Source organism: Pseudochaenichthys georgianus, chromosome 19, assembly GCF_902827115.2.
Source record: "Pseudochaenichthys georgianus chromosome 19, fPseGeo1.2, whole genome shotgun sequence".
Taxonomy (NCBI): domain Eukaryota; kingdom Metazoa; phylum Chordata; class Actinopteri; order Perciformes; family Channichthyidae; genus Pseudochaenichthys; species Pseudochaenichthys georgianus.
In genome coordinates this window covers 10,867,888-12,021,320 of record NC_047521.1, presented here as the reverse complement: position 1 = coordinate 12,021,320, position 1,153,433 = coordinate 10,867,888, and the positions used below count along the sequence as shown (strand labels likewise).

The 1,153,433-nt window shown below is 41.3% G+C and overlaps 39 protein-coding genes, 2 long non-coding RNA genes and 6 other non-coding genes across 73 annotated transcripts; 21 read left to right on the top strand and 26 right to left on the bottom strand.

Moving 5' to 3' along the window:
- Positions 1-133,247: 133,247 nt before the first annotated feature.
- hs3st3b1b (heparan sulfate (glucosamine) 3-O-sulfotransferase 3B1b) lies at positions 133,248-151,936 on the bottom strand. The gene is made up of 2 exons (XM_034107514.1): positions 151,103-151,936; positions 133,248-136,387 (listed from the first exon to the last, which is right to left on the bottom strand). The coding sequence occupies exons 1-2, from the start codon at positions 151,681-151,683 to the stop codon at positions 135,769-135,771; spliced, it is 1,200 nt and encodes a 399-aa protein (XP_033963405.1). The 5' UTR covers positions 151,684-151,936; the 3' UTR covers positions 133,248-135,768.
- Positions 151,937-155,469: 3,533 nt separating this feature from the next.
- On the bottom strand, positions 155,470-198,903 carry cox10 (cytochrome c oxidase assembly factor heme A:farnesyltransferase COX10). Its single transcript, XM_034107974.2, has 7 exons — positions 198,794-198,903; positions 197,061-197,203; positions 196,558-196,951; positions 192,638-192,762; positions 164,357-164,427; positions 159,523-159,755; positions 155,470-156,571 (listed from the first exon to the last, which is right to left on the bottom strand). Exons 1-7 carry the CDS (start codon positions 198,822-198,824, stop codon positions 156,135-156,137), a joined length of 1,434 nt encoding a protein of 477 aa, XP_033963865.1. The 5' UTR covers positions 198,825-198,903; the 3' UTR covers positions 155,470-156,134.
- Positions 198,904-244,623: 45,720 nt separating this feature from the next.
- On the top strand, positions 244,624-283,157 carry LOC117465221 (heparan sulfate glucosamine 3-O-sulfotransferase 3A1-like). The gene is made up of 2 exons (XM_034108159.2): positions 244,624-245,480; positions 280,924-283,157. The coding sequence occupies exons 1-2, from the start codon at positions 244,918-244,920 to the stop codon at positions 281,543-281,545; spliced, it is 1,185 nt and encodes a 394-aa protein (XP_033964050.1). The 5' UTR covers positions 244,624-244,917; the 3' UTR covers positions 281,546-283,157.
- A 119,696-nt stretch (positions 283,158-402,853) lies between these two features.
- On the bottom strand, positions 402,854-409,160 carry fbxw10 (F-box and WD repeat domain containing 10). The gene is made up of 12 exons (XM_071206813.1): positions 408,717-409,160; positions 407,981-408,139; positions 407,095-407,225; positions 406,822-406,929; positions 406,629-406,735; positions 406,358-406,561; positions 406,093-406,214; positions 405,366-405,520; positions 405,127-405,269; positions 404,498-404,656; positions 404,147-404,409; positions 402,854-403,719 (listed from the first exon to the last, which is right to left on the bottom strand). The coding sequence occupies exons 1-12, from the start codon at positions 409,153-409,155 to the stop codon at positions 403,133-403,135; spliced, it is 2,577 nt and encodes an 858-aa protein (XP_071062914.1). The 5' UTR covers positions 409,156-409,160; the 3' UTR covers positions 402,854-403,132.
- Positions 408,892-417,201, top strand: prdm9 (PR domain containing 9). 3 transcript variants are annotated; one of them, XM_034108129.1, is made up of 7 exons: positions 408,892-408,970; positions 410,902-411,009; positions 411,093-411,185; positions 411,422-411,699; positions 411,792-411,859; positions 414,239-414,429; positions 414,610-417,201. In XM_034108129.1, the coding sequence occupies exons 2-7, from the start codon at positions 410,913-410,915 to the stop codon at positions 416,667-416,669; spliced, it is 2,787 nt and encodes a 928-aa protein (XP_033964020.1). In that variant the 5' UTR covers positions 408,892-408,970; positions 410,902-410,912; the 3' UTR covers positions 416,670-417,201. The 3 variants fall into 3 exon arrangements, with proteins under 3 accessions (XP_033964020.1, XP_033964021.1, XP_033964017.1); XM_034108130.1 differs by lacking the exon at positions 408,892-408,970 and adding an exon at positions 410,402-410,452; XM_034108126.1 differs by lacking the exon at positions 408,892-408,970 and adding an exon at positions 410,415-410,548.
- On the bottom strand, positions 410,117-410,187 carry trnag-ccc (transfer RNA glycine (anticodon CCC)). Its single transcript has one exon. It is a non-coding gene; the product is annotated as a tRNA-Gly (tRNA).
- On the bottom strand, positions 417,199-444,887 carry ppp1r9bb (protein phosphatase 1, regulatory subunit 9Bb). Its single transcript, XM_071206812.1, has 11 exons — positions 444,793-444,887; positions 442,894-444,554; positions 430,681-430,813; positions 428,838-428,958; positions 428,462-428,566; positions 425,428-425,560; positions 423,158-423,310; positions 422,996-423,049; positions 419,485-419,714; positions 419,306-419,402; positions 417,199-418,616 (listed from the first exon to the last, which is right to left on the bottom strand). The coding sequence occupies exons 2-11, from the start codon at positions 444,439-444,441 to the stop codon at positions 418,566-418,568; spliced, it is 2,625 nt and encodes an 874-aa protein (XP_071062913.1). The 5' UTR covers positions 444,442-444,554; positions 444,793-444,887; the 3' UTR covers positions 417,199-418,565.
- Positions 444,857-452,332, top strand: sgca (sarcoglycan, alpha). Its single transcript, XM_034108132.1, has 12 exons — positions 444,857-444,952; positions 447,209-447,355; positions 447,616-447,744; positions 447,850-448,001; positions 449,123-449,189; positions 449,276-449,474; positions 449,548-449,716; positions 450,640-450,848; positions 451,096-451,122; positions 451,682-451,858; positions 451,979-452,005; positions 452,132-452,332. Exons 2-12 carry the CDS (start codon positions 447,319-447,321, stop codon positions 452,136-452,138), a joined length of 1,200 nt encoding a protein of 399 aa, XP_033964023.1. The 5' UTR covers positions 444,857-444,952; positions 447,209-447,318; the 3' UTR covers positions 452,139-452,332.
- Positions 452,333-453,395: 1,063 nt separating this feature from the next.
- Positions 453,396-471,444, bottom strand: col1a1b (collagen, type I, alpha 1b). Its single transcript, XM_034107197.2, has 51 exons — positions 471,234-471,444; positions 469,517-469,705; positions 468,979-469,004; positions 468,756-468,785; positions 467,872-467,964; positions 467,295-467,366; positions 467,143-467,187; positions 466,889-466,942; positions 466,480-466,533; positions 466,202-466,255; positions 466,036-466,089; positions 465,884-465,937; positions 465,726-465,770; positions 465,554-465,607; positions 465,414-465,458; positions 465,205-465,258; positions 464,012-464,110; positions 463,878-463,922; positions 463,694-463,792; positions 463,530-463,583; positions 463,334-463,441; positions 463,025-463,078; positions 462,501-462,599; positions 462,108-462,161; positions 461,897-461,995; positions 461,656-461,709; positions 461,500-461,553; positions 461,355-461,408; positions 461,183-461,236; positions 460,992-461,036; positions 460,806-460,904; positions 460,194-460,301; positions 459,583-459,690; positions 459,343-459,396; positions 459,167-459,220; positions 458,942-459,049; positions 458,722-458,775; positions 458,578-458,631; positions 458,329-458,490; positions 458,132-458,239; positions 457,557-457,664; positions 457,391-457,444; positions 457,172-457,279; positions 457,019-457,072; positions 456,794-456,901; positions 456,606-456,659; positions 455,904-456,011; positions 455,518-455,809; positions 455,235-455,425; positions 454,879-455,121; positions 453,396-454,665 (listed from the first exon to the last, which is right to left on the bottom strand). The coding sequence occupies exons 1-51, from the start codon at positions 471,313-471,315 to the stop codon at positions 454,519-454,521; spliced, it is 4,353 nt and encodes a 1,450-aa protein (XP_033963088.1). The 5' UTR covers positions 471,316-471,444; the 3' UTR covers positions 453,396-454,518.
- Positions 471,445-479,953: 8,509 nt separating this feature from the next.
- Positions 479,954-513,882, top strand: LOC117465097 (uncharacterized). The gene is made up of 4 exons (XR_004554147.1): positions 479,954-480,116; positions 483,544-483,653; positions 513,623-513,743; positions 513,831-513,882. It is a non-coding gene; the product is annotated as an uncharacterized lncRNA (long non-coding RNA).
- LOC117465096 (inactive all-trans-retinol 13,14-reductase) lies at positions 511,642-523,899 on the bottom strand. The gene is given in 13 exon segments (XM_034107982.1): positions 511,642-512,020; positions 512,376-512,535; positions 512,637-512,803; positions 513,107-513,219; positions 513,594-513,732; positions 513,810-513,929; positions 514,017-514,214; positions 515,280-515,453; positions 515,530-515,594; positions 515,596-515,712; positions 515,714-515,780; positions 516,055-516,243; positions 523,731-523,899. Coding segments are annotated over 13 exon segments (1,980 nt in total). The 3' UTR covers positions 511,642-511,718.
- Positions 523,900-528,254: 4,355 nt separating this feature from the next.
- Positions 528,255-528,955, bottom strand: gngt2b (guanine nucleotide binding protein (G protein), gamma transducing activity polypeptide 2b). Its single transcript, XM_034106695.1, has 3 exons — positions 528,870-528,955; positions 528,676-528,764; positions 528,255-528,467 (listed from the first exon to the last, which is right to left on the bottom strand). Exons 2-3 carry the CDS (start codon positions 528,757-528,759, stop codon positions 528,339-528,341), a joined length of 213 nt encoding a protein of 70 aa, XP_033962586.1. The 5' UTR covers positions 528,760-528,764; positions 528,870-528,955; the 3' UTR covers positions 528,255-528,338.
- A 9,956-nt stretch (positions 528,956-538,911) lies between these two features.
- On the top strand, positions 538,912-539,772 carry LOC117464334 (uncharacterized). Its single transcript, XR_004554074.2, has 5 exons — positions 538,912-538,974; positions 539,190-539,252; positions 539,335-539,402; positions 539,486-539,562; positions 539,654-539,772. It is a non-coding gene; the product is annotated as an uncharacterized lncRNA (long non-coding RNA).
- Positions 539,773-547,213: 7,441 nt separating this feature from the next.
- On the top strand, positions 547,214-551,247 carry tmem101 (transmembrane protein 101). Its single transcript, XM_034108192.2, has 4 exons — positions 547,214-547,398; positions 548,498-548,678; positions 549,461-549,607; positions 550,485-551,247. Exons 1-4 carry the CDS (start codon positions 547,268-547,270, stop codon positions 550,791-550,793), a joined length of 768 nt encoding a protein of 255 aa, XP_033964083.1. The 5' UTR covers positions 547,214-547,267; the 3' UTR covers positions 550,794-551,247.
- A 1,672-nt stretch (positions 551,248-552,919) lies between these two features.
- On the bottom strand, positions 552,920-556,203 carry LOC117465042 (reticulon-4 receptor-like 2). Its single transcript, XM_034107892.2, has 2 exons — positions 555,489-556,203; positions 552,920-554,676 (listed from the first exon to the last, which is right to left on the bottom strand). The coding sequence occupies exons 1-2, from the start codon at positions 555,771-555,773 to the stop codon at positions 553,900-553,902; spliced, it is 1,062 nt and encodes a 353-aa protein (XP_033963783.1). The 5' UTR covers positions 555,774-556,203; the 3' UTR covers positions 552,920-553,899.
- A 360-nt stretch (positions 556,204-556,563) lies between these two features.
- Positions 556,564-562,885, bottom strand: lsm12b (LSM12 homolog b). 2 transcript variants are annotated; one of them, XM_034107618.2, is made up of 5 exons: positions 562,610-562,878; positions 560,572-560,705; positions 559,276-559,385; positions 558,124-558,250; positions 556,564-557,192 (listed from the first exon to the last, which is right to left on the bottom strand). In XM_034107618.2, the coding sequence occupies exons 1-5, from the start codon at positions 562,734-562,736 to the stop codon at positions 557,100-557,102; spliced, it is 591 nt and encodes a 196-aa protein (XP_033963509.1). In that variant the 5' UTR covers positions 562,737-562,878; the 3' UTR covers positions 556,564-557,099. The 2 variants fall into 2 exon arrangements, with proteins under 2 accessions (XP_033963509.1, XP_033963510.1); XM_034107619.2 differs by having other exon boundaries at positions 557,101-557,533; positions 562,610-562,885.
- A 118-nt stretch (positions 562,886-563,003) lies between these two features.
- g6pc3 (glucose-6-phosphatase catalytic subunit 3) lies at positions 563,004-566,007 on the top strand. Its single transcript, XM_034107617.2, has 6 exons — positions 563,004-563,339; positions 564,066-564,172; positions 564,279-564,369; positions 564,477-564,595; positions 565,110-565,251; positions 565,357-566,007. The coding sequence occupies exons 1-6, from the start codon at positions 563,122-563,124 to the stop codon at positions 565,697-565,699; spliced, it is 1,020 nt and encodes a 339-aa protein (XP_033963508.1). The 5' UTR covers positions 563,004-563,121; the 3' UTR covers positions 565,700-566,007.
- An 869-nt stretch (positions 566,008-566,876) lies between these two features.
- tanc2b (tetratricopeptide repeat, ankyrin repeat and coiled-coil containing 2b) lies at positions 566,877-752,071 on the bottom strand. Of its 11 annotated transcripts, none has more exons than XM_071206759.1 (31): positions 751,682-752,071; positions 691,113-691,217; positions 652,391-652,462; positions 647,074-647,253; positions 619,859-619,975; positions 613,771-613,919; positions 609,037-609,220; positions 607,461-607,709; positions 598,951-599,082; positions 591,687-591,725; positions 590,330-590,611; positions 589,859-589,983; positions 587,926-588,157; positions 587,120-587,289; positions 586,028-586,321; positions 584,988-585,155; positions 583,919-584,079; positions 582,879-582,987; positions 582,646-582,768; positions 581,837-582,073; positions 581,553-581,747; positions 580,236-580,329; positions 578,067-578,200; positions 577,386-577,509; positions 576,438-576,613; positions 575,709-575,841; positions 574,915-574,944; positions 572,981-573,072; positions 572,373-572,519; positions 572,171-572,271; positions 566,877-571,435 (listed from the first exon to the last, which is right to left on the bottom strand). In XM_071206759.1, exons 2-31 carry the CDS (start codon positions 691,177-691,179, stop codon positions 569,392-569,394), a joined length of 6,360 nt encoding a protein of 2,119 aa, XP_071062860.1. In that variant the 5' UTR covers positions 691,180-691,217; positions 751,682-752,071; the 3' UTR covers positions 566,877-569,391. The 11 variants fall into 11 exon arrangements, with proteins under 11 accessions (XP_071062860.1, XP_033963496.1, XP_033963497.1 ...); XM_034107605.2 differs by lacking the exon at positions 751,682-752,071 and adding an exon at positions 724,516-724,628; XM_034107606.2 differs by lacking the exon at positions 751,682-752,071 and adding an exon at positions 724,516-724,628 and having other exon boundaries at positions 586,028-586,306.
- Positions 752,072-755,029: 2,958 nt separating this feature from the next.
- LOC117464663 (uncharacterized) lies at positions 755,030-759,265 on the top strand. The gene is made up of 8 exons (XM_034107203.2): positions 755,030-755,136; positions 756,111-756,207; positions 756,297-756,410; positions 756,605-756,764; positions 756,924-757,593; positions 758,198-758,367; positions 758,483-758,589; positions 759,071-759,265. The coding sequence occupies exons 2-8, from the start codon at positions 756,166-756,168 to the stop codon at positions 759,197-759,199; spliced, it is 1,392 nt and encodes a 463-aa protein (XP_033963094.1). The 5' UTR covers positions 755,030-755,136; positions 756,111-756,165; the 3' UTR covers positions 759,200-759,265.
- A 437-nt stretch (positions 759,266-759,702) lies between these two features.
- cntd1 (cyclin N-terminal domain containing 1) lies at positions 759,703-769,878 on the bottom strand. 2 transcript variants are annotated; one of them, XM_034107204.2, is made up of 7 exons: positions 769,543-769,878; positions 762,515-762,590; positions 762,256-762,427; positions 761,477-761,639; positions 761,226-761,370; positions 760,550-760,646; positions 759,703-760,388 (listed from the first exon to the last, which is right to left on the bottom strand). In XM_034107204.2, the coding sequence occupies exons 1-7, from the start codon at positions 769,709-769,711 to the stop codon at positions 760,293-760,295; spliced, it is 918 nt and encodes a 305-aa protein (XP_033963095.1). In that variant the 5' UTR covers positions 769,712-769,878; the 3' UTR covers positions 759,703-760,292. The 2 variants fall into 2 exon arrangements, with proteins under 2 accessions (XP_033963095.1, XP_033963096.1); XM_034107205.2 differs by having other exon boundaries at positions 762,283-762,427.
- Positions 769,879-769,980: 102 nt separating this feature from the next.
- Positions 769,981-771,760, top strand: coa3a (cytochrome C oxidase assembly factor 3a). Its single transcript, XM_034107206.2, has 2 exons — positions 769,981-770,330; positions 771,211-771,760. The coding sequence occupies exons 1-2, from the start codon at positions 770,135-770,137 to the stop codon at positions 771,312-771,314; spliced, it is 300 nt and encodes a 99-aa protein (XP_033963097.1). The 5' UTR covers positions 769,981-770,134; the 3' UTR covers positions 771,315-771,760.
- A 75-nt stretch (positions 771,761-771,835) lies between these two features.
- wnk4a (WNK lysine deficient protein kinase 4a) lies at positions 771,836-826,166 on the bottom strand. Its single transcript, XM_034107202.2, has 21 exons — positions 826,037-826,166; positions 825,177-825,845; positions 805,676-805,848; positions 805,129-805,349; positions 803,698-803,855; positions 794,024-794,112; positions 793,182-793,401; positions 791,169-791,529; positions 790,031-790,176; positions 789,014-789,078; positions 786,942-787,077; positions 786,381-786,497; positions 783,273-783,425; positions 781,272-781,323; positions 780,844-780,975; positions 778,245-779,086; positions 777,610-777,697; positions 774,904-775,510; positions 774,130-774,335; positions 773,288-773,382; positions 771,836-773,178 (listed from the first exon to the last, which is right to left on the bottom strand). The coding sequence occupies exons 2-21, from the start codon at positions 825,810-825,812 to the stop codon at positions 773,176-773,178; spliced, it is 4,500 nt and encodes a 1,499-aa protein (XP_033963093.1). The 5' UTR covers positions 825,813-825,845; positions 826,037-826,166; the 3' UTR covers positions 771,836-773,175.
- Positions 826,167-827,544: 1,378 nt separating this feature from the next.
- On the bottom strand, positions 827,545-836,142 carry vps25 (vacuolar protein sorting 25 homolog). The gene is made up of 6 exons (XM_034107508.1): positions 836,055-836,142; positions 834,023-834,168; positions 832,327-832,380; positions 832,131-832,219; positions 828,633-828,708; positions 827,545-828,377 (listed from the first exon to the last, which is right to left on the bottom strand). The coding sequence occupies exons 1-6, from the start codon at positions 836,099-836,101 to the stop codon at positions 828,265-828,267; spliced, it is 525 nt and encodes a 174-aa protein (XP_033963399.1). The 5' UTR covers positions 836,102-836,142; the 3' UTR covers positions 827,545-828,264.
- Positions 836,143-838,201: 2,059 nt separating this feature from the next.
- Positions 838,202-865,496, bottom strand: LOC117464811 (rho GTPase-activating protein 15-like). Of its 5 annotated transcripts, none has more exons than XM_034107510.2 (19): positions 865,402-865,496; positions 861,841-862,670; positions 851,644-852,096; positions 850,294-850,533; positions 849,185-849,265; positions 848,868-848,984; positions 847,665-847,751; positions 847,461-847,523; positions 845,340-845,401; positions 845,114-845,201; positions 844,615-844,716; positions 844,072-844,170; positions 843,172-843,277; positions 842,914-843,048; positions 842,032-842,130; positions 841,857-841,934; positions 841,565-841,696; positions 841,286-841,391; positions 838,202-839,371 (listed from the first exon to the last, which is right to left on the bottom strand). In XM_034107510.2, the coding sequence occupies exons 2-19, from the start codon at positions 862,618-862,620 to the stop codon at positions 839,194-839,196; spliced, it is 3,006 nt and encodes a 1,001-aa protein (XP_033963401.1). In that variant the 5' UTR covers positions 862,621-862,670; positions 865,402-865,496; the 3' UTR covers positions 838,202-839,193. The 5 variants fall into 5 exon arrangements, with proteins under 5 accessions (XP_033963401.1, XP_033963402.1, XP_033963403.1 ...); XM_034107511.2 differs by lacking the exon at positions 865,402-865,496 and adding an exon at positions 864,030-864,498; XM_034107512.2 differs by lacking the exon at positions 847,461-847,523 and having other exon boundaries at positions 845,340-845,407.
- A 5,156-nt stretch (positions 865,497-870,652) lies between these two features.
- On the top strand, positions 870,653-870,767 carry LOC117465274 (U5 spliceosomal RNA). Its single transcript, XR_004554179.1, has one exon. It is a non-coding gene; the product is annotated as a U5 spliceosomal RNA (small nuclear RNA).
- A 365-nt stretch (positions 870,768-871,132) lies between these two features.
- LOC117465276 (U5 spliceosomal RNA) lies at positions 871,133-871,246 on the bottom strand. The gene has a single exon (XR_004554181.1). It is a non-coding gene; the product is annotated as a U5 spliceosomal RNA (small nuclear RNA).
- Positions 871,247-872,550: 1,304 nt separating this feature from the next.
- LOC117465273 (U5 spliceosomal RNA) lies at positions 872,551-872,665 on the bottom strand. Its single transcript, XR_004554178.1, has one exon. It is a non-coding gene; the product is annotated as a U5 spliceosomal RNA (small nuclear RNA).
- Positions 872,666-877,675: 5,010 nt separating this feature from the next.
- LOC117465271 (U5 spliceosomal RNA) lies at positions 877,676-877,790 on the bottom strand. Its single transcript, XR_004554176.1, has one exon. It is a non-coding gene; the product is annotated as a U5 spliceosomal RNA (small nuclear RNA).
- A 1,245-nt stretch (positions 877,791-879,035) lies between these two features.
- mfsd13a (major facilitator superfamily domain containing 13A) lies at positions 879,036-887,827 on the bottom strand. The gene is made up of 9 exons (XM_034107816.2): positions 887,693-887,827; positions 884,811-885,068; positions 883,988-884,067; positions 882,626-883,075; positions 882,416-882,536; positions 882,082-882,178; positions 881,404-881,575; positions 880,821-881,014; positions 879,036-880,110 (listed from the first exon to the last, which is right to left on the bottom strand). The coding sequence occupies exons 2-9, from the start codon at positions 884,976-884,978 to the stop codon at positions 879,860-879,862; spliced, it is 1,533 nt and encodes a 510-aa protein (XP_033963707.1). The 5' UTR covers positions 884,979-885,068; positions 887,693-887,827; the 3' UTR covers positions 879,036-879,859.
- Positions 887,828-896,177: 8,350 nt separating this feature from the next.
- Positions 896,178-938,992, top strand: sema4gb (sema domain, immunoglobulin domain (Ig), transmembrane domain (TM) and short cytoplasmic domain, (semaphorin) 4Gb). Its single transcript, XM_034107254.2, has 15 exons — positions 896,178-896,261; positions 900,745-901,020; positions 921,174-921,322; positions 921,704-921,766; positions 922,064-922,162; positions 922,247-922,340; positions 923,278-923,391; positions 923,843-923,997; positions 926,939-927,114; positions 929,116-929,254; positions 929,348-929,570; positions 930,198-930,313; positions 930,700-930,854; positions 933,758-933,819; positions 934,387-938,992. The coding sequence occupies exons 2-15, from the start codon at positions 900,873-900,875 to the stop codon at positions 935,352-935,354; spliced, it is 2,661 nt and encodes an 886-aa protein (XP_033963145.1). The 5' UTR covers positions 896,178-896,261; positions 900,745-900,872; the 3' UTR covers positions 935,355-938,992.
- A 2,319-nt stretch (positions 938,993-941,311) lies between these two features.
- Positions 941,312-943,356, bottom strand: mrpl43 (mitochondrial ribosomal protein L43). The gene is made up of 3 exons (XM_034107255.1): positions 943,090-943,356; positions 942,779-942,885; positions 941,312-941,917 (listed from the first exon to the last, which is right to left on the bottom strand). Exons 1-3 carry the CDS (start codon positions 943,218-943,220, stop codon positions 941,682-941,684), a joined length of 474 nt encoding a protein of 157 aa, XP_033963146.1. The 5' UTR covers positions 943,221-943,356; the 3' UTR covers positions 941,312-941,681.
- A 212-nt stretch (positions 943,357-943,568) lies between these two features.
- twnk (twinkle mtDNA helicase) lies at positions 943,569-948,897 on the top strand. The gene is made up of 7 exons (XM_034108163.2): positions 943,569-943,640; positions 943,882-944,527; positions 944,990-945,692; positions 946,295-946,535; positions 947,108-947,215; positions 947,328-947,469; positions 948,064-948,897. Exons 2-7 carry the CDS (start codon positions 943,907-943,909, stop codon positions 948,385-948,387), a joined length of 2,139 nt encoding a protein of 712 aa, XP_033964054.1. The 5' UTR covers positions 943,569-943,640; positions 943,882-943,906; the 3' UTR covers positions 948,388-948,897.
- A 16,483-nt stretch (positions 948,898-965,380) lies between these two features.
- On the top strand, positions 965,381-1,001,978 carry LOC117464880 (leucine zipper putative tumor suppressor 2 homolog). 4 transcript variants are annotated; one of them, XM_034107624.2, is made up of 7 exons: positions 965,381-965,613; positions 985,166-985,296; positions 996,768-997,295; positions 997,730-998,317; positions 998,550-998,672; positions 999,025-999,171; positions 999,727-1,001,978. In XM_034107624.2, exons 3-7 carry the CDS (start codon positions 996,795-996,797, stop codon positions 1,000,432-1,000,434), a joined length of 2,067 nt encoding a protein of 688 aa, XP_033963515.1. In that variant the 5' UTR covers positions 965,381-965,613; positions 985,166-985,296; positions 996,768-996,794; the 3' UTR covers positions 1,000,435-1,001,978. The 4 variants fall into 4 exon arrangements, with proteins under 4 accessions (XP_033963515.1, XP_033963517.1, XP_033963518.1 ...); XM_034107626.2 differs by lacking the exons at positions 965,381-965,613; positions 985,166-985,296 and adding an exon at positions 988,499-988,606; XM_034107627.2 differs by lacking the exons at positions 965,381-965,613; positions 985,166-985,296 and adding an exon at positions 988,657-988,675.
- A 99-nt stretch (positions 1,001,979-1,002,077) lies between these two features.
- LOC117464879 (PDZ domain-containing protein 7-like) lies at positions 1,002,078-1,011,118 on the bottom strand. 2 transcript variants are annotated; one of them, XM_034107623.1, is made up of 18 exons: positions 1,010,954-1,011,118; positions 1,010,369-1,010,470; positions 1,010,016-1,010,232; positions 1,009,041-1,009,178; positions 1,008,409-1,008,583; positions 1,008,159-1,008,335; positions 1,007,903-1,008,050; positions 1,007,021-1,007,081; positions 1,006,735-1,006,918; positions 1,006,091-1,006,317; positions 1,005,861-1,006,001; positions 1,005,666-1,005,781; positions 1,005,416-1,005,507; positions 1,005,104-1,005,195; positions 1,004,941-1,005,012; positions 1,003,885-1,004,496; positions 1,003,399-1,003,499; positions 1,002,078-1,003,135 (listed from the first exon to the last, which is right to left on the bottom strand). In XM_034107623.1, the coding sequence occupies exons 3-18, from the start codon at positions 1,010,176-1,010,178 to the stop codon at positions 1,002,980-1,002,982; spliced, it is 2,655 nt and encodes an 884-aa protein (XP_033963514.1). In that variant the 5' UTR covers positions 1,010,179-1,010,232; positions 1,010,369-1,010,470; positions 1,010,954-1,011,118; the 3' UTR covers positions 1,002,078-1,002,979. The 2 variants fall into 2 exon arrangements, with proteins under 2 accessions (XP_033963514.1, XP_033963513.1); XM_034107622.1 differs by having other exon boundaries at positions 1,010,369-1,010,464.
- Positions 1,011,119-1,012,618: 1,500 nt separating this feature from the next.
- On the bottom strand, positions 1,012,619-1,022,803 carry dydc2 (DPY30 domain containing 2). Of its 4 annotated transcripts, none has more exons than XM_034107095.2 (10): positions 1,022,734-1,022,803; positions 1,020,286-1,020,444; positions 1,019,145-1,019,267; positions 1,018,629-1,018,787; positions 1,018,183-1,018,416; positions 1,017,868-1,018,014; positions 1,017,469-1,017,609; positions 1,017,103-1,017,249; positions 1,016,969-1,016,994; positions 1,012,619-1,012,735 (listed from the first exon to the last, which is right to left on the bottom strand). In XM_034107095.2, exons 2-10 carry the CDS (start codon positions 1,020,430-1,020,432, stop codon positions 1,012,711-1,012,713), a joined length of 1,149 nt encoding a protein of 382 aa, XP_033962986.1. In that variant the 5' UTR covers positions 1,020,433-1,020,444; positions 1,022,734-1,022,803; the 3' UTR covers positions 1,012,619-1,012,710. The 4 variants fall into 4 exon arrangements, with proteins under 4 accessions (XP_033962986.1, XP_033962983.1, XP_033962985.1 ...); XM_034107092.2 differs by lacking the exon at positions 1,022,734-1,022,803 and adding an exon at positions 1,020,658-1,020,702; XM_034107094.2 differs by lacking the exon at positions 1,022,734-1,022,803 and adding an exon at positions 1,020,658-1,020,702 and having other exon boundaries at positions 1,017,469-1,017,606.
- Positions 1,022,804-1,022,808: 5 nt separating this feature from the next.
- On the top strand, positions 1,022,809-1,030,381 carry LOC139435850 (sodium channel protein type 4 subunit alpha A-like). The gene is made up of 3 exons (XM_071206833.1): positions 1,022,809-1,022,915; positions 1,029,564-1,029,867; positions 1,030,159-1,030,381. The coding sequence occupies exons 2-3, from the start codon at positions 1,029,613-1,029,615 to the stop codon at positions 1,030,294-1,030,296; spliced, it is 393 nt and encodes a 130-aa protein (XP_071062934.1). The 5' UTR covers positions 1,022,809-1,022,915; positions 1,029,564-1,029,612; the 3' UTR covers positions 1,030,297-1,030,381.
- Positions 1,030,382-1,030,433: 52 nt separating this feature from the next.
- Positions 1,030,434-1,066,654, top strand: scn4aa (sodium channel, voltage-gated, type IV, alpha, a). Of its 2 annotated transcripts, XM_034107091.2 has the most exons (24): positions 1,030,434-1,030,510; positions 1,030,583-1,030,711; positions 1,030,863-1,030,954; positions 1,031,220-1,031,513; positions 1,031,595-1,031,658; positions 1,031,833-1,031,974; positions 1,032,101-1,032,298; positions 1,032,497-1,032,670; positions 1,032,751-1,032,880; positions 1,034,983-1,035,221; positions 1,035,313-1,035,486; positions 1,035,722-1,036,078; positions 1,050,220-1,050,699; positions 1,053,548-1,053,589; positions 1,053,727-1,053,859; positions 1,053,947-1,054,101; positions 1,054,195-1,054,368; positions 1,054,499-1,054,621; positions 1,060,503-1,060,784; positions 1,060,869-1,060,922; positions 1,061,643-1,061,780; positions 1,061,901-1,062,005; positions 1,063,335-1,063,605; positions 1,063,694-1,066,654. In XM_034107091.2, exons 1-24 carry the CDS (start codon positions 1,030,440-1,030,442, stop codon positions 1,064,992-1,064,994), a joined length of 5,322 nt encoding a protein of 1,773 aa, XP_033962982.2. In that variant the 5' UTR covers positions 1,030,434-1,030,439; the 3' UTR covers positions 1,064,995-1,066,654. The 2 variants fall into 2 exon arrangements, with proteins under 2 accessions (XP_033962982.2, XP_071062933.1); XM_071206832.1 differs by lacking the exon at positions 1,053,548-1,053,589.
- A 5,445-nt stretch (positions 1,066,655-1,072,099) lies between these two features.
- LOC117465207 (uncharacterized) lies at positions 1,072,100-1,080,572 on the top strand. The gene is made up of 5 exons (XM_034108142.2): positions 1,072,100-1,072,261; positions 1,073,480-1,073,800; positions 1,073,875-1,073,990; positions 1,075,109-1,075,162; positions 1,080,113-1,080,572. The coding sequence occupies exons 1-5, from the start codon at positions 1,072,210-1,072,212 to the stop codon at positions 1,080,209-1,080,211; spliced, it is 642 nt and encodes a 213-aa protein (XP_033964033.1). The 5' UTR covers positions 1,072,100-1,072,209; the 3' UTR covers positions 1,080,212-1,080,572.
- Positions 1,080,573-1,081,163: 591 nt separating this feature from the next.
- LOC117465098 (interferon a3-like) lies at positions 1,081,164-1,082,190 on the bottom strand. Its single transcript, XM_034107984.2, has 5 exons — positions 1,082,032-1,082,190; positions 1,081,830-1,081,919; positions 1,081,550-1,081,699; positions 1,081,347-1,081,430; positions 1,081,164-1,081,263 (listed from the first exon to the last, which is right to left on the bottom strand). Exons 1-5 carry the CDS (start codon positions 1,082,161-1,082,163, stop codon positions 1,081,168-1,081,170), a joined length of 552 nt encoding a protein of 183 aa, XP_033963875.1. The 5' UTR covers positions 1,082,164-1,082,190; the 3' UTR covers positions 1,081,164-1,081,167.
- A 2,884-nt stretch (positions 1,082,191-1,085,074) lies between these two features.
- LOC117465100 (interferon a3-like) lies at positions 1,085,075-1,086,070 on the top strand. Its single transcript, XM_034107986.1, has 5 exons — positions 1,085,075-1,085,206; positions 1,085,319-1,085,408; positions 1,085,539-1,085,688; positions 1,085,808-1,085,891; positions 1,085,975-1,086,070. The coding sequence occupies exons 1-5, from the start codon at positions 1,085,075-1,085,077 to the stop codon at positions 1,086,068-1,086,070; spliced, it is 552 nt and encodes a 183-aa protein (XP_033963877.1).
- A 595-nt stretch (positions 1,086,071-1,086,665) lies between these two features.
- Positions 1,086,666-1,091,468, bottom strand: cd79b (CD79b molecule, immunoglobulin-associated beta). The gene is made up of 5 exons (XM_034106855.2): positions 1,091,302-1,091,468; positions 1,089,763-1,090,083; positions 1,089,573-1,089,688; positions 1,088,401-1,088,454; positions 1,086,666-1,087,125 (listed from the first exon to the last, which is right to left on the bottom strand). Exons 1-5 carry the CDS (start codon positions 1,091,351-1,091,353, stop codon positions 1,087,027-1,087,029), a joined length of 642 nt encoding a protein of 213 aa, XP_033962746.1. The 5' UTR covers positions 1,091,354-1,091,468; the 3' UTR covers positions 1,086,666-1,087,026.
- A 12,598-nt stretch (positions 1,091,469-1,104,066) lies between these two features.
- On the top strand, positions 1,104,067-1,105,062 carry LOC117465104 (interferon a3-like). The gene is made up of 5 exons (XM_034107993.1): positions 1,104,067-1,104,198; positions 1,104,311-1,104,400; positions 1,104,531-1,104,680; positions 1,104,800-1,104,883; positions 1,104,967-1,105,062. Exons 1-5 carry the CDS (start codon positions 1,104,067-1,104,069, stop codon positions 1,105,060-1,105,062), a joined length of 552 nt encoding a protein of 183 aa, XP_033963884.1.
- Positions 1,105,063-1,108,030: 2,968 nt separating this feature from the next.
- Positions 1,108,031-1,109,147, bottom strand: LOC117465108 (interferon a3-like). The gene is made up of 5 exons (XM_034108000.2): positions 1,109,016-1,109,147; positions 1,108,839-1,108,919; positions 1,108,551-1,108,700; positions 1,108,346-1,108,423; positions 1,108,031-1,108,126 (listed from the first exon to the last, which is right to left on the bottom strand). Exons 1-5 carry the CDS (start codon positions 1,109,145-1,109,147, stop codon positions 1,108,031-1,108,033), a joined length of 537 nt encoding a protein of 178 aa, XP_033963891.1.
- Positions 1,109,148-1,111,306: 2,159 nt separating this feature from the next.
- On the top strand, positions 1,111,307-1,129,551 carry plekhm1 (pleckstrin homology domain containing, family M (with RUN domain) member 1). Its single transcript, XM_034107687.2, has 12 exons — positions 1,111,307-1,111,521; positions 1,113,150-1,113,239; positions 1,114,403-1,114,644; positions 1,115,378-1,116,037; positions 1,117,023-1,117,467; positions 1,119,181-1,119,322; positions 1,124,279-1,125,244; positions 1,125,885-1,126,030; positions 1,126,586-1,126,779; positions 1,126,865-1,126,928; positions 1,127,009-1,127,166; positions 1,127,629-1,129,551. The coding sequence occupies exons 2-12, from the start codon at positions 1,113,186-1,113,188 to the stop codon at positions 1,127,738-1,127,740; spliced, it is 3,183 nt and encodes a 1,060-aa protein (XP_033963578.1). The 5' UTR covers positions 1,111,307-1,111,521; positions 1,113,150-1,113,185; the 3' UTR covers positions 1,127,741-1,129,551.
- Positions 1,129,552-1,131,136: 1,585 nt separating this feature from the next.
- LOC117465215 (kelch domain-containing protein 1-like) lies at positions 1,131,137-1,139,802 on the top strand. Its single transcript, XM_034108152.2, has 13 exons — positions 1,131,137-1,131,549; positions 1,132,253-1,132,323; positions 1,132,569-1,132,686; positions 1,134,559-1,134,671; positions 1,134,811-1,134,901; positions 1,134,987-1,135,085; positions 1,135,198-1,135,272; positions 1,135,828-1,135,886; positions 1,135,992-1,136,104; positions 1,136,574-1,136,646; positions 1,136,735-1,136,819; positions 1,137,807-1,137,886; positions 1,139,417-1,139,802. Exons 1-13 carry the CDS (start codon positions 1,131,442-1,131,444, stop codon positions 1,139,550-1,139,552), a joined length of 1,221 nt encoding a protein of 406 aa, XP_033964043.1. The 5' UTR covers positions 1,131,137-1,131,441; the 3' UTR covers positions 1,139,553-1,139,802.
- A 95-nt stretch (positions 1,139,803-1,139,897) lies between these two features.
- LOC117465216 (LIM and SH3 domain protein 1-like) lies at positions 1,139,898-1,150,376 on the bottom strand. Its single transcript, XM_034108153.2, has 7 exons — positions 1,150,143-1,150,376; positions 1,148,021-1,148,115; positions 1,147,644-1,147,728; positions 1,143,868-1,143,975; positions 1,141,589-1,141,658; positions 1,141,411-1,141,502; positions 1,139,898-1,140,751 (listed from the first exon to the last, which is right to left on the bottom strand). The coding sequence occupies exons 1-7, from the start codon at positions 1,150,209-1,150,211 to the stop codon at positions 1,140,578-1,140,580; spliced, it is 693 nt and encodes a 230-aa protein (XP_033964044.1). The 5' UTR covers positions 1,150,212-1,150,376; the 3' UTR covers positions 1,139,898-1,140,577.
- Positions 1,150,377-1,151,140: 764 nt separating this feature from the next.
- On the top strand, positions 1,151,141-1,151,212 carry trnac-gca (transfer RNA cysteine (anticodon GCA)). The gene has a single exon. It is a non-coding gene; the product is annotated as a tRNA-Cys (tRNA).
- Positions 1,151,213-1,153,433: the final 2,221 nt, after the last annotated feature.

Here is a 1,153,433-nt window from a genome sequence, read left to right as displayed (position 1 = left end):
CGCTCCTTTGTTCTGTTTTATTGTTGTTTGTAACCACTGTGTTGCATAAAATAAATGATTGTTTTGGGCAACTCCGGTGTGGAACTGTTGTCCTTATGTTACCAGCAGAGCCAGCTTGTAACATATGGGGACTCATCCAGGATCCAAGAACCAGGTGATAGTTGTTTACTTGATTTGTTTGCCTTGATTGTGTAGACAGGTTGTTCCTGGTGTGGGGCATTAAGGAGTAGCTTTGGAATTACCTTTCCTGATAGGCATAAGCAACATCTCCTTCAGGGGAGCTTGTTGGTTTGTTATTTTTGTGCATAAACAGGATTCGACATTTTTTTGTCATGGGTACACGTCCGTGGCTGTCTTGGTGAGTAACAGCTTCGCTGGAGCTTTACCGGGTCATTGGGTAAGTGTTTAAAACACCTGTCGTGGCATGCATGAAGACTAGGGTGAGACAAGATAGCTAGTATTGGGTAGGCAGTTAGCTAGGGGAGAGGTATTCCAGAGTGAAACAAAAAAAAAAATATATGTTTAGGTGTCTGTGCACCGAGTTCAAGGGAGTTTGCATAATCATGGCTACATTGACAGATTTTGTGAAGTGTCCCTGTGTGGAACTACTAGAACAATGTACTAAAGACCAACTGTTAAAAATTGCAGAGCATTTTGAGGTAGACGTTCCAAAGCAGGGTCGTAAAGACACCATAGTGACTATGTTACAGGCCCAGTTGATACTGCAAGAAGTTCTGCCAGCAGGGGCTGTCGATGATGGCTCCGAGGAGGAGTTGGCGAAGGCAGATATAAATCCAGAGCAGCAGAGAAGTGCAGGTTTTTCTTTGTTTGACTTTGGTGAAATGACATTTGAACAGAGAAAGAAAATAATGCTGCTGCAGTACCAACAAGACAGTGAACGTGAGGAACGAGCAAGTGCTCGTGAGGACCGGAATAGAGCTCGTGACCAGGAAACTGAGATGGAGCGTTTAATGTTAACCACAGTGGTGCGGGAAGCTGAATTGCAACAAGAGCGTTACAAGTTGGACCTCATCCAAGAGGGTAAGCTTTCTTCTGGGGTGTCCCCAGCTACTTTTGATATAGCTTATAACTTGAGGTTGTTACCGAAATTCGAGGAGAAGACTGTAGATTCTTTTTTTGGACTTTTTGAGCGACTTAGCCAAAGACGACAGTGGTCTGATTCAGAGAAAACAATGCTGTTACAGTGTGTGTTAACTGGTAGGGCTCAAGAAGCATTTTCTGCATTAAGTATGGCTGACAGTGAAGATTACTTAAGGGTAAAGACTGCAGTGCTAAAAGCTTATGAGTTGGTGCCTGAGGCCTACCGTCAGCAGTTCAGGAAGCTAAGGAAGTCAGAAGGACTATGTGGAACTTCTTCGGGAGCTGACGATGAAATTTAATCGGTGGGTCACGGCTTCCGAAGTAGTAAATCTTAATGATTTGAGGGAACTGTTCCTTCTTGAACAATTAAAATATATTCTTCCAGAACGTGTTGCTACGTACCTGAATGAGCACATGGTTAACAATGCAACAGACGCCGGGGTGTTAGCTGATGAATATACGTTAACACACAATATTCATTCAGGGGAGAGATTTGACTGGGGGAGCAGAAATAACTGGTCTGGCGACCCCAGATGTAAAGTAGATCTAAGTACTTGCTACTTTTGTTTGGGTAAAGGACACCAGAAAAAGGAATGCCCAGTACTTGCAAAAACCAAGGGCCTCCAAAATGTTCAGTTTCCCAGGCCTGTTGCCCTTTCAGCTTCTCCCCACCAGGTTGCTCGGGATGAGGCTATAGCTGCGGTTCAACTCTATACTACCCCGCAACCAGTTGCTGCTGCGGTTTCTAACTACGGACCAGCCCTTCAAGAGGTGAAGCCTCGCCCCTCCCAGTTGGCAGATTAAATTGATCCAGGGTATGCCCCTTTCATACGAGAGGGTTATGTGTCTTTGCAGGGAAGTGAAACAAAATTCCTTGTTAAGATACAGAGAGACACAGGTGCTATCGATTCATACATAAGTGAGGGTGTTCTTCCATTTTCCTCGGTAACGGACACTGGAAGTGGTGTATGGTTCAAGGGAATGGGGATGCAGTTGCTGTCTGCTCCAAAGCATCGGTTGGTGTTGTCCTGTGATTTACGGCAGGGTGAGGTTGCCATGGGAGTCTGGCCATCTTTGCCTGTTCCGGGAGTGGCAGTCATCCTCGGAAATGATTTGGCTGGCGGCAGAGTGTGGCCTGATGTGCCTCTTTCACCAGTGGTGTCCTCTAAGCCAGTGAGGGGCGAGCTTGCTGACCCTGCGAAGAAGCTGACAAAGGTAGTTCCAGCTTGTGCAGTAACACGAGCCCAGACCGATAAAGCACAAGATTAAAAAGTCATTTCTGAGAATATTGTTTTGGCGCTACCTGTTGTTCCATTTTCTGTCTCACTTAGTGAATTGGCGAAGCAGCAGCAGGAGGATCCAACTTTGCAGGAGCTCTTGTCCCAGGTTCGCCCCATTGAGGAAATCATCAGTGCAGCCCATGGGTATTTCTTACAAGAGGGGGCATTGGTAAGGAAATGGTCGCCTCACGTGAGGGTTTTGTTGGGGAAGCAATATTTCAATTTGTCATAGCAGACAAGCTGAGAGAAGGGGTATTGAAAACAGCTCATGATGATGTTGCGGGTCACTTGGGAGTGCAGAAGACATACAACAGAGTGCTGCGGTATTTCTACTGGCCCAGATTGAAGAAGACTGTTTGTCTTTATTAAGACTTGTCATACTTGTCAATTAACGGGTAAACCTAACCAAACTATTAAACCTGTGCCTCTGTCTCCTATTCCGGCAGTGTCCTCCCCTTTTGATCGTCTGCTGATTGACTGTGTTGGCCCATTGCCCAAGTCTAAGGCTGGAAGTTCATATCTGCTGACGGTGATGTGTCAGTCCACACGTTATCCTGCGGTTTATCCATTGAGGAACATTACAGCTAAGTCTGTGGTGAAAAAACTGAGTCAGTTTATTTCCATCTTTGGTATCCCGAAAGTTATTCAGAGTGACCAAGGTACTAACTTCACATGTATTTAAGCAGATTATGAGACAACTTCATGTGAAACATGTAACCTCGAGCGCTTACCATCCACAGAGCCAGGGGGCACTTGAGAGGTTCCACCAAACACTGAAGTCCTTGTTACGTTCATACTGCAATGAGTTGAATCGTGACTGGGAAGAAGGTTTGCCTTGGTTGTTGTTGGCGGCAAGGGAGGTCGTACAGTCTAGCACTGGTTTCAGCCCCAACGACCTGGTTTTTGGTCACCATGTTAGGGGCCCGCTAGTAGTACTAAAAGAGGATTGGGAGATTCCTAATCCACCAGCCAACCTGCGGGAGTATGTAAATGGTTTCAAACGGCGTCTCTTTGAAGCGGTTAGGCAGGCCCAGGTGAAGTTGGAGAAAAGTCAACAGACAATGAAGTCCTTGTATGACAGGAAAACCGAGAACCACACTTTTAGCCCTGGGGATCCAGTGCTGGCCTTGTTGCCTTTAGTTACTTCCCCTTTTCAGGCAAAATTTGCAGGGCCCTACTCTGAAACCGTTGTTATATACAGTTATGGCATTTCCTGTTTCTGCCGGAGAGAGGGGAGGCCGTCCCAAAGCTTGCCGCTGTATTGATCCCTCCATCTGACAGGAGGGAGCCTCGTTGAGCTGCGAGGGTCACTCCACGGAGTTCACTCCGTTGCGGAGGGGGAGTGTGTAGGGGTAGGGTGTGGTTTGGGATTGAGCCTAAGGCTGTGGACACACGAGGACGAAAACGGTCGTTTGCGTTACTGTTTAGTGTCATATAGACCGTTCGGCCACACGAGGACGACCGAATACGGCACTAAACGACTGAGGAAACGATAACGGGTCCCAAGGTGGATAGAACGGCATACGCAACGCTCTGGGGGGTCCAACGGCTCCGTGTGTGCGCCCTATACGATCATTTTCTGATAATGATGAGGCAATAGCCCCGCCTCTCCCCACCTCTGCTGCTCACCCCCGCGTCTGCACACTGAATTCAGATTATTTATCTTTCTCTCGATATGGACCTAATCGCGAGTGAAGTCTAATCTGACAGGACGGAGACACGCAGCTCTGCTCACCTGCAGCTCCTCCCGCTGCAAGTTAGATCATCGCCCTTAGCTATTTTAATTGCCTCTCAAACTACCTAAACTAGTTATAAATATGTTTATTTTTACTGTCGGCCGGGTCACTCATTACTGGATCAGCTGCTGCATGAGACAGACACTGACGCTGTCTGAAGAGAGGGAGGAAAAAGAGAGGCTCCATGTATTTTATTATTATATTATATAGAGTCGTTATTCATTTGTTTTAAAGCTCAATAAGTAACAAAGAAGACCTTTGACCGGCACTTTTATAATTTTGTCCGGAAGATTTAAACTTTAATACACGTTCACTGGTGAAAAACTCTGCCCGGTTCCCTCGGCCCCCACCGCGGAGAATAAACAGAAGGGCCATGACAACCATGCTTCTTCGCTGCTTTTGTGGAGGAAGTTACAGCGCCACGTACAGGCTCCTGCATATGTACTGCAGCTTCTCCAGCGGTTGGAGCTAAACGGAGCGGTCTCGTGTGGACAGACACTATCCGGGTAACTATTGCGTGTGGACGGAAGCTTTTTTGCGTTTGCGTTAATCCTATGCGTTTACCCGTTTTCGTCCTCGTGTGGCCGCAGCCTAAATCTGCACATCGTTTTATTCTTTTCAGCTTTATGTATTTTCCGCGTTTTGAAAGTGCAGTGCATTTTTCAAGTGTTTTGGGCTGTTGTAGCGCGTTTGCACAGGTCAGCCACCGTCATCTCTCACTGCTAATTGGAACAAATAACACACTGGCAAGCAGGGGCGCCGTAAGGGGGTGAAAAGTTAGGACGATTCTAAGGGCCCGTGACTGACAGGGGCCCCAAAATGTTCAGAACATTAATAAAAAAAATGTAAGTAACCTTTCATCAATCCTCAATAATTAACATTAATAGAACGTTATATTGATAAATTACTCACTAAACTTACGATTCATTTAACTTATTTTCTTCCAAAAGTGAATTACCCAAAGCCTCTGTACACCCCCTTCTATTTACATGTAATGGTTTGGTCCTGCCTCCAAACGCGGTGCGGCACCGGCACTTGCAGAGAGTGAAAGCATGTGAGGAGGGATGCTAGTACTTAGCCTACATACTGTGTAGTACCATGTTTCAACGACCAACAAAGTCAGGCTCTAAGAAAAGAAGAGAAAGACAAGAGAGAGGGACTAAAGGGCGACAGTATGTCACACAGTTTTTCACAAGAAAAGGTGAGTGTGGTCCATGAGTGGTGGAAATTAGTCTGTTAGCTAATGTTTTTTTGTTTACTAAGCTGACATTAAGTACTGTTAATATCTTTACAGAAAATGCAGAGGTCTTTAATTGCACTGCTCTTATAGCTGACATTTAAAGGTATGGTAGGTAATTCACTTCAGATACACTTGTCGTTATATTCCATGGAATGCTCTTAACATCCAATAGCAATGAATATATTAAATGCTTTGACAATAAATACGTACAAAAATGTCATCTGTGGAAGCCGTGGCGCTGTAAAAAGCACGACCAATCATCTGAGCCGGCCCGGCTAAAATAACTGGATGGCCTACCTGCCTGTCAGCCTTCCATCTGTGCACAAGCTTATCTCGTGCCCTCATTGGTCATGTGCGCGTTCGTGTGTGTTGGAGGAGGGGCTCTGTAAGGAACTCTGAAGGAAGGGGCAGATTTTTTTCGGTTGTGTACTTTCAAATTCTAGCGCATCGAGCTGGTTTCTCCATTCTTACCTACCTACCTTTAATAAATGCAGGCACATTTTTAGCGCCTATTCATACTAAATCAGTTGTCCCTCCCCCTGGTGCCAGGACCAACAGATCCATCTCTAGGCTCAGCAGCCCTGTCCCCCCATAATGCTGAACCTGAACCAGCTTTTCTCCAAACTGAAGGAGGTGAGCAGCATTGTGTTGAATGCCACATAACATATCTGAAGGGATATCTGAATACAAAAAATATATATATAACAAAAAGCTAACATCTAATTTAAATTATACATTTCAAACATAGCCAATGATCTATATAAAACAAAAAACTGCTTTTAGTCTATTTAGGATGATGGACAGTTTGAAGCATTTAGTGATCAGTCTGAAAACAAAATGTTAATCACCGACATTTTGGCTATGATATTAATACTAATGTTATTATATTAAAGCAGGGGTGGGGAACCTCCGGCCCCCGGGCCGTATACGGACCGCTAGAGCATTTGGTACGGCCCTCGAGGTAATTTATAAACAAAGTGGCCTGTGCCTGGTGGTGGGGCCCAATGTGATATATTTTCAGGGGGCCCAAAATCCCTGGCGGCACCCCTGCTGGCAAGTACCAAGGCCAGTAAAGTATTTAATACACAAAAAACACAAATGTGAAATTCTAAGTTGTATTAGACAAGAAAGTTTTAGGCCTGGCATCAAGCAGGGTGAACAAGGCTGCTTTTAATATCTGCAGACAGACAGACAGAGAGACACAGATGGCTCTCATGAGGTCCAGTAAAGCTTCATATTGGCTGAATGAGCGGCCGTAAAATCTCTCTGAATGGTGTCGATGAAGCCTCATAAATTCCCAAGGCAATAACTGGGCCTCCTATGGGAATGGAGAACGCAGCAGCCAAGTTATTTGAAGCTGTGCTGCATTATTTGAGAGCCCCTTTCATTGGGGGTGATGTATATCCTTTTATTTTATGATATATCAATTCCCCTCTACTACAGCACACACAATATGTTTGTACACAGGTATATGTACACATGTGCATCGCAGCAAAGATTGAGAGATATGGGTAATAATGTTAAGCGACCGCAACATTGGACTTAACGTCTGAGCGCAGCACCTTCTCTGCCTATCATGGAGCGCAACAGGCTCTAAATCAGCCAGATGGAGCAGGAGCAGACAGCTATATGAGCCAGAGATAAAACTGCTGCGACAGTCCTGGGATGACAAAGAATTAAGAAGATCAAATTCCTCACAGTGTGCCTCTTCTGCATAGACCAGCATAATGCCGCACGTGCCTCTGCGAGATTCAGCAAAATGCCTGGCCTCAGAGGCTTTTCTTTACACTACTATTGATTTAATTAACACACTAATCATCTCAAGAGGAAAAGTTAATATTAAACCTCATCCAGAGTACATACAATTGTGTATCCTGTTTTAAATACATTTGTCGCAGTGCTTAGAATAAGCTTTGCTGCCCCTATCTGGACAGTATGGACACATCTTTGTTCTGCAGTGACAAACTGTATCAGCAGCAAAAACAAAGCATGTCATTGAACTCTTAAAGGACACCCTTAGATGAATACCCAAATGATTTATTTACAGCGCGTTTGCAACTCCTAATTATGATATCACTCCTTTTGAATAATTTAGCTGTACACAAAGAGAAAGGCTCTAAAAGAAAAGGAAATCTTCCTGTTCTTAGAAGCATCGAGATTCAGAGCTAGAGGCTAATGAAAGCGTGATTAGTAAACCTAATTACTCAGCTACTTTCCCAGCTTTTGCATGTCCTGGAATCACCATGCATGTACATGGAATAGAGGCAGGGTGATTAGTAGAACAAAGACCAACGCTGCAATCTTCTCTCAATGGAGTGTCAGCCGTGGCCCAGGAGAAGATAGCAGGCCGGGTTGATAGCGAGGAGACTGTCGAGCTGTAAGTGCCCATGTAGCTGGGAACTCTGCGGGATCCCAGGACAAAGGAGCAGACTGAGGGGAGATAAGAGAGGACACAGTGGCATGGATATCCACAGCACAGGCCAAACTGCATTATGCATGGGAACAGAACAAAGAGAAAACATTTACTGTATATGCACACAGTACACAAGCTTCACACAAAATCACATTCTTTGAAGGCTAATGCAATATAAGTTCCACTCATGCACCCCTATTTCATGATTTTATACTACCCCCATCAGACAATGCTGTTTTCTGTTACAGCGAAGACACTATTCAATGAGTTATTCTCCTATGAAATGAAAATAGTGAGAACATGCTAGTTATCCACTCATTATATATGCACCACCTGAGTAAGTATTTAAAAAATATAGCTTTAGAAAAGTATGTAAGTCTGATCCTTATCATTTTTGTTATATTGACATGTTCCGTTTAACAATCCCAATGAACGCTAGCGCTGCAACAAAATATCTTCATTATCAATTGAACTGCTGAATATCTTATCGATGTATTGTTTGACGGTCAAGCCATTGTTATATTAAAAAGTGAACAACTATGAAGCCGTATCAATGGACTGGCCTCTTCCAGTCACTTTACTTAAAGAATAACATAACATCTGCATGGTAAAACTCAAACGTCTTAAGGGGCTTTAAAATGTGTGCAGCATACGGCACTCTCTGTCCTCTTGACCCTCATAAAGAGAAACTCTACGACAAAAATGATACCCAATATCAAATAAAGTTAAGTTATTTTAATAGTTCAAATTGAGTGATAAAATACACACACACATACACACATAAGTCTCTGTTAAAGTATAAAGGTGCACATGTTTAATTTGTCTTTAAAAACGTTCTTACTGTTGATCATTTATCAAAGAGACATGTTGATGGGCCACAGTCAGATAGTATGTCTACGTATGTGAGGGTGTGTGTGTGTGTGTGTGTGTGTGCGTGTGTGCGTGCGTGTGTGAGCGTGCGTGTGTGTGTGTAGAGTCTGAATGGTTCTGCAGGTTTGTGTAGCCCCCTGTTGGCCTGACCCTTAGAGCCTGCATAAACCCCTCACCCCTAGAACCACTGTTGCAGTCCAGTGCTGTAAATCACAAACACACACACACACACACACACACACACACACACACACAAATGTCTGGATAATGTTCACACTGCCACCACTTACACAGGCTTTGCCGTAGCCCCATGTAGCATAGGGAATGTTGAGGACACACACACACACACACACACACACACACACACACACACACACACACACACACACACACACACACACACACACACACACACACACACACACACACACACACACACACACACGCACGTCCCTTTATGCTTTCTCCCTCTCTTTCTCCCATTAACAATCAAAGGCCATATGGCAAACATATTCCTAAGGTTCATTGGCTTTTATGGCCGTTGTTTAAAGAATGGGCCGCAGCTTGGTCGAAGGGTGCTCCGGGGGCCAGATTGAAGGGCAAAAATAATAACGTCTGCCCTCAGTCCATTAGGGGACCTTTATTTCTATTACTCAAGCCACCAGGCACTCTGGGACCAATGAAACAACCCCGGTTAATTAAGAAAAAATAACACAAGCACGTTTTGAAGGAAAGTAGAAGCTTCTGATTTTGTCTGCATCTCTGCACTCGCTCCCTGGGCATCAGTCCTTTTATGCATCATTTGATCCCTTCACCGGAGCTAATTGTGCTTCGCTGAGAGATTCAGCAGTCATATTAAATAAATGGCCAAACAAAAACTGATTACATTCTGCTTAAAGTGTTTTAATCAAACACGAAAGTGACTTTGGGCTTCTCTGTGATGCTTGCAGAAAGTTACTACATTAAAAGTTAATGGAGCATAATATTTGGCAAGTGTTCCCAACGCAGAAATATGTCACCAAAGCTAAAACCCACTGGAGGTGTTAACATAAGGATATTTGCAGCAATGTTTTTCCTCTACATGCAGCGAGCAATAACTCAACAACATTTGGAAACCTTAAATGCTGCTTCATCTGTTCCAGCGATCCAGAACAGAACCTCTGGTGACAACTCTCCGACTAACGCGTCAACTTTCTCACAACGAGCTGCCACAACATTAGAGGAGAACTAAACACAGTAATAAGGAACTCAATCCTCGGGCGTTTCTATTTGATTCATTCTGCAAGGTGGAGTTTAGAGTTACCCCCACTCTTTCCTGTCCGGAGTGGCCTTTTACAGCGAGCTGTAAGTCACTTGGACAGCGTCCTGCACCCCACTGTTGACCTGCATCTGGACAGCATCTGGGGTCACTGAGTCACCCTGACAAGTGCTAAACCATCTGGAAACTTCCTCCTTCACTTTGAGGGGTCATTGTGAGGAGGGGTGAGTTCTACAATGGAGGAATACAAGATGGCTGTGATTTGAAAAAGGAAGAGAAATGACTGAACAGTGTGGAAAACAAAGCTGCGGATAATCTTCTGATTTAAACTGTTAATGATTACCAATCAGCATATTCAGCAGTACGAGGGATTACATTCTCTCTCACAAACCACTCCAAAAGGAGAGAAGTGCTCAATTGCGGTCTATTAAGTACTTCTAGAAAATGGAAGCGATTAGACGTTAATAGTTACTATTCCCTCGTGGTAACCATTCCAAAAAGCATCCTCCTCTTCCTCTCGAATTCCATCTATTGTGTCTGTCTCTCAGCTAACGTGGACCAGCTGAAACGGTATTCAGTATTCAGATATTCAAACAGCTTCTGAAGGGGTGAGGAGTCAAGAGAAAGATTCCACACCACATAGAAAAAAAGTGTCCTTGAGAGAACATGATACTTTCCTTGCTAGCGAGTGTAGTACTCAGCGTAAAAAGGAGGGAGGGGGGGGGGGGGGGTACACATCTCATGGACAAAAGAGGGAGAGCAGTGAAGAGGGAGCTCAATGCTTTAAACTACTTGAAACACTTGAAAGCGTTCTCTGTTGAACCCTCAGGTGGACTCAGCACTCAGGGTGAAGGATCCTGCTAGGAGTAAACAAGGCCCTGGGAAAAAAGCCGTGAAATGTTTTGGACTCAGAGGAAGGGTTGACGTATTATAATGAGATGTTACCGAGCCAGAAAAGGTTGCTTGTTAATCAAATGATGAGGAAGTTTGGCCGTGTAATGCGAGAGACGATGGGATAGTGAAGGACAGCCAGGAATGTAAGTGGTAATAGATAACAGATTACAGAGCTGTTCCAGGTGAAAGCTACAGGACACACCAGGATGTTGTATCCAGAGCTAATTGCATCATGGGAGGCGTAGTTACCGAGGGCTTTTGTTCCATAGCTGCTGCGTCTCCCAGCCTTGTAATTAAAGAAACCATTAGGCTCCAGACAGACACAAAGATGGCATCAGACAGCAAGTATTATGTCATTGCTCAAAGTCAGCGTGAACATTACATATGGAAATGGGAAGCAGATACATAGAGTGTGTGATGTTACACTTGTCTAACCTTGGATTGAATGTTGTGACATTGAAACAAGGCCATCACTCGATGAGCGCGCACACACAGGGTCCATGATGGCACTGTATTACAGGCTGCTTAGCCATGTGGGCCGTGAGCTGATACAGGGAAGGAAATAGAATCAATATGGAGAGGTCAATCCTTCTTAGAGAAGCAGAGGTAGGAAATCCAAGTGGTACCATACGTGATGTATCGTCGGGTAATACTTCAAACTCTGCCTCTGGCACCACATATGTTCTGGCTTGCTTGGATCAGAGCATTTCCCCCCCCCCCGTTTGTAGCCGTCTGTCTTTGTATTTCTTCCAGCTCTCCATATAAATCAACACATATACCACTTTATTTTGAGTATACAAGACGGAACAAAGGATTTTTCTTTTAGGGCAGCATTTATTGATAAGCCCTCTAAACAATGGCCGAGAATCATTACTGACAGTAACGGGAACAGTTGATGTTGCTCATGTTCTTCAGCTGTGAGGAATCAATACGGGCTCTTGGTTCATTCACTATTGAGCAAATTGTAAATGCTATAATGGCACCCTGGGAAGTGCTTCTCATTAACAGAAACTAGCTTTTAATGATGTCCCGTCTCATTTGGACTGATGATAAGAATTGATCCCCCTGCCGCCCATTGACCGCCTACTGTTTGACCTTTGGACCCTGAGTTACTGTGGTTAAACTGTAAGCCTGCCAGAACAGTTTTATAAGGGGTCAGGCCCTCTGCATCTGTCACTGTAGGCCCACACATGTAGCAGGAGGTGCAAAAGATGGAGGGAAGAAGTGAGTATAAGGATGATAATGAGAAATAGTGTTGAGGTCAGATGTGTGACGATGAGGGTGAAAGGGATGTTGCTGATGTTGCCCTCTCTTTACCCCGGGGCACTCTCCCAGCTGATCCCACAGGCCCTGTCTATATCCTCCTGAACACTGTTCCATCCTCCCTGGTGGACCACCATAGCCTGAAGGCAGGACTGACAAATGACTGACAGAAAAGCACCTTGTTGGCAGTGCTCAGGGACCAAGTACAGGTTCTCAGTGGTCATTATAAAAGACCAGGGGCACTCCGGGGGAAAGCCCCACATAATATCACCTCTGTGCCCTCAGCTCACCTCTTTATATGCTAATGACTCTATGAAGCTGTCTGATGTGCTAATTTGTAACAGCTTGGCCAATCAGTAGGGAGCTCTTTGGTTGCCATGGTGGCGCTCAGCAGGAGCAACGGGAGTTCTAAAGGGCGGCAGGTGGACAGCAGAGCTTTTTCAGCCCTGTCCTGTCACCTCACCTCCGTCATCTGGCCGCGGGCACCAGCTGTGTCCCACTGCCACACGGCGTGACCCGAGATAACCACCACGGAGAGGTCACTTTACCCCGTTTGATCTACACAGTGTACAATGACCATTGTTTGATGTCAAATAAGGACACATTAGTAGTACAATGTGGAACTGAAATGTTCAGAGGGCAGCACAGCAGGCCTAATGACTTATTCTGTAGCTGATTAAGATTAAACTTTATTAAAAACGGCATTAAGACGATTTACAGATGGACACATATTTATTCAAAGGGAAACCCTATCGAAATAGTTTCATTTTGTATGATTATAGGGTAGGATATATTTCTGTAATTGCAAGATATTGGGTTCATTTGGGGATACAAGTGGAGAAATAAAAGAGAAAGTCATAATTTAGTAAATTATCAATCTTTTACATTAAACTGTAATCGAGCAAAGCTCATCGTAATAATGTCCGAAGGCTTTAAGTATCATGTGTTTTATACATATAAGTTATCTAAAAATGAAGAGGAAACATTGATTTTAAAAGCCAAGTCAATTTTGATTGTGAAGCAAGATACAGTATGTGTGATTTCTGTGTCCGAGCAAGACAAGTTCTAACGGATTCATTTGTAACCTACTTTGAGTGTTCAAGAGTTCATTTTTGCCATACTTTGTTTAAATTGCTTATCATTTAAAACATTAATAATGTAGGAATATCCTCAGCTTTTAAATAAAGCTGCTTCCACTTAGAGCTGTTTCAGAGTTACACCAAGTGAAATGCAAATTACAGTTGATTTCTTTAGAGAAATCCAGTAAATCACTTGAAGACATTTGGATGCTAATGCAAGTAAGCAGAATGAAAGAGGTTATCCCCCCCACTCTGAAAGACCACAAGTGCCCTAATCCACAACAATCACCTCAAAATGAACCAACTTTCCACTGGAGACAGTGGTTCAACAATGAGACTTGGCTTCTTTTCAAAGCACCATCAAATCAGTCATTCTGTCACTAATGAGCTGTTGTAAAAACACATTGTCTTTGCCAGTGGGAAATGAGGAGTAGCAGGGGTGAGGGGAAGAAGAACTCCCATTCACAGGAAACTATCACTGTAAAGGCTCTCTTCACAACAGATTCAACTCCTCCTCCTCCTTAGCCCTTTACTTGCACTGCTACCAAAGTCTGGGCTCCAATTAGGCCATCCAATTCAGAAAAAAGGAAATAATTGGGCTGTTTGCCGTTAAAAGATGAGACATTGGACCTGCTGGCGCCTCCAATGAAGCTTCGGAGTTCTTTTCAGGAGGGATGGGAAGGAAGAAGGAGCAGAGACAATAGCATCCTTTCTCACCATGGCCTACACAGCCCTTTGCCCATTAAATTGCCAGTAAAAATAGGAAAATGGCCGATTGATAAGGACTAATGGACTTATTCTTCAACTAACACCATTTGCTAACAATCTTTCACTCTTTCTCCCACGTCTTCTGTGCTCCTTGAGCAAAGTGCTTTCGTCTGCAGTAAATCAGAAATTGGGAGCCACATGAAGCCCTCACTTTGTTCAGCAGCTCACAGTACACTTTTGTTTCACACAAATATTGCCACTTCACCAGCAATTACTCTTGAAAGTGAGTGCTTCTTGTTGATTGCCATTAAAGTAAAAGCTTTGTTAAATGTAAGCGTACGAAGAAGTCTGGTTAATAGATGATTGATTGTGTGTGCTTGACACCTGCACCTCAACCCAACGACAGGCTAACATTAAGGGACCTTGCTCAGATTATTATGCTAGTTGAATGGGTTTAGAGCTCCATCCATCTTCACTATGGCTTGTAAAAAACTAGTGTGTCAAAACACTGAGAACTTGGCGTGGTCCATAGAACAGTATGAACAATTTGCACTTATCAGAAATAAAAAAAGAGTATGGCTGTACACGTCACGGGCATGAACAACTAAATGAGGACCATTAACTGGAAATAAAACTCCTGCGAGCACGTACATGCCACACAATGGGGCATTTCTTTGGGTCCGTTTGTGTGGCATGTTGGCGTTAGCTCCGGATGAGACGATAACAGCTAAAAAGTGCTTGGTTGATTGGACTATGATGTATCGGCCAAAAGAACCTCAATTATTCAGTCCCACCTTTACCTTAAATGTCTAACAACCCCAGCTATCCAATGTCAGTCATGATGTATATTTGCCAAATTAGGGCCCAATTAGAAGTAATGGCCCTTGCAGTGTACAATTTATTACCATGCGGATTTGATTTAAGCACAGCAAAGGCTGCAGACTGATTGTTATTTCTGAGAGCCTCAACACCACTCCATGCTTTCAATTATAACGGAGGTGTTTCAGAACTGGCTTCATAAAAAAGAAAAGTCGACAGATGCCAATTATGGCAGATCAAAAAAGGAAAGAAATGTACGATGGTTGTTAATGCTACCATCCTCACCTCTAGACCATCTATGTGCAGGCATACTTTTGTTCCAGTCTTTGCCGGGAACCATCTTTGACTGCCAGTGCAGGAGCTAATGAGCAAGTATGCGGACATGTGTTAACCCTCTGCGGTACTGGAGGCGGACAGAGAAGTGGGACTCACTGTCAGAGTTCAGCTGTGTTTGGTGTTCGCAGTTCACAGGTTAAAGATTGATGTCTGCCCTAATCCCGTCTCCTCCCACACGCACACTCACTTTCTCTTCCTTTGTCCCCGCGACCCAAAGCAGAATCAAAGAGTGCATTGAGCAGACCTGGAGAGCCAGCACACCCCATTGCACATGAAAAACTGATAGGTTCCTTTCGAGCCTTGAGAGGTAAGCCCTGAACTTTGAGGTCCACATTGTCCCAGTGCACTTTGACATGAGACTACAATGGAAGCCCTATCTCCAGCTATAACGCAAGCTCAGGAGAAGGGGGCAGAAAAACCATTCAACCCGTCATTAACCCTTTCTGCCTCGCTCTGGAAACCAGAGAATGGGGTAGTTCCACCGTAACACCCTGTTCCATACACCTCACACACCACCCTCCCCAACAGACCAATACCCTCCAGCGGTACAGCCCCCCTTTTGTCCTTTTGTGCCATGAGTGATGGATTCTGGCGGATGGGGAGAAAATGAGGGCCGCAGAGAGTTTCATGGGCTTGATTGGCAACTTTGGATATGCAAACTGTCAAGAGAGAAGGCAGGAATGACTATGGTACACCTAAATGGGCTGGCCCCAAAAAGGAGAGGGCAAGGGGCATAGTGTTGACACACAGTCATAATGATAAAGAAAGAAGTCCCCGTAGAGGAACATTGTGTGCAGCTTGGCCTTTTCTCTGGTGGGTTAACTTGATCTCCTGTGAATGCTGATAGATATTTTGGGGGTGCAGATAGGCTGACAGTGTTTTTACCGAGGCCTCTTTTGAAGCGCTGGGGCATTATAAATGCTAAATACCAAGCCGGACCCAGATGATCAGCATAGCCTGCGGCAATCAATAAGTGAATGGAGACCAGGTGGTGGTGCCGCCATTCAGAAAGAAAGGAGGACCAGGACCAGGGTTTTACCAAGTGGGGCAGGAGTGAATACACAATGGAGGTTAAAACTGGAAGATCATAAAAGTGATTGGACGCTCTTGCACACATCAGCAGCAACGCTTTGATTAAGAACAAGCCAGGATGGAGGAGGATCAATGGATGTGTGTAGTATCACAAAGCCCTGAGGGCTGGGAAACTGGGGAGAAAAAACCAATACTGACTAATGTTATGGGATCACGGCATCTACCAACTTTCATGTGTCTAATCTTCAATACCTTTATGTTCACATAGTGTTAATGATTTGATAGCATGGACAGTATAGAATCCCAATCCTTCTGAATCCTTATTACATATATATAAGGTAGCATTTAGTTACTTATTTCCCATAATTATAAAGGAACTACATTTAGAAATTATTCTGTAGAGATGACCCTCTGTTGGTATTATTAAACTGCATAACGCTCAGCGTCAGTTCTTCTTCTTACAAAGCCAATTAACCAAAACATTACATTTTGTTGGGTCATTGGGTACATTACATATGAAATGAATGTCAATAAGCTAAGTGTGATACAATCCATCACAGATCATCTAATTTCCACCAACATAGCACCATTAATATCCAACTTAAAATCTGGCTGCTAGGAAATCAAAAGACACATTGAAAGTAAATCTAAAATAAAAACTCTTTCTCCAAGTTTGATAAGTACTTTGATTCAATGCTAGTTCCAAGCTAATGCTCATGTTCATGCGTGCGTGCGTGCGTTAATAATATTTCCAAATCCTCCAGCATCCACCTGTATGCAACATGTTCGGGTTGTTTTAACTAGACTGAAACATTTTCCACCTGCTCTTTGAACAAGGTAATGAATGAATGACTGCTCGGCACACCTTGTGATCCCAGCTGCTTTTTGCCATGTCTAATGTGATCCAGGTATGGGTTCAGCCTTCACTTACCTCTAATCCCTGCACACTTGGTACTTTCTTATGCGACTGTAATGCAAACATCATGCAGAGGCTCGTAGAGCTGCTTAATGTGATTGTAAAAAGGAGGGGGAGCAAAACATTAAAAGATAAGCTTTGTCCGTAAACCGTTACACATATGGATCAGGTGAGATCCTCTTTCTTCTCAGCAAAGGAAGCTGAAGCCCATTAAAAGAGGAGTACAGAAGGATTTCACTTCCATGCTGAAGAAGGAACAATATGAAACAATACACCCAAGTGTTTCTTATTTACCGTCTTGGTTTAATGTGCTTTTAAGTGTTCAATGGTACTTAAAAGCAGCTCTGCCATATGCTGTTGCGCCTTGTTCTAGTTAATCAAATGATAAATCACCAATACACTCATCTGGAATGATTTAAAGAAAATGCTAGTATGTGCAGACTGCAAGAATGAAAAAGATAGAAACATACATATCAGGTCACCTAATTATTCTTTATGTATTTTCACGAAGCAATCTGTAAACGTTAATTGTCTAGAAGATGACGGCTTTTTTTTCCTACCCGTTCAGTTATAATTGAGCACATTCCCTTATTCCATTTGCATTCCCAATATCCCCCTATATTGATATCCCCTTTGGATTACATGCTTTTTAATGAACTCAACATTGCTGGGAATAATCAGTCATTTCCATCAGCTGAGTGTTAATTATACATTGCTGCTCTGGCTTTAATTACTGCCAAGCTGCAAGTCATTGAATTCCTTAATGTAATTAATGAGCATATCATTCTGAATAATACCAGGATTTTTGTTTCAGCGTTGGCTGAAATAATAATAATTTGGTAAAAAAATCAGGAATCAATATTGTAAATGTGTCCTGATTTCTCCTAGTGGCTTCCAAACGGTGGTTTTGACCTTCCTATCCCTGCGAGATACTCAAAGCTGAAATGGCACCCTGTGGAGATTTTCTTGAAAGTTCTGTTTACATTCAACATGTCTAATTATATGTGTCCCTCAAGGTCTAACAAACATGTTGAATGTATTTCCTACCTTATGATTCATTAAAGGTGGGGTATGTAATTTTGGAGAAACTAGCTCGAGTGCGCTAGCATTTGAAAGTACGCAGCGGAAAAGAATCTGCCTCTTCCTTCAGACTTCCTTACAGGGCCCCTCCTCCAACACACACGAACGCGCACATGACCAATGAGGGCACGAGATAAGTTTGTGCACAGATGGAAGGCTGACAGGCAGGTAGGCCATCCAGTTACTTTAGCCGGGCCGGCTCAGATGATTGGTCGAGCTTTTTACAGTATACGGCTTCCACTGATGACATTTTTGTTATTCTATATATTGTCAAAGCGTTTAATGTATTCATTGCTATCGGGATGTTTAGAACATTCCATGGAAAATAACAAAAAGTGTTTCTGAAATAAATGACATACCCCACCTTTAAGACATTTTTGTTTATGTTTGGATGTTGTTTTCCATTGGCTTCAGGTCCTCTTCTTCTTCTCTTTTGCTAACTTTAACAACAAACCAAATGCTGATCTGCTAACAGTTTCCTGTTTAAAATGTGTTTACTTGGATTTGAAGTCTCCTTTAATCTTTGGTGAGACACAACCAATATTTGAAGCCCAGTTTCTTTAGTATTCAGAGCACATTCTTAACAACTAGCTTAAATATACAGTTGGAAGACATTCAAATAGGCAGCTACGGATATCTGTGCTATGTGCTTTTAAAAAGGATACTGATATGGCGATGACATCTCTATGTTTATAAGAAATACCAATTTAATCCATTCAGGAAGATAAATTAGTTTCAACTATAGCACAACAAAATTAGAAAGTCCAAAATAAACTACAGTGCATACAATTCACGTGTATACTCATTTTTATTTTCCAACAACAGCGGATATAAACACATTTGTGGAAATGGTTGAAGTTTGAGTTTTCATAATTTTGCATTGATTAGTCTACTTTGAGAATCTCTGTTCTTCTTGAGGGCTTACAAATGTGTTTTCATCCACTTTGACATGAGGTTGAGTTATTAATACAAAACTTATAATGCTGCGGTGAAATATGTATTCAAAGTTTCATGAAATGACTCCGCACAGCCCAAGAGGAATGGAAAGTCATCCAGTTATTTGAACTCAGTGATCTTTTATTAAACTGGTCTAAGGATCACTTCACTTTGAACTTCGGGGCCTCAGGTGCTGATGAGCCGAAGCTCCTCTGGTGAGAGTGTAATTACAATGTTCTCCCATTTCTAACCTCTTGTGTGTGAGTTATGGGCTGGAATTTAAATAATCTATCATTTAGATACCTGGAGAGGTTCGTGCTTTGTGCCTTTTTTGATATTTTTCATGTCGGCATGGAATGAAAAAGGCAATAACTAATTGTAATAAGTCTAATTATGGCATTTGCTAAGATTTATCTTGCATTACAGACCGAAGTACCTATTATTTAATAATGGAAACATCTCATATGAGATATATTCACAACAGATCAAAAGAACAGACACTTTTCAGGAAAGCTATATTGTCCTCTGAAGACAACCCTTTCCCACACTTTTCACAGCCCTGTTATTTTCAAATGCAAATTCAGAGAAAGCGATCACATGTGTCAGATGACACCAGGCACAGACTAAACAGAGACAACTTGAAAGTAGCTGTGACTCCTGCTTTTCAAAGACATGTGATAGTCTTCTCTCAACACCTCCATTGTTCTAAATCTGAAACGCACTTCAAACAATGTTTTCAAAAAAACATGTGCAGTGATGTACAGTGGAGCGGTGTTATGTTTGCCAGGTCACTGTTCTACACAACGTGTCATCTACAAACGGAAGGAGTAGCAGTGCAAACATGCCCTTGGTTCCTGACTCGCAGCCCAGTGGTTGTTCACTTCTGTAATCGGCACAGACAGGGAGTGTATAATAAACACTGGTAGGGAATGATAAGATTTGTTTCACTTTAAAACTGTAAACTCTGCAGTTTTACTAGACGAGGACATGGCAGGAAAGCACTACTAAATGTCTAAGGCTTTATGATGAGCTTGGGGAAAAAGGGGAAAGCTGGGCCTGAATAAAGTGTTGAGGAGGGTGCAGAAGAAGTCATGACTCGGCGCTCATCTTCCATACACACCACTTCTCCTACCTCTTTTTTCATCTTCTATTGATTCAACCAGTGCACACAATTGTTTGTTTGCGAATACTTTAAACTTGTGTTGATGCATGATGCAAATGCTACACGCAGATTCAATGTTTTTTATGTTTTAAATATTAATCATAGAAGTCCTGCTTGATTGTGCGTTCTCTGTGCTTATTGGTGAGTTAACAGTGAGTTATACTGTAATAGCACAGGTCTTGGAGTTTGTTTGAAATAAAAAATGTATCGGCCAAACCTTAAAGGTGGGGTAGGTAAGTTTGAGAAACTGGCTCGAGATACACTTTTTGTTATATTCCATGGAATGCTCTTAACATCCCGATAGCAATGAATATCTTAAGTGCTTTGACAAAAAATCCATAAAAAAATGTCATCTGTAGAAGCCGTAATACTGTAAAAAGTACAACCAATCCGATTGGATGGCCTACCTGCCTGTCAGCCTTCCATCGGGGCACAAACTTATCTCGTGCCCTCATTGGTCATGTGCGCGTTCGTGTGTGTTGGAGGAGGGGCTCTATAAGGAAGTGGCAGATTTTCTCCGGTTGTGTATTTTCAAATTCTAGCGATCTCGAGCCGGTTTCTCAAACTTACCTACCCCACCTTTAAGCAGCTACTCTGGGCAACCCTGTCTCCTAAAAATTACGTTCCCACAGAACTAAACTGCATTCTCAATTACGTTTAGCTAGAAACGTATTTTCTCCCACGTTACGTTAGTTATGAACGTATCTCAAATACGTTTATTTTCTACATATCTTCTAGAAGCATATTTTCTTCCACGTTACGTTAGTTATGAATGTAACTTAAATACGTTTATTTTCTACATATCTTTGCCATTTATTGTCTTGCTTATAATAATGATAATTAGTTATTTATAAATATCATTTTAGAGCACACCTTTGAAATCGACAATCGGGCTCGATATATGGTTAAATTAAAATCAGTAGGCGAGGCTGTAATTTCGCCAGCTGTTACTCTCATGTGCGAGGCAGAACATAATAGTTTTAACATGCCAAAAAGCTGCTGTGTCGTTTATTGCACCTCAAACATTAAAACAAATCCAGAGTTACGTGTTTATGTACTTCCTCTAAGAAGAAAGGACAGTAACAGAAGAGCTCTGTGACTTCAGGCTTGATCGCCGTTCAAATGACAGCGCTGGTTTCCCCAAAAGTGGGCGGGGCTGTAAAGTGAAGTAGATTTACTCTCATCTATTATTCAAAACCATTCTATTTATTCTAACGTAAATTACATGCCAGTGTTTTATCTTTTATTTATTTGTTTTTATTTTAAATCGTATAATGTCGGACTTTTTTTCCGTCTGTGAGGAAAAGAAATGGGGCTCAGAGCCTCAAAATACTGAAATCTGTATTTTTTAAAATCTTTTCCTTCTAATTTATTATTCTTTTCTAAATAACACACTGTTATTTACTCAACAATAACACACAATTATCCTTGTTTTTATTTATTCATTTAATTCTATAATCTTGGGCTTTTTAGCCGTAAATAAAGTCACCGGAAACAGACGGGACATTTTGAGCGATACACACCACAAACCCACTAAACTGATTACCCAAGATCCTCAGCTTGAAGCTTGTTGATTGGATGTTTTAGCCGCAATGCACGCTGGGATATGGTGTTGATATGATATGGAGATATGATATCCGACAACGAAAAATAAAATAATACCTAATTCAGAGTGTGCTTGCTTTTCTCTTTGGAAGTCATCACATAACGGCATTGTAATACACGGTTCGGCTGCATTACATATTACACATCTGCCGTAATTCTTTATTTATAGAGAGAGACAAACAGGAGAACTGCTGCCAAAACTGAATACTTGACGTGGATCATAAATATATCAACAATTAAACAACATCTTCAATTTCTTTTCACAAAATACGTCTCCTTGCAGTATCAATAGTAATTCGGCTGACTTTTATATTTGATCCAATTGGTATATAGGTTATATTTACACCATAACGGTGCACAGCTGATCGAAAAGGACTTGTAGTTTTTAAAGATATTACTGATTTTCTTTGAATATAAGAATCTAAATACTGAGTTGATAGAATAGTCAGGGGATTTGGGTGATGGGAGACACATCTATGGAATCACAATTTCAATAGCTTACTATTAAATGACGGATAGCCTATGCCTTTCTGTCTGTGATGTTTTACAAATCAGATATTAATGTGTAGAAGTAAAACAAGAGAAATAGTATAGCAATATCCTGTAAAATTATGTAAAAACATGAATAAAACTACACATCTTCAGATGTTATACATAAGTGTCTACACTAATAATACAAAGTTATTATTAGTATGCTGTGTGTACCTTGTGTGCACCGCCTAGTGGTTAAAGCATGTTATTGAATTATTTTTGTTGAATAATCTTATTTGATCAAAACAATATTAAGAGTACATACTTTCATAGGGGGAAAGTAGAAGGTCAATGATAGAAATATAGAATATAAAAAGTCAAGAAGATACTAAGTGATCTCTACAATAAAACAGTTTAGTGCTGGATGTACAAAGATATTAATAATAGGAGGTTAAGCCTGACAAAGTACTTAACGTCTAAAATATTGCTTTCCTGCAATGTTAACTATGTTGAAACACTTATTTTAAATGATATTATACACATTAATTATACTCTTATGTATGTAGATAGAATAAGAAATGTGCAGAATATGACAGTTTAATGGTGGAGGTATACAGTACACACATATTGATAGATGTCTGTTGAGGAACCTGCGACCCAAGTTGTGTATAAGATCAATACACCTTAGAAAACCTTGAAATCTTGAAAGGGATATGCAAAATAGCCATTATACAGTTTTTAATTAACTATTAGTAGAGAATAACGAGTAATGAATATACTTTATAAAGATCTGCATAAATGTTTAGTCTTCTCAAGCACCAACTATCAAATATCTCTCCTGATTGTTGGCACTTGACAATCACCTTCCCTGAATTGTATTCAGGTGTAACTAAAGTCTGCTTTAAGGGTTGTTTATATTCCACATCATTAATCAGAATCTGCAAAGTAACTAAACTAAATGTAGTGGAGTAAAAATACCAGGTTAACCTCTGAATTGTAGTGGAGTAGAATTACAAAGTAACAATGAGCTGTCGTGTGGGTATATATTAATGCTGCCCATTATGGATACAAGCGATGTTCACCCATTTAGTAATTACATGTTTTAAATGTGTACACAGACTACACACCAATGTGTTTCCTATCGCCTAAACCTCCAGGGCTGTACACAGTTTAATACTGTCAACTTCTACATTTGGGAAAAACGTCTTTTAAAACTACAATTCCCAGTAGAGACGTGCCATAGAGAACATGTTGCGAAACACAATAGCCAGCATGTGTAGTTCTGGTGGGGCGTTCGAGTCCAGTTTTGAATAGTCTGCCGTGGTTTCGTTCCATTTCAAAGAGCTTGACGCTCGGCGTAACCTCGGCGCAACATCACGGGGTTTGTCAACGGGACTGTAGTCCCAAACGATAGCTGGGGATTATGGGTAGTGTAGTGTCTTGGGCCATCCTAAATCTCGAAATGTCCCGTCTGTTTCTGGTGACTTTATTTACGGCTAAAAAGCATGCTAAAATGCCCAAGATTATAGAATTAAACGAATAAATAAAAACAAGGATAATTGTGTGCTATTGTTGAGTAAATAACAGTGTGTTATTTAGAAAAGAATAACAAATTAGAAGGAAGAGATTTTAAAAAATACAGATTTCAGTATTTTGAATCTCTAAACCCCATTTCTTTTCCTCAAAGACGACAAAAAAAGTCCGACATTATACGATTTAAAATAAAAACAAATAAATAAAAAGATAAAACACTGGCATGTAATACGTTAGAATAAATAGAATGGTTTTGAATAATAGATGACAGTAAAATCTACTTCACTTTACAGCCCCGCCCACTTTTGGGGAAACCAACGCTGTCATTTGAACGGCGATCAAGCCTGAAGCCACAGAGCTATTCTGTTACTGTCCTTTCTTCTTAGAGGAAGTACAGAAACACGTAACTCTGGATTTGTTTTAATGTTTGAGGTGCAATGAACGACACAGCAGCTTTTTGGCATGTTAAAACTATTATGTTCTGCCTCGCTCATGAGAGTAACAGCTGGCGAAATTACAGCCTCGCCTACTGATTTTAATTTAACCATATATCGAGCCCGATTGTCGATTTCAAAGGTGTGCTCTAAAATGATATTTATAAATGACTATTATCATCATTATAAGCAAGACAATAAATGGCAAAGATATGTAGAAAATAAACGTATTTCAGATACGTTCATAAGGAACGTAACCTGGGAGAAAACATGTTTCTAGAAGATATGTAGAAAATAAACGTATTTGAGATACGTTCATAACAAACGTAACGTAAATACGTTTCTAGCTAAACGTAATTGAGAATGCAGTTTAGTTCTGTGGGAACGTAATTTTTAGGAGACAGGGTTGCTCTGGGAGGCTACATAGTTTCCTGTGAATTCCTTGTGTATGTTCAATATGAAGCCCGATGAGAAGCGTCCTTGGACAAATATATCTATATACAAAGGTAAATAAAGAATAGAAGTGTATTGACAAAGTACTATAAAAAAAATGTATGAACTAGAATGAAACTCGGAAAGCGCAGACCTCTGGCATGGCCAATGGCACAATGACATGACCTCGAATGGTCAGATTTCCCAAGATAGGCATTTGTTCTTCTGACTGTGTGTTCATGAGCAGTCATTTGTAATGTTAACGTAACAATATTGACATTTCAAAGATGTGTCATGATATATTGCTTTATACAGTAGAGAGCTTTCTAAACCAAAAATAAAAAGTTGATGTTTCCAAACTGTTGTTTCGACTTGAGGAGTCGTGAATTGTCAGTAAGAAACACATTTTTCCCACACCACATGAATGCAGCACAAATGTCGTAACCCCTCACAATCTTAAAGACAGCCCAATGTGAGTCTTAATTCAAATTCGACACGTGATTCTGAAAAGTGACGGGCTCTTCCTTGAACCAACCTACACACTTTCAACAGGTTTCATGAAAACATTATCCAGCTACAAGACAGACAAACGGAGACACAAATCGAATCTCCTTGGTAGAGGGAGAAATGTTGCTTGTAACGGAGATAAACTTAAGATGTATACATCACAGTAGCCTTGTAGTTTCTAATTTCCCATTTAAAACAGAGTAAAGGAAATTAAAATTAAAATGCAGGTAATCCCAAGTGCCACCCTACTTGCGCCACAGTCCTAAAACCACAGCATGCCGCTATTCACTGTGCAGCCACTGAACCACATGAAGCCAGCAACCACTGAGGTCCCAACAGAGTTAGCACAAATGTTCTGAAATGCTTGCTGAAACCACAAATGCTTGCATTTCTGACTGAAATAAAAAAATGAAGGAGAGCAGAAAATATTTTTACAGTGTGTGTGATCTGGATTATATTTGTTTTCCAAGGGAAATTCTGCAGCGCTAACCCTCATCTATTTTTGGAACAGATATTGGTTGGATTTTCGCACACTGCTGCAGTGACTAGTTTGAAATGCAGCTAAGGCAAGAATAGCAGGAGTACTTTTTCGTAGGAAAGCTTGAGTGACTAGTTTTACTTTCTCTGAGGGTCTGTCACCAAGGATTCACACTCCATCCATCCATCCATCCATGCAATGAGCCATGAGTCTTCTTCGTTATCTGTTGAATGCTTGCTTCATTTGCCTGCTCAGCCTAACCTTGTTTGAGGGGATTTAAGGGGCGAGATGGCTAATCCCAATTTTGAACATGAATCAGCGTCCAGGGGGAAGGCCTCCTGGATTCGCAGCCTCTTTCTTATGATAATGGTCCAATCAGTATGGCCGGAATGATGAAAATGCCAACCAGCTTATCTCAGTGGGACAGCTTGGCGGTGGGGAGGGAGGCCTGTCAGAAAGACAACAAGAACCTGTTTTGAAATAAGGAGCTCTCATTTCTGCTAGCGAGTTATAGCAGTAGCTGCACGTTTGTTGATGTGGAGTGTTTACTGTTGGCTGAGGTAAAACCGATACAAACCAAGCTGCGGTATGATTGTGTATGTCGGTATTTGACACTGGGGCTCACATTTCTGAAATGGATAACTGTTGACCAAAATACCTTTGTTATTTGAGGCTCGCCCATGCTCTCAAAGCGAATGCAAAAAATATGCTTAATACAAATGCATTCGTTTGCCTCCAGGATCATGTATCTTGGATTTTCTGTGCTGAAAACCAAAATAATTCATGATGATTTTTCTGTGTGTGTGTCCGTCACTTCCCATGCCAATCTTATGGGTTTGACAACAGGTACACGATCAGCGGCTGGTGCAAGGGTTCAGTCGCATAGCGGATACATTCGTCAATGGGAGGTATGATGGTATTTGGCATGAATGAAAAGTGTTAATTATCTGTAAGGTAGGAGTTCTTGGCAGCTGGGAGGAGCAGAGGATGCGACTGGATGGGAGTTGGCTGTGTGTCCCTCACTGTACATGCAAGCTAGAGTTACAGTGAAGGCATCATGCCAGATGAAGGGGCTAAGCAGGGGCCAGTGTCTGTCTCTCTGCTGGGGCTTGGAGAGGACTCGAGCTGGACTGGACACACAGCTGTTCCTGGCCGCTGTGCACCAGACACTGCGGCGTCCAATAAAACTACATGTGCTTTTGTGTCTGTGTTAATATTTGTCTTGTTGGAGTTGACCCCGTTTGCGCTCACATCCAATTACCAATATGTGCGAGTAAGCGAGCAAATATGTATGTCCAGATTGGAATGGCCCCTCTCATTCCCCCACTGGGTGATGAGGGATAGCATTCTGTGATGTGGTCGCTAGAGCCTGTAACATATCCACAGACTCCCTTAGGGCTGCAGCTCTGTAATGAGAGGCCATTATCACTGGAGAGGACACTGCACTGGAGATAAGAGAAGCCCAGCCTGCAGGCAACCAGCACTGTTCACTATCCAGGAATAGCCACATGACGCTTGTATCTCCAAATTCAATTCCCATCCGCTTTCCTCTCTTACATTGTATCAAATGTTCCAGGCGTCTCGGTATTTCTCTCCTCTTCGACTGATTTTTCTTTCCTTGTACTTCCCGAGGATTGGCAGGGCCCAGTTGGGATTGCCCTTGTCAGTCGGTGGAAGTGTATAACAAGCAAGCACGTGATTATGAGCCCGTTCGCCCCATAAAATAAAGCTTACTCCATCAGAGGAATGGCATGTACAGTGTGCCAGCGGAGCTCCGACCCATGAGCTCATTTTCTATTAGCGTAAGTGTGGAGTAGAGATGGACACCATATCCGTACAGGAGTGCATGTGTTGTGTTTGTGACCTTTTGGCCTGATCGAGTTACATTATGTGTGACATTTTACTGTGACTTCATGGACATCATCATTAGCACAGGGTTGCAATCGAATACGGGTATGAAATTCAAATTGTCAGAACAAAAACTCCTATTTCAAGTAGCTCTTTAAAGCGGACTGAACTTGGATAACAGATATTTTATAAACCCAGAAAGTCTGGTCTTAAATAAAAAAAATGAAATATCGGCTTTCCGTTCATCATCTGTCTTAGTTTTCCTTTGAGTTTTCTTCTCAGCATCTTCTCTGAAGTATCCTCTGAACATTTAAATCCTTCTCCATTTATTATAGGCTGAGAGGGGAGAGGATCTGCCTCTGTCGACTTTCATTTGCCCTGTCGGACAGCATTTGCATAGACTGAATCCAAAATACCACGCTGTAACGACAGTCATACAGAAGTGGATTTAGTAGTGAAACTCTACTTAGTGGATATAGAGGAAGCAAGCTGTTTTCACAAGAAGTGGAAGGAGCTGAAGTCCTTTCCATTCTCTGTGTCCTTATCAGCTGTGCTCACAAAGCCGGGCCTCAACACTCTGAACTCGAGGGAGGTAGAGTGCAGTTATAAAAACATATATGTGGCTGGAACACTTCAGTTTATAAATTAAGGCAAAAGATCGGAAAGGAAAGTTATTCATATCCAGATGTTTGGGTGTTTCTGGGCAGCACATTCAGAATACTGAAATGAGTTGTCATTCCCAGTCTGTGAGGCTGCAAAGTGTTTTCTTGTGTCGAGCTTTCTAGAAATAATGTTCCTGATATTTTATCAGCAAATTTGAATCACTTTAGTCCATGTTTATGCTGGTACCACTTTTCAAGAAATGTTACCAAGGCGTTTATCACATTTACTAGAATGGGATGGATGTACGAACAACCCAACAACATAATGCCATAACAAGAAGAAGTTGCATCCCTTATATAGAGACACTTAAAAAGTGTTATGCCTGAAAGCTGAAGTGTGGATTTTTGGAATAAATATACGTAAAATCTCAGAGTAGCTCGAAAGGAAAGGAAAAGTGACGATATCCTTCAAGAACAGTTAGGCGATTCGACTGATTCTGATCCGTGTTGGCCAACATCTGGCTAATGCAACCTGGTTCACGGGGTCCATATGATGCTTCAGTCTGTTGGCCCTCACCCGCTTGGAGTGAACATGAACTGCTGTCTCACTGCTTACTGATTAGACTGTGCATACATTAATACCAGCAGCTGACACATCATCAGCGCTGGCTTGGTGAAACAGAAGACAGGTGTCTCTCTGGCATGACTTTCCACAGTGTGTGTGTGTGCGCATAATACTGAGAGAAAGAGGTCTACAGTGTTAATCTGTCAAACTCTGCCATGCTGTCTACATTCAACTGAATGTTCATCAATCACATGTGTCCGGTGAGCACACACACCGTACCGTGCCAGCGCGTCTGCCTTAAAGTGACTCCGGCCACCCGCCATCATCGTCCTCTCCTCTGGCATATGTGGCACCTGCCCCACACACACACACACACACACACACACACACACACACACACACACACACACACACACACACACACACACACACACACACACACACACACACACACACACACACACACACACACACACACACACACACACACACACACACACACACACACACACTAAAGTGAAACCAAATGGCCCTTCAGCAGCAGTGCATCTGCAGTCATCCAAAGCACTGACCCCAAAGGCTTTCTAACTGTGGAACACCTGGAGCTCAACGAGTCAGAAGAGGAAGGCCACATTTAAACCCGTACTCTCCTCCAAACTCCACCCAAAACATGGAATGGTGACAGTCAGTGTTTTGGGAATACACAAGCTCATCAATCATCAATTAGCTCAGATATTTATTTGTAGTGTCAAACATAAACATTTGAACACTTCACTTCGCTGCACATCCAAGCTTCCTTTTCTTCCGCTTCCATTAACGGCCGATTCTCCGTGGTGCCGCCCACTTTTACCACGCTGCAGATGCACAGCTTGCAGGGGGAAAAACACTTCCGTAGCTTTGAGAGCTGCAAGCAGGTGTGAAAACAAGCCCACGGCCTGGTGGAGGGATTTGAAAAGGAGAGGAAACGGGAAAGAAGGAAGAAGAGGTGAGGTATGTTCCGCTCCAGTTCAGGCTGTGAGGTTTAGTCTGTGGTGCTTCGTGTGGGAGAATCCCATTAATCATTTCTTCTCACTGACAGGACACACAGACACACTTACACCCACATGCATGAGCACCCACACGTCGGTGCCGTAGCCCCTGCTGCCACATACAGAGGAGCACAACCTAATTTTACCCCAACATAGCCCCCGATCATCTCTCGCCCACGCGCACCTCTACCCCATCAAACCATCCATCTTATACATTTATCTGCCCATCCATCTCCCCGCTTTGATAAGCGCTGGCAAATGCTCATGAGCCGTCAAATGTGCTTTCATTTCTTTCTCCACTTGGCAGCCGTTGAAAGAGAACACAATCTCAACACCACACCAAAGAAAACAAACTGAGGGTGAAATGCTACGTAAACTGTGAGATGACATCAAAACAAAACAGAAATGAGCACAAAAAAAGCTTTCTCAGCAAATATACTGAGCACAGAGACTCAGAGAGACTTCAAATAAACCTGCATGACTGAGAAGACTTTGTGAAAACAACTTAGTGCTAAAATATCATGTGTACATCTGTCTCGAGCTAGTTTGCCTGAGCCATGTTTAACTTGCATTTATATTGAAAGTAATTATTTTTAAATTACACACTTGGCAGTTAAAGAAATTAACACAAACTGTGCATGAGGAGATTATTTTGAACTGTACAACAAAGTGACTCATATTTAACCATTTCCCTTTATTGTGACATGAATTAAACAGGTCTGGATTGTAATGACTGATAAACTGTGATTCTGGGAGATTAAGTCAGTAAAATGGTTACATAACTTTCTCATCTTTTATTCAAATTCTGCACAGGAAATATGTTCATTTTATAAAGCCTACAAAGCACTTTTGTAGGTGCAACTATTACAGTAAAAGAAAGTGAACTTTATAAAAGTGTCATACCATTAGCCACCACTAGGGGCTATCTACTCCACAGGTTTCTCCACTTCAAAGCACCAGCTCTCCCAAGCCTCATTCAGCAACCACTTCTCATGACAAAGGATTAAAGGCTGAGTCTGTTACAGAAAGTGTATAATTCCTGCAGTATGCATTTCACTAATGGATCCATCAAAGTCCTGTCTGAGTGCGAGAAAAGAGAAGACACATTGAGCATCTGAAGCAGAGCGACCGGAGTTTTCCACATGAATCCAGTGCATATGTGCTGCTTTTCATTTCTGTGTGAAAATCAGGAATGTGTGTTTTTTGTCCATTCAAAGAGACAATGAGTAGCCTACTCTGCAAAAGTATCCACCAAGATGAGAAGGCACAATGAAACAGATATACCCTTGAAGTTTTCTGCAACGGCATGCAAACGCGAGACGAACAAATATGTACTGTATGCGTTTTAACCCGTTCTGTTACTAAGAAATCAACATGGTGTTAGATATGCCCTAGTGGGGAATTTAATAATCACAGTTTGAAGCGCATACAATAAGAAGGATGGAAACGGTACCTGAACAAGTTGGGAAATGCATATGTAAATGAGCAGGGGAAAGCTCAAGGTAGGAGAATACATCAGAGTATATTGAGGCAGACAGTGAAAACCACATGGGCAAAGAAAGTAGATCTGATTTAAAAGGGTGCCTGGATACAGAAATAAAGAGGTGGTAAACTATGAGGGAAATATGCAATAATGAGCCAGCCAAGAAGCTAAATGATGTGTAAGACCATCAGAAGAACTGAGTGGGAGAGAGGTAATGTGTTGCTGCTCTGCCTTTCACCTTTGTGTGGCAGAAACTATAGGTAAGGATTAACGAGCTAAGTCGATTCCTCCTTCCATCTGCCCCTTCAAATGGATTTCATCGGGAAATGCCTCGAGGGGATGTCAGTGCTAATTGCTTCCCATTTAGCCAAATCAAATGAGTTACATCTCACAGGGTTGTTAAAATATGAGTGGGCTGTCAGGTGCACTATGAAGGGGACTTGATTAAACCCTCAGCGGTCACAGTTTGAAAATGTCTTGCTCAGGCTAAGAATAACCAGATGTGTTGATGCTAATGCGTGGCAAATCCATTCAAAGACTGGCAATAGAGAGACATGTTGATATTAATAGTTAAACATCTTAAGGGGGAAAAAAACATTAGTAGTCAGACATTATTAGAAAAATAATTTGATGGTTGTCAAGATCTAGTTTAAGACTTTAAATCGAAAGAAAATTCCGTGCATATATCACCAGCGCTCCTCCATGGTCTGAAGAAACTGCGATTTTGACATTATTAGTACAGTAATACGTAATCAGAGACTAAAATAGCTCTGGCTTTGAGTCTGTTTTCATAAATATGAATATTACTGTGACAACAGAGAGGGAGACAAATAAAAGGCTTGGCAAAGCCATCTCTCTTTCTGCCAGTGTTATTACATGTGCAGAAATCACCATCAAACGGGATTAGGGGAATAGGATTGCGACGCTTGCCTTTGATCTGCCAGATTACAGTAAATCTTCCGCGGCACAGAAAGAAAAGTTAGCGCGCGAGACAGAGAAACACGGAGACAGGGAGGAAGGGGATTCAGCAGGGGCCCGATATCTGTGCCGTCTCTCAGTTTAGCCGAATTCTCCCCCCCTCGCCTCGTGCTTCCAGGAGATGTGGTGTGGCTGTGATGTCTAAGTCCGATGAGACACAATCGGGACAGTTGCTAGTATGGCGGCCGAGAAAAAAAAGGAAGGGAGATGGAGAGAAAAGAAAGAGGAATGGAGAGACCGTTCATTAATGATATCTGTTTATTCCACCCCCATTTTAGATCCAACCATACATGTGGATGAAGAGAGATCACATGTTCCTAGGAGATAAAAGCTCATTAGTCAGTAAACAAAACGGCACCGGCTCCCCAGAGGCTTTTATATATGATATTTGATGTAGGGTGGGTGCCACCATTTTCTAACAAATGTGATGCATTAGATTTTCAGTGAGTGCAGTTAGATTAGAGCTGCTCATCTGCGCGGAAGAACAAGGCTCGATAATAGCTCTGCTAATGACCTCCAGACAACAGCGGAGGAGTTGAGAGTGGGCTCCTGGCTAATCTCAGAACAAATGTCCCCTTCCTCTCTACATCACCACCACCTCTCTGCTGCTCCCACTGCCACCTTGACAGCATGCTCACTTATATAATGATGTCGTTTGGCGTACAAAACTCCCTCAGCTCAGTTTCCTCACAAGGAGCAGCAACGAGACCTTTAGCGTGACCGCCGTATCTGTCGGGAACCCTGAGATCCTTCAACAGTCTCGATCATTCGCCTCTCTCCGGAGCCAGCCCAGGGATGCATCTCTGACCTGCAGGGAAGGACGGGAGAAGACGACACGCAGCGGGAGAGAAAGGGGAAGTAATCGTTGGGGTGTGAATGAGAACACGACTTGTGAGAAAGAAGCTTTAAAGAGTGTTTTAGTGCCAAAGACACAGTACGGAGAGTCCATTCATAACGTCACGACAAGGCTGCCCTTATTACACATGAGTCAGTTGATCCCATGACAAGCCTCTGCTCCGCTGGCGTTGCTAACGACTCCGGATAGACCCAATATCAATGATTCTCTGGACATTAGTCATCAAGTGAGAGGAAGTCAAGATTATTGCAATGTCATTCTTAATAAATACAGACACTTTCCCACATCCTCCATCTTTTCTTTTGTAATAGATATTTTGCTCTTCTATTACTTGTCTCCTCTCTTGTTTTCTTTAATTCATCATCTTTATTCCTTGCTTTTTATCCATCTTCTTTCTATCCTCCGTCCTCTCAGACGAGTGTGTGTGCCCAGTGTGCAGGCTCTGGGGTAAATAGCTGGAAAACATTCAGACATTAATCAGCCTGTCGCCAGACAGCGCTGACATCACAGGGTTAGCAGGATAAACACACGCAGGCAGACAGCACTGCACCACACACACTCAGGTCCTTTCTATGAAGGCAGCCCGTTCCTTTCCTCTCTGCAGCAGGAGGAGCAGGTCATCAGTCTGAGTGGGACGCTAATTGGCACACAGAGTACGTGCACACACACAGGGTACGTGCACACACACACAGGGTACGTGCACACACACAGGGTACGTGCACGTGCGCGCACACACACACACACAGAGAGTATGTGCACGCACACACACGCACACAGAGTACATGCACACAGAGTACGTTCACGCACACACACACACACACACACACACACACACACACACACACACACACACACACAGAGTAAGTGCACGCAAACGCACACACACAGAGTGCGCACACGCACACACACAGAGTGCGCACACGCACACAGAGTACTACGTGCGCACACACACAGAGTACTACGCGCGCGCGCGCGCACACACACACACACACACACACACACACACACACACACACACACACACACACACACACACACACACACACACACACACACACACACACACACACACACACACACACACACACACACAGTGTACTACGTGCGCACACACACACACACACAGAGTACTACATGCGCACACACACACAGAGTACTATGTGCGCACACACACACAGAGTACTACGTGCGCACACACACACAGAGTACTACGTGCGCACACACACACAGAGTACTACGTGCGCACACACACACGTGCGCACACACACACACACACACACACACACACACACACACACACACACACACACACACTGGCTGGGCTGATCTGGCTGGCTGGAGAGGGACAGTAAACAGAGGTGACCTCATGTTGATGACCTCATAGGGTGTCCACAAGGAAAATGTGTCCACCTCCAGAGGAGACAGGGTGGTGGTGTCACTATATCCAAGGTCCTTGTCGACGTCAGACATGTGGTTTCTCCAGCTCAGCTTTTCTTTTTTTACAAATGAGAGATGATGTTAGTGAGCTTTAGAGGTGTAGTTGCCTCCCTGCTGCCACTGCTATGCTTACCTACCTGCTTCCTGACACTGCATATTTAACAGTGAAACATGAGGATGGAATCATTCTGAAATTGTAAAAGTGTCTAGGTGTTAAGCTGTTTTTTAAGGTTCCATACCAATCATTTAGTCTTAACTAGACTTGCTCATTATTGTAAATGTTTCGGTACCTCCCAAGCTGATGATAAATTGAAACAGGTGGAGTTGAAACACCACAGACCAGCGATACTACAGATCACAGAGGACTGTCATCTGCTTGACATAAGACCTCCTGCACAAACCAGCCTTTTTTAAATAACCAAGATACCTCTAATAGCCATTTATGTTTATCCACTCTACATGTTTGTCAGCCCTCAAAACTACTCCTGTATGTACACTACAATGTACATTTGACAAAGTGCAAAAGTTCCACTGACTGGTTACAGAACGGTTCGCGCCAGTTAACGCGGCACCTTGATCAGCTAGGAAACACAACTACGTTGAGTGGGAACTAACCACAGTGCAAAAGAAAAAAGAGTAAAGTACTTGGTCCCAAAAAGTGCCGTACCATGCAGTGGAAGAAGCCGTCTGCTACCTCAGAGATCACAGTTCAATCCAACAAATTAGATCATAAAGCAATAATAAGCTATTATTCTAAGCTTCCTGCATGTATAGACACAACTTGATATGCAGGCTTGAGCTTCTCAGCATCTCTTTCTGTAAAATGCACATGCTTTTTGTTGCACACATGCTCAATAGATACACATGTAGATAGAAACACAGACACCCAGACACACACACACACACACACACACACACACACACACACACACACACACACACACACACACACACACACACACACACACACACACACACACACACACACACACACACACACACACACACACACACACACACACACACACACACACACACACACACACACACACACACACACACACACACACACACACACACACACACAGATGTTAACACAGAGGGTGTCAGAGGGTTGATGTGGTCCAGGCTGTGTGGAACAAAGGCAGATTTGGTTGCACCCCTCCTCCTTGCCACATACGACCTGCCGGGGGGATTATTTCAGAGCGGTTACGGGATGGAAGATTTGGGGAGCAGACATGCACCTCCCAATCCCCAGCAGACACCCCTCTGAGATGAGGGTCCCGGCTCTGGTGACACGGAGAGCTACAACGCTACAAAAGGTGTTGCTACATCCGCCCCCAGTCTTTAACACACTGGCAGAACAAGACAAAAACAAAGTGAGCAGCGCAGCAGGAGCACAGAATGCGTATACAAATAAGCTGTTGTGAGAACGAGCCATCCAACAACATGTCTCAGCGGAAAACAGGGGCAATTTCCAGGTGGATGTCATTTTTGTCTTTATTTATATCATTATGCTTTTTCTCAGACACTCAGACACTCATGCCATTTTCTCTATTTTAGCTCATAACTGTCTAATTGCCTATGGCATCAATCTCCCCGATTACAGCTATGCGCTACAGCTGCTCCCATTATGAGCTATACATCATTACCTCTGGAAGAATGGGAGATCCTATTTGGAGCATGACATCCCATACTCTAAGACGTTCAGGGATCAGGCCTGTGTGTATGCTGTATGTGCGTGTGAGAAAGTCTCAGATGCGGCCTGACAACAAGTTTAATATATGCATACTGTAGAGTGTATTATTCAGAGGCACGGTAAATGAAGATGACATTTAGACATTTGTAATTCTCCATCAGTGCAGCAGACGTTAGAACAATGCCCTGTGGGCGGAAACCCCAGAAGCCCTTTCAGCGAGGTGATACACGTTGTACAGTATAATTACCCAGATACCCGGTACACTTGCTTTTTCTGTCGCCCTCTCTTTGTCTGCATGTCAGATATGTCATCCTTCTTTTAGCAGAACAGACATGTCAATTAGATTGAGATTTCATTTTGTGTGAGTACATTACTTGTACAGCTCATAAGAGTCATATCTTTTCACAATTTGTGGCAAATTTGACAGATTTTTTTAAAACAAAAAATATTCTTAAAGAAGCCCTGGGGTTTTCCCTTTGTAGTGTGTTCTATAGCGTTGTGTGCATGTAAATGGTCTGCAAAGGCTAAAATTTCAATGTTCTCTCCCAAACAACCCCCCCCCCCCTGAAACACCTCCATTTGACTCCTTTGTTTACATAACATAGTGACATCACTACGTAACACTTTTGCTTCTATTTTGCTAGCACTCCAACACATTGTACGTGGGCTAAGGGGCGGGACATCTCTAAGTGTCCAATGTTTGAACATTAAAGCATGTCTCAGTACATGCAAATAGGAACCTGAAATGAGCATAATAGAGCAAAGGAGCATACACTTTTCACTGACGTTTACTTTAAACTATGTGCATCAAGGCGAAATCGCAAAAACGGCAAAGCTCAAGTGTCATTCAAAGTAATACAAAAAAAGACAATAAATGGTGAAATTAAAATCATATTTTTACCAGTGCTTCATCACTGTAAACAAACACAAACAGAAGGGCTTTTTTGAAACATCAAAAGTATTGATCCTTATCTATTAATGAAAGTACTTTAAAATGAATGATTGGTTAATGATCTGGCCATATTTGTGGTTACTGAACATGTTATGATAAATGAAGGGGTCCCAGAGTTAGAAATGTATGACTTATAGACCTGGACAGCACCACAAGAAGAGACACTTTGTTTACAGGACACAGATGATGGTGGCGAAGAGTGAACCAAACAGTGACAATACAGCTGAAAGACGCTAAGCACCCATCGAGCTTTGGGGAGAGTTAGGTGTGGCTCCTTCAATAGGAAACATATAACGTACATGTGACCAAAGAAAAGGAAATGATAACCGTTAAGCTGTGAGAGAGAGAAAATAAATGACATAGATGTACCGAGCTGGCAGCATTCAGGTTTTGGGGTCTTAATCTAACGTAGGCAGAACAGCCAAGTCTTCATAAGGGCTCTTTTCATGAGACTGTGGGCCCTGGTGCTTTCTAAGGCCTGGGGTGCAGGGACAGCCCCCCACCTCCCTCCCTCGCTCATTCTACCCCCACCCAGACCCTAGTCATCCTCCTTCCACCCCTTTGTAGGTCTTTTCCACTTTGATTTCATGTTTGCCCATCTCATGGCTCGGAGACCGGGCAGGCAGAGGCATTCCACAAAAGACCCCATGAGACGGCGCTGCCCCCTCCACTTCCTGCACACTCACACCGATACACGTAACAACACACAGTCTGTATATATGTGTAGGTAAATGTGTGTTTGGACGTGAATATTCAACACCAAACATGCACACACACCCTACAACCAAACGTGCACACCCTACCTACCCAAACCCCTTTTTTCCACTCCCACCCAAAGAAAGAAAAGCTTGTGCCACAAAAAACGGCTGCATTCCGTTTCTCTTTCTGTGTTAGGTGTGTTCAGGGGATTCCGTGGGGCGGTTAAAATCTCATCTTCCTATTTTTGTCACCTGCATATCGTCTTTGGATTTCGGTTCTACGAGAAATCCAACAAACCCAACGTCGTCAAAATGCTCAGGCTGATGACGAACCGAGAAGAAGAAACCATACGGGGGTCCCCTCAGCTGTTCCTCCCCCAAACAGGCTGTGAGCCCGTCTTTGGTAGGGGGTCCCGGGGTGTTCCCCTGAGGAGCCCCAGAGCTCTGGGTGTTAGTGTTGCCACTGGGGCTTTATAGACTCCCTACTGAGAGCATCTCCTTAGAACAGACAATGGGAGGCATTTATCCCCTGGGTGACCGTGCTGACCCCCTAAACTCACTCCCCTAAATCCGCCGGGCATGGACTGGCGGCTCCTTTCACGGAGCCTTTCACAAGGCCTCACAAAGGCGCCGTGGCCCATGGGCAAGCCTTCTCAGTACTGCATCACTTATACACATGCGAGATAAAGAATGGTGTGTAGAGGTAAGCAAGTTCTTCCATAGAGCTAAAGGTTTGGTTCGGAATGTAAAGAGTATCAATGCTCGTTTCTGAGTTTGGTTTTAGGGCGTTTTTGCAACATTTTCAAGTTTCTTTATTGTGAATTAGCAAGACAGTAGCAGAGGGACAACGGGAACTCCATCAGTCAATAGGAGCCTACGACGCACCGACGCACACAAGAGAATCAAACTTCCCTTCAGAGGAGGAATAAAAACATTTTCTATTTCCAGCCTCTGCGTCCTTTTCTCATCCTCGGTGCTCTTCCCATCCCCAACCCATGTTCGCTCTTTTCAAACTCATCTCCCTCTTTTCAGCCTCACTTCCTTTCCCAGTTTGTGTTGTTGTTGCCCCCCCCCCCCCCCACCCACCTACCCATTCCTCCTCTGTCTTTCACTCAGCACTTTTAATTCAACCCGCTTTTTACTCCCCTCAGCGTAGAGGCACCATTTCAATTGGGGGGTGTGTGTGTGTGTGTGTGTGTGTGTGTGTGTGTGTGTGTGTGTGTGTGTGTGTGTGTTTTTGTCTATACGATTTGGTGTGTGTTTTTGTCTATACGATTTGATGCGTGTCTGACTGGGACTATGTTAGTTAATGTGTGTGTATGTGTGTGAACTAGGGGAGGGGCAAAAAAGGGAGAGGAAGAAAAAGAGGTTAATATATGTGTGTATTTTTGTGAGAGGCAGTGTGAGCAAGAGGGTTTTTTGCATGTGTGTGTGTCTGTGCATGCGTGTCTTTGTGCGTGTGATGGAGATTGAGTATAGGGGTTTACCCCCCCCCCCCCTTTAGTTTATGCGTGTATCCTTTTGGGGACCCCCGCTTCAAGGAAGAGGCTTCCTTTCATGCTTTTTTTTGCATTCCAATGCATCCTATACACTCCGTAATACCCCGTTAAATGCGGAGAAAATAGGCCGATTGGAAGGAGTGAGTGATAGACGTCTCTGTTCTTCAGATTTCACATTCTTTCTCTCGGTTCCTATTTATTGGCATTTTTTCAGCTTTGAGAAAGAGAAAATCACTTTGTTTGAGAATGCAGCGTGGAGAAAGAACCCCCACATCTCAAGGCCTGCTAACCCAATGGCAGATCAGATGGAATTATCTGACACATATTGTAGAAAATAACTACACCATATTCAATATTTTAGGAATGTTTTTTCTGTATATTGGATTTTTACCATCAAATGTATGTCATACTTTCACAATGGACAATATTTCTATGGTTTCATATAAAACCCAGAGGTGAACACGCCCAGAATATCAGTCACATTCCATCATGGCACCGGAGAACGGTGTTTTATGATGGCCTTGCACCTTCATCTTCTTCACTGTTGCCAGGGATGTTTAAAGCCCCCAAGGTGGCACCAATTCATTTCTATCAAAGATGCTCGCTCAGCACGGGAGCCAAAAGTTTTATCTCTTCGTGATTTACTATCCTGCTGTGTGGCCCATTACAGCATGTGACTTTCAAGGCAAAAGGGATTTTTATTGGACTGGAGCAATGTTTTCTCGGAGGCTTCCAAACACACATAACACTAAACAAATTGTAAATGAATAAATAGTTGTAAAAAATCATTCTACTTTTTTCTAAAGGTTTAGGAAGTGCTACATTTATAAACAGTAACCAGAGTGGGTTTGTTCAGCACGTCATGTGTTTAAAATGAAATGTAAAACAAAAAACTATTCGAACAACCCATTATGTGTTGTGAAAAGTCTGCCAAATTATGACCTGGGGGAAACTCCAATTCTGACATACAGTAGATTCAACATCTGAAACCCTGAAAAGAAGTACTGTGTGTAAATGTTTATGCTTAACATGCCATTTTAAAAAGGAGTTTGACTTTATCCTGTTATTGTTAGCTTTAGGGTTAACCATAGCCCTAAGCAGCAGAACCCTTTCACAAGCTAACTTTCATTTCCAGTCAATGAAAAGTGGGAGAACAACATAGGACGATTAGCTTTTCTCGTATATCAAAGTAAACAGGCGGGATCAGATCTGTTTTGAATGAGAGCAAAGTCCCTCATGTTTCGTTTGAACGTATGTTATGTTATTTCTCCAATGGTCTCAGAAAGGTTGGAGAGACATAACATGTGGTTAGGTCAGACAAACCGCGGAACACGCTACTCTAAACAAAACACTGCCATGAGAACAAGCTGCCACACGATGGTGGCCACATGGGCACTTGTAAACATGGAGAACATGCCCCTAAACGCTGACTTGTTAACTTCATCAACTTTTAGGAGTAAATAAACACACAGGCTTGCCAACATTTCAGTTTGTTTTTAGACATCCCTTGGAAAAAGAAAAACTACAAATAGGGTTCAGTTTGCAGCATTGGCATATTCTCAGAGAGGAAAATGTTGCCGGCTATTGGAGGGAAAATAAGAAAAATACTAAAAAGAAAGAGAAAAATAAATCAGGTTAAGTTTCTCCACTTCCTTTTAAAAACCAATAACAGGCAGTGTCAAAGAAAGCTGCCTTTCAAACTTTATCCCAATTTCAACAACATTTAACCTTAAAGGTTACCGTCATTTAGCTGGTGACTTTGAGGTTAGCCTTTATAACAAACAGAGCAGAAGATCGGTCGAGATTCTCAAAGACCATATCAAGGTGCAGGTCGGCAGCGGTGTGTGCTTTGCCCTGACCTATGAGTTGTGTTTATCGTTTCTCCACATGTACGGCTTTGCCTGTGTGTGTGAGCCATGCCCTAACCCGACCTGGGGGTAAAAGGCACACGGGGGTCAAGTATGCCGGGAGTGCAGAATATGTGGAGCAGGTTGTTTCGCAAAGTCTCGGTGGGTGCGGCGGGACAGCAGGCAGGTGGGGAGTCAAAGGGTTAAACTAGAACAGGTTGGTAAGAGTGCAGGCATGGTATGTGCCACAGTTGGTACTGAATTGCAAGTGTGCAAAGTCAAAGGGGTCGGTCAGTTCTGCATGAGCGTGTGTGGCAGCGCATTACTGCACGGCAAAAGGTCAGGGTTAAAAGCACACGGGTGTTTTAACCCTGGGAAACGTTCGCCCTTATGTCTAATCAAGATTTTCCCAAAAATGCAAGCATATGTCACTCTGTTTCATCTTCTGATACACAGAGTATTTATGTATGATTTGTCATCATCCAGTTTCAAGCATGCCCTTCTTTAAGTGGGAGTATTTCACTTTTTTTTTTTTAAACAAACCTTATGGTAAGAGGTATCAGCTAATGAAGCACACGGGCCTGCTGAGCTCACGACTAAATCAAATATCCTCATCATGTGAACAAGTAGTGACGGTCATTTCCCCAACTCTCCGGGGCCTACGCACGTTGATGCTGCAGGCCTGACACAATGTCCATCGCTGCTGCACATATATCATCAAGTCCCTTCTAACGGGGGTCTGCCTAGAGGAGCCCCTGAGTGGAATTTGTGCATTAACAATCATTTTCCACATTTCTCTCAAAAAACGGCACGCCTCTCTCCCAGAATCCCCGAGACACTCAATATATTCGTACAAAAGCTTGTTTTATTACCCGCTTCATGTCATCGACATTTCACACTAACCAGAAGGATCGGGCTCCAGTAGGTTCTGAGCCACTCGCTTTCCCAGGAAAAAAAACGTGAGTCTTTCGATGTGAGCCAGCCACGGGGAGAACAGTGGGAGTAGGTGGAGGCTGCATTCTTTCGTTTTGGTTTCAGCTTCTGCCTATAAATCTTTGGTAAATGAATCTCAGGCACAGGCCCATCCCTCTGTGCTTTTGTGTTAGAGGCACATTAGAGACCGGATGGGTGGACACTTTCAAAGCTGCTAAGGTGAATTGGCGATGAAGCTAACCCTAACCCTCACTCAAGCCCTTATCAATAGCAACTATTTGCACTGCAATTCTTCCTTAAATTCCTTTCAGGCATCGTGTAACAGCCATTGGTATTGAATGTTCTGTGTGTAAATGCATTTTAGCCAAGGGTTCCTGAAGGAAAAGTCTTATTTTCTATCCTTTCCCCTTGGTAAGATGAGAATGTAGGTGAAGGGGGTGAATGAGCTCTCTTTCCTCCCCTTGTAAAATCACATTTCCCCTCCTACTTGAAAGGATTTCTCACATTTCCGGAAGCAATGGCACACATGCAGGCACACCGACAATTACACAGTCACTCACACACTAACACACACCATGAAGGTTAGGTACTTTTTTTTAGATATACTAATAACAGACCAACATTGTACACTCAGATCTTCAAAGGAACTCAAGAGGAGAAGAGAATGAGAAGCCCATTGAGAGCTTTTGGCACATTTGAACCCACTCAGCCTGTAAGAGAACACTTCAATATTTACAAATTGGAGTGAAACTGCATGCAGCACGAGGCCAAAGCCAATTCACTTCAGCAAACAAAGTCTGAGAGAGGGGAGTTAATTTACAGGCAAAGAATGCAATAAATAAAAACAGCTTTTACAGTGTCTTTTTACAGGCTCGTAAAGAAGGTAAAGTTTACTTTCTTTATCTTTAAATGTGAACTTAACAGAATTGTACCCATTGAAACGGTAATGGATGCTTTATTGCTATCTTAAAAAGGCTTTGTTGATTCATTTCAAACGGTATAGATGAGACAGTTTCCAACAGTAAACTAGCAGGGGTTTTTTGCGCTAAAGAGGTTTGTGGTTTATTGTTGCTTTTGTCTGATCAGTGATTTTAATTTTTTAAAAGAAGGCATATTTATGTTGCTATGTTGTGTTCCAAGTGGTGGCTGAACTTCATTGCCAGTTCATTCAGCTACAGGAAATTAAAGCACTCATTTAGACCACATTGAGGCCTATATCACGCTTACAACTGGCATCATAAAGCTGTCTTCGATGACACTCATATTTCATATTCTGTAGCAGATGATATAAATGCAACTGGAGCATCTCAAGAATTTTGGTATGGCCGTATTTCATTCAGGAAACAATGTCCTCACTGAGCTCAGCTGCCACTTAGGCTCCTGGGGTTTCCATGGAGCCAGAAGGGGCTGCATCCGTTTAAGAATACAACGGTCTTTATTTAGCAAGATAGAGATCGTATAATACATCATGAAATATTTCATATCCTATATATATAATAGCTGTAATGATAGAGACAACATGGCCGCAGACACTTTAGGATTGTTGCCAGATCAATAAGAGTTGATCACACATGTTCAATTATTATTCTGCTCTGCTTATTGATGGTTGAGGGCGTTTTGCTACATATGTTACTCTAGTTTTTGGAAAATAAAGTCTCTCTCTCACCACACCTTATACTAAGCAATCCTCTCACTTGATACCCATTGTTTGGATCAAACAAATGTGGCGCACACACACACACACACACACACACACACACACACACACACACACACACACACACACACACACACACACACACACACACACACACACACACACACACACACACACACACACACACACACACACACACACACACACACACACACACTTCTCTTATCTGATTGTGTGATCAACTGTCCACCGTAACTTCCATCTTGTCTGTTTCTCGATAATTCGAACATCGTAAAATAACCAACATTCAAACACAGCCTCTCTCTCACCCATACATTAGCCACAGCTCCATTTCCCTGGCCGATTACAGATCATTGCGGTAAACAACACTGCTTGCCTCCAAGGGAAAAAACGATACGAGTCATAAAAGGTGATCAAATGCAAATAAAAACTACCGGTGCCTGAAAACACAAACAAGGGAAGCGTATTGTCCCCTGCAGGGAGCGGTGCTAATGCAATAAACTGCGCTAGTCATTTTAGGCAACTTTCCCAAACTCATAACAGACTATGCTGCCGGTAATGACTTTCAGCTTCATTTTTAAAAGCGGATCATGTTTAATTGTTAAAGTTAATTTAAATGTAAAGCTATACGAGGGCTAGCCGGGAGCGTGAAGCCACACTGTGTCGTAGCTGGAGGCGGGGCCCGCAGCTTGTGAGGAGGTAACGGCAAACCACAGACTGAGCCTGAAAAGAACTCCTCGAGTACCAGCATCAATTACCACCATTACTGCACATTACCCAGGCCCTCACTCTCTTCCTGTGTGTGTGTTTCCTTGCATTCACATGAGCGGAGCACACCACCGCACCTCAGGCTACCCAGGGGAGGGTGTGTATGTGTGTACAAAAGTGTGAGGGGAGAAAATGCACAAACTCCAGCATACACATGCTCATTCTTGTGTGTGTGTGTGTGTTTGTGCGCATGTGTGTGTGTGTCGCCAGGTAATATATCATCTCAGCTTGAATAGACCCCCAAGCCAGAAGTTAATGAAGTGAAATGAGACTTATTAGCCAAAAAGCTTTAATGTCACCGACAGGCGAACGTGGGGAAATAAAGACAGTCGGGAATTATTGATGACAACAGAGACTGAGGTGCACAAAGGGAGTGTGCACATAGGCCCAGCACACATTGCACATTGTGTATACCTACGGATAAACCTCAACTTGAGCACTTTTCCCTTGAAATGCAGCGAGTTGCTCTGCCTTATTGTAAAGGGTTCATGCCGTGTCAAACATTGATTATGCCGGGTGAGTCAATCTCTTTGTTTTTGTGCAGTGAATTAACCCAAGAGTTGACACTATCATATGATCCACGGGGTGCACATTTCTCAATGGCTTTAGCTTTAGAGTGAGCATGCAGCCTGCGTCATTGAAGCCAGGTAATGTTCAGACTAATTGGACAGGAATGACCAGTTATCAGGCTGATTACTGCCATTCCTCATCAGGTAATGGCGGCTCAACGGGGGACCAGCTCTGTCTGACGTGCAGCACATGATTGAGAGTTCTGCCGTTGGCGGGGTGGGGGGGCTTCAGTGCCTGCTGGCAGGGGCTTTTCTGGGGTCAGCCAGCGAACAAGGACGCATTGCTCATCACTGTCAGAGATGTGGAGGGAGCCCTGATATTTGGAGTGTGTAGAAGATGCCAGATTTTGAGAGCCTGGCAATTGAAACCGTTGTAGGGATGTGTTTTGTGTGCACTTGTCAAAAAGTTGTTGACCGTGCGGGTTCATAAGCAGCAATTCTTCCGCTGCCGTTCCCTTTGAATAGTAAGGGCGGCAACAGATGAAGATAAATTAAAAGATCGGGTTCCACTCCCCACCACACTCAGACCCCAGGGCTGACCCTGTGCTCTAAAGATGCTTTGAAGCCTGATACATCTGGTTGCCTTTGACTGAGGGCTCACAGAGAGACAGAGGTGTCCAGGTTGGACTAAGCAAATCCTTCACTGTTCTTCGCCCTTTCTTCAGCCTGGGCCTTAACCCTACATTGACCCTACTGGTGTTTGCTTAAGGGGTCATCAAGACTGAGCCACTTGTTCCACCAAAGGCCAGAGACCTGAAGACCCCAGGGTACCATGCTATACTCTGAGCAGGCCAATCAAGGTCTTGGTTTTAGATCATGAAGTCAGGGCATGCTGGATGGGGAATTAGAGTTGACAGCCTCATGGATTGTATCAGACTGGACACTGATGACATGTTTGACACTGTTATAAACAGAAACTAATATATAAATGATTCACAATGAGGGTTTACTGGGTGTTCTTTAATCTAGACCAAGATTTATAGCCTAAACAAAAGAGGGAGGTTGGCCTTTTCTTAGTCCAAACAAAGTGATAAACCACCTTTCAAATTCAGTTGTTCTGCCCCATGGCTCAGCTCTCTCTTTGGCCTGTAAAAGCAATTCCATTTAATACAGAAAATGAAATAAAACACATTTCAGAAACCGGAGGACTAGGATTCACTGTATTTTTTCCCAGCGCCATTTTTTCCCATTCAAAAGGACTGTTTCAAGCCAAAAGCCAAGCCTTGACTTTAGCGCACCAACTTCCCATTATAATAAATGATTCAGGTGCACTCACAAATAACTCACTTAGTGGCAGAAATTGGGCGTAGAGCTGACCTAGATTTATGTCGACCATTCCTCCTCCATTTCTTCAGGAAGTAGAGAGGGGAATGTGAACAAGATGGAATGTGATGTTAGCAAAGCCACAGAGAAGGGTGTGAGGTAAAAAGTGAAGAGTTGCTGTGAAGAAACGTGCAAGGACAGGAGCGCATTTGGGAATGTTGGAAGATTTGGTTTGTGTCTTAGCAGTCTGTCTCAAATGTGGCCTTTGATCATGTATCATTATGGACTTAAAGCTGAATTATTGGGCATTTATCAGTCTTCAAAAGCTGGTATAAATCCATCCATCCATTTGTTTCTGTAATTCCTGATCTGTATTCAGGGACATGGTTGTCAGTCATAGGGTTAACACGCGATGCATGACAATTTATTGAAGGTTATGCTTAAAACAAACTAGGTTGTACAACATGTGGTCCAACCACACCTGAAGGTGGGACGTTTATATATCTATTCCAAATGGCAATACTCAAAGATGGGCTGAAAATCCTGCCATTATAGAGAAGGGCAAGACACCACACCACTATAAATGATGAAAACAACTAAGAACTTTGGACAATCTTTCCTAAATGGCATTTATAGATGTACACCTGATTGTACACAACACAGAGGGTAGTAATTGTCTTAAGAATATTGAAAATAAAGAGAAGTTAATATACGGCTTTCTTTCTCACCTTCGGATATCTGGCCAGTCACTATTGGCGCATTTCCACTGCAGCGGGTAGCCCCGTTTAAGCGTCCTTAATCGTCCTCAAGCGGCCAGGCCAGTTTTTGGTGGCCTTTCCATATAGCGTAGCACCGGCTAGCGGGTACTTTTTCCCTCTTTTTCCGGCCTCATAAAATCGTGGTTCTATCAGGCCAGGGCCAAGGCCGAACTAGTGACGTCAACACTCTCGACTGCTGATTGGTCAGAGAGAATCGTCACAAGATCGCGCGCGAGATCATCCCTAGCGTCGCATATATATCTAGAAGCAAGCTTGCAGCATTTTTATACACAGCATTTTTGTAAACGGAGGAGCTACAAAAATGGCAACGTCAAAGAAAAGCACACCGTGGTCGACCGAGGAGGTGACGACGTTCCTACATCTCATTGGGGATGATAAAATCCAGCGGGAGCTCGACGGAACAACAAAGCCGATCGCCCGCCTACACTGCGTTGCTACCCCAGGTCCTAAACTGTAATGGAAATGCGCCACTGCCTCGGACGGCCAGCGAGGCAGCCCGAGGCCTGAGCGAGGACGCTTAGGGACGCTTAAACGGGGCTACCCCGCTGCAGTGGAAATGTGCCATAAGTGGAGTTGGCATGATGTTCGGATGATATGTTTTGTGTACTTGTATCACCAAGCTAACACCAGCACAAAAAGCAAGGTCAGCAAACCCAAAACTAAGCAGATAGCACCAGTGTATACAATCAAAGCTTTATCTACCTCTCAACAATGTAACTGCCCTCTTATCACAGAGGACAGAGGGGATAGTAGGAGGGACCTTTTAGTGTCCAGCAATGGTGTAGGTTCAGTTTTATGGCCTTGCTGTCTCCGTCTCTCGGGCTCACTATTGACCACTGTAGCTTGCAGGCAGTATGATTGTTGGGAGTGGCAGGGCAGGGGTTACATTGACAAGAGTGTGTGAAATAGCAACCATGCATGAAGCAGATAAAATAGGATGTACCTGATCATTCGGATAATAAAGGTTGTTTCTGCTCAGCGTCAATTGTTTGATTTAGTGACACATTGTTTGAATAAGTCAGATCCCTTAACTGGTGCTAATTAGTCAATACGTTTGAATTGTGTGGTAATGGATTGTCGCCTGTTCATAAATCATTGTAGATGTTGTTGGGTTTTGGGCTCCAAGTTAAGGATTGGGATTACATAGAATACAAAGATAATACATGAATAAATAAAAAAGGCAATCAAAGATAAAGTAATTGTTGGTTGCAACCCTGGTTTTTAAATTGGTGTTGAGTCTTTAAATGTGACATTTTGATTTGCAATTATTCCTATGCAAAGATGTTCATGATTTCAGTCATGAGTGTGTATGGGAGTAATAGGGGGTGGGGTTGGTGTCTGGGAGTAAAAATGCCTAAATGTCAAATTGCTCCTGGCTGACATGGGACAAGAGAATAGTGGCGATAGTCTGTGTAAGCTTGTGTGAGCATTGAAGGAAGGGGGATGCTTAGTTCTCTGTGGACCTCTGGGACCAGGGAGGCTGGAGATAAGCCACCTAGCATCAGCACCCTTCATTTGGTTTCCCCCTGCTCATGTCAAACCACTGGGGTCCCCTGTACTGATAACCCCTGGCAGGAGGAAAACCTTTTATGTTGCCTGTCTGAGCCGTTTTACTATGCCACACACACACACATTCATTCATTCATGCCATTGCAAATGTGGGAAACCAATCTTATGAAGCCTTTTTGACTACTATTCCTGCAAAAAAACACCAGCTCTGTCACGATTGTCATGTTATGTCACGTTTGTAGTTTTGTCTGTGTTGGTGTTTTTCTTGTCTTTGGGTTTCCTGTCTTATTGTGTAAAGTGTTCACCCCCGTTTCCTGCCTGTCTGCTTTCTGTCTGTTTCCCTCCCTGATTACCCGATTGTGTTCACCTGTTGTCCTTGTGTTTCTCCTCCCCTGCCCAGCTGTGTCTTGTTCTGTGATTACCCTTCTGTGTATTTAGTCTAGTCTTCCCCTGTGTTCCATGTCGGTTCATTGTTTCCCCTCCATGTTATGCCACGGTCTGTGTTCCTTGTGCTGCTTGTTTATTGGATATTTTGGATTCTGCCTTGTTTTTGCCACAGCTTTATTATTTAATAAAGCTCGCTTTTCGCTATTCTGCATTTGAGTCCTACCTGCTTCACCCATTCGTAACAGAATGAACCGACCAAATTTGGACTCAGCCGATTTCAATGTTTTGGCCCCACAGGCGGAATGTCTTGGGTATTCTCTGGAGTAAATTTTTTACACCAAGAAAAACACCAACACAGACAAAACTACAAACGTGACATAACATGACAATCGTGACAAGCTCAGTGCATAAATCCTCGCAGACAGACAGAGGGAGTAGGTGGTGTGAAACAGTAGCTAAGGAGAGAGCTTGGCCTGAGGCTGAGGGTCAGAGTTCTCCTGAGGTCATTCACAGCTAAATTGACTAGCAGAGACGGAGAAAGGGAGGGTGAGAGCGGGAGTCTGAACGAGAGAGACAGGGAGACAACCTCCAGGGCCATTGATACGGCCCCCAGGTCTCTTTGATCTGTCGCTGCTAGCTTCCTGAAGTAAACACAGGCTAATTGTCTGGATCAGGTTGAGATGCTTATCTGCGTTCGCCTGTCTGTTCCCTCCAACGCTTCGATACGTTTCTGCAGCGATACAGAGGAAGCCGAGCTCGTCGGTCCCGATCAGATTCCTGGAGGTACTAATGGGTACAGCCAACATTTAACTGCCTCAATCCACCCGATGCATCGCTAAGTCCAGGCCACGTTTGACCCCCCGCATATCTCTTGACCTTTTAATCCAGCAAGCGCCTCACAATTAATGCAAACCTGATAAAGAACACGCTATAAATGCTTCTTAAAAACCCATTTAATTGTGCTCCAAACTTATCTTTTAATTGTCTGGTTAGTTTGTTTATAAAAAGAAGTTAGCTTTGTTCCTGAAGTTTTATTTTCACTTGAAGATCAACCTTTATCTTGTACCGGGGTTGTTACTTGTATTTTGTCAACCGTGTCGCATTGTCTTGAACGTTTTATTATCTCTTTTGATACCTTTTTTGCTGCCTTGCCTTTTGAAGTACCGTAACAGCTTTTTGTAATTTAGACAATAGTGAATAGAGATGAAGGGCAAGAACATAAAGAGAGACAGAATATTAAGGTAGAACGAGGAAGACATTTATATTCAGAGCTTTGAAGTTTTGGCAGACATGAGGTAGTGACTTGGAGGCAGGGATGACAATATTCTCCTTTTGAACTCCCTAGCATAAATATCGGTGCTGATGTTGTAATGGGATTTTCCTCATGACCCTCCTCTCACACAGACCTTCCAGAAAGCCCTTCATGTGGATTCTGTTTCCCCTCCTCTGCACCCTGAGCCCACGGAGATCAGACACCGGGGGTCTCCGGGGGGAAATAGCTCATTCTGTGATGACGCTACTCATTGCAAGCCTGATTGGGTTTAGTGGTGCCTGGGGGGGGAATGAGGCCAGATAGTAAAGATATATCAATATATCATGGCTACCGGGGCTACTGGAAACATCATTGCCTTGATCTTGGAAGAACTGGTTTCATGCAGATGGTTGCTGAGGGTCGTGTCACTGAAACATATTTATGGTAGCAGTTGAATGAAGATGGTTGTATTTGTACACATTTTGAGCCTTCCTCTCTTCACTTGATATTGTTTTTAATAATCTTTTGCATTTATGGGAATGGAGCTCATAGAGTTCATTCAATTTCGAGTGCAGCTAAGGCAACAGCCCTTCAATACGGGTGGTTATGTTCAGTATGCAATAAAGAGTAATGGAAAAAGCCAATGTGATTTAAACAGCCGAGGGTGGGATTTCTCTGTTTTGTCGCAGCGTGCCCAAATTGGATTGATCTAAAATCCAATCAAGCTATATTTATAAAAGGTTGTATTTTATATATCTATTTTACAATCACACATACAATCTAATTTCCATCACACACTCAGCGGCCTTTAACAGAGCAGATTCATTGTTTATTTATGATTTTCTCTTTCGAAATTGTTGGAAGAAGTAGCACGTAGCGCAAGGAAACAGGTGTGGCAGGTACATATTGGCTTATTCAGCATGTATACAAGCGGGCATTTCAGTGTATGCCATTTGTTTCTACATCATTTGTATGCTAGTGTGTGTTAAACAGAGATACAGGCGGCATCATGGACCAGTTTTCTATCTAGTGGCTGCATCATTCTCACCTCGGGCGCAGGACTCCACTCTGTCACTCAGGGTGACACATGGAGAGGCAGCCCCCTGCCCGTGGCGTACAGAGGGGATCACCGCCCTGTCACTGTCTGTCACTCCGGCTTTGTCCCGTCATGCCCCCGCGCTGGCAGGTTGAGCGAGAAGGGGAGGCCCGTCATGAGCAGTGACAGACTGACAGGTGACAGGTGAAGCCAGCCCGACAGCGTGTGCCACAGACACTCCAACATTCATACATAACCCAGTGTGGTTCGATATGTGTGTGTGAATGTGTGCCTGCATACAAACACATGCAGCCGGCTTGTTTAACACCACTGGGATGGGATTACAAGGTCCTTCTGTGGGTCAAAATGCCGCCCTCTGAGACCTGTTGTGTTCTTAAACTGCTCTGGCATCAGTCAGAATGGTAAGAAGTAGATATTCGCTGTAAAAAAAATTGCATAGTTTTAGATGCATAATGGCCAGGGCTCTGCCTAGTCTTCTCTCTCCTATCGCTCCACCACTTGAATAAACATCACCTCAGTCATAGCTGCAGTTTCTCCCCAGGCTGAAAATCCATCTCGACACATCGCCTCCAGCACAAGAAAAATAAAAAATGTTTCTGAATGCACACACTGAATCAGTTGACTGCTTATGGGAGATTAACTTCTTTTTTAAGTTAAAATGATCAGTGTTTTCATGGCACTTTTTGGCTACTTAGTTACTTTATAAACATGATCTGCTTTTTCATGTGGTGTGTCTAAATCTGAATGATGTAGAAAATTGTTACCACTCATATTTCTGGTCTAGATATGGCTCTTGATGCTGGGACAAGAGACTGTTAGCTTAGCTTAGCATAAAGACCGAATATAAGAGAGAAAAACAGCTAGCATTATTTCATTCAAAATTAAAGCATCTAAACATCTCAATTGCACGATATCACTTTTGTTTTAAGTTTAAAAAGGGACATATTTTTACAAGAATGTTTGTGCTGTAGGCTACTGTTTCTTCCTTTTAGACTCTTAGCATCTAAGCTAACTATTTACTGACCACAGCTTCAGACGTGTAATATATCAATCTTCTGTAACTCTTATTACTGATAACGTTCCTTTACGAAAACTTCACCACATTTACCTTTGCAGTCACTTGATGTTGACTGGTAAGAGAGAGAATGTAACTGTAGGGCCTACATCAGGACTCACAACAGATCTAGTTACAAAGAGAAATATATTCAAACTTTGCTAATGAAATATACACCGATACACTATAGCCTCCACTGTATGTAAAAACTTCGGCCCACATATTCTCAAAGAGTTTTGCATGCAAGCAAATTCACAAGTTTATACACACACAGCAGAATATCATCTTTTGATTGCAGCCTACCCTCCTGCAGTTAAAGCAGATCCACTGCAAAGATGCTGCTGATGCTGTCAGATCTAAGGAAGGACTGAAAGGGTGTGTATGTATTTGATGCTGGAATAAATTGTAGCTTATATTCAATTTTTCATACAAACACTACAAGGAACCAAGACAAATATCTAGTTTTTTATTATTAAACTAGGTATTTATTAGCACAGCTATATAAATCTTTTGTTCTCTTTTAAAATCAGTTTTCTCAGTAATGATGTTGAATAACTGCTGAGAAAATACAATGAGACATCAGGTTATTTCAGCGTAACTGAATTACAGCCAACATATGTGCGCAGTCCAATATCGGATTAGATTTACAGCTCTCTTTGTCACGCGATTGACTTTTAATGGCCATTATTGCTGCCGGTTGAGGTCCCAAATCGAGCATTAGACCTTCATCGTGCCTTGAATCTAACCCGTGCCAGAGGTTGCACCCAAATAATTCCATTTGACCTAAATCTCCCATTCCATTACCCAACATTCCCTGTGGGGACAGTAGAGGTCCCCCAACACTTGACCTCTGACCCCAGCCTCCATCAGGAGAGAAGCAAATAACAGTGAGGGAGGTTTTATAGGCACCCAGGCTATCTGAACTGCCTCGATTTGTGTCTCAGAGGAGAAATACAGTCATTATGATGCCCTATGAGGGTCTGCTCTCAAATGTGATTTAGTTCTTATTACCTTCAGTCATATTGCGTGAGGCAGAATTCGTCTTCCTGCAGCAAAGCCATAAAAAACACGGTAGAATTCCGAATTTGTCTGGGCATTTTAGAATTTTTCAGAATTTAATGAAAACCGAGAGATTTACAGCACTACGACTGCTCAGATACTGGTCAAGCCATGTCAGTGTGTCAAAGACCAATATAATAATCTATTATTTAGTGTGCCATCAATCAGTATTGTCCTTTCTTCTCCTTCAATGTAGGTTTCTGGTCTTGGTTTCGTGGTTTTACTATTCCTTTCATAAATCGTCAGTAAGTATTATGAATTATTTTTTGTATCCACAATCAAAAGATATGAAAATATATTCACTTAATTACTTATAATATCAGGGAGTCATTAGATATTTGCACAGTACTTCTGTGTTGTGATGTGATGCTTGTTACAGAATCTTTTATTTTTATTTTTTGAAAACCACCTCGGAGGAACGAAATAGGGCAGGCATACAGTATTAGAACAAAAACAGACTTAAACATACACAAGAGCTGTTCCTTTGGGGCTCTGAGAGAAGCAGCACTTGTGAAGTCACTCAGAGCCAGAAACGGCAATGGCACACTTTCAGAGCAGCTGCAAAAAACAGCTTTGGTAAACAGCAAGGTATGAGTAAATAACAACTCTTATTTGGTGCTTTGGTGGCTTGTGTCAATGTATGACAAAGAGAGATAGGCAGCGAGAGGAATGATACATGGTGATTACTGTTGGAAATAATATTTAACTTAATTTGTCAAATGTACTTTTCTTTAACTGGGTATGCGTCAATGTGATTTAATTGTCTTGCTAATATAATGAAACGGCTGACCTATCATTGACTTTAGGTGGAAAACATTTGTTCTGTTGGTTCTATTGGCTCAAGGAAAAATTACATCGCACCCAGGAGTGTAAGATACTCTTCTAAATAAAACAATGTACAATCCCCGACAAGTACTTTTCAAGATAAGTGACTAAACTGACCTGTTAAGCCCCAAGCCTGTTTTTCAGGTCTTGGTTCGAAAATGACATTCACAGAACAAATGACTATATCTTCACTTTTAAAAAGGGGTAAATTCATAATATTTGTTCTCAAAGCAATGATACACCTGTGTATGTAAGTTGGATGTAGAAAAGTCAGAATCAATATAGATGTTTTTATTTTAAAGTAAATTGAACATAGTAAAACAAATTAAATTATAGTGTCCATCCAAAACAAATTATTGACACCTCCTTTGAACCATTAGAGCCAATAGAATCTGTGGAATCTCAGCTTTAAATCTGATATCTTGTTTTTGCAGATCCGATAAGTAATAAAGTATTTCTACCGTGAGTTCTGTGCTAAGTGCGTAAGCATTTTTTCTCTCAAGGCTAATTCAGAGCCTTTGTTATTACCCTTGTGTTTTGTTTAGCTAAAAATTGTTGATATTGTCTGATAGCTGAGTTTCTTCCCGTTAAGTGGGTATGACACATTCATAGTTTGTTAAATGTTAAGAAGCCCTCACACGCTGTTTCTTGCAAGATGTTGCGTTTTGCCCCGGTACCGGGGGCATGGGGCTTAACTCGTTAAAGATCTCCTATTATACTATTTTTAGGCATATATTATGGGTATCAGATACATAAAAATATATAAAAAACATATCTGTGATGTGTTTTTACCAACAGAAAAATACCAAACGGATGCATTTTAGACATCCCTCATATCCCTCTATTTTTTTTATTTTATTTTTATTTATCCTTTATTTATCCAGGAATGTCCCATTGAGATACAAGATCTCTTCTTCCAGGGAGTCCTGACCAACACGGCACACAACAAGTTTCAACATAAAACAAAGGCATTAAACAAAAAAAACATACAATTCAAATATAAATACAGAAGGCCATTTGTGCAGTGGCAAGAAGCATAATCACATCAGCAATAGCATCAGGTAAAACAGTTACATGTTTCATGAAGGGCTAATCGTAGCATACCTTTAAAAGCATTTACAGTAGGAAGTGCGTCTAGACAAAGTTTTACTTGCAGCGTATTCCATAAAAAGGGAGCATAGTGGGAGAATGCAGCTTTACCAAGCTCTGACTGCATCAAAGGAACATTTAAAAGCATCCCATTTGCTGCTCATCTAGTATTAAAAAAGCAAGTATAAAATGACAGAAGTCTGGAGATATATAAGGGCAGCTTACCTAGCAATGACTTAAGGATAAAAATCAACATGTGTGATTGTCTTCTTTGGTACAGAGAGGACCATCCTAAGGACTGATACAAAGTGCAGTGGTGGGTGCGAGAGCCTGCACCCGTTACAAAACGTATAGCAGTATGGTACGCAGAGTCCAGCTTTTTAAGCAGGGAGGAAGAAGCATGCATATAGATCACATCGCCATAGTCTAATACAGACAGAAAGGAACTCTGCACAATTCTCTTCCTGGCTTCAGACGGGAAACATTTCCTTAAACGAAAGAAAAAGCCCAGTTTAGGTCTAAGTTTTCTCAGTAGGTTCCCAATATGAACATCAACGGCCATCTTTTCATCAATCCATATGCCCAGATATTTGTAGGATGCTACTTTGTCAAGGCATGTCTCAGCCCAGTTAGAGAATGGCTGATTCTCTGCTGGCTCAAATGCTTCTTTTCTTGCAGGTTTACTACAAGGTGAGTACCTTTTTTTATTTCCTGCCTTTTTACACATACTCTCTCCAGTACAGGTTAGCTCTGAGTGCTAACGATGCTTGCTAATGTTAACAAAGACTAGATCAGCTCCGTTGTACCCCCGTTTTTAGAGATTTGGGTACAGAGAAAAAGAGTGTTTTATTTTCAGACACTTTGTGAGTTCCCTGGCACACCGGGGACACATGTATAAAAGACATCAAAAAGTGCATTTTGCATAATAGGACACCTTTAAAACAACATTAAGGAAAGTCTACATTCACTGTACTTTTTTGGATATCTTTGTATAATCATTAAAAGAAACGTATTTGTGGCTAGAGGAGGATAGCCAAAATGTGTCTCATAATATGGTTGTGGCTCAGACAGATCAACAGACCGAATAGCTCCGCTGATCCACAGGGACCCTCCCGCCTCATGCTCAAATTCTGACTCAAATATCTGGCAACAACAAGTAATCCTCTCTCAAGTCTAGTTTCCTGCACTATTGCAGAAAGTAAGTAATACACTTTAAACTATATTTACATAAGCGCTCACATCAAACTTTTAAATGAAAGAATTAGTAGTTTTAGTACAATAGCTGTGGAATAAAGTCCAGGTACAAAGGAATGGAGGATGTAAGAAACAAGAGAGAAGGAGGGAAAAGAGGTATGTTTTCACCGTTCATTGAGTCCATGGCAGGCCTGTGGGATTGGGGAGGATATGAGAGGAGCAGCACTTGAAAGCCCAGCCCAGAGTTTAAGATGTTCAGAGGGAGTTATTGGTCGCCCGCTCTTCCTCTCCCCTCCCTTCTCCTCCTCTGCTTCCCCCTGTCTTTTTGGGCTCAGGGCCTACAGACTCTTTCTTCTTCTCTCATCCCTCAGAGCCATAACATGCATGACAGGTACAAGAGAAAAGACAGACTGCCGAGGTGTAAAGAGAGGAAGAAGAGGGGAGAAATGCAGGGGAGGAATACAGGTGAGATGGAATTACTCCAGACAAAATGAGAAAGGGAAGGTATGATAAGGAGTCAATGTGTCTTTTGGGGTGGCGTTTCTGGGTAGGAAGTTTCAGCTTACATGCAGGTCTGTTTCGTACAAATAGAAAACAAAAAAACTGTCCTTTAATGGTAATGGTCTATATTGCCAAAGGTAAAGATCACCTGACAAAAACAGATTCCAGATTCCAACTTCCTTATAGGGTCCTTCTTTATTGCAAAACTGTTTGATAGGGTTGATATCAGAAATGTATTTCTAAATGGACCCAACCCATGTGCACTGTAGAATTGTCGTGTTGAAAATAAGGAAGGGACTCATCCAGAGTTTGTGTTTGTTTTATGTCCCTTCATTCCAACTAAGGGTCCTCCTTACCTATGTTGCAAATGTATTATCTTTTCAATTTACACACGGCATCTATTGCACGTCTGTCCGTCCTGGAAGAGGGATCCCTCCTCTGTTGCTCTCCCTGAGGTTTCTCCCATTTCCCCTTTAAACTGTGGGATTTCTCCGGAAGTATTTCCTTGTACGATGTGAGGGTCTTAGGACAGAGGGTCTAAGGACAGAGGGTCTAAGGACAGAGGGTCTAAGGACAGAGGGTGTCGTATTGTCATACTGATATTCTGTACAAACTGTGAAGTCCACTGAGACAAATGTAATATTTGTGATATTGGGCTATATAAATAAACATTGATTGATTGATTACAGATGTGCGACCATACACTGCTGGCCATATAATGGAAGTGCCTTCCAATAAAGGAACTAATGAAGCAGAAGACCGGCTATGAAGCAGAAGATCGGCTGAATTTAAGCGTACTAAAGTCTGTGCTTGAGAGTTATTTCTAAAATCAAGCCAACAAATCTGTTTAATCCATGCTTACTAAATGTCCCCTAAAGTATATATATTGCAAAAGAAGGGTTGGTTATAATCCTTGAAAGAAATGATTCAATGTTCTCATAAGGACTTGTTAAATTGAAAATATGAACCCTATTTATCAAGTAAGGCAAGTATTTGGTAAAGAACAGGTGAATAGTTTTCCTTTTCAGAGCAACTTTATGTTAAGATTTAAGATTCATTCATTCTGAAATGCATCCACATATGATTCAAATGTATTAGCCCCTTTGAAAAAGGTTTATCTCAAAAAGTTATTTTTTGTTCGGCTCGTCCATTCCCAATCCAAGTCTTGATGAAGTTCATGTGTTTGGTGGTAGACACAACAGTGCTGTTTTAAGTTTGTAAGGGTGAGTTATTGCTTTCCTTTTTGCGTCGTATAACATTGATTTGCATGACAGGCCTGTAATCGCCGATAGGGTCACTGGAAGGGGATTTAAAGAAAGAGTGCTCTTCGTTAAAGATAATAAATATTGCTAACAAAAGATGTTAGTAGGAATGACGGAGGGTAAGAGATTTGTTTTCCATCTCAATGCCACGTTTGTCTTCTTTCAAAAACCTCCTTCTTTCTGAGGGTAACTGAATAAAGTAAAGAGGTTCAACTGTAGCTCAGAGGGAAAGGGAAGAAAAAGTGTAGCTCCTTCTCTCACAGGGCTCTTTCATAACCATTAACTGTGTGATGACACCAGCGGATATTTAGATTGATTTACCATCATCTGGGCCCAGGAGTTCAAAACTTGTAATCCCTATCTGATCTGATCAGATTTGGATTTTGGGGAGTTCAAAACCAAAAAACAGGATTAGGATCACTTTGATATCCGATCAGATCAGGAAATCCAATCCAAGCTTTAATCTGGATCAAATCTTCAAAACGGGTAGTTCAAACCGAAAACACAGGATTGGGATCAATTTGATCCCAAAAAACTGGATTATCCTGATCCCACCAGAGGGGTGGGTTTCCAGTGGATTACCAGAGCAACATGTACTGTACAATTTATTTTAAAATATGTTTCAATTTAAATTAGATGGCAAAGTTTGTTAACTGAAATAATACACAATTTGTAGCCTTCATGGGAAATACATTTTATTTTTGAACTACTGGGCCCAGGAGTTCAAAACTTTTAATCTCAATCAGATCCGATCAGATTTTGAAAACCCATTTTTTGTGATCCAGGATCAGACAAGTCGGCCAAATGTTGTCCCTGGAGATCCTGAATATCAGTGCTTTAATCCTACTGAGCGCCATCTAGTGGACATGAAAAATAATACAAGGAAGACAAGAGACCAGATTGCAGAGACATCTATTGTCCGCAATTACTTTTGAAAGGTGATGACAGATGATGGACTTTTTTTTTGTTGAAGATATTTTTTAATTTAATCTAAATTACATTTGTGATTGACACTCTTTGTTGTGATACTTTTATGAGCATAACAATTTATGTCATCAACATTTGGTTGAAAACAAAATAGGCCACCACAAACGTGAGCAAAAATGGAAAAATAAAATGTATTTCCCATGAAGGCTACAAATTGTGTATTATTTCAGTTAACAAACTTTGCCATCTAATTTAAATTGAAACATATTTTAAAATAAATTGTACAGTACATGTTGCTCTGGTAATCCACTGGAAACCCACCCCTCTGGTGGGATCAAGATAATCCAGTTTTTTGGGATCAAATTGATCCCAATCCTGTGTTGTCGGTTTGAACTACCCGTTTTGAAGATTTGATCCAGATTAAAGCTTGGATTGGATTTCCTGATCTGATCGGATATCAAAGTAAATATAATGTATAATGTCCTTTATTGTTTTATGTTTCATGTGGAATCTATATGCTGCAGGTCTCCCTTGAAAAAGAGATCTATGATCTCAATGGGACCAATCTGGATAAATAAAGGTTTGAAATGAAATGAAATGAAAGTGATCCTAATCCTGTTTTTTTGTTTTGAACTCCCCACAATCCAAATCTGATTTTATCAGATAGGGATTACAAGTTTTGAACTCCTGGGCCCAGGGCCCTGGGGATCACTTGGCCTGCGCAAAAGTCTCCCATAACAAAGATTAATTTGTGTCCTTAATGAAAGACTTCCTGGCCTAACCTTGCTTCAAACCAAAATCCACCTATTTTATACTTTACTTTGATTGCTATAATGGCCTTATTTATGAGGTCGATGTAGAAACTCGTTGGTAGTTCTTTAGCCATAGAATGGGTATGGAATGCATCTAAAGTCTCCACATTCTACCCTCATTTTTCAAAAAATGCAGCGGTGCCCCCAAAATCAATGAAGGAGTTAAGGAATGCCAAACTGTGAGATAAAGGACAAATTGTCTGGAAAGTCTTGGCAAATCCCCTGCGTAATACAAAAGAAGAATCCCTAAGGCAACAGATGAAAAGGCAAGACTCTAAAGTAAAAAAATCAAAAACAGAAAGCTAAGTACTTATACCACTTATACCATCAGGACCATGTGTTAAGCAATTACTGTCCTATAATACCATTATTGATGCTGACAGATTCGCCCTGTAGAGTACCCTGAGAGGTAACGTCAAAGAAGTCATCAGTGCTGACCCTGACCAGGTCTGGAGTGGAAGAGGCATCAAAGCAGCTGCAGGATCACTGTTTGTCAAAGGTAAGTCCACAACACCGGCCTGATTAACATGTCACAGGAAGATGGGGGCCTCTATAATCAACCCTCACAAAGGTGATTAGACTCCAAAGTCTCGACCCTCCAAGAGCAAAGGGGTATTTGGGGAAGGCCAAGTCTCAGTCCGACAAACGGGTCATTCAGCTAACCTCGCAAAATGGATGTAGACACACTGTGACAGTGAAGCATGAGGTTATGGTTTCTAATCATAGCTGGGGAGGAAGCTGAGGGGCACGAGCTGAGTGGTTGGGAGAGAATGGAGAATGGGGGTCGTTTTACAAGGAATCAGTGGGTTCCCCAGTCTCTGTTCACCTCTGACCCTGCGGGGATGGTGCCCTGCATTTCCCCACGGTGATTCATTTCCTCTATCCTGAAAACACCCTGCACTCGTACGACCACAGTTTGTACACAAAACACATGCCTGTTGCTATGGAGACTGTTGTGGATCTAGATGGGATGGGGAGGATTCATTTTGGACCAGTGGCTGGACTGGGATCCAAAGGTGGACCCTAAGGATGTGTCATTAACCCTCGGAGCGAGAGTAGTGCAGAGTTAGGCTGATACTAAACGCTAAGAGTCCAGCCAATCGAGGGAATCGACATCTATATGGATTGGGGTCGGGAGTAATCACTTGCATCTTGGCCAATAGTAACACTGGATGGCCTTGAGGTGCAACTAAAGGTAGCAACGTGTGCACTAAGGCATGAAAGGAAACAGTCAAGGGGGTAAAGACCGCATTAAAAAGAGATATTTTGTTAGTGGTGCTCATCAATGCTGATAATGGATGGGATTAAACATGATTACTTTTGAGACATTTAAGCACAAATCGGTTTTAGTGTTCTTTAATGAATAAAACATATTCCACTGTCACAATTATGAGTTGTTGTTGATGTTCCTTTCTTTCTAAAAGACTAATGGCAGGCCAAACTCCCAACAATGAGTCATCCATTAATGGAGCTTCCATTCCAGCTACAATCAAGACCAGAGAATCCCAAGGCCATGTGGTGGGAGTCACATTGAGGAATGGCTGTCCAGTCTAAGCCCCCAGAGTTCCAAAGAACGGCCAAATGAATCCCCTTACCATTATTCCAGATATACGTTATCCTCCACTGTCAAAAACTTGGCTGTGGTGAAGATTTACAGCTGCCTCATGCTATCTCTTGCATGGCTTTCCACCCTAATTGTCTATATGGCCAAGACCTTGACCAACATGTTTCTCATTTGAAAAATATGAAATGTACAGATTTATTGCCAACGTTGGCTGATAAAATCACAAATTCTTCACCCTTGGTTGACTGAGTGAAGACAAGACTATACTCCTGATGGCGGATTTGCAGGAAAGCCAAAGTAATTAAATGATGTTCCACAGAATTAAGATCTTTGTCGAAGATTAAAATGGAATGTACCTGCCAATTACCTGCAACAGTTACACAAGAAAACTCCTTAAGTGGAGATAGTCACAAGTATTATTTTACACAGACATTATTAACTGATAATCTCTTTTACATTTTAGGAACAGACATCCAAACATCTCTACAGAATGAGCTCTTAGACTATATAATCTATGCTAAATTTAGGTTAAACAATATGTCCTCAGTTGAAAAATATTAGACTAATCAGAGCTTTCATATGTTTTCTCCACTGATGGTGATGTTGTAGCTGCTGCTTCAGCAGATATATACTAGAAAATCCCAGCTTCTGCGCCAATTCAGTTAGTGGGAAGCAGCAGCGGAAATGAGCCAAGGTCATGAACTGGAGGACATCAACCTTTCTGATAACGTCCGGCTGTTGTGCGTCCTTGGCCATGTCCTGCCCAACCACCAAGGCTACGAATCAGCGCAATGACCTACGCTAACGTTGTCATGATTGAAACACTATGTCCATAACAAGAGCATTCATAACCGAAGAATGGAGGGAATAAGAAAAGCAATCAAAGAAAAAGCTTAAAACCTTATTTTTTCATTAAGATGCTCACGTTTTGCAAAAAGGTCATTAGGTAGAGAGACTGCAGACACTGGAATGGATTTTCTGTTCCTCCTTTTTATTCTGAATGGTTCACTGAAATTTCATTTTGGCCAGGAAATGATGGAAAGTGGGTGAGAGCCTGAATTGTGGAGGGAGGGGAGGGGAGATTGGCCACTCGAGTGGTAGGTGATTTAAATCTCAAGCTCACCTTACTGAAAAATATAAAGAGCCTCTGAAAGTTACAGATCATGTTAACAAATTGCATAAAGAAATGTACAACTTGAAGTGTTGTGTGGTTGGCTTTTTTATCCTCATTTCACCATCTACTATATTTAAGAAATTATTTTACGATTATTTTTGAATATTATAATTCAATGTTTATTAAAGTACACATTGTCTAGTGGACCACATTAAGGAAGCAGCCATTTTAACCTGTTGATTCCTTTAATCAAACATTGCTAGAATATGGATGTTGGCTCAGGTATTATAAGCAACAGGCTATAACAAAAAGAAAAAAAAGACACCCATGTTTTAACGATGCGACCGCAGCATATTCTCAATGGCTGATTTGATGCCATTAAGTAATGTTTCCCATCAAGGAAAAGAGTTCCCCCCTGGCACTGCGTTCTGCTGCAATGTGGCTGATTAGATGAACTAGGCTGGTATATATGGGGGGGATATTGTTTGATCTATTGGCTTCAGTGCATGCAAATGGCGGAGAAAGGGAGGGTTTGAGGGGAGGAGTGCAGAGGGTGGATGCAATGGTGTCCACTCTGGTGAAAAATTCAAGTGTAAGAAGACAAAGTAGAGCCAGAGGTTGCTGGAAGAGGAAACAGGGGAGATGGTGAGACAATTATAAAAGTGAAGAGACAAAGTGACAATGGAATAAAAGGGTGACAGTGTAGGAGAGGAAAGTGGGTAAAGAGAGCACATGCTTCATTCTCATTACAAGCAGTGAGGCACAGCGCAGCTGAGGCTGCTGCACCATGTGTCTGATTGCCGTTATTGCAGAGATGCACACCCCATCATCATTACTCACTGTTTCTCCAGATCTTTTTACCTTTGACTATTTTCCAAGCTCAAGTACTCGTCCCTCCTCGACCCCTGCTTTAACTTCCCCCCTCTGCTTATGTTACCCCAATTCTGTCTCAACAACATTTCTTTCTTTTCTTTTTCATTTATATTCTGTCATAGTAGGCAAGTATCCAGCATATTGATATGATGTTATGATTCATCACTCATCTTTGCTTTTTCTATCTCTCCTTTCCTACCAATGAGACATATGTCCATACCTCCTGCTCTTTCAAACCGCTACCTCTGGTGGTCTTATCAACTTGTGTCAGCCCTGCACGACCTTCCTGCTTTAGACCGGTCCAAGTCAAACCACAACCTTTTTAACACAAACCCATACTGCGCTTTGCACCCCTAACCCCTCTAGACAACCTTTTACAGCAGCAAAGCTCGCATAAAACAGCATGCTGTTAAAAAGCCAGACATTTGATAAGCAACATGCTTCTAATATAGCCCCCTAAGCCATTTATGGTGTATAAATAAGTTTCAAAACACCATTAATTAAATAAACAGCAGCCTATCTGTGCTGCTGGGTAATAGTTTAAGGGGATGAGGCTGTTAAAACAGAGCCACCAACAGAGAAGCGAGAAGGCCTAATTCACAAAGGGAGCCCACACAGGCTGCAGGTTGTCTCTGTCTGCCCCAAGGACAGTGAAGGCCGTCACTTAGCAGGAGTGTTTACATGCATTCCAGACGGGGCTGCATTCACTTCACTGTTGGAGCAACAACTATGTAAAAACCAAACAGTGGGAAAAAACATGCGACCAAGCAGGCTGCCTTCCCAAAGTACAATATAGATCGGATCGCACCATTGTTCTCTAAGCCACGTAATAAGTTCACATTTCAGTATCTTCTTTTACACATGGCCCTTTACCATCTTTAGCCTCTCCCTTGAGCCTATAATACTGTTAGTTTGGGTTAGGGTTACTTTGTGACACAGCCAGGCTACTTAAAAGGTTCCCTTAAACAATTCGCACACCTACACATTTAGCTAAGCTATAGCTAAGAATTGACAGTATGTTTTTAATGAAGATTACAATTAGAAGGAGCAACCTGAATGAATTCAAAATTCAACTAACAGCCTTTTACTTGTTAGTAGGGATGCTCCGATCGCCAATTTTGGGGCCGATTGCCGGAATCAGTATCGTCCGATACCGATCGCCGATCCGATCGAGTGGGCGGGGCCTATGGGGATCTTACATTTAAAATGATGTTTACAACTCAGTTAATGGGGCTCATTCACTGGCGCTTCCACAAACAACATCCTTATTACATTCAAATGAAGTACATTATTCAAGTTTACATTAACTTTGGATAATAACACGGGAGAAATGAGCAGAAGCGCTCTCTTTTCCTCTCCCCCTCTCCTGACAGCCGGTCCCTATCCGTCTCATGCAGCTCACTGATCCAGTAATGAGTGACAGTGAAGAATACATATATGTATAACCAGTGGCGAGCCGTGACTTTTCTACCTAGGCCCTCTGACCCCACCCCCCTCTTCCCTTGAAAAAAAAAAAATGTTATTACGTCACAGCCTATAGTATACTTCTTCAGCGGAATATCAAAACAGCGGCCCAGGGTGCAATACGCAAATTAACGCGTGCGCACCCACACACACACACACACACACACGCACACGCACACGCACACACACACACACACACACACACACACGCACACACACACACAGCCTTCTACTTGCTACAAACTTAAAAAAAAAGACGACGCACACACACATCATCTCGGCTCGCGCAGCACACACACAGACAGACATAGATTGCGCAATAATGTATTGCGCACCTTGGAGGTGCAGCGCAGGCATATTGTCACTCAAGAGATGCGTAGTTCATTTGGAAAACATGTTTTTCTTTTAGCCTATTTACCTCGTTAACGTAAATAATACTCTTTCATGCTATCCGTCATTACACTTGCGACAGCGCTGATCAGGTCATTCTGAATCCTTGAAGATGTGCCGGTAAAGACTGTTGATGTGGCGAGGTGTGTGTGCAGGTCGCTGTCATATTCTGCCACTAAATCCAGCAACTCTATGTAATTCCCCTTGTTTGATGAAATTACACTCTCATCGTGACCTCGGAACGGCAACTCCTGCTTGCCCAAGTACACCACACAATTTATGAGGCGTTTCAAAATTCCTCGGTTCCTCTTCACCTTTTCATTATGAATGATGACACCCCGGCGTTGTTGCTCATCCAGCTGGAGCTCTATCCTGGTGTCCCCAAATGTTTTAAGCCGAATAGTAGCTCTGAGGTGACCTGAAGCATTCTGATGGCGATGTGCTGATTTGGATAAACTTCCTAAATCAGAATATCCATCTTTGGCCCATGACCCACTGTCCGCTCCAAAAAGCAAGCAATCCCAGCAGTACAGCTTTTGTTCCCTGGTTGATCCGGTCATCCAGTTGTATCTGGCGTAATTGCCGATATTAAAATGCCTCTCGAACCGTTTGGTTTTTTGAACCAAAATAAGCTGTGGTGTTGGTCGCCCTTTGGTAATTAACTCCAATTTATCCGTGTAACTCATTCTTGAAAAAGACTCAGTTAGTAGTTTCGCAACGATGTCATCACTATCACTAACGTGAGCCATCGTGAATGAACGTATGCTAATTATCTAATTCCTAGCTTGACCCGTTGATATATCACATGCATAAACTTGGCAGCGCAGCGGGCGGAACCTGTCATAAAGTCCGCGATAATAAAGCCCTCCCATTTAGAGGGGAGATATGATTGGTCAATTGGACTGTCACTTGACATTACTCTCTCGTTGAGTTTACTATAGCGGGCCCTCTGTGAATCGCAGAGAGGGCCAGACGAGCTTTTTTCATGTAACGGTTAAGCTAACCCTTCACATTCAAACAGAAACTGAACAGGCAGATTCGAAGGATTTATTTCTTTGGAAATGTTATTTTAAATACAATTAAATCAAGTTTTTTCGGTAAAACTAATGAAAAATATAACAAAAATAATATTTAAAAAATATATATTTAAAAAAAAGATATATTTTTTAAATGTTTTTAAATATTATTTTTTAGAATATCTTAGGCCCTCACAGAGGGCCTAGAGGGCCCTGACCGCTCGCCACTGTGTATAACTAGTTTAGCTTGTTCCAGAGGTAGATAAAATGGCTAAGTGTGTTAGGTCTAACTCTTAGTGTGTGTGTTGCTCCGCTCACCAGTCCGTCACAGCGGGCGGAGCTGCAGGATTTCTGCTTCACACACATTGCATACCGCTATTTTATTGTCATTTTCGGACACCTTAAAATACTGCCAGGCTGGTGAAGCCATTTTGGCGAGCTTGTTTTGCCGCGCACAGAGAAAAGTGTCATGTATTTTACATCATCATTTTACGTCATCATTTTACGTCATCATTTTACGTCATGCGATCGGCTCTCGCGATCAGCATTTTTAGAGAGCACCGATCGATCGGCAGAGAGTGAGTATCGGCCGATGTCGATCGACGGCCTGCCGATCGACGGCCGGCCGATCGGAGCATCCCTACTTGTTGGTATACCGAGTTCCTGTTGTCCTTTCAGTAAGTTTGACAATTAGAATCTTTTCTGCCTTACAGTAACATTACCACAAGAAAAACTCTAAAGTAACCCGTTAATAACAAATAGCCTTATAAAGTATGAAATGCCATTTTGTTTCACTTTCAAATCGTTGCCGTCTATTGGCACAAGTAACTACTGTCTAATTACTGAATTTAGACTTCTAATCTATTCCACATTGCATCCACAAACACCCCAACCATCTCTCGCTCTCTGTCATATACACACTCTATACATACCCAAACAACTTTGCAAGAAAGCTGGCATAGACACACACAGCAGTGAAACCAAATCTGCAGTGCCGCTCATATGGTTTGCAGGTTTGTCAGATTGTTAAGAGAGATAACACTTATTTATTTTCCACATCTGAAGCTTGGTTAGCGGTGAGTGCCCGTTCATCTCCAAAATAGCCTCCAACAGGGCCAGGGTTTGAAGAGAAAGGATACCAGCCCGGCCACAACTAATCATCATGTGATGAATCACTTGAGCCGAAGCCCTTAGCTGTGGCTAAAGGATCACAGATTGCAGCTTTTGTCTCTTAGGGCCTCTGAATCTTTTTGATTTATTTTGACTGTGAGTACAGGCTGTGCTTTCTGCTCTGCTGTACTGTCTTTCCACTTCCATATGTGCAAATCAAGGTGGGGTGGGATGGTGAAAAGCGGATTGAAAAATGCAAGTCAGAGGCAAAAATAGAGAAACATGAAAGGAGAAATCCGACATGTGACAATGAACTTTTAAGTGGCCATGGCATCATCAGCCCAAATCTGTCTTTCAGCAAGCCTTTGAAGAAGATACACAAACACTGAGAGCAGATCATGAATTAAACAGGAATGGAAAAGTTTTAGTAAATGCAGGAATTGTCGCTTTGTCTTCTTCATTCGTCTCTTGCTGTGTAGCCCATGTTCTGATCATAGACTATAAAAGTTCTGATATTTAGTTAGCTGCCCATTGTTTGACCTTGTTGTGTACAACCAAATGCAGGTTATTTTTGTGAGATTCCCCCAAAAAAACTGCAGATTCAAGAATGATAGTTTCTCTGATCAAGCCGCTAAGACTGTAGTGTTTGATGTGCGATTCTAAGGTGAGCATATCCCCCATAGCCGCTAGCTTCACCAGATGACGGCAGAAAACACAAATGATGCAATTAACTTTTCTCTGTTAATGATTCAGGGACACCGTGACATGTGATGTACATAGCCATTAATTCATAAATGAGTTAAGCTAGTGACACAAGGTAAATGGCAGCGGGAGACGTGCTTAGAGTCATAAGAAGCTCTGGCTGTACCTTTAGTGCGTGCCAGCTGAGAGACAGTAGCGTTGACAGAACTGAAACCTACGGACCGCTAAGTGGTAAGGTGATGCTGAGCCACTGGCTGAAATGGAAACTGTGTGCAGGGTAAACATTTACACAGACTTGATGAGACCTCCAGCATCCGACAAACCGCCTGGGCAATATATTCCAATCACATGCTCCACGCCTGCATGCTCCCCAGTGCTGCGCGCTGACACCCACTTTGGCTCAGCGTACCCCATATATTTAACTGCAAATGGGGCAAACACTTCAAATCGTAGCTTTAGCCACACTTTGGCTGAAACAGGCATTGCAGTAAAACGGAAAAATCTTCACTTTGCTGATGCACTGAAGAGATGAAGAAAATGGGGAAGGAGCCGGACAGATATCTCCAAATATTACAAATGAGCGCCTGTGTACATGGTAGAAGGTTAAATTGTGGTAATTGTTTAAATGCATGAAGGAGGGAAGCTGGAGGCTACCTGGCAGCCGCTGACAGACAGATGTTGGAATGGCAGGGAGATTGACTAAAACAGAATTTGCAGCAACATGTAGACCTATTTATTTTTCACCCGTAAGCTTTTTTCTGAAAGATTAATTAGATAGATATCTGTTTTAAACTGTAGTTCAGATTTGTCAGTTTATTTTGGGTTTTGGATTAACTCTTTGTGGTACGGGAACAGTAGGAAAGTGAGGATAGGAATATATAACCACTCTGATTGTGAGGACTTCTGAAGACTGATCTTGTCCATACTCATAGATATATTTTCCATGTACTGTATGGCATGATTTCTTCAGAATACAAGGAAAGCAACTTGATGTGACCGTTCTGTCTTATTTGTCTCTTTTTAAAAACATTAAATGTGCGCTTTGCCCTGCATGTTGATTCGCAGCATCGGTTTCTGAGCTCAAACCACATCAGAAGATTTAATCAGAGACCCAGAAAATTGGACAGCAATTCTTCCTAAGACTGCTAACAGTCTTTTTGTTAAACAAAAGCAGTTCCATCAAACTGAATATTAAAAAAGGGACAGATTAGACAGTTATTACTGAAGAGACTTGGAGAGTCTTGCAAATTCTTAGAAACTCTCGTCTCCGCTGTTAAAAGTTAGTCTCAAGAGGGTTCAAAAACACTGGCCTCAGTCACTCATGAAAGGAATTCTTAAAAAGTATCTCAATATTCCTATTGGCTGAAAAAAGCCTGTTGAAAATATACTGTCCGTCAGTGAAGAGAGCATGGGCGATGCCTTTGTTCTGCATGATGAGCTCTCTATTACTCATACGTGATGACTGACTATTGGCTCAGGCTTTTTTTGGCAGGGAAGACACTTAAGGGCTCGCAAATGGAAGAACGCTGAAGAAAAGGGAAGTCTGAAAGAGCTAATCAAAGAGATATATTATAGTGTAAGGCACAGTTGGAGTATAAGGAACACTTCGAGGAGATGTTGTACAGTAGTAGTAGAGCCATGCAAGGTTTGACTGCACTTGTAATGCAAAGCTTGAGTTGATGTGCAAGATGTCTGGAATAAGAACCTAGAATGTTTGTGCAAGAACAGTTTATTCTACCATCTATTTACAGGGCAAAGAAGGAGGATAGCACTTCATATTCACCTATACTCTAAACCCTATAAACTCGCGTTCTGACCTTCACAATACAATTCCTACAGACTGCATCACTGCTTACCAGAGAGCATGTGGAGGCAACTCAACAAGCTTAGAGTGGTTATCCAGGTAGTGGAAATGGCAGGCAAAAAGCTCCGTTGACTGAGGAGGCAAAGAAGACGAAGAAAGAGGGTAACAGAAAAGATGGTCGCTTCTTAGCTAGAGTCATTCTCAAAACCTGCTTCCTACATAGTGTTTTGCTCCATCTGTATCATCGGACTTGGATAAAGGTTTCTGATTTAAAATTGGGCTTTTACTAAAGTGTCTTGCTTTGGACAGCAACGTTTAGTGGATACTATGTTTTCAACAATTTATAAAAAGATAGATTTTCTTAGATGTTCTTCTTCATTTAAAAAAACAAAAGAAATATGGTCTCACCGTCTCCCTTGTGCAGTTTGATTAGAAATAAACAAACCGCAACTTTAAAAAATGTTAAGAGTTTTAAGAATATGTATGTGTTTGCAGTTCGAGCTCGAGCTTCCCTCAGTAGGGCTTTGTGGTTGGGGTCATGGGGTCAGATTTACAGCACAGGTCGGTGATGAGGAGGCTGAGGTATAACAAAGGTATTAAACCCAGGCATCAGCACAAAAAGAAGGGGGGTTGGAGGGCTATCTGATATGGGGCTTCCTCTAATCAGCCAGAGGCTCCTCTCCCCCTCAGGCAAACAGGATGCACCAAGTCTTAGAAATCACTCCCTGTACCCTCAGAAAAAAGAACAAGCAATAGAGAGAAAGAAAAAGACGGAAAGAGGGTGGGGGCCGGTCGGACAGCCAGGGGCATCTAAATGAACACAAACCAGATGCAGAACATGGTGAACACGTGTGTGAACATAAAACAGGAGTGTGTGGATAAGTGCTTTTAGTAATATGTTTACTGCACATGGTTGACAGGTCTGAGGATATGGGCTTGGTGTGTGTGCGAGTGTTAGTGTACCTTTCGTCTTTGAGAGGACCTGTTTGACTTTGAGACAGAGGGGAGACCGTTTGTCTGGTCTTTTATGAGGGGTGAAGTTTGTGTCATGGCTAAGGTTAGAATGATGTTAAGGCTCAGGTGAGAGTCTCTCAGTGACTGAATAAGTTACCAACATTGATTTGTTAACGGAATTATTTTCAGTTTTCATAAATGTATTATAGACCTATAACTTCAATGAGTACTTACTATGTACTGTCTTTCTCCAACTATCCTCTCAATCATTCTCAATTTGTTTCACTCGAATACATTGTCATTTGCTAGACACTTGTGGTACATCTGAAACCTGAACGCCTGTCAGATGCGTCAGATCGAGTGTAGAACTTGTGACGTGTTGAGAAACTATTCTCATAGGCTCCTTCCTTGATCTACCGGGGCTTGGATTGTACCTTTTTGTCACTTCCAGGACAGAAGGAGACTAAACTGAAACAAAGGCAAGGCAAGTTTATTTATATAGCACTTTTCAACGCAAGGCAATTCAAAGTGCTTGCAAACCCAAACCACTGAAGCCTCAAAGAAAAAAGAAAGTGAAACAAAGTCTTAATAAAGATAGAAGGGCAGAGGTGAAATTGCTTTCCTAAATAATGGTTTTGCAATTTTATTTTATCCCGTGATACCATGTTGTGATTAAGGAAGTTCAAGGTATTTTTTTGTCTGCTTTCATTTTAGGGTTGCGTTCATTTATAAACATTGAATACAGATGTATTTGCACACTTTAGAAAACTGAGTGAGTTTTGGAATCAATCTCAGTTAACCTTAGCTGCAGGTCTTTGAAATGTGCATTTAACAAATTAGCAAGCATAGGGCGGTAAAACAAGGACCTATAAAAACTTGAGCAACAGAAAAATGCCACTATAACTGTAAAGTATACAGTACTGATGCATTTCATACTTGCCACTAAAGTATGAACGCATTTCAGTGTAAGAAAAATATTAACTTTTATCTTCCTTTAACATAACAAACCGCTAATGTAACATCAAAGTAAAGTGATGCACTACTGACCCTTGATAGACTGTAAAGCCTTCCATAGTTTTCTGAGTTTTTAAATCCCAGGTCCCCCAAGGCTGTTTGAGTGGCACAGGGCCAAGCGTCGAGCAAAACAGCACCGGGTTTATTCTAATGTGAAGTTTAAGCCTAATCCTGCCTGCCCTTTGATATGTGACAGGAAAAAGTGTTTGCCGAGTGATGTAGTGCATGAATAGAGGCCATGAGTCCAACTGCTGCTGCTTCAGTCCTCGTTGTGGTTCTTGACACCGGACCAGAGAAGATCTGAGCCCCGATGACACAGCAGACTGATAGGCGAAGCCCAATTATGTCTTTCTTTCTCGAGCTGTTTCCGTCTACCCATTTTTCTTAGAGGCTCGCTAATAATGATATCACTGGAAATATAAGAGCTACCAAGCCGTTGGACAAATCTCCTGATGAGTGCTGGGATACGAGCTGCCAGTGGTTGGGTACTTTGAACAGAGGGTGTGGTGTTCTCAACCAACCAGCGAGCCAAACAACCACCGGGCCACACCCTTCACCCGGCCTGAGAGGCCCTTGGTAATGGCTCTCAAAAGTGTTTGAAATAGTTGGAAGGATGACACACGCAAGGAAAAGAATGGCAGAGCCAAAGTAGCATGAAATAAATTGGCCGCGGGGAGAGACAGAGAGCAATTTGTTTCCCCTTCTGCGAATTACAGGCCGGAGCCAGCCACTGTCTCAAAATGGGAACCAGCTCGAATCTGCCCAGACACCACTATTTGGGCACAGTAAGTGATTTGAGTGGAGCAAAACGCCAGCCAAAACCCCACGTCTCCTCTGGGCTATGAAGCCTGCCTGAGAATTCTTGGGTGTTCTTTTTAAAACAATCCCTGAAAAGTCTTATATAACAGTACAGTGGAAATATATAATAGGGTGTCAGACCTCTAAGGCGTCTGCTTTGTTCAGCATCATATTTGTGTGTGCAGCCACGTGTCGGCCCATTATTCAGTCAGACAAATATGTGTGCACACATACAATGTTCCTAGAGTTTCATTTAATTCTTTTCATACTGGTCTTGATTAAAAACAACTGGGAACCCTTATTTTGGCTTTCGCTAAATCACAGTCTATTGTAATAGATAAACCGTTTCTGGCTCTTGATGATGACACGTCACTGAGACTTCTGCAACAACGTAGACACTGTAACTTGGTATAATAATTTAAAAAAAGGTTCTTATCCTGACTCCTCTTACGTTTTGTCTATAATGTATGCTGGTGCAAGGGTTTCAGAACACCAACTATTTTTTGACTGGACAAATTTGTTGTAATATGCTTGCTTCAACTTAATGCTGGCCACCAGAATCAAGTTACATTGTTAGATGATATAACAGGGGACGTTCCTTTGCACAGTAATTTGAGTTTAGACCATGAGGCAGCTACTGACGCAAAAGCGCAATTTCTTTCAAAGACGGAACTGCATAAGTAGACTGCACTGTAACTTTTAATGTTTATTTTATTAGCTTTTCTTTTTAATGACTGATTTTAAATGCCATTTTCTTAATGTCTTTCATTTTTTGTTTTTCTTTTAATGTTTCTTTTATTATCTTTTACTGTTTTTAAATGCCTTTATCTGAATGTCTTTCATTTTTGTAAAGCACCTTGAATTGCCTGGTGCTGAAAGGTGCTATATAAATAAACTTGCCTTGCCTTGCCTAGACAGAATTTGCTAATACAATCAGTAACTTTGTTTGGACCTAATTCTCGATACAGGAACATTGGTGAGTGACACATATTTTCTTGAGATCACTCATGAGAACAAATGTTTCCATTTGGGAGGTTCTTACACAAGGCACATTGTTCTAATCCAGTATTAAGCACTTGCTTATGTTGCCTATGATTACACTCAAACATTTGACAACTATAAATAAATAATGTCTTCAGAAAACAGCCAGAACAATCTCCACATTGTATTTGTGGCCCTCCGGCCTTCTTCCTCTTTTAAAATATAAACCTTGTTAGCTGCTGGATGGCAATGTGATCATGTCCCTAATCTTGTCTTTGAGGTGAAAAAGCTCATTCCATTGAAAGATGTTTCGTATTAGGTTATTATGCGTTAGACCATGTTTTCTATCCTTTTTTCCACACATGACGAAACCCGTTTGCTGTGGCTACTGGCATTAGGGTATTAGTTGAGTCATTGGCTGGACACACCAACAGAAACCCAGTTCTGCTGAGTGAGCATATCACTTGGCACATCAGGAATTACAGTATAATACAAATAAAGCTTGTGCACACGTGCAAACACACACATACACGTCATGGCTCTGGCTGATCAAACAGCCCACCATGGGAGCTGTCTACACAAGCATTACAGAAACAGTTTCTGGTCACTGTCAACAAGCCACAGGAACGAATTGAGTGTATTGAAAAGGGTCCCCATGAGTCTTCACCTTAACCTGCATGGGGTCTATTCCTGCATGTGGATGCAACAAGCATGGCCAGCATTTTACTTCAGGCAGACTTCAACCAAACAGTCAGTTGGTTTGGTTTTCCACTCACATCTTCCGCCCCTGTGGCCACTTAGCTCATCTTGTCCTCTGGAAAGAGATACTCATTGAAATGGATTAATCACCAGAGGGGTCCACTTTGAAGAGGCGAAATGAAGGGGTACAGTAGAAAAACGGTTGGGGGAAAATGTATGTGAGGGGATAAGATGCTATGTAGTGGCCAAGGCAGCAGGGAGGACTTCAATAGAAGCTGTTGGCACGACGACGTGGCTTAAGATTCCTGGCATCGCCTGCGTGTCTTCAGGGGGCCGTCTTTGCGTGCCCACCATATTAAGGTGGGCCAAGACCCTTCAACTTAGCCCATATGCTCCCCCCCTCTCTAACCAGCATCACCCTGTGCCTCAGCCAAAGCAAACAATCTGTCCCGATTACAGGCCTCCCCATCTCATCTTTGATGGTGGGCTCATCTGAAATATGCATGTGTCTGGGTCTCTGCTCTATAATAACTCAGCTGTACCTCAAACCGCACCTGTCTTTACCTTGCTTTGATCCTCGGCAAATCACCGCAAACGTGTCCAGCAGCTTTGAAGCAACTCAGATGTTAGAACACACAACACAGTCACCTTGTGGTGCTGTATATTTTGAAATCATATTTACAAGAAAGGAGCATTTCATCATTGATTTTTCACAGGGTGGTACAAACTATTTTTCCATGTCCTTGCTTTTCAAAAACAGGTTTCCCTGTTGGCTGGGGGTACATCCATCATTCAGCAGGGGTGTGGACTGAAAACTCATCTCTTTCGACTCCACTTCGAGCAATAAAATGAAACTTAGATACTAACAAAGCACTTATAGCTACTAACTAAGGACTGGCTTATCTAAAGCCAGTTGAGTAGCACTTGAAATGGTTTGGCTCTATGAAGCCTAATGTACTTACATAATTCTGTTTTCTTCAAGTTTGTATCTTCTTGGTCGAATGCACTTATTGTAAGTCGCTTTGGATAAAAGCGTCAGCTAAATGAAAATGTAATGTGTGAGTGTGACACCACCACGTGTAGCCGGGCTGTTCCATGCCAGGCCAAAGCCAGGGCCAGGCAGATAGCTGCAGTTTCTTTATGGTGCCTACTAGCTATATTTGACATTCTTGGCTTGTTGTGGGGACCAGTGCAGCTGCAGACGACCCAGTCCACAGCGTGCTTCTGATGCTGTTTATTCAGTCAGAGAGCCCCATTAATGGCTGGCCACATGTAACCAGGACGAGCCAGACATGCAGCATGTCTCTGAAAATACTGATGCACCGTATGGTCGAATGGGCACTCGCCATGGCGTCGCAGCCATTATATGAGGGTGGGACAAGTCCCCCCCACTTGTTCAAATGATTCGTTTAGACCCCCCACTTTTACCATGTGGAAAGTCCGTGAATCGGTCTATCCACTCGCCGCACTCTGTAGAGTGTTGTCGTAGTTGGACCGCTCGATCTGTTGTATGAAGCGATGCCGGTAGCGGAGGTAAGGCACACACACCAAATGTTCAGGAAATGGTTAATACAGCGAAAATCAAAGCTGACGATCTCTTGGTTTGATATGTTTTCTCCCCCAGACAACATGGACATAAGCACATGTTTTTCAAAGAAGAGGAAAGTAAGTCTTCAGCTGGTAGCAGTTAATCAGTTAACAGTGATGGCTGCGGCGGTGGCAAAAGCGCCTCACTTCTGGAGAGGAGTTTCGTCTGTTATGTCATGATAGAGAGATACAAATACTGAATAGTTTAGATGAGGAATCGCCAGGTTACTAGTATTTATCATGTACACAGGGAAAAATGTCCCCCCACATTCAGGATGCTTCCTACGCCCATGCCACTCGCATACAAACTTGCAGACACACTTGGCTCTAAATGATGTTTGTTTTGCCAATAAATGTTTTGGGTTTACAGAAAATGTATTGAATAATTGAAAACACCTAATCAAAAATTCCCAGTGGTCTTGTTGTCTATAAATAGCTTGCTTTTTCCAACCAACAGTTCAAAACATAAAGATATAATATTCGTAATGATAAGAACAGACAAAAGCAGCAATACGTCATATTCGAAAAGCAGGAACAAGTAAATATAAGGCATTTGTGCTTCATAGATGAGTCAAGACATTTTTAAAAGGGTTCATTGTGTTCACATTTAACAATAACCACAAAGACATATTCCACATAACACGTGCCCTTGCATTCAGGCAACAAACTACTTATCTTTCAGAGATAACAGATATCTGAATATGAATGTAGACTCTGTAGGCAACGGGACACAATTGGAAGCATTCTGGTTTCCGTCTGTAGTCTGTATTGTCCAATCACGTTTGAGTTGGCTTTGTCAGGTATAAAGTATATGGAGAGAGTGGAGCGCATTGGACGATACAGTACGATATGTACTTCTTACCCCAATCTTGGAACCAATTGGCTATTAACTGTGGACACTTTAGCTGAATATTAGCTTGTAAACTAGCTACTTGTGAAAAACTTTCATCCAAGACTTTGTCGTCTCTCAACACCAAAACAAATGTTGTAGCTCAAGCTGTTATTCGGACTGTAAACTGTGATGTGTGCAACGAAAAGGAAGTGCTGGTGGATTGTAGCTGCAGTTTTCCTTATTTTCCTGTGTTAGGCATCAATGGGTTTATTGATCACATTTCAAAGCATTACGGAAGAAAACTCCCCACCTTCGAAACTCTGGAGACATGTTTACTCATAATTAAATTATATTACAGTGCAAACAGCCAAAGTAATACAAAAGAAAAGTACGACAAATATACCTTGTCCAACAAACCAAATACCAGTTCTCTATTCCTGGGATTATTGTTTATCTCTGCTGAACATAGCAACGAAAGACGTGTTTGTCTTGCTTTGATGATGATAATGATGGTGGCATAATAGACTCCAAGGAACACAAACGGCTTTACAAAAGCGAAGTTGAAAAGGGCTAATGAGTAACTGCAGGTCAAACATTGGGGAAATATGGGCCAGGTCCTGGTTCCTGCCTTGTGCCGTGCCATGTTGAAATACTTGCTTTGCTTTAACGTGCTTTCATTAGACCTTGAGTGGTCATTAATCATGGTGTTCCTTGTCGGAAAAGCCTCGGGAAAAAAGGGAGAAACTAAATGATGGTTTATAGCAAGAAGAACTCAACTTGCATTATAAGAGGCAAGCACACGAATGCGTGCAAGATCGGATAAATACACCAGAAATATACTGACAGTAACATGTTGTGCTATAATATCTTTGCTCATGCTTTACAGTACAAAGCCGTTTCAAATTCATTGAAAAAACGTCAGGAGGAAAAATATCTTTCTATTTGTGACAGACATCCAACTTATTTGATGTGAAATGTTCAGTTTTCATTATCCTGGGGAAGTTTCTCCAACTCCTCAAACTAAATTCTATCAAATCTACCCAATCAATGAGACATAATCAGTTCTGACTTAAGTTAGGAAAATATCTAGAAATGACTAGACTTTACAGAGTCTGACGCTGAGAAACAAATTCTCCAAACTTTAAAGCATTTTTTGGGGAGAAGAAGTCTGCGCTTATGCTGACACAGCACACTATTTACATTTCAAACACTGTGTTAAGTCTGACGTCAATCGGGAGTCGGGACCAAACTTTGTTAATGACAAACGTCAGGGTTTTCTTTTTTCATACAACACCCACGTCCACCACATTCTCTAATGTTAAATTGTCAATTAAACTTTTATGCTCCGACGATAGAAAAAGCCACAAATCTTCAGCTCCATCTTTTATTCATCTGGCCTAGTTTGTGAGATACTTAAAGACTTGTGGTATACAGTACAGCACAGCTAAGCTGTGCGTTCATCACTCAAGCCATATTTTACAGTCTTCAGTAATATCTTTAATGTCCACTGATTGGATGACCTCTTTTAAGGTGAGGTGCTACATTTAGGTCACCTTGTGTACCACTACCGTGTGTGTGTGTGTGTGTGTGTGTGTGTGTGTGTGTGTGTGTGTGTGTGTGTGTGTGTGTGTGTGTGTGTGTGTGTGTGTGTGTGTGTGTGTGTGTGTGTGTGTGTGTGTGTGTGTGTGTGTGTGTGTGTGTCCTCTGAAATGGAACAGAACCAGTGAAAGTCTCCAGACACAAGAGGTGGGAGAGAATCCAAAGGAGAAATAAATCCCACAGTGGGTTTAGGAGTCACACTACATCAATTCAGAGCAGAATCTGCTTCAAAGCTGATACCTCACAGCTCATTTACCTCCATGGTCATTTTTCATTCAAGGAATCCATGACAGGCAGCGAGGAACATGCACGATACAAACTCACAGATGGCCACCCTTTGGCATTTAAAGGAATCTAAATGTACTCAAACAGTATTCATGTACCTTTTCCAAACTTGTTATAACAGCCAGCTGTCAAATACCACTATATAATTTTAAATGATGCTATTCAGATTCAACCGACCGTAACACTGATAATGAAAAATGTGTAAATAACCATGTAAGAAACTTGGGGGCTTTATACTGAGTGAGCTTTTCTGTGGAAACTCTGCTAAATCTCTCAAATGAAAACACATTTGCAACTTTGGAGGGTAGAAATGAAGAAAAGTTTGTTCATACTTATTGGCACAGTAGGCCACAGGAAACAGAAACAGAGAAGTTCACATTCCCCATTTGGAATCTACCCCGAAAGACCCTATCCATCCTTTATATTGTACCATAAAAATCAGACTGCGAAATAAAATCCAGAAGCGTTTTTGGAGAGGAATTTGAGAGCACAGCTGAATTTTTTTTTCCATTTTACTCATTCGCTTCCCCCCCTTTGAAACAGGAACATAAAATCTTTATCACACTTTAAAATAGAGAGACACATATGCACATCATAGGAGTGCGGTTAATACCTCGGGGAGCTTCTGTAACCTTTCAACCCGTATAAGATGACAAGAAAAATATGTCTACAGTTAGCATATAGAGCATATGTAAAAATATAGAGTGTCGGCTTCCTCCATCAGGATATTTCAGATAAGATCAGAAGTTTTCCATCAAAAACTGTTTAAAAAAAAAGAAAGTTTCCAGAGGAAAAAATAGTTTTTGCTGGCACTGTCATTCCCCATTCTCCAAACAGGTTAAACCAAACTCCCTGAATTGTCTGCAAATACCATTAGCATCGGCTCTAACTCATGGCAATATAGCACATTAGCGAAACGTCTCCAATGGGACAGATCAAAAAGAAACCCTACAGAGCTAATGTTAAGTACAAGGTGCATTAAATCCCTTTTTTGTCCATTGTCCATCCATTAGCAATGTTACTAAGCTTATGCGTCATATTTGAGTGTATTGTACACATGTGCTTTCATAGGTGAGTCTGTGTGTATGAGAAGAAAGGGTTCATATACGTTCTTCATGGCCATGACATTTCGTCCTCTAAAACTGTAGGCCATACATTACTGGCACCATTAAAACCTGCAATGAAACTCAGGAGATGATCCAACAGTATAACATCGAGGCCACCCAGCAGAAATACCTCCTTTAATGATGAGAATGGGTGAAAAGAATGATGAAACTGACATGGGTTTTTAGAGTATGCAGCGCCTTTGATACAGGCCAGTCGACTGTAGCGCGCACTGAAAGATCCCATTTTGCTCTAAGGAGAAAATAATGCAAACCAGCCACAGGAAGGAGGGGAGGGTAGGGTAGGGAGGGATGGGAGTTCACACACGTATATGTGCCACAGCCGAGAGCTGTCCATGCTTCGGTGTGATGAAGACGTGGAGATGTGGTACGGAATCTGGGGAGCGTCAGTGATGACAAGCGGACACAGGGACGCCACCCACCCAATTCATCTCTATTTACTGCTCACCTCGCCTTTGAACTGCCATTTGACTGGATGGAGTCCGTGCATGTGTTGCCCCAGCACAGTGGGTCTGTGTATACAGTATCTGTTCATGAGTGGGTGTGTGGGGGGGGGGAATGGGTTTACGTGTCCTGTGAGTGTAACCAGGTATCTACATTTGATAACGATGTCACAGATTCTTATTTTATTTAATTTGTATTGTTAATAACCGACCAGGTAATTTTTGTTAAACACATAAAATATTGCAATACTATATATTAACTAGAGAATGCAATTCCTGAAGAAATTGCTAGTGGGAATGCTTTATGCTGAAAAGCTGATGCTGAATTGCTATGCTGAAATGTAATGTGTAAGAAGAAAGTGAAGAATTTAGATTGAAATGATACATGAACACTGGGGGCTTGAATGTGTGATGAGAAAAGAAAAGAAAGTAAAAAGGCTTGGAAAAGCAGCAGAATATTTGAACTGCAAACTTTTGAACTAACTTGATGGCGAATGATCTGTTGCCATGCCAACGGCATTTGGTGACATCCCATAATACGCTTAGGTGCGTTGATGGCTGCATCGTTACCAAACCTGTTAAGTTTTGGTCCGTTTGGAGTATTTTCACTGAAGTTATGAGAAAACCGTGTTTCAAGGTGAGCATTGTGTTGCCGTGGCAACGACATTTGAAGAAATCTCAAAACTGTCCCGGAGATGTCTTCACGGCTGGACTGTTGGCACACGTGAAGTTTGAGCACTTTTTGAACATTTTCATAGGAGTTATAGCGACATCATATTTTATGGCGAGGAAACGGCATATGGTGAGATCTGGTGTAGAGCTGTTGAGGCATGGACCGGTGATATACAAGTGAAGATTGGGGGACAATTGGACCGTGTCGATTGGACTTACAGCAACATCCTGTTTCATGGCGAGTGGTCTGTCGCCATGGCAACAACATTTGATGACACCCCATAATACGCTTAGATGCGTTGATGGCTGCATCGTTACCAAACCTGTGAAGTTCTGGGCTGTTTGGAGTATTTACACTGAAGTTATGAGAAAGCCGTGTTTCATGGCGAGCATTGTGTTGCCATGGCAACGGCATTTGAAGAAATCGTAAAACTGTCCCGTAGATGTCTTCACGGCTGGACTGTTAGCACACTGCTATCTGAAGTCTGCTGCTCTGAGCATGTCAGTTGGAGTGATGACATCATCGTGTTCCATGACACGGGGGTTTATATTTGAACTAAAGAGGTGTGCAGAGATCACAGGTTTCCATTGTTCTGAAGAGAGATAAACCTCTTACATGTGAACCTTTTGTGGAAGAACCGTAACAGTTATCTGTGTAATTTTTGTGTACTTTCGGGTTAATAATGTGGCCTTTTTGGCAGTTTAACTAAAGGTGTGCGGCTGCTGCCGTGAGGAAATATCAACCTGACATTACAATGGGGTTTAATGGAGGCATGTTGAAAGTTGTTGTCACTTCATGCCCTCAAGAGGTATTTTGTTCAATTATTTTTGCTTAATTATTTGTCATTTTTCAAGCTACGAGATGTCATGAAAAATTATGTCTCAGGAATGTAGGGTTTGGGAATTTTGGCAGTTTTAAAAAAATATATGAAGGCACATTTCAAGATGTTCTACCCTCTAGCTGTGACATCACGCACTCTAGTTAATGTTAAAATCTGAAGAAAACCTCTAAAACAAGGTCTGAACAATGTTTAATATCTCTAAAAGTAAGAATCAGATTTAAAAGTTTTTTTTACATGACAAATGTCAGAACATTTTAAAGTTGGAATGAGGTTTCCGAGTGAAAGGATGAATGAACAGTTAGCAGTTGAAGTCGCATGAAGATTTGTTGAAGTCTGAAGAATTTCTCCATTGACTTCAATGGTTAAAAATGTGATGTATTATGGGATGTATCTCTGGAATTATGAAAGTTATGAAAGTTAAGAGCCATCGATTCCCGACCGAGCTGAACGTTTTGATGTTTGAACGGAGTTTCTGCGATGTTCAATGCGGGAGGAGAAGAGGGCCAAAATAAGTCGGCGGAATAATAATAAACTTTTCGTCCGTAGAAGAACAGTTAGTGGGAATGCTGTTAACAGCATTCCCACTAAATAAACAGATTATCCTTTGACTGGTGCAAATGCGACCAATTGAGAATTTATTTGAACTAACAGTAATTTTATAATTGATTAATATTAAATGACATAATGCTAAACATTCACCATTACAGATGAATCCAAGATGTTTTTGCTCCGTTTTCATTTTTATAGCATTTTATCTGAGTAATTCTGAGCTTTCATTTCCAATGGACATCAAGATAATGACGTCCTCAGAGTTATACAGAATCAAAAAGTATATTTTGTGTGTTCACATTTATCAATTGCAGCAATTTCCTCTTGGTTCAAGTGTTGAATGTTCAAATCAGTATGTGGACTACTTCTGTCTTTATTGCTTGATATACAGTACTTGCAATCTAGGAAATGATGCTCATGTAAGTCCCTCTGGAGGAGAACCCAGCTCTGCTGTAGTGGTGCAGTTTGTCTGAACAGCAGTGTCTGCTGCCAGGAAGAAGATGATGATGATGTGTTAGTTGGATCAGTAGTTAGAGCGAGTGATGATCCCTGTGAACCAGAATGGCCTCTTTCTTTCCCCCTGGACCCACTGAACAGGAGCCTAATGATCTCTGAGACCAGATGAGACACATCACGCTGGAGTCTCCTGTGTCTGATCACACAAACACACACGTCAGCAAAACACACAATTAGAAGCACATGTGCATGAAAACACAACTGAAAGCTCACATCATATGTGGACGTGGACTTTGATATTTTACACATGGCCATTTTGGGTTACATAACTCAAATCTGATAACTAATGGTCCCACCTTGTGTTGCTGAAATGATCAGCATCAGTGGCGGGCAGAGGTCTGCAGCGCTAGTAAAATAGGGGATAGATTTTTAGGGGTCCAGTGGTTTGACAAGTGCCCCCGACTCCAGTCCAGACATCCACCGTCTGTCTGCTCATCCGCTCCCCAGGATGTCACTCCATTCATCATCCTGCTGCACGCCACACAGCTACGCTTAGCCGCATTCTTCGGTTACAATCAGGCTTTCATACTCATCCTCTGATGACTAAGCCAGACACTGGAACAGACAGTAGCTCCTCAGTTGGCTCTCAGTGGAAGGAGATTCGAGGAGTCTGATACCCTATCCTGCCACAATCTGCCAAACCATGAATATAAAACGGTTTCGACAAAGAGAGTTAGATATCTGGTTAATCGGGGTTATCTAAAATGACTGTGGACACGTTTTAATGACACAATAGCCAGAGCAAGATATTTTGATAAAAAGGACATGAGAGATGAGTTTTGAGAAGAAAGGGAAAAAGGGTTTGAAAAGCAGGTTTATGACTCAACTGTAATGGAAGTTGGATTGCTTTCCAGCTGTTTATACGATAAAATGATCCATTCTATAAAAGAAGATGGATGTCTAGTCATTCCCGGGGCTGTTTTTAGTCTTTTTAACTATGTGATTCTCAGCAGTGAACCCACAACAGCCAAGCAACTTGAGGATGTGTTTCTCTGCTTTACAGAATAAATCATGTATCAAGATAGGTTCTTTCATTTGAGGCTTAGATCTGCTCTTAAAGCATACAGTATGATGTCTCATACATCATGGTGTCTACTGTCCATTCATCCACTTTCTAAATAGCCTACTGCAATATTTTCTGGAGGCCTCCTGCTATAACATACCAGACAGAGTATGGAGACTTGACTGCCCAGATATGTCAACACACAATACAGTACCTCCAAGCTTAAAATGGACATTTTACAAGATGGCATTACAGCTGGTTTAAAAAAGAAAATGGAAGCCTTCTCAATCAGTTATGACCTGACAATGTGTTCGTACTTCTCTGGGTGTTGTTTATCTAAAGTTGTGTACTCCTGGAGCTAATGGGACTAGTGAGACTATTTTAAACAACTGACACTCTGCAACTGATTCCTTTAAATATCTTCTTTAATGGTTTCCTCATTTAACCCTCATCTCTTTAAAGTGAATTTATAGATTATTTCCATTTCCCTGTGAGGGTGGATGTATTGGTGTGTTGCCATGTGCTTGTGTTGGGGATGCTGTTTTTAGTTATTGGTCTTATTATTTTCTGACTGCATTGATGGAGTACCGGCACTAGGGCTGCTCAATTAATCATTTTAATCGCAATTACGATTTTGGCTTGCAACAATTATGAAAACAACATAATCGAAATAAAACGATTATTGATTTATTGATATATTATCAATAAATGAATTGATATATTATTATTTTTTTATTGGTTTTTCAGTTGAATTGTACTTAAAGTTCAGGGTAATCAACTGTTAAAAACATACTGTTCACATTTTTTTTAGTAAATGGATAATCATTTTTAATAATCGTGATATCAATTATTGACCCATATAGTCGAGATTATGATTGTTGCCATAATCGAGCAGCCCTAGCCGGTACCCAACAGCAAATGCTCCAAATATGTATGTGCGAGTCTGTGTGTGTTAATGTTTGAGGGAAGGAGCATTTTGCTTTTTTTGTTAATTTATTTATAGATTATTCTGCATTTTATATATATTTTTATTAATCTATTTGATTGTTGTCAATTGTAATAAACAAGTTGTGCTTTATGTTGTAAACTTTGTATTTTTTGGGCAATTAAAACAATACATTTTTTTATTGTGCTGTAAATCCTGCTTGTTACAATGCTCAGTTGTGCTGCTGCCTGTGTGATGGCTCATTCTAAATGGTTCTCAGTTAAGGTGTGTTTTATCACCAACCTGTACCTTACCTTGTTCCACCTCAATGGTGAATTGTAGCAGCCATATGTATAAGATGACAAACAGTACAATTTCAAAGTAATTACTTCCGAAGTTCCCTTTGGATATAGACTGGGAGGTCATTTTGGTAGACCAAAAATCAGATGTTGGACTGAGCTACAGACCGCTCCCCATGGAAGACAGAGGAAAACCAGACATCTTCTCCTTTTTACGCCATCTATTGACAGGAAAGATGACTTCAGTCAATGGCAGAAGAGCAACAAACACCGTCCAAATATGTGGACATTAAACATGCCTCGCTTGTTATTAATACAAGTATAAAAATGAAAGGTCAGCAGTTTCCCTTTATTAAGTAGCAAGGAAACAGAAAACCTGAGAAGTGAAAATCCACCTTTGGATAAATCATTTAAAAAACATGTCATCTCAAATGATTGTAAAAGCATTTTAATGATAGCTTAGGTAAGGAAATCCTTTTATGAAATACCTGCTGTGGTTTAGCTCTGTTGCTCGGTAACTGGAGAGGGGAGCTGAATCCCTCTACCTGTCTTTAAGAGCCCTCAAAGCTCTCGGGATGTTTCTCAGAAGGCGATTTAAAGTTACAGAGCCAGCGAGCCTCCCGCAGACAAACCCAAACATGAAGAAGATTTACAGATACCCCCTTAGCTTGGATGAAATTCACACGAGGGAATATAATAAAGCCGCCGGAGATAAGATGACTTCGCTCACCACTGATCGGAGGATTAGAGAAAGAGGTCTGGGTTTTGAAGTCGTATGCTGCTTTTCTCAGCATCGGCTCCACGTGACAGCCTTTGGAGACATATCTGTGTTGGATCACCAAAAGAGAGCTCTGACATTTCCTATCAAGAGGTTTCATTGATTGATTCTTTCGGAACACAAGCCTAGAATTCTCCAGTGCACATGTTGAATTTATTCTATGCAGCAGCACTTCATATGACAAGATCGCAGCGATGAAAGATGTGCTGAGTGTGGAAAAAAACACCAGAGAGAGGGGTGCAGAGTAGGTCAACAGCTCCCCGGGATCTCCTCAGGAATTCCTTTAACAGATTTTTCTTCAGAGTCTTATTTACTTATGATTATTCATATAGAGAGCCTCAGTGGGAGGGAGGGGGGGGGGTGTGCAGGGAGTTGGTTATAAGGTGAAAATCAAGAGTACAAAAATGGCCGAGGGGAATAATTACCAGCTTTGGCTTTATAGGAAAAAAGGGAAATCCACAGTAGAATTCCTCGACTGGAAACTTTGCTAACGGGGTTGTTCTGTAATTAGGGAATTTGCAGGAGAGGACGTGTCTCCAAGAACATGGAAACAAATAAAAAACTTTTCCTGGCCTTACTTTTACAATTTCTGACTCTACTCCTAATATAACCACTATACCTCCAATATTAATATCAGCCTAATCAATGATAGATTTGAGGTCAAAGTTTATATTCTTTACAATCTAGGTTTACAATGACACATTTAAAAACATAAACGCACTGCATTACCAAATTTTGTTTAATGACCCCCGTGAATTTGGTTATTATATAATGCTAATTATCAGGTTCATATGAGATGTCTCCATGCTTTAACGTTCAAAAGGCTCTTTATTTGTCTCATACTGCCTGTGCTGCAGCACCTCTTTCCCCCTCTGAGACCAGTCTGCTCTGATTGGTTAGCTGGCCGGCTCTGTAAAAATGTGTTGACTACTTAGAGATGTCCCCCCCCTTAGCATATCACGGACAATTTGTAGGAGCGCTAGCCAATAGCAGCGCAAGTGTTACATAGTGATGTCATTATGTTGTGGAAGTAAACAAAGGACATGTTGGGATATTAGCCTTTGCAGACCATTCACAAAAAGGAAAACCCCCAGAACTGAATTGTATCTCCATCTACTGGTACTATAACTATACATCTCATATTAATAACAGCCAAATCATTGATGTGTCTCTGAGACCAATACTTAAAGTTATCTGTTTAACAAGTCTACATAAAAAAAAAAAAAAAATACAACATTAATCCGAAACACTACCAAATATGTTCGTAATGGCACCCTTGAAGTTTGTTACAAAATGCACAACATGAATATTTATTCAGAGTAATAATTATACTCGACATAAAGTGTATAGTATGATATTAGGCAGGTTATCATAAGCACAAGGGCCATCACCACTGACTAATACATCTATGTATTCAGGCATATTCCATTTACAGATATCTTTTGTTTGCTCTTCTGTGTCTATGCGATGCATTCAGGACATATTTTTCCAACCATTGTTTATGTCAACAGATTGAATGCGGATCAGAACCGCCTTTGGAGCCATTGAATGGAAAACTCTAGATGTCAAATAAAAAGAGGGACTATACACGTGACTGCAAAGCAAAGCTAGGAAAGAGTCACTGAGTCTGTTGCAGGTGGAAACAGTGGAAAGCACTTAGCGTCCGTCGTCATGGCGATGTACCACCGCATTAGCTGTTGGCATCTGAAAAACAGCAATAGAGGAGACTTATTATTACTTACTTACTTTTTATTATACTGTCTTTGAGTTACAATACACACAGTATCTAGGATAAAATACAGACTGCCGCTTCAGCTCATTACCTTGGAAAATGTCTCTTTCTTTGCCCTGTACACCCATTTCATTTTGTTCTTTACCTCTATGCACTTCCTACTATTTATCTTCATCATTATCACCTTTCTCTTTGCTTCCTCGTCTGCTACTGGGATAAAGGTCTGGCTCTAATTTCAAATGTCAAAAAAAGTGGATAAATGCTTTGTGAAAGTGATGTTCACCCCATGACATCTTCTAATACGATGATTTATCGCAGCCAGACATGTGTATCCTGGAGTACAGGCATGTGCGCTGTTGGCCTGGCCCGGAGTCCCTGTCAACCTCACTTTCTGTATCCTTCTGCTGATGAAATAAAGATCTCATACCTTATCGATTGTACCGCTTTGCCTGCGTGCATGTGCACAAAGTAAATATCTGGTATGAAAGTATGCGCAACAACTGCAGACAATGCCATTATCAATCATTGAAGGAAAATGCCCCAAATACTTGTGGGTCTTGGCCGTTCTAACCTGAAAAGAAATCATAATTGACATATTTGTCTGAGTCTTGCCAACAGGCCAGCCAATGTTGGGATCTCCATTCATTCTCTCCTAAAACCCTGCCATTATTTAGCAGTTGATGAAAAGCAAATGCAAAATGGCAAGGGGGGTTTGGCTACTGTCGAGCTATTAGGTATCTTGGTATGGTATTATATTCAATTTCTAGGTTCTACTGAAATGATCTTTATGACTCAGGACAGGTATGAAGATGTGAGGTGGGAGCTTCTGTCATTTTGGAAATATATGACCTTAACAACTTAATATATAACAAAGCAGAGAATAAAAGTTTTCAAGGCATCCATTCTGTCTGTCTCAGCTTTTTTGAAGAAGAAGAACGTTTGTTTTGCCCTATGTTTTGTAAAAGATACAAAGTATAGTATATAGTATATATTCTTTGGGAAATGCCTCAGTGATGCTTATTATGTTCATCAATTGTGATAACTGGGAGGTCCTCCTTATTCTAGCTTTTAGTTATCACCTTTCAGAAGAACTGGCAACTTAAGTCATCGGTCGCTCACTACTCGACATCTGTCATCAATACAAAAACAACGGTGATCTAAAGATATGTTCTTGCCAAGTATGGTATAATGTGGTCTTTTGACATGAACAGAATGATTAGCCTGTATGCGCCAATACTATCTCCAATATTGTTGTGTAGTGCATTACTTTGAGTTGTAGATGTGTGTTGGGTTTTGTACATACAGTAGAATGTCAATCCTCTTTCTGCCTATCAAAGCAGGTTACAGCGAGCACTTTATGAAGAACCAGATCACAGTCTGCCTCCCCGAGTCCAGCTGACCCTCTTCTTCCCATTCAACCAGGTCCCGGAGCCACCGTTTCCTGTGTGGGCCTATCAGGCTGATAAGAGCCAGAGCCTCCTTCCAGGGAAGTGCGGCTCTGTCAGGCCCTGAGGGCTGCCTCTCAGGGCTTATCTCGCCTCTACCCAGCAGCACAGAGCCAGAGCAAAGGCCAGCCAGGTGGGCATCCCTGTGAGGCATGTTGAGCACACACACACACACACACACACACACACACACACACACACACACACACACACACACACACACACACACACACACACACACACACACACACACACACACACACACACACACACACACACACACACACACACACACACACACACACACACACACACACACACACACACACACACACACACACACACACACACACACACACACACACACACACACACACACACACACACACACACACACACACACACACACACACACACACACACACACACACACACACGGCCTTTCTATCATCATCACCATCTAAACTAGGCAACCAGGGTCAGAGTACAACATGAAGTGGATATTAGTGATATGTGGGAGGCTACTGACATTACATGGCTCAGGATGTAACTCCCTCACCAATTATTTGTGTCTCTTTCACTGCTAGTAACTTTTGTGTTGCTGCTAAAATTCCTGATATCTAACACAACTGTCCTGATTCTACATTTGCGATATGCTTTGTCTTTGCAAAGTAAATTAATCTGTGCAGTGGTTCCACAGCCGTTGCAAAGTCAGCTAACTTCCCTTCTAGGCTGAGATTCTCCTACGCAACTTTTTGCTTGCGGGCTCATCCTCGATCTTCCTGAATTCCACGGGAATGTCCCTGAAATTCTTCTCCTAATAAGATAATGTGCTGAATATTGGATTTTAGAGTATGCTGAATGTTTACACATGTGGTAACACTGATTGGCCCCCTGGAGTGACTACTTGTGATTAAATATGAGAGAGGTTCATTAGTAATCGTAACCAATTGTTAGTCTTCAGGGCAGAATATGTTTTGCAGTGGAGTCGAATCAGCGGATCACCTGAGGTAACCGTGGGGAACAGATTCATAAAATATGAAATGTTTGTTTCGGTTTGGTGAAAGTAATAGACAAAATAATATAAAACATCAGAAAAATTCAAAGCAAAAAACTCTTCGCTGAAAAAGAGAACATCCACACTTTATAAGATTAAATTAAGGGTAAATTAAGGTTTACATTTATCTTTTTAAAGCTATCAGGGTAACATATTTCCCAACAATGGCTGCGAAAATACTGTCGAATGATCTGCCTGTAAATCAACAAAAGTGTCTACATATAAGTATATTTTATGTAAAGTTTATATACATATATAATTATCTTTGCCTTCATATTTTACCCTTCCTTTTTTGTATTACTTATTTAGCTACAACTAAAGGAATTATTTCATTATCAATTCATCTGCTGATTCTTTTCACAATTAAATCAAATATTTAACTCGATAATGTATTACATTAATGTCCATGGGGACGTCTTCACTTTGTTGTGTTTTACCGTTCCGAACACAATCCAATCTGAAACACAATAATTGAGTTGGCAAACAAAAGAACAAGACAAGCAGGAAATGATTGCAAAACCAGCGAATGTGGCCCAAGCTATTCATTGGTTATGACAATAGTTGATAATGGGAAACACCCATAATTGCAATTGGAGCATATTTGAGTTGTCCAGCGAGCTGTGAATCTCCAATAGTCAAGATACTGTTGTTACTATGGTCACCACCAACAGGAGGAGTATCATGTATGCAGTTCCATCACATTCCTAAAATACATACAATCTGCCTCTTTCCTGTGATCCTGCAAGCCAAGCACATGAAAGTGCACATGTAAGCACGCACAGGGCCCATGACATAACTCCTCATGGCGGTGCAGCTGTATACTCGCCATGTGCCACTAAACATCACATGAAGCCAGGCAGGGAGAATCGTTCCCGCTGTCGTTTCAACCCGTGTTTACTTTGCGCCAGATCACATTTCCACTCTGCACTCGAGCAGAAAGCACATGGACCTGAGGAAAAGCTCAAGAGACATAATCATAATGAAGTGGCCTGCTGGTTTGCATATGTCAAGGTCGCCAAAGTGTATCACGGAACATTTCTCTTCTCATTGTAAGAGCTATAAAGACATATTAAACTGATTTGGTTTTGATTTACTTCAAGTTAAACAAATATATGTGTTGGAAAGTTTGCATATCTAAGCTGGGAATAACACATGAAACTTATTAAAAAAGTGGAACTTCAAACCTTGAATATCAGAGCGCTCACTGCCAAGCTTTTAGGGGCTACTGAGGATATCTTGGTTTTACTGATTTGAGAGCACAAACAAACGTGTGTTTTGGCTCCGTTCTCCACATCTCCGTGACCATTTAGACTCTGTTATTTGTTTATCATGAGTACTGCCAGGCCCCTTACATACATCTGACCAAAGATCCCTCTCCAACAAACAACCGGAGGTAAGAGGAAATGTTTATGGTCTCGGTTATTGTACCACAAAAGGAGGAAAAACAAGGAAAAAAGGAAACTAAGATTTTTCAGTGGCGTTTTTACGACATGCCAGCTGAGTAGCATCAATGCACAGCAACCAATGGGGGGGCAGCATTATTATATGGGGAAAAACAAAGGGGAGGATGTGTGCATGGAGTATATTTTATCACGTAACAATCAATCATGTATTTTTCTCTGCTTTGTTTTGAGTAAACTGACTTTTTTTTCTTAAGAACACTTTTTTATTATTTATCCATCGCACAGAAATGACCAAAGGACAGTTTTTATGGGTCCTTGTTGGCTTGTTGAGATAGCTGCCCCCTGCACCTGCCTGAGCATTTCATCAGTCAGCCAGTGGGTCGGGGTGTGAGGGGCCCACGGTGGAGGCGGAGTTAAGGGGGCGTCAGAATGATGTAGAGGGTGGTGGGAGTGGGCGGTGCTTTAGAGGGGCGGGGGTGCACCGTCTGATACCTCAGGGAGTTTGATTGACAGGTGCAGACAGGGATCGTGGCAACAAGTGGACTGCAGTTACTTCAGCTGCACCGTGGAGGGTGGAGGAAGGAGGGAGAAAACAACCTCAGCTGTGACGAATCTGTGGGCCCTCAGAGTTCAAAGGCACCGACTCAAAGGGGAATGAGGAGGGTGTGTGTGTGTGTGTGTGTGTGTGTGTGTGTGTGTGTGTGTGTGTGTGGCCAGAGGTGTTTTGAATAAAAGAATGCATGTAAGGCAGATGGTGTTCTATGGGGAAAGTGAGCGTTTTTTTAGATAATTTATTCATGCGACGTGGAAACAGCAAAAACAGCTTGTCTGCGTTTAGACTGAGGCGAATAATAAAAAAAAAAGAATGATTTAGTTGTGCTTGTTTATGTGATGAGGCCCGCAATTAAAGTATATTTTAATTATCAATCTGATGATTTTTTTTCTGATTTTGAGTATTCCTTTAGTCTCTGAAAATAAATCCAATCATAACGAGTATAAAAAATTGGGTTTGATTTCATTAAAATGTTAAGGGATGTACCTTTGAACTCCACAGCCAACGACAAACTCCAAATAAATGTTGAAGTGAGCCATCCCAAAAAGCCATGTTGTTTTAAGATTTATTTCCCTTGAACAATCCACTCGATAGGCCATCGGACCATATATATTCAGCTGTCTTCCATTTTCAAACCTGGTTTTTAATAAAGACGTGATGTTTTCTTGTCAGTTTTCACACTAAAAATCTATTTAATTAGAAAAACTCTCACATTTCTCCTCAGACACACTCACTTTCCTCTGATACGATCAAAGAATAGCATACCGACTCCTGACCCGAAAATCCCTCTGCATAGTTCTCGGACACAATAGTCTACTCAGATTGGAAAGCCAAATAATGGTTGAAAGAAATAACAATTTCAATTATCTGTTCGGACAGTAACATTTGGATTAGGGTTTTTCCGTTGTTTTGGTTGGCCGGAGCGTCTCGATCCTGTTACAAAACCACACATGCGCCTCTGTGGTGGACGGGGGGAACCGTGTGGGGGGAGGCCGAAGCCCCCAAAGGAGCGACACCTGAGCAGGCGAGGTGGGCACCCCCGAGATCTCTCCCGTTCCAGCTAAAACACAGACTATTTAAGAAGGAATAATAAAAATGCCTAACCTTGTTAAGTATAAGGGCAAGTATTCTCATAACATTCCCCATTCAGAGGCACGGGGGAATTGACTCACTGAATTGGTTCGGGCTGAGCAGCGATTTTATATCCACAGCGCCTGTAGCAAGGCTAGATTGCCTTTCCTAAGCCTTCCAAAGAATATAGGCTACGCGGTGCGAAATGGCAAGAATGTTCCGATTTGATTTGACATAAGGAGAGGATTGTTTCATTTCAATCTCGCTTTCTTTCTCTCGCTCTTGCTGTCACACACGCAGGCCTGGTGCCGGTCTTCTGAGGCAGGCAGTAAAAATGCTGGCAGTTGTTTCATTTTTCTTTCTTCCTTTCATTGGTTTGGAGAGTTGTGTGGCGTGTAATTGGCAACTCTGGCCCCAGGATCTATGAGTAGATAATAACTGTCTGTGGGAGAGGGGTGTCTCAGACCAAACGTGCTAAATGCATTACCTGGGTATATTATTCAATTACTCTACTTCTATTAGGACATCAATTGGTGGCCATAGCACGGCAGCCAAGATAAAGATGAGTACCTAGCTTGCAGGAGAATCTGCGGTCCATGAGGACAGACTAGGGTGTGTAAATGGCAAATAGGCTAAGATACAGGGAAAAGGTTAAAAATGACAGAAGTCACATTTTTTCCAATGTGATCGTGCAAATGCAACAGCCACGCCAAGTGAGGTTGTTTGAGGACATTTGGAATTAAACCAAACCAAATATATCACACTCAAAATTAAGTAAGAAAACAAAAAGGTATAAGTGAATGCTCTCCAAGTAGAAAAATGCATAACATCCAGAGGAATGTGTGCCAGCAGTAAGAACAGTCCACATATACAAAATGTAGGTCTTTTGTAATTGCTAAAGTAGAGCACAATAATACATTTAAGATATATGGAAACATATTTTTACTTTAATCTTTAAGCAAATGCTTTTGTCGCATGAGGTAAGTCCTTTAAAGATGTCACTGCCTTTTAGTTCAAGTTTTAGGAAGACAAGAAAAATGATCCGTGGCTTATTTCTTAAACTAAATTCTGGAAAAATACTTGTTTTTTATATATACTTGTATAAATGTAGTTGCGTATATAATATATATATAATGCTAATGTGTTTGCCCCCCGCTAATAATAACTCATGTCAACAGCAGCAATGTTAGAAAAAGCTCACAGACTGGGTATAAGTGAATAAGTACAAATGGGAACAAATAAAATAAATATTTTTGCAACAGACAAAATTATGTTTTGAAACACTGGTAAACTTCTGGGTGTTTTTTTAAGACTCAGTCGTGAACTGCTGTTCCCAGGTGCACGTTCTCACAAGCTGGGAGCCCACTGGGTGAAGCTGTCTCAGTGACACGGAGCCCCAGAGGACTGCAGGAGGGAAGGCTCCGGAGGTGGCTGTGGGCTGTGTGGGGGGGGGGGGGGGGGGGGGGGGGCAGATGTCCCCGATGGTGCAGGAGCCACACAATTTCATGGCGTATTTTCTGCAGATGTGTCTGCGGTAACTCAAGCGAAGGGTGCCGTTTGGCCGCTGACAGGGGTGATGGATAGACCCAGAGTCCCACTGTTACAAACAAATACTTTGTCTGCTCTTCACGCTCAGGCTGCGGCAGAGAGAAATACTTTTTATGGAGACAAAAAAAGAGAAAAGTTGAATACTATATTTTAAGGTTCTGTCATCAGAAAGTGACATTAAGACAAAAAGCAGAACAAACAAGAGACTGAGCATCAAAGGATCAGAATGTGTGTTGAGGAGGAGCTGACCATAACAGCTGCCTGGGGAAATGGTACACGTCCCTCAGCTGGGAGACTCATGGACAAGCTGAATTGCCATTATCAGAGCATTGATCACGTTTTAACCAGACCTAAATTGGATCCAGGCATCTCACTAAATAATCCATAAACGCTGATGTAAACTGGGGATGCATCTACAGTGGACTCTTTGTATCGTTAATGTAGTAAAGGTTAACTTTTGACCCTAAAAATATAAAGAGGCCATGGAGACATTCCTCAAGTAAAAGGACAGTTTTATGTCAGTTTTCCTCCATGTGAATTTCATTGAGTTGGCTCTAAAACTTTGAAAAACTAATAATAAGGCCATCAAGTGAAGAAAAAAAAGGCACAAGTGAATGATTTCCCCGTTCACCTGCAATTTCCCCTTTCAGGCGGGAACGTCCCTCAGGATGAGCCAATAGCAGGCTTGTGGTGCATGATCGATGTGATTCAATGGCTGATGAAAATCAAGCAGATGTTTTGGAAGGAAACATTCATCTCGTGTCGAGCCTCACGACATGCCAGCTTTAATAAAGCACGCTGCGAAAGGAGAGAGAAAAACAGTGCGTTTTCAAAGGAATGGTAAAATGGTATAATATATGAAGGTAATTGGTCCCCGAGAAAAGGGATGATTGCATTTGATCAAATCAGACTGACTCTGCTAATTTGATTAATGTTCACAGCATGAGGCTCTTAACTTGTCTGCGGGGAGTCGCTCATGCAGTGCACGTCCTGATTAACTAGTGGAAATGTGCAGTGCGATGTGACACACACTCATCTGATTGTATGCAATTACACCATTTGCAGAGAAAGTGTTCATACATGCAAAAGGCTGTTTTTACAGTCCCATTCACAAAAGGCTGTATTGTAACTGCCTATCTTACCAATCACGCCAGGTGTGTGTGTGTGTGTGTGTGTGTGTGTGTGTGTGTGTGTGTGTGTGTGTGTGTGTTTTATATATCCACCTGTATAACCCTCGGGTTGCCCTTCCTGCCTGCTAAAAACAAAGTCTGGGATTCCCCACATACACAGCCCCGCCTCTTCACTTCCGATCACGATTCCCCCTGGCCAAAGTGGGATGATCGTCCTGCGTTAGCTTCCAGATTCCATTCACCTCTCCACAGGTGATCTCATACTGTATGCAGATAGACACAATGACCTCAGACACTAACCGCTTGTTACCCATCCGTACAAAACATGGAAGAGGGGGAGAAGACACTACTGGCAGTGGCACTTATAGTCTAACGGTTACCCTTTTGGACTTATTTCCTTCCTATGCTGCTTTGTTCTTTTACTCCACTATTCGACAGTAACCTAAAAGATCAAAAACATATAAGCCACTTGGATATTATAAAGGGGCAATCACGCTGCCAATGAGAAGTGCCATCTACTGGCAATAATCTAACAATGAAATTCATTCGATTTTTCTTTCTGCAAGGCAATATAAAGAACACTGTCAACATATGAAGAATACGTCAACATAAGCATACAATAGGAGCTAAAAGAAGTTTCTAGAGGTATTTGCATTTATCACAGTCTCTTTCACATCCGACATCACGACACTACTTTGTGTTTGATCTGAGCTACTGTCTGCCATTTCAATGTACACTATTGGTAAAACATAGATAGTAAATATAGTTTCACAAAACATGTTGCAATACTCAAGTGCATCAACATTTTCTTACCTGTGTGTATATTTTGCTGCCAATTCTTTTACATCTGTACTTCTACTTTCTTTAAATGTAGTTAATAATGTCTTATCGCCAATGTACACAAGTTAAGGAAAAGATCAATATAAAATAAAAAATAAAAACATGCTTTTTGTCAGCGTTTCAACTTCAGATAACATAAAACACTATGCAGAGTTGTAGACATATTCTCTGCAATGTGAAGATGTTACAGCGATGAGACGGCTCTTGTTCACCATCAGTATATTGTAATGATTGGTTTCATTAAAATGGTATTTTTTAAATCATAAGGCTGTGCATGGGTTAACTCCATCATATATTTGATATTGCTCTGACATAATGCAATAATACAGACTAGGCTTAATCCTTATTTGTTCAACCAGGTGGACATCGAAGCCGAGATGTCTAGAAAGTTCTTACTGCTACTGTACTATATTCCACATCCGTTGTGAAGCTTCCTGCTCTTCTTGTACTTTTCAGATCAACCAACACACCCTGGACTCCCTGCTGTGTATTGATCTGTCTGCAGTGATAGATTACAGATATGTTGTGGTCTTTGTTTACTGCCCACCTGACCGATTTGACCGTCTCCTCGAGAAGCAACGATCGATATGAAGTCTCGGTGCTCTTTGAATCAGACACATCCTGATTCTGTATTGAACATATTACGCCGTCAGACAGTCAACATCTGATACAGGTACAAGCCAGCAGGAATGGATTTACTGTACCAAAAGAGCTCGATTCAAAAGAGTTCTCTTTCATAAAACTGATTTGGTGTGCCGTTTTATCTCAGTCTCAGGTGACGCATATTCAATTATAGTTGTTTGTGCACTCTCCATGTCAGATGAAAACCTCTTTGACAAATGACAGGTCACAATTTCATATGGTGGACTGAGAAGAAAAGTACCAAACAGAAAGTGCACAATACCGTTTCATTGCATACTCTGGACTTGACACCATGCAATCAGCACACACAGGGCCATTCTACCAAAACCCATCCGCCCCAATCAACCAAGAAACCCTAAGGTTCATGCAATCTGTTGCCTGCCAGTCAGAGCACTGGGCAGTAATCTCCATGAACCTACAGGTCCAGAGACAGCCCTCAGCCTCCCACAGTACGGCTTCTCTGTGATGATAAGACTGAATAGTCCCCCATAAACTGCCCCAGAAACCCACACGCCTGCTCCCTTCAGCAGGGGGCTAATCAGCCCAACCAGGGGGGGAGCTGAGGTAAGAGTCTGGGGCTGAAGGGGTAAGAAGACGGGGGTCGTCTGGGGAGGGGAAGCAGCCAGACAGGAGAATGAGACCCGCTGTAATCACCAGCAGGAGGAGATGACGACTGTACACCAGATTAAGTTTGAAAATGTCACGAGAGGAGGAACGAGGGGGGAGGAGAGATGGGTGTACGACAAATGTCACTGATGACCTGGGTTGACAGATTAGAGAACGAGTGACTGTGTGGGATAAGGAACGGTGGGGAAATGTGCCAAAGAGGTAGAGCATTACAGGAAAAGAGGATATGATGCCAATCAGAGAGCCAAAGGGCCTCGAAAGGAAGCTGAATTTCCTCCCGTGTTTATCTTAATGCATGGATTTAAGGTTCAGGGGGCTGGCGAAGAGTAAAGACTTTAAAGGGGGTTATGAAAGGACAGTCTGGGAGGATTAGAGAGCTCAAAATGGTCCCTGATGCTACCTCACGCAAGTCACCAAATGCAAAGTAAATGCAGATTATATTGGATCAAACTGTACGTCTTCCGTAAAAAGAAAAAACACCTTTAACACTAGAACCGCCAACGGGTACATTTTACCCACAGATGTTTTTTGATTGTATGCAACTTTTTTTCAATAACATTAAAGTCTCCCAGTCCGTGACTTTTCCTGAAAGTGTGTTATGTAGCACCCTCTGTTGTTAACAATTGTCAACATGAAGTCAGATTGAAAAAAATGCCATTTATACCTATATCCACCAGCGGGTAATATTTACCTCATAGAAAATGCAGCGTAAGCATGAGGTGTTGCTATAGCAACGCCTTTTGTCTACTGCGGTTCCTTATTGAGAGAGAGAGAGAGAGAGAGAGAGAGAGAGAGAGAGAGAGAGAGATAGAGAGAGATAGATATAGAGAGATAGAGAGATAGAGAGAGAGAGAGGTAGATAGGTAGATAGGTAGATAGATAGATATATTGATAGATGGATGTATAGAGAGAGAGAGAGAGAGAGAGAGAGATAGATAGATATAGATAGTGAACATCTTGGAGAATACAAGATCTTGGATGACTGAGCTCACGTTGAGGACGTAATGCATGTGTGCAGGTTACGTGCCAGTTGAATATAGATGGACACTCGGAATGAGAGAAGTAGTCCGCGTCGTCTGTTTATGTAGACAATTATATGTCCATAGAACAGAACATTACAGATAGAGATTTGTACCTAAACAAAACACAAGTCTAACACCAAGCGTTTAAATCAGCACTCTTAGCGATATTTTATACTTCATGTTTTCTGCACAAACTATATAATATGAAAAGCTGAGAGTCCACAGATTCTATTGGTATAAGTTTCATCCCTGTGCGATCATAACTCACTGTTATGTATGATAAATAAAAGAACATTGTACCTTGAAAATCAATAGCGGGTACATTTTACCCGTTGGCGGTTTTAGGTATTCAGCTACCTCTGGCGGTTCTAGTGTTAACCGAGCATATCCATTACCACTGATCCAACAGGAGGGGAGGACGCGTGTGAGGAATATCAATTATTATTTACCATATAAAAACCTGCAGTCTGTTCAATTTAGAAGCTGTTGCTCCACATATTTCAGTGCATGGGTGAAATGTAAGGGAGGGACAGATGAACATTTTGCTCTTCTGCTCGTCCATCCGTATACAACTGTACAATGTGCTGGCAGGTTGGCATCTAACCTCTAAAATAACAAGTTTAACATGCAGAATATTGGTTTGATTAAAGACCCCGTGAAGTGTGCGCCTGTGCATGATCTGTTATGCTAATACATATAGTAATGACCAAAATTGTCCATTGAAACCCATATCAAACTATGTTGGAATAGCAACAAATTATTTTATTTTTATTTATTTATTTATTTTTATAAATCTTTTTATTGGCTTTTTGACAGACATCACAATGGCAATACAGTAGGTACGCATGTATAGAAGACGGTCTGTAGGAAAATTAAATAGTTACCTCGCCCCTCCCTCCCACCCCCCACCCTCACCCCTATGGGCTATGATCACATTATAAACAAGACATAAATCAAAAAGTTACAAAACATTAAAAAAAAAAAAAAAAAAAAGGAAAGAAAAGAGGGGTAGAAATTACATGAAATACAAAGACCAATACCTGAAAATTACATACAAATACAGATGCTTCTTCATGTTAGTAGTCAGTAAAAATAAATAACAGGGAAATAACGGTACTGCAAGTTACATGAGGAAACAGAGAAGGCAAAAAAAGTAATGGTCAATGTATTAGGGAGATAAGGAAAAGGGGAGGTGAAGGTCTCTCCCCCCCCCACCGGGTTCACTCACACCTCATCAGCATCAGGGTTGATTGTAAGGTCAATGATTAGCAGTAGTAAGGGAGTCCAGGTCTTATGAAAGAGTGTCAGGGATCCTTGTAGTGAAAATCGTATCTTTTCAAGATTAATACACTGTAATAGTTCCTGTATCCACCTGTCATGTGTGGGTGGGGAGACGTGCTTCCAATTAAGAAGAATGGAACGCCTGGCCAGCAGGGTTGTGAAGGCGATGACCCGCTGGGTCGTGGTGGGCATGTTCTGTGTTGGTGGGACGCCGAACAAGGCAGTTAGAGGGTTATGGGGTATGGGTGTGTTAAGGGCCTGCTCAAGGGTTTTGAAAATACTAGACCAGAAGGCATTCAGGCTGGGGCATGACCAAAACATATGTGTGTGATTGGCAGGAGATTGCTTGCATCTGTTACAGGCATCGCTTCTAAGAGGAAATATTTTGGCTAGCTTAGCATTGGTAAAGTGAGCCCTGTGGAGCACCTTATACTGCATTAGACCATGCCTAGCACAGATAGATGAGGTTTGCACCAAACGAAGAATGTCCCTCCACTTACTGTCAGATATGTCTAAACCCAACTCACCCTCCCAGGACTCTTTTATAGATGTAGTAGAGGCTAGGTCAAAGGAGGCAAGTTTTCCATAAATAGTAGATACCAGCCTTTTTTGGTCACAATCAAGGGTGAGAAACTGGTCAATTCCTGACTCAGGGGGGCGGTTGGGAAAATGGGGAAATTGCTTTTGAGCAAAATGCCTAATTTGGAAGAAGCGGAAAAGATGACTGTTTGGCAGGTGATATTTGGCTGACAAGGATGCAAAGTCAGAGAAAACCCCATCCTTGTAAAGATTACTGATTGTGACAAGCCCGTTGGCAGCCCACATTCGGAAGGTGGGGTCCGAGCAGGATGGAGAGAATGAGTGATTATTTAAAATCGGAGCTTGGATTGAGGCTCTGTGTAAGCCATGTTGCCTTCTGAATTGAAGCCAAATCTTAATAGTACTGGTAACAATTGGGTTGACTGAGATTTTGTGCGTCATTACGGGAAGTTGGGAGCAAATCACAGAGTGTAAGGAGCTAGAGGAGGAGGAGAAAATAGCAACTAATTTGATGAGTTTTGAATTTGCTGCCGTGAAATCCGCAGTTGACCTCCGCCTTCGTGGGCGTGGCTTGCGAGCTACTGCGTGACGTCACAAGATGGTCGCCTCCGAAGTGTTTACATTCATCACAGTGTATTGTTTCTCTGTTTCAAAGTCGAATTTATCAAAGTTTTTGAGCGAGTATTTTACTGGAAAGTGTGTCGGAGTCGACTGGAAGTGATTGCCAATCGAGAAAACCTGACAATGGAGGCGACAGTGAAGAAAAAGGGAGGAAAAACACACGGGAAACGATGCATTGCCGCTGGCTGTAGTAATGTCAAGTCTGCCGAAGTGGCGATGTTTCTGTTCCCAAAAGATGAAGGTGAGTCTGGCTGGTGTCATTGTTTCGTAGATTCGTTGATTGTTCATGACAAATAAAGGCCACTGGTCGATTCGAGAGAGAGAGAAAGAGAGACTGAGAGAGTTACAGGGTTGTTGTTAGCATCTAGTGCTAGCTCGGAGCTAACGGAGATTAGCTGTTTCAAGAGGGAGAGTCCTCTCCTGTTGGACTGAGAGAGATAATGTCAGCTCAGGGAGGTAAAGGACTGAGTGATTAGATTGTAAACTGTAGCCTAAGTTATCTCAGTTGGTTTGGTCATCTATGTAAACAAATATTTCCATCTATGTTAGTTGTATAAAATAGGTTAAGAAATCCTTCCAATGTTTTTTGATTATTGAAATATATGTTTGATATGAGTGTTGAGAGCTGTATCCATAAATCTCTTAATGTTGCCCTCAAAGTGCACCAGATTGATGCCTTTAACTTCAATTTAAAGAAAAACATCTTCCCGGGTGAGGGTGTGAGGTCATCACAAATAAAACAGGTTCACATGGATAGGATGCTAGATAAGTGTGCACACTCATTATGTACATTACACATTTTTCTTGGATTTGTTAACACTATAGTCCCTAATATATTTGTAGAAAGGCAGGAAATGGAATTAAATCGAGAAAAACTGTCAAAATCAATCATTTCTCTCACACTTGTATCACTTTCCAAAGTCTCCGCCATGTTTACAATCACAACTGGGCCCATCTTGTGACGTCACCGCCGCCATCGTCTGCAACTTCCGGTAGGCTCAGACGGCCGTTATTATTAAAAAATATTTTTTAATTTTTCATAATTAATTAATCAATAATTAAAATTATTTTAGCCATGAACAGGCACAATGATATGTAAAGAATGAAACTGCCATTTCATTTTGGCGCAAAAACATGCACTTCACTGGCACTTTAAGTTATCATTGAGTTGTTCATTTTGGTGGATCTGCACTATAGAAAATAACCATAAAAGTTTGGCCGATTTTACCAAAAATGGTCATAATGATGGGTCCAAAAATTATGCTAAACAACAAAATCAGAGGAATCCAGTAAGTGTTTCCTCTAGCTAGTCTGGAAGTAGGGATGTCCCGATCACCTTTTTTTGCTCCCGATCCGATTGCGATCATTTGATTTTGACAATCTGCCGATACCGATTTTTCCGATCCGATCTTTATGCAATGCATTAAGAGAAAAAAAAGGTAACAGATAACGGCTGGTCATCCAACGCGATGAATTCAGCTATCTTGGCTGTTATTGTGTTGGCCTTTTCACTGTTCTGGGGCAGTTTCTCTTTCCTTTTAAAAGTCTCTGAAAGTGTTGGTTGTTTCAGTGCCGTTACCCGAGTGGCCACTGTGTACTCGCCGTGTTGTTGTTGGTGTTTGTTTCTCAGGTAGCGTATTAGATTGGTCGTGTTGAACGTAGCTCTGTTCTTTCCACCACGCGGAACCTCTGCCTTGCAAACATTGCATCTGGCTGTTACACTGCCTTCGCTTTCAATTTTATAATACTTCCAAACTCCTGAAATTTTCTCTGTCCCGACTCCCGAGTCACCAGCTGAACATAGCCTCTTGTTAGCTTACTGCTACTATTAGACACTGCGCCCTGCCCACTCTGTTGAGATTTCAGAGAAATAAGCAACCAGGTCTATGAAAACAAGCCCAAAGAAAGCAACACATACATGATGTTGTGTAATTTTAAACCAAAACTAAGTCCTCAGGATGACTTTAAGATGTGAACATGGTCATTTTTTGTTTTGTAACATTAAATTAAAAAAATATTTTTATAAAAAAATATATATATATCCCGATCCCCGATTTTTTGAAAATCACGTGATCGGCTCCGATCCCCGATCACGTGATCGGCTCCGATCCCCGATCACGTGATCGGATCGGGACATCTCTATCTGGAAGTGCGCAACAAGACACTACAAAGTCGGGCATTTTATTGTCATTGCTCAATACAAACAGTAAATATTGACATTAAGGTTTAAGAATGTTGCAGCGGACTTCTTTCTTAGTTGTAGTCAGAGGGAAAATTCTGACATATGAAACTAAACGGTCAAACCCATTGAAACCACTTGTGCCTCAATATCTTGTCATGAAGTGCCCTAAAAGATGTCCCTAAGTTATGCTTTATCTGTCAAAAATCATCCCTCTTGCTGTTTTAGAAATGTCAGTCAGTCAGTCTGTCAGTCTCTCTCTGTCAGTCAGTCAGTCAGTCTGTCTGTCTCTCTCAGTCAGTCAGTCAGTCAGTCAGTCAGTCAGTCAGTCAGTCAGTCTCTCTCTGTCAGTCAGTCAGTCTGTCTGTCAGTCAGTCAGTCTGTCAGTCTCTCTCAGTCAGTCAGTCAGTCAGTCAGTCAGTCTGTCAGTCTCTCAGTCAGTCAGTCAGTCAGTGTCAGTCAGTCAGTCTCTCTGTCAGTCTCTGTCAGTCTGTCAGTCTCTCTCAGTCAGTCTGTCAGTCTCTCAGTCTCTCTGTCAGTCTCTGTCAGTCTGTCAGTCAGTCAGTCAGTCTCTCTGTCAGTCTCTGTCAGTCAGTCAGTCAGTCAGTCAGTCAGTCTCTCTGTCAGTCTCTGTCAGTCAGTCAGTCAGTCAGTCTGTCAGTCAGTCTCTCTCTGTCAGTCTCTGTCAGTCAGTCAGTCAGTCAGTCAGTCTCTCAGTCAGTCAGTCAGTCAGTCAGTCAGTCAGTCAGTCAGTCTGTCAGTCTCTCTCAGTCAGTCTGTCAGTCTCTCAGTCTCTCTGTCAGTCTCAGTCAGTCAGTCTGTCAGTCTCTCAGTCTCTCTGTCAGTCTCAGTCAGTCAGTCAGTCAGTCAGTCAGTCAGTCAGTCAGTCAGTCTCTCTGTCAGTCTGTCAGTCAGTCAGTCTGTCAGTCTCTGTCAGTCTGTCAGTCAGTCAGTCAGTCTCTCAGTCAGTCTGTCAGTCAGTGTCAGTCTGTCAGTCAGTGTCAGTCAGTCAGTCAGTCTGTCAGTCAGTCTGTCAGTCAGTCAGTCTCTCTGTCAGTCTCTGTCAGTCTGTCAGTCTCTCTCAGTCAGTCAGTCAGTCAGTCAGTCAGTCAGTCAGTCAGTCAGTCAGTCAGTCAGTCAGTCAGTCAGTCAGTCAGTCAGTCAGTCAGTCAGTCAGTCAGTCAGTCAGTCAGTCAGTCAGTCAGTCTCTGTCAGTCAGTCAGTCAGTCAGTCAGTCAGTCAGTCAGTCAGTCAGTCAGTCTGTCAGTCTCTCTCTGTCAGTCTGTCAGTCAGTCTGTCAGTCAGTCTCTCTCAGTCAGTCTGTCAGTCTCTCAGTCTCAGTCAGTCAGTCAGTCAGTCAGTCAGTCAGTCAGTCAGTCAGTCAGTCTCTCTGTCAGTCTGTCAGTCAGTCAGTCAGTCAGTCAGTCAGTCAGTCTGTCTGTCAGTCTCTGTCAGTCTCTCTGTCAGTCAGTCAGTCAGTCAGTCAGTCAGTCAGTCAGTCAGTCTCTGTCAGTCAGTCTCTGTCAGTCAGTCAGTCAGTCAGTCTCTCTGTCAGTATGTCAGTCTCTCTGTCTGTCAGTCTGTCAGTCAGTCAGTCAGTCTCTCTCTGTCAGTCTGTCTCTGTCTCTGTCAGTCAGTCTCTGTCTCTGTCAGTCAGTCAGTCAGTCAGTCAGTCTCTGTCAGTCAGTCAGTCTCTCTCAGTCAGTCAGTCAGTCAGTCAGTCAGTCACTGTCAGTCTCTCTCAGTCAGTCACTGTCAGTCTCTCTCAGTCAGTCAGTCACTGTCAGTCTCTCTCAGTCAGTCTCTGTCAGTCTCTCTCTCTCATTATTCAGCTATGGGGTATACATGTTGTTTATACCTTTTCTTTTAAATATTAAGCTTTTAGCCAAAAGCAGCTACCATTCAGCTAATAACATATTCAGCTTTTTCTGCATTTTCAGCTAAATTCAGCCATAAATGTTCACAGTTTACAGCATTCGCATGCATTTTCTGCAGGAAATGCATTTTCTAGTTTGGTCCAGTAAGCCCATGGGTGCCTGAGGCCTGGCCAGACGTCTACCTCTCATCACTTGCAGCTTGGGACAGGACATGTTTGCCTGTGGCCAGGAAGTGATCAGTGTCAGCGCCCGGCTCCACTCGCTGCTCATCAGGCCGTGCAGCTGCCTGCCAGGAAACGCCTGACCAAACGGCTGCATGTGCTTCGCTTTACCACGCCAGCTCTGATGTTCCTCCCTCTGTTTGTTCTCATGGTTACTTTTGAGGACCAACCCACAGCCAAGAGGGATCAAGGGAGTTGGAAAAACCAAACAATTCTTTCAAAGAAAAGCTGTAAATATCTGATTCCTGTAGTGTGTGAGAGTGTCAATGAGGGCAAGAAATTACTGTCCGTTTGCTGTGTTTATAATCTTTTTATATGAAGAGAATACTGAGCAGGTTCAAGACAGTGAATAAATAAATAAAAACATTCCACTGCGCTGTAGACTGACCTGGACAGGGTAACAGGGCAGATGGAATGAGCTGGACGTTGCCGTTGGCTAAAGTTGGATTCAATTAAAACTCCGGTCCGGTGTGGAAGCCACCTGCTCTGATTTATGTGTGCGTGTGTGTGCGTGTGCGTGCGTGCGTGCGTGCGTGTGTGTCGATCCGTTCCTTCCTGACTGTAATTTGTTACAGATGTTGCATTTGTTTTTTGTCTCATAGCTGGAACTACACTTCTGTGTCAGCGCAGGTGACTGTGCACGGTTTAATTTGTTGTGAGTGTTTTCTTCTCCCACACGAACAGGAACTGCACGCTGAAATAATTTTTCAAATATCTGTTCAACGTCTGCTCCATTCAGATTGGGTAATGGGCACCGGGCACCATACAAAGGTTTGTAGCAATCTTAAATTAATTAAATGTTATCATTTAGGTTTACTTGATTTGCATTGTGTTACTCAGTTTTACATTCAAATGCCCTGAATTACAAAATCAAAAAGGAGCAGTCTGGTTTGAATCGATTTTGAAACCGATGTTATGGAACCAAATCTGTTTCAAAATCGATTCAAACCAGACTGCTCCTTTTTTGTTTAATCTGGTTTTAAATTATCTCACTACATATACACTTATTTGAATAAGAAACAAAGCCCTATATATTGCAGATCTAATTGTATGTAAATGAAAACATGTATAATAAATGCTATGTGTACATATATCAATATAATATGTATGCAATGTTAGCTGTCATGGGTAGCTTTAAATATTTGATAACCAACTTTTTCTCCTTAGGTGTGAGACAATGATCTGTACTGCCATTTTGTATTTGTAGATGGATTTCGTATGCAGCACAGAGGACATGTAAGCCATAATAAGGCTTTATCTAACAGGAACTAGGAACACATTCATGGGAAATGCTTTAACTGGCCCTTAAATCAGGCGGATTAGGAGCCATATGTGAGGTTCTCTAATCTCATTTGGGAGAGCCCTGGGCTCACTCTGCTGGTATGTTATATGTTATCTGCATTAAATGCTTGATGCCAGTGATACAGGTCTAAGCTTGGGATGGAGGAACCACGGAGAGCGTCAGCAAAGGGTCAAAGCAGTTGAGATGATACGGATGGATGCTCCTTCCCTCTCAATGTCTCATCTCCCACCTTCCCTCTGAGGCTTACATCACCTGTCCCCAGTGTCACACGCCACCGAGAGAAGCATTTCAATATTCATAGTATACACATATTAATAGACCATGTATTTTATTCCTAAATTAATCTCATCTTGAAGGGTTCTCTCATGCAGAAGTAACACTATGCTCTATATGAATATTTCAGTAAGCTTCACTTTCTCTGCAAGTTCGGAAGTTGAAAACTTTGCGTGGAAGTTTACAGAGAGGCTAACAGGTCTGAATGCAGATACGCTGAGATCCATTCAAAGTTACTGGCACATACATGCATATCAGATGTGAACGTATTGCTTGCTCTTGCTGTTTATTCCCACATAGTTTAGCCCTCTCTTTAGAACACTGCTTCTGATGACTTTAAAGTTTAATTTTATACTGAACTCAGACTGAACTTTATCAAATGTTATGCAGTAATGCTGACTATAAGAATATATGTTCCAGAAGCACCTAGACCAATTACACTTGGATGCATACATCCATTTCAGCCCATGACTATGCTACACTTCCATCATCCATTTTGCAGCTGTTTTTGACTGATCTATGGATTGTGGGAACGACATAATGATAAATAATGCATATTATAAAATACTGGGCTAAAACCCTATTTTATGTAATCATCTTCTTTTTCTAACAAGTGTACAACTGTTCGCAACACAGTGACGATATTCTGAGGCAATTTGAGAGCCAGTGAGGCCATGAGATCAGATTAGACTCCAGGTCTGTCTATCAGCACACTTATAAATCCTCTTCAAGGTGAACCACCAACTCTATTAGCTACAACTTGTGAAATGGGGTGGAAAATCAGAACCACGTTTAAAAAACTATTGTGGCAGGTTTGTTTTGCTATTATTGGTCTGGAATAATTAACTGAATGCAGTCGAGGAGGACCAGAAGAACCCAAAGTCTGTTACAGCAAACTCGTTTGTATATGGAAAACATTCACAGTATCGCCATTCCCTTTGCCATAAAGTAACTCTTTGTGTAACTCTCACTCAGACAGCCTGCTGTTAAAGTGCCACATAAAAGTCGCCTTCGCACTAGATGGCAGGCTTGATTCTAGCTGCTGACAATATAGAAAGACTTTAAAGTGACATCGTCTGCAGACAAGCCACATTTTGGAAATGTTTCCCATTTCAACCTTCATCTTGCTGAAATATACGAGATTAGATTTCAGTATAGTTCACATGAAACTGTGATGATGCCTGTAAGGGGAAATCAGAAACGAATTGGACAGATACAAATAGCGAGGGTGCAGCCACTGAAGATGAAACAACTGATAACTGCAACAAGAGAACTGAAAAATATTCCAGTCATCTGCACATGGTCAGGTCTTTGCAAATGGATATAATGTTGGTAAACAAACTCCTAAAGTCTGCAAAGAAAAGAAGATGCAGCATATACTTTTGCATGATCATACTTTTGCATATTTTCGCATGATCAAATCAATCACATCATGTATGATATTCAACAGATCACATGTGTGTATTTACTAAACCTTGCGTATCATACTCTATTTACAATGATAAGATTATACTGCTGAGAAGTTTAGGAATCAAAACTAGCCAAAGAAGAACGGCCCCGGTAAACAAAGCTCAAACCACAACAAGGTGCAGAAAATCACCGCCGGCTGTGTCTGCAACAACCACCGGTGTCATGTTGGAATGAATCAATACGAGCCACAGGTGTGAAGACCCAAAGCTAATAAGAGGCATTGTTCTCGTGCACGACTCTCACATCAGATTCTCTCATTTTAATCCATGCCATTTTCAGCTGCAGCTCCGTGGATGCTGCATCTCAGTCGTGTCTACAGGCGTAATCCTGACCCAGGGTTTAAGTTTGAGGCCTATTTTTTGGACAGAACATGCAAAGACACAAGCTTGATGCCCAATGAAAAGGCAATAATGAATATATATTTAGTTTCTGCAACCTAAACAATGCAGTGTTCTCTGCTCTCTGGAGTTAGCTTGTTGGCGTTCCACAGACTCAAATGTTCCACAAAAGCAGCTGGGAAGCATGGAGAGGGAACTTCTTGGGGTGTTCAGGAGAATTTTGCATTTTATTTTTTTTTAAATATGGAAAAAATGTCACTTACATACTGTATAATATTTATTAGACAACAATACAACAGACACTTGTCTCATCATAGCCACCGTTTCTTTCTCACACTCAACCTCATAATCACTATAAGTGTACTTCGCACTGCCCTATTGAACAGTAATCATACACATTGATAGAATTTTTTTTATCAAGTATACTACTCAACCGAGGTGGGAAGTAGCAAAGTAGAAATACATTGTTACTGTACTTAAGTAGATTTTTCAGGTATCTGTACTTTAGTTATGTATTTTTCTGACGACTTTTTACTTTGACTCCCTATATTTTAAAACAAACATCTGCACTTTCTACTTCTTACATTTTCAAAACAGGCTCGTTATTTTACATCACTGCGGGCTCCTTTTCACTTATATTAATATGATATTATTATGGTTCAGTTAGCTTTGCACAAAAACAAGCCAGTTTAAAAGTTACGTTTTAGTGCGAGTACATTTCAGAGACTGTACTTTTACTTAAGTAAAAAGATGAATCAGTACTTCTACCAAAGTATTTTTTTACACAAGTATCTGTACTGTGTGTACTTTTGTCACCTCTGCTACTGAACAGTGTTTTCTGACAAGCTATGCGTCCACATCTCGAAAGGAACAATTCCTAAACTCCAGCTGATCATTTGCAGTTAGGAGTAAATAAAAAGGTATTAAAAAGTCAATAAAGTATTGGTTTAAAAAATGCTCAATCCTCAGAACATCAGTGGCCCTTGAGCATAACTAATACGCTGATAGGTCCATTGGTATAGGAGAGTAGCTGTAGACCGACACATACACAAACCTGAACGACTGAACAATAGGGCCTTAAGGAAAAGTATTTTATAAGGGGATAATAGAAAGCGGTGTCTGGATAACATACTATAAAGGAACTTTGCTTCAATTGCACAGAGCAGGAAACACGGATTTAAAAAATACAAAAGAACAAAGGTGGTACAGTGAAGGATGGAAAGATTGGACTGAAGCCAAAGCGTCTGGGCTGCAGAGAGCGAGGGCTTGGGGGCCTCGTCAGGTGTTTTATCCATTATGAGTGCTGGAAGACTGGAAAGGTGAAAAGGCAGGAATTATAGCATGACTTGCGAATCAGTTGGAAGTCCCATCAGGACTGACAGACCGAGTGTGGGAGATAATTCAGTGGAGTTGTGTTTTGGTTTCCACATTGAGTTGCTGAACACAGCCAATAGTCCCAGCATGTGCCGTTATTACTCAATATTATAGTTTTCACTAAAAATACGTCTCACCGTGCAGCGGGTAATATGAGATAATGGTGAAGAAGAATGTTTTCTAAAGGCTACTCTTCGATTCCAAGAGAGATGTTTACTCTCCCTCGATGTTCCAAGATATAAAAAGACAGTTCTCCAAGCGAGGAAAGGGATACAAATAAAAACATTTCCCTCTACAGCGGCTATCAAATGCATTTCTGAGCTCAAACGTTGTGTCCTGTTATTGGCCGCCTAATTATTGGATTTGGAAAGTAAGTTAACCCAGACTTTGCGTTTTACATTCTTTAAGAGATTTTTAGAATGTGTCGAATAGTTAAAGGTGTAAAGTGACAGGCATGTTATGACCAATAGGAAAATGGCATGATAAAAAAGGAATTTGCCTTTGCTTCTCGGTTTCATTTTGGTTCAACAAACCAGTGGCCATGATCAGCTCCATCACTAAATCCGTTCCCACAACCCCCCACACGACTGTCCATTATTCTGCATGCCAATAAAGAGTGGGTCACTGCTGGCCACTGTCCATTCAGGACACTCTGACCCCGTCCACCCCCTCCTATAGGACAACGGAGGCCGACCGCAGTCTATTGTGGACCCATTGTAACGGTCTCTAGAGAGGGACCAGATTTGTGTGGCCACCCCTCGGTGATTGATGCCGGCCTGACCCCAGCCGTGGCCTGTCCCAAAGACTCTGGTGGACATGCAGCTGCAATTAGCCTGAATGTGTCGCCTTAAGTGCCCTCGTCCACCATGCAGATTCAATGAGGTGCTCGACTTTCTTTTTATCCAAGAGAACTGTCTCCAGGACTTTCTTGGCATAACATGTCCTCTCAATATACCGACTGCTTATCCCCGCGCAGCCCCCACCTGAGAAAGTCCTAGAGGAAGAGCTGCTATCACTTCCGTCTCCTGTCCTGGAGAGAGCTGTCACCACTCCTGCTCTCAGCCACTAATGCCTCCTCTCTCGGTGTTTAAAGGGGTGATAACACCTCTCCCGGTGCCTGTCGACGGGGCAGCTCCGCAGGGTGCCGCGCGGCTCCCTGTGCGAGCTCCATACATGGCTGTGAAGTGACGGAGAAGCCCTGGGACTGTCAACCGGCTTGTAGTTTACTTCTCCCTCATTTCTCTCCTCATCCCCAGCTCTCTCACTCCATCTCTCTCTCGCACCCTGTCACCTTCATCTGGGGACACGTCAAAAAATAAACACCAGCTCTTCCTCCTGGCCCCGCTCCGTTTCTCGGCGAGGGGAAAGAAAGTATCACCGAGTCGCCGGGGCTTAAAAAGGAGGAAAGAACATGTTTTTGTGTTTTAAAAAAGGACAGCATTAAACTGTTCTAGATAAAAGTGAAACTGCTGAGAAAGAGATACATCTCATGCCTTGAGCAATATTACAAGATCGGACCAATTAGCTCCGACTAAACCTTAATCAAAAGGTGTAATTATAAGGTGTCAAAGGATGTTTAAAACCACTAGAGGCGCTAGAGAGCAATGTGTTGATGTGCTGATCCCCGTGTTGTTATATCACTTGCATGCCACTACCAAGGGTGATGGCATCCACCACAGTACACCACTGTGTTGATGCGACACACACTGTGCAGGGTGGTGATGTGTAATGACAGGCAGCTGTGCCATATAAGAGGTAGCAGTTGAAAAGAGAAGACGCCTGCAAGCTGATGTAAACAATGCAGGATTCAAAACATTCATAACAAATGCTTAACGCAATGTTTTTGGGATGTTCAAAATGAATCCAACATGTGTTCAATGCCTGGAGGAAAAGCACGGTGGTGAAAGTAAACAGAGCTGTTTGTTTACAGTCTAAACTCCTGAAGGGTACCCTTAAGTTTGCAAATTTAAATATTGTTATGAAAGTGGTTTCAACAAAAGCTTGGGCTGGCTTTATCTGTGATCAGATGGGTGTTGTTACTTCTCCCCGAGGATGGAGCTAGTCTCCTCATGTGGGGTTATCACGTCCAAATCCATCAAGGCTTAAGAAGGCCCTCCGCTTTGACATAATAGATTGAACCTCTGATGCATGGAGCGGGGACTGTGTGCTCTCGCTTGACCTTCTATTGGCTAAAGGTGCGAGCAGTGCCACCCAGGCAGCTCTCTGAGGAGCAGGATCATCAGCGTCATGATCACACACGGGAAGACGAGCTGAGACCAAATATTTAAGAGCCAAAGAGCAGGATGGGTATTAATGACCATCTGTATTTGTTATGACCTTTGAGAAGTGAAATCGTAGCCATGACGAATTGTACTCCTAAAGTTTCTATCTCTGTGTACAGTATCTTATCAGAACTCAGGATGACAAATGGAGATGCACTCCTTAAGGGAAGAATATGGTGATTGTTTGGAAACATTTGATGTAGAAAGGTTTTTCATTATCAATTCATGAGAATCTGAACAATTGCGAAACATGTATTTCCCAGCTTCCCAAAGTCCAAGATAATTTCTTAAAAGGTTTTGTCTTTTAGTATAAAACAGATGTATTCAGGTTGATGTGAAATTAAACTGAAAAAGCAAGAAATCTTTGAGAAGCCGACAATAAAATCTTTGTCTTCTCCTTTGCAACCTTTTATCTACACCAAACTCACATAACAGATATTAGAAGGTAACCTCATTTTAAATATGCGTTTATAAGTAAAGAAAGCCTTCTGATGTATAGCCTACAACAACATATTCAGTTAGAGAATCCATTCAGGAATGTACGTCTCATTAGAGATCAGTGCTTTTGTTTCCACAGCTCTCTGGCTTTGCGTTGTGTTGTGTCTTCTATGCAAATGCATTGTATATTGATTAGATATTTATCTCTCAAGCTGTTGGGGATCCTGCCTGAGGTTTGAAAGGGCATGAGGAAGAGGGGCCCCATGAGGCAGGAGAGAGGGCCCCCATCCCTCAGGTCACAGATTGCATCTCTGTTATCTGAACATGCAACTAAACACACACGCACACACACACACACACACACACACGCCTGTTGCTCACCAATGTACTGGTTAACACCAACTATATCCCAGTTTATAAGTCCCATGTCTCATTCACATGTACACTACATATGATTGTATCTTTTGCACTTTGTCAATATATATAAAAGGGCAGTTAACTCCGCGAACACATGCAGGGAGAAAGGGAACGAGTCCTAAGAAGAGACAACAGGGGCCTTGGATGTTATGGAGATGCAAATCAACCAACAGACAAAAGTATGCAAAAGAAAAAGTGTGTATGCAAATAAATATGCACGTGTGCAACCTCACACACACACACACAGTGGGGCATCATGTGACCTTTCATGCCAAGCCACAAGGGACCCGGCCCTGTGGTCTTGTGTCACGACCTGAGCATCTTATGGGGATTCCTTCGCTGAATACAATCAATCAACTCCCCCACAAATCCAATCTCATATCTGCCCTGAAACGAAGCTCGAGGATAACAAAAGCACCACCGAGTGGGAGAGGCATCCGAAGAGGGGCACATGCATCTAAGAGGGTCCCAACTCAGTGTGACATCCTTTCTAATGATCGGCATGGCAGATGGCACGAGACGCACACACATGTGCCCCGCGCATCTCAGGCATGTGTCCCCGTCACCCGCTGCACCGGGGCCCTGTTGGCTGGCTTCTGAGTGTATCTGCAGGATTACAGCCCGTTAGGACGCACACCAGGAGAGCACTTCCCCCTCCGGATTATATCCTACTATCTAGACTCAACTTCTCCAGGCAGGAATGACAATTGGCAACGGTTACACTTCAGCCTGTGGGAAATCATAAATCAGATTTAAAAAAAAGTTGCAACACTTTAATTCATGGAGAAAAAATATAATATAAAAACATGTTTTCTTCATCATTTACAAACATGCATGATGTTTTCTGGCTCCGAAGGAAACCCATCATAAAACATAAGCGATATGTAACCTGGGGATATGTTCTGATATTTTGAAGACTAAATGTATTCATTATGAAAGTGATCGAGACACATATTGCTTATAAGAAATGTTTTGACCAACAAAAACCGAACCATTCCTAAAACTCTAGACGACATGTTGTATGTTCTTTGTTGTCAGACGACATGATCTCTTTGTAGGGTCATAAGTGTAAGGGGTAAAGGTCAATACTTGGACATGTTTAAACTGAGACCATGAGACACAATGTTTGTTCTTAGTGTTTACTCTAGCTCTCAAGAAACACACACACGTCATCACACACAAAACAGATGGCTGGCAGAGCAAAGGAATGATTTGTTCTGGAAACTTCTTTCATTTATTTTTATTTTCCAGTAAAAATCAATGCAACACATTCCGTTAGATCTAGGGAGCAAAAGGATAGTTTCCCTTGGAGTAAATGTTGGGAGACAGATTAGGTACAGTAGGGACATAGGATCCACCTCACCAGAAGCCAGACCCTCTGTCTGTCCCCTCCCTATGCCACCAAGGGAACAGCAGACGGTGCCTGGGGAGCACAGGGGTAGATCTAACTAAACCCCAACCCCCCTATACCACACACACACCCATACACACTCGTACACACACTGAGTGGCAGCTCCGTCTGGGTCAACAGTGCACCCTTTGACATTCCAGCAGTGAGAGAGATATGGGGGTGTCATCTCACCTGGTTTTGGCTGTGTGGCATACTGTAGCAGGGGACAGTAGGGGAGCAGTGCGGCTGTCCACAATATTTGTTTAGCTGTTCATGGTATCAGTGACGTCTTCATTTACCCTCCCGTTTGCAGCGCTTGCAGGTCAGTGAGGCACTGAGGCAGTTAAATACAACAACTTGTTTCCTGCTTCTCTCTGACATGGGGGTTTCTGTAACAGACGGTCTTTACAAAAATGCTCATAAAAAAGTGGATGCATTACAAAAAATTGATTGTTTAGAGAATAAAAGTCAAAATATAGCTAGAAAGCCAATCAAAATCAAATGTTCCATCGCAGAAAGTGAATACCAACTCCAATTTATTTTTTAATACCATAGAAAATTCACATTTAAGTAGCTGCAAACAACATTTCTGTATAACTCTTTGTGGCAGCCGTTGTCCTATTGTGTAGAATTTCTGAGAAAGGAAACAAAATGATAAAACAACATCAAAATAATCTCAAGGTCTAACCGTCGCGTGAAAAAATTGTTAAAAATCCAGATTTGAAGTCACATTTAGTTTTTCAAACCATTGAAAACCACTCTTGATAAGTGGAAAGCTTTTTATTGGGCAGCTGACGGAAGCAGCCTTCACAAGACGGAAAATAGATTGAAGGATTTTCATTTGTTCTAATATCCATGTTATTGGATAGATACAAACAAATATATATTTTTACATTTGTATGCACAGCTACCCTGTTCCCTCAGAGCATTGGATGTACATCTGCAGTCATTAATGCTGCATGTTCCCTGGCACTGCCCCGATTTGCTGCCTAATATACATTTTGAATCCTCAAGGTACACAATAAATATGTAGTATCTATACTATTAAAAAAACATCCATGCTTCCCAGAATCACATACATGTTGTATCACTGGAGAGACTTTGCATTCTGACATACAGACACTTAACATCGTCACAGTACTTCTACACTATTAACTTCACATTTACTCTGAGCTAGAGTGCAGATAACTGGATGGTTGTCATGGCACCGCACCAGGATGTTCTCTACAGCACAGGGTTTTTGTATAAGACGACAGTCCCCTCCCCCCAATGTATAGGCACGAGCACTCCCGAGTTTCTCCTCCTGTCACAGTGAGCTTATAGTGTGAGAGCTGAGCGCATACAGGCCCTGACATCTTCCAGAAGCCAGTTTAAACCCAACACTACGCCGCCACCAAGGTGCAATCCAGCTTTAAAGCCACCCGTGCTGACTTCATTTGCCTTTGCATGTATTGATCTATTTATTTATTTACTTCAAGCTCGATTCCTCCTCTCACCTTCTCCGTTTCCTCTCCTCTCATCTGCTCCTGGTCCACGCACCCAGGGATCTCTCTCTCGAAGTTTAATAATTCATGAATGTTCGGGCTGCTGCCGTAATCCTGACTGACACTAAAAGTCTGTCTTGATTTAGCGTCATGAAATTTTCATCCGTAAATGTACAGTGGAGCTCGGTCTTCCGCCTCACTCTTCCTCTCTTTCAAGGCGCACTCTTGCTTTTACTGAGGACCTCTCTCCCAGCATGGCGAGCCTCATTCTCTCACTCACGTGCACACGTGTATGAGCATACACATACAGAGGCATGCACAGCGACAGGTAGCACACTGGCACACGCACGTATAAGAGAAAAAAAAGACGGCACACACTGACACTGCACTTTCTCCGTCTTGATGGGGATACTTACTGTGTGACATCTGGAGGCATTTGTGCATCTCCCCCCATGAGGGCAAAGTGACTTCTATTTCAGTGAGAACGTCCCTCAGGAAATCATCATCCTCACGGAGTGTCTGCGTCACGGTGTAACCAGTGAGCGACACAACCCTGGCATGCTTGACTTGTGAATTAGCAGTTCTGTTCTTGCCTCACTTCACTGTCAAACTCAGTTTGTAGAATACACCGAATGTTTTACAAATCACAACAACAACAACAACAACCACAATAGCATCAAATTGGTTGATGTATTTCCTGCTTGCAGAAATGACTATCTTCGTACATCAACAGAATGTGGATATTGGACCATTCTGCAAAACCTTATAAGTTGTGTATTTAATTTGGGTTTGTTTTGTTTATTTGCTTGTTTACATTAGATGTGTTGAAGCATTACACTAAAGCTATGGTTTATTTCAATGTGGGTTTTATTTTATATTACAGATCTGCCGAGATCTCCGAATGCTACGATGCCATTACCAAACAAGAGCCCAGGAAATACCCAGGTTAGTCAAACGTGAGAGAAACTTTAAATTGACTTGGTGACGTGCGATGCTCAAAGTATGTGCAACAACGTGTTTCTGACGCACTTGAGTCAAACTCTTTGCTGTTTAATGTTTCACTTTATGAATAATTAGATTACAGTCTGAAACTTGTATCAAAGCCTATCAAAGAAACTGAACAACACCAATGGCATTTTAGCTTGACATTATAGAAATGTGAAATGCAACCTTTGCAATAAGCTGATGCGATGGTACTGTGCCGTTGGCAAGGAATCTGGGTGTGACGTATAACAACCGGTCCTTCACTGCAAACATCGCTGCCATATCCCGCAGCTGCAGATACACGCTTCACAACATCGGGGGGATACGTCCCCAGCTGACTCAGAAAGCCACGCAGGTTCTGGTCCAGGCTCTCGTCATCTCACGCCTAGACTACTGCAACTCCCTCCTGGCTGGTCTACCTGCATGTGCCATCCGACCTCTGCAGCTCATCCAGAATGCAGCGGCTCGTCTGGTCTTCAACCTTCCTAAATGTTCCCACACCACGCCGCTCCTCCGCTCCCTCCACTGGCTTCCGGTAACTGCTAGAATGCACTTCAAGACACTGGTACTTGCGTACCATGCTGCGAATGGATCTGGCCCTTCCTACATCCAGGACATGGTTAAACCGTACACCCCAGCGCGTGCACTTCGCTCTGCATCAGCCAAACGACTCGCTGCACCCTCGCTGCGAGGGGGACCCAAGTTCCCATCAGCAAAAACACGTGGGTTTGCTATCCTGGCTCCAAAATGGTGGAATGAGCTCCCCATTGACATCAGGACAGCAGATAGCTTACACACCTTCCGGCGCAGACTGAAAACTCATCTCTTTCGACTCCACTTCGAGCAATAGAACTATTAACAAAGCACTTATATACTAATAAAGGGCTGGCTGATCTAAAGCCAGTGGAGTAGCACTTGAAATGTTTTGGCTCTATGAAACCTGATGTACTTTATGATTCTGTTTTCTTCAAGTTTGTATTTTGTTGGTCGAACGCACTTATTGTAAGTGACTTTGGATAAAGGCGTCCGCTAAATGCAATGTAATGTAAGCAATTGGCATGTATCCAATTTTAGAGCCACACAGATAGTGCCTCAAAGCAGCCATTTGTACGAGGCACGAGACTCCAAAGTGGTGGTTAGAACGTACGACAGAGCTCATACACTGTACGCCCAGAGCCGTTTTTATATTTCACAGCAGAAACAACTCTTCCCTTTCTCCCCATTAAAAACGCACTTGATGGTTTGAGAGAGTAATCAGTTGATAAGACGCCCGGAGCTTAGCTCCTCGCAGTATCAGTTAATTCTCTCCAGAAGAAAGAAAGAACCGGAGCCCGGGAAGGAGTTGATAAACTTTCAATGCACATCGACAGGCATTCATAGCCAGTTAAGTGCCAACCATTGCTTCAGTATTAACAGCCTTCTTATCAGGGAGAGAGGAAGGCCCTTTAATTGGCTGCCGGGGTAATTTATCTCCGCAAAAACTTGCCAGTATCAAAACACGGACCAGCGGGGAAAGATGTTCAGATAACCCTCCGATGACAACAATGTTTCCAATTACCACCCACCTCTGCTTCCATCACTGCCATGTGTCCTCTCCATCTTCTGCCTCTGCTTCCATCACTGCCATGTGTCCTCTCCATCTTCTGCCTTCCACCCCTACTGTCACGCATGCTTCAAGAGGGAGAAGTCAACCTGAAGAGAGAGGTAACCGCAGTGTGGAAGAGCACCACTCACACTAATGGACAGAATATGATAGCAAGGAGGGAACAGGGTATGCAGACTCTCTCCTCCAGACTCTCACCCCCAATGTTATATTCCTCTTCTTTGCACTTTATTTAATGTCCTGCTTCTTTGCTCTCGGCTTAAACCCTTTTCATACCATCGCCCGGGAAAGGGCAAAAATCAGGAGGCACCTCTACCACGTCTTTTGTCCACTTGCACCCTTGTAAACTCTATCAACTCTCCCATCAGCTGTGAAATATGCATGGTAGCATGACTGTTTCTTTATTTAGCTAGGGACACATTTAACGCAGGTTACAATACCTCCCTCTGACACCTATAAAAATAAAAGATCACCCCATCTCTCCTTCACCTCTGTACTCCTTCTGGAGGACAGTCACGTGGCAGCGGTCATATCAGCACTCTGGCCGTCCTTTTATTGGTGCTTATTAAAATGAACGTGGAGCCTCACTCAGCTGCATTGAGGTCAGTACAGTATGCTCTTCTTGCTGGCCTAGCATTGGTTTGCTTCTGGACTATCACTACTTTTTTACTTATACTATTGTATATCCTTTTTCCGTTCTTCATCCACATGATGTCTGAATGTTATGCAATTTCTGTGATCTGAAAACAGTGCATTCATAATTTAAACATAGTGCTATAAATGGGACTAGCGCTGCATAACCATGTGACGGATTTTCCATTGGGAAAAGTGAATGCTTCTCTTTGCTGGTGTATTACCATGAGTTACCACAGCGCTGGGAAGGACACATACTTTTCCAACAAACAGGCATACATTTTCTTCTCATTGTAAATCCATTAAGAATTATTGTTTTCATTAGACGAAATAAAAGTCCTTGTTGGGGCAATAACAGTGACTGCCTGAACAAGCACATTAGTGTCTGACAGCTGACGGGAGCGTGCATCAACAGAGATGAACTGCTTTATTCTATCTTTTTCTTTGCGTTGCCAAATCCCCTTAAAAAAGAACAAAATGCACTTTGGCTAACCTTCCCGTCCTTGTGAGATCTCCAGCAAAATACTTCCAGTTTAACTTGAACTCAGTGTGTGCCACCACTCACTGGCTCCCTTGGCTATGCTACATTCCCTTTGTCTGCTGCATTCCCTCAGATGTCACACTCACATACGCACAATGACGTGATTCAATTCTCTGTGATGCAGATAGAATCAGATAGCAGCATGATAATCAAATGCATAAGCCCATTTCATTTTTTGTGTGTGTCTTTGAACAAGTGTGTAGAAGCCATTGCTCTGAAGACAGAAAAATGAACGTTTGAACCAGGCTTCAAAACAGGAGAGGACACATTTAGTCTGGTGAACTATCTATGACTCTTCTCTTGATCAGAGTGGCAACTAATGATCCAGAAGAAGAAGATGCATCTTTTATCTGTACATTTCACATATATGGCCCACTGGCGTCTGCTCAGAAACACCGCCTCCAGTGCCTATGCAATTATAATGGTGAGGGGAGCAGAGGAAATATGGAAGGGTAGGGAAAAAAAGGAAATCAAATCTACCATGTAATGAATTGATCGCATGTTCTATATGACTTGTTGATGGCGGGTTACATGCGTGTCTGCTGGAGCGGGGTACAAATGCATTAGTATTCAACACAACGTTAAATACAGGTATGACTTGGTATGGGTGGGAGAATGCTCAATGACATGAACTAATGTGTTCATTTCATTCCCCTGTTCATGGTGCATGTATGGCACGCAGCCACATATTAGTGTGTGTGACTAGTGTGTGTGGTATGTGGAAACAATGACAAACACACACACTCGGGGTGTCTGGACCCCATTTGAGGGAGATGACGCTCAGTGGGCAATCTGAGCAGACAGATGTCAGCGCCTTATTAAAAGAAGATGCCCGTCGGTCCCGGAGGCTGGGAGAAGGCTATGAATAAATTGATTACACTAATGTACTGACCTTAAAGCTGTAAGTGACGTTCAAACGCGGCAGTGATGCAGGCTATTGATGTGATGGTCATTAAGGAGCGGGAATATGTATGCAGGAAACATTTTCTCAGCTTGGGATACATCTCCATTCTTCTCTCATGGACCATCGCACCACATGTGCATCTGACTGTTGGCTGCGTCCACGCGCCTCCAGAGAAAACCCCAAATGGCGCCTGTTTCCATGTTGGGACATGGAAGGCATGGTGGCTGAGGACTTTCAACCACCTCCATCAACAGAAAACCACCTCAAACAGCCCCTCAGCCATGCAGGAACGTTGGGCGGTGGGTCGGGCGGCTCTCATCAGGGCCTGATTAGGGCTGCCTGCGAGTGGGCCGTCGGTCATGGACCAGCAGGAGGAAGTGGCAGGGCAATGGTTTCCAGACTGAAGAGTGGTGGCCGTCGACTGAGCAGCACTGGAAGACTTACCATTGAAGTCTGATTGTGACATCACCTAAACAAAGAAGAAATGTGGCTCTGTTCCCCCTGAGGCAGAGGCAGTGGTTTAGGGGGATGCCAGCACGGCCGCATGTGGAAACGCTGCTGTGCACACGTGCCCACACAAACACTCACATGCCGACATTTTCCGCTTTTCTTCGATGCACAGGAGCACGCAGCGTGCAACTACAGCCAGCTTTGTCAAAGTAGAGAAACATCTAACAGAAGAAAAATAATCATCAACCCAAGTCTAGCATAAAAGATTCTCAGACATTTTTCTGTCTGACTTCTTAAATCTCCTTTCAAATGATTTCCATTCCTCTGACATTAGATAACCTCATACTTCCTGATGACAGAATGATAACCATGAGAGAGAGAGAGAGAGAGAGAGAGAGAGAGAGAGAGAGAGAGAGAGAGAGAGAGAGAGAGAGAGAGAGAGAGAGAGAGAGAGAGAGAGATGAGAGAGAGAGAGAGAGAGAGAGAGAGAGAGAGAGAGAGAGAGAGAGAGATGAGGAGAGAGAGAGAGAGAGAGAGAGAGACACACACACACACACACACACACACACACACCACACACAAACACACACACACACACCACCACACACACACACACACACACACACACACACACACACACACACACACACACACACACACACACACACACACACACACACACACACACACACACACACACACACACACACACACACACACACACACACACACACCCACACACACACACACCACACACACACACACACACACACACACACACACACACACACCACACACACACACACACACACACACACCTGTGCTAGGACCCCTGCTGACAAACTGTGAGATATTGCCTCATCCGTTACAGAATCCTCTAACCGTTATAAAGAACCACTTTTCCGGCGCCAACACCCAAGCTGTGTCATACAGCGACCTAATGTTAATAATCACACATTAGACGGGACGATGATACTCAGTCATAGCCGTTCTGGGCCAGGCCATTCTGCAAATGAAGGGTATTTCATCCCTACTTGTCTCCCTCCTAAGATAGGAAATTGAAGCCATCCGTCTGTGGAGATGGGGGGGGGGGGGGCTTCCAGCAGGGACAGACCAATTGTCCCTGATGATAACGCAGGCTGCCGGATCCTCGCCCCATGTGCATTATTGATGGCCGTCAGTCGACGTGTGTCTGACCACATTTAAGTGTCTCAGCAGGGGGGTGGTACAGTAATCAACACACACACAGCACTGTAGTCTAATGTCGTCCATCCTCAAGTGTGCATCGGCACATTGAACCTGGCACGCACAAGTGATGTGTTCATGCACACAAACACACACAAAGATGCAGGGGCAGCTGTACATCGGGACCCGTTTACCGACACATTCAGTGTTTTGATTTTTAGTCATGGAAAACTCTCCGTGCATGTTCCTATTTACATTGTTCCACAAATACCCTTAAGCAATGTTTTGTGCTCAAGGTCAATCCTAAAATGATATGTAGCTGAATTCATAGATCAATGTTCATATATTTCGTCGTTTCGTGTCTAAAATATTATCTCTTTGTATTTTAAGTCAAATAATAAATAAAGTTTCAAGCCAATTTTGGAAATAAGTGGTTATCGGCTCCCTACCTTTATTCAAATATATTACGGTTAGAGAATCTGTCAACAATACATAATGAATAAGACTCTAAATGTGCACAGTATACCGACTGGTCCCAGCCTAACCAATTCCTTGAGAAACATTAGATCGAGCTGGTTTGGGCTTTCGATCGCAGCCAGTAGGCCAGCTCAGTATAGCACAGATAGCTATATATTATAAATACACCCAGAAACAAATGCATGTTGATGTGAGCCATGTGTCACAGCCACACTGTATAAATACACAGAGAGCTGCACCATCTGCTGTGAATAAAGCAAATACTGTATACTGTATACACCAACACAGTATAATAACGTTACTTATAGACATGGGTAGCAAACTTGAGTTGACACAAACAAGGTAGCGGGTATATGATGCTTTAAAGGTGAATAAATCACACAATCAGCAAAGCAGTTCCTTCTCCGTAGGAATAGTAAAATCCCTCGCACACAAATAGAAAACCAGAGGCTATAAACCACTGGCAGTGCTGATGTCTGGTACTGAGGCAGCTCTTGCAGGTGCATCAACACCAGTCCAAACATCTGCCTCACATACAGTCATTTGATGCATTCTCTTTAATCAGTGGAGCCCACCTGCCTTCTGCTCTGCCTTCACATTTCCTGATTTTACAAACCCCCTCCTGGCGGCCATGACACACACAGGTGTGTGAGACAGCTTGCTGCTGGTAACAGAGACACAGCAGGGGCTTCATATGACTAGAGGGGAGGGTAGCTCACACTCTTCCTCTCAGATATCCTGTCGTGAAACGGCTCAGACATCAAGCAAACATGAATGGGCATTACTAAATGAGAGGATGTGATGGACTCGAATAGTCACTGGTGTGACATCCTGAAAAGGTTGTCAATCTGTTCTCCTTGGATTCAAAATACACAAATCAATCGGTTCATTTTCAATAATCTCATTCATAATTCATCTGAATTTCTAGGAATTGGTGAAACCATGATCATGGTGTTTTCTGTGAGCAAGTATCCAATATCCTCGTCTTTCTATGTGCAAAGAAGGAAAGAGTGAGGACAAGCCAAAACCTGATCCTGGCTTAGATAAAGGCGACGGAGGTGAGGCGTATTGACTGATCTGAGGAAAGCAAACCTGATAGGGCAGCTATATCGGGACCCAAGAGAACACCACCTTTGTTTAACCGGTCATTACCCCGTGTAGAGCAGGCTTCTCTTCAGGTGTGTCGTCGGCTAATCTCCTTTCATACCTGCGGTGATAAGACAGACTCCCTCTTGATCCCGTGTTTCCTCCTGCTGTAACATCTCTGGGGCTGAGCCTGTCGCAGCATGTCAGACATCTGTCAGACAGAGGACACAGTGGAAAGGGGGGGCAGTCAGGGGAGTGTAGCATGATCCAATAAGGCCCCAGATGTAGGGCTATATTCGGCATGCAGCGTACCTTGAAACCACCTGACTTTAGTTAATAACTTTTACCGTTTCATTTCTGAAAATGCTAATTCCCTGCAGCGTTAGAAGTCTTTATGATCTGAATTTGGATTTAAGTTTAGAATCCAGCAAAAAACAAACCCATTGCTCTGAACCCTGACTGATTGACGCAGCAGGTCATTTGATGATGCCTTCTGTTGTTTTGTAGAACGTGGGATATCCACTGAGACAATCCTGCCATTTTAGATTTGTGCAGGTTCTTCTTCATCTTCCTTTCACGCCTAATTCAACTGACACACGAACATATGCAAGTCTACATTTACTGCACGTCATTTCTATTTTCATTTATTCTTGCGTTAATATCCATGACCTCATTCCACATCTACTATAAAAACAATGATGTTGATTCACTTAAAGGTCCCATGTCATGCCTTTCCGGTTATTACCCGTCCCCTTGTGTGTTATGTAGCTTTGTATGCATGTAAACGGTCTGCAGATTCAAAAACCCTCAAAGTGCACCCTGTAGCGAGTACAACTCTAACACAGAAAATAATTGTCTATGCTGCCCCAGAACGCCTCGTTGGACATTTTTATTTTTCCAATGTTATCTTCCCGAGTATGGTGACGTAACCATGCCCAGGTCCAAATGGACCAATCCGTGGAGCTCCTCACACACACTCACCCTCACTCAGCCTCATCTTTTCTCAGGCTGTGAGTGTGTGTCAAACTGTGTGGCGAACAGCCTGGCTGTGAGAGTATGTGTGTGCTCAGGCTGCGCTCAGGCTGAGTTCCACGGTGTCTCGCAGACCCCACGCAGCAACCAGGAAACGACACCAGTAACCTAGCTCACACTGTCCGCTCCTCAAGCCTCAAAGGGCGGAGCAGCGAGCCCCACAACGTCCCGCCAACACGGCACCCAGACCCCACGCAGCATTCTCATCTGTTTGTCATTACTGGTGTCATTTTCTGGTTGCTAACAAACGCCATGGTAACACATAATCACTGATGTTCCGCTGTAACGGTGGTGGACTCATCAGAACAGAGTGGGTGAGCTGACCAATCAGAGCACAGTGGGCTCATAGGGAGGGAGGGGCAGGAGCTCCAACAAGCCGTGTAGGACAGAGAGTGAATACACATACTATACACAGATGCTGTATGAGAAACCAATGTGATTTTGAACATTGAACAATGTAAAACTATTCTAGTATACCTCAACAACGGAATTATGATCAGTAGAAATGGCCATGTCATGGGACCTTTAAAAATGAAAACAGAGAGGTAGCACACAATACGGGAATATATCATCAATTTAAAATGCAATGTCGGTAGCGGTCCAAGACAAGAAGACACCAGAGAGAGAACTGCAATATGGGAGCAGATTGTATAAAAAAAATAATATTCTCCAGCAAGGATACACAATACGATCAAAGATTATATTGAAATTCAGTTTGGAAAGTGGCAGCAAAACTAACCCTAACCCAAAAAAGGACCCTGCCTGCATGTCTGTGGTCAAACCTGTGAGCTCTGAGTGAGACATTATACCCAACAAATCTGATCTAATTCACCCCAGACACGTATCCTAAAACCTGGGGAGAAAACAAATATGCATCTGCATGGCTATACTCTTATAGAGTGAGTGATACATTCGTTCAGATCCACAGGGTGTAGACGAAACAAGGGACACAGCAAAGGGCAAGTGAAAGATCGCGTGTGAAGCCCTCCACCAAGACACCACTTGCTTTTTAAAGAGCTGCTTCACGTTGACTTCTAAAATGTGAGCAGGGTAGATAGCTAAATGTTTAATGCCCCCCCCCCTGCCATGTTTCTAGGCCTTTGTGACAAGGCTGTTTAGATATTGTGCAATTGCTTTGCAGCAGCTTGAAGCTAATATGATCAAACACAGCACATAGAAACCTGCTCTGGAGGTGGTGTCGAGGGATGGGAGGGGTGGGGGAGAAGGGGATTTTGATCGGAGAGGGAGAAGGCGGTGAATATGAAGAGTCAATAGGGGGTTCGCGTGTTTCCTAGTGCCAGGTGTCTGTTTGCATCCCAAAGCCCAAAGCAGCAGCCGCCTGTACCCATAACAGCCCGGGAGGCACCGCGATGACAATAACACATCATCTGAAAACGCTACAATTACCCCCTGTCATTCGGCTGGGCTTCACTGTTAAATTACCATTTCCTTCAAGATGGCTCGCTTGGCTGCTGGCCCGGGACTCTATCACTCCTGTATCTGTGTCCGTGTGATCCATCAACAGGTTAGTCATGAGTTAATACAGGTGGCTTGGATACAGCGGACCGGCTGGGCCCTCGCCAAGACAACATGCTTCACTTCAACAAGCTGTATTTCTTTTATCTTCATTCACACCACATCCTGTTTGTGTTCCTCTCCGGTGTGTCTTTCAGTGCTTCAGCTGAGCAATTATCCAGCTCCAGACTTATACATGTTAGCGATGATTTCTGATGGGAAGCAAGTCCCTACCTGCAAGTGAAAACCACAAAGTGCTCTGCTACAAATGGATACTGGTAGCTCTATGTGCAAAGCAGCGTTTCCGCCAGGGGGGCGTCTTGGCGTCATTTCAAGCGCTTATTCAGCTCGTAACGCCCTGAACTCGAGCCGAGGGCGTCCAAAAAAATAAATAATTTGAGAGAAGATCGAGAGTTTTTATCGCTTGAAATTATGAAAAGGAAAAAGGACAAGGACATCCCTCTGTTGGAGGGGCAAAGGAGTCTGGTGGAATTATTTTCGCCGCCAGCAAAGCGCGTTCCTGTGACGAAAAAAAACAAAACACCGTTGCATCTTCCAAGGACCATCAAGGAGGGGTGTCCCTGTCGGCAGGGAGACGTAAAGAGATAGTATAAGGGATAGCTCAATTCAAAATGGTGTGTGTGTAAAGACACGTAAAGAGCTAGTATCTTTAAGGGACGGCTCAATTCAAAATTCAACGTCACCCCCCCGCTCTCGGTGTGGACGCCATCTCAGCCCTGGTCTGGCGGAAACACTGGGACAAAGTATTATATTGTGCAGTAATATAGACCGCTGTTTACTTTGTGTGACACATTTTCCATTGGGGTTAAGTGGCTCTGAGCAGGAGGTGCCACTATGGACCTCCCCCTTAGCGATATTAGCCAATATTTCCAGCTGGCAGTGTCTCAGCCACATCTGTGTCCTTCTTTGGACATCAGCATTGTCTGTCTTGGGAGACTTGTGGCATGTTGGTATACATACAATGTTATTCTCAATTTTCCCACTGCATGATTTTAGCAAAACAGATTGTATAGTTATAAATCTAGTTTGGTTTTATAGAATAGGATAAAGTCATTATTGTGCGGATATACATTACCCAATTATTTTTTACACTATATTAATGTTTTTATAAGCCATCGGATGTCGGTGACTGACAGGAAGGACATAATTTCCCCACCTTTTTATTTGCCACTACATCACAGCATGCGTACTGTGGGGATTTCTGCCATGTTCCACTCATTAGAGCCCACCTCTTCCTTGGGGGTTGGAAAGACTATTCGGTGAGTTCCGCCGATACACATTTGGATGGGAAGTTTACTTGCATTATTAAATGTTTTATCCCATCCAATCTGCCCGTTAAAGTGAAAGTATACTAGACTTAAAATCACAGTGTACTTCAATACCACATCTTCCTTATTTGATAGGACCCATTTTGAGTTACGTACCGCAGCAGGGACCTTTTGTTGGTTTTGTTTGCGCAACCTAAAAAAAAGGAACACACAAGCATGGAGCAGGATGTGTCAGTCAGATATAGAGCGTCTAAACCCATGAGAACACAAAGAGACAACATGGATTCAGAGCCAATTATAACTTAAGGAATCTAGATCAGTCCACATTTCACTTGGTAGAATTGAAATACTGTAAAATATCTTGGTGCCGGGTGCAGCACATTTTAGAATGTGTGTGAATCCACACTAAAATGGGCTTTCTTATGTAATTAAGTTGATCACTTTCAAATCTTGGTTCACTGGTTCAGTAATTTAATTTGTACTTTTGCTACTAGTAAAATATGTTTCATAAGAGTTGAACATTAAGTGGGTAAAAATGTATTTGGATCTATTGTAGGATTTAACAAATGTTCAACCTACCCACTCGGATCAGTCCTAAGGTCTGGCGACTTCACTGAATCATAATGGAACGGATTTTTATTTTGAATCTCCTGAACTCTTGTAAACTGTGGCTCAGACTATTTATTTAATGTAACCTCCTGTATACTTGAGATTGATTTTTCCTGTTACTATAATTGATATAGATACTGATACTACATACTGATATTCTGTACAAACTGTGAAGACCACTGAGACAAATGTAACATTTGTGATATTGGGCTATACAAATAAACATTGATTGATTGATATAGGTTTGTTTTAATATTGTTTTTTGTGGAACATAAGAAAATTCCATTCAAACCAAGGAGCAAATTATAAGCATATTTGTTTTTAGTCTGATACTATACAGCCATAAGATACAACTTTTTGTAGCTATTTAAGTTGAAATAAAAGTTGAACTGTCAAAACATCATTTTGTGACTTCTAACTCTGTGTGAAATGTGTCTGTTGGGATACATAGTGGCATATTAAAATTGTCAAACTCCCCATAAAACTTTCAGCCTCAATTTGCTGCGGTAGTCAACATCCCTATCCGTGGACAGGTTAGTAAATACATCACCTCTGATATTGTGAATGGGGGCCCTGTTAATACACAGGAGGTGTTTCAGATGCTTGTAAATAAACAGCCATGGATGTGTAACTCATTATGAGCCATAAGGAAACATTGGCTGCTTTTACAGGCAGTGAGGGTGTTGGTAATAGTAGGGGGCATTTCCGATAAGCAGGCAGACCCAGCAACTAAACCTCCCACACAGCTATGGGTCACCTGAAACCACACAGACCCCCCACTTCCAAAACCACAGTGCCAGCCTGAGCAGGAAACAGAAAAACAAAAAATTAGCCAGGACTTTTTATTTTTTTAGCAACCCCTCCACAGAAAGCCAGCTTTTACACATCACACACTGCTATGCTGCTTACTCAGTGACACCACATGTATTGAACAGGAGGCTAGCTTCAACTAGAGAATGCAATTCCTGAAGAAATTGCTAGTGGGAATGCTTGATGCTGACGCTAAACTGCTAAGCTGAAATGTAATGTTTAAGAAGAAAGTGAAGAATTTAGATTGCAATGATACATGAACACAGGGGGCTTGAATATGTGATGAGGGAAGAAAAGAAAGGAAAAAGGCTTGGAAAAGCTGCAGAATATTTGAACTGCAAACTTCTGAACTAACTTGATGGCGAATGATCTGTTGCCATGGAAACGGCATATGGTGAGATCTCAGATTTGGCTTAGAGCTGTTGAGGCATGGACCGGTGATATAAGTGAAGATTGGGGGACGATTGGACCGTGTCGATTGGACTTACAGCCACATCGCGTTTCATAGCGAGTGGTCTGTCACCATGACAACGGCATTTGATGACACCCCATACTACGCTTAGATGCGTTGATGGCTGCATCGTTACCAAACCTGTGAAGTTCTGGGCTGTTTGGAGTATTTGCATTGAAGTTATGAGAAAACCGTGTTTCAAGGCGAGCATTGTGTTGCCATGGCAACGGCATTTGAATAAATCTCAAAACTGTCCCATAAATGTCTTCACGGCTGGACTGTTAGCACAAATGTGAAGTTTGAGCACTTTTGAAACACAAATATGCCTGAAATTACAATGGGCTTTAATGGAGGAATGTTGAAAGTTTTTGTCACTTCATGCCCTCAAGAGGCATTTCGTTTCATTATTTGTCATTTTTCAAGCTACGAGATGTTTTCCTACGTTTGTCATGATAAATTATGTTTCAGGAATGTAGGGTTTGGGAATTATGGCAGTTTTAAAAAAATATATGAAGGCAAATTTCAAGATGTTCTACCCTCTAGCTGTGACATCACGCACTCTAGTCATTGTTAAAATCTGAAGAAAACCTCTAAAACAAGGTCTGAACAATGTTTAATATCTCTAAAAGTAAGAATCCGATTATTGTACACGAATAATGTCAGAAAGATGTGTAACATTTTAAAGTTGGAATGAGGTTTCTGAGTGAAAGTATGAATGAACAGTTAGCAGTTGAAGTTGCATGAAGATTTGTTGAAGTCTGAAGATTTCCTCCATTGACTTCAATGTTAAAAATGTGATGTATTATGGGATGTATCTCTGGAATTATGAAAGTTATGAATGAGAAAGGTAATAGCCATCGATTCCCGACCGAGCTGAACGTTTTGTTGTTTGAACGGAGTTTCTGCGATGTTCAATGCGGGAGGAGAAGAGGGCCAAAATAAGTCGGCTGAATAATAATAAAAATGTCGTGCGTAGAAGAACAGTTAGTGAAACACTAAAATATCGGTTGTGCCTGCTTTATATGAAATGTAAATATTGAACTGTCAAATGTTTCACAAACATACTGCTCTCAAGTGTGAAAAGCAAGAGGCAGAAAAACAGACCTACTGGAAAAAAGTAAATGTCCTATAAAACTACAACATAATAACTTGAAAGCAAGTTTGAATTGCAAAACATCAAACCGCAAGATAAAGTGTAACTTTACGTTATGAATATAGATCCACAAACAATGAATATGTAAAGAATGCATATTGTATGAGAATTATCCTATCTGATACTTTGAAATGGTGTGTCGAGAACATCCCAACCAATGTTGGGGTTGCTACTACTTCAGGATTCCACTTTTGAATATTATGTGTAGACAATTCACAAGGGGAATTATTACATGACCAAAGAGAATGTATGAGAAGATTACGGTACATCACCACAACAAGCATACACAGGAGAAAAAGGAAGACAATGAACCTCCTGACAAAACTGCATTAGACCACTAACACCATAAAGAGAATGTACTATGTGAGCAACTGAGATGGATAAACCATACCCATCAATCCACTTGGTATACTGCAGCACTGCAATATACATTAACTGTGCAGCAGATAGTACATTAAAAGCACAATAATGAATTGATTAGGGTTCAGACAGATGTGGTATTGCAAGCATTAGCAGGAGAGGAAGTAAAACGTGTGGAGTGGGTGTAGCGAGTATATAACAGGAGGGCAGCAGTTAAGATGTATCAAGTACTTTTTAGCTCAGTGTGAAGAATTCTCCAAAAGGTGTGTGAAGAATTCCCAATCAGAGGTTAATACAACAAGGTAAAATAATATACCAGCCATGTTTTAATCCATAAATCACAAGACACATCACTCAGCCATGGTTTCCACAAAATGTATAAACCTGGCTTATGGCAAACAATGCAAACATTGGAAATATGTCACAGAACTACTGAAACCTGATCATTCATATTTTTTCAGCAGTTACATTTAATTGCATTAAAGTCCCATCATTTTCCAAACAGTAACTAAACCACAAGCTTGTCCACTTAACTTAATCACAGCAAATACCAGAGCAAAAAGCTAGACACACAAGAGCAGGAATGACATGCCAGCAGCCAAACTACTGTTATTTCACAAACAAGAACTTCACATAGCCAAAACAACAACTCAAAACATGCATGTTAGCAGCACAAACAGTTAGCATTTAGCCTACCTTGGTTTATTGAAGGCTTCTCCTTTGGCAGTCTCCTAGCTCTGAACTGCTACGTCATGGATTACTTCCAGCTTGAGGTGTACCTGTGTCCACAGTCGATGCGAAAAAAAGGTCAAATAATCTTTTTGGAGCAAAGCAGCAACAATAGCTCGTCGAAAACACACATTATTGACTCCACACTGTCATCTTAAAAATATATAATCACACTGTTGGTAGCTAGCTTGCTAATGAAATGCTGTATTAGTAAAGAGCAGGTAGCCACGCTGCATCGAAACAGAGTGGGCGTGGCCTTTCGATCTTAATTACAGCAGGTGTGTTTGATACAGCGTTTATGAGCTGTTCACTGATCGTCGCTCAATTAAAGGACCAGTCCAACCTAAATAATCCACTATACTTCAACTGGTGTTTAGACATGTAGAGGACAGTTATGGTTCCATTTATCCAGGTTTTTTATATCTCTATTTTTCACACACTCTTTGATTGGTCTTGTTATTGATATATAAATCAACTTGTCTTGCTATGCAGGTCAAAATAACTTTGTGATGATCACAGCATGTATCCCCAAAACCAGCAGTATACCCATTACTCTAAATGACCCAGAGAGCATTTTATTGAATACATTTAATATATATATATATATATATATATATCAAAGTAAGGTTGTTTAATTCTACCTGCCATGACAGAGACACATTCTTTCCCTCTTGTAAGTGTGTGTACAGTTTGTGTGTGTCATAATGGCAAAATGTGCTTTAAGAGACACCTTCTCGAGTGGGTACTTTACCAGGTGTTTATTTTTCTCTCCATCTCTCTAAGGACAGATTTTGACGCTTTTGATCAAGTTTGAATGCAATTGTGTATTACTCAATGATGGATCGATGCAGATGATTAAACAGTTAAACTTGAATGCAAGGGTATAATTTTCCATTTTAATAAAACTCCACATGAGAATCAAGCAAATAAAAGTCAGGCACAAGCAGATTTGGTAAAATATATACTTTTTTATTTATTTCTTCATACAAAGAAATATTTTTGAATGTTCAGTATTTAATCATCTAGAAACATCCGTTCCATTTTGCTTTTGCATTGTGTAAAATTAATTCCTTTGATGTACATACCACAAAATACTTGATTTACATGTCTTTTCCATTTTTGTACATACAGATCTGCTAGTCTAAATACATATTATATGTGGGTAAGACAAACATTTTTTAACATTTTTAGATTTCAAAGACAGGTTGAATAAAACTCAACCATAACCGATGCAGCAACACGGAGTGAACCCATGAGTGCAAGTTGTTGTTATTTTTTTTTTCAGATTTTCCCTCAGTTACATAAACTTGACCGGAATCCATATGCAATTCTCCATCAATTACAGGGAAACATCTCAGACTATCCTTCCAGAGTGTGACAGCTTACTGAGAGAGGTCATCATAAATGCTTTTTGATAATCGAACATTGCACAAAGAAGAGAAGGGGGGATGAAGGCTTTCTCCACATAAAATCATGCTAAAAGAATCCTCGCTCTTGTAGAGTAAAAGTAAAAAATAGCACTACAGAAAATGCAGTGTAGCAAGCTTTCATCTCCCCTGCTGCCAACCATTGGTTTGAGGCTAAACCAAGCAGCTGGTTTCAACTGGAAAATAGTAGAAATAGCTGAATTGGGGTAATTCTCTGTCTTAATGACAGGAACAGGCTAAGTGTGTTAAGTTGGATAGTTAAAGAGGCACTACATTTTCATAACTTCAGAAAGAAATAGGGACAATCAAATGTAACTTTTCGCTAAAACTGAGTCACAATCTGACGTTTAAAAATGTATTTGAGGGTGTTTTAGTGTGAGGATAGTTTGTGCACATTCAGTCTGGCCCTGCTTAAACACATGATGCACTCCTGTGGATGCTTATAATCCCTTCCCATCATCCCTCTATTTAAATATTGGCCGCCACATTGAGCATGCAGAGCCTAGCGTAGCACACCATAGCATAGCATAGCACGGCCACCTCCCTTTGCCCTTATGGTAGTGTGTCCCACCCGCTGCAAAGAGATGGGGCAGCACATGTAAGAATGATAACCACACATTGTTCTCCCTCTTGCATATCAAGAATTCAAGTAGAAAGACAGAAACAAAGAAGCAGAAAAAAGCAGAGATATCGACTCAAGCTGTGTGAAACGTGATATCAACCCAGTGGTTGTTGTTTGTTTTTTTGGCAACAAGTACAAAGTTGAGATTGTGAGACGTGTGAGGATGACGTGAGTGAATACGGCATAAAGTATATAGGCCATGGATGATGGCACATGAGGTTTTCTGACGACACGAGAGAAGTTAGACACTGAACGGGCCTGTGGCAATTCTTGCTGTGCTGAGAGTGCTTCACAAAACCCTTTCCTCTTCCTTTGATCTCTTCAGTCTGGGATCTCATATGGGGCCTGGCGGACTATTTTTTCAAAAAGCTCCGTTTCAATGAGGCAAAGCTGAGTTGTTGTTTGTCTGTCATATTTTCTATCTATGCTCCATTCCTGATATATGAGCTTTGCGCAATGACTTTGTTTTCATCATACAGTGAAAACAAGGCACACACTCCCAATGACCCTCGGTGCTCCGGCTCCGCTTTCCTCAACACATCAAATGCCTCTCAAGGAAATTTGATTGAGACTTTGCATGACCTTTGAACTGAGCAGATAGGGCAAGAGCCTGGCTCTCAGCCAACACTGCTTCTTAATGGGGAGTCAGAAAACGGAGACTCCATCGATCTGCCAGTTACCTTTACCCGATTAGCATAATGTTAACATGGGTCCATGTGGTCCAGGATAGGATTTAAGGTTTGATGGATGGGTCATTCATTAGAGCAGGCAGCAGGAGCAGTGAGAATGAAAGGGCAGCTGTATACTTTAAGCATGAGTGACACAATGAAGATCAATTAGGCTTATTGATCTAACTGTTTGAATGGAAAGGGACATGAGATCTGCAGCTTAAAATGATGCCGGTGGAGGAAAATTAGATAGAGGAAAACTTAACTGTAAGGTCTGTGTTGCAGTGAAGAATTCCACTCAGAATGACGGTTTTAAATGATGAAAGTTATGATGCATATAAAATGAGGATGCACATGTATAGGTGTTCTCCACTTCTTAGTGAGCGCTCTGTACCCGTAATATGGTGCTTTTACATTTTCCACCCTAATTTCGACTTCAGTCATCGCTGATTATCTGCATTACGGCAGCACTGATAAATCCGCTGAGTTTACAGGACCACGAGGGAGGAGCGGTAGAATTCAAAATTAAAATGAGGAATGTTAAAAACAACATGTGGGCCAGATGTTATGTACAAATATGGTTAGGCAGCTTAGTGAATTAATTGCTTAGAAATAAAATAAATTATTATAAAATAGATTTCTGTACATTTTACATATATATAGCAATATCTCCACATCTTGCCATTGAATTACAGAAGGAAAAAAAATAACTTCTCATAAAAAAAAAAAAAGAGTCTTTGATGATTTTCACATCAATCCCAACCAAAGTTATGTCCCGTCATCTGGTAGAACTTCATGTTGAAGGGCCTGTAGAAGTCCCGTAGCCTCTGCACCACCTCAGGGTCAATGTTGGGGTGGGTCCGCCCTTTGGTTTTGCCCAGGCAGTGGGGTTTGCTGCTGCCCTCGGCCTTCTTGAGGCACGGGAAACCCTTGGTCTGGTTGAAGTAAAAGTGTTTGTCAGTGATGATCCTCTTGAGCCCCAGGAAGTCCTGCACGCGGCCCAGCTCTCCGGCCGGGTCGCTGATCAGACGCTCGCCGCTCACAAACAGGATCTGCTCCATGGGGAAGTAGTGCAGCCAGTTGTCCAGGTGCTTGGCGTAGATGCCGATCTGGATGGCGCTCCACGAGGTGTCGATGAGCCCCGTAGTCCTGTTTTTGAAGGTGAGGCTCTCGAAAGAGGGAATGTCCGGCTTCTTGGACAGAGTCTGTGTGTAGTCCGAGATGGCCCTGGTGACGGGGTCCCTCACCACCACGATCAGCTTGGTGTCCCGGGACATGGCGGATATCCTGGCCGGAGCCTCTCTGGTCACAAAGTAGCTGGGGGTTTTCTCCATGGTGATCTGGCCCTCCAGAGTCTTGGGCATCAGCTCCCTGCAGATAAAAAAGACACAAAAGGGAGGTTAGGAGAAGGGTAAGGTGGAGCAACGTCTTGCATAATGTAATCAAGTTGATGGAAGGTGCTGTTCTGTAATCAATGAGTCACTGAGCCTGTTTAGCCTGATTATAGGGCTCCAAAACCTATTAGTGTAGGCCGCCGTCCAACATCAGATCACTCAAAAGATATCTCACTGACAGAAAACTCATATTTACTGCATAAACAAACATTTGCAGGAATTTCTGAACATAACCTCACATTTCACCATATTAGGGATTTGGAGTTGGGTTTCCTCAAGCCTGTTGCATTGTGTGCATTTAATTATCTAATGGTTTACCCTGAGCTCATCTTTACTTAAACCTCACTGCTGGATGTTATGTTCCAAAGTGTTCAGACTTAATAAAAATGACCACAAAATAAACACTCAATCGGCCTTGCTGACTCAGGCATAGCCGTGCCCCACCCCTTATCCGACCAACAAGAAAAGAAAAAACCTTAAACGCTACAGTGCTGAAAGACGATGAGGCTTGTTTCAAAAAGGGAATCTGTGTTTTAACAAGAGTGGGTTTGGCTGATGGGCTTTCTACAGATATGTTACATGCAGACGTATAATCAAGAGGTACTCGAGAACAACTGGTTTTGAAGGGAAAGTGAACGTGCACTGCTCTCTCAGCATTAGGTTTCACAATTGGTGGCAAACCGCAACGTCTAGATTATGGTGGAGGCGATAAGAGCGGTTTGACTGACCTTAAAACACAGATCACCTTTCCATGTTTTGGCCCTCACACCAAGGAGAAAACTATGTTTGATGAACGCTGGGTTACATGTGTTTCTACGGCTGGCTGGATGGGAGGGGTTTGGATTACGTACTGGAAACTGGCTAATCAAAAAGACAATAGTAAATCTAATTCAGGGACACAGAAAAACAATAAAAGCAAATGGGCCCTTGAAGGTGGAAAAAACAAAAGGAAGAACGAGATAACCGAGGGCACTTATCAGGGTGAACACACTCGCGCAGATAAGACTCCTGTTGGCTTGTTGAACCCTGAGCCTCGCCTTTGTTGTTAAGGCTCGGCCACTGATACACCATTGTGTAGACAGTACCATTGTAGTCCATCCCATTCAAATTCCATGTCATTCTACACAGAGTACTTCCACAAGGAGATGGGTAAAAGACGATGTTGGACACATTCTGTACAATCAGAAGTCTGTAACACTCGATTTTTTCCCGGGAGATTCAGCTGTTCCTCAGAAACAAAATATTCTAAAAGCTGGAATCTAGTTCACGTCCATCCACCTCATGGCTAATTCATGGTACATCGGCTCTCCATCTATGCATATATTTGTGCGGATAGTGAGGGAAGGGAGAAAATACCCCGGGTAGAGTCAGGTAACCAATAAAATGCCTGGTGGAAATGATGTTCGCAGATCTGTGTAATCCTAATGCAGTGCCAGTGATCCAATTATGATAATATCTTCTTGATTGCCGACACATCGAGGGGTGGATGCAGGAGACGGGGAGGAAAGCAAATCTGTTTCCAAAAGCTAATTCAGAGCCAGGGATGATAAATACACAAGCCAGAAAGCTTGTTTACTTTCCTTTATTAAAAACAAGTCAAGTGTCTCTGGTCTGTGTCCAGCAATCCTTAATAGTATTGCATAAAACCCATTATAAGTACACATATTAATGATTCTCTCAAACAACTTATAACTGCACCCTCTTGAATGCCTTCAAGGAAATGCAACCACACATTCTCTACTCAAACGTCAAGCTACTCGTCATTCTCTCGATGCACAATGGTGATACTGCCTGCAAGCTTTTTGTCATTCCTTGTGCTAACATACAAAAACAGTCCAGAACCGACACAGTGGAGGCAAATGGCTTCTCATCTAATCCGATTTCAACATGACAATGCGGCATGGAGATAGAGGAGGCCTGAGTTGTTACAATGTGCATAGTGATAGATTATGCTGATCCTAGCTCAGGGATTTGGAAAAAACTAAATCCCAAAAAAGTGTTGGGGGTTGGAGAGGCATTAATAAGGAAACGGTTGGTCAGCAATGGAGAAAGAACGCAGCGAGGAAGCCCCTAAAAAGCGCCAAAGTAGAAAGAAGAGACCCCCCCCTCCCCTAGTAAAAAGAAATCACCTCTGGCTTTACCCGCTTTCTCTGCCAAAGAGGCAACACAAAAAAGTCAGGAAGAGTGAAAAGAGAAGAGCGGAGGGGAATTTTAGTGGGACAAGTGGCTCTTGGAGAAACAATGGCTATTATGCTCCTTTTTGATTTATGAGGTGCTGCTTTTAAAGATTCCGTCAGCAAACAGGCAATGCTGTGACACCCAGCTCCTCTTTTTTCTGCTTTTCTTTGAAAGTGAGCCATTGTCCGTGAGCGCAGGGGTGAGCAGGGCAGTGGTCAGGGCACAGGGGCGGGGATGGGGGCAGGGTGGAGAGGGGGCAGATAGAGGAGAGGGAGGGAGGGAGGGAGGGAGGAAGGGAGGGAGGGATGCTTATCGAGGGCTGAGTGGAGCACTTCTACGTCCTTCTCAACCTCGAGTGAGAGAAGCCTTTTGGAGAGCTCTTGAGTGGAACGTGTGCCGAAGTGCCCTGCAAACATCACCCTGTCCCCCATGGAAACCAAGGACTCCACATAGAAATATCTTAGTATTAGTAATAAATAGTAAGTATAGTAAAGAATATCCTGACTTTCTATACTTGCTTAGCCTGTTCTCCCACATGATATACATCTTTATTCCTCTCTACACCTTTGTCAATTGAGAGCATTTCCACATTAAAAAACAGCGACAAGACACAAAGCAGAAGCTCTTGTCATGACAGCATCAAACTGGGGGCCCGGTGGAGTGGCCCTTTGGCCTGCGATTTAAAGAGCCCTCATCCCAGGCGGAGATAAACGTCGAGCAGGAAAAGGGTTATTTCTGTCTGATGCTTCGGCTGCCTCCCCGCTGTCATGTTTGATCTGATGATAACGGGCTGCCACCGAGCTGTCCGACACAGCATCCCTGACAAAATGACTGCTTTGCTCAAAGACAAAGAGAAAAAGCTATTTGGCGTGTGTCTCTGTCGATTTCCAGTTCGATACAAAAGGTTTTCAATTGTCTCACATGTCTGCATGTTGAAAGCATTTGAATCTCAAATTAGGGTTTGTTTATTTGAATACAGACAAATCAGAGGGCACTTTGTATCCAGCAGAGAAGGGAGGGTGCGGCTTTGCTCTTATGGGCATTTAGAGCTAAGGTTTCTATGGCTTTAAGACTCTTGAGCTAATGTCATCTCCTTATGGGAGTTAACACCACCCAGGAAAACAGCATACACTTAGCATTGCTCTGGTAGAGGCTGAATGAACCAGAATAAGATCATCTAACACATCAGTTCATTTCAGGAAAACATGCCGATATAAACAATTCCCTTCTACGAGTCTCCCCAAGTCTCCACTCTTCACCCTGCTCTCTTTTCCATTGATCCCAGAGGTTCCCCCGACCCCTGACAATCAGGGCCTCGAGGTCCGATAGCAAAGTGACACTTCACAAGTAGGAAGATGGAGAGGGAGGAAATGAGGGAAGAGGGACTGAAAGGCTCCCTTTCTTTGCCTGAGCCCTTCACTTGAACCAATGTGTTGGTGGACTTACAAGCATTTTCAGGAAACACAAAGGAACATCTTTATTCCTCATTGGATGATGTGGTTCGGGGCTATACTTGTTCACAGTTACACATTTAATCGTTTCTACTGTGAAGAAGAAAAACATTTGAGTACAACATGCTAATTCTAACAAAATGTCTGATGCTGTGAAAATCGCTTTCCCAGTTAGAAACACAGCGCAAAAGATGATGGATGATAGATGCAGATACAGAAGGTTCTCTGCGTGAAGTCATGGATGACTCACTGGTAAATAAAAGCAGGGTTCGTGAACAGCCCTCCCGTTAAAAGCTTAGGGGAAGCCACATGCTATGAGATGGAACTGAAGGGGGCTAAATGTTTATGTAACACACATACTACATACACACTTTGGTTACTACACAAGGAGGCAGGCATGAACAACTCTTAAAGTACCATTTAAGCACATACGGAAGCCAGACATTTTGAAAAATACACTCCACTGTCTGACATTATACGTAACCACAGAGCATGGCTTTGGCTGTAAATCAAAAGAATAGAGAAGATGGTTTATGGCGGCCAAGGACACTCCAACGCAGAGAGGGAAAAGAGTTCCGGCTGCAGATACAGAAGCTTCATCTGGTCTCTCTTTCAAGCACTTCGAGTGGAGTGCAGGTGTTAGTATGTGGCCCCTTGTGGATTTTTGACAGATCACTTCCTGGCTGAGAAGAGCCAGAGATCTCTGCTTTAAACTGGAGACCTTGCAGGAGTGTGCTGACGTGGGTCTGTACAAACGATGCATATACCTTTGCAATTGAGCAAGTCTCCGTCACCTGCTTGTAGCTTGATACCCGCCTGATAAACTCTTAGTGACGCTACAGCTTCATCATCCTGGTCAGAGTCAACAGTCGGTGCTCCTCCCCGGCCTGGGGTTTCAAATTAACAGGCCTCACTGAGTAATGGTGTCACGAGAAACTCAGCAAGGTGGCTAAGTGGAAGACCCTCCAAATCGTCTGTCTGCTATAAGGATTAATAATGCAGGCTGGCCTAGTATTACACACTCAGACCTGGATGTTGGGGGTCCTGCATGTGATGGTGGGGCTAGTAGGAGGAGAGCATTTAGAAAGATAAATTCCACCTTCAGGTTACGTTCCTGGAGCCACTGACCTTTGGCATTAGTATTAAGTGCTAACTCAGGTTTTCCTTCCTTCTTGTGGTGCCACCATTATTTCCCAGATGATGTTGGAGGTAGATGTGCACAAAGTATTTGGTGTGGATTGCTTGGTTTTGATTTATGTAGCAACATCTACAACGCTTATATTGGATGTCTGATACATATCAGATCATATGTACACAGCTATGTACAACTGGTGATGAAAATAACCTAATTGCAGTACATTCTCCTATTCTTAAAATATTAAAATAAAACCCAAAATTTGCTTAAGTTCAAGAGTTGGGAGTCACCATTGCTTGTTATTAATGGTCACAAGCCTAAAGGGTTGGAAACACATGGCAGATAAGGTCTATCTTTGGAGTAAAATACGATTGGATGAATTAAAAACACATATTGGTTTTGGTTTCAGAATTACAAGGACATTTCTGATGGGAAGAAAGGAGTCTAAGTGGCTGCACAACAGTATCCAAGGTCAAAATATAATGAAGCTGCTTCAACTTGAAGCTTTCCCAGAACAAACATGAGTGCAATGGCCTTCATCTCATTTCTTACTCAGTGACACTTTGACACCCAAATCTGTGCTGGAGTCTTGATGTGGCTGATAGTGCAGCTCCCAGACTCCTTAACTCCATCAAGACGTTGCACTATGTCAGAGAAGCCTGGGAATCTACTGACCCTCCATGTAAACAAAGCAGTTAACCCGACCGACGCAACCCGTACATCCATCATGTTTCACTGGAATCAGGGAGTCATGCCTTGGCCAAAGAGTTGAGCATTTTTATTTTTTTAAATCGTAGTGTCTATTACAGCCTGTGTGTGTAAAAAAGAGTGTGTAGGAGAGGGAGAGTGAATGACAGAGGGAATGTGAGTTAAGGAGGGAGAAAAAGACAGAAAGAAGGGGAGTCGGGATTCGTGGTCATAGGCCATCCATGGTTTCGGGATCGTACCCAGCCTGCTTTTGGAGGCAACATCAGACACTAGTAGTAGAATGAATAAATAGAGTACTAACCACCAAATATAATGTCACGGACTACATAGGGTCAGACACCCCAACAGCATATTACCCCCGGCCGCAGCCTCAGATACCCCCCTCTGTTACGTTCTGAAAATATTCAAGCAAGGCTGAGACATTCTTCTCTTATACCATAAGAGATGTGGTCGCCTTGTGATGGGCAGCATCGCACAGGCATGACAGGCACAAATTATTCAATTCAACACGCAACTATCATTTTTCCCATTTGGAAAATCTGTTGTTAAATATATTTGTTGCTATTTGGCACCTTTGGAAAACAAAAAAAGGAATGCGTGAGGCCATAATGGTTTTTCAGGCCTGAAACCACATCGGCTGCATGGAATTATCGAGTGTTAATAACCCTGCAGTGAAGCGAAGGAGCCCGCCGTGTGGTATAAATAAAACAGAGGAGTTGGTGAAAGGGATGGCGGAGAGGAGAATGTAGAAAAAACCTCCTCCCTTCTCTCATGAATTTGCGCTTGCCGAAGAGTTTTTTTTATTGCTTTTCAAAGCCCAAAATGTACTGGAATAAGAGATGTAAAATATCCCATCGTTTTTAGTAACACTTAACATCTTACCGCTTAGTTTGACATGCGATACGAGATGTGTTATCGGACACTGCTGCAGCGATCGGGCTACTCATTGTATGTGCCTCAATGGCACAAATACCACAGCACACATACTCACACGCACTCTTTGAAATCCACCACTTGGCATTATTACCCAGAATTTGTTTAGCGCGCGTAATCCTCACTAATCAGTGTGTGTTTACTGAAGGTGTTAGCCTGAAGCTAGAACCACACATTCCACCGCTCCATCAGGATGAGGGTGCGACTGGATGACAGCTCGTTTCGAATAAACTGATGAACCGTGAAAGGATCAAAAACAACAGGGAACACAACAATGAAGGGCTGCAGGTGAAGACTCGGCGTGTGTGTGTGTGAGCGTGTGTGTGTGGATGTTTTTGTGTGGCTGTGCAGGCAAGAATCAGCCATTCTGACTGATTTCCTGACACTTGACATGCACCAAGAGACACATGACTCCTTGATCTAGCTACAGCAAAGATGAATAAAAGATGAAACAGACTCGAGAAGAACATACATGCCACCACCCCCACCCCCACTCCCTAGACCCACACACAGTCACACACACACAGACCGAGAGAAAGAGGGAGCGAGCAAACTACTTTGCATCCTGTTTGAATGGGCTGTCACCCGTAACTGCCTGCACAGCTTGTTGAAGACAGGTGAACTACAAAGTGTGTGCCAGGAAAAGGGGATTTCCTCTCTACTGTATGTCACTCAGTAGAAAACCATCTTCCTGTGTGTTTTAGACTATTATTTGTGTTTCCTTACAGTGCAACTGTTGCAGGTTAATGGTTTACAAATTCCTGAAGACAGCTAAGGTATAATTAGCTAAATTGGGTAACGATAGCATCTGTCGCGACAATTAACATGCTCCTTTCAGAGGTGTGGAAAAAAGAATCCTCAGGCAATCTGTCAGTTTTCTTTGGATTTGAGCCTAGATGTATAGTCTCCTTCAGAGCAGCCTGAAGACAAGGTAATTACTGTTAAACACATCAGGTTCTGTCTTAACCATTTCTGCTACAAAGTGCTGCCAAAAGCAGACATCAGTTTTAGGGTTTCACTCAAGAGCGCTTGTGGAGCATGTTGACAATTCTTATCACCCCTCCGCTATATCTCTATCAGTAAGCCTCTTGGTTAGAAGTGAAACAGGATCAGCGCTGCCTCCGTGTCAGGAAGCTATTTTGTGGAGTGAGTGATTATGCTAGCTTAATGCTATATGTCAGTCCTCGGCCAGAAGACTTCAGAGTGCGTTTGTTTTCAAGAGCTAAATTGTGTTTTTTTCTTCTTATCCACTTCCAGTATTGGATAGCATTCGCATACTTGTGCCAATTTTTTTACAATCCACTTCTTTTGGAAGCGTTTTCAACCCGATTTGGATTGAAGCATACGTACGGAGAATACAATCATGGAGTAGGCCAACACGTGCCAGATTTTTTTTCCATTTGAGTAAGTAAGGTAGTGTGACAAAACCGGACTCCAGACGACCCTGCTAAAAGATAGAAGTCAATACAAGTATATTAAAGAGGACATAAATCCACACGGACACCCCGCTTGTTCCTAAACCAACAACTTAACTTTAGACCAAATTGAACTCAAATCGTTTTGGGATATCCTGCTCCTTGTGGTTGTTTTTGTAAAATGTGAAAAAAGTCAAAGCAGAAATGTAGCGGTTTGATAATGGTGATATAGTCTTTGCTGCCTCCAAAAGACAGTGTGTTGTCTCTCCATGGCTGCCGTCTGATTCCAATCGGTTAAACAAGGGAGAGAAAAACTCCTCGTGGTGGAAAATAATTGGAAGTTGGTTGGATTTGGCCAGGTTGTCTTGGAGTTGAGCTGAAGTGGTGTTACAGCTCTTGAGAGAGAGCCCAACAGCTCTGGGAGTACATCTTAAACGGAGAGAGTGACGAGTGTCGAGCAGCCTCAGTGCAGGGAGACAACTCGGGGCTTCTAATGAGCTCTGCTCTTTTACTGCCAGGCTAATGGAAACCTCAGGAGACCTTGGCCACTCTTTCTCTTTCTCTTTCTGTGTGTGTGTCCTGTCTTCCCATCTCTCCAGCACCCTAATGGCTACCTCTGGGACTTAATACCTGGGACAAGTGAAGCTAGACAGTCATCACTTTCTCCTCTCTCTACAACTTCTCCTAAACTACTTGTACTGTTCTTTGGTTCTGTTAAGAGCTCTTGACTAATCTTTAACAGCAAATGATTAACAGAACCATATTAGAGTTTTTTCTCCCAGCCTCCAGGGGAACTTTTTTAATGTGTAAATTAGTGTTTATTTAGCAGCGATGAATGGCCATTAACTCTGGAGGGAGAATGTCTGTTTCTGTTCTGACACGGGCAACAACATCCAAATTATCACCTTGTTAAAAAAGGGTCTAATTCCCACGTAGCACAGAGGGAGGGTTTGTACACTTCCTCCGGTACTTCATTACACTTCTTTGGGAGTATGTTTCATTGTTGTTGACACTATTTTGCATAGAAAAGCTAAGACTTTCTGCATCTTTGTTTGCATCAAGCATGTTGCTTTGTGGCCTTTATCCTCCACTCCAGCAGGAGGTTCCTGTCCTTGGCGGCCATATTGTCCCCACTGCTCTGGGGTGCTTACTGGACATCATCAGTGGGTGGAGGGGGTGTCGGGGGGAAGGCAGCGCTGCCACTCCCCTCTCCACAGGTCTCCCCTTTCACAATTAACCGCTTGTAATTTGGGGTTGAAAGCTGCCTTTTCTCTGTTTCTCCACCCCCCGGTCACTCTCCATTCTGGGATGAGGCATGCTAGCTTAGGCGGAGGGGAGCGAGGGCCTCCGTCCTCCCCACACTGGGTCAGCGAGGCCTGCAGCGAGCTCCGCCCAGGATTGGACCAGCCGAGCATGACATGCAACACTATTCTTAACACAGCAGCAGAGCAAGTGCACAGCTGGAGAGCGGAGAGAAAGCAGTCCATAATGGAGGGATTGGAGGGAGATGTTTGGGGGAGGGAGATGTTTGGGGGAGGGAAACAGCGGGTACTATTAACAAATAACCCACTCATTTGGGAACACGAGGTGGAAGTTTAGCCAACACAGAGGCACAGTCTCAAACTGCATGTTTTTTTTTTTATGTGGACAGGATTTGAGCGAAGGACCTGCTGTCAGCTGTACGGTTGGCTGGCCGGGCGCTCGCTCCCCGAGGGGCTGCGAAGTTTCCAGGAATCAGGAAACAACCAAAGAATCTAATCATCCAAATTCATCTTAGTGTTCTCTAAAACTATAACTGGTTCAGAGCCACTTGAAGTTCTCAGTGATTCTGTCAAATACCTCGCTGTACATGCAGAGGAGGCTTCAAAACGGCCAAACCATTGTTTTCTGCAAGCTATAAAATCCCCAGTGGGGCTTGTAGGTTCCAGAAGCTTTCTGTAGCCCTGCAGATGGTCAACACACAGAGCCTGTCAGCAAACAGACGTGGGTCTGACCCCAGTCAAAGGCCCTTAACCCAAATCTGCCCATTACCTCCAATCAGGCCTGACCGATCAATACCGGCTATCCCCGAGGAGCCACGCCACGCTGACATTTCTGTCTGAGTGTTTTCATTCTCCTGTGACAGGAGATGAACATTATCTGTGACTTCACAGCTGAGCCAACCACGCACAACACTTTTCAAAACCCATTGGCTTTCTACACAACATCCCGTGTATGCAAACATCATTTCAAGATGTTTTGTGAACACTGACGCCCTTCACTGGGGCTCAATAGAAGCAGGTGGCCTCTTTTTGGCCATGGAGAGGAAGGAAGGAGGGCGAGGTCAGCGGCAACAGAGAGTGGACGGGTCACCTACATGGAAATAGGAGCACCCCTGTGGCGAGCAGATAAAAGGACGTGCACCCATCCAGAACCGTCCTTTACATGGACGGGAGCAGCAGCCTGACTCAAGGCTCAACAGCCACCAGTGGGGGTGGATCGGCCTTTTTTCAGATAACGCCTTTCAAACAGCGCAGACTTCCGCAAGAAGCCCAAGGTCTGATAGCGGAACGTGAGCCTCCTTTTCAACAATGCACCACTTGTACTTTTTTTTTGTGTGTGTGGCACTATAAGTACTTTTTAACTGACAAGGCTTTGCATGTTTGTTTACCTTCACAGTGTTTTATCACAGAACAGATACAAAGGTTGACCAGGGGGGGCATCCTGCTCGGGGACGGCGCCGGGTTCAATCTCAGAAGTCTCAACAGAAAGCTTTGATCACAAGCCACATCACACAAAGACTGACGATTGTATATTGCAGTGGGTGGGATCCAGGTCTAACCCTAAATATGACAGATCAGATTCCATACATTTAACCTTTAAAATGGCAATAAGTGACAGTTTCCGAGACAGTCCAACACCATAATACCACCCATAAACTGTATGACTACACTCTCTTCAAAAAGCATGTTGTTTAATTCTATAGCAACTCCGAGGGAGGAGCAAGAACGTCAACAGTTGCCGGGGCCCTGACAGCGAGCTATAAGAGCAGAGCCCGCGACACGACAGCAAAACCACAGTATAGTAATTATATATCAAAGACCCTTCATAGCCAATAGGGCTAAATGGAATATGAAGAGAGTGACATGCACCACAGGCTGTCAGAACGAGGAGGGCTGCCGTCAACAAAAGTTAAGAGTAAATAAAATCCTTTAAGAGATGTGGTACAGCGTGGAAAGAGTCAACTTTTAAACTACACCGCGGGCACAGTTTGTTCAAAGTGAAAAAAAAACTGAAACAAACTGTATATGTAGAAATAAATATATACTGTAGGATGGACGATCTTGCAACATACAACTGCTAGACTTTGCATACAAAGTCTCAAAAACACAGCAAATTTGTATCAATGTTCTTTGGCTTTTTCATGATTGTATAACTTTCTATTTTAAGGTTTTGTCTCCTTGTTTGGATAAAGTGTATTCTCTGCCTTTTATCACCTACTTGTTTTTGCTCTACCATGTTTTGAAAAGTGCAAAAATGGCGGCACTGTAATTCCTCAGTAACATTGCAGATAATTTAAATACATTTTTTTAAAGTACAATGCTGAACCTGAGATCTATTGTACACAATGTATTAGTTATCTTGCCATGAATAAGCTCGGGGAATTTGCCGTTAATGTATGTGCTGCAGATAACTATATTATTTATATATCACTATCAGATAACACCATTCAACTGTGAGTGAACAGGTGCAAAGAGAAAATGAGAAATAATGACCCAACGTTCCTGTTCACACTGGCCTGTTGAGCTCTTTCTGTGTGTGTGTGTGTGTGTGTGTGTGTGTGTGTGTGTGTGTGTGTGTGTGTGTGTGTGTGTGTGTGTGTGTGTGTGTGTGTGTGTGTGTGTGTGTGTGTGTGTGTTCCTTGGGGCCAGTTCATGCATGACCTCACTGTGAAAATGTGTACCTCCTGATACAAGGACCTCTCGGTCAAAAGCATGAATCATGTGTTTGTCTTTGGCACCAATAAAAAATGTCAAAGGACATCAGAAAATCCACAATAAGACTTGTTATCGCCACCTCCATTCATTTTGAAACTTCCGAGTCTTTTCTACTTCTTCTATGGCTGTATCAACTTCGTGGAATACTGAATGTGTGGGACGGCAGGGATGGTGCAAGCTACGTAGATACAAGAGTGCACAGCAGAGAGATTGTGCAAATGAACAAGCAAGCAGAGGTGAATTACACAACTCGTACACACACACACACACACACACACACACACACACACACACACACACACACACACACACACACACACACACACACACACACACACACACACACACACACACACACACACACACACACACACACACACACACACACACACACACACACACACACACACACACACACACACACACACACACACACACACACACACACAACCGCCTCCGTAAATGACCCTCGCCAAATCAGATCATATTCCCACGAAATATATGTCAATGCCACACAATTGTGCCTAAATTATCTCCAGTATCTGGTCCTAATGGGAAACTTTGGAGACTTTGGTTTCCTTTCTAGGTCCATCCTCGCTTGGAAAATAGAATCACTAAAAACGAATGTCCCTCATGCTTACACCAGCTGTCCCACTTACATTTGCATTTTTTTACGGCAGTTCTTCCATAAAAGACAGATTTTACCGTTCTAAAACTCAGTTTGAGAGGACTAAAAACTGGATAGCTTGTATTATCATGAAATCACCTGAAGTGTTCTTGCATATGTTTTGTTTTAAATGCAGAAAGAAAAATGCACTGACTCAGAAATACTAAGAGGAAGAGTGAGCATATTGGAATATTTGTTGGCACCAACAGGAGAGTAAATTGACTGAAATGAGATTTAGCTCAGGACGATATGCTTCTATTCCACCTCAACAGAAAACCTAGAGTCATGACTTCTTTACATGGCTTAGAAAGTATTAGATTTCATGGCTTTCAAAACTAGCAGACATCACTTTTCCACAATTCCCTCCCTAGAAAAGTAGCTGCATGGGGAAATTAAATAACAGCTCTCCTCCCATTTCAAACCAAGAGTTAATCTGTTTTATTTGCACAAATCTAGGAACGGTGTCTTGATTTTGAATGCTGCCAACACTTGCTTCCCCATTCGGCTCTTCTTTTTTCATTATGTCCAACATTGCAGGGGCCCCCTTCGAGGTCTTGCATATTTAACGTGCACGGACCAAATCCGGTCATTCAAGCAATACGAAATCCCAAAGCTTTTCAATTTGTCAGGTGAGCTTTCCATAGTTTAACATCAGATACAACTTTGATAAAAGACGAGAGGCAAAAGTCTTGAAGCTTGAAAGCTCATACAATGTGAAGGTCGCAAAAGGCAGGAAGTAATTAGAGGATTTTAGCGGAATTCCAATACACAATCAATGCATTGATTTGCCCATGATTTCTCAGCCATAACCTTGTTTATTTGTGAATACAATAAATATAAAAATTGCCAGTATTATCCTAATTTGACGTTTCCAGATATAATTATGAGTAATCAAAATTGGTGGAAGATTAAAAACGTAACTAGCCCTTTTCTCTTCACTATGATAGTCAGATGGATGGGCTTCAGTCGTTACGCTCGACAGACCCTCAGCTCGTTATATTAGCACTTTGTGATGTAAATGAAAAGGATAATGTTAGTTTGTCGGCCTGTGAAGATGTTTAGCGCTTTTGTTCTAAGAAGGATCCTCACTTTGTCTTGTAGATGTGTTTTCTGTTTTTATGCAAACTGGGCTATTTGGGCTTTGGAGCCCATTGGTGATCAGAACGATACAAACGCGTTCAGTTCGGTAAAGAACTATTAGGTTCAATATTCTACAAGAAAAAACACTTGAACATTGCAGTTTTTAAAATCTCTGAAATTATCTAAGAAGTCGAGGGAATTGATTTGTATCATCAGTCCGATTTGTGAAAAATGTGCCTTTCCCGTTAACCCCTAATATCCCAATCCATTAGTAGTTTATAGTCTGCTATGACATGTCTGTGGTCACTTTGTGTCATACATGTGCTCACACACATGTAACAATACAGAGAGATTCCAGAATCTCTGCTACAAAAAAATGACGTCCAATATATAAAAATGCACCATAGTCGTAACAAAACACACACAAAAAACAACTAATTTCATATTTTAACTCGACGGAAAAGCCTTTAGACACGTCCCCGTGAAGGTGCAGTGTTGCACTGTGTCCAATAGAGATCACTGCACATCGCAAACAGGCCAGGCTGAGTGGAGCCCCCCAGCATAATGTCACACCGAGTCAATATTTAGTTAAATAACATACAGGATAGAAACAAGTGAACAATCAAACATGCAATTTAGCTAATGGAATTAATATGGCATAATAATGTAGCCTACGTGCCAGCAACATGACGCGTAAATGGACATAAAGAAAAGCAAGAGGCGCAACCAAAGTGTGTCACTGTGTTTAAATTGATACTTTAATTTTGGAATAAACTCAAAAAACCTTATTGGATAATTGTGAAAAAATACATTAATTTGATGTGCTTTAATAAGGTCCAAATATATTGCATTGCAAACCACTCTGAAATGAATTAGCTGCAACTAATGTGTAGTGCGTTTCTGTTAGAAATGAACCAAACACATTTCTTTAATTCTGTTTATAAGACAATACTTGTGAACACATTTGATAAAATATATATTTGCCCATTGTTGATCCATATCAGCATGACTTTTCTGCAGCACTGCGTTGCCAATTACCCAATAAATCTATTTTACGGAGTAATAAAATAATGTAAAAATGCTTCCATCTTTTAAATTTCGTTTTTTGCACACACACTATCCACACAGTAGTATAACATGAGTTTTACCTGTACCACTCCAGTCCGTTGTCATAGTTTCGGTCGAAGAAGTGCGGCTCCGCTCCCACGGCTCTGATGTCCGGATGAACCCGGAGAAACTCCAGCAGAGCCCGGGTCCCTCCTTTCTTCACCCCGATGATGATCGCCTGCGGCAGCTTCTTGCTCCCGGAGCCGTTGGAGAAGCTGGACATGGCGCTGGGCTCCGGGGCTCTCTGCTGCTCTCCCCGCATCTCGTCCCAGTCCTCGGCTCGGTCCATGTCCATCTCGTTATCCAGCAGGTCTCTGGACGCGGCAGTCCTGATGGACGGCTCCTCGTAGTCGCTCTCTATATCCTCCCAGGGCTGCGGCTTGGCCAGCAGCCGGGACACCAGGTCCGTCCTGCCGCTCTCTGTCCTCTTCCCCACCGCAGACACAGTCTCCTTGCCCCGGTAACTGTCCACCACCAAACTTGGCATGGTGGAGCAGTAGCCCACGCAGGAGTACAGCATGTATACCCAGATTAAAAACATGATGCTGAGCAGTATTAGTTTCTTCTTCACGGGGCTGGACCAGAGGGCACACAGGTTGTGACAAACCAGGCTATATTCCATAAGCCTTTCGGTTGAAAATCATATCCCAGCGGCGCATATTGCCAAAGTCACTCCCGTTGGCACCTCGGAAATCCTCGCAAAATTACGCACCTAAAACTAAACATAAATATTTTCAAATAAAAAAAAATCTTAATGTAAACGAAGAGAGAGGTACATCCTGGAATGAAAATGCATTAAGGAATTTGTAATCATAGTTGTGGCTATACACTATGGGAGGTTGTGAATTTGTCAGACGCAGCGCGAGGCTGCTCCAGGCTCATCTCAGGTTTGTTAAAACTGCTGCTGGAGCACGAGACCTTATACAGGGACGAGCAGGAGAGTGACAGCAGAGACAGCCAATAGGTGCAGATGAGATCAATATGCAGCCGTTTGTTTATAGGAGCGGGCCAATCAGAGGGAGGGGTGGGCGGGGCCAGTGGGAGCCTCGGCATGGAGATGAAGCGTGTGTGCGGGACGCTGCTGAGAGTTTGGAAAACTTTCTTATTGGGCATAGAAACCAATTAACTCTTGTTTCTCATGTCAGCGGACAGAATGTTTAAATGAGATCAGACAACTTTAAATATTTCCAGCAGGTTTCTTCTGACAACCCCTTTGTGCGTGTTTTGTTTATAAAGCAATAGGCCTACACAAAATAAACTTCAAATTCTATTTCAGCAGACGCTTTGAAAATAAGGGAAAGCTTTAGGAAAAGGAACAGACGTAACTGATTAATTTAAACCTAACACACACGTGACATGAAATGACTGCTCATTGAATGAGAAGCAATGCAGAGGTCACAGTTATTCCTACATTTATGAAAAAGGAAACAAAGCTCAAACAGATCGTTAACATTAAAAATTAGTTGTTTTAATTATATAATTCATTACATAATTACTGATAATTAAATGTGAGCACGTCTCGTAAATCTGAACCATTACGCCTGTATAAACTAATGAAAAATAATGATGTTAAACTTAACTTTATTTACCCGGAGAGAAATTGAAACAATAAATACAAACTAATATAATCTAACGGCATTCAGGACAAATAACTATTAACAAGAACTACTTATGCATTTAGAACACTCTTTGTCGCTTATATGTGTCTTAATTGAGATGTTACGCATTATGAATTACGTCTCTTAATAGTAGGCTATACCAACAGCATGTCAATTCACGGCTTGAACAAAGAGAAGACTGCATTATAAAGCTAAAATCACTCATTCAACAGGTTGCACAGGACATTTCTATTTATCTTAACAATACAATAATTAATAACGACTTTGCTTTATAACTATTGCCTTATTCATGACATAGAGGCCTCCCTCTAACTTTGAGAAGTCAAGCAACTTAATATCGTTTTATTAAAATAGTACATTTATATTTAATAGAGAATATATCAGAATAGCAAGAGAGTGATAAAAAACGCAACCCTACATGGACACGTTTCTTTTTAGGAGTTTTTTTGTGCGTAATTCAGTCATGTTCCTAACGCACGTTAACATTTATATCTGGGAACACTTGAGGAGCCCTGTATTGAATAAAAAGCCCAACAGTGGGAATATGCACTTAATTTAGAGAGAAAGAAAGAAGAATAAAGTTTCAGCGACTATTTTTCATCTGAGACTGGAGATGAGTCAAAACAGATCTGTAATATAAACCCGGGGAACCTCGGCCGAGTTATGAAATAGAACCACTGACAGACTGTTTTCATCTTTTTAAAACGAACGAACAGACTGACTAAATGTGTACGACATCTACTTAGATCTGTTTTTATTGCATATGAACATAAAGGCTTTTATTTTTGCAGTTTTGGCTGCAATTTACAAAGTCCAAACCACGTCGAAATAACAGCCTCGCTCTTTCAAAAACAGTAAAAATAGAGATATTGTGATCAAGTACAAAAATATAAGTATTTTCAGCAGGAGATTCGTTTTTTATCTCTATTTTCCTCATAGAAAAACATTGGTAGGATGACCTGTTGCGTGTGATGCAAGTTTATTTTCCACGGAATGAATCATTTATCTCTCTGATATTCCTACAGAGACTTAGAGATAGTTTTACATTATGGGTTTTTAGTTTCTGTCCAAACGCTGCTTTATAGTTTATTGCAGAGCTTTGGATTCTATGTTGCAACACCAACCTTTGAAGGCAGGCCAGAGGTCATCCGTCATCCTGAGACTTCACTGCTGCTTTCAATCCTGCTGCCTCTACCGTTTTCCCCTCTGGATGTTCAAGCTGCTGGGAGGACTTCAGATGGGACTCTCCTGTTTACAGATGAATATGTTGCCCCTTTCGTGTTGTTGAATTGAGGGAAATATCAGCAATTAACATAAATGGTTTATTGACTAGTATCAGCAACGAGAAGGAGAGAAGCTTCCATGTTTGTATGCAAAAAAACAAGAATATGAAATATAAATGGCTTGTGAAATTATAGACTTTTAAAAAACATTTCTTACATTTTGTTAGCTAAATGTGAAAAATCCTAAGTGCAAAAATGGCAAAATCCCATTCAGATACTGAACAATTATAATGATGTATACCTATGAATTATTATATACTTTACATAATGATTAAGTGTCTGGAGTAAAAAAAAAAAAACTTACCTTTTGAAAATGACATCTCAGATTCCTTTACTGAAAACCTCAGAATCTATGAATATGCAAATATTTCTCATTTCAAAATGTATAATTGTTCTCTTTGTTTTTACTACGTTCAATCTGGTAAAGTTCATTCTCGGTGTATGCGCACTGGAAGTTTCAAGTTTCCACATCCCCCTGGTGTCAGTCCTTGAATTGTTCCCACGGGCTGTGATGTCACCAAATCACAATTGTAGACGCTGTAAAGTCAGATTTAAGGAGAGTGTATGGATTTAATAACAGCACATACATCACTCAAAGGGGAAGCGAAAACATCCGAGCTAAGTTACAAAAAACATATTTCAGAGCGCACTTGCTGGCACAAGTAAAGTTCATAATGTCATTGAATAACTCCCAAACCTCAATCAGAGACTAAATAAATGGCTAAATGAATAATGGCTGGATTTACCTTTCGTCAGATCAGCAGCTCAAAGACATCTCTTGTATAATCTGAGGAGGAACGCTTATGTTGGTTGTGGCGAATAAATCGAGCAACTGTTCAAAGCCATTGACCTAACACTGAATATGAAATATAACTCAGAACAGCATCAGCAGTAGCTTCCTGTTCTCCTGGCTCATAGGACCAGACAGCAGCTCTCTACCTCTATAGGAGCGGACATTGTGAACCATGACAGGCCGTCACCCTGAGCCCTGGAGGTTGATATTCAATCTGCACACAGGTTGGTTGGTTGTGTGTGTGTTGTCCCCACTTCTCTCTTAACTGTAACAGCTGGCTCGACCGCTCCCCTCCCTCCCTCCGATATGAAACTCAGTATCCGGTCGGACACTTTACGAGGATGTCGAGCCGTTTCAGGTCTCCCGGCCTTGGCTAAATCCCACAGCCCCCTTTTATGGAGGGAGGATGGCAGCGAGGGGAAGGGGACGCTCGTTTCTCCGAGTGCGGTGATGGAATTGTAACCCAATACCAAAACTAGGGGTAAAGGGCGGAAGGGGAGCACATGTTGACTGACAGGTGCAGAGGTGGCCTGCTAAATAGAGCTCATTGGAGGGATGGCAATGTTGTAGCATATCCACTAAGGCTATAATTGAAACTTAAATCCAGACATTATGTGGAGGCAGCAGCACCTAACAAGGCGTGGTGCACAAGGCCTTGGCTTCAGGTACACCATTTACAAGATTTAAATGAAGTGGAATGATGACACAAAAGATAGAATAACAATGATGAGGCATTTATTGTAAGAGAACATTTGCCCGTGTGCACAGGGGTTAGATGTTCCCTTCCTTTTTTAATTAAACCATGAAGACAAAAAATGAAGACACATCTCTTGCTGAGAAGCGAAATACAAAGAGGCATCTCAAAGAATGATAGAAAGTGAAAACACAATGAATAGATATCAGGTGCATTGTCATAAATGCTTCATATAGTTTATGTTTCTCTTATTTTTAAACATTGACTGAGAGCTCCAACAGAGATCCTGTGATCACCATGGTGTCTTCACGTCCTTTAAATATCCTCTTCTTCTATTTGTGCAATGCAGACAGTGAACCCTGTGTGGATCCATAGGAGCGATTTACAGTCACTGTACAAGACATCAGTCATGTACAACATGGAGAGGAACCCCAATATAAATAAATACAGAATATATACAGTACACACACGCATTTGAAATGACAACAAACTGATGTGTTTTCTGTAAATCAGATATTTTTGATCCAAATCATTTCCAGCTCATTTCCTGATCTGCAGTGACCACCTTAAAGCACACGGATAAAATCATGCGTCCATTATGCAGACCCCTCTGAGCACGAGTGGTTGAAGACACTGAGGGAGCGTCTCAGTAAAAATAAAAGCTCTCAGAGGTCTAAGAAGTGTTTAGGAAGGCAGTGAGCTTTGCAGAGCGAGGGCTAAAGCGGCTGCGGGGGGTTCCTCAGGGTCTCTGCGGGGCTTCTTGCAGGTGAAGGCCAGCAGCAGCAGCATGGGCAGGTGCCACAGGCTGCAGAAGAACAGCTTGCGGGCGCTGCCGCGGTCGCCCTCGCGGTAGAAGCGGAAGGCCAGGTAGCTGATGTACAGGTTGATGGGCAGGGAGATGATGGGGAAGGTCCAGGTGGTGACGTCCAGCACCGGGGCCAAGGTGGAGAGGCCGATGAGGCCCAAGCTGTGGCGCAGGGCCACCCGCTTGCACATGCTGGGGTGGGTGACGGACATCATTCTGTAGCCGCCGCGGGAGTAGTCCTCCCTCAGGTTCCAGCTGAGCGCGTTGAAGTGAGGGAATTGCCAGCAGTACAGGAAACCACCCATCAACAGAGCACCTGGGGGGGGGAGAGGGAGAGAGAGAATGAGGGAGGGGAATCTGAGGGCCTATAATGCGTTCAGCATGCCAATACGAGCCGGAAATAAATGGTTTATGTTTGGATCGGTGCGAAAGCTTTCTTTTGAATCCAACAATTGTAATAATAGTTTTTCCAGAATTTGAACACTTCAGTGACCACCAACAGCTCAGTGCAAACCTTTCTCTTCTATTCTAAAATATACTTACAAGATGCTTTTAAGTATATCTTTAGTAAGAGGTTACAAATACACGTACCAAAAAAAAGCGGCTATGCTTTTCCAATGTCATAACGACAGAGTGAACGATGCGGATCAGACGGTGCTTCGGTTAATGACTATTAGTGCTGCACTATGGCCAAAATCATATTATTACTTTCTTTAAAATGTAGTGCTGAAAAAAAATGTGCATAATAAACAAACAGAGTGCTGCTTTTTACTTTAACATTGTGCTATAATCCTGCTAATGGACAAATTGAATCAGCCGTGAAATAAGGTTTTTCTTCACACTAATTGAGTGTTTTTCGTATTATTTCTCTGCTGCAGGGAGAAAGAAAACACACAAATGGAGAGCTTCAAATACTGATCTTCTTTTGCCTCGCGTTTAGGAAACATGTTAACTCCTGTCTGAGTTCAGAGCGAGGACGGGGTTTGATCTCTGATGGTGGACTCGGCTTTCAGGGACATTAGGCGTAATGCCTTTTATACACCTGGTTAATTCAAAGAGCAATTTCATCTGGATTGTTTTTTAAAGTTTTTATGAATATGATGAGTTACTATGGAATCACAAGTCCTTGAATGGAAATAGAACTGCTTCCATTTACAGATGAAAAGCACATTTATTAAACATTACGTTGAAAGAGCCATCCTAATATTTAGAGCCTAAACTCGCGTGAGGGAAATGGTGGCAACACGATGAAACACAAATCATGCAGTTGCCATAACAGAACCCTTAATGTGTCCCCCAAACAAGCTGCTTAAGCCCCCCCGAAGTCTGCGTCTCTTCGCTAACTTAATGTTACATTCATTTGGCAGCTGCTTTTGTGCAAAGAGAGACTCACAATAAGGGCATTCAAACTCCCCAGGAACAAGAGCAGTGTGAGCGCTGCAGGGATCCTGCGCCGTGTGTAAATAAAGCTTTACGAGTGTGAGACCAGGGACCCTGATGATCCGGAGAGGAGCAACAAGCAGCCCACTGAAGGATGTGGTGCAGGGAAACACTGCAACGTGATTTAACTAGGGCTGCAACTAAAACTCGTTTACAATATTAATTAATTGTTTAGTCAATACAATTATTCCAAATAACTTGGTTTATCCACAACATAACATTTGGCCTTACAGCCAGGAAGTATTTTCAAATAGCTGTTGAAATCCTCCAATATGCCAAGCTCCTAAGTATGCGTGTGTGTGTGTGTGTGTGTGTGTGTGTGTGTGTGTGTGTGTGTGAGATCACTGAGACTGTTTATTTGTTAATTACCTAATTTACACCTGCACCTTTTAAAGAACATCCATAAATATTCATCTTGCACATTTTTTTTTATCTAATACATCATATTCCATTTACTTGAATATAGACTCTTCTTGCACTATTTCTATTCTATTTGTATTTACTTGCATCTCAAAACCGTCTCTTGTAGGGGTGTAACGGTTCACAGAAGTCACGCCTCGGTTTGGAGGTCACGGTTCGGTACAACAAGAAAAAGCAAAAAAAAGTCCCAAATGCGTAATTCCAGGTTTGTTGTTATTTATTTTTGAACAGTAGTGCAAGTTTCAGTTTCAAAATAAGGAACTCTGACATTTTGAATAATTAACTGTATTAAACAGTTAAAAACAAACCACAAACAGCACCACACACTCAGATGGCCATATTATCTATAATGGCTGCTGTAAAACTAAAAAGAATGTCTTGAAAATATTACATCATAAATAATAAGAAAGTGTTTCAAGAGTGCAAAGTCGTTGAAAAACATTATGCCAAAAGCTTCCGTTATTTATTTTGGTTTCACGGCTTTCTATTGGCTTCTTAAAAACAGCGGGGATCAGCTGTTGAACAGCTGTTGTCTTTTGCCTGTCTCTGGTGATTGGCAAATCTGAGTGATCCCTTCTGATATGATTTAGCATGTTTGGCGTGTGTTACCATTAGCATACCGCACCGCTATCGAACAACGCCGACACACCGTCCTCTTCCGATCCACCACTCGCACACCTCATCGTTATTGTAGTCCACAGGGAACCCGAAATGTTCCCACACAGCCGATTTAAAAGAAGCAGGTGGGTTCTAGCTCCTGAGTGTTATCTGAAATCGCCATACTAACTTTTCTTCTTCTTGTATTTTGTTCGTTTTGTTGTTGTGTTTCTTCTTGTTCTTCATTTGTTGTTTAAGGGCGGCTGGCAAACAGCTTTTAGGCGCAATACCGCCCCCTGGAGTATATATAGTGTAGTGGATACTGCCCTGAATTACAGACTTTTTTCCCACTGTAAAAAAAAGGCGTATTCGCCGTGTGACTGCAAGTCTTTCATTGCCATATCTACACTGTAGCTAATGAGCAAATGACAATAAAGCTTTGAATTCAATTATGTGTGTATTTGTAAGAGTCTGGTGTTTTTGGAGAGACTGACATCAACCACACTCAGCACGGCAACACGACTCATTTATAATGTGATGAGGATCCATTCAGTTACGTAGTTCATACTTGGGATTGATTTTTAAACTTGAATGTACTTGAAGTATGCACTATTATGCAAGGTCATCAGCCGTTCTCAATATTCCATTACTTGGACCTGACTCTAATTGACCGGTATCCCTAAATATGATGTTTTCAAATTGCTTACTGTCTGATTAAAAAGGCAGAAATTCAAAAATGTATCTATTTACAGATTTGAGGAGGTTAGATGACTTCAGGTAGGAGATATCTTTCAATGAATAATTCCGCACCTTGGCCCAGACATCCCGTAGCAGCCGTCCAGCCCATGACGGGGGGGAGGGCCCCCACCACTGCTCCCACCCAGGTGTTGGTGATGCTGAGCCTCTTGAGCGGAGTGTAGCAACAGGTGTAGAGGAAGATGTTGAGGGCCCCCAGGAAGCCCGTCAGGGGGTTAACGGCCAGCGTGAGCAGGGCCACTCCGGGAATTCCACAGGCCAGAGCAAAGGACACCGCATGGAGGGGGCTGAGGAGAGGAAGGGACACAAAAAAGAGAGAAAAATAAGGAGAATTTTAATGTTTTGTGATAAAAGGCAATAGAGAAAGACAGGCTCAGACAAAAGCCTGTCACCGCCATGAGAACTATAGGGTGATAACGTGTTAGTGGGCTTGTGCAGACACAAGATAAGACAATGATAGCTCCACATGTTCAACACACACACACTGAGACCCATGGGGGCCACACACCGCCAGCAGCCGTGCATGGCAGAGTCTCAAAACGGGAGCTCATCTGATAAGAGTTTGTCAGGGATGAAAGTAGCGCGGCAAGATGAAGAGCATGTGCACACGCCAGAGATCAAGACTAGCTTCAGAAAAACCACGGCTCAGGCTTTTAGCCGGATGAAGACTTCCTCCTCCTCCTCCTCCCCTCCTCCTTTATTGAAAGCAGTGATGGCGAGGTCTGGTTCAAATTCACTAGTAAATGCTCCATAAATTAAAGAGAGGGTAGATTCAAATCTTGACCGAAAGCAGGCCCTTTTTCTTCAAAAAGCAAATGGGGCTTTTATTTTGGTGGCGCACGGGGAGATGGCATCATTAATGTGATTAGTGGTGTTATGTCTGTTTTATGTGGGCTGAGGTGGGGCCGTGCAGGCTGGCTCAGTGGGAGTCAGGGGAGGGGGGGTGCATCACATGGTCTGAGGTGCTTTTACTGTCCTCTGCTTACAGTCTGTCACAGCCGCACTCATAACGTCATGTCAACACCAAAGCCAAAGATGTGGACGTCTGGTTAGCCCACAATCAAGGCCAGGGATCCAAAAGTAAAACATGAGGGATTTAAATGTTACTTTAAAGAAACAGGATGATTCTACTTAAAACGGAGTCACCTGTTCTATATTCAAGTGGTCGGGGAGGGAAAGTAAACTGTGGAAAACAACTATTGTGATGTTTCTACATCTGTAAGCCTTGCCTACAAAACAGAGACTTCTGGGACTGGTGCCAACTGGGAAGACTACAGATCACTGAAAGCGTCTGCCCACATTTTAGTACGATTATTTCCACAAACAAACCCAGATACTTGATGTATTGACAGCCAGAGAGGAGCCAATATTGAATGTAAATACAACAGGAGGAAAAGGCTAACCCTGAAAGAGTTCTCTTGTGTGCCAAAACAGAAGTGGACTACCATTTTGAAAAAGTGTTGGCTTCCTAAGCTAATGCTGCAGAAAAGGCAAAGAACGGAAAAAGACGAAGATGTTAAACTGTGCAAAGAGAGAGCAGGGGATAGGTGACATTAATAATAATAATAATAATAATAAAGTGAACTTCAGCTGACAGAGCTAAATTAACTGAATGATAAAACTACACGGTTACGTTAAAGAGGCCCTATTATGCTTTTTGGGGGTTTCCCTTTCCTGTATTGTGAAATGAAGGTTTTTGTGCATGTAAATGGTCGGCAAAGGCTAAAATCACACCATTCCCCCCCGAGGGAGTTTCTCTCACACACTCACCCCCTGCCTGAAATGCCTCTAATGGACTCCTTTGTTTACATAGTGACATCCCTATCACATCAGTATAACACTCACCATTCTATTGGCTAGTGCACCAACACATTGAACGTGATAGGACATCTCCAAGTGGTTGACCAATCAAAGGAGGTGCTGCAGCACAGGCAGGAAAAATAAAGAGCTTTTTGAACTTTAAAGCATGTTACAGTAGAGACACAAAAAACTAAAATGATGAGAATATATGCAGAATATGTCTTTAAAATGTCTTTAAAAGTTGCTTTCCACCGTCAACTCCACTCTGAAAATACATTTAATTTAATTCAATAAGCTTTATTGTCCACGAGAGGACAATTCTGATGCAGCATAAAAAGGAAACAACAATCAACACGCTGTACATATAGCAGCGAAGAAAATATAACTTTCCTGCTTCATTATCCTAACGGCCCCAATGCCGTCCCATTAAAGAATCAAACATGTTTTTGGGTTAAGTTCTGTCTTGTACTTAATAAAAGGTGGTTGTCAAAGTTATCTTAAAGCAAACTCCATTTTCTGGTGCAGAACAGCCCAAATCAAAACTCTCTTCTGGCTCAAAAGCTGCCATGTGTGTAACCACCTAGATGAAAGTCAAACTCATCTTCTGTCTTCCTCCTCCTAGCAGGCTGACAGCTCTTCAGCATCAACACATGTGGATGCCTCAAACTCTGCGAAGCCACTACAAAGGCTGGGAGACTGTCATCTGCATTCTACTGAAGAACAGTAAAGGTGGGTAAGATGAGACACTATTGTAGTCTAGACAAGAGGACAAAGTATTTCCGATGCTCACATCACATTGGCAGACAGGTTTCCGCAGTCGGACAGAGGTAGAGGAGGGACGCCTTGAAGACGATATAGTGTAAAATGCGGCCTCCTCATGGCTTGTTTGACAGGACACTCCGGCCTCATATATGCCCGCCGTCTCTACACCAGATTGTATGTTCTGTCTCAGTGTTTGCGTCTCAGAGACACGCTTCCTCTGGTCAGCGACAGGCTAAAAGCCAGGGGAGAGGATGTGTTTAGATAGTGAGAGAGCATCTTCAATCAGCAGCTCAACAGCATGAGGGTCCGATGTTAAACAGCATGTCAAAGGAGAATTCCTGGAACGGGGATGCGATAGCTGAGGGTCAGGGTGCAGCTGTAGTACCAACAGGCTGTTTCAGTCACAGCGGGACTATGGTGCTGCATCAGCACACAACGGAGGCTGTTAAGGCGCGGACACACCAGGCCGATTATCGGCGTCGGTGGGCGTCAGGCCGACGATGAGCGTCGACGCGCCCTACTCAGATTGGTGTGTCCCGCACCGTTGTGTGTTTTAAGCCGTGCCGACGCCTTTTCGGCCGAAAACCAGCCGATTCAACATGTCGGGCAGTCGGCCAAAGGCAGTCAGCTAAATAAATCACTCCGATTGGCTGTTCAGCTAGCGAATCAGTGAATGAGAAGCGAAACGGAAGTGAGGGACGCAAACAAACTATTAAGAAGGCAAATCTGAGATTTCATTTAACTCCAGCTCTCGACACAGGTTCGGGAAAGCCCCGTGAGCTTCTCGCTGTAGAGTGAAAATGGAACGCACACGCTATTTGTTGTTGGTTTATATCACACAGTCTGTTCTTCTCTCGGTTATCACGCAGTCTGTCTTCCGGTTGTTGGCTCTTTTGAATGACGAATACACATTACCGCCACCTGCTGGTAAGGAGAGCTATTGCCACTCACGCATGCGCAGTTCGTACGTGCAACTTAGCCGTCGGCTGAAGTCTTTGCGGTGTGTTCCAGTGCGACACATGGCCAAGGACGCGAGGCGTCAACAGTCGGGGTCCGTCTGTGTCAGTTCTCTGTTGTCAGATTGGTGTGTCCGGGCCTTTAGCTTCTACTTGTTAGCTTCTACTTGTTAGCTACTACTTGTTAGCTACATGTGGACAGGACTGTTGTGGAAAGTGTTTCATTGTGTTTTTGTTGATAAATGTAGTTTTTCACTACATAGGTAAATGTCATACAACAATCAAAATACCTACACTCCTGGTCTCACGTAAATATCCTAAAAATACAATAATGTATTTAATTTTATATTAGAAATATGTCTATACAAATATATAAATACACAGTTGCATAATAACCATTAATAAATTAACTTTAAATAATAAAAATACATTAAATAAACCAATAGGAAATTCAAAAGCCATGTCAATTATTTAAAATGTATTAATAGTGTACATATCAAGGGTTTTTCCTGTAGTGTCTTTTAATTCAGTTACCACACTAACATGTTCCAGATCAGTCCCTTAAGTTATATTTATTTCCCAAGTGTTATCCTCGTGTGTCAACACAACAGGTTGCTTGCTTTCTTTCTTCCTGAATACAAATGAGATACCGCACCTTTCCCGTAACAGTTCAATGCGATAAAGGCAGTTTCCTGGCACTGACAATAGGTGAGGAGGACATGATGTTGGTTTGCGTTTTCTTTTGCTTTTCTGCATCAGTGCATTCCTGCTGCTTGAGGGTGGAAGCCTCCGGAAGAGAAAGGAAAGACGCCATATCCAGTCATACAGTAGTAGAGCGCAGTGATACATGCAGTTCACTGAACACAAAGATTATCAGACATCTGAACTACGGAGGAAGCAAAAGTTAAGGTGTCATGTAACAACACCCTGACCTCCGCCTCTACCCCCCTCCTTCCCAACCTGATCATAAGCTCGCATTACACCTGCCAGGAGTACAGCTACTCGTCTGATATAGCTCCATGATAACTCCGCTAAAGAGAAACACAAGGGAGTAAAACAATACGGATGTGTGCTCAGTGCTACTGTTTTCTATAAAAGGTGTGGTCAGTCAAATATAGCCGGTAAATTACAAGCTTAGAGAAAGATAAGGTCAGTGAGGGAGGAAACAGTAGCAGCCTTGTGCATTGATAAAAGAAAGAGATGAGGTTGGGGGCTTAGTAGCTGTCATGCAGTGTTGCCGGTGTACTGAACTCATGCTCTCCTCCTCCACTTGAGTTTCTCTCTCAAAGTAATCAAAAGTGCAGATGGGGTTGTTTTGCTAAATGTTGCACACAGAAGGCTCGATCTTTTAAATAGGAGAAAAACTGTACCTGATTTGTCCTCTGACGAGTGGACGGTTCTTGGTACGATTCATGTTGGAGTCGAAGGGCACTTCAAAGTACTGCGGAGACAGAAATACACGTGGGTTGATTCAGGATCCCACACAAAGACACTGATCTTCCTTCATGGACACACAGTATATATGAACTACTTCAGGCAGCAGTTAAATGCATCGCTTTGGATGTTAAACTGCATTTATGTTGCCTACATTCTGCCTTCCTTTGAGCCGAGTAACAATACAGCAAAGGTTTATAGCGCGTTCATTCTGCAGATGCAAACAAAGAAAAAAGGTGTGAATAGAAAGAAACAGCCACTGTGATAAATGATGCATTTCTTTCCGGTGTCGGTTGTGTTAACGTCCACAGAAATGTAAATCAACTTGGCAAAATGATAACGATCACAGGACTTCCGCCGTGGCTGCCTCTGTGAGTTCTACGCAACATCTGGAGAGAAACAATGTGAGGGTGTAGCAGAGGCTCGCCCTACACGTAGAGAGTCAGCGGATGGAGGTGGAAGGTGGAGACCGAGGTGTGGGTTGGGGGGGGGGGGGGTGCACTGGGACAAAACTATGTGAAAAACTACTTATACTCCTGTTTTATGATCTGCTCTGGAGGAGTATGCTTCAAAGTGCTCCCATGAGATTGGCAATGTGTGACTAAAATGCAAACACATGGGGTGCTTAAATGCAGGAACTGGCTAATCTGTGTGTGTGCGAGTGTGTGTGTGCAAGCGTGTGTTTGCTCGCCCGCATAAGAGAGCCTTTGACTAATGAAGAAAACAGATAAAGCACTTTAAGAGCACGGAGCATCAAGAACCATCTCTGCGGAAATATGGCCCACATAAAATATGTAATAAACAGATAATCCACTTTTCTCTTCTTCAAACCAAGTCTCCAGATTTACTGCACTCGTGACATCAGAAAGCCGCAATATTATTAAAAAACCTCGGGTGGAACGGCGTTGCATTATAGATTTGTTTTTATAAAGAACATTAGAGAGAGGGCGGCACCATTAAGGTTGACTGAGACTTGGAGTTAGGATCTAAATATGATCAGCAACGGGAAGATCAAACATCTGTAGTATAAATGTGCTCTTTTAGATGTGGTTTTCAGAGGGACACTGAACCTCTCAGTAGAGTGGGATAAATATTTCGAACCTACTCTGTCTTTGCATTTCGTGTTGCTCTTTTTTGGGTTGGTTTCCTCCGGATTCCTTGCCAGAAGTCGACAAAGTACAGCAACCATTTCACAGTGCTAACATTTTGTACTATTTTTAAGAGATAAATGAGTATTTGCAATATGACAACAGAGCCTTTGATAGTCAACAGTTGGTATATACATCTCCTCATTTGGCTTCAGTTAATGTCTATATCGTCGTGGCACTAATACCCTCCAAGCACCCAAAGACATTAAAGAGGTAGGGATTGTATAAACTCTTGCGATATGCACGAAAACAAATCTCCTGCTTCCCTTTGCCGTCTTTTGGCTCAGTTTTAGTGTTAGCACTAGCTAGCCGGACTCTGACTGGACTGAGCCGAGCTAACGGACAGCTGTGTACGCGGCTGTGGGACCCCGAGGCCCGGGCCGAGGTGTTAATTCTATTTCCTGGGTCAGGAAATGCGTCAAGAGGTCAGGGGCCGCATGAGAGAGAAATGCTCTTGGCGGCCAGAGCAGAGCGGTGCTGCAGGCCTCAGGGCCGGCCCGGGGCCAAGCTCCCTGCAGCAACGCTCACATAAAAAGGATCCATTTAGTTTCCAATAACCATCCCACAAGTCACAAGAAAAGGGTTCTCTTTGTGTTGTGCCCCACAGGCATATGAGGCCACAGTAAATAAAAGAACAATTAAAGAGTTTGAAGAGTGATAAAATGATCTCAAACACAAGTTCTGCTGTGTTTGAGTGAAGTCGTTGCGTGTTTATATGGATGATTTAATAAGAATGTCACTCAGTCCCCCCCACTGCGTGTGCCGCTGTCGTTTCACAGTTTGTCCAGCTCTGCTCTCGTTCCTCCCTCTTTGCCTTTTAAGTCGGAGTGCCTCATCTGGTTTGCATCAGCGGCCCTCTCAGCCCGTGTCATTATTTCCGCCCGATGCCATGTGTAACAGTGAGGGCACTCAAATAATTAGGCCATTTGTGTTTTGTGTGCATGCACGTGCGCTGCTACAGGTAGGTCTGAAGGTTTGGTACATTTTTTAAATTGACACGTCTTCACCGGCGATGACTCGAGGTAACTTGACTGTGTAATTAGCGGTCAAAACATTTGGTGATTATAGCATATAGCATCAAGCTCAAGCATCTCCAAAAGGGCTCTTCTGACTGGTGTAAATGTACAATGCCATTACTCAATGGTAGTATCATCATAAAATACTACAGGAACAACAATATTAAAGCGGATATGATAATTGAATAATGACATTTACACCATTATGTCAACAAGGCCTGAAAAAAATATGTACAGACACCAGGGGTGTCAAACTCAATTCCATCGCGGGCCACATTAGCATTATGGTTGCACTCAAAGGGCCGGTTGTAACTTTTAAGACTATATAAATATATAAATATATATATATATATAAATAAAATAATGTATTATATTACATTATTGCCTCTGAATTGGATTATTATCAGATAGGATAATAACTTAGTAATGAACTACGTCTGAAAGCAGAAGTCCAGGGCAAATAATTGCAAGTCTCTTCAGTGCACATGGCACAAAACGAGATGCATTGTGGGACATGCAGTTTATGGGCAACGTGCTTCTGTAAATCGTCATGTAACAGTATAATAAACGTAATATATTCTTTGCAAGCTCTTGCGGGCCACATAAAAAGAAGTCGCGGGCCGGATTTGGCCCCCGGGCCTTGAGTTTGACACCCCTGCTCTACACAGTTTGCAAAAAGCCCAAAATAAATATAAATATTGCTTTGTATGTATATTTGAATTAAAAACTAAAATGAATACAAAATTATAAAATTGTATTTGTTATTGAGTGTCAGTGTGACTGATATTTTACAATATACCAGTGTTTGAATTTAGTTTCCATTGTGTTGACACATGCACAACGCCCTTGCAAACAGTTTGTTTGCAACCCAATGTTCTGCTCTTAAAGCTCACTGACACACCATGATACATCAGTTTAAACTACCTTCATCTACGCAGAGGCAGCTGGGGGACGGAACCGGAAGTTATGGAGAGCCTGGCTGCTGCTATCAATTATGAACGCAAACACACACACGCACAGAAACCCGTAACTGTAGGGACAATTATCCACCAGATGAGGATGGAAAACAGGCGCGACCAAAGTGAGAAGCAGAGGAGCGGGGGAGTACGGTTGCCAGATCCTCCGAGCTATCAAAGACAGAACGTGATCCTCCGCCAACCACCGGGGCTCAATTGATAACAGGCAGGCATTTCCTTTTTCTCTTGTGTATAAGCTATGGAGGACAACTTGGCTTTGTATCCCCATATGATTTATGGCACATTAAGGGTTGGTGTAATTTTGAGAAAGAGTGTAACACGTTATGAAAGTGGCCTGTATAACCACTGAACATTAAGGAGATTAAACAAGACTGAGAATTTATTAAGACAGCTTTATACTTTTTTTTGTGACCAACATTTTGTTAATTTTTCAAGCCATCTTCACAAGGTGACAACCATATAGAAACTAATCATACAAATGGAAATATAGAAACAGGTATAAGGGAAAGGAGCTCCTATCCCCTGATCCCACCGCTGGACTTTCCACAAATATAATATACTGCAGTTTGTCTTATATTCATTTTAGTAGTTATTTTGTTTATATTTGGTAAGTATTTGGCTTAATTCTCTTTAATGTTGAATAGTTGTTTGAATATATTTTATTATTGTTATATTTTTGATCTTTCCTTACAACTTAGAGTATTTCCTTATGCTGTGTTCATGTTTGCACCACCATACACCAAATCAAATTCCTTGCGTGTGTAAACATATCTGGCAATAAAATGGATTCGAAATCTCATGCAATCATAAAGTTGATCTGATTTTAAAATAGAGAACCGCAGTGACGCGTCCTAAAACCCGGAAGTAAGTTAGCATTTTTACCACGTCCGGTTCCTTCGACAAAAAGCAATGCATTTTCTCCATAGGATTTTGGAAAATAGCTCCAAATAAGGTCTGTGTTTGACACAAATTGAAGCGACGGATCACGTTTTGTTCTACGACATTAAATACTTCAGCTGGTGATTTTTGAAGAGTTCACGTGTCTGAAAAACGCTGGTTGTTAACAAGTGGCTGAATAGGACTACAGAAGTTGTCCAGGCCGTTTTACGCCATTACACCGAACACGTAAAACACTCCCGCTAAGTTTGTTTGACCTGTACTGCTCGAAAGCAAGTTCCTGCCTCCTGCAAACTGTTAAAACAAACGCTTCAACTTGTACCATTTACAATCTGTATGTTTGAATATGGATCTTAAGTCGGCGTGACGTTGAGGCAGCGACCCTGCTGTAGTTCGTTTATGGCATAACGTTAGCATTTTGCTTCTGGCGACTAGATTTATGATTAGAAAATTATAAAAGTAGGATAGACATGTGGATATTATCCGGCTGAACAAAACGTGATCCGTCTCTTAAATGTGTGTCAACCACAGACCTTATTTCGAGCTATTTTCCAAAATCCTCTGGAGAAATTGCATTGCGTTTTTGAAGAAGGAACCGGAAGGAGTTTACATCCGGGTTTTAGGACGCGTCACTGCGGTTCTCTATAACTCCTAATCTTGTTTACATACTGCATATATATATATATATATATATATATTAATGCTGTCAAAATTATCGCGTTAATGGCGGAAATTAATTTTTTGAATTAATTGCGTTAAAATATTTAACGCATTTAACGCATGTGCAGAATGGCCCGCCCCATACATCCCACCAGTGGCAGCGCCAGGGTATGGCTGGGGTAGGCTACACCCCAGTGTGCGGACAAGTAGACAATATCGGACAAGTAGATCTTTCAATTGACTTGTCCGTCATTGTTCGTTTAGAAGTGTTAGTTTCGGTTCTGCTTGTCGATTCCTAAGGAAATGCATCTAGCCGCTTTCTGTACAGATAGACGGGGGCGGGGCGGAGCGGGGTGGGAAGTGTAGCACAGTGGCCGGGTTGGGAAGCAAAACTCGGTTCCAAGTAGGAACAAATAACAATTGTCCGGTACCGGGATTAATAAGAGTTGTGAGGACAGGAGGCGAGGCCGAGCCCCGAGGACCGCAGCTCTCTCTATGCTCCGTATCAGCTGATCGCTGCACGGTGCAGCTCAGCGTCTCTCTCTCTCTCTCTTTCTACACACAGCGGATCCGCTGCCCGTTTAACAGCCTCATCTTTGTCAAACTTTCTTATGTTCTTTCTCTAACACATAATGAAGGCTATTAAGCGTTTTAACTCCTATGTTGTTAATATTGACCACCATTTCCTTTATGAAGTAAAGCAGCCTCCCTGTCTGTGTCCTTGCGCTGTCCTCACATCCCTGGACCCCCAGACTCGGAGGAGCACAGGGATGTCAGTATTGTTTATGAAGCAGGGTATAGAAAGTACATTATTGAAATGAAAATACTATTTATTTACTTTTACAAACAGTGAGCAGCTGAAGCATGTGTATTGCAGGACATGTGTAAGCGTCTTTGAGTTGTAGAAAAGCGCTAGGCCTATAGGCTATACATCTAATGTGTCATTATTATTATTATTATTAGGTTATGTCCTATGTGTTGGACATGTGTGGTTGGACTGTCTCACAGGCAGGTTGCAGTGTAACATCAGAGGAGACTGGGCCAATTGTACATTCTCAAACTGCACCACTTAGAACTAACTAAACAATGCAGAGATTATTTTTATATAATTGTATTCAATAACCGTAAGAAATTCAAAGGTATGAAGTGATTTGTAAATAGGAATACAGATTTGACTTAATGTTTTCATAAATATATTTTTCTCCCAGTTTGTCATGGGACTTATTTTGACCCTCTCAAAGAAACGGAATCGAGAACCAAAAATAACCGGAATCGAAAAGCAGAACCGGAATCGTTAAAATCCAAACGATACCCAACCCTATGTGTGATGCAGTAAAATCTTACCGCTCACTTACGTTAGCGGTGTCGTAAAAACCGTGGGAAAATGTAAAATATGTTGACGAAGAAGATGATTCCAGTGGCCCCAATTTTTGTCCATTCTGGACAAGTGAAAAATGTATTCGGACAAGTAAATTGCTAAACTCACTTGTCCATGGACAAGTACTTTCTAAAATCTTTTTCTCACACTGCACCCATACCAAGAAATGGCTTAGCCCCACCATGAAAAATGATGTTAAAGTAAGCTAAATAAAGTCCGCCAACTCGCGGAGTAAATTGCACAGACAGCAGTTAGTAAGATTGATTTCAGTAGCCACTTGTCTGGAAATACCGAAGACCAGAAACGGTTTTGAAAACTGTTGTCACGTTGTGATTGTCTTCTCAATAGAACATCTTTGATAATGTCTTCTGACCAATCAGAATCACGATAACGGCGTGGTGTTGTTGCAGGAAGTCCCGACGGAGAATACTTTTGCGGTAGTACATCTCTATATACATCGATACAACATTACGTGTTTATAAAAATCAACACGTAATGAAATAAGACCCCACGGTTTGATAATTGATAAGTGTGTGGGCTGTCTTTCATTTTGACATGCAGAACAATGTTATAATAAACATACTGTAGGCCTATGTTAAATGGATATATCCGCCTTCTTTCATTTATCTTTCCATTCCCACAACAATATACATAAAGAAATGACATATTTTGGACATAGTTCGAATGGTGATTAATCATGATTAATAAATTTTTAAGATGTGATTAATCTGATTAAAAATTGTAATCGTTTGACAGCCCTAATATAAATATATATATATATATATATATATATATATTAGGGCTGTCAAGTTAACGCGTTAAAAAAAATTAACGCCACTAATTATTTTAACGCGATTAACGCAGGTGTATTTTTTTTCCTGGGCCGCCCCGTAGTTTCAGAGCGCATCAAGTTTAAAATACCATCTGCTGACAGCCCCGCTCCTGCCGCCCGCTTGCAGCAGACCACACTTCCACGCTCACCGGCAGGCACCGACTGGCCATCGGGAGGACCGGGAGGGTGTGTGTAATGTGGCCCGAGCGAGCAAGAGAGAGACCTTACGTGCATTGTTGCTGTTGTTAGCATCTGGTGCTAGCTAGCTGCGCTAACGGATATAAGGAGCTGTTTAAATGAAAACAGAGGAGCGACATTTCGCCACAACTGCGCCGAGCACTTGACTTTATGCAGGAAGCCAGACAGCGGGACATTGGAGGAGAAGTCAGCACACTCATGATTGCAGCAACATGATTGCAGCGTCCAGGCAGCTCCCGTTCGAGCATATGCCTTGAGTTGCACAACGATCCCACACACACACACACACACACACACACACACACACACACACACACACACACACACACACACACACACACACACACACACACACACACACACACACACACACACACACACACACACACACACACACACACACAATTTGTATTGTATGAGAGGTTCCAGGTTGAATTGAGGCGAATATTTGTAATGTTCAGAGGTTGTTTAATATTCATGAGAATATTTGTCATTGTCCAAATGATAACAAACATTAGCATAAAGCATATTTGTCCACTCATATGTTGATAAGAGTATTACAAACTTGAAAAATATTCCTCTAAGGTACATTTAGAACAGATAAAAAATGTGCGATTAATTTGCGATTCATCGCGATTAACTATGGACAATCATGCGATTAATCGCGATTAAATATTTTAATCGACTGACAGCCCTAATATATATATATTATATTATACAGGAATAATACAACTAGGCAGCTGCTCCTCAAGGGAGATGGGTTGCCTTACCAATGCCACACCTAACTGTTGCTAAAACAACAATAGGAAGTGCAGTGAAGGTCGGGGAGGAGCGATACAGTAACATCACACTTGCTGTGTTAACTGGAGAGTCGGAGTGTGCCTAAACACAGGAACATACAGAGCAGAGCAGCTGTAAGGCTTTGGCTCACAGGAACATCAGCTGGCCTGAACAGCACGCCTCTCTCGCTCTGCCGACAGAAACCCAGGTGCACAGGCTAAACACAACAATAAGACCAAGTCATCACCTGTCAGAACGTCATCTGTTTGCACACCGGAGTTGAATGGCACAATCAAACATCCGCATGGGTGGGGGTGAGGGTGGTGCTCTGATGAGTGCCAAGTCTGCTCAAAAGAGCACGAGGGCTCTCAAAGCCCCTCTTCAACACCAACTGTGAACTGTCTCTGATCAAGCACTTGACAAACAAGCAGCCAATGATTTACATAGATTAAGCTTTCCTCAGAAGTCAATTCAATGCTTCTGGCAGACACTCGGAACAATTTGATGTCAAATGAAAGAAATGGAACAAAACAGACGAGCCACGCAACCTGACGAGTCGCAACACAAACAAAACGCTGGCATTAAGGTCACTTTGAGCTGTCTTTCAGGAGCAGTGGGACTGTTCTGTCTCAGAAATGTTTCTGATGTCTCTGGAGTCAAACGAATAGTCTTGGAGCTATGTGAGCAATGCTTTGATGTTACACTGCTACCACTGAAGAACCTGTTAAACACCTCCAAAGTACTTATTAAAATGTTAGCAACAGTCGAACGCTTTGAAACACGAAAAAGGTAAAAAATGTAGAAGAGATGTAATGATGAAAGGCAAGTAAGGGAAGAGATGACGAAGCAGGAAGATGAAAAAAAAGAAGCTAAAATCTTCTTCACCTGTGCGTAGGGTTGGGAAACGAAACTCGGTTCCAGATGAGAACCGATAAGAAAATGCCGGGTACCGGGTACCCATACACAATTTCGGTACTGCTTAACGGTTCCTAAACGCGGTAGACCCTGTATTCCACCGGGTTCGTCTGCACTGCGGTGACCCGGTGGAATACATAGCGGACTGGCCATCTGTGTGTTCTGGAGAATCACAGAACGACCGTTGACGACCGGCTCGGTACGCTGACGGCCGGCACCGCCCTTCATTTTTTTAAACGGCATCATGTAAGTTGCGCTGACAGGCGACAGAGGTCCACAGTTGTGTCAGTTAAAGCTTACAAGAATAAAGATATTTTTGTTATCTAAACGTTTGACCTCTTTCTTTTACAATTTTGGAATCGAAACGGGGAATCGATAAGAACCGGAATCGGAACCGATACATTTCAAACGATACCCATCCCTACCTGTGCGCCTTACAGTTAACCCCTTATGCTAAAAACATAAAGATGAAATGACCTAGGCAAGACCATATGGTTGTAAAATAAACCTTCCGGTCATTATTCAGAAATAAGCCTAGAAACTGGATGTGGGCGTCAAAGCTTTAGAAATAACGGCACTGACGACATCTCCATCACTTCATTGCTGTCACAGAGAGCTTAGCAATATTTGGTTCACACTATGTGCGGTGGAGGTGAAAGATAAAAACAGGAGACATGTGTCTGTGTCTGGAATGCTGCATGCGGACAGCTGGCAGATGTTTTCCGGGGTTCCTCGCCCTCTGTAATCCTTTGATGTGATGAGATGATAGGGCTGGATCAGCTGGTGTGATTAGACATGAAAAGCTCTAATCGTTCGCAGTTTGATTCATGAGAATCATTTTAAAATTGCTTTAATGGTCTCTATTATACGTTTTTTCCCTTTCCTGTGGTGCGTTTTATGTTTTTGTGCATTTAAAAGGTTTGCAAAGGCCTGCAAGTTAATGTGTGCACGTGACATGTTTGTACTGTACAGAATCACGAGTTTCAAAAGGAGCATCTAGCCAAGGTAAAACGACCCGTACATTGCTTCAAGGAAACACTGCAAAGACTGCACTTCTCTGTCTGACCAAATAGTGGATGGAGTCTGAAAGTCTTCCTCTCTTTACAATGATCTGTTTAGAGCAGCTGGCAGCGCTCCACCTGGCACAGCGTCTCTCCTGATTGATGGCCTGAGTGTGGGACAGTGAAGTGCTAAACTGTCCTCATGTTAATCAGCTTATTAATGCCGAGCGAACCCACATTGCCTTTGCCCCTTTTTCTGGGAAGATACGTGCAGGATCTGGGCAGCAGAGGCACGACATACTCGCATTGCCTGGCCACGTAGAGAGGGAGGGAGTGGCAGAGATGAAGCCTGACATGGTCTAAGTAGAGGATTTTTCTTACATTCTGCTTTCTTAGAACTCTTCTGATCAAAGGCGGAGCACAACTAAAGATATAGGAATCTATTTCTATCCATTGGCGATGACCGATTTAGGTTGCTAACGCTTTAAGGCCTGGGGGAATATGTTCCTAGTTTTCCAAAGTGATGCCATAGTTCGGTAGCCTGCCTTGTGTGTTCGACGATATCACTATGTTCATCATTCACGCTACGTAGTGACCAGGTCATCGGGTCTACTCCTCGGATTCCAAGCCAAACTCTTGGTGGATGGCAGCAAATCTTTAAGATCTTATGGAGAGATTTTTCATATGAAGGTATGTTTGTTTTAAGTCACAGAAAGTGCACTTACTGTACCACTTATGGCCAACGAACCTTAAATTCATCGATTTGCCACTTGAGTCAAAATATGCGTCAAAACATAAGAACGTTAAAGAATCTTTGGAGCCAAATCAGTGAGTGAGATGGAGTTTCAGTATTAATCTTCATTTGTAGAAAGTGGTATGGTGCATGCTGGCTGGCACATTCATTTTCAGTCCACTGTAAACATATCAACTGTGCAACCAAGAGAAATTCCTTTGTTGGAGTGCTGGCTGGCCATATCTGTAGTCTGAGGGAGATAAGTTAACGTTCTTACTAATGAGGGCTTTTCACTCCAGTTCCTGATTACTGTTAACTTTGCACACACTTGACTGCTTTCTATTCATTCTTGCATACCGGGGAAAACATATCAGTAAAAGGCCAATACATAGGACTATGTATTGTGTGCGTTGGTGTGTGGTCACTTGTTTAAACAGACGTAAACAGTCCTTTCCTCCATCGCTGGGCATTTGCAAATAACTGAGGGTGTGACTGACATGACATGCACTGTGAAAGGATCTTGACAGTTGGGGTGAAGTTGAAAAAGAGGCATGTGCATGACCGTGTGTATGTTTGAGAGAATGTGAGTGTTTAGATTGTTGGTCCGCAGCTGTGTCTGGCCATAAGGACACTGGAACGAGTGTGAGTGTGTGTACTGTTCTGACACTGGTAGTCCTGGAAATCTTGAAGAAAATGTGCTCAATATAAATGAGAAGTGATACGGTGCAGATACATATGAAGGCCCTCACTGTTCCCTCACAGATGACAGCAGCCGTCAGCACCTCTGACAGATTTGTATTTGTGGCAGTGACCCGTGGTAAAATGCACCTCTTCACCTGGACGGGTTCATTCAACAAGCCTTTCAAATCAAAATGAGGAGCTCAGGAGAAGACGCACAGTGAGGTATAGTTCTCCGTGTGTAGCCAGAGTTAACATTTCTGTTGGGAAAATACTGAATGTTCTCTTCCAATATCAGAGTAGCACGTGATAACAAAGGCCCTACGTAGCTGTGTATGTACCAGGATGTATGATTACCTCGAAGAGCGTCAGGACTGTTTTAGGCATATGATAGCTATGTGACAACGATTAACATGATGATTCAGCCTCTATGGAAATAGATATATGACTGTCATGTTTATTGCTTACGCAGGCTAATCTTTACTAATGTAAGAATACTGCTTTCACCAGTATTCTTCCATCTTGTTGACTGTAACACCCTCTCTTGTATATAAGCATGTCAAGGACTCTACTCTGGGTACTATTTGTCCCACGCAGCTCTGTGTGTGATGACTACTTCCATTATTGCAAGGATAATAAATACATATTGATACATACTGATATTGAAGACCAAGCCGGTGACGAGTATATTTTTCTAACATTATCCATAGCATTACCTTTTAGAGATAATATGCATTCCGAATGAAGGTCAAGTACTTTTTTTCACTTTCAGTTTGTTCTTTTGAATCTCTGGCTTTTGGTAAGCAAGCTGAACATATCCTGCAGGTCCAAGAAAGTAAACACATATTGTTCAATCAGCATCATTGTTCTCTGTTCCTTTCTCCTCACCAGCATGCTGTGTAAACTAGACATCTGATAACACACTGCCGCCTATTTAGATTATATTATTCTCCCTACAATGTAATGTGCGTGCAAAGACATTTTTGATTTGGTAGCTTTGCAAGCTTCGTCTCTACAGTCTCGGCGGTACATTTTAAAAAGCATAGCAAATCATTAATTGTAAATCTTGAAGTGTCATTAGTAGCATCCCTACATCATCATGCTAGATATGTTGATTTACAGCTTTTAGACATGCTGTGAATCCAATTTGCTAGCATTTTTTATAAATATATATATTATCTGATCTGATTTTATTCATGTGTTATTTAGATAATATGAGATCACTGCCAATATTCATAAAGTCAAAGGGGCCCTAAATGCTCATATTCAGGTTCATATTTGTATTTTGTGCCTCTGACATATTTTTATGCTTCAATGTTAAAAAAGTGCTTAATGTGTCTCATACTGCCTGCCTGATTGGTTAGCTGACCGGCTCTGCTTAGAGATGTCCCGCCCCTATGATGGGGCCTATCACATACAAAGTGTTGGAGCGTGTGAGTGACACGAAACATAAGAAGGAAAATATCAAACTATTTTAATATGTCGGTAGAACAAACGCTTCACTCAACGGCACACTGAGTGCAGTGGCAAAAAGCAGCAGGAGTAAATCATTCATCCATGAGTTTAAATCTTGTTTGCTGGATTAATGGGAGGAGACTGTGTGAACAGGGTAACAAAGTTCCTGTCAGAGTGTGTGCTCCTCCACTGCCAGAGCTTGGCCCCCAAGAGACCCATCCTTCTCTCTGCAATATTCTCTGCACCATCTATGCCTCTCTCACTCTCCCCTCATGTGGAAAGGCAACCAGTTAGCTTCTCAACGGGTTCCAGAAGTGAGCTGTCAACCATCTGTCCTCTGAATGTAACAGAAATTCTTGCTGTCAGGATGTGGCGTGACACAGCTTCCAGTGTGTCTGAACGGGGGAGAGTAAGTGCTGGCACTTTTCCTAGGGGTGAGCCGCAATGATGGTTGAAAAGAAAACTGAGGATGACACTATTTCAGATCACAAATATTAGATATGCACAGATTGATTGGCCACCAGCCACTGTTGACCCGCCAGGACATGTTAGATCAAGTGGGATATACTACAATTGATTTCTAGTTGTATTGCCTTCGTCTAATTGCATTTTCCCGGTTTATTTAGCTAAGAAAATGAAGATTCTGTCTGCCTCTTTAAAGCTAAGGTTATGAGAATGCTTCCCGGCTCTACTTTACAGCACATTGTATAAAGGATGTAACCAGGACAGATATTACGAAGTGGTAAAGAGGCATTATAAAATGGTGGGCTGTTGAAATTGGAGCCACCCTGTATCCTCATAAGCAATTACTGCAAGAGAAGCATTCAGATAAAAGGTCTACAAGCAGAAAGACCAAAAGACCCCCCCCCCCTTTCTCCTCCCCCAGTACCACTACAAGTGCACAACGGAAATGCTTTAATCCCCAAGGATCGGGGTAACTGAAACAAAGACTTTCAAAGTAATATACACACACACACACTCATGGGCATGCACCCTGATGTCTATCATCCTCAAGCTGATTACAGTTGTGTGGGTGTAAAATGAAAGGGGCCGCGGCAGTGGTTACTTCCTCCTGCTTGTATAAATGACTGTATGGTGACATTAATGGTGTTCAGAGTGAAACATGTGTTGCTTTCAAGGCCCTTTTTTGTGTGTTCATGTTCATGGCTGTTGTGTTGGAGGCGTGTGGGCGGGAAGATAATGCCACAGAGGATGAGTGCAACATGAATTGGACATGAATAATTATCACATGGTAAATGTGCTCATGAAGAGGAAAACAAATGATGGACAACACTTGTGAAGAACAGTGTTGCTCAACCGGGGGTTGCAAGTTCATTCCTAGATGGCTGTAGAAAAAAATATATCAAAAAGGTACATCTTAAAAATGAAGTTGTGGACTCCAATCTGATTGTTTTCGGTGGTTGTGACTCAAAAAGGGGCCGAGAGTAGCCGATATAAAACAGACTTAATGACAGAGGCCCCTTCAAAGCGAAGTTAAGTTAAACAGCCACACTTACAAAAGCTGCGTCACCTTTGTTTGTGGGCTGACAATGCAGCAACGCTTCTAAAAGCTGGCTTACAGGTAGGAGAAAATAGTAATTAAGACGCACAGCATAGAGAAGTAAAGTAATGTTATGAAGTAGACATAAACAAATATAGATAAAAGAGTGTGGTTTTACAATCCCTTTGTGATCCTCAGGTGGAGTTAGCCACAAAGCAAAAAGCACATATAAAGAGTAGATGGGGATAGGTAGTCAGGCATCAGAAGCAGAGTACGTGTGTTCAGGCTGCACACACCCACAGACACACACTTTGGTCTGTGAGCGGTAATCAACAGTTACTACATGACAGAGTCTCGCAGAGTGCCATGTCATCATAAAGCTGAAGATCCTTTTAACTCTGCGCAGTGACACACAGGCAGACAAAGGTCCGCACCCAACACAGCAGGATGTCTTCCTCAGGTGAGCAGGCGGAGGACAGGTGGACCAACATGCCGTTAGAACGCCAGTAATGCCACACTGAGGAAGAGACAGAAAGGCAGACTTCTTAAGCCTTTTGCTCTCTGCAGTGCCGCCTTACAATCTAAAAAGGGAAATGGATTGTGCATGGCCAGAAAACCTTTAAAATGGATGTTCAAAATGCAGATAGCAAGGCAGGAGTCTGCACATAAAGAGAGTCATTTAATAAGAAAACAAAATAAAGGAAAGTGTCAAATTAACCCAAATATATTCAACAAAAATAAGTGAAAACTGAATAAAGGTAGGGCAGTGACTGGCCTTTTACCTTTTCACTCTCAATTAGCTGGGCCGTACCATCGGCTCCATGTTTTAATGAAACATGCATAGTGTCCAGGCAGTGCCGTTTGCTTTATCCAATCACCTCAGGTGCACCCGTTACATACACACCTTTATCCTGTATGTATATGCATTAAAGGGTAGATAACACGAATTACAGGATGAGATACAGTTGAGTGGCTGGTTCACCACAAAGCTCTGGCCAATTAGATTCCAAGTTTTTCGATGTATTATATCAAAATTTCAATGACATATTGACATTGATTCATATACTGTGGTAACGTTTTGTTACAACCGTTACCTATATATATATATAGCAGGGTTTCCGTTAGTCGGTAATTACCGGTTTTTAGCTGGTAAAATGTATTAAAAACCGGTAAATTCAAAACCTGCCGGTCAAAATGTCTGGTAATAATTAGGGAGGCTCCGATCGATCGGCCGATATTCACTCTTAATAGTTTGATCGGTGCTCTCTATAAAGGCCGATCAGGAGAGCTGGATCTGATCGATATGGACATAAACGAGAGTGAAGTCTAACCGGACCCGAGAGAGATCAGATCAGCTGCTGAGTCTGGAGACAGCAGCTCTGCATAATCACCTGAAGCCCCGCCCTCTGTTTAGCGAGCTGCAGGAGCTGCTTGAGAAACTGACCTGCTGTCAGGAGAGAGAGGGAGGGAGAGGGGAAAAGAGAGGATCCGTTTCTCCCGTGTTATTATTCAAATGTGATGTAAACTTTTGAATAATGTACTTCATCTACTACAAGTAGTTTGTTTGAATGTAATAATTATGTTGTTTGTGGAATAATTTATTGAAAAATGAATCTGAATGTTTCGATCTGTTACGATTATAAACTGAAGCAATATAAAAATGAGCCCCGTGAACTGAGTTTTAAACTGAAGCATATCTGCTCATAGTCCGGTAATTACCTGCTAACGGAAACTCTGCTACACAACTCTTATTATTATTATTGAAATATGACCGGTAAGTTTCAAATTTGTCCGGTAAAATAAATTCTGCCCGGACATTTGACCGGCGAGAAAAAATCCTAGCGGAAACCCTGATATATATATATATATATGCATACTCTGGTAGTAACAATAGTTCCCACATTTAGAATATCTCTGCTAAAAAATGTCACTTATGAGCAAAGGCTTACAAAACACTACCTTTGTATGCTAAATATCACCTATGGCTTTTTGCAACTGTTGAGGGTATGCTGTGTGATTACATAATGAAGGATTGAGGACTGGGGTGGCACTTAAGATTCAGGAAATTCAGTCTGAATAATAGTCATTGAAGACCAGGCAAGAAGCTGTTTTATATTTCAAGTTATAAGAGCACAAGCTGAAAGCAATTCTCAACGTACAGAAGCGTACATGGTAATAATGTGTTGTCTTCAGAATGCTCAGCCGATAGAGCACTTTGCAACAGTGAAGCAAAAGGAGCTCTGAAGATGGAACTTGTTTAGTCAAACGAACCAATAGCGGTGGAGACTAAAAGTATATGAATCATTCAAAGTATTAGAAATAAGCAACACACTTTAAATGTTTTCCTTTATAAGATGCATAAAACCACACAGATGCTAATCTAGATTCTAGGTGTAACAAGAACAGTCATATAGATTGTAGAGCTCTATAGCAAAACCTTGTGATTTTCGGCTAAATAGATACACTAGACTTTTAAACAAAGTTTTCGAGATGCACCCAAGGCTTAGGGAAAGACTTGGTGGATGTCGGTAACCATTTTGTTTTCCAGCAACGATGCCCTTGCCCCAAAGCTTTTCGGGTTTGAATCAAATTAGCATTCAGTGTTGGCTCACGGGCGCGCCATAAACAGGGCTGCTTTTGTTAATTATCCACGGATCTCAGCATTACAAAGAGTGTTCCTACTTGCCTTTGGCCAAGTTACCTTCAGATAGAGGGTAAACTTGAGGGGGAAATAAATGGTAGACCGTAAACATATACATAAACGTGATGCCCCTCAATACACGTATTCTCCTGATTTCAATCTTAGCCTTGCAGAAAAATTATTTCTATTAGTTTACTGTTTAGCTATCGTAAACCAGAAAAGAACTTTGTGAGGTTTTTTTACTCACAAGGAATGTTTTTTATTTATTTATCTACCTTAGAAGTTGTGAAAAAGGTCTAAAAGCAAAAGCTCTTTCCTTGTGTAATTATTTCTTTAGCAAAATAAAACAAAGGAGGAAGGCCATCAAATAAAAAGCTAAATAAATATTAGTTTCAGCTCAGCAGAACAAAAGCAGGTCATTGTATTCTCCTCTCTGGTACGGTATTGCATTAAAATCAGTGACACATATCAAAACACTATGTATTCATCTGCCTAGGATTAACATAAAAAAGACATTCTGCATCATTGCTTTTTTGGTCATAATACTTTTACGTTCACTTTGTAATAATGGGTAATTTTGAGCTGATGGACTAAACCAAAACCATTTGGGGTAATGGTTGGCAATATCCAGTGTTATTACATCTACCGAACAGGCATGCAAACCTCTGGCCCCAGACTGCTAATGTTCAGCAGTTGCAAAGGATTGATGGGAAGCAGGAAGGGACATTAAGGAGTACCTCTCAAGCAATGCATTTTCAGGGGTGTGAGGGAAAACCTGCGATACATTTCGATCTACTCTTGAAATATAATGTATAGTTCCAAGAAAGTCAACTATCAGAAATGTTAAACCCAATGCTCCACATTATGATTGCTAGTGACCTGTTTTGTAAGACCATGCTATACTTTCCTTATGGCTCAACCGATTGGATGGTGAAATGTTACACATGTTAAACATGTGCGCTGTGTTTAAGATAAAGTCAGACTTTAAATCTAGCACCATGGAGATGTAGAATAGAATATATCTTTATTGTCATCACACAATTCAGTTGGCATCTCTCAATGCAATACATAACATAAATAAGAACACATCCATAAAAACAGTGATAAAGCAGAGATAGTAGCAATAATAATCAGGGTCATCATATGCACTTTACCAGAATGTTAAAATATATAAAGCTACAATGCTTAAATATAAATAGTTACTAAAAAAAAAATATATATATATATATATCAGTTGATACTTAATAAAAATAAAAATAAATAACATGGTATTTTAGGCTGCAGTCTTTGATGGGAAGTAGTGTGTTTGTATGTGTGCATGTTATAGTGCGTTTTGTGGTTGGACAGGGATGGGAGTGATGGAGGCCACAGCTCTGGGGAAGAAGCTGTTCTTCAGTCTGTTGGTGCGGGCTTTTATTGACCTGAACCGTCTGCCGGATGGCAGCGGTTCGAACAGTGAGTGGCCGGGGTGTGTGATGTCTCTGATGATACTGCTGGCTTTCTTCTGCAGTCGACTTTTGTAGATGTTATCAAGGTTGGGCAGCTCAGTCCCAACGATGCGCTGAGCAGCCTTCACCACCCGTTGCAGGTCCCTCCGCTCTGCGGCTGTGCAGCTGGTGTACCACACAGTTATGCAGCTGGACAGGGTGCTTTCAATGGTCGACCGATAGAAGTTTACCAGCAGTTTTTGTGGAAGCCTGGCCTGTCTTAGTTTCCTCAGGAAAAACAGTCTCTGCCTTTTTCACCAGGTTTGCGGTCCATGTTAATTTATTGGAGATGTTGACTCCAAGGAACCGTAGGTCTTCCACGCTCTCCACTGCTTCTCCATGGATGTGGAGGGGGAGATGGACTTCCTTTTTTGTCCTCCTGAAATCAACAATGAGCTCCTTAGTTTTGGAGGTGTTAAGGACAAGGTTGTGTTCCTTACACCAGTCAGTCAGATGTTCCACCTCGAGCCTGTAGGCTGTCTCCTTATTGTCTGTAATAAGACCGACTACTGTGGTGTCGTCTGCAAATTCTACTATGGAGTTAGAGGTGTGGATGGGGGTGCAGTCGCTGGTAAAGAGTGTGAAGAGCATGGGACTAAGCACACAAGCTTGTGGGGTTCCTGTGTTTAGTATAAGGGGGGATGATGGGTGCTTACCGACTCTGACTTGCTGTGGTCTGTCAGTCAGGAAGTCCATGACCCACGAGCAAAGTGAAGAGTCAATGTTTCTAAATATTTGATACTTGTATTGTATTAATAGTAGCTAATGGAAGTTAATTAATCAGTTTATGCTAATCAGGGATCATCACACAACATCCGTATGTATCAATAATATTAAATACATGCATCACAGCCCTTTAAATCAAATCAAAGTGAGGTTTCCAAAGCTTTTGAAACCGTCGTTCTTCTCCTTAATGTTTTTGTGTGACACTACTGTCAGATGAACCATTTGTCCTCTAGACATACGGGGGCCTCTACACTGACTGTCTCCATTCACTGATACCTCAACAATGCATGTGGGAGGTGCTGACATGTCACTATCTGCTTCAGTGGGAGCGCAGGTCCAGAATGGTCTAAGGAAACTAACACTGGGACACTGACAGCACCCACAGAAGCTGCTTTCACTACAAGTAGTTAAGAAACGTGTTTCTAAGAGAAATTCTAAAATATGAGGTCCTAACCCATTGACCATAAATATTCACACTCCACTTTGTACCTGCAAGAACGACAACCACAAGCATGAACAAGTACGGGAGAAGAAAATACATCAGGTGGCGTGTTCCAGTTGATGAAACAACATTTACTCAGCTTGCGTGAGGTCAGCCACTGCCAAATGCAGCGTGAGGTGTAGAAAGGTTCATTGGTGCCAGACAGTGCTCACGTGGGTGGTTTCCCCCCCACTTCTGACTCAACCCTCAAAGGTGTCTTCAGGTTGCCTTGTTGGACGCCGAAGCCCATAATCACAGTGTTTTGTGAAAAACTAAAGGCTAATCAGGGAGGTGGAGAGGAGTGGCTCCACCTGCCCATCAGTCAGTCATGTTCATGCCCTGGGGTGACGGCAGCTCTATTGTGGCGATGTGTGTTTTCCCAAACAAGCTGTGGCATTGAAAGCTCGGAGAGAACCCTTGCGTGTGAGCAGTAAGTTTGAGCTTCAAAAAAGACGACGACATGTTGGAGTCAATTAGAGGCCATGTTTCCTCTTCTTTTGAAGTAAGGACTGCCTGTGTATGTATGTAAAGGCTCGAGTGTACTAGGATAAAGAAATCGATAGAAGTGAAAAATGTTATGTACAGCAATATATGTTTTATGTCTTGTACTCATTTAATACTCTGTAAGACACAAACAAAAAGGAAAAGTGTACCAATGCATTTGTAGTATTGCCTTTTATATTCTTAAATGCTAGCTTAAGTTATCTTATGTGAAAGGAAGAAGGGGAAGTTGGGGGCCATAATCACTTTCATGGAATAAGAATAAATATTTACAACCAAAACTTGCTTTTATGCACTGCTATTTCAGAGGGTTGACAACCAGTACACTTTAGTTTCAGAATGATACAGCTCTCATCTTATAAAATAAGAAAATGGCATTTCACCGTTTTAAGCCGTCCTTATAGTTGGCCTTATAAATAGTAAAATGTTATAGTATTCAAGGTATAACTTCCAGTTTTTAAATACTGAGCTTTAACTTAAAGTATTATATAGTGTATCATTTGACACAACTGTAATGTTTGTTTAAGATTAAACATTGATATCAGAACCAGGACTTCACCATCAGAACCAGTACCACTTTGGTTCTAACACATTATGCTCGTGTAAAGAACAGACTTGGCTAAAAGACAAACAACTGTTTCAATTGCAACACTGATGCCAAATTATTTTTAAAGAAAGGTACATTAAAACACACACACACAATAAATATAATACACATTTGGAAACCAGCATATCCACATCTTTGTATCAATGCCTACTAACTAACTAACACGTTGTCTGGCAACAGTATCTGCTCCCTCAGGCTTTATCTTGGGGGCATATAATAGATGGATTTACCCTTCATGTCTCTATCAGAGGAAAGCATCTGTCTGCCGTATGAGGCTGAAAGAGAACCATTTGTACAGTTTGAAATGGATTGGCACCCCGTGGTTGACAAAGACAAAAGCCTTTAAAGAAATTAACTATTAAACAGGACTGTCTAGTTAAATATTTATTTTAATCCAGCACAGAAAGGGAGACATCCATCGCGTCCCCTTCGTGACATCTTGCTAGGCAATTAAAAAAGGAATTTCCATTCCTTCTCCCAGGCTGAACCAACAGCTTGGTGGAGGCCACTCAAAACTAAAAAACTCTAAACTATCAATGTCAAAGCTCAGCTTGCTCTTTTGTTTTAAGTAAGCTGGAAAACAAGATCTTAAGAGCAGCATCTGCGCTAAGGAAGGGACCTCTTTTTTGTTTAATTACCGATTTGGCTAAGCCGATTTGTGTTCACCGTTAACTCAAAAAAGCACCCTAGAAAAAATGGCCAAAACATAATCCTTTGAAAGACAAAAGCACTTTTGAACAATCAATTACTGTCCATAGCCAGTGGAACTAATATGACAAGCACTGATACTTTTACAACTCCATCTGTCTTATGATACTGTTGAAGCTTTCCAGACAAGAAAAACAAATACAGTACACCCACAATATAGGGTTTGTTTGAAGGTATCCAATGCAACTCATCAAATGGACTCTGGTATGAGAACGTTGGGAGGTAATTCTCAAGCAGAATGAAAATAAATTGCCTAAAAAAGGATGGCAATGTCATCATGCTGGAGGTATTCTGTAGCAACCGTTTGAAAGCATATCTCCTGTCGCTACTTCCCAGCAGGGAACAGACACAAATCCAGTGGTGGAAGGGTTTCATTTTCTTTGAAGGGCACAATGGTTGGTGGGTTTTAGCAGCTAGGCGGTCTTGTTACAACTAATGATCCTCTAAAGAGGTACCATGTTATGTGAGGTGCTTTAAAACTACAATGAGGAGCCCCATCCTCGAAAATTGGTGTGGCAGCCTTGACTGTTGGGGCGCAGCAATTCCGCAGCCAACCCAGCCTGAGGGAGACTTCTACCACCTACTGCGCTGCTATAATATCTACATCTGGAGTCTGTCCGAATCAGTCAGAAAACATATCGGTGTAGTCAAGACGGCAGGCATCAATGTAGGATGGATGATCATTATATTTGTGTTAAATGCAGAGGAAGATAATACAAAGCAGACAATTTAAGAAAACTGTGATTGGTGGAATCCTTTAAATATCCATACTGATTCTTAGCTGGTTTTTTTTTTGTTTTGTTTTTTAAATGTATGTTGACATGTTTGATCACTTCATGGCCACTAAAAGTCAAAGAGTTTCACCAACACCAGTCTGGATATTTGCATCAGTACTGCTCCTTACAGAATAATGTTCTAATGTGCGTTATCTCCTCAAAAAGTACTTCATACTTTTTATCAACAGAAATGTTTGATTGGAAAAAAATGTTTGCCCACAATATAGCCGCGACAGGGATAAAAAAATAGGGTGCTTCATACCACAGCATGCGTTAATGTGCAGAAATAATAGTGGCATTAAAAGAGATTTGGGTTAGCGTGTTGCCATCTCGTTAACTCTGACAGCTATTAAAACAGGAGGGAATTTCCAGGCTCAATTAACATCACATTTCAGGTGTCAGCTCACCAGTCTGACCTCCATGTGTCAGCCGGCATTGTTAAAGCATGTCCTTGAAATAGTATGCAGAGATATCATTAGATTGTGAAGAACTTGAAGTATAGTAAAACATATAATACAGTGGCTTTATCTGATGGCTTTGCTTTGGGTATTAAGAGACACATATCATTTTAGTCCTATCAATTTGAAACCTTTTCCATGATTCTGATGAGTAAATGATTTAACATGTAGCTTCAGAAATTATGTATAAAATGTTTTTATTGAGCTTTGGTGTGCTACAAAAAGGGCTTACTCTGCCTTCACGCACCCAACTGAGTTTACATTCAGAGAACAAAACACTTGTATTTGACCTTGATGATTCATTGATCTTTTAAAAAGGCACATTTTCATTTAATTTAATTTAATTTCATACCCTAAGGAGCTGACCAAGATGCGTGCAGGAGGGTAAATAATGCATGCCTGCACAGGACCGAGAGAAGGGCGTGGAGTGGATGGGTCGGGGGCTTGTGGGGGCTCGCTTATGCGTGCCAGCCTCAGACAGCTCACCACAGGAGAGACACAGACACAAAAGCAAACTCAGTGTCACGGTCACAAATGCAGCCACAAAACAAGCAGTCTTGAATTTTCATCAAAACAAACACACGCGCGCTGACTTGGTGTGACTTACACTAAAGCCGCTGTCAAAATAAGCGAGCTGTTTGTGTTTGACAGCGAAAGGCCGTATCAGGTCTTGTTTACATTGCTGGGGACCTTAGACTTCCCTGGGGTCTTTGAGGCTCCAGGCCCAAACTCTGTTCTGACCCAATTATCCAATTAGCTGAAGTAGTGGCCAGACTGGGAGGTGATGACGGCTGGAACACCTGCGGAGGCCTGGTGTGGGGCCCAAGGGTCCTGAAGACCGGATCATCCAGTAGTTTTATACTAAAGCTAGTCGGGACGCGATCCAACAGTAAAGGAAGGAACCATGTAGGAACACTTTTGGTAAGACCTTGAGACCGCTGAGCTATTTCAGTCAGAGTAGGTCGAGTTAAAACAAAAACATGACCAATGGATTACTTGATTGACAGAGAAATAATCACCAAATATTTGTAGAATCTTTAATCATTTTATTAAAAATGTCCAAATAAGACATCGACTCAAACTTATGAAATCTAGGATAGAAATCTTCCCATTATTTTCTGACATTTAAGGACAAAACGATTATCCAAATAATCGAAATAACGATCCGCAGATTAATGGATAATAAAAATGATCATGAGTTGCAGCCCTTCTACAGTGTTAGTATTTTGAGCGCAACATTTGTACATGTTTTAGTGGTAGTCTAAGCACAACAGAGGTGTAAGCAAAAAATAACATGTCAAGAAAAGTTTATAATTGCCAACCTGTGCGAGATACTTGAACGGGAAGCTCAGATAATTACATCCCTGTGTGTCCGAGCTGACTCGTCTGTGATTGTAAGACAGACATGACAGCATTAAGTATTTAGTCTGTGGTGAGAAACACGAGACGGTGAAATGCCATTGTTACGTGACTCCAAGTGCTTACACCCTTCCGTCAGTTTCCTAAATAGAGTAACATTTTAAAGGAAACCACAAAATGTCTGTTTGCCCTACGGGCCCTTTCCAGTGGGACAAAGAGCAGCCTTGGCTTCTGACAGCTCCACAGAAGGTCCGACGGCCACTTCCACAAGCCAAAGCATTTTCCTCTCCCTTAAGGCATTTTCCTTCTTACATCAAGGTAGTGTGGCAGTTGTTTGGTCACAAAAGTGCGCCATCTTCTGCCTCTTTAGATGCCGGGCATTAAGGGATTAAGACCAGGAGAATCTCAAGGATGTGGTTTTCAGAAGGGTCTTTCTCTACTTTGACTATCAAGCAAACAAAAAAAACATATAGCTTTGATCACAACTAACCACACGAAGCTCCACTTTTATAAGATGAAAGAGAATGCAAAGAAAAATAATTAAAAAAACCTTTGGCAGCAGATCCAAAGGAGTGATGTTCTTTTTCTGCATTCTACTTTTTCTTTTCAGGATTATGAAAAACAAACAGATAACCGAAGCGGTGATATCAGTTACACACAGATGAGGGTGTGTCTTTGACACAAGAGCCGACAGTGTGTTAACCCATTGCAAAGAAGTGCAAAGTGCCGCCAGAGTGGCAATTATCTGTCACACACGACATCCCCTGTGCCTCTGTGTGTATAATTATACTGCTGAAAATGACAAACAAAACAAAACACCAATAACCACTGCTTGGTTTGTACAAAGGCACATACTTTTCATACCAGACAAGCAAATGGAGACACTACCAAATACAAGTAAGTGTACCTTCCTAATGATGTTTATCCTAGCGGTAAACACCTTAAAATGTGCCCTCGCACAACTAACATGCTTCAAAGTCAGCCTCACTGAAAGACAGGTGGCTAATATCTCTGAAACAATAATCCCATCTCCAAGTCCTGCCAATTAAGACTGATGACACGCTAAATGTCCCAACAGAGAATCAGGGATGAGGGATCTAAATTAATCTGACTAAGGCACAAAAAGGAGCCTCAAACACAGCAACACTGATGCATTTCCAGCTAATGCACACACAAGGCCATGTGTGCTAACGGAAGGAAGTGTTGAAGTAATATTCCACCTGGATCTCTTTATTATTCATTGTATATTTATCTACAGAAACCTTGTAAAACATTCCCAAAATTCCATACATCATACCAGAGAGATCTTTTTACACGTATGCATATTGCAAGATGAACACATTTGTTGGACATCAATAACCTTGTCCATTGATATCTTTACAATCTGGAGGGTCCATTTATACAATCAAATATCAACTTTTCATGACTTCTTACTAAAAATGCAATACTGGTGTACTCCGGTTGTATAACTAAAGAGATACAAAATGCTATTAGAGTGTATATGGTTTTAAAATAGACCTTGAAAAGTGACACAGCAAGAAGGTAAAAACAATAATTAAAGCCTGCTTAATTTTAATTTATTCATCCAAATTCTGCTTCAATTTAAATTGATGAAAAAAATGTGGCTTTTGCAAAAGGCCTGGAAAAGATAGAAACTGTTCCATCCATCCATCCATCCATCCATCCATCTTCTCCCGCTTATCCGTGGTCGGGTCGCGGGGGTAGCAGTTCCAGCAGAGAGCCCCAAACGTTCTTTTCCCTGGCGACATCAACCAGCTCTGACTGGGGGATCCCAAGGCGCTCCCAGGCCAGCGAAGAGATATAATCCCTCCACCTGGTCCTAGGTCTACCCCTTGGTCTCTTCCCAGCTGGACGTGCCTGGAACACCTCCCTAGGGAGGCGCCCAGTTGGCATCCTAACTAGGTGCCCGAACCACCTCAACTGGCTCCTTTCGACGCGAAGGAGGAGCGGCTCAACTCCGAGTCCCTCCCTGATGACCGAACTTCTCACCTTATCCCTAAGGGAGACACCAGCCACCCGGCGGAGAAAACCCATCTCGGCCGCTTGTATCCGCGATCTCGTTCTTTCGGTCATGACCCATCCTTCATGACCATAGGTGAGGGTAGGAACGAAAATGGCCCGGTAGACAGAGAGCTTTGCCTTCTGGCTCAGCTCCCTTTTCGTCACAACGGTGCGGTAAAGCGACTGCAGTACCGCTCCCGCTGCTCCGATTCTCCGGCCCATCTCACGCTCCATTGTTCCCTCACTCGAGAACAAGACCTCGAGATACTTGAACTCCTTCACTTGGGGTAAGGACTCATTCCCTACTTGGAGTGGACAGTCCATCGGTTTCCTGCTGAGAACCATGGCCTCAGATTTGGAGGTGCTGATCCTCATCCCAGCCGCTTCACACTCGGTTGCGAACCGATCCAGTGAGTGCTGAAGGTCGCAGACCGATGAAGCCATCAGAACCACATCATCTGCAAAAAGCAGTGGTGCAATCCTTAGTCCACCGAACTGCAGACCCCCTCCCCCACGACTCGAAATCCGATCCATGTATATTACAAACAGGATTGGTGACAAAGCGCAGCCCTGGCGGAGGCCAACCCTCACCGGAAATGGGTCCGACTTACTGCCGAGGACCCGGACACAGCTCTCGCTTTGGGAGTACAGAGATTGGAAGGCCCTGAGTAGAGACCCCCTCAAAAAAACTGTTCCAGCATTTCCAAATTGATGGACACCCTGAGTGTAAGTATTTCCTGTCATTTTTAACACACTTATCGAATTTGCAACTAGAATGTGGGCTCTGAAATTCACCTTAGCCCGCGCTTCACCTTCACTGTAGGTTTGAAACTGAACCTGACCGGAGGAAGCCGAGAGAGGCACTGAAAGGCAAACAACAATGTTCCAATGAAATACGAAGCCATGTCATAACCTAACCTCGGGCTGGAGAAAATGAAGACTGACAGTACTGATGTGAGGGTGGGCCCGCAGATAAAGGGACACCCAGGGTACACTCAGAGGCAGACCCCTCTTACATCACTCAGCGTCTTAGAGCTGGAGTCTGCAATACTCTAGGCAGCATGAGGAGGGGAACATTTCTCAAATACCTGAATGATATGTACACACCTGCTCAGTGTGAGGTAGAGCTGCACAGAGGAGTTGGAGCGCGGCTCTGGTTCAAGCCACTGAAGAAACAATACAACTTTAACCTGGGCGACAGTCTGACTGACACTACTCGGGGAAAAACAAAAAATGAACTGTGTAAACATTAGCACATTCATATCCAAACTCCAGTAGATGACGCAGGGGGGGGGGGGACAGATTATAGTTGTGATACAGAATGCAAGTTCAGGACTATGGTGATCAGTGTCACTTCTAAACAAAGTTTATTTGACTTTGCAGCAGTTGGAACGTTGAGGGTAAGAAGTAGGCGGGGCTTCGGCCCTCAGGGCAGGAACCTGCAGTGTAATAAGGGCCTTTGCTAAATTATAGACTAAAAACACTATTAAGAAGAGTTCAATCTAAGGCTGAGGGAAAGGTCACCCATTATACTAATATTCCTGAGTCACCGAGCAAATCCCTATCTCTAACGTCAACGCTAGGCTCCACTTATTCCAGGCATTCTAAGTGTCTCTGCACACGAGCTCACCTTTGTTTATAGCTTCGAAAAAAGCTTTCAGCAAGGAAATAATAACAGCATTGCAGTCCGTGCGATGCATTTGTAAGATACGTAGCACAAGAGGAATGTAAAACGGGTCAAAAAGGGGGATGTGCTGGTGATGGTTTTCCAGAACAGAGGCATCACTATGAGAAAAGCTGCACATGTGTGTCTGTCAACAAGCTCTTTTCTTCTTTGTATAACATGTCAGAAAAAATTGATTATTATAAAGACCAACAGATATCTTGCCAGCTCTGAGACAATTCCTCGTTACTTTCCTCCAAAAAGGAAATTGGTACTTTAAAAATAAGCAGATTATTAAGCAGAAACATCTGCACTTTTTACTGCGATTCTTGAAACAATTACGCAAGTCACGCTTTCGTTCTTTTGTTTACACTATTGCTGGTTTATTACATACTCCTGCAGGTAGTCCCATCCTTCTGAAACGTATTCATGACAGTGTGACTAAGAGTCTTTGATAACACTTCAAGGTCAAACAGTGAAAAGTAAACGATATTCCACACATTATCGAGGACTTGTGTTTAGGCCTACGTGTGATGTGCAAAGAGCCAAAACAAAACAAACTCGTATACGGACATAAACATGCATGGCCTTGTGTGACCTCCCTCTGAGGGTAACTGACCTGGTTGATTGTGTTGGCAGTACAAGAAGCGAGGCCTATTCCCAGAGAGGACACGAAGAAGAGCAGAGGGTCAAATGGCACTGGAGCCATGGCGAAGCCGGCCACTGCACTCGTAACCACCAGCGCTGAACAAAACAAGCAAGCAGCAAATTAAACCAGCAGTTAAAAGTAGAATTACTTCCTAAAGTAAAAAAAGAACACAGTGCTATGCTTTGTAGAAGCCTAATTATATGTAAACAGAAGAAGCTAGCACATTATGATCTGTTTTAGTGCAAAAATGTAGTATTTGTATTCGTTTTAAATACTAATTAAAGTCAGTTTATATGGGCTAGCCAGCTAACATGTCTTGATGGAGAAAATCAGGTCTTACCCCATACAATACCAAGCCCTCAATTAAATAAATTACACTGCATGAAACTGCCAAAATATTTACTTTTTGATCAGTATGTTGCCGGTAGAACATATTTCTAGTATGAGAAATATAGTATGTTCCTAAAAACGGGTTGTTTGGAACATACTCCTCATACAGATCAACCGCAGAGAGGTGTCGTTTCCAGTGACCAAAGCGTCACACAACAAAGGTCTGCACACTAATATGCTATTGCTAGTTTGTGTCATGTAAAATGGAGTAGGTAGTGTGGTCCGACTCTATAGTATGTGGGTTGAGTACTGAAGAAATGTTTGGATACATAGCACATCAAGAATTACTCAGTATTGACCCTTTCACAGCAACGCGGTTCCCATTCTAGCTCCGTGCTAGAGCTTTTCTGGTTCGGAACCGGTTTTTCTTTTCAGCCCCCGTTTTGTTCACACCGCCCAGAGCTCGACTGGTGCTGCCGCTGCTGCCGACGCCGTTTACGTTTTGGATTTTCTCCCCAACGGCGTTACAACGCTCACTACAACAATGGGGGACTGCGTCGGGTCGATGATCGTGTTGCTTTTAATCACACAAAGCCAGATTAAATTAAATAACGACTTCTCCAACCATATACTTTGCTCCAGAGTGCCGTGGTTCATTGTTTATTAATGTGTTTCTGCAGCATTTACCGACCGCTGCAGTGCTGCTCGTCCACTGGAGTTTATTCTCCCGTTAGCTCCCGGTTAGCTCACACTGCAGCGGCCGCTCTAAAGTATTCACTGTCCGACTCACACAAGCAGCTGATACATATCCCCAATTCCCCATAAGTGAATGTGTGTCAGTCTGAATCGACGCTGTTTGGCATCAAAACGCTGTTATGAAAGTTTCTCTGGTATAAAATGGGTGATGTTAGCATAGCAACCGAAGCTAAACTGAATATCTTGACTACTTGTTGCTATCCTATTGTGGCATAAGCCGTTTTCTACAGGCACATTTTACCGGCGTATTTTTCATTATGATTCTACTTGTGATAGTCGGACATGACAACCTGTGCAGCCCATGTATTGATTCCATCTGATAGCTGCTATAATACAAAACAAAACGTCTGCCTCTCTCCACAATGATCAATGACAGCGAACGGCTGGTCAAAGTAAGGTACAAATAAACAGAATCACACAAAGCCTGGTTAGTGTTGCCTGACTTTATAAAGTGTTTTTTTTTTTATAAGTGTGTGGTTGCATTCTAGTCATTTTGCTCAGCGCTACTGCTTGTTACAAGTTTTATTTGCCGTACTCGTCTTTAACTGTTAGCTCAGGTTAATCTCGTCCCCCTCCGACGTATGCGGTTCTTGCTTCGAGACCGACAATGTTTTGGTGCTTGAAACGAACCGGATTCCGGAGCTTAGAGGCGGCTCCGCTGCGGTGTGAACAGGAAAAAACTGTGCTTTTCAGGCTCTAGCTACGAACCGGCCCTGGAACCGTGTGGGTGTGAAAGCCCCATATGAGTCTCTTACTGGACTAAACAAACATAACTGCCCCAGAATGCACTGCAGCTCTTTAGACTGTTCAATGACAGACTACGAGGCATATTATTTCATAATCAGCCTTGGAAAATATTAAATTGAGCGGGAAGGGCGATGTCAATTTTCAAAAATATTCCATTAATGGTAGCTTGGACCGTAACGTTGTGGTAGTCATGTAATGCAGATAAGACGTATCGCATGAGTTTACTCCAGGGTGAAGAGTTCGCTGATGGTAATGGAATACTTCATCGCTAATTAAATATGCAGTACAATCAGATTGAGAATATAGTATGCAGTAAATTAGTATGTGATTCCCCACACATCCTGTATTTGGTATTACAAAGAATATACCGTGTTAAATAAGAAGGTACGTTTGTATATGTAGTAGGGGTGTAACGGTATATGTACCCGTGCCGAAATTCACACGTGTGTTCCGAACGAATATAACGTTAAACGTAAAAAGTAATCTCAGGTGCTGCGTCGCAGCATTCAGAGTAATTTGCTCACATTAGTGATGTGTCGGCTCAAAGAGCCGGCTCTTTTAAGTGAACGACAGGAGCCGGCTTTTTTCTTTGTTAAGTAATACAAGACAGAATGATGATGAAGATGATGATATCTGCGCTACAGCTGCTCTGTGCATGCATGCAGTCACATGTAATATCCAAGGATTAGAGACTGTTGGATGCTGCTGTACTGAGCATTCCAATATATTTATTTTCACTATGTTATTTATTTATGATTATCCTTAGGCTCAGCAAAGATTTGATGTCAGCTGTTGCTGTCTTTTTTTCTATAGTTAATACTGAAATAGAGCCCTGCTGTTTTGTCAGGGCCTTTTCTTTAAATATAATTTTAAAATGTCGATACAGTAGCCCCTTTTTTAAATGTCTATGCTTAAGTTTTCATAGGTGTTGCTATCTGCTTTGTGTAGCGTGGTTCTACAAGCAAGTCAGTGCATTCATTGTGTGGTATCAGAGAGTTACACGGGTCTGTAAATGCAATGAAAACAATTGGCCACAGCAAATCATTTATATTAAACATGTTATTTTTACTTTTGAATACTTCAAAGGATGTATTGAATAATTTAAGTGATATATGTGTACACATATAAATCATTAGTCAAAACAGGGCTACATTTGATTTAATTATAAAAAGGTATAATATGTGGTAAACTGAAGAGCCGTTTGGGAGCCGAAAGAGCCGGCTCTTCTTGGTGAGCCGAGCCAGAATTCCCATCACTAGCTCACATTGGGTTCAATGCGTCATAGAGCGACCAAGTCATTTCATTGGAGGAGAGGCATACTATGAGAGCTGGTCACAGGATGCGTTCAAATTTAGTCAGTAATTTGAGGAACTGTCGAAATGGCGAACGCAGATAAAGTTGATCTCGAAAATCCTCCAGCTTCATTGAAGTCTCCAATTTGGGAACATTTTGGTTTCGCAGTTACGTACAAGGATGAGCCAAAGCTATTACAAACACCAAATATCCTTATGTTGCCATGTTAGCAAAGCCCTACCTGGCTGTATCTGCTACCTCTGTCTCTCCATAGTGAGAGGGTGTTCTCCACAGCAGGAGACATTGTTAGTGCCAGCAGATCTGCCCTTTCGGCAAGCAATGTGGACAAGTTCATCTTTCTTTAAACAACATGAAAATACAATGACAAGCAAGTCCTAATGTCAAACTGGCTGCTTAGGTGCTAGTACAGTACAGTTCAAATACAGATTATTTCAGTTAATCGAAATGCTGCACCTTAATGTTTATTTTATTTTGTATTTATTTGAGTGAATACATTATTCATAGTTTAATAATAATTAAAAAATATATATTTTGTGATAATTGTTTCTGCTGTACCGAAAACATACCGAACCGAACCGTCACCTAAAAACCGAGGTACGTACTGAACCGAAATGTTTGTGAACCGTTACACCCCTAATATGTAGTAATGAAGTTCTCAATGCATTTCAGGTTATTGCTTGCATGCATCCGCCTCCTAATGTAAACACTTCATATTATATGACAGAAAAGGTCATGTCATTTACCTGTGAGTTTGATTTTAGCTAGCTTGGCGTAGACATCCGGCAAGTCAGCCACAATGACCTTGAGCTGCTTCCACTGTCTGTCTAGGCGTTCCTCCTTTGCTTTATCCGTCTCCACGTGGACATGGGGAGTCTCATGGGATGTCCCAACTGTACCGGACACAGAATCTCTCTGTTCTGCTGCATCTTCTGTAACGGGCTTCAAGGTGGATATTCCAGGCTGTGCTTCACTGTTGACATCCTCTGGCTGTGACACAGTATGTCTGTCCGCAGGATCAATAGTTGGTATTCTCTGCACCCGTCTTTCAATGGTGTCTTCCCTCTCATTCACTATGGTCAGGGCGGGAGCCTGCTTCGGGATGGCACGCTGGTGAAGCTCGCTGTTCTTAATTACATACTGAAAGGAAAACCAGATGCACAAGGTGATGGATGGGATCATATATTGAGATGTACTATAAAACGGTATAGAAAACAAACAATTATATATTGGGCCCAGTGCAAAATACCTGGCGTTTCAGGAAGATCAGGTGCTGGTACGTCAGCCAGTTTGATGGATCCCTTCTGTGCAGCTGAATGAGGTTACGAGCACTCTGGTTACATTGAGGAACATTTAGGACTAATTTCTGTTTCACACTTAGACCAACCAAACCTAAAAAAAAAAGTAAAATGCAATGTTTAGTCACCAAAATAAATACTGTTGATTTAGTTTAACCAATAAACACACATGAACAAAGAAACAAGACAAAAAATATGGATCCAATCGTATATGCAACGTCAAGTAAGTATGATAACACTTGGGCGAGGGAAAAGCGAAATTGCCTTCAGTAATTGCAATGAAAAGTGGAAACCTGTGTACTCTCATGTTCCGATTAACCCAGCTTCCACAAATGTCTTTCTTTTTGGTGTCTATATACACCGGGATCCGGAGTCATGGATGATCCTGTGGTCCTGTGTCCTGGATCGCGAGCCCTGGATCTTGAGTCGTGGCTGTGGTCCTGGATCATAAGTCCTGGATGGATATCCTCGTGGATTCATCTTTCTATTATACACACATGCATTTCCAAACATTTGGACTACCTATGTTGCAAATGTATTATCTTTTCAATTTACACACGGCATCTATTGCACGTTTGTCCGTCCTGGGAGAGGGATCCCTCCTCTGTTGCTCTCCCTGAGGTTTCTCCCATTTTCCCTTTAACTGTGGGTTTTCTCCGGAAGTTCTTCCTTGTACGATGTGAGGGTCTGAGGACAGGGTGTCGTTTGTCATACTGATATTCTGTACACACTGTGAAGACCACTGAGACAAATGTAACATTTGTGATATTGGGCTATATAAATAAACACTGATTGGTTGATTGATTGATTGATTGATTGATTGAAAGGGTGAAAATATACAAGTCCAATATAACAATAGAGTGCAAATAAGGTGCATATTTTATATATTAAAAAGCCTAACTTAGGATAACATTATGAATCATACAAATATAAGCAGACAAATAACTGACTAATCTAGGTTGGGTTGCATTATAAAATGCATGAACAGTATCAAATCTGAAGTATAGGTAGTGTAAGTGTGCATGGTAAAAATAGAAACATTGGATACAAAAAGACAACAAATAATATATATGACTTAACTATAAGCAGCATACACAAACAATGTGTTGGGCATAAATCAGAGCATGATCATACCAAAAAGACTACTGTGCATTATACCCAGTTTATGCCTGTCAGATGTTATCAGTTCAATATCAATACAGCTATACTCTTCCGATTGGCACTTCATAAGTAGAGATACAGCTAATAATACAGGGTAAATACACGCATGTTCCCCCATCATATCGTCACAGGTTATAAAATAACATTCCCTTGAAAAGGAGATCTATGATCTCAATGGGACCAATCTGGTTAAATAAAGGTTTGAAATGAAATGAACATTGCTATGAACCTTAGCTTTGTACGTTGTTTGCTAACATACGTTTTATACAAAATAGCCAACATGTTGTCATTATCAAGCCAGTCAGTCATAAATTAATTTCGGTGTGTGCAGATGCAGTTGACTTCTATTTAAGGTCACTGCTAGCCTCTGGCAAAACATCTCAGGTGCTATCCGGAAGCTATGTGCTAGTTAGCATTCCGCTTCCGCCTTAGCTTCAAAGGTTGCATTTAGCAGACGCAGATTATTACAACTTCGAAATTCAGCTGTATGCAAACCGAAATATCACATTGCCTCTTGTGTTACCTGACAGTCTGCAACATGGCGTTTTATACATGTTCTCCACTCATTAAGCCGGCTCTTGTTTCGACCCCTTCACATGCAGCGAGCAGCCATTATGACCTCGTTGGATAAGGAGAAACACTTCCGGGGGACAAAACGTCAACCAGTCCCGCGTGCTATGTGCTGAGCTCTTTCAACAGGCAGAAACTATAGAAAAGAAGAACCATAAAAATAACAATAATATGTGAAATAATCATTTTGTAGTTATAGCATACACTTTTGTCAAATGTAGATGTAAATAGCATGATAGGTGCACTTTAAATAAAAAAAATATAACTAAGGTAAAATAGGCTACTTCCTTTTTTATATTTTGATGCAACTTGTTTGTTTACGTCGATGCCGGTTCGAACTTGTCAAATGTGAAGATCTGCTAAATATCCCATTTGATAATTTAAATTAGCAATATAAAACATAACTGAAAAAATCCTTAGCAGTATGATACTAAATAGTTCAAAAATAAACTCAACCACAACCTATTAGACAAGTAAACATTTTACATTATGCATAAGTGATTATAATACAATTAAATAATATGTAATAGTATAGCGGTCACAGGGAACATTTTACTACCTTTACATTGAATGCTTTAAGTCATTTTCAATGCAGGACTTTTTACTTGTAAGAGTATTTTAACAGTGTGCAATTGATACTTTTGCTGTTTTATATTATTCTATACTGCTTGTAGCACTTCGGGATTTGTCTTCAAATATGAAGTGCGTTACAAATAAAACCCATTATTACTTTTACTTCAGTAAATTAAACTGATTTAAGTCAACATGACCCTAACAGTGTGAAAAGACAATTGTGTCTGTATCGTATTGTAATGATGCCAATGTATTCCCAGCAAGGCTTTAAAGTTTAAATGAACATCAATCAGTTCAGCTGAATCAAAGTAATGTGAAAAAAATCCCTGTTTAGTTATTAGAAACACCGCTTAAAGTTATTAATTTTTTTCAGAAGTCATGTTACCAGAAAACCCCTTTCACTATCCAGTAAATCTGAGTTGAAGACAGGATTCATTTAACTCAAAACTACCGTCTGGCCTTTTGCCTCCTGCCCTTGTACGTCCTCTGACCAGCCCCGCTGCTCGGCCTGTTATTTATGTGTATGATCATCTTGTTGGCCCTGGCTGCCATGGCCAACAAGATGGAAACCTTCTGATTAATATCCTCTTCACTGCTTTCACTTTGCTGCCTGGCTTTATTCAAACAAAGATAATGAAACAGTATGATTGTCAGTCTTTCATTTCCTCAAACAATAACATTTTACAGATGCAGGAGGACCATTATTATGCTGCTCTGTTTGTAGAGGTCATATTCTATATACGGGAAAAACAGAGCAACATACACAGGGAATTTAGCAATTGTCATGCCATGTGGTTCATTGTGTGGTATTTAAAACACACAGAATCAAACAACATGTATTTTTGTTTGTTTTATGGCTATCGTGTACATATCCACTGCAGTAGCATCCAATTCTCCTGATTCATCTTGATAATTCCCTTCTACTGCCAGCCCTGCTAAGATTATATGGTATAATCTCCATGCAACATCAAGATGCAGGGGATAGTGAATGCCAACAATACAGACGAGGCCATCCAAGATCCAGCACAAGAGCACCTTTATTACAGGAGATAACCATTGTGTGCAAGATTTCATTCCGCCCTGACCCGGTCAACCGCTTTAGCTATATGGTTCTGATGTGAGTGCTGAAAAAGAAAGTGTATTGCTTGGTGTTACACTATATTATTTATTTCCCCGGTGGTGTTTCAGTGTTCCGTGTTTTTCTTCAATTTACTTCTCCAAGGCTGCAGAAATACAGTCTCTGAGTGTAGGATCAAAGCTGCCAAGTTTATGGCTGTGCAGGGCATTGCGTCAAACCATCATCTTTTGTATAGCAATCTGTAAGCTACCACTACAGATGACTGACATCCTTAACAGAATGTCAGGGCCTCACAATAACAGACAGGCTCATTCATAAGTGTGCAGCTGCCACTACGCTTCTGGACTGGAATGGAATAATATTTGTTTATTGCATCAAGGAATAGTTTAGCCCCTGCCAATGAGTGTGAGCTGGACTTGCTCTGGGGAATTAATTCCATGGAACCATCCGTAGCCCTCTAACTGGCCAATAGTCTGGCGGTTGGAGCTAATGCATTTCCGCTATATAATGTTGTGTTTACTTGAGCGTTCCTTACAAGTACATATTTGATTTAAAGGTGGAAAATACAATTTGTTATTGAGGATTTGTGGTGAAGGACCACTAGACAAACTGACACCTTTTTATGTCAGATTTGTTGTTCCTGAAGTCAGGAAGCTCTACTTGTTTGGATGATTGCACAATGCACTCCAGTGAGTAAATACAAAGGCAAATTGGCTTTTAAGGCCTTCTGTCCATAAGGTGGACCAAAAGACAGGACCCGAATAACAGATGGACAAAATGGAGAGGAATGGCCCGGTAACAATAGGAGGAGTTTGCAAGGCCTGTTTGACCCAAAGGGCTCTTTTCAAGGATATTTACAGTTATTCTAACACTGGTGGTGGTCTCAGCATGTGGGTGTTTTATCACGCTTCTTTCACTGCATCTTGGAAAAAAATGAAATGGCTGTAAACTTCCTCTCTAGAGAGAAACACAAAGACACAAAAGAAGAGGAGCCTTGTATTGTGAGATGGTGACGACATGTAGTTTATCAGAGTAAAAGCATTCTGATGTCAGCCAGACAATGCTAGTCTTGTGGTGATGTGTAGTTAAAGGATGGATTTAAAAAGTGTTTTTTTGGAGTTAAAGTAAAATATGACTAGGCTGGTAGTTCTTATAAATGAAAAGTCTGTCTTTGTTCTAAAACATAACAAATGAACGCTTAAATTCATTGTTATTCATAATAACATATTTAACTTTCATAGAGAGCAAAGCAGATGTCAGTAAGATTGATGGGTACGCATAGTGTTAGGATCTCTGGTTGTAAAGTTTACTGTGAAGTTGGTCTGCCGAGAGGAAAACGGGTCTCTAGCAATTTCAAGGGTCCAGGAATTTACGCAGTTTTCTATTTAAAACACAGCTCCCTGGCACTTAGTGGTGAAAAGGTGACATGTTGAATCAATTGAAGGTAGCACGGGCCCCAGGTTGTGTAAGCAAAGTGCTGAAGGGTCATTAATAGACATTAATAAGCAAAGGCCCTATTACTCCATGCAAACAGCCCACATATGGCCTTCGTAAAATCATTCTTTAAGCTACTTTTACACGTCTCACGCTGGGGAACGAACTAAGAACATATAATGAGACACCCCCCCTCCAAGGAAGCCCCAATAAATGGTGGTCAAATAACAGAGGCCTCCAAGACCTGTCATCACCCCAGTTCATCTGCTGTGATTTACAAGCACTGTCCCACAGGCTTTAGGGCCATCACTAATCCCACAGGGATGACCATCTGAACGGCAGTGGAGTCAGACCTTCTAAAAAAACAGAAAGAGGCAGACAGTGCCGCATACCTCCAAGCAGAAACAGATGCAGAGACGCTCTCCTGTTTATAATTGATTTTCAAGGGCAACATCTTGTTGTCACAGTTTGTCTAATGAGCCCCTGGCTGGCGCCCTGTTGCTCGTCAAACACGGAGCGTCAGATGTAGCAGCCACCCACCACACTTACCCCCACTGGGATGGCACCACGCTACTTACCCGTGGAATTTCCCTGTGGGACCGACTGTTGCTCTCTTTTAAAATCGGACTTCTTTTAAAAAGATATTTTAAGCCGGGAAGCATTCAAAACCTCCAAACAAAAACTGTTGTCCTGCCCCTTTCCATGGACAACAGGTATCCTCAAGCCCTATGGCCGCCAATGTTTATGTCTGAGATCACGGTTGTCTTTGTGGGCCTCCAAGGCTAAGCCTCTAATTGGCCATGGCTCATCAATCATACAGAGCAACCCCTTTCACCCAAAGTCTCATCCAAAGAGCTAAGAGTAATGGGACCCATGGAATGGACTCTATGCTTCCCAAAGACCTAAAAGTAGGCTTTGGGAGGGGCAAGTGGTTTGTGAGAAAACCACACTTATTCCAAGTTGATGTCGAGCAATGTATGCGTCTGTCCTTTGTCTCCGCTGACATGCTTCAACCACTTCCCCTCTAACATTAAACCGAGAGGAAATATAGATGTGTCACCCGGGTTTATGATGGAGTCGAGGAACATGTGGTGCTTTTTTAATAATACCCAGGATGCCCAAACTGGCATATATGCTGATCTAAATTGAATCTTATTACATTTGTCAAATGTTAGTTCAAGAAAAACAGACTAACATCTGGCTTCACTTTGTTTCTTATTTGCTGTTTTCACTTGAACTTGACCTCATAGGGTTTTATTGAGCGGGTGAGAATGAGAGCATTTCTTTCATTCAGCTTTATTACTGTATCTCGTTTTGGTGGCATCGGCTGGCAAATGGGCGGTGAGCCATTTCATTTGGCATCGGACAAGGTGACACTTGCTGGTAAAGTGTGTCTGAGGTCAGGGTCAGAGAGGTCATAACAACTCCTCAGCCAGTGTACAGCAAGTATTTGGTTTGGCTGAACTCTCAAAGTCCAGGATTTGGGCGCAGTGTAACGCCAAGCACACACATTTGTCAAGAGGAATAAGGAAATGTCCACAGCACATGCGGTTTATGGGGTCACAGCATAGTCTCTAAATTTCTTCACATCCAGGGACGGCATACGCAACACTCGGTGTGTTTTTTCCATCAGTCTAGGTGGGTTATTTATTGGTTCTTTATTCTTCTTTCCCTTCATTCAACAACTTTGTTTCTATAGGTAAATACACATCTGAGTTGACAAATATGACATGTGGGGTACCTCAAGGCTCCATCTTGGGGCCTCTTCTCTTTAACGTCTACATGCTACCACTGGCTCAGATAATGAAAAACAACAAAATAAGTTACCATAGCTATGCGGATTACACACAAATTTACGTAACAATTTCACCAGGAGACTATGCTCCAATTCAAACACTGAGTAAGTGCATTGAACAAATCAATGACTGGATGTGTCAGAACCTTCTCCAATTAAACAAAGATAAAACTGAGGTAATGGTTTTTGGAGCCAAGGCAGAACGTATAAAAGTTAGCGCTGAGCTTCAGTCTGCAATGTTCAAACCAACAGATAAAGCCAGAAATCTAGGTGTAGTCATGGACTCTGACCTGAGTTTCAACAGTCACATTAAAACAGTTACTAAATCAGCCTACTATCACCTAAAGAATATATCTAGGATTAAAAGACTAATGTCACAGCAGGATTTGGAAAAACTTGTCCATGCTTTTATCTTCAGTAGACTGGACTACTGCAATGGTGTCTTCACAGGTCTCACTAAAAAATATATTAGAAAGCTGCAGCTAATTCAGAACGCTGCTGCTCGAGTCCTCACTAACACTAAGAAAGTGGATCACATCACTCCTGTTCTGAAGTCTTTACACTGGCTTCCTGTGTGTCAAAGAATAGATTTCAAAATACTGCTGCTGGTTTATAAAGCTTTGAATGGTTTAGGCCCAAAATATATTTCTGACCTACTGCTAAATTATGAACCATCCAGATCTCTCAGGTCTTCAGGGACTGGTCAGCTTTCTGTCCCCAGAGACAGAACTAAACATGGTAAAGCAGCGTTCAGTTATTATGCTCCAAATATCTGGAACAAACTCCTTGAAAACGGCAGGTCCTCTGCAACTCTTACTACTTTTAAATCCAGACTAAAGACTTTTCTTTTTGCCGCTGCTTTTAATTGAACTATTCACATCTTAAACTGCACTGTAACTTGTATCCATGTCTTTTTTCTTTTCATGTTTATTTTATTATCTTTTCTTTTTAATGACTGATTTTAAATGCCATTTTCTCAATGTCTTTCGTTTTTTGTAAAGCACTTTGAATTGCCTTGTGTTGAAAGGTGCTGTATAAATAAACTTGCCTTGCCTTGCCTTCATTCAATCATTGATTTACCGCAAGTCATTTTGCAGTTTACGCTTGTCCATGGGAAACTTTGGTGATGGAGGTCATTGAGGTTTAATGAAGAACAGGTCAAACTAAACTGGGTTACTGTGCTTCCATTTTCCATTTCATAAACACAAATACACACACTTAACTCTCTTGGAGCCTGTCCATGTCCAATTCTCTTCAGTAACAGAGAGTAATCAGCTGTGTCATCCTTGTCATAAATCCCCAAGTACAGCAGTGGCTCCCAGCCCAGATGGGAATAGGCCTTGTTCAGTCGCACTTGCCTCTGCATCATAAATCCATGGCCGTCTTCACAGGATCTGTTTCCTGCTTGTATGTCCCAACAGAGGAGGACATGGGGGAGGTGGGATATTGCAAGACCGCAGTCTCGCGAAGGAGTCAATTTACGAAATGGACTGTCTCTTCCTCCCTGCTGAAATCATTTTGGGTTTCTAGGCAATTTGTTACCATTACATGCCGATCTGGAGCCTGGTCCCTGTAGTCAGAAGTCTATCAGTGAATAGGAAAGGAAGACCACCCTAGATCAACAACGCTAACATTTTGAAACTCAAATGTTTTAATCGTTGGATTATTTATTTTAAATGTTATGGCAACAGGTTTTATGAAGGATAACCAAATCGAACTGGCAGATGGTGGATCTATGGATACCAAAACAAACAATATCATAAAATCTATTGAGAATCGTCCCCAGTCTGTCTGACGTTTATTGGCATGAGAGGGAAATCATTTCCGATTGACTTAATCATAAACCCTAACCCAATCCTGCTATACCATTGCATTCGCTGTAACTCCAGTGTACATTCCTGAAAGAAAAACTGGTTGTTTAGCATACAAAAATAAATAAACCCAATCTTGAAAGATTTCAAGTTATTCATTAGAATCCAGCTGAAATCTTCTTAGGAAGATCATTCTAGCCAGTTGTAGATTTGTGTAAGTTCCATGTAAAGTCAAACGATAACAGCCTTTCTGCCATATAAATTGGCTTGAACCTACAGTATTTATAACCTTGTATACCCCCGTCACACTCTCTCTATAATGACCATGAACTATCCCTTATTCTTTGAGAAAAATGTTTTATTCTCAGCAGGAAACTTTTACAAACCGTGTGATAGCCTCGAGGCCAGAGGAGGACCCTTCTGACTGTCGGTCAGTGTGCATGGCTGCTTGTATGAGAGAGTCTTGGCAGCTGCGCTCTAAAGGGTCTTGTAAGGCAGAAGAGTATGGAACATTCCTGGATGCTGCTCTGATCTATAGGGACAAAGCTGTTCCTAACATTACTGTGAAAGCCTGTGCTGTGGAGGTGGTCCGCTCATCATTTCCCAAACTACCACCCACAAACACATATTGGGTTAGGGATTACACACTCCAATTACAGTCATCATAATCCAATATATAATGATGATAACATTTAAATTATAACAATTTTAGAACCAAATTATAAATCACAGCAACTCATTAAATGCACTGGAACGAGGTTTTATGCAAATGTTCTTTTAACCCAATCTGAACGTATTACAAAGCAAGCCCAAGAAAAGTAATTCAGTATTCCTGAACCTTAAATTGTTTTTAAAAACTCACATCTTGAAAGTAAGAAAAATAATACGACCAAAAGCCTGTTCCGTAAGTGGTTACCTTCTCCCCCCCCTCCCCTTTTTAGAAAGTGCCAGAATGACAAAGTGCGGAAGAAAGGCACGGTGGCAGAAAACGAGGGAATCCTATCAGTGCATGAATTTAATTACCACTCAGATGGCTCCACATAATGAGGAAAAAGGTGGATGGGTGAGAGACTTGCATAATTCATTTTGCTTTTCTCATTTAAACCATGCCCTCGGTATTTCCTGCATGGTGCCACATTTTCTCTGATCTGTGATCAATAATTTCTTTCCAACCAAAAACATTTGCTTAGAGGGAATTATCTGTGCAGTATGTGCCAGTGAGAGGGAACTTGCAATTTGGAATACAGGTGGGTGAAATCCACTTTCTCTTTCTTCTCTTGTTGTAATAAAGACAGGGCAGCAACACCAAGACTGTGAATACATATAGCAGGCGCCTTTCCACCAACCCTATGGGGCAATAAAAGAGACTAAAGCCCATTTTCTAATTAGGTAATGATGTCATACACGGGAGCTGACCAACAGCCACACATTTCTGAAATCGATCAGATGTAAATTGGATGAAATGAAGCTGATTTTGTTGTTGCTAAGTTCAATGTTCCATATTCTCAATTCCCAATGGCTCTTGGCAACGTCCCAATGGGAAGCAATTTCCAGTAAACAAACCCATACACGCTTACGATAAACATGTTCTGAACATTTGCTTATCTCTTCTGGTTTAGCTGCATCATTGATTCCATTAACAAGCATTGCACCTCTTTGGAAATATATCTATGTGTTAATTGAAAGAAAAAAGTTTCCATCCCCAGGTATACTGTTGTTTGTAAGCCTTTGTGTGTGATGGTAAGGTCTTTGTCTTTCAAAAGACCTCTGGCTTCATGTCACCTCGTTTACAGAGCATTAAAGCTTTCATTAGGCTGCATTCCTGCGTTTTTACAATAAACTACCAATCGCCTGGCGTTATGAGGTACATGTCTCCACACTAAACATTTTACACATGCTTTTCAGTGTGTGAATGTGCGTGTTTGTGCATCCGATGCGTGCCACACACCCAGGAGAGTGTGTGAGTGTGTTGGATGACGGGACTGCTTGTTTGAAACTTGACCCCGGGGCCAGTTGGATTCATGAGGGGCCTCTTTCATGTCCCCTTTCCCATCCGGTGTCTGACTTAAATCGTCCTGCCCGAATCAAGTGCTTCCTTATGTCAAATATTTACTCGGCTACTTTAGAATATTAAACAGATCTTTCTGTGAAGGGCGAGGAAAACACTGACGGTGTGTTGCCCGTAAGGTGTTAGTCAAACGCCTGCGGCTTGCAACAGAAAATAGACACTCTGTCATCTTGTTTTTCTCTATCCTTCCCTAATTTCTCCCACTGGACCAGTCAGACACGTCAATTCAAAGCTAGAGAAAAATCCAGAGACATTTCCTAATACGGGTATATGCCATATCAGCCTCAGCGTGGCGAATCGAGCTGATTTCTTTCTTTCTTTCCCAACTTCATTCTGTTTCTTTTCAGAACATTTGTGCCAGGTGGAATAGTCATTACATGGCATTCGGAGGACTGTTTCTTGAGGCGGGAGGAAAACAAGAGGAATAGATGGACATTCCGTACTCAGGAATCCCGGGATACTTTATAGGACTTTGGAGCTGTTGTGACGGTCTCCTGCGCCACAAATATAAGTTAAACCGTCAGCATTCTTGGAAAAACAACACTCAGAAATAGATGCTGTCCTGGAGTTGTGAATTAAGTGAGGGACGGGAAAAGGATGTCTACAATTCCAGATGGGTAGAGAATAACGCACCCAAAGTGTATGTCAACACAGCAGAATGTACTTAACACAGGAGTCTATTTAAAAGTGCATCAACCTTCAATAAGGACCCTGTGTGGGATAGTGTGTGTGTGTGTGTGTGTGTGTGTGTGTGTGTGTGTGTGTGTGTGTGTGTGTGTGTGTGTGTGTGTGTGTGTGCATGTGCGTGTGCGTGTGCGTACAAGTGTTGTAGTTAACATTTCTGCTGTCAGGATTCAGGTGTGTGCACACTTTGAAAGGCCCATAAATACTATAGGACTAATTTGATTTAAACTAAAATAGAAAACATGTTTTGACCTCACAATGAAAAACAGCTGTGTGCTAGATGTGGTAGCCAGGTTGAGAAGCCATCTTTTCTGTGTGTGTGTGTGTGTGTGTGTGTGTGTGTGTGTGTGTGTGTGTGTGTGTGTGTGTGTGTGTGTGTGTGTGTGTGCCACATTGTCTCCAGCTGGATACCTTTAAGCACACTGCAGATACTTTTGATAGTCTGGGGCTTTTGTTTCTCTTTGCACTGATTGTGAAACGTTTTTCCTTTTTTTTAAGACTTGCCGGCAGGTTGAAAACACCTGCGCTCACACTGGCTTCCTGCTGCCTTGTTAATGAAAAAAAATGATGCTTGAATTTATGAAGGATTCCTCTTTTGCATTCCTTCATCAGAATGAGATATTGTGCTCTGGTAAATGTGGTATCATTAAGATCTGAGAAAGGATACCGTTGAATCATTTGTCTTAATCTTTGCTGCAGGCTTCTCCCTAAACACAGAAAAATGATGTAGAATCCTATTTGAACACTGAACCATGGTCCTTCTTTTCATAATACCATGAAATTAATTCAAAACAAGCTGCATAAAATTGCCTCTTTGGCTAACTTTAATCACTTAATTTTTAATTAAAAGCCTAGATTTTCCCTATACAAAATTGAATTTTCCAATTTCGCTAACTAAATTAGATGTTTCCATATCTACATCATCAAAATGAACGCACAGTGTGAATGTATTCCCTCCTGCGACGCACCAACAGCGTGCCGCAGTGTGGGAAATCTGGCCCTCGGGACTTTTACCGCCTGTACACAACCCCTGTGGGAGTAAAAGAGGAAACCACAGACAGTGGTTCATATTTTCTGTTGAGATGTGCGTTGACCTCTGCTGCTAAGTGTGAGGAATGTCCGTCAGACACATGAAGGATGTTATTCCCTCAAGACAAGTGTTTCTAATTTCACCCAGAGCACCGCTGCTTTTTCAGCAGCAGATGTATGAGAACACGTTGATTTGTTTTTCCCATGGGTGGTGTTTTTCTTTGGAGGGGAAACAGGGGGTGATGCTTTTATAAACCCATGTTGTCAGTTCAACTTTTCAACTAAGAGGTAGATGGTGAGTCGATAAACTGTTTATTTGTTCAGAAGTTCAGCTTTTGCAACATTTCCTGACATCAAGCGGTTAACATTGCTGGATTCTTCCATGTGCTTTTGCATAAACAAAGTGTTTGCTGGAAGTTATTTTTAATCTAAAGGTCACACCTCTCAGCTTTGAGGACAAAGCAGGAGGAGGTTACGTAGGGTCAGTTTATCTCCTTTTTTGGACATTTTGGACAAAGTTAGCAGTGTATTTGGAACATAGACTGTATCTTTGGAAGCGATAATGGAAAGAACGTCCAGGTTTAATTAACAGGGGTAAACTTCTTCATGATTGGGTATCATTGGAGCAGCTGAGTTGTTTTAATTAGCTTTGACTGCAGCTGGAATTCCAGTTCCTCCCATCGTCAGGTGCTGGAGGAGCCTCTGCCAGTGGTGTTGGATCACGTTCAAATAGAGGATGGAAGAGGTTTAGGAAAGGGAACAAGGGGGTTTGGGAGACAGTTACATGTATGTTTAAGGCAGGAATGAGAGTGTTGTAAGGAGTTGTTAACAGAACCTCCTCCCAGCACCAAGTGTTATTGCCTTTAGGGAGGAAGTGTACTTGAAAGTATAATATTGAAGGCCTGGATATATTTGAAGATTGTGCCAATTTGGATTTCCTGTCTCATTTAGATTGCATCATACCTGCTGATGTCTGGGATTGGGGAGTTTTTTTTGCAATGAAAATGAGTTTTAACCAATGGTAGTATGGGTTAATAAAGAATGCGGTGCAGCAAAACTCCATGTTAAGACAAACTTTGATCACACTTATGTGCTCTACTGATTGAATTTTGATCTGGCCAAAACTTTGGTGACTTCTGGTATTTCTGTTTTTTTTTTTTCATTTCATTTTTTTTTACTCATCTCTATGTCAATATACATCATTCCTTTAATTATAATGGTACGTTAGTTTTCCAAAAGGCAAAAGTAGTTTTTATGTTGTGTTTTCGGACAAAGCAGCTGTGTATAATATGAATTAAAAACAATTAATAAAAACACATAAAAATAAATATACCTAAAAATGTCCAACACTTTGATAAGCAATCAAAACAAATGTGATTTTCTATTGATTTCATTAAAATGTCTTATTTAAAACTTAAATGCGCAATATTTGTGTTTCAATGCGTCTAGTTCTGACTTCCTGTTTTCATTGAACACTACCTTCCTATCACAGAAACTTCAGGCAAACACAGTAAATCATTTAGCAATACCTAACACAGATTTCCCTCCACATAGACAGCCTGGGGTTCGTGCATCTGTGTTCGAGCTGACTGTGTCATATATTGATTATGCTCTAAAGACATCGCATGCATGCTAAAGCACTCACACGAGCACATCCTCACGCCATGAGTCTCAACCATCCCTCGTTTATTCCATCCAGCTCATGAATAACTCAGCCTTTTTTCTCATGTTTAATTCAGTCTCAGAAAAGATGTTGACACATGCTTACCGCCAACTGTCCATTGCTTTTATAACACTTTTATCACCACTTTGAGAGAAAATGAAGTGTTGCTGCAAGTGCGATCGTTACAAAACAACTCGGTCAGCTTTCGCTCATTCTGCTGGCTTATTGGAATCATGCTACAATAGATCTAATTGGTTTTCTGTAGGTGCCTGTGTGTGTTTCCATGAGTGCAGGCACGTTTTCATGTCAAATAACTAATCCTCGAGACTTCCTCCCCACTGTTAATGTGTTGTTGAAGATGGATTTTTGAGCTAAATCCTACACAAAAATTAGTTTTGGCTTCATTTCAAAAAAGGAGATTTTTAAGATTGAAATGATGGCGGTACCATTTGTCTTCATGTGTGTGTAGCTTCAGCCGTCGAGGCACAGCTAATGTATAGATATTGTTCTGCTTGGGTGGGCTGAAGACCTGGAGGTAATCTCTGTCACGCAGCTGCCACCAGCGGCGGATAAACTAGCGCCGGTTAAACGGTGGTTGAACCTTAGTACGGGGGATTTGTCTGTGACACAGGTGTCATATTTAATACCCTCATATATCAATAATTGGCTGGAAAATAACAGGAAGGAGCCATATGTGCAGGAAGGGCTCAGAAAGATTCCTAAAGATAATCTTGTGTATATTTAAAAGCCCATTTACCAGTCTCTCTTTGGGGCAACAGTAAAATACCGAACATGACTGCACCACATGGCGCCAGTCAACTCCTCGTGATTTTTTACAACTACCTTTCACCAAACAGGTGAAAATAATGAGATTATATTGAAGACAAGATCCCCTTTAATGGATATTCTACCTTTCTATACCTTGACGGTGTGTATGGTAATGAAACTCCATGTTATCTGACATGAGACTCGATTCTGTTCAAGAAGATATGGGGGGAAAAAGGAAGTTGTGAATAAAAAACAAATGGAACCGTTAATCTTCTGTCACTTCTCATCAGTTATGACCTCAAAAGGTCCGCTGGAGTCGGGATGACAGCCTAAGGTCGAGGAAAAAAATCCCCCTGCCATCTGATATCACATGAATGTAACAAGTTACAGTGGTATCTTCCTGAAATATGCACTGTATTTGCAATATTCCTGGGAAAACATGATGAGCACAGGACCCTGCTCTGCTATCGCTCAGAGACTAATTACACTTTGGATCCCCTTTCCTCTTTTCTCCCTGCCAAACCACACACACACACACACACACACACACACACACACACACACACACACACACACACACACACACACACACACACACACACACACACACACACACACACACACACACACACACACACACACACACACACACACACACACACACACACACACACACACACACACACACACACACACACACACACACACACACACACACACACACACACACACACACACACACACACACACACACACACACACACACACACACACACACACACACACACACACACACACACACACACACACACACACATTTTGCTTATCTGTCTTCTAAGCTGTGGCCTCCCCAGCCACACTGCAGTCAGATGTCTGGCTGCCATTTCTCTCGCTAATTTAAAGCTACTGTATGGATTCCTTGGATGTCCCCGGGCAGATTTCTCTCTTCTCACTCTCCCCGATCAATCAATCACGCTTAATTGCTCAATTACTCCAGTGGAACGCTAAGGAAGGAGAGAAGGAGAGGACATTTTGTCAGCTCGGGGTAGTTTAGTCTCCTTTGGTAAACAGACACAGACTGGAGTGATAAAGTGTGTCCTCCTAGAGGACGTCAGGGGATGAGATTCTCTAATTAATCCAAACATTAGGCAAGCAGGGGCTTTCCAAAAGTATCAGACTCTTTCTCACTGTCACACAGACCGGCTGTTTAATGGACTCAACAAGAGAATAAAGCGCACTTAAGGAAAACAATAAGTTAAAGCTTTAAAGAAACGTTTATGTTTAGGCTTTAAGTGTAGAGCTGGAGACAGGAGGTGAATAGCTTAGCTTAGCATAGAGATTGGAAGCTGGGGGAAACAGCCTTCTTTTACAAAGTTCAAAAATATGCTCCAAAACTATTTTACACATTGTTTCGTGTCTTTAATTCATACACAAAGGGAATTCTATAAACAGCAATGTGAAAACCGGTTATCAGAGTGAGTCAAAGATAGTTACAGCAACTTGATTCACTTAAAAGTACAATGTGTCATGTCTAACTTGGTTTGTTTCAATTTAACAAAAAATGACACAATGTTCGTTAGTAAAGATTGTAGGTCCTGGTATTTTTCCAAAGCTCCTACTTTCAAACTTTGGACAAACACCAGGCAAGTTGTTTCCCTTTGCTTGCAGGCTTTATTCTAAGCTAACATAATAAAATAAAGAATACGAAAAATAGGCGCAATATGTCATTTAGAATTGTCCATTAAAGGGGAAAGGAAACACCAATTACAGTTATAATATTCCGGTAGTTTATTCATTTTACAATGGATATTGATCGTAATATTTATTGTATATGATATTACTCGCCAAAAGAAAATTAATTATCCGCCGGCCGGGTGGGGAATTCCGGGACCAGGCCGCTGCCATTAGGGGAGTCCCAAATGGTGACGTCACTGGCTGTGTTTTCGCTCCACCTGAAGTCAACACAACGTAGCAGATATGGCAGCGATGGAGGAATTTTGCAATGAGATCGACGTTTTGAACGATGAATTTGACTATTCGTCGGGAGATGACATTGATGTGGAAGCATCTACAGTTACCAGGCATCCCATGGCCTATGCTTATGAACCGATTCGGTCGAATAGAGTGGCATACGATCCGGAATAAAAAAATTAAAAAAACACAATGCTAACAGTGAGCCTCTGAATTAGCCCCGAGCGAAAATGCTAACCTATTACTGCACCGATAGCTCCCTTATTACTTATCCTAGCCGCACATCCAACACATCGTTTATGATCGCAAGGAGACACAGAATCTAACGGTGCCCACCTCAACACTGGAAGATACAAACTCGCGAGGTTATCCACAAAAACGTACATCAAAACAAGTGGCGCTAGGTACTAACATACGCCAGGCTAACGGCTTACCTTCCTCATTGTCTGGTCTAAACTGGTCTTCAATGGCATTACAACGATAAAAACGATGATGTAGTTAATCCATAGGTTAATATCCAATGGGGCTGTGTCCCCTTTGAAATGTTCTGATAATCTATAAGCAATACAACTGCAATTCCGTTATCTGCTGTCCGCTCTGTGCTCCGTGCGCTCTGGGTCCTGCAATACCATCCATCAATAGCAATACTAGCCTTTTTAGGGCTGTTTTCGACAGATGAGCGTGTGTATGCCAGTTTAATTAGTTGAGCTATAGAACACCCCCAATTCTCTATTGTGCGTCATAATAATAGCTACCATTTAGTTTGGACGCGATTGCGTTAATTAATAAGGTCACACTGTGTCAGTAAATACATGTGTGAGCTAGTAATCTGGTAGTGCTGCAATATTTACCACTCTCTCGGCAGCTGAAGCAACTCCTTTGGTGGCTCGAACTTCACGTTTGTTGACACTGTCATTGTCTTGCGGCCGACGTGCTGGGACGGTCGGTGTTCCCGACTGCATACATTGAGAAATCGAATATTGTGGGAACAGATCCTGGCTTCAAATCCAATGTTTTGTATTGAACCAGGCATCCAGACTGGACTTTGAGCAGCTTCTCATCCTTTAGTGGCAGCCTATGGAAATGTACTTCTTCCTTCTTTGTATAAAATCCATTTGTGCAGCCTGGGGCAATACAATAAACTCCTGACGACGACTGTTTTCTTGTAATGTAAACTACTGGTGCATTGCACGCCATGTTGTTTGTTATTGAGCTTTGGCCCAGGAAGCCGTACCCAATCAGTGACGTCACTGGAAAAGTCCCGGAGCAATGGAAGCGCCCATGGTCATTAGGCACGTATTTCAAAAAGTAAATTCGCGTATCTCGATCGTTTACATTGGAAATAGACTAGATAAATACATTTCCTAATGGTAATATTGTCGCATGGAAAGCAGTTTGAAAAGTGTTTCCATTTCCCTTTAATGCCAGTGCTGGACACCGGTTGGAATGTACACATATCATTTATAAAGAAGCAGAAAACACTCAACTCCAAACATCAAAGGGCTCAACTTCTAGACTTTTCCCTCTCTTGAAATCCACAAAATATTGCACTTTTCTAACAAATACAAAATGTCTTCAGGGAGACAAATGTTTTGAAACTGCAACTTAGTAATGCTTGATGTTTATTCACTCAAACTGTCATCAAATACCAAAGTTCTCGCGGAGGAGATAGCATGGAGGAGCAGCTGCTGAGTTCTCGCAGCTGTTCCTCTACATGTTTGCGGACGTTACTGCTAACGTTAGCCAGTGGTATCAGGCCTGCGTCCCCCCGCAGTGTGATGGGCCTGTTAGCGCTCGTGCACGGCTGCCTTCACTCTGCAGAGCTGGCACCGGGACTGAGAGTCTAATGAGACACTGGCACTTGCTTTTATTAATGTCTACATCCCCTCGCTCATAAAAGTGACACTTCCAAGATAAGCATCCCGGTGGCAGCAAGGTCACCCAACTCATCAGTGGCTGTGTGTGTGTGTGTGTGTGTGTGTGTGTGTGTGTGTGTGTGTGTGTGTGTGTGTGTGTGTGTGTGTGTGTGTGTGTGTGTGTGGTTAGCATGTTAGTTCATCTGCTCCATTATGGTGTTCCGCATTACATTGCTATGCATTTAACATACGCTCATATGTCCTATTTCCATTAAGACAAAAAAACATGCTTTTCCCAACAGAGATTCTAAAGAGTCTAAAGGGAATGCTCTTGTCCTTGTCTGTTGCTCTCATCTCGATAGACCCATATTAATCCGCTGGGCGATGTGATTTATCTCCTGTCTGTCCTTCACCCGACGGCAACACATTGGATTGAGTAGGTAGACTTTTAGCTGCCTTTTCCCTCAAACGCCCTTTCCGCCTAGGTGTAGCGTTTGCTCTCCAGGGTGACGCCAAACAAGGTGAAGCCGATTGAAGAGGAGAGATGATAGATGCTATAAAGCACGGAGAGGTAGGATATGTCAAGAGCATGTGGGGAGAAGAGGCATTGATCAGCACATCAAGACGGAGAAAAGACAGGGGGAACATGTTGATATACCCTGAGCCTACCCTGTGTGTCTTTTCAATTCATGACGCAGGGAGAAGAACATCACACAGGACTACAAGCAGAGTATAATTTGTGTCCGCTCAGGAACAAATTAAGTGTCTTGGAAGGCGTCCAGAAGTCCTCCTGCACTGTGCGATTGCGGCGCTTGCTAATTGATTTTCAGCCAGGCACGACGTCAAGAAAACATTACGCAACAGGATTAGGGCCAACGAGAGGCCCGGGGGCGCTGGTGGTTGTAGGTGGGGAGACCTCCAATTAAATCTCTTCTCGACAGAGGAGTTGGGCGGGCGGTGTTAATAATATTTGTGTGTCACATTCATCAAATGCCGGAGAGTAAAGCGTGCGGTACAAGAACAAAGTTGCAGGTGGTTTATCAGCTAAAGACGTTCTTTCTGTAACGTTTTTTAAACACCATGCCTTTACGATACAAACAACCTGCCAGAACAAGTGGTGTTTGCTCCCTGGAGCCGTACAATGTTAGCAGTGTGGATGAATGGAGGACGAGGGGCATGGAGGAGGGAAGTACAATTGAGAAGAGGATGAGCTATGAGGTGTCTTTAGTCTGGCTGCTATTATCATCATTTGTTCAGTGGTCATTACCGCCTTGGGAGTCTGCTGTCTGGACCACACCACTGATGGAGGGGGGGGGGGGGGTTGGAGCAGCAGCTGCACACAAAGCTCATCCCACCTCTGCAAGCTGTCACTTATCAACAAGAGGAAGAGGAGGAGTAGAGAAATGCGAGGAACAGTGTAAAAAAAAGGGAACGGTATCAAGTAATCCCACCTACAGGAGCTGTCAAGGCTAACGGGAGGAGGAGGACGACAGGGAGGAGGAAGGTGAATTAAAAGACGGAGCAGCCGGGGTGGGAGGAGGTATAGGTGAGGAGGTATCGCATGGAAAGAAAATTACATTAGGGGATGGCTCCATTGTGTTTGAACTCATCACGCCGACGCAAGCTTTTAGCCGTCAACAAGAGGACGAGCTAAATGGTCCGAGTGGGGGAGGAGAGGAGAGAAAATGAAAGGAGGAGAAAAGGGAAACAAAATTCCAAGGTGTTTAGTTTTTCGTCTATACACACTTTATAACTACCACTCTGATGAAAGAAACTTCAACACACTCTTGTGAAATGAAAGCCTAACCCTGCTTTGATCAACATTTCGCCCTTTGTCTAATCTGCAGTGAGTTGGAGCCTAAAAAGGGATCCTGTTCATTTTTCTTCATGAGTATAATGAAAATGTCAAGCTGTCATAATGCTTTTGGGTTTTACTGTTTGCAGGAAAGTTCTAAACGGAAGTAATTAAGGTTAAAAGAGACACATGACATGATTTACATGATTTGACAGTATTGTTCTGGCAAATACATACAAATTGTAACTTTGTATGATTTGCTACTTTCTCAAACTCTAATGAGGAATACAAATGTAACCAAAATGTGGATGTTCATACTTAAAGAGGATATATTATCAGGCATGAAAACGGGTCAGGGGTGAAAAAGGTGAGAAGGATATTATCCCTCTAGGGGGGTCCGGGGGCATGCTCCCCCGGAAGAACATTTTGAATATTCCATATTTTAAAGCATCAATCTGATGCATTTTGAGATGCATTTGTTTGCCAACCTGGGGAGAGCTGGAGAAACTTAACTTCAGCCATGAGTCAAAAATATTATGACCTCCTTACTAAGTATTAATGATGATTTTCAGGTTTCATATTTGTATTTTCTGCCTCTACTGTGACACATTTCCATGCTTTAATGTTCGAAAAGCTCTTTATTCTTCTCATACTGCCTGTGCTGCAGCACCTCTTTTCACCCTCTGTCTGAAACCAGAGCCCAGTCTGCTTTGATTGGTTAGCTGGCCGGCTCTGTTGTGATTAGTCAACCACATGTCGCACCCCTTAGCCTATAACGTACAACGCGTTAGCGCTAACAAATAGAAGTGCCAAATTTAAGGCGGGGGGGTGTGTGGGGGAGAATCGTTGGGATTGTAGTCTTTGCAGACCATTTGCATACATTAAAACCTTTATAGCACACTACAGGAAAGGGAAAACCCTCAAAGCATGAGGTTGATCACCCTCATCTCCCTTTCTTCAAATTGATCACGGCCAACCCTTCCTAAGGAATCGTAGTGTACAGATATGGAAAGGACACATTATCAAGAGATTGTTATCCTTTGGAAATGTTAACAGGAGGTGTTCTTCTTCACATTTAATTATTGATGTATTTTTCTTATTTTTTCCCCCTTGTATTGTTTCCATGTATTTTTGTTATAGTTGTCTCCAGGTTGTTTTTCAGCTCTTTTTGTGTTTTAGCTGTCATTTATTTTATTTTCCCTTATAATGTTAGTGTTGTTTTTCCTAAATGTTTTGTTGTTGTTTGTTCTGCTGACTAAGCAGAGAGGCAGTTGCATGAGCCTGTGCCTTCTTGACCTTTCGTGTTACATTCGTTTTTTCAGTACTTCAATTTTCTGCTGTCTTATGTGCCTGCAAATCAGATTAAATACATATTGGCTGCAAGTAGCAGTATTGTACTGTAAAAGCAGGGTCATATTTTACAGCTTTACAAATGTTCTGGTATCAATTCTCTCTGCTTGAAAGGAGGAAGATGGAGGAGTTGAGTCAGACCCGGATTTCATTGACCCTTCTAGTTTCTCTTCCCTTTTCAGTACATTCATCAAACAGACACAGACAGTTGTTTAAAAGTAGCGCCTAGCATGCGGCAGGCGCCACAGCAACTCAACAACTGTAGCACTTTTATGTTTCTCCAAGAGTTGTTTCCTCTAACACAAGCTGGAGGGAAATCTAAGAAAAAGTAACTTGGGTTCGACAGTAAAATAGAGTGCTGATTTTGGCAGGCTTCCCTTACGGGGTACTCTGTCTCTTTTCCCACCCTCTCTGTCTGCTGTTCCCCTTTCTCCACCAATCTTGTTCAGTGCCTAATATGTCCTCTGTCTGCTGGATGAGGTTTCGCTGTAAGACGATCCCTTCAGCCCATTGTTTTTCTGCTTTAAAATTGAGTAAGAGGTGAGCGGCATCAATTATTTCCTCGCCTTTTTGACATCTATAAGGACATATCTTTGTTTAGGGTTGCAAATGTTTCATTTTAAAGTACAATCCATATTACATATATTACATTCAGGGGCAAATTCACTAAAGGACTGTGCTGCTGTTGAGGCTACTGTCTGCACAAGTAGAAACGGTGTAATTTTCAAAGCACCCACAAAGGGGGAAATGCATTCCTTACTGTGTTTCGAAGCGAATAGCATCTGTATCATTTCAGTTTGGTAATTGCATTGATTTGGCGCAACATTTTCTCTTTTCTATGCAAAGGGCGCCCAATGCATGAATCTGCGCCAATAGCCAAATGCTGTTACAGCTAAATGTTTCGTTTGTTCAGAGTTTGTGGTAAGTGAAGCACATTTATATTGACAGATCTGAATAATAAATCTAAATATGGTTTCTTTCTGTAACATTGACATTTCTTGTCTCATATTTTTTCATTTTTCAATTTCTCTCTGCCATTGTTCTGCCCACTGTGTTCTTTATTCAAGGCTGCATTTATGTAACATTTCACTGAAATGCAAAATGTCATATTATATTTATTTTCATCTTATAAAAGCAGAAATAAAACTGAAGGCAACTCGCCGAAGCATTACGTCATGGCATGGGTAGTGTTTCAAAACGCCACAGGCAACCTTTAATCATACATTTTCAGACTTCAACATTTAAATTAAGCACAAAATGATGTGGCTTATTTAGGTAAATGAACTTCAGGAGACCAACACTGTCGTTTTTACAGTGCCTGATGAGGACAACTAACCAACCATATTTGCAACAATAATGTATTTGTTAAATAAACAAATACATGACTTAATATGTATTCTCCAGTCAGAGTCTACATTGTGTTCCCGGGCTGTTTCAAGGAAAGAAAAGTTCAACACTCTAATAGAAAATCTCAGAATAGCATTCTGACACATTCAGCTGAATTGTCATGCACCGGAGTTGCTAAAACAGCCCCATGGCCTATTCCACATCCATTTCCTGAGAGTACTGCATTATTGCATCGGGTTGTGTGGTGTATCCACCATCATATTTTACTTTCATCTTAGATGTATTTTTCCTAGTAAATAAACATATTTTTGGCAGTGATGCAAGATGACGCTGTTTCTCAGCTGACACAGCATGCATGCTGAAATACACTTTAAAAGGGTCTCTACTTCATGTAATACATATTCATTAAAAGCAAGGAAAATGTTCTGTGTGAATCATCACCGAGGTCAATTGAAGACAAGCTAGCTGTAAGCCAAAGACTCTCTAGCAGTGGGTGTTGTTTCCTGTGTAGAAAACACCACTTATCTGGGACTACAAGCTGTTCTAAACAAATGCTAAAAATACTCTGTTTGACCCCAGTTTAGAGCCCATATGGTTTCCTGCTGCACTTGTATCCCACCATAATCTGAGCATCCCCTCTTATCTCCCTTCACTAGATGGCATCAGCTGGTGTGTTGCATGAAAGCCGACAGACATGTTGGTACGACGCCGGCGGTCCTCAGGCAAACCAGCGTGGCATTGAGCCTAATAGAGACATCGCCGAGGACTATTAGCGCAGATGGTTGTCATATGTATGCAAATAAGGAGCAAAGTGAATCACGTAGCGCCATCAGCACCACCTGTCTGCCTCACACAGCTACACCAACATCCCCCTTCAGCATCCACACACACACACACTAATGTACGCACTACCTACCCTCACGTCTGTTCTTTCCGGTCTACAGCTGTATATTAATAGGAGTACACACATTAACATGACATTAATCATCATATGTTTCTCTTTTAAGAGCAGACACGAGGAGGGACGGGCGGAGAAGGACGACAGGATACAAGCAAACTGGCGTGGAAAAGGGGCAGATCAATTGTTCTTTGTCTTTGTTGTGATGTGTTGAGGGTGTGCTCACTGGGGTGAGGTGTCAAGTGTGGGTTTTGTGGTCAAGGAGCATCACGCCCCAGGGAGTTGGCATGTTGCCCATTTCCTCAGTGTGTGGGTTTTGGGAGGGAGCGCATACAATTATACCTTCCTATGGGCTTGCAAGTGTGAAGGAGTTCCTCGTTGCACCCTTTGGTTTTAATGCTCACTCTTGTACAGCTGCTAGGCTAATTTCCCCAGGAAACCTAACGTCTACAGAAAGGACTTCAAGCTAAATGATAATGTCCACATGCGATCAGTTGTTTTAGTTTATTGTTTCAGCATTTTTAATAGATATACCTATCTATTCTGTCATAATTATTATTACAAAATACCAAATGTATGGCTTCAATCGCAATGTTAGCGCTTAGGTTGTCTGCCATTAGCTGTAATGATTGGATCTTCATCTACCAAGGAAAAACCTCAAAAGATATGACCCTTTAAGTTATCTCTTAAGCTGACGTCAATGATGGGCGTGAAGACAACAACTCAAATGATCCCAAGTTACTTCCTGTTATTGAATTGATTGAGAGATCCCTCTCCCCTAGCTTTACCAAATATTTATATACGCCAATGGGAATGACCAAGATATTTAGTATCCATCCTCTGGGGACCATGAATTTCCGTACCTAATGATATGCAATTTATCAAGTAGTTGTTGAGACAATTCCCTCAAATCCACAAGTCTCATCCTAATGGCTAGAAGAAAAGTAAGGGGATCACCAAAGTCATTAGGATATATACTCTGGGAACCATGAACATCTGCACCAGTAACATGGCAAACAATCCAAACGTGTTAGACTGCAAGTGGCGCTTGATGAGAAGTCAAGGCCGTATTCTGCACGATTAGCAGATTCATCCTCTGGGGAAAATGGATGTCTTTGAAAAAAGTCCATGGATAACCATCATATCCTAATTGATATATTTCAGTCTGGGCCCAAATGGCAGACTAACTGATGGACACTCATAGGCTGGCTGAAAATACTTGTGGTGTAGAATTGAGTGTTCGGGTTTGCATGTTGCAGTGCAATAAAGAGGGAGGGAAATATGTCATTTTCTCTTTACCTCCTGTCTGCGGAGGATTAGTAATGACTGGGCATAGACCCATGGGATCTCTGTTTTGATAACACCATTTTGATGGTATTCTTGAGGGAATGCCAATGCAGTATTGCCAGCAGATGCCTTGGCATAATATTTATAATGTGGTTTCCTGTTTTCCACTGTAATAAGTAGTATTTCAGTTGACATTTTGCAGCACATTTTTTATTTTTTAAACAGCCAGAGTTATTCTCTGTTTTCTATTTCTTCACATTCCTTCCATTGTTGCTTCTGGTGACTTTGCTGTTAGACTTTGAACACAAGCCCATTCCCAGTGGAGAACAACTACAGTATTTTATGCTTTCTGTATTTTCAAAAAGTCCTGTTTGTTTTCCACCATGACAGTTACAAACAACTGATATCACAGGAATAAATCTTCTGAGAGTAAATCATTGAAGATCAGGAACAGCTCTTTCTTTGAAACAGAACCTCGGCCATGTCAGCGTCTTGACAAGAAAACTAAAATAGATAAAGTCCTATAACAAATAAACACATTTAAATCCCTCTGCTATCTGTTTGTTTAAACTTATCCAACAAGGGATCTTTGGATCTTTTAGAAAAGGCAAAAACAGTGTCCAGTGTTGCTCATCACTGTGAATCCAGGCAGAGTAAACTTTGTAATCCCAGGGGTTTAGCAGCTTCACACTCACGTTAATCCCATGTTGTACTAACAAAGAACTTGTTCCACTAAACCTCCACAGGCACAAACCAAGCAAGGATTAGAGCAGAATATGAGGGGGAATTAAACGCTCTTAATACAGGGCTTTGCATTTTTTAAGTTGTGTACTCGATGCTAACACCACAAGTGTTATAATACCTTATGCACAGTCCATTTCAAACTACTTCATTGCCCCTGTAACTACTGAAATGCTCTTCATCTCAAATTGCCTCCGTCATAGAGTTTTCCCTTACCCACTCAGGCCCAGAATATCTCCCGTGGGTCCACTTCATTTGCTTTCACAAAACAAACTTAAGTCCCTTTCGAGGAAATCAGCGAGCAGGAGCACATGGCCCTGAGGAGATTAGGTTAGCCAAATTGGTTAATACGTTCAACTCTTACTACACACTTTTTAAGCAAACACGTAGATATTAAAAGATGATAGAGGAGTGGGAAGAGGGTCTGCTCCCCTCAGTGATTTACTTTCACGTAGCAATCAAAGATTTTAGTACCAGTGTCAGAAACTGTTGAGTTACTACCAGCAATAATGAAGATAATAAGAAGGGCAACCCATTGATGAGTCTCCACTGTATTTACTGCATAGAAAGGGGTGGGGGGTGAATATATATATTCGCCACATGTTCTCATTATGAACCAACACCGCAGTGCTTTTGGTTATTTACTGCTGACCATGCTCACTTTCTCTCTTTTCTTTCACTAAATGTAAACTCATCATGGTCTCTTTATTAATGAAGCCACTCTGGGTTTAAATACTGTATTTGAAAACCATTGCTTCATATCACAAGGCAAATATTTGCTCTCTGTTGCTGATGCTCGGACGGAGATGGGAAAGAAAGCTTTAACATTTTCTGCTCCAGCCAATTAAGAGTAAATGGGGAAACTCAGGCGAAATGATACATTATAGGGTAATTGTCCATTTGTTATTCCATCTTGTCTGTCTGTTGCCTTATTTTGTTTACAGCTTTTTAACTTGGTATATTGTACTGATGCCTCTGGCCTGAAAATGTATCACTTAAATAAATGAAGGTAATATACAAAACAAGTCAATAGCAATGCTAGCCACTCTGTAACTGTCTTTCGGCACAGCTGAAAAAGCCAATGGTGGGCCTTTTGCGTATAGTTTATTGCATTTTTCGAATTTTCTCACATGTCATCCAGTAGATTGATGAGTTATTTAACAAAGGCAACAGAACAGGGAAATGTGAAGATGAAAAAGCAGCTCGATACAATATTTATAACAGCATAGCTCTTATCACAATACACAACAATGATGCAACCTTTGGAAATCTTCTGCACAAAATAAATATAAAACGTGTCTGGCTATCTCTGGCACAAAGACCATTGTTGGTGCTCACACAGCTGCAATGGAGTTAATCAACGAGTGAACAGCCAGGCTCACAGGTGGGATTCCTCTCCACCTCAAGTTTACTTTGTGGAAATATTCCGGAGCACAGCTGAGAAAACACATCAAAACGTGAGAAATTGAGTGTCTTAACGGGTGTTTGACAGCACTAGATTTGCAAAGCATACAAAATATCCTTTCACTGCGTTATGAGTATTCAACAGTGTGGATTTTGGGTATAAATCCCCTTTGATGGACATCCATCATTTTATTCATGCAACAACAAAAAAAGCGACCTTATTTTGACTCCACGTTCATATCGTTCTCCTTCAGCGGAGACAAAGCAGCACATTGTTGAGATACCTGTGTAATCATGAGAGTCTCTGGTGCCTCTTGCCTTTTGACCCTGCTCGTATTATCCACTCCACTCCCTCTCTGTTTTATCCAAAGTGTAGCCTGAGGAGGACTGTCAGCCCCTGTGCTAACGGTAAGGCTAGCAGCTAGCTGGGAAGCATGACATAACAACGAGGTAAAACTGACCTTGGCAGGGGATTACTTTCTTCACACGCACGCCGTAGTGAGACACCTCATTTAGTATTTGAGGTAATTTTCAGCTGCAAAACCATGATGCATGGCAGACCATATGCGCTCATTCTATTTCGCTAATTGCCATTTTTAATTTCTCCCTCTGCCGTTCTTCCCCAAAACAAAGCAATAAGATATATACGGCATGAATTCCTCTAGCACTTCTCAAGGCCGCGTCCTTTATTTGTCAAAGCAAGTGGCAGTTGTTTGGCAAATGGAGTTGAGTTGGAGTCTGGTTGTACCTCTTTGTGTAACGCCTCCGTCTTTACAGCAGGAGCTCCGCAGAGTTAATAAAGGAGCTGGGAGCCTTCATGTAAAGCAACTCTGTGGATGAACGACGTCTCACCACGGCATAATGGTGCCTTTGTGCGGCGCGGCGGCAGTAATATGGAACTTCATCGCTCTGACGTGTCGGCCAGGGCCAAATGAACTTTGTCATCCAGTCGCTGTACGGTGCCTGCTGCATTTATCACAGCAGCATGTGCGCCAAAAAGGCTGTTCGCATATGGGTGTTTCACTATGAGCGTATTAACACGGCTTTGACTGTGTGTGTTTTCTTTCTCTAGAAAGGGAGCTACTGATGTAATGAGCAGAAACACGTTTGTTCAGTTCACCCTAAACCACACGGAGAATTCCCCTGATGCCCCCCCGTCTGCTGAGCTTTCCAATCAGTGCACTGCTAACAGTTTACAAATGTGTCTAGCAAGTATCCTACTTTGCCAGGAGATGTTTAACAATGAGTTAATCAGCGGGAAGGGAGTCTGATGTCTATAGCTACTACACTCTATCTGAAATCCATTTGAAAATGTTTTAGTGAAAGGTAAATAAGCCTATTATTGTAATTCCTGAGTTCATCTTTTGCCTTCACGTCGTCTCTCATTCAAATCCCAGCACGTTGCAGCGACCGCAGCCAGTTATCGAGAAGTCATTAGCACACATTTCTCCAGTAAAGTCGACAGCTGTCGTAACCTGTTGTCTCTGTAATGAAAAATGACAAATCGTGCACATCCCTTTGATTGATTAGCATATACAATTACTGTCTGGGCCACAGAGCTGCATGAAAAACAGCTCTGCCTCGGCTGCCGTCCGCTACTCTGTGTGACATTTTAATCTACTGGCAGATTAATGGGACACTGGTAGAGTGGAGAATATTCCACTATAGATCTTTTTCTGATGAATCAAACGCCTCCGTTTTCGTGACAGGATTCCCGTTTATCTAGTCTGCTGTGATTTGTGTGTGTGTGTGTGTGAGAGAGATGTATATAAAGGAAGGGAGACAGTAGCTACAGTGTGAATGAATGATTGTATGGCTGAGTGTGTGTGTCGGTGCATGTGTGTGTGTGTGTTGGCATTCCTCTCTAAAATAAGACACCCACTGCGGCGTCTCTGCTCTGTAAACAGTCTCCTGTTCTCTCTCTGCCTTATTTCTATTAACCTGTTCACATATTTGTTTGGGGCCCAGGGGAGTCTTCAATTTTGTCCGAGGTGCAAACTGAGAAAAGATATAGAGAAGAAGAAGAAGAATAAAGAAGTGTTCCTTTGCCCCCGCTGATTTACTACTCGACTTTAATTGGGTTGTAAAATCAAATCCAGAGTTGTTTCAGGAATGCCAAAATGCGATTCCCCAAGCTTGTTTACAGGAGGAGCATAGCAGTCAAGGACACATAGGGATAGTGAGGGAGAAAAAGTAAGATAGCGAGGGAGGAGGAGGCAAAGTGATAGTGGGGGGGGAAGATAAAGGGCTTGTTAAAAGAGAGTGAGCAGGCGAAAAGAATGGAGACAGATGGAGGAGAAAGGAGAGGAGAGGACAAAGTTGAACTAAGTTTGGCCCATCATTTATAGACCTGGCCTGCGCCGCTTCACTCTGATTAAAACCGCCTGTGATTTATTTCAACCGATGTGCCTCAACACGAAACAAGCGGCAGCTCTGATGTGTGAGACAGGAAGAAAAGGGCAGGCCAATACACAAGTCACTGTACACTCAGCTGCAGGAGAGCTACACATGTAGCGAAAGATCTGATGTTGAGCTTGGAATGAATAGCCTTAACAGAAGAAGGCTTTACTCTGCGGGCCTTGAACACATCCACAAGCACAAGCAGGGCATGTGTTCCTCTTGCGAAGTGAATATAAATGATGATGGTGAGTTTTCAATCAACACTGGCGGCTGGATGGGGCAGAAAGCATTTGAGGGTTCTATCAGCGACGAGGGGCTAATTTGCACATGATTACGAAAGCACACGGTGCAAAGTCTCCGAGCGACACGAGGGATCCAATGGAGACGCTGAAATTGAATAGGAGACGGACAAGTGGGGCGGACATGGAGACAACAGTCCTGCACGAAAGGACTTGAAGTGAAGTACCTCAAAGCAGCTATTGCTTACGTTCATTATGGCCGATTACCGTGATGGAGACACTCACAGACCCCCCACTATTCTTAGGAATTCGAAGCTGATTTCACTTCGAAGGTAAATATTTATCTTCATGTAATCCTCCAATCATTAGACAAGGATACAATATTGAGAATCAATACGGAGTTCATCGTCCATGGTAAGCACACTGCTGAACTCCTGAACCCTCATTATCCATAACCACTAAGATGTCATTCTTCTCTGCGATCATTTACATATGCATCAGAGTGTTATTATTTCTATTATGGTTATGAGACCCCTGCCGCACATGCGTTCCATAGAGCACTTAGGGTAATTAGGTGTAAAGCTTTGCAGAGAGAAACGCCTTACGCAGAGGGATTTTTTTCTCTCAGTATTACATGGAGTTGCATATTACTGGGGTTTTACGATACGATACGATATACTTTATTGTCCCCGTAAGGAAATTTGTTCTGGGCTCCGTCCAGCAGTTCCGCATACATGTACATAATATACAAACATAGTGGACATTCACACATATCATCAATCATACACCGGTTTTCTCCCTCCTCGCTTCCCCGTTGAAAAAGAACAATGCATTTCATCGCGTATGCTGATTTAACCTGCCTCCGGTGACTCCTTGGGTTTGAATACCCTCTCTCCAGGCTCGCAGATATGAGAGGAGAGGAGACATGATGACTGATTGAAACAGAGACGAAGAAAAACTAGCAAGAGAGGGCAAAGAAAAGTGGTCACTACAAGTTTGAAAAAAGCGCACGCATCTCTCTGAGGGTGAGAAAAGCTCTCGGCTGTATTGAATACAACTGAAAGTCGCCCAACTCTGATGTCCCTTAATCTGGCTTTGTAGCTAGATGGAGAGTAAAATGCCCTAATCTACTGTACACCACTAATCCGTACACTATTTAACATAGCAGCACACAAGCTAAATAGAGCAATAAAGGACAGCAACCTCCCTTTGCTGTACAAGTTAAAGTAGGCCAACCATAAGTCCTAAAGTCTCCACACTTATAGCAGGGGAAAAACACACCAGGGAGCCTGATCTGACACTGCAGCTCGCTGATGTGCTACAAAATAGTTTACATTAGAAAACATGGTGTTTCATTTAGCCAGATAAGCTCAGTTCAGAGGTCTTTGCGTGGGGCTCAGGCTCCCTTTGCTGTCAGTACAAAGCCCAGCTCAGAGGAGGAGGAGAAGAAGAAGAGGGGGGACAGGAGAGGAAGAAAAAAAGGGAGACAGCCTAATTAGCTATGCAAATCCCAAACACTGGCGGATTGAGTTTTAAAATGAAATTGGTCCTTTGGATCTTCTCAGCTTCTTCTTTTTGTAATCTCTGCCAATGTGACCAGTTAAGCAGGGATGGCTAGGAACGGTGAGGATGGAGAGGTTCCTTATTAGAATCAGGCCGGATATAAGACCCTCGTGAGCAGTTATCCACACACACACACACACACACACACACACACACACACACACACACACACACACACACACACACACACACACACACACACACACACACACACACACACACACACACACACACACACACACACACACACACACACACACACACACACACACACACACACACACACACACACACACACACACACACACACACACACACACACACACACACACACCCTCTTTACACAACGTACGGCTAAACACTGAGCTGTCGGGAAATGGAGGTGTCATCAGTTTTCTGTCCATTACAGCTCAGTGTTCCCATGAGGATCCTACCCAGGGGTCTAAAACTGTTTGCGGCTTGCTTCTGCAGGAAAACACAGAGATATAGAAGTGTGTATGGCTTAGTCTCTTGAAGCAATCCGAGCAAACAGTAGGACATCAACGTGGTAGATATGGCATTTGACAGTTCTATGTGTTTGCTTTTGCTGATTTCAGAATGCACGAACGCTCACCAGAAGGATCTTACCTCAAACCTTTATATTAGTTTTGACCAGACCGAAGCATGATCTCAGTTTTTGTACAGCACAATGCATATTTCCATTATGCACGCTGTATCTAACAACCTAATGTCACCGTGAACACGTGTTCTCCTTAGCCAAGACGTTATTAACCTCAAGCTGTGTGGCTGAAATCCTAGCAGTGGCTGTGGTGAGTGTTTAGGGTCCTCAAGGGCCAGGGGTTAGTATTAAACCATGTAGCAAGCCAGAATGTGGCTGAACATTAATACAACAAAAAACTGGCCAACTCAATTTTCTCCCTTTGCGTCTAATCCTTAATACATTAGGGTTCTGTCTGAGCAACAAGCCTCACTTTGTAATAAAAAAAGCTTAAATCCCGGCGGTTTTGAAAGAGCACGTTGTTGCTCTCTCATAAAAGCTTGGATGTAATTGGACCAGTGCGTGTCCTAACCCCAACAGATCAAAGGTTAGCAAAGCAGGTACTCATTTAGCATGACGGGGGATTAGCAGGCTCAATACACTGGTTTGGCACAGAATATGAGTGTGGATCAAAGTGATGTCCTAATGCGTGACTTGTAATTAGGTTTTCGAGTGGAGAGGAGAAAAGAGGAGAGGAAAGGAGATGAGAGAGAGTGAGGAGAGGCGCTCGGGTTCTGACATTGATGAGTTAGAGCTGTGCATGACACAAGGCAGCCCAAGTGGAAAGCCTTCAGGTTTGTTTAGGGAGAGCTGACATCCCGAGGAGTTGCCGTATTGCAGCATTTGGAGATGTTCCATCTGTCTACACCACTGCACTCATGCATGCTAGTAATAAAGATTGATTTAAGTGTAATGTAAACTGTTATATCCTGAGGGCACAATGTAAACAAGAGCTACAAAGAAAATGTATGCATAGTGTAAATAGTACGTCTCGATCATAACACTCAAATGTGCACTAAAACACAGTTTTTCCCACCCCAACATGTTTGTTTTACAGTGTGGTGAAAAAAGGAGCTCCGATTCTATTATATGTGGCTCTTAAACAATTTAACTGTTGGCGGTTTGTGCTCCACATAATAAGAATGCTTGGTGGGACTCTATAACATTTAAACAAAACATACTCCATATGAGAATGTTGAGCTAATTATATGATTGAAGTTAATAACAACCTGGATCTTATTTTCATAATTTGGACCATTATTTCTATTGGTTGTAATAACATTTTATTCAACAAGATAATTGCTAAGATCTGAGAACATAGCGACATTGCTCAAAAGAAGTCAGATGTGACAATAAACATTAGCCATTAGAAGATCGAAGAAGTTCCAAACACACCCGCAGGTTAGTTGAATTTATTTGGAGAAGAAAATGAAGGGCGAACTGCACAATTATTCCCCAAACCGAGAGTTGTAAACATTCACGAGAGTTTGCATGTGGTCTTGTGCAACGTGGAAGCATGAAGGTGAATGATTTCATCCTCCAAACAATCTAATGTCAAGTTGCGGTGCTTGTGTGGTGCATTTTCATGTGTGTCCAGCGACTGTATCTCTTCTAAGTGGTAGCATGGATTAGATCTTCAAACTACCTCCGAATGTAGTGGATTGGATTTGTAAAAATGTTTTACTTTCTGGGCCGACTTTCTGAAAGATCCTACATCCATGCTAGTAGTTCTGTGAGGCTGTACTTGAATGCTAACATCTGCATGCTAACGTGCTAACAATTCAGCACATCAAATGTTTATTATTTTCACCATCCTAGCTGAGTCTGTTAAGGCTTGTTGACCATTTATCATCCTTGAACACAAATTGTTTGCTCATAAAACAAATATGAGAAAATGTATGTGTTTTGGAATGATGATGGCGCTAGATGAGGAGTCAGAGGATAACCAACGTTTTTTTAAATGGATCCAGTCTCTTGCAAGTGTAGCAATGTATTCAATAATTGTCGATACACTCAAAACACCATGGGACCTTGTAAGCCATTACATAGCAATTCCACAACTGCAGCATGTGAGGCAGAATAATGTGTGTTGCTGTCTCTGTTGCTACTTGAGTGAATTACTTGTCAAAACAAGTTATAATCAACGCTAAAAGCATCTCCTAAGTGGCACAACTGCAAAATGGAGTCGGCATGGCTTCATATGTCAAAATAATGTGTTCTACATTATGTTCAACAGCAGCGCAGTAAACAGTACAAATGATGCACCCTCGCAGGAGAATATAGCATGAAGCAATTAGATGTTATAGTGCATCTCCAGCACGGTTAAAAGTATTTCTTTACATCCTGAGGTGATAAACGACCATCCTAAAAAAAAAAAAAGCCTTATCCTTCCGACTCGGTAAGTATATGGAAGAGCACATTTTCAAAGGCAAGACAGTAAATCAGCTGTGAAGACTGACAGCTGAGGATGTTGTGCGTGTACTGTACACGTATGCTCACGTGCAAAGGTTTATATTTGCTCTTATGTGAGTGTGTATTCGTCCCAGGCCCGGAGTGGGAGTGGCGTCTATAAGGGCCGCAGACGAGACAGGGATTCATCCTGTCTGAAGGCAGCTTATCACCGGACTGGCTGTCTCCCTAATGAGATACCAGCAACCCTGCATTTTAAATGTGGTGGACTGAAATCATGTGCATAAACAGAAGAATGAATAACCAATTATTTGTCTAGACGAGATCAAAGTCTCCATAACAATGTTTAAGTGATGACTGCCTCGCTGTTTATCTGTTGATTTGAAGGTGAGTTAAAAACACCTAGACAGAAATATATATGCACTGTTATACTGTGCTAACACCACCAAGGTCCTTACAAAATGTGTTCTGATTAAATGAAACTGCATTGTCTTAATGTCTTAAGGGAAACACATAACAAATACAATTCTAATCTAAGTCATTGGAATATCAGATGAACTTCCACCACGAGCCAAACCATGACGTTTTATTAAACCTAACCAAGTTGTGTGGCGTTTTTTGTCTTTGTTACAATTTACATTCTTTATCCTTCGTCATTGAGAATGCACTTAAGTTGTATGGGAATGTAATTATGTAGGAGACAAAGTTGGCTTTACTGCCTTTATTGCTACATATTTTGCATTTTTGTTGTCACTGATTGCATCACGAAACAGGTGAGATCTATCACGTTGACATGACTCCAAGTTCCCTCACTCATTACAAAGGGAGAAAGCAGGACGACAAGCATTTGGAGTCCAACGAGCCATGTCGCCACACTGATCTTTCTAATGCCACGCATGCCCAAACCACGGCGACAATGAGCGACAGTCCACATTCAGAGGATCATCCCCATTAGCCCTCATTCTGCTCGTATCCATCTGCACATTCCTCTGTAGGCCGGGTGTCGAGGGGTGATAGGCTACGCTAAATGTGATGCATTAGGTGCCAGTGAGTAAACAGAGGTTTGCAAATATGTTATTAGCGCCCCTACACAACAGCGTCTAATGGGGATCCAAATAAAGAATAAAGGCTGCAGCATGTTGCAGTTTGTGCATTACTGACACTGAAGGGCATTCCTTCCAAAGACCAGCGGACTAAAAGAGGGACACTGCCAACTGCTGTGAGATCCCAGTTGATACAAAATGCCCAAAAGAGTGAAGAGCACTAATCCGCAATGCTTAACGAACGGAAAAATGTGTGTGTGTTTTTAAAGCTGATGTTTTTCCAGCCCATCTGGAGCCGTCATTGTCCTGTCTGTTGACCTCTGTCATGAAACGGGGGACTGTCTGCAACTGTGACGCAATGACAGCAGACATTACGTTTGAGTGACAACGGGGAGTGGATGCCAAAGCGTGAAATAACAAAGTCCTCAACTTTGGACCACACTATATGGTTCTATGTGAGATATAGAAATACATAGTTTAGGAAGTTTGTTGGATAATTTAAAAAATAGTCAATTATATTGTCCATGACATATTTTCGGGGTAGTTCAGGGGTAATGTCAGTTTTAATTTCACATAGTTTATGCAAATGTAGACATTATATTAGCTCAACCTCTGGTGTTATTAAGCCTGGTCCCAGTCGAAAATATGTACGCACACCCATTGGCGCCATTAATCATGGGCTAACAAACACCGAGCTGTCCCAAATGCACCGGGCATGCAAGAGGCCTACGAAAAGCCTCATCTAAACAGACTTTGACAGAAACTCCAGGATTTCCCAGGTGTTTGGGAGGCATGACATCACGGGAGGACACAATGAGGACTTTGAGAGGTGCCGGTGAGAACAGTCAGCAAAACAAGCTCGGCTCCATACATCAACAAAAAGGCCCCTTCTAAATAATATGGAAAGTGGAGATGAGAGCCAAAGTAGTTCACAAGCAGCTGAATCCAGTTAACGCCTGGAAAAAATTATAGAAACATTTGAAGAAGGGGGGTGGGGGGGGGGGGGTGAACACCCCAATGTCTGACAATTTGGAGGGGTGTGTGTGTGGTGACAGCTGAGGGGGGTATGTATATTCAAAGAAACAACATTCTTTCTCACAGCGTGACTGTGTGTGGACATGGACTGCTAGCTCGTCTATTTTTTGATTCTGGGACTCTGGAAAACAACTGGGTGTTTGTGTGCGAGCCGTAAGCTGTCAGCTTTACCTTATTAAAATGTCATTGACTCCTAAACTGCATATTTATGCAGTGTTAACCGGCGCCCGATGGCAGAACTTGCATATAGTTTCGTTCTGGCTGGCAGGCTGAGTCAGACGGACTGTGTCACCCAGAGATAAGCTTTATTACACAATGTATGCACAGGGCCTGTTTGATTGATGCTTCTCCATTATTATTATTATTATGTTCTGGCAAGGTAATATATTCCAGGCTTCCATAAAAGACCAGTTCTAAATTAGTTGTGTCAAATTGTGGCAGCAGAAGTGTTGGCCCTATCTCTCCTATCTGTACATCAAAATGAGGTTGTGCTGACATTGTGGTGGAGGGGGGCAGAGGCGATGTTCAGTGCATTTGCAAAAGCAGGAGGCCCTGGATTTCTTTCCCATTAAATGATAGCTTTTCAGTCTCTATGTTAAATAGACGTTGACACAGTTCTAGGGTATCAATTAAAAAGGGCAGGGGAAACAAACAGATGAAGTAAAGCTAATCTGAAAAAATAAATATCGACAGTAAAGCATCCTTGATATCCATATTTCCTCTGCCAAGGCCAAAGGTGCATTAACATGTTCCTTGGACAGCATTTCTCGTTTTTTTTCCGATTTTTGGTGTGTTCAAGAACTTAGAAGCGAGAGAGGGCAGTTTTTATTTAATTCTGAAATTTGAACATCTCTTAACATCCCGACAAATCGTAATGGATGGTACAGAGACCGTACAGAGACCATTCACATCCAGGCTAAAGATTTGAGCAAGGAGCCTGGTCAGGATGAAGACAGAGGGTGCTTCTCAATGTCAAGGAAGGATCCTTCAGAGCCACTATTTCAAGGATGCTACGTCATCGAATCCCGCCGAAGGACTGTTCCAATGTACAGGATCCTTGGAATTCTAGCGAGGACTGAATCCTTCGTTGCAGGAGATTTCGAGGCTGCTCATGTGTATCCTCTGCAGTCTTAAATTACCCACAAAATCTTTGGCGGAAAATGGCTGAATCCAGGCAGTACACATTTAAATGTAAGTATGTTCAGTGGCATAGTAAATGTGCACATGACTTGTGTTTAAAGTTTATAGTCCGTTTTGTTGCCCGTACGCAAACCGAACCTTCTGAAAAATGAAACAATGTAACAAACTGTCGTCTGGTGCGCACCAGAGAAGCGGACCATTAGGTTTGAATGAGACCTTAGAGCGTTTTGCACCTAAATAAATAATTTAAATGAACCTTGTTTTGACTTTGTGCTTTATGCTACAATGTGCACCAATATGTGTAAAAAAGGTTTGCAGACATCAAGTATGATATATGAATACACATTTTATTATTGATTGGTGATGGTGATTTTATGATTTTCTCCAGGACTTTTTCAAGGCTGCAAACAGAAGGAGAACGTTATATGTTAGTTTAGTGGTTCTGTCCTGGAGAGATGATCATTTTACAAAATACAGTTACTCAAGTACATCTTCGCAAATCAGTTATGAGTCTTCAAACAAATCGCGCTCAATTTAGGGCGGGCCCTTGCATATGACGCACACCTGCACTCTTGCTAGCCTGTTCCATTATTCGTTCTCGAATGCTAGGAAGGATTCTTGATAATATTAAACTTAGTGAGTGAGTCTAATACTTTTCTGTTACACAGAACGACAGCTTTTTAGGCAGTCTTAAACTGTTTGTTAATGTTGTAAGGATTCATCTTTATTAAGTTATAAAACAGAAGCTTTAACTGCAATTTAAACTTTGACAAACCAATGTGTGATAACAGTACCATTATATTGCTTGCTTCTTAAAATTAGCAACCCTAGCTTTAAGATTTAATGTGAAAACAGCAGTTCGATCCCACCCGCCCCCAATCAACACGTGATGTGGCAATATACTTAACCCAACATTGTTCTGTAGGCTTGTGTACTGTACGTTAATTAGTTGCTTTGGTTGCAATATACAATGTATTTTAATGATAACTTGCCAGAGTTGATGTTCTGATTCAAAGATTATTTTACGGGAATTAAAGAAAAATGCTGTATCCACCCAATGATTATGATCGAGTTGTTGGCCCATGCTTTACCCTTCAACCAAGTTTAATGAATATCGGGCCTGTAGTGTTCCGTAATTCTACTGACAAACAAACTAAGCCAAAAATATAACCCCCTTGGCATCCATAAAAAGCATTTTCAAAGGAATGGGACTTCTCATGCATCTGCATTCCCTGTCCTCATTACGTATCTAGGGGAGTTGACGCAACCTTGGCTTTTTATTTTATCACTCTCTGTCAGCCTATGAGTGGTAGAAGTTGCGTTACAACACCATGTTTTATTCTCATTCTCCCTTCTTTGGCAGCTCATCAGAGTGAGAAGGGATCTCTTCTCCTTTGGTCTGATTTAAAGCTTTGTGGTAAGGTGTGTGTCGGGAATTTAACACTTTGACCAGGGTATGAATTGGAAGACACCTACACACGTACTGTACATACACAACATATTGGCACTGTGTTTTTAGCCTATGTGGGTTGAGCGAGCAGTACGTTTGGGGTATAAAGGGGAACGCTCCAGGGAAACATCCACATACCTAACTATTAGCCCAGATGTGGATCTGTTTCGATGTCAGAGCAGTCACATCTGTCTGGGCTCTGCGATCAGTGTGTGTGGGTGTCTCCATGTGTGTATAAATGTGTCTGTGTGTGTCAGTTTCCCAGCAGATGTGGATGTGTATTGTGTCTGTCTGTGTGCACACTATTTGTCTGCAGCCTCGCTGGTGCTGATGGATCTCAGTTAATGTTCTGCAGCACAGGGACTCTCATCCCTTAATAGCTTTAGCAGTTACACCCAGTGAAGGGTCCACCTGACTTCAGCAAGGCCCCGGGTAGTTACAATTCTAACAGTTGAGCAACGTTTATGGCTTTGATTGCCTTACTCTGCAGTGATTAACTTTAAGTGACTTTGTTGTAAAGATAGACATTTAAGACTCAGTTGAAGGCTGTGCTAGACGTAACGACATAAAAAGAGGTTCCAAAGCAGACAGAATTTAAAGCTTTGATCGATTATTACATTGAAGTTTAAACATTTACCAAAGGCGTCCTCAAACATTAGTGGAATTAAAAGCAATTGAGACACTTTACATCTTCTACTTGTTTTATGGTGGCTGTCCTCTTTAGTGTTTATTTTAGTTTATTTATTTGTTGTTTAAAAACGGACCTTTCCCCTAAATGGGAATCATTGTTGGATTATATTGGGAAACTCTTCCAATTTCCAACCTGGGTTTTGTCAGTTCTTTTGGCGGTTTGTTGACAAAAAGTCATAATATCTGGCCTCTACTGTTATGATTTTGACTATTAATTTAAAAAATAACACTTCTACTGTTGTGAGCCCCAAAGCTTTATGGAATTGCAATATTAAATCGAGTTGAGTTACCGTCTGAAACAAAGATTTTAAAAACTGCAAAATCTGTCAATGTCTCTTAAATTAAATAAAAAATTCAAATGACCACATGCTTTTAAATGTTGAACACTCTTCTAAGCGGAATGATCTATTGTGATGTCTTCTTAACACACAAAGTATTATTTTCTCCTTCTCCATGTGTTAGTATGCAAATATATCATTTTCTTGTGAATTTTTAAAGGCACACGTCTGCAGGAATGTAAATGACAAAGCAGCGTCAAGTGTCTTCCTCAGTCTCTTGTCCTAACATGCAATTGAAGTCTGAGGCCCCACACTTGAAATACTGAAGCTAACCTTTACCTCAATACCTATTTTTAAACTAACGAGTAGTCGTGATGCATGGTCAAATTACGTCTCTTGAGTTTTCATATCCAACATAACTAAAAGTCTGATATTTTATGAGCTTCATCAAGGCGTAATACTGTAATAATACTCGGCAGACAATTGCTATATTTTCCAAGTCACAACAATCATTTTGAGGAAGAAGCAAAGTGGAAGCCTCATGCAAACACCAAATTGTCACTGCTTTTTGATTACGTGTCACAGCCAACAAGGTTTCCACCAAGGAAGAAATTGAATTAGACTTCTGAAGTATCTGAAAAAGAGGTCCGTAAATGGCCGATAGCTCAAATAATTGTAGAGGCACCACTGGGCCCGGATCTGACATTAACAAATAGTCTTCATTACATATTTTCCATGTGACCTGACGAGATCCTGTCTGATGCAAATATTTCCATGGAAGGGTGAAAGGTTATTGCTTAACCTACGTATGCATGATAAAGAAAGCACCATTATCGGCAGTGAGAGATACAGAGTTTATTGTCCAATCGACAAAGAAAAATCACCTGCGGAACATCATTTCCTCCTCATCAGCCCCGTTCTGTAATATAATCTAAACTAGGAGTTCAATTAAATATTTATACATACCTTAACTTATATAATCAGATGTACTTTGTCATAATGATCAAATAGATGAATTGGAGTTTTTGTTTTAATCACTAAGATAAAGCTTTTAATAGACTTTGGACCCAGGAATTGCTACGGTTGCCTGTTGCTATAGCAGTTATCAGCACTGCTAACAAATCGCTCAGGGTATTAGTCGTCCTCGTGCCTTTCGGGGCATCTGGTGACGACATCAGAAGAAACACAATCCCTTTAAGAATCACCTCAAACACACTCACAGACACGCTCTTGTTGCCAGTCTTTCCAGTTCTCATGACCTCTTTGACGGGAAGGATCAATCTCAGGTGTTTTCAGAGTGTGTGGTTTCTAGCCTGGGTGCATCTGAGCACAAAGAACATATCTTAAATCTGACAGCAATGAAAGGTTAGAGTTAATATCACTGCACACCTCCTCGATGGTCCCGGAGAAGATGGAATGTCTGTGGGGTAAAATGTAAGGAGATCAATTTCTTTCCTGACACTTCAACCGTCCATTTGTCATTAGCAATGGAGCCCTCAGAGGTAAGGCAATATCCGCCACATCCAGCACCGCAGTCTTGTCTATGGCTGCATCTCTGCTCATATACCCTTTAGGGAGTTCATTAATGTGGAGAAGGGTGGGCTAGGGTCTCCAAAAGCAGCCTCTCCTCATACATCACGCTGCACACCGTCCCGTTTCCCAACTCTGACAGCAGCTGCCCCTGTCGTCCTGCGCTTTGCTTTCACCGACAATTATTCTAACTATGCAGCCTAATCACACAAACCGAGAGTCTTGTTTGTCTTGGACGATGTTCCGTCTCTCACATGTCCATCAATGTGTGGAAGCCGGGGCTGAATTGCAACCTCTGTTAAGACCACACAGAGCTCATTTACAGACGGAGGGTTTTGAGGTGTCATGCCTGGGATTGATATCGTTTTCTAAGAAAACAGGTGAGGGGAACATCGTGATATTGCCGGTGTGTGATGTGAAATAACTCTGCAACAAAAAGGTTGATTTCACTGGGTCTGATAGCTATGATATCATCAAGCGCCAGTTGTGGTTTTGCAATATGCTTTAAAACCACAATATCACATATTCAGTGCTACAGCTAGAATACTTTCCATATGGTCAGTGATTCTGCATTTTGTCCGATATTTGACATGAAACATGGTCATTTGCCAAAATAAAGACTGTTGCATGTACTGCTCTGCATCAGGCCGAGGCTACAGAAGCGCCACAGAAACATCAAACGGTTATCGCATCCAGGCAGAAAAACACTTGATTCAGCGAATGATTGCTTTAATCGATGCTGCTTGGGCTCCATCATCCCATTACAGCAGCGAACAGCGTGAAGATATCCTGGCCAGATTGGAGGCCCTAACCCTCAATCCCTCACAATTACAATCCCTCAGTTAGCAACGTGTTTAATTCAAACTCACAGTTGGAGCATCTGTGCTTTGTGATTACCCTGCCCGGTGGCTAAAACAACCCACCGCCTAGCTGTCTTCTCTGGGTGTACGAGCAGATATTTATCTGCAGGAAATGGCAGATCAGACTTCCACATATTGCTTTTTAATGAACACAGCACGCCACATCCAATGGGTCTCTAATGGACTCACATGTGACGCATCATCTGGGCTGGTCATTTGGACGCCAATATCAACTTGATATCGCCCAACACTATCTCCACGGCTAGGCCTTGTCCCAGGCATGAAGCCGGGTCAAGAGGTCAACACAGTGTGCTTTTTCCCTGGACTTTGTGTGATGATGCTATCTCCTTTTCCTACAGCCTGGGTATAGGGGGCTGAGGGCTCGAGATGATAAACTGGAGTAAACAGTGTTAAAGGCCGCTCGAAATGTCTAAATACTCTGAGTGATGGGCTCCTTCCTGAGCAGAAGCTTCTGCCAAAGTGATTTTTTTACAAAAGAGATTTTTTATTTTTGTTTTAGTTGGAAAGAAGAGACACCGTTCACCAATCAGGATATTGCAAAGTTTGAATCCAAATCTGTTGTTAGGGTTTGTTTGCTTGGAGCAAGGCCAATGCCACCCCCACATACCATTTTATTTTGAATTTCAAACAACTTTTCAGGTGTTTTATGTTTTGAATATTCATCTCTTATTGAAATAATCCAGAATTGTATCTCCCTGGTAACATTTGACGTTTTACTCCATACTTTAGCTAGACTCAAAGTTACCATGACATTACTTTCCTTTTGCCAAGTGCATTTGGAGATTAATTTGGACAATTGTTCTCCTGTTTGCAATAAACCATAGCCAGCCATATGTGCCATTAACCTTGTTGTACCCACACCAGCTTGTCTTTAAACCTGATAACCGTCGTTTAGAGATGGACATTTAGCCACACAAACTTCCAACTGGAACAGCGCCTCCTTCCCTCCTTCCCCACACACCCCGCCGGCCTCTCTCATAATCAGCTGCATCCTGCTGCCTCTTGGAGGAAGGAATGTGACATAAAATGTTTACACACCACATGCTGTGGGACTCATTTCAGATACAACACAAGCTTTGGGATCAGACAGGAAGGTTGTTTCAACTTGATTTTATTCAAAGCTGTGTATGCATAAATTAATTAAAGTTCTGTTTTTGGAGCATAACAAATGGCATCAGATTTTGTAAGATAATTTCAATAATTATAAGGTGAAGGCTTTCCCGTTTAAAATATGTATTAACTATATATAAACTTAATCATAACGCCGCAATTTCATTTTCCATTTAAAAGGCAGAAATCCATAATTGCGTGCCATCTCTTCCTCCTTTGCTTGTGGAAAACATGAGCAAACACAAATCTGGAGATACGGCATTGATGAATGGAGTGTAATTGCCTGTGTGCTTGATTCAAATTGGTTTTATGTTGACATTGAGTCTATTTAGAGAAACAGCCCCACTTCAGATGAGCATTAATCTGATTAAGAGCACCATTTATTTGGGTTTCCGTGCTCAATAGAAACTCTTCCTGTTCAGCGCGCGGCCTGCCAATGAAGCAGAAGACCTCGATGAATAGCCAACAGCTGTGTATATAGAACGAGTACATTTCCTCTCGAAAAAAAATATTGAGTCATTGCTCACACACTATTCACATGTGTGCAAGTACAGTATTTTAAATGCTGTGTTTCTTTTCTTCTAAATAACAGATTGATTACCAAGAAGGGCTCTTTATCTATAAAATATTGCATATAAATATATATTTTTTAAGTGTTACAGCCAGCTGGGTGGTAGGAATTGTACTGCATGTGTTGTGTTTTCTTAAGTTCTTACTAACATACCTAATTAAGCTCTTGAGTGAGCAATTCCATTTCAATTTCACTCAAAAAGAAATGGTTTTAAGAGATGAGACTCCGGAGCCAAGGAGCTGTCCGGCTTTTGTGGAAATGTGCGACACTGATCTTAGTTTAGGCACGGAACATGTCGTAAATCACATCCATACAATTTCCACGTGTAAAATCTTGTTTTTTTACTAGCAGCATCTGTTTCCAGCCATGTTTTCCCCGTGGAGCATTGTACCTTTTTCTTTGGGACGATATTTCAATATCAAGCATACATTTGAGTCAGTCAATTTATAGGCCATTAAAGAAGGACAGTTGTCCAAAACTAAAAATGAGTATTATCCTTAAAAAAATAAATATGTTATCGTAACAGATTTCAGGTTGAGAAACGTAAAGCCAATTATAATGGCAGTAAAGATGTCTCCTTCAAGCTGACTGCTCCCAAACCTCAGTTCATAAACCTGTCTCGGGAGTATGTGAGACACGGGCCAGCGGGGCAATGGAAAATGTTCCTGCATGACTTTATTTTTCACTGTTGATGGTGCATTTGAGAGTAGTATGGTTTATACATTTCCACGAAACAACAATCAGATGCAGAAAATTCAGTCGTTTCTTATTTGGTTTCGCCTTGGCACCCGTTGGCTTTCCCATGGCCTGCCCTGAGAATGTGTTCAATATGCAAAGTAAATGCTCGATTATATTCAAAAGGATAATAAACAGTTTGTGTTTGTTCTCCCCTAAACATTTAAACACCCAACCCAGCATCCAAGATTCCAAAAAGGCTGCGTCAGGGTAACCATAGTGCTGCAATTTGGATAAACGGCGAAGATGAAAGCCGAATTACGTTTTTACATGCCTTCTAGACTGCTTGCACATTTTTCTGAAGGCACAAATGTCTGGGTTTGTAATTACACACTAAATGCTGTTTTTTTCCCGAGGAAGTATGTGTCGCTGCACAAACATTAAACCCTTCTGAAAATGGGTACGTTGCACAAAGCACGTCGCACGATTTGGAGTACCTACTCAGTCGCCCTTGATGACAACGGAGCTATTAGAATAATCAACGGACACTTGGCACAAGTGTTATACGTCTATGATTTTCTCTCCTCACATTGTTTCATATGAATCATTTGGAGGTCTCGAGGTTTCTTTTCAAAGTGAATGGAAAGTAAATAAATACCTTTACATGTACTATACTCAAGTACACTTTTGAGGTATTTGTGCTTTACTTCCATTCTTTGCTGTCTGTACTTCCCTTCCACTACATTAAAGAGGAAAATATACTCTTTTTTAATTAAAAAGTCATTTTGATTGGGTGATTTGATTAATTAGATTACATTTAATAGATAAATAAAAAATAAATTAACCTTATTATTTGGTATAAACAATTTGTACAGATGAAGCTACCCAACAGTATACAAGTAAGATTATTATCTACTTAAAAGTAGCTCCATCTTGAAAAACACTAGATTAAAGTTACATAAAATAACTTTTGATAAAGTATATATTCCTGAAAATAGATATGTAATTAATTAGACTTCAAAAGAGGAGTTAGGATTTGCAGTATATCGTACTTGTTCTTATGGAGAGAATCTGAATACTTCCTCCACCATAATGAATTAAGAAAACAACTCAATAATGTTATATAATATAACACTCCACGTGGCTAATTTTGCGTAATGGGAACTTTGTATACTTTGCATTAATTGTACTTTGAATGATGGACCTTAACTTGTAGCTGCATTTATTGTTTACTTGAGCATTTGATCTGAGTATTTCTTCCAAAACTGGGAAAAACTATCAATCGGAGAAGTAAAATAAAAAACATTCTTTTTTGTGTGGAAGAAATGTCTATTGCCCTGTCACGTTAAATCATGTCTGACCCCTCAAATTCATCTTGTGACCTCTGTTGGGGGTCCGGACCAAGAGGGTGGGGACCTCTATGTAGTTACTACGCTGTCAGATTGTCCTTTTCATAACTGTTTAAATACATTCATTCATTAATAAAATGTGCTATAGGTATTCTAGTAACTTTTAGCATTACATTTGTCATGAAAAGAAAGAGACATGACTTCTTTAACATAATTATTCTCCCAGTATTTGTCTTCGATAAGAAGGAGAGTGAAGCCATTTGACCTCTATGAGGGAATGTTGGTGCCATCGCAGTCGGTTTGAGGGGGTCGAACATCTCTCCAGTGTCAGGGAGACAGAGAAAAGACACGGGGTGTGATTTGTTAAATGCGGGACACCCCCATGTATTGTTTCGACAACATGGGGGACATCTGGTGCTGGCAATACAGCCCAGTGTTGAGGTCTCCATCCTCTTTCTCAAGCAGTGAGCTGTGCAGCATTGAAGCACTGCCTGCACATTCTCATGCTAATACTCAAAAGGCAAGAGCAGATGTGAAACATTTGGTTCTGTTCTTGTTCACTTGTAAAGAAATAATGCGCCCCGTTATCATTATTTCACTTTTTTTGTTCTTCTGCATGTCGTAAAAAGAGTCTGTGGTGGAGGGCATCTTCTTTGGTGGCCTAACTTCAGCTGCATGTGGAGAAACGGTCCCACGAGTGTTTTGAAGAACTGAGGGTAGATTTATTTTGGCATCCTTAAACAAGCTGCATTGGAAAAATGTTGGGACGATGCACCAAACAAACATATTTATAAAATTATCCTGGCAAGCTTGACAGCCGCTTCTGTCTGTTTGTAAACAGAGATGGTGTTTGTGTGTTTGAATGTTTTTTAGCATGACCTTTTCAAGTTTCAGCAATCAATAACCTATTTTGTTGAATGGTTAAGTGTTTATTGTGTTTGATTATACTGTATATGTTAACTCTTTTGCACAAGTAATAGGAATTAAATAAATAAAAACTAAATGTTTATTTCAAGTAGAATTTCATTTAAATAAAGGATAAACTTAATATTGAAATATGTGTGTCTATATTGCAAGTTTGCATATATACTTGTATATTATTGTATTTTCAAAAGTGTATCTTTGCAGCATTTATATCCACTTCACAACTTTATTTTTGTACATGGAAATTCCCTTTAATTCGCCTGAGATGTATCAGTGTCTCCTCCCACCTGGAACATCATTGGCTCATGTCTGCTTTTCTCTTCATCTCATTGGCCGAGGAGGTGCCAGTCAAGCAACCTGACATGCGAGGCAAGTTTACAACTCTATACACGTGCGGGTGGTACATCAGGGCTGGTGGTGGCATCCGACAGAGAGCAAGGGAAGAAGAGAGAGTGTTACCTGAGTGCGTACATCGTTGCAGAAGTAACTGCGGGTGGTTATTTGTGGCTGCTATTGGTCAGTCTGGGCGTCATCTTTCTCACCTGTGCTGCAGGTATCATTTGTTGTCTTTTTTGGAGGTGTTATCCACAGCACACCGTGGATGAAGAAGCCTCACTCCTCGGTTTCTTCATGGCAAGGAGAGTCAATATTGTGTGCCTAGCATGGCTGCGGCTCCTGCACCGACCTCCCAGGGACCGGTATGGCTTTTAGCCGCATCAGTAAACTGGACCCCCCTTGCCGAGGCATCTTCAGGAAAGCGGCGGTCATGCTGTGCACCCTCTTCACCTCCCTCTTCCTCCTGCACTGCCTCACCGCCCGCTGCAGCACCACTTCACCGGTTAAGGTGTCCTCCGGCCGGGGTGCGGGGCTCTTCGAGGACTTTAGATCACTGAGGACTAAAAGACTTGCGTACCAGTGGACCCCCGGGTCGGAGCTTACGGGCTACGGGGTCGCCAGGCGCTCTTCACGGGTTCTCGCGGATGAGCGCTCGGGGCAGGTATCCGAACTGCCCGAGGAGGAGTCTTTCATCTTGCCGCCACCGGATTTAGTTGCTTCCCGGAAAGTGTCGCCGAGGTTCGCAGGTAAACTCAGTCCGCTCGGGGAGGGGAGCAAGAAACTCCCACAGGCTCTCATCATCGGGGTGAAGAAAGGAGGGACCCGGGCTCTGCTGGAGTTTCTCCGGGTTCATCCGGACATCAGAGCCGTGGGAGCGGAGCCGCACTTCTTCGACCGAAACTATGACAACGGACTGGAGTGGTACAGGTGAATAATTAATTAGGCTAATTCATAACATTTGCTTTCAAAACCTAGTGAAAATCTGAATTTAAACTCTTTTTAGACCCATGTTTATTAAGCAAAAATAATATTCATAGGCTACTATCAAACTGAGGTACATATATGAAAATTCCTAAATGAATGAATGTCCCTCTTATAGGCTCAACTTCTGTATATTGTTATTAGTCATTAAATTGTCATGATGATAGATTGTGTTTATCGAACTTTTTATTATGCCTATACTACTCCATCACTGATAAAGATTAGTCTACACAACCCATAAATCTTTATTTAACATCTCAACATCCAAAACTGCAGCTGGATAAAGCCTGTTGATTTATTACTCTACATTAGGCTTGCTTTCATTAGATGTTATCAGGCAGCTCATTCTGTTGCACATTTTAGGGTTGACTGCCTCTAAGTGGCTTTGGTCGGGCCATAGTGCAATCATGGTTTGTTGCTTGATTAGGCTGGGAAATAAGACAAGAATTAAAGTTAAAAAAAATCTAAACAAGTTTCAATTTACATTTTCTCAGCCGAAACATCAAAACATCAAACAATGCCCTCTAAAACGTTATACAACTACACGTGCTTGGAAAACTCAAACCGATTTTACCCTATGTTTAACATTTGTTATGTCCTACTTAATTTAGTTCAAATTAGGTTCATTGTAAATAAAACTGTGCTAAATATTCAATTGGTAAGTTTTTTTAGAAGTTTTTACAAGATGTATTTCCTTTTTGTTTAACCAACTCTTCAATTAAACCTAGACATAAATCATACTTTTTGCAATTCCTTTTTTATTATTGTTAATATGCAAATCAACAAGTTTTCCTTGCAAATTACAAGAAGCCTAAATTAGGCTTCTAATCTAGAAAATTAAATAAATAAACGTAATGCTTAAATGTGCCGACCACTAAGTGTATAACAAAAGTTTAAAGAGGAATAATTTACTGCAGATAAATGTAGAGTAAATTGTGCCGAAATAGTAATTTGCAGAAGTTTACAGTTTTGTTCATCCTTTATTTCAGTATGGGCTTTTATAGCATCGTTTCCAGCCTCACCCAACAAAAGTGCAACTTTAGAGAAACTCTCATCCCACATAAACACACATTTATTTTCTGTCAAGGTCCCTATCCCCGTGTGGAGAAATATGCTGCATTTTCCTCGCTCAAGTCGAATTTGTGATTGATTTCATCTGTCACTGCGTGGGTGCGTGCGTGCGTGCGTGTGTGTGTGTGTGTGTGTGTGTGTGTGTGTGTGTGTGTCTCCCCCTCAGTGGTTCTCTGTCTAATGGGGCATTGCCTGCATTGCCGCTCTGTTATTAAGAAGGATTAGGGCCATAATGAAAGGTTACCTGAGTGTCTCAGGAGGTATAATTCACCTTTTGATTGAGTTAACACTACACACAGCATCCTCTAAAAGCCTGGAGACAAAACTTTTACTCTCCCTCACTGACAACTCCCTCCAGACCCTTCTCGCTCACCCCCTCTCCTCCCCCGAACACTCTGGCTCTCTCCCATCTCCCACTCACACACCTCCCTCTTTGTGCCTCTCTGAGAGTGAACATTCTCTTTTCGCCATCACTCTTTCACACCCTTCTGTTTACCTATTCATCCATTGTGGGGTTTTATATCCATGAGGGTCCCATCTATCCCGAGGAGTTGCCAAGATTCTCTGGAATTTGGACCATGCCTCCAAGGACAGACCTTAGTGCCGGTTCCCCTTAATGCCGTCCATTTAAAACAGAAGGACCCTTGAATTGAAAAGAGGAATAAATAACTGTTGCAACAGCATGGCCCACTCTGCGGGAGTTCATCTTGTCACCTCTCCTCAACAACGTCTGAGAGTCTTCCTGTTGATGGTTTTTGTGGAAGCTTTTGAAGATGTTGACTTGAGGTCATGTAAAGGTATGTTTCTGTTTACTCTTTGAAAGCAGGAAATCAGTCTGATTGCATCAACCCCTCGTCATAAAATGGCCACAATCTTGGTTCCTCAAAGCAATATTAACTGTGCCAATGCCGAAGATTTCATGGCTGCACGAATGTTGAAAACAGACTATTTCTTTATATTTAAAATTGTCAAAACTTAAAGGTGGGGTAGGTAAGTTTGAGAAACCGGCTCGAGATACAATTGTTGTTATATTCCATGGAATGCTCTTAACATCCCGATAGCAATGAATATCTTAAGTGCTTTGACAAAAAATCCATAAACAAATGTCATCTGTGGAAGCCGTAGCGCTGTAAAGAGCACGACCAATCATCTGAGCCGGCCCGGCTAAAATAACTGGATGGCCTACCTGCCTGTCAGCCTTCCATCTGTGCACAAACTTATCTCGTGCTCTCATTGGTCATGTGCGCGTTCGTGTGTGTTGGAGGAGGGGCTCTGTAAGGAAGTGGCAGATTTGCTCCGGTTGTGTATTTTCAAATTCTAGCGATCTCGAGCCGGTTTCTCAAACTTACCTACCCCACCTTTAAGAACAAACTCTCAACTGCTAAGTACAGCAGTATAGCCAGTATATTGCTGTCCTTCAAAATAAAATAAAAATGAAACTATCTTTTTGTGCAAAACAAGACCCGATGTTCTGTGAATAATCACCAAGTCCAACTTGCTTGAGTTATGCGATTCCTTTCATTAGCTGCAGTGAATACTTAACACGTAGAAGCTCCTGTCTCAGGAGACTCTTTGTTTATTGTCGAGGCCGATATGTGTCCCTCCGCATGAATCACTGGTCTCCATGTCCCTATGGGAATGTGTACTGGAACACCTCTAAGCTCTTTATGTGACGTGGCAACATCTCCCTACTTTTCCAGCTTTCTCAGTATTAAACTTGTCTGGCTTGTTATGGGAATTTCCATCAACTGCCCTAAAACCTCCACGGCGCACACCCAAAGCTATGATGCAAAAAGCTTTGATTTACTGAGGATAAAATGTCCCCGTTTGACAGAATGGCTGTCGGAGCATGAAACATTGGAAGCTTTTTCACTTCTCTTTTATGTGGTCTAAGACTCCAAAGAGTTGGGTAAAAGTCTCTCTTCCCCCGTGCATTTCTTCAATTCTTGGTAACGACTTTATATTCCTTTTTATAATTTCGCTGTTGAGTTTTAAACTTAAAACATAATTTTAGCTCCGTGAATTTAATGTGTGTCTTGCTTTTCCTGCCCTTTTGCACAGAGACGTTGAGTAAACCTTTTGTCAAACAGGAAACCAACACCCCGTCTGTCAGTGTTACATTTCACTGCACATTTCTCAGCAGTGTATCCGTATAATCACATACAACCTGTTAGGCTTTTGTTGTGGAAATGGACACTCGGAGTGAACAAGGAGGTCGCGCACAAACACTGTGAACTACAGCAGAGGTCCAGGCTATAGTGCTCAGTATTATGCTTTTGGCCTACTTGTGTTACTGAACACCCGGCTTTCACCTGTCTAGACCCAACCGCAGTTCCTGTTTGATGTCTGCAGACCGGTTGGATTAGGCTTCGCCAGATCCCTTAATGGGTTAATTATCCTTCATAAAAACATGCGTGACCCGTTAAACACAAGGGCAAAGTGCCACCAAGTCCGCCACACGCAACTTCGTCTAGATGCAAACCAAACGCAAGGAATAATCAAACACACACACACACACACACACACACACACACACACACACACACACACACACACGCACAACCACGATCTTTGTGTTCCCTACAGTCTACATAGACCTTAAACAGACACAAAAAAATGTCAATAAATCAATAGGTGTATGGCACCTTATATATCAGCAAATATTTTGTGTAAAGTTAATCACTTAGTGTATCCATGTCAGCGCCTCTTTACTTATTTTCCTAGATGTATTTGATACTTAAAACCATGCTTAACTAGAAAAGCAGAGACGTCACATTGAATTAAGGGTTTCCCTCTTTATAAAACTGGCGTTGTTTGGAAGAGAGTTCTGTAATGGTAATAAAAAACGGCTCTTGATCATAAAAGTAGTGACCCAGTGAGGATTTATGTTAGAAAGCGGCAATGTCGGTCTGATGTGTATTTCCTGATTTGTAATTCTGGGCCGTACAGCGTATGTGGAACAGTCCGAGTGGCAGGACGACTCCAAACAGTGAATCTAGATTACTTATTTCTCTAACTGAAATATAAAAAATGAAGATCCAGATGTAAATGTACAGGATAATATGTAATAATAAAAAATCTTCATTACTTATTAGCATTTTTCCTACTTCAGGCTACCCAGTAAAGATTGTTGACCGAACTTCATTAGGAAGTACTTTACTTGGCAATTAAGAAAATAAAGACACGTTTGTGCTGACGGTGAAAAGCTGTTGAATTCTCTTTGCAATGAGGGCGACTTGCTGTTTCTCTGTTGGCTGTGTTTGGAGTGTGCGGCAATTGTTTGGGTGGCAGATTGAAACTCTGGCCTTGTTCGCTGCTGCCTGACTTGATTTCACTTGTCATTCAGAGTGTGGAGAGTTTTAGGACTGGTGGAAAGCATGACACAATTCCAACAGGGATTGGCTTGATGTTAATAGTGAAGAATGTACTTAAGACTTCTTCAGTTATGTGTTTTTATAGGACAATAAGCTTGTTGTTGCAGTCGCTTTAAGGCAGCGTCCACACACTAAAGGCCTTTTCGGATAAACAACAAAAATGCTAAATGCTTGCCTGTAAATATTATATGTCTGTGGTTTTTAGTATACAACGTAAAAATTAAAAGACTTGATATGTTATGTGCTGCCTTTGTGAAGGTTGATATTAGTTATAATGTTTCAGTCTATGGAGAGTCCGTCTAGTCATTTTACAGTCCTCATAAATTTAGGTGCAACCTAACATGTTCCGCACTACGGTGATGCCTTTATTTGCGCTACTAAAGCGCATTCAAATTTGCATTTGTGGAAAAAAATACGTAGCTCTTTTGTAGGATTTTCCTTCTGTGTCGAAGTATTAATACATACAACAACTGTTAAAATATATCAAAGCGCAAGTTAATCTTTCCCAAAAAATCCCTGATGCATACATTCGTTTTCTTAAAATATAACCTGTTCACAAACACATTAGCAATTGTCTCAAAACTTAAACATGCACTTAAGCTGTAACATATGTATTGTTTATTGTTGTGTGGCTGCACCAAGTTGTTGTGACCAAACCACACCAGCTGGAACAAGGGGCCATATTTAACTGTGTACTATGTGTGCATATTTATGTAAGAATGCAAACCGTAAGCACATCCAGTGTACTGTTGGCGCTCGCTGATGCCCTTGGACGTAACTCGGCCTGGAATAAATGATGACATGTTCCTTGTCACAACGTTCCTTCGAGCTTTACATACAAATATAGAGTTCAAAATTGTTTTCCCAACCTGCTCCCTTTGCACCACATTTTCTACCAACTCCACATCAGCCAAAATGTAATTATTTAAATTAAACATTTTTAGTTATGTATCTTTGTGGGCAAAAACGTATAGTGTATCATTTTGGACTTTTATGTGAGGCTTTCCAAGGAGCCATTTGGATTCCTAGAGAAAGATCTTGGCGTGGTATTTTTGAGGTAACATTCTAAATTAGTTAGACATGCTTCGTCATGAACAGGATGTGGGAATGGGACTTATTATGGAAGGGAGAGGTTTTATATACTACCCTGTATATAAAACCTGCAGGTCTACCTTCAAGTCCTTTCCAAAATAAACTATCTTTGGCATGGGAGCCTCAAAAGGAAGTGCGTACTTAAATAAATGTTACTTTAATTTATTTTTCAATAGAAAAGGGGGGAATTCCAATATAAAAGTAAACTAAAATGTATTTTTAATTATCATGCTAATTAAAAAAAATTACCTACAGTACATGTATGTGATGTAAAAAAGCATTTTATAGTGTTTTTTACAGGTTGTTTGGCAGTGGATCTGTTTTCTAGATTCTAGTACATCTGTTTTAATGGAGGCAGGTGGAGTAGAGGACCGGCAGAGAAGGGTGGAGGGGTCATGGTTGGGGTTGTAGAGAGCACGACCAGCGGACGAAACGTGATCACCAGAGACCTCCAGAGCATGAGCTCCGAGCTGCCTTTGGATCGTGAAAGTGATTATCAGGAAGTATAATTGTAAAAGCGGGACGCTCACCTCCTGCTGAAGGCATGCAACCCACCCATGACTGTAGCCCCCCCTCCTTGCCAACTCCTTGACCTCCGCCACCCCCACCGACATCTTTGCATGCCCTTAGCAGCTGACCCTAGGAGGCCCCATGCAGGGGAGGCAGATAGAAGCAAGGGGACTATCCAAAGTAGTGCCTGTCAGCAGCTGCCCTCTGGCATCCTGGGAATCTGCCCCCCGATGGGTGAGTGAGGACAGGCAGCAGGTGCAGGGTGTTCTGCAGACACCACCTGGACCTGCACCAGACACTCACACCTGGTGGATTCACCTGGCACACCTAAAATAAGAGCCGTTTGTTGACTTCCTAGCTAGCTGGTTACTTTCATGCACATATTTCGGGCCTCAAGGATCAGGAACCCAGGAAGCTTTGATGAACATGTGCAGAAAGAGAGAGTGATTGATCACGGTGAGGAGGGTCACCGAGAGGGCTGCCACAAAATGTGCCACCCTCAGAGTTCCCAATGCCAGCAGATGGTACTGTTACATTAAGATCGGGTTACATTGTTTCTAGGATTCTGTTGTTTGTTCACTTTTAGGTTTTTGTGTACACTAGTGAGCAACCCGTTTGACCCCGTCGTATCTTAAGCTGCTTCAGCTCAGCAGCTGTTTGTCCTTTTTATGAGGTATTAGCCCTTACATTATGAAGCGTTTATGGGATTCATATTTCAGATGGAGTATTTGGGGTCACTTTTCTTGTCCTAGGGCTGAACAGAAATACATCGCTTTGTGAAGCTACGACGCATCGTAATTGTTCCTATCGTCTTGTCCTTTCTCTCAAGACAATTGACCTTTTTCAAGACATTAGCTTTAGGCCTGCAGCACTTTATTCTGGTGATATACCCAACGCCCTTTGCTAGTTTAGTGGTTTTCAGGCAATGCCCATGAATGTCAGTGATGTTTATTTTCCCTGAACTCCATGGAAACCTGCCAGGTAATGTGTTCTAACATCACAGCAGTTCTGCCTTCAGGCGCTTTACAAGCAACACGGCCCTAATGAAAAAAGAAAGAATCATGTTTGCAATTTTCTTCCTGTACTGTATTTCTGCTCCTTTATGTTTTATTCTTGGCAGTCCAAGGTTGATGGAAGTTAAGTGTTATCCTTTCACAAACAAAGAGAGACTGTAACCCTATCATTTGGCACCGGAGAGTCAAGGGGCTTTAGCCTAGACTGTGTTTCAGTTGTCTCTTTGTGGAAGCGAACTAAACAAACCGCAAACAACTTCCAGAATTCATGCATACTAAGATTTTCAGAGGATTTGCCAAAGCTCTTTAGTATTTCAGGAACGTGAATCCAAACCCATGTTATTTGGGCACTGAAGGGCTTGGTAAATGATGCATGGATGGAGCATGTACGTGTTACAGCCCTCAGTGGTGCGGATTGGCAGGGCAAACCAACGCCTCAGCGTGATGGATCTCTCTTTCCCATCTCAGAGGCAACAGCTTTATCACAGGACAGGGACGGAGACCTCCATATTTTCCACCAGAGAAAACCAGTCAGAGACAGACAGAGCTATGGAAAGCCTGGGAACCAATAAAAATAAGGAAGCCTTCTCCTCTTGGGTCCTCCCTTTTCCGTTCCCAACCGTAATGTTTTCTCTAAAATGCCTTTGCTGTTTTTTCTTCTGGCACACATGTCTGTCCTGTATTTCAATTCCCTGTAAAATTAAAAAACATTCAAGTGTTTACTACTCACGAAGTTGGAGGTTTATCTTTGCAGCTCTGAACTCACGGTCACTCGGCAGGAAAGTCTTTTCAAGAGTCTTTTTTATTTTTCAGCTTACTGGCCAAACACTGGATTGTCTCCCTCTGTGCTTAAAGGCATGGACTCTGACACACTTGCCATGTGTGTTATCTGCAGCTGCCTGTGTGGTGATAGGATGGCACCAAACATCCGTTTTCTCTTGTTCCATCGGGACAGAGCCTGTGCCAGTCGCCTTGGCAGGGTCTGTCTTGCAGGCAGAGGCTACAGCAGACGGCACCTCAGGCACAACCTCTTTTTGACTGCCTCTGTCTCCATGCTGCAAAACATAGAATTAAACTGTAGCTAAGCTCGAGGCGCAACTATGCGTGTGTGTGGCTCTTGGAGTCCATCTGAAATAAGGGATTGGCATTTTTTTTGGCACGGCCGATAAAGAGGCCAACACAATATTTCCTTCAGATGTTATATTGGAGCTTTCAGCACTTCTACATCCAGTTTATTCTGTATATCCCTGCTAGAGGACGAACAAAGAGTTGCATGGTAGTGATGAAGGAAATAAAACATGCTGAAGATTAGGGTTTGGCAGTAGTATAAACCATGAACCAGAAATCCTGCACAATTTTAGAAAAACCTAATAATGGAGGTGGTGAATAGAGCGGGAATGACAGAGTGGCATGTAAGCTGCCTCGAGAGCTGTTTTATTCACACAGAAGCCCAGCAGATCCATTGCATGTGCGGTTTTAAAAAGCTACCTGCTTCCTCAAGTCCAAATCCAGCTGTTCAAACAAACGCTTTACATACGGTCTATTGTATTTTATATTTGAAAGGTTTCACGGCACAAAAGAGCCATTCACTGGATTCTATGGCAGGGTTTTTCTCCACAAGTGATCAATTAAAATGTATCATAAGTCTTCTATGAACTCATACAGAGTGCAGGTCTATTTCTCATAAGTCAAACAAGGGCATTTCAATCTCAGCTGCTCTATTTTAAATTTTCTCTAACATTCTATTAATTTGGAGAAAAGATGGCGAACAGCTTTTGCTAACTACCTCCGAATGCCAGGCTGCTTGATTAAAGAGAGAAATCTGTTGGAAAATGAAATTGCCACCCCAGACCCGCTTATTGATAGATGGAGTGCAACAGCACGGCCAGCGCCTTTTTACATAAAGATGGAAGAGAGTGATAAAGGGTCTGTGTAGCGCACGGGCCGTGATTGATTTGCCCACAGAGGAGTGCAGGGAAGCCACCCAGTAATTCAATTAATCTTAACCTGAACACTAGTAATTGCTACTGTAACTAGGTCTGACTGTGCATTAGACAGGAGGGAGATGGCTGTCAGAGAAACATGTCCAGCTAATAGAAGCAGGAAGGAACATCCTCCATGCTCTGGAGTTGCACAAAAAAGGTTCCTTCTTTCACTATTCTCCCAAAGATGAGGATGTGCATGTTAATGAGAGGAGCAGGGGAACAGATTTCCTCAGTTATGGACCAGCAAGGAAGAAGTGAGACGAATCATGGCAGGGAAATTACCGATTCAAAATCTTGGAGAAGCTTTTCACTGCTGTAAAGAAGACACCTTCTCACAAAGGTTATGTAATCATCTCTGAAGAAAATGTCAATTTGAACGAATACGCTTGTCTCTTATATCTGTCTAGGAAATGTTAAGCTAGCAGCTTAGCTTAGCATGAAGACTGGAGACACATAACCAGTTTTATTGCACATACAAGGAATGCGTCTTTTTGTTTTGGTGCATAACAATAAATACATTTGAAAAGTAAAAATCTATAAAATATGAAACAAATAAAAATATATTTAAAAAGTATATATTTTCTTAAAGGTCCCATGTCATGGCCATTTCTACTGATCACAATTCCATTGTTGAGGTCTACTAGAATAGATTTACATTGTTCAATGTTCCAAAATGACATGACATGTTGGAGGGACGTTGCGGGACTCGCTGCTCCGCCCTTTGAGACTCGAGGAGGGGACAGTGTGAGCTGGATTACTGGTGTCGTTTCCTGGTTTCCGCGTGGGGTCTGCGAGACACGGCGAAACTCAGCCTGAACTGTGTGCGTGCGCACGCGATCGATCGATCTTCGTTACGTCACTTGGTACCAGGAAGAAAAAAGAGAAATGTCCAACGAGGCGTTCTGGGGCAGCACAGACAGGTATTTTCTGTGTTAGAGTGTTACTCGCTACAGGGTGTACTTTGAAGGTTTGTGACTCTGCAGACCGTTTACATGCAGAAAAAGCTACATAACACACAAGGGGACGGGTAATAACCGGAAAAGCATGACATGGGACCTTTAAGTGGAAGAGCTGTACAGTTTGTGCAACAATATGAAATAAACGATCAAGGGATTGGCAAAAGTTCCAAATATTATGTATAGATTGCAAAGGATGTGGTCTATATTGCTAATAATGTAGTCTCCACAAAAATGAAATAAAGTGTAAAATGGCAACTTTTTGGGAGGATTATGTGCGTAACTATTTCTTCTGCATTCGATTTTCTGTTGAAGCAAGATAAAAAATGTCAATAAGTGACTTTAAAAGCTTCTGTAGATTTTGTTGCATTTGCACAGAGACAGGTGTCCCACTGATTCCAGGCTAATGCTAAGCTAAGGTAAAACCACCGTGTTCTGCAGCTTCATAATTATATTTCCGCACATGCAATGGCAATAAACTAACTCCTGCTAAGAAAGCAAATAAGCATTGGGCTCAGAGGCTAAACTGGGGCTGAAAGCCACATTTCCTAATTCTCAGCTTCACGTTGTGCCAGTCTGCACCGCTCTTCACCACACAGACACGGGTGGAGTCTGTATTGGCTTAAATGAACTGCCCAGGTCATTGTTTGTCTGTTCCTTTGTGTCCAGCACCTATTGAACTCTCCAACAAATGATTTTAGGATTGTCAGAAATCCTGTGATCCCACCCTGAGATATTGATCCTATTGTTTCCTGCAATAGCACAACAGTGGTTTGAAGGTGTTAACTCCAAAGACACAGGAAGACAAGCCTTCTTTATGGGCAGGTTTAATGTGTCCTCTGGCAACTGGACACCTCGAGAACAGCGAATAAATCAGGTTTACAATCAAATCTATTTTTCTTACCCTCGAATGTCGCGTTCTTTAGCCAAAGCTATTTCTTCTCATGAGCTTTGTGTCCTGCCCGCTGCTACACATCAGTTCCTGTCGCTGATTCCGAGCCGGATCACCAAGCTCAGAATGAAGTGCTAACATTTATGAAAAACTGGCCCCGTTATACCAATGTTTAATTTTTGCGTTATTGCAGTCAATTTTAGACATTGACATTGACAATTGTGGGTAGTCAATTTTATTTACGCAGCTGGCTAGTTGTGGGTCAACCATGGTCAGCTTGGTCTAAGGGTGTAACAACATTGTGGACCCTCTGGGACTTGACATGAGCCCAAAGTCATTTTAACCGTCAAACATGTGGTGGGGCTGCGGCTCATTATATCATTATGTTGTCAGGGCGATTGTTTATTCTGACATCTTCCTCTCACACGGTCACATCCTCCCCGACAGTCATATCATCAATAGGGCCAGGAAGCCAGGCACCAGCATGGACAGATGTACAACATATAGCATTCAAAGTCCTCTCTAACAAGACAAGTTGCATGTTCTTTATCCACTGCAGCTCCCACCTCCGCCTCCTCCAACACACCCCCATCAATTATTAATCCAGCCAATTAGCAGGGCTGCATTATTCACCAGGAAGCTGTGATCACATCCATTAACTTCACTGCCTCATTGTGGCTCTCCCATGCGGCCCTAGCATAGCCCACAGTCCCCTGTACACTGTGTTCATATTTGACCACCAAACCGTTTCCAGCACATTTATTTTTAGCTGATGCTCATACTATGTATGTATGTATGTATGTAGTCACCTATTCAACAACTTCCTTCCACAAAAATGAGACAAAAGCAAAAAATAATCCATAGAAATAAAAACTATAGGGAAATCTCAAATGTAACGTAATAATCTGGAGTATTTTCTTCAACTGCGTAATTGACATAGGTGGGAAATATATAATCTCATTATCACCGTGTTGGCTTTCACACAAACAAAACGAATAGTGAAATGACTAAAATTAGTCTCCAACTATTTATTTTTGACAAAAGACAATGAACAAAACTAGATCTAAATCCGGCACAGGTTCTTAACAATGAAAATATTAAAAATAAATCATGCTGCTGTCAGTGGCTGTGAACAGGAAGTCATGTTTTTGCCATCCTCCCGCTGTTTCCCACAGCTCTACGAACAGAGCGCTGGTCCCGATTGCTTGTCACTGGGATTTATGGAGCCTCCTATCTCTGAAAAAAATCACTTCCTGTTTTCCCTGTGTTTACCGGACACACAGGCGGGCAGCCGCGCATTTGATAAAAAGTGATTTATTTTCATTTGCTTATCTGCTTAATTGACGTCCCCCAGGCCTCCCTGGCAGCCCTAATTTCATTACACAAACAATTTAGAGAAGTTTGATTAACACAAATGAGAGTTCAGGGCCCCCCGACCGGTTTACATGTTCCCACACATTAAGAGTCATGCTTTCTTCACACTGACCCTTTGCACCACAGTCATTTATAACCACTGCCTATCGCAATTGAAGGTAGCTAGAAAATCATTTTAATTATCACTCTATTCATCAATACAAATTTCTTGCACCATTTTCATTTGATTTAGAAATGCACTCTTCATGTGTGTTAATCATCATACAGTAATATACCCCACGTTTCACACAGCTTTAGTTCACTGCAATGAGCTGATTGAAACCCCTTCCTTCAACCACATTCTCATCATGGCCATTGAGACGCAACAGTATTGATTTTGTTGTTGAGCATTCACCTCGAGCATTGATGTATGGCCCTTAGGAGACAACTGTGTGTAATTAGGCTCATATTGTCAAGGGTTCACCCCACTATCGCCTCAGCTGTAGTGGCTCATTGATTATTCTGTGCGTTGTTTGCTCGCTAATGGTGAGGCCTTAACACACACACATACAGTATGCACCGGAATGCCCACACACACACATGCACAGACTCGGTGGCTGTCGTGGGCAGGTCTGTTTCTGACATACCATTTATTACATCATAATATTTTCCACTCAGGCCAGCAGTGGATACTCTGCTTCACCGCCCTGTTTTTCGCTCTTATGTTCCTTCTCTCTTTCTTGTATCCAACTGGCTTTTAAACAGAGCTTGCTGTGGTGAGGCGTACATCCAGCAGGAGGGATTTCCCCCCCCTCACCCACAAAGCTTTTACTTCAGGCAATCCAGGGCCAGTGCGCGTATCTAGCTCTCCCCGATGAACTCTTGGATGCACACTATAGCAAAATGGTCCTTTTTTAGAAGAGCTCTTTCAAATCTCTAGGTGCAAGTTCAAAAAGACACACTCAAAAAGTCTTCAGAAATGTATGTTTGCACTCCACATATCAAGGACTCTGGCTGACAAATGCACGCACTCTACTTTAAACTGGAGGAAGAACTCAAGCTAGTTGTTTTCCAACACGTTTTCCGGCCTGCACCATTTATAGGTTTGCAGTCGCTGTCACAGTCTTAAGGAGAACCCAAATGCAGCACTCGAGAAACCAAGGAGAATTGGTAATATCCTTTATTGGAGATTCCACTGGATCGGAGGAATACCAACCGGGCAGTATAACGCACCGGAGGACAGCGGGCAGAAGGTGAGTCAGGGACAGGCAGAGGGTCAGGGAGTAAGCGAGGCGGTCAGCGTGGATACAGGCAGGGTCGGATAACAGGCCAGGCAGGATAGTCGAGGGACAGGCAGGATCAGGAAACAGGCAGAGCAGGCAGGTCGGGGACAGGCAGGGTCGGAACCGGGTAGGCAATCTAGTGTTGAACGCGGGAGAGACAAGCATGAGGCAAAGTACAATCTGGCAAAGAGTGTGTGTCAGGTGCGAGTTTAAATACTGGCAGAAGCTAATGGGTGCAGAAGAGAAAGAGAGTGAGTTAACGAGTGGGTGTGGAAAACAGGTGAGACAGGTGAATGGAAAACTACTGGTGAATGATGGAGCAGACTATGACAGAACCCCCCCCTTAATGGACGGCTCCTGACGTCCCTAAATGCTAATCTACAGATGAAGGTGGGAGGTGGGATTAGTACTCATCTGAAAAAGTTCTTTCCGCCTCCCTCTCCTGCCCCCTGTGGGAATCTGCATCTTCATCAGAAGCCTGCCCCTCGCTGTCCTCCTCTGACGAGCTGACGGTAAGAGGAGAGACTCTCCCTGTGTCTCTGCCCGTCAACGTGACGGTCTTAGACGGTTGCTCGGGATTACGCCGATGGAACTCCCTGATGAGCCGGGGGTCCAACACATGACGAGCTGGAACCCAACACCTCTCCTCAGGGCCGTAACCCTTCCAGTCCACCAGGTACTGGACTCCTCTTCCTCTGCGACGGGAACGAAGAAGTTGTCGGAGAGTGTACGTAGGCCCGCCGTCAATCATCCGGGGGGGTGGTGGGGGAGGGATCGCAGGAACCAAGGCACTCTCTCGGACAGGTTTGATCCTGGAAACGTGGAAGGTGGGATGGATCCGCAGAGTCCGAGGCAGTCTTAGCCTTACTGCTGCGGGATTGATTATTCTGACAATCTCAAACGGTCCAATGAATTTAGGTGCAAGTTTCTTTGAATCCACCCGTAAAGGAATATCCCGGGAGGAAAGCCATACCTTTTGGCCCACCTGATAGACAGGTGCTTCAGAACGTCGGCGGTTGGCAGAGGAGGCGTACCGGTTGGCCGAACAGACGAGAGTTCTCCGGGCTTGATTCCAGGTCTGTCGACAACGACGGATGAAAGCCTGGACGGACGGACAGGTAACCTCCCTCTCCAGGGCCGGAAACAGAGGGGGTTGAAGCCCGTAAGCACACTGAAATGGGGACAGCTTGGTGGCCGAACTGACCAGAGTGTTGTGGGCGTACTCGACCCAGAGCAGCTGTTTAGCCCAGGCCGCTGGGTTCTTGGAGACTATACATCGTAAGGTTGTCTCCATCTCCTGGTTCTTTCTTTCTGTCTGACCGTTGGACTGCGGATGGAAACCGGATGACAGACTGACCGTGGCCCCAAGGAGCGTGCAGAATTCCCTCCAGAACACCGAGGTAAATTGAGGACCACGATCGGAAACCACATCAGTAGGCAGCCCATGGAGCCGGAACACATGGAGCAGGACCAGCTCTGCCGTCTCTTTAGCTGAGGGGAGCTTGGGTATCGGCACAAAATGAGCCATCTTACTGAATCGGTCTACCACCGTCAAGATGGCAGTGTGTCCGTTGGACGGTGGCAGACCAGTAACAAAGTCCAAAGAAATGTGAGACCAGGGGCGATGAGGGATAGGCAGAGGTCGTAGGAGACCAGCAGGAGCTTGGTGAGAAGACTTGTTCTGATTGCAAACGGGGCAGGCATTAACAAATTCCCTGGTGTCCTCCTTAAGTGTTGCCCACCAGAACCTTTGCTGGACTACCTCCCATGTGCGTTGGATCCCAGGATGGCAGGTGAGTCTGGAGTTATGAGCCAACTGGAGAACATCAGACCTCAACGTCTGCGGAACGAACAGGCGGTTCGGAGGACAGGCACTGGGTCCCGGCTGGTCCTGCTGGGCAGCCTTGACCTTCTCCTCCACCTCCCAGATGAGGGCAGCGACGAGCTGAGAAGTCGGAAGGATGGTGTCCAAGCCCCTGGGAATGTTACCTCCCTCTCCAAACTGACGAGAAAGAGCGTCAGCCTTAATGTTCCGAGAACCAGGGCGGTAGGAGAGGGAGAAATTGAACCTAGTGAAGAAAAGGGCCCATCTAGCCTGTCGGGAATTCAGTCTGCGGGCCGACCGGATGTACTCCAAATTCTTGTGGTCGGTCCACACCAGGAAAGGTTGACTGGTCCCCTCGAGCCAGTGACGCCACTCCTCCAGAGCCAACTTCACTGCTAGCAGCTCCCGGTTTCCCACATCATAATTCCTTTCCGCTGGAGTCAAACGCTTTGAAAAGAAAGCACAGGGATGGAGTTTTTGGCTGTCCATTGCTCGCTGAGACAGGATGGCTCCCACCCCCATATCAGAAGCATCCACCTCCAAAACAAACTGTCTTACAGGATCGGGTACTCGGAGGATGGGGCCGGAGGTGAACCTCGCCTTAAGGTTCTGGAATGCCTCCTCAGCCGAGGAGGACCACTGGAACATGACCTTAGAGGAGGTCAGGGCTGTGAGAGGAGCGGCCAAGGTACTGTATCCACGAATGAACCTCCGGTAGAAGTTGGCGAACCCGAGGAACTGTTGTAGCCGCTTCCGGGAATCTGGAACCGGCCAGGAAGTGACTGCATCAACCTTGGCAGGATCCATCTCGATGCTCCCTTGTCCCACGATGTATCCCAGAAAAGAGACAGAGGATGTGTGAAACTCGCACTTCTCCGTTTTAACAAACAGCGAGTTCTCGAGTAATCTCCTGAGAACCGCCTGGACGTGGTGCACGTGTTCTTTCAGTGTCTTGGAAAAGATCAGGATGTCATCCAAGTAAACAAACACGTGTCGGTCCAACATGTCTCGGAGCACATCATTTACCAACGCCTGGAATACTGCAGGGGCGTTGGTAAGCCCAAAAGGCATGACTAGGTACTCGTAGTGCCCCGAGGTGGTGTTGAAGGCGGTCTTCCACTCATCCCCCTCGCGAATACGTACCAAGTGGTACGCGTTACGCAAGTCCAGCTTCGTGAATATGGTTGCTCCCTGCAACAACTCAAATGCAGAAGAGATAAGAGGCAGTGGGTATCGATTCTTGATTGTAATGTTATTAAGACCCCGAAAGTCGATACAGGGCCTTAGGGTCTTGTCTTTCTTCTCTACAAAGAAGAACCCTGCGCCAGCAGGTGATGAGGACGGGCGAATAATCCCAGCCGCCAGAGCGTCATTGATATAAGTCTCCATGGAAACTCTTTCCGGAGCAGACAGGGAGTACAATCGACCCCTGGGAGGGCTGGTGCCGGGATGCAGGTCGATGGCACAGTCGTAGGGCCGGTGTGGTGGTAGGGAAGTAGCCCTCGACTTGCTGAATACTTCCTTGAAGTCCAGATATTCCGGTGGAACTCCTGTAACATCCAGAACTTGGCTGGGGTTCCCCGAGCGTTGAGGCGCGGCAGCCTGTTTCAGACAGATCTGATGACAAGAGGGGCTCCATCCCAAAATGGCTCCCGTCTCCCAGTCAATGTTAGGGTTGTGGCGGCGGAGCCATGGGTAACCCAGGATAAGCGGGATATGTGGAGACCGGAGAACATGAAACTGAATAGTCTCGTGATGGTTCCCAGACAGGAGCATGTGAACGGGTACAGTCTGATGAGTCACTGTCCCCAGCAGGTGACCGTCTAAGGCGTTGGCTGGAACTGGGCGAGATAAGGGAACCCGGTCTATACCCAACTGCAGCATAAGCTCTTCATCCATAATACCAGAGTCAATAAAAACTGCAAGAGCCTGAGAGCTATCCGGCAATAGCAACCTGGCGTGGCTCAATGGTCTCTGAGTGGGAACAAATCCAGGGGTTTGGCTCACCAGTATGTTCCCCATTACTGCTGAGCCTTGCCTTTTACCGGGCAGTGAGAAACGAAATGGCCGGCCCGGCCGCAGTAGAGACACAGGTTACGACGTCTGCGATGCTCACGTTCCTCCAAAGTGAGGTTGGTGCGACCCACCTGCATGGGCTCATCCACCCCTGGTTGCGGCTCTGGAGTGAGGTGAGGAGTCGCAGCCAAACTCGGACGTCGGGGCGCCCAGGCATGTTGAACTTCCGCCGATCGTCGCTCCCGTCTCCGTGTCTGGATACGCCGATCCATACGGGAAGTCAGTTCAATCAACCCATCCAGTGAATTGGGCAAATCAAACGACACAAGCTCATCTTTGATGTAATCCGCCAACCCACGCAGATAGGCGTCACACTGGGCTGCAGAATTCCAGTTGCTGAGGCGGCTCCGGGTGCGAAACTCAATGGCATAATCCACTATAGATCCATTACCCTGGCTCAGGTTCAATAGTCCTCCTGCAGCGTCTGGACCCACAGACACGGGTCCAAACACCTTGCGCAGCTCCGCAGAAAAAGCGGGGAACGAAGAGCAGGCGGGTGTTTGTTGCTCCCATTCCGCTGTGCCCCACAGTCGGGCTTTCCCAGTCAAATGATTGACCGTGAACGCCACACGAGCAGCTTCAGAAGCGAAAGTGTGTGGCTGCAGTGCAAACAGGATAGAACAGTTCGTAAGAAACGGGCTGCAGCCCTCCGGTTCCCCGGCGTAGCGCTCCGGAGTTCCCAGCCGAGGCTCCGGGGTAAATCCCATCAGAGGTGATGCAGAAGCGGGTGTCGACGGCATAGGAAGAGGCGCTGGAGCGGCCACTCCTGCCACTAGCTGCTGCACAGTAGCCGTTAGCTGCTGTAGCTGCGCAGCTAAATAGGTTAGCGTCTGGTCATGTGAAGATGTAGCATGATGAGCCTCGGTGGCCAGGGCGGCTATCGAGGCTTCCTGCCTCTGGAGAGCGTCCTCAACTCTCTCGAAACGGTCTCTTGGTGAAGAGGAGTGCGCTGGGTCCATGTTCTGGCCAGATTGTTCTGTCACAGTCTTAAGGAGAACCCAAATGCAGCACTCGAGAAACCAAGGAGAATTGGTAATATCCTTTATTGGAGATTCCACTGGATCGGAGGAATACCAACCGGGCAGTATAACGCACCGGAGGACAGCGGGCAGAAGGTGAGTCAGGGACAGGCAGAGGGTCAGGGAGTAAGCGAGGCGGTCAGCGTGGATACAGGCAGGGTCGGATAACAGGCCAGGCAGGATAGTCGAGGGACAGGCAGGATCAGGAAACAGTCAGAGCAGGCAGGTCGGGGACAGGCAGGGTCGGAACCGGGTAGGCAATCTAGTGTTGGACGCGGGAGAGACAAGCATGAGGCAAAGTACAATCTGGCAAAGAGTGTGTGTCAGGTGCGAGTTTAAATACTGGCAGAAGCTAATGGGTGCAGAAGAGAAAGAGAGTGAGTTAACGAGTGGGTGTGGAAAACAGGTGAGACAGGTGAATGGAAAACTACTGGTGAATGATGGAGCAGACTATGACAGTCGCAGTACAGGCCCGTAATGCAAATGTGATTGAAATTGGTTCATAATGTCCCCTATTCAACTGTCATGAATATGAATGGCACTAATATGCATTTAGTTTTGGTTTGCTTCTTTTCTCCCTAAACGTGTTCTCGAACGATTGTGCACACCCATCCCCTCCTCGTCACTGTCTTTACACTATTTATCCGTTTTTTTTTATTGTGATTTGGACGGACTGTATTTATTCACGCCGTAGCCTCTATCTGTATGTGAGGCACATCCGTCATTCAAGCCTGGTAGAGTTTGACTCAATAACAGCGCAAATATCCAGCCATTATCTCTCCGCGGAGTACTCCCTCAATGTTAATGTGTTTTTAGGACGATTACATCAATGTGAAATATTGAAAAATAACCCGCTGATTGTTAACATGAATCATCAAGCCTGTGTCCCCTCCCCCCCTGAACACCTCATTTACCATCTTCGTGGCAACATGCCGGGGAACTGCCTACATGCCATCAAATACTCGCTTGAGATGGAGTTATGGCGCTGGCTTAGTAATCAGATGGGCTTTGGCGAGAATTAGAAGATTCGTTATTGGACCGATACGGGCAAACAGCTGCATGGGCCATGCCTCTGTAATGCCATACATAAATACACCGCAGACCTGCTCGTAAAAGAATGAAGTGCAGCATCCCTCATGGAGATAACTGTTAATCTATAGCTGTTAAAGTGTAAGAGCATTTCAGTCGGTCTTCTCGCTCAGCTCCAAGGCTTTACATTTTGGAGGTAAAGTATTAAACTGCAGCATCGGTTCTGCAAAAGATCCAATTCAATCGGATATCATGGCAGTGGGAAAGTATCTGGCGTTATCCTGCTCATGGTTTCTCTACCTTCTTCTCTGACAGTATTAGGGCTGAGCAATATAGTTGAAATCCTTCTCATGGTATTAATTCCTGGCTAATGTATGCAAAATCCCATTTAAACTGATCAAAGATTTGTAGTCCACGCACAGGACCAAACTATTCACTTGTTGAACCAACATTTTGTAAAACGAGTGGTTAAAAGTGGTTTAAGACCAGTGAATGCCATATAACTACAATGTTTTCAGTTGAAATCAGGCCGTTAATCTTTGGCCCATGGCACCAAGCTCCTCCCTATGTATTTTGTGTTTATTGTGTCAAAATAAAGGCACACTTTCATTTAAAAAAGCAATATTTTGATCACAGCTTACTTTGAATCAGTACATTTTTAATATTTTTAATATTAACATGGTAAGATAATGCAATATTTCACGAAAGAAATACCAAACATACCCTTGTTTACAGTAGCTTCTCAACTGTGAGAATATGCAGTTTTTCTCAGTATTTTGTTAACGCAAAAGTATTTCTTTGTATTCACTATATAAATAAACGGTGACATTAGCTAGCTTAGCACTGTTTTATGACATGTTTTGGGAAAACTAATAAATAAATGTATCGAGAAATAATTAATGGATACAGAAAATGTTCATAGTTACAGCCCTAGAAAAGCAAGAAAGAAATGATATGAATTTATTGGACAGTAAAACTCACAATAATCAAAATGAAGAATATTGGAACAGGCGTTTAAGGGGTGGGAAGCCATTAGGTATTTACAACCGTGCTGCTTTTCTAGCAGCTCTTAGCGGTTAGCCAGGGTACCGGCATGAGGTTAAAAAAAATAAAAACTCATAACCAAATCTAATATTTCATATGTTTTTAAAAAGTCACTTATTTGCGTTGTTCTGGTCTCAAACTCACTCTCAGGCTTTAGCTGAGCGCCTTTTTTAACGGGGAGAAAAAGAAACCTCCACTACACTACACACATTGTCCTAACCTCGACAATGAGGCTCTGCCCTGTAATTACATTCTATTTCTAAAAGCATCCGTCTTTGCTCACAGAGAGCTGACAGGCTAAAACATTAGCACGTTGTCAGCGGCTCCTCAGACGCCGCATTTCTCCGTTACACTTCATATTATCTCACTCCCTGAATCCGGCTGCCCAGATGGGGTTACCTCCCTGCAGTCTGGGGAGGAAGAGGAGGTGTTTTCCTGCTGCGAGAGCCAGTTCAGCTCCACCGACATGGGGCCTCCTGGCTTCTCACTGGAGGTCTGTTGAATTCTGGGTCACAGCCCAGCCCCAGGCAACCGCTGGCTCCGCTCTAGCCATTCTGTGCCGGTTTAGCCCCTGTGACATTGTGGGTAATTTCTCACCTTTTCTTTCAGTGACAACCTGTTCTCCATCCGCTCCACCTCACTGGCACTGCTTACAATCACCCGTGCAACTGGTGCTGATAGCATGCCGTTGTCACACACCTCAACATCACCTGTTCGTTATGCACGGCACTGCTGCCTCGACAGAAACGACCTGCAGCAAGTTCCATTATCCCCGGGCTATTTATTTAATGGATAATGCAAGGGACGCAAAATGGAAATCACGCATTCGACCATGTCTTTAACCCCGGATCCTCCCTGCCCGCCTTTCCCCGAACTGCATTCATTCTCATCTCCGGTGAGCATAAATCATTTTGGTAACTTGTTATTACCAAGGTCATTATTAATTCTCCAGGAAGCAAAAAAAAAAATCCATAAAATATTTAAAGCTCCTCCAGTACGTGTGAGTACAGGAACATAATCTTCATGTGTCTCAATCTAAGAAGCAAAAAGAGATTGAGCGAGCCCGTTTGTAATGAGTTTACGTCAAAAGAAGCGATAAGAGGGAGCATGCTAATCTCTGCCCCTCTGCTTCTTCCGCGGTGGCAGGGCGGCGCGGCAAACGTGCGAGCTCGCTAGTGTGCTCTGCCGTGTCTTGGCACCCAGATGAGGAAAGCGATGCGATGGTGCCAGGCGCTTTGTATTCTGAGCCTGGGAGTAAAAGGATGGAGGGAGCAAGCAATAGGGGGAAAGTAAAATACGAAAAAGGCTGTAGACAGAGAGGAAGAGAGCATGGAGACAGTGTAATCACTTTTACACTCCCCGATACTGCTGTCCGCCTGACGCTTCGCTCTTATCCCCAGCCCCCTCTCCCAATATCTCACACTGTCTATGTGCCTTTCTCTGCTTTCCCTTTTTACTCAGCCTAAGCAGAAACTTGAGCTCTCTGGTTTTGTATGTATTGAATATGCGCAGCAGTGTTTTTGCTATCTTGTTAACTATTTGTTCAGCTAGGTAAGCTTACACTCCTGACTTCTCGTGCTCCTAAAACTGGTTAACTGTCAAATATTTGGCTTTCATTATGTCACAGCTATCGAGTTACACGTGGAAATGATGTTTTACTGCCTCTTGCCCTCTGCCGCTTATAGGTCCTGAGACAAAGTACTGTAACAAAGTAGAAAGTGTAATGCAATTCAACATGATGGCAGCTGAAACGGACACCGCTGCGAGGTAGTCTCAGAGTCAAAATAGAATAATGTTCCGAGTTCATAGCGAGGAAATGTGCCAAGCCCGTCTGTTGGCTAAAATACTACCTGACTAATTTTGGCTTCTCTATATGCTTATATTTGTACAGGACAATGAATCTCTTTCAGAAGTTGTTCTATTTTAGAAAATCCCAGGCGGTTTACAGTCAGAGCTTTCAGATGTTCGCCAACAAGACTATCAACCTGTCAAGTTCTCACTTTAATTGGGCGTGTAGTACAGTACGGCATGATTTTGAGTCCACGGTTTTAAATAAGTACATTGATATGCTTACCTGTGCTGCGGATCTGAGATCGAAACATTAAAGCAGATTCTCTGAAGATTTCAGTTCTGAGGATGACATCAACTCCACAAGCTTTCAGTCTCTTTGAGATATGCAAACTCAAATGTATATTGTAGCAGCAACCACACTGACACGGTATAGTCATTACAGCTCTTTCTTTGCTCACTTTTCTAGATTGAACCTCAAATATCTATTTTTCGAGGTTTTGTTTTTGCAGTATTTCTAACAAAAAAAAAGATTTGCAGCCTAATCTTAACTGTAAAGATACACAACAGGGAAAACGTCTTAGGCTGCGGCCACACGAGGACGAAAACGGTCGTTTGCGTTACTGTTTAGTGTCGTATAGACCGTTCGGCCACACGAGGACGACCGAATACGGCACTAAACGACTGAGGAAACGATAACGGGTCCCAAGGTCGATAGAACGGCATACGCAACGCTCTGGGGGGTCCAACGGCTCCGTGTGTACGCCCTATACGATCATTTTCTGATAATGATGAGGCAATAGCCCCCTCTCCCCACCTCTGCTGCTCACCCCCGCGTCAAAGTAAACTGCACACTGAATTCAGATTATTTCTCTTTCTCTCGATATGGACCTAAACGCGAGTGAAGTCTAATCTGACAGGACGGAGACACGCAGCTCTGCTCACCTGCAGCTCCTCCCGCTGCAGCAAAACACACACTTCAAGTCAGATCATCGCCCTTAGCTATTTTAATTACCTCTCAAACTACCTAAACTAGTTATAAATATGTTTATTTTTACTGTCGGCCGGGTCACTCATTACTGGATGAGCTGCTGCATGAGACAGACACTGACGCTGTCCGAAGAGAGGGAGGAAAAAGAGAGGCTCCGTGTATTTTTATTATTATATAATATAGAGTCGTTATTCATTTGTTTTAAAGCTCAATAAATAACAAAGAAGACCTTTGACCGGCACTTTTATCATTTTGTCCGGAAGATTTAAACTTTAATACACGTTGACTGGCGAAAAACTCTGCTCGGTTCCCTCGGCCCCCACCGCGGAGAATAAACAGAAGGGCAACCATGACAACCATGCTTCTTCGCTGCTTTTGTGGAGGAAGTTACAGCGCCACGTACAGGCTCCTGCATATGTACTGCAGCTTCTCCAGCGGTTGGAGCTAAACGGAGCGGTCTCGTGTGGACAGACACTATCCGGATAACTATTGCGTGTGGACGGAAGCTTTTTTGCGTTTGCGTTAATCCTATGCGTTTAGCCGTTTTCGTCCTCGTGTGGCCGCAGCCTTAAATGCTGATCCCTATAGGTCACCATGACTCTTACATTTTTACAGGAGCTCCCCACTGGATGCTAGTTCTGGTGAAACATAGCAAGTCCTACTGCTATGCCTCTTACAGTATAATGGGAAACAGATGCAGCCAAAAACCTTTGAGGATTAAAAGTGGTTCCGAATTTAAAATAAGCTGTGATTTATCATTGCCACCCCTGTCTCTTGGTATTAATAGCAGCATAGGTTAATGGAGCAGCAGAATTATACAGGTTTTAATTTAAGATGATAACAGACATGTCTCCGCATGATTAATACTGTAATATATTGCATTTTCTGGGTGTGGCCATACTTCTAAACACACTTCTGCATTTTAGAGGATTCCCAAAAGAAGACCAAATGCTTTCTGTGTATATGACAAGACGTGCTCTTTAGTCTACTCGTGTTTCCTTGCGCAGATAAAGAAACCTTCATCTCTGATTTAACAAGACTAGGTTTAATAAGCTGCCTATCTGAATACATATTAGATCATAGAGGAAGAGCCAAGGGATGGAGCAAAGCTGAAACAACACAATGATGGAAAAAACACCACCATGTTCTCGTGGGGTTGTTCAATGATTGAAGATCCCAAAGAATCTTTAAGGAAAAGATGAAAGTGCAGCACACAAAAGTACACAATAGGCTGAGCGTTCTGAAGTTTTTCACCCCAATAAAAAGAGAAAGTGTTTGCTGGTGAAATCAATATCACCACACTGTGCTGAGGAAATGTTCAAGGAATGCTCATGCCAGTGTCTCTCAGTGTACAATGAGAGGAGGGGGAAGGGATGGTCTTTTTGCCAGGCCATCATTTTGTTTTCGTTAAGGGATCTGAAATGAGGCTTTAGCAATCGGACTTTAGCCTCAATATTTTTAAATCGCAAGCTTTTCCGCCTTTTTTTCTGAGCTCTAATATTTGAATTGCTTCTTCTCAGCCACAAAATCAGCGGAGGCACACAGGCGGGATCTGTGCCAGCAGAAATGTGGCTCATAACAGATATCTTTTTAACAACAGTCTATGTGGCATATCCAGCAGACTAAATTGTTTATGTTGAATGTTTCAGCAGCTTGGAAATCACCATGGTAATGGTCCCAAAGACAAAAGCCCTAGCCCTTTTTGTCATGGGTAATTAACGCAGAGCAGTCCTCTCAAATTCTTCCATTTGGCTTTGAACAAATTAACATTTAATTTTGCTCGCATGCATTTGACACAGGGTTTTTTCATTTTCATTTTTTTTGTATTCAAATCAGGCTTGAATGTAGAATTTAAATACCCATTGAAATGGTTTCCATTTGAGGCAAGAGGTTCTTTATTTCTCCAGATTATTTCAATTGCTATAAACTATAGAGTAAAGATTAGTAGAGCTATGGAAGTAGACTACTTGAAATGTCCTAACGTAGCCACCTTCAGTAAATGAGCGAACAATCAAGAAACAAAATACCTTGAAAACATGCTTTGGTAGTAAGACCAAGTTAAGGTGTCTTATCACCAAAAGCTGTTGAGAACCTAAAAACTGACTTAGCAGAAAGAAAAAATAGCACTGAGCTGTTGCCAAAGCCGATCCCACTGAAGTGTCATCTCCACATGCTCCGTCTGAAACTCTGAACAATTGGGTCAAAGAAATATGAAAAAGTAATGCAGGCGCTGAGTCTGAGAACTCCGACATACACCCCATGTGATACGGAGCTACTGTTTGGGTTATAATTAGTGGTTTTAGAAAATTGGTTTAATGAAACATGAATCACCAAATCCAGAATATAACCTCATCTCTGTTGGCTTGCTTTCAGTTCATGTGGGTTTTTAACTCTCCGGGCAATAATCAGTTTAGCGTCTCCATTCATTCGGACACACGCTCAATGTGTTTTGCACCTGTCATGTAATTGCATTAATCCATTTAGAAATCCAGGTGTTAATACACCAAGGAAGCATTGGGGATAGATTACAATTCAATTGCTCACACCACCTGGGGTGCCGCGAAAAATAGAATTATTTCTCCAAGCCACATCTGTATTTTTATACTTCACTCAAATCACTGTATCACTAACAATGTTACAGATAATTGAGAGAAAATAAACATCCTCAGGTTATAGGAGACCTATATAGACCAGAGAATAAAGGGTTTAAAATTATTATTAGAGCTGGCAGGCATTTTGTACTTGGGGCAACCGTAGTTCTTCAGCCACAGTAACAAGTTGGATTTAGAGACGTCAGTGTGTTGCTATTACCTGCGTTTAAGACTGACATTTCTCATCAACCATTGGATGGCTTCCAATGAAATGATCTACTCAAAATCATGGCCCCCAGAGGATGAAGCATACGATTTTGATCATCACCTTACTACCTCAAGCGCCAGCATGAATGACATTGATGGTTATAAGAGTCATTTCTCGACAACTATCAGATGGATTGCTTAAGTTTTTTTGCAGACATTCATGTTACACATAGGATAAGTTACAATTACAATGGTGATTACTTAAAGTTGACCTATCATGCTATATTTTAAACATATATTGTAGGGCCATACCTATACAAAACATGTCTGTGAAGTTTTTTTTTCAAAATACCAAACAGTTCACCCAATGTAGCCATCCCTCATACTGCTCAAACCCCTCTTTTGAAGCCCTGTTAGAGAAACGCAGATCTTGGGTCCTTAACTTGAAAAAAGAAAGAAGAGGAGGGGGCGGAGCTAATGCCTGATCAGAATTCTACCGGAGATAAAAGTTAAATTCTGTAAAATCTGTATCTGTTCGTTGTACCCCCGTTTTTAAAAGATTTGGGTACGGAGGAAAAGAGAGAGGGTTTTATTTTCTGACGCTGCGTGAGTTCCCCGATGCACCGGGGACACATATGTACAGTGGGGCAAAAAAGTATTTAGTCAGCCACCAATTGTGCAAGTTCTCCCACTTAAAAAGATGAGAGAGGCCTGTAATTGTCATCCTAGGTACACTTCAACTATGAGGGACAGAATGGGGGGAAAGAATCCAGGAAATCACATTGTAGGATCTTTAATGAATTAATTGGTAAATTCCTCAGTAAAATAAGTATTTGGTCACCTACAAACAAACAAGATTTCTGGCTCTCACAGACCTGTAACTTCTTCTTTAAGCGCCTCCTCTGTCCTCCACTCGTTAACTGTATTAATGGCACCTGTTTGAACTCGTTATCAGTATAACAGACACCTGTCCACAACCTCAAACAGTCACACTCCAAACTCCACTATGGCCAAGACCAAAGAGCTGTCAAAGGACACCAGAAACAAAATTGTAGACCTGCACCAGGCTGGGAAGACTGAATCTGCAATAGGTAAGCAGCTTGGTGTGAAGAAGTCAACTGTGGGAGCAATTATTATAAAATGGAAGACATACAAGACCACTGATAATCTCCCTCGATCTGGGGCTCCACGCAAGATCTCACCCCGTGGGGTCAAAATGATCACAAGAACGGTGAGCAAAAATCCCAGAACCACACGGGGGACCTAGTCAATGACCTGCAGAGAGCTGGGACCAAAGTAACAAAGGCTACCATCAGTAACACACTACGCCGCCAGGGACTCAAATCCTGCAGTGCCAGATGTGTCCCCCTGCTTAAGCCAGTACATGTCCAGGCCCGTCTGAAGTTTGCTAGAGAGCCTTTAGATGATCCAGAAGAGGATTGGGAGAATGTCATATGGTCAGATGAAACCAAAATAGAACTTTTTGGTAAAAACTCAACTAGACGTGTTTGGGTCTTTCAGCATGACAATGATCCCAAACACACCACCCGGGCAACAAAGGAGTGGCTTCGTAAGAAGCATTTCAAGGTGCTGGAGTGGCCTAGCCAGTCTCCAGATCTCAACCCCATAGAAAATCTTTGGAGGGAGTTGAAAGTCCGTTTTTCCCAGCAACAGCCCCAAAACATCACTGCTCTAGGAGATCTGCATGGAGGAATGGGCCAAAATACCAGCAACAGTGTGTGAAAACCTTGTAAAGACTTACAGAAAACGAAAATGTGATTTTCTGGATTTTTTTTTTCTCATTTTGTCTCTCATAGTTGAGGTATACCTAGGATGAAAATTACAGGCCTCTCATATTTTTAAGTGGGAGAACTTGCACAATTGGTGGCTGACTAAATACTTTGTTGCCCCACTGTATGTATAAAAGACATCACAAAGTGCATTTTGCATGATAGGTCCCCTTTAAAGTATTATCTAGCGCTATTATAATGGTACATTTAAAATGATTTATTACCTTTGTACCTGAAAAAAAGCCTTGTTTAGGGCAAATGAAGAGAGTGAACCCATTGTCAGAATGATGCTTTAAAAGAAAAAAGAAAAAACTCATATAAAATGCATATGGGATATTTCTGTCTGTTTTCTATCTATTTGAGTGCCCTCTGCCTCTCTGCCCCTCATCACTCTCACCCATCTCGCCCCCTTTACGCTCCACACCTCACCCCCTTGTCCTCTCTGCTGATACACAGTCTGGATCTGAAAGTGAGCGTCCTCTCCTTGATGTCTAAAAGGCCTCGGTTGGCTCGAATGCTTCCTGAAGCATCCCTCAGTCACTCTTCCACCACAGTTAGAGGGGCTGAATCATTCACAAGCGCGTTGCCATAAAGATAAAGCTTCTTTTTCCACCCTTACGCAATAAACCGGGGACTTCCACTCAGCACCAAGGAAGAAAGAAGTATTCGGTTAAAAACACTGCTGATAAATGTATAAGAACATACTGTAAAGCTATCTCTATAAATGATTTACCGAATCGCATAATGGTAGTTGTCTGGAAAGGAAAAACAGTGAGGAAAAAGTAACACTCAGTGGTAAGTGTCCAGTGGGGAGATTTATTTATACAAGAGAACAAACTATGTTTTTACTACCATATTCGTGTACACCATTTATAATGTCTTGTGTTTCTTCTTTCGAGACATTCTTTATAAGATCTCTAATCTTTAAGTGTGTATGAAAAAAATAAATTAACAAGTGTAACCAGACATTTCCACAGAGATAAATCGTTTTTCAAGTGTGTTTGAGTGCTTCCATTCATCAGATAAAAGCCCTTGTGGCTAAATGTAAAGACTCATTTCCAGTGTTGCCTTTTTATAATCCACTTTCATGTTGTAGATTAACTTTACTTTATTGTTTTCCCTCCATTTGGGCTCAGAGAGGACTCCACATTTGATCCTCCTTAAAGTTTCCTACTTGTCTCTGTATTTCAATATCACTTGGAAGTGGTTAACAAAGTTGTTCTTTTAATGAAACTGAGGTTTAACTTTAAACAAGTTTTCCGAATTCACTCTAATTTCCTGCCAGACACAAGCACCACTAGCTTTTGAAACATATTCACATCCTTTTCTAATTTGAAACGCTCCCAATCAGCAATCTGACAATGAATTTCCTGTTATTTTAAAACTGACATTTTCTAAGTTTTTCATCCGCAGTGACATCGTTATCTTATGTGTCCCCTGTGTCGTACAGGGTTACTTTCCTTTCCTACTTACTCTTTATCAAAACCTTGTCATTTCCCAGAGGAAAACAGCAGACCCTGTCTTCCCATGTGGTTTTCCAAGAAGAGAGAACTTTCTTATCTTGTAATTGTACTTCTCAAAATTGCTTCCTACCCCCTACAGTTCCCATGTACCACCCTGATTTCACTCATTCCTTCAAGAGCCCACCTTGGATAATTTCTACTTAACTCAAAGTGTAAATTGCTTAAAAACTTGGCTTTGCTTAATTTATGAAAAATAACTGGTTCTTAACGAAGCGTAACTCAAGGTTTTTGTTAGCCAATGTCCCTATATGACCTATTCAACTTTATCACTTGCTTCACTTTAAAGCTACTTATGACTTGGGAGTGAATTATGGGAAGAAGTCCTTAACCCCAAAACAGTTTGGTTCACAAGAGGTTTTTGTGATTATAAGCCTTACTAATAATAACTTTTTCTGATTGTTTCACAAAAATAAGTTCTTGTCCTGTTAGACCAAGTTGTGCACAAATGTAAGTAGTTTTAAGTAAATAAATTGGCTCAGAATCTATTGGTATGAAGAAAATAATAGTTATCATATACCAAGGGCAGCCAAGAGCAAATCCTGCACACTGTTCGCCCCTAATTTTATTTTCAACCATCCTGACAACAGAAAAGTCAAGACATTCAATTGTGTAATGGAAGCTGTGCGATACTGACAGCAGTAATCCTGTGTAGCCATGTTGGAGGAGTACTTAACTGTCGGGGAAGAGGTAGGATTTAGAGCCATAAAGTGCAGGTGTGCAGTCAAAGGTGACACAGTGCACGAGGATCCAGTGGAGGGGGAAAAAAGGTCAGTTTGTCTGATCCTGGAGGACTGAGACTGTCGGGGTCATAAAACGGGCGATTATCCTGGCCGGGGATGTCTGCTGCCGGGAAGCTCACACCTGTAATCCCTGAATTATAAATAGGTTGATCTCTCTGCATCCAGCCTCAGCGAAGGATGAAGCCATTGCACAGCCCATATTTAAACAATGTCATTAATGCCAAGGAAACATGTCATTTTGGCATTTAATAGTGTTTCCATAGGAATCCCAGAGTCCTTTGCAGAGGCTGTTACATCCCATGCATATGTTTCCTTTTTGCTTTAATGTTTGGCGGTGCTGTCTGGCAGAGCAGTAAAGCTCGGAGCTCAGAGGAGTGGGCTTTCACCTCACCGCACAGCAGCCATTACTCTAAATCACCCCCCCCCCCCCTCCCTTCTTCCTCCTCTCTGACCTCCGCTAGCATCCAGTGACCTGGAAAATATCGTGTGAGTCCAAGCCACCGGGAGCGGCGCTGGCCTTTGCTTCGCCTGCAAACAGCAGAAATATTGAGCCAATTACAAGATTATTATCTGGTGGCGGTGGCAGGGGAACACTGTGGGAGTGTAGTTATGCCTGCCAGGGCGCCCTGCTGGACAAGGTAAAATGAATCAAAGGCGTGTGGGGAGGGGGGGGGAGAAGTGGACAGCTCTCATGCCCATTTGCTTCTATGTCTTTACAACTCCCGTCAATTGACAGACATTGGCCAAGCTCCAAACCGCCTTTCTAGAAGTAACACGGAGAAATGGCCCTTTCAGAGCTGATCATTTGTTAGTTGTATACTTATTTGTAATTCATATGTCATGTTGTGATGTTATGCATACAGTAAATAAGACCTTAAGAAATGTTTTGGCATGTATATAACAGGCAGACATGAGTCACAGCCTGTATACGAGGGCAAAGTCGAGTTGGTGTGCTAATAAAATTCATTCAGTAGGGAAATGAAAGCATTGATTCGTCAGGCCCTTTATTTAAAAGTGGTTACTTTTGTAAAGCCTACAAAGGACGCATTGAGGGATGTTCTGCACATTATTTTGTACATTGGATTATATTTTTTTAATAGGGAAAAGAGTTGCCTGAACGAGTCCTGGAATCATTCTCCAGATAGTTAGTTCCATATGAAAGAAATTACGTCATTTACAACATGTGTTATGTTCTGTCATGTACACAAGCTGTTTGACTAAGATGTTTAGTATATATTAACATTCTAAATACTTTTTAAATGTGTGCCAAAGCAGTGCATTTGATTTAAAGGAAGGCGAGGGTACGTGCGCAGTGTTCTCTCTCGGGTTGGGGTCTGCGTCTCGTTTCATGAGTGGATCCCGCTGCCCTGTTTCACGCACCAGTGTGCTCAGGGAGTCGTATTCTAGCAACATGATGAAGACATCAAAGCAGGGTCTGGAACTGCAGTAAATATCAAGCACTTGGACGGTTCGTCATCTGTTATATCCCCTTCCCTGCCAATAACGTTTCATTAGAAAGCACTGCATGCTTCTGCTGCAGCATGGAAAGAAATACCACATTACAGTTCACTGACTGTAAAAGTGCAAATTGTGTTTCTTCCTCCATTGCCCAACTGGAACTTGGAAAAGTTGAGGATTCTTTACTTCTAAAACATTTGTGGAAATTATTCCCAGAACATTTTATCTACAATATGATTTGTCTGGAAAAAATGCAAAAAACATGAAATGGTTCCAACTCGACTCACATTGATGATTTGCTTAAAATGTCCAAAATCCTAAAACCAGATCAAAAGAAGTTTTTTTTCAAAATCCTCTGAGAGCTCCGGCAACAAAACTGAAAATCCAAGTCAATACAATGGGACACGGTAGATGACCTCTGTTTTCTGTTTAATGTTGTAAATGTTATATCTCTTTTTCGTCTGCTTTGATCAAATGAACAATTCAACTACGTCACTTTTGGCTCTGAGGACTTATGGTTGGGGCTTTTCATTGTGAGTTCAACAAAGTAGAACCTAAATTGTTGGTATGCTTATCTTAACAATAAATAGTGAATACAAAATCAGCAAATATAACATGCAGGACAAGTATGAATGTTTTTATTTCATTTAACAAAAAAACACTTAATAGTGTGTCATCAGACTGCACTTGACTAAGCTTAAAACCACAATGCCAAGTAAAAGGTTACCCAGAGAGCTTGAAGGCTGGTTCCATGAGTGAAAAACAATGTTCTTATCCACCTTCGATTTGGATCCGCTCCAAAATCTAATGAGTCTTCCTCGGCCCTTACTATAACCCTTCAACTGAGTTTAACAAAACACCAGCCACTAGTTTTCCAGTTCTGACAAACCAATCGCCAACCAACCAACAAGCAAAACAGAAACCATTTACATCAACCTGGCTACATGCGTGCTTTACGACTCATGACCATCCTTATCCTTGGACTAACAAACATGGCTGTCTTCATGTTGCACACCATACCACATACCTCAGTGACCCTGAAAATCCCCTCCGAGTGCCCTCGCTCCAACACACCACCGCTGTGAGTGCCGACCACAGAACAAGATCGACGCGCGCCATCAAATATGGATGCTTTCTTTAGTACAGGCTCATTGCTTTTTTATAAAACAATAGTGTTCTCTTTTGTACATAAAGTCTCCGGTACTATAAGGGATGTTTCTGAAGTAGCTTCCAAATCAGCATGTTGTCAGTATTGTCAGGATGAAGCTCTGCATGAATTTGTCTCTGTGTTAACGTCAGCTTAGCAAACATTGTCGTCCCAGGTGGGGTTTGTCTTAAAGCACCATTATGACAGCCTCACTCTGGACTGTGTGTGCAACGGGGCAGCGCTAATGTGACGGGAAAGGAGCCTTGTCCATGTTGCTCTTAAGACAACTGGAGGATAGCTCGTAGATACTGAGAGGACTCTGGAGGTTAGGTGATGGTCAATGTTCGAGACATCAGTGCGCCCATGCTACCGCTATTCCTGTTATCGACCGCTTCCTGCGTGTCCCCCTTGTGCTGACCCCGTGATCCGTCCCTCACAGCGAAGATCCACTCAACACTGATGTGTTTTGACATTGGCCTGAAGGTATTGACTTATGGCTTTTAGATCTGTTTCACCTCATACGCTGAGCAGCTGTTTTCAAGCCCGGAACAACCGCAAGGAAAACTGTCAAACACACACTCATGCTGTCACCTCTAGACTTTTCAGCAGTTTAGGAATCTTCCTGTTTTTTGTTTTGTTGTCAGCAATCATTTGGAATTACCAATAACATGTTTCTCCATATGTGTCCAAAAAATACACTGATGTTTGTTTTTGTCACACATCCATTCAATGAAAAGCCCAAAAGTATTTTTGCTGAGGAAAAGATAATGCCCTCGACAGATTTATAACACTGTAGTTTTAGGTAATTGCCTAAAATCACATTGACGCTCAAGTGACAAAGAGCTTTAGCAGATGTAGGATTTATCTTGGCGTCTTGGAGGAAAGAAGTGTGAGTCTGTTTAATGTCATTGTTAATGTTATTTCTTAAGGAAGTTCGCAGAAGGTTAGTTTAATTACATGGGGGGGACAGAGCATGATTTATTTTAACCATAACGACCATCATTCCCTGATATTTAACACAAATTGTAACCTTACCAAACCTAGCGATGTAAGACCAGGTATAGCAAAGATCACCAATTCATTAGGGCGTCTAAAGAGCGTATTGGAGAAAAGCCTTTGACACAACCAGCCTTCAAATCCTTCATGACAGCTGATGTCTGTCTGTACAGTATAGAGCTTGTCCTTAGCAAAGATCTCAGTGCCCTCTGTCTCATTTGGCTGTGTATGTTAAACGGAGCATGATTGTTACCAGCCTCTTTCTGCGAGGCGGAACAACTGTAGCCCATCACATCAGAACAAGACACTGCAGTACAAAGACGCTGTACTTTGATCACACATCGTACTTGCCACAGCATGGTCCTGTAAACAACCGACTGAAGTGTTGAGCACTCTTAAGTCCTTTCAGATGACCTTCTTCCTTTAAGGTCTCAGTAGTTCTGTCACGGGTAGCAAACAGCGTGCACCCTGGGAGTTTCCTGGGTCACTTTGCCAGCACCAGTCCTCGCTTTAAGGAGCACCAGCCTAGCAGATAAATAATTAACAACTGCATTCTGTACTTTGGTGAATTTTAAAGCTGTATTCTGCAGGGGCTCTAAATGGCAGAGGGGCGTCACGTTAATCATTCATGGACTGCTTTTACCCGCTTTGCTTAAGGTTGCTGTCCTGAAAGCAGCTGGGCAGAAGGAAAGTAGAGACAAGGGAGAAAGAGAGGAAGGATGGCGTGGACAAATGGATTAGCTTCCCATCTTTTTTGGGAGTTTGGGGCAAAAAGGACTCAAGCAAACATGAGGAAATACTGCCAAAAAACATGTAGAATCTCAGGTTATGTTTGGTTGAACTTTGTTGTTTTTTTAAATATTTGAGGTAGGATTAATTTCAAAGAGCTTTAGGATACTCATATATATATATATTTGAATATATTTACACGTTGTCCTTGGTTGTTTTGTAACACCTACAACAGAGGAAATCACTAAATTGCATTTAAAATAAACACAAAGTTACCACTAGGACATTTCTTACAATCCACAAGGGGGAATTGTAATATTAAAACACATGTTTCTGATGTTTCCACCATATGTTGCGAAAAGTGAAAGACAAGAAGATGATTATGCTGGAGGAGCCGTTCAGCTCAAATATCAATATTTAATAAGCAGCACTACCATAGAAGGGGTATAGGGATTGACATTTTCTTTTCGCGCCATATGAGCGTCAAGAATACCCCCTTTCAAATGCACCCGGGGGAATCCCCTTCTTGATTTCATAACCCCTCAGGCTACATTAAGGAACACTGGAGGTAGCATCTGCATACTATCACCAGGAGAATGTATTTGACATCCTGAACGCGGTGCTGCGCCAAAAACTGCAAATCAACATGCGGTCCCACCTCTTGGCAGCTAATTGAGCATAGAGAAAAGGACACCTGATCGAGATCAAATAAATAAACTCCTGCAAACGGACTGTTTCCACTGTTATTCTGGATTGATTGGATTCTACGTTTTTGATGACTTTACCAGAGTTAGTCCATTTGTAATATTTATTGTACTAAGAGAGGTGGTACAACTGTGACGGTCGACAGTGATTCAGTCGGGTCAAACAAATATCTCACTTCCTGTTTCCATTTTTCTCTTCCCAGGGAGCTGATGCCCAAGACTCTGGAGGGCCAGATCACCATGGAGAAAACCCCCAGCTACTTTGTGACCAGAGAGGCTCCGGCCAGGATATCGGCCATGTCCCGGGACACCAAGCTGATCGTGGTGGTGAGGGACCCCGTCACCAGGGCCATCTCGGACTACACACAGACTCTGTCCAAGAAGCCGGACATTCCCTCTTTCGAGAGCCTCACCTTCAAAAACAGGACTACGGGGCTCATCGACACCTCGTGGAGCGCCATCCAGATCGGCATCTACGCCAAGCACCTGGACAACTGGCTGCACTACTTCCCCATGGAGCAGATCCTGTTTGTGAGCGGCGAGCGTCTGATCAGCGACCCGGCCGGAGAGCTGGGCCGCGTGCAGGACTTCCTGGGGCTCAAGAGGATCATCACTGACAAACACTTTTACTTCAACCAGACCAAGGGTTTCCCGTGCCTCAAGAAGGCCGAGGGCAGCAGCAAACCCCACTGCCTGGGCAAAACCAAAGGGCGGACCCACCCCAACATTGACCCTGAGGTGGTGCAGAGGCTACGGGACTTCTACAGGCCCTTCAACATGAAGTTCTACCAGATGACGGGGCGATTCTTTGGCTGGGAGGACTGAATGTGTTTTTCTCTGAAGGTTGGGGTATTCAGGAGCACTCTAGGGGGGGTCGTATAAGAGAATGCATTTGTAATATTTCAAGAAATAGTCATAAACATGGCTACAAATTAAAAAGGTTTATAATTTAAAATGAAAAATAGTTTGGTTTTTAGGGAATAACTCAACCCTCTGTTGTACAAATCATGTGTTTTAAAGCAAATAAAGTATTTATGGAGAGCAATGCTAAAATATCCACATCTTATATTATCTATACATCACATTCTGGAAGTTATATTCTCAAAACCTAAATAATAATAAATAAATAAACATTTTAACTTAATTCTGGTGAGATTATGACTTTTTTATTTTTGTATTTAAGTGTACAACATAGCTCTTATAATATATACATGTATGTGATAAATACATATAATATATTTGAGAATATAAAAGTCAATGAAAAATGTTCTCAAAATATTATGACTTTATTCTCAGAATATTTGTACCCTGAAAGTGTTCCTACTAATCCGTCCTCAGTGCTAGCTCTAAGCAATATGTGGCTGTTACAGGAGAGAAATAAGCCCCATTTCCCTCCATGGCACCCCAGATATGCAATATTTCACTGTTACATTTTTCATCTACAGAGCTGCCTCTAATCCACAATCATGGAGATGTTTTTCTTCTATGAGCATATTGAGTTGTTGAAGGATTTGCGTCATATCTCCCTGCACTATCTGACGTTTTTTTGCCAGTGTGAAGTCCTTGGCTGTGACTCGGAAATATTGTATGCAGTGCTTCTTTAAGAAGACGTGTGAAATCACAGTGTGTCCAGGGGCTTTTGATAAAAGCCGTGATCGAATGCCATATTTTAAACATACATAGCTGCTTTTCAAAAATGTAACATTTTTCTAGCAAAATAAGAATATGAAAAGATAAAAATATATGTATTTTTGAAATGTATTTATTCAAGAAGTACACAAGCAGTATGTACGTGTTATAAATAACTCCTCAGTGATTATTTGCTTTTTTGTTATTGCTCCCCATGCCTTTTGAGGGTTTTCCTTGTTTTATACTAAAAACACGTTATCCTCATTTAAATTTCAGGTCATCCTGTTTAATATATATTTACCATACAGTGTGGGAACGCTTGTCTCCACTTAGCTTCCTGTGCCAGAGCTGCGAGTTTGTTATTTCAAGCATCGTCTCCCCACCTTCTCTTAATGAAGTTACAGGCAAAGATAGCACTCGCTGTTATTCAAGCAACAGTGAGTCTGATGGAGGGAAAAGACCTCCTTCCTGCACTGTGACTCAAATTTCCTCAACATGCCTCCTTGTGAATTGAATACACTTGATGTCACTGGCCTTCCTTGCCTCCAGGCGAATTGTGTAGCAGTCTTTGAAAACGAACAATGACCGAGTTGTGTTCCTAATTTCTGCCTACTTGTATTGTGAGCCACTTTCTGAAAGCAGATGTGCCTCTAAAGACACAACATGATTTTGTGTTTTGGTGTGAGCATCAGAAAAGAACTTAATATAGATCTTGGGGGGGGGGTTATATTACCAATCTAATTGTGCTGTTCTGACTGTTTTCTTAAAGTTGTTAAGATTTTGAAGGCACTCCTTGAATAAAAAATGTCATACGTAAAAAAAATTGTCCACTGGCCTTTTTTTATTCATTGATATTTTGAAAAGATTCTTGCATTCTGGAAGCCTTATTTCAGGTCTCTTGGCAGCTTTTGGGGGGGGGCAATGTCAAGAAAGTAATAGTAGTATTATCTTGCTAATATATGTATTCAAACAAAAAGAGCAGAATGTATGCAATACATAACATACTTGTGCTGCGGTATTAATATTGTATGTTCTGATACATAACACTATACGTTTGAATCACACTCTCTACGATCGACTGGACACATGACAAATGAAAACATTTCCTGGATCAACTTTTGGTACATTGACGCTTCGAATACATTTGTGTTCAAACAACATGGAAGTTTTTCTGAATGTTGACAAAGAAATCATAACATTTTAGTTGTTAAAAGTATAGAGTGGCGAAGTCCTTCCCCTTCCGGGGGACCTCCATGGGACCTTATTTCGGAAAAATCATGTATTGAAGTCAATGGAGAGAGAAAGATTATCTTTTGATTCCGTTTGAAATATGTAACGAATTACACATGATGTTTGTCAATTTAAAAGATAATTTTGCAAGTCAAAATTTTTTAAATGTGTCGTAAAACTGTGAAGTAACACATTTTTTTGTGTGAAGCGCTCAATGAACTACAACTCTGGTCTTGCATACGTCACCAACACCAAGATGGCAGTCACGTTAGCACATTTCACCTCTTTCTTTCAGAATGAAGTGAAAAGTATTAAAAGAGGTGAAAATCACTACAAGTCTGGGCATGTTGAGAACTGTACATGTACAAAAGGGGAGTTATTCGTTCCGTAAGAGCCAGCATGCGGGACCGGCTATGCAAGGTTTCAGTGAGTAACATGAGTGTAATGTGTAAGGGATAATGTGCAGTGACGCGGTAATAATGACCAAGTCACTGCACATTATCCCGCTTATTACATGGCCACATCCTCAACAAAGTAACCTTATGACTCCCAATATTAATTGAAATGCTTTTATGGATTTAGAAAATGATTTTATTGATTTAAAAAATAGTTGTATGTATTGATTTAAATTGACATGCATCCGCTAAGAAAAATAGTCCGTTGTTACCGTTTGAACTAACGTAGCAACGGCAGGAACTGCTTCGATAGCATTTTTGAGGAGCTTTTTGATTACAGATTTGAAAACATCGCTGCTTGCTTTAAAAGTAGCACAATTCATTATGTCAAACCTTGGAAAGTATCTAGATATCCCTGCCCTAAGGCCAAAGTAACTGCACACTGAATAGTGTCGCCGTTTGATGTCTATGTCAGGACCGCTGCGTAAAAAGGAGGGTTTCTGCCTGTTACTTCTCCGCTGTTTTCTTGTCCCTCTTGTCTTTTTCTTTTCTTCACTGGGGACTCATCAGCCACTAACCATTCCTCCAAATTACTGTGCTCTCCAAATATATTAAAATTAATGTTAAAATCCTCCATGTTGCTATCACACGACAGCGGAAAACTAAAGACAATCAGACAGTTTGCTTGCTTTTCAAACTGTTACATTTGAAAAACAGTTAGAGCGTCTCTTGTCTTGTCAGTTTGAAAAGCCAACGGTAGGAACTGCCTGCGTTTTTGAGGAGCTTTTTGATTACAGATTTGAAAACATCGCTCCTTGCTTTAAAAGTTGCACAATTCATGATGTCAAACCTTGGAAAGTATCTAGATATCCCTGCCCTAATGCGTGTTTTGTCTTGTCTAGATCTGTTTTTGGTTTTCTGTCTGCGTTTTGTCTTGTTTAAATCTGTCTGTGGTTCCCTGTCGTTAGTTTCCCTGGTGTGTCTAATTTACCCGATTGTGTTCACCTGGTGTCCTTGTGTTTTCTCCTCCCTCCTCACCTGTGTCTTGTTTGTATGATTAGTCTTGTGTGTATTTAAGTTTTGGTTTTTCTGTCTGTCTTTGTCGGTTCGTCTTGTGTCATGACTAGTTCGTCGGTGAGTGTTCTGTTTTGTTTATATCCTAGCCTTGAAATAAAGGAGTTTTTTCAGTTTATATCTGCATTTGGGTCCTGCTTCCAACATACACCATAACATTACGAACCGACCAGAGAAATGGACCCAGCAGATAATCCTTTTGAAAGGGAGCTGCTTTCATTCACCTACTTGCTGGGTTGCAGCTATGGTGAATGGAGGGGAGCGTCCGGAGTTCAGCAGGGAGAGGCTGTTTTGGCAGAGGCTCACCAGATGGCAGCAGAGAAACTATGTTTCGTTGAGTTCTTACCTGACTGGATTTTGGACTTCCTTCAAGCATGTGATTCCCGGCCTGCTAGCCCCAGGCATGCTAGCTCCATGGCTCCCAATTCCCAACCTGGCACCATACGCCTTGGTGGGTTCCGCCTGAAGTCAACCCGTGCTTCTGCCCCAGTTCCTGCTCCTGTCCAGGAGTTGTATTCCGGAACTCGTCTCGCTTATGGAGGTCCACGGAGTATTCAGGTGGCTGCTAAGAGGAGTCGTCGCAAGGCCAGGCTAGCAGCCCGAGCCCCAGCAGCCAGCCGGTTCCTGCTACAGAACCGGCCCACACAGCCATGGTTCCGGCCCCAGCAGCCATGGTTCCAGCCCCAGTACAGGCCCCAACAGCCATGGCTCCATGCTCCAGTACCAGCCCACACAGCTTTGCTTCCATACTCCATTACCTGGCTTACACAGCCAGGGTCCAGGCTTCCGCTCCGTGCCCAACAGCCATGGTTACGGCTCCAGTGCCGACCCCAGCAGCCATGGTTCCGGCTCCAGTACAGGCCCCAGCAGCCATGGTTCCAGCCCCAGTTCTGGCCCCAGCAGCCATGGTTCCGGCCTCAGTCCTGGCCCCAGCCATAGTTGCGACTCCAGCCCCTCGTCTTCGGCCGACGCCAGCTCCCCGTGTCCTGTCGGTGTACCGGCCGACTCCAGCACCTCGTCCCCTGCTGGCTCTCCAGCCAACGCCAGCTCCCGAGTCCTGTCAGCATACCGGCCGACTCCAGCCCCCCGTGTTCTGTTGGCGAACCAACTCTCTCAAGTCTCCTCTCCAGTTCCCTCTCAAGTCTCCTCTCGAGCTACCTCTCGAGTCCCCTCTCAAGTCACCCCTCCAGTTCTCTCGCTCGAGTCATCTCTCAAGTCTCCTCTCCAGTTCCCTCTCAAGTCTCCTCCCGAGTTCCCTCTCGAGTCCCCTTTCAAGACACTTCTCGAGTCACCCCTCCAGTTCCCTCTCGAGTCCCCTCTCGAGTCCCCTCTCGAGTCCCCTCTCAAATCTCCCCTCTCAAGTCACCCCTCCAGTCCCCTCTCGAGTCATCTCTCGAGTTACCTCTCGAGTCCCTGTTCAAGACACTTCTCAAGTCCCCTCTCGAGTCTCTTCTCAAGTCCCCTCTCGTTCCCTCTCGAGTCCCCTCTCGAGTCACCTCTCAAGTTTCCTCTCTAGTCCCCTCTCGAGTCATCTCTCGAGTTACCTCTCGAGTCCCTGTTCAAGACACTTCTCAAGTCCCCTCTCGAGTCTCTTCTCAAGTCCCCTCTCGTTCCCTCTCGAGTTCCCTATCGGGTCACCTCTCGAGTCTCCGTTCAAGTTCCCTCTCGAGATTCCTCTCAAGTCAACTCTTGAGTTCCCTCTCAAGCCCTCTCTCTCGAGTTCCCACTCAAGTCCCTACTCATGTGCCGTTGGATGTCCCGCAGACTACTCTTCTGCCGGGGGTCCTGCCAACCCCATGTCCTGTACCGTTGGAGGTTCTGCTGGGGGTCCTGCCAACCCCATGTCCTGTCCCGTTGGAGGTCCCGCCGTCTACTCTCCTGCCGGGGGTCCTGCCAACCCCATGTCCTGTTCCGCTGGGGGTCCTGCCAACCCCATGTCCTGTCCCGTTGGAGGTTCCGCTGGGGATCCTGACAGCACCTTGTCCTGTCCCGTTGGGGGTCCCGCCGACTACTCTCCTGCCGGGGGTCCTGCCAACCCTATGTCCTGTCCCGTTGGAGGCCCCGCCGACTACTCTCCTGCCGGGGGTCCTGCCAACCCTTTCTCCTGTCTCGTTGGAGGTCCCAACGTCTACTCTCCTGCCGGGGGTCCTGCCAATCCTGTGTCCTGTCTCCGTTGGAGGTTCCGCTGGGGATCCTGCCAACCCTATGTCCTGTCCCGTTGGAGGCCCCGCCGACTACTCTCCTGCCGGGGGTCCTGCCAACCCTGTGTCCTGTCCCGTTGGAGGCCCCGCTGACTACTCTCCTGCCGGGGGTCCCGCCAACCCTTCGTCCTGTCTCGTTGGAGGTCCCGCCGTCTACTCTCCTGCCGGGGGTCCCGCCAACCCTTCGTCCTGTCTCGTTGGAGGTCCCGCCGTCTACTCTCCTGCCGGGGGTCCCGCCAACCCTTTGTCCTGTCTCGTTGGAGGCCCCGCCGACTACTCTCCTGCCGGGGGTCCTGCCAGCCCTGGGTCCTGTGCCATTGGGGGCCCCGCCGACTGCTCTTCTGCCGGGGGTCCTGCCAACCCCATGTCATGTTTCGTTGGAGGCCTCGACTTCACATGTCTCGCCGGGGGTCCTGCCGACTCCTTGTCCTCTTCCGTGGGGAATCTTGCCGACACCTGTTCCACCGGCTCTGGTTACTTTCCGGTCAACACCGGCTCCTGCCCGGTCCCCTGGGAGCTGTGGTCTTCGCCCCTCTTCGGACTCTGCCTTGTCCCCGCGCCGTCCGCCCGAGAACCCCTCCTTGAACTCTGCCTTGCCCCCGGGCCGTCCGCCCGAGTCCCCCTCCTTGAACTCTGCCTTTCCCCCGGGCCGTCCGCCCGAGATCCCTTCCTGGTCCTCTGCTGTGCACCTGGGCAGTCAGCTCAGTCCCGTCCTCCTGGCCCCCTCCACCCACCCTGGTGGCCTAGTGATATGTCCCTCCTCCGGACCCCCTCCATCCACCCTGCTTGAGGTTTTGGACTGTTGTGTTCTTTTTTGGGACGTCTGGGATCCGTCCCTTGAGGGGGGGGTACTGTCACGATCTGTCTTTATGGTGTTTTGTCTTGTCTAGATCTGTTTTTGGTTTTCTGTCTGCGTTTTGTCTTGTTTAAATCTGTCTGTGGTTCCCTGTCGTTAGTTTCCCTGGTGTGTGTAATTTACCCGATTGTGTTCACCTGGTGTCCCTATGTTTTCTCCTCCCTCCTCACCTGTGTCTTGTTTGTATGATTAGTCTTGTGTGTATTTAAGTTTTGGTTTTTCTGTCTTTGTCGGTTCGTCTTGTGTCATGACTAGTTCGTCGGTGAGTGTTCTGTTTTGTCTTTGTTTATATCCTAGCCTTGAAATAAAGGAGTTTTTTCAGTTTATATCTGCATTTGGGTCCTGCTTCCAACATACACCGTAACAATTAATTTGTTCTTCGAACAACCATGTGAATGTGGCATGCTACATTTTCCAGTAGTAGGCTACAGTACCCATCCAATGTGTTGATGACATCTGTAGAGGTGGTTATAGTATAAACAGATAGCTTAAAATAGCAAACACGCCTATCGATGTACAGAATAACTGTTTTCCTAATGTAATGGAGTACATACATATCAACCACAGCTTTTGCCTGAAGCGACAAACTGTCAGTGTCTCTTTGTGTTACTTTCCGTTTGAATGTTTTATTCCCCAAACACAATTTCCCTTTTCTCCCCATCTCCCATCTTTCCTTCCCTCCCACTCTGCACCTGTATGTTTTTCTTTGCCCAAAGAATCTCTCAGCTTTTTCCCTCCCGCAGCCTGCTGACTGATTTGAGAAATTGCTCTGACAGCCCCCTAGTAGATGAACCACGATGAGAGGAGGGAACCTGTTGAAAGTCGTCAAATTTCTGAAGCGTATTCATGCTGATGTTGTGACTTTAACAGAGCCATGGGAGCCGAGTGAAGGGGAGGCTGATGTCCATTTGTTGACTCGTCCAATTTGCCTGTTATTCCTTTTCTGAGTAGGTCAGCGGGGGCCTCTCCGGCGACGGTTCCTCACAGTAATAAACAGAGACAGTTTTCATCCTCCCGCTCAAGTCTCTGAGGGGCAGCTAAGTATGAAAGAGAAAATGAAACTGCAACATCTGCTGCGAAACGGCACACAGACCACTACTGTCACACAGCATTCAGCTCAATATCAATGGCAGGGACCCGGAGAGAACCCGAAAGTCTGTCTATTGAAAAACAGCTGACCGCATGTGGTGTTTTTTTTAAGAGGGTGGGGCGAGCTGCTGCAGAGAGACAGGCATTTCTGGTAGCCTCGCAAATCCCTTTGATCCAGCTTTTTTCTTTCTTCTTATATTCCCCCTGCTTTTACTCATTCCATGAATATGGCACCAATCTACCTCACAAACACACATGTATAGACCCCAGGAGCACCTGTGTGGAGTCACCTGTGCACAATTAGCTCGCACCCCTCCCCCTTTAAATTTCAACTAAGCCACCAAAACCTCCACTCATCCAGACCCCTTTCTCCTTACACGCAATTCTGAGCCTGTTTTTGCACACAGGCGTTACAGGAGCGTGGCAAAAGATGGGTGGGCTGTTCAATAACAAGCCGCAGCGCTTTATAAAAACAAGTGTGTGTGTGTGTGAGCTTGCATGTGAAGTGCCAGGAGCATCATACAGGCCATGCAAAATTATAAAGTGAGGGGATCAGAGAAGTTGCTTTGAAGAAAAACATTCGTGCACACCCACAGTATTGTAGCATCTTGTATTACTTATATAGATACATGCATAGGTGTCATTTACGCTGGGGATTCTGGGAAATGTCCCAATTACTTTTTTTAATTGTTGATTTTGTCCTTTTTCAAAAGCATAATTTGCCAAAAATGTTAAAAAAAACTAGTCGTGGTAATTATGTTATCTGAACAACTCTAAAATGATAGCACACATATCTCAAAATACTTATTCTCTTCTTTTCTTGTCTCTTTTCCTTTTCTTCCTTTTTGTCTTATTTTTTTAATTGTCTTTATTATCTTGTAAATACCTTGTTTTTTGGAGATACTTTTGGTATCTATGGATGACGTTTGGGGCCCATGTGAAAAATATGTTAAGATCCAAGAAAAAAAAGTCAAAATTCTGCAATTAATTTGAAAATGGTGGCCCTAATCCTCTTCCGTATATATCAACTATGAGAAATGACAATTACAAAATATGATGGACAAAAATGAAAATCTACAATCACTTAAAACTAATCCCTCTCATTACATTGCCTCAAAGTGAAAAGGACCACTTGTAAATATTCTGACCCCTATGTCCCCACTACTTTTCAACATAGTGACGCCCTTGGATGTCAGACAGGGCTGTAAACTATGTCACATGCGGTATATATGCAATTGCCCGCACACACGAACACGGTCACCACCCATTCGTGCCCCGCGGAGGGACATGGAGGGGATCAGACCTCTGTTTTCTCTGGATCCAACAGCAGAAGCCCTTAATCCTCGGCCAAGTCTGAGCAAATATCTCCGGCAGGCACGCTCCACACACAGCCTTAATCAAAACAGTCAAGGGGGGGGGACCATTTGATTTTTTAAGTTTCTTTTGACTGAGAGTCAAAGCAGAGTGTTATCTAGTGAGTCAAAGCAGAGTGTTATCTGGTGAGCTCTTGACAGATGTCACCAAGAAACCTGTGTCAAACTCAGCCTCCAGGCCAATAAACACACATTAATCATCCAGCTTCACCACTTTGATGCCTTACACTGGGAATAGGGAAATAAAGAGTTCTTCTGCAGCCAAGGTTTCTATATTTCATTTTTCATAATTTTCTTCATTGTGACAGGACAGAGATGCGGGCTGCAAACAATATAAATGCAGAAAGAAATGTTTAGCTACGCTGCAGCGAAATTGTTGGTTTTATGTTTAAAGACATTCCCATGAAAATGACCAATTGTTTGTTCGTGATGAAAAGGCATTTCACCAGTGGATTGCATGCGAGTAATAAAGCGAGACAGCTCTTTGAACTGTCACTTCTGTGCCCTGAGTTTAGCAGACGACACACAAAATGATCAATTAAGATTGTCTGGGAGCAGGACTCCTTCCAGACATGTGTGTTTTGACTTGGACTTTCACGCATCTCTCCTTAAAAGAACTTTCCTTCATTCAAACGAGCTGCTGCTTTTCAAAGGGTGATAATTGATCCTGACACATGAGTAAAGATGTGTTCATGTTAAGCTCAAATGTTCCGTCTCCCGGATGAAAAGCAGGGTGACAGAACTCTAAACAAGACGGCCAGATCGTCTGAGGAGTTAAAGCCAAGCGTTCCCAAGGGAGGAGAAGTTTGCCCTGTTAGTGGAAGGCTCTGTCAGCGCCGCCACTCGGCACTGGAACGTTTTAGTCTCACAACCAGGCACAGATACTGGTGTAGGGGTCATTTGGGTTGTGTGTATATGTCTGCGCTTAAACACAGCCCTTATTTTGGTTCAGGAACCCATATACCAAGGGTTACTTCGATACAAAGTGGAATATACGGCACAATTAGCTCATTATGTACGGGTTAAATGTACAATGTGGAATTTTTTGCCATTAAGGGGCTTTTGATCAAAACAATAGCAAAAGACAGAGTTTTGTTGCATCCTGAAGTACTGGAGAGAAGTAGGCTTGTCACTGCATTCGGCTACAATTCTTTTTTTATTGTTGATCGTTCAGAACTATTTTACCGGGAGCAAGTCCAATCCTGTCCAAAAAGCACTTAAAATGTATGAAATGAAACCAGCACTTAAAAAAGGAAAACACTAAAACCATAAAATTCCCTTTTCTAGGCATTTTAATTTTTAAATACCAAAATGTAACATATTATAACTTTTACATCTGAAGCCAGAGCTAGAGGCAGCGTTGGCTTAGCTAGCTTATCTTAGCTGTACTTTTCTCTATTCTATTTTCTAGTGCAGTGTAGGACAATTCTACGCTGAAAGCAATACTGCGTAAATTATTTTATTATCAGCCAAACAAGAACATGTACTGTTCGTGAATTATACTCTGTAGTTTTGTATTGGGTTGTGTATTATGAGTATTCCACACTGTGTACATTAGCATTAACATAAGGTAGAAAAGGTGAAAATAGCTTTAGTTATTTTTCAATAGTACAAACGAGCGACATACAGTAACCAGAGACATAAGATTAAGATTAAGATGGACTTTTATTAATCCTCGTGGGGAAATTGTTCCTCTGCATTTGACCCATCCCAGTGTTAGGAGCAGTGTGCTGCCATTTTGAACGGCGCCCGGGGAGCAGTGTGGGGAACGGTGCCTTGCTCAGGGACACCTCGGTAGCACTTGGTCTTGCCGGGACTTGAACTGGTGACCTTCCAGTTGCCAAGCCAAGCCCCTATCGACTTCATCACTACCGCCGACAGGGACAGAGTTGGGTAAAGAGTACTAGTTGTTTTAGAGGCAAATTAGCCTGTGTGGCTGGAAACAAATAGGTCTGAATAAATCATCACACACTTATTCCCATTCACTGCACTCTGTTTGTCTCGTGAATAACTGAAATCCCACCTCTGTTTACCTCCCACTCATTACAGACAGTGGCCCATCATGCTCAGAGGTCCACACACACACACACACACACACACACACACACACACACACACACACACACACACACACACACACACACACACACACACACACACACACACACACACACACACACACACACACACACACACACACACACACACACACACACACACACACACACACACACACACACACACTTTGTTTTAACCCACAACCTTATGCATATATATTTTTATGTGGTATTGTTTGCACAGGAACAACACAAAAGTCCAAACACAGAGACACACACTGAGGCAAAGCGCAGCTTGTTAATAATGGATGCTGTCAGAGTGCCACAGTGAGCGGAGGGACAGCATGCAAAACACTACAGCAGAAAAGTCAAGCCTCCGACAAGCAATTATTTATCACCCAGGGCTGTAGAGGCAAAGTGTTACTGGAGGGAGCATTCGTGATGAACTCGCCTGGAGGAGAGTCTTTACGAGGTGTTACAGACGGATTCATTTTACCGTTCAGACTGTATATTTGAGTGGGAATGGATCATGGCACATGGGATTGACGAAAAGATGGATAGGAAATCCGAGATTTTGGTCAAAAGAGAATAATTTGTCCCTTTGGTCAACTGGATTCGATTTAGTCGGTTGATTTCCAACCTGCTTTTGGAGTAGGGTTGTTAATACTAAGCACCCTATGACATATAACACTGCGAGTGTTTATCTAGCATCACTCCACCTAACTTGGGGGGTTTCTCCACTCCCTCATTGAAGTTAAGGTTAGTCTTGCTCTGACAAATGAGAGTGCCTTGGAGGTCATTGTGTGAAGTATGAGCTTTGGCTGCTACCAACAGATGCCCTAGCACTCATAAATATGACAGGTATGGCAGTTTGTTATTTTTTTGTTTTGCCAGAGAGGTTCAGGTGTAATCAGGTGATGGATTTGTTTCTGGGGACACAACGGTAATCAGCGAGGTTGTGCGGAGGATCATTTACACGTGCTGTCGAGTGTTTCACCACACACTGACTGCTCTAAGGTATGTTAGAGTGTGATGTATTGCTGCCCACAATGTAGCCTGGCCTTTCAAAAACAGTCATACACTTTGTGGACTTTCCTTAACATGGTGTTCTTTTCTCAGCGTGTTTTGTGGTCATGCTGCTATATGGTATTTAACCTTTATTTAACAAAGAAAACCTAAAGGGGATAGAAAATGGATTTTCAAAGTGTATCCCAGCTGAAAATAAACATTGAGTTACAGACTGACAGTGACACATTTGGATCTAAATCGTATGAGATTGCAAAAAGAGATTGAAAGAAAGGATTTAAGTTCCAGAAGTAGAAGGTAGTGGGGACTTTGATGCCGTATGAGTTCTCAAAGAGAGCAAGTAGTTGCAGCAGCCAACTTTGTTTCTTTGTTTATTGACTGTTTGTTAGACCTACAATTCTTGCCCGATTCTCATTACATTTGGTGAACGGGTGTGTCATGGGCCAACGAAGAACCCATTTTGTAGATCTTAATCACTGTAACGAAATATGCCTTATTTTTCACTTATGGAAATGGCCTTGGTGGAGGTCTGCCCTCTACCTGTACCTTTCTAGTTTCCAAAGGTGATGGTGCATCTCTTGGACTACCGCAGAAATAACTAGTCATAATTTTACTGGTGTCTTAGGTTCCCTGAGTTATACACCAGAAACAGAGCAGACTTTCCATTCTAGGCCAGTTAACGACAACTATTGTTGTTGTTACTGTAAACTTGTTTCATCATCAACTTTCTCTATTTGGCTACAAGCTAAGATTAGAGAGGTTCTGCCAATTTAAACTTCAGCTCATCAGCATTGCCAGGCAGATGGCTTGCATGAACCTCCATGCCTTATGAATTTACTGGTGAAGCTCACCATTGGCAGGCCTAAAGAAGCGCCTGCCAACGCCAGGTGTTATTGAGCAAATGGTACATGCAGCCTTTTCCAGGCCAACAGTGAGAGTTAACTCTGAGAAAGAGTGCATTGAGTAAATAATTGGACTTTCCAAATACGGAAAAACTAAAGTCAAAGATTGTGAGACCCTAAACAAAAAGACAGCCTAAACCCCCAAGTCTAAAACTCTATAATATTGGCACCCACATGAGGCTGCATTAAGTTTCCACAACAATTTGTGTTCCCTAACAGAGAGCAATGTGTGCATGACTACACTGTACAGTAAGGGTAAGAAAGGGATACCGTTGGCATTTGCATCTGTATCGGTGTGTGTATGCAGCATGTGTGTCAGGTAAGTGATCCAGGTGGATGGCAGCAGAGGGGCTCGGGTGTCCCGTTTCAGGCAGCAGCTGGTGAGCGAAGCCCGGCTGAGGTCACCCTCAGGGACCCTGCCCCCTCGTCACTTACTCCCCAACTCCCCTCCACACTCGGCCTGTCATCGTCATCTGATCTCATCTCGGCAAGCATCGGAACAGCAGTTCTGCTGCATGACAATGGAGCTCTTTTAATTATCAGGGACAGTGTCCTCACTCAAGTGATGACGGCTAAAATGTATTCGCCCCAGTCAGGAGACGAGTAGTTCAGGCACTCAGGCATGTAGCCTCGGAGGCACGGTGATAATTGATCACATTGTAAAAGCTTGTACAAGATACAAAGGCCATGGTTAGCATTGTTACTTTTAGCCCAGATTACCAGAGTGTCAAAGCCTCATTTAGTGCGCACATTTACAATAACGATAGATGAAATACATGCTCAGCAGAGATCTTGGGGAAATTGAACTCAAACTCTACAGTTACCTCGTTTTAAATTCTTAATATAGTAAGATTAATATCAATGTGTATCAACATCATTGGGCTCAAACAGATCAATTAAACTAAAACTGGAGACTCCCACAGTCCAAATGACCATATGGCATTTTTAGCTTTCTGATCATCTAGCGGTTAAACTAACAACATATATGGTGTTAATAAATAGTTTCCCCCTGCTTCCATTATTTACTCCAAGCAAGGCTTCAAACACCCTGACTCCAGTTCCATATTTAACACAGACTGGTTTCGATCTATTAATCTCACTCTCTAAAAGAAAGCAAACAGTCGCTACAGCTGATAGTGTTGGTGATGGGAAAAACTAAAGAGGTGCTTGAACATTTGATTAATACATCACTACACTGCACAGATCTCCTGGGATCGGCTGTGGTCTGTGTTTACTTAACCACCTTCTCTTGTCAGAAATACAGAGCTATTTGCCAGAGTGATCAACATGCAGAGGTTTCCTTCAACAGGGGAAGTCTGGTTAACTTGTCGCTCCATTTCCTTCTCACTGCACCCATAGACTCCTCTTACTAATAATTTTTACAACCAAAGGGCCTGACAAGAGGCCACAGCCACAACAGGACTTCCTCAACCAAAAAGGGGGTTGTTATATTCATGCTAGCATTAACAAGTAACGGTGGCCCACAATGCTTGACCGTTTGCCAGCTAGCTGAATCGTTTGCAAGATAACACATTCTTGTCTCTTAGTTAACTGCAAACCATGATTTTCTTTGTAAGATTCCGAAAACTCTCAGACGCGTATTCTGCCCACAAAATGCTTTTTCATAATAAAACACCACAAGCAAAACATACTGCTAGCTAATCCATCTTTTCCTATGTTTCCCTGGTGTGCCTTCCCATTTGCACTGTATGCCATTTTTCAATCTGTTTTAGACGTCCACAAAAAATGTAAAATATGCTCAACCTTTCAGTGAAGTGTCACCACTTGTGAATGTCCCACTTGGCCCGTGCAGCCAATTAAATCAATCAAGATGCAGGATTTCTTACTTAACTTCTTTCCTTTTTTGATGCAGGTAACTAGACCAAAGGCAAACCAATTATGTAATAGCTTGATGGTTAATCAATCAATCAATCAATCAATGTTTATTTATATAGCCCAATATCACAAATGTTACATTTGTCTCAGTGGTCTTCACAGTGTGTACAGAATATCAGTATGACAATATGACACCCTCTGTCCTTAGACCCTCACATCATACAAGGAAAAACTTCTGAAGAAAACCCACAGTTTAAAGGGAAAATGGGAGAAACCTCAGGGAGAGCAACAGAGGAGGTATCCCTCTCCCAGGACGGACAGACGTGCAATAGATGCCGTGTGTAAATTGAAAAGATAATACATTTGCAACATAGGTAGTCCAAATGTTTGGAAATGCATGTGTGTATAATAGGAAGATGAATCCACAAGGATATCCATCCAGGACCGATGATCCAGGACCACAGCCACGACTCGCGATCCAGGGCTCGCGATCTAGGACACAGGACTGCAGGATCATCCATGACTCCGGATCCCGGCGTATATAGACACCAAAAAGAAAGACATTTGGGGAAGCTGGGTTAATCGGAACATGAGAGTACACAGGTATAGACAGAGAGAAGGAAGAAGTAAGATGTCCCCCGACAAACTAAGCCTATATCAGCAAAACTAGGGGCTGAATCTAATCAGCCCTAACTATAAGCTTTATCAAAAAGGAAGGTCTTAAATGCACTCTTAAAAACGGATAGGGTGTCTGCCGCCCGAACACAAACTGGAAGCTGATTCCATAAATGTGGAGCTTGATAAGAAAAGGCTCTGGCTCCCATTGCACTTTTAGAGACTCTAGGAACAACCAACAACCCTGAATTCTTGGAACGCAATGCCCTAGTAGGACGGTAGGATATAATGAGTTATTTAAGGTAAGATGGCGCCTGCCTATTAAGGGCTTTGTAGGCGAGAAGAAGAATTTTAAATTCTATCCTGTGTTCTATAGGGAGCCAGTGTAAGGCAGCCAGAACAGGAGTAATGTGGTCCCTTTTCCTAACTCTGGTTAGTACACGAGCTGCAGCATTTTGAATCAGCTGAAGCGACTTGACTGACTTCTTGGTACTCCCTGATAATAAAGAGTTACAATAATCCAGCCTAGAAGTAACAAATACATGGACTAGTTTCTCTGCATCGTTTTGAGGCAAGGCTGATTTTTGCAATGTTACGTAGATGGAAGTAGGCAGTCCTTGAAATTGATTTTATGTGGGCGTTAAAGGATAAATCCTGATCAAATATAACACCAAGATTCCTTACAGTCTCACTGGAGGCCAAATTAATGCCATCCATAGTTAGTATATCTTTAGATAATTTGTTTCGTAGATTCTTCGGGCCAAGTACAATAACTTCAGTTTTGGTCGTGTTTAACATCAAAAAGTTTAAGGTCATCCACGTTTTTTAAGTCCTTAAGGCAGTCTTGAATTTTATTTAGATGATTAATTTCATCAGGCTTGATTGATAAATATAGTTGAGTATCATCCGCGTAACAATGAAAGTTTACAGAATGATTCCTTATAATATTGCCTAACGGAAGCATATATAATGTGAACAAAATAGGTCCGAGCACTGAGCCCTGTGGCACTCCATGGCTAACATTGGTTTGCGTGGAAGATTCATCGTTAACACGTACAAACTGAGAGCGTTCAGATAGATAGGACCTAAACCAGCCTAAAGCAGTTCCCTGTATGCCAACTAAGTGCTCTAGTCTTTGCAATAGGATATCATGGTCGATAGTATCAAATGCAGCACTGAGATCGAGCAAAACAAGAATGGAGACAAGTCCCTTGTCTGAGGCTATTAGAATGTCATTTGTGACTTTAACCTTTCCTTTTTTGATGCAGGTAACTAGACCAAAGGCAAACCAATTATGTAATAGCTTGATGGTTAAAGACCCACTAGATTGACATACTGTTATGCTATTCTTCTCACCTCTGCAGTTGTTTTGCAATGGCAAGTACGTCCGCTTGTCAGGGTTGAGCGAAGCAGGCAGGACCCAAATGCAGATTTAACAGTAAATACATGTATTTCAAGGCTACAAGAAACATACAGAGCAGAACTCTCTCTCCCCCGTGAACCCAGTCAACACGGAGGGCAAATCAGAGGCCGAGAAGGGGGACTTGTGCAGATGACCCGGGGGAACAGCAACAGAGCAGGGAAATCCGTGGCGGGGAAACTCAGGGGGCCGAAGACAGGGGTGAAGGCCTCGTCGGGGTAAGTTAGGGGGCCGGACTCCAAGGAGAAGGCAGCGGCTGGGAAAGTCAGGTGGCCCGGCTCGAGGGCGAAGGCAGCGGCTGGGTTGGCAGGACCCCCGACAGACCAGTAGTCGGCGGGACCCCCAACGAGACAGGACATGGGGTTGGCAGGACCCCCGGCAGAACAGGTGTCGGCTGGACCCCCAACGGAACAAAGCATGGAGTTGGGACATGAGTTGGGACTTGAGAAGGGAAATGAGAAGGGAAATGAGAGGGGACTTGAGAGGGGACTAGAGAAGGGACTAGAGAAGGGAATTGAGTCGGGACTAGAGAAGGGACTTGAGTAGGGACTGGAGAGGGGACTAGAGAGGGGACTAGAGAGGGGACTAGAGAAGGGACTAGAGAAGGGACTAGAGAAGGGACTTGAGAAGGGAATTAAGTAGGGACTTGAGAAGGGAATTGAGTAGGGACTAGAGAAGGGACTTGAGAAGGGACTTGAGTAGGGACTAGAGGAGGGACCATGGCTCCTGGAGCCGGAACCAGGGCGTGAACCATGGCTTCTGGGGCTGTGACCATGGCTGCTGGGGCCAGAACCAGGGCCTGAACCATGGCTGCTGGGGCCGGGACCATTGCTGCTGGGGCCGGTACTGGAGACGGAACCATGGCTTCTGGGGCTGGGACCATGGCTGCTGGGGCCAGAACCAGGGCCTGAACCATGGCTGCTGGGGCCGGGACCATTGCTGCTGGGGCCAGTACTGGAGCCGGAACCATGGCTTCTGGGGCTGGGACCATGGCTGCTGGGGACGGGACCATGGCTGCTGGGGCACGGGCTGGAATCCTGGCCTTGCGTTTCCTTCCATGCTGCCTTGAAGCCTTGTGGAGGCTCAGAGGTCCTACAACGGCCAGACGAGACCCAGCGAAAGGGACCTTGAAAGGAGCCTTGTTGGGAACTGTGGCCGGCAGGGGGCTAGCATGCCAGGGGCTAGCAGGCTGGGAAACAGGTTTGACCTCAAAGCTACAGAAAAAGTCCTCCACCCACTCGGGTAGTAACTCCCTTAACCAGGGCCTTGAGGATACTTCTTGGCGTGCCGTAGAGATAATAGACTGCCTCTCTTCTCTACTGGAGGCATGTCGACAGTCATTTTGTAAGTACATTAAATTGTACGTCACCTCGTCTGCTGGGTCCATTTTTGGTGAAATCCTTCTGTCAGGGTTGAGCGAAGCAGGCAGGACCCAAATGCAGATGAACACAGTCAACAACAAGTTGACAGTTGCTTCATTCAGTTTTGACTAATGTGCTTTGCCTGTCCTTTAGCTTTGCATCTTGTTGTGATCGTTACCAAAGTTAATTAAAATGTTTTACATTGATTGAAAGCTAAGGAGCAAAGTTAATGTGTGTTCATTATTTTGGGCTTTTCAACTCTGGTCGCTCAAACATCAACATGGTCAGCTTAATGATCAACAGCATGTCAATGTCCAACTTGATTGTAGGAATTACTTTACAAGTCTGAGCAAAGAAATGTGGTGATTCAATTGAAATGAATAGATTTTACTCAAAAAAAATGACTGCTCTTAATGTTAATTTGACTAATCTGTAGTGAAAGTATGTGATCTTCTGAATTGTTAGTGTTTTTATTCTATTCTTGTTTTCCTCTTCTCTGTTTGTCAGGTTATGTAACGTAAACCACTGGGAACTGTTACATGCTGTCATGTAAAAAAGCATTTTTTAGTTGCTAATAATGAGAATCAGGGTTAATTCGTTTGGCCTCATTTCCTTTACTGACACATTTTTCCCATTAAGATAACAACATAAAAACAGGAGGACAAGGGCGCATGACAGAGTACAGTGTGTGTTGTTATTATTATTATTATAGTTACAAAGGGTCAAGACTTGTGAGAAAATACGGCTGGATAGACATTCTGTTGCTGCTGGTTCCTCAGCTCATGTCTGTGCATCCCAGAGTGAGAGGTTCAGGAGGATACTGTATGTGGGACAAATTAAACAGGCTTTATGCTCTGGGTTTTAAAGCATGGCCTCTTCAGCTCACCAAGGAAATTGAGTTTGTGACCGAAAAAATGCACTTTCCTCTTAACCCCCTGACCAGCCGTCACAGACACACAAACTTTCTCTTTGAAGGCTAACAGGCAGAAACGAGGGAGGATTGGCTGTTCTGGGGAGTTATGGAAGCCCTGATCCTATTACCCGCCCCCCTGAAAAATGTGTCTGCAGGCCCCAGGAGCTTCTAACCTTTAGCTGCTCTGCGCTTTGATTCATAGGGGCGGCAGTGCTCTCATGTGAGTGTTGCTTTTTCATCAATACTGCGCTGGCCACTGGAAAATGTGGAAAGGGTGCATTTTGGCCTGAAGGTACACTGTCAGGGATTCCCTCTATCCAGATAAAAGGGGCGGGGGAAATGAATCAGTAAATACAAAGAAAGCCTGCAGTATGTCAACAACATAAATAGGAATCAATAGTCTGCACTGAGGCCTGCTGTGATCTGAAAGAAAGAAGTGATGAACCAAACCAAAGAAACGAGGAGGAATAAGTTAATCAGCGCTACAGGCAACTTTGCTCGACAACGTCTACACTAAAATGTAATTTGTTTTAATCACTACAGGAGTGTAAACGCATTAAAGAGACACATAGGCTATTCATGAAGCTGCAAGTAAATGACGGGCTGGGAGACAAACAGTCTAAGAAAAACAATTCAGACGCCAGAGAGGGATTGTGTGCATGCAGAAGAACTCACAAACATGTTTTTTTTATAAGATTTGAAAATGGTTCATTTCATTGTGTCCCAGGACATGCGAGAGTATGCGAGTGTTTCCAAACAAACATGTCTTGTCAGTCAAGAAGAGGCACAGAAGTGCTGGAAATGAAGCGTATTTGACACATATAAGACATCATTTTGTCTGTATTTAATTCAAATGTGTGAACTAAACTAAAAAATAAAACGAGGCATGGATTTATTTTCTCTATTTTTGGATGTGAATGCAGTATCACTGACCAAAATGTGTGGTACCTGCAAGCTGCTTAATTTAGGATTATACTATTGAAGAAACATCATTTGTGATGCTTAGCTATAAAACTCTCCTTTCCACATGATTGAATGCCAAAAGCCATGACACCAAGAAGAGCTGACAGAAGGCACTTGTAGGCATGCTGCAGTGTTGTCGCTCAACAAAGAAAAGCCTTTGCGTTTGGCCGATATTTCACAACAATCACACATTCGTTGGCCCCTGCGATATCTTCTTGTGTGGTGGTTCATAACTCGCCATGCACCTCAGCTAACGTGTTGTCTCGAATACCACTGAAAAGCTCTGAAAACAGGCATTAAAGTAGGCTAAATCCCCCGATAGCTGTGTGCTTAGCATGGTCTGTGAAAGGTATCCAACCGTTTATGTGAAACCTAAGCACTTCTTGATCAAAGGCTTTCAGAAGACTGTGAGGTGAATGAGGAGCCTTGTAGAATTCTCAGTTGATTACTTCTGCTTCTATTCAGTGAAAGAGAAGGAGTGTGTGTGTGTGTGTGTGTGTGTGTGTGTGTGTGTGTGTGTGTGTGTGTGTGTGTGTGTGTGTGTGTGTGTGTGTGTGTGTGTGTGTGTGTGTGTGTGTGTGTGTGTGTGTGTGTGTGTGTGTGTGTGTGTGTGTGTGTGTGTTTAGTGTCTCTATAGACAGGAATCTTTCACTAGGGGGAGCGGATTAACACATCAAATCCAGCCCTTCAATCAATAGGGAGGTAATGGAGCGATAGAAAATATCTGCACACCGCCTGCCCGTGCGGTAGATTTAAGCAGCTTTCTCTTTGGTACAACCTCATTTACACAATGTACTACAATCTAACAAAGTAAGACAAGCAAAGGCTTACAACACTTTTTTCTCAGGAATATGAAAGTATAGCTTGATGATGTTGTTCACTGATGAAGATAAAAGGGAGAAAACAGGTGTAGAGAGTAAAGGTGATGAGTAATTGTTTTATTTTAGAAATGTTGATAAAGCAGCGTGCTGATTTGAGCTATATGCTAACGTTAGCATGTTAACAGTCTCAGGAACAAATATGTTAACATATTATGTGTACGTTTATTGTCCCTTAAGGTAGAAAAGTGCTCTAAACATGGAGTCCATTCACCATATTTAACAAGTTTAGAGTTTACCAAGTTCTCCATTTTAGTGTAGCATACTAGCACGCACAAATTGCTAACTACAAGAAACACACAGTAGGCCTAAGTACAGCTTGTTTAGCATTTAGTCAAATAATGTTGAAATATTTAAATGTACCGCAGACCTGTTGCTCCTTTTCACATAAAGCATCAGGTAAAGAACATTTGTATTTTGTAAAGTATAAGATTTTATAGTTTAATGGTTATGAAAAGGTTACAATTTGTCGTTCTTTAGCGGTCTCTTTCATCCCATATTATGGCGCTTTTCCACTGCAGGACCTAGCACGGCTTAGTAGCCTACGGTATGGTTAGGCCTTGGTAGGCCAGGCTCAATGTATGCTGCGTTTCCATTACAGTTTAGTAACAGGGGTAGTAACTATAGTACCGCAGTGTAGGCGGGGCGATCGGCTGTTCGACGGGTGGAGCGACGTTGTGTAAAACTGCCGTGACGTCATCTTCAATGCGAACCACAAAACCAAAACATCAGCCGTTAGCTGTTAGCACTCAAAGCTCACAGCTCCTCATATCTGTTCAGAAACTAGACAAAAGTTAAACAAGTATGTTGTGCATTAGTAAAAAGACATTAATGAAGCAAGGGACAGAGGATACGGGTACTAAGCTCTTTACTGTTGTTCATGCTTCTTTTCCGCCACAGCATCAACTCCCGGGCATACACTTATTCTCTCCACATTGTAGGTTACTCTGGTTACACGGCGCCCCCTATTGGCAGGAGTATATCAGAACACAACATTTCCCCCCTTCTTAAAATAGTTACTTCTCCACTTGAACAGTACACATAACATTAGCATTTTAAACAGACACTTCTGTAGTAACCATCTGTAATAATAATAATAACAACTTCACATATCACGATATGCAGAACATTTTCAAACATTAATTCAACCACAGTTTAAGTGACATAGTCCTCAATCCAAGCAGGCTGCTTTCTGATTCGCTGGTTCCTGCTCTGAGCACCATGCACTGTAGCTGGCTCAGCAGGCCTCACTTCTTCTGATGGAGGAGTGAATGTTTCTGGAAGCACCGACAGGTGTGAAGCATCCCAGGTTTTTCCATTATCAAGCGTGTAACTGTGAGGTCCTTTCTGCTGGGTCACTTTCAGAGGCTCACTGAACTTTGGCTTTCCCTTTTTGACATGCAGCGGGTTTCTCACACACACCAGGCTTCCCGGATGTATTTTGGGAATCTTGGCATTTCTTTTGGCGTCAGTGTATGTTTTCATGTGCCACTGTTTCTTTTCCACTCTGTCTCGCAGTTCCTGATCCTGAGTATCAGTAAGCTGTGGGAGGATTGAGAGTTTGGTTCACATTTTTCTTCCATACATGAGCTGGAAAGGAGATGTCCCTGTAGTGGCGTGAGGTGTAGCTCTGTAGACCTGAAGAAACTCAGCAACGTGAGCTTTCCACGGAGCGTTCTCTCTCTGTGCAGTGAGAATGCTTTCCTTCAGCACTCTATTTAGCCTCTCCACAGCTCCATTTCCTTCTGGATGGTAGATTGTAGTCCTGATGTGTTGGATGTCTCTTTCTTCTAGGAAAGAGGCGAGTTCTGAGGATGTGAATTGTGGACCGTTATCTGTCACCACAGAGACAGGGTTCCCTTTTTGGCTGAACACTGATCTCATGAAGGTGATCACTGTTGCAGGAGTGCATCTTGGGGCAAAACACACTTCTGGCCATTTTGAATAGTAGTCAGTCATAGTAATAGCAAACTTACAGTCCACCGGACCAGTCTCAAATGGGCCAACGATGTCGAGTGCAAGCTTTTGCCATGGCCCCTGAGGCAGAGGGACTGGTGTCATAGGTGCAGGGTTAGTTTTAGCTGTCTTATCATTCATCTGGCAGGACACACAGGCGGCGATAACCGATTGTACCAGTGCATCCATTTTAGGCCACCAATACAAGTCTCTGAGTCTCTATTTTGTGCGTACAATGCCTTGGTGGCTCTCGTGTGCTAAGGACACCATGTGTGAGTGTAGCTTTACTGGAACAACTAACCTGTGACTCCCTCTCAGAATGAGTTGTTCATGTACAGAAAGTTCATTTCTCAACTAGTAGTACGGCAACATGTTAGCAGGCAGGCCTTTGGATGAAGCTGGCCACCAGTCTGTCCTGTAGTTGCGTAGCTGACGTAACTCTGGACAGGAAGTGCAGGCATCTGTGAAGTCAGACGAGGGAACAGCAGTCAGCAGGGCAGAGACAGCAGCAACAGTCTCTGGTTCCGTGGCTGAGGTGCAGTCCTGTCCGTGTGGCAGTGACAGGCGGGAAAGGCAATCTTCTGCATGGTTCTGAGCACCGGGTCTGTAGACAATATCATAGTTGAAGCAGAGTAGCCTGGCAGACCAGCGTGTTACTCTCATTCCAGCTCTTCCCATGCCTTTTGTAGCCAAGAGTGTGGTCAAAGCTTGGTGATCAGTCCTTAGGGTGAACTTTGTTCCCCACAAGTAGGTTCTCCAACGCTCTGCAGCCCACACACAGGCCAAAGCTTCTTTTTCTACCACAGAGTAATTTCTCTCTGCAGCACTAAGAGAGCGGGAAGCAAATGCCACTGTTCTTTCAGTGTTGTCAGGATGTATCTGTGTCAGCACCCCACCTATGCCATAGTCTGAGGCATTTGTAGACACTATGGTGGGCAGTGACGGGTCAAAAAGAGCAAGTGATGAACTGTCTGTGATGAGTAGTTTAACCTGCTGAAAACTACTCTGTGCCTCATCAGTCCATGTGAATGTAGCTCTGCGTAGCACATCTCTCATTGGTTCCACCACAGTTGCATACAGTAGTTCTGTATGAACTTGGAGTACCACGATGTTCTTTCGTTGAATCACAACGATCGGTGATACCCAGGGAGAGGCATCTATTTTTTCAATGATGTCAGCATCAAGAAGGCGCTTTAACTCTGCAGAAACAGCATCTCTGACTGAGAACGGAAGCCTTCTCAATTGCTGCTGCACAGGCTTCATATCATCTTTCACTTTTACTTTGTGTACAACGTTCCTAACACAGCCCATAGGTAAAGCTGTATTAACAGGTGCAGATGAAGTAGGTGCCGGTGTAGTAGGAGTTGCAGGTGGGGTTGTTATCTCTCTGACTGTCTGCTCTGACTTCAGTACCACTCTGTTTCTCATGATGACCATTTCCAGTGCCTCAAACAGGTCCAGGCCCAGCAGTATTGAACCTGACTTCACAATGAAAAGGGTAGCTGGGGCAGTATTTCCGTCATGGAATGCACGTAAATGCAGTTTCCCTAGTACTGGGATTCTCTGTCTTGAGTATATGATGAGAGGAACCTTTGTAGGTTTCAGTGGTATGTGACTGAAGTAGGTCTCGTACACATGAGCAGTCAGCAGTGACACTGAAGAACCAGTATCTACTATCATCTCAAATGACTGGTTAGCAGGAGAAAGTCCCAAATCTATTATTTTCTTCTCTTTTGGGGCAGTATTATTCATCAATAAAACAGTCAGTTCTGGAATAACGACCTCCCTCACTTCACGTTTTTGTTCTGAACGACGCACTTTGGCAAAATGCCCAGTTTTTCCACAGGATTTGCATATTTTGTTTGTAGCAGGGCATTGTGTGGAATTGGCCATATGTTTATCTGAATCACATCTGTAACAACTTCGTGCTTGCTCAGACTTTCTCTCACCTTTCCTTTGTTAACTTGCAGCGGGAAGTTTTTGTTCCCATTTTGGCGCCCTGATCTCTCTCACAGGCACTTCACTGTTGGAGAACTCAGCCATGTTGCGCACCGCCGTTTCCACCTGATTTGCAATCTGAATGGCTTTATCCAGTGTCAGTTTGTCTTCCAGCAGCACGCGTTCACGTATGCGTCCACTGTAGGCTTTTTCCACAATCTGATCACGCAGCATATCCTGTTCTGCATTTCCAAATTCACACAAAACGATAATTTCACGTAGCGCAGAGACGTACTGTGCAATTGTTTCATCATGTCTCTGGGCTCGTTGGCGGAACTTGTGTCTCTCCGCAATTACGTTTACCTTCGGCACGAAATGCGCCCGTAGTGCAGTCACGGCATGGTTGTATGTAGTTCCCGTTTCAGTCAATGTGTAGAAAATCCTCTGTGCTTCGGTTCCAACGCTGTGTAGCAGTGTAGCACGTATACGGGTATCCAGCCACTTGGCTCCTTCCACGTCGATCACTAGCAGATAGTTTTCGAACATTTTTATCTATGTTCCAAATGGCATAGGTTCTCCCGGACACTGAAGAAAGGTGGGAGGTAAAGGAGTAGAAGCCACGGCCATCCTCGTTGCCAATTTGTTGTGTATTAGTAAAAAGATATTAATGAAGCAAGGGACAGAGGATACGGGTACTAAGCTCTTTACTGTTGTTCATGCTTCTTTTCCGCCACAGCATCAACTCCCGGTCATACACTTATTCTCTCCACATTGTAGGTTACTCTGGTTACACGGCGCCCCCTATTGGCAGGAGTATATCAGAACACAACAAAGTACAAACCACAGACTGTCTGTGTCATGGTGAATACAGTCGCTGGTTTATTCATGTCTGTAGGCCGTTGTTGTGAGTGTGGACGGAGCATATACAACGTTAGCTTAGCCTAATCGATCCGATCTCCATTCAGAAAACACGCATTTTAAAAGGTTTTTCGCCTGCCGTCTTGTCTGCAGACCGGTATCTGTATGTTGTTACTTCGGGATCATTTTGAAACGTGTATTACAATTAAATCACGGTAACATATGTTCATTTTGGTGTAGTTGTAGCCCCCTTGCCAGCGATTCTCTCTGACCATTCAGTAGTCGAGAGTGTTTACGTCACTAGTTTAGCATATTCCAACCCAGTCTCATGGCATTTCGTGTTCACCAACACGATTTTTAATCTATTGATTCGTGTTCACCAACACGATTTCCCCCTTTTTTTCGTGTTGCACAGCACGATTTTAAAAGCAATGTATTTCTACTGGTAATGTGTTTCGTGCCTGGGTCGTGGAAGACTGTGAGGTTCATAAAAACATGTTCTTACTCAATATCAAGCCACAATTATTGCTTTTATTTTAAATCGTATAATTTCTGACTTTTGTTGCCATCTGTGAGGAAAATAAATGGGGCTCAGAGCCTCAGAATACTGAAATCTACATTTTTTAAATCTTTTTTTCCTTCTAATTTGTTATTCTTTTCAAAATAACACAGTGTTATTTACTCACCAATAACACACAATTATCCTTGCTTTTATTTATTGATTTAATTCCATAATCTCGGGCTTTTTTGGCGTCCGTCAGGAACTGAATTTCAAAATAAAAATAACCGGAAACAGACGTAGGCATTTCGGGCGATTACCCAAGATCCTCAGCTATGGTTTAAGCTCGCTGATTGGATGTTTTAGCCGCAATGCATGCTGGGTTTTGGTGTGTATATGATATGAAATCCGGAAAACATTTTAATAGAATAAAATAATACTTAATTCCGAGTGTTCTTGCTTTTCTCTTTGAAAATCATCACATAACGGCATTGTAATACACGGTTCGGCTGCATTACATATTACAGATCTGCCGTAGTTCTTTATTTATAGAGCCCTGATGAGAAGACCTTTGGAAAAATTGGAAGAAATGCTGCCGAAACTGAATACTTGACGTGGATCATAAATATATCAACAATTAAACAACATCTTCAATTTCTCTTCACACAATACGTCTCCTTGCAGTATCAACATTAATTCGGCTGACTTTTACATTTGATCTAATTCATAGATAGGTTATATTTACACCATAACGGTGCACAGCTGATATAAAAGGACTTGTAGTTTTTAAAGATATTACTGATTTTCTTTGAATATAAGAATGTAAATACTGAGTCTGAAATAGTATAGCAATATGCTGTAAAATTATGTGAAAGCATGAATAAAACTACAAATCTTCAGATGTTGTACATACATAAGTGTCCTACACTAATAATACAAAGTTATTATGGCTGTGTGTACCTTGTGTGCACCGCCTAGTGGTTAAAGCACGTTATTGAATTATTGTTTTTATGTGTTATATTTGATTTGAAAATATTAAGAGTACATACTTTCATAGGGGGAAAGTAGAAGGTCTGTGATAGAAATATAGAATATAAAAAATCAAGAAGATATTATAAGTGATAATAAAACAGTTTAGTGCAGGATGTACAAAGATATTAATAGGAGGATGTGCAAAACAGACAAACTAATTAACCTTTATTTAAATATTAAATAATACTTTAGATTAAGGTCTTCTTTTAAATAAGAAAAAAACTTTGGGGGTATCTATCTACAGATAAATATTAAGCCTGACAAAGTACTTAACGTCTAACATATTGCTTTCCTGCAATGTTAACTATGTTGAAGCACTTATTTTAACTGATATTATACATATGAATTTTACTCTGATGTATGCAGATAGTATAAGAAATGTACAGAATATGACAGTTTAATGGTGGAGGTATACACACATTGATAGATGTCTTGTAATGCACTGTTGAGGAACCTGTGACCCAAGATTTTCATTCATTGCATACACCGTGTATACAGTGGCGGCGCCAGGGTATGGCTGGGGTAGGCTATAGCGATACCAAGAAATGGCTTAGCCCTACCTTAGCCCGACCATGACAAATTATGCGAAAATCTACCGGTCGTCTCCACAACACACAAACTGATCCTGCTGTAACAACAAGTGCACGTTACTGACGCAATATGGTTGAGACCATTCAGGCTTATGCTAGAGGGGTGCAAGGAATAGTCTAAGTAGTGGGGGAGTTTTATACACTAAAGCTGTGAAAATTCTCTGGCGTTATAATATCAGCGCGGCCGCAGTCAGATCAAAATGCAATTGGAATAGACCTACAGCCAATCAGAGCAACGAAACGATGGGTCTGCATGCATTACTGATACGTCGAAACGTCACGTTCACAATGAAAAGTCCCCAAACTCGCGCCGAGTAAATTGCAGCAGACATCAGCAGAACTTCTAGGATTAATTGTATATTTCGAATGAATAGATTTGTTCTTAAACGCCCTCGCATTGAGGTACAAGTCGAGTGCCAGAGTCACACGACCCACCTGAAGAGTGAATAGTGAGTTTTGAATATATTTTGTAATAGTCATTTGAAAAAGTGTTTTGTCTGACAATAGAGACACAGGCCACCTGTTGTGTGCTGTGACAGTCTCTCTCTGTTTACCTGTGTCTCTGTCTCTCTCTCTGTCTGTGTCTCTCTCCCTCACTCTCCCTCACTCTCCCTCTCTCTCTCTCTCCCTCTCCATGTCAATTCTATATGCCAACTGTTCTTGTTTCTGCCGCTGCGTAGCATGTTGTAACAACGTGGAATTATCAGAATAGGCTATTGTATTGTTTAACTCACACCTGTTGCTCTCGATGTAATTTAGCTGATAAAAGGAGACTAATAAAAGCTAATAAAAGCCTCACGCTTGGCGTTTCACTGTCAAGGGGGGCGATATAGCGTGTATGTAATTACATTACAAATACTGACTTGAGCCCCACCACCATAGATTACCCAACAAAAATACTCTGGCGCCGCCACTGCGTGTATATCATATATGATATGTCAATAAATCTTTGAAAATCTTGAAAGGGATGTGCAAAATAGCCATAATATACAGTCTTTAATTAACTATTAGTAGAGAATAACGAGTAATGAATATACTTTATTACTCGTTTCCATTCATGTCAATTGCAGATAAATGTTTAGTCTTCTCGAGCACCAACTATCAAATATCTCTCCTGATTGTTGGCACTTGACAATCACCTTCCCTGAATTTTACTCAGGTGTAACTAAAGTCTGATTTAAGGGTTGTTTATATTTCACATCATTAATCAGAATCTGCAAAGTAACTCAAATAAGTGTAGTGTAGTAAAAATACCAGGTTAACCTCTGAATTGTAGTGGAGCAGAATTACAAAGTAGCAATGAGCTGTCATGTGGGTATATATTAATGCTGCGCATCATGGACACAAGCGATTTTCACCTATTTATTAATTATATGTTTTACATTTGATAACACCAATGTGTTTAATAATGGCAACTTCTAATTGTGGGAAAAACGAAAACGTTCAGTAGAGACGTCCCATAGCACATTTTGCGAAACACAATAGCCAGCATGTGTAGTTCTTGGGGGGGTGTTCGATTCCAGTTTTGGATAGTCTGGCGTGGTTTCGTTCCATTTCAAACAGCTGTTTGACGCTCGGCGTAACCTTGGCGCACTGCCACTCCAACATCCAATCCCAGAGCTTGAAGATTAATCACGGGGACTGTAGTCCTAAACGATAGCTGGGGATTATGGGTAGTGTAGTGTCTTCGGCCATCCTAAACTCCGAGAGGCCTACGTCTGTTTCCGGTTATTTTTATTTTGAAATTCAGTTCCTGACGGATGCCAAAAAAGCCAGAGATTATGGAATTAAACCAATAAATAAAAGCAAGGATAATTTTGTGTTATTTTTGAAAAGAATAACAAATTAGAAGGAAAAAAATATTTAAAAAATACAGATGTCAGTATTCTGAGGCTCTGAGCCCCATTTATTTTCCTCACAGATGGCAACAAAAGTCCGAAATTATACGATTTAAAATAAAAGCAATAACTGTGGCTTGATATTGAGCAAGAACATGTTTTTATGAACCACACAGCTTCCAGTCTTCCACGACCCGACCGGAGAAAAAGACGTGCTGCAGGCACGAAACACATTACCAGTAGAAATACATTGCTTTTAAAATCGTACTGTGCAACACGAAAAAAAGGGGAAAATCGTGTTGGTGAACACGAATCAATAGATTAAAAATCGTGTTGGTGAACACGAAATGCCATGAGACTGGGTTGCATATTCAGCCCGGTTGTTGGCCCGGTAAGAACCTCGAGGGCCAGAAAAAAGGTGAAAAAGCAAAAAAAAAACGTGCTACGTGCTGCAGTGGAAAAGCGCCATAAGATGACTAGCCAGCACAGCACAGCTCCTGACAGTAGCTGTAGCAACACGGTGAGTTTATGTTTGCACAAACTTGACCCATGACCTCTTGCTACAGGCTCACGACCCCTCTCACTGACCCATCAACAGACTAATTTGTCAGTAGTGACCTCTGAGGTCTGAAGCAGTCACTGTGACCTCTCCACTGCAGCCTCTGCAGAAAGCACTCTTCTCAAAATCAATAACTAAACTTAATAAATACTTTGAGGAAATGAGCGGAGCCTTTAGTGCTGACTTATAAATATTAATGCTCCAAAGTTTAAGACGTGTTGCTCCCAAAAGCTAATGTGGTGTTTAACATTAAGCTTGTGCTACTCTCAGCACTTTAAATAGTACAGCATCTTCTCACCAGTGCAATGTATGCATTACATTCAATACTTAATATTGTACATGATATGGGTGGTATTTACTAATAAAACTTTCTTTACAATAAAAGAGGTCACATCACTTTCCTAAAGCGGTTGTGCTTGTGGGGAATTTCATACATAAGGCTCAAAGTATAGTGATGGGTAGACCATATATTGTAGTCACTGGGTTGAATTTAAGATATTGATGGGTTATGGTTACCACTGGGTCCATATGAATATGAAGAATTTCTTCTTATATTAATCCTACTTTTTTACACCCTAAGGGATTTGATTTGCCCTCATTCTAGCTGTTCTATTATTTGCCCTTACCCACTTGATTGAAAAATCCCTTTGTGCCAACATTTTGTGAAATTTCATTTTGGTATAGTCAACCCTATATTGTTGCAATATGATACTTAGATATTTCATATTCTCCATTAGGCCGACCTGAAGTTAGTAAACATGTTTATGAGAGAGCAGCTTTGAAATAGATTTTAACCATTCAATGTCAGCTTTTTTTCTTAATAAGACAAATTATACTTTTTTTCAATACATGAATAAACAGGTAAAATGTCCTTACAGTATATCAATTACATCACAGTGTGTTGAATCTTCATGTTATAATTATAAATGCTAAGTAGAGATGTAATGGCCAAGAGGACACCCTTTAGATCTTGCAACCAGTTGGGTGGAAACCATTGGTTTTAGAACTGTTCTAAAACAGTCCTTGTAGCTTTATTTAGAAAACATATATGAATGAGAGCAGGGCATCACATATTTGATTGGCAGAGAGAATGAAGTTAAGCAGATAATGCAGGTGAAGTTAATGGCTGATGGTGGATCCTGCGGAGTGGCCACAATCCACCTCGTCCAGCCCCAGCATGAGGCCAGCTGTGGAAACACTTTGCTCCACAGTTTTTCCACATCTACTATGATATAACATATTATCAGTGCCCATATACTGTATGAATATGTCATGCATGAAAGCAAATAAAAGACATCTAAAAAGTAATGTTAAGGTACCGCTTGCAAGAAGTAAAATGTAATGTTTCTTTTTCTCGCCCTGTCTTTATCATCTCAATTCCTCTACTCTTTCCAATTTCCCACTTTCCTTGGCTGTTTTCCTCCCTGTAGTAGAAACACTGCCAATAAAATCAAAAATCATACACATCAATCTAGCTCCTCTCACTTTTCCTTAATCTCAAACACCAGAAGAGCGAAAGCCTGGCACCAGTATGCTGTAGCTGGAAAGAGCGATGACAGGTCGAACATGTTGAAAACAGGAGATTACCTGAAGGAAAAGCAGCGTGAGGAAAGTTTCCATCAATCGTAGTTAACTACAAATCATTTGTACACCCAGTTGGATGGAAATGGTGCTCATGAAGTGTCAACCGGTGGTTTAAGCTGATGTCTCCCCGTCTCTGATTTGGTTTTGGACATGATTCCACAAAACGCAGCCGAGGTGTTAGCTTCTTTTGAGTACCGAATAACTGTGCGCACACACACATTAACACATCTACATGTAATTTCAGTATAGTACGTTACTTTGCGGTTCCCAGTGCTTCCTTGGCATGCCTCACAGCTTTCCAGAGCAGCCTGCATTAACGCTGATGGTACTGTACTGCGATTCTCTGAGGCCTCGTTCCTCTCATTCTCTCTTTTCGAGTGCTACGAACAAAAGCAGCATTTCAAAATTGTCAAAGCTGCAGAGGGGACTGTGTGAAAATGTGATAAGACAAAACGACTACACCGAGCAACGGAGCACAAAGGAGATTCTGGAAGGTACAAAAAAGCAAACATCTCTGGGTTTAACTCTTGACAGATTGAGTTTGTGAGGTGTGTCAAGAACTAAATTGGACAGAAATACAAAGTACAACATGTTTATTTTTAAAACGATATATATTTCTTTAACAAATCCCAACAGTTTAAAGACTGTCAAAAAAGTATGGATGTTGGGAGGGGGTGTTGGACCTTATGTTCTTTAAGCAACCCTCCCAGATATAGAGTGTTGCAATAGTTTCAGAACCAATTTCCCACTATCCTCAAAAAGGTATTTGTTCATTTGTGCCGGCACATCAAATGGAGGACTAATTTCAGTCTTAAAGGTGGGTTAGGTACAACTTTTTATTATACTCCATGAAATGCTCTTAACATCCCGATAGCAATGAATATCTTAAGTGCTTTGACAAAAAATCCATTAAAAAACGTCATCTGTGGAAGCCGTAGTACTGTAAAAAGCACGACCAATCATTTTAGCCGGCCCGGCTAAAATAACTGGATGGCGCACCTGCCTGTCAGCCTTCCATCTGTGCACAAACTTATCTCGTGCCCTCATTGGCCATGTGTCCGTTTGTGTGTGTTGGAAGAGGGGCTCTGTAAGGAAGTGGCAGGTTTTCTCCAGCTGTGTATTTTCAAATTCTAGCGCACTCGAGCTGGTTTCTCCAGAATTACCTACCCCACCTTTAAGAAGTATCCATTAATGGGCAAAGAACGGCTAAACATTTCAAAAGTTGTCCAAGGGAACATATGGATGTGAAGGTCAATGGAATGCAAGCAGAACATTAAGAGGCATTAAAGGGTGCAGTTTTGAATATTTAGCTGGATGGAGAAGAGTCGGAGCAGGCTGAGAGGAAGGGCCCTGGCATCGGCCCACAATCCATTTGTTCATGGCACAGGTGTTAATGGTTGAGCAGCTCCGAGCCAAAAAACACAAGGTAGCGCTTTAATCAAAACTTGCATGCATTACCGCCGTAGATCCAGGCAAACGTTTGCAGAGGGTGGGTAGGAGGTGAGCGAAAACCAGTTTGGTCTCTGGAGCGAGTGGATGATGGGGGTGTAACTCTAAAAACAACTCTGGTCCCTGTGTGTGGACCACATGTCGTGGGGGAAATGAGGAACGTGTGCAGTATCAGAATGGTGGCAGGCGATGGAGGTTTTGAACACGGTGGTAGGATTAGGGCTGTCAATAGACCTCACTGTGGCTGATCCTGTCAGAGCTGTGCCAGAGGTTAAAGACCAGGAAATCAGTCACACACACGCCGACTTAATGCCATGTGGGGGCAGGCTCTTGTAGACCTTCCTCTGGTGGCTGATGAGGTGTCTTAGCTGATTAATGCCACACAGAACTTTGGAGGTCATTTCCAGGACTTTAATTAGGCCAGGCACTAACTAAATCACACTTACACAATTGAGCTCTCAGTTGAGTATCTTCAATTAGGCTCAGCTGAGGGCCGGGAAACCTGATTACTGTGTTTACTTGAAGAATAGTTCCAAATGGGGGGATAATAGAATATCGGTTACCTACTGTAGATACATGAAAAGTTATGAAGGCACTTTGCAGTAGTTGTGACAAGTGCAGAGGTTGCGTGCTAAGGCCCTCCCAAATCCGATTAACAAACCAAATTCAAGTAATTTGACCAACTCGAGAGGTTAATCCCATTAGAACAATGTCCTCCCTCCTCCATTAAACCAACAGGAAGTGGCTTTTTATGGCCTCTAATTAATTGACCATCAAACCTGCCCACATCTGTGACATCTTATTTGCTAATTCATTGCTCTGTTTGCAGAGCTTTGTTCAAATAAACTGGGTTTTGTGTCTCCTTTCATTGCAGAGGTGAGGAGTCTGTCGTGTCTGAGGCCTCTGAAGTATTTGTTTTAAATGTCGATATTAAGGCTGCACTTAACAGTATTTGTTTTGTGTTAATAATGGACCTAATAAAGAGCCACATATTTTCCTCAGTATTGGTACAAACCAAATGAAAGCAAAAAGGACAGTTTTTATTGGACTCAAGATTTAACAGGTGGAGAGCAACATAACTCCAGATAAGTGCAAATGTAGTGTGTCTGCTGAATGTTTAAATAGGCATGTGTTTGCTAACACAAACGCAATATCAACTTTAATTTGGTGGTAATATGTCCGCACTGTGTTTACAGCTTGCTGTGCTGCCCCCAAGTGTTCAAAAAGATAAAGCATATTCAACTTTAATTCTACTGTATGCCTAATGAATCATTTGTTTAATATAATAGAGTGAACAATATGTCAGTATAAACCACCTTAACGGTATTCATACCAACATTCCTCTATTCACTCTTGTGAAAATAATTGTGATGACTCTGGGGAGTTCACATGTGATTTTTTCGGATACTGTTAAAATATATACATTTTGCACCATTTTCCTAACCAAAGATTAAACCAATTGTTTCTCCTTTGCTTATTGTGAATGTGAACATGGTTGTTTCTGGAGATGACAGTAGTATTTTCTGGCCAATCAAAAGTCTAGAATATCAGTGTGGGCGGGGCAAACATTTGACAGTTGCATGTGTGATGCTGTCAAGTGTTTCAAGGGTTTGAGAATATTCAGACTCTTTGCCGAAATGAACATACAACAGCTGTAAAGTAATATGACTAACAGTTCAAAGCCAATAGCGAACTATTTAAATACACCACTGTTGTAAAGAAAGGAAGAAGTAGATACAACAAGGGTGTTGGCCTGCTAACTAACGTTAGCTTATACAAAGCTAACACAACAGGAACTGCCGCCCGACATGACAGTCACCATCACGTCCACTAGACCTCACGCAAACTCGGATACCGACTTTTCTTGGATGGAAATCATCTCCTATTCAACTTAAGTTTGCAGTGTCTACCAAAGAGCTACTAAGTTAAAACGCTTCTTAATGGCCGCCGTGGCCTTTGAATGAAAATAAATACCGTGTTAGTACATCATCAATATGATTCGGTCACTGGAGGGGCCAGGCCCGGTTCCAGAACAAAATGACTCAGGGTGCATCTAACACCCTCTAGGGGAGTCCTCACCTCCTCTAGGTAAATATTGAAGTTAAAAGCATCAATCTGGTGCACTTTGAGAGCAAAATTAAGAGATCTATGGATCGATGTGCTCTTTGCTTGATTCATGCCTTCCCAGTCCCTTATCACGTAGCCTATAAGAGCATGGCGCCAGTTGTTGTAGCCAGTTGTGGTGAAGGCATCTGACTTACTTGAACCGAAATGTCTACATGCATAGCAGAAGATGGCATCTTTTTTACAGGAATATTCCAGCCAATCTCTGTTTTGAAACCATGAGCTGCAAAATGAGCGCCTTACCCCACTGTACAGACGAGTTGGGTACTTTTTAAAATATACCTGGGCAGGCTCTGTTTTGCCGAGGTCCTCTGGCACTTGCGGGCCGCCGAGGGGTGGCGGTGTTTGAGGCAACGAAGACGGCTGCTCCGCCTCCGTGGGCGAGGCGGGCAAAGCCGGCGAGTTTGGCGTTAGTGTCCACGACAGTGGCCGCGGATAACGTAATGTCCCCATGATCTGAACTGTTATTACCTGCAGTAGATGCAGTGTTACTGCTGGCGATAAGGGCTGGTTGTTTTAACCATTTTCCGATGTCCATCATTGACTGCTGTGAAAGCACTTTGCAGATGATGAACGCGCAGCGGCAGAGGTCACGCGCACCTGACATAACGTTACTTACCGTTTAAATTGACCAAATAAATGCAGCAGACAATGTTATTTAACCACAATTACAATTAATTTTATTTCAACTATCACTTTTCATTTTTCGAATGAGGGTGCATAATGACTCAACTGAGGGTGCAATGCACCCTTTCTTATGCACCCCCGTAGAACCGGGCCTGGGAGGGGCATTGGAGCCTAGAAATGTTTGTATTGTTTGTTACATTATTGCCTTTTTGGTTTTGCGCTTGAGGTTTTTTCCTACTATGAGGACATGTGTGGACAGGTGTTGATGGTGTGTGTGTTTTTAGTTCTGGTTGGTTTTTTCCTTTGGTTTGGTTTTATAGGTCTGTAGCTACATCTCAACTTTCTACTCTTGTGCTGTTTAGTACTCTTATGCCAAGCCTGTGCACATTAACTGGTAGTCATTTTGCTAAATAAAAGAAACATACTTGTGTTAAACTTTCAAAAACATATAAGCTACCTAGGCCTATCAATTGTTTCACTGGCCTACCCAAATGTATATGGGATAGCTAAAGAGCATTACCTCAGATATGTGTGTTAGATATCATCACTTTCTTTAGGGTTCATTCAATAATTTCTGCTTTGTCCTACACCTCCCGATCATACACGCCAGGTGACTTAGATGTGGGTGTATGCCCTTTACTACTACTCAACATTACTGTATTTTCCAGAGTAACAGCTATTGCAGTCAAAGGAGCACAACACATGTAAGAGCTTTGACAGCAGAGTGCAAAATTAACTTTTTTTTCCTTTGGAAAAATGGCTGGTGAAAATGTAAGCAGCCACTCAACAGATTCCCATTGTGTTTTTGGCTGGTGAGTGATGAAAATGTACTAGCCCTTGCATATTTAACCATTATTCGAATGGCAAATGATGCACTTTTGGGCCCTGTCTGACAATGAATGACAGCTGATAGAATTATGTTAAGAGTGAAGGGAAAAATTCAACCCATTTTTGCAGTAAGTATTTTTCCGCCAGCTGTTGATAGATTGGTTTGTCAGCACAGCTAAGAGCAGACTGATGAATGAAAGCTGCCGCCAAACAACACATTGGATTAAACCTTGATGTGGATGATGAATTTAGCCACACAGTTCTCGTGGTGCCTACCTCTCTCCCCCTCCCTGTTCCTGTCTCCATCCCACGCCCACACACAAGAGTTCATCAAGTACCATCAAAGCCTTGTGCGGTCAGAGGGGAACATGTTTTCTTTCCTGCTTTCACCATTTTATGAGCGACCGCAATGTGTTTCCCGAGTCTCCCTGACTCCCCTCTGCCTCCTTTTTCCTGTTTCCCTCATTCAAATCTATCCTCCTCTGTCACTGATGGCATAACGCTCCAGGTGTCTGGCTAATGTTATAGATGTTCAGTTAAATAGCTATTCTCTGCCATTGCTCTCAGGGAGAAGGCGTTCATAATTTACACAGGGGAGAGGCTTGGGAGGAGACGAGGAAAAAAGAGCAGACAACAACACATTAGTCTGATCACAGAGGGATATTCCGTCTTGTTGAGAAACTGTGTTTTATAATGCGTCATGGTGCGATGTTTTAATGCAGCTCAGAGGAAAATGCGGGGATGGTTTGGCCAATCTGTGATAGACGAAGGTGTAAGGAAAATAAACGCTGTAGACCTTCAAAGATATACAAAGTTCTTGATTGCCATAATTTTTTTGAGGGACCAAATTGTATGAAGGGGACCCACCTGAAATAAAGCAGCTCGACTCTGCTCCAAAGTTTCCTTTTAGATGACGGACAGGTTAAGTTTGGTGCCTCCAGTGTAAATAAGCAAACCTTGACAGGCTGTCTCCAAATGCAACAGGACTGACTTCTGCCACGGTTGCATCACAGCTTGTAATGGGTAAAATGATACTGAACTGTCAGCAGTGCTCTGTTACCTGAGATTCCTTCGGGGTAATTCCCTAAATGTTTGAAGGAGCTTCAAAAAATGTCAAAACAAATGTGCAACCTAGGGGGCCTGCATCGCAAAGCAAGTTCAACACAGTCTCTTTCGCTTGGCTAAGCCTGACATGGCAATCCTTCAGTCCGTTTTTCATCGTAAAGCTACACTCATAAATGAGTTAGTTAGCTAATAGATAGTTTATGCAGATTATTTGCAGATACATGACCACTTAAATGTCTAACATCTCTAACATAATTATCATGGTCAGTAATATGATCCTAGCAATCTGTAAAAATGTCTTAATCAATCTGTATTACATGACACGTTATTGTAAATCAATATATTTGTCCATGTCAGGATCCTGTGGGTATAATGACTCAGTTTTGTTGTGATCTGATTGGACGATAAGTTGGCAAGTGTTGATTAATTGTATTTGCTTTGGAGCAAATTAGCCATTCAGCATCATTTACCCTTAATACAACTGTGGTGAAAAGTATGCCAGCTTTATTATAATGGTAGTCATGCCTAAAGACCCACTTATCCTGTTTCTTAATACAGGGCACTGGTGTCATGTGACCAGAACATGGAGGACATGTGAAAGCAGCCTAATGCTCAGTGAGGACAGGTGTATTTTAATTGGAAACAGCAAGGTCACGACAAAGGAAAACAAAGCAACATAGTGACAAAGCGTGTTGTAAAATGTGACTTGTTAAAGTGTTTTTCTGCTCCTCACAGGGGAAGGTTAACGGCCGTGTACACTTGTTTTCCAGCCAACTCTTGGAATTCCAATAAAAGTCATCACATTTTTGTGTGTGCTCGGAACCCTGTGTTTGGACGCGGCAAGGGGAGAGGACCCGCTGAGATCTCTTTCACTAACAGATGGGAACTTGCGGGTCCATTAGGCTGAGAAGCACGCTTCAGCAGGTTCAGTCAGGAACGCTGCAGAATCTATTGATTCTCCGGTGAAAAGAAAATTATAATCCAGACATCTAGTTTACAATTCTTAGGAGCTTGCCGGAAAAAAGCCATCCCATTTATGTGATAGCGCCTTTCCGGGAACCTTTTTTTTTTTACGCAGATATGTGTGGCTTGAGAGAGGAAAGATGATGGATGTGTTGTACATTTGCCACCTGTGCTTCCGCAAATAAGACTATGTTGATCTGTTTCATATTAAAACCCCATCAATTAAAACAGAAAATAATAAGTTAGGCATTTTCATTCCACAGTTTGCTGTTGTTGATCCTCTTTGATACCCACACCCTGTAGGACCACAGCAGGCCTGAATCAACCTCATGCCATGCACCCATTCAGTCTGGATGTAGGCCGTTAATGGAGGGTAATGGGGCAGAACCTGAGAGTCTGTCAGGTAGAAGTAAGAGCAGGGCTGCTGTATATGCAATGACAACACAACAATGCTAATGCATCTGATAACATCAGAAGGAGTGTTAATACCTGTCGCAATGCCCACATTTAAAGGCAGGGCGAAAACTGTCAGGTTTTTAAACAGTACTTCAATTCGACACCAAAATGTTTCTTGGGGAGTCTTGCCTATGCAGACAAATCTGTATCAAGTAGAGATGTCCCGATCACGTGATTGGGGATCGGAGCCGATCACGTGATTTTCAAAAGATCGGAATCGGGAGAAAAACATCGGGGATCGGGAATTATTTATTTTTTCTTTATAAAATATTTGTATTATTTTATTTAATGTTACAAAACAAAAATGATCATGTTCACGTCTTAAAGTCATCCTGAGGCCTTAGTTTAAAATTACACAACATCATGTATGTGTTGCTTTCTTTGGGCTTGTTTTCAGACCTGGTTGCTTATTTCTCTCAAATCTGGCAACAGAGTGGGCGCAGTGTCTAATAGTAGCAGTAAGCTAACGAGAGGCTACGTTCAGCTGGTGACTCGGGAAAGAGCAAATGTCAGGAGTTTGGAAGTATTATAAAATTGAAAGCGAAGGCAGTGTAACAGCCAGATGCAATGTTTGCAAGGCGGAGGTTCCGCGTGGTGGAAAGAACAGAGCTACGTTCAACACGACCAATCTAATACGCTACCTGAGAAACAAACACCAACAACAACACGACGAGTACACAGCGGTCACTCGGGTAACGGCACTGAAACAACCAACACTTTCAGAGACTTTTAAAAGGAAAGAGAAACTTCCCCAGAACAGTGAAAAGGCCAAACAAATAACGGCCAAGGTGGCTGAATTCATCGCGTTGGATGACCAGCCGTTATCTGTTGCCTTTTTTATCTTAATGCATTACATAAAGATCGGATCGGGAAAAATCGGTATCGGCAGATTGTCAAAATCAAATGATCGGAATCGGATCGGGAGCAAACAAAGGTGATCGGGACATCCCTAGTATGAAGCCTTTTGTGCTGTAAGTGTTTGCTGTCAAGTTGCATTGTAGGGAGGCGTGTGGTGCAGTGGGTTGAAACCCCACTGCAGTCAGCATGTTGTTGTGTCCCTGGGCAAGACACTTCAACCCAAATTGCTCCTGTGAGGATTGTCCACAGTATTGAGTATGTAAGTCGCTTTGGATAAAAGCGTCTAACAAGTGACATATCTATGTATGTATTGTAGGCACTGGGTTTTGACAAGGAAGAAGAATGCGTGGAATATAAGAGACTTTATCTCAGGTTTGGCTGCATATATGATCCTCATTTTGTTCTACTTTGTAATTGGGCTCAGCCTGAAACTAGTGCTGACACCTCAACGTAACTGTTTCCAGGTTGTGTGACAAATTTGAACATTACTTAAAAAATGTTCGGGGTAAGAAAAACGAAAAAAAAGATATCATTGTTGTGATGACACATTTTCAAACTCTTACTGTACAAGCCAACTGAACATAAATTAGAAAAGTATCTCCCCTCTTTTTTTCGTTTTGATTTATTTGCTATATATGATCTGACTTTAACTTTTTGTTGATGATGATCTCAAATAAGCCCTATTTTCTTGTTCTTACAGGCATTATTTGAATGAATTAATCCGATGAAGGCGTAGTGTCGGAACACATCAGACGATCTGCTAGGAAAAAAAATGACCAAAAACTAATCTAAACATAATCTTTTTTTGTTGTGCTAAAGTTTTCTGGAGGAAACAAACACTTTCTTTGCGTACAACAGGATATATTTAGTCAGACAGGACAGCCTTGAAAATCAGTTTGGGTTTGTTAGCACCCTGGAGGGAAAAGTCTGCAAACTACCACCACAGTTGGACACGTTTGAGGGCTGCTGGGTAGCAATCTGAGCGAGTACGGCAGCTTGTTGGAGAATCCTATCTGCTGTTGGAGCTCCTGCATGAGCTGCTGCTGCGAAAGAGATAATAGTTTTGTCCCTCCTCCAGGCTCCCGGTCTGCTTCTGGTAAAGCCCATTTATGAGACAGGAGGAAAGTATGGGAGACGAGGAGGGATGGATGAAAAGATTGGAGAGGGGATGCTGAGAATCTGGCCTGGGGAACTGAACAATGTCATACTGCCATGATTCATGTGCTGGCAGCTGGGAGGCAGCATGTTGTGCCTTGTTTTCTGGTGGTTAGTCATGGTTGTATCAACCTGTATATCGCTCATGTGCATGCATTTGTACTCGTGTGGTTGCCAACCTAGTGGTCTAGGTTACTATAGGATGTAAAATGTCTGTCAAGTCACGGCTCGCTTCTCGGCCTGTCAGTCTCGCGTCTATGCCGTCGCACCTCAACCGTTGAAATAATAAATAAGGCCAGGAGAAATTGATTTACTGTGATTCAGTGCGTGAAAAAATGCAACAAAATGTCAAATGGAACGTGCTGTAATGATTAGACGGACATTTGATGAATACAGACTATGATAAACAAAAATGATGAGGGAAATTAGCAACAGTGCCGACAGAGTTCATTCGATATTGTTCACGTAAGAAAACAAACTGAAGAAAAGTTCAGAGAAGATTTATTAAGTTGATTTTCACTTAGTCAATGTGTAAGGCATCGGCATCATCTCTGTATTGCGATTTAATAGCATACAATCAATTTGTCATTAAAGACTTAAATACAGCTCTTACTTAGTCAAGGTGACTTGAACACGTTTCCCTACAGCAGTAAGTTCCTGTCATGTTCTTCAACTCTGAAGCACGTTTGTATTGGGTGTGTAGTGCTGCAGTGGCCAGCGTACAGCATACCTGTGGTGTTTATTCTCCCTGAAAAGTACAGGGTGGTGCAGCTTCTCCAAAACAGAGAGGTTAGAGCAGGCTGCAGTCCAAAACTGAGGATAACTCTCGCTCTGGCACCGAGCTTTGGATTTCTAGTACAGCATGTGGAAGTGCTTTTGGCTTGGAGATCTAGCAGTAAAAAAATAAAATGGAATTGAAACAAACGGTGGCAAAAGCAGCCTCTCTGCACGAGGATAAAGGAGCCGGGACAAAGCACATTACTCTTCATTTTTGTCACATCCAACTTGCCAGCCACCATACGGTGGAAAAACAACAAGCCTTGGAATTATGATGAATGCAGTCAAAGGGTAGAAGCGTCTGCTAGCTCGTAACCAGCTGCATGAATACTTAAATGTAGTTTCATTCGAAGGAGCGGTGCGTATTAGATTAAATTACCGCAGTTGCCAAATTGATCAAATTTCCTCTGAGATCTCCTCGCCCGGCTCTTATTATTTTTGCTTCTATGAGGCAGTATGGGTTTTGATAGCATGTCATGTTTGATTTGACACCTTTACACACATATTTAATAAGCCACTGTTATGATTGACCTCTTTAAGGCAGCTACCTCCCGTGACTTGACCTCCTCCCCGTGACAGAGCCAACACCCAGGACTCCGACAGGCTTTCAGCAGGGTTATCATCAAGTCCATCCACCAGTCTCAAGGCTAATATCAATGTCTCAAGGGTGTGCAGATAACCATCATTTCCCTCCCTGTAAACCCTCCTGTTGGTCCCCGGAGTGGAGGCTCAGCTGTCTCCCAAAGCCTGTTTTTACTTCACCCCTTTACTGTTGTCACAACATTTTCATTACATTGCAGCTTAAGCCCTTAATCACCCCCTTCTGAGACTAAACACGAGGTCAAACAGGGTGTTGCCTGGACAAAAAGAAGGAGAGGCGACAAGGGATCTGCTTCATAGGCCCCTCTTTACGCCTGTACGCCTCTAATGAAGTTAGCTCGATAGGGAACCCTTCCCTGTTTGGATTTTTAAGCTAATGAATGGCTCCAACTCTCTCTTACTTAGACAATAAACAACCTCTCCATGTCTGTGTCCAAAGCTGTATCTGCGTTTTGTTAAACAATGGCTGGTTTAGCAAAAAAGGGAGTAAAAGTCCATATTTGATCAATATGCAGTAACTTTGTCACCTTCTCAAAGCAAATGGTTAGCATCAGATTGAGATTGTTCCGTTTTGGTTACTTAAATTGTTAGGATTGGAAAGTCTTTGTCTGGGGGCAAGTCCAGCCCAAGAATACTAAATCAAGTCCCTCTGCCAAAATGTCAAGTTTGTTTGTGAAAAGATTACGTGATTATACCTTTTGGCACCAAATTTGTTTTCTTAACATTTTATGTGGAAAGCTGTTGTGTATCAAATGCATCCCAGATCCCCTAAATATTCTGAGGATTGGCTGAAATGATATTTATTCACGAAATCCTGCTGAGGCTATTTATTATTTAGGGTTAATCTGAATCAGCAATGTAGCTAAAGGGCAACTACAATGCTTCAGCCTTTTTCTATCCACATAATGTTACTAACCTTGTTAGATGTTTTGTTGCCTTTTGTATCGTGATAAATGTGACGTACAAGGTAACATCACCATTCCCACAATTAGTAGCTGGATAATGATCCTTATGAGCTCTAGACATGTGTCATGGCTGCTCATGTTGCTGTCTTGTTTTCTGTGGTGGGTATGCATTCATTTGGTTGCCGCTGTCTAACTCAGTCTCCAATAGTGTCAATTTATTTCTTGCATCTGGTCTCTATGGCTGCTGGTTGTGCTGCTGCCAGCTCTGTGGTGCTGAGTTCAGCTTAGAGACCAGCTAGCTGAAACCAAGAGCTGGGTGTGATTGTCTTTGTATGTGTATGCTTGGTTTTCCATTGGACTCCATACCAAGTGACTGATGGCTATGAAGAGCTGGAGTAGGGCCGGGGCTTGTTTCAGCCCACAGGCTTCTGAGTCTGATTAAGTTGTTTACACAGACAGAGAACGGGGATGGGTGTAGGCGGATGTAGTGACATGGAGTTCGGTTAGAGGAGATTAACAGAAAGTGTCTTTATTAGTGTGGATTACAATCATTACTCCTCCCCTTGGAGACGATAGGCTCACCAGAACACATTTTGGAAAGGAAAGCAGAACAATCAAGCTGTTGTTTGACATATGGAGCATCTAACTCTCATGACACATCTGCAACACATCACGTTTAAATAATGACATTTAGATGTAGTTGTTAGGTGTTAGTATGCTATGCTGTCTGTAAAGAGCATTGTCTTGTGGTCCGGGGTTTGCATATGAGATTAACTAAAGCACGCATCATAGGCCACAAAATAGGCTTCCCAGCTGCCAATCACACTTTTCCAGTCAGTGTGACGCAGCTCTTCTTCTCGTGTCTTCTAGAGGATTAATACCCCGACTAGAAAACTAAACTGTAAAATGTTCTCACATTTGTTAACCAAAGAAAACGTTGTTAAATCCCAGTAGTCATTTGGTTTACGGTCATCAAGGGAATATAGTCTCCCTTTACACAAGACAAAACCTTTTTTGTTTGACCAAATCCCTCAAGATAATAGCAAACACTGACATTAGCTCTTTTAACAACTTCCAAACATCTTCATAACTACTGGCAATGTTATTTATAGAGACCTTTATGCACTTCCGTCCACGCAGTGGAGTTCCAGTATTTCCTTTATTGCCCTCCAAATATAACTCCTTTAAGATTTATCCTTATGCCCTTGAGCATTTCTTAATGCAGATAAGAATTCTGCTCTGGCATAAGGACGATAAGAAATACCTAAGGGCACCTGCTTGTGGGGAGAAAAAATAAATGTCCCCTCCTGTGTATAGGTTTCTGAATAGCCTTTGGTACCTGTTAACATTACACTCCCTTCTCCCCTCCTCAGCCACAATTAGCTCACCTTTCAGTATAGAAGTCCTTCTTGGCCTGCTGGCCGAGGCAGCAGATGTTACGTTGGCCCGCTCACGCAGACATGCTTGATCCAAGATGATTGGACGTAATTATAGGCTGTAAGCTGATAGTGGGGGAATAAGCAGCCCATTGAGATGTCAGTCCTCCCAGTGTTTATGAATGCATTCAGGCACTGTCACGGGCACAGCCGCACCAGCACCAGGGTTGAGAGAGTGAGGGGAGGTAGCTGAGATTTCAATAGGAACACCTGGAGAAGTCCGTTAAACAGTGGAAGGTGCGTGCGTGCGTGCGTGTTGGAGGAGGAGGAGGAGGACAATGTTACAGCTGGTGTCTGTTAGGAAACTGTTTTACATTTCTGAATTTTAAAATGCTGTTTATTTACTGAGGAATAATTGTATATTTTGAAAGTTTTATGGGTGTTGTAAAGGGAAATTCATAACATTCTTGTGTTTTTACATTATATATGAAACTACAGCTAGCAGCCAAGTAGCTTAGCTTAGCACACAGACAGGAGGCTGAAGAACACATCCATCCTGGCTCTCTCTAGCAAACATCTAGCACCTCCAAAGCTAACTGAATAACATTGTACCTTGATGTTTTTTATACATAAAAAACCCTGTGTCACGATATTCATGTTATGTCACGTTTTTATGTCTAGGTTTGGGTGTTTTGCTGTTCTCCCTGTCATGTTTTCCTTCTGGTTTATTGTCTGGTCCTTTTCCCTGTGTTTTTCCTCCTGTCGTTAGTTTCCCTGGTGTGTCTAGTTGTCTGATTGTGTTCACCTGTGGCCCTTGTGTTTCTCCTCCCCTGCCCGGCTGTTTCTCGTCTTGTGATTACCCCTGTATTTAGTCTTGTCTCTTCCTGTGTTCAGTGTTGGTTCATGGTTTGTCTTTCCCTTCATGTCACGCTCCATGTTTGTCCTTGAAGTTTGGTCCTGGATTATTTACTCGTGCTCCCCTGTTTTTTTGGTAATGCTAACTTTGTCTCGTTTTCTTTTGTCATCGGCTTTTTTTTGTAAATCAAAGCTCGCTTTTTAATACTGCTTTTGGGTCCTACCTTTTCCACACGCCCTGTTCATTCACAACTTTCCTATTCATTAACCTCTTAAGCCCTGAGCCTGTTTTTCAGGTTTCAGGCTCGAAAATGCCACTAACACAACAAAGACTATATCTTCACTTCTAAAAGGGGTAAATTAATAATCTTTTCTCTCAAAGCAAGGTTACATCTGTGAGTTGGATGTAGAAGTGTCAGAATCAATATAGATGTTTTTATTTTAAAGTAAATACAGATGGAACTAGGGGTGGGCGATATGACGATATATATCGTCGTGACGATATTAGGTCTCCACGATATGCTTTTTCAGAGATATCGTCCTATCGTGATAAAAAAAAGAAGAAAAAATAGCGGGAGGGGAAGAGGCTCTCCGTGCGCGGCGCAGGGGGCTATGACAGCGGACGGAGAGCCTCTTCCCCTCCCGCTCCCCCAGCCTCATCTACTGATTTTAATTTCACCATATATCAAGCCCGATCGATTTCACAATGTCAGCGCACCTCTGCTTTCGTTCAGTCCGAGTTGTTTGACACGCTCCCAAAGTCCCCGCCCCCTTTCTTTGCAGCGAGCAACCATAGGGCAGGCATTTCATAAAGGGGCTCCTTATGAAAAGACTAGCAAACGGTGGAAAGACATAACTGACGCTGTGGCGTTTTATGTTTTTCCTTTCAGTTATGCTAAAGTCTTTTATTACACTTCAAGTCTACTCTAAAGTTTACATTTTAATTGTTTGGCACTGACTTTTCCTCATTGATGTTTTATGTTTTACTTAGTTATGTTTTACCCTCCTTTTCATGTTTATTGATGTTCACTGCTCACTTGTTCATTCAGGGTTTCATTTCTGAAATAAAACCAGCTTGAAATGCTATTTTGGTCTGTTACTCCTTTTTGTTTTAGTTTCTGTTACCTTGTAGGTGCTTGTACTGTTAAGTAACTTGAAAAATAACCATAATAACCGACATGAAAAAATACTGATACTGCCTGAAAATATCGTGATAACATATTTTTCAATATCGCCCACCCCTAGATGGAACACAGTAAAAACATGTAAATGATATTGTCCGCCTAAAAAAAAAAACATTACTTATAGTGAAAACCACCCTTGAATGATGGGCTAGTAGACTAAAAGCTTTAGGAATCCAAACTATAACATATAATAAGTACCCTGTATCAAGATTGTTGCAAAACAAGTGAAATTTGACCTTTTAGAGAGGTTTAGAAAAATAAAGTCCAAGCGGACTCACCTCTGGGTAATTTGGGAACCATCAGTTCCATTTGAACTTTTTCACTGTAAAAATCATTTTATTACTTTGAATTATCACTATAGATATTCATTCCATCCAAATACAACTGTTGTGAAAAATAAAAAAATAAAACATAGGCCTACTCTGTTATCCTCTTACAGTGAGCCTCTGAATTAGCCCCGAGCGAAAAATGCTAACCTATTACTGCACCGAAAATCACTCCTAGCTCCCTTATTACTTATCCTAGCTGCACATCCAACACATTGTTTATGATCGTAAAGACACAGAATCTAACGGTGCCCACCTCAACACTGAAAGATACAAACCTGCGACGTTATCAACAAAAACGTACATCAAAACAAGTGGCGCTAGCGCTAATGCGCTAGGCTAACATGGCTCACCTTCCTCTTTGTCTGGTCTAAACTGGTCTTCAATGGCATTAAAACGATACAAACGATGATGTAGTTAATCCATAGGTTAATATCCAATGTGGCTGTGTCCCCTTTGAAATGTTCTGATAATCTATAAGCAATAAAACTGCAATTCCGTTATCAGCTGTCCGCTCTGTGCTTCGTGCGCTCTGGGTCCTGCAATTCCTGCTTCCTTACGTAGTAAACAATAAGTAAAGTCTGCTGCGTAATGTACTTAAGCTGGCTGGCATTCTTTATACTTTACGCAGGACCATATCTCTGGAACCCATTGGTCGATTTGGGTGATTTACACCTTTTTCTTAACCATTACATCCAATAGAATCAATGGGCAGTTCCCAAATCCACGTAAACATTACCATTGCGGACGTAATAGAGAAGCAAACGAAACATATCTGAAAGTACAAGCCTGGACGGCAAAACTTTATACCCAGTATATTGCCATAAATATGATGATGGATTATCAGTACAAATTTCTACGTGACACAAAGACATTGGATTAACCTTGAGCTGCGTTTTTATTCCGTTGAACACAACTTTTGATCACAAATCAAAAAAGGTAAGACGTAATTATTGTAATATTTTTGAAACCGGGTGTTGTTTACTTTCTCTTTTCTGGCTGATAGCTCCAGGAATTCGAGGTCGTACAGTGATGACATTACATGTGTGGAATCTGTGGAGTCTCAGCTTTAAATCGTATATCTTGTTTGTGCAGTTAAGATAGTAATAAGGGCATTTCTACCGTGAGTTCTGTGTAAAAAAGCGTTAGCATTTTTTCGCTCAATGCTAATTCAAAGGCTTGGTATTACTCTTGTGTTTTTTTTTAGCTAACAATTGTTCTTATTGTCAGTTAGCGGAGTTTCTTACCTTTTAAAAGGGTATGAAACATTAATAGTTTCATAAATGTTAAGAAGCCCTGAGACATAGTCTCGTAAAAAAACGGTGGGAGGGGTCCACTGGGGGGACCTTCGGGCTTAAGAGGTTAAACAAATAAGATAAGTTAAGCAGTGGGTTTTAGGAGTGCTGGTAGGTGGATCCGTCAGCATAGTCTCGCTTTTTTTGGTGTCTTTATGCTAATGTTCAGGGGTGTAGTGGTATGTACATTTGTGACCAAAACAATTTTTTTACACTTGGATCAGAATTCTGAAGCATATCAGCTGTGGCCTCATAAACAGGTCAATCAAGCTTAATTGATACATTTTTTTTATTTAAATGTCTGCTTTATCTGCGGATTTGCTTGAAAGGTTAGATTTATGACAGCATCACCCTAATGCAGTGGTTTTCAAACTGTGGGGCGCGACCCCTAGTGGGTCGCGGAGGTACTGCAGGGGGGTCGCGGGAAGATTTTATTATTTTCTCTTAGCTTTGTGAAGCACCTTGAGAGATGACGTTGTTTTTAAAGTGTGCTATATAAATCAAATGTATTATTATTATTCAATTATTAATAATTATATATATATTAATAATTATATAAACAAACACTGCTCGAAAATATCTCATTGGTCAGTGGGCATAATGCTGCCTTTTGCAACATCCTACTTTTTCTCAGCTTTTTCTGCTGTTGCTGCCATCAAAACGAAATACAGATCAAAGCTGAACATTGAGAATGAACTGAGAGTGGCAGTCTCAAAACAACAGCCCCGGTTTGAGAAGATCTGCCAGGGAAAGCAAGCACACACAAGTCATTGATAAGCTATGTGTGGAATAGGAATGTGATGTGATAGTTTGCAACCTGCAGTAGAAATAGTAGTTAATTAATATATTTTCCTTAAAGAAATTTGAATTTAAAAATCTACTACTCAGGGAAGAAGGCCAACCAGTTTTAATTAGGCCAAATTAATTCACAGTATCTATTACAAGCACTTTTGTTCATGTGTAATCCATAATAAAATATAAAATTATAGTATTATAGATATTTATATCTTATTATTATCAGCAGAGAAACATTTAATGTTTTACAACAATATACAATTAATCCTACCAATATAGATGGGAACCGGGTTGGGGGGGTCCCAAAAATATTTCCAATTACCCAAGGGGGGCCCGACTGAAAAAGTTTGGGAACCACTGCTCTAATGTGTCAATTAGCAAAGCGTAACAAAATAATCCTTCAGACCTCCAACTGCAGACCGTACTAAAGCTTTAAGAAAGTTTGCTGTGTGTATATATTCAACCACTCTTGTAGATATTGAACTGGTGCATATGGTCAAAGTGCTTGAGACGCGCTACAATGTGCCTTCGTGTTTGCATTTCACCCTGTTTGGCCTGGCCTGTCTAAAAACAAGCGTAAGCTACATGGATGGAGATGGAGATTTGATAGAGCATGCCATCTAGAGACATTTATTACTTGCATCTATTTATTATTATTATTTAAATCACATTATTGAGTGCCTTTGCATTACATTTAGAATTGTTGTCAATGCCAAAACCGTGGTACAGGGAATTTAGCGTTTTGTACTGTTACACGCCTGCTAAGCTAGCAGTGTCCTAGCTGCGGCTAAATGTGGAACAGAAAGCTGTAATAGTGCTATAAAACTTCTTTATCTTACTTTAAGCAAGAAAGCAAATGAGCCTATTCCACCAAAATGTCCAACTGTTCCTTTAACTGCTTGTCTAATGATCCCTATTGTAAAAGTTTTACTTGAGAATGTTTCTTAAACTATGAGCTGGGCTTATGACTGTTAGTTTCCCCACATGACCAGAAATGTAATTTATTTTAATGAGGTTTGGTCCCAGCTGAAAAAAAGAAAGTTTGCAAAACCTGCTGCAGGGAGGCCATCAGCTATTTGTCACCAGCTCACTGAATGAATCACGGGCTTGTTGCATTGTCCCTTTAGACCCAAACAAAACACATTTAAGCAAATTACTTCAGCAACTTTGTCAGTGTGAAAGAAAAAAAGCGAGAAACTTGGGAGTAAGAGGAGGGAGAGAGAAAGAGGAGAAAATCAGGGCTGTGTGTTTGGAGGCACCTAATTGTCTACTGCAGCATGTAATGACAAGCTTACTTCACATCAATCTTTCATTATTAAGAGCTATTCCTGTCGCGATGCAGTAGGCACACAGATACATCTTCAGGATGGCGCTGAATAAGGAGGGAGACACTGGTCTGTCCAGAAAGAACCAAGGGAAAGACGATGGTGGATAATGTGAAGTTGCCAAATGAAAGTGACAAAGCTGAGAAAATGTGCTAGAATATCTGGGAAATCTATTGTACAGATCTTACATGCAGTGGCTGAGGAACAGTAATCAATGTTATAGTTGTTTAATATTATTTAATTCATAGTATTAAACTTCAAACTTGTTATGTGTGATGCTTGAGTCAGTATCACCTCCCTAAATCCTTTATTCCAGCATTATCACACTTCAATTTGATCTCAAAGAAACAATGCAAAATATACTCTTAACTGAAATGTTGCTACAGATTATAAATAATAAAATCGATGCTTATATAGTTTGTCATAGTGTTATATACATGGGATTTAATGCAGAAATGTCAATCTTATCGCCTTCATTTGAATGGCCTTCTATAGTTCTCAAGTCAACTTGTAACGGCTGCTTCTGATGGCATGTTACCCTTGAGAACACTGCCCCCTATCTTTGGAAACTATATAGCAACATCTCCACTATAGTGTGTGAGCCTCAAAGAGCTGGTACATAACAAATGTGATAAATGACAGAATAGAGGGAGAGAGGGAGCTGAAGTGAAACTTTTAATTAAAACCCATTGCTTCATTTTGTATGTATTGCATACTGCACTGGTCCATTCATCAGCTATTAGCACGAATCGGTGAAACATTGAAATTGCCGTGCATGGTTGAGAATGAGCGAGCTGGGCTCCGTGCCAAGGCGGGTCGGACGTGGAGATGAGGAGGAGAGAGGATCAAAAGTGGGTAAATACACAGAGAGAGAGGGAGGGCGAGAGACGTCTGTGCGGATTTGACTCATCTCCATCCTCCTAATAACCCCACTGGATAAAATATACTTTGAGTGGAGATGATTACCCTCTTTATCACTGTTCTCTATATTTATCCCCCCCACTCTCTTCCTCTCAGCAGCTTGTAGTCTCTCTCTCTCTCTCTCTCTCTCTGTCTCTGTCTCTGTCTCAGTGATGCTGTTCACTTCTCAAAAGTCCTGAAGAGATTAGCACTTTGAACTCATGTGGCTTCGTTTAAACTAAACTTTTTAAGGTAAAGTACATCAGATGACATACAAGTTTGCTTCAACTAGGAAGTAACTTGTGTGCAAGCAAGAGAACCATTTATTCTATGTGATTCAAAATCACATAGAAATGTATTTAGTCATCATTCAAATTAGTAAATAGAATGGCAATCGGAGAGCGCAGAACTCCACCAAGGCCAATGTTGCATTCATGTGTCCCCTAGAAGGGTCAGATATACCAAGTTGGGATAAGACATTTTTCAAAGCTATGGGTTTGTAATCTTTAAGTTGTTATGAGGAAGCAACATGTGTTTTACAAAGAAGATGTAGAAGATTGGACAGAGGAACAGCACATGAAGGCAGCACTTTTGCCCTTTTTTGCAGTGTTAATAAAAGTCAATAGATTCATTAATTGTGTATCATTTGATGGGATCTTCCTTGACCCATGCTAAGTTCACCCTTCCAGCCATTTTCTTCAAAATAGTGGTGTTTTTCTCATAGCCGTGCTTTCTCTCAAACAGATAAACAGGCAGATGTCAAGTCAAGCCAAAAACACAACCTCCATGGCGGAGGGAAAGATGCAGCCCTGGAACATAAACCGGCTCAACAGGACAGCATGGGGTTCACTCCAACGTCTATACAGCAATGGTACATTTTTAATATGCTGATATAGTACATCTCCACAAAACCTCAGTGGGGTCGGTTTGTGCTACATGCCACAAAAAATACAATGAAATACATGCCAAGTACATTCACACTGGTATCAAAGCCCTCTTAGTACTTCTATTTGCGATGTTGTTCATTTTCAGCAAAACTGTTTGTTTTCTTTTGCAATCTTTTGCCCAAGAGCCGTGACCTTCTTGAGTCTGTCGTCAACACAACACGGGGTTGTTATTTCACTTTAGCAACATAAGTCGTGGAAACACCTTCTCTGATCCAAACAACAACATTTACCCGTGAAAGATCCCTTTTCACAAGCGTGATTTGACAGAAAAGCCCATGTTGTTCTTTCTGCAACACACAGCGCACTACTGTAAAGTGCTCTGCGGCTGAGCAGCGCTGTGGTGGCTTGAGATCCCCATTGTATGTGCAGACCGTCGAGCAGAGACTGTTTTCCCAGCTGTCTCAGGAACGCCAGGCATGAGGGAACGACGGAGAAGTGACGGATCCGTATCCCTGAGGATTAGCATGCAGAAGACATCCTGGTGTTGAGCAGAGGCGGATTTAAAAGCACTTTGCTGATAATAATGCAACTCTGAAGTTGGCAGACAGGGGAGGAGGACTCGAGACCCCTTTGGGAAGAAAGAGCAAAGGGGGGGGGGGAAAGTGCTCTGCTGGAGAAAAGAAAACACAACCTCATCCCTGCACTCTTTGAACTATAGGAGCCACCTGCTCTCTCTTAGAACAACTTGTCTGGCTTTTTATTATTTTTCTGCTCACCAGTCTAACACATGCTCACATGGAGAAATGTTTCATGTGTTGCTCAGAAGAATTGTGTGGATGTTTTCTTCGTGCGGTCATATGTTGAACCTCTACATTCAAGTATTTCATTTTGTTGATTTTATCTGATACGTTTGATACACATTGTCTTTGGTAGTTGCATTAGTTTTGATCAGGGAGGTTCGGAGTCTTGCAATTATTGCTGCAAATAGGTCATTTGGTGTTTTGGTGTAGGGAAATAAAAAGTTATATAAACCAGGATTCAAACAGTTATCAGCCTCCATAACGAAAAACTTAAATTTATTTTCCAACTTAAATTTGTAATGCCCACCTCACATTCTTTTTTATTTCAAAGAACCCTTTCCACAACTTTTTATTTCACCAAAAGTTGAGCAGTGCGTCTCAAAGTTTGTTTTCAAAGCTCTCTTTTTTGTGGGCGTCTAGACAACTCAATCAACAATGATACTGAGGCTGTCAGTGAGAGATATGTTCATCCATTGCATTCATCTCAGCGGGCATCAAAAGCCCCGACAGCCGCCTCCGTCACACCACAGGTGGAGGATACGCTGTGAAATGGCACCATTGTCATCTCTCCGAACCATCTGCCTCACTTTCTCCAGCCCCCCCTTCCCCCCCTCCCACTGCCACTTGTTGTCATCACACAGCAGTCCCACAATGGTCTGTCACCTTGTAATGAACCCTTAGGGTGCGAGGCACTGATTTAAAGTCCCATTACTGTCACAATACAGAAGATCTGTAGAAATGATGACCGAGGTACGGCGGTTTGTTGGCACCGAGCACAGATGGTGCTTTTTCACACTAAATGTTACTGGCTAAACTGTTAGGACAATAAAGGTTCAAGTGTGCGCCACAACAGATTGCTTTTCATGCTTTTTCTCATTTTGTCTGGTCAGTAAACTTTTCCAACAATCTGTTTTGATTCCTGAAATGAAGCTGCATTATTCTGCATCACTGAAGTGGAAAATGAAAGCGGGGAAATTAATACATCTGTTAAAAAATGCAGGTGTGTCAACGGCATGCACAAACCCTTTGTAGTGATGAAAAAAAGAACACGACTTCTGTTCTGGCCGATTGTGTTGACTCTTGTTGCCCAAGCTGCCCCGTGTCTTCGCGCTCTCCATGTGAGCCGTGTTTGAAAAGGCAGCGAGCAGCATGGGGCCGGGGCGACTGTGTCCGCTCATGTCACATGGTCCTTTTTATCTCTCCATGCTGCCATTATGGAAGGGCAGGGAGTGAAGAGAAGCACAGTGGCAAAGCATGCTGGGATACATGGACTCTGAGTCACTCTCCCGCCGGCGAAGGGTTGGCGGTACTTGTTGCTAGGGCACGCTGGCAGCTGCTTCAGCGCTGCGTGGTAACCGACCTATGGGGCATTAGTTCTGGTCAGACCCTGTAGGATGTTATTCAGCACCTGCATTTTAATTCTTCATCTGTATTCAAATGGAGGACCATTGTAGGCTTTAATGTGTCAATACTGTTTAACATTTTTGTTTAAGTCAAACTTAAAATGAAGCCAAAATTGTTTCATTGTGTAGTTGTGTTTTTGGTCAAAACTTAAACTACCTAACAGAGGATTTTTTAATTATATTTCCTTTTCTCCAGCAGAAATTCCTCCATTCTTTTGGTACTTATTTGTGTAGCTTTGTTGCTCATTTGTTAGTCATACCACTTCAATAGCACCTTAAAGGTAGTTAACTCCTACAAGCTCTTTGGCTGAGGTTGTTAGCCATTGTTCAGCCACTTCTGTGACTTAAGTTGTACTTCTACCCCACTGTTTCTTTATACTGTTCTCTATGTAACATACAGATTAATAATGTGGCAGGAGGACCAAATGCTGAATATTTTTGACAGTCTAATTATTTGCCATAAGCAATTCAGGACCCCTAAAAAGACATATCATGGAATGGAAGCTGCAACATATTATTATTTTTATAATTCAGGGGCAACCGCAGCAGGGGCGAATACGAAAAACAATTCCATGGCTTTGGAGGCTGCTAAATCAGCAATAAAACAAGAAAGCTATTTGCAAAGCATCTGCAAAGAGTGGAATACACCCCTTACTGCACTGCAAGGTGTTCTCTCTTCCCTTTGTTCTGGCTACTGTACTCTTGATGCAAGGCAACATCTATACTTGTATACTTTTTTTTAATCAAACATTGAGATTGTGCAAAGGTAAATAAGTGACTGCATTAATTTGAACAGTGCTAACATTCTCAAGCTAGGCAAACTCATTTCCACTTTAGGAGTGGAATACAAGCCTATTGGGTCCACCCAAAAACGGATTGTTGTAACGGTTAACAGCTTACACTATTTGTTGTAAACAAGGAAAATCGTCTTATATGTTAGTCTGTATTGCACCTGGTGTGTTTCAGCCGGTAGCACAATGTCAGTTAACCGTGTGTTTCCTAGCAATGCCAGCTCTCCATCGTCAATTGAAATTTGAAGACGCACCACCCAGATGATCCAGGTTTGGATTGTTTCCAAAAATGATCTAGATAAGTCTTCCTTTGGAAAACGAACACTATACAAACACAAGACACAATAGCTGCATTGTCATTATAGTTTATATTTCCTTCACACAAAAAGTGAGGAGAATTCCAAAATCAGACTGAAACCCAGGGATTTCTGCTCTCCTCTGTGATGGACACGCTACGTGTGGATTCTCTAACAAAACCAGCCAAGGATTACAGATGCTGAGCTTGTCACATCACTCAACCTCCAGGATGAAGAAACCTTTGGATCAAACACAATCTCGTGTCTCAGCTTTCCCAAGAATCAGTGAAAGGACTTGTGGTAATGGTACGGGAATGATGGCACAACTGTTCCATTACACACGGAGAAACATCTGTTTGAAAGCGTGTCAACACACATTTGTTCATAAGGTTGATGGTTTACATTTAGCAGGTTGATTAGTTTATCTAATCATCATGTTAACCTGCCAACAGTTCACTACTTGCTCCAACCTGTTCCGTCTCTGTCTTAATCCTCCATGGCTACACATGGCAATTCACAACACGGTGCTATTAAACCGATCCGACACATCTCAGGCCCTTTGCCCCACCAGAGAGTAATGCAGATTCAGATGGAATCAAATCAATGACAACAAAAGTTGTTCTCTCAAAAATAAAGTCTATCTGTCCCATCTCAGTGAGCCAGGATATCGGACCAAATGATCATGTTGTGGCTGCTTTTGGCCACTGGCTTGACCTTTTTACGGAGAGAAAGTGATCATCTCTGGACGTGCTGAGCTCACACTGTGAATGAGGCTATGAAAAAGAATGGTGCATCCTCCACAACACTAGCCAGCTCATCAGGCATGCGGTCCCAGCTGGCATGGAGGCAATATGAAACACATAAACCCTTCCGATATTAATGACTCTGTCGAGCTGAAAGCCTCTGATGCTATTCAAAGATAGGCGCTAAATGTCCCTGAGTACTGAGAACACAACATTATATGCATTCATATAAATATCCCTCTCGTCTCCGCACAAGACTGCCTGTCCTTGAGTTCCCATGAAAATAATAAAGAGATGGGCCTCTTGTAACTCAATACCAAGATATTGCCTGCAGTGGTGGCGCCGAGAGATGAAATGAAATCAGAACAAGGTGATGACAACGATGCCGCTTGTGGTCGAGTTGGAGACTTAAGGATCCATTCCCCTCGTATTTCAACCCCACCCCCTCCAATCTTCACCATCCCTATTTAGTATCCCCTTGGCACTCCTTAACATAACTGGTTATAATAATCATAACAAAACAAATGCTTTAACTAAAGCATTCATTACAGCAAATTGTAAAACTTGTATGAGTTGAATGAAAGACATTAAAATGGACGAAATTAAAAGCAAGCAAAGTGAAAAACAAAGTTCAGAAAATAAACACTTTATCAATTATAAACATCCAACATATACTAAATTCATGTGGTGACTGATTCAAATTGATTATTTTGATAAAGTACAAACTAAAGTTTGGCCGTATGCAGTTTGGTCTTTGATGCCAATATGTGTTATTCCCTCACTGTATCTTACCATTCAGACTAGCAAAGTCCCAATTGCCGCAATTTCAGGGCTATTTATTATTGAGTATCGCCAGTACTGGGTCCCAATCCGATACTTTTTTATTTTGGATAGATAATGCAGCTGCACAGAACCTACTTCAAGTCTATTAATGTAATTAAAATCAAAGTCAGCGGATAGGAAAAGAGATAGACAGAGGACAGTTGGCCATGGCAGTCGTTGCTGTGCCTCAAAGCGTCATTAGTAGAAACACCTGTGTGCCAGCTGACATAAACCGAATCTCAATAGCTCAATATAGCCGATACAGATCACTCATAAAATGCCTTTATCGGCCCTTATGCCAAACTTTGAGATCAGTTTGGGACATCCCTAGTTCAAACTTTTGTTCAGTCACCACACATCTAGATGCAAACAACGTTTACAAAGTTAATATACCAATCATTGCATCATTAAAATGTGTGGAATGTGCTGCCTTTTAGTAGTTTTTTTTAAGAACCGAAATAACCTATGATGTTACAGCTAATTAAACAAACTTCCAGTCACCAGTGAGGGAGGCTGATCAACACCTCTGATTAGGTGATTGATACTTTAACAAACAACCTCAAGGATGGATGTTGTCCTGTGGACTAACCCTCATTCATACACTATAAATTCTCTCTTGAACAAACCTGGGATCTCAATCTACACACATTCATGAGGCTATATTTTAATTTGCCTAGCTTTTAATTTGCCACACTTTAATTTGCCTTGGTTTTCCTCTCCCAAAAGGATGGGAAGATTGAGAAACCTTATTGTTTCTACGGGATTACAAAATCGCATTGGAAGACAGAGGCTTAGACATGGTTGGGCATCCCCAACAGCCAGGCCCCTAATCATTTCTTGAGATGGGCCAAGAGGCTGTCATCTCTGGGGGGTCCCAAATGTCCTTTAACGCCCAGATCTGTCACACACCTGCCACTGTCTTTTATAGGGGCTGAGAGACAGCCTGTACTCTGGATCTGCATGAGGATCCGATGAGACCAGTTATCAGCCCCTCCTACAGCACTTCAATAACAACGTCCGTGTCAGGTTCCCCTTCAGCAGCATACTACACATGGATGGGGGGCAATCAAAGGCCACTCTTCAACGTTAGGGAGAATGGCCTGAATTTAACCCTCGCCTGTTCTTCTCTCAAGAGCCTGCATCAGACTGGAATCTTGCAGCGAGCCAGTGTCCGATTTCTCTGCTAGTTTACCCTCTGAACTGTGAGGACGGATGGACGGGTAGCTTAGCCTGTTATGGAGACCTCCAGGGACGGGTAGCACTGGAGCTGGATGGGCCCAGGAGATCCTTGATTTCATTACATGCCTGTTAGGAGTTGGCCTTTGTTGTCTCGCCGTCCCTGTTGTTTCCTGTGTGGGAATTCCCCTCAAAACAGCAAAGGAACTGTGTACCGTATAATTACTTGCTGGAGACAGATTTATTCGTTGACATGTTGAGCAGACATGTGTCTGAAAGCTAGTCTGACAAACATATGTCTTTTTTGTTGTTGATCAGATTAGATGGAAAGAGTTTGTTGACGATTCATTTGTTACTCTGGCTATACATTTAATGATAATATTACATAATAATGTAATATTATTAAAAGGGTAGGTGTAATAATCTAAGGCTTCAGCCCTTTTCGATCAGTTTAAGTATTTTTTTTTTCATTATTTCAGAAGTAATGACTCATAATTCTTTATGTAATAATTGTTATGTGTATTTGAGTTGTATACATTAACCAAAATCGTTCAAAGTAAACTTAACACATTTAAAATGCTCTAAGTTGCTTCTTGTTTGTTATCTCAATGTCTTCAAGTTTTTTTGCTGCCAACAATTACAAATAATTCAGTGAAATGTCTTCTTCAGAGAAAAATTACAGTTAGATTATGAAAGGGAAAGTATCAAACTGGCTGAGGTTTGTTAAATTCTCAGCTGGGAGTTGTGTTTTCACAACTGGTTTCACTTTAATATGAATATCTATCTTCCTCCAATATTATTTGTACTTATATTTGCAATTGATTTTTTTCCTGTGTTTTCTTAAAAGGATTTACTCTTAGTGATAAATTGTGTGTCTCGTGGTCAAGGAATATTTAGAAATATATGTTTTTTGAATCTGTTTTTATAAGGGAAAATAATACATTGTTCTTTTGTCTCTGTTCTGAATAATCCGTAAAGACATGATTCTTATAGAGAATATTTCTTAAAACGAAAGTAGTTTTCATAAGAACACTGCTGACACATTTGGCACCGGATTATTGGTGATTTTGGGAAGACGCCATGTAGTGTTTAAGGGTTTTAGGATTTTTTTATAATTCCTAATTTTATCCACCCGTGATACAATTCAATTAACCTCCATCGCCCCATAGGAATTAAACAAATCTCAGGCAGATGTCTAAAAAAAGGCAACATTTTTGGAATTAGGTATTAAGATGTATAAGTGAAACATTATATATTCAAAACGTTTAACTTACTATATTCCCTGAAGTGCGCTAAGCAGACTTTGCACAGAGTATACTTCCCCTGTTTAGGCTGTGTAAGTGCAGTATTTGCTGTAATGAGCTAAGATTCGGTAGAATGTCGAGGAAATCATTATGGCTTCCTGCTGCCCAGAGTGCGGTGCCATGGTCGATCATCAGCTCGCTGCTCTGCCAATACGTCTTGTTGCCCACCAAGCATTCCTCATTAGATACTAGACAAGATCACAACTCCACATTGCCTGGAGATGTGTATTTTCTTTTGTCCTAATATCACTCATGAACATTTTTCTCTCAGCAGAATAGGAGAGGAGGAATTATTTGGGGTACTCAATCTGAAAATCCACATACCTAAAGGCACTCTCCAATGTTAAATCACTGGTGACAGACAACGAGAAAAATAGTGAATAAGGCAGGTTGCAGTATTTGAATTGGACTGTTCTGCCCATCGTGTGAGCAAGACCTTTTAAAGCAATTCTGACAAATCCCACCTCTCGCCAGCCACAGATGGCATAGCAATCCACCCGAGCAATGAGTAAAAAAGTAGGTGTTGAGCGCTAATATCCCATGTCTAGGACTCTTGCCATTCTTGGGAGACAGCGACTCAGCCAAGTCAAACAACAAAACTACACTCAGCATTAGCCACACTCTAATTGCCACTACTGAACATGTCAAACAACTCCTTCTCTCTTGCGCAGTTACAAATTGTTCCACGGTTTTGGTTTGAAAATCAGATGACTTCTCGATTACTGTAACAACTCTTCATTCATACTCACTTAAACCGAATGGCCTGCTTAAGATAAAAAACACAACTTGCCTTCAGTCACATTATATAGGTCCGCACTAGCAGCTAATTGAAAATAAATGGATGTCCTCCTTGGGTTGTGTTTAATGACTTCTGTACAATCAGATAATTCATCTGTTCTGTCTGAGCCCTTAATCCACTTGGCTTTGGTCCGCTGACCTAACCACAGTCAGACTCAATTGATGTTATTCTGGGATTTCTCCATACTGAAAGCAGCAGGCCCTCACAATTACAACAATATTTATTTTCTCAACTCCTGTCGTTTGGCGTCACGCTTCAGCTTGGCAGAATTTGTCCACCACATCGTGTAGGTTAATGGTGTGTGTGCAGGTGCGTGTGTGAATTAATCAAACGCAATGTCATTTGTGGGCCTCAAATAGTGTTAAAAAAAAAAAAGGAATACTCATGGTACTTTTAATTTGTAGAGAATCTCAAGCAGTCCTGTGAACCTGGCCCCGCAGCCTTATTTTCAAAGTGTGCTTTCACTATCATACAGTAAGTGCACTGGCAGCAGAGATATAATTCATTACTCATTTACAGCCTGTCTCATAAGATCAGGATGACTCAGAATTTATGACGAGCCATTATTCTTATTAGGCTTGTAAAAGAAGGCATTAGCCCACGCCAGGCATTAGTAAAATTCACTTTACCTAACAAGGGGCAGGCTGAGGTGAGAGAACAGTAATACTCAATCAGAGCTCTACAAGGTGATGGCAGGAAGCCCAACTTCATAACTAGTATGAAGTGCTCTAAATTGATATATGTGAGCAATTGTAAAACTCTAGAGGGGAAACAGAAGGTAAGGAGCAGAGAAGAGGCAACCAGGCGTTTACATTTGATAAATGCGTAAAATATGGACAGCTGATGGCGTGCGAAGGAAGACAAGCAGCAACTCCTCACTGCATGTCAAATTAAACTCAAGCCTCTTCCATCCATGAGATAATGATGCAAGGCAAAATAAAATAAACAAAGTGAAGGAGCTCCAATCCCCTGATCCATCGCCCCACGCGGATCCCGATTCTGCACGCCAGCTTTAGGAAATCCGGCTGTCCCAGGGTGTGTCAGATCCCACACGGAGGAACCCGGAGGAGTGAAGAGCACTGGACCTGTTTCTTTGATTTTGGCTTCGTATGACACGGTTCTCACATGACCTGATAACTTCACAGCCTCTGTCAGACAGCTGGGCCGAGCTCGGGCCATCTAGAGGAGGGAACAGGTGGGAGGAGGCCGCCCCATTGGAAGAGGTCTGGACCCAGTAGCTATCAGTGAGGAGGTCTGTTCACATGTTGGCAGCATGGAGTACATTTGAGAGCTGTGGAACCAATTATTTGATTTACACTTGGGATTAAGGGAAAAACTGTATGGATGGAACCAATTTTAAATTATTGGATTTGTTAACCTTGGTCTTAGTCTCATATTTGTGTCCATTATGAGCAATGCTTATGATTACATTTACTCCCTACCTGGTTAGAAGATTTTAGAAATGTGAACTCAACTACCTTATTTTAAATGAACCATTGATGGTGTCTTAAAAGGCACAGTGAGAAGGATTTTCCCTTAAAAAATGTGTTAACTTAAAAACAATGCATGGCTCCAATCCAAAGCATGGATCCAAGAAGGAGCAACGAAAAGACGGACACAGTGTGGTCAAAATATAACAATAGCCAGCATCACATGAAGCGGAAAGGCTATGGTCCATCCATCCATCCATCTTCTCCCGCTTATCCGTGGTCGGGTCGCGGGGGTAGCAGTTCCAGCAGAGAGCCCCAAACTTTCTTTTCCCTGGCGACATCAACCAGCTCTGACTGGGGGATCCCAAGGCGCTCCCAGGCCAGCGAAGAGATATAATCCCTCCACCTGGTCCTAGGTCTACCCCTTGGTCTCTTCCCAGCTGGACGTGCCTGGAACACCTCCCTAGGGAGGCGCCCAGGTGGCATCCTAACTAGGTGCCCGAACCACCTCAACTGGCTCCTTTCGACGCGAAGGAGGAGCGGCTCAACTCCGAGTCCCTCCCTGATGACTGAACTTCTCACCTTATCCCTAAGGGAGACACCAGCCACCCTGCGGAGAAAACCCATCTCGGCCGCTTGTATCCGCGATCTCGTTCTTTCGGTCATGACCCATCCTTCATGACCATAGGTGAGGGTAGGAACGAAAATGGCCCGGTAGACAGAGAGCTTTGCCTTCTGGCTCAGCTCCCTTTTCGTCACAACGGTGCGGTAAAGCGACTGCAGTACCGCTCCCGCTGCTCCGATTCTCCGGCCCATCTCACGCTCCATTGTTCCCTCACTCGAGAACAAGACCCCGAGATACTTGAACTCCTTCACTTGGGGTAAGGACTCATTCCCTACTTGGAGTGGACAGTCCATCGGTTTCCTGCTGAGAACCATGGCCTCAGATTTGGAGGTGCTGATCCTCATCCCAGCCGCTTCACACTCGGTTGCGAACCGATCCAGTGAGTGCTGAAGGTCGCAGACCGATGAAGCCATTAGAACCACATCATCTGCAAAAAGCAGTGGTGCAATCCTTAGTCCACCGAACTGCAGACCCCCTCCCCCACGACTACGCCTCGAAATCCGATCCATGTATATTACAAACAGGATTGGTGACAAAGCGCAGCCCTGGCGGAGGCCAACCCTCACCGGAAATGGGTCCGACTTACTGCCGAGGACCCGGACACAGCTCTCGCTTTGGGAGTACAGAGATTGGATGGCCCTGAGTAGAGACCCCCTCACCCCATACTCCCGCAGCACCTCCCACAGTAACAGAGGGTGGGAGGTGTATGGTGCACTCTAAAAACAAATGCCTTGGCTCAACAAAGAAAATCAACGCAACAGTTTGCATCGATGTTTATTGAGTTAAGACAACTTCTAATGAAATTGTCTTAAAGCAACAAAGTTATTTGAGTTAGGGGAGAAGGCTTTTCCTCTACAATCAGAGGTGTTTTTAATTACCACTTGCTTAATAATTGGTATTATAAACACAAGTTTTTAAGTTGATTACTCCAAAAATTAAGTTGTTCCAACTTGTTTTACCGCATGATTTAAAAGGAATTGTAAGTTGTATGTACTTAATTACCATCATTGTGAACACACGTTTTTAAGTTGACAACCATTTATAAATTAAGTTGCTCCAAATATATTGTATTCAATAGTTTTTTTTCTTAGCTTTTTCATGTTTTTGCCTTTAAAGAAAGATTCCACAACAAAAATATTAGGCAATTCACTTTTTTATTTTTAACTGGAGTTGTTTATTTCAACACATGATGTTTCAATCAGGAGAGAATTCATTTAGTTTGAACATTTATTGACACATGCCACACAGTATGATAAGGTGCATGAACACCTGAAATCACAGCTGACTGCAGGAGAGAGGAGAGCCATGTTATAGTTTGGCTGCAGCACGTTGATTGGCTGCTGGAGAATGAGATGAAATGTAATAGGTTAAAGAGAATGCCTGTGATGAGCTGATTATATGCAGTTGCGGAGTGAATGACCCTAACCCTAACCCAGACTCCCTGAAAGAACTTGCATTGAGCTTAATTTAAATCTTGAGAAAAAAGATAAATAACAAAAAATTTAAATTGCCACACAAATAATAAATAAACACATTAGCCATATTACCATGGGAAATGGGCACACAGCAATTTGCATATACAGTGCAACTACAAGGCTATCTACTGTATTTTAATGACAAAAGATGACACTCACCTTAAAATGTCCTATGTATATTTCTATTTGTCTTAACTGTCGGAACTTGTCCAGGCATGTTAAGTGGGAGTGGACTTGAAATCCTTAACTCAAGGTGTAGAACAATTAAGTTATCAAGCCAATTGCATACTTACTACAACTTTAATTTAGTTTGAAGTCAATTAACGCAGAAATCAGAGTTCAAATGACACACAATATTAAGTTGATGTGATTACCAACATTATTACGTCAACACAACTTATAAATTAATGTTTGCAACTTAAAATGTTTATCTAAATCAATGAACTCACATTTTTATCTTGCAACCATGCATTTAATTAAGTGGAGGTGAAAGGTCGCCTGAATTCGTTTTTAGAGTGTGGGACCCATTTTAAATGTCGTATTTAAAATCTGCATCCGACAAAATACTACTCACCGTGCTTTTAAAAAACTGAGAAATCATAGGCTTATTAGCCTTAAGGTTTTGTTCTATTTTATAGTAACACAATAGTTGAATATAGCCATCCAAGGTTACGTCTTTAAATGTCTAACCCAAAACCTGAAGGTACATATAAAACAGAGTAAAGCAGGACGTCTCCATTTACTTGAATGATTTATCAACTATCAAAAAAGCCGGCGACTAATCGTTTAGTCTGGACAACTACCAGATTTTCCCTTTAAAAGCCAAATGTTACACTAGGGAAAACATTCAGACCAGGACCCTGAATGGAAATGTTAACAACTGGATATAACATTTCAACTCAAGCAATTAATTAGTGTGGTTTGTGTCCTACAGCTGTCTATCCTCCAGGCCAGGGGATTAGATTCAGGAGGTCTGCAGCTATCGAGTGCATCAGTTCCACCATGAGTGAATGTCCGCTTATAGGCACTGTTTGGTGGGGAAATATTCTTTATTAGGTCCCACAGGGTGCAGAAACCATTAATGAATATGGATTCCATCCCACTCATGCCATCAACAAATCCACCATGATTTGAATTAACGTCTGTTCAATGTGTGTTGAACACAATTGTAATGGAGGTGGAGACAACTCTTGAACACACTAACGTCTGTTCAATTTACCACATACATAAAAGTCGTAAAAATCCAAAGGGTCCCCTTTAGGCGCAGAGAATATAAACATTTTGCTCAAGAAAATGTCAAATTAAGGCAGAGTCGATGCTGTGATGTGATGTGTTTTCCCACTGACGGTTTCTAATGGGTTTGTGTTGAAACATTAGTCCATCATCTCCAGCAGGCACCAACTCTGGATCTCCTCATTGATCCCACGCAAAACAAATGGCAATCTCCGACAGCGGGACACAATGCTTCATCCTGGCTGATCCATTAACCCCTATCACAAAGCTCCCACACTGAAGATGGAGAGCGTCGATGTCCCACTGATAGACAGAAAGACTGAAATGACTGATAGGGAAAATGGTGCAGTGAAAGAAGAGAGGAGTGCATTTGTAAAGAAAGATAAAAGCCGGCAAAGAGAGAAGATGAGGATTGAGGAAATTGAAGCTGCTAAAAGAAGTTCTGCTGCATTACTCATCTAATCCTTAAACTACATCAGCCCCAGCAATAATCATCAAATTAAAATGAGGCTTATGTATCCAATTCTCCTGACAAAAAAGGGTTATTTGCGGAAAAAAACGAATATATGTGAATACTTGTTGGTGTGGAAAAATACTTCGATGATTAAACAAAAGCCTTGGCTAACTAACTGAAGCTCTAAGAAATCAGAAAGAGGACATTAGACGCATTCACACCGCAGTACTTTTCCCACTTTAGTTAATCAGAACTCTTTAGTTCTCATGAACTAAATACAGATCACACCGGAATAAATCCCTGGGGATGGATTAGGCAAATGAAGCCGCTGACGTCACTTCTTCTTCTTCTGCTTTGGGTTTACTGGCAGGGGATTAGTTTTGTATCATAAAGATAAAGCAACACTTTCTCAGAATAAATCAAAACTATGAGTTTAAAAGAAAAAAAAACTGAGTCAAGCAAAATAAAATTAATTTCAAAAATAAAAATTGCAAACAAATCATTTGTGTAATCATGTAAACTATAAGTATTTTTTCTTTGTTTTAACATAGGTTTTTGTTTGCAGTTCTTGTTGTTTCTTTCTCAATGATCAGACTTTTCTCTCGCTGCAGCTCTTCTCTTTTGCGCTCCTTCACTTTTTGTTTGAGATTCTGACACAAACCTCCCAGGTGGGCGGGACTTTCATTGGCTACTCAGTTTTTGAGTTACAGCCCAGTCCTCCAGCGATTGTACAGTGCAGGCAGCTACGGTGCGATAGCTGAGCGTGGATAGAACACCCGCAGAAGAACCAGCATTTCAATTATTATAATACTACAAGTGAAAATATATGTAAGTATTGATCATTTTTGTTGTTTGTGCTGTACTATACGGTCTGTTTCTTTATTGTGTTAAGTGAGAAGTAAAGAAAAGCTGTGCTATGAAAGTTAGCTTTTGCTACCTTTAGATCCATAACAATGCAAGCTAAGTAGCCTAACAGTTAGCTACATAGCTAGCAGTGAGTAAGCGTACACCTGCGCACACACTCAAACGGACTCGTGTGCCTGACTCTACCAACAGGCTTTCATGATTCTGTTTAGATATGCAAGTATAAGCCATGATAGCTTATTTTATTAACACGCTAATTTGATATGAAAATCAATGGAGGCTGAGTTAACTTTGTAGGAAAACCTACCGTCCATGACTGCCCCTGAGCTATGTTTTATTTGTTAACTTCATATTTTTCATTTCCTAAAACATTATTTTCCTCTCATATTAACAGTGTGGATCATTGAGACAGTGTGGCGTCCAGAGGTCTTATCCCGTTTTCCCACTTCCTCTGAGGGGACAGCACGGAGGGGGGGCATGAAGAAAGACCTGCACCAGCTTCATCCACGCTGGGCGTTGCTGTTATCACTGGCTCAGTGTCATTTCATTTGACCAAATGTCTGTACATATACATTTAATAGATGTTATTATTATCCACCTTTTTGTTTTATGTCCTTTTATTTAAAACATTCGTTGAGACTTCATCTTCTGGTTCAAATTTCAATGGTGTTTTTCCTCCGGAGACGTTGCGAAGAGACGGAGCGGCTCCACCTGTTGCTGCATGCGATCTGCGATTTACGGAGGCCTGCTCGTCGCGAAGAGACTGAGCGGCTCCACCTGTTTGCTGCCTGCGATCTACGGAGGCCTGCTCCCACCTGTAGAATACGGCTGTACTGGAGAGGTTTTTACCCCGGAGTCGTCGCGGAGAGACGGAGTGGATCCACGCTTCGGGCTTGGCCTGCTTCCACCGGGTGTGTGCTGCTGTACAGAGGAGGATTTTACCACCGCTGGGGCTGCTTTCCACCTGTCCTGGTTCTGCTGTTGCAGAGGCCTGCTTTCACCCCGGGGATACCACGGAGGGACCGGAGCGCTTCCACGCTGCTGTTTTCGCCTGTCCTTTGCTGCTGTGCTGATTTTGCACCAGGAACATCGCGGATACTGTGTGCTGGTCTGGGAAAATGGCCCATATCGGGATTCTGCTATGCCTGTTAACTGTTTTGGACTATGAGAAGATCTCTAGTCATTCTGAGAAGTCTACTGGATTCAGGTCTGTTCTGCCACCCGCAGTGGGCATCCTCTGCAAAGGTTCGGATGTGTTGCTCAAACAATTACCGGTTGCCTTGTCACAGACAATCTGCTCGACAAAATATGTTTGTCTTTTTTGTTTTCCTGCGATGATGGTTCTTCAGGACTGCTTCTTAAAGTGCCAGTGAAGTGCATTTTTTTGCGCCAAAATGAAATGGCAGTTTCACTCCATAATTTTAATTATTGATTAATTCATTATGAAAAATTCAAAAATATTTTTTAATAATAACGGCCGTCTGAGCCTACCGGAAGTTGCAGACGATAGCGGCGGTGACGTCACAAGATGGGCCCAGTTGTGATTGTAAACATGGCGGAGACTTTGGAAAGTGATACAAGTGTGAGAGAAATTATTGATTTTGACAGTTTTTCTCGATTTAATTCCATTTCCTGCCTTTCTACAAATATATTAGGGACTATAGTGTTAACAAATCCAAGAAAAATGTGTAATGTACATAATGAGTGTGCACACTTATCTAGTATCCTATCCATGTGAACCTGTTTTATTTGTGATGACCTCACACCCTCACCCGGGAAGATGTTTTTCTTTAAATTGAAGTTAAAGGCATCAATCTGGTGCACTTTGAGGGCAACATTAAGAGATTTATGGATACAGCTCTCAACACTCATATCAAACATATATTTCAATAATCAAAAAACATTGGAAGGATTTCTTAACCTATTTTATACAACTAACATAGATGGAAATATTTGTTTACATAGATGACCAAACCAACTGAGATAACTTAGGCTACAGTTTACAATCTAATCACTCAGAGTCCTTTACCTCCCTGAGCTGACGTTATCTCTCTCAGTCCAACAGGAGAGGACTCTCCCTCTTGAAACAGCTAATCTCCGTTAGCTCCGAGCTAGCACTAGATGCTAACAACAACCCTGTAACTCTCTCAGTCTCTCTTTCTCTCTCTCTCTCGAATCGACCAGTGGCCTTTATTTGTCATGAACAATCAACGAATCTACGAAACAATGACACCAGCCAGACTCACCTTCATCTTTTGGGAACAGAAACATCGCCACTTCGGCAGACTTGACATTACTACAGCCAGCGGCAATGCATCGCTTCCCGTGTGTTTTTCCTCCCTTTTTCTTCACTGTCGCCTCCATTGTCAGGTTTTCTCGATTGGCAATCACTTCCAGTCGACTCCGACACACTTTCCAGTAAAATACTCGCTCAAAAACTTTGATAAATTCGACTTTGAAACAGAGAAACAATACACTGTGATGAATGTAAACACTTCGGAGGCGACCATCTCGTGACGTCACGCAGTAGCTCGCAAGCCACGCCCACGAAGGCGGAGGTCAACTGCGGATTTCACGGCAGCAAATTCAAAACTCATCAAATTAGTTGCTATTCCAACATCTTTTGATATGGGTTTCAATGGACAATTTTGGTCATTACTATATGTATTAGCATAACAGATCATGCACAGGCACACACTTCACGGGGTCTTTAAGCTCAAATAACACTCTCGCAGACTTTTCCGGTGTTTCTAAATTAGATGACAATGTATGTGTGTCGTTTAAGAGGAAAATATGCCTGTTTTTGTTGTTGTTATTACTGTCAGGAAATGTACAACCTAACCCTGGTCCGCCCAGTAGTAGTAGTCAGATCGCTACTCCTGATGATTTTAAAGCTAGGTCTGGGTTGGGTTTCATCCACTTGAATGTGCGCAGTCTGTTACGTAAACTAGATGTTGTCCGTATCTGGGCGAGCTCAACTGACGCTGACGTCATTGTTTTATCAGAAACATGGCTAAACAAGTCTATTTTGGCCTCTGACATTGCCTTACATGGTTTTAATGTGTATCGTACCGACCGGCCTAATGAAGGTGGTGGCGTTGCCATTTATGTTAAGAATAAGTTCAGTGTAACCACATTAGTTTCCAAATCGATCAGTAAGCAATTTGAATTTTTAGCCATAAATATAGAAGTGGCAAAGGGTCAACAGGTCATGGTAGTGAGTTGTTACAGACCCCACTCAGCTGTCAAAGACTCCTTGTCTTCACTAGCTAATCTTTTATCACAACTAGACTACAAGGAAATAGTGCTACTTGGAGATTTTAACTGGGACTGGTTAACTGAAGTGTCAGAGGATTTTAAAAACCTTTGTATCTCATTGAATGTTACTCAGATTGTGGACAGTCCTACTCGCCCTAACATTAAGTCCCCTAATAAATCCTCCCTAATTGATCTAATTTTAACTAATGTTCCACATAAATATTCATCTGTGGGAGTATTTGCAAATGATCTGAGTGATCACTGTGTTGTAGCCACAATTAGGGACACTAAGGTCCAAAAGGTTAAACCTCGCATTATCATTAAGAGAGACAAAAAACATTTTGTGGAGCAGGGTTTTGTGCATGATCTGTTTGATTTTGATTGGGGTAAAATCGATCTGTGTGCTGATGTAGAAACCACATGGTCTTATTTTTATCTTGGTTTTATGGAGATCATTGATAGACATGCACCCCTGTGTAAATGTAGAGTAAAGGGACGAGACAATCCTTGGTTTTCTGCTAATCTGTCCAGTCTCCTTCATGAGAGAAACAAGGCCTGGGCAAAGACTAGGAAATCAGGCTCAGAGGTAGAATGGCTGCGTTTTAGGCAGCTAAGGAATAGCTTCACATCGCAAATCAAAAGTGCTAAATCAAAGTATTATCTGTCAGTAACCACAAAGAATCTGAATAATCCTGGAAAATGTTGGAAAGCCATTAAATCGTTATCCACCGGCGATATCCGTAATGAGCTACCTCCGTGCATTACCACAGCATCTGGCACTATATCGGACAGGGCTACTATGCTAAATTGCTTTAATGAGCATTTTGTCTCCTGTGGTTCTCTATTTGATTCTGTCACTAACTCTGCTTCTGTGAACACTACAGTATGTGACTCTGAAAAATGTGTGTTGGAAAACCCTTTTAGTTTCACCCCTTTTACTGTTGATGTTGTTCGTGAAGCTTTAACCAAGTTAGATCCTAAGAAACCGGCTGGCCCGGACAATGTAGAACCTTTCTTTTTAAAGATAGCTGCAGATTGTATTGCTCCACCTCTCACTACTCTTTTTAACCTCTCCCTCAGCACTAACACAATTCCAAAATTGTGGAAGTCAGCGTATGTCCTGCCTTTGCTAAAAGGAGGGGAGGCCACCTTATTAAATAACTATAAGCCAATCTCTAAGTTGTCAGTTCTGGCTAAGGTTCTTGAACGCTTAGTGAGTGAAAAGGTAAAGGTGTTTTTATGTACAAATGACATCCTGTCTAAACATCAGTCAGGCTTCAGAAAGCAACATGGCACCATCACTGCAACAATGAAAGTGGTGAATGATGTGGCGAGTATTTTAGATAATAAGCAGAGTTGTGCAGCTCTATTTATTGACCTTTCAAAAGCGTTTGACACCGTCGATAATCACATTTTAAAGTAGAGGCTACTCAGTATTGGCATGTCCAGCCATGTAGTAGGGTGGTTTGTAAACTACCTCTCTGAAAGGTCCCAATGTGTTCATTTTGATGGGCTGTCTTCTGAGTGGTTGAACATTGCAAATGATGTTCCCCAAGGTTCTGTTTTAGGTCCACTTTTATTCTCCATCTACATCAACAGTTTAGATGAAAATGTGGATGAAGCTACTTTACATTTTTATGCGGATGATACCGTGATGTACTGTGCAGGTCCCTCCATTAAGGAGGCTGGTGTTAAATTACAGGCTGTTTTTAACATTATTCAGACTCAGCTCTCTGAACTAAAGCTTCTTTTAAATGTTGAGAAAACCAAGGTAATGCTATTTTCTAAAGCTAAAAAGACACCAGAGCCTGTTTTAGATATTGTAACTACGCAAGGAATAAAACTTGAAGTGGTTACCTGTTACAAATACCTTGGTATCTGGCTTGATGATTGTCTCACTTTTAAACTTCATGTCAATAACCTGCTTAAAAAGCTGAGGGTTAGGCTAGGGTTCTTTTTCAGAAACAAGTCCTGTTTCTCGCTTGAGGCCAGGAAAAGGCTAGTCACTGTGACCTTTTTACCTGTGCTGGACTATGGTGATTTAATGTATATGAATGCACATGCCAATTGCCTGGTCAAGTTAGATGCTGCGTATCACAGTGCACTGAGATTTGTGACAAACTGTAAAGCATTAACCCATCACTGTACCCTGTATGCAAGGGCTGGTTTGCTTTCACTAACTGTGAGATCGAATGCTGTGGTTTTATTAAATGTGCCAACTGCTAGGACTGTCTTAGGGAAGACGTGCAGCTCCTCTGTCTTGGAATAGTCTGCAAATTAAATGGAAACTGAACAATCTGGTGCCAGTAAATGTTTTTAAAGCTCTGTTGGATGCTACTCAATCGGAAGCTATTGGTACCTGTTTATGTGGATAATTATGTAAATTATGCTGTATGATGTCCTTTTGTTGTTCTATTTATGGTTTTTTTTATGTTTCATGTGGAACTACTTGAGCAGGTCTCCCTTGAAAAAGAGATCAATGATCTCAATGGGATTTATCTGTATAAATAAAGGTTTGAAATTAAATGAAAATAAATGTAATTTGTATAATCACTCTTTTGTCTTTATTCTACGTGAACATGTTAGAGATTCCATTCAAATCTGTTGATTATTCAGATCTTCCTCAGGCTAGGAATAGTATGTAGAGTTTTCAATGCTAAATGTATATCATGTTCTCACAGGATATAGAATGAGACAACACAGTTTGTATCCATTGTGTATGAATGCTTCAGCTCTTCAGACCAACATAGTAAGATGTGAGCATGTTCCTAATTGTGTTGGTATGCAGCCTAGGTCTGCTCTGTTTAATAAAGCAAATCTGCCTCTTTTATATCGTAGAATTTGTTAAATTAAAGCAGTCTTTAATTGTTTGTCCTAAACATAGCAATATATGCTTTTGAAATGTAACATGTCTTTGAAAAAATAATAGTATACAGTTTATATTGTGTATCACCTTTAGCTTGAAAATACATTTTAATCTATAAAATAAATAAATAGATAGACAGACACTTTATCAATCCCAAATTGGGAAATTATTTAACAGCAGCAGTGTGTTCAGGTATTCAAATATTTAAAGTTGGAATAAAGTATAAACTACACAACACAAGTATAATGCACAGCAATCCATAAGAGATGTCCGATATGTATCATGTATTCCGAGTGGACTCCGGAGTTTGCTGCATGAGTTGCACTGTATGATCTGTGGTGTAGTGGGCTGTCACTCAAAAACTGAGTAGCCAATGAGGACACACCCCTGAAAGTCCCGCCCACCTGGGATGTTTGTGTCAAAATCTCAAACAAAAAATGAGGGAGCGTAAACGAGAAAGCTGCAGCGAGAGCAAAAGTCTGATCATTGAGAAAGAAGAAAGAAGAACTGCAAACAAAAACCTATGTTAAAACAAAAAAAAAATACTTATAGTTTACATGATTACACAAATGATTTGTTTGCAACTTATAGTTTTATTTTTGAAGTTTATTTTATTTTGCTTGACTCAGTTTTTTTTCCCTTTAAACTCATAGTGTTGCTTTATCTTTATGATACAAAACTAATCCCATACAACAACTTCACGGTGTATACTGCCACCCGAAGTCCCCGGCCGGAAGTCCCCGGAGTTAGGGACTGGCTTCAGTAGAAGCTGCCGGGACTCCCAGCAGCTTCTACTGAAGCCTTCCGAGTAAATTGCCAGAACGCCGACACCTCCTCAGCTCCACCGCTCCCATGTTTTATTTTGTGTTGCCATAAGTTAGTCTCTCTGCGTTTCTGTGCTGAGCTAATGCTAATGCTAATAATGCAATGCGACGATAATAAAATGGCGGCTTCACAAAACTTTTTGGGAGTTTTACGGGGCGTGGTTTGCATTCCGCCCAGCCAATCAGACATAGTAACCTTTTTCTCCCACGAAAGTCAATAGAGTCTGGATGCAGACCGCAGCAAGGAGGCGGATCCTAAAGGGGGCGGATCCTATAGGGGGCGGATCCTAAAGGGTTATGAACCCCGCCCCCCACGTATTTCATTTATTTTAATGCTTTGAATGAATCATAAACGAACTTTGAAAAATAATAATTATAATTAATTTGCATAAAGAATGAAGAGTATACAACCCACAGAGAAGACATTCATAAATTGTAGGCATATCATTTTTTACTGTTTGTGCAGTGGTAGTAATTATTATTCAAATCAATCAACTACGTGTTATGGAAGATATTGCTGTATATCATTTAACAACATGAGTAGAGGTTTCTGTACACCTAAAATACTGAAGTTGAAGTTACTGTCCTGATGTGTATCATTCATTTGTTCATGTTGTGTCTGGTGGTAAGATTAATTAATTAACGTATTTATTATTTTTAAAACATTACAATACACATCAAATACTAAACATGAAATGTATAGTACATACCAATACATTGTACAAAGGAAAATATACAGTACATACAAAAAGAGGAAAGTCTTCATTAAACATAAACATTTTATTGGGTGTTCTAATTCAGCAACCACAAAATATGTGCCGAGATTTAATTATCTCTGACTTCATCAACCAAAAGATCAATTTTGATATTTAACATGACATACTCAGAAAGAAAAACACACTGTCTGCCTTATACAACTTTTGTTGGTCATCTTTGAATATCATCCAAGTTTTGTAGATGGACAATTTTGCTATTATTAGTATAAGGTTTACACTAGGCTATATATTTCACTATGGGGTGTGTCAAGACCCAGAATGATATTTGGCTATTTCTGTTTGCACAGAGATAAGGGCAGCAACTTGAGTTGACTGCTAAAGTTTCAAATGTCGCATAAGACTGATCCAGATCCTGAATGTTTTCCTATCATGGACCATGGCTGTCCTCTGTCTCCTGCTATATATTTTGCGCAGCCTATCTCTGCTCACGCTGTTGCGTCGGCGTGTTCTCCTGCGTGTTGGCCATGTGTTGCACTGGAACCAGACACTGTAAAGACTTCAGCCGAGCACGTACGAACTGCGCATGCGTGAGTGGCAATAACTCTCCTTACCAGCAGGCGGCAGTAGTGTGTATTCATCATTCAAAACAAGCAACAACCGGAAAACAGCGAAGAAGAACAGCATGTGTTCTTTGCAGGTGTTTGTTGAGGTTTTATTATGACTGATTTTAGTAAGTAACGAAGTAACGCGTGTCGGGCAATGTTAGTAACTGTAGTGTGATTACTGAATTATAAAAGTAGCGTGTTACACTACTCTGTTACCGACAAAAGTAATATTATTACAGTAACGCGTTACACCCAACTCTGAACATAAGTATGATTAAAACGAGCTACGCCATTACCCTCTCAACAACAAATAAATTATTATTATTATCAGACAGAACTAGTGTTGCACGGTGTACCGATACTTGAAAGGTACCGCGATACCCTGCCGTTAAAAACGGTACGATTCCTCCGTTTCATTAGTATCGGTACTTTAAGAATGACGGGGAAAAGTACTCCCGTGAAAAAGCGCCGTTTTAATAAGAGCCGTGTGTGTTCAGCGCTCTGTTTCCACTCCCTGCACTGCAGCCGTGCCTGCAGTCCCGCTCCTCTCAAGCACGCTCTAAGTCCCTCCCCTCTCTCGTGCACGCGGCCACGCGCTAGCTGCCAGAGCAAACGAGAAAACGAGAAGCATGGCTGCAAGTGGGAGTGCAACTGCCGCTGCGCCTCGGCTTGTTGACAAAAAAGACGCCAGAAGTCTGTGAACGGCCCGTTCAGGTGTTCAGAGCAGAGCTCCCTGTCGGAGCGCAGAGCGTGATGTGCACTGAAAAGTGTTTCTGTCGCAATATTATCGTTGAGCAAACTTAACTAGCAAACTAGCATCACTATCTGCTAACGTTAGCTTTAGCCTTCGTTTTCTATTAGTTTTTTTCATAGGCTATAAACGGAGGTGGTATAAGTATATATCTTGTACTTGAGTAAAAGTAGAAGTACCCGGGTCTTGTACTTGAGTTAAAGTAGAAGTACCAGAATGTAGGAACAATCCTGCAATCAAAATGTTCCCAAATAAAAGTACAAAAGTATTATCATCAAAATATAGTTAAAGTAGCGACAGTAAAAGTAGAAGTACTCAGGTCTTGTACTAGAAGCACCAGAGTGTAGGAATACTCTGTTACAGTAAAAGTACTGCATTCAAAATGTTCCTCAAGTAAAAGTAGAAAAGTAGCGACAGTAAAAGTAGTCATTGTTTGATTGGTCCATTTCGGAATAATATATATGATATGTTTTATAATGATTGATCATGAAAGTGTTCTCAAAACTGGTGAAGGTGCAGCTAGTGTGAATGGCTTTGTATACTGCAGGGGTAGCTTGTGGATTTACTCCAGGTGGAACTACAGTCTGATTTAACACTTGATTATATTTCACATCATTAATCCAGATCTGTGAAGTAACTAAAGGGATTAATACATGTAGTGGAGTAAAAGTACACCATGTACCTCTGAACTGTAGTGGATTAGAAGTACAAAGTAGCAAAAGAAACATTGAAATACTTAAATAAAGTACAAGTATCTCAAAATTGTACCCAAGTAGTACTTGAGTTTATGGACTTAGTTACTTTACACCAGTGGCTATAAAGATAGAAAGACTAAGCCTTGCACAGAGGCATGAAAATACATTTTCAAAATGCTCAACAGTGCTGCCAAAATGTTAAACTCACTGCTACACAATTAAAATAAATTCTTTTATATATATTTATATTAGATGTGACTCTTTGGCGTTTCTGTTATTATTACCTGCTGCTTTAGTTGTTCTGACTGCTAAAATCATCTGTTATTCCTAATTGTAAAGCCGATATTCGGTGGGGTCGGGCGCTCGGATCCTTGTCACCTTTTTCATACCTGATGAGTTTGCATCCCTGATAATATTTAAGACTGTTTCCCTTTTTTTAAGAAAAGTATCGAAAAAGAATCGGAATCGCAATTCTTGACTTGGTATCGGTATCGAAACCAAAATGTTGGTATCGTGACAACACTAGACAGAACAGACGTGACTAGGAACTCTCAAGTAAACACGTGTTTAGTTTAAATAAAGCCTCTAATTTTTGGTATAGAGCTTTGAAATAGGGCTTTGAATTTGAAAAATTAAGGCTTCTACACAATTTCTGGCAGCAGTTAATGCAGAAAAAAAAGAAAAGGCACAGTAAAGCTGAGAGTCATTCACATCCCTAGAATGCATGGGGGGCGGGGTTCATAACCCTTTAGGAAACGCCCCCTATAGGATCCTCCCCCTTTAGGATCCGCCTCCTTGCTGCGGTCTGCATCCAGACCCATCTCACGAAAGTACCTGCTCTCTAGCAGGGATGGAAAAGGGGGTAAAAAGGTTCTCATGAACTCATTTTAGTTCCGGCTCTTTTTGGTGTGAACACGACATTTCGGAACTATATCGGAACTAAAATGGGAAAAGTACTGCGGTGTGAACGCTCCTCTTGTATTCTAAGGGAGGGTGAAGACTTTGTGACTAACACGAAGTTAACAGAGATCATAATGCTGTAAAAAAATACTAAAAGAGCAGTTGTGATTGATAATTTGTTCCGTCTTAACGAACAGCCATCTGGGTAAAACTCAAAATATAGAAGGATTTACTTCTACAAAGTTCAGTGGTAGACAGAGAAACAATTTCAGTCACTATTTAGCTCAAAATACAAGTACACCGTTTGTAATTCATAAAAAAACCTTTTTTAGGACCAGATCTGTAATGGTAAACTTGGCCAAAACCCTGATAGTCCACCATGACCTGTATGTATATGGCACACAACAATTCAGACCATAGTCTCGAAAAAAAACAGCTGCCACGGCTAAACTGAGGTTGTAATCAGTTTTTAAATTGGGCAGTGTGTTCCATGGCTTACTGGAAAACGGTAGCACCGGCAGCCACCGCGTACGCCTGCAGGTTGGGGAGAAGTCAGTGGGTCTTCATTAAAACCAAACCGCAGAGTGAGGAGGAGGGAGGCCTCGCTCTCCCTCTTCTCTCTGGGCTGCGTTGGCTTTGTCAGCCCTTCTTTGTAATTACAACAGACCTCCCCCTCCCACTGTAATTAACAGCAATAGGATGTGTGCTGTAATTCAGCCTCCTGCTTTGTCATGCTGATATGTTTCTGGGCCGGGGCCGTGCTGGGTGGGCCCCATCTCATGCTGCTATATGGATGTTACACAATAACTAGTCTTTTTTACTTATTTGCTAAGTTAAAAGATGTATAATTATATACAATTACATCTGAGAGATAATTGAGTTATCATAGATGAAGCAACGAGCTGAATATCAACATATGCAGTTTTTTTGGTTATAATAGTAAGCCTTTAAATTACATGAAATGATTTAGTATACACATGGTAGCAATGAATATTAATTTGGGAACGTATTCAGGTGCAGGGAAAGATGACAGTCGAAAATACATTTTCTAAAAAGGGATACAATTACACTATGATTCGAAAAATAACTTACTCTTACAGTAATATAATATTGCAGGGATTTTTGTTATTACTGTCATTTAAATATAATATGGTTAAAAAGAAAAATAACTGAAAAAGCTTTAAAATATAGAGTTATCATAATTCTTAAGCATGTAAATAAGTCGTTTTAATTTAGGGCTGGGCAATACATCGATATTGCGATATTTGATAAGATATCTTATTTTATTTCTGATATAGTAATATTGCATAAGTGTCTGTTCCTAGTCTGAAAGGTTGCACATTGCAGTAATGTGATGCAATTGTCTGAATTAACCATACTGTTCTAGCTCATTATTCACCTACACCCACTTTGCCGTTATATACACATAATTAATTAGGCATTATTTATCAAAAAAGTAATTGTGTGAATATATATAAGCACTTACGGTCAACCCCAATATTGCCTTTAGTTATTTAATCCAAAGTATCCTGATACATGATTTTCTCCATATTGCCCTGCCAAAAACGGTTTAAGTGACACGCAATAAAACCTAAACAGACCTTTAAAACGATGAAAAACGACCAGTAATAAACACAGGCAAGTCAGAGGTCAAAATTACTGTAGTTGCTGGGAAGAAAACATGAGCTTTTCATGAGTTGGCAGTTGTGAAGAGACACTTCTCCTGTTGCAGGACCCCTGTCTGTAATCATGTACCACATAATAAAAAGATCTGACTGTACAGAATCGTTATTTTCAGTGCCCCCTAAATCCCAAACCCAAATGTGTTACTTCCTCATTCACTGTATTCCCTAAGCCCCTTTTACCCATCAGTAGACAGTAGTTATTATTGTACTTCACATCTACATAACATTTAAACAGTGATTTGTGGGCAGTAGTCTTAAGGTGTTACCACTGGCTACTGAAGTGACTTCTTAACCCTGACATTGATTTAAAGCCTCTGCTGTCTGTGTCTCAGTTGCTCGTTGTTAAAAAGTCGTGGTCAGGTCTTAGCGGGTCAGAGCAATCAGAGGTCAGCCGATGTCACGATCCTGGTACCCTTGTTACTCTATCACAAGTCTGAAGTCAGATAAATGGCTTCCAGCTGCACAGAGTAAGATGCCGCCCCGGGCATTTAGTTATACAGGGTTTGAAGCAGGGAGGTTTGATTGGAGTGAACAAAGATATTCTGTCAGTGCCATTGGTTTGAAATGGTATGTCACTTAAATGTGCGTGGTCTAATTTGTTGATATTTTATTTTGCAAACATTATTTTCAGCATTAATACAATTAGTGAGCTTAGGCATTGGTGAAAATGTGTTGACGATAGATGAAATTGTGTTGCCAGAACTTGACAAATTGGTAACGAACAAACTTAATTATCTTCAGATTTGACTTTCGGAAGTTCCGATTTTAGTGTGCGAATGTTTGGAAGATATACAAAATGGTTCCGATAATTGTTTTTGTTGAAAGAATCGACCACAATCTCTGTTTTATGTTCACTTCTCCCATTGGTGTTAATGGCTTAGGCAGCGTTTCTCAAAGCGTTTCTCAGAGATGTTATAGGTGGGTCGCGAATGGACGCAATGAACAGGAGATTATTATTTTTATAAATAAATGTTTTGGACCTCAGGCCGGAATCGAACCTGGGTCCTCGCGGGTGGTAGTGGACTGTTACAGCCGGAGACTCGCAATGGCGGGTGTTTGCGGATGCGATACTGGCGCAGCGGCACTGTGAAAGTCCACGGCACACCTATGCCAGAGCCAGCGGCCCACCGAAGGCTGCAGCGGCCCACTGGGAAAAGTCCCGAATCTCCCGATGGCCAACCCGAGCCTGCTCACACACACACACAACTGAAACCAAAATCATTTACAGACATATGTGAAAATCACACACACACACACACACACACACACACACACACACACACACACACACACACACACACACACACACACACACACACACACACACACACACACACACACACACACACACACACACACACACACACACACACACACACACACACACACACACACACACACACACACACACACACACACACACACACACACACACACACATTGCAGTCGGGAAGAAAAGCAATGTGGAGCGGCACCTCACCACTTCATAAGGAGTTTAACCGTTCTTTCTTTCTAAAATGTCTCTGAGTGAAGAAGTTGTGACATAGCCGCCAAGACATCAGCCTAGAGAGTGCATGCTTATCATACCACCCTCAAAGATCTCTTCCAAATGATCAGAAGGGGTGTGTCTATTTATTTTCAACCGATGGGTGTGAACAAATGTTCCTCAGCTATTCAGTGCTGACAAGTCAAGACGTTCTCTATATGCATCTTCTGTTTAGATGTGGTGAGGAAGAGCTGTGATTGCCTAATCCCGTTGAGTCGACGACAGGGAGGCCTGGGCGGTGCGCTTGATGCCGTAGACCCAGATATGACTTGAGGGACAACTTTGTTAAAACAAGTTGGCCGTGTTTTATGTACACCGCTAGATCTTTACTCTCTGGCTGTCCTTCACTGAGCTCAAAATTACAAAACCTCCCGCTGAAGAAATAATTCCCTTCCCCTTCCTCGCCCGCTCAATCTATCTTCCCAAACAACACTGTGATTGGATGATATTTTTAACCTGTTTGTCCAAAGATCCTTGGCATATTGAGGCAAGAAAAAAAGAAGAGACATGAGTGGGAAGAAAGATGAGCCGTCATCGAAACACATTGTGTCAGGCGGTGTCCGATGTGTTGCAGTAATCTATGGGAGCACTTACGTCTGTGACATGAAGGGGTATTCATCACGCTCCTCCTCAGACCGTGGCAGGAGAACGCTGGCAGAAGAACTTCAATGGAACACTCGGGCAATTCATCAAGATGGACATCCCTTCATGCCTTCGTGGTCATTGAGGCACAACCGCCTCGCAATTTCAGGACCCTCAGTGATGGCATCAGGATGCACCAACACTGCCCTCTAAAATGTTCCCACTTTCAAGAACCATTGGGCTCAAAAAGAGGTCCCTAGAACTTTGTACTGTACTGAATGTGTCCATTATGCTCCAGTGGTTAACCCTAAGAAAAAGCAAGCACAGGTCAAAGGCTGTAAACATAATGTGTTGCAATGACTACGTCTAGACAAAACAGAATAGTAAAGCGTGTTGGCTGTGGGCCAGATAAACATTAACTGGAGCTCCAACACATAACCTATTTTTGTTCTTAGCCAGAGACTGGAAAATCACTTATCTCTGTGAATGGCACAATATCATTTCCACCTTTTATTACAGCTCAGAGACTCCGGGGCGCTAATTAAAATGGGGTCCCTTTAACTACCAGAATATCGGCTCTCTATGTCCCCTTGTGTAGAGAATGTGCTTTCTCCATTAGTCAACATATCGCTGTCGATAGGTGGGATACGTAGTAGGTTAAGATGTTTGTGTTACCACGCTTTGAGAGTGCAAATAGGGTGTTAGAGATATGCTCTTGAGTGATATCAGAAGTTCCTATAATGGAGGTATTCATTCTGGATGTCTACTTTGTTTATAGGAAACTACCAAGTGATTAGTTTGAGAATCATACATTTGCTTAACTAGGACTCAAAAACACAATCTTTATTTTAATTTGTTCATAGCAAATCAGGTTAATACTGCCAGTTTGCAATAGTGTTAAATTGTTAAGACTTATTTCAGGTGTCCACCTTTCCTTAAGTAACAGTCAATATTGTTGTGTAGTCATGGGATGTCAAGGTACTTCTCCCTGTTTAATCAAGAATATTTGATAGACAATATGTGTTCCTTTGACCAAAAGAAAAGCCTGTTTATATAAGGAGAAAAGGTACCTATGACTTACAATGACGATAAAGAAAACACAACAATTTAATGGAAATCGTTTCTTTTTAGGACATTTGTGTTTCTGGAATATCAGGTCTTGACTTACGAATTGCACACAGTTGATGGGCGGAGCTCTAGACATTCGCTAAAATATCTCCAGGCTGAAACAAAAAAACAAGTCCCAATGCAGAATACCTGGGTAAATTAAATAATGTTTTTCATGGCTGTTAGAGCCTCCAGGCTGGATCTCTGAGATAAGGATATGCTATTAATCTGTTCTCTCACTTCTAGGTTATAAAAGACATGGAGCAGTAAAAAATAAACAGCAAATGAGCAATTGCCCAACAGCCTTGTTTAGACAAGACCTGCGTGTCGCTGACAATAAATATACAAAGCATTCAAGAATGTAACGGTCATCATTTAAAAAAATCTAATTACCCCCAATTACTTGAAGATTTAGAGATAATAATGTGTACGCCAAACATGCCCAGCAGACACTAAAAACAGCCATTATTATCATTATATATCTTTCAAGTAATCTACATCTCGTGGTCTGATGAAAATGTGAATTGATAACACTTGTGTTTGCTTACTCTCAGCACTAATGGAGTTTCATAAAATGCAATCTCTCCCTGGAGGAAGACCATAGCATACTCAGCCTGCAAGCACATGCACAAACCGTTTGAGATAAAGCTGTTTTGTCTATTGGATTTGCTTGTTTTTGCTGCACAACTGATGAGATCAGAGAGTGGATAACAGTCGTTTCGCAGCTTCGTGGGACAAATCTGTTGAGGCGCTTTATGCAAGAATGGGATCAGGTCAAGGTGTAATCTGCGGAGTACAAACTGAATCTATCATTACGCATCCGTGTTTCTGTCCCTGACACCGTTGGAGGATAATGAAACCCTGACCTCTTTTTATTGGTTCATTATGGTATTATCCACACTAGTTTCTATGACAACAAATTACTTTGTCAGCGCTCCAAATGGTACCTTTTTATACTGTGAATTTAAAACAGGACTGATTTTGTAGGATTATAAAGGGCAGGAAAGGCTGCTTCCTGTCCAGACAGTGCGGATTTGGTTTAATGTGCTGATGTGGAACATGGCCCGGGGAACATCCCTGCCTCTCTGCACGCCGCCCATTATCTCCCATAGGGTACAAAGCAGCCCTGCTATGGCAAACATTTCCTGCTTCCTCTCCTGCCGCAGAGCCATGTCCGCGTATGAGGCAGTAATATGACTTCCCATTTAACCCAGCTGGAGAACAGAGGATGGAGCAGAGCATCTCGCTGGGTCGTGGCCTGCACATTAAGTGGGCAGGAAGCATTGTTAAAGAACAAAGGTAGTCTGTGTTTTGGAGATACAGTGCTTCAAGGAGCATGCTCAGTGAGGGTGTGAAGTGCTGGGAAATTGTTATTTTTAATATATCCTCTGACTATTTATTCAGATTTCTTTGTGTCTGAAAAATCAATGTGCGTACCATATGTTTATTTTTCTTGGGTCCATTTAAGTTTTTTGAATTGTAAGTCAACGTATTGATAAATTAGCACTTAAAAAAAAAGACCATTCAATATGGACTGCTGATTTTTATTTTTATTTCATTGCACTCCTATATCGTGTTAGGACTCATAATGTCAATCAATCAATGTTTATATATATAGCCCAATATCACAAATGTTACATTTGTCTCAGTGGACTTCACAGTTTGTACAGAATATCAGTATGACAATACGACACCCTCTGTCCTTAGACCCTCACAACGTACAAGGAAAAACTTCCGGAGAAAACCCACAGTTTAAAGGAAAAAATGGGAGAAACCTCAGGGAGAGCAACAGAGGAGGGATCCCTCTCCCAGGACGGACAGACGTGCAATAGATGCCGTGTGTAAATTGAAAAGATAATACATTTGCAACATAGGTAGTCCAAATGTTTGGAAATGCATGCGTGTAAAGTACATGTATAATAGGAAGATGAATCCACGAGGATATCCATCCAGGATCTTGTAACGTAGGTCTTATCCCTGAACGAATAAATTAAACTTTTTAGACACACAGAAACAGAGGGATAGCCTGGTGACCTAGCTACTGAATTTTACAAAGGAAAAATAATAAATCAATTCACTTTCAACATAAAATGTCTGTATTTTTTTTAACTCCAAATAATAAATCAGTACATCAAACAAACATACTCATGTCACAGACCATTTACCAGATAAACTTAACTCCAATACATACAAACAAATAAGCCTAGTTAACTCACAAAACATCAATAAATCCTGGGGATGGACTGTGAGTGAGTGTGGGGGAGGGGAGAAGTCTGTTTTGTCCTTTGTCACTCAGTTTAGGAGTGTATTTCAGGGGATAAGGATGTGTGAAAGTAAAGTTGTAAAGTTCAGCTTTTCCAGTCCAGTGTGTGTGTGTGTGTGTGTGTGTGTGTGTGTGTGTGTGTGTGTGTGTGTGTGTGTGTGTGTGTGTGTGTGTGTAGTGCAAGAGGAGGAGAAATTATATTGGTGTAGTGAGAACCACTTATCTGAGGGTGACAGGCCAGAATAGCTCACTGGATTGGTTAACTTGGAAGGGGAAAGTTGAATGTTTCCCCAACAGCTCCTGGGTTCAGTCGCAAAAACTCCCAAAAAATAGCCCGATTCAGCTGATGAAGTCCTCAAGAATCCACTTTTCTCCTTGTTCGATTCCGACTTCCTCTTGCTTCTTTCTCCCTCTTTCCAATGACATGCTGTCCTCCTTTTAACAGCACACAGGTGCCAATCATTCTCTTGATTGTTTCCTCCAGTTTCTCTCAGGGGTGCTTGATTAGCCACTCCCCTTTTTCTCAGGGAATCTGTAGGAGTGGGTTTACTTTCTCCCTGTCCTGCTACATTCTTCCCCCCTTGACAAGACCACACTCAGTGGTCGCTGCAAGATTCCCTTCCCTTCCCACTGACTCTTAATCTAGGAAGCCTAAGAAGTCCTCATCAGAAGAGCTTTCCTGTAGAATATCCATTACTTTTTTCCGGTCTATGAGTTCCAAGTCCTCAGCACTTGGGTAGAAGGGTTTAAGGTTGCAGACATTACATTACATTGCATTTAGCTGATGCTTTTATCCAAAGCGACTTACATGCATTGTTCTCACATCTTGGCCTGTATCCTCCAAAACTACCTGGTAATTCAGGGGTCCAAGTTGTTTAACTACTCGGTAGGGACGTTTCCACTTTTTGGCGAGCTTTGCTGTGAATTTGTCTTTTGCACTTGACTGAGGAACATTTCTTATCCAGACCCTTTGCTTGAGTTTAAAGCCAACAGTACGACGATGTTTGTTGTAGTTCCTTAGTTGCCTGTGTTTAGCTTTTTTTATATTTTCCTCCACATCTGCTTTGAGTTGTTGCAACTGCTGGACAACCTCATAAGCAGGGGTTTCAGGGGAAAAGATATTCCCTTTCAGAATGTTGTCCAGTGGACTATTCAGCTTTCTGCCAATTTGCAGTTCTGCAGGGGTAACACCTGTGGTCTCTTGAACAGCTGAGTTTATGGCAAACCTGAATTCTGGAAGGTATTGATCCCATTTCCCGTGATTGTCATCCACATAAGAGGCTATCATACTTTTTAAAGTGCGATTTACCCTCTCAGTCATATTTGTCTGTGGATGATAGGCAGTGGTGAGCTTGTGTTTCACAGTCCATTGGTCACAGAGTTCATTGAAAACAGAAGACACAAACTGGGGTCCTCGATCAGACAAGATATAGTCTGGTGTACCCCATCTTGTGAAAATATCCTTCATCAGGAATCGAGCCACCGTTTTCGCTGTAGCAGATCTCAAGGGGGAAAACTCAACCCAGCGAGTAAAGTAATCCACCACCACCAGCAGGTATTCGTGTCTCTCAGGACTTCTTGGTAGGGGGCCCATAATATCAATACCGAGCATCTCATTAGATCCTTTGACATTGGTCTGTTGAATCTTTCCAGCAGGTTTCCGGTTATCCGCTTTCAGACTTTGACAAACACGGCAGTTTTTGATATAGGTTTTGACATCTACCCACATTCCAGGCCAATAGGCTACTTCATAAAGCCTTTTATAGGTTTTGAAGATCCTTGCATGTCCACTTAAAGGGTTTTCATGATATTCTTTGAGTATCTCTTGAACCAGACTCTGAGGAATGTACAGCCTGTAATGGAAATGGTTTTCTGACATCTGTTTCTTGTGATAAACTTTATCCTCAAGTACGCGAAAATCCTGTTCCAGAGGTCTGTTTCCTTCCGCTAGCTGAGTCAAGATTTGCTCCACCTTATGATCTTTCTGTTGTTCTTCCCACATTCTTTCGAGGGATATAGGAATACTCTCATCTGTTTTGTTGGAGAAGAGACAACACCCAGAGTTAGGGGAAATCCTTGAAAGGGCATCAGGGGCACAATTTAGTTTTCCTTTTCGGTATTCCACGACAAAGTCAAACCTTTGCAATCTTAGTGCCCATCTGATGAGGCGGCTGGAGGTTTTGGTTGATGACAGAACCCATTTCAAAGCAGAATGATCTGTAATGACTGTAAATAGCTTTAGCTCCAGGTAACGTTGCCATCTCTCCAAAGCCCAAATTATTGCAAGGCACTCCCTCTCTGTGACAGAGTAGTTCCTTTCAGCTCTGTTTAGGGTTCTGCTGGCATAGGCGAGAACTATTTCTGTCCCAGTTTCCATTTTCTGAGTCAACACCGCTCCAAGACCTATACCACTTGCGTCTGTATAGACAAAGAAAGGAAAATCTGGATTTGGGTGACCCAAGATAGGCGGAGAGATCAAACTGGACTTCAGTTGATCAAAGGAATGCTGGCATGCTTGATTCCAGATGAAAGGTCTCTCTTTTTTTTTCAGGTCGTTCAGAAGCTGAGCCATTTTTGACAAGTCGGGTACAAATTTATGATACCAGCCTGCTAGTCCCAAGAACATCTGTACTTCCTTGAGATTAGTTGGTGCAGGGTAGGATCTTATTGCTTCGACTTTGTCAGGATCCGCACTGACTCCTTCTCCAGAGACAATATGGCCAAGAAATCTGATTTCTTTCATACAGAATCTGGACTTTTTTAGGTTGACTGTCAGATTGGCTTTGTGAAGTCGCTCCATTACAGTCTGCAGGCGCTCAAAATGCTGAGTCACAGTTGATGAATAAACTATTATGTCATCAAGATAGACCAGGCAGATTACTCCCCGCAGGCTATCTAAGACTTTCTCCATTAGCCTTTGGAAGGTGGCAGGAGCATTCTTTAGACCAAAGGGCATGACATTGAAATGATACAAGCCACAGTGAGTGACAAAGGCAGTCTGTGCTTTACTTTCTGGATCCATCGGTACTTGCCAGTACCCACTGTTTAAGTCAATGGTGGAGAAAAGGGAAGCTCCAGAAAGTGATTCGAGGATTTCGTTAATGTTTGGTAAAGGGTATGCGTCAGTTTCTGTGACAGCATTAACTTTCCTAAAATCTACACAAAATCGGTGGCCTCCATCTTTCTTTGGTGGCAGAACTAAAGGAGATGCCCATCCAGAATGGGAAGGTTCAATGACTCCTGAAGGTGTGCTTAAACACATCGGTTTTACCAGGCTGATTTGTGCAGACCTGGGGTTTAGACTCAAGGAGCGGTCGTAATTGTTTCTTTTCTCCATCTTTTAAGTTTGCATCTGACACAGCGATGTTGATGTAATCTTTGACTGCCAGTCGCACCGGTTCCAACGAGAGAAAGGGTGGTGGAACGGAGCTTATTAGGGAAAGACTTTGCCCTGGCTGATGCTGTGTTTTTTTTGTATATCTATTCCAAGGGATGTTGGCATTCACTGGCTGGAAGGGGTAGATAACAGAGGGGTTGGACTTAATGGCTGGAGGTCGACATTTGATCCCTTTAACTCCATCCAGAGATACTCATGAATGAGAGTGTAGCTGGCTCCTGTGTCAACTATTGCTTTTCCACGCCAGGTACCTATGGAAATCGGTACAACTAGCTGTTGGGGACTAGAAGACGTGCCCAGCTGATTGTTTGTAGAAGTCGAATTTGACACATCCAACTTTTCCTGCTCTTGGGGGTGGCTTGATCGTTCTTTTTTTTTCAATTTTACAACTGACACTGAACCATTTCCAGGCATCCCTTTTTGTTTGGAAAATCGCTGAGGTGCCTTAGGTGCTTGCTGCCGGTAGGGATTAGGGGAAGTGCCAGGTGAACTGTACTGTGGGCAGGAACCAGGAACATGGTTACCTTGACATCTCCAGCACACAACAAAGTGGTGGGGTTTATCCACAGGTTGACTAGAGGGGTTAGGTTTAGGAACAGGGTTAACAGTCCTAACACTCATTCGCTTGTTATATTCTTGCTGCCGTTCATGGTCCTTTTCTAGTTGATGACCAAGACGGACTAAATCTTCAACATTTTCAACTCGACCTCTGAGCTGACTGGCAAGAAATGGTTTGATGTTTTTCAGAATCATTTGAGAGAGGGGTTCCATTTTTTACAAAGAGCTCTATAAGAGAAAGCAAAATCTCTGATGGGTTCCTTCTCCTTTTGACTTCTTGTTCTTACATGTTCAGCTAGCTCGTCCTCATAATCTTCTGAGAGGAAAGCTGCAAGGAAAACGGTCTCAAACTGACTCCAGGAGGTTACTTTATTTCTAGCGATTTCCCACCAATCATGAGCAGTACCAAGAAGTACAGTTCGGAAGGTTGCAAGAATATCCGTGCTCGATAAGGGATGTAAGGCAAGAAAGTCATGGCATTTTGACAAGTTGAGTCGGATCATCATCAGGCCCTCCAAATGTTGGAAAAGTTAACCTAATATTGTGGTGGTTGCATTCTCCAGCCACCTTCCTTGTGTGTGTGTTTTCCCTTCCCTGTCTGTGTGGGCATGGTGCCTGTCACTCCTGGCTCCCGGCTCAAATCTCCACCAGCTGCAAACAGTTGAGCACTCTCCTCTGCAACACACCTGATTCCCATCAGCCATTACGGATGGTATATCAGCGGAGACTACACAACCTGTCAGCGCCAGATCGTTGTTAAACCCCAGTGGTAAAACTCTTAGCCTTCTCAGCCTTCTTAAAGTATAGTGACTATTTTCGCTACACCTGAATATATTCTTACCTGTTCTTCTTGTGCTCCAGGATTACGCTTCAGTGGATTACGTTCCAGTGGATTAAAATTTTGGAGGATACTCTTCAGTGGATTACGCTACGCTCCAGTGGATACTCTCCAGACGGATTATCTCCTTCAAATAAAAACCTTTGTAACACACTGCCGTGTCCTGCGTTTGGGTTCTCTCAGATAACCGTAACAAATATGATCATCTTTGATAACAGTTGCCATTGCAGTTTTGGAGGATTTATCCAATAGACAAGAAGTGTTAGAGCTGGAAGAAGTAGAAATGGACTTTGCTTCCTTCAGAGAGTCCAGCTCTCCTTGAAGACCAGAGGTTTTTTGTTCAAGGTGTTGTATTTGTTCTTTACTTTCCACCTCCACTTTTCTCAGATTGTAAGTCAACTTGATGATATCATTGTGATTTACTTCCATGGTTATTGATAGCCCAGTGATACTTTTTTGAGTATCGGTAACGGCCCGTCCACACTACAGCGTCGACAGCGTCGGAAGCGTCGACAACTCCAATCTGCCCATTCACTTTCAATGGGGTGACGTCACGTTGCCTCGCTTTTTCGCCGAACTGAATTGTGGGTAGCAGAGCGGTCCGTCTCCGCCGTCAATGTTCAACTTCTGACGCCGGAGTAGCCAGCGCCAGCCAATCAAATCCCGTTTCGCAAAATCTGACAGCTGAAGCCGTAGCCAATCAAACCGCGTCTAAGCTGGGAGAGATATCCCGCCGTTCATTTCTATATTTCAAAAAAAGTTGGAGGAGAAACTAACTATCGCCGTAGCAAATCACCCGGTTTTGTATGACCAGACCCTCTTCACCTACCGGGATACAAACATTACATTACATTACATTGCATTTAGCTGACGCTTTTATCCAAAGCGACTTACAATAAGTACATTCGACCAGGAAGACACAACCTTGAGGAAAACAGAATCATATAAGAACATCAGGTTTCAAAGAGCCAATCGTTTCAAGTGCTGCTCAACTGGCTAAGCCAGTCCTTTATTAGTATATAAGTGCTCTGTTAGCAGTTCTTTGTTAGTCATTCTATCGCTCGAAGTGGAGTCGAAAGAGATGAGTTTTCAGTCTGCGCCGGAAGGTGTGTAAGCTTTCTGCGGTCCTGATTTCAATGGGGAGCTCATTCCACCATTTTGGAGCCAGGATAGCAAACCCACGTGTTTTTGCTGATGGGAACTTGGGTCCCCCTCGCAGCGAGGGTGCAGCGAGCCGTTTGGCTGATGCAGAACGTAGAGCACGTGCTGGGGTGTACGGTTTAACCATGTCCTGGATGTAGGAAGGGCCAGATCCATTCGCAGCATGGTACGCAAGTACCAGTGTCTTGAAGTGGATTCTAGCAGTTACCGGAAGCCAGTGGAGGGAGCGGAGGAGCGGCGTGGTGTGGGAAAATTTTGGAAGGTTGAAGACCAGACGAGCCGCTGCATTCTGGATGAGCTGCAGAGGTCGGATGGCACATGCAGGTAGACCAGCCAGGAGGGAGTTGCAGTAGTCTAGGGTGGGTGAACCAGGCATGGAGGGAGGTGGCAGAGACAGTGGGTGAAACTGGTAGGTTTTCGCCTGTTTGGGGAGTTTATATATATATTGCTCCCATAAAATCCCCGGGGTTTTTTGCTTTGTATGTCAGGGGCGGAAGATTCATGTGATTGGTTGTTGGTCGTGTTGCTTGAATAAAATCCCCAAGCTCCAGACCCGCCCAGCTCCAAGCTTTTTTTGAAGCTGTAGTGTGGACGCTCCGTAAGACAACCGTTAAGCTCCTGTTGAATTTCCCTTTGGAATTGTTCCATCATGAAGCGCATCTGTGTTAGCTGCGAGGTTTCAGATGTTTTCAGTTCCTCTTCCACAACTATTTTGATTCCTTTCACGATGTTATCCATTTCTATTTCCACCCGTTCTTTATGAGATGTAGTATTTGTGATGAGTTGACGATGATTTGCACTAATTTGATCTGCAAGACTCTTGAGATGCTCTTTCGTGGAATCCTGTACTCCCCTCAAACTCAGTGTGAGTTATTTTATTGACCGACTTTGTTCACCCATTTCTTTATGTAGCATGTCCCAATCTTGCTGGTGTTTTTCTGCAATCTGATTAAAACCTCGGGCAGGAGTAGGGATATATGCTGGAAGCTCATGCTGAGACTGAGATAGTGAATATGGTGAGGAAGATGATAGACTTAGGGCACCCTCTCCTGTTTTCGATGAGTGATGCACATCTTCAGTTTCCCACGCAAGAGATTGATTGACAGGGTCTAGATGAGGATTAGAGATGGGCCATGGGTGCCTATGGCGGTCAGGTGTCCCTATTAGAGGCTGAGCTGGAGTTAGAAAACAAGTCTGCAAGTGTGCACTAAATGCACTACCTGCATCATAAGTAAATGTTGGGGTTTGCACATCAGGGGCTTCTATGTCATGTGAAACTGAGGGCAACCCTGAAGCAGGTGGTAGATCAGCCATAATGATGTGTGTGGGTGGTTATCTCTGAATGAAGTGTATGAAATGTGTACAACATACATTCACATAGTTCCTCAATAAATAAAACACTTAAACAGTCAAAGGCAATATGACAGATGGATAAATGTTGCAGATCATATACAAAACCCACCAAGCAAATATGCATGAAGAACAAGCACAATGTAATTATTTTCACTTTTTAACTTATTTTCTTCATTTTCTTTTTTTAACTTTATGTCAGGGATTTATGTCCCTTCGTGGTTGCCATTTATGTAACGTAGGTCTTATCCCTGAACGAATAAATTAAACTTTTTAGACACACAGAAACAGAAGGATAGCCCGGTGACCTAGCTACTGAATTTTACAAAGGAAAAATAATAAATCAATTCACTTTCAACATAAAATGTCTGTATTTTTTTTTTTAATTCCAAATAATAAATCAGTACATCAAACAAACATACTCATGTCACAGACCATTTACCAGATACACTTAACTCCAATACATACACAAACAAATAAGCCTAGTTAACTCACAAAACATCAATAAATCCTGGGGATGGACTGTGAGTGAGTGTGGGGGAGGGGAGAAGTCTGTTTTGTCCTTTGTCACTCAGTTTAGGAGTGTATTTCAGGGGATAAGGATGTGTGAAAGTAAAGTTGTAAAATGCAGCTTTTCCAGTCGTCGTGTGTGTGTGTGTGTGTGTGTGTGTGTGTGTGTGTGTGTGTGTGTGTGTGTGTGTGTGTGTGTGTGTGTGTGTGTGTGTGTGTGTGTGTGTGTGTGTGTGTGTGTGTGTGTGTGTGTGTGTGTGTGTGTGTGTGTGTGTGTGTGTGTGTGTGTGTGTGTGTGTGTGTGTGTGTGTGTGCGCGTGTGCGTGGAGTGCTAGAGGAGGAGAAATTATATTGGTGTAGTGAGAACCACTTATCTGAGGGTGACAGGCCAGAATAGCTTACTGGATTGGTTAACTTGGAAGGGGAAAGTTGAATGTTTCCCCAACAGCTCCTGGGTTCAGTGGCAAAAACTCCCAAAAAAATTGCCTGATTCAGCTGATGAAGTCCTCAAGAATCCACTTTTCTCCTTGTTCGATTCCGACTTCCTCTTGCTTCTTTCTCCCTCTTTCGAATGACATGCTGTCCTCCTTTTAACAGCACACAGGTGCCAATCATTCTCTTGATTGTTTCCTCCAGTTTCTCTCAGGGGTGCTTGATTAGCCACTCCCCTTTTTCTCAGGGAATCTGTAGGAGTGGGTTTACTTTCTCCCTGTCCTGCTACAACCTATGATGCAGGACCACAGCCACGACTCAAGATCCATGGCTCGCGATGCAGGACACAGGACCGCAGGATCATCCATGACTCCGGATCCCAGCGTATATAGACACCAAAAAGAAAGACATTTGGGGAAGCTGGGTTAATCGGAACATGAGAGTACACAGGTATAGACAGAGAGAAGGAAGAAGTAAGATGTCCCCCGACAAACTAAGCCTATATCAGCAAAACTAGGGGCTGAATCTAATCAGCCCTAACTATAAGCTTTATCAAAAAGGAAGGTCTTCAGCGCACTCTTAAAAACGGATAGGGTGTCTGCCGCCCGAACACAAACTGGAAGCTGATTCCACAAATGTGGAGCTTGATAAGAAAAGGCTCGGGCTCCCATTGTACTTTTAGAGACTCTAGGAACAACCAACAACCCTGCATTCTTGGAACGCAATGCCCTAGTAGGACAGTAGGGTATAATGAGTTATTTAAGGTAAGATGTCGCCTGCCCATTAAGGGCTTTGTAGGCGAGAAGAAGAATTTTAAATTCTATCCTGTGTTCTATAGGGAGCCAGTGTAAGGCAGCCAGAACAGGAGTAATGTGATCCCTTTTCCTAACTCTGGTTAGGACACGAGCTGCAGCATTTTGAATCAGCTGAAGCGACTTGACTGACTTCTTGGTACACCCTGATAATAAGGAATTACAATAATCCAGCCTTGAAGTAACAAATGCATGGACTAGTTTCTCTGTATCGTTTTGAGGCAAGATATGCCTGATTTTTGCAATGTTACGTAGCTGGAACGACCTGCCCCCTCATGTTAAATTGTCGCCCACTCTTGAAGCTTTTAAGTCCCGCCTAAAAACCCACCTCTTTTCCCTCGCTTACCAGTCAGTCTGACCTATGTCATACCTATTTGTATGCTTTTACTGTCTGTCCATAACCTTTATGTGCCTTGTATTTATTCTATGTGTGCTTTTTTATCTTTTCTTATGTGTGCTTTTTATCTATTCGTGTAATATTATATTTTATTATAATGTTATGTTCATTGTAAAGCACTTTGGCAAACCCTCTGTTTTTAAACTGTGCTATATAAATAAAGTGGATTGGATTGGATGGAAGTAGGCGGTCCTTGAAATTGATTTTATGTGGGCGTTAAAGGATAAATCCTGATCAAATATAACACCAAGATTCCTTGCAGTCTCACTGGAGGCCAAATTAATGCCATCCATAGTTAGTATATCTTTAGATAATTTGTTTCATAGATTCTTCGGGCCAAGTACAATAACTTCAGTTTTGGTCGTGTTTAACATCAAAAAGTGTAAGGTCATCCACGTTTTTAAGTCCTTGAGGCAGTCTTGAATTTTATTTAGATGATTAATTTCATCAGGCTTGATTGATAAATATAGTTGAGTATCATCTGCATAACAATAAAAATGTACAGAATGATTCCTTATAATATTGCCTAACGGAAGCATATATAATGTGAACAAAATAGGTCCGAGCACTGAGCCCTGTGGCACTCCATGGCTAACTTTGGTTTGCATGGAAGATTCATCGTTGACACGTACAAACTGAGAACATTCAGATAGATAGGACCTAAACCAGCCTAAAGCAGTTCCCTGTATGCCAACTAAGTGCTCTAGTCTTTGCAATAAGATATCATGATCGATAGTATCAAATGCAGCACTGAGATTGAGCAAAACAAGAATAGAGACAAGTCCTTTGTCAGAGGCTATTAGAATATCATTTGTGACTTTAACCAGAGCTGTCTCTGTGCTATCATGTGTTCTAAAGCCAGACTGAAAATCTTCAAATAAATCATTGTAATCACACAACTTTTTTGCGACTGCTTTCTCAAGAATTTTTGAGAGGAACGGAAGATTAGAAATAGGTCTATAGTTGGCTAAAACCTCTGGATCGAGGTTGTGCTTTTTAAGAAGCGGTTTTATCACTGCTACTTTGAATGATTGTGGAACATAGCCTGATAATGAAGACATATTCATAATATTTAATAAAGAAGTGCTAATTAATGGAAAAACTTCCTTCAACAGCTTAGTTGGAATTGGGTCTAACATACACGTTGATGGTTTAGAAGAGAGAATCATTGAATTGAATTGTTCAAGGTTTATGGCTGAAAAGCATTCTAGTTTACTATCTAGTGTAATATTAGAACTTACGTTTCCAGGAGCTGTTGATAACACTATACTGGTCAAAGGCAAGAGGTCATTAATTTTGTTTCTAAGAGTAACAATGTTATCGTTAAAAAAGCACATAAAATCATTACTACTACTGAGTGGTATGGGAATAGAAGGCTCAATCGAGCTATGGCTCTCTGTCAGCCTGGCTACAGTGCTGAAAAGAAATCTTGCATTATTCTTATTCTCTTCTATTAATGAAGAGTTGTAGGCTGCTCTCGCTTTACGCAGTGCTTTCTTATATTCATTGAGAGTAATATGCCAAATTAAACGAGATTCTGCAAGTTTAGTGAAACGCCATATCCTTTCAAGTTGTCTCGACTTTTGCTTTATTTTTGCGGGTTTCGGCATTACTGTATGCCATGGAGCTAATCTATGTTGTTTTATTTTCTTCTTTTTCAAAGTAGCAACAGAGTATAATTTTATTTGCAGCGCATCTGTAGCACTATCAACAACATGATCAATTTGGGGTGGTGTACATTTTGTATAAGTTTCCTCCCCTACATGCAGACATGCTATCGAGTTAAGTATTGGTGGAATCTCTTCCTTAAATTTGGCTATAGCACTAACAGATAGGTTTCTGGTGCAGGAGCTTTTGACTAATGCTTTGTAGTCTAGTAACAGTACTTCAAAAGTTACTAAGAAATGGTCGGATAAAGCAGGATCATGCGGTTCGACTAATAGTTGCTCAATTTCAATACCATAAGTCAGAACAAGGTCGAGAGTGTGATTATAGCAGTGAGTTGGTTTATTTACACTCTGACAGAAACCAACATAATCTAATATAGAGTTAAATGCAACAGTAAGGCTATTTTTATCATCGTCAACATGAATATTAAAGTCACCTACGATAATTACTTTATCTGTTTTAAGTACCAAAGTTGATAAAAACTCAGAGAATTCTGATAAGAATTTTGAATAAGGACCTGGTGCACGGTACACTGTAACAAATAAGATTGGCTGCAAAGTTTTCCAGGTCGGATGCGTAAGACTAAAAACGAGACTTTCAAAGGAGGTATAATTTAATTTTGGTTTAGTATTGATTGGCCCATGCCTCGGGCAATATGAGTATTGATATGGCTGGGTGGAGTGGCCTCATTTATGCTGACATATTCTTCATGTCTCAACCAAGTTTCAGTGAGACAGCATATATCAATATTATAATCTGATATTAAATCATTTACCAATATTGCTTTAGATGCTAGAGATCTTATTTTGAAGAGACCACATTTAATATTCCTGTTTTGTTGCACTGTAGTATGTGATTTACTTTTATTAAGTTGTATTATGTATGACACCTCTATTAGGTTGTACCTTAAATTGTCCTTGGGCAGACACACACATCTTCCTTGTCAAAACTTGACACCTACATTGCAACTTGACAGCCAAAAGCTCAGTCGCAGTTTCAGGTTTATGATGCTAGTACAAGGTAATGTAATCTCAAGCCTACAAAGATGAGCAGGCTACAGATATGTTTGCTAGCCTCACTTTTTAATAACTCCACTCCCAAGAGAGATTAAGAAGCAGTTTTGGCGCGCATGGGGCCCCCTTGAGGGGTTTTCCCGACATGTCGTTGGAGTAAATTAAAGGGTGTTTCATGTTGTCGTTGCTGTGGACCTTCTTAATCTTTTGTTATGTTTTTACATTTTTTATTTTGAAATTGTTACGTTTATTTATTCTGTTTGTATCTTTTATTTTTAATTAATTAATTAATTTTATGTTTTGTGAGCTGAGCTGTGTGGTTTTATATTGTATGTATCTCTCTGTACAGCACTTTGGTTTGGAGGTTTAAAGTGCTATATAAATAAATTTGGATTGGATTGGATTAATCTACTTTATTTGGGGGCCCCCTTCTGGTCCAAGCACTTGCCTGTCGGTAAACGGCGCCCCTGTATACACACACACATTCAATACATACATACAGTATGATGGCTTGAATTAGTGGGAGAAATGGCACTGTTTGTCTGTAGCCAATGCCTTGAACCTCGGCAAAACTGGCATTAGAAGCATTAGAAAGTCAAGGTAAACTTGCGGTTAACTTGTGGTCTGCAATTAATGTCACGCTCGCGCACACAAGTAAATATATATGCACGTTCATTCTCACAACGCGTCAGACACAAGAAAATATACATTAAAGGGGACCTATCATGCAAAATGCACTTTGTGATGTCTTTTATACATAAATATGTGTCCCCGGTGCGTCGGGGAACTCACGCAGCTTCAGAAAATAAAACCCTCTCTATTTTCCTCCAAATCTTTTAAAAACAGAGGTACAACGAGCGGATACATATTTTCTGCCGATCTGACATCAAATCGGCAGCAGACCCACAGAAAATTGCTATCAGAAACAATGCCTGACGTGTTTTGGACGTAGTCTCGTCTTTGTTTACATTAGCAAGCGTCGCTAACACTCGAGCTAAACCTGTACTGTAGCACAGGGGTTCCCAACCCCCGGTCGTTACTGCCGGGCCGTGAAATAGCTGTGAGTGTATCGTAATATTTGCAGAATTATAAATATATAAAAATATTTTATCATAATATTTTTTCAAAAAGTGTTTAATTTTTGTAGCCTGGTTAAACTTTCACTAGAAAACTGTTAAAAATGCCATGGCTTTTATGATGTTCCGAGGGATTCGGCGGATCAGCCTATGGTCTCAGCCTCTCGTGCGCACGAGAAAGTTACCGGTGCGCCAAGTAGGAAGAGGAGCGCACAGGAGACAACTGTTTAATTGCAGACTGTTATGTTTATGCGGGGAAATGGCAGTGCATGCATTATTTGAGATATATTTCAAACTCGGACTTCATTTTAAGGATATGTCGGCCAGGGGTGTAGAGCTATTTGTTTAAGCACCGGATTGGCAAAACAGGAGAGTAAACCAGTCTGCCTTGATGAATTAATGTCCGGGACTCTTGCGGTATCTGCTGCCCACAGCTGTTTTATAGAAGGAAAACCTAGTTTAATAAATTAGTTTAATCTTAATCTCGATGTAGTGCTAAATGCTGTCGGACGTGCACCGGAACGAACGTCACTATCATAATATCTTCTGAAAACAAATGCCAGTCAAACACACACACACACACACACACACACACACACACACACACACACACACACACACACACACACACACACACACACACACACACACACACACACACACACACACACACACACACACACACACACACACACACACACACACACCTCCTTCATAATGCGCCTTCTCCTTGTTTTTCCATGATTATCCGTAAATACAAACAAAACCAAAACGTTGATTTATCTGTTTTCCCGTTTAGTTTAAAAACTGAATAACGTCGTTTTTTTGGTTTTCCAAAAAACGACACCGGTATTTAAACATTAATATGTTTTGGATGCATATTGTTCTAGTATTTGTTCAGGCTGTTACATACAATTAGCCTCTGTTGCTACCTGCTGGTGGTGAGTAAATATTAAAATCAGTTAAAATTGACAACCGGTCCGTTTTTTTTTTTTTAATGTATCTGCCGGTTGGCACAATAAAGGTTGCGAACCCCTGATGTAATGCATAGCAGTGGTCACCAACCTTTTTAAGCCCAAGATCCCCGACCTCGGCCTTAGTGAAAGGCGAGATCTACCTATTGCAGAATTGAGTGAAAAAGACAGCCCAGACAGTACTTTCAATTTGAGGCCTTTTACAGTAGCTAATTGCATCAGAATTAAATCAAATCATTTGGTGCAACTTCCAATTTGATTAAACCAAGAACACAACATAGCTACATGTCAAAAAGGATAAATACATATATTTACATCATACTTATCATTTTAAGTTTCATTCATTCCTTCATTACAATCCTAAATATAAATGTATGTAGCTTATTTTCCATTTGTTTGAGTGAATGAGTATATTATTTTGTTGACAGCAACAACAACAACAAAGAAAAAAAATAACATCTTGCAGTGACGTGAGTAGATAACATAAAGTGCCTTTTTAATTGTGAGGCTTATCCACTGAAGCTTCATACAAGTGCAACATTTAAGATTAACATTACAACTTAGTAGTTATTTTAACACAATTCTAACAAATTCAAAATTCTAACATTCTTTATCCGTGCATAAACCATTGGTGCGTTCCAGGTGCGTTCACACCGGACGCGATGCGAATGACGCGTTCGCACGGTAGCCAATCAGCGGTGAGGATCTCAGCCTGACGTTGAATCAGAAAACCAAAACAGCAGCCATTAGCTGTTCGCACTCAGAGCTCACAACTCCTCATATCTGTTCTGGACTAAAGTTAAACATGAACAAACCAAAGACTGTCTGTGTCATGGTGAATACAGTCGCTGTTGTATCTGTGTCTGTATCATGTTGTTGTGAGTTTGGACGGAGCAGCTACAACGTTAGCTTAGCCTGATCGATCCGATCTCCATTCAGAAAACACGCATTTTAAAAGGTTTTTCGCCTGCCGTCTTGTCTGCACACTTGTCAAAGCATTAATTCATGGTTTTTACTAACCGGTATCAGTATGTAGTCATTCCGGCATCCTTTTGAAACATGTAATACAATTAAATCAGGGTAAAATAAGTTGATTTAGTTGGTGCAGTGAGTTAAAAAATATGCAACATCACTTTAAGTCAGTCTATTATTTTCGGGAGCGACAAGGAATGTCTTAAAGATACGTCAATTAAGTAGCACCTGTTAACGGGGTGGTGGATGATAGGCTTACATCTAAAATCTTTTTTTTTTTTTACTTTTCTTTCTTTTGTTACTCTTTTTTTTTAACGGTGCGTGATTTACCCGCACCACACTTGGTCGATCGCGATCGACTGGTTGGTGACCACTGGCATACAGTCTGCGTTGTGGCTGAGGTAAAGTGTCAGTGGGGGGGGCCGGGCCTTGTTTAAGTGGCCGGTAGCGGAGGGTAAGAAACTGTTCAGGTGGCGAGAGGTTTTGGTCCTGATGGAGCGCAGCCTCCTGCCAGAGGGGAGGAGGGTGAACAGTTTGTGTCCAGGGCGGGAGGGGTCGGCCACTATCTTCCCTGCCCGCCTTGAAGAGTATCTTGTTTAAAACATCTTTCAAGTATATCTTTTTTAAATAACCCAAATGCATGGGCCTGATAGGGAGTCCACTCAGACCTGGTTGGCCTTGCAATACAACGACAAAAACCCTGAAAGCATTGACAACCTTTTGTCATTTAGTTTGGTTGAATATGCATGTTGTCGAGTATTTTCATTTGTTTATTTCAATTAAGCAAAATATAATAAATCTGAAACGTTTTTTCTCCGTTCTCAAGGTCTTCAGGTGACTCAGCTCCACTGTGAAGGCAAAACAAAGACGATGGGCTGTTTAGCCAAATCAAAAATCAAAAACAACCGCTTTGCTTAAACCCTTTTTATGAAAGTACGTCCCTCCCAAACGCACAGCTTGGGCCTGAACAAAACATTTTTATTTTCATGCATCTGACACTGCTGTCCGTCTGCTGCCTGGCTCGGCTTAGCTTGATGCATCTGTTTGTGGGAAGAAAAAAAAAACACCTGCATATCTCTCTCCCAGCTGAATTGCTCAGAAGTGCTGCCAAGTAGAACTGGACAGATGTGGGGACTGGATCTGCAGCAGACAACTCCATCACTCTCCCACTCATCCCTCTATATAAATCTCTGTCTATCACGCCTGCTGCAGTTGTCCTCTGAATGCCATTAGTTTTTGTCTTCTGCAAAGGGCATTGGGGAAGGGCATTTTGGAGATGAGGAGGGAAGTGAAATCGTGGAGACAAAAGGGTTTGCTGTTTCTCTACATGCTATGCACTGCGGGTCAGGCGCAACATGTGTGGTCCATCATGCCTTGACGTATTCTCGTCCTATGCCATGGCGCGTATCCATCCCCACGTTAGGCTAATGATGTGTCTTGTCCTAAAAACGAGCTTTCGTTCAGCAGGGCACTGAGTCACAAAGGAAGTCAATGAGGACGAGCTATCATAGGCCATTTCCTCTAAACCACTTCCGCCTCTGACCAAATTCTGCATCACCATAAAATGTGGTATTTTCTTCTCTCGTAAAGACCGTTCCAAAGCAGGAAAGTGATGTCCACAGATGTGTTTACGGATGTAAGCAAGATATAATTAAATTTCCTCGAAATGTCTAATCTCTCTGACTCCTTTGTTGTCTTTCTCAGTCTGTCTAGTTCTCATGCCACATGAACACATTTTAATTTGAAAGTTTGGTGGTGAATGGAATGCCAAAAGAAGATCTCCTACTTGATATACAACATTGACTTTTTCTCCTTCAGTGTTTCACCCTTCCTGCCTCTGTGTCCAGGCTGATTTCTCAAGTTGAGTCATAACGAGCAGTTCAGCATCATAAACTCCACACATGCCGCCATACAGGTTTATGAGAACTTCTGCCTGACTTTTATAGTTTGGGCCATAACATTGATAACATTGTGCTTGTCAAGTTAATTGCTCAAATGTGGCAATACTGCTACAAAGAAATCAGACAGGGCAAGAACATGTGTAGTCAGTCAATCATACAGGTTGTTAACAAGACAACACTAGGCAATCTTTTTGGGAGAAAATTAATTTTTGGTTGTACTGACTTACCGTATTCGTGCTTGCTCAGTTTGCCTGTGTAGTGAATGATTATTTCGGTGCTATCCCTTTCTGTTTACCTCCATTATTCACTGAAGCTCCAAATAAAGTGTTTTTAAGAAATCTATCTACACTTCTTTACAACCTTTCTGATTTGTTATGTGCATTATGCTCCGCTGGACTGATGCCACCATGTCCCTTTTTTTATTCAACTAAAGTAATCTTTTACAGACTAAAACCATGATCTCTGGATTATTATTGAGTTTTTGCTGGTGATAAAAAAAGAAGCTTTTTGGTAAAGGTTCCAAGCAGGTTTCCTTAAAAGAGCTACTCGAAATGTCTAAGTAAATATTCATCCCTTATTTGTTTATTGTTTAAAACTTACATTTTCCATAAATGATGAAAGTGTGCCTGTTTGTAGAGACATTTTACATTGTTGCATGTTCGGTTGAACATTTTTTAGAATTATTTTTGATAAATGGCACTGTTTTTTTAAATAGTTACCGACTAAGGACATACCAGGAAACACATTGGATGTTATAACACAATGATTTATCAAGTTAAGAGTAATATAATGGCACTTTTTAATCTTGTGTTTTGGATTTAGAAACATTTCTTTACATTTCGATCACAGATTGTTCGTCTCACTTGGACATGTTATGAGTTTAGTTACAAGGCCTTTTTTCCGTCTCTTTTGGAAACAGTAGAGTAATGAGCTGTTTGATCATGTGAACCAGACGTGTGAGATGAGAACATGCCACCATTAACACCGCTCACCCGTAAGCCCGCACAAAGGCTTGGGCAATGAGGTGATGGATTTCACATTTCTGTTTCACACTCTATTTGTGAGTCAGGAGGTTTGGCTTTCTCACTTTGTGCTGGTAAAAATGCACTTTGGCAGCTATGGGGTCCCTTTGGGATAATAGTCCAAACCAAGTTTCTTGTTACGGTCTTGTGAATTTGACAATGACATTCCTCACATTATTATGCTCTATTAAAGACATGATTACTTCTCGTATGTTGGGCCGCAGCTCGGAAAAGTGTCCAATCCTTTGACCTGTATATTTGTTCTCGGGGCCAATAACTAGTGTGTTAGATTCTTGGTTACTTCCTTGGCATGTCACTTGGTACATATTAAATATTGGACATGAAGGGTCTGTGCAGTTAGAAGGGAGTGACTAGAAAGACATTATTCACTGTGAGAGACAGAGAGGGGGAATGAAATCCAGGTTTGGATGGAACCAACGCGCAGTGTTAAGCAGAGCAGGAGATGAGATCCCGCTCAACTGGTTCAAGTGTCTATAGAGAAGGGCCTTTAGACAGTTTTGAAATGATATGCGAGGCAATAAAAGTCACAGCTACGGCATATGGTTCTGGTCATGGTCGTTTAAACCGCCTCTCCCCTCACTTCACTGTCTTCTGCTGGAGCATGAAAATAAAAACATGTCAACTTTGACAAGAATGTGGAACTGATCAATGCCAAAAAAAGGTGTGAGGTTTTTTTACTTGATGTTTAACACGTAACATGTTTTATTTTCATTGAGTCTAAAGGTCTAATAGCAGTTGAACTGGAATAATCAAAGTTTGAATTCTCAATCCCAAATATAAAAGAGATATTAAAACAGGCCTTTACTCAGTTTGGCATAGTGTTGGACTAGTGTCAGAATTAGCATTACCAGTAAGATTGTGAAACTGAACCCTAACATGACCAAAGATGTTAGCAGTTTCCTCTAGTTAGCATTTATACAGTGGTTTTAATAGATTTATAAAAGCTCTATGGAATATAGGAACAGGACAATGCTTTTTAGAACGGTCAATTTGTTGTCAGTTTTGATCTCTTCATGCAATTTATTGGCAGTAAAACAATATTAAAAAATATTACTAGACCTTTACTTTCTACAAAGAAACACTGATTATAATACCAAAATACATTAACATTAGTATCATTTCAACATTTAGCTGTGAAACAGGTCCCCGCCAGAAATGAAAAAACGACCAAAAAGATTCTGTTGTTGAATGAGGCGCGATCACTTATGCACGATGCAAAGAGTATTTACAGCTGAGCGAGACCTGGGTCCAAAGAGCATGTGTAAATCTCATTAGCTGTATATCCAACTGTCCTTGATTTGCAATTACTGAATTATATATGTGAAATTAATCAGAAAAAGGACTTGGTGTTTGTGCGAGGGGATTAATCTTGTCCTTGTTACGCCAAAGGCAAGGGGCATTATTCATGAACCCTTCATTTCTCACTTCCCCCTCCTGGAATGAGAAATATAACTCTGGGCCAAGAGCAAGCATTTACTCTCCAACTCCACAGACCCTGACAAAACAGAGGTGTAATTATGTGAAATTATTGATATAAACAAACTGATGAATGGCCTTTGCATTCAGTGTGTATATCTGTGTTTTAACATACTGTACTTGCATGTAGGCATGTGAGAAGGTGCATTTTTGTGAGAGTAAAGTGGGTGTTTGGCCTTGAGCTGGTGCGCGAATGAGTCTTTGTTTAAGTGAGAGACATTTTGAGTAATTTGGTGTGGATAGGGGAGCATTTGTATTTCCAAATAAATGTAAATATTATTTCAGATTGAGACTATTATTAGTCAAAGCAGAAGACAAAGTAATGCTATTGCTCTTCCAATAAACTCTTTGAATGTGAAAAAAATCAAGTCAAAAATAAAAGATATTTGAAAAGGTTAAAGGAGTCACTCGAAACAGGCCGTAGCACTTAATTGAAGCCGTACAGCTCTCAAGAGGAAATGTCGGTGCCAAACGCAAATCTGCTTGGCAGTAAAGAGGAACAGTTAAGGAATCTTTAAGGGACCACAATCCATTACGGAGAGTAATAAATGTCCTCTGGAATACACACATCATTACAGAGTGGGATGTGACCATACTCTCGCAAAGACTCATCCTCATTTATGTGCCTATAAGCTGAGCTTTTATGACGACTTTGTACAAGTTTGTGAAAGTAAAGTCGAACGTGTGCCATGAGATTCCTAATCTCTGTGGATCGAGTTGTGACTGGCACGAAATTCCTGGGAACACAATGTACCGCCACCTGATTCTCGGTTGACTTGTTGAATTTTTCAATTTCCTTTTTAATAGTAGAAAAAAATGGTTCCCTTTCCTTCCCACGGCATGGTGAATATACACAATGAGCTCACTGCAGTCCATATGTACCTGTGCTTTGACTCCACTTACATTCACGTCAATCCTGGTGATATATTCAAACCTGTAACAAATTACTCACTCCCCCACCGCCCGGTGGACGACAGAGGCGTCTTGTTTCTGATTGGTGGGCCAGGCCCTAATTTGTCTTTGACACCCAGCGCTGGCCAGCCGGTACTGCCATTCATCTCATATGTCACTGGCAGACCAGGGCAGACATGCTGTGATGGGAGAAGTCTGCTCCTCCTTAGAAGGTATATTCTTTGTCTCAGAGCCTTGTCAGGACCCACCACTCTGCCTAGAGAATCTGCTAAAAAGATATATTTTGTCAGATTTGTCCAGGTCCAGCTGTTGGAGAACTGGGCCCATTATTGTGGATGCAATATTGTGTTGAATGGTTTTAAGGTGACATCTACTTGATGAATAGGAACATTGGCCATTGTAAAATGTCAACAATGCATGACATTTTGAGTCACGAGGTATTTGAACAACACGCAGCGTTGAGTGATGACCAGTCATTCAGCCGTTGTATGAGCATAACATTTAATGAGGCATATTTCCCTCATACATCAACGTTTTACAGTCACACAGGCTTGTATTTAAATTGGTAATTTGTATTATGGTTATACTACCACCTGCCAGTCTTGCCAGTGCTGTTTGAGGGTTAAAGCATGTTTTTTTAAGGTTGAGGATCAAATCTGATTAGGTCCAAGGTAAGGTAAGGTAGTGGTGGAAATATGATGCTCATTCAGAGGATTATTTTTGAATTTTGCATTACCAACATGTAAATGGTCCATGTGTCCGCGTATGCAGAACATTAATAAGATGTCACATTAGGACCTTTATGGTGTCGGGGCTTCGACCTTATGACTCCATGGCCCCTCTCTGTCACCCAGTGTAGGCAGTTCGCCCTTCAGCGGTTTCCATTATAAATAAGACAAACCAAACAAACCCATGGCTCAGTGATGCTGGACTGCTCGCCATCCGACCGCACTCTTTGGCAAAAAAGAAGACTGGAAGAAAAAAAACAGTCGCCAAGCAAATTCTCTGGTTCTCATTACGTTTTCATGATAAATAATATATTTTATAATGAGGACCTTAGAAATTACTTAAGAGAAACCTCTGCACATCCCTTTTGTTCTCATGTATTTTTTTATGTATGTGAGATGGTCACAAAACAGCTCACCACTGTCTTCAATGACTTGATCCCACAATATTAAAAATGGCTCCAGTAGCTAGATCAAAAGATCTGTCTATGTGGAACTGGGTTGAACCACTTCATGAAGAGATGGCATGGCTTCACATGTAGTACGAACTGAATATAAAAATAATATAAAACAAATTCAAACTCTGCCTTTATTCCTTGCTAATCTTAAGGCAGTTAATTGTGTCTGTTGAGCATTATCCATAAATAATTCTTTTACTAAAATTTTACTAAAGCATATTTTACAATCACTTTTATAGGCACACCTGGAAATTACCCCATAAGAGTCACAAATTGAACATATAACAAGTGTTTAAAATCTGCTAAGCACCTATCAACCTTGCCAAACAACATTCCTGTTGAATACTAAACAATTTCCACTCAATGTGTGCCTGACCTCCAAGTACAAAACACCCTTCTTCCTCTCTTTCAAACGTTCTGTCTCTCCTCATTCTCACGTTGTCTCTGTACGAGGTGACTGAGACAAGCTTAAAGTTAAACTGCCCTTCCTGTCTCTTTATGCATCTACTTGGCACTGCTTCTTCAGTAGGCTTTCTGCATGCTATTAAAAGACAGGGTTATCTATCCTTTTAGTTGAGCCAGAGGAGTTTATGGTCACAGCAGTCCTTTTGGATCTCTGCCACAGTGTTAGGAGTCTGAAAGTCTCCTCACTCGCTTAGACTTTTACAGAGAGAGACAGTGAGAGAGAAGAGAAGTGCACGTTGACATCTTGTTTTTCAGCGATGGCCAAAATGTCCTCAACACTTTAAGGCCTTTTATATAACTAGCTCTGGACTGAGACACTATGATACGTAGGGAACGGACATTACCTTACACCAACCAGAAGGCCCGCTCTATGGAAATATGTAATACTCGTACAAAGAATCAGATTGTGTTATTTGTACAACAACGTAAACAAACATATGCAACATGAATTAGAGGCTTAATGGGTTTTCCATTAATCTCCATAGCCGGCAGCCCTATTCATCAGTGGTTGTTGTCATCACCATGTGTGCACTGTATTAAGTGAAGGGCTCTGGTGTCGCTCCACTGTGGAGCTGCTGATGGCTGAGGAATGATAAGTGGAGGGATAAACCATTGTGGGGGTACACGGCGGCAAAAAGACCCTCGACCAACGCTAAGAATCTGGTTTCAAGACTTCAGAGGTACACAGAGTCCCATTCAAAAACTCCTTCTGCCATATAATCCCAATGTAGAATAAGACGTGATATGTCCCTCACAAGCTTAATATGGCAAGTCATTGAAAAAAGTGAGTCAGTTGATAGTATCCTAGATAATGTAGTAATGTTACATTAATATTTCAATACTTTATCAAATATACCTATATGCTTTCTTTGCTCTTGAAAATGTATAGAGTCAATGTAACGGTAGAGCCAGCTGTCAATTAGCTTAGCTAAGTTTAGCATACAGTTTCTAAAGGTAATTTAATATTCCAACACTGTGTCTGTTTCAATCAATACAAAAACCGAAGTGTAAAACCGAGAAATTAGGGTATTATGGTAAATGATGTACAAGATTATTTTGAAGATGCAGAGGAGCTAATGTGTTAATTAGTTAGCCTTAGAAGTATGCTAAGCTAAGCTAACCGGGCTGTAGCTCAAGATCTCTATTACCTGCTAAGACCAAGAGTGGTATATATATTTCCTATAACTCTTAGAAAGAAAGAAAGAAAAAAAGATTTCCAAAATACTGCCTACTAAATCTAAACCAAATCTAATCCAAAAATGCTGTGGTTTATTTTTGATTTTGTCAGAGACTGGCATTGGAATTTCAACAGTACTCAAAACAAGCTGAATGATTAAAGCATACACAGTTGTTTATTGGATTGAATCATAGCTCAGGATATTCACTTACTCTAATTAGCTGATACTTTGGTGAAAGGTCTGCCTGTCAGATTTTGTTGTTGTTACCTATTTTTAAGAAAACTTGCAAAGACACAGACATGAAAATATATTGTCTCTCCAAAACTGGAAAAACATTGATTAGAACCCAGATTGATTATTTATGTTAATCAGGAGATTCAAGAGTATTAAAGTAGTACCAAACTACTTATAAATATTCAAATTGAAGGTTTTTAACTAATATCTTTGAAAAAATAGATGATTTTTCAGCTGGTGGTTGCCGATAAAGAGGCGATATCCCACAGTAAGATTAAAGTATACTAACTCTCCTTCATGTTCTTTCTCCAGAACTCTGTGTGTACTTCAAAGGCTCATATTTACACAGAACATTTGCTTAACTTGAGGACACTGTGTGTGAGGCCCAAATCTGAAATTGTAAAGCTTTCAAATATATTGGAGAGAACCAAAACATGCCTAACTGAAGAGTTGAGTTGTTGTTTTCCATACTATACCTGATCATCTTCATCTGAACGTGCCAGGTCTGCCTCCTCTTCACTCACACTGCTAACAACTTCTGATGTCAGGGCTCCCACGTGAATCCAAGCACAGCTGGAAACAGGATCTCTAACATCTCTTTGGCGCATACTTTTCTCCGTCCACATCACTTTTTACATTCTGAAATGTTGAGACGTGCACATTATCAATTCATTCCACTCAGAGCGATGCCAACAAAAGCAGTTTTAGGAGCTTGTATGTCTGTTGTCATTGCAAGGAACTGCATTAGAAAATCATTTAATTGGCATTCACTCTCAACCCTCTCTATTCCCGCTACTGCTGTTTGTTTGTTTGTGCTGCTCAAAGGGCCATGTTGCCATGGCACCTATCTGTGTTTTCATTTGCTCCTTTATCATGCGGCCATTCACCACTTTGTGGGTCTTCAGATATCATTTCCTTTTATACAGTTCATTTTATGGTTGACTTTGCTCTTTGCTTCACCCTTAGGGGTTGTTTCCCCAGAAAAGGATTGTGTTTCTGTTTATGAAGTTGTTGGAAAGTAGGAAGCAGGGAAGCTTAAAATAATAAATTGGCATTTGAGACCTGCAGATCCAGGTCATCGAAGTGACCGCAACAAGGAATAGAGGTTAAAGGATTGGAGGATAATTCGAACCTCCCAACAATCCCGGCGGGGTGTTCCTATAAGAAACTTGTCCGAACAGATTTTTAGCCCAAGATCTGAGTCTTGATGATTTCTAATCAATATTGACCTTGAATTCTTATAGTGTGACAGTAACAGCAATGAAAAATTCATCAAAAACCTGAATAGCCAATGAGAACAAGCTAATCAGGAAGCGTCACCAACTGAATGTTGCACATTTGTATTTTTCTAAATGTAGCTAACAGACTTGTAAGCCATGCTAACGTGCTAATAAGCCAAGCTAAGTTTGACTACAAATGAAATTGTAAATGGTCATGGAAAAGGTATTTTATTATCCCCTGAAGTTGCTGGAATCGTCCATCTAAAATCGTTGAGTGTCAATGCGTGTGAGATGCTTCTTATTGATTGAATTGTCTGTGGGCATGCTTCTAAAAAATGTGAATCTTTCATAATGGTTTTTCCTAAGTTATACTTTCTACAGATATGGCCCTGCATCATCTCTCATGCAAAAAATAGCATTTATGGTATGTATTTTGGATTGTTTGGTCCAGAAAGGAAGGATACATTATTGCCTCTTAGTGGTCCCATTCACAAATGTTTTACAAATAAACAAACGGTAAATTCTTGGCAACAGTCATCCTGCATCATATACAACATGGGGAAATTAAATTCTGGTAATTGACAGCAAGTTCATGAGTCACCTTCCTTAATTTTAATTGGACAAAGACCAATGGTTTTAGTGTATTTATGTACTCTTTAAAGATTTACACGCCATCTCATTCTTTATCTTACACTACATACAAGTCCATGACCTGCCCACTGCAAACATGAAGAAAAAATGTGCTCTCTTTTTATGCCCTGGGCTCCTGTTAGCACCTTTTTCATCATCCAAAGCATGTTTATATGTGCAAGTGCTGTAGCTACTGACCTACAGCAGATTGTTTACTTATCAGAATGGGCATGATAAGTGATTCTTATCCTTCACTCTGGTCTTGTATATTGCACAGTGTGGTGTGATATGTGCTATTTTTTTTTGCCTGCGGGTTTTAACCACTCGAATGATGAAATGCCAGTGGGCAACGGTAGAATAAATGTTAAAATGATAAGAACATAACAAATAATTAAAGACCTTGAGTTGTATTTCTGTTGGCTTTCCCGCAAGGTCACATTATTTGCAGAGCCATATGGAAGTGAACGGCATACAGTGGGGCAAAAAAGTATTTAGTCAGACACCAATTGTGCAAGTTCTCCCACTTAAAAAGATGAGATAGGCCTGTCATTTTCATCCTAGGTACACTTCAACTATGAGAGACAGAATGGGGGGAAAGAATCCAGGAAATCACATTGTAGGATTTTTAATGAATTAATTGGTAAATTCCTCGGTAAAATAAGTATTTGGTCACCTACAAACAAACAAGATTTCTGGCACTCACAGACCTGTAACTTCTTCTTTAAGAGCCTCCTCTGTCCTCCACTCGTTAACTGTATTAATGGCACCTGTTTGAACTCGTTATCAGTATAAAAGACACCTGTCCACAACCTCAAACAGTCACACTCCAAACTCCACTATGGCCAAGACCAAAGAGCTGTCAAAGGACACCAGAAACAAAATCGTAGACCTGCACCAGGCTGGGAAGACTGAATCTGCAATAGGTAAGCAGCTTGGTGTGAAGAAATCAACTGTGGGAGCAATTATTAGAAAATGGAAGACATACCAGACCACTGATAATCTCCCTCGATCTGGGGCTCCACGCAAGATCTCACCCCGTGGGGTCAAAATGATCACAAGAACGGTGAGCAAAAATCCCAGAACCACACGGGGGGACCTAGTCAATGACCTGCAGAGAGCTGGGACCAAAGTAACAAAGGCTACCATCAGTAACACACTACGCCGCCAGGGACTCAAATCCTGCAGTGCCAGACGTGTCCCCCTGCTTAAGCCAGTACATGTCCAGGCCCGTCTGAAGTTTGCTAGAGAGCATTGAGATGATCCAGAAGAGGATTGGGAGAATGTCATATGGTCAGATGAAACCAAAATAGAACTTTTTGGTAAAAACTCAACAAGATGTGTTTGGAGGAGAAAGAATGCTGAGTTGCATCCAAAGAACACCATACCTACTGTGAAACATGGGGGTAGAAACATCATGCTTTGGGGCTGTTTTTCTGCAAAGGGACCAGGACGACTGATCCGTGTACAGGAAAGAATGAATGGGGCCATGTATCGTGAGATTTTGAGTGACAACCTCCTTGCATCAGCAAGGGTATTGAAGATGAAACGTGGCTGGGTCTTTCAGCATGACAATGATCCCAAACACACCGCCCGGGCAATGAAGGAGTGGCTTCGTAAGAAGCATTTCAAGGTCCTGGAGTGGCCTAGCCAGTCTCCAGATCTCAACCCCATAGAAAATCTTTGGAGGGAGTTGAAAGTCTGTGTTGCCCAGCGACAGCCCCAAAACATCACTGCTCTAGAGAAGATCTGCATGGAGGAATGGGCCAAAATACCAGCAACAGTGTGTGAAAACCTTGTGAAGACTTACAGAAAATGTTTGACCTCTGTCATTGCCAACAAAGGATATATATAAGTATTGAGATGAACTTTTGTTATTGACCAAATACTTATTTTCCACCATAATTTGCAAATAAATTCTTTAAAAATCAGACAATGTGATTTTCTGGATTTTTTGTGTTCTCATTTTGTCTCTCATAGATGAGGTATACCTAGGATGAAAATTACAGGCCTCTCTCATCTTTTTAAGTGGGAGAACTTGCACAATTGGTAGCTGACTAAATACTTTTTTGCCCCACTGTATGTGGCACGCCAAACTGATAAACAATAATTTTCCAAACACTAACATCTATTACTATCGTCGAACTCTCGGGAACACGCACAATGTTGACAATGGAGCATGAGATGGATGTGGCACTCTTCCTTATCATAGCAAATGAATACCGCAGACATCACATCAATGTTCTTGAGAAGAATCCAAGGGCTTGCCATGTTCCCCTCAACATTGGCAGAGCCTGAACACTGCAATCAGAAACCTCCTGGCACGGTTGTGTTATTGTTGCGGAGGATGAAGAGGGTGTGAGCCAGGTATACAAAGTTAGTTCAATAAAGCTTCGACCAAAAACAGCAAGTCGAGCAGGGGAGTCTGGACAGCAAGCCAAAACCGTGTCTGGGAATGCCCTATGAATATTTTTGTATTTCAGTGTATATTCCGTGCTTCAAAGAATATTTGCAGGTATGCATAAAGAATAGCAACAAATGGATAAACTGTGAAAAGACAAAGCCCGACTATAGACAATGATGTTCATGGCAACCATCATAACTGTGAAATGCGGAGAAGATAGGACGGTTTACAGTATCACATTCACTTCCCAAATCTCAGGTTTGACGGTTCAACCCATGCCAGCAGATCCCTGGAATGTCTTTCTTACCATGTGGGAAAACTTAACCTAACATGAGATTTGAGGGGTATTTGTTTTCACCTACTGTCACATTGACGGTTAAGCCCATTCGAGACAGATTAAGCGCGATGCCAAGATCCGCCTTCAAGTCTTCATGCCACTTGAGAGACATTTCCAGAGGTAAACACTTAACTGAGTGGAAGCCAGTCAAATATGGAATATTCACATGCATGTTTGGAGTAATATTGCGGGCGCCTGTTTTTGCGTGGATATCTCAACATCTCCCAAGTGTTTTTCACGACACAGTGATCCCAGATGTGGCCTTTGTGCTGTCGTCCAGCCCGGCACTCTCACTCTAACCAGGCTGGGACACACGCCACCGTTTTGGTTCCTAAGAATCATGAGTTCCCGTCTTTAAGGCAACGCACTGTTTATATGTGCTGTGCCAACTGGATCCGTGATTGCAGGCCATTGGTTTATTTTAATTAGCCATGGAGAGCAGTTCCGATGGATTTGAGTGTGACTCACTCCTTTTTCAAAACATTAGTCTCCACCAAGTCCCACTGTTGCCCTTTTGAGGTTGGGTTGCATTTCAGATTAGTAAAAAGGAGGGGCCATTCCTGATGTGTGCCATGTATACTGTATGTGTAGCTGTGTGAGTATTATATATGTGTGTCTCTCAGTAAAGGAAAGTGTAACTCTTGCAAGGCTTGCAATGAAAATGTAATTAAAGACCCTCAGCACTTCTCCTAAAATGTTTTCTACAATTTAAGCTTGTATTTTGGGATTAAAAAGCACTCAAATTTTCTGGCACCAAAAATATCTTCAACATTTTTAATAGAATGTCTTTAATCAAGTTAACAACAAATCCACAAGTCTGCAAAACATCTGGTTTTCTGTTGCTGACACAGGAATAGTACACCATCTAATAGACTCAATTTGACATCCAATTTACTGCACTCAAGATAGCCGTCCAACTCTTCCACCATTCACAGTCACGACACAGTGATATCCACCTGTGCTGATTCCGGCATTTCCAATGAGTGTTAGGAACAAAAGTGGAAGAACACACCTGTTTTAGTGAGGAACTAGTAGAAACCATTCAATAAACAGACATTGATTTCTAGAAGTGTTTATCTTTCCTCTACACTCTATTCAATGCTAAACACAAGTCAAATGTGACAGTTTAACAATAGTTGCCGTTTTATAGTTTCTGTTTAAATGCAGGACGTTAAAAATAATCCTAGGAATTGCTTTTCCTTTTGTCAACAAGTGATAACTAAGTTGTCTGTTGCTGGCAGAACATTTCCAACTATGTTATTTCATAACCATAGCTAAACTTTGTGTGTAGAAAATGTAAACATATGTAATCTCATGGTCATCTATCAATGGACCATCACAAACCCATCAGTTTACAGTATATTTTAAAAGAACACTTTTTTCCAATCTTCAAACCCAAACAAATTAGACCAGAACTATTGAATCAGAGCTGAAACTTCAAAAGGTAAGCACTGAAATGGTTATATTATTAAATATATGTTTTTGTGATTTAAAAAAATCCATTTACATTTTGAAAGTCATTATTTTGATATTGTCCGAAGACACTCAGTTTGGAACAGAACCAATTAACAATACAATAACTAGTGGGAAGTGTTTTCCCCCGTGACACCAGCAAGTCATTTCTTTAAGTGAATCTAGTTTACTCAAAACATATGAGATGCATTCAAGCGGCTTCAAAATTGCAGGAAAGATGGCTCTTCCCGAGCCACATCAATACACGCAGTACACAGACGTAGCCACTTGCAGACAAAAAAAGTGGTCTGACATTACTAACTTAGTGGTTTGGTGTTTGGAGGGTGAACTTTTGTTTCATCTGCCAAAAGATAGCAACCCTTTATTCTTCCTCTAACTTCAATTGTATGATTTATCTCTACCTCTCTGCAGCATGTTGTTTAGACCCTTTGTGTGGAACATCACCATATAATAAACCAGCCAACTTTCTATTGCAACCACTAAACATGAAATTCTGCTTTTTCACAGCCCAGGAGGAGCTGTAACTAGATGACAGTCCTATCCATCACACCTTCATTGTGCCCTTCAAAACTGCCAAATATTGTGTGGGAAAGACAATTCCAGCAATGTCTTCTTACTTGATTCTTTTATTGTTGAAGAAAAACAGCGCACTAACCCGTACGCCTCGGCAGAGCACCTTTTAAACACTCGTAACTGTTAAAGCCTGCAGCTGCATGAGGATCAGTTACATTCTTTATCTCACCTTGTAGAGCTTTTCCCAACAAGAACTATACATTTTCTGACTTGCACTGCTCGACAGCGGCCTTTTGTGTATGTTTAGTGCTTTTTATCTCCTCTTTTTCACATTGGATTCAAATTAATTTCCTTGCAGCTGTTAACAGAGGCTGTAGGAAAAAATTGAGTTGTAATTATTAAAAGTCTACAGGGGGAAGTTACATAAAACACCAACAGGGTGAGAAAGCAGCCAAAACCATAGAGTCATGGTTCTCTAGAGAAAGAAAAAAAGAAAACTTACTGGCAAACACATTTGTGAGTAATGGCCAAGAGTTGTCTGGTTTCAATCAGTAATTCTCCTTTAATTATTAAGTCTCATAAACACCTTTTTAAACATGTAACAGAACATCTGAATGTAAAAAGCACGTAATCAGCAGCCAGAGTTCAGTAAAATAGGAAGAGATGTTTGGACAAAACTTATTATTCACTAGCAAAATGGAAATATTTTGAAACACTGGATCCTAAAAAGTGTGAATTATAACACAACCTTTTATTAAATTCAAAAAGCAAATACACATGTGTGTTTTGGAGAATTTGTTAATTCATATCAGTCTGTAAAATCACCATAATGTCTTAGGGAATGTTGCCCGTGTTCATGTAAACTCCGTATCCATTTCACATTTTATAGGATGCATATCAGACATGCCGGCCGGCGCCAAACAGATGTATCACATTGTCTTATTGCAATTGGAAGGATGTGAAGAAGAAATATTACAGAAATGTTAAACATAGCGAACCCAAATGTGACGAAGAGGCATATCATCCATTAAGCCTGAACGGAATGTCTTTGGGTCAATTACCAAACAGGTTGTATTTGTTTTAACTACCTAATTCAAATAATCATCACCTGATAGTAATGCAACCATTCAGAAAATAAATATAAAATAATGTGGCATTGCCCTGAAGAATGTCAGTAGTCAGAAAGTACTTGCCTGTCGTACTGCAACACTTTTCGATTCCTGACTCATCCAGCTTGGCACATTAAAATAACAGCCTACACACTGAAACAATTATGAGAATAATATGGGGTGTTTTAACAGCTGTAGACTGGGGGTGGGCAGGGTGAGAGGCTGCGGGATTCGATGAATCGTGGAATGCCAAGAGAGGAGAGACCTATCAGGGAATCAGAATACTGAACATGTTCAAATGAAAGGCTACACAAAGGTGCAGATGTCTGGTGCCAGTAGAGAATTCAATAAGCCAGATGACACATCTTTGGTACCAATACAGATGTAAATTGAGTTTATCAATAATGTCATGTGAATCTAGAGAATTATGAAGCCTTTCTGAAGGTCAGAGTTTCTGCTCTGAGTAAAATATGAATTGTCAGTTATGTATTCCTATGTCTTGAAATTGTGAATACGCGTATAAAGTAATCTATCTGCTGAATATGAAGCTAACTTAGCATGGCCGGAAAGAGGCGAACTCAAAGCCTATAATTCTGTCCAAACGTTAAAAAAAGGAGACTCTTGACAGACTGCTACAACCAACAAGACCATTGTGCTGAATGCATTAGTAGGCTAGCTTTTTGTAGCCTTGCTAGCTTTTTCTACATGTGCCATAGAAGGAAGTAAACAGCGAAGAAGCATATTACCAACTGTCCTTAAAAGATAGTACAACTATCTGAAGCAACCAAAAAAAGACAATAAAGCTGACACTTCTTTATTTGACATGCTAGTAAATTTGCACTATACACTGGTTATAAAATGCATTTTATTTTTGACCTTAACAGTTGATATGAGGTTAGGGATTCTGTTTAGGCGATATCATGACACGTCGTGCAGACTATACCTGGAAATTGTCTCAAATTTAAATCAATAACTTGTGATGTTTTGGCTTGAAGTTTGCTCTGTGTGTTAGCCTCAAATGTCTGCGCGTAGGGAAACCGTTGTTGATAAAGGAACCATTTTGTCTTTCACCTTTCCCCCTGCCGATCATTGACCGGTCAAGGAGTCAACTGGCTCCTTTCCAGTAACAAATTCTTAGGTTGCTTAAACACTCATCTTGCTCCTACATACCCCTTTGGTGTCCATGACTGATACTCCTCTCACCACCTGGGCCCCTGGGAAAAGCACATACGATGCTCCACTCCATGACCCAAAACATCTGCTGCTAATGTGGGTCAGAATGTATCCCCAGGTCCCGTAAAAAAAAAATCCATGACAACTAAAAAACACAAATGGCATGATTCAACCTGGCTGTGTGTTATTTCGCAGCACTTGTATCAACATGCGAGGGAACCCGCTGAGCTGTGAAATATCTAAGCTAGGACCCCCGATGGTTCTCCACGGCTCCAAAAAAGGTTCTTCCTGGGCCAGGGTCACGCGAGGAGAGTCAGAACCCCAGAGAGTATTGACTGTACAAACAGCAGTCGAATTATCATGTCGGGAAAGTGGCTAATGTTGTGACTTTTATAGGGCGGGTTAAAGAAAGATAGTGAATCCTGCTCCAGGGTAAAGCGCAATGAGCCTTTTCAAAAGTTTGTTGAGTATTTTAGGGATTAAGTTTTAAGTAAAGTGAGGTTAAAAGACTTTGAAGACACTGTACTTTCTTGACTATCTCAAAGTAAATGACTCATTTTTTAACTACAAAAATCACTAGCAGCACCCACCTCAATCATCAAGCTCCTAAACCCCCCTAAAAGTCGGATGTTGTATGTGTGGGCATGCATGTGCAGTTGCTTAGCCCATAAGCAATGGGGGTCCGTTTTTCTTATCAGGAAACAGGACTTTTCCAAACAGCAAGAGCTCTGCTGGTATCAGGATTCACGGAGGGTTAACATCTGTACTCGACATGAGCGAAATAGTATGTCCGACTGTGATTAAGTGCATGACTCAAACTATGAGAAAAGCGCTGATAAAGATGCCCATTAGCTGTCTTGAAGTCTCTCTCATACTGTTGGTGCGTATCTGAGATTGAAATAGAAACACTTATCATGGATGTGGTATTGCCAGTCACTTACTGACTCACTTAATGCTTTTAAATGCCTCTTCAGTGAGATATCGAGAAAAATACAATCCAATATACAGCCTGTAATCCTCCGCTGCATTGAGCCCACTTAAGTGTTTCTTCTTCTGTGGTGCATGCAGGCCTTTGTAGTCCAGTGTAACAATTCTTTTTCTGTTCGTTTTGTGGCAGGAAGTAGAGTCAGATGTCGTAATGTTTTTTTTCGCCCGTGAATTGCCTTTTTGTTTCAAGGTGCCACCACCACCAACCCCCCGATATGCGTCTACTGACCTCTAACTAGGGAAGTTTTATGCAGCTGACCTTTGACACCTACGTCTCCGTATTTATGTCTGAGAAAATAGTGAAATTATGACACTTAACACTGTCGCCTACATGTGTCTGGAGCTGCTCTGTGAAGACTGGGGGCCATTGAGACCACAGGTCAATCCATGACACCCTTCTCTCTGCTTTAATAGTGACGCACTGAGACACATTCACACTGACATGCCCTGAAAATCCTAATGGATTTGAAAGCCTGTTATTAAAGTAGTTTCAGACTGCAGTGAATTGCTCTCTTATTTCTTTTAAGAGCATTTAATTATAGTAATGCAGCCGAGAGAAAGAGGATATTTTACATTAATTACAAGATTATTACTAAATATTATGAGGTCATTTGGTTAAAGCTGGACATAATCTTTACAAAAACACATAGGAGAGATGAAACTCAAACTGCCAACGCATGGATGATTGGCTAAAACATTCAAGACTGGCCACTGAACGGATCTATGAACAGGTCTAGTGGGCCCCCCAGAGGACAAACACTAAAAAGTAATTGCCCCCCTGAATAATGGCACTGTACCATCCAACTGTACATGTAATATGTGCCATAGCCTCTGGTGGCAAAGCCCCGGTGTTTGACTTTGTTTGTTTTTCTATAGGTCTTTTGTATGGAATAGGTCTTGCAGATAGAAAATAATGTCTTTGCAATTATCCAAACACACTCCATATGTCGCGCTGTAAAAACAGATGGTCACAAGGTACAATCAGTCAATTGATAAATGAGGAAAAAAGTTAATGGTATAAACACAAACAAAATCAGGAGCAAGAGGGACAAATCCAGTCCGGTTACACAATAGCTCTTTATATTAAACTTTTTTTACATCAACCTAAGCTAATTCAGGTGTCACCTCCACAGCCTATATCAGCTCTGTCTTTGACACGTGTTAGTACTGAGCCATCTGTGAGTAACAATCATCTGTTTGGGGTTAGTTTTGAACACGAGTAGCCAAAAGTCAGCTTCTTTGATCATCTTCCTGATGTGTGGTCACAGTGGTTTCACTCTTTCTGGCCCAATCAAAGGGCCCTTGAACGCAGCGAGGTCCAACTCCACCAAACAAGAACCTGCCCGCCTGCAGAGGCACCAATCAATGAGCAATCAGATTCCCTCTTATCTATTTGGCTCGGCTGAATGTGGATGTTAATCAGTCCCGTATCTCAGTAATGGTGTTCCTGTTAATTGCCTCCCTTCGTTCTGGCTGTATCCCCTTTCGCTTATGATCGCTATCTGCAAATGAGGTCAGAAAGGCATATGGATCTTGTTACTGGATCCTAACGGGGGACGGTTTGGAAACACTTCTGGCCGCGTGGCCCGGCGTTTAAACAGTCCTTAGATTAAGGAACTTGTCGTCGCTCCCATGTGTTGATGTCTCTGCTCTGTTCGTTATGATCCGTGTTTAAGCTTCAGCTCTCCAGTGGTCTCTGGGATACAGCGGGAAATGTTGCTGTATTTTAAAAACAGTGTGAAGTGTAGATTTTCCATAATAAGGGGGGGGGTTTAGTCCCTGTTCTTATCCCAAGTCGTCCCATGAGAATGGTGTGATTGGCATATTCATTGAGCTTTGGTGTCTAATGGCACTCTCGTTAAACCTGGTAACGGTGTGATATCTGGACAGCTCCAGGGCAAGTCAGCCACCAGTCTGAGTGACATGCAAATACAGAAGAAAATAATAATCCAGATCAAGATTTGGTTAATCAGAGTCTTTGCCATGCCTGGCTCAGACTGACATGGCCTGGAAAGAGGCTTTCAGTCAAAATCGAGTTAAGGGGTTCAAACCTGCTGCCGTCACAGCATGACAAGCATTTGAAAAATTATTTAGAAAAATCAACTATGATGCAAATATGCGCCTTTGGATATGGAGATCAATGTGGAGCAGAGGTCACCCAGGTCATAATAAATTGGCTTGGTCGCCTCCAACCCTTAAAACACTCTTTCATGGAGAGAGGGTTAACTGTCCTTTCTTTCAGGCTTCTCCTCATGCATAAATAAACCTGTACCCTCCGCTCCCCAGCAACCCTTGGGCCTGCTCAAGGGAGCAGAAGCTCTAAGAGCATTCCTCTATGAAGACTTTCCCTTTTCTAACTTTGCTTTGATTTTACGCTCGTTATCCCCCCCGCAGCTTGCCGGTCCGGGACAAGAGACTCCATACCTGATGAAACAATGGGGAGCTGTGCTGCATGGTGAAGCTAAGCCGAGCTCGGGGTGCCAGGAGGGGTTTGCATTGTCTGCCTACGTCACACTGCAACAAGAGTAAAAAAAATGGGGGAGACCATTATCCCCGGTTTTCTCCAGATTAAATTAATTAGCAGCTCCTGAAAGAAGAGATTCTCCAAAGTGGGACGTCTTAGCCAGTCAGTTCTGCTCATAAGCCTTTGTTATTCACGGGTGCCCAGCTGTTGTGCTGCTGCCGTCAAAGCAGAGGACCTTCTCCCTGATCTCCAACCTCCTCGCCCCTAATGATGCCCTCCAGGCAGCGGGGCTAAAGGGCAGGTGGCAGGGTGAAGAGGTCTCTCTGGGTGGGACCAACTCTTCACTCTGAAGACTTCACTCGTCTTTTTGAAGCACGGCAGAAGCAAGACATCCACAAAGATTTATTGTTGATTGATCGGTGAAGGCTTTTCCGGATAACCCATCAACTAAATAATTATATATATTATATATAACCTTTATGTTAAATTAAACACTGGTACAGACAGCAGGTGTTAAGAGGGAAGCATAGATTATGATAAAAGTTGGAATCTGAGAAAACAAGCTTAAACGGCAATTTTTGTAGAGTTAATTACAAAAAAGATCTATTAATGTGGGGGGGAAAAGATACTCAAGTGTTAACAATTGTGAAAATCCTACTGCAATCAAACTATAAATGCAAACGACATAAAATATGTAAAGAACTGCATACAAATATGAAATGGCTGTGTTACTCCATGCCTTTATTCACATTAACTGAATATATAAACAGAAAATACATTAATTTATTCATTCTTTCTTCAATAAAAAAAGTTCAGAAAAATACAAACTTACTGCTGGGAAATAATGAAACTACATACGAATGGAATCTAAATAGAGTAAAAATAAAGTAAAAAAATATATAATATTTAAGCTTCCTATTTCAGCCAGAGGTGATACAATACTGACCCCTAGTGGAGCTTTAAGGAAACATAACATTCACAAAATATGAAAACAAACAAAGATGTCCAGAACACCCAGCGCGGTGGGAATAGAGTTCTGCTGACACATCATATCATTAAAATAATAATACGTTAGCATCTATTGGACACTTTTTGCTCACAGTTCAGATCCTTTTTGGCCCTAAAATCTCCCAGCCTTTTTCACTGTGAGCAGCCGGAGCCCTCCCTGCTCTCTGAATGGACTCACAGGGCTGATCCTGGGCAAGCTGGTGCCAGTTTTCATGGAGCGATCTAGATTAGGCAGCGATCTCATAAAGGTGCACTCTTTGAATCCACCTACTCGCTTAAATGTGTCAGCACTGTGAGGCTGTGTTTTTTTAGGAATTAAATAGGTAGGGCGTCTCCTCGGGGTGTCGGGGACGGTGGAGATGGCCCTGCCTTGGGTCTTGTTCGTCATATTTTGACTGACATCTCTCTTTAAAATTGGAACGCAGGTTTTAGCCCTCCTGAGAGGAACATCCTGAGTATTAAGGCTGTCCCAGAGCTGAGAGTCCTGAGACGTGTCGGGGCCCCAAGAGTCTCGCAGCCGGGCGTTGCACTCCATGTTGATGCTGACTTCATCCCTGCACTGCGCCTTATGGATGGCATTGACCTTTAGGAGGATGGAGTCTCGGCTCAGAGGATGATGAAGCCCCCTCCTCTTGATCCGGTCACTTGTTGCCTTCTCACTCATCATCACGGACGGGGCAGTCACACAGCGCTCTCTGGCTTTAGAGGAACAGTTCTTGTATAAGATGTATCAATTCTCACAAGAACATGACATCCGTATACAAAATGGCACCACGGATGTAAAAACAAAGCTTTCTATGCCGTACTGACAGTCTATTTGACACGATTTTTTCATTTTTGGAGTAATCATACTGTTTTGTATTTTATAATTTTGTATTGTTTTCTGGCATCAATTTAGAATTGGACTGATTTAGACAAAACCCTGTTATACAGGACATCTCATACAAACAAAAATATCAAGCATTTTAACTCTTTTTGAGTTTCCCTCTTTATTATATTCTCAGACTTAGATTTTTTTACTTTAATTTGTTATCAGAAATACACTACTTTCTCTCAGTATTACCACCTCGCCTATTTATTTTGCCTACGGTGCCCCTTATACACAGTCAGCCTTGAGTGTGCTTACCTTGTGCTTTCGTGGTGGAAGGCAGAAAGCGGGTGTGGTAAAGCAGCTCCGCTCTCTCTGACTTCTTCCTGTTCTTCTGTGCTGTGGGATCTGACCCGGCAGAGGTGACGCAAAGTTTTCTCAGTGAGACTGCTGTGTTTTCAGAAACCAAACCGTTCTGAGTCCCAGCATCGCCCTGGCCTCCCTCAGCTGACTCGCTGTATTCCCAGAACACTTTGGCAAACTGGTAGAGCTTCACACCTGACGTCGCATTCACTATTATTCTGAAGCAGGGTGCAGAAAGAAATGATGAGAGACAAATGTAACTGAACACCAGAGAAACACACCTGTAAAAATAAACATCTGACTCACCGGTTGTCATGGAAGTGCAGCGACAGTATTCGGACTGTTTCAGCCTCTGCCGTGATCTCTCTCAGACAATCTCCGGTGAGGAAATTAAATATACGAATCTTCCCATCCACACAGCCAGTGATGACACGAAGGTAAACAAGAGTCATAGATTTTACCTCCCTGCAGATACATCAAGAGTTAGGTTTATTCGAATATATATCTGTGTTTGATAGTGGGACAATGAATTGGAATTTGCAGAAGGTGCAGTATTTGTTTAGGCAAAACCTTTGTCAAATACATTTCTGAATTAAGATTTGAGAATTCCCGGCATCTAAAACATACTCATCAGACTAGAGAAACACATCTTTGATTTAGGATCCTAGCAAAATCTCACACCATGATCGTTTTAATATATTTATCAATACCAATTTCAAATATAATGCAATACTGACCATTCCCCTTTTTATATTGTGAATCATCCAGCAATAGGACTACATCTCAAAATGATTGCAATACTTTTACCAAATAATTCAGCCCTGAGGATACTCAAATTAAAACAGCAATCAAAAAGGCAAAATATACCGAAGAGAGTGTATTCCTATATCATTTAAAAATGTTAAAACAACTTCCTGGGTGGGTTTCTTGCTTACTTTGGGTGGGGGAAGGTCATCAGACACTCTTTAACGCCACAGTTTAAACTCCAGGCCATGACCTGCCCACTGGTGTCTCCAGATAAAAAATGCCATTCGTCGAAGAACAGGCACCTCACTGAGCTCCTGTGGGCATCAATCACCTAAATAAAAAAAGAACAAAAGGCAAATATGTATTACCAATTGTTGCTGAAATACAGTTTGGCAGAGGTTAAATATTTGTCTCTTATAAGTCTCACCCTGAGCAGCAATGCGTTCTCCATGTCCCATATTTTGACAAAGCCCCGATCACAGCTGCTGAACACCGTCCTCATGTTGATCCTCACACACTGAACAGGGCTTGTGTGCTTGAAATGAAAATCCTCAAACATCTTCCCTGTGTGTAGACTCCACACTGGCAGTGTGGGAGTTCAGTTTAGCTCACTTACACATATCAATGACATTTAATGTATACAGCCTAATATCACACATTTGTCTAATGGGGGCTTTAGAATGTGTGCAGAACATTACACCCTCTTTCCTTAGACCCTCGCAGCGGACAAGGAAAAACTCCCAAAGAAAAGCCCTCATCTATTTGGGAACATATGTAAGAGAAACCATGGGGATAGCAGCAGGGGAGTGATTAAAACATTTCCAAACCGAACATATTAGTGGAAATAAACTAAGTGAAAATCTGAGTTTTAAAATATTATAACATACAGTATGTTCTTGTAATTATAAAAATATGTCTGTGAATCCTACTAATACAAAAACATTTTTGAAAAAAAAACAATACAGCTAAGAATAATGCACTTTTAAACAGTCGAGTTTGTTTCTGCATTACATTATCCAGATAACTTACAATGAGGTATTGGATAGAAGATGTGATGGAATAACCATATGGCAAGCTTTTCATTTTAAGCTATGATTTACTGAAGATGAATCCTATATATAACCGATGATATGCGTCCTTTAAAGACTGCTTACCTTTAACTAAACAGTCTTTACCTCCTGAGACAAGGCGATCAGCGTGGACACCCAGGCAGTTAACAGTGCCAGTGTGACCGTACAGCATCATCACACACCTGTCTGTCTTCAAACACCAACACCTACAAATAACCACATCTCTGTCAGTCACAGGGTGGATTGTAGCATCATCCAGCTTCCTCTTCCTCCTCCTCCTCCTCCTCCTCCTCCTCCTCCTCCTCCTCCTCCTCCTCCTCCTCCTCCTCCTCCTCCTCCTCCTCCTCACCTGATGCTGGCGTCGCAGCTGGCAGTGATCAGCAGCTCTCTGTCCTCACACAGCAGCACCGTCCGGACGCTGCCCACATGGCCCTTCATCATCGACACCATCTTTGTTTCTGACCCCACATGAAGCAGATGCACCAAGCGGTCCTTGGAGCCCGTCGCCATAAACAATCCTCCTCTGTAGTCCACCACCCGATGAGGGTCCTCTCTGAACCCAAGCACAACCAAGTCATGTTTCATTCCAATGAGAATGTTTTACTGTATAACGCACTTACTTGTCCAGCAGCACCTTGGTGAAATATGCACCACAGTAAACATTTCGCTCCTCCATTGGCACCATCTTGGCTTTGATTTTGGCATAAGCAGCTTCAAATGGCTTGACCTGTTAAATTAATAAAACGTGTATCCTCATATTGACAATCGATTTCTGGTACCAACAAATTAGATGTGTGTTAAAAATGTATTTACCTTTTCGACACTAGTATGAATAACCACTTTCTCATCCATTTTGATTGGTACAGGAACTTCAACGATGTTGGCGTAAGTGGAACTGACTTTATTCATACCTTTACCCTTCTAGAACAACAAAGAAAAAACATAACCCGCATTGTGAGTTTAAATAAAAAATGTACATGATACCCTTTTAAAAGTTTTGCTTCCATCATTATCAGCGAAAACTTTTGAAAAACAAATCCTGTATGCACAATTAAATATGTATACGTAAACATACACATGCTCCACCTTGATCATTGCCTCAATTTGATCCTGGAAATGTCTTCTGAACTTCATTTCCTCGATGGTTTCCTTTGCGAGGTGCTGCCAGGATGGGCAAACCTTCAGGCAGCGTCTCAGAGAGATCTCATCCAACAGACCTGGTGAAAGAAAAATGTGTACAGTAAAATGTCTGCATGTATGTATAATATTGAAGTATTCAAAATATAAAATGTTAAGTTAATTCTCATTACTTTGTATGTCAAATTGTTCATTTGTTTCCCCTGCAGACAGAGGTCACAGGGAGCCAAGTGGTTGCTTGGCAGGGATTTGTAGTTTTTGTATACAAGGGCTACCCACTTGAATAAGGTGTTGCATCCCCATCGTACTTTGAGACTCACTTTGCTGATATCTACGAGCTCTAATACTCTTAATATATGACACTGAAATCATTATCTTCCTTACCAGCTTTCTACCAGCTGTAAGGACTAGGTTATAGTTTCACCTTCAACATTTGGAAGATTGCTTTTGTTAGTTCTACATATCTTTGTATTCTGATTTGTTTTCTGGTTTTATTTTGTTATCCTCATTTCATTTTTATTTTACTACTCTTGATGCCTGCTCTTGTGTTTTGTGCTATTTTGTTGTTTAGTTTTGTCTCTGATGAATAATGTCATTTTGTAAAGTTAAAATTCCTCTTCACTACTGTTTCACTGTAGTATCCTGAAGCGTTTAGAAATTCACTAAATCAACCAAATGTTACAACATGTATAATATTATATTGTATACAACATACCAGAACATATTTAAACTAATTGAAATATGAAGCTGTTAGCAGCAGGTCAACACTGCATACGTTGATGGTAACCAAAGTACTGCATTTCCTTTCTTTTGTGTTACTCATGTGTTGACTTACCTAATATCCTCTTGGACAGATCAACAGGTAGGCCCCTGATGAAATCTCGATAGCGGCTGACTCCAGACGCAGACTTTGCTGATCCGGGCACCACCATGAGAGCGGGGTCCTCCGAGTCTACATCACTTTCAGAATCATGCTGACCTCTACCATTCCTCACTGAGAAGGAGCACAAGATTATCAATCTGTTGTATTTGCTGTAAAGTGTCTCTATACTGCAGGCTATTTTTATTATATGTACAGCACTTTGGCTCGACCAAAAAAATTATATTAGGCCAATATGATTATACATGAATGTATTAACCCTAGCCTAATGAAACAACGAAATTGCTTAATGACACTTCAGTGTTTGATTTGTGTAAAATTACTTTTAACAACTTTCCTATCAACATTGAGTTTAGTAATTCAAAGTACTATCCAGACCAAGTGTATATTACTTTTACATTTCATTTGTTTTTAACTATTTAGATTTTCATGCTTTACTTGCGTGATTTTCCTTTCCTTTTTTTACATATTAAAGACATTTTGGAGGGAGCCTGCGATACAATATTTCCAATTTAAAATACTTCTTTACTGTAATTGTTGTGCATATAACAATACAAAACTAAATTTTACAAAAACTCTGGAACTATGAACTGTGCGCATGTATGGATTGTACTGGCCTTTAGTGGCAGACATGGGACATTGCAGCTCAGGAGTTGCAATAATAAGTCAATAAAACATGTGTGTTTGTTACCATTAAACCGCAGAAACCCTCGTTGTTGTCTGACCAGAAGCACGCTGGTTACATTAGACAACATGCGCAATAATTCCGAGTCACAGAGTGAGAAAAGCCGGCAAAGGTAGCGGGATTTGATCCAGTCCGGGCTGCTGGTGAACCAGTCCCAGATCTCATGCAGGTTCACCCCAAGAGGTCTCCCCTCCAGCGCCCGGACCGCCCCGCGGCTGGGGAAGTCGTTGGGGGAGGTCGGGCTCCTGGACCGAGCGTAGGTGAGTAAAGTCCACGATGTGACACCCAGCACACTCTGGATGCTTTCCAACACTTGGACGTTTCTGCATCGTAACAGCAGCTGCACCACGAACCTCCTCTTGAATTCATCCGACACCGTCCACAAACACCGGTTGGAGGCAGGGGGCATGGGGGCAAAAGCGCAAGATGGACACATCCCGCACATGGAGAGACATGCCTCCGCCTTTTCGCTGTCCCGATCGCATGCGGTGACACTTTTAGCAGACTTCATTTCGACGCTCGTTTGTGGTGCTCTCCGTTGGCTACATATAGTTGCCACGCAACAGTTGTTTTTTTCCCTCTTTATTTTAACAACATCTATTAACATGATTCAAGAGGTTGCCCCGGCAACAAGTTCCACGCGCCAACAGGGAATGGATGCTCAAAATGCAATAAGTAGCCTACACATAAATAGGCAAAGTAAAAACTGTGAATAATAGTGATTATAAGAGGTTTATAAAACTCCTAATAGGCCTACTATAGTAAAAAATAAACTATACAAGAGATATTAAAGACAAAGTGGCGAGATAAAGAGTGACAATGGTGTTATTAATAGCAGCAGTCACAAGGTGAAGACAATAAACAGCGTACACCAGACTATAGTAACTGACACTAAGTGTCATAGTAATATAACTAAATAATACAGTAGGCCGAGGTCATTATAAAGCATATTTTAATAAAACTATTATTCAATATCTTAATATGGCACTGTATGGGATCCGATAGAGTGTAAGGTGCAATGTCGGCATGTTTAACATAATATGATAGGCCCTAGTGGAGCAACATAACATAGCCTAATATTAAATGCATACATTGTAATTATATTTCTACGATTTCCACCATATTCAATGTAGCCTACATAGGCCTACTGCTATATTTTTAAATATTTGTAATGTTACTATTACGTGATATCTGAGATGGTTTGCAGCAGTAGATATAATATTAATAATAATACATTAGATTTATATAGCGCTTTTCCTGGTGCTCAAAGCGCTTAATGTGATTCTGTGATTATGATAGCGTCTAATTGTTTATGTAACCTTGCCTTTATCAATCATTACATATGTATGTAGCCATACCTACAAACTGTCAATGGTAAGGAATTGTGTTCTTGGCAAGAAAAGACGTGCGCCGCCCGGGAATCGAACCCGGGTCGCAAGAATGGGAATCTTGCATGATACCACTACACTAGCGGCGCAGATACGAATCTCTACTTCCACGGACTAGATATATGCCACACAAATGTATGAGTAACGGATTTACAAACATTTATTTATAAGAACATACTGTACGTGCGATAGGAAATAAGCTGCAACTACGTTGTATTAATGATGACATCTTTCTTTGGAAAATAAAAAGTAACATAACGTAAACATTTACTTTTATGTTGAAAGTGTAATTGATTTACTTCCGGGGAAGCATCGACCTCGCATAGCTATGGTTCTGGTTTCTAGTCCCAAACGGTAACATTAGCTAACAGCTATACAGCAGTTTGAACAGCAGCTGGTCAAAAAAACATTAGGAGGAATAAATCCGTTGTGATTGGAGTAGGTACAAAGGTTTGTAAGGATTATTTTTGCAAACTGCTCTATCACGTATTATATTGCTAATGCTAGTCTTCACCTTGTTGATATATCTCTGATAGCCACACAGCAGCTACTAATTCTTGCATAGCTATGTTTTCTTATTAGCCATAAGTTGTTAGCATTCTCTCCACTTAATAAAACCAGGACTACTTTATCGTCTGTATGAAATGTTTTTGAGCCAGCTAAATTGTTTCCAGGACGATATTTAGCAAACTAGGCTAGCGTGCTAACGTGGGCTGTCCATCTGTTGCTGTAATGTAGCCTATGTACTTTGTGTAAATGTGTATTTGTGTGAGCAACATGAATAGTATATCAACTCTCCACAGACTCTGCATTCATGTCGGGCAGGAGTACCGCTGTGGAGTGGGTAGAGACAACCGAGGAGGTAGTTATAACAGAGGAGTGCGTACCCCCTGAAAGCAACACACCTTCAGGTATCATAAGTTCGATGTTGACCTTTGTAAACACTTGTTTTAATATATAAGACGTTTTTTAATGAATGCCTTTTTTCTTCCAGTGTTACCGGTTTTAGAAACAGCAGAAACGCCTATCCAGAAGCTACTGGACACTGTGGGAAATGGAGATAACCCAGAGGCTGATGGGGGCTTTTGTAAGAAAATACCCTTTTCTCTTGTGCTTATATTCCCTACATCCTTGAGATTAATGAAAAGTTTCTACTTAATCTATACGTACGTATTATATACTTACATATACTTCAAACTGAAGCTTCAACGATTATTCTACTCAGTCTATTTAAGTCATTTTCTGATATTTACACGTGTTAAACATTAAGTGGTTATGTACATTTAACATAAAGTTGAGGAACAGTTTTCTTCTGTTTTCCAGATTGTGTGGAGTGTCTGCCTCTCTTCCAGGAACAGAGTTACCCCGCCACCCTGAGCGGCCCATCTTTTATTCTGGACTTCCCTACGAGCACTGGTCTCCCAGAGAGGGCCCTCCTCTCTCTGCCCTACGGCCTGACCATCGGCAGATCTAGTATTCCCGGTGCAGGCGTCGGGGTCACAAATCACGGCCAAACAGTGTCTCCGGGAATGCATTTTGGCCCCTATGAGGGGGACGTGACAACAAGAGAAAATGCCATGGCAAGTGACTTCTCCTGGGAGGTGAGCATAGATATAATCCTACTCTGTAAACTATTTTTTATTTAGTTCTTTTTATATACATTTTTCTTATAACATACTTACACTTTCTGCAGATTTACAAAGAAAAAGATGAATATGAGTACATTGATGCTGCCAGAGATACACACTCAAACTGGATGAGGTAAAGTAGTGAATTCTGCTATTTTAACTGTTTCCCTTTCAATGTCAGAATTCATTTAAAAGATTATTCCACAAATTATCATCTATTTGTTTTTATTCTATGCTTTCTTCTTTATCAGAAAATGATGCCTACAGATTATACACAATCAGGGTGTCCGCGGGGTCTTAAAAAGTATTAAAAGTTGATAAATCAATTTAGCGAAAATTAAGGCTATTAAAAAGTATTAAACGGCATTTTCCAAGGTATTTAGAAGGTCCACAGCTACGACAACTTGAGACACTCTTTAATTTACTGAAACAACATGTCGGGAAACCCCTCAAGGTGGCCCCATGCATAGCGTGCCATCAAATGCTGCTTCTTATTTTAAGTTTCGTTGCCTTGCTCTGCTCTGTGGGGGGGGGTTATCTGCTGGTGGACTACCTGAGAGTAGTGATGTTACGTATTGGGAGCGTGTGTCGAGTAATCCCCGAAGCTCTTTGTGAAGCCTGTATTGAGACAAACGAAGCCTCGCTGCCTGTCGATACCACGTGACTGCTTCAGGAAGCAATTCAGATCGGTTGAACCGTTGAACCACAACGCTCATAATACCCATGGATGTATAATAAGAAGAACCATATTAGCCCTCCTGTACCCGGCGGGCCCGGGGACACAATGGAATCAAGGGCGCTCAGACCCTCACTTATAGAGGTCGGAACATGTCATAATAAATAGATACAAGCATAAATAAATGTAGGAATAAAAACATCAATAATACAGGAATAGATATCTTACAGTGTTTTCAAGGAGATTCAGCATGTGTGTGCTGTGGCTCAGCTGGAAAGCAATTGACTCACGATGGCAGGGTCCCTGGTTCAACGGCTGAACAATACTTATTTGTTGTTGTTTATAAAAGCTACAGCTAAATGAGATAATGTACTTAATAAATGTATTCTTTGATATGGTTTAGCCTTTCTCAGGCTACAACATGGTTAAGTTTATGAATATTATTAAGGAATAAAAATCCCTCTTTGCAATGTTTACCAGCCTCCTTAGGTTTTCAATCACAATCATTAAACAGGAATAAATACAATATTGTTAACATGAAAATATGATTTTATGTTCGTTGTTTAGAGTTATTCTAAGGCTTTACTAAATGAGAACTCGGTATGAGATCGAGCACACTGTTGAGATGTCCAACCTGCCTATTTTACACACTTTGACCAACAGGGGGGGCTTGTGTTCAAATGAAGCCCATGATGAAGCCTCATGAGATGAACCCTTTTGCGAACCAATTGGCTGGAAAGCTTCAAAGCTTCATAAGGCTTCATCTCGCCATCACTACCTGAGAGATATACAGCAGGAGAACACGCCGTCCACCGCGGAGAATAAACAGAAGGGCAACCATGACAACCATGCTCCGGGGTCTTCTTCGCTGCTTTTGGTGTATTTTGTGGCGGCAGCAGCGCCACTTACAGGCCTGGCATATTACTACAGCGTTTCCAGCATTTCCAGCGGTCTAGTGTGAACGGACACGTTAATGAATCGAACGTGTGTGAACGGAAGACTTTTTTGCGTTTGCGTATGCGTTTTACTGTATGTGGGGCCGGGGTCAAAGCCAAACTATATCCGGTCACAGAGATCTGCTATTTTAAAGTAAGGTCAACACATATCGATCCTAAATATAGTCTATATTAAGAACGAGAAAAGTCTTAACATATATATCGTTTTTTGTAAACATATGACAAATGTGCGAGGGTGATGACGTCAGAGCATCGTCCTATGTGCCGGGCTTAGCCCCGGACAGCCCCAGCCCAATTTAACCCCTGGGTATTTGTGAGGGAGCTCCTATATGGCATTACCCCGCTGAAGCTCACCAAAGTTTCATATATTTCATAGTTCAAAATGTTGTCAATTGTTTTGTTTATTGGTCAAATACTGGTTTCTAATGGTTTCTGAGGAGTTTTACTGGAATGAAAGAGCACAGAAGCAACAAAGCAGCATACTGCATTAAACCTGACCTTCACAGAGAGGTTGAAGTTCATGTGGAGAGGAGGCTTCAGTAGTCTGTCTGCACTCTGTTTAGTTGTGCTATCTTACAATCAATATAGTAAATGTGAGGTAAAGTGTGTCGCCAATGTAACCGGTTAGAACTTGAAGTTGCGATGAGGTCTTAAAATGTATGGAAAGGGTCTTAAAAAAGGTCTTAAAAAGGTATTAAATTTCACTTCAGGATTCCTGCATATATCCTGACAATGCATCACAACCACAAACAACTTAGTCATAGATTTAAGTATGTTTTGCTAGTAAGTTTCTGATGTATACATTTTCACTTCACACAACAGATAATGGTATGTCTAAAAATCTGTCCATGTTTATATTAATCTCTTTTGTCCTACACAGGTACGTCAATTTTGCTCGAAATAAAGAAGAGACGAATTTGCTGGCGGTCCAGTACAAAGGCAGCATCCTTTATCACTGCTGTCGCACCATACACCCTGGAGAGGAGCTCATGGTGTGGCCCAGCAGCAAATTTCTCGACCGTTTCAGTGAAGCTTGGGCTCAGGTCTGGGTCATGAAGCTGAATGCAACAGGTACCTAATATAACCCCCTACGTATGAAAAATCTATTGTTTGATTTTTTTAATTATTATTGTATTTTTTCCCTAAAGATACATTTTACAATGCCATATTTTTTATTGGGACAGTTCACCCCTAAATCAAAAATACTTCTGGTCAATTTATGTTTTTTTCCCCTTGTGTTCTTTATTTTAGAGAGTAGAACTTCTGCGACATCTCAGATCTTCCCATGCTCCCACTGTCAGCTGCCCTTCACTACAGAGTCCTTTCTTCAGCTACATACAGAGTACTACCACATTCAGCCTGAAGAGGACTGCTTACCGGCTGCTGAGGCAGCTGAGCCTGAAAATCCCTCTTCGTATACTGACTCAATGCCCTCTGCAGCATCCCTGATGGTGTTTTGTGTTGATACTGTTGAGTCGAAGACATGCGACGATTGCGGGAAGATTTTCAAGCAAATACCTCACCTTAGGAGGCACAAGCTTTGCGTCCACTCAAACAAACGTCCGTACTGCTGCACACAGTGCAGGCGGAGTTTCAGCCAAGCTTCTGGCTTAACCAGACACCAGCTAGTTCACAGGAAGCGGGCGGTGATAAAAGGCACACAAAAAAATCAAAATCAGAACAGCAGGGAGAAGAAAGAAAACGTAATGTCGGAGGTTTCAAACACTGCAGAGCCATCTATAGTTGAAGAGACAACAGACTTGAATGTAAGTGAGAGTGTACAAGAAGCTATGGATGTAACTGAGAACACTTTCCAGTCAAATTCTTCAGACTGCAGTAAGAGTTTCATAAATGAAGAAGAATCCCCAAAGAAGCATAAGATGGCTGACCATGAAAAGTTGCGTCCGTACGTCTGCAAGTTGTGTCAGAAGTGCTTCGGACAGTACAACGACCTCACCAGGCACCTGCGGGGTCATCAGAAACAAGAAAACAAGAGCGATGAAAAACAAAAAGTGGCTCCGGATGAGTCTTCTACCGTGCCCTTTAGCTGTACTGAGTGCTCACTGACTTCTTCCTCTGTTGACACCCTTCAGCTGCACATAACTGAGCATCACTCAGAGGAAGCATCAATGGAAAATCAAGAAGATGATCAGAGCCATGATCCAGACTTCACTCTTCCACCGTCAGTAGCTGAAATCGTAGAATCAGTCCAAAAACGTCAGAGACCTCAACGACTTGGAGCCAGATCCAACATTTCCGCCATAACCAAACTCATAGCCCCAAAACGAAGGGCAGCCATCTTAAAGAAGTCGTTGACCAGCGCTGTGCAGACGGAGAAGGCCTCCAACGAATCCGAGGCCACTAAGGTCACAAATGGAGAGTTCGAAAAATACAAATGGTTCAGCTGCCATCGCTGTAAATGCACATACCAGAACCCGGATGATCTTAAGGCACACAAGTGTGCTTTAAAGGAGCTGAAATGTGGTCAGTGTGAGGCAACATTCAAAACGACTGGCCTTCTGAAAAGACACGAGCAGACGGTGCATTCAAATACAAAGTCGTACAGTTGTGACCGCTGCGGCAAATCCTTAACTACATCTAGCAACCTGAAACTGCATCGCAAGAGCAACACTTGCATGAAGTATCACTGCACGTCAGAGCCTTTCCCGTGCACATACTGTCAGTTCTCCTTCACCATGAAGAGCTACCTTATCAAACACGTCAAGAGGCACCACCCAGTGGAGTATCTGGCCCATTGTGATTCAGACGACCTTGCATTTCAGTTGGAGGAAGAGGAAGTGGAAGAGAAGGAATATGTATGCCCCGGTTGTGGTGAGAGCTGTACCAGTGCCAAAGCTTTAAAAGCGCACGCATGCTTCCAGCAGGTGAAGGTGCTGTACTTGTGCACAGACTGCGGGAAGGGCTTCACAAACCACTATGGTCTGAAGCAACATCAGCGCGTCCACACGGGCGAGAAGCCGTTCAGCTGCCCTCACTGCAGCAAGAGCTTCTCCTACACGGGACAGCTCAATGTGCACGTCAGGATTCACACAGGGGAGAGACCATACCTGTGCACACACTGTGGGGAGGGCTTCCGGCAGTCCGGAGACCTGAAGCGCCACGAGCGGAAGCACACGGGGGTCCGGCCCCACAGCTGCTCCGAGTGTTGCAAAAGCTTCAGCCGCCCGCAGAGTCTCAAAGCTCACCAGTTGCTTCACCTGGGACAGAGGATGTTCAAATGCACCCAGTGCGGGAAGAGCTTCTCCAGGAACTATCACCTCAGGAGACACCATCTGAAGATGCACTTGTAGTCACACTTTGAGGGTGTAGAGGAGCTTTAAGGGATAGTTTGGCTACTTTTGAAGTTGGGTTGTAAGAAGTACCTACTGTATACTTAATCAGAGTATTACAGTATATTGCAGTAAGCATGGAAGCTAAGCTGTGGGTGTGTCGATCATAATATATTTTAGCCACCTATTAAGACCCACCTTAAAACATCTTTCTAGCTAATCTATTAATAAGTACCTCTCACAACCCCACTTCCAAAGAATCCATAATATTCCTTTATTTGTTGCCATTTTAAACTGAATTGTACTTGATAGATTTTTTTCTAGGTGACGTAACTTTATTTTAAATTAAGTTTGTTTAAAGCATTACATAACCAAAAATGGATTTATGTGAACAAATATGTTTGTTATTTGAAAGCAGAAAACAAATGAACACAAACAAGTCATTCAATACAATTAATAAAAAATAAATTAAGGAGCTCACCAGTCCGACGTAAATGCTTATTGTCTCTCAATGTCAGTTTGCTTTAAAATAAAAACACAAACCTGCTCATCACTTTTGACCATTTATTCCACAAAACATACAATGCAAAGCATGTGCACTGTACAAGCCTTAATATTATGAAAATCCTCATAACATGCCTGTTTTTTTTTCAATTCAATAATCTTTAAATTTGTTTCTGTAGTCATCCAGATCTACATGTTTTTAATGGCACAGTTTGACTGTCCATTGAACATTGCCTTGTCAGTTTCTGTCCTTGTTAGCTCGTATTTCCCACTTGATTATAATATAAATACTAAGTAAAATTAAAATACTTCAGTCTTACCTGAACTATACAAACATACTGGTATGACAGTCAACACAAGTAGACTCAATTTTAAACTGCGTAAATTGAAAACAGGGATTAACCTGGCAGTGTTTTCCATGTGCTACACACAGCGGTGTCAAGTGCAGCTGCTGGTTCGAGACACAAGCTATTTAAATCTAACTTTGCTGCTGGTAACGACTTCTTTAACAACCCAGTCCAGTATAGTTTCTTATATCAGTAGTCCTAACTAATACCAGTTACACAAGTTCCTTGACAACATCCATTTTTAAGGGACAAAGAGATCCATTTTGTGGCACAGCAGTTGTGGAGGCTTGTTTCTGTGGTCCTTTTTTTCTGAAAGAAGCAAGGGGTTGAAACCGGAGGATTGAACGCTCATTACTGAGTCTTAATGTGTAAAAAATACACAAACACTTCTGAAAGGTAGGCAGCAGGTGGTTCTCAAGGTTAAGTGACGACAAGACCCCTACGAAGGTTGGGTTTACAGTTTGTACAATTCCAAAGACACCTCAAAACATTGTTCCCGCGTTGTCCCTCCGCTCCAGTGAAGCACCTTGTTGAAGTGTCCTTCAGTGCAATCTCCAATTTACATATCATGTAAAATATACAACAACCCTCAAATCTCATTAGTTTATATTATGTTAAAATGTTATACACATATTTGAATTTTTTACAAACCAAACTGATTGTTAAAACCACACAGTATCACATCTGTACAAAAAAAAGGTCACAAAACTAGGTGAAAGGAAGGGATTTTGTTTTTTGGCAATCAAAAGCAACAGCTTGGTCCGTCACAAAACCACAAATTATGGATTAAATACTGAACTGCGGAAATGAAAAGGGAACAGTACACCGAGAGCTCAACAGAGTCTGTATTTGTGATGATAAAGCTGTTCTTCAGTTCCCATAAAACAGAAAAACATGGTTAAAAAGGGTTAAGTGGCAGAAGCCTGAGGACACATATATACAGTATGCGCCCGGAAACCAAGCTCGAGGTGGTGACGAGAAAATACCCTGCAGGTCATTGAGAGAACAACAAGTCTCTCTCCTCTGGTGGAGTGCTGCTTTCTGAGAGGTAACGGACGAAAGGCTTTTATAAAGGTTCAGATTTCAGCTCCTCCACCCGGCACTCCAGGTCAGCCACCTGCAGAGGACAGGGGAACATGCAGTACGTGTGTTACATCATGTGAGCAATATGAAAAGCTCCTACATGTACAACATAATAATACAAAATGGTCTTATTTGTAGCTAATGCTTTAACAAACCAACTAAGAATGGAGAGAACTATCAAAAAATGCATGTGCCAAAAACACTGCAAACACAGCTTTATAAAATAATCTACAAGAAATATGTGTAAATAATTAATTGTATATAGTATAAATGTGCCTGTTATACATGCTTTTATATTTGTATTAAGCTATTATCACTCCTAACATGTCAGAGTCAACAGTTTATACAAATTACAGCCATTTTTATTAATGTTTTTTACAGTTTTTGGGCTGACTTGCCTGCTATGTCACATCTTAAAACCTCTAAACAAAAAGGCATTCTCAACTTTAATTTGAATGAATAATTACATCTTTAATATTTGACTCTGTTTGCTCAACATTGTACTGTATACCTTTTAAGACTTTTCATTTGTCTATATTTATCTTATTATCTTAATGGATAAAAGTGCTATACATAAATCAATGGAAATATATTATCATAATGTGAGACAAACCGTTTCAAAGCTGTTTCTAGCACTAAACCTACATAGGGCGAACAACACCAACATGTCGACTCATCGCTGAACATTTGAAGTGTAGTGTCTGGGTTTCTCCTGAGCTGTACCTGCTCCTGAAGCTGTCCGGACTCCTCCTTCAGTAGAGAGGCCTCGGCTCCATCCTGTGCACAGCGCTGCGTCTCCTTCTTCAGGTACTCGATCTCCCTGTTAGAGGAAGCCATAGCATCAGACTCTAATGTAACATCTCTCTCAGCTGTTTGTATACATATGGACTCTTGTGTCTTACTTCTGCTGATACTCCTTGATCAGACGCTTGGCTTTGCTGTACTTGCGCTCCAGAGCCTGATACTGCGCCTGCGTCTCCTTCAGGTGCTCGTCCACCGCCTGGCACAGGCTCTGCGCCTCCATCCAGTATCCCTCCAGCTTGTCCATGCGCTCCTTGTTCTCCTGCAGCGTCTGCTCCAGCTGGGCCTTGTCCATCCGCCAGCGCTGCTTGTCCTGCTCCGCGTGGTGCAGCTGGGAACACAGGTGAAGCATCCATTTCAATTACAACATCCTTTTTATTAAAGATCCTTATAACAAGAAATGCTTCTTTGTAGGTGTGGGAAAAAAGTGGATTCTGGATTGAATCTCAACTTCCTAAAAATATATTTTAAAATATGTTATTTGCCTACAAAGGTAAACTAGACAAGTTATCTTACACACAAAATCTTTAAAAGTTGTATAAAGTGCTATTATATTTACAAAATATCAGTTTCACATGTTTTATCTACAATCCACTTTTTAATTGGCAAATTACTTCCACATTAAAGGCAGCTAGTTTAGGCCTACAAACTGTATTTATATAATAGGCAAAACATGTATTTTGTTGTCTTACTTGACCTCATTTTATTGAAGAGAATTGAGTTTTTAAGTGGGTTTTTCTTGCAGGTTTAGCATGCACAAATCTTCATATTATCTTTATATTAGCTTAGCATCATACACTCTAAAAACGAATTCAGGCGACCTTTCACCTCCACTTAATTAAATGCATGGTTGCAAGATAAAAATGTGAGTTAATTGATTGAAGTTGCAAACATTAATTTATAAGCTGTGTTGACGTAATAATGTTGGTAATTACATCAACTTAATATTGTGTGTAATTTGAACTCTGATTTCTGCGTTAATTGACTTAAAACTACATTCAAGTTGTAGTAAGTATGCAATTGGCTTGATAACTTCATTGTTCTACACCTTGAGTTAAGGATTTCAAGTCCACTCCCACTTAACAGGCCTGGACAAGTTCCGACAGTTAAGACACATAGAAATATACAAAGGACATTTTAAGGTGAGTGTCATCTGTTGTCATTCAAATACAGTGGATAGCCTTGTAGTTGCACTGTATAGGCAAATTGCTGTTTGACCAACATTAGCAGCCTTTGAACTGTGAATAGTTCTGTGAGAGGATACAAAGTAGTAGAGGCTACTGTGAGAGTAAAAATACTTTGGTTACTTTGTGATATCGCTTTTTATTAAAAATGAATCTCGGTGAAGCAGATCAAGGATCAAGGATGCTTCTTGAGGTAGGATCGTTATTTAGAGTTGTCATTGAAATGCAAGTTGTTGGCAGTCACCCATTCAGAATATATTCATTTAGGTAATTTCTCTTTTTTTCCTTTTTAAAAAAAAGCACAATACAATTGAAGTACGCAGAGAACTATAGCCATCCGCTGCCTTGTCGTGTACCTTGGAGAAAAGGAAGAGGACCTTTTCAAGGAGTTTAGCGACGTAATTAAACATCTTGAAATAAAATAAAATCCATGGGCAGAGTGACAAAAGCACTGCTCTCTGTCAGTTACATTTTGAAGCATATTGGACTTTTGGCCACACCCCAATCAATAATATCTTAGCAGCGTTCAGCATGGATAGGTGTTGACACACCAATGGCATGGGAAAAGGATTGTGTACAAGTGGCTTCTGCTCTTCTGCTCCAGTTCAAATATTGTATGGAACCTGCTAAAAAGATGAGAAGGTACACTAAAACATATCTACTAAATCTGTCCACATGCATTTAAACACTAGGCAAAGTACTCAAAAGCACCTCTGTGTGTCTTCAGGACCACATTGCCATGACGACACACACATGCAGACTCAATAGGTGAAAACAATACCAGCGTTGCTTTAGCAGCTGGTAATAATGGCTCTGAATTAGCTAAGAGTGACAGTTTAAAAAGTATGCATTACCTAATTCATTATCTCTTATGCGCTAACCTATTATTTAATGTGCTTCAAAGGGACATGAATATCGCCTTCATCAGTGACCGGTCCACCCCAGGATCTGACCATACGATGGCAACCATCGTGGTCGAGGGAAACAAATGAATGAGCAAGCATTCTGCGTTAAATGTGTTCATACTGTTTAAATAATGACTGTCGGCAGTGTAAACATCTTTGTTACATCTTGTGTAAAATGGATGTGTGTGATCTGCAGACTGGTGGCCATTGAGAATTTGTTACTGTAGTTTTACAAAAACTACAGATTTTACATATTTGGCACTGGTTTTAAATCTGCAAAGGCCTCTAACTTCGTTGTGATGGCAGCATGTATTTGCTGTGTCCCCATTTCCCATGTAATATGGCTAATGTGTTTATTTATTATTTGTGGGGCAATTTAAATTTGTGTTATTTATCTTTTTTTCAAGATTGAAATGAAGCTCAGCGCAAGTTCTTTCAGGAAGACTGGGTGTATATACATTCACTCCGCAGCTGCATATAATCAGCTCATCACAGGCGTTCTCTTTAACCTATTACATTTCACCTCATTCTCCAGCAGCCAATCAACAAGCTGCAGCCAAACTATAACATGGCTCTCCTCTCTCCTGCAGTCAGCTGTGATTTCAGGTGTTCAGGCACCTTATCATACTGTGTGGCATGTGTCAATAAATGTTCAAACAAAATGAATTCTCTCCTGATTGAAACATCATGTGTTGAAATAAACAACTCCAGTTCAGAATAAAAAGTGAATTGCCTAATATTTTTGTTGTGGAATCAATTAATTTCTTTCTTTAAAGGCAAAAACATGAAAAAGATAAGAAAAAAAACTATTGAATACAATATATTTGGTGCAACTTAATTTATAAATGGTTATCAACTTAAAAACGTTTGTTCACAATGAGGGTAATTAAGTACATACAACTTAAAATTCCTTTGAAATCATACGGTAAAACAAGTTCGAGCAACTTAATTTTTGAAGTAATCAACTTGTGTTTATAATACCAATTATTAAGTAAGTGGTAATTAAAAACACCTCTGATTGTAGAGGAAAAGCCTTCTCCCCTAACTCAAATAACTTTGTTGCTTTAAGACAATTTCATTAGAAGTTGTCTTAACTCAATAAACATCGATGCAAACTGTTGCGTTGATTTTCTTTGTTGAGCCAAGGCATTTGTTTTTAGAGTGTAGCAATCAGTTGATAATAACTTTATCAAACATAAAACTCTTTAATCTTAATCACACTTTACTCTGCTTTCTTTCCATCATTTCTCACATAGCTTTTTTTATTTATCATGGAGTAGATCCTGAAGTTAGCAACCGTTTAACTGTCTTTATTCTTGTTTTTGTCTTTTATTGCTTTTCTTTATGATTAAAATAGTTATTTGTGTGTATTATTGTGTGTGTATCTTAAGCACTGCTGGAACAGGCATTTGTAATTTCATTGTATTTCTATATATAATGACAATAATGGCTTATATTCTATTCTTTTGACTGAATCCAGAATTGCTTCTTCTTCATCTTTAAAACATCATTTAAGAAGTTACCTTTCTTTTCAGCTGCTGGATCTCGGCCTGGGTCACCGCATGCTTTATTTGGAGCTTTACAGCGAAGACAGATTGAAATACATGTGTTAGTATTAGACACATATCAAGACATCAACGGTGATTACACAGAAAGTGCTCCAATTAAGGAAGCTCCTTTCTCACCTCTTTGTATTTATGTGCTAGTTTCTCAGGGTCCGTCTCCAGGGGCGACATGTCCTCGTTCTCTGCCAGGTCGAACACCTCGATGGCGCTGGGATACGACGGGCTCACCTCCTCATCCTCGTCCTCTTCCTCGTCTGTGCCATATTCTCCGCCCTGCAGGGACACGTTCAGGTTAGCATCCCATTCACACACAGAATTAATTACAGCAGGTTTAGGGCACAGGCAGTATGAGAAAAAGAAAGACCTGTTTGAACATTAAAGCATGTAAACATGTCACAGTAGAGGCACACAATACAAATATGAACCTGAAAATAAGCAGAATATGTCATCTTTAACATGTTTGTAATAGTTTTACCAATGGGGCACTCATTTCCAGGAGTTTAAATGATTGGAATGTAGGTATTTCTGACATGTGTTTAGATTAATTGTCAAGACATTTAATAAAATGTCACTTAAAACAGAGTGAAAAATTGTAATGTTATGGTGTCTTTAAAAGCATGTGTCTGTTCTATGACCAGAGGTGGGAAATACCTAAGTACATTTACTCAGGTACTTAAGTACCATGTTTAGGTACTTGTACTTTACTTGACTATTTCCATTGTATGCTGCTTTGTATTTCTACTATTCAGAGGTGCATGGTGTACTTTTACTCAACTACTTTTATTTAATACCTTTAGTTACTTTAGAGATGTGGATGAATGATGTGAAATATAATCAAGTGTTAAATCAGACTTTAGTTCCACCTGGAGTAAATTCACAAGCTACCCTGCAGTATACAAAGTCCTTTAAACTAGGACTGCTGAGTTTGACATGTGTGCTTTAATGCATCAATAATTATAAAACATATCATAATATATTATTCCGAAATGGACCGATCTGCGGAATGAGTACTTTTACTTTTGGTACTTTAAGTATATTTTGATGCAGATACTTTTGTACTTTTACTTGAGTAATGTTTTGAGTGCAGGACTTTTACTTGTAACAGAGTATTCCCACACTCTGCTACTTCTACTTTACAAGTACAAGATCTGAGTACTTCTCCCACCCCTGGCTATGACACCACACAGCCACTAGGTGGTGCACCTCTCCAAAGATCAGACTTCCCTTTCAGTTACACAACATAAAGCTTTTCAAGAAGCACCACCAGCACAGAGGCACGAACGGGGAAACTTCCTCTCTGTTCTTCTGAAGGTACAGTCGCGTATGAGCTGTAAAAACTCCATGAGCTTATAGTTTATGTAAAACAAAATCAGAGGAGACTCATGCGATTAACAAAGCAAAGGACATCCGGGGGCACAGATTTTCCGATCCCGATTTGCCCTCATTTCGGAGCGAAGCTTATCGTCTGATGAGACTGATGCTCTGGACACAATAGTGAGGCTTCTGGCCAGAGGCACGTCGAGCCCAGCCACACAGAGAGGGTCACTGCTGTTCATGGGATGCATTGCATAATCCTAAAAGGGGAACCGAGGGCTTACAGAGCCATGAATGATTGCAACTTCTTTTTCATTTTTGAGGAAGTATTTGTGTCGGAGGTTGAAAAGGATGTGTGAACTCTGAAGGGCTGCACCGAATAGTTTCATGGCTCCGAGGCTTCATTCATTTCATTGACATTCATTAGCAGAGCTGCTTTTATTTTTTATTTGCATTTCTATTCATTCAGTTTAAAACCGGTTTCCCTTCACAGTTGCAGATTAAGGTTGATTAAGGTTGGTTTGCAGTAATTATTATTAATATTATACTATTTATAGAACTAGATTTTAGTTGTAAAGTCAAAAAGGAATGTAATGCTTTTAAAAATGCACTTTTTTACCTAAAGAAATATTCTGTTTTATGCATATTTGTTGGCGTTTAGTCTTCAATAAACAACATTTTAACTGCTGTGAAAAAAATGCTGGCTCTCGTTTTTTTTCATTTTGTTTTAGGGTAATAAATATGACGACAGACATTCAGAGCTCTATTAAATGTATATTGTACGGCCAAAATACTACTTTAAAGCTATTTCGAGATGATTTTGTTGATACTTGATGACTTCAAACGTTGATAAATGCATTCAGATATCTTTTCTTTTAACTGGGATTCATCCTATTATTTAACAAGAGTTTTACATTTTCATTGACTAGCCTGCATCCTCCACTTCATTCTAATGGTCAAAGTAGTGAGTGTGTGTTCTTGCTCATAACAGGTGGAGATGAGGAAGGACATTTTGTTTAGTAAATCAGTGCACCTTCACTTCAGACAGTGGTTAAAGAATACTTCTAAAGACATACCTCCTGGTCGTCCATGTACTGGTTGTAGCGCTGCTCCATCACCTCCCTCTGCCAGCGCTCCTGCTCCAGGGTCTGCTGGATGAGCTGCGCCACCTCGCTCTGCTCCCCCGGCTTCTCTCGACCAATCACAAACCTGGGGGTTCACAATCAGCTCAGTCAGGACTAAACAGCGCCGACCTGTTTGAAGATGCTCGCTTAACTGAAGTAGTCTTTTGTGTATACAGCGCGTTTCAAATTCAGAGGGATGAACACGCTTAAAGAGAGCAAAGCAATGAGAGAGATACGGGTAAAAGTAACACATAGCAAAGCAGGAGTTACAGAAAACAACAATTAAACAAACGTAACATTTAAAAAACTAAAGAAAATCAAAAGCAGCTTTTTACAAGTGTGTTTGTCAGGAGTGATTTGAAATGGGGCACCGATTCAGAAGGTCTGATATTCTCAGGCAGGGTCCTCCAGAGTCTGGACGCTCTAACAACAAAGCGACGGTGACCTTTAGATTTCGGCAGTGATTTTAGAACAAGTGACAGGGTTTTGCTCTCGGATCGTCAGACGTCCATGAGGAACAGCAGCTCGGAGATAAGGGGCGGGCCTTGAAAGTATTTATAACATCTATTCTAAAAGACAGACGAAGCTAAGGTTTAAAAGCTCAAATAGGTAGTAAGGTCACTTTTGTAACTGTCAAGCCAAGACTACAGCATTTAGTTTGAGCTAGAGACTACACGAGAGTAAGATGATAACCAATTGTATTGATGTTCCGTGTAGATCAAACAGGGTTGGACAGTCTTTATCTGACTTGATACGATGATAATAATTAAAAAAAGACAATCTGTTTTATTGTGTTGCACTGGTGGAGGAGCCTGTGACCTAAGAATTTCATCGTCATAACTACACTGTAGCTATGTACGTATGACCAATAAAAGCCTTGAACCTTGAATGTATTTGCACGCTAAATTATATATTATGTTCCTTTGTGTACCCGAGGAGCATGAACACCTGCCCTACAAGGAAGACAAAAGTACTTTTCATATACAATAGACTTCTTAGAGCCTCTTCAGATGGTATAATGTCATGTATTGACAGAGTGAGGATCTCGCCGGCTCTCTGATGACAGAAAATGTCTTCCTGTTTCGAGCCGAACAAAGGCGGTCTCTATGGAGTTGGCCTTCTGTGATTCAAATCAAACGCGCCTCTCCTTCAGCTCATTGTGCACTTCATTACAGAGGCTATACGTTTCCTGATTGAGGCTCACAAACCTCCGTCCAATTACACCCAACTGCGGTGTAAACAGTGAAACGGGAAGCAACACTGTAAATCATGACACAGCCACAGACAGTTATTAAGCCGGCCGCTGCCGCCTTTCCATTTCTGCGCTGCTAATGGGTAATTAAATGTTCACACACGCACTTCCTGTCCCTGTCCCTCTGTCTGTCTGCTTGACGCTGTTCCTGAATAGGTCTGAGCACCAGTGCCATCACTTCAGTAGATCCATAATGTATGAGCTATCTATAGAAGCCTCTGATCTCCACAAGTCACGCAACACGAACAAAAACAGTCAGTTCCACCAAAACGCCAAAGAGCTCGGCTACAAATATCCTTCTGGCATTTTGGAATGATACCTCTGATGCAGCGTGTATTTGTTCCTCATAGCTGTGTTTTCTGTGGAGCATTCTTTGGCTCGTATTCAGGATGTCTCAGAAAGAAGCTTGAAGGGTATAATCATGACCCTGTGAGATTTGAGATATACATCTACAGTCTGGTGAGCTGAATGGGCAGGATGTGGTAGCAGTCAGTCCTGCGTGTAAGACTGGCTGTGTGGGCATATGTATCTATATCAGGAGGAAACCATCTCTTTGAGCAAGAAATGTGACGTCACAGCGAGAAAGGTGCAACAACACGCATGTCCTGGTTACAGCTTGACAGAGCCTGTAACACTAAAGGAACTCTGAGAATTGCTTTGAGTATAATATAAGCCACTTGCTAACATGTCAATTTTAGTTTAACAGGTTCACTAGCATGTGAGTGTTTACTAATTCGCTCTAAACAGTGTAGCTGAGACTTGTGGGAATGTCTTAAAGCAGGGGGGTCAAACTCAATTTCATCACGGGCCACATTCGCATTATGGTTGCACTCAAAGGGCCGGTTGTAACTTTAAGACTATATAAAAAATTAAAAATACATAAATATTTAATATATATATATAAACTAATGTATTATATTACATTATTGCCTTTGCATTGGATTATTATCGGATAGGGTAATAACTTCATATTTAACTACGTCTGAAAGCAGAAGTCTAGGGCAAATAATTGCAAGTCTCTTCAGTGCGCATGTCACAAAATTATTTTAAAAGACATTTTGAAAAAAAAGTCAATTCTGAGAAAAGATGCATATTTAGAAGAATAAAATTCAAATCTGAGAAAAAAAGTGAAATTTGAGATGCATTGTGGGACATGTAGTTTATGGGCAACGTGCTTCTGTAAATCACCATGTAACCGTATTATAAACATATTGTATTCTTTGCAAGCTATTGTAGGGCCACATGAAATGAAGTCGCGGGCCGGATTTGGCCCCCGGGCCTTGAGTTTGACACCCCTGTCTTAAAGGGACGGCTCCCCTGCAATTCCAGGTAGTGTTGATACGATTGTAGCAACCAAATGACACCTCATTGGCGGTGGTTGTCCCAATTGGTTTTTTTTAGTATCCGTGTTACGATTTCTGTACAAAATGATGTGTTGGTTAGTTATTGGCCCTTTGAGCACATCAGGCCTTGGGCCATCAAGTTTCATTATAAGAGAGCGTAGGAAGACCTCTCACACCTAAACAATCTAAATGACATATTGCATTCTTTGAACTGTCTCTTAAAGTTTTGTAGGTATTCTTAGTCATACAAAAAAGTACAGGACAACAAATATGATATCAGTATGATGCTAGATGAGATATGAAGGACGTGGTCATGTAAATCCATTGAATGGTAGTCATTACATTACATTTCAATTCGGTGACACGTCAAGATATTTCAGTTGGGACTTACTTGACGGTTCCTGAGGTGTTCCTGAGTACGGAGGCGGCAAAGTTCTGGGTGACTCCCACCAAACTGGTCCCATCCACCTCCACGATCAGATCGTTCACCAGGATCCTGGAGGGGCAGTCGAGGAGGGAGAAGTTCAGGATTCTCAGTAATAGCATATCTGTGGCCTTCGCTCATCATCTTTTGACTAAAGCCTACACAAGCAACACTCCATGTATGAGCCCTCGTTCTTGGCTGCAACACCATTTCGTAGTTGGCAGGAATGGGAAAGATAAATGGGCTGATAAAGCAAGAGATAAATGACTACAAATAAACTGACCTCAGGTTCAAATGTGGTTTACATAGGCCTTTCCTCTTTTTGCCTCATGATTTCACATACCTGCCGTCCTTCTGCGCTGCTCCTCCATCCGTGACTGTCTTCACAAAGATGCCCAGCTTCTCCAGGCCCATGTCAGCCCCTGCACCCATCCCGATGATACTGATGCCCAGACCCTCACCATCTAAAGGAGAGAAACAGACGCGCTGTTACCATACTGCCACTGTAATCCAGAGCTTTCAATCAGTTGTACGTTGTGGCTGAAAACTGTCCGTTTGAACCATGAACACATACATTTGGGTGGAGAAGTTGAAGAGCCCCTTTCCCTTTCCCACAGGTGTGGTCAAATTAAAGTTGCCCGTGGAGTTTTCTCATAAACAAACAAAGTTGTAAACATTTACAGTGTTGCACACCTAATGCATTGTGTGTGTCCTTGAGGCCCGACAATGCATTTCCTTCCTCATCAAACATTTACAACGCCAAGTTTAAACCTTGCATTGTTTACATCCATAATTGCTCGCTCGCAGTTCACTTACTCCCTGCCTTTGTTGGCGCATTACTGCATTTCTGAGAACACGACTGCTATCAACTGGCAGTAAGCGGACCCTCCATTGTTACAGTGTATTGTAATAAGTGTATCTTGTGGTCTTACAATCTATGGGCTGTGAAGAAATACCATTCAGTGTATTCAACATTTTGAAAAACATTTGAAGTGTTTATTAATTACTACTAGGTTTTGCTATATTGTCATATTAGTAAAGTAGATATTTATCTCACAGGAGGAGGAATTCTTACACATTTTTAAAAAGCGCATATCAGTGTACAACTACATTTTAGTGTGGTGTTATATGTATATAATAGTTACAATTACCTGTTTTACCTCATCAAATGCAGAACTACAGAAGCAGATTTATAAATATTTTTAAATCAAGCATATATAGCAGTTGGCTAATAATAATAATAATTTCAATTTATATAGCCCCTTTCACGAAACCCAAGGACGCTTTACAATGGGAAGTAACAAAACAAAAAGTAATAATAATCATACAGATACATAGGCTGAAGAAAACACAACAGGAACAGGTTGCTGAGTACTGTACATTAGTTGAGGCCAAAGGCCCGAGTGAACAGATGGTGTTTGAGGTGTTTTTTGAAGGTAATAATGATAGATGTGGTTATGTACTGCTGTCCAGAGTTCTTAAACAGCATGCGGCAGCTTCACCGCAGATATTTATCTCTGATGTATTTTCTCTGAAGTGAAAGCAGCATTCTGCATGTTGCTGAAATATATTTATAGCTGAAATAAAAGCCTGCACTAGCTTCTTTTCATCTCAAGGACTCTTGTTATGACAAAACACTTCAATTTAACGCTTTCTGTGACTTGAGAGTTAGATCAGTGATCGCACCCGGGTTTCCTGCCTGAGGTGTAATGTGCAGAGGTGTTAATTTGAACATACAGCAGCATATCGTTTGTGTAGAGGATGGCCACATATGGTATCCTGATGTAACCATCATTCTAAATATATTATTCTATTAATATATTAATGGAGCATAATGTTGAAGGGATGTTGAGGGAAGTGTGGCTGGAGGAAATGGGGTGGTTGGCAGAAGGCAGTCAGTGAAGAACCTTTTACATAATACAAACATGCAGGTGCTTTTTATTCCCTTTGGCTTCAAAGAGAAATGGAAATGACAAATCCAAGTGTTCAGGAGGTCTATCACATAACCATAATCATTTTAAATTCAGTTTCCAGGCATGTCAAATTTCTCGTATTTGTTTTACTTCCCAATTTCATGCAAACCACCCTCCTGGTGCCTCGAGCAGGTTGAATCAATGCTTTAAAAACATCCTCAAATCCTGTACACAATAGCATTGGATAAAGATACACTTTATAATGTTCTCTACCTTTCTCCAGCTCTGCGGGGAACAGGTCCAGCCTCTCCACCCTCTTCTCCAGCTCGTACTCTGCAGACGCTGCCATGGGATCAACGTCTTCATTACGCCTGTCGTAGTCCTCATTGGGGTAAGTGGCAAAAACCTGCAGGAGACAGAAACACTCCATCAGACTCATAAACGCATAAAGCTTTAAATGTCCTTTAAAATCAGGATACATTGTAAAATCCTTGTATTTTTAAATCAAATTTTCCAGAAAGTTTAATGACAAGATCAATACATCTCTCATACTACTAATACTTTTAGGAGACATTAGCTTAGTTTAGCCCAAAGATTAGCAGTGTGGGAATATAGCTAGCATATATCCAAAGATATAAAACATACCTTAAATTAAATATCACAAAATAACACAGTCGATCTTCTTCCATCCCTCAAAAAACAACAATTAGTTGTTATATGTTATATATAGGGAGGCTGTGGCTCAGTGGATAGTGTGCTGGACTTCGAATCAGGGGATAGCAAGTTTGAGTCCCACTGCAGTCAGCATGTTGTTGTGTCCCTGGGCAAGACACTTCACCCCAAATTGCTCCTGTGGGGATTGTCCACAGTACTGAATGCATGTAAGTCGCTTTGGATAAAAGCATCTAACAAATGACATACTGTGTTTGATCAGAACTAAGCTAGCTGTTTGCCCGTTTTAAGTGTTTGTGCTAAGCTAAGATAACCGTATGCTAGCTGTAGCTTCACATTGAACAAACAGACTCATGTGATATCAATTTTATCATCTAACCCAGTGGTTCTCAAACCCTTTTCAATAATGTACCCCCTTTGAAAAAAAAATCAGCCACGTACCCCCTGATCAGCGCAAAAACAATTTGTTAGGGAAAAAATGCCTATATAAAGAGGTACAGTACGACGCTGCACCATCAGTGTCTGATTTATTAAAACAACAACATTGTAACTAAGAAACACTTAAATCTTACATTTCAAATGTTTACAATCCATCACTAAATTCATGGCAAACCGATTTTAACATCATGCAATAAGACTAAGACGACATTAGTTGCATTGAACTGATCTTTTTAATAAGTTGTACTTACAATGTAGTGAGAAACATGGGCTTGTGCTTCACTGAGGATCTTTGTCATTCTGACAGGGAGGCAACTGCAGTTATTACACTTCGAGTTTTGAAATATGTGTAACTCTGTTAATATAAAACCCACACTGCTCAAACTTCCTTACTTTTCCTAAAATTGGTTAATGTATTCATTTATTTATTTTGGGGCGTGGGGAATGAAGAGAAGAAAAAATATGAGCATTTTATGAGCAAGGGATTTTGACCCCTCATTGAACATATGCATAATGCTGCGCTATACTTTGCGGCCACACGCCGTTGCCAAGCAACGCTTATTGTTTAGGTCCTTATGATAAGCAGGCAGTCATATAATTAACTAGAACTAGATAGATCTGATAGATTTGGACATGAACGCGAGGGAAGTATAACCGGACGCGAGAGAGATATCAGAGATCATATCACTAAGAGTTAGACCTAACACACTTAGCTAGTTTATCTACTCTGGAACTAGCTAAACTAGTTATACATATGTATTCTTTACTGTCGGGTCACTTAGTAGAGGTTCAGCGAGCTGCACGAGACTGACGGGCTGTGAGGAGAGGGAGAGGAGAGAGCACCCCGTTTATTTTTCACATTTTATTATCCAGAATGACTGTAAATCTTTGAATAAAGTAGTTAATCTACTATTAGTAGTTTGTTTAAATGCATTAATTATGTTGTTTTTGTTCATTAACATAAAATAAATCTCACGTACCCCCTGCAGTACTCCAACGTACCCCTAGGGGTCCGCATACCCCCATTTGAGAACCACTGATCTAACCCTCTGCAAAAAAAGCTAATTAGTGCATTTTCCAAAATGTCAACTGTCCTTTGCCCCTTGACGATGAGTGATCCTCTCTGTGGTGTTTTTGCATTGTCCAAAGGTCAATGAGTGTTAGCCCCGTGGTTTCATGTCTCCTTGGATTTTCTACAACTTGACAGCCATGGTTTATTTTCACTGTTTCATGCTACCCTGTTCTTCTTGCATGTACTCCAAAATTAGTTCTGCTACTGAAAACAGAGAGCACTTCCTGTTCACCCTGAAGAGCGTGGTTAATGTTAAATCATATGTGTGTGTGTGTGTGTGTGTGTGTGTGTGTGTGTGTGTGTGTGTGTGTGTGTGTGTGTGTGTGTGTGTGTGTGTGTGTGTGTGTGTGTGTGTGTGTGTGTGTGTGTGTGTGTGTGTGTGTGTGTGTGTGTGTGTGTGTGTGTGTGTGTGTGTGTGTGTGTGTGTGTGTGTGTGTGTGTGTGTCTGTGTGTGTGATTAAAACCAAACCCACAGCAAATTTAACTGCAGTTGTTTTTAGAATATCTGTACATATATTGGACACAGTATTTACTTAAAGGCTGCAGGTCTTTTTTGATACATTTATTAATATTTCAGTCCAAAAGCCAAATATATTTAGATTAATATGCTGTCAATTTGGAAAGCAGAACATTTCCATATTTTAAATGCTTAAAAAGCTTTTTTTGCATGAATATTTATTTGGTTACAATGAATAGATTACAACATTTTTACTTCATAGATTAATGGCTACGTAAAATATTCTAAAAATATTGTCCATAATAAATAAATGTCTTCAGCCCATCACCAAGTGCTGAGAGGGCTTTGACATGAATGCTGCTGAGAAAGACGAGGCAGATGCATTATTTTTGATCAAATCTGACCGCCACTGTTAATGCAGACGAAATGCAATTCAAATGTATCGACCACTTCAACTGAGACGGCCGCAGCATTTCCTCGAGGACCAGAGCTGTATCGCTTCACAGCTGTAATGTGTGTCGAACACACTGGGGGGGAAATCCATCACAACCACTGAAGTTGCTCTCGTGAAGACAGAGGCCTCTGTTTCCCACCACCAGCATGACAGTTTACATAACCACCTCCAGCATGCTAATGGAGGGCCTTCTGCAGCTGCTCACACACACGCAAGCACAAACACACACACACACACACACACACACACACACACACACACACACACACACACACACACACACACACACACACACACACACACACACACACACACACACACACACACACACACACACACACACACACACACACACACACACACACACACACACACACACACACACACACACACACACACACACACACAGACACAGAGTAAGCTGAATCTTTAAAAGGCCCACTCTCAGTCTTCCAGGGTGATTATGCATGCACTACCTTGCATGCTCTGCTAGCCACACTAATTCTGAGCCGGACTTCTATTTTCACACTTTCTTCCATTTCTTGTATCAACTTTTCTCTCCACGGTCCTTCGGTCTCTCTGCTGTAACACTTAACACTCCTTTCTTGAGTCTTTGTTTACTTCCTCTCACTTCTCTCTCCGCTGTTTAGTCTGTCCATCTGTGTTGCAAACTAGCACCTCGTAGCTTCATTTGCTAACCCCTTCAGGCACATGGTCCCTGTCTCCCTGGCAACCCCACAGTAACTTGTCAGTTTTGACAGTGCCTTTGAAATGTAAGCAGCCCCTCCCCTCTCCGATTTATTCAGTATCATTGTATGTCCATGCATCATTGAACACTGTACAAGCCCGTCCCTCTACTCTTAAGCCTTACTTAGCCATAAGAATAGGGCTTAAAATTGTATCGCCTTTGAGCCAAATCACGACACTGCGTTCACACAAACGATGATGGGATTGAAATGACCTGCTGATGTTATCTGGGATAAAGCTGCATTGATAAGTCCAAGGGGTCTTCGATTGATAAGGAAGAAGGTCTACTCGTTATGAACATAAATTAGTTACGTATTAAACTGGGCCCACAACACAGTGTAGGATGGCCTAAAGTGTCATTTTTTGCCCCCAAATGTGGTGATTTTCTACTTTTCTCTCATTTATTTGATATTAAGCTGATAATCTTTAGGATTTGAACTGACAAAACAAGAGACCTTGGATTTTGAGGAACTGAGAAGAGACTGTTTTCTGACATTTAATCGGCTAAACGTTTTTTTTTTATTATTCTAGAAAGTATTGTTAGTTGCAACTCTAATCTGGGATCAAACTTTTTTTTTCCATGCAGGAATTGTATTCAGTTAAACAAAAAGTGTAGTAGTATTTTCATAGGTTACCATTGGTCAATGTATTGAGTAGAGTGCAGATAAAATACGAAAAGGGCTATTTTGCCATTTTGAGAAATATGCTTCCTCTGTTCTTGAACTATTAGCTGAACTGACAGAGTCATTAATCATTTATTTCTTTATATATTTAGCAAGTTTTGATCAGACAGAACAAGCAGTTTGCAGACATGGAATCTATGAAATGATGTGCATTTGACCAAACGTTTTGATCTTGTATAGAGTTACCGTTTGGCCGAAACCAGTTTCATATCAAATGCAAATAATAATTTGTTATAGCAGAACTGATTTTTGTTTACACTTTGAATTAAGTACAGCAAATGATACTTAACCTATTCAGATGACAGATAGCATGAGAGCAGCACTGCAGTTTAATGGCTTTTGATTTAGGTTACCTTCGTATTTAGAGGGATTAGCAGAATGTGGATTACAGACACACAAAATGCACTGTTTGCAACATAAGCAACAGAGCATAAAACAACAGCAGAGCACTGCAAGCTTGCATGCCTACTGTTTCACTCACGCTGCACTGTCTCACTCCTTGACTTTAAAGCTCAAGAGGCCACAGCTGGTGGCTCGTGGTGCCCTCATTTTACGCCCACGATGCTGCCGAAGATCAAACGTGCAGCAGCGTTTAACGTGGCACTGAGGAGGAAGAAACACACCCATTATCGGATGTGTGTCGTGACCTCCAGCCTTGGGCAAGTTCACGAGCGGTGCCATGATGCAGGCCGGGCTACAACTAGCCCTCGCTGACACAGAATCAACACTTTCATTTCCTTGCAGAAGATGTTCTCCCTCCTCCATGATCCCACGCAGGGCAGACAGACTAATGAGATCCTGCACGAGGCAACCTCTCACCCAAACCTCCTCTTAAGTATGTAAAGTAGAAGATGAACTCCTTGAACGTTGAGGTGGCTATCTTTGGAAGACAAACATTGGGATTAAAAGCAGGGTATTTGTTGAGGGGGGGGGGGCCGAGGGCAGGACTGGAGAAGCACGCTGTTCCAGTTGTGGCAGATAGTAGGTCAGAGAAGCTAACAGATGGCCAGGAAACTCCCTCCCTCCCTCTGCTACCAGCCGCTTGGGATGTCCTACAAAAGCTCTGTGGGCAGCTAGCTAGCTAGCTCACCAGCTAACAGCTTGTGTTTGTTTGTGTCTCTACTGAGCACCCACTTGGGACTGTTAAAGGGTATACAAATAACTCAGTCAATCCAAACTACCATTTAACAATGTCGTGACAGAGAGATGGCTAAATGACAGAGCTACTCTCCTGCAGTGTGGTTCCCTGCTGCCGGCCCTCTGGCTATAATGCGATTGGGTAACACTGTGTTGGTTAAACTCCCGCCTCCCCCCCTTCCCCCACTGCCCACATCAGCATGTCAGCTGCTGTGATTCTTTCCCCTCTTCACTCTCCAAAAACACATCTAATTTTGGCCAATAGGATGTGTGGAGGAGGTGCTGTTGGTTTTCTGAACAACAGAAAAAGCGTGTTTCCATTCTGTCTGTCCACATACTGTGGCACCCAACTTTCCATCATATAACTCCTATTATTCAAACTGCCAGCTGGTGGGAATGTGAGCTTTACTGACACTCAACACCTTTAACTCTCATAAATACAATTAATCATTTTTTTTATTCAGACGCTTTTATTGGACTAGGATTTATTGGACTAGGATTTATTGTCCCCGAATATATTGCCATCGATGATATTATGATTATATAATAGTATAATAATGCAAGTGCTCCTTTTCGAGCAATTCATTCTTAAGAATAGTATGTCATTGAAATTGGAAACAAATCTTTAAATATTCAGTTAAAACTAAACAAATAAAACTAAACAAAAAGGCCTGCGTCTTATAATGAAAGGGTTAACCTTTTAGTTATTTCTGGCCTCTTGTTAGCGGATATCTTGGTGATATGCTTAAGTAAACAAACATCCAGACAGCACAACAGGGACGACATTGAGGTCAGCAAAAATGATGGAGGTTGTGTCCTTACATCACACTATAAGTCAATACCGTAATTAAAGTGACAGGCACTTTCTCAGTTTGATAACACGGCTATTAATCGCTTCCCAAACTACCACAAGTTAAACATGTCCAGAAATGGCAGGTAATTGCTTCTAAATCCACCTACAACTGGAGGTTAATCCAGATCCCAGATGTGCAGCACACAGACAGAATATATAGACTTGGTCCTGGCTGCAATCGCCATGGACTACTCTTCTCCAGCCAATAATATGGATATGTAAGCTTTGTCATGGTAACGGTTGCATGGCACCAGGGCTGTGTGTTTTGGCAGGCAAGCCATCGGTCAGAATTCATGTTTGGGCTTAGCACCGCTGACCCCGGGGAGAAACACAGCAGCATGAGAGAAACGTCAGCTACTCAATAGCAATATAGTATGTGGAAGGATACAGCAACTAAATCAATCATTTTACATTATTATTATAATGTATGTATAAATTACATTTATACATGTGTTTAGTTGTGTTGCTCTGTGCCACCATACTAGAGCTTTCTATGTATTGAATAGTATTAGGTGTTCTATATGCATTTTATGTTAATATTTAAAATCCTGTATACTTACATATTTTATATATTTCTTTGCACATAATCACATCCAAATACAGGTCTATATAATATAATATATGTAGTTTTGTATTTCCTATTGAATTATTTAACGGTATTTGGAAAGAGTTTGATTTATACCATTCTTAAGAGGTCTTGTGTTGTTGTCATTTGAAAGGTTTAGGTTGTATTCTGCATTTTATTATTGTCAACAAACCCCATTAGGGCCGCTGTACAGCTCAGTTGGTAGAGCTCTGTCTCCCCAGCTAAAGTCTTTCCTCACAATAAAGGCACTGGTTGCCCCCAAACAAAAAGTATAAATTAAAAAAACCCACTTAAAATAACAAAAACCTGATAGCTAAAGTCTTATATAGTAACTTCCTTTGTGCCATAGACCTCCCTTGTTGTCCAAAGAACAATTCAAACAAATCAATGAGCCACAATGGGTGTCATGTTGCTTCATTATACTGAATGTAATTCGTGTTTTCAGCCCCAAATATATCTTAATGAACAAAGACCCTGTCAAATACACTATTTATTACTCAACCTGTAATGTAACACTGAAAACATATATTTGCAACTAGTTAAATCTTCTAGAAAATAAATATCTTGTTGAAGACTTGTGAATCAACTAACACATTGTTGGTGTTGGCCTTTTCATTTATTTAATTACATTTACTGACAAATGTAAAAACAGAATTACATCAGCATTATTCTACCATTTCTCGCCTGAGGATAGACAAACTATTATCTCTACTGTATGTTTAGTAACCTAAGCATTATATACAGACAGATGACAGACCTCTGTAGGCTCTCTGTATGTTGTTGGTGTTTAATCTTGGCAAGATAATGGCAGGATGGACGCTCAGACGTTGCGTAACACGGCATGTTGCAATAACAGTCGATGCTTGTAACCCACCACCACTGCAGGACTGGGAAGTGGGGCAGAGCGACCTTGCTGATAATCCGTCTGGTCTCCCACCCCTCCTGACTGTGAGCAATGCACTGTATGAAATGCTGCAGGCCTGCTGTGTCTGAGTAATAGACAGTTTGAGGATACCTTGACATATGGGGATGTATTACCCCTCCCTGGGTGGAGTGGTGAACATAAGCCACCAAAGGTTGCATTTTGGCCAATCTCTATATTGTTTTTGTGCTTTAAAAAGCTTTTCTTCCTTCTATGCTATTCAAAATTCAACGCCCTCAGTTTATTACAATATAAGAACAGTTTGTTTGTGTTAATGACACAGTGTGAAGCAAAATCATAGGTGTTCTTTGAGCAGGCTGGCAGTAATGTTCAGAGTTGCGTAGGCAGCAGAAATCCAAGAGAAAGTGTGTGTGTGGAGGATCAAAAGTGTAAGAGCAGGCTAGGCGATGAGTGAGCAAGGTGATTCTGCAGCATGACAAATAAATCACATTATTTCTGGTTTGGAGGAACACAGCGCAAATCCAGTGGAGATTATCTCATGTTACGCCTCTTTTAAAAAGGTTTGCTCTTACAAGGATACATAATCAACAAGCACACACTACAGTGTTGATACAGTGGTGATGTAGAATGAAAGAGCCAAAACAAACAAGCGAAACAAATAAATAAGGCATGAGAGGCAGCTTCCTGTGTTTTGAAAAAAAAAAGAGGCGGCCCTGAAAAGCGAGACAAGTCTGTGACGATAACAATGCTACTATTTTTACTAACAGTAGGAGACTGGTGACAAAGAGCGAAAGGGAAGAAAGAAGGAGCGAGAGAAGGAGTGTCAGAAGGAGCAAACAAAGGATCTAGTGTGAACTCTACCCGGAGCAGAACTGCTATTTTTGACAGTGTGAGGGGACAGACAGACAGGAGTGTGTAGTGTAAAACGGGGACAAAGAAAAGAGACATGCGCCCTGACGTCCAACCGCCATCACCACAACAACAATACTTGATTGTGGCCGAAAGCTGAATTGTTGCATATGCACCATACATGGGCACTTCCTGTTTAGGGCTTGAACTGTGACTTACAGCTATACAGACGCATGACATTTGAGCAGAAAAATAACGCCCCTCCCATTTGACCTCGCCAGCCCCCCTCAACTATCATCCACCCCTGCATCAATCTCCATAACAAAGGCCACACTGATACAGTGTGAAAGGACTCCGTAGGAGGTTATTCTGCCAAGATGACTGCAGGGTCCAAAACCAAATTCAGCCTGTTTATCAAAGCTTATGAGTTCTGACTTCTTTATCACATACTGCTTCCTACCAAGAACCGTCTTTGATCCCATGAGGATTAAGTAATATGATAGAAGTCTTTTTCTTTCATGCAGTCAAATTGCATGATAGACAACACGCTAAGCTGAGGCCTAATCATAAGGGATTCGTGGGATTTTCAAAATGTCAAAAACGGTTTGCTTCCATCCAGCTTGGATAGAGCCCAATATTGGATTAGCAAAAGAAAAAGTTGGTGTTTACATCTGTTGGCAGATGCACTCATAGAGATTGCTGTGCTAAAATGCTTTATAGGCTCCCTTTTGGTTTCGTAATTAAGGTGAAAAATTAAAAATTAAGACAGTTTTTTTCTGCTTAATACCTAAATATGTTCTTAAAGTGGACCTATGATGCTATATTGTAACCATATATTGTAGGGCCATACCTATACAAAACATGTCTGTGAAGTTTTTTGCTTAAAATACCAAACAGATCACCCATTGTAGCCATGCCTACTGATCATACCCCTCTATTGCAGCCCTGTTATGGCACATTTCCACTGCAGCGGGGTAGCCCCGTTTAAGCGTCCCTAAGCGTCCTCGCTCAGGCCTCGGGCTGCCTCGCTGGCCGTCCGAGGCCGTGGCGCATTCCCATTACAGTTTAGTACCTGGGGTAGCAACGCAGTGTAGGCAGGCGATCGGCTTTGTTGTTCCGTCGAGCTCCCGCTGGATTTTATCATCCCCAATGAGATTTAGGAACGTCGTCACCTCCTCGGTCGACCACGGTTTGCTTTTCTTTGACGTTGCCATTTTTGTAGCTCCTCCGTTTACAAAAATGCTGCAAGCTTGCTTCTAGATATATATGCGACGCTAGGGATGATCTCGCGCGCGATCTTGTGATGATTCTCTCTGACCAATCAGCAGTCGAGAGTGTTGACGTCACTAGTTCAGCCCTGGCCCTGGCCTGATAGAACCACGATTTTATGGGGCCGGAAAAAGTACCCGCTAGCCGGTGCTATGCTATATGGAAAGGCCACCAAAAACTGGCCTGGCCGCTTGAGGACGATTAAGGACGCTTAAACGGGGCTACCCGCTACAGTGGAAATGCGCCATTAGAGAAACTCGGATTTTGGGTCCTTAGCTTGAAAAAAAAATAAGGGGAGGCGGAGCTAATGCCTGATCAGAATCCTACCGGAGATAAAGTTAAAATCTGCTGTGATTAAACGCCATCCTGTTCTAAACCACATCAAAGATTATTTCTGAAACAGTATGGAGCTCAAATGCTTTTTCTCTTGCGGGTTTATCACAAGGTGAGTTCCTTTTTTATTTCCTGCTTTTTAAACACATGTGCTCTCCAGTACAGGTTAGCTCTGAGTGTTAGCGAAGCTTGCTAATGTAAACAAAGACGAGATTACTTCCAAAACACGTCAGGCATTGTTTCTGATAGCAACTTTCTGTGGGTCCGCCGCCGATTTGACGTCATGTAGGCAGCACATCTGTATCCGCTTGTTGTACCCCCGTTTTTAAAAGATTTGGGTACGGAGGAAAAGAGAGAGGGTTTTCTTTTCTGACGCTGCGTGAGTTCCCCGACGCACCGGGGACACATATTTATGTATAAAAGACATCAAAAAGTGCATTTTGCATGATAGGTCCCCTTTAATTTATAGGTTTTATATGTGAAGAGTTATGTTTACAGTGAGAATTGTGTGTGTTCTTGAGGCCTGACAAATATAAATGGTTTTCCTTCCTCGTGAAAACATTAACAGAGCAGATTTTTCACATTACCTTCCTTTGTAGAAATGATACATTTCTTGCATTACCCCCACCAACTGTCGCACTCTTTACCATTACTGTAATCTGAGTTGAACTACTGAGATATGAAAAGGAGTAGTTCATGACTTTAGGAAACCTGCTTAGAAATGTAGAGACGCTGGTAGCATGTTTTCTTACCTAGCTGTTTAAAGTCTTTGTGCTAAGCTAAGCTGACCAGCTGTTGGCCGTAGCTTCATATTTACCATAAAGGCATGAAAGCGGTTGACATTTTTTCATCTTACTCTTACTCTTACTCTTACCCTGTTAACTCTTTTCAAACCAAATATAGGCCTGATAATAGTTAAATAAGGTATGAGGAAAATATACAATAACATTGATGAATACAGCTAATGAATGCAATAAATAAAGCGATGTTAGCATGTTATAACTTCAGCCTTTCTGCTAGTTTCAGTGTTCAGATGAAATATAATAAATTGCTTGTTGAATTTTGGGCACCAATAAAAAAAAAGCACGATGGTTACATTTCAAATATGCTATGAGTGTGAAAATATAATGTCTTGTTCATCCCTTCTCTAAATACCAGCTCTCTTGACTAGGCTCTCCCATGTGCAGCCATGAGGAGAGAGCAGTGGCAACTTTGGACTTGGCTGGTCCTGAAATGGCTTTCTGCGTGAGGGAATGTTTGTGATGCCCACTGTCAGTGCACACTGTAGCTGGCCTCTGTATGCCTCAGACCTCAAGGCAGAGCAGAGCAGGAGAGGATCTGATGCTCCTCTCCAGATCATTACACCACCCCCCAGACACGGGAGACACTTTAAATAAACTCCACCCCCTCCTCTCTATCCTCCTCTCTCATCTTCCAAGAGGAGATTGCAGCCTTTTCTCACTTCCTCCCTCTCTTTCTCACACGCACACACAAAACCACTCCATTCCTCACCCAGCTCCCCATGGACTTTCCCGCTGACCTTGCATTGGCCACAGCAGAGTATCTACTTCTTTAAAACAGGAATAATTATTCAGGCCTCTTTGTTCCTACTCCCCCAGCAATTATTTACAGAAGCAGCAGATCCCACTGCATATCAGATAAGTATCTACATGGCAGATCGTTTGGGGCCCATGTCAGCTGCACAGTAGGAATGCAGGACCGTTCATTAGCAACTGGCTAGTGCGGGGGGGAGGGGGCTGTTGGTAGTGTGCAAAGCCCCGTGTTGAAACAGGGTAAAATCTAAATGTCAGCATCATTCTGACACCGGCAGAAACTGAGTGAGTTCATTAAAACAGCTGACAGCGCCGCTGACTATGGCTGTAGCAGGGTAGATAAACTTTAAGGTCAAGTCAAACGGGCCTCTCAACACACTGGGTGAAACCAAACACAGAATACGGACAGAAATCAGCACCCTAGCTAGTTAGATGAGCGTCTGGTGACACCTTCATGTTCTACCACTCCACATGTTTTTTGCGACTGCATATTTTCTCACCTTGATGGGCTCAATGCTAAAGCGGATCTTCCTTGAAGGGGGCGGGTCCTCCTCCGCAGGCAGCCCATTAATCTCTGCACAGCTGGACTCTGGCTCGTAGGAATCATCTTCCTCCTCTTCCTCCTCATCCACCTGGCTTCCTCCAAAGTCCTCCCCCACCGCGCTGTAGGTACTGATATCCACAGAATCACGCCCCGACTGGTCCAGTGTCCTGTCTTCCTCCTCCGTTACACCCCCCTTTCCAGAGCGAAGCTTCTCAGCAGTGGTGTCTCCGTTCTCCACAGAGATGTGAATGTCACCTTGCAGTGTTGTGCTGTTAGACCCCTTATTGGCCCCATAGTGTTCCACAGATTTGACCTCAACCCCTGCATCTGAAACTGTCTTTTCTCTCTTCTCATGTTGCTCTCCTACAGTACTGTAAAGTTCAGTGTTTTGTGTGCTTTGACCCCCATTAATGCTATCAGATGGAGGCGTCGCCCTCCCCCTGGTTCCCCTTTGAGGCCCCTCTTGGCCCATTTGATTTCTTGCGTCTTCCTCCTTGCTGCCTGCTGCAAAGGCACAAACCCTCTTTGTGATTATTTTGGAGTTCAACACACCCACCTTGGCGCTGACCCCCCTGGAAGGGAGTGGTGGGGTAGATGAGAGGCGGTGGAGGTTGTTTCGGAGCTCGGCTGCCCGTTCAAACACTGCACTGAGCTGGCTGACTGTCGGGGACACAGCCTCGCTGCAGTCCAGGCTGTCCAGGGACTCTGTGCTGCCGTTGAAACGAGCCATCAGTTCCAACCTGCTTTCCTGGTAGCCTGGGGGCTTTTCTGGTTTCAGCAGGACCCTGGTGGTGGCCAGCTTCTCTGGCTGCTGTATCTTCTCCTGCTGCTGCTGGTTCTCCTGCCCCTGCTGGTTCTCCTGCCCCTGCTGGTTCTCCTGCTCCTGCTGGTTCTCCTGCTGCTGCTGGTTCTCCAGCTCCTGCTCGTTCTCCTGCTCCTGCTCGTTCTCCTGCTCCTGCTCGTTCTCCTGCTCCTGCTGGTTCTCCTGCTGAAGCAGCTTCTCCTGCATCTGCCTCTCAAGCTGCTGCTCGAAGATGCGGCGGGTCTCCTGCAGCTTGGAGTAGCTGGGTGATGAGGCCCTGGGGTGCCCATTTTCCGGTTTCGTGATGTCGAACTTGCTAACGCGTTCAGACACAGTGGACCCGAGCTTCAGCAGCGCGCTGTGGTCCACGTTCTCGTTCAGGCTCCCGGCTCTGGGGAGGGAGAGGCGCACCGATGTGTCGGCGGTCCTGACGCACTCCTCTCCCTCTCCCTCTCCCTCTACCTCTCCCTCTGCATCAGCTGGGGAAGTGGTCGTCATCTGCTGGAACATGTTTTTGATACGGTGAACGTTGGAGCCGTACCTGCGCCCTCGGGGGCAATCCTGCATGTCCCCGTTGGCAGCATTGTCTTTGACGGGCTTCAGGGCCTGCATCCCCGCTTCGTATGCGTTCCTGTGCGGGGATGGGCTCCTGAGCGTGGAGCCAGAGCCGGTGCTCTTGGAGGTGGATTCTGTCTTCATCATGGTCACTCAGGCGTCGCAACGGATGTTCAGCGACGGCATGTCTCCTTTCTCAACCCCCGGTGGCAAATCTGTGTTATCCACCAGCAGCCGATCCGAGCAAGGTGGCGCCCAGACTACACCGGCAGATGGGGAGAAACAAAAACAACAGATCGTATTAAAGGCCTGCTTGCATCCGCTGCAATTCAATGCAAAGGAGAAAGTGAGCACGATGCATCTGTCATTAGCTGGCTTGCCATTACCACAATGTAAACCTCAACGATAAATGCATTAGTCATAAAAACACATATTTGCACAGAAAAGAAAAACAGTAATGAGCAGCGGATTTACCGCAGTTGACGACAGATTGCTTACGTTTAATCCCTTTTTACAGGCAGCATCATTTTGATCTCTTCACTCCGTGAGCTGCAGATTTCTGGTCCTCCTCTCGCAGCGGCAGAGCGCTGCTGCATGGAGCCGGGAGCCGCCGGGTCCTAGTGACCGTGGCTAGAGGCAAATCAGGGATATCAAGGGGGTAACTGTAACTAATTGAATTCCATTGTTGAGGTCTACTAGTAAATTAGCTCAGTTAATTTGCAAACGTAGAAATTATGATTTTATGAAACATATTCATTCAGATAATACATTTGGCGCAATTATGTAAGAAAAGCACCTTAAAATGAGTTAGAAAGCCAGTAGAGATTTCTAAACAGTTAGCTTAGCAAGTAGATGTAGCTAAGCTAGCTAAAGCTAACGGGTAAAATAGGCTAAAGGAAATGATAAACAGTTGATCATAAAAAAAGGTAAATAAAAATGTTCTAGTCCCCATTAATCACACATTCTCAAAGTATAACATTTGAATCATTCTTACAAAAGTTGTATTCGGTAAATTATATTTCTATGTCATATCTCGAAAGCTAGCAATTGGATGCATGGCCGCAAAAAGTAATGGACAAATTATTGAATCAGCGAAAAATTGTGGATACATATTTGATAAAGCTAAACATAATTGATAATTAGTGTAAAGGCTCAATGTAACAGAGGCCTTGCTAGTGGATAAATGGTTGAAAATGCTTTTTTTTTAAAGTTTATTTTTAGCAAAAAATAAACAGTTGAATAGTTAACAAAAAAATTGGGATGATTAATAGATAGCATATCTCAATGGTTAAAATGTAAAGCCTGTAGGCTACAAAACTACATGGTTAAAAAATATCATGGTTTGAGAGACTTTCTGGCTGATGTTTACAATGCTTACCACCAGTCCTCCTTATAAATCTGTAGATAGATAGCCATGGCATATTAAACTACTGAGATGGATTTGGCTGTCAGAGAACAACACTGGCATTAGGACCCAGTAAACTTCAATCACGTCAAACCTCTGTGACCAATAACACATCCGTTAGTTGCAGGACACATTGTTGCTTCCTGCATTCTGCATCTGTGCTGATAGATATACATTACACAGTATCACTGAAGCTAGACAAAGCATTTCCCTTTTTGGTTTTGAGTTTACACATCTCGTATCAGTTTCCAAATGTTCAACGGAGGCTGATTTATCTACAAGGGCAGGCCATAACACATGCATGCAGTATTTTCACACAATGGAAATAACAAAATGAGAGACTCATTTTCAAAGCTGTCCTTAACTTTCCCTTTTATCATAATATGTCCTCTTTTTTTACAGAAGGTGACTATGTAGTCTGGAGGACATAACTAGAGTAGTATTTCCTGAAAATACTGAAGTGCACTGCTGTCCAACAGGTTGTACATGACTTCAGTAAGGCAGTAGTGCCATCTAGCTAGCCTACAAACACATGTCACATAACGACACAAGGAAATATTTTATAAAAACAAATCTTTCTTCCTTGCAATATTGGTTTTGCAACAATCGGGACTTTCTTCTCTTAACCTTTGAAGGTTTTTTCTGTCAGAATATCATGTCCCTATACAATGGGCTCTTGGGTTGGCTTCATAAATACAAAAAACAAACCGTTTTGTGTTTTGGCAGTTGTTCTGTTTCACTTTGCAATTGTTATTAGCCTTTTGTAGTTATTTTTTGTCTTGTAGTTATTTTTTATGGTTGCTTTCTGTACTCTTGTTGTGTTTCTTTGTAGATGTTTCATGTCTCTTTCAAATAATGTTCTTATCTGTGTAGTTGCTATGTGTTACTTTTATGATAATTTTGGAAAAGTTTGTCCACATGTGACATTTTACATTTTCACTCCAATGGGAGTTAAAGAAAACATATTATGGATTGCGACTTGCTAATATGTCACATGTGTTATATGTAGTAACTGAATACACTTTGTAGTTACTGTTGTTATTATGGTTTGTGTATTTTGTCAATATAAGATAAAAGTTCTTATTAAGCAGAATATAACCTTATTCAGTGATATTATTTTATTTAGTTGCTTTTCATTGTTTGATGCATTACATGTAACCCAAAATGTAATGTCACTAGAGCTCATCTAGAGCTCAGCTTAACTTCTTTGTATATTTTATTTGTTATCACATGTTCTGTTGGTGTAATCCTAAGCTAAAAATGAATAGTAACTATAGTCATCAGATACATTTTGTCAAATAAATAAAACTAAAATATTTCCCTAGAAGAAGTATAAAGTAGCAATAAAGAAAAAAACTAATGTAAAGAACCTCCATATTATATGCAAGTACTTGAGTAATTGTACTTATTTGTTTTAAGTATGGAAACATCATGCCTAAAGTAACTCCGGTGGTTATATATCTCCAGAGTGAATAATACGGCTCTTTATTTACCCCCACATATTCACAGACATCTCCCCGGATGTTATGAGGTGAGCGAGGCAAAAATAGCTCTGACATGTCTTCTGCTGTGACCAAGCCCCTCTCCGCTTGGCCCTGTCAATCACAGACCCAAACAAGATGGCAGGCTGCAGGAGCTGGCTCCTCTGTTTAACAGGCAAGTTTATTCCTGAAATATTATAACTTGATGTATTATAACAACTCTGGAAAGCCAGTTTCTTTGTGTCTGTTGTTATTTGGTCCTGAGGACATTTGGTCCTGATTTAATCAGTCGAGTATTGTAGGACTTTAACGGTTAGACAACAACATCAGACGGTGTGTGTTGTCATATTTTATTTTGTATGTCAATGAAGAGTTTTGCTTGACCATTCAGATACATCTTTTGGTGTTTTTTCTTTTTTTCACATGTCCTCGCAGTGTGTGCCGTCAGTTTCTTTGAGGCAAATGCAGAGATCAAAGTTACCATTCCTGTGGGGAAGTTATTTACATACGAGCTGCTGAGAGAGTATTTCCAGAATGACTTTGAACCTTTGTCAAAACTCTACGGTAAGAATCATATTTATCCACTCTTTTATCATCTTTATTGAAGGTGTAGATTTTCTTATTGCATGTTCCTCAACCCTTTTACTCTCTTTTTTGTTTGTCATAAAGCTGGCCGCTTGTACGATGACCCCATGATTTTTAAGTGCAACCAGCAGAGTTTCCCAGACCTCCCAGAGTGGGTGCGCTTCACCCAGAGGCACCCCTACGATAATGGATTCCTGTACGGCACGCCAACTGCTCCAGGAAAAACTATAATTGAGGTCTGAAGTTATATCTGCTGCATATGACAAGTAACATGTAATGTAATATGACATCTGTGGCTTAATTTTCCATTTTACTGTATTTATTCTGACATTATTGTTGTTGTTGTTGTTGTTGTTGTTGTTGTTGTTGTTGTTGTTGTTGTTCAGTAGATAAAGGGCCAAACAAGGATAACAGTGGAGACAAATCTTAATTCTAAGAAGCTATCCGGAACATTGGTGTTAAATGTCAGGTTCTGCTGTCAGACCCTCGGAGACAAAAGCTTTGGGTGTTTCTGTAGTGCTGTTGTTTTGATCCAACTTAAAACAAATATATGAAGACACATATCTTTGAAGAAGAAGAGACGGCAGATGACGTGGAACTTTAATATCCTTCAAACAGAATGTATTAAAGCTGGAAAACATGCAACATTTTGGATGTAACCAACAACTCTATCTAATAAATACTCCTTAAATTCCCAAACTGCAACCCTTTTCAAAAATGCATGAACAAATGACACGGGTGCCTATAAAAATATACAAATCTTTAGTCATTATCGCTAAAAATATGTAAACAGTCAGAAGTTACAAATATAACTATAATAAAATCTTTAAATGTAATTTCCCATCCCATTGAAAGTCTGTTTATACCTGTAATTCACTAAGAATGCCATATATTTTAAAGAAACATTTGAAAAGACTGTCATTTTGTATAGTCAAAGTACATAAAGCCAGAGATCACAAGGTCACAGTATGTATTAATAGTTAGGCAAACTCAAGAGGGTTGAGGCATTATTTAACTTTATTTTCATATGCCATTTAACTTTTAATTTGATTCTATATTTATGTCTGTTGCACCTATTTTTTAAAGGCCTTTTTTTCTGTTCTTTTTTGTTGCAATAATTGCTTTAATTCTTTTTTAATATGTTTACCTTTTGCACCAATACATCACAGCAAATTCCCTGAATGTGAAAACACACCCGTCAACAAACCATGATCGATGGAAAAAGTCGTCAAATATAGAAACAAAATGTCTTCAGGAAAGCGCTATATTAAAAAAATCTATAGTGTAAAAATATGAAAACTGATAACTACTGTATGATGTACTGTACATATATATATACACTCTCTGTTTCTGACAGATCTTTGCCATTAACAAACGAAGCTATGAAGCAGCCAGACACATACTGGTGATCAAAGCCACTGCAGGTAATGGACATTGAAATGATGATGCATGTACAGTTAAACAATGGAGTGTAATAATGACATGTCTATGTCCCTGCTCTCCCTCACAGAGAGGATTCTGCCTTATGAAGCTGAGTTCTTCATCAAGCTGAGGGAGATTGAGAAGGTGCTGCCCTCTTCTGTTCAGGATGAGATAAAGCATGATCTACAGAAGCTGTGGGACACGGAGGAGTTGGAAATAGTGAACATCACAAACGCCCTGGACCGCGGCGGCAGAGTTCCCCTCCCGCTGGCAGGACACTTTGAAGGGTAATCAAAGAGATGTCAGTGACAGGCTGTACGTTGAAGCTTCATAATAACTGTGTTCCTAAATGTGTTTCAGTGTGTATGTGAAGGTGGCCTCGGAGCAGTATTTCTCAGATTGTCTCCTGAGGGTGCTGACTGCAGAGCATGAAAAGCAGTGCACAGCTGGAGCCAAGGTCAAGGTCCCCGGAGAATGTAACTTCTGCAGCATTCCCAGCAACTGCATCACCTGGTGCAAGACGGAGCTGGTGAGGCCTGAAAAGACACGATTCTTTATTAATTAATAAAATATAAAGAATTAGAATTAGCGATCCAGTTTTATGGAAACTTGACATGGGAAACTTGTATGCAAAGGTAATTCTCTTTAAATGTCAGGGTTTTGGATTAGTTTGAAAATAGTATTTTAAATCCTTTTTTTCCCCATTTTGCTTTTTTAGTATGATAAAATATATACTTTAACTTGTTAACTTGGACTCTAAAAATCTATCAAATATATTTATCATTAAGAATGATAATTTGTCATTATGCTTGTCTCTTATATATTTAAAAGTGAATTCAAAACATTGTTTTTACTATTTAAAGGTGGAGTTATGATCAGTAGAAATGGCCATGACATGGGACCTTTAAAAGAGAAAGTGTGTTTTTGTGCTTCTACTTTTTTTTCACATTTTATGAATTGTAAGGTGTCCTTGGGTGTTTTGAAAGGCACCTCCAAATAAAAGGTATTGTTATAAATATTATAATTATAATTTAAACATGTGAACCTCGTACCATGTTAGGCAATTACTCCAGGTAACATATTTAAAATAAACCCCAAAATATGTTCTGATTGCTAAAGAATTGTATTTCTTGAGGTCTGAAGATTTAAATTCCTCCAGTTCTTTACAAAAAAAGCAAAAGCAAAGCCCCTCTTATTCAACTTGTAACCCACTAGAGAGGTCCTGAACTCTTTGGTGCTGCAATAATGTTTTTGATTTATTGAATAATTGTTTTATCTATAAAACATCAGATCATAGTAATAATCCCATTAAAATGTACCAGGGCACCAGGAACCATTACATTTTTGACTTTCTGCTTGAAAAAAAAATTACCAATCAAAAAAATGTATGACTAATCTCACAAATGTTGTCCAAAAGACACATTTTGACATTTCCCTTCCTTTTTCCCACAGTTTGATCTCACTAAGCAGGCAACGGCTCCGCCCGCTCCCACCGTGGGCTCGGGGATTCTGGAGGACGGAGGAGACTTCAACCCCCCCGAGTCTCCCCCGAGCAGAGACTTCTTCCCGGACTACATCGTGACAGTGATCGTGCCGCTGATCCTCGCCATCATCCTGTGTCTCCTGCTGGCCTACATCATGTTCGGCAGACGAGAGGGAGTGTATGCATCAATCTGTTGAAAACAAAATATATAAATAATAATAATATACATATAATGCTAAATTGGCCAAATAAATAAAAACATTCCCCTTGTAGACATTCATGCAGCCACAACAATTCAATATGTACCACTGGAGGGGGAATACACATATTTCTGTTTTGTAGGTGAACTGACCCTTTAAGGCAAGCCCTTGATTGATCCTGATATTCTGTGACACAGAGGTGACATTTTTCTCTTTTTCTCATAGTACGAAGAGGAATGCAAGAACGAACCAGTAAGTACATTTTTCTCTGTTCTCTGATTGAATACAGACTTTACACAATGTATTTTCACATGAATCATCTAACTAAAGATCCATTCGTCCAATGACTAAAATCCTTCACGCGGTAAGATGCTAACCATGGGTACGAGGTCTGCAACAGCATCCTCCGACCACCTATCCTCCTTGACCTCCACTGGTTACCCATCAAATACGCATTGACTTCTCACCTACTTAGCCATCAACAACCTAGCCTTTGTGACCTTATCACACAACACACCCCATCTTCTACAGCCAATCAGGAACAAGCTCCGGGCATCAGGGTCTTTGCTGCAGCCTCCCCTCCCTCTGGAACTCCCTCCCCAATCACATGGGAAAGGCCAACACTTTAGCATCTTTCAAAAAGCCCTCATAACTCATCTATTCACTCTGCCTTTCAATCTATAATACATTTTTGTAAAAAAACATATTATGTAAGGCTGAAAAACTTGTTTTTTAAGCGTTATCTACGAACCCATGGATATTTTTTTAGAAAAAGCACATAATGCTGTATGTGTTGTTTTCTTTGCTGCAGGATTCAGCTGTACCACCACCACACCATCCACGGGAACACTGACGAGCTGAGGAACATGGCGGGACAGCGTAGTTCTGCTTCTCCTCTGTCCACACTGCCCATGTTCAACAGCCGCACTTTAGACCGGGCCCCACTGCGGGGTGACAGCCCCAGCATCCCCCTCATCCTGGCCCAGCAGTAAGGACTACTCCCACTGATGCTTTATTGTCATACCAGCATACTGCTTCAATAATAATTACTTCTTTGTATATCGGTGTTCACTTTTGCTGATTTGTTTTTGTTCTCCTGTTTTCGTAGTGATCCATACAGCGACACGCTGCCCAGGTAAAACCACTCAAGTGACTTCCTCATACAACACTGCATTCATTCTTCTCTATAATTGAAGAATAATCTTGAAAATGTTTGAATGTTTTCAAGAACATTAACTCATTACGTTGTTTGTTTTTCCAGGAAATGAGAAGATGGATAAAGCCTAACCCTTTCCCTTTGTGTCATGCATACAGTCTATGGTTATATATTTGCAGTGGTAAATCTTTTTTTTTTTCTTAAAGTAAAATAGTAGTTTGTAAAGTTGTTATTTGCTGTTTATGACTTTGTTTTTTCCGCCATCTTTAACTGCCAATAAAAAAAGATCAGAAGTCACATTCTTCATTGTTGTGTCAAAGGCTAAGATTTGCACTATTTCTCAAGTGTTTTTATTCTCTAATTGACACCTTACTATTGTTTTAAGACAGACTTGAAGCATTGTTACTCTATTTTAAAGGCTTTTTACAGACATTCTTCAGTACTAGTGGATGTTAACGGAGAAGCACTCATATCGGAGAGTCTTGGCAACTTGAGCAAGGTTTGGTTTCGATGTATTCCTCCTGTGATCTATTTTTCTGATATAATTTGACCTCTTTGGACCTATTGTCACTTTGGTTAAAATCAGATTATCAGCTCATTTTGCATATGATCATGAGCGACCTTTGTTTGTTTGTGTTGCTTTAAAGGGTCACACTCCATAATAGTTCAGACCCACTGCTCAATTGCATTCAAATCATCTTTATATCGCTATAAAATAATATTTATTCAATCTTTTCTCAGAGGGCGACATATTTTGTCTGGTTTTGGTGTTGAGGCAGTGAGACCTGACCACATGAAACCACCAGAGGGCAGTGCAGCAGCAGGTTTCTTATTGTTTTGATTCCGTTTTAAACTTCCCAGGCGACTATTGTGGCATTGAATATCCAGCAGGGGCCGGGCTTCATCTAATATGGGAATATTTTTGGTTCAACAAACATGTCCTCCCTTGGCAATGTCATGCAAATTCCTTATTTGTTGGGGGGGGGTCAAAACATGTAAAGTGATATTTAATGCAATAGATGTGTCTTGTTAACACTTTCATTTTATACTGTTTTAGCTCAATTTCCTAAATATATTCAGATTCAAATCAGCAGCGAATGTATGTGTATTGATAAGAAAAAGCCAGGTTGGATTATTATATATTGGCGTTGTTTTCACTGCTGCTTAATAGCAATGTACTCAGTGCAACTGTCGTGGAACAGTTGATCCTGAACCCTATTTTAACTGTTTTTTGATGTGGCATCCATGTTTCCAACTACAACATGTGCAATGTAGCTTAAGTAGGCCTATATTAATTATTTCCCAAAATCTTAACACCTGATTTTAGTGTCACAACAGTTGCAAATCAGGACAGTGAAAACTCAGCCACTGAGTAGACCACTTCACATGCTTTATTTCAGCACCCAAAATAATTAAAAACATCTCAATTTATTATACATGTACAAAATAAGTACAGAATCTCTATTTTAAACCATGAAAGTGGGTCTGCTTCAAATTATTTTTTAAGAAACCCTTCGCGAAAGACATCAACAAACAACATAAACAACAGGGTGGGAGATGTGTGCTGTTTTTTCTTTTAGTGAGGAGGAGTTTTCCCCGGTGGGCAAACAGACAGAGGGATCAACACTGAACAAATGTGCAGGGGGAAATGGTATTTAACCAGAGTCACTTGCTTTTTATCAACAAAGACATGATTGCATGCATTACATCTGCAGTGATCACCTTTGCAGAACACTTAAGAAGAAAACAATTGCACTGCAGAGACAACAAGACATGAGTCAATTTAGCACCAGAGGTTCTGCAGGCATTAGTGGCAATAATTACAGTATGACAGCGAGAGATTCACCATCAAACACCAATATCTGGACCTCAATGAAATGGTCATAGCACCTTTGAATGTTTTTTTGATTTCCCCACAATAAACTTGTGTAAAATATTCCCTTTTCATTTAAGAAAGAATACGGTGGTAATTTCTTGTTTTTGAGGTAGCCATCTACGTTTTGCAATGAAGGTGAGCTTTTTGCTCTTTTGCTGGTCTTTGTCTGAGCTTCTTTTAAGAATTTAATACAAAAAGACACTTCACACTTTTTACAATTTATTTAACACCAGAAAAATGGTACACATCACTTGTTGTTTTCAATGTCCTTCCGCAGTGGTAGAAAATGGCAAAAGTCACCTGTGTTTCATTGCGTGTGTGGATCTTTTTTTTTTTCTCAATCTCCAGGGGGACATTTTACACAAGCATATATTATTTTCTTGTTGCCAGTGGAAACAAAAGATTCTTTTTAAAGTGTCCTTGTGGTCGGTTTTGGTTGAAGTAGCAGTCCCAAAAACTTCTCATGATTGTAAAAACACAAACATGGTCTTCAGTAGAGTGGTTTTAAAGCATGTGGGCCAATGGCAGCCGAATGAGTTTTGAATGCATAGGAAAAGGGATTTAGAGATGACTGCTAGAAAAAAAACAACAATTTCATGTCCAGATTTCGTTCTTTTTACAAGAAGCAGACGGGGCCAACTTCGACGCCAAATTCCTGATCAGGTGCACCAACATCCATAGGAGCAATGTCAATGATGGGCAGGCGAGATGTTTTTGATGTCTTGTAGTCGATGACTGTCTTGCCCCATGTGCCAGTGTGTGACTGTGGAGAAGAAGGACAAGGAGCAAAAATCAAAAACTGCGTCTCTAAAGGATGATTTTACATTTTCTTAATTGTGTGTGCTATATAAACTTTTTTAACTTTTCTAATATTGTTGCTAGTTGCTATTTCACTAGTTAATACTGTGCCACTGTTTTTGAAATAATCTACTGTGGATGTTTCTGATTCTAAATGCAAGCTCCTGAACAAACTTACCGTGCAGCCATCCTCGCTGACGCTGTATGTGAAGCGGCTGTTGCCCTCGGCTCTGATCTCAACGTCGTTGGTTCCCTGGAGAAGGAGGGCCTTCTTCAGGTTGCCGGTGGCGGAGTCCATGTAGGCAATGCTGTTCTTGCAGTGGTATGTCATGTTCTGAGATGCCTGGTTGGACATCAGGCGCATGAAGGTCATCTGGATGTTGACATCGTCGGTATCAGCTCCATTGCTGCCATACTGGAACTGTGTGGCGAAGGAAGGAGAAGGGTGCATTGGTTTAAATTACTCTGACTTAAATACATATCCAATGGTCTGATCAGTTCACAAGGATGATTCTGAATTCTGCAACTTCTTACCTGGGATCCGCCAGTCATGGACTCGCTGAACCAGACGTGCTTCTTCTCTCTGATGTTCTTGCTGAGGTACCAGTTCTTCATGGGGATGCTGGACTCGCTGGGGTAGACGCAAGTCTCGCCAGTCTCCATGTTGCAGTGGACCTTGATAGCATCAAGAGGGGATCCCTGGTTGGGGTCAACCCAGAACATGTCTGTAACAGAAGAACATACAAAGCGGTTTAAATCTGAGCTCATCCCTATTATCCATCTCCACAAGCTGAATCGGGCTCTGATCTGCACTCACCGCTCTTCCATTCGGGGTGGGCCATCTTCAGGTCACGGCACATGCGGACTGGGCTCTTCTGGGTACCGTCGGGGCTTTGGATCTTCTCAACCTTCTGGGTCAGGGTCTTGAGGGTAGTGTCAACCTCCATGTCACGATCGCGAATCATGTTGGGGTCATCAGCGCGGTAGTGGCCGCCGTGGCCGCTGCGGAAGGGATCGGGTCCCTTCTCCTGAATAGGCTGGCTGACGAAGTCGAATCCACTGCCGGGAGGTCCGGGGGGTCCAGCGGCTCCGGCAGGTCCTGGAGGGCCCTGTACGAAGACACAAGTAGGTTTACAAACTGCAGATTCATATTCAGAGTGTCTGGATGTATTTGCTTATAACAAAGATGGTAGAGCAACTTACGGAAGGTCCCATCTCTCCATTGCGACCACGAGGTCCAGGGGGTCCGGTGGGTCCGGGCAGGCCGTTGACGCCCTCCTTACCGGGGGTGCCGTTAGATCCAGAGGGTCCCTATGGAACACGAGCCACATGATCACTTCATCAGAAGAAAACATCTACACGGTTTCTTTGTCTACTTTTTTACCTGTCATTGATTACGGTGTTGTGTTGTACTGAGAAATTGGGGGGGAATACTTTCTTAGAATTTTTCCACCAACTGCATCGAACAACTTGCAGACTGAGCTTAAACTTAAACCTATAGCAACCCTGAATGAGTTTAACACTGGTGAAATATATTGAGTCAAGGCTATCTGCGCAAATGTCTTATCTGATTACTATAACTCAGATATATGTGTTTTAATTATTTTAAAAAACGGTGTTGTTGGCCAAGTCTATCTTGGATCTCAATAGGACTAAGGCTAAATAAAACCATACATCTGTCATTAAGTCCTAAAAGTTCAGTTTTGATGTGTACAACTGCCAAATTAGTCAAGTAATTGGAAGTTATTATAACACATAAAGTCCTGCAAATGGTTTTAATGTTGTTTGTTTTTTACAACTGACAAATGCTAAAACAAGACGTCTCCTGGCAAATCCTCCAAGTTCCCCATTGGTAGTGACTTGGCATTTTATGTTGTTGTTGTTTTTTTCTGCAGGTCTACTTACTCTGGGTCCAGCAGGTCCAGAAGCACCAGCAGGTCCTCTCTCTCCAGATCCTCCCTAGAGGCAGAAGAAGATGTGAGTATCAGATATTACCAGTTTTGCATTTCAGGAAAGAATGTTTGAATATAAAAAGGAGAAAAGTTTAGATTAGTTTGTTGCAGTCTTGTGTACACTTATAAACTGTCACTCACTGAGGGGCCGGGAAGACCCTGCATTCCGGTGAATCCTCTGTGTCCCTTGTGTCCTCTTTCTCCAGCCTCACCAGCCTCTCCTCTGTCTCCCCTTGCACCAGCAGGGCCCTGTATGGAAGAACAGGAGGTCAACATGGCTCTTTTTAGGTTTTATACGCCATGTGTCGGAGCAATATCTCAAATCAATGTTTACAAATGATGCTTGTAATGTGAAGATGTACATACAGCGGGGCCACGGACACCAGCAGGGCCAGCAGGGCCGACATTACCAGCGGGGCCCTGAGAGAGAAGAGAGTGTAGAAAAAAATCAGATTAAACGTTTTCTTCAAAGCCAGTTTTGTTATAAATATTGGCTAAATGAGCAGGAAGGAGACTTACAGACTCTCCACGGTCACCAGACTTTCCAGAGCCGCCGACCACTCCGGGGGCTCCTGGAGCACCAGGGGGTCCTGGGGGTCCAGACGCACCAGCACCTCCACGGTCTCCCTATAGGAAGCATATCTCCAGTTAGACAATGAAAGCAGCCCATTTTGGGGCTAAGAAGGTCACATCAGAGGGTTGAGAATGATGGAAGTGAATCCTGAGGGGCTGGGTTACCTTGGGGCCACCAGCTCCATCGCGACCAGAGGCACCGTCGTTACCGGCAGATCCCTGTGGAAGAGCAGCAAGGATGGTCATTGAAACATTCATCAGGTATTACAGGTGTCACTAACCAACAAGGAATATGTGAATCTGTAGGTGAGACCCTGCTGCGTCATCGTACCTCACGTCCAGCTTCTCCGGTAGGACCAGACAGACCAGGGGGTCCAGCAGGTCCGGGGGGTCCACGCTCACCAAAAAGACCAGCAGGTCCCTGCTTTCCGGGCTCGCCCTACAGAAAAACAGGGTTAGGGTTAGTTCTCTTCATGCAGATGAAAGCTCAGAGGAGAGCTTTAGGAATAATCCACCTAGTGTCAAATTATTAGACACACTATTGATGGCTATTACAACATTATTGTAATTATAATTAATGTTTCATTTGAAAATCTATCCAATATTATATCTTCTTGGTCGATAAATAGGGCTACAACTAATAATTACTGACATTATTGATTATCTTTACTACAGATAATAGAAAACATGTCATATCCCAGTTTCCAAGTTTAGGTTACTTTTTATATATCTTTGTGTTCAGTCCAAAACAAGTTTCTGCCAATTTTGCATGAAAACGTAATCGATATATCTGTCTCTCGACTTATCAATTAGTTAGCTAACGGTCGCAGCTCTAATTGGATGAGAAAGAATATATGTTATAGATATTTTTGCTTATTTAGCACTCTGGTGATTGTGAATACTTACAGAAGTTCCAGCCAGACCAGAGAAACCACGCTCTCCACGCTGTCCAGGGAGACCGACAATACCGCGCTGTCCAGCAATACCTCCTGGTCCGGGGATACCAGAAGATCCCTGCGCAGGAAGACACGGTGCTCAGTTAGCAGACACATAGTGGAGGAAAACATGACTGTAGTGCATTTTAGGCTGTTAAAAGAACTTACAGGGGGTCCATCAGAGCCAGGAGATCCCTTCTCTCCAGAAAGTCCCTGGGATCCAGCACCTCCAACCTCACCAGGGCGACCAGCGAGTCCGGTCTCACCACGTCCACCTCTTACTCCCTCTTTGCCAACGGGTCCGAGGGGTCCAGGGGGGCCACCAACTCCCTGGAGACGTGCAGAGAATTCAGGTCAGTGAATGATGTAGGTGATATACAAACAGACTAATGGATATGTTGATTATGTGAAACCTACAGAGGGGCCGGGGGGTCCAACTCTGCCGGCAGATCCGGGGAAACCAGTAGCACCCTACACACACAATGAGACAGCAGAGGTTAAACATCACTTTCATTATCACACATGTCAATCTAACAAATGTAATGTGGATGGGACACTTACAGGGGGTCCAGCACCACCACGAGCACCTTTAGGTCCGGAAGGTCCAGAAGGTCCCTGTTGACATAATACAACAATAAAGAACATTTAATATAAGGTCTAGGAATACATGTTAAAAAGATTTCCATTCATAACATCGAATAAAAGATATGAACTTCAACTATTGAAATTGTGACTGATTGTTTTCTCTGATTTCTCCACAGTAGGCATTTGTTTGACATACCTGAGGTCCAGAACCACCGACGGGTCCAGAGGGTCCAGGAGCACCACCGTCTCCCTTGGGTCCAGAGTCACCACTCTCTCCCTTGGCACCAGGCTGACCATCAGCACCCTGAGGTCGGAGGGAAAGAGAAGAAACACTATGACACGAGCCAGCTTTCATCTCAAATTGTGCTGTATTTGTAGAACAATATCAGTTCGGATGTCAAATATAATGTGTGATTCTTACAGGAGCTCCAGCAAATCCAGCGGGTCCAGAAGGTCCAGTCTCTCCACGCTCTCCCTGGTAAAGGAAAGAGGACATTTCAAGTTATTATTGCATCCAAATTTGCGATGAGTTTCCTCCATTGTGTAGTAGGATACAAATCTAATAATATAAATGTTATCTTGCGTTTGTGTACTTACAGAGGAACCACGAGTACCGGTGGGTCCAGAATTTCCAACAGCGCCACCCTCACCCTGCAACCAGAGGAGAAGAAGAAGGTCAGCTCAGCATCCTTAACACTTTTATCATGTATACAAATAGACCCCACATAATATAGTATTCATATGTGATATTATGAGGAGATGATAAGAGACAAATAATCAATAAAAGAAAATGAACTTGAATCACTATGATTGGAATAAGTTCAAACCGGGTCTCACCTTCTCACCCTGAGCACCAGGGGGTCCAGGAACTCCAATAGCACCATTCATACCGCGCATGCCGTCTTTGCCGAGACCACCATCAGCTCCCTTGACTCCACCATCACCCTGAAGAGAAAAAGTGTATTAATGCCACCTGTGATTATGTCTTTATTAATGATAGTTACAGAAACCCAGAGATGTAACTACTCTGTGACTACCATTTATTTGGCTGATCAATTCATTTCCTTCCTTGATTTCATCCTTTTACCCACTTTTGACTATTTATCAGGGAAATGTAACACTGGGACAGCTGCATTCACTTACAAGAAAATACCTAATACTTGATCAAGTTAGGCATTGGAAAATATTGTGAAATACAATTGCTTAGAAAAGCAGGGTCAATCATATGAACCCCTCTCTAGGATAATCAAAGCTTGAACAATCACCTATATATCAGACAAAATAACTGAATTGAACACAATAAGTCTAATGTTACCCTCCGTCAAGCTCTGAAAAAGTGAATTAAGTTGTTTCCTATTAGCTTTTGTCATAATACAAATAATTTCCTTGAGTTGATATATAGATTGTACAGTTTTATAAGAGACAAACAGGACAGGTGGGATACTTACTCTCTCTCCTCTGGCACCTGGCAAACCAGAAGCACCGCGCTCACCGGGCATTCCCTGCATACCGGGGGATCCGTTACTGCCGGGGGCACCACCAGCACCAGGCTCTCCCTGCACACACACAGGAATATACACATTGTTATCAATTATATTCATCAGATGCAGGCCCACCACTCAAATGTGCAATGCAAAGTGGACAACAGGTGAATGCGCGTATGATTTTACGTCAGTTAAGCTAAGAAAACTAAAGGATGGATTTGATTTTCCTCTTAAGAGGTCTGGGTTGAACAGTAAATATATCCCTTAAATGTAAATAGATGAGCACATTAGAGTGTAGGTAAGGTTTAATGCGCAATATCAAAGTAAAGAAAACAGTATTCCATTCTAATGTCAGTTAGTACATGTTCATGTGCTATACAATGAATTAATCTCAGCTATAAATGTGTATCAATATGGATATGAAAAGTGCTGAACATACTAAAGCCACATAAACCGGACCACATTTAATCATCTTTGATCACAGCTGAGTCTGAATGACCCATATGAGAAAACAGTACCCCACTCATTATACCATTACAATAAACCTCATCATTTGATTTTTTTTTTGTACTGTACCTTGGCTCCATCGTTACCAGAGGGGCCAGGAGTACCACGGCTTCCAGTTGGGCCAGCACCGCCAGGGACACCACGCTCACCGGGGAAACCTCTGTCACCCTAAAGGAGAGAAGGGACACATCGGTCATCACCAGTTTCTATAAAGACCAGAGTAGCTGCGTCTTTCTCATGGATGGATGTACTCACTCTTGGTCCAGATGGGCCGTTGGGTCCAGCCTCACCGAGACCACCCTGAAGAAAAGAGAACATTTGGTTAATGAACCTGGGAAATGGCAATGGACAAGGAATTGAAATCTTGAACATTCTAAAGTTTCTATGTGCTTTACATCTGACTATATGTAAGGATACTACAGAGATTCAGGCCTTGTGACTCTTACCTGCTCACCAGGCTTGCCAGTCTCACCAGTAGCACCTTGGGGTCCGGGAAGACCCTGCAAAAGGAGGAAAGGTTAAGGATTTTAAGGTTAAACAAGTTAATTTGAGCCACAAATCAGAGATGTAGCATTGATTTAAAGTCAGCGCTTGGGATGCTGGAATGCTCAAACCTACCTGGAATCCGGGGGGTCCGTTGGGGCCCTGCTCTCCCTTCTCTCCAGCAGGTCCCTGAATAGAAAGAAGCAAAGCCAATGGTGAGAAACATACAAACAATTACCTTTTTTTTGTCTAAATTAAGTTTAAAAGACGGGATACATACAGAAATACCAGAAGGTCCAGGAGCACCAACATCACCATCTTTGCCAGGAGCACCCTGTGAACAAAAACAATTACTAACTGCTTTCATGTTGCACCTTTATTTTCATATTTAACTCCAGTAGAGTTTGATTTGTATTAAAAGTATACAAGTACTTACAAGAGCGCCAGTGGCTCCAACGCTTCCTCTCTCACCGCCCTTACCGTTCTCACCCTGTTAAAAAAGAACACAAGCCAATCTTACATCTGCTAAATGACAGGGGTTATGCATCACAACTTCCTGTTAGATTTTACTGTCATGGGTTAAAAAACATACACATTAAAGTAGATATCACCAATTTCTTCCTTATCTGATATTTGAGTTTTCTCTCTTTAACAATATGAAGGGTCCGTTAACTCACAGCGACTCCCTTGGGTCCGGGGAATCCCATCACTCCGGGCTGTCCACGGGATCCAGAACCACCAGCAGGTCCAGAGCGTCCATCTAGGCCGGATGCACCCTGAAGATCATCAGAAGACAGGAGAATACTCAAAAACACTCCGCTATAATGTCTTAACAAGCTGCAGTTCTTCTCCATTAGATACTTGTTCTACTATTAAGCCAATACTTACAGCAGGTCCACCTTTGCCATCAGAGCCGGGGCTTCCGGGGCTACCAGTCATACCCTGCAGAGAGAAGGCCGTTCAGAGTATGAAGACAAAGCTCAGTCATATACTGAGAGAATTCCAATTTGCTATATATTTAGCCAAAGGATTCATGCGAGACACTACAGGCAAAATGATGTTTTAAAACCCTCAAGTCTATTTGGGTTGGGTGTATTCATCAAGATTTGATATTAGATAATGCTTCATTGCAATACTAATAGTTGTCGTAATATGACTAATCTTCTGGAGAATTTAAATAGTGATGACAATAAGTGACTTAGTTGTCTTGCCTGTAGTGTGTGTCCTTAAAGAGATCCTAACAGAAATGTTACACCTGAAGGAATATTTGGCAGAACTCACCTTGGATCCAGGTGCACCACCAGCACCGGGGACACCAGACTCACCGGTGGCTCCCTGACCTCCAGCTGGGCCATTGGCACCACGCTCACCGGGGGCTCCCTGTAATACAGATGGGGAAGAGTCATGAGTTTGTGAGCTAAGTTATCTACAGTGTACTGATTCAGTCATAGTGTTAGTTGGATAACTGTCAAGGCATTTGATTTTGTATACTCTTCAAACTTTAACTGAATTGCTGCATTGAAGAAAAATAAGATACATCAGTATAGGTATAGGGTTGTTTTTACATTTTAAAATGGTTTTTTTTGTTACCACTGTTAGTGTTTGATTATAGCTTTGCTGTTTTGTCATCGTCTTACATTAGTCATGGAGTAAAATGTTTGTTTACGAGCATAATGAGTCATAGTTTTTGTTAACAACTAATACAAATAAATGTGCGCTTATGTCAGTGATAAGCAAGTTAAGCCAGAACCAAGTTGGTCAAACGTATTCCTGACATTTTTGAGGAATTATTTTGTGGGACTCACCTTGCCACCAGCACCTCCATCAGCACCAGGGAAACCGCGAGCACCAGGGCCACCCTAAGGAGCAAACAGACACATCGAACACATCAGTTACCGTGGTGTAAATGCTCAAACTTCTGGGGTGAATCCCCCTGGGAATTTAACATACTGTAAAACATAAAGAAGGCATTCTAAAAACACTGATAACAGGTTTGTATTGTTGCTTCACTAACATGAGTGCATTATCATACAATGGCAAATGGATACGTTAGAAAGTGTGTTTCTCTCCTTGATGCCACTACAGAGGTGTATGTGTAAGAGGAAGTAACATACGCGCTCTCCATTGGGTCCACGGGCTCCAGCGCCACCGGCCTCTCCACGTCCTCCTTTCTTGCCATCCTCACCAGAGGTGCCAGGAAGTCCCTGAACTCCAGCGGGGCCCTGGAAAAGAAAGTAAGCCCATTAGATACACTTATTTTCTAATAATCGCCCTGAATGGTTTATTAATGGTGTGTATTTTGGAACTTACAGACTCTCCCTTGGAACCAGGCTCTCCCTTAGAACCAGGAAGACCGTGGTCACCCTGTTGGAAGAAACACACACATTTTAAGTCAGAGAAATGTCTTAATAAGAATATTGTGGCCCATAAGTGTGTGTTGATACCAAAGTTAACACAATCTATCGTCTACTCACGTTGTTACCCTTGGGACCGGGGGCACCGAGAGCACCCTGAGATCCAGCAGGACCACGAGAGCCGGGGAAACCAGGAGCACCAGCGATACCACCGGCACCCTAGGGATCAAAGATAAGGGGTGTTAGAACTTTCGATGTGCAGGATACACGCAGCATGAATGTGACTGGTGAGTATGATACTTACAGGAGAACCCTTAGCACCAGGGGAACCATCAGATCCGGAGGAACCCTGTCGAAAGAGATCAAACGTGTTAAGCACTGATTTGGCTGTACTTTTATTGGATATTGTGTAAATGAAAGTTCAGTTTATCCACTCACAGCAGCTCCAGCGGGTCCAGAAGGTCCGGGGTTACCAGCCTCACCACGGGCTCCAGCGGGTCCCTCATTTCCACGACCTCCAGCAGTACCAGTCTCTCCCTATGGAGGAGAGCAACAATGTCTCAGAAGTCTGCATCTCGAATATTGTAAGTCTCCTAATTAATCAATTGTAAATCATAAACAAGTAATCCATCTTGGCATGCCAACAACATAATAGTTTGGATTAAATATACCTTTGATTACATAAAGCCTATACAATTGCCTATTGTTCTAGTTTGTTTACCCTAGTTGGAAATAATTACCTCCGCCAAAGAAGTGGTGTTTCAGTTTGTTAGTTTGTTTATAAGCAGAATTATAGAAAAACCACCAGTTCAATTTTCAAGAAAGCATGTAGATTGATTAATGGAGGAACCCGAAATATTTTGGAGTATTTCGGAATCATAGGGTATATACACAACCTATGTTTTACTATAATAAACCTTCAATATCCAGTATGCATGGCCTTGGTGGATGTCAGCCATAAGTGTGCCTAACCGTCAAAATAATACAGCTCTTGTTTTAATTTTAAGCAAAGTATAAAAAGGTGCCACACTAATCTGAGATTGGTGTATTGCATGTGTCCACAGAGTGCTTTGAATGTTCTTTTGTCATAGCCAAGTGAATTCTAAAAATAACCCAGGTGTGTGTGAGTGACTTCACAATAGGTGTCATTTGCAGGATATTGTAATAGCTCCTTCACTGATGGCAACGGGGCAGAGCTATGCAGCCATTAGAGAGCTACTGATGCCATCTGGTGGCTACAGCGTTCACCTGGCCTATCGAATATGAGGCCACATGTTTTAATCATCCATGACCCAGCTTGGTCAGGATGTAGAATGGAGAGTAGCATTGTTTGTTTACATGTGGAATTAGCATTTAATAAACACCGGAAACATATTTTACAGCACAAGTGAGGAGACGTAATCCATACAGGTTTTTCATGTCCATTGTTTTCCTACTAATATAGATAAGGGATTATTGAAACAGCTGAGGTGAGGGGATGACGGGATAAATAGTGTCCCTGCCTGAAGGACCTAGCAATAGCTGCTATTTTAAAGTTAAAGCTACTCCAAGGGCCTTACACCTAGCAGGTCTACGAGACTGCCTGTGTTTAAGGTCAATCTTATTATGTATAAAACATTTTTTTTGTTTACCTTAGCACCAGCACCGCCGGGGAAACCAGGAGAACCAGCAGGTCCGGTAGGTCCCTGAAAAACAAAGACACAAAGACTGTTAATTTGATGGAGTGATTATTACAGAGGAGTGCATGACAACCTTCAATATAGCACTTGGCTGTGATGTCACCACAACGTTTTACATGGGTGACATGACCTTTCCAAGTAGAATTAAAAATAATACTTACAGAGGGACCAGCAGCACCATTGTTTCCATCATTACCACGAGCACCCTGTAGAAGAGGGGGAAGAAGGAGAAGATTAGATCTAAGTTATTCAAATTTTGTATCAAATACTACAACAGCATGACCGGGATAGCGTTGCTTACAGATGGGCCAGGAGCTCCAGGGCGACCTCTCTCACCAGGAAGACCACGAGCGCCCTAGAAAAGTCAAAAAACAACAACATTAGCATGACAATTTAACTCTTTGTTGTACATATGAAACAGATGAAAGTGATGTATTTGTCTATACATTGATTGACATGAGAAAAAAACGTACCATGGCACCGGCGATACCGTTCTCACCAGCTAATCCACCCTCTCCCTGTAGACAAATACAGAAGGAAGAATGAGCAATGAGATAATTGTATCTTGTGTTTTAATTTATGATCAAATGTCCTAAGCTGAAGTGAGTTTCTGCAGGTCCTGCTCTCTTACCTTGGGGCCAGCGGGTCCACCGTCTCCCTTAGCTCCATCCAGACCGCTGAATCCCTGCGCACAACATCAATCAGGGTTAGTCACTCTTATTGTGACTTATTCCAATTTTTATGTTTTATATTTATTTGGTTTTAATGTCCTTCCAAACTCACTCTGTGTCCCTTGATGCCGGGGAGGCCGGGGGTTCCGGGGAATCCACGAGCACCCTGGAAGAGGAAAAACAAGAGATATGTTAAAAGGTAAGTTTTAGAAACAACATGCAACTGTAACATGGAGGATAACTTAAATATAATGGAGTTTTAATTCTTCTCTGCTCACCTGAGGGCCAGCGGCTCCACGCTCACCGGGGCGACCAGCTTTGCCGGACTCACCCTGTTGAAGAATCAGCGAAAGCAGGTTAGAGCTCATCATTGTGTGGACGTATCACCTCTAATTGTCTATGAAGGTATCTTTTCGACATTAATAAATGACAAAGTTGTATTTTTGACATATATCAAAATGACAAGTGACAAGAACCAGTCAAATGTCTTTCATTTGGTTATACCTGAATATATCTGCACAAAAGAAAGGGACTTAGAAATCACTAAATCACTTACATCATCTCCATTCTTTCCAAGGGGTCCGGCAGGACCACGAGGACCCATGGCACCCTGAAAACCACAAGGAATGACTGGATTAGCACCAAATAAATGCTAACTATTTCAAGTGAGTGTATAGATATTCTTTATGTCATTAAGGAGAAAGAAGAAGGGCTGAGGGGGGAATTATCTCCGAGGAAAATTGATGTGTGCAAATGTGTGTCAGTGGGTCAGTGAATACAACAGGAAGTGGAACACAGGAAGTAACATGTTAAGGGAATCTATGATACGTGTCATTTATAAACGGTCCTGCTGATTTCTGGGTCACCCCATTCAGCTTAAAACTGATGACATGTGTTGTGCATCATTAAAGGAGACAGAGTTCAAATCAAGAGGATTATATTTGTATGACATGTTTTGTACTCACAGAAGCTCCGGGCTCACCGGGCTCTCCGGAGGGACCGTTGAAACCCTGAGGACCCTGGAGGACAACAAAAACAACATCATTAACCAAACGTCTTCTTTAAATCAGGTTTACATATTTATCTTAGATGCAGTGTCACATATCTGATCTGAGAAAAACGGAATGCTAGTAATAAGCCAGGATAATGCCTAGAGATAATGCAATATTAGGAAGTATGTTGTCAAAATGATCATCTGAACTGATAAAAGAACACTTACAGAGGAGCCAGGGGATCCAGGAGGACCACGAGCACCCATAGGACCCTGTTGATAAAGATGAGATGAAATGTCATGAGATTATTTTAAATATTTTTTCCAAAAAGGAGATTAGATTAGATTTCGGGAAGTCCGTTGAAAAAGAGCCTTCATACCATTGGGCCAGGGACAGGTGGGCCGCCGCTGGATTTGGAGTGGTCAACGTAGCTCATCTGAGGAGAAAAGTTCTGTAAGGGGAGAAGAGAAGGAGAGAAATTAATCTGTGAGCTTTGGAGGTAATGTAGCACAAAAACGTCACACCGGAAAAGTCGCTTTGAATCACATGCACTATAAATATTCCTATTTTAGCAGACGAGTATGGATTTATCAGAGAAAACACATTTTGATCCTATAGCAGTTGCATTTTAACATTTAAGAAATGGTATTAACGCTAAAGTGGCGAGTTCTACACAAGTCATTGTCCATTTAAACCTTAGGATCAAGGAGCTCCCTGTGCTGAAAGAAACATGGAGGAGATGTTGCTTTCAAGCACATTGACATCCCTGCTGATTACAAATCATTGGTGGAACTCATACAGACATAACGGATCACAGCACGAAAAGGAGAGCTTTGGAGAGAAACTGATAGACTACATGAGTATGTTTTAAACGGTATCTCATTTGTAAACAGAATCGAGTCATCTTTAAAACGCAATCTGAGACTTCCTAGCTGTTGTGACATGGAGACACTTACTCCGCCAAGGCCAGGGGGGCCAGGGGGGCCGGGAGGGCCAGGAAGACCAGGCTGTCCATCAAGTCCATCGTTGCCAGGATGACCAACTGGACCCTGTAGAAAGAGAGGGAGTCACAGTCAGTAAGCAATACTCTTTATTATCCTTTTGCTTAAATGTAATTAATTATCAACCTGCCTAGGAGATAATTATTTATTTCATAGACCAACCAAAATAGATCTGTCATTTCTAAGAAATAATTATCTATATTGAGATTCTATAATGTCAATCTTGTGATTTGTTATAATATCTGTTAAGTCTAATTTTCAGATAATCGTTTCACTGTTACCTTGAAAATAAAATTCCGATTTTCAATCATCCATCAAAAAGGTTTTAAATGTGTTTATGTTTATTTTACTATGTTGTAGTTTTATGCAATACAAATAATTACTATTTCCATTATTTAATACAATTCAATGCAGTTTCTGTTGTGTGACCTTTCAACTTCTGATGACCTGTTGACCTTGTGACCTATTTATTAAAGGTCATCACTGGTAATTACGTCATAGAAAACATGAACAGCTATTTGTTTGTTGGGAATCAGTAAGAAAACATATATTATAATGTGTGTTTAATTTAACATTTAAGTGATTGATCAACCTTATCATCCACATGCAGCAATGATGCATGATGTGTACTGAATAAGCCAATATAATACAACACAATTACCTAAACAACAAGGAAACAGATTCATTCAGATTGAGTCAAATTCATCTGACAATCATAATCAAGAATATCAATTATGACTATGTTTTCTTGTGCAAAATCAGTTTGCCAATCTGTGAAATATAAGCAACTCTAGAAAACACAGGTGTGTTTTGCAATGTGGGAGTGAAATAGAACCTACCGCGTCTCCTTTGGGACCAGCTGCTCCTGCCTGTGGAAATAGAGAAAGGGGAATTAGGCTATGCTGCAATGTTTCATCCAGGCTGTAAAGAACAAGAGCATCTAGAACACAATGACAAGCTAAACTGACCAATGCCAGCATCTCCAAACAGATGCCAATGTGAAATATGGGTCTGAGATTATAATGACATATTTTTTAAATAAAAAGTTAAAGGGACAAATACCTCAGGTGGAGATGGCGCCTCGGTTTCTACAGAACCAACAGAGAAAAATAAAAATGTCAACAGCTCTTGAACATTCAAAAGAGATACACTCAAACCTTTTAACATTCCCAAAATATTGTAAATGTTTAAGGTCCAGGCTAGACAGCATGAATACAGCATTTGATAAAATCACTGAAACAAAAGCATTTGATTCTAGATATGCTCTCTGGTGGGAGATTTAAATGTTGTTTCGGGTGATTTGACCTTTGATTCACCCTGCAGTGACACTGCACAGCAAGGCGTGAATGTAAATTACATTTGCATTGCCAGATCTCTCGACAGAGCAGGTAAAATCCACCGTTAAAGGAATACATATTGCAAATTAAATGCACAAAAGGTAAAATCCAAAGCGATTATTTTCTGAATCAAAATCCTCAAAAGAGCAGGCAGGATTAGGGCCTCATTTCCAGCAGTTGGCAGAGATGAGGAGGGAGGCACTAGGTGGCGCCAAAAAGCAAATTAATCAAATAAATTGTTGAGGAGGATGAAGGTGAAGTACCATCGGGGCAGATGGGGCAGCACTCTCCGTCAGGGATGATGGGATCGGCGCAGTCGGATGTGTCCTCACAGATCACCTCGTCGCACATGACGTGGCCACTGTCGCAGACGCAGATCTGGCAGGGCTCTGGTTTCCATACATCCTTGTCGTTGTACAACTGTCCGTCTAATGTGCAGCTGCCATATGAGCCTGAAGGGAGAAGACCACAGTGAGTTTGGTAAGATTATACAAGAGACAAAGTAAGCACAATTGTGTCCAATAAATGTCCCAAATTAAGTATGGCATTGGTAAACTGAGATGTGCACAAGATGTATTTGCGCCTTGGCTACACCTGCACAGTCGTGGCAGACAGATGTGCCCCAAAAGGGTTGTATCAGACACCAGAGCCTGCCTTCAAACATCATATTATTATAGTTATAATGATATGAGATAATAATTGTTTAGCCATGCTGACCGGTATTGTTTTTTAATTAGAGACTGTAACTTAAAGCTCTGGCCTTTCCTTACAGCAACTCTGTAAAAAAAGGTGTATTCCATTATTCAACGTGTGTCATTTTTGCAAGATTAATCCTCCGTTTAGTCATAGGAAAAGGCTTGTAATGAGGTAAACAGGAAGAAAAAAACGTGGTGTCCAGTGATTGATTTAAGAGCATAAATATAGCCTCTTAATGAGTATAACAGCACTGAAGTTTAAGTGGTGTTGGGCCTTGTAAAAGTAAGAATACAGGCCTTAGTGTTGCAATAAAACCAATGTTGCTCAAACCAGTTCTTTCAAACATTACTGATCAGATTCAGCACAAGATGTTCTCCTAAAATACTGAGTGGAAAGCTACATTTTGCCGAATCACATTTCAGGCTGTTGGATGTGGTTGGGCCTTAGAGGTGGAGGACCGAGGTTTGGAGGATGGATGCACAGTTCCACTGTTCGCCACTGAGTGGCGCTGTTTAACTACACAACCAGATCTTCCGCACCCTGCCCTGCATTGGTGATTAATTGACGTCTAGACTTTTTTTCACTGTCGACGTCAGACTGAGGCAATCTTTTCCATTGTCCTTTTTTTCAGCGAACCAAACCATTTTTGTGAAAAAAACTTGGAAAAACATGTTATTTATTTCAGTGGGACTCTGTTATGGAGCAGTAGTGTAAAAGGTTAACCTTCACACAGCAAAAAAGTCTCTTCAAGGTTTGGTTTCCAATTAAACGTTATCTACTCACTTGTAATGCTCGATGTTAAAACTACAAAAAAGTATCCAAGTGGTAGAATCTACACACTTTGGCAGATCTCTGTGAACTGGGATGCATTTTTTTCTGAAACTACTTTACAAACTAAATGCAATTAAGATTCCCTCAAATGTATATGCCATTTTTGTAATTGATTAAGCTTCTGCTCTTCTTCAACTCTCTTTGAACGTTATGTCCTGTTATTGCGCATCAGAGATAATGCAGCTGTTCCTCTAATGTTTTGCGCTCCAGCAAATAAGTGAGCATGTATCTGCACGTAAGTGAGAGCAGCAATCAATAAAAGAAAAGTTCTATAAAAGTTCCAAATCTCCCCAAAGCACGCCTCACTGTGTAACAACGTTCACAATCTCTGCACACTGGAGTTGGGTATTACTCAGAGGGCGTTCAGTTCAAGCATCCTTGCGGGCTCTCCACGTCCCTCAGGGTGCCACAGTCACAACACAACTCAAATCAATGTTGGAAATCAATACTCACTATCATCCTCGCCTTGTCCTCTCGCCAAAAGCACTGTTGCGCTGAGCAACAGCGCTAACCGAATATCCACAAAGCTGAACATGTCTAAATATTAGACATGTAGATTCTTTGAGATAGAGGGGGAATCCTTTTTTTCTCCTCAGACACCACTCATACAAGATAGGGTCCGTGCGTGTAACTCCAATCCAGACCCTAGCAGAAACTCCCTACTGCCTAAACAAATGAGTTAGCTTGGCTTTTATATGCCAGTAACTTTTGGGGAGGTCCTGGGCCACCAGATGACTTGTACATATTCAAGTCAAGAGTCCCTCCTTCATCAGAGAGAGGGGCCGTCTTAAAACATGTCAAACAAGTTCACGTTTCAGCTAAAACGTGGATGATCAGGACACTCACCATTTACGCGCCGGCTCACCGCCGTTCAGACGTGTTTTCATCATCTCCTGCTTCTTCGTGGACTTTCCTAATTGAGTTTGGGGTGTTTTGTCTTTTCGGCTGAGACATTGTGTCGCTGAGCTGACTTTATTGTCTGGACTCTGGACAGTGGATGGTTTTGCAGTTTACACTTCATTAGGGCCTCAATGTATTACGGATATGCCATAGAAGACTGGATCGATTTTCAGTTGTAAAGCAATATTTTTCCTCTAAATGTCCATCTTTTAAGATGACAAGGGCTCACTTTATTTACAGAAGAATGAATAGGATTCGAATGATGAAGTGCGCAATTTACGCACGAAGTGCAAACCTGATGCAGATCTTAACATAACCAAGTTCATTTGAAGATGTATGTAACTAACTAACTAACTAACAATTTTTTCTGTATAATATTTTAGGAGATGTATTCCCTTACAGATTATTGCGAGTTTTAGTTGTGTTGTTATAGGTATGAACATTATCAAGCACCTGCAAGGAACTGCAGTTCCAACGTTGCAAATGTACACATGCACACATTGTACCCAGTTTTGTATTTATTTAAAGAAAAAGCATGAAATTAAAATGAACTCATTATGCATCCCAATCCTTTCTCTACAATTTTTCAAACAAATTCAATGAAGTCTACTAAAATAGGGGTTTCCATTTTAGTTTTCAAAAAAGTAAACAGTAATCCAGATTATGTACAACAACCTGTGTTGAAATCCACCATTTCCAAAAGAGGGATGGCCAAATTCCAACCCATGATGGTTGAGAAAGTGGAGGGAGGAGGGAGAGAAGAAAATGTGGCAGATCCACAAAGCAGTCTGGTTGAACTGTGGACACGTTGCAGCTTCTACAACTACTGTACAGTATGGCCCAGTTTGACCTTTCAATTGCTATCTGCTATTGTCTTCTTCTATTGTGACATTCAAACTGTCTTGTTCACAGACCTTTATCGAGCAGTGGAAATCCAAATCCAATTGTAGATTAGCCATTTCTTTGTTCCTAAGGTTCAGGGGAATGTTCTGAAATGACATCGTATACATTTTGAGTAAGAACAAAGAGTGTATAGCAATATTACAGTTTGAACCCTATGTGATCATGAATTTACAATATCTTGAAATTAATGTATGGCTAACTGTCCTGTGATTCGTCCAAAAATGGAAATACAGTGTGTTAGCTAGGCTGTTTCGTACAAACTGATCATTGACAAGATAACTGAACATGTATGAAAGGGCCATAACTATCAAACAACACAGATCTGAAACTATTTTGAGAAAAAGTAGAGATACAATGGGGGGGGGGGGGGGGGGGGAGTTGAAGGCCTAGGTACAATTGTCTACTATACATCATTGTCTGTCTCTAGTAGGTTATTTTGGAAATAGAAATAGGAAGAATCAAGTTTTCCCAAACAACCAAGACTTATGATTGTAAATCTTCCTAGAATATCCTAAAGAATCTTCAAAACTAACTCTGATGTGTATTGTAACATTTCTTAGCTATTTGCTAGCTAGGATACTTAGTGCTAGCAGGTTAAAGGAAGAATCAAAAACCAACCGAACATTTATACAAATAGTCATAACTAAATAACTAGACAAAGCGTGAGCTATCTGGAAGAAAATATACAACCATTATATATATTTTTGTTGATAGATAACCCTTTTTTAAAAAAAACAATAAAAGTATACATGGTACTCACTACATACCAGCTTCGTGTTAGCTAGTATGAATCATCACTATACTAGCAATGAGTGGAAGGAGGTTTCCCAAATGATTACTAAATTAAAGAAAAGCTACACAAAGTATCCCAAAATGTATACATAAAACTCATTCCGAAAACTATTGGTGCAATTCTTATAATACATGAATTATTTTTCAAACATTTGTTGATCCAGATAGAGGCTTTATTCTTCAATTGTAGGGACAATGAATAGTTTGCTGGGGATTTTTGTCTGGTTATTTACTTTGTTTGCAAACAGGTTTTATTTTATATCTGTTCCTTTTCTTATAAAAAGCTGATTGTCTCTTCAAACACCTGCCAAACAGACTGACAGCTGTCCATGTCCATTTCAATGACTCTTTCCTTATGTTCTATCTATTTTCTGCCGTTATAGTACATGCAAACAATGCACTTGTGTAGCCTGCAAGAACAGTACCTTTTCTGAGCATGGGGATGCTAATCATTTCTGATATTGAATTACAATTAAAATATCACACTGCTGGAGCAACACAACTATTTAAAGAAAATGGTTTTTTTTAATTGTAAGAGATTTTTCTCAAACAGTTTTTTCTTACTTCTTTTCAAATGTAAGGCTTTTTTTGTATTTGTGTGACTTTGAATTGAAAAGAAGAACCCTGATGGATGTCTTAATTTGGCAATTGTTGGATAAATGTGTGGCAATGATGGCTGTTGCAGTGATGTAGTGAAAGAGATTGTTTTAAGCCATTTTGCAGCACATGCACAATGCAAATGCTTAAAGTGATTTAAACTGCCACAAGTGCACCTTCAAATAAGACACACCCATTGCAGTGACTTTGGATAAGAAAAAGAGGTATGAAAGGGTAAATTGTTAAAGTTATAGAGTTATCATGAAAATAGGGAAGTCCTGTTTCACAGGGTCCTGTTGTTTGTCTAAGAGGAAACTGTGATAAGACTTGTGCCTGTGCTGTGTCTCTGTGATTTTAACCTGAAAAAAAACCCCGCCTTTCCTCATACAATAAAATAACTTTTGGTTTTATTCTCTTGTGCAGTTCAAATAAATCTTTGATCACAAGATGAGTCAGTCTTTTGAGCAGCACTTTCTCAGTGACTTTCCATGACTGCAATCAAGCCGAAGCTCACAGGACAGTGTTTAAATAGAACTGGTAATTTTCTGGTGTTTGAAGCTGCTGCAATCTATAATATATTTTGTTGTGGCGAGTCTCTCAGAGTTCAGACTGGTGGTTTGGGTGGAAGCGCTCAGAAGGAGTTTAAAGCTTTTCAGTATCAAATATCAGACCACTTTAGCTTGAAGCTACATGTTTTTTGACTGCAAGATATTTTGCATATTTTAGCAAAAACACATCAATAGCTTGGTTTCTTTACTTACAGTAAGAGAAATAATCCACAATGTTTGGCATCACCAGTTTGGGTAATTTCTAGAAAATTATTTGTGCAAGAAAATAAACTGTTCATAAATAATGAAGTGGAACCAGCAAGCTTTGCAGACTACAAATTCAGTTTTATTTGGCAGAATCAGAATATCTTGGTTGACAGTATTCTTGTTTACAATGACATTTTGCTGGTTTCTCTCTATGCAGCTTGTGGAAGTATGTGAGCATGAGATATAACGGGATCTGGGGAAAGGTGCCTTTACATTAATTGGTGCAAAATGTTCACAACTTTTGTCCTCTTATTGAGAATAGAGTTACTGTTTTCTAAAATGAAACCTGACAGCCCCACCTGGGAGAAGCATTCATTGACAAAATACTTATGAGAGGGTAATCGGCAGTAAACCTCAACATTTCGAGGAGACTTCTTATGCACCAATAGATTTACATGCAGCATTAAGATCAGGCAGTGCTTGCACAGTAACTAAAAAGGCCAGAACTGTGCATTCCCGAGCAAGCCTCTGAGCTGTAGCCAGCAACACGTTGCATCTGCCTGGCCTTGTCCACGTGTTTCTACTTGTAAGCCTCTGAGCCTCTGCTGCTCCAAACTTTTAACAAAGCCAAACCCTCTCTCTCCCTCTCACTTCTTTATATCACTTGGTGACTGAAGGCTAATTTCCTTTCATCTTATTTAAGGTGCAGTTATTATTTCCCACAATGTTGCAGCCTTTTCGCGATAAGGCTACTATTACTTGCTGTTGAACTTTATTCCAGGCCATTTTGATTTTTTTTAAATGATTTTCAATTATGGGTCTTCCTGCTTAGTTTGCCTATAGAAGCCCATTGTAGTCCCACCTGCCTCAGACAGATTACAGGGTATGATGAGGAAAATTGTACAGTATCGCAAGTAAAATCAGTGTGTCTTTAAATTCTAAATGGCTGTTTTCAGATGTACACAACTGTAATAATGTTTATCTTTAACAGTTTTCCAAAATGATAAGTGTATCTTTAGTATCATGGTAAAACTTTTTTTTTTTTAAAGCAGAATAACCTCTAAAAGTATGAGAATAACCCCAAACTTTGAAATGTTAAACACACAAAATACATAACAAATTTGAGATTTCAGTCACATCTAGCAGGACAGAAAACATTCTGTAAGTAAAGATTTATGGTGTCAAAACACTGTATCAGTTCAGAGAATTCACACACTATGTTAAGTGTTTTCAAATAAAACTATTGTTATAATAACATCGATCCCTAAAAAATAAATGTTTCATTGGGGTGTCCTGGTACCCCAGTGATTAAGATGCATCCCATTCTGTGATACCTACACTTCAATCCCATCTATGGAGCTTTAGTGCATGTACTGTAATTCCCCTTCCTCAGCCCCTCAATCTCCCTAACTATGGCATGTCTGCATTTCTATTGTGATGAAACTATAAAAAGGAAAACCACAAAAAAAACTTAAAAATAAAGTCATGACATGGCACTGCCGCTCATTAAATAAACCTGATATAAGTCAATTTCCTTGCTAAACTTCAGGTCTCCAGCAGAGATCATTCACTGTCTGCCGTGTACGTGTACAGACGAGTACATAACTAGTGTGACTACAGCAGTCGCCTCTGTGAAAATAAACCTTCTACTCTGGGCCAGACATTTCAAGTTCATTCAAAGCAGTAGCATCAGTTGGAAGAAAAAAAAGAGAGACTTCCACGCGGCGTAATGGGCGAATGCTCAATTACAGGGTGAAGATTTTAGCTCACTTCTGAATGTTTCTTCAGGCAGAGCCCTATGTGAACTGCAATCATCTCATAAAAGGCCCTACTTCTGTCTTTTTAGTCTGGAGGTTGGGGTTGGTGCATGACGCCTGAGCCACTCTCACCTCTACAGCAGTCATTTACATTCATGACAGTCATTTCCTGCAATAGCAGAAGATTGGCTGCTGGAACTTATGCCACTGTATATACGTTTTAAATGTGATATAAAAATCAAGTTGTTGTTTAATTGAGGTTCATGTGGGGGAATGAAGTCCCTTACTTCCGCACACAATGAAACAGCATTCTCCATTACGTTTGTAGGGTGACTTATTTTTTCCTGAATTCAATTGTTTTTAACAATAAACAAAAAGGTTTCTAGTCAGATAGTGGAAATGGATGTTGTTAGATTTTGGCAAAGCCACATATCAAAAGTATTGCGGTAAAGGAATTCCTTAAAAGTATAACGGTAAAGGAATTCCTTAACACAATGTAAGGGTAAATGGATGCCAAACTATTGAAATAATGTCCACTGTTAAAACTAGAGCTAGACGCCCTAACACATCCAGCCTCTCATGAGCCCCACCCATCATAACACATCACCTCCCCTTTAAGGCGTGAGAGAAAATGGTGGGGAGCAAAAATCTAAAAACATAAAGCTACCATCACGGTACCACGTCCTTTATCGGCCAATCCAATAACATCTTAATGTATCTTTTGATTAAAAGGTGACTTATTTTCTCTTTAAGGCACGCACATGTCTTTTTTCAGGACTTGATATTTGACTTGCTCCACAGCTCTCTGTATGCTATCTCTCTATCTGAAAAACACAACTTTCAGCAAAGGCCTTTTTCTCTATTTCTTGGTCTGGTTTTCTTCTCGTCTCTGCATCTGGTTTTCTCCACACTCCCAGCCCCCATCCAAACTCCAGCTCTCCATCCCTCCCTCTTTTTCTCCCTGCCTGCTCTCTTTTCTCCCACCGGCGCAGACATCCAGTCAGACACAGAGAGTGGATGGAAAATATGACTGGATCCTTCCCTGACTTCAGATAATGTGCAAGGCTGCTGGCAAGCATGGCCCTAAAAACAGGGAAAGGCAGAGAGGGAGCATACCAGAAAGTGAGAAGTTTATCTGAAGTGTTCTCTTAGTATTGCATGAAGAAAGTCCTTTGGAGAGTATTCTTTTCTGTAGTTTAGATTCATTTGCAACATTATTATTACTTTTACAAAACATGACCAAAGATGATGCACGCTCCAGAACAAATAACTTAGACATGGCACTGATTTTATTATCATAGGAAATCCTTAGTGTCCCCTCATATGACGACTTTTATGTTGATTATCTACATGTTAGCACACCGTCAGAGACCACAAGACAAAAGCCAAGGAGCCTCACTGTGCCTTTGGTGTCATATTTCACAGTCACATTAGCTCAAACTGTTATGTCTTACAATGCAGAGAGAGGGGAGTTAGCACCATTTTGTTGGGATGCAATATTCTATTCTGGATGGAAGACAAACAAAAAAGGAAAAAGTGACATGAGGAAGTTGTCATCTATTTGTGCAGCTCCAAATAAGATACATATGTCAGGAATAATTTTGAATCATCAACTTAAATGTCTGCTATTGTCACCTTTCACTGATGGGTTTCAGTCATTTTGAAGAGAAATTAAGTTAGTGAAGTGATGCTTTTGGTGTTTTTCTTCCTGTTACTCTCTGAACGCATTTTCCAGTTGACCTGCAGTCTCTTCAGGGTGATTTGACACCATTCTTTCCCCACATCTGGGAAAGTTAGTCAGTGCTTTATCACACACCTTCCTTTTATCCCTCGTTTTGTTTTAGTTTTTTTTGCATTACCTGAAATCAGTATGCCGTAAGGTTGTTGTAGGATCAGCCACAACATAAAGAATTCCAATCTCCCTTTGCAGCCATAATTACAATTAAAATCTATAAAAACTATGTTTTTTAGATGTTGAAGTTATGCTAAGTATTTTATTTCTTTCTCAGCACCACCAGATGTAAACTTTTAACTTATAAATAGCATCTAAAAACCATGATTTGAGGCTAAACTCTGACTATGTTACAACGTTTGTTTGCAAGGAATGATGGTGGAAATGAGCTCAGAGATCCCGTCTGGAAATGTCGTTGCTTCAGCTGCCTGCCTGCCGCCCCCTCTGCAAGCCCTCATAAATACTGCAGCCTACAGAGATGCTCACATGTGAGCAGACCGGGGGAAAGTAGGAGGTACAGCTGGGTATAAGAGAGGAAAAAGAACAAAAGTGGAAATGGGATTTTTAGTATCCATATTAAGGCTCTATAATCTTTAAAGAACCAACAAGAAAAAGAGAATAGGTAACTTCCAACTGAGGGAGACTTGGGATGGAAATAGGGTAGCCTGTAACTATGTAGAGAAAAAAAAATCACATCTGTTGGATGACTCATACTCTCCCTCAGCCACAGAAACGAAACGTTTTAACACTGCTTAGACAATGATATTCTAGACACATTTTAAAGCATCCTCACGACTTAAGACTTTCACATATTTTAATGTATTCTTTATATTTACAATTTTCAACATTCTTTCTATATTTCAAGCACTTTCCATCTGTAGTCTACAGTGCCTAAAAGTGTTACTTGTTGTTATTTATATATTTCTGAAGTGGATTAACTATTATGTCAACTAACTATTACTGTCAACTAATAAAGTACACTTTTGCCTGTGCCATCTGTCCCAATGCAATACTAGTTTTAAGGACAACCATGGCAGTGCATTAGACAAGCAGACGTAAAAGGCATTAGTCTGACTGTCCACTTGGATATTTATTTGTATTGACAGAAATAGAAAAAGGAGAAATAAGTGTAACTCACCTCAGCCTTCTTTGAAATCCCATATCATATACAAATGTATTTGCTGTGGAGCATTCATCTCCTCCACACACAAATTAAATATCAATAGATGTATTGATACTTTGGTAAACTATACATTTTTCGTGCGATACCTAATTTTTTCTTCAGATCATGCAAAAGTGTTCCACCCATTTCAGAAAACATAAGTTAATGTACCTATAACAATAATTGAACACTGTATGGGATAATGTGACACTTCAACTAATTCACAGACAATATTACTCACACATTGTCTTAAACATCTCAGTTTAGGGTCAATAAAATATAGGGGGCCTTATTATCTTTTTTCAATCATTTTTTACTGAAATCTTTGTAGAATAATGTTGTAACCCTCTCTTTCATTACATTGTTTGTGATTATTTATTGTTAAAATATGTAGTATATCTTAGACAAATGTTTAATATTATTCAATCAGGCCGAACCTAATGTACTTATTTACAATGTCATTTTCATGTCATGAATTTTAATTTAATTAAAATTCATGACATGAAAATGAGTCTCTGAGTCTCTGACCGCATGTAGTGCTAGCGTAGGTTTGTCTAATAAGATGCTCTCCAACATCTCCTAGCCCTTTTATTTACACGTTTTGGCTTGTGTATATGACACATGTAGCTTTAAAAACGTAGCAAAGTGGTTAACAGAGCATGTATCTTGTGCATTTAAATTGTATGCTGACCCAACAACCGCTGGACGTGACTACGAGCATCAACTCTGAAGTCCTAGGTAAATTAGAGCTAACGTTAATCCTTTGCTAGCTAACAATGTGTGTTTGTTGTTAGCTAGCCTGTTGCAAAAATACACGTTGAAAGCGAAAGATAATGTAGACCTAAATCCCGATTTGCTGCTGTTGAAATGTTGTTTTTCCTTCAGGGTAATCTTAACGTTACTATTTCAACATGTTATTAGTCTTTATGGTACACTTAGTGGTGGAATGTAACTTAGGAACGTTGTAATTTACTCAAGTAGAGATTTTAGGTAAAATACTTGACTTTATTAAGCCAATATTGTACTTGTTACTCCATAACATTTATGTGACAGCTTTATGTAACAGTTAATGTATACAGCTAAGTATTCAGACACCTGAGACCTTTATTAGGGCATAACTTCATAAATGGCTTTATTACAGTAGGCTATATTAAAACATGCATTGGACCAAAGTGTGCAGAGCTTTTCCATCCTCCAGTTTTGAAATACACTTATTAAAAAGAGATTACATTACATTACATTACATTGCATTTAGTTGACGCTTTTATCCAAAGCGACTTACAATAAGTACATTCGACCAGGAAGACACAACCTTGAAGAAAACAGAATCATATAAGAACATCAGGTTTCAAAGAGCCAAACGTTTCAAGTGCTACTCAACTGGCTTTAGATAAGCCAGTCCTTTATTAGTATATAAGTGCTCTCTTAGCAGTTCTTTGTTAGTCATTCTATCGCTCGAAGTGGAGTCGAAAGAGATGAGTTTTCAGTCTGCGCCGGAAGGTGTGTAAGCTTTCTGCGGTCCTGATTTCAATGGGGAGCTCATTCCACCATTTTGGAGCCAGGATAGCAAACCCACGTGTTTTTGCTGATGGGAACTTGGGTCCCCCTCGCAGCGAGGGTGCAGCGAGCCGTTTGGCTGAGGCAGAGCGTAGAGCATGTGCTGGGGTGTACGGTTTAACCATGTCCTGGATGTAGGAAGGGCCAGATCCATTCGCAGCATGGTACGCAAGTACCAGTGTCTTGAAGTGAATTCTAGCAGTTACCGGAAGCCAGTGAAGGGAGCGGAGGAGCGGCGTGGTGCGGGAAATTTTTTGGAAGGTTGAAGACCAGACGAGCCGCTGCATTCTGAATGAGCTGCAGAGGTCGGATGGCACATGCAGGTAGACCAGCCAGGAGGGAGTTGCAGTAGTCTAGGCGTGAGGTGACGACAGATTGTTATCTAGGATCACACCCAGATTCCTTGCAGTCTGAGTCGGGGAAACAACAGAGGGGCCGATGTTGATTGTTAGGTCAAGAGAGGGACAATCTTTTCCCGGAAGGAAAAGCACTTCAGTTTTGTCAAGGTTGAGCTTGAGATGATGAGCGGACATCGACTGAGAGATGTCAGCTAAACAAGCAGAGATGCGTGCGACGACCTGGGTCTCTGAGCGGGGAAAGGACAGAATTAATTGGGTGTCGTCAGCGTAGCAGTGGTATGAAAAACCATGCGGGCTAATGACAGATCCGAGCGAGTTTGTGTACAGGGAGAAGAGGAGAGGACCAAGAACAGAGCCCTGAGGGACCCCTGTAGTTAATTGACAAGGGTCGGACTCAGACCCTCTCCAAGTAACCCTGTAGGTGCGGTCTTTGAGGTATGAGGTGAGGAGGGAAAGTGCAGAGCCTGATACTCCAAGTTCTTGGAGAGTGTGAAGGAGGATCTGATGGTTCACCGTGTCGAATGCAGCAGACAGGTCCAACAGGATGATGACAGAGGAGAGGGAGGCTGCTTTAGCAGTGTGCAGTTCCTCAGTGACAGCAACGAGGGCAGTTTCTGTGGAGTGACCTGCCTTGAAACCAGACTGGTGCGGATCCAGAAGGTTGTTCTGATGGAGATAACAGGAGAGTTGTTTAAAGACAGCGCGTTCAAGTGTTTTAGACAGGAACGGGAGGAGAGAGACAGGCCTGTAGTTTATAACGTCAGACGGGTCGAGAGTGGGTTTCTTTAGGAGAGGGTTTACTCTTGCCTCCTTGAGACTGTTTGGAAAGTGACCAGAAGTTAGAGAAGTGTTGATGAAATGGGTGAGAAACGGTAGAATATCAGGAGCGATAGTCTGAAGGAGGTTTGAAGGGATAGGGTCCAGAGGACAGGTGGTAGGGCGGGCAGAGGTAATGAGGGTAAGAACCTCACTTGGAGAGAGAGGGGAAAAGGAGGTTAGTGTGCCGGTTGAAGGTGGCTCAGGTGATCCGGCGGTGAGTAGAGGTGAGTCAGAAAAAGAAGAGCGAATATCGTCAACCTTTTTTTCAAAGTGGTTAACAAAGTCGCTTGACAGAAGGGAGGAGGGGGAAGGGGCTTTGGGGGGGTCCAAGAGGGTGGAGAAGATGGAAAATAGTTTTTTAGGATTGGAATAGGAAGATTGGATCTTATCTTGAAAGAAAGTGCTTTTTGCCTGAGAGATCGAAGCAGAGAAAGAGGAGAGGAGAGCCTGATAGATTAGGAGGTCGTCACGGTGTTTGGATTTCCACCATTTCCGCTCTGCTGCCCTAAGGACGGTTCTATTAGCACGCAGTGCGTCATTTAGCCAGGGAGCAGGAGGGGACTGACGAGCCTGCCGAGATGTGAGAGGACAGAGAGAGTCCAGAGAGGATGAGAGAGTAGAGAGGAGAGTTTCTGCAGCAGAGTTTGGAGGCAGGAGTTGGAACGAGTCGGAGGAAGGGAGGGCTGAGAGCACCGAGGAGGCAAAGGTAGAGGGGGAGAGGGAACGGAGGTTACGGCGGACAAGTGCAGGATGCGAAGAGATTAGTTTGTTATGTTTGGAAAGGGGTAAAGAGAATGAAATGAGATAGATAAAAATATCCATTTAAACTTCATCTGTGCAAGTGAAAGTACAAAGTCTGGTCCTGGTTGTGTACATTAGTCAAACATTCATGTTGTTAGTGAAATGTGTGCAGTGCCTTCTATACTCAATGTTTGATATACTCCTACACATCTCCTTCTTGAGGAATCTGTGCACACACAACAGGCCCGACACATAGAAACTTGGATTACAACACACACAGACATGACCTTATTGTCCATTAGTTAGTTTGTAACTGTAAAAATGCTGAGCATTTCAAATTGAGAACATAATAACATTTCCATATGAAAATACTTCAGGTTCCTATCCCATATTTAGTGCTATGTAAATCCGAATAGAGAGGAATGGCACCAAAAGTAAGGTAAATCAAAGCCTCTGCAAAAATTAAACCAATATCATACACACTTTATATCTTGTTGATGAGTAGTCTCAACTAAAAAACGTCCTTATTTTCTCAATATTTACCCTAAACCCTACAGGTGTTTTATGCTGATATTCTAATGTGTCATTCTTTAACAAGAAAGTGAACCAGTGTTACCTTATGGTAATTTTATTTTCCTTGTAAGTGCAAAATGCCTCTCTTCACACTTTATCAATGTTGTTTTCTCAAGCTCCCCAAGTCCCAGTGCAGGATATAACATCAGCACATGGCAGACAAGGATGAAAAGATGTAGAACTCCCTCCAGGACCAAGCAGAAAACCACAGGAATGATGTCCAGAGGTAAACGACACTCTGTGCTTGTTTGTTGTATTTGTGTGAGAAAAACAGACTTTTAAGATTTAAGGTCCCAGATCTGTCTTGTAATCAGATTACTCAATGACAAAGGTAATCAATTATCTGATACATTTTATTCTGTCTTTTTTTAAATGTTATTCATTTCTACAATCTTTTACGCGATAATCTGTCACAGGTTGACATTTTCCTTTACATTTTGATCTGGTGATGTTTTCTGATCTCTTGCACATGCTCACAGGGCTGTTTGTAGTGAAATAGATTAACATTTATTTTTTACAACAGTTAAGGTTAACATATCATAAGTATGTAATAATTAATAATAATTCCTTGCATTTATTATAGCGCTTTTCCAGTGCTCAAAGCGCTTTACAGATACTATTCTTTAAGTAACTATTCAGCATAGTACCGAATGCCGAATGCTGAAACATAAGGAAGGCTTCCACAGGTGTTTCAGACTCTACATGGTTGAGTTAAAAAATATAAAAATTCCATCACCCTTTTTTCCCCTCTCATGGATGATTGGAGTCTGTATTTAAGTAAGACTGTTGTAGCCCCCTGTTTCATCTTCTTAATTCATTATTCCACTGTGATGCTTGTTGGGAAACTCTGTTTGTTTTGGTATAGAGGAAACATTAGTATGTAAAATCACTTCTGAGCATGTGCAGTAGATCCCTCAGAGCGAGCTTGCAGTCCATCCCGAAGTTTGCTGAGTACTTCAGAACAGTTGAGAAGAAAAAAGTGACCTCAATAGAAAAGAATGTGATGTGGTCTGTTCTCCCTCCCCTAACATCCAGCACGGGCAAAAATGACTTCTCTTAACCCACTGTTTAGCAGAGGGAGTGTCTACTTCTTGAGCCATTTAAATGGCCACAGCCGCGGTCTTCTTCTCCTTACTCTCCTTCCTCCCTTATTTCTACCTCCTCTTTCCATGGGGAGGATGTGAGTAAAGTTGCCACGTTAAACGCTTTCTCTCTTTCCTTTTTAAGATTGTTCTCACTTTGTAGCGATGAAGATAGCTTTAAAAAAAAGGAGTCTTTGCCTCATCATACACATCAAACAACAACAATCTGTACAAAAAGCTGTGCCTACGGTTCTCTACATTTTATTTTTAAATTACATTTATTTCAGTTTCAGCCAGAGTATTTTGACCGCCATTACTTTCAGCCAAGTACATTCTGATCAAACATGATAGCAGTCTTAACTTCCTTTTGCAATGCCTTTCCTGTGTGTGTGTGTGTGTGTGTGTGTGTGTGTGTGTGTGTGTGTGTGTGTGTGTGTGTGTAATTGCTTACCCTCTGTGTAATTGCTACCCTCTGTGTGTTTTACAGTGTGCACTGCAAATGATATTCAGGCCATCCACTCATGTTGAATTTGAATATGTGGCATTTTCTTGACTGTTTTTGCTGCATTGGTGTCCATCTGCCACTGAATGCATTGTTTACCATGGAGGCCCCAGCAGTAGAACTTTCATGCATGATGAGGTATACTGGTGCCCGCCACATGTTCAGAAACGATCGCTGCTGCTGCTGGAGGAGGAGGAGTTAAGATTTATGCTTGCCTCCTGTGTCACCCTGAAAATGCAGGACTAACGGCTTTCAGATGTGAGAGGAAATATGGAGGGTGGCGGGGCTCAGGGGTGGTGGGTGTGTGTATTGTGCTGTAGCAAATTATACAAGAGATATATCTTAAAATAAGGATTTCCATCTTTTGTCATTTACCCTATGTGGAACAGCAGAAGCAGCTCGTAAGGCAAAAATGAACAAGCATGCTTTTGCTAAATGTCAATGTCAGTATGCTAACAGATGCTAGCATGTTTAAGGTTCAGAGCTGAGCGATTGCCTCCACACAGCTCTCAACATGGCGATGGCTGAGCAACAATGCTAACAGCAACAACTGCGATCAACAGCAACAGAGCTCATAGTGTTAACCTGAACTAGAATTTATGAGCTGTAACCGCGGCGATAACGCAGTGCAGCGCAGCGGCTAATAGCTAGTCACTCGACTCACATGTTACGAATGGGTGAAGCAGGTAGGACTCAAATGCAGAATAACGAAAAGCGAGCTTTATTAAAATATATAAAGCTGTGGCAAAACAAGGCAGAATCCAAAATATCCAACACCAACGAGCAGCACAAGGAACACAGACCGTGGCATAACATGGAGGGGAAACAATGAACCGACATGGAACACAGGGGAAGACTAGACTAAATACACAGAAGGGTAGTCACAGAACAAGACACAGCTGGACAGGGGAGGAGAAACACAAGGACAACAGGTGAACACAATCGGGTAATCAGGGAGGGAAACAGACAGAAAGCAGACAGGCAGGAAACGGGGGTGAACACTTTACACAATAAGACAGGAAACCCAAAGACAAGAAAAACACCAACACAGACAAAACTACAAACGTGACATAACCTGAGAATCGTGACAGAACCCCCCCCTCAAGGGACGGATCCCAGACGTCCCAAAAAAAGGTCCAGCAGGGTGGGTGGAGGGGGACCGGAGGGAGGACACATAACTAGGGCCAAGAAAGGGTGGGTGGAGGGGGTCTGGAGGAAGGGTCTCGGGCGGACGGCCCGGGGGAAAGGCAGAGACCAAGGAGGGGGTCTCGGGCGGAAGGCCCGGGAGCAAGGCAGAGACCAAGGACGGGGTCTCGGGCGGAAGGCCCGGGGCAAGGCAGAGACCAAGGAGGGGGTCTCGGGCGGAAGGCCTGGGGGCAAGGCAAAGTTCAAAAAGGGGCGAAGGCCACAGCGGGCAAACTCAGGGGGCCGTGCATGAGGGCAAAAGCAGCGGCAGGAAGAGTCAGGGGGCCGGGCCCGAGGACGAAGACCGCGGCACTCAGGGGGCCGGGCTCGAGGGAGAAGACCGCGGCTCTCAGGGGGCCGGGCTCGATGGGCGAAGACCAGACAGCTCCGGAGGCCGGGCAGGACCCGGTGTCGGCGGAACAGGAACCGGAGCCAGTGGGACAGGCTTCGGCAGGATCCCCCACGGAAGAGGACCAGTAGTTGGCAGGACCCCCGGCAGAAGAGTTGTCGGCGGGACCCCCAGAGGAACAGGATATAGGATTGGCAGGACCCCCGGCAGGAGAGCAGTCGGCGGGACCTCCAACGGCACAGGACATAGGGTTGGCAGGACCCCCGGCAGAAGAGTAGTTGGCAGGACCCCCGGCAGGAGAGTAGTCGGCGGGGCCTCCAACGGCACAGGACAAAGGGTTGGCAGGACCCCCGGCAGGAGAGCAGTCGGTGGGACCTCCAACGAGATGGGACAAGGAGCTGGCAGGACCCCCGGCAGGAGAGCAGACGGCGGGACCTCCAACGGGACGGGACAAAGGGTTGGCAGGACCCCCGGCAGGAGAGTAGTCGGCGGGGCCTCCAACGGCACAGGACATAGGATTGGCAGGACCCCCGGCAGGAGAGTAGACGGCGGGACCTCCAACGAGACAGACATACGATTGGTAGGACCCCCGGCAGAGGAGTAGTCGACGGGGCCTCCAACGGGACAGGACATGGAGTTGGCAGGACCCCCAGCGGAACCTCCAACAGACCAGGACATTGGGTAGGGACTTGAGACGTGACTCGAGAGGGGAACTAGAGACGGAACTCCAGAGGGGACTAAAGGAGAGACTAGAGGAGGAACAAGAGGAGGGACTAGAGGAGGAACTAGAGGAGGGAACTCGAGAGGGGACTTGAGAGGGGAACTAGAGAGGGGACTCGAGGAGGGACTAGAGAGGGGACTAGAGGAGGGACTAGAGGAGGGACCTCGAGAGGGAACTCGAGAGGGGACTCGAGAAGTGACTAGAGGAGGGACTAGAGATGGGACTAGGGAATTGACTAGAGGCGGGACTTGAGTAGGGACTAGAGATGGAACTCGAGAGGTGACTCGAGAGGGAACTGGAGATGGGACTAGAGAAGGGACTAGAGAAGGGACTCGAGAAGGGACTCGGGAAGGGACTTGAGTAGGGACTAGAGAAGGGACTGGAGAAGGGACTAGGAAAGTGACCTGAGGAGGGACTAGGGAATGGACTAGAGGAGGGACTATGGCAGCTGGGACCAGGACTGGGGCCGGAACCATGGCTGCTGGGGTCAGAACTGGGGCTGTAACCATGGTTGCTGAGGCCGGAACCAGGGCCGGATCCATGGCCGCTGGGGCCAGAACTGGGGCCGGAGCCGCTGGAGTACGGGCTGGAATCCTGGCCTTGCATCTTCCAGAGACCTTTTGGAGGCTCCGTGGACCTCCAAACGCCAGACGGGTTCCTGAGAAAAGGTCTGAGGTTGGAACTGGAGCCGCTGGAACCGGAACAGAGGCCTGGACCATGGCTGTGTGGGCCAGGTAATCGAGCAAGGAAACATAGCTCTGCGGGCCGGTACTGGTGCATGGATCCATGGCTGTGGAAACCGGAACTGAAGCCGGGATCATGGCTGTTGGAGCACGGGCTGGAATCCTGGCCCTGCGTCTCCTAGAGGCTCTTTGGAGACTCCGTAGACCTCCAACAGGACCGTAGTCGGATCCGAGGAAAGGGTTAGATGCGTCGGACCAGTCCTCAGGACAACTTGTGAAAAGCTGTAACCACTCCGGCAACGAACTCCTCAACCAAGGCATTTCGGCCACCTCCATTCGTGCCCTCTCGAGAATAGCCTCTTTGTCCCTTCTAGAAGAAGTTCCTTTCCACTCGGCATGATAACATTGAAGGGAAAAGTCTAGATCGAACAGATCTAACTCAAAATCTTCCATATCCGCTGGGACCATTTTTGGTCGGTTCATTCTGTTGCGAATGGGTGAAGCAGGTAGGACTCAAATGCAGAATAACGAAAAGCGAGCTTTATTAAAATATATAAAGCTGTGGCAAAACAAGGCAGAATCCAAAATATCCAACACCAACGAGCAGCACAAGGAACACAGACCGTGGAAAGACATGGAGGGGAAACAATGAACCGACATGGAACACAGGGGAAGACTAGACTAAATACACAGAAGGGTAATCACAGAACAAGACACAGCTGGACAGGGGAGGAGAAACACAAGGACAACAGGTGAACACAATCGGGTAATCAGGGAGGGAAACAGACAGAAAGCAGACAGGCAGGAAACGGGGGTGAACACTTTACACAATAAAACAGGAAACCCAAAGACAAGAAAAACACCAACACAGACAAAACTACAAACGTGACATAACCTGAGAATCGTTACACATGCACTAACATGCACGCACGGCGCTCTGAACATCAGCAAAGAACAGAGAAGCTCAGATTACAACACATACATGTAGGGAGCTTGACATTCTCTGCTCTTGTTGACATTTATGTAAAATGCTCAATTACCAACTTGGTTATGTGCTTTGCCGTGCTAGCATTTCATAATGACCTCAAAGTGCGACTGAGGCTCATGTACATTTATTCTGCAGGAATTTGGTAAAGTATTTGACAAATCGAAATGTTGACCTGATGGTGGCACTGAAGGAAAACTGAGAGGGTCACGAATAGTGATCCTCTGAAGGCCTTGAATGTGCGTACAAAATGTTATAAAACAAGAGGCAGACGGAACAAACTAAATGACCGTCGCCATGTTGTTGGCGTGGCTACAAAGTGAGCCGTTGTGAAATATGATGCATATATGGACACCCATTTGTAAGCAGGAAATTATCAGGAAATGTTCATGGCAGAAACAACCACAAATAAGCCCAATCAAATTCTTACGATGATTCTGTACTACAACAACAACAACAACAACAACAACAACAACTACAAATCAGCTGTTAGTCATTCAAAGTGAAGTATAATGCCCTGCTGACAGCTCGCATAATGCTATTATTTGGCAACTCTCACTGAAGCTCTGTGCTATCATTAAAACTAAGAAAACTATTTTTTTCTACTTTTTTGCACCTGCAAGCAGTTATGTTGCATGGACACCAGGGGCCTATACTACGAAGCTGGTTCAACCTAACCTGGATATGTTTGAGTTAGCCGGTTGGCCTAATCCAAAACATACGCGCTCTCGCTAAACTGTACTACGACGCTGGTTATCAAGTGGATCGCTCAAGCCAGCCGTTTCCTATCTAGTTAGGTGCGCGTTCACATGAAAGAGGTGGTATTTGGAGCATTCGACCAATCACAAACATGGAGAAGCGCACTGACAGCGCAGCGTCATACTTCCTGAATGAAAAGTGAACTTTAATACTAGTCAAAAATGAAGAAGTTAAACTTTAAACATCCATGACTTAAACACTTTATCCAGGATACAAGCCACATAGCTGCACCTGCAAGGTGAATACAGCTGGAAAAAGAAAAAGTGTTTGAATGCGTACATTAACAGGTTTATGATATCACTGCCCCGTCTAAAACACGATCTGACTTGAATTACATTTGTCTCGAGTGTTTCGTCAACTTATGTGTTGCTTAAAATAATACTTCTGCATACAGTATGTGACACTGTGAGTGTTGCACGGCCAGATACGGCTCAGCTGACTCAGATAAGGAGATATATGATAGATTATGAAGTGATATGCCGCGGACTGTACTTAATGTACTCTGATCCGGTTACTTATGTTGTGGCCGATATGTAAGTAAGCTTTCTTAACGCTAATGTTATAATAGTCAGATTGCTCTGAAGATGGAGGTGATATTCTATTCATGTTCACGTTCACACAGTCGGTGATTTTTGCCGGCCGTCTTTCCTGCAACGGCAGCTTTTCTGTATTTCCTTTCTCCTGTAATATGACTTGATCGCTTTAAACTCCGCACACTGAGCTCTGATTGGTCAGCAGGCAGTGCTTTCACTGAGTTGATCTCTTAGCCTGCAACCTAACCTGGTCCCGACCAGGTTAGCCGCTAAGCATAAGTTACCATGGAGAACCAGCTTTGTAGGACCGGAAAGCCGGAGTTTCCCCTGAATTTAGCCGGCTAAGCGAAAATCCTGCTTCGTAGTATACCCCCCTGGATAATTTGAAACCGAGGTGAGCTTGCAGATCTGCAAACAGATTTTCCCGTTTCTTTAACTGTCTTGTGTGGCTACCTGAACTTTAATAGAGGCAGCATGGCCACCTGCAATTCAGCATGTAACTTTATCTGTTAAAATGCCACAAAAACAAAAACGGCAAGCCAGTGGCAGTTTACATAATATCATATTTTCTGTCTTGCTGTAATGAATAGAAAAATCATTTCTAGACATTCCGCTGTCCCTGAAACAATTGGCCTGTTGATTCCTTTAGTCTTAATAACATTGAAGCCTTCGAATGCTGCATACGTAAAACACACATATTCCATATTCTCTTATACCCTTAGTTTGATGATCAACAATAACTTGAAATGAAGTGCAGTAAAGCCCATTAGGTTCTGAGGAGTGGAGAGGGCAGTGGATGAAAATCACAGTGGCCCAGGCTTTTTGAATTGGACTGAGACTTGAGCTCAATAAACTCACGTACTAAAATAAATGCAAAATTAGAGGGTAGACTGGAGAAAAAAAGGCCACTGGGTTTGGTTCTTGGCCCCACGCACTCAGCTGCTGTGGAGTTTACTTTCCTGTGTCCTATTATTCCTGGGCTGCTGCCTGGATGAGTCAAGAGAGAGAGGAAGAGGGTGGAGGGGGGAGGTGAGACAGAGATAGACAGACAAAGAGAGAGAAGATGGCAGAAAGAGGTGAAGAGAAAGGGACAGGCTGGCTGTACTGCCTCACTTCTTTTCGATGTGGACAGTGTTCACCCAAAGATGTGAAAGACAGAATAAATGAAGAAAACCTAGTGTTCAAGTGAAGCCCTTTGTGAGGCTTTATTTTAAACCCACACTAACATTTAAAATGTTTATATATTGTAAAAGCTCAGCTCCAACAATGGTATTTTGAATAAGAAGCAAACTGTTGAATTTGATTTAACCTGATTAAAGTTAAATCAGCTTTTTGACTTGCTAATTGTTGCTTAGTAAATGTGCCCGACTTTTACATGGATTCCAATTTGGGAAAGTTTGACTTTGCATTTGATCAACTTCACCACTTCACAATCTTCCATTGGTGACATACAGTAACTCCCAAAGATGCATGCATGGATTTGTCTGTACCACTTTCAGGTGTGACTGGACGTGTATTTGTATTGACTGAGAGAAGCAGAAACCCCCAAAGTCTTCAGACCTTCTGGCTGAGGGAAGCCACATGAAGAGAGATCATAGAAAGGAAGAACTAAGTAGGAAAGTACAAGTCCCCAGTTGAGGGTGGCTATTTAAAATGGGGGGATTGTGTTTGATCCATAGAAACTGCTTTCTACTATAATAATAATAATAATAATAATAACAATAATACATATAGTTTATAAAGAGCTTTTCTAAGTAGTCAAAGTCACTTTGTAAAATAAACCAACTTTAGTTTGATCTCAGGTGAGATATATTCAAACACAGGTACAGAAACTCTCCCAAAACGTTCTTTGCCCCTCCTAATTTATTTTCCAGATGCATCCTAAGGTGCGTTTTATGGCTGAGCCACAAATGATAGAGTGATAAAACCAGATGGTTTTTGGTGCTGCCTATCTGCAACCGGAGTCATCTCTGTCTCTGCAACAGACACTTGTTTATCAATATTCAGACTAAAACAAGTGTCTTTCTGGAAATTTACAATATAAATAGTTTGCTGTTGTTTTGCAATTTAATTTAAAAAAATCATATTTTTTCTCTGTGTCCTTTGAACACGCCACATACAGTATGTTATATTTGATCATAAAAATGTATTTGGGAACCTCTGCCATTGTAACGCCACATCAAAGACCAGCTCATGTTTGTGTCAAGGAAAAAAGACTCTTTTACTTGATGGTTTATTAGAGTAAGTTGAGATGCATATGCAGGGCCCTATTAGTAGCGAGTCCACGTTTAAAAGAGACTCGCTGCTAACTGACTAAAAAGGTCAAGGGTTTTTCATTCGAAGTGTTTCAGCACCCCTGGGTGTTTTACTATAGCTCTTGGTGCTTATGTTTTAATTGGGAGCCAGAAACCAGTTTTGGGCCCTTGGAAAATGTACAGTTGGGGGCCTGGGCCCTTTAAAGGAAGATAGGGCTGCATTGTCATGGATGATCCTGTGGTCCTGTGTCCTGGATCGCGAGCCCTGGATCGCGAGTCGTGGCTGTGGTCCTGGATCATCGGTCCTGGATGGATATCCTCGTGGATTCATCTTCCTATTATACACACATGCATTTCCAAACATTTGGACTACCTATGTTGCAAATGTATTATCTTTTCAATTTACACACGGCATCTATTGCACGTCTGTCCGTCCTGGGAGAGGGATACGTCCTCTGCTGCTCTCCCTGAGGTTTCTCCCATTTTCCCTTTAACTGTGGGTTTTCTCCGGAAGTTTTTCCTTGTACGATGTGAGGGACTAAGGACAGAGGGTCTAAGGACAGAGGGTGTCGTATTGTCATACTGATATTCTGTACACACTGTGAAGTCCACTGAGACAAATGTAACATTTGTGATATTGGGCTATATAAATAAACATTGATTGATTGTAATTTTTTATGTTAGTGGAAACTTAAGCGGTTTGTTGAGTTGAGAGGAACTGCGTATACGTATGATATTATTTGTGGGTTTTTCACTAAGAGCGACTGCTTCATCATTTCACATACTGGTTTTATATACATAAGCACATTTCAGGGTTAACCGATGTCCATGTTTAAGGAGCATAAGTGTGACTAAATGAATGTAAACTGACTGGAATTTAGTCTAACGACAATAATGTTCGGAGTCTTTATTACTTGAGCTAAAAGTGCTGATTGTTGCTACTGGGCTTTTGCTAGTTACTCAGCAGATTAAGCTAAGCCAGGATCAGGCTCCCCGGTGAAAGGGCTCCATAAAGCAGCCTGCTTCTCCCAGCTAATGGGTAACATACGACAGGTAGAGGGGTAAGAGTACCCATACAACAGCAGGTGATGTTGTGTTCCCCTGACCCCCTGCCTGTAGGAAACCTCCATATGTGCAACTCAAAGCTAGCAATTAAGCTTTATGAGATGCTGACATGTCTACATCATTAGCCAGGTATATTGAATAGCTGCGTATTAACAGTTTAAATCAATCTATTGACCGTTTGAGGTTAAAATAAGCTCTGTAGTTCAAGACTGAATTCAAACAGAGATGAACTTGAGAAGTTTAAACACCTTCTGTCGGTCATCAAGAGAAACACATTTGATGTGCGTCTGGCAGCTGCTCACTTTTGGGGGAGGGGTGCCCTGATTCAGCTGGACACCTTCAAAACTAGATTTATTTAACCAGTTGTTTTTTTTTATCAGGTGGCCGTCATGAAAGATTTGATCTGATTTAAGTGTCCACGTCACGGCTCAGACGGGGCACCCGGTATCAAAATATAGACTTTAATGTCCTGTTTGGTAGTGACTTATTCTAAGATATCTTACTAAGGCTGGCAAAATTGGTCTGTTTTGCAAATGGTTACTCATTTGTGAGCTTAGGAATATTGAAGAAAAACTTAATACGACAAAAATTGGGTTGCTGCTTATGTGATTTCACTCATGGACTGACTGATGGACGGACATTTCACAACCGTTTTTCTAGATGCTCCTGGCCTCAGGATTCAGAGATAGCCATCTGCAGGCATTGTTGTACGTTGTTGCTCAGCCTCAGTGTTTCAGCCAGACTCCTCAGAGGAAATACCATGGAAGATATACAGAAAAGAAAAGAACAGACACTCAGCCAAAAGACTTGGAGATGGTTAGAAGAACCAGCAGCTTTTGAAGTCTCCACGTCATATGGTTGACTGCAATAAGCTCTGATGGAAGAGTTTAGGGTGAGTTGGAGGTGGGCGGGCGTAGTGGATGCTCATGCTCTGATTGGCTCCAGCCGGTTGCCCATATTTAGATTAGTGTCATGTCCCTCCCTGGTTTGTGTTCAGCTGTGCTTCGGAATGGAGGCAAGATGTCTGGTTGCTCTCTCTCTCTCTCCACATCACATCATGGAAACTCACTGAGAGCTCGTTCACTGGCTCTGATACACACCTTGCTCTGTCATTTATTAGCTGTCTCTCCCTTGGGCTTACTTACTTTTGTTTTAAATAAAATAATTTATCTACACATACTTATTGTATCTGCTTTTTCTTGTTGCCCCAGAAAGGGAAATTGTGAGATGAAGTTTGGGTCAAAATAAGCTCCACTTTCCTCCATCTTTACTTGTATTCCTTCAAGAAAGCAGCTTCTTTAGATGAATATGTCAATGGCTGACACAGATGACACGATGGCTGGTGATTGGTGACCACCACTAGCCATTTGTTAAACCTGATTTTCTGTGTCATTGCATTGGCTTCCCAAATGATCTATTTTTTCTTTTGTCCACGTTTGCAAGCACAAGAGAGTTTTTAAAAAAAGAAAAGAAAGAATAGGAGGTTCTCCTCTTTGCCTGACATGAGGTATCAACTTTTCATTTCCCAGGCCTGCCACATCAACAAAGGGAGTATACTTGGCCTCAATGCAAAGAGGAGGAACAAAAAACTGTGTCGAGACGAAAGAAATGTAAGAATCGACCACAGAGGGGGGAAAGGGGAGGAGCATCCCATTCTGGCAACATTGAGTTTGTAAGATGATGGTAGATGAATATACACCCTCTGAGAACATTAACCGAGCTCAGTCTTAGTTTCTATTAGTGTTGGTGGTGCTTCTGTTTCTGCAGTACTCTATGGACCTTAAGTCACAGTATGTAAAATGTTATTTGAAAACATATATAAAACATATATAAAAAGAACAACAAAATATCTTCTTTGTTGCAATTGCATTTTGTAAGGTATGGCTGAACAAAGTGAATCATCTCTGTAGCGCACCAAATATCTGATTTCATTCAAAACAGATGGCCTTAGTTAAAGTTCATTGTATCACTCAGGAAATAATTCGAAGTCCTGCAGTCGAATATTATTGATCAAAATTAGTAATATACGCGATTCTAAGTCACTTCCTAACATACAGTTACAAGCAGACCACTTTGTGTACTGTATATGCCAGGCCTTTGTGTTACAGTTAAGGTGGTTGTGTTGTTATTGGGGTATCAGTTGGTCACCTTCCATGTTCAGAATCACTTCAGCGTGTGGCTATTGGTACAGAAGTGAGACTTTTCATTAAGTTTAATGGTTATACTTAACCTGCTAATGACAGTGACCACCCACATTTAAGACAGGATCCACAGCTTCCTGCCCCTCTGACTCTAATCACTGCACAGCCACCTGGGCGATAGAAGCAGCAACATTTACTTCCAGGAATCTCTTTTATGAACTCAATTTGCTTAAAAAACTTTGAATGGGAAAATCTAAATGTTATCTTTAGATATAGAAATGATAGGACTATGATGAGAAGGGCTGGTCTTTCCAATGCTTCGTAATCTTGCATTTTGTGACAAAGATCATAGATATTAACCTCCCTCAACGTGTCAAAACACTCAGCCGCCTGCATTCCTCCTAAGAACTGTTTTCCTGGAGCTCAGCCGCTTAACAAGCTGAATGCAGCCTGCTTTCCCTATTCTCTGCAAGAGAATATCATATATTCTAGTATACATCTAATATAATCTGTTGGCATAATGTGGCACGTGTCCGCTGTGGTTTCTACGCTCACCTTACAGCTGTAGAAAAACAATATTTGCCAAAAACAGACATAAAGCAGCTCAGAATCTGGGTGTTTATGCTTCATTTGTTCCTCCTTCTTTTTGTCTGCCACATCTCCACCTCTGTTAACACATTTTGCTGTCTCCCTCTTCCTCTCTCTCTCCTTTCAATTTTTGTCCTGTCCCTACCTGCCTTGCGCATTGCTGAAGTTCTTTTATTTTACTCCCCCCTTAAACATCTCTATGATGTGGGAGGAGAGGAGCACCCAGTTAAAAGAGTAGCCACCCTGGGGCGTCCTTCCTGAGTTCACGAGGTGGGAGGGTAGACCTTTGTGTCAGGCTCCACCTTCTCCCACCCTCTCCCACCCTCTTAACCCAACTCAGTCCCACCCAGCCACTCACTGCCTTGCGCATAGGACTGCTTCTTCATACAGGGAGAAATACCACACAATAAAATTACACAGTTTGTCTTTTTATTGATGATTTGATAGAGATTGTTTGTTTTGATGAAAGTATATTTAGTATTGGATGTTTAATGATTGTCAGTACAGTTTTTGTTTCATATGCAGAGGTTTTTATTATCGAAGTCACAGCAGTAAAAAGTTATGATTATAGGTCTGAGATACAGCTCCTACTTCTAACCAGAATTGCTTTTGTTCCAACTGTTCCAAACTTTTTGTCTTTCCATATTCATGCAATATGATACCACAGCTTAGGGGAAGGCGCTTTAATTTTCTTCTTTGAAAAAAACTAAACATTTTAAAGCCATAACGTTACAAAATAAATGGTCAGTGCTTTTATTTTGCCAGTGAACGTAGCAAATTAAACAAAGGGTGTTCAATAGCGAATAGGTTGGATAAATAAGGGAGAGGCGAACATCTTTTTCACATGAGTTCAATTCTTAAAGCATCTGGAATCACTTTACGCTGTGTGCTGGCCGCATTATGCTCAGCTCTCCTCTATGACTTCAGCTTCGGAAACAAAACCTTTAGCAGGAAAAATGAAAACAGTCCGGAAACGGTCAGTCTAAAGGTTTTATGGTTAGAAACAGTTCAGTATGATTTCAGTAAAACAAATATGTGCATTTTAAAGCATGAGGCATTATTTGGTTTCCACAAAGACTGCAATTAACCGACTTCAAAGGCAGCAAGTATATAGTTGAAAGTATTTTATTTTAGCACTTTACATAAATAGCATTTAAAGGTAGCCTATTCAATTACTATTTTGTGAACATTACACTTTATTACACTTTATTTACCTTTTACATTGTACAGTTTGAAAAGACAGTGTGCCCCAATATCAAAACTAGATACAGTATTGTTCCTTATACCTGTAATAGTTTTATTGATCAATATACTTTATTTTGGTGTGAGTTGCCGGGTGTTTGAGAAATCGGATGTAGAGATATATGCCCTTTTCTCTAATAATGGAACTAATAGGCAGTAAGTTTGCGGTACTAAAAATACCAAAAGAATATACTTAAAATACTCGACAGGAATATCTAGTTTCAGATATAATGACCCTGTTACTTAAGAAAACCACAGGAACTATTTCCTTTTCTCTAAACTACAACTGCCAAAAGGAAGCGTCCATCTACTCATTGAGAAGAGGACCTCCTAAACTCACCTGAGCTAACGAATGCTACAGCTTAGTAGAGGGGGACACCATCAATGTTAAGATTTTGAGAAGTCATGTGCACAAATGTATCGTCCACGACAAAATGTACACTTCTTTCTGCACGGTGATGTGGTATGAATGTATTTTTGGGCAAATGGTCCCTATTAATAGATGAAATGTCCAAAAAGGTATTTCAGATTTTCTCCATCAGGACCAACTCAATTCTGCTAAGGCACGTATGCGTTATACGTTCATACTCTGTTAATATCTGTGCTTTGTTAGGATTTATTTTACTTTTAACTTTAATTATTTTGCAGATAAACGGTCTTAACTTTAACTGAAATATATTTTCTAACACAGGATGTTTACTTTTTTATTAGGGGGGGTTTTGGTGCATGCGCACATGCATGCTTGTCTGTGTTCTCAAAGAGTCATAGAGAGAAAGTGATCCCTACAAAACCAGTGCTTTGCTCCATTACCTTTAGGGCGGTACAAGTCTTAACAGGTAGGGTAGACCTCAGTTATATTACCTGCGGCTACGTATATTCCACCTACCAACTATACAGTCTCTATAACATGAGCACTTCACAGTTTTCAAATGCGTTTAATAAAATAATATATAAAAAATAGTTTTAAAAACGTCTTTTGCCCGTACTGAACTACTTGAGTTGGTGAAACTTACTTTTTTTGTTTTCCTCTAATCAAGAACGTGTTACTTTGCTAAAACTTAAAAACAATGTGTCAACAGTTTCCAAGCAATTTTAGGAGTTGGGTAAACTCACTAATGTGATTTTTCTCTGCAGGTGAAAAGACGAGTTGAGCCTACAATTAAAAGCCAAGATATTAAGTGTAACCAATGCAAATAACAATCTGCTAAGAATCACATAAGACAAGAATAAATAAAGTAAATTATAAAACACAATTGAGTTGCCGGAACCTATATACGACAAACTCTTCCTGATTTCAATCCAACCCTTTAAATATTTGATAGCATTGAAACATTGCAGATTAAACACATAGATTTAAAAAAGGGAACATTATGGACATGTTAATACATTTTATTAAAATGTTATTATATCAAAACAGTTTTCATAAAACAGTAACAAGTTAAGCACAGCACATTAACATACATGGAGACACATGGTTATTACTTGATGGTTATTCCTACTGCATCTGGCTTGTGGGCAACGTATCACTTCATGCTCTGCATCACAAGCCTGTTGCACTTCGACCTCTGCTGTTCCCTGTATATACAAACAAAACACTAAATTGAGTACAAATCAGGACACGCCATGTGTTTTCCTCAACAACAAAAATCTAATCCGTCTTGAAATCATAACGAGCCAGTTTACATTAGCTGTTAACAGACGGTAACAGAGGTGCTATTCACATGCATTACAAGGGGTTTAAGCCATACAAAAAGGCTGGTTTGCAAGAAGATGAACCAAATAGTCATGAGATTGATGTAGTTCACATGTCCAACTACTTATTTTTAACCCCACCTCATGCTCAGAGATTTATATAAAGTGGCACATGGGTCCTAGAATAAATAAGAGCAGACGATTATTTCAACTTTTATCTTGATAAGTGAGAGCGCAGGCCAGTCTACATGAATGCAGGGCAAGGCACATTTCTGTCCAAAGGTTCCATGATGGAGTCGATAATGTTTTAAAATATCACTTTGAGTGGTGACACTAGTGCTGCATAGTTTACATCTCCATCTGTGATTCAAAAAATATAAATGGGTACGTTTACCTGATGCTCATTACATTAGTATGTAAACATAACACGTCTTGAATTAACCTCTGAAACAACAACTTTAGTCCGATACACTCAAGGGCTTACCTAATGTGAACCTGAAGTCGATAGCAGGAGGCAAAATGTCTTCAAGAGCAGGTGGGACTGTTTTCTGGTGAGGCAAATAAAAGAACAAAATAGTTACATGATGACAATGTAACAATCATTTCAGCAGAATTCATTAAAACATCTTTAATTCAATTAATGGAATCAAACATAATTAAAACACAAGTATCATTTAAAACGGTATTGTATTTATATATACATTTATAAGGATGGCATTTATTAAGGATGGTATTGGTAGATACCAGTCAAATGTGATGATTCTCTACACAGCGGATCCTAATTACTTCAATATACACTCCTTTATCTCGTTTGCATACTGTCTAATATCTACTTTATGTTGTAGTAAAACATCTCCTTAATAAAACTGTATTTATTGATATTTCTCGCTAAAGGCTGCATTTTACTGGACTACATTGAGCACATCCTGCTGACGTTATAAATGCTTCTTCGCCTAATACACACTTTTACTGAATTGCGCCTAAATGCACCTTAACAGAAGTCATATGGCACTTCCATCACTGGCTACTGAGAGCTAACCAGTGGCGTAACTATCGACGGTGCAGCCGGTGCAACGCACCGGGGCCCAGAGCCGGCCAGGGGCCCATGCAAAAAAAAAGAAAAAAAAGTTTTTATATTTTTTTTTTTTTGGGGGCCCCAATGGCATTGACCGGTTCACGCAGTCTTCAAAGTAACCAAGCAACCTAAATACATTTTTGTCTGTCCAATGACCTTGCTCCCTTTCATGACATGTGATACCTTGCGTGATGAGCAAACCGTTTAATCAACCTGTGCTGTACTGTAGCTAGCAGCAGCAAGTTCGGCAGCATTATACAAATTGTAATAGCTTGCATTTATAATGTACAGCAAACCAAAGCACAAGAGCAGCGCCCAAAAGAGAAAGGACAAGAGAGAACAAGGAGATGTAACAGCTTAACTGACTAAATTAGACAGTTTTTTTTGTCATACATCGTCCTCAAAATCGAGCGCTAACGTTAGCAATGTTGACGTGCAGCGGCAGCCGGAGCCGGAGGCTAACGATAGCTCACCTGCCTCACCACCATCATTGCCATCTAGCTCCACAAGTGAAGCTGTATCCGTGGCCGTGGCTGTGCAACCTTCTTCTCCAGCCAGCCAGAAACAAAACAAAACAATATTTGCACCAGGGCCAATCACAACCTTGTTACGTAAACTCTCCTGCAGATTCAAACATGGGTTTGCATCTATAGCGTTGCATAAGCATGCAAAATATAGTTTGCACTTCATATTGTATAATAACAACTCGATGCTGTAACTGCAGACTATGAGTTTAAATTGGGTACACATCTAGATTGTAGAAATGTATAATAAATAGCTCACAGTAAAACAAACGGTGAAATACATACAGAGGAATTAATATCAAATAGGCGCATTAGTAGCTTACTCTGACATAACCGCTGGGTTATAAAGAAGTAGGGAATAGTTTTAGCGGAGGTATTTTACTGCACAACATGCTCGGCAGCAGAGCCTCTGTGCCCCCGGCCGCATGACGGAGCCCGGCCAACGCTTACGGCCCGTCTACACTACAGGCATCGAAAAATGCTTTCAACGCTTCACCCATTCATTTGAATGGGGTGACGTAGAAGATTTGTAATCTTCGCCGAACTGCATTGTGGGGAGCGGAGCATGGCTTTGCAAGCATCGTGAGCATGCTCCCGATGCTTTCGAAGCTGGCATCAGCCAATCAAATCCCGTTTATGCAAATCCCGCCAGTACAAGCGCTAGTCAATCAAACCGCGTGCAAGCTGGGAGAGCCAGTTCATTTCCTCATATTCCAAACGAGAAATTACGGTAGCAAACAGTGTTGGGTGTTACAAAAGTAACGCAGTTACAGTAATATATTACTTTTTGCTGTAACGAAGTAATGTAACGCATTATGAAATGTGGGTAATATATTACCCGTTACAATGCTCAGTAACGCAGTTACAACACATTTTAACCCGAAATTAAATGGTGTTTTGTTTTTTAACAATGTACTAACATAGCGAGACATTCCGACACCAGACACATTGTGCGGGTAGATTAGTAAACCTGGTGTTTACCCTTCAGGCTTCGCGTCGGGATCTTCGGGGCAGTTGAATGTTATTCACCCTCTATTCCACAAAGAGAACGGAGCGAAAAATACTAACAACAAATTGTGTCAGCTGCGCGTGACCTGCTCCGCTGCGCGTGCATCATTTCCAAAGTGCTTCCTCAGCAGTGACACACATCTGTGGATAATCATTTATACGAAAATGGTTAAAGCAACCATCACTAAACGCCAGCAACACTGCATCTACTGCAGACTGCAGCAACAGGTCAGATGGGGACATCACGTTACCCTCCGTTGTGGACACTAGCTTACTCCCGCCTGACTCGCCGCCCTCAACCCCGGAGCAGCACTCTTCGTTGCCCGAAACTACGCCGCCTCTCTGCGGCCCGCAGGTGCCAGCCAGGATACCACGGCAAAACAGAGCCTGCTCAGGTAAATCTAAACAAGTACCCGCCTGTACAGTGGGGTTAGGTGGTCATTTTGCAGCTCGTGGTATACAAATAGACAAGGGCTAGAATATGTGAAAATAGTGCCATATTCTGCCCTGCCTGTAGAAATGTTGGGTCAAAAATAATGCATACAATAGCACAGATGCCTTCACCACGAATGGCTACACAAATATCTCATATCCCAAGTTTATCAACAAGCTAATGTTGCAGCTGAAATGATCTCCAGGTCACAAAGTCAACCTCACATGATGATGTGATCCAGTTTTCAAGCACAGTAAATACTCTCTTCCCAGAGTATATGATGGGACCAAAGTGATGATTTAATAGGCTACATGGTTTTAATAATACTTTTGCTTTTCAATGTTTGCCATTTCAAACCATGAGCTGGTTCAAATAATATTTGCCTTGATTTACAATATGTTCTCATTTGTTTTATCAGTACAGTTTTGAAGCTGTTGTGCTTTTCTTTGCCACAGTCCACTTTGGACTATATGAAATATTACAGGATTGCACTTTTAACTCACTTGAAATGTTCTCACTTGCTTGGTTTCAAAACATAACAAATGCCATAATCTGTTCATTGGGGACCATGAATGCTATATTTCATTGCTGTTTCCGGCCACTATTGCTCATGTAAACCTACTGCTGCTGCGCCCCTGTGACCTCAGAGGCACCCTGAGTCATGTTGTTCTGGAGCCGGGCCTGCACACGGCCATATACTAAACAAAATACAGAGCCCATTCCGTGTCCTGTTAGTGTTTACTTCCTGTCTGCCTTCTTCTGGTGGTTTATCTGACGTCCAGCACTCCGTCTTTTAACCTCTTTTCCTTTCTCTTTCTTGATCCTCCTTAGCAACCTTCATTATAGTCCTTGACAGTGGTCTGTACGACTGTATTAACAACGTGTCACATGTTAAGAATTTACAATCAGAATCGAGTATTCAACTAACCCGTGTTATACAAGTTGTTAGGCCTACACAGTTGTTATGCTACACCACATTGCCCTTCACTGGATGTATAATGAGCTGCACTAAACTACATTTTAGCATTTAAAATACCTAGCCATTCTTTTGCGGTTATTTTGGTGAAAGTAACTAAAGTAGTGTAACTCATTACATTTCAGAGACAGTAATTTTGTAATGTAACTTATTACTTTCAAAAGAGAGTAATAAGTAATATGTAATATATTACATTTTGGAAGTAACTTGCCCAACACTGGTAGCAAATCACCCGGTTCTTTACGACCAGAACTATTTACCGGGATACAAACCGGAGGAACCAGGCATGGAGGGAGGTGGCAGAGACAGTGGGTGAAACTGGTAGGTTTTCGCCTGTTTGGGGATTTTATATCCAGTTTACTTCGTTTTAACATTGCTATTGCTTTGTATGTCGGGGGCGGGAGATTCATGTGATTGGTTGTTGGTCGTGTTGCTCGCAAAAAATCGCCAAGCTTCAGACACGCCCAGCATCAATATTTTTTTATGCCTGTAGTGTAGACGGGCCGTTACGCAGCGTCCACACAGCGGCGTTTTTGAAGCCTGCCGGTGAGCTTGTCTGAAACTCGACCAATCACATGAATCTCCCGCCCCGGACACACAAGCACGCGGTTTGATTGGCTAGAGCTTATACTGGCATATGATTTGATTGGCTGATGCTTCCGCCGAAGCTTCAAAAGTTGAACATTGCTCAACTTTTGAAGCGAGCAAAGCGAAGCAACGCTCCCACAATGCAGTTCGGCAAAGCGTGACGTCACCCCATTCAAAGTGAATGGGCAGAAGCGTTGAAGCTACAACGCACGCCGCCGTGTGGACGGGCCGTTACAGTGGCACAGGGGAACAGTTTGCGGAGTTTATTCTTAATACGTAGTCTTAACTTAACCACTTTTAACAGAATTGTGTAGGTAAGCAGAGGGGTTTATGGGATGCTACAATGCATGATCTGTTTGGTATTTGGAGCCAAACACTTTTTGTATATAACTGAGACCTATAATATATTGATGAAAAACAGTATAATAGGGGACCTTTCAAATATCTTCATGACCTCTACATGTGTTCCTTCTTTGTTTGGAGATGGATGTCTGAAGGCAGTAAAAAAAGCATGAATTACCAGAAAACGCATGAGGAAGAAGCCTATCCTAGCCAGTGATAGTAAAGAATAGTGAGGAAAGTTAATATGCTAAATTTGTGCACAAATGTAGGCACTCATTGACATTAAGGACAACCATTTTTTGGATCTGCGGATGTCTTTGTAGACGAACTCAGGTCAGAACGCAAAGTCTCTCATTGTGGTCTCAGTGATGTCTTTGTTTGTTGTGGAGCATTTTCACTGCAGTTTAAACACACTCATTCTGCTGGCAGACCAAACATATGAGTCTAGAGAGGATGAATCATGGACTACTTTTTATCATTCTTTATATCTCACAGTATGTCTAAAGTAAAGAGAGCAGAAATGAGAATGTCTGTAAAGCTTTGGAATTTCTTTCCACGTGGACAATGAGAGGTCATCCTGCCAACATTGCCTCAGTGTTGAAGTAAACACATGTTGGTACGACCCCTCTGGGATCATCATGCTGTGAGGCCTTACCCTCAGTGAGTAGAGGCTAGAGAAAACAACCTCTCCCAATGGAAGAGCAAAGCGCTCACTTACACAGGAAATACGGAAGAGGAATTAGTGACAGTCAGCTGGAGCCCTTGCTGAGAGGCAACATATGACATCCTAAACCGTGCCCATATGTTTGTCTCTTAACCTCAGATAAAATAGCACTGGTAGTTCCCAACTGCAATTTTAGTATTGCAGTTCCCCAAAAGCGGTAAAGCCTAATAATCATTGGAACATGTGTCTTGTATATAAAGGTCCCCTATTATACTGTTTTTCATCAATATATCATAGGTCTCAGATATATACAAAACATGTCTCAGAAGTGTTTGGCTCGAAATACCAAACAGATCATACATTGCAGCATCCCATAATCCCCTCTGTTTCAGCCCTGTTTCCAAAGTGCTGATTCTCTGTCTGTTACTTTAGATGAAAATAAGGAGCCCCTCCCCACGCCCCTCTGAAAGACATTTGGTTAAAAATAGCACAATGGTGCTCTAGGAGGAGATGCAGGTGATAAGGGGGGGGGGTTACCTTGGTTGGTTATTGGCTAATGGTTACACAAGCCAAAAAATCGTTGTGACATCATAAAGTGGCCAAAATCTGATCAGCTCATTTTCAGACAGGTTTTTATATAAATGGATCGGAACAAAAAGTGAGTGAATCTTTTTTCCTGACATTTTCAGAATCTCTTTCCACAGAGGGGACACATGTTTGTGTATGAAAGACATGAAAAAGTGGATTTTGCATAATAGGTGACCTTTAGGTTTCAGCATACGAATAGTTTAAGCCAATGTTGACAGTGTCAAAAGTGCATTCAAAACCATGAAGGATTTGAGTATGCCACCTTCTGGCTACATGTTTCTCATAGCTGTGCTAAGTGTAAAAGTAAACATTTGGTGTGTGAAGATCAAGACCTGAGCATGTCTCAGCAAACTGTGAAACTCTTTGCAGACTGTAGAAGGCATTCGCTCTGGAATGGAAGTGAAGTGAACTAGAATAAAGAAAATGCTAATAAGCACATTTGTTTTGCTTATCAATACATATAAAAGACTTACTGGTGTTAATCATGTTCAAAGTTCATTTTGTAAAACTTGAATCCCTAAAAGGTTTTAGCTGCATCTCGGCTATGAAAGTTCAGTCCTCTCCGTTTCTGGAGGCATGACACTTTCTCAAGGCAATTCCAGTTTAATTCTGCAGCCCCAAAATCACACGTTTCTTTCAAGGGCTTTACAATCTTTACAGCATTAAACACATTCTAACTTTAAGGCCTTAATTCAGATGAGTAAAAAACGCCACATGAACCCTACAGTTTACTGTCTGTATCCAAACCATGTGTTGAGGAGTCATCTCCTTATGAGGGTTGGCTGGGACTACTCCCACAGAACAGCCCCCTCTAGTGAATATCTTCTCCAGCATTTAGACTCCCCCAACTTCACAAGCTGTAAACACAGAGCAGAGAGAGCTGTGATGACGAATGCGGATGCATTAGGCTAATGAGGATTACTCAGTGGAGGGGTGGGCTTATGGCTAGGAGGTGGGGGGTGAAACGTGAGACTCTGGATCATCTCTGAAGCATCCAACGAAAGGAGGGGCTGTAGTCAGATGGGTGTGAAAGATTGAAGAGATTCACTCTTTGATTTAAACCCAGGATCATTATTTGTTCAATGTAAGCTTCTTCCTCTTCTCGCCATCCTGTGTAATTATTTATATGAAACATTCTCGAATTCTTGTCCTTAACTTGATTACCATCTAAACTGGATTCAAGCCAGATATTCCCATCCCCTGCAAACAGTAAACTATGATCACATAATAGACTGTTGTGGTTATGCGGTTTGCCAGGTGCGATTACTTTAGTTTTCTCCACAACAATGTCTCCCTTCCACTCCCACTTTTTTAAAATCAAAAGTCCTGCTTCCCAATGGAGCAGGGGCTTGAGCGGAGAAGCAGGCAGAACAAATACTTACTATGACTCATATGAGAAGACGTGGTTCTCCTTTCTCCGGCCCTCCCTATTCCTGCCTCCTCACTTTTTTTCTCTCTCTCATCCAAATATCAGCATGCAATATAATTTACAATGAAATGTGCAGCGCAGCCTCACAGGAAATATTACAAACAGCTGGGAAGGGAAAGTAGAGATCTGCTGAGATACATTCTTTAGTGCTAATTCAGATGGTGGACTGTGATGAAGAGAGGGAGTTCATTACATTTTCCATGATGAATGCTCATTGTAAAACTACACGAAACCTTGTCCGTTTAAAAAAAATGCTGTTGCATTTAATGCCTGATGTCAATCATCAAACATGCCCTTCACAACAGCAGCTCAAATGACCTGCTTTCCACCTTTTAGTTTGAAGGTGTGGCAAACAGGGAAGCTAACTAGAGTGCAGAAAATCACCTTTCTAAGGTTTGCGATTGACACAACTTAACTGTTTTGCTCCACTTTCATTACTCTCATAAGGTTGTTTCCCCGCGGCAGGTAGAGAAAAAGCTCTAAAAACCAACTGTGAAGTCCTTGCTCAGAAGCAAACAGCTGACAGACACCGTAAGTGTAGACTACTGAAAAAAGTATTCTCTTGTGGAGATGGTAAAGTGCACAGTGGAGGCTAAAAGACAGTACATATTAGACTGCGTTGAGACACTTCAAAGTGACTGTAGCCAGTGGTACTCAAACTTTTTCTGCCATTCCCCACTTTGAACAGGTGGGCCTTTTCAAGCCCCACCTGTCCCTCATCGCTCCAATGAAATGGTAGGCCAAGCATACAATTGTCAAATGTATCGTTCTATAACAGGGGTCTCCAAGCTTTTTTAGGATGAGAGCTACTTTCAAAAAATAAAACGAGTCGAATTCAAATACAATGAGCCAGTTTGTTATCTTTCCCTTCTCCTTTTCGGGAAACCAGCTACTGTAGAGGTGCATATGCAACCAACTGGACTGGGGTGTGGAACGAAACAGGTGAATGCTCAGTAAGCGTGACTGTTCCATATCCACATCATTTGCATCACAATGACCAAAGTGGGCACTGACGTGCAAAAAGTATCAATTGGCTTTAAATGGACCATAATTTACTAAATGCACCACATGTTGTTTTAAAAGAAGCTTGAAAGTAGCGATTGAGAGCTTTAACTCATTAGGAACATTATTACTGAGGGACAAAATCAAGCGAGAAGGGTCATACAATCGGACTTCTTTTTGCAGCCTTTTAAGGTTTAGAGAAAAGGTGTAAGGCACTTCCTGATTTCATTTTTCCAAAGCCAAAGTTTCTCACTTGGCTTTGGAAAACAACAACGCTATCAATACTGTATCATCACCTTTGAAATGGCTATACCCTCTCAAATGTGAGGATATGTCCATGTTGTGTTCAAAACTTGTTTTTGCTGCCCCCAAGTTTCTTTAAATGTGCAATTGAAAGTTAGAAAAGTTAGAAAAGATGTTTCAGGAAGAAGGCAGAATAAGGGAAGTTGCCATTTCTCCTGGATTTTCCATTTAGCTCAACAGAAAGTTGCCCTCAGGCAGCAGCTTTAAGCCAACATCGGAGAAGAGGTCTGTGATCTGTGTGGAGCAGGAAAAAAGCTTCAGTCTGATTTTCATCGATGGAAAAAGAAATGACGATTTTTTTTTTTCTTACTGTGTAAACATACAATTGAACACTTTGCTTTAGACCTCCATGTATAGCAAACTATTAAGATCTTTAGTCATCTATCCAGGGCTACAACTTCACTGAAAGATAGTATTTTTAGTAGGGGTGACTTTAATGCAAAAACCTTTAAGCCCAATCTGATCCTGGGTGCTGTCTATTGCCTGGTTCTTCCTGTTCTCTGCATTGTCTGAAGGTTTCTTCTGAGAGTGTTCAGATTGGTAGCAGCTGTGGTTGTTGGCTGGTTCGAGCTGTGGGAGGTTGCGGCAGGCCAGCGGGGAGGAGCTCCAACATCTGGAAAAGAAGGAAAGCTGGCTGGAACACAGAGAAGAGAGCCTAGCAACACGTATACTCCCCGAACCAATCCTGTCTCTACAGTGTTTGCAAGTGTACAATTCCCTTTATCTACAAGTGTTTGGGAGCCAGCAATGTTGGATACACAGCCTTTTGAAATATGAATTGTATTCAAAAGCTTGAATCTGCTGGTTAGAGAGTGTTGCCTGAGACAACGGAAAGAGTGGACTGCTCTTAAGATCGGAACCCTCTGGGCCTCTCCTGATCTAAGAGCGTGTCTAAACATGTGGGAGCTGCCTGCAAGAGGAAAAGAAGGAAGGGGGTTGAGGTGGTGCTTGTGTTGGTCAAGAAAACTTAAATTCCTCTTCCCATGATCTGCCCATTCTAGTTGCTTTTCTATACAAATTAAATAAGTGAAATGATAGGTCACATTTCCTCCGTAAGTTTTATGTAGTTACTTTCTGCACTTAGCGAACATCTTTAAATCTATTGTTACTACTTTTATAAAAAGTCTGAAAGTACAACCTTTTGATAAAGGCTTTATAATGTATGACGACAGTCTTCATTAATAATGTAAGTTCTGTTTATCTGACAGTACAGATGCAAAGATTTCAAGGATAACATTTTAATTTCCAATGTGCGTACCAAATGTGATCCATGTAATAGTTGTTTAGGCATTTCACTAAAACCAAAATGGTGCCCTAATGGTGTTTCTAGAGGAAAAGTCAGGGGATAAACAATTCACTAAGATTCTGAGGACATTGAATATTTTAACTTTTGATGGCATCCATGTGATAGTCGTTAATATATATAAGATAGGACCATGCCATCCCCATAGAGCTGCAGCCCTAGTATGGAGGTAAAGGGTGGGTTCCCTTTCTTCAGAGCCCAAAGGGCAGGTGGCTTTGTTTCTGAGTCAGTCAGAGCACAGCATAGGAAAGTAAGAGTTAATGTAGATGTCATGTTTATTTCTGGTGAAGAACTCCACGTTTTCATGCCACAGTAATTATATGTTATAGCCTACTGAACTTCCTAGCCAGACAAAGTCAATATAATTAACTCCTCTCCCTACCATTTTGCTCCTCGTTTCTTCATCTTACCTTGCTTTTGGCCGTTTGTATTCACATCGATTAAAAGAAGGTGGGTACAAGGTCTTTGAAGTTTTGAAAATGCTACATTTGAATTATGTTGAATTTTCATGAGCACTACACTTTTCTTATGTAATAATCTGATTATTTTCTTCCATTTGGTCCTTCTGCTTTTATCAACAGATAAAGATAGTGCTGTACCTGCTACTTTTCAAAAAATATGAACCACGTTTTAAATAATTGTAAGGTTCTCAATTATTATATTCAGAAAATGCAAACAGCAGCAGCAGCAGACAACGTTTTGCTTTGTAAAGATGTAGCAGCGTTACATCTACCTGTGCAGAGTATGTAGACACTCCCTCTGTTTGTGTTGTATTGCAAGCTTCTCTTTGCTTTTTTAACACAATAGGGCTGGCAGCTCTTGCATAGTGTGCCACTCTCATATTGCAGTTATCAAGGATATAGAGGCATTGTCACTTATGCGTAATGCTTACCCTCCAATTACCACTCAGGTAACACCGTTAGCCCCAGCACTGTTGCCGTTGTTTGAACTGTTATCGCTGTAAGTAGTATAGCTGCTAGCCGTGGGCTTAGCCATCAACCATGTGCAGAGCTGTGTGGAGGCAATCGTTTTAGTATGTTGAGAGGTACCAAAAACATATTTATAAATACATCATCAAAGAAGTCATTCAAAACTAGATCCCCCACTCTGGAAATTAGCAAGTATTCAATAATAAATGATCAAAATATACAATCAAAGTTAGTATAAACAGCTGGTTTTGGCACCTTAAAAGTTCTTGAAAAGTGCTAGAATGATTCTCTTAAAGATCTGTCAGAACGAGAGGGAAGTGTTAACAGCAGCATCTTGTACATCAGAGCTCCTGCAGCAGGGAGAGTTTTCCCTGGGTCTGTACAGCAGAGGGATGGAGTGCAGTGAGCGGCAGAGGTACTGGCATCCCACTGGCTGGCTGGACAGAAGAGGCATTCTTCTCCTCAGATCCCCCCGGTCGTCTCCTACAGACCACAGTTTGTCAGCCAATATGCCCACTGTTTACTGAGGAAATGTTCACTTAGTTCAGGAAGTCTGAGGTTTCCCCCGAATGTTTGATTTCAGAAGTTACCCAAACAACACTGGGGTTATAAGTCAGGGCAGAACAACTTAGGTGGGAACTAAGAAATCCTGAGGGGAATTACAGTCTCAGGTCACTAAGTGATATATAAATAATTAGCCGACCCATCATAGCTATTGCTAATGATTATTCTAGATGGGGTAATGATTTGCTGAAGGTAATATTTATTTGGTAATATGATTAAGTCCCATATTTATGCCTCCATTTGAATCTTTCATAATGATTTCATGTGCAATTAAATTGTTTGTTGTAATTTGTCCAGTGTTCATGTAGACATATCAGTTTCAGCAAAGGTTTGAGCATACGTGTGAAGGGCAGTGTGAATGTTTTTATTTTGTATGTTATATGAACAGAAAATACAAATAAGCATTTTGCGTAATGCAAAAACAAACCAAGCTGTGACAAAAATATATAAAGAGATATAGATACTCGGTCAACAAAATGTACAAAATCCACAAAACGCACATTAGAAAAAACAAGAAAAAGCTGGTATCATAAATAATTCTAATAATTCCACATTTAAAGGATAAAGATGCCTAAATACAAAGGTAAAGAAAAATAGGAAAATGATTTTACATATATTAAAATAATATATGTAAATAATAAACATACCATATCCCATAAAATGATGCAAAGTTCCAGCACAGTATTACGATAATGTGCGTTCTAAACTTTTCAAACACTATGTGGTTACCTTTTCCAGCAAACCTTGCAACAAAATCCTTCCCCAGCTCCTGACATATGCGTTATAATAATATCAGTATATACAATAGATCCCAGGCTTTGTTTGCTGTGTTCAAGCTTCTTGCAAAAATCAAGGGTCCTTTTGCACCTGGTTTGTGCAGTTTAACTAGTGTCCTGCAGGGGAAGTAGAGAGCGCTCTGCAGTTTCTTCTTAGACAGCTCGGCCAACTCCCTGGCTTTCCTCCTCTTCAGCTTCTTCTTGAGGAAGAGCAAGTCAATGTAGACGATGTGATCCAACACCGCAGAGGCGCAGAGGAGTCCACCATGCAGAGCGCCTGCTATCCCACAGCTGAACACGTCTTGGCCTGGAAACAAACACACAAAATACATCCTGCTGCATGAGACAAGACAACTGGAGTCTGGGTTCAAAATGTTGTCTGAGATACGCCTCTAGGAAATGCTTTGCTCACAAGATGTAACTCCTGCTTTTTGACCTTATCGTAAATTGATAATTTGGTAAACCAATCCAGCAAGAAAATTGCTATTACACTGCAAAGAAACCAACATTTCAGAGCATTATCCTTCTTTAAGTTAATCAATTGTTCTTGAGACTTTTCTATGCCTGTTTAAACTTCACTTACTGAAAAACCCAAGGACTTGACTGTACTTGCAGAGCTTTTTTAACCTAAAGTCCTCAGCCAAGTTTGCCACTTTTCATACCTGAGATGTAGAGGTTTTTGACGGGGGTGTTGCACCTGTTCCTCGCTACAGTCTCTGCTTGGAAACGATCGAGGTTGTGCTCAGCAGAGTACATGGCTCCATGCTGGGCGCCCAGATAGTGGTTGTTTGTCAGTGGGGTCGCCACGTCCTGGAAAAGCAACTGAAAAACAAGTCATACACAAATTCCAAGTTAGTCAACACATTAAATAAAAGCATGGACACTTTACAGTTTACCCTTTGACAGAAAAAGACCAATCCTACCTTGTCTTTGATTTTAGGGAACAAAGTACAGGCCCAGTCAAAGAGGTTTTTAGCAAATCTCATTTTGTAGTTGTAGTATTCGTCGCCCCTTTTGCGTACAGAAGTGTCCTTCCATTCCTCAAACCATTCGTACTTGATCATTGTCAGTATTGTCATGCAAGATTTTCCTGTAAACATGAAACAGCCAAGATATCACATCTAATCTCTATGGACACTCAGGTCTGGTATTTGGTATGAACTTCTTGTACGAGTACATCTTTAAAACAACATTTATTGTTAATATTTGCACATTCTTTCTTTTCATCGCTTGATTTTAATGTGACTTTAACTATATATATTTGATCTTTTTACTATCTATGTAAAGCGACTTTGAGCACCCGTAAAAGCGCTAACAAAATAAATCTATTATTATTATTATTATTATTATTATTACTACTTGCAACCATAGAAAAAGACTTAAGCGTATGTACCTGGGTGTCTTATTTTTGATTCTGGGTATTTGGCAGATGGCATTGTGATGATGAACATCATGGGGATATTATCTGGTGCTTCCTCTTTGTTTAATGCAAAGAAGGCATCCATCCTAAAACACACAAAAACATGAACATTTCAAATTCAGATCGTCATCCCTCAGTCAAATCAGCCTGGGCTTAACAGCAGTGTGGCCACTGGCCACACATGAAAAATAAACCGTGGTATTTAAATCAGCTGTACTGTGACTGATCATGTACTCCACCTAGAGGACAAAAAATAACTCTGTCTTGGAAGTTTAATAAGCCACATACAGAAATGTACAATACACGTTCTAGTGGAATACATAAAGCTGAGACAAAAGAATCAATAAAATCTGATGTATCTGGGAGCAGAGTTACACAGAGTTATTGTGCCTCATTGCATCCCTACTTCTTATACAACAATGCCCCCTTGTGGTAATAAAATGTTAGGGTTCAAACTCACGATGTGTCCATGTCATTGTTTTTAAACAGCCAGAAGTTGGTGGACTCGAGGCCCAACTCCTCTTGAGTCCCATCAAACCCGGAGAAAACCAGGAACGATCCTCTGCCATGTTTCATCATGTTCAGCCTTTCCTGAATACCTACAATAAAGGTATGGTATAACATCACTTTCACAATAGAAATGCATATATTTAGGCGAAAGGGATCTCTTGCTCACCTTTATTTTCTTGAATCGCAGGGGGAAGAAGTCTCTGGAAGGTGTTGAAGACGCCACAATTTGAAACAACCACAGGTGCATGAATCTCCACTTCCGCCTGACCTTTCCTCACTTTCACACCTGTCACGTAACACAAAAAGGAAGCCATTTACTTGTGTGTGTCGTAAAAAGGTAAAGAAAACAGAGCTTACATTCCCATGGTCTCACCATAAACTGCTCCCTTGTCATTAACCAGGATCCCAGTGACAGGAGCTCTGACCAGGCAGTTTCCTCCATATTTCTGGATGGTGCGGATTATGTGGAAGGCGATCTCACTGCCACCACCTTTAGGGTAGTAGGCACCTCTTTTGTAGTGATGAATCAGGAGGGCATTGATGAGAATACTGGAGTCCTTTGGAGGCATGCCTAAATATACACAGAGTGAAGGATTAAATATGACTTTGCTGTTTTATATTTTTAAAATCTATGTTATCTTGTCTTCAGCTGAAACCACCAGACCAGACTCGTACATTTGTTTTTGAGACTCATTTTGCGTTGGATTTGGACTGAAATAGTTTCATTAGGAATAACTCCTGCAGATGTTTTAAAGAAACACCATATAAGGCAGACTAGAATAATATTTTACAAGTATTTAGGTCATAAGAGACAGGGCAATTTTGATCTAGAAAAATTATATGGATCAATTATTTACGGGTAGGTTATTCTGATCAAAGAAAGTGTTACAGTTATAACAAATTATAAAAAGTGTCCCAATTGTTAATTAGAGGAGAAGTGTACCAAAAAGATTAAAGGTAGGTAGGTAAGAATGGAGAAACCAGCTCGACTGCGCTAGAATTTCAAAGTACGCAACCGAAAAAAATCTTCCTTACAGAGCCCCTCCTCCAACACACACGAACGCGCACATGACCAATGAGGGCACGAGATAAGATTGTGCACGAGATGGAAGGCTGACAGGCAGGTAGGCCATCCAGTTATTTGACCCGGGCCGGGGTAGATAATTGGTCTAGCTTTTTACAGCGCCACGGCTTCCACAGATGAAATAACATTGCCATCGGGATGTTAAGAGCATTCCATGGAATATAACAAAAAGTGTGTGATGAGTAAGGGTAATCGAAATTTGCAGCTTTTTTCTGTTTGTCTTATGGATAAATTACAGTGAAAGTTTCAAACACTGTACATCGTAAGTTTTTGGACATTTGCATAGTGTATTATAAACTTTATCGTTGATATCATACTATTACAATATATTGATGCCTATATGTCTTAGGCATCCGCTACTGAATGTAAGTATTTGCTACAAATTACTTCCAATACAATGTATTTTATTTACTTATCAATATTTTTTAGTTGGTGGACTTGAGAAAAGATGGCTGCCATTTCTACACTGTTCATCTGATGTGGATGTTAATACCGTAAGAGCGAGTTTCTGTCTTTACTGGCTTGAATTGAGTTTTCTACTCTAGTACCCACCATAGAAAAGATAAGAAAAGATGACGTGCAGATCCTTGTTGCTGGTCAGGGTGTTCACCAGGTCTGTTGCACATGTCCCAGAGAGGCGGAAGACCTCGGTGAGGAGGTTTCCAATGCCTGACTTCAGTATGAATAAAGACACCCACTGCGGGATCAGCTTTAGAGTTGCCAGGTCTTCTTAGCAGAGACCTTTTGGAGAACAGATGTTTTCCAGTTATAGGTGTGTTGTCATTTTATGGAGGGATGTCACGCTGAGATATGTGTCCACTAGCTTACAGTACCTTCTTGATATTGAAGAATGTCTCGATGGCCTCTGTCATCGGGGAATTGCTTCATCAGATGGGCTTTCATCTCCGTTTTACCCGAGAAGATAGTGTACTCCCGTTTTTCCTCTCCTTGGCCTATCATGATCGTGTCAAAGTGTTGATTTAGATTCAGAGATTTGATCGAAGGCGATGCGCAACAGACTGTTCTCGTGGACCTGACCAATGTAGTGAAGCCCTGAAGAAGAAAAGAGCGGGAAACAGGAACACAGTGCATAGTTATTTAAGCTTATACCAGGGAGTTAATCAACATCCATTCTTGTTGTTGCCTTCAAAGTGGTTTAGTGGATTTAATGGAACAATCATAAACATTTTACCTACTGTAGCTCAACAAATGACACCTTGAAAACCCACTTAGCTGCTGCGAGGTGCTGCTAGATATTCCAGGCCTCTTAAAAAAATCCAATGCCCTAAAACAGTGAATATATATTATCCCTGGCATGTCCTCTTACCAACATCAAACTCGAAGCCTTTCTCTACGTAGGTGTGGCAGCAGCCTCCAGCCTGGTCGTGTTGTTCCAGCAGCAGGACTATCCTCCCTGCTTTGGCCAGTGTCGCTGCAGCTGTCAGACCACCGATACCGCTCCCAATGACAATCACATCCAGGTTCTGGGGCACTTTGTCAAGGCTGAAACCTGGACAGAAACAGACGGAGATGATCATGGTGACATTTACATGTCTAGAAAAGATAAAGATAAATTGAAAATGTAATATAACCTGCTAAAATGTGTTGCATAATAATCTGAAGGTTGCTTTGCACACTTTTCATCTCATAAATACATGGCTGCTGATCTAGTTCCTGTATATGTGTTATCCTCTTGGAAATTACACATTAGATAAGACTGCAAACACAATCTCTTGGTGCAATATCTAATTAAGATAATGCCAACAGATGAAAAACAATAAGTGTACTTTTGTACTAATTTAGGTCTAATCTTAACTCTGAGTTCTGACCAGGAAAACAGGTCATTTAGATGATATGTATCAGCAAACCTCAGCAGTTCTACGAACTTTAGTAAACTGATACAGTGTCAAATATTTGTTCTACTTACTTTTTACTATTTCTAGTTGCAGACCTTTTAATGCTTAATCCAACCCAATTTTATAACTTAACTTAATACAATTATTTAGAATTTTCCTTGGAATATTACCTCCCTCATCACACCATTTATTTTACCTACAATGTCTCTTATACCCCGTTGTAAATATTAAAGATGAATGAAAAAGAAAATCACACCCTAGTTTAAGTTAAAGAAGTAAACCAGATTAATTTGAGAATGCATCTTTTTTTTCTGCATAATGCCATCTGTTGACATTAAGGGTTTTGCCCAGGAACATGTAAGCTATTATTATGGAAGGGCTTTACAACAGCAACAATAAAACAATTGTTCTTCCTCCAAAAGCACAGCACAGCTGCAAAGAACAAATGGGCATCTGCTTGGGCAACTTCTGCCCGACCTTGTGCTTCTATATCGTATAAGGCTTCGCCCTCTAAGGCTATCGCTATTGGGTAATCCCCACTGCACGTGTGCAGCACTGACAGACTTATTCCACGCCCACCTATGACGTGGGCCCCACCTCCAGGCTCACTTCCGTATAAATAGGAAGTAGGCCCTACAATCCACTCCTACTTTTCTTCAGCACACACAGTTATTTTAAGAGATACTTACTAAAAAGCAAACATTCCTGGTTCCCCTGGGCCCATCCTCCCTCTCCTCCGGACGGGGGAAACAGGGTGGGGGCCCGGTGTCAACCCGACATATGAGTTAGGACCGGAGCTCACGGTGTGAGTTTTGCCGGGGATTGGAGCACGCAAACGCGGCTCTCACTCCCCAGGTGTCGTGCACTCATTGGCTCGCTCCCTCTGGCCCACAGACAGTGGAGAGCGGACGCTCTCGCTGCTGGGGCCGAGGATGATTGGCTAGTCCAGGAGTTTTTTACTCTGTGGACCAAGCCCTTTATTTATTGGATCCGAGTGGCGGGCCGCAGTCAGGCGACTCCTTCCCCTCCATTCACGGATCACCATGTGGTTCCCCCGCCCTGTCTCCCTCTCCTCCGGCGGGGGAGACGGGGCGGGGGCCCGGGGTCAGCCCGGTAGCCGAGCCTTCGGGTCCCTCTATCCGCCATCACGGCTCTGCCGTCGATAGGCGGTATTCTTCAGGAACTCCCGGAGATCATCGGAAAGGCAGCCGCCTAATGAGATCTCCCGGTTCAGGGGAGCTCTCCTCCGGATGACATAAAGCTGCATAAGCGACTGCCTCACAGCCTGTCGGTTGTTAGGCAGCAGAGCTCACGGCTCAAACCAGCTGTCTTTAAAACCTGTCGGTTAATTAGACAGCCCGAGTTTGTTTCATATGTCACAGATGTGCCTCCTATACACACCGCCGCTCATTCCTCAAGCAGGTTTGAGCGTGAACCTCAATGTCCGTTTTACGAGTTTTCTCCTAAACGGCGACATGAGGAGAGCCGCTGTGTAATACAGCGTGTGGAGGTGTATAAGCCAGCTGTGTGTTACCTGTTGGTTAACAGACAGCGGGGCTCGCCGTTTGAGCCGGCTGTAACCTGTTGGTTAGCGCGGCAGCGGGGCTCGCGGCACAAGCCAGCTGTAATTAACCAGTCGGTTATTTAACAGCAGGGCTTGACGGTTAAACCTGATGCTCCTAAACCTGTCGTTATAGGCAGCACGGTTTTTCCTCTGTCCCAGATGTGCCTATACTACACACGGTCGTAATGAGCCTAGGGCTGTTATTACGCACTGTGTGAATAGCACTGCACACACCTCTGCTCATTCCCTCAGCGGGTTTGAGCGTGAACGCGCCTCAATGTCCAGTTTACGAGCCTTCTCCGAAACAGAGACAGGATGAGAGCCGGTGTGAGATGCAGCGTGTGGAGGGCCCCTCGCAGCCTTTTCGGTCCGGGCCCCTCTTGGGCTGCTTCACGGGCAACGGCGGCGAGGGCTCTGACGTGGCTCGTCACCATGACAACCACAGCACATCCAAAACAGGCGTGCACTCTCAGAGTATTACTCAGAGTGGCGACACGTGTATTCGATGGACAGATGGATAATAATAAGCAGCAAGGCCCACCGGGTAAGCCGGCTGCCCCTAACCTGTCGGTTATAGGCAGCATGACTCACTGCATAACCGGCTGTCTTTAAAACCTGTTGGGTTTTAGACAGCTCGGATTTGTTTCCTCTGTCCCAAACCTACCTCCTACACACGGTCGTAATGAGCCACGAGTGCCATTATTACAGTGTGGACAGCACTGCACACACATCCGCTCATCCCTTAGGGGTGTTGAGCGTGAACGCACCTTAAATGTCCGGTTTACGAGCCTTCTCCTAAACGCGACATAAGGAGAGCCTGTGTGAAATGCAACGTCTGGAGGGCTCTGGCGTGGCTCGTCACCATGACAACCACAGCACATCCAGAGCAGGTTCGCGCCTTGAGGACGGCGCGTGGGTTAGATGGACAGAGGGAAGTTAATATGTATCAAGGCTCCCCGGTTTAAGCCAGCTGCCAATAGCCTATTGGTTACTTGGCAGCATTGCTCGCTGCCTAAGCCGGCTGGGTCTTTTAACTTATCGGTTAATAAAACAGCTGGGCTTGCTATTCAAATCCTTCTACCGTAAACGTTTTGGGTTTAGGCAGCATGGATTTTTCCTCTGTCTCAGACACCTCCTACCCACGGTCGTAATAAGCCCACGGAGGGCCATTATTACGCCTCGTGTGGACTGCACTGTACACACCTCCGCTCATCCCTTAGTGGGGTTGAGTGTGAACGCGCAGTTTACGAGTATTCTCCTAAACGACGACATATTGAGAGCCGGTGTGGAATGCAGCGTGTGGAGGGCTCTGGCATGGTTTGTTACCAACCACAGCACATCCAGAGAATGTACACCCGGCACTATCAGAGTACTGTATGGTACTCAGGGTGGCGGTGAGTATGTCTGATGGACAGATGGATGAGCAGGCGGATGGGCAGAGGGTAGTCTCTGCAATTCGCCTCTCCCCCCCGCAGTTCTACGGGATACAGGAAGTCCTGTCATCCCAAGAACAGTGTCTCGCGCTCCGTGCAGAGCGGCAGGAACTCTGGTTAAAGAAAGCCTTTTCCCGGGGTTCCTCAAAGGGAAGAAAATCAGGGGTTTTTACTCCCGCTATTTTCTGGTCCCGACGGAGACGGGGCGGGGGGAATGAGACCCATCCTCGATCTGTCAGTGTCCAACAAGGGAATGGCATTTTCCCATGCTGACGATCAAACAGGTGCTGGAGTGTGTTCACCAGGGAGGTGCACATCCATAGTCCTGAAGGATGCTTACCTCCATGTAACCATCATCCCGAAACACAGCAAATTCCTGCGTTTCTCATTCCTGGCTCCACACACTTTTTTCAAAGTGGGTGGAGACGGTTGGAGCAGCTACTCAGAATGGGGATGAGGGTTATTTTGCCTGGACGACCAGCTGTGGCTGACTCGCTCCAGGGAGGTAGCGGTTTTTCAGACGATACAGCTCGTATCTCATCTGTCAAGCCTGGGTTTTCATTATCAACTGGAAGAAGAGCTGTCCTCTTCCCTCCCAGACATTTAACTGGGAGTGGAATTGAACTCAGCCCGCATGAGAGCGCGACTCTCATAGCAGAGAATGGAGAAAGTGACAGCTCTCCTCCGGTGCAGCTGTTAACCTGTCGGTTAGCAGGCAGCACGGTTTTTCCTCTGTCCCAGATGTGCCTACTACACACGGTCGTAATGAGCCCAGGGCTGTTATTACGCACTGTGTGAATAGCACTGCACACACCTCCGCTCATTCCTCAGCAGGTTTGAGTGTGAACGCGCCTCAATGTCCAGTTTACGAGCCTTCTCCTAAACAGAGACAGGATGAGAGCCGGTGTGAGATGCAGCGTGTGGAGGCCCCCTCGCAGCCTTTTTCGGACCGGGCCCCTCTTGGGTTGCTTCACGGGCAACGGCGGCGAGGGCTCTGACGTAGCTCGTCACCATGACAACCACAGCACATCCAGAGCAGGTCGCGCGCTCTCAGAGTATTACTCAGAGTGGCGACGCGCGTGTTCGATGGACAGATGGATAATAATAAGCAGCAAGGCTCACCGGTTAAGCCGGCTGCCCCTAACCTGTCGGTTATAGGCATCATGGCTCGCTGCATAAACCGGCTGTCTTTAAAAACCTATAGGTTTTTAAGCAGCTCGGACAGCTCACCTCCGGCGTGTCACACCCCGCAGGGCGGTGACGGCCCTCTCCGTGATGCAGCTGGTCACGTGGTGATCCCCCTGGGGCTCCTTCACAGTGAGGAGACTCCAGAGGTGGTTTATTTGCCTGCGTATCGACCCCGTGCGTCAGAGGAGACGTATGGTGTACATTCCTCCTTCCGTGGGTTGGGATTGAACCCATGGAAAAATCTCCACGTCAGTGGGGGTGCCCCTGAGCAGAGTGACGTCACACACCGCAGTGGTCACAGACGCATCTCTCGCAGGCTGAGGAACGTGCATGTCGCAGGCAGTGGGGGGACAGTGGCCGGGTCACATGTCTCTCCATATAAACGTGCTGGAATTACTATACGGAAAGTAATCCAGCACTTCGTCCCGTTGCTGTACAATCAACATGTGTTGATTCGAACAGACAACAAAGCAGCGGCGGCCTGTATAAATCGCCAGGGAGGTGTTCGATCAGCGCAGCTGCTGAACACACATCCTACACAGCCAAATGGACAATGTTCCGTTTGGTGTGTAGTGAAAAACCTGGACCCCGTTACGGGCCCCCTGCCTCGTGCTGTCGTTCCTCCACGGGCCCCCTGCCTCGTGCTGTCGTTCCTCCAGCTGTTGCTGGACAGGAATTGGCTTATAGCACGGTCGAAACATATGCTGCTGCCATTTCATCTTGCCACGTAGATTGGTGTCAGCACGGTGTTTAGTCACCCTCTGACAAAACGTTTTCTACGGGGAGCACAGAGACTCAGACCTGTGTCACGCACTTTGGCGCCTCAATGGGTTTTGGCTTTAGTGTTACGCGCACTGAGTAAAGCTCCATTTGAACCTTTAGATCAGGTTCCCCTGAAGTTCTTGTCAGCCAAAGTAGCTCTGCTCTTGGCTCTGACATCAGCTAAAGGGTGAGTGATGTGTCTGCTCTCTCTGTGGCTCCGTCATGTCTCCGGATCCAAGGAGATGGCAGCTTAGCTGTTTTGCGCCCTAACCTGGTTTTTATGCCAAAGGTGATCACAAGCTTGTTTAGATTGAGTGTGATAACCTTGGAGGGCTTCTTTCCTCCTCCTCACACATCAGAGGAGGAAGCCACATCTCATCTCCTCCGTCCCGTGCGCGCGCTGGCATGCTATGTTGCACGCACGGCTGCTTACGCAAATCCCAGCGTCTGTTTGTGCATTATAGAGAGCGCTCATTAGGGCAGCCTCTATCTGCACAGCGCCTGTCACACTGGCTGTATGAGGCTGTGTCACAGGCGTATGTTTTCTCTGGGTTGGATCCCCCGGAAAACATTAAAGCGCACAGCACCAGGAGAATATCAACGTCTACGGCGTTGCACGGAGGAATGACAGTGGAAGACATTTGCATTGCTGCATCTTGGTCTTCACCCTGTTCTTTTATTCGTTTTTATTTGAGGGATTTCTCTCTGACACATTCAGTACTGAATAGCCTGCCAGAATGAGTAATGTCGGGGGTTTTCAATTGCATGCCCTCTCTCCTGCCTGTCGGCACTTAGAGAGCGGCCTTTTGTTCCCTTCTCTCGTTTTAACAAGTGAGACTCGATCTCTACTTTTTATAAACGACAGGTAGCCCGAGTAAGCCTACCTTCATTCCCTGATGGAGAAATATTCATTTTTTAATGCTATATTCCCTGGGAATGTGATGCTCCATTTACGCACGGCGAAATGGACATGGGTTATTAACTGAGTAGGTGTGTTTTGTGCTTCTGGTAACGGACGGAACCAGTGGGGCGTAGACTACATCCTGCTTCGCCCTTAACCCAATAGCGATAGCCTTAGAGGGCGAAGCCTTATACGATATAGACCTGGGGTTACGTACTGTAACCCAGTTTCTATGAGTATAGGCGCAGCGAATAGCTGAAGAAAAGCTGTTGGAGTGGATTGTAGGGCCTACTTCCTATTTATACGGAAGTGAGCCTGGAGGTGGGGCCCACGTCATAGGTGGGCGTGGAATAAGTCTGTCAGTGCTGCACACGTGCAGTGGGGATTACCCAATAGCGATAGCCTTAGAGGGCTGCGCCTATACTCATAGAAGCTGGGTTACATTACGTAACCCCAGATGTCCCTTGTTTTGAACAATTCCATCTCAGTCATTTTCTTTTTGTTGTTGTTAACATTGCAAAGTGGGATACCTTTTATTACACATGTTCGCTGATTGAAATGTTTGCAGTGAATAAAGGTCTATTATTTGATGATCACTGTCACAGCAGAGGTTGATAACAAAGAAAATCCATGACAAATTAACTGGATCTTAGTTTCATACATTTCTTAAATCTCACTAAAGCAGAGTTTCTCAAACTTTTTCATACCAAGGACCACTTAACCAATACAAAAACACTCGCGGACCACCTAACACCACAAATATAAAGAAACACATCGTTTTTCTAGAACAGATTACAAATCGCCTGAAAATGGTACAAACAAGTAGCAACATGTGTGATGAAGGTGTTGCGCTGGCCTATGTCATGCAATCGAAAGTGAAACTTAACCTTGCTCCATTGCGGAGATATTCTCGCGAGAGTGAGGAAAACTTAAATTAATTTATTTATTTCAAATATGAAATGTTACCAATATACTCACGGACCACTAGGGGGCGCTCACGGACCACCAGTGGTCCGTGATTTAATGAGCCATTCGCAGTTTCACTGTACCGGCCGTGTGTACTTAGACTTGCATGGCTTAATCTTTGAGACAAGCATATGCTACTGGCAGGATCAACCAGGTAGCCTGTGATGAAGTAGGGTCGACCCTATATCATGTGGTCACGGACCACCAGTGGTCCGTGGACCACACTTTGAGAAGCACTGCACTAAAGCAATCTAAATAAACATATTGCATATTAATTATTAATTCATAGTTATTTTAATGGTTATTTTATTTTAATTAGATGAAAGTGAAGGTTAATAATTGTCTCTCTTTTTTCCTTTTTTTGCAGATGCTGGCCAGGGAGGTCCATTTTCTGCTGTAAGAATATATATTCTTAGAAAGGGCTCTTTTTCCCAAACAGGTACCAGTACGTGCCACCGGCCCATATAACCAACCACGCTAAGAAGATCAAGAGCCACATCATGGAGACAATCGGATCACAGTGTCTGGTAAGAGTGTCCACAGCAGCAGTGACAGGTGTTTTCTGAGCACTGCACTCCTCATCAGGCTGTTTTTATAACACTGACTGCCAAAGGTCTGGACTAGACAAGTGGGAACTTGACATGATTATCAGAGGTGTTATGACAACCACTAAAGATAAGGCTAAGTGACCCATTTGCAGGGTTGCCAACTCTCACGCATCTGGCGTGTGACACACGCTTTCACCCTCAATCTCACGCTCTCACTCTGCCCAAACTATTCTCACGCCAAAAACAAGAATACCGAAGACTAGAAACGGTTTTGAAAACGTTTGTCAGGTGGTGATCGTCTTCTCAATAGAACATCTTTGATAATGTCTTCTGGCCAATCAGAATCAAGATAACGGCGTGGTGTTGTTGCAGGAAGTCCCGACAGAGAATACTTTTGCTGTAGTACATCTATACATCGATACAACATTACGTGTTGATTGAAATCAACACGTAATGAAATAAGACCCCACGGTTTGATGATTGATAAGTGTGTGGGCTGTCTTTCATTTTGACACACAGAACAATGGGGGCTATCAACCCTTATCCACAATGTAAAGTAATTCACAGCCTCTTCCCTCTTCTCTCTGTGAGGAGCAGCAGGTTCAGCTTTCAGAACAAAGTAACAAAAAACTAAAATGGCATTCATTTGTTTAAATATGTCGTGTAGTAATAGATGTATTTATTTTTCTTCTCAAGAGAGTACCAGAATGTGTATTTTATGTTAGTATTTCAGGGGCAGAATCCCCCCAGACCCCCCTGCAGGTGTTGGGTTTTCAGCATGTCAACTCTTTCACCTGTGGGTAAATTGCAGGATTGGCTCCAGGTCGCCCTTTTTATTTATGTGCCTTTTTATTTCATACAGTTCAATTTGGATTGAGACAGGGAAATAATCTAAACCTCACGCGTGGCGTTTCACTGTCAAGGGGGAGCGTGTATGTAATTACATTGCAAATACTGACTTCACCCCACCACTGTATGGGTTAGCCGGCCCTACCATAGATTACCCAACAAAAATACTCTCTGGCAACTGCCGACCCTTATTGCGCAAGCGCAGATCTAAGATCCAGTAGAAATGATAAAAAAGTAAAAGTCTGCTGCTTATTGTTCTACTAGGCCAAAAATAGAGTGTGTTAATTAATATGTTTGGCAGTTTGGAGTAAGTCTGTATATTTGTTTGTGTGTGTGTGTTTCATGTAGGCTATAGGCCTCTCACGATAATTAATTTTGTTGGATACATTTTCCAGGAAATTATTGCGATAAACAATAATATTGTCGGCACCGTTGTATGACCATTGACATAATGATAATATATAATAATAATTGAAGTACATCCTTTTGAACTGCTAGTCACATCCTCATGTAAATGGAAATTTATCGAGTTCATTTTTATTTATCGTACGATAAGTCAATTAATTGCTTATCGCGACAGGCACACACAATAAAACAGTGGAAACAAACATGTGTTTGACTTTCATTAGTGAATGAAACTTTGTGCCCTTTATAGTCTGTGTCCAATTTTGTGTATTTGTATATATTGTATATATATATCCTATATCCTATATATATGCTAAGGTCCCGCTGCTGACACGATAGCAGTCATTTAGTGCGCATATGTGTAATTAAACCCATGATATCAAAATCTCACTCCAGCCAGGTACCCAAAGTTGGCAACCCTGCCATTTGTGTCATGACTGTGCACAAATAAAAAAGAATGGTGTGCCAGAAAAGTGCTTCTTTGGAGACCAAAACAAAAGAGGCAAACTATGATGTGATAGCCACAGCCACACATGGTCACACCTGCATTTCAAACAATTAACAACACACAGTTGGCTTCAATGGTGAACTGGTTATTTGCTTTTACTGTGACCTGACAGTGTTTAGTTCAGGTGAACATATTTTGGATCGGTTAACAGAGGTATTTGTTTGTATTATACATTTTCTTTGTCTTTGAGTTACCGTGGTTGTTGGGTGAGGTTTCTTCCTGGTGGCCCAAAGGGCGTGGCCGAGGGCTGAGGACTCCTAAATCCTGGAAATGGTTCATTGGGCCAAACCATGTGCTTCCATGTCAACAGTGGGATTTGGGCTTTGTCAGTTTTCTTTTCATGGCCTATTCATCGTAGTTACCCCTTGTTTGCTATTCGGTTTGGACAAGCCACTATATATGTTCCCACTTGTTTGATTGCGACAGGTCGGTGTGTTTAGTTTAGTTAACATCAATTTAACTGCAGGTATATTGATAGAGTTATATTCAAATGACCTGTTTATAGTACTAGTTATTTAGATTTGAAACACTTCCTGTTTCCTTGTCGCTCACTGCTTGGTCCCTGATATAAGGACACTACCAAAAGAAGTTTGAGTTTTCCGTTCCTCCATTAATTATTTTTCTTGCGATCGATTCAGACATTGTTCTTCTCCATGGTAGGTCACTCTCAACAAAAATGAATAGATGCATTGTTCTTGTCACACGTTGTGTTCAAGTAAACAAATAGTCTGTTCAGATGTCTTGAATTCACAAAGTTATGACACTTGTGATCTGAAGGTTACAACATGTTTTTCATTCTCCCAGTATGGTTATTCCACAGAGATTATAGGACATTTGCGAAGATTAGATATGTCCATAATTGCTCTTATCTGATAAGACAATTAAGATAAAAACCACTCCATGGACAAGTCATCCTAGACTTTACACATGCGGTGTCGAAATGTATTTACAACAGTGCAGATTAAAATAACTGAGTTGTATCATTTTGTGTCCCATAATTACAGTGCTAGTGTCCTTGAGCAGACCATTGAGAAATTGCAATGTGAAAATCAACAGAATAACACTTGATTATCATTTTTCTTTTTACAAAAAGTATATATTACTTACAAGTAGGGAATGAGTCCTTACCCCAAGTGAAGGAGTTCAAGTATCTCGGGGTCTTGTTCTCGAGTGAGGGAACAATGGAGCGTGAGATGGGCCGGAGAATTGGGATCCCCCAGTCAGAGCTGGTTGATGTCGCCAGGGAAAAGAAAGTTTGGGGCTCTCTGCTGGAACTGCTACCCCCGCGACCCGACCACGGATAAGCGGGAGAAGATGGATGGATGGATGGATGTATTACTTAATGATAAAATGGGTAACCTTTTAAAACAGCTTTCCTTTTGAAAATATTTTTACAAATGAACCATGTTACCGCTCTTTAGCTCTAATTTCTGTCTCTAGTATCTAAAAGACATGAAAAGGGATTCAAATATATTTTAATAATTAATTATATTTGTATTCATATTTAAAATGTGATTACATAAATTACATATTTGAAATTAGATAACCCACACAGACAACATACTGATATCTCACAAACACGCACCCCTAAGGGTTTATGATTACGGTAATACTTGGATACTCACTATATATACTTATAGATTAGATACTCAACAATTGAGCTTAATATTTCTGTTTAACATTAAATTAAAGTACACCAAATACATAAAACATATATGTTGGTTTCTGAAAATGGAACGGCAATAAACTTATCTTAAAATACTGAAATGCAAACTCTAAACCATTCACATACATTTAGGCTATTCTATTTGATATTTTTGTTATACCTAATAGCCATATTTATTTCACTGTGTGCTGTCTGCTCTGCATGTGTGACCATTAAAAAGGGTTTCATCCCTCCGATTCTATCTATCATTTGATTTAAAAAAGTTTTAATGCAGCAGTGTGAATTGTGTTTTTAAATGTATTATAGTGTTAGGAATAAAGCCTGCACCTACAAATGAAATCATACCCAAGACGTTATGTGTATTTGTTGGTGAGCAGATTGAACATGACACTAATTGGATGCAGGGCTCCAGATGGGAGCAGGGATGAAGCCGCTGGAACAAGCTTAAAGACTTTGATACCGGAAGCAGCTCTGTGTCAGTGTGAACGAGAAATCCTATTAAGAATTAGACTAAGCAGTAAGTGCGCAGCTCCTGTGACTTTGCCCTGCTTTTCACAGTTACACAGCTGAGTGTTATGTTGACTTCTGCACATTTACACACCAACCAATATTATATAGCAATATAACAATATAATCCAGCCAATTTAACATTAGCAGTGTAATAAAAGTAGATGAAAGTGCAGTAGTAGTATAATAATAGTGAGCTTTGCTTATATTCAACAATAATAAGAGCAGTCAAGTCAGGTCAAAGCTTTGTACAGCTATTTGCATTTAATTACAAATTGACAAAGAAACATTTTCCTATCAACAGGTACATACAGTAATCCGGTGAAGGAAAAGGGTCTCTCTCCTGGTAGCAATACCATTACAGATCTTAGTTTTCTTTTACATTTCTACAGAGATATTACAGCAATGCAACCGGTTCTCATAAAAAACTGTTTGACGTTTCCTTGCATGTCCATGTGCTATGTTATTTTACAGCCTCCCTTGTCTCCCTTGTAGGGGTTCTTGTCATCTGGAACGCCCTTTATCAGCGGATCATTAGGCAGGAGTTCCTCAACGAATGTAACAGTCTCCGCACAGTTTGCAAGCAGCTGTTGTTGGGAGGAAAGATGGACAAAGTAAATATCACCTTTTCAGACATAAAGATGGAACATTAAACCTCCATGCTACAAATCATTGAAACTGTTTTCATCCCTTGTTCATTGCTTCAATTCAAAGAGGCTTACAATTGAAATAATACTGAAAAGATTGCTCACAATTGATGGCAAGACATTATTGTTAAAGAGGTCGTTTACTTACTGGTGTCCTAGTTGTGCTAACTTCCTTCTTCAACTGATCCAACTCCATTTTTAAGATTTCCTTATCCGACATATCCCGAGCCATCCTGACTGTAAGAGCAAATCAAGACAAAAACTTTAAAAGTGTCACAAAAAATACCTACAAATCTGCTTTCATGATGGAAAACCAAGAACATTACAATCAGCAATCTTTACCTGTTGAATGGTGGGATCCCCAAAGTAACGAGAAATGTTTTGGCTCCTAAGAGCTCATTGACTGTTTGCCTTGCTGTAGTCCGGTTGCTTCTTCACACTGAATGGTCTGTGCTGTCCCACTGCTCTTCATCCCAGCTGATCCCTGCTGCTGGCTTTGGGTTGAGGTCGGCAGCGGATTGGACCTGATGGCACCAATCCCCTGTGATGAGATTAAACAATCAGGAGCCGTAACCTCTGAACAGGAAGGAGGAAGGTAAGAGATTCTTCTAGATCTGCAGATGAGGTGGAGAAAGTGAGGCCTTGAATGGACATGTACACATCACATCATATTTGTCTGTAGCTGTTGAAAACATACCAAAGTCTGTACACTTCAAGCCTATAAGACACTGGCTTCACATTACTTTTCATATCTCTTTTCATTTTCATGTCAATACCTCACCTTTACATTAAACCACTGGTGGAGGATTCAGATGTCAAATTGCTAAATCATTGTGAAAAGTACTCTACAAGTATAAGTCCTGCATTCAACACTTACTTGTAAACTGTAAGTATTTACAGCAAATTATACTACTTTTGGATATGACTGCTGCATTAATGTGAATGAATTTGTACTGATTCTCAGTCATTTGAACTCTTATACTGTTTTGGGTATAGCAATGCATCCTTTTCTTTAAGATCATCGTATGTTTGTTTCGTAGCTGTCCTGTGAGAAGCATTTATCTCTTTAAATTAAACTTTTCATAAACTGCCTTTTTTATCTTGAGCTCATTCAAGCTGGTTTTTAAATAGTTATTACCTTAAGAAGTGGGAACAACATACAAATCAAAAATTGGATGAAGTTGGTTTTCTTTGGACAGGGAGGGGATGTTAAACTCTAATCTGAAGGTTTCCCTTTTAGTAGTAGTGAAGTTAGAGCATGAAGTTTAGCATGTAAATATTAAACAATACATAGGAATTACCTCCGAGATGAAATGAAGTTATTTATTAGAGTTGATGTATTTAGTACCATTCCATACCTTCATTTAACATAGCCATAACAGAGGTTAGTGTTTGCATCATCGTGTGTCTATACATCATTAGCATAGTGCTGTGTGCCAAGTGGAAGGAGGCCAAGACCTCACCACTTATTTAATTATAATCTGGCAGTCTATCCAATCAGTTCCTCTTAGACTTGCCACGTCATTCTGCTTCAGCAACTTCCAGTGCAAAACTGACAAAGATGTTATTCAAGGTTCATGGTTCTTTATGTAGTCATACGAACAGAGCTACAGTGTAGTTATGCCAATGAAGATCTTAGGTCACAGGCTTCTCCAACAGTGCAACAGAATAACACAGATAAACACACAAATATAGTAAATACAAAAAGAAAAATAGTTTAAAAAAAGTGAAATAGTGCAATAAGAGTCTATAAGCAAGTTATTGAAATATGATATATTAGGTAAATAGATAAATAATTTCTAAGTAGCAGCCAGATGAATATTATGGATGTTGTTTCAACAATTCAGGTGAATATTGTGCATAAATAGATCTTTGCTCAAGGTGTCTTTACAAACACTAAGTTGGTCCTGTTCAAAACTAGGGCGTGAAAAAAACAAAACAACAACTCCATATAGACACAATGAATTGTAGTAAATTAGATATGTACTTTATATCTATGTTTTTAGCAAGGAGCTCCATTGGTGGATTATACGGTCTTTATAGTTGTTTAGCCTCTGTTTGTAATAGTGTAGTTTTTGTGACGGTTAGCAGCTGTTTGGCATCTCTTTGTAGTTCCTTTGGTCTCTCTGTAGTATGTTTGTGTCTCTCATCTGTGGTCATTTTAACTTTAGTATGCCCAGTAGGCCCATTCAGTAATCCATGCTGGGCTAAGGCTTTTTTCAGTTTCTTGTGATAGTTTGTGGGCAGTTTGTTAGTTCAAACCGGTCTTTTTGGTTCTTTAAAATCCCATAGATGTAAACTGGAGTGTGATTAGTTGTCTTTCTGTATGTTAGCGCACGCAACCCCACCTTTTACCCAATGTTAGCAGAAACAAAGACTTTTTGACCTGTAAAAAGGGCTGACGGCATCAACATTTATTGCGGATATTATATTTTCCTAAAGCTAAAGGAAAAGGTTTTATGAAAATATTCTTGCCCTGTAAAGCTCGTCCCACTATTTTGTCCTACTCACCTACAACTGACATTTTATCTGAGACATGACAGGCTACTGATCCTTAACTAAACCTTCAGCAGGACTCACACTAAGCCATTTTCAGGATGTAGGTTAGTCTCATCTACTAAAGATTAACCTGAGACACGTCACAGGGATCAGCAGCAGTGTGTTCACTTTGAAGGGCTGGTCGGTCACTGGTCACCTGATGAGAAACTGCCCTCCCCATTTGGCTGTCCTATTTTAGTTTCATCCTTTGGGTCACTGTTATTGTCAAACTGACTGGAATCATGATTTCTCATTGACCCTGTTAAGTGTGGGGTTGTCTTTTGAGAGATTTTAGTATAGTTGCTACACTAGTTATCAATCAAACCATAGACAGAAAATGTATCAACAATCATTTTGATAGCTGCATGGTTAATTGTTCAAGTAATTTTCCTCAAGCAAAAATGCCATCGTTCTCTGGTTCCAGCATCTAAATGTTAATAAAAAAAATGTACCTCTGTTTTATGTCATTGTAAAAAAAAATTGTAAGATGTTTCCATATCTGCCATTATAAATATTGCAAAGTTCTTGGCAGTGTTTAGAGATCATACTGTGTTATTTCGTGCAAATACCATTAACATTATTGCCCATTGCAATGCATTTATTTGATGATGTAGTTAGTATAATGGGGGCTTTTTAAATGTTTTTTCTAACATGCATATTTGCCTTGTTTTTAATTTTTGAGTATTATTTAGTATTATTATATTTGTTGATGTTGTATTTGTCTTTAGGATCGGGTTGTAACATCTGCATTATCGACTACAGATAGACTACACTGTAGGTGCGCCGCGTTTGGGGGTGCTGCAGCCCCTTCCGCGTCCATGTTTATTCCACATGGTTACTAAAATGTGAATGAATATTTAGTGCTCAACACTGAAATTATATTTGTGTTGGCCTGTGAATATTGTTACGTTTTCCAATGGCTTGGAAATGCAAACTTTGTGCTGCTGTCTTTGATACAAGGGCAGAGTTACTTGAACATTATTATTCCTTTGATTTAAAAGTTAATGCAGACTACCTTTGCCCTGCGGTGCAATGAGATCATCAATGATGAGCTACCTGTTGGAGAGATCCTGGAACGCTGGCCTGTCTTGACAATGGAGTCACAGGTGAAAATATTTTATTTATTACAACTATATAATTATTTTGTGTGCCTTTGTCACTGATAACTTTGACATGTTTACTCAGATTTAGCATGTTATGTTTCTGTTTATCTCTGCTGCCTTCAGTCCACATATACATTGTACTGTGAATTAAATAGTAATTTTATATTTTAGCAGAGTTTCACAAGATAACAAACCTCAACCTGAAGAACCACTTCTATGCGGAGTTGGATAGACATGTCCTCCATCTTCAGAGCCTGTTCAGGAAGTAGGCGGCAAGCAAGGAAAGGAAACTGAAGTTCTGAGGTGAGTCGGTTATGCCTCTTGGTGTTTTATTCTCATACTAGAGTGAATTATCTTTGTCAAAATGTTAATCTCTTCAGTCATGGAAGAGCACTTTCTTGTGATATCAATTGTTGTGTGGTTATACTGTTTAGCATCCAAAGTAAAACAAAGATATGTTCTCACACTCAAGGAGCAAGGTGACGTCCATGTCCGACGTGCTGCTGTCCTCCGTGCTCTGCCTGCATATCTGCATGGAGATGACTCCACGTTTCTGAGGCTGTGGCATGTAAGTCAGCATAATAACTGTATTCAATGTATGTGACAGATCATCCAAAAATATAGTTTATCTTGTTACATTGTTTCAGGAGCTCTATCGCAGGTAGACAATTATTTGAATTTTTATAGTGAAAAAATTATAATAAATGATAGATTGAGTTTGAAAAAGTATGAACTGTCCTGGTGTCATCAAAGCTTGATTCTGTCACTGAGGTGTTGTTAATCAAACATTATATCTTGTGTTGCTCACATCCCATTCAGGTTCTAGTTCCAAGATTTGAATATTGCCATAAGAATTGTAATTATTGTAAGGTACACAATGGACATGTTGAATATAATCTCCCTTTACTTCAACACTTCAGAGGTGCTGAATATGATTTCTACTTTAGGAAAACACATTACTGAGAGAGGCAATTTGGGTAACGTTTATCTGTTCTTGTCATCAGGTGGAGCAGTCTGATGATCCAGACACAGAGGACATCGCGGTCGGACTTCTCATGATCGGTGCCAGGTCAACAGACACCACACTCTTCTGCCCAGAGAGCATCGCTGTTGTCATTGAGGGTAACGGAGTTATCCAACTCCCCACACTGGCTGCCGCATTCATCCTGCTTTTTGCACTGACCTATGCCCTGCATCTGAGCTACCCAAAAGACTTGGCCAACACTTTCGACTTCACCCAGAAAGTGTTGATGGGCCTGGATGAGGGGACCTTGAAGCCCAGGGTGTTGAGCCTGAAAAAGCTTTTGGCAGTTTAATCCTACCAACAAAGTTGCACTTTAACAATCTCACACACACACACACACACACACACACACACACACACACACACACACACACACACACACACACACACACACACACACACACACACACACACACACTGTTTACATCCTGCTGCTTTACATCTGTGTTCTGTTGTGTTCATTGACAGATTTGTTACTGTTCAGCTTCAAGTTGAAGGACTGTTCGTAGATGTTGTTTTATACTTTTATATGTATTGGGTCTTTATGGTCCATGTGTTAAATTAATACGCAGAACTGTTCCTGAAAATTGTGTTCACTCATAAGTGATGGTTAAAATACACACAGATATTTCTCAAGGCCCTAGCACTGTTTTTAAGGTGTTTTTTTTAATTTATTTAAGAGTTAAATATATTGAATTTGTATTGTGCTAAAATGCATTGTTCTTTTATAGTGGAAATGGAATGTTGGCGATTTGCCAAAGCTGTTCAAATTATCAATAAATGCATTTTTATATATATACACGGTGTGTTTGGAGATAATTCATTACACTATTATACATTATTATTATTATATTCTATTTAGCCCAACAATATAGTTAATTTCAATCACTAGCTTGGGTCAAATAAACAACCGAATGTATGGTTTATATTTATTTAACCCAGTGATGTAGTTAATTTCAATCACTAGCTTGGGTCAAATAAACAACCCCGCACATGGGTTAAAATGATCCAGCCCAGCGTATGGGTTAAGACAACCCAGCGCGTGTTCTGTCCTATAGTGACTCAGCAGCTGGGTTATGATTGGGTTATTTTTTAACCCAGTAGTTTTAAGAGTGCATAAAAGCATTTCAATTAATATTGGGAGTCATGTTGTTACTTTGTTGAGAATGTGGTCATGTAATAAGCGGGATAATTTGCAGCAACTTGATCCTTATGGGGAAAATAACACCCTTCATCCAGATGAATATGGTTTTGGCCCAAAATACATTTCTGACCTCCTGCTAAATGATGAACCATCCAGATCTCTCAGGTCTTCAGGGACTGGTCAGCTTTCTGTCCACAGAGTCAGAACTAAACATGGAGAAGCAGCGTTCAGTTATTATGCTCCAAATATCTGGAACAAGCTCCCAGAAACCTGCAGGTCCGCTGCAACTCTTACTACTTTTAAATCCAGGCTGAAGACTTTTCTTTTTGTCGCTGCTTTTAATTGAAGTATTCATATCTTAGACTGCACTGTAACTTTTATCCATGTATTTTTCTTTTAATGTTTCTTTTATTAGCTTTTCTTTTTAATGACTGATTTTAAATGCCATTTTCTTAATGTCTTTCATTTTTTGTAAAGCACTTTGAATTGCCTTGTGTTGAAAAGTGCTATATAAATAAACTTGCCTTGCCTTGCAAAAATAAATATGACGATGAATAGTCTTACTCCTAAGTGGGTTTTTTGGAAGATATCGGATTGGTAGATCTCGGTTTACATTTTGGAATAAAAAGTGATCTTGGGCTTGAAAAGGTTGGTTACCACTGGTCTAGTGTGTTTCTCAAACTGTATCATCAGAGGAAACTGTATTACAGGAGGCCCAGGTGCTGTCATGGACACAAGGTTAGTGATATTCATTCAAACGAACGTTGTTTTGCAATAAGTGGCTCATTTATTCATGGCCGCATTATTTTTCAGATTTGTTCAACTTTGCTTGTGCACATCGTCTTTAGTTTCGTTTATATCAGGAGACCATGAGTCGAAATCTAGTTCTAGGAGTGTTTTGATGTGATGCTCCTACGCTAGATATTTCGATTATAGTTATATTAAATTAAATGTAACAACAATATGACCTGGCCTCACGAGAGCTCTGAGCGAGACTTGAGGGTTCCGTGGTTGCTATGCAGGCTCTCCAGGTTAATGCTCTTAGTTTGAACAAACACAAACTTCCTGACGGTCAGAAACTCAACATTTCTGCTCTCACTCGACGATTTCTCTGAAAACAAACTCATAAACCTGATACGATTTGCTTCCGGACCTCTCCCTAAACCCTACTGTCAAAACGTACAGGACGTTTTTCGGGTTAGATGTGACATTTATTCACTTTTTTCACCCACGTTGTTTTCAATGCATTTGACCACTGACGCTCTCCAAACCCCGTACAAAATCACATATATATCTGAAGATATTGACAATTTCTTCTATTTGTATTGTTAATTAATCAAATCAGAGTGTAATAATCCTGTTGTGACAAAATACTGACCAACCGTTTCACCTGTTGAAAAAGTTAGCATGCTAACGTATGTTGATTTTACCTTTTTCTTTGTAGTGCTACAAACCATAACTGAAACAAGCTTACAAGTTAAAACATTTTTATTGAATATATATGACTGATATTCACGATTGTCCTCGTTTCTTGATCATTACAGAGTAGATTAAGTGAAATAGCTGCAACAGAAATAGATTTATATTTACATGCTATTGTCAATTAGTAGGAGAGCTTAAATTAACATATTGTTGAAGAAATTGTGGTGTAATTTTGCCTCTGTGAAAGTTATATAAACCTGCTTAATGTAAACCTCACTGTAAAAAAGCATTGAGACATAGCAGTACAAACTAGGATTAGAAATAACATGTTCTAAATAAATTCTAAATATGTTCTCATAAATTCAGATTTATTGAGACAAAAGTTGGTGCATTATTGAGTCCTTTATTCAGCCTGAAGCATGCATATTTTTCACAGTTTGCTTTCTTTATGCCTTGTTCCAGCAACATGTTAACATTTGTAAGGCAATGTAAAGAAAGTGTGAAACAAATGCATCCATTTGGGACTTTGCTACTATTTAATACTGCAAACACTCTGTACTCTTGCTCGTGTTTAGTTTTCGTACATGTTCTTTACAATAATTGATCCTTAGAATTCAATATGTGGAAGTGATTCTGGTGTAACACTCCATGGTATATTAACCTGATGTGTTTATCACCTTCAGTTGGTCCAAGCAAACAAGTTGGCAGCTCATCCTTCGCAGGATCCCAGCAGCACCTGGCTCCTCACCTGGCTCCGCTTCATTCAGTCCACTGAGAACCACGGTAAGAAGGGCGAACACTTTCCAGAAGCTAAACATCACACATTTTACACAATTACTATAAACACATATGGATTTATTGTCCTTGAGAAAAGTAAAGGCAAGACATGTTTTTAAAAAGTGTGCACATTACAGCCATGGCTGTTTCTTGCAAGCTTCCTTTCTTTAGCTCATATTTCAGTAAAATGCTCTCATGTCTGTTTCACTTTCTGCAGCGCTTGTTTGAACAATGTATTATTGCATTGTCCTCCTTTTAATTCAGTATGTGATGAGAGAGTGATTATTGTGTAACCCTCGCTGGTGTGTCGTCATGACGTGGAGCAGTGGTCTGATTGTTGTATTTATTTTGACCTTCAGATGGACCGGCACTACAAGTGGACAGCGGTCCTCCTGCCAGACCCCAGCCGGCCCCGCCTCATCCTGCGCAGGACCCCAGCCCCCCCCTCCCAGAGTGGCTCCTCACCTGGCTCCCCAGGTACAGCTGCCTCTGGATCTAACACTTCTTCTTCTCGCACCCCCTTCAGGGTGGTCTGCAACTCCTCCGCCGGCTCCCACCTTGGCCCCCCAGCTGGCCCCGCCCCTGAGCCGAAGTGGAAGAAGAACCTGAGGCTTCTGATGAAGAGGAGGGACCAGGCTGGCAGCAGGGGGAGCAGGAGAGGCGCTGTGGATGAAGGTAAGTCTGACCCTGGCTCCTCCATTAGGTCCTCCTCCTCCTCATCTCGCTCTTCCTCTCGCTCCTCCTCCTCCTCCTCCTCCTCCTCCTCCTCCTCCTCCTCCTCCTCCTCCTCCTCCTCTCGCTCTTGCTCTTGCTCTAGCTCTCGTTCTAGCTCTTCCTCCTCCTCTACCTCATCCTCTAGCTCTTCCTCTTGCTTTTCTTCTTGCTCTTGCTTTTCTTGCTCCTCCTCCCCTGTCCTCTCCTGCAGACCCTCCCCACCTGTTCCAGAGGAGGGCTGGTCTCTGGTGCCGTGTGCTCATCCCACTAGGATCGTCCTCCGGCGGCCGCAGCGGTCCGGCTCCTCCTCCTCCTCCTCTCGCTCCTCCTCTTGCTTTTCTTCTTGCTCTTGCTTTTCTTGCTCCTCTTCCCCTGTCCTCTCCTGCAGACCCTCCCCACCTGTTCCCGAGGAGGGCTGGTCTCTGGTGCCGTGTGCTCATCCCACTAGGATCGTCCTCCGGCGGCCGCAGCGGTCCGGCTCCTCCCCCCGACCCGAGCCCCCCCGTGAGCCTCTACCGGTGAGGAAGGTCCCGGATCAGCAGTGGATGAAGAGCGCCCGACTTCTGATGAAGAAGAGGAGCCAGGTGGGCAGCAGGTGGCGCAAGAGAGGAGCCGAGGCTGCAGGTATGTCAGCAGGTAACGGTGCTGCTAAGCGCTTCTGTCCTTCCACTTAATTTCTACATGTTTTTTTCCCCGGCTAAATAGAGTAACTTTTGTTTATATTGTATTTCTTAAAATTGAATTGATTTGAATTTGAGTTAATTTGAATTATTTTTAATAGATTTCAATTAAATTACATTTATCTAAATGTAAGCTGTTCAAATTGAATTGTATAATTAAAAAAACAATTTGTTTTTGTTTAAATGATTTGAACGGGTAAGTATTTTCTCATTTAATTGAACTCAATTCAGTCGAAATGATTTGAACCTAAAAATATTTAAATTTGATGAATTCATATTTTTTTTAAATTGCACTGCTTTGACATGAACTATTTTTAAATGTGAACGGTAAGTATTGGATTGAACTGAATTAAATGAAAGTGTATCAGATGTAAGGACCCTGCTCTGGTTAGAATCCTTGTTGCCGGTCCATTACTCAGGCAGGGTGTCTGCACAGAGTGGGGGGGATCTGGGGGGGACAATGTGAACCTCCAACGTGTTTCACCCCCTCAGTGAAGCCCCCCTGTGCAGAGAAGGAAAAGGATGGCGACACCATGTCATAGCGGTCCATATGTCGAGGGCCACCCCAGCCAAGAAGAGTCTGCAGAGACAAGGGCCTCAGGGCAGGGGCCACACTGGGGAAGAGGGGGGGGAGAGTAACTGTAGTGGTACAAACTGTGATAGTAAGATCAGCAACAAGGTGTTTAAAAATGGTAAAAAAAAACATTGAAAGGGTGTAAAATGGGATAAAAGGGTTATCCAATCAGAAAGAGAGGTTTAAAGAGCACAGAGGAGAGATGAAAAGGATCACAGCAGAGAAGAGTAGAGAAGAAACACTAAGGGAAGACGAGGAATACGAGAAGAGAAAATATGAGAGAGGGGCATGTGGAAACCCTCTCATTATTAAAGGTAAATATCATTTTAACATTTTCATTCATACTACTTGTTTTTAACAGTGTTTGCATGTGTTGTTGTTTTTCCAGAGGAGAGGAAAGTGGGGAGCAAAGAAGCGAAGAGGAGAGGAGGAGGGAGGCAAAATTAAGAGTGACATGTCACAAACAAAATGGTAATAATCAAGATATCCAATATAATTTCTAGATTTCACAAAGTTATTTACGTTTGTAGAGAACTTCACATGCAAAAAAGGTAGAAACCAAGTTATTCAATCTTTTGTTTCTAGATTTCAGGAAGTTCAGTTCATCTGTTCACACCATAGACTGTATATATAAAGGTTCACACGTTATTTTTGAAGATTCTAACATCACTTGTTTTTATTTTTAGAGAGGAGAGGGTAGGAGAGGAGGTGGAGGGGCAAAACTAGGCATGACTTCTCATGTAAAGAAGGTCAAATACTGATACTAGATTTCACCAAGTTCTGTTCACGTGTTATTTGAAGATTTTAACATGTTTTCCTTTTATCTTTTAGAGACCTGAGAGGAAATGAGGAGAGGAAGGGAGGAGGCAATAATTAAGTTTGACCTCTCACAAAAAAAGGTATAGATCATTTAATGTTATCACCACGTTTCGTTGAATTGAGTTCATTTGTACGACATTTACGTTTTTAATTATTATTTTAGTTTTTAGAGGGAGAAAATGAGAGGAAGAGGAGAGGAGGTGGAGGGCAATATGAAGGGCAGTCTTTCCCATGTAAAAAGTAAATAACAATGTATTTCATATTTTATTAAAATTAATGTGGTTGGATAACTCATCTGTTCATTTTTTTCTGGAGATTTTTTTTGTTACAGAATTAAAGGTGTATTCTAAGGAAAAAAACTGGCAGGGAAACGGGGTTCAGGGGGAGTGGCACCCGTAGGATAGAAAAGGGGGAAGTGACGTCTGACTCAGAGGTCGCGCAGCTGTGGAGAAGAACGTGTCGCCCACATTCTGTTACTGAGTTTAGGCTAGTTAGCTAGCAGGTTTATTGTTTTGGGTGCAGTCACTTTTGCCTCCACTTGCTGTTCAAATAAATGTTGAAAGAAAAAGTAAAGCTGTTTACAGTTCTGTTTCATATGGGTGTTGAGAGATGTATCCATAGATCTCTTAATTTTGCTCTCAACGTGCACCAGATTGATGCTTTTAACATCAATATTTAAAAAACAAATCTTCCCGGGGGAGCATGCCCCCGGACCCCCCTAGAGGAGGTTAGGTCCACAGTGTTTACATGCTTATTTATTAGGGCTGTCAAGTTAACGCGTTAATAACGCGTTAACGCAAAAAAAAATTAACGCCACTAATTATTTTAACGCGATTAACGCATGTGTATTTTTTTCCTCGGCCGCCCCGTAGTTTCAGAGCGCATCGAGTTTAAAATACCATCTACAAGCTGATGCTGCTGACAGCCCCGCTCCTGCCGCCCGCTTGTGGCAGACCACACTTCCACGCTCACCGGCAGGCACCGACTGGCCATCGGGAGGACCGGGAGGGTGTGTGTGGCCCGAGCGAGCGAGAGAGAGACCTTACGTGCATTACCGTACCGCAGTGTGAACGCGGCTATTGTTGTTGTTAGCATCTGGTGCTAGCTAGCTGCGCTAACGGATATAAGGAGCTGTTTAAATGAAAACAGAGGAGCGCTCTATCCGCACAACTGCGCCGAGCACTTGACTTTAAGCAGGAAGCAGACAGCGGGACATTGTAGGAGAAGTCAGCACACTCATAATTGCAGCAACATGATTGCAGCGTCCAGGCAGCTCCCGTTCGAGCATATGCCTTGAGTTGCACATAGCTCCAACAATCACACACACACACACACACACACACACACACACACACACACACACACACACACACACACACACACACACACACACACACACACACACACACACACACACACACACACACACACACACACACACACACACACCATTTGTATTGTATGAGAGAGGTTCCAGGTTGAATTGAGGCGAATATTTGTAATATTCAGAGGTTGTTGTGTTTAATATGCATGAGAATATTTGTCATTGTTCAAATGATAATAAACATTAGCATAAAGCATATTTGTCCACTCATATGTTGATAAGAGTATTAAAAACTTGAAAAATATTCCTCTAAGGTACATTTAGAACAGATAAAAAATGTGCGATTAATTTGCGATTAATCGCGATTAACTATGGACAATCATGCGATTAATCGCGATTAAATATTTTAATCGACTGACAGCCCTATTATTTATACAATATGTGTGCTTATGCTAACATAAGACAAAAGTTGGTTCCGTGTTGTGTGTGGTGAGAACGCGCTAGAGTGACGGGGGCCCCCAAGCCAAAGCTCGCTTAGGGCCCCCAAAAGTCTAGGGCCGGCCCTGCCAGGGAGAATGTCCCTGTAATTGGTAATTGTAAATCGCTTTGGATTAAAGCGTCAGCTAAATGAAATGAAATGTAGTATAAGCATCAAAGTATACTTAAGAGCACTACATTTTTCATTAAACTGAAGGCCCAATTCAGAATAATATATTATATAATTTGACCATAATTACTGATGCAAATGTGTAAACATCCCTATTAAATGTGTGAACTCTTAGATTAATTTTATTATACCGTTGTTTATATTTATTTACATAGAATCGGAGGGATGAAACCCTCTTTAATGGTCACACATGCAGAGCACACACAGTGAAATTTGTTCTCTGCATTTAACCCATCCTAGTACCAGGAGTCTAGGAGCAGTGGGAAGATATTGTAAAGCACCCGGGGAGCAATGGGAGTGGGGTTCGGGGTTCGGTTGTCCGGTGCCTTGCTCAAGGGCACCACGGCAGGGCCCATGAGGTGGACTGGGACCTCTCCAACAGTAGCGTGGTGTGGGAAAAAAATTAGGGGAAGCCAATAAATCGTCCTTTCTTTTGGGTCGGGGGTGTGGTGGTCAATGTAATAACGTAACCAGATGAGTGATTACAGCACCCGGTATCATTTTACACACATTTGTATCATACAGATGCAGGACTTACACACACCTGTTATCTAACCGACAGGTCCGCACGCACTCTCCAGCCAAAACTCTAATACGCATTCATTCACAAACTAAATCAGGAGACCTTTAACGTCTTACGTCCGATTCGCTCCTTTTTTCCTCTCTGTACACAGCTCCAGTTTGGGCATTGGCCTGTCATCAGATTGTATTTGTTATTGCTGCTGTAGCGGAAATTTAGTACAATTATTTTTGATTAAATACTCCAAATCTCCACCCTCCATAATTGCACTTGCTTCAGTTGCTTGCTACTTTCTAACGGCGGTGAGAGTGGTGCAGTGACGCTATCTATCTTATATCCAAGCCCGCCTTTACCTGCCATCAGGCTCTGGGGCTGAGGTTTTGTAGGCCCCCTATTTAAACAACAAATCAAAGTCATGTATAGCCTCGGCAAGCTCTGTGATCGCACTTCTCCACTCTGCTCTACGCGCGCCTGGTCCTCTCCTCCAGATGAGTGACGTATCGGGCCTCCCTCATGTATCTGTCCGGTTGCCGTTGGCTCCCCTCCACGTAGCAAGTCCTCGTCGTCCTCCCATCTCCTCCAACAGATAATGTCCCTCCTGTCTGTTTTTCCTCTCCCGCTACTCCATCGCTATCAGAACCAGACGGCCTACTTGGCTCCGAGGCCGGCACCGCTGCCGCTCGGTACAGAACTAATCTGTCCTTTCTCCTCATCCTGGCTTCGGCATTTTTTGTAATAGACCTAGCTGCTTGTCTCGAAACTTCTTTTCCCTCAACAATTTCCTTTTCCGAGCGCCACTCTCAAACTTTTTCTTCTCCGACTTTTTCTCCTAAACAACCTTCATCTGTCACTCAATCACTCGCAATTTGAATAAGTCACATGTGAAACATATTCTCATTCTGATTGGCTGTTAAGTGACTGTTTCGGAGTCATCATTTTTGAGAAAAATCTCTGGAATCCATCGATCTGATTGATTAGCAGAGCAAATGATCAAAATAGTATGGAGGGAAGATATTTTCGTTTGGATTACTGGTCTGGGGGAAGCGAGTGTGTGTGTATATATACATGTTTGTGTATTTTTGCATTTGTGTGTATTGTGTTTGTTTCCCGGGGAAAACACTCACGAGAAACACCGGCTGTTGTTATGCCTGCTGTGATGTCAAGCTACTCCGTTCTCCGCTTGTAATTATGCCGTTACAAGTTTCAAAGTTGTATTTATCATCTGAATTTGCCGAAACAAGTTTAATATCCTGAAAGCCAAGACTTTGTTTATTTGAAACCAGATGAAAACAAACTGTAACGGACCCTGCCGTGTTATCTATGATTACTATACGCCTTACATTCATAATTTCAGCGGAGGGAGGGGAAGCGGCGCTGTAGAACAGCAGAGTGGCGAGGGAGAGCTGTCTTCTTCCCTTTACAAGCTTCAAAAATGTATTTATCGTGTGATTTTGGAAATAAAAGTTTCATATTCTGAAAGCCAAGACTTTGTTTATTTATAATTTTTAAAAAAAAAACAGCCCAGGTCAGCCCGTGCATTAAGGCGGCCCTGCTTATATCGATTAGATTTATGATTCAAAAATTATAAAAGTAGGGTAGACATGTGGATATTATCCGACTGAACAAAACGTGCATTTATCAAACAGGTTTGTTTTCCACTGACCTTATTTCGAGCTATTTTCCAAAATCCTATGGAGAAATCCCATTGCTTTTTTGTCGAGGGAAACCCAAGCCCCCAGGAAGTGCGCCGGACTCAGATGGAAATATTCGTGCTGGCTAAACGGCGGTACTGCACATCCGTTTGGTTGCCAGGCCCGGAAACACTTTTTCCCATTGACTTACATGGGGAAAGAGTGGTCTGTAACTCGTTGGATAATTTTTTTTAAACTAATTAAACAACCCAGTATGAACACTTGTATAGCCCTTATTAAAAACATTCGTTCCTCAAGTTGTAAAAATGTGCTAATAACGTTATTCTGAGAGTTATTTCCCTCGGCATTATGCACGCGCATCTAACCCACGGGACCGCGCTGCCCGGCACGTTCATGTTACGTGTTCAGCACTACATGAGTTTCTCTTTACCCATGGATGCACAATAACAACGGACCCATATCGCCTTACTGCCAGCCCACGGAGCTGTAATAATGGATATATTGCACATGTTTTCTGTAATTCATCATTTGTAAAATATTATACTACATGGGCTGTATGATGTAAATCTTGTACCGTAAATGTTGTATTAAATAAAGTTAATATTACCGACGTAGATTAACGTTCCTGTAGCTTCTTATATATATATATATGTATATATATATATACAGTGCAATAATTCTTTCATGCTAAATGAAGCTCTGTTGGATATCACTAGATCCTGTTACAGCATAATAGAAGTACATAACGATTGATGTGTACATTAGCATAATTACTAGCTAGCCGCTAGCTGCTAACTGCATAATAACAAGCCATTACCATGCTGTCATGGGCGCACGGTGCTGTTACGTGTACGCAAATTGACGTGCTTGATGTGAACGAGCATGTTGGTTAAAGTTGCGCATGCGCTATGAGCGCACATACGGGTACTTCTCAGGCATGCCGGGTAATCTGTGACGTTTCACTCTCAAAAGTTGGGCCATTTTATCATCATGCGCTAATGAGCAACTCTCATAGGAATGAATGAGGCCCCGCCTCCCACGCTGTATCCAGTTCTTATTATAGAGAGGCGAAGTCCCTCCCTTTCCGGGAGCCTCCATGGGACCCCGGAAGCGTAAAATTATACATTGAAGTCAATGGAGAGAGAAAGGTTATCTTTTGATCCCGTTTGAATTGTGCCACGAATGACACATATGATGTTTGTCAATTTAAAAGAATATTTTGCAAGTCAAACAAATAAAAATGTGTCGTAAAACTGTGAAGTTACACTTTTTTTTGTGTGAAACCGCTGAGTGAACTATGGCCGAGGCTATATACAGGACGGTCCTGTACACAACGCCAAATGGCTATATACAGGACCGTCCTGTACACAGCTCTCTGAAATGGCTATATACAGGACGGTCCTGCACAGAAGCCCTGAAATGGCTATATACAGGACGGTCCTGTATATCAGGTCTCTGAAATGGCTATATACAGGACCGTCCTGCAGCTAACGTCAAATGACTATATACAGACCGGGCTATTATAGCATGCTTAAGCAAGTTTCACGGGTGGTAATGTAGGGATAGGATTCACAGATAAATATTCTCACGACAACATTATTTTCAATGAGTTTCCCCTCAATATAAAATTGTGGCAATTAAATCTCTTTCCATGCCAATTGCTTAGCTTTTTATGCTGATTTCAGTCTTTTTTTTGGCTTATCTTTTTATGTTGTTTCAATCATTTTCTACTTTATATTTTCCAATGCACAATGTTTTACTTGTAAAGGATATCACTGCATACTTTAAAGACTACTTGGTTTTATTAAAACTGAAGTTTTTTTTTTAAAGAATACGCCGACATTTCGTTGACGTGTAGTGATTTTGCATTGAAAGCAACACAAATCATTTATCGGCTACGCCGGCATTTTTATTTTAGAAATCGGAGAAACCGTCTTTTGAATTGTATGTAGTATGCTGTACATTTTTGTAATTTATCCTGCTGTAAACGTTAATTGTACACCAATTATATCCATATTTCTGTAGACTACATAAAAAGCCATTTCAGGGCTTCTGTGCAGGACCGTCCTGTATCCATTTCAGAGAGCTGTGTACAGGACGGTCCTGTATATAGCCATTTGGCGTTGTGTACAGGACTGTCCTGTATATAGCCATTTCAGAGACCTTATATACAGGACCGTCCTGTATATAGCCACTCCCGCAGCGGTCGGTAAATGCTGCAGAAACACATTAATAAACAATGAACCACGGCACTCTGGAGCAAAGTATAAGGTTGGAGAAGTCGTTACTCAATTTATTCTGGCTTCGTGTGATTAAAAGCAACACGATCATCGACCCGACGCAGTTGTTGTTGTTGTTGTTGTTGTTGTTGTTGTTGTTGTTGTTGTTGTGAGCACCGTAATGGCTGCCGTTGGGGAGCAAATCAGCGATGTAAACGGTGACGTCATGACGCAGCAGGGGCAGCTCTGGGGCGCCAGTGGGCGGTGTGAACAGAGCGGGAGCTGAAAAGGGAAACCGGAGCTGAACCAGAAAAGCTCCCGCTCGGAGCTAGAAACTGAAAAGCGCTGGTGTGAAAGCCGCATTGGTTAACTCTGCCATTCCTATTGAGAGAAATACTTTTAAATGAACATTCGCAATGGGCATTCCTATGGAAGCCCATTTCCGCCACTTGAAAAAAATAAAATCCCCATGAAAAGTCATAATTATGAGATAAAAAAGTCGAAATAATGAGATAAAAAGTCATAATTATGAGATAAGAAAGTCGAAATAATGAGATAAAAAGTCATAATTATGAGATAAAAAGTCATAATTATGAGATAAGAAGTGCGCATGTGCTGCAGTGGCGCTGTCTTCAAAGGTCCCTTCATCACCTTGCTGCTCTCCACCATGCAAACGGCATCTAGTCCTAAATAAGGTAACTATTACAGGTGACTTTTGTAAATGTTAGATGTTACATATAACCTATATTGCAGCTAAACTACAACAATGCAGTTTATAGCTTTGACATTACCTGTTATGAATATAATATATATGCCTATAGTTTTGTGGTAACGTTCACGGGTTAGAGTTAGAGAAACTCACAGCAGCAGTATGCCTACACTATTGTCATTAGTGGCGTGAACATTACCACAAAACTATAGGCATATATTTTATAGTTCATAACAGGTAATGTCAAAGCTATGAACTGCATTGTTGTAATAAGCTGCAATATAGGCTATATGTAACATCTAACATTTACAAAAGTCACCTGTAATAGTTACCTTATTTAGGACTAGATAGATGCTGTTTGCATGGTGGAGAGCAGCAAGGTGATGAAGGGACCTTTAAAGACAGCGCCACTGCAGCGCATGCGCACTTCTTATCTCATAATTATGACTTTTTATCTCATTATTTCGACTTTCTTATCTCATAATTATGACTTTTTATCTCATTATTATGACTTTTTATCTCATAATTATGACTTTTTATCTCATTATTATGACTTTTTATCTCATAAGATCTACTTTCTCCTGGATGGTGGTATCGAATCTATTTCTGTTTATCCTGCTTCAATGTGCAAGTCTGTCCCGCCCACTTTGTTCTATCAGCCAATAGGAGGGCAACATTGCGGTAGGATTTAAAGTATTTTCAAAATAAGATCACCCGTGTTGGAAATAACTCCACGTTCTATATTCTGTATTGAATGTACAGGACGCGTACTTTTATTTCGACACGTGTGTGTTTTTTTGGCCGGAAGTCCTTTGAATAGTCGCAGTGTCGTTGGCGGATAGATTGCATCAACAATGGCAGCTCCCAGTAGGAAGCAGACTTTAAGGTTTCTCAGCCAGTTGGGAGCATTTATTTTGACCCGGTTCGGGTTTTGGAACTGCTTCACCATGTTGATGTTGTTTGCTGAACGAGCGGACTCAAAAAGGTAAACAGATTTGGAGAATATAGCGCTAGAAACGAGCTAACAAGCTAGCTAACGGCAGTCTAACACTGCGTTTATCAGCCTTGATTATCAAGATGTTTCTCGAAGCATTATATAGTTTGACACATATTATTACTGTACAATACGCGTGCTAGTCTAACTTTAATATATGTTATGTTCAAAGTTCCAGCTAGCTTCATGTTAGCCAAATTAGCTGGGGTCTATTTTAGCAAAAACCCCAGACGTAAGTTTCCGCCATATGGAGTTGTTTAAATTAAAAAGACAAGTTATATTTAGCCTTGTCTGTAATTTTCAGTTGAAAGGATAAAAGGCTGTAATTTATCCTGGTAGTAATGGTGGTTTTAATCCTAAATACACTGGGCGTGTATTGTTTCAGTCTGTGGTGGGTTGGTTTGACTTGGACAACCACACCCCTCTGAATTGTCCTGTAATTATATCAACCTAAATCGTTTGTCTTACCTGTCTGCCTCTCTTTGGGGGATATTATTCCCTTTTTTTTTATTCCATTCTATTACTTTGTTTTTACATATATACCATGACTTTGTTGACACACTACTTTGACTTTTGTAGTACTATACATTTAATTGACGCATTAATATACGTTTTATGACATATGATACTATGATGTTTTAATACATGTTTAATTACCTACTATACTATCGTTCTTTGATAAATGTTGAATTACATACAATTTAATTACATGTTTTAACATTCTATACTATGGCTTTCTTTTTTTAACATACTATATTATGACTTGTTATTAAATGTTTTAGATACATGTTTAATGACATCCTAAGATGTTTCTATGGAATACTATACCTTTACCATGACATACTATTATCATTTTTACTAGAATATTTAAAGAGATTCTATAATATGCCTTCTTTTTTTAATATGATAGTTACTTCATTGACCCCAAAATTGTGAAATTCTTGGAAAAATCTATAAACACAGCTCGCTCCTGCAACAGGCTGCCAACTAGCACGGTGCCAACAGGGATCAAATATATATATACTTAGACTTGTTTTTACTGTACTTTTAAAGCTTTATGGCATCTCTTTGCATCCATTGTCCTCTCCAGGAAGCCAGACATCCCTGTCCCCTACCTGTACGTGGACATGGGGGCTGCGGTGCTGTGTGCCAGCTTCATGTCCTTCGGGGTGAAGAGGAGGTGGTTTGCAGTGGGCGCCGCCATACAACTGGCCGTCAGCACGTACGCATCGTATGTTGGAGAACAAGTGCACTACGGGGACTGGCTTAAGGTGAGTTAGCTTCTGTGGTTTAGAGTCACAAAGCTAATGTGCAGTAACGCACAGGTATTATTATACACCAGTTATATCAAATAAAAAAATGCAACTCGTGCATCAAGTGTACACAGTCTTTGCCAGACTCCCTGTGTATTCCCATTTTGATTCAGTATCCCTGCTTTCTAATGTCAGTTATGGTATACATTATTTAGTTTTTTTGGTAAAACTCTTAATGTTGATTTAATGTGTATTTTGTTCTATTTTTAAAAACAACAATGCTGCTGCGACAACAATGTCCAAACCTGGCTTAAATTGCATCTTTGAATGAACCTTTCATAAAGACATCACAAGACATTGCTTCCTCACAGTAAATCATTGGAAGCCAAATAACTCTTAGGGCTCATACAAATTAAATGGAATAACCCTTAAATGGAAATAAAATGAATTATGACATAAATACAAAATGATTCCCATGTTAATACAAAAGTATTCCAACTTTTCTACAATACAATACAATACAATACATTTCTTTTTTCGTCCTGATGTAGAAGTAGTTGGTTTTGTTCGATATTTCTATCACTGTCAGTCTCACCCATCCCTCCCTCTCACCTCTCCGACTCCTCAGAAAGATGTCAAATCTCTCCGTAATTGGATATGTTTGAGATTTAGATCAGTTTTGAAATATTAAAAATAGATCCGTGTCACACACGAGGGGAACGTGGATCTGGGTCACACTTTACACTGTAGGATAGACTTGTTTATGTTGTCATTTCAGCCCGAGTGTTGTTTCCCGGCAGGTTCGGATGTACTCCAGAGCGCTGGCCATCATCGGAGGCTTCATGGTTCTGGCCAGCGGGGCGGGGGAGGTGTACAGACAGAAAGCCCGCAGCAGATCCCTGCAGTCTACTGGACAAGTTTTCCTGGGGGTCTACCTCATCTGCATGGTAAGACCCACACTCATTGTATTTATTTATTTCATTATTGTCTGAATGAAGAGAACAATTCTGATATAAAAACACATTGAGACCAACACAGAACCAAAAAAGTCACGCAATACATTTTATTGACCAATTGTCAAAAAGTGCATTTTTTTGAACAGACGCTATACTTCGATGCCCAAAGCAAGAGTTGGTCTAAATGGCATCAAGCATTAGAACATGTTGGGGACCTTTAAAACCAAAACTCCTTTTAGCAGACATTCTCCAGTTCTACTTTTTAAATGTAGCAAACTGAACATCTTTTGGTCATAGGATTTGTAATTTTACAGAATAAGTTATTAATAAAGAAAGTGCTTGGTTCATTATTTGATAATGATTTACTTATAGCAGCCATTATCCTTACAAGCCTCTTTTTCTTGGAGTCACTGTTCTCACCAAAGTTCTGCTGGGCTTTTCTTGCAACCACGACATGAAATAATCTTACTTGAGATAAGTGTACAATCGCATGATCCCCATTTCTATGAATGACAATAGGCTTGTTGGCAGTTTATTTCTGAACAAGTCAAATAATAAGATAAGATGAAACTTTATTTATACCCTTGGGGAAATGCAGGCGTTAATAGCAGCAACAGTGTCCGAATGAAAAGCAGGATTCACACAGGGTAAGAATAAAGATCAAATAGAATAGAAATTCAAATAATAATACAGCAATAATAAAGTGATAAAGTAACTATTAAAACAAGATATCACAGTAAAAAGTTGTGCATTTGTATGAACATGATACAGATGAGAGTGCAGGTTAAAGTCTTGTAAAACAGTGCAGGTGTGATGATGATCCCACCTTAACCCACCTGTAACACAATACCCCCCCCCCCCCCCCCAGGTGTACTCCCTTCAGAACAGCAAAGAGGACAGAATGGCCTATGTGGAGCACATCGTGGGGGGGGAGGTCACGCTGACCCTGCTGGAGGTTCTGTTCGGGGTGCTGGCTCTGGCCTTCCTCTCCGGCTGGTACATCCGCCTGGCGGCTCAGGTCCTGGCCGTGGTGTTGCCCCTGGTGATCCTGCTCATCGACGGTAACCTGGGCTACTGGCACAACTCTCGCAAGGTGGAGTTCTGGAACCAGATGAAGCTAATCGGGCACAATGTGGGTATCTTCGGCGCTGTGCTGATCCTGGCCACTGACGGTTGAACCCTCTGGGCTCTCACAGAGAACTTTAACAGACCCAGGTGTCAGAGGGGACTGTTGGCTTTACGCAGCAGCCCGACTTGATACCCAAAGCTGCCGCTCTGCGACCTCAGGGCTCAAACACGCCAGAGTCCAGCGTCGGTTGTCTTTGCCCACCAGTTGGTATTTTTGCTTTTGCAAGAAAAAGAAAAAACACAGGCTACCTTTTTCGCAATTTAATTATTTATTCAGATCCATGTTTACATTTCTGTCTGTTATGCTCTGAAACATGACACTGAGTATTGATACTGTATTTACTGAGAAAATACCTTCTACAAAGAAAAGAAGGTAGTCTTAAATGGTATAATATTTACAAGATATGGGTTTGCGAATAAAGGGAAACTTAAATTATACTTATGTTGCTTTTTTTAATGGAATGGGGTTTTGTTTATTTGTAATAAACAGTGTTTTGACGCTTTTCTCTCGTGCAATCGTGTGGTTTTCAACAAATGTAATAACATTGTAGTCACTTTATGAAGTACATCCATTAGGTTACATGCTGAAGCATATTGTCCATCTTTGAATTATTAGTTCTTTAAAATTGTGTGCAAACTAATATAACGGTAATAATATGTATCTATTAGTCCATCACCTGACCACCAAACTATGCTTTAAATGAACAGTTTTGCACAGGATGAGAGGCTGAATGAAAGTGCTTTATGGTCTATATTTGATTTGACAATCTTAGATTTACAGTCTATGGTTAGACATTCAGTTCAGAGACAGTCCAGTCTCTTTCCACGCTCCTGCAATAGATCCTTCCTTCAAGAATGTTCTAGTGGTATGTTTTTGTAGAAACTGTTTTAGAAAGGTGGTTGCTCTGTATGCATATATTTGGTTTTATTTTCTCCACCATTTACATCTGAGGTTGGAATTGATACCAAATGAAAATCTTTCAAATTGAACTTATCATTAGAACATTCATGAAGATAGAGTTACTCCCAGAACTGTTTCATGAGACGACACTTGTTTGGCTTTATTTATTATGATGTGTTTTGAAACAATACTTTATAACATACTATGGTATGACTTTCATGAATATTTTTTTGAATTACTAAACTATGAATTGTTTAATGACCTACTCTAAAATTACTTTGTTCTAACCTTTTACAGCATACTGTACTATGAATTCATATTTAACTAAATTGGGTCTTTGTTATGTTCAATGCCTTTCCTTTGGACATGCCATACATAACATTTTGTTATTATTGCAACATAATGCACTATCATTTTAATGACATACTATATGTATTGTGTAGTATTCATGTAATACTATTTGTATTAAAAAAGGAATAGTATAGTGTGTCCTAAAAGTCATGCTAAAGTATGTTGTAAAAGGTCTAATGTAGTTTATTGAAACATTTGAAGAATCAAAGTATAGTATACTTAATTTCAGAAAAAACTGCAAAGTATATCATGTCAAAAATATCCCAAGAAAATTCATGGCAAAGTATGTCTAAGATATTAGAAAATAACATAGTGTACTATTGCGAGAAATTCATAAAATAGTATAGTCCCCAAAAAGGCAGTCTGTTATTTTGAAAAAGGCACAGTATATTATTTATGCCGAAAATGTTGTGGGAAAAAGCACAACATAGTGTATTTTCTCTAAAATAATTTAATCAAAACATGTCGAAAGAAAAAGCAGCATAGTATGTGGAAAAAATGTGAATAAATCCAAATAGCCAATATGAAGTCCAAAACATCTCTAAAATGACATGGTGTGTTATATCAAAATGTTTTAAAATAATTTCAGAAACAACATAGATAAATATCAGGAAAAAAACATAGTAGGCCTATGTCGTTTTTTCATATATTTAGATGTACTTTCCTATATCGATTTTTCTGAAATTTAAAAATACTACACTGTTTTTTTGGCATATTTTCGACATGGTTTTTAATATATTTTTGATATACTATGTCGTTTTTTCTGCAGAATTCGACATACTATATATACACCCTATGTGTATTTTTTTTTGCATATTTTTCGACATACTATAAAAAAATATCAGAAAAAGTATATAGTATAGTGAATCATAATCATCGTAAAAAAATAATAAATTCAGTATGACATTTATTTTTTATAACTTTAATGGTTAACTTTTCTGAATGTTCAAAGTTTATTTGTGAAATATCCATCACACAAATACTGTACATCCTTTTGATTCCATTGATAAAATATAAATACATAAAGACTTGATATATTGTAGACTTTTCAGGCGTCAAGTGTGAGTGTCACAAAAACACAGGATTGTGTTTGAACTGAAATTAATACTGTCCAGTAATAAACATTTGACTGGGTTATTCACACAAATTATTCTATTACGCTTTGTTCCCGTACATTTTGAATCATGCTGTATTGATACAACAGTCCCATGAGTTAAAACAAATGAACACCGTCAAGTTAAGATTTCTAACAATCAAAGTATAGTTAATAAGTGTTGTTGATGTTACCAGTTAGAATTTGCCATCAGGTTTTTTAGAGACAGCGAAACCCAGCCCACACACACACACACACACACACACACACACACACACACACACACACACACACACACACACACACACACACACACACACACACACACACACACAGCCTCGCGGAGCTGCAGCTGAGAGAAAATTGAGTGTGTGTGAGGAAGTCCGCCGATTGGTCCATTTGGACCAATCCACGGACTTAACCTAACGGCTCCGCGGAGAAAACGTAACGGCTCCACGGATTGGTCCATATGGGCACGTCACTGTACCCAAGAAAACAATGGAAAAAGAGAAATGTCCAACGAGGTATTTTCTGTGTTAGAGTTGTACTCGCTACAGGGTGTACTTTGAGGGTTTGTGACTCTGCAGACCGTTTACATGCATACAAACCTTCATAACACACAAGGGGACGGTTAATAACCGGAAAAGCATGACATGGGACCTTTAAGTAAACAAAAGAAAGCTGGAAAGGCGATTAAAATATTTAAGGTAAGTGGGTCCTCAGTCAGGATGCTCCTTACTAAGCCTAAGAATGGAGAAGTGTGGGATACCTCGCAGAGGAGCGAGCAAGGTCAAAATAAAGAAGTGAAATTCATTTCTCTGGTCTCTCTGAGTCGTCCTCCTCAGTCACAGTTTGCACGTTCTTCTTGCTGTTGCGCTCGGCTTTGACCAGCGCCCCGATGACAGCCAGCATCACGGTGATGGTGATGACGAGCACGGAGGCTGTCTCAGCGATACACAGCTGGCTGTCCATGGAGGCCAGGGAGCTCCCGGCCTGCTGCTCCGGAGCGTGGCACACGATGTCCTGGTAGTCGTCCACATGCAGGTGTCGAACGTAACTGATCTTGGAGAAGTCCCGCTGCAGTTCGCAGTCACAGGTCCAGCGGTTGAGGGACATCTGGAGGTGGGTGGAGGTGGTCTGGAGCTTCAGGAAGGTCTTGAACCGGATGTGCTCCAGCTGGTTCCCCCGGAGACTCAGCAGGGTCAGACTGCGCAGAGGGGCCAGAGCATGGGTCTGGATCAGGGAGATGTTGTTGTGGCTGAGCAGCAGAACCTCCAGGCTCTTCTGCCGGCTCAGCAGCCCGTCAGTCAGCGCGTTCAGCCGGTTCCCCTCCAGGCTCAGGACGCTCAGGTGGGTCAGGCTGCTGAAAGCCCCCACATCGATGGTCCAGATGCAATTATAACTGAGGTCCAGTTTCCTGAGGTTTTCTAAATCCCTCAGGGAGGATGAGTGGAGGTGCAGCAGCAGGTTGTGGTCCAGCTGCAGCTCCTTCAGGGAGGACATGCTCTGGGAGAAGTCTGGAGGGAGCCCCCGCAGCTGGTTGAAGCTCAAGGCCAGCTTCTCCAGGAACTGAAGGGACGACAGAGACTGGAAAAAGAAATGTCACCATTGTTTTGGCCTTTTGAATTTAAGTCACCATTTTGAGGTACTGATTACTAATAGGCCTAGTATTTGCTTCCTTAAACTAATTTCAGGGGGAAATATTGGAAATTTTACTCTCCAATCTTATTTAATAGCACATCAGAAACAGCCAATTTGTCATTCCACAAACAAATGTGTTTTGACAATGGCCAATTATTGTAATCATTCATCAAGTATAAGTGCTAACCATTTGATGAGAGCTTTATAAGTGTAATGAATGTTAATTTCTCGGCCAGATATTGATTTAAAATGTACAACAATTTGAGGATGACACTTTGGGCTCGGAGTACATATTTAGATGTTTTCTAACATTTAACAGATTAAATGTGGGGGAAATTATCAATAGCTTAATAGATGTCACCAGCTTAGACAATACAAATAAGTTGCCCAAGTTCACAGCTAGTTAATACTTTGAAGGCTAAATAAAAATGTTACATGCAAGCTGGAATGGAAAGAAAAATGGTGCCATTTCAACTAAACCTGTAAAAGGTACCTCACCTCCAGTCAGCAACATTGAAATGCTGCTTACACACGTATGCACCATTATTGATTAAATCATAAAGTATGACACACATGCCCTTTGTCTGAATTACGAGTACTTTTATTTGATGTTGTATGTACATTCAGCTCTTAAAACATACCTTGTATGTTTCTAGTACGTAGCCTACGGCTAAGAAAGCTTGATTTCTTTCTTGAGTCATGGATGTATATATGGATCCTCCACTGTAGTATTAGATGAGATGAGACGGTGTTGGTACCTGTGGCTGCAGGGTCTCGATGCTGTTGTTGGACATCAGGAGGATCTTCAGAGACCACAGCCCCACGAAGGACCTGCTGTGCACCTCGGTCAGAGAGTTCCCCCTCAGGTCCAGCAGCCAGGTGCCGTGGGGGATGCTGGGGGGGACCCGGACCAGGGCCCGGGCACGGCAGTCCACCAGGTCAGAGGACTGGTAGCAGAGGCAGGGGCTGGGGCACAGCCTGAAGCCCAGCCCCGGGGGGAGGAGGAGGGGCAGCACCAAGAGCACCGAGCAGCTGACGGACATTTTCAGTTTATATCTGTGTGATGCTGCTAAAAGGCATGTTACCTTCTCCCTACCAAGAGAGGCTGATATTGATGTAACCTCGGGAAATTGTCTATGAGCGTACACTGGACATTCCTGATTAGAGAGGGATTATCGGCTTAAACAAATAATCACAAAACGTAACCGTATCTCGGGAGCAAACCAGGCCAGTTTTGGATCCTCTCCTAAAATAAGGATTTACATCTGCTGCTCGATTTGGATCATAAAGCTGTCCTTTTATATTGAAGCAGTTACTTCATATTGCCATGTCTGCATCACATTACAAAATGTAAGATTATATGGAGTTCTAAAACTGAACTGGGGATGAATGCTTTACCATATACAATGTGATATAAAAAGTACTCAAGATGCAGCACTTGGATTATTGGGCAAAATAACGCCTGCTTTGAAAACATTTGACATTATTTTCTAATAAAAACTCTTTTGAAATGGTAATATTTGTGTAGTATCGATGTCCTCAGTACATTACATTAAATACTTTAGTGATTCATTATGAACAGTGATGGCTTCAGGTTCCTGTAATTACATGGCTGCATCACAACCAGGCTACCAAACAATCTGTAGAGAGAAACCTGAGCATTTTCCAGAGAAACCTCCTCTGATGACAGCCTCATGCCCCCCCGAGGAAAAGTGATGTCATGTTGAATTTTCAAAAACCCCACAAAGTGAAACAAGCTTAGTACTTCACCCTCAATAATGCCCAACAGTTGTTCAGAATGTGTTCAGGAGTTCTTCAAAAAGTTGTTGAAAATTACAGTCAGAATTTTTGTTACTTTTATTTTAGAAAATGTCCTTTAAAGTGTGGCATTTCAAGTCACATTTTGTTTAAAATACAGAAAATACAGACAGTAGAACATGGATACAGCAAAAAAGGAAACGATGACAGAAAATAAAGCTAACAAGCCTTTCTGACTGCTCTAGTTTTCTCTTTTTGAAATGGAACTGAAGGCAAAGGAAGGAGGGCGGAAAAAAGAAAAAGGCTTCAGGGACAGGAGGGGGTGGGGGGGGTGAGGGTGGGGGGGGCAGAATGAGACAAGTTAGTTAAGGAAACTATGGTTGCTTTATGGTTCATGTTTAAATTATTCTTTATAAAGTCTAATTTAAGATTTAATCTTTCCTCTTTCTTTTTTGTCTTTTTTTTCATTTAATGGTATTTTGATCTTCTGGATCCAGGGCCCACAGCGCTGCTCCTTGTGGTCTCGGACTGAGGACAAGGAATGCCGAATTAGTCTGGCAGTGGGAACAAAACCCCCGCGTCGCCTTCCCCGGCCGACCCGCGCTGCCAACTCAAGAAGATAAAGTGGAGTCCTTCTGTGTTTGCTGTGCTTGTGAACGTTGCATGGACTTCTGACTTTCCACGTCTCTAAAATGTTTCTCAACCTGCAAGAACGAAACCGTGACATTAAAAAAAAACCGGGGACACCATCTTGTGAATATCTAATTTAAATCATATCAGGACGTTGCTGTACAGAGAGCAACAACGTGAAGCAGGCTATACAGTTTTACAAAGCGTTTCAGCGCGATATAAAACAGTTATTCAGAGACAGAAGGAAATACATTATAGCACTTCACACAAATAATATCATGGAGGGTGTTGATGCTGGGGAGGTATGCGCCAACCCAAGAGCTTTTTCTGCCGGTCGAACAGCATCTGAAACCAACTTCCTCTACAGCTTTCCAAAGATGGAGTTTGGGGGGGCTGTGTCCATCAGTTTCAGTAACTATGGGAAACCGAACAGACAGGGCTTCAATCAAGCTTTCTTGTCTCATTCCCAACTTTTTTGTGCTTTTATGTGTTATGTCTTGTTTGGTATGTCTTGCTTATAGTTTTAACGCCAACTTGGCCAGTGCTTTACAGTTCTTGACACCCAAAGAGGAAGATGGGAGGGATTAACCGGATTCAACCCAAACTCCGAAAGCTTCTTTTGTTTTATCGAGTGTATGTTTAGCGGTAGAGGGGACACATGTTAAGCTGAATCAACTAGCTGATTGCTCTAAAGGTCAAGAACAAAACTTAATTTCAACACTGTTTTGATGTTGAATTCATCATTTCAGACTTCCTTTGTAGCTAAATGCAACACTGTTCCCAAATGGGAGGATTTACTTTGAAATCACATACACAACAGTAGATAGAGTATCTTTAGGTTATGCTTATTGGCTAGGCTATAAGGCATTTATCTAGCAAAAGAAGCCGAGTCATTTTCAACTAGAAGTGCTTAAAAAGCGCCACACAAGAAAGTTGGAGCACTCTGGGTGCAAGAGAACAAGTGTATTGTTGGAGTATTATTGTAAAGATAGGAAACATACTTACTATTTTGCGTACATGACTTAAAGCGCTTCCCTCTTTGCCTTTGCAGTTCTCAACCTGGTAAGGCGGCGAGATTACGACGTCGTCCATCACAATAATGTTCTTCTCCTGCCATTTACAGTCTTTGATGCTGCAGAGGAAAGAAAGATCATCACACCTGCAGCTCGAAACGCTACGAGACACGACTGGAAATCACTTTCATTCTTTTTCACTCCGCTGTAGGAATGTCATTACTTTGTTATCATTGGCACAGTGTCCACTCTTATGTTGACTATTTCATTTTAAATCAGGATATGTGTCATGCGGGATATAAAGTTCATAAGCTTCATAGTTTAATGCCTTGATAACAAATGATGAGGTATGAGACATCCATTTCCTGTGATTGTGACGTTGCTCAGCTGCTTAAAGCAAAGTGTTGGAGCGTTTAATAACGCAACAAAAATAAGACATTGTGTGATTGTTAAAAAGCTATCGTCTATTGTGCATTTGTTCTCCTTGAGTCAGCAAAATCCTAAATGAACAAATAAAGCGTCTAAAATAATAATTCCGTTTGTCAAATTGTGTCTTAAAAAAATAAACGTTTTAACTGAATTGACAGAGCTTAAAAAGGTGAGGTCATATTGTTGGGTCATCCGGAAAGAGGGGAAATAAGCAAGTTAGAACAAATACGAGCGAATGTAAAGTTTGTCTGTGTCTAAGTACACAATAGCTCTTTGAGAAAAAAACACCGTCATTCATTAATTCACGAAAGCCCAACCAGGGTTTGGGAACGCGAACAAGGCACAGCTGGGAGTACTGTATACACTGCATCAGTTGCACTTTAATGCCTGAACTATTTAAATACCCCCAACTAAATATGTAATAATCAGAGCTCCTTTCCATTTGATAAAAGCAGCAGCCTGTTTCTGCCGAGTTGTCAGATTATTTTCAATTAGTACTTGTTGAGCTCTAATGAAAATCATTCAAATCCCTCTGGTTCCTTTCTGATCAGGTCTTTATCAGAGGTTAAATGATGTGTGTCAAGGTCAGATTGGATCTTGAAGACTTCTCAATCGAGGTAAGCCGTTACACTTTATACTTTCTTAGCATTTCAATATCAGCGTTATTTCATCTTAACGACACGTGGTGCTCTGCTGAGCGACCTGCAGCTCTTACGTTTTGTGAATGGTCTGGAATAGCTGTTGGCCCTCCACAGAAACCCCAGCACTGATTGCATAGGCTTGGGACAGCTTGTCCTCCTTTTCTGACCGTGCTCGATTGGCAAGCTGTGGAGAGTGGAGCAGAGAGGCATTGTTAACATCAAACAGTGTTTCATTTGACAGCTTTGAACAGGAACAGCTTTCTATTCGCATATTACAAAAATAACAGGACAGTTTCAACATTTGTCCTCCTAAGTCTTTCGGTAAATCTAAAGATTTAGCTGCGTGAGACACATTTTCCAAATCTGATTTGCATACATACTTGCACAACAAAGTGATCTCTATCACTGCCTGAACAATGAGAGTTTACATTTCTCTCCCAAGGGGGTGGAGCTTAGAGGAGCTCTAACTCAGTAGAAAACACCCTGACAATGCCACCAGGGTTAACACTGGGTTTGTTTTATAGCCGTCTATTTTTTAATAAGTATAAGAGCCATCGACAATAATCCGTTTTTCTTCTATTGGCATGAACTCATTCAGGGGGCTGGATCCTCAGTAGTCCATATTTCTCTACTAACTTGATCACATCACAAGTTAGCAAGGACGGCAAAGGCATATCATTTTGAAGCCTCGTTCTAGCAGAAACTATTATGGCTTGTAAGCTCTAATATACGTACACATGTACTGACCATATAAAGTCACTAAATATTAAGTGACTGCCTCGTATTTCACACGCAGACATCCTCCTTGGTACTGAAGACCAATGAAAAAGCCAGATAATATCAATCAACATTTTACTTTGAAGTTGGATAGATTCACCAGAATGCACCTTCAGATTTGGTCAATTTGAGACGAGCGGGCGGTGCTTATGTTCATCCTCACATTCACCTAATGGAGAGGCTCTCAACTCTTTACAAGATAGAGGAAATACCTGGAAAACCCACAAGCATGTTCCTTGGAGATATTTGACCAGTTGTATACTTTTATAGTCTTAGTTATGAAAGAAAAGCAACAAAAAAGCCTTAGAAAGATGTATTTAACACCATTGGCAGACTCTAGTTAAAGATGTGTTGGATTAGAACATAATATATGAATTACTATAGATATTAAATGAAATATTTGACTTTAAAATGAATATCGAACTAGAATATGTATAACTGTTCAAATGAATGAATCTGAACCTTCCACACTGACCCTTTGGGGAAAGTCAGACAGACTCCACAGAACTACTGACTGCTATGTAACAGCTCTCAGTCCCATCACACTCGTGACTATCATCACACGGACAGAGGAGAAGGACAGAAAGACGTACCTTGCTAACATTCAGAGATGCTAGTGGGGGTGGGGTCTCGGTGCGGTCATTAATGATGTCCACATCAGAAACATAGGCTAAGTTGATCAGGATGACGTCGTTGAGGTTCGGCTTGCCGCTGGAGGAAGCACATTCTTGGAAGGAACTAAAGTCAAGGCACACAACTTCATGACAATGCATCACAAGACAACATGACTATGGAGATCATCTGACCCCTCAGGAACCTGAACACATGCAGAGGAGCTGGTGATACGGAGAGCACTGGCCACTAACAGGCGGTGAGAGGTGGTGCCAGTTACTGAGGCAAGGGGGTGCACTTATTTCCAGCTGCAAATAAAGTATCCATTTGCTGTGATATACGACTGACTTTAAGGGAAGCTGGACTTATTTAACAAATTATTTAACAAATAAAATAAATGTAGCCATGGCAGCTTAAAGCACACTGGTTTGCTTTTAGATCAAATCCTCCATTCTTTTCCTAGAAATATACTTGTGAGTGAATGAACAGCAATACAGGTACATCACATTTAACAAAGTAAAGGAGAATGTGGCAAATTAATTTCTATGAAAGTGTGGGGTTCTAAAAACCCTACAAATCCCAGGTATCGAACACACGTGCCTGGTCTGTAATACAGGAAGGGCTTGTCAGGCTCGTCAATGTCATTCCAGCAATGTGTACAGCAGCCAGGCTTTCCACATATTTAGGTGAGATTTACAATATATTGAAGGCATTAGTTCACGCAATGACCTTTACTTTTTTGGCTCACTGATCCAATAGAAACAAACAAGTCAGGGTCAGAATTTGACCTGTTATGACAGTGAAAACATTACATTTTCACTCAAGTGGCATACATAAATTGCTCATACTTTCCATATTGCACGCATTATGGTTTCATTATGAGCTGCATATGCTTAGATTAAATCTAAACCCCATTAAAAAAAGCTTAATAGAAATGTCCAGGCTGTTCTAGCTCATCATCTCATTCAGATGGTTTAACTATGAACTAATTAGACTCATGTTGATTCAGTTTTTCTTGGAAGGGACTGAAGTGTCACACAAACCGAAAGGCCTTTGATGCCAACTGTCAAACCATCGCTGTGCATCGACTTCATTCCTTTGGCGGTTCACTCCACTGACTTGACGTTAACTACACCTCAAACATATACATGAATGTAAATCATGAGTGGGTCCAGCATTCCACCTAAATAATGTGCATTTTATCCGCACACATACACACGATCAATGGGTGTAGACAAGATCACCAGCAAGCTAATGTTGGTTGTAATAAGCTACTGATTTATCTGCCCCTATAATTCTGTTGAAATGACACAGAACTGTAACCTATTTCACCCTATATTAACTGTACAATTACAGTTCTACAAGGGTCGGGTTGAGACGTGGGGGAAAAGGCCAGCTGATAAGCTCCGGAATGCTAATACCGTTAATTGAGCTAACGTTAGTAGCGGCGGTGTGGGGTTGACCGACAATTAGCATGTTAGCCGAGCTACTAGCAACTTGATTGTAGCGTGGATAGGAACTCAGTGTCCATTTATGATTATGTTTTTGAAATCAATCGTTAGTTTGTCCAAAAGAAAGGTACCACACACTACATAGAGTAAATGTGTGCACGTGAGCCGGGGCGAGTTGCCCTGAATGTCAGATAGCTTGCTAACTAGCAACGGTTTGTGCCTGTTGAGAGCAAACAGCCATGATGCCTTACTAGGATTCGTTGCCAGATAGTGATCCATGTTGAGTTCTGGCAATACAATGAGTGGATTCACAACCCATGCTCTTTTAATGAGATAACGTGAAGCATTGGAATGACCCGATAATACATGCAATGCCTTTAACAGATGCAATAAGGATGGGCGACTACCTTAGAAGGGAACACATTTAAAACGGACAAAGATATGTAACTCAGCTACCACCAATTACGCCTGCGCGGATCACTATTTGACACATTTTCGGTTACCCTACAGGCCCTTGCAGCCAGGCAGGCCAGCGAGCCGGCCGCAGCTCGAAACAAACAAAGGATACTCAGAGTCAACATCTTGGACTGGTAGTCAAACGCGACCACTTCTCCTTGCAGACGTTGGCCCAAGCAGGTGAGGCAAGAGACATGGCTCCCGACGCTGAAATACTCCCCCGGTCCAGGAGCCGCCATCTTCTCCGCCAGGAAACCGGAGCGCCTGCCTTACGTAAAGCAACGCGATGTCGTAGTGAGGCGAAACCGGGGCGTGTCGAAGTACGTCGCGTTACGGTCATTCATGAAACTATGTTGTACTTGTATCCCCATGTATATCGTAAACCCGCATGATCCCTAAATAATCAAACTGTTTCAATTTTAGACTTCGTTCGAATATAACTGAAATCATCGAAGTACAAAGTTGTGGCTTTGTCTCCCATAAAGTGGCGCTCTCTATTCATAGGGCTCCCCCTATCGGTGATGTGACGGCACTGCTAGCTTTGCTGCAGCCACCCCTGAAGAACTAATGATCAGGATTGCATTTTGATTATTTTTATTCACATCTAAGTAGTAGGACGCAGGCATGGAGGACATTCACACCCAAGGCATCTGGATGGCTGAAAGTCTCCAGAAGAGGACGATGAGCCAAGAAAAAATATGGCTGGTTATCACTCATATTGGAGATCCCAAAGCAGCCTTTCTGCTCGTCTTTCCTTTCGCATATTTCTTCAGCAAACGAGCTGGAGTAGCTGTGCTTTGGGTAGCAGCTATATCGGAGTGGTTAAACTTGGTGTTTAAATGGTAAGGCACAACACATATGTGTATAAGAACATGGTTTAATGCGGAGCTTCTCTTCTCTGTTTTGTTATGTTAGGCATCTCAAACATATGTTAGCATGAAGCTAAACGTGCTGTTGACATTCAGATGTGTCAATGTTAGGTAGATACCCCGACTAATATTGTGCGTTATCATTATTATGACATTTAAAAAAAAAAAAAAGCAAAAATGAAGTTAGAAACAATTGTATTATTTATTTAGTTGTCGTTGCAGTTTCGAGACCCAAGGCAATTGCAGTTCAACACCGTCTACTGTCCGATGTGAAACAGATACAAAAGGAACCTTTATATGCAGCAGTACAATTACTCGGCATACTAGGCATTTTGTAGTAGATACAATTACAAAATATATTTAACATTGGTAACGGATCACAAGAGCATACTACGAATAGCTATCATAAATACTTTAAAAAAAAAAAACACATTATTTGCACAACTGTTACTGTAGGATGTAAACTGTTCAGAATGAGATGGGACTTAAGGACAGGGTACTCAAAATTGAAAGTCAAATAAGCATTAAATGATTGTCGGATAAACAATGTTAGGACAAACAAAGTATCTTTAATATACAGTACAAAGACTAACTGAAGTAATGTTGTTTCACCATGTGGTACAGTTGGTGAAAACAGACCAAATGGATATAAAATTGCATTATTCTACTTAATGTGTTGTGAACTAATTTCTTTACTAGGATGCTGTTTGGAGAAAGGCCATTCTGGTGGATAGGGGAATCACGTCTGTTTGTCAACAGAGAACCAAACGTTCTCCAGTTTTCCTCAACATGTGAAACAGGCCCAGGTGAGCAGTCATTCAATTCAACATATTTTCATTTCTGTATAAGTCATAGAACGTAAACTTAATTCAGTGCAAAGTCAGAGCTCTAAAGCTGAACTCCGTCTCTCAGGGAGTCCGTCGGGACATGCAATGGTGACGGCAGCAGTCTGGTGGGTCGTGGTGTCCACACTGGGGTCCTTCCTGCACTCACGGACTCACAGGTTTGCCCACTTCAGATAAACAAAAAGAAAAGATGCACAGATCAAACAAGTGGAGATCATCAGAGCTATTGTTTCCCAAATGAATCCCGTTATGTGTGCGTCTCCAGTGTGGTGTTATCGGCTGCTCCCTACCTGCTGTATGTGGTGATGCTGGTGGCCGTTGGAATGTCCAGGATCTTCATCCTCGCCCACTTCCCTCACCAGGTCATCACTGGCTCCATCACAGGTCTGAACACAGTTTGAAGCACCTGCTAGAACATGGATTGTGTGTAGGGCATAGGTGTAAAATCCTCCACCTCTGTCTTTATAATTGTACATAAAAACATTGATGCATGCTCAGCAGAACGTTGCTTAGCGGACTTCTGTCTGTTTCTCAAACCAGGGGTGTGCCGATGGCCATCTACTGTAGGTAATACACTGACTATGGATACGGATGTGATGTGGATATTGTTGACAGTACCTTTTACAACCCCACTCTAAATATGGAATTATCACTGAAATACTCAAAACTGTCCATAATTACCATAAAACCTCGGACTCTTTGATTTGTAACAATTCCCACTGTAGTCTAATCCACTTTTCAGACCAGTTTTAAAGGAATGGAAACATATTTTAGGTTAAACGTAGATCTATTGTCTAACATTAGATTTCAGCATACCATGGAGGTAATCTTCCATACAAGTAAAGAACAAACACGGTATTTTCCTTGGAGATTTTAACCTATTGAGTTCTTTTGTAAGGCTTCATTCTGGGGGTGGTCCTGAGCCGCAGAGTACCTGAAGGTCGCCCCCTGCTGTTCTTCTTCAGCTTCAGCATGGGCCTGCTGCTCGGCACTCTGCTGCTGCATGCTGGACTGCAGCAGCTGGGAGTGGACCTCTCCTGGTGAGTCTTTCTATAACATGTATGTGTATTGATGAGTCTTATCATTGTATAATAAGCTCTGTGAGGTGAAGCTGTACATTGTTCTTGTTTCTATCTATTCCACAGGTCTATTACTTTGGCTAAGAAGTGGTGCAGCCGTGCAGAGTGGATCCGTTTGGACACGGCCCCGTTCTCCTCTCTGACTCGAGACTGCGGGGCCCTCCTGGGTTTGGGGCTGGCCCAGTACTGGAAGCCTGGAGGGTGGTCTCTGCCCTGGGCCCCCCGGGCTCTGTCTCTGGCCATTTCCTCCATGGGACTGTACCACGTCAACCGTCTGCCCCTCCCGGTGCAACCTCAAGGCCTCTTCTATAGCCTGTTCTTCATCAAATTCGTCATTGTGCCTCAGGTTGTCATAGTGCTGGTGCCCGGACTGGTTTACCTTTTCACGCACAAAAAGAAGAAGGACTAGAAACTACAATAAGGACTTTAGATTCCTTCTAGGTTTCTGGAGGCACCTTTAATGTCTGTCTATTTTCAAATTCATGGTTGTGTTAGATACTCCAAATTAGTTTTTGTTCTCTTATAATTCACATGGCATTAGTCTTCAGGTTGTTACTTCATGCTCCTTCATTCTTGGCTTTCATTTTACTTTATTCTTGGGGTTGAATCTGATTTGAATTCTCTTCACATTTGCAGTGAATCTATATACAGCAATAATAAGTGTTGATAAGGTGGTATTAGGCCTCAAATAAAATGTTACCTGACTTTGAAACCTAATTTGGCGGGGTCTGGCTCTTGATGGTTACCAGGCTGTAGAAAAACCTCTTGTTGATCCTTTGCACTTAAAGATTAGGCCAAGGAAGGAAAATATCTGGTGAATCAGAAAATGTTTTTCTTCATGAAAGTCAGGACCATTGTTCATGAAAATACTAGACATGGTTAAAACAGCCAAGAAACTTCAAACCTACAATCATTGAGACTTTACGATCTTCAAGAACATTTAGAAATTGTTAATGTTACCTAAGAAAGGTCAACAGGGTTTATCAATGCATTCCTATAACAATGCAGCAGAATCTAAAATACCTTCTTTGTTTATTCTACACTCTCCGTCCCTGTCAAAACCTGGTGCATATATTACCCACAATGCAATTCAACCACCAACAGTTTGCTTCAGACATTCAGGTGTGCGATGCGAGCAACGGCAAATATAGCCTCAAGCCATTAGCCTACGTCACTTGAGGGAGTTAATCATATTTTGAAAATCCACAATGTTAGGTATAAGTTAACAATCTGTGCACAATTAAACATTAAGACTTAGATTGATCATATCCAGGGGAAAAACACCATATTTGGGCAAAAAAGGTGCTGCTACTTTGGTTGAAAGGTCAAAGATGATTGAACCACTATAACACATACTGTATTTCTGGGAGTCGCATTGCACAGAAGGTTGGTACTCTGTCGTCACACTGCTGTTACATTTAGTTTTGAGGACCAAAATCCACCAAATTATCTGTGTATGTATACAATTATTCAGTAAAATAAACGACTGACATGCAGGCCGTGTTTCAGTTGGTAACCATTTATAAATATGTTCTTTTTTTTCTCCATTACATAGGTTTGACTGTACAGATTACAATCAGTTATCATGAGATAAAAACACATTCTTTTTTATTGTTTTTAATTAAACTTTTTATCACAGCGATCTGAAAGCTCACATTTACAGACAAGAGAACTCTGCTCAGCAAGCAAATACATTAAAATAAAATAAAAGGAACCGTTTGCTTTTTGTCTGGTGGGGTTGAAGGAAAATGATAAGGACAGTTCAAGTAGCAGTCTCCTTATCTTCATCCGGACGTCGTACCACACCAGGGTCAGAACACCGCTATACATGTTTCTGCTCGAGCTCATGGAAAGAATATAACATGCATAAGACTATTTACAGCAAACTAATATACATAGACAGCTTCAAACCATACACCCTCATCTTAGAAGTATTCTTAAATTAAGTATAATACAGTTTATACCTTCATTTCTGTAAAGATAAGTAGGGCATCTCTCCGGTGAAACCTCTTTAGATATTCTTTATCAGAGAAACCAAAATAAAACGTTACAGACAAATGGTCTATAACTTTTCCCACATATACAAATAACTTGGATATTCTCATTATTCCACTTTTTCCACCACCTAAACTCCAAATATGGAGTTTTCTGGGCGCTGAAACTTCAGTCATATTTTCTTTTTTGTTGCAGTAGATTTGACCTTATTTCAAGATGTGTGCAAGACCAGTGGATTAGACTGGCTTAGTTAGAGACTTTAATGGATATTTCCTTTATGATTCTTAAATATGATTTGCCTCTTGAAACAAACCTGCTTCACCCACAAACCCGAGAGGAGTCAGTATATACAACTTGTGCTAGAAAGTCTATACATCTTCACCAGTTTAAAAACATTGGCTGCTCTTCATGTTGTCATTCATCACTGCTTTGTAAATCATATAATAATTATTATAATATTATTATTGTCTATGATAGTCTCACTGGTCAGAGGTCAGCCTGATCACACGCCCGCTTTTCTCCGAATTCAACAATCATAACAACAAAGTAAGTAAAATACATAAAGTGCACCCTTAGTTTAGAACTTAACAGGCATTTTTAGTGCAGAAGTGGCGGAATAAAAATGCATTGTGGGTAAAAAGAAACAACACAAACGTATGCAGGAGGAAGGGGGAGGTCGGTAACGGTGGTCGTGTATGCATTTGCTTGCTTTTAATCGCTGAGCGCAATCCATATTAGCCCATCACTAGCATATGTACTGTACTCTCTCTAAGGAACAGACTGTCACAGAGGAGGGGGGGCAGAGAGGAACTTTGATACTCATGTATCACATCATATATTCACCTCTGCATCATATGACCTGCATTCATTTACACTTAAATATAGCAATCTATCTTCAAGCCAGGTTTGTATTAATTCTGCATCATGTAAGCAAGTATTCAAAGCTGCTTATTGACAGGGAGCTAGTCCAATATGTCAGGACACGTTATTAAAGCCTTGATGCTAATGAGGTCTGTGATAGGGTCATTATCCTGTAAATAAAAGTGAGACTTTACGATCTTAACATTATTTTATACACTTTGTGAAACTCTTGTTAAGTTTTTAATGACTTTGTGCAACTGGGAGTCAAAAACCATTGATTGTAAGTCAATTATAATATCAATATTACTATTAATTCAACACATCTTTTGTTCTAGCTTACAATATGACAATATGAGGATTTGTTGCACTGAATATTGTTGGATTTTGGACTGTTGGTCGGACAAAACGCAACTTTTGAAGACCTCGTGTTGGATCAGATTTGGGCATGTTGCTATATTATGACATTTTACTTCAAAACATCTTCAAATGTAATTTTACATTTAAAAGTAATCTGCATTTTCTTGCATTAAGCCACAACAAACTCTTTTTTATTATGACACAGAGGTGAGTATATCATTCAGAGTTGTTCCATGTCCCTCCTTACCCTGGTCTAATGTCCTCATCCATATGACTAGCAGTGGGACACAAAGGCAGGGTTAACAAATACAATTCAAACGCAAACTATGCTTTTCTTTCTATGTACAATATATAACTTAATTATAAATATTGTAATTTTTCTCTAAGTACTGAGTTGTTGAGCCATTTTTATTTTCTGAGCAATGTACAGTATTGAACATAGAATATTGTATTACATAGAATAGAGCCTACTAGCAACCTCGGTTAAGAGCACACTTTGAAAGAACAGAAGATGGATACAGTCCACGAGAAGAGTCCGATGATGAGTACTTTCACTCCTGTAGTCCCACCCGATGTGTTCACCTGGTGGGACTTTGTGCCACGTGACGTTTTGGAAGTGCACTGGTCTTTGATTCAGTATTAGAACTCCTGTTATCCCGTATGTGACGGTTTATGATAATGAAAGAATCGCTTCTCAATGTCAGTTATTCTTCTTGTTTAAGATAATGTCTAATCTCCTACGCGTTTTCTCTCTCTCTGATGAGTTCTTTAGGTTTGTCCATGTCACATACACAAATGTTCAGCATCATATCCTGTCAAGCTAAATATTTTTCTCCTCTCACTCCCACTAACACACCCGAGTCCACTCAACCAATCACAGGCGGGCCATCACACATTCGACTCCACAAATGGTCTCTTTGGTTTGATGGGGGAGGTGGGGCCTTGGGAGCGGGAGTCCCGCGAGAGCTGGCGGTACATGTTGTCCTGGTAGGCCTGAGCCACGGGCAGAGTCCTGGCCACCTTCACGTCGGGGTAGGTGGGCACCTGGCTGACCCGCTCCAGGATGTCCCCCCCACCGCGGGAGCCGTTGGCCATTTTCCCCAGTGAGGGCGGCTGGGTATAGTAGTCCTCCTCCAACAGGTGTCCGTTCTGGGCGTTGTTGGTCTTGTTGTAGTAGGCGATGTTGCCCAGCGAGGCGGGGGGGCTGTAGGTGGAGCCTTGCTGGACCAGTTGCCCCGGTGACGTCGGGCTGATGGCGGAGTCCATGGACGTCATGTTCCTGGAGCGCGTGGGCTGGTGCAGGTACTGCTGGGCCCGCGCCGTCTTGTCGATGATGCCCATGAAGGGCGTGTTCCGAGAGCGGGTGGATTCCCCTGGATACTGGGAGGGGGAGATGGGGGACATGTCGTCACAGGAGCGCTCGTACGAGGCCTGCAGGGGGATCTCCATCTGCTGAATGGAGGAGGACGGCCTGAAGCCCGGCGCTAAGTTGGAGGTGGATCCAGTGGAGATGTTGTTGCTGGAGGGGGAGAACCGGAGGCCCACGCTCTGAGAGTGGATGAGGGGCCTCGGGGTGGGCACATGCGGCTTCATCTCAGTAGTATTGGCACTGACGGGGCGTCTCACCATGTGTGGGATCTCGGGGGAGCCCAGCTGGCAGGGGGGCATGACGTTGACCCGCTCCAGCACGTGTTCAGAGACAGGGTAGTAGGCAGCTGACTGGCTGCGGCTGATCTGAGGTGTCTGGCTGTAACGGATGCCCCCCGGGCCCCCGCTGCTGGCGCGGTAGGCAGAGGAGGGGCGCTGGGGTAGCTCATCCTTCAACAAGCCGGACTCCATAACCCCTCCTCGGCCCCCGTGCTGACAGAGGGCCCCAGAGCTGAGGCTGGCCTGAACCTGGGGCATGGACCGTCCATCCAGCGAGGGCTGGTACACCAACCTGCTCTCTACATCCACGGACCCCCCCTGGTAGCGGCCCCCCATGGAGTGGCCCATCTGACCGCTATACAGGCTGTTGCCCATCACACTGGGCTGGTTTGTGCGCACTATCTGGGCTATAGAAGGCTGGAGGCGGAGGCCCTGGGCCTGGTGGTGCTGGGAGGACAGGGAGGGCTGGGAGCTCAGCTGGAAGGACCGCTGGCTGCTCATCTTGGAGAGCGGGGACTTGGGCCGGCCCGGCAGCTGCTCCGTCTGGTAGCGCACAGGAGACCCGGACTGGGACCTGTACATACACACGCTCTCTACAGGCGGACTGGCTCTGTACTGAGCGGCCCGGCGGAGAGGGGAAGGCGGTGGGCTCTGGTGGTCCATCCCCTGACCCCCAGGAGCCATAGAAGGCGGGCTGTAGCCGTACTGGTGCACCGGGGAGGTGTGGGGGGGGCTGTGCCGGTAGTGGTTCTGATGCGTCGGGGAGAGGGAGGGTGAGGTGGGGTTGTAGGAGCCGCGGGTCGGAGAGGACATGGAGGAGGAGGTGGGGTGGTACTCGTAGGGCTGGCCCATGGGCGACCCCCCGGTCAGGTACATCTGATCTGGGTGTGTAGGGGAGAGCGGGGGGCTGTGGATGATGGGGAGGCTGGAGGGGTTGCTGTGGGACTCGGGTGGGGGCAGACACGCGGACATGGCCTCCAGCTCCTGCTCCAAGTAGTCCTCGTCCTCAAACAGGTCCTGGACGGGCTCCATGTCCTCCAGGCGCGGCTCGGGGGGAGGAGGAAGAGGCATGGACAGGCAGAGGGACAGGGACTCCTCGTCTTCGGGGGGAGGCGTAGGAGGAGGGGAGGGAGGGGGCTCCAGCTCCAGGGCCTGCTGCTGGTGCTCCTCCTGGCTCAGCATGTGGTACTCCTCCTCCACCCTCTGGAGCAGCCTCTGGATCTCTCGGTTGTTGGGGCACTGCCTCATGGCTTCATTCAGGTCCTCTAAGGCTTCAGGGAATTGTCTGAAAGGAGGATGAGGGTTAGTCTGGTGAAGAGAGTCAGAAACACTTCATCACAGCCTTCACTATTCCATGGTAACCAAGGAAAGAATAATATACTAATTATAGGAAACGCTATATTTATATTGTTTACTATAAAACAAATAGTTTATTTAATTGATATTGTATCATAGCCGATAATACAAAATTAAAATGACATTACAGTAGTAAATCATTTATGAACAGTCTATTGTTGCACACATTAAAACATCTTATAAACCATACAAAGTATTAATGATAACCAAACAGTAAATAAACATTACATAAATGGACGGACCACACGCCAACAACTAACCTTTGATCAAATATTAACCATCATTTCAAACGTTTTTATAGAGGTTTTAAAGTACTTCTTAAAAGGTTTTCAAATCATATTATTAGTCATTAACTAAATGTAATATTGTGTATAAAAGTCATGATGTGAACAACAATAAACAGTTAAATAAATGATAGCATTACTTAGCATTAGTAAGCATGATAATTATGATTTAATAATGTAAATGACCATGTATTAATAATGGCTAGTTTAAACCATGATGTCTGATCGAGCTAAACATTGACATGCGAATTGAATGGAGCATATTGGAGTTTCAATAATTGTACACAAATGTGAGCGTAGCTGCAGAGACAAAACGTACTTCACAGAATATTTCACATACTGAATTGATCATGATGTGTGGAGGGATGAAAGGAGCGTACCTGCTGCTACGCTTGGCGCGTGCTCTGGCATAATATGCCTCATAGGATTTTGGTTTCAGTTCGAGTGCCTTTGTAGCAAATTCCTCAGCCATCCCAAAGTCCTGGAGAGATTCAAACAGCCAACACATATGAACACAAAGGAGAATATAAACGGTTGGTTTGCATACGATAACTCTCAAAAGCTAATCCTCTGGAGACTCACGTTCATTTTCCTCCGACATCGGGACAGGTTGAGGAAGAGCGATACTTTGAGTTCCCTGAACGTCTTGAGGTCCTCGCTGAAGCCTTCGCGTGGAAACTTTTTGAGGGCATACTGATAACGCTGCGCCGCCTCCTTCACCTTCCCCTTCTGTTGGACAAACAGAGAAGACGTTTGATTATCCTCCCTTCACAGTGATATCAAATGCTCATCCGAAAATGATCAGAATATAGAGCAAAGCTAAGCAAAGACAGAGTAGTTATCATAAAATTGTCTTTCGGAATGGGAGTCAATCGCAGAGAAGGGATTCTTGATTTGTATCAGAATTACACATACGTTACACACAAGTACAAAAGTATGGGCTTCAAAGTATACTTCAAAAACACAAATCTAAAGTACTTTAAGGGCAGTGATAGGTTCCTTTAATGTGGCAGCTTTTTTGGGGCTGTCTTTCTAAATATTACTAAAATAATGTATAATATTAAATTAAATGTGACTATCCTAGTACACTATCCTAAAAAAGTGATTATACATCAAAATGTGTATGTTATTTGGATATTTCACATCGTATTTGATTCAATGCATGAAATGTGAGCTCCGGGGTCTCTGACCTTGTAGTAGCTGTCCCCCTCCTCGATGAGCTTGCTGAGTAAGATGATCATGATGTCGGGTTTGGAGGTGGCCATGGCCCACGTGGCTGGACCTGGGTAACACAGGGAGGAGCAGATGAAGACAGAAACACAGTGAGAGAGACACAGAGCAATAAGCGGGAGAGGAGGGGAGACAGGAAACAGCGACTGGGAGTCACACAACAACACAACAGTAAAAACAGGATGAGGAGGACAACAGCCAAGGTGGGAATGGAGGAGGAGAAAAGACAGGCAATCCACTGCAGAAAGAGATTATAAAAACCTGCGCTGACACCTCGAGAACACTGTGACCTCGCAGCGGGACACCTGGGTCAAATACTATTTGCAGATAATTATGAGTGTTTATAAATTCTGCTGAAAGTTTATTGAGCTTAATTGAAGTGCAGAATGAGCACCTTTTGAATTGATGGTGGGCTAACTGTAGCAATTATTTGGAAATATGCTTTGGCCCAAGTAAAGTACAGTAAAAAGTAAATAACTAAAAACACTTTCATGTCTCTTTTTTAAAGATATCATTTCTGTTCAGTCAGACTGATTCAGGGATGTGTTCAAGAACAACAGGAACACTTTTGTTGTGTATTTAAAACGACAAAAAAGACAATTAATCCAGCGGACTGTTTTGTGACTGGAAAATCTATAACACCTTCTATGATGCCCATGTCTGAAATGCATTAAAACAAACTTATAGTGCATTATTATATCAATGCTCATAGCACCGCATATATATCATCATGATTTATAACACATTACACAGAAGTGACATAATATTATATAAATGCTGGTCACTCACTGACATTTCAGATATTTATTTTTACTTAACTTGAAGCAAACAATAAAAGTGTACAACACGCATGAGATATGACACATAGTGTTTACCTAGGAATTTCATCCCCTCACTTAAAGCACCCACTGCTCATTCATATTAATGTATCATCACAATATAAATGTGATTATTATGTATCACAAAGACAATATAAAGAATAACAAACTATAATGATACTTGTTCTTATAGGTCATTCAAAAATAGCGTTATGATGTGTTATACTAACTGTTCTAGAGCAGGTGTTATATTGAATATACAGAGCTATTGGCATATTAAAAAGCATTATAAATGTGTTTGAAGTGCATTTGAGGCTCGGCGTCAGGATAAGTGTTACTGAAGACGATCCCCTGACTGAAACTGATGTGCCTTTGGTGTATCTGCGCAACAGCAATCCTTGACACATGTACAGTACACACCACAGAGAGGAACAGGAAGGGGGATCTTGCACAAGGAGACACGGGGCAGGTACGATAAACAGAAAGAGCAAGCAGGAGGGAAACATCAGATGTGTGCACACTGTCCTCTGAGCTGGTGGTGGAGAGGAAACAGAAGAAATACTGAAAGGAGAAAGTCAAGAATAAAAGAAGAAAGAAGAAAAGAGAGAAGAGATTAAAAAGAGAAGAAAAAGAAGAGTACATAAAAGGTGAAGGTAGGAATTATGCTGACTGTCCTATCTGACTGAGGACACTTCTGGAAGATGAACGATGCACCTCAGTCTGTGGTGCAGAGGCTCAACAGATACATGCATTTCCGCTAAATCACGACCACGCAAGAGTTACTGGGGGTGGGGGGGCTTTCCGTCATGCATCTGTGGGATGGAGGGTCGGCACCTCGACACGACGTCACAGGCTGAAGGCTGGGCATGCTGTCATTAACCACTCGGATGTTATAGCATCTACCTCTAGGCATCACTGTCAGTGCTAATACCTTTGCATGTTATTATTTGTCAGTTTGTGAAGGTTTTGGTAGCTAAGCTGGCCTGCCGAGACTTAGCGACACAGACAACACAGAGAGAGGAGATAGAGCTGTCAAAATGCCTGGTGGGGTGAGAAGTCGACAGCCTTGGCTTTACCTCGGGGCCGACTGGGCAGCGTCTGACATCCTGGGGCCGGAGAGAGAGAGGCGGGGGATAGGGGGGATAGAAGGAGGAGGTCATGAGCAAAGGAAGGAGTGTAGGTGGCGAGGGGGCAGAATTGCCAGAGAGAGAAACAGAGAGAAACAGCGAGGAGGTGAGAGAGGAAGAGAGGTGATGGCGGTGGTGGAGGAGGAGGAGAAGTGAGAAAAAAGGAACACAGAAAAAGCAGCAGTGAGAAGCGGAAAGATAAGTGACAAAAAAAGGGAGAAAGAAAAGTACAAAAAAGAAACATCGCAAGCGCTAATAACAACCTGTCTCCTAGCAACCGCAGAGGAAAAAAGAGAGAGGATGTGATCGAGAGAGGAGCCAAAGAGACAGAGAGAGAAACAACACAGCGGCAACAGTAGTACAATAAAAACACATCGGGGCCAGAAATAGCTGAGGAGAAGCAGCACGATGCGGCAGTGGGGGGGCGGATGGCATACAGTAGGTAGGAAGTGGTTAAAGCTACATGGATACACACACCTGAATCCATGGCAGTATGAAGCTACAGTGCTCTATAATGACCAGCAGGAGGTGTGTATTTAAAACAGAGCGCGTGTTCCCCTTTGGATTCTCCCTTCATGCAGCTCATGCTCGAACTCCAATGCATGACCTTTTTCAAATACAATCTAGAATTGTATCTTATTTCACGGCAGGCAAATAACCTTAAATTGTGGCGCTACGGGATAATGATGCTGCTTCAGAGGAGGCCCTTGCTGAGGCTCTTTACTCCGTCTACCTGCTCTTACCTATCTTAGCTCCTTTCTTGAGCAGGGCGACCACCACCGACGTGTTCCTGCAGCCCACCGCCCGGTCCAGGGGACGCATCCCGCTGTAGTCTACGTGCTCTATCAGGGCCCCGTGGTCCACCAAGAACTGGACCTGAGAACACAGAGGAGTGTGATGAGAACAGCAGGGGAGGAGGAATATATATGTTTTTCTAAAAAATACAATCTTTCAAGAACCAATTCCTGTAAAAACAGTATGAATCTCAGAAATCATTCGATGCCAGCTTTTGGTATTTCATGGTCGGCCATAAACAAATTTCAGTCGATCACAAGAATCAAGATTACCTAAAAAAACGTTTTCAGTCCTATAAAGGGTTAAAAGACACTCAAATGTAATCTACTCCTTCCAATGAAAATCCAAAGACTACAATTATACACATATATATTTATTTATATTAAATATATTCAAATTCCAAACCCACTCCTACTCCGTGACCTCCGTCTGGAATCAAACTCAAAGCTGACTAAGGTTAAATATAGAGACAAGCTTTGGGATAAACTCCACTCAATGGCAAAAACATGAACTGTCGTAAATGGCAGTAACAACGGTTTTTAAATCATCATAATTCGGACGAAACATTTAAATATAATACAACTCAAAATACTCTTTAGTGGCGTTTCGGGTCAGTAAGGAATTAGGTCTAAGGATCAATACCCTGCTGTTTCATTGGTTCATTTACTCTCTCTTACCACTTCCGAGTCGCCGTAGAAGGCGGCCAGGTCGAGGGGCGTGCGTCCGTTCTTGTCTGCGTGGTCGGTGGCCGCTCCGCTCTCCACCAGGCAGCGCACGGCGGGGAGATGTCCCTTCAGACAGGCCCAGCTCAGTGCCGTCAGACCCTCCTTATCCATCAGAGACAGAGAGGCTCCTGGGAAGTGAAGCGGCGCAGCAGTGAGACAAAGCCAGCCTCCATCACGCTGAACTCTTTTCAGAACTAAACGCTTAATTCTTTCGGATGGATTTTAAAAATGTGCTGCTGATTTAATTTGGCTGTGATTATTGTAAACATGGTTTCTAAAAAAGTAATTATGCTTATTTGTATTAGTGCAGGGGCTGAAATTATTTTCTATTAAGCACCATAGGGCGCACCAAGTTCAACACGTGTTGATGTCTGTGTTTACAATGTTCTATTTGCAATGCGGTTTTATAATCATTGTAATTGTAAAAGTGTTGTAGAATATAAGGAGACAGCTCTTTTCTGTGCTCAGGAAAATCATATTTAAAAGATAAAAGAATGCATTCGATTCAATTTGGGAACCTTTCATTTACTGGAAAATGGAGCGCTGAATTGCTAGCTATGAACTAGGAGGAACAGTTACATTTTACTTCATTATGTATTTATTTATTCTAAATATTTTATTTTACTTTACATTTTTTGCTGTATCCCTTTGATTTGAATATGACATTATTGTATTTCTTTTAATTTAATAATGGACCAAAATATTATTAAAATAGTTATCTTGTCATGTTTTTTAATTGTTTTTCCTTTTGTATTCCAATTTTAAAATGACACGAATAATATTTAATTAAATGTATACAACTCATACACTTAGACAGGAGATCTAAATCTTTTAAAAAGTATATATTTATTTTTAAAATGTTCTAAACCCAGGTTTAAATCTCATTCTTTAGACCCTTACCTTGCGATAGTAAGAACTCCACAGTGCCCAGGTGTCCCTCGGAGGCGGCCATCATTAGAGGAGTACGACCCTGCTTGTCTGCCAGGTTGACATCTGCTCCGTGTGTGAGGAGGAGGTCCACGATCTGAAAGCACCAAAACACATCACTCATGTTGTTAGTTAACATCAACAGGAGGGTTTGTGTTCCAGAGAACAAGAAATGACTATACTTTCATTGAATTCAAAGGACATAAGGAGAGTTTCTGTTGCATCTTCACTGCCCTTTGGAGTAGGCCGGAGGAAGCCGAAGTTGAAATGGTGTTCAGTAAAATGCATCTATTATTGTTTTTTAAAGCTATTCCTAGTGGTAATAATGTCACAGCTTCACTTGGATAAACACATCTCACAAGTGCCTTCACAATTCAAAACCTGCCTCCTAAATATTCCTCATAAAAAGCGATTTACAATCATTATAAAATGCCTCATTAATAATACACTAAAACCTGTTCAATAGTAAATAAATGCATCATTGATAATAAGGAAATGTTAATCAAAATGACAAAACATTGGATATTTGTTACTAAAATTATGGTAAATAAAGTTGCCTTTATAGCTAGGTTTCAGATTGATAAAAATCACCTTACACCAGGAAAGTTAAGATGAGTGACAGAATGAGAAGGGGAAGAGAGCAGGGTCACTAACCTGCCAGTGTCCCTGTCGGACGGCGCTGAACAGCGGGACGATGCCCCGTCTGTTGGGCTGGGCCACGGCAGCCCCCTGCTCCAGCAGCAGCCGACACACCTCCAGCTTCCCCCGACCCGAAGCCGCCGTCAGAGCTGTGAGTGACACGCACATAGTCAGGCATGGTGAATGTGGACGATAACAATCTGATGCTTGAGTTATACACAGACATGATTTTCTTGTAATGTGTCAAATGTAAAGTCACATATCCATGGTCATGCAGCTCTCTTTGATCTCTCCAAGCTCCTGCATGACATATCTGGCTCTATAGCAGCTTAATGCTCCAATTGGTTCACCTCCTGCTGAGATATTAGAGCTGGTTTTGCTATTGCTCCCAGAATAAACATGTGAACCGAAGTTGTGTTCAGGAGACAATTCAACAACGGGCTGAAGCTTGATATAAAGCTCTGCAGTGCCGAAGGGAGCTTCAGATTGGTGGGGTTAATCTGTAGTTGCATACGTTGATACATGTTACTATCAAAAAATATAAATTATAGATGATACAAGTTTATACCCTTTGGGAAAACAGTGCATTTCAGGGATTCGTGTTAAAGTATTACTTTAGAGAAGAGGACAGATGAGAGGGGAGGAGAGAAGCCCCTGGAGAGTTTGTGGGAGCAAAGGCCTTTGAAAATACATCTTCTCAAAGTTAATGATTGTAATTGGAATAATTTAAGCAGAGCGAACACATCTCTTTAAAGCAGAGTGCTAGCAGCCCCAGAGGCTTGACCCCGGTTTCAACTATAGGCAGACCCATACCGGATTTTTCAGGCCTACACTGATATTTAAAAATGATATATTGGCCAATTGTAAGTTATTTGAATAATACATTTGTAGAAAAACAAATGAGTTTTGTCTGGTGGAAAAACAACGACACTGTGACACTGGTTGCGAACGAGTAGTCTTTTCTTCATTATCTGAGTTAATGACTCAAGAGTATCTCAGTGGCAGCCATAATAAGAGCTCTAAATGCTAAGGAAAGGAGCTTCCATGCTAATCTTTCTTATCTACTGGACCATCGTAAACCATAGGATACATATTTTGTCATCCCACAATTCCTTGCAACATTTAAAGCGACGCACCATTTGGCCGTCAATCACATCTATCGTTGCTGTTTCATTGCACACTGTGGATAGAGTGGTATTATTTTGGAAAGGAATTTTGACTTTAATTGTACAGCATTAAGTATGTCACGTACTCATTTCCTCTGTGTTTTAAGTTTAAAAAGCAACACCATGCAGTGCAATTCAGTTTGATTCTGAATGCAACATGGTTGGAAGTCATCATGAGTTCTCCTTCAGGGCTGTCCTTGACCTTGTGCTGTTTTCCATCAAGGTCAAAGAAGAGTAGTGAGTAAAAAGGACATGTTTTGTATACTGTTTGAGTGCAGCTACTCATACTTTGGCATCAGTTCCACGTTAACCCAGATATACAAAGATATTGATATTTACCATGATGTTTTATACACCCATATGCTCTTAGCTCAAGTTTAAACCTTTTTCTTCTTTGCTGGAATATCGCTTTGACACAGTTCAGTGAGTACATACATACTCTCCCTCCGGCTGTTTAAGAATAACGTATTTTCAGTTGACCTATCCAACAACACTGGGCTTAAAAATCATCTTCCAGAACAATTGTTATCCTTCTGATCTGTTACAGGCAATGAAGCTACGGCTGAGTGAGTGCAGTCCGACAGCCTTTCTAACAGCTAGCGGGGGGAAATGCGCTCGATCAGGTTTCATCGCTTTAGGTAAAATGATACATCACATTTCTCAGCATCCTGCCACAGGGCAATCAGACTAGTCATTTCTAAGCGCCCTGGAGCACACTCTTCCCTCCGACCCCCCCTCCTCCATGTGAGCCCAGCCCTGTCTGTGCTCCAATGACACCACTGCACTGTCATCAGCCTCTGACGCAGCACACACACAGGAGCGCTCTCTCATATCCGCACTGCAGCGCTCTGCCTCGCAGGAAAACCCTCTCACCAAACACTCCATGGATCCTTCAAAAAACATGGTACAAACTACAGTGGATTTCCCCCTTTTTCCCCCCCACAGCTGCATGAACCATTCACACCCGTCTGTCTGGGCTTTACTGATGTGATGTCATGTCTGAGAGAGGGATCCTCACCTGTCTCCCCCCACAGGGTGTCAAAGTTATTGATCTGAGCCCGCTCCACCTCCTCTTCATCTTTCTCTGGCAGGTCCAGCAGGTAGGACACAATCTGAGGGGGGGGAGGAGATGTCACATGACGCAGATTCATTTACACTAAATAGACTTAGATAAACATGTTGGACACAAAGAAAACGATTACAAAAATGAAACCACTCATAAGTCTACTTTTCTTTTGAATTTGGATCTTTTTACTGTAATCTAATCTGAGGCTGAATTTAAGATGATTTTGTCAGAATGTCATAAAGGCACATACTATATGAACCTGAAGATGAGATTAATATATCCTCTTGAAAAATGCACCTACTGTCATGGGATAGTAAAAAAAAAAAGCAATGCTTCGGCAGATTTCTTGCCTATTGTCATCTTCATGTGTCTTTGTCCACATAGCAGCTCCAACAGACTATCTTAGGTCCAGTAAGCGCTCCTGCCTGACCTTATTTTGTCATTGCTTTAGCCTTTATAGAGCCAAGAGAAGTAAGATTGACCACATAAGGATAATCTATTCCCCTCTCCTTTCATTGTCATCTTTACATCTCTGTATCTTCCTCTCCCTTCCACAATAATCCTGCTCTTTTTCCTTCACATATTCAAATTCCCCGGTGAGCAAAGAAGCAAAGGGCTGCATTACATTTTTAAAGTGCGTTCTCTCCAAACCTGCTTCAAAACTACTTCACTATGTGATTCGTCTCTAGTCCTGACACTCTGAACATTTAGTCACAAGTGTGTTTTAAAAATAAATTGTAGTAAAACATGTATTACAAGGAAACGCAATCCCACACATCTCTGCAATGTTTGAATGCATGTTTACACAGAGTAAAAGCTGTTGGAGGGGATGATGAGAGCAGTCTGTGGCGCACGAGTGGTTTGTTTACTTTCAGCTCACACACTCATCATCGTCAACATTTTAGAGCCGTCTGGTTCTTCTTACATCCCATTTTTAGTCCTGTGAACAGGACTCCGGTGGCTGTTCTGATATGGAAAACTGCAACATACTGCATAGTTAGCTAGAATGAGAAATGATACGTTTTGCCTGAATTTATAGCATTATTGAATATATTTCGATGACAACCTGGGAGTAATTGTGGTGCATAAAGCAACCGAATATCTTAAAAATAAGTTAATCTGGCTTTGAAATGTATCTTTTTTCCTCTGTAGCATCAAAACCGAGTAGCATCTAGAAATTAAAGACAGAATATTGTAGATATTTGTGTTGGAGTCAAAGACACTAAAGGAAACGGAAATAAAAACCATGACACTCCCTCCGTGCTGTACCTCTGTGTAACCCATGCTGGCTGCAGCGATGAGGGCTTGCTGGACGGCGTGGCTCTTGGTGAAGGTCGCCTGTTGTTGTGTTTGTGGCGGCCCCATGCTCCAGTCGCACTGGATGAGGTACTTCACCACCTCCATGTGGCCCCTCAGGGCTGCATGAACCAGAGCGCACTGCCCGTTCTTATCCAGGTGGTCCACCTGTTAACAAACACAGAGCTATTTAGGAAAACAGATTGCATGGAAGATTGGCTTAATCACACACTGAGAAAAGCAATCTCTCCACACACCTTGGCTCTCTTGCGGCAGAGCGCGGTCACGATGGCCATGTGTCCCCCAGCGGCGGCGTAGCCCAGAGGCATGAGGCCGCTTTCAGACGGAGCGTCGACCGAGGCGCCGTACTCCAGCAGCAGACCCACCATGTCCATGTAGCCCAGGTGAGAGTGGACACACAGCACGGGGGCGTTGTTCAGCACCTCCGTACGGTAGTTCACATTGCCCCCCCCCATCATCAGCAGCCGGCTCACCTGGATGGGAACAAAAAGGAAAAGATTACAGTAAATACAAATTAAACACAACAGGGATTCAAATATTGAAACTCTCACGATTAGTCAGTTAACAGAACAGAAAACTCCACCAATTCTGATTTTTTCACTATAGTGGCAGAATATTTGGTTTTTGCATTCACAAAATTCCAGCTTTACTCTATTGACATCAAATTAAATGCAATACAATGGGTTTGGACTGACAGCATCTTTTCTAAGTGTTCTTTAAAATCACTTCTCAAACCTTTCTTTTCATGTGATTTTATTTATATTTCATTACTTTCTGTTTGCTTTACTCTGTATGTGCTCTGTTACTGTTTTACTTTTCATTTCAGTCTCTTTCTGTATTAAATGTCTTCTATTTTATTTTTAATGTGAAAGGACTTTGTAACTCTGTATGAAAGGAGCTATGTATATAAAGTTTATTTTATCATTTCGTTGTTGCAGGAACAAGAACAGGAAGCAGATTTGAAGAAGCAGTCTTGATCTGCTACCCAGAACATGTTTAAATATTCTGTAAGTATGTATTTTTTCTGCCATGTCAGCGCCTGTACCTTGATGTTGGGAGTGTAGAGGTTTCTCAGAGAAGAGAGCGCAGCAGAGAGACCCTCCGTGCTGTAGGAGACCCACAGGCCCTGCAAGATGGATGAGGAAACGCCCACTTTCTTGCTGAGACCCTTGAAGAGAGAAAGTGTAAATATTCATTACTTTTGCAGCCAGACCACAGCTGTGCGGGGGCTTGTGTGTGAGTGTGTGTAGATGTGTGTGCAGACAAATAATGGTATACCTTGAAGATATGTGCTTTGAGGATGTGATGGCCCAGCTCAATAGTCTGCTGTCGGTTCAGCTTGTTCTCCTGCCGAGAGAACCAGAAGGCCAGTAGGGTGTGACCGCTCCTGCAGAGAGGACACACAGAACCTTCAGTGCTGACTCATCAGGTCATGACATCACCTGCACAGCTGGTGCAGTCCAATTTCATTATAAAACAGGAATACAATGTTCCTGCACCTCCTTTCTGAGACAAACAGTGGACCTGTGGCTAACACGGAGATTTGTATTCATGCACGAGTGATTGGACGACACAGTAATGGCCTTTAAAGTACATTCCAGCATGTTACACGAGAAACAGCAGCAAGTGGTTGTCAGGAAACTGATTATATTATATCATATTTCTGGTAAAAGACTGATGAATAGTTACAGGGTGGGGTATTCTGTAGCTTAAATCCTTTTATTACCAAATCAATTAGAGGTGCAGTGATGAGTTGATTTGCATAAAGTTAATTGATCATTATAATTGATTCATTCTTAAAGGACTTGTTCATGTAAAAAATATAAAAAAATGCTGTTTTCATCATTGCTCTGGATATAAGACTTTGATCGACATTTTGCCTTATATTCTGACATTTTATAAACCAAACATTTAATATAGAAAACAATCGTCACATTATAAGTTGCAGCCCTAAGATAAATATACTTTAAAATCAAACCATTCTCCATCTTGGAAACAGGAGAGATTTGTTGATTCTATCACATAGTGCACATTTTGCAGCAGTATATAAACATAATATCTATAACCAATGATTCAATCCATGGTTTGTATTCACATCCTATTAGAAAACCTGCAACATGTGGGGACTGCAAATGTTCACCCTGCAAAAACCTTGTTTCCTGACATGATGACAAATCAACAGAAATACTGTTTTCTGGGTCACTCCATTTGTTCCATCCCACCCTGATCCCATCCTGTTTTCAGGCGGTAACATTTAAGACCTCTTTCTATTCATTCAGTATGATCACTCGGAGCCCCGCCCTCCTGTCGGTCCTCACCTCGGATCGCAGAGGAACTTTGTCTTCTCTCCTTCTTCTCTCCAGATGAGCCACTCCCTGAAGGACGGGTGAACAAACATCCTGGTGCCGTCCCTCCTCTTCACCAGGAACACTGACAGGTTGTCTATACGCTGCATGAAGTCTTCCCAGTCCAGCGTGCCCTGCAGATACACACACATCGTTTCCATATGGTAAGAGTGCTCAGGCACTGATGTTTGTAAGAGTGGAACAAACATTGTAGACTGCTTTTGGAAGTTCCATTTCTTTAATAACAAATGTAATATTGGGTAGATATATTCAACAATTTCCCTTGAGTTAAGAAATGTTACTTTTGTTTTTCTTACCTTATATTTAGACGTTTATGAACACAGAATGAAAACAAAACAATAATGAGATATATAGATGTCGCTCAGTTCATAAAACTGAAGACCTCCATTGCCTAACTCACAAAATGTTTTAAATAAATAAAAAAGCTTCTCTTTTTCTTTAAAATGTTAAAGCCTCTGAATGGCTTAATAGTCAAATAAGTAAAAATCAACAAGTTATAATAATAAATAAGGATATATAATATAAGATATTTCATAATTCTAATCAAAGATAATTAGCCTCATCAGAATATATGGTTTTGCCAGAACAATGACAATTACAATTTTGAGTAGACTATTGCTAAATCTTGATTTTGAAGTCACCCTTTTTTCCAGCTAAACCGCGCCCACTTCAGAGAGAAACGTAAAGACACGTAATGCAACATATCCAAAACTCATATGCCTTCTGGATTTGGAAGGAAATAGTGAGTTTATGTCGGACCCCATCACTCATCGTGAAAGCTGCTCGGAAAAAAACGTTTTCAGGGCCTTAAAGATAAACTGGCTTTGTGAAATATATTCAATAACGTGCCAACATGTTCAATTACTCATTCATTTCAGCTCAGTAAAACCGAGGATAAGCTTCAGCAGACTATATTACTGGAACACAGAGGCTGTGTTATAATACATCACTGTCATTGAAGACCTTTCGATGTATACAAAGTTCTCCTCGTCTGAAGTCTTGTATATTTTAGGGTGGTTACCTGCAGCGAGCCAGCGTTGATGGCCTGATAAATCTGCTCATCGGTGAGCGGGTGCAGCGAGGCCACGGCCACATTGAGCAGAGGAAGTGCCCTCTCAAACGATGACTGTGTTGGGAAGCGCATGTTGCACTGCAGCAGGTACACCTCCGCCAGGTTGACTGGAACCACCTGAGGAGGAAGAGGAAGGGAAGGAAAGGGAATATGAAGCGGAATGATCCTCTTCCTGTGGAGCAGCTCTTCTGGAAATAAATAATGCATCATGTTTGTTCAGCGCGTCTTCAGCTATTCTACGTTGTCTTCCTCAGAGGGGGAGAGAGTAATATTATACTTTGTCATATTTTATGGAGTGTGGGAGCACTTCTGAATACATGAAATGAAATTAACCTGGGGCTGTGAGATAGAATATTTCATAAGGAAATGCTCGCTAAAACATAATTTAGTAAAAAGGTGCTGGGTTCCAACTGTGAGAAATACTTTAAAAAACAATTTCCGCACAAAGCATGCCAGCGTTGAGGTAAATAAAAAATGCCATGACATTATTAAATTATGAGCACCGAGATATTTAAAATAACCCCAACAACCCCCCTCCTTTCTTCCATGTTGCATTTGATTGTGTGTTATGCAGTGGGATACACTTTCAGTCCTTATAGTTGTTATAGCTTATATTCTCATTATCTGTTACTTTTTTACATACAGTAAAAGTATGCCAAATGATTCATCAGCAGTTCCTGTTTACAGTGTATCCATTCATTTGGAGACATATTCAATTGGATGACTTGGATGCTGGAGAAAACATAAAAACATCATGATTCTCAGGCAACTTCTGGAGTTTAAAGACACACCTGTAATTTTTAAATAGATGCATTGAGTTTTAATGGACAACGCTGAAAATAACAATGTGTATCATGTCTGTGTGTTCAGATTTGAGTGAGTTATGACTCACTAAATAATATGATTTCCAACTCCTTTTAACCCTCCCATCATCCATTAGTCAAGCTATTTATAGTCTATGGTGAAGACACTGACAACCTTCTCCTTACCTTATAGCTGGAGCTTTTGAGAACAAGGTAGCCCTTCTCGATGAGGTCAAAGGTGAGCTTGAGGTACAGGAAAGAGCCCTGGCTCAGGGCCTTGAGGTGGGCGCTGAGCTTGCCGAAGGTGGTGTTGTCCATCTTGCCGTTGAGCGAGATGTTGTTCTGGATCTCGGGGCTGCTGTGGATGCGGTGCAGGATGTAGCCCTGCAGGTCCTGGTCTATGGCGTCGTTCTCCTCCAGGCCATCCAGAGAGATGCGGTGGAACGGCAGCGCGTTGGTGATCTCCTGAACAGGCAGTAACTTAGTGATAAAGGTGCAGAAACATCTTGATAAATTCTCTGCACACTTAAAGGGGCCCTATACAGTATTATGCATTTGGTTTTCTCTTTCCTGTAGTGTGTTATATAGGCTTTTGGTTCAAAGGTTAAAACCCCTAAGTTCATTCCAGTCCTACACACTCCCCCCCCCTCCCCGAAACGCCTCGATTGGACACATTTGTTTACTTCCGCGACCTAGTGACATCAGTTTATAACACTCGCGCTTCTATTGGCTAGCTCTCCAACACATTGTATGTGATAGGATAAGGGGCGGGACTTATCCAAGCACCAATCAAAAAAGAGCCGGCCAGCTAACAGACTGGGCTCTGGTTTCAGACAGAGGGTGAAAAGAGGTGCTGCAGCACAGACAGCATGAGAAAAATAAAGGGCCTTTTTGAACATTAAAGCATGGAGACATGTCACAGTCGAGGCAGAAAATACAAATATGGAACCTGAACATTAGCATAAAATAACTAGTTAACAAACAGAAAGTATAAAATGCTAGGAAAAACAACTCTACATCTGTGTTCCTCATAAATGAAAGGTAAGGATTCAGATTTAAAAAAATATTATTTTTCACATCCTCTGCATAACAAAGGTAAAACAGAAGGGTCAGAGATAAAGACGGTAGAGTTGTCAGTGTCCTGTAGTTGATACACAAATAACTGGACATTTATTTCACGCCCCTTTGCTGAATATAAAAATGAAACCTTTTCAAGGAGCTTTAACATGAAACTGCAGATACAAACAGTGGGAAACATTTCTGAAAAATGTCCTTTACCTGTAGCGTGGTTCTGACTGTGACCACCAGTTTTAGCCAGGGAGGGAACTTGTTGATGGTTTTGGAGAGAAAGGACACGATGGTGTCTCCATAGTCCGGCTTGTGAAACTCTGCCTCATTCAGACCGTCTATGAGGATGATGAGGTCCTCTTCAGAGTTGATCTTCCTCTCTGAAAAAGAGCAGTCAGCATTAAAGAAAGATAGACAGACTGTAATGAAACACCCATCAGCCTGAAGGATATTCATATTTGACATGGAAACAAAACATCACACACACAATGTCCTTCATGTTTCCAGAGCTTTGAAGCTCATTTTGGTTAAATAAGTTAGCTTCAGAACTTTGATCTTTATTATATTGAGTACATTGTGCAAAAGAATTCAAGGATTCAAGTCAAATAATACATCGAATGCTGAGGTCTGAAGAGGCATTCATTACAATTTCCCCAAAGCAATATGTTGGATTACAAGTCAAGTTTATGCATTGAACCAGAGAAAAATAAATTAAGGTTTATTAGCAACTGAACAAAAAGACCAAATTATTTTTGGTTAACCAAATGAATAAGGATTAAATATGGGGCTTACTGAATATGAATTCATAAGTAAACCCAGAATATATATACAATGTGGTCATTGTATGCCTTCAAGCTGAGCAAGAAGGTACTTTCGTTCAAAAATCAGCTCATAGAATAAAGTAAACGGCATATATTGAACACTTAAGCTTGACAGACTTATCAACTATAGAAATCTTCATCAACCATAAACAATACAACCATTGACTAATCAACTAATGCAGCCCTGTGTCTCACCTTTGTAAAGTGTATCCAGGGGCTCTAGCACCCCCCTCCTGAAGGAGGCCAGGGGGTCCTGGACGCAGGAGCGCAGGCTGAGGATGCTCTGTAGGTGCGGCTCCCTCAGCATCTGCTCCCTGTAGGCCACGAGGTGCGGCGAGCGGCACAGCAGAGCCGCCACGTTGTGCACGAACTCAGGCACCAAGCAGGTGTAGGCGTTATCTGCCTGGCAGTAGTGGTACGCCACCACCTGGGGGCGACAGAGAGTTGGGACAAGATGCAGCCAAGGTCACTAAGAGAAATATAAAAGGTGAACTCTGGAAATCCAACCTCTGGGTATTGCACATCTGAGATCAGTGCCAGGGAGCATGGGAGTCAGATGACACCATTTGAAGAAATAACATTTCTTCCACAGCTCCGTCAGAGCAGAGACAGTTTTCTATTAAAGCTACAACTCATTTGGGATTGAGTCAACTTCGTGGTGGATGATTGCAGTATAATGAAACATAATACTTGTGGTTTCACTGTACGGTTTTAGATATTAATAATTCATCGCTTCCGGCTGCCAAGAGAGACTGATTCAGGAGGAGTTCGCTTGTGTGTTCTCATGTGTTACATGACTGTGGCAAAGTGTTAAACTGTCATATTTCACAGTCATGTACTTGAAACACGTCTATGATTAATGAATGGGCGGATGAATAACAAGTATTTGCACGGACATGCAGTGGCATTAGAAAATAGCTGAGGGCAGGTACGTTTTCTGTCAACACAACAATGGAAGCAGGAGTGACTGAGAGCTACTCGGGATTAAAGGGTCACACAAATATTCAGAGACGGGGGCAGCGAGGAGAGGGCGGTGAGACTAATCAAAATGGAATGCACATTTTTGGTCACAATAGGAGAAAGGGATTTTAACCAAAAGGGTGAAAAAGAGAGCGAGCTTAATTATTAATGCACAAGTTAACAAGATCTAATAGCCTGGCTGGGAAATGGCTTTCTGCAGGTATACATATTTCATAAGGCTCCCTGGCAAAGTTGTTTTTTCTTTTTAAAACACATCTGCATAATGCATCAGGCTGGGATCGGGGATGCAGATGGCTAAGCAGCAGGGGAGGGGGACAGAGGTGCGACAGCAGACAGGAAGAAGTGCGGGAAACGGAGAGGGTTTCACACATCATACAGGTTTACGAGGCAGGCAGGTGAAAACATGTTAAATACTCCAGAAATGTTGTTTTAAAGTCAAGATTCTACAGTAAAAAGAGCGCTGTGTGAGTCCATGATAGCTTGAAGGAGGCATAAAAGGTGTCAGTGCTTATATTTTGTATAAAAGCTACTCATTAGCTTTTCTGCCACATCTGCTGTCACTAATTGAAAGATTAAGACATTAAAAGGAGCCTTTTAAGATGCTGTTTTTAAATTACACACAGACTGAGGCCTAATATTTCACGCTGAACCATAACAATGGAAAAGTACTATTATAATACATATGCTCATTTTAGCGATGCGGAGATATTTCCTCTAAATAATCATGTATGCAGTTCTTTGATGAAGAGAAGATGAAAGAAAGAACTGACAAAACCGCGGTATGCAAATGAACCCCGGACGAAATGTTTGACAATTCCGTTTTTTCCTTTTTATACAGGTCTGAAAAGTAAAGGGGAACTGGAGGTGTGGGAAGATAGAAATGTTCGTAAGTGACTCGGGCTCACACGCGTAATAGTGATATAGGGCCATCAATTAGGAGCTGGAAATGTCATATTCAAATCATTACAAGCAGACTTATTTTCATTCAGAGCAAATGAATGAGTAATAAATCATCTGCATTTGTACAAGGAGCCAATGGGTGTAGAGGAAGTATGTATGTATAAAGACAAACATTGTTTTGGAAGTCTTCTTTAGTCTGTAAATAAGGCCAAGATGTAAAATTCATGGTCACAGGTGTATGTGTTACCTGTGACGCCAGCCTCCTCATGCCTTCTTCCTGACGTCGCCTCATCTCGGGGGTCCCGGGACAGCTGCCTCCTCCCAGGGTACCATGCGTGGGCTGAGGCTGGGTGAGAGGGAGCCCCTCTCCATCTGGACACAGCACAACACACTCAGTGACGACTCTAACACGTGGCACAGTCGGGCCATCTTTTCACACTGGAGTCTCAAAACAAATGCTGGAGTCGGATTATGCAGCATTTTAAAAATACTATCATTTAAAGATGGAGTTCAGGAAAGACCATTCATCAAATTGCCATCTTCACTGATCATTAAAAACACTAGAGAAGGGAATAAAGGCCAGGCAGAAAAGGGAAAGACATATATTTATATCAATAATCTCAGTATCAATAACATATGCTCTCACGCTATGGTTTTCCTTAAAACCCTTCCAAAAAACAAACTTGGAAATCGTATCTCCCAAAAAATGGAAGCTTACGTTTGGGTGAGTTCTGAGGGCTGTCGGAGGCTATCTGTCTCATGCGGGTGCCGTGGCAGCTGAGTGCCACCAGGCGAGAGATGATGGCGGTCTTGCCGAAGCCGATGTTGCCCACGACCGCCACGCCGCGGTTGGTGCTGGCGTTGGGGCTGTTGAGGTGCGCGTCGATCTCCTGGAACAGCCACTCCCGGCCTGTGAAGACCGAGTCCATGGTGATGCTGGGCACCTCGAACAGCAACGGTTTGAGGGCGATGTCTTGAGGCCGATACGGTGCAAAACGCACTGAAGGGTCAGGGAAACAGAGGATTACAGTTATACACCACATTTATGTACTTAATCTCCCCCGCTGCAGTATTGCATCTGGAGATTGAATTAGAAAAAGTCCTTATACCAAGTACAACATGCTAATAATACTCATAGGTGCATACATACTATATATGATTATCACAATATATAAACACATAAACAGCCACATATTAGCATAAACAAGTAACAAGTACCAGTATTGGGAGTATTTCTCAAATACAATAAATATCTGTTGGATGCTAATTGTTTGATTATTGAATTCATATTTTACTCATTAAAATAATGTGAGATACATGTGTTCATGAATAAATGTAATTATAGTTTAAAATCTAAAAGGAAACCAATAATATGTATGTAGTAAAACATTAAAGAACGACATCACTGAACATTTTTTATAACCTACAGGAAAGTGCTGATTCTTTGATTTCATAATATATACAAATTAGAAAATGATTCAAAGTTATATTAATGTGCTTTATGATTCTGTGGATAAATACGCTAGGTTGGTTAAATGAGAGGATGTTCGGGAGATAAAAAGCATTCAGTATAATATTTTATTATAAAAAAGTATAAAATAATATCTTAAGAATCCAGAATTGTTTTGCTTTTAGTGCAACAAGTCCAGGGAGCAACTACTTTAAGTGCCAATCTAGAACTTTGATTTTCCTTACTGGGGGAGTTATTAAACGGAAGTCCTCCCAACAGCACATATGGACCATTAAGGACTAATCGGGGTAAAATGAATCTGGTACTAACTTGTCAAGTAGTGTGAACAATTCATTGGACAATTTAGTGTGCTGTTCCTGGGTGTCACCTCATGAGGTCCAGTGTTATAAAACTGATTTAAGCTTGGAGACTAGACATATCGTCTCATGTTCTATCTGGTTTGTGATTCATATATGTGTTATAACTCAGCATCTGGCCATTACACCTGATTGGGGAATTTGTACGTGAATAATCAAAACACTTTCCTGGCAAGAGCTTGTGCCGCTTTGACTCGTAATGCAAGCTAATCGGCAACAGTGAGCAAATTAAAATTAAAGTAACTTACGTGACTGGGATTGCCAGGCATGGGTGTTATTAGCGGAAGCTGAGACGAACAGCAAGCCAAAGACAGAGACAGAAACACAGGAAGTGGAAGAGGTGATGAGGGAGGAGAGGGAGAAAGAGAGAGAGACAGTGAGCAATGGGAACAGGGCAGCAGTTTATCAAAGCACAAGGTTAGCTGTAGCTCAATGAAATCATCACATGATGTCAGGAACATGGGCAACCACCAGACCGGGGTCGATTACTAATTGAAATCCTTTGAATTACGTCGAGAGGTATAGTTGGTTGAAGGATCACACTTTTGAGAGAATCGAATTGGTTCCATTGCGCCGGACAAGATCAATCAATCCCTATACAAATAATTGAATCCAGGACTAGCAGTAATTCGACCTCGCGATGAGGGACTCCCACCTCAACTCAGCAGACCACTATTTGTGAATTATAGGCTGCTACGTCTTCACATAAAGAAATCAAACAGTACAAGAGACATTTTGGAAAATGAAATATAAAATGGATTTGCAACTTTTGCTTCCTTATGTTTCCTGCATTTGATCAGGGTGCTGCTGGTCGGATGTGCCAGTGCATCATTTTTTCTTTACACTAGCAAAAGCCTACTGAGAGTCCAAGCTGTAGGAATTATATATCAGACTTGTCAGATAAGATGTTTGGAGCTTGTCGATTTTTTTGTGTTTCAGCATATATTTATATAATAAAGGTTGCAGGTACAGTAATGCAAAATACATCATGGGGCAAGGGTGTATTTCCCCTGTAAATGAGTCCAATTTGCATTTTGTTTACACAACATAATGAGCTGAAATTGTATTGTAATCTTCTTCAAGACACGTTCCAAAGTGCTGTTGCAAGCATGACTTTTTTTTTTCTCCCAGGAATGCTAATTGTAACTGCAGAGTGAGAAAGAAATGTGCTGAGCATGCTGAAGATATTCTTACTTATGCAAACAGCAGAAAAATGTACACACAGATATACGGAGGAGTGGATGAAAAGCTATCCTCGCTTTATACTGAAAGGACAGCTAGCACTGCAAACACACACACACACACACACACACACACACACACACACACACACACACACACACACACACACACACACACACACACACACACACACACACACACACACACACACACACACACACACACACACACACACACACACACACACACAATGTATACAACACTTCAGGGGACATTACATTGACTTACATGCATTTCCTGGAGACTTATCCTAACCTTAACCATAACCAACACATGCCTAACCCTAACCCTTACCCTAAACCTAACCTAAACCTAACCAAGTCTTCACCCTAAAATTAATGAAATATATAAAAAGCATTTATTTTAATTGTGTAGCAGTCAGTTTATAATTTTGGCAGCACTGTTGAGCATTTTGAAAATGTATTGTCATGCCTCTGTTCAAGGCTTAGTCTTTCTATCTTTATAGCCACTGGTGTAAAGTAACTAAGTTCATAAACTCAACAAGTACTATATGTGGGTACAATTTTGAGATACTTCTACTTTATGTTCTGCTACTGTGTACTGCTACTGTGTACTTCTACTCCTCTACAGTTCAGAGGTACATGGTGTACTTCTACTCCACTACATGTATTTAATACCTTTAGTTACTTCACAGATGTGGATGAATGATGTGAAATATAACCAAGTGTTAAATCAGACTGTAGTTCCACCTGGAGTAAATCCACAAGCGACCCTGCAGTATACAAAGTCATTCAAGTCACTCTGGTACTTACTCAAGTACAAGATCTGAGTTCTTCTACTTTTACTCTAGTACAAGATCTGAGTAATTCTACTTTTACTGAAGTACAAGATCTGTGTACTTCTACTTTTATTAAGTACAAGATCTGAGTACTTCCACTTCTACTAAAGTACAAGATCTGAGTACTTCTACTTTTATTCGAGTACAAGATCTGAGTACTTCTACTTTTACTTATCTGAGTACTTCTACTTTTACTCAAGTACAACATCTGAGTACTTCTACTTTAACTCAAGTACAAGACCTGAGTACTTATACTTTTACTCAAGAACAACAAGGTAGACCCTCCAGAAAAACGCGATTCTGCGATCGCGGAATTTACCGCATAATCAGTAAAATGGCGCAGATTTTTTAAAAGGCCGCATATTTATCAAAAGGCCGCATAATCCCCACATTTTTCCACACAAAGTTAAAAAAAAAAAAAGTTAACTCGTCTTGACGTGAAGTGATGATGATGTTGACGCGACGTCATCAGCTCGCGCATCACAGAAGGTAAACAACACCGTAGAGTGAACGTGTGGAGCTCACACGAGAGAGAAAACACCAAGATGAAAAAATCTAATCTATCTCATTTACCGACGAACATCTCTGCTAAAGCAGTACCCCGATGTCTTGCACGAAAGTGTTTGATCGCATAATCAAGGATTTTAGCCCGCGTTTTTCTGGAGGGTCTAACTAGGGCTGAATGATTAATCGATTTTAAATCGAAATCGCGATTTTAAATGATGCGATTATCAAATCGCAAAGCCTGCGATTTTTTTTAACATTTCTTTTCTTTAACATTTTTTTTTCTTTTGTTCTTCTTGTGTGTCAGTCATCCACACCAATCAGAAGTGCTGTGCTCTACATGTACCAGCCATTGTTAACCAATCAGTTACTTCCCTTTCCAAATGGCTTCCAATGGATGGTTTGGTGAAACAAACCATCTGAGTCAGTTTAGTAATGCTCCATCACATGTTTTACATCTATTACAGGGTAAATCTTAAACTGAAGCTTGACTTTAAAGCAACCCAACGGAAGTTTCATGTAAGTTTAGTTCTTCCACTCGTAGCTCGGGCTGCGGGGGTGCTAGAGACGGGAGCATGTTGATGCGACCATCCTAGCCGGAGATATGGCCGCATTTTACAATAAACTTCCGTTGGGTCGCTTAAAAACAAATATCGCAAATCGAATCGCAATCGCAATATTTGTCAGAAAAATCGCAATTACATTTTTTCCCAAAATCGTGCAGCCCTAACACACACACACACACACACACACACACACACACACACACACACACACACACACACACACACACACACACACACACACACACACACACACACACACACACACACACACACACACACACACACACACACACACACACACACACACACACACACACACACACACACACACACACACACACACACACACACACACACACACACACACACACACACACACAGGTGATGGGCAGTGCAAAAACGACCCACTGCTGCCATTAAAAACACTATAGGCCTGCAGGAGTGAGAGGCTAACATTTTCTCTGTTTTAAGTGCTGCTAATCCAATTATCGTGGGGGTGAATGAATGCCCGTAAAGCTATTCCGTCCATGTGGATTTACTAAACGCACCCTCGTACTATCGGGCGCCATCCTCCAAATGGCAGAAACGATTAAACATTAACATGCTTAAGTCGTGCCGCCACCGCTGCTCCACTGTGTCAGGTATTCTAGGAAAACATGGCAGCCATGTTGTCAACGGGGGCTGAGGGAGTTGTTTTCCAGGATGGAGAAAGCTAAAACGTGTGTGCGAGGGATGGATGGCAGTGGCTCATAACCCTGCTCATAACACTTCCCCCCCCCCCCCTCCTCAGGCGAAGTTAAGCGAGGTATCACTCCACTACAGCAAACCCTCCACGGCCAGACGGAGCGAGAGTCTCAGACGTTTTAATTATTCACCAGGTGAGGATGACTCACGGTGGCTGAGCAGCGCTACGAAGGAGGGAGAAGAGGAGGAGAAGCAGAGGAGGAGAGGAAGAGATGGGAGGAAAAGATGGGAGGAAGAGAGGAAGCGATGGGAGGAGAGGTGTAAATGATCCGTCTGCTTGTTGTTCGGGGAGTGTGGTTCTATCGTGTCAGGTGACTCTTCTGATGGCGCGCGTGGGAGTTAGTGGATGTGTGAGTTTGCTGTCTGGTTTTTCAGACCTATAGTTAAAATTCCAGTCATTTCTCCTCTAGCAGCGGATGGCTAGAGGACAGGATCTTACATCATTTCTCAACAAAAAAAATCTTATGTAATTTGAACAAAAGGCTTAGAACAGCACCATAAATCTGGAAGCGCCTATACATGATGGATTTCTTCAGAATGTGCTCTAATCTTCCTTATGGATGCAAACTATCACATATTGTTTCCTTGCTGGCAGAATATTTACTGACTTACTTAGGCTTTTAAGACAAGCACAAAGGAAGTATGTCAATATGTTATATAAGAAGGACACCTCTTAATATAACCTCAAAACATTGATTTGAGATTGCTCAACATAAACATTTGTTATCAGCTTAAAGGCAAGAGGTTAATTCAGAGTTGTAGAACAGTAAGAATAAGTGAATCTCCAGAGGCTTGAATATCATCTGAAAAGCTTCAGTTGTGTTGCAAACATGTTCTTGCACTGTCATCACATCTGCACTAGTTATCAGCAATAGGGGCTACCTTTAATCTGTGTTTGCTATACATAAACTGTACTTACTCTGTATTTCTACGGATGTTCATTCAGACAATTATTAAAAATGTTTCCAAAGAATGTCACTCAAACCATTTGTTTTGGAGTATTTTCAGCTGCGGATTAACACATATGTGGTGCTTTAGTCAATATTTACAGCAGCAGGATGTTGTGCGAACGACTAGGAATAAACCAAATTCCCACGGCGATATCATATATAACCAAGCTTTGCATAGACACAGACACTTTTAGTTAGTGCCATAAATTCACTTTTGGCATTTTCACTGGATTTTTTGACAATAAGAAAAATATCTCCAACTTTACCCTTTAAATATCTAATCAATTACAGCGCTGCCGAGAATTTCCAACACTTATTATTTAAGTTGCTTCGGCTGTCAGTGATTATTTATGAGAGTAATAAAACCCACTGCAGTTGAAAATATTTGTATCATCCGAAATCTGCAACCATCAGCTCACACGAGGCCTGTTTTGTGTATGAAAGCAGTGAAAGAGAGACGAAGAGCGGGAGAAGGTGAAGATAAACGAGGGAGAGAGTGTGTGTGCAGCGAACAATTATGTGAGAGTTTGCGGTGAATAGATAAGGTGGGTGGTAAATCTTAGAGGTAGGCAGGCAGGAGCACAAGAAGGTCCGTAACAGTCTGACTCACTCTGCTCAAAACAGCAGCACAGCTCGGGCCCCCGATGGCCGGCATCAAAAGAAGCTTCGACAAAAACAAACTGGTAGGAAGATACATATGTCAGCTGGTTAGCACCTGACTTACACAAAACCAGCAGTCTACTTCTCCTCTAGTTCATCTGAAACTCTGCATCCAGCATCTCAATCAAAACAACCAGCAGGTCTCTTTCTGTGATGCACAGGTTTAAATAACTGCTTCCTGTGGCTTTATGCGCTCAATAATATAATAAATACAGGCAGTAAAAGCTACTGCGTCTGTACCGAACACTTTGAAGATTAATTCATAACATTGGTATTTGAAATCTAACATTCAAATTCAGCGCTTGCATGTCTACATACGAGGAGAGGAGAGTGGCTGGTCCAAGGTAGCTTGAGCCAGCCCTAACTTAAGCCTACTCTCAAATGTGGAAAGAATGCTTGCTTCCCACCTACATGAACAGAATAACATATTTAGAGAGTGGGCAACACGCAGGTGTGGATGACAAAATCTCAACTTTTTTTTTAAATCTGAGAAAATATTCTATTCTATTCAATTGATATTGGCTGCCGTTTAGCCTCCCATAACACAGACATTTTCCAATGTATGTAGGTTTTACATTGTAAATCATATTAGATTTGTTAAGAGATCCGTAATCTATTATGGAAAATGTCCTCTTTCATGTATTTTTTTTCACATCCATTTTCACATGTATCGCTAGATTGTTAAGACATTTCAAAAGTTAGGAAGAAAGTAAACTAATCCATCATTTAGGGATTCCCTATCTATTACGTCTATAACCTCACATTTCAGGAATAAAGGTATTTGGAATGTGTCCTCGTATGATCTGCCGGGAAAACCCCTGTTCTTGGTGTCTCTTGCCATGTCTCCCTCTGTCTTGTTCTCGTGTCTCCTGGTGAATCTGCCGGAGCAGTGCACTCAGGGAGGCTCTGACACTGATCCGACGAGGCATGCTAGGACGCAGTCGGTTAGCTTGTAAACACACTTGGCTGCCCTCAGAGGAGGAAGGTTGGGGAACAACCACTGATACAGCGACGCCTTAAGAGAAAACTACCCCGTCTTCCCTTTCTCTGTCAGCTCCATCTTTCTCCCTACCTTCTCTCTTTTCTTCCCATCTGTAGACAGGAATCACATCCAGGCTCAGCAGAGCGCACTCTCAGCTAAGTGGAGTCTTAACAGGTGTTTAAAACACACGGGGGGGCATATTTGTGTTCGCTTGAAGGGCAGAGGGTTGCCATTACGCTGTTCATTACTGGCTAAGTGACTGAAGAAGAAGAGGGGCGAGGGGACAAATAATGTTGTGACATAAGGCCATTCGGTCCTTTGGTTAGGAGGATGTGGAGATTTGCTGGATCACGGAGGGCGCTGGCTGTGTGATAGGCTTGAACAGTGTACAGTGGGGCGGACGCTATACACACACACACACACACACACACACACACACACACACACACACACACACACACACACACACACACACACACACACACACACACACACACACACACACACACACACACACACACACACACACACACACACACACACACACACACACACACACACACACACACACACACACACACACACACATTTCCAAAACGCACAGCGCGGAAGAGTCACTGATCTAGTTTCAGAGCAGAGCTACTGTATGCAGACTTTAGCATCTGAAGCGCACGGCAAACTGCAAATCCACCGTCCCTTTTCTGGAATATATGAAAATAACTTGTTCGTCACGCAGCTTTCGTCTCGCGATGCTCAGCTGCTTTGAGTTTGTTGTTGGCGGATGAAAAACAGAATAGTGTGTTATTGTTCGCTCCTGTGTCTGATGTGAAACTAATCGCTAATGGCAGCCAAACCTTAAACAAAGCAGCTTTTTTGAAAGAGACAGAAAAGTATGGTTGTAGGTTTAAAACTTTTACCAACAGCTAGCATTTACTGTTTTTTTTTACAACTCTTTGTGGCAAAAATCAGCACATATTTTGTCTCTCTATTTCACATTTTATATCAAAATGTGCAGCTTTCATGGACACAAGGTTAAAGGACAGTGAACTTTTTGTGTGTGCTCACCTCTCAGGTCCTGCCCGGAGCGACCCGGCCCGCAGGTGGTGCTCTGTCTGGGCATGCGCAGCGAGGTGCGTAATGGAGTGTGTCTCTGCTCATCCAGGTATGCCAGGTCCTCCAGGTGGGCTGAACTGGTAGCTGTTGTTGCATATATTTGATAGAAGACAGAGGGAAAGTATTTCAGAGAAAGAGGGGGGAAAAGATACTATTGTCAACATGTGTATGTACATTGAGAGACACTTACAGTCAACAAGCACTACAAATAAAGACAAAAGAAGGTGGTACTGGTTCATGCCAGTGTCTTGAGGCAGTTGTCAGGCTCCCGCGCTCACACTTGCTAACTCCAACAGGAAGGAGCAAGCCAGCCCTACATGGTGCTGTCCTAAAAATTCCCTCCTCTCAGTGTCTGTCACGCGGCACGGAGGCAGATGCCATCCGGCCCCTCTCAGGATTAATTAGCTCAGCAGACAAATGTCTTATTCATAGGGTGAGCTCCGTCTGATGCTGGCTGCTGATTGTTCACACCATGCTGCGTCTTCGAGGGCCAACGCTCGGAACCAGTGAATGTTAATTGAGGATAGACCCCATCACCAGTGTGAGTAAACAACGGAACCCGATTCTCCGTCACACCTGAACCCCAGATAAAGGGGCGGGAGTGAAAGAGAAAATAAATCATCTGTTAGAGATGTATTAAATAGCCAGCAGCTGATTGGTCCACAGCTGTTTTATTTAGCAGAAACACATAAGGGACAAGTTTCAGGAAGCCATGCTTGATGTAGCCAGCTCTGAATACTAACTTTTGGAGAATTTAAATCTCTTTTTGGCAGATATACAGGTACCATCTTTTTTACTTGGTGGTTTGCTGTAAACCAAATGTCCCTCTGTGACAATAAAGATGAACTTAAGCCATACAAATAAATTCAGGAGATTAAGGGACTGAGGTGGCCAAGCTGCCAAGTCACAACATCAAGCGGAGACACTGTCATTGACAGAGCAGTTTGTTTGTTTTTAAAATGAGCCAAAAAGTGCTACAACAGGAAACTGGTTAGAATAAACTCTAGTCATGCAGTGATAATGGAAAACCTAAGGAGAGGCTGATAAAGCAGAAAATATAAGAGACACTATATTATCCACAAAGTAGTAATTTGGGAAATATTCTGTGTAACACTTTTCTGGGAACCTAGCCAGTGTTTTTCTATGTTAATTCGACTTTATTTAAATTGGGTTGGAATTCGTAGATGTTTCCTTAGTGGTTATATTGGTTATACAAACACTGCACTCACTGAGGTAATTTCTGAGAATTTGGGATCATCGTGACGACAAAGTGAAGAAGGCAAGAAATAGAAGTGGTGACGATTGGACTTAACTACTTTATTTGAAAGAGTGCCCTCCTTGGAATGTTGGTTATAATCCCTCAGGTCTGTAATCAGCAATGGTGTTAAGATTGGACACTTTGGGTAATAACCTTATCATTTGACATTAATGTATTATGTCCAAATATATGTTTGTTTTAAGCCATTCTGATCATTTGACTACCCTTCTGATCATAACAGCAATTACATTGGAGAGTACAATGTTATCAATACATCAACAAGCTTCAAAAATAATATCCATCTTATAATCAGATGGATTTCTCCTTATAAGAGCTTGTAGTCTCTAACTCTTGAATTGTTCAACATGTACAAGCACCATCAAGGGGGAGAGGTGCTGACACACCACATGAGCCCCATCACTAAAAGTGAACATTGTGTTGTTATTTAAGGTATTTTGTTATAAATCAATAGGGAATTGAGCTCTAAAATCAAATTAAAACAAGGCAAATGAATTAGGACACTTTGATTGGGAACAACACTTATATAATTATTGTTGATAACAAATGGAGTACAATAATGTACAGGTTTTTTTTAGGGAAAATAATAGTGAAAAATAATTTTGTGAGAAAGAAGTAAAACAGAAGAGTTACAAACTTGGGCAAAACGATAAAATGATATTTAAGGAGTATATTGTGGTATTAATTTATTGTACTGTTTGTTTGGAGGGTCTGCTGTGGAGGATTTATATCCTGTAACAGACATTTTTCAATAAATGTTAATACATTTCTACCTGAAATACTCTGAGGTCCTGAAATCCCAAGTCATAGTCAAGGAGTTGGGGAAAGATGTAACTTGGGCTGCAAGCTCCTTCTCTCCAGTGACTCCAAAAAGCACGCCACAGTAATCTCTCTGCGGACAGGGCTCTGAGCCCAGGACCTCACTACCACCTCAACACTGATCAGTCCTCTCCTTGGTCTGAGGGGGGTTTCTCTGCCTCTGGAGCTACGCCCAATGGAGTACAGATCATGTGTATGCAGGGGCGGATCTACAGGGGTGGCATGGGGAGACAACTGCCACCCTAAACAATAGCCTTGCCACCCCAGCTGCCACCCCAGTTGGCATCTTTGTTTTGAAAGAAAAGTTGTGGCTCATCGGACATTTATGAGAGAAAGTCTCTAATGTCCGAGTGCAAGTGAATGCAGCACAAGATGCACGTCATGTAACCCCTCCCCCGGTCCTGGCGCGAGAGTGGAAATATGATTGGTGGCGAATTCACTTGAACAGGGGGAACGGCGCAAAACGAGAACCTTTCGGACCCAAGCACTGAAGGAATGAGGTAGTTGCGCTCTACAATGACAAAGAAGAGAATGTCAAGTTTGGCTGTACTCAGCATTGAATCAAAACGCGCTACAGCTGTTGATCTTAATAAGTTTGTGAGGCGGTTTGCTGAACAAAATAGTAATCGCCGCATTCAGCTGTAATAGACATGCCAACTTGATGCTCTGCTCACGGATGACTCGATGAGAATAACAAACTGTTAAGATGATGACCTTGTATGCGTGTATATATTTTTTTCTTTGAGGGGGTCTGACCCCAAAAAACAGTTTTAAGTCCTGAGAAAGTAAAATAAGACGGTGTGTAAAACTACACTGCCCAGCCAACAGAAAGTAATTGATTTAACTAGGCCAGTAGGTAAGGACCTTCCACTGGATAATAACTGCAGCGATGTTTTAGCTGAATACACGTAATAAACTGATGCAGTTAGTCTCTTCTTTAATGTTTGTTCTTTCTGATGTAAAGTCAAGGTTGTAACTGTATATCAATAATGATATAATTACTTGTTTTTCAAATTTGAAGGAGGGTGAGCAAGCATCTTGATGAACATTCATCATTAACTCCTCCAAACAATATAGTTTATTCAATAATAAATGAATATGTGAATCATAACAGTTCTTCACTATATCTGTAAAGCGTCTTTGAGCACCTGTAAAAACGCTAACAAATTAAATCTATTATTATTATTATTATTTATTAACAGTGATTGACAGCTGATAGGAATAATATGATTGTTAATAGTATCATATTCATTCAGACAAACATCGATGAGACAGTTAATTAATGTACTTATTGCAGCAGTCTGCATAGATTTGGTACCCCTGCTGGTCTAAGAGTGAGACAAACTCATTCAGTTATTGTTCAGTTAAAATTCATTAAATTACGTCTGCCACCTTATATGTAAGGCTTTACTGATGTGCCACAATAATATCACCTATGTGATTGAGTTAAAATATTAATATTGTGGCTTTCCAAGTTAACATTGATTGTAGGGGTGTAACGGTTCACAAACATTTCGGTCCGGTACGTACCTCGTTTTTAGGTCACAGGTCGGTTCGGTACGTTTTCGGTACAGCAGAAAACATTATCACAAAACATTAAATATTTTTTTTTAATTATTATTAAACTGTGACTAATGTATTCAAATAAATACAAAATATAGTAAAATAAACATTAAGGTGCAGCATTTCGATGAACTGAAATAATCTGTATTTGAACTGTACTAGCACCTAAGCAGCCAGCTTGACATTAGGACTTGCTTGTCATTGTATTTTCATGTTGTTTAAAGAAAGATGAACTTGTCCACATTGCTTGCTGAAATGGCAGATCTGCTGGCACTAACAATGTCTCATGTTGTGGAGAACACCCTCTCTAGGGACAGTGGCAGCAGATACAGCCAGGTAGCGCTTTGCTAACATGGCAACATAAGGATATTTGGCGTTTGTAATAGCTTTGGCTCGGTCTGAACTTTCTGCGAGTGGTGGAGGCTTACATGCTAGTGGGAGTTGGGTTTGTACTTCAGTCTTTTTTCTTTTGGTACCGGTGATATTCACATTCGGGTGATGCCTTTTCAAATGAGTGTGATGTATTGCCAGCCGCGTAACCAATGTAAGTTGAACAATGCCGACAAACAGCTTTGGTTCGGTCCACCTGTCTTTGTCCGTCATCCTTGTATGTAACTGCGAAACCAAAATGTTCCCAAACCGGAGACTTCAATGATGCTGGAGGATTTTCAGCTCAACTTTATCTGCGTTCGCCATTTCGACAGTTCCTCAAATTACTGACTACATTTGAACGCATCCCTGTGACCAGCTCTCATAGTATGCCTCTCGTCCAATGAAATGACTTGGTCGCTCTATGATATATACCTGAGATTACTTCCAGAAAGTTGTTCATGTTCTCAATTGTTTACGTTTAACGCTATATTCGTTCGGTACACACGTGTACCGAACCGAAGGGCCCGTACCGAATAATTTCAGTACGGGTACGTGTACCGTTACACCCCTAATTGATTGATATGATTGCGATTTAAATCAGCATATACTTCTGTCAGGGGATGCCATGCCACCCCTCAAAATCTCCTGCCACCCTCTTGCCACCCCATGAATATTTGTCTAGATCCGCCCCTGTGTGTATGGCTCAGTGTGTATGACTGTTGAGTCAACCCAGCCATAGACCCAGAGAAGAGCCACATGGGTTTCCCAAAATGGAGGAAAATGGCACCTCTGAGAATGCTGGAGGCCTGGCCCTGATGGGAATGTGGCTGCCGGTCATCCAACTGCACTAAAAGAGGAAACAGTGGAGCTGCTAAACCAAGGGAGAATGACTCGGGGCTAGAATGGCTCCTTTTTGTCTCTCTTTCAACTGTGTCTGAATGTGAGGATTCAAATATGTGTGCTCATCACCTCTATCTGCAATGCAGCAGGCTCCTGAGGATCACTTTCACAGCTCCTGTGCCAATGCGCTAAGACTGCACGCATAGTGAAAAGAAATACAGAGGAAGGGAAAACTGTATGGAAGAGGGAGAGTATGAAAAAGAAAGTGTGGAATAGAGAGCCTAGCTGTTTGTGCCAACGACAGCCACATCAGACACTTCCTGTTTCAAAGAGTGACTGATAGCTTGAACGCATGCATGCACACAGTCACACACACACAGTCACACACACACACAGTCACACACACACACACACACACACACACACACACACACACACACACACACACACACACACACACACACACACACACACACACACACACACACACACACACACACACACACACACACACACACACACACACACACACACACACTCAAAGACCAGCTGGGCTGCCGTCCAGAGCCAGTCACTGTATCAGCCGGGAGCCGCCTGTCATCTAAGATATGAGGTGGCTGCTGCTGCTCTAAACGCCTCACCATTCTCCTCTCACCGCCCGAGAGATGACTCGAGATGATAAATGATGGAGGTGCTGGCACTAAAACAATAATATTTCCAGGCTTTACACAGAGTATATAAGCAGAGGTGGGATTATCAGGGAACAAATGGTTGAAAAGGAAATCAATGACACTTGTCCGCCCCCCAAATTGAATAATGTAATCTCAGGTGAGCCGTTATCTCAATTTAGTGAGATATTGGACTATAGAGTGAGTTCATAGAATGTCAGAAGGTCTTTTATAACTCTCAAGTCTTCCATCCCCAAGTCATTATAGAAGCTGGGGTATATAGATCCTCAGGGTCACTTCAGTTAAATGATACAAATGACTTTCCCTATTGTTGTTGGGTTTAATTTGCCAAGGTTTTGAGATGTCAATGTGTGCCTACACGCCAATACCATTGAGGGGAATTAGAAAAATGTATGTGAAACATACATGAGCTACCCTGGAGACATTTACACCCCCCGACAACCAGGCGACTGCATGCTCATACTTTCATTTGTGAAGGGGGTGTGTTCAAACTATAAAGCCTCTTTGCTCTTGAACCAGGCAGGGAAGGCTTAAAGGGCACATATCATTCTCATTGTCATGTTCATACTTTAACCTGACCGCAGCCGTATTCACCCTCTTTCTGAAAGGCCTCGTTTTAGGGCCCGTCTCTTTAAGCCCCCTCCCAAAACAGCTGAGTCTGCTCTGATTGGTCATTGTTTCCAGGTCTTCCCCATCGACTTGATACTACACCTAAACAAGACTTGCAAAACTCCCTTTTGACAAGATAAACTTTAATAAAAGATAATATCAAGTTGCATTATGGGAAATAGGATATAGCATTTAGGAGCTATTGTATGGAATACAAGACGGATGCTGCAGTTCTATTTGTGGTTCACACTACTTTACTTGAATTTGTAGGGGTATTTGTGAGAAATAATTGGTAATGAATTAGTCCTGACGTACAATTCTTCAGTAAAATTATTTTCTGGAACTAATTATATTCCAAACGGGCTGTAATGACTCATTTCTAAAAACCTTAATTCTGTCCTTCTGAAATGAGGACTACTCTGTCTTGGTTACACCTTCCTACATATCCATCTTAAGCTCTACCAACGCACAGCTCTGCCTTCATTAGGTAATAGAGCAGCTAAACCCCCCCCTCTTTGTTTTCCTCCCCGGTCCCCTTCTACTCTCCCTCTCTCCCCACACTTCAAAGCGAGTCTCTCTCCGGCACTCTGGGGGATAGAAACGGTTAATGCCTGGGGCTTTGATGTTCCACTGCTGTGTGAGCCCAGCCAATCCTCAGCCTGTGCTCGCCTCCCATCCCTACATCGTCTAATAATTATTTGTGGAGGAGAGAGTGAGAGGGAGCGAGAGATTACGAAACTCTACTTTCACTCCTCTTCCGAATGTATCCGTCTCCCTCTCCTTCAGAATTCATGTTCCTGACAAATACAAATGCATTCAGAAACATTATCATGTTTTTTTTTCTCCCCCGCTGCTTCTCTCTCTTTATTTTTTGCATCATCTGCAGCTTATAGTACGTCTTTTAAGCCGTCTCCAGCTCACTCGGGCTCCTTTGAAGGTCTGGGTATTGAGGGGCGGGGATGAGATCGAGGGTGAATCTCTAAACCCCGGCAGTCGCATCGCTGCCAGACAGCAGTGTCAAACATCAGAACACGACCGGCATAAATAGAAGGTCACAGCTGCGGCGACGGGCCTTGTCAGGCATATTACAGTGTTTAGTGAAATATTAGGTGCGTGTCTACAGTATGTGACGTGCAAACGCTTTTTCCTCCCTTTTGCCAGTGGGAGTGGGTGAAGTGCATAATAGAGCTCATCGTCTGTACCAGCCTCTCTCAAGATGAGAACAATAACACAATCAGGCCCATTAGGACTGCTTCGCTGTTATGAAACTGACATTTTTCATGATACATTTGCTGTTATTTTTCCCGAAGGCTCAGAAACACACATCAATGAGACCTCTGTCAGCAACACAAATGCCTGTATTGTATGTGATATCCTTCCAGCCGCAGTATGTTCTCCTGCTGAAGCTGTTTTTCCCACACTATTATTCTGCTCTGTGGTTTCGATCCACACCACAGGGTTGTAATAGTTGAACTAAATACCACCATGGATTTGCCGCTACCCAAAATGTAAACAAACGCTCACATTTTGAGGAACAAGAGTTGTTTTTCCAGATCGTTAAGGAATGTATTTAAAATGACAAAAGAAAAGACTAAAAAAAAAACACAATTTATCTCCTCTTCTAACCAAGCCTCACATTTGAGAAAGTTGAGGCTGGTTTATCACAGATTAGCAGGAGTAATATGCTGTGGAGGTTTGAGATTTGTGTTCAATTTGTTCAGAGATGAACTGGTTATATGAAGGTTTACAGATGACATTTTTCCCTACTGAACCTCTGGCGGTCAATAATTAACCAATCTATGGGATATTTGTGTCTAAAATCTGAAAAACTGCTTATAGCCAATGACAGACAAGAAAAGGTAAAGGCATCTCAAGGTGTTGAGAATGCTTTTTGAACGTTGGAGGAAAGACTAGCTGAAAGTTGGCAAAACAAATGTCTCAAGATTTAGAATCCTACATATGACTCTGAAAAATCCCACATGAGGGTGATCTATTCTTCAGTTTCATTGATACATCCATGGTCACACACGTGGATGTATCAATGAAAGAATTCAAAGGGAAGGATCACAGTTCATCAAGGAAGGAAACAAGCAAGGAAAGAAAACATGACAGATGCCAAATAAAGGAGCCAAAAATAGAAAGAGCAGTTCAATCCCATTTTGCCAGAAAAAGTACTCCACTTTGGCAAAATTGGTATACTGCTCTTGTAAATAACCATATTTCCAGCTCCTTAGACAAACTGTCCTCCCTTAGTACTTCTAAAGGAGAGTAAGGGAAAGAGGAAGGGGACTCACCAGCCACAGAGTTAGGGCGGGGCATGAGGTACAGAGGGATGGAGTGGGCGGAGTGGGAGGACATGCTCTCCAGGTTGCGCTCAGGGATTTTGTTGAGGCTGTAGGTGGAGGCGGTCATGTTTTCATCCACCCGGTACAGGAACGAGTCCATGCCTGATTTCTGGGACTGCCACAGCTTCAGGTTTCCCCGGGAGCCCTCGCCGTATTTCCCGCCTCGCTCCATGTTCTCTGAGTAGCTGGTCAGTGTGGCTGCAACAGAACCAAACATCAATGTTAGTTATGTTGCATATACAGCTATGATGGGTTTATTGTGAGAAATGAGCCTCATACTTTCAGTCCATTTTCACAACCCGGGCGTCTGATTCCACACTTATTTATGGATGTTCTGAACGCAGGTGTTCATTATTGTTGCATGGAAACAGTGTTGGCACCTGTATTGACATCAGCGCTTCACATCAGTGAGCGATTATCTCTCCTGTTTTCTTGCTAACAATGCGGCAGTGGATGTCAACATGACTGAATTGTCTTCCCGTAGGAGGAGAGACTGGTTCTGACTGTGCATGAGAAGTACCAAAGTCTGTCTGGAAACTCAGATGTTTACATTTTGAGCTAAAGCGGACATGAGAACGTTTTTGGGGTGATTCGAACAAAGCTGTGAAATGAGGCATGTTCCCACTGACTGTCACAAGATGTAACTCTTAGGTATCAGAGGCTTTGAATCCAACAGGATGAGCAGGTAAGGTTGAATATTTTAGTTTTTTCAATTCTGTCTTTTATAGACAGTTATTTGGTTTCTAGCTTGGCATTATTTGCTTTTCAACACTTGTAATTCTCTTCTCACCATACTGGACGCAAATACATCTCTTATTAGTTAGTTACTTACTTAGTACGTCTGTTGTTTTAAACCTTTAAAACTCATATACACATGTACAATAAATAATAATAACAATAATCAGCCTCTACTTTTGAAATAGTGACATTCCAAAGCAAAGTGTAGGCTAAAGCCTTAGCATACCCTTTATACATTTATTATGTGGTATATACTGAAGATAAAGACAAAAATAATTTTTTTTATTTAATATACGCAAAACATCCCACCTAAATTCATATACACTCATATAAATAAGTGTTCACACCAATGTTTTATATTTGCAAATCATCTTCATCTTAGTTGCAATGTTTTTGGTAGATATATTATTTTGTTTTTTAAGTGAATTATAATAAAAATGTATTATACATTTTGATTTGCTTTTCAAAACTATTCCCCATGTAGCTCCATTGACTGTTTTATATCTTGCATTTGGTCCTATTTTTGTAGAAATGCAAATACCTCTTAGTTCATACAGTCTTACTCAAATTTAAAATAGCTTCTGGATACAGTAGGGAGGGATCTTTCTTTCTACTTTATACATCAATTGTGCTGTTTTAAATGTCCCCAGATCTCTAAAAGAGACTGAGTTTAAAAATAATGTGTTGGTTTGTTAATGGAACAAAGGGGAAATATATTGAATAACTCTAGCCTTATCCTTACAGATTTGTTAAAACTGTTCTTTATAAATATGTGTGTGTATCTCACCGATAATCCCGCTGTCCCTGCTCTCCAGGGTGGAGGTGGGACTGGTGACAGAGCCGTAGGCACAGTCCCTGTTGCCGGCCTGGCCAGGCATCGCAGGAGGGAGGGTGGAGCAGGGGCTGCCTGCGGGGGGGGAGGCGGTGCTGCTGGTCAGGGTGGAGCACGGGCTGATCCTCTGGTTCTGGACCTGGAAAAGACAGAAACAACTTTGAAAAACACTTTGTTGTGTTCAGATAATTCAATGAGTGCACACTAGAACAAAAGGCAAAGTGAAATGTTTGAACTTTTAATATCTGAGTCATATTCAGAGTAAATTGTCACTTCAATATCGCTGTTTTCAAAAGCTTAGACCCCCGCTGCCTCTATGTAGTTGGTTCTTCAAAGGCTTTCCTCTCCCACACACATACAATCATATAATACATTATATTTGTAGCAATTTTCAAAAATAAGGATTTGGAATAGCTTCAGCAAGAATTATGTAATGCTACACAGCTACAATATGTTGACACACAAAAACATTGAATAACTAGTGTTATTCCCAATAATGTTAATAAATAGCACCTATATAACCTATACATCGCTTTACAAAAAGGTACCTTACAGCACAATGTACTGCAGCTGAGGAGTATGGCAGGAAATAACCAAGCGTTGGAGAGTTAGCGTAAACACCGGGGATTTGAGCGGCAACATCTAAATGCAGGAAAACAGTCATTTTCCCTTTTTAGAAACTAAAGGGAGTGGCATTTCCCAAACCAGATTCTGCAGAGTCCCATGGCACATGTGGGGTTGTGTACTGTTGCTCTTCCTAGACATGCCCTGATTCCACTGAAAATTCAAATCACACAATAAATATATGATTCTTTATAGCCTTGTTTTGGCACCCTGCAGTGACCTTCTTCTGCGTCAGCTCAGGTTAGAAGAGATGAGACAACAGGGGACATAAAACACTCTGCTGCGTCTAATCTGCTGCTGCGAACACCCACTGACGCTCTCACAGAAACACACACACCTCAACAGAGGCATGCAGCATCAACGGAAATGCAGAGGCGCAAGCAAAACAGGGATGCCAAGTGATTAAGTAAGTGTATCAGACACTGAAACAAATGGAGGTCTCTCCTTAACGGTGCTGCCGATGAGTTCAGGTCAACACTGGAGAGATCGTGAGAGGTGAAGTGGCCCTCAAGGCTAAATCTAGTCTAGTTTCATCTGCAGGAAGAAGACTGAAGGGACACACTAAGCTAATACACACACCCACACACGGATACAGTCTGGAGTAGGGCTGCAACTGCCGATTACTTTCATTATTGATTAAACTGACAATTATCTGCTGAATGGCTCCTAAGGCTTTGGCTCAGAAGATGGATCGGGGTCAATTAATCGCAGGGTTTGATCCTCGAGAATCCCTACCCACATTTTAAAAGTGTCTAAGATCCATGACAAAGTGTCCACAGCCATGCTACTGAGTTAAGTGCTTACTTCAGATGGAGGAAGGACGGATGATGGGAATGTCATTATATTTCAAGGATTTGGTCACAAATCAAGATATTGAACACATTTAAAATGTTGACTTGATGATGGCGCTAAACAGAACATCAGAGGATCACCAATGTTTTTGAAGTTCATCATGAAGGGAACATGGATGGCCGACCCAAATTTCATGAAAATGTATCCAACTGTTGTTGAGACATTTGAATTATAAACGTAAATGTCGATGACACTGGAAAAGCCAGAGGATCATCACATTCTTCTTCTGGGGACCATGAATGTCTTTATATATATATCATGGCAATCCATCTAATCCAACTCCAAAGGCAGTTTGAATGACACTGTCAAAAAGGTAATGTAGCTACAAAGAGGACATCTTGGTCTGAAACCAGAGCCCAGTCTGCTCTGATTGGTTAGCTAGTCGGCTCTGTTGTTCATTCGCTTAGAGATTTGTCTGAAACGCCCCAAATATAACGTACAATCTGTCAGAGCATTAGCCAATAGAAATGAGTGTCATCATGTTACGGAAGTAAACAAAGGAGTCCCATAGAGGCGTGTCATGCATTAGGGGGGGGAGTGTGTGGGAGGTGATTTCCTCTGGATGGAACTTTGAGATTATAGCCTTTGCAGACCATTTACTTGCACACAAACCTATATAACACACTAGAGGAAAGGGGAAACCCCCAAAAGCACAATAGGGCCACTTTAAATAGGCCCATTCAACTGGACTGAATTACTTTTTAAGTGGAAAATATTTCAAATATTTTTCGATATAATTTACTCTAGTAACGGCAGAACTAACCATTAGGTGGTAGACATAATCGACCTTCAAATACAACATCATCCCCTTTCTGAAAGAACTAACCCTGGCCATTTCAGGCTCTATTAAAGTAGGTGCTTAGTGTGTGTTTTGTGGCATTGCCCTCTGCTTTCGCCATGGATGGGACCACTAAAGTGTTATGTTTACAGAAGCTTGACCCTCAGAGCAAGCAAACAGTACACAAAAAAACACACAGCAAGACCACAGCGCTATCTGCTGGGCTAATGAACCTGACCTTACGCTGAAGACCTTCCTTTTTGATAAAGCTTATAGTTAGAGCTGATTAGATTCGGCCCCTAGTTTTGCTGATATATGCTTAGTTTGTCGGGGGACATCTTACTTCTTCCTTCTCTCTGTCTATACCTGTGTACTCTCATGTTCCGATTAACCCAGCTTCCCCACATGTCTTTCTTTTTGGTGTCTATATACGCCGGGATCCGGAGTCATGGATGATCCTGCGGTCCTGTGTCCTGGATCGCGAGCCGTGGCTGTGGTCCTGGATCATAAGTCCTGGATGGATATCCTCGTGGATTCATCTTCCTATTATACACACATGCATTTCCAAACATTTGGACTACCTATGTTGCAAATGTATTATCTTTTCAATTTACACACGGCATCTATTGCACGTCTGTCCGTCCTGGGAGAGGGATCCCTCCTCTGTTGCTCTCCCTGAGGTTTCTCCCATTTTCCCTTTAAACTGTGGGTTTTCTCCGGAAGTTTTTCCTTGTACGATGTGAGGGTCTAAGGACAGAGGGTGTCGTATTGTCATACTGATATTCTGTACACACTGTGAAGACCACTGAGACAAATGTAACATTTGTGATATTGGGCTATATAAATAAACACTGATTGATTGATAGTGCAGGCCTGACCTCAGGTGTCGCACCTGGATTGGATTGAACTTGGGGGCAACGCGTCTATTCAGGGAGCTTGAGCACGAGAGTATGAAAGGCAATTAACAGCACTCTCTGCGAGTTAAGGTCACCTTGTTCTGTCTGCTGGCGAGGTCTGGCAGCACTGACACCAGCTAATGGAGGAACCTAACCATGTCAAATGGAAGATGGTAGATTGGTGTTTTACAGAAAAATAGAACCCTCACCTTAGCTCAACATTTTCTAAATAGGAAGATATCGGCCTGCTTCCTTTACAGTAAATAAAAGGTAGTAACTCGGTTGTGTCGACTGTAATGAATGTTATTGAAAGCTAGTAAAACCCAAGCAAATTAGCACAATCACAACAAAAGCCTGCTCTATGATCTGCTACAAAAAATGACAGGCATTTTCTGTAATTTTTTGGAGATCAGCACAAACTACATCCGGAGAACAGCATTTGGGGCAGATATCTTAAACAATAGGTCTGTTCTGTGTTCACGATGCAGCGGGGCACTGGTGTGAGTCACGTCTCTAAAAAGAGCCGCTTGAATAAACCTCTCTCAATTTATACACCCCCACTGCTACAGCAGCGCTCACATCAAGCACAGGCAGTCCATCAGTCTAATCGCTTATCCACACTGCTTTAGTGCAAGCCCATACCCAGACTCTCTTTGAAGGAACAGGTTGGCCCCTTTCCCCCCTACCTATATCTGCCTCTCTTTCTCTCTGCTGATTTTTTCCCTTAGTTTGGCAAATTCATACCTGTCAAACCAGGTTCAGAGAGAAAACAGGGCATCTGCTGCAGAGCGTGGAGCGGCCTGTTGTGCCAGGAGCTGTTTGTTGCTCAACTGCCAAATTCCCAAATTGAAAGGTTAAAATGAAGGAGAGAAACCCAGAACATGCAGCTCAACTCAACCTTAAGAAACTTTCTTCCAATAAGACAAGTTCTAAGTACGCTGGGAAATAAATAATTGGTTATATACAAATCTAAGTAGAGATATCCAATGTTAAATGGAGAGGCACTGATAAATTCCGAAGCTGTGGTGTATGAGGGCAATTTACAGAACTCTTTTGATTCAGCTACCCTGCCATCCAAAAATCTGTCAAAACCGAGTGTAAACACTGATATTATGAAGATAAATGTCGAAAGCAGACGACTGCGTGTTTGATCAAGTTCCAAAGCACGATCTCCCATGATAGAAATGTGTCATCATCACATACAGAGTAAGATAATCAGATTAGGATAAACCGTAACAAACGCAGAAAAGGCAATACAAACAAAACTGGAGTATATTTTTTGGCAACAATTGTTTGAATTACACAACCCCAGACAAAGTTTCCCTTATATTGACTCAAAGACTGAATCAGGTGACATCATGAGATTTGAATGCAGTGCTGGGAATAACAGTTTCTTTCATTGGGTGTTTAGTTTTTTGTCTACAGGCTCTTTAAGAAAAGATAACAGAGTTCTTCTTCTCCAATGAATGCAGAGATAAAAGAAATAAAAGCAGATTTCTCTTGCAAAAAAAAGGTCCAGTTCATTAGTGAGACCATTACCTGTCTTGCCTCGGGTTCCTCCATGCTGTACTGGGTACCGGCTGGCCCCTCGCTCACTTTGTCTCCCAGAAGGAAACCCAGGCGCGTCATCAATGTGTTGGCTGCCTCATCCACCGACGGAGGGGGGCCCAGCTCCCGGCTTGACTCCCCTGCAGAGGCAGAGAGACGAGAAGGAGGACGGAGGTGGAGGAAAACATTGCAGGGGAGAGAAAGAAAGAACAAATGTGTGTCAGTGGTGGGTAGGAACAGAACAGCAGCTTGATTTCACAAAAAGGCGATGGAATAGCTGGCGATGGAATAGCACGCGGAGTATCTGCTATCCACCCGCTATGTATTAACCACAGCAGCGACACACACCCGGATACAGAGCACAACAGCACCTGTGCTCAGGAAGACATGGAACAGCCTACCTGAGTTTTCCACTTGCTCAGAGCTGTGCATTACAGGCACATTTCCCCACAGCTGGACATCTTTGTCCTCTCACGTAAACTCCAAACAATCCCTTCAGCCGCAACAAAAATCCCTTTCAAGCTGTTTACAAAAAACCTATTTCCACACTGAGCAGCGAGAGCTCTGCACACTGACGGCAGCTCCTTCCGCACCACTCATCACCACTGCAGCTCGTGTGACGCAATGAGATACGCCCTTCACCTGCGCGTGTGTGTGAGACAGAGAGAGAGAGAGAGACAGAGCGAGAGAGAGTGGCTGTGTGTGACTCCTCAAGACAAAGTGGGCTTGAATACACCTCTATACTGTTTACAGAGAGAAAAAAAACAAGCCTACGTGATGATCAGATGATCAAACACACGCAGGAATTTCGGTTGCCAACTTTGCAACAGGATCCAAAGAAAAAAAGAAATCCCTTAATGACCTCATCATGTCACATAGTTGCCTGGTTACTCTTCGCCCATAACAAGCCCTCATTGCTGGTGTCATATTTATTTTTTATAATACCTGGCTATAATGCCCTAAAGGTGCCTGCAATATCAATTTCAACCCACTTTTACTTTATTTACTCGAGTGTCACAAATTACCCACACTGCTCTCTAGGTCGTCCTCAGACACACTGCTGCTAGCTGTTAAAAGGACTAACTAGTGGCTGGAAACACGCAGCTGTAATTGGACGTATAAACCTGAGAATTGGACTGGACGTTAATGACATTGAGGCCAACAGCACAAGATGACACGATGTGTAAATAAACAGCAGTGAGACAAAGCGGTAGGGCCAGTTCTCTCCCTCTTCTCCCCACTTAATTTCCTGCCGGGCAGGTCAGACCAGATTGGCAGGTAGCTACACCGAGTCCTGACTGACGACCATTAGAAAGTGTCCCCACACCCCCTTCTCTGAAGACAGACAGCTTGTCTGCAGCCTGTGGCCTCTCACTCGTCTGTTCAAGGACTAACAGACGAACAGGCAATCTTAGCCGGGGCTGCCTCTCTCCATTCCTTCATGGACAGACAGCAAGTCAGGATCATTAGATTGACTCCAAGTCCTTCTGAGTAAGTAATGGAAGACTGCACTGTCTAACTAAAACCTTGGATATGTTGCTGAGCCCTAATAAAAGCCACAGCAGTGGTAATAATGAGGTACTCACAGCACACATTAGGTCCAAAACAGCTACAGTTTACTCATGAGCCTTGATGAGATGTAAAGCGGCTTGATGCACTTTATATGGAGCAGCGTTTACTGTACTAGGGCCTCCAAGGTCACTGAATCCCCCAGCATCCCTGGAGGAAGAGAGCTGAATGCAGTAATAAAGAAGGTGTAGGTAGACAGAAGGACTGCCCCACCTCCTTATAGATAATAGGAGGAAATTGAAGGTGAAGAAACATCTAGCACTGGCTGGTAAGGCGGGAACTAACAATTATTTTCATTATCGATTCATTTGCAGGTGATTTTCTAAATCAATCTCTAGGTCAATATCATTTAGAAAAATGTCCATCACAGTCTATAATTCAAAATGATGCTTTTAAATATCTTGTTTTATCAGTTTAATATTATATGAAAACAGATAAAAACTGGTAATCTTCCTTTATTAGAGGCTGAACACCGGATTTTCTGCCATTTTTTGAATACAAAAATTGTCTTTAACAATAATATATCAAAATAGTTGGAGATAATTTGTCTGTTTTGATCAATTAGTGGAATTGTCACTGTAGTGGCTGTATGTGTCTGGACATTGAGGCAGTGTGGTCGACTGACTGGTAGTACAAGCAGTGAATACATTAGCACTGATTAGTCAACTCGTCCGGGGGGGGGTTAGCGTGTGACCGTGATCAAACAGGGGCTCGTCTGTCTCAGTGAAGTGTTTCTCTGTGTCCTTTTCACTCATCTTCTTTGTTTACCTGTCTCACTTCCTCTGCCTGTACTGTACATTTTAGGTTTCTGTTCCTCTTTTTTTAGCTTTTACAAAGGTATTTCTCTGTCGCAGCCAGCTGTTGGACAACCCTGTGCAGGGGCGAGCAGTCTGTGCCGCTTTTGATGTGAAGAACAACATCTCTAATCTGGACGCTGGAGCCGACAGTTACTCCCTTGAGCTAAACACAACAAGACTGTTGTTTCCTTCAAAAAAACATTGAATGCGGTCACACACACAGCGAAGACTACCATTTTCACAGAGCTGTCAACTTAGATCAAAATATGAATGTTTGATCGGCCACAGAACAAAAACAATGATGTTATGGCCCTTTTTCTAAATGTAACCCATGCTTATGAGCTAGAGTTAAAAGGAATATACATGATGATAACGTAAGGGTTGGATTCCCTATCGTTGTATAGCTCCCCTGTTAAAACTCAGATTATAACATTCAATCACACACCGTCCCTCTCACTGAAACCACTGAAGAGAAACATCTAGATGGCTGCAAAGCTGCGTGACAGTATAGTGAGTGAATATAACACTCTCCTAAAGAGGAACTCATCAAGGTGACACCATGACATCCTTAAAGGTAACATTTTAATTTGAAAAACTGGCATGAAACACACACACACACACACACACACACACACACACACACACACACACACACACACACACACACACACACACACACACACACACACACACACACACACACACACACACACACACACACACACACACACACACACACACACACACACACACACACACACACACACACACACTTCTCCATTGGATTCCTGAGCTGTGAAAGAGACAGATGGTTGCCATAGCAACTATCTTTGAGCACAGCTAGGAATGTGTTTCTGTGCAAGCGCATCTGTTTCTCCCTGGCCGTCCACAGATCTGCCCTCTAGCACAGAGAGAAGGGAGAGGGAAGCATGTGTGCTGCAGGCAGGGGACTGGACAGGAGATGGTATTAATAGGCCGGGGGCTGCAGGTAAGATAGCACATACCATGTGGCGGCTCTTATTTCACCTGTACCTGGTCACTTTAACTGCCACTTCCGCAGGGGAAAGTCCACAGAGAGAAACTAGGGGCTCAGAGAAGAGGTGATATGTATGGATTGAAGAGTGTGAATGAATTCCAACGGAAGCTGTTGACAGCTAACGGAAATGGAAAGAGGGTAGATTCACACCTATTTCAGAAATACATGACTAACATAGAACATACGCAAACACATCACCTAGTATAAAGCAGCGACTGGAAAGCTAATCAAGAGATCAGAGGAGTGAATTTCACATTCCTCGTGTGCACAGCAAGATGCTATCGATCCAACAATATTTGGAGGTTTTAGACCTGAAAGCAGATCAGGAATTAGGGTTACGAGTGCGTGATCCGATGATAAATGACTACAGCTTGTTCCTGTGTGGTTGTTGTTACCATAGAAACTATACCTTTAACATTTCCGGTTCATTTGGCCAATGCGGCAATGTATAGCACTGCTTTATGGCCATATTCAATATGTATTGTTTTTTTTTGCATCAATGTACCTATGTACATCAATGTATATGACAGGTATTTATTTTTCAAGAAACTGTGAATATATTGATAACTTGTTATTCCAACTGTAATCAGTCTGACGAAAAAGACTCTTTGTACTTTCCTTTGTAATAATGGTTTTCTTTAGACCATTTAAATATGATTCGGCTTAGTCTTGTTTCTAGCTTTTTATTTTAAGTTGTTAGTTCTCTTTGTCACTCGTTCCCCTGCTGGAGCTCAGCCTGCCCATTGTGGTCAACATCAATATTTTTTAAAACCTCTTCTTTACTTTTATAATACAAAAATGGTAACAACACATTTCAGATAAACACTAAAATGACAACCAAAATACACACACCATTATCCGTCACCACAACCACAAGAAGCTTGAGCTAACTTGTGTGATATACAGAGGACGGCTGAGGGTGACATTTACAAGCTATCTCACAAAATATTCACAAACCATATTTATGGTACCACAAATTCCTTTTGTAGACCATCAGCTGATCGAGGACGCTAGCCAGTGTCAGCAGCAAAGTGCTGACTGGCATGCGATCAGATGTTTAAGTCACTGCCCTGCTGCCCCTCATGCCAGGGTGCCCTTGTTAAGAGCTAAGATGTCCATCTGTCCATCCAGGAGGCGTGAGTCCTCCCCACCCCCCAAGAAAACTCATCTTATCCCCTCTTGGTTCCTCTCCAGCTCAAGTTGTTATTGCACAGACGCAGAGTTCCTGGTTATAATCAACTCTTCTCCTGCCTCAATGATGCCAGAAATTCCCATTTCAACCCTGAAATGTCACATCTGCAGGAGATTTTAGCAGCTCATCACAACTGATGGGTTATTACACACTCTATTTCACAGGAATGATGCAAAACAAAGCTATGGGGACAACACTTCTGCATCCATTATATCCAAGAGGAATGCTATACAAATGTAGCATGTTTCTATAACAGATCACTTACTTCCCATAGAGCAGAAACTCAGCAGAAGAGTTGGGCAGAGGGAAAGGCTGCTGCCCTCTGTTGACCATTTTCCTCCCTAAGTAACAAAAGTTAAGCACTAAGACCTCCCATCGCTATTTCTCTCATGTCTTCACCCAACCCTGGGGTGTTTTGCGACGGCATCGTCCTACTCTGGCGACAAGTCCTTCCAGCCAGCAGAGGTCGAGCCAACAACACAGGTCAGGAAGCTAACGCTGCACTTCTCAGTGGCAACAGGAAGAGGAGAGGCAAGATCAGAAAGCAGATATACCAGAACCAAATCTCAACAGAGCAATATCCCAGAGTAACCCTGCTTTTGACTGTGTGAGCAGGGGAGAGACAAGAAGGGGGAGAGGGGGATGTGACAAGGATAGATAGGGAGGGAGGGGGGAGCTGGGAAATCTGGACCGTCTGCAGGAGTACGGAGCAACCACTGACTGAGAAGTTAACAGAAAAACAGCGCCGGCACCTAAACAAGCTCTACGTCCGAGAAGCAGGGCAGAGTGAGGAAGCAGCGAGTGAGGAAGCAGCGAGGGAGGAAGCAGCGAGGGAGGAAGCAGCGAGGGAGGAAGCAGCGAGGGAGGAAGCAGCGAGGGAGGAAGCAGCGAGGGAGGAAGCAGCGACAGAGAGGACACTGTGGGTGTAGCAAAGCTATTTATTAATGACCTGAGCAATGTTTTTGCAGCAGCAGGCAGAATAACGGTCATAATTCACCCCCATCTCTCTAGGTGTGTGTCACTCTCTCTGCAGTGGAGTAAGAAGTATTTTACCTTAGTAAAAGTAGAAATACTAAGGTAAAACTAGGGTACATTTTACTCAAGTAAAAGCACAAAAGTATAGGCATCAAAATATACTTACAATAAGTTAAATTACTTTATACACTGCTGCTCAATATCTTAACCTATAATTATACAGCATAGTTTATTTATATTTAGTTTTAGCCAATATGCTGTATCTGTAAACTAACAAGTCACTCATTTTGTCAAATACATTTATTGAGGAAAAAGTACAATATTGGCTTGTAGTGGAGCAGAAGTAGAAACTATCATTAACTAAAAATACTCAAGTAAAGCACAAGTACCCCACAATTGTACTTAAGTACCGTTCTTGAGTAAATGTCCTTCACTACATCACTGCCTACAGGAACCTAAAATGCCGAAATGAACAGGACGAAATGAGGGATGAGCTGGCCAAAAACTTACCAGGGCAGAATGTGTCCAGGTCTGGGTTCTTGGCAGTGGTGGAGGTGTGTGTAGGGGAGCCAAGCTCTGTTTGTGGAATGCGAGGGCTCTCCACAAACTTTGCTTTCCGCAGAGGGGCTGGGAGCAGAAAGCGTACACACATATAGAGACAGGAGAGGACAACATGTACACACACACACACACACACACACACACACACACACACACACACACACACACACACACACACACACACACACACACACACACACACACACACACACACACACACACACACACACACACACACACACACACACACACACACACACACACACACACACACACACACACACACACACACACACACACACACACACACAAAGATCAGGGAGATGGAAGAAAGAGAGGAGTGACAGGGACAGGACAGAAAAGGGAGGAAGACAGAGAGCTTATGAGCTTGAAGAACCACACTGACAAAATGAAAACATCCTGAAGGCTTTTTTAGGCAGCTTTTATTTGCCTTGGGTCAAATAAAGCTCAAGTATGACTAAACAAGCTGCATGGGCAATCGGGAAGTGGGATAGAGCAAACCAATACTGCAGCAGAGCCTCAACCAACCACCAACATGTAATAATATCACCATACTTCCTCTGTATATGATACTGCCTCTGTGTCGGCCTGCATTTCAATCACAGAGCACAAAACAAGATGGACATTTTGCTGAAAATATGAGAGTGAAAAAAAGTACTGTTGTGTCTATTTGTCCAGCGTCATAATCACAGCAAGTATGCAAATGAGATCCATTTTTGGAATGTTCTCGCGCCTGACTCAAGCACAAAGTCTGAGACATCAAACAAATCCCTACGACATGAGATTCAGAGGGGGGAGCGCGCAGAAAGCCGGGGGTGGTGGTCTGGGTTCTTGGTCACACCACAGGGATTGTAAGCACTGTTACCCAGACTGGTATCAATGATGCATACATTGTGGCTACAGGCAAAATATTTCACAGCACAGGGGTGTTTATACCGAAGAACACTTGTTTTACCCACAGGGAGAGATGCCAAGCAAAACTAAACCATAGAAGAGCTTTGCAAGGATGCATAGCAGACATGGGGGACACAACATATATCATCTATTAGAAGTGTGACTGCCGAAGCAATACCCACACTCAAGTTTTGGGACAAGAGCTGCAAATATCAATCAGTTAGTTGTGAACTATTACATTAATCGCCATTTATTTTTGCCAGTTGTTTTTCAAGTAAAAATAGCAACATTCTCTAATTCCAGCTTCTTAGATGCTTCCATTTCCTGGTTTGTGTACGTCTCTATAGCAGTAGACTGAATATCTTTGTTTGTTTCTTTGTTGTGGACATTAAAAGGCATTTGAGGACGTCTTTGTGGGCTTTGCAAAACAATATATATTACAGTTTTCTGACAGGACAATTAATGATTATCAAAAAAACAACAGACAGATCTATCTACAATGCAAATTATTATAAATTGCAGCCCTAATAAGAACAAATCTTTCTAGGCATATTATCTCTGACCTTAATACAAGTTCTCCTTTTCTTGAAATTGCAACTTTGATGGGAGTTGGATACAGGTCAAACTGTGCAAAGAAAGGAAGCTTATATCAACTCCATTTTGTTCATGGCTCATTGTGTGTGCAGGAATTAAGAATAATGTGTTTATAATTGGCTAATCTGGTTAAATGAGGATTTAAAATAGATGATGTAGTGTATGCTGCGACTGTTAACCATTGTTATTATGGGTGAGTGCACATGTCCAAAGCTATCCGGCGCAGCAGCACCGCGCTGACCCAGAGTGGTGTGAGCAGGAAGTCACAAGCAGCAGCTGAAGAACATTTTTTCAAGCAACAATGAACAGGCTTCTTAACGCTTGCGCTTGGGATTCATGTTACAGCTAATGCCAGTATAATGCATGTGTGTTTCTCTGTGTATAATGGGTTGACAGTAGAGTTGTCCATCTGTATATACTGTATGTCTTAAGTGGTGTAAAGAGTATACTACAGCAGCAGCAATGCAACATACAGTATACCGTACAGTATGTTCAGTATAACAGAAAACATGTAAGAGTTTTTGCAACAGGCAGCACAATCTTCTTATCTTGCCATTTGAGAAGCATATTTATACTTACTTTGAATTCAGTTTAAGAAAATTGGCATCAAATCCTCAGAAACTCACTCTGATTTATTCGTAGTGAGTCCGATTTCTTTTCTCCAAATGCTGGTAATCTAATGGGGTTTAAAGGGTTTTATGATATGTATCAGTGGTAAGATTTGCCATGCCATAAGGGAGCTTATAATCCTTTATTTATCTGTACAAAAGCGAGTGTACAGCCATGCTGGCAGCTCTAGTCATAGGCACAGCAACGCTCTGAGCTACATGCTAAAGCCAGCATGCTCGCAGTGAGAAGGGCTAACTGGCTAAAAGGATATGTTTGCCATCTTTGTTGCTAACATGCTTTCTTTGCTAACTAGCTCCAGACAAATGGTAGCTGAGGTTGATGGGATTGTCATAGATGCAGGTATTTGGGCAAACGTATTGACCTTAAAATGTCATTAGTAATTGTGGTTTAGAATGTGTGTAGCTATGGCAATCCTTTCAGTAGCTGTTGAGCCATCTCACAACAAACTGTGAGCATATTACACAAGTTTTTCTAAATCCTTTATCCGGATCTGCATCAAAAACTACGCACTTGTTTTCCGTTTCCCATGGTCCAACTTTCCACCAATCCACTGCAATCTGTTGTCCAGATTTGAGATATTCTGCTCACTCACAAACACGCAGTGAGATAAACAAAAACAAAATCTCCTTGGCAGAGGAAATAAAGAACTCCTTCAGAGCTATGAGTATGTGTCTAAAGTAGATGCCTGCCACACACAGTGTTAATATTGTGTTGGTGTGGTCTGGAGAGGACCCTGCTAATTGACTACATCTAGGAAGGGAGCCAGCACAGATGCCACAGTGAGAAACTCAGACTGACAGCCAGCAGGAAGAAGGAGCAGCGAGCGCTATCCACGGCTGGATCAACTGCCATGAGAGGAACTCAACGTCTCATGCCAGACCAACAACTCAAAATCACTTTTACTAGTTTTATATTTTGGCAAATATTCAATGGGTTAAAGACAGAAGTATTATGCTTATTAATCTAGACTACAATGAACCTAAAAAGGTGTGCTTATGTCTTGTTTTGCTGGTATTGAGATGTTTCAAATGATGGAAAATAGCTATACAAGTGAGTCAATAAACATCTAATAATTAAAAAACATACAAAGAGTAAAACAATGGGCAAGTGAAGACAAATGATCATTATTCCGTAGTTTTACCTTACTTTTGGATGCAATAATAAAAGAAAGAAGGCCAATACATGGTGCTGTACACAACAAAAAACTGTATTTCACATATTTAAGCTATAAACTGGTTATCCATACATATTTGTTTTATAATTCTGGTATTTTGATGTTCATAGTAAGGGTCCTAGTACTTGTCTGCACAAGTGAATTGAAAAAAAAGAAAAGCAGGCATATTCCAGTTAATGGATGTTATTAACAACCATTACCTTCAAAAAAAGATCTGTTTCCTAACTTTTCTTTCTGCTGACTCACAAATGAATTACAGGGCAAACACTATCATCAACCACTCAGAGATATTATCAAAATCTACACATATTCAACAATGTCTCTCTTAACTGTCAGGTTTTTTTCTGAGTCCTGAAACATTCACATGGTGAGGCCCAAAGTAACATTTGTCAATTTCAATTTCAAACCACAGTCCTGCCTTATTTGGATAAGCTGCTCTTGCACCTGCAGTGACAAACTTGCAACAGCTTGCAGTGGCTTGTAACAGGCTACGGAGAGCCAGTCACAGGCTGAGCTTCCACGTGACCGGAAAGAGCACCCACGGCAATTACATCAGATATGTAAACAGCTTTTTTTACAATCTTAACTTTATTACAGTACACCTGTGCATCTCCAGTTGACTGTGCAGAGACTTAAAGCAATTTTCCTCGACAGAATATCAGTCTCTGGATAAACTACAGCGAATGGTAGATTACCATTTCTCTTGGTTTTTGTCTCCTTGATCTCACCTCTGTGAAATGGCGAAGTGAGGAGTAAATCCCTTTCTATCTGCGGCTCCAGGAGACTACATCCCAGGGACTTCTCTCGTGCAGTCCTGTTGTCGGTGTGTGCCAGGCTGAGGATGGGTGACGGCGTGATGGATGGCAGCAGGCAAATCCACTCCTCTAATGAGCTTATGAATACATATCTCTAGTCTGTGTGTGCACGTGGCTGTGAAATAGATATTTGTTACATGCTCTGGATGCGAGGGTGTGAAAATGAATATGCATGCGTTAGTATGCATGTGTGTACATGTGAAATTAGAGTGAGAACGGGGAGGGGGTGATGCGGAGAGATTGGTGACAACGGACAGTTTCCTTTTTTTTTTTTTTAAAGAAGCTGATCTCTATTCCCTAGATTGTGCGTACACACAGCCTTTGGTGAAAAAAAACAATAAATAAAGTCAATATTGTGATTCTAATTCAGAGTGCAAATGAAAGGGGAAAGCTTCTTTTCAACACCATGATCCCCACTGACACAACCTGGGTTTTCAACATATACGACAAGATCTGAATATGAATTGGAGACTCGAATATGCAATGCACAATCTCTCATTTTCTTCAGATAAGTGAACGATAAGTACGTGAAAGGAGACATTTCCATGGTGATGAAGTATTGTCTGAACCGCTGTCTGAGTGACACGCATGCACGCACTCTCTCACACACACACACACACACACACACACACACACACACACACACACACACACACCACACACACACACACACACACACACACACACACACACACACACACACACACACACACACACACACACACACACACACACACACACACACACACACACACACACACACACACACACACACACACACACACACACACACACACACACACACACACACACACACACACACACACACACACACACAATAATGTGGGTGAGGACATACATCGCCCAGCTGTCTGCAACCCAAGCAGAGTTTTACAGAAACCGAGCATGCGGCTCTGGTCACTATGGCAACAGCAGAGCACAGGGAAACGGCGAGTCTTTTCCGTCTTTTTCTAGGTGTTGGTAACTCAGGGAGAGGATGGTTTCACCGACACTAAAAGCTTCAAACTCCCAACACATCTGCTCAAATGTAATCAAACAACCTTTTTGTATCGACAACTCTTAAGGCCTTCCCCTGTTCACCTCCATTCAAGGAATGCAGCTTCAGATATACGAGCTGCTGCAGCAGCTGAGGCTCTGATCCTTTGTGTTGTGGCTATCTTCCATCTCCTCTTGATCTTTGAGGACTATAAAGATGGTTATATATTTATTTATTCTTCAGGATGGATATAGCTGATTTGGTTACATAAAATTCACATTCTTGTTAAGGATGAATTACATATATTTTGATATGGCTTATGTATGAAATATCAAAGTCAAATTGGCTATCATGCCTTACATTAGAAATATTTCTAAGAATATTTTCAACAAAAATGACTAAAACAATGATGTTAATGTGACATTTCAACGCCTTTTACAGAACAGAAAGTGGTACCATAATAATAATAATGCTTTGATGTTAATCTTTTAGACAGAGGAGGACATTGTCCATAAACAGGCTTACTGAATGAATTCATGAATGAATAAAGTCCTCCTGTTAAAGGCGAACTCCACCCAGACTACATTGGCTGCTACAGTACATGTATAACACATAGATCGATACTAATGCACTACAATATACAATCTCACTAAGCTACAGACATATATATAAATATACTACAGACACATATTGGCATTGGATTATATTGCATACATACATACAGTATATATATACATAAATATAACTATTGGTGGTTCAGTTGAATTGTGGGTAGGGATGTCCCGATCACCTTTTTTTGCTCCCGATCCGATTCCGATCATTTGATTTTGACAATCTGCCGATACCGATTTTTCCCGATCCGATCTTTATGCAATGCATTAAGAGAAAAAAAAAGGTAACGGATAACGGCTGGTCATCCAATGCGATGAATTCAGCTATCTTGGCTGTTATTGTTTGGCCTTTTCACTGTTCTGGGGCAGTTTCTCTTTCCTTTTGAAAGTCTCTGAAAGTGTCGGTTGTTTCAGTGCCGTTGCCTGAGTGGCCGCTGTGTACTCGTCGTGTTGTTGTTGGTGTTTGTTTCTCAGGTAGCGTATTAGATTGGTCGTGTTGAACGTAGCTCTGTTCTTTCCACCACGCGGAACCTCTGCCTTCCAAACATTGCATCTGGCTGTTACACTGCCTTCGCTTTCAATTTTATAATACTTCCAAACTCCTGACATTTTCTCTGTCCCGAGTCACCAGCTGAACGTAGCCTCTCGTTAGCTTACTGCTACTATTAGACACTGCGCCCACTCTGTTGCCAGATTTGAGAGAAATAAGCAACCAGGTCTGAAAACAAGCCCAACAGAAGCAACACATACATGATGTTGTGTAATTTTAAACCAAAACTAAGTCCTCAGGATGACTTTAAGACGTGAACATGGTAATTTTTGTTTTGTAACATTAAATAATAAAAAAAAAAATTATAAAAAAAAAAAAAAAAAAAAATCCCGATCCCCGATTTTTTTCTCCCGATCCCCGATTTTTTGAAAATCACGTGATCGGATCGGGACATCTCTAATTGTGGGTAATTTAGGCACCAGATTTTGACAAGGAAAAAGACTAGGAGGTGCAGACAGATTCTGCTGTCCATCGTAAGACAGACAATCTTAATGAAGTGCCATGAATAATGAGTGGAGTACTTTTTAAATAAATGATACATGGACTGAAACGAGGTGTGGCTGATTATAATGTGTGCCTGATACTGAGATCTTCAGATGTGCTATTTTACATTAAATTCACCAGTCTTAACATGCGGCCCGGAGTACACAAGGCCTCCAGTAATCCGGCCAATGGACCACGGGTGATTTTGTTTGTTTGACTTGTTGAACAATGCACACCAGATGTTGCTATGCAGCATCAAAACAGAGGGAGTCAGAGGCAGCAAGTGCATGTCCATTAGCCAGACTGCCTCTCCCTCTTTTATACGTGTGTGTGAAAGTGTCTGCACATGCACACCAACATGGGTATTTATCATTACAGCCTTGGGAGGATTAGCCGAGCAAGGTGAGGCACAGGCAGAACTTTAAGAGGAGGGGCTAATTTTCAAAGAGCACTCATTAGCTGAACTCTCCCTCGCCCCAAACACTGTTAACTCAACACCTCACTTAACCTTATTTTGCGATAATTAGACCACCAGCACTAAATCAAGGTATATTAAAGGCAAATCTACAAATGAGTACATTCTTTGGGAGGAATAAGTCTGAGATTTTGTTGTTTTGCTGTTTTTCCATCAACATGTCCAAAACCACATTGATATTTCACAAAGATTTCGGCCATCCAGCCTTGGGCCAAGACAAGCTGTCTGGAATCTGATTGGCTAATACAATATTTAGAGAATACCTTGACAGAGAGACATAGTTAGTTAATCCTCACACAGTGCGTGTAAGGCTGATTTTCAAGTTGAGACCAAATTCAATTTACCAAACATGAAGAGACAGGCCTGGAGTGAAGACAACATGAAAAATGCCTTTTCAACACATAATATCAAATCCATGGTCATATTGCTAACAGATTTAGCAAAAGATTCCAAAACATATTTATTTCTCCGCATCATCATACATCAAAATCCAATAATCTTTTCCCCTTTTTAAAGCTGAAGTGTGCTAGGACAAGCTAAGACAACCAATTTCAATATATCATCTTTCGCTCAATCATTCTGCACCTCTCAGCCGCAAGGGAGCTGTGTTTGGACCAGGGCTCAAGCTTAAGGACGTCCCGTCGTCGAAAAAAATAGTGTCGAGGAGGATACAAAATAATTTTGGGACGAATTTGGGACGAGTTAAAATAAAAAATGCCCTGCTAACTCTACTACAAACGGCGATGAAAATGAAACCGACTGCACGTTTTGTGTAGCACACAGTTATTCACACACACACACACACACACACACACACACACACACACACACACACACACACACACACACACACACACACACACACACACACACACACACACACACACACACACACACACACACACACACACACACACACACACACACACACACACACACACACACACACACACACACACACACACACACACACACACACACACACACACACACACACACACACACACACAGTACGTAGCTACAGCTGTGCCCGCAAATTCCTGGCCCGCAAATTCGCAGGTCTAGCTATGTACTGAGTGTGTGTATTTCGTGGGTTGAGTGATGTACAATGACAATGGCATCCCATGGAGGAATTCTGAAATGTTTTACCGTTACATCACAAAAACGCACAGCAGAACCAGACCCTGGAGCGCCGGCCTCTTTATTTACTTACTCCTCTTCATCCCCTATGGGGAATAAGGCTGAGAAGAGAACCCTCCATCGTATTTAGTCCTTAGCAATATGCTGCGCCTCTCCCCATGTAGGGATGGGTACCGAGCCCCGGTATTAAACGGACACCGGGCCGTAATTAAAGACAGTGGTAACGTTAAGCTCCGACGTTATCAGACCTTTTATCGGTACTGGAGACATTTAAAAAATATATATGTATTATTGCTACATACACATTATATCGCAGTTTTAGTTTTGCCAACTCCGTTTCTAATATGCAATAAGACTACAACATGCGTCTATGATGTATTTTCGAGCTTTCCAATCCAGACGAGATCTCTCTCTCCCGTCTGTGTGCGAGGGGGCGGGGCCGTTTGTAAAGGTCTCCTGACTGTGTTACAGGCTGTTATCCTGGTTAGTGGTGTTGGATTTTTTTGTTAATTGGATGGGACTTGATTGGATTCAATATTAGAGTAATTTTCTCCTTTGTTTAAATATATTTGGCCTTTGTTTATGTGATTAAATGATTTACTCAAATAAAAAGGTTGATGAATTATCATCTAATGATTTGTATGATGTTTTATTTATGTTAAAGGTCACTTTGAATGATTTTAACTAATGATAATTTAGAAAAACTAACATTTTAAATTCGGGACAGTCCACATTAATTTCGGGACGGCTTAGATTGTATTTCGGGACGGTTCCGGGAGGATGGTGAAAAAAGTTAGTCGAGAGCCCTGGTTTGGACTACATTCTTAACCCGTGTACTAGTGTGACAAGTAAATATTATTTTGGCAAGGGAGTGCCTTTATTATATTGATACAATGTTGGGGTTGCAATGCCAAGTAGGCTGGATTCAAACCTGCGTACTTATTAGGGCTGTCAAGTTAACGCGTTAATAACGCGTTAACGAAAAACAAAATTAACGCCACTAATTATTTTAACGCGATTAACGCATGTGTATTTTTTGTCCTCGGCCGCCCCGTAGTTTCTGAGCGCATCGAGTTTAAAATACCATCTACAAGCTGATGCTGCTGACAGCCCCGCTCCTGCCGTCTGCTTGCAGCAGACCACACTTCCACGCTCACCGGCAGGCACCGACTGGCTATTGGGAGGACCGGGAGGGTGTGTGTATGTGTGGCCCGAGCGAGCGAGAGAGAGACCTTACGTGCATTGTTGTTGTTAGCATCTGGTGCTAGCTAGCTGCGCTAACGGATATAAGGAGCTGTTTAAATGAAAACAGAGGAGCGACATTTCGCCACAACTGCGCCGAGCACTTGACTTTATGCAGGAAGCCAGACAGTGGGACATTGGAGGAGAAGTCAGCACACTCAGCACGGATAGTGCGCAACATGATTGCAGCGTCCAGGCAGCTCCGGTTCGAGCATATGCCTTGAGATGCACATAGCTCCAACGATCCATAACACACACACACACACACACACACACACACACACACACACACACACACACACACACACACACACACACACACACACACACACACACACACACACACACACACACACACACACACACACACACACACACACACACACACACACACACACACACACACACACACACACACACACACACACACACACACACACACACACACACACACACACGTATTGTATTATTGTATGAGAGAGGTTCCAGGTTGAATTGAGGCGGATATTTGTAATGTTCAGAGGTTGTTGTGTTTAATATTCATGAGAATATTTGTCATTGTTCAAATGATAATAAACATTAGCATGTATGCATATTTGTCCACTCATATGTTGATAAGAGTATTAAAAACTTGAAAAATATTCCTCTAAGGTACATTTAGAACAGATAAAAAATGTGCGATTAATTTGCGATTAACTATGGACAATCATGCGATTAATCGCGATTAAATATTTTAATCGACTGACAGCCCTAGTACTTATATATTTAACCACTGAGCTATCCCATTGATTTGTGACATTTCTAGTTAAAATAATGATTTTATAATTTATAACCATCTCAAATTTGTATTAATTTTGTTACAAAATAATGGTAACACTTATCCACTGATCCAGTAAAAGCATCCTGCGCATCTTTTTTTGTGTTATTTTATATCCTTTACTGATGCTACAAAATATGGCGCCCTATTTTCACTTAATGCAGAATATAAGGCCACTTCAGAACTATTTAGGTGTTTTTTCGCTTGTCAGATGCTCCACACTCTTTAGACTTTAGTTTGCACATAGTTTACTTCTTCTTTTAAAATATCTATCTTTGGACACCATGTTGAATTCTCATGCTCTCCTACGTGGATTGGCAGGGCGTTTAATTAATTTGAATCAAATGACATGTGCTTTCAAATGTTGATGACAATCAGAACACAGGCTAAAATAATCCAGAGGTTGAAAAACAAGCCATGATCTGACATAGACTTTTCTAAGGACCTTTTTAAGAACAGATATGAATGAGACCCAATGTAAAACAGCATAATCAAGAGTACTGTTCATAATCATTGCTCAAATGGCCCTCTTGCTGGACACATGTGTATCAAATGTTGCAACAATGGGCTACTTATTTGCTCTGAGCAGCTATATTTTTATCATTCCATCTTTGGTCTAAAGCCCCCTTGTGTAAATATGTACTTATGTCCATCCTGTAGGCTTTTTGTGGAGCTGTCACTTCCAGTGAACAAATCCTTCATTCCTGAAGGACCCTGCCCTCATGACTAAGCTGCTGAAGCACAGAGGCTATTGTTAACACTGAGAGGTTCAGACACTGTAAACTTAACTTTCTTATAGTTTCACTCCTTCAGCGGCGGGGGACACAGAACAGTGTGACCCTGAACTTTTTACATGAAGCTCAGCAGGAGGCCTGCACTCCTGAGGCCGAAGGATACCAGCAAGCTGTAAAGTTTACGATAGCACTTTAAGAAAGCGAGAGTAGCATAATTGTCAAGGATACCACTTGATACAGTGGCCTAATAATAGCAAGGCTGCCTCGACCTCTGTCCCTGCTGGAGTTCAGCCCCTAGTGTGGATATTTATAACTTCCTGACTATAATAAATGTCTTGCTCCTCATTGAGAAAATGAGAAAAAGCAATCATTTTCCTTATTTGGGAGGCCAGCATGACCAGCATTTATCAGCTATTTTAGATAAATGACTAGTATTTGGTTCTATAAATAGTTGCCCGTTATTTTGAGATTTTGAGATTTCATAATCTGGCTCTATTTTTAGCAGAACAAAAAGTCCTCTCCCAACAAAATTATTTCATGTCTGACACAGGCTGTAATCAATTTGTACTCTTTTGTAAACCCGTACAGTAGGTAGCAGACTGATTGCGGCGATACAAAGTCAAAGCTGGGATCCCAACAAATGCCTTCATAGCGGCTTAGTACCCTGGAATGACGGAGCAAATAAGTGAACAGCAGACAGACGAGTAGTGAATGATAATGCTGAGGCTGGTGTCATTTTGCAGTCCTGTGCAACAGTGTGTAAGGGTTTGGGTACGCTTGGACACACATACACCCACAATAACACACTTCTTTAAGCCTCCGCATGTATCTCACAGAGAAATGTTTGCTCAGCTCTCCACCACCAGCATTCGCAGAAAGCAGTGAGGTGGTATATGTAACCCACTGCTCTGTTTTGTAAGCAAATCATTATTATCGCTATTTATAGCACACTGCGGGTTTCTCTTTTCCAGTCCACAGCTTTTTTTTTTCCAAAAGGTACTGCTAAATATCCAGATAAAATCAGACAACACTGGCCCACTGAAAAATAATAATTATAGTACATTTATAAAGCAGCTCTCAATCAAGGGTGTAGCCTTGAATATAATTGAATTAGTTATTGTCCCAAAGTAAAAGTGAATTAAATAAGAGGATTATAATATGGAATGATAAAACAATCAGTAGCAATGCAATACAAAAAATAATAATAATATGTTAATAGAAATCCATTCATGGAGATTAAAGAGTGAACCAAAGGAGAACACATGAAAGTCCTGGAGAATTAAAACCCAGAAGAAAAACGAGGGGGCTTGGTATAATACGGAGTCAATTTGATGTTCTAAAATCAAAAGGCAGGTTATTTCACAAAACGATGGCTGCCACTTTAATTATGTAAGGAAGAAATAATGCTTGGAACGAAGACAGTGGAGGACATTTTAAAATGTGTTTGTTAAAGGTCTTCAAATGTATTTGGCTTTGCTCCTGAGATGATCTTCGAATTTAAAATTGTCAGACAAATGGTTCCTTGAGGAACGCCGTATCCAATATCGCAAAAACTATGTTAAGTATGAAGGAAACAAGACAGATACTCTTTCCTAAATGCATGTTTAATTCTCAAAACTGTCATTATCAACTCGATGACAGTCTCCTTGTCAGCACTAACAATATTTCTGAGTTCTCTAATACTTTTTACAGTTCTGTGTTTCCTTGATAACCAGTCTGAAAATGTCGTAATATGCTGTTTTGGTGCATCGTTGAAAAACAGTTTTCTACAGAAGTTTATCGAAAACATTAAGATTACAAATGGGCCTGCCATTGCTAAGGACGGCACTGCCTGGGTTACATCTCTTTGGCAGTGGGGTTATGTTAGCTGTTTTGAAAGCTTTGAGGGAATATATCTAATTACAGGTTGTTACCTGCTATAAACACGGCTAATGGCGATACTAACTGCGTCTTCTATCATCATAATAAAAGATTGTAATTCTAGATACCAGGGAGTCGTTACAGAGTTAGCAATACTGCCTCTCCAGATTACTCATTCAAATTTGAGAAGTGCTGTTTGACTGTGAAGGAAACAGACCTAGAAGACAGTCGTTTAAAAAAATAAGATGCTGAAAGCAAGAGTCGCTGCATCACCTGATTGAATGGAAAGGATGGAGGAACATGACACCGGCCAACTAGATTTCTATAATTCCATAATTAGATTCCTTTAACCTTTTGCACTGAAAAACAAGTGAGGGATTTCAAAGGACAGTGATGGTGCCAATGCTTGATTTATAGACAAGGTGTCGAGTATAGTACTGAATGTGCCCACACACCAATAGAGTCAGTCAGCAGGCTATTGTAATTAGGATTGAGCGATGAAACAAGCCTGCAGATGCATCCAAAATCAGGCATTATCTAATGTTGAATATAGCTTTATAATCCACTGGCTAGAAAATTAACATCACATTACTGTTGAGAGGCATTCAATATTAGTCCAGCTAGGGCTACATTTTATAAACTATATGTCAGGTTAAGAGATCCCTAAAAACTCACCAATGAAGGTTGGATTATAGTGTCATATTTATTTGAGAACATATCCCGGGCCCAAAAGGCATTTGTCTGACACACGCCGAAGGGTTGTAAAGGAGGGAAATTGAGCAATTATATAAATCAATATCCCTCTGATCCACTGCACTAGGGTTTATTTGGCTGATCTTCAGACATTTGGGCCACATTGGTTGAGAAGCCAGGCACTGAAAATAAAGATTTACCTGACCTGTCTTGTAAAAATATGAGATTATACACAGTGTCATACACCTACAAGACATTTGAAAAATGCAGGAAGAAGCAGAGATGAGAATAACCTTGGAAAAACACATTTTCAAGGGGTATTCCCAGAGAGTGCAGAATATGTGGTCAATTACAAGCTCTATAACTGTCTCAAACAAGACTTGAAGTACTGATATTTTTCTGTGCTGGTTCAATTATTGCTATTTTTAAAGTTTCTTTCAAGGCCCACAGACTCAGGTATATAAAAAATATAGTGAAAATACAGAAGTACATCAAGTAACAAAAGGAGAAGATGCTATTGCTACCATTATCAGCTCTTTTCAGTTTAATGGAAAACTAATAAGTAGAGTCATTGTGAGCATTTACAAGTTTGGAGACCTTAGAAATAAGGATGCTTTCAGCCTTTAAAACCTGTCCTTTGAAAGTCTAATTCTCAGAGGGTACAGCTCAAATTTAGAAGGAAAGGAATCGCTCTGGAATAACAACTTCTTGCCAAAAAATCATCACCACGCTAAACTGTCTAAAGAGGGAGAGAAATAATACAATGTAGAAAGTCCTTGGAGACGACCTCATTGGTTCTACTCCACCAGATTCAAATGACCCCAAGAGGGATCTTAAAACTCAGCAGTTCTTCCACCTTGGACACAATCAACAAGGCTATTCATCCCCCCCGAAATGGAAGTTATTAGCGTCACTGCGTGATGCGTCCTGAATGACAGCTGACAAAGTAAGCTCATCAAAGCACTAAGTGGTGTGAAAACTGGCTGTGGGCGCCTCATCAAAAACCATTCACCTGAGACCAGCAATAGCAGCTGCTGATGAGGTGCTTGTGTTTTGCTATCAGACATTGTTATTGAGACATTCTGCTCTGTTCACACACACCAGCTAGCAGTCCCCTGGGATGAGGCAGCCCGCAGCTCTGGAACTGGAAGGAGGATCCACATCCCAGCACATGACGAGGTGATTCTGGTACACAACAACAAGCAGCTGCTACTGAATGCTTGGTGAGGGCTAAAAAAACTATTCCCCACCAACTTCAGCCCATTTACGCAACCATATGCTACATATGATGCCGTGCTCTGGAAGGAAAAGTGAGACACACAACAACAAGAACAAGCACCATTAGCCGCCCACAGCTTGTGCTTCGACGCGCACATACATACACACTCAAAGACAATTGAATGCTCACCCACGCTGACGCATGAAACAGAGCAGCTCGCCACGAAAAAACACTTACATTATCGCACTCTGGTTGATTCACAGGTCCTCGAACCTACGTTGTCATTAGAGCGCAGCCCTCTGACAAACGCATCATTTCACAGAGAGAAATCACTTTTCTGCGTGCCTCCCCTCAGCCCCATGTCTGCGCAAACGTCACTCGAACCAGTGGCCGAAACAGCTGGGAGATCCGAGAGCGGACAGAGCTAGAGGCAAGGTGGAGCAGCAGGTGAAAGGGGAGGGGGGACGGAAGGAGGAATGAAACAAGCGATAGAGGGTGTGGCAGGGCTCACCATTCTCAAACCAGATCTGGCATTCCTGAAGGCTTGGGTACGGCACCAGCTCCCCTCCTTCACCCTCCAGCGACACGAACAGTCCTTCTTCCCTGAGCGATGACCAGTTCATCAAAAACAAGCAGGAAAAGAAAAGGGAAAACGAAAACTTGAAAAAAATACCTGCAGCCGAGCAGGGGAGGATAAACGCGGGGAGGACCTCTCTTTCTCTTCCCCTTTCTGATGAAATCTCCACAGGTTTCAGTGCTGATGCTGCCCGCTCAATACAGTCGCAGCAAGTGATACAGAGCCAGGCAAGATATGGCAGTGACGGGAGGAGCGAGAGGAGGAGGAAAGAGGAAGGGGAGGGAGGCAAAGGGAAGGAGGAAGGAAGAGAACGCAGCGAGTCATTGTGCCACCGGGGGACACAGAGGTGACATCTCTGTGATGGCAGTAGTACCGAGGGTTGAAAGGTGACTAAAACATTTGCCACAATAAATGAAATGAAAAATATATTTTTTTTAAACAACAACAACAACATACAGAGCTCCGGGAACACAGAGCGCCTGATTCGCCCTTCGTGACTGCATTAGCGCTTAGCGTGTTATGTATAGATGTGAGAGGCGCACTCTCACTATAGGAACAGGAGCTCAGGTCTCTAACAGATGAATGGTGCAGTGCTGCTGTTGTCATGGCAACCACTGAGCAAAAGGAGGGGGAGGAGAAGGGTGGGTAGAGGGAGGAAAGAAAATGGCATAAAAAAAGGGAGGGAGGGTGGGAGGGTATTATTAAAAGGGACACAGTTTTGCCGTACATGGACAGCGCTTTGAGGACCGATCAGATCACAAGTGGAAAAAAAAAAGAGGAGCGGTGTTATATGATAGGAGCAAAGGTTTCAATAAACCTACTCCATTTTCCTCTTGGGCTCCGGCATCCCCGCCTGTCCTTGTTTTACCCTTGAAACTGTATTTGTACAGCAGCAGCCGTGTTTTACGGCTATTTAGGGGTTCAAGCACCACAGGGCACAGAGTTTATTGTGTACCGCCTTTGCTTTTGTTGAGGGCTCATATCCGGTAGGCTGTAAGCCCGCTGGTTTCTAAATGTTTGTTATTAATCTTCTCCAGTCACACTTATTTCCCCAGCGTGACATCTCAAAGCAGCTTTCACAGAATGTTATCAACAAGTCTTACAGATGTGCTACAGTTACACGTCAACGTTTTTGAGTGTCCCATTCTGTGCACCACCAGTCCTTATCGTAAAACCTGGGTTTCAGATCTTCCCATCTCTGCAGTCAAACATTGCCCCCAGGCTCCCGGTTGTTCTCATACACTGTTTGTAAACCTTCACAAATCAAGCACTTTAAAGAGGCCCTATTACCCTTTTGGGGGTTTTCCCTTTCCTGTAGTGTGTTATGTAGGTTTGTGCGCATGTAAATGATCTGCAAAGGCTAACATCTCAAAGTTCCTTCCAGAGGGAATTTCTCTCCCACACCTGAAACGCCTCTATTGGAATTCTTTGTTTACTTCTGTAACATAGTGACATCACTATGTAACACTCACTCTTCTATTGGCTATCACTCCAACACATTGTATGTAATTTGTTAATGGGTGGAACATCTCTAATTGGTTGACCAATCACAACAGAGCCGGCCAGCTAACCAATCAGAGCAGACTGGGCTCTGGTTTCAGACAGAGGGTGAACATTAAAGCATGTAAACATGTCACAGCAGAGGCATTAAAAACAATTATTAACCTGGAAATTAGCATTTAGGACCCGTTTAATTTTATCCCACAAAATCAATTCAAGCAACGGTGAATTAGGAAGTATGAAAAGCGACAAAGTCCATGTAGGGAGGGGGTCAGGGTGGATGGATTGGTCCAAAATCAAAGGAGTATCACTGAGTAGATGGCTGTCTATTTGTCATATAATAACTGTACTAAAGTCACCAAATGTTCGTAGTTATTGTAACCTGCGTTTTTGTCATGTATCTCAACCACACCACAAACTTTAACCTAACCTAACCAAGAGCTTGTGTTCCATAAACTTAACCTATAGTGCAAATATATGCACCTGACAGATTAAAGCTAAACAAATAAACTCTGATCTTTACACACAGCTCTGTTGATAGTCAGTCATGCTTTGTCATTCTTAACATGCCTAGTCTATCCTCCCTACCTGTGTCTTTTTTGCACATTTACCTGACAGAAACAGAACATAACTTTCTTTTTAGGTAACTTTAACAATCATTTATTCAGTCAGTCAATACATTTCAAAGGGGTTTTCTTACCTAACTTGTATACAAATCCTGAAATATAACAGCTTGGATGTTCTGTCTTTCTTTTACTATTCTGCACCATTTCTCACCAAGCTTTATCAGAATGTAATGAACTGCAATAAATGGCAGATAGAGATATTTATTATTCCTATCAAGTAACTTTGACACACTGTTAAACTGATGTGTGAATCTAATAAAGAAAAAGTACAAGGATTTCTGTCACAGCACTTAAAGCAGCAGGTTCTTTAGTGCTTCACCGGAGGGCATCATACTTCCATTTCATGACTCCTTCCTACACTTAACCTTCACTCTTTATTTCCCACCTGTGACAGAGGAGCTGAAAATGTCAAATTTCCTTTCAGCGGAACAAATGATTCGGAGCGCCTGTGTCGTCTGGGACAGTTGAGGCAAGAAATAATGACAATAATTGAGGAACCATTTGAGACGTCCCAAATGTCAGTGTTCATTTCAGAAATCCTCAGAGGATACCAGATGCCATATAAAACGCGAGGCTGGCTAAGGAGGCGTGAAGAGACGGAGATTGAGATGTCCTAAATGTCAGCCTGCCTCTCCGAAAATACAGAGAGGACAAGAGATCGTAAAAATGCTCAAGCTGGTGCAAGCAGGTCAGTGTGAGAGGACTTGAAGGAAAAGTCCAGATTTCACGATACAGTATGAAGTCTACTGTAACATATAAAGTATTTTGGGTTTAAGTGTTGATACAGTTATGTTATTTTATATATGCATAAATACTGAAATAAGCCATAAACTGGCAAACCTGGTTACTTTGCAGATTCAGATTTCACATTCAAATGATGCATTGGTTTGAATAAATGATCCAATAGCATTTCAAGCTGTTAAAACTACAACTTTAAAGGACTTATTCCTACGTAATTGTTGCATTAAAACATCCAGTAATAAAATACATATACACAAATGTATTATAACCTTTTATTATTTATCATAAAAACTTGATATGTAAAGTATATCTGCTAATAATAAAGCAAGTTTAAGCAGAAAATACTTTTACATTGTAGTATTAGTACTTCTATAATATGTATACCTGCACTGTACGAAGAACCTCCGATTATATATGTCAAAATGGATGAGAAGTCGTTAAAGTGCAAAGAAAAGTAGACAAAACATAAATATATTGATAACTACAAAACTCCATCAACCAATGAAACACGTGATATGATTTATGACCTTAAGATATTAAGTTTACCATGCAATAACACCAAGAAAAAAAGCAAATCCTCACACTTGACATTCAATTGAGATGCTGTGATTGTTTGATTTTGTGAGAAAATAAGGTAAAAAAGGTCTGGATGTAGCAACTCATTCCAGTCTTGGGTACCTCCGCTCCTACTGTCCATTTAATATCTCTAAACGTATGAAGCATTTAGTTAGGATGTAGAACCATTTAGTTTTACCAGCCTTTTCCACAACTCGTCTCATCCACTACTTCAGGTAATGATACCTTTCATTTCTCCAGATGTCGCTTTTGTAAATCCCAAAATAATGTGCCTGAACACGAATTTTAGCCGAGGGCTATAAAGCAGAATAAAACCTTATTATAGTCCATTGTATCTGTGCGAGAAATATGCCAACAAGTGATCCTGTCATCTCCAATTGGACGCTTAATACCACCAAACAATTACACAGGCACATTTAACAGAGCTCTGTTGTAATGTGGATCCTTTAAGACAATCCACACGATGAGTTGTAAAACCTGACTCAGCAGTTCAGCACACTGTGCGGTTGCTGAGCGTTTTTTATGCAGGAATCATGTGGCCATTTACACATTATCTTTACTAGTGCCACTTATTCACATATCAGTCCATTACTGTAAGCACCAGTGAGACAATAGATTTTAGATGTACTCATAATACTGTGATAATTGCAGCGAGACAGAGAGAAAAATAAGGCGTTGTAATTAAATCAAGCAGATTCTCAGGTTTTAAGGCGGAATGCAATGTTCTACCTTTATGTGGCAATCCATGGGGAGTGAGTAACTGTATTGATTGCTGCCATTAATTAGGGGAAAGCAGTGTAATCTGGGGAGAGATGTTGAGATAATTCCCTTTAAATGTACAGTAGCAGAGTGGAGCGGGAACAATCAATCAGATGGGGCGATGGTCTCTGGCGAGCCGACACTTGAGTGAGGGGTTTATTAAGGAACACATAAGCAATCAGTGATTACAACTCATAACTATCAGCCACGCAGATATCACAGAGAGAATGAGCAATCATCGCCACTCATGGTCTTAGATAACAGCGCGCTAAATATAGACAATGTACGCTGAGCAGTCCGGAGGATCTGTTAAAAAACAAGATGAACGAATGTTGCATATCTGAAACTAGCTGAGAACTTCTGATTTCATGTGCACAAAAGGAAGCAGAAATGATATCATGACTTGGGAAAAGTGAACATTAATGAATTATGTAGAAATCACAATCTTTAAAGACACTAAGCTCTAAGAGTTCTAAAAAATCTTAGAAAAAACTTTTTATTGTAGAACAAATAACAATACCGCAAAAAAAATCGTGCATACAATGTAACTGAAGTACTAAAAGTAAAGTGTTCATTATGCAGAATGGAAACTGACAGTGTTATACTATTCTATCTATTCTATACTATTTATAGAATAGATAGAATAGTATACTTATTTTTCATGTGTTCACATATCAGTCATACTTTCATGTTTGTAATGTCATCAATCACATTGTAGATAACTTTAACTACTTCAGTCAACTTTTATGGTTTGATGAATAATAATGGATCACATTTTATAATCTGATCAATTACTTGCTTGTAAAATCTTAATTTAAAAAGTAACTCCTAAATAACTATAAAAAAGTAAAAAGAACATATTTTCCTACAGTATGCGATAAAAGTATACAGTAGCAGCACATTTAAATACTTAAAGAGCCTGTGACAGCATCCCAACAACTGTTGTGCAATGAAATATTGGGCTACTAGTAATCTCGAACCGTCAGTTTAAAAAAGAAAAAGCGATACCGTTCCGTTAAATATCAATAATTTCGAACATCGCGGGGAAATTCCTTCGACTCATTTTGAAGTTTTGGGGGAAGCCGGAAGTGACGTCAATGCGGGAACGCTTCTCTGTGCGGCGAGAGAGCCAAACACGGACAAAGTGTGTTGTCATGCGTAGAAATTGTGAATTACTGAGTCTAGGCACGTTAATAACGTTTTAATGAAGTTGATATTTGTCAGTGCTTTCATGTCAATTTGGCGAACATAAACATAAATGATCGTGGTGAAGATGATTACATTAGGATTAAAAATCGGTAGTGAGAGCTGCTGAATTTCCTCACGTAGGATGTGATATAAAAACAAATCGATTATTTTTGTAGTTGTAAACTCAAATGGATGAAACTACATTTATTAGTGCTTTCATGTCAATTCGGCGAAAACATATGATACATTAAATGATCGTGAGAATGATGTTTAAAAATCGTTTGTTTGTGCCGGTCTGCATTTCCTGATGAGAAAACAAACCGATGCTTTTTGTTGTAGTACACCAACATGGATTAAACGTGTGGTTTTTTTACCACAATGTTGGGGAAATTAATGGATAAAATGCACAGATTATTTACATTTACTATCTACAGCACCTGCCGCCCCTGACATCCCCACACCCCCCGTTGACAATTTACTAGCGGTACCGAAGTGGGCCGGTCAAGAGTCCCGGGATGATTTTTAGTCCCATTCCACCACTGGCTACATGACCATATGATCGCCCATATTGACGCACCTCATTCCTAAACTTCTAATAGATTCAACATAAACCGATCCTTCAGCCTCATATGAGCTCTCAGATACGTTTAAACTGTCATCGCTGTCTGAGCTTGCTGCTGTGTGCGCCGTCGTGCGTTTACATGCAGATGCTGGGATCCTGAACGGTGCAGCTGGAGCGCTGTGCCCGCAATGACGTCACACATAATTTGGCGGGACTTGAAGAATCCAGAGAAGATCCAGAAAATGGTCAACATTGAAGGCAGATTAATGGTTATCAAAGTACAAATATCCAAAATCAGTTCAGTAACGGTTTTCAAGGGGACAACATTTACTCAAATTGATGGGTTTAGATGATGGGGGAAACTCGTGTCACAGGCTCTTTACAGTAAGTTAAAGTACCTCGAAATTGTAGTTCAGTAATTGAGTAAATGTACTAAACTATGCACTGCTGCTGGACACACACAAACTCTCCCCTGACTGTTAGGCTGACTTCTCTGGAAGGCAGGGGGATTAAAAGACACTTTTCCCAGGGGTTTAATAAAGTATTCAAATATTATTGTTAGTTCAGTTTTATTAAACCTGATGGAAATGTACATTTTAATGAACGGAGTTCTTGCCAAGTATTAAAGCCCAAAAAAAATCAGCATGCATGCAGATATTGAGATATTTAGTTAAAATACTATCAATAAACTCAAAAACTAAAGCCTTTACTCCAAAAAAAAACTGTACCTAAGGTCCAGCCATTGGCTTGCAATGTCTTCCTAGAATATGTTTTTCTGTTTCAATGGAAAAAACTGATTTTGTTTTTAAATAATACATTTAAGCTTTTCAGTTTCAGGTGGAAAAGGCTAGTCAATGGACCTTGAGCTTTTTATCTAATTATATTGGCAAACAAATCTACTTTCAAAGCAAAACTGTATGTATGTATATATACACACACACACACACACACACACACACACACACACACACACACACACACACACACACACACACACACACACACACACACACACACACACACACACACACACACACACACACACACACACACACACACACACACACACACACACACACACACACACACACACACACACAATCTCTCCACAGCGTTGTAATGACAATAAGCCAATTCAAATAAAAAGGTCTATTTTACTCAGAATTTCTTTAACTGTTTAGAACAGAGGTGCCCAGTACGTCGACGGGGGCAATGCTGGTAGACCGCGAGTCATTCATTAAAATAAAAAAAAATCAAGCTCCGTTAAAATAGACAAAACAGGTTTTGATCCCTCCTCCCTTGGCCTCCCTGCCACTTAATTCAGGAGTTTACTTGATTGACAGAAAAAGCGACCTATCGCTTTCCAGTCTGTTAACCCAGAATGCAAAGCGATATAACATCAGTCAAGTGCCGGGTAGTGATGGGAATTCCGGCTCTTCTTGGTGAGCCGGATCATTTGGCTCGGCTCACCAAGAAGAGCCGGCTCTTTCGGCTCCCAAAGGGCTCTTCAGTTTACCACATATTATACCTTTTATAATTAAATCAAATGCCATGCCTCATTTCGCTCCATTTGCTCTTTCCAGCGCTGTTTTTGCAGGGGGCTGATTCTGTGAGCTGCAGCTGACCACGCCCCCCTGCAGGAGAGGGGAGCGTGCTCTGAGATTAGCTGCTAGGCTGCAGCAATCGTGCTACTTTGTGCACATTGTGCAAGCAACGATGTTTTCAAATCTGTAATCAAAAAGCTCCTCAAAAACACTATCGAAGCAGTTCCTGCCTTTGTTACGTTAGTTCAAACAGTAACAACGGACTACTTTTCTTAGCGGATGCATGTCAATTTAAATCAATACATAAAACTCTTTTTTAAATCAATAAAATCATTTTCTAAATCCATAAAAGCATTTCAATTAATATTGGGAGTCATGTCGTTACTTTGTTGAGAATGTGGCCATGTGTAATAAGCGGGATAATGTGCACATTGCATAATGTGCCTTCATGCTCGTTCGCGGGCGAGAGCCGGCTCTTTGAGCGAGCGAGAGAGCGAGAGAGAGAGATAATGCCTATATTGGACCTATGTATATTTCATTATAACTTTGAGAGACTGTTCATAGGACCCATTTGAGTCTGGTGTCTAAGTTGAGTGTTCTACTCGTTTATTGTATTCCTTGTACTTATATTTGTGTTTTATGTTTAAGATTTCAGGACATGGAGAGTGGTTTCTTAGCCTGCTTGTTATGTGTTTCTTAACAGAGAGAGAGAGAAATAGAGAGAGGTTAACATGCCATTTTAGTTTTATGTATTCATGTATTTGTTTCTGTTCAAGAACCCAAATAGAGTTGTTGTAGTTATCCCATGTATACATGACACATGTTATTCAGCTCCTTGCAATTTGGGATTTTATTTTTGGTTGGTAGACCTCGGTGAGCTGGTCATTTCAAAAGTAGCCCACCGGCCCAAAAAGTGTGGGCACCCCTGGTTTAGAACATAGTGTTATCTTATATGTTATGTTAATCTATATATAATAAAGTCTAAACGTTGTATTAACTGTTTTATTTGTACTGTACAAAATGTATTGTATTATAGAAGTATCTCATTTGGCACAGGTTATGTGTCTATGGAAAAACACTATCGGGTACTATATTTTGTTCATTTGTGTATCGGTCAGTGTCACTGGAACTTACTATTCCATTCCCGTAGGCATGACTACTCCTTTTTCTCTTTACATACATATCAGACAATACAGTCAAACAGAGTAACTGGTTTAAGATAGTTTACTGTCCATATATAAAATAAGGATTTTCCAACCTGTGACCCCGTCAGCTGCAATGACACGGTACAGAATACCTCCAGCCTCCTCGCCAACCTATTTGTCAAGTTGACCCCTCGAGCACTGAGGGACCCCTTGAGAGTCTTCATGCGGGCCGAGGGGATTACATCAGAAACTCAATGATTCTCTAAAAAGGTCAGCGCTTTCATTCCATCAGAGCCTTGAGGTTGAATAACTCAAGTCCTCACCAGCACCAGCACTGTGCCACAGGAGGGTGAGGAGAGACTGTGGTTGGTGGAGGAACCACGGGAGATTGGTTGAGGGGGAGGGGACGGGGGACGGGGGACGGGTGGATCAAAGTGCTGCAGCCTTTTAGACCTGCTGCTGTTTGCTCTCTAATGTGCTCATATGCCACCTCTCTTTCTCCCACCTCTGCCATCTCTGCCATGGGAGGGGTTTCTGCCCGCTGACGCAGCACACACACGCTCGCTACTGTCAAGCTGTGTAGGAAGTGGCACTGAGTTGAATTAATTAAAGGGTGAGAAAGCCGGGGTGGTTGAGCCGGAGTACAATCTGGTGCTCAATGCCACTTGAGCAGCGCAGACTTTTTGAGGACTTGAGGGACCTGGGGGTACTTGGGGACATTTTTGTACGTGTTGTTTTAGAGCCAGACGTGTTTATGCGAGAGAGGGTCACCTCCTATAAGTCGTGAAATTACATTTTGACATGCAATCTGAGGAATAACCAAAGAATAACTCAGGTTTGTAATGGAGCCAATAGGGCTGTAGAGAAATAAGATGGCAGATATCACTATTTTTATGACCTAACACAAAGATATTGATATTTTGCCAAGCCCTAGAGCCAGATAGAGATGCAACTAATTCTCAATCGACCGAAAAAGAAAACTATTTTGGTAATTGATTATTGGTGATGTTTTGTATAAAAATGGGCAAAAATGCTGTTTTATCCTCTCCAATACGTAGATTAGTTATTTTCTCTGTTTTATATCGTAAATATCATATTATAAAGTGAATATCTTTGTTTTTCGGGTACACCACCTTGGACTTTGAGTAACTGGCATTGACACTTTTCACACATTTTCTGAAATGTTATATACCAAGCTATGATGGAGAATATATTTGGCTGATTAATGGACAGAAGGGAGCTTTTTCTTGTGTGCTGCAGGGGTCTAAAAGGGGTGTTGCATGCTGTTCACTCGGCAAAGCCTCCTAAAACGTGTTATTGGGCTAATAAAATATGATTGATTGATTGATAAAAGTTAGTAGCTGCCTAGAGCCACTCGTTTTTTATGACTAGCAGATTTGAGTCCTGTGGGGCCACACTGGCTGTAAAAAAACAGCACCGTTTTATGTTTTCTTTTGTCAAAGGCCTAATTATTAATAACAGAATACTATATAAAACACAATAGGTGATGTGACAGAGACATAAATCCGGGTGGATTACCACAGTGACGGACTAATCCTGACAAATACATGTATCTCACTGTCATGTGCGCAAAGTGTAAGTGGAATAATTATGCAGAGGAATAACAAATCACACAAACCTGAAATAAGAGGATCCCTAATTCCCAGGATAAAAAATCTAAAAATACAAATGCAGCCTTCGCAACTAGAGGCACCTGACTGACACAATATAACAAGCAGAGGGATGACACGTTTGACAAAACTGCAAACAAACCTCTCCCTCTGTCAGCCGTGAAATAAGAATAGAACAAATAAGGCAGCTGTCATTAATCAAGCTACACATGTTCCTCTGTGACAGCCATCAACACACACACACATCTACAGATTCACATAAACGCTGACAATCTAAATAAAATCACTTTGACACACGCAGATGAAAGTGTAGACACATACAATTAGAATATGAAGTTAAGGCAAAATACTAATGGAGCAAAGATGGATTCTCAAACAGCAGGGAGAAGCAAAGCGAGGAATACAAAAATGGGCTTGGTCTAAGAAAGTCTCTAAAAATCTGCAGGGTCCTGCCACACACAGAGCTCTCTGGCTGTGGTGAGGTGGAAGAAAATCAGTTTTGGTAGTTTTCTCTTGCAAAACCCACACTTTAAATGAGAGACTATAAATCATTCTGTGTGATGCCAAAATTAATGATTCCCCGCGGCAGATCAGAAATGGTTTATGATGCGGTGTAGCTGAGAGGCTGGTGCACCCTAGTGGCGACTCCTGAATCAAGTCCTGCTCACCCACTGCTATTCTCCTTCACTGCTGATATTGGTTGAAGCTGCAATGTCAATATTTCATTTTGAAATCCAGCACAGCAGCAGTGAGCGAGCTTTGGATGACTACCGTGCCCTGCGTACCAAAACCCGCCGCCATCCACCTCCAAAATGAAAGCAGAAGGAACATGACACAGCCTCGTAATCCAGGTAATGGGGAGACAGAGGGGGACCTCAGTGTGGAAGGACGCGATAAGTGGTGGGAGATGAAGAGGGACAAAAGGAGGCCACAGCTCCCAGTCCTTTAGTGATAACAAGAATTCAAAATTGTAACACGACTGAGCCTGGCGTTTCTTCTTCTTATTTTCAAATTAAGTGGGTGAGCTACACCATGACTGATTTCTGATTATTGACAACTCTCAAGGGGAGTATCAAGTCCTCTCCCCCTTATTTTCCTTACCAAAATATGTTTAATTTCCTGTGTGTGATTTGGGATTAGAGTCTCTGCTTACAGTGGTACAGTGAAGGGTTAAGGGAGACTGTATTAGCACAATGAGTCCATGGGGGAGGACAGCTACGGGCGAGGATGTGCGAACAAGACTCATTTAAACCAGGTTTAGCACACATTTCTGTCGGCTGTGGGATTTTCTTTCGTGCAAATGTGACAAGACTCCCGGACTAATTCAAATCGTGCACTCTTTCTGAGTTCAGTGCAGGGGGTTTACCTGTGAGCTTCTTCACGGGCTGCAGCCTGACACTGATGGTCTGGTGGGTGAGCAGCGGGGAGGAGGGCAGCGAGCGGGACACGCCCTCCATTATGCGAATGTGCTGCATGCCCTCGGTCATGGAGATCCGCGGCACAGAGTAGTCTCCTTCAAAGGCACAGTCGCTGTCTAAGCTGCCACCTGCAGGATGGGAGGGAGAACACGATGAGATGCTTCACTCTGCTCTAACAGTCTGACACTGTTGGGAGTCAGTGTCTGCAAAAAAGCACAGAGACTTCACTTTACTGTGTTAAGCACTGATATATAATATGTAGGTATAATGTCACTGATGTAGACTTTTCAATATCCTTCTGCCTTGGTTTATCATGAATTAATAAGAATAATATATGAGATAGTCTGCTGATACTTAGTGAATTGCCATAATGAGATTAATAGTTAAAGAGGCCCTATTGTGCCTTTTTGGGTTTCCCTCTCCTGTAGTGTGTTATATAGGTTTATGAGCAGGTAAGAGGTCTGCAAAGGCTCAAATCCCAGAGTCAACACCAGAGGGAGTTTCTCTCCCACACACACACCCTCTGCCTTAAATGCCACCATTGTAGACATTTGTTTACTTCCATAACATAGTGACATCACTATGTAACATTTGTGCTAAAGGGATGTTCCATCTCTTAGCAGTTAACCAAGGAACCAACCTTTTCACCTTGTTTCAGGTGAAAAACAAACGTCACAGTAGAGGCACAAAATCCAAATATGAACCTATAGTAGAAATGATCATAACAGGGCCCCTTTAACATATTTGTAAATAAACTGTATGTAAGTTACTCTAGGTTGATGTGTTAGGGCCATTTGGATGATTATCGGTATAGTATCAACTATTATTTTTGACCAGATTTGTTTTTTATATATTCCCCCATGCCTGTGATTTTCAAGATATTTTACTCTATGATTCACAGAGGTTGTGTTTTGGGCTACAATATTCCATTATTAGTGATTTTTTTCAATCTATTGTTTTTTTGTCTATAAGAAATCAGAGAAACCACTCGCATTGAACAAACTGAAGCAACTTGGAACATAAACAAATGTGTGGATATGAATACTCTGACAGTACCTCTGACTAGTCCCTGCATTGCGTCATCAGTATCGGGTGTAAAAAGATTGGCGTGACCCAGTAGAGAGAACAGCCCTGAAGGCAACACGTGCCGTTCACAGTCACTGGAATAAACTACTGCCTACCGGAGCTCTCTGGGCCTCGTGGTAACACAATCTTTTAATAAACAAAGGAGGATTCTCTAACCATCTGACATATGTTTAAACAAACTAGAAAAAGAGCCCAGTAATGATCACCAAAGCACTTTTAATTCACAAAAAAAAAGCATTCACAATGAGCTGTAATTACAGACGGAGCACAACAACCCATCTCTATCACTTACCCCACCCATTTTAATTTGAATCCCTTTCTTCCAAAACCAAAAATTAGGGCTTGAACTTTTTTCAGACACTAAATGTCCCATCAGCCAGCTGTCTGCAAACACAACATCCATTTTGTGAATCAGCTCCTGCTCATGTCCCTGCAGACGGAGCTGTAAAACCAACTGGTCAAGCAACAGTGTTGCATCAGACGGCAGCCGCCACACTGAGACGTGAAGCCATTATCAGAAACTAATCCGTGACAAGTCCCAGAGGAAGCCTGTGTGACGGTTAGGATGGGGCCAGTTGTTTTAATGCAAGTATAGAAAGAACAAACGCACACACACGACTATCTGTGGCTCCAGAAGTGCTGGATGCAGTCCATCCATTCACTGGGGAGTGTCAGTGCAGAAGCAAAACACAAAAGCCGGAGCAGCGGTTACATCCCCGAGCAAGGAAATTCTCCTCATGCATGCAGAGCCTACCGTGAATACCAAAGGGGGACTTGGTATTCCGAACAAGCATGCATTATTTATTCATTAAGGTAAGGAAATGTAAGTAATCTTCATTGAAATTAATAACCCTAAAATCTAAAGTGATACTATATACAGGGCTCGACATTAAGGACTGCCCGATGGCCCGGGGCCATCTAGTATTTAGCTCGGGCAATGAAGCCTCACCTGCTGGTTGCCCGATCGGGCAATCTATTATGCCAGTATCATGCAGCTCGCGGATCCAGTAATGAGTGACCCGACAGTAAAACTAAACATATCTATAACTAGTTTAGGTAGTTTGAGAGGTAATTAAAATAGCTACGTGTGATATTCTAACCTGAAGTGTGTGTTTTGTTCCGCTCACCGCTGCATGTGATTATGAAGAGCTGCGTGTCGAGTCTTGACTCGTCAGCAGCAGCTGATCTCTCTCTCCCGTCAGATTAGACTTCACTCGCGTTTATGTCCATATCGATCAGATCCAGCTAGTTCTAGCTAATGATATGACTACCTGCTTATTAAAAGACAACTACACAATAAGTGTCGCTATGCAACTGGGTGAGGCCACAAAGTATTGCGCAGCATTATGCATTTGTTTACATGCCCACCGGAACCCCGAGGCATTACCAACAGATCAACGCACAATCAACCCATACAGGACATCTCTTTCTCCACATTAAGTGTTAGACATTAGAGTTGACTCTTCTTGTCTGTCACATAAGTGGCGCAACTGAAGCGGTATTGCTCTAAAGGGAAATTATTTTGACAGAAGAGATTTAGATTTGCCGGCTAACGGGAACTCTGACGTGTGCTTCGCAGATGCGCTCGGCTCCTCTCGACTGCTGCTCGGGTCTGCTCCCGGATGAGGAGGCATTCGTTCGACCAACTTACAGTAGATAACATTACAAACATTTTTAACAGTGGCAATACTAGTGTAAATAATGTTTGTTTTGGCATTAATAACTGAATGTAATGTTTTCTACTTTTTTACATCTGGGAAGGCATTTGCCTTCATCAGATGGAAAGTGTCTTGACCAACAACTTAAGTATTTCTTATAGCTATGCAGGAAGCGAGCAAACACAAACAAGAACAAACAAACAAGTGAAATGAAGAATAAAATTGAAATTGTACAATATAATATTGTGGTGGTTCATCTTATAATTCAGTCTAGAGAATGCACCAGACAGCATCTAAGACCTGCAAAAATCTAAATTGTCTAGGGGGATGGAGGCCCCCCAAACCCTTCGTGCCATTTCGTCCGTGCGCATTTTTCAGGGCAATCTCTATTGGGCTCAGGGCCATCTGTGAATTAGCTTAGATGTCTCCCAAAATCCTTAGTGTCATGCACTGATATATGATGGTTAGTGGGATCGTCAAGTAGCATTGGATAACGGTCATTTAACATTTGAGTGTGTTTCTCCCAGTTGAGATTTTTTCATTGTTCAACGTTTTGACAAGGAGCCTGCAAATATTTCTAGAGGTCTCCTTATCTCTGAAACGAACAGATCTGATGATTAAAACTGGTAGAACATAACTGATAAAGCAGTTGTAAGTAAAAATATCAGTGTTTTTCAGATGCCGTTTGCCTGCAGCTAATGTTTGCTTAGCTAGTTTCTCTAAACTCTAAATGAAATGTAGTCCAATGACAAAGATCCTTTATCTGGTTAGATAATTAGTTAAACACGACCATATCTTAAAAGTGTATATTATAAATGTGGTTGAAAATGAGATAAAAAGTCAATTTATCTATTTCTGGCAGACAACTACGATGTTGACAAAAGCACAAAAGGGGGGTGAAACCATTACAGGTTACCACATGCAACTGGGTTGTAGATCAAAATGACATATGTCCTTGGGTATATATTTTTTTATTGTGACAATGTTACGTAATATACCTTTCAAGAAGGTACAAAATCAAGCACTTATTGGTACGCAATCTTGACTCATGCAAACAGTGATGTTCAAGGATAAGAGGGAGTCACACCTTACGACCTTAGTGGTGAATTCAAATGAAGGAAGCGATGGCGGTGTTTTATTTTAGACTTTGAAAAGAGACATGTTTAAGGGCCACTCATTGCATACAAATGCAAATAGATACTCAAGGAAGTGTTTGACTCAAAACGTGCAGGAAGAGGGGGAGGGAAAAAAAGGCGAAGTGAAATGAATTATAATTGCCCAAAAACATTTCCTACCAAGCACTCATATTCCCCTTGTTGATAAACACCTTTCCCCTAGAAGTAACTCAGATTTACAGGCAGGAAAATAAAATTAATACAGTTCCCTCCTCGTAAATATAACTTTGTTTCCAGTAGTCGTAAAGTTTTCTGCCATAATATAAAATACAACTGGCAAACAAGGCCTTCATGGGTTTCTGCTCTGGAAACATTAAGAGAGAAGAAATGGAGTCTGGAAAGAGAGCGCCCAGAGAGAGCTATTACAGGAAATGAGAAGGTAAAGGTGGCAAAGAGCGCGCACGCTGTTTCCTAGAATCTCTGCTCCTCGTTCACTCACATAATACACATCCACGCCCGGTACGGCTCAGTACAGCGGGATAAGCAACACAATAGACAAGTTGTGGTGAGGTGCTCAGGTGGCTTTTGCAGGCAATACTATATTTCATGAGGGGCAAAGCTTATATTACTACCAATAACTTTTTTCTTTTCTTTTTTTGGAAAACAGGTTTTCATTATTGAATGTTTTTTATTTTCCTGTCAACACGCTCAATATTAAAACATTAACCCATTCCAATCCCACTCAACACCATGGCACACATACAGCTACTTCTCAACTTGCCGAAATATAACTTACAAAAATTGATTTTTTTCTACATAACAAAATAGAGGGGAAATGTGCCCCATTTCCCTTGAAATTTAAAGAGTAACATATTAACATGGGATATCATTTTTCCCAGTTGCAATATGACGTTCCTTTCTCTCCACAATTGTTCTGTTGAAGGTTAGTGATTACATTTCCGAATAATTGATATACTTTGTTTTGCTGCCAAAACTTTTGTTTTGTTTTGCTTCATTTCATTTTAAGGTTATAAAGCTCTGAACATTTCTACTTTGATATTTGTTACAAAATGATGATGTATGACATCTCCATTATCTGATTAACAATGTTGGTCATTAAGGAGATGCGCTGAGGCTGAACTGATGTAGCCTCTTTGGGGTTTAATACGTGCTGTGATCTTCTTCTATTCTTGTAATATATATATTTATATTCAATGTCTTTTTCCCCCATGTCATTTTGAAGTGACTCCCTATTGTGGGTTCAGTTGTAGTGTCTACACTGAAGAGTTCTTGCAGTTTGTCACATAGAAAATAATTATTGCATATATCCCTTATTAACTTTTATGATGCTGCTGTTACTAATATATATAAAAAATTCCATAAAAAACGGATTTCAGTTTTCTTACCTTGGCCGATGTGGCTCAGGTGAGGGTCTAGACCGGGCGAGCGGGGGTCTGCCAAGTCCTCGCTCCCGCCATCTGCAGAGGAAGGGCAGAAAGAGAAAGATAAGGAGTGGGCTCTGTAGTTCTGGAAGGGTGACGAAGGCGTCAACAGAAAGTCCATCTCCTCCTCTGGGATCAGCCAGCTGTCGGCCCGCAGGACCCCCAGCATGCTGCTCACACACAGACCCTCCGCGCCCTTCTTCTTTGGGACCAAGCGGCTCCTTATGGTGAGGAAGGAGGACCGCTCAGACACACTCCACGTCTTCCGGCTCCCCATTGTTAGACTAAACATCTATTTCCAAGGCCTGCCCATGCAGAAAACAATGCATTTGACATTACAGCCATTGGTGCATGCAGAGAGTCCTGTGGTAGAGCTCACTGGGCTCTATGCTTCAATGAGTGAGAAGGAAAACAGTGGGCGTTTCCCCACGATAGATTCACATACGCTTAATGATATGAGGATCAATTACGCCTAAGGGAGCAGGCAGGCAGAATTAGCCACAGTGGATGGAGCTGAAATGAGCGGGGGGGTGGGGGAGGCATCACTGGCCAGCAGAGTCCGTGTCATCGGGGGATTGTTTCATAATCCTGTTCGAGTGCGGACGGATCTGCTGTAAAGCACGACAGGCCAGCAGAGGAGGAACAAATGATTTATACTCCGAATCAAAACCTCCCACTGGAGTAAAGTGAGCTAATAATAACATCTAAACTGTGAGGATGCATGAATTCTAGTCCAAGCCAGTGGATGGATTTTTGGGAGTAGATAAGTCAAAGATTGTTGCATAAAGTAGAAAATACTATATTAAAGCAAGACCTTGCATTGTATTTCAATCACACACAGCCCAGAAAACCCAAACATGCACTCAATTATTATCTCTCCTATCGCAGACTAGCACAGTGTGCCAGGAGCCACACAGCAGGGTAGATTGGATCGCTGGTGGACGGATCAAGCTTGTCGATGGAAAGATAGAATAAGCCGTGGGGCATGATTGTGTGAGAACTGGGCCAGCCTCAGATTGACTCCCGAGGATTTATAGGAGTTTACTTCGTGACCTGAGCCACCATGTCAGTAGGCTTCAAATTAATAGGCATGCCGACAAAGTGTGAAATGTTATGCAATCAAAACATGTCATTTGGGAGTGTTTTTGAGAAAATGTCAGCAAATGTTATTCTTGGTGTTCTTACAAAAAACAATAAATCCTGCTGCCAAAATGTTCTTTACTTGTATGTTCAACAACAGAACCCACCAAAAATAGCTTCTCACCTCGTATAGTCGATGAGCCATATCATCTAGTAAAATCAATGTTGTGAAGATCGATACGTGCTTTGAAGATGATGCACACTAGCTATTAGGGGTGTTGAAAATAATCGTTTCTACGATGCATTGCGATGCGGACGTGGACGATTCGGTATCGATGCAGTGATGGAAGATAATCGATTATAGCGTAGTAACGTTGCTTCCTGATTTTCCGGCCGCAGCTTTACTATAACGTTTTTTCTGTCACTTTAATATCAAATCGGTTGGTGACGCAGAGATCAGGGAGCAGACGTGACAGCGGCACAGCAACACCAAACACGGAGCAGTCTGCTTTATCCACCAACACAAGAACACCAGTCCAGAACCAACAGCAGAAGGACCCGCTCCGAATCACTCCGTGTCGCTGCGGCTCAAAGACACAGGGATTTATGTTTTTCAAAAATAATCGCGTTACAATCATGTCAGGTTTTTGGTGGATCTAATTAAGTCTTGGATTGCAGAGTACGAATGTCCTCTAGCAATTTCCAGACGATATATACGTGTGTAAAGTTTGTGAAGGCAGGAGGAAAAAAGCTTCCGCGATCACCGTCTCCTCTGCTGCTCCAAGCCCCGCCCCCTCTCTGAAAATAATGAGTGACAGGCTGATAGTGACCCGATAGAAACTTTATTATTCACTTAATCACTGAGATATAATGAAGCTAACTTAATCTCATACATTCATGGGATTTATGTAACAGTAAAACAGAGAATGTAAGTGTGCACCCACATGCAGTATTTTAGTTGCTATATGCTGTTGTAAATACTCCTGTTGTCTGCTGTGTTCAGACTCAAGTCCTGTGTGTGATGCCACATTCAGGACCTTCAGTGTCCTTTCTTTAACAGCAGACCGTGGCTAGAAGCTGCAGCTCGACTGCAGAAGCATTAGCTTTTTGTTTTTGAGGATGGAACAACTTCACACACGGAGGCTAGACCTATACATTTCATTTATTTTGGTTTATAAATTAATGTCAAGACATTTATGTTATTGATTTCTGAAGCACTTTCTAAATAATAAAAAGAGAGTTCATATGTATTTACTGCATGTATGCATTGATGAAAAATAAGCCATGTGCAGTAATATAGAAAATTGAGGATGCAACGCATTGGTATGAATCGTGATGCACCGGGATATCGAATTGAATCGAATCGTTGACAGGATAATCTAATCGAATCGTGAGACCAGTGAAGATGCACAGCCCTACTAGCTATGAGCCATGAAAATCAAGGCATGCACACATGAAGAGTGTGATGTTGTGAGCGGAAAGCTCAATGGTGTACAGTAATAGATTTTGCACCCTTGCTACGCTCCTGCAGCGGATCTGATGAACACCTTAGGTGACGTTTGAAGCGGCTCGCTTGTCATCAAGCCAGTCGAGTTGCTGGAAATGTCATATCTGGAGTGTTAATACTTTGAATGAACAAAGGATAATAACGCTGGATTATTGGATACAATAGATCAGACAATTACTTGGTACTAATCTTCTTAAGGTGTGTGGTGATTTTAACAGTACATCTGATTGTGACACATACTGAATTACAGCTTTGGTGTAAGAAATAAAAAGCTGGACATAAAACAATTTAGTCAGGTTAAATTACATTCCACCCACAACATGACAATTCTGAGTTTAACCTCCAATTTGAATAATTCTGTTGTTGAGGTTTTGGAAAAATGTCACACATCACCAATGTGCTTTTACCTCTTTAGTGCCTATTTTCTCTCAACTATCATTTATGTTCAGGCTTAGAAAACACGTCTTTGTACTTCTTTTATGGGCAAGAGCAAGCTTGTTTTCTGCTGTGCAGATTGCTCTTTTGTTACAAGCGATCACAGTACAATGCCCTGCCACACAGATCAATGGCCTATTGAGCAGGCAACACGAAAGGGGAGGACCTACGGTTGACAGAAGACACAGACGTGTTTTTCTTTCCAACCGCAGAGACAAACAGTGGACATCATTCTAGTTCCTTACAGAACATCTATCAACAACTCGGTCAACAACAACAACACAACAACACAAGAATACAACTGAACTCGGTAGTCAGAAAAGACCATCTGCACTTTGTAACCACATCCTATTCAGCTGGAAAATCAAAGCTTTGCTCTCGCTGAAGCTAAAAGACCATGTCCAAAACCCAAGAAATAATGGTGCACTTACACTGTTGGCTATTCTTTGGAGCTGTAATGCCACGGTGCTGTGTTAGGATGTCAAAGGAGCAAGCCAATTTCGCACTTGGACAAAGAGTCATTATGAGAGAAGTACGAGTGACATCTGATAGGGATCCCATGGAGCATGGCGGAGAACTCTACCATCATTATCACCCAGACTGACTTTGATAAACCTGCTGGTGTTCTCAGTGTTCAATGTGACCTCGGCTCTAAAAAAGGGCTTGTTTTCCAAAGCACTGGGTGATTGCTATAAAGCGGGCTCCTTTTGTGTGTTCACCTTTGGTAAAAAAAGAAGAGAGACAGCTAAGTTGTCACTAGTTGCTTATAGCGGTTTTGATCTTCATGTCCAACATCTTGGAATAACTTCTCTGCAGGAGAGTAGCTGGAACGAATTAGATTTGAAATGGATTTAGTTCTTTTTCTGTGACTGATAGATCCTGTCACACTAATAAAATAAACTAATAGACTCGCCCCAAAAAGTTCAATCGATGCCCATTGCCAGCAATGGAAAATTGCAACTGAGGCGTACAGTATAACTGAGACACATCCCTGATATTAGGAGCCAAGAAAATAACATCCTTCAGCTAAATGACTTCACTCACTGACAGTCTATGATTCTGTGTTAGGTTCACTTCCTTGCGGTTTTATTTCTTACCTTACCGTGGGGCCTTAATGATGCTGTGATGCCAACTTGTAGTCAATGTTCAGGAAGCAACCCCTAATTAAACACCTGCACTATCCATGTCAACGCCAACTGATCCCCCATTCTCTAAAAATAACATTCCAGGTTAAAAAAATATCTTCAATGAGTCGTCATGAAGACTTCATCCTTTTTTTCACTTTGTAGTATTTGATAGTATAACATTACAGAAATCCTTTTTGTACTTTGCACACCTTCAATGCATGACGTCTCCGTAGACAGAATGATAAATAGTTGTGTGGGTTTGGTGCAATGAATGACTCATTTCTAATAAGGTGCACTACATTATCCAAGAACCCTATTTAACAACTCCTTCTCTAGAGATTTACATTTTAAACTTCCTAGAATCCATATAAATCTTGATGAAATAGAGGGATCATGTGCGAGCTATAGGATGATAAAACACAATGACATTTATGCAGCACATGGTTGCCCACACACAAATAAAAAATGGATGTGCGTACCCTACATCACATGGAGTGGGTGAGCAGGGGTACTGAGAGTAATTTATAAAAAAAAAAGTTTGAAATTGGAAAAGGTAAATGCCAACGAGTAAATGCCAACTGTGCTGCTGACTATCAAAAATTATCTTTATTTTATATCATATTAAACTAAATATCTTTATATACATTTTAACATGTTTACTTAGACTCAAGAAAGTAGGATATACATAAATATTTTCATTATCTTCTGATATTTTGTTGACCAAACAATTAACCAATAGAGCCCATGTTAAAGTCTTTAAAACTATTTGTTTTGCCTGATCACCGTTCCTGCTGTCAATCAACTAATCCATTCATTGTCCAACCATGTATGCACAATCTAGCACTGTGTCCCAGACAAACACTGCTCCTCTGCTTTGACATTCATTTAATTTAATCATATTCTCAACAAAGTGCAGCATCTTAATGAATCACATCACCAGTAAGTGAGTAAGCCATATGAGAGCAGACATCTGCTCAGCTGTACAGTTGGCAGACATCTTCATTAGCACCAGCTTCGGTGTAAGCTAACACACACACAAACAGTCTTTTGTCAGAAGAGTGCTTTCTTCTTATGACTGCAGTGATCCAGGGCTGAAGTCGAATAGTCCATTTAGCTTAGGAACCTTCCTAAAGGAGTGAAATGACCCGGAAGTCCCTCAGGGGCAGCCATGATAAGTGCCGTTCGAATTCTCTAGAATGATGAGAATGATAGGAAAGGAGGTTTCAAACTTCCTTTATAACCTCCTTTAGCTTAGGAACCACTGGACCTCCCTAACCGACAGGAGAAGCGAAAATGCTTCCCCACAATGCCTTGCAGCCGCAGCATTTGCCGTCACTCAACAGTCGGCCGTTCACGGAAACAACCGATTATGACCGAGAAATGATATCATGAAAGTTACGGTGCTTATTAAGCATTTTAAAACATAGGTGGTAAGTTGCCAAAGTGCTTTGTTTTGAACGTTCATCAGTATTATAATCAAAAAGAGAAATATGAACGTTAGTTTTCACTGAAATTATCAAATAAAGTCAACATCTCAGTCTTTACTGAGCTGTGTGGAGTTTGTTCAACTTTTAAAAGATGTTTGAATGGTGATATACACAGTGATAGATGTTAAGGACTAACGTTTATAATAAATACATCTGTATTGATTTTAAGATCTTTAGTTCATACAATCATACGTATTGGGATCATTTGTATTAATGTGGACCGGAGGGAGAGGGTGACGAGCAGAAGTTTCACTTTCCTTTTTTATTTCAATTCCAACTTTGGTCCTGAAGAATATGTTTCTCTGTTGTCCACGTTCATAAAGCAAAGCAGCAGCATCAGAGCACGGTGCAGAGTCTCTAGATGAGTTTACAGTAGTCCCTCGTTCTTATTAAACATCCATGTTGTCGTCCGCTGTATAGAAAACTGTGGTTTCCATAGTTCCCCCACAGCAGCAGACGCACACAATGACGTCCGCTGGCGCATCATAAACACGTCGGATAGTGAAAGTGCATTCGGATTCTCTAAAGTACCGCAGTCTCTTCTCCTAAGTCCTTTTGAATTCTCCTATCCACTATCCCTTAACCCCGTGACGTTTCACTCAGAGGTCAAGGAATAGACGATAGGGTTAGAACTTAGGAGCTGATTTTTAAACTATCCGACTGCAGCCCAGCTCTGGGGTACCACAGGAAGTGGAGGGTTCTGATATCCTGCCAAGGTATAACAATAGGAAACCACTTTCATCCAGACCACAACATACAGTATACCCGTGTAATGTATATAGTGTACAAACACACACATATATACATTAAGAACCTTTGAGCAAAATGATACCACAAATGTTTATTTCAACCAAGTCAAAGAGGGGTTCTACTTTAATCCTGAACAGATCTGCTAAACGTTAGTCATCTGAACTTTCAATGGTATGAAAAAAATTGTTTTTGGTTACTAACATTGAATAAGACAAGGAGCCCACCTATGATGTGAGATCAACAAGCTTTTCAATCATAGTTGAAAGGCAACATTAAAATGTGAAGGAAACACAGCAGGACTGCAAACATTCCAGATATAGAAAAACAAAAACACATCGGTCATAGAGCAGCAGCCAGATATAATAGTATATTTCTATTAAAGCCCCTGGTTTCAATAGGTTTTTCTCTATAAACTCCAGTTTAATGGTCAAAAAGTCTATCACCTCCATGGCATATCACCTTCATATCGGAATTGATGGATGTAAACACTGTTAACATGCTTGATTATACTTTTTTGTTGACATTAAAGCATTACAAAATAAAAAGATGAGTAGCATATGGTTGCATAACGAAATGCAGTTGTAATCCATTTCAGAAAAACTCGAAATAATAAAAAAACAAAAAACTATTGTAAATTATCTGGGCATATAATGTGGCCGGAAAATTTGACATCAGGGAAACATTGTCAAGGCGCTAACTGTTTTAGCTGTATACGGTATATACATTTCCAAAAGAGAATCCTGTCAACTCCTAAGCAGCCTCACTTTACAGGGAGGACAAACGTCAGCAGTTATTCAGGGCTCCCAGTAGAGGGACAATACGTTATGGACCTTAGTTGTTGTGAGTCTGTGGGGAGAGCGTAATGCAGGTGAGCTGAGCAGAACAGTATGAAGGAGAGTGAGAGCGGAAGGAGGAGAAGAGGCAGCAGTTTCACAAGCTGTTAACTGCGTTTAGGACAATGCTCATATCTGCTCTGATTTAATGCGTGTATCCTACTCTTTTACAAGAAGAGCATTAGAGCAAAGAAACTGATGTACTGTGTGGGAAGCAGACCCTTCTGAATGCTTCTAGTGCCTGATGAACAGTTGAATTATACACAGAAATAAAACGAATTTCAAACATTAAACTAACTGGACTTGTTTGAACAAACTAATTTAAGATATCAAGCTTTTATAGTCGAGTCTGTAATCAGTAATAAGTCACTAAACACCACCTGTTCAGTGTATATCAAAGAATGGTTAGTTTAAGGTACTAATACCACAGGACAAGCCAATAACTAAGAGAAAAGTATTCAAGGATTCAAAAGGACATTTTATTGACATTTTCTTCCTAGCGTCATGCAATTATCTACAAATAGAACTTTAAAGCGTCATGATTAGCGTTCTGTATTTGTGGTCCTGTGCAAACTCCTTTAAATAACACCATTTTATGTTGCTACCGCATACGGGCGGTGGTGGCGAAGTCCATAGGGAGGGACTGGCTTGGCAACGGAAGGTCACCAGTTCAAGTCCCGGAAAGATCAAGTGCTACCGAGGTGTCCCTGAGCAAGGCACCGTTCCCTACACGGCGCCGTACATAATGGCAGCCCACTGTGACTCCTAACACTAGGATGGGTCAAATGCAGAGAAACCGTTTCATTACATAGAACCTGTACTACGTAATGACAGGTTGAATCTTCAATACGGGATTCAGAATTTGGCAGCTTAACAGCAATTACACAAAAGCATATGGTGCATTTTAGACATTTGGCTTATTTGTTTGAGTTCTCAATAAGCTAAACACAGACGTTACCTCTAATTTGGGAAAAACATGTCTTTAAAGTGGTAAAAACACCCGAGTCATAGCCAATGCAAAGAGTATTTAAGATGTGAATAATTTAGATGAATCTTTTGATGTGGCTCATTTGTTCTCTGTGCATATTGGTTTATATGCCCAGAGCAAAAAGTAATTTAGTGGCATCTTCCAATGTACCGAGTAACAGCGGATGTAATAAAAGGAGAAATGTCCCAGTCATGCACAAAGCACTACAGAGGTATCTCTATTGGTCCTGTTGTTACATAACTGTTAGTTATCGCGTGGCAACAACAAATGCTAATGCAGGTCTTTTTTTAGCTCATACTACCGCGGTTGCTGCTCCACTTTTCCTAACCTCACCTGTGTACCCAGTTATAAATATGACCTACATAACACAATGTATTCTAGTGGGGGACTAATAGGCTTATGTTGGTTATGGTTTCCACGTGTTTTTACTCAAATAAAAGACAGCAAATGTTGTAAGCCAATATTAAGCATATTCATCAGTCCAGTAAAGCCCTTAAAATGGAATCTATATATGTAAATAATTATTACATTGAAATATTTAAGTTGCAACTTTGAGATGTTGAAATGATGAAAAAAATAAAAAGTTATGAGACTAAATCTAACTACTGGTACTAGCATCGGCGTATATAAATACATTTTAACTTAATTGTCAAAATGCAGAATAAAACAATTAAAAAACTCCTCGCAATGTTCCCTTCTGTCTGACCCCCTTTTCCATTATTACAATAATAACATGTTCAAAGCTAGACTAGCTTTTGTATTAGCTTGTGTTAGCTATGCGGATTGCAGACATATGTGCATTGGTATTTATGGGGCGGTGGTGGCGAAGTCGATAGGGACTTGGCTTGGCAACTGGAAGGTCACCAGTTCAAGTCCCAAGTGCTACCGAGGTGTCCCTGAGCAAGGCACCGTTCCCTACACTGCTTCCCGGGAGCCGTTCAAAATGGCAGCACACTGCTCCTAACACAGGATGGGTCAAATGCAGAGAAACAATTTCCCCACGGGGATTAATAAAGTATATCAAATCATGTCAGCTGATAGAGTATCAAGAAATATGAGAAATATGGAAAATATTTGAGGTAATTTAGAAACAGCATGTACAATATTGAATTTGTATAATTTTTCCATGGTAAAACATCCAGCCTAATAAATACATTTGAAGGATCCCTTTCTAAAATATTTGTTTTCATTGATTGTTGAAAAAAGAAAAATATCATATAGGATATCATTTTTGTTATTTAACTATAAACAGTGTTGGTTTGGCTATGAAAGAGAGTATCTATAGTTCTGTCTTTGAGATATCTCTAACAATGATTCCTGTATGATGATGTACCTGTCCCAAACATGACGTTGTTGCCCCCCCCCCATGCAGTAAAGCCCCGGGCCTATGACCCTGACCACAGAGGTATGTGTGGAGGACATGGAGCAGCACGATGGTGGCACTGGGCCAGAGTGGTGACGCATATGAGAGTAGCTGAGTGCGTCAGGCACTGGCTGACAGCACCACAACTCAGCAGTGTCCTGGATGGATGGAGGTGTTATGATGGAGGAAGAAGGAAGAAATAGAGAATGTGTGGTGTGTGTGTGTGTGTGTGTGTGTGTGTGTGTGTGTGTGTGTGTGTGTGTGTGTGTGTGTGTGTGTGTGTGTGTGTGTGTGTGTGTGTGTGTGTGTGTGTGTGTGTGTGTGTGTGTGTGTGTGTGTGTGTGTGTGTGTGTGTGTGTGACAAAGAGAACTAAATGAAGGGGGAGAAAGGAAAGAGTGATGTTCCCTGACTCCCACACTCCCATCCGATGCTGAGAAAAGCTGTGTCGCAGCACTGAGTGGGTGGGCTTCATTTGAAAAAAGAAATACAAATAAAAAGCTAGTAAAGAAGAGTCTGGGAAAAAAACTAAAAGCATCTCCTACCTTCAGTCTGACACATCAGTGGGGTTACATCACAGCATTCTGTGATGGAAACTAAGCATGCAGCAAAAATAACCAAACGGAAATGTAAGTGTTGTAGGGATCTTTAGCATTGGCTGCCTTGAGACTTGGAGGGGGCGCTGAGGATGAGCAGTGACATAGAAAGCTAGTATGGTTCTTGGTCTGCCTCTAGGCAATCCACTGAGGAGCGATGCTTTTGTTTCAATCCATTTTTAATCCCAGACAATCACACACAGAGGGACCACAGAAGCACACATGCCACCTGTACAACCTCCTACTTAATTTCCCCCTTGCACGTTCCTCCATCACTTTTACAAGCAACAAGAGAATGATAATGCTCCTTAATTTTTATTTAGTTTTAAGCCTCTTTTTGCACATTAATACACAATCCCCAAAAAATGCTTATCCCAATCTCCCAGAGCCCGAAGTAGTTTCTTTACCGTTTTAATCAATTAACAGCCCAAAACCCAAATGAAAATAGTTGGAACAAAAAAAAATATGATGATGATGATGATGATGATGATGAAATTAATGATTACAGTTTCAGCAATTAATTCTCCAAACCCCTGCCCTTAGCAATCAAATGTCTTCACATGCTGAAGTGGACGCATGAACCACCGTTAGGGACTCTGGATTTTATAGATTTTTGAGGGTCAAACAAAGGACAAAAAAGGACAATGGAGCTAATGTTAGCTTCATTAGCTAGCTAGCCAAAGCAGATGAAATCTGCATGTGATGGTTTGTCGTTTCAGCTGTACACATCGAAAGTTGCTGCCTATAAACAAGAAGCCTGCTTTAGTCTTTGCTTTTTGAAATCAAGGATCCTTAGCCTTAAAACATACTTAAATCTTATACCATGATTACTGTTAGTGTTCTCCAGTTTCTTAGTAAAATTCAGGCCAATTTCAAGCATTCTTTAAGATGTACATTCAAGCTTTTACAGTACCTTACAGCCATAGTAAATCACATATTTATATAGAGTACATACGATATACAGTATGCTGATTATGCACTACTTATTTACATTAAATCAGATGTTACTGTGCCATAGAATTATGTTTAATCGTGACTTCATCCGACAGAAGGGTAACTTCTTTAAGTAATAAGGTTTCATGTTTCAGAATGTGTGCCCTATTTGTACTAGGCATGTTATACAACCTAAGTATCAAGCAGTTTCAATCTGTTAACCAAATCTGTGCAAGAACAGAAGGCTTGACCGGCTAAGCATCAGTAAGTGTTATAAATAAATGAAGAGAGAAGTAAACATTTGACAGCATGCTAGGCCGACACCATCATACTGCATCTACTGTCCAGGAAACAGCATCCGTGGTTATTCTGTTGTTTCGCTTAATCTACACATCTCAGGCGGCAGCATAAGAAAAGCATCACCTCCAGTTCCTTCTGACCTCTGGCTGTCCACAGCGAGAGGAGGAGCGCCTGCGACTCCAGCTAGGGTTGCAGATGTCTCTCTCTTTACCGACGAAGAGTGTTTAATGAGAAAAGGTTGGGATCCTGATAAAGTCACACAGGGCGGCTGAGAAAATAAGAAAGCTCCTGCTGCAGTCAGTGCTTGTTTATTACAGTGGAAGATATTTACTGCCTTTTGAATAGATGCCTCAGTCAATGACAGCGATTACCATACAGCAGCTTAAAGATGAAAACCGCTAAATTTGATCCTTATTCCTGTTGCCATGGGGCCTCTTGGGATTTGTACGCTTCACAACAAAAACCTGAAATGTGGAGAAGTTTGTACCCATCACTTATTGCAAAGTTATGCATTAGTTTTGCTCTGTAACAAGGCAAGACGCAACAATTATTTTCCCTCTTTACCTCGGCCTTTCACAAAGAACATTTTGACAACTTGATGGTTAGAAAAACAGATACCTCAAAAGTTAGAATGCAAAGGTGAGAAGTCTTGCCTTAAAAATACAAAGCTAAATTCACGTTATACAATTCAGACCACTCTATGCAGTTTCAATGACACAGTAGATTAGTAGACGATGCCACATTTAAATTCTTCTCTCGCAAATTCAGACAATTTAACTTTACACAAACTGCCTGCAGGCTGTATGACTAATGAAAAGTGGACTCTAAAATAAGTAATGTTTCAATATATATTCACCTCATTGGGGGGAACTGTATGCTAGTACCACAAAAAGCCTTCCAAGAAAATAGAAAGTCTTAAAAGAGTAACCAAAAAAATTATAAGTTTATCTATTTATATAATGATGTAATGCTTGGTACACTTTTATCAGGGCAACAGAGTGCATCTTTCCTTGTGGAATAAACATCAAAATGCCGAACAAACAACAGACACAAAGCGAACAGTGTCTTCAGAATGGCACAAAACCACAGCCGTAAAAGAGGGAGGGTGTTTGATGTTGGGAAGAAAAAAGGGCAGCGGCAGACAAGACAAGTGTCATTTTGTTTTTCTCCTCGTTCCAATCAGAGTGCAAAGCTTTCAACCTGCAAGTGGGGAACAATTAGGGGAAGAGATGGAGGAACAGAAAGAGGGCATTGACTGTGGCCATAGTAACAGATGAAGCGTGGAGGACGGAGAAAGGTGAAGTAGAACGACGAAAGACACTGTCCTTGCAACGGCGCCCTCCTTCACGGAGCCCTGTAATTCTTCTACTATGCTAGCACACAGCAGTGCAATAATTCACTCCCTTCTCAGTGTCATTGTGACGTTAGGAGAAGGACAATTCTACACACACCCACGCACCGTCTCAATTGCAATGGAGATAGATCTACAACTGTATACAAGCAGGCCTGAATTATGAAATACACATTAAATATAGAATAGACTAGGGGTTTGTAGAGCCTGCAGTGCCACGGCAGACACTAACACTCACACGGTGAGGAGAAAGTAGGCTACGCTGTGTGGCTGGATGTCTTTTATCATTATCGTGACAGCTACAGCCTATAGTACAGTAACCATGTGTACTATATTTAGAATGATAAAAGTGAATGACATATGTACGCCTTCTAACCTGAATTGCTGCATCGTTCTTACTGTATTTGACACTGTGTATTCGTCAAGATGGATTGACTTAAACTGAACATTGTATTAAATGTATAAACTGAACTTAAGAAATAAACTGCTGTCAAGTTCCGAAAACTTTGAAGACAGAGATTCCTCAAAGCCAATCAAGTGTTTGTTCAGTACAAAGAATTCAACAAGGGGTTACAAACTCCAGGATATGGGTCAGTGTGTGTGTGTGTGTGTGTGTGTGTGTGTGTGTGTGTGTGTGTGTGTGTGTGTGTGTGTGTGTGTGTGTGTGTGTGTGTGTGTGTGTGTGTGTGTGTGTGTGTGTGTGTGTGTGTGTGTGTGTGTGTGTGTGTGTGTGTTGTATTGTTTTTCGCAGATCCAGCGTGAAAGTCTAACATCAATGTTTCATGTGCAGCCTGCAGCTGAGCACTTAATGCTGTTTGGGTGCAGGCCAAATCGTTGGTGCTTTCCTAATCTAATCTGGCAGGATATTGTAGACATTTTTAAGAGGGGTATTCATTGTTTTTGAGCTGGTGTTTCGATTATACTGCTTTAACACTTTCACAAAGGTCGAAATGTAAATGGCTGTGAATAATAGTTTTACTTGTAATCGTTTAATTGTCGGTTGAAAAATAGGACAAAGTGAAAGATTGTTCATCACAGTGTCCTTAAAGACTGTAGGTGACATCCTGAAATGTCTTGGTTTGTCCAACCAGCAGTACAAAGCCCAGAGATAACCCACTTATCCTCATATAATAGAAGCTGGAATGCAACTGAAAGCTGATGGCTGTTTGGATGAAAAGTGACTGAAACAATCATTTGGAAAAACAAATAGATTCTGTTGCTTGACTCGTCAATTAATTGGCTGTTTCAGCTGTGAACGACAATTATTTATTTATTGTTGCACACACAACCAAATCTTTCAAAACCACATGGAGCCAAAACCAACCATTAAACCATTCTGGTTCTTATTTGCCATTTTTATTAATTACAATAAAAGATTCAATGGCAAGGGGTAAACTGGAGAATAGAAAATGTGGCTGAAAATTATTATTAATGTAATCTTTCCATTTGAATCTTTTTTTTTTTAAATAATTCTTCAATTGTTTAGTTTAAAAGATGTTGAAAAATAAACAATAAAAGTTCTCACACTTTAGATAGTTGTTTGGTCTGCCAAACAATCAACTTATAAAGCGATTCATGAAGTTGTATAAGACTACAGTCAATCAACAATTTATTTCGGCACTAGAGGGGATGCACCTGTTACAATGTATCTTCACATGTGTGGAACAACATCAGACCTGCCAGAGTGGATACATACATCTGGAGGCCTGATTGAAACCAGCGAGTGTCAGCAGGAGTTACAGTTACTGAGAGTGGCAAACATGGCCGCCCCAGACGGAGGAGGAGGAGGAGGAGGAGGAGGAGGAGGAGGAGGAGGAGGAGGAGGAGGAGGAGGAGGAGGAGGAGGAGGAGGAGGAGGCAGACAGACAAGTACAAGCAGACTGTAGGTTTGAAATCAGAGATCGCACCATAACATGCCATCAAACAGGCGGTGGGACGCATTTGGACACACAGCTGGCGTGGGTGTAGCCGTTGTGGCCTTCGTAATTGCAGCTTTTTTTGTTAAGTGAACCGACGCCGCCGTTCACTTATCCAATGTTGTGTTTTGCTGCGTTTTATCATGCGGTGAAAAGCAACACAATATTCCTCAGTATGCTCAGCTAGAGAGGGCACTTCCTGCTATTCAAAGGCAAACGGCGTTGAGCAGCAATAATGAGCCCATCCACAGCAAGAGGCACAATGAAAGCCCAGTTTCACCAGACTGGCAAAAGACAACAGGATGCCACTGAAGAAAGGGGGGGCTGATAAGTCCTGCATGGCATCAAAAATATAAATGGGCCACGACCGTGTGATTTCATATTTCTCATGACCAAATGCACAATTCAGAAGGCGGTTTTGTTCATGCAGGATCCCGGGTCTCTTTGTGTGTCAGTGTGTGGTATGCTGAGATGAGAAAGGATGAGAAATTGTGATGGAAGTTAGAAACAAATGATCAAATAGTTGAAATAATGGAGAGGCAGAATAAAGGATGGCAAACGGTTAGCACCTGTAATAACGAGAATAAATGGATGATGAATGGGTGGAAGGAGTGGGACTTGACAAAAAAGGAAGATGGGGGGGTGTCTGAAAATATCCACTCCAGAAGGAATGAAAAGAAAGGAGCGGACTGATGTAACGAGAAGCTGATGATGAAAATATTAAGAGCGTTTGGATTGATGGAAAGAGATGAAGGAGGAGGAACAGAAGCCGCCGTGATGAATGGAGGAGACAAAGATGAGCAGGGAAATGACTCCGAGGTGGGAAAACCTGAAAGGACAAGTTTCGGTTGTGAGATGATGTGGATGAGAAGGACTTGAGAAGAAAAAGGAAGAGGGGGAGGATGGGATGGATTGGTGAAGACTCATTAGCCTACGTATGGCTGGTGCATTAAGCCTTCACCACTCGACTGTTTTATCTCCCTCTCTCTGCGCTCCTCCTTTTGTTCTCCAGAAATATCTGAGTGGGAGGGAGAGAGAGTAATAGTGTGCGAAAAGGAAGGAGAGAGTTACAGTAAGTGAAGTGATGACAGAGTGAGGGGGAGAGAAAAAAACAAGAGCGACAGAGAAAGTAGATGACTGTAGAAAAGGCATATCAAATACTACATAGTATAATGCTAATAGGATACCTGAGAATAACTCATGACATTACCAATAGGGCTGTTGAGATCTAGTTGCACACATGCCTTGGTGATTATCAACTTCACTATTGATGTTTTCTGAGATTTAGAGGGTTAAAGAAGAAGAGCATGCTGCTACTAAACCTGTATGTACTCTTTATCCTTTATCAGAAATCGATAAAGAATTGGATGTATAGGAGCAATCGATAATTGAATCAGCATTGATGAAATATTTTCAGTTTCAACTGCATTTTAATGAAATGTGATAAAAAGTATTTTAATGAAATGTGATAAAAAGTATTTTAATGAAATGTGATAAAAAGTATTTTAATGAAATGTGATAAAAAGCACATTAAGTCTAAGGAAAATGGGCAGTAGCACTTAAATGAAACAGCAAAGGCCTCTTGAATTATGAGTTGTTTAAATCGTCAGCAGTACAATTAGCTTGAATGATTAGTCAATTCATCTTAATAACTGCTATTTTGATATTTAAACAGTATTACTCATTGTTTTTTGTCCCTTCTGATTTATTTGTTGTGTTCCCAGATCTTAAGAATGTATTGAATGAAGGCAACATTATTATAACAGATAATGACGATGGCTAAAGCTATAAAAAGAGGATCCAAGTTCTAGAGTTGTGGAGATCTCTTAACAAAGTAGCTATGAACACTGAAGAAAACACTTGAAGTATTGTTTATACCTAAGTTTCAGTACTAAAACCAAATCAGTATTTTTTGCAAAAGATAATCACATTTTTCTAAGAAAACTCCTAACAAATGTAGCCAAAGATCTCACCATTAAATTGTTATGCTCACACAAGGAACCATAAAAAACACCTACAACTCTGATCTGATTAAAGAATAAACAAACATTTTAGTTTCAGTGTTGTCCATTTTTCTACACTCCAGAATTCTGGTCTTTTAAAAAAATGGTTGAGGTTTAAGACCCAGCCGTTGAGGGGTGAGACTGAGAGGTCACAAAACAGAGAGGTGACACCTTTTTGACAAAACCAATGGGAAACAGGAAGAAGCAATAAATAATAAACTTGAAGAGAAAAACATTGACAGATATTACATGAAGAACACAGTGAATCACTATCTCACATTGTCCTCTTCTACTAGCCATCTGTCACACACTGTGGCCTCTCTGGTTCACTCACTCTATATTTGTTTTCAGTATTTATCTACACACCCACACCCACACAAACACACACACACACACACACACACACACACACACACACACACACACACACACACACACACACACACACACACACACACACACACACACACACACACAAACACACACACAATGACCATGCTTAAGGTGTGGCACAAATGCCGCCAATACACTCACTGCCGGGGTCAAGGTGACACCGGGCACCAAGCAGACGAGTCAGAGAGAGGGTTTGACAGCAGTGAGAAAACAGACACTCACCACTGCTCTCTTAAATAACATACTTGAACCCTTCACCTTTGAAAAAGACACAGCGAGACGCCTACACAAAGCGAGAGCTGCTCAGACTTGCACTGGGAGACGAGCGAAACCCTGAGAAACAATTAACAGCTGAAGCCTGATGAATGGTGTCTCTTTCCAAAGACAGTTTTCCACCACTCCCACCATTTACAACTGAGATGACATCCGAGCAATCCGTCCATCAATCAATCCGTTCCTCCCGCCCAGATTCACCGGGCTCACCTTTGTCAGTCGAGCGCCTCGTCTGCCCCGGCAATACAAATCCTGCACCATAGTGAGGGAGATCCTAAACAGAAAGGAGGAGATTGTAGGGGCACGGAGAGGAAAAAAACAACGCGGGGAGAAATGCCAGAAAGAAGAGGACAAAAGATAAAGGGAGAGAATAGAAGGGAGAAGAGGGAGAGAGCGAGAGGAAGAGAAGGAGGTAAAGAATGCCCCAGACAGGCAGAGAGCTCTCCACAATGTGAGCAGCGAGGGAGGGCGAGCACCAGGTGTCAGTACGCATACACTCAGTGAGCGGCGCAGGCACGCACGCACACACACACACACACACGCACGCACACACACACACACACACACACCAAGGCATACCGGCAACTCTCTCACTCTCTCCCTCCTCCTCCTCTCTCTCCGCCAGCAATACATCTCTCTCTCATCCTCCCTCACTCTCTCTCTTCTTTCAGCCAGGGCAGAATTCCTTAACTCTTTCAAATCCACTGATCTCCAAGTACAATCGCTATTTTTATTTTCACTCTTGCTTACAAAGCTGAATGATGAATTATTTTGAAGTGGAAATCCTAATTTGAAAAATCGTAAATAAAAGCAAATATGAAGTCCATTTTTTGGACTACTTTACAGCTAAAAAAAAAGGCAGTTGAAACAGAGTTTATGAACCTATTAGCATCCCTCTGCATACCACAGGGCTTTGTTACAGCAGACATTAATGATGAGTAATGACATTAAGGATGGCTCATTTATATCTAACCGTCCCAGTAAGCCATGACAGTGAGTCAGCATGCATAACACCAAACCATGAAAGAGACAAAGCGTAATAGAATTTAGCCATCTTTTATGTTAGCAATCAAGCTAGCTGGCAGGTAGCTCAGTAGTTGTCGAGGATTAAAAAACAGTCAGTTGACCAAGTTTTTGAAACATACCACATTACTTTAAATCAAATAATTTTTGTTTCAAGCTCATCACACCAAAAACTCTGAATCAAGATGTCTCAGGGCTTTGAAACCACAATAATCAGTCAATTGCATCATTGTCCAGTTGTGTAGCTGATCACCAAAACTAAGAGCACTTTCAGATGTAACAACTTGAATATTATTGCAAATTGTCATGTATAGTACACCTAGTGCAAAATAACTTAATAGACATGGACAAAAACTGTGATGTTTAATACTGTATAAATATATCTCTTGCTCATATGTCTTGCTATGTTGCCAACAAATACAAGACCGGAGTTACATTTTTAGGAAATAATGATCTATACTTACTGTGTCCTGCTACATTTCTAAAGCTTGTTTATAGATAAGAATGACATCTTGACTTGTTTTATTAATAAAATAAATAGACAGCTCTACCTTGTCAGAAGTATGTTGCTCTGATTGCTTTCATACTTTTATGTAGTCTACTAAATTAAATCATATTTTGTTCTAATATCAACACTATCTTTTAGGATTTTACTGCTGTTTTTTAACCTTGAGTTCAAGTTTCCTGTTCAATCAGCTTTAGTAAATGCAACAATGTCCCAAATTGTGACTTTAACATTAAAGCTGTAGGCAGACAAATGTAGGTAGCGAAATAAACTTGCATGAACTTCAGGCATCATGTACACAACCAAGCAGTATAACCTGATCTAGCGACTGATTTTACAATCAAAAGAACATTATCAGTCACAATTCACTCTTGTACGTCAAGTCAAGTCTTTTGATGGAAGAAAGAAAGTGGAGAATTCATGATTGACAGGCGTGATTAACAGCTCTGAGTGAAGAAGTCACCAGCTGGAGGCTTGGGATTAGTACAAACTTTAGCTTTGCATAATCGTTTGGAGCATGTGTAATAGAACATGTTTCAATTTCATTTTAAAATAATTTAAAGAGTTTATGGTTAGTTGGTGTGTCTTCATAGCCAAACAGCTGGCGTGATGACGAGCAGCTAGGTCACTCACATCAACCAGCTATGTTTGTGCTCGGCTTATGATTGGCTTGGACCATACCTACAGCTCCAGCCTCCCGAACACTACTCTGCAGAATCTGGCTGCTGATGACTTTTACATTTCCAAATGGCTGCTCCCATTTCTGGGATATTTCGGCGTTATGTTTGGGAAGAAGTTGAAAGGCCTTCTTTATCAAAATATCACGTTTTAGACAGAGACTGGGATCCAGAAGAAACAAGTGTGCTTGTTTCTGGGACTTGCGGTGCGGAAGTTACATGCAAGTTTCTCTCTATAACGCCACAACTATTTGGCCGAGATGCACCAAATTCAACATTGCACTTAGTTTGGTGCTCGTGTGTGAAGTCAGTGAAGTGAAGTTAATCAGATGAACATTTCTTAAGATATGCAAAGGACTCATACACACAGAAATGTGTTAATGTACAGTTAGAGAAGAGAAATAAACTCATGAATAGTCTCAGTAGTGTTAACATGTTCATGGCCTATCGCTTTCCATGACCATAAAAAACTGCCAACATTATCCCTGCTTAGTTGCCACCTAAGATGGGACACCATATTTAGGTCACAGTAACACCAACTGCTGAATATCAGTCACGCCTCAGCCGTGAACACGTCCCTTTAATCAAGCGGTCAGCACTATCATAGAATTTACACAAATAATCAGAAGGTAGGATGCAACAAATGCTCTTACATTGCAAAGTTTCGGCCTGAATCAGCCTTAAAGAAAAACCATAAAGAAACGGAAATGAAATAAATGGATATGCCAAAGAGTCATACCAGGAAAGTGTGTAGAGCTAAGACAAGGGACACAGTGAGACAGAGTGAACAGGAGTGAGACTTCCCACTATTGACGTTGTGATCAGAGAGTGGAGGAGAGGTTAGACCAACGCTTCTCTACCTACGCATCACGCAGCCCACTCCCTACTGCTAGAACTAGAATGTACGGTTGCTTTTTCAAAAAGGGCTGCATGGGAGAGACACAGCAGCGGACAAATGTGCTGCTGGCCTTCATTTAAATGTCACAGAATCTCCACAAAGTGAGATGAATTACTCAGAACATTGTGGGAACGGCCGTCAAACCAACAGCGATGTCAGTGTCAGCGGGATATTCAAGAGCCCGCAGTGGGCAGTCTTACATTTTAGACATGCATCACAGTCTTTCAGATGTGAGCAGTGATCGAACCAGAACTGCTGAATGCAGAAAGTAGACCCTTCGTCATGTTTCACACATCAGAGTGTCCTTAACAGAAGAAAAAAAAAAAGAGAGCAAGAGGACGTGCTTCACTGTGATTATAGCGACAGTGGTGATACAAAAGGAACAATGTGCAGCTGAGTACCATTGGTAGCATTGAGTACCAGCTATTAGAGCAAAGAACGCACTTGACAGTATGGTGGGGTATTCAGCAATGACAATTACTGTATACTAGGGGTCGACCGATAATCGGTTTGGCCGATTATCGGGGCCGATATTCCGCATTTGACCGATTATCGGTATCGGCCTTTTTATATCAAATTGCCGATAAAACTTTGGCTCTGATGCGGCCGTTTCTCTGGCTGCAGTCACCACTCTGTGTACACGAGCAATGTCCCGCCCACAGCGCTATCTGATAGGCTATTACTGAAGATTTCCGGGCGGGAGCCAGCCAGAGAGGCGGGACCTTCTCAGATTACAGGCAGGTGCGAAAGAACGCAGACACAGACTGAAGCAAGCAGCAGCGCTGAGCGGCAGAGCCATACATGTGTTAAACCGAAGTTCAATAAACATCCCTATCCCCTATGCTGAAGTTGCAAAAACACCACGATCTTATGATCCAATTCTATCAGTTTCCCAGTTACACAGGGTGCGTGCAGCGTCTCGCAGCGGAGTAACTGTGGGGGGGGGGGGGGTGGAGCCTCGCAGTTTTTCAGGTTGATATGCGAAGCTCATTAGCTAGCCAACATGTATCTAGCAAATGTTTAGCAAAATATTAGAAGTGAGGCTACTAGACTAACGTTAGGTCTACTGTAATAGCCTCATTTTTAATAGTTTGCAAAACATTAGCTAGCACTAGTGTTTTGCAGTTGCTAGCAGCTTATTGGGATTTCATGCTAGATAGACAGATATAATAAATTAAGCATTATTGTTAGTTAAGCATGTCAGCCTGCAGCCCCACTTCTTGTCTCTCTAACTCATTGCAGATGGCTGCACTAAAGAAAAGGGCACAGAGAGGAAACCAGTTGTAAGATGTTTAAAAGTTAATTAAACATAATATAGGCTATGCTTAAATGCATTTCAAAGAAGTTGTGTTGAGTTGTGTTGGAGTTTGTGTTATTCTACATTTTGACACCAAGATTTTATTTGTTACTGCAAATGTATATCGGTTCCAAATATCGGTTATCGGTCTCCTTGATTACTAATAATCGGTATCCGTATCGGCCTTGAAAAAGCCATATCGGTCGATCCCTACTGTATACTGTCTTTACATTTTTCTTAAAAGCACTTCATGTACTGTATGAGGAAAGGGGGCCTTTTCACAGCACACATTCTGACTTGGGAAACAACACTGTAAGGTTATGCAACAAAATAAGTTTGTTAGGTTAATGCCTTTGTTTTTTCTGCGCCATTTGGTTTCACCAAATGTGCAAGCCTGGAGTAAATCTGGCAAGAGACTGTGTGAATTATATTAATGATATATAAGATATAAATGATATGGTTCTGATAAATTGGTGAACTGGTTCTCCTTGCTAACTCCCACTACTCTATACTCCGACCATTGAAAGCACCAATGTTTGAAGGATAGGGCCACGGACCAATTTGAAGTATTTCACACCCTGGGAGGGAGAAATTGTTGGATGACAGCCTGCACGGACCCTGAAACCGAAGCAGTGAAATGGAATCCCACTATCATTAATTTTACTATTTACACCTGTGCTTTTACTGTTTTGACACGTCAAAATGTCTTCTGTGAAAAAGGCCTATGCATGGAGACACATAACTAAATGTTTTAAGGGGAAATTAAACCACATCTCAACTGTAGTTAGCCCCATTCATGCGTTGCTCTTCATGTGTGAAGAGCATTAACGTTAATAGCTAATGCTTCAGCGAAAGATCTTTTTTTATGATTAACTGACAAATAATAAAGTATTTAAAATCTCAAGCAACTGTGAGAAATGCCAATCACACTGTGCCAGACATCAAGGTGACATCTTGCCTTGTCATTCCAGCAGTTTGAAATCGACAGATATGCAATTCAAAGAGCTACAAAATGAAATAAAAATGGTTGCATGCCCTTTATCTATTTTGGATTTACTCTAAATGAGTAACTCCATTTGGAGAAAAAAAATCTCAGTGACTCCTGTTCTCTGGTATTCAGAAAAAAATAACTCTTCATCCGACTGATCTGATTGCTATCGTAATGTGAGGAGTACAATTGCTTGATTTCCTTTGGAGAAGCAAAATAACTGCTGTTGCAATGAACACTACAGAATGGCCACAGATTTGTCCTGATTTCAGCTGAATCCGCTTTCTGGCCTTAACATGACACTCAGAAAGGATCATAGAAGAGGTTTCAGGGCGTCACATTCTTGAGCCTGGCGAACCCAAAGGAGGTAATTCACTAGAGGCACATGGGTGGCTGTGATAAGGGCAGAATGTGCATTAAGTGGCGCCACTGAACCGTAATGATGGGCCCAATAAGTGCCTCCCACACTCCACGAGATAGGAGAGTGCCACTGCTGACACTTCGGGCAAGTCGACTATCAGGCCCCAAGCCCTCTCCACACTCCGTCTGAATTGTCTCTGACCTTCAGCCCACTTACGTTTTGCTATAGCTTTGTAACTATGGTTACCCGCTGATGAGGCCACAGGTGCCTGCCGAAGAGGTTGGCAGCTTCGCCGGCCGCTCGTCGCCCACCGGTGTGACAACGGATATATTATCTGTGACCTGTCGCTGGGAACAACTTCTCCTGATCTGTGTTGTTTTGGGAAGAGGCTGATGGAGTCTTTCTACTGATGACCTTTGTTGTCAGCACTCGTAAAAACCCTCAACATCAACTCCGCACCGAGGGAAGACTTTCTTGTATGAAGAGAGAAATGTTCATGACAATAGGCCTCATGCAACAACAACAAAAAAGTCAACTCCAGATGCACCGAACATACTTAGCCAATAAAAGGTGCTCTTACCCAGGTTTACTGATTGATCTCTTAAATCTGCATTAGTGGCGGATGTTTATCATTAGCATATGTAATGTCCCCTCAACACTATGTATGGGATGGAGTAGTGATGCGTGTAAATACAAAACTAGAGATGCAATTTTTCAGACTGTACAGGAAAATAAAAGGATCTTTCGGAAGTTAAACACGTTTAACCATGCAAGGGTCTTCAAAGTCTACATTTTGATCAATGGACCTGTTAAGCCCTGAGTCTGTTTTTCAGGTCTCAGGCTCGAAAAGGCATTCCCAGAACAAATGACTATATCTTCACTTCTAAAAGGGGTAAATTAATAATCTTTTTTCTCAAAGCAATGATACACCTGTGAGTTGGATGTAGAAAAGTCAGAATCAATATAGATGTTTTTATTTTAAAGTAAATTCAGATTGAACATAGTAAAAAAATATAAATTATAGTTTCCGTCTAAAAAAAAACATTACTTATAGTGAAAACCACCCTTGAATGATGGGATAGTAGACTAAAAGCTTTAGGAATCCAAACTATAACATATAATACGTACCCTGTATCAAGATTGATGCAAAACAAGTGACATTTGACCTTTTTAGAGAGGTTTAGCAAAAACCCACTTCTGGGGTCATTTGGGTGCATTGCCATATCCGATTTTGGTGATTGACACCTCCTTTGAACCGTTCGAGCCAATAGAATCCTAAATCCACCTACACCATACCATTGAGGAGTGAGAGTGATGCGCACACAGTTTGCCCAAACCGAAAGCTATGTTACGCTCTGAAAACTAGGCTTATTGCCATACATATGATGATGGATTATCAGTAATCATTTCAAAGGGACACAGAGACATTGGATTAACCTTCAGCAGCGTTTATATGCGTTTTAATGCCATTGAACACAACTTTTGATCAGAAAACAGCAAAGGTTAGACATATTTATTACTTATTGTAAGTCGCTTTGGATAAAAGCGTCAGCTAAATGCAATGTAATGTAATATTTGCCATTTTGGCTCCGTAAAGCTACGTTGTGTGTTGTCTGGTTTTGCTTTGGCTGCCGCAAGTTTTGGTCGCTCAGTGATGATACTTATACCAATGGAATCCGCAGATCGGATGTGATGTGCTATGTGCGTTAGCACTTATTCGCTTAGTGCTAATTCAGAGGCTTGGAGTTAGACTTGTGTTTTGTTTCGGTAAAAGTAGTTCATATTGTCAAGTAGCTGAGTTTCTTCCCGTTAAGTAGGTATGACATTCATAGTTTGTTAAATGTTAAGAAGCCCTCAGACGCTGTCTCTTGCAAGATGTTGCCCGCTTAGCAGGTTAAGGCCAAAATAAGACAATGTTGTTGTTTTTTTAACTTAAAAGAGTGCTCTCTTTAACGAATGTAAAAAAAAAACATTGGCAGAGCGCTGTGGAGCCCTTTATTACCGTATTTAATCAAAACCACTCTAACCACTATTGTATAATCAACATCGCCCCTTTTCTTTTTATAATCTATTTGGTTTTTGATCTATTTCTTTGAAATTGTTATTTGAAGTGGCTGCACATAAAAGGCAGAGTGCTAAGAAAAGGCCTTGGGCAGCACTCTTCTAAAGGTAGCGGAATATAATGTGGACAAAGCTTAAGAGATATGCTAATGTATGAAAACATTGGTAAATCCTCAAAATCTTGGACACCAAAAAAATAAGAAAAACAGTGGATACAAACATAAGTAAATAGAAATGTGTTTGCATATGCCTTGAAAGCGACCAACTGAAGAGCCAAAAACAAACACTTCCTGACATTTGTTTATCCATCAAGCTCAGATGAGGAAAACAGATAAGGACAAAGCAACTTGGCAGATAGCTGCTGATGCTACACAGTTGCTCAGTCACCACTTCATAAAGGCACCTCAGAAATAAATGTCAAAAGCTGAAGGAAGGAAATGACACGTTACTGTGAAGTGGTTGTCGTCCTTAGTAACCAAAGGTCAAAGCTGCTCTCGACAGCTGTGCAGCATATTGATTCACTCACTCATTGTCTGCTCTGCTGTCTACAGTCTACGTTTGTTCACATTCAAAAAGGGAATTAAGACATGCAGAGATTTCTAATGCGCAGTGCGAGATAAAAGGGTGTTTATAGATTCATCTAGAACGATGGAATAGAAATAATATTTAAAAAACTTGCGCTGAATACAAAGTAATGAAATGATGACAGCAAATACATCTTTAGCTATTGGGTAAACAAATATCCTCTTTGGCAGCAAATTCAGTTTTAGGTTATTTTAAAATGAATATTTCTGGTTTTTCAAACTGTTAATTGTACAACATCGGTTTATGGGTATTTGTCAACATTTTCTACCAAATAATTGCGAAAATAATCTGGCAGATTGATGAATACTAACAATAATAGGTAGTTGTGGGCATCAAATAGAGCATGTATCTTCTCCAACTGTGTCAAAACAGCCTTCGTCTTTATCATCTTGTAATCTTTAGTGAATGGGGCAAATGAATGGTTAATTCTAAAAGGAGTTCTAACATGTTATCAAAACCTGGTGCTCTGAAATCCCTCCATTCATTCTTTTGCTCCCTGGGTTCATTAATACAGGAAGGAAGAGCACATTCTGTGGAGCAGTAGGTGGCTAGGTGCCAATCTGTCGCTATGTGGAGATGAGCCAGCCTCAGCTCATGTTAAGCTGCTGCTGCCGCCGCTCCTCTTCCATCTCTCTGATAGGTGGAGTGATTTATTTCTACACACAGTCACTGATGTTTGCGAGATATTCTTTCCCTTTTTCGCATGTAAGTAGCAGCAATATATATGTAAATGTGCAGCATCTGCATATATGCGCTTCCTTTGAATTTATTAGATTTTACAGCACACTGACTACAGAACAGATGGAATCATTCATGCAAAAATAAACCACATAACAAGTGCAAATGGTATATCTGGACATACCTGGTTGATTTTTAGTCTAAAGAAGGATTTTCAGTAATATTAAACTTCTCATAGATAGGGAACATATCATTTATTTTAAACACTGGATAATAGTTTTTCATAAAATTGCCAATTTAAACCTTAACTTCTCTGTTTTGCAAAAATGTCGATGTTACACTGGATCTCTATGTACAAAATGAGGCTGAGTAAGTGAGTGTCAGAACAACCTAGGGCTGCCCAACTTATTACATATGAATGTTAATCAACATTTCTGCTTCTCACAATTAAATAAAAACGATTGACTATGATCTTGACATTTTAAATTCATGCTCTGCTCACAGAAAATGTTCCTGATCGTTGCCGCTGCAGTCCGAGTAGAAGAGTTATCAGCCAGTGGACTTGTATTCAAACTTATTTTGAAACAGATTTGTTCGATAGCAAGTAAGTAACACAACATAAAAGTGCAAGCACTGCTTTGTTTATTTAAATGTGAAAGTTAAGATCATTTCCCCCCTAAAAATCAATGAATTATTGTGGCCAATACCCCAAATAATGGTGATTATACTTATGACCACAATTCTGCTGCCTACCTTTAATCATCCATTGGATTATTTTAATTTACATAATGTAAATAATAATAAAAGATGCCACACACGCAATTGCAGCAGGAAGCATCATGAACAATTATCAGCATTATATAAAATGTCCAGTCAAATGTTTATATCTAATGTTGTCATTCACTGATTTTGAAAATACTTAAATGCAGAAGGGATGTTTACACTGATTTAGATCAACACTTGACATTGGAAGGGAACAAATAAACTAAATAAATTAAGGCATAAAAATAGCCCATATGTATTTTGTAAGGTATATTGAAGTCATATTGTTGAATAAACAAGAATGTGTGCAGGTTGGTTTATTTGCAGGTTGGTTTATCTGCAGTGTAAAGTGGACCTATTATGCTATATTTGAAAAATATATTGTAGGGCCATACCTATACAAAACATGTTTGTGAAGTTTTTTGCTTAAAATACTAAACAGATCACCCAATTGTAGCCATGCCCCATACTGCTCATACCCCTCTATTGCAGCCCTGTGCCAAAAAGGCTGATTCTGCTTTAAATGGAACGGCTGTCCCGAATACAATTTTTCGGGCTCCGAATATTCGATAGTGATCAGCAGCGAATATTCCAATATTCGTTCCGCGCGGTGCGTGCGTAGTAATCAGCAGCGAACCGCTTCGACAGGAGTATTTCGGTTTATTCATGGCATTCTTTTTGTTATTCTACAGTATTGTTGTTTTATAGTTATTTGTTAATGTATACAACCCAATTTGTGTTCTTTGAAATTGAAAAGGATATTGCATTGTGTGTGTTACTTTCGTTGCAGTTGTATATGTCTCAAGTGTAATTTGGCTTTCTATTTTGTATGGACATGCTTTTATTTTGAAGGCGAGTTAGCGCAGTTGACAGGAAGTTGTTGTTACTATGGAAACAACGTGACGGATATTAATGGAGAAAAAGTCATATCTACATATAAAGACGGAGAAAGTAAACGATAACGTTTATGGTTAAGTGTTAGCACCCCCCGAAGAGGCACAAGCTCTTAAGTTGATATTGGAGATTTCAATAAATTAGAAGAAAAAAAATGAATATCCGAATAACGAAATTGAAACCCGAAAATAGAACTCCAACGAACGAATATTTGAATATTCGGGTACAGCCCTACTAGCCACGCCCCTTTGTAGCATCACGCAGCTTTCTCCTGCTAAGAGAGTTTTCTACCGGGAGAAAGTCAGCTAAACGCTGCAGTGATTAAATGCCATATTATGCTCCCAACCACTTTAAGCTTTATTTCTGAAACAGTATGGAACTCAAACCTTTCTCTCTCGCAGGGTTTACCACAAGGACATAACATTACCAGTGTTTCCCCTACCATTGTCTTGGAGGGGCGCAGCGCCCCGCCAACGAAGCCCCGCGCCCCCCCTGAAATTCAAGGTGTTTAAAAAAAAAAATATATATATAGCACCAAATTGCAACTAATCTATATCTACTGTCACTTTTCACATTGAACATGGGCTCTTTTATTAAATAAACTAAACGCTTTCATTTTAAGTAGTGAGGTTAGTGTTTTTTACCCTAAGAAACACTGATACATTAATCAATAACAATAATCCACAGCTCCTCTCTCTGCTCCAGAGGATTTAAAATATATATATCCCAATGCTACCCCCCCCGCGCTCAGGCAGCACCCCCCAAAGCAGTAAACCTAGGGGAAAAACACTGATTATGTTACACATATTCTCTCCAGTAGCCTACAGCGTTAGCTCTGAGTGTTAGCATGCTTGCTAATGTAAACACAGAGCATATTACTCCCAAAACACGCCGTGCATTGTTTCTGATACAGCACATAGCTTGACATGTTCTTTCTTAAGTGTTTACCGCTAGAACAGTGCCATTATATGTATTATATATAACAACTTTACTCTAAGTGCCTCCTGCAGACATCCTGCTGAATACACAGACACACAGCTGTGAGAGGGGATTCAGCTAGACGACTGTATACATTGACGATAGCTTGGGACGTGTCACGTGTGCCGGATGTCGCCAATGACGAAATAGGAGCCAATATTCTGGATCTGCTCGTTTGTCCCCCTGTTTTTTTTATTTTTAGAGAGATGTGGATACGGAGTACAAGAGACACTTTGTGAGTTCCCTGACACACCGGGGACACATATTTATGTATAAAAGACTTCAACAAATGCAAGATTGACAATAATTACGTTGACACTTCTTGTGCCTTAGAGCTCGAAGCGTGTTTGTCGATCTGATGATCCCTAATTAGATTTCTCTGCCACTGTGGAAAATGAGCCATCAATTAGTGCTGTGATAAGAGGGGCCAATTTGATTCCTGTCAAGCACCTGCTGCCTTTCAGACTTTTAGTTACTGGAACATTCCATGTCAGACCGAAGGGAAGAAACGTTGAAAAGTACAGTAGGTGTGCTGACATTTTTGATGTTAGGCCTTTTCACTTCTTATTTCAAACTGTAAGATTTAGTATATCCATTCCGTAGTGATAATAACATTATTATCTTTAAAAATAAAACTTCTTCTTTGGAGAGCATCGTCCAATATAAAGAGACCAAAGAGATTAGGGGTGTCAAGAGAACCAAAACGTTGGTAACAAGTAAAAGTGAACGTATTCTTTGTTCTACAGTATTGTAGGATCGACGGTTACCGCAAAAGGGCTCAAGACTAACATCGTAACTTTACTTTACAGTAACCCATCGTAAAGATATTCAGTAAACTCATTAGTGACTTGGAAAATACGTTTTTCCCCCTATTAACGCAACAGATGCAGCCACCGTGAATTTCCCCTCCGAGGCAAATATGTTGTGAGTCTCTCAACAGCCTCCTGTTTCCTGACAGGGTGTCACCATGAGATGGCACTTCTCTCACAAAAACACAAAACCTACACTGAATAATATTACACATTACATTTACTCAAGTTTTGTACTTGAGGACAAATTGAGGTACTTTGTTCTACTTCCGACTCCAAAAGATCTAAGAGGGAAATGTTGTACTTCTTACTACACTACATGACATATTACATATTTTAAAGGGTTTGGTCGTGATGCTATTTACTTGGTTTATAATACATTAAAATAGGTTACGCTACTCATTCGAAAGTGAATATTAAGCCCCTTCTTTTCTTCTAAGTGTTGAACAAATACACTGATAAAATTATCTTGTAAGTACGTTGGTAGCTACATCTTGTCTGCTCAACTGCCACGCTCAAGCCCATCTCTCTCAGTGCTTATTAGTCATGCAGCTTCTCGCTGTCCAGAGACACAACCTTTCAACCCCATTTCTAATTTTCCAATCAGCCAATGCCATAAACTGTAATTGCAGTGTCAGGCTGTTGACTTTCTTTAAAGTCTAGACCCACTGATTGGAGCAAGAAGGACATCGCAGTCAAAATTCCACCCCCTCACACCACAAAAATGAAACAAACGACTCCATGCTCCTTCCTTTTCGAGCTAGAAAGTCTGAGGCACAATGCGATATCAGAGAGCTCGAAATGACATTTTGGCTTTCCAGGCGGGTACATAAAACTGCCGCAGGCTACAGCAACAATAGGCTGCTCTGTCATAAATAAAGGCCTTACATACATACATTGGTTGAAGTCTGATTGGTGTCTTGACAAGAAGACTGTACCGTATCTGATATCACTGATGCTGTAAATGCAAGATATTTGTCCTTTTGGTTGTTACTGCCTGCATCTCAGGGTGTGAGATTACACATTTCTGAAGTGAACATTCACTTGGGATCTTAAGAGGAGTCTTGATAAATGGCAGAGAGGTAGGAGTAAGAGAAATGGCAGAGGGTTCCAGACCGACTCAACTTTTAATGATAGTGTCTGAGGACAAACAGACAACACAATGTAGAGAAATAATTATTTAAAGGTGCAGTAATAGGAACTTTATCTGTTGTCAGGCGCTGTAATTTGATTTCACCACGTGGGTTGATTTAACGAAGATAAAGAAAATCAGCTGTCATTCTCGGGCTGTACTGAATAGTTTTTATATTGGTAGCTTCTATGGAGGTTTTCAAATCCTGCTTCGATTGTCTGTAGTCCTATTCTGTGGATTTATTGCTGAAAATAAAGAACATTTTCATCACGGTCAGAATTGCCTCTTTTCGTGTATGCCAAGCGGAAACCAAACCTTGCAGTGAAAAGGTTGTTTGTAGATTGAAGCAGAAAACTTTGTTGAAAAAGAACATGATGTTCATTTTCTAAATGATGACATCTATCTTTCTTTTAAAAAATGTTGACCTTTGGACTTTACAATGCTTGAGTCAGCCACCTCCTGATTCTAATTCTAAAGAACTATCATACTAATAATTATGTTGTAGCATAGTCTTTATTTGCAACTGTGAAATACTGGGTTTAATCAAATGAATAGACATGAAGAAAAATGCAAACAACACAAAATGCATCTGCTGATTTTGTGTTGTACATTTAGAATGGAGCTTTAAGCTATTCAGTGCAGTTCTGTCAGTCTATAAAAGTGATGCTTCCAGCTCTTGTTTTGTTGGTTTCTAAAGCATCAGTGTGAACCTAAACCAGACAAAAGCAACAACGAATCGTGTTGTGTCCTTTGTTCAGAAGCAAATCAAACAAACTACAGGTGTGATAATGTGTCTCAAAGGACAAAACAGTGAAGCAGCGTCTTATAGAAGTCTATTATCTGTATAAATAGCAGTTTGAGGCTCAATCTAGCTCTAGTAGTTGCTAGAGAGATATCAACACCCTATTCGTTGAGTGTGTTGCAATACAGATTTAAACAATTCCACATCATCGCAATCAGAGCAGCCAATCTGTGTTATTCAATTAAAAAACGCCATTCATCAGTTTAGTAACTTGGGGCTGATACAATGCCTCTAGTGCAGACATATGTTGTCTCCAGATTAGAGGGTATATTCCCCCTTCAGAGGTCCGGCATTCCTGAAGCCAGAAGCTCACTTGAAACTGCATCAAACACTGAGAACTCGTCTTATCTCACAATCTCACACTTGAACTAAAGACCAATTTCAGCAGCTAGTGCATCCACACTTATAGGGACAGTTTTTAGCCTGGCAAGTCATCAGTGCTACTCCCACAGCAGGGTTGTAGCTCACTAGCGCTCCCTGTCTGTCATTAGCAGAGGAGTCAGAGTTGCTAAAAACAGCTTTCTAGTTCTCCTTGGAGAGCAGGTGGGTATAATAATGTGTGTAAATGGTGTCTTTAAATAAACATTAAAAGTGGCAGTGTGTGCCTCTATCCCAGTGTGTACAGGCACACTGCAGGAAACTGCGGGATACAGATGTTTCAGTGAAGCGGCCAGATTGTGAGATCATCACTCGTCTGCTGGGAGGAGGAAAAAGTGACAGCAACAGATACCAGAACACTGGAGGGTACGCGCTGCTGCTGCTGCTGCTTGATCTACTCTCCACTTCACACACAAATACACACTGAAGGCACAGTGTGTTTGTGTACAGCAGGAAGGGGTTAGCCATGGAGCCTTGCAGGGAAGGACATCTCATAATAAATTAATGAATAAACAGACGGAATGTTTAATATTCTACGTGTATATAAACTACTTGAAGAGCAGTCCCAATAGGATGTAGTTAATTAGGGTCTGAGACCTAAGTCGGCGAAGACCCTATTGAAATTGGAAAAAATAAACCTGCCAAAAACACCCAAAAACATGGAAAACGACCGACTAAAGCACCCAAAATGTTCGTAAATAATGTCGGCTGATAGACCGTGTGAGCCCAGTCACAAATCGCATAATTGATATCGTAACAATCATCATAGTCGCTCGCGAAGCGAGCGATAACCATGCAAAACCCCCTCAAAACAGGGTAAAAAAGGGCCAAAAGCCCATTACAGGTGTCCCAGTGGGTAGGCCGGACGGCCTACAGTGAGGTGGTCCCATCCACCTCAATGTTAAATCGAACATGATTGAAACTGGTCCGATTATTTATTATGATTATTCTTTACCTTTGTTGCACGCACTTTTGACCCCCGTAGCATATGTGAAAACTCACCAAATTTTGCACACGCGTCAAAAGTGTGGCAACTTGAAGTACGTCATTGGTCCCGGAACTTAACGTAAAAAATTGCGTAGGCCACGCCCACTTCCGTTTTTGACGTTAACTCCCCCTATTTTAACTTTCACGTAAACGAACGAAACTCGCCACGCATATCTAGGGTGCGGAGACAAACCAAAAAGCCTCTTGGAGGGGTAAAAAATAACGTACAGGAAGTCGGCCATTTTCAATTTGGTGTCGAAAAAACGCGATTTTATCGCGTTTTTTGCCCTATTTCGCGTACCGACGAAATCTATCTCCTCCTAGGGACTTTTATCGTACGACTCGAAATTCCTCGTTGTAGCTTCGCGAGACATGGGAGAGCTTAAGTTATCACGAGAATTTTTCTAATCCCTACGGCGTAGCCGTTATCTGTCGCCAAATTCGCGTTCGTACGATTTTTGGCGATCCCTCGCCATGGAACCCGATGATGTCATAACTCAAACTGACATTCTCAGAACGCCACCACACTTCACATGACGTTTAGCACCACAGCTCTGAACAGCTCTAGGTCAAATCTGATGTCACTTAATTTGGCGTTACCATGGCAACGGATCCTTCGCCATAAACAACGGTGTCGCTGTAAATGCAATGGACACGGTCCCATCGTCCCCCAATCTTCACTTTTATATCACTGGTCCATGCCTCAACAGCTCCAAGTGAAATCTGAAATCTCAACGTATGCCGTTTCCATGGAAACGGCATCCCTCGCCAAAACATCCGATGTTGGTGTAAGTCAATGGAAAATCGTCCAAACAGCACCAGACTTCAGACTATCATTAATGGTCCGGCCCTCAACAGCTCTACGTGAAATCTGAAATCCCAACGTATGCCGTTTCCATGGCAATGCATCCCTCGCCGTCAAACATCATGTCGTCGTAAATCAATGGAAAATCGTCCAAACACCACCAGACTTCAGACTATCATCAATGGTCCGGCCCTCAACAGCCCTACGTGAAATTTGAAATCTCAACGTATGCCGTTTCCATGGAAACGCATCCCTCGCCAAAAAATCCCATGTTGTTGTAAGTCAATGGAAAATCGTCCAAACAGCACCAGACTTCATATGATGGCTAATGGTCCGGCCCTCAACAGCTCTATGTCAATTATGGGATGTCATCATTTGGCGTTGCCATGGTAACGCATCCCTCGCCGTCAAACATCATGTTGTCGTAATTCAATGGAAAATCATCCAAACACCACCAGACTTCAGACTATCATTAATGGTCCGGCCCTCAACAGCTCTACGTGAAATCTGAAATCTCAACGGATGCCGTTTCCATGGAAACGCGTCCCTCGCCGTCAAACATCATGTCGTCGTAATTCAATGGAAAATCGTCCAAACACCACCAGACTTCAGACTATCATTAATGGTCCGGCCCTCAACAGCTCTAGGTGAAATCTGAAATCTCACCATTTGTCGTTTCCATGGCAACGCTTCCCTCGCCATAAACCACGGTGTCGCTGTAAATCCAATGGACACGGTCCCATCGTCCCCCAATCTTCACTTTTATATCACCGGTCCATGCCTCAACAGCTCAAAGTGAAATCTGAAATCTCACTGTATGCCGTTTCCATGGCAACGCGTCCCTCGCCGTGAAACACGGTGTTGTCCTAATTCAATGAAAAAGGTTCCAAACGGCACCAGACTTCATATGATGGCTGATGGTCCATGCCTCAACAGCTCCAAGTGAAATCTGAAATCTCAACGAATGCCGTTTCCATGGAAACGCCCAAAAATACGATGTTCTTGTAAGTCAATGGAAAATTGTCCAAACAGCACCAGACTTCAAACTATCATTAATGGTCCGGCCCTCAACAGCTCGATGTCTGGGATGTCATCATATGCCGTTGCTATGGCGACAAATCACCCGCCATCAAACACAACGTTTGTGTTACTGCCGTAACTCCTAAATATTTCGTCCGATCGGCCGAGTCCTCGAGACACCTAGACACACACGTCGACGTGCGGACAACAGCCTGCGGAACGTCGAAGACCCGCTCAACGCTGCTTGCAGCTTTAATTATGATTATTGTTGCCCAAAATGAAATAATTTGAAGCAGCTTTTTGTCAAAAATTGGAATGCAATCTTATTATTTTTGTCATATTTTGGGGTGGTAGTGTTTATATAAATGAAAAAAAAATGAAAAAAAGAGTTAGCTTAGGCCTTGTAACTAATTCACCAGCACTTACAATGGTATGACTTGCTGGAAGTGAATATATCTGCACTTTCCTTGTTGTTCGGTTTGAATCTCAAGGATTTTTGCACTTATTTCAAATCGCTTTGGATAAAAGCGTCAGCCAAATTAAATGTAATGTAATGTAATGAATGCATGTTGGCTGTGAGAAAAGTGATTTTACTGACAATTATTAAATGCAGTTACTGTTTGAAAGCTTGAGCACAGCATTTGTATTCAACATGCAGATGATGGATAAAAACACTGACCTCCATGAGAACTAAACAGGATTTAAAATGATGAATGATCATGAGAATGAAGTCAAATGTCAATAAAAACAAGTCAAGGAATCGAAGCCTAGTCAGAAAGTATAAGTATTGTTACAATGAAGTAATTAAGTACTTCACACTGTATTTCTGCTGAGCTTTTTTTTTAAACAAGTTAATGCCTGGATTCAGTTCGATTAAATGTTTCACTGCACAGAATATTTTCATTAACACATCTATATGTTTTTGTCTGAAGTGGAGACAAAACAATGACCTCCTGTACTGTTGGATATTTCTAGCTTTACAAAATAATTCATCTGTGCAGATGGAGTGGGCGGCTGGACGAAACCCTCAGAATCCACTTTTCATACCATAATACAGATTCTATTCTAGGGAGACGAGAAAAAGAATAAGAGAGCGGAAAGTTGTCGCATTGCCTTGAGAATAACACAAAAATTATTAGATTTAGATGAGAGTGACTGCGCTGTTACAAAGTGAACACGCCGAGCTCTCCCAAGAGCTGCTATTGGCCGGGATTATCTACCACATCAAAAGCCCTGCTCCTAAGTGACAGCTTTAAACAGCCTCAGTGACAGTAATGCATGTGTAGGAACAAAAAAGGTTTCATGTGGTTTTAACAAGGACCCGAGAGTAACATGGCTGCTGTGATTTAAAGGTTATTTAACCTGACTGTGCGGGAAAGTACATGTTGGTCTTTGAAGCACACAGAGAGAAAGGTGAGAACTGTCTGTGCAGTTCACTCAATTTAAGACTTTTAAAGACATTTTTGATAGCATATTAAATGAAATGTAACAATTGAATGTAACTGTCGAAGGATGATGGAAAGCAAAAGGGACAAAACAGGCCTATAACCTTTAAGTATAGGGCATGATTTTTTGCAATTTATATGAATCATTTGTCTCAAATTTCCAGCTGTATATCATAATAATTATTAGTAATACAATGAATTAGTTAACATGAGCTGGACACAGATTAACGGCAAAAAAGATATTAATGGATAATCGAATAAATAACACAATTAAGTATTTTTTGTCGAAACACCTGCAGGAACAGTTGAGTTTGCTTTGCTAGTAGATTAACGCTCTGCCTTTATCACAGCTCTGATAGCACAGAAAATGATCATTGAACAGTAGTGTTCCTATAAGGATGGGAATGATTCATCGAATATTCGAAAATATTCAGGTTTCGAATATGAGTTATGAATATTTGTATGGTTAATTTTAGTTTTTGGGAGGAGTGCCTAAGTTGATTACATATTATCAAATGGAATAATTCAATGGATACGACAGTGCCATAGGTAAGTGTGTTAGGTCTAAAGGTGTGTTTTGCTCCGCTCACCGGTCCCTCACAGCGGGCAGAGCTGCAGGTGATCTCTCTCTCTCTCTCGCGTCCGGTTATACTTCACTCGCGTTTATGTCCAAATCCATCAGATCTAGCTAGTTCTAGCTAACGATATGGCTGCTGCCCCTCCCTACACGCAGATCACGCAGACTCAAACCTCATCTTATGACCAAATGCGCTCCGCAGTTACCCCGTTGCAAGGTTCCGGTGCTAACAGTTCACTTGCTATACCCGCAACCTCCGTTCCAGCTGAGAGGGTCTTCTCTACAGCTGGCCTGATTGTGAATACCCTCCGCACCCGCCTCTCCCCTGAGTAGACATGCTCATATTCTTAAACAAGAATGAGTATTGAATACAGAGTTCCCGTTAGAATATTTTTTCGCCGGTCAACATGTCCGTTAAAGTTCAAATCTTCCGGACAAAATTTGAAAAGTGCCGGTCAAAGGTCTTCTTTGTTATTTATTGAGCTTTAAAACAAATTGATATGATTCGATATTAAACAAACAAATTATAGTAGATTAACTATTCAAAAGTGTACAGTAATTTACAATAACTACGTGTGATATTCTACCCTGAAGTGTGTGTGTTGCTCATAGGTATTGCTCCGCTCACCGCTGCAGGTGATTATGCAGAGCTGCGTGTCGACTCATCAGCAGCAGCTGATCTCTCTATCCCGTCAGATTCAGATCTAGCTAGTTCTAGCTAATGATAGGAATACCTGCTTATCAAGACACCTAAACAATAAGCGTCGCTATGCAACCGGGTGAGGCCGCAAAGTATAGCGCAGCATTATGCATTTGTTTACATGCCCACCGGAACCAGAACCCCGAGGCATTACCAACAGATCAACGCACAATCAACCCATACAGGACATCTCTTTCTCCACATTAAGTGTTACACGTTAGAATTGACTATTCTTGTCTGTCACATACTCTTTTGTCTGTCACATAAGTGGCACAACAGATGCGGTATTGCGCTAAGGGGAAATTATTTTGACCGGTCACTTTGACCGGAGAGATTTAGATTTGCCGGTTTTCAGCATATTTTACCAGTCATAGTCCGGTAATTACCAGCTAACGGGAACTCTCATTGAATAGCTGCATTCTGTGCATAGGCCCTATTTTGACACCAGTATAGTGGTATGTGACATAAATTGTGGAAAAAAATATTTTTATTTGTATAGTGCTGTATTCACAGAAGCAACTGCAATCGTAGGCGGGCGTTTAAGAGGAACGTCCAGCATTCCTCACTCAACTTGTTGACAATTATGAGAGCATCATCCGGCAACTGATAGTGCACTGCATTTTGCCATACTTCCCATTGGGTTGCACTCGAGCACTCAAAACAGAAAACGTAGGTGCAGAAGTATGCGATATGAGATACAGTTCAAATCTTCACAGTTTAGCAAGACATTGCATCATAAAGCCATATTTTGAGTCCCAACAGGAAGTAAAGCTTTTCAAGCATCACAACTGATGAGTTGGTTTGGATCTATTTTTGGTATAAAAAAAGGGGTCTTCAGTAGTCATAGATTAGTCGTTAAGAACCAAAATACTTTTCCGCTTCTGAAAGCTGCATGTTCCTCCTTCCTAAAAATACACCCAGAACTAGTGAACACCTGCACGCTGACAGGCAGATGACACGGTTTGTGGCTGGCATCAGAAGAGAGACTCACCGCTGCTGCGACTCTTGCGGTTGGCCTTCCCTCCCGTCAGCAACATCTTCAAGCTGTTCCTAAACATGACTGCAGCAGATGCCCTGGACTACACTACAGAAAGATCTGTTGGGAAAAGAAAAGACAGTCAACATTAATATTTCATCGACTGTCTACTGTGAGCTAAAACTGATATTAGTTATAATAGAATTCCGTTGTTAAAGACTTTATTAGAGATATTAGATACAAGAAAACTATGCACAATACAAGAAATAACCAATTTACTAACAACTTCTTCCTACCAACGAAAAAGCATAATGTCTGGTTGATCATTTCATTGTCAATCTACTCTATATATAAAAGATTAAAGGACATCAAAACCTTGACTAAAATAAAAATGTATTAATCAGTTCATTTTATTTCTTTGAATTCTGATATTTCAAGTTGTCAAAAAGAATTGATGCAGTGAATTGTTTTACAAGTATTAGCTTTAACAATGTATCTGGTAACATATTGCAACTTATAAAAGTGAGGAGAAAATATGCTTCTACTTAAGAAGGTCAAGGCCATAATATCCAATAAAAAAGAACAGAAGTTTGGCACAGATAACACAAGCTATGTACTGTACAGTATCATCAAAGTACAGGCAGTGGAGGATGGGGTTCCAGTACAAAGAAGCCGTGACAATGCCGACAGATAAGAGCACCTTAAACCATAACATTGTCTTTATTTCCTGCCTGCAGCTTGTTCTATCCCGCTAATTCCCCCCCCACCCCCCTCCCCCACGCAGGCACATATATCTCTGCTGTGAGTAGTAAAAAGCATGGCAGCAGATGTTCTCCATTAGATTGGAGTGACTCAGCAAAGCCCCACAGACAAGCTCCAGCTGAGAAGCTAGCTCTGAACCCAAACAATTAAAGAAAAAAAAACCTCAAAGACGAAGACATGGAAAAGCTCTCCAAAAGCCCTCCTCCCCGCCTCGCCCTCCCCCAACCCCTGCTTAACTAATGTTTTTCACAATCCCCTCATGACCTTGAGTGGGGGTCTAAAAGGCTTCCAGGATCATAACAACTACTCAAACTACAAGAGACACTGGGGAGATGGCAATGGCTATGATGCAACACATGATATTATAGTTAGATGGGATGAAACTGAGACATTAAACATTTATCTTTGGTTTTAATGATTCATTGGTGTCTTCTTAACAAGAAGTGTCCTGAGCATTTTAGGCAGAAATTAGCCCAAATAGACAAATGGTATCTCCACATTACACTAGTAGGGGTAGGCTAAGTAGACTTTAACTTGAGTCCCACATTTGGTGACTTAAGACAAAACTGGGCAAATGTAAAAGACTTAAAAAAGACAAACTGACTTGGAATTTAACGTCACTGTCGGGCGACTTAATTTGGCTACACTTAACACTATTGATTACCAGCAAGCAAACACTTACATTTCCCAAACATTCTTTGATTGAACTAATCGGACAGCCACCAATCAAGTTGCGGGAGAGAACCATGAAGAACCAACATTTAAGTATCTGAGCACCAGTTGTATAAAATCATACTGTTGATCATTTTGTTGTGTAAAAATTCAAAACCACAGAAAAAAGAACCAAAGAAACGAAAAGCAGTATCTAAAATAGGCGGGTTGAACAGTGCAATAGGACTCAAAACTGGAAAGATTTGGGACTAGCAAATCAATGACTTGGTCCCACCGCTTGGCTTAAGACATGAAATGTAGGTTTCACTTATCCTAAAATGATAGAATAGATGAGGTCAAACCTTCCACTCCCCCAACACCTCCAGACCTCAACAACCTTTTTAACACGAGTGGGTGTCTGACGGTCCATTTATAGAATGAAGTTGTCCAGACAGTAAATCTCAAAAAGATTGCCGATTTGGAGTTTAGTTCAAGAATGATGAAAAAAAAACAGCTGAAAGAGAAGTACATTTTGATATATCAAATGTGAAAATTGAGGGGGAGCTACTGTAGCCTCCAAAAAGAGAGCAGACCCAGCCTCAGATCACTTCATGTTGGGAGATGACTCCAGCTGTGTTTGTTGTTTGTGATATTCTAATAATTTCCCAATCACTGATCATTTAGATTTTCCTCTTAATATGTTAGTATTCTTTTGTAGTGTAGCATGCACACTTTTCAGAGAATGTACTCATTGGTATAGCCATAAATGATTTCCTAATATTACTATTTTCTTTCCAATGTGACACCCTTTTAACAAAAAAGTGTTGGGTATGAGCGGCAATGTGCACCTACTGTACAGTAAAGACACATTTGACAGCAGTTACTCTCGCACTTCTTTCCCTATACAGTAGTTAATAGGTGTGTCAGCAAATGTCCATAACAAAGCAATGTAATTTAAGGTTATGACATTTTCTTTTTTTCTTCTTTGGATGTATCCAGTTCACTTTGTATCACTAGGGCTTATTATTCCACAGCTTATAAAAAACACGTCTCAACTCCTCGGACAATACATATGAATCTTTTTGACCTAGTTGACAAGCAGTGTAGTGTCACCCAGACATTGTGACAGGTTCCCCTAAATAAGAAATGAGCCCTGATGTGAACCCGTGGATCCACAAGGAAAGGCTGACATTTCTCTCTGTAACTATTGGCTCAGATCCTGATGCAGTTGTAGTAAAGAGCACCCTGAGAGTATTCCACAGGGCTGTCTATACATCTGATAACAGCAACTGATATGATTGTTTGAGTTAACTGATGCTTCAGGCAAATACACCCTCAAGACAAAACGAACAGCTCTAATTTAGGGGATGTAATTGTGAGTGCTACTTCACAAAGGAAAGAAAATGTAATAATGTCTAATCACTGAACAAAGCAGCATCAAGGCCGCTTCTCTCTCGTTAACCATGTGCTGATGGAATATCATGCAAATGCTAAAGGTTCATTTCCACCTGGATGCTAATGTTGAATTAACAACTCCATTATATGTTCAACGTGAATGATTGAAATAAAATTGCAAGAACATTGAAGAGAAACAAATATCGACACTTGTAAATATACTGCGTCTGATTTTCTTAAATCCGTTTGTATGTGATGTTAAAGAAAGGGAGTGTTGGGCTAAATATGTTAAAATGTTCTAACCGGCCAAATCAAGAGCAGCAGTCAACAATGTTTTGCATTTATTTGTTCTGTGGCGTGAATATGTGCACGCTTTGTTTTATACCGAGACTGAGGGACTCTCTTACTACCTGTAGACTGAGCTAGGTTTAGTCTTGTTTATATTCATTAAGAAATCCTTTGTCAATAAGCAAAAAGAGCAGTGGTGGACAGGGAAGAGTATGGCAAGACAGATCATTTCAGTTTTATTTGTAATATATCTATTTTACTTAATCAGTTACACCTTGTCAAAATGATGTTGATTGTATTTGTTATCTGTAAAGCCAAGCAAGAGTATAAATTAATACATTTGACCCATCTATCTTATCTACTTGTATGCTGCTTGGCTTTCCTCTGATAGCAGGGCCCTAAAATCCCATGTTTGCTTGTTGACAGTGATCATATGATACTGGAATGAATAAATAACAGTAAGAATCAATGGCTTGATGTTTATTTAACTTGATATGGACATCATAGTAGAATAAGCGTGAAAAGAACCTTTAATTTGCAATAGCTTATGAACTTATTGTGTTGTCCTTGTTATACAGTGATATGATGGGCTAATATGATATAAAACCATGCAAGCCCTTCCCTCTGTCTGAAATCAAATCATTGGTATGAATCATGTGCCTTCCAATGACAAGATGTAGACAGCGGTGAGAGAGTGTAAGGTGACAACGGGTCAGATCTTTTTGGCATGCTAATCTCCAGAGATACAGCCCCAGCGGCGCAGGGCCAGCTACGCGAGTATCTGTGCTACTCACCGCAACTTCACCTCAGCATAAAATATGAGCACGGAGCAGCTTATTATGTCTGGTCTGGTTAGCTCACAGGCCAGAAGGCATTCTGTGATTATAATATTAAATCATAATCTTAAAAACTCATGACTCAGTAGGTGCATATTGTAGCTGCATGTCAGCTCTCCGTAGAGCGGCTGAAAGGACTTAGGATGAAATACAGAGGACTTTACAGTCGAGACCGATAAATCTGCTTCTATATGTATAGCATTGAGCTAACCAGGCGAGGCTGTAGCGGTTTAATAACTGCCAGAGCAGAAAATAGGGAGAGCTTTTTCAGTCGGTTTCTAGAGGAGGCAATCAATGTATGAAATCTTAGAGGACTGAGTAGGCACAGACTTGCAGGTCGCCATAGAGAGATGGGCACTAAAATGTACCTGCGTACAAGCAGTGCTTCATCTGAGGGTGTAAGCATACACATCTCTCATTCCCACTCTCTCTGACCCTGTGTACCAACCTTTGTGAAGGGAAGCCAAGAAGCAGCATGCTCTCATGGATAATGTGCGTAAGCGGATGCAGCCCTTCTCAGGCTCTTCTACAGCTCGGGTATAATGCTCCGCCAGTGTGTTAAAAACCACTTAGAGGCACATTCAGCGGCCCTGCATGAGACACTTTCATCTGCTCTGGTCACCCGAAAGCACACTTGTTTGTTCTGATGAAAAATGAAACAGCCACAGCTTGGTTAATTTCTAAGCATCACTGAGGCTGAATTAAAATAAATACTCCACGCTCCAAATGACTATTTGTGTTTCAATTACTCACCGAGGGTTACCTTGAATCCTAGTTATTCTCGCATGCAATTTTCACTGAAAACATACTATTTAAAACTTGGACTTATATAGCTGTGCTAGCGTCAGACTGTTTGTACAGAAGTGTTTTGAACAGCAAGGCTTCACTGAAAATGAATCTTTTTGCGAAGTATGCATACGACTGGATGAGTGAAATTGAAAATGAAATAAATTAAAATAAACATTTTATATTGTTTTCTGTTGTAGGAAGTTGGCTACCATTTATTTCAAATCATCAGGTTTTTCTTCTCTTTTGGTCTGTTTGTTTACAATAGAAGCATGCATACAAAATAAAGGTTACTCGGGTAAGTTATTCATATACAAATGGTTATTTTGTGGGAAATGTATTACTTTAACACTTCAAAATATTCGTTTTTAGCCCTGACAGATACTGTACCTTTGTGAAAGGCGATAAAACTACATTAAATAACTAGCTTTATTAAATGTGTAGGTTTAGCTTTAAGCCTTGCTTTAAGAATTGCTGCTTTGTCATCGCATTATATGGAGCATATTAGAGGATTAGCTTGTAAGTCTCCACATACTGAATCCCTCTTGTAGAATGAAGTTAACTTTTAATCACTAATCCCTATCTTCATTTAAAAATATAAAATAAATCCATCTGGCGGCAGACACAGACGTGTCCCTCTGAGTCCGAGTCTGGTCTGAGAACCAACGTGACCCTCCATTAATCCCAAAGCTTATTTGCAATCAATAAAGTATCCTTTAATGGGGCCAGCGATGGCAAAGGCCAGGGTTGCAGGGCGTCCAATAGGATTTATCTCATGTTACTCCTGGCCTCTAAATGAAAACTCATCTGAGAGGAAGCCACACAGACACAATCAAAGAATTAGAGAGGACGCTTTCCCCTGGGAGTGCTATTACTGTGATTACCTTTAACAAGGAAGTTAGAGCAGACGGAGGGTTTTAATAGAGATGGAGGCACCAGGGACGTTTTTCAGAGCCTGCCAATCAAATGTAATATTTCAGACAGCATATTTCTGAATACGATTAATTTCATTTTGCTAAAATGTATAATAAGTAAATAAACACTGACTCTAGTGAAGAGGGCTACTGTAAAAAACTGCAATCTACCTGTCATTGTATTGAATTGTATATCTATATTGGTAGTGTGAACCTAATCATTGGTGGTATCATGGCGGCTGAGGCTCAGGCGGTAGATGATCGTATACTTCTGACATGTTGACTGCAGGGGTCAGGGATCGTACCTCGGACCCCTGCAGTCAATATGTAAAATGTCCTTGGGCAAGATTCTGCACCCTAAATTAAATTGTCAGCTAAATGTAATGTATCACATTGCCGTGTTTGGTATTTGCATTATGTTAAAAATATAATAGAAATATGTGTTAAAATGTGTGATTGAGGCTCACCCGTGAAAGAAATACAGCTCCATTTTCGCTGTTACGACATTGAAAATCCCCCAGCAGCCACTGCACAATGAAGCATCAACTGTTGTGAGAACGACAAAGGGACCTAGCCCTGAGGGACACACGTTTCTTAGAGCAATTATAGTTGAATCCGGCGGTCTGACTGGAAAACATGAATGTCAGACCCTAATCAAATAACAAGAGTGCCAGGGGAAGCTTGAAACTGCTGTATCATTGAAGCTGAGTCATCCCTGATCCATTGATTGCCTCTACTTGTTCAGATACACTGTTGCTTTCAGGGTTCAGGGAGGAAGAGTGAGGTGAGGAGATAGTGGCAATTGGACCTCATTAAAATAAAAACCAGCTGCAGAGGTTCACAGCAGAGGAAATATTCTCACTCAAAAACAGGACCCTCGCTTGAGGCTTGTTTTGTAGAAGCCTCCTCCGGCAGTAGACACCCTGCAGCATCAGACAGGGATAAATCACACGCCCATCCACAGTTTGAGGATGGCCAGGGGAGCGGAGTTCCATAAATCACACTGATATCAATAAGGGGAAGTGTCAGGGCCGTGGCTCACAAGGTGAGAGCTGCATAGGGCGATGCAGAAACCACTTAAGGTCGCTGGTAACAAAGTTTCACTCCTGCCCCGTGATAGATTATTTATAAAACTAGATTAATGCCCCCGCACTCATTGCTTTGCAGGGGAAGGTGGTGATATCTGTATCACGACGCACCTTATATGGGTACGATCCGTCAAAGATGCGACAGGTTTGGATCCCAGGGTGGTCAAGATTGCTATCTTACAGCTCATCAGCCTTTTATTATAAATTCTACATGGAACACAAGGTATGTTCAAATCACCCTCTAAGAGTAGTGTCACATGCCAAAATATAAAAGCTTAATGTTTCCAGGAATGGGAACGGCTTCAACTATAAATGTCTTATTCGGTATTAATTTGATTCTTTTGACATTTTGAGAGCTCTATGAAAAGCGACATCAACTTCCAACAATAGGACCCCATTTGAAAGCATTGTTTTATTTCATTAATATTCCTACACAGGAGAACTTAAATTATTAGTAACTTTGCATAAAAGGAAATCAGGGCGCTAAAATACTGCGATACCCATGAGCCTAAGGGACCTTTGCTTAAAACCATTGTTTTTTTGCAAATGGGATTAAAACACAATGCCAGAGTTGCTGAGTACCTGTACAATTGACTGAATTGTGTCCCTTTAAGCATAGCAATTTGATTGTTATTCACCAAAACCAACCAAGTTCAATTTGATGTTGTGCAACTCTACAGCGTTGAATACTGCTCAGATTGTGTGTACTGAACCCAATTGAAAACCAGTAACTTATCTACTCTCAATGACATGAGCTGTAATTTAGTCACAATGGAAGAACACCATCTGCAACCTTAGGGCTTAAGAGATCCATGCCCAAGAGCAAAGGTGACAGGTTTCCAAGCGTGCAATCAGATAGAACATTTCCATTTCTTGGCTGTAAGCTTGGCTAAGCAGTTTATGTGACCGTGCAAGTTACAGGGCCAACAATGTAAAGGTCTTAGCAGAAATGTCTTTCTTGCTGGCTCCTAAAGTCTACACTGCTTCGGCAAAGTTTGGCTTGAAGTGTTTGTTCTTCAAGTCACCGACACGGCCCACATACAGCCAAGTGAATTATAATGTGCTTTGGTTGTCATCTCCCTGTGGGGAAACAGAAGTCCTCCTAAACAGGCCAACTGGCACACATTTCCTTCCCCAAATATATGCCCAGTTTAAAGCTCTTTCTCTCACCCTCTCTCTTTCAGAACTACTCTAAAGAAGCGACTGAAATAGCGTGTCAACCTTTATCAGAGTCAAAGGGATCCAAACCAAGGAAGGCATAATTGTATTTATTTCCCCTCGTTTCTTTTAATGGGTTTCTTGCAGTACCAAATATTGAATTGAAATACTGAGCCATGTAGGCAGGTGAGAAAAAAAAAGTAAATGAGGAGAGAAATAAATGCATTTTCTCAGAGCATGAATGACCACAGTTTTTGAAAGTTCAATTGCGTGTCTTCTTGGTAAACTTTTCACTGGCAGACATTGTGGAATTCGGCATTTGTCAGTGGTTAATGAATTTTTCCCCTGCAGTCATCAAAGTGACAATAGCAGCAGCTCGGCTCTGATTTTAATATGTTGTGAATGTACCACTTTGATGCTGCCTCGCTCTTGTTTGGTTGCTGCTGTGAACAATAACACAAAGGTTTTCGTATGAGCAGCAGTCAGAGTAAAACCTTTCCAAGCTTCGCCACAGAGCTGGTAGAAAGAGACGGAGATACTGGAGGAGGAAGTAGCTGCTCAGCATATTCCCAGCGTTCTTGAAAGATGACCATTTTAAACAAGCTAGGTGATGATGTGAAAGGTAAAACACTGTGTTTTATATTGCATAGGGATAGGGATGGTTTGATGACAGGTCGGACTGCTGCTTCTCTCCACTCCCCTTCTCCAATCTTTCCATGCAGAGACCTCACTGCTACACCTGCTGGTCATTTGGAAGTGCTGCTGCACCATCTGCACTGTTAGTCTTAGCAGCGGTGCCAGGAGTTGTATTAATGGAATGATAAATAAAAGCCTAATCTAAATAATAGCCTTTCATCGTTGTGGCTGACATATGACACAGACATGCCCATCACCGAGGCTGTAGAATACACAGAACATTTTGTTTTGCATAAATCCTCTCAGAGGCTCCCATTGGTATGCCTCTCGCTCCCCGATCCCTATCATACATATAGAGCAGAGCTCCAGGAAGAAGAATGGTCCAATGTTTGACAGGCAGCTTAAAGGGGCAGATAGAGTCATGACATGAAGAGAGAAGGTCATTCTGCAGAAGGACACTAACGCAGGTAATTGACATTGGCAGAGGTGCATATTTGCATCGAGATGGAGGCATTAAAAAATGAGCCGGTGTCTCTTGCTGGGCAGGCGCTGAAATTAAATTATTGGAATGAAATAGGCTGAGGTCCTGTTTCATCTGCTGGTCTTATATTCACTTCAGTAGGATTGACTTTTCTAGTGTACTGTGACATTTGATGCAGTCTCATATTTGATGAGCTGTCATCTCACTCCATGAGACAACCAGGTTACGGGGTAAACAAATAATGATTTATATGAATGTGATGCAGAAGAAAGTATTCTAGGGATGATTGGAAACGTGGAGAAGACAATGGCTATGCCCGCGGTGGTGCAAAGTTTTCACCAGGCTCCTCCCGTAGATTTGTAGGTACAGGGCGACCCGAGGGGGCCAAAGTGGACCTATGTCATTATTGCAGAGGAGGGGGTCATTGGAAGGAGCAGTGTCCGTTGCTGGAAACTAAGGGGAAGCCTCGTTTGTCACCACATGCTCCAGCCATGTGTTGTTCTGCCGTGTTGGATAAAAAACCGGCTCGGGCATGGTGCCTGATAAGAAGCCGGTTTGTGCCGACCCGGATGCGGGTTCTGGTTTTGAGCCGTTCATCACTGAAGCTGTTGTATCAGTAGTCGGTAGTGACAAATATATGACGATTAAGGTGTTGCGTGATACAGCGGCTAGATACTCATTCATTGTTGAGTCAGTGTTGCCTTTTTCGTCAGAGACAGAAACGGGGGATTTTGTGCTGATGAGGGGCATGGAGATGGGCTTGATCCCTGTGCCACGGCATACAATAGTGCTGGATTGCGAGCTGGTGCGGGGAGTTGTGTCTATTGGCGTGCGTCCCGCGTTGCCACTTGATGGGATACATATGATTTTGGGCAACGATCTCGCTGGTAGTGCTGTGTGGGCTGGTGTGCCACCGCTTGTGGTGGTTTCCAGGCCGGTGGCATCTGGGGAGCCAGATGAGAGTGGTTTGCAGTTTCCAAGTGTGTTTCCAGTTTGTGCTGTGACACGTGCACAGAACCGTAAAATGTCTGCTGACCCACATGTTTCGGAGTGTAGTAAAAGTAATGTGGTACATGTGGTCTCACTGCCTGATCTCCCTTCGTCGGTGTCAAAGGCGGACTGGGTCAGGAGTCAGAAGGACGATTCATCTCTTTCTGCTCTGTGGACTGAGTTGTTGCCGGCAGAGAAGGTCAGAGACATAGCCCAGGGTTACTTTGTTCAGGGGGACTTGCTGGTGCGTAAGTGGGTGCCCTGTGTTGGTGATGCTGTGGGGGAGGCAATGTTTCAGGTGGTGGTGCCGAGTAGCTTTTGTGATGTGATATTGCAAACTGCGCATGATATTGGTGGACATTTGGGGATAAAAAAAACCTATGACCGTGTCCTACGCTATTTTTTCTGGCCTCGGTTAAAGCGCGATGTTGCAAGTTATATTAAAGCATGCCACATATGTCAGTTCACTGGTAAACCAAGTCAGGTGGTGAAGCCTGCACCCCTCAGTCCCATTCATGCCCTTGGTCAACCTTTTGAGCATTTGATCATAGATTGTGTGGGGCCGTTGCCTCCATCTAAGTCCGGTTGTGCGTACATGCTTACTATAATGTGCCAGACTACAAGGTATCCTGCAGCGTTTCCCTTGCGCTCCATTTCAGTGAAGCCAGTAGTTAGGGCTTTAACCCAGTTCATCTCCACATTTGGGATCAAATGTGATTCAAAGCGACCAGGGTACCAACTTTACTTCCCATATGTTCAAACAGATCCTACAGCAGCTGGGGGTCAGGCATAACCGTGCGTCGGCTTACCATGCCCAAAGCCAGGGGGCGCTAGAGCGGTTTCATCAAATATTGAAGTCCATGCTGCGTGCTTATTGTATGGAAATGGGGAAGGACTGGGAGGAGGGACTTCCATGGCTCATGTTGGCGTCCAGGGAAGTCGTTCAGGAAAGTACAGGGTTCAGCCCTAATGATTTGGTCTTTGGGCATAAGGTGCGTGGTGCGTTATCTGTTCTCCAGGATGGTTTGATTGAGGGTGAGTCACCTACAAATTTAGTGGACTATGTACAGGGCTTTCGTCATCGCCTGTATGTAGCGGTGGAAATGGCAAGGAAAAATGTAGCTGGTGCTCAGGCTAATATGAAGAGACTCTATGACCGTAAAGCAGAGTATCGTGAATTCAGCCCAGGGGATCAGGTGTTGGCTTTAATGCCACTGCAGGTCTCACTATTCAAAGCCAAGTTTGCCGGCCCGTACACTGTTGAGAGTAAAGTGTCAGATCAAAATTACTTGATTGCTACTCCAAATCGGAGGAAGTTGTCTCAACTGTGTCACGTCAACCTCCTAAAACCGTACTATGTTCGTGATACCGTTGGGGATGGCTAAAAAGTTGGGTGTGGGCCCCATAATGATGGTTGATTCTGTGCTTTCAGATCGAGGGTTGGCTGAGGAGTGTGATGTTAAGGCACCAGATGAACCTGTTATGTCTGGTAGGCTGAGGAATTCGGAGTCGTTATGCCAATTGGATCGCTTGTTGAGTCACTTACCGGCAGCACAGAGAGATGAATTGGCGGCTTTAATCGGGAAGTTTTTGGTACTGTTCGGCGATACGCCATCGCGCACAACTCTCGTGGAGCATGATATCGACGTGGGGGACAGTCCTCCAATTAAGCAGCGATTTTATCGTTGTCCTGCAGATAAGCGTAGGGTGCTGGAGGCTGAGGTCCAGTACATGTTGGACAATCAGATTGCAGTACAGTCGTTCTCCAGTTGGGCGTCACCTAGTCTGCTGGGTGGCAAATCAGATGGGTCTCCGCGGTTTTGTAACGACTATCGTAAGGTTAATAAGGTGACAAAAACAGATTCTTACACGTTGCCACGGATGGAGGACTGTATTGACTTGGTGGGCTCTGCTAGATTCGTCAGTAAATTCGACTTGTTAAAGGGGTACTGGCAAGTTCCTTTGACAGCGCGTGCGCAAAAGATTTCAGCATTTGTTACACCTTTCGGTCTGTATGAGTATACAGTGATGAGTTGTGGGCTTTGTAATGCGCCAGCGACATTTCAGCGCCTCATGAATATGGTGGTAGCAGGTCTTGAGGGGGTTGCTGTTTATCTTGACGACGTAGTGGTGTTTAGTGACACATGGGATGACCACATCAAACGCATTGGTACCTCTGTTCTGTCGCCTGGCTGAGGCGCATCTCACTGTTAACCTGGCCAAGTGTGAGTTCGCTATGGCGACAGTGACATACAAGTTCGTCCGGTAGACGCGAAGGTGCGGGCCGTTTTGCAGTTTCCTGTGCCCACTACTAAGAAGGAACTCATGCGGTTTCTAGGTCTGGTCGGGTACTATCGCGCCTTTTGTAAGAACTTCTCCACAGTGGTTGCGCGCCTGACTGATTTGCTGAAGGGTACAGTCAAGTTAATTTGGTCTGACCAGTGTCAGGTAGCGTTTGAGAATGTGAGGACCCTGTTGTGCTGTGCTCCGGTTCTCGCTGCGCCGCGCCTCGATGAGCCGGAGGTTGATGCTAGTCATGTTGGGGCAGGTGTGGTTTTGCTGCAAGAGGTTGAGGGTATTGATAGGTCAGTTTGTTACTTCTCAAAGAAGTTTAATTCGTACCAACTCAATTACTCAACCATCGAAAAGGAGGCATTGGCCTTAATATGGGCCCTCCAGCACTTTGAGGTGTATGTGGGTTTTGGGAGTAGCCCAGTTGTAGTTTATACCGACCATAATCCCCTTACCTTTCTCTGTTCACTTAACTGTCCGAACCGGCGGCTGATGAGGTGGGCCCTGTTCCTGCAGTCCTATAGTTTGGACATTCGGCACATTAAGGGCAAGGACAACGTTGTGGCGGATGCTCTCTCTCGTGCCCCGGTGGGGTAGGAAGTCTCTCTGGCTCTGGATATTTGGTGTTGTTTCGGGGATCCCTTTGGGGCCTCCGTCTTAAGGGGGGGGCTGTGATGCCCCTGTGGGTTCATCAGTGGAGAGGGTGTGGCTGTCCTGTCTTGGCTGCATTGATCGCACTGATTGCAGTAACTCAGGGCACCTGGGTCTGGTGCTCTACAGCTATTTTAAAGCCTCTCTGCTCCTGTCTGTTCTCTCTCTCGGCTTTTTCCTGCAGGCACCCGGCTCTGATGAGTATAAACCATGAGTTGACTTGAACAGTGTGGTGCAAATAAATACCTTTACCTACCCGTTGACATGTTGTGTCTCCTTTTTGTTGTGGCCTTTTGAGCCAGGTCGCAACAATGAAGTTAAGTTTGAAATAGAGCTACAACGCATTTGTTTCAACCTAACATGGTTGTTGATCAAGGTGAATTTCCATGATCGGGATAATTGTGAATATCCTCACTTTTTTTCAAACAAAAAAGGATGGTCATAAAAAAAGGTTTCTGTAAATCCCCACCTCCTTCTTTCCCACGGAGCCATTGGAGGAAGATGGCCATCACCTCCTGCATGAGGTTTCTTCCTGTTTTTCCTGTCCACTGTCACACTGTTTGCTCATGGGGGAATGTTATTTCTGGTCTCTTTACATTTAAAAGTAAGGTCAGGATCGGTTCTTTCATTTATTAAAATATTATTATTTGGGGCAGAGGGGTGCTGTAGGGGTTTTAACCCACCAGAGTAGAGACCCTGGATTATTTTGTTGTGTTTGCTGTACCCCTAGAATCTGTTGACTAGAAGACACGGATAATTCCATAATGTCTGGATTACAAACAGGGCAAAGCAGGCATATGCCCCCCGGCTCAGGAACTTAAAAGGGCCCCTTAAGCTCCGGTCATGCTGTGTCAAATGGTTAGGGCTAATTAAGCTGCACAACTAAAACACAATATCAATAGAACCTAAACTGGATCCTGTTCAATTACATTATCATTTAGCTTTGCCTTAAAAAAAATCCAGGTTTAAGATCTTCATTACTTCTGTTTTGCTTGTTGCCTATTTCATTTAATCTCATTTGAATGAAGCATGCCTAACATTTTGTTGATTTGCGTCCAATAATCCTAAATGCATCCAGTGTGATTGAGAGTAGTCAAAGAAGAGTGGTGTGAATACTTTTTCTTCCTTCTGAATTAAAAGCATAAAATGGCTGTTATAACTCCTCATAACATCCACACACATCTGGTCCTGGCTCAGCTGTCACATGGATCCAGTGTCAGCTAACACTGAAGCTGATCCAAACAGAATTGTAACCGCCAGTCATTCCCTCTGTGTCGTCAGTTCTGCCTGCCTAACATAACTTAGCTCTCAGATGATCCCTAAATTGGGTTGATTTGGGTCGATTCACTACTTCAAGTGAATCGCTAAATAACCAACTAGCACATGCTCCCACTCATTCTTATTTCACACCCATATGTGCGTACCAGTTCAGTTCCTTAAACCACCACCACCACCACCACCACCACCACCACCACCACCACCACCACCACCACCACAGAACACTTAGCCGGAGGCCTGTTGAGGTCTTGTAGTAACTTTGTATGTCTGAGAAGCAGAGCCAGATTAACTGTTGGACTTCCTGCCTGGGGCTGTTGTGTATCAAGTGCAGCTGAGTGGTGGATAGGCTTAGCATGGCTTTTAAGTGGTGTTAGGCCGAAGGGGTGCTACTGGTTTGGTTTCCTTCGTGACTGGGCAAGAGTTACAAAAGTCCTCATTTGAAAATAAATTCAACCTGTGTGGGACCATTTCCAAACATCTGTAAAGATAATTGCAGCTAAAGTTAGTTGTATTCAAAGCTTCATACATAGATGCAAAGCTTAAAACATAGAAAAGTGCTATATAAAGATGTTGCGCTGCACTGATGCAACTCGTCTGCAGTAGGTTTCAACTATAAATGCACATAGGGTAACAGTGAAAACCCTTTTGAAAAAATGGTTTGTCATGACAAAAAGACAAGCAAAGATTGTATGTCCCGTCTCATTCACATCTTGCCTCTTTCTCTTGGTATTACACTTTCCATTCACTACTGTGTTAGACCACCAGTACAAAAATATTCTACTGTGCCATTTAGGTAAAGGTGAAGAAACATTACACTGAGGGTCCAATGTCTTTTCAAGAGATTATGTTTTGATGCTTTCTATTTATGACATTTACAGATAGGGCCGGTGACGTCAAGAAACAACCCACAAGGACTCCATGAACACAGCATACCCCAAAGGTAGAGAGTCATCACAAATTCAGAGGGTGCGTATGGTTTCAAAACCGCAGGACAAGAACAGAACAGATCAATAAGGTAATGCCATCCATCCACACAGGCTGAGTTAAAGATAGATGGAGGCTAAGGTATGTCAAAAGGTTACCTATAATGACAGTTGGCGCGGAGCAAATGAGTTTCTGCCCTCAATGTGGGCTCATAAATAAGACAGAAAAAAAGGTCCATTTGTCAAAGTGATCGTTGGCAACATCCTCGGTTCTGTTCATGTCTGGGGAAATAAGTGTGTGAATAGCATGCGTAAGGATTTAAGCGTGGTTTCAAATAGGCAGAGGCACACAGACTGAAAATGGAAATGATTCTGTTTCCTTATGCATTGATTCAGTCCTGTATTACCATGTGTACCTTTGTCGTGTTGAAATTCACTGTGAAGAACTTCATTGTCCACTGTGAATTAGCAGCACCTCTTGTCTCCCTCATCTCATCCTCACTTTGTGTCTGTGATGTGTATGCCTTTTCGACAGTCAATGAATAAATATGACGGTAAAATAGACAACGCTGACAGCTTCCAGGAATGTGCTGTTCTCCAGTTTTTTTTCTAATCAGTCTTACTTGTGTAAAGCAAAAAAGTATTTTGGTCTACAACCAACTTAAGATTTGTTGCTAAAAATAGGTTGTTTCATTCTTGTTTTGTGACAAGTACATTTGCAGCTTAAGAAACATACTTTTCCTCTCCGCCAGATTCCAGACTCAATATTAATTTCAGAGCTGGCGATACAATACTGCAAAGAAAATAGGACATTAGTGTGCCTCACAAGGTCAATGATACCTTCAGGGTTGCTATTTGTGACTCTGAATCTGAGAAGACGGTACAAAGGATAGAAGGGAGCGTGGGCAGGCGAAGGAGAGAAAACGTCTTAAATTATTTGCTCTTCCAGTTCAGCCCACCACCATATTGCTGTCAGGCTGGACTGACGTTTGATTGAAAGCACAGACTGGAGCACGGAAAACGGAAACCCAATTAGCACGTTAGCTGGTTGCTGACCTCTGATGGTGATTTGATGACCACCAATAAATGTCTGTTTGATTCCAGCCATCTCACCAGGTGCCCATCATGTGGCTCGAGGCACAGAGGGATAGAGCTTCACTTTACAGGGTATATGAAGGAATCCTGAAGTCATTTAATACCTTTTAAGACCTTTTGTAAGACTCTTTCCATACATTTTAAGACATCGTCGCCACTTCAAGTTTTAACCAGATACATTGGCGACACACTTTACCTCACATTTACTATATACAGTATTGATTGTCCTTCCTCCTTATCTTCCAACCATTTGGACGCAAACTTGCATTTCCCCATAACGATGTTGTTTAACAACCGGCGTAAACGGACCTTCGCACGCTATCAAGCAGTGAGCGTGCGATGTCCTGTTCAGATGACGTCAAACCCAACGGGATTCCATAAGTAAACTACAAAGAATCACACTACACACCTACGCAATGATTACATTCAGGCAAACTTTAGAATACAACCTCTTTGGACTATTTATATACTTATTGAAAACAAGCTACAACATTTAATACCTTGGAAAATGCCTTTTAATACTTTTTAAGACCCCGCACTTACATGGTACCACAAGCTGGGCTTTTAAGACATTTGGAAAAGAGAGAGCATGAAGATAATTTTCCCAACAGATATTGGCAATCATCCATGCTTTTTTCGCTTTAGCAGCAATGCTTTTTAATTGAAAGATACCTATCAATTAATTTCATTAAATGACTTCATGTCACATTGCAATTATTTCACTTGTGTTATGAGTAATCCACAGTGTTGTGCTGATGAGGCTCTGTTGAGAATATTAATGATTCACACAAGGTTCATTCTGCATGGTCCTCATTCATGTCTTTTAAACAAGGCAGTGTATTCCTCACAGGAATATGAAATCTTCTCCTGTGTGATGATAGCTGCAGAACAGCATTCACAATGCATTTTCAAAAAGGACGTGTCTGTATGGATGTGAATCCTTGCACATCTTAACCTGCCAATCAGATAAAAGATGATTAAGTGGAAAACAGGTTAGTTCTCTGCTGTGTTTGGTAAAGGAACCTGCCAGCGAAGGGTGCTGAGATATTATGTAGATGGGAACATACTGGGTCAACTCCAGTCCTTCCCCTTTTGCTGAAGGTCACAAGCCGACAGATGAGTCTGCCTTCCGTCAGGCCTTATGCCATCCACATTAGCAGGCTGAGCCAGGCACTGCCAGCGTCAGCAAAAGAAAAAGGCTAGGTGCTATTGCCCTCCTAAGATAGAATGTGTCAGCCTTACACACACTATCTACACTGAGTGTAAATAGTGCAAAAATAGTGAGGCCGTTGGGAGGGATTGTGAAGATTGGACGGAATTACAAAAGAGCAAAATCCAAACCTACTGATACACAAGCATGCATATTTAATTAAAGGGATCAATGTTCGAAGAGGGATTGCATGAGGCACTTATCCACAGTCAGTATATTACCTACAGTAAATTGCAGTCGGCATGCCGCTCGTTTGCAGAAACACACAGTAGTAGTACAGAAGCTAAGCAATGCACTGCTATTGAGGGGGCTTTAGCTTCATTTATTTTAGCCTAACCTTGAATACATTTAATATCCCAACTGCAAACAGACATTTAAAACATTCACAGTGGTAATTTGTTACAGTTCCCTTTTTATAGATGGCAAATACATTCTGTGAAACTGGTCTATCAAAGATCCAATTACAAGGTTACTTTGTACAGTAATCCTACCCAAACCAAGTGAATCATTAAGAAACTGAAGTGACGTTGTCGGCTCCTGGTTTGGTTTCATTACTGAACTTTATAGAGGCATGCTGCCCAAGAGAAAACGCCTTCATAATGGACCCCTACCAGGAACTTAGTTCACAAAGTAATTGGCAGTGGCCACCACATGTATGTCAGCAGTGATGGGTGGTTTCAGAAGTCATGTGTGTCACCGAGGTGGTACACTTTGGCAGAGTGTATATCCCAGAGGTCTGAACTCAAATTAATCTTAGCCCACTAAAACTAATCATCGATTAATCACTATTATCATTAGGGATCGACCGATATGGCTTTTTCAAGGCCGATACCGATACCGATTATTAGTAATCAAGGAGACCGATAACCGATATTTGGAACCGATATACATTTGCAGTAAAATCAGAAAATGTTGGTGTCAAAATGTAGAATAACACAAACTCCAACACAACTCAACACAACTTCTTTGAAATGCATTTAAGCATATATTATGTTTAATTAACTTTTAAACATCTTCCAACTGGTTTCCTCTCTTGCCCTTTTCTTTAGTGCAGCCATCTGCTATGAGTTAGAGAGAGACAAGAAGTGGGCTGCAGGCTGACATGCTAACAATAATGCTTAATTTATTATATCAAACCAATGCCTGTCTGTCTAGCATAACATCCCAATAAGCTGCTAACTGTAAAACACTAGTGCTAGCTAATGTTTTGCAAACTATTAAAAGTGAGGCTATTACAGTAGACCTAACGTTAGTCTAGTAGCCTCACTTCTAATATTTTGCTAAACATTTGCTAGATATATGTTGGCTAGCTAATGAGCTTCACATATCAACCTGAACAACTGCGAGGCTTCACTCGCAGCCCCTCCCCCCCCCCTCCGCACCACAGTTCCGCTGTGAGATGCTGCACGCTGACTGACTTCCCGCGTCCCTGTGTAACTGGGAAACTGATAGAATTGGATCAATAGATCGTGCTGTTTCTGCAACTTCAGCATAGGGGATTGGGATGTTTATTGAACTTCGGCTTTCAACTGATTTACCTTCAAAACGCATGTATGGCTCTGCCGCTCAGCGCTGCTGCTTGCCTCTGTCTGTGTCTGCGTTCTTCGCACCTGCCTGTAATCTGAGAAGGTCCCGCCTCTATGGCTGGCTCCCGCCCGGAAAATCTTCAGTGTTGATTGACACTTCAGTAATAGCCTATCAGATAGCGCTGTGGGCGGGACATTGCTCGTGTACACAGAGTGGTGACTGCTGCCAGAGAAATGGCCGCATCAGAGCCAAAGATTTATCGGCAATTTGATAAAAAAAAAGGCTGATACCGACAATCGGTCAAATGATGAATATCGGCCCCGATAATCGGCCTGGCCGATAATCGGTCGACCCCTAATTATCATGTGACCATCCATATCGTTTTTTGTATGCATTTATTCCTTGTTTTTGGTATTATTTCTTAACTGAATCATGCCAACTTCTCCCTTGAACAGTGAGGATTAGGGATGCTCCGATCGCCAATTTTGGGGCCGATCGCCGGAATCGGCCGATACCGATATCGGCCAATACCGATCGCCGATTCGATCGAGTGGGCGGGGCCTATGGGGATCTTCCATTTAAAGTAATGTTTACAACTCTAAAGCTTCCACAAACAGCAACCAACATAATTATTACATTCAAATTAAGTACATTATTCAAGTTTATATTCACTTTCGATAATAACACAGCGGAAGCGCTCTCTTTTCCTCTCCCCCTCTCCTGACAGCCGGTCCCTATCCGTCTCATGCAGCTCACTGATCCAGTAATGACTGAGTGACCCGACAGTGAAGAATAAATATATGTATAACTAGTTTAGCTTGTTCCAGAGGTAGATAAAATGGCTAAGTGTGTTAGGTCTAACTCTTAGTGTGTGTGTTGCTCCGCTCACCAGTCCGTCACAGCGGGCGGAGCTGCAGGATTTCTGCTTCACACACGTTGCATACCGCTATTTTATTGTCCTTTTCGGACACCTTAAAATACTGCCAGGCTGGTGAAGCCATTTTGGCGAGCTTGTTTTGCCGCGCATAGAGAAAAGTGTCATGTATTTTACGTCATCATTTTACGTCATGCGATCGGCTCTCGCGATCGGCATTTTTAGAGAGCACCGATCGATCGGCAGAGAGTGAGTATCGGCCGATATCGATCGGCGGCTGATCGATCGGAGCATCCCTAGTGAGGATTGAACTGTAATGAACATTATTTAAATCACTATCTACAATCTATGAACTGGACTAGAGTAAAAATGGTTTGTCAAAGGAATGATAAGTCAATTTTTAAGGTTTTAAGGTAGCTCAGGAAGAAAACATGCTGCTTCGTCCACAGCTAATGGGGATTGTAATAAATGAAATACCAAAGACCATAGATGCCATAGATGATAGCTGTTTGTTGGAGAAAACCAGCTAATTGAATATTTCATTATTTGGGAAATTGGAACTGTATTTATTTTACTTTTAACAAACAAAACCTTTTAATCAATTAATCATTAAAAATAACTTAATTGGCAGATGAATTGAATGTGAAAATAAAGCTGTAAACCAGGGACCACCCACAAACTCACTGTGGCTTCACAAAGGTAATTATCTCTTCTATAAAAACAGGCTTGCAGGCAACTCTTTTTGTTTTTTTAATGTATTAGATTCTGGGATAGGGGGAGGCAGCTGTTAGCCGGGCCCAGCTGTCAATGACGACTGGCAGAGATGAGAGAGGAGGAGTTGATTTTGAACAAACCTGTGCATGGTCCCCTGACGGACGTCACTTTAAAGAATTCCCACAAAAGCCCAGATGATAGCTAGATATCTCTGTTTACCTCTGCGGCTGCGGCATACATACAATCATGCACACATTCATTATGCTAAATACTGTGATGGAGATGAAGAGACCATGATTGAATTGACAGAATGAGGCTCAACATTAATTGTCTTCATAGTTTACAATTTAGTGTAGAGGGTTATGAAGAGGTTTTTACCAAACACAATACAACAAATTGGGGTGGGGCTAGTTGAGGGACTGAATACATAATGATGTATATGCCAAACCTGCAGTCCTATATTTCATTCGACAGAGTTTTGAGGGTAATGGTGGGAATAAAGGCCGACTTCAACAGACTTAGTATTCATTTAAAACCATTTTGCAGGGCTGTATGTTCCTACGCCGAAAGTTATTATACATGAAAGTGAGAGGAGAAAAGTATCATTGGCAAGATGGCTGCCTAGCTGGTGCGGAGGTGAAAACACGCTGGAAACAATTGAGTTATTTTGTAGGAATCCGGGAACTGAGAGTGCAACAAAAGGGCTGGTTGACTACGCAAATACTTTTTTCTTACAGAAGGTAAAGAAAAAGGAAAGGGAAATGTCAACACGTTTCAGCCAGAAAGAAAAACAGAAACAGGCCGGCACAATGAATCCGCCTGAGGCAAATATACCTGAGGAGGGAGGGGAAGGCCTCTCTGAAATATTAAAAGAAATCAGAGAATTCCGCATGGAAACTGCTGGGAATTTTGGAGTATTGAAGAAGGAAATAAACGACTTGAGAGAAGGCTTCGGAGAGCTGAAAATAAGAGCGGATGCAGCAGAATTAAGAATCGCAGAAAATGAAGACCGTGAAATCAGTATGACAAAAATACTCCTTCACAGTTTACGCATGCAAAAGCAACTGGAAAATAAATGTGAGGAACTTGAAGGCCGGGAACGACAGAACAACCTGAGGATTTATTCAGTGCTCGAAAAATGTGAGGGAAATAGCATGATGGACTTTGTGGAAAACTTAATACGCGAGAAACTGGATGTGAGCGGCGAAATTCCCATTGAGAGAGTGCACCGGGCAACGGGGCATCTCTCTGGGCACAGCGACCGTCCCCGATCAATAATAGTCCGCTTCCAAAACTACAACGTGAGGCAAAGGGTGCTACAAGCCGCCAGGGCAAAGAAGGACATCAGGGTGAAAGATTGCAGGATTTTCTTTGATGAGGACTTCACCACCCAAGTGTTCAAGGAGCGCGCAAAATACAGACAAGTAAGGAAGCAGCTCCAGGAAAGAAACATCAAATCCCGCATTCTGTTCCCTGCTAAACTGAAATTATTCGAGAAAAACTGAAAAGTCAGGGTGTTTAACAACCCACAAGATGCGGCACAGGGTCTACTGGAGTATGGTGTCAACATGGAGAGTCCAGCAGGAGAACCGGACTTGGAGTCTACTCTTCAGGCTTCAGGATGGCAGACACACCGCTCCAGGAACCGGAGAACCCCAGGATGTGAGCTGATGTCGGACGTATAGACATTAATTGACTCGCTTTATCGGCATGAAAGAGCAAAGGAATGAACAGGTATGTGTGGAGGGAGTTAACTCCTTGCAGACGTACATGGAAAACAATAACAACACATAAATAACTGAGCCACTCGGAATCTTTTCCAGATTTGACAACACAGAGTATAACATGTACAATTTTGATTATGAGAATCATGTGTTTAATCATACAAGTGACTCGTGTAAATATTATACCGATGATCAATTTAATGACAATGTTGGACTTGAAAATACATTTTCTTTAATACATTTCAACTGCAGGAGTCTGTATGCAAACTTTAATAAGATCACTGAATACCTACATACATTTAAAAGTAAATTCAAAGTAATTGCCATATCGGAGACTTGGTTAAATAAAGACGAAGTCACTGATTTCCAAATTGAGGGTTACGTGCTACACCATATCAACAGAACCAATAAGAGAGGAGGGGGTGTGGCTCTTTATGTGGACAGCGTCCTAAAATGCACACTGGTTGAAAAAATGTCAATTGTGACTGATGATTTAATGGAATGCAGAACTATAGAAATTGAAATGGAAAGGAAGAGAAATGTTGTTGTGACTTGTGCATATAGAGCACCAGGATCAAATGTAGAGCTTTTTAAAGATAGTTTAGGAGTATTAATGGATGGCCTAAATGAAAATAAAACATGTATTATTTGTGGGAATTTTAACATCGACCTTCTAAATGTATTTAAACACAAAACAGCTTCTGATTTCCTGGATGCATTGTACAGCAGGGGGCTTTATCCCCTAATCACTAAGCCCAGTAGAATAACATCAACTTGTGCAACATTGATCGACAATATCTTTACAAATGTCATGGAAAACAGTGCTAAGAGTGGGCTAATAATAAATGACATAAGCGACCATTTACCTGTATCTGTAGCATATGATTGGCAATTAAAGAAAAAGAAGGAAGAGACTTGCAGTAGATATGTCAGGGTAAGTAAAGGACTGCTGAAGCAAAAGACACATTTAGGAGTGACCTCTTAAAGGAAGAGTGGAGAGGGGTTTATGGAGAAGATGTAAATGCTGCATATGTGCCCTTCCTAAAAATCTACATATCACTGTATGACAAACATTTTCCCACTGTACTCCGTACATATAAAGGTACTTATCATCAAAAGCCTTGGATAACCAAGGGCTTACAAAATGCTTGCAAGAAGAAAAATAACCTTTATAAAGACTTCATAAAATGTAGGACAAAGGCAATTGAAAAGCAATACAAGGCATATAAAAATAAGTTGACAGTTATAATGAGACAAGCAAAAAGAGAATATTATAATAATATGTTAAAAGAAAAGCAAAATTATATCAAGGGCACATGGAAAATCTTAAATAATGTATCCACTTGCCTGCCCAATCACTTCATTGGTGACAAAAATAAGGTTGTGAAAAACATGAATGAAGTGGTACATGAATTCAACTCTTTTTTTGTAAATGTCGGACCTAATCTTGCAAAGACTATTCCAAAACAACACGATGGGCAAAAAGAGGATGGCGGAATTGGGGGAAGTAAAGTGTTGCAGTCAATGTTTCTGGGAGAGATAAACTAAATTGAAATTAGATCCATTGTAGACAAATGCAATAATAAGACTTCGACAGATAGTGATGGGATCGACATGATAATAGTGAAAACGACTATTGACTGCATAATTAAACCACTAAGCTACATCTTTAATCTTTCATTTCAAACAGGTATTTTCCCAGATAGCATGAAAATAGCTAAAGTTATCCCACTTTTCAAAACAGGGGACAAAAGCCAATTTACCAACTACAGACCAGTGTCCTTGCTTTCACAATTTTCAAAGGTCCTTGAGAAATTATTTGTCCAAAAATTTGATAATTTTATTTAAAAAAATTAGTTATTGAGTGAGAGTCATTTGACACCATAGACCATTACCTATTAATTTCGAAATTACATAGATATGGTGTGAGAGGAGTAGTTCTAGATTAGTTAAAAAGTTATTTAGATAACAGACAACAATATGTAGAATTTGCTGGTAGTACATTGGAGTGTATGAACATAGAATGTAGTGTCCCGCAGGGCTCGGTTTTAGGGCCTAAACTTTTTATTTTGTACATCAATGACATATGTGAAACGTCAACATTATTGCAATTTGTGTTGTTTGCAGACGACACAAATTTATTTTGTTCAGGAGATTACTTAAACATTTTAGCAAAGTGTATTGGACATGAAATGGTCAAACTTAAAAGATGGTTTGATGAAAATAAGTTAACCCTAAATTTGAATAAAACGAAGTTTATGGTTTTTGCTAATATAAAAAAAGATGAAAACATTTCATTGTCCATTGATGGAGTTTTTATTGAAAGGGTTTCTGAATTTCGATTCTTAGGTGTGACGCTGGATGAAAACCTGACATGGAAATCACACATGTTAAAACCAAAGTGTCTAGGAATATTTCTGTTCTAAACAAGGCAAAGTATTTGCTAGATTACAAGGCATTGAGGATGTTGTACTGTTCACTCATTTTGCCATTTTTCATTTATTGTATAGAAGTGTGGGGCAACACGTATATGAGCAACATAAAGCCATTGTCAATATTACAGAAAAGGGCAGTAAGAATAATTCATAAAGCTGACTCAAGAGAACACACCAACAGACTGTTTTTTAAGTCAGGACTCTTGAAACTCAAAGACATAGCTGAGCTGCAGACATTATCAGTATTGCTCAGGGCAAAAAGCAGAATGTTACCAGCATATTTACAACAGTTGTTTGTTTTTGGATCGGACAAGGAAGACCACAGAAGGAAATTAAATTTTAAGCATCCATATGCAAGGACTACTCTTAAACAAATGTGTATTTTGGTAGTTGGTGTACAATTGTGGAATTCTCAACACAAGGATCTAAAGAATTGTATATGTATTTTTCAGTTAAAGAAGTTGTATAAATTAAGAAAGATGGGACTATATGAAGCAGAATATGAATAAGTCTATGTACTCTGGTCCTTCATGTTTTTGATGTCTTTGATGTGATGTCTCCTCTGTATTTGCGGGTCCCATTGCCATTGTTATTGTTGTTATTATTATCATCATCATGCGTCGCTTTCCACCTTCTTCTCCAGTACAGTAGGACTCAGATGAGGGTGTTGCACTTTTCTTTTCCTTATACGTGTGATGTTTTGGTGTTGTTTTATTTCTTTCCGTTAACCGTCAAGTGGGAAATAAGTTTTTTTTTTTGTGTTTCTCTTAGTATCCTAAGATACTGTTATGTTTGGCTGTGAAAAAATATTATTATGAAGGGCAGACCATCTATTTGTATTAGTTTTTTTTAGAAAGGGGCAGGTCACATAAGATTTTATTCTTCTCCCTGCTCCTTTTCGCTCAATGGTAGAGTCATGTTTTGTGGCAATTATTGTACATTTGGTACCATGGTACCATGAGCGGGACAAATAAAAATGAAAATGAAATGAAATGAAAAATATGACGGAAATTGTAGTTAATCTCAGTCTAAACGATAATGCAGATTTGATTTCCTCTTGCTGTTCACGCTGTGTTACTTATTAAACCGTACATTAGCACACACTGATTTCTGTGCCTTTCATTTCCTGTGCAGGGAGCCTGGCTAGCACAGTGTGGACTTTGAGGGCCATTACAGGGACCGCTGGAAGCCAGGCAGCATTATTAATAATGAGATGGCTTTAAGTTGGACGATTTGAGGCCTGTTGAACATATTGCCTCCTATTGAGCAAAAGCAATCATAAAGTTATGAGGCACTGAATGTTCGTTGGCAAATTGCAAATATCTCAAATAGCCTTCTCCACTCATGCTTTTGTCATATGCAGTCTTACTCCAAAATGGTGCTGCCGACTGAGTTCCTCATATGACAAACAGCATAATGAAAAGCTTCTCGAAGCCCTTTCATGTACACAATTCAATGCTTCCCCCTGAAAGAGCAATGCTATGCCTCCCATCTCAAGCAACTCCAAAGCCAAGAAATGCAGCTTCTTAACCACCAGCCTTTAATGTTTTAATAACTTGCATGACAATTAGACCAGCTTGTAGCTATAAGCATTCATCCAGAAAACACAGAGCACTTCTTTTTAAACTAGCGGCATGTTTGAGGTTTGAATCATTATACTGTTACCAGGCACTATTTGCTCACAGGGATTAGAGCTGCACAACATGATTTTGTATTGTATTGCTATCTCTATGCAAACCTTCACAATAAACATATTACAAAAGACTGCATTAAATACATTAGCAACACATTTCATTATATTCAACTTTGTTCGATATGTGCCATGGCATTAACTCTCTGGCTAATCAGAAAGTGCTCCAGACATAAGGCATAATCTCATTGGTCAGAAAGGACACATTATTAGACCAATACTGTTGTATTACTATGGAGGGGAATTATGACAAGATGAGTGTGAATACCAGAGAGGAAGTGATGCCGAAATAAAATCAGCTGTCCGGCAACATTTTGAAGTAGAACAATGCACTTTTATTGACACAAACACATAATAACCGTTTCTAATTTAAGAAGAATTTTGTTGCAGATTAGCAGATTACTGAAAGGAGCAAAATGTCAGAAAGGAATTCAATTTAATATCTGTTTTTTTTATCTCAAATAAATATAGTTTTTGCGATATTCAAAGTTTGTGCATATTATTCTCAAATAATACAACAATAAACCCTCTACGATTACACTGGAGTGCAGTGACAAACAACACAATCCCTCACTGACACCCAACAGCGGCAGCTGGAATGCATGACTAAACCAGAGGTAGCCCTACCAGGAATTGAGCCCAGGTCTTTGGGGGGTAAGAGTTTTTATTATGTGTCACGCGTGTACCAAGCCAAGTCTGACTGTTTCGCATGAAACAGGAGAAAACTTCACAAGCCCCTTTGAACAATCAGAGTTCTGATTCCTTAGATTTTATCAATCTATCTTTAAAGAAATTAAGTGATCCAAGTCTTCAGCCTCTGTTATGTCTTTAAAACAAAGCAAAGTACATCATACCTGCATGTTCCAGCTACTTCTCAAAATAAACTATTCTTTAATCTGCTCTACATCTTAGGCAGATGTGTGACTCAAGTCCTAGCAAAGCCCAAAGAGGAACTAGCCTACATACCACCATACATGGATGACTCAAGAACGAAGGCATCTAGATCAAGCCGGGGAGGACAGCTCCCCCACATTTCAAACAGAATATCTCTTGCCTGTAAATTGGTTTTCGTCACAACTGGCTGTCAGTGTTGGTGTTTGTGGGTTTCAGTGTGTCAGATTTGACACAGCTCCCCTTCAGTAGCTGTGGGCTGTAGCTAACCACCCACACACCCCCACTGAGGAGCAACCATCTTCCGCAGATCCCCTTCAACAACTTGACAGCACTGATCACTCTCATCATAGTTCCCTCGAGCCATGAGCACAAATTTACAGCCTGCAGCATCGTATTGGTCAAAGCATGACTAATACTATTGGAAGAAAGCCTATAAATGCAGCTGTGACAGGAGGCATGTAGAAATGAGTGACTACAGCTCGTCTTTGTTTGAAAAAATAATGCAAACCACAACCGCTAAAAGTTTCCAGAGGTTAACAGCAAATTACTTTTGATGACATGCACAATTGTAGGACTACTATGCTGTGCATGGAGACACTGTCATGTTTCATCTCTGCATCACTGACCAACACAGGAGCCATGGCCCGTCAATCACAAACTGACACATTCCCCTGCATGTCAAAGGGACAAGGCATGTTGCTCTGGTGCAGCAGCAGGACACTTGTGAATTACATTGTGCATCTGTGAAAATATATGGTATATGTGAAGCTGGTTGAAAAGAGACAACTCCACAGAGAGGCTCGCAGAACATAATTAATCTGTTTCCCGGGATGTGTAACGTGCATGAGATGAAAAAGGAGGTTTCACGAATATAAACCCAATTAACTGCACAAACAAAGAAATTCCTTCCTCACCCTATAAAATGTGAGTAATGCAGACCTTTGAGTCAGTTTATTGTATGATTATATTTTATGCCACCCCCTAAGCAGCACTCTCAGACTGTGTCTCTTTTGTGTAGCCCCGGCATTACGGCCGTGGAATCTCAGAGGAAGAAAAGAGCCAGTGTCATGCGGTCAGAAGGCATTTTAGTCAGACGGAAATTTGTGTCAGCACTTTCTGCCAGGGAGCGAGAGGCCAGCGTTCAGAGCTGTTAGCCTCCTCCTCAGAGGAGAGCCCGGGTTTAATGGGACTACTCTTCCACTCCATTTGCCGGCCCGCATCTCGCAGGACACAGCTGCATACATGTGAGCCAGAGACTGTCACTGTGCATACCTCTCTGCAGCCTGCGAGCTGCACACTCCCATCAACAGCTGACAGAAGCTGTTCATCTTCCGACAAACAACATGAAACAGACTACGAACAATGCATGTGGATTAATGTTAAGACACTACGAGCAAAAACAGATATGTCAAATTTGAATGTTTTCTTAAAGACTAGTGGAAAAAAAACATCCAAGATAATCATTTAGGTCAGTGACCACCAACTGGTGGCCCGCTGGCCACATCCGGCCCGCCAGACATTCTCATCCGGCCCGCACGACGGGGTGACTGTGGCGTTGGCGGAGTGGTTACTGCGTTCGCCCCCCACCCATTTCTTTGTTTACAACGTCTCGTGAGTAAGGTGCAGTACCGGAGTCCAACAGAGAGGCAGCAGCTGCGGGACAGTAGACTGGTACTGCGAAACCTTCCCTCCCCTGAAGAAGAAGAAGTGATCCTTCGTTGTGAAGAGTCTGGTTAATGCGCTCCGCACCACAGCAGTAGCCCCGCTGCGACAGAGTCCAACAGAGAGGCAGGAGCTGCGGGACAGTAGCCTAGAAGCAGGGTTGGGTTGTAACGGAATACATAACGGCGTTATGTAATCAGAATACAAAAATCAAGTAGGCTAACTGTATTCAGCTGGCGTTACATTTGAAAAACGAGTAATCTGATTACAGTTACTTTCGTAAACCTGAAGTGAATACATTTTGGAATACTTATTGGAATTATTGGTGGAAAAGTTTCCTCACAAAATGTAATATTCATTACCGGCAGAACTGTGTGCACACTGCACAGCGCTGCAGCATGTCTGTGAGCGAGAGAGAGATGCAGCGTGTCTGTGAGGCCCAGCCCCCGCACGCAGATGAGAGAGAGAGATCACTTTTAAAATATATTGAAAGTTAGAAACGGAGATGGTTGGATAAAATGTGCAAGATAACGTTTATGTATCAATTCTTTATTGTCTAAATGATGACATTTCATAACGGGATAAAATCAAAGTGAATGGCCTGCTGCTGCTGAATGCATGGGGCAAGTGACTGGAAAAAGTTTTAAAAGTTATTACATCGTTTCAGATAATACATAATAATGATAATTCATTTTATTTAGGGGCGGCTTTCAAAGCACCCAAGGACACCTTACAATTCATAACATATTCCAAGGAAAGGTTTTAAGACAGTACAAAGAATGCAGTCAGGGTGATGTTTTTTATGTGGGTGCAGATGAGAGAGCTGTCCAGAATGACACCAAGATGTTGTGTTTGAGTTCTTGATAAGCCATTAAAACAGTAATTAAGTGTCTCCTGTTCACCAAAACATACCATCTGTTATGGAAAAAGTATTCCAAAAGTAATCTGAATACTATTTATACAATTCTGGGCTATATAAAAATCGCTGGCCCGCAATAGTGTCTATTGGTTACATTTCGGCCCTTGGACAAATGTAGTTGGTGATCCCTGATTTAGGTGTTGATATTAATACAATGTGTATAAAAATGTGGAGGGCTCGACATTATAAATGGCCCGCTGGCCCGGAAGCACTATATAAACAACCGGGGCCAGCATAACTTACTTTCCACTTGCCCGCTCGGGCCACTAAAAATATTGCTTTAAAAAAGAAAAATGGTCCTGTGGTATTGGTATTTTGACTAGCAATTTAGTTAAATTGTTTAGTTTATTAATGGTACAACATAGCGTTTTGTGAGGTGGTTGTCGTTGTTGGGTGAAAAGCAAACAGCTGTTTGCTGCAGAGCGCAGCATGCTCCTTCACTACAGACTTTCGCGCCACCTAACCATTCGCCAAATGTTTTTAATACCAGCGGTAACCGGCCAAGCGCCGGGCAAAAAAACAATCTTCAAATAAAAGAATGTCACCGGAAGAGTTAAAGGAGAGTGACAGTGAGTATGAAGAAGAGGGAGAGAAAGTTTCAGTCACACTGGCTTGATCGATGGAGTTGGCTTCGATATGATGCCAATATAAACAAGGTCTTTTGTTGGCTCTGTACATCAATGCCGACCTATGCAGACAAGTAAGTGAAGAGTAGACAATATAAAGGTATATTGGCTATAGGGAAATGTCCCAGCAGTTTAGGATAATGAAGGTTCTAATCTAGGCTAGAGCCATTACATTTCTAACTCCTAATGACAGGAAGGCAGAAAGCGCATTATACAAATAATAATATAGGCTACTCATAATAATGATAATAGTAGTAATTTTTTTAACAATGACCACAATATAATTATTTTAACCAAATATGAACAATTGAGGAAAATGAGCAAGAACTGATGATTCAAATGTTGTAGTACAAGTAGTTTATACAATAAATTACTATTGCAACCAATGTGGTTAATTTTCTTCATTATTAGTAAATTTTTTGGATGAATGCTCCAGGCCAGTGGTTACAAGGGTGGGGGGGGGGGCAGTGATAATAAAATTCCACTGGCCCGGAGCATTACATAATGTCTCATTAGCATGTTTGAACTTGACATTTAAGACAACTTCTTGTTGCAACAATTGCGTAAATATAAAAATTAATAAACTTTGATGGTTATATATGTATTCATATAATTGTTTACCCTACTCAAAATATGTTTAACAGCCTTTTTCTCAGTAAATGTAGTATTTTCAGTTTTATGGAGATACAGAAGAGATATTCTGATTTCCCTATGTAAAAAATCATTTAATATGTCAACAAATTAAACAACTAGTTTTGAACCTAGCTTGATCCTACGCTACACACATTAACCTGTGTAACTCTGTTCACCTGTAGTGTCATCCCTTAAACCCTGGTAATGAGACTGCAGCGCTCTCTCTCAGATTTTAAAATCCATATATTTATTGGCCAAGGAACTTATCTTACCAACTCCTGGTGCTGGCATAATCATTCTGATTATGGCAGCACCAGAAGGCCTTTCTTTAAAATTGCTTCCTTTGGATCCATTTCAGAGCCAAACAACAATTTCATGGCTGACCAGTCAGAGAGTAATTACATAAGCCCGAAGCCAGCACATCGATCAGTACTCGGGACTTAAAAATAAGACTGTTTTGGACAGACAGCTCCTGGAAGAGATGACAGCATCTCCACTGCACAGATTGCGAAAATTCACAATGAAAGTTGAAATGGGAAACATGAATCTATTTTCTGATGGAAGAGTTTTCCTAGACAAACAGCTCAGAATTCTGCAGTGAAACTCTCCTCTCCCAAAAAGATGCATCACTTTTAAGTAAAAGCTCGACTCTCCAAAGTGAAGTAGTTACTGGGATGTCAGGTCATTAGGTCAGTCGTATGTTACGAGAAAAGTCCTATTTTGAAATCTAAAGTATCTTAAAACAATGAAAAAAAGTGATTTCTCGTCCATCATACTTAGCTTTGTTTGATTAAATACAGTATTTTAAACATGAATATGTTATATTTAGACAAGTCTTGCAAGTTACCCCATGTAGAACTTGGTTTATTTTAGTGGTGCACGATAATTATCGGGCCAATAATTATCGGTCCGATATTAGGAATTATGACGTCATCCCGATAAACCCGATAAAAGTATTAATAGCCCCGATAATATACAATATATTTTTTGGGTAAAAAAAAGAAAAAATACTGCGGTGTGGGTGGATTGGGATGAGCGGCGCTTGTTTTTCACTCGGCTCCTCCGTTTTGCCAGTACTGTGGTATTAGTGGTTTAGGAAGAGGGGAGTTTTTCCACAAATCCAGCGCTCCCTAACTCACGCCTGCTGTGACGTAAATGGTGTGCGGCCGTGAAGCCAGGACAGTAAACAAACAGTCGTTGGTAGTATGGGACTATTTCAAAGTTTCAGAGTTAGATAGTTTCTTGCTATTTGTATTAACAAATGCAATGCAGAAGTTCCACGAGGAGGGAAAAAGGCAACGAGCTATAATACTTCCAACCTGATCAGTCACCTGAACACATCGCCATTGCTACGATGGTGTGTTAAAAGCGTACGAAGACGCCTGCGCTGCTAAAATAGCGGCGAATCCAAAGCCAGCTGGCAAAGGCACCGGGGCTTTTACCTATCGACGAGGCTTTTGAAAAAGGCAAGAAGTTGCCAGAGTAATAGTTGTTTCCATTTCTTAATATGGACCACTCATGTTCACTCATTGTTCAGGGAAAACACATTGTCATTGACATTGACTGATTGATCAATTATATTTATTTGGGAAAATAAATATGGTCACTTTGAAGAGTCAAAACCGTTCTTGGCTTTGTTTTGTTTATAGTAGTAATGCTCTATCATTTGCTCACTACTAGTCTTTTTTTACCACCAGGTGTGCAAAACTACAGGTACATTTAATATATATATTATATTATTATCGGTTTATCGGTATCGGTCTTGAGAAGCAGGAAGTTATCGGTATCGGTTTCAAAAAACCAATATTGTGCATCCCTAGTTTATTTGTCATGTTTAAACCATTTCAAGGACCATAATTATTTTCCTATAATAGAAGATAAACTGCACAGATGGAATCGTCTCAAATCCTGATCTAAACGGACCAAAACATTATTTAAAAAAGATGGCAAACTCGATTACTAAAGGCTGATTAGCTACTGTATTCATGTTAGGGGGTTAGCAATGAAAAACAAACATATATTTATAGAAACAAACTGAAAAATGCATGTTTATCAAAGCATGCATCAGGATCCCCCAACAAACAACAAATGTGCTCTTCAGAAAAAGAATGTTAAAGAATGTAAATGTATTCTTGTCCTACAGTAGGCCCACTTGCCAAACACAAGTTCACAATGAATCTATTGTGATTTCCCATGATGACCTTGGTGTGATGCATCAAAAGGTGAAAAGAGTTCCCGGCTTTGCTGCACTGGTTCAAGTGGCATGAAACTTAAGAGATGACTCACCATGAGTAGATAGCAGGCAGCTCTCCTAAATCCGTCTTTCAGGGCAGTGAGGCGCTACATTTCGCTGGACTGAGCCACAGTCCCGATCCCTCTCCAGAGGGCACACCAAACAGTTTTCTACAAAGGCAACCACAGTGACAGAAAAAACAAACCTTTAACTAAAAGCTTGCAATGGACTGAAAGAGCCTTGTATTGACACACAGCAGAAGTGGCAGTCGCAATTTGACATCCGGCTCACTGTGGCGTGGTAAGTCAATGCAGTGGACTGTCACTGTTCGCTCCGTTCACTGTTGATGATCTTTTTCCAACAGAGAACACAAACAAACAACGCCATTTGGGGTAGCTACACATGCTGGTTGTTGAGGCGTAGACTGGAACAGTGGACAGTTTCTTTTAGGGGGAGGATCTGACATAAAGTGCTGCTTTCAGAGTTTTGTGATGTAGAGCTATGCAGTCCCTAAACACTCTGACCAAATGTGTCATTATGTCATTAAGTGGGGGGAAGAGGGGAGACAGACATTTCTATGTGGGAGTCAAGTGATAAACAACAAAGAATAGGAGACTATAGAGTGCTGCAGGAACGAGTCCTAAAACCGAGATATTAGTTAGCATTGTTGTACCCCTGTAAAAGTTGATGGGTTTTCTAATTGGGTGTTTGGTTATATCTAATGAAAGGACCTGTGGTTAAGAGATTTTAACATTTGATGCTACAACATAAATGCATTAGCGAATACCACACTTGTGAATTTTGAAGTTTTGAAGTTTCTTTTAAATGCCAGTCGCTAACAAGTGACTAAATGAGACAACTTTACGTCATCATGGCAAATACCTGGTGCCTTTGTTTTAGTTATGTGATGTTGAGGTCATACAATCATGGTAAAGTTTGCTTGTAGCCTAACGTTAGCTTTTTACTTCTGGCAACAGTAGTTATGCTTCAGTAATCATTAAATTGGTGTTCATTTGTGAAAACTATCTGTCGTCCAGTGTATCTCTCATATTCTCCTTTATCCTGTTAATAAACTTTGCAATAAAAACAAATAATTTTCCAAAATAAACTTACAAAGATTGTTAACTGGACCAGTGATATATATGTTCAGGTTTGCAGCTAATTACATAAACACAACGGCAGTTAAGTTGCCCTATAGAGCATTAATTAGGCCACAAAGTCTGAAAGAGGATGTTGCTTGGTTTAAAATTAAGCTATGAGAATAATGTTCCAGTATTTGTTAACAAACACCAGCAAATAAACGTCTCCAAGAGTAATTCAACCAATGACAACTAAGACATTAGTTTTGAAAGGAAGCAGAATGGCATTTCTGCACAAAAGAAGTCTTCAGACAGAACAGCGACACAATAATCAAGTTTCCCCAAGGGCGTCACATGGCCTCTATACTTTTTTCATTTTTCTAATTATAGTTTCCCCATTGCTCACTGTAGGGAACACTTTATAAGACTTAATTGAATTTCACTCAATGTTTTAAAACCAAAGTGTCTAGGAATATTTCTGTTCTAAACAAGGCAAAGTATTTGCTAGATTACAAGGCATTGAGGATGTTGTACTGTTCACTCATTTTGCCATTTTTCATTTATTGTATAGAAGTGTGGGGCAACACGTATATGAGCAACATAAAGCCATTGTCAATATTACAGAAAAGGGCAGTAAGAATAATTCATAAAGCTGACTCAAGAGAACACACCAACATGTTTTTTAAGTCAGGACTCTTGAAACTCAAAGACATAGCTGAGCTGCAGACATTATCAGTATTGCTCAGGGCAAAAAGCAGAATGTTACCAGCATATTTACAACAGTTGTTTGTTTTTGGATCGGACAAGGAAGACCACAGAAGGAAATTAAATTTTAAGCATCCATATGCAAGGACTACTCTTAAACAAATGTGTATTTTGGTAGTTGGTGTACAATTGTGGAATTCTCAACACAAGGATCTAAAGAATTGTATATGTATTTTTCAGTTAAAGAAGTTGTATAAATTAAGAAAGATGGGACTATATGAAGCAGAATATGAATAAGTCTATGTACTCTGGTCCTTCATGTTTTTGATGTCTTTGATGTGATGTCTCCTCTGTATTTGCGGGTCCCATTGCCATTGTTATTGTTGTTATTTATCATCATCATGCGTCGCTTTCCACCTTCTTCTCCAGTACAGTAGGACTCAGATGAGGGTGTTGCACTTTTCTTTTCCTTATACGTGTGATGTTTTGGTGTTGTTTTATTTCTTTCCGTTAACCGTCAAGTGGGAAATAAGTTTTTTTTTTTGTGTTTCTCTTAGTATCCTAAGATACTGTTATGTTTGGCTGTGAAAAAATATTATTATGAAGGGCAGACCATCTATTTGTATTAGTTTTTTTTAGAAAGGGGCAGGTCACATAAGATTTTATTCTTCTCCCTGCTCCTTTTCGCTCAATGGTAGAGTCATGTTTTGTGGCAATTATTGTACATTTGGTACCATGGTACCATGAGCGGGACAAATAAAAATGAAAATGAAATGAAATGAAAAATATGACGGAAATTGTAGTTAATCTCAGTCTAAACGATAATGCAGATTTGATTTCCTCTTGCTGTTCACGCTGTGTTACTTATTAAACCGTACATTAGCACACACTGATTTCTGTGCCTTTCATTTCCTGTGCAGGGAGCCTGGCTAGCCAGTGTGGACTTTGAGGGCCATTACAGGGACCGCTGGAAGCCAGGCAGCATTATTAATAATGAGATGGCTTTAAGTTGGACGATTTGAGGCCTGTTGAACATATTTGCCTCCTATTGAGCAAAAGCAATCATAAAGTTATGAGGCACTGAATGTTCGTTGGCAAAATTGCAAATATCTCAAATAGCCTTCTCCACTCATGGCTTTTGTCATATGCAGTCTTACTCCAAAATGGTGCTGCCGACTGAGTTCCTCATATGACAAACAGCATAATGAAAAGCTTCTCGAAGCCCTTTCATGTACACAATTCAATGCTTCCCCCTGAAAGAGCAATGCTATGCCTCCCATCTCAAGCAACTCCAAAGCCAAGAAATGCAGCTTCTTAACCACCAGCCTTTAATGTTTTATAACTTGCATGACAATTAGACCAGCTTGTAGCTATAAGCATTCATCCAGAAAACACAGAGCACTTCTTTTTAAACTAAGCGGCATTGTTTGAGGTTTGAATCATATACTGTTACCAGGCACTATTTGCTCACAGGGATTAGAGCTGCACAACATGATTTTGTATTGTATTGCTATCTCTATGCAAACCTTCACAATAAACATATTACAAAAGACTGCATTAAATACATTAGCAACACATTTCATTATATTCCAACTTTGTTCGATATGTTGCCATGGCATTAACTCTCTGGCTAATCAGAAAGTGCTCCAGACATAAGGCATAATCTCATTGGTCAGAAAGGACACATTATTAGACCAATACTGTTGTATTACTATGGAGGGGAATTATGACAAGATGAGTGTGAATACCAGAGGAGGAAGTGATGCCGAAATAAAATCAGCTGTCCGGCAACATTTTGAAGTAGAACAATGCACTTTTATTGACACAAACACATAATAACCGTTTCTAATTTAAGAAGAATTTTGTTGCAGATTAGCAGATTACTGAAAGGAGCAAAATGTCAGAAAGGAATTCAATTTAATATCTGTTTTTTTTATCTCAAATAAATATAGTTTTTTGCGATATTCAAGTTTGTGCATATTATTCTCAAATAAGTACAACAATAAACCCTCTACGATTACACTGGAGTGCAGTGACAAACAAACACAATCCCTCACTGACACCCAACAGCGGCAGCTGGAATGCATGACTAAACCAGAGGTAGCCCTACCAGGAATTGAGCCAGGTCTTTGGGGGGTAAGAGTTTTATTATGTGTCACGCGTGTACCAAGCCAAGTCTGACTGTTTCGCATGAAACAGGAGAAAACTTCACAAGCCCCTTTGAACAATCAGAGTTCTGATTCCTTAGATTTTATCAATCTATCTTTAAAGAAATTAAGTGATCCAAGTCTTCAGCCTCTGTTATGTCTTTAAAACAAAGCAAAGTACATCATACCTGCATGTTCCAGCTACTTCTCAAAATAAACTATTCTTTAATCTGCTCTACATCTTAGGGCAGATGTGTGACTCAAGTCCTAGCAAAGCCCAAAGAGGAACTAGCCTACATACCACCATACATGGATGACTCAAGAACGAAGGCATCTAGATCAAGCCGGGGAGGACAGCTCCCCCACATTTCAAACAGAATATCTCTTGCCTGTAAATTGGTTTCGTCACAACTGGCTGTCAGTGTTGGTGTTTGTGGGTTTCAGTGTGTCAGATTTGACACAGCTCCCCTTCAGTAGCTGTGGGCTGTAGCTAAACCACCCACACACCCCCACTGAGGAGCAACCATCTTCCGCAGATCCCCTTCAACAACTTGACAGCACTGATCACTCTCATCATAGTTCCCTCGAGCCATGAGCACAAATTTACAGCCTGCAGCAATCGTATTGGTCAAAGCATGACTAATACTATTGGAAGAAAGCCTATAAATGCAGCTGTGACAGGAGGCATGTAGAAATGAGTGACTACAGCTCGTCTTTGTTTGAAAAAATAATGCAAACCACAACCGCTAAAAGTTTCCAGAGGTTAACAGCAAATTACTTTTGATGACATGCACAATTGTAGGACTACTATGCTGTGCATGGAGACACTGTCATGTTTCATCTCTGCATCACTGACCAACACAGGAGCCATGGCCCGGTCAATCACAAACTGACACATTCCCCTGCATGTCAAAGGGACAAGGCATGTTGCTCTGGTGCAGCAGCAGGACACTTGTGAATTACATTGTGCATCTGTGAAAATATATGGTATATGTGAAGCTGGTTGAAAAGAGACAACTCCACAGAGAGGCTCGCAGAACATAATTAATCTGTTTCCCGGATGTGTAACGTGCATGAGATGAAAAAGGAGGTTTCACGAATATAAACCAATTAACTGCACAAACAAGAAATTCCTTCCTCACCCTATAAAATGTGAGTAATGCAGACCTTTGAGTCAGTTTATTGTATGATTATATTTTATGCCACCCCCTAAGCAGCACTCTCAGACTGTGTCTCTTTTGTGTAGCCCCGGCATTACGGCCGTGGAATCTCAGAGGAAGAAAAGAGCCAGTGTCATGCGGTCAGAAGGCATTTTAGTCAGACGGAAATTTGTGTCAGCACTTTCTGCCAGGGAGCGAGAGGCACAGCGTTCAGAGCTGTTAGCCTCCTCCTCAGAGGAGAGCCCGGGTTTAATGGGACTACTCTTCCACTCCATTTGCCGGCCCGCATCTCGCAGGACACAGCTGCATACATGTGAGCCAGAGACTGTCACTGTGCATACCTCTCTGCAGCCTGCGAGCTGCACACCTCCCATCAACAGCTGACAGAAGCTGTTCATCTTCCGACAAACAACATGAAACAGACTACGAACAATGCATGTGGATTAATGTTAAGACACTACGAGCAAAAACAGATATGTCAAAATTTGAATGTTTTCTTAAAGACTAGTGGAAAAAAAACAATCCAAGATAATCATTTAGGTCCAGTGACCACCAACTGGTGGCCCGCTGGCCACATCCGGCCCGCCAGACATTCTCATCCGGCCCGCACGACGGGTGACTGTGGCGTTGGCGGAGTGGTTACTGCGTTCGCCCCCCACCCATTTCTTTGTTTACAACGTCTCGTGAGTAAGGTGCAGTTACCGGAGTCCAACAGAGAGGCAGCAGCTGCGGGACAGTAGACTGGTACTGCGAAACCTTCCCTCCCCTGAAGAAGAAGAAGTGATCCTTCGTTGTGAAGAGTCTGGTTAATGCGCTCCGCACCACAGCAGTAGCCCCGCTGCGACAGAGTCCAACAGAGAGGCAGGAGCTGCGGGACAGTAGCCTAGAAGCAGGGTTGGGTTGTAACGGAATACATAACGGCGTTATGTAATCAGAATACAAAAATCAAGTAGGCTAACTGTATTCAGCTGGCGTTACATTTGAAAAACGAGTAATCTGATTACAGTTACTTTCGTAAACCTGAAGTGAATACATTTTGGAATACTTATTGGAATTATTGGTGGAAAAGTTTCCTCACAAAATGTAATATTCATTACCGGCAGAACTGTGTGCACACTGCACAGCGCTGCAGCATGTCTGTGAGCGAGAGAGAGATGCAGCGTGTCTGTGAGGCCCAGCCCCCGCACGCAGATGAGAGAGAGAGATCACTTTTAAAATATATTGAAAGTTAGAAACGGAGATGGTTGGATAAAATGTGCAAGATAACGTTTATGTATCAATTCTTTATTGTCTAAATGATGACATTTCATAACGGGATAAAATCAAAGTGAATGGCCTGCTGCTGCTGAATGCATGGGGCAAGTGACTGGAAAAAGTTTTAAAAGTTATTACATCGTTTCAGATAATACATAATAATGATAATTCATTTTATTTAGGGGCGGCTTTCAAAGCACCCAAGGACACCTTACAATTCATAACATATTCCAAGGAAAGGTTTTAAGACAGTACAAAGAATGCAGTCAGGGTGATGTTTTTTATGTGGGTGCAGATGAGAGAGCTGTCCAGAATGACACCAAGATGTTGTGTTTGAGTTCTTGATAAGCCATTAAAACAGTAAATTAAGTGTCTCCTGTTCACCAAAACATACCCATCTGTTATGGAAAAAGTATTCCAAAAGTAATCTGAATACTATTTATACAATTCTGGGCTATATAAAAATCGCTGGCCCGCAATAGTGTCTATTGGTTACATTTCGGCCCTTGGACAAATGTAGTTGGTGATCCCTGATTTAGGTGTTGATATTAATACAATGTGTATAAAAATGTGGAGGGCTCGACATTATAAATGGCCCGCTGGCCCGGAAGCACTATATAAACAACCGGGGCCAGCATAACTTACTTTCCACTTGCCCGCTCGGGCCACTAAAAATATTGCTTTAAAAAAGAAAAATGGTCCTGTGGTATTGGTATTTTGACTAGCAATTTAGTTAAATTGTTTAGTTTATTAATGGTACAACATAGCGTTTTGTGAGGTGGTTGTCGTTGTTGGGTGAAAAGCAAACAGCTGTTTGCTGCAGAGCGCAGCATGCTCCTTCACTACAGACTTTCGCGCCACCTAACCATTCGCCAAATGTTTTTAATACCAGCGGTAACCGGCCAAGCGCCGGGCAAAAAAAACAATCTTCAAATAAAAGAATGTCACCGGAAGAGTTAAAGGAGAGTGACAGTGAGTATGAAGAAGAGGGAGAGAAAGTTTCAGTCACACTGGCTTGATCGATGGAGTTGGCTTCGATATGATGCCAATATAAACAAGGTCTTTTGTTGGCTCTGTACATCAATGCCGACCTATGCAGACAAGTAAGTGAAGAGTAGACAATATAAAGGTATATTGGCTATAGGGAAATGTCCCAGCAGTTTAGGATAATGAAGGTTCTAATCTAGGCTAGAGCCATTACATTTCTAACTCCTAATGACAGGAAGGCAGAAAGCGCATTATACAAATAATAATATAGGCTACTCATAATAATGATAATAGTAGTAATTTTTTTAACAATGACCACAATATAATTATTTTAACCAAATATGAACAATTGAGGAAAATGAGCAAGAACTGATGATTCAAATGTTGTAGTACAAGTAGTTTATACATAAATTACTATTGCAACCAATGTGTTAATTTTCTTCATTATTAGTCAATTTTTTTGGATGAATGCTCCAGGCCAGTGGTTACAATGGTGGGGGGGGGGCAGTGATAATAAAATTCCACTGGCCCGGAGCATTACATAATGTCTCATTAGCATGTTTGAACTTGACATTTAAGACAACTTCTTGTGCAACAATTGCGTAAATATAAAAAATTAATAAACTTTGATGGTTATATATGTATTCATATAATTGTTTACCCTACTCAAAATATGTTTAACAGCCTTTTTCTCAGTAAATGTAGTATTTTCAGTTTTATGGAGATACAGAAGAGATATTCTGATTTCCCTATGTAAAAAATCATTTTAATATGTCAACAAATTAAACAAATAGTTTTGAACCTAGCTTGATCCTACGCTACACACATTAACCTGTGTAACTCTGTTCACCTGTAGTGTCATCCCTTAAACCCTGGTAATGAGACTGCAGCGCTCTCTCTCAGATTTTAAATCCATATATTTATTGGCCAAGGAACTTATCTTACCAACTCCTGGTGCTGGCATAATCATTCTGATTATGGCAGCACCAGAAGGCCTTTCTTTAAAATTGCTTCCTTTGGATCCATTTCAGAGCCAAACAACAATTTCATGGCTGACCAGTCAGAGAGTAATTACATAAAGCCCGAAGCCAGCACATCGATCAGTACTCGGGACTTAAAAATAAGACTGTTTTGGACAGACAGCTCCTGGAAGAGATGACAGCATCTCCACTGCACAGATTGCGAAAATTCACAATGAAAGTTGAAATGGGAAACATGAATCTATTTTCTGATGGAAGAGTTTTCCTAGACAAACAGCTCAGAATTCTGCAGTGAAACTCTCCTCTCCCAAAAAGATGCATCACTTTTAAGTAAAAGCTCGACTCTCCAAAGTGAAGTAGTTACTGGGATGTCAGGTCATTAGGTCAGTCGTATGTTACGAGAAAAGTCTATTTTGAAATCTAAAGTATCTTAAACAATGAAAAAAAGTGATTTCTCGTCCATCATACTTAGCTTTGTTTGATTAAATACAGTATTTAAACATGAATATGTTATATTTAAGACAAGTCTTGCAAGTTACCCCATGTAGAACTTGGTTTATTTTAGTGGTGCACGATAATTATCGGGCCAATAATTATCGGTCCGATATTAGGAATTATGACGTCATCCCGATAAACCCGATAAAAGTATTAATAGCCCCGATAATATACAATATATTTTTTGGGTAAAAAAAAGAAAAATACTGCGGTGTGGGTGGATTGGGATGAGCGGCGCTTGTTTTTCACTCGGCTCCTCCCGTTTTGCCAGTACTGTGGTATTAGTGGTTTAGGAAGAGGGGAGTTTTTCACAAATCCAGCGCTCCCTAACTCACGCCTGGCTGTGACGTAAATGGTGTGCGGCCGTGAAGCCAGGACAGTAAACAAACATGTCGTTGGTAGTATGGGACTATTTCAAAGTTTCAGAGTTAGATAGTTCTTGCTATTTGTATTAACAAATGCAATGCAGAAGTTCCACGAGGAGGGAAAAAGGCAACGAGCTATAATACTTCCAACCTGATCAGTCACCTGAAACATCGCCATTGCTACGATGGTGTGTTAAAAGCGTACGAAGACGCCTGCGCTGCTAAAATAGCGGCGAATCCAAAGCCAGCTGCAAAGGCACCGGGGCTTTTACCTATCGACGAGGCTTTTGAAAAAGGCAAGAAGTTTGCCAGAGTAATAGTTGTTTCCATTTCTTAATATGGACCACTCATTGTTCACTCATTGTTCAGGGAAACACATTGTCATTGACATTGACTGATTGACTCAATTATATTTATTTGGGAAAATAAATATGGTCACTTTGAAGAGTCAAAACCGTTCTTGGCTTTGTTTTGTTTATAGTAGTAATGCTCATATCATTTGCTCACTACTAGTCTTTTTTTTACCACCAGGTGTGCAAAAACTACAGGTACATTTAATATATATATTATATTATTATCGGTTATCGGTATCGGTCTTGAGAAGCAGGAAGTTATCGGTATCGGTTTCAAAAAACCAATATTGTGCATCCCTAGTTTATTTGTCATGTTTAAACCATTTCAAGGACCATAATTATTTTCCTATAATAGAAGATAAACTGCACAGATGGAATCGTCTCAAATCCTGATCTAAACGGACCAAAACATTATTTAAAAAAGATGGCAACTCGATTACTAAAGGCTGATTAGCTACTGTATTCATGTTAGGGGGTTAGCAATGAAAAACAAACATATATTTATAGAAACAAACTGAAAAATGCATGTTTATCAAAGCATGCATCAGGATCCCCCAACAAACAACAAATGTGCTCTTCAGAAAAAGAATGTTAAAGAATGTAAATGTATTCTTGTCCTACAGTAGGCCCACTTGCCAAACACAAGTTCACAATGAATCTATTGTGATTTCCCATGATGACCTTGGTGTGATGCATCAAAAGGTGAAAAGAGTTCCCGGCTTTGCTGCACTGGTTCAAGTGGCATGAAACTTAAGAGATGACTCACCATGAGTAGATAGCAGGCAGCTCTCCTAAATCCGTCTTTCAGGGCAGTGAGGCGCTACATTTCGCTGGACTGAGCCACAGTCCCGATCCCTCTCCAGAGGGCACACCAAACAGTTTTCTACAAAGGCAACCACAGTGACAGAAAAAACAAACCTTTAACTAAAAGCTTGCAATGGACTGAAAGAGCCTTGTATTGACACACAGCAGAAGTGGCAGTCGCAATTTGACATCCGGCTCACTGTGGCGTGGTAAGTCAATGCAGTGGACTGTCACTGTTCGCTCCGTTCACTGTTGATGATCTTTTTCCAACAGAGAACACAAACAAACAACGCCATTTGGGGTAGCTACACATGCTGGTTGTTGAGGCGTAGACTGGAACAGTGGACAGTTTCTTTTAGGGGGAGGATCTGACATAAAGTGCTGCTTTCAGAGTTTTGTGATGTAGAGCTATGCAGTCCCTAAACACTCTGACCAAATGTGTCATTATGTCATTAAGTGGGGGGAAGAGGGGAGACAGACATTTCTATGTGGGAGTCAAGTGATAAACAACAAAGAATAGGAGACTATAGAGTGCTGCAGGAACGAGTCCTAAAACCGAGATATTAGTTAGCATTGTTGTACCCCTGTAAAAGTTGATGGGTTTTCTAATTGGGTGTTTGGTTATATCTAATGAAAGGACCTGTGGTTAAGAGATTTTAACATTTGATGCTACAACATAAAATGCATTAGCGAATACCACACTTGTGAATTTTGAAGTTTTGAAGTTTCTTTTAAATGCCAGTCGCTAACAAGTGACTAAATGAGACAACTTTACGTCATCATGGCAAATACCTGGTGCCTTTGTTTTAGTTATGGTGATGTTGAGGTCATACAATCATGGTAAAGTTTGCTTGTAGCCTAACGTTAGCTTTTTACTTCTGGCAACAGTAGTTATGCTTCAGTAATCATTAAATTGGTGTTCATTTGTGAAAACTATCTTGTCGTCCAGTGTATCTCTCATATTCTCCTTTATCCTGTTAATAAACTTTGCAATAAAAACAAATAATTTTCCAAAATAAACTTTACAAAGATTGTTAACTGGACCAGTGATATATATGTTCAGGTTTGCAGCTAATTACATAAACACAACTGGCAGTTAAGTTGCCCTATAGAGCATTAATTAGGCCACAAAGTCTGAAAGAGGATGTTGCTTGGTTTAAAATTAAGCTATGAGAATAATGTTCCAGTATTTGTTAACAAACACCAGCAAATAAACGTCTCCAAGAGTAATTCAACCAATGACAACTAAGACATTAGTTTTGAAAGGAAGCAGAATGGCATTTCTGCACAAAAGAAGTCTTCAGACAGAACAGCGACACAATAATCAAGTTTCCCCAAGGGCGTCACATGGCCTCTATACTTTTTTCATTTTTCTAATTATAGTTTCCCCATTGCTCACTGTAGGGAACACTTTATAAGACTTAATCTGAATTTCACTCAGAGTTGCCAACACATTAATTAAGCTGAGCCAACCAATGAGAATCTAAATAAGTTACAGCAACAATAATGTGAAGTAGTGACAAAGTCATATCGCTATTTCTATCAGTTTGATATTTTTTATTTGGGTCTTTGCAGAATCGGAAGGGAAATTTAAAATGCATTGTGTTAAGCCTTGCTTGGGGCAACATTTGTTTTTTTTATTTGAATTGAATAAAACGCTTGTGAAATTCCTTACACTGATCTTTTAATGAAAAGTCTTCTCCTCAGTTAAACACACATCATGTTGTATTCATTTACTCAAAAGTAAACATGTCTGAAAAGATTTGGGAATGCAGTCTTTTATGTGTGTGTGAAATGATGAAATGGAGAAGATAGCTTATGTTTAGAGGTTAAAAACAGAGACATGCAACATTTTCCAAGGTCGACTTCCCTTGAAGCTAGAAGGGTCACAAAGGCCGGGCAGCTGTCCGCCCAGCGGACAATGATTAGAAGAGAAGCAAGGGCAAAATGCCTCCCTGTGCTATTTGTCTGGCTTATAACGATATGGATTGCCAAAAAAAAGCTGGCATACAATTTGATTTGAAAAAAAGAACATCCATTGAAATCTCAGCCCATTCAAGTCTTAATCATGTTGCGAAATGTCTAATTCTCCTTTGTCCACTGGGTTTCTGTATTATTAACTGAAAAGGCCAAAAATAAGATCAAAACAAATTATGCGTTGAGTCCCGATTCCCCACTTCACTGATAAATATGGCATTTAAGCTTCCCCTCTCATCTCCTTCTCAGTGGCCATGAGTGTTTAAGCTTTCATGGAATACAAATGCCTCTGTGTAAAGTCTGGCAGTCCATGTTTGACATTTTTCAGGCTGGATAAAGTGTGCTGCTTCCCATCATGAAGAAACCACTGCTCTGTCTAACACTCTTTTACACCAGTTTGAGAAATAGTTTCTCAGAAGAATTGTACTTCTAAGACCAGACTCCGGCTCGGAGAAAGGTGTTTGAGTTCTCCCTTGATCATCATTTCTATTTGCCAAAAGTCTGGGAAAGAAAACGCATGGCACGGCAGACCAAATAGTTACATGAAAAAGGAAGACTCATCTACAATTGTGATCATTAAAACATATCTGCTTTGCTGTAAATATAAGATCAAAAGGCAACTAGAGGATTGGAGATACTCAGTGAAATCAAGTTCAATACCCAATTGTTTTACTTATGAATGTATTTATTATGGACCATAACTCATTATCTACCATAATTACATTTGTAGGCACTACAATACTGCTATTTCTGTTGTATTGAATATTTGTTGTGTGCGTTAGTGAAGCCCTTTGTATCATTGTCTTAAAAAGTGATATAAATAAAGCTTTGGTTATGTAGTACTTTCTAACTGTTCATTTTAAGCAAATTGGAAACTACTCTAGCAGAGGTGTCGATTAGGTACAACTTCTAAAACAGATCTTCTCATCGGTGGGCTCAAGACATTTCCTCTAATATAGGCGTGTAAGTACTGCTGAGCCGTTTGTTCCATTACTCTTCTACGACCAAAATGCAATTTCCAATGTGACAGGCTGGCCTTTGCTCTCAAACCAATGTAGCATTCTGTTTTCCCCTGTCTCAGCATCCTGTAAGCACAGGTGTCTTTTTAATCCTGGGCCCTAAATGAGGAAAATCATTTGTATATGTATTAGCTTATGTTGCCATGTGCAGAGTGAACAGAAATAGGCTTTAAAAAAAGCTCTCCGTTACATGCATGCAGAAATGTGTTGGCGAGCCAAATTCAGTAAAAGCTGTTGAAAAACAAGAAGTCAAAAATCAGCAGCAGGCTGATAGGTGACTGAGCTTTAAGTGGCAGGTACACATTTAAATGGCAATGTGTCGAGCATTTATACAAGCATACAAACAAACTGAACTAACAAGGATTCCCTTTATACAAAACTAACATTCTTAACAAACACTTGCCATCTGCTAGTCTACATTCAACAAAGCATTACAAAGTCTGCAGTTTCTCTAAAGCCACTGCTATTTTCAGCACATGCTTATTCAGTGTTGATCAAGATGAATGAAACATTTAGGCAAATACAGTCTCAGAGCTGCCCTGGCAGAAGGGCTGGAGCCTTCAAAGCCTAGAGAATTGGATATATGGCTAGGGAGCTGGTTTAAAGTATTCCCAAAAGCCGCGTTCACACCGCAGGACTTTCCCTGGTACTTTAGTTCTTTAGTTCCGTTAGTACCAATAATGTCGCGTTCACACCGCCGGGACTACTCAGTGCCGGGAACTCTTTTGGAACTCTTTTGGTACTTTTTAGTCCCTGCTAGAGAGGTGGTACGAACCTGGTGACAAAAGAGTGCCAATTTCTATTCTATTTCTATTGGCTGGGCGAATTGCAAACCACGCCCCGTTAGACTCTGAATTTGTTTTGTTAGGCAGCCATTTTTTTCCTCGCTACAAAACCACATCCACACCTGAGCGAGTCGTTTTTTTGTACTTTAAAGCAGTTATGACAACACGTACTACAACACCGGAGAGGTGGAATGAGGAGGAAGTGTAGGCGCTTCTGGCAATTTACTCCAAGGACGGGATGCAGCAGCTTCTACAGAAAGCAGTTCCCAACTCCAAATGTTTTGAGCGATGTTCGCAACTTGAGCTGGGAATCGTGCACAGTGCACACGGATGCCGGGTAAAAATAAAGAAACTCAGGCAGGACTATAACAAAATTAAAGACCACAATAATAAGAGTGGTAACGATTTTCTATTGTTATTATATATATATATATTGCCACTGTTTTTTAATACTGACACCTAACTTGCACTAAGGCGTGTCTGCTGCTATATATATTGCCACTGTTACATTGTTTTGAAACTACTTACACTTTATTTTACATTTCACACTGTTATTTAACTTCAATTTACATGCATACGACACACCTGGAACAGCATGATGCCGTTATTGTTATGTCTTGACTGTGCAATAAAACAAACAAACTGGCGAAGCTTTATTTATTGTGTCCCACCCCAAATTTGCAGAATAGAAGAATGTGAGAGCAGACAGGTGTCGGTGGTTGAATTTATCAGAAACACAAGTCTTACACACATAAACACAAGTAATTTATCATGTCATTTGTTTTAGATAAATAAGGGAAAAACACCAAACAAGGGTTGATGTCCTTTTCCAAAATCAGCCTGAGGGGGTAATATATAATAAATACATAAAGATAAAGTCCATTGTTATAATGGGGTATTTTATTTGTAAATTACCCTTATGAACTCCATCATGTCTGAGGTCGGAAAGTAAACAAACGCCTCATACAGCGGATGGGCTTTATACCCCCTCCCCCCCGTGTAGTTCTTCTTCTCTCGTTTTTTTGTTGTACTCGCCGTGAAGTGGTTTTGCGGCCTGCCAGTAAACCCAGAGAAGAAGAAGACGAAGTGACGTCAGCGTAATTGTGCCTCAGGGAAAGTACTGCGGTGTGAATGCGATTGGCACTAGCCCCCTGGCGGATTTAGTGCCGTGGTACTTTAGTGTTACTTTAGTGCCGGCACTAAAGTACCGCAAGTCCTGCGGTGTGAAAGCGGCTAAAGACTAGCCCCTTTCTTATAATTCATCTCATTATAGCAGTTACATCTCATGGAAGAGGGGAAACAGTACTCAGCCCTGAATACTGCAGCTAATATGGTAGTGAAGCCTCAAGTTAAATGTGTTTCTCTCTTTCTCTTTATGTGGAAATCCCAGAGATGCAGCAGGCACAAGAACTGTCGAGCCCAAAAGATTAATGAAAGAGCATGGTTAGTTAATGGCAGTCGGAGAGTAAAGACCTCCGGCAAGGCCAATGAGGCATGAGGTGCGTTCACACCAAGTACTTTTCCCACAAAGGTTCCTGAGAACTACGATTTAGTTGCGTTCACACCAAAAAGTCCCAGGAACTAAATTAGTTCTAGAGAACCTTTTTTACCCCCTTTTCAGTCCCTGCTAGAGAGCAGGGACTTTCGTGGGAGAAAAAGGTTCCTGCGTCTGATTGGCTGGGCGGAATGCAAACCACGCCCCGTCAAACTCCCAGAAGAAGAAGAAGAAGAAGAAGAAGAAGAAGAAGAAGAAGAAGAAGAAGAAGAAGAAGAAGAAGAAGAAGAAGAAGAAGAAGAAGAAGAAGAAGAAGAAGAAGAAGAAGAAGAAGAAGAAGAAGAAGAAGAAGAAGAAGAAGAAGAAGAAGAAGAAGAAGAAGAAGAAGAAGAAGAAGAAATGACGTCAGCGGTGTGAACGCGATCTGTACTTAGTTCATGAGAACTAAAGAGTTCTCAGGAACCTTTGTGGGAAAAGTACTTGGTGTGAACGCGCCGATTCACATGCTCCCTGGATGGTGGCAATTCTCCAGTTGCCAAACTGTTCTTCCAACTTCTATGTGTTCATGGGTTTGAATGTATAATGTGGAAACAACATGGATGCTACAGAGATGGTGTTGCTTGGACTTTACGGGATTTTTTTTTCAGGTGGTTGAAGTTCAATGCCCTGAATCACAATATTAATCAGAGTAAAACATATTTCATGAATCCAACTTGATTCTGATTGCCTCCTAAATGTTATGGGTTCTTCTTTGGCCTGGGCCACACCCGTTCACCAAGTTGTATCACATTCTGGCCAGTAGTGCGTCTGTAATCTTGCCAACAGTCAAACAGAGAAAGAAGACAAAAACACCAACCCAGCCGAAAGAATATAACCTCACTGTTAAGATACCGATGATGTATAATTGCATGTGCGTTATATGTGACACAATGAGGATTTCACTAATCAACCACTGGTTCCTTACCTCCAATTACCTCTGTCACTCTATGTTACAAATGTATATATAAGGGCCTCCTATGTCTTCTCAGCTAAAAAAGGGAACATACTATATATAGCTGCCTTGGGAGTGGCATTAACACTCTGTGGGGTTTTCAGCTGGATCTCAATTAGAGACTCATTAGGCGTTTAGAGATGGCAGTCCCTCCGGCTTCCTGTCGCCCACTGTGAGACAGGCTGACCCTGACCTTGAGGGAAGGCTGGCACTCACTGTATCAGATATGCTTCCTTCTGATCTTGTGTTCCAGAAAAATACATTAATTAAAAAAGACAAATCAAAAAATACATTGGAGTTCAAGGCAGAGCAACAAAGTTAATAGATCTTCAAAAGTAAGTAAAAGTCACTAAGCAGCTCCAACAACATTTTGATAGCCGATAACTATATTTATTTGACCGCTTTAGCTACTATATAGATTTGGTTTGTGAAAAAACGTTATGTATCTAAATTATGATGTGAATGGTTCAAGATTCTCAGCAGCAACATAAATTATAATCTATCAGAATTATTCTTGAGATTTAGAATAACAAAAAACTTCAAATATGACTGTAATAATGCTTAGCCAATCAAGCAGCAGCTTTAAAATATGCTAAGAAATATGAAGAGTCACCAGGATTAAAGACTTGCCTTGGTTTGAAAACCAACAAAGGGCAGGTAAGGAAAGTTAGTATTTCACTTATCAGTAGCCTACATTTTGTACATAGTTTGAAAGAGAGAGAGGATTTCATTTTTATTTTTTAATAAAAAAAAGTAAATATTTACCCGATTAAAAGCACATACATTGAGTAGAAGTAGAATATAACTGATAGACCAGTTAAGCGTTGGCTTTTGCTTGTCAAACAATAATACAAGCTGCCATGTTAACATAGGAGTACCAAAGTATAACAGTAGCCAGAATGACTTCATATTTAGTTATTTATATCTTAACTCTTCCAGAGCGTATTGCAGAGAAATGACAGCTCTGTACAATGTTGCATGTTTGCATGTTTACGCATTGCCCTATGCAGCGCAGCGCCTCTTTATTATTGCCCCTCGGCGTCTAGTTTGGGCAGAGGTGGTATGGATTATTTTTAGACAGACTCAGAAGGACTCTATGTTCTGAGTGCTAACACAATGAACTCTCATGCCTCAACAAGAATACATTTTGTTGACAGGAGGCCAGGCAGTAGACCACTCCTCAACCTTAAAAACACTGTTGAAGAAAGCTACTAACTGAAACTAGCCATGCTTGGTGTTGTGTATGGACTCTATCAACAAGGCAATTATTCTTTTCACATCATAAGAGAAGGACTTCATGCATCTTGAACAGCATCTCAAACTGAATATTATCCATATACACAGAAATACAGGATCTTTAAAACTGCATTATGTTGACATTACAGTAAGTGCTCCCACATTACTGTCGATCCCACAGTACAGCTAGAGTGCTCATTTGTAAAGGACAAAGCCATGCAGCTGCAAGCATCATGGTCGGTAATCTGACATTTGGTGGAACAGAGAAAACTGAGTATATCTTTTTGATCTGAATGCACTTTTCTTTTTGAAATGTTCAAGTGTGCGTAGCTTGAGTAAAACCATCTTGGTCTAAGTCAAAATACAATGGTTCTTAAAAATAGCCTGCAGTGATACTGTGCCACGTAGCATTACAGGGCTCCATACTGACGTTGTGCAGAGCAAGAGAAACTTCACTTAGCTTTAGTTCATTTAAACAAATGTGTTGCTTCTGGGCACTGGATTCAGTATGTTTGGTAAAGCAATCAGTGAGCTATATGGCTTCCTTTGCAGTTTGTTGCTTCTTCTTTTGTATATCAAAGCAAACGCAGCAAAATATATTTGAAAAATCAACAATGTCTCATTTTCACAACATTATTTATTTCTTAAGAGTAATTTGTAAATAGTTATGCAAGTCTAAGATATCAAATGTTATATGATATACAAATCTGAGTATATCAGGACATAACTTGCAGTAAAAAAATCTTCAACAGTTGAGTACGAAACTAGTTATATTTTTAAAACAATTGCCTTTATTAGGTTCAGCACATTGGTTGTAAACACTAAAAAAAGCTAGTTAAACTCCCTGAAACCATTATTGGAGTCTTTTAAACTGTAGCCAATAAAGCAAATTAACTATCTACTACTACGAAAACATTCACAATGGCAATATTGGTTGGTGGTACTGGTAACATAGTGTTTTGACTGGGGACACACTGGAGGGATCTAAAAATCCTGAATTTGTTTTCAAATTATGTATATACTTATTCCTCTTCTTCTTCTACAAAGGAAATAAAGTAGATGCAATAAAACCCTGCAGACTCTTTTGCTGCAATGGTGCAAAATGATAAGATCTGATATCACAAAAACGATGAGAAAACCTGTGCACAATCTACTGCAAGTGATAATAAACTAATGTCATCAACTCAGATCATGTGTAAACAACACTTGGAAGAATAACATTATTGGTTGTAAAGCGTACACTGACTGACTACACTGAACTAGCCTCTCATTGGCTAAATGCTCAGTAAAGACAGATGTCATAACATATATTATGGGATTAAAAGGTCATTCTTGACCTTGGAAACAGTAGTTGACAAAAGAGTATCCAAGCTACTACATACAGGGTTACTGTTGAACGGTATCCTCTTCAGCTGTTGGTCTGGTGATATTTTCAATTTCTTATAGTACTTAATACAAAGGGTATCATTGAAAACCGTGGTGGCCCACACTCAAAACAATGCTACTTTTCACAAACTCTTTTTCTCCCACACTCCTACACTTATCGTCACACCCTGTTTTAGCACACAAAGGCAATGGAAGCATCTGTATTAACAACAACGTTTCCACTATGTTCTACAGACACAGAAATGCCTGGCAAATTATAATGGAGTTAACCCATTAGGGGCACTTCACATCACAGAGCGGGGGCCCATCTCCTACTGCTAACTGGGCACCACACACAGAGGAACAGTGGAGCTATTTAGATATGACAGAGTGCTACTGTTTCATTTACAACCTCAAGCCGACAGACCACATTGAAAGAGCCTTTGCAGCAGGAGTGTCAATGCGCGAGCATTAAGTAGATGGCATGATAACACTATTTGTCTTGTGCTGAACCTATTCTAGCACACAGTTACATTAAGCAACCTTCAAGATGGATGGTTAATTCCTTACTAATCTGCTAATAGTGACACCAGCAGTTGTGAGCTGCACAAATAAATAAATGATTATCTTTTAGACTCGTTGAATTTTAGTTTGGGTCTATACATTTTCAGAAAATGTCCTACCAAGTATCTCAAATTCCAGGGTTTTGTCTAAAAAATTCTTGTTTTGTCATTGATAAGATATAAAGAAGATAAAAACCCTTCAAACAGTTGTTTGAAGGAGAGCACAACAACAGCAACAAATATTACAGAGGGCATATTGACTGGTTGAACTTCCAAAAAAATACAGAAACGCAGCCGTAATAAATTAGTGTATGTTGAGGTATACGAGATATTACATTTCTTCTGTCGTGACATCCTTATATTGTACAGAAGAAAACACATGAAGAATCTACCTAGTGGGTGTAAAACTATGCACATAAAGGGGGGGGGAACAGAGGTCACTGGTTGCTCCCAACAACATTGCAAAGTGTAGGCTGTGTCTCATAGCTGTTGTTCCAGCTATGAGACACAGCTTTCAAGCCTGATGAATACTATTCCATTCATCTAGCATCAGCAGCTGGGGTCGGCTCAAGCAGCTGCCTAATAGGCTAACAGGGATCTTCAGGCTCCCAGGAGGGGAGTTTGAGTGGCAGACCGAGTGGATACAGCCAATCTTTGTTATCTAACAGCCTCCCCATCTTGGCAGAATCAGGTAATGCCATGTTATTTAAGCGCAAGCACACATACAAGAATGCATGTAACACTTCCACTTGTCCAGAGAGAAGTGATTAACTTGAAGCTGCAATGCAGCAGTAAGCCCAAAGACTCCAGTCACAGCAGTAACTGCCAATATGAAATATATCAGTGCAAACTAGGGTGGAATAGGTGCACAGCCTCAGCAAAAACAGGATTATAGTCTCAGGCTTTTTTCACACAAATACATACGTTTGAACATGTTGTTACACGTCAGCATCTCTCACGCCTTATAAGCTTTTTGAAAGATAATTTTCTACATCCAAACAAAAGAACACCACTTAAATTACTTCTGCAGGGCATTCAAAGGCCACTTGAGCCAGCAGGTGTACTCCACTTCCACTGGTTTCAAAACGTGTTGTTTGTTGTACAAACTAAAAACACAGCGTGCCAGCCAATCACTTTTGTTCATAATGATTATAAGTATACAAGTAGTCTATTTTCTGATTGTTGGCTTACAAAGCCGGATGTTTCACACACAGCGCAATGGACCACGGTGACCCCTACATAAGGTTTTCTGTGCATATATTTAATGACCAAATCCTTCCCAGTATATATCAGAAGGCCTGTTTCCATATATATATATTAGGGCTGTCTGTCGATTAAAATATTTAATCGCGATTAATCGCATGATTGTCCATAGTTAATCGCGATTAATCGCAAATTAATCGCACATTTTTGATCTGTTCTAACCTTAGAGGAATATTTTTCAAGTTTGTAATACTCTTATCAACATATGAGTGGACAAATATGCTTTATGCTAATGTTTGTTATCATTTGAACAATGACAAATATTCTCATGAATATTAAACAACCTCTGAACATTACAAATATTCGTCTCAATTCAACCTGGAACCTCTCTCATACAATACAAATGGTGTGTGTGTGTGTGTGTGTGTGTGTGTGTGTGTGTGTGTGTGTGTGTGTGTGTGTGTGTGTGTGTGTGTGTGTGTGTGTGTGTGTGTGTGTGTGTGTGTGTGTGTGTGTGTGTGTGTGTGTGTGTGTGTGTGTGTGTGTGTGTGTGTGTGTGTGTGTGTGTGTGTGTTGGAACGTTGGAGCTATGTGCAACTCAAGGCATATGCTCGAACGGGAGCTGCCTGGACCCTGCAATCATGTTACTGCAATCATGGGTGTGCTGACTTCTCCTACAATGTCCCACTGTCTGGCTGCCTGCATAAAGTCAAGTGCTCGGCGCAGTTGTGTGGATAGAGCGCTCCTCTGTTTTCATTTAAACAGCTCCTTATATCCGTTAGCGCAGCTAGCTAGCACCCGATGCTAACAACAACAATGCACGTAAGGTCTCTCTCTCGCTCGCTCGGGCCACATATACAGTACACACACCCTCCCGGTTCTCCCGATGGCCAGTCGGTGCCTGCCGGTGAGCGTGGAAGTGTGGTCTGCCACAAGCAGGCGGCAGGAGCGGGGCTGTCAGCAGCATCAGCTTGTAGATGGTATTTTAAACTCGATGCGCTCTGAAACTACGGGGCGGCCGAGGAAAAAAAATACACATGCGTTAATCGCTTTAAAATAATTAGTGGCGTTAATTTTTTTTTGCGTTAGCGCGTTATTAGCGCGTTAACTTGACAGCCCTAATATATATATATATTTTTTTTTTTATATATATATATATATATATAAAAATAAGACATAAGACATAACCTAGATAACCTCTGCTAACCTCAATATTTTTTGGGCACGTTATTTCCATTTTAATTATTGGATATTAAAAAGATGTTCTGTCACATTAAAAATCAAATGTCTGAATATTCTTAAAATCGAAAAGTGCTCTTGATGGGCCTACAAATCTTTGGTTTCTAGATTTTTGAAATCAGATGAGGTATTTAATGGAGAAGCATAGCAAAGAAGAAATAGCAAGGAAGGGTATATACATATCAGACAATAAACTCTCTACAGCCCTTTTGATTTTAAACAGCACATCTTATTTCACACCTTCTGTTTAAGGACATAAAATGCTGTGGTAATAGTTACAAAACTACTTCTGTAATGATCTGTAAGCAACGACTCATGGCAGCTGAACACATGCAGCTTCTAGATACAAAATACAATGCTATGAGATGCAAGCAGTGCTAAAGTATTAAGCAAAAATAATCCCAAACCTCAAGTCATAATATATTAATGCACTGCTCCCATTCATTATTATTAAACCACAACTAGGACTACATATCATTATAATAGGCTTCCTTGTATATAGCAAACAAAAACACTGAAGCACTTTGATCCTGTGCTGTATTTCTGGTTGAGCTGCTGGATACTTTTTTTTTTTTTTTTTTTTTTAAAAAGGTGCATTCGACTTCTTTGAAGACAAACACGCAACAACATGTACCAGAAATACAAAACAGTCACACCAGCACCTTATCGTTGGGTTTTTGTGAATCACAGAAATGTCCCATACTAACATGTTCCAAGATGTTGTCAAATGTTGGTAGTGGTTTTGTTGAAAGCCCTCTTCTGCTATAACAAAACCCCAGAAAGCCATGGTATGTGTGACGAATAATACCCCAGAACAACCTCAAGTGTCTGAGGCTGCAGCAAGAGAGGGCTGAATTCTAACACAAACTTCATTTATGCGGCTTTCACACCAGCGCTTTTCAGTTTCTAGCTCCGAGCGGGAGCTTTTCTGATTCAGCTCCGGTTTCCCTTTTCAGCTCCCGCTCTGTGCACACCGCCCACTGGCGCCCCAGAGCTGCCCTTGCTGCGTCATGACGTCACCGTTTACATCGCTGATTTGCTCCCCAACGGAAGCTCACAACAACAACAACAACAACAGCGTCGGGTCGATGATCGTGTTGCTTTTAATCACACGAAGCCAGAATAAATTGAATAACGACTTCTCCAACCTTATACTTTGCTCCAGAGTGCCGTGGTTCATTGTTTATTAATGTGTTTCTGCAGCATTTACCGACCGCTGCAGTGCTGGCTGCTCTTCCACGGGACTTTATTCTCCCGTTAGCTCCCGGTTAGCTCACACGGCAGCGGCCGCTCTAAAGTATTCACTGTCCGACTCACACAAGCAGCTGATGCATATCCCCAGTTCCCCTTAGCCTAAGTGAATGTGTGTCAGTCTGAATTGACACTGTTTGGTATCACAACGCTGTTATGAAAGTGTCTCTGGTATAAAATGGGTGATGTTAGCATAGCAACCGAAGCTAAACTGACTACTCTAATCCGATAGCTGCAATAATACAAAACAACACGTCTGCCTCTCTCCACAATGATCGATAACAGTGAACGGATGGTCAAAGTAAGGTACAGATAAACAGAATCACACGAAGCCTGGTTAGTGTTGCCTGACTTTATAAAGTGTGTTTATAAGCACTACTGCTTGTAGGCAGGCATAACAGTCGACCCATGGGAGGTGGGTTTAGTTTCCTGCACGCCTCGACGTAAGAGAGACGTAAGCGACGTCACCTCTTAGCTCCAAAGCTCTTGCCTCTGGACCGACAATTTTTTGGAGCTGGAAATGAAGCGGATTCCGGAGCTAAGAGCCGCCGCAGCTCCGGTGTGAACTGGAAAACCCGGCGCTTTTCAGGCTCTAGCTCCGAGCCGGAGCTGAAAAGGCGCTGGTGTGAAAGGGGCATTAGTCCCAGGCGATGTGTTACAAGTAGGTAAGAACTGAAGCTCAGTCAAAATAAACCCATCAGGACTCAATGAATGTCACCAACTCCCAGCAATACAGAAGACAAAGGGTAGCAGCAGCGACTAACCACAGCATTATTCTTCTGACAGCAGAGCAGAATAGCCAAGATGAAACGGTCCATCTTACCTCCGGTTCCATTCACTAACAAGAAAGAATGAGGCACTAAGAAAGAAGCCTTTTTTGCATCATTATCTCATAATCAAAGGGCTGTACTAAAATGAGGGACATGCCTATGGAGGATCCGTCCCTCATTAAAGGAGTTCAGTGCACCGTTGTCTCTTCCAAATGAGGCAATTTTAGAATGTTTTACGGACCATCAAGTATATCTTTATCCACAGATTTCTCAATGTGTTCAAAGCTGCGGATGGTGGTTCGCTGAGTTTCTACTGGTAGTCTGTGTATGACGACATATCAGTCATTCCGGTTGCCTTGTATTTCTAATATACCTGCCTCGCCCACTCTTGGGGCTTGGAATTGAATTACTGGCCAAGAGAGGAAATAAATTATGACCGAAATATCAATTTGAATTCCCTTTACACTGCATTTTTTCTAAAGTGATGATTACGCTATTCATACAGCAGTACATAAAAAACTAAAAAGCCAAGCATTTTTTTCCCGATAAGCAGTTATAATTTCCTTTACTGCTTTTCCTGATTAAAACACCATACAGAGAGCCATTTCCCTCAACGCTCAGGGGAAATGAATCAAACACCTTTATTTTCCTGTATGGAAAATTATCTCTTATTTTAGAGCAACACCTAGTTTGGCTCAGTCAAAAATGCTCACCAAAAGAGCCTTTATAACTCGCATACTTTACATATCAAAAGGAGCAGTCAAGCAGTTTGTGCAGTTAAAGGCTCTTAATTAAATAAAACCACTTTAAAGAATAAAGTGCAGTAGTGTCATACATGTTTCTTATAGTGTACGTTGCGTAAAGTGGGCTATAAACAGCTTCAAAGTAATCTTAAGATTCAAAACTTTAAAATATAATGCAATATTAATCTACAACCTGATTATTTTATGACAAATGTTGCCTTCTGATGGTTAAAAATGCAGTGATTTATAACATTTGAAAGACTGACTTCCAGGTGTTAGGAGAGCTTTGTTGTTATAGTTAGAATAAGAAACACATAGTTAAGGCATTGTAATGCCTAGATGTTTCGAACTCTACCTAATAGATACCCAGTGCAACATAAACACATACCATCTCAACAACATGGACTAAAAGCTAAATATCACAATAAGTTGTTTTTAATGGAATGGAGAGGTTTAGTGTTGTAGGGTGGACATTTATATTAAGGATTGACCACTGAGAAGCAAACAGAGATTTCATGTTCAATGTAAATTGAATTTATGACATATTCACATTCAATTAGGCTTGCATAATTAATGATAACGATTTTGCTCTAAACAATTAATTACATTTTATCTGGTTCAATACTGATATGGGAAGTTTAGGGCCTTCTTTTAGTATCAGTTTTGATTCAAAGATGTGAGACATGTTTTATTCATACTGTACATTTTTTAACCACAGCGTGGAAATAAAGGCTATGTTCTGTCAACTTAAGTTGAGGAGAAATCCTTCGCCAATTTGCTGCAGCAGAATATCTTTGTTTTAACATGTGGCTTGTCAGTGAGTGGGACAGGAGGGACTGTGTTGGCTCGGACTGTGGAAAACAAGGCCTTGTCATTACCCCCCTGAGCATGGAGAGATAAGTACTGAACAGACAAAAGGTTTAGGGCTGGTCGACCAAAAAAAGAATAACATTGTGATTTCATAATGGAAAACCTCTTCACTATGAACTCACAGATGTATGTCAGGAGTAGGAGATCAAGAGAAAAGCTAAACTAGCGTATATGTTATTGATGTGATGAGTGAACGCTTTGAGGATAACTGTCTTTTATCTGTGCCGAGCCGAGCTGACAACCAAGAACTTGAATAAAAAAAGTACAGCGAGACAGCAGTAATCTCCAGCCTCATACAATAACCATGAGTACTGGAACCGAAATCTTACCAGTCTGCAGACAGTCCTAGTTTTTGGAGAAATGCTTTATCACAGCAGTATCTGGATACTATAAAGACACAGCTTGAGAGTTTAAAACTGTGTGTATATACTATGCCCTTAAAATTACAGTTTTTTTTATGACAGTTTTACCATTTTACAAATCTGCACCATGTTTCATCCTAACCAGCCTAAAAGAACTTCCAAGGTTTCGACATCTCGTAACATTCCCCATCCAGCAGACACACCATATAAAGTGTTGAATGGTGATCATAGGGAAAATAGTGTTTTCTCCTTGCAAACAACAGACATTACACAGATTAACAGCCTTTGTTGAAACATACTATTACCACATAAGACCCCGTCGAGAAGGACCAGATGTCAGATAATAGGCGGAGGTAAGCGCTGGCCTGAAGCCATTGAACAAGTAAGAACAGCTTCTTCTGTATAAACCTCGGCACCTCATGGACAGCTTGTTGTCTGGGTGGGCAACCCCCTTATACCTTTAGACTGTATGCGTTGAATACAGGTTACACACATAGAAGATAAGTATCTGTTAACTGCAGTGTTTTCACCATACAAGGTGGTAATATATTTGGTGCACAAATTAATAACCTTAATATTAATTCACCCTGACACAGCAAGGTCTGTTTTACACATAGCTGCATATTCTGGATTATGGCCTCTCTTAAATATATTTAAAATATATGTATGAATAACTGTCACAAATAAAATGTATGCTTTTCACAAAACAATGTGTTACGAACTTGTGAAAACACAATACACATGTTGCTGTCTACTGACAAAACAAGCTTGTTGTTGTGTACAAAGGACCAGCTAAGTCTATCTCATTAAACACTGCTGGGGGTATTTATTGGCTTAGCTGGGTGGCTGGGCTTTGCCTAAGCAGCAGCAACACAGGCATTATAGGTTATAGATTGCTGCAGGAGCATGACACCTATAACAAACACACTGTATTCAATGTAAATCAAATACACTATAAAATGAAAAATAGGCTTAGCTGCAAAAAGAGCAGAAGTTGCTGTACAAGAGAAGGACAAAATACCTTTTCCTAGACTTGAACCTTTGTTTTTCTGGACAGTTTTTTGGCATCACATCCGAGCCTGATCCCCTGCCCCGGTAGCCGCGGTGTCTGCAGCAGCGCTCCGTACGGCTCCTCAATCCAAACCAACCGACCGGTCTGCACGTTTCCAATCGGTCCGAAATAGCTTGAGCGAGTGACTCTGAAAATAACTGCACTGATCAAAGAGGCTGCATTCAGTCCCAATGCAGAAGGCGGTCACTGTAGCGACACCCATGGGCTTACGCAGCGCGAACACGGTCTGCAGCAGGTAGCGGTGCCCGGACTGACAGCTACTTTTCGCCCGCCAAATGTGCCATGTGCCGGGGGCCATTCACAACTGAAGTTATGTGTGTGTGGTGCAGTCAGAGCCAGTCGGTGCCCAGTGCCACGCAGCGCCGCCGCAACATTGAGCGCTGACCTGCCTAGCACTGTGTCAATTCACGTAAATACATTAAAAATGCTACTTCCGGTACTCGCTTTCAAAATAAAACACGATATAGTTTCAACGTTTGCATTGTCCTCTGCAAAACGCGCCAACGAAAATAACATTTGGTTAAATAATACATATGAAACCAATGCTAATAAATGTATTTCGATTTATAATATTTTTTCTGGACATCTCTTCTACATTTCCGGTATAGTATGTTTTCTCTGTCTAACTTGACGAAATCCCTGGCTTACAGACGGTGCAAAGGAAAACATACAATGGGGGTGGAAGGCGGGTTTAGGCTATGCATTATTTATGATAAAATAAGGCACTGATACCTAAATCATTCATAATTATTCAAAAGAAACAAGGTCGATCCCAATCAAATTTCAATGTCTCTCCCCTGCAGATAATGGCATTTGACATTTTAAAATGATAGATGGGAAAGAGGTTGGCTAGCGTCCGGCATTATCTTGACCTCTTTCCAATCGGTCAATAAAATTACAGGCCTATCAGCCAGAATTACAATCAGAGATGTTGCATTGGGAAAAATTAACTACACGCAGAGCATGATTGTGGAATACAAGTTAAATGGCTCTCTGCTGACCTAAATCACAATTAAACTATACATTGTTGGCTGAAAGGGCCATTCAAAAGGGAACATATTGATTATATTAGTGGTTGTTATACTTGTTGTTATAATAAATGGCGGTCACAGTTTAAATACATTTTTGTATTTACCACCCCATTAGTGCTGATTACAAAATAAATAATAATGTGCTTAGCTGGCATGAGCTGTAATCTACTTATTCTCTTCTGTGTGATTAACTCACAATAAGTATTTTGATATGGGGAAAAGAGGAAGAACCATTTATTGCAGTTGCCTCTATAAAGTGACTTGGGGTCATTTTGAGGTTTCAGCACAAATCTACAGCCTCTGTATATTTACCTCTGATTTGCAGGCTGTCTCTTATCCTGCTTCCTGTCAAAGAAAGTGCATACAAAAATCCTGGGCCTACAGTTTTTGTGACCTTTGTCCTCTTCAGTGTGAGGGTTGGTAGATTTATACAGTGACAACAAGAATTGATTAGGAAAATCTTTTTTCTACGTCACCTCACTTTTCAGCCTTTGGCAACTTAACTGTACACAGCCATTGGATGTAATATACTGTATGAGTACAGCTCACTTCTTAATTACTAAATTACAGGAAGGTGTTTTATTATATCTAAAGAAGTGTGCAATATGTGTAAACTCGATAATTAACCTTTGGTCTTTTAAGATAGAAGTTAATCCTTTAATACCGCAATTGCCAGGATAAAGACAAGCTAACATCCTACATCTCAGCCTCTATGTGATATATAACTAAATATATCCTTCAGTTGGCAGACAAAAGAAACCACCAAAGGACATATTTGTGCTCTAAAAGGTTCGCTCTGTAAACAGTAATGAGAAATACCTAAGGGAGGCCCTGGAAACTGGCTTTGGTGCAGAGTTCCTGACAGTGTGTGTGTGTGTGTGTGTGTGTGTGTGTGTGTGTGTGTGTGTGTGTGTGTGTGTGTGTGTGTGTGTGTGTGTGTGTGTGTGTGTGTGTGTGTGTGTGTGTGTGTGTGTGTGTGTGTGTGTGTGTGTGTGTGTGTGTGTGTGTGTGTGTGTGTGTGTGTGTGTGTGTGTGTGTGTGTGTGTGCGCGCGTGCGTGCGTGATGGACGAGGTGGTCACAGATAACCAAGTGGTTACCCCCCCCCCAATACCACACCTCCCACCTCTGCAAATGCTTCCACTGGCTTTGAATCAAATCCTTCCAGAGCTTTTTCTCTACCTCTCCTCTGCCTTCTCTTATACCTTCCCTCCCTGAATTTTTAAGAATGAAAACAGTAAAGGTGAGTGTGTGCGGCCCACTCTGCCTGCAACGGACTGCAAGGGGGGGTGAGATTAATGGGGCCTAGATTGTGGGGAGATCAGCAGAGTCGAAGGGAGCCAGAGAGGGACTCAATGAAGCCTGGCCCCGGATCTTCGGCTAATCTACCGGAGCTCTAAGCCACTCTTAGATGTTATGCTAATGGTCACTGACAGATAACAGAGTCTGTGCTATTATTAGTCATATATTTGTTCAGGAGGGGGTTGAGATTCATACACTAGTCATACTTGTCTTTCCAACACCAAAAGCATTTAAAGACAACATGGCTGGATCCTGCATCTGACAATAAGATGCTCACATCTGTCTGTCTGTATCAGTGAAAGGGAACATTACCTGGAGCGAAGCGCGGGTTGAACACTCTGTGAGTACACTGCAGGAAATGATGGCTTTCCTCAGAGTACATGTCCCAGATTCACACAGAAGAATCAGTGTACCTGTGTGGGAGAAGAGGCATACATTATTATTGAGTACCCCAGAATTTTCATGAGGTGTTTTTCCTGGGATACACACTACACAGATGCAGCAAAGACCATGCTTATGTGTAATTCACTATATGTTATGTAAACAAAATATTTCAAATGTTGGTATAAAGATTGGTGACCCACCCAACATGTAAAACGAGCAGATAGAAAATAGGGTTTTTAGTCTTTTCCAGTGTTTTAATAAAACAGTTAAAACATCTTGATACTAGTATTATTGCAACTCAGAATCTCACCAAACATACAGTAGCAACAGTAACCATAACAACTGTTGCTAGGGAGAGCCAGGCCTTTGCTCAATCAGAATCAGAATACCTTTATTAGTCCCACAGAGGGGACATTTACATTGTTACAGCAGAAAAGACCCAAAGACAGCGTAATGTTACCTAAGCATGCATAAAAAAAGTACTAAAGATTTAAAGACTTCATGACAACAAGAAAACAAACATGCTGTTTTTTGTTTACATCTCTATGGGCGAACATCAGTTATAAAGACGTGCATATTACCTGTATTTCCATGGAAACCCGTCATTTAAAAACAAAAAAACAGCATGGAGGTTTACAGCAGTCAACTTTACTTTTTCCTGTAACTGCCTTCATCGCTCCGTATAAAGAGTGAGTTAACGCTGGTGGTACATATACATACATATATATTGCTGTGTTAGTACAACTATTGTTATAATAGATTACTCTATTTTTCACATGACACAGGTAAAGTTAACGTAATGCAACTTTTAATGTAGGCTGAGGGAGCTAGCAGCATGAGGCTAGAAGAGTTAGCAGATTAGCTTGAAAGGCTACAGTACGAATATTTTTAACACGTTTACTGTATGTTACTGTACTTACGTTCTAACATGCAATGCTAGGTATCTAGGGCGTTATATTTACTATTTATATACGAGAAATAGAACAATATACAGCATATCCTAAACCAATTTACTTATTTATATTGGACCTTGGTCGGAGTCACGTCGGCGGTACCGTCTGCACAACTTCAAGTTTTAGCTCATCTCGCAACTAAAGGAGGCACCACCTTGTGGCACTATTTGGTATTGGACTAATATAACGTTTAATGTGTTGACCATAGGTTTTGAGGTTTTGACATTACATTGAATTTAGCTGACGTTTTACACAAAGCAATTTAGAAGAAGTGCAATAACTTGAATCATGCATTACATTAGCTCCAAATAAGATGTATATGTAAAAGCGCTACGTACAGTTATTTATATATATATTTATCTAATGAATTTAACAAAATAATACTCAGGTGTTTTATTATGTTTGCCAAACAAACATCCCTTGCCAAAAACATTTTAACACTTGAAAATTATAGTTTGTAAACTGTTTATGAAGGGGGGGAGCTATTCACAAGTTGTTACCTTAACCTGTGGATTACTGTATGTCTGAGGTTGTAACATTACCCTGACACAGTGAAAACACCTGACAAGATAAAGGTGTTACACCTTGCTATCTTGCTTTTCCTATGATCATTTCACACCTGAGCCTGCAAATGTTCTTCCACACGTGCCAGCTGCCATCTGTTATGTTGGTATGACATCCCGAACATTGTAAACTACTTTGTGTTTCAGCGTTGTACCTCACATCTGAAAGTGACTGAGCCTTGAAACCTCAGTGGACCTGAAGATGTTTTGGTTCAGAAAGAAGAAACGGGATTCAGCCCTTCGGGTACTGAAAGCTGCTATGTAGTTTAATATTAAACCTTCCTCCTTCTGCATCGCTTGTCTCACTGCCTCTTTTAACTGTGTCATAATCAGGATCAAAGGTTGGACAGAGAGAAAGTAGATACAGAGGCTAAAGAAGAGGTTCCTAGCACGCAGGCTTCTTCAACACTATCACCGACTGTGTCACCTGAAAGAAGTGCCTCAAAGGTGACTAAACAACCTAATCGTATACCATTGGTAGAGATACCACCAGCTGTTGAACATTTCTACAGCATTTTACCCAGTGATTGCTACATGTCAATGATCTCATGACATCTTTCAACACTGAGTTTCAGTATAGCCGCATCTTTTACCCCTCTGAAGTGAAACAGATTTCATCTCCAAATAATTTTTGCTTGCAGCTGAAGTCGTCCCCCTGCAGCTCTGTGAGAAGTGCTTGTTTAGAGACAGGCCGCCCATGCCGTAGTGGGAGAATGGACTTTGTTGAAGCTGACTCTATTGTTTCCCAGAACTTGACCGCAGAGCTGGCAACAACATCAAAGTCCCCCCTGGCATCCAGATGTAAGTTTTCTTGGATACATTTTACACTGCAGGTGGTTTAGCAATACACCAGTTCTCACTACCTTGAATACATTTATTTTCTTAAGCACCTAACTTTTGAATGAACTGTTATTTGATATCTGCTGTGATGTGTTTTTCTTGCGTCTCCTTTCTGCGTAGTTAACGGAGAGAGTCTTTTGCACTCTCACAACAAGCACAGGTGCGAGCATGTTAAAGACGGAGGATTAAATGGATCCACCCAGGGGGAGGCAAGCGGACAAACACAAAGCCCAGACTTCCTCAGGAGAAATAGCAAGATGAAACGCCTTTGTAACAAAACAAACACTGAGGAGATCATAGACAGCGACAGTACGGAGACTCAGGACGGCTTCCTGGGAGAGACCACCGCTGTGCCACATCTGTGCCCGGCTGATACACTTTCCTGGGAATTTGAGGAGGAGGACGAGGAGGAGCAGGACGAGGAAGACGATTACATATTAGCTTCCTGGGAGAAATCAGCTAGAGTTCATTATTCAAACTTAGCATCAACAGATACACCTGCTTGTTTTTATAGACGCCTCGGTTTTCTCGTTGATCAATTCAGGCCATCTGGTCTTCAACCTTACACCACAGCATGGCAGGCTTTCAATGAGGCCAGGCCGGGAACTTCTGCACTGCTAAATAATCTGCCTGTGGATGATAATAAGCTGCTTACTGATATTAAAGAGAACACTTCACACGAAAAACACGTTCAAGAAAGTCAGGCAGCCCAGGAAGGGGCTACAGCTGCCCAAAGCACCCCGTCTCTAAGAGATATCCTCAAAGAGACGGTATGCAGACTCAACAAAAGGTGATCATATAATGAATACCTTTTAGTAGAACATGTTTGCCTAACTGCAGAAGTTTGGACCTAGCTAAAGGCCTGTGCTACTTTTTTAAATTTTATTTTATTTTTAAATGTTAATCTAAGGCTGCCTTAGAAACATTTTTGAAAGGATTTCCTTAGCATGCTGTAAGGAATACCCTTTGACCTCTTAGTGTTAATCCCTGATGCATTTCTAGAAGGAGATGAAAGCCTTAATAGGCGTTCCTCGAAAAAATGTAGGGACCCAAAATTGAAATCGTGTGTTGAACATGAGACAACGGTACCACGACGCAATTTTCCTGAGACACCCAAAAAAAATCTGTCTATCTTTAAAATGTATTTTATATATAGAAAATAATAACTTCCGTGAAAGACTTAGTGCAAACAATTAGGCAAGTTAACAACCTTTATGCAACACACCTGAGGAAATATTTCACAAAAAGCTTATAACCTTATTTGTAACCCCAGAATATTTTTTATTTATTTAATTGAAAAAAAAAGGTCTCATCTTGATTCAGATTTGTATACAAGGCTAAGGGTATACCATTTTGTTGAAATGAATTGTGTGGTTGTTTTCTTCTCTCTGAAGATTATCAGATGAGTCAACTGAGGAGGAAGAAGAGGACCAGTGTCGGATCTGCCACGGTGTCAACACTTCACCAGAAAACCCACTGGTGTCACCGTGCAATTGTAGAGGAAGCGTGCGCCACCTTCACCTCGACTGCCTGAAGAAATGGACCAGGTCAAGAATCGAGAGGGGTGAGTAGAAAGCTAATGGCAGAACAAGAAGAATATTATCCCAAAGAAGCGCAAAATATGATATATTCAGTGATCCTGGTTAATGCGCTAATGCATACTGTATCCACTTTTCCAGGAACAGGGCCCTATACAGTCACAACATGTGAACTCTGTAAGGGTTGGCTGAAATTGGACCCGAAATTACTTGACTTTAACAAGTATTATCAGGAACATAAGCCAAAGGTAAACTGACACAGAATCACTTGTTGTAACTGCTCCTCCTAAAGGGGCCCGATTATGCTTCTTTGGGTTTTCCCTCACCTGAAGTGTTTGATATAGGTGTTGGTGTCTGTAAATGGTCTGCAAAGGCTAAAGCCCCAAAGTTCCCTACAGGGAGTTTCTCTCCCCCACACTCCCCCCCTGCCTGAAACGCCTCACAGTCCTTTATTTACTTCTGCGACATACTATCATCACTACGTAACACTTGCACTTCTATTGGCTAGCTAACGTGACAGGCTAAAGGGCGAGACATTTCTAAGCTGTTCACAAATCACAACAGAGTCGGTCAGCTAAGAGGGAGAAGAGGTGCTGCAGCACAGGCAGAAAAAAGACACAGTAGAGGCACACCTGAAGATGAGCATAATAAGGCTCTTTTAGTAGGAACTTTTATGAATGTAATCTTTTTATTGAGCATTTTTTGTCTTAATCCCACCTTTATTTTCAGTTGGACATTGCTGCCCAGAACACTCCCCAAGATGAAGCTGAAACGTCCGCCCTCAGGGCTGTACTAACAGTGAGGACGACACAGTCCTGCCCCCTCTCCGTGGTAACGGACTATAGTGAGACCTTGTGAACATTTATGAGCTGATGTTTTACAGCTTTTTGTTATACAGTTTTAAATAAATGAGTTTGTGTCTTATATTTGAACAGTTCTGTGATTTTAATGTATGCACCAGTTTGTCTTTGTACTGTTTCTTGTCTATTTGTATATTGATGTGTTAAGTACGGCACTGCAAATTATCTAAAAAATATTAAAGCTGTGGTGTGTGGAATTGAAGTTAAAATATAATTGAAGAAATTGATATGGTGTATTGAAATGAACATTAGTGATCAAATGGTTTTATGAATGATGTCCTCATGTCAGATATGTGGGATGGTTCCCCACCTAATAAGGCCGAGACTCAGAGAGAGGACGAGGTCTGCCTCAGTCATCAGACACTTGACTCCTTTTTCTTTTGTTACATCTTATCTGTTTTCAAACTAATATTACTGTAACTAACAATATACAACTATCCATCTAAATCAAGTGAATGGATCAATGTTGTAAAGTAAATGTAAGCCGAGGCGAAACACAGTGTATTAAGATTCATTTTAATACTATCCATGACATTTATCAAAATATCATGTGATAAGATATTTGTTTTGTAAACTGACCTCTGTATTTTCTATTCCTTGGAACCATTTTATCACGTGAGGTATTTCAATACACTTAGGTACATGTTGTTCTTCTACAACTTTCACAAACAAATATCAAACCTAACATAAACATTTAGGTACATGTTCTTCTACAACTTCCACAAACTAATATCAAACCTAACATAAACATTTAGGTACATGTTGTTCTTCTACAACTTCCACAAACTAATATCAAACCTAACATAAACATTTAGGTACATGTTCTTCTACAACTTCCACAAACTAATATCAAACCTAACATAAACATTTAGGTACATGTTGTTCTTCTACAACTTCCACAAACTAATATCAAACCTAACATAAACATTTAGGTACATGTTGTTCTTCTACAACTTCCACAAACTAATATCAAACCTAACATAAACATTTAGGTACATGTTGTTCTTCTACAACTTCCACAAACTAATATCAAACCTAACATAAACAGTAGGAGTAGAAAGCTGGATTCATTGAACATGTGTCGGAAAGACTCAAGTGGATGTTACAATGTGCATCAAGGTAACATGAGCAAAATCCCTGATGCTCCTCACTGAGATCCCTGTGATGTGGCTCAGCTCTCCCACTATCTGAAACACACGAGAAAGGGTAAGCCCACTTTAACAAAACAATATAAGCATTAACTCAACTTTGATAAGGTAGATTACTGCTTTGATATGGCTGAACATTATGTCCACAAGTTGCATATTTAAAACACTTAAATACTATTAAAACTTTAAAAGTGTTTCACCTGTTCCCATGTTCTGTTATGGAGGACGAACGTAGCCACGGCGATGACACCAACTCCAAGAAGCATGCAGTCTTCAGTCACTGTCACAAACTTCTCTCTGTTTAAAGAGGGTCAATGTAGAATTAAAGAGGTTACAATCCATATGTTTTACATTAACAATGGACTAATTGACAAATGAGGTTGCCGTAGTGATGAACCCACAGAGAGTTAACACCTGGCTCTCTGAGTTCTCCTACTTTAAAATGACTTTCAGCATGTGTTGGATTAGTGTGCTAAGATATAGAGTTGTTCTAGCCACAGCAGGCTGCTACTTCCAGTAAACAACAACTCACCAATATCTGCTTCTACAGATAATAACAGAGCTGTGTGTATATTGAAAATGTTTGCTTACATGTTCACCATACTAACTTGAAAGTTGTCAGCATGCTTCATAATCTACAGCACAGTACTACTCCAGAGTTTCAGGCTGTCATAATTGAACAGCTCTATATGCAGGGGGTTGAAAGCTTTGACAAACATGATGACACCAGACACATTTTGAAACCAAAACAACTGACAGTTCTCAGCTGGTCGTTGTCTAACCAACTGCCAGTCAAGCTGCTTGTCCCCTCTACCATGACAGTGAGCACCTGTTCGAGAAACATCAGAAAATGTTTCTCGAAGTGGAGTGTAATACCTCTGCTCTCTGGGAGGGCTCACACACTGAGTGGTCGTCACTAACAACGAGTCGTAGATGGTGGTCCGCTGCAGGCTGACGAACTGGAGAACGTGCTGACACAGCAGATGCAGACGCTCCACAGGGATGGACGGCTCATTGTGTCCTAGGAAAGTTTAGTCACCTATTTCACTGCTCAATGGATACGACTTGATTTTCTTACAGTCTTACACTTCACATATGTTGCTCGATGTTTAAAAACCATATCTTACCAAGCACTTCCAGAAGGATTTCCACAAATGACAGAGGGTTAGTAGCATTTAGTTTATATTCCAGCCCTTTGAGGACCATCAGCTCTGACTCCAGGAGAGCCTGCTTGGAAACATCGTGGCCGACTGAATGCAGAAAGCGCACTGCAGTGTTGTTGTCGATTATCTAGGAGAATGATTGACATTTTAGATTTTTTTAAGGGGTGAGCCTATCGGCAACACATTTGTTCATGCACTCACTGTGGGCTATTTAGCATCGATAACTTCTTTCAGAATAGTGGAAGGATAAATACAAAACTCACATTTAGGTGTTCAGAATATTTGTACATAAGTTACCAACTGGAGAAGTTTGAAAGTGACCTATCAGACATGTTGTTATCATATTCACCTGTAGTACCTTGCCAAATGTATGGCATTCTGTTCTGTTCAAGGCTGCCTTGTATTTAAATCTGCACAGTTCTCCACTTCACATATTTATTTTATTTTTTAAATATATAAATATTTTGTTATAAATTACTCTCCTTGTTTGCATATTTATGTATTGTGAAAATATCTATCTATATTTAAAATGTTATAATAGTTTTTAAAATAGTTGTATTATAGTTATACTTGTGGCCCTTTCTCTTAGAATGTATCTTCTTATTATGCTTCTGGTTCTGATTTTACAAAACATAATACGTCTAAAGATTGTTTTCCCTAAATGAGTGTTTTCTCATACTCCGAGCCAGAGTTATTATATGTGTGTAATGGTTGGTGATACCCTTAATATCTATGGTACTTGCATGACTATGCAAAGAGAGTTTGCTTGCTATTTGCACGCAGGTGAAGACAATGAAGGGGAATTTCTCCTTGAGCTTTTCAAACACAGCGTCCTCATAACTTCCGGATTGATCGGCAGCTGCTCCTTGAGGTGTGGGTGTGGCCAACAAATCTGTCAGGTGCTTCACCATGAACCTGGGGGAGATAAGTTATTCAAATAAAAGCTAAACCAATATCATTACGGGTGTGGTGGGGAAAGGCTATTGTGCTGCTCTGCATCACCTTTGGAGTAATTCGATGGCGTGGTATCCAGCCAGCGGGTCGAGTCTTAGCTCTTTGGTTATCAGGAAGATGTATTCTGAGTAACACAGAGAGGAAGGTAACAAACAAACATACAATTAGTAACTAGGTACTTTACAGACTCAGTGAAATACCTCAAATATACTATAGATGATCATGTGTTATTATGGATTCAGATCCCACAGCTTGATTTAACATATTCTGTTCCTAAATGGGCCAATTTGTGTAATGAGTACTTTAACTGGAGGACACATTTGAATGCACTTTTACTTGTAACAGAGTGTTTTATTGTTATTTGGATAAATAATCAGAGTACGTTCACCACTGGAGATTGTAAATTTTGTTAAACGAGATCAAAATAATAAAATACGAGACAATACTCTCCAGATATTGTTTGTCGTTCGCAATAATAACAAATGGGCTCAGATGGTCCAATAAATACAGGAAAATAAGTCCTGGAATCATTGTACAACAACAAATATGAATATTGATTCTTTTTTTTCTTATATAGAATTGCGTGAAAACAGCTGAGAAGACATTGAATACATCCACCAATTGCAACCATGCAGAGTTCTTGATACTGCCTTCCTTCTGGGTGGCAAACATCTGACTCAACTCAGTTTCAAAGAGGCAATATCTGACGTAAATGTATGCAAAACTTCTATTTCAGCATTTCAATTACATAGGTCTATTATAGGTCTAAAGCTAAAAAAACTCCTCTACTTTCCATCTGCTCCTCCTCACTGGGAGGTACAGTCTGCCGAGGTGAGTCTGCTCCCTGGAGGACTTTGTATTGAGAACTGGCTTCTATAATAACAGGGCTCACATTACCAGGAGGGTATATACAAGAGTGTGATGACAGGGCACAGTGAAGAAGGCCTGTACAGCTTAATCAATCCCACCTGCTGACACATTTATTAACACTATTGCAAAATGAGACAGTCTGAACCTCAGGTGAAATAATTACAGAATGGCAACTAGTATATTAATAACAGCCGTTCTTATATGCAGTAACTGTGGGCTAAACAGTAGCGACCATAGAATTTGATATATTCATTTATCACAGCACAGTGGAGACGACTGTACCAGTGAATACAGCTTAAAATATTTAGTTAAGAGGAAATACATCTATTTTGCTATAAGCAGTGGCGGAACAAGTATTTAGATGCTTTACTTTAAAGTACCAATACATTATTGTCAAAATAATTTCAAATAGCATTTCACTGTTGTAGACAAACAAAGTTCTGATTCACTTTTTGTAAAAATGTTTAAATAATTGTACTCTTTAGTGACTAAAGAGTACACTAGTTTCATTTTTGGAGATGCATTTTGTCAAAAGTATACAAAGCTGTTTATGTAGTGGAGTACAATTACATTATTTCCCTTTTAAATGTAGTGGAGTAGAAGTATAAAGTTGCATACAATGGAAATACTCAAGTATATAGTACAAGTACCTCACAGTTCTACTTAAGTATAGTACTTGTCTACTTAGTTACTTCCCACCTCTGGCTATAAGGAGGTTATAGCTACACACTAATGGTCTCAGCTGTGCAGGGGCGGATCTAGACAAATATTCATGGGGTGGCAGGAGAATTTCAGGGGTGGCATCCCCTGGCAGAAGTATATGCTGATTTAATCTCAGTCATATCAATCAATGTTAACTTGGAAAGCCACAATATTAATATTTTTAACTCAATAACATTAGGTGACATTATTGTGGCACATCAGTAAAGCCTTACATATAAATATAAGGTGGCACACATCATTTAATGAATTTTAACTGAACAATACCAGGGGTACCAAATCTATGCAGACTGCTGCAATAAGTACATTAATTAACTGTCTCATCGATGTTTGTCTGTATGAATATGATAATATTAACAATCATATTATTCCTATCAGCTGTCAATCACTGTTATGATTCACATATTCAGTGTTATTATTAAATAAACTATATTTTTTGGAGGAGATAATCATGAATGTTCCTCAAGATGCTTGCTCACCCTCCTTCAAATTTGAAAGACAAGTAATTACTATCATAAATCAAAATAATCAAAAGAACAATTCAGCGCCCCACAACTTCATTGCAAACAGTTACAACCTTGACTTTACATCAGAAAGAACAAACATTAAAGAAGTGACTAACTGCATCAGTTAGGGTTAAAAAAACGTGTATTTAGCTAAAACATAAACATCGCTGCAGTTATTATCCAGTGGAAAGTCCTTACCTACTGGCCTAGTTAAATCAAAGTGGTTACTTTCTTTTGGCTGGGCAGTGTAGTTTTACACATCGTCTTATTTTTGGGGGCAGAACCCCACAAAGAAAAATATTATACACACGTAAGGTCATCATCTTAACAGTTTATTATTCTCATCGACTCATCCGTGAGCAGAGCATCAAGTTGGCATGTCTATAACAGCTGAATGTGGCGATTACCATCTTGATCAGCAAAACGCCTCACAAACTTATTAAGATTTAAAGCTATGGTGCGTTTTGATTCAATGCTGAGTACAGCCAAACTTGACAGGCTCTTCTCTGTCATTGTAGACCGCAAACGGTGGCGGCTCCAGAGTATTTGTGTTGGGTAATCTATGGTAGGGTTAACCCATACAGTGGTTGGCTCAAGTCAGTATTTGCTGTGAAACGCCACGCGTGAGGGTTAGATTATTTCCCTGTCTCAATCCAAATTGAACTGTATGAAATAAAAAGGCACATTTGTCTTGTAGTAAATAAAAAGGGCGACCTGGAGGCAATCCTGCAATTTCCCCACAGGTGAAAGAGTTGACATGCTGAAAGCCCAACCCCTGCAGGGGGTCTGGGGGGATTCTCCCCCAGGAGATTTTTTGAAATACTAACATAAAATACACATTCTGGTACTCTCTTGAGAAGAAAAATAAATAAATCTATTACTACACGACATATTTAAAAAAAATGAATGGTATTTAATTTTGTGTTACTTTGTTCTGAAAGCTGAACCTGCTGCTCCTCACAGAGAGAAGAGGGAAGAGGCTGTGAATTACTTTACATTGTGGATAAGGGAGGATAGCCCCCATTGTTCTGTGTGTCAAAATGAAAGACAGCCCACACACCTATCAATCATCAAACCGTGGGGTCTTATTTCTAGTGATGTTACGTATTGCGCCGAGGCTTCGGAGCGTGTGTCGAGCAATCCCCGAAGCTTTTTGTGAAGCATGTATCGAGGCTTGTATCGTTTTGGGCCAGTGACGTCATCGATGTCACAACGAAGCCTCGCTGCCTGTCGACACCACGTGACTGCTTCACGAAGCGATTCAGATCGGTTGAACCCATACAGTCTATATATGGTTGAACCGTTGAACCCATACAGTCTATGGTTGAACCACAACGCTCATAATACCCATGGATGCCCTCCTGTAACCGGGCACGGTGACACGATGGAATTAAGAGAGCTCAGACCCTCACTTATATAGAGGTCGGAACATGTCATAAGTATAAATGGATGCAAGCATAAATAAATGTAGGAATAAAAACATCAATAAAAACAGGAATACATATCTTGCAGTGTTTTCAGGGAGCTTTAGTGTGTGTGCTGTGGCTTAGCTGGAAAGCAGTTGACCCATGACCGCAGGGTACCTGGTTCAACGACTGAACAATAGCCTACGTATTTTTTTGTTGTTTATAAAAGCTACAGCTAAATGAGACAATGTAGTTAATAAATGTATTCTTTGATATGGTTTAGCCTTTCTCAGGCTACAACAAGTTTATGAATATTATTAAGGAATACAAATCCCTCTTTGCAATGTGTACCAGCCTCCTTAGGCTTTTCAATCACAATCATTAAACTGGAATGAATACAATATTGTTAACATGAAAATATGATTTAATGTTCGTTGTTTAGAGTTATTCTAAGGCTTTACTCATTGGCAGTGGCGTTTCTATATGTACAAAAGTGGTGGGGCACAAAAAACTCAGATGTCTATATATAAGCTTCTGCAGAGAGGTTCATGGCTGGTGAGGCACTGGCACTGACTCTTCAGGTTTACAAATATATTAAATCAAAATATAATATTATTTTCAAAAACTTTTTTTTTGTCTGATGCTTCAATTACTTTTAAACAGACAGTTCAACAGAAGGATACACAAAAAAATGTAATTTTATCATTTAAATATTGAATTGTTCTCTCTTAGTAAGATCCCATTTTCAATAAAATTGCAGTCTTACCTTGACTTGAAGATTAAGTCCATTTGCCTATCCTTCTGGACAAAAATCTCTTACTTTTTTGTAAAAGTCCTCCTTATCTTCTTGTAGTTTAAAAAGTCTATCATAAATCTAATCTAATCAATAGATTTTTGATTCGAAAATGATAAAGTAGGGTAGACATGTGGATATTATCCGGCTGAACAAAACGTACATTTATCTAACAGCTACGTTCCCCACAGATCTTATTTTGAGCTATTTTCTAAAATCCTATGGAGAAATCTCGTTGCTTTTTTGTGGAGGGAAGCCATGCGCAGCTTACTTCCTGGTTTTAGGACGCCTCACTGCAGCTCTCTCTCCTCCTCTTCACACACCACACTTTTCGCGGCACACGTACTTACAGCCAATCAGCTCTGAATTATGTGAGATGACGTAAGGTGGGGATGGCAGCATTTTGCCCCTATGGTCATTATTTTTGCCACACACATTAAATATGAAAATACTCTGAGCATGCGCAGTGTAGTTTTTGCAGTCACCGTTCACTGAGACAGTCAGAGGGAGGGGCAGGATCAGGTTTTGTCCCACATGGCTCTAAACAGCTCAATCGGCACACACTGTAGACACTAATTAGAAGAACACATACTAAAACAGCAATGTACAGACGAATCAGATGATTAAACATGATCTTAAAATATATTTTATATATATTTTTTGCAATCATTATTTTAATACTTTCTGCTGACACTAGGTGGGGCTGTGCCCCCTAATGACCAGTCGCCACTGCTCATTGGGGACTCGGTGTGAGAGAGCACACTGTTGAGATGTCCAATCTGCCTGTTTTACACACTTTGACCAACAGGGGGTTTGTGTTCAAACATAGAGGTTCAAATGAAGCCCATGATGAAGCCTCATGAGATGAACCATTTGCGAACCAATTGGCTCGAAAGCTTCAAAGCTTCATAAGGCTTCATCTCGCCATCACTACTTATTTCATTACGTGTTGATTTCTATCAACACGTAATGTTGTATCGATGTATCGGGACTTCCTGCAACAACACCACACCGTTATCGTGATTCTGATTGGCCAGAAGACATTATCAAAGATGTTTTATTGAGAAGACGATCACTACGTGACAAAAGTTTTCAAAACCGTTTCTAGTCTTCGGTATTTCCAGACAAGTGGCTACTGAAATCAATCTTACTAACTGCTGTCTGTGCAATTTACACCGCGCGAGTTGGCGGACTTTATTTTGCTTACCTTAACATAATTGTTCATGGTGGGGCTAAGCCATTTCTTGGTATGGCTGTAGCCGATCCCAGCCATACCTAGTGATGTTACGTATTGCGCCGAGGCTTCGGAGCGTGTGTCGAGTAATCCCCGAAGCTTTTTGTGAAGCATGTATCGAGGCTTGTGTCGTTTTGGGCCAGTGACGTCATCGATGACAAACGAAGCCTCGCTGCCTGTCGATACCACGTGACTGCTTCAGGAAGCGATTCAGATCGGTTGAACCGTTGAACCACAATGCTCATAATACCTGGATGTATAATAAGAACCATATTACCCCTCCTGTACCCGGGCCCGGTGACACGATGGAATCAAGAGAGCTCAGACCCTCACTTATATAGAGATCGGAACATGTCATAACTATAAATAGATACAAGCATACATAAATGTAGGAATAAAAACATGAATAAATATGCTGCAGTGTTTTCAGTGAGATTCGTGTGTGTGCTGCGGCTCAGCTGGAAAGCAGTTGACTCACGAACGCAGGGTCTCTGGTTCAACGACTGGTCAATACGTATTTGTTGTTGTTTATAAAAGCTACAGCTAAATTAGATAATGTAGTTAATAAATGTATTCTTTGATATGGTTTAGCCTTTCTCAGGCTACAACATGGTTAAGTTTATGAATATTATTAAGGAATACTATACAAATCCCTCTTTGCAATGTTTACCAGCCTCCTTAGGCTTTTCAATCACAATCATTAAACTGGAATACATACAATATTGTTAACATGAAAATATGATTTTATGTTCGTTGTTTAGAGTTATTCTAAGGCTTTACTCATTGGGAACTCGGTATGAGATAGAGCACACTGTTGAGATGTCCAATCTGCCTGTTTTACACACTTTCACCAACAGGGGGGTTTGTGTTCAAATGAAGCCCATGATGAAGCCTCATGAGATGAACCCTTTTGCGAACCAATTGGCTGGAAAGCTTCAAAGCTTCATAAGGCTTCATCTCGCCATCACTAGCCATACCCTGGCGCCGCCACTGACCGCAAATACCTCATTCCTTCGGTCTACTTGGATCCAAAATGCTTCTCGTTTTGCGCTGTCCCCCATTCAAATGAAATCGCCGCCAATCATATTTCCACGCTCGTTCCAGGGCCGGGGGAGGGGTTACAAGGCTCGCGTCTTGTGCTGCATTCACTTGCACTCGGACATTAGAGATTTTCTCTCATAAATGTCCGATGAGCCACAACTTTTTTTTCAAAACAAAGCTGCCAACTGGGGTGGCAGCTGGGGTGGCAAGGCATTTTTCTGAGGTGGCAGCTGCCACCCCGTAGAACCGCCACTGCAGCTGTGTGTGATAAAGGGGAATAAACGTCTCCAAAATAACGGTTTTAAATCTGACGTTTGGCTCATACTGGTTTAAAATCGGCAAAATTAGCGTTGTACACAAACATTTCTAAATAAAACACTAGCGCTTTTGTAGACAACTATATAACGTTAGTTTATAATTCCATGAAGTTGTTTTAAAACAAGCGAACATTCTAAAATAATAAACTGCTAATGTTCTCAGTGGTAGGTTATAGGCTAGTTACTTACCCATTAGTCTTCTATCTTTGAAGTTTCCGCTACATGTAGATACACTGTTGATGTTATCTTTGTTCCTTTTGTTGAGATTAACAAGGAAATCTGTTAGAAGGTCAAAAGAAGCTTCTCGAAATTTAACATTTTTACTTTGGCTTGGCGAACAGAAGAAATGTTTCGCCATTGTACTAACACTCGTCTTAAACTGTTACAAACAAGTAAATAGCAAGAAATGTGTTCACTGTTGCCAACAATAAATTGGGCCTTTATCTCATATTTCCCGGAAGATGGCGCTATTCACACGCATTCCACCATATATCTATGCATTCCACACCCTAGGACCAATTCAACGGTCCCCAGTAGGAACCATATAACTGCCGTTGGGGCTAATTTGGATGAAACACCATTGTGTTTCGTAAATTCGTTTGCGCAGTACTGGGTGGCTCCTCTAGTGCTGCTGAGCGCTGATCTCACAACATAGGGATGGGCTACTCACTACAGTGAATACCCGCCTCCAGACCATACTCCAGACCTGTATATCAGTGAAACGCAGCTGCTCGTATTACGGATGTGAGAAGCAACCTTGCATGCCCCATTCACTTCAGACATGGCCGACCAGATACCACAGGAGTCCGGTGCTCGTATTGCAACAAGGATAGACATTTCAAAACCGGGTCTTACTCGAGAACAAATGTATTTTATCCGACATATAGAGGTCGAACAGTTAAAGAAGAAGACGCAGATGCTACGGACTCGAAATGTAGTAACGGGACTCGCCATTGGAGCCATCGTTGTGGGAATTTGTATCCTTGCCAAGCACACTAACGTCAACACAAGGTGAACTATGTAACGTTAGCCTAGCATGCTAACGTTACCCAAGGGTTGTTCGATAACACAATGTAAAGCTATGAGCTAGCATACAGTGGCATTCTGTCCTTTTGTGAGTTAAATTATTTGATGGGCTTGTAGATGTAGCTTGTTTTTAGTAAGACGCTCAGTTTTTTTCTTTCATTTTGATGCTAGCATGTCTGCTATGACAGGTAACTTAAATGGAAAGGTGTTTATGAGCCTATTAACAAAGTACAGGTTAAGTGAGGTATCTTTAAAATCTTGTAACAACTGATTAATATGCATTAAGTGTTAGTCACTGTACTCTAAATGTTCCCAAGTTACAGCTTCTTTATTAAGGCAGGCTAGGGAAGATGAGCCACGGTCGGTCTCCTTGATGGTTTCCCGGTGTTACATTAACTTGTATCCGACTCCGGATACGTCAGTGGATACATTTGATGGCAGATGCCTGCCTAATGCCTGCTTGTTGACTTTACACCGAGACATCAATAATATACCTATTTTGTTTACCTGCAGTCTTAACTGAAAGCACATGTTTGTCAGTAAAGGAAAATGGACATGAAGGCATAAGGGTTAGACCTGATTAAAAAAAGTGATTTACTTACTATCATATCAATCTACCATGGCCATCTTCTAGTCTAATCATGCTTTACCCCCCATTTTCTCCCCTGTCCTGCGTAGGCTACTATTTTCACACTCTTTTTTTGATCAATTATACTTGATTTTATAGAGTTTAATTATGCAACAATTAGGCCAATTCTCCAAGTGCAGATACAAATCTATCGCATATAAACTTGGCAAATATTTGTCCTTAACCACTTGCTCCCCTGCTAGACGGCTACACATTTTACTCAGTGTCCCAGGAGAAGATTATGGATGAAATGGATGAAGAGGCTAAACGTGCAAGACTGCAGGGACCAAAGACCGGAGCCAACTGAGACGCATGCATCGCCTGCCTGTTGGACTGTGTCCTGAACTGACAAGGGACTTAAGTGGACACTGAAGCCACTGATTTATATTCCATGGCCGGGGGCTGTTTTCCATGTTGAGACGGCGATGGACTTGTTTGTTGTTGATTGTGAAGATGATGTTTTGTTGCCGACTTGTAACTTGTGTTTTTTTGATTAAGTTTGCCTGTCAATGGAAAGGAAGAATCCACTGGCCTTAAATGTTACCTATAAGGCCACACTGTAGAGTAATAAACCCCATACTGAACACATGTCCAGCTCTTATCATGTGATGTGTATACACTTTAAGGAGAATATCTTAGATTTCAGTCAGCTAATGTTAAATCTACAGTGGCCTTTTAACAGCGGAGAACCACCAGGGACACATGAATTAACCTGAAACATTTGTTGATAAAATAAAAATATAATGTATATGATTTGCTTTTAACACAATTATGCAGCTATTTGAGAGAACAAGACACTGGGTGAAGCAGTAAAGGTAGCAAGAGCCGTGGTATTTACATTTGCATTTATTTTTGTCAACCTTGATACATGGGGTCTGATCAAGCCACCAAATCTCTGGAGTAAAAATATAAAATAAGACATCGTCAGGAAAAGGCACAGATTCAGCATGGCAGGACAGCAGCAGCTTCAGAAAGCAACACAAATATATATCTACATTCAAACTTTTTTAACTTCTTAAAATATATTATGAACTTTGGAAAATCTTACAGGAGTCTCACTGCCAAAAAGTTCAGTGTGAATATTTGATAAGGCAACTGCTCCACATTCACAGCTTGGACTGATGTCTCCATTTCCCACAATGCACTAATTATTCAGAACTGCTGGAGGGTAGATTGTTGCTGTGATCAAACATAAACTGGAAATATTCTCTACCTCCTTGGTGGAAAAATAACATGAAAATATCAGCTCCTCATTGACAGTTTTATCCACTAAAATGATTGAACAAAAGTTAATAAAGTGCACAAGGTGCTTGATCTAGGGAACAAGCAATGCTTTTTGCTTGAGCAGGAATTAAGGTCGCCATGTTTAATTTACTTGTAAATTGTAAACATGATCTATAAAGGCATTCTACTATTTACACATGTACAATCAACAGGAAAGCCAGTAGTCTAAAATCTAAGGTGTATTTTTCACACATCAATGAAAAAACATTTTTAATTAAACCATCTGTAGTACTTGAAAAGCATAGTGTGATGTTATGTTTGCTAAAGTCTTCTGCAAAGCTTTTCCAACATTTATAACTGTTGTACGACTGTTATACGTATGCATTGATATAATCGATATTGTGTTGCTGCACAATGTGAACATTTATTTTGGTATATCTAAAAATGCCAGGAATGTGGTCAAACTTCTCCACGCTGATTATGGAAAATATAAGCCATCCTATCACTAAAGAAATCAGAAGATGTACTACAGGAACAATGTTTTAAAAAATACACATTTGGTTCACAATACTGTGCTCAGATTGATAAACGGCAGTGAATCAGACAAGCAGGAAAATAAGTTCAGTTTCTTTCTGAACCGTGTATTTACAAGAAAGCAATAAGGATTTTTAACATGCAGTGATTCTGTTCTTCACCTGCAACAAATTCACGAGAGCTAACGGAGGGCTGAAAGCTGGATGTTACAGTTCCTGGCTAAATCCAGCGTCACTGATTAAAGTTTGTATATATTATTTTATATATATATATACGTTGAGGTAAATGACCACTGGCAGAGGGAAGCAGTTTGCTGACGGGTGTGCCAGTGAAAGTGTTGAAGGGTTTGACCGCTGGAGTCACGCTTCAGATGAGGTAGTCCACAAACACAGCGTGCTCGGCTGAGTTCATTACTAGGAAACAAGGAAGAAGATATGAAGAAGTAAGTATAAAACATTGTTTAGGTAACATTTAAGAAATAATACAAGTAATTTGAAACGTATCAATGCAATTTTGACTCACCATTCTACTAATGTCAGTGGCAAAGGTGACGCCTTTGCTGGGTTTATCCTGGGAGCCGCTGCTGCTGCCTCCAAGGGAGTTTCTCCTAATGATACCTGGTGGAACAAACGTGTGTTATAATAAAAGCCGTTCAGACATAAGGCTGTTCACGAGCGGATCCTAGAAATGATCATGGTGTTGGACAGAGACATATATACTGTACAAGCAGATTTTTCTCACAAAAACAATCACATATACTAATGTTTGCCTTCAAAATGAAAAACAGTAAGTTATTTACGAAGCATTGTATATAAATATCAAAAGGTAACAGTAACATATCCAAATCTCAATACTTGTTAGCCTAATATGTGGTCATAAGAGATCACTACAATTATACAGTATATGTTCATTATTGGCATGTTATATTTAAATATGAATTATTGCATTCTATTTGACAGCCCTAATAGTACAACACAATACTAAAAGCCAATATGAACCCCTCTGCTGCTTAAAATGAGACCAAAGCAAGCCTAAGACACTATGAATTGACTGAGTTAAATGCACTTTATATAATTAAGTGACTTGCCCCACTGCAAAACACTGTGAGAACAGCAGGGGCCACCAAAGCTATGCAGAGACTATGTCAAATAACAAGTAAGTCACATTTGTATATACTTTTATATAAATAGGGCTGAGAAACATGATAACAAATACTATCAAATATACAATATGGTATGGAAGTGGAACACTAAAGAATCCTAGGAACTTCAGTTGTTTGATAAAATAATAGAACGAAGATAAACCATTATAATGTTGCTGTGCTACAGAGAGGCTGTGAAACCAGAGTGGATATCCCTGCTGACCTTGGGGGGGCAGAATGTCCAGGCGCTGCAGGCTGTTCCTGCGGGACGAGGGGAAGCCACTCCCCTTGGACAGGCGGCTCTGCCGGCTGGACAGCATGGTGGCAGGACAGACGATGCCCGGGGGGGGCACCTTCCCCATCCTCTCATACAGCTCCTCTATCTCTCTCTTCTGGGCCGCCTGCAGGGCCTGCACCTCCATCAGGTGTCTGAGCAGGGACACAAGGTAACAACTGTTAGTGGTCGAAGGTTCCTTAGGTTATTAAGTAAACACAGGTAGGCCTTAAATCCTTAAAGAAATGTGACAAAGTTAGATTTACTTTTACTTCCTGTAATAACAATTACAAAACTTGTGTAAAGACTGGGAACAGAACATTCTTGAGGGGTTTCATGAAGTTACATTTTTTAACAGTCTGTATCAGTTTTTTTATTATCTGGTTTACACCTACGAAACCCTTTGTTTCCTTATTTGAATTTCAGAAGCTGTCTTTCTTTTTAAAGGAATACTTTTCACTCCAAATATGATCACTTGCATATCAACCTCTCACCCTATGTGACCTAAAACGTTCACATGCCTGATGTGTTGATATAGTCATGCTGTTAAACACGGCACCCATTTACTGGGACATCTCTCAGTTTTGGATTCTTTATTCACCTTGGAGGTGGAAAACATATTCTCCAAGGGTTCAAGGTCACACAGGGGGATCTAATTGTTATACAAACAGTCATGTTGTGGGGGAACTGTTCCTTTAATGAATTGCTTCGAGCACCACTCACTTGTCCCTGAGCTCCTGCAGCTCCTCCACGATGTCCAATTCGTCGCTGTCCGAGTCGTCGCTGCTGATGTAGGGGTTGTTGCGGTTGTAGTTCATGGTCCACAGATGAAGGGCGTTGCTGTACTGCGGGGTCCCTGCCGCTCCGTCGTCCCACAGCCGGCCATCCACCTCCGCGGCCGCCACCGAGAGCCCGCTGTCCGCAGACGTCCCCAGCAGGCTCAGGCTGTACGCTTTCCTCCGACACCTCTTCCTCGTCCTCTGTCGCTCCCCTACCACCTCCTCCACTTCAACCTCCTCATCCTCATCCTCATCCTCTTCTCTGTCCTTCTCCTTGCTCCCAGCCCATCCCACCTGCCCGTCGACCTCCTGCAGGCCGCCCTGGTTGGACCCTCTGTTGGGGTATTGGTGAGGGGGGGACATGGTGAGGGAGGTGCCCAGGCTGGTCTCAGACTCGCACTGCTCCTCCGTGCTGCTCTCTGACGGGGTGCTGACGCTGTCTGCCGGCTGTGGGGCAGCGGGTGGGGCACCTATGGGCACAGCGGGTGCAGGGATGTGCATGCTGGGAGAAACCTGGAATCGCCCCACAGTGACCGATGCACACTGGACTTCTGTAATGCAGGAGAAAAAGAAGGTTTTCATGTTAATACACAAATCCTGCAAGCATTTAAAAAACATGTTCACCTATAACTCGTTTCCTTTACGACAACAATGTATGCAAATACTTTAAAAAGTCTTCATTTACATCTAATAAATAGATTTGTTTAAAAATTCATTCTACTAAACTGCAGCACTCCCTTTACTTACTTCTTGTTCCCATGAATAAGAAGCTGTTACACCTGGACCGCCAATTTATATGAGAGGCAGCCATTGTCATTGGCTGAACAGTAGTGACTGTTCTGTAATCTGATTACAGCTGATTAATCATCAGAACAAAGCCTCACTCTTCCCTGACTTCCACATATTGATTAATCATGTGTGATTAGGTATCACTCTGTTGTCACTGTGCTTTTTTCTTAAAGTAAAAGTAGTAATCTTCCCCTTCTGCTGGATATACTTTTTAGAGGTTCAGCAGTGACAATATCTGAAGGTTTGTTTACTTGTGTGTCAAACAACTGACGCAAACATGTTGTCGCTTTGCAGCCCATTCAGGGTTTAAAATCCAGCAGGAAAAATAAACTCTCATTTTAAAGGTCCCATGTCATGGCCATGTCTACTGATCATAATTCCATTGTTGAGGTCTACTAGAATAGACTTACATTGTGCAATGTTCCAAAATCACATTGGTTTCTCATACAGCATCTCTGTATATTCACTCTGTCCTAAACGGCTTGTTGGAGCTCCTGCCCCCCCCTCCCTGTGAGCTCACTGTGCTCTGATTGGTCAGCTCGCCCACTCTGTTCTGATGAGTCCACCACCTTTGTCCAAAAAAATGTCCAACGAGGCGTTCTGGGGCAGCACAGACAGGTATTTTCTGTGTTAGAGTTTTACTCGCTACAGGGTGCACTTTGAGGGTTTGTGACTCTGCAGACCGTTCACATGCAGAAAAAGCTACATAACACACAAGGGGACGGGTAATAACCGGAACAGCATGTCACGGGACCTTTAAGAGAAAACCCATAACACCAGACCTGGCTACCAATTACGAACCACTTCAATAACCATGTGCTAGTCCTTCACATAAATTAGGCAGGATTTAATGTGGCTCATAAACATAGTAATGATTTATTTGACATCCACTAAAAAATCTTACTTTTTATTTATTTACTTTTCTTTCCATGCCTTAACATATTCAAAACATCTGAAAAACTGTATTTTTAAGTGAGGAAAAAAGCAGGGAAAATATATCTTGTTTAAACTCTCTTTCTAGTGAGCTGAACTTAAAATAAATTAAGTTGTTTTTGAATCAGACTCAGAATGCTATTATTTATCTTGGGGGAAATACACCAGAAATACATGAATTTGATTAATTAATGTTTTATATCTGTTTAATAAAATGTTTAGTATCTTCTTAATATCTGTTCTTAAAGTATATCTTCCTTTGGTTCAAGGTTATATTGCACTTTAACCACCCCACCCCCAAAAGGAGTTAAAACTAAGTAAATCTCCTGCAGTTCCTCAGTTCTCCCACTGAGTGTCCCTCTTACAGTAGACACAGAGGGCGTTTGGGTCAGTGCCCACTGAAACAGAGGGACTCTGTTGGATGTGGGCTTCTGAGGAGGGTATAAACACAGCCAGGAGTGGATATGGGAGGCGAGGCCTGTAATGAGCCTAGCTGCTCTCTGATTGGTCGTCGCCAGAGGGCAGAGCTGCAATCACACCTACGTTTGTGTTCCTTTTCAATGGAACATTACATCCAGACTCGCCGTTACGCAATGGCTCCTGAGGCTCCACTAATAGGTGATAATGTCACCAAGGATACGGCACAAAGAAAATAAAGAGGAATCTGAAAACAAACTCGAAAGGAAAATTGGTCGTAACAGCGAGATCCGACTGAATTTAAATCTCATGCATCATATAAAGCATCAGAGAAATAACACTTGGAACATTTGACCCTGTGTGTGTACACCAGCAGGTGTGTGGGTTTGTTTGGGGTGCAAACACAAACATATATGTCATTTTCTGGCTCTACCAGCCTCCTGGTTAGTAACATACAACACATCAGGTGACGGAGGAGAAACAGCAGAACATGTGCAGAATTTGTTCTTACCAGATTCTGAGGAAGAGGCGTTTGGTTTCGGGCTACTGGTTTTCATCTCAGGTATGGCGGTGTGCAAAGGAAGGCTGAAGGACGATAACTAGACAGGAAGAATACACATGGTTATTAAAAGTGCTTCAACTGATGTGCATATTCAATGTCATTCAACAATTCATTGTATCATTTATATCAGAACCATAAATAATGTGAAATGTGAAAAGAAGTTGGTGTTTTCTGTCCTAATAACAGTCAAACAAATTAATATATTCAACTAACAACTATTTAAAGTAGAGAAAACACATCGACACATTTAACATTGAATCAGTAAATGTTTGGCATTTTGGCTTGAAAAATTACTTAAATGATTAATCATTCATAACTTTTCTATCACGTTACTAACCAATTAACGACTAATCATCTTAATTTACAGGCTTTAAAGGTGTTGGCTCAGAAACGACTAAATTACATTTTTTATGCATTTTGTGTATTCGGAAGTAATCACTCAATTGATGTGTATTAATGGGATCATATACAATCATTATAATACCAAACACATCCAGGAATTGAGCAAAACGGTAGTTTAAGACCCTAAAAAAAACATAATTTAGGCAAAGAAGCTGGGAATAAAGGGAGTAAAGGTGACTCACAGTGCTTTCTGGGCTCTCTGGGGGTGATGGGGAGAGATCTGAGTTTGAACTAGAGACTTCTGATTGTGATTCAGCCTTTACTGGAGACAGTTCTGAATATGAGGCCATATAACTCTGAAGACTTTCCTGCTGGGTCATGCTGGGGGGAGTGGAGGGTCCGACCTGCTGCGAGAGCTCCTGAGGAACCGGTGGAGGAGTGGAAGGCAAGGAAGTTGGAGAAAGAGGATACTGCCAGCCTGGATGAGAGCTCTGAGGGTAACCCTCCATCAGCAGCGTATTCTCAGGGCTGTGGTAGACATTGTTCTGTTGTTGGAAGCCCGCTGTGGAGTAATGCGCCTCTGCTGACGTCTGGTAATGTTGGGGGTACATGGAGGGGTAGCCTGACTGGGGGGCCATGTGAGAAGGTAGCTGCTGGGGGTACCCTGGATAGGAGAGCATCCCCTGGGTGGGCATGTTTCCAGGAGGGATGAAAGAGTGGGCCATGCTCATGGCCATGGAGATGACATTAGCTAAAGAAAACAGGGGCTGTGTGTGGACGGGCCACATGTTGGGGTGCTGGGGGCCAGAGGGGGACATGTTGACACTTTCATTGCTTCCGGGGCTTGGGGTCTCGCTCAGGGGACTCGAGGATGCGGGGGGTGGGGGGGTAACGGAGGAGAATGTAGGGTTACTGGCAACACGTGTGAGGGGAGGATGATAGCCTGGCTCGGGGGAACCTGGAGAGCCCGGGTACTGGAACGGGAAGTGACTGTGGCCCATGTAGGGTAAGTGGTAGTGCTGGTGGTGCGGAAGGAGGGACGCAGGGTTGTGGTGGTGCTGCTGCTGATACTGGACGGGAGACCCTGGAAGAGAAACATTTAAAAAAAGGTTTTAATTTGATGTTCAAAGTCAGTTTATTGGGTAATAACAATGCAAAGTCATGTTAAAAGGGTTAACTAATGTCTATATCTAACTTCAAGCCTAATAAGTGTTAGTTCCTCTGCCTACAAGGTTATATTTCTGGCTCGGTTTGTCTGTCTATCAGCAGGGTTCTGGAAAAACTACTGGCCCTATTTTCATGGGTGTAAGGGAATTGCATGGGCCAAGGAAGAGCTCATAAAAAGTTGGTTTGTATCCAAATCATACAGCAAATTCTTGAACGATGTCACACTTTCATTAACATTGCGAGATAACACTTGTGCTGCATTCATGTGGTGTTGGTTTATTTATTCCCTTACTCGTGAAATTCTTGTGACGCCCTAAAAAGTTGGAACAACAGCTCGGAAACAGCCATCAACGTGTTACAACAATAAAATACAACACATCCTCTTTGTAGTGTTCATGTTGTTTCCACATTACATCTTAAAGCTCATGACACTCCAAATTCGGAAGAACGACTTCCTAACTCGGAAAATGGGACCATCCCAGGAACAGTGGGCTTGATGGAGGTCTGCGCTAGTTTTAAATGAGAACCCCCCTGTAACAGTGGAATATTGCAATAATTGATCCAGAGGAAGAAGTTACATGACTCCTTCCTCTCTCCTCAGGGTTTGCTCAGTTAAATTCTTCCTGCACCCCCCTTCCAAGATGTACGCCATGTGGAGCAGAAATCCTTCCCGTACTTTCAAGTAATGGGTTTCCATGGTGAACAAAGACGTTTTGTTTAAAAAAAAGTATCCGACTATAATTGCATTTGTAAGCCGGAGCAGTTGCACACCGGACCTTCATGGCTGTGAGGCATTCAGCATCAATGGAGCGTTCGGGGACGTTTTTCGAGGAGTTAAAATGGAACACACGTGTGGTCACAACTTTTTTCATTGGACTGTGCGATTAAAGTCAGGATTTCGACATCCCTCCTTAGGGAGTAGTGGAAGATGCCAATAACCAAACCCCATCCATTGATTTGCCATTTCCCTCAACAATGGCTCCACAGTTATACACCCCGCCTCCTGTTCCTGATGATGCAAACAAGCCTCTAGTTTTTCCATGCAGACGGAAACATTGGTTAGGCAACACTCTATAAGGGTGGCGGGGGGCCAAGAAGCATTTCGCAAGAGACCACGCGGTGTACGTCCAGCAGTGAGGGGACACAGGACGAGAGGGGGACACAGGACGAGAGGGGGATCAGAGTGTTGGAATACGGGGGACACATGGAGGATGTGTGTTCTTTAATTGACTTCAAATGCCCCTCCTGTGGGGAGGGAGACTTTGAAGGAGGGAGGAGGCTTTCTTTGAAATTCTGTCAGGAGTTTGTGCTGGCAAACAGATGTGGCCGGCTATCGCAACACTGACGGAGAGCTCATGCTTTTACAGCGACAGCATTCACAGCTCCCCTAAAAGCTAGAAAGCGCCCTTCAGGTGAGGTAATTACCCAAGGGGCCCTGCTGCAAAGTAGACACAGACGAAAGCTTTGAGGTGTGGGGATGGTGGATGGCGCCATGCGAATGTCTGAACAATACCAAGAGCGGGCCCTGAGAAGGGGCGGGGGGAGGGTTATGAGGTAGCTGAGCTAACTTATTCTTTGCCAAAGGACTGTAACAATTTTTCAGTGTGTTGAAACAGTAAACAATGCGGGGCTTCTTCGCATAGGCACCAAAGGGAGGGCCCGAGGGCCATTTACCTGGGGCGTTGTGGAAAGACTGTGAGCGTAACAGAGGTCGCCCAGGTGAAGTAATGTCTGCACTGAAGAAGTCTCCATTGGGGCACGGGGGAGAGCCACGTAGCCCTACGCTGGGGTTAGCCACACTGAAGTCTATGGCAAGACACACATGCATGAATGGATGGATGATGAGCATTCACACACACACACAATGATCAAGCACGGTTAGAAATGATGATTGAAACAAATGAACGTTAATCTGACATGCTGTGAGAAGGCAGTTCACACACACTTAATGTTACTTGGTGAATTTTATGACATGGTTAAAAAAAAATGGCAGGCAGAAAAGTCCTAAGTATTCATTCACTCTACTACTCACTACTGCTAAAACGACTCGATTATCAAATCAAACTCTTGTTGGCAGAATGTTTACCCGACGTGAGACTTACCAGGCAAAGAAGAGGAGTGTGTTCGAGGAAGGGTGTGACTGTGCAAATTTGGCTGTAAAAGAGCACATTTGATACAATTTGATCTTAATATTCAACCATGGTATGATTCAGCTGCAGTTAAAAACGACTTTGCAGGGTTGATAGCCAACAATAATAGGTGGATCAAAGTTGTTTCATAGATGTCCCCAATATAGATGTCCCCAATATGAGTCAAGATCCAACAACAATAGGTTTTACACTTCCCATAATGCAACTTAGTAAGATGCAACCTACTATGATATTCTCCTTTTTTTGTTTACTTCACATCCACATTAGTAATACAGACTTTCAGCTCAGTGACCATTGTTGGGTATTCCTCTATCCACAGAAGGAATTTAACAACAGTTTTCACGAGTCCTTTTAATGCCCCTTTAAACAGAGGGAACTGTAACATTGGAGGCCTCAGACGACAGATAATGTACAGCCTGACCTCTAAGACGGCCGTAAAGAAACTGCTGTTACTTTGTGAGGAGCTGTTCCCATAATATATGTTATTAACCGGTTAGCAGAAACTATTGCTACATCTTTGTGCCAGTTTATGAAAAGTCTAGATTGCCACTGTGATCTGATTTAGTATCTCTCAATGAGGCCTATTTTTTGTGATAACCACAGACCAGAAATGTCATAACAAGGCTACGTTTTCTTTTTCTGGCAGTAATGGGCTTCCATACCATGGTTACTAGATGATGAATAGTATCCTGTGACACATTACAACATCTTCTAGATGGATTTGTGCAGCTGTACTTTGGGTTTAGTCCTAATTAGCAAACGTAAACATGCTAACCAGCTCAATTACGATGATGCAAATTGCAAACAGAAAACCTGCTTCACAATAGTTTGTTAGCATTTAGCTCAAAGCTCTGTCCTCACAGAGCTGCAGATTAATACTCCTGTTCTCAAGCGGTGGGTGGAGGAAACAAGCAACAGCCAAACAACAACCATAGCTTTCCAGGTATTCAAGCTCCGTTTGTACACGGTGTCTCTTCCAAAAACTCTCAGAATAGCGCCCTACCTCAGTCCTCAGTACTACTAAGGCCGGATCAGAGACAGAAAGATGAGTCTGAGGGCTTGTGGGTTTCTCCCCACTTCCACCAGCTGGACAGTGCTGGGAGGAGCAGCCATAATGAGCCTTATGGGATGTGGACCATGCAGTGTTTTTCATCAGCTGCTGGAGTGGATCCAGGAGAGATTTGACCACTGGAGTTCAGGCTAATTATGTAGCCAACGGGTCGGAAACATGGCAAACAAAGGTAGATAGCTGGCTGTGGAGGTTTAGTGTTCTTACTCAACCGCACATTGTGTTTAAAAACATGTTAGATCATTTTACTGGCGGGCACGAGGATATTTTGTTCTACAAAATGGAACACATCCTGGCAGAACAGAACCTTCTTTAAACAGACATACTGTATCTGAGTAGGCATTACGTCATATCTCGTACAAGACGGATCTGAACAACTCTTTTTGTTCTTCCTGGAAGTTGTCATTTTACAGTTTCACAGAATGTTAATCCAGAACATTTTAATGAATCCAAACATAAATTATTCTACGCATTTAATGTGGGCAGTTATGCTGGAAAGTTCATTATGGTATAAGCCCTGGAATGAGGTTGTGGTTGTGGCAACACATACATGTTTTTAAAAAGCAGGCGGGGGATTGTTTCCACAAATCACAGGGGTTTATGACGGTAGTGCTTTTAGTAACATTTTGTTCTAGATGAAAGAAGTACCTCAGGTGGATTTAAGAACCATTAACCTTGGATCTCTAAGGGCAGGCCTCAGGAGGGATTATGGACAGAGTAGAGAGCACTCTACCGAGGTAGAAAGCACTTCTCTCCATTTGATTTATGAGTCTGCCTTTCAGCGAGGCTCACTATGTAAATTATGACAGCATAGTCAAACAAACGCTCAGTTATTTCCTTTGTTCTGATCTGTGATGAGGGTGACTGTTGGCTCTGCTGCTGACCTGTGAAGAAGACAATGAGTTCACCCCGTTATGGAAAGCAGGGAGGAGGACCGGCTGCTCTTTGGCCATCAGAGCCTCGGCACGCTTGATGATGTCGCCCATGCGGTGGATGAAGCCCTCCTTCTCTGATGGCAGGATGAACTCATTGTGCACCTAGAAGACGCAAGGACAACGATGAAAGAAGTATTTAGATTCTCTAGTTTGGTAAAGAAAAAAAAGCAGCAATACCACAATGGGATATACTCTATTATATTTTTGGCCTTTAAATGTATGTTAAAGTATACAAGTGTCATCAGCAAAAAGGATGGAAAGTATCCAAACGTGTAAGAAAATAGATCCTGAGTGTTATGTTTTGATATGATATATGATATATATGATATTAGGTATTGGGTCAAATTTAATGCGATCCAACAGCTCAGCAATAAATTAGGTATTCATTTAATGATATGTCTATTATTGAGGTTGCTTTGTGGTATTGAAATGGATTTCATTTTATTGAGAGGTGTTGATAATATATTGCGCACCAAATTTCAAACTAAATAAGGTTAGAGTATTCTATATATATTTAACACTACCACAAATTACAACCAGAAAAAAACATATATCAGAAAATGTATAATAGAGAAAAAGTGCCATACAACGTGACTAGATGTACTTTCCCCCACTGTAAATAAATAAATAAATACAGTAGAAGAAAATGTGCTTCCATGAATACAAGGCGTTCTTGTTGTATATTGTTGTGTCCATCTATGAAATCTTTCCACCTCTCAGCAAATGATTATTCTTGGGGAAAAGTACATGAATCATCTCATGTAAATCCACACTCCAGCACTTTGTTGGGAGAGGTTTTGCTGTGAATTGTGGGTTGGGGTGTGGTGACCTAACTGTTAGCATGGCATAATTCAGCTCATTTAAAACCCTGGACTGATAACCATAGCCTGTTGGGATGCCAACCAACCCTGCTGCGCCCAGGACTGAGTAAACAAAAGCCCACTGTGTTTCTAGAGTCAGGAACACAGTACATTCTGCTCTGCCTCAGCCTCACCCTGTAATGATGTTAGTAACGACAGCAACAGGGGGATGCTCACCTGCGTCACTCACTTCACAGACATAAGATATACTATCAGACAGATATAGGAGCGACAAACAAAAGGCTGTTAACTGGACGCACAATGAATCATGTGTACGTCCAGCTGAGACACAGGAATCTGGAAGACTTATCAGCTGACAGAGTGAATCTTTTGTTTATTTCTGAATCCTCTAAAGTGCCAGGAGGTTTATTCTCTTACAGACACTAGTTCCACATATTAGTTCCATTGTGTAAAGTCCCCTTTATTTCTCCATGTGCGTTGTGTTCAAGCTCCACATTCAGGCTACACATACTCTCTGAATAAGGTTTAGACTACAGGGATCAAAATGTCAGTATGATCAATCAAGTGGTATGCTGAGAAAAATCAATGTGTGGAATCATTTGTTCCTAAGAATATATGATCTATCAAAAAGCTCCAACTTCTGCTTTATAAACAATTCTTTTATTTGAGAATTTACCACTAATAGATACATTCTACCAGACACATTTCCTAAGGTGTTGATTCTATCAGCACTTATTTATTAGTTATAGTGAAAAAAATAGAGAAAGAAAAGGTGGGTTTTCGCAGCTTGGAATCATCTCCAAAATATAATCAACTAATCCAGAACCAAATTTCACAAGAATTCAATACCATTCACCGATAAAGTAAATAACTTAATCGAAAACAAAAGACACCCTTTTATGCTTTTGGGGTTTAACCCTAACCCTTTTCCTGTAGTGTGTTTCATAGGTTTCCATCCATCCATCTTCTCCCGCTTATCCGTGGTCGGGTCGCGGGGGTAGCAGTTCCAGCAGAGAGCCCCAAACTTCCTTTTCCCTGGCGACATCAACCAGCTCTGACTGGGGGATCCCAAGGCGCTCCCAGGCCAGCGAAGAGATATAATCCCTCCACCTGGTCCTAGGTCTACCCCTTGGTCTCTTCCCAGCTGGACGTGCCTGGAACACCTCCCTAGGGAGGCGCCCAGGTGGCATCCTAACTAGGTGCCCGAACCACCTCAACTGGCTCCTTTCGACGCGAAGGAGGAGCGGCTCAACTCCGAGTCCCTCCCGGATGACCGAACTTCTCACCTTATCCCTAAGGGAGACACCAGCCACCCTGCGGAGAAAACCCATCTCGGCCGCTTGTATCCGCGATCTCGTTCTTTCGGTCATGACCCATCCTTCATGACCATAGGTGAGGGTAGGAACGAAAATGGCCCGGTAGACAGAGAGCTTTGCCTTCTGGCTCAGCTCCCTTTTCGTCACAACGGTGCGGTAAAGCGACTGCAGTACCGCTCCCGCTGCTCCGATTCTCCGGCCCATCTCACGCTCCATTGTTCCCTCACTCGAGAACAAGACCCCGAGATACTTGAACTCCTTCACTTGGGGTAAGGACTCATTCCCTACTTGGAGTGGACAGTCCATCGGTTTCCTGCTGAGAACCATGGCCTCAGATTTGGAGGTGCTGATCCTCATCCCAGCCGCTTCACACTCGGTTGCGAACCGATCCAGTGAGTGCTGAAGGTCGCAGACCGATGAAGCCATCAGAACCACATCATCTGCAAAAAGCAGTGGTGCAATCCTTAGTCCACCGAACTGCAGACCCCCTCCCCCACGACTACGCCTCGAAATCCGGGATTGGTGACGAGACATATACCACGTGAAGACACATTACGTGATCTGTTTCATAGGTTTGTGTGCATGTAAATGGTCTGCCAAGGCTAAAATCCCAAAGTTCCCTCCAGAGGGATCACAACAGAGCCGGCCAGCTGACCAATCAGAGCAGACTTGGCTCTGGTTTCAGACAGAGGGTGAAAAGAGGTGCTGCAGCACAGGCAGTAAGAGAAAAATAAGGACCTTTTTGAACATTAAAGCATGGAAACATGTCACAGTAGAGTAGAGGCACTAAATACAAATATGAACCTGAACATTAGCATAATAGGGCCCCTTAAAAGTTTCTTTTTAATTGATTAAAGTGTTTTATTATGAACTATCTGAATATGGTTCCTGTTGATCATTAAGGACCAGTAAAGGCTCACCATGACAGCAGCGATGTCTTCGGGGTTATCTCCATCCAGGTCGAACTTGAAGGTTACCATCTTGTCATTGTGCGTCTGCAGCTGACACTCCACCACCCGGTCCACTTTATCAGAGAGCTGCAGAGACGGACAGGATCAATGGTAATGACAGCTTTCCGTTTACCCTGGTCAAACACTGAGCAACATTAAACAGGAGAACAATGTGCTTCTGTATGCATGTTTCTGTGTGAGCAAACACGAGGTCATGCACTGTAAAATGTGCCGCGGTTATGTGTGCTGAACGATGCCTTCTTTGCACATGTGGTTATGCATGATCCGTTTGTCTCCAGTGCAAACATGTCCTTTAAAAGACCACAGTGTGCTGATCCGGAGAGAAATGTACTTCGGTTGCCGACGGGAAGAACAGACTAATGAAGTCCCATTATCCGGGTGGAGCTTTTCTGCTCCCTCATAAATAACATAAATCAGATAATCTAATCATTCAATCTAGCTGATTTATTTGTTTATGATGTTCTTGTGCTGTGTTGTTTGTAATTAAACAAAACTTGTGATTTATCGTACCCCTGTGATGCGCAGCCTTGAGCGAGCCCTCCTTTTGAAAAGCTTCCCAGCTGTTCGCTTCGCAGCTGTTTTCTCGTTCTTCTCTGATAGGCCCTCGTAGCCGTCACTCAAGCCTGAGGTCACATCGGAGGCGTAGCTGCAGAGAAATACATCAAAAAAGCTACTAGTTAGAAATACTTAGGAGAGGGCGAGGTATAGCGGGAATTCAAAAGAAAGGAGGAATATATTTGTGCTTTTCGTGAACAAAGTTGAAATGACAGTCTATGAGCTTAAGCTCGTTTTCTTCTCAAAAGGTTTGTGAATTTGAAACTTTATTCTCAACATTTTGACTAATCTCTTCCTATTTTAAACTTGGTTTTTCAACATATTCAACTTAATTCTCAACATTGGGAAGTTATTATTAAAAAGGCATTTCAACTTTTGACTTATTCTGCAAATTAAATAAAAATCTTCCTAGCTTCCTCCTCAGACCTTTTTCTTTTAAATAAATGACTAGCAATGATTTGGGAATTCCAACTGTATTCACATCATTCTAACTTTAATCTTTAAATGCAAAAATAAAGAAAAAATCTCCCTCTTATTTTTTTCCTTATGCCTTGCCAGAATCATCTTCCAGAAGATACCTCAAAAAGCAATTGAAACATTTCTCAGGCAGAAATTCTGAAGTATTTCCTCATGTAACACAACTGTATTGAACATCCATGATCTCTGATAGTCTTGGCATCACACATAATAATAATAAACAGCTCTCTGAAGTGTCAAATAAAGCCTTGATGTGTTACAGTGGCATGTCTCATGGGTGTAAACAGCATAGTTAAACAATAGCATTTAACGAGGCCTGCTCAGAGTCTTTAAGAAGCTCCATGGTGTTCGTCTTCCATGTGCTCCGTTGTATTTATACAAGTTTGAGGTTTCAGGGAACCTGGAGAACATTCAGGGTTTTTATAAAAAGCTTTTTGGCTCAGCAAACTGTGTCTCCTGGGTCTGTTTGGACTCCCACTCCATCCACCTCTCCAGCGCAGGCGGCAGATATTCACAGGCTTGCTGGTTGGCAGCGTCCCCCAGTCTCTATTTAAAGACCTTGGGTCACTTTAGTTCAGAGTCAAGTCTGTGTTCACCTTTAAACACTAAGTACATAGACAAAATAAGATTTGCGTAAATATTGCAAGCCACAATGTAATGCAGTTCTGCTCATGCGTAATCTGAGGCTTTTCGCAGAGGAGGAGTTCATTCATGGAATATAAATAGTGCTTGCTAGGTTGCTATGAAACATGATTATCAAATGGACTTGACATTTGTTTCATTTAGCTGCTGACAGGCCGGATAAACTCAGTTATGGGGGATAAACTGAGCTGAGGCATTTTGACATTATACTCTTAGTATTGGCTCAATAACAGGGAATAACTGGATGCACATATACATTTCAAGATGTTTTGACAATGATTTTGAGAATGGATTAGTCAGGATTAGCTGCTTTTCTTTTTTCTCATATCACGGTTAACTGTTTATAGTTACACACACACACACACACACACACACACACACACACACACACACACACACACACACACACACACACACACACACACACACACACACACACACACACACACACACACACACACACACACACACACACACACACACACACACACACACACACACACACACACACACACACACACACACACACACACACACACACACACACACACTGTCTGCTCGTCCATTGTTTTGCTCTAATGCCATAATAAAGCCCCTCTCTGCCTCAACATGAAACACGGGGCCTCCACAACATCACACCAAACCCTGCGAGGGTCCACGGTGCCTCTGCAATAAAAACACAGGAGAGCCTGTCCATTGCATCAAGCTTGTTGTCTCAGCCCCACAGATGTGCAGGAGGAGGAGGAGGAGGAGGAGGAGGAGGAGGAGGAGGAGGAGGAGGAGGAGGAGGGCCAGACAGTTCTACTACATTCTTATTGATTTGCTGGCCTCTAACCCAAATAAAGACTATTGAACTCCACTGTTTCTTGGTTTGAAATAGAGTAGAGAAGGAGGCTGCAGAACGTTACCTTTCCACAGGAGAGTTGAAGCCGCTCGGGGAGCCGTGTTCTGTGCTGTTGGATACTGCAATACTCTATGAATAGAAATGAAGGAAGTGGTTAGAGAAACAAAGGTGAAAGACTTTTAATGATGTCTTCTTCCATTCAAGGTTTAGAAAAAGATAGTGCCAGGGAAAATGTTTCACGGTCTGGAATTTCAGTGCTTAAGTGATTGATAGATTTTCTTCAAATCTTTTGTTTTTACACTAAATGTTTATTTTTCCCCATATGCATCAATTATTTATCTTCAATTTGGCAGATGCTTTCATAAAATTGGCACATACGTCATAGTTTTAACCAGGGATGGCAATCTTCTGGCAATCCACCACTTTGGTGCAGAGTAAATTATTAATCATAAATTAAGCCTTTAGATGGATTGCCTAGTAATTTGGCTTGGATATTATATCCCCCTGATTTTCAGCTTGTGCATATCATCTGGTCAAGATGACCTTTTTTCCCATACTTTAATATTGGTCAAAAAATACCTCTAAAAACAACGACATTTAGCATTAAGCTTAAAGCAAGCACAGACCTTCTGAGCCCGTAAAACTCAACTTCAACAACAAAGGACATCTTTAGCTATGCAAATGTGAAACTAAATGTCCTGAACACAATTAATCCTGGTTGGGAGGAAAATAATTACACTTTTAAAGCTTCTCAATAGGGTGAACATTCAAGATAGCTTAAAACGACCTCTTTTCAGTGACTAAAAGTTATCTTAGAGGGTTATTGATTCATTAGTGTTGGTAACATCTTTAGTAACCTTGTACTTAAATAGCAGTGAGTTATGATTGGTGAAGGTTTTGTGTACCTTATTATCAGGGGTTACTTTACAACCATAAACTGTGTACATAGCTCTCTGTCAGAACTGTATTAGACCAAGTAATGATGACGGAGGTCCCATAAAGCCTTTAAAGTCATGCTTCCCGCTATAGCCCCCGCCACGCTTCCCACATTGATGACAGGTTCTTCACTGAGACCACTCACCGAGGGGAAGCGGAGCGCTGGTATGGGAAGGCCATTTGCAGAACGGTTGTCGGTCTGCGTGGTGGGAGGGGTTGCGTTGAAGCTGCCAGCCTCCAGAGGATCCTGAAGACCAGAGGAGCTCAGATAGCCGTCCGTCTCACAGTCAGCTGTTTCAAATATACAGACACAAGCCGTTAGCATGTGACCAACTGTGTACCATACACACTCTCAGGCACACACACACATGATCTGAAGTAACACATGTAATGACCCCAAACTCAGTCATACCACACACAAACAATAACAATGTATAACACTGTGGATTAGCACTGCTCTGGAGCCATACAGGAGCATTTATTTGGACAAATGCATGCATTTAATGAAAGCACTCAGGTGGACACACACAATGGGATAACACTGCCAGGGACTGAATAATTGAGTTATCCACAGTTTCACATTTCGCTGTATGCTTCCCATGTGCTCTGAGAACAGAACTGCTTCCTGTTCAGTACAATTTAACTTTTTATGATGACTTCTTGATGGAAAAACGACATCAAATCAAATTGAGGGGTCAAAGAACAGATCCACCTGATGCACGTGTGAGTAGAACATGATCATAGTCACACTATTAGTAGAAGTACAGTTTCTGTATCCAGTGGTGAAATGTAACCTTGTGTGCACATTTGCTCAAAGACTTTTCTTGAGTATACATTTTAAGACACTTTTTAGAACTTTTCGGAGGGAAATATTGTACTTTTTACAATACATAAATCTTACAGTTATTGCAGATTTATTTTAATTTGAAATGTAATGACTACTTTTTTGTATTTTTGCTTTGTTATTTATTGTTACAGTCTGATATAGTTGGTTTTATTTAAAATGTAGCATAAGTATATGACTTCATTAAAATGATGCAAAAGCAAAACAATGCAGATTGATCAAATGCAATATGGGTAAGAGGAACAATTATGTATTTTAGCTTTTTGGGTGAACTGTCACTTTAAGGACTTGTGGTGCTGCAAAACAAATTGGATCACTTTCAAATATCCAATTGGTTTTATACGTGTTTCCTAATCCTAGAGGGTTGAAATAAAGAAATAAAAAAATGACCACAGATCAGGAGTGTGAACAAACTTTCATGCTATAAGAGACGGCTCACAGTTAGCAGAGGACAGGCTGTTGTGGCGGATGTAGAAGTGCTGGTCTGCCTCTGGCTCCTCAGGCTCTGCGGGGTAGTTGGAGCTGACTCCAGAGTCCACAGAGCTGGTGACAGGGGACAGTAAGGGGGCCGGAGATGTCAGGGCCGGGATGGGGGACTCTCTTGCAACCACATCGCTGACTTTATGTAGCGCAGAGTTAATCTCTGCTTCTTCCTCTAAGGCTTCTCGCTCCTGCTTCTTCTTCCGCTCCTCCGCAAGGCGTCTCAGCTTTGCCCTCTGCCGCTTGATGGCCGCTACCCTGTCCCGTATGGCCTTGGCCACCAGCTTGAAGTCTGCCTCACACACAAAACCAAGTACAACCTGCATAACAAGACAGAGCTCAGTCAGGGCAAAACAAAAACACATTTGCTTAAATCAAAGTAAATTGTGTGGATAATGTACGTAGAAATGTTGCACTGATCACGCAAGCTGCGGCACCAACAGTCTTAAACAGGCTCCTGTAACAGCCAGTGCACCAGACACTCAGTCCAAACTTGCCACTCAACACATAGTCAGATTACAGAACATTGGACGGACGAGATGCCGATACCAAATTTGATCTTGATGAAAACTACCACAAAGAGGTAAACAAGTAAGGAATTGTGGCCTGCATTTTCATTAAATATGACCTCTAAGAAGAGGGTTCTGAAGGACATAAGGGCCTGTTGCGTAACAAGCAAGAGAGTCATTATATTATTAAGATGTGACCTCGGCTGCTTCCACACACTCTCACATTTCAAACCGCTGATGATTAAAAGCCGTGCCCTTGACGCACCCTGCATGGGCTCTCTTTATGTTTTGGAGCACATTTCTAAGTTTCTGCAGACATGACAGAAGCGTTAAAAGAAGCCTTACGATTCTGGACTGCATTAGTGAGGCTGCTATGACTGTTTGGGGTCAAGGGTCAAAATACAGAACTCAAAAATAAATGTCTATATCACTTTTGATGCCAGACTCCATGATGCGATGTTAGCTTAGCATTGGAAATATAGCTGTTACATTATCTGATTATCATAACACTATTATTATTGCCAGAACATTCAAAAGAAAATTAACTTTATCTAAAGGAAATTTGGAGAAAAATAAATGGCTACAGAGTACCATGTCAGACGAGTAAGGAAAGAAACAAAAGCAGTTTTTATGATTCAATCAGAGTCAATGAAGATATGTTATTAGCCTGAAACCTGGGCTAGTGACCTTCGTTTATAAGTTCCTCTCTCTGTGCCTCAGTTCTGTCCTGGTCAACAGAATTGAGTTCTGAGCCATCCAAGCATTGATGTCTAAAATGCACTTGTGGTAGGCATCAATAGGGCCTTGTGTCATCAGGAGGCAAAGTGAAGGAGAGTGGAGTATAATCAATATAACTTAACATAAATTATTAATTTGTTTATTATTCCTGATGGCTATACCAAGGAGCAGAACATACAGAATAAAATGGGCTGGGCCTAGGTACGAGCCTTGTGGTACACCACGGCTGATGTTATATGTTAATCACAGGGGAACCAAAAATATCTACCTGTTAAGTAAGATTCACTACAGAAAACTTCTAGAGAAGCGCACCTGTTTTTGTTAACACATTTTTTTGTATCAAGTGCTGAACTCAGAACAAAAGAACAGGGATAAAACACTGAAATGTGCTGCAAACTCTTCACATCTACTATAATAAGCTACAACAAACATTACAACTGAGTTACATTTATTTTGTTAGGAGGAATTTGAGGCTTAATTGTGTTAAGAAAAATAGGTCAATATTACCTATATATATGCTGTCTGGATATACTACATATCCAGACAGCACTCCCCCAGAAAACCTATAAAAAGCTATTATCATAAATCTAGAGGCAGTGTATGTGTGGCTGAAGATCTGTTGATCTGGAATCAATTACTCAATTTCCTCACTAATGGTTGCAACAAACTGGGTCAGTAAATCATTAAGGGGCCTTACAATATACAGTCTTCATGTGTTGGCCTACCATCTCCTGAGACACTTCCTCGGGCACGTCTTTGTAAAGCTCGAAGAGGAACTCGATGGCGTTGTTTTCTTTGTACTTCCCGTGGAGCTTCTTGGTGTCATCCATGCGCAGCCACAGTTTCAGGCCCGACTTCACCATGTCATCCTCCTCTGCCAGCTCCACATGGACGCCATTGTTCTCTTGGAAGAAGGGGTGTTCCAGGAGGTCCTGAATAGTGTACCTGCAGTATAGGAAGACAACCAGTTAGAGAGGATTGGTTTAGAGTTGTTGCACCTTGTACTAAAGTTGTTTCTGATAACTTCTAATCATCCATAACTTAACAAAAAACACTTCAGTTTGGAGAATTGCATCATCAGGTTATTAGATTTGTTTTTCTCCCATTTACATGTACACCTAAAACGGGATGTTGTGCAAAATCACATCAATCTTGAAAAGCATGGTCTATGACAGTGTTTTGGTCAACATGTAGCGTAAAGATGTCTAATAACAATGTAATCTTCCTGGTTTTGCAAATGTAGTTTTGATTCAGAGACCATACTGATGCCTCTTTGTATCATGTCTATACTAAGCAAGATGTGGAAGCAGAATCCCAGGTTTCTCAAAACTGAAGAAAAAAACATTTTAATGCAATTCATCTTTAATTGCCCTTTTTTATTTTAACTAGTTTGTTATTCTTTCCCCAAACGTAACATTTACGGCCTTTTCGGACTTTCTATGGATTTTGGTCTTAATATACTGTTAGAGAGTTTACAGGAGTTACTGTATGGGCTGGAATAACTCCCAGAACAGGGAGTAGTGCACTCTATAAATTGTTCTTGATCACAGTATATGTTTCGACATACCTTTCATCGTTGTTATTACGAATGCAGCCCTCAATGATTTCCTTGAGCTCGGGGACTTTGACTTTGTAGAAACTGTCAGGCTTCATTCCCTGTCAAAAAAACAACAACACACACTTAACCTGTATGTGGGAAGTACTTTCTTATTTTCTGCCTAAATCTCACCCATGATGTGGAGAAGAAGAAGAACTGAGACTGAGACTGCTGTTAATGAACATATATATTTCAATATTTCAACTCTGTCTTTATTGTTTTTATTCAAAAAGTTTTATTTTCCTTATTTAGTTAAACATCTTATGTATTCTATTTCGTCTTATTTTTAATCCTATTTTTATTTTTATTCTCCATGCATTCTGTCCCTGTTTTTATGCAATGTTATGTATATTTTTCGTATTATAAAACAATTTGTACTACGTTTTCTTGTATGTAATGTGCTATAAAAAAGTTTATTATTATCAGCATGGCTTCATACTGAATTAACAAGTGCCAGAGGAAGGTGCTTTAGACAGAATAAGTGATCAGTAGCAATGACCTCCTCCTTATCCACAGTTCTCCTGCCAGCCACTCCCATCTGCACTGCATGTTAACCTCGGCTTTGTGACATCGGCCAACAGCCTGCATGACATTCGGCTCTGCGATCATGTCAACACCAGAATGGAACAATAGCAAGAGCTAATGAACATGGAAAAAACCCAACATGCTCCCCTTCCTCCTTTAAGGTATTTCTTGACAGCTGGAGGCTAAGTTTATCTAAAGACATAAACTATTCAGACAGGACTACACACTTATATTAAAGAAGGGAGTTTTCCTGAATGCTATCATGAGAATGTACTCCGATTGAAGCAGAGCTACCGTCCCTGTAAAATAAAAACTCTGATAAGAATGCAAAGAGTCGAGGTCAAAATATGTTTTGCCTAGACATACCCAAGCAACCAGCTGATGATTGGTCAAAACACCTAAATCATTTGATTTACCAGAAAAAAGGCTGAGCTACGCACTTGGTTATCACATTTACAGAATTACATTTAAATCTGTTTTCCCTTAAATTTAAATTGTATTTGTCACTCTTTCCCAATTATCTAAAACAATATGATTTAAATAAGAATACAGCATGTTTGTGTCTTACAAGTAAAATGTGGTTTTCTTTGACGCTGACTTTAAAGAGCCTGTGACACCATCCCAACAACTGTTGTGCAATGAAATATTGGGCTACTAGTAATCTCGAACCGTCAGTTTAAAAAAGAAAAAGCGATACCGTTCCGTTAAATATCAATAATTTCGAACATCGCGGGGAAATTCCTTGACTCATTTTGAAGTTTTGGGGGAAGCCGGAAGTGACGTCAATGCGGGAACGCTTTGAGAGCCAAACACGGACAAAGTGTGTTGTCATGCGTAGAAATGGTGAATTACTGAGATTAGGCACGTTAATAACGTTTTAATGAAGTTGACTACAGTATATTCATATTTGTCAGTGCTTTCATGTCAATTCGGCGAACATAAACATAAATGATCGTGGTGAAGATGATGATTACATTAGGATTAAAAATCGGGAGTGAGAGCTGCTGAATTTCCTCCCGTCGGATGTGATATAAAAACAAATCGATTATTTTTGTGGTTGTAAACTCAAGTGGATGAAACTACATTTATTAGTGCTTTCATGTCAATTCGGCGAACATATGATACATTAAATGATGAGTGAGGATGATGATTAAAAATCGTTTGTTTGAGCCGGTCTGCATTTCCTGATGAGAAAACAAACCGATGCTTTTTGTAGTTGTAGTACACCAACAACATGGATTAAACGTGTGTTTTTTTTACCACAATGTTGGGGAAATTAATGGATAAAATGCACGGATTATTATTATTATTCCCACTCCGATCGGGCAACCCTGTCTCCTAAAAATTACGTTCCCACAGAACTAAACTGCATTCTCAATTACGTTTAGCTAGAAACGTATTTTCTCCCACGTTACGTTAGTTATGAACGTATCTCAAATACGTTTATTTTCTACATATCTTCTAGAAACGTATTTTCTCCCACGTTACGTTTGTTATGAACGTATCTCAAATACGTTTATTTTCTACATATCTTCTAGAAGCATATTTTCTTCCACGTTACGTTAGTTATGAATGTAACTTAAATACGTTTATTTTCTACATATCTTTGCCATTTATTGTCTTGCTTATAATAATGATAATTAGTTATTTATAAATATCATTTTAGAGCACACCTTTGAAATCGACAATCGGGCTCGATATATGGTTAAATTAAAATCAGTAGGCGAGGCTGTAATTTCGCCAGCTGTTACTCTCATGAGCGAGGCAGAACATAATAGTTTTAACATGCCAAAAAGCTGCTGTGTCGTTTATTGCACCTCAAACATTAAAACAAATCCAGAGTTACGTGTTTCTGTACTTCCTCTAAGAAGAAAGGACAGTATCAGAAGAGCTCTGTGACTTCAGGCTTGATCGCCGTTCAAATGACAGCGCTGGTTTCCCCAAAAGTGGGCGGGGCTGTAAAGTGAAGTAGATTTACTCTCTATTATTCAAAACCATTCTATTTATTCTAACGTAAATTACATGCCAGTGTTTTATCTTTTATTTATTTGTTTTTATTTTAAATCGTATAATGTCGGACTTTTTTTCCGTCTGTGAGGAAAATAAATGGGGCTCAGAGCCTCAAAATACTGAAATCTGTATTTTTTAAAATCTTTTCCTTCTAATTTATTATTCTTTTCTAAATAACACACTGTTATTTACTCAACAATAACACACAATTATCCTTGTTTTTATTTATTCATTTAATTCTATAATCTTGGGCTTTTTAGCCGTAAATAAAGTCACCGGAAACAGACGGGACATTTTGAGCGATACACACCACAAACCCACTAAACTGATTACCCAAGATCCTCAGCTTGAAGCTTTTTGATTGGATGTTTTAGCCGCAATGCACGCTGGGATATGGTGTTGATATGATATGGAGATATGATATCCGACAACGAAAAATAAAATAATACCTAATTCAGAGTGTGCTTGCTTTTCTCTTTGGAAGTCATCACATAACGGCATTGTAATACACGGTTCGGCTGCATTAAATATTACACATCTGCCGTAATTCTTTATTTATAGAGAGACAAACAAACAGGAGAACTGCTGCCAAAACTGAATACTTGACGTGGATCATAAATATATCAACAATTAAACAACATCTTCAATTTCTTATCACAAAATACGTCTCCTTGCAGTATCAATAGTAATTCGGCTGACTTTTATATTTGATCCAATTGGTATATAGGTTATATTTACACCATAACGGTGCACAGCTGATAAAAAAGGACTTGTAGTTTTTAAAGATATTACTGATTTTCTTTGAATATAAGAATCTAAATACTGAGTTGAGAGAATAGTCAGGGGATTTTGGTGATGGGAGACACATCTATGGAATCACAATTTCAATAGCTTACTATTAAATGACGGATAGTCTATGCCTTTCTGTCTGTGATGTTTTACAAATCAGATATTAATGTGTAGAAGTAAAACAAGAGAAATAGTATAGCAATATCCTGTAAAATTATGTAAAAACATGAATAAAACTACACATCTTCAGATGTTATACATAAGTGTCTACACTAATAATACAAAGTTATTATTAGTATGCTGTGTGTACCTTGTGTGCACCGCCTAGTGGTTAAAGCATGTTATTGAATTATTTTTGTTGAATAATCTTATTTGATCAAAACAATATTAAGAGTACATACTTTCATAGGGGCAAAGTAGAAGGTCAATGATAGAAATATAGAATATAAAAAGTCAAGAAGATACTAAGTGATCTCTACAATAAAACAGTTTAGTGCTGGATGTACAAAGATATTAATAGGAGGATGTGCAAAACAGAAAAACGAATGAACCTTTATTAACACATTAAAAAATACTTTAGGTTAAGATCTTCTTTTAAACAAGAAAAAAGCTCTGGGGGTATCTATCTACAGATGAATATTAAGCCTGACAAAGTACTTAACGTCTAACATATTGCTTTCCTGCAATGTTAACTATGTTGAAACACTTATTTTAAATGATATTATACACATTAATTATACTCTTATGTATGTAGATAGAATAAGAAATGTGCAGAATATGACAGTTTAATGGTGGAGGTATACAGTACACACATATTGATAGATGTCTGTTGAGGAACCTGCGACCCAAGTTGTGTATAAGATCAATACACCTTAGAAAACCTTGAAATCTTGAAAGGGATATGCAAAATAGCCATTATACAGTTTTTAATTAACTATTAGTAGAGAATAACGAGTAATGAATATACTTTATAAAGATCTGCAGATAAATGTTTAGTCTTCTCAAGCACCAACTATCAAATATCTCTCCTGATTGTTGGCACTTGACAATCACCTTCCCTGAATTGTATTCAGGTGTAACTAAAGTCTGCTTTAAGGGTTGTTTATATTCCACATCATTAATCAGAATCTGCAAAGTAACTAAACTAAATGTAGTGGAGTAAAAATACCAGGTTAACCTCTGAATTGTAGTGGAGTAGAATAACAAAGTAACAATGAGCTGTCGTGTGGGTATATATTAATGCTGCCCATTATGGATACAAGCGATTTTCACCCATTTAGTAATTACATGTTTTAAATGTGTACACACCAATGTGTTTCCTATCGCCTAAACCTCCAGGGCTGTACACAGTTTAATACTGTCAACTTCTACATTTGGGAAAAACGTCTTTTAAAACTACAATTCCCAGTAGAGACGTGCCATAGAGAACATGTTGCGAAACACAATAGCCAGCATGTGTAGTTCTGGTGGGGCGTTCGAGTCCAGTTTTGAATAGTCTGCCGTGGTTTCGTTCCATTTCAAAGAGCTTGACGCTCGGCGTAACCTTGGCGCAACATCACGGGGTTTGTCAACGGGACTGTAGTCCCAAACGATAGCTGGGGATTATGGGTAGTGTAGTGTCTTGGGCCATCCTAAATCTCGAAATGTCCCGTCTGTCTCTGGTGACTTTATTTACGGCTAAAAAGCATGCTAAAATGCCCAAGATTATAGAATTAAACGAATAAATAAAAACAAGGATAATTGTGTGCTATTGTTGAGTAAATAACAGTGTGTTATTTAGAAAAGAATAACAAATTAGAAGGAAGAGATTTTAAAAAATACAGATTTCAGTATTTTGAATCTCTAAACCCCATTTCTTTTCCTCAAAGACGACAAAAAAAGTCCGACATTATACGATTTAAAATAAAAACAAATAAATAAAAAGATAAAACACTGGCATGTAATACGTTAGAATAAATAGAATGGTTTTGAATAATAGATGACAGTAAAATCTACTTCACTTTACAGCCCCGCCCACTTTTGGGGAAACCAACGCTGTCATTTGAACGGCGATCAAGCCTGAAGCCACAGAGCTCTTCTGTTACTGTCCTTTCTTCTTAGAGGAAGTACAGAAACACGTAACTCTGGATTTGTTTTAATGTTTGAGGTGCAATGAACGACACAGCAGCTTTTTGGCATGTTAAAACTATTATGTTCTGCCTCGCACATGAGAGTAACAGCTGGCGAAATTACAGCCTCGCCTACTGATTTTAATTTAACCATATATCGAGCCCGATTGTCGATTTCAAAGGTGTGCTCTAAAATGATATTTATAAATGACTATTATCATTATTATAAGCAAGACAATAAATGGCAAAGATATGTAGAAAATAAACGTATTTCAGATACGTTCATAAGGAACGTAACCTGGGAGAAAACATGTTTCTAGAAGATATGTAGAAAATAAACGTATTTGAGATACGTTCATAACAAACGTAACGTGGGAGTAAATACGTTTCTAGCTAAACGTAATTGAGAATGCAGTTTAGTTCTGTGGGAACGTAATTTTTAGGAGACAGGGTTGGATCGGGACACTAGGTCCACCGTTTCCCCGCAGCGAGGCTCCCCCCGTTGACAATTTACGTGGGCTGGGTGCAGTGGCGGACTGGCCATCGGGACGAATCCCGATGGGCCGGTACCGAAGTGGGCCGGTCGGATAAATCACCAGCACATCCCCCATAGGCGGCGCGTGAGGCTCAGGTTTGGGAAGGCTAAATAACTTATTTTACCTGACGCTGCCCGCCTCCGGCGTCTATAGAAAAGAGATCAACTCAGTGTGCGGAGTTTAAATCTCTCAAGTCATATTACAGGATAAAGGAAATACAGTTTAAACTGCCGTATGCAGAGAAGACTCCGACGTGTCGCACTTATCATTCATATTACATCATCAATCAGATCATCGATCATATAATATCATAATATATCATATATTTCCTTATCTGAGTCAGCTTCTCCAGCCTCATCTGGCCGTGCAACACTCACAGTGTCACAGACTGTATGCAGAAGTATTATTTAACACATTATGTTGACGAAACACTCGAGACAAATGTAATTAAAGTCAGATCCACTCGTGTCTTAGACGTGAACGCGCTCTCAGCTGGAGAGAGAAACCCTGGCTTGATTTACCGAGTTGATAACCAGCGTCGTAGGACCGCTTAGCGAGATCTCGTTTGTTAGTTTGTTGTTGGTAGTTTGTTTGTTACTCAAACATATCCAGGGTCTGTTGAACTGGCTTCGTAGTACAGGGCACAGGTGGCTAGCAGCGCTAATGTCAAAGACACAGACATTATACATTATATTTGTATTTTACCAGGATGCAGTGACACACATATTTACATTTACTATCTACAGCACCCTGACATCCCCCACTCCCCCCGTTGACAATTTACTAGCGGTACCGAAGTGGGCCGGTCGAGAGTCCCGGGATGATTTTTAGTCCCAGTCCACCACTGGCTACATGACCATATGATCGCCCATATTGACGCACCTCATTCCTAAACTTCTAACAGATACAACATAAACCGATCCTTCAGCCTCATATGAGCTCTCAGACACGTTCAACATTAACCTGTCATCGCTGTCTGAGCTTGCTGCTGTGTGCGCCGTCGTGCGTTTACATCTGACTGTATATATATATATATAAAGGTTTACATGCAGATGCTGGGATCCTGGACGGTGCAGCTGGAGCGCTGTGCCCGCAATGACGTCACCCATCATTTGGCGGGACTTGAAGAATCCGCGAGAAGATCCAGAAAATTGTCAACATTGAAGGCAGATTAATGGTTATCAAAGTACAAATATCCAAAATCAGTTCAGTAACGGTTTTCAAGGGGACAATATGTACTCAAATTGATGGGTTTGGATGATGGGGGAAAACCGTGTCACAGGCTCTTTAAGGTCGAAATAACCAATATCAAATGTTGGTATTGGCTGTTTTCTTAGGCTTCAACGATAAAAAACAAAACAAAAACATTTCAATACGCAAATCTAGGATCTTGGTAATTTACATTTTTTTTATTTTCATTTTTATATTTAAAATGTTTCATATTTTTTGAAATCCGCCAAAACAAATAAACAGTTAATAAAGAATATATATTGTAGTTGCAGCCCAAGCTAATTAGCAGCAAGTCTCCAGGCAGGTTGCAATACCTTGTGGCGAGCCCTTCAGGAAAATGCAGGTTGTTATAGAAGCAAACTAAAGCCAATGGAATAGGCCAGGTAGTGTACAGGGAAAGGCATTTTCCCACAGTAAAGAGGCATTTATTTCATTTGATGTGAAATGAAATAATTATGAACAAGGCAAAGGAAGGTCTGTAGACAGTTGTGACCACCCACACAGGAAAACTTTTTCCATGAACTTTACATTTGTATATGTTCTGCCTCTCACATGTCAAGCTATATTTCTTTCTCTATGAGACTTCAAATCAAAATCAGTCATATAAGTAAAACGTTTATGAGTTAGTCTCCATACCATTTAATTAAAAGATTACGTCTGTACAGCGCATAAATGTAAAACATAAACAAATCATAAAATGCACTGCTAATGTAATTTATATTAAAAGTCGTTTATCCCTGACTGCACATGGAACATTATTATGTTGTTTTGTTTGTGGAGTAGCCAAGTTCACTCCAACTTGTTGGCGTTTTCACTTTCTAACTTTCCAGCGCCTGTCAGACACAGAAAGAAACAGTCTTCTTTATGCGAGTAGAGAGTGAGACCAAAATTCCCAAACGTGTGTTACTGCCGAGTGCTCGTGCCCACCGTGGCGTCAGCGCTGTGCTTAGCACTGTGCTTAGCGCTGTGCTTAGCGCCCGGGAGCAGCTAGAAATTGGGCAGCCTAAGGCCACTGCCTTATGCTTATGCTGCTTCTGTTTTTTTTTCTAAGAAATGCCATATTTTTATCTGCGTAAAACGTTATGATAAGATCTGAATCCAACGTCAATTTAAGTCTTAAGGGCACTGGGCTTGGATTATTAATCTTAGACAGATATCTTACTGTCAAAGAACAAGATTTTATTAAAATGTTTCTGTCAAATTTACGACGGAGTATTAGGGTCGTAATATCACGAGAATAAAGTCATAATTACGAGATTAAAGTCGTAGTTTCATAAGTGACTTGAGAAGGTACGTAGGCCTACAGCAGTAGCCTACTTTAGTTTAGGTTTCTCAAATAACGAAATACTTAATCTTTTGGCACATCAGCATCAGATTGTCATAAGTATTAGAACTTTGAATAGGTTGTGCAAGAAACTATGTCTATTATTTCGAAGAAAGAACCAAACGGACTTGGAGGAGATTGTCTCCTTTCTGCAGGAGGAAATGGCTGGTTCTGGCCGACTACAAGGCTACCGTTGGTTACATCTACGAGCTGTTCAAAGGGGATTTGTTGTTTCACAAGAAACAATGAGACTTGTAAGGCTTTGGATCCAGAAGGAGTCGAACGATAGCTTTGTAGTGGAATCGGAATGAGCTCCCCATTGAAATCAGGACAGCAGAAAGCTTACACATCTTCCGGCGCAGACTGAAAACTGAAACCTGATGTACTTGTAGGATTCTGTTTTCTTCAAGTTTGTATCTTGTTGGTCGAATGCACTTATTGTAAGTCGCTTTGGATAAAAGCGTCAGCTAAATGCAATGTAATGTAATGTAGTCAGCCCGAACCAGCCATTTCCTCCTGCAGAAAGGAGACAATCTCCTCCAAGTCCGCTTCTCAAGTCACTTATGAAACTACGACTTTAATCTCGTAATTACTACTTTATTCTCGTAACATTGCGACTTTATTTTCGTAATATTACGACTTTATTCTCGAAGTCTCTCTGTTTTTTTTCTTCGAAGTGTGGCCCTAATACTCCGTCGTACAAACTTAACAAGCATTTAAGGCAGAAAATATGCAAATGTCAGTGTTGGAAGATCCCTTCAGATTTCCATTCACGCATTATTTTATGGAAAGGAGAATATTCCAGTAGTCTTTGAAAACTGGTAAACAAAGTGGCAATCACTGATTCCACCATGGGCGATCCTGTGTCATGATTGCGGCTAAAAGGCAGAAAGTGGTCAGATACAGTTCTGCACCCTGTACAAAGGTAACCCTTTAATAGACAAAATGAGGCTTTCATTCCATGTGGGCCCCACTTCTTTCCAAGAATTCAGGATATCCACACGTATACACAAGATGTCCTCTCTGGTTTAATTCCAGCGTGCACATGGAAGTAACACATGGGGACACTTACGTTAAATACAGGTTAAAAAAAAGGCGGTCCTCCCTCATCTTTTTACTCACACTGGTGACTTTGCGGTAGATCTGGGCGGCGTTTTGGCACTCGGAGTACGGGTACTCAGAGGTGGCCATCTCAAGGATGCACATTCCAAAGGCGTAGACGTCCACCGCCTCGTCGTACTTCTCCTCGTACATCTCCGGGGCCATGAACTCTGGTGTTCCTGTCGGAGGTCAGAGGGGAGAAGTTAAGGTCAACAGTTCTTCCATTAATACCACTATGCATAGAAAATCAAGTTGTAACCGCCCACTGCTCCACCTAAAGGACAATAGCACCATGTTGAACTGCCATGGAAATATTTGGGAAACAATTTATTTGGATCGTACGCCTACAAATAGGTTAGAAAGAATTTTTAGCATTTCAACAGCTTAATCTGTTGAGATTCAACAATTCAGTATGCGACAATTCCTGAACATACTTGGACTACTCACTCAATTTAGGCTGGACAAGTTAGTTATAAATTCAAGTTCAACTTAAATATTCTGAGAAAATGTAACTTTGAAATGTCAGATATACTCTGTAGCTAATCTGTTAAACATCTACAGACAAATCAAAAAAGTGGAATTGTCGAGGCTCAATTAAGCTGTTGAAATGATGCAAATGCTATTGGAATAAACTATTTTAAAGGGTTTCCTAAATACATCATATTTGTTTGATTGTTTGGGACAGTTAACATCCGGTGTAAACGACACTGACATGATGCGTTATCATCTTATTACCCTTACATGGCAAACATGTCTCCTACTGGAAACCTCCGGTCTTCACTGACTCCTGACGGGAAATATCTTACATTAAAGCAGCTAAAATGCTGCTATATTCATGGTAAAATATGTATGTGCAAAATGTAAATAAAATGTGTGCAAGCAAATCAGAAGAAAGAAAATAAATTGTGTTCCAAAACCTATCAAATCAATTTCTCTGGTGAATTGATTCATTGTTTCAAGTAAAAGAGACACAAATAAAGCCCATTTTCTAAATAATTGAGCATCAAACAACTCCTCTTGATGCTCTTATTAGAGATACAGTGTTGGATTTGGAATTAGTAAAGTAAACTCCTTAAGTGTCACTATCTACAAGAATCAAGTATCAACAAGTCTAAATACAGCGTCAGATCGATGACATTCCCTGCACGTACTTGATGTTGCATGGTGAACCAGATTGAAATAAAAAGCCAATTGAGTAATGATTTTAAAGTGCAGGAAGGGAAAAGAGGAAAGAGGGAATTATCAAGAGAAATGTAAAGACTCAAGCAAAGAAGTAGCATTTAAGTAAACTAAAGATTGGGCAAATTGTGTGTGTTTTAGCCCATTTAACCCACGTGTTTTTAAATCTTCATTAACTGTTAGATTTAAACAGAACTGTGTCATAGATGCAATCCAGTCTCAAATCATAGAAAGAGGTATTTGTGTACGTAGATTTACCAAATGTACACTCACCAATGACACTTTTAGCAAAAGAGGCACTTTTGAGGGTGGCCAGCCCCAGATCTCCTATCTTGACGGAGCCGATGGGGCCGGTGATGAAGATGTTGTCGCACTTGAGGTCCCGGTGGATGATGGGAGGAGTGCGCGTGTGCAGGAAGTGAAGCCCTTTAAGAATCTGACGACTCCAGCGCTGCAGCAGCTTCAGCTTCATCTCCTTGAACCTCTTCAAGTACCTAAAAGAAAAAAAAGAGGATAAGACTAAACGCCAAGCAAGAAGAGAAAGTGCCAGAAATAATTTGGCTATGTTTGACAGCCAGGAGGAAGTTTGAAAGCAAACTAGTTTCCTGAATTCTCTCCCAAGAACGGTGTAGCCAAAGTGGAGCTATTCAATATTATTAATACATCATTTAAGTAAATGACAAGCTGTCAAACAATACACAAATATCCTCTTTCCATGGAAGATATGAAGAGTTTTATTTGGAAAAGGATATCCGCAATTTGAGGTTTAGGTTTGTATCTTTTGATGAAGGACTTCAGTTCAAAGGGTGGAGAGACTCACGTTTTGAGCGTGCCTGAGGTCATGAGTTCAGTCACCAGGATGATGCACTTGTGGCCCTTCACCATGGACTTCCAGGAGTCATGGAAACGGACGATGTTGGGGTGCTGCAGGCCCTTCAGCATGTCCACCTCTTCACTGAAACGCTGCCGCTCTGCCTTGGTCAGCTTGCGGGTCTGCAGAGAGAAAGCACGGCGTTAGGATTACACACACAGTTGGTTTTCAGTTTATTCAGGATATTTACATTAAGCATGACTTGTGGGTCCGTCTTAAAAATTCCTCGACATCTATTTTTGTACAGACTAAATAACATCTGGAGATGAACCAACCCAGTTACAACTTGAATTGAGGCTGCATCTGCACACATAGTGGAGAATGACCCATAATCTGTTCATCATCCATCTTGCATGATAAGGCTTCTTACAACCAGGATGAAACTGTTTGTCCATGTAGGAGGTGTACATGCAAGACTACATTTGATTTTGGATAAACTCCAAAAACTAAGAAGTTTCTCTTGAGGTGAGACCATTTTGTTTCCATGCTCAGAAATTAACTTTAAAGCCAAAATGGAGCCAATATGACATCCGCAGTTTAATGGACAAGCTGCTTCTGACAATAAAGGTCATGTGATATGATTAAAAGCTCCACCAAATGGACCTTGAGGTGAGATTGTTATGTCAACCATAAACATGCAGTCGTGTTGACAGCTGAGTTGCAGAGCTCTGGTTTTGCCAGGGTTATGCGCGGTTACGGAAAGAGGCAGCAATAAACAGAGCATGCAAACACCCAGTTTGATAAATCACTTGGAAGACCACAGGTTCATTCATCTGGGTCACCCTCCAGTTACATAATCACATTTATTTTTGCAATAAGGGGACCTCTGACTTAATACATTTAAGGCGGAGGTTTCCGAAATACTGGTAAAACTGAGTCAAACACTGCAATCACGCTGAGCGAACAAAGACATTTTTGTGCTTCCTTCAGCATGAATGGCCCAATGTAGCTGCTGTTGGAGTAACTGTGCCTGTGGTGGGTGGTTAGTGGAAAACTCCAGGGAGACTTCAGAACCATGAATCCTGCATTGAGGTAGAGTTCTGGGAAAAATGCTCTGTATATGTTTATGCGTACAATCCCCTTGACCGCTACTTTCTCTCCTCTTTCGCCTCCCTCTTTCCCAGTGAAGGTAGAGGTGCTGCTGTTGCTAACGCTAAGCTACAGCATCAATCCCCCCGTTTCAAGACCTTCCTGGGCTGAAGGCACACGGAGCAGGAATCTTTTTACCTGCGTCAGTTACCTGTGAAGCTGTCATTGTGCATCAGAAACTCAAACATGAGGCCCTGGACAGGGAGGCGAGACACAGAGGCGACTTCTGACCCCGTGTTTTGCTTTTAGGTGAATAGTGATCGGTTTATGACGCGATGACAGGCCACAGCTTATTCCTCATACGCAAGACCTCAGAAATATGATATGGTTGCAAGTAAGGAAAACATTTTAGAGTAGTGATGTTTAAAATGTCAGTGACAGTATCAATACATTATGTCAAAATACTCCATTATAAGTCAAAGTAAAATTAAGTAAAAACTCACATGGGTAAAAGTACACACATTTTATCAGAGAAATGTTATAAAAGTATCACAAGGGACATTCTGCTCTGAAAATTGTCTCAATTTGTGAAATATTTATATATATTGTGATATACAATGTATTCATGTTTACTGTATCTCTTTCTTTTTAACTTTTTATGGATATTTTCCAGAAAATGTGTAACACCTATTCTTCTAGTTAAATCATTAGTAATGGTAATTTTGGTAGAAGATTATCATGTTTTTTCATTTAAGATATAATCCGAAAAGTAACTAAAGCTTTGAGATAGATGTAGTGCAGTAAAAATACATTATTCCCCTCTGAAATGTAGTTGTGCAAATTTAGCATAAAGTAGAAATGAGCAGTACATTGGCTTAGTTACTTCAACCAGTGCTCATGCCTCATCTTAAGTCAATTCCACTTCTAACTTATTCTAATTTAGACATCATACAATTCGACCTTAACGATGGCCATTACAGACATGGACAAAGAGGTTTATTCATCTATAGATCTTGAAAAAACACACGCAACATGACACAGAGTGTGGCGTGAGCCAGGGTGAGTGAGTCAGAGGGTTTACGGGTTGATGTGCATCTGGATATTTGTGTATTTAAGTGAGATAACAGCAGACCCCTGTGCAGCTCTGTCTCCTGTGGATGGTCGCCTGTGCAGCGGCTGTGTGCAGCACACAGTCAGTGTAACATGCTTTAGCTGTGGCATGCAGCCGAAACACTTGGAGACTTTGACACTTCCAAAACCGCAGGACTTACTAGAGCTTGACGTCCTGGATGGCATAATTGCAAAAGACTAGACGCAAAGAGTTTTTTTTTGGCGAATACAGTGGAGTTCTTCGAAGAGAAAAAAAAGTCCTGCTGTGGCAACTCTGAACAAAAAATGTTTGAGGTGGAACAAACTGTATATTATTTCATGAGACTCATCACAATCCTGTCGACCAAACTGGAGAATAGTTAATTTCAAATGTCAAAGATGTGGGAAATGTAGTGGAAAGTTAAGTAGAGATGGAAATAAAGCTTGAGTTTGAGCCGTGTTATGCTTTTGTGCGATTGTTAATGGTGCAGGCTAATTTCAGGATAACATGCCTCCTCGCAGTAACACAGTGACAAATAGCTGAGACTGAGATGTTCCCATCATGACAGCCACCAGTTGCTCAGTCGACATAGATTACTCTCATTTTTAATATATCATTTTCAATTAACTTTATGATTTATCTAAAGTCCCGTGGCAATTCCCAAAGAAGGAATCCTCTGTTGAAAGCTTTCTAACTTTCCCACCGGATATTTGATTGCATCTATCTGTCCCCAACGCTCTCTTTCCCCTCTCCTCTCTGGAAAAATGAGGCCACAAAACATTGGGCAACTTTTGAGAAAGCTATCCAGGGGGTAGCCACATAAACAAACCATCGCCATTTTGAATAGAGAAGCTAATATATCCACAAAAACAGTCTAGATTAATTGGTGTGTGAACGTGCCTCTGGTAAAAAGTTTTCTCATACGGCCAGCTAGATATTTTATTCTTAGCTGCTGCTGGGAGGTGTGTGTGTTGAGTTAGGGGGTCTGCACTGGCCGGGGTTGAAAATATTTGGGCTGGGTGCCACATAAGTGGAGTTACATAAGCTGTGTTGATGGTAGAGGAGCCACTGGTATTAAGAAGTCCCTGTCAGCGGTCCTATTATGACAACCAGGACATGAACACGACATGTCGGCACACGTTCGCACCAAACCAGGCGGTGTGCACTGCCGCTTATAACGGGAATGATACAGATACAGTAAGTCTGACCAGGATTGGAAAAACTTCCAGTCAGTGTGGACAGACTGTGGGATCTGTAGGAAACTTGACTAAATACGGAGAGAAAACTAGGGCAAGTGAAAAATGGATCCACTTATACCACAGGGATGTGTGTTGAAGGTTAAAGCTTGGGTTTCAATGCAGGTCTTTATGAATACTTGGATCTGCATTGAAATTGATGTTAATCATAGTATATTTTCCCATGAAAACACCAAAACTATGTGTTGGTGTGTCTCTTTATATTTTACAGATACACATTAGTACCTACTGAAGACATAAATCTTGTCACAAATATTACGTTTGAGTTATTTCCATAAACTGTTGGGCACTGCGGTTTTTAGCGAACATTACTCAAAGAAGAGAACATTTGTTTGTTGGGTTTTAGTTTGGGACCATTTTAAGCGGTGGATTAACACACGTTCGATAGGTATTTATACTGTACCACAGCAGGACCGTGAATTTGGGATTAACTCAAAACTAATGCCCATGTTTGTTGTAAGCACCGAACATGTGAGGATACAAAGCTGTCCCTGTTAGACTTCTCAAACAACAATGAAGCTCCATGGCAAAGAAGAAAAAGGTTATAACACACTTTAGGAGGGTCTCATTCTAGCGGCCGTTGTATTTGTTGACAATAAGATGAAAAGAAAATGTCCCTTAATAAAGGAGAAATGAGTACATTTGGGCTGGACAATAAATAGGTCAATTGAATAACACAGTAATGATTAGTCAACCCTGATTATAAATATTAGTGGCAGCCCTGGGGAAAGCAGCTATACATAGTAGATATGGAGCATAGGATCAAGGCAGACAGAGACTTTGATCATGAAATGTCACGGAACAATTTTCAATGTATTCCAGACATAACGAAAATCATCTGGCATACTTTCCCATCTACCTTGACCTCAGCTTGAAGCCTTTTAGAGACTAAAAAGGTATTCTCTCTGCTCTTCTTCCTGTCCTTAACACATTTGAGAGGGCTGTTTGCAGGCCATCACTCCTGAATTCCAGATGCTGACGGGGAAGAAGCCCGGCAGATAAAGAGCAGAGACCTTCTGATGACAGAGGCAGGAGGGAACCTGCACTGTCTCAGAGGTGGTGACGTCCAGCTCGCCAAGATATGGAGATTAAGGTGAAAAGGAGGGAAAAACCAGTCTGACCTCATGCCTCTAACACGGACATACCCATTTTGGCTAACGTACGCTTTGTGTAAACATGCAGGTAGTAACCTACACCGGTACAGTGCTGCATTTAGATGTTTGCAGGTGAGAACTGAAGTGGCAGTGTGCTGGTTCCAAGAGAAAATGTTCTGTAAACGGAGCAGGCAGAGGGAGCCATTCATCTCATCAGGACGCTGCTGACTGCCCTCACACCGACAACCTGACTTGTGGCGCCCGGCTAATCACCTGCCTTAGAGCTATCCCTTTTATTTCATCAGTAAAAAGTGTTTTCCATCCCATTTAGATTATCTTTCTAGATATGAAAACAGGTAAAGCTGACCCGTACTGGAGTCTTGAGGTCAAAATGTATATTTTAAAATATCAGATAACAATATATCCACATATACTTTCTTTGTTTATTTTTTAGTGTTAGAAATACACTTGTACCTCACATTTAAGAGTTGAGAAATCAAGTTTTCGATGTTGTATGGCAGACAAACTATGTAATGAAAACTAAAATTACCTCAAATCTACCATGGCATGTTTGAACTGCTATTTCTTATTGCTTATATATGTATTAATAAGCTAACATCGACCAATATATCATCCACTTGGTTTTGACTATATTTAACTGCAGTATTTCATTTCCTTATTTATTTTCTGTCCTAAGTATAGTATGCTGCATTGTTGGCGGGGCCTGGGACTTAAAACTTTCATTGCCAACACTTTGTAGCTTTTTGTGCATACAACAATAAAACCATTGAATCTTCCAGGTCAGTTTATAGGTCAAGCTTGAATATATTTTTACAAGTAAGAGGTTGTTCCCTGTTTGGTGCTGTAGAAAGTATTGCATCACCTCTGTTTGAGAACCAGGAGATCTTATATCTTCGTGTTGACTTTGTTATTCTTGACATCTCTTAACCTGTGTGGTGTTTGCCTTTAACAACTCAGTAAAAGTAAAACCTCTCTTATAATGCTTCCCTAAACTGCTCTGCACTTACACTACCGTCCTTTAAAACCTCTTTTCTTATATAATCCTCTTGCCTTTCAAGCGAGATTTCTCTGGCACATTTCCAGTAACTGGTAACTATTCCTTGCACGCTACCCCCCTACCCCCCTCTTTTTATTACATATAAGCGCTGTATCATTGTTTTTTGATGCGCTTTTGACATGGCAACTTGTGATAATGGAAAATAGTTATTCTACAGTTGCTTGTATACGTCTGATAAATGCTTTATTTGTAAGCTGAAATCAATATGTAATATGTTCGGGGATAACTCAGCCCGATCACACACAATAATTCATCAGTGATTCTTGAACAATGCCCCCTTTGTGACTTGGGTGGTGTGTATGCAGTTTGAAACCCAGTTGACCCGTCACACTTTCAGCTGACCTTGGGTCAAAGTAAAACAGAGAGGGCATTGGCGCTCTATTCTGACCAAATAGCCCTGCAAGGGAAGGAAGCTTTGAAATGCTGCAGGATAGAGTATACAGGCGGGTTTCTCAGTGTAATGGCATTTAAGGAGAATAGTATGAATGGAACAAACACGTTGTCCTCTTTAGCAAACCCAGGGAACCACGGAGAGATCACAAGATGCCTGGAGGAAACATCCTGTATGAGGTCAGCCCTCAAAATAATACAGGAGTGTGGCTCAGTTATGCATTCAGGGCAGGCACACATATGATCACGTGCTTTCTTTGATGACTAAAGTTGAAACAAAATGTCAGCCTTTGATACAGGGAACCAAAGAATTGGCGATTTATAGCACTGGAAATCTAAAAAAAAAGAGAACATTTGTGCAGCTTTACCAGGCCGAGTAGTTTGCTAGTTAATTACTGATGTGAAAAATGTACTTAATGAAGCAAGTAACAAGTAATGTGTCACATGAGCCTCTTCCGTAAATAAACAACATATATTTAGCTCGTAGCCTGTCATGTTTCGCCACAGTGACGTCTCTGACAGCTATAAAGGTCCAAGAAGAAGTGGTCAGCCAGAACAAATAATCTGTGTGCTTTACAACCTTTGTGACCAATTACTGTCTGCTACTGAAATCATAAATACAGTAATTGACTGTATATGTTATTTTACAAGATGTACGTCATTCTTTTAAAAACATGAAGATTATTTAATTCTTCTATTTGACTTTTATGATGTTGTCGGCCTCCATGGAGTGAGTCTTTCTGGGGGGCATATTATATGCTAAAAAGGATGTTAATACTTTTGTATGATCTGATCATTAAACTTGTACCAACACTAACCTTTATTACCATCTAAATATTGACAGATGGAAACCCCAAACTAAATAAGATTATGAGATTGACCCCAAGCTTAATTCTTGTTTAAAACTGTTTAATTATAGTCTGAGCTACTGTTACTACAGACTGCAGGCCTCAGAATGTTTGTGACAATGTAGATCTGTCAAGTTTGAAAGGTGTATCCCTCCTGGGCGGATCTCCTGGCGCCAGAAACATTTGCTCATACATGTTTGTATGGTTCATTTAAGTTTACTTGGGTGTCACACAACAGGAGAAGCACAATTCAAATAGATTGAGGCTAATGGTTCCCAAACCATTTTGTATTCTAGGTTTTTTAGCTTTAAGAATTTTCTACAGGCCAAAAAAGTTGAACTAGTCATTATTTTTACAAGAATGAAGGGGAAAGTCTAAAAATACTATTTTGTGAATATTGGCACCAATTAATGAAGGGTTTGTAACTTTCAACTAATGGATTGATCAATATAAGTTATAAGCTATTAATACAAACAGTGTTTGGGTTGCCAGGATGTGAAAATAAAATGCTATCCATTACTAAATACTTAGGTTTTTCCAAATTAAAATAGGCCTTTGGCTCTAAAGTTATAAAAGTAAGTCATTAATCAAGATGAAGTATTCAAATTTAATTGGAGGTTATCTTTCTATCTTTTTTAAGGTTTATTTTTCCTAACTTATAGATGTAGAATAACAGGAAAGGGGATGTTTGTTCTTATAAATAGCTTTAAAATTATCTGTAAGGTCCTTGTCAATAATAAAGACATTAGCTATATATTTAAAAACATGTAATTAAGGGTTTGCTATAAGACACTGGTAATTGTAATTTGTTTACCTCTTGTTTCTCTTCAGTTGGTTGCTTTTCATTGTCTTAAAACCTGAACTCTGAAATGATTCAATAAAGTTAAATCTCATTGAATCTGATCTAACCTCATGCCACTCAAATGTACTGTATCTTGCCCCCAATGTTTGATACTAAGGGTCTGGACGTCACCAAAGCTGTCCCTGTTAGACCTCTCATGATGCAGAAAGCTCCAAGCATCTGGCTCTGCACGCAGGACAATATATGCCAAGCTTTGTGGGGAGCTACTATTTGTCAGAAATACTGTATGACCAGGAGAGAGTTACAGCAAAGCCTTTTGAAGTTGTTATGAACTCCGGCACAGCAGCCAGAGGCAGAGGAGGGGGTTTCATCTCTTCATTTTCTTTTTTAGTATTGCTTTTTATAAGGCTTGATAAAAGTTGCTTGAAATCCCAAATATTCTACATTCCATTCATTCACTTCATTATTGAAAAAATATGTGTTTTGTATAGATGTTTTTGTGAAAGTACATCATAAAGAAAGTGAAATACTGAACTGAAATGCATCATGATGAAACAGTTTTTTGTTGACTACTTTGTTTGTACTCAACTTTAGCTCCGGCTGCAGGAGGGGTGCAGCCGCATAGTGATATCCCCCCGACCAACAAGGATGTGATATCAAGTGCCACTGGCAACCAGCACCGGATATACTTTACGAAGTGACAGCATGCAAGCGGTGCCCTTGTCACAGGAAGGCAACAAGGTGAAAGATGTATGAATCCTTGACTGGTTGCTCAACTCTGTCCAATACTGAGTCAAAATGACGGACATTTTCAGAGCATGAATGTAACCTAGAAGATAAATATGAGCTAAGACTGCATAATTCAAGCCTGAGAGTAAAACAAATTCATGTTTTCTGTTGACTGAGAAAACACATTACAGTGTTTGTTGATGGGTATTGCAACGTGCCGGAACCCCAAACAGGCAGAGCCATTACTGCAGTGTACACCAATGGCCGATTCATCCCAGGGCTCACATAGTAATTTAGAGCATATTTACACCCCCCGACACCTCCGTCCTGCATGCTCCAACACATGGGCAGTTCAGAAATGACTGGAGGTGACCCCTTGGAGGAGGTTTTTGCCTTACCAACTATGGCTTCAGAGCCCCAACAGCTAGCTCTATTAAAACTTGAGGTCTTTGGTGTGTTTAGGAAGCAGGACTCAGGCCTCTCCAGAGCCCACACTGCAAGGTGACTACATGTTTTCCTCTAAAGGAATGGCTGTACAGTCACACACTGTCAATACCAGAAACACTGTGTAGAGAATAGGTATTTTCAACAGTTTTGTTAATGCTAATCTTTGTAGGACATTGGACTGTCAAAAGTTGAAAATAATAGGAGAAATGTGTTGATTGTTGGCATGTGTTCAATCTACATAGATAAATCAATAGATTGATGAGTCACCAGTTGGCCATATGGATAATGTAACCAACAAAACTGAAATATAAGGAGTTGGTGTTTCTCTGCTTTATTTCTAAGATAGAATATTGTATGTATGAATGTTTGGGTTTTCAGCTTTTAGTCGCCCAACTTGGGATATGAAACATTGGGATGATGAACATTTGTCACTATTTTCTGTAGCCATTTGTAGACTGTTTAATCAATTCATCTGCCAAATAAGCAGATATGAAATGAACAATGAAAAAACCTTTGCTAGAGGCAGACTCATCGTCAACCCTGAATGAAGTCCAATAGTGTCCAATTATGAGCATTGGCATTGATATTGATGTTATCTTCAAAGGATGAGACTTGGGTCAAAAACAAGCACTCCACATGAAGCAGAGCCAGTGGTTATATAATATATGGCTCACTAAAGAATACTATGACTGGAAGCTGGAAAACTTTAAACAGGCCACTTGCTGACATCTCTCACACGGAGAATCGATCAACAGAATAGAGGGTTCCCAATAAAAGCGGCGACTCAGCAGAAACAGATGCTATGCCAGCAGCAATCTGGTGTACTGTACAGTAAAGTACAATAGCTCAGTCATTGCATCTGGCAGATGTAGAACCAGTTTATAGTGTTTTATTTCCACTAAGTGTTGCCAGTGTGTGGCTGGCAGAATAACTTGTTGAGCAGCTTAGTGCTGCTCCCAAATGAAAATAATTCCCTTTTTCATTATTATGAGAGGTGACATATTACGTTTATGACCCTTTTAGTGGACAGTATCTTTGCATATTCTCTTTTATGACGTTTGTTTGTTTGTTAAGGCATTAATCATAATATAAAAACAAACAGAAACTTTGAATGTTTCAGTATAGCCTGATTATCTGGCTTATCCAGAGGTGATTTGTTTACGATTAATCAAAAAAGAAAGAAGCTATTATAAGTGTATTATTGAATTACTATGTCACATTTTGTAAACTGATCAGTAATACATTTATAAAATGAGAAATACATCTAAATTCTCTTGATACTTTGATATGTTTTTAGGGCTCTTTGACAAAGTAACATTTTGTTCATTTTATATGGAAGTAAACTAATTTCCCCTGCCCTTTCACACATTGCTAATACAAAAAGCCAATTGTAAATTGTGTAACTGTCCCGTGATTTGGATCCACTCCAAATGTAAGGGGTTCCTCCAAGTTTCATGAAAATGGCTTTAAACCGTAATCCTTCTGTTGAACAAACAAACCCAACTGAAAACATGTTTGGCAGAGGTGATGCAAATAAGCTACATATCAATGGAAAACATATTATAAGAAATTAGTACATTGATAAACTCAAATGTAAAAAGTTAGCAAAACTAAAGGAATGACCTTGAGCAACATTAGTTATTTGACACTTTAAGCTGTGAGGTGTAATTATCTTACATTCTTAGAGCATTGGACAAGTTTGTACCATCCAACAATCTGTTTTCTCGACCCTTTCATCCTGTTAGGGTCACTGAAGACCCTCCGGCATGGATGTCATGTCGGAAAACACATTCGAGCTTACCTTCACACTTATGCGTGATTTTGTTTCCAACAGAAACGTACAAACACACCAAACAGCCCCAGGCTCCAGAACTGGAAGCCACCATGCTGCCCCAGCTTGTCCCCACAGTATCCACCCTCAATAAGCCACTAACATACAATCAACAGCTGCCAATAAGACACTGTTATCTAGCTCTAGTGCCGAGTGCAGACTGTATGATACAGACAAGCTGTATCTCGCAGCACAACCACCAAATGAGAACAGTTTTATAGATGACACACTGCGCAGATGTACAGCAAACAAACAAACAAACAAACAAACAGGCCTCACGTCAAAAGTGACCCGTTGCCATGAGTAAATGTAGGCCTCCTTCACTTTCCCCTCAGAGAACATTGGCAGGCTGTGATGAGCTGGATCTCGCTGCACCATGCAAGGGAAGACAGTGTTGATGTTGACTACAGTGTCGCTGATAGGAGCCCCCAGCTTGTGTTATGTCACTGAACACTAGCCACATTCAGATAAAGGTTACACAGCCAGGCTAGTTTGAGGCCCAGGCAAGCTAAAGGAGGGAGGCAACAGAAATGCTTATGCTTTGTTATTTACCTGGTAACCACAAATTAGCCATACATATTCTCAAAAAAAGAAAGAAACTATTTTTCTGTATGTATGCATCCAAAAAATTGGCTCCTGGGTTATTGTGTATGGACTCAAGCCAATCTTGCATTAAGCATGGCCTACATAGACACTGATAGTGGTGGAAATACAGGAGGCATGGAGCATGGTGAGACTGTTTAAATGGAGCATGGTTAAACAATGTGCGTTGGTTTAGGCTTACAAATTAAACATGGGGGTATAAAAGTGTCTGGGTGTCGGCTGGAAGAAACTGTTTTCGAGCTGCCCTTCAATAAGATCAGATCTTATGCAATGATTGCTCTTTAAAGAGGGCTCATCAAAAGGGATCAGTGCTTCAGTGCAGTCATTCTCATTAGTTACTAAAGAAATTGGTTGTGCTGGAAAGAGGCTACCGGTAGTACATGTAGTTGTGATTCAATATCTTATATCTCATGCAGTTATGAGGCAGCAATAAAGAATGACATGCAGTAGGAAGTACACGTTATAAACTCTTTATCTAGAATGACTGGAAGTAGGTTCAGACCAAACAATGGCCCATCCATATTTTATGACCTCTACATTTCCATCAAAGCCTAGTTTATGTTGCCCATGGCACCTGAGAGCCTAAGGGGAGAGGGTTGCTATGTATCGCATCGAAGAGTTTAGAGCAGATCGACTTTAAAGATCTAAAGATGTAATCCCAACAGTTTCTTAATAACTGTAAAATGTGTGATACAATCAGCCTGATATTAGATGAAGCCATTTTGTTTCACTGTGTTACTGTTTATCTGTATGTGCTCTATCGGAGTTCAAATTAGTATGTGAAGGAACTAATTTATTACTATTAGAATCCATTTCTAACACAACAGAAAAACAGCGACAGTTAAAAGAAAGGAAAGTATACTTTTCAAAATCACTGGGACGATAAAGAATGTAAAAAATGAGTGTTACCGATAAAGGCATATGAGTCAGAAAATGTTGCAGCACATTGTGAGAAGATAGAACTCAGCTCAGAACATACATTTAATAAATTTGGATCCAGACTCATGAGTACAATATGTTCTAAAATGTAGAGTATTCTGTAAACCTGTGATTAAACAGATTTCTTTACATTTGTTTGTATTCACTGGGCATGTGTAGATCAGATAAGGAAGGACAGCAAGGTCATCCAAAATGTCTTGTTATTTTAGCAAAGTGAAAGGGTGTACCCATGTGTTAGTTTCATACAAATAAATGCATACATCCACAAAACGATACCGGGAAAGGTGTTTTATACCAATTGTATAGAAGTCTATGAGAAAATGACCCTACATCGCACTTGATGTATTACCTTAGTAAACATCGTAAACATGACTTTCTCTTCTTAATGGCTATAGTTTCAGGCCTTCTTTAATACAGCATGATGTACATGTTGCAAATGACAGTCGTACTTAGAATAAACTAGTAGTAAAGCATGTGTACCGTACATTTGGAATCACAGGTGATTGCCACGGTACTGTCCGGTTCTGGCGACTTTGTTTTAGTTTGATGTACTTTACCCTTTCCAAAACGTCCAAACGTCCCCTTGCTATATATTGTCTGGGCTGGATACTAATAATAATCAAGAATATAATAGTTAAGAGTAACAATTCACTATTTTGAGCAGTGTTTAAATCCAAGACTGGTAATTTTCAGGCATGAGATATGTTATTTGTGTACATTATACATACTGTATGTATATATATATATACATATAATATATATATATATATATATATATATATATATATATACTGCCTATGTATTACATAATTTCCTTCATGTTAATGTTGACCTGAGGAGGACCTATACAAACACTGCTAATATAAGCTTAAAGGGGACCTATCATGCAAAATGCACTTTTGTACATCTTTTATACATGAATGTGTGTCCCTGGTGTGTCAGGGAACTCACCAAGTGTCAGAAAACACAACCCTCTCTCTTTTCCTCCATACCAAAATCTCTAAAAACGGGGCTGCAACGGATCTGATACAGATTTGAAATATCTCTGACGTCAGAAACGAGGAGGCCTATATGGGCAACTCCCCAGCTATCAGGAGGAGACAGCCACAGCCATTGCCGTTCGATAGCGCTGGAGAAGCTGTAGTACATATGCCAGTCTGCCACAAAAGCAGCGAAGAAGACTTCTCACAGATTCAGCCCTTGCAAAAACAGGGCTGAAAAAGAGAAAATAGAGCTAAATGAGGCATGGCTAAAATGCATGATCTGTTTGGTATTTTGAAAAAAAAAATGTGCAGACATGTTTTATATAGGTATGGCCCTACAATATATTATTCAAATATAGCATGATAGGTCCACTTTAAGGAAGCTATGATTATTTTTCTATTGTGTTACAATCTAAATATAAGATTGTATAAGCAGTGACGTGACTTATTTATTGTTGTCTGAGCTTTGTTATTGAATGTCATGGAAGAATTTAAATGCATTGTTTACTTTTTGAATGCGAACACAACACTTTCCTGTGGACACTGCACTGTCAAATGTGTGTTCAGTGTAACAACACTGGCAATATAATGCAAACAGGTAACTGCCTTAGAGTATCTCTGTTTAAATTAAGACTGCTTTAAGTGATGATCTGTAAGTGTGAATCATGTAAAACAGATGTAAAGCCCCCCTGCATAGTGAACAGCTGATTTTACCTTGTTGCAGGTTACAGCTCTGACTCAGTAACACATAGTTAAAACAGCTTACGGAATTTCTACCTGACTTGTAATGACGCACCTTCAGCTGCTGCTCCGTCAACATTACGGAGGTGATTGTGTTTAGCCACCAACAGCCAGCCTTTGTGTTCATTTTAAGCAATCGGGGCGCATGGAGAGCTGATTTCAGTTTGAAAATGCGACCCCAGCTGAGTTTGTGTCTTTGAGGTTAACTTATCACAACAGGAACCATATCAACAATGGCCACCTGTAAGCTTATCAGGAGCGATTAAGGAGCTTAAATGGGCTCATGTCTAGAGTCAAGAGATGAAATAGCATGCTTATTTCCAGTATGGCCCCCAGCTAAATACCTGCAACACAATTTTCTATCCACAAAAGTTAAAAGCAAGTGGTTCAGACTGAGGTTACTTCACAGATATTGATGGCCCCTTGCCTGTGTTTGACTTGGGGCTGTAAAGGAGAAAACACAGAGCAGATAAGGACATCTCTGTCTCTCAGAGCCTGGGAGTGATTCTCTTTCTGCTTTCCCCAAACAGACACCTGTTGTCTGAACTGACAGGTGGGCTCTTGAAGCAGAAGTCCCATCCTGCATGGTGTGTGAGCCTGAGCCCTGGGGGCGGATTCACTTCACCCTGTGTAATCCCTGGGTGTCTGTGGGCCTCCTGCAGAGCTATAAATGCAGGACAAAGACTACCTTGTAGATATTGAGTAAGATGCTCTGTCATAGGCAGCACTGCCTCAGGACAACTACGAATATCTTTAAGATTAGACTAATCGGAGTAAAAGTGATATTGACGCTGGCTATGCAGTCCAATATCAGTAGCACAGCCTTCAAAGGGCCCAACTTTGCTTCTAAGGAGGCTCACATGGGTTATGATACCAATGCACGTCACACAAAACCGCAAATGTTAGGGTGTTAAAGCTTTAAATCCTCTATTGTGCTATCAAACCAGCAAAATACATAGTACCTGCTACCGAGGCTGGTTGGTCCTGTATGCCATACACACACAAAAAAACCTCTGTATGTTTTCATGTGAGAGGATAGACAGAAAGAGTGTGATGTAATTGGTCTTTCTTACTTGTCATGTTTGCATGCTAAACGTAATATTATCTCTGAGATCTCATAGTCCAGCCTAACACTATGGAAACAATCCAATGGAAGTATTATCACACACAAATACTGTTGGCAGATCGTCAGACCTGAACTGCCTATAGCTTTGCCGATATCTGTGTTGATAGGTAATAGATTAAGAGCGGTGAATCATCTTAGATACAGGAAGTGCTCAAACGTTTGTGTGAGTTTATCTAATTTAGCAGTGATTCCATGTCAGCCACAGCTTGTTACAAAAAACCTGACTGATAGTATGTTTAACAAACTTAAACTAGCTTTATTAAATGTCAGGTCTTTGGCAGGAAAAACATTTATAATCAATGATTTTATCACCAAGCACAATCTCGATTTTATGTTTTTAACAGAAACTTGGATTGAACAAAATAACAGTGCAGCTGTTCTTATCGAATCAACCCCTCCCAACTTTAGTTTTATGAGTCAGGAAAGAATGCATAAGAAAGGGGGTGGAGTTGCTATTCTGTTCAATGATTCCCTTCAATGCAGGAGGACATCGTATGGAAACTTTGATTCTTTTGAATATGTGGCCCTTCAGCTGAAATGCTCCTCTTGAGCTCCGTTCCTAAATATCTATAGGCCACCCAAATACTGTGCAAGCTTTTTTGATGACTTTACTGAACTGCTGTCTATAGTGTGTATTGACTTTGACCATCTAGTCATTGTTGGTGATTTTAACATCCATGTTGACAACCCCCAGGACAGAGGGGCAAAAGAACTGTTTTGTGTTCTTGATAGCTATGGACTGACTCAGCATGTGACGGAGCCCACGCACAATAAGGGGCACACTCTGGACTTAATTATCTCAAAGGGTCTGAATATCTCTAAGGTTGTGGTGACTGATGTTGCACTGTCTGACCATTCCTGTGTTTTCTTTGAGAGCTCTATTTCTGTTCACAAAAATGTTCAAAAAGAGATAACCACAAAGCGATATTTAACTGAAAATACTAGGGAAATGTTTACTCAGAATTTTTCTTCCACACTTGCCCCTGCTAACATCTCAGTAAATGAGCTAGTAGATCATTTTAATTCAAAAATAAAAAATGTTATAGATGCCATTGCTCCAACTAAGGTAAAGGAAGTGTCTGGGAAGAAAATATCTCCATGGAGAAAGGCCATGACCGTGAAAACAGAAAAAAGAGAATGTCGAAAAGCTGAAAGCAGGTGGCGAAAAACAAATCTCCAGGTTCACTTTGAAATCTATAAAGAGAGACTTGGCCTTTATAATTTGGAATTGAAAAACGCACGACAATCGTTCTTCTCTGACATCATTACCAAAAACAAAAACAACGCACGTGCCTTGTTTGCTACCGTCGACAGACTAACTAACCCCCCAGTGTCAGTAGCCTCTGAATTTCTATCCACCAGGGCGTGCAATGATTTTGCCTCCTTTTTCACTAACAAAATTCAGAAAATCAGACAAGCAGTCAGTGCCTCTGCATCAGGAACAGCAAATGTGTTGTCTCTGTGTCCACCTAATAACAATTCAAGCACCTAGAGGACATTATACAACTTCTGAAATCCTCCTCCTGCTGCCTTGATATTATTCCAACAGGATTTTTCAAAAATGTTTTGCCTTGCATGGCCTCAGATCTACTTCATATAGTAAACAAATCTCTTCACTCAGGTATTTTTCCACAGGCCCTGAAAACTGCAGTCATTAAACCGCTCTTAAAAAAGAATAATCTATATGCTTCAGTAATGAACAATTACAGGCCCATATAAAACCTCCCATTTCTAGGTAAGATCATTGAAAAAGTGGTTTTTCAACAGTTGAGTAATTTCTTGCATTTAAATAACTGTTTCGATGTGTTCCAGTCAGGCTTTCGTCCAAACCACAGCACTGAGACTGCTCTTGTAAAGGTCTTTAATGACATCCACTTAAACACAGACAGTGGCAGAACTTCAGTGTTAGTATTATTAGATCTCAGTGCTGCGTTTGACACTGTTGACCACAGCATATTACTAGACCGACTGGAAAAATGGGTGGGACTTTCGGAAACAGTTCTAAATTGGTTTGAATCCTACCTAAAGGACAGAAACAACTTTGTTTCTATAGGTAAATACACATCTGAGTTGACAAATATGACATGTGGGGTTCCTCAAGGCTCCATCTTGGGGCCTCTTCTCTTTAACGTCTACATGCTACCACTGGCTCAGATAATGAAAAACAACAAAATAAGTTACCATAGCTATGCAGATGACACACAAATCTACGTAACAATTTCACCAGGAGACTATGCTCCAATTCAAACACTGAGTAAATGCATTGAACAAATCAATGACTGTATGTGTCAGAACTTTCTCCAATTAAACAAAGATAAAACTGAGGTAATGGTTTTTGGAGCAAAGTCAGAACGTATAAAAGTGAGCGCTGAGCTTCTGTCTGCAATGTTCAAACCAACAGATAAAGCCAGAAATCTAGGTGTAGTCATGGACTCTGACCTGAGTTTCAACAGTCACATTAAAACAGTTACTAAATCAGCTTACCATCACCTAAAGAATATATCTAGGATTAAAAGACTAATGTCACAGCAGGATTTGGAAAACATTGTCCATGCTTTTATCTTCAGTAGACTCGACTACTGCAATGGTGTCTTCACAGGTCTCACTAAAAAAATCTATTAGGAAGCTGCAGCTGATTCAGAACGCCGCTGCTCGAGTCCTCACTAACACTAAGAAAGTGGATCACATCACTCCTGTTCTGAAGTCTTTACACTGGCTTCCTGTGTGTCAAAGAATAGATTTGTAAATACTGCTGCTGGTTTATAAAGCACTGAATGGTTTAGGCCCAAATTACATTTCTGACCTCCTGCTAAATTATGAACCATCCAGATCTCTCAGGTCTTCAGGGACTGGTCAGCTTTCTGTCCCCAGAGTCAGAACTAAACATGGTAAAGCAGCGTTCAGTTATTATGCTCCAAATATCTGGAACAAACTCCCAGAAACCTGCAGGTCCGCTGCAACTCTGACTACTTTTAAATCCAGGCTGAAGACTTTTCTTTTTGTCGCTGCTTTTAATTGAACTATTCATATCTTAGACTGCACTGTAACTTTTATCCATGTATTTTTTCTTTTAATGTTTTAAATTTAAACTTAATTAATTTGAAATTATAAATATAAATATAATAAATGACATTTATGAGAGGGACTGCTCGAAAGTAGGATATTTGGGATATCCATCGTAGCCAGGGTTTACGATCAGTTTTTAGGTGAGTTGTACTGAGGAATAAGTATCACAGCACCGACGGGTGAAAAATAGTGTTTTGGTAACACAGGGTGTTCAGGTAACACTTAAAGACTTTGTTATGGAACGCAAAGCAGAGTAGGGGGCTAGTACACCCTCCTGAGGGTCCGATTGTGGATGTCATGCGAGCATAACATGGTGAAAACAATCAGTCTAAATTAACAATCGGGACGGAAATGTTCGGATTTCCAAAGGGAGGTTCTGTGAATAAATAAAAAATCAAGAACCGAAATAATTGAACTATTCATATCTTAGACTGCACTGTAACTTTGATCTTTTAATGTTTATTTTATTATCTTTTCTTTTTAATGACTGATTTTAAATGCCATTTTCTTAATGCGTTTCATTTTTTGTTTTTCTTTTAATGTTTCTTTTATTATCTTTTACTGTTTTTAAATGCCTTTATCTGAATGTCTTTCATTTTTGTAAAGCACCTTGAATTGCCTGGTGCTGAAAGGTGCTATATAAATAAACTTGCCTTGCCTTGAACTGAAATGATATATCGCCTCTTAGGTAATTCTTAGTTTGGCACTTGAGGTGTCCGTCCTGAGAGCCAGCCTTGGTGTCATTGGTTGTAAATGAAAACAGAGATTAGAGGGGATCATGGCGGGCAGAGTGGTGCAGTCGGTGCTCGCTGCTGACAGGATGACCTGGGTTACCGTGAACGGGCCTGACACAGCCCAACTCAAGGTCAAGAGGGAGTAATAATCAGTAGATAAACTGCTTCACATCTACTCCAGTGACCTGGGGAGGGGATTAGAGCTGAGTGGGGAAGGGAAGGGCATAGGGAAAGTATCAGCCTGTGTATACCTGAGATGGGTCTGTGGCTTGATATACTGCACTGTGAACTCGTAACTTGTCACCTCCTAAATGTGTCTTTAATTGGATCATTCATGTATAGTTTAAAAACTGCTTCTATATTTTTACTTCATATTTATGTGTACCTTTTCTGTCTTGGAGCTGCTGCAACACCTGCATTTCCCCTCTTGTAACCAATACAGGTTATTATCTTTCCTTATCATCTCCAGTGTAACTAAATGCAGCCTCGGTGTGGAAGTGTACACAACGGAAATACAATAATGTTATATTGCCTTTATACCTGTAACCCTCCCAGCCAATGATGAACTTGATTAACTTTTGAATGCAGACATATCCATTCAAATGAGCAATTTCAAAGATTAATTGAGAGCTTATACAGTGAAAAATAAAAGAAACCATCCTACCTGTAGCTCACACCATGCAACCTCCACTGTTGTCTCCGTGTCCAGTCCTTTATAGACCGTCTTGAAAGACCCCCTCCCAATCTCTATGTTGAATTTGAGATATCTTCCATCGGGTGAGGTCGCCACCGCTTTGGTCTCCACGTCCTCTTTCGCATCCCGCTCCAACTGAGCATCAAACGCGATCTGTAATGAGATCTTGAGCTGTTTGTTGTGAACTTCATTTTCAGACTCCGAGCTGCCAGCGTGCCGAACCCTGGATCTCGGCTCGGGGTCCCAGTTTCCAGTGAGAGAGCCGGCGTCTGGCTCCCGGCTGCTGGGGGGCGTGTTGGAGCTGGTGCCCGGGCTGAAAACAGGAGAAGGCGACCGCGGGAACTCTTCAGTTTTCTCATCCTCCGCTCTGGACTCGAGCAGTGTTGGGATATTCTCAGCTGACCAGGACAAGGCTTTGGAAAGCACGCCGCTGTACAGAGGAGAATCAATGTCCATGGTAATTTTCTGCAGCCCATAAGAGTTTCTCCGTGCGCCCAAAGCGCGCGTCCTCAGCAGGGATGGGACCCGGGTTAAGCAGTCGTCGTTCATATCCACAGAGAGGCCCGGGAAACCGCGTCCTGCTATCTCAACCTGTGCATGTGACATTGTAGCAGACTTAACGCCTTCTGGATTTAGAGCCTAAAAGTGGAGATGGCACCGGGACAAAAGAGTCGTTACATTAACTTTCCCATGATGTCAGAGGTTTAAGACAAACACCGGTTATAAAATGACTAACAATACAAGATCCAACATGGATGTGTTTACTATATTACCTGTATCTATTTAGAATATCTCTTTAAAAACACAAGAAGTATGAAAAATGTACTTACTCATCGCTGCCGATGCGTAAAAACAACTCGCTTGTAGGAATTGCGCACATAAAAGCAGATTAACGCATAGTTCCTATCAAATAATCCGAGTTGTCCTCTTCTCTTCACAAAGTCCTCAACCATAACCTGCGCTGGAAGGACGGCGTTGCCTATATCAACAGTGCTCCGGAGGGCCGTGGGTCCTGTGCGCGCTCCCGACTCCGCCCCTTGCAGCTTTGACGCGCTAATGAGACTATCATCAGGGAGTAATTACAGTTGAAAAGTTTGCAAACTAGAGTTAGTTAAAACCCAAACATTTAATCAGCAAGTTTTGGTTTTCATTTTACGCGTAGTAGGTTTCCATAAACTCTTTGGGACACTTTATAAATATATGTAAATTAACTTTATAAAAATATGTAAATTGAAAGCAGGGCCGTGCTTTTGAGAGGATCTGCTATCTACATGTCCTTGTACTGACAGGGTCTCTTCACACTGTTCAGAACAGGATATCTCCTCTTCTAATTGGCCCCTGATCACAGCTTCAGTTTCTCTGAATTACGTTACAACCGGTCATTTTACTCCAGGCTAGACTCAGTCTGACGTCACGTGATTAACCAGAATGAGAGATAGCCCAAGGAAGATTATAGACATTTGGTCAAACTAATGGAACAGCTAAACATCTATTTTTAGGAATGTGAGTCCTCATTGAGATTCTTACTCAAAGACACTCAAACCAGGTTATAAAATTAAGATGGATGATATTAAACTATAAAAAACTAAAACCAGAAAGTTCAGCAGACTATTAATTGATTCATTTTACCGGGGACATTGAACATTTTAGTCTACGTTTACATAAAGTTTTAGGACCTTTACATTTCTCCAAATTCCAAACAACAATATGCTCATATCCTTAATATTCTAGAGGAATTGTGTGAAAATACATTTGATTTCATTGCCTATCTTCAAGGTATTTTAAAATACTTTCTTTTTTTCGTCCCCTTTTTATTAATATATATATACACATTTGTTTACTATTTTACATTTATCTTATCTCCTGCTTCTTTACTAAATGTAGCATCCTATTTAAAATGGAGTTGTGCTGCATGTAATGTTATCTTTATTTCATTATGATGCCTTACTTTTTTTACTTATATTACGTCACATGTTGATTTTTTTATGCTGATTAATTAGAAAAAAACTGAATATATGATGCAGTTGGATGTGGACAAAGTGCAGTGTGAGCCTAACCTGCAGGGGGGGCCAGACCGCTGCTGCAACAGGACACTTTTATCAGCCAAGGCCACACTGTGCCCCACCTGCACAGACACACACTGACTGTTATCAGAAACACGCAGGATTCCTTGGAGCTGTATCCTCCCCACAGGCGGAAACGCACAGCACATGCTGCAGGCAGAGAGTAGATCATAACACGTCTGCACACTGTGGGTCACTGTTTACATTATCAATCATCATGTGTACACACAAGCTAAGACCCCCGGATCACTTAAAGAAGCAAAAAAGGAAGCACATTTAGCAAATTTCTAATTTATTTTCCTACAGGATATGAAAAAAAAGAAAGTTGAATATAGACAGAGAGAGAGTAGAACATGAGTGTCACAGTAGCTATAACAGCACAGTAAGAGGATGACAGTAATCTGTTCATAAAGTCCACTATTATTACACCCAGTCAGCCAGGAGTGGTGGTCTGAGTCTATGGGGTTCCTCTTCTGGAAGCATGTGTTCTCTAAATAAAAAGTCCCCCTGGTGTTGCATTCTGGGATAGCTTTGGGACGTCTCGTTGGAACAACAGAAGATCAAAAAACGTCTAGATCCAATTATACAGAAAATCAGGGGGGAAATCAGCGTAAAACTAGACATATTTACATTAAAGAGAGTAAAGTTACAGCTTGTGGGGAGAGATTTTCCCCAGGAGTATCAGACATGATATTATTTAGTCCCTTAAAAGGCCCATTGCAAGTTTAAATGGCAAAAATATTACCTGCGACTTCTTTAAAAGTGTTGTCACCTTAAATGCTCTTCTCCCAAAACACTTAGATATAACATTGGTTGTCTTTCAATAAGAAAAAGGCTTTGAACAAACCTAAAGGCAACATCATCTGCAGCACAAAGCATCCTCTGAGCATTGAGGAGCAGTTTGTGTGGCCTTCAATGGCTAATTCTTAGTATTTGCCTATGAGGTACAGTATGAGGGCTCCCAGACAAAGTGTGTGTGTGATTCCAGCACCGTTTCAGAAGAATTTCACACCCTTCCCATCATCCATGGTGATGATCTCTGCTTTGCCGTCCGTCTGTAACGCCTGCAAGGAGCGCAGAAGCATCCACTCTTCTAAACTGTGGAACTCTGGAGGAACACATCACGGTTATTATCAGGAGGTAGAATGAGAGAAATGTGACTAATATTTCAGGGCTAGTATTAGTGGAGTAAACACATACTTCTCACCAATACTTTTCAGATACGCTTTAAAAAATGTAACTGATTCTGCAAGGTCTCATACATACTTCACATTATGCCATTATATTTCAATACAGTATGTAAATCAATTAGAACAAAATGTATTGATGCTGCTTCATGTCAATATTAGAAATGGCACCATACCTTCGCCTTCCGTGTCATCACCGTTAGCCAACTCATAAAGTGTAAACACAGAGTTGACCATCCCGTTTTTGGAGATCTAAAACATTAAAAAACAGAATGAGGATGGCTGAAATGAAAAGTTGTTTTTGTTTCAGAGGGATGAGATCTGGAGCACACGGTCATAGATATAGCTTCTAATAAGGTGAAGCAAAGAATGTTTCGAAAAACTCAAAGTTTTCATCAGACATAAAGAAAACTAGGGCTTCTCCCGGTAAATCAACCAGCTGGGACTTCTTACCGTTGTGACTTCTTTATATCACAAAACAGGCGATATTCCACCATTTGACTTATCCATCCCGCACCATTTATATAGCCTTCCTAAGCCTGTGTTCAATACAAACGTATAAGACATACTGCAACATCAGCAGCCTCTTATGCTGTGTAACTCAGTATTAATTGCAAGTACTAATACACAACTGTTTGTAGTAATTTACATGTTGAAGTACAATGTGCACATTTACTTTACTTCCTATGTGTTTATACATATTTTTTATATATTTCTATACATATTTACTTCAACCTCTTTTTCCTACAAATATGTTTATTACAATTTATTTATTTATTTTTGTTTATCATTTTATTGCACATCTTTACTTAAACTTATTGTGTTTATTGAACTTTTTTTATTACATATATATATTTTTGATATTGTTTTAAAATGGAGAAACTATAATGAAACCCAATTTCCCCCAGGAAAAATAAAGTAGTCTGATTGTAATTCAAAGTGTCTTTAAAATTGCCCTATTAAAGGTTTATTATATTATTTATTTATAAAAAGGATAAGTCATTTCTTTGACATTTGAACACTGTAGGTTTTCAAAAATAGTCAAAGTCATTCAAAGATACTGTAGGGGACATTTATTTAGACTTAAAGAGCCTGTGACACGAGTTTCCCCCATCATCCAAACCCATCAATTTGAGTAAATAGTGTCCCCTTGAAAACCGTTACTGAACGGATTTTGGATATTTGTACTTTGATAACCATTAATCTGCCTTCAATGTTGACCATTTTCTGGATCTACTCCGGGATTCTTCAAGTCCCGCCAAATGATGCGTGACGTCATTGCGGGCACAGCGCTCCAGCTGTACCGTTCAGGATCCCAGCTTCTGCATGTAAACCTTTATATATATACAGTCAGATGTAAACGCACGACGGCACACACAGCAGCAAGCTCAGACAGCGATGACAGTTTAATTTTGAACGTGTCTGAGAGCTCATATGAGGCTGAAGGATCGGTTTATGTTGTATCTGTTAGAAGTTTAGGAATGAGGTGCGTCAATATGGGCGATCATACGGTCATGTAGCCAGTGGTGGACTGGGACTAAAAATCATCCCGGGACTCTCGACCGGCCCACTTCGGTACCGCTAGTAAATTGTCAACGGGGGGAGTGGGGGATGTCAGGGGCGGCGGGTGCTGTAGATAGTAAATGTAAATATGTAAATATTTGTGTCACTGCATCCTGGTAAAATACAAATATAATGTATAATGTCTGTGTCTTTGACCTCAGCGCTGCTAGCCACCTGTGTACTACGAAGCCAGTTCAACATACCCTGGATATGTTTGAGTAACAAACAAACTACAAACAAACTAACAAACGAGATCTCGCTAAGCGGTCCTACGACACTGGTTATCAACTCCGTAAATCAAGCCAGGGTTTCTCTCTCCAGCTGAGAGCGCGTTCACGTCTAAGACACGAGTGGATCTGACTTTAATTACATTTAACTCGAGTGTTTCGTCAACATACTGTAATGTGTTGCTTAAAATAATACTTCTGCATACAGTCTGTGACACTGTGAGTGTTGCACGGCCAGATGAGGCTGGAGAAGCTGACTCAGATAAGAAAATATATTATGATATTATATGATCGATGATCTGATTGATGATGTAATATGAATGATAAGTGCGACACGTCGGCGTCTTCTCTGCATATTAAACTGTATTTTCTTTATCCTGTAATATGACTTGAGAGATTTAAACTCCGCACACTGAGTTGATCTCTTTTCTATAGACGCCGGAGGCGGGCAGCGTCAGGAAAAAAAAGTTATTTAGCCTTCCCAAACCTGAGCCTCACGCGCCGCCTATGGGGGATGTGCTAGTTACTTATCCGACCGGCCCACTTCGGTACCGGCCCATCGGGATTCGTCCCGATGGACCTAGTAACGGTGGACCTAGTATCCCGATCGGAGTGGGAATAATAATAATAATAATCCGTGCATTTTATCCATTAATTTCCCCAACATTGTGGTAAAAAAAACACACGTTTAATCCATGTTGGTGTCAACGGGGGGAGCCTCGCTGCGGGGAAACGGTGGACCTAGTATCCCGATCGGAGTGGGAATAATAATAATAATAATCCGTGCATTTTATCCATTAATTTCCCCAACATTGTGGTAAAAAAACCACACGTTTAATCCATGTTGGTGTACTACAACTACAAAAAGCATCGGTTTGTTTTCTCATCAGGAAATGCAGACCGGCACAAACAAACAATTTTTAATCATCATCCTCACGATCATTTAATGTATCATATGTTCGCCGAATTGACATGAAAGCACTAATAAATGTAGTTTCATCCACTTGAGTTTACAACCACAAAAATAATCGATTTGTTTTTATATCACATCCGACGGGAGGAAATTCAGCAGCTCTCACTCCCGATTTTTAATCCTAATGTAATCATCATCTTCACCACGATCATTTATGTTTATGTCGCCGAATTGACATGAAAGCACTGACAAATATGAATATACTGTAGTCAACTTCATTAAAACGTTATTAACGTGCCTGAACTCAGTAATTCACCATTTCTACGCATGACAACACACTTTGTCCGTGTTTGGCTCTCTCGCCGCACAGAGAAGCGTTCCCGCATTGATGTCACTTCCGGCTTCCCCCAAAACTTCAAAATGAGTCGAAGGAATTTCCCCGGAATGTTCGAAATTATTGATATTTAACGGAACGGTATCGCTTTTTCTTTTTTAAACTGACGGTTCGAGATTACTAGTAGCCCAATATTTCATTGCACAACAGTTGTTGGGATGCTGTCACAGGCTCTTTAAGGCACCACATGTGTGTTAGTTTTGGTTGAATTTGGGCTTAGAATTCTTCTTCTTGAGTGCATATAAAGAGCCAATTTAAAATCTGGTTATGCATTGGCAAGAAATGAGCTGGAGAAAATCCTCTTGGGGAAACTTAGTCTCATTTATATGACATTTAAGAAATCAGATTACTGCAGAGAGCTGCCAAGTCATTTCAAAGGCTCAGCACACTGACTAGAGAGAGTGCTTTTTATTGTCCTTTTTCAGTTTCCATGCTCTGCCAGCAAGAACTGACACTCCTTTCCAATTGACCTCTTATTGCTTTAGAGAACATTTTCTTCTTCCCATTAACCTTCATCAGTTCCACAGATATACAGTTTCACAGACAGAACAGTCTGTCTTCAGATTTGATGACTCACCCACTGGTATATTAATTTTCCCCATTCCTCCGGTCGTCTCCACATGACTAAACACCGAGACTTGTTTTTGTCCAGCCACTCCAGGTTCCCTGAGTTCAGACGACAAAAGGATTCAAATGTATTACTGTTGAATGAATTCACAGCTCGGCAGTGAGATAAGTATTCTTAATCTCAACACTGTGCGAACAAATTGTACCTTTTTTACTCAACTGCTCAAAAACAACTTGAATTGCTTCCATTGACAGTTTTCCTGAAAATCAGTTAAGGTCAAAGACAAAAAGTAACAAATGTACAGGTTTGAAATTCAAATGTCTTGTTCTTAGCGTATACATGTCCTAACACTGCCTCATTCACATGGGAATATATTTCTAAATATAGTTGTTATGTCACTGTATTTGCTTTTATCTTTTACGGTCTCTGGTTAAAAAAAAAAAAAGAAAGATATATATAATATAAATACGGTTTAAATGTTGTAAACAAGAAACTTAAAGTCACCAAAATAAATGTAAGAAATCTCAGAATAGGGGCATTCTAGAAAAAGCATTTAAAGGGGTCCTATTGCCTTATTGACTGAAAAGCCTTGAAGATGATCCTTTATTTACTTTTGTAACAGTTTCATCAACACACTAAGGCCCCAGCCACACGAGAACGATAACGGTCGTATCTGCTACAGTTCACTATCAGATAGACGGTTCGGCAACACGAGGCCGACATGGAAACGCAGAAAACGATAACGGGACCCAAGGTGGGTAGATCTGCAAACGAAACGCTCTGGGGGGCAAACGGCTCCGTGTTTACGCCTATACGATCATTTCCTGATAACGTTGAAGCAATAGCCCCGCCTCTCCTGCTCAGAGATCAGCTGCTGGGCTGTCAGAAGAGGGGGAGGAAAAGAGAGGCTCCGTTTTTTATTCTTATATTATAATATAGAGTCGTTATCAATTTGTGTTAAAGATCAATAAATAACAAAGAAGACCTCTGACCGGCACTTTTCTAATTGTGTCCTGAAGATTTCAACTTTAACGGACATGTTGCCCGGCGAAAAAACTTCAAAGTGAAACTCTGCCGCACGGTTCCCTCGTCCCTTGGAAGAGGCGGAGAGGTGGGTGTTTGTCACCTGCTGGTGGACTACCGGAGAGAATTACAGCGAGGGAGGGATTGCATTGAATTACAGCAGGAGCAAACGCTTGCCTCGGGGAAGGAGGAAAAGAGCCAGAGCGTCCACAGCGGAGAATAAACAGAAGGGCAACCATGGAAGTCTTCTTCGCTGCTTTTGTGGCAGGAGTACAGCGCCACTTACAGACCCGGCATATGTACTACAGCGTCTACAGCGCTTTTGAGCGGTCTCGTGTGAACGGACACGCTTCTGTTGCCTGTTGCGTGTGGACGGAAGACTTTTTTGATATCGATTTCGGTCCGTTTGCGTTATCGTCCTCGTGTGGCTCCAGCCTTAGGCTTTTGCACATTGTAAATGACAGGCTAAGGGGTGAGACATCTCTCAGCACTAATCACAACAGAGCCGGCCAGCTAACCAATCAGCGCAGACTGGGCTCTGGTTTCAGACAGAGGGTGAAAAGAGGTGCTGCAGCACAGGCAGTATGAGAAAAATAAAGAGCTTTCTGAAAATTAAAGCACTGAAACATGTCACAGTAGAGGCACAAAATACTAATATGAACTTGAAAATGAGCATTATATTTCCTAATTTAATGAGTCAACAATAATATCCTGTGGTTAAAATTACGTTTTATACCCTAAGAAAAAACCAGCTTGTAAACCTTTGACTAGCAATCCAAATGAAACATAAGCAAACATGAGACTATATGGACTTGAAACTGTTTTGAACATGTTTTATGTATGGTGAAATGGTGGCTTTTACTGGACTTGAAGGATACGTTCTATCTTCTTGTTGTTGAACACGGGGCTCTCCTGGGCCTCCATGACGTCCAGGGTGTAGAGCTTGTGATGGCGGCAGTAGGACAGAGCCAGGGAGCACCATGCCGCCAGCTGCTTCTGTCTGGTGTCAGCATTGGGCTGTAGCCTGTCCACAAAGAGAGGAAGACAAGGAGACGTCAACACTGAAGGACAAACAACAAGCTAATGGCACTGCAAACAGAACACACACACATCAGTGTAAAGCTTACTTTTCTTACGCCATTTTATTAAGTAGATTTAAGCTATAGCTATTAGGGAAGCTTTCATCAATGCTTTACATTTAACATCTTCCTTTTTTTAAGGTTTCTGCATATCCAGGCATATGTGTATTTTGTGAATATTTGGACCGTTGTGCTATGTTTAAGTAGCGTTAGATTTTATGAAGAAACAGACATTGTTATTGCATCAGCGAAAAGGGCACGTTTCTTCAGATCACATCCTTTTAAGGGAAAAACAAACCATTTTAAATAAAGTCCCCCTGAATACAAAAACAATAAATGGAAACTTTGGTTGAGTCTGTTCTTTCTAACATTATAAGTCCTGTATTTATTTATTCTATTTGAAGTCAGCTGTGAGGACATTCACAATAAAGGACACTGCGATAAACTTGTGGCTAATGATAATATCGTATCATTCTCCCATCCCTATTTATGAAAAATAAAACCCGACCAAGTAGCTAACATTCAGATAAGACAACATTTACTGAAGGATGATACAGTGAGAGATACCCTGAGACAGTAGTTACATATTTGTTGTGTCAGCCTGGAGGACCGACTTCTGGAAAAGGAAGCGATGACCAAATACTGTCAGCTGCTCTATACACACGCCTAAACTATTATCAAAGGTTGTGACCTTTTAAATATATTCTCATTTAGAGGTTGTTTATACAATAAATATTCCAAGTTTCCGTATGATGACACGCCTCTGAATGCTTTCTCGTTCAGTTCCATAGAGAAAAGTGTGATTTCACATATTTACATTCAAATTCAAACATTCACTTCATCCTCTCTGAATTCTGTGAAGCCCTTTGGAAGTAAGATTTAGGCGGAGAGGATATCTGTAACATCATCAGCTAATGAGATACAAATCCCTAAAAGTGGCCTTTATTGGTCGAGAAGAAAAAACGCCTTCCCACTTATCCCCTAAATTAGATTTATATTACTTATTATTTTCCATTATATTCTGAAGGTTGAGGTCATTATTTTAGCTGCAAAATAAAAAAAAATGGCTGTTTGTGTGTTGTTTTCTGCCCTACTATAAAACAACAGGGTGTCATGTTAAAGCAATGCAGAAAAGATTGTAACAGTCACTCACAAGTGCTTTAACATTATTGCCAATTGGAGTAAAGTTCATTAAAAAAAACGTTTTACTGTATAATACTCGGTTGTCAAAATTAAATAAAAGCAACAAACGATTGTGATCCAATTTAAATAGGGTGAACATGTTTTGGTAGCAGCTATTACTATAAAGGGTGTGACCAATAATACAATTATATGTGCAAAAGTATTCTGTAGCTTATATCACAAACCAGGTCACATAATCTGACGGGTAACCAAATTGGCATTAACACTGTTCAATAGTTGGTGAGCATGTATGTGTTATATTCATTATCATTGGTGGCATACACACACTGTGTAGTCTGGTAGCTGAAGTTGAGGCAGTGGTGGCTACCAAAACAGCTAACGTTAGCTGGAGCTACGAGCTAAACTCATTCTCTAAACTCGCACACACCACCATTCCTCAATAAGATGTGTATTTTTAATTATATTTTAAAATGTCAAACCTAAACAAGTCAAATAATGGAGCTCACAAACTTTAGAGAGCCACTAGAAGAAAAACAGGTCCACTTCCCTAGCTGTTTTGTTTTAGCAAGGTAGCTCCGGCTACCAAGCTAGCAAAGCAACACACTTCGATTATTCAACAAAGAAACAATGGCGGTTAATAAGTAGGGATGATACATGTTTTAAATGTGGTTTAGAAGAATTGACTCACGTAAAAAACGGTGGGAAGTTATATTGCCAGGGCCACTCAAAACTCATTGCAGTTGATGCGGTGCTCAACTTCCGGAAGTCCGTCCCACCGCTCAAATGGTTCCGACTAGATACACAGATTTTACACTTTACGAACTAAACATAAATCATAACATTATAGAAATATATATGAATAAATAAATAATTATATATAAATACATGTATTTCTTTATTTTTTAAAGACAGATTTATATCCAATTAATAACATATAAAAAAGAATAACAAATAAAAACATACACAATTAATAGGAACATTTTACACAAATATGCATATATATATATATATATATATATATATATATATATATATATATATATATCAAATCTAAATCTTAAATACATAAACTGAATGAATGGTAATGCATTTACCAAATAATTTTAGTGCACATTTTCACATTTGTTAAACAGCCTTAATGTATACATACAAATCCGTGTATCTACGTTTTTCTTTATTAAACCCGTAAACGGAAGAGCGTTTGAGAGGCCTTTTTGCTTTTTACCTTACTAAATAGTCTAATGGTCATTGGAGCGAGGGGCAGGGCGAAACTCACGGAAGTCATTTCAAAACAAAAGCGGTGATAATATTATAAACAAAGGGAAACAAGGTGAATGTAGCGATCACAACGAAAACGGCCAAGACACATATTGAGTCCAGAAAATTGATGTTATTAAGGGCTGTAAATATAATAATCCTCTGTCTAAAATGGACAACATTGTTAGGAGATTTAAACTATACAGCGATTCTGCACTGCGGTCAACTCCGCCGTCTCTCGCGTTTTTTTTCTTTCAAATCAGCTGCTCTTCATTCCTCCTATATTTGACGAGTGATACAAATATGTTTTACCACAAGTTCTTAAGGAAACTGACACTGTTGGACTCGGTTCTAGTTTGACTTCTACCAGAAATAAAATGAAGTACTTTTGCTGTGTAGCTACTTTGTGAGTAATCCTCTGTCAGAGTCCCCTCCATAGTAGCTACATAATGCATGTTTTTCTGCTATCTTTGATGAATGATACAAATATAATTTCACCATTAGTTCTTAATTAAATTGATACTGTTTGACTTTGTATTAGTTAGCCTACTACTTACAATACATTGAAGTACTTTTACTGTGTATTGTTTGAGGAATACTCTGCCAAAGTCCCCTGCTGAGAACAAAATCAAGCCACTTCTGCTAAGTTTGATGAGGGAATTCTTTTTTGTTGCCATTAGTTCTTCGTGAGATTGATCCTGTTGGACTCAGTACTAGTGAAACTACCCCCACAAGTACTATGAAGTACTTACAGTGTACTTTTCCAGTACTCCTCTGTCAATGTCCCCTCCTCAGAACAAGAATGCATGTTTCTCTGCTATTTTGAATAAACGTTAAAAAAAACTTTCTTCATGAGACTGATATTGTTGGACAGAGTATCTACACAGCAAAAGTACTTCTATTTCTGGTAGAAGTCAAACTAGAACCGAGTCCAACAGTGTCAGTTTCCTTAAGAACTTGTGGTAAAACATATTTATCACTCGTCAAATATAGCAGGAATAATGAAGAGCAGCTGATTTGAAAAAAAAAACGCGAGAGACGGCGGAGTGACCGCAGTGCAGAATCGCTGTATAGTTTAAATCTCCTAACAATGTTGTCCATTTTAGACATAGGCTTATTATATTTACAGCCCTTAATAACATAAATTTTCTGGGCTCAATATGTGTCTTGTGTCCGTTGTGTCCGTTTTCGTTGTGATAAACTAAATTCCCCTTGTTTATTATAATCACCGTTCCTTCAGTATAGGATACTGCAGTGATTCAAAGTGTGATTTTAGCAAACGAGTGCTTTTGTTTTGAAATCACTTCCGTGAGTTTGGCCCCGCCCCTCGCTCCAATGACCATTAGACCATTTAGTAAGGTAAAATTAAATAAAGGTTTAATAAAGAAACACAATTGGACGGTAGATACACGGATTCATACACTTCTTGTATTTATAGTTTTCTATTATTATTATTATTATTATTATTATGGTAATAAATAATATAACATGCCTAACAAAAAGTCTAAAAGGGAATTAATCCCATGTTTACATTTTCATGACCATTGTGACAGAAATGAATTCAAAGCTGTATTTTTTTTACAAAGTTATTTTTTATTATGGAATAAATTGTGCATTTCCAACAACTTTCAGCATAAATATGCCTTCTATTTCTATTTACAGGTCAGGAATGTCTTCGAGAATCCACTTTTCTTTTTCATGGTGAGAATTTTTTTACTGTCAAAGAATGCATCACTAGTTTACATTTCTATGGTGTTATCATACAGTTTCTCAAAGAACAACATGATCGGAAAGTGGGATTTCATTCACTGGAAAATAATCTATAAATTGCACAAGTATTCTTTGTTACCATCTATTTCACAGCAAGGTGTTGGTATTAATATTTAATTTTATACAGGTCTATATTACAATACAATTCATAGGTAAAAATGATACAATATTAGAATACAATCTCAGTTATTGCCATAGGTGATAAACTTCAAATTTAAAACAAGATTTAAATGTCATTAAACTTTCTTAAAAATAAAGATGGAGGCAATTATTGAACATTTCTTTAAGAAAGCATTAATGCATTCGTCCAGGTTTTACTTCGGTAGGTTCTAGGTGCGATTTAGACAAGCCAGTAATAAAAAAACAAACAAATAAAATCTCAGGAAAGTGATTTAAGATTAAGACAGCTAGAGTGGAGCGAGAGCAATATGACACAGTCCTTTTTCAACCTAAGCAACAAGCTAAAAAGCTCAGAGAAAGGAAACCTCATTGGATTTCCAACCCTACAATACTGCCGAAGATAGTTGTAACAGCGTCAGCCTCCTGACACTCTGGTTTAAAATGCTTCAAATATTCTCAGCTAAAACCATTTGAAGATCACTTTTTTCTAATTTGTGTGGTTAAACCTTAAATATTCTGAGCAAAGAAAACTTGAAGGGCCCTTTTTACAAGAGAAGTTTCATTTTAGACGTTGCACTGAAGCTTTTTATGTGCATGCAAAAAAAGGAAATCTAGAACTTCAAAAAGCTTGAGCACATTCAGACGATTGTACAGCTCTTCACTGGAGGCTCGTGGCGGCTTTAGCTGGAGTAGAACATCAGCTGGTACTCGTTCAGGATAAACTCCACTATCTGGTTCTGGAAGACCATGTGCATGGTGATGTTGCCCAGCTCCATCTCTGGCCGGAGGAGAGTCGGACCGAATACAATAGCCACATTCTGCACAGTCATGCGATTTTCCTCCCCGTATTCAATGAGCCTGTCAGAGAAAAAATAAATAGGATAATGTAATAAGTCTTTCTTTTCATTTCAACTATATCCTTTTACATCAAGATCTGGAACAAGTTGATGCAAACCAGAAGGAAAAGATTAAATAAATAAATGTTTTGAAAAAATAAATTAAAAACACCCTTGACTTTATTATTGTTTTTATGATTATAATTTTGTATTAATGAATTCATATACAGTGGGGCAAAAAAATATGTAGTCAGCCACCAATTGTGCAAGTTCTCCCACTTAAAAAGATGAGAGGCCTGTAATTGTCATCCTAGGTACACTTCAACTATGAGAGACAGAATGGGGGGAAAGAATCCAGGAAATCACATTGTAGGATTTTTAATGAATTAATTGGTAAATTCCTCGGTAAAATAAGTATTTGGTCACCTACAAACAAACAAGATTTCTGGCACTCACAGACCTGTAACTTCTTCTTTAAGAGCCTCCTCTGTCCTCCACTTGTTAACTGTATTAATGGCACCTGTTTGAACTCGTTATCAGTATAAAAGACACCTGTCCACAACCTCAAACAGTCACACTCCAAACTCCACTATGGCCAAGACCAAAGAGCTGTCAAAGGACACCAGAAACAAAATTGTAGACCTGCACCAGGCTGGGAAGACTGAATCTGCAATAGGTAAGCAGCTTGGTGTGAAGAAATCAACTGTGGGAGCAATTATTAGAAAATGGAAGACATACAAGACCACTGATAATCTCCCTCGATCTGGGGCTCCACGCAAGATCTCACCCCGTGGGGTCAAAATGATCACAAGAACGGTGAGCAAAAATCCCAGAACCACACGGGGGACCTAGTCAATGACCTGCAGAGAGCTGGGACCAAAGTAACAAAGGCTACCATCAGTAACACACTACGCCGCCAGGGACTCAAATCCTGCAGTGCCAGACGTGTCCCCCTGCTTAAGCCAGTACATGTCCAGGCCCGTCTGAAGTTTGCTAGAGAGCATTTAGATGATCCAGAAGAGGATTGGGAGAATGTCATATGGTCAGATGAAACCAAAATAGAACTTTTTGGTAAAAACTCAACTAGACGTGTTTAGAGGAGAAAGAATGCTGAGTTGCATCCAAAGAACACCATACCTACTGTGAAACATGGGGGTGGAAACATCATGCTTTGGGGCTGTTTTTCTGCAAAGGGACCAGGACGACTGATCCGTGTAAAGGAAAGAATGAATGGGGCCATGTATCGTGAGATTTTGAGTGACAACCTCCTTCCATCAGCAAGGGCATTGAAGATGAAACGTGGCTGGGTCTTTCAGCATGACAATGATCTCAAACACACCGCCCGGGCAACGAAGGAGTGGCTTCGTAAGAAGCATGTCAAGGTCCTGGAGTGTCCTAGCCAGTCTCCAGATCTCAACCCCATAGAAAATCTTTGGAGGGAGTTGAAAGTCTGTCTTGCCCAGCGATAACCCCAAAATATCACTGCTCTAGGAGATCTGCATGGAGGAATGGGCCAAAATACCAGCAACAGTGTGTGAAAACCTTGTGATGACTTACAGAAAACGTTTGACCTCTGTCATTGCCAACAAAGGATATATATAAGTATTGAGATGAACTTTTGTTATTGACCAAATACTTATTTTCCACCATAATTTGCAAATAAATTCTTTAAAAATCAGACAATGTGATATTCTGGATTTTTTTTTTTTTCTCATTTTGTCTCTCATAGTTGAGGTATACCTAGGATGAAAATTACAGGCCTCTCTCATCTTTTTAAGTGGGAGAACTTGCACAATTGGTGGCTGACTAAATACTTTTTTGCCCCACTGTATATTCTTTCTCTCTCATTTATTTATATGTAGTACTCTTATATTACTGTTATTCACTTTACAATTTGATATGAAATAGAAATATATCATTACAAAAAGAAACATACCTGCGTAAATGCCCAAAAAGGAGTTTCATGGTATCATGATTTGAAGGAGGAAGGGACCTGACCAGCTCATACATGCAAGACGCTTTTGTGTTGTAATCAGGAATTCCTAGAAAAACAGGACATGATCAGTTATACAAATAATAAAAATATACAAATCACTGTTTGTAATATCAATATTAATCTTAATATTTGCTATTTTTACACATTAAACACAAATGATTGTCGTTAAGGGTGATTTAGTCGGTCAAAATTGGATTTTTGAAGAAAATATCTGCTTACTGATTGCTTCGATGAACTTATTAAAGTGGCTGAAGGGGAAAAGCGGCTCAGGAAGCTCTCTGAAAAACAGCTTCAGCGCTCCGGTGATGACGTGAACGTCCTCCCACTGTCCGTCCTCCAGGTCCAGCTCCTCTGTGACAACACAACAGGGGCACAGACTGTTAAAGCACAGCAGGGGGCGCTGCTGTCTGCAGTGACAGCCTGAAGTAAACTACCATATGCATACTTCCTCTGCATGAAGAATAACTGAATACATTGACCTTAATGCACTTATTTGTGTTGTAAACTTTACCATGATCAGCCTTGAAGCGTAGTTTCTGAATGACAGCCAGATTCCCGCTCACTCTGTAGAGTCCGTCAATGTCTAAACCTGTAAATGATCACACAGTAAGTCAATTTGTATACTGCACACAGAGAAACAATACTTCCATTATGATTCAGAAAGTCACACAAACAACTTGGATTACCTCTCTTTTCCACTGCTTTGATACATTTCTCCACAAAACTAGGAACTGTGGCCCTTTCTTGTGCGCACAGTGTGCCCAGATGGCATCCAAACACATTGTCTATGGGAAGAAAAACATTATTATCATTAGTTGTATTAGTAGTAATACTAAGGAGAGTGAATGAATAAGTACTACAATTAAAAAATATAGTTGTGATTTGGGGAAAATATAACAGAGAAGAAAATATATGCAGAAATGTAGCTGTTGGGGTTTCAAAACTAAACATGACTCATTTTGTAACATTAGAACATGTCCATACAGATTATGCATTACACGTCATGTACTGTAAAAAGTATGGATTACTCTCAGGCAGACTATAGCATGCATATGAGAAGTTAATTTAACTGCCATAAAAAAAACTATAATTGAGTACAAAATAAATAACGATATCCCAATTTATGCAAATACAGATTATAGAAGATTATATACACAATATGTCACCGATTAAAATTCCTTAGACTGCGCAGGCTGTGTAAGATATCATGCTCCTCCTATACATAAAAATAACTGATGCAATTTTATTTAAATATGTGAATCATGTATAATTCCATTTAATGTCTTCAGTTATAATTGTGCTTTATGATCTGTTCATGACACTTGCTTTTATGCTGTGTTTCTGAAAAACAAATGTCCTCTTGTGGGTGAAAAATGATCTGACATGAAATGCACACTGGAACATACAAAACAATGTGTGTTTAAATACAAGTACGACCACAAAGAGGAAGTGTTCAAAGTCAGGTCGAGTGAAACTGACTTTTCATTTAGCTTCTAATCAAACCAGTCACAGCCTGAAGAGAACAACATTATGTTATGTTGTGTTTTGTTATGTTATGTTGTTTTTACCTCGGATGTAGCCTTTCTCCTTCACAGACTGCAGCGTGGGCCGCTTCATGAGGAACTTCATCAGCTTGGTCCGAACCCTCTTCTGGTCCGAGTCTCCTGCACCGCTGGAGGAGTGTGTGATGGTCAGCTTGGAGGCTGGAAAAATAAATGTTAGATATTAATTAATAATTGTAGCTCTTGATGGGGTCTGATGTGTCTAACTGGGTCAGACTGATGACATCATTTACAGCGCATTAAAACAAGAACATTTCAGCGTACGTCTTCGTTTGTCAATGCCGCCTCCTAACTTGTCGTCTCGCTCTGTGCCGCCAATCTTTTCGTATAAGTCCCCGTCCTCGTCCTCTGAGTGATGGTCCTGGTACTCCTGATCAACAGATACACAACGGGAGTCAGTCAGACAAACTTGCAGCAAACTGTTTGCGCAATTCCCACTGCTAAACCTTAATTAATCCATGTAATAGTAGTGTAGGGTGTCAAATATAGATAGAACAATCCATGATTTATTTTATGAATTCAATAACTTGGGGAAAAAAATCTTCTTTTTTAAAAGTGTTTTGTCTGTAATTAATTCTTTAGAGGGTATTTTTTTTCTTTAAAATAACTAAATCTGCCACTACATTTACTATGTCTCAAATGCAAATCAACTTATTTTTAGTATTTCTCCAAAATAGAATGTCGTAAATGTCTAAATTCTTCCTGGTCTCATGAAACACACCCCATGATGGAGCCTCCATTTTCTGTAATAAGGATGTTTCTCAAAATGGCTTGATGTTACTTTTTATTTCATCTTCTGTGATTTTGAGTTTTTTCACATATAAATAGAAAGTGACCTAGAGTTTTAGGAAAGTACATTTCTGGGTATTACGGACATAGACTGACCAATACATAGCATATATGTTCAATAGGAATCAAGGTTATATCTGCAATCATGCTCATTTGGAGATGTATTCATTTTATATTAATTTATTTATAAAAAATGTCAACCATCTTACAGTGTATAAGTCTTTCCTTAGTCTTAATAAGAATGTCAGTCTTAGTTTTTTTATGATTTCAATCCAATGCTGTTACCAAGCATCAGCAGTAATAAAACAGAAATGATTTGATTAGTTGGAGATTTATTTGCAGTTTAAAGGGGATCATTTTCATGGAAGCACTTACCAGTTGCCGTATGGTGTCCACTAAGACTTTGTGCCAGTCATGGATGATGCTTTCTGTGTCGTACTGTACCAGGAACTCTACGCCGTTCTTTCCTTTTAACTGGAGGAGAAATAATGATATAGTTAGAATGGCACAAAGAATAATCAACTGGCAATGTTGGTGGTAATATTGATTAGTTAATTTTCAACCCATTGTACCTTTAGGGTCTTTCAAAATGTGTGGAACTTTTTTTCACATACTCCCATACATAATAACCACTTTATAGAACATTATATTCATATGGTTGTTTTGATTAAGGTAGTGACACAGGGACATATCCATAATTCCCTCTCCCTTTGACTTTAATTTACCAATACAATACAGCTTTTATTTTGAACCTGGCTCTATCCGATATTCAGATTTCTATTCTGGAAATGGATGCACATTTGCATATTTAAATATAGCATGTCAACAAAAAAATATATGAATATAACTAATCATGGTGATATGTGTTAAAGGAACCTATATTCTTGTAGTGTATGTTCCATGACAACAAACAAACACCTCTAAAACATTCTTCTTGCTGGATTTATCCTTCGGGGCCCAGCCAATGGTAGCTCCTCGCAGGTCCACCGTGATCTCTGGAACGAACTGATTGGTTTTAATCTGTGCGGAGGTAAAGAAAAGAAAATAGAGCTGTTTAAGAAACTAACACTGCTGCATTCCAGGCTGTGACTGTCCCGGTCAGTCACCGACCCGGGGGCTTGTCTGTGCCGTCACTCCTCATAAAGTACACATCAGCCTGCATCACCCCGTTTCATTTGCTTCATTAGATGTAGATGAGACGTTGACATGATGCCAATGTGCAGACTACATAAAAAAAAGCTTAAGGCAATTTAATAAGAAAAGTCAGTGTTTCATTTGATCTTGAACCTCCCAGAAGTCCAACATTTGAAGGAATACAGCTTGTCAGAGTTTCTTGTTAATGAACTATGAGCACTTTCCTCGGATAACAATATGCAAATCCTTTAATTTGAATAAAACGTATACGCGTAAATCATACCGAAGTCCCTATAGCTGCAGACTTTGGATCTTTGTGGAACGTCAGCACTCCTCCGTGGAGAACTGTCCATGTCTGAGCCCAGTTCTTCCTGAAAATGGAAGAAAACCTGTCACTTACACAGAGAAAGCAACAAAGAGCTTTACGGGAAGATGACACATGATTCCAAACACACCCAAAATCAAATACGGAAGCGTGAGACTCTCCTCTCAGTGAGGTGTTAGCTTACCTGACTTTCTTGCCGTTGTCACACACTTTTGTTTTGTTGAGGATACCGGCTTTCTCCAAGTTCTGCACCTGAATAAAACATTTTAACTCTTTATACTGTAAGTGTAGGCCTTGTACGGGGAGTCAAGTTATGTGATGATATAAAGGACAAGCGTTTTAAGTCACAATATTGAACACTATAAAGCCATGCATGCAGACAGCAGTCACAGTCATAGTTGTATTACAATCCACGTGCATGATGAAATCCTTATGTTAAATATCCTGAAAAAAGTCACAGATTCTATCATCCAACTATGTGTAGAGTCGCAGGGGGGATTTACAACATTCACATAATTGTAAGATTATTTAACAATACTTCAACATTACTATATTAGTATTTTGTGTCTCTACTGTGACATGTTTACATGCTTTAAAAAGGTCTTTATTTTTCTCATACTGCCTATGCTGCAGCACCTCAAGAGGCAGTCTGTTAGCTGGCCGCCTCTTTTGTGATTGGTCAACTGCATGGAATTGTCCCGCCTCTTAGCCACATATCACGTACAATGTGTTTGAGTGCTAGCCAATAGAAGCGTGAATGTTTTGTAGTGATGTTACTATGTTACGGAAGTAAACAAAGGAGTCCAATGGAGGCACAAACCTATGCAACAGACTACAGGAAATGTAAAAGTCCAAAATGCATAATACAGCCCCTTTAACAAATGGTAGACCAAAATAGGTGTTAGTCCTTTTCTTAGTATTTTCTGACTTCCCCTCCTTGTCTTTAACATTTAGCCTCAAACTCATTCACTCTTTAAAGAATGGTTTTTATCAACACCACCAAACACAAGTAAATAGTGCATTTGTTGGGGACTACTTGGTGCTCTAGTGATTATTTGGAGCAGCAGGGTGGTGTATGTGGGATTGCTCAAAAGTAAACTACAGTGTGTTTGTGTTTGTGTTTATGGTGGTGAAGGAACATGCACCCAGTTCAACAGTATGACTCAGTGGTGTGTTTTCAAAAATAGTTTTGGACAACAATGAAGCTCTATGGCACAGAGGAAGGAGTAACATCAGGCTTTAGTTACACATGCGATATTTTAAAGGGGTATATAGAGAGGCTTTAACTTATCGCTATAAAGTAAATGTTTGACTGCACATACAATTGTTGTAAAATAATGACGACATTGGCATTTAGATTTGCTTCTTATAAGCATTTTCCTGTCTATGCAATTATGTCTGCCATCAGGTATGACTGGGGAAATTAAGGCTCAAAGGAAGTACGTCAACCATTGTGCAACCAAGTCAGAAAGAGGATGGCAAATATGTATTTTTCGGTAGCTGTTTACTAAAGAGTATCAATGTAAGTTATTTGCAGGTACTAGTGGAAATGCAGGACGGTGGAACAATCGTAGTTACTAAGGAAAACATAATTCAGCGTCTCACGTGCAGTCTGTCAACACGTTTCCAATGAAAGTAGCTCGTACTAGTTCCAAATGTCTGGTGGCCAAAGAGCTGTGGCCTGTGATTACTCTGAGAAGCATTCAAAATGATTTAAAATGTCATACATTAGAGTATATTTCTTGGTTTTTCCATAAAGGCTTGAATAAGTCAATTAAAACTGTGTAGTTTATTACAACTAGTAAGTATTTGACTTTCCCGGACTGTTACTGAATGAAAACACTAATGGAGAATAAAAAAACACTTAATTGTTGGAGGCGTAAAATATATATATATATATATGTCGTTTTATCAAGACTGTTGTTAAGCAACATGTTATGAAACTATGTGACCATATATACTTTATTTTTCCCCTGCTGCTATTTTAGCTTTTTCACGGTGTATTTAAAAGTAAAAAATCTGAAGCAAATTGTGTGGCACTTTAACCCCTGAATACAGAACAAAAATCCTAAAACCCCGTGAGGTAGATGAAGATGGGAATGTAGACATGGTTTATTAGTTTGGATGTAACATGCTTGACAGCAACAGAAATCCAAATCAAACAAAAAATAGTAATTGATGCAAAAATGGAAACATGTCTTTTCAAATGCAGCAATGCAGCTTATGGGATCTTAAATTACACGTGTGGCTCATCAGATAGATGCTGCTATCTATGAGTCGAGCTCAGCTTAAACTAACAACCCACATTATAGCGCAGCCACCTGGAGGTCAGATAATAGGGGTTTCTCCAGGGTCTAAACCCAAAAGCCTTAAGAGAGAAACACAGAGAACCATTCAGACATAGGGCGGCACAAAGGGCTAACTTAAGGGCTAACTAACTATATTCTCCGCCTCAAGTTATTCAAATGTTAAAGTATGAGTACATTAACATGACACAATGTTCACCCACATCATGCTGCGTCTCCGGAGAGTTCCCCGTGCTGGAGCTGTCGCTGCTGTAGTCGGACGTGTTCCTCTTGTGAGTTGGCATGACCCTCTGGACAACATTAAAATATTTTTGTTAGAATTAAAACCAGAAAGCAACAGATAAGATGTAATTTCTTTCAAGGATGTGCACGTCTCTTGCAGTAGCTGTGATAAGACAAAAACCTGTAATGCAGTAGAAATGGTGTCCTTTTTACCCATTAAAGTGATTTCCATTTGCTTAATTAGCTCATTTAATTAAATTGTAATCTTGTTTTCTTGTCTTTATGGTTGCATTTGTGAGTTTTATTTTAAACTTTCATAAAAGAAAAATGGATTGGTTTTAAACCATTCTTTAAACCAAGCCTCCATGTCCCTTCTTCCATTCTTCATATTAATAAAAATAGACACTAGACCAATATTTCCATATACTTCTTGTGCCTTTGTTCTGGGGCTGTTCTTCATGGTTTGTCCCTCAATACTCAATGATCTCTCAAGTTGAAATAATAGTTTAAAGATTTGTTCTATTTTTAGTTTTGATTTTTCAATTAAATTGTGTGCTGTGTGCTATTAGTTTAGTTTCAGATTTTTCAGAAAGGTTTAATTTGATACATTAAGTCTTACGGTCGTTTATTTTGTTGGAGCCAGCTATAATGTATTAAAAGTATTTAGCTACATATACCATACAAAACACATGGCAGAAGAACTATGTAGAAATGGGCATAATGGTGAACTTTAGTCTGTTACATTTTATGTCAGGAGAGTTAATTCATTCTGTCCCTTTTTGCTGTAGAGATGTTTAGAGGAGCACATTTTTAAATAAATGTATGTGTATTTTAATTAAATTACCTGGAAATTTCCTTTGTATCTTTTTGTTTTATTAAATAACATTTTTCGTTTTAGTTTAATTTTACTATAATAACACACCCCCTTCCCAGTCCCACTCCCCCTCTCCCTCTGCAGTTCTGTGCTCGAGCAGTTGCTGTAAATACGAGTTGACTGCAGTTGATTTGCCTTGCTAAATAGGGGGTTTAGAAACATGGGAGTGTCAGTTGTTAAACAGAGACTCACCCTCACTACTTGAGGCCGACTGAAGCTTTCTGTGTGAGCTGACTGACACACCCTGCATGAGTGATGCAGCCTGTACGTGTACAAGCAGGTCTGAGTGTGTGTGAAAGTATGTGTGTACCCCATCATCGTGTGCTGCGCTCATCTGAGCCGGTCCCATGGTGTGTCTCCAGTTTTTGATGACTGACGGATTGTCTGCTTCAACTCCATTCTCCATTCTGTAATGACCTACAGGCACCTGGAGGGACCAAAACAATTGTTTTAGATAGTTTAATTGTAAAAAAAAAAATAAACATTTGAAGGATAATATGACACATTTAAATACCTGTTATACTTCAAACAGTATATAAAACTACTTTTTGTGTCCTGAATGATATATTGCCGTCTACTGGACACACACTTGTTGGCATTGATCCCTGTGTAGTGAAGGATCTTTACCTCAGGCAGGTTCCACATTGACTTGGAGCCGTCCCTCAGATAGTAGTAGGTCTGCCCTTGTTCATCCACAGACTTGACCCACTGTTACATAACAAAACATGACTTTGTTAAAGATGATTTAAAATCACTGTTGTTTTACAAGGAGGAAAGGTTTTAAAGTTTTTTCATTGCTTCATTTTGAAAGAATAGTGATCTCCCTACATAATTCATCATCATGTTGACGTTTCTCTCCTATACAAGATATAGCTATCATTATTCCATATTAACGCTTAGGGGGTGCAGGAGTACATGGCATTTAGGATACAACAAATTATGTAAAATCAGTAATCAGATTACTGATACATTTAGGATTACAATTTTAAAATACATTTTGAAATAAAATACTATAAACCCTCGTGTAAATTAGTTACATAATTTCAGGACAAAATTCTTGTACAATGGCCTCATAAGTTAGTAAAAAACAACTTTAATGTGGTAGACGTTTTGCAGGAAAGGGGAACAACATCACGGTAGAGTGCACATTTTTGTAAAGCAGAGGTTTGCACAATTTCCAGTTAACCAAGATTTAGAAAAAAAAGTGCTGCATACCAGCATGAAAAGACTTTCATACGAAATAAGCAAAGCTTAACATTTTAACATTTTTGGTAGTACAGTGCCAAATGAGTTGAGAGATGACAGCATGTTTACAGCTGTACGGCATCACTTGCACTGTACTGAGCTTGTTTCTCTTTTTCGCTTTAGTTACAAAATAAATAGACATTTCAGAATTTGTCTTGTGTCTTGTCTTCATTTGCATATTTGGCAACGAGGTACTCAACTGGTAACAGAAAGTATTTCAGTTATATCAATTTAATTGTGTGATACTTGTGTTGATTACATTTTTTGAAAGGTATTTAGTAATTGTATCAGAATCTTTTTTTAAAGTAACCCCTTCAAAATGTGCCTACATTGTAAAGATGCTTTCATATATCTCTTACTGAAATGCCAATGTTTATGCAACACCCTTAAAGTGTTTTACCATTTGAAATCAAGTCTATCTGTATATAGGACCTTTGTTTTCTTAAATCCCATCTTCCTCCTTTTTCATATCAGTCGGTGTTTGCAGCTACCTGCTCTGGGGAGTGTTCGCTGGTGAACACCCAGGTCCCGTTGGGCTGCACGTTGAGGTTCCAACCGTTCGGGGTGCTGCGGTCCAGGTTAGCCCGGGGGATGATGGTCCGGCCCGCATGACTGAGGGTGTACTCTTTAGGGAGAGTGGGGTGGCCCATGGCTAGGAGGTCCTCACTGCTCTCTGGATGAGCAGCAGCTGGGTTATTCTCTAGGGGGTAATCCTCATCAGGGAGAGGAGGCTGGGGATGAAAAGATGGGGGAAACATTAAAAAACCTGCGTCTGAGCTGTGTCCAGAGACTAAATTATGTTTTTTGGGGTTGATTTTAAAAGTTTGTGGGTGCTAAAAAAGTATTTCACTGAATAATGTGAAAAAGAAAAGAAAAAAGGAAATAGTTCAATTTTTCAAAAGTGATTTGCCTTATTTTCAAGAGTTACTTGAGAAGATGGATAACACTCATGTTTGTCTGTTAAATATGAAGCTACAGCCATTAGCTTAGCTTAGCACAAAGCACGGACAAACAGCTACCCTGGATATTAGTTATCCACCTAACAGCACCTCTAAAGTTCAATGTTTACCAAGTAGTAGCTTGTATAATCTTTCAAAAATGTTAAATGAAATGTATTCCAGTAATGGAGCTAAGCTAAGCTAATCGACTGCTCGCTGTCGCTTGATATTTAACACACAGTCATAAGAGTGGTATCGATCTTCTCAAATAAGTCTCAGCAGAAAGGTAATACATGTTGTTCCGAAAAAACCTCAAACTATTCCTTTGTTGAATTGAGCCATGACAGTAATAAATAGACTTAGCACTAACCCTGTTCTTTGTCTAAATCAATCTTTTTGTGTTGAGGTATTTACATCTCACCGAATAATGTCATGTAAATTATTTCCCACTATGACCTAGATAAAGAGCACAATGACTTTTCCATGACATTGATAAATACTCTAAGTCTCAGCATTTCCATGGCCTCAAATATATTCTCATTTCTAGCTCAAGAAAGCCATTAAGGGGCAGAAAAGAGGTCACTTGTTCTGACTAAAAAAAGAACTGTAAACCATGTAATATTTCAATAACGTCTGACATGTACCTAACGTGAAGCACTTCTAAACATCTCTTGAATCTCCTTGAGTGTATTTGGAATTTTAATATGAGGATAAATGTCATTTTAAAGTTAATGTTTTTGACATTGTGGTCTGAATCTGTGAGCTTCACTAATGATAATGAGTGCTATGTAGGTGCAGCAGATTTAATTCAATTAAAAGTAGGCAGTATTTACAGCGCTCCCCTGGGTGAAGCTAAAACAGGAGACAGAGAGCGGCTAAGTGGAGCAGCAAGGCTGTCCTCACCGGTCCGTCCTCATGGAACCTGTGCACACTCATGGGCTCCATCACGGGGGGGTACGGGCTCAGTTGCTCGGGGGGCTCCCAGGACGTTTCCCCGGACATGGCGTTGTAGAAGTAGGGCTGACCGCTGCTCTCATCCACTAACTGCTCCCAGTCTGAGGTCCACGCAGGTGGGGAGGACGGAGAAAGGGCAGGAGATTGAGGAGGTGAGGGGAAACAAGGAGGCTCAGGGTCTGTGGGGGAGTCTAGGAAGGGGCTATCCCAGGTGGTTCGCCCCGTGGCGGGGTGGTAGAAGTACTCCTGTCCACTTTCTTGGTCAACGTGCACCTCCCATCCCTCTGGGTCAAGGGAGGAAGGAGAGTAGGACGAGGGAGCCGAGGGAGGAGACTCAGAGATGCTTTTGCGAAGCTGTGATACATTCACGTACACCGCTGACCGGAGACATTCATTCTCAACCTGTGGAAAAATCAAAGAAAATATATTTAGGGAAGTACATTAACAGGTGCTTCCAGAGAACAAGAACGTCAATTATTTTGGGAACACATTTGTATCCATTTCCTGCCACTTTCCACTTCTTTCCACTGAAATTCAGAGCATGGATTTTACTCTACTACATTGATTTGATATATACATAGATTCAGATTACAAACAAATAATCAACAAATAATTTGTTTTATATAGTTATTTTAACGGATTAAGAACAGCTTTATTTTTACATTGGTGGAATTCCCAAGCTACCAAGAAACATATATATATATATATATATATACACATACAGTAGAAATAAATACCTCCTCCCCAGCTGCAAAACTAAAGTGGTGAACACATTAATCCATCAATAAGCATTATCCAATAAATAAATATATACGATCCTGAAATGGGCCATTGTGCAGAATTAATACTTTTGGTACTTGTGTATATATATATATATATATATAAGTTGTTGTTATTACTTTGGTACTTTTCAAAGGTAACATTTTTAAAGCAGGACTGTTTTTTTAAGTAAAATATCTTAGTACTTCTTCATCCACATCTGGCTTTTGTAGGTAAAAGTAAAGTAAATTTTTTCCAAATGACCTCGTTGTGTTTTTGTATTTTGCAACATTCTTCGGGGTCATGCAGTGTCAAGTACCAGCCTTCACTACAGCTCTTAATAAATCAGCCTTCCGCATCAGAAAGAGCACCAGAGCACAGGAAGTAGCTCACAGCTGAAAAAAACCCACCACAGTGTCGTTCCTCACAATAATGATCATAACCTATTCTAGTGCCATTTTCAAAAACACCCACACACATGAATAACAGTTATTGTGCCAAAACAATGTCCAGAGGTTAAGTCTGTATTAACCAAAGCAGACGAACGTTAACATCAGTGGTGTTTTTTTTGGCTAAAAAGCCATTTTAAAAGCTAGATAAAAAAAAGAACAACCATAGCAACGAGAGCCTTTGGCCACGGGCAAACTCAATGTAGAAAACTAGGTTAAACTTCCCCACCATCATCAGGCATTGTCTTGCGCTGCAGCAAAGCAGCGACCTGCCCTATTATTAGTTATACAAACTGCATTTCCACGTTCTGTCTATTAGAGGCAAACTGTTTGAACATCCCCGTCACGTTACAATCATAAATAGAGCTCTTGGCTGCATGGCATGTAAATCATCACAACACATTTGTTTAAAGAACGACAATTAGGAGTGATCTGACATGTGATGAAAGGCTGCCTCTGTCCTCTGACGCAATGAAAAGTGCAATTTTAAATGACCCCGCTGCCTGGATGAAAACAATGTGATCTTTCTTTAAGTTGTTCTCTCCTCACCTGTGCTCCACTGAGGTGATTCTTCCTCAGCGTGAGACTCGTGGGATCTACAGCCCTGCAGAGTCTTTCATACGACTTCATGGTGGCACTTCACACAACACTCTAACAGCTTCTTGTCTCTCAGCTAACCTCATGGTCTATATTTACCAAGGCCTGAGACCTGTGTGTCTGCATCTGTGTACCACTCTGCTAAATGTGCAGTGCTATAAAGAAGAGATGTATTACTAAGTAAGGTAAGGTGAGGTAACTCATGCAATCTACAGGAAGATATTGCCAAAACTTCATTCATTTGAAATCTGTAGATAATTGTTACTTTGTCACATTGGATTTTCAAAACAAAACATGTGATCCACTCAAGAAAATATAATTAATCGTTCAGTGCTCCTTCTTCTTATCAAGTCATGTTGGTATGCAAGTCCTTAACGTCGTATTATCACCATGTTTATGAATGCTAGTCCACTTGGTATAAGTATGTTTTAAATAAATGTCTATTTAAAAAATCCAACCGTATTCCTGTTTCGGACACTCCTTTGTAGAGTATTTTAAGAAAAACAGAAGATTGCTTGTCAGTTTATTCTGTAAACTTCCCAATTTCATGGAGACAATTCTAAAATACGTTTTAAACAAACACATTTTCCTCAAACAAACAATGTTAGCAATGATATTATTCACCCGATTCTTATTTTTAAAGAACTTGTTTTGGAGTACGCTTTTGAATACAGGACTTTTGCTTGGAATTTAGTATTTTGCCATTAGTTAAAGGTCCGGATACTTGTATAAATATTTTTAAAAAATAATGAGAAGAGGAGAGCAGTGCGCATTATGGATTTCATGATCAGCTGTGTTTTCTATCTGTCTATTCAATGTTATCACTTTGCTGACTTGATTGATCTCAATCTAACCTCAGTGCAGTCGATGCGGACAACCAGACAGCTGACCCCTAAACAGATTGATTCAACCCAACACAGTTGTTGTGGTGTAATGGTGGACTCTATCAACCTTTTCTCCAACAAAGACTGTCCCAATGGTAAAACACATGTGTGTTATTCTGACCTTAAAACAGACAACCTTGAAAGAAAAAGATCCTTGTGAGAAACATTTGAAAATGTTCTGTCACTGTGTTTTGACAGAGCAACAAAGTGTATATCAGTGTGATATCACACAACTTAACTCCTGTTCGTTTTCCCCTCATCAGACTGAAACACTCAACGTCCGCAGATGTCAACAAACGAAAATGTCAAAACTGAACTAATAGATACAGTTTCTCACCACTGCTTTCAGAAGTATTACATATTTGCTGATGAAAATATCAACACAGAAGAACAAAAGTTGTTCTTTAACATCCATAATAAAAGTGTAAACCAACAATTACAATAGATGAGCAAATAACAGCATTGAGCAGATCAGTCCATGAAAAGACCCAAGTGCAGGGGTGTTAAGCTTATGCAAAGCAGGAAGCAATACTGGCATAGAACACTAAATTGTTATAAAACATGCTGACCACAGACAATAAAGTTGTACAATATAGCAATAAAAGCTGATTTGATGTTGTTGTGATCACCTACCTGAGGAACCGTGACGGGCAGAGTCATTTCCCGCTTACCCCCGTCACTTGACCAACTCCTCGAATACATGTCCATCATCTTTATATCGTTCTATTTAGAGGAGCCATGTATGCAAATATACAAATGGACTCCGAACGGATCTATCATAAGCGAGCTAGAACCAAGATCAATCAACTTGTGATGGGAAATACACGCACATTCATGAGCACACCCTGAACGCTCACATCTTCCTCTCGCAGCAGATGTGACAGTTGCAGCCCAGATAGAAAGGAGAACTGTTACAATAGCAGCAGGAACTGGGTGCGACGAGTGTGTGTGTGTGTGCGCGTGTGTGTGTGTGTCACATGTGTGAATTCCTGTGTACAGGGTAGGGGGGGTAAAGGGTAACTGTCTGTGTTGTCGCGCAATGAGACTAGGAAGACAAGACAGAGAATAGGGTTTGATTGCAGGAGCAACGTAAACAGAAAAAGGCCAAGTCAACATACTTCCTGATTGACTCAAAAAATAAATGTATAAATGGTAACAAGTTTTTTTTAAGGGGTCACACCAGTAACCATAGTGTTATACTCAAAGGAAAATGTTACAAAGGTACAATAAAACCACTTTGCTTTTGTCTACAGCAGCTGCTTTAAAGGGTTCATTATTTGTTCCTCGAGTACAGTAGGTCAAGCAGATACTAATGGGGAAAAAAGGGAAGTAATAATTTCTCACAATAATACGCAAGATCTTTTTTTGACAGGACATTCTGATGAAACATTGTGTTGTTAAAGTCCACGAGGCATGAAACAGGAAGTCTGGGTTTAAGGCCAACGGTTCCACCATTACTTCCTTCAACAGGGAGCAGACAGCAGGCGGTGCATTTTGTGGCTGTTTTTGGGGCTAGGGTTAAACTCAAATTAGGTTTGACGCATGTTGGTAACCCTTGTGTTTATACCGCAACATCCATGTTTGCCAATTGCTTTTGAAGTTTCAGCATGTGTCACTGCTGTCAATACTTCCTGGAACATCCTGGAAAGAGGAAAGTTGATTAAAAATGATTATACTGGTGTCACAAAAGGCACTAATTTAGTAAAAGGTCATTTCGCGTTTTACCACTACCCAATTGTTTTTCCACTGCAATATTAGATGTTCAAAGCAAAGGCAACAGAAGTCCGGTGCTGTAGTATTAAGAGCGAGAAAACCAATGTATGGCAGAAAGGGTGAAAAAGAGACAAGACTTTCACCAGGAGAACGCTTTTTCTAACAAACATACTTATTTATACCCAAACAATAATCTTTTCCTAAACCTAACCAAGAAGTATTGTTGCCTAAAAACAAACAAGCAGTTTTATTTGAGTTTATGAAGCTTACCACATTTTCAAAACTGCGAATATGCTTAAAGATGTGACAGATTACGTTTAAAACGTTCCTAACGTACGGAACTTAATTCAATTAACAGTGCACTTATTTTAACCCAAACCATGATCTTTTCCGAAACCTTACAAAGTTGTGTACAACACAACATTCAGTAGTTTTGTTTGAATTCACAACATTAACCCCATTTATAAGACTGTGACCCTGCATATGCATGTGAAGTGATTAGGTAATCGGAGCAGGGCGTTAAATGACATGCAAACAATTTTAGTGCTTGGATAACTGAACCTAACATTGGTAAAAATTCCTTAAAAGTGGGATGCTACTTATACGCTATATATATATATATATATATATATATATATATATATAAAAAAGTAGAATCTTATAAATGTAGGCTACTATATAGCACACAATATAGTAGCCTACATTTATAAGATTCTACTTTTTTTGACAAATCTTGTTAGAATATCTTTCACTTATCTTGCAGAGTTTTGTCTGATATGGAAAACTGTTTGTATTTAGCGAACAGACTGAAAGGTATCTTCACATATAAATAACTGCGCCTAGGCCTTAAATAGTGTTCTTCGAGTATGATTTCAATACTTAAGCGCAAAACTGAATTCTCATCCCTCAGCAATGCATGAAGCAGCAATCTGCTTCATTACTTAACCACATTAGCGCTCATCCAATCAGACAATGGAGTCCCAAATTGGGTCCCAAATCACGCCACAGAGCACACAGTCGAGCTATTGAATCAATCTGGCTCCACCTCCTCTTACATCACATTCCTAATGGCCCAGAATCAGGATAACACAAGAAATGTCCATTGTGGAATTCTTAAGCTTATCACGTTCTTATCGTTGCACTTCAGGCCAGATCTGCATGCCGATATGCGAAACCCGCTGATATTATTTTTTCTGACAGATTTCTCCCACTCTTTCCCTGTAGGTGAAGTGTTTTCTGTGTAGGAGGGGAAACGTCTAAGTACCAGCTGTTGCAATTCTTTCTGATGAAAGTGGAAATTATTTTGCAAACGACCAAACTTGACATTTGGTTACAGGTGCAACATGCAAACAATCCAAAAACAGAAATATTCAGGACTTAAGCTTTGTTTTGGATCTGGGAAGCTTCTGTACTGTTAATAACTGCAGTCAGGCACCATTTTATTCAAGGTAGGGACGCGCTGAAGGATGGGATCGGAGTAATTAAGCGCGTCATTACGACTTTAGCTACAAAAACATGTTATAAATAGCAATGAGAGGACACAACCTGTGCCTGACTCATGCAACTCTTGACAAAGACTGTATCTTTACACCGCTTTGTAGATCAATATTGCAACTTATCTAAGAGAGTGTCAGATGTCAGGCAGATGAAAGAAGAAATGCATAATATCCCTTGCTGTGCATGTTGGTTGTGATCACTGCTTTACAATGCTGTACCCATAATCATATTGTTTATAAAAACATACTCTTAAGGCCTCTCGTGTACGGCCGTTAGTCTGAGTCACAAAGCCAAGTGTCGTTTTCTCTGAAAAGTAAATACCCAGCAATCTGTCGAAACCAAGTGTAGTATGTTACTTGCCTTTTTAAAGGAAAGCTCAACCCTAGACAGAATAAACCTCATTCTCGCAGGCCCTCGGGTTATTATTCAAAACGCATCGCTGTTTCTAGTAATACTAACCAAAGAATGGTACAAATGGAAGGCTCGTCTGTGAGGTGAAAGCGACATGCACCTGTTATTTCACACACTTGATGGACACATGTGTTCTGTCAAGCAGACAGGTACAGAGAGTTCTGAAGAGACACTCACACTACCAGTTGGAGCAGTTTCTTGGCATTCAACTTGTCTCACACACTTTTCTCTGGATTTATAGTCCGTCTCAGGATATGGAAGATCGGCCTCAGCTGTTCAGTTTTAAAAGCCAAAGTATCACACTTATTGTGCACAACAGGACAAAACAAAGAGTCACTTGTGTCTTGGTTTGAGCACCTAACAGCAAGACAAAGCTTTTCGGAGTGGTTCAACTGGGAAGCACATTTACAGGCTGCAGACAAACCCCACTGTCCTGTCACCATGGCAAAGCAGACCAGCACTTAAGTGGCAGAATATAAGACAACGACAGCCACCCCCTAAATCACCACGTGCAGTTACTGCTCTCAGGGAGGAAACAGAAGAACAGAGGACACTGTGAAATAAAGAAAGAAAAAACCAGCGCAAAACTTCTAATTCCAATTTATTTAAACGTGTTTATGTCGTTACCTTCAAGCACCTAAGTCTTCTTTAAATGTGCTTTGTTTGTGTTGGTCCAAATGTGATTTGATGTGTTTTATGTCACCTGTTTAACTGTGGATTTGGCTCGTGCAAAAAAAAGGAAAAATGTGTCTTTATGCAAAGCAGAAGACGCAGTGTTTTCTATACCATTATTTTCTTCAACAGTAGTTGCTAAAGTTCAATGGGACATTTGACCCCTTCTGCCATTCATCCAAACATTAAGTGATAAAGACTTCTTGGACATGCTGTGTTCAATATTCAGTATGGAGCTTAATAGAGGTTCTTGCAAAGAGTCCAGACTCACTGATCCTTTAAGGCTGAAACATAATGTAAAGGTTCCACATAACAACAAAATGCTTGAATATGAACTCAAGCAAAGATGCAACTATTCAATTAATGAGGGTTTTTCTTTAAACATGAACAAATGATATTTGAGGATGTTATATAGGCTTTGGGAAACACTGAATACCACCACAATAATCTGACATTTTTAGACCAAACCACGATGACTCATGAACGATATGACACACCAAATTGAAAGTACACCTTTCTTCAAGCTGTAAATGAACTATAACCAAATTTAGGATTCCCAATCCCAACTGGATGTGCTCCCAAACTTAAAATCCCGGCAGAGACCAAAGAACAGCCCACATTCCCTGGATATTAAGTGACCTACATTTAGGGCTAATTGCAAGTTCTGCACATTACATATGCACACACACGCCAACTGGCACTGAAAGCTCCAAAGCCCTGCTCGTTGGGAGTCAGGCCAGACCCCCTCCTATCACCATGGAGATGGCCCCTTCATTGTGGGGGGAGAATTAATGCACTTCTGGCACGTCTGCAGTGGCTCATTCATACTTCCCATGAGGAGAAACAAACTGTATCGAGTTAAAAATGCAGAATTTGATCAATGTGATGCGTAAAAGTCTCACTAAACAAACTGTCCCAGCGTTACTGTCGGAAAGTCGTATAAAATCTCCTTCACAAACTCCGTAACCTTGCAACAGGTGCAAACAACAACTTACCTGAAACAAAACTTTGCCCCGCTTCTTTAGTGATCTCCAGCCAACAGTGAATCATGTTAAAACGAGGTAAATACGCGCAAATGTTTCATGGTTCCTCCACGTCGCGTGTGATCAGAATTATTCCCAGGATCGGCCCCGGCGCTGGGGAAACCAGGTAGCAGCTGGGGGTTTTGGGAGTGGCTGTCAGCAGCTTTCACATTAACCCTTTCCTTTTACTCGGAAGCCACCCAGCTGACACTACCTGTTTGTAACCTGTTCTCCAATGACATCACTGACTGTACACAGCATTGTATTAAAGTGAAATGCACACACTACAAGACGTCCCTGAACAACAATTCAACACATTCAATGATGAAAAACTATACACACCCGGGGTAAAGTGCTTCCACAGCGAAGAGGAACTGACCAAGACTCTGCCTCAGCTGCTCTAACTGGGGGTATTCAGGGGACTCCTCTTCCTCGCCATTGAAATGGCATGAAGGGGAAGTCCGGCCATTCATATGCAGATGAGCTGGCACAGATACTGTGAACTCTACACGGCTATTACAAGTCTGTACCTTCACTGTGTCAAATTCAACAAGTGGTTCCGATGTAAAGTTTAAAATAATCAGTGCTCATTAGTGATTGGATATTAATAAAGTACTGTGGTTAAAGGAGATTAAACACATTAAAGTCTGTTAAAAAGTGTTTGAAAAGTGCTTTAACAGACTAATCATTTTGTATTATCAATTCAACTGTTAACTAATTAACAGAGGTGGTGGGACAAGTACTCAGATCTTGTACTTTAGTAAAAGTAGAAGTACCAGAGTGTAGGAATACTCTGTTAAAAGTAGAAGTCATGCATTAAAAATGTTACCCAATTAAATGAAGAAAAGTATCAGCATCAAAATATGTACCAAATGTAAAAGTACTCATTATGAAGGTTGGTCCATTTCAGAATAATATATGTTTTGATTATAATTATATTGATGTATTAATGTGTTTATCAAAGCTGGTAAATGCGCATTTAATGACTTTTTATACTGCAGGGTATCTTGTGAATTTATCTTGTGATATATATATATATCAAAATCTGTAAAATAACTAAATGTACAAAATAAATGTAGTGGAGTAAAAGTACACAATTTACCTCTGAATTGTAGTGGAGTAGTACAAAGGAGCTATGGAAATAATCAAGTGAAGTACAAGTATCTCAAAATTGTACTTACATACAGTACTTGAATAAAGTGACTTCCGACCTCTGGTTTATAATAATAGTTTTATTATAATCGTTGTGTTGCTACTGAGGAAGCGATTGCATTTGTTGGATTTGAAAACAACAACATCTAAATATTTCAAAAATCTAATGGTGCTGGGTTTTAAAGATGGGAGGCCTCTGTGGTCCTCCCCACGTCTGCCTAGGTTACATTTGCCCACATATTATCATATAACCTGAGCACACACAAACACATCCAACTATGGGATGCATGGGTAATGTAGGCGCTAGGATTGACCATGAAGATAAATGTGTGGACTATAAAATCATGCCCTTATGAGGCCTTTTTTTGTCAAACAACCCCTTAAAAAGAAGCAGTTGCCACACGTCACAACAAGTAAATGGGAAATGAGAAAGTCAGTTTTATAAAAACAACAAAGATAAGTCAACAAATCATGAAGGGGAAATACTATGTTGTGTATGTTGTTTACCCCATTTGTTATCCTATTACACAGGCCAAATGTATTTATATTACAATGAATTGGAACCTCTTGACACTGATCTCCATGTTCAAGGCTTTTATTTGTCATACGTACAGCTACAGTGTAGTTATGATGATGACAATCTTAGGTATGATACTATATCAATTATACTGTGACTCCTAAAGTAAACTGGCTGCACCTGGGATGGGTAAGGTGTGTCTCATGAAATACTTCATTTAGATCAAGTTCCGTTCTCACTTTGACATAAAAGGGCATTTTACAGATGAGCCCTTTTAAAAAAAGTCAAGTCTTTTTTAATTTAATGTTGTAAAATAATAATAAAAAGCACTGTACTGTGTAGAGACTGTAGCGTTTTACAGATGATGAAACTGCGCCCTCTTCTGGCTGTAACACCACAGTGACAGACTTTGATTTAAACACTAATTCAAAGTTATAAATAACAATACAACGTGAAGAAAATGGAAAGCTCACCTGCTCAGTGGGAGCTTCATTCGGACAGGAGGTTGCTTCTTCAGTGAGATTCAAATGTTGCTCTTCAAACACGAATGTGTCATCCGAGTCAATGGGGCCAGGCAGCTCAGAAAAAGTGTCACATTCTGGGATGTTCAGCTTGGGTATGGTGTCATACAGGGGCGATTTAGGGGGTGAAGGGAAGTCCATATCCTCATCTTGCAAAAAAGTCTGTTGCTGTATGACTTCACCCTCCAGCAGTGGCTCTTTGGGTACAGTTTTGACCTTTGGCACATGATGATGTTTTGCATACAGTTCCAGGATGTCAGTATTCAGGGGTTCAGGGGTAGAAGATAAGCCTTCTGTTGAATCCTGCGTCTGAATGTCATCCTCTCTGTGTGCAAAACTGCTGCTGATTGGTCCTTCCAGAGTCTCACAGGGCTTCACATCTTGTATTTTCTCACATTGTCCAAACGTGGAGAAGCGGTATGTCTCTCTTGGAGCATCCAGATCCCAAACTCGAATCACTGTGGTCCCTTTACGTCGTCTAATATCGTTCATTTCCAGTGGCTTGGTCACAGGTGAATCCATCTTATCAGAAGAGTGTTCAGTAATTGTTGGGAGCTCCTTCACATACTGGGCAGGGACATAAAAGGGTCGGGTGTGCAGGTCTTTACGTACGTGCCACCAGTGCTCATTAGTTCTGGAGACCAGGATGTAACTTTCGTTAGGTTTGATGGACACAAGGCGACCATCTTTCGCTGTGTACTCGAAGTCGTGCTGCACTGACACCAGCTCCATGCTCTGGTGCTCCTACGTGTCACTCGGGATGGAGCGTGGGCATCTTGGAGCTGTGAATAGAGGAAATGGGAAGTTCAGGGGCCTTTAAAGTGTATGTCTTAGTTAATTGTTAATCACTTCCACCTAAATAAACACATGACCTCTTTCACTTTTGATAATGAAGGCCTTTGAGAACAAACGCACTACTGCCACACTTAGCAGCAAGATCACCAGATTATAAATGACTGATGTAGGTAATCTGTTTGCATCTTGCAAATTATTTATCTATACATCATATTCCATTTACTTGTATATAAACTCTTTTTGCACTATTTCTATTTTATTTGTATTTACTTGCACATCTCAAAACATTCTCTTGCACTATTTTATCTGTTTAATTTGTTTGATATCCTATATATATATATATATATATATATATATATTCATGTTGCACTGTTGGAAGAGCCTGTAACTTTGCCATATATACCTAGCTACTGCACATGACATGACAATAAAGCCTTGCATCTTGAATCTGTTGTCTATTTGCAATCGTTTAGCATCTCGTTTTGGGATCTTTTGCCATTTGTGTATTTGTTGGCATCTCATTGTAGTTGTTTTGCTTCTTTTTGCAGTCGTTTCACAACTTTTTGTTTTTATTTTAATGCAATTTTGTGGTCATTTTTGTGTCTCTGTTGTCATTCACATCACTTCTGGGTAATTTGCATTTGTTGGTGATCATTTACCATCCTATTGTAGTTGTGTTGGTTGTCTCTTTAGACGTTTTAATCTCTTGTAGACTTTTTAAAAGAGAGAACTTTAGTTATCCCAAAGGTACGGAAAAAGCAGGAAAGAGGACATGTATAAAATATCAAGGCTTTTTGTGTTTGGTCATTTGCATTAGTTTATTGTCTCTCTGTAATCATTGTTGCTTTTCTTTTATTGACTGTTTTTATTGACCGTTTGTAATGTTTTTATTGACTGTTTGTAGTGTTTTTATTGACTTCAAAACCATAAATGCTCACAGTCACTCCAAACTGAGGCACTGACCTTTTAGGCCCTGTGAAGCTGACAATTGAGCGGCCCGACCAAGCAAGGAGGCAGAGGCAGGACATCCAAAAATATAACCCAGCGTGGGCATTTATTAAAAACATGGGCACAACGTTCACCGCCTCAATCTGCGGTTCTCCTTTCACCCATCCTGCAGCCACAAAGATCTCACACACACACACAGCCCTTCAACAGACAGGGCAACAGAGCCTAAATACCCACACTCCAATCATCACAACAAGACACAGGTGAGGGGGGAGGAGACACCACAGGACACCAGGTGCACACAATCATCAGCCACAGACAACCTATACTGTGCAATCACGCCAACAAAGTGCCATATCACCCGGCCTGAAGCCGTCAGTCCATAGTGACGAAGTTACCTTCGTCACATTTCCTTCCCCCGGAAGCACAGTGTCTCTACAGTCTCGTGGGTCCGGGTCCGGGTCCAGGTCCAGGTCCGGGTCCGGGTCCGGGTCCGCCTCCTCGACCCGCAAACGCTGCTCCTCCTGCTGGTCTCTCGTTTCCTGCTGCCCCAACAGCCGTGGCCCCCTGGTCCGTTCCAGGCACAGCCACCCCCAGCCGCGGTTCCTCTCCTTGGTCCCTCCTCTTCCCTCTCGCAATTTTCACCTCCTCACTTGGTCAAATCCCACTTCTGACACCAATTGTGAAGCTGACAATTGAGCGGCCCGACCAAGCAAGGAGGCAGAGGCAGAACGTCCAAAAATGTAACCCGGCGTGGGCATTTATTAAAAACATGGGCACAAAGTTCACCGCCTCAATCTGCGGTTCTCCTTTCACCCATCCTGCAGCCACAAGGATCTCACACACACACCCAGCCCTTCAACAGACAGGGCAACAGAGCCTAAATACCCACCCTCCAATCATCACAACAAGACACAGGTGAGGGGGGAGGAGACAACACAGGACACCAGGTGCACACAATCATCAGCCACAGACAACCTATTCTGTGCAATCACGCCAACAAAGTGCCTATCACCCGGCCTGAAGCCGTCAGTCCATAGTGACGAAGTTATCTTCGTCACAGGCCCCATTCAGTGTTTGACATGGAAATAAAAATGCTGACTACATGAAAGGTCAATGCCGTTTGGAGGTAACATTATGAACAAAATGCTGTATTGGCAACAATAGAGGCTCTTTTAAAGCCTTTAATTATTCTGTGCACAGGAATAGACAGGAAGTTGTTTCCAATAGCTGCAAAACAACTAAAACATACTCAGCAGCAGACTGAAAACTGCTAAACCACAAAACAGGAAGCCTGCACCGAGCTCGGCGCGGCGTCAGTGTGGCGTCATGTGGAAATCTCAGTGTTTCTTATGAACTCCGAGCAAACTGAATACAAAGAAACAACAGGAGGTCATCAGCAGCTGCTTCATATGCAGAGAAATACAACTGTGTCTGTGTTGTTGCCAAATAATCACATTGTTATGTGGAGCAAATGGGAGTTAACGTATTCAAAACATAAAAGATCAAATGCTCATTGCAGTATAAAATACAATTATATATACTTAAAAATTACTTTAAAAAGATCGATAGATCATGCAAGTTAGATTTAACTTATAATATCATGTTGGATTTTGAGTATCATTCAACAAAAAAAAAGGTAAGGTAAGTCAGTGCAACTCAAATGATTTGACGACATTTTCAAGGCTCAGCAACAACATAAATCACATTCTGCACTCATACCCACACGCTTCAGCTGAGGACAATAATAATAATACGTGTTCTACTTGCCTGATTTTGTTTCCAAAAATGTCCCACAAACAATCTTCAGAACAGTTTTGTATCTGAAGAGCTGGAGCTCAAACTGCTTCTCGTCTCTGCTAACCAACTCTCTACCTCCCCCCTTTCTCCCCCTGCTTCTCTGTGAGGCAGTAAGCAACTTTTAAAGTGTATCTTATTCAACCTAATAAGCATTTTTTTTCTATTTATTCATGTTTTTTGTACTAGTCACTCCCCTGTTAAAATCTGTTTCCTACCTGTTTTATAACTATAATAATCATATAAAGGTGTGCATTGGAAAAATGTGTTCACATAAATGGTGCCCAAACCGTGTGAGAACGACTGAGATTATCAGTAACTATCTAAAGTTTAAAAGTAGTGTTCTGCTATAATACAAAACAAAACGTCTGCCTGCTCTCCACAATGATCAATGATAGCGAACGGATGGTCAAAGTAAGGTACAAATAAACAGAATCAAACTAAGCCTGGTTAGTTTTGCCTGACTTTATAAAGTGTGGTTTTTTTAAATAAGTGGTTGCGTTCTAGTCACTTTGGTCAGCGCTACTGCTTGTTACAACTTTAATTTGCCGTACTCGCCATAAACTGTTATTGCTCAGGTTGATCCCGCCCCGGTTTTCGGTGCTTAGAGCTGGCTCCGCTGCGGTGTGAACAGGAAAAAACTTGCACATCTCAAAACATTCTCTTGCACTATTTTATCTGTTTAATTTGTTTGATATCCTATATATATATATATATATATATATTCATGTTGCACTGTTGGAAGAGCCTGTAACTTTGCCATATATACCTAGCTACTGCACATGACATGACAATAAAGCCTTGCATCTTGAATCTGTTGTCTATTTGCAATCGTTTAGCATCTCGTTTTGGGATCTTTTGCCATTTGTGTATTTGTTGGCATCTCATTGTAGTTGTTTTGCTTCTTTTTGCAGTCGTTTCACAACTTTTTGTTTTTATTTTAATGCAATTTTGTGGTCATTTTTGTGTCTCTGTTGTCATTCACATCACTTCTGGGTAATTTGCATTTGTTGGTGATCATTTACCATCCTATTGTAGTTGTGTTGGTTGTCTCTTTAGACGTTTTAATCTCTTGTAGACTTTTTAAAAGAGAGAACTTTAGTTATCCCAAAGGTACGGAAAAAGCAGGAAAGAGGACATGTATAAAATATCAAGGCTTTTTGTGTTTGGTCATTTGCATTAGTTTATTGTCTCTCTGTAATCATTGTTGCTTTTCTTTTATTGACTGTTTTTATTGACCGTTTGTAATGTTTTTATTGACTGTTTGTAGTGTTTTTATTGACTTCAAAACCATAAATGCTCACAGTCACTCCAAACTGAGGCACTGACCTTTTAGGCCCTGTGAAGCTGACAATTGAGCGGCCCGACCAAGCAAGGAGGCAGAGGCAGGACATCCAAAAATATAACCCAGCGTGGGCATTTATTAAAAACATGGGCACAACGTTCACCGCCTCAATCTGCGGTTCTCCTTTCACCCATCCTGCAGCCACAAAGATCTCACACACACACACAGCCCTTCAACAGACAGGGCAACAGAGCCTAAATACCCACACTCCAATCATCACAACAAGACACAGGTGAGGGGGGAGGAGACACCACAGGACACCAGGTGCACACAATCATCAGCCACAGACAACCTATACTGTGCAATCACGCCAACAAAGTGCCATATCACCCGGCCTGAAGCCGTCAGTCCATAGTGACGAAGTTACCTTCGTCACATTTCCTTCCCCCGGAAGCACAGTGTCTCTACAGTCTCGTGGGTCCGGGTCCGGGTCCAGGTCCAGGTCCGGGTCCGGGTCCGGGTCCGGGTCCGGGTCCGCCTCCTCGACCCGCAAACGCTGCTCCTCCTGCTGGTCTCTCGTTTCCTGCTGCCCCAACAGCCGTGGCCCCCTGGTCCGTTCCAGGCACAGCCACCCCCAGCCGCGGTTCCTCTCCTTGGTCCCTCCTCTTCCCTCTCGCAATTTTCACCTCCTCACTTGGTCAAATCCCACTTCTGACACCAATTGTGAAGCTGACAATTGAGCGGCCCGACCAAGCAAGGAGGCAGAGGCAGAACGTCCAAAAATGTAACCCGGCGTGGGCATTTATTAAAAACATGGGCACAAAGTTCACCGCCTCAATCTGCGGTTCTCCTTTCACCCATCCTGCAGCCACAAGGATCTCACACACACACCCAGCCCTTCAACAGACAGGGCAACAGAGCCTAAATACCCACCCTCCAATCATCACAACAAGACACAGGTGAGGGGGGAGGAGACAACACAGGACACCAGGTGCACACAATCATCAGCCACAGACAACCTATTCTGTGCAATCACGCCAACAAAGTGCCTATCACCCGGCCTGAAGCCGTCAGTCCATAGTGACGAAGTTATCTTCGTCACAGGCCCCATTCAGTGTTTGACATGGAAATAAAAATGCTGACTACATGAAAGGTCAATGCCGTTTGGAGGTAACATTATGAACAAAATGCTGTATTGGCAACAATAGAGGCTCTTTTAAAGCCTTTAATTATTCTGTGCACAGGAATAGACAGGAAGTTGTTTCCAATAGCTGCAAAACAACTAAAACATACTCAGCAGCAGACTGAAAACTGCTAAACCACAAAACAGGAAGCCTGCACCGAGCTCGGCGCGGCGTCAGTGTGGCGTCATGTGGAAATCTCAGTGTTTCTTATGAACTCCGAGCAAACTGAATACAAAGAAACAACAGGAGGTCATCAGCAGCTGCTTCATATGCAGAGAAATACAACTGTGTCTGTGTTGTTGCCAAATAATCACATTGTTATGTGGAGCAAATGGGAGTTAACGTATTCAAAACATAAAAGATCAAATGCTCATTGCAGTATAAAATACAATTATATATACTTAAAAATTACTTTAAAAAGATCGATAGATCATGCAAGTTAGATTTAACTTATAATATCATGTTGGATTTTGAGTATCATTCAACAAAAAAAAAGGTAAGGTAAGTCAGTGCAACTCAAATGATTTGACGACATTTTCAAGGCTCAGCAACAACATAAATCACATTCTGCACTCATACCCACACGCTTCAGCTGAGGACAATAATAATAATACGTGTTCTACTTGCCTGATTTTGTTTCCAAAAATGTCCCACAAACAATCTTCAGAACAGTTTTGTATCTGAAGAGCTGGAGCTCAAACTGCTTCTCGTCTCTGCTAACCAACTCTTATTTCCTGTTCTGTGCCAGGTTCTGTTTCTCTACTGAAAGAGGCAGCCAGTGATATATGACAGCACCGAAGCCACAAGAAATGGGAAGTCTGACTTTAGCTTAACTTCCCAACATATCTGTTATATTTATGCATTCTCTTTATGGCACCTCACTGACAGGGAGTAGACTGGAAAGAGTGGCAAGGCGGTGATTCATTATGACACTGTAACAGGGCAATACTCTAATTGAAACTTTGTAAATGAAAAAAGACAAGTTAGTCTCTAGACACATGTTGAAATGTAAGCAATTATATATATAGTTGTTATTGCAAATTTCAGCAGATGATAGGCAAACAAGAAAACAAGTTCAATGGAAAGATCACATTATGACTTCTAAACATCAATTTGTATTATTTACATGTGCATTTATTACTGCTGCTATCGCTGAGCACTCCTGCATATGTGGGCCATCTATGCCCTCTGTTGGATTTTCAGGACAAATACACTTAACCGCTCATTTTGAAAAAGAGCAGCTTGATTTTCCCCGATGAAGTCACTATTCGGTTTTTAAGGAGGTTTCATAGACTTGTTTTGTTCTGGTGTGGCTTATGAGGGGAAATACTAACAGTGTTAAGTATTAAGGGAGTAGGCCTAGTAAGGCATGTCTAATTCCTTTCTCTTATACTGTTCATCATTTTTGGCAATAGCTATTTTTATATGGCACAAAAGCTAAGAAAGAAACACCACACATTCAGATTTATAGGCAACCCTCCAAAAAGACCAGGTTGGTTTATAGGCTTATGCAGTTATTACCAGAGTGGAGGAATACTATGTTATAAGTAAAAGTCCTGCATTCAAAATGTTACTCAAGTAAAAGTACAAAAGTAAAAGAATCAAAATATACTTAAAGAACGAAGAGTAAAAGCATTCCTTATGCAGATCGGTCCATTGATTATAAGTATTGATCATTAAAGTGTTATCAAAGCTGGTAATGGTGCAGCGAGTTAACTACTGTGTATACTGCAGAGTCGAGACCACCTCATCCGAGACCAAGACATTACCAAGACCGGAGAGTAGCAAGACCAAGACAAGACCAAGACTTCAAGAGGTCGAGACCAAGTCAAGACCAAGACCAAGGCAAGGCGAGACCGAGTCAAGACCGGAACCAGACTACTGTGAATAAAACACTACATGATACTCTTACAATGTGTAAGATAACATAGTCAATTTGATCTAAATGATCCACGTCATCGTAAAAGGACACATGTAAGATATAAATTCAACTTCATCATATTTATTCAAAAAGTTATCCTTTTCATATAAAAACAGTAACATAGTAAGAACATAATATAACACATCATAATATAAATGTTACAGTATATGTCTAAGCAACACGCACGCACGCACGCACGCACGCACGCACGCACGCACGCACACACACACACACACACACACACACACACACACACACACACACACACACACACACACACACACACATTTGAATACTTTATTTGGTTCCACAAATGATATTACATAAGGGGCTAAGCAGCACAGAATACGGGAACACATAGCATCTCCCTCTCCACACGGCTCAGCTGCAGCTTTAAGGGAACACATAGCATCTCCTTCTCCACACACACACACACACACACACACACACACACACACACACACACACACACACACACACACACACACACACACACACACACACACACACACACACACACACACACACACACACACACACACACACACACACACACACACACACACACACACACACACACACACACACACACACACACACACACACACACACACACACACACACACACACACTTAAATGCAGTACTTGAGTAAATGTACTTCCCACCTCATGTCTTAATTTATCCAAGTCATATTTGGATTTACTCATTTGTATTTATTGACCTTTAGCCTATATCCACTAGTTGTGTCAGCCTCTCTCTCGACGCTCTGACACCGTCCCTGATGGGTGTAAGTCGCGAGGTCGGTCGCTCCACCTTTTCTAATAAAGGGTAGTACACTCATGTTTCTCTTCAGAGCGCATAAATCTTTCGCCTTTTACTAAAGATTTCCGTGGAGAGGAACACTATGAGTTCAATCTAATTTTTTGATGCCCTACCTCGTGCGGGGCTTCCTAAACTTGTTTATAAAAATAAATTAATGTCTTATTCGAATTTGGTTTCTATTTCAAATCAATAATCCTAATCTGTAAACCAAATACAGGTAGTGGGGTTAAATTACGCGATTTACCTCTGAATTGTAGTTGAGTAGAAAATAATGTCAAGATTCAAAGGATTTAATGTCATATGTAGCCCAGGTATAGTCTATCTCTATGGATGGACTATATAGGCCTACATGTAAATAGAAAATGTTTTACAAGAACAAAATGTAAAGTTAAATAAAATACCGTTTATTACGGAGATAATTGTACAGTAAATCGAATAATTTATGCCGACGCGCTTGCGCAATACCATTGTTATTTTTCACACAGAAAGAAAGCCCCACGCGAGGCAGTGCATCAACAAATTAGATTGGACTCAAAGTGTTCCTCTCCACGGAAATCTTTAGTGAAAGGTGAAAGATTTATGCGCTCTGAAGAGAAACATGAGCAAAAGGTGGAGAAACCAAACTCGCTCCTCTCTACCTCCCCCCTTTCTCCCCCTGCTTCTCTGTGAGGCAGTAAGCAACTTTTAAAGTGTATCTTATTCAACCTAATAAGCATTTTTTTTCTATTTATTCATGTTTTTTGTACTAGTCACTCCCCTGTTAAAATCTGTTTCCTACCTGTTTTATAACTATAATAATCATATAAAGGTGTGCATTGGAAAAATGTGTTCACATAAATGGTGCCCAAACCGTGTGAGAACGACTGAGATTATCAGTAACTATCTAAAGTTTAAAAGTAGTGTTCTGCTATAATACAAAACAAAACGTCTGCCTGCTCTCCACAATGATCAATGATAGCGAACGGATGGTCAAAGTAAGGTACAAATAAACAGAATCAAACTAAGCCTGGTTAGTTTTGCCTGACTTTATAAAGTGTGGTTTTTTTAAATAAGTGGTTGCGTTCTAGTCACTTTGGTCAGCGCTACTGCTTGTTACAACTTTAATTTGCCGTACTCGCCATAAACTGTTATTGCTCAGGTTGATCCCGCCCCGGTTTTCGGTGCTTAGAGCTGGCTCCGCTGCGGTGTGAACAGGAAAAAACTGAGCTTATCAGGCTCTAGCTCCGAACCGCCCCTGGAACCGCGTTGGTGTGAAAAGGGCATTAGCCAGGTGAACCTGTTTGAATTTGGGAGTGGACCTCCCATCCTTCAGGGGGGTGCGGGGGGTTGCTTAAAATGTTGGAGTTAAATGCATCAATCATTTATGCGAGTGTGTCTGGGCTCCTGAATCTTTCTCAGAGCCTCCCCTCTCTCCTCTCCATCCTCCCTCCCCTCTCTCCTATCCCCTCTCTCCCTCCCCTCTCTATTATCCTCTCTCCCTCCCCCTTTCTCCCCCTGCTTCTCTGTGAACAACTTTTAAAGTGTATCTTATTTAACCTAATAAGCATTTTTTCTATTTATTTATGGATATTTTACTAGTCACTCCCTGTTAAAATCTGTATTTTTGTTTTACTGTCCTATACATAAAAAACATTTCTTACCTGTTTTATAACTATAATAATTATATAAAGGTGTGCATTGGAAAGATGTGTTCACATAAATGGTGCCCAAACCGTGTGATAACGACTGAGATAACTTAGATTAACAGTAACTATCTAAAATTTAAAACTAGTGTTTATATTTTTTACCTAACCTGAACCGTATTTATCTGGAGCAGAGCTCCAAGGACGAAATATCTTTCACTCACTACGTATTTTCTTGTTCTCTGACATTAAGAGGACAAGACAGTTTCTTTTAAACAAGTTTAGGAAGCCCCGCACGAGGGAGGGCATCAAAAAATTAGATTGAACTCATAGTGTTCCTCTCCACGGAAATCTTTAGTAAAAGGCGAAAGATTTATGCGCTCTGAAGAGAAACATGAGTGTACTGACCTCTCACAGAAAAGGTGGAGGAAGCAGCCTCGCGACCTACACCCACCAGGGACGGTGCCAGAGCGTTGTTAGGCTGAAACAAGTAAGCGGACCTGAAGCGGACATAAAGGTAAACAATGACAGCATATACTGTAAATACAGCTAAATATGACTCTGATCAATAGACCGATTATAAAGTGATATCGGGAAACTATAAATATAAATTAACATACATGTGTTTTTTTCATTATGTTAACACAATATTTTTTTTTGGGAGAAAGTTATTACTTAAAAGTGGGGTAGGTCATTTTGGAGAAACCTGCTGGAGTGCGCTAGAATTTGAAAATACACAACCGGAAAAAATCTGCCACTTCCTTACAGAGCCCCTCCTCCAACACACATGAACGCGCACATGACCAATGAGGGCACGAGATAAGTTTGTGCACAGGTGGAAGGCTGACAGGCAGGTAGGCCATCCAGTTACTTTAGCCGGGCCGGCTAAAATGATTGGTCGTGCTTTTTAAAGTACTATGGCTTCCACAGATGACATTTTTTATAGATTTTTTGCCAAAACACTTATTCATTGCTATCGGGATGTTAAGAGCATTCCATGGAATATAACAAAAAGTGTATCTCGAGCCGGTTTCTGAAACGTACCTACTTACGTAGGTAAGTTTGAATATCTTAAGTGCTTTGACAAAAAATCCATAAAAAAATGTCATCTGTAGAAGCCGTAATACTGTAAGAAGTACAACCAATCCGATGGCCTACCTGCCTGTCAGCCTTCCATCGGGGCACAAACTTATCTCGTGCCCTCATTGGTCATGTGCGTGTTCGTGTGTGTTGGAGGAGGGGCTCTATAAGGAAGTGGCAGATTTTCTCCGGTTGTGTATTTTCAAATTCTAGCGATCTCGAGCCGGTTTCTCAAACGTACCTACCCCACCTTTAAGGTAGCCTATAAACTAAATATAATTGAGAAGTCTAAAAATATTGACAATGTGTCCATTTTGATACATTTCCCAATTTAATAAATGTCACAATTGATTTTTAAAGCTATGTACCCAGAATCAGCACTTCTCTAACAGGGCTGAAATAGAGGAGTATGAGGCATGGGTGATCTGTTTGGTATTTTGAGCAAAACACTTCATAGTAGTGATGTTACGTATTGCGCCGAGGCATCGGAGCGTGTGTCGAGTAATCCCCGAAGCTTTTTGTGAACCTTGTATCGAGGCTTGTATCGTTTTGGGCCAATGACGTAACCGATGACAAACGAAGCCTGCTGCCTGTCGATACCACGTGACTGCTTCAGAAAGCGATTCAGATCGGTTGAACCGTTGAACCACAACGCTCATATCACCCATGGATGATATGAGCATGTCCCCTCTCAAAAGAAACAGAAGTATTAATCAATCTGAATGACAGTGTATATATTTATGTGATTATATATATGAGGTAATTTGCACTTTGTGTGTATGGTTTTGTGAATGTGTTTTGAGAAAATAAGCCCTGCTTTCAAAAAATGTGTTTTAGCATTGAAAAAAACGGACACAATGTTAATGTATCTCTGTTATGTGAGGTGATCTCTGCAGCTTACAGTCATAGGAGCATACTTATTTTTCACCCTTTTTCAATGGGTAAATTGGAAACTTGTAATAAATATAATACTTTGCCCTTTCAATTGTTTTTTTCCAAATGTATTTACCCAAGCTTGAATATTCTACCAGTACTATTCTAGTGCGCAGTGCAGGTCTGAAACCACATTCAAGCAATTTGGGATGTGTCCAATCTGACAATAGAAAACTTGAGAGAAAAACATTAATCTTCCATGCCTGAAAACATCTTAAATAATTGTTCAAACATTCCCCTACACAACCAAACCCCAAATCACTTTTCTGATTATCAAGACATTTAATTGACCAAGTACAACATTGACAATAATGTAATAATAATTACAATACAAACCTATCATATTTTTCAATCTGATATGGGTTGATTGGGGTGTAACAGAATGTAAAGGCTCAATCAACGGGTATTACAGTATCACACACATTATTCAGGTCGCAGCACACTTCAGCTATTTTATCCATCAATGTAATCCCATCTACATCTTTAGAAAGTAAAAAATACATTAGTAATATATTACAAGCTTTTCTTTTAAGTTAACATTTTCTGTTGTTACATTATTAATTTCAAATGACATTTTGTCAATCATTTCATCAGTCTGAGTTGCAGTGCCAGTCTCTGGTTCAATCATTCCTTCTTCTTCCCCAGTGGCTCCCAGGACCGGTGCGGGCTCTTCTGGAGATGGAATATCAGATACCATGCTGTAGAGATCAAGTGGTGCGATGGATGACCTTTTTCTGGCGCGTTTATACCTGGCATGTGTAGCAGGGGAAGGTGCTGTAATTTTCTCGTGGCCCAATTTGACAGACGGTGCCCAGTCAGGATGATTTTTGTCAAAAAGTGCCACTGGTTTACCTGCAAATAAATCAGATTGTAGGTCAGTTATATCCTGGGTGAACTGTTAATTAATACAAATTTGACCTCTTTTGACAGGCGAAGTCAGACTTTAGATATATTTAAAATGCTGGTGTCAAGACATTGGAACATGACAAATAATTGAGGAAACCAAAAGCCTCTGAAAAGGTGCCAGGGACTGTACAGCCTTTACTGTTTACATATAATCAAATGGCCAGTAGGGGGAGGAATTTCTTTAAATTACAGTTAAACGAAGCACTGCAGGGGATTGACAGACTGGTGGGAAGATGACCTGAGCCAAGGGATGACTTTGTTTTGTAGATACTCCACAATCTGATATGTCGATCGATGACACAGACTCCAGGATTCATATGTCCTTGTTAAGATACATGTCTTAGTAAGTGGGTTGTATGTTGATTTTGAATGTTTGTATGTAAAACCTGACACTTACCTGACGTGAAATGATCCCCACAAACGCGAGTATAGTTGTGGTTGGATGGTTTGAGATCCTCCCGTCCGATCCTATTGAGCCATGTTTCCCGTCGACGCTTTGAAAGTGCATACATTGCTTCACCCTGGTGTGTTATAACCGCCGGCAGCCTGTAAAATGACTTTGGCCCCTTGTTTCGATCACCTCTGTTGCCGCAGCCAACAATAGCACAGAAGTTCACCATTATATGTCCGATAAAAAACAGGTAGGCTATGAGTATTACGGTGTCTGTTTTGGTACTCCAGTATGGCCGCTGGGCTGACGCCGCGTCACCCGTGACGTCATATGCAAAGCCTCTATAGAGGTCGGAACATGTCAAAAGTATTAATAAATAAATGTAGGAATAAAAAAATGAATAAATACAGGACTAAATATATTCCAGTGTTTTCAGATAGGGTTAGTGTACGTGCTGTGGCTCAGCCGGAAAGCAGTTGACTCTCAACCGCAGGGTCCCTGGTTCAAAGACTGGTCAATACATATTTTTTTTGTTTATAAAAGCTACAGCTAAATGAGATAATGTAGTTAATATATGTATTCTTTGATATGGTTTAGCATTTCTCAGGCTACAACATGATTAAAGGTGGGGTAGGTAAGTTTGAGAAACCGGCTCGAGATCGTTAGAATTTGAAAATACACAACCGGAGAAAATCTGCCACTTCCTTATAGAGCCCCTCCTCCAACACACACGAACGCGCACATGACCAATGAGGGCACGAGATAAGTTTGTGCCCCGATGGAAGGCTGACAGGCAGGTAGGCCATCCAAGCCGTACTACTGTAAAAAGTACAACCAATCCGTTTAGCCGGGCCGGCTAAACGGATTGGTTGTACTTTTTACAGTATTGCGGCTTCTACAAATGAACATTTTTTATGGATTTTTTGCAAACCAATTGGCTGGAAAGTTTCATATGGCTTCATCTCGAGTCGCCATCACTACTTCATAGACATGTTTTTTATATATGTTATACATCTGAGACTAGTGATGTTACGTATTGCGCCGAGGCTTCGGAGCGTGTGTCGAGTAATCCCCGAAGCTTTTTGTGAAGCACGTATCGAGGCTTGTATAGTTTTGGGCCAGTGACGTCATCGATGACAAACGAAGCCTCGCTGCCTGTCGATACCACGTGACTGCTTCACGAAGCGATTCAGATCGGTTGAACCGCTGAACCACAACGCTCAATACCCATGGATGTATACTAAGAACCATATTACCCCTCCTGTACCCGGGCCCGGTGACACGATGGAATCAAGAGAGCTCAGACCCTCACTCATATCGAGGTCGGAACATGTCATAAGTATAAATAGATACAAGCATAAATAAATGTAGGAATAAAAACATGAATAAATAAATACAGGAATAAATATGTTACAGTGTTTTCAAGGAGCTTTAGTGTGTGTGCTGTGGCTCAGCTGGAAAGCAGTTGACTCATGACCGCAGGGTTCCTGGTTCAACGACTCGTCAATACGTCTTTTTTGTTGTTTATAAAAGCTACAGCTAAATGAGATAATGTAGTTAATAAATGTATTCTTTGATATGGTTTAGCCTTTCTCAGGCTACAACATGGTTAAGTTTATGAATATTATTAAGGAATACAAATCCCTCTTTGCAATGTTTAGCAGCCTCCTTAGGCTTTTCAATCACAATCATTAAACTGGAATAAATACAATATTGTTAACATGAAAATATGATTTAATGTTCGTTGTTTAGAGTTATTCTAAGGCTTTACTCAATGGGAACTCGGTATGAGATAGAGCACACTGTTGAGATGTCCAATCTGCCTGTTTTACACACTTTGACCAACAGGGGGTTTGTGTTCAAATGAAGCCCATGATGAAGCCTCATGAGATGAACCCTTTTGCGAACCAATTGGCTGGAAAGCTTCATAAGGCTTCATCTCACCATCACTATCTGAGACCTATATATTATTCCTTTTAAAAAAGATAGCATATTAGGAGAGCTTTAATCAAAACACAGTTTATTGCGTGGATGTGAAACTTCTGTTAATCACTGTTGTTATATTCAGTGACACGACGAGTTTCTTTTTCACAAGATTAGGAAGCCCCGCACGAGGCAGGGCATCAAAAAATTAATTCGAACTCATAGTGTTCCTCTCCACGGAAATCTTTAGTAAAAGGCGAAAGATTTATGCGCTCTGAAGAGAAACATGAGTGTACTGACGAAGGATTGAAATGGTAGAGAATCCTATTTTCTGTTATACAATGTACAGTGATGGTGCAAGAAGCCCATACTCCTTACTGTTCCGTAATATTATTATTATTATAGAAAACCTCTTTTTGTTGAAGAAAGGGGATTGAAGATAAACGATTTCGTCTTTAAAAATCTAAGCAATATATGTTTTAAACATTTGAAATGTTGCGCGCAGTGCATGATGGGTAACAGTATCTTGATCTCTGTCGTTTATTCCGTACTTGAAGAGTTTGGTTACCCCTTGAATTTAGAGAAACTAAAAATAATAATTGTCATAACAGTAAGAGTAATGAGTACATTTAAAAAGGAATTATAGCTCAAACTCACAAAGGTATACAATATTATGTCTTGAAACTAGATGCATGCGCTGTACGCTCTGAGAATCAAAACGAGAGAATTACTTCCTGCTACTTCCGCCTTCGCACAGAAGTCTTCACATTACAAGTAGTTGTTGTCGTCTCTGTGAATGTGAAGTTTTCTTATATATCCCCGTCAAAATCAATATTAAAAAACTGCCTACATATCATTATAGTAGTTAAAACAGATCTCGACATGTGACCTGTGTACGCCATTAACACAGCCTTTGGTTTAACAATCAAACAGACATGATCAAATAATCAAATTATGTATGAAGATTCCGTCTCCAGGGAAAAGAAAGTTTGGGGCTCTGCTGGAACTGCTACCCCCGCGACCCGACCACGGATAAGCGGGAGAAGATGGATGGATGGATGGATTCCGTCTCCATACACTTCTGTTAAACTAAGTAATGTAGCTGAACATACTCTTTTTCTCCCCCTTTTACATTTATTGTTCTACTTCTTCTAATTTGATCTTTCCAGGCGTCTAATAAGTTTAAAGAAAAATCACTATGTTAGTAACTTATCACAGATTCTGGCGAAACCCTGGAAATGGGGAGCACAAGAACTAATCACTTTTTCTTAATTTACAATACTTACCCCGATTATCTTTATTGGATTGATGATTTTAACTTACATGGAATTCTTGACCTGCAATCACATAGCAAGCCTATGAATGTCGTTAGTATACTTATAAACATTTGGGTCTATATTCTCTCACTAGACGGCAAACTGTGGGTGCCTTACAGTTCATAATGGCTGTTACCAATACTTGTAGACCCCCCTAAATCATTATTACACATGTCAGTGGAATGAGGTTAAATAATTACAACAAACAGATGTCACAGCAAAGCAGAGTTTAGTTGACTTTTCAACATATATGAGGTTTATTTGTGGTAATGCCACATTCTTCATATAGTCAGAACAATTAGAAAAGTGAGCACTGTTACCAGCTTAATCTCCAAATGACACAGATAAAATATATCACAATCAGAATGTTAGAAGTAAAACAGACAAATGGCAGTTTTGTGCAAAAAATCATCAATACTGTATGTATCCGAAAATTCAGTTCTCCACATCATTCTGGCAAGCTATTCTGAGAAAATGTAAAGAGCCAGTAACACATACATCAGCTCTGAAGTGATTTCCATGCAGTTTCTATAGCACTTTAAAAACATTAATGCAACTTTATGTCATGTTATTCACCTTGTTATAACATTAGAAATCAGAACTGTCGCTCTGTGGTAAACCTACCCTCCTCCTGCTTTGAATTAAGCTGATATTACTGACAAATTAGCTAGCAGTAATGGAATTCAACTTTTACCCTATAGTCCAAAATAATGATTTAAAAACAGTTTGAGAGAGGGCACCCTATCTTTGGCGCATACCACGAAACGTAGTCACCTTGGTTCTTCGACATCCAAAAGGATTGATTGGTTCAACTTTATATTTTGGTCATCTGTTCAAATATAAATATAGGTCATTATTGTAATAAAAAATAAGGCAGGTTTATTTCATGTTCCCAATGGGATTTGTCAGCCTATTGTGCATTTTTTCTCGTTCCACATATTGTGTAGTGGTTCATATTCTCTCACACAAGGCTGGGCTGCTCAGAGGGATTATAAAACTGACAATTTTAAAAGTGTCTGTGTGCAGCTACACGCAGCTCTCTTCAGTTCATATGGCCTTGACATCGATAAGGTTGCCTTGTTGGTTCCCTTGCCTCAGGGTCTTGATCCCCTGCAGCTTGCGGCCGTGGAGGGTGAAGCGAGACCAGGCTGCCAGCTGGAGCAGGGCACAGGTGATAGGCACGAACACCAACATGTAGAAGCAGCCCAGGCGCACGGGCGGAGTCCCTGAGCCGGAAGCAACGTCAGCCACAGAGACCAGAGAGTCCTTCACGGGGTGCCGATCAAAAATATCATAACCTGCGGAATAGAAATCCATAATTAATCACATGATCATTCAAGGTACGAAAAACACAAATGAATCAAATCACACATGGAACCATTTCAGAATATATGCCCCTGACACAGCTGTGCAAAAAATGTGTAGAGCAGGATAATGATCCCACTTCTAAACAGGGCCCTTAGAGTAACAGAGATCAAATAAGAAAATTGGTATTAGTTGGGAGGCTTAAGGAAGTCTTATTTTAATAAAACCTTAGAGGGGTTGTGTATTTGTATTGTGTATTTCTATGATCACAAGGAAATCCTGAAGTTGGGTATCTTTGTCCTTTATATTTTTAGCATATGGAACTGGAGAAACCTGTAAATAACATGTCTTTTGCGGCATCAAGACAGAAAAAATGCTTTTTTTGGCATTTCAATAATGACAGTTTAATTGGGTTGTGTAACTAAAGAGTCATGTGGTCATTTTTAACCTGTTAAATAAAGCAATTTGAATAGGTGTAAATAACATTTGTGTTGGGTATAAGTAAAAGAAAACACTGACAGGTTTCATTTTACACTAAGGCTTATCAAGCATAGTCTTCAAAAGTTACCACATTCATTGATGCAGACACAGATCCGCTTGGAATTCTAGAAATCTGCAGTGTCACTGAGCTGCTGAGTCAGAAAGACACATGAACACAGCCGCTTATTTACACTTCCTTGAGAGGAGTGTTTTCCGTCAGTACCTGTGTAAACACACAGCAGCCAGGTGCCGATGAGAGGGGCGAATGTCTGGCCAGGTTTGGTCAAAAGGGCGACCATCCCAAAGAGGAGAGCAGAGGTGGCCTGCTGACGTTTATTCACCACAAAGTCCTCGTCCACCAGATCTGAGATAACCAGTTTCAGCAGCTTGCATGTTCCTTCTGTAAACACCCGGTTACTACAAGGGAGAGAAGGTTCTAGTTACAGGCTCCAGCACCAACAGTAAAGTAGTTTGTGAAAAACAAAGGTCAAGAGTATATTATTCAGTTGTTTGTTAGAACATTTCCATAACTTGAGGTGTGTCAATCATCTTTCCTAATGTCTATTTGTCCAGTCTTAAAGAATGGGAATGGTTACAGTTGCTGTGCATGCTTAGGTGTGCCTGTTTGACTTTAAGCTAAGGGAATACACTGCGACAGAAAGAGTCCTTGATGTGTCCCTTAGAATATTGCTGTGTTTGTGTATTCAGATTTGAGAAAAATGAACAAAAACAAGCAAACAAAAGTACAAGCGTTCACACATCGGACCCCGTGATGCTTGTGCTGATGTGTGTGTGCGTTGCCATACCTAGCAATGAAGATGCACAGCAGATAAATGTGGTCAGCCCCAGCCAGCAGCATAGCCACACTAAGTCCCAGTTTGAGCATAAATAGCCAGCGGATAACCTGGTAAACACCGTAGCGCTGGCACAGTGTCAGGAAATACAAGTTGTTCAGGTGGGGGGCAATGTAAGAGATGCCTGCGTGGGGGGTAAAAGCAGAACTGAATTAAACAAAAACAAATCAGAGGGAAAAAAAAGCAATTGTAACATAAAGAAGTCGGGTAGCAAATAATATTGAAATGGAAATATATCTTGAATAAGATCTGTTTCTTGCATTTTTTTTTAATACATCACTGGTTTTCTGAAATGTCCATTATCTTTAATGATGATTTTGGGCCAGATTGGTTCAAATTACCATGATGCATTCATGTAAGAAACTCAAATGGGTTTGCAATATAAAAAAAACTTGTATGCAACTAGCTTGCATCATGCCAGTAATGGTAAACATTCTAAATGTGTTTCTCATTTATAATATAAAATAAAGAAAATCACTCTTAGATTTAACAGTTTGTGATTCCCTATAGTGTTAAGCCTTTACAATGCTGCGATAATAAATGCGGTATTAATTTGAGTCTGTACTCCCTAGCTGTAGCACTACGAGTCATGATTTCAAAGACCTGAATGTTTTATTTGTTGTCTCTTACCGAGTAAGATAGAACCTGTGGAGGCAGATATATTGTCAGACAGGAGGTGCTCCAAGAAAAGAGGAAAGAAGTTGCTGTTGAAGTGGCAGTGAAACACCTGCAGGGGGAGCAGAGACAACAGAGAATGGTAAGTAAATACAACAAAAACAAGCTACTGTATCACATGAGAGCGTTATAAAAGTAGTCACAGTTTAGTCTTCTAAGTTAAAGACAAATAAACACACCATTAAGCTTTCACTGTTTAGGGGCTCAGTGATAATCCAGATTTTTCATTTCTCAAAGGGTCAGAAGAGTTTTTAGCACATGTTGTAGTTGTTTGTTGTATATATCTCACCTGAACAAGGTTCATAGAAACAAACCACATGAAGTTCTTGTGCTTGGAGAGCTGCTTGAGGTACTGTCCAATGGTGACGGGTTTTTCTGGGTTGGTAAGTGGAGCGTTGCCAACATTCAGCCTGAGACAAAAAGAGTTAAGTGAGACGCAGAGGAAAAAGAAACACCACAGCTCAAAAACACGTCAACCAGTTCAATTCCAAATCCTTACTCTTTAAGTGCCAGGGCTTCGTCCTGTCTTAGACGCACTTCCTTTTGGAAACGATGCTGTAGTAATCGAGACACAACGACAAATCCCAGGATGGAAAAAGCTGCGAGAGCCACGCAGAAGAGACGGAAGTAGTAGAAATCCTCTTTGTCCCAGAAGGAGTAGGACAGAAAAACAGAGAATGAGCCGAGGGCGCTGAACACGGAGCAGTGGAAGTTGAGGCGCGTGCGGTCGCTGTTGGACACGGCGAGATCGGCCAGCAGGGCGCTGTGGTGGAGGTCCACCATGGAGAGGAAGCCGTCGTACAGACACAGGCACAGCAGGAACTGCAGGCCGGGTCGGGCCCACGCCACCCAGAAGGCCAGGAAGGACAGAGCGAAGAGCGGGCCATTGGTGGAGAGGGCCTTCACGCGCTTCAGCACCACCTCTGGATTTGATATCTGAGAGCCGGACCTGGGTGGAGAAAAAACATGAACACATGAACTGACTTGTTATACTCTGAAACCTTTCTGGTGAAGTCATTCAGAAATACAAAGGTCAAACTAAAAATAACTGTTGTTGATGACTGTGTAAATGCTCACATTTAAAGTTGATACAAATCAAAGAGAAATGTGTAGACATTTCCACAGTATAATGTTATTATAACGTCACAAGTTACGACAGTACAGTGACGCATATGGTTTAATCTCAATAAAGAGCAATCACAGACGGAAGCTTAATGTTTGATAATTCTCGCTCTGACGATGTGTTTACCTTTTAAACACGACTGCAGCTGATAAAAGAGGTTACTCTGAAAGAACAGGGTGGGCATGAGTCATAGCTAAGGGGCAATGTGTGCGGGGAACCTCCAAATGTAGTAACTGGAGGGATAGAAAGGTGATGGGATGTCAGAATCAAAGAGATCATTTCGTAATTGTACAATCCATGTCCTTATATTCTAGGGAAATGTCACTATTGAGTTTCAAAACATACAATTTATCTAATATATTACACTATGTTGACGTTGGTAAAGCTTTTAGTCATCAGTATCTCTTTGAGTTCTCCGCTGAGGTTGTTGATACACATCACTGCAAATATGTAATGCTGATACAAGTCAACAGTTCAGATCTAACATCTGTTTCTTGCTTGTATATGTTGCATATCTTGAGAGGGTAAATCACATGTAATAATAATAATAATATCACATGACATTGCATTTTCTCAATGGAGCTGACGTGTGGGTAATCTACTTAAATGTTTTGGTAGCTTGTCTGTAGTCATGTGAGGAAGTCTAATTGTTGACATTGTTGTAGGTAGGCTGAGTATTTTTTTGCAATTTTTTTTTATTAAACATTATTTATCCTAGAAAGAAAGCTGGATACTTACTGAGGAGAGCTGAGGAAGGCACGATCACTCAGCCAGCCGAAGAGAGGGTCATTCAGACTGTTCCATATGAGGAACACCGTCTGTGGAGCAGCAGAGAGAAGGAGTGATCGTTTATAAAAAACCATCACATAAAACACAAGGATGGTTTATTTATCAATTAAAGCATGAGATAAAGCTTCTGGGAATTAGAAGAAGTCCCATGGGAGGACTGTGGATCTTAATTAACACATTAATTACAGACTTCAGTTGCCATTTTAATAATTGTGTTATTATAATCAGGCAATTTTATTTCAAGCTTTTATCAGAAAAATATTAAAGCAGAAATGTTACTTAATATTCTACTTTCAATCAGATATCAAGAACCGACCAATTAGGTTTTGTTATCGGAAATAAATGTGAAAAAAAGTAATCCTGACCTTAAGTTTTCCGTTGATAAACAAATATCATATGTACGATATCTTGAAAAAAAAGAAATTCTGGTTACCCTGCCTTTCCGTGTCTCATTACATGTTCCTTATCCAGATGGTTATAAAAGATAAAGAACTGCATACGAACACGATAGCTACCAAACTGGTTAGCAGGACTCGCATACAGCCATACAAATCACCGCTGTTGCACGGCAACGGCAAACTAGTGTTTCATTTTGAGCCTGGGCCACAGGTAAAAATCTAATTTGGATCATGGTTAAGTAATGTTCTTTTGATATGTATATGTGGATCTCTCTGCATCTCTACATCATTGCAAAAGAGATTTCCTAGGCTTATATACAAGTTAAATGAATGCAATGAACACCTGACACAGTGACAGGTTACTTGTCCCTCACCTCTCCCACCCAGAAGGACACTTTATCGATCTTGTAGATGGACACGAAAGTCTCCACGTAGTAAAGCAGGAACACATTGTGCAGGATGGAGGTGAACAAGGCCAAAGAGCCGTAGAGCACTGCAGTAGAGACGACGCTTTGCCAGCAGCCCCATGCTCTCCGGCCCATTCTTCTTTCTCAATCACTCTGCTGCCTTTTCTCTTTGTGCCACGCTGCAAACATCTCAGGGCCGACCCCGGGTCACCACCTCATGGTCGCCTGCAAACATACAGAGCAAGAGGATAAATGGTTATTTTCAGTTCAGTAGACAAACGGTAAAACACATTATTCTCTCCCCCTGAAGCAAAAAGACTTGATTTAAATGTTAGCGCTACATTTGAATAAGCCAAACACATTTCTGAACCTTATTGGAAGTTACAGCATTGTCTCTAATATTTCAAGTCTCAGCAAAGATTCTGTGCAGACCAAAAGGAAGTTATTTTCATAGCAATGCTGCTGTAGGTAGTCATTAAAGTTAGTTAGGCCACGGTTCCTTTCTGCTTTGGCCCCCGCCTTTCTGTGGTGAGCTTTGTAAAAGTCGTTCTTCTCAGCTCTTTGTATGACCACTCCCCTGACTTTCCTCCACCTCACCAAAAAGCTAGGCGTCTTAACTGTGAGACTATAAAAGGAAAGTCAGATCCTCAGGCTTTCTATTCAGGCGACGTGCTTTCACTGGGCTTTATTTTCCACGGGTGTCTCATTCATAATTGCATTCTGTCGAGGGATGAATCCTTTTTAGAAATTGAACTGTGTGAATGCTTTTGGTTATCTCTCTCAAACATATCAGCCCAGAGTGATTACGTTGTTTTGTATTCCACACAATATAATGTGGTTTAAAGTCAAACAGGCACACCTAAGCATGCACAGAAACTGTAACCATTCCCATTCTTTAAGACTGGACAAATAGACATTAGGAAAGATGATTGACACACCTCAAGTTATGGAAATGTTCTAACAAACAACTGAACAATATACTCTTGACCTTTGTTTTTCACAAACTACTTTACTGTTGGTGCTGGAGCCTGTAACTAGAACCTTCTCTCCCTTGTAGTAACCGGGTGTTTACAGAAGGAACATGCAAGCTGCTGAAACTGGTTATCTCCGATCTGGTGGACGAGGACTTTGTGGTGAATAAACGTCAGCAGGCCACCTCTGCTCTCCTCTTTGGGATGGTCGCCCTTTTGAATTAAATTATGCAGCCTAATTCTGATAGTGTTTTGAACATTCACGAAAATAAATGTAACTCCCCGTAAAAGATAAGTTCATAATATGTGATTGCTTTAATGACAAAGAAACTATATGACATTAAAAGCACCCAATGTTGTCTCCATGTCACATCTCGTTGTGAATGACTGTCTTTTCTCACACAAGCCAAGGATACCGAGTTCCCAACAATGAATGTAAATCCTGCTTTCGGTTTGCATAGCCGTAGACGATGTGTCACTTTCCTTTCAAAGCTCCTGGTGCAGTCTCACACGTAGCACCCTTGGGAGAAAAATTCCCTTCAACAGGCTTCTAACTTCACACCTGACTCCCACATGCTCCGACTTGCCCTGATCTACAAACATGCTCACACAGCTTGAGTCGGGGAAGCCATATAATAGCTAACAATAACAGTGTCTCAAGGCAATGTTTCTATTAGCTTCAACCACAAAGCATCAAAGAAAACCTTTAAACGGCATATAAGTAGCAGGGAGATAGCAACCTTAGCCAAAGCAACCTCCTTTGGAGTGCAATAAAAAGCTTTCCAACCCTGTTCCTATCAGATCCAAGCAGTAGAGCGGCTGCATTATATCGCATCTCTCACACATGGTCTATCTCACTAAGATTAGAGGTAATCTATCCTGTGGATATACAAATATCCACTTCATGTCCTCTCAGCCACAGCACATCCAGGAGCTGCTGCTTCCACCTGTGGACGTTTATTGGCAGAGTGATCAACCTGTTGCAGCTATTCACTCGGATAGCCGAAAGGTGTGATGACCAAACACAGTGCCTGAGCTGCTGATTGATTTCTGGAACACTAGAAAAGGGGGCATCTTATTCATGAGATTTTTGCACATGGCTACATTAACAATGCAAGCCTTAGTGTGAATTCCGACTACCTGCTTGAATATTATTTGTTTGTATGGGTGTTCAGTCTTTTTCATCCTTCTTTCTTTTTGCATATATGATACTGAAATGAAAGTCAATTCACTTCCTTATTCCGTATGCAAAGTCTGGATATGTCTCATTTAGAGTCAGACTTTGTAATAAATGGTGTATTGATTAATTCGTCTATGAGTGTCACTATTGCACCTACAATTTTTTAAACATATTTTTAGTTAAACTAAACAATATAACGTCACCACTGATCATGAATTAAATAGTGCTTGAATCAACCAGCCATCCTAATTATTGATTTTCGTAATATAAGATACAGTATAATAATCATGTATCCACTATCCGTTGTGTTTACTTCCAGCTAGTAGTAAGCACGCTATCATAATGTAATAAGCTTCGACTATTGTTTCTGTCTGAGTCTGAAGTTGAACCGGTTCATATTCGATCACAAAGCTTCAACTAACAACCCACATGTTGTGTAGTCTGCTGTGCCTGATAGTAGTAGCTGGTAGGATCGATAAATATGTCGAATGATACAAATATGTATAATACTAATCTATTATTGGGTTGCAGAGCGTTGCCAACTCAGCTACTGCTAATGGTTAGCACTAGCTAGTCTTATTTAAAGGCTAGTATTAGTTAGCTGGTTAACGTTGAAAGGCTGCCTATCTGGAGATAAACACATTCACAATTAGCTTCAAGTTATTTCTATATCACGGTAGTATAGAAATGTTACGTACCGACAAAAAGGCTGTTAACCAGACCGAATAAAGGGTCTGTTTCTCGGTGGGAAGCGGACTTGTTGGCACAGGCTCTTCCGCTCGTCACCAGCAGCTGTGTCTCGGTGGAGGCGGACAGACAGACTACGTCACGACATCTACAGTCGGCTTCTCACGTCCATGGATGCTCACGTCCGACGGTCGTAGTGGATGAAACGTGGGTTTCCCGGTAGACAAACAGATAAGATTTACAGCGACACCCAGTGCCAATTTCACTAGCACCAGCTCCCCCAGCCTATTCATAAGTGAGTACAACAAGCGCTACCATGAAGAGCTGCTTGACCTGCAGTAGTTTCCATTGCCACATTGTTAGCCTACCACTGAATCTCAGAAGAAAAAAATATTGGTATTTTTATACAGCTATATTAATAATAATAATCATCATCTTTATTTGTATAGCACCTACAATAAAATTGCAGTTCAAAGTGTCACTGGCAATCTCCATCAAATTCTAGTTAGACTTTTTACACGTCAAAATTCCTGATACAACACCAATATGAACAACCAACATCAACGTTTTTCCACATTTCTATTTTGTATGTATTGAAACATTAATATTATACATCTGTTGTACAATTTGAACTTTTACTTTAGTGCAATATTTGTAACATTGTCTTTCTGATATTTTAGTGCAACATTCACAAACAACTGTACAGCCAGTTGTGTGATTCATTCACATTGAACATAAAAGGTAACATTTAGAAAAGGTAGCATTTAGAATAGGTGTCCTACACTGAACAAAAATGCAATATATATATCATAGGCTTTAGAACCAAGTGCACGATTAGTTTGTGCATCACTATTTTGAACTACAATCTACTGATTGATTAACTTGAACTTATTTTCCAAAACATTCATTTTGGACTTTTTCCCTTTGTCATGGACTTGTCCTTTGTACTTCATCTCCACAGCCTTTATTGGCTTTATTATCTTTGCATTCACTTATAGTGCCCTTTCTACTGTCCATGGTACATCTTGAAGCACTCAATGTGCAGTGGTGCTTTGCATTTCTCACATGCAGATGCACATGCCTCAGACTCTGGCCTGCTTACCACCCCCCGCACCAAACTGCGAACCTTCGGGGACAGTGTGGCAGCCCCCACCCTCTGGAACGCTCTCCCTGCGGAGATTCGCAACATCCCCACACTCGACGCCTTCAAAAGGGCCCTCAAGTCCCATCTGTTTGCCAAGGCTTTCGGCCCCTAATCGATCTGTTGTTTTGTCTGTCTGACTTTTGTTTTGTTATGTTTGTTTTTGCCCTATTACTTGTAAAGCGACCTTGGGTCCCTTGAAAGGCACTATATAAATCCAAGCTATTATTATTATTATAGGTATGTTAGGCTCCTCGTAAAGAGACACAAAACTTGAACCCGCTATGCAAGAACACTGGGACGGAGACTTAGGTGAAGTGTCAAAAAGACTGGATTTAATAAGTCCATAAAAAACAGGCAGGGGACAAAGCAAACTCTGAACAGAGTGGGGAGAACGTGGAGCAGGGCTGAGACGGAGGTTGGGCTGGACGTGGCAGGCAGGACGGAATGGAAAAAATCCAACAGGAAGAGTATACAAAAGAACTAGAAAATCTAGTCAGCCAGAACTGGAGTTTACCACTGTGAGTATACGAAGAACTGGCGAAGTCTGATGATCGAACCGGAGTTTTAAGCAGCAGCAGGTGAGTGGTGGTAATCAGTGATGATGAGAAACAGGAGCGGAGGTGAGTTGGCGGAAAACGGGAAGTAGGTCAACCACGCCCAGCCAGGAAGACAGACAAACAGAAAAAAGGAGAAGGAGATACCGCAATTCCTCACAAGGTAGTGCGTTTGTCACAGTGACGACATCTCTGGAACCGATGCATCGTGTTGATTGGCCAGTGAGATGATTTGTCATACCTGATGTTCAACAGTAGCTGCCAGCAGAGATCTCCTGCCCTGGCTCAGTGGTTTTGTGCCAAACTTTTGCATAAGTGACTGCGCCACTATCCTTGAGAAGGTGAGCAGATCAATGGTCCCTCCCATAATGTCCCTGTAAAATAAATGGCTGTTCACAAGTGCACTGCTGAGAGACCATGCAAAGATGGGCCACCACCACTTCTTAGACCTGATCGAGATATGGCATCTTGATACCTGTTGGTCATGAAGGTCAACACCACCCATGTGCTCATTGTATAGGTTGATGCATTTTGGTTGTGGGACTTTGTCAAATGAACGTCGCTCCTTGTTCCATCTCTTGACAAAGGTCTCACTGTATTTCTCCTCCATGTTTGTTGCCACTGTGACAACATTATTGTCTCTCCAACGGACCAGCAACTTGTCTCCTTGGGTCAAAACCTCAGATGTTCCCTGAGATAACTTCATGAATTCTTTCTGGGGCTTGAATGGGACATCAAACAGACGATTTTGCCTCATTGTTCCAGAGCTCCCATATCTTCTTTTTGTCATTTAATCAAGGAGTCCAAGAGAAGTGAAGAGGTTGTCATGGATGAACTTGCAACCTTGAGGCACCTGAGCTTGCTCTGCAAGACCAAGGACAACACTGGGTCCCTGACCTATTACGAACTTGGATACTCAAAGGTAAGTACTCAAATGCATGACCCGGGAGCCAGAGGTAAAGTATAATTAATATACTTTATATCTTCCACAAAATATATACAAAAGAAAAAAGCACTCTTACGAGGTGACAAAAAAGGGTCCAGAAAGATACAACAAAATATCGCTCACAATGTGAGGAATTAAACTTTCCATAAGTTTCAGAAGCATAACGTAGGTTTGAACAAAGAAGCAATCGACGACGACGAGCAGAGTACTGGCATGAGAACAGGACAAGACGAACTGACACTGAACACTGGGAGACTGGGGAATTTAAACACTCAACAACAAGACACAGGTGAAAACAATCAGGGGCGGGGCTGACGCTGATGAGGGCGGGAGAACACATAAGGAAAAGGAGTCAAGGGACCTGAAGTGAGACGTGACAAAAACAAAACAGGAAGTGAAAAACAATACAAAATAAACAACATGAAACATGACTGACTAACACTTTGGCGGTGCACAACATGACCTTACCCCGTCTCAGGGAGGAGAGTGTGGGATCCACCATATGGCTCCATGTGATCCATGTAACCACTGGATGAGGCAAGGCTCCATAGTTTGTAACCAAAGCGCATTGGTTTACCTCTTATGAATTGCTTACATCCATGGCGACCATAGTATCTGATCATGCTCTGATCCACCGACAGCCATTCCTGAAATGGCATGACTTTGTATGACTGATTGAGGTCGGAGAAAATGGGTCTAACATTAAAAAATGGGTCATCAGGGATCTTTGTGTTGTCAACCACATTAATTGAGGCCATTATTTCATCAAAGCGATTTCTCCGCATTGCATCTGAAATGCTTTCATTGTGTACATCACTGTCAAGTGACCAGTACATGTGTCTTCTTGGAACAGAGCTGTACTCAGAGGTGATAAGGATCCCATACAATGTGAGGAGCTCCTCCATACTCAGATACAGTTGCTGGTCCTTGGTCTGGGTGGAGTAGAGGTTGGACATTTCAATGGTGATCTCTCTTAGGGTAGGTGGATACATTAGTAAGAAAACATCCATTGGATCAGGGCAACTTTGTTTTATACATTCCCCAGCATTTGGGCTGTATACTGTGTGTTTTGGAATAACAGTGGAGGCGGGCCTCTTCGATCGTTTGAACACTGGATCTTTATTTTTGACAACCTGCAGCTTTGCCCTTGGCTTTTCTGACTGGCCCTTCTGGCTCATAGAGGCCACTGGCTCTTTAACATGAACAGCGGAGGGGGGTGTGAAAGGGGTAGTGGTGAGGGGGATGTCATCATCATTGATAACGTTGTTCCTGTCATGATCAGTTTACTGAAGTTCAGCATATGCATTCAACAGCTTGGCTGGCAAATGGCCTGACTCCCCCTCATAGTCCATATCTGACCCATCGCTATCACAATCACTGAGGAAAGCATCTTTCTCAGTTTGAGGGATAACTGTAATGTTGCATGCCTTATCAGGGCTGTCACCTAGATCCAACATATCCAGAACTTGACTCAAGGTAAAGCTAAAATAACACATTAAGAAATTAGGTTAAAAGACTATGTATGTGTAAATGTATGTGTATACCTAGATGCACTGTGTTATCCCGCCGGTCACTATTGTTGCCGTCAACATGTTTACTCTTTCTGTTTCCACATTAAAAAAAGTTTAAGTTATTGCAAATGCATTTATCAATACTAGATACCTTAAAGATTATGTTTACCAAAAATCATTGTACTATCTTTACGTTAACATTCTTTACTAACCCTTTTTCTGGGAGCTCTTCTCTTGGTGCAACCAGGAAGTGAACAGCTCAAGTCATGTGACAATTTACACTAAACATGTGACACTGCACATATGTCATTGAGACCTTTTATTTATCCAATATTTTCCGGATAAACATTGATATATAATTCAGTAACATTTATAGAGCCTACGTGAAAATATGTTTTACGGTCACTATTGTGACCAATGAGATTATATTTAATCAACAAATAAATGATGAGTACCCAGCTAAATAATAAGTTTTACAACAAAAAAGTAATCTAAACATTAACGCATAGCTTTTTCATTTAAATTGTAATGACACAAATACACAATATAATAACATCCATTATTCTCAAAGGACCACTGGTCATTCTGAGTACTGTAGTTGTGTAGAACCAAACACTTAAGTAAAATACGTGTTTTATTACACTTAAGTAAAATAAGTTACTTTTTAAAGGGAACATTGTAAGACAAATGATCAGTCTTTTTTGCATTGATATGATATTCAAGGAATGACATACGTTTTTATGTAATGTCTGATTTGCAAAGACTTTAAATTACCTATTAGTAAAATAACTACTAAGAGCTGATTAGTGTCACACTGCCATCACTAGCCAGCATCACCGGAGCCGAATGGAGTAACCACAAAGATATTATTCCAGACAGCGTCATGTTCCTCTTTAGAAGCAGTGTTTACACCTATATACATTATATGGTTTACACAGTTCAAACAACGACACCATGGCAGACGACAAGGCCTCGCAATCCTGGACCATCGACAGGGATGACTACGAACTCAATGAGGTGATAGGGAGCGGCGCCGCTGCAGTCGTCCAGGCAGCATAGCCTACTGCAAGAGAAAGGAGAAGGTGGCCATCATACGCATCAACCTGGAGAAGTGTCAAAGCATGAATGAGCTCCCAGCATGAATGAGCTCCTGAAAGAGATCCAGGCCATGAGCCAGTGCCACCACCCGAACATTGTGTCTTATTATACCTCCTTCGTCGTGGTGAAGAATGAGCTGTGGCTGGTGATGAAGCTGCTCAGTGGAGGCTCAGTGTTGGACACAGTCTATGGTTGGACATAATTAAGCATATCATATCTCGCAGCGAACACAAGACCGGAGTGTTGGATGAGGCTAGCATCGCCACTATCCTGAAAGAAGTCTTGGAGGGGCTGGAGAAACATTTTTCATGGTGACAAAGACTCTGTTAAAATTGCTGACTTTGGTGTGAGTGCCTTTCTGGCAGCTGGAGGAGACATGACCAGGAACAAGGTCCGGAAGACGTTTGTGGGGACGCCGTGCTGGATGGCCCCCGAGATCATGGAGCTGGTCCGCGGCTACGACTTCAAAGCCGACATCTGGAGTTTCGGGATAACAGCCATTGAACTGGCCACTGGGGCTGCACCATATCACCAATACCCACCAATGAAGGTGGTGATGCTGACTCTGCAGAACGACCAGTGGCGTAACTATCGACGGTGCAGCCGTTGCAATGTGGGCCCCAGAGCTGGCCAGGGGCCCATGCAAAAAAAAGAAGGCTTTTTAAATGTTTGGGGCCCCAATGGCATTGACCGATTCACACAGTCTTCAAAGTAACCAAGAAACCTAAATGAATTTGTAATTTGTCTGTCCAATGACCTTGCTTCCTTTCATGTCATGTCATGTGATACCTTGCGTGACGAGCGAACCGTTTAATAAACCTGTACTGTACTGTAGCTAGCAGCAGCAAGTTCGGCAGCATTATAAAAAATGTAATAGCTTGCAATTATAATGTACAGCAAATCAAAGCACAAGAGCGGCGCTCAAAAGAGAAAGGACAATAAATAACAAGGAGATGTAACAGCTAAACTGACAACATTTGACACTTTTTGTTGTCATACATCGTCCTCAAAATCGAGCGCTAACGTTAGCAATGTTGACGTGCAGCGGCAGCCGGAGCCGGAGGCTAACAATAGCTCATCTGCCTCACCACCATCATTGCCATCTAGCTCCACAAGTGAAGCTGTATCCGTGGCCGTGGCTGTGCAACCTTCTTCTCCAGCCAGCCAGGAGGAGAGGCTAGATTTGGCTGTGCCCGGCGGTGGTCCAACAGTTCCCCCAAGGGCCCCAACCGATAGGGTCGCTATTGAGACCCCCGACGCCAAGATCAAAAGCTATATTATAGCAACCGGTCCATGTAGGCCTACCAGCCCATTCCCCAGAGACAAACATCAAGGAAACAGGTGTAATCCTCTTCTTAGTTCGCTGTGCCGTTATCAGGCTGTGGTGGTTTTAGGCCAGGGCAGGCTGTTGTTGATAGCCTACATGTGGTGCTTACATGTGTGAGCGCATCAGCGTGCGGTTATGTTTGGGGCGATGGGGGGGGGGGCCCAAAACAATATTTGCACCGGAGCCAATCACAACTTTGTTACGCCACTGAGAATGACCCTCCATGTCTGGCGACGGGCATCACAGACTGAAGCATAAATTCTTCACTAAATTCTTCCCAGCTGCACGTGCCCGACTCCACCTGCAGGTGTATGACAGACTTCATGTCTGACAGGAAGCAGCATGTGAGGCTGGGGAAACACGTCTCTGACCCCCGGACCATCAGCACTGGTTCCCCTCAAGGCCGCGTTCTTTCCCCTCTGCTCTTCTCCCTGTACACCAACAGCTGCACCTCCAGTCACCAGTCTGTCAAGCTCCTGAAGTTCGCAGACAACACCACGCTCATCGGACTCATCTCTGGTGGGGACGAGTCTGCCTACAGGTGGGAGATGGACCATCTGGTGACCTAGCGCAGGGACAACCACCTGGAGCTCAACGCTCTCAAGACAGTGGAGATGGTTGTGGACTTTAGGAAGAACGCAGCCCCACCCGCCCCCATTACTCTGTGTGACTGACTCCCCATAACTGCTGTGGAGTCTTTCCGCTTCCTGGGCACCATCATCGCCCAGGACCTCAAATGGGAGCAGAACATCTGCTCATTGGATTTGCTCAGCTCAGCATCAGTTAAGTCAAGATCAGCCATCAACAGAGGACAGAAACTAATGGTATTGCACAGCTGCATTGTAGTACATTCCAAGAAACCACTTCTACCAAAGAGAGGAGGTGGAGGAAGACGATGATGAGGAGACTGGAGTGCGACACTACTGCAGGATGCATGAGGACCACATTGAGTAGGGGCTAAGTTCATTACAGGAATTACACTTGACACATTTACAGTGCAGTGAAGGGGAGAAGAGATGCAATCAAGTATATCAACTCCTAATTTCTTCTTCTTTTTTTTGCTTCATACATAAGAACAATACAAACCATCTCCTGCCAGTACTGAACAACACATTTAAAAAAAAAGCTGATTACCTTACTGGTTCGGGTTACTTTAAAAGCCTACTTTTTAAAGTCTCTTAGACATCTTCCATTAATAAATAATCTATATTAGTGCTTATGATAATCATGGAAGAGGGTAGGGGAAAAAAATACCAATAACTTTCTTTAATGTTTTATCTTTTCCATCTCTTCTCCAGCAGGGGTCAGTCACTAGACACAGATCAGTCTCTCTTCACTGTATATTAACAGACAGTTAGAAAAACACATTAGAAAGCCTAAATGCTCAGGCTAATACCGTTTTCATCTTAAGAAACAATCATATTTAGTAGGCTATTCTTTAAGAATCTTTGTATCAGTTAAACAATTTAGCTTTTTGTTTCTATTTGTATTTCCCAGCAAAATAGCTGTCATAAAATATTTGGACATTATTTTTTAAATCGTTTTGTCAATAAATACATTTTTGTATATATTGAGCCTTTATTCAACCCCAATTGCCCATTAAACAAACAAACAAATACAAGTTTATCTTATCCTTAAAACATTTTGTAATCTATATCATCATAAAAAAACATATTTTATCATGACACATTTGTAAACCCAACGTCTTATGTATCAATACAACGTGTGTGTGTGTGTGTGTGTGTGTGTGTGTGTGTGTGTGTGTGTGTGTGTGTGTGTGTGTGTGTGTGTGTGCGCGTGTGTGTGCGTGTGTGTGTGTGTGTGTGTGTGTGTGTGTGTGTGTGTGTGTGTGTGTGTGTCGGAGGTGGGGGAAGCTGACAGTGTGTGTGTGCATTGGGTAACTGCAGCAGCAGCAGCAGCAGAGTATATCAGCAGCTCGGTGTTTCGTCGCGCAGAGGACGACTCGGAGGATATTTGTGGACTCCATGAAACAAAAGCAGGTGAGTCGGTCTCTTACTGCTTTTCTTTTCTTTTTACTGTTCCTCTGTTTAGTATGTGTGTTCTACTTTTCCTGCGCACACGGTCTCTGTACATGTATCTGTGCTCAGGTGAAGGTGAGTAAAGAGTGCAGTGCTGTTTTCCCTCTCTGCTGCAGTCCGGGGACAGGTGCACATGGGTGGATGTTTACTGCCGTTGTGTGGGTGTAAATACTTAAATCCTTATGTGTGTGTTAAGTAAGTGAACTGTGGAGTGTTTCTGTGTCACTGGCTACACATTATGACGGTCTCAAAGCTTTTTAATCATATTCGCTGACGGTATTTTTCTTAAAGTCGAAGCTATGAAAGAGAATCATGCATATGTTGCTTATAGGTGTAGATGACAGAAGGTAAAAGCATTATACAAAGATATATTCAAAATGTCTTAAAATTAGAAGGTTAGTTTGTTGCAAAAGTTCATTATTTTTACTATCAACATTTTCCACTATCGATTAATCGTCAATTTTTCTTAGGCCTACTAATTGATTGATAGTGTAATCTTTAGAAAGTCAGAAAATACAAAATGTCTATGGAAATTCCTCAACGTCCATGATGACGTCTTTAAATGTCTTGTTTTGTTATTCCTAAACCAAAAGATATTCCATTTACCATTTCAATATAGAAAGCAGCACAACTCTATTTGACCGACTAAAAACTGCATTTTCTCACATTTTGTATGAACAATGTCTGTAACATTGGTTGCATAAAAAAAAAAATTGCGCCATTTTCCCTTAGGTTGACTTATCGTTTTGTAAAAATATTACCCTAATTGTTATCAAAATGGTTTGCAATTATTTTTCTTTCAATCAAGTTATCCTTTGCTCAACTAAACATGGCATCTCTAATGTGAATGACTGGGACAGAGCAGTTACTCTGGTCAGATTCTATAAGTTTATAACCTGTTTGAAAAGCTTTTTTTTATTTTTAGTAAAACCTAATAAATACATTAATAATGCTAAATAGTATCAGATATGACCCATTCATATTCTCCTTGGCTGCTGTTGAGAAGTGGTGGAAGAATGATCCATATTCTTTACTTGAATAAAATTAAGGATTTGATTACATATGTGAAATTGTAATTTTTTAGATAAATGTGTTGTACAATATTTCCATCACTGCTTTTGAGTCAATTATAAAGTTAATAATAAAGGAGTCAAGTAATCAGCTCTGTAGAATGTTAATAGGTCATTAATAAATAGTTTTTAGTAATCCATCAATTCTGCAGTAAATATGAATAGGCTGTGTCTTCATGAATAAATTGTGGTTAAGATGTCCTTCAGGTTTTTTTGTTGCAGAAGGTCAGAGGTCACACAATCTCTTCATGTTGAATTAAAGAGCTATCTCAACAACAGCCATGACTCAAACTCCTTAAACCAACCTAATGCAATTATTATCCATCTTTACATATAAAGAGCACTTTGTTAGAAAGTGGTACAGAAGACTGAAGTGGTAATCTCATATCTCCAATCTCAGTCAAGTGGGCTCAGGAGATAACTGTAGAGAGGAGCAGTGTGTTAGTATATTTTCAAGGCTCAAATGTGGCTAGCAGATCAATTTACACATTGGAATATGTGCCATAAAACTGCAAATAGCACACCCTGTGCAAATTAGATTATATAGTATACTGAGCGTGAAGATATCTATTATTTTCTAAGTAAACTTGTAAAGGAGAAGAACTCCTAGGACAAAGTAAATGTCCCCAATGAGTATTCCTCTGTATACATGTCCTGTTGAGTCCCAAAACTTCATGATTGGTTCTTACTTTCGAGCATGATGGCATAATGTGCGGGTTTTGTTTATCAAATGGACCCAAACAGAGCAACACATCTTACATCTTTATATGTTCAATGTATGAAAAGGCAGATTATATGTGACACAATGATGATTTCATGCTTTTCTGATAAGATTTGTCGAAAGATCTTCCACATCACAGTTAATGTGGCCCACAGGGTGAACCCACTCATTCTTCCTTTAATGTGCGAGTAATCCTATTTATGATTCAGCTGTACGCCAACTCCCAATGGTTTCAGTCAAGGGCAGAACACAAAGTGAAAGAAGAAACTGCAATGTTTAAGCGTACAGAATTCCCCTTTTCAAAAATATATTCATTCAGTCTTATTCAAAAATGTTTTTGGCATTTAAAGGGGCATCAGTTGAAAGGAAATACAGGAATAGCTTGTCTGTTTTATCGATCTTTTTGCAGAAATGTCACACTAGGTGTTTATCAAATAATGCTCATATTGGAAAACAGCTTTATCCTACTCTGCACGCTTTTCCATAATCTGTCATGACTTCACTTTAGGATGTTTAATCAAATGTGACTAAAAATTTCCCAGCAGATGGGAAACAAACCCTGCTCATGGATCAATAAACAGGAAGTAGCTGATATTGGTTGCTAAGTAAAAGGTGCCTCAGACATCACCTGCTGTTTTGTTCGATCCCTTTCGCCTCCCATCATGCATGACATTGGTTTGTGTCACGTTCAAGGCAGATGTGTTTACCGTCCCCTCCTGACGTGTCCATGCTTTCATCAGTGAAGCAGCATCACGTTGGCCTTGACAGCTTCTGTAGTGTACACAACGCAAATGTAGATGTGTTGAAACAATGGAGTGTTGGCTTTGTGTTTTTCACGAGGGCAGCAGCTGACACACCAAAGGGCTTCCCACCAGCACGCCCGCCTGTCTTCGTCATCTGCTGACCTCAATTTTGACACAGTTTTGGGAGACTGTGGTTATAAGGACAGCAGTCATCAAACAAGCCTGACGTTGGGTTGTTGCTCTGCCTCAGTGATGCCACTAAAGTACATTTATTGAGCTTAAAAAAAAAAAATGGAGTGTGGAGTTATAGTGAGCTTAGCAGACCTCAGTAGCCTGCTCCTCGTCTCTGTTTGAGGTTGGTGGCTTCAGGCTACATTAGCAGCACAAACACACCTGTATCTCTGAACCAACTGTCAGTGGCTGAGTTGCATTGTGGGTAATGTAGGCGCTACATTTTGACAAAGTGAATGTGTGAAATAAAGAAGACCATATATCTGGTTCTGCTGCATAGATTTAGATTTATTTTAAAGGCTATATTGAGTATCATAAGTTGTTCCTTTAGCTGCATCTCAAATTATCCACATTTGAATACAATTGCAAATATGTAATAACTTTCAGTAAAGTAAGTATGTTGGTAAGACTCCTCACTCAGCTTAGTATATGCTGAGAGAAAAAAAAAACTGCAACTACAGTTCCTTACAAATGTAACTTAGTGTGGGGGAAAATCAGGCTTTAAATATATTAAGGTTTTCAGTATGAGTTAGGTGACACAGCACAGCAGTGGTTTTGTGAAGCAAAAGCAGTGAGTAAAGCCAGCTTTAATAAAATAGTTCTGGATGAACGTAAGGTGAGCGGATCCCTGCACCATCACATACTTTTTCTCTTGTCATCGCTCACTTTGTCATCTTATACGTCAGTTTCTAAGCTTAGCACTCGACTGCTTACAGACAGGTCATCAACCTCACTGTTCTTTATACTGCGAGTGATTAGCAGCAGCAGCAGCAGCAGCAGCAGCAGCAGCAGCAGCAGCAGCAGTGGAGATTAAACTGGGAATTCTCCAGTGTCACAATCCGGCAGAGCGGAATTCTCAGTGTTGACCCTTTGACAGACTGGCTCAGTGACAGAGCCAGAGAAGGGGGCAGCCAGGCGGAGATTGCGCTGATGGCACGGGGCCTAATCTCTAGATCATCCGTCATGCTGCTCCAGTGTGCAGCCGGTTAATTAAGAGATGGAGTCGTATGTTGCAATATCACATTACAGGGGCACATCATTTAACTTCTCCAAACTTTTTAAATGGCCTTTTTATGTAACGGCACCTGACTCATTCACTTTGGCTAATTGGTTGTAATCAGAGAGTGATGGTGCATATCAGCAACTGGTTTTCTGCTCGTGCTGTCAAGTAGAAAAGAGAGTTCATACACGGTCATTTTGTTTAGCACAACAGATATTAGGGGAGTATGTTTAAATGTCTGTCCATCAAAGGCTTGATATTGTACTCATGGCTTATCAAAGTCAAACTTTCATCAGATTTACTTAAAGTACTCTATTTGAGTACAATTTTGGGTTGATTTGATTTTGCATTATTATTAAAAAAATGGTATAATATATCAGTCACGACGCTTGAGCAACACTTTGCCGATAATACTAATAGGGTTTCTATTTGTCCTTGAAATGGAGTATGTTTACATTGTTGTATCTGCACTTTTACTTAACTAAAGACCCTCAAGACTTCTTCTCCAAATTGAAATATTACTAATAAGTATAGTATTTCCCCATTTGGTGGTCATCTTTTTCTATAAATGTTTGATTTGTTTTGCATTGATGTCAACAACAACAACAACAGCCTCTGGTTTGGTATTCTGTATAATTTCTCATTTAGAAATACACAATCTTTTTTGTATCTTTCTCAGCTGGAGGATAATCAAAGAGTCTGCTTCCTGCTGGGCGTGAAGATACACATTTCTCCATTCAGATTGTTTGTCTCGAACAAATTGAGTGCGATCGAAGCTGTGCTTGGATCCGGGTCTGTGTGTTAAACATGGGAGACCAGCAATCAGTCCGGCCCCCCCTGCCTCCTTTACTGCTGCTCCTGACGCTCCTCGCCAGGCTGTCTCAGCTCTGGGCCTTCCCCTTCAGCCCGTCCCTGGACCTGGATGTCACTCCAAGGACAACCGTCTTCTCCAAAGGTAAGGGGCAAACACTTCCATTTTAGAACCGTGAGACAAGTAGAGATTTGAGGCAAAAGAGATACATGCATTTACCAAGACCAACCAAGACAGTCAAGGGTTGAGGCTGCTATTATATATGTGAACACAAAGACATTCTTTTAGATATACGGTGTGATTTACTGTTTTTTGGATATGACGATCCTTGTTAACCCAGAACTTGGAAAATCATCAGATTTTAAGTTTCCTACAGTATCAAAGTAATTCTGTGATAGTTGTATGTACGTTGAAGGCTATATTGCGATATTAAGCTGCTAATACTTATTTTGGCATATGTTAAATGGTGCCAATTGCCAAAATGGAACCATTATAGGCTTAAATTAACCAAGCTTAACTTGTAGCTTACAGATACTACAATACTTTCTGTTTACATCCCCCAAAGCATGATGGGAAATGAACTTGCATAACATGGCAATCCCCCAGAAGATAGCTAAGACTCGGAATAATAATAGGACTGACAAAGTACATTGTTGTTACAATGAGGAGCAGAGGGGGTAAGACTGTTCTAGATGCATCTTGCCGACACACGTGCACCAGCCTACTGAACACTCACCTCACTGTCCTTATTTGATTCTGCTCCCCCCCCCCCTCCTGGTTAAATAAGTGGCACAGTTTTTAGAAGTTGGCCCTGAAGACAGCTCCTTCCTGCTCAGAGTTATTAATCGCCTCTCTCAAGTCCTGTCCTAGATCACACGGCTCAGCAAACACTTCTAATGAAACAATAGACATCAAGCCCTCATAAAAGAAGACCTGAGCACGGTAGACCTGATTGGTGTCCATGCAGAACATCCTGCTGACTTGGTGTATTTTGGCACAGGCGGGGGTGTTTACACTCATCATCATCATCATCAGCAGCTTCCTCCTGCTACCTTCCCTTCTTTCTCTTGCCACCAGCTCACCTTTCCCCTCCCCACTTTTTTTTTCTCGCCTCTCATCACTGCGGCAGAGGCTGCAGCTGCAGAGCGAAGGGAACTCCGGCACTGGCAGAATGATGGGACGGCTCTTACCTCCACCCCTCTCCTCTCCACTCCTCCTCACCCCTCTGAGGAGGAGTATTATTAGAGGATGGGTGGAGTGAGCAGGACCTCGGCTCTATTGCCAGCATAGAGCTCTCGGGTGCAATGTCATAAGAGCTGATAAGAGCGTTGCAATGTGAGATGATGCTTTGCAGATTGGAGGATTTGCTGCTTGACATTGTGAATCACAATCAACCAGAGAGCTGGGAATATAACAGAGGAGGAGACACTTTTGCTATTCTGTTGTGCCTTTCTTTGTCAAATGCAACCTGATAGGAGTCCTACAGAAATGAATGTATGGGTTTCTGGAGAAAGAGAACATCGGGGGAATATTCCTCCAAGTTTTGCTTCACAATGAATCGATGTGTTGTCGAAGAGAACGTTTTGAACATTATTTATGGCAGAGGCTTCAGCACACAAAAATGAAATACTGAACATACTGCCTGTGCTGCAGCACCTCTTTCCCCCTCTGTCTGAAACCAGAGCCCAGTCTGTTTTGATTGGTTAGCTGACCAGCTCTGTTGTGATTGGTTAGAGATGTCCCGCCCCTTAGCCTATCACGTGCAATGTGTAGAAGCGCTAGCCATTAAAAGCGCGTGTGTTACATAGTGATGTCGCTATGTTACTAAAGCACACAAAGGAGTGCAATGGAGGCGTTTCAAGCAGGGGGGGGGGGAGTGTGTGGTAGGGAAACTTCTTCTGGCGTCAACTTGGGATTTAAGCCTTGGCAGACCATTTACATGCACACAAAACAGTCTAGCACACTACAGGAATGTGATAACCCCAAAAAGCACAATAGTGCGCCTTTTAAAAGCGAGTGTTGTGAAGCTGTTTACTGCAACCAACAGGAGCTGTGAGCTGGCAGCTAATATCAGTGCTGTTGTTTATAAAAAGGACACGGTTGATAAACTCTGAAACGCTCATTACATTGTACAGCACATTTCATTCATTAAGCGTTACTAAATAGGTTGTTAAGTGCATCATGGACAGCACTCATTGTGTTCTCCTCCTCCCAACTGTCATGCCCCCTGGCTATTTATTAACACATCTCCGCCTCTTGGATTATAAATCATGCATACTCTGTGGGCTCTTTTCTGTGCCCATAGCCAGAGTCACTCTCTCAACGCAGATTTGATTTTTCTCTCTGCCCTCATAGAAAGTTGTCCTTGACCTACTTTCCTATCATCAGGGGAGTGCATGTGAGAGTGCAGGGTGTGCACGTGTGTCAGTCAGCAAGTGTTTCGGCAGTCTCCATGAGGGTCTGCGTGTGTGTGTGTGTGTGTGTGTGTGTGTGTGTGTGTGTGTGTGTGTGTGTGTGTGTGTGTGTGTGTGTGTGTGTGTGTGTGTGTGGGGGGGGGGTCACATCATGTAAAGTCTGCAGCCGATGTCACTTTCCCCGTGGTGACACATGTCATTGGGGAGGAGGGGGTTGGAGGGTGGCGAGCTCCACCTCTTAAAGATAAGAAGTGTCTGTCTGGATGTGCAGGACTGTATATGGAAATTGGATGGGTGTTGTGGGTGGATGTCACTACCTGGGAGACTCTGTGGGAGGATTTATTATATGTTTCTCCACTGTAGGCTGAGAGGGCTCTCATTCATTTACATTTCAGATGGCCTGTGTGAGTGGGAGAACAAGGACATGATGCATCAGAGGAAGATGAGATTATAAAGAAGGAAAATGACATTATGCACTCTCCTGTATGCCTCGGAAAACCCCTTTATAGAAGGAATGTAAAGAAAGAAGCCTGCATAGTGTAATAACCTTGTAGAGGTTATATCTCACAGATAAACTGTTTTTCAGTAGTGGGGCTTGCAAGTATTTTCATCCATTATGTAAAGCTGCAGTAGTCAATATTTTTATTATTTGCAATGATTCAAATGGCTATAATGTGAAAGGGGTTGGCGTAGTGATGAGCCAGACCCTGCAGCTCCGCTCAGCTCCATGGTGCGTTTAAGGATCTTTCAGCTCATTGATTTGGTTTTAGGACATGCAACTCTACTGTTTGGAATCAGTCTCATCCTTCTCATAAACCTCATTTTCAGCCGTAGCAGACAGCTCTTCTCTGCAAAAACAATCTCTGATAAACCCACTTTCACTATCTACCCAGCACCAAACAGCAGATAGACAAATAGTGTGCCAAGCTGGTGAGCATGGTGGACCATTAAAGCTTTAGAGACAGATGTTTGTCTTCGGAGCTGGAACCCAAAACACAAAACATGACCAAAGTAATGCTAATGTTTGCTAACATGTTACCCAAATCAACTTATGTATCTATTAGGGATGCCAGCGATTATTCGATAATTCGAATATTCGCTACAGTCTCCATAATCGAATATTATTTTTAAAAATCTGGCTTAGTTTCAACCAAAATATATATAAATATATATATGCTAATAATAGTAATAGTATTAATAATTGTAAATGGTCATTGGTCAGACCACCAGTTTGTTTTACTCTAAACTTGGAGGAAGCCTGCGTGCAGAGCAGACTGCTGCTGCAGCACGCTACACACCGACCCCGCCCCCACCCCCCCTCGCGCGCGCAGGCCCACTATACACTCTTCAGCGAGCGGACTAGGAAAGACAGGACCCCCCGCCTGTGCTTATATACCTAGGGTTACAATACATAACCCCCTGTTATATTTCACACAGGCTACTGGACTCTATGGGTACAGTGGGCGGAGCCCCGATGTATACACGCCCTGTCATCCAACAACATCGATCCACCACACCGTCCCTGACCGGCTTTTGGCTAACATCCATTGCATCCCCACTTCCTCCCATCCGGTTCTTCTAATCTTCATTCGTTGAACTCTTCGGTTGTCAGCTGGTCTGAAGAGAAAAAGGATAGTGGGCGGCGGGTGTAGCCGCCTTTATATACTGTGGGCCTGCGCGCGCATTCAGGTAGGCTCGCCCCGATTGGCCGGCTACGTTTACGTAAACTCAGTAGGTGAAAGCACGCACAGCATTATAGAGAGTAGTACCCATAGAGTCCAGTAGAGGGTGGAGCCTGTGTGAAATATAACTGCACTTTAAAATGTAACTGTATTTTGTCTATTGGTGCCTTTTGTGTTGAGTTCAATGCTCACTCTTTTAAATGAAAGCAGCAGAAGGGCAAAACTGATTACACTTAGTATCTGTTTATTTATCAAAGTAATATCATTTTTGTGACGTTCAACATTATCACATATTGATTTTAGTGCATCTCATTAATGTACTCTCATCTTTGTGGCCATTCTGACTGTGGGTTATGCTAACTTCACTCCTCCATTGTAGACATTCAAACATGAGAAATGTTTGTGAGGCAAGCAGCCTAAAGCTTATGCAAATGGACACACGGAAATGAGCCCCAATGATAAGCCTCTGTAGAACTAGAGACTAACCATTTGACTAAGTTAGCTAACCTAACAACTAAATGTCAATAGTTACTTTCCACAATGCAAACATGTTCTTGGCACACTCTGTAACTTTTATGTAGTGTAGTTGTGTGGAAAATGTGTAGGATCTTTCTTAATAACAAAGAGATTCAAAGGTATATCCAGTTATGTGCAATCTTTAATAGGCAAATTTGATGACTCAATTTAGATTGTGTTGTGAGGCAGTGTTGCTGTTTTTCTCCCAGAGGTGAGATGAATGCTTGACTGTGTTCTGAACCCTGCGGTCTGCCCATGGGGTGTCCTGCTCTCCCAGCCTCTGCCACCAGACCTGAAGTAATGGAGCAGTGAAATATTGATGCACTGTAAGTTGTCTGTTGCTACTATGACAAGCTGAGAAGGCAAGGTCCTGGGTTGCTCATGGTTAGCATTATAATTGTGGTGGTATACTAAGAAACAGCTTGATATTTTAATGCCGACAAAAAGTGTTTCTTCTAATTGCAGCCTCATTATTTAGTGGAACAGCCTGAGCAGCTGCATCTGTTTTGAACACATCGATGATTTGGTCACATCACCAGCTTGGGCAAGGCTGCTTTGACTGAAGTTGTTAAATCTCTGTGTGAAAACGATGTTTAACATTTGTTTATACTCCTTTTTATTTTTTTGCCCGGTGGTGACAATGAATGTTTTGGACGCCATCCACTAAAACCTCCATGATGCTTTGATCTTATACCCTCCCGGTTTAGTGTAATGTGCGAATCAGACAAGATCTTACTGGCAACTGATAACATCTACTGTATAGAGAGACCTGAAAAAACACAGGGTCTGTTTGTGAGTTGTATGTGGGGTTGGCTTTCTTTTCTAAAAATATGAAAGTCTTGGCTGTGTTTCATCTCGTTCTCATTCTCCCTGGTTGAACAAAGTCCTGAAAAAGTTTTGAGATCTGACACAAACTCTGAATAAGAAAGGTAATGTGTTTGTGTCTTGTGGGACGTGCAGTAAACATAAAGTTACAACTTCAACGTGATGCATCTCTCTGACACTGGCTGACATCTTTGTTCATGTAAAGCATAGTTCACATAAATAAGTTCCTGTTTTCCTTCAAATTGTAAAAGGATTGCTCACCCAAATTGCTAAATAAACATGTTTGCATTTAGCTTTAGTGGTATGTCAATTGGGTCTGTTGCCCATTTGACATACCAAAAACACGTTTTATTTATAAACAGTGAAAGACATCATTTAAAAACTTTTCCAAACCTTGACAGTCTGACCCAATCCGAATATAGCAGCGAATGATTTGACCTGATCCAGAAAGGAGTCGACCCAAATAGAAAATAGAGAACGATTTTTCCCGCGGTTCATAGTTCACAGTCTGTGCTGTTGCTTGACTCCAGACGGAGAGACCTGTGAACAGCTTTCAATGGCTCCACCTTCTGCTTTAAAAGCTGTTGGCAGTTAGTACTGTGGGTTATGCAACGTAACAGTGTTTTCCAGCTTATTTTTCTTAGATCTCGGCAGGAATGTCAGATTGAAATCATCAATGCTTGTATCTTATTTTACATATTGCCTTTGATAAAGTTATCATACAACACATACAGGTGTACAAATCAAACAATTCATTCACATACATCACTTTAAAGGGGCCCTTTTAGGGGTTTGCTTCTCTTGCAGTGTGTTTTTGTGCATGTAAATGGTCTGCAAAGGCTAAAATCAAACTTCCCTCCAGAGGGAGTTTCTCTCCCCCACACGACCCCCCCAGTGCCTGAAACACCTCGATTGTATTCCCTTGTTTGCTTTTGTATCATAGGGTTAGAGGATAAGTTCAATTCAAATCATAGGTATATACAACACCATATCAAATAAAGTAAGTTCAGAGTGCTTTATTTAAAAACTAAAACAGAAAATAAATGAGAAAAGCTAAAAATAAAGCATACCAACAGTATTTTTATCATTGGTAAACTGACCAAAAAACACACTTAAAAAAGACATGGCTTCTATATTATCAAGTAGTTATTGGCAATTGTATAAGCATGATAATATATTTTAATGCAGAACCTTAATAATAATTGAAGGAATAATGGCGGCAAAAAACACTGCTTTGCAATCTTTGCCTCCTATTTTCGTATATCAGGGCACGCAGTTAGGCATTATTGCTTACATAACACTTGGTCATGTTCTGGTAAAGATGCTTGTATAATGTGGACAGAGTTGAGGACAACTGACAGTTCTGACACTGTCCGAAGAAGTTAAGTCAGCTTTTCCTTCCAGCATTTGTTCCCAAGGCAAGGCAAGTTTATTTATAGAGCACTTTTCAACGCAAGGCAATTCAAAGTGCTTTACAAAAAAAAAAATGAAAGACATTAAGCATTAAAAAAGAAAAGCTAATCAAATAAACATTAAGGAAAAATACATGGATAAAAGTTACAGTGCAGTCTAAAATATAAATAGTTCAATTAAACATTACAAGAAAAAGTACATGGATAAAAGTTACAGTGCAGTTTAAGATATGAATAGTTCAATTAAAAGCAGCGACAAAAATCTTTTTAGTAAGCACGTGCGTGTTTGTACGTCTCACATCGTCTCCAGTGTGTCTAGTGATCATTGAGTCACACAGGAAGTCACACACACTGATGGTATGACTGCGGTAGACACACACATAAACACACTCTGGATTGACTATCATCTCAGATCCCACATGGAGGATTACAAATATGTCTGAGCATGAGGGCGCACATTCTGGACGCGCCACCTGCGACGGCTCAGTGTTAAGACACACACTTTGGCAAACACACAACACACACACTCCTCAGATCTTCTGAGTCACTGACGGAAATGTCTGCACTCTTTTTAAGAAGCCAGATGATGGGTGATATAAGTGTGAAAAGAGTATGTATGTGTGTGTTACCATTAAAATATCGGACAGATGTTGTCGTTTTGACCTCTTCGCCTCATCGAACGATGTACTCTGAACACACACACACACACACACACACACACACACACACACACACACACACACACACACACACACACACACACACACACACACACACACACACACACACACACACACACACACACACACACACACACACACACACACACACACACACACACACACACACACACACACACACACACACACACACACACACACAAGCATACAGTTTGACAACAGTAAATAGAAACCAGCCAGCCTGAGATGCTTCTGGCACACCTCAGCGCTCTGTTGACTTCCATCATTGATTTAGCAGCAGAGCATTGTGTGTGTGTGCGTGCGTGTGTGTGTGTGTGTGTGTGTGTGTGTGTGTGTGTGTGTGTGTGTGTGTGTGGTTACCAAATAGTGGCTTCAGGGAATAGTAATTCACATTATATCCATGGACATCCTGATGCTGATAAATCTGTGTGTTCGATATGGTCATGTTATATCTATAAATCTGTATTTATGCATTTTTTACAGTAAAATTGATCAAATGACGGCATGTGGTGTAAAAGATATCGCTCCCATGGAGGCATCCTCAGATAATTGTAACCGGACTCTGCAGTTCCCCCTATTTCCGTCTATTTTAGCTCATTAGTTTACACTCCACAACTCACTAAGGAATATTAACAGTTTTAAGAAATAAAGTCAAAGTACACGTTTGAAAATCATTGGTTCTCCTTACATTGATTTAAAAGTGTCTGCAAAGGAGATTGTTTGATGATTAAAGATCAAGATAATCCAATCAAGTAAAACAAGATAGAATCCATAGTTTCAGAAAATGCCCCAACATATGATGATTTTAGGTGACAAATGAGGTTAAAATGTTAACATAGGTTCAGGAGCATGGCCACGCCTAAAACTCCGCCTCGAACCACGGCCACCCCTATTTATATCCGGCAAAACTTCCGGCAACTGCTCGTCTCCATCCTTTCAAGGACTGACAGCCAGACCGTGACTCACGCCGCGCGTCGTCACGGTTCAAACAAGCTACACTCTACCACCAGAACATTCAACTTACCATGGATCCCGAACTGCTGATCAACTCACCAGAGTCAGACGAAGATCTCTTCGACATCGGCTACCCGCCATCCACGTTTCAGCAGTTGGATCTAAGCCAAGCATCCGAACGGAGCCGTGTGCGCTCGGCAATCAGTGTTCCACACACCAGCCGCCACAGCTCCCACTCAAGCTCCCCCAACGAGACGCCTCCAACTCCAGACAGGTCCCAGGCTTCGTCTACTCCGCCAGCGAGGGCAAACAACCGGGGCCACAACAGGCACAGCCAGCTCCAATCTCCCCACCACCGGCAGCCTGCCTCATTAGCAGCCACTCGCGGCGGCGCACGCGACACGCCTCTCGGACGGAGCCGCGCTCCGAAACGGAGCCCGAACTACGGAGCCCGAACTACGAAGGTGGACCCTCGCAGTGAGCAGAGGCTCCGGTCTCTCTCTCTCTCGACCCTCGCAGTGAGCAGAGGCTCCGGTCTCTCTCTCTCTCGACCCTCGCAGTGAGCAGAGGCTCCGGTCTCTCTCTCTCGACCCTCGCAGTGAGTAGACGTTCCGGTCTCTCTCTCTCTCTCTCTCTCTCTCTCTCTCTCTCTCTCTCTCTCTCTCTCGACCCTCGCAGTGAGCAGACGTTCCGGTCTCTCTCTCTCTCGACCCTCGCAGTGAGCAGAGGCTCCGGTCTCTCTCTCTCGACCCTCGCAGTGAGCAGACGCTCCGGTCTCTCTCTCGACCCCCGCAGTGAGCAGACGCTCCGGTCTCTCTCTCGACCCTCGCAGTGAGTAGACGTTCCGGTCTCTCTCTCTCGACCCTCGCAGTGAGTAGAGGCTCCGGTCTCTCTCTCTCTCGACCCTCGCAGTGAGCAAACGCTCCGGTCTCTCCCTCTCTCGACCCCCGCAGTGAGCAGAGGCTCCGGTCTCTCTCTCTCGACCCTCGCAGTGAGCAGAGGCTCCGGTCTCTCTCTCTCTGACCCTCGCAGTGAGCAAACGCTCCGGTCTCTCCCTCTCTCGACCCTCGCAGTGAGTAGACGTTCCGGTCTCTCTCTCTCGACCCTCGCAGTGAGCAGAGGCTCCGGTCTCTCTCTCTCGACCCTCGCAGTGAGTAGACGTTCCGGTCTCCCTCTCTCGACCCTCGCAGTGAGCAGAGGCTCCGGTCTCTCCCTCTCTCGACCCTCGCAGTGAGCAGAGGCTCCGGTCTCTCCCTCTCTCGACCCTCGCAGTGAGTAGACGTTCCGGTCTCTCTCTCTCGACCCTCGCAGTGAGCAGAGGCTCCGGTCTCTCCCTCTCTCGACCCTCGCAGTGAGTAGACGTTCCGGTCTCTCTCTCTCGACCCTCGCAGTGAGCAAACGCTCCGGTCTCTCCCTCTCTCGACCCTCGCAGTGAGCAGACACTCCGGTCTCTCCCTCTCTCGACCCTCGCAGTGAGCAGACACTCCGGTCTCTCCCTCTCTCGACCCTCGCAGTGAGTAGAGGCTCCGGTCTCTCTCTCTCGACCCTCGCAGTGAGCAAACACTCCGGTCTCTCCCTCTCTCGACCCTCGCAGTGAGTAGAGGCTCCGGTCTCTCTCTCTCGACCCTCGCAGTGAGCAAACACTCCGGTCTCTCCCTCTCTCGACCCTCGCAGTGAGTAGAGGCTCCGGTCTCTCTCTCTCGACCCTCGCAGTGAGCAGACGTTCCGGTCTCTCTCTCTCTCGACCCTCGCAGTGAGCAGAGTCTCCGGTCTCTCTCTCTCGACCCTCGCAGTGAGCAAACGCTCCGGTCTCTCCCTCTCTCGACCCTCGCAGTGAGTAGACGTTCCGGTCTCTCTCTCTCGACCCTCGCAGTGAGCAGAGGCTCCGGTCTCTCTCTCTCGACCCTCACAGTGAGTAGACGTTCCGGTCTCTCTCTCTCGACCCTCGCAGTGAGCAGAGTCTCCGGTCTCTCTCTCTCGACCCTCGCAGTGAGCAAACGCTCCGGTCTCTCTCTCTCTCTGACCCTCGCAGTGAGCAAACGCTCCGGTCTCTCTCTCTCTCTGACCCTCGCAGTGAGCAAACGCTCCGGTCTCTCCCTCTCGACCCTCGCAGTGAGCAGAGGCTCCGGTCTCTCTCTCTCGACCCTCGCAGTGAGTAGACGTTCCGGTCTCTCTCTCTCGACCCTCGCAGTGAGCAGAGTCTCCGGTCTCCCTCTCTCGACCCTCGCAGTGAGTAGACGTTCCGGTCTCTCTCTCTCGACCCTCGCAGTGAGCAGAGTCTCCGGTCTCTCTCTCTCGACCCTCGCAGTAAGTAGACGTTCCGGTCTCTCTCTCTCTCGACCCTCGCAGTGAGCAGAGGCTCCGGTATCTCCCTCTCTCGACCCTCGCAGTGAGCAGAGGCTCCGGTCTCTCTCTCTCTCGACCCTCGCAGTGAGCAGATGTTCCGGTCTCTCTCTCTCTGACCCTCGCAGTGAGTAGACGTTCCGGTCTCTCTCTCTCGACCCTCGCAGTGAGCAGAGTCTCCGGTCTCTCTCTCTCGACCCTCGCAGTGAGCAGAGGCTCCGGTCTCTCTCTCTGACCTTCGCAGTGAGCAGAGGCTCCGGTCTCTCCCTCTCTCGACCCTCGCAGTGAGCAGAGGCTCCGGTCTCTCTCTCTCGACCCTCGCAGTGAGCAGAGGCTCCGGTCTCTCTCTCTCTGACCCTCGCAGGGAGCAAACGCTCCGGTCTCTCTCTCGACCCTCGCAGTGAGTAGACGTTCCGGTCTCTCTCTCTCGACCCTCGCAGTGAGCAGAGTCTCCGGTCTCTCTCTCTCGACCCTCGCAGTGAGCCGAGGCTCCGGTCTCTCTCTCTGACCTTCGCAGTGAGCAGAGGCTCCGGTCTCTCCCTCTCTCGACCCTCGCAGTGAGCAGAGGCTCCGGTCTCTCCCTCTCTCGACCCTCGCAGTGAGCAAACGCTCCGGTCTCTCTCTCTCGACCCTCGCAGTGAGCAGAGGCTCCGGTCTCTCTCTCTCGACCCTCGCAGTGAGTAGACGTTCCGGTCTCTCTCTCTCGACCCTCGCAGTGAGCAGAGTCTCCGGTCTCTCTCTCTCGACCCTCGCAGTGAGCAGACGCTCCGGTCTCTCTCTCTCTCGACCCTCGCAGTGAGCAGAGTCTCCGGTCTCTCTCTCTCTGACCCTCGCAGTGAGCAAACGCTCCGGTCTCTCTCTCTCGACCCTCGCAGTGAGCAAACGCTCCGGTCTCTCTCTCGACCCTCGCAGTGAGCAGACACTCCGGTCTCTCTCGCTCTGACCCTCGCAGTGAGTAGACGTTCCGGTCTCTCTCTCTCGACCCTCGCAGTGAGCAGAGTCTCCGGTCTCTCTCTCTCGACCCTCGCAGTGAGTAGACGTTCCGGTCTCTCTCTCTCTCGACCCTCGCAGTGAGCAGAGTCTCCGGTCTCTCTCTCTCGACCCTCGCAGTGAGCAAACGCTCCGGTCTCTCCCTCTCTCGACCCTCGCAGTGAGCAGAGGCTCCGGTCTCTCTCTCTGACCCTCGCAGTGAGCAGAGGCTCCGGTCTCTCTCTCTCGACCCTCGCAGTGAGCAGAGGCTCCGGTCTCTCCCTCTCTCGACCCTCGCAGTGAGCAGAGGCTCCGGTCTCTCCCTCTCTCGACCCTGGCAGTGAGCAGAGGCTCCGGTCTCTCTCTCTGACCCTCGCAGTGAGCAGAGGCTCCGGTCTCTCTCTCTCGACCCTCGCAGTGAGTAGAGGCTCCGGTCTCTCTCTCTCGACCCTCGCAGTGAGCAGAGGCTCCGGTCTCTCCCTCTCTCGACCCTCGCAGTGAGCAGAGGCTCCGGTCTCTCTCTCTGACCCTCGCAGTGAGCAGAGGCTCCGGTCTCTCTCTCTCGACCCTCGCAGTGAGCAGAGGCTCCGGTCTCTCTCTCTCGACCCCCGCAGTGAGCAGATGCTCCGGTCTCTCTCTCTCTCTCTCTCTCTCTCGACCCTCGCAGTGAGCAGATGCTCCGGTCTCTCTCTCTCTGACCCTCGCAGTGAGCAAACGCCCCGTCTCTCTCTCTCGACCCTCGCAGTGAGTAGACGTTCCGGTCTCTCTCTCTCGACCCTCGCAGTGAGCAGAGTCTCCGGTCTCTCTCTCTCGACCCTCGCAGTGAGCAAACGCTCCGGTCTCTCCCTCTCTCGACCCTCGCAGTGAGCAGAGCGCCATAATAAATATAAGGATTATTATTATTATTTATTATCAAGCCGCTCAACCAGGGAACATACCGGGGTGCTCCAGACTCCGAGCGTTACTGCAGCATCTTCGCAGCACGCGCATCCCTCCCTTACCAATTATGCGGAGCCCCCTGCCCACACAGCCTTAGCATGCTTAGTCAGCTCTCCACCATCTTAAACACCTCACTCACCTTCCTCTCCATCACGCAACGCCTCAGACTTTAACCGTCTATCACCCGCAGGGAGGCAGGACGGCGTGCAACAATTTCAATGACCTAGGCTGCTCTTTTTCTAGCTGCCGCCTCATGCACATCTGCTCTTTCTGCGGCGGCGCTCATGCCAGGAGCACCTGCCCCCACAACCCAACTACATCAGCAGATTGACTAGCACGGCAACTCAGCACACCCGTCAAGATAAGCAACTTAGCTACCGCCTCAGCAAATCATCCAGATAGTCCGTTTACTTTCTCACCAAAGGCTTGACCCATGGTTTCCACCCAGGCTTAGCAATACTGCCTGACACATCTCACATCTGCCACAACCTTCAGTCCGCTTTAACAGAACCTCACACCTTTGACACCTTACTGGCCAAAGAAGTCAAAGAATGATTCATGATAGGCCATTCAATAGTCCCCAAACAACCACAGACTCCCCCACGTGCTCCATCTTCTCGACTTCTTTCTCACAGTCACTCCACCATCCTCACCCCCCTGCCACGGGCTGAGCACACCCATACAAATATTTTTCAGACCTTGGCATTCCTCCGTCTGAGGAGAAAACCTCAGGGCCTACAACCTCCATTGAGTTTCTAGGCATCACCCTGGACTCAATGTCTTTCCGGGCTTCTCTATCCTCAGAGAAAGTACAGCGCATCACTTTCCTCTTGTCAAACTACTTACAGGCAGACAGATGCACGAAACGGCAGCCGTTAGCCCTCCACGGCAAACGACTCTCATATTCACACTCCGGAATAAAACGGATCAGCTGGGAATTTCTTTCCCCATCCACATCTTCCGCCTGAACTCGTATCCCAGCCATACGAGCCACTAACCAAATACTTCAGCGCAAGATACGATGCATACGCAACGCCTCAACACCCACTCTCTCTCACCGAAACAGGGAAAAGGGCCACACGTTTCTGGTTCCAGAAACACTTCCACAACGTGTTGCTCACTTTGGGGATATGCTCAGAATATTATTCGAGCCATTCCTCCCGCATTGGCGCAGCGTCCACAGCAGCTAGACCGGGCATCCCGTATACAACCATCTAGGCCCTCGGCCGCTCGTCATCCCAAGCGTATCACGCTTACATCCGCAACAATCTTAATGATCTCAGACACGCACACGCTTAAGTCAGCTGCTTTAATCCGACTCTTTTGGGGGCCCGTAATCAGCCCACGCAGATCATGCCGGAGACGGAACCCCCAATCTGAGTCTCCCACTGCACGGACCACAGCTCGTCCTCCCAGATCATCTCTTCAACCCCCTCATATCATTCACATGTTACTTCAATAAACGTACAAACATCACCTTGTTGTGGCGTGGTTCCTGCTAGTGAAATGAGGTTAAAATGTTAACATAGGTTCAGGAGCATGGCCACGTCTAAAACTCCGCTTCGAACCACGGCCACCCCTATTTATATCCGGCAAAACTTCCGGCCACTGCTCGTCTCCATCCTTTCAACCCACCCTCCCTCTCCCTTTCTACCCATACAGTTCCCCTTCCGACTCACACCGAGCGATACATCCACCCAGCCCTTGCTGCCCTCCCTCAACAGTCCCTGACAGCCCAACAGCCGCAGCCAAACAGCCCCGACAGTCCCCGCAGCCCCAACAGCCCGACAGCCCAAACAGCCCGCAGCCCAACATGCCCGACAGCCCGACAGCCCCGCAGCCCAACAGCCGACAGCCCAACAGCCCGCAGCCCAACAGCCCGACAGCCCGAACAGCCCCGCAGCCCAACAGCCAGACAGCCCAACAGCCCTGCATGCCCAACAGCCCGACAGCCCAACTAGCCCGCAGCCCAACAGCCCGACAGCCCCGCAGCCCAACAGCCCGACAGCCCAACAGCCCGCAGCCCAACAGCCCGACAGCCCGACAGCCCGACAGCCCCGCAGCCCCGCGCAGCCCACAGCCCCAACAGCCGCAGCCCAAGCAGCCCGCAGCCCAAAGCCCGACAGCCCGACAGCCCCGCAGCCCAACAGCCCGCAGCCCAACATCTGACAGCCCGACATCCAGGCAGCCCAACAGCCCGACAGCCCAACAGCCCGCAGCCAACAGCCCGACAGCCCAAACAGCCCGCAGCCCAACAGCCGACAGCCCACGCAGCCCAAAGCCCGACAGACCAACAGCCGCAGTCCCAACAGTCCCAGACATCCCGACAGCCCGCAGCCCAAACATCCCTACAGCCCAACAGCCGCAGCCCAACAGCCCTAAATCCTACATCCCTCATCCCAACAGCCCGACAGCCCAACAGCCCTCAGCCCAACACATCCCTACATCCCAACATCCCGCAGCCTACATCCTACATCCCCCCTCCCTCATCCCGTCATCCTCCCCTCACGGCATCCCTACATCCCAACATCCCCATCCCTACATCCCTACATCCCTCCCCCTCCCCCCTTCATCCCAACATCCTCTGCCCGTCACCATCTATATTTAAACGGTGCACGTTTATATACTGCGTATACTAACACCTTAAATCCCAGGTGTCGTCTGGGGGGCCCGTAATCAGCCCACGCAGATCATGCCGGAGACGGAACCCCCACTCTGAGTCTCCCACTGCACGGACCACAGCTCGTCCTCCCAGATCATCTCTTCACCCCCCTCATATCATTCACATGTTACTTCAATAAACGTACAAACATCACTTTGTTGTGGCGTGGTTCCTGCTAGTGAACAGCCTCTAGAGGAAGTTGTTTTGGAGATAAATGTAACTCAAACTTTAACCAAAAAAGCAACATTGTTCTTCCAAAAGTGGCGTCAGATGTGAACAAGCTTTAATTTGGAGGATTCTGTAAAATTACATTTGAAATTACATTTGAACTTAACACGTCTCCTGTGTCATGTGTTATAGTGTGGTGTGTGTGCATTTTGGTGCAACACATACTAATTGATCTTTATTTTCTCCTCATATATCTGAGGAAATGGTTTCTTTCACAGCTCTGCAGCCCACTGAGTCTGTCTTTTGTTGTTCTGGCTAAAGTGAACATTGGATTTCTTTTTCAACATGTTGTGTTGTCACCAAAAATGGAGTGACGTCAGGTGTTCAGAAGTGCCTGAGTTAAAACAACACACAGTGCCCCCCCGGCAGGTCTAAGACCAAGGTCTAGTGCCTCTGCCTCCTCCGGACTGGGGACATTTTGTACATCACATCTCCTTCTCATCAACACTGTGCTCGTTATATCCTGCAGACACTATTTTTACAAGATAGAAACCAAGGCTTTTCACTCGCTGTTGGATGACTCACAAGTACTTTGCCTTGGGCTGCTGCTTTGTTTGCATAACTCTCTTTTACCGTGATCTGCAATGCAATGTTGTTTTTTGATGTGTCTGTGTGTCACCCTCTCTTTGTTGCTTATCAATACATTTAGATTCAGTCTGTGTTTCTGCGTATTCATGCCTTTTATGTACCTGTGTGATGGAGAGTGCACCCTGCTGTGTGACTCCCCTCTGCCAGAACCCCCCACCCCCCCGCGTGTCCTGACCTTTGTCTGTTGGAGGAGCTGCTCATTGCTTACTCACATCTGACTGGCTATGATAAATAACGGGGAGCAGTCACACAGTCTTGTTTGTAGATTTAATTGAGAGTTACATAAGTTCTTGCTGTTGTTGCCGAAGCGGGAAGGCAGCAGCGGCCATCCTTGGAAAGTTTAGTTCAGCTGAATTGAGATTTGACACAATAATAACTGGGTTGACAGCAACACAAACAGTCCTTTTCAATTGCCTTTTCTCTCTTGCACATGGATAATACCAATGAAAGGATGGTTTTGGCAGAGCTGCAATGTAACTAAGTACCTTTATTCAATTACTCTACTAAGTATATTGTTGAAGTATTTGTATCTCAGAGAGAAGTTTTTACTTTTACCCCAATACGACAGCTGTAGTTAGTTTGTAAGCTTTACTTTCTTACAAAATGTGTTTCACATAAAACATAACATTTGATGGTATGTTAAATATATGGATGAATGTATTACAAATATGTAAATGAATTGAACTACTTAATAACATTTAGGCCTCCTCATATGGAGCTATCGGTAATACAGGTTTCTAGACGCTGGTGTAGTAAAGCCAGCAGGTGGTGAATTAAGTAATTTGCACAAATTGTCTGCTATGTTACACCTTGTCTGATCACCAAGTTGTAATAGATCCTTCAAATAAATGCTGTAATCACACACAACTCTACACAGTGGAGCTTAAATTCAAAAGATCACACCCGTAGGACCATTAAAACTCTATCAACACTTTATTTTCACAATTCTCCTTTGCATGCTTGTCGCCAGAAGATTGTTTTTGATTCGCTTTGTTAGTATAATCAAAAGTAAGACAAACTTTAACTATAAAACCCTGAAGATGCTCTTCATTAGTTTGTAAATTATTTTACTAAAGAGGACAAACATGTCAGAAATCCCTTAAACTTCACAAATACTGCAGGATAAAACTATTTCTCTTCCCAGAGTGAGGTGCAGAAGCATGCAGTATCTTAACAAATGACTCAAAATAAATGTTTTGGAGATTTCCTTTCTTAAAAGCCACTGTTGGTGTCACTTGAAGGGTTTTCTCTCCCAGTAGCAATATGCACAGTGTCATTCGTCCCTCTGTCTGACGGTTTGATAATAACCTCATTATTGGCTCCATGTGGTTGTCTGTTTGTCAGAGATAGAAGTACCAGTTACAAAAAAGTTGGCAGGAAGGAAAGTGGGCAGTTCGAGAGCTTTCAATCTGACTCATTGTGCCGGGTCTTCTTCAGGGGATGGGCGCTCACACCCAGCGTGTCCATGTGACAGTTTACTGCATGTGGGGAGATAACCACCTCCCATGTGATGACGGGTAATCACTTATTACATTGAATTAAGCATGATCAAACACACCGCAACACTTCCTGTCATCCCCATTACCTTCCTGGCTGTCATATTATAGCATTAAAAGTATGTAATACTAAAGTGGAGATAAGAAATACAGTATGAGCCTTTAAGTATGTCTGAATCCTTCTTTGGCGGAAACAGAGGCTCAAGTTTAATGTTGTCCTCCAGACTGTTATGGATTGAATATTTCTATACAATCCATAGTTGGAGATCTTTCAATCCTTGCAATATGTCTGTGCATGGGTAAAACGTGATATTCCACCTCAGCACTTTTTCGTTAGTTCCTCATTTAAAGAGGAACTCCACCAATTCACACATCATCATCATCATCATCAGTTTGCTTGTCATTCAAAACAACCTTATGATGTATTTGGAGCTGATGTTGAGTTGTGCTGCATTGTAGAGTTTTAGTTTTTTTACTTTTGGGCAAATGAGTCCCATCATTTAAAACATTTGTAATGATTGTTTTGGTGTATTCACTTTCCTTTCAACAACTTCTAATACTACTACTAATAATAATACTTTGAATTTATATAGTGCTTTTCACTTAAAGTCGCTTTACAAAAATACAATTCGCACAACAAACAAAGATAGTATGAAGTAAATTAGAAACATTACAAAGACGAAGTTGGCTAATTAATTACAAGATTGACAGAAAAGTAATCCCAACTATTACATCAAGTGAATAAACAATACAGTATTTTGTCATGCAAGCAGGGCAAAAAAAGCTCCTTTCAGACTCTCAAACAGGGGGATCTTAAGCTATTCTTTGTTTTATATAATTAAAGTGAATATCATTGATCTTAAGTTAGAAAACAGAACATTTAAAAACACAACTTTGGAATACTCTTTGACATTTTATAGACCAAATGACTAATGTAGAAAATAATCGACAGGTGCATCCCTTTACTCCTTTACACTTGGCTCTAAACTGACCCTGATCAAATTCAATAAGTCTAAGTGAACTGAATGAACCATGCAATATAAAATAAATAACACAATATGTCAGCTTGCATTGCTGGCTCATCATCTGTTCACTTGCAGCCGTTACGCTGTAATCCCCAGGCCCGCCCAGCTGCACTCCACCCTTCTCGCTCCATTACAATGAACAGGAGGACAGATTGACTGCGACAGGCGTGCAGTGCCTCACACTACAGTACATCGATTGCTGGCGGACAGATATAGGTTGTCTTATTACTGGGAGCCGAGACATGCTGCCATCGGCTCACAACGGAAGGGAAAGGAGGAGAAGGAGGAAGAGAGGCGATTCATATGCCCATCTGCTCGCTGCTGACTCATATTCCTCAGTGTAACACTGTCCAAACCTTCATTTGACTGTTGTTCTTTCTGCACGTGTGCTTTTCTGTTCCATATCAAAGCTCTGTTAGCCTACTTCTACACAGAGGAAGAAAAAACAATGCCCTCCTTTTTTATTGTGTCACAGCAGCAGAGCGACCTGCCCCAATTTCGGAAGTGCAACACCAAAGTGTGTTCAAATATTTAGTTTAGTGCACCAGGACCAAGTATATTAATTATATTAATATATTATTATGTTTGACTGCCCCTTCCTCTGTCCTCACGCACGCACGCACGCACACACACACACACACACACACACACACACACACACACACACACACACACACACACACACACACACACACACACACACACACACACACACACACACACACACACACACACACACACACACACACACACACACACACACACACACACACACACACACACACACACACACACACACACACACACACACACACACACACACACACCCACGCACACACACAACTGATGATGGCAGAATGACTGATGCTGTTTGGCATTACTGGGGCACAATTCCTTCTGAATGCCCTAAAATGTGGCCTCCCCTGCGCCCCCATCCCCACACTCTCCGCAGTCCTCTTAGCGAGTATCCAGTGACCCCCCCCCCCCCCCCATCTCCAAGACACACACTGTCAAACCTCACCCTTTGGCAGTCACGCTAAGCATGCTCACATTGTGTCGTGACCCTCCATAGGACTGGAGGTCGTTTGGAAATGTTTGATTCTGGAGGGTAAATTATACCAAAAGTGTACTCTTTGTTATCTTAAGGAATATTATGAGATGAAGCTACATTCTCAAATGTATCAATGATTAAGGTTTGAAATACAAGATTGACTAGAATCTTGCCTCAATAAGTAGCATAGAATAAGCTAACGTATATCCTAATTGAATACCCCCACAAATTAGCATTGCCCTTCCATAAAGTTGTTGTGATTTTTAGACCTGTAAACATTAATGCATTAATTGGGTTATGTTATTTGCTAAGTAAAACAAGCAAACACTCTTATATGTGAATACATCTATTGTAAATGTTTACTGGTTTCTTTGCTAGTTGTGGAAAGAAGAGCATTTGAGGGCATCAGGCTTTGAGAAACATCACCGTTTGACATTGTTGACGGTTTTCAGACTTTCTATAGGCCAACAACTGTGTGTCGTATACTTGCAGGTCTGTTAGGCAGTGCTAGATTCAACGGCTCTTCCCAGAACTACAGCACGCTCCTGCTGGAGGAGGAGACCGGGCTGCTGTACGTGGGAGGCAGAGGAGCTCTGCACGCGCTCAACACCTCCAACATCTCCACCCCTTCAAACCTCACGGTGAGTGCCACAGATCAGCATGTTAATTGCCACAAAGAAACAGCAAACACCCGGTTTCACACATTTATTTTCATTTCTTGAGTGCTAAAAGAGGACAAACTAATGATAGCCTTAAGCAGATTGAGCATATCCCATTGTGTACGTCCAATTTTACGGATATGGCATTAAATGCACCAGGCGTTTATTCAAGGGTTACTGAACATGAAGCCATAAAATAAAGTGAGCTGTCTTTTCCCTCTCTTCCTTGTCACACATACACATTTGTTCTGCTTCATCTCCCCACTGTTCTGTCTATACATCTTTCTATTTATCTATGTATGTATCCATCTCTATTTATTGATCTGAGTCATTCTTATTATGCCCCCTCCCTGTTGTTTGCAGATTGATTGGAATGCTTCCCCTGAACAGAAGAAACAGTGTCTAAACAAAGGCAGAGACAATCAGGTAGCTTCATATCAAGTGTATTGTATTGTATTATTATTCAGTCCCTCTTTGTTTTAAGAAAACTCTTTATTTACTGGGTTATCATTGTAGAACATTTCTGCTTTTTAATGTGTAGATTGCTTCTAGTTGATAATCCTTTCAAGTGCCTCTTATTACATTTCTCCTGAGAATACAAAATCCCACTCGTTCATTGAATGTTTGCATATTGTATATGAAGTGGATTGACTGGCCTATGCTTTCTGTAGCTCTCGCCAATTGTTGAGACAGAAATAACCTATTTTCCTCTGTTCTCTGCAGACAGAGTGCTACAATCACATCCGCTTCCTGCAGAGATTCAATGAGACTCACCTGTATGTCTGTGGAACAAATGCCTTCAGACCTCTTTGCGCTTACATGGTAAGAGCTTGTGTTGTTTGATAATAGTTCCCTTACGACTACACTTAAATTGAAATGATTCATTGTCTTTTTTCTCTCTGTAAGGATGCAGAGCGGTTCAACTTCACCTCTGGCTTTGAGGATGGCAGAGAAAGGTGTCCATATGACCCAGCAAAGGGGTACACCGGCCTTATTGTAGGTGTGTATTCCAAATGTGCCCTTTTTTATAATGTATAAAAAAAGAAAGAAGAATACAGTAGAAATACACAAATACATAGTAAAACTGTTTACACTATACATTCATACAACATACAAATGCAATATTGATGGAAAATCTGACAGTATACCGTAACAAATCAGTTATCATTTAATGAAGTCCAACACAATACATTTTTCCCACTATTGCAATAATTGATCAACTTAGTATTTTTCTCCATATGTTAAACATTAGTCACAATACCTGATACAGTCAGTGTATGCTAGAGCTTTCTTCCTGGGTGCTATTATATCTTGAATAGATATTCTTCTTGTACCAATAAATGAGCCGCCATTCCAAATTGAATTGGTTTCATACACAGCATATTGGTGTAGTCATAGAAGCATGCAGCTAAGGGGAACATTTGCTGGCAAAAACAGGGCACCATGCTTGATTCCAGCTAAAACAATAGCCTGCAGATTTGCTAGCTAGGCCTACTCTGCGAGGCTATGCGAAATGCTAACGTCATCCCGCTATGAGTCTGTCAAGAGTCTTCGTCATCGGGGTCATGGTATATCCAGAGGGGCTAAGTCAAGGGCAGGACTAGCTTTAGCCGCTAACATGCTTATAATGACAATTTTAACATGGAGATGTTTAGTAGATATAGCTTTAATTTAGCACGTAAGCATGCTAAAATGTGCTAATTAGCACTAAAGCACAACTGAGGCTGAACATATTTTTGCATGTATTTGTTCATGAAGTATGTATGAAAAAGTGATTTATAAGTGTTAGGCAAACTAAAGTTTTGAGCTGATGACGGCGCTAGGTAAAAAGTCAGAGGATCAACACAGTTTTACAGTTCATTTTGCAGAGGAACATCCCATTCTGAACCAAATTTCATGGCAATTTCTGTTCATTTCTGTTTTTCATCCTTCTTCAGACGGTGAGATGTTCACAGCCTCTCAGTATGAGTTTCGAAGCTCTCCAGATGTGCGCAGAAACTTCCCCTTCCCTACGCTCAGGACTGAGGAGGCCCCAACTCGATGGCTTCTGGGTAATTACATTATATGACAACAAAAGCCATAGAAGGGAGCAAAACCTTGAAAAAACATCAAGTAATGATTAAGTGAGTGCAAAAACATTTCATTCTCTGGTGGTTTATATAATTCCACTTACAGCAAAGTACCAAGTGGATGTGTTGATGTTAATACAGAAACTGATGGACTTGGAGATTGAAAATCCCATCACACAAATTGCACTGCACTGCAGCTCTAACTGACTTAGTTGTGGCTCTTCAATCATACTTAAAAGCTCCATCTTTGGTTTCCAAGGAGACACTTCCTCAGCTGCTAATAGGTCTGTGTTTGGACATGTGGATCTCATTGTCTGTGTGTGTGTGTGTGTGTGTGTGTGTGTGTGTGTGTGTGTGTGTGTGTGTGTGTGTGTGTGTGTGTGTGTGTGTGTGTGTGTGTGTGTGTGTGTGTGTCTTGTTTGTGTGTGTACAGAGGCAGATTTTGTGGGATCTGTGCTGCTGAAGGAGAGCATTAACAGCTCTATCGGTGACGACGACAAGATTTACTTCTTCTTCACGGAGAGAAGCCAGGAGCAGATTGCCTACCCGAGCCAGACCATGGTTTCCAGGGTCGCCCGAGTCTGCAAGGTCAGCGAGAGCAACTAACCCACATACTAGTAACTATAATCATGTTAATGGTTTGGAAAGTGAATTAAAGAAAATGCACAAATTAACATAACAGATTTATAGTGACTGCAATGTCAGGCAATAAAAGGGTTACGATGGGGGTGGAGAAAAAGTTACAAGTATTTGAAAATGGCGGGATTATTTATTGCTTTATATCACTGATTAAAGTGAAGTAAAATTAATTTAAGAAGACTTTCTGTTTGAGATTCTTCTCTCGCAGTTACCCTTCTTCTCCCACTGTAATTTGAGTGCTGAACGTACAGCAGTTTGGTATCTCTTATCTTGGTTGGTGGTTCTTTCTGTGCCACTGTTGCCAGGCAAACTACAAGTCTCCAACCTCCACCTCCAATGGCAAACCCTCTCCCTCTCTTTTTATGCCATCTCTTCCTCTTCTACTCCTCCTCCTCCCTTCCCCCCCCTCTCACCTCATTTCATTTGCGATCAGCATCTCCATTTGAAACGACATGCCCAGCAACTCCTTTTCTCCTCCCCCCTTTTTTTCTCCCTGTCGTTTCTTTTGGCCATGCATGGTGCTGTCATTACCATCACAGTATGCTGCTGTGCTGGATTCACTGTTGCAGTTTCTCTAAGGGTTCATAAAAAAGTGTCTTAAAAGATTCTGAGCGGTTGAGATGACATTATGAATACGTTGAAATCCCTACAGTATATCACCTTTTGTGAGAATGTGAAAAGGATTTGCTCGGATGCATGGGAGGAAAGAAAAATGAATGTGAAAGCTGAACATTGCGTAAGCACTTAGGAATCAACTTTTAATATTCAATCAGAGTTAAATGGTCCAAACTCATCAATGCAAACTGACAAGAAGAAAGCCAACGTTTAAAAAAAAAAAGATTTATTACTAATATTTTTTTTATTTAGGTCTGTATGAGTTTCCACTCAATTTACAACCCCATTTGATACATTTGAAACCTAGCTTCAGGAATTCTTTAAAGTGATGGCTTTTTGTCATTCAGACATAACTAAATTATAACGTTAATGTTCTGAATGTATTCATGAGCTTTGGGGAAATAGCCACAATGAGAGGAAGTGGGATTGAAATTAATATTAAGGAAGAAACTATGCTGCTTAAAAGAATAGTTCACTGTATATCAATTACTCATCCAGTGTTTCAAAATACTTTTTCTTTAATACCTCCAGGGTGAAAAAAGAGTAGAAAAACCGAGAACATTCAGATGAATTTAAGTAAATTGGGGATGCCAATAACACTAGCAAAAATAAATAAAAATCCACTAATTCACAAACACATTAAATGTCAATTAAATCATGCCATTTAAAAACATGAAACTACTCAATACTACCCTCTAGATACAGTTTTGAGTGTTATGCATGTGTTTGTAAATGGCTGTATTGAAATTGTTGCTGTTGTGAAAAATGGCCTTGGTTTATCTCAAGTCATCAAGGTTTTTCACCATTTTTGAATCCTTGGATCCCCATGGAGGTTTGCGAGAAATTCAAAGTAACCCATGAGTCATTGATATATGTGGGTTATTCCTTTACTTAATGACCATTGTCAGTGTGATATGTGGAGCTATTATTTGGAGATTTCATTCTTTTTTCCACATTCATACACTTGAATTCCTGGGAAATCTTTCCTTTTAATGATTGCTCTCTGCATCCAAAACAAGTCATTTCTAGAAATAAGGTCTGGAGTCCTCGCCTCCTCTCTTCATCAGAGCGGTGGAGAGTGTAATCTCTGAGTCCGAACTAGGCCACAGCGGCACATGCAGCTGTCGAGCTGGTCCCAGATCAGCCCCGTGGCAGACAGACTCACTGATTTGATGCAGATCCGCATAGTGAAGGTCCCTGGCAGTAGCCTCTGGCCTGAAAACTCTGAACACTTGCCATTTTTGAGCTGCATAACTAGTTGTCCTCTTCTGTTTGTCACTTTCCATCCAGGCTGCATCTACTCCCTCTGCAATCATGACCTATTTTCACAGAGAAGAGTGTAACTTACATAGAAACGAGGTCTTTTCAGGAACAAAAAAGCAGAAATCAATGCCACTTGGTCATTATCTACTACTATATCTTCTGCTTAGAGAGAAAGGCTGCACAATGTGTTCTCTGCTATATCTTCAGAAAGCGACTTTATGTCAGGCTCAAACTGTTTCCATTATGTCGCCTCGGCTTAATTTCCCCACAGGCGTATTTTGCAGTGCTACGCTTGGATTCATGAGTCGTATTTTCTTGTATTTACGTCATCACAGCCCGATGACCCTGACCATGCTTTGATTGACGTTGATTGAGATTTATAAGTGCATCCTTTTAGCTCTTGCATACATCTCTATAAGGAACGCTTATGTTATGTTCTCAGTGGTATCTATCTCTACCTGCCTTTTCTTCTTTTCTTCAGCCCTTTCCTCTCTTTCCATTAACTTTGTTGTTAGGGATAGAATTGCCTAACGTGGCATTTTTTGTTTATAAGATACATCGATTAAACCTATTTTTGTGTGGGAGGCCGAGGCGAGCGGAGAGATTTGATGGATGACAGACGTCTGCGAAAGACACAAAAAGAAAAATCGTTTCTCTCTTTTATTTTCTCTTCTTAATGAGTTGTGGTAAATTACTCTTTTAGGGAGAGATTTCTTGCTGCTTTGTCTCCCCATGCCACTGAAATGCAATTAGAGGAAATGTGCTAAAGGAAGCACTAACTGTGAGCTCCTGTTTCGTTAGACTCACTTCCTCCTCCCTTCCTTTCTATAGTTATGTGGACATAATGATTTGATTCCATCTTTAAGGGAGATAATTATATCATTGTTTAACAGTTTTTTCAATCACAAGTTCGTGCTTGCTGATGCGTTTATGAGTATGAGAGTTTGTGTAATCTAAGATATATTAGCTCATTGACTTCCATTCATCCATACGTTGTCTCCTCTGTGTGCAGAATGACTGGGGAGGCCAGAGGACCCTGCAGAGGAAGTGGACCTCTTTCCTTAAGGCCAGAATGGTGTGTTCAGTCCCAGAATATGAGCTGCACCTCAACATCCTGCGCAGTGTGTTTGTCCTGCAGGGTCGGGACGCTCAAAGCAGCATTTTCTATGGTGTCTTCGGCCTGGAATGGTAAGATACAACATGGATTCTGCTTTGAATATTATCTTCCTTTTAGATTGGATAAATAGTCGTATTCTACACTAACTGGCCTGGCTTTACCTCTGCCAAGGAGGTTTCGGCTCGGTTTGTTTGTCTGTCAATAGGATTACAGAGAAACCTATGGGCCTGATTTCCATGAAAAACGCCTTCAGGGGTGTATTCTGGGCCAAGGAAGAACATAACATCTTGGGAGGAATCAAGGGCTGGATACACAAATTCTGTTTTTATTTTCATTAACACAGAGATAGAGCATTTGTGCTGCATTTGGTGTTGGAATAAGCCGATAAATTATCCATATGACTGCGGAAAACCACACGAACGCCGTCACAAGTCAGAACATCAACCCAACATCAAAATAGATATCAACATTTATTTTAAATGATCTGAGCAATCAAAAAAAACAAACAGATTTTCCATGTAGTTTCCACATTACGTCTTAAAACTAATGAACACACCGCCGTCTGAAGAAAAACTTCCCATCTCTGGAAATGGGACATTCCAGGGAACATATACAGTACATGTCCCCTGCCAATTTGGTATATTTTGAAGCTTTGGAATCTAGACAAGAATTTCAAATGTAATGCAGTAAACAGTATGACGACATCACAAGTGAGAATGAATGTAAAATGATTCAAGTATTTTAGGACAGAAAAAGTCTGCAAAGGGTCCCTCCAGAGGGAGTTTCTCACCCCCCCCCCCTGAAACGCCTCCATTAGACTCCTTTGTTTACTTCAGTAACATAGTGACATCACTACGTAACACTTGCGCTTCTATTGGCTAGTACACCAACACATTGTAAGTGAGGTGGCAGGACATTTCTTAGCAGTTGACCAATCACAACGGAGCCGTGTGTTTATGCAGAGTCATGCTGCATAAAACTGTTGAGATTCAGATGCAAAGGATAGCATTGCAACAGGACAGTAACACAATCTACTTCCCTGTTGATTTTCCCTCTTTTTTGGTTTTTGTTCACCACTACACTTTCTTTCGTGGATATTCAAGCTCAACCTCTACCAGTCTATTTCCTCATTCAGTGATGGAGCACTTATTTGTATTATCAAATCTGTTCTTCAGTTTCTAGAGTCATTGATTCATTGTTTTGGTCTTTCAAAATCTCAGGAATTAGTGAAACATATCCATCCCAGATGTCCAATGTCTTATTTTGTCAGTCCAAAAAAAGAACATTTGAGAGGCATGAAAACAGTATTTACCGTCACTTTTTTCTCTGTCTCTTTCTCGTCCTTCTCCATACTCTGTGTTGTGGGGAAAATAGGTTCACACACCTGCGAGTAGTAGTAGTCACTATGCGTTAGACTCAGGCGTGAAACAGTGAGTAAGCCCCTGAGCTATAACTGCTCACCAGTTTTAAAGACAGATTCAGGTTTCACTTCAATCTCTTTTTCCTCACTTGGATGCTTTTGAAGACTGAGGTGGGCACACACAATGGACTTAAGAATGTGACGCATACATTTCCCCCCCATTACTAATCTCACCTGTAGGGCTTACGATTAAGGGTCACCTGGTTCCACGACTCATGCTGTTGTTATGTTGTTCTAAACATCTTTTCTTTCACCAAAGCCACAAATGGAGCTCTTTATTCATGACTCACAGGGAGTGGGTATTTCGGTGCTGAAATCTCTGCAAAAAGAAAAATATTACCTTCTGGAGTGGCTGATGGTATGAGCTACAGAGGATAAAGAGCAACATCACACACCTGTCAGTGACAGAACCCTCACATGTCCATTCAAGACAAAGTGATACAATCCAAGTGGAAAATGTGAGGGTGAAACTTTAGCACGTCAACACCCCCAGTTTTCATAAAACAGAGATGAGCAGCTCATTTTCGCCTTACGATCCATCATGCGTTTGAAATTCGATCTGTGTGGCAGTTTCTCCCTTGATAATAACCCCTCGGTGTGTGTCCCACATTGAGTCATTAATCCTGACTGTGTCCTCTGAATATGTCCTCAGGAAGAATATCAAAGCCTCTGCTATCTGCCAGTACGCCTTCTCAGATGTGCAGAAGGCTTTCGATGGGCCGTACATGGAGGTGCAGGACTCAAAGTGGAGGGAGTTCACCGGGAAAGTTCCAGAGCCAAGACCCGGATCTGTGAGTTTCATCTGTAAAGACTCTTACTATTATCAAAGTATTTAACGTCCAGCTCTTTCTCTGATCACTCCCCTGTCTTTGATCCCTCCACAGTGTATAACAGACGCTCACAGGTCGCAGGGCATTAACTCGTCTCGGGACCTGCCAGATAATGTCCTCACTTTCGCCAGAAGGCACCCACTCATGGCCAGCCAGGTGCACCCAATAGGGGTTCGCCCACTCATGTTCAAGAGGAGTGTCAACTATGTCAAGATAGTCGTGCACAAGGAGCCAGCGCTGGATGGGAACACTTATACCGTTCTGTTTTTGGGAACCGGTGAGTTTTACTACTGAGAGTCAACAAAAACAATACAAAGAACAAAAGCAACAAGAAATGGGAGAGCTAACATTTGTTTTTTTGGGCAAAAGCAGAATAAGATAACAGACAAAAGAAAGTTAATGCACTGACACATCTAAACTGAACCATACACATGGCTGTTAAATATTTGTTTTTATCCAACTCTTCAAAATATAATGTAATCCTATTATAGTTGACAACAAATTGGCTTTTCATTGTATTTTGCAATATATAAGTAATTTGATCCAGATTACTTCCTGGTTGAGCTTTTAGTATAAATATTTTACAGATGAATTATATTTATATATAAATAATATAATTATCTGGGATCAATCTGTACTATATAAACATAATGTTTAAAGGAGTACATTTAAAATAAACATAGCCAATTTTGGATATTGATCCACAAATGTCTTATCAGTCGACAATATAAAATCAACTGGTGTTCTTCCAGTACAGATGAGACATGTTTAGCGTTTTTTAGTAGCAGTCATCTTGTAGAATATCTCCAATTCATAGATTCTGGAGTAAAACAATGTGTTTCCTTTGAGAAATAAACAGATTTACAGCATCAATGAAAGAAAAAGGTTGTATCTTCTCTTACAGATGACGGCTGGCTGCACAGAGCTGTAGACATTGGTGGAGAGATGCACATCATCGAGGAGCTTCAGCTGTTTGATAAACCGCAGCCCATAGAGAGCATGGTCATATCCTCTGCTCTGGTATGTATTCATGCTTGTAGAGTTCCCAATTAACCGCCTATTTATGCTAAAGTGATGTAAATTAAAACCTTTGATAGATCATGGTCTGGCTTATTAATTAACGACGTATAATTGGAATGTAAAGATGCCTTGACAAGGATTTTATTTATGAATTGGATTGGGTCATTAGAGCACTTTAAAGAATATGTTAATGCGTTTATACAAGCGACACATATAAGTTACATTTTGGGTGTGCAGCTTATCTACAGCCACAAGGCAATTTTCATCAGTGATTGATTATTAATCAGGTTTTTTAATAACAGTGCATTACAATCCTTGTGTAGATGTTTCTAGTTTCAGGCTTTAGAAGTCATAAATATAAAATCTCTCCATCTTGTGTTTTGCAGAGGAGTATTTACGTTGGCTCGTACTCCGGAGTGGTGCAGGTACCAATGTCCGCCTGTGAGAGATACACTTCCTGTTACGACTGTGTGTTCGCCAGAGATCCCTTCTGTGGCTGGGACAGGAAGGTGTGTGTGGAAATATCCTCACATGCACAGAGGTGAGGGAACACACAGCTGAACACTCACCACTGCACATTTCCTCTTTTCTTTTTAAATGTCATTTCTGGTGTTGCTTCTCTGGATCAAAGAGGACACAGACAGACACGCAGAGCCAACACAGTCTATTCAATTCATTTGTTCATAAACGTAAAGAGAACCTATTTAAAATATATTGTAAATATCTAAAATGGCTAAAAGTTCATGTCTCAACATTTACAAGCTAAAGAATCCCAAACAAGTACATTAAAACTGAACTGATCTAATTCTAACTACGAAATGGTGCAATAACATTCATTTCATATGTCAAGACATTGGTTTAAAATAAGTAAGATATGATAAGCACAGACATAAGGTAAAGTTATAATATTGATACAATTGAAATGCATTATAAGTCCCCAGCCGTTTAGTGTAATCAAGCTTTGACATATTTGATTTACAACTGCTGCTTTAAGCTCCTTTTAAAGACAGATCGTGATGTGTTTATAGTGTTATCAATCTCATTCAATACAAACCACACTAAGCCTGGTACTTTCAAGTTTACGTTTTCACCCTTTATAAAATGCTTTTTCCTAGTATTATATAACTCCCAGGAGAAGAATACTAATGCACATTGTTCAGGTATATACGATAACTCAATGTTTTATAGGAAGTGTAAAGGCAGCACTTGCAGAGTGTCTGCATTGCTTCCCCATTTATCCTGAGTCATATATCTTCCTAAAACTCCTCTGAAGGTCCACCTGTTTTAAATTAATGTTCTCCACTTATTCTCTATGCTTGCACTTGGATGACAGCCATATAAGCTTTTTACATTTGAGTAAATGTAATCCGTATTCTTCAGGTAAAAATAAAAGGGATTTTTTGAATAAAGTGTATATAAGTATCAACACCTCCACATGAATAATATAACAAGGACCAACAATAGTGAGTTGTTCAATGATGATTACACACATCATTAGTGTAAATGGATGAGTAATACACCTGCAAACAGAGATGACTCATTTGGACTCTGTTTACATTGTTGCATTACATGACCTTTCTTTCTTTCTTCTGGGCCCGACAGCAATACTGGAGTCTTGTGAATTATGTATACGGCTTATTTTCCCTTCAAACAGAATTTCTATGAAAACAGGTCTAAACAATGAGGTCGACCTTGATTTCTCTCATCAGCTCGGTTCAGCTCAGCGCGAGCTTCTTCTGCACTTTGGGTTAATTAGCCCCTTCAAAACATTTTGAGTCATTTTGAGAATACTTGAATTGCTATTGACTATTTAGAAACAGTACACCCATATTTTAAAGATTTCAATTCCCATTAAATTATAAATTCATAGACAATAACTTTAAATTTAGCTTTTTTTAAGAAATGTATTATTTACTTAACTATTTTAGGTCGTTTTATCTATAGCAATGCATCATATTTCACTTGTTTATCACGTTTTATATGTCAAATATCCATTTCTAGTGCAACATAAAAAACTAAGCCACTGACCAATCACAACAGAGCCGGCCAGCTAACCAATCAGAGCAGACTGGGCTCTGGTTTCAGACAGAGGGTGGAAAGAGGTGCTGCAGCACAGGCAGTATGAGAACAATAAAGAGCTTTTTGAACATTAAAGCAATTAACCATGTCACAGTAGAGGCACTACATACAATTATGAACCTGAAAATGAGCATAATAGGGCCCCTTTAAATGTATACTTTAGTGTAAGGCTGCTTGATTATGGCAAAAATCATAATCTCGATTATTTGGGTCAATAATTTAATAAAAACGATTATCCATTTACTTTGAAAACATCCATTTATTCGAGAAAACCATTTTTTTAACAGTATGTTTTTAACAGTTGATTACCCTGAACTTTAAGTATAATTCAACTGAAAAATCAATAAAAAAATCAATAAAAAAAATCAATAAATAATCGTTTTATTTAGATTATGTTGTTTTCATAATCGTTGCAATCCAAAATCGTAATTGCAATTAAAATAATTTGAGCAGCCCTACTTTAGTGTACTTTATCGAGTAAATGTACTAGTTTACGTGTACATATTGCCAACATAAAACATCCAACACTTTAGATAGAAATGTTGTTTAGTTGTGGGGCGATTCAGCTGGAGATACATAGGAGAACTAGTGCATATTATAATAAAGCCACTCCACACAAACCCACACACACAAATACATAAACATGACTTTGGCTGACTCTCACGCATGGGAGTTTTCTTGCTCTCTTCATTCACGCTGCATGAGTGAGTAGCAGACATCTTTATCTTCATTACTGCAGCAGACACATCAGCCTCTCCTGTGCATTTCTCTGGGAGGGGGGGCATCACGTTCGGAGAAAGCTGCAATAAGAACGAAAATGGGAGAAACCTTACACTTACCTGGTTAACACTGCACCATGTCCACGGTCTTTATTCATGGGGGTTGTTGGAATACACTGATGTAGACAGAGGGAGATTTGTACTCCTGCTGCTCTGCCTTGAATGGAGTAAAAAAGTGATATATGTACATGCGGCTCTCTCTGCCTTAAACCTTCTGCAGTCAGATCTAAAATAGGATGTCAATTGCTGCAGAAACAAGGTGCTCTCTGTTCTGGCTGCAGGTGATTTGGGGTATTTTTTCAAACCGTGATTGTCGTGGTAGCCTCATTAAGTTGTAGTGTGGATGCGTCCTGGTTTTTTATAATGGTTTTAGAAAGCTACTAGATGGTTTCAAGGATGAAGTGTCTTATAACATATCACATGTTATTTCTCTCTTATATTGCTAAGTGATTTCTGCATATCATGTTGTTTCTAATAATGATTAGATTATTGTTAATCTGAAATAATAATAATTTCTGAGTGTTTCCTTGTTAAAGAAAGATTACATTCAAATATTTTAACTGAATTTGAAATGACTTTATTTCAGGTCGAACCTAACCCAGGATATTTCAAAGGGGATCAGGGGTTGCAAGGAGAATTCAGGAAATGGTAACAACACACACACACACACACACGCACGCACGCACGCACGCACGCACGCACGCACGCACACACACACACACGTGCACACACTCCATTAAGCAACTTTTACATTTTGAGAACGTCTACCTCCACATCCATTTGTCTTGATTAGTGTGCTCGACTGTCACAGAAGGATTATGAGGTGAAACTCTTCTTTTCCCCACCTGGAACTTAAGAATGTAGCTGCTATTAAGGGATTTCATTAGGTGTCCCCTCCCTACTCATCCCCCCCAGGTACACATTTTAATCAGTTCCTCTCTTGCTGGAGGTCAGGCGGTCTTGCTGGCTGCATTGCAGGGCTCGCTACATTCAAAGCGGCTTATGAAAAGTGACAGATAGTGATGTTGAGAGGTTGAGCCGCGGTGGCTGCTCACCTTTGTGACCTGACATCTTCTTCTATATTCATCTCTCTGTCCTGCTGCACTTCTGTCATGCTGTTTGGAATCCTCCTCCCTTTATCTAGCATTCTCCTACTTATCTCTTTACTTTTCTGCTCCAACTTAAAGTGTTTCTTCTTCTCCTTCTGTCCCTCAGTAGTCCATCGGAGGCGTTCTGTGATGTCTGGTGACGACGTGCTCCTCCAGTGTGAATTGCGCTCCAACCTGGCAACTCCACGCTGGACGCTGAACGGCAAAGAGCTCCAGGGATACGGCCTGAATTCGGGCTACCGCATCGGCACAGATGGCCTCCTCATAATCGGAGCTCGTTCCCAGCAGAGTGGGTCTTATCGCTGCTTTGCTGTGGAGAACTCCGTCTCAGTCCTGGTGTATCTCTATACAGTCCGGGTCCACACGGACTCCTACTTCCCCGTGGAGCCTGAATCCACGACCTCCCCCACCACAGTTTCCAGCCCGACTGTTTTCTCCACCAGCAGCCCCACAGAGCAGCCCCTGCCCTCCCCCCCCGCCCCGCTGCCTCCGGGGGCCGAGTTCCAGACCTACAGACACATGGAGGCCGTGTACATCTCCCTGGTGGCGGTCCTCGGGGGGCTCTGCTTGGTGTTGACTGTGGTGCTTCTTTATGTGAGCTTCTGCACCACGAGGGCCCGACGGGACCGAAAGTTCTCCCAGCAGGAGCTGCACGTCCTGGGGGCCTCTGAGAGGAAGAGGAGCTCGCATCTGGAGCTTAAAACCATCACGGGCCACTGTAACGGCCGCCAGGGTCGTCGCTCCGTCTCGATGACAACATTTGGGGACATTGGTGATGGATTCCTGCAGATTGTTCCAGGGGAGGGCCAGTTCTCCCCCTGCAAAACGCCTCCCCCTGCCCCTCCTCTGCCCATGCCACCTCCATTACCCAACATTGATTACGCCAACGGGATGTCGGCCACTCTGCCCAGCGTGCTGAGGAAGATGAACGGGAACAGCTACGTTCTTCTGAGGCAGGCCGACACCGAGGGCATGTCGCCGCTCTACCACTCCTTCACAGAGGAGCTCAACAAGATCTTGGAGCAGAGGAAACACACGCAGCTGGACCCGCAGCCGGACGAGAGCTCCATCTAAGACGCCCCCTCTCAGGCTCAGTCCCAAAGTTATTTATTTTATACCCCAACGGTGACCCGTAGTGGTGGGGAGAACTGACTGTCGTATCCAACGCTGCTGTTATTTACCCAGTGTCAGAGTACCTCGCCTGATCTGAAATGCGCAGGCTCCCCTTGTCTCCCAGGACAAATGACCCAGGATTTCACTTCAACAACGGACTACACTAACCAGACGTTAATATTCAAAAAGTGGAGCTGTGAAGATTTTGGTCAAAGACTGCGCTGTTGCTGAAGTACGAGGAAGAAGGGAGCTTAATGCTTCCTCTGCTGAGACTTTCTGGAGGCTTGTGAAAGATCGGGGTCATACATGTGTGATGTGGAAGACACAAACTAGGACACGAAAATAAGTCAGGCCAAGAGGGGACCGCAGATATATGAGGCTGTGTGGAAGTGTTCAGGGTTTTTAGTGCCATGTAATGTAAGACTTCTGTGGAACTTAAAGTGATACTCCACCGACAATCTACCTTTTGTGCATTGTTAAATCATTCTACCTTTCACCTGATGTGCTTTCCACCTCAGAGCCTTTCGTGAGTTATGGACAGTTGTTAGAAGGTCACAGTGCTTTAATGAGCAAAGAGTGCATCCTATTGGGATTCATTAGCTGCCATTGGCCACCTCCAGGTGTGTCTCAGCAGTGGATAATAAGGACACATCACCCCCAAACCCCTGTGTGTGATGTTTGAGCAAGTGAACTAATATACTACATTGAAGAACCATTCAAAGTTTTCAAATGAAATCATCCAAACTGTATAAAGTTGGTACCAGAATGATTTAAGAAGTTTCATGATCTTTAAAGGGGAAAACATTTCCAAATAGGAATCAATTTTAAGCAATTATCGAAACATCTGCTGATTCTTTTCTCCAAAAAATGTCATAAAAGAGTTTCAAATGCTCGTCACATCTTACCAGAGTCAAGTGTACCTTCTTGGAATTGTTGACAAACATTTGTTAACCCCAGAATATCTTATATGAAGATATCAAACAGAGAAAATTAGCAAATGCTCCCCTTTGAGAAGCTCATTCTTTGCATACTACATATTACAGTCACCCTTCAAGCCTACAGTCAGGGGAAGCCTGTTTGATACTCAAAAGATAGATGTTGTGTGGAGTATCACTTTAAGAAGCTGTTACAGTTCACAAGGGCTCAGGTGGTGAGACAAATCTTACATTTGAAGTTATTTAAAACTATTCTTTCTTCATTTTCTTCTGCTCTCAAGTAGATTGCTGCAGCAGTTAGTAGCTCTTTTGTGTGTTAATAGGAACACCTGTAGCAAAGCTTCTGTTAGCATCAATGTTAGAACAAGAGACACAGCTTAAGTGGTCTATTAAAGGAGAAGTCTGTTTGTGGTCAGATTGATTGAATTCACTTAAGACCACAGGCTGGCTCCGGCGCCCATTGGGGAAACACACTGAACACAAATGGCTGTAAAGGAAATATGCAGCTTTCTATGTATACAGCTCCAACATGATCTCTTTGTCATGGGCAGACTGTTGCCTTGTTTTTGGATGATCATTCATTACACCTCCAAGATGTGGCTTTCTCTTGAGACGTCATGCCATTCTTTTCAGACACAGACAAAAGCTCTTGGTGATGCTACAAAGAGTACAATTGGTTTCCATCGACTTCTTAAATGGTCCCCTATCTGTGAAGAGCCTGCAAGGGGCCATTTGTCAATCCAGAGAAGACCTTCACACAAAGGCATCCTCTGTGTTTACCTGACATCAGAGCAGGCCAAAACAGCAAGAACCGCAGACCGTACAGTATTTTCTTGGCAAGGTGAACTATGATTAAATAGTAGGTATAACTTAGACAGACTGAAATGAATCTCTAAGTAGTTTGTGAACGTGTCACGGTGAGGGGTAAATAAAGATCTGTCTTACCCGGCAAAGTGTTGAATCAGCTCTCGTAGCGGTGGCTCAGCAGCAGCCCTCGAAGGGGACTCTCAGCGAGCGTCTGTCAGAGCGGGCTGACAGGAACAGCGAGACTTGGCTCCCTTCCACCAGGAGAGGACACAGGCTTTTTGTCTGTTTGCAGTGCTGTCCTCTCACAAGTCAGAAGCAGACAGGAAACATTTGACCTGAGTGTCCTGGTTAGCCATGCAGGAAACAGACGATGATACAAGGAGGCAGCAGCTATTTTGCACTCGCAGGTTTTTACAGTAGTTGTCCTCTTGTCTGCCTTGTAAGCCACTTTATTTTTGAGAATATGGTTCAGGGAGTGCACGATATGCAGACTGATAAATGTCTTCGCCCGGATTGAAGGAAATCTGTTTGATATCATTAAAAAAAGTGCTTGCTTTGTTTTGTTTGAGACATGAATATTGTTGGGGATAGATTGGCCAACGGTGTATTATTCATGGCCTGTTCCACTATATGAAAGCAGGATTTCTGGCCATTCACCTTTAAACATGGATGACACATATTCTTGTTCGTTGGTAGTAAATTGAACCTTTAAACCCCTTCTACTGATCATTTTGTATCTGGCTATCTCTGTGACCTTATGCGAAGTCTCTGTCTCAGTAGCTATATGCTGTGTATAGGCTTGTCTCTTTAGGAAATTACAACTATATAAAATGTTAGCGTTTTGCTTTTTCCATCCAGACAAATAGGCAGATAGTAAACCTTTTTACCATACGCAGCACCACTAGACTGCCAGATCAAATCATTTAATTGGATGCCAACAACAACTTCAGATTGGGTGAAGTGGTCTTACCTCAAACTTGGCTAAAATGTCTATACTCCTCACCATATGCCTATGTGCGAAGACAAAACCAGGATCTACAGTCACACATTTCAGATCACACTAAACAAATAGCATATGTATTGGACTACTTCTCATACATGTGGCTATAAATACAACTTAAGAAAGAGGTTCAAGGTTCTTTATTGTCAAGCGAACATAGCTACAGAGTAATTGTGTCGTTGAAAATCTTAGGTCACAAGCTTCTCCAACAATGTAAAAAAAGAGTGAACTATTGTCAGTTAACTATAAATCCAAACGTAATCAGACCTCAGCCATGAAGCTCTCCTTGGATGTGTTTCTCCGTATTATACAACCTCACCTGTGTGTCCTAATCAGCCATGCAGAACATACATGACCATACTCATTTGCACTTTGCATGTTTTTTATCAGCCTTTTTACCCATTTCACTTGATTTTCATCCTCATTCCTCCCCCCTCTCCCTCTCTGTTGTTCCTTCCCTTCTCATGACAGTATCATCTATTGCTCTCTCTGCTCACATTCACACACTCTCAAGGACCCTGCTGAATTTACAAATGCCATTGTGGCCCCCAATCCATTAGAACTCGTTTTTAAATAGCCCTAGAGTTTGTGTTTGTGAAACAAGTTGGTTTTCTGCACTAGTTCAACATGCTACTCTCCATTTTTTCAGAGAGGTTAACTAGGATTGTGCATATTTTCTGATCCATGCTAATTTTATTTATTTTATTTAAATCAAAGATGTGAAGAAATGTTTTTGTTGGGTTACATTTAATTGCAAATTCAAGATATGTAAAAATGATTGCAGTTTTCTACTGAGTTCAACATGTTACTATACGGTACCTGCACATGTATTATATAAAGGCTTCCATTATCAAGGTCCCTTATGTTGAAAGCTTTGTCTGAATCTGCGACCTTTGCTGCAATCTGTTAACAAAAGAAACTGTCTCTGCCCTGTTTTCTAGATGGACTTTAAAAACATATTGCATTACATTCACCTTGTCTATGTACACAAATCCAGATTGAAGCAAACATCCCGCTGCATCAATATGCAAGATACAGTATATTTTATGTAGATTATTTTTTAGGTGTCGGCCAAAGACAGTAGTTCGTTTTGCACTGTTAGTACTTTTTTAAACGTCATATAATATACTCTTGTAAACTGTGACAATTTGACGGAAGAGGATGAAACACTTTTTTTGAGATTAAAGTCAGATTTCTGTATTTTTCTCAGAATTGTGACTTTACTCTCACAACAAAATTAAAAGAAACTTTTGTCAGATCTTGAAAAAAAGTGGCCCTAATCCTCTCCCATACACTTTCCATCAAGTTTTTTCTGTATGATTTATTTTGTTGATAATGACCTTATATATGTGCTTTTCTCAGAATAGAACTGGCTCCCAGTACGATTTAACTACCTACGTGGTTGCAGACCTTTTATGTTGTGTCTCATGTCTTATTTATTGAAGTTCATTAAATTTCAACTTGCCTCTGTGCAGATTAAATAACACTTATGCTCATTTTGGGGGGAAACAAAAAAACGTCAGTGTCAAAAGCCTTGAGGGGAAGGCAGGAAATGACTTGCAAAACATGCTCAAACTGAGTCCAACTCTCCAGACACCACAACACTCGGTTGTTTTTAGCTTTGGCATGCGACAAGGCCACTGGGAACTCCACTGGGAATGGAGCCCACAGCCATTTACATATATGACTTTGACTGAGCAGAGGTATCACATAAGCTCAGAGGGGGGATAAAATGACCATATTTCAGAGCAAGGCAGTAACTTAGCAACAGCATCTTAATTTAGAGTTTTCAATGTCCTTGCGTGGGTCTAGCTTTGCCAGTTTTCATTGGGTAGCGCGGGTGTGATGGGAGTGTACTGGCCCTGATATCTGTAATTGGTGGCATATATAAATTAAAATGCAGGACATTTGCATTTTCACACAATCATGATTTAATTCACAGATCATTAAAATGTCACCAGCTTTATTTGCAGTACATCTATCACATCAGGAACGGCAGTCTTTATGGCTGAGGGTAATTCAGTTGTATGGCATCCACATTCTTATAAACAATGATCCTCAAGTATAGATATTTGGAAGGAAATGAGTGATATCAGCAGAAGTATGCCACTGCAGAGCTCTGCTCCACTGCAGAGCTCTGCTCCACTGTCTCTCACTGATCATCATCCTCTGCCTCACGCTCCTATTCTACATGCATTCTCTCAGATATACCCAAACCATTTCCTAGTGGCCAGAACTATGTATGCCAGCAGATTAGTATCCATCAATCAACAGCAATGAGCAATCTGTCCTGGAGGCACCTTTCATGCCTATTTGTATTCATGGGACGACTGTTATGGCGTATTTTTGTTGAGAACTACATTGAGGTTATTTGTTAGGGATTAAAAGGGAAAGCCGGCATGTTTCAGTCTAAGATGATGAATTCAGGGTGAGAACTGCAAAGAAAGAACAAATCACCCGCTGCAGGAGTTTTCAGGACAGCTCTGCGCTGCTGAAGGTAGCCCTATTTTACTTTTTTGGTGTTCCCTTTCCTGTATTGTGTTATATAGGTTTTTGTGCATAATTAATGTTCTGCAAAGGCTACGTTTCTCTCCCACACTCCTCCTCTGCCTGAAATGCCTCCCATATAGTCCTTCATTTACTTCCGCAACATAGTACACACTGTACATGATAGGCCAAGGGGCGGGACATCTCTAAGCAGTAGACCAATCGCAACAGACAGCCAGCTAACCAATCAGAGCAGACTGGGCTCTTGTTTTCGACAGAGGGTGAAAAGAGGTGCTGCAGCACAGGCAGTATGAGACTAATAAAGTCCTTTCTGAATATTAAAGCTATGTCACAGTGGAGGCATAAAATACAATTATGAAACCTGAAAACTAGCATACATGGGCCCCTCCGCTTTAAAACATTTCCCTCAAGCTATCACACAGCTTTCTGTCATCTTAATTTAGGGATTTGTTGTGCATTAAGGAAACCATCAAACCTTCTCAGTATCTAAAACATGTACATTCCCTGGTGTCATGGAAATAAAGAAAGGTGTTCCTCTGCAATGTGTCTTGTCTGTGAAGTATTATCAGTGCAGTTAAATCAGTCAAAGCTAATGAAGCAGACGGCACATCAGTGTTGCTCTGCTGATCTTCTGACAAGCTGTCAAAAATATAACTCCAATGCCCAGCAACTGAACCATTTTTTTTAAAGATTTATTTCATACAAAGTTTCATCTGTTCTGAAGCGCTGCACTTTACTACAATGAATCTTCAAATAACCTTGGGTTTAAAAAAACAGTTATCTGCTTTTTTAATATACCTGCTGACAAGCCTCTGGAGGATTCATGTAACGTCTATTCAAATGTGGCATTTAGAGCTGGTAATAACGGCACAGCTCTGCACAGAATTGCTGCCACCAACAGACAAAAGGGCATGGTGAAAAATACCCAGTCCAGAGCGAGGTCTTCTGCAGAAATATCCAACATATTGATCACTTGAACAGCTTCAAAAAATGATGTATCTTTCTACAGTAAACTAGAATTTAGCATTCATTTTGACTTTAAATATTGGATAGTCCTTGTTCAGCATCTTGTTTCTGAGGTCTGATGGGGCCGATGCACGGGGGCCGGTTAGTGAAGGGGTGCCACTGGCCCTGGATGCTGGGGTTGTCAGTGTGGAAGGGCTTTCGGAGGCGGATGATGTCCAGGCCGGACTGATTGGTCAGCTTGGTCAAAACCTCAGAGATCTGTATCGCCGTTTTGCTTGTGACAATTTCTTCCCTCACGTTGCCGTTTACTGCAGGAGGGAAAATAATGAATTACAAGTGACTTTTAATAGTACATACTTTTCTTATTGCAAAACTTAACAGTGTCACAAAGAACCAATACATCTGGATGAAACTCCCAGTGGATTGTTAGTTCTAGCTAAATAGAGGTCTCAGAAAAAACAGTGTTATACTGCCCCCTACAGTAACTAGTTTCTCCCATTTTTCCCCCTTAAACTGTTGGGTTTTCTCTGGAAGTTTTTCCTTGTACGATGTGAGGGTCTAATGATAGAGGGTGTCGTTTTTCTCATACTGATATTCTGAACAATCTGTGCTGTTGTATTTGCTGTAAAGTGTCTCTACTGTAGGCTATTTTTATTATATGTACAGCACTTTGGCTCGACCAAAAATCGTTTATAAATGTGCTATATAAATAAAACTTGATTTGATTTGAACTAAGAGTAGTAACACACATTATTAACTGTTGTTCACTTTTAACTGTTAACCTGGTAAGCCCGGTGCCTGTTTTCATGCTTTTGATTTAAAGTAGCAATATAGTAGTTTAGCATCACCAAAGTAGTATTAGGTAGTTTCTTTAGGGACAGCAGTTGGATTTACAGAAGACAACACATTACACAGGACACATGCGGATGTATTTCCTCTCTTTTTCCTAAATTTGGGAACTTTTTTAACATCGCGAGAGTGGACACACAAGTATATTTGTCCATATTTCCAAGATTTATGCAATTCTTTAAAATATATTTCCCTGGAAATCACTACAATAAAGCATTATTATTATTATTTGATCTATTTATTAAAAACATGTGCTTAAGTGAGGAAAGAAATTCAGGATTAGTCAGATGTCACATCAAAACACAGTCCTGAGCACTTACGGTATTCTGCAACTATTTTGGGAATCCTGCAGGACTGAGGAGACACATACACGACAGTTGAAGGGTTGTATTTGGCATAATCCACCACTCCCTCTTCAATGAACCCCCTGAAGAAGAAGAGAAAACGTTTTTAATGCTGTGCTTATCCTACTGATAGTGCTTTGTTTGTTTGTAAACATACAGTCAATTTCCGGTGTTTAATTACTCGTGCTAAGTTAACCAAAGAATATCTGATTTATTTACAAAAAACTACTAACATTTGTAACTTTAAGAAAGAGGTTCTAAAGTAATGTATGTAACATATATTTTACCTGACTCCCAGCGAGCTCTGTGCATTTTTGGAGAAGATGATGGAGAGTCGTTTGAGCTGGCAGACATAGCGACCCACTCCGTTCTGAAGAACACTCTGCAGGAAACGACTCGGTGTGCCTCTGGATGTCATCGTTTAGCACACAATTAGCGCATATATTTCAATTAAACATTTGTTTTTAAAAAAAAAACGCTGGAGACAAAAATATGCTAGCTAGAAACAACATTCACAGAGGACGACTTGACGGGCATGCATGTATTCCGGTCCGTCGATAATATGTACCGGAGTGAAACACTTCAATGACACGAGCGCGGTAGAACTTAATAATAATACTTATTTTGAAAGAAATGTAAAATGTTGGATTCATATTATGAAACAGACACTTTTTATAATTCAATATTTATTTTTTGTAGGAATTCACATTTAACATAACAATATAAACGTATTCGGTGCACTTCGGCGTATGTTTCACACGGACTTGTTTTGAAAGCGCACCGAAAAGCCCGGGATTTGGAGAAGCATGGAGGAAAAGTAGGGCAGACGGCAGAGCCAGTAAGTCAATGTTATGTCTTTGTTTTTTAATTAAAACGATATGCATTTCTAGTGGATGCTTTCATGCACATTCATGCTAATTGTCCTTCATAGCTAGTGTTTGTTTAATCAAAAATAACGGTTTTCTTCCTCGCTGTCTTTGCTCTAGCTGAGCTGTGACTTACACTAGCATAGGTCATGCAAACATACCTCTGTTGTAGCTTTGCTGTAAGTTAATGAACCTGTACGTCTCTTTGTGCAGGTTTAATGTCGTTTCCAGATAACTAATGTGGAGGAACTTGCTGCTGAGGGGCACCACCTGTCTCTTGCAGGTGGCAGCCCCAAGATTTCTGCACCAAAGACCCTTCCCACCCTTTTCCTGTGTGAGACTTCTTACCCAGAGACTCCTTCATAGGCCTCCACAGTTTCTTGATAAAGGCTACTTCCTGGCACACAGTGGAACCAGGGCTTATAAAAATGATGCCAAGTCTGCTTTAGAGATTCATACAACTCCTTTCACTATCACAGACATAAAACAGTACCTGCGCTCTAAAGAAATTCCCTTCCACGATGGCCACAGCTGCCTCCACATCCAGAGCATCTTTATCAATCCGTCCGACAGGAAAGACAGCTACTGCTTGTTCATCGACAAAACCACCGGGCAGTTTTTGTGTAAGGACACGATGGTGGAAGGGAGCTGGGAGGATATCCAGGACTGCCTGGAGGTGATGCAGAAGCAGGAGCAGGACTTCCTCAGCCCTCATGTGCTGCTGGGATACTCAGAGAGTATGGAGGAGCAGGAGGAGAGGGAGAGCGAGCTGAGGGAGGTGCAGAGGATCTGGTCCAGCTCTGTGCCGCTCACTGACGTTCCTGAGGAAGAGGCTCTGCTGGTTAAAACCATGTTCCAGGTATTTCTGAGTGTCATTTCATGAGTTTTTTTCATGACATATTAAGGATTTTCTTTTTATACAAATTATAATAGGGAAAACCCACTTGCCAGACACCATCACATCAAAGAATACAAGGCAAGGCAGGACATTTGTTTCGTTATTCTACACAATAGGCCTATAGTACATGTAAGCAGATGTGTATCGGTGATAAATAGGTACTTGTGGGTTATCTGTCGCCACTTTATTTGTTTTTTTCATACTCTCTAAATACGCACTTTTTTTTTCTTTTTTTCAGACTCTAAATAAACCTAACCCCTAGGATTAATGTTTTTTATTTTGAGAATTGAAAAAGTTCATGTGGAGGAACCAGCTACCTGCTATTAAAAAGTGGCGACAGAAAACCCACAAGTGCCGAAAATATTGTAACATGTCGATAATTTTCCTCACAGGATAATAAGCTTTACTAATGCTTTGTTTCAGATCTCAAAGGTCTCCAATGCAACACTCAAGAAGTTTGGCGTGAGACTCTTTAAACCCACCAAGAGTCTGGTTTTCCCCTGGTTTGGGGGCCCCGACTCCTCCCTGAAGGGCGTGAAGCTCCTCTCCGCCCAAAGCACAGACAATAACAAAGTCATTTATAAAGAAGCCACAGTCCCAAAGTGTAATTCTTTCCACAGCCTGTTCGGCCTCCCCCTGGTGGGCCGTATGGACGCGGAGGTGGTGCTCACCGGTTCTGAGCTGGACACACTCGCTGTGAGCCAAGCCACAGGACTCCCCAGTGTGGCTCTTCCACGGGGGGCCAGCTGCCTCCCACCCATCCTGCTGCCTTACCTGGAACAGTTCAAGAGAGTGACGCTGTGGCTGGGAGACGACATTCGCTCCTGGGAGGCGTCGAAGATCTTCTCTCGTAAGCTGGGTCTGAGGCGCTGCTCGCTGGTGCGGCCCGGGGAGTACAGACCCTGTCCCATGGAGGCGCTGGCTCAGGGGAAGAACCTGGGACAGATCATCAAATCCTCCATCCCAGCAGCACATAAGTCCATCGTGTCCTTCAAGCAGCTCAGAGAGGACGTGTACGGGGAGCTGTCGAACACAGAGCAGGTGGCCGGAGTGAAGTGGGCCAGGTTTCCCGAGCTCAACAGGATCCTGAAGGGACACCGCAAGGGGGAGCTGACTGTTTTCACAGGTATGAAGAACCATGATGCTTAAAGACCAAGTTTTGAATCACAGTTCATAGTATAGTCTTGGTTGTTGTTTAATTCTAATACAATACTAAATGATCAACCAACTCTACACTTCCCCTAGGCCCAAAAGGGTCGTTGCATCGTTCGGCACATTATTTTGGTTTTCTAGCCCACAAAACCGTAGTTGTTATAATTGAATATCTCCTGATTATTTTCTTGATTAATGTTGTCTAAACTATTTCAGAAAATGGCAAATAAATGTATATCCCAGGTTCTCAAATGCCAAGTTGAAGTTAAAAATGTCTTGTTTTGTCAGTCCACAACCCAAAGATAGTCAGTTAAATAAGATATAAAACTGAAAAAAGAAGGAGTTCTCCAAATTTGGCTTTTTTAGACATTTTCATTCAAAACAGCTCCAAAGGTAGCAAAGGGCTCTCTACAACCGACCTTCTGAATGTCAGAGATAGAAATGTGGCCACTAGTTTGTGAAAACATTTAACAAAAATATAATAGTTGTGCTTCAACTAGTTTGAATGCTCCCAAGTGGTCAAGAAAAACAAAAATGTATCCATTGGTCTTAATATATGTTTGTTTTTATAACCAGGTCCCACTGGCAGTGGGAAGACCACCTTTATCAGCGAGGTTGCTCTGGACCTCTGCATGCAGGGCGTCAACACGCTGTGGGGCAGCTTTGAGATCAACAACGTGCGTCTGGCCAAGGTCATGCTCACTCAGTTTGCCATGCAGAGGCTGGAGAACAACCTGGAGCAGTACGACTTCTGGGCAGACAAGTTCGAAGAGCTGCCTCTCTACTTTATGACTTTCCACGGGCAGCAGAACATCAAGTAAGTGTTTCAATGAATATGTCCTTCTAAATCCCAGTAGGCATCCCATGCTACTTTTCCTAGTGCTTTAGCCAAGACCATACAATCAATTCATTAAACTGGATTCTGTCAACAGTAGCTGTAGGAATATGCCAGTGTTTGCTTTTAACTTGCTTTAATTCTTTGATATGGTGCCAAAAGGATAAGTCAGAAAACAAACTGACATCATTGGTTAAGCCCTTTTTAAAGAGGACATATCGCGCTCAATTTTAAGGTTACACGTGTAAATTGAGTCTCTACTAGAACCTGTTAACATGCTTTAATTTTGAGCAGCTGTCTCTTTGAATCCCTTTTCTGAAAAAGCCATTGTTGGTGGTAAATTCTAACAAGTTACAAGGGGAGCCAGATCTGAAAGGCTTGTTGAATCCCATGTTTACCGAACAACATTGGTTTTTCATGATGTCGCCCCCAAAAAAGAGCCAATTTTCAGTTTATTATTTTGGGTTTTGTATTGTTAGTTTGACAGAAACAGATATTTGAAGACCATGCATTATTTTTACTGACTGTACAATTAATGGACGGATTTTCAATAGGGCGGTGCTTGACACAATGCAACATAGCGTCTACCTGTATGATATCAACCACGTCATCATCGACAACCTGCAGTTCATGATGGGGCAGGAACACCTCTCAGTAGACAAGTGAGTAAGATTTAAAACAAATATAAAGAAAAACAACCTTTTGTTCATGTTCCACTCTGTTTCATCAATGTTGCTTTCCCATCACAAATACATAATGACATGATGCTTCCAGGTTTGCTGTCCAGGACCACATTATTGGAGCCTTCAGGAAGTTTGCCACCAACAGCAGCTGCCACGTCACGCTGGTCATTCACCCGAGGAAAGAGGAGGACGACCGGGATCTGCAAACAGCATCCATCTTCGGATCAGCAAAGGTAAGACAGAAAAAGGTGAAGAACTCGGTATCAGAATTGTATTTTAAGACAATTTGATTCAAAAGTTTGTATACTTAATTCTCTTTAAATAGGACAAGGGGACTCAAGGAGAGGACAGAACAAAACATTGAATCAAAAAAACAAAAAAAGTATATGGAAAATGTGATTTAAAAAAAATCATATAAACACTTAAAATAAATAAATAAAGGGTTTTAAAGTATAAAAACACTGCACAAAACAATAGAATAAGAAATGATCAATCGCAAAATATTGTTTCAGATATAACAATTTAAAGAGTTTTTATACAAATCATTATTTACACATGGATAACAATTATGAAAAACTGCTGGAAAGTCTAAATAGAAATTCAATCCCTACATATCCCCTATATTACTTGCTGTAGTTTACTTTTGTTTAACATCCATTTCCTCTTATCGCCTATGCCTTTTCATTTTATACATTTGCTCGTGAGTGTCGCGCTCCTTTTCTATTTAAAAGAGCCTTATCTTTACAAATAAAAAAAACACTAATTGAGTTGTCCTGACGATGTTTAGTCCTTTTACAAGAAGCATCTCCACTTGTAACCCCTTCCAGGCCAGCCAAGAGGCCGACAACGTCCTGATCCTGCAGGAGAAGAAGCTGGCGACTTGTCCCGGCCGCAGGTCCCTGCAGATCACCAAGAACCGCTTCGACGGAGACGTGGGCATCTTCCCTCTGGATTTCCTCAAGTCTTCGCTGACTTTCGAAGCTCCCATCCAAAGCAAGCACAAACTGAGGAAGGTCGCCTTCAAGCCGGAAAACGAGGGGGGCGAGGGGAAGAAGGGGGAAGGAAAGAAGGTAGAGGTTAAAAAAGAGAAAGTGGCCAAAATAGCAAAGGCTCCACGAACTGTAACCGGAAAAGAAAGCGTGCAGCAGTAACGATAATATAGTATACTTGTAAGGCAGAAGAGATTACTGGGATCGGTAAAGTGTTAGATAGCAAGGATGTTTGACAGTTTTATGTCAATAACAAAAGGTTCAACTAAGCTGAATAGTAAGTATGTTGGAGCAATGCAAAATGAGCTCTGATTGTAATTCACAATGAAACAAATAGTTAATAATACTGTAATATGTCTTTCATTATGGAGCAAAGTATGAAGTATGTTCTGAGCAGAATGTGAAACAATGATGGGAAAGTGTTGACACATGATAAGCTTTTCTAATACTGTATATTAAGACAAAGTTCTCTGTTCAAAGTGTTTATGAAATACATCATGACTCGTTCAATTTCACAAAAAATGCCGTTTTCATGGTAACGTCCAGTATTTCACGGTAGAACACTATCACACTGTACATTGCCTTAGTGTGTGCTCTACTGACATTTTGTCCAAGGAGGATTTATAAATTATTATATGAGCTCCTTTTTTTTACAAATAAAATGCTTGAATGCTAAAATGTCTTGTGTTTTCTTATTTGATCAACAGAGGGCAGTGTGTGCTTTATTACAGATAGAAACGCCCACAGTTAATATTGCCACCCTTTTTCAACACATGGCTACAAATGTGTTTTTTATTTAGCTTAGTCTTTGGGTTTCAATGGCAGATGTATTGATTTGTCTGATGTCTGTGCTTTGTTGATACTAACAAGCTTTAAAGTGCACATTTATGCATATTACCACCAAGAATTTAACTCGTGCACTATTTAGCAACACTGGAAGCACTGTATTGCCTCTGTCATTTCTTTCTATATACATTTTCAGTAAGCTGGTGATTTATAAGATAATCGGAGATTCTTTGAAGGATTTAACAGTAAATAAAGGATGTCAAATTATTGCATCTAAAGCAGTAAAATGCAACCAACACATCGATAAAATGAATTTAAAACAACATCATATAAAAGTAAAAGACTCAGAGGGAACATTTTACTGCACTGTTCCTGTTTATCGTGTACATTTTGCTGGAAAAACATGCTTGTATTTAGCAGGACTTTTACTTGTAGTGGAGTATTTTCCCAGTTGGTCAGTACTTCTTCCACCACTGCAGATTACACATTAGGTTCAAAGGGTTCCATACGTTTTAATGCACCTGCCTAATGGGTTTTTTTCATTGTGAAATTGAGCCATCTCCGGTGTCACATTCCACAATCCATTATTTAGACTTGGTGACTTTAATAAATGAAAATGTATTTCAAAACATCTTCATATGAATATTTCATGGGTAAAGTCAATTGCCCCGCCACCCGGGCTGCAGCAGTGTGGGGTTACACGTGGGATCAGCAGCTTTCAGAGGTGAGAAGCTGCTCTCTGCTGCAGGATCTATTGGTGCTTGCAGTGTTGTATTTCATCACAGTCACTGCGAAGCCAAATACAAATTCAGATTTATGACAGAGAGGGAAGGGTTTAGTGTGGGAATATGGAAGTGCCAGAGTGTTTGATATCAGGGCTTCTGATGATGTTCAACCTGGGTAATCCAAACAGCTGGTTTTTGTCTCTACCTGGGAGTCTCTTTAAAGAAATAGTGGATCTTTGCCTTTTGGAAATCTCATCAAGAGACTCTTGGACTCCAGTTGCATCAGAAACATGCCCAGGATGCATGGAACATTAAACAATGATAACTTGTACAAACCAATACCATATTTCAATTTATGACACATATAGATATATCAAAATTGAGGAAGCACTGACTTGACCTTGACCTGCTGGCTATATTTCCCACAGGGTTGTAAAGTAATCAGAATTACAAAAATACTTCAATCAACCCAGATTACATTTGAAAACACGTGCAATTAGATTATAGCCTGGTTAGATTGCCACGGATCACTTGATACACTTTGTTTACATCTTTAAATAAGATATTCATTTATCAAAAGTGCATTGCACATGTTGTAGTTCTATACACTGCACTTGTAGTTTTTGGCAGTATTTTCTTTATATACTTTAAAACAGTTCAAAGGATTCGGTGACTTCTTATAAAAACTGGTGAATTGTATTCAGTAACTGACCACGTTTCAAAGTAATTGAAGCCAGCATTAATTACAGAGGTATGGTAATTATCTTTTAACTAAACTTCATGATCTTTTTTTCCTTTGATCTAGACGTTTTCAGCCCCGAACGACGTTCACAAGTGAACTCACTGATTTTATCGGACTGTGCACACGTAAGGCTTTTAAAAACCTTTTTTACACGTGCAGTCATACTACCCAAGACCTGTAAACAGACTGATTGGTGGAATTCCCCTTTAATATTGTTATGCCATTGTTTAAGTCCAGAGTTCACTGAGATTGGAGCCTCTCCGTCTGCCTCTGAGATCTCTGCTGGCTCCTTCTGTGGCAGAGCGGTCCGGGGAGGCTCCTGGCCCCAGACCCCTGAGCTCCTCAGATAGCCCAATATATTGTTGTAAGGAGTGAGAATAAGTCCTGTGTATGTTTGATGAATCCCTGCAGATGAGATGGCAAGAGGGAGACACATGCCTGGTTTTTATTTCATCCTTTGCTGTAATTTCTTCTTCTCCAAGCCTTTCTTTGCAGCTTAATGTTTTCCTGTGAATGTTGTACTGCTGTGTAAGTACACACGCTTTCTCTAATGACTCCAGGCTGTGTTCTGGATGGGCCTGGGTGTCCTCTTGAATGTGTGGGTGTGGGATACGGCTGCTGAGGACTCTGAAAGGGCCTCTTTGTTTTTTGAGACGTTACTGCTCCGTGATGATGGCGGCTCTGTCTCCAGCCAGCTCCTCAAAAGGAGGGAAAGATTGGGAGAAATGAGTTTGACATAAATCTATTCAGATGCTCATGACTGCACGGAACTTTCCCAAATACTCACACACTGCTTTCAGTCATGCTGTCAGTTTACTGAGCTTTATCCAAGTAGGTTTCAAAGATAATAACTCAAGTTTTTGATGTCCTTTCCCAGAGTAAATGTATGCAAAATGGTTAAATACTGAAATCTCTGTGTATTGTTGTTTGTGTCCAAAGTGACCTTTATTGAACAGAGCTTTGAATTCCTATTCAAATGGCTGCCATCTGGAGAGGGAACGAGATGAAACAACCTTTGATACGCAGCTCTTAATCATGAAGGGAACAAATTGTGCAGAGAACAAAACACTACAGATATGGGAGGATGTGAATTAAATGAGACTAAGAAAAGAGGTTTCAGCTGCAGATAAAATATGTCTCTCGTTAGGTATTTGACACACTGCAAACATCAAGGTCAGATTAGAGCATTAGAAGTACATTTACTTTATAAACTGTTTCCACAAACAAGGACAAATGTAGTCAGTGGTAAATACTCGAGGCCCCGGCTGCTCCCAGCACTGCTGATGATGGGACGCATGGATACATGACACGCATGCATAGCTCTCCGCCCCATTAGCCGGCCTTCATTAAGCCATCTATTTGACCAAGTCTGGGGGTAATTTCAGGACCTTCAATCTGAGTTAATCAGCTGGGGGCTCTGGCTCTGCAGATGGATTTAGCTCAGCTTGCAAGAGGATCATATTCAGAGTCTTTTACGTTGATTATGGTTAAGGTATTGAGTTTCCTTTAGACATGGTGATAAGACAGTATTACACGGAATGGAGCAGGTAAGGTTCAGAAAACACGAGAATGTTTTTTGGAGGAAAGCTAAAACAGTTAAAAGAATAGTTAATTATTTTGGGAAATGTTCCTGTCTGTTATCTTCAATTTGATGAGGAGATAAATACCACTCTCAAGACCTTTACAGTAATAAAGCTACAGCTAGTAACCGCTTAGCTTAGCTTAGCTCAGATTAGCTAAAAGACTGAACACAGTGGAAAACAGTTAGCCCTGCTCTTAAACAGTAACATGTAACACCAACTAAGGTTCTCTGGTTTACACGTGACATTATATATGTGTTGTTTGATTTGACAAAAAACTAATGTGTAAATATATCAAGTTGTGGTTCCATGAGTGGTTTTGCACAGGACAGTTTTTTCTGGCTGGATGCATTGACTTCCTGCCAGACTAGCTATTTATAGAGTTTGGTTATGCTAAGCTGGGCTACTAGCTTTATATTTAATGCATAATATGAGTGTCTCATCTACTTTATAAGCATATTAGTAGCTTACTTAAGTGCAGGGAAACTTGTGTGCTTTCTTTTTTATGCTGACTAATGCTAAATAACACATTCTTAGCAAATATTGCAAAGCACAATACAATACATTGCAGAAAGACATGCATTTAAGTGACATATAAACCAATATCCTCATATTTAATAAATAAATCTAACAATGTGTAATTCTGAGTATGTGGAAAAACCTATATTCACAAATCAGTATTGGTATGTTTCAAACCTCCAGAGAAAGCAAGTAAATGGTACTTAAGGTGAGATTGTTTTTTCCAATGATATTAAGGCTTTATATTAAGGCTTTATATTAAGCATCTTGTCCAATTACAACTGGTAATTACTCATCTAAATATGAAGACAGTTTGAGACAGTTAAAAGCCTATTTTATTTTGTTTCTAACTTCTCATCAGTAGCCTACTATGTCTGTCACATCACAGTGTTCTTTTGAAGCAAGCACAGCAACTTGTATTGTCCTTGGAAGAGTGGAGCTGCATACTTCTACCAGTTTTTGGATTGGATACAATGATTCCACTGATAATCAGTTCACAATGTACATAAATCATACCATTCCCATTATAGCAACACAAAGTGCACACTTTGTTTCACTGTGCGCTTGGAGAGTGTGCTAAGACACACACACTGCTTGTAGAAAGACCAGAGGCTGTTTCAGATTCATACTGATTCAAGATGCCCCTCCATCCCCTTAATGTCGGGTTACTCTGCCTCACTTACTCACATGCACTCTGCACATTTGACCCACATTACCGATCATTATGCCTGGCTCTGTGTATATTATAACCATGTGAACTGAACATCCTTCTCTCTGTGGTCCCAGACCTGGAAAAGCTCAAGCTTCAGTTCATTATGTCAAACTTAAACAATGTTCTATATTTTTGTTATTGCCAATAATTACGATGGAAAAACAATGCAGTGAAGCCACACTTGTGTGTAAAGCTGCAGCTGAAAATAATCCCCAACAATTGCACAATTTACTCTAAACAGTCAATTAAAACTACAGTAACCAGCTGTTTTACCCTTAAACACAACAAAAATATACGATTGTTGCGCTCAAACGTTTTTCAATGACCTTGAAAGGTGCAACTTACCTTCAGGCACTTTTAACCACATATCGACAGGGGAGCAAATGAAACACACCGCTACTTGAACATTGTTGAACAGCAACTCAACAAAACATATAACATAAGCCGCTTTTATATTACTGATGGGTTCTGTTTAATACTTGATCAAAACCATGTTGTTTCTGCTCCTAAATTGAGTGTGTCGGAATCCTTCATGTGACCATAGACTGTACATGTGACTCAGAATACATTTAGTGGCTTTGGATTGTTAAGACCTATGCATGTGACTGAAGTGCTGAGTGTAGTGAATGAGAGCTGGACTCCTCTTTGTGGGTGGCAGGTAGAGTGGTCCAACTACAAACACCTAAAGGTCAACCAGCATGTACTGGCTTTAGATGCTCTCACATTCAGATGTAGTGTCACACCAACTCCGCCAACCTTGCAGATGCTTTTACATTTAACATGTCCCTCCTGATCCACACTGAGGGTACGGTGTGCTAAATGCTGAACTGTTATGTAGCATTAGCAACAGGCCTCGAGCTGACCATCCACACCCGGTGACAGAGCTGTACTGTAAACACCTGCTGTCTCTATGTGCTCGACTGGCCGACTTGGGAGAGACACCGCCAGTGAGCCCGCCGCTTATGTCAAATCAAGATCTGGCCAAAGAGAGCGCTGAGGGGCTTAATCTGCCCTGGCATCATGGGTCTGGAGGCTGTTCAAGAGCCCTGAGCGGACTGGAGAGGGTGCACCATCTTACTCTGTGGTTCTTAATGCTGGAGAACCCATAGAGGCTAAATTAAGGGGCAGGTGGGGTGAGAATAAGAGCTTAATTATAATGTTGGTGGGTTTGTGGTCAGGAAAGTGCTCTGAGGTTCCAGGGGATATGTGAGGAAACTGTTAAATGGGGCTTTGAGAGCAGCCATCTCTGTATTACATTAGCAGAGGGCCTCATTCCTCTGAAACAAGTGGTCGGAATGATCGCTCCACACCGGGGATAAGTGAGGCTCCTGGCAGGGCTCCAGCAGCTCACACCAGACTTTCTTTCAATTGGCTCTGAGAGTGAGAAAGAAAGAGAGTGGAGACAGCTTTGCCCAGCCAACCAGGCATACTCCACAGCCTGGCAAAAGAAAATGCCCATTCATTCTCAAATTAGCCATCTGCATGGCCACGTTCAAAGGAGGCCCCTCTCTGCCTAATCTGCTCAGACCGTGTGCACACTCTGACCGTCTGCTTCATGAACGCCTGAGTGAGGAAAAACAGATCTAGTGGTCGCGCAGTGCAGCAGTTAATTAAAGCATTATCGCTATAAGAACGGTGATTTAAGCTGATTATCTAACAGTGAATCGAGACACATTTAAAATAGAGCCAATCACATGCCACTAATGCTGAATGTGATCATTTGATATCAGCTGATTCTGTGTAGATCAACACATGCGGATATTTGTAATCTAGTGAATATTCCTCTCACACAGAATGATTGCACATTTTAATTAACAAAAGGACAATGTTTAATAATGGGTTGATCAAAGTGAGTGCACCATTCAATAAATGACAAAAAGATATTCCCTTGGCACAGTGGTGCCCAGATTAGATGACAGGGATTCTTTGGCACCTTGCAGCTCCAGACGTTAATGACAAAAGAAGCTGAATTCCTGCAGAAAACAAACAGAGCCAACATGGAGCCAGCCCAAAAATGTTAATATGCATATCAAGTGACACGACCTGAGTGTACATTTGAAAGTTATTTTGATGAAAACCTGCAGTAATGCTTCACTCATGTTTATACTTCTTGTCTTTAGGCGATTAGTTAAAACAAGAAGTGTAGACACGTGTAGAACATTACTAACTGCTTGGTTTTTATAACACACATGGACACATGATTCATGATCAACATGATTCATGATCAACATGTCCTTGATTAGAAGAACCATAAAAATCATACGCTACGTTCAGCCGAGGAGCAAACACTTTATTGTGAGTGATTCATTACAACACTGAAGCTTCTATACAGGGTATAGCTGTCCATCAACATTTTCACTAAATCAAACATTGCCATTTCCTGTAATCTATCTTCCATGCTGTACTTTTGTCTTACACTATCAAACTAACACCCAAATTATTTTTAAAACAGAAACTGTATGTTTAATCCCAGATTTCAAAGGTTCAAAACTTGTATTAGCTCTGTGTGCTCGCTTAGTTTATCATTAAACAAAGAGGTTTTAATATTATGTCATGTGGTTGTTGCCTTGTTTGTCTTATGTTGTTTGATACCCAGATGTCAGTAATAAACTTGGTGAAAACAATTGTATCATAACTTAAAGGATTGCAGGATTATTGAGAAAGGACCTTAATTAGAACCTTTAAACTAGTCAAATAAATTCATGACCTACATTGTTGTCTGTCAACCACGTACACATAGTGGTTCAAATTCATTAAACAACATCTTTTGAGTTTGTGGTCATAATCTGATGGTGTTCATATTGTAACATTTCAATTTACTACTGAGTGACTGGGTTTGGAGGCAGGTCAGCGAGCAACAAGCACATGATACATGGTTTTGTTTGTTTTTCTCCAAACAGTGTGGAGCAGCAGATGAGGGTAAAACAGTCAGTGTGTTTGGGTTCAGGTGTCAGCAGGTCATTCCCCTTGTTCCCCTGACTTGTCACTCACGCAATTCTCCTTTGGTTAAGCCTTTTCCTCCTTGCTCAGCATTGCTTTTAGTTGGATTACTGTGTGCCGGGGTTTTTGGTTTCGAGTGCTGCTTGTTTTTTTTGCAAGGTTTAAAAAAAAGACATAACATGCTGAAAGCAGAGGACTGTAGAATAACTCAAGGTAAAAATCAACATGTGTGGTCTGTGCATCAAGACTTACAACCAAAGGGAGCTCCAACAGAAAGTACTGTACGCATGTAAATAATATTTAAAGTGCAGTACATGAAATAAGGAGTATGAAATAAGTACACAAATCCCATTATAGTGCTCCAGGGAAAAAACGTAAAAATGTATTTTCCTGGCTCTCTAATTGCCTAATGTTTCATAATGGAAACTGCAGTTTGACATTCATGAAATAGACTCTCAAATAGCAGAAAATCCAGAGGGACATTTCTGAGTGAAATGAGTTGTAGCGTCATTGACCAATTACTTTTCACCAATTATCTCCATCCAGAATGTTTATGGGTAAAATGAGCTCACAGTGGACGCAGAGGGGAATGTCATATCAGCCAACAAAACATAATTGCAGATATTCTGGCTGCTTTGGGCAATGATAGGCATCTTGGGCGTGCACGGCCCAGGAGCAGAGAGCAGCGGGACCACAACGTCCCCCATGCCCGAGTAGAGAAGAGACAACTCAGATTGTCAAGATCTGTCTCTGTGTTGTATTTTGTCTTGTCTTTTTCTGTCTTTTGTTTCATGTTTTATTTTGAAAGGTCTTCACCTCCTGTCTTGCCTGTTTCTGTCTGTGTTGTGTTTTGTCTTGTCTAGATCTGTTTTTGGTTTTCTGTCTGCGTTGTGTCTTGTCTAGATCTGTCTTTGGTTTTCTGTCTGCGTTGTGTCTTGTCTAGATCTGTCTTTGGTTTTCTGTCTGCGTTGTGTTTTGTCTTTAGATCTGTCTGTGGTTCCCTGTCGTTAGTTTCCCTGGTGTGTCTTATTACCCGATTGTGTGCACCTGGTGTCCCTGTGTTTTCTCCTCCCTCCTCATCTGTGTCTTGTTTGTATAATTAGTCTTGTGTGTATTTAAGTTCTGGTTTTTCTGTCTGTCTTTGTCGGTTCGTCTTGTGTTTTGACGTGGTCTTCGGTGAGTGTTCTGTTCTGTCTTTGTGAAGAGTTTAGCCTTGAAATAAAGGAGTTATTTTTGACACTTTAATCTGCATTTGGGTCCTGCTTCCTACACACACCGTAACATTACGAACCGAACTGAGATATGGGCCCAGCAGATCCGTTTGAGCAGGAACTGTTGGATTTTACCTTTTCTTTGTCTGTCTGCGCTTATCGATGGATAGGAGCGGTCAGCAGTGAGAGGCTGCTATGGCTGAGGCACACCAGATGGCTATGGAGAAGCCAGAGGTAGTGAAGTTCTTACCTGGCTGGATTTTGGACTTCCTCTCGGTGTGTGATTCCTGGCCTGCTAGCCCCGGGCATGCTAGCACCCTGCCTCCCAACTCTCAACCTGGCGCCGTATGCCTCGGTGTGTTCCGTCTGGAGTCGGCCTCTGCTTCTTCCCCAGTTCCTGCCCCTGTCCAGGAGCCATTCTCTGGAACTCGTCTGGCTTTTGGAGGTACACGGAGCCTCCAAAAGGCTCTTTAGAGAAGGAGTCGCAGGTCCAGGCTAGCAGCCCTAGCCCCGGAGGCCATGCTTTGGGCTCCAGTACAGGCCCCAGCAGCCATGGTTCCAGCCCCAGTTCTGGCCTCAGCAGCCATGGTTCCAGACCCAGTTCTGGCCCCGGCAGCCATGGTTCCAGACCCAGTTCTGGCCCCGGCAGCCATGGTTCCAGACCCAGTTCTGGCCCCAGCAGCCATGGTTCCGGCCCCAGTTCGGGCCCCAGCAGCCATGGTTCCGGCCCCAGCAGCCATGGTTCCGGCCCCAGTGCTGGCCCCAGCAGCCATGGTTCCGGCCCCAGTTCCGGCCTCGGCAGCCATGGTTCCGGCTTCAATTCCGGCTCCTCGTCACCTGTTGACTCATCTGCCGACGCCAGATCCCCGAGTCCTGTCGGCATACCGGCCGACTCCAGCACCTCGTCTCCTGTTGGCTCTCCAGCTGACACCAGCTCCCTGAGTCCTGTCGGCGTACCAGCCGACTCCAGTACCTCGTCTCTTGTTGGCTCTCCAGCCAACGCCAGCTCCCCGTGTCCTGTCGGCGTACCGACCGACACAAGTTCCCTCTCTAGTCCCCTCTCAAGTCCCCTCTCAAGTTTCCTCTCAAGTTCCTACCCGAGTCCCCTCTCAAGTTCCTACCCGAGTCCCCTCTCAAGTTCCTACCCGAGTCCCCTCTCAAGTTCCTACCCGAGTCCCCTCTCAAGTTCCTACCCGAGTCCCCTCTTGAGTCCCTCTCGAGGCCCCTCTTGAGTCCCTCTCGGGTCCTCTCTCGAGTTTCCTCTCGGGTCCTCTCTCGAGTCCCCTCTCAAGTCCCCTCTCGAGTTCCCTCTCAAGTCTCCTCTCCAGTTCCTCAAGTTCCTCCTCTCCGGCCTCCAGAGCTGTTTGGCCTTCGCCCCACCCTGAACTCTGCCTTGCCCCCGGGCCGTCCGCCCGAGTCCCCCTTTTTCAACTCTGCCTTGCCCCCGGGCCGTCCGCCCGAGACCCCATCCTTGATCTCTGCCTTGCCCCTGGGCCGTCCGCCCGAGACCCCTCCCGGGTCCTCCGCTGTCAGCCCAAGCCCGTCCTCCAGACCCCTCCACCCACCCTGTTGGCCTTAGTTTTGTGTCCCTCCTCCGGTCCCCCTCCACCCATCCTGCTGGATTTTTTTTTTTTGGGACATCTGAGATCCGTCCCTTGTGTCTTGTTTGTATAATTAGTCTTGTGTGTAGTTAAGTTATGGTTTTTCTGTCTGTCTTTGTCGGTTCGTCTTGTGTTTTGACGTGATCTTCGGTGAGTGTTCTGTTCTGTCTTTGTGAAGAGTTTAGCCTTGAAATAAAGGAGTTATTTTTGACACTTTAATCTGCATTTGGGTCCTGCTTCCTACACACACCGTAACACAGATGTTTGAGTTTTGGGGTCATTATGAACACATCTTGCAGAGAACAGTGTCTGAGGGCATGTTCATTTAATAAACTATGAATGTTTTATATCCATGTAACGGAAAGAAACTCATCTAACTGATCATTTAAAAAAATAAATAAAAATCAATCCACACACTTATCAATTACTATAACAACTCTTCTTATGTTCCCTAGTGGGTCAATTTTCCTCCATTCCCATCTGGCCTGATTGCTGGAGCCCCACCAGCTTCACAAAGCCGCCCAGTTCAGTAAATCTAATTTCCTCACAAATGCACTTCCGCTCTTTGAAAGTTAAGGAAAACTTGGGAAATGTGCACACTAATTGAATAAGCAAACACACAGGAGTGTGTGGGCTAATTTATTTGCTTCTATTGCAAAAACCATAATTTACTGACCACAACTTAAAGGTGGGGTAGGTAAGTTTGAGAAACCGGCTCGAGATACACTTTTTGTTATATTCCATGGAATGCTCCGCCCTGAGCCTGTTTTTCAGGTCTCAGGCTCAAAAATGACATTCCCAGAACAAATGACCATATCTTCACTTCTAAAAGGGTTAAATTAAAAAATTTTCTCAAAGTAATGATAAACCTGTGAGTTGAATGTAGAAAAGTCAGAATCAATATAGATGTCTTTTATTTTAAAGAAAATTCAGATTGAACATGGTAAAAAACTGTAAATTATAGTGTCCGTTAAAAAAATATTTTGTACTTATAGTGAAAACTAACCTTGGATGATGGGTTAGTAGACTAAAAGCTTTAGGAATCCAAAGTACAACATATAAGTACCCTGTATCAAGATTGATGCAAAACAAGTGATATTTGACCTTTTTAGACAGATTTAGCAAAACATGTTCACATGTCAAACATCTCTTTCTGACCGTTGGAGCCAATAGAATCGAAGGGGAATCTCCCCACACACACACACACATGGTAAAACAAAAAGGTGGGGGCTTCGCGCACACAGTTTTGCTCCAGAGTGAAGCTGTGTCTAGGTCTGACATCTCAAAACCGAAAAGCAGATTTATTACTCATGGATTATCAGAAATCATTCAAAGTGACACAGACACATTGGATTAACCTATGGATTAACTTCAGCATCGTTTTTATCGTTTTTATCGTTTTTATCGTTTTAATGCCATTGAAGACCACTTTTACCAGACTACCACACAGGTGAGCCATTTTGCCGTTTTTAGCTAACTAGCTCCATATATTTTGATGTGTGTTCTTGTTATTATCTCCGAGAATTCGTATAATTGAGTGATAATGAGGGTATCGATACTGTGTCCCCTCACGATGTGAAACGATGGGTTGAGATGTGCAGCAAAGATAAATAATAAGGTTTTGTGAGTGAATTTCGGTGCAGTCATCTGTTAGCATTTTTCGCTCGTTGCTAATTCAGAGGCTCAGCGTTAGCATTGTGTTTTTTTTTTCTTTTTAAATGATCAGTTAGATTAGTTTCTTTCCGTTACATGGATATAAAACATTCATAGTTTATTAAATGAACATGCCCTCAGACACTGTTTTTTGCAAGATATTGCAGGAGGCCCCCGTTACCGGGGTCTCTCGGGCTTAGGTTAACATCCCGATAGCAATGAATATTGCTTTAATATATTTAATATATAAGTGCTTTGACAACAAATCCATAAAAAAAAGTCATCTGTGGAAGCCGTAGTACTGTAAAGAGCACGACCAGAGCCATATAATAGAAATGTTATGACATCTCCGTTCACTCCAATGGACCACTTGTTTACAGCAATGGTGGATCGTGGAGCCTCTCAATCGTTCCCCGGAAGTTAGCGCCAAGGCTAGTAGAGCTGTAGAGTTGCAGCATAATAGACCGTTCGTGACGGACTTTTAAAGGTAAGAAGAAGTTTAAAGATTTATATTGCGGATATTATCAGTACATCTGATTCAAATTAACATGTGTATTAAAGGATGTCAGTGGATTATCCCTAAATTAGTAGATTTAGGGAACGTTTACAGATAACAGATCAAGCTAGGATACCGAAGCAAGTTAGCAACACACGTTGAACAGCCTTTCAATTGTAAATTCCGTTCTCTTAATGTCATTTGGTCCAACGTTGTTGAATTATAGAAGAGGGTTTTCTAAACGGGATTGTATGCAGGGGTGGTATTAGATAAATATAACTTTGGTGCGTGTAAGAGTGAGTGTTTTTAGCAGAGCCATATTGTGTCCTTGTGATTATGTTGATTATTACCTGTCTGTATAATGTTGCAGCTCAGCTGATTTTGGATTGATGGCAAAGGGAGAGGGACTTAAGTGAGAGTGAAAACACAAGGTAAGTTTAATACTACTGTTTTATATAAGTAAGCATACTAAACATGTATTCTATCACTGTATTATATAAGTAATCTTGTTAGTAACCTACTGTATGGCAGGTGGAGGGGCAGTGATGTTACAGGTGGAGGAGCAAAACTGCAAGACTGCAAACTCACAAGACAGAGAAATCAAAGTTTGTTCTCCAGAGAAGAGGTTGATTTCACTTCAATTTTTTCATATTTTCTAAAGATGTGGAAATGGCACAAAAAAAACTTGAGAGCTGTAACCAAGAAAACTGTAACAACATGAGTAGAGAGCCACCAAGGTTTTTCAAGTCCCTCTCTACTCCATTTTGCCAACCCAAACTTCCAGGTACAGGTGCTTGTTTTTGTTGTTTGCGCTCCTCTGGCTGGGTGCTGGCAGGTGGAGGGCAGTGATCCCTTCCCTTCTTCCTTCAATCTTTGAGACTAATGTAAGTAGAAGACATGGCACTGTAAATGTTCGAACATTTAAAATATTATACCAGGGGCCCTTCTTTTTTTGACCACAGGGCGATGCACGAAGATGGTGGGTATAGCCTCTGCTCTCAGCCTAGTCTTGCCCTTTTTTGTCTTGACAAACGAGTGACTTGAGGTTACTTCACACACAGAACAACTGAGTTTTGTCTGCCCACATACATATTCCATAGTGGTTGAATACACAGTATTAGGAAACACTTTATACTTACTGGACATGTTATACTCATTACATACTGTATATAAAATATGACCAAGAATGTGAGACAACTTTATAGAAATTCATATCACATCTGTTACTGATGCCATTTGTCATACTTTGTTAAACTCACAAATAATAATGTTCCATAACTTCAGTTGGGAACAGAGACCACACCTTATCTCCCCAAGGCAATTTCCCATCCAATAGGTGTGCTATATAGGTGTGTATAACCCTTTCTCCTGTCTGTTACTCCCTCTTTCAGCACAAGAACCAGAGGGGGATTCAATGGAGCCTGAATACCTGCACTGAGACCCTCACCCTGCACCCTGAGTCTCAACTCTGTGTTTTTCAAGCCTTTCCCTGTTTTTTTTTGTATTAAACAACACATTAAGCTTTCCCAATGGTGTGGTTTTCGTTTTGTGAAAAAGTGCTAATGCAGTGTTTGTATATAAATCACATATTTGTTTGCTGTTGGTAGTGAAATTGCTCCTGCTTCCTCCGCTCTGTGTCAGTGGGGAAGCCGTACATTCATACTCCTTTCTCTGAGCGATTGGAGCATCCCCAGGCAGCACAGCAAACCATGGTGGCGACTAGGAGGCAGCAGAGCAAACCAGGACAACACGGAGGAAAAGGCACAGACAAACTGCATGATATGCTATTCAATGTTTATTGAATTCCATGTATTTGCAATGGATGTTCCTAAAACAACACATTTAACATCATCATCATCATGCTGCTGCTTCTGCTGCTTGTCCGTTGATAGTCACCTGTCGGTCTCCTGTCCTTTCTGAAAGCCATAAAGATGACATTAGTCATTTAGATAACTTGTGTCCTCAATTACCAGGGGATTACTGAAACTACCATGAATTTAAGAAAATGGTAGAAATTAATCTAATCTGAATTTTAAAGCATTACTTTAGATCCCCTCCCGCTAAATATATCAATACACATTAGAAAGTGATGCTCCTGACTACCATACAAGTTTAAGAAGATAATATTGGTTTTAAAGAATTCAAAGCTATAAATAAACAACAACAGGCTCTTTAACCAAGGCACTGTTAGTAACATGTAAACTAGTTGTTCATACTAATCCTAATATTATCACTTAATATTAGCAAATTCTATTTTATTTTTTAAAACATATTGATGTAAATACATACACATATCGATTTGTTGTATAAATATTGCAAATCAAAACCTTTATTCACTAATAATTACCAAGAATCGTAGTTCTATCTCCTGTTATCATTGCATTCACATTGCCCACCATGAACTTCCGGGGAACGATCCTCGTCTACATGAACCACATGACGATAACCGTTTTTGGACTTCCGTGCGCGTTCGTGTGTGTTGGAGGAGGGGCCCTGTAAGGAAGTGGCAGATTTTTTCCGGCTGTGTATTTTCAAATTCTAGCGGACTCGAGCTGGTTTCTCCAAAATTACCTTTATATATACAGTCTATGAAAATTACCTACCCCACCTTTAAGTAGGCATATATAGTCATGTTACTCCATTCGTGACAAAACTAAGGATTTCCGCATGATTATATATATATGTACTTGCTAACTTGCCTAAGTTAAGAACAAATGATTTATCTATTTTACATTCAATTACATTTTTGTGATTAAAAATATCTCTTTAGAGATTTTTTTGGTATACATTTGTTAAGCCATAGCCATACATTTTTTTTACACAAATTCATGGTCCCCAGAGGATAAATTGTAATAACCCTTGTGACTTGAAAGTTTCAGTTCTAAAAATGCAAACATATTATTAATATCCTCCTTATCTCATTTTCTTGCCTATGTGAAAAAAACATGGTGACATTCAGCGCCGCAGATTAGAAACTCTCAGTGGGACTATGTATATAGCCTTGTTTTACTCCTCTGGAGCAGAAAGGCTTGCCTGAGAGGGTTGAGGTTAGTCAGGTATGACCTCGTTCTACATACTGAGAAAACAGAGCAAAGAACCGGTTGTGCTGGAAGAGTCTGGAAATCTAGGGTACTTTATCTTCATCACAAACTATTGTACTAAAGGCCTTTAGTGTCCCTTAAACACTGATTCAATGTGTTTATTTACTCATTGTTCAACACTGCTCATTTTTCGATACTGCTCATTTAGGATGATTGTCTATACCAGGTGTTTACTAAGTGTTTTGCCTATGTTGTGTGTGTGTGCGTGTGTGTGTGTGTGTGTGCGTGTATGTATGAGTGAGAGAGAGAGAGAGAGAGAGAGAGAGAGAGGAGAGAGAGAGAGAGAGAGAGAGAGAGAGAGAGAGAGAGAGAGAGAGAGAGAGAGAGAGAGAGGTGAATCCTGGCAACGTGGGCTCTGGCAATCCGCGCAGGACAATACCGGAAGCTTGCAAGTTAGGGTTCAAAATAAAAGCATGCAATTTTGCACAAGCCAACAACACTAGGACAAAGTGTATTCTTATGCTTATATGCTATGTTCAATAATATGTGTTGTCATTGAATCTTCATTTGTAGTTTCATAGCCTCTACTATTTATATTCCTTTGCCAGTTTTTGATCGTGTTTTCCCCGATTAGCTTCTAATGAAGAGGTGATGATTCCACAACCATACAGTATGTTATATCTGTATTATATTATTACTTGTGATAAAGCCCCTTTCTGCTAATGTTATGAAAAACAGAATAACGCCTTAGAAACTCAAAATAATGAGATATTATTCTGGTAGAGTTTTTTTTAAATAATGGGAACGTTGCTCATTATTGTAAGATATTAAGTTTATATTTTGAGTTATTAAATCATTGTTTTGAGATATAAGTTAGTCCTTTTCTTGCTGACATTTCTCATTGTTTTGACAACGTGCAAAATCATTAATTTAAGACAGTACTGAGTCATTATTTTGAGTTTTTCATTTGAATGATGATCTTTTTTGTAAATGTCTATCTTATTAATTTCTTGTTATGCCGGAAATGGGCTTTTATCAATTGTGATCCTACTCGAAGGGTAAAAGAGTAGGCTATCTTATTTTGAAATTCCTAACCGGATATAGTTGTTTCGTTTGTCGCTAGTTTAGCGTCCGGTGTGTAAACACAAGCAACGCCTGTCCAGCTCCCAGCACAACAACAGACGCGCTTTCAGAGGCAGGAAGAGATGCGAGAGAGAGAAAAAAAGACATTTAACATATTGTTTAGTTAATAGAAACCTTTGTAAAGTGACAAGTGTGTGGATAATACGATATATAAAAAGGAAGAAGAACACGTCGCTTCAAGATTTTCTTAGCAGTCTTGGTAGAGCTGCTGCCCCGGACTGTCCACCGCAACCTACATGGTAAGTTAACCAGGATTCTACTGGATTTTATTGTACTATTTATAAGAATGATGTTAAGCGTCAAGTAAAAGCTGGTTACTATAACACTGCGTATGTCCCGTTGCTTTTGTAAGTTTACGGACACATCTGAAAGTAAAGTACGAACTGTGCACAGGTGTGCGAAGGTTTAATTAATTGCTTCTGATTGCTGCTGTTCCCTTTTTACACACTATCTGTAAATCATTGAGGCAATTTAGTGTATTCTTTCTGCTCAGAAAGTCAAACTATTTATTTTATGTCAAATGTATCCTGGAGGGCCCCATACAGTCTTTGTGATCAGTCTTAGTTCCCTTTTTATCAAAGTGTGCATCAGGCATGGCAGGTTTGTTGGGTTTAGACATAACAAAGTGCCTCTTGTATACGGACTCATTTCCTGCTCAGACCTCAACTCCATTCCAGACCATAAATCAACATTTTCCTTATCAAGGACCCCTGCATCCATCTCTCCAAAACAAATCTTATTATTTTTCTTATCTTTTTACTCAAGTAACATACACCTGGAAACTGTTCTTTGCTTGTGAAATCTGTGGTACAGATGGATTTCTTTGCATTCACACCTTAAAATCTCCCACCTATTACTTTTCTGGTCTAGGGCAGATTGTTCCAGTTTTGTGAGCCTTTGTAAACCTGTAGCATCATTGGGACTTAAGGAAATATAGGTCTGCCCCATAAAAAATAAATAGAGATGCTGACTTTTTGTAAACCACAAATGCTGAAATACCAAAAATAGGCTTTACCTTCCAGTTCTGTTGGAAAGCATTGGACCAAAATGTGGTTACAAGAGGACCATTTATTGTCTATTGGGACACAATGGTAGACTCTACATGCCAATAACAACACAAAACAATCAGTGGTCTACTTCCTGGTGTGTATGTAAGAGAGAGTGGTTAACAGGATTTGGATGACTTGCCTTTAGGCACAGCAATAGCATGAATTCTTAAAATGAATGGCATTCCCCCTGTGATGTGTATGCAGCCACTTTTGGCTCGAAACAGAGGCACTTTTCATGGGACCAGAACTCCACAGTTACTGTGTTACTAGGAAGAAATAGGAACTTAATTCAGTGTTTCCCACACAATACTTTATTGTTGGTTAATTGGATTTATAAAACGGACAAGTCAAATCAAGCAATCTGATTGGTTCTTAGCCGTGATATACTGAGCGTATACCACGGGTAGAATTGTAAGTTACTTTTCACAACAAGTCAGTATCCCTCCGCGTCTGAGAAAAACAGTATACAGTTGGGCTGAAAAGCCTTCGACCTTCCGCTTCGCGTCGGGGCGAACCACGCCCCTTAGCTGTGATATAATGAGCATATACCACGGCTTGTCGTGAGCTATTGCTTAAGTATGCTGCATGTGTGCACAGCAGCTCTGTAGTGTGTTTATACTTCATTAAAGTAACAAAGCTAAACAAAAAAGCTCTTTCTATTTATTATTAGGCGCAGCTGCCTCATTTGTAAACAAATGTCCAATACTTAGAACGAGATGATAACACAACAAAGAAGAAGAAACCAATTTAACATTGGAAAGTCTCTCCCACAGCCCTCAAACTCAACCGGATGTTATATTCAAATTGTTCCCAGCCTAAACACACACATAGGTCAAGTGCTTACCTCAGCAGGCCTGAAAAAGGGAGGACTGTGAGCCTTGACAGTGGGAGGCCACAGTTTATTTGCATTAATAATGTCTCAAGTGATTTTATTAAGCGCATGGCAAGCATCCCTCAAACATCTTCAGAGGATCTGCTGCGTCAGCATGTCAGGGTTGTAGCATCCCCTGGGAGTTATTGAGTTCTACATGACAGGAATATAATGACTGCAGATTTAGGACTGGGATTATTTAGCATTTTATCAACCCTAAATCCAGCATTAAATCTGCTTATTTCAGATCTCTTGTTGAATCTATTTGTGTAATTGGCTTAAAGGGGACCTATCATGCAAAATGCACTTTTGTACGTCTTTTATACATGAATATGTGTCCCTGGTGTTCCAGGGAACTCACCAAGTGTCAGAAAACACAACCCTCTCTATTTTCCTCCATACTTAATACAGTTAGTAACAAAAGAAAGTTCAACAAATCTTAAACCAACTATAAGGAACTTTTAATTTGGTGTTGATTTACCGCCCCATTGACAGTGTGTTCCTAGAATCCAGACTGGTTTTCCCATGAGCACCACCACCTCGTGTTGCAAAGATCTTACTATTCTTCAGTTTTAAACACAGACTGAATGACGTATTATAAGCTACGGTTGATTACCTGTTTGTAGCATGTTTAAATTCGCAGATAGCTTTGCTATGCTTGCTTTGCTCGGAAAATGCATTAGCTCCATCAAACCATTAAAAAAATGTTAAACATTGGTTTAGATTAATGGTTTAATTTTTAAACATTAGCTAGCTTTGTTTAAGTCGCCAATCTAAATTCAAATATTGATTTAAAAAAAAAAAAGCATGTCTTGGGATTTCATTCATTCATTAGTTCCATACCGGTCGGCCAACAAGTAGGCCAATCAGTATTGCTTTTATATATTAAAAGTAAAATACTCTTTCCTCGAAAAGACATGAGTTTTAAAACTTGGGAATTTTACCAATGTATAATTCTGGTTTACTACAGATTGGTTCTTCTTTGCTAGTTTTTGGACTGTTTTGAACAACTCTGTCGTCCATAAAGAAGTCTGACGGGGAAGGAAAGACGAGCAGCCAAAAAATCAGACGGGTTTAAACAAACTCTCAGGTAACCTAAAGTATATGGAAGAGAAAACAAAGGGAAGTAAAGAACTTCTGACCAAGACCATCTGTTGTAAACGTCCATCAGAGTTTAGAGACCAACTTCCTGCTTCAACGTCATCTACTGGATTTACCTTAGTCATGCTTACACAGTGTTCCTGTGCTGTGAGAGAATATCACACATTTCAGGTGTGCTCATTTTAGCTTATTTTTCCTCACCCAAAGTTCACCCCTTTTCTTTGGAACACACCTTGTTTGACTTTGTTGAATCTTGAAAAAAGGTTATCAAGGTGTGAGTATTTATTAGTCTAAAATGTTTCATAATAGATTATGTGTTTTCTGTAAGTGATACCTCTCAGTCGTGCTGCTATTATGAATTTTTGCCCATGAGACGTTTAACTGGAGGTCCCTCCATTCTCTGTGTTATACAGCTCTGCAAACCGTCTCATTGAAAAACAAATAGTGAGGGAGAAACTCTAGAAGCCAAGACAACAATGGGAACTCAGTGGGAGGTGTTTTGTTGTCAGAAGCAACATGAAGACCTTGTTGTGTTTTAAGATTTCCTGAGAGCCCGTCAAGTCAAATGAAATGTTGATTTAGGGTTTTGTGGGTTTTCTTTGTTTATGTAGTGTCCCATTGTGCTAAATTGAGTCCCCTGCTGCTAGTTGCTTGCTGTAATTAGTGATGTGGCACAGTTTCCCACACCGCAGCGTTTCAAACAGACAGAAAATAATGACACTGTTTTTTTTCCTTAAACAATAAGCTGTGTGTAGTGCAAATTAAACTACAGGCTTCTATACTAAGGTTTGTTTAATCTGTATACATCATGAGTTTAACTTTTGCTTTGTTCTGTTGAAGGAAGAGTGTTGTGTGGATTTGTATCTGTTAGCTTTGTTGGCAGTCTGCTGTAATATCCTGCAACACATTGTAAGAAACACTGACAATATGCTCAATCCACGACTCATGCTGTATGTTGACTAAACACAATGAGAGCAGAGTTGGCCTCAACCGTCACTCCTTCCTTCCTCTTTCTCCTTATGGATAGATTTTCATGTAGCTTCCAATCTATCTTTGAACTTGTGGTATAGCAGATGGAGTTTGCTGAGATTCTGATCTGATCTGATTAAGTTGTCAGTCACACATAATTGTTGTAAATACTCTTTGACCTTGGACTGCATGGGAACAAGTCTCTGTAAATAACATGCGAGCAAAAAAATGTTCTTATCTTTCTAACACAAACCGTTGATGCACAAACATGATTCAAACTGTTTCTTTAATCATAAATGTATATTTGAACTATACTCTTTGTTCTCAACCACACATTTTAACCAGAAACCCTTTCATGCATGAATTATGAAAACCTCAGTCAGGAATTCTTTACCAAGTGTTTTTATTGCTCTTGGGGCATGAAAAACAAGATTTTAACTTTAGTTTCTTTGTATCTAGTTTTTTCAAATTTAGAATTTTTTTTTTGGACAGTATGTGTTAAAGTTTGAACTGAAGACATGTACATTTGGAACAAATTATAAATAAAGATGTGCAAACTTAAAATTCCATTATAATAACATAAGTATATTGATTTAAGGCCCCAAAAGATCTTGCAAATTAAGTATTTTCAACAGTAGCAGTAACAGTATGAATTGTAGTTGAAATATGGCCAGTGATGCATCAGGTGATTAATCATAATTTCCTGCAAACATAAAATCAATGCTTTGACAATTTATGAATTATGTGATTCCTTAGTTGTTACTTGATGTCACCAACATTGTTATACCTGCCGGGGGCGCTTTCCATAAAAGGATTGGCAAGATATCGACGAGTGATTCGGGGTGTTTCTCAATCTCGAGTACGCTTGCTTGGTAGCACATGTCTTCCGAGCTTCTTGCTTCAGAAGCAAGGCAAGAATACTTCCTGGCATTCGGAACACTTGAAATAGTGGCTCTGGAGCAGCTTTACTCGCGATTGAGAAACACCCTCGGCCCATCTGGCTTTCTGTCGTCCATCTTGGTTTAGAGAAATGTATCATGCACTTACACTGACTTTCCACTGAGTAGCAGTGTATCGGATGATGCAATAGGGTCCTATGTAGGGGTGTTGAAAATAATCGTTTCTACGATGCATTGCGAAGCGGACGTGGACGATTCGGTCTCGATGCAGTGACGGAAGATAATCGGTTATAGAGTAGTAACGTTGTTTCCTGATTTTCCAGCCGCGGCTTTACTATAACGTTTTTTCTGTCACTTTAATATCAAATCGGTCGGTGACGCAGAGATCAGGGAGCAGACGTGACAGCGGCACAGCAACACCAAACACGGAGCAGTCTGCTTTATCCACCAACACAAGAACACCAGTCCAGAACCAACAGCAGAAGGACCCGCTCCGAATCACTCCGTGTCGCTGCGGCTCAGACACACAGACAGGGATTTATGTTTTTCAAAAATAATCGCGTTACAATCATGTCAGGTTTTTGGTGGATTTAATTAAGTCTTGGATTGCAGAGTATGAATGCCCTCTAGCCATTTTCAGACGATATATAAGTGTGTAAAGTTTGTGAAGGCAGGAGGAAAAAAGCTTCCGCGATCACCGTCTCCTCTGTTCCTCCAAACCCCGCCCCCTCTCTGAAAATAATGAGTGACAGGCTGATAGTGACCCGATAGAAACTTTATCATTCACTTAATCACTGAGATATAATGAAGCTAATTTAATCTCATACATTCATGGGATTTATGTAACAGTAAAACAGAGAATGTAAGTGTGCACCCACATGCAGTATTTTTGTTTGTATATGCTGTTGTAAATACTCCTGTTGTCTGCTGTGTTCAGACTCAAGTCCTGTGTGTGATGCCACATTCAGGACCTTCAGTGTCCTTTCTTAACAGAAGACCGTGGCTAGAAGCTGCAGCTAGACTGCAGAAGCATTAGCTTTATGTTTTTGAGGATGGAACAACTTCACACACGGAGGCTAGACCTATAAAATTAATTTATTTTGGTTTATAAATGAATGTCAAGACATTTATGTTATTGATTTATGAAGCACTTTCTATATAATAAAAAGAGAGTTCATATGTATTTACTGCATGTATGCATTGATGAAAAATAAGCCATGTGCAGTAATATAGAAAATTGAGGATGCAACGCATTGGTATGAATCGTGATGCACCGTGATTCACCGGGATATCGAACCGAATCGAATCGTTGACAGGATAATCGTAATCGAATCGTGAGACCAGTGAAGATGCACAACCCTAGTCCTATGTAGTGGCTGAAAACCCATGCATATACAAGAAAACACCTTTTTGAAAAGCTGTCCACTGTAGTAGCCTCTATGCGTGAAAGGGTTAAGAATAATATGAATGATTAGCTGCTATATTGTAAATTGTGTGCATTTTTTTTTTCATTCACATATGAATTGATGGTATTTGTGTTACTTGGCTGTAATGCAACTCTTCAGACCATAAAAGCAAAACATTTGAAGGTACCCTGCAGGGTTTTCTTCAGGAAAAGCACAGTAGCCTGATGTTTACATTCAGTGTTTCTCAGCAAAACGTGCTGTGTTTATCCCTAAAGCCTAACAAATGTACTAAATGCATGTTACCTTATAAATAATTTAAAAAGTCGTTCTTAAATCTGCATATTTAAGAACTAGCATGGTTTACATCCCTGTTTATGTTGTTCAGCAGCTTTCTCTTGTATTTGCAGAGGGACGTCACACAGGCCCTGTATTTATTTACACTTAGTTTTCCGCCTACTGCATGTCAGCACATTATTTGTTCTAATCTGTGTGGTAGGAAAGCACAAGATTTAAACAACACAGCGACCCACTCATCAAAGCGTTACGGCCCGTCCACACAGCGGCGTGCGTTGTCACTTGCCGGCGGGCGTGTCTGAAACTCGACCAACAACCAATCACATGAATCTCCCGCCCCTGACACACAAGCAGCGGTTTGATTGGCTAGAACTTGTACTGGCATATGATTCGATTGGCTGATGCTTCTGCCGAGGCAGTATATGCTCCGACCGTCCACACTCACAACAAGGGCCTATACAGACATAAATAAAGCAGCGACTGTATTCTCCATGACACAGGCAGTCTGTGGTTTGTACTTGTTTAACTTGTGTCTAGTTTCTGAACAGATATGAGGAGCTTGAGTGCTAACAGCTACCGCTGATGTTGTTTTTCTGAAGATGACGTCACGGCTCCGCCTACACTGCGTTATTATATACTACCCCAGTTCCTAAACTGTAATGGAAGCGCAGCATTAAAGTGAACCGGGCTTAACAAGGCCTAACAAAACCGTACTAATGGCGCGTTTCCACTGCAGTGGGTAGCTCGCTTTAAGCGTGCCGAGCCGTGCGGGGCCCGTTTTTGGTTGCGCTTCCACTTGGCCTAGTTTTGGCCCGGGGCTACTTTTTCACCTTTTTTCTGGCCCGACTAAATCGTGGTGCTAGGGCCAGGAACAACCAGGCTGAGTCGGGCTGAGTATGCTAAACTAGAGAGAGAATCGCTGGCAAGGGGGCTACAACTACAACAAGATGAACATATTTGACCGTGATTTAATTGTAATACATGATTCAAAATGATGGCGAAGTAACAACATACTGATACCGGTTAGTAATAACCATGAATTAATGCTTTGACAAGTCTGCAGACAGACGGCAGGCGAAAAACCCTTTTTTTAAATGCGTGTTTTCTAAATGGAGCTTGGCTAAGCTAACGTTATATATGCTCCGACCGTCCACACTCACAACAAGGCCTATACTAGGGGTGGCCAACCAGTCAGAGGTTAAGAGCCACATTGTTTCTCTGTTACTGCAAAGAGCCACATCAAACACACAGTCACTGATACCGCTTGTTTCAGTTTTTTGTTTTCTGGAGACAAGATTTCAACCACGTCACTGATGCATTTTTGTGGCATTGGGATATATTTTTTAAATCCTCTGGAGCAGAGAGAGGAGCTGTGTATTAGTGTTATTGATTAATGCATCAGTGTTTCTTTGGGTCAAAAACACTAAACTTACAACTTAAAATGAAAGCGTTTAGTTTATTTAATAAAAGAGCACATTCAATGTGAAAAGTGACAGTAGTTATAGATTATTTGCAATTTGGTGCAATTTTTTATATATATAACACCTTGAATATATAACGCGGGGCGCAGTGCCCCTCCAAGACAATGATAGGGGAAACACTGGATAGTGTTTAATCAACGATAGGTTTCCCCCCCTCAAAGGTGATTGGTTCACTGCATTGCAGGTATTATTGTGATTGGCTCTTGGGCCACATCAAAATTAGATGCGCTGTCATCCTCTCATACTGACACCACACATACACGAAAGTAACACGGGACGAAAGTAACACGGGACGAAAGTAACACGGGACGAAAGTAACACGGGACGAAAGTAACGGAGCGATTTTATCCGAGCCCAAACAACTTTGACCGGCCAAATTATGTCAGAATGATCAGCATTCAGTACTTAACAGACCTACTAAATATCAGGTTTAACTGTCAGGAGTAGTGTTGTCACGATCCCAACATTTTGGTTTCGATACCAAGTCAAGAATTGCGATTCCGATTCTTTTTCTTAAAAAAAGGGAAACAGTCTTAAATGTAATTATTGTGCTTTATTTCACACCATAACCATAACACAAACTTTTAAACAATGAGAACAATAAATAAAATAAATGACAAGAATTCGTATTAAATAAAATTAATAAATTTCTTACAGACAGGCCTCATGGTGTCCGTAGGCTTGCCCTCACTGTCAGAGATATAGCTAAAATACATCAAAATTTAGCTTCTGGCGTCTTTTTTGTCAATAAGCCGAGGCGCAGCGGCAGTTGCACTCCCACTTGCAGCCATGCTTCTCGTTTTCTCACATGCTCTGGCAGCTAGCGCGTGCACGAGAGAGGGGAGGCACTTAGAGCGTGCTTGAGAGGGAGGGACTGCAGGCACGGCTGCAGTGCAGGGAGTGGAAGCAGAGCACTGAACACACACGGCTCTTATTAAAACGGCGCTTTCTCACCGGAGTACTTTCCCCCGTCATTTTTAAAGTACCGATACTAACGAAACGGAGGAATCGTAACGTTTTTAACGGCAGGGTATTGCGTTATACCTTTCAAGTATCGGTACACCGTGCAACACTAGTCAGGAGTCAGTGTCTCTCCCCCAAACTCACACATATAAAATTCGATATGAACTGAAGAGCCGCATGAAACTAGGCAAAGAGCCGCATGCGGCTCGAGAGCCGCGGGTTGGCCACCCCTGGCCTATACAGACATAAATAAACCAGCGACTGTATTCACCATGACACAGGCAGTCTGTGGTTTGTACTTGTTTAACTTTTGTCTAGTTTCTGAACAGATATGAAGAGCTGTGAGCTCTGAGTGCTAAGAGCTAACGGCTGTGTTGTTTTTTGGGGCGCTCATTGAAGATGACGTCACGGCTCCGCCTACACTGCGTTACTATAGTAACTACCCCAGTTCCTAAACTGTAATGGAAGCGCAGCATTAAAGTGAGCCGGGCCTAATAAGGCCTAACCAAACCGAGCGAGGCCGAGTGAGGCCTGCAGTGGAAACGCGCCATTAGAGAGTCCAAACCTATTCTAGGGCCAAATGCCCTACCTCGAAATGTTAAGGAAAGTGAATCATAGTGTATTCACACCTGCAGTCGGATCCTTGGCCGTGTTACACCATCCTAAGTTTGATCAAAATCGGGCAAATAAATCAAGCCAAAAGAAATATTGAATATTTTCTGTTTTCTTTTAGTCTAATAATAATAATAATTTCAATTTATATAGCGCCTTTCACGAAACCCAAGGACGCTTTACAATGGGAAGTACTTGTTTTACATTTTTGTTTTATGTTGTTTGTTAAAAAAACGTTTCTAAAGATGTCAGGATCTTTAGCCATTTAAAAATGTATTAATCAATTATTTGAGAAAGTAGTCTGTAGATCGATGGAAAATGAGCCCTAAATATCTTGACATTTTAATTTGAACATTGATCTGCAAATCCTTCCCATTCTTCACCACCCTCAAGGACGGCTCGTCTCTTGATCACTTTGGTATTCTTAGTCAGAGTTGTGTGCACAGCTGGACTGCACAGATGCCTGAGGGCACCAGGAGGCAGGGGCCGAGCTTTAGAGACCCCTGAGCCTGGAACGGGTCAGGACTCATTTTGTCTTTCCTCTCGGTCTAATGAGTGTCTGTCCTGACTCGAGCAAGTGACGTCTCTTGTACTGAATACTTGAAGAATACAGCAGATGAACACACTCACATCCACACAACCACACCGTAGCTCCCCCTCTGGTCAAACCTTGTGGGATTTTGGCCCAATTTTCAGGTACAAAGCCGGCTATTAATCAGTCGATGTCTTTTACCTACAAATTGCCATATCTTGTCACCTCCTTTCCTGGAGCTCTGATTAATGACCCCATTTCAATGCAAATGGACCATGGTACCAAAACCAACCACCATCCAAACTTCAAAACTTTAAACTTCCTTAATAACAGTCCACAGACTGGTTCTTCCAAAAGTTACTCTCTATTATTATCCACCCAAGTCCAGATCTTACCCTACCTTTTTTCCTGTACACAAACGTATTTGTTTCACCATCTCTATAAAGAAACAATGTTCTGTACAGTTTTATAATAATGCTTGTGGGCTTGTATACCTTTTACCTTTTTGAAATGGTGCAAACAATGCTGTTTTTGTTCTTTAAAACACCTGTTATCATCCCTTGCATACTGAGGACTGTGAAATATTATATTCCCCACTCCGCTATTATACCCATATAATTTCTATTAAATGTTTGGCCCTTTTTTTACCTCATGATTGACTCCTGTCGCTGCATCTTTTCCTGCAGCGCCTTTTTAAGGATGGGTCCCAAGGAACTGCTGCTGCAGTACAGATAAGATTTACAGTTTTGTCAACAGCCCAAATAAGATGCCAGAGCTCGACTTTACTGTAAAGCCCCGTCAGCTCTCATTGACTGGCGGAAAGTGTCCTTGGATAGGGGAAACCCTTCTTATCCAGGATAACCTGAGAGTGGACTATGAAGTCCTTCCATTACTCTTATTACATCACTTTTGGTAGTTCTGTTCTGAGTAGCTTGGCAGTGGCATGGCTCTACGATGGCTCTGTCCACCTCTTTGGCTGTGATTGAAAAATCTTAAAAACTAAGAGATAGATTTACATAGAGACTGACTTTCTTGATCACTTTTTCCTCTTGTGTTACCACCATGACTTCAACATTTGAGTAACATGTCCTAATAGCTATTTGTTACAAACATTCATGTCCCAATTAGGATGGCTTTAAATAATGTTTAAACATTACGCCGTACATAATGGCAGCCCACTGCTCCTCCTAACACTAGGATGGGTCAAATGCAGAGAAACCGTTTCGTTACATAGTACCTGTACTACGTAATGACAATAAGTTGAATCTTCTTCTTCTAATTTTCTTTACTTTCCCTCAAAGCCATAATCAGGCCCAAATGAGTATTTTCCCAATTTTTTTGGGTGAACATAATACCTATAAAGTGTGCTATCACTTTGAACATGTTAGCCTTACTATTTAGTAGGGCTGAAACTACCTTTTTTAACAATGTTGATTATTTATTAACTATATTTGTAATGCTGAAAATATTTTCTAGCATTTTTCTGCATGAAAAATTATTTAAACGCCAATGATTATCAAAACAGTTTGCAATTGTGTTTGTATCAAACGAGCAATTAATAATCTACTGATCAATTACTCAACCAAAAGTTGCAGCTTTACAGTTTAGCTGAAAACACAGCCTTCAGAGTGATGAAATGTGTCTCTAATTGATGAAAGGAGAAGCTAGAGTCATATGGTCAGATTACACACACCCAGACGTCACGGTTAGTCAAAGAACGGGGGCACACTGTTATGTTCAGCTATAATCCCAAAAGTAAGTTGAATATTTTTAACTGGATCTAGACATAGTAGGCTGCATCATCTGTTGTCACTTGTTGATGATTATGCAAGTTAAAAAGAGCATGAACAACAACATGCTGTGTTCCCATGAGCAATTTTGATTGGCGGAAGTAGTTAGTGTGATGATGACATTCACAGCTGCTGCAGGGAGGCCTGTGTGTGATGACGTACAATGTGCATGCCTGCAGCCCTCCTGACTCCTGGTTTGCTCTTTTTCTGCTCTTTCAACACCTCCAACATTTTCATTTGCTCCTCAGCTGTGTCAACTGCCAGTATCCTGCTGCTCTCCATCTCACACCTTCTCACTGTGGTTCAGTCCTTCTCACAGACTGTGGCCAGGAACAGCTCAGCACTTTGACATGGAGTTGTGTATCAGCTTAAAACGTATCAGTTATGTTAATGTTTCCAAGTGAATTCCCAAGAGTTCCCAAGAGTTCCCAATAATTCCCAAGAGACATTGCTAAAAATAAGTCAGATTGTGTAAGAAGCAGGAGCTGCTTGTTGGACGTTCATAATGGTTTGAAACCAATCCAATGTTTGTAAGAGGAAACAAAAGCTAACAGTAAAATAAATACACAATATATGTAACCATTTTTACAGAATGGATTCGCCTCAGTTCACTGAAAGATTCAAAAATACATAAAATACTTACATTATTGGATACATTTGTTGCTAATGGGCATCTGGTGAGCTATTTACCTTTTTAAAAAAAATGCTTTTAGGCCTAGTTTTGTACTGCAGTATGTAGCAGAAGACTTGGCTTCAAACGTCAAAGCAACAGTGTCTCCACTTTTGTCCTCAATTCCTCCTTTCTTTAATCAACAGGGTCATGCTCTGTAACATTCTTTTTTCCAGTTTAGATTTATCAAACAAGATACATTGCCTTTTCATTTCAATTTAACTCATGACACAAAGTATTATTTAATCCTGTGTCTTTTTTAGTTTCTGAAGATTAAAGCTGCGATTCCAAGATGTCCTGAAAATAATATAAACTACCCTGTTTCACAATGTGAACATTTTGTTTTACTTTATCCATCCTTCTTGCAGTTAGGGTTACATTATGTAAGTGGGACGGCCCCTCCCTGAGGCTGCTTGTTTTGGGTATTTTTAAGTACATTTCTCGGTGCTCTGTGTGTGATTTCTGGCCTGATTTTCATAATCTCCTGCTGTGAGTGCACAAGACGGATGGCACACACTCTCCATTAAACACAGACCCTGATAACAACATACGAGAGACACGCAGTGAGTCATGAAGAGAAGGTTTTTAAGTGGAGAGGCCGACCATGTTGTGGGAGGCAGGCTGCCTGAGAGGTGAAGAAGTGTCGGGGAAGAATGAGGGTGCAGATCAGAAGCTGCGTGGGTGGTGGGATGCACGGTGGGGCAGTAGCTGCGTCACGGCGTTGCATAAGGGATTACACAGCGCTGTCAGTCCTGCCTGCGCAACCAGAGGGCGAGAGATGTTGAGTATTCAAACAATGCACAGTTCATCCATCCACGCTAAACAGAACAGTCAGAGCCGCCTGTTGGCCTTTTCTGCTTTCATTATGTCTCCTTTTATTTTTACCTACTGACAGACAAGCCATTATAACCTTCTTTTGCAGGCTTCATTGAATTCATTAATCACAAAGTAAATTATAAACAAATGAAAAGGACAAACACATAATCCAGTTGAGATCATGTTTAGCGTCACACAATGTAGAGTAAAACTCCAGTATCTTTTCTGAGCATTTTCTACAGTCACCTACACCTAGGGTAAACTAGTATCTTTTTGGACAATCTGAGTATTTTCATTAAGATTGAATGCAATTGTGCAACATCTTGGATTAGACTTACTTTCTGTAGTGTCTTACACTGTAGTGTTTTCTGAAATGCTGTTGTGTTTTCTGAAATGCTGTGGCATTTTCTGAAATGCTGTTGTGTTTTCTGAAATGCTGTTGTGTTTTCTGAAATGCTGTGGTGTCTTGCACTTCAGGGCCACCGTATAAAGAGGACTCTTGTACAGATTTTTTTGGCTGTTCAAGATGGAATGCGATTCTTTCCATGTGGGCCATCTTTTGTTATCCAAACAAAGCAGACTTTCCACCCTGTGCCTATTATATTCTTTAAAATAAACAGCTGTATTGACTTCAGGTCTTCTGTAGTTGTTTTCTCCCCACATTTATGTTGTTATTATGTTCTTTACCACAACCACGTACAAGCAAGCAGTTTCGAAATCAAAATGCATGACACATGTTCAGTTGTTCCTAAAATGCTGATGTGCTTTTCTCTATCAGGAGTACAATATTCTCAACACATCTGTTTGTATGATCTCCCTTTTTGCTACACTATTCCCCTATTTCCTGAACGGCCTTTGTTCAGGGTGTGTTGCTTCCTGCATCTCTTACGGGTTTTGTTAACTTGGCTGGAACCTTTGGCATGCGGCTGAACATTATGATAATAAACCTAAGTGCTGTGGTGTGGCGGTGTTTGGATAGGGGAGAAGTGGGACGCCACCCTACTCCTTAATAGTTCAGTGTGTGTGCGTATGTGTGCGCATCTGTGCACGTGTGATAGCCTGGCAAACACTGAACATCATTTATCTTCATTTATTCCTTTCTATTACACTGCCTTTCCCCATAGGAATCTAAATGTATTCCCCGTGCCTCCATCCCATTTAATGTAACCTCCCGACTACTGCACAGTGCAGCTATAAGTAACTGTATGCCATTATGCTCTGACGTACATCTTAACAAACCAATATTGAATGTTTATGAGATTTATTCAAAGTTTCCAGCAGTACATTAAGTTATGTGAATGAATGCCTGGTGTCTCTGTATCATAGTTGTCTGCATAGGTTTGCAAAACCGAGCTTAATGGAGAGTAAATATTGGACTTTCTTTTATAAATTCATCACAAACGGGAATCCAAAATAATGCTATTGTAGCACCATTTCTCCTGGATGTGCAATTCGTTTCCTAACATGTATGCCGACTTTATGAAGTAGTTATTATAGTTGTGTGTTTTGCGAGCTATTTTATAGTGGCCCCAAGTTGCCAAAAATCTTAACGATACAAAAAAGTCCCAATTGGCATTTCCAGAAGTCACAGTTTTGACCACCAACCTGATATGAAATCGGATACATTTTGTCATCTGTAACTAGAAATATTTGTCTTTGTGAGCTCCTATTATTTGTGATGCCGTCTAGTATTCCAATTCTCATTGGAAAGGCACACTTAGTTTAGACATTAAACCCTTAAAATGGCACTTGGTAACCTGCTTAATCAATCAAAACCTCAACCAGGGGGGCCTCTATTCAATTCAGGTGTCTACATGGACATTATTTGCTTTGAACCGTCATGAAAGCACTTCTCTTCTGCTTCAAATTAACTTTATGAGAGTGGTTAGCTCATACAAATCATTCCCAGATAAAATGTCCTTACCCTCTGATGGAGAAGAACAAATAACTTATCTTTACTCCACCACTTCATCGATTGGTGATTAATTTATGGGTCAGTTAATAGGTCATAGTGTGGTTTAGTGATATTGAAGGCTGTCTTTTGAACGTGTCCATTCAGCAGATGAATAATGAAATGGTAACCCTCTCTTTTCTCATTCAGTGCACATGCTCCTCTCTCTGTATAGCCGCGTTCACACCGCAGGACTTTCCCTGGTACTTTAGTTCTTTAGTTCCGTTAGTACCAATAATGTCGCGTTCACACCGCCGGGACTACTCAGTGCCGGGAACTCTTTTGGAACTCTTTTGGTACTTTTTAGTCCCTGCTAGAGAGGTGGTACGAACCTGGTTGAATTTATCAGAAACACAAGTCTTACACACATAAACACAAGTCATTTATCATGTCATTTGTTTTAGATAAATAAGGGAAAAACACCAAACAAGGGTTGATGTCCTTTTCCAAAATCAGCCTGAGGGGGTAATATATAATACATACATAAAGATAAAGTCCATTGTTATAATGGGGTATTTTATTTGTAAATTACCCTTATGAACTCCATCATGTCTGAGGTCGGAAAGTAAACAAACGCCTCATACAGCGGATGGGCTTTATACCCCCTCCCCCCCCCCCCCCCGTGTAGTTCTTCTTCTCTCGTTTTTTTGTTGTACTCGCCGTGAAGTGGTTTTGCGGCCTGCCAGTAAACCCAGAGAAGAAGAAGACGAAGTGACGTCAGCGTAATCGTGCCTCAGGGAAAGTACTGCGGTGTGAATGCGATTGGCACTAACCCCCTGGCGGATTTAGTGCCGTGGTACTTTAGTGGTACTTTAGTGCCGGCACTAAAGTACCGCAAGTCCTGCGGTGTGAAAGCAGCTTATGTCTCCCTCTACTGTTAGGAATTCCTGTTCAGTGTGGAATAGCAGGTGAAGGGAGCGGCCCTCTTGAGTAAACATCTGATAATGATCTGTGTTTAGGCCCCGTCCACACGGAGACGAAACGGTTGTTATCCGCTATAGTTCTTTATCGTGTGGAACGGAACCGCAGAAACGGAGCCCTCAAACGATAACGCATCCCAAAGTAGGAAGGTCTGGTAAGGTAACTCTTGCGGCACCGTGTGTACGCCCTAAACGATCATAACCCCACCTCTCCCCACCTCTCCTGCTCACCCCCGCGTCACCCGCGTCATTGCTGATGCGTTTCGCCAACAACAACAACAATGGCGGATCACAGGGTTGCGTTCATGCTCCAGACGCTACTGACCATGATACAGATGTTAGTGCAACATCTACAGTTCCTCTACCACAACCATCAGCAACAAGTGGACATGGAGAACTACATGAACTGCATGTTGCTAAATCCACCGCGGAGAATAAACAGAAAGGCAACCATGGCAATCATGCTCGGGGGTCTTATTTGCTGCTTTTGGTGTAGTTTGTGGTGGAAGTACAGCGCCACTTACAGGCCCTGCATATGTACTACAGCGTCTCCAGCGGGTCGAGCGGTCTCGTGTGGACGGACACGTTTCTTGAGCCGATTCCGTGTGGACGGAAGACTTTTTTGATATCGACTTCGGTTTGTTTGTTTTCGTCTCCGTGTGGACGGGGCCTAAGACAAACTGCTATTAATAAAACTCTACAGAGTTCACAGTATATACCGTCACTTTACCTCTGCAATATTTACTATAAGAAGAGCCAAGCTATTTGTAATGAGGAACACCACACGTGGGAAGCTCCTAAGCACTTCCATCTGTCTGTAACATAATATTAAAACATATAGGCCAAGTGAAGAGCTGAAGCTTTAAATAAAGCCTGTACAGGCAGTTAGTGCCGTTAATTTGAGTAAACATCCCAGATCCTGCTGATCAAACAGGAAGTTCAATAACAAGGCAGCTGCTACTCCCCTATGTTTGAGAACCAAGCAGCACTGTATGGTGGCATTTCCTCCTGTCAAATGATAGATTTACATAATGTTGTTTTTCTTTTCTTTTCTTTAAAACATCTTTATTCTATTTACTTTAGCTACCAAAAACATGTGAAGTGCATGCCCCTGTTAAAGTTGTATTTTAATTTTGTATACACAACATGCGATACCTTGTTTGAAAGTGGCACTGTTAATAATACAACTTTGTCCTTTGTTTTGAATCCTAGCTCAACACCAATATTAAGTAACTTGTTGTTAAGGTAATGTTCTAATCTTGTGCCTTAATCTACCACAAGCTGCTGCTAGCTAAGCTCAGTTATGCATGCTCGGTTCAAAGGTAAAATATTAAACCTACCAGGACCTCTAAAGCTTAAATAATTGACATGTTATATTTCATTTGTTTAAAAAAAAAAAGGTGTAAAAATGTCACAAAATGGTTTTACTGGAATTTATGTGTCCGAGTATTCATTGGCTAAACACAGTTTTATTACCATTTAATGTCCAACTGTTCCCTAAAAATATATTAACTGTTTATGGGGAAACAGTGAGGTAGAGGCAGATGTAACAAGTGGAGCTGGACCATATACAGTTGCAAGAAAAAGTATGTGAACCCTTTGGAATGACCTGGATTTCTGCATAAATTGGTCATACAATGTGTTCTGATCTTCATCTAAGTCACAACAACAGACAAACACTGTCTGCTTAAACTAATACCACACAAACAATTATATGTGTTCATGTTTTTATTGAACACACCATGTAAACATTCACAGTGCAGGGTGGAACAAGTATGTGAACCCCTAGGCTAAAGACTTCTTAAAGAGCTAATTGGAGTCAGGAGTCAGCCAACCTGGAGTCCAGTCAATGAGACGAGATTGGAGGTGTTGGTTAAAGCTGCCCTGCCCTATAGAAAATACACACCAGTTTTGAATTTGCTATTCTTAAGAAGCATTGCCAGATGTGAACCATGCCTCGCACAGAAGAGCTCTCAGAAGACCGACAATTAAGAACTGCTGACTTGCATAAAGCTGGAAAGGGTTCCAAAAGTATCTCTGAAAGCCTTGATGTTCATCAGTCCACGGTAAGACAAGTTGTCTATGAATGGAGAACGGTCAGCGCTGTTGCTACTCTCCCTAGGAGTGGCCGTCCTGTAAAGATGACTGCAAGAGCACAGCGCAGAATGCTCAATGAGGTGAAGAAGAATCCTAGAGTGTCAGCTAGAGACTTAAAGAAATCTCTGGCACATGCTAACATCTCTGTTGACGAATCTACGATACGTAAAACACGGAACAAGAATGGAGTTCATGGGAGGACACCACGGAGGAAGCCACTGCTGTCCAGAAAAAACATTGCTGCACGTTTGAAGTTTGCAAAAGAGCACCTGGATGTTCCACAGCACTACTGGCAAAATATTCTGTGGACAGATGAAACCAAAGTTGAGTTGTTTGGAAGGAACACACAACGCTATGTGTGGAGAATCCAAAGGGTTCACATACTTTTTCTTGCAACTGTATCAGGAAATATACAACACTGTATGTGAAGTATTTTCTCTCTCATGCTGTCTCCCCTCGTATCTCTCACCCAGTTTGATTACAGAATAACCAGTTGAAGATACTGGTCTGTGAAAGGTTTGTTGAACTTATGAACTTTTATTGACATTTATTGCAAGTTGTGATATGATTATGTTGAGTATGTGATTTATAATGTAACGTTTAGTTCATTTGATAACTCTAGTGACATTGTGTATGTCACTTAGTCTTTAAATACTGTGGGAATAATTCATCTACAGAGTTACTTGGAAATATGACTTCTTGAAGCATTGGCAAGTATTCCAAAGTTTCTTACTCGGGGCCATCCCTGGCCAACTTGGGGCGACATTGTGAGATGAGCCCCCCCCCAAAACCGACAGGAGTGAAACAATTTTTTTTGGAAACAAAGTACTTTGCAAATATAATTCCTGTTTATTATTATCAACAGTTACTTTTTTATACAGTGAAGTATGTCGTTCAGTATGCGTTTACAGGTGAATACGTCTGCATTTCCTGCCAAATACTAGCCTCAAAAAGATTAAAATATAATTAATGCAAATAAACTACTTCTACTAATAATCATAATCAATTCAATAAGATAAATACTATATTCTTTTATTATAATATAGTTGTAATATAGTCAAGACAAAACATGCTTATTACATGCTCAAAAACAGCAACGTTTTTACTTTACTCGGGGGAAAGCCCTCTTGTTAGTGAACTGGGTGCCAGCTTTGGGCTCGGTCTTCACTCTTGTTGACATGGAAAATCCCCTCAGTCTCAACCTTCCTGCATGTGAAGACTTTCACCATCATGACTCAGATTTTCCTCTTTTCCGCTGACTTCTAAACACACATTTCAGGTTTTCCAACTCTCCACTGTAGGTAGAAGTCTCAGTGCTTCTCTTTTGCTGAATCAACAAGTGCATTGTTCTTTTCTTTTTCTCCCCTCAGTTTTGGAGAACAAAGCGACAAAGACGGAATGAGGATCTGCTCACTGTTGTGAGTTCTTGGGATGCTCGACCGACCTGTCCGCCATGCTTTTCTAAGGCCTCCAGAATCTAAAGACGGGGTGTCATTGTGAGGTGAGTGGTGCCTTTTTAATGAAATGTTTTAAACTTGAACTTTTTGGCTCTTTTAAAATTAGATTTATGCTAACTTTATCGGACTACTGCAGGACATTTCTCACTCACAAAGCTGCTGCTGTAATTCATGTTAATTCTCTGATATTCCAAACCAAGCATTTCTGGTAGAGACTTTATTGACATTAAAAATAGTCTGCAGCTTGCCACACACGTAACAGTGTGCATCCCATCATGTGTGGATGTTAACACGTTCCTGCTGCATGAGAGTTAGCAGCAGATCTTAATCATGGATGGGGTTTTTCTGTAATTCTAGAGCTGGAGGCGTAACCCTAATCTCTTTGGCATATTATACAGTAAATCCGTGTGTGGCTAAATCGGGTCCCTGCCAACTCAACAGTCATCCCATTTCTGTGGATTTATGACACAACTTACTAAGAGTACATATTTCGATCTACAGAACTCTCTCGCTCCCTTGTTTTCATTTTGTGTGTGTAAATGATGAGCCACCCCCTGCCAAGTGCTACAGATTGGCACTGGTTTTATTTAGGAGGTGTTCCTGGACTGCTTTGTGCCTTGGTGGTTTATTTTGGAATCAAGAAGTCTAAAAGAGTGGCTTGTTGAGGCCAGTTTTAGCTCCACTGTCCAGAGGGAGTGATGTCCCCATGCAAAGGCGGTACGGATATTGATGGATGGCCTAGCTTTCTGTCGGTCTCGTGTCCCAGACGTGAGGCGTTGTTATGAAAATATAGAAGGAAGCAGGCTGACGGGCCGCAGAGGGATGGCATCTCGGCCTTTTGATGGATGACCCCCTGCTGGGCTTCCACTATTGATACAGATAAACTAGTATCTTGGCCTTTTTAAAGAGCAGCTTTCAGTGTTTACCTGAAATTGGCCCACAGACGGAACTCTAAACCTTTTGTGGGAACCTCTGTAGGATAATAAACTTTATATGACTTATGGGGATAAACTACAAGACAGATGCAAAGCCACACTGGAATTATGTTTTGTATCTGGAGTTTTACATTCATTTCCTTTTTCCTTTCCTTTGGGCTATCATACAGAAAGCAAATGGAACACACTCAATTGTAATTTCACTGTTCTGCTTCAGCCTCTAAATCAACCCGCTCGAAAGGGGCTGAGTCATGTTAGGCCCCCCTCTAGCCTCTAAAGTGGCAGTGTTAATGGTGGCATTCACAGAGGTGATTTGCAGCCTGCTCCTTTATCCCAGCACTGGTGGCCTCGGGCCGGCTGATTGATGGTGTTTGTTTGGCCATTCTTGGACTCTTCACTCGGAGTGGTTCCTGTGGCTTTGGCTGCAGCCAAACGGGACTTCACTTGCGGCACTTTCAGTGTTCTCCAGACCTCCCATTAAGACCAGCGTGACCAAGAATGACCTTGAACTCCTTCTCCTACATCTTATTGCTTGAAGGACTAACTTTGTGCCCAGTGTGACCTAGTTATAGCAGCAGGGAGAGCGAGGGAGTAGTAAAGAGAAAGGGACAGATCTGTGTTTGTGTATGTGTGTGTGTGTGAGGCTATGTCAGGACATAGCCTACTTCTCGTACCCTACTTTACCCCTCTCTTCATCTGGAGCTGAGCAGCTGAGCTCCGACTGCACTCCACCTGTTGTTTCTCTTTTTGTAAATCATTTGGCCAGATGGTGGATTACAGGTCAGTGCAAGAAGCTAAATGCTGCCACCAATACAGGACAGTGCATTTCTGGAAGCTGGTCCACTGGTTACCCAGGATGTTAGAAACCCTAAATATTCTATCAAAGATGTTGCAGATTCTAGGTTTAACCAGGCAAAAATAACGCATGGAAATTCCATGTTGTTTTTAGCAGTAAAAAACATTTAAATCTGACATTCACAATTTCTCATGCAACAAACATCCTCTTTTAAGGAGCAGGAACATGTTTAGAGTTTGTTTTCACCATAAGCTGGAACCAGACCAAGCAAAGACTTGGTCATCAAACATAATTTATCATATTATGTTTTTGTTGAACTGGGTGCTTTGTTTTCTATCCATTTAACTTTTCATCCATATGTGAAATATGTTTTTTTGTTCTCTTGTATGATACCTATTCTCACTTTAAAACAAGAACACAGTTCTTCTTTTGTTCTTCTGACAGCTGAAGGCCTTTTTGCTGCACCTCGTAGTTCAGTGATACTTAATTTGGAACTGAACCCATGGACCCGAGTTATGAAAATGTAACTGCTGTGAACCACCAACCACGAGGGTCAACAAATCAACCAGGTCTAAAGTCTTCAGATAAAGAACTGAAAGTTCATCACATCCTTGAGTATTGTATCAGTTTTCTTTCTTTCTTTTACTTTATGGGACAGTTTAGAGTTGAGATTGGTGTACACTATTTGTAACCATTATGTTCTGGTTGAATCTAACATTGTCTGACGTTTTAAAGTCCTTGAACACGTTACTGTATCTTAATGTGTCAAACATCCAGCTCTGCCTCTTGAGGAGTTACGGTTCTCTCCTGTCTTTGCTTTTAAGGAGCTGCCGATCTTAGGTTTAACTCATTTAATTCGGGTTGACGGCTTATTTGATTAAGAATTTGCTCAGTAACTAAATGAGCTTTGTTTCTGCCCGTCTTTGTTTTAGATCAGATTGACAGATGAGAAGCAGGACTAGTGTTTGATCAAGTTTCACCTCCTTCTCCTACACCCCAGCATTATACTCTCTATCCTTTAACTTGAATCTTCTTTTGTTGTTGTCTTTAATGCACTTAGGTGAAGATTTCAATTTGACGGATGAAAAGGCTGTAATCCAGAATAGAATCTGTGGCTAAGGCAGACTTTTTAAAGTGAGATGATATCGTCATGCGGTGCTGCTTTCTTTTTACTTTTAATTCCTTTCTTCTTGAAATAGGGAGGGAAAGTAAAAAGGTCTCTGACAGCTCGCCTTTCCCTGGCTTCCCCGTCTCTTTCTCTCCTTTTCTTTTTACTGCCTGACAAAGGCAGCAGAGAACTTTGCAGTGTGTAGTTTATTTGGTCAAAGGAAGTGGAAGAGGAGGAGTGGAGCAGGGAAAGAGGAGGTGTATCTGTCAGAGAGGCTGTGCTGAGAGGAGGAGAGGGGGGGCAATAGAGAGAGGAAGGGGAGGGGACTGTGCTCCCATTCACACTGGCGGCATTTGGCTTGAGAAAGAGTCGGGGGGGGTTAGAGAAGTTTTCCTCAGGAGGGCTGGTCAGAAACGGAGCCAAACACCCAGGAGCAGGAACACAGCTGACAGACGGAGCTGAGGCCGGATGATAAGGAGGAGACACCAGGGCAGATATGCAGGGGACAGGCGGGGGTAAGAGACTCTTAGGAGGGGGAGGTGGGCGTTGGAAAACAGGGAAGTTGACTTACCGTGGCAATAAAGGTGACACAAATGTATGGTAGCATATGGTTCATTCACCATTTGACTTATACAGTCACTGCGAAATATTTATTTGATGTGTAAATGTTTTTGTGCAGGTTTGTTGCATGCAAATTATTAAAGCTGCAACTATTAGTCTGCATCTGTATTGAAATCATAAAATGGCAAACATGCTCCATCCTAAAATCTACCGTTTCCTTGTAAATTGATAACATTTGAGACTGTAAATCAACCAAAAGAAGTTCAGTTTAGAAAGTGCCAATGAGATAATTGAATGACTTTTTTCCTTATTTATTTTTATTTCATTAACTCATTAAGTTAATTGATGGAAAAGTATTGTTAGTTACAGGAGGTAACACATTTGAAAGCCACAGTTAACTCCCACACTACTGTTTTATTGCTCATTAAAAGAAAAACCGGTACAATCTCGTGTGTGTGTGTGTGTGTGTGTGTGTGTGTGTGTGTGTGTGTGTGTGTGTGTGTGTGTGTGTGTGTGTGTGTGTGTGTGTGTGTGTGTGTGTGTGTGTGTGTGTGTGTGTGTGTGTGTGTGTGTGTGTGTGTGTGTGTGTGTGTGTGTGTGTGTGTGTGTGTGTGTGTGTGTGTGTGTGTGTGTGTGTGTGTGTGTGTGTGTGTGTGTGTGTGTGTGTGTGTGTGTGTGTGTGGTGTGTGTGTGTGTGTGTGTGTGTGTGTGTGTGTGTGTGTGTGTGTGTGTGTGTGTGTGTGTGTGTGTGTGTGTGTGTGTGTGTGTGTGTGTGTGTGTGTGTGTGTGTGTGTGTGTGTGTGTGTGTGTGTGTGTCAATCAAACAAGCCTGTAAGCTACTCATGAGAGCATAGTTTCAGCAATAACAAATAGTTTAATAATTGGTTATTCAATCTACAAACGTTTGTAAGGTCATTTACAAAGCCAGCCACTCAAATGTGAGAATCTTAAGTAAAATATATTGGGGTAATTTGAACAAGTCAACTTGGGCACATGGCACTATTATCTGATATTTTGTAGATGAAACGGTTCATAAACATTAAAAATAATTCAGCTATGTGTGGAACTTTCACATTTGGCCTGGTGACCGTGTCTGCCAGGGCTGCGTGGGGCCGTCTATGGAAAGGTAGGTTGTCTACAAAACTTAAATAGCTTTGTTACACTTTCCCTCTGTCCCAGTTTTTCTCAACAGAGGGGGTAGAATAAGGAGACGGGAGGGGGCGAGATTCAGAAGTTTGGCCAGAGAGATGGAGGAGGAGGAGGGGATCTCCAGGCTCAATGTTTGTTCCCGCATGCGGACGCTCTCTTCTGAAAACTGAGACTCTTCTCCCTCCTTTCAGTCCACCTCTTTACTTCTTTCTGTCTTCATCCAGTCAGAGGTGGTATTAGTATTAAAATAGTTTATTTTTACTCCCCTCTAATCCCAACACTTCACCTGGTGTGGGGAATATTTTTGGACTCACCTCTGAGTGATGTGTGTTTATGGCGCGGTGCTACCAACAAAGAGGGGTTTATAGCAATGCTCTTTCAGTTTGTCTCAAAGCAGGTTTGTGTGACGTTGCAGGGCCAGTGAGCCGTGTATACTGTACCTTTGTAATACGGCCTCTATAAAAGGCTTTTATACTGTTTGCTTCTCGGATTGCCAATCTCAGGCGAAGGGTTGTCCAGCATGCCAGTGAATGCCATCAGGATTTATCTCTAGACTAACTGCTGTATTAGTAATGAAATGCCGAGCAGGGATCACATTGACCTGGCTGCTATTCTGAAGACTCTGATTCCTATAGATATAACATATGGACATTTCAGCAAGAATATTTAAATGTATTGACCTCAACAAATGGATTTCTATTGTCCTGTTAGAGCTCCCATTTCACCACAGAAATAAGATGTATTCAAAGTAAGGGGACATTTTGATCACCTCGTTATTGTTCGCAAACAGCCATTTATAAAACATTCAGGGTGTTATTTAAGCCAGTTTAGAAGATAACTGGACTCATTTTGATTTAAGTTTTCAAAATCTCATCTCTTTAAAGTTACTGTGGCAATACGCACCAATGCAGGCTTTTTGTGTCACAATATACTGTAAGGTGTATATATTTGAAAGCAAATGTGGTATTAACCGAATTAGAACAATTCATACAGCATTAAAGTGAAATAAAACAAAACTAAAGTGTGTAGACTGCAATGTGTGAAAGCTTTAGTTTGAAGGGCTTTGATGCCTTATGCCTTTTGCAGTGAAATCACAATTTTATAAAACTGCAGCAATTGCCGATTCTCTCTTCGCTGTGCTGAAAGATTGGAGATGACAACTGATGCTTTGGTGTTACAGAAAATCCTCAGACATTCTGCTGCTGCAAGCTGCTGCACAGAAACATGCTCATTGCATGATAAATATTGTAATCTCTTCTCCCAAGCATGTGGCAATGCTGATGATAGGACATAAACACAGTGGCTGTAAAGGGGACATGTCCTCACACTGACCAGCACCAAGTCTGTCCATGTGTAGTCCTAACTCTCATTATCCGCTGTGCCCACACATTCCTGCGGCTGGAGGAGGGACGAGGCTGTCTGTCTGCCCGACTGAGGGGCTTTAAAACCTTCAAGGGCTTTCCCAGACAAAAACAGTCTGTCAGCTGACACTGCAGACATCATGAGGGTGGCGAAAATAAACTTTGCGTGCCATGCGGTGTTGTTTTAGCTGGGTATATGAGGTATAAATGTTGTGTATTTTGTGCTAAAATTATATAAATTGGATATCTAATTTCAACATTCTAATCTCGCTGAGAGAAAGAGTTTTTATCTTGCTGTAGTATTGGCCATTACCTACTATTATTCAAATTTTGGATTTTTAGTTTCCAAAAACAAGCAACATATCATATTATTTTTTGCAAATAATGATAAATATTAACTGGACAGTTTAATAGATAATGAAACTAGATAGTTGCATAATATAAAAAATCAGATTATATCAATGCCACCTCCTCTTTATTTGTGATGGATTCATCCAGCAGTCATGAGTTGTTAATAGGCATTTATCTTCAGTTGGAGGCACTGGGAGCGTATGGAAGACCCTCGGAGAGCTATAGAAAGACTGAAAGCTTCAAGATGCTAAGGAGGGGTCCTGGCCTCCCTGTCAGCCCTCTGACCCCCTCCCCTCTTCTCCCGCACTTCTAATGTTTAAGGCCTCGGTCACCATGACAACATAAAGGAGACCAGGACCGCATGATACTGACGGGGGCTTTAAAATCAGTTTGAGACCCCCCCGCTTTTCTCAGTAGAGTCCCCTGCATACTTTCAGTCATCTCGAGTCTACAGGGATTAGAGCCTATTCACTCTACTGGAGAGAGGTTGAGGGTAACAACGAGAACTAGAGAATGCAATTCCTGAAGAAATTGCAAGTGGGAATGCTTTATGCTGAAAAGCTGACGATGTACTGCTATGCTGAAATGTAATGTGTAAGAAGAAAGTGAAGAATTTAGATTGAAATGATACATGAACACTGGGGGCTTGAATATGTGATGAGGGAAGAAAAGAAAGTAAAAAGGCTTGGAAAAGCAGCAGAATATTTGAACTGCAAACTTTTGAACTAACTTGATGGCGAATGATCTGTCGCCATGGCAACGACATTTGATGACACCCCATAATACGCTTAGATGTGTTGATGGCTGCATCGTTACCAAACCTGTGAAGTTTTGGGCCGTTTGGAGCATTTTAACGGAAATTATGCGAAAAATGTTTCATAGCGAGCATTGTGTTGCCAAGGCAACGGCATTTGAATACATCTTAAAACTGTCAAATTGATGTCTTCACAGCTGGACTGTTAGCACACATGTGAAGTTTGAGCACTTTTTGACCATTTTCATAGGAGTTATAGCAATATCGTATTTTACGGCGAGGGATGCTTTGCCATGGCAACAGCTTTTGAGGAAAACTCACTAATGGAACATAGACATCTTGAGGGCTGGACCATTAACTGTCATCTGAAGTCTGTTGGTGTTTTGGCCATTTTCATATGAGTTACGACAACTTCGTGTTTTATGGCGAGGGATGCGTTTCTATGGAAACAGCCTATGGTGAGATCTCAGATTTGGCGTAGAGCTGTTGAGGCATGGACCGGTGATATACAAGCGAAGTTGGGGGGACGATCGGACTGTGTCCATTAGAGTTACAGCGACATCGTGTTTTATGGCGAGGGATGAGTTGCCATGGAAAACGGTTTCCATGGTGATGTGCAGTAATCAGTGAGAGAAGAGCCTTTCCATTGTTATGAATGAGAGATAAACCTCTTACATGTGAACTTTTTGTTGAAGAACCGTAACAGATATCGGTGAAATTTCAACGCGTGAAGCATCTCAAGGACCCTGAGCATCTGAAGTGTGCTTTTTGTGTACTTTCGGGTTAATAATGTGGCCTTTTGGCAGATTAACTAAAGGTGTGCGGCTGCTGCTGTGAGGAAAGATCAGCCTGAAATTACAATGGTTCTATAATGGAGACATGTTGAAAGTTTTTGTCACTTCATGCCTCAAGAGGCATTTGGTTTAATGATTTTGCTTAATTTTATTTTTATTTTTCAAGCTACGAGATGTTTTCCTACGTTTCTCATGAAAAATTAAGGTTTGGGAATTATGGCAGGTTTAAAAAAAACAAAAAACATATGAAGGCAAATTTCAAGCTGTGACATCACGCACTCTAGCTTTAACGAGCTGCGCAATACACACTAATGTTAAAATCTGAAGAAAGCCTCTTTACCAAGGTCTTAACAATGTTTAATATTTCTAAAAGTATGAATCAGATTTAAAAGTTGTGTAACACGAATAATGTCAGAAAGATGTGTACCATTTTAAAGTTGGAATGAGGTTCCTGAGTGAAAGTATGAAGGAACAGTTAGCAGTTGAAGTCGCATGAAGATTTTTCAAGTCTGAAGAGTTTCTCCATTGACTTCCATGTTAAAAAGGTGATGAATTATGGGATGTATCTCTGGAATTATGAAAGTTATGAATGAGAAAAGTAATAGCCATGGATTCCCGATCGAGCTGAACGTTTTGATGTTAGAGCGGAGTTGTGGGAGCAGAAGAGGGACAAAATAACCCGGCGGAATAAGAATAAAGAATTTGTCCGTAGAAGAACAAGTAGTAAATGACAACACTAAGCTTTAACACACTCCTGAGAAGATTGAATACTTTTTATATTGCTTGGTTTTGGTTAGTTTTAACTTGCCATGCAGCAGCAAATGTTAAAACATCACCTTGTTTAGTGTGTAGTTTACAGGACATATACAGAGAATGCATAATTTAGGGCATAATGACAATTTCACATCTGTGACCTAGAAAAGGATGTTGAGAACTTCCTTCCAGAAAGTCTGAATAAATGGGCAGACCCATATGCAGTGAAGAAGAGTACTGCATTTAACACATGAATTCGGGATATTTGAAGACCTGTAGAGTTGTTTAGACCTTGTTCTAGAGACACTGTGATAATATGGGGTTTCACTGACGGCTAAACCATAGACATACGTTATCTGATTTCCTCCTATTCAGAGAGGATTATATTTAATAAATATCATCAAGGACTAATTAGCTTTTCTCAGTTTATAGTGAAATAACATATGATTAACCCACACACTGCTTTTGAGGACACCACGTATTTCAGTATTTGAATAATGCAGTGTGAATCCATACTGGCACACTGACACATATTTTACACCATTGTATGTGCGGATGCACCAAAGAGAATCAAGGGAGGATTTAGATGGCATACAAAGTATAACACTTAGAAGGATACATTTGAAATAACAATGTTTTATATAATACACCTTTACGGTACAAAGGAGTTAAAATCTCCTTTTTACTTTTTCATGTGTTGGATTTGAGAAGCCGTGCGTTTCACTTTCTGATTATAGTACAGTAATACACCAGTGTTGTACCACCTTCATGACATTATTGGAACTAACAAAGTTTGAACAAACGCTGCATTACATATTTTCCAAAAAAGAAATGGCAGTGTTTACGTATAACACATTACAATATGTCAGTTCCAGTTCTCATTAATTTGTGTAATTCAGTCATGAGTGTAAGTAGGGATCAGCCGGTCATTGATTAAGCTAATTAACGTGTAGTAATCAGTGTTCAATCACAGTGGAAGCCTTGCAGGCGCTCTGTGAACTTGGCAGGATGCAAGAGGACTTGGCATGGCTCTCTCCCGGCAGGTGCAGTGTGTCTGACCAGCCTGCCTGCTGTCACCCTCATTTCACCTTATTAGCGAACATGGATTTTGTTCTCCAGGTAAAGAGCGGTACAGAGTAGGAGGCAAAGTCGTACTACTTTCCTAGATTCACTTACAGTGAGTGACGTATTGAACAATCTTACCATACTTTAAATGCTTTTGACTTGCCAGACAAGACTGAAACTGAAGAACATCGGATATCCTCATATTCTGTGCCTCACTGAAAGGCTTTAAGAGCAGGAGAGGCTCTGCTGTAGTCCATTGTGCACTGTGACCTCATCATCATGCGTCCTGTTGACTCATTGTTCTCCACACAACATTCAACTGTTCACCATCCACAAGACAAGTTGTTGATGTCATAGTCAGTATGCGCCTGTTCATAGTGTCAATATTTACCAGCAGTCCTGTGAGAGTGAGCGAGTGAACAGTAAGTGCTTGTGCTTCCTACATTTAATTATTTAACAGAACTTCATACTTTAAGATCTACTCACAGAAAATACACATTTTCCTATTACCTGTACTGCTTTTATCAATCTGTAAAATAGTTTTGGTGTGAATTGCTAAGGGTTGGAGGTATCGGTAGTGATGTCTTCATTTTCTACAATACAATGAAACTAGATGAATTTAGAAGCAAAGCTTATTTCTTGAACTCATGACCCGGTTACTTTGGATAATCCACAAAGCTTGTTGTGAACATTTTCATTTCTGAACTATTTTCTTTCTACCACATCACTGCACAGAATGAAGTGTCCATCCACTCATGGACGAATGCCTTGGTGCTGCTCTCTTGATTATTAGAAAGTGCCACAAGAGGAACAAATATGTATTTTAATATTGTATTTTAACACCCTCCGCTAAAGTATCACGGCAAGTTTAAACTACCTCCTATTCTCTGTCTATTATCCACAGTTATGAACGTTTAGGTTAAGGCTGATAAGATGGGTGCAGGCAGTAGCCTTTGTTGCTGTCAGGGAGAGATGCCAGCATGTTAGGAGCCATTCTACGTCTCAAATGAGAACAGACCCTTTTCTTCTGTTGCCTCATGCCTCGCAAGCCTAATGCCTCAAGCCCTGTTAGTGCTGCTTGAATGGACTTCATGAATGGCCTGTCCCGGTTGTCTGTGGGTGGGCCACCATGGACTTGTGGGGCATTTGTATGCTTCAGTCTACTGTATATCATCTCTGTTTTGCCTTTTGTTGTAGGCATTTCTCATAAGCACTCTGGTGTGGAGATTGAACAGCTAGGATTTGACCCTATTAGTATCTGGGAGGAAAAACATGGCAGTTTAACCAGTATTTAGTTCCCGAGATGAGATATAGCAACCGATTGGGTCAGTTGTGTGTCAGCTATTTCAAATCATACAATTAGGAAATTGTTTAAATACCCATTCAATGATCATTAATCATTGATGACACGATTAATTATGATGTTTTGAGCCATGACTTGTCCTGAATCACCTGAGTGGACCTGCTATTAAAATACATCTAACTTCCTCTTAACTTAAAAAAGATTTGACTTGAAATGCTGAGGAATTACTTGATACTTATCAAGTCAAGACATATTACAATATTGAAACACTGCTTTTATAAGACTTGACTTTGACTTGCAGTAATTCTGAATTGCTATAAGACTTGAAATGTGACTAGGAAGTATCTCTTACACCATAATACTTGCTTTTGATGCCTAAAGACTCGACTTGCTCTGAAGGACTCAAAGCTCAAGACATGATTTTACAAAACTTGACATGGATTTGTTTGGAATGACTTGAGAGTGTCCGGGGTTTGTCTTGTTAGACTTGAGACTTTCTATCAGCATTACCAGACTTGACTTGGAACTGTTTGAACGTGTATTAAACCGATGAGTGAGACTCCCTCTGTTGTGTTTCCCCCTCAGAGCGAGTGACCCCACTGAGCTGCCACCATGGCCCTGGTTCAGGCTCTGCCCTTATCTGCTGAGTCCCACAACCAAGGCCTCGGTGGAGGACATCACAGGAGACACGCCTCCGGATCCTCACCCCCCATCAACACTCCCCCCTCCGCTCTGGATTCTATGGGTTCTGTCAGCAGCCTCATCGCCTCGCGCCCCGGACACTACCAGGACCACCGATCTGTGGGAGAGCTGGGAGCCAGGGTCCGGAGGGCCACGCCTGGTGCTGCCTGCCTGGGCTCTGAGTCGCCCCCAGACTCTTTACTACAGCACTGCATCGAGAAGGAAAGCTCCATGATGTCCATCAGGGATTTGGAGAGTGGGAATGGGAACTTCACATATCTGAATGAGGACTTTATAGGCGACTGGAATGACAACCGTGTGACATGTGGGAGTCCAGGAAGTGACGCATATGAGACTAAAGGATCAGGGTTCAATGGGAACATGGGGGGGCCTCCCCCTAAACTGATTCCTGTGTCAGGGAAACTCGAGAAGGTGAGTCTTTGAATAAATACATTTTAGAGAGCATTATATTTGTTATAACCATGAGATGTAATCTGTGGTTCTTTACACTGTATTGCACTATACAGAGAGGTGTCTAGGTTTAATACACCTTCATAATAACACAAATGTTTGATATATTGTAGCACTATTGCATTAAACTGCATTCATTTTAGTGTGGTGTGCCCAATACACTGGCAACTCTATAGTATTTTTCTGTACTTCGAAACTTTAAAGGGGGTATATCCACTAAGGAATGCAAACAATACTGCATTAAAAAAATCCCATAAATGACCTTACCACATTGACAACAGTGGCCAAACCAGAGATATTCGGAGTTTCCGTGTGTTAACTATTAATATTAAGCCCTTGTTATTAGTCTTTCTTTCTTATCTCAGTATTTATCATATTTTATATTCCTCCTCCAGAACATGGAGAAAGCAGTGCTGCGGCCCACTGCCTTCAAACCTGTCATTCCCAAGAGCCGTACCTCCATGCAGTACCTCTCCCCTCGCCACTCTGCCAACACATCGGAGAGCCAGAACAACCTGAACCTGCTGAGCCCCTCACACACAGAGCTGTCTCCCTCCAGCTCGGAGAAATGCAGCTTGCACAGCAGGACCCGTAACAGCGGCAGCAGCCACTCCTGCCAGCTGACCGACTCTGGACGCAACTCCCTCTCCAGTCTCCCCCCTTACAGCGGGGGCTACAGCCAGGCGTCAGGAGAGGCCTCTGCAGGCCACCTGGAGCCCATGAAGAGCGCTCCGCCTGTCGGTGCACACGGACACTCCAACTCCGACAGCGGCCGCTCGTCCTCCAGTAAGAGCACGGGCTCCGGCTCCATAAGCTGCCGGGGCCAGCCTCTGTCCGACAGCGGGTCCAGCGGGCGCTCCCCCGGCCCGGTGGAGGGGTACGAGGGGGTGGTGAGGGACCTGGAGGACAAGCTGAGGGAGAGGGAGCTGGAGCTGCATCAACTCAGAGACAACCTGGATGAGAATGAAGCTGCAATCTGCCAGGTTGGTACACACTGCCCCTCTGTCCTGTTCCCGAGGAGTTTGCAGTGAAAACAAATGGAAATTCCATGCTTATATATTTGTCAAGGTTTATTTCACCATTTCACTACTATTTGAAACAGGGCGGTAATTAATACTTTGACGCTGTATATAATTGCAAACTCATCCGTCAATAGCAGGACCTTTTAGTTTCGTATGGAAAGTCCTAATGAATATGTTGTGTCTGTGGTTACAGGTTTACGAGGAGAAGCAGAGGCGCTTTGAGCTGGAGCTGGAGGAGCTGAGGCAGGGCTGTGCCACCAGGATGCAGGTCGCCTCGCAGAAGGCCCATCGTGCACAGCAGGTGCTGCAGCTGCAGGTCAGAACCTCTGGGCTGTGGTCAAATAGTCAAAAAGACCTGTGTCTTCTCCTAACTTTTCCTTGACACAAAACGTTAGAAAGGAACATTCTTAAGGAAACGACAACAAGGAGAACACGACTGCACTAGGCTACGTAAATGACTAGGGTCTGCCATCTTTTTAAATGTTGCTGTCACAAGGAATTGTGGTACAGCTTTATCTCCTTTTCTTTGGCCCAGTGTACCTTGTGCTAAAGGAGATAAGAAAGGACACACCTTTTCCAGTATTTAGAGAACAGACGGGCTCTTATCATGGCTGCTGACGTCCGAATTGCTCGGGTCAACTTCTGATACTGGCTGTTTCTGACTGCAGGTTTATCAGCTGCAGCAGGAGAAGAAGAAGCTGCAGGAGGACTTTGCTCAGCTTCTGAAGGAGCGGGAGCAGCTGGAGGAGCGCTGCACCTCCTATGAGCATGATAAGATCCAGCTGGGGCCGCGACTGGAGGAGAGCAAGTGGGAGGTGAGCTGCACTACAGGAGTACTAAACCGACAGGTTATACAGTAGTCGTGTAATGACCGCATACACATGTTTGGGCTGTCATGTTGAAGTTTCTCAGTGCCATCCTTGTTGATTTAACCATTACACATTCTTCTTTAAAGTCAATATCACTCGTATTGCCTTAATCACTGCTATTTTAAACCATCACTCTGACTGTAAAGCATCAATCTGATGCAGCTTCACTGCGATATATTTACAGATATGTTTATTCTCCAAATTAAATGAACTGCAGTTGGACAGAATGATTATTAGTCGTTAATTTGCTCACTCAATACAGGAAGTAAAATGTGTCTACTAGGACAGTTATTTCATGCTTTTAAATCTAAAATGAAAAGTCAGTTGAAATGCAATTTCATAGACAAAACAATGAATCCATTCTTAGACTAAAGCATTGATTAAAGGATAAAGATACCATCCGTTGCAAGCCTATTTATTTAAACCTTAATATTGATATGCATGAGCACCCCAAAATACCGAGAACAGAATACACATCCTAAACATGTCTCCCTCCCTCAGGTGTGTCAGAAGTCGGGGGAAATCTCGCTGCTGAAGCAGCAACTGAAGGAGGTGCAGGTGGAGTTGGCCCAGCGTGTGGGGGAGATCGTCTCCATGCGGGGTCAGCTCAGAGAGGCTCGTGGAGAACTGACCAACACCCAGGTCCTGCTCCAGGAGGCCCACGGCACCACCCGCACACGAACCCTGGAGCTGGAGGTGTGCGAGAACGAACTTCAGCGGCACAAGAGCGAAGCAGAGCTGCTCCGAGAGAAGGTGGGACGCCTTGAGGGAGAGATGGCTCACCTCAGAGATGCTCTGGCCAATCAGGGCCCAGGAAACAGACAGTGTCAAGTGTTCCACGAAGCAGAGGAACACATGCTCGCATACGAGAGTGATGAGGCGAAGGCCCAGCGGCAGAGCAGCAGCGAGGCCCTGCAGAGCATGAAGGTGCAGATGGACAGGATGAGGGCGGAGCTGGCCTACGAGCGGCAGCGGGCCGAGCAGCAGGCGGGGGGGTTCAAGGAGGAGCGCAGGGTATGGCAGGAGGAGAAGGACAAAGTTATCCGCTACCAGAAGCAGCTGCAGCAGAACTATGTGCAGATGTATCGCAGGAACAGAGAGCTGGAGCAGCACCTGCAGGAGCTCAGCCACGAACTGGAGAGCAGAGAGGAGGACGAGGGCAGCGGCAATGAGATCAACTTTGATGAGATCGCCGCCACGGAAATTTAACCTGTGTCTCTCCATCTTTGATTTGCACTACTGTCAGTTAACTATTTACCCCTATATGTCACAGATCTGCTTTCTATTGTGCCGTTTGTTGACATGACAAATAAGCAAGATATCGCATAACTCATTACCATAAATTCTACCGTATTCAAATTCTGCCTCATTGGTCTATTCTCCAAGGAGTCCCACTTAAAAGCCAATGACCTCTATTAGTCATTTGTAGGACACCTCAGTCCTCTGGTCCTGAAATAAAGCTATAGTCCATATTCTTAAGTATGAGGTACTAATAGAAAATCTAAATCAAATGTTGGAAAAGGGATGGTAAGGTAAAGCAGCTAAGATATTATATATAAGTGTACACTTAAAATGATATTGATTTACTTTTGGTGGCTTGAATTCATTTAGCTGCCGGCCCCTTCCCATGTGCTGGTTCTCCTGTCCTGGGGACGTGTTTCTCCTCATCTATTGTAGGTGTACACTGACTGTGCAAGTACCTCATATAACCCTGCTGGAAACTATCCCAATGATAAGTACCAGGCGTTTGTCAGAGAGGTTGTTGTGTGTGAATAACTTCACCAGACCTCCTCCTGAGTTGGTTGTGACTCCACCTTCCAGGCTGGCTCGAACACCACCCTCCCACTCTGTGTCAGCTCTGATCAGTGCATTTAGCCCACGCTTGTTGTCGATGAACAGTTGAAGTGAGACGCCACACATTCAGAGTGAGAGCATCAGAGCGAGGTGCTGATGATGGTGAATCCACTCATCATGACCAACAAGTACCAGTAGATGTAGCAAGATGAAATTGTAGGGACCAAAAACTTTAACTTTTCAGTCATATGGCACACATTTTGTTTTTTTTATAATATAAAGTCCAGTTTGAGGGACACAAAGCTTAGGCCTCCTCCAGTTGAACACTTTACCCTTAATGGTGAAATTATATCATGAACATCTGTACAGTCTAATGTCATTGAACACCGTAACATCTGGATTAAATACGACCTTAACACCTTCCATTCAGTACACGTCAGAAATCACAAATAAATCACTTTCCTGTAGTGTTTGAGAACCATAATATATGTACAGTAATTATATACTGCAATATTGATAAATATATATGTATGTCATGATATTGTAAATGAAATGTAACGGCAGGCGTTTGGCATGTGATGGCAGCAAAAGAGCAGGTATACTTTATCACGACTGCATTCCCATCACAAAGAATACAACATTACGAAAGGTTGTAAAAGCACAGGAGTTTATAGCATTGTAAAGGATAAATAGAAAAACATACTTAACTTATAATCTCTAGAAGTGTTAAACAATTGGGTGTTTTTGACATTACTAAAGGGATTGTGCACTAAATGAAGGGTGTTTTGGTGTTGAGACAACTTTGATACGTTGTCCCACCAAACGTTCTAATCCGTTTCGTGTGCGTTTACTTTCCTGTAGGACCAAACCAAGATACTGTTTTTGTTCATTTCTGTTGATTGAAAACGCATCCTCTGTAGAGAACCCATAAAGTACAATAATAAAACATAGCCACTGTGAATAGACCAAAGCAATGTCGCACATTATATCTTGCTCCTACAGATGTGTGTCCTGTATATTGATGCTGTGTGGATGGTCCTTCTGGTTCCTCACTATCATTTTATAATCCACAGTATTTGTATGAAGACATAAAACGTTTATTTTCATGCTGTACATTTCTTGAACAAACCTGTTTTTAATTAAAAAAGACATCATTTAAAAGCTGTGTGGTACATGGAGATTTCTTACAACATTTTCGAAAGCCTTAGTTGGAAATGACGTCTGAATACAAAACAGTATATCATTCCAATGTTATACATATCCTTTTACATCTGGATTATTTATTCAACAGTTCTCCTCTTGTTCACTTTTAGGCAATGTTTGTAGTTTGGTGAGGCGTTCACTATATTTCTCATTAAATGCTGCAGACAACAGAAATGTTTGTCACATGACTGCCCTCTGCAGGTCAGAAGTTACATTACAATTTAACGCTCTGTAAGACTTATATTCTACGTTTTCAGGGCTTTTAAAAAAGGCACTCTGGTTACAATGTGCAGTCTGTTATCCTGCACATCTAATCAGATAAACACTTCTGCTCTGCAGTATTTTTCGATTGGATTTTAATACGACAAAATGTAAAAATAAATGTTATTAACAGGCATTGGCTCCTGGGATGTGATTAAAGTGAAATACTTTTTTTTTTAATGATTTCCAGCTTTATGGACGCAACTAATTGACCGTAAATCTTATTTTTGTTTGCCCTTCTTAAGTTCTATAGTACTAAGTAATTTTATGACAAAATTCCTTTTCATTTATTGTATCATTACCGTTTCAAATACCAGTAATCTGCTCTATGCTAAGTTTGTTATTCAGCTTAGAACAGTTACCAGTGTCCATGTAATCAATAACTTTAACATGAATGGCAAAATAACATACCTGACCTCTGTGAGCACATCTCTGTGTTCAGGTCGGAGTTCAAGTCTCTGCGTTTAGTCCCAGGAATAAATTCATGATGAGAGTTTCAGTCTCCTTTCAAAATGTTTTTGGGGACTTTGACCACAAACACCATGGGGTCTTTGGCCTTGTTGCTGAAGGCTTTTCGGATGATGTCCACAGCGTGATGATGGGTCACGCCCTGCAGGGAGACTCCGTCCACAGACACCAACTCAAATCCAGCCTGGGGGGGTGAGAGTCACAGTGAGGTGCAAGGTAGTAACGGCTAGCTACTGCAGCTAGGAACCTCAAAATCTGTTTTCATAAACAAATTAAAACTTGAAGGAACATCATTTATCAAGATTGGATCATTTGATTATTTCAGGAAATACTTGTACATACAAGTAATACAAAGATGTGACCTTCATAAAGTATATTGGTTTCCGTTACACATTGGATGGTTTGATTGTATGAAGTATTGAAAGGGTGTTTCATTTAGCGTGTCACCTTGAGCACTTCGCAGGTGGAGGCCGCTCCTCCGGGGAAGATCTTCTCGATCTTCACCACCGGCTGAACCTTGGACTCCATCCCACCAGATATACTGATGCCTGAAACACCAGAACAAGAGTGGAGGTCAGTGAAGTATTTAGATGTGTGCACTTACACTACAAAGTGTTCCACCAATACAGGTTACCCATGTACCATGTGCTCACTGCACATGGTACATGGGTAACCTGTATTGGTGGCTGTATTGGCTGTGCACAAATATTTATACTACATTTGGCTGCACTTGTCCAGATTCTTGAGATGTCTGCCTAAAAATTGATGCTCACCAAAAACAAATCCAATCACACAAAGGTTATTGTTTGTTGGGTGGAGACGGTAATCTCAGAGATATATGGAAATATCTAAACACTTGGACTTCAAAGATTCTCCGTATTATGGCAAATCGTACTATTTATAATATAAATGCAATCAGTGGAACACATTTACCCAGTGACTGTTTGGTCTTGGAGATGCTGACAGTTTTGAGCTCGTACTCCTGTTCAGACTCGGATCCGTTGAGTCCGTTCTCAGAGGAAGCCTGGGGTCCGTTCATCTGTTCCCCCCCCGCGCGCTGATCCGGACTCGATCTGAAAACCTGCGACAACAAGGGGCGACTCCTGCGCGCCGCACTCTGCAGCGTGAACACGCCTCCTTTACTCCCGTCTCCACTTTTCTCCTTTTTACCCGCGGAGTGTCCGTTTCTGAACGGGGACCGGCCTCTCTCTGAGGAGGTGTCTGAGGCAGAATGCAGCGAGACCTCGTCAAAGTGGACAGAGCGAATGGTGCCAATGTCTGTGCGGAGCGGGGGGCGGGGGTGTTCGTTGTGGGCCAGCAGCCAGTTGGGGAGCATGGCGCTGGAGGAGGGCGATCTGAGGTCTCTGGACTCTGAGTCGTATCCGTCCACTGGGATGTCCAGCAGCGGGGTGAAGGACAAGGAGGTAGGGGGCCTCTCCCTGGCCCCCCGAGGCCCCTGCACACTGAGCTTCTCCAGCTCGTCCAGCAGGTGGCTCTCCTTCTTCACCTCCTCAGCATTGTGGAGCTCAAAGCCTCCCCTGCAATCTGAAAGGATACGCAGGTGATATACAAACCTTTTGTATGGTCTGAGCAGAGTTACCTCAGGCTGTGGTTACAAATTGGGATCTATGGAAGCCTTTATATAAAAATGAATGCAGGATACAAATACACTCATGGCTTATCAGATTTATTAGACAGTAAGACATTATTCTGCTTGAAATACTTGATTTAAAATGTAAACACATTTTCTTCAGAGTGTTTTTATTCTTGTTTTTTTTTCTTTGGCAGAAGTAGCCTTCGATAGATATAATATCGGCCTCAGAACGCTATCACTCGAATTCTAAGAAACAACTGCAGGAAAACCCTTTTATACAAATAAAGTGAAATTAAATCAAATTCAAGCAAGGTTTTTCTGAATCATTAAAAAACCAGGTTATGACCAACATAAAAATAAAAGATGTATTTAGAGTTGAGATGAAGGGTACTGACCCGGGATAGGAGTGATGAGGCGCCGTTTTGGTACTCGCCCAGATGTGGGAGAGCGAAGAAGAGGAGTTTTGACTACAATAAAGAAAGAAAACAATGTTACAAAAAGGAGCCTGAAAAGGACTGTTCAGATATGTGCCAAGTATTTCTCATGCATCTCACGCACTTGAACGATACTTGAGGATATCGTAGGCCTCGACTTCGATCGGGGTCACCAGGTTATTGAATGCATTCAGGTCAGGAGGAGGAAGCAGCATCCTGAGAAACAAGACCACAGGGTATATAATAATAATACATTTTCACTGTTGTGTTGCGTGACAAAGGATGTTAAATTAAGTCATCTGTGTATAATAAGATTATCCCTATTCACTTTTCTGGCAGTGTTTGTAATGCTACAGTTTCTCTATCTAGATGTACACAGAGTGGAGGGCAGAAGTCTTTATTTTGTGAGTATTTTTCTTTCCCTTGCTCTGCTTACCGGACTTCTCTGAGCAGCAGCAGCTTCTCCGGTCTGTCCAGCACGGCCAACAGGTGGCGTATCAAGTTCTCCACCGATCGATCCGCCACGTACTGAGGGTAACGTTACAAAAATAGTACCCAGTTTATAATTACTCAGAACCAATGTGAAATCTGTGTTTGTGATTAAAAACTGCAAACAAAGACTGTTACATGGAAAGTCCAAAGGTCAGCAAATGTAAAAACGACATTGTCTCAGTTTATTTTCATACCCTTCGGCACGTCTTCATCACAGCGGCCACCTCCTCCTCCGTCAGCAGCCTGCGGGCCATGTCCTCCACCACTCCTAGCATCTCTGAATTTGGCATGACACTGACATGTCTGCCCCCTGAAAACAGCACGGAGAACAATCAGTCAAAAAGTCATTCGCTTTTGTTTCGAGAACAAGAGGTAAAAACTACTTTTACCAGCTTTGTGTGTGGACGGCGACTTGGAGCGCCCCCTGCGCCCCCCCCTGAAGAGCAAGTTGACAAAAGTCTTGGAGCGTTGCAGGACGCTCTTCTCTGGGTGCTTCTCTTTCTGCTTCTTCTCTTTCTTCTGCTTGATCTCTGTGGTTGGATAGCAACAGACAGTCATTTATGAGGCCTTATTATTCCATCATTATTTCATCGTGTTACCAACTCTTTCTACTCCTCACCTTCCACAGTGACCTGACTCTGGGAGCGGCTGATTGGTCGGCTCGGTCGGCTGAGGGCCATCAGCACGGCTGTCTTCGGGGACTCTGTGGTCCCCCCGCCCTCCCCAGAACGGATCACTGTGTCTTTGAGCAGCGTGGTTCGTCCCAGGCTGCGCGTGGTTTCTGCAGCCGACCTCTGGGATGGAAGGTCCGTCTGCATGGCCGTCTCCGTTCGCCCGGACTCAAACCTGGACACAAAAACTACCATGAAGTCCGGTGTAGTCTGCAAGTGAACACCTGCTGTAGGGCTGCACTATTTATCTAAACATGTCTAAAGGTTCTTTTGAGATTTTCAAATAAAGCACTAAATATATATTTTTATATTTTGTATATATGACACAAAGTAATACTACAATCCAATACAAACTAAAATAAATGGTATCAACTTTCTCTAATGAATACAACAATAATAATCAGTGTGGGCTGCTCTATATCAAATCTTGTTTTGAAAGGCTCAACGCTAACTGGTATGGATTGAATATGTCTGCAGTGGAAAAGAGACTATTTAAAAAAAGTTTGTAAAGTGAAAAGATCTGTAAAAATAAAATGTTGTTTTGGTCTCGTATTTCTTATTGTCGTTGTGTTCTTATTTGGGTTGAACATACCCTGTCCTCTGGTCCTCTGTAGAGATGCAGACATCCACCATGTCTGAACAGAAGGGCATGCTGGGAGGGAACATGACCTGCGACAGGCCGCTCAGAGAGCTCACCGGAGTCCCAGACGACAGAGAGGAGCCAGAGGAGTTGGATTCTGAACCCTGGGAGGAGGATTTCTGAGTCCCGTTGGACACTGAGGAAGAAAACGAAAGATCATCCAACTAAAACGCATCTCAAAGTATCAACGTGTTATGTGATCGTTAAAGATCTAGATCATGGAAAAACAGATACATACACTTATTGAGCCACCTGTATTCTGCCACCATCTCTTTATAAGCTGGGTATCGCCCTGCTTCCTGTGAAGATGGCCACAGATATGCAAATTAGATACAGTAGAGAGCTTGAAACGTGTATGGGATCCCTATATTTGATAAAGAGTTACTCTAGAAGCACACAGACAGCCTCATCAGCACACCTCGTCTTCGTCAAAGAGAAACATATTTCCCTTTGTGATTTTCTAGTAACGTTTGATTGCCAGTTTCTAGAGGCAAAGCGAGATACCCCGGAGCAAAACTCACAGATAACACGGCTGTAAGCTTTGATCAGCACCTGATCCCAGCTGCCTGGTGAATAATGCACACAGCCTGGCTATTTCTCAGAGCGCGAAACCCAAGCTCCGACAAGTAAAGAGAGCGAGGAATATTACGACTGCATGCCAGCTGTCGGGCCCTGCCACACACACCGTCGACGCTACGCCGAATGAGTGGTAACGCGGCTCGTGGGGTTTGCATTTGTTAGAGAATTAAAGATGAAAAGGTAGGCAACAGGACAGGAAGGTAAATGTGTGTCGGGTCATCTAACCTGGGCAGTAAAGACTTCTGAACAGTAATCTGTTTCTGTTGACCACATAGATGTGCCCTATTTAAAATGTACTTTCATTTATGTAAGTAATGTCGTTTTTGTATGTAGATTAGTGCTTGTTACAATAATCCAAATGTGTAATGTATAGTCTTGCATGAACAATATAATTATGTTGTTTAAAATAATTAAAGAAGGTCATCTTTAGGACTTTGAAGGCTCCATGGTTGGAGCATGCCATCTGCTAGGAATTCATAATACATATGTATTGCATGCCGCACTGGACATAAAGGGTTTAAAAGCTGTCCATCACTCTCACCTTGATGGTCAGCATGACATGTGTGTGGCTCTTCAGCACCTCCACAGCGTTACTGTGGCTGATGTCCTCAAAGCTTATTCCATTGGCAGCCAGGATCTGGTCCCCCATCTTTATCCCATTCTGCTCAGCCAGGCCTCCAGGATCCAGCCTGAGGCCACCAGACAGAAGGAGAGATCATTTCATGACTAAATGTCTTCACAAAGTTATAAACATAAAAGGTTTATAGGACAATGTTTTCCATAGCGGATGTACCCACTTGGAGACGTAGATGCCCAGACCGAACTCCTTGCCCCCCCGGATGTTGAAGCCCAGGCAGAAGTCGTCGGAGGTGGTGGAGAGGTGGACGATCCTTTGGAGGGCGCTTCCTGAGCTGGCGTCTGAAGGAGTGCACCCGCTCTCCTCCACCACCATACGCCTGTGTATCAAGTCCACCCTGGAAGAATGACAACATGTCAGAATCTAATATGTGTGTGACGAACTGAGCAACAGCAACGGTTTGTCATTACCAGGTGGTCTTCTCCTTGGAGTAGCGGATGCCGGGGACTTTGCCAACGCGTCTCACCACCATCCTCAGCCTGTTGTTGCCCGTCAGGACTTTCACAGCGCTGCTCATGGTGATGCTCTCCAGGCTGATACCGTTCACCTCCACCAGTTTATCCCCGACGCACAGGCCTGCCTCCTCTATAAAACACACATACGGAAAGGAATTAGCATTTTAGCCCTTCCTGATTCTTTTTAAAATCTTTGTTATATCCCTGACGTAAGGTCTCTGGTTAATACAAGCTTACACAATTGTCACGTCTTTTTCTAAGTCTTCAAACATGTCAAATATACCCCATAGTGAATGTCAAAAGCTTCTATGTCTAAAAAGCTTCAGTTTCTAACAAGTGTCTGAATGAGACTACTTAATGTCATCACGCTGAACATTAGCCGCCTTTAGTGACGGAACAGTGACACAGTTCATTTAGAACAGCTTTTTACTACTGGTGATTTATTTACTCTTCAACGAGTGTAAAAGTGGTGTTAATATGTGGAGATTATCCTGATAAGAAAAACCCCATCGGCCAACTTCCGGGTCAACCTACTACAAAACACCATCACTGCACCGCTGTATTCCCCTGGAGCTCGCAGTGTGTACCTGCTGTACTGTTGTCCTCCACCTTACTGACAAAGATGCTGAGGCCGTGTTCGGAGCCTCCTCGCACGCTGAAGCCCAGCTTGCCGTCCACACTCTTATCCACTGTGATCGTATGGAGGTCCTCACAGTCATCTCCACCTAAATAATAATATCACATGGATGCTGTGTTAGTGATGTCCACTAATCTTAGAAGAAATTCACCTTATTATAATTATTAATGTCATTCATGAAGGCCTGTATCCGACTACTCTCCTATTTGACTATTTGTAATATGGAGCAGTGGTTCTCTCTTGCTACTCAAACGATATCAACCATTAGCTAATGCAAGTCAAGATGACTTCTGCTAGAAGGTTTATTGAGGACAAAATAGTCTTCTACATTATTGAAACTTTCAAAAAAGTCCAGATTACTTTTATTTTAATCGTGTTTCTCCCCTAAAAACATGCTCATTTCAATCCAAATCAGGGCAGTAAAGAAGAAAAACACGTCATTATAGATTACAGGTCTCAATCAAGGAAACTAGTTAAGTCATTGTAAAGTATGGATTAATTAACAACTACATTTAATCATTGTAATCTGTGGCTTTTGAGTTAAATGCTCGATTCATTTTTTGGTGCATTATTAATTATTGACTCCATTATATTGATTAATTCAGGCCAAGTTAAGATATTGTTTCATTTTGTGTCTATGATGTAATGTTGCTTCTTCAATGATGACAGTGTGTAGCAATGTACAACCTTTTACATGTTCTTTTGAGACAAAAGGTTTGAGATCAGGTCAGTCTTATGCAGTGTGAGATGAGTAAAGGTATCCAAATAAGTCTCAGCTTTGCCACATTTAAATCTAATCCGGATCTTAATTTCAGAAAAGAAATGACCAACCGTTCTTTGTCAGACTTCTAAACCAGTGTTTATCCACAGCGGACAGCAGGATGTAATGTGCACGACACAAGCAGCCGGCTTAACTCCTCCTCACCATCCACAGGAGAGTTGATGAGGATGACCCGGCCCATAGGCGAGTTGGTTCGGATTCCACGCCGGCGCTGCTCCTTCTTTCGTAAGAGGTTGCGGGTAGCCGTGTGTGACCCTTGGGTCCCGGGGGTCTTCTCCCTGCGGGACGGGTCTGACGAGTGAGCCATGGAGGCTGGCAGGGTCCCCTTTCACACAGGGGACTCAGCTCCGGGTGGAGGAGCCTATACAGCAGCAGCATACAGCAGAAGGAAGGGGATCCTCAGGCAAATTGTCCGCTGTGTTTCCATCATTCACAGACTATTATATCTTTCTCAGTAGTTTGCCAGTAGACTGAAATGGCCGGATAATCCAACTCACCGACACGGGTTGCTGTGTGACATGACAGCTGACTCTTTGGCTTCCTGGACTCACATTGTGGTCCAATCCTGCCCATGTTGCATCTCTCTCACCTGTCTGAGTCTCACAGAAAGAGACATGAAGTACAGCAATGCATCATTAACACATGTATCTAGTCATTGAAGCTCAAATTACATCAAGTCCATTGTGACAAAGGCCAACACATGTACTGTGTCTCTGCAGGTGAGGTTCAACAGGATTGTATAGGTGTTTTTAGCTCAGACTTGACCCACTTAAGAGTCAAGATGTCACATGGTGTTGACACCATGGTTAATTTACATGTCACTAAACTGAACCCTTGCGGACAGTGTGTGTCCTCATGTCGTTTGCTTGGGTTTCCCCCAGCAGGCTCGTGCTTCAGCACCCCGGAGAGCGAAGTTAAAGAAAACAGTCACAAAGGCGAGATTTTTTACGTTTAATTATCGAAACTAAGATAAATTCGTTTCCTTGAGTCTTATTTCTTGCTGCTCGACTTTAAAATGTCACTTTGGGGAACAAATGTAGCCTTATCTCGAACAAGATGCACAACAAAAATAAAAAACATACCGAACATTTGACGTTTCGAGGCGAAAACACCACTCTTCTTTTTCTTAAAAAGTCAAGTTACGTTGACGGTGACAAAAAAAAGTTATCCGTGTATCCCTCACATTCATTCTGTAAATAACTAAACTAAAGTCAGCTTGCTAGCCTACCTGTGTCCATGTTGTGCAAAATGACCTAACGCACCTGGCAGGGGCATTTCTCTGACTGGTAATAAGCTCCGCCCCATGGCCATGGCGATTGGCTGCAGTGGATTAATTAAGAGTATTTGATTGGATGACTTGTATGTCAATCAACGGACAGCGTGTCAGGAGTAGGAGGCAGAAAATTAGTATTAAAGAAAGAGGCTGATGTAAGGTGTACCTTGTTGTTAAATAGTGATCACGAAATATTGCTAATCATATCTTATCTATATTACTTGAAAATGTAATGTTTGGATTAAAAAAAGGTAGGGATTTTGTTCGCAGTTCTAGATTATTATTTGTGCTTAATATTTCGATTAAGCACAAATCTAAGTTCAAGCAAGAAGCAGAATGCACACAAATAAAAGCTGTTAAAAATCCTTAAATGTACTGACTTTTTAAGGCAGCCACGATGATGGAAACCAGACTGATTATACATGTTGGCTCTGAAAACACTCCCACTCTCTCTCTGCCATGGGACCTCTGTTGACTCTCGTCAGGGAGTCAAACATCTGAACAACTTTTTCCAAGTAGCGAGTAAGAATAAAAACAAACTGTGGAGCACAAAGCCACGTTTTATTGGTCAAAGGGTTTCTTGGTTCCCAATATAACACAACAGTACAGTACCACAGTGTAAAACAGGAACCAGTGTTGACATCAGGTCTGCTCCCTCTTGAGTTTAAAGACAGACCATCATTAACACACTCGGAGCCTCTTACTTCACAGTCATACCACAACATTTATCAAGGTTTTCCACGAGACCAGTGCACCAACAAACTTTGCAAATATCCTTTTTTTGTCACACACTAACCACTACATATTCTTAAGCATTCATATTTGTATTCTTATAGCTTGGAGTCATTTTGGTTTTAGACTTTGTGATATATATTTTTTCTTATCCTGCACGGGTAATACAGATCATTATTTGCTCTCGAAAGGCTGAAGTTCTTGTGCTATTCTTCTGACAGCTCGGATGACATCTTCCGCATTGACTTCTTCTCCAAATTCAATCTCTCTGTGCTCCAGAAGTATTCCCTGTGGGAGAAATGGGACAAAAAACATCATTATACAGTTCCAAGTGTGCTTTTTTGTGCGTCTTTTCCCATGTAAGGCAAAAGTGTGTTCTGTGGTGTGTTCAAACACAACTTGACTGAAGGAGGTTTTACCTGCTGTCCTTGTCCAATGACAAAGACCCCACCCAGGACAAAGCCTTCTCCCAAAATGTTTCCCATGAAGCCCCTCTTAAAAGCCTGCAGGCCATTCATCCACACCCCAACACGCAGGAATGCCAGCAGACCCATCTTCCGCTCACGGGGTCCATAAAAACGTCTCTGCAAAAGAAGCAGACAAACCAGAAGACTATATTCATTCATTTAGACCCAAACTGATTCTTCACAGATTCTGAAGGACTCTTATTAACTGACCACACACAAAGTACCAATTCATAACAGAAAAATAATTCCACCTTTTCATCCAAGAAGACCTCCCTCTTGAAGAACGACTGGAAGTTCTGGACCTCGGTGCCGACGTCCTCCTTCACCACAGCGTACAGAGGGACCCCGAGCTCATCCAGCTGAGGCTTCAGAGAGGACAGCTCGGCAGCCTCCTGCAGCCGGGGAGGATTCAAACAGTCATGTGAACAAAAACTCATTGTGTAATACAAAGAAGCCACACACACCAACTGGTAAACATATATACAAATATATACAAATTCAAGGTTTTGTGGTTACTGTTGTCAATTTCCATGTATTGCCTACGTAGTTTATTTGAAGGTGCATACATTATGATAAACTAGGGCTTTGGTAGAATGATGGCAACAGCTACAGGTGTTAAGATTCAATATATTGCGATCTTGTTGGCAAGGCAACAAATTGCAAGCAAAATGTCGATTTAAGAAAACTGTCTTAGTTTCCAAATTAAGACTATAGAAAGTTCCCAGAGATACTGAAATTTGACTTGCATTCCAAATATATCAAGATTGATTTTGGGTACATTTCTATAAAATTATGTAGAAGACGCAAATAATACTTCAATTTATTGTAGTCTATATGATCTAAATATGTTACTCAATATCAAGACCCAACTCGCACCTCCGGCGGAGCTTTTCGGGCATTCCTGTGGAGGTTGGGGACATTGAACCAGAGTGGTCGGTGTTCAAAGCCTCTATTGTTCAAAGCCTCTATTGCCGAAGCCGCGGCGGGGAGCTGTGGTCTCAAGGTCCTAGGTGCCTCAAGGGGCGGTAACCCTCGAACCTCCTGGTGGACACCGGTGGTCAGGGAAGCCGTCCGACTGAAGAAGGAGGCCTTCAGGGATTTGTTATCCCGGGGGACTCCCGAGGCAGTTGCAAGGTACCGACAGCCCCGAAGGGCAGCAGCCTCATCCGTGGCCGAGGCAAAGCAGCGGGTGTGGGAGAAGTTCGGAGAAGACATGGAGAAGGACTTTCGGGCGGCACCAAAGTTGTTCTGGAAAACGGTCCGACACCTCAGGAGGGGGAAGCAGGGGACCATCCAAGCTGTGTACAGTAAGGATGGGACGTTGTTGACCTCAACTGATGGAGTGTTGGGGCGTTGGAAGGAACACTTTGAGGAACTCCTGAACCCGACAACTCCGCCCCCTATGTTAGAGGCAGAGCTGGAGTATGACGGGGGATCAACACCAATCTCCTGGGGGGAGGTCACTGAGGTCGTCAAACAACTCCACAGTGGCAAAGCCCCGGGGGTGGATGAGATCCGCCCGGAAATGCTGAAGGCTCTGGGTGTTGAGGGACTGTCATGGTTGACACGTCTCATCAACGTTGCGTGGAAGTCGGAAACAGTACCGAAGGAGTGGCAGACCGGGGTGGTGGTTCCCCTTTTCAAAAAGGGGGATCAGAGGGTGTGTGCCAATTACAGAGGCATCACACTACTCAGCCTCCCCGGGAAAGTTTACTCTAAGGTACTTGAAAGGAGGGTCAGGCCGATTGTCGAACCTCAGATTGAGGAGGAACAATGCGGATTCCGTCCTGGTCGTGGAACGACGGATCAGCTTTTTACTCTCGCAAGGATCCTGGAGGGGGCCTGGGAGTACGCTTATCCGGTCTACATGTGTTTTGTAGACTTGGAGAAGGCGTATGACCGAGTTCCCAGGGAGTTACTGTGGGAGGTGCTGCGGGAGTATGGGGTGAGGGGGTCTCTACTCAGGGCCATCCAATCTCTGTACTCCCAAAGCGAGAGCTGTGTCCGGGTCCTCGGCAGTAAGTCGGACCCATTTCCGGTGAGGGTTGGCCTCCGCCAGGGCTGCGCTTTGTCACCAATCCTGTTTGTAATATACATGGATCGGATTTCGAGGCGTAGTCGTGGGGGAGGGGGTCTGCAGTTCGGTGGACTAAGGATTGCACCACTGCTTTTTGCAGATGATGTGGTTCTGATGGCTTCATCGGTCTGCGACCTTCAGCACTCACTGGATCGGTTCGCAACCGAGTGTGAAGCGGCTGGGATGAGGATCAGCACCTCCAAATCTGAGGCCATGGTTCTCAGCAGGAAACCGATGGACTGTCCACTCCAAGTAGGGAATGAGTCCTTACCCCAAGTGAAGGAGTTCAAGTATCTCGGGGTCTTGTTCTCGAGTGAGGGAACAATGGAGCGTGAGATGGGCCGGAGAATCGGAGCAGCGGGAGCGGTACTGCAGTCGCTTTACCGCACCGTTGTGACGAAAAGGGAGCTGAGCCAGAAGGCAAAGCTCTCTGTCTACCGGGCCATTTTCGTTCCTACCCTCACCTATGGTCATGAAGGATGGGTCATGACCGAAAGAACGAGATTGCGGATACAAGCGGCCGAGATGGGTTTTCTCCGCCGGGTGGCTGGTGTCTCCCTTAGGGATAAGGTGAGAAGTTCGGTCATCAGGGAGGGACTCGGAGTTGAGCCACTCCTCCTTCGCGTCGAAAGGAGCCAGTTGAGGTGGTTCGGGCACCTAGTTAGGATGCCACCTGGGCGCCTCCCTAGGGAGGTGTTCCAGGCACGTCCAGCTGGGAAGAGACCAAGGGGTAGACCTAGGACCAGGTGGAGGGATTATATCTCTTCGCTGGCCTGGGAGCGCCTTGGGATCCCCCAGTCAGAGCTGGTTGATGTCGCCAGGGAAAATAAAGTTTGGGGCTCTCTGCTGGAACTGCTACCCCCGCGACCCGACCACGGATAAGCGGGAGAAGATGGATGGATGGATGGAATATCAAGACCATACACCAGCTTCAATACAGAATGGCAGACAGTGTGGGATAAAATGACTTGGCAAATACTAAAAAAATACTAAAATCCCTTTCATAAAGCCAATAACTGTCATAAAGACATTTGGTCATAGAGAGAATACACTAAAAACACTGGCATGACACAAAAATCACCCAGGTCTCCTCACTGCCATGATGACAGCTCCCGACCCCTCCCACAGAGACCTAGCTTTCAGGACTCTGGTTTCTGTGAGGAAACAAGGCAAAGTGTAAAAGAGTTGAGCAACAGGAGTTAACAATAGCTAATTTCAACACCCTTTTGACAATTAATGAAACAACAACTCTGGCATTCTTTGGTGGAGAACAACCACTCACCTCCTTTTAGGGTTTTCAGTTCGGTCTCCTCCAAATGTTTGAGGGTGGCTCTCAGCGGAGTTGTCAGAAACATGTCAGTGAAATAATTCATAAATCCGGATATGAGGCTACCAATGGCAGCCAAGGCCGGGGCTATGATTCCCAACGCCATTTCTCTTCTCTGTCCGTTTAGTTTACTTCAATGCATCCTGGCTTTGACAACTTCTCTGTTGCTGCCTCGCTTAAAAAGCGCATTTAAATTCCAGCTAAAGTTGATCCTTCCAAACCCCGCCCCCTTTTTGGACCCAGATACTGATGAGAACACGTGATTAACTGCAGCTATGTTTGATAAGCGGTAACGTCATCGAGTCTGCAGCAGATACCGAAAAAATAAATACTAAACAGTCGTTTTTATACTTCCCAGCATGTGTCCCTCCTCCTTCTGGTCGATGGTCACTGAAGGAAAACTGCACCGTCATTCGGGGGAAATGTTAACCATGGCAGAAGTGGTGGAAGTTGTTGTATATTTACTCAAAAGCTGCACTTAAGTCAACACATTGAAGTTTAGTATTTCCAGTTTATATCACTTTACTCCATACCTTTGGAGGCAAATATTGTACTCCACTTCATTTATAAATCCAGCTTTAGTTTCTTTGTAGTTGACCTTCAGATTCAATTTGTAAATCCAAAATATAAATTACACATTATTATACTAATTATAGATTACGCTACCCAGCAGTGTATGCAGTAGTTCAATGAGCAGTCAGAACAGTGATGCGATGCTCACAATAATATATAAACATTATATGAATAGTGTCATATATTTTATTTTGTAATGCGCCAATATGCATAGTAGCTACTAATACCTTTTGTATGTTCTGATGTTAATATAACTGTTGTGAGTAATATTTTAATTCAAGAATTGTATTTCACAGTTGGATTTTTTAGTTAAGTAATATATATTCTACCTCATCATTGCATGGTAGCAAGATATTACAAGCTTGTACAATTAGAAGTAACAAATATTCATTTATTCCATTACGTCCAGCTGAAGTGTATTTATTTGACTTTTATTTGTCACAGTCACCATCAGCACTCATATTCACCTCTTGCCTGCTCAGTTGTAGTTTAATCATAGAAAAAAGCTTACTATTTCAAGCAAATAGATGTTAGAATAAACAAATAAGTATATATAGTGGGGATAAATGTTTATTTCTCCAGAAGTGTTATATTTTCACATTAAACCAAAACTATTTAAACCGGATTGTAAAACACCGCCTTGCTCACATATGATCTGCATCTTGTTCTTCTTCCTGAAAAGAAACACAATGTTTTGTTACAACTTTTTACACCACTGAAACAAAACAAAATGGCAACTTTCTGTCGTGTGTTCCCAAGCTTCACTTGCTGTCCATTTGTACCTTTTCCTGGACGTCTTCTGTGTCAGGAGGAGAGTCTTCCGGCTTCTCTTGTGGTTTCTCACTCAGCTCTGTCCCCTCTTTTGTTATGTCACCGTCAGCTGGAGCCGAGCTATCAGTGGTCTCACTTGTGAGTTGTCCGTCTGCCTCCTGAGATCAGGTGGTCAGTAGAGCTCTGGTTAAGCATTAAACAAGTGTGACTTTGCATTTCTATCTCCTGATTATATGGCAGTCTGGCGCTACTAAGTCATTTTGTTTCTCAAACTCAAACCCTGCTGTCTCCCCCGGCATGTGTTTCCCCTTATCTGGTGTGTTTGCAAAGATTAAGACAGGGATTAGAAAAAGAGTTATTCTGCAACAATGCGTTACCTTTTCGTGTTCCTGAAGAGGCGGAGAACCAGATTTCTGTGTCTCCTGTTCGGTTTCTTCAGTAGAAATGGTCTCTTCTCGTTTGAGCCCTTCAGTCTGCGGTGCTGACTCCAACTTACCAGTTTCATCTTCATCGGCCTGCTGGTGAAATTGTGTGATGGAGAACAATTAGTAGATGTGTAGACGTGCCTTTTCTTCACCTGCACATCTTCTCTCCTCGGCTCATTGCTGACATCATCTGGCCTGGAATGTTTGAATCTTCATCTGACGTTGCCTCATATCTTCTTCTTAACCTTGCTCACCTGTCCTTATCTTTCCTCGCTCTTTATCCTGCATCTCTTGCATCCTCAGTCTGAAAACATGGCAACCTACATGTTTCTCATGCACATTCTTCATCACCTTCTTTGTGTCCCGGGGAGAACGAGGGCTTTGTTTGTCTCGTAGCTCGTCTGGTTTGTCAGTTTCTAAGTCATCAGGGTCTCGGCTGGGAGTCGAGCGTAAAGCTTCAGTCCGCTCGGATTCAGTCGTGTCAGCTCCATCAACCACCTGCAGAGCCAATTTCAGACGGAATAACATGTCATTTAAGCCTCACGGTGAAACAAAGGAGGCAGATGTTTTGCCATCTGCTCTCAAATTGTTTCAAAAAGAACTCATTCTTGCTACTTTTTCACATCATGGTACTGAAATGGAAAATATTTAATTTGGTCATATCACCTTCTCCTCATCTTCTTTCACTTCCATTTGATCCGTGTTTATGGTTTCCTCTTCTACTTGATTGACACTTGGCCCCACCTCTTGTTTCTCTTCTTCTTGATCGCTCCTCGGCTCCACTTCACTTTTTTCAACAGTGATATCTGTCGACTCCTCTTTGACCTCCAAAAGGGACGAACTACTGGCCTCCAAAGGTTTCCTCTCAGGGGACTGTGGACTGGTTTCATTATCTGTAACCTTCGCCCAGCATGTACACAATTTGGAATCATTTGGTGGATTTTTGCACACCACACAAGGATTATAATGCTTTTTGTAAAATTAATAAACATTACTGAAAACACCTCTGAAAAGTAAATTAATCAAAAGCCAAAATCAAAATAAAGAAGTGATTGGAAAAGATCAGAGAGGTACCACCACCACCAAAAAAAAAGGTTTTCTCTTTATATCACCTCCGATTCAATCACATGTTCCTGAGCATCGGTTTGGTGTTCGTCTGTGTCCCCCTGGTCTTCTGGAACAGGGGTGTTTGGTTTCTCTTCTGCCACAGGCTTGTTGTCCTCAGCAGCTCCGGTTGTGGCTGTTCTTGGTGAATCCTCCTTCTCAGAGATCTGTTGATGTTGTGATTTGCTCTTGAAGGATTATGCTCAAAATGGCATGTAAAGTAAAACATGCACTCCAATTGGATTGTAAATGGAGTACATTAAAGTGATGCCTTTCCACTCTTGTACCGTTGCCTGAGGTTTCAAAAATGGCCTTCTGAAAACAGGGAAAGTACTCACCTTCCAAAGGCTTGTTATCACACAAAACTATTTCAGAAAATGACTAAACAAAACAAAGTAACTTCACTTCTTCCAACGGAACAAGAAACATAAATCAAAAGGAGTTTTAAATGATCAAAGGTAAATAATAATAATGTGTTGTATTCAGAGTCTAGGTCAAACCAGGGCTTTATTCGTTCAACATACTTTTCTAGACTCCTCGTCAGCCTCTCTGATTTTTCGCTCCTCCTCCCTCAGCCTCTCCTGGTGCAGTGCTTCTTCTCTTGCTTTTGCTCGCTCCTGCTCCAGGACTAGCAAATTGGCTTTTTTCTGCAAATAACAACAAAGTCTGTGAAAGTACACTACAATACATTGTTTGCACCTTTGATACATGCATGTTATAGTGCCCTTTTAAGGTTTGTAAAGGGTTTGACCTTGTGGCCTTTTATTTCTTGACCTGAGGGAGGCAGCTGTATCTCCACACATGCAAGACTCTGGTAGCACTTTCTGAATCTAAACTAAAGGTGACTTGGCGTTTGTTGTCAAAGCACCTACAGTATAGGCTTCCTAGCACTCAGCTTAAGGAGCTTAGACTGTCTAAGTCGGTGTTATCCTTTCCTGCTCAGTAGTATATAAGTATGAGCTTATGGAACAAGAAGTATCTTTCAAAGTGAAAGTAGCAATGCTATATTAAAAGTCCATTGCATTAAAGGGTCTTTCATACAAACTTGGCTTAAGTGTAGGTATGTGTATTATTAACTAAACAAGCCTGCATTACATTTAGTGATCTCGCAGAGGTGGAGTGCAATTTAACCCCTTTATTTAGAAAGCTTAGTCTACTGTGTAAGGGCATTGAACATCATTTATTTGCAACATGTTTTATGATTAATGTTTGTATTTATCTTCTCTGGGGATTTTATTCCAATATTTATTTTTGCTATTTTTAACAGTTTGATGTGATTTGCCCACATTACAGTACTGATATGTTTGGGTTATGATAAAAGTATAGCTTATCAGAAAATACAACTACTCAATGAGGCAAATCAGACAATAAAATACACAATAATAAAAGAAGATGGATACAAGCATGCTTTCCGTTTGCCACTTTTATATTGTTCTTTTTTATTGTTAAATTTGTACTTTTTAATTTAAAATATTTTGATAGCTGTTGCTTCATTTTGCACATTTTCATTTTGCAATCCTTTATTTTAGAATAACACAGACATGATCATATAATTGGACAATACAACAATATACCATAAACCTCCACCCTGATTCTATCACACTGTGTACACCTTATGTTGTGTAATGTCTCCCTCTTGCGGCAGGTAACGGAACAGCAGCTCACCTCAGCCTCATACTCTGCATTAGAGTTGAACTTGTAGAGCCAGTGGGCCAGATACTGGACGGGGTTAGGCGGCCGCTGCTCGGCCACTTCAGCGAGTCCCTCCGCCAGACACCTCCCCAGGTGTCTCTTTATGTACTCAGAGTCCATGTTAGTATCTGCCTGAAACACAACGTAAAGTGAGGCGACACAGACCTCAGTCAGTCAGTCAGTTAGCGTCAGATAACAGGAAAATAACTAGAAAATTAAAGTATTACTTCTTCTTTTAGAGAATTAGTAATTGTATTTTAATGTGTTTTTGTATCGTAGTCATGTTGTGACAACTCATTTCACTAATTTAGCAGCGAAACTAATAACCACATCGCCAAAACAAACCTTTTTCACGGAGCGTCCGGATGTAGCTGTTGTGTCTCCATGGTAACGGTGTCACACCAGTAATGCTCCTCTCAATCCTTTTTTAATTAGTTCCTACTACCGTTAATAGTACGACTAGTAGCCTACCACTATTGCTACTGCTAATATTACAACTTTTACAATTATTTCCAAGCTTTGTTTTATAAGAACTATTGTGCAAATTACAATATGAAAAAGTCTCCCTTACTGAAGACCAACTCAAGTTTTTTGTAGTCACAAAGCCAACACATCAAGATAAATGGGGGTCATATTACAAAAAGTCGACATCCCTTATAGACAAGACAGTTAAATAACTTAATCTCAATTTCACCCAATTGATAGACATAAAAAATACATTTAATTACTTAAATGGTATTGAGATAAAAGTAGTCCCAAACACAGCGAGGATAGACATTTAAAACATCTATACAATAATCTTGATCTAATATAAAGCAGACCTGAAGACATTATTGTGTGGATAGGGTTAAATCTAAATTGTAAATAATCTTCTATCTTCTTCATGTTTTCATGGAGAGACAAAACAGTTAAGGGTTTGAAAGGACTAGTAACTTGATTCTATTACATTTTCATACATTTTTATAATGTCACTTATGTAAGGTTAAATGTTGTGTCTTGTTTTTCAAAGTAATTATATCTTCTTAATAATGTGGCCAATTTGTGGTATGAACACTGTAAGGATAACATACACTTAATATTCTACATATTAAGATCTGTACTCAAATCCAACAAATCATTGATACATTGATAAAGCCACGGCCAGATTTCTTCAATATTTAATGTGATTTTACAGTTTTCTCACACGAGAGAGGAGAGGGTGGGAAAATGTGCTGCAGTCTCAATTTCCATGAATCAGATAGCACCCAGTTAACATATGTAATCACAGATATCATTTTCCTTGTATAATCATACTGCACACCTTTCAGCCAAATATAGCCTGCGTGTTGCCGGGAAGATTCACTGTGGGCAGTCTTGTCCCTCTCACGGCACAGGATATTTTATCAAATTTCATATGAAATCTGCGTATTTTTCTTTTTGACAGCTTAACCCAAACATAGTTGTTTCTCTCATTTGCATGGTCCTTGAACAGTTTCTGTGGCACACTAATTTGCCCTGAATATGGAACAGAACTTTTTGTATCTCTTTTTAAATATGATTGTATTCTTCTAACAAGCAGATCAAGAGCTATAGGTTTCAGGTCTACAGTACATATGTTTGCATAAAAGGAATTTGGTACTTATCCTGGCCTTATCCTGGTTAGAAAGAATTACAAACACATCCACTTTCAATCATGTTTGATGCCCTGACAGAAAGAAAGGCTTTTGTTGTGATTTTCATCCCCATAATTATCATTCCTTAATTTATATTTTCATTTTAGTCTGGTGTCTGGGATGTAAAGCTTCTTTGTGTTTATTCTTTAACAGTTGTCATCCATAAACTCACATCCTTCAACTTTTTTCTGACAAAATTATAAATAAAAATAAAACACTAAATACATTAATCCTCAGATATCAACCCAGCTAAACCAGATCACGATTTCTGGTGATTTATTTGTGATGCACATTCACAAAAGACTATGTGTTTTTCAATTGCACACATTGCAAAATACAATAACATGAAGTGAAACACAGACATCTAAATACTTGACTTATCAGTATGCATGTGCTAGAAGCTTTACACGTTTGTAATAACAAGGCTATAGTTTACAAACTACATATTATTAAACACATAATAAGCCTACCGGTTCACTTTAAAATACATTACTTAGTATGTGAGTTCATGTACTAAAAACATTTATCATGACAATATCATATTTCATATATTTATTAATCTGTGTAAATAAATCCTTTCTAAAGCAGATCGCAGGCGGCTAGGTCAGATAAAACCGTTTATGGTAACCTGAAGTTGAAGCACTGCGCAAACACTGTAGGCTCTATATTTGCGTAAAAGTAGTAAAAGCACCTGTCCGACGGAAATGCCTGCCAGCTGTGTGGGAAGTGGCTGTGCTTCCGAAGTGTCAAAGGTCTGAACTGATCCTACCTGCAGCGACTGCTCCGGTTTCACTGCAGGACACCACTGCGTCAGCAACAGCTGTCCTGCAGCAGCGCACTGGCTGACAGAAGGGAGAATTACGTCCCCAGTGGAAGGCTTCACGGAAGACGTGATTTTTTTCCCTTCTAAATTGCTTGGATTCTGTGGAAATATTTGCTTTACAGTGCAAGGTAACCGGTTTCATGGCGTCTCTGCTGTCTTTTGTGAGCGTAAAGATGAGTCCTGAAGCTCAGGAAATAAAAATTTCCTGTCAGCCTGCAGTGTGCAAGGTTTTGCTTTGACTTAATGATTTAGGCCTACGTGTTTTTGCTACTTTATGTCTTCACGTTGTGAGTTGTCCTCTTGCTCCCCTATTTGTGGATGCATTTGGCACATTTCTGACTTTTAAGATTTTGGCTATTTGGTGTAATAATGTACATTCTCCTCTTTCTCATTTGCACTGTGTTGAAACTCTTGCAGTTTTTCTGTCTAGTAGCTTGACTTTGCCTAACCAAAAATGTGTCTGTGAAACTTGTAAATTAAGCTTGGTATTTTTGTTCATTGGTGCTGAAAATAACAGGCTGCACTTCCAAGGAAATAAAAACGCAAAGAGGTGTTTTAATATTAGTGCCTTTGTTCTAATAATAAACACGGACCTGTAATTGAGCTCAGGTCAAATTTGGAATTGGTAGATTTATGGCTTCTCAGCTGGGTTTTTAACTCTGTGTGTGTGTGTGTGTGTGTGTGTGTGTGTGTGTGTGTGTGTGTGTGTGTGTGTGTGTGTGTGTGTGTGTGAGCAAACATGTGGGTGTTTGTGTTGTGAAAATGCACCACATGTAGTGTTGCACCAATGTTTTACTACTCTAATTGCGAATCTGTAGCAAAACAATGTACAGTATGCACCTTTTTGAGGGGGGAAACTGTGCATGAGCATCAAAAGCCAGGCTTTCTTCACCTGCCAGGTGAATAGGTTTCTGGAGTCCACATGTCCAGTGTGGACACTTTGCAACCTTCTCAATCCCCACTATGCCTCCTCCCATAGGGACAGCATTTTATTTTTAGCTCATGTCTTCATGGCAGAAGGGCAAGATACTGTGATGCTGTGGATGCTCATACCTCACAATTTTTCTGCCGTTAATCCATGTTGCCAATCAGAGGTGTGGGACTACAGAGACAGCCTGACTCCATTCAGATCTTAAGCTACAGTGGAAAACATGGTGTTCATATTAAATCCTGTCAGCTCTTATGTAACAGGATGACCTCCTGCAGGGGAGCACTGAATCATCAGGTGGTGTTTTTAATTTCTTAGACTGAGTTTTTTTTGCATATTGCATTATTTATCTTGGTTATTATTATGCATTCTCCACTGACAACTTTACCTTTGTCATCACAAATGTGGCGGATGGTATAAAGTACTGATTTCAGCTTTCAATGTGCATAACTGAGAAGATGTATCCGTGGTTTTCCCCTTCGTGAGTGTGTTTGTGCGTCTCGCATCACATGTTCTTGGACACAGAAGGTGTCGGTTTTGAGTTTCTTTCACCAAGTGAACCCATGTGACTGCTTGGCCAGGCCTCTATATTTCCAGTGTATTCAAAGGTGACATAGGGTTAAGATAAGCAACCTTTTTTATTTGTTTACTTCCCCTGTTCAGTGCAATTGTGTTCGACATGCAGTTGCATTTTTTTCTTTTATGTGAATATTATTTGACTGTAATGTTCTTTTGATGACATTTTGTTTAACCACGTGTTTCAAACCTCAGCGGTTGCTTAATGGATTCATGTGTTTCTTTAAAGACTTGATTGGCGTTGACTTGATGATAATAGCTCCCTCTGGTCCATATCATTTCTACATGCAATCAACTCCAATTTCTAAAAGGCGAGAGCAAAGGCCAAAGTCAGTTAGGTTAGGCTAACCCTAACCGGTCAGTTTCATGCAGTACAAATCAGTTTACTAAGTTTGCATCCAAGACCATACATAATTTAGTGATGTAACAATTATATTCATTACAATTTAAATCTCAAAACAATTAATCCATTATTGAGGTCCGAAATAAATGTTATTACAAATGTCCAAGCATGACTAATGAGTCTCAAATGTGGCGTCTTTACATGTCTTGTGTCTCAAAGATATCCATTTTACATAATAAAATACAGAAAAGCAGGACATTGCCACAGTTGAGAGACTGAAAAAAGCCTTTTCTGACATTTTTGAATAAAAAAAGTTACTTAAACAATACATTTTCAAAATATGTTTAGATTAGATGAACTAATCGATTAGCCATCTAATTTGTGCAGCTCTAAACTGTATAAGCCCCCTGATAGCTAACATTCCGTTAGATACAGCATGTTATTATGTTGCCATTATCCAGGAGACCATTTGTGATGAAACATTTGATAGGCATTGATCAGACAGCCTTAATCCTCTTAATACAAGTTTGCATATATGCATCAGTTGGCCATTGGATCATCTAAATCAGGGGTGTCAAACTCAAGGCCCGGGGGCCACATCCGGCCCGCGACTTCATTTTTTGTGGCCCCGCAAGAGCTTGCAAAGAATGTAATACGTTTATTATACGATTAAATGCCGCTTTACAGAATCAGGTTGCCCATAAACTACATGTCCCACAATGCATCTCGTTTTGTGACATGCGCACTGAAGAGACTTGCAATTATTTGCTTTCAGACGTAGATAATTACTAAGTCATTATCCTATCCGATAATAATCCAATTCAGAGGCAATAATTGTAATATAATACATTATTTTATATATATTATATATTTATATATATGTATTTATATAGTTACAACCGGCCCTTTGAGTGCAACCATAATACTGATGTGGCCCGCGATGAAATTGAGTTTGACACCCCTGATCTAAATGCTCTAAGGAGATTATGCTAGGTTTTCACAGCTCCTTGGTATGCATCGAGAGAGGCATACCGCGAATGATGGCAGCTGTCTTCTTAGCACCGGCATAATGCATGTTGGGATGTGTGCACAGTGTCTACTGTGCACACATCTTATAAAGACATCAACATAAGACTCCAAAGGATTGTCCGTTACTGTGACTCTGAATATGTTGATCAATACAACGCATACAATGACACGGTAGGAAGGAGGAACAGGTGCAGAGGTCTGCTTTTAATGTGGCTCCCTATAGAATTTGGAATACAAGGTTAACTGGTGGGTGACAGGGTGTTGAAGCAAGCAGGGAGACGGCGATGCACAGTGCTGCGATTTGACCCCGTGAGAAAACGGAGTGGGACAGGAGCACGGCAAATGTCAAAGGACGTGTGGATAAAAAGCCCTTGTTTGCTCTGTAGATCTGTTGTTTACAACTTCACCACATTCCAGGAGTGGTGAGGGGGCGTTGTGAGGGGACTGAGACAGTTGTCACAGGATTTTAAACTCTTAAGAGCACCAGAATTAGGCCAACAAGTCATTCCAATTGTTTAAAATATGATACCACTAGACCCCTCGGTTAAAAACATGGCTAGTACAAGATAACATCATTAAGTTCAACACATTTTCCACAAGTCACATTACAGGCAATGCTGGAATCGAGTGAACTAAACGTCCTCTTTAGTCGTATTTGAACTCTGGCTACCCTGGTGACAAAAGCCAAAAGCTAGTTGGGCTAGTTTCCGGAGTTGAATATTGGCATTGGCATTCCACGCCCGGCTAGTATAACGAGGAGGTGTCTACATTACATCGTCTATATCCTCAACCGGAATGTCACAGGTCACATGGTCTTCCCTGACATGCAGGATGATATATATATTACTGTCGGGGAAGGCTTCTGAGATCTTACATTCACTCCCTCTTCCTCAGTTTGCCACCTGTCGTCAGAGCGACTCAAGGAGCGCGGTCATGAAATTATTCGATTGTCTTACGCTAGACTCTTAAAATCAAGTAGATCTTCCAAGTAGATTTGGGGCTTTTTATGTTTCTTTGGAAATGTACATATCACTATTATTTGTATAATGCTATGGCGACCACAGCAATCCGCTCTTTGCGGCTGGTCCCCTAACTTCCAATACGTAGCCATGATGGCGTTATGAGTGCATCATCCTGTTACTTACAAGTATTGTTCTTAATTTTGCCATACTTTTACTTGGACTCCAAGTTTTTTTGTTGATAATAATATAATCTTACAGGACTTTTCCTTTTAACTTATATTAAAGTATCCATCTACCACTGAATCAAGTACTGGTTCAACCACACACAAAATCTATTTTGACTGATACTGAATATTGCACTCTTGCCTGTACTCTTGGCTCTTTCATGAGAAGAAACATACACTGATTAATGTAGCAACAAACCGCCGCTCCAAAACATATTATTTACCTAACTGACACGGGGCACAAGGCAACAACCTCCTCCTTGGAGAACTTATTGGAGATTGGCAGGATTTCAATAGAGGGTTCTTAAAAAAGGCACCTTTGATGGCTTTAGCAGTAACGCTGTGATGTAATGCAATCAGGAAATGTTCCTCATGAGCCTTGCAGAAACGCATCCATTCTGAGGTTGGGTATTTTAAGGTTGGCTCACGGTGGAGGGCAGCGGGGCCCATCACTCCTAGAATGGAGGATATTAAACGGGATGATGAGGGGGGAAACTAGGGCTTGGTAGCGAGCAGTACGCAGGTGTTGGTAGCCCATCTAATAATAATAATAAACAATCTGAACGTTTTTGGTAGAATAAACTGACCCATGAAGTGCTAAAGGAGAAAAGAGACCCTCTCAGTTGTGTTTGTGATTGATTAAGGATGGTGCTCTGATGAGTGATCGAGTTAAGATGAAACTCTTGCGTTGTATGAAAGAGGGAATTAGAGACTCAAGTGTCATATAGCGAGGTGGTGTGGGGGTTGTGGATAAGGGGTGCGAAGGCGGAAGCTTAGTGTGTTTGGGGCCCCTGTGTAAAATAGAAGGTAGCCGGGAGAGGAGTCGGCTCGGTAAGATAAGTTGGCATGCTGTCCTGTTTATCGGAGGGATGTGAGGCGCAGAGCGAAGGCTCAGCCAGGAAGGAATGAGCAGAGTCATCGGGCCTCTGTAACACGACGCTCAGTCTTGATTGCCCGGAGCAGCTGGGCAGCCACCGTATCTCTGGAGCGTGCGCGTCTTCTCACATGTGCAAATGCATAATTTTCTGTTGGAGTGAGGCAGTTTGAGGAGGTTACATTAATGTGTTTGATCAGTGGCTATCACTTTGTCTATCTCTGGTTACAATGTTGTTTTTATCATCTCTCTTCTCTTTGCACAGCCTGTTACCAGCTTGGTTTTGAAGATTTGAGTGATTTAATCTATGTATGGATTTTCTGTTGCCTCTGCCACTTTAAATGTAGACCATACATTGATTATTTTCATGTATATAACTGTTAAATACACTTTATAGCAAGTGGTTGACTTATTTATCGGAAATGTGATGGCTTTGATGGATAATTGTGATTGACCTGGGTTTCTGAGGGCATTTTGCTGCATAACACTGTCCAACAACTTTCCTTATATCCATGTATTGTTATCCTAAAGCCAACTTTATGCTGGGTGTTTGTCTTTTAAATATGTTCAAATGTCAAAGCTAATTTGCAATTAATTCAACTTTTGAGTAAAATTGCTAAATACTACTGATTTTGTTTCTCCCTGGCAAATATACTTCCCTCTCAACTTGCTTTATTCAGCATCTGCACACACAGTTTGTAGTTATTGATTAATATAATATCCCCTTCAGGTTAAGTGGTTCTGAAAGTATACAATAGTAAACAGTGATAACATAACTAGTTGTACTTTTGTTTTACATTGAGATCCATCCATCTAAAGTAAAATAGCTTATATAAAAGGGGTTATTTACTCCCCTACTATGTCCATGCGAGCAACAGCCTATCCTAAGCTGCTCCAGATTAAACCAGAGTGGTTGCTACACACTTCAAAGGATGTAAGTGAATGCCACTTGGACCTGGTATTGAGTATCTGCTAAGCTAATAAGTAATCTGATGTACACAAGTAATGTTGTGGGCTCTTTAGAACGGTGGGAAAGTCCAAAATGTCTTCCCAAGAGCGTTCAGTCATTGTGTTACCATCCCGACACTTTGAAGTGTTGTGGTGAAGTGAGGGGTCCAGGGTCAGAGATGTAGGGCAGAGGTTAAGGGGTATGGACAAAGATCAAAGACACACGTGGAAACCTAACCTTGTAGTTCAGTGGTTCCCAACCTTTTTGGCTTTTGAACCCTTTAAACGAAGGTGTATACATGTGAGCCCATTATAAGACATGATTGTAACATTTCTAGCAAAGATTGCTTTATTTAAAAAATTGTCACAAGAACAGGCAACACTTTTTCATTAATATAAATATGACCCTGTCAGATTTTTCTTGGGACCCATTTAGGAACAGTTGCTTTAGGCATTCGCTTCTGCAACATGTGCTCAAGGGATTAGGGAATGATATTTTTTTCAGATAATTTACCAAGTAAATATACCAAACATGCTTTGCCATGGTGGCCTAGCAGTTAAGGTGATATGTGCTGAATGTTATTCCTCATCTGCCTCCCTCCTCTCATTTCATGTTATGTCTCTAATGTCATTTGTCTTGATAAAAGCATATAATTGCCAAAAAATACATAAATAACACCAGCAATTTTCTTTTTTAATTTACGATCAATTATACATTTGCAGTGTTAAAAAGAAAAAAAAATACATATACACACTTGCTTTTAAAATTATGCAAATCAAAATGTTTATGGTTTAATTTAAAATGGTTAGGGTATGGCTTGCTTTGTCTCGTCTTTCAATACATTCCATCTGAAAATATATTCTCTGTATCTACTTCTTGTTCTTCCTCCAGCTCCTTTTAGGGAAACCCCGGTGTGGTGGTGTCCCTTCGCGATGCGAAGATGGCGCCCCTGCTCCCTCCCCGAGTCACCAATGCGTTCCGCCCCTTTACCCGGGAATTGCTGGCGGAGGCCGAGAGGCTCAAGGAGGAAAGACAAAAGGCTGATGTAGAAGGCCATGATGAGGAAGAGCCAACGGCCCCAAACGCTGATATGGAGGCAGGCAAGAGTCTGCCCATGATTTTCGGAGACCCTCCATCAGAGCTGCTCAACACACCTCTGGAGGACCTGGACCCCTTCTACAAAGCACAAAACGCAGTCAGTCGAGGCACATCTGGGGCACACATGGCAATGAAACACACACTTAGTGTTTAATGAGCTTGACTCTGTCCCTACTTAACCTTGAAATACGACAGGATGTATTACTTAACATACATTTTAGCTGCATAAAGTATCCCTTACGCAATGTACACCGTTTCATCCGTGGTATGCAAATGTTACAGTTAAATGTTTCAAGTAGTATCATTCCAAGATTGTCATCACTAAGTATTTAGCGAAATGAGGACTTTTAGACTCTGCATTTATACAGATATAATCTCTGTGTTTCAGACATTCATTGTGATCACCAAAGGAAACACAATCTACAGGTTCAACGCTGAGCCGGCTTGCTACATTCTGAGCCCCTTTAGTTTGGTTAGAAGAGGAGCCATCAAAATTCTCATACATTCATATCCTTTGAACTATTGATGCTTGAGCTTTTTGACCATATAGTGTTTTACATTTTGAATGAGAAATAAAGTGATGTTTAGCCATAAATAAAAGGCTACTTTTATTCATATTGTCCATGTTTGTTTCCTTAACCCTGAATTAAATTATTTAGCATGTTCATCATGCTTACGATTGTATTGAATTGTGCATTCATGACGTTGAGCAACCCACCAGCATGGAGTAAAACTGTTGAGTAAGTACTTCATTTCCGTAGCATTCCTGTGTTATGTTATTTCTCTCTATACTAGCCTGTGTTCTTTCTTAGGTATGTTTTTACTGGAATCTATACCGTTGAGGCAACAATCAAAGTGTTGTCAAGAGGTTTCTGTGCTGGATCTTTTACATTCCTTCGAGATCCATGGAATTGGCTGGATTTCATGGTGATCAGCATGGCGTAAGTGTACTTGCTAATGGTGTAGTTAATTAATGGTGTAGTTGCTTTTGATATCAGCAAAATTATCTTATTGCATATTCCTCACATGGTGCATAAAATGAAAGATAATTCTTTCCTTGAATTAAATTAATTGTTTTATGTTTTTCCACAGATATGTCACTGAGTTTGTTGACCTCGGCAACGTGTCCGCACTCAGGACATTTCGTGTACTTCGAGCCCTCAAAACAATTACTGTGATTCCTGGTATTTTTTTACTATTCTATTTTACCTTACATTTTTGTATGTGTTTCAGTGTGTTTGTGTAATTTCACAAAGCAAACAGTACAGTGATTGATTTTGCTTCACATAAAATGTCATGTTTTCCAAGTTTTAATGAATGCAATCCTAAATTGGATACATTAAAACGCCTTGCTGTATCTAATAGTATTTCTAATCATGTATGAATGTATAACCCTTGCTGTCTGACTTTAAGAGACGTGCAAACCACATGTTGATTCTATTTTGTCAGGTTTGAAAACCATTGTGGCCGCTTTGATCCAGTCAGTGAAGAAAATGGTGGACGTCATGATTCTGACAGTCTTTGCCCTTGCTGTTTTTGCCCTCATTGGCCTTCAACTCTTTATGGGAAATCTACGTCAGAAATGTGTGCGATGGCCCATCGAAACAAATGAAACTGCATATGATCTTTTTAACACCACTGCTCAATTTAATGACACCATGTTCTTCAATAACATCATGGGTGTCAACAATACATCATATTCCAACAGCACCTTCAACTTTAATGAGTACATTGAAAACACAGGTATGCTAAAGCCATATTACTAGATGTCTCTTATTTAAGTTTATTGTGTCCTCACTTCTTCTTTTTCTTGTATGCTTTTAGATAATCAGTATTATTTGGAAGGCAGCCTAGATGCTCTACTTTGTGGAAACAGCTCAGATGCTGGGTATGTATTAAACACACATACACCATGATCACGTTGTCTGGTAACGATCGTCGAGTGTGTTTTCTGCAGATGAGATACATCTGGGACATTTAACTTGGTTAGGAACCTCTTAAACAAATGAGACGATTGGAATGCAGCCATTTTAGCAGACTGACTCTTCTTCTTTGTTGATAGAAAGTGCCCAGAAGGATACACATGCATGAAAGCTGGGCGGAACCCTAACTATGGCTACACCAGTTTTGATTCGTTTGGCTGGGCCTTCCTGGCCCTCTTCAGACTCATGACCCAGGACTACTGGGAGAACCTTTTCCAGCTGGTTGGCACTTTTTTCATATGTTGCAAACACATTAATGCCGTTTTAACTTATAATTGTTGTATTACTTAAATTATAAAAAGAAACGTGTCCTTAGTTCTCGTAGCTTCTTTTTTGCTCCAAACACAGATCCTGCGGGCGGCTGGGAAGACATACATGCTGTTCTTTGTGGTGATTATCTTTCTGGGCTCCTTCTACCTCATCAACCTCATCCTGGCTGTGGTAGCCATGGCTTATGAAGAACAGAATCAGGCATCTCAGCGAGAGGCCATCGAGAAAGAGGAAGAGTTCCAGAGGCTACTCGAGCAAATCAGGAATCAGGATGAGGTAACTATTACAAGCAATAAGGGAAACAGCCAACCATGTATTTAAATTAGCATACTGTTGGTGCTGCGATATAACTTATAGCAAACTTTTATGGAATTTAGTTTTGTTCTTTAATACAGAATTGAGAAAAAATAACCATAAAAGTGTTGTATTATTGGTAGGGAAATTGAATAACACTGTATTCCTTTATTCATCTAGCAGGCTATGGGTCTAGGAAGCCAAGTCAGTTTAACTAGTAAGAAGTCACTCAGTCATCACACCATATCTGAGGTGGCAGATGACGAACAAAGCCTTGAACATGATGAAATTATCAAGGATTGTAGTGGGAGAATCATTCCCCGTCTGTTGGTCCGAGCACCCACTTTGGTCAAGGTAAGTCCGTTTTAGTCATTTAGAAAAAAATAGTTGTATAAAGATGGTTTCGATTTGCAACTGACATCAACATTTTTCAGGATGCTTCAGTTTATGAGCTCGAAGGGAAGTCATTAGGCTCTGATCACAGCATGCTTCGTCTGGAAGAGCCACGCCTGACACAGAGGGCTGCTAGCCCTCTGAGTGTGCTCACTGCAGCTGCTCTGGAAGGTACAGTGCCAATAAAGATTAAAGGGGACATATCCTACTAATATTCATGTTTATGTATGTGTTTTGGGTTTATACTAGAACATGTTGGTATGTTTAAATACTAAAAAAACACATTACTTTTCCAATAGGCCTACTGTCTGTCTGAACGTTAGTCATTCTATGTATCAAACGCTTTGTTTTAGTGATTTTCCCTCCAAAAGAGGCTAGTATTTTCTGATTGGCTTGCGAACATTTTTTTTAAAAGGTTGTATGTGGAGATACCAGTGACGAATCGTGTATATCACAACTGGACCTTCGGTAGACACACACACACCCCGCCGCCGCCGTTAAAATGTCCGTCTTTTCACTGAATTGTGAAAAGGGTACTGACAACAATTCCGCAACAACATTATCTTCACCTGTTGCCATTTCAACGTTAAAAACAATAAACGGCTAATTAATTGCTACGTCGCATTTATAGATCCTCTGTCTAGAGTACCCTGGAACCGAGGGAAACTCTGAAAGAATACGCCCATTGGCTACAAATCAATAGATTGGTTGATCAAACTGTCAATCCAAACGTACGCTCTCATTCAGTGCAATGGCCAGGGCATTCTATCAAGGATGTAGAATACCTTGATAGAAAAATATCTGATTGGTTGCATTTTTTTTCTAACACAAAACCACTGAAATGCGTAGTGCATGGACCGAGAAAGACAAAAAAATCAACGTAACACTATTCATTTTATTTACATTTTATAAAATGTTTATTATATAATTAAATCGATTTTTTTGTTTGAATGTTTCAGGGTATTCTCTGAATACCTTGAAGGCCCTGACGGTTCACTACTGGGAGATACTCAGATGGGTGGGAGTATATTCTAATGAGCCTGCGGGTTATATAGAAAAGGGAGCCACATTTGATTTGCGTGTTGAACCCAATGTTTTCTGATCTAATCTACTGAAAACTGACTTGACTTGCTAATTTAACAGTGTGGGTTTGTAGGCACCCCAGATATCCAAATCGATGAGCACAAGCACTAAAAAAGTGAATGTTCATGATGTGACACCTTTAACACTGAACATGCAACGACAATTGTCCTAACAAACCCTTAGATGTAGCTTTCAACAAAACAAGTAGTAGAACACAACAGCAATGCATTGACAAGGTGTAAGCATATTGAGGTGTCAAGTTCCTCCGGGAATCAATGAAGGCTTTACAAGGCTTAGTGTCTGGTTCTTAGAGGGGATGCTCTAATGCAGGGGTGTCAAACTCAAATACACAGTGGGCCAAAATTAAAAAATCGGTACTAGTCGAGGGCCGGACTGGTTCAATGTTTATTGCAAACTGTATTGAAATGAACTTATTGCACATATTAAACCTGGAACTAACAAAGCTTAAATTATTGCCTATAAAAACAACATGAAACATTAAATAATCAGTTGCATCCATTTCTTATGGCTCTATCTGCAGCTTTTCCAGTCATTTCTTATGATTACATTTTCCCACAGGCCAACAACAGCTTAAAAAAAACAATTTCCTTCAAAGAAAAAAACAAACATGCCCTGTTGTCGCAAGAAAATAGTGCAGAAGGAAACATCCATTTATACTCAGTTTGCTGCTCTGTGATGCTAGTTCAAGCAGATACTTGGCATCTCATCTTGGGTGCAAGTTCATCAATGTTTGGGGTCAGACTCTGAGCTGAGGAAATCCTCAGGATTGAGTGAAGGTGTGCGTCGGGCCAGATCTAATAGTAATTAAAAATTATCCTGCGGGCCGAAATTAAATCCACCGAGGGCCTGATTTGGCCCCCGGGCCTTGAGTTTGACACATGTGCTCTAATGTGAGCTCCAATCACTCAGATTATCAAACAGTTGTTGACATTGTGCACACATTTTACTCAAGGCAAATACAGTAGCATTGTTAAAGCTTGCCATAATCACATTGTGCACTGAATAAAATCCTGTCAATATTCAGTGTCACGCCCTCATGGTGTTAAGCTTTGGCTATTTCAGTCAGACTATAACTTGGCACACATATGAATGTCAATGCCACTCATTGCTCACTGTTAGGTGGTCTACAGTCATTCTATCAATACAGCTAATTGTTTTTCTTTGTCTAGAGTTGGAGGAGGCTCAGAGGCCGTGCCCACCCGGCTGGTACAAGTTTGCAGACACTTTCCTGAAGTGGGACTGCTCCCCGCGATGGATTCTTATGAAAAAATGGGTTCTCTTTATTGTGATGGACCCTTTTGTTGACTTGGGCATTACCATCTGCATTGTGCTCAACACCCTCTTCATGGCCATGGAGCACTACCCTATGACCCCACAGTTTGACCACATGCTCTCAGTGGGGAATCTGGTGAATTTCTTCCACATTACATTTAAATTTCATCCCAAACCTATTCATACATGTCAGGCTTGAATTTAAACTGAACTCAATACCCCTATAGGTTTTCACTGGGATCTTCACAGCGGAGATGTTCTTCAAGCTCATCGCCATGGATCCTTACTACTACTTTCAAGTTGGCTGGAATATTTTTGACAGCATCATCGTCACTTTTAGTCTGGTGGAGTTGGGGCTTGCGAATGTCCAAGGTCTGTCTGTCCTCAGGTCCTTCCGTCTGGTGAGAAAAAACAATTACGTTGATATGCACATTATTAGTTTACTATTGTTCGGAATATGACTATATTAACTGCATTTATTTGTTTAGATATTCCCAATTATGTAGCATTTTACGATTAAGACAAATGTACATTTACCCAATTATTGAATCCATTTGTATCCATTTACTACAATGAGATTACTTCCTACATTTGTATTCACTCTCTTTTATTGTGTCTGTCCTGTGTTTGAGATAGCTTCGTGTCTTCAAACTAGCAAAGTCCTGGCCCACCCTCAACATGCTGATCAAGATTATTGGTAACTCAGTGGGAGCTTTAGGAAATCTGACTTTGGTGCTGGCCATCATCGTCTTCATCTTTGCCGTGGTGGGTATGCAGCTCTTTGGCAAAAACTACAAGGAATGTGTGTGCAAGATCTCCACAGAGTGCGAGCTGCCACGCTGGCACATGAACGACTTCTTCCACTCATTCCTCATCGTGTTCCGCATCCTGTGCGGGGAGTGGATCGAGACCATGTGGGACTGCATGGAGGTGGCCGGAACTGGGATGTGTTTAGTCGTCTTCATGATGGTCATGGTCATTGGAAATCTAGTGGTGAGTGTAACAGTTATTCATCCCCAGCTGATTCCTATCTTGAATCTGAGGGAGACATTTTTGATAAAATACCCCTTTATGCTGATTGGTTTGAAAGGAAACAATGAAGACCGTTACTCAGCTCAACAACATTTAGATTTAAAATAAAAATGACATTATGACTGGGTTGTCAGTGTCTTTATAGTCAGTGCTTACATCAGCATGCAGTGAATCTCAAGAAGATCATTACCAAACTCACACATGCCGCCACTCAACGTGCAACTGTTACTACTGTGAAGCTGTAAAGCTGACAAACTATTTTGTCAAATCTTTCTAAATCTAACAGTTATCTTAATATAATGCTAGGAGATTGTCTGCATATCTCGGCAATCTATTGTTAACCCAAGGGGGAGGCCAAGGATAGACACACACACAGCTGGGGAGGAACATTGTATCCACAAGGGGGCATTGTACTATCTGAAATATTAAAATATACCATATTCACAGATTGTAATATTCAAACATCCCTATGCATTATTTCACACACTGCCTTGGTGAACTTTTGGGTGCTTTAAGAAGAGTCCTGAAAGTTTGGAGCTTTTTATCAGGCCTCACAGAAGAAGAATATGGGATGGATAAAACATGATGATCACTCTCTGTCATGATTTCAACATCGTATTTAATGACTAGAGCTGAAACTATTTCCGGTTAGGTTATTCATAGAAATGGAAAGGAAGTGGCCCATCGTCACTCTGACAAGAGTATTGCAATGGCCACACCGTGCCAACATTTTCAAAGCTTTTTTGTGATGCACAATATCTGCACTGACGTAAAGATACACTTTTTCAAGGGAGAGGGGGCTTTCTATTTGAATCAAATGACTCGAGCCACCAAACAGTGGCTTTGACCTTGAGTATGTGCTAAGATCCGGCTCAAGGAAGCATGCTGCCACTAAAGGGAACAAACATAGACAGCTGAGCGAGCAGAGCTCATATGGCAGGGGGACTTGGTGTTAAGGAAAAGTGATTTGATAGAAGATTAAAGCGTAAATGATGAAGAGATAATAATATTGGGCCATCAGCACAACTGCGCATGGAGTGGATATTACTGTATACGTTTTATCTTTGTGTAAAATGCCCCTGAATTCCCACTAGCTATTCTGCAATCTTTATTGACTTTTCACATCCACGTTTTTGCCTTAGCACAAAGAAAACTACTACTACTTTTTTTTTTAACAATTTGTAGGCTAGATGTTATTTTAAGGGCTCAGATGAAAATGATTATAAATAAGCATGCAGGATTCTTTCTAAAAGCTCTTAGTTAGGTGCGTTCACACCTGCCTTGTAAAGTCCGGTTGAATCGAACCCAGGCTGGTGCGTTTAGCCGGTTGGTGCGGTTCATTTGGGTCGGTGTGAACACAGTCCGAGACCTCTTAAGGCGAGACACCGCAGGTGAATAGGGTAATTTTTTTAACTTAAAGGTATCAGCTAGAAATTTCTCCAGTTCATTACTTACAATATGGCAATTGTTTGTTGTATTACAAGTTTTCTGAAATAGCATGTTTAAATATGCAAATTATCAATTATCTCATTAAATATGCACATATTTTAACACATTTCAGGAATCTAAATCTAAACTTTGGATAAAGCCAGGTTCAAAATTCTTGTTTCATTTTGTAGTCATATTAGTATCTAAGGCTTTTACAGAAGGGATATTGGATATCTCTTTTTATCACTCCATAAATCAGAAAATACTGTCAACAGCCCTAACATATCAATTTTCGCCATGTTTTTAGGTATATGTTGTATAATTCAGGCTATGAATGATATATGAACAAAGCCTTCTGTAAAAGCCTTCATAATATTGATAGGAATATAACTGGAAGGTTTGGTGTATGTACGTGCTACTGAAGTTGCAATTTCGAACTCAGAGTAGGAGAAAAAACTCATTTTGAGAAAACGACCTTTAAAGATTGCAGTGAGGCGCTAGCTAAACCCTCCTGTTCTTTTGATGATAGCTTGCGCATCAACGCACTCCGTGAAGGTATTTCATGTTCGGGGTCATTTGTTTGTTGTATAACCTTGCTTCGTGCAAGTGACAATTGTTGTCGTCTTCTCTGTGAACGTTTTTTTCGCCGTTCTTTTGCAATTTTGAGATTTCAATTTCTAGCGGAAAGCTAACCAGGAAGTGTTTTAGAACTAATCACGTTGTCAGAAATTGACACCAGCCAATGAGATTTCATTTATTGGTTTAAGACCCCTTTGTGCTTTCACGATTGGTTGCTGATACAAAGGAAATGACCATCTTTGGATCCGATGAGATTGTGCAGGAGAGACACAGCTTTCCCAACGATATCTCTGTTGTCATGGTGCACACAGCAGTCGCGCTACTTTATGTTACGTTAGAATGCTAACTGTTGGTGAATTTAGGAGAAATCTACAGATGCAAATAGACAAACTAGAAATTGCCGGGATTTGCGTTTTTACCAGGTTGTTACCCCCTTAATGTCTGACCAATGGTTGAACAGCATTTCCGTGCACATGACTTGTGTTTAAAGTTTATAGTCCGTTTGAGTTTTGCCCGTGTGAAAGATGAAACAATGTAACAAACTGTGGTCTGGTGCGCACCGGAAAACGGACTATTAGGTGTGAATGCACCCTAATAGTATGTTGTGTGTAAGACTTTTTTTGAACGATGAACGATACTGACGCTTGGATGAAAAGCTACATCAACTAGCCAGTTAGCTTAGCATTACACATTTAAACGGGAGGAAAAGCTATCTTGAGAACATGTAAAGCTTACTTTAGAGGCTCACTTCTGAGTAGCCTATATTAAACAAATAAGTGCATGTTAAAGGTCACATGTCATGGCCATTTCCACTGATCATAATTCCATTGTTGAGGTCTACTAGAATAGATTTATACTGTGCAATTTTCCAAACTCACATTGGTTTCGCATATGCATCCCTGTAAAGTATGTGTATTCACTCTCTCCACTAAACGGCTCGCTACAGCTCTTGCCCCCCCCCCCTCCCTGTGAGCCCAGTGTGCTCCGATTGCTCGGGACCAGTCGGGACGTTGTGAATCGCGCTAAGCTCCGTGGAGGTGTGATTTCCTTGTTTAGCGATACACAGCGAAACACAGCCAAACTCACCCTGAGCACACACAAAGTCACAGCCGAAGTAAAAACAATAAGTGTGGCTTGATATTGAGTAAGAAAAAGGTTGATAAACGCTGTGAGAATGGGTCTGCACTGCAGAGAGAATTTCGCCGCGATCCCAACTGTCTGTTATCAGGGAGGAGAAATCAGCTGAGCTGCATGCACTGAGTGTGTGAGGAAGTCCGTGGATTGGTCAATTTGGACCAATCAGCGGGGCTGCGCGGACGGCTGCGCGGACGGCTGCGCGGACGGCTGCGCGGACGGCTGCGCGGACGGCTGCGCGGATGGCTGCGCGGACGTAACGTAACGGCTCCACGGATTGGTCCATTTCGTTCCGGGGACGACATGACATCATGATGTACCCGGAAGAATCAAATGGACAATGACGTATCTCCAACGAGGCGTTTTGGGGAGGTATTTTCTGTTTTAGAGTTTTACTCCCTACATGGTGTACTTTGAGGGTTTTGACTCTGCAGACCGTTTACATGCATAAAAACCTTCATAACACACAAGGAGACGGGTAATAACCGGAAAAGCATGACATGTCACCTTTAATTAAAGGCATTGGTAGGCAGATTTATTTTTACATTTTCACAGGCTAGCCGCTTCGTACTGTTTAGCTTTAATGCTAAGATGAACAACAATGTCATCAGTTACAAGAACACAATATGGGTAAACTAAACGTTATTGTAAACCGTCTTAGAATTTTCACTTATACTGGAAAGCTCTGTTGCATTTTTACACTCCTCCGTCTTTTCCTCCAGCCCTCTTTACTGATTCACAGCTCCCTCACTGGAATGATGGAAATCAGCCTGCCATGTAATCGTGATCCCCTGCTAAACCTGGGACATAGGAACCGAGAAAATTACTAACAGGTTTAGTCACTAAAGATAGCTGCGTCTGCAACAGGAGGCAGATGACATAATATTCATTATTGTGCCATCACAGGGGAAATGTGACATGTGAATCTGATTTATTCCGGACTTTTCTTTTCTCAGTTTTATTTCATATCAAAGAAAAATATTTTTGTGTTTGGGACTGGGGACTGACAAAAAACAAACATTTAAAGACAGAACGATTGACCAGGAGTCTTTTATTTAAAAAAAAATGTCTGTCCTCTACAGACATAATTATTAAATTAATTGCCAAATAATCTATGATAAAATTAGTACTTATTTGAAGCCGTAGTAGGCATACTTTGACTGTGCAATTATACAATTCTTCAGTTGGGATTCACTCACTCTCAATAATGATTTATCTGTTAATCACAGATATAAAATACAAATATATAGATATTTCATATACTGTAGCTTCCAGTGGCGAGCCGTGACTTTTATACCTCGGCCCTCTGACCCCCCCCCCCCCTTCCCTCGAGAAAAAAAAGAAGAGTTATTACGTCACAGCGTATACTTCAGCGGAATATCAAAACAGCGGCCCGGGGTGCAAAACGCATCAATGACAGTGACCCTCTACCACACAAAACAACACCATTTATATAAACACCTATCATGACAGGGCACCCACAGCCAAGTAACAATTACAAATTAATTAAGTCGGCACAGCGGCCCGCATTCAAAATGACTTAGGCCTACCTTTGATGATCAAATCACTGAAACACAAAGTCCATCCTCCTGTCCTTCTGGATGAAGCACTTGATGGCGGGTCATGCAGCTGATCCTTTGCCACTCCAGTTTATCATTGTAACTCAATCTTGAAAATGACTCGGTTAATAATTTTGCAACGATGTCATCACTATCACTGAAGTGAGCCATCATGAACAAACTTATGCTAATTATAAATCTATCGATCATAAATCTATCGATCATAAATCTATCGATTAGATTTATGATTCGAAAATAATAAAAGTAGGGTAGACATTAGATATTATCCGGCTGAACAAAACGTGCATTTATCTAACAGGTTCGTTTCCACAGACCTTATTTCAAGCTATTTTCCAAAATCCTATGGAAAAATCACGTTGCTTTCTGTCGAGGGAATCCGAGCGAAACTTACTTCCGGGTTTTAGGACGCGTCACTGCACCACTTGCATAGACCTCACAGCGGGCGGAACTTGTCATAAAGTCCGCGAAAATAAAGCCCGCCCATTTAGAGGGAAGATATGATTGGTCAATTGTACTGTCATTTGACATTACTCTCGTTGAGTTACTATAGCTGGCCCTCTGTGAATGTACAGAGGGACCAGCAAGCCCTCCCGTCTTCACATAACTATAGGTTACTTACGTAACCCCAGTTCTCAGAGTAAGGTGAAGTGAGATGTCTCACTATGGGATGCGCCTCATCGCGGAGCAAACAGAAGCATCAATCTCATTACGCCAATCCTGATTGGCTGGTGATCTTGATGTCAGCGTCAGGGGAAATCACCCCCTATAAGTAGCTTGCGCCACAACGCATGCGTCATTCAAAATAAGCACCTCTTCTCGCTTCACCATAGCAAGGAGGGCCGTCTGGTGAGACATCTCACTTCATGTTACTCTGAGGACTGGGGTTACATAAGTAACCTATAGTTCTCATTCATAACACTCCGTTCGATGTCTCACTATGGGATATTGTAGTTCCCGTATTGCCAGACGAGCTTATCTCGGAAATCACCGATCAACCAGAATTTAACAGGTAGAGTCCTGACTCAACAAGGTGCCCAGCACTGCTCGGGCCACGCTTGGAGCGGAGATGTCTAGCCTGTAAAAGCGGACAAAAGTGAGTGGCGAGGACCAGCTCGCTGCTGCACAGATGTCTTGGATGGAAACACCCTTGAACAAAGCCCAGGATGTAGCCAGGCCCCGAGTCGAGTGAGCCCGCAGACCCGAAGGTGCTTGCAAATTCTGACTCGTATAGGCCAAAGCAATTGCCTCCACAATCCAGTGTGAGAGCCGTTGCTTAGTAACAGGCTTGCCCTTGTGAGGGTTAGCCCAGGACACGAAGAGTTGGTCATTAAGATGAAGCTCCTTTGATCTGTCCATATATGTGTGTAAAGCCCGGACTGGACACAACAGATCCTGCTGCTGCTCCCCGGAGGAAACCAGCGGCGGAGGAAATGCCTCAATGTCAATTGGGGTACACGAACCAACCACCTTTGGTGTAAAGGCAGGGTTGGGCTTCAACAACACTCTCGTTTGCCCTGGGGCAAACTGAGTGCATGAGGGATGTACAGACAGTGCATGAGTATCGCTGACCCGCTTGGCGGATGCCAGGGCCAATAACAGCACTGTCTTGAGTGACAGATGTTTCATGTCAGCTCCTTCCAGGGGTTCAAATGGGGTCATTCTGAGCCCATTCAAAACCACTGCCAGGTCCCATAAGGGCACCAGCGACCTGGAGACAGGGAGGAGCCTGCGAGCTCCCTTCATAAAACGGCAAACCAAAGGGTGTTGGCTAGCCGTCTTACCCTCAAAGCCCACATGGCATGCAGCAATAGCAGCCAGGTACACCTTGATCGTGGAGAAAGCTCTGTTTTTATCGATCAAGTCCTGTAGAAATGATGAAATCACCCCGACAGGACATTGAAAAGAGATGTGTCCTTGTTGAAGGCACCACTCCTCAACAACCTGATCTCACCAGAATGCGTGACTCCACCACGACTTCTTAACACCACAATGCGTGGTGGAGTCACGAACTTTGTTACATTTACGTGTCTGCACCACTCAAACAACCCCTATGTAAAGTGAATGAGGCTCCTTTGTCGTGGTGCACACATGCATTTCTACAACGTCCCGCAGTGAGCTTTTATTAAAACGTTTTTTTAAATCTACTTTATATCTTGTAGTAACTCACGGGAGGCTTCTTTTATTTTATTTGTATTCATAATAATTAAAAAAAATCGTCAGAATGTAAAAATTACATTAGTTACGAATTTGTGTTCTCAAAAAACAGTGCATTGTGTGTAATGCAACTGTGATTTTTATTAAATTAGTTAGTTTTTAAGGAAGGCCAGAGCTTCAGCTGTGTCAAATAGATTGTTCCCTTTAGTTAACGTTATTTAAAAGATAATGATCATGTCCCCTGTATTGTATTACGAGCGTCCATTCCCATTGGATAACGGAGAATTGTACACCCGGAAGTAAGAATTCTCCTTACTGTCGATTGATTATACAGTGATATCTGCACTACTCATCGACTAAAAAACACCAGATTATCCTTGCTAATTACACAACATTGATTGGTTTGAATTGTGTGCAATGCTTTTGTATTTTTCCCCTTCGATTCGGAGAAACAAATGTTTTTTCGGAGTTTTAGGATGGCCGAAGACACTACATTACCCAGAATCCTCAGCTATCGTTTGGGACTACACCATGTGCTTAGCTTGACAAATCCGTGATCAGTCCTCAACCTCTGTGATTGGATGCGCGAAGTTTACACAGAGCGTCAAAAAGGACTTTGAAATGGAATGAAACCCATCGACGGCACACTATTCAAAACAGGAATCGAACGTGTCCTATTAGGTCACAGGCTCCTCCAACAGTGCTACGCAATAAAATAAAACAGATAGGCCTACACAGAAAAAATAGTGAAATAGTGCAATAAGAGTCTACAAGTGATTGGAATATGATATATTAGATACATAATTTCTAAGTAGCAGCCAGATGAATGTTATGGATGTTGTTTCTAAGTTCAGGTGTTTAATAATCGTATAGCCTGTGGGATGAAGCTGTCTCTGTGTCTGGTGGTTTTAGTCCGGATGCTGCGGTACCGCCTGCCAGACGGCAGCAGACAGAACAGTTTGTGGCTGGGGTGATGGGGGTCTTTTATAATCCTGAGGGCTTTCTTTAAGGTTAACCTGGTATTTTTACTCCACTACATTTATTTTAGTTACAGATTTATTTTAGTACAGATTTGGATTAATGATGTGAAATATAAACAGCCCTTAAATCAGACTTTAGTTACACCTGAGTGAAATTCAGTGAAGGTGATTGTCAAGTGCCAACAATCAGGCAAGATATTTGATAGTTGGTGCTTGAGAAGACTACATATTTATCTGCAGATCCGTTTAAAGCATATTCATTACTCGTTATTCTCTAATAGTTAATTAAAGACTGTATATAATTGCTATTTTGCACATCCCTTTCAAGATTTCAAGATTTTCTAAGGTTTATTGACATATCATATACACAACAGTGTAGTTATGTAATGAATAAAAAACTTGAGTTACAGGTTCCTCAACAGTGCATTACAAGACATCTATCAATATGTGTGTATACTTCCACCATTACACTGTCGTATTCTGCACATTTCTTATACTATCTACATACATAAGATTATAATTAATGTGTATAATATCAGTTAAAATAAGTGCTTCAACATAGTTAACATTGCAGGAAAGTTGATTGTCAAGTTCCAAAACAAACCATGCAATTTAGACTTTGTCAGGCTTAATATTTAGATACCCCCAAAGCTTTTTTCGTATTTAAATGAAGACCTTAACCTAAAGTATTCTTTAATGTTTAAATAAAGCCTTATTAGTTAGCACATCCTCCTATCAGGCACTAAACTGTTTTATTCTAGATATCATTTGAGTATCTTCTTGATATTTTCTATTCTATATTTATATCATTGACCTTCTACTTTCCCACTATTTTGTATGTACTCTTAATATTTAAATGTTTTCATAAAATACAACACATTCAAAAGTTTTTTACAAAAATGAAAGACATTAAGAAAAAGGCATTTTAAACAGTCGTTAAAAAGCAACACAATCTTCCTGCATTGCAATTACTCTAAACGTGCAATAACGTGCTTTAACCAGTAGGTGGTTCGTACGGTGGCCCTGAAGTGCAAGACACCACAGCATTTCAGAAAACACCACAGCATTTCAGAAAACACTACAGCATTTCACAAAACACCACAGCATTTCAGAAAACACCGCAGCATTTCAGAAAACACCACAGCATTTCACAAAACACCACAGCATTTCACAAAACACCACAGCATTTCAGAAAACACCGCAGCATTTCACAAAACACCACAGCATTTCACAAAACACAACAGCATTTCACAAAACACCACAGCATTTCACATTGGACGGAAAGGGTATTCCTTTAGGGAGAACACTTCTTGTTTGTGATTGGACAGAGCCAGCCAGAGAAGCACTGCTGTGATTGGTTGTTTTTGCTGCCAGTCAAGAAATGACGCTGTGATTAGCCCAACACATCAGCTGTTAGCTGTTAGCACACACTCAGAGCTCACAGCTCCTCATATCTGTTCAGAAACTGGACAAAAGTTAAACATGTACAAACCACAGACTGTCTATGTCATGGTGAATACAGTCGCTGCTTTATTTATGTCTGTATGACGTTGTTGTGAGCGTGAACGGAGCAGCTACAGGTTAGTTTAGCCTGATGGATCCGATTCCGATAGGATTTACATGGAGATACGGCCCGCCCCCTCTCCAGCATCTTGTTTGAATGACAGGAGTAAATACAGAATTAATGCTTTATTAATTCATGGTTTTTAAGGGGCTTATCTCCATGTAAATACTATGGTAGACTACCCAATATCGCTCTAATTTCACCGCGGCTGCTCGAGTCTCACCGCGGCTCTCAGCTGTGTTTGCTCCTGTCAATGCTGTCATTCAAACAAGAGGCGCTGGAGAGGGGACGGGGCGTATCTCCATGTAAATCCTACAACAAAATGAACATATTTGACCGTGATTTAATTGTAATACACGTTTCAAAGTGATGCCGAAGTAACTACATACTGATAACAGTTAGTAAAAACCATGAAGTAACGCTTTGACAAGTCTGCAGACAAGACGGCAGGCGAAAAGCTTTTAAAATGCGTGTTTTCTGAATCGGATTCATCAGGTTAACTAACCTGTAGCTGCTCCGTACACACTCACAACAACATCATACAGACATAAATAAAGCAGCGACTGTATTCGCCATGACATAGACAGTCTGTGGTTTGTACATGTTTAACTTTTGTCCAGTTTCTGAACAGATATGAGGAGCTGTGAGATCTGAGTGTGTGCTAACGGCTGATGTGTTGGGACCATACCTTGTGGGACCATGGTTGGGACATATTTCGCTGTCGGGTGTTGACCAATCACGAAGCGTCATTTCTTGACTGGCAGCAAAAACAACCAATCACAGCAGTGCTTCTCTGGCTGGCTCTGTCCAATCACAAACAAGAAGTGTTCTCCCTAAGGAATACCCTTTCCGTCCAATGTGAAATGCTGTGGTGTTTTCTGAAATGCTGTTGTGTTTTCTGAAATGCTGCGGTGTTTTGTGAAATGCTGTAGTGTTTTGTGAAATGCTGTAGTGTTTTGTGAAATGCTGTAGTGTTTTCTGAAATGCTGTAGTGTTTTGTGAAATGCTGTAGTATTTTGTGAAATGCTGTGGTGTTTTCTGAAATGCTGTAGTGTTTTCTGAAATGCTGTAGTGTTTTGTGAAATGCTGTGGTGTTTTCTGAAATGCTGTAGTGTTTTGTGAAATGCTGTGGTGTCTTGCACTTCAGGGCCACCGTAGGTTTGGGTTAAAAAGCTGTCAAGTTTACAGTGTTAACAAAATAAGATATACTGCTGTTTCTGGTTTAGTTTACGACGAATATTATTTTGTTATTGTTTTGATATTTGTAACACAAAAGCGATGGAAAAACCCCACAGCAACACAGAAAAGATGGCGTTAACATGACCCAGCGGTCTAGTAGTTAATAAAAAACAATAATATCAAAACAAAATATGACTACTAATTTATTGTGAAATTAAAACAGAACAGTAAAAGAATAGTTTCCGGTCTATTCTGATTCTGGAGATAAATAAAGAACTATGACCATTTATTACAATGCATTCATGTGATGACTTTCAAAGAGTAAAGCAAGCACTGCTGAATAAAGTATGATTTTCTCTTTTACGAAACCTTTTTCATATGGAATGCAGTTGGAGGTCAACCAATCAAAGAGCTTGAGGACTGATCACGGGGTTTGTCAAGCTAAGCACATGGTGTAGTCCCAAACGATAGCTGAGGATTCTGGGTAGTGTAGTGTCTTCTGCCATCCAAAAACTCCGAAAAAATCTTTGTTTCTCCGAATTGAAGGGGGAAAATACAAAAGCATTGTACACAATTCAAACCAATCAATGTTGTGTAATTAACAAGGACAATTTTGTGTTTTTTAGTCGATGAGTAGTGCAGATATCACTGTAAAATCAATCGACATTAAGGAGAATTCTTACTTCCGGGTGTACAATTCTCCGTTATCCAATGGGAATGGACGCTCGTAATACAATACAGGGGACATGATCATTGTCTTTTAAATAACGTTAACTAAAGGGAACAATCTATTTGACACAGCTGAAGCTCTGGCCTTCCTTAAAAACTAACTAATTTAATAAAAATCACAGTTGCATTACACACAATGCACTGTTTTTTGAGAACACAAATTCGTAACTAATGTAATTTTTACATTCTGACGAATTTTTTTAATTATTATGAATACAAATAAAATAAAAGAAGCCTCCCGTGATTTACTACAAGCTATAAAGTAGATTTAAAAAAACGTTTTATAGAATAAAAGCTCACTGCGGGACGTTGTAGAAATGCGTGTGTGCACCACGACAAAGGAGCCTCATTCACTTTACATTGGGGTTGTTTGCGTGGTGCCGACACGTAAATGTAACAAAGTTCGTGACTCCACCACGCATTGTGGTGTTAAGGAGTCATGGTGGAGTCACGCATTCTGGTGAGATCAGGTTGGTCCTCAAACACCCTCCACTTACAGTCGTAAAGAGACCTGGTGGAGGAAGCTCTCGCACTATGAATAGTGTTTATCACCTTCTGAGGGAGTCCCACTGTATTCAGATTGTACCACTCACGGGTCAGGCCCATAGTGCCCCGCGCTCTGGGCGTGGGTGAAGGATCGCCCCCCCCCCGTCTGAGACAATCTGTCCCTGCGTGTTGGGGGCTGCCATGGCTGCCCGCACAACAGCTGATATATCTCCGCCAGCCCGTACGTTGCGGGCTAGGGCAGAAACATCAGAGTAAGTGTGTGGCGTTGCTCCTTCACTCTGGCCAGAGTTGGGGGTAACAGAGCCAGGGGTGGGAACGCGTACAGAGGACCCGGAGGTCAATCGTGTATGAGTGCGTCCCCGCCTAACAGTGCGTTTAAATCGTGCATTAAAGAGAACCGCTGTCATTGAGCATTTTTTCTTTATGCGAACAGATTTAACGCGGCTCCGCCGTAACGCACCCACAGCGGACTCACGATCCTTGATGTGGAGTCCAGTCTGCATAGAGTGGTGCACCTCTGGACAGTAGTTCTGTCCCGAGGTGCATCACTCCCGGTACCTGTGTCGCTCTCAGAGAGAGGAGACGTCTGCCGCTCCAAGGGATCAGTTTGTGTGCCAGTGTGTGTGACTGGAGACAACACAACCTCCCTTGGCAGTTCATACATGAAGGTGTCCTCTTCTTGTTCATCTGACTCGGATAGGAGGAACGCCAGGGCGTCCTCCTCATCGTCCTCCTCATCGTCCTCCTCATCGTCCTCCTCATAATCCAACTCGAGGACATCCTCCGCGGGTGAGACCATGGTGAGGTTTAACCGGGGGCCCCAGCTTGGTAAAGCGCAGGAATCCGTTCCCGCATGTCTTGTCGTCACCGGGTCCCGGCCTGCCAGGGCGCGGGATTCCGGTTCTGAGGCCATCGCTGATAATGAGCCCCAGACCGACACGGAGAGGGGTTCGCTCTCTGTGGCGGACGCCCCCGTGTCCTGACTGCTGGCCGGCGGGTCCATGGACATGGGGGGGTCCTGTTCCGACAGGCTAGCTTGTCTCGCTAGCCGTCGGCGGAGGCTCTTGACTGTGAAGCGGACACAATGTCCGCATGAGCCGGGGTTGTCGATAACGCCTCGAGCGTGTTCCAGCCCGAGGCAGGATGAACAGACCTGGTGTGTGTCTGTGCCCGAGATCTTCAATCCGCAGCCGCAGAGTTGAGCCACCGAGTCCCTGAATCCTCTAGTGTGAGGGAGAGGGGCGTCCATCCTTGTCGCCTCGTGGCGTGGAGAGGGCCCGCTCTCGACAGGTGGGACGGGAAACAAGGTATTACCACCTTGTCCTTAATCCGGAGAAAGAAGACGGTGTGGGTCTTTTATTCCCGGACAATACTGACTGGTGTGGCAGTATGCTCCTTTTTTAATCCTTTTCCCCTCCGTGGGGAAGAGAAAAGAAAAACTTCCTCGGTACCGTGGTGTCGGTAGAGAGGGAGCGAGCTAGCAACAGGTGTGCTGCTAGCTTGAAAAAATCGGACCTACCTTACTTTCTCGTAGAGAAGGGCGAGGTCGATTTTTAAGTACGAACGGCGTTAGTACTACCGTCTTCCTGCGAAGCAGAAGGAGTAGCCGGCTAGCGCCCGTCGACCGAAATGGTATTTTGGGTTCAGTCTGTGGACAGTGAAGCTTGCCCGGCTACTGTGAGATGTGCTCTGAAGCGAGAAGAGGTGTTTGAATGACGCATGCGTTGTGGCGCAAGCTACTTATAGGGGGTGATTTCCCCTGACGCTGACGTCAAGATCACCAGCCAATCAGGATTGGCGTAATGAGATTGATGCTTCTGTTTGCTCCGCGATGAGGCGCATCCCATAGTGAGACATCGAACGGAGTGTTATGAATGAGAACTCGCAGAGATGGCATTTAACCCTTCACATTCCAACAGAAACTGAACAGGCAGATTCGAAGGATTTATTTCTTTGGAAATATTATTTTAAATACAATTAAATCAAGTTATTCCCTCAACAAAAAAATATTTTTAAAAAAACGCTTTTTTTTGTAATGTTTTCAAATATTATTTTTTTGAATATCTTAATCCCTCACAGAGGGCCTAGAGGGCCCTGACGGCTCACCATTGGTAGCTTCCTACAGATGGTGTGCATCTCTTACTGTGCAATTATTTAGTTTTTCACACAAAGCTACACTAGGAAATTGATGATATTGTGTTATTTTACAATGCTGTTATACATTTACATTGAGTGTATTTATCATTACCTTCATGTTTCTTTTTTCAGGTGCTGAACCTCTTCCTGGCCTTACTGCTCAGCTCATTCAGCGGAGACAATCTCTCAACAGAGGAAGACGGAGAGATGAACAATCTCCAGATCGCCATTGGCAGGATCACACGAGGCATTGACTGGTTCAAAGCGTTCCTCGTTCGATCCATCCTGCATATTATCAATAAAAAGCCCAAGGACAATGAGGATGGTTCGAATGAAGACGAGGACCCTAAAACTGAGGGAATTGAAATGAACCACTTTGACTCCAGTCAACATTTCAAAATGGCTGATGGGATACCTAATTGTTTGGTTGAATGCGGGCCTTCTGGATTAATTGTGGATGGAGGGTTCAGTCTAAATGTGCCAATTGCTCAGGGAGAGTCAGACTTTGAAAACATGGATGAGGATGATACTGATGATGTTGATGATACTGAAGATGTTGATGATGCTGATGACTCAGAGTTTTCAGATGAAGAACATAATCCACATTATTCGGTAAGTACAGTCACTTTTACTCATCACACAAACAAATACAAAAATGACACCCAAAATGACCCATTCTGCCTCCCAGAGCATGCAGTTCTTGTGTTTAAGATGCAATGTGGTATGTATCCTAAGTAATCAACCATAAACATGGTCCTTCTTTTTAAATGTGAGTTATCCATTTTTGGCTATTTAAAATAATGTCATTTGTAAATTTCCTGCCATTTGATATGTTTGCCTTTCAAAGCACTACAGGTGTGTGGGGTCTTTTGAGAGTTTTTCAACATCTGATTACACCGCCCTGATTGACATTCAATAGACATAGAATTACAGTGTTAGTACAGACTGTACTGTTTTCACTGGTCATTTGACTAGAATGGTTGGTTGTTGCTGTTAGTTATGGTGAAAACAGTTTGGCTTAAAATGTGTTTGTTGCTCGACAAAAATGGATGTCTTGCTAGTCCTTCTTTGGAGTGGTGGGACGTGGGGTGGACGCACTGTGAGACCCAGAGCTGCAGCCGTCCGCTATTCGCCTCGTTTTCTTTAACAAGTGTAGCATTTAAAGTTTGGTGCAACTAGCTTGCACAGCTAGCTATTTTGCTAATTTAGCTAGCTAACATAACTAGCTATCTTGCTAATTCCACCATGCTTTAGTGCCTCAATGGTTACAGAAAAGGAGCCAAAGAAAGCTGTTACGCATCTGGCTCTAGCATTGTTTCCTTTTTTGTATTGAACATTTGTGGAACAACCTCTAAGTCGTACCATTTTACGAATTTACTCTGGCTCTGTATGCTCACACTACTATTCAACCCACTCCAGTCTCAGGCATTTCGTGTTATAGTCACGATATTTAATCTATTGATTCGTGTTCACCAACACAATTTTCCCCTTTTTTTCATGTCACACAGAACGGAATGTATTTCTATTGGTAGTATGTTTCGTGTCTGCATCCCGTCTTTTTGTCCGGTCAGGTCTTGGAAGACCGGAAGCTGTGTGGTTCAAAACATTTTCTTACTCAATATCAAGCCACGATTATTGGTTTTATTTTAAATCGTATAATGTCTGACTTTTTTTGCCGTCTGTGAGGAAAAGAAATGGGGCTCAGAATACTGTAATATGTATTTTTTAAATCTTTTTTTCCTTTTAATTTGTTATTCTTTTCTAAATAACACACTGTTATTTACTCAACAATAACACACAATTATCCTTGTTTTTATTTATTTGTTTGATTCTATAATATCGGGCTTTTTTGCCTTCCGTAAGGAACTGAATTTCAAAATAAAGTCACCGGAAACAGACGTAGGCGATACACAGCCACTGAACTGATTACCCAAGATCCTCGGTTGAGGCTCGTGATTGGATGTTTTAGCCGCAATGCACGTTGGGATATGGTGTTAATGCGATATGAAATAACTATCAACAGAATTGCGTTGCCAGGCAACAGCTTGGGGTGAGAACAGTATTTCTGGTCTCGAAGTTTGCATAGTAATCTGCAGTACTCAAACTAAAAACATTAGTTTATCCTTGTTAATTACACAACATTGATTGGTTTAAATTGTGTACAATGCTTTTGTGTTTTCCCCCTTTTGATTCGGAGAAACAAATAGTTTTTTTCTGAGTTTAAGATGGCCGAAGACACTACACTACCCATAATCCTCAGCTATCGGGGACTACAGTCCCTTTGCTTGACAAACTCCGTGATTAATCTTCAAGCTCTGTGATTGGATGTTGGAGTGGCAGTGTGCCAAGGTTACGCCGAGCGTCAAACAGCTCTCTGAAATGGAATGAAACCACGGCAGACTATCCAAAACTGGACTCGAACGGGTAATGCAGCCGAACCGTGTATTACAATGCCGTTATGTGATGACTTTCAAAGAGAAAAGCAAGCACACTCGGAATAAACTATAAAAAAAATTATGTTTTCGGATTTCATATCACATAAACACCATATCCCAGCGTGCATTGCGGCTAAAAACATCTAATCACAGACAAAAAAAGTCCGACATTATACGATTGAAAATAAAACCAATAATCGTTGCTTAATATTGAGTAAGAAAATGTTTTTATGAACCACACCGCTTCCGGTCTTCCAAGACCCGACCGGACAAAAAGACGTGGTGCAGGCACGAAACATACTACCAATAGAAATACATTGCTTTTAAAATCGTTCTGTGTGACACGAAAAAAAAGTGAAAATTGTGTTGGTGAACATGAATCAATAGATTAAATGTCGTGACTATAACACGAAATGCCGTGAGACTGGGTTGTACTATTCCACTGCTTGTTTTAGTTGTCAAAGCAAAAGCCTCAGTGAGTACACAATTAGCTGCAAGTAAATGTATATATACATAAGTTAGCCCATTGCAATTTTGGCCGACGCTGTGCCCACCCTGCTGTGTTGATTTTAAATAGGAATGCAATGTTCATTCTACTCTTCTTCTTTTTCTAAGCCTCTAACACTGTAATTAGGCATGGTCAAATTACATTTCTGCTTAACACAATATATAAGCACTTGGGAAACGACACAGTGCCAAGTTTGTGATGCAGGTAGCAAATAACAATTGATGCTATGAGAAATTTTAAATCTAGCAGCGTGATGATGTACTTAATATAAAATCTCAGTCAGGCAATCTCAGTAGCCTCTATTTAGTACATTTAATTAAATAATGTTATATGTTGTTATCAGAACAAGCACCTCTGCTCAGTCCAAGTTGAACAAATAAGGTATAAACAGACGACATAAGTTGCATACAAATCAGATAGGTATACACACAAAGCAAAACAAATGTAAAAATACACATTGGAAACTTCTGTGTTTGACGTTTACTAAAGTGAATTCTCTGCTCTTGTGCTATTTCAGGAAAAATATAAAGATGTTCATTGTTTACTGGGACATATCAAAGTGAGTAACTCTCAAAAGTCTCACATGAACAAATCAAAACTTTCTATGGGCTGAAAATAAATGTGTGTGGGGGGAGTCAATAATGTTTATTTACATGGTGGCTTTGTAACTGAGCTTTAATTGTAATTCTTGACTAGTTGATGGGTGCTTTGAATGATGGGGATTCCTCAGTGTGTAGCACAGTGGACTATCAACCACCTGAGCCTGAGCCAGAAAAAGTGGAAGAGGAAGATCCAGACCCCGTAGAGCCGGAAGCCTGCTTCACTGACGGTATGAGAAATCATCGTAAAACAGAGTAATTTATGCACACATTTTAAAATGATCTTCAATTAACCTGTTTTGCTCCTCTCCATTCAGGCTGTATTAAGCGCTGGCCATGTCTGACTGTGGACATAACCCAGGGTAGAGGCAAAAAATGGTGGAACCTCAGGAGGGCTTGCTTTACTATTGTGGAGCATGACTGGTTTGAAACCTTTATAATCTTCATGATCCTCTTGAGCAGCGGGGCTTTGGTAAGTGCCTTTAAAAATGTTTTTATCATAGTGTTAAGATACTGTATTAGCATTAGAACACGTATTTAGGTATCTCTTATTGTCTTTCGGCAGGCATTTGAAGACATATACATAGAAAGACGCCGCACCATCAAAATTATTCTGGAGTATGCTGACAAAATTTTCACCTACGTCTTTATCATCGAGATGCTCCTTAAATGGGTCGCGTACGGCTTTAAGACCTACTTCACCAATGCCTGGTGTTGGTTAGACTTTTTCATTGTAGATGTAAGTTTTGGCACCCTTTTTTTCCCTTTTTAACCTATCTGTATGTACTTAACAGAACATGTGTTCACACATGTTTCATATCAGTGTCTGTGGTAACCCTTGAATAGGAAATGTTTTGATTCTGCCACAGATTTCCCTGATTAGTTTAGCTGCCAGCTTTATGGGATTCTCTGACCTTGGACCAATCAAATCCCTCCGGACTCTCAGGGCCCTAAGGCCTCTTCGAGCGCTGTCAAGATTTGAAGGCATGAGGGTATGTTTTGTGGCTGTGCAACCATATTCGAGGGATGTGTATGACTAACCAGAAAGTCTATTTAAAATAAATAGACATCATTGACAGGGGTCATCTAAAGTTTTTGGATTTAAATATGTTGTGCTCGAATAGAAAATTGGAGTTCTTTTGATATTTTAATTTGACTTAACATTTGTAAACAGGCTATTTTAGGTTGTCTGCATATATTTATCCCACAGTTGCATCATTGTTTAATGTGCTACCTACCTCAAAAATATGAGTGCAATTAACGTTGATGAATTTGCCAGTAAATGTTTCCGCTGGTACTCTTACTTAAGTGGGATTTCAAAATGACATTTACTTGTAATAGAGTATTTTTGCATTGTTTTGCATACCATACTAATTGGATTGGCTTTCCTCAACAATGTGTGTTAAATGCATGCTTACACTGTGGATGCGTGGATGCTGTACCAGAACTAACTGAGGTAAGGGTACATACTGTACACTAAACAAAAATATAAATGCAACACTTTTGTTTTTGCTCCCATTTTTCATGAGATGAATGCAAAGATCTAAAACATTTTCTATATAGCTGGTGACCAATGCTAAGGCCTCCACCTGCTCCCTTGACCCCATGCCCACAGTGCTGGTCAAGGCCTGCCTTCCCACCCTCTACCCCATCATAACAGACATCATCAACTCCTCTCTGTCATCTGGAATAGTTCCCTCCTGCTTCAAACCCGCCTCCATCACTCCCATCCTCAAGAAGCCTGGTTTGGACCCTGAGGAGCTGAACAACTACCGACCGATCTCCAACCTTCCTTTCCTTAGCAAAACCTTGGAAAGAGCAGTCGCCGCCCAGCTTCATCAACATCTGTCCAACCATGAGCTCTACGAACCCCTACAGTCAGCCTACAGAGCACATCACAGCACAGATACCGCCCTCCTCAAGATCACTAATGACCTCCTTCTCGCTGCTGACTCCGGACAAATCAGTATTCTCATCCTCATCGACCTCTCTGCTGCTTTTGACACTGTTTCTCATACAGTCCTCCTGAAATGCCTCTCTGACAACCTTGGCATCACTGGCACAGCTCTGTCATGGTTTCAGTCCTATCTATCAACCAGGTCTCAGTTTGTTAGCATCAGCGGCTCATCCTCCCCCTCGGCCCCAGTCAACCATGGTGTCCCCCAAGGCTCCGTGCTTGGTCCCCTACTTTCACCATTTACATGATCCCCCTTGGCCAGATCATACGTCAATTCGGTCTCAATTTCCACTGCTACGCTGACGAAACTCAGCTCTATCTCAGCACCTCACCATCCGCCCAGCTCCCTCCACAGTCTTTGGTCAACTGTCTCCATGCCATAAAAACCTGGATGACAGCAAATCTACTCAAACTCAACAGTAAGAAGACTGAGCTCATGGTTGTGGCCCCCAAAGCACTGCTCCGGAAGGTTGGGGATCTCCTCCTCCACATTGACGGCTGTTCCATCTCCCCGTCTCCCGAAGTCCGTAACCTGGGTGTCATCCTTGACAAAACTCTCTCATTTCAGTCACACATCAAATCCGTCACTAAGTCTGCCTTCTATCACCTCAGGAACATCTCCCGTCTACGACCATCACTCTCTGATTTCGTGGCCGAGACCCTCATTCATGCATTCGTCTCCTCCCGGTTGGATTACTGCAACGGAGTTTTGTTCGGGGTTCCCAGTAAAGCCCTGGACAGGCTCCAGTATGTGCAGAACTCGGCTGCCAGGGTGCTCACTCACACCAAGCACATCACCCCCACCCTGATCCACCTCCACTGGCTCCCAGTCAAGCACCGTATCACCTATAAACTCCTTCTTCTGACTTAGAAATCCCTCCATGCCCTCGCCCCCCAATACCTGTCTGACCTTCTCCGCTACCACACTCCATCCCGGAAGCTAAGATCATCTGGACAGGATCTCCTCTCCACCCCCCGCACCAGGTTGTGGACTTTTGGTGACAGAGCCTTCAGTGTGGCATCCCCCACCCTCTGGAACTCTCTCCCCCCCGAAATCCGCAGCGCCCCAACCCTGGACATTTTCAACAAAGCCCTTATTTTTCCGCTACTTCCACCCCCCACCCCCTTAACCTGTCTGCCTTTTTTCCCCTACCTGCCGTTCTTTCTGTCGAAATAACGGTACGGTTTGATTTTTTTCTTCAAGCTAGTAACATACCTGTTGCTAGTTTGTTCTTCCCTCCACACCGACACCACGGTAAAGAGGACGTTCTCTTTTCTCTCTCACACCAGAGGAGACGGAGATAAAAAAGGTATTAACACACCAGTTAATATTCTTTAAAGAATAAAATCTACACAGTCGCCTTTTTTGCTTTCGGACTAACGGCAAGGTTAGATTTTTTTCTCAGTAACGTACCTGTTACTAGCGTGTCCACTCCACGCCGACACCCCGGCGATCGAAGATGGACCCTTCTCTCCCTCACACCAGAGGAGTCAGGGACTCGGAGGCTCGATACCCCCAACTCTGGCCAGAGTGAGAGAACAACGCCACACACTTATCCTGATAGCTCCGCACTGGCCTGCAATGTACTGGCTGGCGGAGATATATCAGCTGCTGTGCGGGCAGCCGTAGCAGCTCCCACTACGCAGGGACATACTGTCTCAGGCGGGGGGGGCGATCTTTCACCCACACCCAGAGTGCTTGGCACTATAGGCCTGGCCCATGAGTGGTACAATCTGAATACAGTGGGTCTCCCTCAGAAGGTGATAAACACTATTCAGAGTGCAAGAGCTTCCTCCACCAGGTCTCTCTGTGACTGTAAGTGGAGGGTGTTTGAGGAGTGGTGCCTTCAAAAAGGACACATCTCTTTTCAATGTCCTGTCGGGGTGATTTTATCATTTCTACAGGACTTAATTGATAAACACAGAGCTTTCTCTACGATCAAGGTGTACCTGGCTGCTATTGCTGCATGCCATGTGGGCTTTGAGGGAAAGACGGCTAGCCAACATCCTTTGGTCTGCCGTTTTATGTAAGGGGCTCGCAGGCTCCTCCCTGTCTCCAGGTCACTGGTGCCCTTATGGGACTTGGCAGTGGTTTTAGATGGGCTCACTCAACCTCCATTTGAACCCCTGGAAGAAGCTGACATGAAACACCTGTCACTGAAGACAGTGCTGTTACTGGCTCTGGCATCTGCCAAGTGAGTCAGTGACATTCATGCGCTCTCTGTACATCCTTCGTGCACTCAGTTTGCCCCGGGGCAAATGAGAGTGTTGCTGAAGCCCAACCTTGCCTTTATACCTAAGGTGGTTGGCTCATGTACCCCAATTGACATTGTGGCATTTCCTCCGCCGCTGTGTTCCTCTGAGGAACAGCAGCCGAATTTGCTGTGTCCAGTTTGTGCTTTACGCATCTATATGGACAGGTCAAAAGAGTTTCGTTGTAATGACCAACTCTTTATATCCTGGGCTAACCCTCAGAAGGGCAAGCCCGTTACCAGTCAACGGCTCTCCCACTGGATTGTGGAAGCGATTGCTCTGGCTTATACGAGTCAGGGTTTGCAGGCACCAACGGGCCTGCGTGCTCATTCTACTCGTGGACTGGCTACATCCTGGGCTTTGTTCAAGGGTGTTTCCATCCAAGACATCTGTGCAGCAGCGAGCTGGTCCTCGCCGCTCACTTTTGTCCGCTTTTACAGGCTAGATGTCTCTGCTCCAAGTATGGCCCGTGCAGTGCTGGGTCCCGTGTTGAGACAGAGTTCTGCCTGTTAAGTTCTGGTTGTTTTTGGGGATTTTCGAGATAAGCATGTCTAGCAATACGGGAGTTTCAATATCCCATAGTGAGACATCGAACGGAGTGTTATGAATGAGAACTATAGGTTACTTACGTAACCCCAGTCTTAAGAGTAACATGAAGTGAGATGTCTCACCAGACGGCCCTTCTTGCTAAGGCGAAGCGAGAAGAGGTGCTTATTTTGAATGACGCTGCGTCGTAGCGCAAGCTACTTAAAGGGTGGGTGGATTCCCTGACGTTGACGTCAAGATCACCAGCCAATCAGGATTGGCGTAATGAGATTGATGCTTCTGTTTGCATACGCGTTGAGGCGCATCCCATAGTGAGACATCTCACTTCATGTTACTCTGACTGGGGTTACGTAAGTAACCTATAGTTTTTAACCTGCAGGGCCCAGAGTAAAATGCTTTTGTGAGCACAACCTAGAGGGGAACAGCAAGCACCAGTGTGATTTTGGTGAAGTTGTGACTATCCTGGACAAAGATACAGGGGGGGTTCCAAATCCGGCAGGAGAAATACCTGCTCTGAACATGTTATGTAGAGAACAGTGCAGATCTTCCCTATTGACACCAGGATTAACCTAGTCTAAAATAAGGAACATTAATAGTGTGATAGAAAATGAAATGTAATGTAATAGAGGCACAGATATAAGATCAATAATACACTTTATTTTAGGGCACCTTTCAAAGCATTCAATGTGGCATTACAATACAAACATGTGTTGAGTAGGGATATATAAAAATGATATTCAAAGGAGCAATTCAAGTGAGTGAAGCCAGTTTGAACACATTATTTTTTAGGCTTGATTGAAAATAACACAGTGTCTGACATGATCATGTGATATCATTACTGTTATATCATTTCTTACTATTCGTGGTTATCAGACACTTAAACAACAGAGAAGGTTTTAAGAAATAGGACTACAGTATACTGACAAATCACATATTATCCTGTCATTGTCTGTTCTGTAGGAAGGAGGAATATAACAGAGTGGGACTATACACTCAAAAACGTAAGTTTATTCCAATACGAAGATTGTGACAGATCTGAAAAACGTGTCCTTAAAACGAGCCTCCTCGCAATTGTATGCACATTATTTATTCAGCCGTTTGCTGTTTAATCTGATATATAATTCAAAAGGGTGAAAAAAGCTTAGAAAACGGCGAACGCTCAATACAGGCGATGACGTCACCTTTGCGCGTCCCCGCGAACAGGGCTTCAATCCACCGCAAGGCTTCAACCTACGGCATTAACACCGGGATTCATCCATGAAGAGAACACCTCTCCAACGTGCCAGCAGACGCCATCGAATGTGAGCATTTACCCACTCAAGTCGGTTACGACGACGAACCGGAGTCAGGTCGAGACCCCGATGAGGACGACGAGCATGCAGATGAGCTTCCCTGAGACGGTTTCTGACAGTTTGTGCAGAAATTCTTTGGTTATGCAAACCGATTGTTGCAGCAGCTGTCCGAGTGGCTGGTCTCAGACGATCTTGGAGGTGAACATGCTGGATGTGGAGGTCCTGGGCTGGTGTGGTTACACGTGGTCTGCGGTTGTGAGGCCGGTTGGATGTACTGCCAAATTCTCTGAAACGCCTTTGGAGACGGCTTATGGTAGAGAAATGAACATTCAATTCACGGGCAACAGCTCTGGTGGACATTCCTGCTGACAGCATGCCAATTGCACGCTCCCTCAAAACTTGCGACATCTGTGGCATTGTGCTGTGTGATGAAACTGAACATTTCAGAGTGGCCTTTTATTGTGGCCAGCCTAAGGCACACCTGTGCAATAATCATGCTGTCTAATCAGCATCTTGATATGCCACACCTGTGAGATGGGATGGATTATCTCGGCAAAGGAGAAGTGCTCACTATCACAGATTTTTTCAGATTTGTGAACAATATTTGAGATAAATGGTTATTTTGTGTATATAGAAAATGTTTTAGATCTTTGAGTTCATCTCATGAAAAATGGGAGCAAAAACAAAAGTGTTGCATTTATATTTTTGTTCAGTGTATAACTTTCTGACAATAACAAGCTTGTTTCTCACTCTAACAAACTAAATCAATATTTGTGTACATTTCTTTTTAATCCCGTTATTCTAACAAAGTCTTCTCTTGGGTAGGTGGTGGTGAACGCTCTCGTTGGTGCTATTCCCTCCATCTTCAACGTGCTGCTGGTGTGTCTGATCTTCTGGCTCATATTCAGCATCATGGGAGTTAACCTGTTTGCTGGGAAGTTCTACCGCTGCATTAATACCACCACGTCTGAACTTTTCCCCATGTGGGAGGTCAATAACCATAGCGACTGCTTGCTCCTCCAAGAGGCAACGCAGGAGGCCCGCTGGGTCAACGTCAAGGTCAACTATGACAATGTGGGACAAGGCTACCTGTCACTGCTTCAAGTGGTGAGGAGTGATGTTTCCATTATTATAGAGTTGGAATTAACATTTTTGAATAACACGTTTTGAAACACTGCTCCTTTTTTTCAGTCAACTTTTAAAGGCTGGATGGACATCATGTATGCTGCTGTTGACTCAAGAGAGGTAGTTATTATTTATATTATTATATTGACCATTAAATATGTTGGGAGACCTTTAATCTTTACTCACATGTATCAGTACTGACTACACTTATAAGATTAAGTTAAAAGCACGATATGAGGAAAATATGTGATAATGTACAATACAACTAACCCTTTTTATTATACTGATTGTTTCATTTTGAAGATCAGCTTTCTTCTGATACCAAAATATCCCCGAATACAATATAGAAAGTTGACATTGTGATGATAATAAAATCAAATATATAATGTGCAGAAGACCCTTAATTTATTCTATGTGCTATATGTTTATGTTTGCTTTTGGTAGATTACACAATTATTTAGTTTACATATAATATATATCCCATAAAACTTTGCAAAACATATACTCGGTACCTTTTTTAGATTTATGGAAATTAGCAACATTAACATGAACTCGAAGTCAAGAGTTCAAAAACTCGCCTTCCCTTTCCAACACCCCTGCACTTTGAGATAATGTAATATATATGTAATATATACAGTAAGTGACAGATGCTGATGGTGCAGTCTTGGATCAACAAGTGCCCTTCCTGACCAGTATCATATTCCTGTTTAACCTTTTATCCTGTATCTTCCCCACTCTCGAGCATCTCTCACAAGCATCTACTTAATTATTTAGTAACAGGGAAAGAACAACTTTGTATTGAATTATTTATATTCATTCAAATATGTTCTTCCTTTTTAGGTAGAGGAGCAGCCTTCTTATGAGATCAACCTCTACATGTACATTTACTTTGTCATCTTCATCATCTTTGGCTCTTTCTTCACACTCAACCTCTTTATTGGTGTCATTATTGACAATTTCAACCAACAAAAGAAAAAGATAAGTATCACAAGTCTTTGGAAGTAGTAGTCTGTAACAATTAAATTGTGATTTCTTTGTATTTCAATGTATACTTACCTATTTAAACACCAATAATGATGTTTGAATTTATGTCTGCACTTTGGAGATAAAGACATCTTTCTGACTGAGGAGCAAAAAAAGTACTATGAGGCCATGAAGAAACTTGGTTCCAAGAAACCGCAGAAGCCAATTCCACGTCCAACGGTATGTCATTCATTAATAACTGATAGCAATATTAACAATTTGGTTTTTGCCCTCATTTTTCACAACTTCAATGAAGGATGAGACTTATTTCTATGCTAGAACTGCCTTAATTCACTTAAATGTTGGCCACAAATGTATTAAAAAAGCTACTTATTTGGCAGAATGATTATTACAAAGGTGTTCCTTGGGTTGGTCACATTTAAAAAGGCCATTCAAAAGTGTGCAGAAGAAGCTCCATATCTGGTTTCTTCACTTGCAAAATCATCTTAGATCAGCAACATGGACAGATCAGAATACCTTTATTACTCCCACAGAGTGGAAATGTACGTAGTTACAGCAGAAAAAAAAGAGCCACAGACAGCTTAATGTTACATATGTTACATATGTACTGTTCTGTGTGTGTGTGTGTGTGTGTGTGTGTGTGTGTGTGTGTGTGTGTGTGTGTGTGTGTGTGTGTGTGTGTGTGTGTGTGTGTGTGTGTGTGTGTGTGTGTGTGTGTGTGTGTGTGTGTGTGTGTGTGTGTGTGTGTGTGTGTGTGTGTGTGTGTGTGTGTGTGTGTGTGTGTGTGTGTGTGTGTGTGTGTGTGTGTGTGTGTGTGTGTGTGTGTGTGTGTGTGTGTGTGTGTGTGTGTGTGTGTGTGTGTGTGTGTGTGTGTGTGTGTGTGTGTGTGTGTGTGTGTGGCGTTCTACTAGGGGCTGTGCTGGTTGTATAGTCTGACCGCTGCAGGAAGGTAGGACCTGCGGTATGTCTCTGTGAGACAGCGGGGGTGCAGCAGTCTGTCGCTGAAGGAGTTGCACAGACTTTTAGAAACCTGGAAGCTTGTTGTCCTCTGCTGGGTCTTGAACCGACTGCAGTTTTTCAGCGTTACAGAATCTAGTTGTAAAAAGGCTTATCTTCGACGGAGCCTGCCACTTTGGAGTTTTCTTTTCGTGGATGTTTGCAGTGTTGCCAAACAAGCATATAATATAGCTCTTATAATGGCCGAATCCATTCTTTGCGAATGCTTTATAAATTCTGATTTGGGGACACCTGTATCATTTTTGCACACGATTTTGAGAGAAATAAGCCTCTTTTTGCATAGAAGAAGTCTTATCTTATTTGTATTTCAACAAAACTGGGGCGAAAACAAAAGGGTTGCATTTATATTTTTGTTCAGTGTTTAAACAATGCAACACCAACGTTGTGACACATCAGCTCAGCATGTGTGGTATGCCATCTTGACCTGTGACCTATGTGTTGACCCCTTACCCTGTACATTGCTGGTGTGAACAGGCCAACTGACCCTGTTGGATTTGTGTTTCTGTTCCTTGCCTTCCCTTTCACCTGCAGAACCCAATCCAGGGATTGGTGTTTGACTTCATTAGCCAGCAATTCTTTGACATCTTCATCATGGTGCTCATCTGCCTCAACATGGTGACGATGATGGTGGAGACGGACAACCAAAGTGCAGAGAAGGAAGATTTCCTTTTTAAAGTAAACGTGGCTTTCATTGTCGTGTTCACCGGAGAGTGTTCGTTGAAGCTCATTGCCCTGCGACAATACTTCTTCACAAACGGATGGAACGTTTTTGACTTTGTTGTGGTCATCTTGTCAATAGCCGGTAGGTGAATTGAACTTCTTAGAGACCACAAATTGCTACTGTGTTCAAACAGATAATAGGTGTTCATTATTGTCTCTTTTTATTTCAGGTACAATGCTCTCAGACATCATTGAGAAGTATTTTGTGTCACCAACTCTGTTCAGAGTCATCAGACTGGCCAGAATAGGCAGGATTCTGCGTCTTATCAAAGGAGCCAAGGGCATTCGGACGCTTCTCTTTGCCCTAATGATGTCACTTCCCGCCCTATTCAACATTGGCCTCTTGCTCTTCCTCATTATGTTCATCTTCTCCATATTTGGCATGTCAAACTTTGCCTATGTCAAAAAGGAAGCTGGAATCGACGATATATTTAATTTTGAGACGTTTGGTGGCAGTATTATCTGCTTGTTTGAGATCACGACCTCCGCCGGCTGGGATAGACTTTTACTTCCAATGCTGGATAAGGAGTTCCCAGATTGCGATCCAAATTTTGAGAACCCAGGCACGGATGTAAAGGGCAACTGTGGCAATCCGCTCATGAGCATGGCATTCTTCTGCAGCTACATCATCGTCTCATTCTTAGTGGTGGTCAACATGTACATCGCCATCATCTTGGAGAACTTCAACGTGGCGCAGGAGGAGAGCGGAGATGCACTCTGTGAGGACGATTTTGAGATGTTCAATGAAACTTGGGAAAAGTTTGACTTGGACGGAACTCAGTTCATTGAGTATAGCCAGCTCTCAGATTTCTGTGATACCTTGCAGCCGCCACTGAAGGTTGCCAAGCCCAACCGAATTCCCTTAATGACAATGGATCTGCCCCTGGTCATCGGGGACAGGATCCACTGCCTGGATGTCCTGATGGCCGTCACACAGATGGTCTTGGGAGAGACGCTGGAGATGGCGGCGATGCGGGAAAGCATTCAGGCCAAGTTCGTCCTCAGCAACCCAACCTCAGACTCCTTTGCGCCAATTACCACAACGGTGCGCCACAAAGAAGAGGAGATGGCCGCTGTGGTCGTTCAGAGGGCTTACCGCAAACACCTGCTGAAACGCTGCACGCGCCATGCCGCTTTTATGCAGCGATGTAAGAGGAAGGGTCAAAAGGACGAAGGTGACGATCCTCCAGAGAAAGAGGGAATGCTCGCACGAAGGATGGGGGTGCTCTATGGTAGCAAATTGGACCTTGCAGAGGAGATGGAGCAGGCTGATATAGAAACTCTAGCAAACCAACAGCCTTCTAATCCAGAGACACTTTCAGATGACACAGAGTCCCAAAGTGACACAGAATCCCCCGAGCCAAATGTAATTGTTGTACTTGTAGAAATAACAAATGAGGTTTTATTACATTCTGCCCCTGACCCATACCTCTTTTACCTACATGCAAATCTGAAAGAGACAATTGTATGACAGAAGACAATTTATAATGTCCTCCTCCTGTTTTTCCGCAACCAAGAAAGGTGTGTCACTAGTTGAATTTTCCACATAAGATGTTACACAGTGCTAATGAATCTTTAAATATGCTTATGCATCTTAAACATTAATTAGCATTTTATAATTGGAACTAACAAACAATCCCTGTTCTTAAAACAATATGCTGGTGTCTTATTGGGTTAAAGATGCAACTGGAGTACATGGATTCTTTTGATAATAGACCATAAAGCTATTGGCAAATTTAACCACAATCCATTGGTGCCCAAAAACCATTTAGTATGTTCTGATTTGTCTAAAAAGTCTTAAAAGCTATACTGTACTGGCAGTACATATTACACAGTACATGACAAATCTTACTTGTGTTTAAATTCCCAACTTTTAGACACATTTACAAAGATGCTCACTCGAGACTGGTATAACAAGAAAAGCTGTCTTTTTAGCCAAAAATGTGATGTTCTCTGTAGGTAGGAATTCAAAAAAGTTCAGTTGCATGCACAAATGGATTATCGCTCAATCAGAAGAATACCTATTCATTAGCTAAATTACTCAAAATATCCAAAATCAAGCAAAATTCCTACTTAATTTAAGTCACTTTTATGTGGAATCTCAACAATGTGATAGCCCAACATGCTTATTCTTTCAATTAAACATTGAGTTAGTTTTGTACATATAACTGAAAGATAAGGCTTATCTTGATCACATTTATCCCAGTTATACTTTATAAGTTAACAATAACATGGGTCGGCTAATGCGTTTAACAGGCCCAGTTTATATTGCACTATTTATATCCCTTCCAGGTCAAGTTAGAGCAGTTTTAAGACCTTCCTGTTTTCTAAGATAATTTCCTCCCTAATTTATGCATGTCATATCAACGTTTGTCCATTCTTTTGTTGTCCCCCTCAACCAGTGAAACAAGCCGCTTGTTTTCCGTTTAGGTATTTAGACTAATACACTTTGACACTTAACGTAAGATGTTGTGTTTACATGAACGGCTTCCTGTTAAGCTATATCTTCCTTTTATAGAAGAATAATTCTAGCAACAGCATACATTTTAAATTAAGGTTTGCCTCAGGTTGGATGAAGTTAGACCTGATGTTAAATGATTTTATGAAACAAAGCTGAGTGTTGGTTTAGTTGAATATACAACTCTGAATTTATTGGAATACCCATCACACCTATTTGCATATTTACCCAAAGAATCTGGACGATATGTTCTTGAAGTCCGTCCTAGCGTGGAAAGAATGCTTCACTTGCTGTTGTGTAAGTCTTAACCTAATCTAAAACGTCTTACTCTGAATATACATGATCAACAAAAGCACTTTTACAGTTTTCTAGTTTGTTTTTTTACAATAGACTTTAGCAGGTTGTCTCTTCTCCTGTTTATGTGTTCATCACTGTTTTAACATCAACCCTGGGGGGTTAATAAATCACGAAGTCTCCTTAAGTCTCCTCTGATGGTACGGTACAATTCACAACCCAGTATCCTCCTTTTGTTTACACTTCTAATGGAGGCAGAGAGTTACTGTTACACCCACAGTCAGTGTTGCCTGTATATACATTGTTTTCTTTATTGTATATTTATATCATTTTGTTATTTTGAAAAATGTTACTATAATGTGAAAATAAAATACTTCTTATAGGGAAAAGTGGGCTGTGAGTTTGTTGTCACCAGCAGTATTTTTTGTGGAACTACTCTGGGGCCCTCTGGTGGTTTACAATGATGACTGTTAAACTCAACCTTTTTTTAGTTGAGTAGATTTTCCTATTCTTCCATTTGTACAGTGTTTTTTGAGAAATCGCAAAAAGAAAAGTTCAGGTACAGTTTAATCAGAGGTGGAAGAATTACTTATATATTTTACTTAAGTAGAAGTACCAGAGTGTTGGAATACTCTGTTACAAGTAAAATCCTTCATTAGACATGTTACTATGTTGTAAAAGTATTTGCATCAAAATATACAAAAAATATCAAAAGTAAAAGTAGTCATTATGCAGATTGGTCCATTTCAGAATAATTTACATGATATGTTATATAATGATTGATCATTAAAGTGTTATCAAGGCTGGTAAAGGTGCAGCTAGTTTGAATGACTTTGTAGACTGCAGGGTAGCTTGTGGATTTACTCCAGGTGGAACTAAAGTCTGATTTAAGAGTTGGTTATATTTCACATCATTCATCCACATCTGTGAAGTAACTAAAGGTATTAAATACATGTAATGGAGTAAAAGTACATTATTCACTTCTTAATTGTACTGGGGTAGAAGTACAAAGTAGCAAAACATTTAAATACTCAAGTAAAGTACAAGTATCTACAAATTGTACTTAAGTGCAGTACTTAAGTAAATGTACTTAGTTACTTTACATCATTGGGTTTAATACACATTTAAGTTATCACAAATATTTACAGTGGTTGGAAATGTGTGTGGGGCTTATTCTAAATTAAAATAAATCATAAATGGTTATGAAAGAATAAATGAAACTAACATAAAAATGAATATAAGATCAAATGTTAGCAACATTTATGCACTATGGTACAAAGGATTAAGTGATATCGGCTTTAAGATACAGCTCTGAAAAAAATTAAGATATCACTGCAGCATTATCCGTTTCTCTGGTTTTACTATTTCGAGGTATTTGTTTAAGTAAAACATTTTATTTTAATTCTACAAACTACTGACAACATTTCTCTGTGTTGGAATTCAACAGACACTGAAATGGAATGGCTGACATACATGTAGAGATTTAAGAAAACTTTGGAGTGGTCTCTTCATTTTTCTAGAGCTAAGATAAGATAAGATAAGATGAACCTTTATTAATCCCCGAGGGGAAATTCAGTTGTACAAAGCAGCAACAGGGTAAGCGTGAAAAAAAAACAGTACAGCAAAGATTCACACAGATCAATAAAATCTAAAATAAATAATAAATAACATAAAATCAAGGAAATAATGATAATAATAATAAAAGACTATGAAAATAGCAGATAAATAAAAATAAGAGTAAAATAACTGTCAGCATATATACATATTTGGTCATCATCTAAGTTATAAAGTGCGGAATAAGTTAAAGTGACAAGTTAACATGGGTTGTGGAAACAGTGTATATTTACGACCAGTGATTTAATTTGATTTCTTTTTCATATTTAACCCCTTGTTGTGCAGCCTGATGGCTACAGGCACAAAGGACTGTCCGAGGCGCTTGGAGGAGGGATGAGTCTGTGGCTGAACGTACTCCTCATCTTCACTAGCTCTGCATGGAGTCGGTACTGTAAGCTGTACATACATTTGTCATATTTTCATCTCCAGTACTGACATGTTGCCTCCTAAACAGCAGCTCATTTCAGCACTATATAGCGACTCGCTTGCCCAGTTGCTATTTTTTGTATTTGAGTGACAACAGATGAAAATAAGCACTGCCTCTTACAAGAAATAAGGAGGTGGGTTGATTTATTTGCATATTTCTGTGGTTGCACGCTATGCCTTGCCCATGCTGACTGAAGTTACTAAAAGAGGATGTGCAGGGGCTTTCTTTTTGGCTGCCTAGTTGAGTAATGCTGTTCATTCCCAGTGGTTTATTAAATCAGGAAATCTGTCAGTGCAGCAGGCAAAAAGAAATCTGGGCTACAACTAACATTTATTTCAATTGTTGATTTATATGCTATTATTTTTGGGATATTTGGTCCATAAAAAGACCAGAAGAGTGAAAATACTCTTAGTTAAAGGTGATTTCTTCAAATGTCTTGTTTCTACCATTTATCGCTCATTGGACTCAATGTCTTTTAATGTCCTCAACTCGATCATTAATCCTTGTGATGCTTCTCCAATTGTGCCATCGACTACCCTCTGCGATACATTTCTTAAATTTGTTATTGAAAAAGTATCTGCTCTTAGGCTAGCTCACACTAGTGCTACCCCAGATTCTGCTCCTTTTCTGTGCCCTGCTGTCCTCGACCACTTTGAGCCTGTATCCCTCTCTTCTCTCTCGGATGTAGTCAAGCACCTGCAGCCGACAAACTGCACCTCAGACAGCATTCCCTCTCGCTTCCTTAGAGATGTTTTTGAATCAGTTGGAGCAAGTGTTGTATTGCTTGTAAACACCTCTCTTAGCTCAGGATGTGTCCCAGCTGCCTTCAAACATGCTGTGGTCAAGCCACTACTTAAAAAGCAAAATCTTGACCCTTCCTCTCCGGTTGATATTCTGGGCTCCCTCAATGAAAACATCCTCCCCTCTGTCATGAACCTTGGAGTGATCTTCAATAGTGCTTTTAAATTTGATAAGCAGGTCAGCACCGTAGTCAAGATCTGCTTTTTTAAAATACGACTATTGGCTAAGACCAAGTCGTTTTTATCTTTTAAAGATCTAGAAAGGGTTATTAACGCCTTTGTTACCTCGAGACTGGATTACTGCAATGCTCTGTATGTGGGTATGGACCAGGCCTCAATTAGACGCCTGCAGCTAGTGCAGAACGCAGCTGCACATCTTCTAACTGGCCATAAAAAGCATGACCACATCACCCCAATTCTGGCCTCATTGCACTGGCGTCCAGTTCGGTTCAGAATAGATTTTAAAATCCTTTTATTTGTTTTCAAAGCCCTAAATGGGCTGGCTCCGGCCTATGTAGCCGAACTCCTCCATCGCTACACCCCAGGCAGAGCCTTAAGGTCGGCTGATCAGCTGCTGCTGATAGTGCCCAAGACCAGGCTCAAAACCTGAGGGTACCGAGCATTCGCAGCAGCGGGCCCCAGGCTCTGGAACATTTTTGCCCCTCCATGGGAGGTCGGCCCAGACCCTGGGGGTTTTTAAATCAACACTTAAAACTCACTTTTTCTCTCTGGCCTTCTAGGCTTCTCTTATCAAGAATAACTTTTATCCAAGACCTTTTCCCTCTCTAACTTCTCAAGGTTTTATTAGAGGGAAACGGTTTGTAGAGTGCCTTAGACAGGCCGGGGCATGTTACGATTCGTAAACAAAGCGTACCTCCCTATCTCTCATCAATTTCCAACTAAGGCTCCAGTGGGGACCTTGTTCCCTGAGTGTGCCTCTCCACCTATGTTTCTTACTCTCTTATTTGCTACCCTTTGCCCTCAACCTATTCTAAGGGAGTGCTTGTTCTTCCGTCTGTCTGTCTGTCTGTCTGTCTGTCTGTCTGTCTGTCTGTGTCTGTGTATTCTCTTGTTCCGATTAACCCAGCCACATTTTTTCTGGTTTTGTGTCTATATCTACGTCGGGATCCGGAGTCGAGGCTGATCTTCTTGCTGTGGTCCTGTGTCCTGGATCCTCTATCCTGAGTTCTGGATTAAGTCGTGGACTTCGGGTCGTGGCTAAACCTGTCTCTGCGGTCCTGCCTGGGTCTCGTCATGCTGCCTCCCTGAAGGCTCCCACAGGATTGTAGCTGACATCTTCGTAGATTCATCTTCTTATTACAGACACATGCATTTCCTAACATTTGGACTACCTATGCTGTAAAATGTATTATCTCTTTGATTTACACACGGCATCTATTGCACGTCTGTCCGTCCTGGGAGAGGGATCCCTCCTCTGTTGCTCTCCCTGAGGTTTCTCCCATTTTTTCCCCCTTAAACTGTGGGTTTTTCTCCGGAAGTTTTTCCTTGTACGATGTGAGGGTCTAAGGATGGAGGGTGTCGTTTTTTCTCATACTGATATTCTGAACAAACTGTGCTGTTGTATTAGCTGTAAAGTGTCTTTACTGTAGGCTATTTTTATTATATGTACAGCACTTTGGCTCGACCAAAAATCGTTTATAAATGTGCTATATAAATAAAACTTGATTTGATTTGGTTGCAGTTCCTCCTCTTACTGCTTTGTTGGATTGAAATCATTTGTGGGCAGCCACCATTGCTTATCAATATGAACACGTGAAAATGAAAGAGTGACTGCCCAAAGCTTGACTGATTTTGTGAGTCACCATCATTTAAATAATATTTATTTTACTGGAGTCGCAGATTTTTCTGTCATGGTCTGTGGAGGCAGCAGTTTATCTTTTACCCACACACTGCAAACTGCCCTAGCTCAACACGGTAGATAAAAACACCCGGGTGTGTCCAGATGCATATTTGCTTAGGGAAGTCAAGAATATGCTCAAACATCTAAGGCAATATCTGGAGACGATCAGAATCAAAATCAGAATATCTTTATTTGTTCCACAGAGGGGACATTTACATTGTTACAGCAAAAGATATAGACCAACAAAATAAAACACCATTAGAAAGGGCATGCGCATAATATTTGAATAATTTTAATTAAAGTTATTTAAATTAATAAGTAACATTCTTTATCAATTTTCTATTTCTATATTGCACACAAGTGTTATTTTGTGTTTTTACATCATTACACGTTGGTGTAAAATCACACCAGGGGTGTCATAGTCTATGTTGTTGTGAGTGTGCTGGTCTACAAGGCGCCGTTGGCTGCAGGAAGGACCATAACCATATACAAAAGTGTTGCAATCCATGCATTAGTCAAAGATATTTAAGTCTGGCCTAGGCAACTCAAGATCTAGGCTTCAATACACACACGTAGACATACACACCAAAAGCCATTATTTTCCTTTGCGTTTTACAATGTTAAAAATGATAATTATGATTTTCATCATCAGATGAAATCATGTACTGTAGCAAAAACCTTCAATCCACATCCATATTCACAACAACAAAGGTCCTTTCTTTTATATTAAAGGCTAATCATTATTTCACTTAGAATTTATTAAATAAAGTTCCTGTTTTAATGTTTTATTTATTTAGAGTTAGGTTTTTTTCCACTGGACAACTTTGACTCCCCTTTTAAATGAAAAGTAGCCAACATAAAAAGTAATGTTGTTGTTATGATACTGAAACTAGGTATTATATTGGCACGAGTTTCATCAAATCACATGAATGTTAGTTGTTATCCTACAAATTGATTTAAACCCCCTAATGTTCACCCTCAAGCATCTTGTTTCACTCCTAAGAATGGCACATATGTGAATGAAGCGTTCTAATGTTAAAGCTTTGGCTTGTTCAGAGTTAATTTGGATCTATGTTACAGATCTCTCTTCCTCTTTATTTGCCTGTCACTAAAGCCTGAGTGGTGACAGACAGCCCACCCTCTGCTGCAGACACTTCTCCTTGTTCACGACATACACAAGCCTGGAGAGAGACACATCAGCATTCACAAACATATTCTCTTTTGATGTCATCATGCGCTGGTTGCTGGCTGGATGCTTCGGACTCGCTTTAATCAATATCTCAGGTAAATGTAAACTTTTCGTACAAGCTCAGTTGAGTTTAATTTGTAACTAGAAAATGGAAATGATGCAAACTTTATATGGTGCTAAATACTAACACTTGTGAAACGCTGAATGTTATAACAAACAACACTTAAGATTTCATAATGTTATATGCAGTTATTCAATTCTACCATGTATGGCTGTTTAACCAATGCATACAGTTGTTTTGCATGTTATTTTTGACTCCACTTTACTTCCTGGCCATCTGGTGAAAAGAGGAAGTTGTCTTCTGAGACAAATAATTGTTATTCTAATATACAGTATACTCGCACCAAAACTGACCACCAAGTAACTTTATTTGAGACCTGTTTTTTTTTTTTTTTAGATGCATATGTGTTACCCTTGACATTGACTAATGTTTGATGTAAATTCATGCAGATTTAGAATGGTTTAACAAATGCATTAACCGTGTTATCCTACACCTTGTCCTTACATTATTTATACAAAAACACCCATTCAACTGCATGATGGTGATGACTTAGATTACATGTACCAAGATTGCAACTATTATTATTTTGTTGAGGAGTAATCTCACTTTTTAGACAAATAGAATGAGTGTTGAATTGTGAAGTAAGGACAACAAATGTACTCAGAAGCAAAGATGACTTTTTTCAAAATATCAAATTTCCAATTATATAAAAGCAAATGAACATTTCAGAAGCTGGAATTACAATATTTCTTTCTTGATGAATGGCCTCAATTATTATCAAAATTGTATTTGATTAATTGTAATCGACTGAGTGATTTATTGGTGGTTCAGATCCGACCTTTGATATCTATGAATCGTTGGTTTGCAATAACTCAAATGTTGTCTAACTGTCTCTACAATGAGAGCAGAGAACTGACAACCCTTCTTTAGTTGCCAGCTCTCAAACATGAAAGCTTGCTGCTTTGGCTTTGAAGTTTCTGTAAAGTAATTATTTTCATTTAAAAATAAGCAGTGTTGGGCTCTGGGGACTCGTGTTTTTTCCTTTTTGGACATTTGATTGACTAAATTAGGATTAAGGATTAAATTAAAAAAACACTCACTGATATATAATAAAATTACCTGCAACCCTTTTGATTTAACATTATCATCACTGCAAGCAATGGCACTTTTGATACCTACACCATGTTTGAGTTTTACAATAACTGCTGCTGTAACCTTAACCTTAACCCTGATTCTTCTATTGCCTGCTCAGTGGCCCTAAACCCTGACGTGCCGATCTCCCAGAAGCCCCGGTTCTATGGAGTGAATGCCGGACGCAATGTGAGCATTTGCTGTCTGTGCTCCAAGGAGCTCCAGACAGCCAAGGCAGAGTGGTACAGAGTGGATAAGTACGACACTGTGGTGAATGAAATCACAAACAGGATACAGGCAGTAAAGAAGTATACATTTCGTCACAACCATGGCGTCAGAAATGTCTTTCTCGACATCCATGATGTGCGCATGGAGAACAGCGGGGTTTACTTCTGCAAGATAAATAATGAATGGGGACCTGGAACTGCAGTCCAAGTAGCCAGTAAGTATCTGGGACAATATGTGTTGTGCAGAATGCAGACACATGATGCAATGATGCAATCTTCCCTCTCACAGGATCTGGTGGTATTGACCAGGCAAGGAGAAGCAAGATGAAGGATGCTCTCATCATCCTCCAGGGCCTGCTGTTGGCTGTGTGTATCGCTGCTGTACTGCTATGCAAACACCAACAGGTGAGAAACAAGATGCACATACTGTAACATTAAACAATATATTTGCTTTACCAACTGACACTGCTGTATGTGTTACAATGGCAAACAGCTGTTGATGTGCATAACAAAATCGAGAAAGTAGCAGACAAACTGCTTGTTTATCTGCTTATTCTTTCTATCTTTGGATTGTTTTAATTAAACAGATTTCTACAAGACTATAGACACAGTATGTTGACAGGTGTACCTGTGACTACTACAACTGACTATGGTCATACATCTGTATACTATTCCTGATTAATCAATTAATCTTTAACAAGTTCCCAGATACCCAGTCTTCTTCACATTGTCTGTTTGTTTCTCTTATTTAAAAAGATAGAATCCCTGAATGTTTAGCCTTGTTGGCATGTTTATGAAGAGTGTTATTCCAGATATATAGATGGATAGATATATAGATAGGGGTTTTGTTTTTGTGATAAAAGGACGACCAATGTCATGGCATCCTTCAATTGTTATCTTAATGATAGAAACAAACGCAATGATGACCCCAGGGTCCCATGTTCCCCAGTTCAATATTTTCTTAAAATCACAGATTCAGGAGACATTTCAAAAGGTTTTATGTTCTCACCAAAGCTTTCCCTATGTCAAATGTTTGTTCCCCTGTGTGTTGATATCACCCACCTACAGATTATAGGCTGCAGATGTAATACTATTTGAATCCTATGGCTTAAATGTATTGAATTTAGACATTGATATCTCCACAGTTGCTCAATGGATGTAACTATTCAAACTGCATTTGAAACGTTCATCTCCCTTAATTTGTTTGCTATTTGAGCTGCAAAGGTTAGCGCATTTCTTAACAAGGACCCGGGGAACATAGGACCATGGGAATGACCCCAGCACATGCACACACTTTGATGTACTTTCTCCAGACATTTTTTATAATGCTTTTGGTCCCTTGATGTAGAGGTAACGTGTACTCAAAGAATACACATCTATTTTAAAGCAGCAAATAAAAGATTAGAATGTTTCCTGATCTAATGTTAGATCACTTAGCATGTTTATTATTTTTTGTTATATATAATATTTTGGTCCTAACTCAAATGTAAAAAAAATTGTGTGTCTTTTTATTTTTTAAACAGTTGGAAAAGAAGGACAGTATATATGAGGAACCTGAAGTTGACCACATCTATGAGGTTTGTTTGAATATTGAAATGTTATATTAATATTCATCGAGCATTCAGATCCTTAATACCAAACTGTGAAATGAAAGTCCTGGATATAAAACTCACTATTATATTTGATTTTCTGGATTCATATTACTGCTGCTATCTACCTCTTGGATTATCATAATGTTTAAAACCGTTGCTATCCTTGTTTTTCTGACCAAACCAGCTGTTTTCAACTTTGTGATGCAGTTTGCACCTGATCCAAACAACTTTTTTAATAGTTTATTTAACATTGGAGATACATAACCATTCAGGAAGGTTCAACAAATTGCAGAACCTTTTGCTGAAAAATACAATAACTTTTTTAACTATTTGGAGTGATTACACAAGTTACAGCCCAGAACTGTTCAAATCAAGGCCATTCTTTGTCATAAGTGGTTAGATTCTGTAACATGATTTATTTTACATAAAAGGTGAATGTGCAAGATACACACATTCAGTCTCTTCGCACCACTGAGCTCATAACCACATTTGTATCTGGTTCAGTCAATGCAGCTCAGGGTTGTTTTTTAAATGTATTATTAGCATAGCCTATACTGTAGTCTGAACTTTAGTTTGCTTTTTCTAAGAATAATACATATGGAATTCAACACGTGTGGCTTGAAGATGTTATTTTTTTTTTTTTTTTATTTATCCTTTATTTATCCAGGAATGTCCCATTGAGATACAAGATCTCTTCTTCCAGGGAGTCCTGACCAACACGGCACACAACAAGTTTCAACATAAAACAAAGGCATTAAACAAAAAAAACATACAATTCAAATATAAATACAGAAGGCCATTTGTGCAGTGGCAAGAAGCATAATCACATCAGCAATAGCATCAGGTAAAACAGTTACATGTTTCATGAAGGGCTAATCGTAGCATACCTTTAAAAGCATTTACAGTAGGAAGTGCCTCTAGACAAAGTTTTACTTGCAGCGTATTCCATAAAAAGGGAGCATAGTGGGAGAATGCAGCTTTACCAAGCTCTGACTGCATCAAAGGAACATTTAAAAGCATCCCATTTGCTGCTCGTCTAGTATTAAAAAAGCAAGTATAAAATGACAGAAGTCTGGAGATATATAAGGGCAGCTTACCTAGCAATGACTTAAGGATAAAAATCAACATGTGTGATTGTCTTCTTTGGTACAGAGAGGACCATCCTAAGGACTGATACAAAGTGCAGTGGTGGGTGCGAGAGCCTGCACCCGTTACAAAACGTATAGCAGTATGGTACGCAGAGTCCAGCTTTTTAAGCAGGGAGGAAGAAGCATGCATATAGATCACATCGCCATAGTCTAATACAGACAGAAAGGAACTCTGCACAATTCTCTTCCTGGCTTCAGACGGGAAACATTTCCTTAAACGAAAGAAAAAGCCCAGTTTAGGTCTAAGTTTTCTCAGTAGGTTCCCAATATGAACATCAAAGGCCATCTTTTCATCAATCCATATGCCCAGATATTTGTAGGATGCTACTTTGTCAAGGCATGTCCCTTCCAGTGTAAGAATCGGAGGGACAGCTGTATTAGCTCGAGAGCGAGAGAAGGTCATGTACTTGGTCTTTTTTGCATTAAGGACCAGTCTTAGCCTTAGCAAGGAGTGTTGCAGCGTATTAAAAGCATCCTGTAGAAGCTCTATAGCCTGAGTTAAAGAGGAAGCCACTGTATAAACAACTGTATCATCGGCGTATAAATGAAACCGTGCTGGGTTTATCCCATTTCCTAGTTCATTTATAAAGATGGAGAATAAGACAGGGGCCAAAATAGAGCCTTGTGGAACACCTTTGTTTATAGTAAGAGCAGCTGAGGTATAATCTTCTACTGAGACACACTGAGTTCTTTCAGATAGATAGTTTTTAAACCAGCTCAAAGCCATTTTGCCAAGACCTATGCAGCCAAGCCTCTGCAGTAGCAATGCATGATCCACAGAATCAAAAGCTTTAGACAGATCAACAAACAATGCTGCACAGTGTTTTTTCTTGTCTAGTGCTTCAATGATGTCATTTGAGACTAGCATAGCCGCTGAAGTAGTACTATGGCCTGATCTGAAGCCGGACTGAGACTCGCTAAGAATATTATGGTCAGTTAGAAACTTTTTCAGTTGTTCGTTTACAAGAGATTCAAAGACTTTGGCCATTACAGACAGTCTGGAAATAGGGCGATAATTATTTAGGTCAGAGGGGTCTCCGCCCTTTAACAAGGGGAGAACCATGGCCGACTTCCATGAGCTAGGTAATTCACCAGCATAAAGACTGAGATTCAGAATAGAGGTTATGGGTTCTGCAATCAGACCTGCAGCAACTTTGAAGAAGAACGGCTCTATCTTGTCTGGGCCTGAAGATTTCTTTACATCTAGGCTCATTAAAGCTTTGTGAACCTGAGAGGTCAAGATGGGGGCAAAGGTGAACAGTTGATCAGGGTCAAGTGGCGGAGGACCTGGCTCTCCTTCTGCAGCGATCATCCCTGAGTTGCTAGAATCAAAGATTGAGCCAGCAGAAATAAAATGATTATTAAAGCTGTCTGCAATATCCATTTTGCCCTTGATTTCACTCTGATTTACCCTTAAGAGATCAGGAAGGCTGTTTGGAGTGATAGAACCTGAGGAGGATTTAACAAGTTTCCAAAACTTTGCAGGGTTATTCAAATTGTCATGTATTGCATTAAGATAGTAGGCACATTTAGAGTTTTTAATCAGCTTAGTGCATTTGTTTCTTAATGTCCTATACAGATTCCAATCTAATGGAATATTCGATTTCTTTGCTTTAGCCCAGGCAGTGTCTCTCTGTCGAATGAGAGAGGATATAGAATCATTAAACCAGGGGTTGTCTTTACCGCTTATCCTAGATGTCCTAAAAGGAGCATGCTTGTCACATATAGCCAAGAAGGTGGATTTAAAATAATTCCATGCTAACTCAACATCGGTCATAAGTGAAACAATGTGTAAATCACTATTAAAAACATCATGTAGAAACGCCTGCTCATCGAAATGTTTGAATCGCCTCTTGTGAATGAAACGTGGCTTTCCTTTAGGGATCTTACAGGTTCTCACACAAGCAATTGCGCAGTGGTCGCTTATATCATTACAAAACGTGCCTACTGCGGAGAAACGCTGAGGTGCGTTTGTAAGAATAACATCAATCAAAGTGGACTTCTCTAAATCTTTTTGGTTTAACCGAGTTGGCGAGTTAACTAGTTGCACCAAACAGAGAGAGTCACAAGTGTCCTTGAAAGAGTTTTGTAAATCCGTTTGCCAGTCCCAGTTTAGGTCTCCGAGTAAAACCATCTCGGATTTAGTCCAGTTATGGAGAAGATTGGAGAGTATATTCGTGGCTTCGCTTGAGGCAGCGGGCGGGCGGTAGCATCCGATCACTATAATGTCTGAACCACTTGGGAGCAATAGTTTAATTACAGAGAGTTCAAAGCATTTTGGTTTTGTTAGGGATTCGATGCAGGTGCAGTCTAAATGGTTTTTAACATAAATCGCAACCCCGCCCCCTTTTCCCACACGGTCTGTTCTAAAGACATTGTAATCTTTTATATTTATCATATCATTTGTAATCGACTTTTTGAGCCACGTCTCAGAAAGGACAATGATATCAGAGTCAGTCGAATCGGCCCATATTCTGATGGAGTCCATTTTATTAATCATGCTGCGAACATTAAGGTGAAAAAGACGTAATCCGTCTTTCGTTCTAAACTCCTCTGGTGTTTGCAGCTGAGACAGTTCTGGGCCTGGATTCGGTTTCACGTTACCCGACATCAGGAGTAGGAGAATTAGAAGCCAGGTCCTCCTCGCTGGGCTGGTCGGCTTGCCGTCGCAAGTGCGCGCTGCATAGGGGGAAAGTCTCCCATTTCCCTGGGCCCATAGACAGCGTAGTCCTCGCGGCAGAACCCCGGGTAGATGAGACGTCCATGAGAGAAGGTCCTCCGCGAGCAGCGGGGTTGTCATCATGGCAACAACTCTTCCTAAATCCGGGGAAGCCATGGTGCCTGGGGTAGGCCACACATCAAGCGCAGGTGTGTCTTGTGGGTGTTCAGCGTCGGGAGCGACACCGGTCCCGGAGATCCCCAGCACCAGGTAGCCGACCAGGTAGAATAGCAGGGGAGGTAGCCACATCATATATAAAATAAACTCCTTAATGTTTCTTGATTTATCGTCCAGTTAAACTTGTCCTCTCTGACTCTAAAGTCTCAGAAAGTTGACGTGAACTTTATAAACTTTATAAACGTCTTCCTTTTGACCGAAGAACAACCGTCTGGTTTCTCTGTGAAAGCAGCGGCACTACTATCCAGAAGAAGGCGTTGTTATGGCTAGAGGAAGAACACCTCTGACACAAAAATTGCTTAACATACAAGAAAAGAAGAAGCAATAGAAAGCCTACAAATGTAATACATGCAGTCATGAAAGAAGTTTAGAGTATTTTATAACAGAGCTTCTAGATTTATAAAGGTTAGATTTTGATAGACACTTTAAAAACACCATTGACTTTTTTTGTACAAGCATTTTGCAAAAGCTGTTATTGATTCTGAGACTTTTGGGGATTATTGAGGCATTCGAGGCATTGACTCAAGAAACCCATAAACAAGCTTGTCTTTTGGAGAAAAACAATGGTGTGACATGCTGTTTGAAAATGACAGAATGACAGAGAAGGCTCGAAAAATATAATAAAAAATGCAGCCCAAAGGTCCATCGATCATTAGCTGCATTTCTGGTCAGGAGCAGAGATGTTAAATATATTTGAATGTTGACTGCTCTTCTGTAACCTTTAGCAGCTGCTTTTCTTTATCTTTGAGTCATGGCTAAATGGCTGTCTATGCAAATCAAAGCCAATGTACCCACACATACTGCAGGCATAAGATTCCCCAAAACTAGCACACACATACACACACATATACATGCTCAGTGTGTTAAAAGTGACTTATTTCTGTCTCTCAGGGCTTGAAGATTGAGACGTGTTCTGGAGGTGTGTACGAGGAACTCTCTGTGTACGCGCAGGCTGACGGAGACGACTCAGCCGAGGCCCCATGGGAGTGAAGCGCCTCACAATACATTTATAAAGTACAAATGATACTTTAAGAGCCCTTTGTGGAGGTCGGTCATTTTTCTACAGTACCAGTTTGTTTATAAGTGTGCAACTGCATGTGTATTCTAAAAGGCTTGCTATATGTGTTGTTTATTTGATGCTATTTAGTAGTTTGAAGTCCAGTGAAGTGTAAAGGAGCCATTCTACAATTCAGACTTCTTGTTGGTGCTTTAAGATGCTTTTATAAATACAATAAGTGTTATTTCATACAGTACTCTGACTTTAATATCTGCTTGATAATAGGTGCAGAAATGTGTTTGTGTATAATAAGATCTGAATGTAATGAAAACCAATAAAAGCTTTGTCAAGTTGCTTGAAAAGGACTTTTATTTTGATTGGCTTTTGCAGGTAAAAAAAACAGACAAAACTTGAATAGTTAACATAATTGATCAACAACATATTTACTTTACCAATAAATAAATACATGAGTACAACACTCAATAAATAAGCAATACATAAATAAATAGATAACAGAAGGATTTTAACTGGTGAGGGCAGATGAAGTTCTCATGCAGCTCCAATAAAAAACTCAATCAAATAAATAGATATTTAAATAAATATTTAAATAAATAACATGTAAGCAAATACATTTTAAACACAAGGCCAATGTCTGACAGATGTTAGTTGGTGAGAAGAGAAGAACACAGCAGGTCTGCTTTGTAAATAAATACAAAAATAACCAAATAGTTAAATAAATAGATTTGTTAATATATAGATAAATAAATAAATAGATTAATCGATATTTTTCTGTGAACAAAGAAGGCCAGCTTGTCTGCTCTTATGCTGCTCGAATTATCTATAAATACATAAACAACTCAATAATCAGATAAATATATATTTTAAATAAATAGATAAACAAATAGAAAATAAGCAAATAAATTAACACATGGCCAATGTCTGACAGATGTTAGTTGGTGAGAAGAGAAGAACACAGCAGGTCTGCTCTCACAAGATGGGTTTTCATCTCCTTCCTGATCAGCTCCCAGGCTTCAGCACTGTGGTCCTGCACACAGAAGAACATCATCATTATTAAAACATGTTGGATGTATAGATTTGATTAATTGATTGATACATAGGCGGACTTACCATTGGCTCCAGGACATGGCTTGACAGTCTCTTGAAATACATCTGTATCTTCTTGTGCTTCCTCTTGTGGCTGTGGCTCCCGATCTAAATGAATGAAAAAGTTATTATTTGATCATTTTCATCAACAGGATGTAAGTAAAAGAGACCTGATGCTTGAGCTTTTATGGAACAAGTTAGACATGTCAATCCACAGTGAGACTTACACAGGAGCGAAGGCCGTCAGCCACCTGGGTTACAACCTGGAGGAAGTTCTCCTCTCTTATCTCCTCCCATGATGCTTTGCTGTTGTCCTCTTCAAACAGGACCACCATCTCCTCCAGAATCTGGACTGTGAAACTGAGTTTGTCCTCAGCCTGAAAGAAGATCAATCACAGGTTAAAAATAAAAAACAACATTTTTCACTGAACATCATTTTTTCATAAAGGTATATCAGGACATGTGTTTTTATTTTAATATTTTTTCAAAAAGTTGAGGCTGACTTACTGATGCTTTGGACGCCTGGTTGTACAGATGGTTAGGGAAGCCCACTCCAGCATCCACAGTGGTGTTGGTGGTGTTGGTGGAGTTGTTAGCCTGCATCACACACAAACACACACATCATGAATTAAACAAACAATACAATACACTCATGATCATCAATCAATCATTGATTAATTTAAAGAACATTCAAAAGAGATGCACTTACCATGGTATCTATTAGATGCAAAGAGTTTTGACTGAACTGCTGGAATTTATGCTGCATCCATCTGCAGCTCAGAGAGGAGCCTGAAGTCCACAGACTGAGAGACAGGCACACGAAGAAGATCCCGTTGAGCATTTTTTAAAAGGTACACGTTTGCTGGAGGATATAGTGATTTATCTTGGTAGCTAGTGGAAGTGTTTGAGCTGAGCTGCAGCACCTCATTTATACTGTAGGGCACACCTGTTTCATTTTCCTACCTGTGGGTCAGTGGGTGTCATAATGACACACATTTCGTAATTGAATAGGCTAGTGGTGGTTAGATGGATTGTGAGGTGTGCTCAAGATCGGAAGGTTGTGAGTTCTAAATCCCGCCAGGGAGAATGTCCCTGTAATCGGTAAATGTATGTCGCTTTGGATAAAAGCGTCAGCTAAATGAAAATGTCATGAATTAGCGTCGTAGAAACTCCCATGATAACAACATAAACAAAAATGTCACCAACAATATAAGATTACTGTGAGATGAAAAATCAGGAAATAAATACTGTTGTATTGCAGTGAGCCTGTAACATGCTTATTAAAGAATACCTCATCACACTTAACACACGTGTTATAATTGTTTACCACTCGATACTTGGAATTAAATAAGAATATTATTGCACTTTTATTTCCAAATATGTAGAAAATGATAGACATCCAAAATGAATTGGAATACAATTATTGAGAATGATTTTAAGATTTTTTAACATGTATTTGTCTGTCCAATTGTGTTTATATTCAACCTGTAATTAAATCCGATTTAGAATTAGGGCACATTTTTCGATCCCTTCACGATGGTAAATAAGAAAATAAATCCCTCTTTAATAATTTGAATTGCATCATTAGTTCTGTGTTTATTCATCATAAAACGAAAACTCTGGAATTGTTTGAATTCCATCACTTGTCCTGTGTTTGGTCAGCACATTCATTAACCATTAACCAAACGCCTGCAGAGCTTATTGCACTGTGTCTGCAGCTTAACCATAAACAGGGAACTTCGTGTTTATGGTCACAAGAGAAAATGAAACTGTGGCCGCTGTGACGCTCGTCCGTATACGAATGGCTCAGTGACATTTCACGTTGTTTTAACAAGAATATGGCGGCTTTTAACGTGAGAACTAGAGATGGGTTTCTCCCTCACAGTTTAATTATTGTGCAGAAAAAAATCTTTTATATAAATCCACATGTAGCCTAATTACATTGTGTTTTGGGTCATGCAATTAATTAAATGGCTGAACTCGTGTCACTGCACGTTTTATTTTTAATTGGAATTGTACTGTTATTTGTAGCATCTTTTCTTTTCTTTTTTGCATTGCATTTGTCATTTTCTCTCCAATAACCAATGTGGACAAGACACGATAATCATATTAGGGTTTATTACAGTAATGTGTTTAATAATTGACCCTCCTTTCTAATGATGCTACATGACTCTGAAATAGAATAGATTACTTTGTTCGTTATAATTTGAAGCTCATCTGTTCATTGTACGAATTTCACTGTTAACTGAAAATGTCCAGATTGTTTTGCTTTATAATTGACGTTCAAATACTAATTTGTTTTCATAATGCTCAAATTAAAATCGATTGTATTATACTAAGTATACACAAAATGGAAAAGCAAAGTGATGTTACTGCTAATACTACCGCAGCTCATGAGCCTAATATATAAATGTTTGTTTTCTCTTTATTCGGTTTTAATATCCAACTTTTTATGTCAATTCTATCTTTTACCTCACTGAAGAGAATATAAACTTGTTCGTGCATGTTATTTAAGTGTAGCCTATTACTGCATCCATTTAGTTTGTATAATAGGAATAAAAACGATAAACAGACAAACATTTGCTGGATTGTTAATGTAATGAATTTGGAAAATACATTGGAAAATAAAAATAAGGTTCATCAATGTAAACAAAATATATATAAATACACAAATACTTATTTTTAATGCAATATATAAATTAATATATTGCATCATATGTAAGCAAACAACATCAACACATTGTTATTTTCACATTGGAGAACATATAACGCAGGCCGCAGTCTCTTAGTTTCACTTTGGGAAAGCACTTTCTTTCTTTTTATGGCATGTTTGGTATGTGGACGCGCTGCAGTCCTATCTACAGTTGTAAACATAGATGATAAAATACTGTTCGTGGAAATTACCTACAACAAATGGAGAATTATCGTGTATACTACACTTATGGAACTTGTATTTTTACCACATTTCCACCACCAAGAAAAACTGCATATCAAAATAAATCAATACGTAAAATGTTAAATCTCCAGAATACCTGCGCAAATCAATTAAATAAACGTCAACATTTCAAAATAACGCTCATTAAAACGTAATAAGCGACTCAAATGTAATTCAAGTAAGAAATATGTTGTCTACCCGGACCGGACCCGGACCCATTTCTACTTTTGGGAAAATTAAGGGGAACAAGAAACCCCCCCTAGCGTCAAATCTGAAATGTGACATATACTGTAGTAGGCTATAGCCTATGTCACGTTGGGCTTTAATGGTAAAATAACTTTTATTTTTTACTTAATTAATGAGGATGATTTTTTGGTTTAAATTGGTTTGAACATTCCTTGAATTGAAGAATAAGAAGATACTAACTCAATATAATTGAATCAGCTAAATTAACTGAGCAGATCATAATAATATTTCTAATTGTGCACATGTCACTCCGCATTTACTGTGAAAGTTTAGGGTTAAAGTCCCGATGTGACACCAGTGTTCACATTAAGAGCGGCATTTCAGATGTAAATACAAATGTTTACTCGTTACTACTTAATTGATACGAGGACTTATTAGAATCCGAAATGCGTGCGTGTCATATCTTTTTAAAAGCCTATTGAGGTTGAATTTCTCAGGACCGCGTAAAAGGAAAATGAAATAGGTGCGTACAGTATATAAATCAGGTGCTGCAGCTCTGGTTCATCACTTCCACTATAGCAAGAGAAATCACTAATCTCCATACAAAGCAAAGATACCTTTTTTTTTTAAAATGCTCAACGGGATCTTCTTCGTGTGCCTGTCTCTCAGTCTGTGGACTTCAGGCTCCTCTCTGAGCTGCAGATGGATGCAGCATAAATTCCAGCAGTTCAGTCAAAACTCTTTGCATCTAATAGATACCATGGTAAGTGCATCTCTTTTGAATGTTCTTTAAATTAAGCAATGATTGATTGATGATCATGAGTGTATTGTATTGTTTGTTTAATTCATGATGTGTGTGTTTGTGTGTGATGCAGGCTAACAACTCCACCAACACCACCAACACCACTGTGGATGCTGGAGTGGGCTTCCCTAACCATCTGTACAACCAGGCGTCCAAAGCATCAGTAAGTCAGCCTCAACTTTTTGAAAAAATATTAAAATAAAAACACATGTCCTGATATACCTTTATGAAAAAATGATGTTCAGTGAAAAATGTTGTTTTTTATTTTTAACCTGTGATTGATCTTCTTTCAGGCTGAGGACAAACTCAGTTTCACAGTCCAGATTCTGGAGGAGATGGTGGTCCTGTTTGAAGAGGACAACAGCAAAGCATCATGGGAGGAGATAAGAGAGGAGAACTTCCTCCAGGTTGTAACCCAGGTGGCTGACGGCCTTCGCTCCTGTGTAAGTCTCACTGTGGATTGACATGTCTAACTTGTTCCATAAAAGCTCAAGCATCAGGTCTCTTTTACTTACATCCTGTTGATGAAAATGATCAAATAATAACTTTTTCATTCATTTAGATCGGGAGCCACAGCCACAAGAGGAAGCACAAGAAGATACAGATGTATTTCAAGAGACTGTCAAGCCATGTCCTGGAGCCAATGGTAAATCCGCCTATGTATCAATCAATTAATCGAATCTATACATCCAACATGTTTTAATAATGATGATGTTCTTCTGTGTGCAGGACCACAGTGCTGAAGCCTGGGAGCTGATCAGGAAGGAGATGAAAACCCATCTTGTGAGAGCAGACCTGCTGTGTTCTTCTCTTCTCACCAACTAACATCTGTCAGACATTGGCCATGTGTTAATTTATTTGCTTATTTTCTATTTGTTTATCTATTTATTTAAAATATATATTTATCTGATTATTGAGTTGTTTATGTATTTATAGATAATTCGAGCAGCATAAGAGCAGACAAGCTGGCCTTCTTTGTTCACAGAAAAATATCGATTAATCTATTTATTTATTTATCTATATATTAACAAATCTATTTATTTAACTATTTGGTTATTTTTGTATTTATTTACAAAGCAGACCTGCTGTGTTCTTCTCTTCTCACCAACTAACATCTGTCAGACATTGGCCTTGTGTTTAAAATGTATTTGCTTACATGTTATTTATTTAAATATTTATTTAAATATCTATTTATTTGATTGAGTTTTTTATTGGAGCTGCATGAGAACTTCATCTGCCCTCACCAGTTAAAATCCTTCTGTTATCTATTTATTTATGTATTGCTTATTTATTGAGTGTTGTACTCATGTATTTATTTATTGGTAAAGTAAATATGTTGTTGATCAATTATGTTAACTATTCAAGTTTTGTCTGTTTTTTTTACCTGCAAAAGCCAATCAAAATAAAAGTCCTTTTCAAACAACTTGACAAAGCTTTTATTGGTTTTCATTACATTCAGATCTTATTATACACAAACACATTTCTGCACCTATTATCAAGCAGATATTAAAGTCAGAGTACTGTATGAAATAACACTTATTGTATTTATAAAAGCGTCTTAAAGCACCAACAAGAAGTCTGAATTGTAGAATGGCTCCTTTACACTTCACTGGACTTCAAACTACTAAATAGCATCAAATAAACAACACATATAGCAAGCCTTTTAGAATACACATGCAGTTGCACACTTATAAACAAACTGGTACTGTAGAAAAATGACCGACCTCCACAAAGGGCTCTTAAAGTATCATTTGTACTTTATAAATGTATTGTGAGGCGCTTCACTCCCATGGGGCCTCGGCTGAGTCGTCTCCGTCAGCCTGCGCGTACACAGAGAGTTCCTCGTACACACCTCCAGAACACGTCTCAATCTTCAAGCCCTGAGAGACAGAAATAAGTCACTTTTAACACACTGAGCATGTATATGTGTGTGTATGTGTGTGCTAGTTTTGGGGAATCTTATGCCTGCAGTATGTGTGGGTACATTGGCTTTGATTTGCATAGACAGCCATTTAGCCATGACTCAAAGATAAAGAAAAGCAGCTGCTAAAGGTTACAGAAGAGCAGTCAACATTCAAATATATTTAACATCTCTGCTCCTGACCAGAAATGCAGCTAATGATCGATGGACCTTTGGGCTGCATTTTTTATTATATTTTTCGAGCCTTCTCTGTCATTCTGTCATTTTCAAACAGCATGTCACACCATTGTTTTTCTCCAAAAGACAAGCTTGTTTATGGGTTTCTTGAGTCAATGCCTCGAATGCCTCAATAATCCCCAAAAGTCTCAGAATCAATAACAGCTTTTGCAAAATGCTTGTACAAAAAAAGTCAATGGTGTTTTTAAAGTGTCTATCAAAATCTAACCTTTATAAATCTAGAAGCTCTGTTATAAAATACTCTAAACTTCTTTCATGACTGCATGTATTACATTTGTAGGCTTTCTATTGCTTCTTCTTTTCTTGTATGTTAAGCAATTTTTGTGTCAGAGGTGTTCTTCCTCTAGCCATAACATCTTCAAGCCACACGTGTTGAATTCCATATGTATTATTCTTAGAAAAAGCAAACTGAAGTTCAGACTACAGTATAGGCTATGCTAATAATACATTTAAAAAACAACCCTGGGAGCTGCATTGACTGAACCAGATACAAATGTGGTTATGAGCTCAGTGGTGCGAAGAGACTGAATGTGTGTATCTTGCACATTCACCTTTTATGTAAAATAAATCATGTTACAGAATCTAACCACTTATGACAAAGAATGGCCTTGATTTGAACAGTTCTGGGCTGTAACTTGTGTAATCACTCCAAATAGTTAAAAAAGTTATTGTATTTTTCAGCAAAAGGTTCTGCAATTTGTTGAACCTTCCTGAATGGTTATGTATCTCCAATGTTAAATAAACTATTAAAAAAGTTGTTTGGATCAGGTGCAAACTGCATCACAAAGTTGAAAACAGCTGGTTTGGTCAGAAAAACAAGGATAGCAACGGTTTTAAACATTATGATAATCCAAGAGGTAGATAGCAGCAGTAATATGAATCCAGAAAATCAAATATAATAGTGAGTTTTATATCCAGGACTTTCATTTCACAGTTTGGTATTAAGGATCTGAATGCTCGATGAATATTAATATAACATTTCAATATTCAAACAAACCTCATAGATGTGGTCAACTTCAGGTTCCTCATATATACTGTCCTTCTTTTCCAACTGTTTAAAAAATAAAAAGACACACAATTTTTTTTACATTTGAGTTAGGACCAAAATATTATATATAACAAAAAATAATAAACATGCTAAGTGATCTAACATTAGATCAGGAAACATTCTAATCTTTTATTTGCTGCTTTAAAATAGATGTGTATTCTTTGAGTACACGTTACCTCTACATCAAGGGACCAAAAGCATTATAAAAAATGTCTGGAGAAAGTACATCAAAGTGTGTGCATGTGCTGGGGTCATTCCCATGGTCCTATGTTCCCCGGGTCCTTGTTAAGAAATGGGCTAACCTTTGCAGCTCAAATAGCAAACAAATTAAGGGAGATGAACGTTTCAAATGCAGTTTGAATAGTTACATCCATTGAGCAACTGTGGAGATATCAATGTCTAAATTCAATACATTTAAGCCATAGGATTCAAATAGTATTACATCTGCAGCCTATAATCTGTAGGTGGGTGATATCAACACACAGGGGAACAAACATTTGACATAGGGAAAGCTTTGGTGAGAACATAAAACCTTTTGAAATGTCTCCTGAATCTGTGATTTTAAGAAAATATTGAACTGGGGAACATGGGACCCTGGGGTCATCATTGCGTTTGTTTCTATCATTAAGATAACAATTGAAGGATGCCATGACATTGGTCGTCCTTTTATCACAAAAACAAAACCCCTATCTATATATCTATCCATCTATATATCTGGAATAACACTCTTCATAAACATGCCAACAAGGCTAAACATTCAGGGATTCTATCTTTTTAAATAAGAGAAACAAACAGACAATGTGAAGAAGACTGGGTATCTGGGAACTTGTTAAAGATTAATTGATTAATCAGGAATAGTATACAGATGTATGACCATAGTCAGTTGTAGTAGTCACAGGTACACCTGTCAACATACTGTGTCTATAGTCTTGTAGAAATCTGTTTAATTAAAACAATCCAAAGATAGAAAGAATAAGCAGATAAACAAGCAGTTTGTCTGCTACTTTCTCGATTTTGTTATGCACATCAACAGCTGTTTGCCATTGTAACACATACAGCAGTGTCAGTTGGTAAAGCAAATATATTGTTTAATGTTACAGTATGTGCATCTTGTTTCTCACCTGTTGGTGTTTGCGTAGCAGTACAGCAGCGATACACACAGCCAACAGCAGGCCCTGGAGGATGATGAGAGCATCCTTCATCTTGCTTCTCCTTGCCTGGTCAATACCACCAGATCCTGTGAGAGGGAAGATTGCATCATTGCATCATGTGTCTGCATTCTGCACAACACATATTGTCCCAGATACTTACTGGCTACTTGGACTGCAGTTCCAGGTCCCCATTCATTATTTATCTTGCAGAAGTAAACCCCGCTGTTCTCCATGCGCACATCATGGATGTCGAGAAAGACATTTCTGACGCCATGGTTGTGACGAAATGTATACTTCTTTACTGCCTGTATCCTGTTTGTGATTTCATTCACCACAGTGTCGTACTTATCCACTCTGTACCACTCTGCCTTGGCTGTCTGGAGCTCCTTGGAGCACAGACAGCAAATGCTCACATTGCGTCCGGCATTCACTCCATAGAACCGGGGCTTCTGGGAGATCGGCACGTCAGGGTTTAGGGCCACTGAGCAGGCAATAGAAGAATCAGGGTTAAGGTTAAGGTTACAGCAGCAGTTATTGTAAAACTCAAACATGGTGTAGGTATCAAAAGTGCCATTGCTTGCAGTGATGATAATGTTAAATCAAAAGGGTTGCAGGTAATTTTATTATATATCAGTGAGTGTTTTTTTAATTTAATCCTTAATCCTAATTTAGTCAATCAAATGTCCAAAAAGGAAAAAACACGAGTCCCCAGAGCCCAACACTGCTTATTTTTAAATGAAAATAATTACTTTACAGAAACTTCAAAGCCAAAGCAGCAAGCTTTCATGTTTGAGAGCTGGCAACTAAAGAAGGGTTGTCAGTTCTCTGCTCTCATTGTAGAGACAGTTAGACAACATTTGAGTTATTGCAAACCAACGATTCATAGATATCAAAGGTCGGATCTGAACCACCAATAAATCACTCAGTCGATTACAATTAATCAAATACAATTTTGATAATAATTGAGGCCATTCATCAAGAAAGAAATATTGTAATTCCAGCTTCTGAAATGTTCATTTGCTTTTATATAATTGGAAATTTGATATTTTGAAAAAAGTCATCTTTGCTTCTGAGTACATTTGTTGTCCTTACTTCACAATTCAACACTCATTCTATTTGTCTAAAAAGTGAGATTACTCCTCAACAAAATAATAATAGTTGCAATCTTGGTACATGTAATCTAAGTCATCACCATCATGCAGTTGAATGGGTGTTTTTGTATAAATAATGTAAGGACAAGGTGTAGGATAACACGGTTAATGCATTTGTTAAACCATTCTAAATCTGCATGAATTTACATCAAACATTAGTCAATGTCAAGGGTAACACATATGCATCTAAAAAAAAAAAAAAACAGGTCTCAAATAAAGTTACTTGGTGGTCAGTTTTGGTGCGAGTATACTGTATATTAGAATAACAATTATTTGTCTCAGAAGACAACTTCCTCTTTTCACCAGATGGCCAGGAAGTAAAGTGGAGTCAAAAATAACATGCAAAACAACTGTATGCATTGGTTAAACAGCCATACATGGTAGAATTGAATAACTGCATATAACATTATGAAATCTTAAGTGTTGTTTGTTATAACATTCAGCGTTTCACAAGTGTTAGTATTTAGCACCATATAAAGTTTGCATCATTTCCATTTTCTAGTTACAAATTAAACTCAACTGAGCTTGTACGAAAAGTTTACATTTACCTGAGATATTGATTAAAGCGAGTCCGAAGCATCCAGCCAGCAACCAGCGCATGATGACATCAAAAGAGAATATGTTTGTGAATGCTGATGTGTCTCTCTCCAGGCTTGTGTATGTCGTGAACAAGGAGAAGTGTCTGCAGCAGAGGGTGGGCTGTCTGTCACCACTCAGGCTTTAGTGACAGGCAAATAAAGAGGAAGAGAGATCTGTAACATAGATCCAAATTAACTCTGAACAAGCCAAAGCTTTAACATTAGAACGCTTCATTCACATATGTGCCATTCTTAGGAGTGAAACAAGATGCTTGAGGGTGAACATTAGGGGGTTTAAATCAATTTGTAGGATAACAACTAACATTCATGTGATTTGATGAAACTCGTGCCAATATAATACCTAGTTTCAGTATCATAACAACAACATTACTTTTTATGTTGGCTACTTTTCATTTAAAAGGGGAGTCAAAGTTGTCCAGTGGAAAAAAACCTAACTCTAAATAAATAAAACATTAAAACAGGAACTTTATTTAATAAATTCTAAGTGAAATAATGATTAGCCTTTAATATAAAAGAAAGGACCTTTGTTGTTGTGAATATGGATGTGGATTGAAGGTTTTTGCTACAGTACATGATTTCATCTGATGATGAAAATCATAATTATCATTTTTAACATTGTAAAACGCAAAGGAAAATAATGGCTTTTGGTGTGTATGTCTACGTGTGTGTATTGAAGCCTAGATCTTGAGTTGCCTAGGCCAGACTTAAATATCTTTGACTAATGCATGGATTGCTACACTTTTGTATATGGTTATGGTCCTTCCTGCAGCCAACGGCGCCTTGTAGACCAGCACACTCACAACAACATAGACTATGACACCCCTGGTGTGATTTTACACCAACGTGTAATGATGTAAAAACACAAAATAACACTTGTGTGCAATATAGAAATAGAAAATTGATAAAGAATGTTACTTATTAATTTAAATAACTTTAATTAAAATTATTCAAATATTATGCGCATGCCCTTTCTAATGGTGTTTTATTTTGTTGGTCTATATCTTTTGCTGTAACAATGTAAATGTCCCCTCTGTGGAACAAATAAAGATATTCTGATTTTGATTCTGATCGTCTCCAGATATTGCCTTAGATGTTTGAGCATATTCTTGACTTCCCTAAGCAAATATGCATCTGGACACACCCGGGTGTTTTTATCTACCGTGTTGAGCTAGGGCAGTTTGCAGTGTGTGGGTAAAAGATAAACTGCTGCCTCCACAGACCATGACAGAAAAATCTGCGACTCCAGTAAAATAAATATTATTTAAATGATGGTGACTCACAAAATCAGTCAAGCTTTGGGCAGTCACTCTTTCATTTTCACGTGTTCATATTGATAAGCAATGGTGGCTGCCCACAAATGATTTCAATCCAACAAAGCAGTAAGAGGAGGAACTGCAACCAAATCAAATCAAGTTTTATTTATATAGCACATTTATAAACGATTTTTGGTCGAGCCAAAGTGCTGTACATATAATAAAAATAGCCTACAGTAAAGACACTTTACAGCTAATACAACAGCACAGTTTGTTCAGAATATCAGTATGAGAAAAAACGACACCCTCCATCCTTAGACCCTCACATCGTACAAGGAAAAACTTCCGGAGAAAAACCCACAGTTTAAGGGGGAAAAAATGGGAGAAACCTCAGGGAGAGCAACAGAGGAGGGATCCCTCTCCCAGGACGGACAGACGTGCAATAGATGCCGTGTGTAAATCAAAGAGATAATACATTTTACAGCATAGGTAGTCCAAATGTTAGGAAATGCATGTGTCTGTAATAAGAAGATGAATCTACGAAGATGTCAGCTACAATCCTGTGGGAGCCTTCAGGGAGGCAGCATGACGAGACCCAGGCAGGACCGCAGAGACAGGTTTAGCCACGACCCGAAGTCCACGACTTAATCCAGAACTCAGGATAGAGGATCCAGGACACAGGACCACAGCAAGAAGATCAGCCTCGACTCCGGATCCCGACGTAGATATAGACACAAAACCAGAAAAAATGTGGCTGGGTTAATCGGAACAAGAGAATACACAGACACAGACAGACAGACAGACAGACAGACAGACAGACAGACAGACAGACAGACAGACAGACAGACAGACAGACAGACGGAAGAACAAGCACTCCCTTAGAATAGGTTGAGGGCAAAGGGTAGCAAATAAGAGAGTAAGAAACATAGGTGGAGAGGCACACTCAGGGAACAAGGTCCCCACTGGAGCCTTAGTTGGAAATTGATGAGAGATAGGGAGGTACGCTTTGTTTACGAATCGTAACATGCCCCGGCCTGTCTAAGGCACTCTACAAACCGTTTCCCTCTAATAAAACCTTGAGAGGTTAGAGAGGGAAAAGGTCTTGGATAAAAGTTATTCTTGATAAGAGAAGCCTAGAAGGCCAGAGAGAAAAAGTGAGTTTTAAGTGTTGATTTAAAAACCCCCAGGGTCTGGGCCGACCTCCCATGGAGGGGCAAAAATGTTCCAGAGCCTGGGGCCCGCTGCTGCGAATGCTCGGTACCCTCAGGTTTTGAGCCTGGTCTTGGGCACTATCAGCAGCAGCTGATCAGCCGACCTTAAGGCTCTGCCTGGGGTGTAGCGATGGAGGAGTTCGGCTACATAGGCCGGAGCCAGCCCATTTAGGGCTTTGAAAACAAATAAAAGGATTTTAAAATCTATTCTGAACCGAACTGGACGCCAGTGCAATGAGGCCAGAATTGGGGTGATGTGGTCATGCTTTTTATGGCCAGTTAGAAGATGTGCAGCTGCGTTCTGCACTAGCTGCAGGCGTCTAATTGAGGCCTGGTCCATACCCACTGTTACGTGCCAGGCAGGCTGTACATGTGTGGTTTTCCTTCCCTCCTGTGTTTCTCTCTTCTCCCTGTCTTCTGCACAGCTAATCAGCAGCTGATCAGTATCTGCCTGTGCACCTGAGTCTGATGGCTGATTGGATCCTCTCACCCTCAGCTGGCCTATCAGCAACCAGGGCCGACCATAAAGGAGGCACCCAGGAAGTCTTCTCTCTCTCACTCTGGGCCTGTTGCTGAGGAAGGAACACGGCTGTGTTTAGCAACTAAAGCTATTTGAATAATCTGAACTTTGCTAATGTGTGTGTGTTGAGAGGTGGAGGAGTTAGGTAAGTCTGGGGTACCCTGTACATTTCTCACCACCGAGCTAACTATTGTTTAGACACACTAGGTAAGCGGATTGTTGCCACCCCTGTGTATTGTTTTGTCAAATTCTTTGTAGTTAGTTAGTGAGGGTTTTTGTTTGAGTTTGGTTTCAAAGGATAGTTGTAGAGGTAGGCCTGGTTTTGTTATGCTTGTTTCTTTTGTTTGGCACAATCCTTTGACTCCTCCTCACAAACAGAGTTTCTGTTTAATTGTATTATCTGATAGGTTACAAGGAATAAACCTTTTGTCAACCTTTACTCTGACTCTCTCATACTTATTGGTTGTACGTTATTGTCTCCAGGTCCCCTAGACCTTAGTGGGGACGTAACAAATGGGGGCTCGTCCGGGATATCTATTTTCCTGAAATAAAAACAACCAATAATTGAGAAGTCATTGTAGGTGTTGTACATTGGCTGAAAAATGGGTTTTGACTTACAGGACTTTATTGAAAGTCCAAGTGTTGATACGTTGTATTCCTGTAGCAAAGATGACATGTTATGTATTGCAGCTCACTTTAACATTACAGTAGACAAGTATAAAGTAAAAAAAGAGATAAGAGAGAAAATCCTGCAAAAACTAGAGGAGTTAAAGATTCTTGTAATCCCAAGCATGTCAACTCAGCCTAGGGCTGAGGTGTCTATTGAAGATGATAGGGAAAGAGTATTAGCTACACCTAGAGTTGACAAGTTTAGTCCTCAAGCTCCTCCTGCAACGCTTCCTAGGTTTGAGGCTTTCTCTCCGGGTAGCTTAGGTGCAAGTAGTAATGCCAAACTAAAAGTTCGTCTTGTCCGTCTTCAGATGGAGGGCCAGGAAAAGGAGCGTAGAGCGGACTATGAACACAGGCTGCAGATTCGCAAGTTAGAGATAGAAGCTGAGAAAGAAATCACGTTAAAGCGGCTTGAAGTTGATGCCCTGAGAATCTCTTCAGAGCAGACATTTGAGAGGTCAAGACCTTCACATACAGTCTCTCATACAAAGAGTTTTGATGTTAGTAAAAATATTGCGTTAGTGCCAACTTTTAGAGAGTCAGAGGTTGACTCATATTTTTGTGCTTTTGAGAGAATTGCTACCGCACTGGTCTGGCCTAAAAACATGTGGCCAATCCTACTTCAGTGCAAATTAGTAGGTAAGGCTCAGGAAGTGGTATCTTCACTTTCTTTGGAAGAAAGCTTGCAGTACGAAGTGCTTAAAGAGTCGATATTGCGTGCTTATGAGCTTGTGCCGGAGGCCTACAGACAAAAGTTCAGAAACCATAAAAAGTCTGCTACGCAGACATTTGTTGAGTTTGCGCGAGAGAAGGGCATTCTCTTTGATAAATGGTGTGCGGCTAATGAAATGAAGGATCATTTTGAGAGTCTTCGTCAGTTACTTCTCTTGGAAGATTTTAAGAATTCTTTGCCTGAAAGGATGGTGATATTCTTAAATGAACAGAAGGTTACTTCACTGGCTAAGGCAGCTGTTTTAGCAGAATAATTTATGCTCACTCACAAGACTGTGTTTTCTTCACCCTTGCGCCCAGATAGAGTTTCAATATCACAAACCGGAAGACCTGATCTTGGCCCAACAACTTTTGAAAGGTCTAGAGGACCACCATCACCTCCACGGGGGACCCGTGAGTGTAACTACTGCCATAAAACAGGACACCTTATTTCAGGGTGTCATTTCTTAAAGCGTAAACAACAATTTTCGCAACGCTTTCAAACGCCAAAAGGCATGGGACTCATTAAAGGAGTTTCCCTATCAGACATAGAAATGTCCCAGGAAGATGATGTACCTGATCCCTGTTTCAAACCCTTTATTTCCAAGGGCTTTGTTTCTTTAACAGGGGATCCTAAAGACCAGCTGCCAGTACAGGTACTTAGGGACAAAGGAGGTTCTCAGTCCATTATTAGGGAAGGCATCTTACCTTTAACCTCCAGATCATCATGTGGATCAAGTGCTGTTGTTCAAGGGGTAGGCATGACACTAGTTGCGGCTCCTTTGCACAATGTTTATATTCACTCATCTCTTGTCAAAGGATTCTTTAAAGTAGCTGTCCTCCCTGCCTTGCCCATCAAAGGTGTTGATTTCATCCTCAGTAATGACTTGGCTGGGGGCAAAGTTAAGCCAGTACCTGAGGTCATTGATTCTCCTGATCTAAGTTTAGATGCAGAGAAATCAGCTGAAGTACCTCCCGAAATCTTTCCTGCTTGTGTTGTTACAAGGGCGCAGTCAAAGAAATACGGAGAGGACTTGTCTGATTCTTTTCTTGCTACAGGGCAGTTTCTTGAAGACATGACAGTGTCGGACCGACTGCCAGAGGAGGCCCGGTCTGCTGGTGCTGGATCACCCAGTAACAGCTCAGAGCTTGTACAACTGCCTGCCACTCGGGAAGAATTCATGGCAGCCCAGTTAAGTGATGAAACACTTTCTAAATGTCTCTCTTCTGTTATCAGTCAGGAAGAGGCCAAGTCAAAGAAGATGGCCTACATTATGGAAGATCACCTATTAATGCGTCGCTGGATTAGTGATGCCTGTGAGGAGTCAGACTCCTTAGCAATTTATCAAGTTGTCGTGCCAACAACCTATCGTTCTCAGGTGATGTCCTTGGCTCATGATCATCCATGGTCAGGTCACATGGGGGTAACAAAAACATATCAAAGAGTTTTAAAACACTTCTTTTGGCCAGGACTTAAGTCTGATGTAGTTCTTTATTGTCGAACATGTCATGTGTGCCAAGTTGTTGGTAAACCGAATCAGGTGATTCACCCTGCTCCTCTCATTCCTATTCCGGTAATGGGAGAGCCATTTGAAAGGGTGATTGTGGATTGTGTGGGACCCTTACCTAAAACTAAAACTGGAAACCAGTTTCTCTTAACTGTCATGTGTGCTTCCACTAGGTTCCCAGAAGCCATCCCACTACGGAAAATTACTGCCCCGGTCATCACCAAGGCACTTCTGAAGTTTTTCTCCATGTTTGGTCTACCGAAGGTAGTTCAAACAGACCAAGGTACCAACTTCATGTCTAAAGTGTTTGCCCGGGTACTTGACACCTTAGGTATCAAGCATGTGACATCCAGCCCATATCATCCTGAAAGTCAGGGGGCATTAGAGAGGTTTCACCAGACTATGAAATGCATGTTAAGAAAACATTGCCATGAGTCTCATAAAGATTGGGATGACGGTGTTCCTTTAGTGTTATTTGCTGCCCGTGAAGCTGTTCAGGAGTCTCTAGGTTTTAGTCCTGCTGAGCTAGTGTTTGGACATGAGGTCAGAGGTCCTTTAAGGGTTCTTAAAGAGCATTTGATCATGCCTACGAAAACAGTTTGCAGTATCCCGGAGTATGTCGCCAAACTTAAGGATCGTCTAAATCGTGCTTGCTCCTTGGCTAGGGAAGCTTTGACCTCTACCCAGGGGAACATGAAGAAACGCTACGACCAGAAGGCGGTAGCACGCTTGTTTCAGCCAGGTGACAAGGTGTTGGTTCTATTGCCTGTACCTGGCTCTGCTCTGTCTACTAAATTTGCTGGTCCTTATGTTGTAGATAAGAAGCTCGGTGAAACAAACTACGTCATTCAAACACCTGACCGCAGACGTCCTACCAGAGTGTGTCATATCAACATGCTAAAGAAGTACTGCACCAGGGAAGACCAAAGTGAGTCTTCTAAAGCTCACCAGGTGGAGACAACCGTCTCTCCTATGGCTTCAGTTCAAAGGTGAGCTCAAATGAGGATGAGGATGAGTTGGTGATGCGCAGTGCAACACCACAGGGGGCAAGACTAAGCAATACTGAGGTATTAGCTGATTTGCCCAATTACTTGTCTCATCTTCCTGATATCCAAGGAAGTGATATACAGAAATTGATATTTGACTTTGCATGTCTTTTTAATGACACTCCATCACAAACTTCTGTCCTAGCTCATGATGTGGTTTTGACCAACCCCTCGCCCATCAAACAGCGGGCGTACAGAGTTAACCCAGTTAAGAGAGAGGTTATGAAAAGGGAAGTTGAATATCTACTTAAAAACGGATTTGCAAGGCCTAGTTCCAGTCCCTGGAGTTCCCCTTGTGTGCTAGACACAAAGTCAGATGGCAGTCCCAGATTCTGCACTGACTTTCGCAAGGTTAATGCTGTCACTGTCCCCGATGCACACCCATTACCGCTCATTGATGACTGCATCGATGAAATTGGTCCTGCACAATTTGTCAGTAAACTGGACATGTTAAAGGGATACTGGCAAGTTCCTTTAACACAGCGTGCTTCTGACATCTCGGCCTTTGTGACACCTGACAGTTTCCTTCAGTATACTGTGATGCCTTTCGGTATGTGTAACGCACCTGCCACCTTTCAGAGGCTTGTAAATCTTGTATTAGGACATGTTCCAGACTGTAAGGCATATCTGGACGACATTGTTGTCTATTCTAAGGACTGGTCTAGCCACATGTCTACCTTAAGAGAAGTTTTTAAGTGCTTGTCGGCCGCATCCCTAACGCTTAACCTTGCCAAATGTGAGTTTGGAAAAGGTACCGTTCTCTACCTTGGTCAGCAGGTTGGTCGGGGGAAGGTGTTCCCTGCTGATGCAAAGATCAGGGCAATTGCCTCCCTCCCAGTGCCATCCACCAGGAGGGAACTTCGCCGCTTCCTAGGAATGGCAGGGTACTATCGCCGTTTCTGCAGAAACTTCTCATCGGTGGCGGCCCCACTCACTACGTTGACCAGTCCCTCAAAGTCTTTCGTTTGGTCCGGTGAGTGTCAGCAGTCATTTGAGAGCCTAAAAGGTATTCTGTGTTGTACTCCTGTTCTTTCTGCACCAGACTTTTCGAAGCCATTCAAGCTCGAGGTCGATGCCAGTGGAGTTGGGACAGGGGCTGTTCTTCTACAAGAAGATGCACAGGCTATCGATCACCCCGTGAGCTACTTCTCCCGAAAGTTCAACAAACATCAGTTGAAGTACTCTACTATTGAGAAAGAAGCTTTAGCTCTATTGTTTGCCTTGCAGCACTTTGAGGTGTATCTTGGCTCCAGTGTAAAACCTATTAAGGTATACACTGATCACAATCCGCTGGTTTTTCTTTCAAGGATGTACAACCACAATCAACGCCTTATGCGTTGGTCGTTGATTGTCCAGAACTACAACCTTGACATAAGCCATAAAAAGGGGTCCGATAATGTTCTTGCCGATGCACTATCTCGTGCTATGTAAATGGAAGGTTCATTGTAAGGGCCAAACATACTGTTTGGATTTATATGTGTGGGGGTGTTACGTGCCAGGCAGGCTGTACATGTGTGGTTTTCCTTCCCTCCTGTGTTTCTCTCTTCTCCCTGTCTTCTGCACAGCTAATCAGCAGCTGATCAGTATCTGCCTGTGCACCTGAGTCTGATGGCTGATTGGATCCTCTCACCCTCAGCTGGCCTATCAGCAACCAGGGCCGACCATAAAGGAGGCACCCAGGAAGTCTTCTCGCTCTCACTCTGGGCCTGTTGCTGAGGAAGGAACACGGCTGTGTTTAGCAACTAAAGCTATTTGAATAATCTGAACTTTGCTAATGTGTGTGTGTTGAGAGGTGGAGGAGTTAGGTAAGTCTGGGGTACCCTGTACATTTCTCACCACCGAGCTAACTATTGTTTAGACACACTAGGTAAGCGGATTGTTGCCACCCCTGTGTATTGTTTTGTCAAATTCTTTGTAGTTAGTTAGTGAGGGTTTTTGTTTGAGTTTGGTTTCAAAGGATAGTTGTAGAGGTAGGCCTGGTTTTGTTATGCTTGTTTCTTTTGTTTGGCACAATCCTTTGACTCCTCCTCCTCCTCACAAACAGAGTTTCTGTTTAATTGTATTATCTGATAGGTTACAAGGAATAAACCTTTTGTCAACCTTTACTCTGACTCTCTCATACTTATTGGTTGTACGTTATTGTCTCCAGGTCCCCTAGACCTTAGTGGGGACGTAACACCCACATACAGAGCATTGCAGTAATCCAGTCTCGAGGTAACAAAGGCGTTAATAACCCTTTCTAGATCTTTAAAAGATAAAAACGACTTGGTCTTAGCCAATAGTCGTATTTTAAAAAAGCAGATCTTGACTACGGTGCTGACCTGCTTATCAAATTTAAAAGCACTATTGAAGATCACTCCAAGGTTCATGACAGAGGGGAGGATGTTTTCATTGAGGGAGCCCAGAATATCAACCGGAGAGGCTGGAGGACGGGGTCCAAAAGAGATGACCTCGGTCTTGCTCTCGTTGAGGGTGAGGAAGTTTTGGCTCAGCCAGGATTTAATCTCTGTTAAGCAGTCCATCAACTGCTGTAGTGAGTTGGCATTTTGATTGAGAGGCAGATAGATCTGTACATCGTCAGCATAACAATGGAAGGGGATCCATCCACAGTGGTGTTGGTGGTGTTGGTGGAGTTGTTAGCCTGCATCACACACAAACACACACATCATGAATTAAACAAACCATACAATACACTCATGATCATCAATCAATCATTGATTAATTTAAAGAACATTCAAAAGAGATGCACTTACCATGGTATCTATTAGATGCAAAGAGTTTTGACTGAACTGCTGGAATTTATGCTGCATCCATCTGCAGCTCAGAGAGGAGCCTGAAGTCCACAGACTGAGAGACAGGCACACGAAGAAGATCCCGTTGAGCATTTTTTAAAAGGTACACGTTTGCTGGAGGATATAGTGATTTATCTTGGTAGCTAGTGGAAGTGTTTGAGCTGAGCTGCAGCACCTCATTTATACTGTAGGGCACACCTGTTTCATTTTCCTACCTGTGGGTCAGTGGGTGTCATAATGACACACATTTCGTAATTGAATAGGCTAGTGGTGGTTAGATGGATTGTGAGGTGTGCTCAAGATCGGAAGGTTGTGAGTTCTAAATCCCGCCAGGGAGAATGTCCCTGTAATCGGTAAATGTATGTCGCTTTGGATAAAAGCGTCAGCTAAATGAAAATGTCATGAATTAGCGTCGTAGAAACTCCCATGATAACAACATAAACAAAAATGTCACCAACAATATAAGATTACTGTGAGATGAAAAATCAGGAAATAAATACTGTTGTATTGCAGTGAGCCTGTAACATGCTTATTAAAGAATACCTCATCACACTTAACACACGTGTTATAATTGTTTACCACTCGATACTTGGAATTAAATAAGAATATTATTGCACTTTTATTTCCAAATATGTAGAAAATGATAGACATCCAAAATGAATTGGAATACAATTATTGAGAATGATTTTAAGATTTTTTAACATGTATTTGTCTGTCCAATTGTGTTTATATTCAACCTGTAATTAAATCCGATTTAGAATTAGGGCACATTTTTCGATCCCTTCACGATGGTAAATAAGAAAATAAATCCCTCTTTAATAATTTGAATTGCATCATTAGTTCTGTGTTTATTCATCATAAAACGAAAACTCTGGAATTGTTTGAATTCCATCACTTGTCCTGTGTTTGGTCAGCACATTCATTAACCATTAACCAAACGCCTGCAGAGCTTATTGCACTGTGTCTGCAGCTTAACCATAAACAGGGAACTTCGTGTTTATGGTCACAAGAGAAAATGAAACTGTGGCCGCTGTGACGCTCGTCCGTATACGAATGGCTCAGTGACATTTCACGTTGTTTTAACAAGAATATGGCGGCTTTTAACGTGAGAACTAGAGATGGGTTTCTCCCTCACAGTTTAATTATTGTGCAGAAAAAAATCTTTTATATAAATCCACATGTAGCCTAATTACATTGTGTTTTGGGTCATGCAATTAATTAAATGGCTGAACTCGTGTCACTGCACGTTTTATTTTTAATTGGAATTGTACTGTTATTTGTAGCATCTTTTCTTTTCTTTTTTGCATTGCATTTGTCATTTTCTCTCCAATAACCAATGTGGACAAGACACGATAATCATATTAGGGTTTATTACAGTAATGTGTTTAATAATTGACCCTCCTTTCTAATGATGCTACATGACTCTGAAATAGAATAGATTACTTTGTTCGTTATAATTTGAAGCTCATCTGTTCATTGTACGAATTTCACTGTTAACTGAAAATGTCCAGATTGTTTTGCTTTATAATTGACGTTCAAATACTAATTTGTTTTCATAATGCTCAAATTAAAATCGATTGTATTATACTAAGTATACACAAAATGGAAAAGCAAAGTGATGTTACTGCTAATACTACCGCAGCTCATGAGCCTAATATATAAATGTTTGTTTTCTCTTTATTCGGTTTTAATATCCAACTTTTTATGTCAATTCTATCTTTTACCTCACTGAAGAGAATATAAACTTGTTCGTGCATGTTATTTAAGTGTAGCCTATTACTGCATCCATTTAGTTTGTATAATAGGAATAAAAACGATAAACAGACAAACATTTGCTGGATTGTTAATGTAATGAATTTGGAAAATACATTGGAAAATAAAAATAAGGTTCATCAATGTAAACAAAATATATATAAATACACAAATACTTATTTTTAATGCAATATATAAATTAATATATTGCATCATATGTAAGCAAACAACATCAACACATTGTTATTTTCACATTGGAGAACATATAACGCAGGCCGCAGTCTCTTAGTTTCACTTTGGGAAAGCACTTTCTTTCTTTTTATGGCATGTTTGGTATGTGGACGCGCTGCAGTCCTATCTACAGTTGTAAACATAGATGATAAAATACTGTTCGTGGAAATTACCTACAACAAATGGAGAATTATCGTGTATACTACACTTATGGAACTTGTATTTTTACCACATTTCCACCACCAAGAAAAACTGCATATCAAAATAAATAAATACGTAAAATGTTAAATCTCCAGAATACCTGCGCAAATCAATTAAATAAACGTCAACATTTCAAAATAACGCTCATTAAAACGTAATCAGCGACTCAAATGTAATTCAAGTAAGAAATATGTTGTCTACCCGGACCGGACCCGGACCCATTTCTACTTTTGGGAAAATTAAGGGGAACAAGAAACCCCCCCTAGCGTCAAATCTGAAATGTGACATATACTGTAGTAGGCTATAGCCTATGTCACGTTGGGCTTTAATGGTAAAATAACTCTTATTTTTTACTTAATTAATGAGGATGATTTTTTGGTTTAAATTGGTTTGAACATTCCTTGAATTGAAGAATAAGAAGATACTAACTCAATATAATTGAATCAGCTAAATTAACTGAGCAGATCATAATAATATTTCTAATTGTGCACATGTCACTCCGCATTTACTGTGAACGTTTAGGGTTAAAGTCCCGATGTGACACCAGTGTTCACATTAAGAGCGGCATTTCAGATGTAAATACAAATGTTTACTCGTTACTACTTAATTGATACGAGGACTTATTAGAATCCGAAATGCGTGCGTGTCATATCTTTTTAAAAGCCTATTGAGGTTGAATTTCTCAGGACCGCGTAAAAGGAAAATGAAATAGGTGCGTACAGTATATAAATCAGGTGCTGCAGCTCTGGTTCATCACTTCCACTATAGCAAGAGAAATCACTAATCTCCATACAAAGCAAAGATACCTTTTTTTTTTAAAATGCTCAACGGGATCTTCTTCGTGTGCCTGTCTCTCAGTCTGTGGACTTCAGGCTCCTCTCTGAGCTGCAGATGGATGCAGCATAAATTCCAGCAGTTCAGTCAAAACTCTTTGCATCTAATAGATACCATGGTAAGTGCATCTCTTTTGAATGTTCTTTAAATTAAGCAATGATTGATTGATGATCATGAGTGTATTGTATTGTTTGTTTAATTCATGATGTGTGTGTTTGTGTGTGATGCAGGCTAACAACTCCACCAACACCACCAACACCACTGTGGATGCTGGAGTGGGCTTCCCTAACCATCTGTACAACCAGGCGTCCAAAGCATCAGTAAGTCAGCCTCAACTTTTTGAAAAAATATTAAAATAAAAACACATGTCCTGATATACCTTTATGAAAAAATGATGTTCAGTGAAAAATGTTGTTTTTTATTTTTAACCTGTGATTGATCTTCTTTCAGGCTGAGGACAAACTCAGTTTCACAGTCCAGATTCTGGAGGAGATGGTGGTCCTGTTTGAAGAGGACAACAGCAAAGCATCATGGGAGGAGATAAGAGAGGAGAACTTCCTCCAGGTTGTAACCCAGGTGGCTGACGGCCTTCGCTCCTGTGTAAGTCTCACTGTGGATTGACATGTCTAACTTGTTCCATAAAAGCTCAAGCATCAGGTCTCTTTTACTTACATCCTGTTGATGAAAATGATCAAATAATAACTTTTTCATTCATTTAGATCGGGAGCCACAGCCACAAGAGGAAGCACAAGAAGATACAGATGTATTTCAAGAGACTGTCAAGCCATGTCCTGGAGCCAATGGTAAGTCCGCCTATGTATCAATCAATTAATCGAATCTATACATCCAACATGTTTTAATAATGATGATGTTCTTCTGTGTGCAGGACCACAGTGCTGAAGCCTGGGAGCTGATCAGGAAGGAGATGAAAACCCATCTTGTGAGAGCAGACCTGCTGTGTTCTTCTCTTCTCACCAACTAACATCTGTCAGACATTGGCCATGTGTTAATTTATTTGCTTATTTTCTATTTGTTTATCTATTTATTTAAAATATATATTTATCTGATTATTGAGTTGTTTATGTATTTATAGATAATTCGAGCAGCATAAGAGCAGACAAGCTGGCCTTCTTTGTTCACAGAAAAATATCGATTAATCTATTTATTTATTTATCTATATATTAACAAATCTATTTATTTAACTATTTGGTTATTTTTGTATTTATTTACAAAGCAGACCTGCTGTGTTCTTCTCTTCTCACCAACTAACATCTGTCAGACATTGGCCTTGTGTTTAAAATGTATTTGCTTACATGTTATTTATTTAAATATTTATTTAAATATCTATTTATTTGATTGAGTTTTTTATTGGAGCTGCATGAGAACTTCATCTGCCCTCACCAGTTAAAATCCTTCTGTTATCTATTTATTTATGTATTGCTTATTTATTGAGTGTTGTACTCATGTATTTATTTATTGGTAAAGTAAATATGTTGTTGATCAATTATGTTAACTATTCAAGTTTTGTCTGTTTTTTTTACCTGCAAAAGCCAATCAAAATAAAAGTCCTTTTCAAGCAACTTGACAAAGCTTTTATTGGTTTTCATTACATTCAGATCTTATTATACACAAACACATTTCTGCACCTATTATCAAGCAGATATTAAAGTCAGAGTACTGTATGAAATAACACTTATTGTATTTATAAAAGCGTCTTAAAGCACCAACAAGAAGTCTGAATTGTAGAATGGCTCCTTTACACTTCACTGGACTTCAAACTACTAAATAGCATAAGAGCAGACAAGCTGGCCTTCTTTGTTCACAGAAAAATATCGATTCATCTATTTATTTATGTATCTATATATTAACAAATCTATTTATTTAACGATTTGGTTATTTTTGTATTTATTTGTCAAGTATTTGTTTATGTTGATCAAGATGCTTACAGTATCTGTGTCTTCCCCTTTGAGTTGACGACATCAATAAAAAGAAACTTTCTCTGAGCAAAAGTAAATACATTTCTGTTTTTTTTATGCCTGTCACACCAACAAAAAGTAAAAAAGTATGCAGATTTTGTCTTGGATATTTTAAACTCGTTAATACTGTAAAGATGTACAATGAGAGTAATCAATAATAAACTGGTGAAAGCAAACAGCGTTGTCTTGTTGGTTATTTATTTGAAGCTTCAAAGGTACAGGTCTCACAGAATATAGGATAGTCTGCAGGAGTGTGTGCAATAGTCACAGAATAGCAAAGTTTATATACAAGATAGGGCGGGCAGACAGAGTTTTGTGTAGCATAGCGGAACGCCTCAGAAATCTGCTTTCACACGGATGTCATATCGCTATTAGACACCTGTGTCCTTGAGTTGTCGAAAGTATAACGGTTATCAGCATATGGAAGTTCAAACTTTGTGTGAAGAGGAGTAGTTTCAAGTCTGCCAAATCGGCTCTGTGACCTTGAAGCGCTTCAGAATAATAACCCTCATTAGAGTATGCGAGAAAACAGCACATATCAATAAATGGTACAGTAGTGTTAGACAATGCTTTTAGAAGCATTTGGTTTGACCATATAAGGTAAAATTGCCACTACAATTTTTATTTACAGTAAAATTAAAAACTTGCATAATATTGGAGCCTTGTTTAGATTTCTCAACTAGTACCTGTTACAGAAAGTACAAGATAGGAAGAACTGAGACTTAGAGACTTAAAGAAAATAGTAATTCGAGTGAACAAGTAGGCTATAATTTTAACAGTGAATCTTCATGCTGGCCTTTAAGTTAGTTCACAATGCCTAATTTCTGAACCCATCTAACAAACAAGCAGCATAAACATACATGATAGTCTGTTTTTGTTAATCTGTTAATCTGATCTGGTTTTGTCTGTCCCGTTCAATCTAACCTGTGGGACCTTAATTCAGACAGACGATGACATTTTTCCCAAAATATTTAAGGGAAAAGTTTAAAGATATACCTCATGGAGGGAAATCGAGGCAGGATGCCTCGCAGGACGCCTCGCAGGACGCCTCGCAGGACGGAAATGCAAACGATATTCTAAAAAATAATTTAGAAAGCGACTAGGAAAAATACAGTATATATATAAAGTATATATATATATATATATATAGTATATATTTATATTTCATCTGCATGAAAATGAACGTTTATTGAGGGTTTTCTAATAATATCGCCTATAGGAATATAGCCTCTAGGCCAATATATAAGGTGAATAGAATATGACCAAGTAAGAGCCTTGTGGGACTCCATTATATCTTTGGCTTGTCTAATGTTTCCCTTTATATTTAAGTAACTTGTTAATTACCAAGTGAGACCATATTCTTGGTATCTCGTACATTCAGTTAGTAAGATATACTGTGAGTGGTATTGGTGTAGAAATAATGTTTCTGCATGTTGGTTGATAGTGTAATATACAAATGTCTACATCCCTTTTGTTTATGTGACAGGAATAAAAAGAATCAACTTACAATTTTCTTTTCCCAAAAAATATATGTTTTTATTTATTAAAACGTAACAAATGTAGAAAACATACACAGTTTTGCTCAAAGCAAATGTAGTATACAAAATGAAAAGCATGTTCAAAAAGTCCAAAAAGACAAATACATAATCAATGAATACACAGATATCTATCTACATAAATAAATAAATAAACAAATAAACAAACAAATAAATAAATACATCAATAAATACATCAATACATTTATGATTAAATAAATAAGTTTAGGATTAAAGCTGCATGTAACAAAAATAAATTACCACATTTGTGATAGACAGAGATTACTCATAGAGTAAGAGAACAAGCAGGCTCTCATGCAACTTACATTATTAAAAAAAACCTCAATATTTAAATAAATAAAAAGGTAAAAAATAGATCAATAATGAAAGGTAATCATGTTCGCAAATAAATTAACACATGGTCATTGTGTGACAGGTGTTAGTTGGTGAGAAGAGAACAAGCCAGCAGGTCTGCTCTCACAAGATGGGTTTTCATCTTATTCCTGATCAGCTCCCAGGCCTCAGCACTGTGGTCCTGCACACAGAAGAATATCATCAATATTAAAGTGTTGATAGATAGATATATAGATAGATAGATATATAGATAGATAGATAGATAGATAGATAGATATATAGATAGATAGATAGATAGATAGATAGATAGATAGATAGATAGATAGATAGATAGATAGATAGATAGATAGATAGATAGATAGATAGATAGATAGATAGATAGATAGATAGACAGACTTACCATTTTTTTCAGGACATGGCTTGAGAGTCTTTGGAAATACCTGTGTAGCTTCCTGTTCTCCTTCTTGTGGGTCCCAATCTAAATATATTACAATAAAATGAATATTAAAACACCTGTCATTTACTCACAGTTGTGTACACACTTGCACATGTGTTGTGTCGGGACTTTAATGTAAAAGAGATCTAACTAAATGTTGTGTACTTACACATGAGCGAAGGCCTTGTTCCTGCCTGGTTAGAAACTGGAGGAAGTTCTCCTCTATGTTCTCCTCCCATGATGCGTTGCTGGTATCCTCCTCAAACAGGACAACCATCTCTTTCAGAATCTGAACTAGGAAATGGAGTCTGTCCTCAGCCTGGAAGAAGGTGATCAATCACAGATTACAAAAGGAACAGATGCACTGATTTCAATCAAACTAACTTGATATATTGAGAGAAAATGATCCCATGTGTTTGGATTTTGATATTTATTCCAACAGTTGAGGCTGACTTACTGATGCTTTGGACGTCTTTGTGTACAGACGGTAAGGGAAGCCCACTCCAGCATCCACAGTGGTGTTGGTGGAGTTGTTAGCCTGAATCACACACAAACACACACATCATGAAGTAAACAGTCAATAAAGTAAACTCATCTAATGACTTGAAAGCAAAATCCAAAGAGGTGCACTTACCATGGTATCTATTAGATCCAAAGAGTGTTTACTGAACTGTTGGAATTTATGCTGCATCCATCTGCAGCTCAGAGAGGAGCCTGCAGTCCACAGACTGAGAGACAGGCACACGAAGAACATTCCTTTGAGCATTTTTTAAAAGGTACAAATGTTCTTTGTATGGAGAAAATAGTGATTTCTCTTGTTGGCTATATAGTGGAAGTGAGGAACCAGAGCTGCAGCGCCTCATTTATACTAGGCTCACTTTCATTTTCCTACTGTACATGCGGGATTACCCGCAGTCAACCTCAAACTCACACAATTTTCGGATTCCAATTAGTCCTCTAATTATAAATTATGTGCAACATTATTTAATAGTTGCATTTGATTTTTTTAATTCAAGCTTAAATACTGCTCCACATTTTGAGAGGTTATACCGTCATACAATAAAGAGCATTCGAGTAGCCTAATTAAACTAATCTCATCATTTATTATAAAACAGATTGTCTGTTAGGTGTAATGTTTGGTGTAACGTAATTTCTTTTCAATTAATGTATAACACCATTATTTTTGTCTTGAATAATTCTAAAAAAAAATCTAAAGAAAATCTAATTGGGTCTTTAAGTTGTTTTATGTTCACACTTAAACACAGTTTAGTTTAGTGTTTTGGATATTAGGATGCAAGAACATACTTTTATACATATAGTTTAATTTCAATCTTCAGGCTATTTTTCTGATAGAAATGTGTTTCAAATGTATAAATATGTGTTTTAAACAACAAACAAGTTCTTATTATTGGCATATCAGTGTTTTACGGTTTAATTACATTTGTAATTAATGTTTACTATTGTGGATTTGATTTCGGCGTATCAACGTATCACACGTGTCATACAAAAAAGAAAGTGCTTCCCCCAAAGTGAAAGTTAAAGTGACACCGAGCTGCGTTACGTAACACTCCGACGTTTTCAGACTGCAAAGTGAAATCACGTCATGACGTTTCTTCAGGAGACTTGAAAAGAGGAACGACAGATAAGCCTTTATTAAACTCCAGAGGGGGAATTCAGCTGTTTCCTTCGCATTTCATCATCTTCTTTAGTGTATTATTACATTTCCATTTCCATCTATTGTTTTTGATTGGCTTCATTTGATTAAACGCATACAGTCACTATAATAGGCTACATCTGCATTTGTTCATTGTGTTAATATTCTAGTGCATGCTTTTTCTCCTTAAACAGTATGTGGGATATCGAACACTCCCTTTTTAAAGTAGCTTACATACATAACAAATAGGAAAATAAATACAAATCCAAACTACACAAGAGCAATAAAGTGAAAATCACAGCAAGGTTGATGTTTTACGAATGTTGTATGTTGACACAGAAATACGAGAAGTTCAAGGGTTAACATTCAATGAAAACCAATAAAGTAATAAAGTAATAATAATAGGAGATATCATTATTGGTATAACAATGCCCCTGTTGGCAGTTTTGGATTAATAATTGTTTGCAGTGAATCACTGTGTTTTAAAATTGCAGTTGTTTGAGAAATGGATTGTTATTCATCAAAAACAACCCATTGTTGGGAGATAATTTCATCTCTCTATCTGTTTATTATATTTTCACATTAATTGTACTTGCCTGCTTATAATTTATGACACAAACAGACAAACATGCTAAAGTAATTTAAGTGTGTGGGTAATTTGGTGGAGTTACTATACAGTTTACAAGTTGCGTAGTGTGTGATGGAAACTTCCAGGAGCTGTGTTGTAACAGTCAGGAACTCTGAGGACAGACTGGGAACATGAAGTTCTCTCATGTCAGCAATACAGCCACAACATCAGCACGCCTCAAAAGCTGTGCTCCCTTTACGTGTGACTCGTAAACAATAACTACCACTGCAGAACGACTTTTACCGCTTTTTTTACTTGGTTCAGGCGAATACACTAATTGTTATGATTAAGTGAGTAATTTATGTTAGTGCAAAATGACAGCTATACTAATGTTAGTTATCTTATTTAAGTTGAATAATTGCATACTACACATATAAGCACAATAACATCATTAATAATGTCAATGCTAATTTTATAGTAATAAATACCCTTTTTGTGGTATTTTGTATACTTCTTCTAGTTGCACTGATCAGAACAAAAGCTGTAGGATATTCAGATCAGTTTGAGACATGATGATGAGGTATGTTTATTTTCTGTTAAATGTTGGTTGTGTACATTCCTGTCACGCTCATGTCATTGTTACTGTATTTCATGTAGAGCCTGAACGCATCACTGGTTAAGTTCCCATGATGCATCTGTCTTCAGCTGGATGGTGATAGTGACAAGAGAGCTCTCACCTCTCCAGGAAACAAATCTTATTTAACGATATTTTTTTTGCGTTTTTGGTGTTTTCAAAGCTACGGAGAGCGACTGTACGGATTGACATGACTTTAACGTACATTTACTGAATTTATAGCCATTTACGGAGGATATTGCTGGTGCCTAGACCTTAATGGCAAGTTAGCCAGCCTTGTTTCGGTAAGAAAGCTAACGTTAACCGCTACTAACACCACATTATTCAGCCTCACGTTTACTGTTAATGTCATGTTTTATGGATTCAACTGAACTGCTATGTGAATTGTGCTTTACATCTTGTTTCCTGTTACCTTTGTTTACTATTACGATGGGTCAAGCGTCCCTGTCGAGCCTAAATTCCCACACACGCCCAAAACAGAAGCTAACTAAAAATTGGCAACTTGCTGTACAGTATTGTTGACGATTATGGAGATGTGATGTTATGCTAGTTTTTACTTAAACATGTCTCAACATGCTGCTGTAAGGTCAATTATTCACCACACTGTATTTTCTAATAATGTTGTTAAGTAATCCCTTTTTCCCTTCTCAGTAGCTTGTTACTCTAGGTGTTATATACTGTACAACACTATTATGATACTGTTATATTTGATATCTATTCAATTCTTTGATATATTGTGTACTACACACCCCATTATGTCATATCTTACACCATGTTATTTTATATACTAGATATTATATTATTGTACTATAGCACATACTATATGGTACTTAGAGCGGCCACCATTATCGATTAGTCGATCACCAGAGAAATTAACATTGTATTATTCAAAACAATTGATCGTTTATTTTTCTTTCAACATATCAAACATGCTGTTTTTGTCCTTATTAAATATGGAGATATCTTGCTTTTCTTATATATTTTAAGATGTGACTTTACACGTTTTGTTTACTATGACATATATTATAGGCCAAATGATGATTAATCTAAAGAATCGTCTGCAGATAAATTGGACATATTTAGTTGCAGCCCTCACCTGTATGTTATGCTATCTTATATTGCTGTACTATACTCAACCCATATACTTTGTCTTATTATTGTACTATAATAGTTATATCTTTTATATATAAAATATATTATGTTATGCAATGTTACTACACCACTACACCTTGTTAGGCATCACATACTGTATCATATTGTACCATGATGCTAACGATATTACGGTTATATGTTACATTGAATCTGGTTCTGTATTTTATTGTGTCAATACAGTCAAACATGATTTTCCCCTCTTTATAAATGAAGTGTACAAATTGCTGAGTCAGCTGCTATTAATCACCACTCACTTAACAATGTCTTGTCTCTAAATCTCTATTTTTGAGGACCAATAAAGCTCTTAAACAGTTGAAAGCTAATCTTATCTGCGTGTTGATCATGTCAGGAATACTGAGTGGGTCCTGATTTGCGCTCAAAGTGCTTTTTTTTGAGGAAGTTAGTCCTGAGGCATTTTGTTGCTACTTCCCTGCTGACACCACCACTCTTTTAATCAGCGTCCTCACATGACTACGTTACAAAGCAGTCCCTTACTGAAACCATGAAAGAGCAGATATGTATCAGAACTCAGTCTCGTGATGGCAAATGTAATGATAGCTTAGTGTACTTGTAAAATGTAGTGAGGAAGGAGGGAGAAGGAAAAAAAACTGCTTCCTGTATTATCACATGCTTTGCCTTTTGCACAGCTTGTTTGTCCATCTTTACTATTAAATGTCATGTCATTGGGGAAGCAGGGGTCAATATCGTGGTTATTAGAGAAGTTCAAGTTTTGAATAGTCTTTTGTTTGATGTGTTTCAGTTTACCATGTGGGCGTAAACCTTCCCAGAAGATGCCATGCTAGCTACACAGATGCCAGATACGCCACCTGAGGCTAAAGATGTCAAACAGGTAAAACCACAGGCTTTTACCACATATGATCTTGTTAGTTTGTAGCTGCTTTCACTTTGCCCCTCTGCTAAATGTGAAGGTGTCAAGTTGATCTTTATTTGCTCATGGAGTTTGTCTCAACATAGACAGGTTGTGACATGGAACATGTTGTAACTGTACTTCACATTATACCACTTCTGCCCTGATCTTAACTCAGTGATTGATGTGTGGCAAACTTATTTTTACAGTCAAGTCTATGTTATTTATATAGATATACATTTTGAATGTATGTATTTATGTTAACTGTTTCAGAGGACAGGCCTAGGCTCATTATACATTCAGCACATGTATGAAAAACATCATACATGACAAATTAATATGAGAATGTATAAGATAGGACACTATTATATATAGCAATTTAAACACATGTGATATTATTAGATAAAAGGTTCTTCAAGTGAATTTAATGTTTAAAAAGTTTTGGAAAACCCTTCGCACAATGTACTGTAAGTCTGTTTTAATATAGTTTTTTACAACAGGACTTGCAGACAGTGTACCAATGTACTGCTGACTTGTTGAATAAATGTATGTGAGTCATGGGGAGACTATGAGGCAGGCAAGTAACTGGTCCTAGATTATTTCATTTAGCTGTGAGTAGGGTTGGGAACCGAAACTCGGTTCCAGATGAGAACCGATAAGAAAATGCCGGGTACCGGGTACCCATACAAAATACACAATTTTGGTTCTGCTTAACGGTTCCTAAATGCGGTAGACCCTGTATTCCACCGGGTCCGTCTGCGCTGCGATGACCCGGTGGAATACATAGCATTCTGAGTTTTGCAGAAGTAAGCAACCTATACCATAATGTAGGTTATGTTTATGTTCTCTGTCTGTCCATGTCAGCTGACAGCAGGTGTCATGTGACCGTAGATAATCTAAAGGCCTCTGTTGTAACCCCAGGGCCACTAACCTCACTCAATCTATTCCCCATCAAGATAGAGATTGGAATGAAGAAATGATGCTTAGTGTTTTCTTTTAGCTGTGGCTCTTATATGTGTTTGTGAACGGAGTTATAAGTTATGTGCTAACCTGCTCTCATCCGCACCACACCCCAGTGGACCTCTCTCCAAAAGAAAAGCAGGAAGCTGATGATACTTCTCCCTCTCACACATTGTCACATGTAGATCAAAGATAAGCTGGCACAGTCGCTCAAGGCCCTTCAGAAGCGATATGTGACGTCAGACACAGTGGTCACCAGCGAGGACAGCGATGCTAACCTGCTCTGCTGTGCGCTGGAGGCCATCTTCATCCACGGTATCAAGAGCAAGTACGTCCGCTCTGAGGCTGGGGGCCGGAGTCGGAAGGGAGGCAGATGTCCGCTCCCACAGCCTTTCTTCTGGAGCCTCCTCAAGACCGTCACCCATCGGTAAAGGCACATTTATTCTCAAAAAGACAGAATAAGAGCTGAAATGATGAATCCGATAAGATTAACAGAATATTTATCTGCAACTATTTCGATGACCAGAAAATAGTTCTTTTCATTCTCAAAGCAAGACTTCCAAATATTCACTGATTCCTGGTTCTCTAATGTGATGGTTTACTATTTGTCTTTCTCTTATATCATGACAAAGGGAACATTTTCAAATATGAGTTATTGATAGGAATAGATCAAGCTTTCAAGAGATGCACAGATGATAATTGTCTTGCTCAATTGGTTTTGTGTTTATTATCCAAGTCTGTTCATTTCATTCTTGTAACTATAATTTAAGACATTTACAATATATATATATATAATATACAATATTTTTCTTTTTATAATTATTTTATATATGAATATATATTATAACTTTTAGAAGCATGCATGAGAAGGAATTACAATAAAACACATTTCAATATATTTCTCTTTTCTTCCCTGATGGTCTGAATGTGTCACTAAATTTGTAACACATTTAGAAATACAATTACTAAAAGGATCTGGTCAAATCAAGCAACAAAGAACAGCATATTCGTTATTCAAAGACTTTTTATAGACCAATAAATCAAGACATGTATCAGCATATTAACTGATAGTATATGCAATCTTGAGTTGTAGCCCTAAATGTTTTATACTGATCTGCTAAATCTTAGTCCAAAGTGTAATAACTGTGTTATTTCCCCAGTGATGTGGTCACTGAGCTGGAGAAGATCAGCTTCGTGGGAACAGAGGTGGGTCGCTGCCGAGCGTGGCTGCGGCTGGCCCTCAACCACGGCCTGATGGAGTGCTACTTAGCATCACTGTTTCGTGAGGGCTCCAAGCTGCGGGGCCACTACCAGCCCAGTGCCTTGCTCCTGAACACTGAGGAGCGGGAAGTCCTGCTCAGCTACCTCCAGGGTCTCGCCTCTCTTACGTTCAACCTATCCTACAAGTCTGCTGTCCTCAACGAATGGACCACCACGCCTCTGGCTCTCGCCGGACTCTGCCCCATGTCCCAGGCGGACACGGTTGAACTGCCTCTCAACGGCGTAGACCACCCCACCGCCAAATCTGTAAACAAAGAATGGGATACAGTGTCGCAGTCGTCAGGCTCTTCAGATGCACAGGATATGCAGAGAGGGTGCCCAGGGAAAGGCACAGGGGTATTACAAGGGGGCAGGAATGCAATGAACTCCTCAAATGTAAGCCTGGACACCACGGGTTCCTCGCAGCTCTCCTCCAGCCTGAGCTCTGACAGCTTGCTGCAGGGGCAGGACCCCCGCAGCCCCACAGGAGAGCCCTGGTCCTCATACGACCTGGACATGCCCATAAACGTCAACATCAGCACCAAGAGGCTGCAGAAGGAGTAAGTGTGTGTTTTGATTTGAGCAGATAGAGGAAAAAGGATGTATGTGGTGGTATTCTTTATAATTCTTATTGTCAACAAATCCTATAAAAAGGCCAATAATGATTAAATGCTAAAAAAAAATCTAATTGTATTCCTGTATGCCACAGAGAGCATTGATGAGCCACACTGTTGCACTGGATGACATCATGCTGCTTTATTCCCATGAACACTGACTGTAGTTTATCTGGAGTTAATCCTATTAAATGTCCTACTGCTATAAATACTCACTAAAGCACCAAATGTGGATTAATCCGCACCTAAAAATAGTCCTTAATGAATTCTCTGTTACTGCTGTTGGTTAAAAGGTGTCTAGCTGTTTAAGGAAATGACAGCCTTTTAAACATTTTTTTAAAAAAACATGTTGTTTTTTTTAAGTGTTTTTTTTTCAAGAGAATGATCCATGTGCTTTTCTTTGAACATGTTGAAAATAAGAAAAATATGTTCTAATGTAAGCATTATAATTTGTAAATAGAACATTTAACTCTTTTTTATATAAGGTATTTAAATGTTGGAAAGTGCTTAATTCAAACCATTAAATCAGAAATGCTAGATTTTCAAGTTATTGGGTAATTCATCAATCAACACTTTTGTCACCCATGTAAATCAAAAATATTTGAATTCTTTCAATAAAGCAATCCTGATTTTATATATTATTATTTCCCCCTAGCGTCTCACCTAACAGAGCTAGTTAGGATTTAATGATCATTATCAAATGTTAATATGAATATGCTGGTCAAATAAACAAAGTGAACATATACGTGGATATTGCTGTTGGTATACTGGACTTCTCACAGTTGCATTTGTTGTAAGAATTTAAATGTGATTATAAAAGATACAAGAGTCTGGAAATGAAAGGTGCTTGCATGTAACTTTTTAAAGGCTGTTCATACCCCTTATTTAAGCTTGCAGTAAAACGTATCATGACCTGTCCTTGTCTCTGCAGTTCTCCGACAGAGTTCAGGGAGAGCGGACACTGCAGTCAGGACTCCATGCGTGAAGACTCCTTCGTCTCCAGCACGGATCCCGACCAGAACTCGGAGACGGCCGTTTTCAGCGGCTCCGACAGCGAGACCCAGGGTCCCCCTTCTTCATCCCAGGACCTCGTAGACCCTCTTCCAAAATCTGATTCAGAGCCCTCGCCAACATCTAATGAGAATCATGTTGACTACACTCTGCCTGAAGTGTGCAACAATACCTCTGCTGAGCTCCCTTTGGACACATACAGTGAGCCGGTGGAGTCTGTAGAAGAAGAACATGCAAACCTTTCTCATGAGACTACAGAGCCTGAACAGGAAGAAGAAGAAGAAACTCCAGAGCCTTCAGTGCATCCAGGCTCAAGTCGCTCCCTCAGCATCCTAAGCAGCAAACTGTCCACAGGTTCTCTATCAGTAAGTATATTTATTATTTAAATAAGAGGACAGTCTCCTAATAGTTAGAGATAAAAACAAAAGATAGAATGTAGAAACATCAAGATCAATATATGAACAAATGCAAATTGTGCAAAATTATAAAATGGCCAGTAGCTTACAGTTGACTAAAAGCTGATTAAGAAGTGAAAACTGTACAAGGAAATTAATTATGTAGAGAAGAAAAATACAACAAAAAGATCAAATCAAATGTTATTTATATAGCCCAATATCACAAAACACATTCGTCTCAGTGGGCTTTACGGATCAGAAAACATGAATGACAGTACTTAAAGATATAATAAACTTACAAGATAAAAAGAAAATAAGATTACGTACAATAAAAAGAAAACAACAAATACAATAAAAACAATAACATGTAGGACCCAGGAGGACCAACATAAGGTCACCTGAAACCGGCACCCACTAAAGGCTTTATTATATTTAAACAAGTACAAATACAAATGTTGGGAAAGCTAACGGATCTTTTTTTTTTTTTTTTTTAAATATACAAGTCGAGTTTCCTGTGTTTTCTGAAAAAACAGAACTTCTGAAACAGTGCTAAGCAATACGTGTTTTACTCATATTGCTTAGCATGAGGAAATGCAGAATTGCTCCAGAACTGCTCATATTCTAGGAAATGACACATAGGACACCTGACTCTTTGTCAGCATGGAACATCTACACAAGCTTTTAATCATTCCTGGAACATTTAAAACATGTTTACCATTCAAGGAGATCACAAGTTAGTCCTGCTGTGTTTAAAAAATCAAGAGATGTTATAAAACCTTTCCGGTGGCAGGATGTTATAGATAACGCTGGTACAGATCATTACCTTCCTGCAGCATGAAATACCCATAAAGCACTCTTAATTCAGACGCAGGGTATGTCTCAATGTTCCTTAAAAGCAGGACTTTCTGTGGTGTCTACACATTGGTAATTCAAATTAGTCAAGCTAAGTGATAAATGAGTTTCATCTTTACATGACCCTTAACAGAGAAAGACACTATTCATAACAGTAGCTCTCACACTAATAACCCCAAAGACACATGGCAATAGAAATTGCTCCTCAATAAACCTCCTGGTATCTATTTATAGTTTTGAGTACAGCTCAGTTGTGTTCTCTAATGAGAACATCTGATCCAAAACTCATTTAGGTTGAAAGCATTTAATTGTCGTTTAATCAACAAAAAGTGTCAGAAAATAGTTTAAAATGTCTATCAAATTGTTTGTAAGCTCTAAAAAGACATCTTCAATTGTTATCCAGCTCTAGAGTGATTATAAAACTGTGAAAAACAGATCAACTATCAAATTAAAATATGTATTGGCACTTTTGCCAATTACTTTTGCTAACTTACTTTGTAAATTAAATAGTTTCTGATTAATCTACAAATTACTTTAGCCTTAAGTGTCCTTGTCATTTTATTTCCTTGCAATAAGGTATTGTTGATAAAAGAACCTTTAGACCTGCACCACTTTACATTAGTCTGATGGCAATGCGACATGTCGTTCCGTTTTTTGCAAAATGCTCATGTAGATACAAATCGAAATCGAATGCAGTTCGATTATTTTAAATGCTGCAGCAGTATAAGGGAAACAGGCAGAGAGTTTACATGCACACACTTTGATTCAAAGTTGTTGTGGGCATTATTCTTATATCTCGTTATTACAAAATGTTTGTTTTTTCTACTGCAGCATTCTCGTTCCTGGATCTCTGAGGATGACATCTACATGCCCCGTCTGGAGGAGGTGCCGGAGCAGAGCGAGGCGCCTCCTCCTGCCCCCCCGGCTGAGCCCTCTCAGTCCCCCCCCGGCGTCGTCCATCGCAGACAAAGAGGTGAAACATGCAGTTCGAAATCATTCTGGCTAAATATATTTTTCCTAGCTGTTTTCTGTTTTCTAAGAATCTCCCCTTACAGTAGAGACTCGCTCCTGGTCAAGTTATATACAGAGGACATTAGCCCTTAAGGGCTTTTAAGGTTACAAACTATTAGTAGTATGGAGAAGGACTTTTAAGAGGCTTAGGGGTTTCTTAAGCAGAGGACAAAATGGCTTGTTCGCTGGTTTAAAGTAGATTAACATGCCAAGCAACGCCACTGCATATAGACTGGCCAGTGATCACAGACATTGTTAAATGTTGGCACTAAACCTAACCCTATTAAATAGATTAACTACTAAAATGACCAGCATGGTTAACAAACATATGCAAATAACTGAACAATTTCAGCATCTCCATATGCTACTGTATAATTAGCCTGTGTTTTAAACATAAAGTGTGGCTTACAAATTATACATCAGATGTGTCATAAGATAACATTATATTTATAGTAACATCATACCTTAAAGGTGGGGTAGGTAAGTTTGAGAAACCGGCTCGAGATACACTTTTTGTTATATGCCATGGAATGCTCTTAACATCCCGATAGCAATGAATATCTTAAGTGCTTTGACAAAAAATCCATAAAAAATGTCATCTGTGGTGTGGAAGCCGTAGTGCTGTAAAAAGCACGACCAATCATTTTAGCCGGCCCGGCTAAAGTAACTGGATGGCCTACCTGCCTGTCAGCCTTCCATCTGTGCACAAACTTATCTCGTGCCCTCATTGGTCATGTGCACGTTCGTGTGTGTTGGAGGAGGGGCTCTGTAAGGAAGTGGCAGATTTTTTCTGGCTGTGTATTTTCAAATTCTAGCGCACTCGAGCTGGTTTCTCCAAAACGACCTACCCCACCTTTAATAAAAACTAAATGATAGTATGATTAGGCCTGTTGATTTCATAGTCCGTTCTACGCCCATGTCACTAAAAGGGCATTTTATTTATTTATTGTTTTGATTCACAAATCAAACATAAGTAATGTGTCATACCTAGAAACTGGGTCCACCACACCAAGATAAAATGTTCTAGCTAAAACTCTTCCCTAGATTTTTTTAGGTTAAGTTTGGAGAGAGTATTCTCAGACTGGGGTTGCGATCCAATAGTCCATTTAGCTTAGGAACCTTCCTCACGGAGTGAAATGACCCGGAAGTCCCTCAGTGGCAGCCATGATAAGTGCCGTTCGAATTCTCTAGAATGAAAGGAAAGGATGTTTCAAACTTCCTTTATAACCTCCTTTAGCTTAGGAACCACTGGACCTCCCTCACCGAAAGGAGAGGAGAAAATGCTGCCCCACAATGCATGGCAGCCGCAGTATTTGCGTCACACAACAGTCGGCCACGGAAACAACCGATTATGACGGAGAAATTATATCATGAAAGTTACGGTGCTTATTAAGCTTTTTAAAACGTATGTGGTAAGTTGCCAAAGTGCTTTGTTTTGAACGTTCATCAGTATTATAATCAAAAAGAGAAATATGAACGTTAGTTTTTACTGAAATGATCAAATAAAGTCAACATTTCACTGAGCTGTGTGGGGTTTGTTCAACTTTTAAAAGACGTTTGAATGGTGATGTACACAGTGATAGGTGTTAAGGAATAACGCTTATAATAAATACATTTGTATTGATTTTAAGATCTTTAGTTCATACAATCATACGTATTGGGATCATTGGTATTAATGTGGACCGGAGGGAGAGGGTGACGAGCATAAGTTTCACTTTCCTTTTTTATTTAAATTCCAACTTTGGTCATGAAGAATATGTTTCTCTGTTGTCCACGTTCATAAAGCAAAGCAGCAGCATCAGAGCACGGTGCAGAGTCTCTAGATGAGTTTACAGTAGTCCCTCCTTCTTATTGAACATCCATGTTGTCGTCCGCTGTATAGAAAACTGTGGTTTCCATAGTTTCCCCACAGCAGCAGACGCACATTCATGGCGTCCGCTGGCGCATCATAAACACGTCGGATAGTGAAAGTGCATTCGGATTCTCTAAAGTACCGCAGTCTCTTCTCCTAAGTCCTTTTGAATTCTCCTATCCACTATCCCTTAACCCTGTGACGTTTCACTCAGAGGTCAAGCAATAGGAGATAGGGTTAGATGTTAGGAGCTGATTTTTGGATTATCGGAACGCAACCCCGGGCCTCATTTCTAAATGTTGCGTACGCTCAAAAGATGGCGTACGCCAGTTTCTAAGCAATCTTTGCGATTTATAAAAAATAAACGACGGAAAAATGTGCGGTCCTCCACGCACACTCTGACCCATCCGTAAACACACAAACAGGAGAGACGAGAAACTGCGACAACGTTGGCAGAAGTAAGAATGTAGAGAAATATGTGGAAAGAATACCATAAATAAAATTACCTCTCATTTATCATATATGAAAGAATTTTTTTTTATTAAAGCCAATCTTAAAATGATTAAACAAACGCCTGTTTGAGACTCCTCAGTGCACACAAAAACATAACTTGGAGAAATAAATAAATACGGAAATGTTATTGATCACCCCTCGATGATGTTCTCTTGTTAAGAAATGTATTCTCATAAATGATGCGGCGCATTTCGAGTTGATTATGATTTATAAAGGGAAACCGGCGTAGGACGTGCGTGCGCAGTGTTTTATAAATCGGAATATTTTTGTGCGTATTTATTTCCTTTGTCCTACGTAAGACACCTTCCCACGTCAATCCCACGCACAGCTTTATAAATTAGGCCCCTGGTCAGTAAACATGGCCACCAAGGAGTTAAGCTGAAAGGTAAATAATACTGTTGACAAAGGACAGAAATTACATGCAGCACCTGACCCTGTGGAATGAAACCAATACAGGTGTAACCACACCCCAGACTGTTACATCGCAACAGGTGTTTTCCACCAGCTGATAATGGAAAACCTTACATCATTCATTAGGATGTAGCCGGATTGTTCTGGAATGTGATAAACTTGTATGTCTTGCGAGACGTCACCTCATCAGTGCTTGGACTATGGAGCTGCTGCTATATAATCTCACTAAATTACATCATCTCACTGGTCTACAGCAGGTCACTCTTTCATTTCATCACCGACTGAGGCAATATGGGCATGCACTACATTTACTAAAGAATGTTGGTAAAGGAAAACAACTGATTAAGTCATCGACATTTTACATTAGTAAATATAGAATTACATTATTTTATATAATATCCTAACTGTTGTTTTAATTATGTGTTTGTTAATTTTTTTGTAAGAACAAATATTATTAATGATATAAATAGTTGCTTAATTTTAGTACTTAAGTTTAGGGCTTTATTTAAAAAAAAATTTCATAGAGAAAAGCAGGAAATCTCCATATTAAGGAGCTAAAAACAGCATTTTCTTCAATCTAAGAACAATAATAAATAGATCATCAATACAGTTGGGAATGTTTTTCTGCCCATTTGGCTTATTTGTGCTGCTCTATTTCAGTTGTATTACTCTTTCCTTTAAACAGTATTTTATCACTTTTTCATATGAAATCAGGGTCCAAAATAGTTTTCAAGCAGTTATGTCAAAAATAAAATGAGTGTTTAGTTGTCAACCTGTCTCCATAATGTCAAAATAGCAGAGGTGTGGACTCGAGTCACATGACTTGGACTCGAGTCAGACTCGAGTCACCAATTTGATGACTTGAGACTCGACTTAACACAATCACAAAACACTTGCGACTCGACTTGGACTTGAACACCAATGACTCGGAACTTGACTTGGACTTGAGCCTTCTGACTTGAGGTGACTTGATCATTTAATTCAGAGGTCTCCAACACGCCGATCGCGAGCTGCTGCTAGAAGAGCAGACTCCCGTCGGGGAGAGCAGAATCTTCAGCCTCTCCTACTCTTGCTGAGAATCCTTGCAGGCAGGGGCGGGATTTTATTTAGCTGGGCCACCATGCGGCCAATCATATGCGAGGACACACTAGGATCATACCATTATGTGAAAGAAGGGTGGGGGGCACAGCAGGTGTAGTGGTACAGGCCAGCTGCACAGAGCGACGGGGAGACGGATTTAAATGCAAGTGCGTCGGAAAAAGTCAAGAAATTAGCGAAACCGAAAAAAGAAGCAGCATCTGGCTGCTTTTCAATGATATTGGAGAAAGCAAAGCTGAGTGCAGGATTTGTAAAATGAAAATAACCTTTTTTGGTTACCTTTATTTTGGTAACCACTCAGGATTTACTGTCAGAGGTGGGAGAATTTCAGATATTGTACTTGAATACAAAAGTACCAGAGTGTAGGAATACTCGGTTACAATAAAAAGTCCTGCATTCAAAATGTTACAAGTAAAAGTACAAAAGTATTAGCATCAAAATATAGTTAAAGTACCACTTGCAGAGGGATCTAGATGCAGGTGTTCTCTTCCGCCTGGCTGCACATTATCCCTTGCATAAAGATAGATTGTGGGTCCCTTATAACATGTTGTACACAGTGGAAATAAACATTCTGGTCACCTCAACATCAGGGATCTTATACATTAAACTCCTTCTGAATCACGGTAGCCTTACCTTATGGTTCCCTCTTAAAATAGAAAAAAACACGTTACTTTACCAGCAGAGAGAAAATGGATTATTAAATTATTAATGTGACTAATAAAGAGCAATTTGATTATTAAGTATTATTCTGTTGATCAATGTCATTACATTTAGTGAAAAACACATAATGACTTGTTTATGACTCGTTTTGTCAACGTTTAGGACTTGGACTTGCCCAACCTGACTTGAGACTTGACTTGGACTTGAGCGCAAAGACTTGAGACTTGACTCGGACTTGAGCGCAAAGACTTGAGACTTGACTCGGACTTGAGCGCAAAGACTTGAGACTTGACTCGGACTTGCAAAACAATGACTTGGTCCCACCTCTGCAAAATAGACCAAAAATAATGTATTTAATAACTTACTGTGACTCTGTTCCGTCAGGGCTGTTCAACCCGTTCCGGGGCTTGCTGAAGCTCGGCCAGCTGGAGCGGCGCGGTTCGATGGGAATGTGGCGCGATAACTACTGTGAGCTGTCGCCCTACGAGTTCCGGCTGTATCTCAACGCAGAGGAGCGCGCCTGCAGCGACAACTGCTCCCTGCTGCGCTGTGAGGAGGCTCGCATCGCCTCACCCGAGGGCCGCTTCGAGGTGGCCTTCCCTGGGAAGCGGCTGTACCTCCGGGCGGCCAATCGGGACGAAGCCGAGGACTGGGTGGACCGGATCGTAGAAGCCGTCAAGAAATGCCGTCCAGCATCTCGTGCTGACGACCAATGGGAGGTTCTGGTACCCACCACTGAGAACGGTGTGGATGCGTTGTCCCCGACCTCCACCCCCTCCAGCCCTGAGCGCACTTCACTAGCCTCTGACACAGGGACAGGGGGGGGGCAGGAGGCGCCTCCTCCTCTACAGGAATTTGACTGGACTCGGACTGCTGATATAGAAACAGATGCGATCAAAGAAACAGTTTTGTACTTCTCCAATGATCCCGAGGCTCGGACATGGTCTCCTCTGGTCTTCTCCCTCTCTTTGGAGGCCTTGAAAAGTTTCCGGGTCCAAGAGGGGAGGAAGCTGCTGCGGCAGACCCACCAGATTGAGGAAATCCGGGACGTGGTGCCTGACGTCTCTCTGGGAGGGCCGGCCTTTTTCAAACTGCTGACTGTCAGGGACACGCTGAGACTCCGAGCGGAGAACCCGGAGGAGGCTCGCTCCTGGAGGGTTCTGATCCGCGGAGCTTTGGACTCGTACCTGGAGAGCGGGGAGGACGGAGGCTCCGTTGAGCCGGCTGTGGGGACTGGAAACCTCCACAGGCTGGTGCAGCACAGACTCAAAGAAGATGGAGCCCTGCTTGTTAATCTGTGCACTGTGCCCTCAGAGAAGGGGCTCGACACTCAGAGCTTCAAGTGTGCAGGTAACATTGAGTTTTCAATATTGCAACAAATAGCATGAACACACATTGATTATCCTTTTTGAGTTGCTTTTAAATCAGATCGCTCCAGTCTGGTTTGTTTCAGTGACATGCTTGAGATGAAATGATGCATGGTGTGCTTGTTGAAGGATAGAAGTAGTTGGTTTTTAGAGCTGCAACAAACAATTATTTACATTTTTGACTATTATGATGGCTATTTTTCAGACCAATCCATACATCACTTTGTCTATAAACTGTCAGAAAGTAGTAGAAATTCAGATTTACGACATCACGAGGGAGGAAATGATGAAACTATAACTGACAACAGCAAGCAAACTAGCGAGATGCGCTGTGAATTCAAGAGCAACATTTAGTTATTTGTAGAAACTAATTTAACTTAGCATTTGTCCCAATTGTAGCATCAATCTACATTGTAAACTCTTTCTGATAAATAACATGGGACTGTTCTATAATACTTTTTAAATAATCTCTTCTCACTGACACTGAAAAATCCTAATGGCAACATGTATGGGGTATCTATACTATGCAGAAGTGTGTGTTGTGTGTCTGAGCCTGGATGCATTTGTTTTCATGTTGTTGTTGTGAATCATGGCTGAGTTTGTTTGCTGTGTGTCATGTGCAGGGTGTCCTCAGCAAATTGGCCCATCCCGAGGCAGAGCCCGGCTTTGTGAGTTCACACGACAGTACTACTGTGACTCCTGTCACCACGGCGACACCAGCATTATCCCTTCACGCATGGTGCACAACTGGGACGTCGCACAAAGAGAGGTAGGTGCAGCATGCTTTACCTACAGTACTGTAGATGTTCTTATCGGATTTCAGGCTGAAACATAATTTAAAGCGACTGCAATGATTTCACATGTGAGAACTAAGATTTCACAAAACTCCAGAGCCTTCTAAGGTCCAAGAGTCAACATTTAACACAAATAAATAGATGTCTTAACTTCCAAAATTCCGATATTTCAATTCATACTTTATGGCGTTTATCTTTCCAAAAACAACATTTTCACCGTAGTCAATAACAGTTTGCTATTCCAATTGCAAGGGGGAGCACGTACTGAATAATTATATCCATTAAAGTAAGTGGATTTAATAGAAAATAATCACTTTGATCAGATTGGGAATGTTTTTTTTCCTTTTTGGGTGGGTGACGTCTTAAAATATGACGATAGACATTTAAAGCTACATTTGTATTCCTCAATGGATGATTCAGATGGTATACAAAAAGAAGACATTGGTTATAGCCCTACAGGTTAGAAACCCAGTCAACACACACCACTTCATCACGTCCTGACCTCCTGCGATGTGTGTGTATCTCTCCAGGTGTGTAAGAAGGCCCTGCATCTGCTGGCTCAGGTGGAGCAGGAGCCTCTGCTGAACCTGGATCAGCTGAACCCTGAGCTGGTGAAGCACGCAGACCCCATGTCTGAGGCCCACGTGCTGCGGCAGAGGCTGCGCCTGCTGGGAGACTACCTGCTCACCTGCCGCAGTGGAGCCTGCAAAAAACTCCAGGCCAGGTGTGTGTACGCAGGTGCCTCTTACATTATACCATATTTTACTACGACATTATATAATACTGCTGTTTTTGTATTTCTCTGTCAGAATGGAGCAGCGGACGTACCTGCTGGAGTCGAGCCATCTGTACAGCGTGCTGGACCTGCGACAGGTATCCTGCTGTGTTAATTGTGTTAATAGCCCTCACATGTGCCACCATGAAACATCCCTAAATGTCTGTTTTTCTTCTAGATAGCAGAGGGTCAATATGCAAACTACCTGTTGACACTGCTGCAGTACGCCTCCAACCACGTGTTCCACTGTGACCTGTGCACGCAGCGCGGCTTCATCTGTCAGATCTGCCACGCCAATGACATCATCTTCCCCTTCCAGTTTGACATCACCACCAGGTATGTATTCGATTTGTTCATCCCCACAATGACTTTAATACTTTGTATTTGTTTCAAGTTAACAGTTTATGAATGAAGACTGCATTTTGGAGGGAAAGTGTTCCATATTGTTTTTTTTAAGATTTGCCTTTCTCTACATTAGGCACTTACACATTGTATTTTATATACTGAGACCAAGCTACATGTTGACCTTTTGACCAAGTCAGGTCTTGGTATTAAAAACAACTTTTAATGACTCATCACTTTGTTTTGTATTCTTTGTGTAAAGATGTTTTAAATCCTCATTTTCATTCTTTTTAGTTAGTATGGAATTTTACATTACCTCAATTTGAAAATATAGGCGGATCCAGCAAATGTGGATCTATTTGTTGTTCTAGATGTGATATGGAACTTGTATTGGTTTCTAAATCGACGTCACATTCAGTTTCTTTAAATCTCTTATCCTTATCCTCTCTACCCCAGGTGTAAAGATTGTAAGGCGGTGTTTCACCTGGCCTGCAAAGCTGCGGGTGTTTCATGTCCTCGCTGTCAGCGGATGAAGAAATACCTGGAGAGGGATCTGCGGATCTGCTGACGGACAGAACAATAACTGAAAATCTAGCTTTCACATGAAGTAACCTCAAGTGCAATTATGAGGGCATTTGGCCTGACCTAGCAGTGGAGGGCGGTGTGTGAGCGACAGTGCTGAAGTAGCTAGACTCTCTTGCACTAACTTAGAGTCACATCGGACCTTGTGATGCTGACATAACACAGCCAAATGTTACTGACTTTAATACCTCTCTGAATCCAGACCACGCCACGCCATCAAAACCAAGGACTGGGCATCGGTGGAGGTTGCTGCCAAGAATCATATCCAACACATTTTAACACCTTTTACTTTGCCTTACAGTGTGGAGAAGAGGGCTGTACCGAATGTCTTTCTTTTTTACAATTGTTTTTCTTGAAGGAAGATTCAGATGTCTGTCACCAAAAATAAGGAAAAAAAACAAAATCATACATTTGAATGAAGTCAATGAGTAAGATTTTTTTTATGGATATAACGTGTTTTTTCAACATAAACACATGTAGGTGTCCATCCATCCATCTTCTCCCGCTTATCCGTGGTCGGGTCACGGAGGTAGCAGTTCCAGCAGAGAGCCCCAAACTTCCCTGGCCACATCAACCAGCTCTGACTGGGGGATCCCAAGGCGCTCCCAGGCCAGCGAAGAGATATAATCCCTCCACCTGGTCCTAGGTCTACCCCTTGGTCGCTTCCCAGCTGGACGTGCCTGGAACACCTCCCTAGGGAGGCGCCCAGGTGGCATCCTTACTAGGTGCCCGAAAATAATAGATTGAGGAAAATTGAAGTTAACTCTGCATGAGTTATCAATAACTTACTCAGAATGACACTTTTTCACCAAAACACAAGCTTCTCTGAACCGGCGTATTTAAGCAGCCTAAAAGAGGCCTATTAATAATATTAGTGCATGTAGACTAACTGTATCTGCAACTGTGCAGAAATACCAGGTTTAAAACGCATTGGAATTTTTTATCTGACTGTCATCGTTATGAATGAAGTTTTTAGTATTCGGTACAGCCCTAATCGTTCTTCACCATCATGTTTACCGGAAATGCTCCACAGAGCTTTCTGCATTTGTCTCGGATGCACATATTTAAACACAATGCGGCAGTGACCGTGGGTACTGAGGATACAAAATATGGAAATCAGCACTTTAAATGTTCTAATCAACACATTTTAATTGTGCCTTCTTTTTAATTCAAGCTTTACACCATTTTCCTTTTTGTTGGTGTTAAACAAGGGGCCAAAAAGCCTCACATAGGCTATTCTTTTTTTATTTATCATAATGAAAATGAATGATGTTAATAATAAATTGCTGCATTAGATTCAGATTTTGTATAATAGTAAAAATCATTAACTCAGAAGACTTTGTGGATTGTTTCTTTAAGTATATTAACTCAGAAACATTTATTTAAAAATAATGATTCCTTCTAATCTTGCTTGTGAGTCACACGGACGTAATTCACAAGGTTGCTGGAGTAAATACGTCAAATGATTAAATACTACATGGATACTGAAGTCAAAACCCATTTTGCATATTTGCACCTGGCTATGACTGTTTTATCTAGATTTTAATTGATTTATCTTCTAGCACATGGAGTTACTTGCTCAATTTTGAATAGCTGACTCTGATGTACAGTTCACTGAAACGTTTTTGCAGAATCTACAGAGAACACAAATAATAACTTGTCCAGTCCATTTGGATATATTCAGAACATATCACTTGCAAGTAAGGAGTACAGAATACTGCAGTACTGTTATTCCCATTTCATGTTTTGTCATCTCATTTAATACGGATGTATAAATGGCCATCATGAAACAAAATGTCACTGTGTTATTTCATGAATTTGTTCTTTTAGGCACAATTGGTCATTTGTACAGACCTAACACGTTACTAAATACAATGACTTGCATCCACATACAGTCATCTACATTAGAACATTTTCTAGTCAACTTGATTACTTTTTGAGCATTTAGGTATGGCTACATGTGTTTTTGGGCATTCATCATAGAATTAAAGAATGTTGATTAATATCTCTTCAACTTATGAAGGCAATGATCTCCTGGTTAATTTCAAAGGAGATTTCCCTCAGTGTACATTTTCTCCCAAAGAAATCCGATTAATGTGTGTTAAACATTAAAAACAAAGACACTCACATGAGTATATGGGCCAGGAATAAGGGAAAAAAGTAAGAATGAAGAGCTTTCAGTATGGTTGCAAACGTTAGTTGATTGATGTAACCTTAAAGTTTGATGTTTGATCCCAACATTGCAACTTTTCTCCCTACTACTGATTCACAACACGCTGGAGGAGAGCTCTCCTCTCAGACTGAGAGGCTCAGGTGAGCTAAAGCAAGGACTCGGAGTGTTTAGATAGTTAACTTTAGTCTAAGTTATCTCAGTGGGTCTCAAACGGTTTGGTCACAAATTATTCAAAAGATTATTTCCGCGGCACACCTTCATATGATCATTATCGTTATAAAAAAAATAAGAGAATAAAGGAAAAACAGTTATGAAATATTATATGGCAGTAAAACAAGAATACAGTTTGAAAGGGGAGTGATTTGTAAAATATCCATAAAGAAAAAGAACATCTGCTTACAGTTGTGTTTCATCTGGGTGTTGAGAGATGTATCCATAGATCTCTTAATGTTGCTCTCAAAGTGCATCAGATTGATGCTTTCAACTTCAAATTTAAAACAAATCTTCCCGGGGGAGCATCCCCCCGGACCCCCCTAGAGGTGAGGTCCGCTCCCCACTCGTAAAAAAAATAGCACTTTACCCCTGCCTATATGCCTTGAGCTGATGATCGAGCCTTCATTGTAACAGTCGCGGGTGTACTGTGTGTTTGCGTGTGGGGAGTGCTTTTGTGCGTGCTCTATAGTGCCCGTAATAGTGTTCACTGGAGTCCAGCACCTCAGCCCCCCCACTCAAAATACCTTCCCGCGCCTCTGTTCATTGCTATCGGGATGTTAAGAGCATTCCATGGCATATAACAAGAAGTGTATCTCGAGCCGGTTTCTCAAATTTACCAACACCATCTTTAAAACGTGTTGTACCATTGAGAACATTCTTTTTTAAATCGTCCTCCTCTGGTTGATGTTATCCTATGCCTGTCACTAATATTCTCCACTCACCTGGGAAAGAAGTCCTATATTGTTGAAGAGCAGACTTCCCTCAAAGCACAGGTGCTGCTAATCACTTAATGATTGCCTTCTGGCATTACGCCAACATGCACGAGCAAATCCTTACATTACATTATTAACGCAAACACTCACACCTGCGATAAGGGAGTCAACATGGACATTTCTCAGTTTTATTTTTGATGTAAACTGCAGAAAGTGTGACATAAAAGTGATCAAAATGTACATTAACTAAATTACAAAGCAATGGAAACACTTAAAATAGTAATTGAAGGGTACCCCGACTTCCTAAAGGTGTGTGCAACCCTAAATGGTGACTTGAAACGCACCGTTGCAGAACAACAGGGATCCTGATAATGGGAGGAGTAAGTGACGACAGCAAAGCCTGTAAAACACGTTCCGTGAACGCAGCAATCCAGTCGGCTTTTCTCTGCGTAGCCTGGAGCAGCAGATCCATGTTCTCTGAGCCGCCACAACATTCCTCACAACATTCCTCACAGCATTCCCTCTCTCCGGTGCCCATTTTACTTGTTTTTATCTGAGCGCTGCGTCGGGAGAACCGGAGCTGCGGGGATGGATGCTGCTGCTGCGGAGAGGAGCGCCGCGGAGAGCCGGCTGGAGAGATGCAGTCACACGGCGTTCATAGAGGACAACACGCTCTATGTGTGGGGAGGCTACAAGGTGAGAAACACAGGCTAGTTGTACCTGTGCAGGTAAATATATCTGCCTTCTTTAAAGTATCCATGTGTCCAATGGTTACTTTAATGTTCTGGTTGTTGTGTAAAGTAGCATGCTGACATAATTACATTTTACCACTTTACCAAGAATAATTAAACTGTGATTGATCGTGACCTTTAGCCTCAGGTGTTCTTCAAACTAGTTTGAACAGGAGTTTTTAGGCAGATGTATTTTGTGGTTTTGCTTCACAATATGTTTCTTTTCTATCATTTGGCCATCCTTATTGATATGTCTATGGGGGAAACAACACCTGACTTCAAATTGACAATACAGTTGAATTAACAACTTTTTTTATTTATTAGTGTAAGAGGATTTATATCATGACTGCTGCATTCGCTTTGGATTGCCTACATAAACTGGATACTGAGTGTACACCTGTTTACAGAAACCAGAAGTTGAGAGCTCTCAAAAGCAACTTTATATCCACAGAGCAAAACGTGTTCCAACAAAGAAAGCATTTCCCAGTGTGTATCTTGTTTCAGAGTACAACGTTTATCAACTAAACCGCACAAGTCATTTACTTGCTGTGATGCTTTTAACCACTCTCACATCTAAAATCTGCATTTTTGTGGCTTTATTCCTCAGATAAGAGTACAGGTACAAGATGTGTTCGTACTGTGACTGTATCTCCTCCTCTTCCTCTCAGGTAGTTGGTGGAGAGGACATTGTGTTGCCCAGTGATGAGATATGGCTCTGTGATTTGTACAGTGGGACCTGGTAAGATGTAGTTTAATCAGCTGATATGAACACTGTCGCCTTGACATTTAAAGCTGTGGATGTCGGCCTCGACCATGTGAAATGTTGAAAACAAGATACAGGGACTGTGCTAAAGGGTGCAGTTAAAGGGAGAATTTGTTGAATAAATCCCAGATTAAAAAGCCAACTATAGTGCAAACCAAGCACAAGGGTTGAGGTCACATTTCATCTGTTTCTTACCAACTTCTTCCTTTTTTGTGTCCCAGGGAGACGAGGGATATCAACGGTGACAAACCACCAGATTTATCCGGATCCTGTGGCTCTTATCTGAACGGCACACTCTACATCTTTGCAGGATGCGACCCTGTTGGATACACAAACCAGGTGAGTTGCCTTGACTACCAACAAGCGTGTTGTTTGTAAAAGCAGTGGAAGCAGTTTGTGGCCCTTGTGTATTGTCCTTAAACTGCAGTCATTGAGCTGAGCACCTGTTTTTAACCAGGTACAACAAATCTCATTGAGAGGTTAAGAGTGACCTTACCAAGAAGAACAACAAAAAAACAATACAAAAAAATTGTCACATACAATCAACTACTTTGTTTGCTTCCGACATGGTGACGTCACTATGTATCACTTGTGCTTTTATTAGTTAGCCCTCACATTTTGTAGCTGTTGACCAATCACAAGAGCCGGCCAGCTGACCAATCAAAGCAGACTGGGCTCTGGTTTCAGACGGAGGGTGAAAAGAGGTGCAGCTCAGGCAGTATGAGAACAATTAAGAGCTTTTTGAACGTTAAAGCATGGAGACATGTCCCAGTAGAGACACAAAAATGAACCAGAAAATGAGCATAATATGGCCCCTTTTTTAAAAGTGTCTTTCACTTCACTTGATGACTTAAAATTCCTTCTGTACATTATTCCTGGAACAAGATGCTGCATATGCTTTACATTTAAGTTTATTTTTCCTGCCATCATGTGTCAAATAATTATGAAGATGTCCTTCTTTTCAGTTTTGTATCAAAAGCTTTTTTGGGGTACCTTTTGGTATTACTGAAATGTCCTCTTAAGTATACATACTTCTTTTTTTTAGGATACATCGTCTCTTTTTACAAGAGATCAGAGATTAACCGGATGAAGGGAATGTACTTCCAAAAAAACTTGCAGGTTTTGGATTCAAAGAAATGGAACAAAGGCAACAATTTGAACAAATAAACAGACTTATAAAAAGCTCTGTTAGCTGTGCAACATTTTTCCTTTAACCCAGATCTTTTGTAAGGCATTGTCTGTTAGATCTAAACTTGGAACAATTAAAAAATGTATAGAATGTATTATAATAATAATAAGCTTTATTTGTATAGCACTGTGCATCAGGTGCAGCTCAAAGTGCTTTGACAAGGCTCACATCACGATATAAAACACAACCAGAGTTTTACATGCAGCAAAAAACAAAACAAAATAAAAAAAGATTATGTAGCAGTTCAACAATTTGAGACGGCAGTAAACGGTATGATAATACAAAAATAAAACACAATGAAATGGTGATCCCTTTTGGTAAAATAAAGAAAATCAATAAGATAAAAGACACTAATAATACAAATGAAATAATTAACAAATGCCTAAAACATCAACTTTAAAAGGAAATCTTGCTAATACAATGGTCAAATAAATGTTAAAAGTCAAAACCTGATGAACAATATAAAAATAACCAAAGAATAAAAGACCATATAAAAAGTGGGGTGTTGCTAATTGGAAAAATGTGTCTTTAACAGTCGTTTAAAAATGTCCACTGAGTTGGCCTCTCAGATATTTCCTGGTAGCGTGTTCCACAGTTTGGGAGCGTAGTGGATAAAAGCGGCCTCACCCATTTTATTTTGGGGGACTTTAAAGATATTTAAAAAGCTAGCTGAGGAGCACCACAGGGCTCGTCCAGGGACATTACATTTTTAAAACTTGTTTTGAATGCCAGATATGAAGTTTGTCTTGTACATCATGCCAAGCCCAGGGTGTGTTCACAAGGAAAATGCAGTTTATCTGATCTGATGGCTGTCTGACAAGCTTAGCATTACAGAGGCAATCAAAAAGGCTTTTAAAATGATAACGCACAAAAAAACCTTGAGATGAATAGTAGACAGAATCAAGTGTTTTTACTGATGCACATCCTAGGCAGCAATGAAAGATATCTCAAACTATAAATCTCACTCCATGATAAAGATGGCAGCTTCTTGATTCCAATGAATTGTACTCTCCTGTTTGTAGATGTTCAGCGTTGATCTCACAGAGCAGAGCTACACGTGGAAGAAAGTGACTGACACAAAGGGAACGACGCCCTCACCTCGAAACAAACACTCCTGCTGGGTTCATAGAGACAGGTCAGTGTGTGTGAAATAACACGGCAGCACACCAAGAAAATGAAAAAGTGGATTTCTATGTTTTTTCTTTAAATTTATCACAAAATACTATCAGTCTTCGTACAACATGTGATGTGTTCCTTTTTTTTCCATGGCTCAGATTCATCTACTTTGGTGGATATGGGTGTAAGACGATAGGACAGGTACAGAACACAACATCAGCAAGCTTTGTCGTGGATGAGATGTCCTGGGTAAATGATAACAACCAATGATGTATGATTACTTTAGCATATTGATTGTTTGGCACTCATCATATTCCAAACTTGTATTTTTCAGGCGACCATTGGAGACGTTTTATTCAGGTGCTGGGGCTGGAACAATGAAGTCAGTGTTTATGAACCACATACGGCCATGTGGAGTACGCCAGAGACTCGGGTGAGTGCAACATGATTTCATGTAAGCCTGTAGTTAACAGAGAGGGCTGTAGTATTTATTTATGTGTTTTTATCTGCGTTTATTTGTTTGTCTATTTCTTTCTTGTGTCCAGGGTCCTGCCCCTGCGCCCAGAGGCTGCCATGCAAGTGCCCTTATAGGAAACAAAGGTTACATCTCTGGTGGCGTGGTGAGTTTGCTTTACCAACTTGTATACACTGTAGTTAAAGGGACAGTTCACCACAAATGGAAAATATTTATTTTTCTTTTACTTATTAGGTTTATTTCCCTATTTAGATTGTTTTTGTGTGGGTTTGCAGAGTGTTGGAGATATCAGCAGTAGTGATGTCTGCCTTCTCTTCATGATAATGTCACTTGATGGCACTCTGCAATAACATTTTGAAAATATATTTTTACTTTCCCAGAAATCAGGAACTATTTCCTTTCTACCACACTACACCTGCCAAGCATATCCCTGTGCAGGAGGGAGCTGTCATCGCACTAGGCCAGCTAGCGTTACAGCTCAACCTAGGAGTTTGTAAGAAGTGTTTTCAAATGCAGTACACTATTCCCTCTGCACGGTGATACGGTTGTTAGCTGCAGTTTATGAGGAGAAAAAATAGTGACATCCTCGTCCTGGTGTCTGCACACTTTCTGTAAATAGGAAGTGTCCTTTTGACCATACATACTAATATGGTTATGATGAGTAAACTCTGTCAAATTACAAACACGTTTGTGTTTGCAGGAAACGCTTGCGTTGGACATGTTCTGCTTAGACCTGGACACCTGGACCTGGACTCAATTGTAAAACGTCATCAATCTTTCACACGTACTGTAGTTATAACCTTTTATTATAGCGAACACTACTTTAAATTGATGTACTGACCTCTTTTGCTCCCCCCCCACCAGTGACTTCTCCCCATCCTGCTCACCTCTGGGCCGCTCCATGCTCACCATGACAGCAACATCAGATCACACGCTCTTCATTTACGGCGGTCTCGGCATAGACGGAAACACTCTTAGTAAGTGTCGGCCACAGAATAAGTATCGATTCAAAAGGCTTCTGTGTTAATCTCTGTATGCTCCAAGTCTTCTCTGCCTCAGACTGATGATGGGTCAGCATTAAGACATGCAAAACAACCACAACTCATTTTAAAATGACCTAAATACAAAATTACTACAAAGGACAGAAAATAGAGCAGAAACATTGTTTTGCAGCTCTTTGTGGTCATTTTGTGTGTCGTTGTAGTTCTTTTGTGGTTGTTTTGCATGTTTGAACAACTTTCCGATAAGACATATTTACTTCAGAGGTCCTGGCATTGAAACTATAAAAACATTGTTTCTTCATTTGTATTATGGTCTTAACTCATGGCCAGGACTGTTTTATTATAATATGACTTTAAAAACAAAGGACATCATCGTTGCTCGAGTGGTTAGTTTTGTGAAGCTCCCTGTGGTTTAATCTGCATTTCACTAACCTCTCTCTGCTAGATGATGTCTGGCAGTTACACACACAGAAGAAAGAATGGAAGAAACTGACGCACCAACACAAGGACAAGCCCAGGTAGTTCCTTCTGTCATGTCAGCTTTAAGTGTAGCATAGTGTTTTCAAAAAACGTGTTTGTTTCTGTATTCACCCTCCTGTTCCCCAGAGTGTGTCACTCGGCGTGCCTGGGGAGGGACAGCGATGTTGTCGTGTTCGGAGGAAGCAGCAACATGTGCCTCCTCATGGACTCGGTATGTCTTGTGTTTCACCTTCAATAAAAAAAATGCATCTACCTTTTGGGGTAGAAGTTAGCATATCTTAACGGAACGCTTCAAGTTCACAGATCCCCTCAGGAGTTTCATCAGTAATGAAATTGCAGCATTTGCCTTTTAAAAGCCCTCATTTCCTCTCTAATGTTCCAACCTATGTCATTTGTTAAGTACACCAAATATAGCTCAGTGATTAAGAAGTGTTGCATAAAAAAGTTTAAGTTGCACAAATACTACGTGGTAATAATGTCACATGAAGCCAACTGAAAGAGAACCCTATAGAAATGTGTTTTATTACTATTCAGAGGTACAGTAAAACAAGACTGCTAACGTGCATGATCAGCAGATACATGTTTACTTTTTTTTCCGCAATATTTTTCGCAATATTTTTCTAGCTTAGTTTAATAGCGTGCTATCATTTGCATATTAGTGCAAAATACAAAGGAACAAATGAGACTGATGGGAGTTTGTAGAGTATTGGTTAAGTAAAATCTGACTTAAAGATGGCACTAGTAGAACAGTCAAGGGATCATGTAAATCCTCTGGGAACAACAATAGCCATACAAACGTGTGTGCATATCTATTTTATAGTTGTACACATATTCTTTGTTTGTGCCAAACTGGTGGGCCTACTGCCATCACCACCAGAATCAGAAGCGGGTTTATTGCCAGGTAGGTTCACACGTACGAGGAATTTGACTTGATGTCATGGTGCATACATGAAATATATAAAACAACATTTTTTTTTTAAAGTACACAGATGGCGAACTATATTAAGAACACTGTAATAAAATACCAGACACCAATAACTTGTTTCATTCGTATTCTGCTGCTTTTTTCCACTATTTCTCTGAAAAGGCTTTAAATATTTTAAAATAGAAAAAATAATTCCAGTAAATAATCTGTCATCCATCCTCATGTGCTGTTGTTGTTGTTGTTGTTGTTGTGTCAAACCTCTTTATATGTCAGGTGGCTATTCTGAGGGCTCCGTCACAAAACCAGTGCAGAGACGTGTTCATGTTTCAGACCCAGCCGTGCTCCCTCTTCAGGTTTGTTCAACCTTCCACGTAAAATGTCTGAGTTAATATTTGGTATCATTGCTCACTGTCTGATGTGTTGGTGGTTAGTCACGTGCCCCTCTTGTTCCCACCACTCGTTATGTACATTGGCAGCATGTGTGAGCGTGTTTGCACGTCGTCCCCGTTCACACATGATTAAGCAGTTTTAACAAAGTCCACAGAGACCCTTTAAACACTCGCAGCTATTTAGACTCTGGCCCTGTGTGCAGGAGGACACGGTGTTATGCTAATGAGCATTGTTATTATGTATGGTTAGTCTGTGCCATGTTTATAGTGAAGGATTAAAATGACTCAATCGAGATTAGTTGGTGAAGTTGAATTGTATTCATTCAACCTTCAAAGCATTTGAGGACTATGAAAGTTCTCATTCTGACCAGCCAGTGACGTATGTGATTTTTGGATCATTTATAAAAAAACGTCTAACTGATATTTTATTTTTGATAAATCTACCGATCATTTTAGATTAATGGTTTGGCCCAAGAAATGTCACGAAGTGTTTTTTGTTCTGAATCCTCATGGTTTATTTCCCTATTGTAAATCCAAAATGATGTTTTTTTTTTTCCGTCAGTCCAAAACTGATATAGATACAGATATTCCGTTTTTATGAAATAAAACTTCCTCTTGTTGCAGTTCTGCTGCAATTTTTTAGGTAAAAATGTTAAACCTGTAAGGCAATAACTTTTGTACTCTCAGGTTTTGTGGATGATGAGCTATAGCAAAATGCTCTCTTTACCGAACCAGAACGGTGTTTTTATAAAGAAAACACATGGGTAGAGGTTTATCCAATATCTCTTATGTTGAGCTGGAACCTAACTAAGATAAACTTCAGATACCTAGATCCACCTCTAAAACGAAAACACAGTGATGTCCTCCACTAAGGACTTTTACAAGTGTACAGTGATGCCTGTATCAATCAAGTGATTCACATCTGCTCAAATGTTATGGGTTCTCCCTTGGGCCATGCTGCTACCAAGTTTCATGAATATCGGGAAGGTTTTTCTGTTTCGCTTACAAACCAACAAGAAACTAATTTAACCGATGTTATGTGCGTCTTTCTGGCAACAGCATCCTTTTTATTAAATTGTCATTTTTGCTACTGTGACCCCAATGTTGGTTGGTTGTTGGCTCCCTCTGTTGGTGTGATTGTATGATAGAATACACTATTGCCATTGCATACAGGGGTACACGTTGGCCACTTTGGTAAACTTGGCCCATTTACATTTGGATTGCAGAACTTTTACATTTTTAAATGAACGTCACATTTAGACCTTGCCAAATGAGTTCACTTGCCTATATTGTGGTATCGGGTGTCTGTGGTGACTTTCCCACACTAGCGCCTGTATTCCTGAGCTTGCAGCATCTCCCCCTGCACCCATAAAGGAGCAAATATTAAAAGTAAAACACATCAGTTCTTGCCGGAGCAGAGCTACAGTTATTTGTTATCTAACGAGACAAAAGTGTTTTCAGAATCTAAACGGTCTATTTGTCTTTCCTCTGTAGGTTGTGTGAGGACCTAATAGCAGAAAACTCTGAGGTTTTTGAGGAGCAGCTGACCTGGCTGCCATCAAAGCTACGGAACAAAATTGACAAGCGAGTCGCCTTTTTCTCCTCTACGAAACCCGTTCTAACAGCTTGAAGACGTCGTTTAAAAAAAATTGAACAATGTCAATTACTAAAACAGAAATGTTCTTCTTTGTGTGTTGGGAATTTTTGTGTTTAATGATTTAACAAAAAAAATGCTATTGTTTTAACTTAAGACGCATCATTTGTATGTTTGTTTTTTTGCCTTATTTTTAAACAACCAGTTAAGATTTGGTAACATTTTACTCTTATTACAGTGTTTAAAAATGTTCAATCTGTTTTTGAATAAAGGACTTTATATATTGTGGTTTTTACTGTCAGTGGTTAAGAGTAAAAGGAAAGTAATCTACTTTAGGACTTCACCTTAGTATTTGAACTTGTGTAAAATTGTGACTGAAGTACTCTAATCCTAACAATGTTCCCACACTGAGTACTTCCACAGTCCCACCAAACAATGTAGTAGACCTACGATGTGTGCAGTATAACAAAATAATGCCGCAAAACTATTCTTTATTCTTTCAAAAAAGGGATTGCACATGCAAATTAAATATTTAACTTTCAATACAATTCGGCCTAAATTATGACGATATTCTTTCTCAAAATATCTTCAATGTGTTTTAGAAGATAATGGAATGAGTTATTCAAATGCAGAACATTTCATGACTTGACACTTTGAATGCATTTAAACTTTAAAGCTGAAGGACATGTACATAAAAAGATAAATGTTTCCTGAGAAGAAAGAAAAAAATGCTTTTTTTTGTTTTATAGTTAGCTTTATTTACCAATGTTTCTTTTCATTTGTGAATATTTTCCCCCTTACTTGCTCTTCCGTGAGTTTCAGTTACAGATACATCAATCTTTACTGTGACCGTTTTCCCTAAAGGGAAATGTCATTCCAACTAATCACATTTTTTGAGAACCCATCGGACACTATCACTTTTTAACCTCCAATTGAAAAAAGGAGAGTTGGGATTGATTCTTTTTTTTCATTTCTACGCGTTGATTGTGAGTTTAGGCCTGATAGTTGATGGTCACAGCAGAAACAAGGGGCATCTCATGCTGAAGGGGTGTCTGGTAGCTTTACACGGGTCGGACGTAGTTAGCAGGAAGCATGCCGCGCTGCCCCGTGCGCTGGTTGCACCCGAACATCCACCCTTCGTCTATCTGCTCCACGTTTAAGATCAGATCGCCTTCCTGCAGAGAAACTTCATCGGCATCTGCTGCCGTGTAGCTGTACACAGCCTGGTAACGTTTCTGTGGAGAGGGATCAAACAGCTGCACTGACATGACATAAAGACTCCAAACAGGGTGATTTGCATTGAATTGTCCTAAACACACACTTGTATACTGTAATACAAACATCAACGCAACTACACTGGCAGGTTGCTGACACTCAAAGTTGTGGGTCTCTTTATATCCGTTTTGCATCTCTTTCTAGTTGTTTTGAGTCTCTAGAGCTATTTTGAATGTCTTTGTTGTGGGTTTCTTTGCAGCTTTTTTGCATCTGCTCGTAGTTTTCAGTGTCTCTCTGAAGTATTTTTTCAGTTTCTTTGTGGTTATTTTGACAATCTTAATGGTTTTTCATGTCTCTTAAGTGACATTTTGTAGATTAAGGCCAGAAATTGTTACTTGTAATGACCACCGTGCACAAAGCCAGTTCCATCAAAAAAAAAGTATGCAGTTTGGTGTGGAAGAAGAGAGCCCTGACCTCAACCATATCCAACACTTTATATGAACAGGAATACAGTCTGTGAGCCAAAACTGATCCCCAGACATCAGTGTTGGATCTCTGATGCTCCCACAGCACATTAAGACCCATTGATTTGCAATTGTATGTTCAACAGTTACATAATAAATGTCAGGTGTCCATTATACTTTTGGCTTTTGAGTGTATGTTTATGTATTAGCCTTACCCCTCCACTAGGTGGTGCTACCGCAGCAGGACACGTTTCTCCGACTGGCGGCTGACTGAATCTCTCAGGGTTGCTGGGTTGTTCCTCATAGTCTCCACACACAAAGTGAATACAAAAATATATGATTACATTTGGTGATTTGAATAAGTGTGTCAGAAGGTGTAAGGATGTTTCATACCTTGTCTATTCTCAGGAGGAGGTGCGTCACTTCGAATCCTGCTCTTCTCAAAGTCTTCATGGTACTTTATCTGCACACACAGGAAGCAACACACATGTTAAAGCCACATCAAATCTGACTGCTGACCCAACGTCTCCGTGAGAGGTAGCTCACCATGTTAGGAGGTGCTGAGAGAGGAAGAGGGGTTTATGTCTGCTGCAGAGGCAACCATTTTGAGAAACCTTTAAGCCTGTGTGTTTTATGTTTTTAGATGTGGTGCATTTTATATTCTCATTTTAAAGCACTTAAAAAAAACAAGAAATGTGAAACTCAAAAACCTATGTTACATATCTCCAGCCTTACATATCTACTTTTGAACATTCAATATATATAAATTAAGTTAGCTTATTAACAATTACCTATATGCAGAGTGATTGATTAGAGAAGAATGTTGTCATTGGCTCACTCTCTCATTAAGACCTCCTTCTCTGCTCTGCTTACATTAAACATGTAATTGTCAAAGCAACCTTGAACATTTGGAATCAGTTCAGACGTTTCTTTGATCTCCAAACATACTCTACACTAGCCCCTTTAACTGCAAACAATGTTTGTCCTCCATCCTTAGTAGATGGCGCATTTACTATTTGGTCTAACCAAGGCGTTAACACATTCAAAGACCTTTATATTCACAACACATTTGCCTCTTTCCAACAGCTATCTGATAAATGTGCACTACCTAGGCAACATTTCTTCAGGTATCTACAGATTCGCAGTTTTGTTAATAATAGATTTCCTCAGTTTCCTAATCACCCAACTGATTCGCCGCTAGACACACTCCTTAGGCCGTTACCTACTCTGAAGGGAATGAGGACGTGTATTTACGCTCAGATTTATTCTCTTCGTTTGGTTACCCTGAACTCCATTAAATCTCTTTGGGAAACAGATCTTGGGGAGGAGATTTCAGAAGAACTTTGGGAAAAAGCCCTTGCTAATGTACACAAATCTTCTATTTGTGCTAGACATGGACTGATTCAGTGCAAAGTAGTACATCGCACACACTTCACTAAGCTCAGGCTCTCTAAAATATATAAGGAAGTGGACCCAACTTGTGACAGATGTAGCCAAGCACCGGCGAGTCACGCACACATGTTCTGGTCTTGTCCGGTCTTACACTCTTATTGGACTGAAATTAGGAGGAAAAGATGGAGTTTGGGAGGAAACAGAGGAAAAAGAGGGAGGAAGGAAGGAAGCTCCCAGTGGAAAAATAAGTTACTCGATTTTGTCTTTTTCACATGCAGCTTATCTCCCTTCATTCCTTTCTGCAACCACAACTCTCATGAGACAAAAAAGAGAGTGTGTGTGTGTGTGTGTGTGTGTGTGTGTGTGTGTGTGTGTGTGTGTGTGTGTGTGTGTGTGTGTGTGTGTGTGTGTGTGTGTGTGTGTGTGTGTGTGTGTGTGTTGGTTTAAGTGTGGTATGCATGAGTGTGTGTGTGTGTGTGTGTGTGTGTGTGTGTGTGTGTGTGTGTGTGTGTGTGTGTGTGTGTGTGTGTGTGTGTGTGTGCGCGAGCGAGCGTGTGTTCACAGCTGAGAGACTTTGACCATATAGGGCAGCTGCTCCTCAGTGGCCGAGGAGAAATGCCTGAAATGTGTCTCTGCAGGATCCCTCACTGCTGCCTGCTGCAGTTTGTTATTCTCTGCCAGTGTATCAAAGTAGTTTTAAGTACCAGTCCACAAATCTCCTATCTACCATCTTGTTATTGGACCAGGATGTTTTCCTGTTGTGTCTTATGGGAAATTGCTCAACTTGTTTCTTGCATCTGACCATCCTTGTTAGATTAGTTAAATAAATAGATTCAATAGATTAGTTTCTTCATTAAATTATTATAATGATATATATATGGTTATATATAACCATCAAAAGTAGATTACCCAAATTACAAAAACAAAAATGTAATTAAGTTTGCCTTTTCTATACACAATGTCCTTGTTACTTCAGATAATCAACATAATTGTTTCCCACAGATTTCCCTATTCTCTACCAAAGAAAAGGTTCCAGACCCCTGAATCATCGAACATCTGCAATTTCCCCAGTTTGCCTCTTAAATTGGCTTATTTCTTCAGTGCTCATGCAAATGTTAAGTTTCCCTATAGCAACCACTACCACAGCTTCAAAGTGGACTTGAAATGACGTCCTTGGGCTGGATACGTCATTCTCCAGTGGTTATTTAGGCCATCTCTCAAACAGGAAACTGTATAGTCATAATGTCAAACAAAATGGCTGCCCAACAGTTCTTTCTTACGTTACTGATCTGGTCTTGCGTCTTCTTCAGTCTCTGCATCTCCGGAGTGTCGACCACCACGCTGAAACATTTCCCCTTGTTCTTTTCAAAGTCCTCCTTGTAAAGAGCCTGAAATGTACAGTAAAATCAATCTTATTTTAATAATAATACAATAATAATACATTGCATTTCGAAGCGCTTTTCCAGGTGCTCAAAGACGCTTTACAGTGGTGATAAAACATGATAAAATAGAATTTAAAAGTTATTAGAACAAGATAAAATAACATTTAAAAGTTATTAAAACAGCAATACAGCATAATTCACAGATTAAAAGCCAGTCTGAAGAGGTGTGTTTTGGTCAGTGTTTTGAAAGTGGGGGGGTCAGTGCAGTCTCTGATGTGTTGTGGGAGGGAGTTCCAGAGGGTGGGGGCAGCGATGGAGAAGGCTCTGTCCCCCCAGGTTCGGAGCTTGGTTTTCTTGGGGATAGAGAGGAGGTTCGCTTCTGATGAGCGAAGGCTGCGGGAAGGGGTGTAGTGGTGGATCAGGTCGGAGAGGTAGGGGGGGGCCTGGTTATTGAGAGCTAGATTGAGAGTTATTTAGAAGAGGAATAATCCTATTTGCTTTCTTGCTGGGAGCTAGAGGTGAAGATGTATACTTCTCTTGTCCTTATTGGAAATAAGAAGCTACAACCAGAAGCTTGTTAGCTTAGCTTAGCATAAAGAATCTAAATAGCCAGACACTGTCCACAGGTAATAACATCAGCACTTCTTAAACTTGCTTACAAACACATTAGATCTTGTTTGTTTAATCCGTAGTCTTCCGAAGTCACGGCCAAGAAATAGTCTTGACACATAATCCCCAGTAACTTAATTAATTACATAAACCCCATATTTTACCTTAGGTCAGAGCCAGGCTATCTGTTTCACCCTGTTTCTAAGCTAAGCTAAGCTAAGCTACCAGTCTGCTGGGAGTTGGCTTCATATTTAACCAACCAACATGAGAGTGGTATCAATCTTCTCGTCTCACACTTGGCAAGACAGCGAAAGTCACAAACTACTTATTTGGAGTGAAATGTTTCATTATATCTGTTATATATTCAATTCATGCATATTTTTGTCCACATGGAGTTTTGAGCTGCATTCATGGTGTATTGGTACAAGTTGAAAGACATCTGGCTGTTTCTTCAATGCTCATACAATTATATTGGTGGTACTGTATGTAACACTCACTGAATTTTTGCCTATGACCCCTTAATTTGTGTTAAAGTGTACTGAACTTGAAGCCTACTTCTCACAGGGTGCATGTTAGTGTGTGCAGGTTTTACATGCGGATTAGAAACAACTGCACTTGTTGCTGATATTTATTTTGTCAGCAATGATAAATTCAATATACCCTGAATGCAGCATTGGATAAAAAATGTATTAAACAATCACTTAAAAGGGACATTTATTTGAATGACTTATTGCGAAGATTTAGTGTTATTATATTATTTGATGCTCTTCAGTTCTTGAGGCGAACCGGACGTACGTGACTGATCTGGTCTTGAGTCTTCTTCACTCTCTGCATCTCCGGAGTGTCGGCTACCACGCTGAAACCTTTGCCCTTGTTATTTTCAAAGTCCTCCTTATAGAGCGCTTGCACATTTGTTATGCATCAGTCTTTGAAATGATTCCCCTGAGGTTAGCTTCTCAGCCCAAAGAGGGTTGCTTTTGAAAATAACAGAAAATGGATTAGATATCCTGTGGTAGCACGCACAATTATGCTACATGTGATTCACAAATAAACATATACACACACTTTAGGCTATTTGTAACATTTCTTTGTACGTTTAGGCGCCGGGGAAACACTTGCAACTTAAACAAATCCAAAATGTTTACTTTAAAGTAAATCTGAGACAAAAACACATACACACACATAGTGGTGAGTCATGTTCTTGCTATGAGGAATATGCTGTCTTAGTAAGAGAGCTTAGCTGCAGAGACTTTTATGGTTATAAACAATGAGCTGGGTTGGATGAGATGAGGCAGGCGAGAGGACAGAAAGGGGGGAGAGAGAGAGAGAGAGAGAGAGAGAGAGAGAGAGAGAGAGAGAGAGAGAGAGAGAGAGAGAGAGAGAGAGAGAGAGAGAGAGAGAGAGAGAGAGAGAGGGAGAGAGAGAGGAGGAAACCGCTGTTGGTGTGAATGTGATCACAATGTTATCCTAAGCATCCTGTTGCATAATAATAATATATGTTACATGATAGTTTAAAATGTTTTTTTTACAAAACATGGAGCTAATATGTGTGGTAACATCAGGTGCTTGTTTCAGACACTTGTTATATTTTGAAAAATCATGTGGTTCCTTAAATACTTTAAATTCACATAAGTAAAGACCCTAAAGTAGCTGTAGTTTTCCCTGCAAAGAGGGGTTTGTGGTTCCCATCAAACGTTTGTGCTAATGTTTAACATGTGTGGATTGTTTTCTTGGTTCACGTTGACACGAAAACAAGGACATTGGGATGGATTTTTAAGAGAAAGTGAGATGCAGCGAAACAATACAATGTATTGGCTGGGTACTTTGATGGATTGGTTTAACCCTCGCCTTGCAGGTCATAGCAGTCCATTAAGTCTCTCAGCAAGATGCTAGAGTAGATTAACCTAGTTTAAACAAATGAGTGAAAAGGAGGCAGGGGGGAAAAATGTGCGTAGATCTCTGTAAATATTCCACATTGATAGTACGAACTGATAAATTCAATTCATGGAAAACGCTTGCAGGGGAAGAAAAGTTTTGAATTTAAACTGTGAAGTAACAACACAATCCCTAAAGTAAGATCCAAACTGTAAAGGAATCTCTTTAATTTGGTGTGACTTGCAGGGCTTAATGCTGGCTTGGACAGTGTGATGAGATTAAAGATTAAGTGCGATGAAGGCCAAGTTGAGCCAAGGCCACAAGAGAGACCAAAAGGAAAAAGAGATGGAAGTGATTTTTAAAATATGCTACAGTCGATGTTTCTGATCACTTAAATGTCTCCTATTATGCAAAATCCACTTTTTCATGTCTTTCATACATAAACATGTGTCCCCTCTGTGTAAAGAGATTCTGAAAGTTTCAGATACAAATATTCGCTGACTTTTTGTTCTGATCCATTTATATAAAAACCTGTCTGAAAATGAGCTGATCAGATTTTGGCCACTTTATGATGTCACAACGATTTTTTTTTTGGTTTGTGTAACCGTTAGCCAATCAGCAACCAAGGTAACCCCCCCCATCTTATCACCCGAATCTCCTCCTAGAGCACCATTGTGTTATTTTTAACCAAATGTCTCTCAGAGGCACGTGGGGAGGGGCTCCTTATTTTCATCTAAAGTAACAGACAGAGAATCAGCACTTTGGAAACAGGGCTGAAACAGAGGGGATCATGGGATGCTGCAATGCATGATCTGTTTGGTATTTCGAGCCAACCACTTCAGAGACATGTTTTGTATATATCTGAGACCTATAATATATCGATGAAAAACAGTATAATAGGGGACCTTAAGAAAAAACAATATACAAAGCTCAGATTTTTGTTCAGGTTAAATCCCAGACTTTTACATTGAAATCAAGCATTTCAGTCAAAAGGCTCATTTGATTCAATTAAAGGAATCCATTTGTGCTGAGAGGTGCATCCTCGTCTCCTGCTGTGAGACGGACAGAGAGCTGATTGGAGGAGACGGATAGAGAGGGAAAGACATTCCGAGTCAGGATGACTGCAACTAGATTAGGAAGGGTATTTTAGAAAGAACGCAGAGACAGACATTGATCCACGGGTGTCTCACCTGGCTGTTGAGCATGCTCTGTTGCTTGAGACGCAGATTCTCTGGAGTGTCGGCCACAATGGTGAAGGAGGTTTTGGGGTAATGCCTGAAATAACGAAAGAGTAAAACATTTTAGAATTTATATTCAGAACTAAACAACCAAAATGAATCCAAAAAAGACAACTGTAATGCAATCTTTCCTGAAAAATATAATTTGTAAGTGCCCCGATACAGAATTTTAGATTAGAATCTTTAATGATTAGAATCTTTAATGAGCACACAGCCAGGCTGGTGGAATTCGTGTTCAGTGCAGATTATTACAGCTTGTTCCATAATGAGATGTTCTGGGTTTTCTGAACTGTTTTAAGCAGGATAATCAGTGTGGTGTTAACACTCACATACTGCAGTAAGGTTTCTTCTCAAAGCCTTTGTAGGTCGTCATGCTCAGGGCCATCTTGCAGACCTCGCAGCTGAAACAACCTTTGTGCCAATACTTGATGGAGAAAAAGAGAGCGAAGAGTCAGAGACAAAGCGTAAAATATTCAAAAGTCTTGCTGATTGTTCAAATGCAAGCACTTTAAATCAGCAAAAAAGAAAGAAAAAAAATAGGACATTAATGTAACGTTAACTGACAGAGTGGGAACATTCCTTTACTGCTCTACATGAGAGCACAGCTGATTCTCCTCTTTGCTAAACAAGTGCAAATAATAAGAGATGTTACTGTGAGAAAAGACAAGATAAGAATGGTTATTGTTTTTAGATGCTATTCAAATAATAAGTTTAATTCTTTTAATTAGGGTTCAATGAGTAACATTAGATAAGATTTAAGACTTGTGTTCTATCTGTGCTCTCTTCAAAGCAACCAGACTCAATTCACAAAAAGGTTAATTTTACTTTGAAGAACATGGGAGTGTCTGGTCTCCCATTGCCTGAATTGGTTAGTCAGTGTTATTATACCAAAAACACCTGTGTCCTGTGGTCTAAAACTAATGTTTCAGTCAATGGAGTCCGGTTGCTTAAGAGAGCATAGATAACGCTTTCACTTCCCTGTCAGATAGGGCTGTCAGAGAGATAGATAAAGCAGTGAAAATATTCTAAATATAGGGTCCACTTAAACTGATAATAATAATAATTTGGGCGCTTCAATACATTTTGCCACTGCCCTGTCTATACATTGCCTAACTGTAGGTTCTTCTGTCTGTTGTCTAAATTGGAGGATTGCTGGATTAATACCTCATACAATTGCACTTCGAATATTCGAACTATCTTTTAGCAACTATAGGCCCTGTCAATTTCCAGATTAAGGTATGGATGAGAGTTCTCCAACACCATTAGTAAACTGTTCACATGATTTACTTAATGCCAATAATAAAATAACATCTTTGTTGAGATTTAAGAACTGTTTTAATGCAAGCTACATTCAATGAAGGCACATACATCATTGTGTCTTTAAATCAATTAAATCAACCCAGACTGTTACATTGATCTGAGTTTCTTTATCTAGTGAGGTTACACACACACACACACACACACACACACACACACACACACACACACACACACACACACACACACACACACACACACACACACACACACACACACACACACACACACACACACACACACACACACACACACACACACACACACACACACACACACACACACACACACACACACACACACACACACACACACACACACACACACACACACACACACACACACACACACACACACAGTATCTTGTTTTCTCTTTCTTTAAATAGCCTTTAGAAGTTTTTGGCCAATGTTGGTCAAGCGGATGTGGTTTTCCGCCTCTCGCTCCATTTTGTGTGTCTGTGTCATTAAAAAAAATGTATATAGAGTATTAGTGTTTTATCTATATGTCATTGTGCATGTGTTGTCAGCCACATAAACAGACAATCATAAAGTGGTAACGCATAAAAGATGATACTATGGCATTAAGTACAACATATTTTAGTTTAAATGACTTGTGTTGTATTATATCTGCTAGCTCTTCAATGCTAAAACAATAGTATACTTGCCTAAGTCATATTTTAAGTAGTTTAATGTACTTGAGTATCAATTTTCTGCTACTGTTTTCATTATTTTTCAGAGGAAAATATAGAGTCTTACCTCACTACATTTACTGACAGCTTTATCTAATAGTCAATCTGACATGTTCAGATGAATAGTACATGTTATCTACAAATAAATGATTATGTATTGTTAAAGATAAAGATAAAACTGATTCACTGGGAAATTCCTAGTTAAAAAAGCCCATATTTAACAGCGTCAACATTAACGTGATATCTAAATGCAATAACCAGAATCAATCACTCAAAGTTCAATATTTGAGTAGATTCGTTCTTCCATCAATGCCTGCTACATAACTTATAGTAAACTTATTATCAGACATTATTAGAGATTTATAATCTCAACGTATATTAGTGCATTTGTAATATAAAAGGGATATCTGGTAAGTGAATTTGATTTAGATTTGTATCACCTTACCTTATCAAGGCAATTAATTTTTTCTGTTGGGTAAACTGGTTTATTGCATCTTCCACAGGGCGGATTCATGATGGCGCAGGGATTCTTAACACCAAAAAACAAACAAAAATACTAATTGAAAAAGTAAGTAATAAAATAAGTGTTCAGAAGTGAAGTACAGGCTATGATGAGCAACCGGGACACGAACCGTCCTCTTCTTCGCATGCAGGCATTTCAATTAATATACCGATGCGACCTCAAGGCGAGGAGGAGTCAAACGTGAAGCACTGAGACTGCATGGTGCCTTCACTTACCATCGGATAAAGGAAGTTTCACTTGTTGTGGAAGAAGTACCAACACAACGCATAGGAGACAATCCACTAGATTAAAATACTTTTCGTTTTGATATTTTAAGTATATGATTTTGCACACATCCTTCTACTGTTTCACTGCGAGACTTTGACCTGTAATGGATTATATTTACAGATTACATGTTAGTTACCCTCCACTCTTCATTATTGATTTGAATGTTTATATCACAGTGAAAAGTTGTGGATAACGGGTTTTTGCATAGTACCTGAAGGCAGCTTCAAATGCAATAAGGAGAATCCGAAAGAACCTTAAAAGGAGCAAACGAGTACCCAAACAGAGAAAAGTATTACAACTACATTACAGTAAGAACGACTGCTATGAATACGTACATATCGGGACCTTATGTTTTCAATCTTAAAACAGAAACTCATTACAAACTGTGAATGAAATAAAACACAAGAGAGGACTTAGTGACTTGGGTAAGTGTGTGTTGGCGTCCTCTGCTGGAGAATGTGAGACACTACAACCACTATATTGTTTACACTGTGAACTTACATTTTAGATTACGTTATGACTAAAAACCATAGAGGTTATCTTTCTACATGGCTTTTTAAGTGTGGTGATATACAAAGAACCATCATACACCTTCAACTTAACGTATAATCTTCAATGTTTAAATACTCTGTTTTTTCCATATAATTATCATCGGGGGTATAGCTCAGTGGTAGAGCATTTGACTGCAGATCAAGAGGTCCCCGGTTCAAATCCGGATGCCCCCTCTTTTCCAACTTTTGTACTACTTATTTGAAACTACCCGGTGCTTGTGAAAGAAAACACTTTTCGTTTAGAAATGTGCTGAATCACCATCACCATGTAACGTTACGTTGAGGTTATTTTTTCAGTTACTTTTATATCATTCATTTTCAACAGGGTTGCTAACTTTGGGCACCTGGCTGGAGTGAGATTTTGATATCATGGGTTTAAATCAAGCGGCAAACCGGGAGCCGGGAAGCCAATACGGAAGTGTCACACACTGCAGTTCATATATTGGCCGATAGGCGATGGCTGCAGAAAGGAGCAATTTCCATAGACCCCCATGTTAAAATGCCCAACTTTACAGCAGAAAAAAACATGTTTCTCTCCCTGGCTCCATACATTTTATTATCGATATAGTTAGATTCCACCTTCATGATTATGGATCTGAGAGTGAATTGTTTTCTAACGCGACCCTTTTATTTATATTAGGTCTTAAAGTGTGTGCATAAATTAGGGCGTGGTCACGTTGAGTGACGGCTCTGTCAAGTGCCTGCCGCTGTTAGCTTCTTGTCTCTCTGCTAGCTGCTCCGTGAAGCTAGCTACAGGGACTCTGCCTGCTCAGCTCATCCAGGAAACACAACTTGAAGCCGGCCGTGGTTGTTTGTTCTTCATGCTTATATATCGGACTATTGTGACTCGCTCTGCGGTTAAAACAGACGGTGCATGAATGCGGTAAGTGAAATTCAAGTGCTTTATTTATGTGTTAATGATCTTAATCAGCTACGTAATGAATGGTAAGGCTTGGGTTAGCATGTAAGCTAGTGGTAGCTACATCGGTGCTAACGATGCTAATCGTAGCCTCCAAGTTAAAATCATAGACTGTATATATAAAGGTTAAAACGAAATAGACAAGTGTTAAGTGGGATAATACTGTTGAACAAACGGCTTCTGTTTGAGGTTGATAAAATAAGGTTACATCCTTGTAACTTCGAGATATTTTATTATGTAGGAGGAACTGTATGCATCGCTAAGGTTAATTTAAATTGGCTATGCTCAAGTATGTAGACAAGTTAATGTCGAAGTAGTTATGTGAAATCAACCTCACAATAAGATGTGTGTATATTACAATTATTAATGTCATATTTCAAGATGATTACTTAGATATTACAATATGGTTGATTGAGCTGGAGCATTATTGAGCTTACACCTTAACGTCACAGTCATCTGAAGAACGAACCAAAACCTTGTTGTTTTTATTAATTGCATTACCAAATGGGTATCAAATAAACGGTAAGCATTGGTAACACAACTTCCAAAGTTACAGTAAAATAAAAAGGACCCTGACTCGGACAATACACAATCCAACATGTCCAACGGAAGAGAATCAGTTATATTGTTTGTACACATGGTACTTTACATATATATATCTGTTTGTTTAAAGTGTCCAGGTGATGCAGACAGGCTGGACCAGAGAGTGAGAGACAGAACTGGACTCCTCACAGCAGTGAACTTCAGCACAGGTACAAAGACTCTTTTTTTCTTACTGTACAAATAATCAAGAAAGATATTGGTTTAAATGAATGAAGTATTGACTTGAATACACTGATATACATTCCAATAAACAATACTAAATACTAGATCACCTACACATCATTTAAGTTGAGGGGTTTTTCCATGCAAAAAGTTACATTTAGATATTTAGCAATATGACTTTGTCAGCTTTCTAATGTAATGTATTGAAGGCAAAGATTTATCTCTCAATATTGTCTGTAAAAACGTGGTAAAAGTGATTCTTTCAGTGAGACAACAGAGCAAGCTTCTACAGTTGCACTACGTTTTGATAACAGTTAAATATTATTTTGATAATAACATATATTTCAATGTTGATGAATATCATACTGTTCATTCATAATCTGATTGTCTTTGTAGCTCATTGTTTAAATAAAAAAAAAACATTACAATTACAAAATAATGATATCTACAGCCCCTAAACACACAAACACACAAACACACCGCTTTCATAAATAACACACTTGTTCTGCAATAATATGTTTTATGTTTCCTGTCATTTTTGTTAGGAAAGGACATGCCTGAAAGACACGACATGTTCTCCTTCTCTGAGGGTCAAGAAGAACATCCAAGAGGATCATTAAAAGCTGATGCTATGAGATGTTAAGACCAGTACAGGACATTCACTATAAACAACTTTTATTGTAAAAACAGTCAGCTGATCGAATGCAGCTA

Coding starts and splice junctions, on each gene's coding strand:
- hs3st3b1b (XM_034107514.1), bottom strand. CDS start 151,683: ATGGAATATAGCCTGGTTTGTCACAACCTGTGTGCCCTCTGGTCCAGC. Junction 136,388..151,102: donor AACGGACTGGAGTGGTACAG/GTAAAACTCATG, acceptor TTTTATCTGCAG/GGAGCTGATGCCCAAGACTC.
- cox10 (XM_034107974.2), bottom strand. CDS start 198,824: ATGTATAAAACGCCATGTTGCAGACTGTCAG. Junction 197,204..198,793: donor GCCATGTTGCAGACTGTCAG/GTAACACAAGAG, acceptor TTTTTTTTTTAG/GTTTGGTTGGTCTAAGTGTG. Junction 196,952..197,060: donor TGATCTTCCTGAAACGCCAG/GTATTTTGCACT, acceptor TTTTCCTTTCAG/TATGTAATTAAGAACAGCGA.
- LOC117465221 (XM_034108159.2), top strand. CDS start 244,918: ATGGCTTTTAGCCGCATCAGTAAACTGGACCCCCCTTGCCGAGGCATC. Junction 245,481..280,923: donor AACGGACTGGAGTGGTACAG/GTGAATAATTAA, acceptor TTCTCTTCCCAG/GGAGCTGATGCCCAAGACTC.
- fbxw10 (XM_071206813.1), bottom strand. CDS start 409,155: ATGTGCGGGATGTGTCCATCTTGCGCTTTTGCCCCCATGCCCCCTGCC. Junction 406,930..407,094: donor AAATTGAGGCAATGATCAAG/GTGGAGCATGTG, acceptor TTGTTGTTCTAG/AAGGGTAAAGGTATGAATAA. Junction 404,657..405,126: donor ATGACCTTCCCCCACCCAAA/GTAAGCAAGAAA, acceptor ATGTATCTGCAG/GGAGGTAAAATCTATGACTC.
- prdm9 (XM_034108129.1), top strand. CDS start 410,913: ATGTCGGGCAGGAGTACCGCTGTGGAGTGGGTAGAGACAACCGAGGAG. Junction 411,700..411,791: donor CAAGTGACTTCTCCTGGGAG/GTGAGCATAGAT, acceptor CACTTTCTGCAG/ATTTACAAAGAAAAAGATGA. Junction 411,860..414,238: donor ACACACTCAAACTGGATGAG/GTAAAGTAGTGA, acceptor TGTCCTACACAG/GTACGTCAATTTTGCTCGAA.
- ppp1r9bb (XM_071206812.1), bottom strand. CDS start 444,441: ATGATGAAGACAGAATCCACCTCCAAGAGCACCGGCTCTGGCTCCACG. Junction 419,715..422,995: donor TCCAGCAGCTGAAAAGAAAG/GTAACTTCTTAA, acceptor CTGTGTTCCCAG/CTGCACCACGCGGAGCAGGA. Junction 418,617..419,305: donor CCGGACAGCTTCAGGAGCAG/GTACAGCTCAGG, acceptor TGTCCTCTGCAG/GTGGCTGACCTGGAGTGCCG.
- sgca (XM_034108132.1), top strand. CDS start 447,319: ATGGCAGGCTGCAGGAGCTGGCTCCTCTGTTTAACAG. Junction 449,717..450,639: donor CCTGGTGCAAGACGGAGCTG/GTGAGGCCTGAA, acceptor TTTTTCCCACAG/TTTGATCTCACTAAGCAGGC. Junction 451,859..451,978: donor CCCCTCATCCTGGCCCAGCA/GTAAGGACTACT, acceptor CTGTTTTCGTAG/TGATCCATACAGCGACACGC.
- col1a1b (XM_034107197.2), bottom strand. CDS start 471,315: ATGTTCAGCTTTGTGGATATTCGGTTAGCGCTGTTGCTCAGCGCAACA. Junction 466,943..467,142: donor CTGGATCCCCTGGCTCCTCT/GTAAGTGTTCTT, acceptor GTTGTCCTCCAG/GGTCCTCAGGGTTTCAACGG. Junction 463,079..463,333: donor GTGGACCCAATGGAGAGCGC/GTATGTTACTTC, acceptor TTTGCTCCTTAG/GGTGGCCCTGGTGCTCGCGG.
- gngt2b (XM_034106695.1), bottom strand. CDS start 528,759: ATGGCTCGGGATATGTCGGATAAGGAAATCTTAAAAATGGAGTTGGAT. Junction 528,468..528,675: donor TTAGCACAACTAGGACACCA/GTAAGTAAACGA, acceptor TCCCAACAACAG/CTGCTTGCAAACTGTGCGGA.
- tmem101 (XM_034108192.2), top strand. CDS start 547,268: ATGGCAGCTCCCAGTAGGAAGCAGACTTTAAGGTTTCTCAGCCAGTTG. Junction 547,399..548,497: donor GAACGAGCGGACTCAAAAAG/GTAAACAGATTT, acceptor TGTCCTCTCCAG/GAAGCCAGACATCCCTGTCC. Junction 548,679..549,460: donor ACTACGGGGACTGGCTTAAG/GTGAGTTAGCTT, acceptor GTTTCCCGGCAG/GTTCGGATGTACTCCAGAGC.
- LOC117465042 (XM_034107892.2), bottom strand. CDS start 555,773: ATGTCCGTCAGCTGCTCGGTGCTCTTGGTGCTGCCCCTCCTCCTCCCC. Junction 554,677..555,488: donor TCGAGACCCTGCAGCCACAG/GTACCAACACCG, acceptor TTCTTTTTCCAG/TCTCTGTCGTCCCTTCAGTT.
- lsm12b (XM_034107618.2), bottom strand. CDS start 562,736: ATGGCGGCTCCTGGACCGGGGGAGTATTTCAGCGTCGGGAGCCATGTC. Junction 560,706..562,609: donor GTCCAAGATGTTGACTCTGA/GTATCCTTTGTT, acceptor GTTCCTTCCAAG/AATGTGCTTCCTCCAGCGGC. Junction 559,386..560,571: donor CATCTCTGAATGTTAGCAAG/GTACGTCTTTCT, acceptor CACTCTCCACAG/CTTGCCAATCGAGCACGGTC.
- g6pc3 (XM_034107617.2), top strand. CDS start 563,122: ATGGAGGACATTCACACCCAAGGCATCTGGATGGCTGAAAGTCTCCAG. Junction 564,173..564,278: donor AACATGTGAAACAGGCCCAG/GTGAGCAGTCAT, acceptor TCCGTCTCTCAG/GGAGTCCGTCGGGACATGCA. Junction 564,370..564,476: donor CTGCACTCACGGACTCACAG/GTTTGCCCACTT, acceptor GTGCGTCTCCAG/TGTGGTGTTATCGGCTGCTC.
- tanc2b (XM_071206759.1), bottom strand. CDS start 691,179: ATGTTTAGGAACAGCTTGAAGATGTTGCTGACGGGAGGGAAGGCCAAC. Junction 586,322..587,119: donor CAGTCAGAACCACGCTACAG/GTAAAGGACATT, acceptor TTTATCACTAAG/TTACTGCCTGTTCAGGAGAT. Junction 572,272..572,372: donor GATGTCGGAGGAAAATGAAC/GTGAGTCTCCAG, acceptor GAATCTCTCCAG/GACTTTGGGATGGCTGAGGA.
- LOC117464663 (XM_034107203.2), top strand. CDS start 756,166: ATGTTTTGGTTCAGAAAGAAGAAACGGGATTCAGCCCTTCGG. Junction 756,411..756,604: donor CTGAAAGAAGTGCCTCAAAG/GTGACTAAACAA, acceptor TTTTGCTTGCAG/CTGAAGTCGTCCCCCTGCAG. Junction 758,368..758,482: donor CAGGTCAAGAATCGAGAGGG/GTGAGTAGAAAG, acceptor CCACTTTTCCAG/GAACAGGGCCCTATACAGTC.
- cntd1 (XM_034107204.2), bottom strand. CDS start 769,711: ATGGCGAAACATTTCTTCTGTTCGCCAAGCCAAAGTAAAAATGTTAAA. Junction 761,371..761,476: donor AATCCTTCTGGAAGTGCTTG/GTAAGATATGGT, acceptor AAACTTTCCTAG/GACACAATGAGCCGTCCATC. Junction 760,647..761,225: donor AGCCCTCCCAGAGAGCAGAG/GTATTACACTCC, acceptor CTCTTTAAACAG/AGAGAAGTTTGTGACAGTGA.
- coa3a (XM_034107206.2), top strand. CDS start 770,135: ATGGCCGACCAGATACCACAGGAGTCCGGTGCTCGTATTGCAACAAGG. Junction 770,331..771,210: donor AGCCATCGTTGTGGGAATTT/GTATCCTTGCCA, acceptor CTCCCCTGCTAG/ACGGCTACACATTTTACTCA.
- wnk4a (XM_034107202.2), bottom strand. CDS start 825,812: ATGTCACATGCACAGGTTGAGATAGCAGGACGCGGTTTCCCGGGCCTC. Junction 803,856..805,128: donor TTTTGCTAAAAGTGTCATTG/GTGAGTGTACAT, acceptor GACCTCCGACAG/GAACACCAGAGTTCATGGCC. Junction 791,530..793,181: donor AGGAAGTGTCTCAGGAGATG/GTAGGCCAACAC, acceptor CTTGTTATGCAG/GTTGTACTTGGTTTTGTGTG.
- vps25 (XM_034107508.1), bottom strand. CDS start 836,101: ATGAGTTTTGAGTGGCCCTGGCAATATAACTTCCCACCGTTTTTTAC. Junction 834,169..836,054: donor AACTTCCCACCGTTTTTTAC/GTGAGTCAATTC, acceptor CTTTGTGGACAG/GCTACAGCCCAATGCTGACA. Junction 828,709..832,130: donor GAAAATTAATATACCAGTGG/GTGAGTCATCAA, acceptor TTAATGTTTTAG/ATCTCCAAAAACGGGATGGT.
- LOC117464811 (XM_034107510.2), bottom strand. CDS start 862,620: ATGGAGCTGGTGTCAGTGCAGCACGACTTCGAGTACACAGCGAAAGAT. Junction 852,097..861,840: donor ATGAAGCTCCCACTGAGCAG/GTGAGCTTTCCA, acceptor ATTTTTCCACAG/GTTGAGAATGAATGTCTCCG. Junction 848,985..849,184: donor CAATGTGGAACCTGCCTGAG/GTAAAGATCCTT, acceptor TGGTCCCTCCAG/GTGCCTGTAGGTCATTACAG.
- mfsd13a (XM_034107816.2), bottom strand. CDS start 884,978: ATGGGCCGGAGAGCATGGGGCTGCTGGCAAAGCGTCGTCTCTACTGCA. Junction 884,068..884,810: donor TGTCCTTCTGGGTGGGAGAG/GTGAGGGACAAG, acceptor GCTGCTCCACAG/ACGGTGTTCCTCATATGGAA. Junction 881,576..882,081: donor CACAGGTTCTATCTTACTCG/GTAAGAGACAAC, acceptor CCCCCCACGCAG/GCATCTCTTACATTGCCCCC.
- sema4gb (XM_034107254.2), top strand. CDS start 900,873: ATGGGAGACCAGCAATCAGTCCGGCCCCCCCTGCCTCCTTTACTGCTG. Junction 929,255..929,347: donor CAGAGCCAAGACCCGGATCT/GTGAGTTTCATC, acceptor ATCCCTCCACAG/TGTATAACAGACGCTCACAG. Junction 930,855..933,757: donor ATATCCTCACATGCACAGAG/GTGAGGGAACAC, acceptor ACTTTATTTCAG/GTCGAACCTAACCCAGGATA.
- mrpl43 (XM_034107255.1), bottom strand. CDS start 943,220: ATGACATCCAGAGGCACACCGAGTCGTTTCCTGCAGAGTGTTCTTCAG. Junction 942,886..943,089: donor CAGAGCTCGCTGGGAGTCAG/GTAAAATATATG, acceptor CTTCTTCTTCAG/GGGGTTCATTGAAGAGGGAG. Junction 941,918..942,778: donor CAAAATAGTTGCAGAATACC/GTAAGTGCTCAG, acceptor TCCCTCCTGCAG/TAAACGGCAACGTGAGGGAA.
- twnk (XM_034108163.2), top strand. CDS start 943,907: ATGTGGAGGAACTTGCTGCTGAGGGGCACCACCTGTCTCTTGCAGGTG. Junction 945,693..946,294: donor GGAGCTGACTGTTTTCACAG/GTATGAAGAACC, acceptor TTTTATAACCAG/GTCCCACTGGCAGTGGGAAG. Junction 947,470..948,063: donor CCATCTTCGGATCAGCAAAG/GTAAGACAGAAA, acceptor AACCCCTTCCAG/GCCAGCCAAGAGGCCGACAA.
- LOC117464880 (XM_034107624.2), top strand. CDS start 996,795: ATGGCCCTGGTTCAGGCTCTGCCCTTATCTGCTGAGTCCCACAACCAA. Junction 998,673..999,024: donor AGCAGGTGCTGCAGCTGCAG/GTCAGAACCTCT, acceptor TTCTGACTGCAG/GTTTATCAGCTGCAGCAGGA. Junction 999,172..999,726: donor TGGAGGAGAGCAAGTGGGAG/GTGAGCTGCACT, acceptor TCCCTCCCTCAG/GTGTGTCAGAAGTCGGGGGA.
- LOC117464879 (XM_034107623.1), bottom strand. CDS start 1,010,178: ATGGCTCACTCGTCAGACCCGTCCCGCAGGGAGAAGACCCCCGGGACC. Junction 1,009,179..1,010,015: donor CATCAACTCTCCTGTGGATG/GTGAGGAGGAGT, acceptor ATTATTATTTAG/GTGGAGATGACTGTGAGGAC. Junction 1,008,336..1,008,408: donor TCCAAGGAGAAGACCACCTG/GTAATGACAAAC, acceptor TCATTCTTCCAG/GGTGGACTTGATACACAGGC.
- dydc2 (XM_034107095.2), bottom strand. CDS start 1,020,432: ATGGACTCTGAGTACATAAAGAGACACCTGGGGAGGTGTCTGGCGGAG. Junction 1,017,610..1,017,867: donor CTCCCCGGGACACAAAGAAG/GTGATGAAGAAT, acceptor CAATTTCACCAG/CAGGCCGATGAAGATGAAAC. Junction 1,016,995..1,017,102: donor CAGAAGACGTCCAGGAAAAG/GTACAAATGGAC, acceptor GTTTCTTTTCAG/GAAGAAGAACAAGATGCAGA.
- LOC139435850 (XM_071206833.1), top strand. CDS start 1,029,613: ATGGCGCCCCTGCTCCCTCCCCGAGTCACCAATGCGTTCCGCCCCTTT. Junction 1,029,868..1,030,158: donor TCTACAAAGCACAAAACGCA/GTCAGTCGAGGC, acceptor TCTGTGTTTCAG/ACATTCATTGTGATCACCAA.
- scn4aa (XM_034107091.2), top strand. CDS start 1,030,440: ATGCTTACGATTGTATTGAATTGTGCATTCATGACGTTGAGCAACCCA. Junction 1,031,659..1,031,832: donor GGAAACAGCTCAGATGCTGG/GTATGTATTAAA, acceptor CTTTGTTGATAG/AAAGTGCCCAGAAGGATACA. Junction 1,050,700..1,053,547: donor AACATAATCCACATTATTCG/GTAAGTACAGTC, acceptor GTGCTATTTCAG/GAAAAATATAAAGATGTTCA.
- LOC117465207 (XM_034108142.2), top strand. CDS start 1,072,210: ATGCGCTGGTTGCTGGCTGGATGCTTCGGACTCGCTTTAATCAATATC. Junction 1,073,801..1,073,874: donor AACTGCAGTCCAAGTAGCCA/GTAAGTATCTGG, acceptor TCCCTCTCACAG/GATCTGGTGGTATTGACCAG. Junction 1,075,163..1,080,112: donor AAGTTGACCACATCTATGAG/GTTTGTTTGAAT, acceptor TCTGTCTCTCAG/GGCTTGAAGATTGAGACGTG.
- LOC117465098 (XM_034107984.2), bottom strand. CDS start 1,082,163: ATGCTCAACGGGATCTTCTTCGTGTGCCTGTCTCTCAGTCTGTGGACT. Junction 1,081,431..1,081,549: donor CTGACGGCCTTCGCTCCTGT/GTAAGTCTCACT, acceptor TCATTCATTTAG/ATCGGGAGCCACAGCCACAA. Junction 1,081,264..1,081,346: donor GCCATGTCCTGGAGCCAATG/GTAAGTCCGCCT, acceptor TTCTGTGTGCAG/GACCACAGTGCTGAAGCCTG.
- LOC117465100 (XM_034107986.1), top strand. CDS start 1,085,075: ATGCTCAACGGGATCTTCTTCGTGTGCCTGTCTCTCAGTCTGTGGACT. Junction 1,085,207..1,085,318: donor TGCATCTAATAGATACCATG/GTAAGTGCATCT, acceptor TGTGTGATGCAG/GCTAACAACTCCACCAACAC. Junction 1,085,689..1,085,807: donor CTGACGGCCTTCGCTCCTGT/GTAAGTCTCACT, acceptor TCATTCATTTAG/ATCGGGAGCCACAGCCACAA.
- cd79b (XM_034106855.2), bottom strand. CDS start 1,091,353: ATGCGCTGGTTGCTGGCTGGATGCTTCGGACTCGCTTTAATCAATATC. Junction 1,088,455..1,089,572: donor TGCTACGCAAACACCAACAG/GTGAGAAACAAG, acceptor TTTTTTAAACAG/TTGGAAAAGAAGGACAGTAT. Junction 1,087,126..1,088,400: donor AAGTTGACCACATCTATGAG/GTTTGTTTGAAT, acceptor TCTGTCTCTCAG/GGCTTGAAGATTGAGACGTG.
- LOC117465104 (XM_034107993.1), top strand. CDS start 1,104,067: ATGCTCAACGGGATCTTCTTCGTGTGCCTGTCTCTCAGTCTGTGGACT. Junction 1,104,681..1,104,799: donor CTGACGGCCTTCGCTCCTGT/GTAAGTCTCACT, acceptor TCATTCATTTAG/ATCGGGAGCCACAGCCACAA. Junction 1,104,884..1,104,966: donor GCCATGTCCTGGAGCCAATG/GTAAGTCCGCCT, acceptor TTCTGTGTGCAG/GACCACAGTGCTGAAGCCTG.
- LOC117465108 (XM_034108000.2), bottom strand. CDS start 1,109,147: ATGCTCAAAGGAATGTTCTTCGTGTGCCTGTCTCTCAGTCTGTGGACT. Junction 1,108,920..1,109,015: donor TGGATCTAATAGATACCATG/GTAAGTGCACCT, acceptor TGTGTGATTCAG/GCTAACAACTCCACCAACAC. Junction 1,108,127..1,108,345: donor GCCATGTCCTGAAAAAAATG/GTAAGTCTGTCT, acceptor TTCTGTGTGCAG/GACCACAGTGCTGAGGCCTG.
- plekhm1 (XM_034107687.2), top strand. CDS start 1,113,186: ATGCTAGCTACACAGATGCCAGATACGCCACCTGAGGCTAAAGATGTC. Junction 1,113,240..1,114,402: donor AGGCTAAAGATGTCAAACAG/GTAAAACCACAG, acceptor TGTCACATGTAG/ATCAAAGATAAGCTGGCACA. Junction 1,114,645..1,115,377: donor CTCAAGACCGTCACCCATCG/GTAAAGGCACAT, acceptor TTATTTCCCCAG/TGATGTGGTCACTGAGCTGG.
- LOC117465215 (XM_034108152.2), top strand. CDS start 1,131,442: ATGGATGCTGCTGCTGCGGAGAGGAGCGCCGCGGAGAGCCGGCTGGAG. Junction 1,132,687..1,134,558: donor CTGTTGGATACACAAACCAG/GTGAGTTGCCTT, acceptor TCCTGTTTGTAG/ATGTTCAGCGTTGATCTCAC. Junction 1,136,820..1,137,806: donor TGTGCCTCCTCATGGACTCG/GTATGTCTTGTG, acceptor TTTATATGTCAG/GTGGCTATTCTGAGGGCTCC.
- LOC117465216 (XM_034108153.2), bottom strand. CDS start 1,150,211: ATGAATCCGCCCTGTGGAAGATGCAATAAACCAGTTTACCCAACAGAA. Junction 1,143,976..1,147,643: donor AGAGCATGCTCAACAGCCAG/GTGAGACACCCG, acceptor TGTACATTTCAG/GCTCTTTACAAGGAGGACTT. Junction 1,140,752..1,141,410: donor TAGCACCACCTAGTGGAGGG/GTAAGGCTAATA, acceptor CCCTCTCCACAG/AAACGTTACCAGGCTGTGTA.